Source organism: Penicillium hordei (assembly GCF_028827395.1).
Source record: "Penicillium hordei strain IBT 12815 chromosome Unknown utg000005l_segment0_segment0, whole genome shotgun sequence".
NCBI classification, from domain to species: Eukaryota; Fungi; Ascomycota; class Eurotiomycetes; order Eurotiales; family Aspergillaceae; genus Penicillium; species Penicillium hordei.
In genome coordinates this window covers 1,844,519-2,924,748 of record NW_026623146.1, presented here as the reverse complement: position 1 = coordinate 2,924,748, position 1,080,230 = coordinate 1,844,519, and the positions used below count along the sequence as shown (strand labels likewise).

Below are 1,080,230 nucleotides of genomic sequence, written 5' to 3'. Positions count from 1 at the left end.
TTTTGATCGTAGCATCACAATAGTTACTAATAATAGATTTTGCCGTCGTCCGATTCATTACGACGATCTCTATTAGAATAAATAAACCGCCAATAATTGGTATTGTATATTTTCGAGAAATTTGGGCTCCATCGGACGTAGTGCTGCGTGGGAAAGGTCGTTTTGAGGGAAAATTAGTGAATTCCGAAAAGAGTAGTTGTTCGGAGTGGGGTCATTCTAGGAAATATTGATATTTAACTGGCTGGAATAAATGAAATATAAAACCTTATTTCGCTCCGACGTTGGGTATTCTAAAATGGCTTGCGTGGCCCACAACATAGATTCACTTCGATTTTCACTTCAACTCTACTAAACTGCATATCCAGCTGACATTGCCAAACTTTACTACACATCAGACTGCTAGTCGAAATCACGTGATAATGCAGATAGCAGAACAGTAGGTGATCGAACAATAGAATATGTGAAGGATATTCTATTCAGTGTACCTGTATCCACTTGCGAGAACAACATTACCACTAGGATCGTCACCCACCAACATGAATCCTAGAACAGATCCAATCTGACCCTTAGGTTTCGCCCGCAACTCCAATAGGAGGATTTGATTTTTTAAACTTTAATAGCTATGTAGAGTATACGAGTTAGGGTAGTCTACTAAGTCTATCTACTAGTACTAGCTTAAAACTCTACTATATTACTTATCTTATAGCTGGCTATAGAATTATAGAGTAGATAGAGAATAGGGTTATAATATAGAGTAAAGGTATATAAATACAATCAGTAGTAGTCCTATATATAGTAATCCTTTTAAATATATTATATAAGTACTTTTCCCTATTTAGACGCCTCCTATTAGGCTAAATAAGATTAGTCCCAAATACCGTAGGAGCGATACTAAAGCCATAGCCGTTTACACATGGAATATAAAGACTTATAGAATGTTTAATCAAAATCAGGAATTATAGAAGGGCTGAAAACCTTTTTGTCCTAGTAAAGATTTGACTATTTGATTTTCTTAATACTTTTATTGAATTATAATATTGTAGGCTAGTAAATGGTGGTTGGATTAATACTATAGAAAATTCCCCGTTTGGGTGATCGCGTTCATTTGGGTGACAGACCCTGTCTTCCGAGGGCCCGTATTTCCTGAGAAAAAGAAATTACACGGACCAGTCAGTAGGTGACAAGACCGCTGACGGTGTAAAAATGAAATCCACATAATCAGTCTCCAATATATATACCTCAAGGCAGAATCCTCTCTGCGCTATCATTGTCCCCACGACACACGTGCGGGCGCTCCTCATCGATCCGGAATGCCTGGTGGACGGAGATGTGTTTTGTGCCCTTAAACGGACCATAATTTCCAACCTGGATGCTGTGCAGCTGGTATGAATGCCGCGCTCTTTCACCTTTGGGTTGGAACCTTTCTATGGCCGCTTCCTCGGAGAGTTTCGCTATAGCGCGCGGCGAGAACAGCGAAAATCGCGATAGATATGTCGAGATCAGACCCTTTAACCGCATTGCACAAGCACATATAATTCCAAGGTTGATCTCGAACATAGACCAAATTCCTATGACGGCTTCGGTATTGGTTGAGTCTGCGGTATTGCCATAGTGCAACATGTATGGTACGCGTGCTATTGAGCAAATGACGACGCTATAGGATGGGGGTTTAGCGGAAATTGCTTCTGGGAAACCGATTCAGAGACGAGGGAAAACGTACCTAGATCCCAGAGCCAGCAAGCAGCCGACTGTAATTTTTTGTTTCTTTGAAGAATGGAGTGCGTGGATTGTCGGGATCGGGATAGTGATCACAGCGAAATCAGAGACAATGTTCAGAACTGCATGGGATAATGCGACTTTCTGTAGGCACACTTTAGTTCCTAGATGAAGAGGACTACACGGTCCTCCGGTAATGATGCACAGGGCCAAGGTGTATGTAAGGATCGCTGCTACAACAGCCACGATGATATAGCGGTATACTCTTGTAGGATTGATTTGGAATAAGACAGTCAGAATGGCCATCTTAGTGATACATGGACATATCAGATAAGCCAAGGTACTTATGAGCAGTTGCTACATCTTGTCAGCCAGCGTGAATCAAAATATGTAGAGGAGTCTCACTTTACTGAACTCTACAAGCTCTGTCAAGCTAACATCCTGGCCATGGTACATCACTATTTGGGTCAGATCATAGTTTGAGCACAAGAGAAAAGAGACGTACAGATTATCATAGTCACAGAATGGATCAGCGCAACTCCATAGGACGTTGTGATAATGACTATCGAGGGCAGTTAGTATGAGTGTTCAGCGAGTCTCAATGTGATTCGTATTATACCCAAATCTATCTCAATCTTCTTAGTGAGCTTGAAAGCCTGAAAGTAGCGAAGGGCCATAAAAATTGTGGCAATAGAATAGGTGATGCAAAAGGCGATGATAGTCCCTATTTTGAGCGACATAGAGGGCTGAAGGAACTGCAGTTTCTGCCCTTCTGGCTGGTTCAATCCTACGATAGGAGCCAAAGCCATTCTATCTGATTTTCGAATAAATTTGATTTATGTCACTCTGGGCCTTCTGGCTCTATATGTATACACTCGATCAGTTCCCGCTAACGAGCCAGGCCCTTGTGAGACGGGATTCAAAACAGCAATGGAAACCATAGTAGCCAGTAATATCGGAGGCTCATGAAACCTAAGTGGGCGCCCGTTTATCTTATCTCATTCTGCTAGTAGAGCTAAATGTTCCTTTTTCCCGCCTATCACAGGCCTACGGCACAGCACGTATTCCTCCCTAGTAAAAATATTTATGGGGAATAGCTGCCAATTTTCAAGTGTTATAAACTTCAACCAAAGTTTGACGCTAGTATAGTGCGCATCAGACCTCAGCTTCCGAGAAAATGAAACGGCGCCCCCGTGCCATAACTAATAACAGCGGATAGGCCTTGGTTGCTCGAAAACCGAATTTAGATGTCTTTCAAAAAGCCTATCATCGGGTAGTCAGGCAGAGATGTACACTCAATTTTTGTCGATCCGGATACATGGGTAGGTAGTAGTTTGATCGGGTTACGTTTACGCTCAGAAGCAAGTGTATAAAAGCTCCCTATCCTAAGGAAAGGAATCTATTTGACATGCTGTAAACCCCAACATATTGACCGTAAACACTCAGTATACATACTGTCCAAGGGAACATGCCAACTGGAAACTAAGCTACCTGTCACTTGCTTACCTTGCCTCGTGTTGACTTGAATTCATCCCTGATGGCCTCAATCAATCAATCAATCAAAGTTCAATTAACCTGTTGCAGTCTAACTAGTTGCGTATGACTATGCAGGCGCTTCATTCAACTGAAGCAAGAACTCAAAGCCAAACGCCGAGCAGGGACCACGTAATACAGTGTATCCCATGGAGTATACAGATGCCGATCGTAAAGAGTGCGGACCCAGCCCATTCCTGTAGCCCGTAACCCCATGAATCTAGACTCATCCAATCCCATACATAAGAAATTAATATATAATGATAGTTGTAGAGTGTACCCCTTACCTTCCAACCCCCACATCTCCATCTCTCTCTCCCTCTCTCTGTGTGTGTCTGTCTGTCTGTCTGTAACCTCCCCTGCCTCAGTTTCAATTGGTAGTGATGTTGCCCTGGCTAGTTGTTGATTGGTATGTTCGTCGACTCTGGCTAAGTTTCTCGTTTTCACAGTATCATTTGTCGTCATTGGCTAATACCTATCGTCTTCTATACCCAGATCTATCACCGCAAGTCCTATCGGTTCGTCGTCGTTGTCCTCGGGTGTTATGTACTACAACTTCTAGAGAAGACCTATTTGGTGTATAAAGTTGACGACGTAGTGGATAGCCTACGGGTTCGATACGATCTTATAGTAATCTATCTTATTAATCCTAGTTAGACTAGTTATGCCAAACCCCGCAAATAGGTAAGAGAAACCGACCCGTAACCCGAACCTGCAAACCCGATAGGTAGACTCGACTAGACCCCTGCATAGCCCATCAATGGGCCCAGACCCCCGGCCCAAAGTCCATTAATAGGGGCCTATCAAAGCCCATCAAAAGCCCATTTCTAAACACAAATATAGTCTTGGTATACATAAAGTAGATGATTAATAACTATATTTTAAGCAGGTACCAACCTATATCTTCAATATTATTATATTATTATAGTAAGAAGTAGGAATTAAGTAGATTTTGTACTAATTTTAGTATCATAATACTAGATTTCATACAAAATTTCATATAATAAACCTAAAAAGATCTAATTTGACCACAAATTCGTACCTAGAAGGAATTACTAACTAGTATAAAGAGATAGTTATATATTATCTATAGAGGATTAATACCACTTTCTATAGTCAATTATAGTAACACTTATAGTACCTCTACTTACTATATAAACCTCTAATAAAAATAAGTACCTCTTATAAAAAAGTAAAGCTTTATACAAAAACAAAAACATACAACAGTGAGGATTCGCTGGTGGTCACCCACCCAACTACTAACTCACCGGCGTGTGGCTTAAGTACGGCTGAGCGGACGGGAAGCCCTGTTTTCCACACCCTATGGTCGTATGTAACAGGTTAAGCGTTGAAGGGAATTATAGAACGAACACGAGGTAAAATCAAGTGTGGAAATATGGGCGAGTGTGACATGTGTGCACATAAGGGGAGAATGGGGTTGAATATCGCCCTGTGTCGTGTCATGGCCGACTGTGTTGGTCCTACCAGTTGACATGGGCTATAATACTATATCGCCAGCCACTTGAAACACTTGCAAGATTGGGCCCTTAGTATTTGCATCTCGTCACTAGGATAGATTTATCTTTGGAAATTGGGTTGGCCACCGAAAATTCACGGATACAATTCACGTGTAATATATATTTTATGAGGGAATGACATTGCAGGTAGGTTTCGTACGTTAGGCACTTGATCCCAGAGGCCGGAAAAGCGTTTAGTAAAGCATTGCCGTATGTATTTGCGCTAGTACTAGAGATACATAGAAGTATGAAACAGGAGGGGGAAATGAATAAAATAGTGCTGTTTAAGATGCTCACCGTATCAGCGGTCTAGAGCTTGCGCTTGACACTATAATCACGTTAGTTATGAGAAGTAGATGTAGCCCAACGGGGACACATACCATCTGCCAATAAGCTCCCTTTCTGCGCAACAATTCATGATGCGTTCCGGACTCAAGAATCATCGATCCCTGCCCGGACGCCCCTTCCCCAAAGACAAAGATCGCATCAGCTTTCTGAATGGTTGCTAGTCTGTGCGCCACCGCAATAATAGTCATGTTTCGCTTGCTTGCTAATCTCTCCATAGCACTTTGTACAAGACTTTCCGAGTGGGAGTCCAAACTGGATGTAGCCTCGTCAAGCAGAAGAAGTAGCGGTTTCCGGATCAGGGCTCGCGCAATGCAAATACGTTGCTTTTGCCCACCACTCAGAGAGGACTGAGCGTTGACGCCAAGTTCAGTCAAGAAGCCATCTGGTAGGGATACTATGAAGTCGTAAATTTCGGCGTCTTTGCATGCTTGAATCATTTGGTCTTCCATGGTCGGGCTATTGGGTGCTTCTAGACCGAGAAGAAGATTCTCGCGGATGGTGCCTTCGAAGAGTTTCGGCTCCTGGGCGACGAGTGACAAAGCACTTCTGTAAGAGGCAAGTTCAATGGAACGGATGTCTCGGTCACCAAATAGGATCGTTCCCTGAGTGCAGTCATAGAAGCGCTCGAGTAGTGAGACAAGGGTGGATTTTCCGCAGCCTGAAGGTCCGACAAATGCCACGAATTGACCGCTCTCAATGGAAATATTCAGATTAACGAATGCCGGTACCTCGCGAGTAGAATATTGGAAAGAGACATTTTGTACTTCAACAGAGGGGCTGGGGGTATGCTCTGACGAAGAGAGCGGCCCCGTTGGAACATGCTGAAGCTGTCCCTCGATAGGTTGCCGTGCAGTCAATATGCGATTGGCAGAAGCCTTAGCCTGGGCAATATTTGGACCAAAACTGAAGAACTGCCCAGCCGATTGGCCACCTTGGATGATAGCAATATAGACGACGAAGAATGCAACTGGGTCATATTCACGGGAGGCGAGGAGCTGGCCGCCGTACCAGAAGGCGAGCGCCATGGCACATAGCTCAACACTGTCGGAAAACGCAAATATCAACGTTGCGTACCACGCCTTCCGGGTGGCCTTTTGACGTTGATCTTTCAGCAAATTTGAATATCTTTCCAAAATTGTATCTTCCATGGTCAGAGCAGTGACCGTTCTGAAGGCCCGGACTGCCTCCGTTGCGAACTTGGAACTATCGGCATAAACTGCTGCATTTAGGGTCTCAAATTTGATCTCATATCGAATGCGCATGAAGGCAGAGAAAAATATGAATGGCATGGCGGCAAAAAAGGTGACAGCCGCTAGCTTCCATCCAAACGCGAAGGAGATCGAAACACATCCAACGATGTTGAAGATCGAGATGAGAGGGAAAACACCAGTGGGACCAAACATCTCCTGTAACTGTTTTGAATCAGTGGAGAGTCTGGAAATCAGACTACCCGAGGAATTCTCCTTGCGGTCATAGTAACACACTGGGTTGGACAAGATGTTGTAGAAATAATCCATCCGAGCATTGGACACGACAAACTGAACAGTTAGCCTTGCTTGGAATTAGTGAAGTATGTAGACCCACCATCGAGATCGAATTGGATGAAAACCCTAGCATGAAATAGAAAATCGCCATGGCAAGGGCGAGGATGAAAAACATCAATGCCCAGAAGTTTGCAGCGTCCACGAGCTTCTGGCCAGTGAACTGGAAAACCTGTACAAGTCTGGCAAACAGCCAACTTTGTAGGGAAAACCCGGCTATTGTACCCTGTAAGCTTATATCTGGGAATGTGGGGGAGAGCGTGGTGAATACTTACATCCTGCTCCCACAGCCCCGATCAGTGTGAGTGCATATAAGAGCCAATGGCTACGATTTTCATAAATGAGCACCCCAAAGCTGTGGAAAAAGCCAAAGCTTTTTTCAGGATCAGGACTATCATGGCCATTTTGGTCACTGCCTTCTTTGGTGCTGTAATCTTGAGCCCTGACTTCTTCTTTCTGCGAAGCCATCGAAATTGGCACGTCGGCATCCATTAAATCTGTAAGTGGCGCTAGCTGTTGCGCATGAACCAAGCTATGGTATATCCCCTCCCTGAGTAATAACTCATTGTGGGAACCTTCTTCGGAATTTTGGCCGTCTTTCATGACGATGATCTTGTCCGCGCGGCGGACAGTGGACAAGCGATGTGCGATCATGATTGTAGTTCGATCTTTGGACACACGATCGAGCGCTGCTTGTACGATCTTTTCTCCGTGGATATCGATCGAGCTGGTTGCTTCATCAAGAATGAGAATTTGGGGTTGACTGACGATGCTTCGCGCAATGGCAATCCTTTGGCGCTGTCCGCCACTCAATGTGATTCCACCTTCCCCAACGGTGGTCGAGTAACCCTAAAAATAAAATCATCAGATGAGATGAAAATGCAAGGAGTGCAGTGAAAAGGGTGTAACGATACCATTGGAAGGCGGTCGATAAATTCATCTGCAAAGGCTTGTTTGCAGGCTGCGGTGATGAGGTCCATCTTCACAGCATCCATATCATTCTCCCACTGCGATCCGATCAGACCAAACGCAACGTTGTTGTATATTGTATCATTGAACAAAAACGGCTCTTGCTGAACAAGTCCGATCTGGGATCGCCACCACTTAACATCCAAGTCATTGATGTTGTGAGCTCCCACATGGATATGACCCGATGTGGTCTCTTCTTCTTCTTCTTCTTTTTCGGACTTAATTTGATACCATCGCTCAATCATAGCGACAATAGTGCTTTTACCTGAACCGGAGGGACCTACCAGAGCCGTAGTTTTATTCCGCTCGAATATCGCATGAAATCCCTTAAGTACGGTCATTTCTGGTCGAGTGGGATAGGCAAACTTCACGTTCTTGAACACAATATCCGCATGGGATAACTCCGGGTCTCGAATTCCTGGTGGATCGTCTTGCTTGGAGTCAATAACACCAAAAAAGGCACCGGATGCACTAATGGCCTTCGAGATGGCCATCAATGGCCCTGCAATACCTCCCAAAATAGTGACCACGAGGAGCACGGAAAAGAATACCCTAACTGATTGTCAGAACACGGCATCACAATTATTCAAAAGATAGGATAATCATACGTGATCACGGTATTAATGTTCGCAATGTGACCTTCGCGATACAGCTTCAACCCAAACCAGAAGGCCAGGGAGAAGCTGACATACATAGCGAAGAAGAGCATTGCAAGGTGAATTCCACTGACCAGGGACATACGCAGGCCACGTTTTCGTGCTTCCTCGACCCAATGGGTATACTTTTTGAAGAGTGGTTGTTCAGCATTGAGAGCGAACACCGTCCGAATAGAGCCAAATACTTCTGCGGCGAGGGCTGCATGCTTCTCGTCGGCTTTGTCGACATTCTGCTGCGCTTTGACCAAAAACGGCACTGTCAGGCTAAAGCCTACGATCACGAATACAATGGCGGAACTAACAACAAGCGTCAGTGCCCAGGAATAGCGAAATGCGATGGCGTAAGCTGCAATGAGCAAGGCAAGTGACTGGAACAGAATGGCGAGCCGATCGGAAACACTTTGCTGGATCGTATTTGACAGTGCCGTGATCGCATGTGTGACAGTTCCGACCGACATCTCATCCAGCTTGCTCATAGGAAGCGAAAAGAGAGCCTGGGTGTACTCTAGGCGCAAGGCCCCCGAGGCGCGGAGGCTGGTTAATCGAAAGCAAATCTGTCTCGTGTGAGTAACAACGGAGCTTTGGGAATAGAAAATCACAGTACCATGGATATATATGTTAAACAGAACTTTCCGACAAACAAATACACAATATACAAACTATAAAGAGACAGTAAGCTCGCTGCCATGAGAAATGGAGTGCAAAAGATTTACCTGTTTTGATTGACGGAGGACTTGAATGATTGCTCTGTGATACCCGACCCCGGAATAAAGTACTCATTGAAGTTGCCGACCAGCTGGCCAAAGACAATATTCATCAACGGAAGAGCCTGAATTTTCATTAGTTCATCTTGAGTACATCTCGAGATTCGCTCTCAACGTACAACTCCCGAAGCCATAGCACAAACTAGCCCCAAAATCATAACATAAATACCCCCGTGAGAGGCACCATACGATAGAATCCTCTGGAGGTGTGTGAGCAATAGTAGACAAACCCAGGTCTATCAATGAATCAAAACCTACCGCATAGCTACCGAGACTTGCTGGTTTGGCTGCCTCATCATTTGATTTCACCGAAAGAGCAACCACGTCTGGATTGGTGATGTGGTTATTCTCTGGTGATGTTGGTATGTCCTGCGTTTCGACGCGATGCTGGGAAACTGACGGAGGCATTTTTTTCACGTCAGCACAGCGCTTTGAGAGAAAATATAATTTTTGTCGGACTTTTGCACCATCGTCGGAGCAGTGGTTTCATGTGTAACTGAAAAATCGAATATACGTGTGAGAACCCCCTATGGACCCTCGGATACGAGATAGGCACCAGCAAGGCATCAGCCGCTCAAAGTTGTCACGGACCCTCTGATAGGTGTTGGTCGGGTTCGGGTTCTCCGCTAATTTTAGTCCGACCCCTATTGCTAATTTGGGAAGCGTATTGTCCAAACATATGATATGGGCTCAATCGATAATAAATATATACATAGATATACATATACATATGGCGATTCATGGTAGAATGCAAACAAAGAAGTGGAATCGCAGGAAAAGAAGAAGTCTCTTTGCTAATATGCCAATATTAGATGTAGTTAGAGTTTACTCCATACGTAATTGTTCACCACGAAGGCTTTGCTTCAAGTTCTGTGGCTCTTGGCAAGCCATACCACTCCACACCGAAGGCGCGTGTGCTACAATTTGGCTCCCCGGCAATTGATTCTTGCATCCAACATCTCAGTACGCTGATTCAACAGAGCGAAGAAGGCACGGAGCCCTTCGAACTGGGTGGTGTTTGCTCGTTTTCTGGTTGCAATTGGGTCAGCTCCAAGTGGGCGCACGGTTAGCTGGGTATTATTTCCGTGGAACACGGAACCCAGCTTGAGCTTATGGTCTCAGGCTCTCAGCTACTGAGACTATGGATCAACGTAGCGTTGAGCAACTTGAGCTCCTGTTGAAGAAGTTGGTTGCCACCATTCAGTTGTTCTCGCAGTTTATGCAGTACCGGTTGGCAACAGTGACTAGCAGGATCCACACATGAAGACCTTGTCTTGCCTCAACAGCGGTGCCGTGAATTTGTAGATGGGTGGGAAGAGGTGATGATCCTTTGTGAGATAGTAGCGAGTCAAAGGATGGACTGGTAGACTGTACAATGAAAAGACCAGTCAAAATAATTTTATATGTTTTATATGTTAACAGTTTAGCACAAAATTGTTTATCTTGTTGCAGTGAATTTAAAATTTGAACGACTTGTAATGGCGATATTATTTTTGGTGACCTCTCCACCCGTGGCTAGATCCCATTGTTTTGGTACCGCCTTCCTAATTGGATATGTCCGCCTTCCGAAGTTGACACCTAGTTTTTCTTATCGCTGCACTTACCGCCTTCATATTTGACAGCAGAAAGGTATCCCGAGGTCATATTTTAGCCCCGGGGGGCCACTGTTGCCGGCTCTAATCGGTCGGCCCCGCCTAGGCCTCTAACAATCGCCCCGGGGACGACCTCGGGAGACCAGGCGGCTGACTCACTCACCAGCAAATCAAAAATGTCGATGTTTCATACTTGCAGTGGTGTAGAATATGTGAGGAGTCTATCGAAGCAATAGCCGCTACCATGGTGTGGACAGGTAGCTAGATCCTGCCTTTCGAAATCTCGGGGCTCTAAGTTTTTTTACACTACAGAGAGGTTTAAGGGAAGGTGTATAGAACCTATGGCAGACTAAGACCTCATCCATAGTCGCTGAATTAATAGCTGATGGATAGGTTAGGAAGGAGTGTTGAGTAGTAAACAGATTAACTAGAACAAATAACCTTAGTAAATATGCCCTCTTTGACCGACACCTTCGTTCCTCATAGTCTCTATCCCGCTCCACTCATCCCCATGCCCTATAAACTGCGAATTTTTATCCACCCAAAATAATGCATCGATACCATGGAGCATTTCTACTGCGCAGAATTGTATATAAGAATATGTGTAGATTTCATTTTGGAGTGGTCGTTGCTCCCGCTGGGACTGGCCCCGAGGAAGCCGGGGTCGATGTGGCTGTTGGTCCGGCTTTTGTGGAGCATCTTCCCTTGACTGTCGTTCTGGCTATCGCGGTCCAATCTTTGTATGACGTGTTGGGCGCATTTTTCAGGGTAGCGGCCCAGATGTTGTGTCCATTATCGTGATAATTGAGGGTGATATTAGAGGGACAGCTGGGGTTCCCCGGAGCGGGGAAGGCCTGAGCCCATCCTAAGTCCACCAGACCTGTGCTCGTGGAGGCATTTCCACTCGCGCTGCCCTGGGTCCATTGCAAACAGTTTAAGCATCTGAAGATCAAGGTATAGTGTGTTGCATTTATAGTGGACGAAATTTGGGTTAGCTCGGCATTCCCGGTGTAGACGTCCGGCATGTGGTAGCCTGTGGTGTAACGGAAGGACGTGAGAATGGATCCCCTATAGGGGTAGGCCAGCAAGAGAAGGGAATTTGTCATTGTACCCCCGAGCGAAACACCACACCAACCGGTGGAGGTAGTATTCTGCGAGGAACATAGCTGCGAGACTGCTTAGTAAAAAATACGGGCAGAGCGGAAAGTACAAAAGGCGGACAGAACCACACACCAAATAGCCGATAAATTCGGTAGCGTCTGTGGTGAGAGCATCGGATGGCAGAGCGATGCCAAAAGTGAACCCTCCCTTGGATAAGGTCTCTGAAACAGTCCAAGTATCAAAAGTGATGCCTGTATCCGGGTCTGTGTATGCCACTGGAGTCCCGCTCTGAGCCACAGAGGTTGTTAAGACTGGATGAAACTAGATTAGCTAGTGATTCACCCATCTCTCAGCAGGAAGAGGCGAGAGCTTACACAGCGTGACGGCCGCAACGGCGGCAAAAGCATGGGCAAAAAATCTCATCTTGCTATTCGTCTTATGATTTCAATCGCAGTGTCTAGCATGCCAGTATTAGAGAAAGTTTTATGCGCCCACAAACAGGGTGAATAGGCATCTTTTAACATTGAACACCACTTCCCCCTCCCCCCCCCCCCGGTAATGACTGTTATCCGAATATGATTAAGGGTGGCAAAAGAAATGCGGGATTAGACACGCATTGAGTGCAGGGCGATATCGGAGGTGTGTTTCCGTTTGATTGGAATATATAATAAAAGAGGGCACAAGATTCTACAAAATGACAATAGCCCATCTGTTATTGGTCGATCCCAAATCATAGGGCTGTAGCCATCGCAATCGCCGTAGCGGGGGGAGGTGGGGAGGGCATAATGATTTGATAGCTCCCCGATGAACGGCCGACTGGTGAAACATCAACGGGGGTTATGAGACGCTAGCTATCCTCCTTGTCAACCTCCGAAGTTGCGACTAACGATCAATGGATAAAACAAGGCGGCGATCATTATGTACCCATCCTCCCTCCCTTGTCTAGTTCCCCCGGTAAAGGCCCGATAAAATGCAGCACTAGCAACTCCAAGCAAATGCGATTATCAATCGCCAATCAGTTAGCTAACTAACTAACTAACTACCAGTTTATCAATTACCAATTACTAACACCAATTTCATTTCCATTTTTCTTCCGCTACTTTACCGTAATCAATGGATGGTATTTTTTGCCCTAAATTATCACTAAGTTGGACCCCAGACCATGTGGTACATAGGAGTGAGTGGCTTGTATCTTCTTGGAGCCAATGGAGCTGTAGGACGAGAAAGTGCTGATAGAGAAAGTTGAAGGGTTAGTCAAAACTATCTATACAGTGAGTCGCCGTAGGGTTATTACGGACCCACAGCTTGTAACTGGGCAACTTGAAAGGTCAAGCTGGGCTAGGTCCTTCACCGAATTAATACCAGAAAACTGCACCGTGGTCAAGGGCAAGAGCTAAAAGACCAGCTGCGAACTACGACTCTATAATATTCCTAATCCCGATTCCGAAGCCAAGAGAAGTAACCTAGGCGTGAAAGTTGGTCTAAGCCCCCCTTGACTGAGGCTTGTCCTTATACTTCACAATTCGGGTTTAGATTGTTTTAGGATCGGTTTCCCCTAACCCAGTTTGACAGGACTGCCAGCCAGATAGTCTCTCCCTCTTCTTCTTTTCCCATTCTTGTTCAGCAGTTAGCACTTCCAATACAGTTGCATTACTTTCTCTCTTCTCCTGGCTTCTTCTCAGATTGTTTTTTAACCAATCTTGATTCACTTGCCACTCTACTTCCCAGTAGGCTGTGAAGGAAGGGAATGAAACCAGGTCGATATATTGTAATAAGGTTCAGCTGAAGTACAAACGTTACACTAAATTATTCTCCTTAATTGGTATCTAAGGGTTCTCTCTTCTTTTATGAGCTGTAAGAAAAGAATCAGTATGAAAGGACACTTCAGCAGTTTATGGGCGTACAGGATATTCAGGTATCAGATAGTAGTGCTTAGCGTATTGAGGTGAATAGGCCGAAGAGTAGGTCGGCAGATGGGTAGATAGTAAGAGACAGGAGTTATGGAGAGAACTCCCGTCGACCATGCCTGTCGCCCACTAGCTCAGAAGACTTTCGATTGTGCCCGAAGAAAATGCATTCGCCCCCTTCATCGTTTCGCAGGGGCCGGATATAAGATGCAATCCAAGGTCGCCCTCTTCATCATTGCCTTTTGGCCGGTGCTACGGCCACATTGCTCTCGACTGAAATTGTACATGTAGGGTCTGCGGTTGAATTCCGAAAACGACTACCAAGCATAAACGATGAGAATAGTTTATAAATGAAATTTAAGGCGGGTACAACTAATCTGCATGTCTCTAACGCAATGCAACATCGGGAAGTTTGCCTTATCCACTTGGAAAGCTAGCAGTTGTGGAAATGTGAAATCTTCATAACTTGATGTGACGCTCACGAAGAATACAAAACAAGGAGATCCGAGCCACGGGAGATATTCCCCGTTTTAGCTTGCTCTGCACTAGCGCTCAGACCTAGTGCTTATATTACAATATCTTCCACAATCGGGACTCCGGTCAAGGCTTCACATCCCTGCATCAGCCTTCTCAATACACCTCTCTTTGTATAGCTGTATTATGCAACATGTAAGGCCTATACTGCAACAATTCTATGCTCATATTCAGGGCCACCCCCGATTTCGTCCCCGACCCTGGTGACAAGAAAATTTCTCCACAGTGCTTGATGTGATGCTCAGAATCAGACCTGGGCTCCACGATCTTGCCATTGGATCCTGTCCGGAACTGCTTTCGCCAATAAGAGATGCAATGGATGGTGTGCCACTGGACGCTTATATGGACCAAAGCCTCAGGGCGATCTCCCAAGGCCGCCACCTCGTTGGGGTCAATCTGGATATTACATTCCCGATTGGCGTAGTATATCCAAGTTCCATTAGAGCCGTCTCCCATTGTGTTGAATTCTTCCTCTAATTCATCGTCGCGACAATGCTCCGGAAGGCACGCCATTTCGAGCCCGTCGAAATCTGCAACCGCGGGATATTGCCTCTGCGACGGATTCTCCAGTCGCATCCCCTTGGCTCAATGCTAGAGGAGATTCGGCAGAGTGCGAGGTGAAAAGGTCCTTACTAACGGGTTGGATATTCCCGCTAAGTGGAGGGAATACAGTGGACCCAGGTGCATCGTTTTTAGTACTTTGAGCCGGCAAATTCCTTGGTTCATGGTTCAGCTCGTAACACCCGATGGTCCATTCAGATAGGTAGTGTGTTCACGAATGGGATCGATATTTCCATATAATTTCCTAGGTAATCCCCACTACGGTCGCGATGGCTGTCGGAGGTATGTAATTGGGCTACTATCTTCGCGCGCCATTTAAAGTCTAGTGCCACAGGTCCATGTAGATGTTGTCTCCATCGTCACTATAGACCCGTCATCCACCGTGGCGGCAGATATATGCTAGCTTTACGTTAGTCTATTTGCCCTCCGACGCCGCTTGGTAATGTTTCTTCCCACCTTTCTGATGGCTGGATGACATTGAGACCGCGCGTCATTCCGCAACTTTAGGTGATCATCGCCATGTCTATAGCACACTAACCCTTCTCACTTTCACGCGGCACTAAACTAGGGCGATTCCAGTGATTTGTAATATATAAACTCCTCCAATACCTAAGATGATACATACGACCATAGGGTGTGGAAAACAGGGCTTCCCGTCCGCTCAGCCGTACTTAAGCCACACGCCGGTGAGTTAGTAGTTGGGTGGGTGACCACCAGCGAATCCTCACTGTTGTATGTTTTTGTTTTTATTATTGTCTAAACCTAGATAGAAAGGAATAGTCGGCCTTGTTTATTATGTCTTTTCGGATGTATTTGCAGGCAGTAAAAAGCATCAACTATGCAAAGTACTTTTCTATCTATATATAACTTTCGACCTAACGGTTCCCTATAGCTCATATATTATCCTTATATATCCTCAATAGCTAAGCAGACAGTAAGCAGTAGTTTGCATGGAAATACACATTAAATCCTTCTCAGGAATACCATCACATCTCCGGCCCGAACGGTGTCGCCTGGTTGGACGAGTACCTTCTCAATCGTGAAAGACTCATCAATGCCATCTCTCTTGTCCCCATCGTAGGAGACGGAAACTTCCATTTTCATTGCCTCAAGTATGACAACAACTTGAGCAGAGCGGATAACATTGCCATCTACAAAGTTGACCTTCCACACGTTTGCATCGAGAGGGGCATACATCGTAAGAATATCAGGGTCTGGTGATCTTCTGTCAGTATGCTGCAATATTGATTCATTTACAAAATCTGGAGCTGACCTTCTCTCAGGAGCGCCATTTCATCAACGGGGACGTTGTTTTGCGCTTTCTCGGCGATCCATCTGTCCATTGATTCTTTTTCCAAGGCTAACATTTTTACCTGTGCCGTAGCTTGGCGGGACTTAAATCCCGCTACTTCGTCTCTAGTTTCCTCAAGAAGACGGTTGTGGGCGCTCATATCGAAAATGGCGTCCTCGTACTGGAATTTGTAACAACCAGACCGGAAAAGCGCCATATCACGCTCAAGCTCTTCCTTGTGTACTCGATAGAAGGTAATCTGGTCGAAGTCGCGGAACAGACCTGGCTGACTTGGCGAGAAGTCGGGTTTCACTCCCAATTGGTCGAAACATGGAATAGTTTGGCCCGTCATCTGGTAACCTCCGGGGGAATCAACGGGATAGATGCTGTTAAAAGTAGCATGTTAATTTCGTCAACTTCAGTAGGATCCATGGATGAAAAAAAAAAAAAAAAAAGCTTACTTCATGCATGATCCACCCCAGCTGACACTTCCTTCTGGGGTGTACACCCGACTAGGGTTCTGCTTGGGACATATCAATCGGTAGCGGGGATCAACTGGCAGACAGATAGTATCGCCACAGAAGAACCCGACACAGATCGCCATGAATTCGACTGAAAGGAAAATATCAATCAGTTCATCATATGTAACCCCATTTATATTAGCCACGAAGTCCATGTTATTGGGTAAGAATGGAGCATGTGGTCTTTGTGTCTCTATGTATCGCTGGATGGCTTCTTGTTGAGCCGGGCTTTCGAAGCAGATGGGAAGACGGAACTTTCGGCTTGGGACTTTTGAGCTGCTGAGATCTCCAACGGCTTTTTGCAACGATACCAAAAGGTTGACAAGGTTGTCTTGGGGGAGCCTCAGACCATCGTAGTGGATCAGGAGCGCTTTATTCCGGATTATTAGTCCAGGTCAAAAACAACGCTGTAGAGGGTAACTCACAATTGCAGCATCCGGTGGTCTTGTAGATTGCCCGTCTCAAAAGTTCGTCACATGCTTGAGAGTCTTGGAAAGCCTGGTCCAATGCTGTCACACGGCAGCGATGATTAAGATTGAATTTTCCATCACCGAACTCGACCAGCAAGAACTCATCCCCACCCTGCCAGCGACAGTTAGAAATTGATGATTATAGTAACCTGAACTATCGCTTACCTGTCTAAATGTCATGGAAATCCCAGCTTCTATCAGTTCGGTTTGGTAAATCAACGCCTTTCCCCAGTTGCCAGAAACGGTTGATTCTGGCAACGTGGAAGCGAATATTGGCTTGATGATATCCATATTGCACTGGCCGGCTACAAGTGCGGAAACACTGTCCATAAATTGTTCCAATTCAGCACGAGCACGAAGAGCATCTTTCAATGATACTCTGCGGTATTGAATAGTGTCGCCAGATTTCAGTTGACCCATACGCCATAGACTGGCTTTCACAATCGTCGTAGAGGAAATGAAGCCGCCAAGATCAGGGGCGTCAACGGGGAAGATGCAAGGACTGAAATGGTCAGTTGAGCTAGTAGGATCAATGTCAAGAAATTTGCCATTGGGGACTTGCCTGTCTCCTGTCCAGTTCAAAGATCCGGTTGGGTACCCATATTCAATAACGTTGCTAGGGTGTTGCCCACCCTCGCCCCCATCCTCTCTTGCCCATCTAGGGGTAGGCCCCACAAGACGAATGCCACCTCTTGTGGCATTATGCGAGACATCCCTGAACTCAAACAGTTAGAAATCCCTTATAATACCTCCTTCTATCTACTGGTAAGACATACCAGACCGTGTCATAGATCATGTCAATATCTTCGCATACAATATATCCCTCATCGTACGGCCCAACCATAGCATCAATTTCCCAGTGGTTGGAGTATATAGGACGCAAATGGGCGGGCAGTGATATCTCGGGCTCTCCTTCAACTGCATCGAGCTTTTCAATGTCTAACATATCACCTGGAGCGAGCGATCTTCCTTGATATCCACCAATCCCAAGTAGAGGCGATGTTGATTTTGATCCAAAGTATGGCGCACTGCATATATAGTTAGTTCTGGTGTCGAGAAGAAACATTGTTTTATAGCTCACATTGCCGGAAATCCCCCAAGAACAGCGAGATATGCTATCAGTAAGTCAGCAGACTAAACCCGGAAGAGTAAATATTGTGAATATCGTACCTCGGCATCCGCCGGATCCATTTACCTTCCCAATTGATAGCGTTTGACCACGTTTGATATAGAGCCGTGTCCACATTGACACGTCGGCCCCATCAAGTGTGATATCCATTGGAGCACCGCATACAGAGATGCATGCTGGAGCTAGAAAACGTAGTTCCGGTCCTTTCAATGTGATCTCTAGGCCTTCGGTGCCGGAAGGATTCCCAACCAAAATATTGGCAACTGCAAGCAAGATATATTGTCAGAACTCTTTGCACGTAGAAAAACAGAAAATGCACGTGATGGGTGTACCTTGAAATGCCAAAGGGTCCTGATATCTGTATGTCAGCTGATGAATTGGTTCGATCCTTAGGGAGTCTAGCTCACCATTGGCCCTGCTTGTGGAATTCCTCGCCCAGCAGTTGGACGTCCTGGATAGTCTTGAATTGTTGTATACACACCTGGTGATATGACATCAATCGCAACGGGAGTAAACTCGAAATCGGCCAAGAAGTTAGTCAACGTATGCCCCGAGCAAAATCTATCGGATTGAATGATGGCGTTCAAGAATTTCAAATTTGTCGGTGGTCCGCAGATTGTCGAGTGCGACAAAACATCACCCAGTTTTTCAATGGCTGCTGTCCGGTTGGAATCATGTACCATGACCTTTGCGATCATAGGGTCTACGGTTGTTCAGTTAGTCTATATCTTCATATAGCATCTTGCGTTAAATAACAGACCATAATATGTGGAAATTCGAGTTCCTGTAGCGACCCATGTGTCAATTCGAGTGCCGCTCATCTCCTTCCATTCAACATGTTGAAGCAATCCAGGGGATGGAGAGTAATTTCGAGCTGGGTTCTCTGCATACACACGAGCTTCAATCGCACAGCCGGAAGGCTTGTCTGGCTGCAAAGATTCCAGATATCCCTTGTCCAGACCTCCGTGATTGCACAACTCCCGATCAACTTGTTGAAGCATAAGCTTCACAATATCAAGGTTGTAGCAGAGCTCGGTGATACCATGCTCGACTTGAAGACGAGTGTTCATTTCCAGAAAGAAGAAATCTCCCGATACGTCATCAACTAAGTATTCGACAGTGCCTGCAGATCCATAGCTAATGGATTTGGTCAAAGCAACCGCTGCAGAGGTGAGCTTCTCACGGAGACCTGGGTGCTTTTCCACGAACGGGCTGGGGCACTCTTCGACAACCTTTTGATGACGGCGTTGAATCGAGCACTCTCGCTCTCCGATATGAATTGCATCTCCCAGACCATTGCCAAAAACCTGTACCTCGATATGATGACTCTCGGGATAGTAACGTTCCATAAAGACACCGGCATTCTTGAACAAAGTTTCTCCTCGGGAGCGGACTTGTGTCAAAGACTCTCTGACCTCTTCCACTGATTTGCATATCATCAAGCCCATACCACCACCGCCACCTGTGGCTTTTAGCATAACCTGTATAAAATTATGGTTAGTAGATATTTTTTTTAACCTACGAACAGTTAAAGGGAGTAGTACGGGATATCCCAATTCATTTGCCGCTTCCACGGCCTCGTCTTCTGTGACGAGCAGTCCCTGCGTCCCGGGAACAATCGGGACACCGGCTGCCACAGCGATCTCACGAGCGCGATGTTTCAACCCGAAGGCTTCAATTGCTTCGGACCGAGGGCCTACAAAAATCATCCCAGCATTGGCGATAGCTTGAGCAAATTCCACATTCTCCGACAGGAATCCATATCCCGGAATAATGGCATCGACTTGATTGGAACGGGCGATTTCGATAATTGAATTTCTATTAATCCATCATCTTTTCAGCTCTAGTTTCGTAGTGAAATCTTTTTTGGCAGTGAAAGGGACGAACCCGTTGATGTATGCGGTAGAATCGTCACCCGGTAGTAGGAAAGCTTCATCTGCCGCCCGGATATGGTTTGAGGTTGCGTCGGCGGCAGTGTATATTGCGATCGTACGGATACCTAGCTCTCTATTGCAGACGAAGAGTTAGCTGTGCTGCTTCTGACAACGGGCACTTTGCTTACTTGGCTGTTTTGATGATGCGAACGGCGATCTCACCGCGATTTGCGATCAGCAAAGTCTTCAATTTCTCCATTGTGACAGCATTGATATCGACTTCTGGGAATTTGCAAATAGATATTAGTATACCAAACTCCATTCGGCCGAGGTTCACCTCCAGACAAGCTTATCACGGTCTCCAAGTCTCCAACATGAAACGCCAAGTGTTGGGGTAATTAACGTGCATCCGACTGGCTGGAAAACACCGGTTATCTCGGGGACTCCTTCATAAAGGAACCTGGATATCCCCGGATCGGATCATTTGGCTTATCTTTCGCCTTTCATGTCTTCTCAAGCGAGAGAACACAAACGGGTGTACCAGGTATGTGGGCCGTAACCCCTCAACACCCCCGCATTTTGTAGCCGATCCTCTCTGACGCTGTATCCAGGCTTGTGAGCCTTGTAGGGAGAAAAAGGTACGTTGTGAGTTGGGATCGGCCGATTGTCCGAATAAACCACCTTGTGCGCGATGCCGTAGAGAGAGCAAACAATGTTTTTTTGCCGCATCGAGGATAAGAAAGACTACCTCCACAAAGCGGAGAGCGCAATCACCTCTTGTTCAAGAACCCAGATCGCAAAACGCGACTGGTGTTCCTGGTTTGGCAGTGTCTCACGGCAATCTACCTCCTGTTGTAGAGGAAGAGAGTCAACCCTTCCCGGAAGATGGACGTGCTGCAGCTGCTTTGCTCGAGGGTCACCCCCGAACGTATCATGACGCATTGACATTGCTATCAGAGGCTTGTGAGCACAGTGAGGCCCGAAAGGAGTCAACTAATGGCTCGCCGCCGTCCAATACTCCCCTAAGCGCCAGGCCAAATCCCACTGACCGAGCACTGGGGATTCATACCGATACAGCCACCAACAAGGGCACCGATGAGGCTCTACACGCTTGGTCCAACGTCCGTTTTGTCCGTGGTGGACTTTTCACAGCGGAGGAAGCTCTAGACATGGTTGATCATTTTTATAACTTCCAGTCAGCCTTCTCGCCCGTTGTGCCGGAATCCTTTCGCAGTCATTCCCAGCACGCGACGCTGATCGAGGAGGAGCCCGTATTGACTATAGCGATATTGATGATTGGATCGCGTTACCGAAAGTGGACAGGACCGGCTGCGGTTGCACGTTCCTATATTGTTCATGATCGGATTTGGAGATATTTACAGGGAATGATTTCCCAATTGTTTTGGTCGGAGGACCTATTCGTAGGTGAATTTCTTTCTCTCAAAGACCCTTTTCCTAGTCCTAGGAGAGGCCCGCGACCGACATATATGGACAGCTGGTCGCACGGGTTCCGCACGTTAGGGACGTGCGAGGCATTGTTGCTGTTGCTAGATTGGCATCCTCGGGCTCTCCACTTTCCACCCCCCGACGAGGATACGTCGTCAATCGTGATCCCTGAGCCGAAACGACCGCGCAAAAGTGCTAGTACCACTGGATACTACGGGCCCGGGTCCGGACATGACTGGCTCGCTCGATCAGATCGCCTATGCCACTCTATGCTTTCCACTGTTTTGATGCTGGCAACCGAGATGGGTATTTTCTGCGAGGATAATTCATTTTGGCAAGATGAAATCAGAAACGACCATCTGAAGATGGCTCGTGACCAAGAGAGATTTCACCGTATACGGTGCTTGATATGGGTTTATGCGACGCAACAGCCGGGTCGACCAGGTAGCTACCCCCTCGACAGATACACCCTATGCGACACTTTTGAAAGAACAATACTAATAAGGAGTTTGGCATACGGTAGGAGGGAGGAATCCAGCGCAATGCACTCCCACAAAAAGCCCAGGCATGAGGAATGATGATGCGACGGAATGCTGGATGCGCGTCGCAACTATCACGAAGAATGCAAACGACCTTCTCTTTGTATCGCCAAAATATACAGGGGAAATTATTCGCAATGGGCAATACCTTCAGATTGTTCACAGCCTCGAGCCACTTCTAAACGAATCAATTGTCGAGTTTGATTATGCCAAGTGTATGTATCAGCCCTGAAGCTATGTAAATCAGCGCTTATTTCAGTGTAGTGGCAAAGAAAACGCGAAATATCCTGAGCATCGAATACGAGTACGCACAACTCTGTGTTTTCGGCCTTGCTTTGCAGGCTGTAATCAGCCGAAATCGCCGTGATAATATAAGTTCTAGGCAAGAGAGATGCTCACGAGGTACTTCACCGGAAGAGGAGAAATATCTGAGAGGAACTGTTAGGGCTGCTCGGGCTATACTTAAAACGGTGTTGGATGATCTAGTTCCTCATGGAAGTTTAACGTATATCCCTGTTCGATCATACTCCAGGATTCTCGGTGCGACTTTGATTCTTCTCAAGGTAAGTGGTCCTCCGTCGCTCTTTATTGTCCTTGCCTTTCTTTTTTTTCATTGCTCTAAATCGTGGAAACAGTGCTGTGCGGCCGGAATTAGCGAGATCGACGTACCAATGTCCCTTGATCTGGTTCGGCGAGTCGCTGTTGGCCTTCGTAACTCTGCAGTCGATGATACGCACTTGAGTACGCGCTGGGGCGATCTTCTCGAAAACCTCGCTAGTAGGCTGCAGTCGCGCCTAGCCCAACCACCCACGCCGGAAGCGTCTTTTATGAGGCCCCCATCCTTAGCAACTATGTCAAAAGATCAATCTAACGCCTCTCATGTACCTCATGCAATACAGCCATCGACAATACATTATTCCCCTCAAGATATACAGACTCGAGTTAATCTTGAACACAACCATATCTTGGATCTCAACCAGTCGAGTTCGCTTGATGCTAAATATGACACACAGTTCGATGGGTGCTCAATGTGGTGGGAGGATCAATTTTCTCAGGTGAATCTTAATTACATGTCTTGGTTTCCAACTTTGGGTCTTGTGGGTGGAAGTGGAAGTGATCCCCTGCTTTCAAACGATTCCGCTGACGGTATGTTCGAAAGTGCTGGATCAACCCGTTAACCTACTTGTATATAACTAAGATGTAACTTTGCTTCCATAGTACGATAATAGACCTCTCATGAGTCATGCCTTTGAGTAAGTGACCTTCGTCCACTTCTGACATTTTATAATGCCAATTGAAAAGGTGCGCTCAGTCGCAGGTAAATATTGTGTGACGTCCTATTCGATCGCATATTTTGTCGATCCTTGACTCAAAACAAGTGGAAGGTCTTGGGTTAATTTAGTCCGGATAATACAGGAAAGCAGCTTGGTTCCGAGCCGGGTCTCCAAAAGGTGGACCTATTAACGAACTAGTAGCATAAGTTAAGCAAGATCCGAACTGTTTCAACTTCAACCCGACTTGATTTGTATCCTTTTATTCTTCATCTTTTCCCCTTTATAAACCCAACCTGAATTACAAAATTTAAAAAAGTCTTCTGAGAAACTCTTGAAACATCCCACTCTCATACTGCCAATATCACCCACCAATCGAGCACCAATTTCCAGCCGCAGTTATGGGACCTATCAAGCACAAGGCTCTGATCAACGTCGATCTCGGTGAGGGGTTTGGAAATTGGACAATTACTTCAGATGAAGACTTGCTTCCGTTCATTGACCATGCCAATATTGCTTGTGGATTTCATGCCTCGTATGCCCTTTCCTTCTTCTGTCCGACTTCCTAAATTGTGACTGCCAGTCGGTCGGAAATATTACGGGAATTTACCTTAAGATCGTGATTTTGACTCAAACATCTTTCTATTGGTAGTGACCCCCTCATAATGATGGAAACCGTCCGCAGCTGCAAGAAGCACGGCGTGAAAATTGGAGCACATCCCGGCCTACCAGATCTCCAGGGCTTTGGTCGTCGTGAAATGAAACTTTCGACGGACGAACTTACTGCAATCACTATTTACCAGGTTGGAGCACTCAAGGGGTTCTTAGACCAGGAAGGAGTACCCCTTCACCACGTCAAGCCCCACGGGATGCTCTATGGTATGTGCTGCAGAGACTATGAGACTGCTATGGCCGTCTTTAAGGGCATCCCCAAGGGCGTCAAGGTGTTCGGGCTTCCAGGTACTTGTATGGAACAAGCCGCCAGAGATTTGGAGCTGGAGTTCATCGCAGAGTTTTATGCGGATGTCAAGTACAATGCGGATGCTTCTCTCCTGATCGAGCGCAAAAAGAAGTAAGTCATTCATTTCTGTCTTCTTGTTGTTCCTATTATTTTCTAATGCAATCTTGCTTTCACTGTTGCAGGGCTTGGGATCTTGCTGAAGTCCGAAGACGCGTAACACAGCAGATGGAAACATGCACTGCTCCTGCAATCAATGGATCGACCTGTGAACTACCCGTCAAGGATTATCCCATCTCCATCTGTTGTCATTCCGACGTTCCCGGGTGCTTGGAGTTGGTGAAGGAGACAAGAGCCGCGGTCGACACGTTTAACAAGACTTACTTCCCCAACAAGTAGATTGTTATATATAGAAATGTATATTATTTTACGTTTACTGAATTGGAAAAGATTTTTTCCTAGATTAAGATGGGGTTCTCTTGTGCTGAGATCAACGTCTTTGCGCGAATGTATCATTCTGTTCTTTGTTTTCCTTGACGATAAGCCAACTGGTGTAAATCGTTGGAGCTTAGTATCTCATGTTGTTTTACTACCCCAAATACCCCAACCAAGGTGACCCCAAATAGCTTGGAATGGATGCTGACTGGCCATAGGTCGGATACCGGGAAACGTCGTTTGGAGTCAAATTGAAAATGGAGAATCCGACTGGATAGTCACTTCCTATCTTGACATTTAAACTCAACTCCAATTCAGTAGCCAACTCCATGCTCGTCGACCACCCAGACCCATATTTAAAGTGATAACGTTAAATGGGAAAGGGAGCGGCCATGCGTTGCGGGGGTATCACTTGGCGGCTTTCCCTCCTTGTAATACGGTGAGTTAGGTTTCAACAAAAGCCACCATCGGTTGGTGTTAGTTCGGTTTTATCCATGTTCTCCAGCCATGTATGATAAGGCATTTCCGAAAAGCTCTGTAGTTAATTGAACACTGTATCTTATAAAGTTGGAGAAGTCAGATAAGACAAACCTATTAAAAGCGATCATTTCTTGTTTTTATATTTGAACTCAAGTTTATACCCCAATCGAAACAAAGTACCGCAGAAATATATATACTGAGTACCCCTGAAGAGCTGAGTCGTCTCGAGCGAAGTAAAGATGGATGATCCTCTTCCCATTCCCGGAACGGTCCAGCAGGTGGATGTAGACCACACCTTGCGGCTGAGACACAATAAAGAGCAAGAAGATATCGTCCTGATTCCTCTCCCAAGCTCTCATCCTGATGACCCTCTCAATTGGTCCCGCTACCGCAAATTTCTAAGCAGCGCCTGCCAAATGGCCTGGTGTTTCTTCGCCGCTGCTCTCATTAGTGGTCTGTCATCCTCTTATCTCCTGATCTCGGAAGACACAGGTATTTCTGTGGCAGATCTCAGCACAGGGAATGGCCTCCTGTATCTCTTCATGGGATGGGGCACCTTGTTGACTCAGAACCTTGCGCAGGACTTTGGTCGTCGGCCGGTCCTGTTGGTTGGCATGCTGGGCTCATCGCTGTTGCAGATCTGGTCTGCGTATATGAAGTCGGTGGGTGAATGGTACGCCAACTGAATTCTTCTTGGAATTTTCATTTCACCCCAGGAAGCCTTGATCGAGCTCTGCATTGCGGATATCCACTTTGCCCATGACCGAGGCTTCCACATGGGTATTTATAACTGGACTTTGTGGTGCGGTGCATTCATGTCGCCTATTGCTGGTGGCTTTGTTGCTGAGAGGTTCGGTTGGAGATGGATTCAATACATCCTGGCCATTATTTGTCTCTGCTTCACCGTTGTAACATTCTTCGGCTTTGAAGAGACGATGTTCTTCCGCCAAGTTAATATTCAGGAACCGATGTTTTCATCCCCCAAGAACATCAGCGATCTGGAGGGCTCCATTGATACCGATCGCAAAAGAGTCTCCGAATCCAAAGAGCCAGAGTGTCCCGACATCACCCCTGTCGTCATGGAAGAGACTTACGAGATTAAAACATACACCCAGAAGCTGAAAATGTGGGGATTAAGACACCCTTCTCAGCCCTTCAATTTCTTCCGGTCCACTCTTCTTTCCTTCCGTCTTTTATTCTTCCCCACGAACATATTTTCCGGCCTTCTCGTGGGAAGTATTCTCGCATGGTACAATGTTCTAGGGGGGTCCTTAGCGGAAGTTCTAGGCGGTGCCCCTTATAATTTCACCACGGAGCAGATTGGTCTTACCTACTTTGCCAGTGTGATAGGAGTCTCGATTGGATGCTATTTCAGCGGCTGGCTGAGTGATATCCTTGCAATCAAGCTGGCCAGAGGAAGAAAAGGTATCAAGGAGCCTGAAGACCGTCTCTGGATGTTCTTGATTGCCCTCGTCGCTCATCCTCTGGGGTGCATTCTTTATGGTGTTGGAGCAAGCCACCACATTCCATGGATCGGAGTCGTCATCGGAATGGCCTTCATCTGTATCACTCTACCGATGGGATCTGGCCTAGCCATTACCTACATTATTGACAGTCAAAAGGAGCTGGCCGGAGAGTCAATTGTGACTGTTATTTTGATCCGTAATACAATTGGTGAGTTGAAATGTCTTGCCAAGATCTATCAATATTCTTCAGTGATCTGACAATACTTTGCTAGGTTTCGCTTTTGCATACGCGGTCAATCCCATGATAACGAACATGGGACTGCAAAATACCTTTATTCTGATAGCAGTGTTGGGAATGGTTTTCTGGAGTGGTTGTTTGCTATGGATCAGAATTGGAAAGTCGGCTCGGAGATCCATTGCTAAATCCTACTGGAATCTAGTTGAGACCCACGGACTTGCTGCCCACTAAGCTTGTTTTTGGGTCTTTTTGGAATGAATTTTAGCTTTCAGGACGACGGCTAGTATCGCACAAAATCCTACAGAGTAAATATTTCAGTGATCATTCTATGCTCTTGCAGGGCAACAGGCGGATATTACCTCTTGCATTAGTATAGAGTATTGATCATGCAATCCTTGCCAACTTGGCAGATGTTGAGCGAGGGGTAACAAATATGATCTCTTCTTGCTTCTCTATATAAAATGGCACAATACAGACTCATTCTTCAATCTAGAAGTCTATAATAGAACGCACATGGCCCTTCATCCTTGTAGGCAGGTCGTTCCAATTGACTTCAAGTTGCCTGAAACCCTTTGTCATCCAAAATTGTCTTCAATCCCTCTCTTGGCATCCTCCGGCCATAACATCTGGCGTCTTGCAACTGCAAGAATGGTAGCACTTCCCACACCCAACCACATTATAACTTGCAACACAGTCAGAACCGAAGCGACCCACAAGATAGCCGGTGACTGCAACACCTGCCCGATGCTAATTGTAGCTATAATAAATCCCGTATTGGGGAATACCATAGCCCAATACGCAACCGACATAGGAGGAGCCCCCGTACCTCCAAACATTCTAGTAGAAGCCAAAACACTAATAGCAGCGACGCACAGGTGGAAGAACGCCATCGTCCAAACAAAAATAGCAAAGAACGAAGCAATCACCAGTGCAATATCACTAGTGCTTACAGTGACGTTTTCGGCAGATATGGGATCTGCGTATGAAATTATATATCGCGATGGGAAAGCTTTCACCCCCTCCTTTGCCATTCCAATCAATGCAAGAGCAGTAAAACTCCACGGTCCGACAGCAATAAACATCTGTGGCCGTTTAGCCCGTTCTGGAAGACCGTGTTTGGCAAGGAAATAATGGTATTCGCCGTAAATGAGTAAAGACATGATGAAACCGAAGCCTTGCAATGTAACACCTGCAATGAGAATAGGCAGTGCTTGGTCTCGGGGTTGAGTGCCCGCAATAGATGATGCAATCGTGCCGGAAAGCATGGCTGGGAAAGAGGGCAGTAGCTGGGCGATTGGAAAAGGTTGCTGGCTAGCCATTGTTAGATGGTACAGGTACCAGTTGTGGAATATCGCTGAGAGCGTGGAAATTGCGGTGTAGATCCAGAAGACGATTCGGAGGGCAACCTGGAGCCAGGGGCCGCAGGCGCTCGTTCCGTAACCTTCTGCTCCGAGGATGATAGTCGCGATAGCTAGTAGGAGTGTGGGCGCGTAATAACTTTCGTTGCCATCTCGGAATGACTCTTTGAGGGCGGTTGGTCTAGAAATGAAGCGTACGGCCATACATGCTGTGATCGCGAGAAAGACGGCCAAGTTGAAGATGTAAATAATCTTGCCGATGATCTCCAGTCCGGTAAATTGGTGAGGCGTGCGGGAGAGGAGAACAGCGATGCCTCCAGTAGCCATAGAAATTGAGTACCAACCCCATTTTATCAAACAGAGTCGGTCCTTGAGGGTCACCATATCGTCGAGAATCATTTTGGCTCATTTGAGGTTGGGAGGTGCATACTCGCAACGGATCGAAAAGTTTTCGCCGTATATGTAAGAGAAAAAAAAAATCTACATGGATCACACGATGGATCGATCACTCGACAACCAGTTTCAAATCTAGAAGCAACGGATTTTGTTGGACGAAGTTGGGATCCACAAGTTAGTTGTGTTTCGGCACTTCGGCATGCCGAGCTCGGGACACTCCAAGCTTGTTTTATGTGTCATGTCATTGTTTAAACTTTCTTCAATGGAAAAGGAATACTCTTAAATGGAAAGATAGAATTTGGTGCCGAAACAACGGTCTCTACATCCACACACAAACCCACTCCAACTCGCATTCATCGTTCGGGGTGCCTTACCTACGCTAAGCATTCTCACACGACCTCCTAGATAACACCCTCCTGAACAACGGCCTTGGCGATACGCATACTTAACCAGCATAATTCCTCAAAAGCCGAGAAACGTGGCTCGGTTGGGTGTTGAAGAGGGGGGGGGGGGGCTGTTAGTGCATATCCCATCACCTCATGCAGCTGGGGCTGATAAAAATAGCCAACAGGATAACAGAAGCCATTTCCATGAATATTGTCAAGTCAGAAGCTAACAAAAACAGTGTCACGGCTGAGTTGGGTGGTTCTAGAACATGTAGATCTTAGACTTAATTCCGGGCATTAGGTAATCCCGGGTTCTCCTTGTGGGGTCTTTTTAAGTATACACTAAGGCGATAAAGCCTTTGATATATAAGGATATTTGGCAGCTTGTATGACCTTATTATGTCTTTTTAATACCCCTTTTAGATATTACGAAGGCGGTAAGAAGTATACTTCATATAAGAGACTTTCCTATGTATAATTAGGGGTATCAATCATACCCAGGAAGGTAAGGAAGGGTTGGGTATTTGGCGTGTGGTTTATGTGCCGCCATTAGTCGAACGCTGATATAGCGTCGCGCGACTAGACCGAGTCGGACGATGTCTGCATTGACCTGATAAAAAAAAATGTCAAATTAATGAAAAACACTGGGCAGCTTGGCATCTACAACAACAGTCGAGAAGGATCGAAACAAAAGTACTTCCGGTTAATTAAACCTAATCCGTCGTGATCACTCACGACTATTTTTTATTAAAGAGTCTAGGCTTTGAGAAACATCACATATTAGATTTTAGCGTTAGGCACCTATTTCCAGAAACCTAGAGCAAAGATGGTGCGGCACGAGCTGGTCTTTGCGCGCATCACATTCCCGAGCGATGAAATCGGCCATCAAGAATGGTGGCAGTCAACCTCCACCTTCTGTCAAAGCGTCATAATGCTGACCAGGATCAAACATGGATGTCGCTCCTTCCAACGGAAAATTGAAACATTGCCCGATTCCCACAGTTCAATAATCCACAATGTTAGTATTCGGCCATCCAGCACCAACGCTTTCCAAAGGCACAATAATTAAGAGATAGTTTTTGAGGGCCAAAGCCGGACCCCGTTACAAGAGGCTTCCTCCGCCAGGCTGAGCGCGATAACAACAAAACAAGTCAAAATGAAACACACCAGTTTGCTTGCTACAAAAGCCGGGTGGAACCAACCAGATAATGATTCTGACTCCTTTATCGCCAGTATGCTGACTAGTATTCGTTAATGGTCTCGGCTTGCTTTTTGCAATGTGTTAGCCCTTTTTTTTTTGGCAGTGAACAATATGTGTTTTTTTCCTGGATGTTAAGGAATGTTAAATAGTGACAGGTTGATAAAAACCCCATTCTTATTCCGCATATACCTTGATCGCTGCCATGTTTTGCTGAAATACTTGACATACGCCACGGTTCTTCGGACCCCGCTGATAAGCTCAACCTTGTAACTGAGCTATATTGAAACTGCGAAAGCAATACTGCAATACATTTTGATTCAAATCATCCTTCTCACTCAGAAATTCGAGCACCAAGGTACCAGCAGATTGCGGACTAATCTGACTACCACGAATATGAATGGTGATAAAGTCTTGGGATTATAGAGGGAAATGCCTTGGAGCTATAAAAAAGAGGGATATTAAATAAGAACAAATTAGCACTGACGAGCATTCTTCAAAAGAAGCTCAGTTCCTTCCGGCCAGCCAGAAGAATTCGCCATATCCAAAACCGTCGTACCAGTCTCATCTTTCTGAGTAACATCAACCTGACCACCCTTCTCAATCAACAGCTGTAACAACCTAAGATCACGGTCCTCCACGGCCTGCATGACCGCGTTCCAGTCACGGTAGCATTTATTGGGATCAGCGCCCCTTTCGAGAAGAAACTCGATCATGGCAAAGTTACCATCGTCACATCTCCGGATCGCCTTGACGAGTGGCAAATGCTCACCAGGGGCATTGGGGTCGGCACCAGCCTCGTCCAGAAGATAGCGCACAATAACCCAGTGACACTCGCGCAAGGCTGTTGTCAGTGGTGAGAACACGCCGCCGTTTTTCCACTCTACGCTGGCGCCGGCTGCGATGAGTAGTTTGACGTTTTCTAGTTGGTTTGCCTGGACTGCTTTCTCCATGACACCTTTGTGTGCGGAAAGATCCGTTATACGGGGCAAAATAAGGCGTAGCATGCTCGGCGATTGAGTTGCCATGTATATTGGCCAGTCCTTGCCGCGTAAGTTGGGATCAGCACCATTTGCCAATAGCCATTCCAGCATATCTGGGCGGTTCTTCCGGATGGCAGTTGTCACGGCTGTGTGGCCCTGCTCAGTACGGTCGTTTGGATTGGCGCCTCCTTGGCCCACGAGCCAATGCAGAGCCTCCATATCGTTTTCCTGCACGGCGCACTCGACGATACCTGGTGGTTTGCGGAGATCTGCTCCGGCTGCCACCAAGTCTGGGAGGAAATGAAGACGTTTATGGGTGATACACTTCCAGGCTGGGTACTCAGATGCCATCACGTTGGGGTCAGCGCCGTGATGGAGAAGCAAGGTGAGGATATCTAGGCGGTCATCGCGGATGGCGGAGCAGAGGGGTGTGTATATTCCATCTTTCTTGGAATTCGGGTCCATACCCGCCTGCAGCAGGACGCGTACCGCATCGATATTGTTGACACCCGTCGCTTGCTCCATAAGACCAGGGGTCTTTTTCACATCGGCGCCCCGCGCGAGCAGGATGCGCAAGCAGCCTGGGCGGTGAACAGCGGACCAGAGGACATGCTCGGGTCCTGGCAGGTTTGGATTCGCTTCTTTGTTTAATAAGACTGTCACGATAGATGGCTGATCACTTTGTACAGCTTCGCATAGTGCGGTCTTGCCGTGGTCGTCTTTACGATTGGGGTCAGAGCCGGAATTGAGCAAGGCTTCGATAGCTTGCAGCGGTGCGCGTTTGCGAATCGCTTCGATGAGTAACGTTGTGCCATCGCGCGTTTCCTCTTTCAGATTGACGCCGTGCGCCAGCAGAGTCTCCGTTAGCTTGGCGCTGGCAGCATCGTGACCCGAATAGCTGAGGCTGATATCCTCGGCAGAAGCTGTTGAGTTTGGTTTGGCCGCCCGGTGCGGCAGTTCCTGGTGATCAAAATATGGGGTTTTCGCGGTCTCACGAGGCTGGGGGCTCAAAAAACCATTCAAGGACAGAATGGAGGACATATCATCTGTGATAATTTCGGCTTCTTGGCGAATGCCTTGATTGGGTCGGGAGGCTGTAAATGATTCCTTCGGGGGCACAGATGGCGTCGACCGCATTGAGTCAGGCGACCGATGCTGACTCGATGAGGATCGCTCAGGTTCGATAGACTTGGCCTTGTTTATGCCCATCACAGAGCGGCCTTTGGATACGCGATCGAGCGCGGCCGCTAGGCCAGCATATCCAATGCCTACGGACTCCTCAGGGTGGGCATCTCCGAGCGACCAGTGAAAGGCCATACCACTAATTTGGAGAGTTTCGGTAGTCTTCTTCAGCGACTCATGAATGCGATTGAGGTCATGGCCTGGCCGATTCCATCCTCGCTGAAGCTTTCCCAGTGTCCCGCGATGTTCATACTGAACAAGCTTCAAAATGATCTTGTCAAGTTGTTGGAAGTCGCGGTAGGTGGAGACGAATTTCTTTTCCACCTCTTCAATTATAACATCGGGTAGGGAGCGATTGGCGCCGGCTAGTTCGGTCACTCCGGCTTCAATGGCCCATAACATGCGACAGGTGTCGAGGAAGGTATGGGAAAGTTCGCGAAATCCGTCGGGGAGGTCATTGGTGGTGCTGAGGTAATTCAGCATGTGCACAGAGATCTGGTTGCCTAATTGCGTGGCAAGAGCCGAGATGCTGCAGATGTTATCCTCTGGCTTGGCCGGCATGATTGCAGTGAGAGGCTCACCTAGACAGAGAGGAGAAGGGAATACATAAAGGAGTCAAAAAATGAGAGTGGAGATTACCCAGATAAACATGGGGGGCAATCTGGGGGCCAAATTCGGAGCCAAATCCTCCATCTATACAGTGGGGCCAAATAGCTAGGAACCTTAGAAATTACCGAAAATCTCGATCTGGGCGGTGTCCCATGGGTTTGTCTCCCTTAGTGCATGGTGGACCCATGGTTCAGCTGGATCATTGTATCTGAATCCAACCTTGGGCCGCCTGAAATCACCCAAATGTTTGTCTGTTACAGCGTTTCCCACATGCTTGAAATGGTTCAAACATCAGAAAATAGGAAATAAAGTTATCCAATATCTCCTAGGGACACCGAAAAGGAGAATTCCGCTTAGCCTCCAGTGCGATAAGGGAATGTGGGTTTAGATCGTCACTTAGGTGACTACATGTAGGTGATCGCTGCAGTTGAAACACATACATGCACAAATCGGAAGAACGGTGCATTGAAACCAACTTTAAATATTGGTAGTTGCCCTAGACACGTGGGATAAATGTTATCATTTGGTATCCATTAAACGTATTCTCCTATTCCACTCCCATATCAATATCCCGCCCACGAAACATTCTTGGGATTGGCGTTATCCCGCGCCCCGCTTAGCTTCCCATTGAGTTTCTGTACTGTTTGAAGCCTTAACAAGTGACTAAGATGTTTCACCATTGTTCCCTAATTGTTCCCTAATTGTCCCGCCCCTACTCCGTGGATGATGTCGAATCGGAATCGGAATCTTGAGTATAGCTTCGTCGCAGAACTTAAGACATATCTTTCGCAGTCGCATTCCGAACTTGTTGATTTCACAAGTGTATCGCATTATGAAGTTTGGTGTTCTCAGCCAGCCATAATTGTGGGGCTTTTGTGTATGGCGGGTCACACTGGCCCATCGGACAACGAGCATTTTATTGGTTGAGCAATTTCCTATGGGGTCTTTCTACCTGGCAGAAAACCAGGACATCCAAACCACTTACTGGTTTACTTGCTAGTAAAGCTACAAATTACTTAACCTTCTATATGTACTCTATATATGACTAGAGTGTGTATAGTGTAGAATGAAATGTAAGTTCTACAATCGCTTTTGGTCATCATGATCGGGGTTTTACACGTACCTTATAAAGTATATATTGAAGAGGGGAACGCTCAAGGCTGTATGCTCTGCGGCATACGGGCCGATTCAGCACTCGTAGTTCAGCTTCATACCCGACTTGCATACAAGGGAACCCAGGTGCACTGCCCCGGAAGTGGATTCAGAGAGGTGTAGGAGTGTGTATTCTCAATCTGTATCTATCTGCTACTTGAACTCATAATCTCAATGCTTACATAACAACACATGGTAAAAGAAGAGGCAAGGGCAAATGCGTAGTGGGGAGCCTATTTCCCCACTACAATATCTCTCTCTCTCTCCATATCGATGGTTTCGTATATAGCACTAAGCTGTTTTAAGAGAGAGATAATTTAATCTTAATATATAAGTAAGCAGATCGATATTAATTTATTACCTTATAAACAAATAAAAGGGAAAGTATATATGATGATCAAGGCAGAGGCGGAGAGCCAGGGGGTAATTAATTAACTGCTGAACCGCCCTAGGGCTCGTCCGATGAGCCACTATATCCCGCCGCACACGTGGATAAATCACGATTCTGAGACACAATGCTTTTTGAGTTTCTGGAATACCCCTTCCTTCACCATTCTGCCCGCCAAGCCTGAGTTAATTTTGAATTACACTCTGTAATGCATTTACGATAAAATGCTTGATATTTTATAAACCTATGTATTTCTGAAAGTTCAATTAATAGCGGCCGTTATATAAGAGTAACTATTCGTTCAAAAAAAGAATAATCGAGCCTATATGGCAAATACCATTAAGACCAGGACTTCCTAACTAAGTAGTATATTGTACGCAGTTGTTTATAAAAATATTAGATTACTAGCGCAAACTGATCGGCATGAATTGCATGGACATAATTGTTACGGAGGGGGTAGATACCTGACGCCCCACCCGTCGCCAGCTGATTATCAAAAAATGTATGATATAGGGATTGCTAAAGTGCTGATGCGCTTCACCTCACCGTTATCGCCTAGGTGAAAGAACAGTTCGTTTGTCTCATGAGGAAAGCTTTGTAAGATCTGTGCCTTATCTGGAGTACATGATAGAGATCGGTAGTTATATTTTGCCGTTGCTCTACCGTTTTTCTAAGATAGTTAGGAATCGTGAATATACTTTATCAGCTGGAATCAGCTGCAGAATCCGTGGTAGCGGCGTTGTGTGACACCCGGCCGTTTGAACCTCTCACGAGTGGGTTCGAAGATATCTCGACTGATCGCGGGAGTTTGCCACCTAAGGTGGCTTGTGATCAATACTATATTGCGATGGTAGTATAATGTAGTTGACTATCTATCTTTCTAGATCTAACCTTTACAGTTATACTATTTTTATTGTCTATATTTGGAATCTTCTTTCGAATTCAAGGATATTGCCTCCCCTACAAAGCCAAGCAATTCCCAGCTCCTAATTTCCGAGCCACTGTTAGATGTGCACTGCTGTGCACCTGGTGTTTTCTTACCGCATCCCGACGCTGTTAATCAACTTTTCCGGGACCAAAACAACTTAACTTCCTGCCAAGGTGTCACCATTATAAAGATATCGCCTGAAATCGTCGTCAAGTTTGGTGCATCTATCATTATTGTCGAGGCTAAGAGTACGATTTATGTGACGCATAATAAAGGGGTTCCGATGCCCTAAGGTTTCGCATACTATACGCACAGTCCAATTAATCGTGATATTGACGATCCCGGAAGCCTTTTATTGCCGGCAAAACACTCCATATAGCTGGAGACTCTTTTATCGTTCCCACGAAAGACTATTCAATTCTAAGCGGGACTTAACACGGCTCTCATCGAAGTCCATCAAAACAGGGTGCCAAAACGGCATATCAAAAGATTCCTTGGTGGAATGCTTCAACAATCCTACCGCATCTTGTTTGCACATAATGATCTCCAGCCTCAGAAAATCATGATAAAAGATGGAAGTATGGTCGCTATTATAAACTGAGACCCGGGGGGGTTGATATCCGGAGTACTGGATTTTGGTAAGGCTCTACTTATATGGGGCTGGAAGAGTGAATGGACAGACTACGTGGTGCAAATTCTTCAATTATATCACGCTGAATTCTTCATGTACTCTTTGATGGAGAAGCTATTGATTTAGCTGGCCGGCAGTACAGTCTATTCTGAGCTATATACAGCTAGAAGAGATAGATATATTCCCTAGCTCATGATATAAACTAGGAGGCAAACAATGAGCAAAAAGAGGAGACAGGAAGGAAAGATGAAAGTTACCGATTGTTTAATGACGCCTACAAGCCTGTAGCAAAAACCGAAGCTTGACTTTGAGGTTCTATAAATCAAATATTAGCGCACATTACGTGTCGGCGTCGTTGCTGAGCATGGTCTAGAAGAGAAAAATCTACAATACATACGAAGATGAAACAAAACGTCGGATAGGTGGTAAGCACTGATCCTATTTCCAAAGCACAAACGGCGATATCATCCTCATCGTAATGACTCAAAGTATATACGGTATCAAAAATTAAGAGGAACGAACGTCAAGTTTGTCATTGTTATTGAAAATCTGCTTGGTCAAGTCGAAGCTTGAGGGATAATATTGACCTGACTACCATGGATATTCCAGTCGACCGCCCAGACAGGGCACTGCATTATCACCTTCAAGCCGGAACCATGATACGATATTCTGGGCAGATTTGGAGAAGTTCTTGCCGCCTGTTGAAAAGCATCTGGCAAACAAACAGGAATGACACCGATCAGCTTGGTTCACCTTAGAACCTTGAAGTGTTTAGAATGTGATCCGCCCACTCCTATGTGCCGATCCAGGTCAAGCATAGCCAAATAGGGACACTTTGATGATCTTCAAGTATGGCATCGAGACGGCTCTTGTCTTTGTTTTCGATGTAGTTGATAGGGACTTTAGAGCTTCTCGCCATCGTAACCTTTATGGCGCACAGTATGACGGCTCCCTCCGTGAATCGCTTTTCAAGCTATGGTCAGCGACCGGCGATTAAATCATAACTAGGCTTCATACCGTTTCCATATAAGCACCTTGAATTGGTTACCAATACATACGGCCAGAGGGCGTGGAGTGCAGGTCTTCTGGCGAGAAGAAGCTGACAATTCTTACCAGAGATGAAGATGAATATTTTTTTGTCTTTTCCTGAAATATCTTCTGTTATGGAATTCTCCTGAACTGAAAATCATGATATCTATGGAGCTTTCACAAAATGAGAAATTATAAACATTGAAATCCCGACAGAAACGCTGCTGAGGAAGACATCGAAAGACATGGCCGTTATACTGAACATAGATAATGATAGAAGCTCTTAAGAAAGCGAGTCAATGCCTGCTCGCTTCACATGATTGATGATAGTACTGCAAGTTTCGTGGAAGCGAGCTTCAGTGATGTTCAACTGAGGATCACTGACGGCGTACAGCTCTTTTTCTTTAAGATCAATAAAGGCCTCAAGCGCCAAAACAGTGGATAACTCCCGAAGCATTATACAGAGAGCAAGATAAGGCGTAAACATGGCACCCCGAGTATTGGCGACAGAGAAGTTATCCTCCAGTGTAGCAATAAAGTCACTGGTGTTATCAAACTCGGCTCGTCGGGTATTGAGAAATCTCATCATAGCAGGTTTCAGAGCCCTATGATGCTTACCGCTGAAGTGCTTTTTGGTATTCGCCATAAAGGTGTCCGCCAAATACACATCGTTGCCGTAAGCGCGAATCTCAAGATAGAAGTCGTTGCTTATGCTCAATTCGAGCCATCTGGCGACTTGGCACGAAAGCTCGTGCCATTGCTGTCTGGCGGCATCACTGCGCGACGGGCGGGGCAAGTTTGCGTCGATCAAGTGGTGGAGATTGTGGTCTGTTAAGATGTTCACCACTTCGTCGTACCAATCATCGAAATCCTCTGCGTCTTCGAGGCGAGGCGAGAGCTTGGGCAACACGACCGGGTCAACATCGGGTAGACCCGTAGCTTGGTCGACTGAAACTTGATACCAGTTGCGGTCGCGTGACGCGCCTTGGCTTCCGATGCTCCCATTTGTCCCGTTGCCGTTGGGAGAAGTGAACATGGCCGAAGCCTCGCGCCCAGGGCGCTGAATAGATTCAGATGGAATTATGGCGAGGGATTAGGGGCACTTCTAATAATTTGATGAGGCTGATAACAGCAGGTGAGTCGCAGTTCAACAGTGGGGGTATGTTGTAATTGAAAAGACTTTGAACGAACATTAGATTTTTAAACCGATCTCCGATAGTGTGATGGCAATGTGGCTGAAACATGACAAATGAGGATGAGAGGAGATCGGGATTGTCTTACCCACAGAAAATCAAGCACCGCGTGTCCAACCAACTTTCAGTCTGGGGAGAAATCCAGTCGGTGACAGGTAAGATTATTATTTTATTTTTCACGACGTGTAACATTTCAGAATGGGCCGTAAATCCGAAGCAATATGAACCTCGCTTGGGGGGTCCCAATTTTCGCTATTTTAGCCCTCTCTCACGCATACCAGGTTTTTCCTCCGTCGATAACGTATATTTCACCATGGCAGTCATATATATCACGAAATCTCACGGTTATGACCGCTGGGCTCAAGTGCAACGCGTGGACTGACGGATTTAAGTGGGCCCCAACGCGTAATGTTATACAGTAAGTTTACCACACAATTATCACAACTATACCCGACTATTTATAGCGAAGGGTCTATCTTTTGATAGACTTGGCCTTAAGTTTAGAGTCGAGATGGAAGTAAAGGCGAAGGGAAATAGACCAGATTCTAATAGAAACTTTTCTCGCGCAATCTTCACTAATATCTAACTTTACTTCTTCAACGTAATGTACTTGGTCCATTCGCTCTTTAGTTAAACTGTTCATTAGAGGAAGAGGTTGCAATTGGATTAAACAAACCTCTTCCCGTCATGTATATCAGCGCTGGTTCATATATCGTGCCCCAATTTTAACTTAAAGGGGTAGTCCAACTATATGATTCAATGTTATCCATAGATGCTTTTTCCATTTCTCGTAACATAGATACTCTTGAGGTTGGTTCCGAACCTTGGCGCCGAAAAGCGGGTAGACCCGCACCGAAGTATATAAATCCCGTGGGATAGAGCAAATCCAATATAGGTTAACCTACTTTTGATCTTGTAGATCCTTTAGATGGCTGAAAGCTATGGCCTGCAATAAACCCGCAACCAATAAGGTCCGGGTGGGTCATTCTGACCTGATTTCCCCCAATTCTTGGATCCACGTGTAGGACCATCCCATACATGCTTGTTTGTTAGTATTGAATATATCATGAGTCTTCCTTTGCTTGGTCTCCCTCCCCTCCTTACTGGTAGTCTTTGCAACACAAAGACACTTGCATGATAGATAGTGGCGAAAGAAGCCAACTCCGTAAAATTGATCGAGCGAAGCGCGCAAATTTAACTGCAGTTGGTTAAGTAGGAGATGAGGCATCTGTTATTGCGCACATCATACTCAACTTGCAGACTACGTAGGCACAGCGCGTAACGATTGATAATTTGTAGGTATCGTAATATATCTCACTGAGTACTAGCAGATTTCGTCCTGAGCTAAGGAACGCATCAGACCGTCGTGATGATTGTACTCTAGCCTAAACCACTGTGGTATACATCGTGCATTGCATATTCTGCATCCTCCCATATCTTATACCCAACCATTACCGATTCCAAGGCTCGATCTCACAAAATGGCGTCCAAGGAGTGAGTTTCGGCATTATCACCAATGCCAAAAACAATAGTCGACTGTTAATCTCCTGTAGTAGTTCTGCGTCCACATCTGTGGTGGCATTAAGGCTCGCGCAACTTGTCAACTCTACGACAAGAAACGCACCAGTCTCCCAATAAACTTCGTTTGTTGTTTAACTGAGGTAGTTATAGCGGTTGTCGCGCGACTTGGGTAATTCTCGGCCATTTATCACACTATCTATGGCGCAGTCCTTTTCTACCCCGGCAGCATATCCTGTGCTGTATATCCCTCATTATGGTTTAGACAAGTACATACGACCATAGGGTGTGGAAAATAGGGCTTCCCGTCCGCTCAGCCGTACTCAAGCCACACGCCGGTGAGTTAGTAGTTGGGTGGGTGACCACCAGCGAATCCTCACTGTTGTATGTTTTTTTCCCGCTGTTTTTGTGATAGTTAATATATCCTGTGAAAAGAAAGAAGCATTTCATGAGCGAGATACGAGACGCAAGTGCAGTTCTTGTGAATGGGTTTAGCGTGAACGAAGTTGGTTCCATTCGAACAAAAACCATTATTCAAGATCGAGAGTCAATCATAAGCAACCTTAAATTGACTAAAACTAAAATAACCAGGAACCTTTGTTGAAAAAAGCAACTGGTTAAGTCCATGATAACCCGATATGAAACCAAATCCCGGGCTTCTCAAAGTAACATTGCCCATCCCGCCACATGTCTCTGTTCAGCCCCCAAGATTCCTATGTATCACCTGCTGGGTAACCAGTCACAGCTATAACGCTGAGGCATACTGGTTTGTCTCAGTGTGCTTTTTCAAGTGGGCGTCGGGAAATTGGAAGACTGGGCTCCTCGCTAGGAGAACACCCTCCGCCAGGCTTTGCGACTGTAAGGAATTAGTCCAGATCATCGCTGCGACCGGCTGGCACAGCGTTGATCTGGTACTTCTTCCAGGATTGAGAAAGTGATCAGTTAATTGTATGACCTTTTTTGGGACTAAGATAATGGCATACCCAGTGTTATTTTCGCTAAGCCCGTCCGCTGGCTCGGGGGAGACGGCGGGGAGAGTGACGGTCTCTAGGGATGAGAAAACGACTGGAGGCGTGGACCCACCAATATCAAAGGAGTCGTTTATATTTGGGAATGCCCCTGGGAAATTCCAGAGTACGAAGGAGGTATCGGAGAGGTCGTCGCTAAAGTCGAGTTAATGATTTTATTCTCATTTTGTTTGCTTGGAGTTGCATCCCTAGAGATGGGCACCCAACCTGGAGTGGTCCACTAGAAAGTCAGTGGTTTGGTTAGGTATATATATATCTTGGACCGGCTACTTGATATTAGCTAAAGTTACTGCCAATCAATCATAGCAGGATGTACCTGTAGTGGTAGCAGCCAATGCCACAATAAGAGATACAATAGTGAACAGTATAATAATATATCAACTACCAATTTAAGTTGAACTGAGAATATAGATAGGGAATAGCCCAACGACGTAAGATAATTTGCGTTTTTATAGAACCTGTGGTTATAGTGATATGAAGCTCGTGTGCCGTAGGCTGTATATAGGCGACGATATCTGATTATAAGTTATACTCAATAACCCAACGTTGGGATAGACCTGTCCTAAGATACGAAGTGAAGTAATTGTGAATATTTGAGCGAGAACAAGAGATCCTTGGTCAAGCTGTGACCCATCTATAATATCGTAGCTTGGAGAGCCTCACGCATACATTCCTGCCACCTTATGATAATACTCTAGTTCCCTGTGCTCTTAAGATCGGTAGTTTCTAGATCTACTTATGCTAGATATCCAGTCGACAGAGATGAGAGCTGCTACGAAGGGGGGCTACCGCATCACATTGTATGGTGAGATATCGGAGCTTTTCCCGCTAGAATCAAGTATCCCCTGGGAGGTTGATTAATTTTATCAAATGATCTTTCTAGTAAAGCTGTAAGGCCCTCAAGTTCATTTGGGGTTCCCCAGTCGAAGTTCAAAACATAACGTCCTATAGGCTCAGCCTTGTCTTATATACGAGCCAGTTTACGGCGATGTTACACAAAAAGGTTCGCTTCCAGCAAGCAGTTTTTGAGCTTGCCTATTTGGATGACCTACGGTAATATCCAATAAAATGAAATAGGCGCACAACCAAGTGACTCGATTTGTAAGCAGTGCTAGGATCCATAAGTTCAAAATCTCGTGTAATTAACTCAATGAACCGTTCCTTGTATATGACCGAAGGTAAGAGTCCACATAATAGCACAACAGTGGGCTCTCCAGTAAGAGACTAACTTCCGATATGGTTTGCAAGAAATACGTTAGAAACTTGATTGTATGTCCCGTCGTTAGGACATACGACTGGACTGAAGTAAAACCGGCTCTCGAGATCCTCGGTTTAACGGCTGGCAAACTGAATATCGAGGGATAGCAGTGTTAGAGGCGAATAAAGCGGCAGGTAGAACTGACAAGACATTGCCTGCTCACTAAGGTGTGTAGAAATACGAATTCTATAAGAGAGTCTGACAATGTAGGAGATCCTGCGGTTCTCTCCTTTCATACGCGATCATACTCCGAGCTATGATTATCTCTCACTAGCATCATAGCACATACGACCATAGGGTGTGGAAAACAGGGCTTCCCGTCCGCTCAGCCGTACTTAAGCCACACGCCGGTGAGTTAGTAGTTGGGTGGGTGACCACCAGCGAATCCTCACTGTTGTATGTTTTTGTTTTGTTCAATCATGCTCATTCACGTCTCTCTCTTTCTTATTATTTAATGTGTTTTGTCCATGGTGTTTGTTAGGTGGGGCAATCGACGTACGGGCATATTTCCTCTATTGGCCAGACATACCCGTCTGCGGTATTGCTCGGCCTAATGTATCTACCCGGCGGTATCTGAAGTTATATAAAGGGAGGCTTCTTCCCCGAATATAACAGTAGAAACCAAGCTTCAGGAAATAATCCTTTTATTCACGATGTCTAGAAAGTTGAGAAATAACTAGTAAGCCTAGAGGGCCAAGGAGGCCTTGAGAAACCCCTATGCGTAATTTCGAACACTTGCACCCACCGAAGTGAGTCCTAACTCCGAATCCTAGGAAGCTGAATCCTTGGGATCGCAATAATTGAAACAGAAGACTAGCTGAGGTCAAAGAGGTAATGCGGTTAGGCGAAGGGCGAGACGTACTAGAAAGCGAAAAGGAACGCAGGGGACCTAATAGAGCTCGGCGCGAAGCTGAACCTAGCCTGAACCTCCATGGACCCTAGGAGATTCGCCTCAACCACCACCCACAGTGAACCTCCAGTGCAGCGCGCCTTTCCTAATATAGATGGATAAAATTGATGAATCGTCCTAATCATTTACGCTTGTTTTGATCCGCTATCCTAATATTATTTCAATTTCTTAGTTCCAACCTACTGAAACCTTGGTCGCTGGTGACTGCTACTTCCTAGATGGATGTGTGCATATATATATATGCAAAGATGACGAGCGTTCAGAGGGAGGGTAGTATACTAGACGTTAATAATATATAAATATTATTACTATATTTCCTATGAAATTGCATATTTAAAGATCCTATTTTTGTTGTATGAAACTAATATGAATAGTACGCATTGATTAATTGACATGTATGGGGTGGGAGACGAATCACGAAAACATTTGCGGCGTGGTGGCTGTATATAGATAGCCCTGTATTGCCCGCTTATATAAGGTCCGTGGGCAATATCCACCCGCCTGTCTATAGACCATGTCGTAGTCTAGCACTATGTATTATATGATATAGGGCAAGGGGGAGTTTACCCGACAAGTTGAAAAAAATTAAAAACATACAACAGTGAGGATTCGCTGGTGGTCACCCACCCAACTACTAACTCACCGGCGTGTGGCTTGAGTACGGCTGAGCGGACGGGAAGCCCTATTTTCCACACCCTATGGTCGTATGTATCATATAACTTGATTGAGAAGACCATATACCTCAACTGGTTTAGAATCACTTGTAAGCCTAGCATCGTGTGGCCGGGGCGATAGGGGTGAGTGCACTATAGATAGGGTGAGAATAAGGGCTGCTGCGCTGATCCCCTCAGGTGTGACATAGAGCGTGATATGATTAGATTACAAGTTACACCTCGGACACTTAATAGCTTGGCTATCTTTTGCTAAGTACCCGCATACTAAAGCATGGTATACCCGAAACTTGTGAATAATCGCTAAGTCGGTTACCAGTGATAAACAGTTCCGAGGATTGTACAGGCAACCTAATTGTAATGCCAATGTTAAAATTTCGAGGAAAGAGGGCACAATAAGATGCCTCACATTTTTCTTGGCCTACATTGCCAAGGAACACAGCACATCGGGGGCGGGGGCTGATACAGCATGCTGAGTTATCCTACAGCGAGCGGAATGATTCGAAATACAATATACTGGTACACCGAATGCATTTCAGGCTAGTATAATTAATTTCCCACGCGATTGATACCAATACCAGAGCTAAGGACAGGACCTTTTTCACGCCGGAAATGTCAAGAGAAATTGAACCCAGTGACCCCACAGAAGTCAGCCCTGGGGTGCATATAGACGACGCCGTCATCCTGCACCGGCTTAGGCGGGAAATCACGAGGCGACGATCTACCATGTTGATCATAAAGCCTGGTCATGTTCCTGCCCTTCGATGGGTTAAATGTACGCGGTATTAGTAGCCCTAGAGCTTTTTCCTAGTAATGAGAGCATAAGATAACGGTATCGGGTCTCACTTGGGTAGATAAAAGCTACGTCAGAATATCAGAATTGCTAACTAGAAACCAAAAACTTCACTCTTTGTAGAGAAAGCAATTGAGGCTGGCTAAAGATCATCGCTCATGCTGAGATTCTGGGGCGCTGATCGACAGCCACATACAATCAAGGCTGAATCCTTGCCTACCCCCAGAAGAAAACTTGCCCCAGGTAACCCTGCACTGTTTTTTCCTGTTCGGGACGGGGCCGTAGGGACGTAGGGGTATAAATAGGAGACAATATCCCCTCCGCTTCATTCTCATCATCACACAATCATCAGCCAAATCAGTCCAACCTATCTCAATCTCCAACCCCTGGCTATTGTTCAATATGCGCATCATTTCCATATTTGCTGCCCTCCTAGCCGTTGCCTTCGCTTCCCCCAATCTAGAAGCCAGACAGCAGGGCGAAAGCTGTGAGGTATGTATCATAGTTGACCGTCAGTCAGGTGTGCAAGACATCTGACATATTGATAGGTCGTCCACGGAGCTTCATGCGCGTCCAAGTGAGTACTTTTGAACAGTAGGAAATCGACTCAAGAGGTCCTAATATCCATAGGGGCTTGGTCCAGTGTGGTTCTTCTTCCGGGAATGTCCGGGCCTGCTGTGTATGTTCTCTTAATCCCGACTACTATTGCTGCGAGCGGGAATTTCTAACTGCCGCAGAAACGCTGCTACTAAACGTCTTTCGTGGTGTGGAAGGAGCCAAGGATTGCCGCCTGATGAACAGTCCCAGCAAGTCAACACTGGATTACATGGCAATGAATGTCTCTAGGTAGATATACTTAGGATCAATATCAAACCACACACATAAAGTGTACGAAAAGCGGACGGAAAGTAGTCATAGAATAACTCCTCTGGATACTGTGTGTGCCCTTCATTGTGGGACATTTCGATTTTCTCCATTATGTTTGGTCAGAAGCGTACTTGCGCTACACATCTATTTAGTTCTAGTTACGAATACACAGCTATGGCATCATGGACGAAGACAGTAGTTGGCAGACTGAAAGTCTAGTTAAATTTGGAGCCGTGGACGTACGTCCGCCTGAGTTTCAAATCTCCAGCAGGCCTAAAAACTTAGCCTTCTGGTCACCTAAGCCTGATGTAACTACTATTCTCTTTAGTCTAGATCAATGGCAAGACCACGGTCACAGGACCCGTACCTGCGACCATCGGAACGTATTTCTGTGATTGATCCAACATCGTATTAAGCATTCGCGTATAGGTACGACAAGAAACATTACCCTCTTGCCAAAAAGATGGGATTACCTTTCCTCTGGTGACCAATAGCCATAGAGCGTTACATTAAAAGGGCCATCTAGCTAGGGCTTAGTCTAGAATTCACCTTATTCTGTGGAATATGTTAAACTCATTCCCGAGCCGTTAAGGTCCCAACTTTATTTAAGAAACGCTGGTTTACCCAAGGCCTAGAGGGTAGTGTTAGGGATTTCCTCAGTAAGTTTTGGTTATAACTCCAAGTGTTTGGGACGCTGAAGTTAGTACGCGACGATAAAGCATGGATAGATTTGGATAGACGTTAGTTGGTTTATGACAGACAAAGAATGGAATAAGAAATGCCTCGAGTGGATGACACTGGGCTTCAGCGGCTTTAAGAGGAGGCGAGGGTAATGGATGAGCGGAACAATCGTTAGCAAGGCACGAGGCGGAAGAAAACGCAAGGCTTGAAAGACAGGAGGCGCTAGAGGCGGAGAGGACTTCATAGGTGTGAACTGCTTTTCTCGGAATCAGTAAAATAGTAAATAAGAGAATCTACATCCATTTGGTATGTGATAAACCACTCACTTCATCGGATCCATATATGCCAGAAAATTCCGGTGTGGTTTAAAGAGATTAACAGACCTCTAGGCCACTAGCGCTGCCCCCCCCCCCCCCCCCCCGCGGAGGCTCACAATAGTCTGGTGGCCCGGAAAGCTTGTCAGCTACCAATTGCTGTATAGCAGGAGAGGGGGTTATTTGAGTGTAAAAGATAGTTTGAGGTAGTTTACTTTAAAATGAAATTTTCGGCTAGTTTTAACCTGCTATATCCTAATATAACGTGTTTTTCTGTTTGGAAGCTAAGAATGAGGTAAATAATAAGTATATCCATTCAAATCACTCCATTTAGCTTTTAGTCCGGCTTAATAGGATGCTTATAGATATAACGACTTGTAATTACTTAAGACGCGGGGATACATAATAAAGAACCTAGCCTTTTATGCCGAGTATAAAATATTTGGCTCCACTCCGGCTTGATTAGATACTAAATTATCACGGATATAACGCCTAGTATGTATCTGCCGAACGTGCGGGGATATAAAATAGGGAAGTTGGCTTTCTAAGCCTAACCAAACTCTATAGACTTTATATGGCACTATGTCCTATATTATCTTATTATGGCTAGGAATAAATGAGTGGTTTGGAAGTGTTAGAATAATCGTGTTCTAACTGTTTGTTCGCATTACTAGGCACTGAAGCTTAAATGTGATAGAAGCCGGCAAGTGGCCTAAAATTACTACTTGGTCATTCATCACGAAAATGGAGAGCGAGCGGGGCTATTAGTGCCATTAGTGTTAGCGATGTGTATGATACGTAAGCTGGTAGCATTAGTAGGTGCTTTCGTATACATGATCATAGTAATGCACCAGATAGACCGCCGGTAGAGCCTATCAACTACACACAAGCTTAGTGTTTGCTATACAGTTTGTTTCAATCCAAACTATATAAACTAGCTCGCTTCGAGGTTCCTATCGCTTCCTGTTGAGAAACCCAGGAATATCAGAAGGGCACTTCGATTGTAAATATAAATCGAGTCATGTTCCGTGTCTCCACATTTCTATAGGGAACGAGAGAGTATAAGGCGGGGGAAGCAAGTCGATGGAAATGAAGAAAACGAATTTTGTATCTCAAATGTTATACTACTTTTTTTGCCTATCTGTATTGTGGAGACGATATGTGGGCGCCGGCTTGATGATACCAACTACCAAAATAGAAGGTCGAGGTTTCCAACAGAAGATTAAGCACCCATTTTTAAAGGTAAAGAACAAAAAGTCCAAAGTTCCACCATAGTCCCTCAAACTAACAAATTAAAACAAATACCCTAAAAACAAAAACATACAACAGTGAGGATTCGCTGGTGGTCACCCACCCAACTACTAACTCACCGGCGTGTGGCTTAAGTACGGCTGAGCGGACGGGAAGCCCTGTTTTCCACACCCTATGGTCGTATGTATCCTGTTCAAGGTAAGAAATAATTATGAGGTAAAATTTACTGACTCGAAGATAAGGTTGAATGAACCATTTATGAATTTATAGGCGCCTTGGTTGAGCTTTTAGGAGCTTAGATGGAAGAATCGAAGGACTTTGAGGGCACAACGAGAGCCCAAGCTTCAAACTTGCATCGGAGACAGTAAACAGTATGAATATGTTTTCGGCTGCTCGACTTTGCGCCGTCATATAAATAATACCATATACTAGTGAGGTATAACTTAAGTACATGCCAACATATTCCTAACTAGTTCATAAGCAGACGAGATGCCAGGATCCTTGGCATCATGCCCGGGTCGCAAATAGCGACTATCAAAAATCCACAGCATAAATGCCGGAATAGGTTGATTTGGATCAGGTGAAACTACGACCGCGGAAAGCGGTGCTAGGAAGAAAGAAAATATTATATATCGAGGACGGAATAGCTTGTCTGTTGACTCATTTGAAAACAGAGTTCATCGTCGCTGCCGTGGATAGGAAGCACGAAATATTTTGCCAATGGTTTACTTACACTCGCAGCAATCCACCACGCGACAAAAACGGAATATGAACCCCGTCGTACAGCTCTGATAAGCGCAGTAGAGCGATATCAAGGTCGAGCAGTTGGTATGCCGGCACGTATAATTGGCAATCTGACTAGTCAAACTCCAATGCACGTCCTGTCTGTCAACTATTCTGGTTTTTTGAGAGGATAAGACGGACGAGGAGAAGTGTTGGTGGTAGGGTCATTTTGGCTTTTTGGTACTCTGCCTCAATTTTTGAGCTTGTCAGGGAGCTTAGGCCAATTGCTTTTGTGATTTTAGCCCATTACCGTCCTATTTTGTATCCTATTTCAGAGAAATAGTGGATTTCACCATGGAATTAGAAAGTACTAGCAGCGATATATAAAAATTTGGAAGTGAAGTCGAGGCACTTCATAAAATTGCCCATCGGCTTCACACCTTGAAGAAGAACCTATCAATCGACAAATGGTACCAGCCAGAACTTCTCAGCAGAAAAGTGAGTGCATTTCATTCGGAATCACAGTTGCAAGTACGGAGGGAAGAGAAAGGGAGTGGCTCCTCCGTTCTGAACCCAGCAAGAGACGCAAAAAGGAAATGCGAACTTCTGAACACTGCACACACTACAACTGAATCCTTCCAGATCGTCACACCAAAGTACATTTCTTGATATTAAACGAAGGGGAGAGACAACATAGACATAAATAAAGCTGCGTACAAAAAAGATGCCGAATAATTAATTCAACTGCTTGCACTTGACGCAAGTATTACAACGATACCTTTCTACCAAGGCAGAATAGAACCATCATAATTTTGGAACGTGCCACTGGTCTCTTTAGAAGCCACATCGAGGGTCTTCACCATTGAAGACACGCTGGTCTCGACGGAAATACCGCCGAAATCCGAGAGCTTGATGCCTAACTCTTCAACAATTGACTGAGTAAGGTCCGTCTCCACCAGGCCGGGATGGAAGACAAAGCTCGTCAACCAAGGCTCCTCAAAGTGAAGCCGACGGACAAACCAATTCAATGCCGCCTTACTCCCGCCGTATGGGCTTTGAGTGGACGGGAAGCTTGCAAGGGCTTCCATAGATCCAATAGACCCAATAAGAGTTGAGATTGCGACGAAGATAGGGCTCCCAGTCTTGCTAGCCTGAAGAAGATTGGCAGTGGCCTGGAATAGTGTCACAGGACCAGTCGTGTTCACAATGAAATGTTCGGCGATGCTTGCAGCGGTTGTCTCCCGGACAAGCGTGCCACCTACCGAGATACCCGCATTGGCAATAACGATATCGATAGAGGACAGACCGTGTTCGGTCTGGAGCTGTGCCACCGCTTCTGCGGCGTCGGTGCTGATTGAGGAGTCAAGCTTGACAGTGATCAACTTAGACCCAGCACCCTTTGGGAGGTCTTGGAGGCTCTTAGATGATGTGCTCGACGGATCTCGGACAGCCGCAATAACAATGGTGGCAGCCCTTTGTAGGAATGTCTGGACAAAGCCTCGTCCAATGCCTCGGTTTGCACCGGTGACAAGGTAGGTAGTTGGGGCAGTCATTGTGAGAAGAGATTTTGTGTAAGAGAAGTCGCTTTGATCTGAGGAAGTTTGGATATGTACAAAATATTTCTTTACGCGGAGGTTACGTATATTTATAATTACGTGGAAGAAGGAATATCTAGACACCAAGAGATCGCCTTTACCGTGTATCACACCATAGCTCGAAGGACGTGATGATTCAACATTATTTCTGACCATCCGCTTTGCTTATCAATCAAGACGAAGTGGTTTTACCCAAGCCTTGTGGTTAGCCGGCTACGGCTACGCAGGTGTATAACGGCCAGGGGTCAGATGCGGTTTGTAAGAGTATTGGTGCCTGAAGGTGCCTGGTATCCGACCCCTGACCGTTATACACCTACGTACCCGGCGGCTTCCATCAGGTTCCTAGGTCAAATGGAGGGTGCAAAATAAGTATGTTTCACACCCAAGAAATCCAAGTATTCTGGGCTCCACCCAACTCTGGCTGATACTCGGGTCTCGGTACAATAACTACCCGTCACCTGCTCCACAATCACTCTCTATCCAGTGCGGACTCCGTAGACCTGTTGATATCAGTATCCGGGATAGGTCTAAGCAAACCATCAGGAAGTACTTCGTGGCAAGCCGGATAGCCCCGGAAACCAACACGCAAGTCGCACCATCCCGTTCTAATACAACTAAAAGCGATGTTGTTTCAACTCTCGCTCTACCCATCGTCAAAATTATTTCTCTTTTCCGATAGGTTCTCACAATCGCGAGGATATTTTTGGCTTTCTAGAAGGGATTTATATGCTGAGTACTAGCTATTGCCGAAACACAGCATTATATTTTATACGAAGGGTATATCATGAGAAAGCTCTAAAACAAGTTTGCCCCGGGATTCTCCTTTGCGAAGTTTCTGAAGGCCTTCCAATACCCCATCAAATCCCCTTTCTGTAACAGTAATAGGTGGTTTCACATCATGGCCTAGATGGGCATACAACTGGCTTAGAACTTTGTGATTGTTAGGTACAACTGGGAACGGGGGACCCAATGGTGCCAGTAGAGAAAATTCGCCGCCAAAAGCAGTGTAAATCATGAGTAATTCTTTTTTATAAAATGTCTAGCTTTTTCGGCTTGCCTTGATCAAGTAGAGTTATAACTCGCCCTTTTGATAACACCTCCGCGCAGAATTGAGAAGATTTCCCTTCCGAAAAGCAGTCCAAAGCCTTAGTGATGTTTGGATAGGCTTTGTAAATTTTGCTGGTCGCGGTGGATGAGTGGTAATCGAATACGACGTCTGCACCGTTCCTTTTGACAAGCTCAAAGGACCGTGGAGATGCCGCCACAACAACACGAAGACCACCCCGTTTTGCAATTTTAATAGCAAATAATCCTACATGAGAGCCACCCGAATAAATGAGAATTGGCGTTCTTTCAGATAATTTTGCTCTTGAGCCAGTGGAGATATCCTCTCAAGAGATATCATGACAGTGTAAGCACGGCAGTAGCTGCTGGAATTCCGTATGTGGTAGCCTCGGAATGGCTGATTGCATCTGGGATCTTCCAGGCGAGTTCTCCATCGCGTCACCACAGTCGGCATGATTACTATTCACTAAACATGTACATGCACAGGGCTCCTAGCCGCTACTTATCCACCCCGGATTTGTTTGGTGCCTTGATTTGATTGCTTCTGTGTTAAATATGTATGCCTGCGTGGAAACTAGTGTTGTAATATAGAAGAATTATATTTTCATATTCCGAGTGGATTAAGAAACTATTTTATAGAACATCAAGTCCATATTAATTGACGTTGATTGAAAATTAATTTAGTTTTCCCACACGAAGACTAAGCGATTATTTCCGATGAATTACTGTCTTTGGCCTTGGTTTGCATCCACAAACTGCATACGGAGGAGGGGTTTTAGAGACCTTCAATTGCGGAGATGCTTCGACTCTATAGCCCACAGAGTAGGATTTCTGAACTTGTTGATGATTAATCTTTGTGGTTTACTTAATTGGCTCGTCCCATCGGGTGGCACCTGGATCCATGGATGGGTGTCTCCCCAGGTCGCAAGTGGCATATTTTACGAGTACGAGCGCTAGTCCCGTACTCCATGTGTTTCTCCACCCGTGAAGTTTTCTAAGATTGGTAAGAAGTCATCGCCGCAACAACATTGTCACAATGAATAATTTATCCTATTTGAATAGCAAAGAATATGAAGCGAATATTTCAGATATATATTTCGCTTTCTACTCCCAAACTTGTTTAACGGGCCATTCAATATGCTGTTGCCAGTCTGGGGGAAGTAGTTGTTGAATTTCTCCTAAAACCACACGACCCCAAGACCCCACACACCAATTCTCCCGGGCCATGTGCAAGAAACCACAATAATGAGCCAGCACAACCAAGGAATATAGTTGCCTGCTTGTCAGATCGCTTAGATAGACCTCAGGAGCTCGAATAGCAAAGCCAGCAACAAGGGTCATAGACATAGGCTGTGACAATGTGAAGGCTGCCAGTTCGCGCGAAGAATTTATGACCCGCTCATAGACGGCGGTATTATGATGAGCAAATTGCTGCCCACATTGTACGTTCAATTTTTCGAGACGATCAAACGCAACGAGGACATGGTCAGGCCAAGAAACTTGTGGCGGAGTCGCGTTAAACAGCGGAGCAAAGTTGCCCTGCCGGAGAAATTCAGGCTCCGCACTAACGACCGCCTGCACTCCGCGGGAGAGGGTGAAGATTTCAATTAAGGAATTGAGGCTTGGGCCTTCGGGGGAGCCGGAAGTGAGTGCACTTCCTAGGCCGAATGCCACAACAAGACCGGCGAAGCTCATCATTGCTTTGACATTAGATCGGTCAATATTGGACAGTTGCTCCGAGAACATGGAGATGGCCACATTCTTGTGCGACATCGCGATACCCAGCCACTTCGCTTGGCTGTTGTCTGCGCGAAGGTGCGACAAATGTAGAGCGGATAGGCCCAATATGCCATGCATGAGAAAAGGTTCCTGTAAAGCCTCTTGCAAAACCAGAATTCCCCAGACCTTTCGGGTTTCTTCGTTGCGGGCAAGGAGTTTGTGGGTTTGCATGATCCACTGCAGCTCGAGTTCTAACTCCTCCATATTCAACACAGGACCAGTGGAAATCCGCGTCGATCCAATCTGGTGCAAAAGCGCCGATGCCTCATCTTCAGAGACGGAGGCAGCATTTGACGTCTGACCTGTGGTTGGAGACTGTTTATTGCGCGAGGGCTTTCGAGACTGTTTGCCCGCGAAGAAATAGGGAACCTCCGAGCTGTAGATACATTCTTCCTGTCGCTGGGTACAGATAGTGCAATTTGGACGTTGCTCATCACACTAGGTCTGGAGTCAGCGAGTGGGCGTTGATAAAGGGATGTATGTTCTGCATACCTTCACCCTCCTCCGCTTGCAATTAGTACAGCCATGGCGGGATTTGTTGTGCGACCGTCGATAGACCATCTCAGACCTTCATTTCTTCTGGTATCACAACGTTTGTTCTACATGGGTGCCTCTGAGAGAGCACAAAAAGATAGAAGATTAAAATTCAGCCTGAGCGGGTTGATCGCCAACGTCACCGAATGGCGGAAGGGGTATCTGACCCAGCCTTACTAAGCTATTCTGGAACTAGTTCTACTACCGCCTTCCTAATTTTTATACCGCCTTAACATTGATATAACTAGTTACCGCCTATTACTCCTTAGTCTTTTATTGGCAACCCGTGGGGAGCAAACACCAGACTTATCATGGCCGCTTTCTCATTTACTTACATCTATCCTGGGCTGGAGAGTTCAATTGGTCGAATTCACTGGATCTTCATGTGTTAGATAGCTAACACACATTTACCTCGTAAAGGTAAAGACCGTCGGCGTCATTTTTTATGGCTAATCAACGTGAATTAACAACTATATATCTAAACTTAGGTGTACCTGCATTTCTAGCAATTTATATAGGATTCTAACCAAGAGGTAACAAAGCATAAGACATACAAACTAAGGAAACATAGGTGGATCCATATCCTAGTTTATCCTAACAAAGACAAAATGCCTAAACTTGAAATTGTCCCTGGGCGCCCTAGCATTTTCGGCCCCAAAATTCTAACTAGAGATGGTTAGGTCCGACCCCTCCACGGAGTGACCACGTAACCTCGACCTGAGAACATTTACCTCAAACTCTTCAAGCTTGTTCCCTCGAAATTTCAAACATTAAATCCCTTACTTCAATATGGTCTACACCTTCTATGACGGTACCATTGTGGTAACCCAACACATCCTCGGCTCCCTGTCCCACTTTCTCCAACAAGCCGAGCAACACCCTAATGCTACCGATCTGCTCAATGCACGTCTATGTGAGGACATGTATCCAGTGACCGACCAAGTGCGCATCGCAACCCAATTCTCAGAAAATCTGGTCGCCCGACTGACCGGTCGGGAGCCGGTAATCACTGAAGGCAAACCCACCACATATGCCGAATGCTACGAGCGCATTGAAAAGGTGCTAAAAGCGCTCGAGGAGGCCGACAGGGACGTCGTCGACCAGCACGCTGATAAGCGTAAGCTCACTCAAATGGGTCCGGAGCAGGCCGCGGAAATCAGCGGTGCTATTTTTGCCCATACCATTGCCTTGCCGAATATTTACTTCCATCTTACTACCGCGTATGGCATTTTGCGGAAGGAGGGGGTGTCGCTGGGTAAACTGGACTATTATGTCGGGTTCTCTTCTCGAGGATTCGCTTAAGGAGTTACTTAGCACAATCAGTTGCCCATGATGTAACATTGAACTTGTTAAATTTAACCGAATAGGGTCTTAACAGTTGAACTTGGTTTTGCATGGATTCTTTTTATAGTAACACTCCGCAATTCTATTGCCAGACAACATATTTCCTCACCGTTTCAGTGGTCAAGGCACTCCGAGAATTGACTCAACAACGGCTGAGCAGACGGGAGGCCCTATTTTCTGCACCCTATGGTCGTATATACCATGTTACGCGTGAGAGCTAATTAGTCTGTGCAGGCTCCTAGAGATTGATTCAGGGCAAGTTGTATAGTCAAACAGTTATATATAAATTTACACCAATATCATGTAGGCGAGTGTCCGCTCCTGGAGTCAAGCGGATATCAAACTCGTGAGTACAGTAAAATCCGATCTCCAAAAGGAACCTCTGTCCCGTGATCCCGTTGTTCAAACGTTGCGGTAGATTGCTGGGCCGTGAGGTTTTCAACATCGGTGCCTCGTTTGTTACCCATGCCCCAAACTTGGAGCGGAATATCATCGACGCGATCCGGATCCTCCATAATTCCACCCGTAGGCAGATTTATCACTTCTTGGCTAGTTTCCTACATTTCTGTGTCCAACGCATTGTTTAATGATATTGATCTTCAATGTGCTATCCCTATACCCTATGGTTTGCAGGTATGGATTTATAGATTGACTCAGCGGGCCGTGAGCCGGACCTCCCGAGGCCGGGACGGTCGGAGAGTCCCATACGAGCCTCGGGGCCCGAGCCTATCGGTTGATCCCAACCCTTGTCTCCTGGCAGTTTCAACGCTAAATGGGGGCCATTTCATTTGAATGCGCGGACTTCTATTCATTCGGAAAAATTTAGCACATATCAAAGTGCTTTCTTACTTTCTTCACACGTTCCCCTTGGAGATCTAGGCTGTCAGTCTAATATTATTACAACCCCCAACCAAATCCCTAGCCCGATCATCGTCCTGGAATGCTAATAAATGGGTCCGTCACCGCAGTGGAGTTCTGACTTGCTTTAGATTGGGCCCCTGTGGCTCGTTAATTTCAACTGAGTTGAGACCATGCCCCAGTTTGAATAAGGGGGAAGATTTTAAAGGTCTGGGATTGCGTTGCACCTCACGATCATCGTGTTGTATGTATCCACCCGTTTTCGACGGATATGGAAGCTTTTGCATAAACTAGCGGGGCTTCATATCTTGCTTGTTTTCTTGCCTCTCTCTCAATTCCTATCTCGCTTCGTTCTTGACTGGTCCTTGTTCCCCCCCTTGTTGACATCAATTCATATAATTTGACAGATGACACACTATGGTGGTCGCCGAGCAGCAAACTGCCCAGGTCGGCGAGACCAGGCCGAGGAGCAGCACGGAGATAGACACGGTGCGCCTGGAGGCTGCTCTGGGTCACAAACAGGAACTGGCGCGAAATTTCGGCCTTTGGAGTGTGACAAGCTTGGGGATTGTGATCGCCAAGTCAGTGATTCGAACTTTTTCCGTTCGTGCCCTCAACTAACTTTTGAGAATGTATTAGTTCTTGGGCCGCAACCGGTGGCACAATTGTGACTGCACTTATGAACGGAGGCCCGATGGCTCTTCTATATGGCTTGATACTCGTGAGCGTCTTTTATACGTCGATCTCGGCCTCGCTGGCCGAATTGGCATCTTCTATGCCCTCCGCAGGCGGAGTATATTACTGGTCCACAGTACTGAGTGGGAAGTATGGCCGCGCTGCCGGATTCTTCACGGGTTATCTGAATGCGTGCGCCTGGCTCCTCTCGGCATCATCGATGAGTTCCATGCTAGGCAATGAAGCGGTGGCCATGTATTTGCTTCGGCATTCTGGGATCACCTGGCAGTCCTGGCAGGTGTTTATTGTGTTCCAAATTGTCAATTGGACTTGCTGTGCAATAGTATGTCTAGGGAACCGATTTATCCCCCTGATTAATCGAATCGCGCTGGTCCTATCAATGACCGGACTCTTTGCAACCGTGGTGGTCCTCGCAGCGATGCCAAAGGCACACGCGAGCTCTTCGCAGGTATGGACGCAATACTATAATATGACCGGCGGCTGGTCCGATGGAGTGTGTTTCATCACAGGGCTACTTAACGCCGCCTTCGCCGTGGGGGTTCCTGATTGTATCAGCCACTTATCTGAAGAGGGTATGTTAAATGTGTCGAGTGCCGCACATCTCATCCCAACTTTCAAACGAGGATAAACAGATTCTAACTACCAATGTTATTTTAGTTCCTAAGCCACAGATCAAAGTCCCCCAGGGTATCATGATACAAATGTTGACGGCCTTCACTACCTCCTTCGTTTATCTGATCGCCCTTTTCTATTCGATCCAGGACATCGATATGGTCTTCAACACCAACGTAGGCTACTTTCCTACTGCTGAAATCTACCGACAAGCTACAGGATCCACCACCGGTGCCATTGGACTCATCGCTGTGCTCTTCCTAGCTACATTCCCAACCCTGATCGGCACGTTCGTGACTGGCGGGCGGATGTGGTGGAGTTTAGCCCGGGATAACGCAACGCCTTTCTCGAACTATTTTGCGCAAGTTCATCCTACATTAGACACCCCCGTCCGTGCCACCGTCGCCATGAGTGCACTAGTCACCTGTATCGGCTGTATATACGTCGGCAGCACAACAGCCTTCCAGGCCCTCATCTCGTCCTTTATCGTGCTGAGCACTCTATCTTACTTGGGCGCTATCCTCCCCCATGTGTTGACTGGCCGTCGGAACATAGTTCCCGGGCCCTTCTATATGGGTAAGACCCTGGGAATGGTGGTGAATATCGTCTCGTTGGTGTATATCATAGTCACCGTGATATTTTTCTGCTTCCCATTCGTAATGCCTGCCACCGTTGAAAACATGAATTATACGAGCGTTATCACTGTCGGTTTGATGACATTGACTGCATTGTGGTGGTTCGGGTTCGTCCGCGGGAGGAGCGAATACCGAGGTCCACACTACAGCTTCGAGACCGCCAAGCAATTGACGTGTGTCCAAGCAAACAAGGAGAGCGGTAGTCCTGTAATTGCGCCCATGAAGCAGTCCACGGCAGCTGCCCTTGATGAGCATGGGCAGGTGAAATGAATGCTACTTCCTGTGATGCGTACGGGAAAAATAAAGAGTTCAGAGTTCTAACGTGATGCAAACAGATGCAGGTTAACAGACCTCTCTTCACCCCATTTGAGAATTTCAAGCCTTTGTTGCTTTGTCCCTCTACCTACTTGAAGCTATTTAGAGAGCTTCATGGAGAAATTGCGCTCAACCAGCCCCCAAGCCTATGGGGGTTGGGCTTTGGCCCCCCAAAAACCAATATTGTGTATAAGCATGGTCTTGACGTTCATAGACCTTATAGGCTTTAGATGGGCAGAGTCCACTCAATATGCACGATATAGCCAATGAGATACTACTAGTATGACGATCACCCGTTTAAATCTCAACTAAATCTACAATAACCGTCTGTTTATATCCTCTGTTTGCCGCGTCGACAGTTCTCACACTAAGAAGGTAGGTCATATCCAATTCTCCCTTAATCACCCTGATTCCCCTAAGCCCTTCCTACTGTAATACTTTGAATTCACTGTTAACTGAATATCACTAAATATGCCGCAAAGCCAGCAAATCGGGGTTGGTTCATCTCAGTCTAGTATATTCGACTCTGAGGCCGACGACTTGTTACTTGTTACCCCGTCTGCCTCTCAGCAGGCATTCAATAGCTTTGACTCATCATTTGCTCAGCCCTCTGTCCCTTCATACATCGCTCCGCATCCTATCGAACCCTTCCCTCTCGAACGCTTCCAACGTGTCGGTCCTGGTAAAAGAGGCCAGTACTTTCTTTACGACGTGATGAGTTATAGAGATTGGGTCAATTGGTGGTTACAGACTGACTATGGATCTAACAGCAAGATTAATTGGGACTCGCATGGTCGCGCGAAGATCTGGAAGGAATTCGAACAGGTAGCGCATACTGTTCATGATACTGCAAAGGTGATGTGCAAGAATTGCGGTGTAATTCTTGAGCACCCTTCAGCTACCAAGAACTCGAAGCACGGTCGTCATGGTACGACGACGATGATTCGATATGTGACTACTTCTGCCTGTAAAAGGGCCGTAAGTGGACGCCGGCAAAGGGATGGAGTAACAAGGTTTCTTCAAACATATGTTAAGGTGCATTATATTATAGCACTACTGACCAGTGATCTCGATTCTCTACCTAGGGTGATGCTAACAGTCAACCTTTCTCACAAGAGGCCTGGGATAATGAACTCCTACGATTCATTACTATCAACGGGCTCCGTTTAATCTCGTCGAGAATCCAACCTTCCATCGCGTCATTTCCAAAACCCAATCCGCTCCAAGCCCTCTGAGTCCAAACATACCATCCACTGATACAATCCAACGGCAGCTGTCTACTCGTGTCAAATAGCGACATCAGGATACACTCAGGATGCTACCAGAGCATACAAAGATCTCAGTTGCGTTGGACTTTTGGATATCTCCATTTGGGCAGGCGTTTATGACCATCACTGGCTATTTTATCGACTAGTAAGTGGAACCTTTCCCACTTGCTATGCTGAACTTAACAAAATTGATTCTACTTTATTCTATTTTCCAGTTATTAAACCTCTCCAACCCATAACCTGATACATACGACCATAGGGTGTGGAAAACAGGGCTTCCCGTCCGCTCAGCCGTACTTAAGCCACACGCCGGTGAGTTAGTAGTTGGGTGGGTGACCACCAGCGAATCCTCACTGTTGTATGTTTTTGTTCTTGTTTTTAGGATATTTTGTTTAATCTGTTAACTCTGGATGACCGTGCTAGAATTTTGGACGTATCTAGCAGGAAGATACCGCAATGAGCACGGCAGCTTTAGATCCATCGCGCCAGCCGCCATATAATTCAATCACTCTTTTTGCCGCCTTGTTCTTATTTGATTTATAAAATTAGCATAGGTGAAAAAAGAGGCTGAAAAAGACAGATAAACAAGTAACCTTTCTAGATATCAGCTTACTAACGTTTTCGTGAGAGCTTATAGTCATAATACCTAGCACCATCGCTCAGAATACGAATTCTAGTGAATGGTCCTTTGCTACCCCGTACCCCGGCCTCGCTCCACCATGTTTAATTAAAGACATGTGCGGGTAACGTCATTGAGTCCGGTGTGGCTACAAAAACTCAATGACTCGGTGTCCTGGTCTTAGGTCCACACTAAACCATCTTTGTGTAAGCTTTGCGACTCCGCCTCGTTCGATGGTTGTATTTTATTCGTTCAGGTTATTGTAGGACCAACAGGAACAGGATGTACACTAGTCGAAATACTAGCGAAGTAAGATAACCGAGCCGACTGTACGGGGTACTTGTGGGAGAGAAATCAAGATGACTCTTATGTGACCAATAATGTGACATGAATGATGCTCCAATCACCGGTATATCCCGCTAGCCTGAGATAGAGCCTGGATTGGAAATCATATAAAACTAGTCTCGTGCATATATTCAGACTTGGTTGTTCTGGTCGCGTCAATTCTCCTCCACTCCAGACCGACTCCAGGCTATTCATCTATTCGGTTCTACACCTTAGTTAAAAATGCGCCTTACTACTGGTATTGTCGTGCTGGCTACTGGTGCCATCGCTAGAGCTCAACTATCCAATATCCCCCAATGCTCTGTAAGCCCCATCCGCTCAATATTTCTGCTCAATGTCTCGTTTCTAGCTAACCCGTGCTTGTTTCTTCATTCTCTTCCAGCTTACTTGTTTCACTTCGACCCTTGGAGGAGACGGCTGCTCTGAGCTGACGGATTTCGCGTGTCATTGCCAAAAGCCTGGCCTCGCAGCAGAGATTGTGCCCTGCGTCAACAAAGCCTGTGATATCGCGGACCGACAAGGTATGAGAAGCCACATTCCATTTCGTATGACCCGGTCTAAACTGGGCCCTATAGCCGTATCCAGCCTCGTTGAATCCTTGTGTTCCGGTGTTGGCCATCCGGTCTCTATTCCCGCGATGGACACATCCGTTCCCACAACGACTTCCGCAGGAGTTATCCCAACTACACCGACGAGTTCCAATTCTACCACGGCCAGTGGTTTTGGGACAGGCTTCAAGACTTCGTCCACGATCGGCGCAGCTTTGGCTCAGAGCACCTCCCAGTTCAACGGTGCCTCTAGTATTGCGCCCGGAGCTGTTCAGATGGTTGGCAGTGCTATCCTGTTAGCCAGCATGATCTTCTTTGTTTGAAGAGTTGTGTGGAGAGACAACAGAATTGCTTTTTGACTGCTATCTACTATAATTAATTTTGCGCTGGTACCTTCTGTGTTTATTGTCTCTACTGAGCATTCTCAAGCTACACTCATTTTAATAGCTTTCCTATTCTACGATAGAATGTTCAAACATCGAATGGTGGGAGTTTGAGTTCCAACGGGCATTTCTTCACTAGATATATTCATAATCTCAAGTGGGACCGTCTCCAGGTTTCGGGTGACTATATAAAAAATACCAAACATGTGGGACTGTCATGGACATCAATACACCATCATACAAGCATCCCAGTATGCCAGCCTCCTACGACCGAGTGCGGGGGAAATTGGATGTAACGTTGGCAACAGCGAACTAGAAAAAATGGAAAAGAAAAAAAGAAAGGAAGGAAAAGGGAAATAAATCCTTTGTCCGTAGCCAATAGATTAGTGTCGTGAGTGGAGAAACCACTTCATTGCGATTCTGTCCCTGATAACAACTGATTTCCCCGAGAGGGTTAATCTAGCCAGATGCGACGAAATCAGGTCCTTCCAACGGATATCTAGTCGAAATAAGATCGAGCGGCCGGAGAGGCGTTCTGGCCATGAGTATTAAAAAACTCAATTGGCCCCTCCCCGCAAACCCTAATCAATTAGAGTTTCTGACATATGCTAAAAATCCATCGGATACGCGGGGGATACGCTTGAGGTCCGGGGGTTTGAGAACTTTGAGAACCTCGGTCGATGAATGTCTCAGAATTTGGTAGCAAAACATGTGAAAATATGAACAGATACTTAACTAGTCAATTCTTTTGAGGAAATTAATTATGCGGCAAAGTACGCTAGACAACGCCAACATAGCCACCACCGACCAAGATTCATGCAAGAGAAAGATAGGACATTGAAAGGGATGCTTGTTTTCGTTTTCTTCGTGTAATTTGTAATATTTACAGTACCATACAGATGTAAATTAAATTCTTTCCCGAACGTGCCCCCGTACTACACATCTTAGAAATGGTGTCTACCTTTAGGCCCATTGAGAACGAAACATGTAAGCATAAATGTTATACAGTATTAGAGAATTAAATCAAAATCCTGCGCACGTACTCAGCTCTGTTAAAAGGTCCCCCGCCGTGACGTCGATACCACCAGCGTCTGAATCCTCCCGGCCAAAAGCTAAGAACAGTGTATCATCAATGTATCCATGGTACTTTTGGCCATGGCTTTTCCAACCGATGCTGGTCATGTAGAGCATTTCGGAGGCATCTTCCAGTAATCCCGTGGACGAATCTTGATCTGACTTCTTTGCTCTAATGCTTCGACCAAAGATCCAGATTGGTTTTGACGAGACCGCATAGATCTCGAATGGCATCGAACGCCGCATCAGCACCACATAGGGCTCATATAAGGGGTGAAGACCTTGTAAGGTTTTTTGTTGGATGATAAAGAGCACAAATGTATTGGTTGCATCAGGTTGGCAAAATTGGTCAGATCGTGCACATAGAGTGATAGCTAGCGAGTTTGTCGCTTGATGAATCTTCCCCGTCTCAGGCAAGAATCTCTTGAGACATTCTTGGTCAGAACCAGATGTTGTCGGTGCCACGTTTGGTCCAACAGAGCCATCGAGCTCGAGTTTGGAAAATACACGTACCGGTGCAATTTCATGGTGTAGGAACATTTGTCCCGAATTATCCCAGAAGAGAAACCAATTCTTCTCGACGGCATTCCATGGGATTGGACGTTGCAGCTCACGGTACTGCCTGAATTCGTGCTCATTTATGGTGTCTAACCCCCAATCCACCAAGATTCGAAAGTCGGATATCCATTGTCCGAAACATGTAAAGAACGAATTGGAGCCGTAAATGGTGTACGGAATCTCGGGCCCGTAGAACACCCTTGCATCATGAGGCCCAACGTTGAGACTAAAGTACGAAAGGTCGCCGAGACACTTGCTGGAGTCACCAAAGGTCGCTGGGATGGGCAGTTGCAGTGGTGGCTCCAGACAGCTCAAGACTCGCTTGTCGTCCGAAAATGCGGCATTGCAGACGAGTTCAGCGAACCAGACCGAGGCAGTTGGAGCGGACTGAGGTTTATAAAGTTGCGCAGTGATGATCCACGTGTCAAGCAGCTCAGGATGGGGGATTATACTGGGATTTATGACGGATCTTTTTCCGAAGTCGATCTTAAAATACATTCGGTCGGGAGTCGATACCGAGTATATTATGTGGTGCGTCCGAGACATGTCTCTGTCGGATCCAGGATATCTTCGGACGTCGTCCGTAACTTGTCCATCCCAGCAGTGGGACAAAATTTCGCTGCCACGAACGCCTGAACAAGCTATGTCGGATTGTCCAGCATTGACGTGTGATTGACTATATGGACCACCTGAAGAAAATCCCTCAAACAGAAATTTCGATTGCAAGCCGAAATGGTTGGATTGAAATTTGGCGAAAAGGATCACCGCGGACAATAGTCCTGCAATAAGTATCAGGTGTGTGGCTATTTTTTTGGCCATGTTCAGTTTGGCGAGCGTAGACGGGACGTAACAGTAAGAGATTATAAGTCGTATTTAGAGGAAGCCTTGCCAAGAATGCTCGTTGACCCTAACTAAAAAGGGGGGGGGGGGGGGGGCTTTGACTGACACGGGCACTGAACTGAGGGGTGATTCAATCATCCACCACTCTTAACAATCTTTACCATGATTATCAAACATCTTAGTGACCCAGATATCTTTGCGAAACTATAGGAAAACTGCTTCTAACAAAGAATTTTGTAGACTGCAAATAGTACTACCGAATCAAAGGCGAATTTCGCGAATACCATTACAAGAATTTTACGATTCATTGGTATTCTAAGCTCCAGGTTCCGGGCTGGTCGTAACTTTTGTTTCCGGCTATAAGACTCTTATTATATAGCAATTTATGATGTAGAAGAACGCTTTGCATTAGATACTCAAAACAAACCAAGAAGATCATGGACACATGCGGAGGGCTGTCAAGGTTTGTCAATCAGCGCCCTTTGATAGATCCACTGAGAGAACTTCACCGCCGGCTCATCAACTAGTCTAGTTGTGACATCTGCCAGCCAGATAGTCAAGGGCAACAGAACCAGATTCGCGGCGAGAAAGTTAACTTCAAGCCCAAGAGGACCAACGTTAGGCAAGGGGAGGCGATTAATCCACCAGGGACAATTCTGATGGTGTGAATCGCGTACAAAACCCACTGCAGCATAGAGCCTGTCCCCCAAAGTCCACAGAACCGGTCCGTGGACCAGATAGAACGCAAACGAAATGCGGCCCAAGTACAAGTTGAATGGAGCGGTAAAGAATGTCTTGAGCCACTGAAGGTGAGATGTGCATACGACAAGAAAGACAGCGGCCCAAAATAGGTAGAACCACTTGTAATCGAACACTGCCTGAGGCTTTAGGAAGGATAAGAGGTACCACCCCGATGAGTCACGTAGTTGTTGCAAATTGTCCGTATGTGAGGGGACCCCTCCAAGATAAAGGCTTGCATAGAAGAGAACAGTCATGATGACTGTCTTGAAGGGAACCAGTCTGGTAAAGAAGCGGGGCAAGTCATTTCGTATGGCGAGGAGGTCGAGATCTTTTAGAAGCATGCCGGCAATGAACATAGCATAATGTGACCCATCTGCAATGTATAAAAAGTACACAACCAACGCGACTTCGCTTAGAAGCCGGGCATTGCGGCGAAATCTTGAAAAGGCGAGAACGGCGGTGTAGACAGCCAGAGAGCCTCGATGTTCGACGGGTATAGACCAAGCATGGAAATTGTATGTGAACCAGGGCTCGCCGCCTGTTCGGAGAGGGAAGCTGAAATTCTTGAACTCGGCATACCAATTCCATAACTCGGCACGGTAGCTTCCTTGAACCTCTGGGACAGCGGCGATCTTGAACAAGTGCAAAAATGTAATGTAACATAATGTTGTGCAAATGACAGGAATATATAGACGAAACCATCTGCGAAATACGGCCGAGGAAAGGGATTTACCTAATCCAACGTAATCTCCATCCTGGATCATCACTAGTGGCCTCATTGAAAGAACGTACCCAGAGAGCACAAAAAAGACGCTGACGGCAAAATGCCCCCCCGAGAAAAATGTTCGAATACCAGGAAGGCATGCAAAATAGTACTTGTTGTCGTAACCGTAGGCCAACTCGAAGGCATTTCCCACCCCTCCGCCATCGTGGGCCCAAATTTGATGATGTCCCCAGTAGACTAGTAGAGCTGCAAAACCTCGCAATCCATCTAAGTATGCGGTGGGCCTGCTAAGTAATCTTTGCTTTTCATTCGTATTGTTTTCGCTACTTGCCCGCGCAGTAAGCAATGTAGGCAGGAAGGGAACCATGCAAGAGAGTGACATCGCATGCCGAGAACGTGTCATATGGGCAGGCTGTGGTTTCCACTGTCCATTCTCGAGGACTCGCTCCGGGCTTGACTTCAACAACTGAGGTGAAGACTTCTCGATTGAGGGGTGTAGCATAGACATCGGGCGAGGATTGGAGTTGAGAGAGTCCTTTGGAAATTTGAACGAAAGATCAATAGATAACCCAATTTCACCTGCGAATTAATTACATATCTCTCAGTACAGCTCTGTGACACGTGAATTCAGTGGATACAGTTAGTCCTTAGCCAACCCCCGTGCCCAGTGCCGAGGCCCATAAAATCCTGCGGGTAGATTTTCCGCCCCCCACAAGTCAGAGTCTGGACACAGACCTCGGGGATATGACCCGATGTAACTCCGTGCAGCCACCATCTCACTCCTTGTCACAAGCTTTGGGGTCGTATGTGAGTACGAAAGTCTAAATGGCGTGAACTAAACCCATAACTGCACCAACCTGGCCTCTACTATTGGCCCCGCCCGAATGCAATCAGTTAAGCTTCAACCCTTGACCATTTCCGTACCAGTGACAGGTACCATTGCGTTAGCGAGTGTACCAAATGAATACCACATGTTAATTACGATGACATGTACTGTATGTAATCTACTTACCAGTGCCATGGGTGAAATAAGGTCCTGCCTTCCTATACTAACACTCTTCTTCCTTTTTCGACTTTGATGTTTGTCCAGACAGGAGGTCGTTGAATTAAATCAAATCACAGGTCCAAGTCATGCTGGAGAAGAATTTGACGTTGCCCGGTGTCTTTCCGAAGAAGGCACGTAGATTCACACATGGGGGCTTAGTTGCTTTGTGTCTGTTCATCTACTTTTGTGTCACCAGAACGTCGCACGACTTTGTCAAGAATCAATCGTACTCTACTCAGCTGACGAACAATATTGGCGGACAATTTCCCCGGAAAATCTGGCAGATCTGGAAAGTGAATCCATTGGAATTCGACGGGCGTGATATCGAAGTAGCGCGCAGCTGGATAACTAAAAACCCCGGCTATAGGTACGAGGTTCTGACCGACCAGAATGACCTCGACTATGTCGAAGCGAACTTCGGACCCCTTGGACTGAATCGACCAGATATCGTCAAAACATACCGATCTTTAACCGCTCCGATCATCAAGGCGGACCTACTTCGATATCTTGTTCTGTACATAGAGGGAGGTGTCTATGCTGATATAGACGTGGAGGCGTTGAGACCAGTTGAGCGATTCATCCCAAGCGGCCATGATGAGAGCGAGATCAACATGGTTATTGGTGTCGAAATCGATGAGCCACACTTCCGCGACCATCCTATACTAGGTCAAAAATCTCAATCCTTCTGTCAATGGACATTCATGTGCAAGCCTCGACAGCCTGTGATGATGCGACTAGTAGAGAATATCCTCGACTGGCTCAATCAGCTCTCCATCGAGCAAGGAAAGCCAATCTCAGAGCTTCAGCTGGACTTCGATGATGTGATCACAGGCACTGGGCCTTCTGCCTTTACAGGCGCAATACTATCTGAAATGAGCCGCACAACGGGCAAGGAAGTCACATGGAGTACGTTTCATGACATACCAGAGTCCAAAGTTGTCGGGGGGGTTCTGATTCTCACGGTTGAAGCATTCGCCGCTGGGCAAGGTCATTCAGACTCGGGCACCCATAATTCGCGCACGGCATTGGTCAAGCACCATTACCATGCATCTGCGTGGCCTGACCGTCACCCACGATTCTATCACCCGATCTTTGGACAGGTTGAGAGGTGCAATTGGAATGTGGACTGTGTGAGGAAGTGGGACGAAGAAACAAGTGCTTTTGCTGCTCTGCCTCAGGAAGAGCAGGAAAGGCAGATTACCACATTTCAGGCAATAGGGGAAGCACTAAAAAACATGCAACCATCCCCTAACTAGCGAATGTTTTGAATTTTTTTCAATTCCTTTTTCTGGCCATGTGTTTATGTGTGCTAGATGTACGCCCTCGCGGAACCCTACTGGAACCGAGGCACAAGCTCAGTCGCCCTGGCATCACTCAAATAGTTTGAACGGCTGCAAGCCTCGGCAGAGGCTTAGTGCAAATTAAAAACGAAAGTTGTGTGACCTAAAGAGACAGGGTCCGACCTTGGACAAATCGGGCCTCATTTTCCGGGTATTGATATGGCGTTACTGCGACAGGGTTGGATGGAGTGGAAGACTTCTCGGAGATGCACCAGAGCTCGGGTCGATTGAAATGGCAACTGAACCTTTTTTTTTCAATCAATGATATTTCACTTATGCTTGATTGATATTTGTCTGTACAAAATCTACTGTTGAGCCGCGTAGTCCGACCACTGTCCCACTCGCCTACAACCCTCGATCTCAAGTATTCTATAATTTATTCGTAGGAATAACCACGTACATACGACCATAGGGTGTGGAAAACAGGGCTTCCCGTCCGCTCAGCCGTACTTAAGCCACACGCCGGTGAGTTAGTAGTTGGGTGGGTGACCACCAGCGAATCCTCACTGTTGTATGTTTTTCTTTTTTGTTTTTGCTTCGTCCGGAAAGTCGCCTTGCTGCCCTACTCTTTAGCCCATTCATCCCATTCACCTGAATGCCCTGAACACCACTACTCTACACCTGAATATCCTGCACACCCCTGTCGTGTGTTTTATTTTGTTTTTTTCTTTTTGCTTTGTGGGCTTCCTCCTGCACAGGGATGATTTTTTACTTCTGGGCTTGGGTACCTTTTCGGTCAAGCGCACTAAAAATTCTATAATTCAAAACTCCTGCTTCCATAAGAAAAATGTGTCAACTGGACTAGTCCACGGGTCCATTACCCGGGCATCGATATAGTAATTATATTTGTGTCAGACAGGGCACCATAATGGTGTAATTATGAAGATTCTATGGTGTTGGCTCCCCATGCCACCATTGCTACCCTAGTGCCAGCCATTTGGGGTTTCAGGATTGTCATTATTATCATCTTGGTCTGGGTCGGGCCCTAAGTCGGCCAACCAATGGAGTACAGCCTCCACTTCAGATCCATCGTCTTGCTGCTCCCCTTCTCCTTGTGGTAGCGGCGCCAATCGCGCATCCAAAAGTCTAGCAATTCCCGGTAAAAGGGTGTTGTCCATGGCATCCCTTATTATTACACCAAGAGGTGTTTCATCAGTTTGGGTGGAAGTATCGACCGCAGTACCGACCGTAGTATCGGCGAGTGTTTGTGTTGCCGCATCCCTACTCAAGGGTTCACAGTACAACCTACGGTATTCATCTCGTTAGTTTGTGATAAAAAGTCTTCATTCCCATCGGATCAGTTGTACATGAGGAAAACCAAAAGAATGCACGCCGCGTAAAATATTCCTAGCCATCCGGTCCGTCCAATAATCGTGGCGGGACCAGGCTCCGAGATGAGTGGGCCGTCGTAGACGTGAAAAAGGAAAAAGGCAAAAAGCGTGCCTGTCAGGAGGCCAATGAGCCAGCACAGAATAAAACCGAAGAAGAGCATTGTGATAGTATGTGAAGGGGTCTTGTTGGTTGCGATTGGGAATTCTGCGATTCTAAGATCTGCGATTCTAAGAAGCTACTAGATATTATCCTCTACATCTAGGCAAGTGCTTTTGGACAGAAGGTGCGAATGTGAATCTCGTAGAGCTCCCGAGGTCGCTACCTTGGGCGATCATCTCAGACCAGTCAGCCCTCTAAAGGTGCGGCTATACATTTGTGAGCTGCTAAAATTCTTCGCAAGTGCTCAATCCGTGGATAAGTCCCGGGCGGATCCCGCCAAGTGATGAAGTATAATGACGATATTCCTTTAGATAATTATCTACTTAGACTTTTCGACTTGGTTGACCGCGTATATCTTTCAAATTTTCAAATTTTCAGTTTATCAATATATCAGCAAACTACATATGAGAAGATGGAAACTATTTACCTCATATTAGAGAAGGCGATCTTGTGGTCTGGTGATACTGAGTCTCTACAAGACTTTAGATCCTGGACGCTATCTAGGACCAACGAGGTTGATGGATATCCCGCAACAGAATTGATGTCAAGTCTCCTTGAGTATGATTCTAAGCTTCGATGCATAACTCAACGTGAGGAATGTCTCCTTGAACAGGTCCAAGTGTTGGCAGAAAAAGAAAATACGCCGCTGGAAAAGAAAAAACTACAGGAGTTCCAACGACGGTTAGGAGTTCTAAGAAAAAGTTATTGGAATCTCCAACATAACTGGTTGGTACTCAGGGACCAATTGAAAGGGCCTACTCTACGAGGGTTTATTGAGTGTCGATCAAACCTAGGATGGTATCTTAGTGATACACTCCGTCGACGTTGTGCAGAATGGGGGGGCTGCTGTAGCCGTGGATGCCAGTGCTGCGAAAACCGGAGCACACATACAAATTCCGAACGGAAATTAGGAGTTGGTCATTGTACCCTTGACTGTGGATGTTGCTCTAAAGCCCGAGGGTTTGATTTCACATCAAAGGAGAAAAAAGAGCTATATGCCAGGCACATTCGCCTGGGTCGCTGTCTTGACTGCCCTCTCTGTATTCGAATAGTATCTACATCATTCTGGGGGTTTGAATATGAAGAGATTTGCTTATTTAGGAAATGGAAATGGTGGCTGAGCAAGAGGGTTGCGTTTATGGGCTCTACAATGATGTTGCTTTACTACATTGGAATATATTTTACTTGAAATGTGAACTTGGAGAAATTGTCGAAGGAAAAAAAAAGGAAAAAAAAAGAAAAAAAGGTATAGCCTTTTCGCTTCATAATAGGAAAGTGTACCTTTTGCTACGTGGGCTAAATATCTATGTGAATAGTATTTAATTGGGTGAATATGCGTCTGGAATATCCCAAAAGGGCTGAATAGAGCGTCGAGCCGCCCACGCCCGAATCGTGAGCGCTAGGTGGCCACCACCTTAGACATGCTATTGTATGTTTTTTTTTCTTGTTTTTTTGGTATATTCAATCTACTTCTGATAGATATTCCCTTGAAACTCATAGAACCTACTTCCCTCCACTGCGGTCCGGGCCGTAGGCGTCAAACAAATTCTGCTTGGTCTGACAAGCGACCACTCCAGTCCAATAGTGGTGGTAAAGAGAGGTCTAATTTGGAAAGTTATAACGTTAACATTATTCTAACACGATTCGACGTCACGCGACTATTATAGCAGCAGTTCGCACAACTTGAAGTTTTGATGGGTTACAGAGAAATTGCTCGTTCGGGCCGCCTAGGCAAAACTACGAGCCTAATTATGACGACCAATTATAATATCAAGATTTCTCGAGGTAGCGAGTGCCCTGACTACGCAGCCGGCATGTTGAGTCTAGGTCGGTTATGGGGGAAAAAAGTTAAGGGCAAGCCAAGGCGATCAATGTCTATTAAGTCGCGTTGGAAGCTACAAAAAAAAAGGTTAACAGCAGAGCATCTGCTCTACATGATTATTTCGGATCGTACCATGCTAATAACAGAGAAATCTCGTGGCAATGTCTTTAAATAGGCTAGAGAACATGCCTCGGTCATAGATGGCATGGAGCACTAGGAAATCAAACGCCTGTATAATATGCAAAACTTATGTTGCAAGCTGCGTGAAAAAGAGTTTCACTGTGTTTGATTTGCATTCAAAAACTCCAGCAGTCTGTGTGCTACAGCAGATGGTTGCTCTTCGGGGAGAAAGTGTCCACAATCCTCAATCGCACCTCCGGAAACGTTGGTCGCGAAGTTCTGGACCAAGCGAATCATGTCCGAACCGACGGAGCTGGCGCCACCTAAAGCTAAGACAGGGATATCGAGCGGTGATTTCGCAAATTCTAGGTTCTGTTTGGTGCTTGTTTCAACAGCTCGATAATACTCGAACCCCCGACTCATTGCCCCCGGTCTTGAATAGGCCTGGATATAGCGTTCGAGTTGATCTTTGGGTAAACCATCCGGGTGAACCGTCTTCAAATTGAAGAACCAGGTCAGTAGCTCCCGCTCACGACCGCGGGTCAGGATTTCAGGCAATTCAGGAAGCGCGTTGAACGAGAATTGCCAAAGACGCATATTGGTCTGGCGAGACAACGGAAACTGAAGCTGAGGCATAAAACCTGGCACTCCCGCGTCTAGTATACTGAGCGATTTGATTCTCGATTGAAATTGGGCTGCCCAGGGATAAGAAATCCATCCCCCAACATCGTGGCCAACTAGATGGTATTTCTTTTCTTTCAAGGCATCGTGAATAGCTTCTGCCATGATTTTGCTCACGTTCGCAGTATCATAGCCATTGAGCGGAGGAAGCGAGTCACCTAAGCCCGGGGGATCGAGAGCGAAAAATTGATAATGTTTTGAAATGGGCTCAAATATATCGCTAAATGCCTCTGCTGTTTGTGGCCAGCCTGGAACAAGAATCAAAGGGGGACCCTGACCGCCAACTATAGCGCGGACTCCGTGGAGGAGACGCATGGATTGCCATTTTGGTGTCATGATCTTGGCATGGGTCGAGTGCGCGGATGAAGAGTGCGAAGGGTAGGCAATTTTAGGTATAGTAGTTTCATACGCATTATAGAAATTCGGTAGATTTATATCATGTTATAATGAGTCATGCACTAAATTATGAGTCAGGGCAACGTACACGTACCCACATGGATTATGGTAGTCTAAACTTATATTGGTGTTTCATTTTTGGACGGATACATATCATAATAGGGACTAGCGCTACGGTAGTCTCCAAGTGCCTAAGCGCAAATATATTAAAGAAGGGAACGCTCAAGGCTGTATGCTCTACGGCATACGGGTCGATTCAGCACTCGTAACTCAGCTTCATGTCCGACCTTGCGCACAAAGGAACCCAGGTACACTGCCCTAGAAGTAGATTCAGAGAGGTGTAGGAGTGTGTATTGTCAATCTGTATCTATCTGCTACTTGTAACCTCATAATCTCAATGCTTACATAACAACATATGGAAAAAGAGAAGAAGCAGGGGCATATGCGTAGTGGGGAGCCTATTTCCCCACTACAATATATATTATTTTCGTAGGCTGCTTCTTCAGAGAGACAGCTGTTAGCTTATCAGTACTACCATAGTATATATTGTCTCTTTCCAGATTCCACATTCATCCCAAGTATTCACTTAGATTATACCTGGGGGCCTTACATGAATATACTTCAAACCAAACCGCTAATTATATCATGGGTCTTTTTCGTTTAATAACCCGATCACCAGAATGAGGAATGAGTCGCAAAGCTACTTAGCAGCGTACTGTCTTAGTTGTTCCTATTTGTCACTTGTGCCGAAAAAAAAAAAGAAACTACAAACCGGTTTTTTAGAACACTTACCTAGGTAGGACCTTTTACTCAGGTGATAACAAATTTCCCCTAGATCAATCCCGTTTCGCTTCCCTGAGCTACGCGATTGATTCAAGGATATTTTGCCCTCATCAACTCAATCATAAAATCGGAAATGGCAGCGAGCACTGCTTATTACAAACATTATAACCTTGGAACATCTATTGATGAGGCACCTTGGCAACCCAGGAAAGTTGACACGAGGATCTTACACTTTCTTTGCCGTTCACTTTGCTAAAAACATTTGATATATTTTACTCTATCTAACGCTAAGCTGCTCTGGATTTGGGAGATCTCGTACATTCCAGTGCCCAGGCCGGCAAGGACGCTGTATCCGTAGATGTGACCAGCGCTTGTGTCAACACGAACAGTGTAGAAAAGGGTACCACCGGTGAGCACGGGAACGCCTCTAAGAGTGTACCACGGCATATATAGACTACATGCAGACATTGCGCCGCCATTGACATAGATCATGACAAAGCAAGCAATAATAAAGGCGGCAGCTGAACACCGGCGTCAACCTCACGATCGCCTCGGGTGAACTGGAAGAAGAGTGGAACGAAATAGAAGGGGATGAAACAAGCTGTATTGGCGGCCAATGTGCAGGCAAACAGCATGGGGATTGTTCAGGATTGGAAGAACTTGAGTGGCACAATCCGTCGGGTAACGGTGGTGCAGATAGTGAAGAGCCACTGGAGTTCAAGCAAAATGAAGGGAATGCCTGAGCAGACAAACAAGCTGATGATATTCCCACATCCCCAGGCTCAGGTCAAGCCACCCGAAGAGGTAACCATGATGCCAGGTAGGAAAGTACCAATATTGAGAATAACTCCCAATCATCGTTAATGCCTTGGAGCAAGTTCCTGCTGTTGTTGGAATTGATAGCAGCAATTATCCTATCGGAGACTTCTTTTCTCAGTCTGCCCAGATGCTTCCATCTTTTCACCCTGAATGGGAAGCGAAGCTCGGCTCCGATGATAGGGTCTGTGTTGAGTCTTATCCACACGATGTCAATGGGATCCATATGTCAGATGTTTCATTCTTTAGAGACGATAGTATTTCTGATGGTTGGTTTACGGAACTTATGTCTTCCACGTTTTAATCCTTATAAATGAGACCAGCGCTCTTTATCCAGGCCTTTTCTTCAACTTGTATTATAAACGACTCCAATTCCTTGAGTTCTGAATCACGCCAATCATGTAACGAGTATACAAATAGTCATTTTAATCCCCGACCTTCACAATAAATCAGAATATCGAGCACTTATACACCTAGTGTATATCTAGTGTGCACTCTTCTCTTTACATAAGTGATATTTTTGTCGTAGAAAGGATCTCCTAGCTCTTATACTATATCTCAATTTTTCTGCTTCTATGCTTTGGTAATTGCAATCAGATTATTTTCAATAAAGAGAACGTATAGTAAATCTGGGAATGATATCTCACCTATATATTGCGGGGCTTGTAATCGCCAAGAACCCCCACCTTCTAACCCCTGTTACTTTTATTCCTCTTTCCCACAGACATTCCCAGTCTGACGCCTTATTTTGCAAAATGTATTTGTAAAAATGACGAAGACTATTTTAGATATAGTCAAGGAATGCGACAAGTAAGGAATTTCCATACGAATGCATCCCCCCATTTTATGCTAACGTGGATGCTATTTGATAGTTTCGTTTCATGCGATGAACCCACGTCTCGATCAGGGGTTTTGGGGAAATGCTACACATTTATGGTCAATGGTTGTGCTGCTGTATTGGGATATATTCCTCGCGAAATTGTTGAAAAGATCCAGTGGTCCGACTCATGGTCAATCGATCACCACCAACAAACTGTGACTTTAACTACTCTAGCTACAGCCACAGTCGATATGCGCTCTCTAGTGATTGAGGATACGCTCAAGGCCACCAGAAAGTCAGGTGTTATATCAATTCTAGAAAGCTGGCGCGATGAAAATTTCCCAGTCTATGGCCCAGAAGGAGAGGTTCTTCTCGAAATAGAGCGTTGTGCAAGTGCCTTGTTTGGGATTGTGACTTATGGTGTCCAGCTTTTGTGTTACGCGGGGGACAAACAAGACCTTCGATTATGGATTGGGAAGAGATCAGAGAGAAAACAGACTTACCCAGGTATGCTGGATAGCACCGCAGCTGGCGGTCTCGGTACCGGCAAGCTACCCATTGAGGCCCTCATATGCGAGGCACAAGAAGAAGCGTCCATACCAGAAGAAATTGTGAGGATAAAAGTCAAACCAATGAGCCACATCACTTATTTCCACGTTCGTGGGAATCAAGCTGGAGGGGAGAGCGGCCTATTTCAACCAGAGATCGAGTATACATATGAACTCGAATTGGATCCAGACACGGTCCCAAAGCCAAGGGACTCCGAAGTGGAGTGTTTCGGCTTATACAGTGTTGAAGAAGTGCTCTATTCTTTGAAACGGGGACAGTTCAAGCCAAACAGTGCTATTGTTATTGTTGAATTCCTCATTCAACATGGGATCCTGAATGCTGAAAATGAGCCTGACTACTCTGAAATCTTGTCACACTTACATCGCAAGCTTGAATTCCCTGTTCTTATCCAGCCGTATAATTGAAGGTCCTCTTTGTTAGTTTAGACCCTTTCAGGAGATTCAAAGGAAGACTGGGTTCATAACTTCATGCTTATAAGGAGGGATATCAGTGGGTAATACAGTATCAGAGTGCGAACAGATCAACGCCAGATTCATAGGTGGAAGCGCGACACGCAACCCACTATGTATTTCCCATATAATAATTACGAATCGCTGAGAGCTCACGCCACTCAGCGGAGCCCTACCATAGAAATGGCTATGATTAGTAAGGAATGAAGAGTGCCATTCTTCGCTACATCTCATCACTGGACGTTGAATGTCAACGATTGAAACTTGATTTGTGTGCGGCAAAAATAGGATCATCCCCAAACGGTTTCGACTGTGTTCGAACATTAGATCAGACGATAGAGAATTATACTTATATACAATCTCAGATAAGTAATCTTCTCTCTAAAACCTAGCATTTACTCGATATAAAGAATAATAAGATATAACACGCTTTAATAACTATATAAATCAAAGAGAACAGAGAGTTCATCGAATAGGTAGCAATAGTAAGGAGATATGATATCAGGCTTTATTACTAGAACTAGGGCTAATCCATACTAGGCTTATCATACTAGCCTTCTTTTTTATACCATTGTTCCATGTCTACTTAGTAGTTAGCATATATCTTTGGCAAATAAACACTCTGTCTTAATCACTACCGAATGAATTATTAAAATTAGGGAGTTCAGTAAGACCGTTTATACTAGAAGCATTGTTATACTATCCGCTCCTTATAAATAGAGGTTAACTCTTGCTACCAAAAGGATATAAAATGATCATAATAACTCGAAAATATCTAGAGACAAGATGCCTTGTTCTGGTATAACCCGCGTATCGACAGCTACCTATCATTCATCGATAGCATTATTTAAATCAGTAAATGGATAAAAAAACAAAAACATACAACAGCATGTGTATGACCGTGGTCACCTAGCGCCCACGGTTCGGGCGTGGGCGGCTCGCCGCTCTATTCAGGGCACTCAGGGCAGATATTCACCCACCTGAATATTCCTCACCCGAATATTCAGCCTGTACAGCAAAAGGTACATTTCTCATCATGACCAAAAAAGCTACAAGTACCCTTCCTTTCCCCGTCCATTTTCATCTCTCCAGCTTCGCTTTGTCACTCCCTTCACTTTGTCACTCCAACCCCGCTTAGTCACGAGCAAGATGCGTACCAAGCATGACCCAACTTTGAAATATATGGCCAATGTGGTAGATTTCGGGGAGCATAGCAACAACGAAATCCAGCGGGCAGTGCTTCCACGAACAGAATCTGGTTACAGTGACACGTTACTTATTTTCGACGAGTAAGATCCAGCCGTGGGAACAGAGAAGCAAGTCGCTAAACCGTGCCTCTATCACTAGTTTTGTCACATTACATCCGCAGGCCGTCATTCCGCCGGACATCAGGACTTGCAGGGCTTTCCTCGAGTGGGTTTCAAGAGGAATGAACGGTCGGATCGAAGAACGGCCTACAGTCGAGACGATTCAAGGGTTTTTTAGGAAGTTTACCACCGGTATGAAGAGAAAAAGAAACTTTGAATTCCCACCAGCAACAAGGACTACAATTAATGAGGTATGTACTAGTATCCTTTTGAATAAGTCAGGGCTAATACTAGATAGTATATCGTGGGAGAATTAAGGATCAAGATTCCTCTCTCAACTAAGCAAATGAACAAAGATGGTGGTGTATCCCCAAATGATTTGACGATCTTGATGACTCAATTATGGTGCCGAGACCACCATGAGTATCGTGGGAACCCTGCCGATCGGGCCAGAGTCCAACTAAGTGCCGCGATGCTTCTATATTGCTTTACCTCTGCGCGCACAGGGGAGGTTCATGAATCAACCGCTCGGAGACACGGAGCCCGGGAGGTCGGGGAGGAAAGCGAGGATACTGACTTGGAAGCCCGCGTGATGGCTGCCTGTTATAAGGTATGTTCAAATAAGAAAAGGGAATCAATGTTGAAGCTGACCATATCAGCATTTTGAACTCACTATCGAGACCGTGGATGGTATAATAATGCTTGTACTCACCTACGAGCGCGAATTTGTTAAAGGGTATTGGCGAAAGACAAAATGGGAGATTCCTAAGCACGCATTCTACGAAGTATACGCCGAGGATGTGCCTATATTTCTTAACTTTTTAACATTCTATTTGCCAATGGCCGCCGCAGATAAAGCTTTCAGAGATTACGGTTCCGTGAGCGAGATTTTAGATGCTGTTGATATGCACGAGAAAGTCGGCAATTCAGAGGATAAGATCCTTGAGGTGATTCATGTCCGGGAAGAGATGAGAAACATGCCGGTTTTCCGCCAATACCTTGAGCACAATGTGGACAATTTCAAAGGCAATGCCAGGGGAGCTGATTCCTTCGGCAAGGCTTTGGTCAATCTAGGCCATAGAAGTGGCTATACGCTGAATATTACTGTTCGGGCGTGTCGAAGATGGGCTTTACAGCAAGCAGGTACGGGTCTATTTGAAAGAGAGGCTCACGGGTTAGCTGATGATGAAATAGATAAGACATATTCCGAGTCTGCAAGGATGAAGTTTGCTGGGCAAACCAATCGGGACACATACGGAAAGTCATACGCGCATCCTCTTAGTGAGGTTGATGGACCAGCAAACTACCTCGGAATTGCCATCCGACAAGAGCATATCCAGAATCGCCGAGGAATGGGTCTTTACCGCAATTCCTCCTTATCGCAGCTCCTTCCTGCGAAAGCTGAGTATGAATTTCTTGCCCGCGAAGATGTTCATGCTCTTGATCAAACCATGGCAAAATTGAGTTTGCTGCTCTCAGATGCCACGCCGGAAGAAAAACACGAAATTCAACTAAAGCAGAAGCGGATCTATAGTGAGAAAAGGAGTCTTTACAATGACGAGCTCCGGAAGGTCCAGGCTCTATCAGGGAGGCAACATGGAAGTATTTACACTGAAACCATATTCCATTATAGGAGAAAGGTAATGCCTCACAGAGACTTCCTGGCTAGCACATTGCATTGTAAGCTCAGTCTCCGGAGCTCAGATGGAAGAAGAACTCTGCAGGCGTTGGAGTCTCTCTGCAGCGAGACAGATACGATTTCATACCGCGATAGCCTCAGCCCCCTAGGCCAGGCCTGTCTGTGTGGAAGGTCTATTGAAGAGTATGTTTTCTAGCGATGGAGAGATATGGTTTTCCTATTGCTAACCTGAAAAAGATTTAAGGATCACCGAAAATGGCTACATCTCTACCGTTGCTACTCAAGGCATTACAAAACCACCCACGGATTTGCGCAAATCTGCTTTGAATGTGACCTATGGTTTACCAACGAATCGGAATGGGAGAATCATTGCCAGGAGCATCTTGATAATCCAAGCGATTTGCTCCGTTGTGATCCCATGAACTTTCGGAATGCACCTATAAAGCCAGGGCTTTGTCCGTTTTGCCTAGGTTCCAAGAGAGAGAAACCGTCGAAGAGAATGTTTCAGTTCATCCTCTCACCACCAAAATGGCACTCCCATATTGAGGATCATTTGAAGAGACTCAAACTTGATTTCAATTGCAAACATCCAGCCTGCTCTACAAGCTTTCGAAGCCTGGAGGAGCTTACCTACCATCTCGTTGACACGCATTGTTGGCGCCCTAGGCGGGAATCCCCCAAGAAACGAAAGTGGGCAGACATTAAACTTTGAGGCGCACAAATTTTACAGAATTAATATATCTCAATATGTATGAAAATTGGTAGCCTTGTTATACTGCCTTGAGCTAAGAAAAGACGCAGATTTGTAAGGGGCCTTCAAGATAGTCAAAATATAAGTTTACTTAAATCGGGACGGTGGATCGTCTCCGTAGAATATTGAGGATCCGTATGCAACATATTCACGAGCGTGGTCTGGTGAGGCTGGTTGGTCCGACCGAGGGTTGGTTGACTATTGGTGGATCATCTGCATGAGTGATTCGGCGATGCTCATCTCAGCCTTAATGGCGATTTTGGTATGGTATCTCCCACAGCTGACAAAATATATTACCAAGAATGAGACTTGAAGGAAGGTCGTGCTCATTAGCTATCTATGAACCGTGGATTATAGAGCAATAAATTACTCTAGAGATGAGTGCCTAGGGACTGATATCCCGGTATTGTTTTGTTTGTTGAGTGGAGACAGAGCCACCTCCCGCCAATAGCATTCTATATCTTGCCGCCCGCTCCTACGCTGCGTGTCCCCTACGAGGCTGAGCCTTCTAGGTTGGTGACGGTTTCTCTCTCTCCCCTCTCTTGCAAGCTTTTTCTTTTCCCTTCAAACCTTCTCTCACTTTTATCCTTGTTGAAGAATCATACACGATCAGTGGACCGTGTTGTATCCTCTACTCAGGCTCAAACCAAGCAATATAGCATTTTTCCAACGCCTTTTGCTCGAGTAGCAGGCATGTCAGACCCTTCGAACTACACCGTGGGCTGGATCTGCGCCTTGTCCGTGGAATATGTCGCCGCGCAAGAATTTCTCGATGAAGAGCACGGAAAACCCAGCTTTGTGTCGCCAAATGACACCAACGATTATACCTTAGGCAAGATGTGCGAGCATAACGTCGTCATCGCCGTATTACCTGATGGTGAATATGGCACAGCCTCCGCGGCTAATGTAGCAACAAACATGCTGAACACCTTTCACAACATCAGGATAGGCCTCATGGTCGGTATCGGTGGCGGCGTACCAAGTGAAAAGCATGACATCCGTCTAGGCGATATCGTGGTTAGTGCGCCTCGTGGTGGTCAGGGTGGTGTGTTCCAGTATGATTTTGGCAAGTCGATACAAGGTCAAGAATTTCAGCATACGCGGTTCTTAAACCAACCACCAACTATACTACGGACCGCTTTGACGGGAATCCAAGCACAATACGAGAGGAAGGGACATCTGCTTGAAGAAGCTATCAACAGTCTTCTTGACAGGAACAGAAGACTACGCCAGAAGTACGAACGTCCGGAATCAATTACGGATAGACTCTTCCAGCCTGATGTTATTCATGAATCAGGTTGTGGTGCTGCATCTTGTGCAAATGATACCTCAAACATGGTCCTGCGACCCGAGCGGTCCGAGCACGAGGATAATCCTGCAATTCACTATGGCTTGATTGCCTCTGCCGACCAGTTGATGAAGGATGCTTTGATTCGAGATAGACTAGCTGCGAAAAAAGAGGTTCTCTGTTTTGAAATGGAAGCCGCCGGACTAGTGAACACTTTCCCCTGTTTGGTTATTCGGGGCATCTGTGACTACTCGGACTCGCACAAAAACAAAGGGTGGCAAGGGTATGCAGCGATGGTGGGAGCTGCATACGCCAAGGATCTTCTACGAAGGATTCCCCTAAACAAAATTGAAGCCGAGGAGAGGGTTAGTGTTATTCTATCTGGTTAGTCTAGGGCAATCTTAGAAATACTTTTTGGACGAAATTGACCTAGGGCACTATACAGACGAGCTGGAAAGCATCAACCAGCTCCTAGACCGAGCGAACTACCAACGAGAACAACACCATAATGAAATGGAAACACGAGCTATGACAGATCAACAGCAACGTTGTCACCAAGTTTTCAAGATAGCGAATTACACGGAGCAAAAGGACTTTAATCCAAGACGAGCAGAAGGAACCTGTGAATGGGCTCTACAGAGCTCTGAATACATTCGCTGGTTTAATAGCAACTGTAATGACCTTCTATGGGTGTCAGCTGATCCAGGTTGCGGAAAGTCTGTACTGGCCAGATCGATTGTCGATGACTACGTCCACGCGTCTAGTCCAGCAGTGACAATATGTTACTTCTTTTTTAAGGACAACGATGAACAAAACCACCTTGCTGCAGCATTGTGCTCAGTACTACACCAGCTCTTTAGCCAACGCCCTCATCTATTGCATCATGCTATGCCATCCTGGGAAAAGAATGGAAAGAGTCTCCCACAAGAGGTTGATGAGCTATGGCGGGTCTTTATAGCGGCAACATCATCTGACGTACCGTTTAAGACGATATGTATTTTTGATGCACTTGATGAATGCCGTGAGATTGATCAGGGTCGATTGATTCAGAAGCTCCAGTCCTTCCACCGCCAGCCATGTTCATCAACACAAGATACCTGTTTGAAATTTCTAGTTACTAGTCGTCCCTATGACCACATCCAGAATCGCTTCCAAGCGACCACGGACTCTTTCCCACATCTGCACTTGAAGGGGGAGGAAGAAAACGATCAAATCCATAAGGAAATAGATCTGGTTGTGAAGATGCGAATAAAAGAGCTGGCCGAAGTAGCATCGTTGTCGTGGGATATACAGCAGCGACTCGAGCAACAATTGTTACAAATGGAACACCGCACCTATCTTTGGCTACATTTGGCTATTGATGACATTCGATCGACATTCGAGAATAGCCTTTACCCTGCCAAGGAATCAGTCCAAATGATACCTCCTTCGGTGAATAAGGCATACGAAAAGATTCTTAGTCGAGTGCCTCCTAACCAAAAATGCACGGTGAGAAAAGTCCTACAGATCATTGTTGGAGCAAGGCGGCCTTTGAAAACAGCGGAAATGGCCATGGCGCTGGGTTTGGCTCTCTCCCCACAGTCGAAAGCTGCAGCACAGGCTAGAGTGGATTCACTGCAGCTAGAGAAGAAGCTCCGTCGTTTATGCGGCCTTTTTGTTTTCATCAATGACTCCAAGATATACCTCATTCACCAGACCGCAAGGGAGTTTCTAATTGAGAAGGCATATTCGAACGATCTCAACTTCCCATACTCGTGCAGCCCGAGTGATGTTGAAAACCAACTGGCTCTAGTATGTATCAGATACCTATTGATGGAGGATTTGGAAGGCTATAACTGCGAGTCGCGCGATTCTCGGTGCTTTTTGGAATATTCAGCTATATATTGGCCCGATCACGTACGAAACATGACTTTCACTTCCCAAGAGGTGACTGATCGGCTGCATCGATTATATGATATAAGTGGAAAGCGATTTGCACTATGGTTTCCAATCTTTTGGAATGCAGTGAAGCCATACCCGATGGCCGGTAAAATGGATTCACTACAGCTGGCAGCATTTAACGGTCATGAGCAGCAAGTTAGCTCACTACTTGCTGGAAGCGAATGGGGTATTGATACGCCAGATGATACCCGAATACACCCGATCACGTGGGCTTCACTTAATGGGCACGGTAAAATTGTTCAGTTGCTACTAGAGCAAGGAGCCGATGTCAACGCCCAGGATGGACAATACGGAAATGCTCTCCAGGCTGCTTGTTTTAATGGACACGACATGATTGCACAGATGCTGCTAGAGCGAGGAGCCGATGTCAACGCCCAGGGTGGACAATACGGAAATGCTCTCCAGGCTGCTTGTTCTAAAGGACACGACAAGATTGCACAGATGCTACTAGAGCGAGGAGCCGATGTCAACGCCCAGGGTGGAGACTACGGAAATGCTCTCCAGGCTGCTTGTTCTAAAGGACACGACATGATTGCACAGATGCTACTAGAGCGAGGAGCCAATGTCAACGCCCAGGGTGGATACTACGGAAATGCACTCCAGGCTACTTGTTCTAATAGAAACGACAAGATTGCACAGATGCTGCTAGAGCGAGGAGCCAATGTCAACGCCCAGGGTGGATACTACGGAAATGCACTCCAGGCTACTTGTTCTAATGGAAACGACAAGATTGCACAGATGCTACTAGAGCGAGGAGCCGATATCAACTCCCAGGGTGGATACTACGGAAATGCACTCCAGGCTACTTGTTCTAAAGGACACGACAAGATTGCACAGATGCTGCTAGAGCGAGGAGCCAATGTCAACGCCCAGGGTGGATACCACGGAAATGCTCTCCAGGCTACTTGTTCTAAAGGACACGACAAGATTGCACAGATGCTGCTAGAGCGAGGAGCCGATGTCAACGCCCAGGGTGGAGACTACGGAAATGCACTCCAGGCTACTTGTTCTAAAGGACACGACAAGATTGCACAGATGCTGCTAGAGCGAGGAGCCGATGTCAACGCCAAGGATAGACGATACGGAAATGCTCTCCAGGCTGCTTGTTCTAGCGGACACGACAAGATTGCACAGATGCTGCTAGAGCGAGGAGCCGATGTCAACGCCAAGGATAGACGATACGGAAATGCTCTCCAGGCTGCTTGTTCTAAAGGACACGACAAGATTGCACAGATGCTGCTAGAGCGAGGAGCCGATGTCAACGCCCAGGGTGGAGACTACGGAAATGCTCTCCAAGGTACTTGTTCTAGCGGACACGACAAGATTGCACAGATGCTACTAGAGCGAGGAGCCGATATCAACTCCCAGGGTGGATACTACGGAAATGCTCTCCAGGCTGCTTGTTTTAATGGACACGACAAGATTACACAGATGCTACTAGAGCGAGGAGCCGATGTCAACGCCCAGGGTGGAGACTACGGAAATGCTCTCCAGGCTGCTTGTTTTAATGGACACGACAAGATTACACAGATGCTACTAGAGCGAGGAGCCGATGTCAACGCCAAGGATAGACGATACGGAAATGCTCTCCAGGCTGCTTGTTCTAAAGGACACGACAGGATTGCACAGATGCTGCTAGAGCGAGGAGCCGATATCAACGCCCAGGGTGGACTATACGGAAATGCTCTCCAAGGTGCTTGTTCTAAAGGACACGACAAGATTGCACAGATGCTGCTAGAGCGAGGAGCCGATGTCAACGCCCAGGGTGGAGACTACGGAAATGCTCTCCAAGGTACTTGTTCTAAAGGACACGACAAGATTGCACAGATGCTGCTAGAGCGAGGAGCCGATGTCAACGCCAAGGATAGACGATACGGAAATGCTCTCCAGGCTGCTTGTTCTAAAGGACACGACAGGATTGCACAGATGCTGCTAGAGCGAGGAGCCGATATCAACGCCCAGGGTGGACTCTACGGAAATGCTCTCCAGGCTGCTTGTTTTAATGGACACGACATGATTGCACAGATGCTGCTAGAGCGAGGAGCCGATATCAACGCCCAGGGTGGAGACTACGGAAATGCTCTCCAGGCTGCTTGTTTTAATGGACACGACATGATTGCACAGATACTACTAGAGCGAGGAGCCGATGTCAACGCCCAGGGTGGACAATACGGAAATGCCCTCCAAGGTGCTTGTTCTAAAGGACATGACAAGATTACACAGATGCTGCTAGAGCGAGGAGCCAATGTCAACGCCCAGGGTGGACAATACGGAAATGCTCTCCAGGCTGCTTGTTCTAAAGGACACGACAAGATTGCACAGATGCTGCTAGAGCGAGGAGCCGATATCAACACCCAGAGTGGACTCTACAGAAATGCACTCCAGGCTGCTTGTTTTAATGGACACGACAAGACTGCACAGATGCTGCTAGAGCGAGGAGCCGATGTCAACGCCCAGGATGGACAATACGGAAATGCTCTCCAGGCTGCTTATTTTAATGGACACGACATGATTGCACAGATGCTGCTAGAGCGAGGAGCCGATGTCAACGCCCAGGGTAGACAATACGGAAATGCTCTCCAGGCTGCTTGTTCTAAAGGACACGACAAGATTGCACAGATGCTACTAGAGCGAGGAGCCGATATCAACGCCCAGGGTGGACTCTACAGAAATGCTCTCCAGGCTGCTTGTTCTAAAGGACACGACAAGATTGCACAGATGCTGCTAGAGCGAGGAGCCAATGTCAACGCCCAGGGTGGATACTACGGAAATACACTCCAGGCTACTTGTTCTAAAGGACACGACAGGATTGCACAGATGCTGCTAGAGCGAGGAGCCAATGTCAACGCCCAGGGTGGATACTACGGAAATGCACTCCAGGCTACTTGTTCTAATGGACACGACAGGATTGCACAGATGCTGCTAGAGCGAGGAGCCGATATCAACGCCCAGGGGGGACTATACGGAAATGCTCTCCAAGGTGCTTGTTCTAAAGGACACGACAAGATTGCACAGATGCTGCTAGAGCGAGGAGCCAATGTCAACGCCCAGGGTGGATACTACGGAAATACACTCCAGGCTACTTGTTCTAAAGGACACGACAAGATTACACAGATGCTACTAGAGCGAGGAGCCGATGTCAACGCCCAGGGTGGACAATACGGAAATGCCCTCCAAGGTGCTTGTTCTAGCGGACACGACAAGATTGCACAGATGCTACTAGAGCGAGGAGCCGATGTCAACGCCCAGGGTGGATACTACGGAAATGCTCTCCAGGCTGCTTGTTTTAATGGACACGACATGATTGCACAGATGCTGCTAGAGCGAGGAGCCGATATCAACGCCCAGGGTGGACGATTCGGAAATGCCCTTCAAGCTGCTCGTAAGCGAGGATACCACCATATTGTGCGAATTCTCCAGGGACATCCTAATGCTGACCACTCGCCCTCCCATTCTCGTGCTTCGAAAAGACTCAAGGTTTCATCAGTTTCCCATATTTAGCTGAAACCGTTGTGATACTTCGATCTCGTGATTTTTCTCTCTCGATGTCCGTTTTGCCTGGGTGCCAAGAGCGAGAAATCGTCAAAGAGAATGTTTTAATTCATCCTCTCACCGCTAATGAGGCATTGTAGTTTCCTCACCCATCTTGAAGCTATAAAATTTAACAAGGAGCGCGAAGTAAATTTTCCACATGTGCGCAAGATTGTGATGAGAATTAGAGGGAAGCTTGGGTGGCACCTTTAACCTGAGGCGCTTACGTACAACAATTGCGAAAAATTCAAGTCCGTTGCTTATTGGCCGTATGTACACCACCAGCCTTATTCGCCCCACGCAGACTAAAGTATGTACTTTAAGGTTCAAGGATAGCGATAATGCGAAGTAGACTTGTGTGCGATAATAAATCGCAAATCTGCATTATATCTGTCAGATGTCAGATGCCATTAATAACCCCCTCAAGATTGCGTTTCGACAAGTCTGACGTGGGCTTCCTTCATCTGGAGCAGGTCTACAAGGATCAAGACTTGGCATTTTTTATCGACAGGGGCATAAAGGTGGGCATTGCTCGACGTTTTGTATAGGGCATCCGACGTTGGGTCGTGAACGTGAAGAATGTAACTCCTACTGACCAGCCCGTTGTTTTTCACCGTAGATTCTTTCAATTATAAATATATGAGGCTTGCGCACTGTGGAATACGTCAAATAGCTATCGGAGCATCCGGCTGGTCATCCATAGATTCCATCGGTACCCTGCGATTACAAGGCATCAGCCACAAAGCAGACGGGAACAGAAAGTTGTGGATCCCTAGGGAAGGTGCAGATACTTTCAAGAGTTGATTTCGCTGCCGACTGTAAATGACTAGTCAATCGGTAAGATATATGGGGATTTCAATAGCACTTTTTTTGACTTTGTTAAACATCTTTCAGTGCTCTAGAAGACCGATGGTGCCTAGAACTCCTAATGTGTTAGAGCAACAACTCGAAAGCACCGATAAGGAATAAGAATAATTACACCCTCCCCACAAAGGGATACCTTCCTAAAGAAACCCATACTCTCTCCACCTTTCTGCCATATTCCATAGGACTCAAAACCCTAAGTAGTTGATTAGGAGAAGCTTTATTGTTAAATCTTGCGTTTTTGAACTCGGCCTGTAACATGACCCACGTGCTTTACCCTGAAAATGGGCGGCATCGCACGTATCCTGTGATAGATGTTCTACAAATAGGACACTCCTTCGATGTGTCAAGATTTCCTGCGCATGAGTTACAAAACAAGTGCCCACATAAAAGAGTCATCCAGAGATCTGGCTGCATATAGCAGATCTTGCATTCTAAAACAAGCCTGTCCCTTTCTAGGGAAAGTTGCTCTTCCATCTTTTGGCGCTCCTCCCTCCCCCGGCGAATTTGCTCCTCCAATTTTTGGCGCTCCTCTCTCTCTTGACGAAGTTCCTCCAGGAGCGCTCGGTTTTTGTCTCGTAACAGTTGGATTTCATCGTCAACTGCATTTCGGAAATTCTTGAAGACATTGTCCTGGTCTATTATTAGTAAGGGAAAGGGAGAGCCTTGTGAGGGACTGGTACCAAAATAGACGACTCTGTTTCAGTTCTTTTACGCTTACGTGATGGCGGCATAATGGGTGCATCATCGATTGCTTCAACGAGCATGCTCTCAAACTCTTGGTATCTATAGTCACGCCGAGGGTACCTTCGAGGACGCGAGATAGTTGGCTCAAGGCTTGAAGATTCCTCGTCATCGGGTATAATGATCGTGTTGGAATATCTTGCCATCGTGCCTGCAGGGGAAGAAACACTGATATGACTTGGCCGGGTAAGAGAGGAAGAGGAAATCATACCATGACACCGGCTGGGGGAGGCCCTTTATATGTGGGAGAACCCACAATGCCGACGTCACCCTAAAGGATAACTGGGCTAATGGTGTGTGGCTAGGTCACAGCGTTGCACCGGATACGGGCAGGTGCAGATATCCTGGGTCAATTAGATGAGTAGGCTGGTAAAGTGTGGGATAGTTTCGAGAACGGGGCCTCAAAAATGGAGACGATTGGCAGATTGGTCTTATCCCCAACTAGACCCTTGTTGTTCTATGTCGCCATTTTCAGCCACGGAGTTAAGGCGGGCATGGTAGGCCTAGGCTCACTCTCAGAGGTCAAAAGCTGGTCCTTGCTGCAGGACACCTGTCCAGCTTGAATTATGGGGAGCGAACGGCCGTACAAGGAACCGGCGTATTTCGAGGGGAATTGTCGTACGACGCTGTCTGGCAGCCTTTCAGATGGGTCATCATGCGAAAGGATGAGTAAAACTTTGTTCGTCCGAAATGATGCGAATATCATTAGCCAACACCCTCACAGGGCGCGCCTCCCCTACGGTTGAGGCGATGATAGAGCATAGAGAATAGAGACTTTGTAAACAATATACGGGTGGCAACAGGTATATGGATGCTATACTCAAACAGGCAGATAAACCTTAAATGGTAAATGAAAATACGTCTTCTAGGAGATGTTATCGGCTGGGTCGACTGTGCTGGAAAAGACGCACTTTTTCGAAGAGTTGTCGGATTTTGGTAGAGCAATCTCGAAGTTACGCTTGAGCTGGGATCCCTATGGATAACCCGTTGGATTATAAAAAAAGGAACATTGGAGTCCAGAGAAAACCAAGTACTTGCATAGATGGTAATCGGGCTGTGTTTTGTCAGAAATTTCTACATCAGAATGGTAAATTTTACTCTAGCGTCGCCAACCACATCGGAGTGTTCGTCTCCTAGGATAGGATATTGAATACGTAGGTTGACGAGACCCATAGGTAGGGAAATATGGTTAAATGATTGGCCATGAGATTTCGTAGATCACGTGCCTAAGTAAAGCCCTACCTAGTTAATACTAAATGAGAGGAACCATACCGGGTAAATTGAAAGCCATGGTGGTGACAACCTTCATATTATATTTTATATAGAACATCAAGGACATTTCTCTCTTCTCCAGTGTGGTAATGAGAGACACCCGGGATACTGAAACATCGAGGCTCATGATACGTTGCGAGATAGAGGCCGGATACCGGTTGGTGGCATGATTATGGTCGGCTACTATTTTCTGTGTATGGGTCTCCCGTCCCATCGTGGTTTGGTGGAGAATCCATACTTTCCTGCACTGGACTACCATTCTCCGTGGAATAAAACTTCCTAGGAGTTAAAGATTGAACCCCTTCAATCCTGGTGGACGGGAATTGAAGATCGACAATGTTCACTAAGCCTGTCATTTCATTGGCTACGAGCCTATAAAGCTCTGTGTTGATATTTCCTCCTGCACAAACTGAAGTGGAATCAGTTTAAAGCCAATAGATGGGGGATTTCACACTGACCGGCAATCAATCCTTTTCTTTTATCCTCGAAAAAGTGATTAGGTATAGCATCCCTAGCATTCACAGCTGAATAGAGCCTGAAGATCCTCCTATGGTTACTATTCCACTTTTCGTGAATCTCTTGAACTTGCCGGGCGTGTGGTATATGTAGGGCGAAATGAAGGTTCTAGAGGGCTCTTTTTTAGCACGGAGCAATCCCAAACATGCATGGTTTTAACATACATAAGTCCCATTGTCCTTCCGAAGAAGATCATCCATCCAATCATATATCCAGTCGAAGTTTGCTTTTCCTTTGTCAGAATGGGAAAAGAGAGTTCGAATGTCGGCAGATAACTTACACTCATGCTCAACCTCCCACACAATGAATATGTCGCAATTTGTGCAGTTTTTAATATTACTCTCAACTGAGAGCCTAATATAGGATAGTAAAGGAGCGATACCAATGCCAGTGCCAATAAAAAGAACGCGGCTATAACCTGCGAGGTCCTCTGAACCACCATACGGTCCATCCAACCATGTTAAAAACTCGCTTCTCGGATGACTCATTAGTCTTTCCGCGAAGCCTCGTTCCTTACGCACCAGTAGTGTAATACTTGTGGCATTTCCATTTGTATCATTGTCCCACCAGGATATTGGAAAGGAATATGTCTGGAGAGCAGAGCGCAAGCTGACCCCAGGCATCCAAATATAAACACGCATTCCGGGTTGAACTTGAAATGGTCGATTGATCGGGACCACGACTCGAATGGCATCGGCATGTTTCATCCGAACGATAACTGTGCGAGATGCGACTCTCCCATACTTGATATTCCGAATGAGAAGTAATACCCATCGAAGTATAAATATGACAGCGATAGTGACTCCCGAAATCAGAACTCCTAATTGTGGAAAGTTCCTAGACTGTATCAGGTGGCAAATAACAGTTATGCAAATGAGAACGGCAGCAACTTTGTGAACTTTGGAAAGTATCTCTATCGCGAACCTTCGAAGGAGATGTGCGATAACGGCAAGCGCAATGCCACAAAATGCCTTAATAGTGAACGTCAGTATGATTTAGAAAGAATAATTGAATATCCTTACTAGAAGCCCATAGATTTGCAAGTTCCGCTTTAGGTGCCACCCAGTTTGGTATATTGCAACGGAAGTATGGAGAACGCCTTGCAGAGTGGACATTATGCCTAAAGTACTGTGTATAGCTGTGAAAGTTTGAATTGAAAGCCCAAGGGTGTCGGCGAGGAAATTCAATCGATCGCTCATAAGAAGGGGGAACAAGTTTATAACGGCCATATACCCTGACCGAGTTCTGATGTCAGTCAGGCTATGCGTTTGTATAAATGTGCTGACTATATTGCTAGGCCAATAAATCAGCTGTAAGAGTAGCCAGACTCTTGATTTTCTCCTCACGATAGGCGGGTAGATGAGATACTTGAGGATGATCACTGCTGTCCATTGTGTCGGAGCGGCTAGCGAGGTTCGCACGAAGTTGAAGACGCGACTTGTATTAGTCCATAAGAAGAACAAGAGTAATAACCCCCCAATTGTAATAACATATATAGTGGAGGGATCAGTTATCCACATTCTGTAAGCGAAATATTTGAAGGTGTGAGCAACGTCCTGTCTAGTTGCAGAAATTAATATTGGGGTCTTATAGATGTGTGACCTTGTAGATTGATAGACGATCAACTAAAAATAGCCAAGTATGTACGTTACCCGTGGGCGATACGACAAAGGTTAAATTATTTTTAGAGGGGTCAAAGTATATAATGTACAAATCGCCACTGTAGACTTTTGATTTCATCAGGGCTACTCTACACAATGCCGCAACCCACTGATCGCTCCGGTGAAAGCCGCCGCCGAAAAACATGCTTCAGAAAGATTCGTCAGCTCTGTGCTCTGTGTCGAATGAGAGCAATAGTGGTGTTAGTTGATAAATCCGACAAACATTGGATATTCAAAACGCATGATGATATTCCGGATTTAGAACAGGTGAAATTCATACTCTTCGCCCCTAAGTCCATCAGTTGACATTCAGAACAGGCCATACAGCATCCACAGACTCATACGTACGACGATTTTGAGCCTTTACCCCCTTCCAGTCGGCGGGTTCCAGCTACGCAGCCATCTCAACGCCAAATTACCATGCTAGCACCGCCAAGCTTTCGTCGTGATTAAGGTGGGGCTGCCGTGGGCGCATCGCCCGAAAGACTAGGGCCTTGGCGCTATTGTATAAAGGACACTTATTCCTCATCATTTATTCTGTATAATAACATTTGATCATATTCAATCACATTTGCGTCCATAGACTTGTACGTAATGGGTACCAACCAGCCGGAATATCGCAAATCATTCAACCAACAGGATCATATCCTTCAGAGTGGCGTGCATACGCTGAACACCGAGCGCCTTCCAATTTATTTGGAAGCGTCAACAAACGTGAAGGCACCCTACTTAGGTGATATTCAGGAAGAACTCTTACGCCTTCGTCAAGAAATAGCTTGGCACCAGGAGGCAAAGGAAGCCCTGTTAGGTCTTTTTGGGGACACAAGGGAGGTATATCGGCTCCTTCAAAAGGCACTCCTTAAAGCCAGGGTCCAGTATAGTGGGGAAAACTGTTTTCCAGAGCTGGTAAATGACGCGCAGCATGCTGGTTTTCTTCTTCGACAATGTCTGCAACGAGCATCCTACAGACTTTCGGATTCAGAGAGTCATCTTCTTGAGACCCTAGGTATCTCGTTAGATGATACCAATGGGAGAGATGTCACGGTGCTATAGATGGAACGATGGTAGCAATTTCATTTTTTCAACTTCATACTATTTAAAAACTCGTGAATCTGCCGCTCCGTTTCTCCAAGGCACCGACCAATGCTATGGGCCTTTCTGATGTAAACAATAAACGCCCGGCGTAAGCGACGATTCTGAGATAATAAATTTCCCTCCCTATCCTTATACTCCTCGATCTCAGTTTCCAATTTTTGAATAGTTTGTATGGAGTCTTGTAGTTGTTTTTCAAGGCTACGGGCATCCGCTTCTGAGTTGTGGATATTTGTCCGCGCTTCAGGAGAAGGCGAGTGATCATCGTTGAAAACTGCCCGGATATCCCCACATTCCAACCCATTCGATATTTCAATGTACATGTTGGTCGACATGTCGCTAAGCTGCCTGTCGAACAAATGGCTGGTCGCATTGCCAAAAAGCCAAGCATAGGCATCTTTTTCTGATGGATGAAGGCGAACTTCTGACGGTCGCACGTATAACCCAAGTCTCTCATCTTTTTTTCTAATTAGCAATGTCCTCCTCTTCCGCCTTCACTGAGTACACTTACTAATATGCTTTGCGAGCTCTTCGCGACACCTCCTCCTTACCAGAGCACGTTTCCTATTAGCTGGGTTCGACATATCATGTAGTCGAAAGGCTAAGTTTCGTAGACTATAACTATATACCGTGTATCCCGTAGAGGATTTCCTTGTCGATCCTTGCTAAGGGTGACCCGCCACGGAAATAGAAATGTGGCAGGTGATGAGGCTCATCACAAAGTGGGGTCATCGTGGGCGGTTCGCCCAAGCAGGCCGGGGTCACACCTACGATTGTCCAACCGCTTAATGATAAGAAAAAATCGAAAGCGCCGCCAGAAGTACCATAGTTGACATTTTACGAAGATTAAAAGTAGAAAAGAAACACTCGAACATTTTCCACTTTTCAAATCTGCATTTCGCTTTAAACCCCTTGAAAGACTCTACGAAATTATGAATCCATTTTCAAGACAAGATGCTGCTCCTCGTTGCTTTAGCCTACTTTCAAGCGTGTGTTCTAGCAGCTGGGAGTGCGGCCAGTCATGACATACATGCGATGAGCACCCCGATAAGCACCACCATGATTACCACAGGCACCGCGACTCGGTATACAACGGTCACAGTCTTAGAAAGCACGTCTTCAGCAATACATTTGCATAGTCCTCTGAGTCTTACTAGAACGCGAACAATACGGCCCCAGGGTGATTCTCCATCTTCGACTGGCCTTTTGTGGCGTAACTCAATAGGAAGCCCCGCGGGGACCCACCCAATAACCCGCGGGAGCCGTTTCCCCACCTCTACGCCCGTTTCTACCCCTTCCACTTCCTTATCCCCAACCACTTCATTGTCTGGATCGACTTCATTGTCTGGATCGACTTCATTGTCTGGATCGACTTCATTGTCTGGATCGACTTCATTGTCTGGATCGACTTCATTGTCTGGATCGACTTCATTGTCTGGATCGACTTCATTGTCTGGATCGACTTCATCGTCTGGGTCGTCTTCATCGTCTGGATCGTCTTCACCGCCTGGATCGACTTCATCACCCGGATTGTCTTCATCTAGTACCACCGCAAATGGCACTGAATTGATCAAAGTCCCACTGCGAACAGTGTTGACCATAGGGCTAGGGTGTATTTTTGCCATATTTGGGGTTTTCTAGGCGATACGTAAGGCATTTACGGGCACAGAAACTAGTGCATCGAGTAGTATAGTCAGATAAATAATAAAGAATGAATCCAATTAGCTGCGCTATAAGTCGTGGGCGAATCGCCCACAATTCCACTAGTAGTACTAAAAATACAACGTGCATGACCTCCCCCTTCTGGCTAATGCTCAGGAATATTTAAGCTCTCTCCCCCCTCCACAGACATAAGAGGAAAAACATTTAACTATGACTGACAATCGGTGGACGCTGTTCCCAAGAAGTACGGTTATTGCATCTGGAACTATTCCCCAAAACAACGACCATGACGATAGCAGAGAAATAGAAAGGCACACTGATATCAATGACAATCGAATTACTGTGTTTCCGAGAACTGCGGAGATAGGCGACCGGAAATTTGATACCAGAGGTATTGGTCAGCCCCAAAATAGGGAAGCGCGGCGCCTCCAGAAACGTCATTTTCCATCGCGGTGGCTCCAGCTCCCAGTTAACAAGACCGCAAAGACTGATGAGCCACCCGTCAAACGCCAAATGCCATTATTTTGCAAGGACCACACACCCTGGATGAAATATCAAAAGTTCAAAGAAGGACCGAAGCCGGGTAAAACCTGCCTAGCCTACGCCACCGATTCCCCGGGAAGGGTAGTCGCAATCAAGGAGTATAAGACGAGTGGCATCGACAAGACTTGCCACCTGAAGATGATCAGTCACCCAAATATTGTGAATCTCCTTGATGCATTTGAACAGTCTAGGACTCTGTATTTAGCGTACGAGATTATGGATCTCTCATTGGAGCAACTTCAGTCTGGCATTCAACTAAAGGAGTCTGATCTTGCTTTTATTTGCAAAGAGGTGAGCCACGGAAGCATACCATGCATGTTTCTTACCCACTAATATTTATGTAGCTCTTGCATGGGCTTTGGTATATTCACCGAGATCTCGGTGTTTGCCATACAGCCCTTACTTGTGATAATGTGTTCGTATCATCGCAGGGTAGCGTGAAGATTGGTTAGTGATCACACCAAATATGATAACTGAGACTGAATTTAAGCAGCAAATATAGCGGCCTGTCTGCTTGAACGGCATCAAGGGTCCGAACAGTTTGATATCAAGTCTATTGGTATTATAATCTGCAAAGTGCTCGAGCCAGGGCTCTCCACTCATGACCTTGGGACTTCTTATGCCAGTCTCTCCCACGGTAGCGATGGTCTACGTGCGTTCATTTCTGCAACTGCAACTGCCACAATACAAGCGCTTTTACAGGTATGTGTGATCGCAATAGGCTCCGCTCATTATAGTTCCTAATTCACTACTAGCATGTCTTCATATCATATGCAGCTGCCGAAGGATGCTTGGTTGTACCTGTCATGAAGGTCCGAGGGTTGGTTCTACATGATTACGAATAGTCAACCAATAATTGGAGGTCAAGCAATTGGTTCGTGCAAGTTAACTCTATCAAGAAATCCAAAAATCCTGTTCTGGACTTGAGACATGAGATCTCTACTCAAACCCATTCGATCATGCTTTGGTCCAACTAAAATAAGCTTTTCACGCATCGCCGTGTTGTAGAGATCTTTGGGAAGGACCAGATGTGGCTTAGTACGACTTATTGACACGAACATCTGATGCTGGTTTGCCAGCAGGCGCGTCTTGCTATCAAATAGATTTTCATCTTGGGACCTGCTTGATAGCCGCGTGTACTGTCTGGTTTGCCAGAAATAGAGCAGGATATCGTCCGTTTGTGAAAGTAAGCCATTGAGAAAGTCTGAAGGCGTTGTCAAGGGTTCAAGTGATATCAACTGGTCATCACCCGCCCAAAAGTTTGATAGGGTCGATATGGAGTGGGTTTCCCAGGAATCGGCTCTTGATTGAGGTTGGTTAAGTGGATCGTCGCTCTCGGGACTTTCACTCAACCTGGACTCATGCGCTTGATGTTCAGCTTCATCATGAGGCCCATCTTGATGTTCTTGGAGCCCATCTGTATTTGAATGGTTTCTGTTATCCCAAGACTGTGTATCATAGCTCTCGGAAGAATCCCCGTGATAGCTATTTTCAGGAGGATCAGGGCTAGCAAAGAGTTCATCCTCAGTTGCCTGAGAATGTAGATTGATTTCGCCGAAGAAGGAAAGAAATATATCACGCTGTATTGCGAAGGAGGTTGCATGTGACCTGGGAACCACTTCTTGTTGGTAGATATTTCCGAGAAATAAAAGCTGTCGATCATGTAGGTACCTCTTGTAAGACGGCCGGCTACAACGAAATTTCTTAGGTAGCTTTTCCAAGTCCGTGGTGAGTTCTGCTTCCTCTCTATGCATCACAATAGCCGACGTGTTGCTGATTCTATCGGACACGTTCTGAGCGACACTCAGATTAGTCTCGGTATCAACATGATACCGATCCAGAGGCTGTAGCTGGTTAAGAAACTCTTCAGTGACGATTTGATATCGGTTTGCCTCAGCCTGTGTATGTAAGGTCATGATCTCATCATTCTTGAATCCCAGTTTGACAGCTAACTGGGCTAGATTGATAAGTCTTTCTGACGGAACCCCGGATTTCTTAGTCTTCCCTTTCTTGTCATCTTGGTAGGGCCCGAGGCTAGTAAGGGACGGAAAATCACGCATGACGGCAAGGAAAAGTTGTCGATAGCATATATCCATACCATCCTCATCTTCGTCGCGAGGTTCAAATATCTCTTCGGCAACTTGGACATTATACGAACCAGTTTGATCTCGCATATAACATTCCAAAAATGCTTCGAACATAGTTCCCCTATAACCTTCAGGCTGTAAGCTTTTGAGAGTGATCATACAAGCCTCGAAGTAAATAAAGTCTCTGGTGAAGGTATAGAACGATAGTATCCTCCCGCTAACCATCGTAATTCTGTCTAATACTACGATGCGATCTTCATCAGACTCTAATTGTCTGAAGATCTTGTGTCTCCGCATTCTGTCTTGGATTATGGCCCTATCATGTAGAGATAGGTCAGGTATAAGCGTTTCGAGCTCATTTACCGTATCAGGGTCTAGGAGCTCTGGTGGATACCCCTCCATGATGAATGACCACTGATCGTAGATGTATCCTAGATATCGAACAATCTCCTAAATGTTAATATTAGTAATGTCAAAATAGTATAACTAGACAGACTTGCCTCAGGACACTTCACTGATAGCCATCGGCCAAGATACGACAGTTTGATGGCTTGCCATAAACCCAAGAAAGGCAACAACTTATCAAAAGCCCTTTTAATTCTCTTGAAATCTTTCTCCATTCGTGCAAGCTCATGATGTACTCCTTTGCTGAATCTGCCCCTCCATCTGAGCTCTGACTCAACATCTCCAATTCTTTCGTAGTGCCGTACGTTCCGGTAAATGTCACCATCGCAATATGGTTGGCTGTTTGGATGTTCATCTCTGACCCCCTGTTTTATCTCTGACGTCATGTCTTCTTGATGTGAGTAATTTTAGATATCAAAGTGACCTAGAAATTCTTACCATCACTATAAAATTCGGCTACCCACCATCGTGCAGATCTCTTGATTGCAGCCAGAACCCGGTGATTCCCATGCAAAATATTCAGCCGTATATCATCTGGGAGATTTAAAAAGTTCAACGGGCCGTTTAGGAAGGCTTCAGTTTCACCCTGGGCAACCAGCGCCTGCTGGAGAACGTCATTGCCTATTGAGACCTTCACATAATTCTCAGGGTTTAGGCGAGAAAGCCCCTCCGACTGAAAGATTCTGTCCAGCCGGTCCACATGCGAATCTCGAATAATTCGAGGTCCCATATTATCTATTTGGAAATGGTGCAAGTATACCTTCGCTCTCCCCTTGTAGTAGTTCTGACGGTCTTGGAACACTTCTTCCTGGGACATGGTAAATTTCCGAGACAGTAAATAGAAGCGAGGCGAAAATAAAAAGACTTGAATTTTCAAGAGCTTAAATTTTAAATGAGGTGGAATATAAGATCCGTTTAAATTTTTATCCTCGGAATATTTGACCTTGAGGAAAATTGTAGCGCGGAAATTTTAAGAGGCGAGATAATTCAAGTGACTGTAAAATCTATGACCCGAAATTTTCGGGCCCTAAGAATATTCCATTATCCTGAATATTGTACACCGATAATTTTCCACTCTAGCGGTGTTAACCGGAGATAATAAATTGGCGTAATGGTTATAAGGCGTAAAAGCGCAATGTGGATAAGGTGCATAAGTATAAGCGCCTTCTATGAAATAAATATAGCCATTTCCCTGTCATAATGTTTGAATAAATTATCTCTATTAACTCTATTGCCTCAGAATGGGACTTCTTTCCAAAATCGCCCGGAAATTGGGATTTGTGCGCGGGTATCTAGTAGTGGTACGCCATACTCATGGACAAACACGGATTATCCACTCTATCTGGCCACCTCATGAAATTGTAAGAAAATCAGTATTCCGGCGATTTCGAACTAACTATAAACATAGAGTGATAAGCTTGAACCGTCAGACGACGTTGATATCGAGGAGAAAGTTGAAAATGACCTCAGGGTCCACAACTGACGCGGTGCCGACTTTTATCCTCTGGTTTATACTATAGGGTTCGCGAATTATAATCATTGCTAAGCTGATAAAAGAGGATTTCGAGTTAAATCACTAAGTACATCGAGCTCAAATTCGGTCTTGAATAGAAAATATATCATGCAAATGGATAGCAGTAGACAAACCCGGAAAACCTTGTTCTACAGAAAGGGCATGGATTTTGACCAATCCGTTTTGCGCATGGCTCGCAAAGCATATGCCCGCAAAGTAGATAATGCCAACCATCTGGCTGTTCGAGGCAAATCTTGCACTCCAGGATGCGTCGTCGGGAAAGCTCCTCTTGATGCCGGTCATTCTGTAGGAGAAGCTCACGCTGAAGATCCTGGACTTGCTTTTCCAGCTTTTCAACTTCTTGACTGAGGTCTTCAACCTTTTGATCGAGGTCTTCAACTTTTCGATCGCGCGTTTCAATTTCTTGGTCAAATGTCTTACGCAGCTTCTTGAAACAGGTGTCCTGGTCCATTATTAGCTCAAGAAAACGGAGTGTCTTACGAGAGAAACCCATACCAGAGTGCCAGGTAGCTTATTGACCCTTTTGCGTTTGCGAGATGGTTCACCACTTGTAGCATCATTTGGTCGAATCAGAATCTCAAGAGATGTACGTGGAGACGTCCTTTGGACCTGTGAATCGGTTGGCCGCCAGCTCGGGGGTAGTTCGTCATCCTCAATAAGAATCGTGCTTGTAGGGCTGGTCATCGTGGCTTGAAAAGAAGAGACGTTTACCCAGGTGGGAGGAAAGTAGAAGTCTGGCTGAGCTACAGTTGGGGCATAAGGCTCATTATATACCCGAGAGCCAACAGTTCGACTAAGAGACGATTGGACACTACTTTGTGTGATTGATCATGCGTGCATATGTACGTGACCCAATTAGATTGCACAAAACTGAAATAACATACATAAAACATTGGGTGGCGGAAAGCACTTTATCATCCTAACCGCAATAAGGAGCTGTTCCCAATTCGGCAATCATCCCGGTCCCTCCAGTTCAATTGATACCTTAGGTGCTTGCGATACCTGGGAATGTCGGTCTCTTCCCAGTCATGGACTTGAGGTAGTCTCCTTCCTGAGATATTGCCATGAAGTATAACAGGATGTCGACTTCGAACTGACTAAGGTCCCCCATCAAATAATGGAAATCCTCGCGAGACTCCCATGTCCAGACATCACCCTCCCAGCGCACTGCAATAAATGTAGCCGGATATGTCCCGTTCGGAGTCGGGTACAGAGACTTTATTGGTTCAAAGACGGACATTGCATCCACTTCCCAAGCTATCAGACCAACCCCAAGAATTGATAACGAGCGGTCTTTCATCACAGACTCCTGCGCACCATTTGTATCCTTGTGCTGCTTCACACGGGCAGTCCGATTACCCCGACATTCATATCCCATCACTGCTAATAGACCTCCGGACTTAGTCTTTCGCCACCCTAAGATGGACCCCGAAGTCAAAAGTAACCCATAATGATTTTGTGCTCGACGTCTGATCAAACCAATATCGACACACTCTAGCTCACGCTCTGTGTGGTAGGCAAATTTTGGGCCTTCGCCGATAGAATCATGACCTGGACTCTCTTGATCGGTCTCATCCTCGTGAGAGTCATCATCCTTGTCATCGTCCTCGCTATCATCCCCGCTATATACGTCGTACCCGTCCTCATTTTCTTCGTCAGTATATCCGCCATACTCCTCCACCCTATTGTCATCATCATCGTATTCATCACTATAATCATTCTCGTCCTCGTAGTAACCATTCTGGACAGCGGCCTCCTCCTCTTCCTCCTCATAATCACCGGAATATTCGTGGTATTCCACCCCTACATCCTCATCATTGTATCCCTCTTCCTCTTCCTCAAATGTATCCCTTTGAGCGATCGAAATACTTTTATGCTGACTGCCGTCTGCGTTCGAACGACCTGTATATCGGTTAAGAATTGTAGGATAAGGTCGACCGTGAAGAAGGTCATACCAACTCGTTCACGATGAAAATCCAAAAACACCTCCCATTCAATGTTCCAAGACTTGGGCAATTTGCCTATTCTGATGCATTCTTCCAGGTCTTGCTTGGCAATGAAAAACAATTTGGTGTCTTTGCTTCCCGCAAAGGCTGTTGAAGCTTGATTTAGCTGTTCTGCGGCTGCCTTGAAAGCGGCAATATCGATGCATCCATTTGCCTTAGGGACCTTATATCTGATATTCTTTGCTTGAATCTGACCATTTACAGAGTCAAGCTGAATAGAGGCCTGTTGTTTTTCGTTGAAGCGACCCCAAAGGATGGACGCAATGAGTGGCTCTGCGATATCATACTCCTCGGTATACTGGGGCGCTCGTAACGTAGGCTTGGCAGCAAGCCTAGGAGCAGGTCCAGGTTTGAGGGTAGGTCTCAAAGAAGGCTTCATTATCCACAGAATACTAGTATTGAAGAAATTTTACAAATGAAGTCCTTTTCAAGGTTTATACTTTGTCAAGTTAGGCATTTGATAGTCTTATATGTAGCATAAGTTGACTCCAAAATTTCAATACTATATCTTACGTTGGATCAATTTTACCTCTGTACATTTTTACCTCTGTACATTTTTACCTCTGTACATTATTACCTTTGTACATGTTTACCTACGTCACGTGGTGTTATATCCATATTCTCGAGATTCTGTTAGGATCGCATGGTTTTCATTGGATAACTAGTTAACTATGCAACATTAATTACATAATATGCTAAGACTTCATGTGGAAGAAAAGCTACAATCATCTTCACCGGTACGATCAGCTTTCGTAAAAATCGGCCACCGGAAGAATATTGCGCCGGATGTTTATTTATAAGTGCCGGCAACAGAAAAGCGGCAATGCATATATAGTAGTATAATGGGGTCATGCTACTCCAAGGTGGAGAAGGAATCTTTGAACGCCATGACGATGTTTATCCACTGTCCGTAGTGTGTCTGCGAGCCGTATTCTAGGCTTCAAAGTGAGAATACGAATTGATATAGGCATATGGAAAAAAACTGATTACCAACATAAATCTCTACGCGAACTTTATCTTGACCAAAGTAGATTCTGCTAAGGGTGCGGCTTGATCCTGAAACTAAAAGAAAACAAACCTCGCCAAGGAGTTAGTCTGCCCAGTCCATATTGATATTTATATCACTTGTATCAACAGTTTCAGTCATACCTTTTGCTTTGAACTCCGCAGTAAGTGCTTCACTGACTTTTTCAAAATAATTCCTCTCGCCATGAACAACAATACCCAACACAACTCCGGTGTGAACCATCTCGCTAAAACTCTGCTCCGCTAGCTTAGCGATAACTGCATCTCCACAACGGCTTAACTCTTTGAGACGTAGTCTCCAGAACACCCATCGTGGAAGACTAAAACCAGGTTGAGTGATGTTTGCTTTGGCTGCGAGATCTCCGATGTCCATATGGATTTGGTGATTTGATTCAATAACCATAGACAAAGTAGGGTCGTAATTTTGCGCTACTAACTTTATAAGCTTGAATTTGGCGTTCGAGAGCCATGAGAAGCAGGCAGGAAGTAGTTCAGTGATTGACAGCGAATTTTCGCTCTTCGGAATATCCAGTTGCTTCGTCAGAGGCCGCTGTACCTCAAGTGTCTCTCTGAGTAACCAGAGAGCAACGAAGCTCAGCTCAGCTTCACATATCCCGCCAGCGCATAGCTTGGCAGTCAACACTGCGAAATTGGCTCGCTCGGTAGTGGTATACTGGTGTGACTCAATAATCCATGAATGCTGCATCTTTCTTGCCAGGTAAGGAAGATCGATCCAGAATTTCTGTCCGTTTGATAACATTGTAGTCTCTTGGTCCTGGGTATCTCTCTCGTTGCGGTGAAGGATTCCAAATTCCTTGATGCTTGAGATAAGAACAACGAGGCTGTCTTGTTCTGGGCTCGTCGAGGGAGTCATCTTCGAGGTTTGAATGAGTACGTCCCACGCATCAAGCAGGTAGTCCTCTATAAGTGAAACACTCCGCTTTCCTTCGGTATACCACTCGCTAATACTGAGTAGAAGGTTTCGAAGGTCTTCAAGGTTTTCTCTCGGGTACGTAGGGTCAGGAGCAACTAAACCACATTTTTCGGTGCGACTACTGCGGAGAGGATAGGAGTTGTTGGTATAAGACATGTTAATAGTAACAGGTTAACGGGAAACCTAAGAGAGGCCGAAGAAACGTTGAAATGGGATAACAAAATGGAAGTGCTGGCTATGCTAAGAAGGGCAGGAAGAAGAAAAAAAGATAAGTCACTTCGTCTTATGTGAGAACGTGACACTGAGTAGATAACACGTAGTACTGCTATTCACACAATACCACCCCACATTGCAACAGTCTGAGACTTGACCTATCGGAAGGTTATCCGACTTGGCCAATTTGATGTTGTGGTAGGGTACAAGGATCTAAATTTTCCGGCCTTTTCCCTTGTCTAGATCTCCCTACGTCACATAACTCCGTTTGAATACTATATAAAAAAGGGAATAGTTTCTAGCCCCACCAACTGCTTAAGCATTCCCTTCCACGCTTCGACAATGCAGACCAGCATCAGGGTCCTGCTCTTCAGCGCCTTGGCCCTGCCAGTCCTCTCCTTAGTTGCTTTTCCACCTATCGACCTGACAGTCGCTACAGGTTACCCAGACTACGTCCATGATTCTGAACCTAATGAACAGCCAAGCTTGTTAGTCCGAGATGAAGAGAGGGTAAGATTGCTTTATCTGGCTTCTCAGTGACCTGCTAATAACCTTTTAGCGATGCTATGGATTTTGTGGCCCTCATGGCTGTCATTGTACCCGGCCGATACGGGTTTGTTCCTGCAATAATATTGGTCGCCCCTGTTCTTGTGCTTGAAACGAAGTACCAAAATTCAGCAAATGAAATATTAAAGTTGAACTCGTTATATGTGATAACCTCAATCAAGCGATAGGACTAATTCTTCCCGAGCTTGTTCCCATGCCTTCTGGATAAACACCGGTGGCTTCACAAGTTTACGGTTTCCACGTCTCCTTTTACTGTGCTTCATCTTAGCCTTTATTTTGTCATAAGCTACTGACGAATGTCTATATCTAGCTCATACGACTACTGGCCCAGTCTCTCAGGGCAGATCTGGAGTATCGCTAGTACTCGCTATCCTGGTCCTTGAAGTCAAAGCAAATTTCGCTCTTAAGTTTCGACGAATCCTGATCAGTCCAGGCCTGATTCCCTTTCACCCACCATCGGATGTCAATTTCGCAGTAATCCTGGAACAGCGCTCACGCGGCGTCCCTAGGTCCACAATTCCCATTCCATGTCCCCATTACAATATTTAATCAAAATTATACAATTGAACTTTTGAAATTGATCTGGTATGACGATTTGTAGCATGAAATAACTAACGAAGGTTTGTACAGACTTAAGGCCGCCCTATAAGTCGAGCGCTACGTCGTGGTATGGTACGGTTTGGGGGGTGGGGGCGGCCTCGACCGCGTTGCACCTGGGTCGGACGAGGGTTGTTCACAGGTATGGCCGTGATTGATTCCGTACTGCGATGGTCAATGTGGTTGGAGCGGTTAGACTGCGGTGTCGGTCGCTGCTGACTACCCTGGTTGGGCGGTGGTGTCCGTTGTTGATTGCCCGGTTGGTTAGAGCGGTTGGAGCGGTTAGACTGCGGTGTCTGTCGCTGCTGGCTACCCTGGATGGACTGTGGTGTCTGTCGCTGCTGAGTACCCTGGCTGGACTGCGGTGTCTGTCGCTGCTGACTACCCTGGTTGGACTGTGGTGTCTGTCGCTGCTGAGTACCCTGGTTGGACTGTGGTGTCTGTCGCTGCTGAGTACCCTGGTTGGACTGTGGTGTCTGTCGCTGCTGAGTACCCTGGCTGGACTGTGGTGTCTGTCGCTGCTGTCTACCCTGGTTGGACTGTGGTGTCTGTCGCTGCTGACTACCCTGGTTGGACTGTGGTGTCCGTTGTTGATTGCCCGGCTGGTTAGAGCGGTTGGAGCGGTTAGACTGTGGTGTCTGTCGCTGCTGAGTACCCTGGCTGGACTGCGGTGTCTGTCGCTGCTGGCTACCCTGGATGGACTGTGGTGTCTGTCGCTGCTGACTACCCTGGTTGGACTGTGGTGTCTGTCGCTGCTGAGTACCCTGGTTGGACTGTGGTGTCTGTCGCTGCTGTCTACCCTGGTTGGACTGTGGTGTCTGTCGCTGCTGAGTACCCTGGCTGGACTGTGGTGTCTGTCGCTGCTGTCTACCCTGGTTGGACTGTGGTGTCTGTCGCTGCTGACTACCCTGGTTGGACTGTGGTGTCCGTTGTTGATTGCCCGGCTGGTTGGAGCGGTTGGAGCGGTTAGACTGCGGTGTCTGTCGCTGCTGAGTACCCTGGTTGGACTGTGGTGTCTGTCGCTGCTGAGTACCCTGGCTGGACTGTGGTGTCTGTCGCTGCTGTCTACCCTGGTTAGACTGCGGTGTCTGTCGCTGCTGAGTACCCTGGGTGGACTGTGGTGTCCGTTGTTGATTGCCCGGCTGGTTAGAGCGGTTGGAGCGGTTAGACTGCGGTGTCTGTCGCTGCTGGCTACCCTGACTGGACTGTGGTGTCTGCCATTGCTGACTACTCTGGCTAGACTGTGGTGTCTGTCGCTGCTGGTTACCCCGTGGTGGTATCCATTGTTGATTTCCCCGGTTGAGTATACCCCGGTTATTTGGCGTTTCCGGTATTCCCCGGGCCTGATCTCTACCCCCCTGAGGTATATAACCAGAGCTAGGCGATCTGGTTGCTCTTGGAGTAAATATACCGTATCTCTGCTGTGTTTGACCATGCCACCGAACTCGGCTAGGGCTACCGTTAGGCGTAAAGACGGATCCGCCCTCAGAAACACTACCTTCCTCCTCGATGGGACCTTCCTCCTCGACGGGACCTTCCTCCCCGATGGGACCTTCCTCCTCGATGGGGCTTAAATCACGCTGAAACTGAACTTCCTCAAAACTTTCCATATCATCTCCTTGTTGTTCCCTTTCGTCCTGAACTTCCTGTCCTCCCTCAACATCATAGTATCCCTCTTGAGTTTCTTCATTGGCTTCTTGGAAGCTACCACCATTGCTCATGCCTATACCCTCATCAATTTCTTCAGAGTTCGGGATAACTGGTTCATATTCGACTCTAGTTATCCGCCTGTTTTTCTCAGCACGTGGCTGAGACCAGTATGCACCTCGGTATGCATTCACATTCCTCCAGTGGTTGTTTTTCATATGAGTATTCGCCGGGGGATACTCCGGCCTCACCCCTGTGAGTGCCTCATAGTAATTAGCCTCTTGCTCCTTCGCCACATTGTAGATTAACATGTCTGTCTTCAGCTCATCGCCAGCATGAACGAATCGAAGATTAAGCCGCGATTCCCAACTTGCTTCTCCACCATACCAATGAATATAGACATATGTCTCAGGATACCATGCTCTGTCCATCGGTTTTAACAATGATATTGGGTCCTGGTCGACTGACTTCTTATCCACTCGCCAGGCGACTATTCCCCAACCTTCAATATCTCGTTCGGTCCGGATATAGTCTCTTCGGCGGCCAAGACTTTGTTCCGAGATATTAGGTGCTCGAGAGGGAATGAGACGCCGCGCCGCTGGAATTAACCGTGCAGTTGCGAACCCGCCACACGCATATCCGACTATCACTGATTTCCCGGGGCCATTTCCGCGCCAAGCAAGGACGCTTCCTTCCATCGGTAACCCAGATGTTTCCGCAGTATGATCCAGCAGCTCCGGCGTTGACCACATAGGTTGAAGGAAGAAATCTGCATCCCCGTTCTCATCGGATAAATCCCCTTCGTAAACTGGGATATTATTGTCTTGCTCTTCGGTATCGCTTCCAACGCGCTCAATACCAGGAGGCATATCGTCACTGATGTAGGAGTTATTGCGGTGGTGGCGGTTATCAGCGTTGTTACGCCGATTATTTTGGCCTTCCGGTTCGGCATCGCTCTCAACTTGCTCAATAGTAGGATAGTTATCGCCACTGCGGCTGCGGTTATTGCGACGGCGGCGGCGGTTAGTAACATTGTTACGGTTATTGTTTTCGCCTCTCGCCGGGGTCTGGATATCTTGGCCCTGTATATTCCCAAGTCCGGGAAGGGCCTCGCCACTGCTGCGATTGCGATTTGACATAATTTACGATGGAAGTGAGTGAATAGTTGTTATCTGTTTCCCTGGAGCTTATAACTCTCAACTTCGAAATGTACATTGGGGGAAACTCCCCTTTTCGAATATACCAAAGTAGCCATGTGCAAATGTGCAAAGGGTACAGGAGGTAAAAGGGACAAAGTGTCATTTGTACCAAATGGACATCCATTGATTTGTGTCAAACAGGTTCTCTATGGACTTGGCCCCTGCATATTTGGCGCCCCCTGTGGGACTTCGCCAGAAAGTACCCACTGACGATGGCTTCTCCCCACGCAATCCTCAGAATGGGCCGTATGGTGTGTTTATCACGCACCGCAACGAGGGAGTTCACCCAGCCACCGATACTAGCCCTTACGAGCACCTATGGAACCAGTCGACTAGATTTGTGATGTCCCTTCTTTGGGAACCTACTGATCAGCGTGAAAGGGCAAAGGAACAGTTGATATCGATGAATATCGCAATTGACCGGCAGAATGAGAGGGAGTTGAATCGTCCTCCTGGCACTGGCTGTATTGAAGTGCATAATCTTCATCGCGCAGGTATTCAGCTAGACCTAGCGGTTAGAGATGTGAAGTTCTACCACTCAACTGCGCGCTACGAGGATGTACGTGACTTTGTCTGGGAGATAATCCAGAACAGAAACTATCCAGAAAGCTGGGCTATCACAAGGCGCCAGTTTCAATGCCATGTCGCCAAATTTCAAATCAAATCCTCGGTATCTAATGCTTTGGATAGTGAGGATGGTGCTTATCAACAACCTAATATACAAGCCACATCGAAATCAAGACTCAACACCAAAATGAACTCAAAGGACTCATTGGCCGATGTTATTAACACACATCGAAAGATGGCTGCATCGCAAACATCTCGGAAGCCACAATGCATTCCATTCTTAAATTGACAACGAGAAATAGGTACATCATCAGATAAATTTCGTTCCATTTATGTCGCATTTCAAGAGGCAAATATATCCTAGAACCATGTAACTAAAACATTCCCAATAAAAGATTCTTAGAAGAAAACATTATGCTCCCTCGGTAATAATATCCGCAGATGTGAGGCGCTCTTTTGGGGGGAGATCTGTGGATCCGGTATAATTGATTTGCTTCTCAAGGTGCTCGTAGGCTTCGAAAAGTTTCAAGTAGTCCATGTGCAGTTGGTCATAGTGTGCAGATAGGGCATTCTTTTCAATGATGACATGTTGCATTCTCCACCCTGAAGTATGCAGCGAGCTCTCGAGAGATGAATTATACTTTCGAAGGTTTGTGATTGAGTGAGCATCTGCTTGCTCGCGCTGGAAGAACCAGCGTACGACGCTCAAAGGAACCACAACATTTTCGGAGTTCACCTTAGCTTGTTAGCAAGGAATTCAATTAGCCACAAAATTGCATATGCATACAGCTTGGTTTTCCATTATAATAGATTGATTTGATTTAGGAAATGCGAATTCTAGAGAATACCCGGTGGGAAGGGGGTTAAATAGTTATAACTACTTAGAACCGCAGGGAAACAAAGCTCAAATTATAAGCGCGCACATCAATCTCTGTGTGATACGAAATCTTATTCCGTGTAGATCATTTCCTAATCCTTTATCATCCCCCGAGTTACTACCCCTGTTCTAAGAAGATATGGGAAAGGTCGACCAAGCTATACCATAATTAGAAACAACAATCTAACATAGGGTGACATCGTCTTACTGGTGGGTCTTTTGTATCTGTCGCCACTTATTCTCTAGGGCCGATGCAGTTCTGTGTCGGTCTTCCGGGACACTTTCGTTGAATCTGAGTGCAATTTCTGACCATGAAAGTCCACCTAGCTGCTTGAGGACAATCAGAAGTTGTTCTTCCTCCTTATAGTATTGTTTGTTATGACCTGGGGCGTTCGGTTCGGCGGTCATCGGGGCGGCTTTGTGACAATTTAGACGTGTTCGGCTTGGAGGAAATGGACAATCTAAGGTGAGAGCGTCTCGCTGGCGCGATGTTCCTTTTAAAACAAAAATTTCTAAATATATAATCATACGTGGGCGCTGCGCCGGGAATAAGCACCAATTGAATACCGGTTATCAGGTAGGTTGCGCAGGAGCAACAAGATAAATTCAGCCGACTGCGCCATTTCTCATCCTACACAATCACCAGCATGGAATCCGCGGATTTTGATGAATTCCTTAGATGGGGCGAAGATCGAGATGAGTTCCCCGATCTCCAGTATGCCCTAGGCAGCGACGAAACATTTTCATGGGACCAAATTTTGGATGAATACCTAGAGCCATACGAGTATCTGGACCCGTTTCCACTTGGCCCACTAGCTCCAGTCGAAGAGAAAGCGGAAGCGATTGACGCACTCCCCGAGTTATCACCCAGTCCGACACCGCAATACGACGTTCAGATATTAAGCGAATCTATCACTGAGCTTAAAGACCGTGTTAATAGGTTGGAAGACCGGTATAGTACCCCTTCTTACATAAAATTGAAATTATTCAGACACTGACTATACTAGGATTACGGAGAAGCAAAAGTTAGTCTGCTAAATAGATATGTTCTCCAACCCATACTAATTGCAGGCAGAAGGATCGCCGACTTAGAGGCTTACCTCGAGAACCTTCAGCCATTTCTCTTACAACTCGGCACGTCTATCGAGGGACTTCTGACTGAGGCCCCAAAGTAAGCTGTTCAAGTATTGGGTAGAGGGTGTAGAAAGAGTTTTATGGCGATGATGTTTTTGATTGGTGGAGATAGTTCTTTGTTGTAATAGTTTCATTTAGCTATGCGGTCAAATCTAAGTGGTCTTCGGCGTATATTGGCCGCGTTGAGCACACTAGCGGGGAAATAATTTCAGATCCTACAATTAGATCGGCCTTACGGGCAATATACACACTAATGCACCATAGGCACCTAGGTATCGGTCACGCCGCGCTGTGGCGCGGAGAGAGTTTTGGGATTTCCATGAATAGTCTAGCCTACAATTTAGCGTCTTGGCTGACGATCCGGCCCACGAGCTAAATTGGACGAGACAGGGTTCGTATGGCGTAGGCGCAATAGGTTCTGCGATGATTTGCGCAGCAGTCCGCCTTACCGATTGTCTTACGTAGGGAACCTCCTACGCAATTGAAAACTCCTCGCCTCTTCCACCTTAGTGACGTGATATCGCAGAAATACCTTTTCCTTCTATTCGTAGGACGCGCCGTTCCCCCTCTTTCGCGCAGCAGTCCGCCCTATCGTGTCCTACGTGGGGAACATCTTAGAAATAATTCTTTCTTTCCCCTCGTTTCCTTCACGTTGCTCCCTCGCCAGGGTTCTTTTTATGAGGCTTATCTTCTTCGGCCTTATCGGCGTTACTGATTACGTGCTAGCCGTAAACACTGGAACGTATTGGTGCGGTGATAACGTTTATCGGAACAATCAAAGTGGGGCCGAAAGTATAAATGAGTCATGCGGTGATGTTACCCCTCGGTCACATCTCCTGGGCGCTCTCTTTGTGCCGTCGTTCAGGGTGTGTGGGCCCCTCGTGGGCGTTACTCCTCGTGTGCCGTTTTCCGTATGGGCATCACCCTATGTGGGCCCCTCGTGGGCGCTACTCCTCGTGGGCGTCACCCCCTGTGCCGGCCCTTCGTAGGTCTTTCTGCTCATGGGAGTCATATTGATAGGCCCTTTCTTGATTATTTTTTCTAGTGACAACCTGATACATTGCATTTACCGGCTAAGATCTGTAGAACATAATCCGGGCGGCTAATGGGTGATGATTCACTGAAATAAAACGTTTTACACTGCCAATATGCATTGGAGTTTACTAGACATTCAACTATTCAATGGATGTGAGTTCTAAGATGTTAGCTGCTGAAATTCCGTGTCTAACAAACAAAGAAACCAGCAAATCCAGATCCTACAATCCCCTTGGAAACGGACTTCATAAAGGCTCTACGTAACGAACGTCGAGAATATATCGAAATTGCGAACGATTTCCTGCTATCGGCCAAAAAAATGATTACGCTGGTCAAACAGCTTGAGAACAACATTTCAAACATGGAAACCTTGAACCGGCAGCAATCCGCTATCCTAGATAATCTTCAAAAGGGCGAAAAGACTTGATCCACATACTCTTGTACGCTATTTTTAGCCCACTCAATTTGCACATTGAAACAATCTTACATTTGACCATATACCCTTTGCTACAATCGAAGACCTCCAATATTCTATAAAATCAAGTAACTCCACGCAAAGTAAGAGATATCAAACAATGGCTTCCTGTAAGCATGCCGGATGGCTTCGCGTTATAGAGAACCGTGATTTGAAAGAGATCATTATAGAAAGAACCGATCGACTAAGCACTCTAGTTCGCGAAATGCCTGAGCCAGACGTTCAACGCCCTCAGATCTGTCTCTTTTTGGGTACGTCAACCAAAGATGAGGCGATGCGGAACATCTTCAATCGAAACAACATACGGCGAGGAGATCGAGCATATGTCAACCTACGGATTGATACGACGTCTTTAACGAGCGATAATCCTGTGCTTTTTGCCGACAGCAACCCATTGCAAATTCCTCTTTCTGAAAAGAGTCATGTATGGTGCCATGAAACTACATCTTACGCTACAACATGGCACACAACTGCATCACGTGCCGTCATCGATGTTCTATTTTCTAGACTCGTCTTCACTTTCAGCGATGTCATATGCATATTTGCGGATGACTTTCAGACTTTAGAGGCAATTATGCTGCGCTTAATAGCGTGGGTGGAGGTTCAAAGTGCTTCCTCGTTACCTTCAGATACGCTTCCTAGATTGCTCATCATTTTTTCGGAGGATGGCAAGTTTAGTGAGGCTCACATAGAGGACTACTTGACCTCATCCAACCTTGGGCGCCAACTTTCATCAAGCTTTTCCACACTCAAAATATTCCAATTAGCAGGCAAATACCTTTCTCCATCCACTCGTTATCAACGGCTACATGCCGAGATTCGATATCATATGGAAGAATCAAGAGAGATAAAATCCAGCCTCAGATGTCTTTTCTCCGCCTCTCACCTTCTGCATTTCTTCAACTCTGCAGTAAGGCATACCGCACATAACCCAGGAGCGGTATTCGACTTTATTAAGGCCTCGAGAGACGCATATCCTATCAGGGAAGATTACCATATATATCTGCACAAGTTTCTCAAGCTCTGCGTTCAGTTCAAAATTCCATACAACATGGTCGCAGCCTTTGTTGCCTCAAGCATCATGATGAATGCGTACCCGAAAAGGATGCATCGTGAGTGTTAGATTCCACACATATCGTCTCCTAACTTTCTATAGTCTTCGACCCATGTTTGATATATCGTAGCCTATACAGGTCCCATTGCAACAAGGCATTTCAATTTCTATATGGACCACAGTGTTCTACCTATTTAGATCGAGAGGTTCAAGCTCAATGTGACCATATTTTCGAGGCTTTAGAGGATGGATATACGGATGCTGCACAGCTTCACCGAGCGAACGCCCAAAGGTATAGCAGGTTTCTACAGAAGATTGTGACAAACACAGTCTGTATCTGGTGTCTTTTCCGCCCCCCCGAGAGACATTTGAGCTGTGGTCACTCCATATGTGATACATGCGCTGCTATATTTGGCATTCATCTTCCAAAATCGGATAGTCAAGTCCGGATAGATTGTCTTTTTGTTGATGGCGGGGAATTGCTAGTTAATATCAAACCACCAACAGCCGGGGTGAGGATCATAGGAATTGATGGCGGTGGTGCGCGAGGTGTAACGCCCCTCGAGTTCCTAGGTGAACTACAGAAATTACTTGGAGATTGTCCAATCCACGACATGGTTGATCTTGCAGTTGGTACAAGCTCCGGTGAGTCTTCAATGATATTGGGTGCACAACATATGACTAACAGACCAGGGGGGCTGACTGTACTGGCCAAATTCCACCAAAAGTGGCCTGTCTCCCATTGTGCTAGTGTATTCGAGACCCTTGCCCGCCGATGTTTTTCAACTTCTGGGTCCGCATTAGGCAGACTGAAAGCAGTGGTTAAGTATATAACTAGCGACGCAATGTACGATGAGCGATTCCTGGAAGGTGCCCTTCAAGAGAATTTACCAGGACATTTGTTTGGCTACGTCCCTGGCATAGCATCAGGGACAAAGGTGGCACTTACCGCAACGTCTGGGGGGAACGAACGTTCAATATTCGCAAACTACAACGGTACAGCACAACCGACGGGTATGTACAATTTTGAAAATCCTTTCCTATCTTCCTAATGGCTTTCAGGGTATACAGTGGTTCGACCCGAAAACAATGACGACGAAGCTTCGTTATGGCAAGCGTAAGCTGACATCCAATCTTACTTCTTATACGATTGTGCTAAACTTAGATAGAGCGCGTGCAACAACAGCAGCCCCTATGTACGTCCATACGTCCATATCTATATATTGCTTCTCCCGGTTAATCATCGACCTAGATTCTTTAAGCCTATCACGGTTGACGGTCAAGAGTATTGGGATGGTGGGCTTGGGTTCCCCAACCCGATTGAACTAGCTATGTGGGAGTCTGCCCGTATTTGGGACAAAAACATATCACGCGATGTCGTCATCTCTCTAGGGACCGGAGAAGCCTCTAAGGACCTGCCTAAGAGAAAAACCCACTCCATACAGAGGCTATGGACTTCCTTTATGGACTTCCTCGATGGACATACTAGATATGGTGATATTAGAAATGGGTTGGATGAGCAACGCAGGCAAGACTTCTTTCGTTTGAATATCGAGCTACCATTCCCAATTCGGCTGGACGATGTTCAAAGTATACCGCTACAGAAAGAGCAAATACACCTACGCCCGCAAGGTCAGCTTATTGAAGTTGCAACAGCCCTATTAGTCTCCAACTTCTACTTCCAACTCGATACTTCGCCTACCTATGATGGAGGCTTTTACTTATGTGAAGGTTCAATTCGGTGTCGCGGCGACTACAAAGACATAGTCAACGCTCTCACAACTCTATATCAGCCTGAGATGGAGTTTGTTACTGCGAACGAGACCCTCACCTCGCTGGATCTACAAGGTTGTCAAACGTGCACCCTTTATAACAAACATGTTTCCTTTTATGTCCGACACCCTACAGAAATTGTCACAATATCGCTACGCTTGGCGCAGGGCATCGAAAGGAAAATAAGCGGCTTTCCCAAAAGTATGCAATGGTTTGTAATGCAGCAGGGCATCGACTCTCCCTTCACAGGCTATAGGAGCGACCAGAAGATCCGGAACTGCCCGACATGTTCCAGATCACACAAAAGAAAGTATCGGGATAGTATAGCCTCCATTCATACAAAGCGTGTACGGAGATAAATATGTCAGGAGGCGTTACTCAATTGAATTCGCATTTATATGTTTTAGTGTCGTCATGTAGAAACCACAAGATTTAGTATGGTAACTTGGACTATGGAGCAAAGTAGTGATTAAGATAATGTTCTGCCACATACCGTCGTGAACTTTTTATGGTGCTTGGGAGCTTTGGGGCCTGGATGTCGGTTGCTGCAAATATGGGCTCTACGTATATATATGAACTACGCATGAATAAAGCCTTGGCTCGCCACAACCATGAACGTGAATACTCTATAATTTTGTCAGGGCAATTGATGCAAGCATTGAACGGCTTTCCTTTTCGTGGAGATCTTGAAGCTAGATTAGTCACAGCAATAGCGACTTGTGCTAAAGACGGTATTCCGCTTTTTATAGGGTTGTTTGTTTCACTAGGGCGTACACATTTCTAGTCATAGATACAGCTCTCCTGCTGTAGATGCCATTTGATTCGCTATTCTCACATTATGACTGCCACCCACTATCTATGATGAGCATGAGCACTGCTGCAAGATTTTCAATAGTAGAGTTACAAATCTGAGAATTCGTTCTGACAAGCTCAAAGATAAGAAATAAAATAGTATCAAACAGCGAAACCGCAAGAGAGCTTCCTTCCTAAGGGTGATACAAATTATGCAAGCGAAATCTCATTATACTGACACTGACAGAACCACACCAAGACTTTTGCTGCAAAGACTTCCCTGCATTACTTTGGCGGTGGAGGAGGGACGCCCGGCTTTTTGACCCCCGTTGTATCATACGCGCCACGACTATAGGGTTAACTTAGCTTGGTTGAAAGCTCTAGTGAAAGGAACTTACCACATATTGGACATATTCCCGTTAGGAAGAACTGGCCTCAGTTTAAGTGACTATCGAATGGATAGGGTAGAGCGATTCCACGTGTGATATAGGAAAGCCTAGCTCTTCTTTGCGATTAGGAATTTCAAGCGAGGCACAAGGATTGATGATTCTATATATGAAGTTAAGTTAGCTTAGATCTAAGAATTGAGCACGGGGATTTGTATACTAAGTGCGACTGTGGAGTAATGGGACGTAGTCAAGTGCATAAAATGAGAACCGGAGCTAGTTCTATTGTAAAGGCGAGTAAAAGTTCTTTTATATAGTGATCAGGCTTAGTAGACTATATAATTAGTCTGTGCTATATGATGCGATTACTAATAATGCGTACTTCCTTCCGAATCGGAAAGATCTTCCGTTCTACATTTTCCCATAATTCTCATCTGGGTCTGCGCGTGCTTGACATATGACGCTGATTGAGGATAAAAGGATTGGCTGGGCAATCATGACAATCCTAGACGATCGGGCAAGAGATTGGAATAGCGTATTAGCACGCTAGGATTTATGCTGAAGAAAGGAATTGCTACGTCGTTTGAGACAATGCGATATTGATTCTTGAACCATCGAGTTAGCTTTGTACGTGTATTGGTCCAGGAGCTATTGTGGCGTGAAGGCAGAATGTGGTGATTAGAGTTGGCGGACGCCAGGAAAAAATTCTTAACGAAGTAGTTAAAGACAGGGGTGCTATGTATAATCGTCATTCCTGCTGTTATAACTAAGTTAGTAAGACTGGGCTGCAATACTCCGGTCCCATTAGACGCTTGGGCTCTCCGATTATGGTGGTGTGTATAGATATACACGCGAACTTTATCAGGCTAAGGCTACGGGTGTACTTTTGCATGGCCAATCAGCACGCGTTAACAACTCCTTGTGTCTATACCCTGAGTACTTGCAATTTATAAGGTATTCTGACTGGGATAAAAAAACAAAGCAAAGCAATGCAAAACATGCAAACTAACTAGATACATACATATCTCCTCTATTAACTTGTTGAAGGTTTTCACTGATTGTAGCGATTGGGAGAGTTTCAGATACTCTGGTCATAAAATCGCTGAAAATAATCTCAACTTGGTATCCACAAATCTTTTCCTCTTGGTCAAACATCGACATAATGCGTTGTAGTACCCCTATTTCTTTCCAGCCTAGAAGATTCAGTTCGACGCAAACATATTGCTGAAGCATAAGAGTAACACGCGTGAAGAGCCCCTCCTCTGTGGCTTGATAGGATTCATTCTTTTGATAGTCGGTGGTGATGCGATCGCGAAGGTCTCTTCCAGTTAGGCCCTCAAGAGTGATCTTCGCTGAGATACCCATCATCGTATCATAAATCATAACAGGTGAAGGATTCATCAAACGGTATTTTTCTGTGCATTTAAAGATAATCCATTGGTCTTTTGATAGTCGGTCCATTATCTCGCTCGTTCTGTTTGAGGCTAAAATAATATTAGTATGCGGAAATTCAACAGCCATAGCGCGTTGTGTGCTGCACCTTTATATAGTGATAGGCGAGGAGACGGGCCTTTGTGGGGCTCTCTTTCAGATTAAGGGCATGATTCCACCGGGAGATGCGTTGATTTTATAGTATTGGTATAGCATTATAGGTTCTTAATCCGATTAATTACGTATACGGAGTTCTGACCCGGTCGCCTTGTTCTATACAGAGATGCGTTAAGACGCGCAGCGCCACAACTAAATCTATTCACCTTGATCATCCGAAATTTTAAGCTGCTTTAAAATTTGGTAAACGTAAGTCACAATGGTTCGATGAAGAAGACCTAGCATTTCCACTGAGTCTTAAATGCGTTACAACATGCAGCGCCCTAAACACACATGCCAAAGCCGGTAGTCCACCAACTATGTTATTAATAGTCCTATATATACCAACATCCCTTAGGCTCTTCCTGAATGTGTTCAACTCCTATGGCGGAATCGGAGGCTTACGATCTCTATAGGAGAATGCATCATTAACTAGTCAACTTAATCATTTATCCACAAGTAGAGTTCCGGTGTTTATAATCAATGATAGGAAAAGTAAATAAATATATCAAAAGTAGAAATCAAGTACTGCCTGAGCGGATGATTCACTGCGAACTCAACAAAGAACAAAAAATGAAATAACAAATATTAAATGGAGTAGTGAAGTGGCAGCCCATTGGAGTATCCACTTGATACTGGGGGGTAGTCGCTGAAACTGCCTGGGAGAGAAAGTGTTAGCTCCAAATATAGATCCCCAATTCAGTGTGAATTATTACCCATGGGACCTTAGAATGACCGAACTCCGTTGCCTAGGTTCGAGCGACCTTACACATTTTGATTACTATCTAGCCAGCCACTATGATCGTGTAAATGACCAAGATAGTCTGCTTCCGTCCTGTTGAATTGACTGGCAAATGTCGACTCTCGTCGCGAGATCGGCGGCGATGGTAGTTTAAGGGATCGGGAGACCAATCTGGAGGAGCTTCTTCGCGAAGTCGGCGGCATTAGGCGTGATCCTCCGCGGCGTACCTGGCAAGTTGGACAAATCTTGACAAAGCGAGCGATCAGTTCCTTAGGAACCCTAATAATACAGTTAGTTGCTATAAACCAAGCACATTATATATAATATATCTTGGATTTGCCCACCATGAATAGATCTGCCGGACCTGAGTAGATGTCTTATCTCGGCCACCATGCTGACATTTCTGATGGGCCCTAGTGAGGATTTTGAACAATTTTTGGCGAATTGCAACCGGCTTTCCCTCATGGCAGATCATCTTCCTATGCTTTATATCCCAAATTACCCTATTAGCATTGATTGATTTCATCCGTTAGAATAAGTAAGACTTACATCAGATCCCACAGCTTCGAGCTTGAACATCTTTTTGACCCAAAACCTGATTTATTTAGCAATGCGGGTAATAGATTAACTAAAGAGATCCATACCGAAACTGAGCTGACTCCACCGCGGTCTCTTTAGGGTCAATCAACACAGTTCTAATGTTCCGGGCTCTCTCAGCATGGATCAACGCTTTATCTTGTTTCTGTTTAGATAGATCCTCAATATAGCTAGAATGATAAGATATTAATATGAAGTCCAGTAGGGTTTATCATAGATGACTCACTTCTGCATCAGTTGATCAAACTCCTTTACATCAGGGAAGCCGCTAAGCGCGGGCACTATATCCTCTGATAGTAATATAGCCTCGTTGTAAGACTCCTGGCTTTCAATCTCTGTTTCACCTAGCGGGTCGCGGGGCAAATACCTTGGCCCTTGAAGGTAGCGCGATTGGGAGATAAACTGCGGCGGATGGTGTAGCCTAGGGTCATCAAGTGAATGTTCCGACATGTACAGCAACCCCGGAGATAGACTCGACTGCGGGGCAGAGGGCTGCCCAAAATGAGACCCGTATATGTTGAAGGAATGCTGAGGGAAACCAGGTCTATGTGTGTTGAAATCATGGCCCTCTTGCTTAAAGTCATGACTCTCCGGCTGACCGTATGAGCCAGACACTGCCATTTGGTGATTCATGAGACACGCATCATCCCCTTCACTGCGCCTTGCAAAACTGCTCATGACTGATTTCTGACTTGGATATGTAATATTGATGGTGACGGAAAATGGGCTATCTCTTTTATATGTAATCGGGAAAGAGTAATTAAAAAAGACAGAGGAAAAGAGGAAAGGCCTTACTGGAAATTTCGCCGGAAATTCCGTACTAAGGCTTTTTTTCTACTCGACTAGGGGTAAAGTGGTTAAGGCTAATAGTAGCTAGGAAAATACCGATAATTATTTTTACTAGGGTGAAGATTAAAATGGAAAGCTAAAATTAAAAGCATCGACTGTGGGAAATAAATGAAACCAGCCACTAAGTAAGAAATTGGAGCTCTATATGGCTTGCTCATCTGTGTTGCTAAATTCTAGACCAGGAGATGGTACAGCCGTCGATTATGATACTTACGGTCTTCTTGAGCTCTCCAGGTCGATGGGACTTCTTTGAAGAACAAAGGATGAATCCACTTCGGAAGCAGGCTTCGTAGTGAGATGATGGGAAAGCAATCCATCGTGGTTTTTTGGTGGTAGATATTTCGGAGGATGAATGGATTTTCATATGACGCCAAATTATGCTACTGCACAAGTCCTACTATTATATGCCCTGCTTTTTTTCCGGGATTTTGTATTGATGTGATATCACCAACCTCAATGGTTTCTTATTGTTATTCTTGTGTTATCTATTCCCTTCTAGCCTTCGCCGCGCCACCAATCGAGCTCGATGTTGCAAATTTTATAGCGGTTGGAACTTCAACACTGGTCAGAGGACCACACTACCCACAGCGTGATCTATCAAGTCATATTCGTCCACCAAGAGCAAAATTCCCAGACTGTTAGACTATGGTTTCTCAAATCAAAGCAAAATATACCTTATCCTAGTAATTCTATGACGACCCTGTCCACAATCAACAAAGAAAAAGAGAGAGAGTTGAAAGGGTTACTTAGTATTATAGTTTATATATAGGGTTCATGCAAGAAAGCCCCTCCGGCTGAAAGACTCTGTTCAGTCGTATCCCTCCATCCCTCCCTCCACTCATCCATCCATTGCGCCCTCATACGTCATATTATACTGTCCCACTCTTAGTAATTCTGAGCATCCTTATTAGCCATTATATAAGTAAATCCAGGTATGGCTAGCGTATAGGAAGAAATAAAACTGGTAAAACATTCCAACTACATAAGCAATAGGTCCGTCCACTGTAAAAGATCGGTCCGGACAAAGCACTAATCAAAATCGATACAATACCGGTCTCAAGATTCTCCAGTATCAAGACCTCAATCCCTTGCTAAGATATAATATCAAGTTAAAACCAATATGATGATTGTCAGAACATACTTGTAAGAGAATGAGAATTTCCAATTTAGATAATGAACATCAGAAAATTTGCATCGAGACTAGACGTCTTTAGATCATATATAGCTGAGTTCCGTGTTGAACAGAGAAATCACAATGACTGGATTATGTTGCACCATCCTATGTTGAATAGTATATAAACCTCGTAGCAAGAAAATCAATGGGGCATGGATGAGCGCGCATACGGCGGAGCTCCCTGGAATTTGAAGATTTGGCCCCCAATCTCCTTCCAATTGGATGTTGGGTCATCGAATACCCATTGACTGTTATTGTCTTTGTATATATAACCAGTGCGAGCTTTGTTCCATACTACAGTGGTATTGTAGTATTGGGCTGCCGTTTCGTTGCTCGTTTGTGGTGTGCTGGCGACCGTGCTCGATGTTTGTATAGAGCCTCGCGGCTGTACGCTTGGTAGGGCCGTTGATGGGAGAAGCTGAGTAACAGATGGCTCCACTTGAGACGTCAAACGTGGGTAATCCGTTTTGAGATCATTCCCATCCTCGGCTGCTAAACGAACAAGGCAATACAATGCTAGTTTGATCGTAAGTCCGCTTGTAGCGCTCCAAGGAATTTTCTTGTATTCCACCAGCCCAATACTGGCTTTGAAGCATGATTCATCAATAGACATGTCCGTCAACTTCCTCGAAATAGTGGAAGAAGATGTTACCCGTTGATGTGAAGGTGGTAGGCGAGTGCGTTGAGGTCTGGGTGATGTTCGAACTGGGTCTGGTGCCAAATGGAGCTGCATCACCACGAGCTCCTGATCGCTGATAATATACACATACCGGCATCCGTAAACAGCTCCGTAATATTGGACTTGCTCGATAGGTCTGACTGTGTCGATCAACGTCGAATCTTCATAGAACCCGTTTCTCGTGTTCTGGACGGCATTAAAGGCGTTGATTGATGACCAGTTGAATTTTGTGTCGCCAATAACAAGAGCTTTCGCCTTTCCAAACTGATCTCTAGCCTCATCCTTCCCAGCGCCCCAGTCAGGGATACATCCTACGTGATGCGTAACTCTTCCGCCGGACGTAATGAATGCAGAAGGAAGTACTGCCGATACAGGACCCATAATAGACATGCATATGAGATCAGAGAGGCCACGTTCGTCAAATATATTGTTGAAACCTCCCGCTTCACAGTTCCTGGCAGTATCAAACGGTGATACATGGCGGTTCAACTCATTTCTGAAGCGTAGGTGGAGGGTATCGTAGTTGAAATCGGTCCATTCTCTTACACTGTCAACTGGGTCCCAGTCTGAATTGAAGGTGTAGCTCAGCTGTGGTTTGGCAAACAGGTAGACATTTGGGTTGCGTGTCGTTAGGTAGCTAAGAAGGGTTTCGGTCATGTCGAGAAATCTCTTGAAAAGATCGCCAAAATAAAATTTGATGTCTTGAATTTTACTCTCGAGGTAAAGTAGGCTATATATACATGAATTGATAACCGGCTGAGTATTATTGTTATTTGCTTAATGCGGACTACGTGAGATTCTCTATTATCTTAGCTATCTTGAATCTGCATGTGAATATTCCCGTCGGTGATTCACTATAATTTTTCAAGGCAATTAATGCAAGCATTGAACTGCATCCTATATAGCAACTTGGTAGTACAAGGTACAGTAACTAGAGGCTAAGCAGCTTGCTGCAAATGCTGAATTTCGAGTTGTGCCGATTGTTTGTTTATGCTGTGCTTCCTCGGTACAATTTGCTCCGCGTCTAGAGGCCCTTTCCAATGATTGGTTTTCCTTTGTGGACATCTTGAAGTTAGATTAGGTATCATCTAATGGGTAATGGATCTGGGACTCCCTATCTAAACAATATCATATAAAAAAAAAGGTAGGGGCAAGGTTTTCATTATTCATGATTCTATATCCCCCGTTCCTGTAGATTCCGCTTCTTTCCAAAATTCGTCTCGACTTAGTATTGCCCCGGGTAATTTTGCTGTAAGAAAACGAGCGCAATATTTCCGTAGCTCACTCAGTCCGGCAACATCAAACTTCGTCACTGACGTAATCCCCCATGAATGTGGTACCAAGCAAACTATAAAACAAGTGTCCTTCATTTTTTCAATCGTTTCAAATTGTGGCTCACAATCAAAAGTGATTGATTGGGGGTAGGTCATATCGTCACAAAAGACTGCCCAAACTGACTCATATTGACGTAAAAGTCTGCCTCGACGAATATGCCAGCAGAGGTCGGAGTTTGGGCATACGGCTTCCAGAAAAGGGAAAATAGAATTCAATGTCGGCATCGAAAAGCCTAGCATAGTTAATGGTCAATATCTAAAGTATGGGAACGGATCAATAACAACACACCATCTGGGTGATAGGAGACTTTTAGTATGATCAACTCTAGCAATTCCACCTCTTTATCGAGAGACTTCCAGAGTGCATTATCAATAGAAGAGATATGTTTAGAGTCGATGCCGTCATCCGATGCTTTACGGTTGAAATGTATTAGATGGGAACGAAGATCTCGTGAGGCGGCTCTGAACGTATATTAGTGATAATATAAAGATTAAAGTCTTCTTTCTTACCGATTGAGGATGTGTAAAAGGACACGTTCACGTTCACCCTTGGATATATCTCTTAAAGGTCGAAGTCTTCCACCATTTACCCGAAAAGGCTGCTTCCTAGAGAAAGTGTACGATTCAGAGAAGTCGTATAGAACTGTATCGTAAATGTCATTGGGAAGTCGAAAGTGGAAATCATGGATATCGCCATGTGTTATGCCAATTCGATGTAAAGCATCTAGGCGACGAAGTCGGTCTTTCAGCAAAGAATGATACCACTCCTGCTCAAATGAGCTTAAAGAAATCACTGTAGGAGTTGTGCAAAACCTTTCGGATAGGGTTTTAAGGATATCTAAGAAGCTTTTAGACTGGTGATTGACAACCTCACTAAGAACTCGTCGAGAGCGTAAGTCCGGTTTTATTGCCTCTATCACAACCGCTCGCTCGTGGCAATATCCAGAATAAAATCGAGATTTCGGTATATCTGTCATCACTCCGTGAAATTGTGGGAAATAGATTCTTTCACGGGCGGGACAGAATAGGTCAATATGGCTATATGCCCGAGCCTCCCGATGAAACCTATCGAACTCGTACATAGCATCGTCTATTCTTTCCGGAGTTAGCGGTACCCCGATGCGGTGAAGCTGTATGGTAGCATCTCGCTTAGAATAGCAAGGGAACTGGTATAGGATTAATCGGAGAACGCGTTTAATGATTGTCTCTACTTACGACTTTGCCAATATATTTTCTGCGTCCTTTGATCCAAAGCCAAAGCACCTGTATACTGTTCGCATGCGGTATTCTTGATACATCGGCCTTGCGTCGTAGTTCCCAGTTGTCGTCTTCAGGACAAAAAGGTCGGAATTCTTGGCCCTCAAGTTCGTCGGTGTTTAGGATGGATGGACAGCTGCCAGAGAAGAATAGGGTGATCCATGTATCCCCTTCCTCCATAATAGGCGTTCTTGTTAAGGAAAATAAAATATCGAGATGATCCTGCACTGGGTTTGAAGCTGGTTGTAGAGATGTTAAGAGAGAATAGGTTGAGAATAGGTTCAAGTCGATTGATAAAAGGCGCCTCCGGAAATTAGTGTCATGTGACACTTTGCTTACGTTATGACACCCATTTAACTTCCCGCGGAGTTTCATGCCGGAGCTAGTAGTCCGCCAAGTATGTTCTTAGTAGTGTTATACATAGTTACCAACATTCCTTACGTTTATTCTGAATGTATTCAACTCCTATAGTGGAATTGGAGGCTTGCCATCCCATAGGAGAATGCATTGCGATCATTTATCCACAAGTAGAGTTTCTATATTCTAACACGGGCAAGATCAAACCATTGTGTCTTTCGTCCGTATCTGGCGTGTCTTGTAGAGATTATGGTTGGATCAGGATAATTTTTAGCAGAAAAAGAATCACCTACCCCAGACGCTTATTGAATTCTTTGGAGCTGACTTTCTAGCAAATCCCTATCCTCGGTATCTAAATTATCCGTAAGATAACGCTTAAGGTCCTTCCCGTTAAGCGAGTAAAGTATGCGGTTGACCGACATATGCACATCAATAGGAGACAGGAAATCCATCACCAAAAGACTGTATACCACAACCATACATTCAAAGTCCATGAATGCCCGAGGGACATATCCTATATGCCGAGAAAGGACACTGGATAGAACATCGGTAGTGATAGGCCTATTATGCACCCACGGGGATGTAGAAACGATGTAAGCATTGACATCGTCGACTTCAATCCTGAATTGAGGGTCACTCATTTTATCAACTGAATAGTAAGTTAGATATGTGCTACACATTAAAAAAAAACCAACTTACAAAATTGAGTTAAAAGTTGTAGTAATGTTCCAGTGATAGGCTTGACGAGCATTATTGATATGGCGGGGAAGGTAAAACTTGATTGTTGGCATATTCAAGAATGGAGGCAACTTATAGCTTTCTGTACTTTGGCCTTGTTGATATTGTCAACTAAGTCACAAATCAACTGTTCGATGCAATGATTTAACTCATATTAACGACTAGCCTGCTTACCTCTTAAGACTGTATCGATAGAAATGGCATTATCTGAAACCTCAGGTTGATATGTAAAGATGCGAACGCAACTTGATTTGATCAAAAGGGAATAAAGTGCATTGTGATCTATATTGGCAATTTAGAACCTTAAAAAGAGCAGAATGTATCTATTTCAAATGCTTATTGATTTCCATCGTAAGGGTTGACACTTCTGCAACCTGCGAAGCTAGGATCACCCGAGAAGTGCTAGGACGCCGATATTGGCTACTCATGTATGGCCACGCCGAAGTTTGACACTCACGCATCTGACATACTTCAAATGTATAGCCGTCACGATCTCTCGTAATATTGACAGCCGCATTGTCCCCTGCATAGTTTAGTTCTGATGATAGAGAATAGGAAAAGAAGACTTACCCATTTCCTTATTCGTGTACTTTTCTTCGAGTTTTATGACTGATGTGATTGCGCCTAATATTCCCCTGAATTCCACCGAGGTTTTGGGAGAGGTTGCCAAATGCGAAAGAGCCATAAACTGCGTGGGCATGACTAAAAGAATATACTTGATTGTATCTGCTTTGAAGGTTAGTAGATGTTAAGTTTATTGTCGGGGCTCTATACCTTTCTTGTTTCGTCTTTTTGTTGACTCGCCTAACGTTCTAGAAAGGTAGTGGAGCTCATCAAGGCTAAGCATTTCAAGCAGATTCTGATAGTACCCTCTGAGCTTGTCGGTTGCGCTCATTGGTATCAGTTCAAATCCGGTATCTGGAGATTCATTCATCATGAGTAGTTTCTGAGATGAGTAGAGAAAATAAATTAGGAGAGTAGCTAGCTTTATACTCATTCAGCAAAGTTCTTTCAGATCTCTTGACGAGCAAACATCAGACTGATTATAGCAACTGTCTTATTTACTATGCATCTATCTTATACAGGGAACTTCAATTGGTCGAAGTCACTAAATATATACGTGCTATAGCACACGCGTATGAACCTTCTTAGGCCAAAGCTAAACCAAATTTTGCATGACCAATTAGCACGCACTAACAACTCTTTATTCCTATGCCTTGATTAATAAGAGGAATACGATAGGATACTCTAGAACTTACATGGTTCCATATATCAAAATAATAGTTAGATGGAGACCGGGCGACATCTTAGTCCTTTGATATGATCAGATTCTGCAGGTAAGATAATTTGCAAATATCAATATCAGACATACATTTGGGCCACGGCCAGTCCAGTAGTACTTTAATATATGCCAAAGCGGAATTCGGTAAATGCAGACAATGATCAAGGCAAACCATGATAATAGGGCGTAGATCAGAATCTGGGAAATTAAGTCGTCTTCCATATTTAAAAGGTAGATGAAGAGTCTTTTTTTGAGATTCCAAGTAGTGAAAACACTAGAAAGTCGAGGTGCTTTTATAACATAACGTCCAAACTATTTCTATAGATGACGTATTTTACGCACTAGGAAATTATAAAAAATACCGATCTATCTTAAGCTTCGGTATCCTTACTGCATTTGTTGACCGCCTATTAGCACTTCATCATTCATTGTATCTGGGTACAAAATCCTCTAATGCAAATTCATACCACGACTTAGAGTTGAATATTTATCTAATTCAATACCGTATGTCCGTCTTACATAGCACCACTCCTCCTTTCCCAGAAGAAGTTTCGCAAGCCCAATTTTGTAGCGAAGTCAGCAGGTAGAACTCTGACGAGGCTGTTCCATAGATAAAACCTTTCGAGTCGTCGTGGTACCCGGCATAGAGCTTCATAAAGACAGCGTCTTGGGACCAGAACTGTATACCGTATCTGTCAAATTCAGCGATTTTGCCGAGAATTTGAACGTTCGAGACTGGTCCCTGTAGCTGAGCCGCCGCTTATATCTACATTGTCAGTTTTTCCAGGAATGCCCTCCGAGTTACCCTCCCTTTACTTACAAGGCGGGATACGATTGAAATAGCCAACTGGTAGCGACTTGCGCTGGTCTGGCCTCGTGAATAATTTTTCGGGGGTTCGAAGGTGAATTGGGGGGGAGAAGGGGCGTGGAAGAATAACGGTATCGCTTATCGAATATTGAGCCGATTGGTTGGGAGCGGGCTGACTGGTAATATCTGAAGAAAAACGTGCTTAGCATATACGAAGGAGAGCACATTGGTGATATGCATTCTGATCGGCGGATACTACCGTGAAATATTGGTGGGCTATATGTACTCAAAGCCTCTGTATTTCTGTCTTCCGCCCTCTGCTCTTCTTGAGTTCCCCTGACTGGCGGGGAATCGGGTTGAATGATGAAAAAAGAACTGATGCAGCTAGGAAGCAGGTTTCGTAGCGAGGAAGTTGGAATACAAGCCATGAGGGTTCCTTAGCAAGCTGATAGGTATTTCTAGTGATATAGATATGGAAAAGTTTCGCTAGCAGAGCAACGTCAATGGGTTATTATACTGGCCGATCGACCTTTTCAGAAATTTCGCTTGTTTTGGATAGGCAACGTCGTCAATCGTTCGGTTTTACACGAAGGAAGCAATCGGAGGCGAGCAACAAATAAGTTGTAGCTCCGCATTGTGGCAGATGTTTACCGCTGTTTTAATCAGTCATATTCTTCATTAAGCCCAGTAATAGATGAAATTTGTTTGATTGGAACCTTCAGATTCCAAAATCTATTAGAGCAAATCCCTTAGCCGTAGGCCCATGACTATGTGTAGTAACGAGATAAACAACGATGCTATTGGTATACAACCAAAAGTCCATCGACGGCCACAATAAACTCATCCCTCGTCATCTCGCCACGGTCCAGGTAGTCCTTGAGCCCCTCGAGTTTATCGAGATTTTGTCATACCCATCCAAGTCTTGAAGCTAATCAGCCGCAAATTGTTTCATCTCGGGTTTGTACCAAAAATGTTGATCCCGCCCCCAAGTCTGTGCAACCCCTTGTATCTTCCATGGGCGGGTGGGCACAGAATAACCAGTCCTTGGCGTGTGCAAACTTCCGATTCGGTCAAAATTGATCTCGAAATCACCCGCTGACCCGCCAGATTCGCACAGATGGTTCACGATGCGGATACTGCATATCTTCGAAATCTTGCATTATAGACATTGCACCGTCTGAGTTGATCAGTCTTTCCCAGGGGTGACGGCGATCAGGAAAATCAACTTGCTCAAGATCAACAACCATCACCCTGCATCGATGGCTGCCCTGATCACAAAGTAGAAAATTGTCCAATCTCTGATCTCGATACAAAGCACCATATTCTGAAAATTGACGAAAAACATCCTCTAGATAAGTCTTCAAAGCTTCTCTAGGAAAGTCGTTCTCACTACGGGCCAGTTCATAGAGAGTAACACCATCAAATACCTTCTAAGGGTTGGTATGGTTCTCCTTCATAGATGTAATAAAATAGAAAGCTCTAATTCTAAACTGCTCACTTGAACAGTATTAGGCTCAACTGACTACGAAATCAAAAATAGTCTAGCTCAGGGTCTGAGTATATAGTTGATCTTTTCTACTTTGGGCCTGAGCCCGAGCCTACCTAGTTCTAGGTTTGCTAGTTTTCTCTCTGGTTGGCGTCTTCTTGGCGCAGAACGTCATGATACAGATGAGAATTAATCTAACCAGATCTGGCGACCCGGAGTCCGGGTCGCTAAATCTGGCGAGGGAAATGACCAGCAGCAAGTCCAACCAAGGACAACAGAGCGAGAAACCGAATCGACAGTATTCTGTCTGGGTAGCTATATTCGTGCGTTCGCTGCGACTTATTGATCCCTGATTCAAGATGAATACTGACCTGTTTATATTTTGTAGTTAGAGCAAGTTGGGATATTATGATCGCGGGTAGGAAAGGATGTGTCGGTAAGGGAGTGAGAGAGGGGGGAGAGCAATTTGAGAGCCTTGTCAATGGAAAGATGCGGGATCAGCTTTGAAATGTGATGAATGTGCAGCTCAGGACATGCCCCAGCGCCACCGGCGTGTCGCACGGGCCCTTCATGTTCTGGCCATTCCCCTCCGCATCCCAGGTGTTGAATGCTGCCATCAGAGGGGATTTTATCTCTTACTACTCAGTCTTCCCACTTTCATCAGCTTGCCTAACTATTAACCCATGGATCTTAATCGCCTGTTCCAATGCCGGGGCGATGGTCTCGTTTATATCAAGCACTTGGAATTACGCATTCTCGAGCTTGAGAAAGCCTGCTCATCCCGTTGTCCCGACTCCCTAGAATGTCAGCAGCAGATAGGTAGACAGTGCAGGCCTTGTGAGGTCTGCCGGAACCCTAATCTTTACCAAGGTCTCGGTGGTTCCCGAGAAATATTTGCCGATAGTATACGACTAGCCTCTGAAAGTGGTGACGACAATCAATCAATTGCCTCTGAAAGTTATCACGACAATCAATCAAGTCAACACAGCAGAACCCCGGAGAGAACATACGCCTTCATCCCATACGAGCCAACGGCATCCTCAGTCGTAAAAGACTCTTCCACACCGACGAAACCTACACAAAGGAAAAGGAATCATTTGTCCTTGTTCACGTCCTTAGTTAGTAATCTACCGAAATCTTCTGACTGGAAAAACTGGGCCTCTATCAATGAAACTCAACGAAAGGATATCGTTTTTTGCTTGGTATCTGGAATAGCCGTTCCGAAAAATGATAGCCCTATCGCGTCCGAACAACCTGCCACTATACCCATCCTGCTAAAGAAATACGCCACATCCATGAAACCGGTGGGAATGAAGCGCACCTCGGCAGAATCAGAAGTAAACAGTCCGTTTGCTCGCTTTAAGGAGCTTCTCTTCTGTTCACTATGTGCGGTCGCCTTGGAAGTCATGCCAAAAGAGATAGTGTTCCAATACATGCAGTCGGTTTTCTGCTGTGACGCACAACCAAAGGCTCTTAGAGGACGAATTCGTGGTGCGAAATGGGCAAACCGGGCCATTTATCTTTTATCGCGCACTAACTGGGGCTCATGTAGCTGGGACATCATCTATGTTGGTATGAAACATATTTCAGGTTTTCCTAGACAAGCTAACTTGCTAACCTCTGGGGTCCGCAGCTAGTAATCAAGTCAACTTTTATAGCGAGTTCAACGACTATTCGATTAAACCCGATGAGTTCATAAACGGGCTAAAGCCAGAATTCAATCCAGAGAATACTAAAACGATATCGGTCCCGCTCGCAATCCCTTCCATCATACGAACAATTTTCGAAGATCTAGTACCGTATGCCACCCGCACAAAGCGTCTTATACATCTTGGTTAATATTTCTCATATAGGCTTGAAAAGATTTGCGAATGCCTAGGATATGAGCTTGGTGATTATAATAAACTGGACCTTTCTGGTCTTGAAACCCTTCTTGCCCAGAAAACAAACACCGAGCCTAGTAAGAAACGAAAAATTTGGCCATCCAATACTCCGTCAAAAAGGCGCTGTCGGAATTCGTCATCTAGGTTATCAGAGGGTAAGAAACTTTCCCTTTCCGTCATTCAAATTATGAGACTGATCTTACAGGTGATCCTTTGGATACTTCTAACGGATCATCACATTCGCCGATCTATGCCACATCCTCTCCATCGGCACCAAATTCATGTTCAGATCCTCCAATTAATGAGCTTTTCGAGTACTCAACCAATGCATCTACCCCGACGGAAGGTTCACTGGAATCACCTGCGAATTCCGACATAGACGACCTCTTCGAAGAGCACCCAACCAGTACATCGACTCCAAATGAAAGTCCACTCAATAATGGTACAACCGAAGCGAATGACGAAATAATGGATGGCAGTGTCGACGGTATATACCTTAGCACCCCGATCAACGATCCCTCCACGTTACAAAGCATATCTTTTAATCACTCTCCCCCAAAGGACAATATGCCGGATCTTGCTCTCTCGCTTTCAAATGATATACGCGCTCAATCATATCCCTCAGTGGTCGATTTTGAACCTGAGATTCGAGGCAGTCGACCTGCAACAAGTCTTCTTTCTGGGTCAAACATATTTCCAAATCTCGATGCTGAATCATCTATGGTGACATCATCCACCAGTACTGAGATGAATGGAACGCTAAATCTCGAATCTAATTCATCATCCAACATAGAAACATCATCTGCCAGAACGACTCTCAGTCAGACATTTTCCCCCAATGATATCACTCAGCAGCAAGGCCTTTCAGCGAATGATCCTCAACTGCCACCGTCGACTGATTTGTGGCAACAATACGATTGGGAATTAGATGGTATACTGCAGCAAGGGTTTCCGGCGAATGATCCTCAACTGCTACCGTCGACTCACTTATGCCAACAATACGATTGGGAATTAGATGGTATACTGCAGCAAGGGTTTCCGGCGAATGATCCTCAACTGCTACCGTCGACTCACTTATGGCAACAATACGATTGGGAATTAGATGGTATACTGCAGCAAGGGTTTCCGGCGAATGATCCTCAACTGCTACCGTCGACTCACTTATGGCAACAATACGATTGGGAATTAGATGGTATACTGCAGCAAGGGTTTCCGGCGAATGATCCTCAACTGCCACCATCGACTGACCGGTCGCAACAATGCTCTTCCGACCTTCTGCAGCAGGATCTTTCGCTAAGCAGCCACTCGCCGCTACCCTCTTTGGGTTTAGGCCAGGATGCCGCCACAGCTATCTCGGGTAATTCCCCGGAGACCCGGTACCATTTATTAATTCGTCCTTCACTTGTGTCCAGAGAGGGCGGTTCTTCTTGGGACTTAGAAAATAGTCACCACGCCCTTGGATTCTCGGACGCCATTCACCAGAATGCTTCTTATTCCCCGAACAGGAGCCTTTCGGTAATGTGAGACTTTTAGCAATGTGAACAATAAAACAGAATGATGGTAACACTTGAACTTCCTCAAATTTATTTCTTACTTAGGCCACGGGTACAAATCAGCGAGGCGCAACAACCAGCGTAGTCGTACCCGCACCCACCACAACTGGGTCAACATTGACTTGTACGAACCATCCTTCCTTCAATAACCACCCGTTCACTTCAATTCCTTTCGGTATTGGAATAAGGTATGCCGAGTTTGGAAGATTTAGTTTTGTAGGAATCTTCCAATGCCTCAAGCGTCCATCCCAGTTCTAGTTGGATTAGTAAAATGGTCTGTCTAGGAACAAATAATATTCGTGCCTACCTCATCAATACCGAGGGCGGTTTTCATACGGGAAATCAACATCAAAAGCACATCCCCGCCGTACTTCTTATTTCCTTTTTCGTCCTCTTCAATTGTTGTGACTTGTGGTAGTAATACCTTAATCTCTGTTCGGATTCCTTCGGCTACATCGGTTACATCGTCCAAACGTCGAGGTTCCATCGAGTGCGAAAGAACGGTTCTAAATCGAGCTCCTAGGGGTAAGATCAGTTTGAATTCAACGTAGCCGGGAATTTGAAATACCTTGCGAGGGCAGAGGTTAGATTTTGTTATCTTCACGCTGCGATTAAGAGGGGTAAATAAGTGATTATCACCACGGCTAAGGTTGGGCACTAAATCACATGACACTGTAAAATCAATGTCTATCGGGCCGGTGGTCAGACCAAAAAGAGACGTCATAGCCACTAATTTTCATTATCCGAGACCCTGCTCGAAATAAAATGCTGTCATCAAAAGATATTCACCAGTGAAGCGTCATTTCACGGTCAGTGCAGCAGTCACGCGACTCGTAGATGATTCTCACCCTAATTCTCACCCCGTTATTAGTGGCATTCGAGGCGATGTGCCGGTAAAGACAATGATCCGCCTAGGGCATGTGGTGGTCAATACATCCTCCAACCAGCCACGAATCATATGAAGAGAAAGACAAAGTGTCACCCAAATATAGTTCTGATTAATCAATACCATTGTGGGCATAGTTATAGACAGAGAATGACAACAGTTGGATAGGCAGCAATCAAGACGCTGCATCAATCCTTATAAGACAGGGCTGGGGTGGAGCTAAATTTTTGTTTGTCGTTGTATAATATGTGGCTGTCAAAGGCAAGCGTGGCGGAACACAATACAGTCTCAACTGGGTAGACAGATTGACACGAATGCCATTCATAACGTCGATGCTCTTATAGCCTATGGATAGATGGGATTGCGAAAGACATGATTTTTTCTGGCGAAGGGGTTTAGTTCGGAGCACACAGTGGTAGTGGCAGAAACGCTTCATTATAATGCAATATGGAATAGCTATTGGTATACAAGAAAGACACCGCTTCTCTCATAAAATGCGTAAACGCTTTGCATCCCCTGACTCTGTTTGCAACAAAGGTCTCTTTCCTCGTGATCGCTCTGGGGCCGGCCGATATTTCAATGTAGAGCGGTGAAAGTCGATAATTAACGCCCGCCCGAGCTCTTCATTCCAAAGGACATTATCAAGCCGAAGGTCTTCGTGGACGATTCCCAAGGCTTTTATTTCCTTGTTCGATTTGTGAATATGATTGAGAAGTCCCGGCGTCAGCTCCATCGTTGTTGTGCTAGCGCCCCCCCAGCCCATGACGAGCATATGACGAATCTCTCCAGCCCCATGGAGAAAATAAGTTTTTGCCAAGTCGATTGTACCGAGGAAAATAGGCACAGCGGATGCTTGAGCCTTCCGTAGGATTTGATATACCTGCGCTTCGCGGGAGACTTCTTTCCAGAGATCCGACGAAGTTCCTTTCCCAACGACAACATAGCCATATATAGCACAAATGAGTTTAAATGGCGCACCATATGCCCCACAATTTCCAAGGGGTGTGCATCGGTCAATGTTTTCATCTAGTTGTGCTTTTAGTAAACGCACTAAATCTTCTGAGGCGATAGTATGTTTGATACCATCTTGACCCCGACGATGGAGCTCCACGTTCGGACAACCGTCGTCTAGGATACCTCCAGTCTGCAGCCCGAATAGACATCGCTGGGTGCAAAATTGGGCGTCATGGCTTTTAGAATGGCTGCCTTCGTCTTTCCTAGCCCCGCGTTGACGAGCCGCTCGTTGCGCAGAAGGGGACGGTGTGACTTCGCTGAAGTCCCGTTTGCGCCTAGTCGCTTGATTCGAGTCCGAGCCTGATGAGTCTGGCGATTGCGTCCGGTGTCGAGTATCTGAGGGTGCACAGCTAGCTCGAGACCTCGTGGGCACTCGGCGACCTACTGTTGGAGACTCTAGTGGAGGCGATGAGGGTTGGTAGTCCGAACTCGTTTCTGGACTCACATACTCCGAGTTGGTACTATCGGAATGCGGAGCGATTTGCTGCAAGACTTCCTTAGGGATCTGAGAACGAGCGTGGTCAAAGCTAGTTGTCCATAAAGGAAGCCGCGACTGTGCAGAATTTCTCCATTCCTGGTCACGAATAGGGGAACGGAACGCCATTAAGCACAGACATAGAACCCTAGCAATAGATGTCTTCGGCTCTTGGAGACCTTGTTCGTTATTAGGATCACAGAGAAAGTAGTACAATGTGCTAGGATCGTCGTATGGAATGCGGAGAAGGACACGGGCGACCCCATTCGTGACATAGGAGTACTCAAGTCCCTCCTGGATCATCACGTGATATTCCTGGACAATGGCGGAGCATACGAGCCGCTCTGCGTTATATTTCAATTTCTCAGCACGATCTGTGGTGATTTTGTTTGATCTGACCATGCATTTCCACAAGTCCATTTCCCTGAGCCCTACGCGAAGGGCCTCGACAGAAAGCTTGTGGGGCGGCTTGTATTCGACCGTAGTGAGGAGGGTGTTAGTTTTGCCGTCGATTCGGTGGATACAGAACTGATCAGGTCGAGGGTGACGTACGCCCGATGGCTGGTTTGCAATTGCTTCGCTACCGCCGCGTGGGTTGAAAGAGTTGGTATGATTATCAAACCAGACTCCATCTCCAAGTCCGAACTCATCTCGAGCAGCATCAATTTTGCATAGCTCTGCAATTATATCACGGACATGATCTTCTACAGCGATTCGCTCGTAGTTCTCAAGGCCTTGTTCACTGCTAATTGGCCGGAGATCGAATCGTCTAGCATCCTCCTTAAGCGCAATCAAGGGTGTGAACAATCTTGCTCGGGCTTCCTCGGTTGGCTGTAGGTAGTTGCACACAGAGCTGTAGATCTTTTGTTGTCGAGCTGAACAATCGGCCCACAGTACTAGTCGTGTGGGACAGTACTTCCCGGTGGGAAGGGGTATGCTCCCTGTAGTCGAGCGAGATGGTGTTTCAACTCTCAACGGCCGGGAGAGTAAGCCGTGGCAGAAGCGTATGAGTTCGGTAAATGTTGTTCGTCGGTTGCGCTCCCTTTCCTGCCTCTCTTTGTCCTCGGCAATTTTTTCTCGCTCTTCAGCCTGCTTTCGTCTCTCTGTTTCCTGCTTTCGTCTCTCTGTTTCCTGCTTCTCTCGTTCTTCAGCCTGCTTCCGTCTCTCTTCTTCCTGTCTCTGACGCTCTTCGGCCTGCAAAAAGAGTTTCTTGTAATCGGTGGGGCTGTTGTTGGCCATCAAGTTATCGAGAGGAAGAGAGGAATTAGGGATCCCCATCCAGGTGCGACCAGGCTTGACCTAGCTGGCTTATCAGCTGATTAATATTTCGGCAAAACTTTTATCAGAGGCCGGTTGCATGTCATGCACGTGATCTGATGAAGCTGGTAGGTCCGAGCGTTGATTGATTGGCGGTTAGTGGCTCATCTATGGAAGTGGGTCTACGGTGATCAGCCTTGACGGGGAATTCGGTATGGCACGACCCATGGCCGACTTGAGGAAAGATAATGGAAGCTAGTTCATGTTTTTGAGCATATGGTTTTTGGATCCATGCCGAACCGAAGAAGTCGTTGGACTTTTCGTCTTGATCAATCAGTGGGCTAGACACGGCTGACTACTTATATATATTATTATGTCGCGTCGAGTTTGAGATTCTTTGTGCGAAGTCTATCGCCCATAACACTGATGGACCAAACCGCAGTTCTTTATTAGGAAGAAATCGCCACAGCCGTGATATTCTAGTTGAAAATGACTATGGTGCTCGTCTGCTTCTGCCATTAGTATCACTGGCTAGGGAGCATCTTGAATTCTTTGCAGCATGACATAGCAGCGCGGGAGATTTTAGGGAGTTTCCCCAAAGCTGAGAAGCAGTTATTGAAGGGAGATTCTCATGACTAGTCCGGCTTAGATAATAACAAGATTGAAGAACGACTTCATTCAGGTTTGGGGCTATGATAGTCAAGTTGGTTGGTGGCTGTGCGCATGCAAGAAATCCCGCGTCTCCGACAGATCCAGACAACCCAATGAAGTGATACCTTGGTTCAGATGAGAGGGTCCGAGCGGCGGTCCCGCAACGGGAGTGAGAAATCATTCACCCTTCTCCCCCGTCCGGTCGCGCGAGGTCAAGACGGCGCTCGCCCATTTCTCACCCGGACGACATATTGACTGTGTACAATGACTTAGTAGTTGGGTGGGTGACCTCCAGCTAATTTATATTCAATATCAAGTTTGATTCTCCTAGGCGGCCCTCCTTTTCCTTTCCTAGGAGGAAATGTGTCAACCGTAACTAGAAGCTAGTACCAAAGAGTCGTGATCAAATCAACATGCCTGTAAGAAAAAAAAATCAGTACGGTACGGGAGGGGAAGGACACGTCAGCTGTTCAGGGGCGTGCAGGATTATTCAGGTGTAGAATAGTGGTGTTCAGGGCGTTCAGGTGAATGGGCTGAATGGGCTGAAGAGTAGGGCGGCAAGAGGGGATTTCCTAACGAATCAAAAAAAACGGGTGAACACCGACATACAACAGCGAGGATTCGCTGGTGGTCACCCACCCAACTACTAACTCACCGGCGTGTGGCTTAAGTACGGCTGAGCGGACGGGAAGCCCTGTTTTCCACACCCTATGGTCGTATGTATCTGGTTCTGGGTCAGAGAGGATGAGAATTCAGCTAAATTTCTAAATCTGAGTTGATGCACATGCTTCAATTTGGGGGGAGGGGGTTCCTTGTCCCATTTGCTCCTTAATTTTGATGTGTGATTTGATTTCTGATATCGTATGAAATACACTCTATGTTGTACAATGTTGTTCTACTCTAACCGCTCCTTCTCAGTAAGCACTGTCCATCCATTTAGAATACCACACCCGGCGTTGAGATACGCTGCATATCCGAGCCACGCAGCGTAGGGAACAAGACACCAGAAAGCGGTCCGATCGGCCGTCCACCAGTTGACCATTAGAGCACCCACGTTACCCGCCAATAGGGCCAGATCTCCCAAGGCTACGGCCGGTCGTCCCAGCCGGAAGAAGAGGGGCATCCAGAGGAAATTCAAGGCCAATTGCATGGTGTAGAGGGTCTGGGCAGTGGAATTGGCATCACGGACAGCTAGAGAAAAAGATCGCGACGCAGTGGTGGTGGCGTGGTGAGAGGCGTAACCCATCAACCCATAAAGAAGGATCCAGGCCGGTGCGAAGAGCCATCCTGGGGGACTGTAGGGCGGCTGCTTCAGCTGCTTGTAGGTTTCACGATTTTGCTTTCCTGCAGAGTCGTTAATGATTGTCTGTAATCGTCACCCGTCCCGAGATCGACTTACGATTGGTCAAGAGGGCTACTGTAGTCCCTGCGGTGATTGGGGTCGCAACTGCCAGGTAGGGATTGGTGAGGAGAACATGAGGCAGAGCGAAAGACCAAGGCATTTTGGCGAATGGAATGAAATCAAATCAAACTATATTCGAACTCTACAATCTAGAGTATTTAAAGAACAAAATGCGAAGTCACCGAAATCTACCAGTTTTTGCCCCTACGTCATCCCCTACCTTGGCACCGCCCACAAGCCACCAAGAAGAGTCAATAGCCACCCTTCATCAGCTGTTTAAGTTTTTGGTTTCATTTTCAATTTTATTTTCATATATTCATGGACATGGAAAAGAGATCAATGACGGTGAAATCAAGGTAAGGTGGAACCGATGTGAGAAACCATATCCAGGTTGGTTTTCAAAATTTAGATGATAGTTGGAGACGGCAATCGCGGTTGAGCAGTCTAATATTGACACTTTTTCTCTGGGCTTCATTATTTGCTCATCGTTATCAACCGCAATGCCTCTGCGATCGTTGAATCTCCATGGTTGGGGAACGAATCAAAAGGCAATCTACTAACACTGCTTATTGGGGATCCAAAGCACTCATTTCCCTTTACATTTTACACGCACAACTATGCAAGCATCCATCTTCTATTTCCTCGAAGGCGACATCGATTCAGATACTGGCTCTGGTATCGCCGGTCGCTATAAAGGACTGTACTACAGCTACTACCGATCTCCACATACCTTTCCGCTCGAGGATAGTGACGACTCAGATATTCTAAAGGCGTACGAATAACTTAATAAAACCGTTGCCCTAGAAGGTCCGTTGAATAGCGTTTTAGGCTTCTCCTATAGTGGGTCTTGGCTGCTAGGTTTATAATACACTATGCTAAGATATACCCGAATGAACCGGCGCTATTCGGATATACTATCTCTAGCAATTCTCTCCGGTTATTCCGTATAGACCCTAGTGAACTTCCTATTATAGAAGAAGGATTGACAGGGTATATCCTTATCCCCAGTGTATATATTGCTAGGACGGAAGACCCTATTCTATGAGATGCTCGGTGAGCAGGATCCTGAGCGTCCTTATAAGGCGGCAGCAGCCAGGGAAATTCGCATCGCCTAAAGTTCGGTACATACAGGTACATATATAGTCACTGAGCGGCTCGACCCTTGTGCCGGGGTTATGCAGGGGTAAGCAGCTTATGTTACTCAAGCATGTTTGGTAGCATAGTAATATTTATATTGGTGAGAACTGTGCCTGTATCTATGTTCTCCAATATAAACAATGGCGATCACCTCGAGCTCGGACGCAATGACGCAGTGGCGTAGCGCACTTACTACTGTAGTCTTTACTGCCTAACAATTCCCCCTCTCGTTGGGCAGAATGGAATCATTTGTGAGGCGTTTTCATTAATATAATGAATACTCTTTCATGAAAAATAAGTTGCCTCCGACTTCATAATGAAAGAACCAACTATATCTATGGGTTGAGATACCGAGTTACTCCACACTCTTAGGGGGAAGGGGAACCCTTGGGCTTCCCCGCGCGAACTATTCCGATGCCAACGGGGCTCAAATCTCGGTTTATTACCAACCTATCGTTACTATATTGGTTTTATGAAAAAAAAAAAAAAAGGCAACGAGGCAAGACACAATAAACCCAACAACTCTTGAAACTGCGCCGCACTTCTGCGCCCCATGATCTTGGCAGGTAAAGATCAAAAATGGAGGGCTGTGTCGTTATAATTGTGAATCTTTTGCTGTTTCCAAGCTTTCTGCTGACATCCATCTCTTTCTGGCTTCAGCTTCTCTCCCTCCCCCCCCCCCCCCCCCTTTTGCCGCACACTCTTCATCGAATGCCCTTCCTCGAACAAACCTATATTGACATAATCAGGCTACGCTCACGACGAAGATTACTTTCGCCCTGCTCTTGCTGACCATTTTGTTGGTCAGCCCCGTCCCAATGAGCTTAGGGGATATTCACAAGAGGTTAAAGGAAGCGATATACAACTACGGCACACCAGAGGCATTTATCCCTTACGACAGGGTCCGAGAGGTATGGGCCGGGGATCGGCTGGAACGGTTTCTGATGGCCCATGATCCAACCCTGCATCCATCACATATAGATGAAGCGCGAGAGGGCTTGCTGTGTATGATATCCATCCTCGCCGGTGTCGTTCCTCGAGATTGGTCAGGATGGTCGAGGTTCAAACAAATTTTCTTCCCGCCAAATAATGTTGACCGCGATCGTCGCCGCGACAAAAATATCCCCAATTTCACCAAGAAGGAACTTAAAGATAACTCCTTTCTTGGCGATACCAACCTGGCCACCCACTTCGTGGGTCATATGTGGACTTACTTTCCAATAGTCCTCAATGAGAATAGAGAGGTTTCTTATGGAAAGCATGAACGGTTGCCACTGCGGCAGGAGAAGGAGCCTGTGGTTCGAGACGGTGGCTTCGGGGAAGTGACCAGGGAGATCATACCTCCGAACCATATTATCCTGGGCCATGTGGGTGATCACCGGGGTATACCCGAGGCGCCTTATTCAGTAAGTTTCATGGTGCATGACCTGACACGGCTAGTCACTTACGGGTTTCTTTTCCTTGTAGAAGGAACTCATAGTTGCCCGAAAACGTTTCCCCGAGAAGAGATTTCAGGTTGAAATGAAACAATTGAAACTTCTCCGATCAAGCCCGACCAAGCACGAGCGAATCGTTTCCCATCTTGCGATGTTTTTCATTGGAAAGGACTTGAACATCATCATGCCATGGGCACACATGGACTTGGAAGATTTCTTGACCGGAGGTTACAATGAGATGCCAAGTACCACAGATCTCCTGAAAGATCTAATCCAGGAGTCCAGAGGGGTTGCATCTGCCATTCACTTCCTCCACAAAAATCTCCAACTTGAAAGTCTAGGGGAGGACTCTCGCCACGTAGCTATCTGCCACGCAGATCTCAAGCCCCGGAATATTTTGGTATTCGAGCAGGAGGGCTCTTCTACTGGAGTTTGGCGAATTTCCGACTTCGGCGTCTCGCGAGTAGCAAAGCGTGTTCTATCAGGAACTGGGAGGCGTGACTCAGGATACTCCGCTAGCCTAATTGACCATCCTCCCAGAGGGGGTCCCTACCGGGCACCAGAAGCTACTTCTCAACGAAGGAGCGACGTCTGGTCGTTCGGGTGCATACTGGTGCGCGTTTTCGCCTTGGGTCTTGATCCTGAAAGTCTGCCCGAACTTGACGAAAGGCGAAAGGAATCGCCCGACGGACACGCCTTCGACGATTCTTTCTATCGAGGAGAACCCCCAGCTCTTAACTCTACTGTCAAAACTTGGATTGAGGAGTTGTCAACCCGATATCGCTCTTCCCTCAACCCGGATGTCCCTGAGAAAATGCAGAATCTTCTAAGCTCAATGCTTCAGATAGATTTCCAGCAACGCGCATCGGCACGTGATGTTCGAACCGGTTTACAAGCACTTTATCACTCTCACACACGTTCAAAATCTGATACGTTGCCGTCTACTCAGATTAATCTGCGAGACTCACTAAGCGGATCTTCAACCATGTCAGGCATGTCTCAAAGCAGTACTGATTTTACCAGTATCAGCATAAACCACCCACCTCGGTCAGTAAAAGACGTGGGCGTTCTTGTCAATGTCATGAAATACGAGGACATCAACCAAGTCCGTCAAATTCTGGAAGACGAGGTTGATGTTGAACAGACCTACGAGGGAGACCGACCTTTGATCCATGCTATTAAAATGACCAATGCTGCTATAATCAAAGAGCTTTCCAAGTATCAACGAAAATCTCACAACCGAAACTTGGACGTACGAACCCTCTCGTCCCACAACCAAACGCCACTCTATCTTGCCGTTGGCATGGGTGATGTCGACACTGTAAGAGCTGTGATGGATGCTGATCTCGATCCTGATATTGATGCGGAAACCGGTTCTGACTCCAACGCCGGTACCAAATCTCTGTTGAACGAACTGTGCGAGGGCAAAACTCCACTCATGCACGCAGCCTTCCTTGGTCATGCCAGCGTTGTCTCATTTCTTTTGGAGAGAGGTGCAGACTACAGAATCTGCGTCCAACAAGAGAAGTTTAACTGCCTTCACTTTGCGGTGAAACCCGGCAATCGAGCCCAAGCAGACGTCATCAAGGCCTTTAAGCGCAAGATGGTCTTTGATCAGCTTCCGCCTGATGCTACAGTCGATGGCGAAGGAACTCTATCAAAACAGAAATCATATCCGACGCCAATGATGCTGCACATCAACCTTGCGCCGGAGGATTCATATAGCTCTTTAGGGCCAGACTCTGTGTGGGGCAGAAAGTTCAAGGCACTGTTGGACGGGGGAGCAGATTTGAATAGAACATACAACTCAGGACTCCGCAATTTGGAGAAGAACTCTTTGCAATATGCTGTACAGGAAGCGAAGCCCGTGCTTGTCCAGGTGCTTGTTGGTGCGGGTGCAACCCTTCCAATGGGCTACGTTATACCACCAGGAAGCTCTCGCGACATGAAGAAATTGCTCAAGAATGTACTGAGAGAACGTCCGCGCACAAGGTCTTAATTTTTACATGATAATGATTTCTCATTTGTTGTTGGTTTTATTGCCTCTGGTTCTAAAACCCCCATCATTCGACTTTTAAATATTCAACTGTGAATTAACACCTTTTCATTAATATTGACAAAAGGCACCTCCTACATATTTATGACATTTTCAATAAATTATACATCTTGTCTGCCTCGCAGAGCTATATCCCAACAATCTCCCTGGCGTGATGGCCTTCCATAGAGGGGACTGCTCAAGTGGTTCCGAACATGTTCTTCTGTTGCTCGACCGACTATGATATTATCAGCATATAATCATGGCAATGAAAAGCCCTCCCAGTTGGAGTAAGAATAAAGCCTTACATATCGAGTTCATGTCCTCTAGTGATACGTCCTTGGTTTCGGGGACCTGAATTATTAGCCTGAAACGCAGTGCAAAAGAGACCGACGAGACTAACCAAGAAGAAAATCAAGACGAGTGCCAATAAATTCAAGCCTCTGTAATATAAGTCAGTACTTAAGCAGATGAAGCATTAGAAAGAGTAATCTCACGAGAAGAAGAAGAGAAGATTCCCCTCGCCGTGGAATTTACTGGTCAACTGAGGCACAAAGAGTACTAAAAGCCCGAGACCAAGGAAATTGACCATAACACTGAAACTCATTCCCACCTCTGTCATTTATTAGTCCACGCCAATGGTAATGAGAATGGGAGGATCAAGTTACCGCGTACGCACAGAGGGAAAACCTCTGCACTCAATGTAAATGGAATGGGCCCAGCACCAATCGAGTAGCAAAAGACGAAAGGTACGCAGCTAAATACTGCTACCAGGATTAATCGAGTATTGTGTGCCTCGATTTTGAAAAAGCCGCTGACTGATATCAGACTCAAAAGCATCCCAAGAAATGAACCTAGTAGCAGAGGTCGGCGTCCACGCGAGTCGATAAAGATATATGCAGGCAAAGTGAAAAGGAAGTTTGCTAGACCAAAAGCTTTTTTTTTTTTTTTTTTTTGCAAATTAGTTGAAACCCTACGGAGTCATGATGTTCTTTTCATAATCACATACCGAAATTGTACCATTTGACGACCGTGAGAGAAGTAAACAAGGCGTCACTAGGCTTGGTCGAGCTACTCTGGTCGCTATGTAAAAGTTCGGATGAGTAGAAGGCCAAAACATTGATCTGTTGGTTTTATTTGAAAGGATTAGCTGTCAGTCAAGTGCAAAGAAGACTCGAGACGTGTATGTAGCGAAACTTACACCACATAGTTGTTGCGACGCCATTACTAGCAAAGCCACCGTGCACGCTCTTCGAGTTCGTGGATTTGTGGCAAGACACATCATCCGCTTGAAGAAATTGCCTCTGTTGATCCAACTTTGGTAGGCGTAGATCCTTTCTCGTTCTGACCACCACGATTCCTCTTTGTGGGGATTCCATATTGTGATAGCCTCAGTTTGAAGTTGAGCGTGAATGTAGTAAAGATCTCGGGCAGCTTGGATGGGTGTTCCTCGGAGCTCGAGGAGGCTTTTATATGCATCGGCATATCGGTTCCTCTGTATCAGGAATCGGGGCGACTCCGGACACATGAACACCAAAAAGAGAAGAACGATGGCGGGAATTATTGCGGTCGCCAAGAGTACTCTCCAACTGTCCATAACAATAAGTGCACAGAAGAAACCGAGAAATATTCCACTGGAAGAAAGTTAGGTAATGGCTTGTAAAGTGAACTTGTAAAGAGAGTTCAAACGTACAGCGCATCAAAAAGTTGCCACAACATCAAGATTTTACCTCGATGTTTATCAGGTGCTGCTTCGGCGGCAAATATAGGGGCTATTGAAGCTTTTGATCCGATCTATGCAGGTGGAAGTGTGTCAGATAGTAGGACGTTGAACTGGTATGGAACAGAGAGAAATAGAAAACAGGATCAACATACCCCCACACCAAGAAGTACTCGACAGGCCAGTAGTGTCTTCCATGAATGGCAATGAGCTGTTCCTGTGTTCAATATCCGGATCAGTCACCATCAAGCAGCCTTCGGGGGCAAAATACTACCTATCACAACAGCAACACAGAAAATAGCAGAAAGAAAGAGCGCGGGGCGTCTCCCAAATCTTTCTTGGAGTGGATCGCTCAACCATGTTCCTCTGTGGTCTAGTTTAGAGCTGGATGAAAAGTAACATGTTGTGATTGTTCTCAATTGGGTTGGAGTGGGGAGACAACATACATAAGACTGCCGGAAAGCCAAGGAGCTGCATTGATGAATCCAATCAAAAGCATGTCACGACCAGTATCAAGGCCGAGGTCATCTTGCCACTTCAAAAGCGCGCTGCCATTGATTGTTGATTGCTGCCATCCCCTATCACAAATGTCAAAACAATACACCAAGTTGACATGCATGATGGACATACTGTGTGATTGCCGCACAGGCCGTGGCCATAACGGTAACAAGGAGACCCCTAGTTTGCAAGAACGACAAATATTTCTCCGAGCTCTCCCTGCTTAAAGTCTCCAACTCCGCGGGGGTAAGCCCGGACGGGACATTGCGCAATCGGTGCTTTGCGAGTCTCGCGCCGTTGATAAGGGTTCGCAAATCGACGACAATATCGAGGCTAAGATTACTGTGGAAAGCTCTGACATCGGCCTCTAATTCGGAGGATTCTGTATTGTCGAGTGGGTTATCTGTTCTGATTGATCAAAGCCATTAGAGGGTTTTTGATATGACAGGGTTTGGGAGTATGATGTGTTACGTTGGGCGACCCCAGTGTTGGGCATCTGCACTCATCTTGCAGCCTCGCCAATCGGCACTTTTGTGACGACTTGACAGATCCTGGTATATAACAGAGTAACCAGGGGGGAATAACTGGTGAGATCTTTGTGAGATGGCTAGAAGTATGGGTCCTGGGACCAGGTGGAATAAACCTCTTGCTGAGTCAATAAAGAGTTGAGAGGATTTGGAAGAGTCTCCAAATTTCTACATAACTTCTTCTACGGAGTACACATTGTGACCATAATTTTAACACTAAGGCTCACAGGGTGGATTTGCAGTTGATCTGACGTCTTTCCAAAAAGCGAACGGACCACACCAAAAGCCACCCTATGATAAACTGCACTAAATTCGTACTAGGAAGGACCTTCGGGAGATAGAGGCTGAATAGCTACTCCGTACAAAGAAGTAAGTTGCGGTTATCGGCGGAAGACAACCTTGGGAGGCTGGGAGGTTAGTTTAATACGTAGCTCTCCAGAATTACCCCGTGCTTACTGCGGCTATCTTTCCCCACGTGGATTTTCCCAAGAAATATGGCTGATGCACATGTTAATGCCAGATATAAGTAGAAATGGGCGATACCGCATGCGAATCGATCCCCGAAATCTGGGTAATTTGCTTTTTTTTTACCCCTCACCAATTTCTGCGGGTGAAATTAACAAAGGTCACACAATATGCACCTATAGGCGTATGCCGCGTCGTCGCGGGAACCAAAACATGCGTCGGCGACCACGAGATGGCAGAGCTGGTGCATGAGGGAGAGGCTGGAAAACGAATAATTGGCTGATTTTGAGTATTACAGCCGCACTTGTGTCTTTAATGGAACAAACCCCGTGGGTGCGTGGCGTCTGATGACATATATCGATGAAATTAAAACATTCGTAAGTTCTTGGCATGATCTTAGGGCTTTACGAAGCGGCTCTTCGGAAGACGAATTTGGTACTGGTACGGAGGTGATAACCCTTCTCATTGATTCCATTAAATTTTACTCTTCTTGTCTTGGGGTCCTGATCCGCATTATGCTAGAGTATACTCCGGACTTGGCCCCAAAATTCCAGTCAACACAGCCTCACCCCCAAAATGTCTTCAATCCGTTCACCAACTGGACCGGTTTCGACCACACTCAGAGAAGGAATAAGCGGTTATATTGACCGCTCAAAGCTTGAGAGTAGGCTTTACGAGTTATTTGGGTGCAATATCGAAGTTGTAGTGAGCAAATACTGTTCTCCATAGAGGCTTGATGGGAAGGCTAAAGCCAATCTTACAGTATTTTTGCGGCCGAATTACTTTTCTAGCACCACGAGAAGTGGAAGAGGCAAGTCTCCCGTGATCTGAGCATAATATTGCTTGTCTTTTGCTAACATGATTTCTCTCTATCTAGTACGAGATATCGTACGCAGATTTTATCAATGTCATAGTATTCTGCACGAGGGCTAACATTTAGTTTAAATAGGGACCTCTGCGAGGATGAACGGGTTAACTAGGGCTGAAGAACCAGCTTTATACGATGTTTCTTGAACTTATTTTCAGCGATCCGAGTTATTTGCTTTTTGAATGAATTTGCCTCAACCTTGGAATCTGCCTTGGCTTAGATCCTAAAGGGGGTGCCTCCTGTTGGTATCCAAGCGGCTGCACCTTGCATGGCTGCGCCCGGCCTCAGCCCTCCCACCCCCATTTTCAAAGTGGGCGTGATGGGAAAAAATATATCTGAGATTTAGATCACATAGCCTAAAATTGACTAATGTGACCTGTGCTGCGGGTAAAGGATATGGGCTTCTCATTAGTCGGGTGCGAACTGCCTGTATTTGGCCTTGTTTTCTAGGATAATGTATTAATGAACCTCTAGTATAACACGCTAAAGTGTTTCAACTTTTCATTGTTCTTATCTAAGCCCGGGATTCACATTTAAGGCTTGGTTCCCTCGGGTGTCTGGGATCCTGCAAAATCTTTCCCAAAGCCTGGTTGCATCGAACAGAGAATTCTCCATAGAATTTCCCAATAAAGATGACCACCAATTCAATATATTCTACATTCTGTCCCCCTGGCAATCTAGCTGGCATATCTGTTTACCAGAGCGATGGTGTGCTTCAAATTATTTGAACAAACTGAATGGGTGCTGACCTTTGTGCCTCAATAGTTGACACATCACATACGCTCATTGCTCGTGTTTTCAACAACAGCGGCTTATTCCAAGAACATATTTCAACCACACCACTTCCAAAGTTACGTATCATGTAAGATTTATATTAAATTATAAATTCTTTCCCTGTCTTACTCTGATTTCTGTGGGATCCAGCTCCATACACTCCAAGTCATCAATCTTGCCGCTCCAAATCTCAAGGGATGCTCTACAGACGCTCAAGGACACCTATAGTATTGGTGACGAGTTATGGAACTTGACTTCGACATTCGGGGACAAACCCATGAGTGCAGCTGTAGGTGAAGGAGGAATGAAAGTACAAAGTGGCGAGAATGGTATTCAAGGTGAGCACTCCCCAGAACTTTTTCACGCACCAAATGGCCTTACACAATATGTTAGATATCTCTTACAGACTCACATTTCCAACGCCACTGCCAGGGGGAGTTCACAGGTGGACTATGCGCCAAATGGCTGTTTTCCACCACCATGATCCTAACGACCTTCAAAATCTCTGGATCTTCTTTCATGTCCGTTCTGATACACCCATGCAGAAAGAAATTGAGAAATATGCCTCGCTTTCCCAGCAGGGGCTGCGCTCAGACCATGCGTGGTATGCACTTCATTCTGCGGCTTTCTCTTCTTATCTGGATAATTGGCGCTCCTATATGAACAGCTTAGGTCACAAAGTGGATAGACATGTCAGTATCTACTAATACTTACTCCTTAGAATTTCTGACCGTTATTTCAGACTGATGAATCCCTGGACTTCATTTTGAGAAATGTCGATCGCATTTTGACTGCTGGGGGTGCAACCAACTTGACGGATATTCACAACACACGCGACCTTTTAGTGCCTACCTCATACAGATTGAGGGTAATATTGGACACTCTCGCAAAATTAGGTGATTTGAGCAGTGTTCTGAGTTCACAGCATAACAGTGCAGACAACGGCTTTCAAAAACTTGTCACGTGTGTGGGATACCACAAAGATCGTCTAGAGGGGTGTGTTGTTGGGGTAGACGTGCTGAAGGAGAAGGTTAAGGACATATTAAACATGGTAAGCCAAAACATCCGGAATATAGTCACTAAATCCGCTGACCGGCATTCAAGTCTACATTAGGGTTGGATGTCAGGATGACTCACGAGATACTCGACCTCAACAACCGAATGGTTCAATTGAATGACCGCATGATTAGGGCCAACAAGGTGGTCGCTTTCCTGACGGTTATTTATTTACCCGCAAGCCTTGCATCGGTAGGAGTTCTACCTCAATGCCCCAAAATATAATTTGTTCTCACCACTTAATAGTCTATCTTCGGGATGAACTTGTTCAAGTTCGATGATGGGACAACTGAAGAATTCCAAGTATCTAGGAAAATCTGGATCTATGTTGTTGCAACATTTACCTTGGCAATTGTTACAATGGGCATGTCGCATCTATGGTCTCACAAAGAGCAGATACTAAGGCGTAGTTTGTGCTTCCCGAAGCTCAGAATATATCAGGAGACCAAGGAGATGTCGAGTGATACTTAACGAGTTACGTTTGGGTGAATATGTCGAAATCTTTCATTTGACCGGCTCAGTTGGACAGACGTTGATTTTCGGGGGAATTCGAATGGCAAAACGCTCTTGCCATGTGAGAACAGATAGACTGCATTGCTTTTATCAGAACTAGACATTCTTGCGTTTATAACTTCACATAGATGGCGGATGGGGTGTATCTAGAAGTGAAAGTTGGGAAAGGTCACGATTCATTGTCTCGGCCGAGTAGCTTGCCATGAATCGAAAAAAAGAGATCCAAGGACTCATCGTTCATTTTGAGAAAACTGAAATGGATGATGTGCATAGTTGCAGAGAACGCGAGTTGTAGCAGCTGGGTCCTATTAGCACATCGGCATCCTGGGCCACCATTCTATAGTCACAGTTTTGTTTTGAGCCGCCTAAGCGACAGTGATCGCCTCCACACTCCCGGCTGATATCGTAATAGAGTTAGTTAACTTTAGATTAATCTGACGGGTCTTACCAGTTTGGCCAGTTTGCCATCCCTTTCTAGAACATATAGATCCCTTCACGCCGCCGGTACTCTTGGCATCACACTATTCGCTATATCTAACATCGGTTACCTTCGTGATCTTATTAATAGCCTTGATGAAGCAAAATATATAATACAATATGTGACTTTCTGGTCTGACTTAGAAGCATAATATAGCTTCCGCTCTCTGCTCTCAAGAATCCCTAGATCTCTAATGATAAGACATGAGTTGTAGCGAAAGAAAATCTAGAGAAAACTGGTGTTACTAAAGTCATGAACAAATATAGGTAGGTATACATGAACTTTTCTAAGAAGCTTAAGTACTGGACAAAACATTCTACCACTACAAAGCTTTCTCCTGGAGATCGATGGTTAGTAGGGTTATAGAACAAAGAAAAGACCCGGACCTTTAGGACATACTAGGTCCATTCTTATTAAGCCATCGGCTAGTTCACAATTGAAAGCACCTAGTTGTATGTGATATGTCTTCATACTAAAAAGGGAGGTACTAATTAAGAGCTTAAAGGATAATTTTGATCTGGTCCGAAAATACGTCTAAAACTATACGCTGGGAGATAGGTATAACCACGATCTCTCGAGAACGCTATCTAGAAGCATATCAAAGTTACAAAGATAAGCTAAGACGAAGCCCTTTAGAGCATGAACGCACTCGAAACACAATGACGACGGATCTCAGCGAACTTTGGCTATCTAAGAGACCAGAGAGCAGGCACGTTCACTAACTAGAAGATGACCAAATTACCTTCAGAATTATTTCCTATGTACTCTCGAAATCGTGGATCCCAGAGGTCGGCAATATATATGAGGTTACTTTTTCAGGTAGTCAAGCGGTATGTAGATCGGCCATAATACGGGCACTAATAATTGGAATGGCAGTCGCACATAAGGGAGGGCCATCTATCAGATATATTTATAGGGAGTAAATCAAATGCTATCTCTTAGGTTTTTATTAGCGTTGGGCCGTTCGCTTACACCTTAACTCGCATTTTACAATGCTCTTGGACGTTCATACCTTTCTAGACGTTAGGATCTACTGCTATAATCTAAAGTCTATAGTGCTACATGTATTCGTAAGAAGCTCATCGAAAGGTTGCGGAACTTGATACACATTCTACTCTAAATCTTCCTCCGAGCTATCGAAAGAAACCGAAAGTTGCTTATCTCCTAAAGAATCAGAGTCATTATCCGTCAACTCGACTCCTTCGTTCTCCGAAGATTCCTCCGACGATTCCTCCGAAGATGAGTCTTTATCACCCTGAGATTCCCTAGAGACAAGTCTATCTTGGGTGAATTCGTGATCCTCTTTATTCCGAGTCAGTTGTGATGACTCCGGAGCGTTCCGAGACCTCTCCTCTGTAAGAACAACCTCTCTCCAAACGTCGCTTCCCCAGGAAGAAAAAGAATCACTATCGTCGTCCTGGCGAGCTCTTTTAATTCTATGCTTGTCTGAGAAGCTAGAAGACTCATCAGAACTGTCATCTCTTGCTCGTCTATACCCGGCTAGGCCGGAAGGCATAGAAGTGACCTGATTTTGAGGTTCATGGTCTGGTTAATTAGTAACTATGATTTCACTCCGTTCGCTCTTTTCTTACTTATTATTAATATATCACCGGTTGTGCTTGAAATTCTCCCAAAATGAGCACCACCTCCAGTGGTTGTTGTATTGTTAATTTCTTGTGATTGAGCTGTCAGTGAATTCTACCCACGTAAATGATTGCTTCTTACTTACCCAGTGAAGATTGATCTGCTATAGCAGATCCCGTGTTATGGCCCACCTGAAGTCCATAGTTTCCACCATCAAAGGAGGCGGATGCCATATCCAGACTACCACTCGTTATCTTGAGGGTACACGAAGGGGCTACTTGCCTCTTAGCTCAAAGCGGGGCCCTTGGACTCGTCGTCAGGTGATTTCACGGCCCCTTGAGATCCGCTAAGTCGACCACAGACTAGCGTGTTTTAGGATTGGGTTTAGGAAAGAGTACAAGAAAGTAGAATGGCGAAAAACATTTCGAGCACGTCTGTAAAAGCATAAGAAGTGACACTCAATCTCAGCTCACCCAAGCTCATCAGAGAGAAGCCTCTTCGTTCTTCCTTCGCATCGAAAAGTGAAGTACGTCTGAAGATATCTCATAACTGCCCTTGTAGCTCGCATTGTCTCGGCTTCAGTTGGCTCGGAAGCAAGGCGCGAATGGAGAGGGACATTTTGGATATCTAAACGGTTATTCACAATTTCATATGTGGCTTCACTAGCCGGGATCTTTCATATTTTCGCATCATCTTTTTCATAAGGCTGGAACAAACACTTTTTTCTGTTATCAAGAAAGTCAGGGTCTACGGCGTCAAACTCATTGACTAGGTAGAGGATGCGAGCTGTCTCTTCATCATGAGCCGCACAATTCTCCAACAGACATACTTATGAATATCCTACATAGAATTTAAATCTTGGATTGGGGTCTGTTGAAGTATTACAAGTTGAAGGAATACCTTGACACATCAGGTAAAGCCTTGCCTGGAACTGCTGTTTCAGGCAGACGTACCTATAGGAGGAATTTCTTGGTCTTTAGTATGAATCCTATTTTCTGCTGTTCATTCTAAACACCCGACATGTGACGTTCTAGGATCCGGGCGTTATCTCCCTTCCTTTTGAGTGGGCAATGTCGAGACGTGTGGAACTATGTCTGATGTAGATCTTCATACGGCTCAGCCTCACCGCTATGGGGCTGTGCACATGATCATCGAGCAATCTTTATAAGGAGAAAGTCCGCAGGAGAAATTCCGCATCTGTTCTGTACCGCCTTCTTGAGGTTTCTATAGCCATATTTATGCCTCCTGTATATGGCTCCGTGCTCGTGTAGTCATGGCTGAATTGTTCCATGCCGACTGCTCAGCGCCACCAGGGCGTTATATACCTGACAACGACATCAGCGGGGCGAGAATGAGTCAAGTGCTCCTCAAGAAGTGGTACTTTTTTATTCTGACCTCTTTTAGATTGTTATTAGCTATGTTTCGACCGCAGCCCTTGCTGTTCTTATCATAATCGTGTATTATCTCACCGTCTACGACCCTTCGATAGATCCATTCGATGCAGACGCAAACACAGCCCAGGAAGGTATTATGTGGGATCACCTTAACCCATTGGACGACTTTTTGCTAAAGTGGTTACGATCGGGCCGGCATATGTTTCAGAAAGTGTCCTGGGCTCCCGCAAAATTTTGTCACCACGTACTATGTCTTGGCTTGAGAGAGTGCTGATCAAGGTATGGTCTGCCCAAGACAAGCTACCAATTCTTGTCAGTTAGTGTCATCGTTCAATATATATTGTATAGCCCCTGGACTGATTCTTTCTGTTGCCGAATCTCGCTGACGCCCACACCTGGAACAGTGCCTTTTGATTATGAGTGACCTGCAGATTGTCACTGGCTTTGCAATCCTTCTCAGCGAATTTGCACAGCTTCAAAGTGGCCTGGCAGCCTTGAAATGGCGCACTATTCTTGACCTGGCATGGTTCTCCTGTCTGACACATCTTTCATGTCTAACAATGTTGCTTCGCGATGGGCATGCTTACGACATTACTAGCTGCTGGCCTACTACCTACGGCAAATCACAAATGGCTTTTTCTTTCTAAGAATACCAAAGCTAACCCCGCTATTTGCATCCTCGGCTGCTATCTGAAGCCTGGGCCGAACAAGGAATGGGCGGAATCCATGGTACTTAATGCTTCTGCGGACGACTGGATCCATCAGAATGGTTCTGGGCCCCGATAATATTCGCAAGCTTTGTCATAATGGCATTTCTCTTTCGGGTCGTAAGATTACATAGATCTCTCTCGTTGAGAGTCAACCGAGCTACTAAATGGCTTAATGCCCAGATGCAGAGACCTCTCTGGCTTCTTTTCAGAGCTCTCTGTAAGGAAGGAGAGATTTACAGCCTTAAACGTTCACTCGTATACTGGCCTGTTTTTGGTATCGTAATGATTTTGCGTTTCGTCGCGAACCGTTCCCAACGGACATGGTCGCGGCCACTGCCCCATCCATTGACGGTCGCTCCATAATACAGCCAACAATGCAAGACACGATCTATGTTGCGAAATCCGTGGAATCCCTCCATCTCCGCGAAAGCGCTCATTTGTCTCCAGGTTCTCACTTGCAATGGGGAAACAAATTGGTCTAGGTCATCTCCTACTAAAACACCGTTGATTGTGAACCATTCCGTGGCGGAGGTATCGCTTCTTTTCAAAACGCTCAAGTCAGCAGGCTACTACCAAACTTCCAGTGCCTATGGGGCTTCAGAACCTTGTGTTGTTTCGGACAAAGACATCGTGGTCGTAACTGGTCTTAATGTGGGTTTGTGCAGACTAAACTCCTCCGTTTTGTCTTGATGAAAGAAAGAGAAGTCGAGTGGGGTTTGCAGATTCAGAAATCCCCCTGACCTTGTTTTTGAGTCGACAAATTTCGGAGCCTACCGTAGAGTTGGTGATTGAAGGAGATGCGGTAAGGGGGGCCAAGAGACTAGTTCCGTTCCGAGATCTATATTGCTGTTGACCAAGGCTGACTACCTCCAAATGAGTGGGGATTTTATATCTACTCATGGGATTTCCGATACAAGTTTACAACCTCCCCCGAAGGCTGACCGCTAATTAGATGAGCTCTAACATATGAACCCCATCTACTCCTTTCACACTATTATATCGGGAGTGCCATATGATATTCTTCAGGCTTGCATTCTTTGGCATTTTGCCAATGTTTCATTTGCCACATCAAATAGCGGAGAAGCAGAGAACGGAGAATGGTTCCACTTGGCGATTAGGATCTTGTCATATTACACAGCATATACGATGGGTGCTATACAGGATCTCGATCCCTCACATTTCTCTTCAATGTCCAACGCCAATCAGATGTGATCTCTTGGGATGAGTCAAGTTTCGGGTCTTGATCGTGTGGATCTCAATTTCCACTATTTGATCTCGAGAGCAGTTGTCGGTTTACTTGTGTCACAGATGCTTTTCGAAGTACGAAACTACATGTACTCAGACAAGCTCTGAAGGAGTCAGGTACTAGATTTTGATCTCTTTTCGTAAAATAAATCAAAAACTTAAAAAAACTTAGATAATTATCAAGACTAGATGCTTTTTTAATTCCAATAACACATCAATTTCAGTGTCTCAGTCCATACATGAGAGGCTCGATTACCTTCAGCGCATCCTTTCTCTTTCTGAACATCTTATTTTTAGAAATGGCAAAGGTCAACCTAATCTACCTGTTATCTTGACCCTCAAACCAATTCCAAAGTCGATCAACGATAGCAATATCATCCGGCCCAAGCGGATTCCCTTCAAGGAAAAAATCACATCGAGTGCTGCGAAGCAAAACGAGTCCATCTCGGAGAGATTCCTGGTTCTAGACTACGAAGACTTTTTGCCACGTTAATACAGGGGTAAAAAGCTTATCCAGCCACACAAAAGTGCTCATCATCGCCTAGAGCTTATACACGTAAATCCGATAATCTTCAATGCAATCCACACCGTCACTTCCACTTTCACTTCCACCACCGGTCAATAGCAGACGGTCTATAATAAAAATGACCAGAATCAAGCTTCCAGTCGGATATTCGCTCGCAAGCCTCGAGTACACAGCCTCCGAGTCAAACCCGAAGCTTGCTTCAAGCACCTATCGCAATCCCTCGTAAGTGTCCATATCGCACGATTGCAAGAACTTGAAAAGTGATGTGTATAACCCGGCTGCTCGACCATAAAACCATGCCTACTGTTGCTCCTCGAGCCACTCCTAAAAAACCCAACCGACGTCATTGATAGACCGAAGTGATCGTTTCATATTCACTGCTATGTTGTTCTGCACTTCTTCCATATACTCGTGGGGATTCTTATTCACGTTCACAAGCATCTGCTTCGTTTCTAGTTGAGGGAGAAGGGCAGGTGGTGGTTTGCCCTTAGGCTTGTATATTATGTCGTGCTCCAAGCTTATCCATGCACGCAATCCTATACTTATCACTTGAATTTCGACCGGTCTCATGTCGCTGAGTTGTAGCCCTCGGTCATGAGCGTCTCCACTTTTCAGCAAGACATAAAGATGGGTCGCGACATAGCCTTGGTTCGTCTGTTGGCCTCCGTTGATCTCATCTTGCTTCGGGTGGTTAACCAACTTTTTTAACCATGAAGGCATCGTGCAATAGCTCGCTGGCTTTTGTTTGGTTAGATGGTATGTGCACCAAGATGCACACTCTCGCAAGATCAACGATGTCCTTGTTGATGTCCTCGATGGTTTGGTATGGAAATCCTCGCTTTCGCTCACGGTCTGCAAGTTTTTTTTTCAAGACTCGCTGGTTACTTGAGCCGGAACTCTGCGGCATGGGCTATTCCATGGTCGGAAAGGACCCGGTCGCATAGTTCCCTAACAGCGTTGAGGGCGTTATGGTAATAGATCAAGTTTTCCATCACATATCGTTGAACAAATGAGGAGGCCACTGACTCGTTTTTCCAGGCCATAAATGTTATGTCATGAGCCATCGTGTTGGGCTGCTGTTTTTTTAGGAGATCACACAAGATGAAGTTTGATTGGATAATTCAAAAAAAAATGAAGAGAGAGAGAGAGTTTGTGAGTCTTTGAAAACAGTCTGCAGATACTTGAATACTTGAGAATAAGTCAGATACTTATGAACAAGTTCTTCCATAGTATCAATATGGTCACCAGCACAGCGGCTCTGTTGCTGCCCATTTCCAACTAAGAAAAATCAGTATAAACAACCTTCTTTTTTTCAGTTTTATTTCTGCTTATCAATAGTGTGTAGAAGAGCAAGGGTAGACAAGTGAGTCGGTGAAGGAAAGTGATGAAGTTATTCGTTGACATCCTCCTATACATCCCCCAAAATACAACCACGTCACGTCAGTCAGCTACTATTTATCTGCACGTCAGCCTTGCAGTGTACCAAGTGGAAGAGATTGTGGCCCGAGGGGCTCAATCTTTTATGTTGATGGGCGGTTCATGCATGCGTATCTCAATTTTCTGCCCCGGTGCTAGATGTAGTCCCATTAGTCCAACGCAGCCATATCCTTGTTGATACCCGATATTCCAATCCCAATTTCCCGGGTAAAGCTCCCAATAAACCTTTGGTATAATGAAATACTTTGCTCCGCATAGGAATCCTTGAGACCCAAGGGCCTAGGCGTGGATATGTTGCCCTCTTACCCTTTTCACTTGATGCATACCATATGCTGGCGAACGATAGAGTATTCGAAGCTTGAAACTAGGGGGGGGAAAGTTGACTAAAGGCTTAATTGTATTAACTGCAGTGAATCAAATGTTGATTTGCCCTTCGGAGGTTGGAAGGTTGAAAAAGCGAAATGGGTGAATTGAAGATCATTGATGCTTGAAGAATAGACTTAGACTTATGATGTCAATGAAGACTGCTTCTTCCATCAATTGGCCCAAGTGGCCGAGCAGTTTCCTGGTCTAGCGGTTATGATTTTCCGTTAACAAATGCGATTCGCATGTGTTCCGGAAAGGTTCTGGGTTCGATTCCCAGGGAAACTATTTTTTTGTATTTTTCCTCTATTGGAATGTTAGCAGAGGTACTTGTACTTTCCTTTTATTGGATTTCGTATCAAATATGGAAAGTTGGCCGATTGAAGTCTTTTTCTTTTTTTTCTACTTCTTTTGATCTCGAGTGCAGATGAACCATGCAGACCACGCAGACCTCTACGTAGATAACCTTTTCCTCCAAAGAAATAATCACATGTATTTTCTGTTTTCTAGTATATATTGCCCAACCTAGTTAGGTATATCAAAATATATATAACGTATATTGCACACGGATATGTCAAAACCGCACAAATAAATATATACTACATATATCGGGATGAAATGAGATCGTACAAAGATGCTAACATCACTGGTAGTAGAATTTTAAAGATGTCTAATTAACCTGGAATAGAAATCATATTTACGGACTTCATTTCTACCCCCGTAAATAACCCCTCAATTGGTGAATTTGTAAGGGAAAGAGAGTTGATGATAACATCGGGTTCGATCGGTTGAGAGTGCTGCCCGAATTGAAATATTTCCAAGGTTGCGATGCAACATGATGCATGCCGTATGCAGAGAAAAGCGTAAGCCATATCAAACTGCATCGATAGTGCCAATCTTGCCTCTGTTGGGGATCAGTATTCTTGGCGAGCCGGGGTGCTGAATTAGGGTTAGCATTGATCCCCAAATTCTAGGCTATCTACTGAGAATTAACCGATCTAGGCCGTGGAGAAATACATCCATAAAGCACAGTCTGAAAGAAGGGAATCAATTGATATATTTTGTTTAAATCTATCCAATAACGGACAATTTACTCCAAGCGCAGCTTCTCAAACTCCTTAACCTGCTCTTCGAGACGGGCAGCCTCGCCCTCGGCATCACGCAGACGCTTCTCCTCCTGCTCACGGACCTCAGCCTTGACCTTCTCCTTCCAGCCAGGGCCGTTGATGATACCCTGTGACCTGCGGACAGTCTCACGGGCCTTGTTGAGACTAGCCTTAGCCTTCTCCTCCTGCTCCAGGGCAACTTCCTTGGAGACGCGAAGGTAGACAGCAGCCTCGGAACCGACAGCAGCCACCACACAGCCAGAAGGAGGGTTCTTGTTCTCCGGGCCGAGGTGGGAGAGCTCGCCGAGGGTCTTACCACCCAGAGACTTGATGGTGGTCATCTCCTCGGAGACGGTCTTTTGGCTAGTAGCATCGTAGGTCTGGATAATGATGTCACCCTGAGTCTTGACGTCGTACTGGGACAGAATCGAACGGATGGCCTTGGAAGTGTTAAGGATGAGCTCGTAGGCCTCAGCAGCGGCGGGGTCGTCGAACTCGGCGAGGTACTCGGGGTACTTGGCCTTCATGATCGAGATGGTCTCATCGCCCGCGCGGCGGGGCAGACGCTGCCACAAGTGCTCGGTGACGAACGGCATGATGGGGTGGATCAGGGTCAGGGCACCCTCGAGGGCTGTGTAGAGGGTCTGCTTGGCAGACTCCTTGGTCTCGGCTGAGGTCTCGTCTGCCAGCAGGAACTTGGAGTTCTCGAGGAACACATCGCACAGCTGGGAGTACCAGTACTGGTAGGAGATCTGGGCGGAGTTGGAGAAATCACGCTGCTCAAGAACCTCGTTCATCTCCTTAGCGGCGGTGTTGAACTTGTGCAGAATCCAGCGCTCAGAGAGAGATTCATTGCCAGTCTTCTTAACACCAGCCTGGGGCTTGAAGTCATCGCCCAGCTTGCCGAGGACGAACTTGGTGGCTTGGTAGATCTTGTTACAGAACTTACGGTAGCCGTGAATGACCTGGATATCGAAAGCGATGTCACCTCCTGCAAAAATCATTATTAGTAAACAGAATCAAATGGGGACATAGGGTGAAACACACCGCCAGTGGTGTAAGAGACGAGGGCGAAGCGAAGCGCATCGGCACCACACTCGGGGATACCCTTGGGGAAGGCCTTCTTCTGGTATCTGGTAGCAGCGGCAATCTCCTTATCGGCGATGTTGCCCAACTGCAGCTTGTCGTGAAGACTCTGCAGCTGAATACCCTCCATAACATCCAGAGGATCGATAACGTTGCCCAGAGACTTGGACATCTTGCGACCATCGGAATCTCTGATCAGGGAGTGACAGTAGACCTCGCGGAAAGGAATCTGGCCAGTCATCTTGATACCAAGCATGATCATACGGGCAACCCAGAAGAAGAGAATATCCCAACCGGTCTCCAGAACGGAGGTGGGGTAAAGGTTCTCGAAGTCGTGGGTTTTGGTGGGCCAGCCCAGAGTAGAGAAGGGCCACAGGCCAGAAGAGAACCAAGTGTCGAGAACATCGGGATCACGGACGAGAGAGAACTTCTTGCCGGGGAACTTCTCCTCGGCCTTCTTGCGAGCATCTTCCTCGGTACGGCCAGTGACCCAGAGATTACCGTCACTGTCATCGCCATCCTCGCCTTCGATCTTGACGAAGTAAGCAGGAGCCTGGTGTCCCCACCAAAGCTGACGGGACAGACACCAATCATTGAGGTTGCGCATCCAGCGGAAGTAGCTCTTCTCGGCGGACTCGGGGCGGATAATGATATCGCCATTCTCAACGGCATCAATGGCAGGCTGAACCAGGCTTTCCATCTTCATCCACCATTGGGGCTTCATGATAGGCTCAATGACATCGTTGGATTTGGCGCAACGAGGCACCTTCATGGGGTTGTGCTCCCACTTCACGTACAGACCCTTCTCCTTAAGATTCTCGATGACCTTGTAACGGGCATCGAAGCGCTTCATGCCAGCGAAGGGACCAGCGTGCTTGTTGAAGGTACCATCGTCATTCATGACAGAGATGAACTCCAGGTTGTGGGCCTTACCACGGTTGAAATCGTTAAAGTCGTGGGCAGGGGTGATCTTGACGGCACCAGTACCGAATTCGGGCTCGACCTCGGGGTCAGCAACGATAGGGAGCAGACGGTCCAAGAATGGATGGCGAGCGCTCTTGCCGATCAGGTGCTGGTAGCGCTTGTCGTCGGGGTGGACGGCAATACCAGTATCACCGACCATGGTCTCGGGACGAGTGGTAGCAATCTCGATGCGCTCGGTGGTTCCATCAATCTCGTAGCAGAAGTGAGTCAGGACACCGAACTCGACTTTCTTGTCGTAGCCAGGGACATCGAGAAGCGTGCGGCCCTCGATCTCCTTGTTCTCGACCTCGAGGTTGGACAGAGAGGTGTTCAGAGCCACACACCAGTTGACCAAGCGGTTGGCACGGTAGATAATACCCTCCTCGTGGAGGCGAACGAAGGTCTCGGTCACAGCAGCTGACAGGTTGGGGTCCATGGTGAAGGCCTCACGGCTCCAGTCGAACGAACCACCAAGTCGGCGCAGGGCGTTCTTGATGTTCTTGTGGTATTCATCCTTCCAATCCCAGATCAAGTTGACCATGGCCTCTCGGCCAATGTCGTGGCGGGTCTTCTTCTCCTTCTTCCACAACATCTTCTCGACGACGCTCTGGGTCGAGATACCGGCGTGGTCCATTCCAGGAAGCCACAGGGTAGTCTTACCCTTCATTCTTTGCCACCGGATCATGGTATCCTGGAGGGCGTTGGTGAGGGCATGACCCATGTGAAGAGAACCGGTAACATTGGGAGGAGGAATGGGGATGACGAAGGAGCCTTCCGGCTTAACCTTGCCATCAGGTCCGAACTCGGGCTTGAAGAGATCACGCTCCTCCCACCATTCGAGACGCCCGGCCTCAATGGCAATGGGATCGTAGGCATCGGCGGTCTTGTCCTTCTCGGGTTTCGCCTTCTTCTCGACCTTGGGAGCTGCGGCCTTGCTGGCGGCAGCCAAGGCCTTGGCCGCCTTCTTCTCTTCGAACTTCTTGTTCTTTTCGGCCTTCTTGCGCTCCTTCTCCACTAGAAATAACCCATGGTGTCAGCATATGTTCAGGGTATAGTGACTTCGAGGAAAGGTCCCAATATAGATTTTGGTGGCAACATACACTCCTTCTCGGTCTTCACCTTGGGAGCACCGGCAGGTTCGCCCTGTTGACCTTGGGTATCCTTTGTAGCATCGGCGATCTGGGGGGTTGCGCTGGTCACGGGAGCCGTAGGCTCACCCGCTGTTCACTGTAAGCTTCTGCGACATCTGACAATGAGTCATGGAAACTCACTGGGGATTTGGGCAGAGTTTTGAGCCATCCTTGAGAATGCACGATATTGAGGAGTAAATCTCCAAGGCGCCGATCGCGCCACGAATCGCCGGATAAGTATCTTGAGAGATGGAGAGGTATAAGGAGGGGTGGTTGTGCGAAATGCGGGCAATTAAATTTCCCACGCTGAATGAACGAATGAGAGCGCGGGGCTCGGTGGGAGGTTCGGTGGAGTCGGCGGGCAGGTCAATGAGGCGCGTTTATATGAGTCAACGCTCATCGGGTATCATTTGGTATATTGTATTCTTTTCTTTTCGCGCGTTCCTTGCTTGCAATCCGTCTCTTCTTTTATTTGTTCGGCCAGAAAGACACGATAACCCTCACGTGATACGCTGGAGCCAACGGGTGATCTGAGGCTACCCGTGTACCTCTATAAGAACAAGGAAGATTGTGATAAAGTGACTTATTTTCACTAAATTGCACATTGGTTCATACTTGATATCGGGTTTCTAGTTTGATCTCGAGTCTACTATACTATATCATTCTATACATATACATGAGTCAAGACATATATGTGTGCGCGTCATATATAAATCCCTACCTAAGATGTCCAACCAATCCATACAATCCATCCAATTTTAGGGGTTGTTGATTTTTTTTCTTTGAAATCTCATCCAATGGTTCATTCATAAAAAGGGAAGCGTTAAGAAAATGCAATGGGTTGTCTTAGGAAAAGGCATCCCTTGAAACACGAAGCACCCGGTAGAAAGGCCAAAACACCAATTCAACTAACAAGGGAGAAATCAATTAAGGAAACCCACGAGCAGCGCTATACAAATAGGAAAAGATGAAAAAGAAGAGTGATTTCCCCATCTAAGACGTTGGTTTATCACGCTCATTGACATGCCAAACGACCTAGGCGATAAAAGGCTTGGAAGGAACCCAGCAAATTAAATGTCATGATGTCTTGTCATCAAAGTCGTCTTCATTCAGGATTTGATCGTTTGCCGCAGCCCATCATTCGAGAAAGGCTAGTAAAAAAAAAAGAGGAACAGGGAGTACGGAGACCAAGCTCATTTCATGTTTTCGATCATCGTTGTACCGTTCATATCGGCAAATTTCAAATGCAAAAGGTACGTAATTGTCGTGATGCCCCGACGCAATCTTGATGGCAACACGCGGAGAACTTGGAAACCGGCCATCGCAGTAAGGAGATCAGAGCCATGATCATCAACAGTTTATGCGAGAGGAATTCAGGGAAGTGTCACATTGTTGTGGCTAAGGGCCGCGGCATCGGCACGCACCGGGTCAAAGTATGCGTGTGCCATGGCCTCCTGAGCAGTCAAGCGGTCCTTTCAGATAAGTCAGCATGGGCACCTTATAATAAGTTATATTAGAACAACTTACAGCGTGGTCGTAGCGCAGAAGCTTGTCAAGGAAATCAATGGCCTCGTCACTGATGAAACGCTGGTTCTCTGCGTTGACAAACGAGTGCCACGGCTTCCGGGGGAAACGGGAGAGGATGTCGTCGTATTGTGGATCCAGCTCAATGTCGTACTTGTCCAAGTACTCAAAGAGCTCCTCAGTACCAAGAACCTTGGCGATCTTGACCAACTGGTCCGTGTTGCTGCCCCCGTGGAAGAAAGGCTCCTTACGGAAGATCATGGATGCAAACATAGCACCCAGGGACCACATATCCAAAGAATAGTCGTATTCCTGGAAATCAACGAGCAGCTCGGGGCCCTTGAAATAACGAGATGCAACACGGACGTTGTATTCCGTGCCCTTGTGGTAGAATTCGGCCAGACCCCAATCGATCAGACGAAGCTATAATAAGTCAGGAACATGGTTTTCTGCCACAACTAATTGATAAGCCCACTAACCTTGCGCTTCTCATGATCAATCATGACATTGTGGGGCTTCACATCCCGATGCATGATGCCCTTGCTGTGGCAGAAGTCCAGCGCCTTAAGCAGCTCGAAAACGTAGAAGCGAACGTCGTAATCGGAAAAGCGGGGGTACAGTGTGCGGAAGTCGGTGTTGTTGATAGCCTCGAAGACCAGACTAGGAGTCTTGCTCTGGTTGTCGCGAACAACGTCCAGCAAAGCTACGACATTGGGCCCACCCGCGAGATTCTGCAGAATCTTGATCTCACGCTTGATCTTCTTTTTCTTGACAGGCTTGAGGACCTTGATAACGCATTTCTGGTAGTTGACAACGTTGATGCCCTCGAAAACCTCGGAGTACTTTCCCCGACCTGAAGTTAATAGTCAGAAAGTTTGTTCTTAATTTTTATCTGCAGTTCACAGCTTGCGGCAACTAGCTCCGACATGCTGTACTAGGACAGGGTTTGATCATCGCTCACCTATCTTGCGAACGATTTCATAATTTTCAAGAACACCCCAAGAGATGTTGACACTGTCATAATCCCAGTAGGACCGAGGCATATGCTCGTTGACATCGGCATAGACACGCGCCATCTTGACGATGACAGGCGGTTTCCGAGTGCGCCCACAATTGAGAGATGAGCGGCGGGGTCACGAGGGGCTTGGCCGTGTGACGGAGGGAGGTGCCGGGGGTTAGATTGACGTAGGAGACAGGTAGCAACGGGCCCAGCGACTATTCAGCCCAAACTTAGTGCTCACAAGAGGCCTCGAGCAATGGGATGGACGAAGTGAGATATTGTCGTGATATGATTAGTAGAATGAGATCCGTTCCGCCCAAGGTCACGGGAACAGAGAGGGTTGTGGGGACCCCACCGAAAGAAGTTAGCGCAATAACGGATATTCCGTTAATCCGATAGATTTTCTGATTGCCTTTTTGGGACAGTTCAATGTGACCAAGAGCGTTGAGCAGTTAAGCAATAACTCCCACGGGCAGGGCTGGCCTTCTTTTAAATCCATCATGTTTTACGACCTGAATGTACCTTACAGCCCCGATGACCCGGAGGTGCCCCACACTTTGAATTTCCTTGCCGAACGTAAGTCATTCATTCCGCTCTGCGGCACAAGATCCGCAGTTTAGAGCACATGAGAGACTGACCTGACTTTATAGTTGGTTACACTACTGTTGCCCTGTCTCAAACAATCAACGGGAAGCTTCCTCCGACCATCGCCCCTCCTCCTCTACCAACGAACGCGCCGAAATCCCTCCAACTGCTGACCCGGTTGAACCTGACTCTGGCCGACCCCGCGCAGAATCAGCGCCTAACCGCCCTGACTCAAGCGTACGACATCGTTGCTCTCCGGCCCACAAATGAAAAGTCGCTTCTAAATGCTTGCACTAACTTGGAATGCGACGTGATCTCCGTGGATCTCTCGGTGCGACTTCCATATCACTTCAAATTCAAAATGCTGTCCGCGGCAATATCACGTGGAGTCCGTATCGAGATCTGCTATGGGCCAGGGATCACGGGGAGTGGGCTTGATGCCCGAAGAAACCTCATTGGGAATGCAACATCCTTGATCCGCGCGACACGAGGTCGAGGCATTATTGTGTCCAGTGAAGCGAGACGAGCTTTGAGTCTACGAGCCCCGTGGGACGTGATCAATCTTGCCTGTGTCTGGGGTCTATCACAAGGGCGTGGAAAGGAAGCTGTCTGCGAAGAGTCGCGGAAGGTGACCGCATTGGCCAAGTTGAAGCGAACCAGTTGGCGAGGCATCGTGGATATCGTCCACGGTGGAGAGAAAGCCAAAACTGAAGAACCCACGCCAAAGCAAAAGGGTGTCCCAAAAGCTAGCGCCCTAAAAGCCAAAGAAACCGCGCAGCCAGAAAATGGAGCGGACAATCTCAAGAGGAAGGCATCTATCAGTTCTGAGCCTGTCGCCGAGGACGCCGACAAGCCTTTGTCCAAGCGAGAAATCAAAAGACGAGCCAAGAAAGCACGATTCGACGCAAAAGGAGAGAATGCCACTTGATTTAAACTTGCTACGGCATTTTTAAATTTGAGGGCGTCCGCTCCTCTGTCACTGGTAGAAGCCAGGGATATTGATATTCTCTGGCTTTCTATTAGCGAGTGAGTATCATAAGCTGTGAGCCAAACTGGGCGAAACACTTCCTGGTGTTTCCAATGGGGACTCTTTTGAGCAACCGCTGTGACCCCAATCGCCACCCAATACACTATGATGATGTACGCGCCGCTGAAGAGCAGAACGATATGCTACCCTTCACTTTCAAACGTGAAATATAGCTATCATCATAATGGTGCCGTTACTACGGTCCGGGACTTGTTTACATTACATTTTCCAAGCATAGCATAGTTGGAATGGGTATCTGGATGGATTTCAGTACCCCCTACTAGGTCATCAATACACTTACTTTAAGTTGTTTGCTAGTCGATTCTAATAAAAAAACCCTCGGTTCTAACTGCTATTGACGAGTATGATACGGCGCTTGGGCTGATATAATAATCCTCACTCACAATTGAGCCGTGGTAGCCTATAGGACTTGTACTTGGTGATCTATTCTTAACCTTGGACTGCGCTTTCTATAGACATTTTGTAGGCGGAAATTTGTATATATAGACCGGAATTAAGTCTGTTCTCGAGTATCCTGATGCCTATTGACTGGGTGTTCTAGTGGTTTTAGGGCTTACGAATGGATGGGGATGGATACATAATGCAACACAACACGTCTGTTATTGAGCTATCAACAAAATTGCCGCAGAGGGCAAGCCATCCTGCAGCAAGCTGTCAAAATCCTTGAGGCTGCTGGCCTTAAGACACTCTCAGTTGGTACAATTTAGTACACGGGCGAGACATGACTCGAAGTTCGATGATAGGCTTGTAAGAGTGCATGATGCCAATGAGCTTCAGTACATGCAGGTCTTGTAGTTCGGGGGTCACGGGCCCTTTCACCTGAAAATTGACGTTGAATGCGCAATTTCACATCCCATTCCTTGAGTTTAGTCCACATTGATGTTCCGCGAGTAGAAATACAGCATACGGAGATAATGCTTAAGCCAATTCCAGACCTTCAAGGGACTTGGAAAGCGGTTGCAGGGGTTTCGATGTTTGTGAGCGTAACAGAGAAGCCGAGACAATTTGCATGTTGATGGATTAATCGCGATCAATAAATAACATGATTCAGACAGAAATCTCGGAGTCCTGTTGCAAAGTTGGCAGATTTTGTGCTTTGTGTGTCGCACCATCCCCAAAAGGGCTGGTTTTGTTTTTACATCCGTAATTCTGTCCGCAAGAAGGCAGGTTCAACTTCCACGTTTTGACCATAGAGTCGATGGAAGTAGGACTGAGATCTCCAAAAGAGACGGCGACAAAGGGGGTGTAAGGCTCGTATGGACGCGAAAGTACACTGACTGAGTAAGATACCCTGTGTTCGGTTAGTCTGTGAAGGATAAGACCGAGGCATGTTGCATCGCACACGGGGCCACAACAAGACGTTCGGCTGTTTAACAGTATTTCAATCCGTTCTCCGGTCATCGCCTGGAGTAGTTCCATATGTTGTTGTCTGACCTCATCAATTTTGTCTGGAACCGCATGGTCAGTTATTTGCTGCATCAATCTCAAAATTGATCAATCAAATGTTCTATTTTGCCAACACACCTTTGATACTTTTTGGAATCGGTAGATTGCCTGCCTCAAAGGGACCTGTTCCTTGCTGCATGGCAATTTCTTCTGTATTTTGAAGAATACTGTTGGACTTGAAGACCCAGGCGATCATCATCCACCTTTTTGTATCTTCTGAGAATTTGGACGAAAAAAGCGGCTCGAGATCTTTTATCCAGATACCAGCAAACATCTCGATGGCCTCGTGGCATTGAAAAAAATCGGTGGCCACGGCAATATCAGTCAATTTTTGTAGGGACAACTTCTGGGGAACTTGTCGTGAACGTCCATGAATGAGGTTCAGAATGATCAGAAGGATAGCTGGTTTGAAGTCGTGGACGGGAATCTCAGCAAACCCCTTGGTTGAAAGAGCATCCCCTTCAGCCCAACAATTTTTTAGCATCCGCTTGAAATAACCCGACGCAAGTGTGAGGTGCTTCGATGAGACTTGAAATCGAGCGTAATTTCCTGGCACATTGCCTTTGTTGATATCAATCAAGGAAGCTTCTGGTGTGAAGAGAATGATATCTCCATCTGGATCAACTTGGTAGGGCGGATACATGTCAGTCGCCATCGACGCAGTCAATGTGGGTTTATGGTCCTGGTTCCGGTCCTCCGAAGCCTTGGATATGGACAGTATTGACTTGAAATTAGGAAGAACGAAGAGAATAAAAAGCAAGAGCAATGAAATTAGCATTTTATCTCGTTTCAGGGAATGATGGCCATGTAAACAAAATCGAGCCCGGGAGGGACCAGTAGATCTGTTGGCACAAAAAATACACCAGTTGTCCTTACTAAGGAGGTGTGCACCTTTGTGGCTTAGTGGTAAAGTTGTGGTGCAAATAACCCCGACAAGATCAACGTTTTATTCCAAATTGACCGCTTTCCCCATGGCTTCATATCTGACCATGTTTGACTGATGTTCTTAGAGACCTGATCCGTGGATGTTTCGATCTCGGATCAGCAAGCTTTAAATTATGATAATTGGACGACGGCTATCTCTCCTTTCAACGATTGGATACCAGAAGTGAGAGATATCTGATTCGAAAGCAAGAGAATATAAACCATGGTCTTGAAGTCCGATAAAGAAGCAGCATCATAGAAATATATAGAGGGTTTGCCCTCTGCATGAATAGCTTCTTTGTTTAAGCCTATACTTGGCTAACCATTTCCCTTCAATATACTTAGTTTGAACTTCTATACATGCCACCGTCTCTCTGAGAATCTGTTAAATCTGTCGGATGCTAAGTCGAGTGAGTACATGGTGGAGACAGGGTATTGTAATCCAGAAACATCATGTGGCACAAAAGTACATAATACAGTTAGTTATCGATGTCTTGTTGGCATAACTTAGCGGCATACCATACATTGTTCGTACTCCAGATTTCTATCAACACTTAATTCCTCTATATTATTTATAGAGAAGATAAAGAGGCGAATTAAAGATCGAATATAAATCCGCTCTCAGTCGTTGCACCTCTCCAACCTCATATATATACCTCAGCAAGGCCTCATCCCTAGGATAATATACTACACCTGCCAGAGCGGCACCTGGAACCAATATCTCTTTTTATACCCACCAATTGAAGGTAAACACGACAGGTGCTCTGGTTTATGGTTTGTTAGATCTTGATTTCTAGCACCTTCACCTTTCATTTAGAAAGGGCAGATGATATATGAGGTCTAATTGACTTAAGTGTGTAGGTATAGGTAAACTGGTGTTACAAATGGCGGAAGCACGGGATGTGACACTCGAGACATTTAGCTCGTTTGATTCCACTGTTGTCGACACCTCCTTCCAAATTCTCTCACGTTTTTCTCACATCCCAAGGATAAGTCATCGCCTTTGTCTTCATTGTTCCTCAGCTCCATCTCCAGAATGAAAGACCCCACCGCATTCAGATGACCCGAATGACTAAGGTGTCAAACCAGATAACCGTCACAAACGACCCTCTTATAATACCATTCGAAGATTTATTCCTCTGCCCACCATCTATACCCCATTCAAAATCAAAATAGAAGTCATCACTACCCGTGGCCTTATTCCCATGGCATTCAAACTAGACAGACTGGGTGGGGCTCCAGAAGACCCTCATGGCTACCTTGCAAAACAAGAGCAAAATTGCAGCGAGATATAGATATATGGCTTGACCTGGGGAGGGGTAACACCAATATCGCCATAGCCGTCAAAGGAAACCGGATACGACCAACTATCATCATGGATAAGTACGAATGGGACTGAGCTAATGGACAGTCCCAAAGTTCCCAGCACATCGAGATTCGGGAAAGCAACGCAGGCGATGAAGTCGGAGTCTCTGGAGCTTCACTAACTATCCCCTTTGACCTCTTATTCCCATGGGATCCAGAATCTCCCAGAGAAACCGATATAACTAAAGGAGTGGCCTGTGGGCAATCGACTTGTCGTCAAGTCATCTGGTCGACGCAGATGGAGACATAAAATTCTTCATACACCATGTGCTGTCTTATCAGCAGCACCACAGGCTCCATTGGGGAATATTCTGGTCGCTTTCGAGTCTGCTCCAGACGTTTCAAGCTTGCTTAAGTGATCCTAGACAGGATCGACTTTTCCAGACAACAACATATGGGCAGATTCCAATTGGTGATTGGAGCTTGCATCTCAGGCCTCATGACCGGCCCATCCTCCAACAACACGCCCTCTTGCTGCTCAGAGTGCGACGCGGTATATCTGGCCTTTATCTTACGAACATTGACCGAGATGAGAATAGCGTACTGGGCTGGTGTACTTTCACCTCCATTTGGACCCGGATTCCCCTTGGTAACCATCCCCTTTGGAAGTCATAGTCCTGTCTTTATCAACTCAATGGTCAATGAGTGGAAACCAAAATTTGTCCATGGGCCATGTGGAAACCGAGATATGCCCTTCGGAGGATGCAAGTCAACAAGCACTGAGCCTGCCTGTTGTCTAGCTCTGGCATTCTGTTTTGAATAAATTGTTTTAGATCAGACTGCAAAGAAGTGATATGTTTTACTAGGGAAAGGAGTATAGCTGGAGGCTTTGTGACTTGTTACGAATTCTCAACTGTCACGGTTTTTCGCGATTTGAACAACCATCAGATTCCCACCAGAATGTCATATTTTCCTGTCTAGTGGGAGAAAGATCAGTCGGTCTGTCTGGCGTAGATATTAAGTATTTAGTTAGTGGGTCATTAGTGGCCTCGTAGAAGAATTTGTGGCCCCTAGAAGGTCAAGTGCATAGGTATCTAGCAGGGTATTTACACCGTTAGTGCTTTTCCCCTAGACAGCCACTGGCCAACTATAACTATATATAGGTATGTGCTATCTAGTAAAGAAATCGATCCTACTTCGCTTTTTCCTTCTTGGGGCCAAGGTACCTACGCTTAATGGTTTCTCTATTGATCATGCCAATCTATCAACTTCTGTTAAAGCATCCTTGCTTCCCATTTTATGAAAATTGCCTAGTAGAACCGATTTTGTTGTCTGTTGAAGTTTCGAATACCAAGTTGCTCATTGCCTCTATGTGTTGTATTTACACAATAACATTTAGATGCTATCATGAATTGCCGCTGAATATTGCCCGAACTACAAGTTTGCACTAAACAGCTACCTTAGATAGATACTCTTATTTATGTTGGCCATCTAAGTCGTGATACAAACTCTCTGAAGAGGTGGTATTTACTAAAAATATCGTAGAAATGACTACCCTTTACGCGGCAGGTGGCTCCGGGGGTAGAGCTTCATACGTGCTAGGGGCTTTTCCTGGTCCTATCGGGGTAAATGGCAAGCTACCTAGCAGTTCTTGGCCGTGCCATCCTTGCTGTATCTGACTCCGTTATGACGCTAAAATCCTACAAGCTTGCGCATACCCGTCTTCCCAGATTGGGCACGACTGCATTAAAGATGCGACTTGATGTTACATCTACATGCACACTTTAAACGATTTAACTCCAAATCAAATTAGTTGGTGACCCGCACCAACTAGTATAACGTATGATATTAACATTTTAATAACACGAAGGCTAAATATCCGAGATAAGAAAAGAGGGGAAAAACGCCGCATCGTAGTAGACAACACATAGTCCATCGGCTAAAACATCAAATTCCTTGTCAGGTTATGACCTCCGTTCTCATTTCGAATCTCCGAGAATTGTTGCCATCTGCCAGTTTGCTAGCACATCATGCAAGATGAATAATTGTTGCATACTCTGACTTTTCCCCTCGATTTCCTTCCTATCACTTGTTTGTCCAAACTAAAGACAAAGAAAAAAAGTCTTCCAAAAAAAGGAAATAGAAAATAGAAAGCCATGTCGTACGTCCGTATCATCGACCTCAGTTCTCTCCTAGACCCCCACTAGGGTCTCCAACTCCAAGTATACATGCATGAGTGCGTCATTCTTCCAAATAGGCGTCATAGGCGGAATAAACCCGCCAATCTCGGGTATGCTCGGAATTCAGATGCACGATTGGGTTCATCTACAAACAAATGCATCCTTTAGACACGAACCAGGTCATCATTTCCAGCACGTATCCCTTTCGGACCCGTCAATTAGCCGCATCGATGCGGCGGTAGAGTCATATTTGGGTGGAGTCGGTGGTGTGCTTAGGACTTGGGCAATGAAACTGATCTGGGTGGTCGAGTTTTCCGATCCAATCGCCCACGTAGATTACGGTTTGATCAAATCGTTCGTGGGCACTATTTGAGTCGTCATGTTTGTGTTGGCCGACTGTCCTCAAATTTGGATAGGGAAGATAGCATATATTTGACTTACCTTGATGCCGGCTCTGTAGAAGTATTGTTAGAGCTTGTTGTAGGAGTCGAGGAGCTTGCAGCGGGAGCGGTTGGACTACCCGTGGTGGTGGATGTTTGTTGGGGCGAAGACTGACTTGAAGAAGCCATTGTTGCGTGTGATATTGATATGTCTTGCACAAGGCAAGCTTACTTCCACCTGGAGTGGGCTCACAGTATTAGGCACAAGTAGGCTGTTTAGAATATCAGAAGAAGGATAGAGCGCGCCGCTCTCAGGGCGGGAACCATAGTAGCTTTATATCCATGTATTTCCTATAGAATGAACCAACACAACACCAAGTATTAAATGCCACCGAGTTGATGTCTTCAAACACCGGTGTGTGAACTTCATCGAATTCTATACTGCAATCACTGGATTAGGTATCAATCCCGGATCCGACAGACCAATAGCTACTACCGCTGTTAATTTGTGCGTGTCACTGAGGAGGGTTCGAGTATGTGAATCATTGGCCAGCGTTTAGTATGTGCAGGTAATATCGGCCCAGTGTATTATTTTGGAGTCCTTGGAGCCTCATTTGGGCCAAATACGGCCAAATTATGGGAAATAATTGCGGTTGCCTTGCGGCTAGCGTGCGAACCATATATTCCGGAAGATCCTGTCTTTTTATATCGTCTCAGATCCTTTAGATCTACCCGTCCTAACCGGTCAAGTACCCCAGGGCTGCAGAGTACATGCTTGTACATCCAACACAATGAATTTATGCTTCCCAGACCGACATTGTTATATTAAGGATCGAATCAAAATCAATCCCATAGCTAAATGTATGCATATAAACGGTGAAAGAAACATCCACATGCTAATTCGAATTCCCCGCACTTACTAAATAACTAGTCCATCTAATTGTCCCATCTGTTTATGTATATCGGGGTCTCAATAGAAAGGTTTCCGTACACTCCTCAGCACGGACTGCACTGCAAGGATATTGGAGTCAACTTTAAAGCAGTTCTCGTTTCTGTGGACCACTTTTAGTTTAGTCGTAAGAAACTGGCCGATTCTCATCGCGCTTGGACACGGAGTTAAGCGACAACATACCTTACAGAGCTTGAAATTTGATATGGACCAAAATAACCAAAGTAGTAATACAACCAGTCATTTATGTTATTCTCCGAGTAACTTTCTTTATAAAAATGAATATATGGAAAAAAAATCCCATACTTCCCCGGTCTTGGCCGCTTATCTTATCACCGGAGGACGCCGACATCTCCGCATTAGCTTCAACCACATCCAATCCAATTTCTCTTCCTTTTTCCCGCTTTCTCTTATACAAGTGTAGACCTGCACGCTATAACGTGGCGGCTTCAAAGCGATTGACCAACACATCCATATCCACATCCAAGCACATCTCACACCTAAGAGTCCACCATGGTGCCGATCCTCTCAACAAACCCGACAGTCATGCTCACCCCAGAGGTTCTTACACCGGCGAACTTCGCACAATTTGGTACAGCAGTGGTCTCCCCATTACCAAGAGAACTAAATATCGCCCCTCAACCGTCATCCCTACCGCCACACGACCCAACCCCGGTCCTAGCGAACCAAAACTCCGCTCTCAAGTACAGTTCCATCTCCCCGCTCCTCGACCGCTACACCAATGCCTGCCCAAGCGGGCAGGCTTCCGAGGCACGCATGACCATGTTCTGCTGTTTTCCACGCACTTTGCGCACTGTCAGCACCGGCCCCCAGCTGCCTGATAGGGAGGTCTTTGATGTACGCATCCTTGAGCGCCACCCGTTTACGAATCAGACTTTCATTCCGGTTGATTTATCGGCCCATTCAAAGGTCGGAGATGGTGAGGAAGAGCCGCTGTTTTTGGTGGTTGTGGCGCCTACTTTGAAGGGACAGACTGCCACCGCGAAGGATGAAGCCGGGGAGACGGTTACGATCCGTGACCCGCCGGATCTGAATAATATTAAGGCGTTTGTGGCGCATGGTGGTCAGGCTGTGACATATGGTGTTGGCACGTGGCATGCGCCTATGGTGGTTTTGGGCCGTAGGAGGGTTGATTTTGTTGTTGTGCAATTTGTTAATGGTGTTGGGGATGAGGATTGTCAGGAGGCTGCGTTTGGGGAGGGTGTTGCTGTTGACCTTGGTCGGAAGGGTCAACTTGGGAGGGTGGAGAAGGGCCCGAGGTTGTGGTCCGCTAAGCTCTGATCTGTAGGTGCATGTCTACGAAACAGTTGCAAGTGTTTGGGTTCTTAGAGTGAAACTAAAGACTCGACAGTTGGCACTGAAAATAGAGGGGAGGAGGCATTTGCTAACTTAGCTATGTGATTTGGTGGTATCTTTAACAGGAGAAGCCGGAATATTGTACATAAATATCTTACATAGTACCTTTCAAGTACATATTGACCATGACATTTCACCGCCAAGGATGTCGAGGTCAAGGTTGACCTTCATCAGCAACTCGAGGCGGTGGAGTTTTATCCCTCATTTCCTGGCGGACCCTCATAGCCAGCTCGAGGGTGTCTTTGGGCAAACCAGCCAGTTGGGCAACCTTCAGAGCATGAGACTCGCGGTTGACACCTTTCCGCAACCGGTGGACAAAAGAGAAGGCACCCGAAGGCATATCTTTCACATCCGTGCAGTATCTCGCCAATTTATCAAAGTCCTCTGTCATATCCGCGAGAGCATGGAAATGAGTGGCAAAAAGCACCCGAGACTGGTTGTGATTGTGTAAATGATGCAGACACGCAAAACTAACGGCTGTGCCATCTTCGGGGGTTGTGCCTCGGCCCACTTCATCCATAATCACAAATGATTTAGGCGTGGCTTGTTTGAGAATAGTAGCTGTTTCCAACATCTCCACCATGAACGTTGACTGGTCACGGAAGAGGTCATCCGCTGCACCAATTCGGCTAAAGATCTGATCGACGATACCGATCTCGGCATAAGCTGCGGGTACGAAAGATCCGACTTGCGCGAGGATTGTGATTAGAGCATTTTGCCGCAAGAAGGTACTTTTACCTGCCATGTTGGGACCAGTAATGAGCCAGATCCGCTCGGAATCACTCAGGAAGCAATCGTTGCTCACGAACGACCGTCCTTGTTCCTCTAAACCCAGTTTGACTGTGGGATGCCTTCCACCGACAATCTTATGACAGGTACCGTCGTTGAGAATCGGTCGTACCATTTGCTGTTCCTGGGCGAGAGTTGCAAATGAACACGCCACGTCCAACTCATCCATGACTGCTGCATTTCGGCGAATTTTGACAAGGTTCAGGATCACCTCACGGCGCAGACGTTCAAATATCGTTTGCTCCTCTTGACGCATCCGAACCTTCACGTGGTCCATTTTGACTCCTAGATCTGTCCAGGCTGGTAGATAGAATGACCGGGTAGATTTGGTCGACGAGACATTTCGAGTGACCCCCAAGTCTTCTAGAGATTTTTGGGATATCTTTGCCCCTTTAACGTGGCAGATGTGACCTAATCCTGGTGTCCATTTAAGGCTCAGGGCTGACGAATCAACCGAATCACGGAGACGTTGAGTCAATGAAGTCTTCTCATCGCCCAACCGTTCTAGCTCCGCGTGGAGTGCATTCAAGGTCTTACTTGCGTCACGCCTCATAATCCAGGTATCGAGGGGACCGGAGTCCGTATCAGCCACAACTGTTCGCTCGCCCTTCTTTGCCCTGACCTTTTTCGGCAGTGCTTCAAGCTCGCTAGATGTGGCTTCATCCATAGCAACCTTTTGTGCTAGATTGGCCGCCTCTGCGGCGGTACTATCCTCGATGCGTTGCTTTTGTAGCAAGCCATCTTCGTCGATGGCGGCAAGAATTTGGTCCGCTAGCGCGATAGGGCCATCAAGGAAAAGCCGTGAAATCATAATAGTAAGACTGTGATTGAAACCTGTAGTGCTGGAGACCGAAAGTCTATTGTGATCTAGAAGAACTTGTCTGACTTCTTTTGCGGCCTCAATGGCACGGGAAAGACAAATCAAATCATCCGGGTCTCCTTTCCCGAAAGCAAATTTCTGAACCAGACGTTGAGAATCATGGCTGCGCTTCAAAAGTTGAATGACGCTGTCACGGAGCTCCACATGTTCTATGAAGACCGAGACAAGGTCCAGACGCTCATTGATGACTTGTAAGGATGTAGACGGGGAGGCTGCATGTAACACATTAGTAAAAACCGCACACAAACCATTGAATTTTAGTTGGACATACTCAGTCGGTCTCGTAGGAGCCGTGCACCACTTTTTGTAGAAGTTCTTCGCACGGCGTGTAGAAGACTACCTTTCCCAAAACCGTCTCTCGCTGTTTCTAGAATCTCAAGACCACTCAGACTGTTACGATCAATGCTCATTGATTCATTCAAATGTCTTCGAATTGGAGGCTGAAGCTTGATATTTGATCCTTGCAACTGCACGCGAATGTACTCGAGCAGACTGTAACCAGCTGCTACTTCCTCCGATGTGAATGAGGCGCGAGCATCTTCGGGGACTGGGGACTCTAACATTGTCCCCCATTCAGATACCGGTTTGAATGCTTCAGGGTATTGGAAGAAGGTGACAAGGCGATGATCATGTCCAACTAGCATTTGCAATTCATGTCCAATAAGATCTTGCACATTTTGATCTACCAGAATCTCACGAGCTCCAATCCGCGCAATTGCAGATGGAAGCATTTGAGTCGTCGTGAGCTGAGTGAAGAAATCACCGGTTGAGAGGTCAAGCCATGACAATCCTACTCGTTGGGGGACAGAGGACAGTATATGCTGATGCGATGATTGCAGATCGATACCAGCGTGTTGCTTCAATTGCGACTGCAAAGATGGGACATCCAAGTATATGGCCAATAGGAAATTATGCTCGGAAGGATCTATGAATTTCTCGTCAATCAGCGTGCCAGGTGTGATGATCCTGGCAACCTTCCGATCAAACAGGAGGCCTCCTGTGCGTGCCTTGTCTTGTGGATTGATGGCAAATTCCTCGCTAATAGCCACGTACTTGTTGAGATCTCCGACAAGGGCTTTGAGAAAACGATCGAGCTGGAAGAAGGGGAAGCCAGCCATTGGAACCGGTCCACCATTCGTCTTTTTGGTCGCAAGCTTGAGATTGAGCAGTGGTGCTAACTCCTCTGCTTGTTCAAAATAGAGCTACAGGGTACTATCTTAGCATGGAGTGTTCTAGCCATGTGATGCCATTCATCGTACCTCATAGAAGCCCCCGACCCGGGTCAAGATAACACAGTTCTTGAACGTCTGCATATTGTTTCGGTGCCCCTGCACCACAGTTGGGTAACGGGGAGCCTCATCCACCCGATCATCGTATGCTTCGAGTTTCAAAACTCCTTGAGGAAGGTCTTTCAACTTTACTGTCGCTTTAGTTTTTGCGCCTCGTACGTAAACTTTCGGTGCGGCGGTGGACACGCGTGGGCATATGGAGGTTCGAGGCGCATGATAACATATGGTCCGGTGTATTTGACAACGATAAGATGAACGTATCAAACTCGTCAGAGACCTCATATAAACTGGCATTAAATGAGAAATCGACAGACCAGGGCGCATTGTTGCGACGCGCTCCAAACCATTTGGGGTGGCAGAACCATCCAAGCTCCCCTCCTTCCGCCTTCGCCACCGAAATCTTCCCGAGCTGCTCTCTCCTTGGCTTCATCTATCTACAACCTTGGCTGATATTTCTCCCTCACAAGTGACATTACTTGCGGCAGGAGGATGAGTCAGGTTTGTGAGACCATTTGAAATTGATTAATCGCCGACATCTCGTGTCTCGGCGCGGCCTGAATCTTGACCCTCCGCAGGCAGATTCTTGTCGCAACTCACTCTTTCTTTCATCGTTTTTTTTTTTCTCTTGATTCAGCCATACAACCACCAAGATGGCGGACCAAAATATTTCGCAGTACAAGTACTCGGCGATGTCCAACCTGGTTCTCCAGGCGGACCGTCGTTTTATCAGTCGCACCCATGACGAACCCACTGGAGACCCGGAGTCTCTCGCGGGTCGCATTGGGATCCGGGAGATGGGTGGACGAGTCGCGCGTGACGACGCGCCCAAATCTAAGAAGACAGCCCCGACAGCTCTCGAGCGGGGCGCAATCGGTGAGGGTGAAGATGTGCTCTTACGCGAACAGAAAAAGCGCCACCGCGGCCAACCAGCACAACTACGGGGCCAGGGTATCCTTTCAGCAGCCGATGCCTTCGTCGAAGGCTTGAAATATCGTCCTCGCACACCCGCCACACGAGCCACGTACGACCTTATTCTCACAATCACCGGGAGCCAGCTGGGTGATGTCCCCCACGAAGTCGTCCGAAGTGCCGCCGATGCTGTATTGGAACTACTGAAGGACGAAGATATGAAGGATTTCGATAAAAAGAAGGAGATTGATGATCTTCTGGGAACTACAATGAATCCCAAGGAGTTCAACGAGCTTGTCAACCTAGGCAAGAAGGTTACAGACTACGATGCCCAGGACGAAGAGGAAGAGATGGAAGGTGGCCTCGATGAAGAAGGTGGCGAACTTGATGAGCGTCAAGGTGTTGCTGTCGTCTTCGACGAAGAAGATGAAGATGATGAGCGCATGGGAACCGTCGACGAAGTTCGAGACGAGGACGAGCTTAGCGACGAAGAAGAAGAGGACGAACAAGAAAAACTCGCACTCGACGATGCTGCAGCAGCCCAAGATGAAGACGGAGATGAAATGGTCATCGATGGTGGTCTTGGCCGAAATGATAAAGCCGCGGAAAATACCGGTTTGAAGGTCTCCGCTCGTGAAATCGATGCTTACTGGCTGCAACGTCAAATTGGTGCTATCTACACAGATGCTCACATCCAGCACGAGAAAACAGACGAGGCACTTCAAATCCTCGGTGGAAAGGACGAGGATGGAACATTAAAGTCACTGCGTGATGTTGAGAATGACCTCATGGAACTTTTCGACTATGACCACCCCGATCTTGTTGCTAAACTAGTCACCAACCGCGATAAGGCCGTCTGGGTTACTCGCTGGAGAAGAGTCGCAGAGGATCCCGATGCGCGCAATCTCGTGGAGATTGAGATGGTTGAAGCCGGCCAACGTGCCATTCTCGATGAAATCCGTGGCAAAGAAGCCGGTGACGAACTCGGAGCACCACCCGATAAGAAGATGAAGTTTGACTTGATGGATGTCGATGTTCCTTCAGGTCCAACTGCCGACCAAAAACCCACCGAAGCTGGCGAGGGTGGCATTCTTCAGCCCAAGAGAACGATCAATTTGGAAAATTTGGTCTTCCATCAAGGCAACCATCTCATGACAAATCCTAACGTTAAGCTTCCCCAGGGCTCGACTAAGCGAGCATTCAAGGGATACGAAGAAATCCATGTGCCACCACCCAAGGCCAAGAAGGAGGCTGGAGAGAAGAATATCCCGACCACCGAGCTGCCTGAATGGGCCCGTGTTGGATTTGGAACGTCAAAGGAACTCAACCGTATACAGACAAAGTGCTACCCTTCAGCGTTCCATGACGATGGAAACATGCTTGTCTGTGCTCCCACGGGATCCGGAAAGACCAATGTTGCTATGCTTACGATCCTTCGTGAAATCGGGAAGAATCGCAACCCTGAAACGGGAGAGATTATGCTGGACGACTTCAAAATTATATACATCTCTCCCTTGAAGGCTCTGGTTCAAGAACAAGTTGGCAACCTTGGCAAGCGCCTGGAGCCTTACGGTATCCGAGTGTCCGAGCTTACAGGTGATCGTCAGCTCACCAAGCAGCAAATTGCCGATACCCAGATCATCGTCACCACCCCTGAGAAGTACGACGTTATCACCAGAAAGGCAACTGAGACCAGCTACACCAACCTTGTTCGCCTTGTTGTTATCGACGAGATTCACCTTCTCCATGATGAACGTGGCCCCGTCCTTGAGAGTATCGTCAGCCGAACAATTCGCAAAACTGAGCAGACTGGAGAGCCCGTGCGAATCGTGGGTCTCAGTGCTACCCTTCCCAACTACCGTGATGTGGGAAGCTTCCTGCGCGCAGATCCTGTCAAGGGCATGTTCCATTTCGACGGCAGCTACCGTCCTTGTCCCCTCAAGCAGGAATTCATCGGTGTCACCGAAAAGAAGGCCATCAAGCAGTTAAAGACGATGAATGACATTTGTTATACCAAGGTCATGGAGCAGGTTGGACAAAACCGAAACCAGATGCTTATCTTCGTCCACTCTCGAAAGGAGACCGCCAAAACCGCCAAGTACATCAGAGACAAGGCCCTTGAGAATGAAACTATTGGTCAGATTCTGCGCAGTGACGCTGCTAGTCGTGCCATCCTCTCCGAAGAAGCAGACTCGGTGGACGATGCCAACCTGAAGGATCTTATGCCGTACGGTCTCGGTATTCACCATGCTGGTCTGAGTCTTGCCGATCGTGATTCCGTCCAGGCACTTTTCGCCGATGGAAGCATCCAGGTCCTCGTTTGTACAGCGACACTGGCTTGGGGTGTCAACCTTCCCGCCCACACCGTCATCATCAAGGGAACCCAGGTATACTCTCCTGAGAAGGGTGCCTGGGTCGAGTTGAGCCCGCAAGACGTTCTGCAAATGTTGGGACGAGCTGGTCGGCCCCAATATGATACCTTCGGTGAGGGTATCATAATTACATCGCAAGCTGAAATTCAATACTATCTCTCGCTCTTGAATCAACAGCTTCCAATTGAGTCACAGCTGATGAGCAAATTAGCGGACAATCTGAATGCCGAGATTGTACTTGGCAATGTTCGTACCCGCGATGAAGGTGTGGATTGGCTAGGCTACACTTACCTTTACGTTCGGATGCTCCGATCACCTGGCCTGTACAGTGTCGGCGCCGATTATCAGGACGATGATGCTCTGGAGCAAAAGCGAGTGGATCTTATTCACTCCGCTGCTGCAGTTCTTGAGAAGGCCGGTCTCGTCAAATATGAAAAGAAGACTGGACGTCTGCAGTCGACTGAGCTTGGACGTATCTCTTCACACTACTACATTGGTCACAACTCAATGCTTACCTACTCTCAACACCTCCAACCTTCCATTACAACAATTGAATTGTTCCGAATCTTTGCTCTGAGTGATGAGTTCAAGTACATCCCTGTTCGCCAGGATGAGAAGCTTGAGCTTGGAAAACTGCTGGGCCGGGTTCCCGTCCCTGTTAAGGAGACCATTGATGAGCCCCATGCCAAGATCAATGTTCTTTTGCAGGCTTACATATCCAGACTTAAGCTTGAGGGACTTGCGCTGATGGCAGACATGGTCTATGTCACTCAATCTGCTGGACGTATCATCCGCGCGATTTTCGAGATTTGTCTGAAGAAGGGCTGGGCCTCAGTGGCGAAGACTGCGCTCGACCTTTGCAAAATGGCCGAGAAGCGTATGTGGCCAACAATGTCCCCCCTTCGTCAATTCCCCCACTGCCCAAGAGATGTTTTGCAGAAGGCGGAACGCATTGACGTGCCTTGGGGTAGCTATTTCGATTTGGATCCTCCCCGCATGGGTGAGCTTCTGAGCATGCCCAAGGCTGGACGTGTTGTGTGCGACTTGGTGTCCAAGTTCCCTCGACTCGATGTTCAAGCTCAAGTGCAGCCCATAACGCGATCCATGCTGCGTGTAGAGTTGACCATTTCCCCCAACTTTGTCTGGGATGATGAGATTCACGGCAATGCTCAAGATTTCTGGATTTTGGTTGAGGACTGTGACGGAGAGGAGATCTTGTTCCACGATCGCTTCTTGCTTCGTGCTGAATTTGCCAAGTCCGAGATGAATGAGCATCTTGTCGAATTCACCGTCCCTGTCAATGAGCCGATGCCCCCCAACTACTTCATCTCGCTTGTGTCTGACCGTTGGATGCATTCCGAGACGAAGATTGCCGTGTCCTTCCAGAAGCTGATTCTCCCAGAGCGCTTCCCTCCTCACACACCACTACTCGACATGCAGCGCGCACCTGTTAAGGCACTGAAGCGTGAGGACTACCAAGCGTTGTACCCCAACTGGCAGCATTTCAACAAGATTCAATCCCAAGTCTTCAAGTCAGTATTCGACACCGATGACAACATCTTCCTCGGTGCTCCTACGGGAAGTGGAAAGACCGTTTGTGCTGAGTTGGCTTTGCTTCGTCACTGGTCAAAGCAGGATAGCGGCCGTGCAGTCTACATTGCGCCCTTCCAGGAGTTGGTCGACCACCGACTAGCTGACTGGCAGAAGCGCCTTGGTGGACTAGATGGAGGCAAAGCTATTGTCAAGCTTACGGGTGAAACCACGGCGGATTTGAAGCTTCTCGAACAGGCTGATCTCGTACTTGCCACTCCCACTCAGTGGGACGTGTTGTCTCGCCAGTGGCAGCGACGTAAGAACATACAGACAGTCCAGCTGTTCATCCCCGACGAGCTTCACTTGCTCGGCGGCTACGCTGGATACGTGTACGAAGTTATCGTGTCGCGCATGCACTACATCGCTCTCCAGACTGAAAATGAAATGCGCATTGTTGGTCTTAGTGTGCCTCTTTCTAATGCTCGCGATATCGGAGAGTGGATCGGTGCCAACAAGCACACGATCTACAACTTCAGCCCCCACGCCCGTCCTGTGCCTCTGGAGCTTCACCTTCAATCATTCACCATCCCTCACTTCCCCTCTGCCATGCTCGCGATGGCTCGCCCAGCCTACCAGTCGATTTTGCAGCTCTCCCCCGACAAGCCTGCTCTAGTCTTCGTTCCAAGCCGCAAGCAGGTCCGTGCGACCGCAGCGGATCTCCTCTCGGCGTGTGCTATCGATAACGATGAAGATCGTTTCCTGAACGCTGATGTCAGTGAGCTCGCTCCTTTGCTTGAGCGTGTCCACGAGCAGACCCTTGCCACATCACTTTCTCACGGTATTGGCTACTACCACGAAGCTCTTAATGCCACCGATAAGCGCATTGTCTTGCACCTATTCAGCATTGGTGCGATTCAGGTGCTTTTGGCTTCGAGAGATGTGTGCTGGGAACTGGATATCACGGCTCACTTGGTCATCGTTATGAACACTCAATTCTTCGATGGTCGTGAGCATCGCTACATTGACTACCCCATCAGCGATATCTTGCAGATGTTCGGCAAAGCCTCCCGTCCCGGTCAGGACAAGCTTGGCCGTGGTGTCCTTATGGTCCCAGCAGTGAAGCGCGAATACTACAAGAAGTTTTTGAACGAGGCCTTGCCTGTTGAGAGTCACCTGCAGGTCTACCTCCACGATGCCTTTGTGACAGAAGCCAGCACAAGGACCATCTCCTCCACCCAGGATGCGGTTGATTGGATGACATACACCTATTTCTATCGCCGTCTCCTTGCAAACCCCAGTTTCTACGGTCTTAGCGACGTGAGTCACGAGGGACTCAGCACGTTCCTGTCAGAGCTGGTGGAGAACACATTGAAGGAGTTGTCAGTGGCAAAGATCATCGACGTTGATGAAGATGATGACAGTGTGTCGCCTTTGAATGCTGCCATGATCGGCGCTTACTACAACATCTCGTTCATCACCATGCAAACCTTCTTGTTGTCTCTCTCGTCCCGGACGAAGCTCAAGGGTATCCTGGAGATTGTCACCTCAGCGACTGAGTTCGAGTCTATCCAGATGCGTCGCCATGAGAATCACATTCTCCGCCGGGTGTATGATCGTGTACCGGTCAAGATGTCAGAGGTTTCCTTCGACTCTCCTCATTTCAAGGCCTTCGTTCTCCTCCAGGCTCACTTCTCCCGCATGCAGCTCCCTCTTGATCTTGCCAAGGATCAGGAAGACATTGTTCGTAAGGTCCTTAACCTGCTCAGCGCTTGTGTGGATGTCCTCTCATCCGAGGGTCATCTCAATGCGATGAACGCAATGGAATTGTCCCAGATGGTGGTTCAGGCCATGTGGGATCGTGACAGCCCTCTGAAGCAGATTCCCCACTTCTCTCCTGATGTGATCAAGGTGGCCAACGAATACAAGTATGTATCATCAGAAAGGTCTCTAGAGACATTTACTAATCTACCTTTGTACAGGATCAATGATATCTTCGAATTCATGGAGGCCATGGACCCGTCGGAGAACAAGGACTACGCTGCTTTGGTCAAGCGCCTCGGCCTCGATAACAAGCAATTGGCGCAAGCCGCGGCTTTCACCAACGAGAAGTACCCCAACATCGAGCTCGATTTCGAAGTTGAGGATGCCGAGGGCATCACTTCGGGCGAACCCGCATACCTTAAGGTCAAGATTGAGCGGGACATCGAAGAAGATGAAGAGCCTGATGCTACCGTCCACGCACCGTTCTACCCCAGCCAGAAGATGGAGAACTGGTGGTTGGTTGTTGGTGACGAGAAGACCAAGAGCCTGCTGGCTATCAAGCGTGTCACCATCGGTCGCAAGCTCGAGCTGCGCTTGGAATATGTGGTCCCTACACCCGGAGACCATGAGTTGACGCTCTACCTTATGAGCGACAGCTATGTCGGCGTTGATCAGGCTCCCACGTTCAGTGTCAATGCGGCAGAGGGAATGGAGGAGGATGAAAGCGAGGAAGAGGAAGAAGAGTAAATGTCATGATCTTTACAGTTTGTAATAATATTTATGTTTCCGAAGCCTTAGAATACAACATGTCTTCTACATAGTTATGTTACTGCTTGGTTATCTCCGATGTAACATTGTAGATGCAAATGCCTGCAAGGTACAAGGCGCTTAACCCAATCAGGACCATATCCCCCCCGCATGATCACGTTGCTCCCCAACCTCCTCTTCTCCTCTCCAACTCTTTCTTCCTAACCCTATTTCTCTCTTTGATATCAATAGCATACGCAATTGTGTTTTACGTATTTTGTTTATCTTAAGAGCCTGTTGATACCTTCATCTAAGCTCAATCCGTGGAAGCTCCTCCGAGCTTCCTATCTTATCTCCCATACGATCTGATATGGCCATCCGGAACATGAAGTTCACTCCCGAGTAAGTAGTGTCCATATCATTGGCAATTTAACAGCAATCTTCATTGGGCATATTTGAGAGCATCGGACTGACACCGACCCCTCTAGGGTTCTGCTCGGAGCACCCAGGCGGTCCTCAGCCGTTCCCAATGCGGCCGGCACCCTAGCAGTCTACACGCAGACATCCTACTCTTTCGAGTCTCATTCCAAGACCAATGAAATCCGTGTTATTGATATCAGCTCCGGCCGCTCTGCCCTTATCACCAACGACCCCGGCGCCAGTAATCCACAGTGGGTGGACGATAGCGACAAACTTGTCTGGCTAAAGAACAAGGGCAATGGCAATACAAGTTTTGTTGTTGGCGATGCCCGCCAGGCCGATGAAACATACACCGCGGGCACTGTCCCAGGCCCCGTATCGGACCTGAAGGTGACCCTTCTGGAGCCAGGAAAGGTCGGCTTCGCCGTCACAGGCAAGGCCAATACAGACGGATCGCTATACAACCCCCATGATGCGAAGAAGCCCCATACAACCGGTAAACTGTACACATCTCTCTTTGTTAGACACTGGGACTCGTATGTCGAGCCCCAGAAGAACGCGATCTTCTATGGCTTGCTGGAACAGGCTCCTCTGTCGCCGGCCCGTCGACGGGCTGGAAAGTACTCGATCTCGGGCCTTACAAACTTGATCGCGGTCTCAGGACTGGCAGGCGTGGAGTCGCCGATTCCGCCTTTTGGTGGTACTGGGGACTTTGATATTAGTCCATCAGCTATTGTCTTTATTGCGAAAGATCCCAGCCTGAACCCCGCGACCCACACCTCTTGCTCTTGCTATTATTCTCCCATGTTCTCGTGGACTAGCATGAGCATGACTGAGCCTGAACCGAAAATCTGCAAGGTTGCTGGTCTTCAGGGAGCGATGTCGTCTCCTGTACTTAGCTCGGACGGTAGCTCTATTGCTGTTCTAGCGATGCGCGAGGATGGCTATGAGTCTGATAAGAACCGTATCTTGTATGTTCCCAATCCATGGAATGGAGAGATGATCGAGATTTTCCAGTCAGACGATGGGAAAGGACACTGGGATCTCAGTCCCTCGGCCGTGTCGTTTGCCCATGATGACAAGTCGCTGTTCCTTCATGTCGAGGAGGCCGGCCGCGGAGTTCTGTACCAGCTGCCGCTGGAGAATGCGCATACGATCAAGCCTGAGTCTCTAAAGAGACTGACCAGATCGGGATACGTGAACGACGCCGTTCCCGCGGCTGCCAAATCCTCCAAGCTGCTTGTCTCTAGCAGCAGCCTGGTTGATAACAGCCTGTGGACTATTATCGATCCAGCCCACCCAGATGATGTCCAATTGGTATCCTCAAACGGGCGGGGTGGCAGTGCATTCGGCTTGTCCTCGTCCCAGGTCGATGAGATCTGGTTCAAGGGCGCCGAAGATCACCCTGTCCACGCGTGGGTGGTGAAGCCGTCCGACTTCAAGCCCGGGAGCAAATACCCGCTTGCGTATTTGATCCACGGTGGACCGCAGGGCGCGTGGAATGATCAGTGGAGCACGCGCTGGAACCCTGCTGTTTTCGCCGAACAGGGTTACGTCGTGATCACCCCCAACCCAACAGGTAGTACTGGTTACGGACAGCCCTTCACCGATGGAATCCAGGGACAATGGGGCGGTCGACCCTACGAGGACCTAGTCAAGGGATTCGAATATATCGAGCAGCACCTGGATTACGTCGACACCACGCGTGCGGTTGCGCTGGGCGCCTCGTACGGCGGTTACATGATGAACTGGATGCAGGGTCATCCCCTCGGCCGCAAGTTCAAGGCGTTAGTCACCCACGACGGAGTGTTCAGCATGACCTCCCAGATGGCTAGTGAAGAGCAATACTTCCCTCTCCACGACCTGAAAGGGCCGATCTGGAAGGTGCCAGAGAACTGGGCGAAGTGGGATCCGTCGCGGTTCACCGAACACTGGAACACGCCTCATCTGATCATTCACAACGAGTTGGATTACCGTCTGACCATCGCTGAGGGTCTGGCTGCGTTTAATGTTCTCCAGATGCGCGGAATCGACAGTGCATTCCTGACGTTCCCTGACGAGAATCATTGGGTCCTGAACCCTGAAAACTCTCTCATGTGGCACCAGACTGTGTTGAACTGGATTAACAAGTACGCGGGTATCCCGGCCGTGTCAGAGGAACCTGATTTGTCACGCGGAGTGGGCAGTCTGTCGCTGTGATATAACAATAGTCTCTTTGAGTTGGCTGTTTGGGCCTATGGGGGAAGACTAAAATTGAATATGAAACGTATATGATGGATATTTATGAACATGGTTATTGTTCTTTTCTTAGAAACAAAGGAATAAGAAGGAGGTTCTATTTGAACCTCGCCTTGATTAGAGAACTCAGAACGATGTCTTTGTGTTATAAAGAAGAGGTTGTTTGGGAACATTTCATCTCATTGTCCATGATTCTTTGAGGGTATGGACAATCACATACATTTCATATATATAAGTTGTCCTTGATTTCCTCGATTTGCATCCCTCATACAGCATATAGTATACTTTATTTTGTTATTCCCTTAGTATATCAACCCAGCCAAATGGACAACGACCCCCCAACCCCCGACTCCCCTCACAGCATCAGCTGGCTCTCCGAACGAACCCTCTCCATTTCCACCTCAACAACCACAACCCTAGCAGACACTCCAAGTCCAATGAGCATGTCCTCCCCAAGCATAACACCTATAGAGTTCACCGAATCCCCCATTCCAATTGAATACCGCCAGGTCTTCTTTCGCGAGAGCCCCAACTTCCACCCTCATTTCCTACCCCTCCTCCGCCACCTCTCCTCCCACCTCTGGCCCCTCATCAACTGCGAAACAGGCCTCCAACACCCAGACTTCCCACCAAATATGCTGGCCTACAACCTTATGACCTCGGAGCAGGTCGATAATCTTGCCCGTCATTTCCATCAGGTTTACCCGCCCGTTCCCGCTACGTTTAATTATCCTGTTTGTATTACCCCGTGGATTGGGACGGCGGAGGAGAAAACTATTGATCTTCCGACGAGGGTGAAGAGGTTGGGGAGATTTTTTGGGTTGAGGGGATGTGAAGAGCAGGAGCAGGAGCAGGAGGATGTGGATATGGATATGGATGATGAGAATGGGGGTGGGAATGATGAGAATATGAGTGAAGCTGAAGCTGAAGTACTACGACAGATGGAGTGGGAGTGGCAGCAGGCATTACAGAGGGCGTATGCTGAGGAGTCGCATAGGTGGAATCTGAAGTGATTTTTGATTTTATTTCGATCTATTTCGATCAATAGACTAGTCAATAAACTTTTCATAGAGAATATACAAATATACAAATATACAAAATATAGAACGTGCAGGCTATACTATTTCCCCGGAATGTGGATTTAGCCGTCGGTTAAAAGAGTTGTATAGACAAGACATAGGCTAATAGGAGGTTAATAGGAGGCTAATAGTGGGATAATGAGGGGAATAACGGGAGTAATATGGGGTAATTGACTAGTAGGATGGTAGAATAGCAGAGAATCAAATATTAATATCCTTCAATCCCCTTCTTACATCTTCCCATCTGTACACTCTTGTCTATAACCTCACCACCATCACCAAAATGTCCAAACCACTAGTCTCCCACATCTACACAGCCGACCCCTCTGCCCACGTCTTCAACAACAAACTCTACATCTACCCCAGCCACGACCGCGAAACAACAATCGCCTTCAACGACAATGGCGATCAATACGACATGGCCGACTACCACGTCTTCTCCATGGACGCAATCACCAGCCCTGTAACCGACCACGGCGTCGTCCTCCGCGACAAAGACATCCCCTGGGTCTCAAAGCAACTCTGGGCACCCGACGCCGCAACAAAAAATAATAAATTCTACCTCTTCTTTCCGGCCCGTGACCAAAAGGGTATATTCCGTATCGGTGTCGCTGTCGCCGATTCACCCGAAGGTCCGTTCGTCCCGCAGAAGGATTATATCCAGGGAACGTACAGTATCGACCCTGCTGTCTTTGTGGATGAGGATGCCGGTGGCGAGGCGTATCTCTATGTTGGTGGGATTTGGGGCGGGCAATTGCAGTGTTGGGTTGAAGGGAAGGATGAGGATGAGGATGGAGAGGGGGAATGGGTTGATGGGGATAAGGGTGGTGTTAATGGACAGAAGAAGAGACTTGTTTTCGACGAGAGCTTGTCTGGGCCTCATGAGCCTGCTGGAGAGGGCGTTCGCGCGCTTTGCCCGCGTGTTGCGCTGTTGAAGGATGACATGTTATCGCTGGCGTCGTCGGTTAAGGAGGTTGTTATTCTTGCGCCGGAGACTGGGGAGCCTTTGTTGGCGGATGATCATGAGAGGAGATTCTTTGAGGCGGCTTGGGTGCACCGGTATCAGGGGACCTATTATTTCTCGTACTCGACGGGTGATACGCATTTCTTGGCTTATGCCACGGGGTCTTCGCCTTGGGGTCCGTTTACCTATCGGGGACACATTCTGGATCCGGTGCTTGGGTGGACGACGCATCATTCCATTGTTGAGTTCCAGGGGAAGTGGTACTTGTTTTATCATGACTGTGAGCTTTCGGAGGGGGTGGATCATTTGAGGTCAGTGAAGGTGAGGGAGATTGTTTACGATGAGGAAGGGGCTATTCATCTTGCCGAAGAACAAACTCCTGTGCAATAGATATTTGAATTGAATGGATGGTTTATTGAAACTGTGCAAAGTAGAATGTAACCGTACGTCTATTCTAATTGCACATGCCCTTCTCCCAGTTCTCTTGAACAAGCTTCCAGTATTGCTCGCGAGAACGTTCGCGGAATGTCTTTCCAAACCTGATCATAACGAAGAAGACTGAAGCACATGCCATGCCAATAAAGGCAGCAGAGATGAAACAGTTCTGGTACCCCATGTTATCGATCCAAGGCGTGATACTAAATGAAGTTAGTGTTTGTCTTCTGCCAGAACTGGAGAAGAAAAGAACCTACCCATATCCAATTGCAAAAGACATGGTATTTCGAACCAGAATCACACTAGCCATGGCAATGCCACTCAGCTCTCGGTAGCTGTCAATAAAGTAATTGACACTAAGCGTAATGCCACAGGTGCTCGTGAAGGCCAGAATGCACATTCCAACAATGAGCCCAAACCAGTGGATCTCATGGGCAGCGCCTACACCCCAAAGAATAAGGGAACAAGGCACAAGCACCACACAAGCGAGGAAGGGCCAGAGACGGTGCTCTGCCTCCATGACACCATTGTTCCGGCGGGCAAGTTTGATAGTGAGCCAGTCGCTGAATCGGCCAGTGAAGAAGGATCTATTTCTGTCAGCGTTGGTTGTAATATCGGGCCAAGCTGAAGAACTCACGCCAGGATTGCCCCGATGATGGGCGCTACATAACTCAGACCGACCATGGAAGATCTGTAACAGGTTAGCTTCGTTCATCGGGTGATAAAATAATAAGACTGACCCAAAGTTATATGGCTCCCCGCCAAGAATGATAGAGGCTGTTCCATTCAAGATGTTGAAGTATACCAGATAGGATCCGTAAGAGAAGCTTTGTGCATGTTAGTCAAACATGCATATCAAACCCGGAAATATTGTATCCATTACCCAGCGTAGAAGATAACGGGCCATGAGAGGAAGTAAATACACTGCCAGAGTCGCCGGAACAAAGTGTTCTGCTCCTGGCTCGGTCCCCAAAGCGCCAATTTCTTCACATACGACTTCTTGGTGTGGCCCAACCTGATACTAACCCCAGCGGCAGCTTCCATGTCAACAGCGGCAGATTTCTCCTTTTCGCCGTCCGAGCTAAGTTTGGGGGATTCTGTGGTTATGATAGACCTAGGCTCGTCGGGCTGTGTGCGAGTATAGTTTGTTTCCTCGCAGAAAAAGAAGAGGAAGATAGTTGCACAGCCAACGAAGATGCTCGGCCAGTAGAATACCCATCGCCAGCCCTGGTACTGGGCGATAAAGCCACAGATGACCGGCGCAAAGTAGTTACTTCCTGCTAAGAAGAATGCATAAAGACCCATGTATGCTCCTCGCTCGTGGGTGAAATACTGCTGCTGTGTGAGCATCGGGTTCTTTCCTAAGGTGGGTTTAACTTACCACGTCCGTGACGGAGATCTGAGGAAGCGCTTCCACGGGTGCTGTGAAGAAACCCAAGACGATGTTTCGCGCGAGCCATTGACCTTTAGTGCTTGCGTATGGTCTGAGCGGTGTTAGTTGTTAGTCATATCTCATTGCAGACATGGCATGGTACTTCACTTACCCCCACATCGTCATACCCTAGCTTTGTTAGCTATAATTCTCAAATATCCAACCGATTCAGGATGAGGTACCAAGATTCCTATCAATGACAACATGTACGTCGGACGCTTGCCATACTGCATAGCGAAAGGTTGCCAAAACAGCAAGCCCCAGCCGGCCAACAAGAACATGTACCCGCTTCCCTCGTTCAAGGTACTGATGGGCAATCCCGTTTGTTCGTGTAGCGGTGTAATCACTGAGTAAACGACGGAGCAGGCAATTCCTGAGAACAGTGTATAGCTAGAAACACGAAATATCAACACTGATCCCTAGGTCAGGTTGTCGTAACCTGTACTCACATGCTCACGCAAGCAGTTGACAGAAGTTTCCGTCTTCGAGACCAATTGAGGGGGTCATCTGGGTCATTTGATGGGGTAGGGATCAATACTATGTCACGGTCTCCATGGTCCAAGTGCCGGGTATGTAAGACATGATTCACGTCCACCAGAGTCACGGTGCCAGGAACGACTGAGCTGTCGATGACTGGCGCCATGGTGGAGTACTGTTCCGATGCGATGTGTGTATGTGGTTAATTCAAGAAAACTCTCAGGTTCCAGTATGAGAGAGGGTTCCCGAAGAAAGGGTTTAAATCAAGGAAATATGTGAGAAAAGGGATAAAGATAAGGGGACAGGGGACATGGTGTCTTAAAGGGGAAGATCGACCTCTTGATTGCATTGAAGACATGAAGACATGAAGACATAAAGACATAAAGACATCAGGGAGATAAGAGAGTTGGAGTCTATCTTCCCCGCAAAACTGGCACTTGGGCGATATTCTGTTTATATTGTATCTCTCTCTCTCTCTTTGACCTTGGCTTGAACGCTTATATGGTCTTGGGTTATTTTGGAGTATCTTTTCGACCAATCATTCACTTCAAAGTATAGATATCTCCAATTAACTGGGAATATACGGAGCACATCGGTATTTAGTCCGACGCTTATGATACTTATCAGACCAACCAGACAGCACTGACAGCACTGACACACTGACACACTGACACACTGACACACTGACACACTGACACACTGACACACTGACACACTGACACACTGACACACTGACACACTGACACACTGACACACTGACCAGGCAATAGATTACCTCCCTATTTAGGACAGAAACAACTCAACCAAGTCATAGCTTCGTTTCCATAATGCCTCTGCACTTTCTTCACCCGCTGGGAAGTCGAGATGTGGTAACTTGGGTATCTGACAATGGTCTAGAAAGGCTCCAGATTGGACTGATCTCCTCATATCCACCAATCAGTAACATGCATCCCCCTGTTTATCTGGTTATCTGGTTATCTCACCTTCGAGCTCCGGATCGAGCAATCCACGCAACACTGTGGCACTCCCCTGCGCAAGGGATTTCGGCGCTTGTTGTAAAAGGACCGGTATATCCTCACCGGCTGGAAATCCGGTCAAATCAAATGGTTCTCGCTATCTGTTATCAGAGACATACCTTCTTTCTTTCGCTGCAGCCAGGATTTGATCTCATCCCATGCCACATATGTCTGAACGTTGGTTTTGGTAACTGGATCCAATAAGAATGATTACACATTCACCAATCTCTCAATTCTGACTCACTTCCAGGATTTGCAGAAAACGCAGCGATCGATCCGCGATACTTCTTCGCAATAGACTTGATAAACAAGATGATCGCGAGCATCGACTGCGAATATCCATCGAGACTGTGGTAATTTTCTCCATTCTATCCGAATCAACATATACCACCAGCAGACATATAGTATATATCCCAACAAAAGCAAACTCACCTCAAACTCCAAATCATCCCACGAGGGCGCAGGCGCCTCATTCCGCAAACTAGACGTAACCAGAACAACTCTCGACCGATGTCCCATAACATCACACAGCAGATTCAACAGCAGGAAATAACATAGGTAGTTCTTCTGGAAATGAGACTCGACTCCGTCCGCCGTGAGTTCCCACGGTACAGCCATGACATCGGGAAACCCAATGAACCCGTCGATCGACACGCCCAGGGTCTTGATCGTATGAGCTGCCTCGCGGAATGAACTAAGGCTGCCCGGATCGGCCGTCACAAAGATCATCTCGACCGTTTTGTATTTCCGGTTGATGTGGTCGATCACAGGTTGCAGTTCGGACTTGGAGCGGCCCGTGTATATTATGGTCTTTGCGCCACCGTGGGCGAGGGCGTCTGCCGTTGTGGCCGCGAGATCGCCTCGTTTGAGACCGGCGATTAGGACTATCGTGGGAAACTGGTTAGTTTATATACCGGGTCTGTTGGGGTTGTGGCGGTACATGTTTTTTGCTTCACCCGCTCTGGGAACATCTTCGTCACGTTCGCCCCCTGTGTCTTGTCATCGAAGGTATTGCTCATTGTGCTGGATTCTGTTTAGCTTGGGTTGATCGGTTGATCTCTAGAGATGCCTATGCCTGCTTGATTTGAATCGTGCACAAGCCCGGAATTTCGTCATCATGAAGCCATCTCGGAGTATATATTCGACCTCACATGGGAGCAAGTATTATATTGATGAATATCAAAGGGAATTATAGGTTGCAACTCATAGACACGCTTGAGAACTCCAAACAGCAAAAACGTAGTGGTCAGCCCTGATATCAGGAAATTCAAATTCGCATTCATAATGTACAGCTAAAGGAATCGCGCGCATACGGAGCCTGCCGGTCAAAGGAAAAGAACGCGGACAAAATAGGAAACACACAGGATCCTGTAGACCTTAGTGTGATGGACCTGCCACGTCGTCTTCCGGCATCTGATCAATAACACCCTTCATGAGCTCAATAAGCTCATCAATGTCGGGCCGTTCCGAGGGTTCAACCGTGAGACACCTCCGAACAATATCCTTGACGGGTGCACTGATCGCAGGGTCGTCATTTTTGGATGAATCCTCGCTTTCGCCCGACTTGGATTTACCCTTGGAAGCGCCTGACTTCTCATCAGGGAATCGCCAGTCACCGCCAAGAACACACATGCTCAAGCTTCCACCGGTCTCTTCACTGCGTGCCTCGAAGGGACTCTTGCCCACGAGACAGGCGTAGAGTGTACACCCAAGCGACCAGATATCCACCTTGGTGTCAATGATTGACCCTGTCTTGACATCGAAGAGCTCCGGTGCACGGTATGGCATCGTGCTGTGTTCTGCTGCGGTATCCTGTACCGCCAAGGCGAGCGAGCGCGACGTAATAGCGATGGGGCTGGGCGCCAAAGAGCCCAGATCCATCAGAATGGGCGATTGCCCGTTGTTGTCAATCATGATGTTTCCTATAACGATAGTTAGCTCGTCGGATCGATTCGGAATTTCGGCACTAGCCAAAATGTAATCTCACCTGGCTTGACATCTCGATGCGCATAGGGCCGCAGATCCCCATCCTCGACACCTTCCTGACTCCGGGTGACCTCGTCATCCATCAGGGGGGCATTCTCCTCATCCGCCTCATCCTCCGCTATGCGCTGGCTAGCCCTCCGTTTCGGTTTCATCTGCATGGTCCGTTCCTCGTCTGCCTCCTCGCCTTCTCTCCGAACACCCTTCGCCTTTCGCGTAGCCGCCGACCCGCTCTTCACCCGATACTGATGCATCGAGCGAAGCGCATCGGCAACACCGAGTATCAGGACCATCAACCGCTTCTCTGGGAATTTGGTATGGTTGACCAGATTGGCATTGATGGCATCCTGGAGATTACCGCGCTGGTAGTATGGGAGTAGGATATAGACCGTCTTCGAGCCCGGATCTCCACCATCGGATCTGAATTTCGAGCCGGATTCTGTGGATACGCAGTGATCGATCGAGTGGATGATGTTGGATTGGGAGTTGAAGATGTTGTAGGCTTCGACTTCTTTCAGGGCTTGTGATACGGATTCCTGACCAAACGGACAGCGGATCTTCTTCAGCGCAAATAATTCGGAGCTCGCTTTATCTTGGACTAGGTAGACGTAGGAAAATCCGCCCTGTTGCGTTGTCAGTTCAGACCAGCTTGCAGTTATCGTTATCGGGTATCCATACCTCGCCCAACAAACGTAGGAGCTTGAAACTCCGGTTGTTGATCTTTAGCTGTGGAGAGCTGGGAAAGCAACACATGCAATCCGTGAAGTTGTACAGGAGGTCGAAGAAGTATTGCGCCATGATGTATAATGCGATGGTAGGAGGTAGAGGGTAGAGGTGTCGGGGCCCGGGGACGTCCGGTAGGTAGATGCGCAAGATTTAGTACAGAATAGACAAGATCGTCGTCGATTAGAGATACAGAGAGGTAAGGATTGTATATGCAAAGGAGAGGGGTGGAAGGTGAAGATGTCGGTTGGCATTACGTGGAGTGGAGTCTTTTATTTGTTGTCTTGTCCCCCCCCCTATCTCTTGTTATATTGGAATTGGATTTCTCGATACACACACACTCTCTCTCTCTCTTTTCTCCCATATTCTAACTGGTTCAGCTGGGAACTAGTTGAGTCTGTCTTTTTCATTTGTCTGTCTTTTTTTTCCCCCTCTCTTCCTAATCATGGAAGTTGGGCCTTCAACTTAGTATCCTTGCATTCTCCTAACGCTCCCTCTACACCCTTGACTTCTGTACCCTTCCAAGGGCTATTGATATTCGCCCGGACCTCTTATTTAACAGTCGCATCTCACCTTTTCTTTTTTTTTCTATTCATATCGTTAATATCTCTCCGCAATGGCGCACCCCGATGATATACAGGTCGGTGACGTGGTGAATGTCCCCGGTGGCATGCATGGGACAATTAAATACTTGGGATCGGTAGCGGGGAAGGCCGGGCGATTCGCAGGTGTTGAACTGAGCTCCGAACACGCGCAACGCGGCAAAAACAGTGGCGATGTCGACGGCCGGAAGTACTTCGCAACCTCGATCCCGGGTTCTGGCATATTCGTTCCCATGAACAACAACAAGTATGTCACAAGGCGATCCTCGAATATCTCTACTCCGACCACTCCTGCACGTGGGGGACCCGTCAACTTCAGCAAATCTGTCGGTACGGCTCTTACAACCCCCCGCCCTCGAGTCCGAAGACCCTCTCTCCCTCGACCCGAATCCCCGCGCGTGCCCCCTCCTCCAAAACTAAGTTTGGCCGGTTTGCGTACACCATCGGCAGCATCCAGGACTAGCGGGATGAACAGCGCTATGCGTAGCCCCGTCAAGGCTCCGTCTCGGCTGTCTGATAGACCCTCGTCACGACTGAGTGTGGATGATGATTCGTCGTCGTATGGACGGCCATCGGACTTCCGCCGGCCGCCCTCGTCGGAGACTCAAGACTTGAAGGATCAGATCAAAAGTCTAGAGAAGCAGCTTCTGGACCGAGATAAGCAGCTCGATGAGCAGTCTGGGACTTTGAGCGAGTTCCAAAAGACATTGGAAGAGATGGAGGGATCGGAGGGTCAATCGCTCCGTACACAGCTACGCGAACGCAACGAGCGGATTACCCAATTAACAGCCGAATTCGACGTCCACCGCGCAGACTTCAGAAGCACCCTTGACACATTGGAGATCGCAGCCTCCGAAACAGAACGCGTGTACGAACAGCGTATCGACGAGATTATGCAGCATAATAAAGAACTGCAGGACCGCGGCGAAGATGTTGAGGTTGTTGCGCAGCAGCTCAAGCAGTTGGAAGAGCTGGTCTCGGAGTTAGAGGAAGGCCTCGAGGACGCCCGGCGTGGAGAGGCCGAGGCTCGGGCCGAAGTCGAGTTCCTCCGCGGTGAAGTTGAACGCACCAAGTTGGAGCTGAAGAAGGAGCGTGATCACTCCGTCGCTGCGCTGAAAGATGCACACGCTACCGCAGACGGACCTCGAAGCAGTAGTGAATTGGACCAGAAGGATGATGAGATTCGAGGACTCAAAGCCATTATTCATTCATTGAGTCGCGGAAACCCCAGCGCGGCAGGTTTGGGACAGAACGGCTCGGCGGATCATGATCATAATCCGGAGCACGTTAGTCAGCTCGAGATTCGACTGCAAGAGGTGGAAGAAACCACAAACCGCAAAGACAATCGAATCGAAGAGCTCGAGCGTCAACTTCAAGAAATGCACCTGCAGTCTGGTGGTCGTCGCCGCAGCTCTACCATCACTCTTTCACCAAAGCAACACAGGACCTCGCACTCTGCCGGCAATATTTCCAACCACTCAAACAACCCCAACCCCAACCCCAACCCCAACCGTCTTTCTGATCGTACAGTGGTCCCGACCGACTGGCACGATGCTCCTTCGGAGCCCCGGCATCACCGCGGTATCTCCAACTCTTCTCAATCACGACTGGAGACCATGCATGAATCTGAACGCTCTTCCGACGAGGACACCATGTGGTGCGAGATCTGTGAAACAGGCGGCCACGACATCCTAAACTGCACCAGCATGTTCGGCTCTGGCCAGAACGCCACTGGACGGAAGAATCTTAAACATGATGCTGCCGATGAACTTTCCGATGAGCACCCAGTTGAGAAGACCGAACCCCTCCAAAGCAAAGCCTCCTCCATTCATTCCGATACCCCCCCTGCACTAAAGACAGGACGGGATGTGGTGATGGAAGGACTGAAGGGCATTGGCGGGCTGAGCTCATCCGTGGGCTCATCCATGGCTCCCATTGCCGGCAAATCATCGGGAATCATCGATGAATCTAAGTGGTGTGCTCTCTGTGAGCGAGATGGCCATGAAAGCATCGACTGCCCGCTTGATGAATAATAATGTTCTGGATATATTGGGGCATGAGTCCGGTGCATCACAAGATTGCAGCTCTCTGCTGCACGCATCTATGGGGTGTTTTTTCTAGTACATGATTGTTGGGTCGGTTACCCCGGTTAATAAATGGTGTTCTTTCGGGGGGGAGGAAGACAATTTGCAACACGGTAGGGGCTGTGTGCTTGTAATAAATACCATAACCTTGGTCATAATGAGATGTCGTTTTATACAAAGAGCTTTGCATGTCCGTTGTATCTTGACCTAGACTTGCATCACACTTTGGTATGTCGAGGGACGTATCTATCTCATTCTGTTCTCTTTTTTTTTTTCTTTCTATTCATACCACCATCTCAAAGTATGTTGGATTCGTCACTCATAACCATTAATGACCGAAAAATATTACAATTACGGCCTCACCAACCTCACCCTCTAATGGACCAGATCAGTATACACTATTCAGGATAATTCGGCGGCTGCACGATTTCCCCATCCTGGTACTTCGACGCTGCAATCTCTCCACAAGCCTTACACTTGCGCTTTTCCTCGTCGGCCGCAAACTCCTCAACCACAGCCTTAACCTGTGTCCCCAGGTCAACACACACGAATTTCTTCTCCCAGACAATCTCCTTGCAGCTCTTGCAATACCATCTCATAGCATCGACTGCATCCTTAGCCCGCGGCTGCTCCATCACAACACCGACTGTATCCTTGAAGCGCACGGGGCAATGTGGGGTATTTGCGGGCAGCAGGAAGATCGAGCCTTCGTGGATGGGGATATCTTGGAAACTAGGGGGTGTAGTTGAGTTGTTGACCGTCTTGAGGAGCATTGATCCACGGTATTGGTAGAAGAACTCTGGGGTTGTGTTGATGTGGAAGTCGGTTCGGGCATTTGGCCCGCCCACTATCATCACTGTGTAACCGGCTGTGGCTGGTGTTGAGGGGTGGTAGACACAGTAGTTGTTGACTGGTGGTTGGAGGAGATGGGAGTTTTCTTCGAGCCTGGATAGATGTCGTTAGCATGGATTTGGGGATAGCTTGCTTATGGGTCGTGTGATGAATCATATAGTGGGGGGAGGTATTGTAATAGATATATATGTGAAGTATTAACAGGGCTTACCATTTGGGGATGTTCAGCGCTGGAAGAAGCATCGTGAATATATCAAGATATGACCTTGTCAGAGTCTACTTTGTAAGTTTTTGTAAATGTCGCATGAGGTCGGAACCCTTTAGAAATCAAAAACGATGATCTGATCCCCGGAGATATCAGCCCCACCCCGGACTTAAAATACCGGCCCGGATCAACTTCCCTCCGTCAATTTTTCTTTTTCATATCTCGAATCCAACAGTCAAACTACAGTGTTTAACGGCGAGAGTCTTGACCAACCACACAAAATGGCCACCTCTCAACCCCCCCTTCGGTTTACATCCCATCACAATCTGGTATATCGTTTGGTCTTGTCCACCCTCACCGGTCGCACAGTCCACATTTCGCAAATTCGTTCCTCGTCGCCCACGAATCCGGGTCTTGCGCCTCATGAAATTTCTTTCCTCCGTCTCCTAGATGCAATCACCAATGGTTCTCAAATGGAGATCTCATACACAGGTACCGTGCTTGTCTACAAGCCGGGTTTGGTCACTGGCAGCACGGCCGGTACTGGAGCCAGTGGCGGCATGATCACCTACGAGATTCCGTCAAACTGTAACCGCGGTCTCAGTTACTTCCTGATCCCGCTCTGTCTACTGGCCCCCTTCGCCAAAGCACCCATGAAGGTGCTCTTCACAGGACCCGGTGTCATCACCTCGTCGACACAGACCGGAGATATGTCCGTCGACAGCGTTCGCACTGCGATCCTCCCTCTGTACAAACAATTTGGTATCTTCAACAACATCGAGCTCCGTATCTTGAGACGATCGAACACTGGCCCCACGGGTAGGGGTGGTGGTGGTGAAGTGCAGCTCGTGTTTGGCCACCAGGTCCGTCTGCCGAAGACCCTGCACTTGATGAACGCGGGCCGCATCAAGCGCATCCGTGGTGTTGTATACTCGGTTGGTGTGTCTGGCTCGAACAATGCTCGCATGATTGAGACTGCCCGTGGTATCCTCAACCCACTCAGCCCTGATACTTATATCTTCTCCGACGTTGCGTCTGCGCCTTTGGTCCCAGCTCCGGATAAGACCAACCCTCAGGCGAAGAAGAAGATCGGTCTTGGGTTTGGGTTGTCCCTGGTAGCAGAGTCCTCTACGGGTTGCCTCTTCTCAGCCGATGTGGCCTCTCCACCACAGGGTGGTCAAGCCCCCGAGGAAGTTGGAAAGCAGTGTGCATTCCAACTTCTGGAGACGGTTGCCAAGGGAGGTTGTGTGGCTCCTGCGGCTGCGACAACCATGTTCACTCTCATGACTATGGGCTCGGAGGATGTTGGGCGGCTGCAGGTTGGCCGAGATGTGATTGCTGATCCCAACGTTGTCCAGCTCGCCCGAGACCTGTCCAAGTTCGGTGCCCCTGGCTGGGGTATCCGTGATGCACCTGACAATGGAGATGGAGATGTGATTGTCAGCATTGTCGGTCGTGGAATCGGTAACGTCGGCAGAAAGGTTGCTTAAGCTGCTGTGGACGGCTTTCGCACTTCATCCCAAGTCTACCACCACTCTGAGGGCCGTCTTTGCCAAATAATTCGGGAAGTCTCGCCTCAGCAGTTCACTCTTTCCCAACAGACGGGGCCACGTGGTAGTCCATCAGATGCCGTCGGCGTCGCGAGCTTCTGGCCGTCTGTCCAGTGCGCGCCAGCTCCAAGAAGCTCCAGACGTTCCAAGGCTTGACTGTCGAGCATGAACTCGACCTGTCGCTCCACTGCGACGAAGCCATGTGCGGCAAAAGACTGCTTTTTCCTGTCATCATGATACCCAAACAAAACTTGCTAGAGCAAGGTGACAATCTCTTACATAGGATTCAATATCATTGTCTTCTCTTCTACTTCTACTTCTACTTGTACTTGTACTTCTACTTCATACATATTGACGTTGACATAATGGTGACATACACATTGCCCGGGTGATCAGGTAAAAGTGTATCCTGAGGCCATCGACTCTATTGTTTATAAATACCCCTCTCTCTCCCTTTTTCCTCTTCTCTTCTTCATCTCCCCAACTCTTTTTCTCCCCCCATCCTTCATATTTCATCTTTATGCACCCCCTCCCTTCCCTTTCCCACTCTCCATCTTACATTTCATCTTTCGGGTTTCTTGTTTGCCATTTATCCCCCGCCTTCTGCTCACCGGTCCCGGGGCAAACCTGGTGCCGACTGGGAAGTGAAGAGAGGGACGTCGTCACTATGTTGGAACACAACGTCTTCTACCATTTATTCATCTTCTATCTTACATCTTACATCTTTCGGGTTTCTTGTTTGCCATTTATCCCCCGCCTTCTGCTCACCGGTCCTAGGGAAACCTAGTGCCGACTGGGAAGTGAAGAGAGGGACTTCATCATCATGTTTGTTCTGCAACGTCCTCTACCATTTATCTTACCATTTATCCTGCCATTTCCCCAGCGACGGCTCGCACCTCATCGCGGTGCTGGGGTCCAGTAATCCTTCGGGATGAAGCCAAGACGAGCCTTTTTTTTTTTAAAAAAAAAAAAAAAAAAATTCCTGTTCGACTTGGGTTTTCTTTTCTCTGTAGTGTAGTGTTCTTCGTATGATGACTTCCAGGTAGGGCTTTATGGTCGCGTGACTTGTCTTTCTGTTTTTGTTCTTGAACTCCGTACTTGTCCGCAAGGGTTTGGTCTTTTGTTTCTTTGTATTACTAGGTAGTTATGGAATGATTGCAATGGGATGATTTGTTCTCGTTCTAATTCTATTGACGCGTAGACGCTAAGGTGGAAGATCAGACAAGACATGAGACGCCGAAGATGCAGAGGAGTTCCGACAGGACCAGAACAAAGACAGTGCTTGAACGCTTTGGAGATGAAACAGCAGAAATTAACATGAAGATCAAAATCAGAATGAAAAAAAAGGCAACAATGAGAGAGGACAGAAGTGTGTGCAATGAAAGAAGACGAAAGAATGCAAAGAAAGGTTGTGCAAGAAGCCGAGAAAATGCCAAAAGTGACAAGAAAGCAACCAAAAAGAGCACGAGAGACAAGAACCTCTCGGTCGGAAGAGCATCTCATTCCGATGTATCCTCATCCCTACCAGGATACATAATATCCTGACGATAGACCGCAAGACCATGATTCACAAAGACAAAGATGAACATGCAGACAATGCAGATAGTCATCGCAGAGCCAACACCTCTAATCGCCGCACTGTCAAAGGCATTTCCAAGCGTAATAGTAGCAATTGTGAACCCCGTATTAGGGAAAACCATTGCCCACCAGCTGAGATGGAAGTTCGTCGGCGGCGACCGAATAACCGCAATAGCAGCAACACAGAAGAACCAAAAGCTCAGCGCCCACAGGAACGCGCCCGCGGCCAACGCCAGTATCTCCAGCATCCGTCCATCAGCAGCAGTATCCGCACTCCCCATCACGTTGAATGTCTCGGGGAGTCCCTGCGCCATACCAACCAGAGCAAGCGCCGTGAAGGCCGGAGGTCCGACGCAGATGAACATCGCTGGTCGGTGTTCCCGACACGGAAGTCCACTCTCCATCAGCCGTCCGATGTAGTGTGAGTACATCATGAACGAGATGCAGAAACCTAGACCTTGGAAGGTCATTCCGGCGGTGACGATTGGGATTGCTGCGCGCTCGGGCTGGCGGGAGGAGATCACGGATGCGATTGTACCGCTGAGCATGATTGGGAAGGCGGGCAGGATCCAGGAGGGCATCATTGCTTGGAGGCGGTAGGTGCGCGAGGCGAAGAGGAAGGAGTATTGTACGACGGCGACAGTGAAGGTGCAGAAGCAGTATATCCAGAAGAGGACTTCGAGGGTTGTTGTAAAGGACGGGGCAGGGTTGTCGCCGAAGTACTTCTCCAGACCGGTGATCATTGTTGCGATGGAGAGCCAGAAGGTTGGGAAGAAGAGGCCTTCACGTTCGTGGCGGAGGGAGTTGAGGGCTCCGCCGTGGAGTATGAAGCGTGCTGCCATGAGAGAGCAGACGAGGGAGAAGAGGACAAGGTTGAAGAGGTAAATGGCTAGGCCGATCTCGCGGTAGCCTTTGAATTTGTTCGGCTGGTTCGCGATGAGGAGGGCTAGACCTCCGGCGCTCATGGTGAGGGTGTACCATGCCCATGTGAAATGGCGAAGGCGTTCGCGGAAGCTCAGTGGGTAGGGCTTCTGGCACTTCTCTGAGTTCATGAAGGGTGCGTCGGAATGAGAGGATGGTGGTGCAGATGGAGGAGGATGAAGCTCTTGGCTGTGATTAGGGTAGGCCCCTAGTAGAATTGGATTGGACATTGTGTGTGTATGTAGATTGGATGATTTGATGCAATGTATAGATGAAGCCCTAAGATTGGAACATAAGAAGAAAGGAGTATAGAGTGAATGTATTCAAGACACTATAGACCAATGGGTCATAGAAGCAATAGAAAAGTAAAGTCAAAGCAGAAAAATTGAGGTAATTGAAATGATAATGAATGTAATGAAGTGAATGAACTGGAAGGAGCGAGAGGGGAGATGTTAATATACGAATCCAAAGAGTATACAGGCATATCAATTCCACAATCCCATAATTCACTGAAGATCAGCCAAGAAGTTCCAAGACTCTACTTTTTACAAAAAAAATAGATTAGAAACTAGAAAGGGATTCTATACAAGGTAGAGAAGGTAGTCAAGGAAATGGAGTCCTTTAAAACGGACCTACCAGCGGTCTCAATCGGGCATGTTAGACCCCATAATTCGAACTAAGAGGAATCTATAAGAATAGATCGGCCCAGGATGTTGGGCTCGGACGATTCATCATACTCCAATCCGCATCAGGGGGGTGGCGGTTGGTTCCTCTAGGGGCAGTTCTAGAAACACTGTGATCCACTGCGGATCCGGGCAGGTTAGACGCATGTAGAGGAAAACTTCGATGCCTAGGGGGGTGGTTGTGAAGTCAAGGGCATGGGACTCTGCCAAGAACATGTAGAAATCATTGGGGCGTAGCGCCTTTTTTTTTATCCTCCCCCGGCGCAATCGATATAACCTGGTCCTTGAGGTGAAAGAGTACAAGGCCGATTGACAAGCTACTGTATAACCAGATTGTGTCAGTTCAACATATTCATCATTTGAATCAGAGACCTGTTACTCAGATGATGAATCTCAAACCCGAATTCCTTCGGCCCGACGGTGATTTCCTTTTTGTTTCACGCCGAACCCTTCCGATAGGATATATAGGAGGTATAGAAAAGTCTAAACCGGGATTCCAATGCGCGTCCAACGTGCCTAAACGCCAAACGCCAAGGACGAAGATCTACACATCGTTGACGGTCCGCTGCCAAGCTTCAGTTCGGTGGCTGTGAAGGACTAGGGAAATTGGTGAACCGAGGAATCACCAGGTAACACCATTGCGTGTATGCACAACGTACAACATAGGTGTCGAACCATTTCAATACATTAGTACACGCAATGATGAAGATCAAGGAGAGAAGTTGTAAAGTTGACGTTAGGTGGAGTTCGGAACGTTGACGTACTCGGAATTTCTTGGCGTTTTTTTCCCCTGACCTTCTCTTATCTTCACACAGCCCCATCAAAACAACACTATTGACACCATTCTCGCCAAGAATCCTATTCTGAAATGCATCTTTGTCGATCAGTCGATCATCCCTCAAGGGATTCCTGGGATTATCATTGGTGAATTGGTTGGCTTATCTTTCGCCAAGATGCCCAGCCTTGTTCTGAGGACATATGTGATGAAACTAATGAAACTCATGAAACTCATGAAACCCATGCAACGATGTGACCGAAAATCCACTTTCTCACAGTCAGGGTCTTCTTATGGAGTCGATGGAGTCGATGGAGTTCTCTATGGAGTCTATGGAGTCTATGATTTATCAACTCGGGATCCCACTGATCACCCGGAACCCTACATACAACCATGGATGGACAATATAAAAACCACTTCATTCAAAACAAAAGAGACAAAAGAAAAAGAAAAAGAAAAAGAAAAAAATACCAAGATCATGCAGAACAAAAGGAAGATAATGCAATGCACCTCGAAAACGACAAATTCAAATTATGCAAAAAAAAAAAAAATTGCAACATGCAACATGCAACAGAACGCCAGATCCTTCGGAACATCTTCAGGGCAGCAACGCATGAAATCATATATCAACTTGATGCAGAAAATCAGAAACACACCAAAACTCTGGGCATTCCAATCCCATATCCAATCACATCACAACATCCACTCACATCATGCGGTAGACAAGATCAGAGGCCAGCTCCGTCGTCAAATCCAACAAAGCACGAAGACTCTTAGGGGAAGTGGAAGTCTCAATTTGCTCCGTCTTGGCATCCATCGGCCGCAAAGAAGGTGTCGCCGAGACCGAATCCTCCGCCGAATGATACCGTGCCAATTCCTTCACGTTGCACGCCGCATAGTGAACCACCAGTCGGCGTAGCTGGTTCTCCCGAAGTTGCGTCGCGGATGTCGGCGAAATCGGCTCCAGTCGGGCCGTCTTGGTGTAGGCGTAGTGTACCAGCTCCAACACCATCTGCGCCTTGGTGGCTGCCAAGCCGTCTAGAATTTGGGAGTTGCCCAGATCGGCGGTTTCAAAGTTTGTCGATGACAGTAGGAGCAGGTCGCGGTGCAGCTTTCGGAGACAGAGCTGGGCCAGAGCTGGGATTAGGTACCGTGTGGCGAAAACGTAGACTTTTGCGTGGAAGGTGATGTAGGGGAGTTCGTTGCTTGGCGTCTCGACGGGGGTGGGTTTGGAGGTTGTTGGCTCGCCGTATTGTAGGGAGGTGAACTCGTCCCATAGGTTGAGGCCGGGCTCGCAGGGTGAGGTGGCCTGCTGGTTGGCAAAGGACATGTCGAGCATTGGTCGTTGGCGCTGTGCTTGGGTAATGCTGGTGCCTTCACTTCTGTCTTGAGTCCATGAATCTTCCATCGGACCTTCCGGAGCAGCTGGTTGTTCTTCTGCAGGCTCGGGCTCTTTGGATGCAGGTGCAGCTTCAAGTTCAGGTGCAGGCTCATCAGCTGGCTGTCCCCAGTTCTCAGTTGGCTCTGCTTCTGGTTCTGGTGCAGGCTCTGCTGTAGCCCATTCTTCAACGGGCTCTGCTGCTGGCTCTGGGACAGGCTCGGCAGCAACTTCTGGAGGTGGTGTGGATGGCGGCGTAAGGCTGACAGGGTCGGCTGGCGCGGGAAGTTCCTCTTCGACAGGCTCTGCTTGCTTTTTGCTTTTCTTCCCTTTCTTCCCTTTCTTCTTGTTTGCCTTGGGTTCTTCTGGTTCCCATGTCGCAGGTTCTTCAGTCGGAACAGCCCATTCATCGTCGGCAGGCACTTCCTCGGCTGGTGGCGCTGGGGCATTCTCCGCTTCGTGGTATGTCTCTGGCTCTGGCACCGGCTCTGTTACCTCGACTGGAGCCGACTCGACCTCAGGCTCTGGTGTAAAGGTTGGAGTAACCGATTCCTTGACCTCGACGGGCGCAGGCTCAGACACGGGCTGAGGTACTGGCGGCTCAGGTTCAGGTGCAGACTGGTGGTACGCTGCTTGTCCCCGATGACGAAATTGCGGAGGCGGCGACGGAGCTGGGGGCGGGACAGTCGACGACATTGAACCAGTCCGGTAATTCTCTCTCCAGGTGGCGGTACTCGGCGAGCTCTCGACTACCCCAATCTTGTGTTCTTCCTGGACCTCCCGCTCGGGACGAGGGACGTTATAATCACCGGTGTACGCATACTCGCAGAATGCGACAAAGGTCTCGACATCATCTTCTTCCAGAACGGCGATTCGGTGTTTTGATTCCCTGGTCGGACCGTTCATAAGATTATGGAGTGGTTTGGAGACATGCTCGGCGAGTCCCGACTGGATCGTCAGCTTCGTATGTCGTGGGCCGACAAGGAAGGTGAATGACGGTGAGTGGACGATACTGAAGATGTTGAATTAGCGGTCTACTTACAGTATATACCTGAGTCATAGACTGAGATGCGCTCTCCATACCTGCTAAAATTGGGAACAGACTCCATGAGAGACAGTTGACCTTCTATAGAAGGGGTGAGATGAAATTTATCTACGTTCTAACATGCAGGACAGTCCCATTAAATATTTTACCTTCAATTCCCGAGGCACCGGAGGCATTCTTGGGCAAAGATAGTAGTCTGCAACGTGTGCAGCTGTGATGGGGGCAGGAAGCATTTCCAGGACCCATTGTACTAACGCTAGACCTGATGACTCTATAAGATATGCGAAATGGGGCCAAAAGAGATTTGAATGTTGTCGTGGTGTCTGCTCGCCCTGCACTATTTTCTCGATGCCTGGCTTGTTAAACCCCCCCAATGCCAATAACCACCCTCCACCTGTTCATTTGAACCATTTGAATGAAATGCCGCCATCACCGAGACAAAAAAAAACAACGCAGAAGAACCATAGAGAGCAGCCATACAGAACGGCTGGTCATAACTGGATCCTGGACTGTCCAATTGTTGGGCGACGTTGGCGTCAGCAGGTTTGTGCCCAATCCCCAGCCTCGAGAGAACCCAATCTGTGGCCTCACTGGTTGGTTTGTTCCTGAGAGCTCCATATGAAATTTGAAGCTTCACCTACTCATTAAATTTTTGATTTGTCTTGGAGATATTTGCGACGTTTGGAATGTAGCGGTCAACAGTGACAACGATGCCCTAAAAAGGTACCTAATTTATACCGAGGTTGGATTAGCAATGACATCTACAGATATTTAAGATATTTATGGGTAGATTAACAAGAATAGGCATTTCAATCCTTTCGGGACTCTTCTACGACAGGTTGAATATATTCCTTGTCCCCTCTTTCCGAAACAAGCTTAATCGACTGTCCTATAGGGGAAAAGTACGAAATCTACGACTATAATTGGCGCCCTTGGAATATATCACCAATCACACCCTTCAATACATCCAATATTCTCCAGATGTCATATGTAAAAGAGTAGAGTCTATCCAGATATATCCAAAACAAAACATCTAATAATATACAAAATCAATCAACTACTATGCATCAACCGAATCTCCGTATTCCCAGGCTCCCACTCCCTTAACCCTTCCCCAACACTATACCAAAACCGCAGTCGAATACATTCTTTCCTCGCAGCCTCCAAATCCTCCTTCTCAAACGCCTTCCCAAGTCTCTCCACACAATCAACAACCCTCCCCTCATTCTCCTTCTTAAGCGCATTGATCTGCGCCTCCGCATCAGCAGAAGCCCCGACCTCTTCAATGGTCTCCTGCACTTCCATAACTTCCATCAGCGTCTCCGCATCAAGCGCATGCTTAGTCGACGCGTCTTCCGCCGTCACGTCGATCCCATGCCATTCCCGTAGAATGTACTGTGCCCGCTGCAACGGGTCCAGGAGTGTCCGGTACGCTTCGTTGATCCGCGCTGAGAGACCCTCGGCAAGCTGCTTCTCTGCTCCATTGGGGTATTTGTCTGGGTGGACCAGGCCCTGCAACTGGAGGAATTCGCGGCGGAGATCGCTGGTTGGGATTGCGAACGCCGAGCTGGGTGGTGGACCGGCTGGTAGCGTTTGAGGGAAGATCGTGTAGTGGTTGGTTATGTCTGGTGCGCCGGCGAGGGTGGGTTTGCTGGGTCCTGTTGGAGTAAAGGTTTCTGTTGAGGCAGAGCGGTGCTGTATCATGGGTGTCTGGATTATGGGAAATCGACGTGTTGGGAGGGTTGTGAGCCCTCGCGCTGGCTGGCGATATCGGCAGAACATGCATGCATCTTGGCTTATATTTGAGAGCGAGTTGGTTGGTCGTGAGAGCGGCCGTGGGGTTGCTGTGCGACAGAGATGCTGTGTAATTCTCTGTGGATGGAAAGCCATGACTATGCAGTATGTTTATGGCCAAGGCAAGGTCAAGGGAAGAGCTATCACTTCAAAGTTGATAAAAAGCCCTCGGCATACCGCTTTACGTCATCCCCGCATGACACGTGACCACTATACAGGAACAGACTACCAGGATATCGACACTCTGGATACTTTGATAAATCTTACATATGTATTCGGCGAATTACAGCTTGTTCTCTGAATTGTATGTTATTTCCAATTAGGAAGCATACGGCAGATAGTTGGAGAGCCAATGTATAAACCTGAATCATTCAATCCCCCAAAGCTTCACAGTACGATCGTGACCGCAGCTGGCAATCCACTTTGCATCGTCACTGATATCCGTGCTAAGGACGTTGCCCGAGTGGCCGCTCAGCGACTTCACCAGGGACCAGTCATCCGCGCTAAAAATGTTAACACTCTTATCAAATCCACTGCTCACGAAGAATGTGCCTGATTTCTGGGGCGAGGGCGCCTCCGGTGCTTTATCGGCAGCTGGTGTAGCACCATCAATGTCCATCCCGCCATCCGTAGAAGGTAAGAATGATGCAGACTCTACGCCCTTGTACCAGCGGAGGTCCGATACCACGCTTTTATGCGCACCAATTCCACCCGTCTCCTTCATCTGTCGCAAGTCCCAGCATTTGACCCAGCCATCACCGGAACCAGACAGTACCCGGTGACCATCAACGCCCCAGTCCATACCGTAGATCTCGCGTATGTGACCGTCGAGGATCATCACATTGCGTCCTGTCCGCAGATCCCAGATACGTCCGATGCTGTCGAATCCACCACTAGCCACCAGAGAGCCATCGTTGTTGAAAGCCACTGTATAGACCTCTCGCGAATGGCCTTCTTGTAGGAGAAGCTCGGTTGCCGTTTCAACATCCCACAGCCGCCATGAGCTGTCGAAGGATGCCGATGCTGCATATCGACCCGAAGGGTGGAACTCGGTACGGCATACACGGCCGGAGTGGCCAGTTAACGTAGCCAGCGGCTTTTCTTGGTCAAGAGCCCAGAGGTTGAGATTTCCTTCGCCGCCTCCGGAGATCAAATTGACAGTTGAGGGTGAGACATTCGAGCTGGGGAGAGTGGCGCCGGGGAACCACGACAAACCACCTACTCGATCCGTATGCGCCTTGAAACTCGCTTTTTCTTCCAGATTGGGTACGCTGAGCAATTTAATCCCACCGCTCCAGTTTCCAGCAGCGATTGTCTGTCCGTCCGGCGCGAATCGACAAATGCTTACCGGACGATCACCAGCAATCTGCGACCCGTAAAGATCAAATCCTTGTAACTTCTCCTTGACGGCTTTGCGATGCTTGATATGCGTTCGAAGTGTAATTGTTGATTCGTCCTTAAGCCGGGCCACGCGAGCCTTTGCGCGTGGCAGAGAATAGCGCGCAATATCTTTCCGCGCCTCGAGTAAATTGTTCCCTCCCTCTGTGAAGAATTCTTCTTGTTGTTCCCCTTCCTCCTCGGCTTCTTCCATTTCTATCTCGACTCCGCCTTGTTGCTCCGCCATGTCGGTTAACAGTTCACGCAGACGATCGCGTCGCTCTGATGGTCCTTCGCCGAATAGCGTAATTGGCTCTCCGAGCTCTCGTAGTCGTACGCGTACTCGTGTGTCATCTGTTGGAACCACCATCGCTGCTGCTCTCCGTTTCCGTTCGAATTGCGATAGAATGGCAGAGGCCCGCTCGGTTGGGATACCCCCTGCAGTAGAGGGCATATCATAGTCTTGGTCTGTGGCTATAACTTTATTAGTAGGCTTCAAATGAAAGCTGTTCGAGAACGACTTACGAAGATCGGCATAGCTGATGCCCCCCATGTCTGTGTCTTCTGTCTCCTCGACATAAGCTTGTCGCGCCGGGTGCATCATCTTGGGCAACTTAGAAGCTTATGCTTCTCCAGTAGCCCAAAAGGCAGATTAATAAAGATTCGGGTTTGGGTAAAAGAAAAGAATTGGGGTATCTTGTAGCGAAGTGAAAAAGGTTGGCGGGAGAGAAGATGTTGCGGCCGGCAGAATAATTGATAGACTTTGGCGGTAACGTGTTGAAGAGCATACAGGTGTAGGTCCGACCGAATTGTATATATTCGAGTCGAACTACTTATGAGAACAGTACTTGAACTCATTCTCTCTCCCTCTATATATATATTCTTCCTGGACCAATTCCAACCCCATACAATTTAACAATTTCTGCCTGAGAAATCTGGTATTAACGAAAAATCAATGACGCCAGGCGGTCGGACGATAAGGGCGGGTACTTGTCTTATCCGTTGAGATTCATTCAGCTCCTGGTTTTTTTTTGGCTTTTTGATTCTCTCTTTATACCTCTTGTTTCCTCTCTTCTTGTTCCTCTCGCTCTCAAATAGGAGACCCATACTCCACGAGGGAACTATACATAACCCCCTCCCAAACCTGAGATGATCCCGCCAAGTGTTTCCTGTAGAGCCTGCAGTACCGCCTGCAGTAGCCTACAAGCCATCGTTCGAGACGGCGTCTATTCAATCTCCACCAATCCGAGCACATACACACCCTCCCTGTTCAAAGCCCAACATGTCCGCTTGTCCTCTCACGCGGCAAGGATCAGACCAGACACCCGTCTAAGCCTGAATCTAACCCGCCAACCCTCCCGCCGAGCCTTCCACGCAACCCTAACGACCAACTTCGAAAAGCCCTCGCCCTCAAACCTCTCCTATCGCGTCGCCGTCTCATCCTCCGGCAAAGGCCGCCGCTTCCATCCCATCAAAAATGCATACAACTTCGACCCAACAGCAGACGCCCTAGGCGTCTCAAAGGACAAGAACTCTGTCAGTCGCCGTCGCAACCGCCCAGACTCAGGCGAAGACGCCTTCTTCGTAACTCGCATCGGAAACCGCATCTCAGACCACCAAGACAAAAACGCCGAAGCAGTCGCCTTCGGCGTCGCAGACGGTGTAGGAGGCTGGACCGAATCTCGCGTCGATCCGGCAGACTTCTCGCATGGATTGTGTAACTACATGGCGCAGACCGCGCAGACCTGGCATGAGCCTGCCGAGCGCTTGCGCCCGAAATACCTCATACAGGCTGGGTACGATCAGGTCGTGGCGGATCCGAACATCCGCGCGGGTGGAAGTACGGCATCTGTTGGCGTCGCGTTGCCGGATGGACGGGTCGAATTGGCTAATTTGGGTGATTCGGGATCGGTGTTGTTGAGGAGGGCAGCGGTTCATCATTACTCGGTTCCGCAGACGCATGGTTTCAATACCCCGTACCAGCTTAGCGTGATCCCGCCGCGTATGCGCGCCCAGGCTTCTGTTTTTGGTGGAGCATTTTTGGAGGATTTCCCCCGTGATGCGTCGGTTACAAATGTGCAGATGCAGCATGGAGATGTGCTCATTGTTGCCACTGATGGTGTGTTTGATAATCTCAATAATCAGGATATCCTCAAGCTCATCACGAGCCGGATGGTTATGACTGGCGCGTGGACGGCTACAGCGTCTGGCGTTGGGGTCTCGGAGAACCTGCGTGCGCTAGCTGCGCCAGGTGGATTGGCTGATGCTCTTCCCATTCTATCGGGCTCGCCGCTTTCCAAGGACCCGGCTAATACCGAGTCTGGACCTGAGGCTGGAGTCACGTTGCAGTCTGTTCTTGCGGCCACGATTGCTGGAGAGACGAAAATTGCTAGTGTCGACTATCGCCGCGATGGGCCCTTTGCTAAGGAGGCTCAGCGCTACCACCCTGGTGACTATTACCGTGGTGGAAAAGTTGATGATATCTGCGTTGTGGTTGTCATCGCGGTCGACGATAGCGTTGCTGCGAGTGAGGCATGAGTAATTTGGACAGGAAATCTGGGGATTTCGTTGAACCGGCGTCATACCATGTTTTCTTTTTTTTATTTGGGTTTGAGGAGCATGATGTATAACTGCATCCATATATAGAAGGCGTAGGGATTTTTGATTTTTACAAAGAGCCGGGTATGTAAGCGCTTCCCTGTCGATACGTTGACTACATTCAAATAGACATTTTATAGAGATAACCTCAATCGCATGGAATGGGACTTTCCACAGAGTCTTATATACGTTTTACTGATTTACTGATTTACTGATTTACTGATTTACAAAACTGCCATTATGGATCCTTGTATTCAAGAACTTAATAGATGTAGCGAAGGAGACATAACCCCTCCATTACGTACCTTTGGGGACCCTTCTGTTCATTTTCACGTCATAAAACAACACTCTCTCCGATACTCCGGGCCCAATTTAGTACACAATGGACTCGACATCGAAAGAGATCATTGGCGTGCAACCTCTGGGAAAAGATCCAGAGCCAGGTAACTCCCATGCTCCATGGCCAAGACACAAGTCAATGTGCAGAAGCCAATTCAGAAAGAACAATCACATTTTCAATTGATTCAAAGAAGCCTTGCTGGTTGGTCCAGCCCCATATCCCAGTATTGCGTTGGCAGGTGACAAAAAAGATAAAAAAAAAGGAAACAAACCGGCAGAACCGCATAGATTGAAACAGAGACAGAGAAGAGAACATGAATGAGAGCGCAAATAGAAAAAAAAGTAAGAAAACAGACATCGCAAAGTCGTGATTCTTAGACCACTTAAGCAGTAGCCTCGACGGACTTCTCCTCGGACTTCTCCTCGGTGGGCTCCTCAACTGCCTTCTTCTCGGGCTTTTCTTCCTTCTCCGGCTCGGGGGCCTTCTCATCCGCGTCGGGCATTGGAGAATCAACTTCCTTAGTCGACTTGGACTCAGGCTCCTTCTCCTCTTCTGTCTCCAGCTTGGGGGTTTCAACGCCATCCTCCTCCTTAGATCCGTTAGCGGCGGGCTTGTCATCCTTGTCAGCAGGGCCGGGAGTGTCCGCGTCCAGGATATTCTTCCAGCTGGACAAGATGTTCATGGCACGGTGGCGGAAGTTAAACTCCTCATCCCGGGGAATCGAGTTAAGCTTGACAATCATCTTAAGGACCTTGTTAATCTTGGTCGAACGGATGATCGACACTTCCAAGTCCGAGTGCTTTTCTAACTTGTCAAAGTAGCTAGCCATACTGGCCATTTCATCTTCCTTGGGGGGTTGGTCACGGGAGATGAAACCTTTCTGAAGCTTGTGGCGGAGGAATAGAACTGCAATGTACAATAAGCTGGCCTGATCGGGATCGTCGGGGAAGACGGGGGATTGCGTACTCTCTTTCTCCTTCTTCTTTCTCAACTCCTCTGGGTCAATGGGCTTTTCGGATTCTTTAGCATCGGCACTGTCTCCTTCGTCGCTGGCAGCGGGAGCTGCCTTGCCCTTCTTGGCAGGTGCCTTCTTGGTCTTGGAGGGAGTCTTCTTTCCGGTGTCCGCGGCGGGAGCCTTGGGGGTGGTCAACTTGAGCTTGGTGTTGGACTTGGGAGTCTTTGCGGGCTATAATATTGTGAGATGAGCGAGGTCAAAATCACAACGATCCTGTTACACATACCTTTTCCGCTTCAGCATCGGTCTCGACATCCTTCTTGCGCTTCTTGGAAGGAGCCTTGGATTTCTTGGAGTCATCCGCATCTTCCATTTCAACATCGGTCTCAGCACCCTTGCTCTTGCGCTTACCCTTCTTGGCCTCCTTTGCGGCCTTGGCAGCTGCCTTCTCTGCTTCCTGAGCTTCAAACTCAGCTTCTTCTTGGTCAATAGCTGCCTGGTGCTCGTTCAGGAGCTTCTTGAAGTACTGAAGGTTGTGGCCCTCGGATGCGACCTTGTAGGCATTGACGAGTGATTTGCTTTTATTCTTCTCGGAGATGTTTTTGCACTCGGCAGGGTCGAGGGGGGTCAAGTTGGTGTTGGGAACCCAGGCACTGTCAAAAATTAGTCAGTAGCAAGTTCGTGTCTAGCGTAGCGGCCGCGCGGATGTTGACTCACAACTCATTGGTGTCGAAGAACATGACGGGGAAGGTACGCTCATGGGCGCGTCTGCCATCGTCACCATACTCGCCTTTGTAGGATCCATCCTTCTGCATGGCGGTAACGGGACGAGTTTCAAGCAAGCTGGGGGGAAGAATGCCCTCGTCACAGATGATAGCCGGCCAGGGCGCATAACTGCGAAGACGGGCAAGATAGGTTTGGCCGGGCTTAGCGTCCAGGTGGGTGATGCGACTCTGGGACTTCTTGCGGCTCAGCTTCTGAGTGGCACCGGTGGAGGTGCGACGGTTCTTGGAGGACTTCTTTGCTGAGGCAGGGGTTCCGTTGGCCACTGCGGGCGCAGCAGCCTCTGCATCGACAGGTGCAGCCTCGGCGGTTTCACCATCGGCCTTGGCCTCGGGAACTTCATTAGAGGTAGGCTTATCAGCCTCAGCTTCAGCGTCCGCCTTCTCGGTCGCGGCTTCAGTCTCTGGAAGAAACAGTGGGTTAGTGTCGCACAGAAACAGGATGTCCCGACCGGGGGACAGGGTTGAGAGATAGAGGCGCAAAACAATTGATTGATATCAATCAGTCGATGCTTACCGGCAGGCTTGTCTTCCGACATAGTCACATCCTCAGACTTCTTTTCGGAGTCAGTGGGTTGCTCAGTAGTGCGCTCGGGCTGGTCGCCCTCGACGGGCGCAGACACAGGGGTATCATCAGCCATAGTGGCAAGCTAGGATGAGATAAGTAAAAAATCAGTAGGCGATTGGTAGATTGAAGCTGGGGTAGGTGGTGGGAGGGAGCTTCCAGGGGAGGTGTAGGAGAGATGTGGAGAAGAGAAGAGAGTCGCGAAAGGCGCGGGAACTTCAAGACGCGTCTGAGAACGGAAGACCCCCAATGACGCCACAACTTTCAAGTCACCGCACAACAAGTAAAGCGATGAATTGGTGATGATGATGATGAGCATGGTTTGTTTTGTTTTTGTCAGATCTGAACAGCCTGGGGGAATGGTATTTGGGATGGACAATGAAAGAGGATGGCATAATGCACATAGGGGGTCGAGATATCTCTAAATAGCTACATACCTCTTTGATGTAGACTATAGGTGCGTCGCAATGGGAGCATGTATTGGAGATGTCACGAAGGATTGTCAACTCCTACGTGGTGAAGAGGGGAGACTGGGATTGTGGGATTGTCTATCTCACAGATCGTAGGCCGACGTTTCGATGTTTCGAAAGCGAAGGAACGACCGAGACTCTTTCTGATCAAGACTCTTTCTGATCTCTGTCTCGCAGGTCGATCGCATATAGCACACAGCAGATGAAGGGTTTGTTGCCTCTCTTGCTGTCTGCCTTCACAATCACCGTATATCTTGGCAACACTGCGCATAAGCAATCGGTGATATGCAGTCAATTGGTTGTTCTCGAAGAATATCTTCCGGTCATTCATTCACAGATGGCATATACCATACTGTCAAGTGCCAAGAGATGTCTTGTATATTGGTGTTGGGCACGATTCAATCACATTTGCCTTCAGTCGCAAGCAGTCTTGAATCTCTTTGCAAGCAATCGCAATTTATCAAATAGATTGCCAATATAGATTGAGGTCGTCGACCGTTATCGAGATCGTATCGAATGATTTTGAGAATGACATGCAATCACTTCAATGTGAGCAGATCGTGAAATGAACGGTCATCTAGGGAGCTTACGACTCGGTACCTTTGTGATTTCACGTTATTAACTCGCGGTGCCCGTGTCGGCGACGGGGACCACGTATACGTGAAGCACAATATAATCGGTATTGTTGGATGTTGATTTAAATGGGGATGGGTGAATACGAGGGATAAACGAAACAAATCGAATGGGCCCTGAACGCATCTAAAGTTGTATGTAAGTGCAACCCACTAAGGATGATGCGATTTGGCTTTTTCTGATCTGATGCCTTTTTTTTTTTTTTTCCCTAGAAGGATTTGATGTTTTTATATTTTCCATCTGAAAGAAATATCATGAGGTTTGCTTTGTATGTTTAGGTTGTTATTGTATGTGATAGTTATGTATGTTACTATGTAGGCAAAGGAAGTTGTTAGATCCTCAAATCCTTGCCTTTCAGGCTTTTCTAACAAAGAATCTTTTCTTGCATAAACATATTAATTGGTTGATTAGGCACAGGAGAGGAGACAGGGCAGAGAGAACTGGGGGACAATAACTAGGAGGTCCATATGCACAGATTATAAACCAGACCGGTCTGGTGGGGGTTTCATACAAGGTATCAAGTTCTAAAGCAAAGATGCTGAATCCAAAGTCGAATCGACTAGGAAATGCCAAACCCTGGAGGACTCAGATGCGAGCATGTTCAGAAGCAGTTTCACTCGTAGGGAGATCCTCTTCAGGGATATCGAGAAGTGACGGTTCCGGCTTGTGGATCCGGACAAGGCAAAGGAAGTAGTCCTCCAGCGGCAACAGATTGAGCAGCATCCGATTAAAATACCACCCCAAGGCACATACAAGAGCTCCCGCGACAGCATCCAGAATGAAATGGTTAGCAGTAGCAACAATAGCTACAAGGATGGTAAACGGATATAAGAATCCGAGTGTGACGCAAACAAGGCGGCGCCATGACGGGAGGTTCAATCTCAGGACACGGGTCAGCCTGGTACGCAGGATTGTGCGCCGGTGGTGTTGTGGCAAAGGTATTGTCATCAGTGTGAGGCCGATCATTAAAGAGTACCCAAAATGCAAAGAAGGCATTGCCGCTGCTCACAGTAAGTCAAGGATTCGTCGAGAAAACTCAGGTCAGACAAGACTTGCCATATTGATTACAGAAGCGGTTTTCTGTCCACACACTGCCTGATCCATTGATACCATGCACCGTGTCCACGAATCCATAACTGCGGCCAAGATCCGCCTCTTCACCATCCGCGGCTGGGTCACTTAGTAACCGAGGTGGCATGCAAGGCCAAAGAGTGAAAACCACGAATGCGAGAAGATTGCACACGGCCAAAGTCCGCCGGCGGGCCTGGTATAGTAGAGGACCTGCAGGCGACCCGCTCACAGCACCCATGGGCTTGCCAGGCTGGGGCTCATCGATTCGATTCCGCACTGTAGTATAGTAATAGAGCCAGACAAGAAATGCGATTGTCCCGGGAATGTGTATGAAGGAGTATATCCAATTGATCCAAGGCATGACAAGGGGCTGGCGAAGGAAGTGTCTTTGAATCAAGGTCTCCCATAATATACCAAGATTCTCCTCGATCACGATTAGTTGCAATGCATGTCTCCTCGCAACATCGACAGTGTCATCCTTGAGAGTGACGGCGGTAAAGGCGCGACCGAGCTGGTACGTCTGCACAAATTTGTGAGTTATGGGGTTGGCCAAGGCTGAAGGTAAGGAAGCAAATAGCCAAATCAACCTACCCAGTAAACCAAAGCCCAATACCAACATTCCACCAAGAAAGGAAACTTTCGGAGCAACCGGCTGAGCAAGCGGTCTTGGAAGACGATCGTATTCGGCGATGACACTTCGAAATTCAACCCCAGGAGTCCAATATGTCGCTTGTGCCATCGATCTTCTGGGGCTTGTGGTGAGTGGGACCGAGAACCCAACAGGCCATCCTTTGTCGATTGGCTTGAGTATCCCGACTCCAAAGAATCAGATGAAGCTGCTCGTTGAAGGTCGTTCGAGTTCCGTCGGCTGTAGCGTCGAGTCGAGGATGATCCCTCAGAGCGGTTGATCCAGGTGCCTCCAAACAAGAGGACAATAACCACCAGAGGCTCTATGACCGCTCCAGCTCCCATGGTTTGGATATCAAAGGAACCAGTATCTATATACCGCTTCTCAAAGGGAAAAGGGAAGAAAAAAGATGCCCTAGCAACATATAATAAAGTACTTTAAGAATGAGAGGATTTGGGATGTGGAGATAGCTGAGGGGGATTCAGGGCCATCTGGTTGTGTTCAAAACAGAGAAATGGCCAGGGCAGGTGCCAGGGCAGCCAGAGCATCCAGGACAGCCGCGGGAGTCACCGGAATCAACGGAATCAACAGCTCTGGGGTCTCCTTTTTTCTTTTTTTCTTTTGTGCTTTTTTACCATGGGCATACATACACCGGGGCATACTGTATGTTGAATAATGTTTCAAAAGGGGAGTCCACAAGGCTGGTTTTGTTTCTTGGCGGTCGTGGATACAGCGGGACAGATAACATTCCATACTTCGGTATCCCAGTTGATTGGACAATACTGGACAATACTGGAATTATACAACGGACATAAAAAGTTATACGAAGATGCATGTGACCTCTTACCATATTAGAAATCAACGCCAAGACATTACAATTGTAATTTAAAGCTATACTTCGTACTCGTACTGGTATTCGTACAGGTGTGTATTATAAAATATGCATAAAGTACCTCGGACCTCTTCTTACCGATCTCCGAGACCACTTCGCCTTAGACAGTCTCCGGTATCCGAGCCGGTGCTAGTCTTAGTACATGTTAGCGTAGTCCTAGTGTATATGAACGTGGATATATACAATATATACATATAGATATATACGTACATGGAATGAATCTCTTTTCTTGTCTTGAGGTACCTAGTGCATATGTACCTGTACAGATATATTGCAATATCTTGTACAGAGTACGGAGTACATATGTATTATGTAGTAAATAAAGTGATGTAATATTTTGCTTGTTCCTACGTAATATCTGATATTTGATGAAGTCCGTTTGACGTCAACCCTTTCCCCTAACATATACATTGAATATGAATACTACGTAGGTTCGACTCAACGTTCGATCCAGCAACTCCGTAAATATGTTTGTTAATTCACTTACAGTCAGACGCGTTATGAGCCGCGCCTCATCACAAGCGGCCATTACTTTGTCAACCTCATCCAGGCACTTTTCTACCACCCCGAATATATACCAAGGAGTCACTCTTTTGCAAGACAAGAAAAATGGGTTTGGCTTCGCACGGTCAAACCCTAGACCTGCCAAGCCCAGAACAAGGGGGGTCACTGAGATCAGAGGCCCATACTACTCAGTAGGTGCCATATAGCTCCTATTATCATTTTTCCCCCGTGGGGTTAACCTAAATCAGGTCATGGGCAAAAGGTATCTCGCAGATATCCTCGAAACGTAATGTTCCGAAATCTCACTACTCATCAAATGATATCTGACAGCATCTGATAGGATGGGCGACCATGTAGATGGTCTCAAGTTTGCCGGAGGTGAGTCCCAACAGGGCTTCGGTTCTCGCCAGAAACGAGAGCGCTAAGACACACCCAGGTGCTTTTTCTCTCTTTCACGAGAAACCACTACGGGAATTGGTCGATCTTGCCCATGAGCACGGCGTGTACATCTCAACGGTAAGACTGTCCTAGACCAAAAAATTAGCACATTTGGAAGCATACTCTTGACACCAAATCTCGTATCTCAGGGTGGATGGGCTGAGCATCTCCTCACACACCCCGATCCGAATACGGTATTTGACCGCTACTTGAAGAAATGCAAGGATCTCGGGTATGTGTACCCCCAGCTCGAGGTCCAAGTGCCTGAAATGTAAAATCTGACTAGTCAACATAGACTCGACGTCATTGAACTTTCTTCCGGTTTTCTATCAATTCCAGAGGATGACTGGCTTCGCCTTATTGAAAAAGTCCACTCATACAAGTTGGAACCAAAGCCTGAATTGGGGATTCAATTCGGAGCTGGTGGAGACACACCTGCTTCGGGACTTGAAGCAATTGGGACCTCGGACCCCGGAAAATTAGTGAACTTGGGTCGTAAATTCCTTGACGCTGGGGTGAAGCGGTTGATGATCGAATCAGAAGGCATCACTGAAAACGTCAAGTCCTGGCGGACCGATGTGGTGTCAAGGATCATGAAGGAGCTTCCTCCCGAGCGTGTCATGTTTGAGGCTGCAGATCCCAAGGTCTTTAATTGGTACGTCCGTGAGTTCGGTGTTGATGTCAACCTCTTTGTGGATCACAGCCAGATTGTGCAGTTGGAATGCCTGCGGGCTGGCATCTGGGGCACTGCCGACACCTGGGGCAAAATAGTGTCGTTCCGGCCATAATCCTCGGAAAGTTTTTGGAATTGAAGTATATTTATTCTTGTTATATTGATGTATCAATGCGTTATCCGAGATTTTGAATCCAAATCCATCTTCATCTATGTACGACTCTGGAGGTGCCTGGGTAGGTGGGGTGAATACGCTTAGTCATATAGTGGAGTCCGGGGAAAGCAGACGCCCGCACTTAAGCGGTCTCTAGCATCACATTAGATCTCAACGATGACTTGAATCAATCCAAATCGCCCCCGAATCAATCGATTCAGACCATGCCTCGATAATTACCGCCAAAGCCCCGGACTAGTGGCCCGACCTATTCATCAAACGGGATCGCGGCGATCGGGATGCCTCGGGCCAGCACTACCCCGGGGGCACGGCTCCGATGCCGACGAGCCTGCGACAGCTGTAAACGGCGGAAACAGAAATGCAACGGTGAACAACCATGTACAATCTGTGTTCAGAGGCACAAAGAGTCGGAATGCCTTTTCTCGGATCGGCCCGCACGCCTACTCAAGCCAGACGCCAAGGACTCGACAATGTTGCTCAGTGAGCGCATGGTACCATCTCCGCAGCGCGAAACGGCCATGGACCGCCTCTTGAACTCCCTCGAGGATCAAGGAATGAATGTGGAACACCAGGAAAAAGATGAGAAGGCAGGGACAGCTCCTGTGCCAAAAGTGGCGCGGCTTCTGCGCGATGGCCAGGGGAAGTATATGTATATTGGTGATTCGGCGAGTTTGTCATTTTTACAGAGTCTGCGCCGTGTTGTGACATCCTCCATTGGCCGATGTGAGTTCACCGAGGACAACTCACGACATTCAATGCTCGAGGCCTTTCAGAGCAACCCAAACACTCAGTCCGGAGCTCTAGTTACGCCACCAAAGAACGAAGAAGCCCAACGACTAGCTCGTCAGTTTGTGCTTGCTACAAGCCCATTGCTTGACTTGTTTGATCTGGAAGAGTTCCACCCACGGCTAGCTAATTGGGTTGCAAACCCATCGGGCGACGAAGATACTGTTAGCTCTATCTTCTATCTTGTCATTGCCATTGGGGCTCAGGTTTCCGATATTGATCAGACAGTAGCTGAACAATATTTTGGCAGTGGTCGCCAATTGGCCTTCTCGGCCTTTCAGGAAACTCCAAGCATATCCACCATTCAATCATACATTTTGGTTTCCATGTATATGCTTGGCGCATGCAGGCGCAATGGTGCATTTATGAATCTGGGGATTGCTCTACGTGCTGCCTACGCGGCCGGGATTCACCGCAAGGATGCAAACGCGCTCTTTTGTGGACGTGAGCGCCGAGCGAGGGAGCGAGTTTGGAAGAGTCTTCGGATGATGGATCTATTCCTTAGCGCCTCCCTGGGACGCCCTCCCGCAACTTCAGATTACGACTATGACAGTCGTGAAGATGCTCTCATATCAGGAGAATCACAACCCAATTTAACCGCAGACCAACAGCTTTCTGCTGCGGTTATTTCGCTTTGTCGAATATTCGAACGGATCTTGACTGATGTGTACATGAAGCAAGTCATATCGATCAATGTTGCGGAAACGATTTCCAACCAGCATCGAGCTTGGGTTCGCATTCTGCCAGCAATCCTCAAAATTCAGGCTGGGCGGCTCGAAACTAAATCCATGGAAAACAGCCTAGCTGCAGCTCATGTGTTTGGGTCATATTACTGGTCGATCATCTTGTTGACAAGGCCATTCCTTATATACCGTGTCGCCCAGTATGTCAAGGGAAAACCCGATTTATCCGAAACTCGAAACGGTAGCTCCCGAATATCGTTGTTTGCAGATGCATGTGTCTATTCCGCACTTCGTGGTCTAGACATGGTCGATGATCTCAGCCAGTATACCTCCCTTCCACGTCGACTACCCTTCTTGATCAACTCTGTTTTTAATTCTGTTATCGTCCTCGGCGCTGCATTCTTCGCCGACTACGATAATCTCCTCCCCTTGGAAGAAGGAATGAATAAAGCGGAACGGTTCCTAGAGCTATTTGTCCCGCACGATCCACATGCATGCCGTTTCTTCCAGATTATCAAATACCTCCACGCTGCTGTAACCGAGTACGTTTCCCGGCGAAACCGACAATGGATGAATAGGCGCAGCAAACAGGTCGACCAGCTTTTTGGCCAAGTAGGTGGTGATGAGGATCGTAACTCCCCGACCCCAGAAGCTCTACCTTTCACTCGTCCAAGTGGTACTCATTCATCTGCATCCGCCGCTGCACTATCTCCTACCTCCCCCAACAAAATGCCCCTTGGAACTCCATCCTCCTACCCCCCCTCCCAACCACCCCCTCAATCCCAACTTTCAACCGATAACGATGTCTGGGAAGCCCTATACAATGGCTCAGACCCCACCGCCACTTTGTCCTACGATGCAGCCATCTCTGCATTAACTACCTCGGGCATCCCTCTGGGTTGCTCTCCCGGTGGGACTATTCCTTCTGGCCCACCCCCAGTGTCAGGTCCATCCCCGCTTTCTGACGTGATGTTCCCGGATAATGGTCTGCTGTACATGGCTGAAGATCTTCCGGTCTTTGGCATCTGGGGGGATGAACCGTGATTGCCCAGTCTCAGAAAACAAATTGTGTCTCAAAAATTAAGGATGTGTGATGGAAAGGGGGGAGTACTAACAGGTCTGGTGTGTTCTTATTTCGGAGGATGTCTATGTCCATGATGCCCCTCATACTTTTTCCGTCCATACAATCGGACGTGTTTATTAATATATATATACCCCCAAGGGCGAATGGATTCAATTTTTTTACATCTTGTCGTGGCGTTGGTCGAATTTCAGAGCGCACCAAAATGACCAAATCGGGAAAAGGATGCATGTGATGTGATATGAGTATACTTTATCGCACTTCTCCTCTTTGAGTTCCTCACGACCGCACCTCGTCTTTGCCGGTGAACTGTACGTTTGAGTCCCAATCATCCCCCGTTCTCGATATATTCTAAATGAAATGGCATCCAAAGACCTGGATGTGGCAAGTTAGTACCAAGTCAAGGCAACACGCCGATTCTTCGAGCCTACCGTCGCGCAATCACCGGAGTCATCGGAAGGCGAGAATCTCTGGCTAAATTCAATGGTCTCATCGAATTGTTCTGGCAATGATACTGTCCCCGGATGTTTCAACGCACAGCCCAAGTCGAGATGAATAAGTTGTTTGGCAAGCCTACTTTACTATCGGCAACCGGTCGGGAAAGGCTGCCCTATGTGAATGCTATTGTCAAAGAAGCTACCAAATGGCTTACTGTCACACCCTTGGGCATCCCTCACCGAACGGACGAAGACGATATCATTAATGGTTATTTGGTTCCCAACAATGCAATCATTGTACCGAATACATGGTACTATCATCCATACATATCTATGTACCACCTCTGCTGTGCTAGCGGATATCTAGGTCGTTCAACAATGACCCGACGATATATCCCAACCCCTGGGATTTCGAACCCGAACAGTTCCTTTCCGAATCAGGTGCTCTTGATCCGGGAGACGTGAGCTTCGGTTTCGGTCGAAGAGTTTGCCCTGAGCGTTCGATTGCTGAAACTTCGATCTTTCTCATAGTTGCCCCACACACGCTGGCCGTCTTCGACATCAGAAAACCAGCAGGAAATGGCGAGGAAATCAAGAGCATTCTCGATTCCACAGTTGGCCATCTGATCCACGTTGTCCCTTTTAATGTCAATTACACCACGAAGATAGGAACTCGAACCTCTCATAGTTTATTTTGAGCAAACACATCCTTTTGAAACAGACTCGAAGGTCTTGGCAGATGTCTATCATTGGCCAAATGGGGAAAAGGGTGCGCTGGGCGGGTCTGTGTTCTCCGGCTGTGCTCAACTTCGGAGACGTCATATACTACACGCCGTTTTCTGACATCGACAAGGGTCTTGATCCTTATCGTTCTGCCTTTTCCCCCCTTTTTCGAGTTCGAGTATCACCTTGCGCCCACAACATCACATGCAACATGCCAGGGGTCCCATCCAGTAAAGGGTGCGATGCCTGTCGAAAAGCGAAAAAGAAGGTATTTACTTTACTTGTCACGGAATTGTCGAATATCAATGCTGATGAACATAGTGTGACGAACAACAACCCTGCTCACGGTGCCTCAGGCTTAAGGTACCTTGTGAAGGAAGCGGGCAGCAGCGGTATCAATTCAAGAATGTCAAATCAACACCAAGACCCAAAGCCAAAGAGAAAGCAATTCGAGTTCGATCGAATTTGAATATCATTTCGCAAGCCCCTTGCAATCCACTAGCCAATCGGTTCATCGGAACTCTGGAGATAAGCGATATTCGCTTTGATATCTCGTTTTATGGCTCCTTTCTCAAGGATCTTCCCAGACGACTCGGAGAAAGTGCAGTGTTGGATGCTGCCGCGGAGGCTTTGGTCTCTTCACACCCCTTTCTCCATAGTGTGCGTGGTAAAGAAGTTCCCCGTGACGCGTTGATGGGGTTTGGGAAATCCGTAAAGGCATTACGGCAATCTCTGGACAATCCAGTTGAGATTCGATCGCCACATACCCTCTGTGCTATTTATCTCATCTCAATCTGTCAGGTATGATTCTAATTTAGGTCTCTTCGATCTTCCATGCTGAGCTCGGTTGTTTAGGCTTGGCTTGGGAAGTACGAGAAGCAATCAGTAAGCCATGGGACAGCCATCGCACATTTACTCAAGATGGTAGATATCTCTAGCTACAAAAGTGAATTCGAAAGAGACTTAATCGTCACGTTGAGTGTGCCGGTGGTATGTAAAGCTTTCCAAATATGAACCTCGCTACTTCACTAATCCCACCAGATCCTGGACGGAATATGCAATCCGCGAGTTCAAATGGCTCCAAGTTTCTGGAACGACTTGGTGGCTCTCGTCCAGCAAGGCTTCTCCTCAGCCCCGGATAGTATACCACGATCAACCATGACTCTACTATCGCTTTCAAAGTTCCCGGAATACCTTCACCACCCACACTCTCATATTCCCGAGATCACCGCAGCATATACGAAGCTTCAAGAAGACGCACAGAATATCTACTCATATCTAGACCACCTCATTGAACCCGCCGGCCTGTCCTCCCTGGTCCATGGTCGACGATCGCGCCATCGAGCAGCATATACCGTGGTCATTGCTTTAGCACTTCTTCTAAACACTATTCTCCGCGTACTGGATCTAGAAAACACTGTGCTCGCCACAGAGTCAAGCTTTTTTTGCGAGAGAATCATCAACGAGGCGGAGTTGGCTTCCTGTTACCGTCCAATTGGTGCTGCTTATGCCGTACCATGTCTCGTCGTTGCCTTGGGTACTGCAGAATCTCGACAGCAGCTAGCCCGCATTGAGGCTACATTGACGGATTACCAGACCGACTTCGGGGGGTTTGAATGGAGGGAGCTTGCTACGTGGCTCAGAGCTGTATTTCACAGCCATCGCGTACAGGAAACCCTGATATCCACCGATGTAGATGTCCTAGCTTCGGGGGTTCCAGGAGCTTGTATGACCCAGCTACAGGCTATATTCGGACTCTGTTTATATTCGGATTGTAATAAAACAACCCCTTCTGAGCGGGATCACTGATGCTTCGTGAATCTTCCTTTTGATGGCTAAATCACGCATATGTTATGTGAGGCTGAGAGATAAGAAAGGAAATGGCCACATTTTAAGTCATGATATACTTATGTTCACATTACTGGAAGGACTTCGATCTGGGTAGCGGTGCCTAGAAATATATACTTCATGGAGTAAGTAGACCAGGCTAAATACTGATAACTCCATGGATTATGTATGAGTTGGTAACCAGGGAGAGAACAAGAGCAAAAAAAGTGAACATCCAAGCGACAAAATGAAACGGAGAAAGAGAGGACATCCACACAATGAGCATCACCATAGACAGATTTATATGACAGTAAGCTAGAGACAATGAAACATGCAGGATATGGGGGGCATGACCAGATCTGTCACAGAGCACAGGGAAAGAATATGGATAGCTCGCTAAGTGCGGGAAGTTTGCAAGGGGGAAAGAGGAAGAGGATTCGTGGCATGAGCTTCGATACGCGCTGCGTCAAAACGGGGACCAGGGTCATGATATGTACACGTGTTTATTCCAAGCGCACTGGTTCGAAAGGACAAGCTGCGATATGTGAAAATGACATCCCGGCCTCAGAATGAGCAAAACTTCAGGGCAACATAGGGAGAATTGCCGGAAATCAGGATTATATACGCCAGTTTAGTATGGGCGAACGCAGAAAGCAGATTAGAAGCCGAACGGATTATTGGGGGCTGTTGATCGTGTTAGTTTCTGTTGCTTCTATCACCTGTAATAGTATGAAAAAAACACTTACTAGCTTGCGAAAGGTTGGCTCTGAGTCCAGTCGGCTGTGGCTCAAGCTTCTTGGGGCCATCTGGCTTGACACCAAATCTGATGGAGGGAGGCGGACCGGTCTTCTGTGGCGACAGAGGAGTGACTGTTGGTTGCTGGGGAATTGGCGGCACTGGGGGCGGAGATGTATAGGATTGGTTGCCGTAGCCATTGACACCAGTGGGTTGCGGTTGCAGTGCAGGAGGAAGAACAGAGTTGATACCGGTCTGCATTGGTTGTTGGAATTGCCCATATCCACCAAAGCCTGTGGGCTGCGGCCCAAGTCCTTGGAACCCAGTTTGTTGAGGGGCCATAACACTAAACGGCTGCTGCTGCTGCTGCTGGATACCGAATTGTGACTGGGGAGTAAACGCTGTTGGCTGCGGCATCAAGGCGTTCTGGTATTGGTTTTGACCCATAAATCCTGTCGCTTGCGGCTGCATTGCTTGGTAACGCTGCTGGCTTATTTCACTTAGACTTTGGCCAGGGGGGGCAACAGGAGGGCCCGTCTGGGGGAGGCCTGTCAGTTGAGCCTGCAATGGAGGAGGACCAAAGGAGTTTTGCTGTTGCGAAAAGTTTTGAGGCGCGGACAGTGGGCGCTGGGGAGGCGGAGGCGGAGGTAGAAGTGAGTTTTGTCCAACTACCTGAGGGGCCTGAGGACGTTGCCTAGCCTGTGCTTGGAACCCAGTCTGCTGAGGGCTGAAACCTTGTTGATGCTGTCCGATCTGTGCCACTTGCGCAAACAAGCTGGGAGTAGCACCGGTTTGCTGAGCCTGTTGTGCAGCTGGTGGTTGCACGGCAGTGGCTTGTGGCTGTAAAGCAGGCATGGGCGGGGCAGGCTGTGCAGTAGGCTGAGCCGGTGTCGGTTGCAATGGAGTTTGGAGCAAAGTCAGATCCGCCATTGCCCCTGTTGGCTGAGGAACCTGAGCTGCTGCGGGCGGTGGGGTCGGAGTGGCAACTGCAGATGGCCTAGCAGGCTGCTTCGGCTGCTTCACCTCCCAAGCATCATCTTCAAATCCGGTTGCAGCAGGCTTTTCAGCTGCCGCAGGGGGTGGTGGGCTCGCCGAGCTATCTGGTGATTTAGGTTCGTCTCCCTGTCCGAACGCTTTGGGATCAACCTCTCCGGCTTGGACGTTGGGTGTCGGTCTGCCCCTGCGAGTGTTGTTACGCAGCACACCACCGGGTCCGGAAAACAGGCCACCTTGCCCTCCGTCCTCGCCATTTCCAATGTATTCCTCGCCGCCGAAACTGACGTTTCGAGGCTTGGATTTGTCCGGGGTACGGCCATATTTAGCATCCAAAACCTTCATCACTCGCAAGGTATCGCCCTGGTTTAGACCTAAATTCTGAAGGATTTCAGATGTGATGTCAGGCAGCACAGATTCGTCAATCGCATCTTTGTTAAAGGATTGTGCATATCGCTCACAGCGATGTGGCCCAACACCAGCCTTAAGGAAGAAGTCAAACCAATCGTAGTCGGAACGCTGCACAGAGGCCCCAGACTTGGAAGCCCCGGATTTGGAATCTTTGTTAACGGAAACCCGAGGTCGGATGCTTGAAAGAGGTTTGTCCTCATCCAGCGAAACACCGGCGACCTTCTCCACATGCTCGAGATCTTCAACAGACATCTTCGAGACAGGGACGGCAATCTTGATACCGTTCACCTTATGAAGCTGGATTTTGCCATCCTGGAGACCTATGAACTGGGCTTCCACTGTGAAGTCCTTGGTCCGATCCGTCCACTTTCGTACTTTAGTCGGATCAGGCTTCGACTTGATCTTGCTGTCGCGCTTGCTGTGACGGTCCGATGAATCCATCGAGTCCGTCCGTGACTTGCCCAGCGCAAGTTTGGACAGCCGCATCTCCTCCATCCGGTTCTTTTCCACGCTCGACAGGCCTGGTTCGTTAGGCATTGGTGGCGCCTTGGGTATCAACCCTGTGACTTCGACATAGCTGCTGGGAACAACACCCTCCTTGTTGTTCTTCAATCGTCGCACCATCCACCACTCTTCGGACTTGGTATCATCAAGGACGATGACCTCGTCTCCCACGGCTACTGTAACTTCATCATCGCCTTGCGCCATGAAGTCATACAGGATCTGGCCCTTCTTTGGACCACCGCCTTCTCCCGCCTCGAGCACCTCGCGTAACCCTTCTGCCCGGTAGGCACCGGCGATCTCACCAAGTGCCGCTGCAATCTCGTGAGCAGTATCTTTGGCACCTGCATGGAAATCGATGCTCTTGCTAGGCCGGATAAGATCGATAAAGACATGCTTGCCTTCGATGGAGTAATGAGTGAGTTTCTCCGCAGTCCATTCTTTCTGCCGATCATCACCCTCGGGAGAAATGAAGATGATTCCAGTAGCCATGTTGATTCCCAATGTAGTCGGCATCTTCTTTCTCTTGCCCATAACTTCAACCATCTCATTGATGTTGTAGATATGATAGCCGGAAGGTGACCGAGGCGTCATCTCACCTGCCCGGTTGTAAGGGGGAGATGCTTTGACCCGTGTTCCATCCTGACCCATGGCAGGCGCCGTCTGCCGAGGACGGGGGGGTGGAGTTGGGTCAGGCGAATAACGGTTCATAGGCGGGGACGCATGTTCTGAGGGTGGTCGACGCGGCAGACTAGGCGGCGGAGACTCCTCACGCTCCTCTGCTTGATCGTACGACGGCCGGACCGGAAGACTGGGTGGCGGGGGCTCATCTCTAGTTGTCTCGGCAGGTGCGCCCGTAGGGGCATGCTGCTTGTGAATGATACTGGCGATCGCAGCAGCAGCGGGGTTATGAGACATATCAACCGGAGAGCCGGCGGGCGATGCCTCAGTTTCTTCCGGAGCAGTCTGCGTCGGCCGCTGCGGAAGCGTCGGCGCGGCAGGCTCGGCTCGGGTAGAAGGCGGAGGGGCAGTTGTTGCATCGGAAGTATCCTCGATGATTTCGATGTAATTCGACGGCGCAAATCCATACTCCGAGTTATATCCAACCAACGTCCAATCCGGATCCGAAGTATCATAAACCATCAGCTCAGCATCTTCTGAGAAGGAAACCTCCTCGTCGGTCTGTCGCGTGTAATCGAAGAGGGCTGTGGCTTTGTGCGCTGGTGGTGCCTATTTCATCTAATGTCAGCAATTGTTCATGCAACGAATGGCTGCGCGGATGCATTCCATCGGCGGAGACTCACCTCTTCGACATAGTTGTTGGGGACTAGGCCTTCAGGTTCGTCTTCATCCTCCCGGCTAGCCTTCTTTTTAGCCCTCCACCAGTCATCATCCGTATTCTTTTCCAAGATGTAAAGGAGGTCGCCTTCGTGAATCTCGAGTTCGCCGGCTCCCTGTGGCTGGTAGTCGTACACAGCCGAGTAGACACCGATGAAACCCATATTGGAAATAAATCGTGATCCGACGGCACCGATCAATTATGACGACAGTCTGCTGCAATTGGCAGCGTGTCAACGTGCCAGCTCTAGATTTCGCAGTGATGTAGTTGGGGGGGAGACTGGGTGTAATTGGGGACGCCGTTGATCGGTCAGCCTTGGCGCTCCTTAGATCGCGGAGCAGGGTAAGTCGGATGCGAATGAGATAACGGAGAGGTAGATAAAACGATCTAGGCGCAAGGGATTGAGAGAGGGGAGAAAGAAGAAGAAAAGGTGGAGGTTAGATTAGGGAGAGAGAGGGAGAGGGCGGGAAGGTGGGCCAGGCGATTAGGGAGTTTACAGTCACGTTGCCTCGTTGCTTATGGGTGCTTTTTTGAACATTCTCTTCAATTGAATGCTTTTGCTAATCTTTGGGAGTTCCTTTTCTTGCCATCATTTGTATTTGGATTCTCTTAATTCTCTTAATTCTCCGGTAACCTACTTTTCTATTTAAAAGCGCCGGCTCCGCAGCTGGGGCAACTGACGTACATCTACGGGCGACAGTATATCACTGTTTTATTGTTTTATCCTCTCTTGATTAGTATAGCCTTGAGATTGTGTGGAATTGAAGTTAAATTGACTGCATCTAACCCTATGAGGCTTCTTAGCCTAAAGTTGTCTAGGACTAAGGTGCGTAAATTCCACAAAGTGTACATAGTTATATGCGGAGCACGAGACAAATCCCGTCTACATACTACATTCTTCCAAGGCAAATGAATTGAATGCAATACCCAGGTAAATTCATATCAGGTATTACTTTACACAAAGTTTAGAATAAGTAGCAGTAGTATTGTCTGTGAAAAACACGATATCATTCATATGAGGCTTGAAAAAAATGGAAATATCAAAATGTACAAGATCTACTATACAAGCTCATAGTTCATCCTTAAAGGTCTCCTCACTGCCCTCATTTTCGGGCTTGTTTGAGGATTGCTTTTTCTTTTCGGCCGACTCTTTTTCCTGTTTGGGCTTTTGACCAGCGGAACTTTCAGACGCCTTGTTTTCAGCTTGTTTCTCTGAAGATGGCTTGTCGTTCCAAGTGTCTTCCTCGTCTTCATCAAGGACGCCTTGGAATTTGATCATGCCATTGCTTTCCACAACCTCCAGCGTCCAGTCTTTGCCATCTGCTTCTTCTTCCAGTAGATTCTTCATCTCTTCCAGTTTTTCCGGGTCGATATCATACTTTTTCAGAACCTGCTTGGACGTTTTCCGAATCTCGCCATTCTCGCGCTTCGCAACCACCTCCACCCGTTCCTCGCCTGCGGATGCCACACGTCCTTTTTCAATTACCTTGCCCTCCATGCCAACAAGTTTACGACCTCCGACTTCGATTCCTCCGATAATCGGGAGTTCGGATTGGGCGACATCAGCATCCGCATCTGTAGCAGCATCGGCTAGTTGGTTGGTCATGTACCACTCTTTGATAGCCTCCCATTCGGTGACTTCGTCGGGCATCAGGATTTCACGGCACTCGATAGTGTGTATCTCATCCTGCCGTGGTGGCATGAAAGCAACGTCGTCACATAGACGAGGGGTATATATCACCATTAGGTAAGAGCACGTGGTGAGCTCCTTGATCCAACCGATGTGATCTGTCGATTGTGGGTGACAGTGGAACTGCACTTCAACCTTGCGCTCGCGCCCCGTCAGATCACACTTGGTCCCGCCACGCAGGTGCTGGACCAAGTACCGCGAGCCACCCTTTGTGTGAAGCTCTGCCACATCTGTTTTGGCAGATGGTTTTTCTTCCTCGCCCTTGTCGCCAATAAATCTTCCCAGCACGAATGAATGTGTCTGGGTGTCTTCAATGGGTGGGTAGTTGGGGACACCACGACCAGCGGGGAGCGCATGGAACTGCTTGATCTGCTTCTGATAACAGAAGGAGTAGGACCACCAGCCAGAGAAATAGTACATGCACTTCCCTTCCATTTCACGTAATAGTTCCAGACCACGATCTGTTGCCCGAGCTAGTTCCTTCTGCTCCTCAGCCTTGCTATTCTCCTTGTCTCTCGTTGTATTATGGTCATCGTTCGCGACACGTGGGATCTGGCAGAGGAGTCGCCGGTCCTCAAGTATCATTTCTTCATAGGTGAATGATAATCTATTCACATCCTCGGGCTGGTCGGTGGAGTCCGCTGTATCCTTGCCCATGTAAACTTGGGGATTGTTCTGGTCATTGGCGCTGGGGCTGGCCTGGGATTGGAGCAGTGCTTCGGCGTGAGATTCAAGCACATACTCCTCGGGGAATGTGACTTGATACTTTGAGTAATATCCAACGTTAGTCTTGCTTCAAATTAGTGCAAAATTAGATCCACCTACCTGGGGATAGGCTAGGATATCGTCATTGATGTTGAATGGCTTTTTATTTGCCCACACGCTGGACACAGCACATGCTAACACCAGCCACGGTGTCAGGCTTGCCGGGTGACCCATCTCTTTTGAATAGATCAGTTTAGAACGCAGTGAACCAAGGATGACAGTGGAGTCTAGGGGTGGAAGTCAGGTAGCCTGAAGCTTCCCCGCGAAAGGCGCTTGTCGCAAGAAGCTTCAATTCGGCAATGGTAAAGGTTTGTCATGTAAATCAATCACTTATGGGTATCAGTGGAATTATATAAAGACAGAATCAAACAATTTTCCCAGGCTGGAATGAATCAAAAGCCTATGTTGTACCCAGTAGGCAGTCCTCGCATGTCAGGTTTGGCAGTGGAGAGCGGCAGCTGCTCCGTGGCCTTATCTGATAACCACTAATCTATGTTCAGCTGTACTGGTGTACTTCGAACATTTAAGAGGCAGATGTACATTGTAAAATGCACAGAAATAGTTATTTATGACATGAATATGGGCTAATATCTAGATTCAGATTGTATTAAATCTATAACACATATATATCCGTACTTTATATCCGCAGAATTACTCGTAGCTTATAGATCCTCCAATTTCCAGGTCACCTGATTTGAAATGCTGAGCTCATCATTAGTACCTGATTTATCAGGTACCTATGCTAAACCACATATGGTTAGTATTTGCTTAGCGGGTGCTGACGGGGATGTTGGTAATAAAGCCAAGCCATTTCATTGGCCGATCCGAGCTGACTGATGTCTTGCAAAGCATTATGGATGATGCACAGGATACTACTCCGTACAAAGAGTTATTTATGAGAGATTGACTAACGATGACAGAATTTGTTTTCCAAGAACATTCTACTTTTTTCCAATCGTTCCCTTCCCATATAAATAGCCATCATCTCATCCATGAAATTACTTCTGCCACTTTTAATTTGCATCACAGCAATCTTTCTTGCCTATAACCCTTCTATCAAAGACTCTCTCAAAGACTCTTTCCTCACATTCATCCAACAACAAGCTCCTAGCCTGTCAAAGTACCTCGAGACAAAAAACATTGTCAATCAGACAAACCACCTCAACCTGGAAACCCCGACTCCCATAGTCTTCCCCATCACAGACATGTCCGTTCCTCGCGCAATCCGACAGGCATTCCTTGCCATTGAGCAAGCAGAAGGCGCAGGCGCCCGTGTGCGCCGTTCCATTGGAACTGCCAAGCTCCGCAACTTCAGCCCCTTCCTCATGCTCGACCACTTCACCATTGGCAAGGGCGCCGGCTTCCCCGACCACCCCCACCGCGGCCAGGAGACCATCACCTATTTGCTGTCTGGCGGTGTTGACCACGAAGACTTTGCCGGTAACAAAGGCACCATTGGACCCGGCGATTTGCAATTCATGACTGCAGGCCGTGGCATCATGCACGCTGAGATGCCCCACGAGAACGAGGATGGTAGCCCCAACGTCGGTATGCAGTTGTGGGTCGATCTGCCCCAGAAGCTGAAGTTCTGTGAGCCTCGTTACCGTGATCTACGTGCTGAAGAGATTCCCCTCGCCACAGTCGATGAGGGCCGCGTAGAAATTAAGGTCATCTCGGGACAGTCGCACGGTGTTGACTCTGTGCGCGACTTGGCTTACACCCCGGTCTGGATCTTGGATATCACCATCAAGCCTGGCGGTCGTATCTCGCAGTCCCTGCCGCAGGGATGGAACTCATTTGCCTACACTTTAGCTGGTGAGACTGTCTTTGGCTCGAACGATTCCACTCGCCTCGTGAAGGAATTCACAAACGTCGAATTCGAGCAGAAGGGCGACTTTGTTGAACTCTCCGTCCCGGATAATGCTGAAAAAGATTCTCGTATCTTCCTTGTGGCTGGCCAGCCTCTGGACCAGAAGGTTGTTCAGTATGGACCTTTCGTACTAAACACCCAGGAGGAGGTCTACCAGGCGATGCTCGACTACCAGACTGCCTCCAATGGATTTGAGAGGACCCGAAACTGGCAGAGTGAGATTGGCAAGCGGATGGCATAAAGATCATGGATTTTGTTAATTGAGTTGGATTTTCTTGGGTATATGGACTATGGTTACATAAATTATGGTGTTTGGCGTATATATATGATATTGAATGAAGTCTCCTGTATGAATGATTCAGCAAAGTCCCAAGAAATTCGTATATCCATAAGGGGAGGTGTCTATAACGATCTCGTAATCCTTTTAAATGTGATCTACTAGGGTTTCATTTGTATATGGCCTCGCAATTTGTAGATGAGTACAAGATACCTAAAAACGTATCAGTCGGTATCGTCACAGGAAGCTATCGAATCTGCCATTGCAAGTGTCTTTGTCAATTCACCTTTTTAGTCTTTGAAGCCCTCAGGACCTCTGATCGGGATCAAGACACTGGCTTTCATTTGAGAAAGGCATTGTGAAACTAGCTTTGATACGATATTCTATCGTGGAACTAAGATCGTTCCCACCCAAATAAGGATTAAGTACTCGATAAAGAAATTGTCCAATGACCGTGGATGTTGTTAATGACAGTCGGGTGCCGATGTGTTTTCGATATATCCCCAATGCCAGAAAGTCAGCCAAATGGACCGGGATATTGGAGTATATACTACGTCAAGGACAAAGGCTGCCATTTACAAAAAACAAGTAAACGAAACCAGGTTTACCTGACTTTTGTTTCAAATTTTAAATACGTTTTAGATACATATGCCCAGACCGTAATATCACTAAAGCATATAAAAGATAGAGGGGAAAAAGTCATTCTGTGGACCCAGCGTAGCGTCACTCAAATTGTCTCGGTCTGGGTGATTCCGTCGATTTTAATAGTCGCTCCCACAGTACCGATCAGAGCAACTCCCCTGGGGATATGGACGTCGCGAATCTTAAAGCAAGCAAAGACAACCAGTCTCTGAAGGGCTGGGCAGCACCGGAAGATGCATTGCGCGAGGTAGTCGTCCACGACAGTGCTAAATGAAATGTCAAGATATTTGAGATTGGGATACATTTTGCCTTCTGCGAAAACCTGTTCGAACGCTTTGTATGAAACGTGACGGCACGACGCGATGTTCAAGTGTTGAATTTTCGAGCCCGAATGTTCCATAAGCGCAATGAAGCCATCGGATGCAAGCCCAATAGGCTCCTCTGGACCGTCGGGATTCGTCATGTCCACGTCCCGGAGTGAGTTCAAGTCCACATAGGTAAGAGCCGGATTAGACCAGCCTGTGAAGAATGCGGCTAACCCTTTATCGGTGAAGGTCGAGTTGAGGGTAAGACGAAGCTTGGTTAAATGACGGCAATGTTCATGAATATGCTGCAAGAGTCGATCATCGGCAGACTGGAATTCTTCCAAAGAGAGGGTTTCTAGCTGAGGACCAATATTACTCATAATTTGAAGGAGAGGTTCAGTCTTGGTCTCGATCTCGTCCAGAAAACGCAGCGACAAATGCTGAAGGGACTTGAGCGTCGAAATCCCCTCAAGCATATCATTGTCGATTTTGTGTAAAAACTTCAGCTTTAGTCGTTGAAGGTTGGGGCATTGAAGGCACATCACTCGAGCGGTTTCGTTATCAAAGGCAGAATCCAGGTTCCACAGTTTGACGCTCAGGAAACGATGACCAAGTTTCATGAAAAGTTGGCGCCAACAGGCATCGGTCACAAGGTTGGGCCCATCCAGATGGAGATCTTTGATCTCCATATCACGCTCCATCATATAGTAGAAAATCGGGTCCTTCATTGGAGTGGTAAACCGAAGGTTGACCCTTGTTAGACGAGGCATGGAGGCCAGGATCTTGTGGTAATCATCCGTGTCGAGTTCTAGCCACTGATTAGACTTTGTTTCAAAGAGAGGCGATAACTCTGACTTACTAGCACAATCGAACAGGTCAATGGATGTGTATTGAGGTCGTAAGAACAGATCCAAGGTGCGTGAAGTCACGGCCCGCCTTCTAGATAAGATCTGACTGAGACGTAACAGCAATGATGGAGGCAAATCACCGAAGTCCTCGATGTCATGGATATAATCTGCCACTTTCTAGAAAATAATTAGCACTCCTTGGGCATTGCTGGAGCTTTTTAATGTTAAATTCCATGGACATACCTTGATGCAGGTTTCCAGCAGACTCTGAGTGCCATGAGGAGTCAGCCCATCAAGTAGATTAGCTTGGTTTTGACGTCGTCCAATTCCAGGGGCACGTTTCTTGGCCGGGGGCTTTTTCTCATCGGCGCGTTGCTTTTTAGAGCAATCAACGCAAAGCAAGCCTCCGTTCGGGCCGGCCTTGCTGTAGGGAGTTACGGTGAAACGCTTGTCGCAGATCTCGCAGTTTGCAAGCTGACCGGGTTGGGGTCGATTCTTTTCTTCATGGATCTTGAGCGCAAGGGAATCGTCGTCTTCCTCATCGTCGTAATCGCCACTAAAGCGAGCCTTGCGTTTAGCAAACTCCTTGCTATTTTTGATCCTTGCAATGGCTTGCTGGCGCTTGCGCTTTTTGACCGGGTCCTCGGGTGACTCCAAGACCGATGGAGACCTAGATTCTTCGAGTGGGTTGGATGGTTCTTGTTCAGTTTGGTCAGGCTGGCGCTGTGCCTCGGCTTGCCGGCGGTCCCAATCATCACGAATTTGCTGGGCTGAGATATTATTTGACTAAAAACAAGTCAGTCAAGTCACACTATGTAAATTAAAACCAACATACAGCAAGATAGTCAGTCAAGGCAGAGCGTCTAGAGTTGCAGTTAGTCTCTGTAGTGATACGGTGAAAGGAAAGGGAAGCAAAACATACGGGCCCCGAATGCCCTGAGGCTGAGTTGGCTGTCGAGGCTGAGTTGGCTGTCTTGGTTGCCTTGCCCGTCTCCTTCCCGTCCTTTTAATGTCAGTTTAAACATCATTTACATATAATGGATAGGACTCACATATTTGGAAGTAGGGAGAGTAAAGTGAGGCTCCAAATCCCGGGTCACTGCACTCGTGGCGATTTCGCGTTTCACTTAACGCGGTCTTATCTCTCAGATAAGACACGGGGGGAAGATATGGGGGAATATGGGGGGATGGAGATGGCACAGAGTAATGAAAAGAGAGATCTTTTGATGATTCCTATTGATGAGAGTGATATAAGATTTGCCACTTTAAAAAAAAAACACGAGGAACTGAGAAGGGAAAATCGGGAGATTCCGAGGAAAATTTCTGGTCCAGGCACCCTGCTGCCTTCCCGACTTCATTTCTTCTCTGTTCTCTTTCTCTCGTCTCGTCTCGTCTCGTCTCCTTAATCTCCTTTGATTTTCAGCTCTAATTTCTCGTCTTATCCCATTTTCCATCTCGTCTCCTCTTTAGCAACTACCCGCATATTCATAACATAAACAAGTGAAGTCGCGCTCTTCTAGGTACAACTCTGTCACTCCCCCATGTGCTTTCCAAACTCAGCTAATATGATCCATCGTTATAGCTTCACACACCTCCAATTCAAAGCTGTCATTCTGCCATTCCACCTCTCTATCCGCTCGGCTTCAACATGAGGCGCAATCTAAGACCCAGAACCACAATCCCTGATTCAGAAGATGACTCACAATTAAGTGAAACGTCATTGAGGAATTCATCCCCTCTCCGTCGATCAAGTCGATCAGGACCTCTGCGAGCCGGTGGTTCATCCCTTTCTCGATCTCGCCGCGTCATCCAAGATTCCGAGGCAGATGAAGATGAGTATATCGGTCTATCGGACTCGGTGGCACAGGACAATTCTGCTTCGGGCGGAATTGCGGTGGTGGTGCCCATGAAAAATGAGTCTCCTAGTGACTCCAATTCTCGGAGTCCGCTTGGGAATCTGTCTACGGGCTATAGTACCCCAGCTACTAGCGTTGGTGCTGCAGTTACTGAACCCGACACCAAGATTGCGATAAAGACCTCGGCGCGTGTCAACGCCGCTGATCGCGTGAAGAAACTACAGTCGAGCGCATTATCCCTAGGAACTTCTCAAAGAGGAAGGAAACGATCCGCAGCCACACTAGCTGAGGATGATGATGCCTCTGATGTTCCACTAGCTCATGCGTTCAAAAAAAGGACGGTAAAACGGCGGACGGGTGCTCTGTCTATCCAAACCGATCCTGAGGCTTCCGACACCGCTCTGGCCCATGCCCTTCAAATGGAGGAATACGAATATCCACGCGCGACAACAGAACAACGTTTGCCTATAGACAAATTCATTGATGAACACTTGGAATACGACTCGGACCCAGATTCTAGACCGGTGCCCTTCTCTCCGTTGAGCTCTGAGCCACCGGGACTTGATTCTGACGCTTATTCGGATACCTCGGAGGATCCCCTGGAGGGCAGATCTCCCAGTCCTTCGGGGGAGGGCCTCAATGACGATCTTCACGACTCTGAAGCAGATCTGCCTCCAACCTGGGAAGAGCAGCGGAAAGCTCGCCGGGTAAGTCGGGTTCTTTCCCCGCGTGCGTTTATGCCTTTGCATGACTGACCATCACCTAGGTAGACAAAGACCGAAAGAAGCTGGTGAGCAAACATCCTAAAATTGCCACCATGTGGGATACGCTCAAAGCACAACCGATTATCCAGCCAATGGAAGCCACGCAACCTGTCTCCATCACTCGGAAACTCAAACCATTCCAACTGGAGGGTTTGAACTGGATGATAGCACAGGAAAAGACTCAATACAAGGGTGGTTTGTTGGGCGATGAGATGGGCATGGGAAAGACCATTCAAGCGGTTTCACTCATCATGTCTGATTACCCCCAGCCTGACCCGACTCTCGTCCTCGTCCCACCAGTCGCTTTGATGCAGTGGGTATCCGAGATCAAGGAATACACGGATGGCAAACTGAAAGTCTTGGTCTATCACAATTCCGACCCAAAAGTCAAAAAGTTGACACGGGCTGATATTCGCAAATACGATGTCATCATGATTTCTTACGCAAGTCTCGAATCCATACACCGCAAGCAGGAGAAAGGCTTCTCTCGTGGGGAAACGATGGTCAAAGCAGACAGTGTCATACACGCAGTGCACTATCACCGCCTCATTCTTGACGAGGCGCATAGTATCAAATCGCGTACCACGGGAGTTGCCAGGGCATGTTTCGCCTTGGAGGCTAATTACAAGTGGTGCCTATCGGGCACACCTGTACAGAACCGGATTGGAGAGTTCTTTTCCCTTCTACGCTTCCTACAAGTCAAGCCATTCGCATGCTACTTTTGTAAGGAGTGCGATTGCGAACAACTCCAGTGGACCTCGACCAAAGAGGGACGTTGTACTGAGTGCTCTCACACTGGATTTATGCATATTTCAATCTTCAACAAGGAAATCCTCAACCCCATCATCGAGGGGAAAACCCAGCAACAACGCAAAGACGGACTCGACAAGCTCCGTCTCATCACGGATCATATCATGCTCCGCCGCATGAAGCACCAGCATACGAAGTCGATGGAGCTTCCACCTAAACGTATCACGTTGCACAATGAGTTTTTCGGCGAGATCGAACAAGATTTCTCACGTAGTATCATGACGAACTCGACCAGAAAATTCGATACCTACGTGAGCGAGGGTGTTATGTTGAACAACTATGCCAACATCTTCGGATTGATCATGCAGATGCGCCAAGTTGCGAACCATCCCGATCTCATTTTGAAGAAAAAGACGCAAGCGGGGTTCAACGTTGCTGTGTGTTGCGTCTGTGATGACCCTGCAGAAGATGCCATCCGGTCTCAGTGCCGTCATGAATTCTGTCGCCAATGCGCCAAGGACTATATCCAGTCTTTCCAAGACGATAGCAAGCATGTTGACTGCCCACAGTGCCATATCGCTCTCTCCATTGATTTGGAACAGCCCACTCTTGCAGAATACGAAGAATCTGTCAAGAAGAATTCCATCATCAACCGCATCTCCATGGAGAGCTGGACCTCCTCCACAAAAATCGAGATGCTTCTCTACGAACTCTTTAAGGAGCGAAGCAAAAGCCATACTCCTAAATCCATTATCTTCTCCCAGTTCACATCCATGCTACAACTGGTCGAGTGGCGGCTACGCCATGCCGGGTTCAACACCGTGATGCTGGATGGATCCATGACCCCAGCACAGCGGCAAAAGTCCATTGAGCATTTCATGACTAAGCCCGAGGTTGAGGTTTTCTTAGTCTCCCTGAAGGCTGGTGGCGTGGCACTGAACCTGACGGAAGCATCCCGAGTTTTCATTGTCGACCCATGGTGGAATCCCGCGGCGGAATGGCAAAGCGCCGACCGCAGTCACCGAATTGGCCAGCAGCGGCCTTGTGTGGTCACTCGGCTCTGTATCGAGGACTCGGTTGAGTCGCGAATCATTCAACTTCAAGAGAAGAAAGCCAACCTCATCCGAGGTACCCTGAATAAAGATCAAGCGGCAGCATTGGAGAAACTGACTCCGGAGGACATGCAGTTCCTCTTCCGAGGAACGTAGAGACATCTGAAACCAAAATCTTTCCTTTAATACGCCACCTTCGTCAGTTTTCACGCAAGGAGTGGTCTCTTATCCCTTTTTTTTTTTTTTTTTTTTTTACTCCCATGATGCCCATGACCTTACGACCATTATTTTTCTATGTGTACTATTAGAATCTTGTGGTTTTCTTTTCTTCTTTTTTTTTTCTTTTTTTTCTCTTTTCTCTTTTTCTCTTTTTCTATGTTTAGCTTCTAGGCAATTGCATTTAATTCCAAGTCACTTGATAGACAAAAATCCACATCCCACTAGGCAGCTAATCAATATAGGGCTGACTTCTCTCCCCTGAACCAGGCGGACATCAAATGAGGTCATACAGGACCCTCTTCAATCTTGGAAGTCTTGGCAGAATACAAATAATCTCTGCTGCCTGCGCTCATCTTTTCTTCTTAGGGCCTTAGGGGACCCCTCCAAGGTACGTTGTCTCACGGTTCTTCATTTGTAAGGCTGAAAAAAAGCTTGGACTCCCTCTCCACCTTCTTTTCCTCCTTTATTTTTTATTTAATTGGGACTTATCCTTATCTCGGGGGAAGAGATTGGTTTCCTATATACACCATGGACGACTCCCAACCCCGGTCATTGCCTGTCCATCCTATCGACAAATATGGCCCCAAATTCGTCGAGAAGGCTGACAAGATACATCGCCGGGTCACTGTGAATGACGAGTCAAAGCCTGCCGGAGGCTTTGATGCCACTCCCATTCCCCATGCCCCACCAGGGTACACCCTCAAGATTACCTTCCATCGCGCAGAGGACTTGCCCGTCGCGGATTTTGGCAGTTTCTCCTCCGACCCCTATGTCTCCGCGCATATGGTAGTCGATCTGCCGACCCGCCATAAACAAGACCCCGACCTGCGCTTTCGCACCCCGACCGTACGCAAGGACATGAACCCCAAGTGGGAATGCGAATGGATTGTCGCGAATGTCCCCGCTTCCGGATTTCAGTTGAAATGTCATGTCATGGACGAGGACCCCGCGGATCACGATGATAAACTGGGAATCGCTTTCATCGACGTTACTGCACTCTCGGAGGACTGGGCAGGTTTCAAGGAGAAGTCCTTCAAGGTCAAAAAACGCTTTGGGAGCAAGCGCGTCTACGTTTTCACTAATGTTTCGGCATTTGCGACTGGTCACCGCAAGGAGTCTTGGTTGGTGGCCAGTATCGAATGCCTCGGCAAGACTCCTGGCACGGAGGGGGGTCAAGTCTACACCATTGGTCCCAACCATTGGTTTAAGCATTTTTCTCCTCTGATCGGACGGCTGGCTGGTATCAAGGACCAGGTTCAAAGCAAAGATGGCAGTGGCAAGTCGATTAGTCGTTACAAGTGTGTCTTCCTGTTTCCTTTCCCCCCCCCCCTAAGGCCATTCATATTCTGACCCTCAAATAGTTTCCAAGCAATTCAGATGCAGCTCTCAGGTCCCATTCCTGCAGAACTATACCATCGCTATGTAGAGTTCAAGCCATTTGTGGCGGGAATGTTCCAAGCGCAGAGTCTACGAGGGCGTATCCTGCACAAAGCGCTCCACCACCAACACCAGCGCATCTATAATTTCGATCGCACTACCTTGCACGGGTCATTCCAGACGCCTTGCCGTGAACTCGCCCAGAAGTTTTTAGAGTTTGCACACTATGGCCAGGGTGGGCGGATCTTCACCTACGTGCTCACCTTGGACGGACAACTCCGATTCACCGAGACCGGCAAAGAATTTGGCATCGATATGCTGAGCAAGCACACCATGCACAGTGATGTGTCTATCTACATTGCGTACTCGGGTGAATTCTTCCTTCGGCGGCGCAAGCATCGCCATCGCCGTAACTCCCCCGAAGGGCGTGCAGAACGCGCAGAGAATGCCGAGAATACAGAGCGCGCAGAACCGAGCACGGTGCCGACGGACGAGTTTCCCGTGGAGGAAGATGAGGACCGCAATGAGGGCGAGGATCTGGAACAAACCGAAGAAGGGATCCCCATCTCGACCAATCCAGCGGACTACGAACTGTTTATTGATAATGACAGTGGAACGTACCGTCCCAACGCAGAGAAGCTACCACTTCTACAGGAATTTATCTCCTCCAACTTCCCCGGTCTCCATGTTACCACCCTGGACTGCCAGGCGGATGCGGAACGAATGGGAAATCTGAAGAACGAGCAGCGTGAATTCAAGAAGAACGCAGGCAATGTGATCACGTTCTTGCAGCAAAGCAGCGCGTCTTCACTGTCAATCTCCAGCTCGGAAGAGGATGAGCTCAATGAGCGCAGTGGCCAACCCAAGCAACGAGGCGATCTTTCCCGACGAGTCCACGAGATGCGCGATCTACGAGGACAGGTGATGCGGTGGGTAGAAGCGGATGAGAAGCCCGATGACCACAAGCACAAGCATCGGTACTTCTCTACCCGCGAGCGCCCCGTATCGACTGGTGCGATCACCACTGGCCCTAGTAATGGGACTAGTCAACTCGCGACTTAACTAATTCTTTTCTTCTTTTCTTTTCTTTTCTCGGGTCTCTCAGGGGGCCACGTATCATTCATCATTCTCGATTATGCTTGGTTTGGAACCAAGTGTCACGACGTTCACGAATAATTTTTGATACCAGGCTGTTTCGCTGTTTTGTATAGTTATTCCTATTAATACAAATTTCACATTTAGAAGGTCCATTTCGATGTATTTATAGCATTTTGAGTCAGAAGTGAGGCTATGGTCATGGTTGTATGTGGATGTATAGTATGAATGTTGTTATAACTGCCCTCGAAATAAGTCCAAGAGATAATCCAGTAGATAATTAAACTATATATACGAAGTCTATATATTTATATACAGATATATAAATAGATATGAAGAAACAAAATCAGAAAAAAAAAGGAAGAAGCTTTAAACTAAACACTATACCGGGGGGAAGTGGTTACCTGCGCATTTATCCGATTTCGCCCCCTCCTTCATATCTTTGAGCTCTCTCTCTCATCCCTTAGACACCTTCACTGAATGATTACTTGGTTCATTTGCACGATTCAATACAAAGGCCATCCGACTGCAGGTTCGCAGACCGTCGATGGCCAATTGGTCCCGCTACTTCGGTCCCTTTCTCGCGCCGTGACCTGATCCTTTTGCCATCATGGGGAATGTTGCCAGCCGCCTGGACGATGCGGGGAACTTGTTTTTCAAGGATCAGAATCGCTGTAGGTCAAAACGTCGGATCGGAAACTCTGGTCGATATACTGATGAAATTTTAATAGTCTCGATCGCATCGGTCACGATAAGCAACTCACGACGACGTCTTCTGACCCTATCCCCCAACGCGTTCCCTGCGGCGAGGTTCGTAGCCAAGCGCGATGCCGGCGACGATACTCCGATCGAATATATTCAGGTACGCAGTGCCCAACAGCTTGAATATTTATGGTCATCTAGCTAACAAGACCCCTCAAAAACAGGACCCCGACACCCCCTCCGCTGCTCCGGCCCCGACGTTCATGTTACGCCTGTCAAACGACGAGGAGCTGATCTTCAACTTCACCTTTATAATTCGTCAGACACAGACTGGCAATGCTCCAAACTCCGTCAATGGTGTCTCAACGACTATGCCCGAGGTGGCAGATACAAACCTCATGGGCCTCACCTTCGCTCACGCATCCAACTCCAAGGAACTGGATAATCTGATCACAAGAGAGTTCCATGCGAACCCCAACCTTCAGAATAACTCTAATGTCCAGCTGATCGGAGATTACTCTACCGGGGGTACCCCGTCCGTGTCGTTCGAATGGTCATGGAGATGGAAGCCTCCGAAGGTAACAGAGGACAAAGGTGGCGGCTGGCGCAACAGCTGCAGCTTCTTGGATTACGACCAAAGAACCAACCGCCTCAACACCCTCGCCCATTTTTCCTTCTGGGTGCACAACTCCATGCGTCCCTTGCCGAGTCCCCTGATCTCATCGCCAAAGCTAGAGTTACCCGTCTTCCCGCGCTCTCGTATTTCATCAACCCAATCTGTTCTATCTCACTACAGCGATGCCGAATCAAACCAGGCTCCCTCCATTATTTCGCCCGAGCCAGCGGAGAAGTCTCTCCCGCCCCCACCTCCGCCGTCTGCGCCCCCTCCCCCACCACCAGCTAAGGTGGACCTCCCACATTCGCGGGCAGGCGATGAGATGAGCGGAGTGGAGGACGGACCGTTGTTCCGTGCGACGATGAAAGCGCTAGAGTCGAAGACAAGTAACATGCGAAGCAAAATAAAAAAGGTGCTCAAGAAAGCCGAGAGCGCGCAGCTAGCGCAAGCCAATTGCAACGAGGCCATGGAGGCGTTCCTAACCTCATTGAATGATGCATCCACGTCCAATGCAAATGCTATTCAACCGGCGTTGGATCATTACTTCGAGAAGATCGCTCGGCAGATTTTGAACTATGAGCAGCTCAACACGGTGCAACTTCAGAAACTCGTGATTGATCCTCTGGTCAAGCTATACCATAACGATATTAAACAAGCAGAAGCCAAAAAGAAAGACTGGGATGAAGAGAGCCGTGACTATTATGCATACGTCAGTCGGTATCTGGGCCAGCGACAGGATTCGCTGAAAGAGAAGAAGCGTGCCGAGAGCGATTCAAAGTACCAGGCCAAGCGCCGGAATTTTGAACTGAGGCGATTTGACTACTCTTCGTTTATGCAAGATCTTCACGGAGGTCGCAAAGAGCAAGAAGTTCTCTCACATCTCACCAAGTATGCAAGTTGCCAGGCCAAGAATTTCCTGTCCGCCGCCAAAAAGGTTGAAGGAATGACCCCTCAGCTGGATGCCCTGATACACGAGGTGGATCAGGCCGACAAGGAGTTCCAATTCCAGCGTACAGAGCGCGAAGAGAAGCGCCGGGCTCTGGAAAATGGTAGTAACCCATATCTTGAGCCCGATGTAGTGGCCGGTGCGACAAGTATACCTACTATCCCTCCTGGAAGTGCCAACGGCGGTCCTTCTACTGAGGTCGATCTTGGTAGGGCTGATAGTACAGGCTCCCAGATTCGAGGAGTCATTAGCAATACCTCATCGATTTCGTCTCAAGTAAATACAGGATCGGTTGCATCAGCCACAGTGACCAGCCCACCTGCGTCAAACTCGACGGTGGTTGGTAATGCGGGCCAGAATCGCTTCAAGGGCATCCGGGATCTTGAGGAACAGAACAGTCTTGGATGTGATCGAACCAGTGGCCAACAGCGGAAAGAAGGCCTTCTGTGGGCACTGTCCCGTCCCGGGTCTCACATCGACCCCAAGGGAATCAACAAACAAGCATGGCACAAGTAAGTACAAGCGCATGAATGGTTAACCAAACTTCTAATTTTTTTGTCAGATTTTGGATTGTGTTGGATCAAGGAAAATTATCCGAGTATAGCAACTGGAAGCAAAAGCTGGATCTACACATGGACCCCATCGATCTGCGCATGGCTTCCGTCCGTGAAGCTCGAAACGCGGAGCGACGGTTCTGTTTTGAAGTGATCACACCTCAGTTCAAACGTATTTACCAAGCCACCTCCGAGGACGACATGTCCAATTGGATCAGGTCTATCAACAACGCACTGCAAAGTGCGGTTGAAGGCCAGGAGACTTCACCTCCTTCCGCATCTAGGAATGATACGACGACAAGTCGGGATATTGGCTCCGTTTTAACGGGGAAAAGCTCATCTGTGTCTGGCCACCATTCCTATTCCAACTCTAGCTCAGGAAGCAACGCTGGCGTCATCCGCCGAACAACAGTCGGTGCGCGTCCGGGCTATGTCCGTCATGATAGTAACACCTTTGAAGAGAATCCTGCAAAACTTCTGCAGGTTGTACGGGATGCAGACCAAGGCAACAACTGGTGTGCTGATTGCGGGTCATCGTCCAAGGTTGAGTGGGTGTCCATCAACCTCGGAATCATTCTCTGTATTGAATGTAGTGGAATTCACCGCTCTCTGGGCACGCATATATCCAAGATCCGCTCTCTCACACTGGATGTACATTCCTTCTCGAACGACATCGTCGAGATTCTCCTGCAGATTGGCAACCGCGTCAGCAACATGATTTGGGAGGCGACTCTGGATCAATCTCTCAAGCCGAGCGTCAGTTCTACACGAGAGCAGCGGTTGAAATTCATCACCGCTAAATATGTTGATCGAGCCTACATTGAGAATCTGCCTTCGCCACGTTCTCGCTTCGCGACATCTGATGAAACACTTCTCGCATCAATTAAAAAGAACGACATTCAAGGTGTCCTCTACGGCCTCGCCCTGCGTGGCAATGTAAACATAACCGATCGCTCCCGCAACACCCACGCCACCTTCCTGGCCCTCGCCGCAGCCGATCCTGCGTCCCCAGGAGCCCCACCAACCACTCTCGCCGCCAGGTCTAGCGCAAAAGCCATCCCGTTCCCTATTGCCGAGCTGCTAGTCCAAAACGGCGCCGAGATTCCGCCACAACCCCCATCCATCCCTCTCTCCCCCGCAGCCAAGCTCTACCTCAGCCAACGGACGGCCCGCACATCTGCATTCAGCGTGCCTCCACCGCCGCTCGGTGGAAAGTCCTCTGCAAACGATACTCTGGGCTCACTCCCGACTATCCGCAGCAAGGAATCTTCCTCTTCGTCAAACACTCCAACTCTCGCAGAGAGCAGAGACAAAGACAGAGAGAAGCTCCAGAAAAGAGGAAGTGCTGGCGCCCGCTTTGCGGGGAAAGTGGCTTCACTTGGAATTGATCGATAAAGGGCCTCACCCCCGCGCTTCATCTTGTCTATATCCCCCCTCCGTCTAGCACATCAGCCGCGCCGCCCATAATCGTAATTATATCAGTGTTTAATGAGATTCCGTATGAAAAATTCCCCTCTGATGACCTTTTGATGTTCCTTTCTCTTCGTTTTCTGTTTCTGGTCAGAATCTTTATTGTTTTGCTCTTTGGTTCTGGTTACTACTTTGTATGAAGGCCAGGCGACAATTTCTCTTTTTTTCACTTCGTGTCAATTCTTGATACTGGCATATTGGTCCTGCTTTTGGATGGTTGCTCACTACTCTTATGGTTTATTGTCTTCTAGGACGAATTCAAATATGGGTCGGGTCTGTTGCCTCTGCCCTGCGTTCTGACCTTTCTGGTTTATATGTAGTTGTGCTCTGGTGGTGTATTTCCGTTCTGGGCGATTTGTACTTATCGAGCTTTGGGGACCTTGGATGAAGTAGGGCTACGATCGCAATTATCACTCGGGCCCATGGAAGAACGAAGTTCTCAAACAGCGATCTACATATATTGCAAGTTACATCCAGCATATATGGAACGGAGCTACCTAGAATAACCCGTTTTCTTTTCGCCTCGCCTCGTCATCCACTTCCCTATATCAAAAATATCTACCTAAGTATAAACCACAAACCACCGATTCTTTACAACATACTGGATATTGTACCTACGGAAACGAGGTTGCCTAACAGTGGCAATCCCAACATGGCCGAGTCTCCCCACTGACTCCAGCAGCTGATGCTAATCCCAACGATCATAGAACTAGAACTGCAAAGCCGTGGGGCAGTGGCGTCTAGCGGTGGCCGAGGATGGTACGACCTGCAATCTTCTAGATGAAAGTAGAAACACCTACGGTACATCATACAACATGAATATGGAGATATGGAGACATGGGGGCTGTGAAGGGGTCCGTCCATTGTACGCAATGCAACAATGGAAATTATCCGAGTTCGAATTTGTTCTGAGTCACAATTGCAACATGGAGAATGGATATGTCCTGCTCGGGTCCCTGCCGATCCCTGCAGTGATTGGGGAGTCATGCTGTGTATTGTAGTAGAAACCCACAGCCACCAACCCATTGATAGATGAACGCGCTATATTATGGCTATAGAATGGTTATCTTTCGGACAAGTCCGACTTGGTATTGGGTAGACGTACAGTGATTGGGTTTTCCCGCTGTTTAACCCGATGACATTCCTAGGATAAAGGGGGCCCATTCTCCCGAGTCATAGAACGGTATAGAAAGGAGTGGACATGTAGGGACACAGTGAAGTGAAGAGGGGAGGATCCATGACGTCAAGGGGGGACCCACAGTGACGCCTAAGGTGTCCATGTGACGTCTTCCCGCAGGAGACGAATGTCCGAACACCCGTGGACCTTCGAGACAACCACTCACGTTGGACGAATCGCCGATTCTCAATCAGACTTGGCTTGTTTTCTCATATTCAACCCATTGTGTATAAAACATAGTCCATGGAAGGCGCTAGAATATCCTTTCGGAAAATGCACTTACATCAAAGGTGCGCCAGTGGCCCTCTGTCGTCAAATGTATATCACTATTCGAATTGAATTGGACTATATTTGGATATTGTAGATCTTAGATAGGATGTCTGTTCCTGTCGTTCTCGGGATATCTCCGGCTTGGAATCCAATTGAAGTAACTATACTCCAACATAGTGGGTCAGAGTGGCAAGGGATATGAGCTATAGGGCAATGTCGGGAATGCATTCAGTGTTGGATATCCGATACAACATATACAATGTACGATAACTAGTTAACTACCTAGTTAGACGCTGTGCTGTATGAATAGACAGAGGACTAGTCAGCCGATTCGGAGAAATAGTCCGGGGGTGGACATCCAATGAAGGAGAGTATCACATACTATACCGTTAATGTATACAAATATGCAGCACATGTGCTACCCCCCAAAAGAAAGAAATGGAGGTACAGCAAAGGATGAACCCATATTTTATTTCCTATTTCTCTTTTCCTAACAGCTGTATATTCGACGTACATAGTACATAGTACAACATAGAAATATGATATTCTCAGGTTAGTCGGACAAGGTACCTTACACTCGACACCGAAGGCAAGTATCCATTGAAATTCAAACTTAAATACCTAAATGACTCAAGAGTCGCTGTGGCTGTTTCTGATGTCTCTGATTGGTTTGATAGAAAGCCACAGTGTTGCAGTGGATAGTGGATATATGCTTTCGCAATATATTGTAGAACTAGGAACACATGTGATGCCTGGGAAATAAAATTGGACCCAAGGGGAATTCTTCTATAATATTCTTTTTTTTTATCTCCTTTTTTTCCCGAGTGACTTCCTTTTTCAGAAGATACAAAAGATGTCCATCTCTTGCTCCGATGCCAGCTGTAGTCCCCAGTGCCCATCTCTGATTGGCTGGTCTCAGATGCCGATGGATAAACCGAGTGGATCCGACTTCACCTCATTTTGTCTCCTTCTCCTGTCTTTTTCTCTCCTGTCGTTTCGTTTCCAATTGGCTCATCTGGAGGGAAGAAACTTCCCTTGTCCTATTTGATGTGAAGATTTATGTCTTAGCTTTTTTTTCTTGTCAGGATTACCAAGCTCCATCTGATCCCTATTCATCAGCGGTACATACGGTATCCACGGCATATACAGAGTCAATACTACATCGTACAAAGTCCACCATTATCGAGACTTTTCTCAGTTCCTGCCATGACCTGGCATCATCCAATTGTGCTTTGTCACACTATACAGTAGCACACGATGCCCCTTTTACCTCTGAAATAGGCTTGAACTCGGAATACTACAATATCTATTGTACCCAGTACTTCCAGATATTCACGTCTCAAAGAAGTGGAAAGTCCCATTGGAACCACCACCCAGACATAATTGGTGGGATCATGATCGAGCCTAGTGGGAGTGTATCCAGAATAGCTCCAGGTCCAACGGTCTCTGCCTTCCCCTTGTGGTTATGGGTCGGGTTTAATGTCTCATTCTGCCCTTACGCCTGACGTATATTATACATACTGTACCGTTGTCCAGGTTGCACGGAGCTCATCCCACACATTGCACGTTCACACACCCTTAGGCTCTTTGTCTTCTCCATCTCCCCGACAGTGGCAAATCTGTTATCGAACTCGACTAGTGGCCCAGGCTCGAAGAGGCTCCTCGGATGTGCAAGTCACTCCAATTTTTCCAACAGGTCCCCAACATATTAATATTCCCCCAATCGCGACAATTCTGGCCCCGCCCAGGTACCCATCACAAAACACGGGAAGAAAAGAAGGAATAAAATAAAATCAAATCGGGATGCTCGATCTGCTCAGTGATACGCATCTGTACAGATGACATGATACTCAGACCATAAATTATTTTCATCTTGGTCATTCATAGCCATAGCCAGTTTCCATCTCTTTTTTTTTTTTTTTTTTTTTTTTTTGCATCTGAGACTATAAAAAACCCCTGGCTGTATACTGTACGGAGTATACAGTATACAGTATACAGTCCCGAACTCGTCCGCCTTTCTTTTTTCCCTTTTTTTTTTTTTTTTTTTTTTTTTCTTATTTTCTATATCTCTCTATACAATATGTACGTTACTTCCCAGGTTCAAAGCCATTGACATAATCAGCCACAGTCTGTCACCTGCCAAGAAAGTTGATTGGCTTCAACTCTCTCCCCCAAGACCCCCAAGACCCCCAAGACCCCCAAGACCCCCCCAGGATCCTCACAGATCTGCCACTGTTCATAGTACTGCCACTTTATTTACCTCCCTTTTTGGGCACCCTTCTTTTTTTCTGCCCTATATCTCTCGGTCAGCCTCCTTTTCTTGATGTGTTTTCCATGCAAATCCATATCCTACACTCTTTTACCCTCTTTTCACCCCTCGGCTCTTTTGCTCTTCAATGCCAATTTGCCAAAATACCTACCCCTCTTGGTCCTGTCTATTCCTGTCTAGACCATTGTCGAAGTCACATAACACTTGAAACAAAGTACCAAGGTATGCCAACTTTCTGGGGTGTCTGATTTCATATTCCCTCATATCTGGTATCTTCTCTCCCCTGCCATATTCTAGTGGTGGACTTTTCCCCTGCTCTGGGCATATCTTGGCTTTGATCCGGTTATAGTCTTACACTTCTCCCCCTATCTCTTGTGTCTAACCCACTTGTTTCTTTACGATCCCTTGTCTTTTGTCCTACTTTGTTTTGTGAGCTTGGGCTTATGGTCTAGAAGGAGGGGGGGGGGGGATGTTAGTGCGTGTTCGTCGTTTTTTCTCTTTTTTTCTCCCCTTTCAATTTCCTCTTAACCATCACACACTCACATTCTATTGAGATTTTCTTATCCCAAATCCAGAGAACTGACTTGCATAGCTTGGGTTTTTTTTCTGATCTCTATATCCTCTCTTCTGCACTATTCTGTTCTGTTCTATTCTATTCTATTCTTTCCTTTTCTATCGGACTCTTGGGGAAGTCTTACTTGCATCTGCGAGATTTCTGGGATTTCTTATAGAAACCACAGTGGCCCTTGGCCCACTGGACTTATAGGTAAGATCTCGAGTAACATGTGTCCATTCTGTACAGACACTAAAATCTATAAAGTAGTTTCAAAAGGATTGCCATTGAAGGATTCATCAACGACCCCATGGGCAATGTTCCTCCAGACAAGACAGCCGGCGGGACAGACAATGGGACAGCCCCGATATCAGAACAGGGTTAGTCCTTGCTCTTTTCAAAATATGTGTCCAAGCGTTGTCTATTGACTAAAACTCTTCCCAGCTGCATCTCCTACTTCAGCGCGACCTCCCAATGTCAGACACCACTCCAGCTTTGCAGAAGCTCGATATGGAACCGCCCATTCTCCCTTAAATATGGGCAACATGGGATACTTCCTTCCAGGCCATCATTCACAAGGCTATGATCATTCAATACATCAGTACCAGACAGCCCAAGGGCAAGGCATGATGTATCCCATGCCAATGGCTCCGTATGGACACAACACCGGAGGCATGGCATACGGCATGCCTTACCCAGCTTATCCGCCGTATGCGATCTCTCAACTTCCAGGCCCCGTTCAACATGGAATTCATTACCAGCCACATGGAACCCAAATGCAAAACCTCAGTCCCGGACAAATATCCCCATATGGCTCGGGGTATTACCCTCATTCGCCATACCCTGCTCCTTATAGACATGGGATCCCTCCTACCGGCCAAATGCCCCAGGCTGTATCTCCGGTCCGCACTAACACGAGCTCACCATCAAAAACGGGCTCTTTACGCAAAGAAGCAGATAAACGAGTGGCCGATCTGGAATATGATGTCTCAAAAACCATTGTGGATGGATCCAATCCCATGAAATTAGCGCCTCAACCCCAACCTCTGCTCTCCGGTAAGCTCTTTTTTTTTTTTTTTTTTTTTCGGACTTCGCCCTTTGGACCTATTTCTAACTTGCAATTCATCTAAAGACAGTTCCCCATCGCAACCAGCCCCGACCGCTCCGAGTACTCCACGAGGACCACCCCGAAAACCAAAGCAATCCGGCCACGCGCTCTGGGTTGGAAATCTCCCCCCAGGAGCCAATGTCGTGGATCTTAAAGATCATTTCTCACAAGAGGCAACAAACGACATCGAAAGTGTGTTCCTGATCTCCAAAAGTAATTGTGCGTTCGTGAACTATAAATCGGCTGCCGCTTGCGTCGCGGCGTTGGCGAGATTCCACGACTCCCGCTTCCAGGGCGTGCGTGTTGTCTGTCGATTGCGAAAGGGGTTCACAGCCCCAGGGTCTGGATCTGTAGGGTTGGCAATTCCTGCGGTGAACCATGCTCTCCGACCACAATTGGAGGATATTGCTACATCTACGGCTACGGCTACCGACCCGGACGAGGACCATTCAATTGCACCGGAGCTCAGCTCGGCCGCACCTGCTACAGGGAACTATCCGCCCCCGGCTCGGCTGGTAGATCGGTACTTTATTGTTAAAAGCTTGACGGTGGAGGATCTCGAGCTGAGCAAGCAAAGTGGCATTTGGGCCACGCAGTCACACAATGAGGCGGCGATGAATCAGGCTTTCGAGGTGAGTATAGACCTATATACAGTACTGCAATTACGGAAACTGACCTTGGCTCAGACTACCGCTTATGTCTATCTAATCTTCTCTGCCAACAAATCTGGCGAGTATTTTGGATACGCGCGTATGATGTCGCCGATCAGCGACGACGAGGAGCTGGCCTTGGAGATGCCATCCCGGCCCGATCCGCCGCCCGGTGGACCCGACGAGCTCGACGTGACCCTGACAGCAGCGAGCTCGACAGCGCCGCAAGGCCGAATCATCGATGATTCAGTGCGGGGTACTATCTTTTGGGAAGTTGAATCGTCGGAAGATGAGAACGACACCGCCAGCGTGAAGAGCGTCGAGCCCGAGGATCCGGAAGAAGGTCAAACCTTTGGTAAACCGTTCCGTATTCAATGGATTTCGACGGAGCGAGTGCCCTTTCAGCGCACTCGTGGCCTCCGTAACCCCTGGAATGCGAATCGAGAAATCAAAATCGCTCGAGACGGCACCGAAATCGAGCCAACAATCGGCCGTAAGCTAATTCAATTGTTTCATTTGCCTTGATTGTCCTGATTTTCCGGCTTGACTTGGGGGATGATCTGCTCTGTCTTTTGTCTGTAGTTAGCCTATAAGGACATCGACAGAGAAAGGATTCCTTCTGGAATGGCAAAGAAATCGGAAATCTAGCACATACAACACTTTTTATGGGAAACGAGCAATACACGATGTACGTCCATATCTATTTACCTTTTTTTTTTTTTTTTTTTTTTTCGAGCTACGAACACGAATGCTCCCCCCTCTTTTTCTGCAAGGATTAGCGTTTTGTCTGCATGATACCCCCCCTTCTTCTGTAAACCTGGTTGGCTATTTACTGTGTGTTATATGGGTATGTTATATAGGTGATGGGTAGAATGAAGTCACCATGATATATATATAGTTTTACTTATAGCCTTATATAACCTCACAATGTACCCATCTTGAATTTTAGATGTTAGACACCAAGAGTAAAGTATACAACCAATTATAACCACCTAAAAGTGAATAGACCAAAGTACATCGACTAAATCGAAGAGGTAACCCAAAACGGATGGCTTAGTCAGCACCATCGACATCACCACTCTCCACTTAGCGCCACTTTCCCCGGAAAATCGGATGCTTAGCTCTCTTCTGCCTTTCGGTGAACCTCGTGTATTTCCCCCTTCTCCTCATTCTTCCAACTTCCAACTTCCAACTTCCAACTTCTAACTTCTTCTCTAGCTTATCCTTTCTTTTATCACATTCTATCTGAGATCTGAATTCTGGAATTTTTCAATCTTTCCTCAAATCAAGAACCCCACCATCATTCCACCCCCCCTTCCCTTCCAAGTGCTGAGATCATTCTCGTCACTTTGATCTTATTCTATTCTCCAATCTTATATTCTATGAGAAGGGCGGCTAGTCCGTCCGCATTTTTCTGCTCTCAGTTCAGACCCTTCTTCATCTGACAATGTCCAACGATCCCACCTCCCCCATCTCGGTCCCACATGCGGAGAACCGTCGACGTCGTGGTTCCATTGCCGACATCTTCTCCAAGCCGAGCAACCCATCCAACACCCAGGCTGCAAACCAACAGTCCAACCAGCGTCGGCTGTCAATCACCACGCTCGGCCTCTCTGGTTCCCCCACTCAGGCATCCGCCTTTGGTGGCAACCGCAACTTCCGTCGAGGTAGCCTATCCAGCTCAATGGGCTCCAACGTCCCGGCCGAAGACGCCCTCGAGGACGACCAAGTAACAGGAACCTCTCCTAACTCGCAGTTCGGGAGACGCGTCTCCTTTGGTGCACAGGCCCTGCGTGATGCTCGTGCAGGAAGCATAGGCAATGGTAGAAATTACCCCCCTCCATCTGCCGTAGGCGCGCGCCGTTCCCCTCCGGCCGGTTCGGCCATTGTTACTACCCGTTATTCCGCAAGTACTTCAACCTCTCCTCAGGATGAGAGATCTAACGCATCACGCCGACCCTTAGGCGAAGGCTTCAACTGGTCAGAGGCCCTCCGCTCTCGTGCCGAGCGTGCTCCTTCCCTCGGCGGCCCTGTCTCCCCGCAGGCAGCCCAGCGTTCCACCGGTCACCACCAGCGTGCCGCTTCCATCGCATCGATGGAGCAACCTAGCCGGGAAATGCCCCGTCAGCCTAAGCAGAATAAGCCGGATTTCTTCCAGGAGAAGATCTTGAGGGGTGACTTTATGGATTAGAGAACTTGTCACCTTGTCAAGGGAAGTATATCCTTATCTGTGCTACTTTGGCTCCCTAGCATCTTCTTCTTTTTTTTTCACTTTTACTTTTACTTGTTTTGCATTCGAGGCCAAAAGTCTCATCAGACTTGTTGTATCCATTCTGGGTTCCATCCTCTTGATGTGTCTTCTCAACTCTTTCCTCCTTTTGAAAATACGTGGAATATGTATCAAAATTATCCATGGAGGATCGTTACCTTGGGTTTTTTTTTTTTTTTTTTTTTTTTTTTTTCAGCCCTGGGATCGGCGTTTTCATATGTTTGAGCCTTTTTCTTACCCATCCCATCCTGGTGATGCGGGTGCTTTTTATTCTTATATGACTACCAAATTGACACCCACTGGTCGCTGGTTATTGGACTATGAATTGTATTTTGGAGTACTCTATATCGCTGTTCTTTTCAGTATTTACACTGAACTCCCCCCGTATGTTCATTACTCCCCAAAATCGCACAAGCTTCCTCTCGGTCCATATATAGCCCACCACTTCAACTCTTCGTGTCACCAAATATCACCCCAAGGTCAATCCTCAAGAGAAATGCGAAGGCCCGGTCCCGGCATCATCCGCAGCCTCAGCAGTTTCAGCATGTGAATGCCCAGGCACCCCCTCCGTCTGCTTCCTGCTCTCCGCACCCTCCTCTTCCTTGTTATACTTCTTCGCAACCTTCCGATCCATAAGCTGATCGGTCGTAAGCCGATTCTCCGGCTCCGGCGGCTTCCACTTGCTGCTCTTCCACGGCGGCACACGCATCACATACATCATATCCATCTCCTCAAGCGTCTTGTCCTTGCCCTCAATGACAAAGAAGTAAACAATAATGACCGCGAAGAACAGGCACCCGGCAAACACATATCCATATGCAAAGTCAATATCGCCAGTGATAAACGGCGTGAAGAATCCAATCAGGAAATTCCACAGCCAGTTCGACGCAGTCGCCATCGCCATAGCCCGCGCTCGGTACCGCGATGGATACAGCTCTGCCACAATAGCCCACACCATCGGGCCCCACGTCATGGCAAACCCAGTGATGAACAGACAAGCAAATACAACCATCGCTTTACCCGCTCCAGGCGTGTTACGCGGTGTATTAACGTCAAGCGAGAAATGGCCCACGGACGCAAATACCATAAAGCAGACGAACATCCAGATCCCGCCTGCGATGAGGGACTTGCGTCGTCCGAAGTGCTCGATCACGTATAGGCCGCCAAATGTCGTGCCGAAGTTCACTCCACCCAGGATCATCTGCGTCACGTATGTGTTGTCGATTCCTGCTCCGTTGAAGATAACCGTTCCCTACATCATATTAGGCAGGCTCGACGTGTATTACATTATATCCTTGAAAGAAGAAACACTCACGTAGTAGAAGAAGTAGTTGGCACCGGTCAGCTGCTGCAGAGCTTGAAGCACAACGCCAAGTATGATGCGGTACGCCATGCGCGGCGCTTGGAACATCTCAAGCCAACCGCGGATTCCACCTCGCGCACCTTGCTCGGCATCCAGCTGTTCCTGGATCTCGGCAATCTCATGCACAATGACCCGATTGTTCTCGGGTACACCATACAGCTTCGACATGGTGCGTCGGGCGCGGTCCACACGGCCATGGCGGTAGTCGAATCGAGGACTCTCCGGGAAGAAGAGGATGCCGAGACCAAGGACAAGACCCCACAGGAATGTGATCCCGAGTGGGATTCTCCAAGAAGCAGTGTTGTCCATGCTTTCTGTGCCGAAGTTGATGCAGTATGCGACGAAGATGCCTAGTGTTACGAATAATTGGTAGGAGCTGGGATAGTGTTAGGGTTATGGTGGGTACATTGCAATATTGACTGTTGGGTTACTACTTACCACACCATCGCTCCTCGGATGTGTCGTGGTGAAATCTCACCCTGGTACATGGGCACCAACAGTGAGCAGGCTCCCACGCCGAATCCGGTTATGAATCGTCCCATCATGAACTGGTACCATTTTCCTGCTGGTGAGGAGATCTGGATGATCAGTCCGACATGGAGGATGATACACCAGAAGAAGATGGACCATTTTCGGCCAATCCGGTCGGTCAATGGTCCGGCAAGGAGAGCTCCTATCAAGGTACCGATGGAGAGCTAGAAAGCGTTAGCTTTTTCCACATTCATATACTTCTTTTTCAAAGGCATAAAACGGTATCCACTCACCATGGAAACAATCAATCCAGACCGGACATTGTTAAATTTATACGTCCCATCAGGCTTCAGCTGTGCAAACCGCTGCTTAAAGTTACGCATCTCCAAAAAGCCCGAGATCTGACCAGTATCATATCCGAAAATGATACCACCAATCGAGACAAAGGCGCCTAGCAATACAGACCTCCATGTCACCAATGGCACATGGGACTCGTCCAGGTTGCTGCCTCTTTTCTCGCGATCTGCTATCGCCGACTCTCCTGACAAGTCCGTCAATGGCGGGGACTTAGTCCCTGTCCCTTCACCGCTGAGCTTGTTGAGGAATGGGATTTTCATCCTGGAGATGGGAGATTGAAGGTGTATACAATATGTAGAATATACAGTTTCATGTGTTATTCCAGATTTGGGTTGGTTAGGGGAGAGGATTTGGCGTCAGGAGGTCCGGAAATAGGGCTGTGCCCAAGGCTGGCTTGCACGTTATAAAGATCTGGTTTAGGTCAGATGTCTTTGCATCGTCATTTTGCCACTTCCGGAACACTCCTCGGACCTAGTACGATGTAGATCGTCATGCATTGAATGCGTCACCCCGAAGCCAATTGAGGTATGTTATATGAGATATCACGATCATTGTTAAAATTGGGTATCTATATATGACAGATTTACCGTGTATTTTCCACCAGACGCTGCTTATTCTATCCTATATTTCATGCCAACCATAGACGCAATAAAATCAGAACGTATCCGGGGTATCTCGTCCGGGGAACCTGATGTGTCGTGGTGCCGACGAAATCGTGACGTCAACCACATTTTTTTCAGATCAGTGGACGTTATATCTTGCGTTCTTACGTGCAGTAAAAAGTAAAACGGAATGGGGGTAAATGAATATGAAATCAAAAATGTAAATTAGATGTCTATCGAGAAAATGATCCGTGTATAACACCTACATAGTCTCAGTAAGGAATACCGTTGGTCATCAGTTGGAACTGATCATAACCCTTAGTAGATACGCTCATGTACGACTTGCGCACAAGTTCTCGCATGTACTCGGCCGCATCGCGCTCGCTCTTGTCCAACACAAACCGGTCACGGAAATTCTTCAGAGTCTCGGGCTTGAAGCACGGAAGACCACTGTCAAGCATGAGGGAAACAATATGGGCCAGCTTCGTGCTGTAAGGGCGAGATGCAAGGAATGCCTTCACCACCAACGACTCGAACCATCGGTATGGCTGCGTGTTGGTCGGGTTGTGGGAGCTGCCGGGCAAGTTTATGCCCGAGTTGCCGCCCTGATGGTGGGCTGGGTCATGGGTTCCACTCATGACCGCGACCATCTCGGAGGTCAACTTGAACGGCGCGCGCTCGAATCGCACTCCACCAGGCGCAATATCGAAGCAGAATCCAAAGTCAATGTGGATGATATGGCCAGCGTCATCGATCATGATGTTTCCGTTATGTCGGTCCTTGAATTGCAGCAGGTAAGAAATGACTGAGTAGGCGGCCATACTCTTGACGAAGTTGGTGCGCGCTTCTTGGAATCGGATAGAGTCCTCGCCTCCATATTTCGACACGAAGTAGTCATATAGCCCATTGACGGCCTCGCGGCCGAGCATGTCGCGAGAAATGGAGTTGGGAAGCACATCAATCACACCACAGCCAGGCGCTGTCGAAGTCACCCGGTAAGGGTAGACCCAAACATCTAAACCAACACTGGTGAAGATGCTCCTGAAGGCCGCAATCATCTGCAGGGCGAGCATGTCCTGACGACAGTCGTCACCGACCTTAAAGATAGCTGACTGCCAAACTTCATATGTTTCCTGCTCAGGCTCGGAATGATTCGTCAATTGGCGTTGGTGGTGGTGGTGGTGGTGGTGGTGATCACCTGTATTGGCCTCGGCCTTTTCAATCAATCGTGGCCTTGTCTTCTGGATTCGGAACGTCGCCATATACGGCGCCTTTGCGTGACTTTGCAAGGGCTTGCCAGACTTGCGGTCGATACCAACGACTACACCATCGGGGTTGCTGGGAAGGTACACTCCAACTTCCACCTTAATCTTACGCAACTCCTCCTCAATCTTCTCCTTCTTCTCGGGCTTACTTCTCTTGATATAGGGGCGAAGTTTGCCGGAGACATCCGTCACTTCATTGAAGAACGAGAACTCTCTCTCGTAGAAGGCACGCTCCTCATCCGAGAAGCTTGAGATCAAGTTATCTAAGAAACGGTCGAGTGTATCTTTGATAGGGTCCGGCTGTTAACGCGGGATGTTAGCCAACGCTGATCAAGTTTCGACAACATTAATACTTACGATTTGAGAATCCTCATCTTTGAAGGAATTGGCCTTCATGTTCCAAATAACCTGGTGGGCAAACAATTGAGACAACTTGGCTGTTTCGAGGATGTAGCGGTCTACATAACCCAGAGCATCGAAGCGCAGGGCCTGAATCAGTTGTGGCACAAAGTAGAAGCGAACATCCATCGAATAGCTCTCCAGCGCCCGCATGGCATACTGCAAGATATAAGGATGATTGCCGTAAGCGGGCATGAAGTATGTGATAGCCTCCGTGGGAGTAACGGGGGCCCAGTATAGCATGTATTTCAACTGGGAACCGACATCAGCGGGTAGGCAGTTGTCAAACATAATCTCCAGGGCGCTTGGCTCCTCAATGACCTTCTCGGGGAAATTGAGTATCAATGATCTAACATCAGCCTGCATTTTGGGCGAGGGGAATCGGGCAGCCATCTGAATAGCCAACCCTGCATTTTCCGCCCAGGCAATCCGAAGTAAAGATATGGGGCCTTCATCGGGATTCTTGCCTCCAATCGAAGGTATGTGGTGCTTTCGCTCCGGGTCTAGGGGGAAGAGCCAAACTCGAAGGCGGGATCGTTCGTTCTCCACAAGGATTTGAAGCAGGTCTTCTTTGGCTTGCAAAGACTTGTATGACCCTTGCGCATTGGCAGCGATACCTGCAACGCCTCGTAAAGCTGCGGTCACCTCGCTAAGAATTCTGTCCTCCGCCTTAATCTGCAGCCGATTGCCTCCGAATGACCACCTTGGAGGGTGCGTAAACCAACTCAAAGCAGCAGACAGAATCTGGTCTTTGAGTTTCCAAGATGCACCACTGTTCCGGGGGCTGAGATGCCTCAATATCCTGAGACCAAGGAGCACAATGCGGAAATGGATTTCTCGCGCCAATGGATGGCCCTCAGTCTTTGAAAGTCCGACAACGGTACTGCCAATCAAGCGACAAAACAGCTGTTGGTCTTGCAAATTTCCTAGACGGATAGCATTGAAGTGGCTCTCGAAGAAATGAAGAACTCGCAAGTGCGGCGAGAGAGTATCTTGAGCATTTTGCTGCATGCGAAGCATAAGATCCTTATCAGTTGGCAAAAGTTCAATCTTAGTATGCAGTGGATCAAGGTATTCAAAAGTAGGATCAAACAATCCTTTGCGGCGCTTTATGCTTCTCTCCCAAGCCTCAATCACCTCACATAGGATCCGTGGCTCAGTATTTGGGTTCTCGTGAATGACTCCAAGCCAAAGCGAGACACCAAGCTTAACAGTCTCCTTGGTGAAGATCTGGAAAGGCAACGCAACCAAGTAGTGAATCACGGAGAGTCGTGGCTTGCTGGTGCTGCAAATAAGTCCCGCAGCCTGCCGAAGGACATCCCTGACCTCCACAAGGGGAATATCCTCGCCAGCAATGCTTCGTCCATATAGATGAGAGAGAGTATTTTCCAAAGAATCAGCAGATTCGGGCAAAATATTAACACGAGGCTGTTCAACATAACCGCTACAGTTATCTTCTTTGAAACCGCCGAGAGAAGGTATTTCTGGACGTCGGTACTTCTGGCGTGTCGTGTATAGTGCCATGAAATCAGATGCGACATTGAAGTCGCTATTTCCGTAGCCGTTAATCGATCCAAGCCGTGGGTCACTTTGTGGGATAAACGAGCCCATCTCGAGAGCGAATGAACGTCCCAGCGAAATGTGTCCGTAGCCACCATCGTCGTCATATTCAGAAAGATAGGTCTGAAGTAAACCTTTGACATCCAATGGGGCAATGTTCAGGACAGTTGTCACCCAAGTCCTAGCTCGTTCGTGGAACCGATTCAGAGTTGCCCTTCTCAACGCGTAGTTGTCGGGCAATTCGACCTTGACAATGCCCATGGGAGACACCAAGGATGGCTTCCACTCGAACTCATCGAGTTCTCCTTGAAGACAGGAAGACCACATGACGGTCAGAATCTCAAGCAAAGCAAAGAGGGAATGCTTTTCGCACAAGGCAGAAGGGCATTCACGAATGATCCTGTCGGCACACTGCATCGCAATACTTTGAACCCTTTCAATACGATGACAGCAAGCCACCAGGAATCCAGCAAGCTGCTTAGACAGGTAAGGGGTTGAGAAGTCATCGTGCTCACCGGAAAGTGTAAGAGACAGATAACAGGTAACCGCTTTGTCTGCAACAGCATTCATGCACACAACCATCTCCGGAGTGGCCAAGGCTGGATCAAGGAAATAACTGAGCGTCTTGGTAGAGTCCCCGGAGGAGGCACGGAGGCTCTCGACCAAGACTACAGCGTTAAGAAACACTGCTCTTGAATAGTCCAATTTCTTGATATCAGATTCTCGGCCAGGGAGTTCAGAAATTAAAGCTCTCTTCTGTTCTGTGCCTCGCTGCGGTCCCATCCCGCGTCTGAGCACCGTATTCAATTCCACGTCGCTCTCCAGAGAATCCATGTGGTTCTCAGCAACTAGAGGGGGGGAATGATGCGCGAGAAGGCGGAGCTCCTTGCAATGCCGTTGGGCAACGCTGGAGCTGAGAGATATTCCATGAATGGCGATATTGAACCAAGCATCTCGGAACAGAGTCAGAATGGCTTCATCATACTCCCACGCTGATCCGGGAGCCCTGGTAGAACTGCGATTGGAAGACACGAGCAGAGCTAGCGGTTTCAAGAGGGGTGTGATATCGTCCGCGGCAAAAATAATCTCCTTGTGTCGCTCATACTCAAAATCTGGCACATCACCTTTGTTGATAATGCTTTCCAACAAATGGATCAAATAGATCCTGTGGAGTGGTGAGGTTTGATCCAAAGTAATTGAGAGATAAGCCATGGCACATTGAACAGCATCAGATATGGTGTTCAGTCCTTTGTTGACGCCATCGAGGTAGATACGTGCATAGAACTTCAATAGAAGCTGGAACTCGGCTTGCCCACCGCTCAAAGCAAGAACGGCAGTTTCCTGGATGATAAAGGCATCGACTGCGACATTAATCTTACCAATCTTTTGGAGAAGCATAGACTGGGCTAATGCATTGATTTTGTCATCGTGACAAGTAGTCGCGACTGTCACGATGGCATGAATGACATTCCTGTGGGTGATGGTGTCATCTTCGCCATTTGCCGAGAGCGAGGTCTGGCTTGCATTTTTAGGGTATGCCTCGAGGTTCATCCCGGGCCCGGTATGATCCCCAATGAGTTGGTCTTGGCTAGATTGATCTATGTTCGTGCTCGGGCTTAGCACATTACCAAGTGAATAAAGGGTGGTAATCACAGCGTCCTCGGAAAGAATAGTCAGAATCTGGGCAAGGCACCGAGAAGCGACGGCAACAGTAGAACGAGCCGACACACCCCCCTGGGTCAGGAATTTCAGAAGGCAGCGTCTTCCAACAGATGCACCATTTGGAGACATTCTTGCGAGAATGGCGGTACACTTCAGCACTGTCACAGACAGCTCCACGTTTGACATTTGCTGGGAGTCAAGCAATGTATCCTCGAGCCAGGATAGCAGTACTTCGTTGTTGGTTGCATCTTCGCCAAGAATCACGCAGTTGAGAAACCCTATTAAGGCATGTCCCTTAACAGAGAAAGCAAGGTGCTGCTGCCAAGGAGACCCGACTTGCAGGTAGTCAGAACCATCCTCCAGCAAGTGAATTTCCTCGCTAATGATATCCGTGACACGCTCGACCAGAGAGGTATCCGCCTCGTCATAGCTCTTGGCAATACCAACGCCAGTCATGTAGTCATCCAAGAGTTGCTCATCAGTCAGGTGCTGGAACCCGATCAGAGAGGCTGCGCATGATTTCACGAAGCGCATATAGCCTTCTTGCACAAGCATGGCACCTAATGGGCGGCCATGAGCAGCATATCGACGGGTATACTTTCTCCAGTCTTTGAAAGCATAATCCGCAACGTTTGCATTGCGGAGAGTGGACGAAGCCGTCTCAACCGCGATTAGGAAATGCTCGGACAGCATCGCACGCAGATGATCGACAATCCGTAACTTTTCGCTCACATGCCAAATCAAGGTGTATTCCGCGGAGGCTTCCATAAATCCAACAAGGGAAACGGCGATCGACAGTACAGCAACAGATTCCTGTATAACGCCCTGTCGCCCCGCCTCAGATTTAGAGTGATGGAAAGGTGTGACCGCATTGATAGCCTCGGCGCAGTTGTTCAAATATCCATGGACAGCATCGATGGCCCTCTGCCGCAAGTCTGGATACCTAGTTCCCAACGATAAGAGCGCGAGAGTTAAGTTGTTCGTGAGAGTTTCCCAAGGCGACGGCTTTATACCATGGAGGAAGGGCGAAGACCGAAATAGCTGGCTGTGTGATTCCGGCAGGTATCGAGAGAGTTGTAATGCCAACTGAGCAGCATTTTCTGGATCGTTCACCGACGAGGCCGCTTTACATAGGGCCAGGAGGACATCTAATTCCCGGATTCCCTGTCCGAACGTTAGCCCGCACGCATTACGCTACCGGGCGGTCGGAAGCAATAAAGAGACGCACCATTGGAACCTGGGATGTCGGGGCCTGTTGCTTCAAGACTCCATTCAAAGCACCATCAGGCTCGGAAGTTGGTCGGGATTGCTCCGCGAGGCGAGCGAGCTCCGATCCATTGGCAGGTGCCTCCACTGCCAACGCGGCGAGCTTTTGGAAAGCGAAACCTCTAATTCCACCAGATAGGCTTTTATTGTCCATTAGCATGATCTTCAACTATTGAATGATCCCACATACCTGTCCATTGTGAAGAACCCAAGGGCCTAAGGTTGGGGAATTGGGGAAACCGAGAATGAGGTCAGGGGACAGCACGTGTGAAATGCGAACCTTGGGGTCCGAACACTAAGCAGTTAGTTATTTATTTGTTGACATGAAGTAACTCTAGTTATACTAACTAGTTACTATATTGTATTGTATCATTTATAGAATCAAATATAATATAATTATATCACTATTTGCATATCTATATATTTATGTAAACAGGCAACATAGATCGTTCCTTCCCTATGTGCCCTTGCCAATTTTGAGGCGGAGAGTCACAGGGGAAGAGAGCTTTCTCCAGACTCTTCTTCCCCCTCGAACAAGCTATAGACTTATTCACCACGTATCTTTCTTCATTACTTCTTTTTTTTTTCTATCTTCAATTGTGTATTTTCTTTAGTGCAGAATTGAAAACGTCTTTATTGACATTCCTACCATTGTTGAACTGGCCGACAACTATCGCTAATTGGTCTGGAACCCTCTCCAGTCAGAGTGCTAACAGCCTGTATTATGCCCCCCCGTGAGAAAAGCTCGCTCAAGCGAGGAAGGGTACGTTTTACTTCTATTAGTGCCATTCATTTGCTTACAGGGATTACTATAGGCTACCGTCGACGCAGATTCGCAAAAGAAACCTCGACGCTCTCAAAGAATCTCGAGTCAAGTCCAACCACAAGACACGCCAGTCGACTTGGACTACTTGCCAACCCCAATCACCGGTCCTCAGTCTGTCGCTACAGAGACTCGGAATGAACTGACTGTCACACCCCCGGAAAGCCCGCGCGATACCCATCAACAAATCTCATCCCAACCGGAATTGTCGCACGCGACTTCCTCGCCGCCAGCGTTGGAGGATACCCAAGCGCTTTCCCAGTTCGTGTATCCACCTAGAGCATTCGCAGACGATGTGAAGGATGAGGACGCCGAAGGGGTCTGGGGCTACCTGCTACCATTGGATGAGAACGGGAACGGCCCACTTGTGTTGAGGAAGCGCGACGATTGCGATGACGGTGATGGTACTGCCAAAGCCAAGGGGAAAAAAGCCCAAAAATCCAAGAGCGCCAAGTCACCAGGTGGCTTCTTGGTCGGCCGTCATCCTGAGTGTGGTAAGTGATAGCTTGATGTGTCGTCGAGTGTCTGTTCTGACCATAGTCAGATCGCGTTCTTGAAATTCCCACAATTTCAAACCGACACTTCCTCATTTTTGCCGAAAAGAAGAAAGGCGACGTGGTTGCTGTGCTGGAGGATCTCTCTAGCAATGGAACATTTGTTAATGATGCCATTGTTGGGCGTAACAAGCACCGGGAACTGGAGGATGGCGATGAAGTCTCGATTCTAAACGAAGCTCGTTTTGTCTTCCGCTACCCTCGTACACGGGAAACGAATGGTTTCCGTCAGCAATACCGGATTCTCAACCAACTCGGCAAAGGCCACTTTGCAACCGTCTATCTGTGTGCTGAACGATCTACTGGAGACAAGTATGCAGTCAAGGTTTTCGAAAGGCGTCTCGGTGATTCTCAAAAGTCCCAGAACGACAATGCTCTACAGCAAGAGATTGCATTGTTGATGGGCGTTCATCACCCGAATCTATTGTGTCTCAAGGAACCCTTTGATGAAAGTGACGGCGCTTATTTGGTACTCGAATTGGCACCGGAGGGAGAACTGTTTAACTGGATTGTGAACAATCAGAAAATGACCGAGGATGAAACTCGCGGTGTGTTCCGTCAACTGTTTAATGGGTTGAAATATCTGGTATGTACATCCAAAGTCCACATATACAGTACTGGGCCAGCTAATGTGTCATCAGCACGAACGAGGAATTGTGCATCGAGATATCAAGCCAGAAAATATCCTGGTTGCCGACCGGAATTTGAACGTGAAATTGGGTGACTTTGGCCTGGCTAAAATTATTGGGGAAGAATCTTTCACGACAACCCTGTAGGTGAAAGCCTGTCCGTGTCCATGTAAATGATCGCTAACATTTGCTTCCAGCTGTGGTACACCGAGCTGTAAGTCACAAAGTATAGGACCTCGAAACCTTGGCTGTTGGTACTAATTCCGCAGACGTTGCCCCGGAGATTTTGCAAGATAGTCGCCACCGAAAATACACCAAGGCTGTGGATGTATGGTCCCTTGGTGTTGTTCTTTACATCTGCCTCTGTGGCTTCCCGCCCTTCTCAGATGAACTGAACACTCCAGAGAACCCATTGACCCTCGCCCAACAGATCAAGATGGGCAGGTTTGACTACCCGTCACCGTACTGGGACTCTGTTGGCGATCCCGCTCTAGACCTAATCGACCGGATGCTTACCGTGGATGTCGACAAGAGAATCACGGTGGATGAGTGTCTCGAGCACCCTTGGATGACCGGACAGTTCCCGAGTGTCACTGACAGCACAGATGGTCTGACGGGAGCTCTTGGTAAACTGGACTTTTCTAAGCGCAAGTTTCAACGGGAGCGGACCTTGCTGAGTAGCATCAACGATGCTCACTTCAGCGAGCACGCCGAAGGCAGTGAGAAACCGGTCAAAGTATTTCGAAATGAAGCCGGGAAGCGTGTCCACAACCGACCAGCCAAGGCGTCCCACCGTGAAGTCTCACCAAGTGGTAATCGGGACCCGAAAGATTTCATTAACATTGGGGAGCGTGGTGATCCTACCTTGTACGACAATTAAGGGGTATTGTGGCTTTGTACGACTTTTGGATTATTCTTATTGACTTGCGTGTGGGAATATCATTAGGGTGTTCAAAAGGGGGGGATTTTATGTATTAGGTTAGAACAGGGAAATGATACATGTACCAGTATGTTGTACAGAGAGAGTATAGTGTAGATGTAGTTATACACATAGCCATCTACGGAGCGGGAATCCCTTGACCGGAGTGGCGTGATATCATCATACTATACGATGATTACAACCGAGCGAAATAAAGATCAATCCATAAAATGGAGACCCGAAATAGAATAGAGTAAAAGAATCAAAGAATAACAGAACTTACGATATGCAAATTAAATGGTTGGCCCATCTCTTCTAGACCATTACTACTATACACTCCGTAAAGGGGCGGGTCTCTCTCTCGCCGAATGATATCGGACTTAATTATTTTCCTCCATGGCTCCTTCGCCTCCTTGATCTTCACTCTCTTTTTCTCCCCCTCTTTTGAATTCAATTGGAGGCTTAACAAATAGGGTTATAGGGTCATCGCGAACCCCTTTTCTTTCTCGGTTTTTCTTTTCTTCTTTCACCTCTCTCCTTTGGCTTCTGGACAACATGGGCCTCTTCGCAAGTTTCCTCGCAACCTTCTGCGAGCATTGCTCAACCCAGTCAAGCTACACTTTGGCTAGTGTCGGAGCACTGTCATTCATTGCGCTAGCGGTCGTGATCAATGTGTTGCGCCAGCTCTTCTTCAAGAAAGCCCATGAGCCCCCCGTCGTCTTCCACTGGTTCCCCTTTGTCGGAAGCACCATCAGCTATGGCATGGACCCATACACCTTCTTCAACCAGAGTCGCGCAAAGGTATGTCGATTCGCAGATGGGTGGCTGGCCCATGGAAGGATTCAATTGCTAATTTGGTGGTTAATCGCTGGCAGTATGGTGACATCTTCACTTTCGTTCTCCTCGGCAAGAAAACCACCGTCTACCTAGGCACCAAGGGAAACGAGTTCATCCTCAATGGCAAGCTTCGTGATGTGAACGCCGAAGAGGTTTACTCCCCCCTCACTACCCCCGTCTTCGGTCGTCACGTCGTCTACGATTGCCCCAATGCTAAGCTCATGGAGCAGAAGAAGGTACGAAGGAATGGATTCCAAACACAAAGCCCCCGGCTGCTGACCGATGCATAGTTTGTCAAATTCGGTCTTACTTCCGAGGCACTTCGCTCTTATGTTCACTTGATCACCAATGAGGTCGATGACTTCGTGAAGAATTCCCCCGCTCTCCAGGACCCCAAGGGCACTTTCAACGTTTCCAAGGTCATTGCCGAAATCACAATCTACACAGCATCCCGCTCGTTGCAAGGACAGGAAGTCCGTGATCGATTTGACTCGACTTTTGCGGAAATGTACCACGACCTCGATAAGGGTTTCGCTCCCATCAACTTCATGCTGCCATGGGCCCCGCTCCCCCACAACCGCAAGCGCGATGCTGCACAGAAGAAGATGACCGAGACCTACATGGATATCATTAAGGCGCGCCGCACATCTGGTGACAAGAAGGACTCCGAGGACATGGTCTGGAACTTGATGTCGTGCACTTACAAGAATGGCACTCCGATTCCCGACGAAGAAATTGCCCACATGATGATTGCGTTGCTTATGGCAGGCCAGCACTCTTCGTCTTCCACTGCTGCCTGGATTGTTCTGCGCCTGGCCACCTGCCCTGAGATTGTGGAGGAGCTTTACCAAGAGCAACTCCAGATTCTGGGCTCTGACCTGCCTCCTCTCACCCATGAAGGACTCCAGAAGCTCGACTTACACGCCAAGGTGATCAAGGAAACCCTCCGTATCCACGCTCCTATCCACTCGATCATTCGCGCTGTCAAGAACCCCATGCCTGTGGAAGGCACTTCTTATGTCATCCCTACCACTCACAACGTCCTCTCTTCTCCCGGTGTCACTGCTCGCTCTCCGGAGTTCTTCCCCGAGCCCCTGAAGTGGAACCCCCACCGCTGGGATGAGGCTGGAACCGAGACTACCAAGGAGGAAGATGAGGAGCAGATCGATTATGGCTATGGCCTGGTTACCAAGGGCACCAACAGTCCCTATCTGCCTTTCGGTGCTGGTCGCCATCGCTGCATTGGTGAGCAGTTCGCCTATGTGCAGCTGGGCACAATCTTGGCTGCCCTGGTGAGACATTTCAAGTTCTCCCAGCCTAGCACCGATACACCTTTCCCCGAGACAGATTATTCGGTAAGTGATGCTCTATTGCGATCAACTTGGCGTTTGACTAACCATACTCTAGTCCCTCTTCTCCAAGCCTCTGGGTACATCGTTTGTTCAGTACGAGAGACGTGGAGCCAAAGCATGATCGGAGTTACGTTTTAATTTTTTTAGAAAAGGTTCCCATTCAAATTTTTGATCACATTTTTAATGCCCTGCATTGTGATGCAGCAAAGGTTCAGACTGGACTTCAAGTTCACCAAGTGCATTTGACCGCTCTCGCATCTTGAATTTCTCTCTTTCTTCACTTTGAAACGATTTCACTGTATGAATATCTACTTTTGCGACTGTGAATCGCATGTTTCTCTAAATGTTTACATAACTCAATCATATTACCTAGGTATTTTAATCAAACATAAGCACACTTCACTTGTCTCCCACAAGGACCAAAAGAATATGGGAAAGAAAAAAAAATAGAAATCATGATTGCAATAGTATAGCAATAGTATAATACAGTTCAAATTTGAACATCCAGGCTCAACAACAAATATGCAAGATACACAAAAGTGGTATTTCACCGTTCACATTCACGCCTTCTTTCTCTCATCCAGCCTCTTCTTGTTCTGAACCTCCCGGCGTCGTCGTTCACCACCATCAACCTTCTGTCCCCGCTTGTCCTCCCACATGCCCTCCTGGACCGAAATGGTAGCAGCAGTACCATTGGAACCCTTCAAAGGCTGAAGGAACGGACCCATAGGCTGGCAGCCACGATGAATCTTCATGTGCGCAAATTTCTTGATCAGTTGATTTTTGCCATAATGATAAGTGGTGACATCAGGTGCGAGGTTAACAATGGCTTTCACCATGCCAGGTGACAGTGTAGCGGAAGAGGTTTGAACGGCAGCTTGTGTGCCTCCATGTGTCAGGCCTCTGGCATTAAGAGGCACTTCAACAACCCGCAATTGTGCAACCCCATCGACCACAGTCTCCAGGTCACCTCCAGGGCCGTACAGTCCGTTCCTGAACTTCTCGCGCTTCCGGATCAGGTACCGACGCTGGCGGGCTGGCTCAATGCCGGCTTGGCGGAGCTGGTTGGAGTTTAAGGTAAAAAGGTCTTGCCATGAGGGAATTTTGCTCGCTTGCTTGGACATTTCGCGGCCAATCAGCGTGAGGAAGGTCTGGACATCAGGAACGAAAGGGGTCGGAGATGGCACGGGCGGGGGCGCGTTCTTGTGGAGTGATCGGATATATTGGTTGGAAATGGATACAGGCTTGAACAGACGTGTTGCCAAGCCCAGCGGTGAATTGCGCATTGCCATGAGGCTCATGGTGAAGGTGTTGCGGGTAGAATGCCGCACGCTCCGATTTTGCTAGTAATTCCCGTGCTTTTTTTCCCTCGGGAAATCGACTTTGTAGTAGTGTCGATGAGGTGAACCGTTGAGCAATGCCTTTGCAATTGACAGAGTTCCAGCAGTTGCCGAGGAATTGGCCGGGGGGTCACTGTTGACTGACTTGGAGAAATTTCGGGAGTCGCCAGCAAAGTCCAGGATCAACAATACTCCGGGTCTATCTTGGGGGTAGTGACATCCACCTTCATATTTCGATACTACTCCCTTCACCTCGAAAGACATGCTAAAAATGATCTCTTAACATCTACAGTGGCCACCGAATTGTCTGTGGCTGTCTTTTTTTCCTTTTAATTTCTTGTCGCTCCCTAAGGTTCGACCTTTTGCTTCAAACCACTTTAATCATGGCCCTCTCACCCTTTGGCTCTCGTTCGCCATCCATGACTGTGCATTCTCCCAATACAGCAATCAGACTGAGAGCTACTGCTGCACAGAACTCACTTACTGGACCAGCAGCTGCAGCTGCGTCAAAGCCTGTGCAGAATGGGGATCGCGAACTCACCGAACAATTGAATATTGATGTCCGGGAACGATACGTCAAAGGTATTTGAGAACATCTGTTATATTGTTTTTTTTGGGGGGGGGGGGGGGGGGGTTCTAAGGACCGTTATGCTGACAGAGAACCAGACAAGAAAGTAGGTGAAGGTACATATGCCGTTGTATATGTTGGCCACCTCCGACACGATCCATCATCCCTCGTCGCGATCAAGAAGATCAAAGTCAATGCCGAATACAAGGATGGACTTGCTATGGATGCGGTTCGTGAAGTGAAGTACCTTCAAGAGCTGAAACATCCCAACGTCATTGCGCTCCACGATGTTTTCTCCTCCAAAGATCAAAATCTAAGCTTGGTTCTTGAGTTTCTTCCCGGTGGAGATCTTGAGATGCTTATCAAAGATAATGATATTCACTACGGTGTGGCCGATATCAAAGCTTGGATGGGGATGCTTGCCCGAGGTGTATGGTGGTGCCATGAGAACTTTGTTCTCCACCGGGATATCAAGCCCAACAACTTGTTGATCGCGGCAGACGGGGAGGTCAAATTGGCCGATTTCGGTCTCGCCAGATCCTTCGCCGATCCGTTGTTTAACATGACCCATCAGGTCATCACTCGGTGGTATCGGCCACCCGAGCTTCTCTACGGTGCGCGACAATACTCCGGGGCGGTTGATGTTTGGTCCATGGGGATGGTCTTTGCCGAGCTCCTGATCCGGGTTCCATTCGTGGCGGGCAACACCGACCTGGACCAAACCTCCAAAATCTGCGAGGCATTCGGCACACCAACGGAGGAGAATTGGCCCGGGGTCAGCAAGTTGCCTTACTACATTGCTACCGACAAGGCCCATTTGGTGCCGTTGCAAGGGCGCGATTTCTTCATGCGACAGTTCCCCACTGCAGGTCCAGTGGGCGCCGATCTGCTGATGTCGATGTGTGCGCTTGATCCACGCAAGCGCAGTACGGCTGTCCAGTGTTTACGACACAACTGGTGGACGATTGAGCCCCATCCGACCAAGAATGAAGATCTCCCCCGGAAATCTGGTGGGACTAAAAAGATGGGAGATGATTTGACGCGACGTGGTGGCGAGGTGGATGAGGGCATGTTTAAAAGCGCTGCCCGGCAACTGGATTTCGGTATGAAATAATGACACAATCAAGACAATATACAATATACAATATGGAACAAAGAACAAAGAACAAAGAAAAACAAGCCAGAGCACGGTAATAATGGTATTATTAATGCTGTGCCAACCTTAGTTGAGACACTAGATATGCATGGCATTGGCGTCTGCGGCAACTACTGGATTGTCAACCCAGTCAATATAATGACGGCTTTGAGAGTGGAGAGAGAATCATCCAGTCGGAGGAAAGCTATGGACTACCCTCCCCACGATCATCAATCTGTCATGTTGCACTGTTCGCACTGTCCAATGAAATTGGGGCTACAGGCCATATAAGAGCCTGTCTGAATATAAGCTCCCTTGCATGCCCTAGATATATTCCTCGCTTCCAGAGAGATTTGAAACAGAAACTGAGGTTCTCCAAATAACAAATGTATACTTTGGTACTCTATCTATATTTTGTAGTTTGTATAATATAGATGTATGGATGTATCGAGGTTGAGATGTAGATGTTATATCACAGCATAACGGGACGTAAATGAGGATCAACGCCCGATTAATTTTACTTTTTGGGCTTCAAGGTCAATCTTTGCTAGATTGGAACAATAGCCGTTATCTTTTTGGCTTTCTCGAACAGGAGTTCATCCCAAGCTTCACCTTTTATAGGGAGAGTTACCTCAAACTACCTCGAACTACCGATACTCCTTCAACCCTTCAGGGCAACAGGACACAGGTTCTCCCCATTCAGTATCGTCTGGCTACTTATTGGAGGTTGAAATAATCAGATTGGGCCCCACCTAAAAAAAGGATCAGGCTTAAACATCTCATTCGCCCCCTTTTTCCTTCCGAACCTGAAACCTCCACTTGAGCCTATCATTATTGGAAGATGCCCCGAGCTTCCCAGGGAATTTCCCCTGCGATTTAAGGTGTATTTAGTTCTCCCCCCTTTTTTTTTATACTTCGGTTCTACTTTATACAGGATTTATATGGGAGAAGGCTATACCAAGTCTAGGGGGGATTAACATAAGGAGAGAAGGAGAGGAGAGGAGAAGAGGAGATAGGAGAGAAGGAACATATATAGGCATTAAATATATAAATAAGGGTATATATATATATATATGTTAGGTACATATAACTATATAACCATAACATAAGTAATAATACGTTCCAAGGCTAACTAACCTAGTTAGTTATAACATAAGTTATAATCAAATAGGTCTGGCCCCGACTCTCTGCGGGGATTAGATACCTTTTTTTCCCTCTTCTCTCATCTTGACTCTTTACATCTTTTGCCTCCTCTCTCTCTCTCTGTCTCTCTTTTACCTTCCTACTCTTATCTTTCCCTTTGGCTTTCCATCCCTCCCATTCGGTGATTGCAACATTGCGCGTTTGAATCGGTGAGTACCCGAGACAATCACAACATAACATCACATCCCGTGTTATCGTGTACATTTTGACATCCGACTGGCGAAAAATGCAGAGTTGAATTGTTTTATCTCCTAGTCAAGGGCCCCCAAATCCTCAGGTCTCATTTGGCTAATTTAGGAAAAAAAACATGACAGGCTCACAATCCGCCCGCATGGCCATCGCGTTCACTTCTTAAATCTATTCATCTCATTAAGAGATACCAAGTCGCCATGACCTCAATGTCAACATTACCCCAGTCGCTGTCGCGAGTTCCAAACCCACCAGCTGGATCATTACCTCCCCTCCCCAACCCTAAACCCAGAAAGTCCACGGGTTCCGACACGCCACGGGCCGCATCCCCCTACCAAACTTCCAAACTACGGACCCCATCCAGCCCCAAACCATCCCTCAAGTCACCTCTATCAACTTCAAACTCAACCTCCAACCTAAATTTGACCCGGTCAGCCTCCGGTGGGCGCGCTCCTGGTAGCCCCGACAAATCTTTGCGCCGAACAATCAGTATCGCCTCATTCCCTCAACCACCAAAGGCCAGCAGCCGTCCGTCCACTGCATCATCGCTCTCTGGCATCCAAGGGGCTACTTCCAGTGTGCGACCCCAGAGAAGCTCGCGACTGAGCACAGGAACCACGAGCAGCTATCGGAGCTCGAAAACTCCATCATTACTCCACGGTAGTGGAGAGGGGAAATTCATATCAAGTGGAGATGCGCGAGACCCAGAGGCGTCTCCAACCCACAGTAGAAGCTCTTCTGCCCAGGGATCTTGCTCAACGAGTGCGACAACTTTTGAGGACGCAGATGATGCGACGGGAAGATCAAGCTCGAAGCCAAAGGAGCTCAAAGGCAATGTACTTGTCAGCGTGCGCGTTCGTCCTGACAACAACAGTGGAGGAGAGACTCCCCGAAATCATGGCGAATGGTCCGTCGATAGCCGGCAAAGCCTCATCTCATACCGTGGGAAAGAAGGAGGCGATTACTTTTATGGTGAGAATGATACTAATACCGCCTTGACTCACTTAACCCACGTAACTAACCCTTGCGCAGATAATGTCTTTAATCCACAAGAAAACAACGCCAAGGTTTATGATTCGGCTGCCAAACGTCTTGTTCGGCGTGTCATGGAGGGTTATCATGGAACGGTCTTTGCATATGGTATGACGGGCACTGGAAAGACCTTCTCGATGCAGGGAACGGCAACTTCCCCCGGTGTAATCCCGCTCGCGATCACCGACATCTTTTCCTTTATCAGAGAAACCCCACATCGGGAATTCTTGCTGCGGGTCAGCTATCTGGAAATTTACAACGAGAAGATTAATGACCTCCTTTCCGCCTCCGCTGCCAATGCCCCCGCGGGAGCCCAGCAGGAGGAAATCAAACTGAGAGAGGACAGCAAACGAGGAGTATATGCAACGCCGCTCAAGGAAGAGATCGTCCAGAGTCCGACACAATTACTCCGTGTTATCGCCCGAGGTGACCATGCACGACGAACGAGCAGCACACAGTTCAATGCGCGCAGTTCTCGAAGTCACGCGGTGGTGCAAATCGTGGTTGAGAGTCGAGAGCGAGTGCCTTCCGGCAGCTCTCACGATAAGCGCTCCGGGATCGCCCCGGGTGGTGTGCGGGTGTCAACCTTAAGTCTGATTGATCTGGCTGGCTCGGAACGTGCAGCTGAGGATAAGGAACGCCGCACAGAAGGAGCTCACATTAACAAAAGTTTGCTCACTCTGGGCACCATCATCTCTCGGCTCTCGGAAAACAAGGATAAGCAAGGCAACCCCACGGACCGCGATGGGAGACATTTGCCTTACCGGGATAGCAAATTGACCAGACTCCTGCAACCCGCCTTGTCCGGTGGCTCGCTGGTGAGTATTCTGTGCACCATTCAATTCACGAGCGCGATCAATTCGCACACCGGTGAAACTCTGAATACCATGAAATTTGCTGCGCGGGCGAAAAATAATATTGTCAGTCATGCCAAAAAGGCCGAGGAGGCATACGGCGGCGGCGGCGGCGATTCCGGAAGCCGGGTACTACTGGAGCGGTACCGCATGGAAATCCAGGCTCTTCGTGGTCAGCTTGACACCCAGGCCAAATCCCAGGCGGAGAAGGAACTCAAATGGGACGAACAGCAGTATGAAAAGGAAGCACAGGCCCGACACGAAGAACAGGTGTTGGAAATGCAGTTGGCTCGGACTGCGCTCAAAGAGCGGATTGAGCATCTCAATCGCCTGATCTTGAGCTCCAAGTCCACCGGTGTAAACAACCATAACGGCCTCTCTGCGTTTGGACGTCTTTCCCGCATGTCTACAACGGATTCAGGTACGCGGTCACTACGTTCTTCCGCCAGCCAATCTACACTGGGTGCCGGCCATTCATCGATCCGGCCCATCTCATTCATGTCTGTCAATAGCAACGATCCCTCGTCAGCTATGCCATACCCCGGAGGTTCGTTTGGTAACGAGGACGAATATGACCTCGGTGAGTTTGGCGATGGCAAAGCCAGCCTGCAACGACAGGTCACTGCGCTGCAGGCTGATCTCGGTGATAAGAACCGGTACATATCTACCCTAGAGCGCCGGCTGCTCCAGGCAAGACGGTCTAGTCATTCCCGAATGTCAGGGGCCATTAAGCCCGCGAATCCCACAATTGCCGAACATCCGGATGTCTCGGCCTTGGTTCGCGAGAAAGATATGGAGATTAATGAGCTCCGGTTGCAGCTCGATGATAAGGATCGCATGCTTGCTGCGCTTCGATCCGCAGCTCGGCATCGAGACTTGGCTGCTGTCACCGACTCACAGTCACCAGAGCTGAAGAGCAAGAACGGGTCTACTGCTGGAGATGCAGACAGTTTTGCGGGAACCAATGGCTTCATTGCGCAATCTGAGAGTCCCGGCAACCGCCCCTTATCTGGTGAAAGTGAAAAGGCGGATGCGGGGAAGAATATGGACGAAGTCTCACGCATGCTGGAGGAAATGATCCAGGGTCGAGCAGAAAGTGGGCACAATGCTAAGAACAGGAGCATTGCTAGTGAAAGCCGACGAGTATCCTCATCAGCGGAGGTGCCGAGTCTAAACCCAACTGCTGCCTCATGGGATCCAAACCTCAGCTCGCCATTCCGAGGATGAAAGCCTCGAAGCGTGGTTTTTCTTCCAAATTTTTTTTTATAAGAAAATGCTTTTGCGGAAGCTCTTTGATTTTGTTTGATCTGATACCCAATTCATAGGTGTTTACTTTTCTTGCGCGTGTATTTAATTCGAAGAATATTAGAGATCGAGTGTATGATTTTGTTTCTGGTTTATTTTGCTATATTCTGTATAATATATGCCCATAAAAGGTCCACATGTTGCCGTAATAGACTGGTTAGACCGTATACATAGAGGTGGATGTATTATCATGAGATGATCTCTAACTCGCCTTCTCTGTCTTTGGCATAAACATCCTTCCACTGATCCCACAAACGCATCAGCTCCTCCACATATCGAGAATGGAGCTCATCAATGTACTGATCATTGATCTTTTCGCGGTTCGGCTGCTGCATGACCGGGATTGGTCGTCCGACCACAATATTGAGAGGGGTTCGATAGGGCATCAGTCCGACATCGTAGTTGAAAACACCACGTGCATGGAACAGGGGAATTGTGAATCCCAAAGTCTGTTTTACAAGCATCTGAAGCTTGTGAATGATCGGGTGCTGATCTGAGTCTACTTGATCATAGAGGTCATTTTCACCAAATGCCAAGACAGGCACCAAATCAGCCCCCGTTCGAACCGCGAGCTTGACGAACCCTTTGCGTCGCTTCAACACGAGACGTAAGGAATTAGGCCGGGCGTTGAGGGATTCCCGGGCGCCTCCCACGACGATCGTGATTGCTCGCCCCATGCCCTCTCCATCTGCGCCTCCTTTAGTGAGGATATTCTCACAGGATTCCCGGGAAACACTGGCCAGCCCCATGGCAAGTGCGTATTCTCGGTAGAAAGGGATGCGGAAGTTCGCATCCAGTGTCAGCAAGGTGTTGGTGATTCCCGGGAAAAGCTTGGAAAAGCCCAAAGCCTCCGTTCCAAATGCGGCGAACGCGCCATGGGAGATAATACCATGTGGATGGTATCCAAATATATACTTTTTGGTATGCGGAAGCGACTCCTCACGGTGAAGACGAGCGGGGAAGTAAGATGCATACACTTTCCAGATAGGAAGTGAGCGCAGGAATGGGCTACGTCCCTTGAGATGGCCCGATGTAGCAGCAGTAGAGAAAAGAGATATGTAAACGAGATATGGGACCAAGAGTGGCCAGGACAACGGAATGGCGCAGGTAAAGAAGAAGCTAGTCAGGAATATAGCGATGGTCAGAGTGTGGCATAGGACCACAAATGTTTGTAGACGTCTCTCAAGACCAATATTTAAAGGCGCCCAGTGAATGCTATATGGGGTCAGTTGTAGGTGAATTCAAGAGTTGTTGGACGTGTCTCACCGTTTTCTTCCACGACTCGACTGAGATGTAGACGCCGAGGCACGTCCAGCAGACCGAGTCTCTCCATTCATTGTAGGATGGGGGGAGGAACAACCCTCTAAAGTGACAGAACTCCTGCACAGCTCCCTGTCTTGGCTCGGGTCGTAGTAATGCGTGAGATGCTAAAACTCATGTAGATTGCCAGAGATTCTTGGAGGTGCGGTGGGCCCCCGGAATGAGCTCTCGGTCGAGGATTCGATGTAAGTAACCTGTACAACTTTGCCTAGGGTGTGAGTTAGGATTGTGTACCACCGAATTCCAAACAATCAACGATTAGGGGCATACGCTTAAGTTGTTCAAAGGTATGACGTTGGATGTGGATACAACAACCTGGGAAGGTACCCAGACCTCGGGAAACGGACCGGATTAGGTAATCCTTGTGTTTCGGCATCTAACTAGTTAGTTATATCCAGGTGTACAGAGTATCGGATTATCACTCTTATACTATGTTCGATATTCGAATTCTCTTTGATTCATAGTAGGATATATCTAGTTCAAGACGGGAAATCATAAAAAGTACAAACACCAAATAACTCCAGGTTTTTATGTCCAATGCGCTTCAGATGCAGATGTGCATACACTTTATGCTTTGATCATGAAGATCTGCTTCACGTTAGCAAACAGATCATGAGAAATAGTTGCTGTATGCTGTATAGCTTACCTCGTTGAGAGACTTGTCATCCATAATAGCTCTCTTCTTCTGAGCGATATGGCGTGACCGAGTGACATTCCGTCCCATAGGCCGTCGCTCCCTGGATATTGTTGCTGCTACCTTGGCTTCTGGTTCAGATGTCTTGTCTGAAGGGTCACTCTGCTCGGACTCGGCCTTTCTCTTCTTGGACTTCTTTCTCTTCTTTGATTCCGAGCTTGATTCGTCATCGGTTTGGTCTCGAGAGCGGGATTTCTTGGATTTGGATTTGGACTTTGACTTGGATTTGGATTTGGATTTGCGGGCTGGGGCATCCGATTCACTTGAAGAGGTTTCGTCGTCCTCGATGGTCTTTGCGGCTTCTTCCTTGTCCGATTTGGATTTCTTGGATGTTGCACCCTTGGGGGTTGGCGGGGGAATTGCGGCTTCCTTTTCCTGTGCCAACAGGCCACCGCTGACGAACCTGACTTCCGGGAATTTCAGGGCAGCATATCGTGCCAATCGAACGTCATCGCGCTTTCGTTCATCCTTCTTCAATTCCACTTCGCTCTTGCCATTGAGTCTACCAAGCAATCCTTTGAAGGCATCAAGTCCAGTTGGCTCACTCTCTCGTCCAATACGAGCACCCAATCCGAGATTATCGTCCTTGAGGGTGACTTTGATATGGGAAGCACTGGCGGCGGTCAAGTGGTTGGCATGCGCAGCATCCTTCGCTCCTAGAAGACTTCCAGGAGTCCAGCCCTGAGAGCTCATGATCCGATGTCCGAACCCGGTTGTGGATCGGGTCCATTTGGTGTTATTGGGATCATTGCCAATCTTGGTACTCCTACTGACGCGTTAGAAAATCATGTGGGAGAGGAGTAGATTAAAAGTCGCATACTTCCGCGGCCCTGCTAAACCCATGGTGACAAATATTCGGATCAAACGAAGAAGTGTTGGAGATCGACGAAGAAATCCCCAAAGAGAAAAAAAAAAAAGTTGAAAGGCGCGGGATGAGTAAGCAATCGATAAGGCCTCTCTCCGATGTGGGCGACGACGGAGAGATGACAACTTCCACCTCAACTCGACAATATATTCTTATATGATTATTTATTTTGAATTTGTTTTGGATATTCTCATTTTGAAGGTATTTCTTCGCTTTGTTCGGGCTCTTGGAAGTAATTCTTCGGGATATATAAAATCATAGGATAAAACTATTTGATGTGGAAGTAGGCAATGCCACTGCTTCTCCCCACGCTCTGATTCTTCTCGCATCATGTCGAATCTCCGGGTTCTGTGTCGAGATCAACCTCAACGTACAATTGCGCTTGCCTCATCAGAACATGCCCTAGTGTTCCACTACACATCAACAGATACCAGTGCGAAGGATAGCCCACGCTGTCAAGTTGAGTTCGCGGACTTAGAGGCAGTGGACCTGAAAGGCTATAGGCCATTAGGATATGGATACGGTACCCTTGGCCTTGTTACTCTCAATGAAGATGTGTTTGTCTGCGTCGTCACCAGCTCCTCGCAAGCTGCCACCGTGAGACCCGGAGAAACCGTGTCAAGAATTGACAACGTAGGTTTCTGTATGTTCATGTTTCCCATGCATCCTTTTCTGGTCGAATGCTTGCTAATGATATCAGATTGTCTCAATCGTTCAGAATATGAATATGGCCTAGACCATGAGACCGGGTCTCAATTCGCCGCCGAGGAGGGACTTGGCACGGACGGGAAGGATGTGGTAACCGACCATCCTTTTCTGGCGTTGAAGAAGCTCCTTGGAGATGGAAGTTTCTATTACAGTCTCGATTTCAACCTCACAGATCGCCTACAAAACCGGTAAGCTATCAGCGCCTTCCTCCTCAGTAGCCGATCTCTTTCAACTAACAACGTTGCAAGGGCCAACAAACCTGTGGCATTCGACATCGACACTCTCGACGAAGATATGCTGTGGAATTCTTATATGATCAGTCCGCTTCTCTTGTTTCGGAGCCACTTACCACCGTCCGATAAGGCCAAATTAGATGCATCGCAGATGTTAACCTGTGTCATCCGTGGATTTGCGAGTACACTCAAAGTACCAGCAACGGTCTCAATTCTGCCTCATGTGCGGACGAACTTCCCTTCCATGTTGACAATCATATCCCGCCAATCTTCTCGGCGTGCTGGTACGAGGTTTAACTCGAGAGGCATTGATGATGATGGGAATGTCGCCAATTTCGTGGAAACGGAGACGATCTTGTGGGTTTCACCGGGCATTGTATTTTCATATGCACAAGTACGAGGCTCGGTGCCTATTTTCTGGGAACAAGCTCCAGGCCTCATTCCGGGCCAGCAAAAGATCGAGGTCACGCGGTCGAGCGACGCGACACAGCACGCATTCAACAAGCACTTTGAATCCCTGGAGTTAGAGTATGGTGCAGTACATGTAGTGAATCTGCTAAGTGAGCTGAAGCCCGGAGAAGCAGAGTTGTCGTCCAAGTTTCGACAGCACATCAACAAGAGCTCCACCCGACAGAAAGAAGGCGATGGGACTTCTCCACGTCGGAGCCTCTTGCGAATTACTGAATATGATTTCCTTGCCGAGACCCGAGGTCCTTCGGGATACGAGGCCAGCTCCCAGATCAAACACGAACTTATTAACTCATTAGATGAGTTTTCCTATTTTTTGTCGGAAGATTCACGTCGTCCCAACAAAACTTCCTACGACAAAGATGATGCAACGAACAGCTCTTCAATCATTTTACAGCAAGAGGGTGTTTTTCGGACCAATTGCCTGGATTGCCTAGACAGAACAAACCTCGTCCAGACCATAATCAGTATGATGGCATTGGAGTCCTTTTTATCGCAGCAAGGTGGCGGGCTCAGCTCGGACATGCAGGTTCGGCATTCGACTATCTGGGCCGACAATGGGGATGCTCTTTCGAAGATTTATGCCGGGACTGGCGCCCTCAAGTCCTCTTTCACTCGACACGGAAAAATGTCACTTGCGGGGGCACTTGCAGACGCACGGAAGAGCGCCACTCGACTTTATGTCAACAATTTTACAGACAAAGCTAGACAGAGGACGATTGATCTTCTCCTGGGGAGGTTAACAAATCAACTCCCTGTATACCTCTACGACCCGATCAATGATTTGGTGGTGGAGGAACTGAACCGCCGAACTCCAGAATATTATTCGCGCAAGCGAGTCCGGTTCTGGGTGGGCACTTTCAATGTGAATGGACGTGATGAAGGCCCAGGTACCGATCTCACTCCGTGGCTTTTCCCGGAGTCGGATGAGTCCGACGAAGATCCCGCAATCTTTGTTGTTGGATTCCAGGAAATTGTCGCCCTGAGCCCTCAACAAATTATGTCCACCGATCCCAGTACCCGCAAGGTCTGGGAAAGAGCGGTCTACGATTGCTTAAACAGCCATTCGGAGACGAAGGGGACTGGAAAATACGTGCACCTGAGAAGTGGCCAGCTAGTTGGCGCTGCCGTTTTGCTCTATGTGAAAGAGGATTCACTGAAGTACGTCAAAAATGTTGAAGGCAGTGTGAAGAAGGCAAGTCATTCCGGATTTTCGAAGGAATTGTTCCAACTAACTGGTATTCACAGACTGGCCTCTCTGGGATTGCTGGCAACAAGGGTGGCTGTGCCGTTCGCTTCGACTTCTCCAACACGAGCATTTGCTTCGTTACCGCCCATCTTGCTGCCGGATTTGCGAACTATGATGAGAGAAACAGAGACTACGAGATCATCGACCGAGGGTTGAGGTTTCAAAAGAACCGGTCAATCGCTGATCACGACGCAGTGATCTGGTTGGGTGATTTCAACTATCGAATTGGATTGGGCAACCCAAGCGTAAGAGAGCTCATCATGCAGCGAGACTACCAAAAACTATACGACAACGATCAAGTAAGTCAAACAACTTTGTGTTACCTGACGTTGGTCTAACAACAACAGCTGAATCTACAGATGGTAGCGGGGAGGGTGTTCCGGTTCTATTCAGAAGGCCCAATTGAGTTCCCGCCAACGTATAAGTACGACGTTGGAAGAGACAACTATGATACGTCGTAAGTACCCCGTGGATGTCTCCAGGAGGCAACTAACCCATGGTAGTGAGAAAGCACGGATCCCTGCATGGTGTGACCGAATCTTGTGGAGAGGAAGCAATCTGCGGCAAACAAACTACCAAACTGCGGATTTGAAAGTGTCTGACCACCGCCCAGTCTGGGCAACCTTTGATTGTGTCATTGATATAGTCGATCATGCCTTGAAAGAAAGTCTCAGGCGATCAATATACGAGGAGAAACAGGGCCATGGTCACAGTTCTCTTGCAGACTCTATCTCTCTTTTGGACTTGGATAATGACGAACTCACACCACATATTTCTATCGCACCGGGGCTGCCACCGGCAAGCTCTGACAGAAGCCGATGGTGGCTAGATAACGGTGAGTGTTTCGGGCTGTGGATCATGGTGGGTTTTGCTAACGCATAACAGGTGCACCAGTAAAAGCTACAGTGCAGCCACCAAAGCAAGGGGATATTCCAAATCCCCAACGGCAATCCAATCCATTTTCTGCAGATGTCGATTGGGTCCCAAGTCCAGGCTCGATAAAGAACAGAAACACCGACTCTGTTCAAGATACGAGGAAGAAGCCCATGCTACCTCCGCGACGCGACACTTTTGAGTCACCCACGCGGGCTCTATCACCCCAGGTAGTTGAAACGGGGAAAATTCGACCGGCTGTTCCTCGCAAACCGCTATCACTAAGTTCTCAGGCGAAAATCGGGACAGTATCACCTAGTGATCGACACACATCAAGGCAGAATAGTCCAGGGATTGATGTACCTGCTGGTATGGGCTCTACAGATCTCCTCAGTGACTCGGCCAGTGAGAAAATCGAGTGGAAGCCGCTTCTTCAATGATAACGGCCCATTGATGTACAAACACAATCAATCGAGATATCCGATAGATTCTGGATATTGATCATTAGTGTAGCGATATTACAAATGATGAAAACTTACGTTAAATATTGAGAAATAAACCAGTGGCCATACTTTGTGGTATGCATCAAAGTAGTTCTATCATTGCCTCCCCTTCACTAGGTATGCTGTATGCTCACGACGTCGACGTCGAAACCTGACTAAAATATGACTAAGTCTACTGATGTCATCACTGACCGCCTTGTTCTCCCAAGCTTCACACCGCCTTGGGGGGTTCCCGTATAGATCATCACATCATATAACTAAGGTATGCACTAACTAGTATCCATGGACATCGACGTATATATTTCCCCTATAGCAGCCAAAGAGCAAGGGTATGTACCTTGTGGCAGAGACTAAATTAGATCAGACCAAGCTCTTTTCTCTATCTTTATCTTTGTTTATAGCTACTGCTACTTTTTTTTGAAAAGGATATCAGGATAACGAGAGTATAATATCGAATCTACATTGAGTTAAAGGTCTATGTATAAGTATACTCTGTTCATCTATAGTACATTTAGCCTAGGGGTTGAAATCAGTTAATTTCAAGGGGTGGTCTTCCCCCCCCCCCCGCATAATTGTATATAGTAATAGTAACGTGTCTCCTCAAAAAACAACGTGGCCTTTTTTTTGCCGGCATATTCACGTCTTGGAGGATCATCCCTTCCCCATCCATCCATCTCCCTCAAATCTTTCCTCTATACAACCCAGCATGGTAAGTACAAAAGGCTGCAATCTTCTAAGGTTGCCATGGATGATTAACACATGCCAGGCACAAACACCACAGCAACGTCGAGCAAACGACCGCTTCGCAAAGACCGAGGCCGCGAAGAGAGGCAAGGCACCAACCACAATTAAACCGAAGAAGAACACAAAGTCGCCCCTTTCAGCGAGCTGGGTTGGTATGTATTTAACTCTGCTGTTGAATTGAACCATGCTGAATATTCCCCCAGTGTTACTCGCTTTTGTTGTTTGTGGCGGTCTTCTCCTAGAGCTCCTACGAATTATCCCTGACCTCTGGTCCACCGTGGTCTCCTGGTTCACCCGGATCACAGGATAAAATGGACTTGAAGCGAATGATTCCCCCTACTGCGCCAATACCCTAACTTTCAACCTTCCGATATGTTTCGAGTCAGCACCGATCATCCCTCATACTCCTATCCGATTCCTTTTACGTCGAGTGGTCAATGGACCAGGGAACAAGGGATGGGTTTGAGCGCAAATGAATGTTAAAATCTGCATGATTTGCATGTCACAGCTCTTTTCTCTTTTCTTTTTTTCTTTCTTCTTTTCTTTTGGAATATGTATTATTTGATTGTATCTCTCTGTTGTTGCTTGAGCCAAATACCACACATGTTGCAAGATTTACTCTGCCGGCCTGGAAGATATTCAATTCTCGCCTGATAGCTTTCCTGATTCCTGAGTCTTCTTCTTTCTCTTCTTCTTCTTCTTCCCCACTGCAGGCTCCGTAGGGTCTTCGGCCACTGGGCCAACATCTCGGTCTGAAGCGACGTGCTTTTTTGTCTTCTTCTTTTTCTTGACTAGGGTTCCTTCTGCCGGAGTACCCTCTAGGTGGATTCGCTCCGATGCTCGCTGCATCTGCAACCGTACTTCCTCCACTTGTTGCATTGCTCGCGCCATTTCCGTGTCCCCTTCATCTGCAGAAAATTGGGGAAATGGCCCTTTTGCCAATGACAAATTTCCTAGGCTGCTCGAGTCAACTTGGAGTAAAGAGCGCTTATATGTAGGGTGGTCATCACTAGCACCCTTGGGCCTGGAGGTGTCTGTCAAAGAGTTTGGGGTTTCAAAGGTCTCATCGCCAGCAACAACCAATTTGCTCACAGGGGGTCGACGACTTCTTTGGCGATCGAAATCAACATGACTGAGCTGCTCATCTCCCAACTTCAAGTCAACTATGGGGATGGAATCAATGTCCAAGACCTCGCCATTTGATGTGTTCAGAGCTTCATGGAATGGTGTAGACGTGCCAGACGACTCTCCGGAAGGAGCAATATAGAAGGGGTCATCCTTGAAGCGTTCCCTACGCTCGAGCATTCTTCTTTGTACTGCAGTAGAGGATTCCACCGGCGCACCGGTGAAGTTTTGATATGACGCATGGGGCTGCAAATCAACCGGTGCAAGCTCACGAGTCTGCTTGCTGGGAGACGAGAGTTCAGGAAGATGATAGAAGTCTGACGTTTCCCAAGACTTCGATTCGTGTGATGATGAGCTATCCAGGTTGCGGAAAAGACCTGGCAGATCGTGGCTAAAGGGCTCCTCTAGGCGAAGGCTATCCGGCAAGACAACCTTCCTCTGGGCACTGGTCGCAACAGGGTTGAGTTCGAGGCCTGTAAATAGGTTTGGTATGACCGAGGTGAGAAGAAATGGGATTTCTTGTGTATCGGTAGTCAATGCCTCAGCTGCTAGGCGGAGAACTTCTAGGAATTCGATGGCTCGCTCTTGGACATCCAAATCAGGATGGGCCGCCAATGTCTCGAGGAACTCAACGACTCGAGCAAGTAAAAGCGACATTTCACTTTTCCAAAGCTCTCCTGGTTGGCTGGTTTGGCTGACCTGAATAAATACCTTTGGAATAGCCTGCAAGAAGAGGGGAAGAGTTCCGGAGGGAAGCGACGCATTAGAGATGTCAATTAATGACAGTAGTGTCCGATTAGGCGACAGCAGATATTCAGCATATTCACCGACAACCCAGGCGATGGGGCCTAAAACACCGTCGCCGATAGTTGAACTGGAAGGGAAAAAAGTTGATCTGTTGTCCACAAACATGAGAGATTCGGCTGCTCTTGTGGCCTCCATGCGCACACCTTTCACCCTCACAGCAACATTGCGAATCTCTGTCCCTATTCGAAGTGCAGCGTTCATCCTCAAATTGGGTATAGCCTCTTGTTCTTTCGGATGGCCCCAATCGTCGTCACTCTCCGACGGTGGGAGAAGTCCAACCAGCTGTACTAACACAGCGACATACCACTCAAAATCAACAATTTCAGAGTAGTTTTTTTGAGAACAAAGATCCAGGATCCGGTGAACAACCTCAGTCTGGTAGTCGTTGGGCCATAAGGTTGGGGCTTTGGGGCTTTCGGGCGAACCAACCAATCCAGCCGCAGGGATAGAGGCTTGTTGCAGCTGATCTAGTAGACGGTTCACGACTGGCTGGAGAGAATCGCTACTGACCATTCCAACAGCAAGTTCTAAGGCTTGCAATCGGATAGAAACGTCCGCATCATCCAGACAATCCATAATGACATCCTGCTGCATGGAGACCAACGTCGGGTGCGTGGCAACAATGCGGTTCAACGCAAGAAGTGCGACATATTTGACTGGCCTCGATGGTCAGCAATCATATGTTGAAACGCGATGGAAGGATACTCACGATTGGGGTCACTATCTATAACTATCATACCCCGCAATTTCCCAACACAAAGAGTGGCAACTTCGTCCCTTTCCTGGAGATTCTCTTCACCGTCCAAAATGCCCCCTTGAATGATACCATTGATACACTCATAGAGCAAAGACATTGCGGATGTGGTTTGAATAATATTCGTCAATGGACGCAAGAGTTTGCGGGTCAGCCTTGGCTCCAGCGGGGTTAATGTTGCAAACTGGAAGAGTTAGAGGGTGCTCAGAAGACAGATATCCGTTCCATGGGGTTTGGGGCAATAGGGGACTGACAAGTTTGATGATTTTGATGGCCATCCAATTATTGCCGCTATCAACCAGAAGCTCAAAGAATCGAGGTGCCAGGGGGAGAAAGTCATGAGGTCGTCGCCAACCAAGCTCACAAACGACGTTGATGGCCGCAGTAGTGACACTCCCATCTTCTTGATCGTCCATCAGGTGGTCTTTTATCTTGGGCCATGCCAACTTCAGAGCTTCGGGATACACCAAAGCAAGCCTATAAAGACAGACAATAGTTTTCTTGCGCACCACGGGGCTTGAGTGTGAAAGTCGGGAGAGTAAATCAGGAAGCAAGGACATTGCTAAGGAAGGTGTAATAATGTGCGGTAAAGTAATCAGAGGAAGTGACATGTTGGGAATACTGGAGGTGACAATATCCTATGAAGAGCATTAGCGACTACGGGGAATTTGAAGCCATGGAAAGCACAAACCTTCTTCAGCAAGTTGGTTGCCAGCATCAGAACTTCGGTGTCTGGTCGAAAGCTCTGTACTGCTCCGAGATACCCGACTCTTTTCTGGAGGTATTTGGCGGATGACATGACTTCGAGAACGTGAAAAGATGCCCATGACATGTCATAGCCAAACATTTCAAGGTAAATGAGTTTTAGGAGGGCTGTAGCCTTTTTGTCTACTTAAGGTCAGCATCGAGTCTATTGCTGGATGAATAGGTGGGAGTTAGTACCCATGTCTTGTGTTTTGATCTCGGCCTTGCATTCGCGCAAGGAACTCTGGATGTATTCATTTTCACCGCCCTGATGACCCCGAAGGCCTTTGATAAGGTCATAAAGTGATTTTTCGAACCTATACTAGAAATTAGCGTTGGCCATTCTGGGACAGGAAACATGGTGCCCACATCGTGTCGGAGCTATCAATCGTAACACGCTCGAGTCGAAGAGAAGAATAATAGTAATGAAACCCCCTAGTAAGACTGGAGGTGCATTATAAATTGGGCTGTCAGATCTGCCATAGTTCAGGATGAGAACGAAAGATGTAATTGAGTGCAAGCAACCCGAGCTCCGCGGGGTGGAGAGTTGGCGTTTGGGGGATCCCCGATAAGAGATCGGATCACGGGACTGTGGCTAATTAAGCACCGGTGCACTCTGTTCTCTCTCAACATTTGTCTTAATTGGATCAACCCTGCTCTCGAATTGCGTTTTCTTTTCTTTTCTTTTTTTTAATTTAATTGAAGCTGTACTATCATTCTTGACAGTTGATTATGGCAGGTCCTGTCGCTGATATCCGTGAGATCAGCGGATCAGATCTGATCTCTGCTCTTCATCTTGCTCAACAAGCACCAGCAATCCTTGGCCAGGAATCCGGGTCTGGGTTTACCTCCAATTCTTCAGAAACCGCAGATTACTACGCACGATTAGAGCAGCTTCTGTTAGCCTGTCTTCGGACGGGGGATGACCAGTCAGCACATACCTGCCTGAATCGCCTCAGCCTCCGATTTGGGCCGTCTAATGAAAGGATTATGGGGCTTCGAGGTCTATACGAGGAGGCAACCGCCAAGGATCAGTCGGCACTAGAAAAATGCCTGCAGGAATACGACAACACGCTGTCACAGAACCCAGTGAATGTGGTCAGTATTGCAGGTCCTGGGGGTAATGGGATGCAAGACTAACCATATACACAGCCCATCCTAAAGCGCCGGGTAGCGTTGTTACGCTCGCTCAACCGACCGTCTGACGCAATCTCCGGTCTTATTCAACTCCTCGATGCCATCCCTACCGATGCCGAAGCCTGGTGTGAACTAGCCGACTTGTACCAATCACAGGGGTTGGGTCCCCAAGCCATTTTTAGCCTCGAGGAGGCTTTGCTCATCGCTCCTAACTCTTGGAATGTATGCAATCATGCACCCTTTTTATTAAAGTATATATATATATCTTGGGATTACGAGTCACTAACATCAAAATGTAAGATTCATTCCCGCCTCGGTGAACTGCTATACATCTGCGCCTCCGACGGGGACGCCTCCCGGCTCCTTGGGAGGTCGGTGCAACACTTCAGCCGAAGCATTGAACTTTGTGACGACTATCTACGAGGATTCTATGGGTTAACTTTGGTAAGTCAGCAAATAGTGGTATTGACTCATTCCATTCTAACCCAGGTTTCCCCCCGATAGGCCTCGACTCGGATGCTTGACAATGATTACGCAGGCGTATCAGGTCAACTTCCTAAGAAGACCTTAGAACGATTGAAGGCCTTTGCGCTCGTCAAGTTGGGCGAAATTGTTGAGTCACCGTCGATCGATGACCAACATTGGGCATCGAGTCGAAGTGAGCTGATTGCAGCCAAGGAGTTACTAAATCGCCAATGAAGTAATATTCAGGCGGCTTAAAACTAAGCCTTTTGATTCGAGAATACCCTAATAAAAAATAAAAATAAAAATAAAAATAAAACACATATGTTGATTCTAGAGTGTTCTATTAGAATGGAGTAATGTATGGAGTGTGGATAAGAGTGTACGGCAAGTATAGAGAAAATATTGGGCATTTTCGTTTGGGCAGCAGATGTGTCAAAAGAGAAAAAGAAAAAAAAAATTTCACACAAAAGAAATGCCCAATGGGCCTAATAAAGATATTTATATTTTAACTAAAAAAGGCCTCTTTCTATCTCTTGGTTCTTACTTTTTTTTTTCTTCTTTTTCTTTGTATAGAGATACCCTGGTCTTGTTTGTTTTTTTTTCCCCTCTACATTGTATACTCCTACATTTCTTATTCCTATCCTTCCTATATCTCTATTACGAAAGGGATATTGATTTCCTTTTTTATTTGATCTTTTATTGTTTTTTTTTTTCTTTCTTTTTCTCCTACTCTATTCAAAGAGGTTAAAAAGAAAAGAAGGGAACAAGGGAACAAGGGGGGAAAAAAAGAGAGAGAAATCGTCCATGCGCAAACCCCCGCGATCATTTTTACCGGTGACATTATTTTCTTTCCCTCCAACCTTCTCCCCAACCCTACTTGGGTATTCCCTCCTCACTTCGCGCATGCGAAAGAGTGAGAGGACAAGTTATATTTATATATATCCTTATATAAATACATATAGGCTTTCTCATTGTCTCTATGACGTATGTTTGGGTTTTGGTTTACCCCCTTATCCCCATATTCCCTTCGCATATTCCCATATTCCCATATTCCCCTTCCCTCTCCCTCTCGCTCTCTCCCTCTCTCCCTCTCTCCCTACCCCCCTCCCCCTTCTTTTAAAAGAAACTTTCTCACCCTTACTCTCTGTCTCTTCCTCTTTACAGGCTCAGTATCTCCATTGATCCAAACCCCCATGGTTCGGATCGCTCTTACTCCGACGACGAGGACTCGTCTGGTGTTCATGTCCCTACATCTTCCGAATTAGAAAGTCATGAGTACCAGGATTATGATGAGTGGGCGCATTTGCCATATCCGGATGAATTGAAACCATCTGATTCAGCCTCCCGACCAAGAACTTCGCACCGCAGTCGTCCGCCCCACGGTTCACGCTCCGCTTCGGGCCGTCGCCCAACATCGCGACGGATGGTTCCAGAACATCAGTCGTTCGCCCCTCGAGGCCGAAGACAACAATCACCACCAGATTCCCCCGACAGTGCCGATTCCGCCGACGAGTACCCTCCCAATTTTAGTCGAAATGATCGGAGGAATTGGCAACAACCTATGCCACCTGCCCCTGGATACGCCCCCAGCCAGTCCTCTGGTCCATCTTATCCTCCTTATCCTCCCCCTCCTCCTCCTCCAGGCCATGGTCCATATGCCCACCACAATCCTCCCCCAATTACTTCGGAACTCATGAGAATTCCACACCCGGGTCAACCCAACCCCTACGGTGCCCCTCCGCCCTATGGATACCCACCTCAATTCCAACCGGGTTTTCTTCCCGATCAACCCCACCTTCATCCACGACATGCGCCTCGCCAGCCGCCTCAGCTGCACAATCCAATGCAACCGCCAATGCAACCGCCAATGCCGCACGCGATGGGTCCTCACGGTGCTCACTCCCCTTACCCTGGATATCCGCACGAATTGATGGCCTACGGTCAGACTGGTTTCTATCGAGATCAACCCAGCTATTTCGGGGGACCGATCCCGGGCATGATGCCTCCTCATTATTGGCCACCCTACCCTCCAATGCCGTCTCCTCCAGTGCAACCTGAACCTAAATCCCCCCCACCCCCGACGCCTGCTCCCGAACCTGCTCCAGCCCCAGCCCCAACCCCAGCCCCAGCTCCGGCCCCAGCTCCGGCTCCGGCTCCTGAACCTGCCCCCCCTCCACCGCCGCCTCCACCGCCGCCTCCACCGGTCGACACTGCCAAGGATGAGCAAATCGCAAGGCTCGAGAAGTTGATTCTGGACGATCGTCTAGACCGCGAAGCGAAGGAGCTCGCCAAGAAGCAAGCTATTGAACGCGCGGCTGCCGAGAAAGCAGCTCAGGATGCACAGACCGCACATGATAGGAAGATTACCCTGGAAGCTGCGGCGCTTGCTCGAGCGGATGCAGAAAAAAAGGCAGCGGAGGATGCCGCAAAGGCCAAGGAGGAGGCGGAGAAAGCCACTGCCGCGGCCGCTTCTGAGGCAGCAGCGGCAGCAACGGCCGCAGCTAATGAAGCAGCTGCCAAGGCGGCCGCAGCGGCTGCTGAAGCAGCTGCTAAAGCTGCCGAACCGCCGCCACCACCGCCACCCCCGGAAAAAAAGCAACCTATCAAATTTAAGGACGCTGTTGGGAGGAAATTCAGTTTTCCATTTGAACTATGTGCTACCTGGCAGGTACGTGTCAATTTACCTCGCTCCGTTGATCTAGTTCTCTTATTCTAACTTTGGTTACAGGGAATGGAAGAGCTTATCCGGCAAGCTTTCCTCCATATTGAAGTCATTGGACCCCATGTGGCCGAGGGCCATTACGATCTTATTGGTCCGAATGGCGACATTATCCTCCCACAGGTTTGGGAAACTGTAATCGAGCCTGACTGGGCTATCACTATGCACATGTGGCCAATTCCCGAAAAGCCAAAGGAAGACCCTCCTCCTCCCCCTGCACCAGAGCCTGCTCCGGTAAAACCTCCCGATCCACCTGCCGAGCCGAAGAAGAAAGCAGACGGTAAGAATATCCCTTTGAAACACTCCCAGAGACGTGCGCTTACCTTTGCTCTAGGCCCTAAGAAAGCCAAGGCTGGAGGACCAGCTGTCCCTGGAAGTTTCGCGATGTGGATGTTAGGTGGCACCAATCGTCGGGGGGGCAAAGGGGGTCCTAAAGTGGAAAAAAAGCCCGATGCCCCTCCCCCAGCACCCGCACCATAAGAAATGGTTTCCGTCGATCGCCCTGCTTAGTCTGGGGTGATGACTAGGTTGGGTTCAGGTCACTTTTCGACCTATGTACCCATGGACCTTCTGGGCAATGAAAAGGCATGAAAATCGCTTTGCTAATACCGCTTTCGAAAATGATGACGAAAATGATCAATGTCCGGAGTATGTTATACGATATCAACTTTGGATTACGCCTAGGACTGATACCAACTTAAATATGTTTCTTAACCTGCCATATTTGTTAAAGTGCCACTCGATAAAGCTATATATAAGAAGTATCATAGGTGGACGAATAGAGTCACCTTTAGTGCTCGTAACCCCCCTTATCCCCCCTTGCTTGCAAATGCCTAAAGTCTTAGGTGCCAATTTATTTTTTCTACACTTTTAATTCCGGTTTATAGTAAAAGGACCTACATTTTAATTAGAAAAAATCGTAACGTATTTCACCCTATAGCTAGACACCCCACCCAACCTATTAAATATAAATTCATTTATCTCAACCATAACGCCATTAGATTAAATCAACTAACTAGCTAGTCTATCTAGCGTATTTCACTACCGAGCGGCGCACGCCATCGAGTGGCGCACCCTATCTAACCCATTAGATTTAAATATATTTATCTCAACCATAACGCTATTAAATTAATTCAACTAAGTGGTCTATCTAGATATATTTCTCTTCTATACCCTGGTATTCTATATATCCTATACCCTCGCTAGCCCTATATACGTAGCTAAAGAGTAGATTCTCTAGGTATACTAGGGCTAGGGGAAGGTACTTTAGTTACTTCCTATTACTATATAATTAATATAGATACTTCTTAAACTAAGAGGCCTTCTTCTATAGGTATCTACCTCCGGGATCTAGTACGCTTTTACTTCTACTTCTTGTTAGCGGCCTATAATTCCTTATTTTCTTTAGCAAGTAAGATAGCACCTTATATTATAAAACGGAAGCCTTTTATAAGCTAGTTTAATATACGATCTAATAGGCTAGGCGGGCTTCGAGATCTTATACGAAGTAAAGCTTTAATTAATAAAGGTTATCGATATAGGTCTTTCTCTATAAAAGGGGTTTTTAGGGTAAAATTCCGGCTTAATTTACTACCCTAGCTAGTAGGGGGGGGTTAAGGTTCGAAGCCGGATATTAAGCTTTAAAATTATTTAGTCGGGTCTAAATAGTATTAAACTAATAGCTAAAAAGCTGTTCTTAATTATCTCCGATTTAAAAGCTTTAATTCGTATAAAAGGGTATACTTCGAGGAAGTTAAGTTTATTAATATAGTTAATCCTATTCTATATCTTAGTTTTAACTATCCGACTATATAATCGTTTTAATACTATAAAATAACCTATATTAAGAGGTTATAAAAGATAAGATAAATATATTAGTATATAGATTAGTATTATCTTATTTTACTTATAAATTTTATTAAATTAAGGTATTAAATAACTTCTATAGCCGTTAAGTATTAAAAGCTAATATCCCCTCTTTATATATAAAGAAGTACTAGGAATAAAGAGCTTATTAAGCTAATAAAGCCTAATTTTATCGGAGGTCTAGCCGTTAGGACTAACTTCGAAGCGCTAATCCTTTAAGAGGCTATCGAACTATAATTTAATAAAGACTTTACCTTTAAAAATTATATATAGAGAAAGGGTCTAGCTAAAAGTATTTATATACTTAATAATAGTTACTTACTCTCGATTTCTAGATTATAAAACCGGCCTCTAACTATAATATTTACTTCTTATAATAACCTTTATAGTTATAATTAATCCTATTATAAAACCGGTCTTATCGAAGTTATAGATATCGTTAGGGTCGATCTTAAATTAAAGGATAGTTTTTTAAATAAAATTAAACTACTCTATAATAATTTTTAGGTCTTTATATTTCGTACGCTTATAGTTATACTATTTCGAGAATTAAAAGAAGAGGAGAGGACGTTATTTAACGAATTTTATAACCTAATTTTAGCCGACTAAAAGAACTAAGGTAGTTCTATACTTTTAAAGAAGAAGATCTACTATTTCTCGTATTATAGAGGGCCGGGGAGCTACTCTATATAGATCTATAAAGAGATTCTATTTTTAAAGAGATTCCTCTTTAATTTTAGTTAATTTAGAGTAATTAGCGCGAGAATTCGCGCGGTTTTATATACTACTAAGGCGGCGGTAGAGGATAGTTTTAGGTATAGTAAAACGGCGTACTACTTTACGAATTAAAGAGATTTCTTGATTCTTAAAAGCCTAGATAGCTAGTAAGATTCTACCCTCCTACTCTATTGAATTTCTAGAGCGTTAAGAGCGAATTGGTGGTATAGTAGGTAGTTGAAGAAGAAAGGGTTAAATTAATTGACGCGTTTTCGATGGGGTGCGCCACTCGGTGGTATGCGCCGCTCGGTAGTGAAATACGTTAGTATTAAACTAGTAGCTAAGAAGCTATTCTTAATTATCTCCGATTTAAAAGCTTTAATTCGTATAAAAGGGTATACTTCGAGGAAGTTAAGTTTATTAATATAGTTAATCCTATTCTATATCTTAGTTTTAATTATCCGAGTATACGATCGTTTTAATACTATAAAATAACCTATATTAAGAGGTTATAAAAGATAAGATAAATACGCTAGTATATAGATTAGTATTATCTTATTTTACTTATAAATTTCGTTAAATTTAGGTATTAAATAATTTTTATAACTATTAAGTATTAAAAACTAATACCCCCTTTTTATATATAAAGAAGTACTAAGAATAAAGAGTCTCTTAAACTAACGAAGCCTAATTTTATAGGAGGTCTAACTATTAGGACTAATTTCGAAGCGCTAATCCTTTAGGAGGCTATTAAACTATAATTTAATAAAGACTTTATCTGTTAAAATTATATATAAAGAAAGGGCTTAGCTAAAAGTATTTATATATTTAATTATAGTTACCTACTCTCGATTTCTAGATTATAAAAGTACTCGCTAACTATAGTATTTACTCCTTATTATAATCTTTATAGTTAGTATTAACCCTATCGCGAAACCGGTCTTATTAAAGTTATAGATATTATTAGAGTCGATTCTAAATTAAAGGATTATCTTTTAAACTAGATTAAATTACTCCCTAATAATTTTTAGATCTTTATATTTCGCTCGTTTATAGTTATACTATTTTAAAAACCGGGAGGAGAGAAAAGGACGTCGTTTAACGAATTTTATAACCTAATTTTAGCCGACTAAAAGAAGTAGAGTAGTTCTACGCTTTTAAAGAAGAAGGTCTACTATTTCTCGTACTATAAAGGGCTAAGGGGCTACTCTATATAAATCTATAGAGAGAATATATTTTTTAAGAGATTCCTCTTTAATCTAGGTTAATTTCTATAGTTTAACGTAAGAAATCGCGTAGTTTTATATACTATAGAGGCGTATAGCGAGAGTTAAATTCGGTATATTAAATCGGCGGGCGGTTTCACGAATTAAAGAGATTTCTCGATTCTTAAAAGCCTAGATAGCTAGTAAGATCCTACCCTCTTACTCTATTGAATTTTTAGAGCTCCGGGAGCGTATTAGTAGTATAGTAGGTAGTAGAAGAAGAAAGGGGTTAAATTAATTGACGCGTTTTAGGTGGGTGTCTAGCTATAGGGTGAAATATGTTAAGCTTTAAGGATTCTTTACTTAGATAGATATATATCTTAATTTAAATAGCGCTAAGTTATTTAATAAAGCTAGTAAGATAATTTTTATATTAACCTATCTATATAACTAAGCTTAGAACTAGCTTAAATCTTATATTAGAGACTACTATAAAAAAGCCCTTAAAGACTAGTCTATAATAATCTTAGATATCTTTAATAATTATCGAAGTTTTCGATAATATCTAGAATAAATATTTAGAGATATCGATATTATTAAAATATTTAAATAAAAGCTATAAAAAATTAGATAAATAATTAGTATATTAGTATACTTCTCTAAGTTTTAATAAATTATATCTTACTTAGACTTATTTAATTAAATATATATTCTATACTATAAAATAGGACTTAAATCCGATATAAAAAATAAATTAGTATAAATTAATAGGCTAGATATCCTAGACTAACTTATTATAATTATAATTAAGATTAATAATTATATTAATAAATAATAATATAAATAATAAAAAATAGACTAATAGAAAAAAGATAAGACTTATAGATTTAACTACTTTTAGTAATAAGCGCTAATAGTAAGTATTTTAAGACCCTAATCTATATAGTCTAAGGCTAATAGAGTTAGATACTATTTAAAATAAGTAAAATAAATATTAATAGAAGAATCTTTATTTTATATATAGGAAACTAAGATACTATATAAAAGAATATAAATAGAAGAAACTATATAAAAAATAATAATATATATGAGCGATATATAAAATATTATAAGCGATTGTCGAATACCAAGTCCGAATATATGGTAGAAACCAGGTAATATACCGGAAACATCATATGACATTGGGTACTAGGCATACCATACAAAAGTGCATATTATAGTTAGTTATTAGTGTCCGTATAGATTGTTGAAATAGCGGGTTTTATCATTTTAGTTAGTTAGAGTTGTCAATATTAGTTATTTATACTATATATTGTTCGTATACTAGTGTTACGGACCTATCCGTTACCAATCAGTGGTGACCCACCAGGCACACCAATAGGCCATCAAGAGCCAACCAGGATATCTGTCAGCAGATCACGTGCAAGCTCACTAAGCAAGAGCATGATCCGCCCTAAGCGGATCTATCCCGTAGAGGATTTCCGTTATATAGGTTGCTCTACGTACTAGACAACTACTACTTAGTATCACGTGATTATATAGGTAGTAGAAGGGTAGTAAGTAGATTAGTAGAATCCGCCTAGACGATTCTATTATTCTACTATCTACTATTCTATATAGGAAGAACTTAGGGATATATAAGGACACTTATTTATATATCTAGTTTAGTTCTTCGTCTTTAATTATATATTGTTACTTATATTTACCTTTTAGATTACTATGACTCTTTACTTGATTATAACTTAATAATACTTACGAGTAGACTAATACCCCGGTATAGATCTACTCGGCGTTCTACCTAGTATTAGTTCCTTAATCGCTTAAAAGGACTTAGGCTATAGTAAGGCCCTATATAGTAATAGCTTAGTTACGATCCGATTATTAACGTTAGACTATTCGAGGAGTATTAAGGTAAGTATACCCTAAACCTATCTAACCTAACTATAACTAGTTAGCTAGTATATAATATATTAAAGACTATCTCGAATTAAGTTTCGAGTTATAATAAGATAATATAGTTAACGAATCGACTACTAGTAGCGATACTTCTATACGAAGTAACGCGCCTAGCCCTTAGTAGATAGCTAAGATAATCTAGTAATTATAGGAGTAAATCTTAACCCTAGAGAGCTAATAACTAGTCTCTATAGTTAAGATTCTATAACCGGAGTTCTTTAATAGAATATAATCTAAGCTTCGATCGTTCCTTACTTAACTAGATACGAACTAATAGGTTAACTAATCTAAGCTACCTATAGAAGCCGATAAGGTTATCTATATATCGACCTTCCTCCGAGGACTAGCCTTCGATTAGTTCGAACTATTCTTACGCGAGTTTTAAGAAGAAACTAACTAAGAAGTCTAGAGCGACTTTACCTAAGAAGTATTTAATAGCTACGATAAGTTTAAGGAACGAATTAAACTTACGTTTAGTAATATCGACGCGAAAACGAACGGCTAAACGACGTCTTCGATATCTATAATAGACTACCTCGGTTAGCGTATACGCCGCTAAGTTTTAATAAATTATCTTATACTTAAGTTAGGATAAGGACTACTTCGTTTTAGTCTTCGAAGACGGACTAAAAGAATATATTAAAGACGAATTAATATACGATAATCGACTAGATACGCTAGATAAGATTATCGGTATCGTAGTTAAAATCGATAACTAAATCTACGATCGCGAGATATAACGTTACGAAATAAGGTAGTAGAGAACGGGTAGATAACGACTACCCCTTTAGTATTACTAGAACGATAGGCGATCTAGGTAGTCTACGCTACGACTAGTAAGATATATAGACTTATATAGCCTAATACCGATAGACCTTAACGTAATATATAAAGAATAAGACGAGTATCGATAGAAGAATCTTTACTTTACCTATAGGAAACTAGGATATTATGTGAGGGAATATAAATAGAAGAAACCGTATAAGAAATAATAATATATACGGGCGATATACGAAGTACTATAAACGATCTAAAAGGGAAAAGCTACTACTAGTATAGGTATTAGCGCTAAAGGAATAAGCGCTAGTTAGGAATACTAGGAGGAAATATACCCTAACGAGTAATAGGGTAATCTAGGAGGGTAGGTTAGGACCCTTATCGATAGCCTTAGATAGAAAAGGCGAGTCGCTATAGACCTAAGAGACGAACTTTTAGAAGATCTTTTAGTAAGATAGACTAACCTAAGCCTAGAAGAGATAATAGCGAGTAACCTATATATTAAAGGGTTAGCTAATAAGCTAGAACTCGATTATCTAGAAATCAATTAGGATATAGTAGAAAGTTAAGGGTAGATATAGTATATACCCTAGGCACTAATTTAGGACCTAATAGGACTTATAGCTAGGGAGGACCTTAGTTAGCGGTCGTAAGACCTACTAGGACTAGAGACTATAGTTATAGGAATAAAGAAGTCCTAGGACCCTAAGTATCTTACGACTAATAATATAGGGCCTATAGAGACGTAGAACCTAATCCCCGGAGCTAATAGTAATCTAGGAACGCTAGATACGCTTCTTAGAATAGATTAAACTATCCTAGAGATACTAATAGAAAGCCCTACGAACTATTATAATAATAAAGAAGCTAAAGAGCTTATAGGATATCTCGAAGGAAAGATATAGCCTAATAAACTAGACTAGTACCTTATTAATATAATTAAGGAAGGCGACGACCTAGTAGGATACCCTTACGAAAATTCTATTTACGCGTATAAAGAATATACGCGATACCTAGGATATAGTAAAATAGCTAGTATTATATACTACGACGAAACGTATACTATTTATAGGTTAGTAAAGTTAGATTACGGTATCAAACTAAAACTACTACGGTAGATAAAGAAGCTATAATAGACGAAAGAATATTAGGGAATTTAGTATAATAGACGCTAGATATACGATTACGAGGATCGACTAATAATATATCTAGTAGCGATACTATTAGGAATATATATTAAAAGTATTATAGAATAGCCGATATCTAAAAATATAAAGGAAGTATAACAATTTCTTAGTCTAGCTAATTATTATCGGAAGATTATCGATAGATATACTAGAGTCGTATTAAGACTCTACTATCTTACTAAGAAAGATTAGAAATTTATATAGGATAAGGTAATAGATAAATCGTTCTAAGATCTTAAGGAACTCTTTAATAAAGGAACAATTATAGCTATATTTAGCTACGACCGACTAATTATTATAGAAACCGACGTATCGGACTATACTCTAGGAGTAAGACTAATATAACTAGGAACTAATAGTAAGTACTAACTAGTTATATTTTAGTTAAGGAAAATAGTTCTAGTAGAACTTAACTATAATATATATAATAAAGAACTATTAGCTATAGTATTAGCGTTCTAAGTCTAGAGAGTATATCTAGAAGGAGTAAAGTATATAGTAATAGTTAAAACTAATTATAAAAATCTTATATTCTTTACTATAACGAAGAAGTTAACGAGATAATAAGCGCGATAGGCCGAAACCCTTATATAATACGATTTTAAAATCGAATACTATAAAGGAATAGAGAACGGATAAGCCGACGCTTTAAGTAAACGACTAGACTACGAATTAGGAACTAAGATAGCGGATCCTACTATATTAAGATAAAACTCTAATAGTACTATTTTATATAATAAGTAGTTACTAGCTATAATAATAGAAGTTAAGGATAACGACTTCTTATAGAAAATTAAAGATATATTAGAGGAAGATATAATTAATTAATTTATTAAGAAGGGTAGAAAACTTACTAAGGATAACTAAGAATTACTCTATATATATAGATTAATATATATTCTAAGTAAGCTAAGAGAAGAGGTTATACGTTAATACTATAATAATATCTTATATAGATATATAGGAGTAGAAAAAACTATCGAATATATTACGCGAAATTATTATTTTCTAAATATATAACGAAAGGTTTAATTCTATATCCGCGTTTACGATATATACTAAAGAAATAAACCTATATAATATATACCTTATAGAGAATTATAGTTATCTAAGACGCTAACCTAACTATAGGAATAGATTATAATAGACTTTATTATAAAGTTATTAATCTTAGATAAATACGATATAATTATAGTTATAGTCGATAGGCTTACTAAGTACGCTTATATAATTCTAACTATAGAAACTATCGATACTAATTAAATAGCGAATATTATACTTCGATATATAATCGTAAATTATAAGATACTGAGTAAGATTATATTAGATAGAGATAAGCTATTTATATCGAATATATAGAAGTCTTTTATAGACTAGATAGGTATTAAGCTTAGACTCTCTACTATATACTACCTATAGACTAATAGTTAGATAGAAAGGGTAAACTAGATAGTAAAATAGTACCTACGATACTATATAAATTACTAGTAAGATAACTAGGTAGGATTACTACTAATAGTATAGCTAGTATATAATAATATAGCGTACTCTACGACTAACGAAATACTATTCTTTATAAACTATAGATATAATCTAATAGTATTTAGAGAACTAATTAATAAGATAGCTATAGTAGAATTAGCGAGACTAAAGGCTAGTAGACTAAGAAAGTTATATACGTAAATAGCTAGAGATATTAACTTTATTAATCTATATATAAAGAAATATTATAACGACTATTATAGAGAGGGACCTAATCTTAAGGAGGGAGAAAAGGTTTACCTATTATAATATAATATTAAAACTAAGCGACCTAGTAATAAATTAGACTACCTACGATTAGGACCGTTTAAGATTAAGAAAAAATTAGGACTAGTAAATTATCGCTTAAAGCTACCCGAAAGTATATAAAAACTCTATATAGTATTTTATATCTCGTTACTCGAATTAGTACTAGATAATACCGAAATCGTAACTAATATAGAAATCGAGGAAACCGAAGACGAATATAAAGTCGAACGAATCCTATCGGATAGATAGTATAATAGTTAGTAATAACTCTTAGTTTAGTAGAAAGGGTACCCTACCTTAGAAAATATATAGGAACCTATCTAGAACCTAAAGGGCTACTACTAGCTCGTTTAGTAGTATTACTAATAGACGAAAAGGACCCCTATATAGCGGAAGGTACGGAAGAATCGCTAACGAGGAAAGATAAGTCTATCCCCTCTAGGACAGAAGGGGATAAGGGACTAAATATCTAGGTTAGAGTAGGATTCTCTAATATAGCGGTAAGAACCTAAATATCGTACTTATCGGCGAGATAATCTAGCTTAGCGAGGTCCTTAGTACTAAGAGGATCCTTAGTATCTAACTACTCTATTATAAAAGAGTTATAATTTAATATCTTACTACTCCGATTTTTAAATATTTAATATTACTTCTTAAGATAAAGTATTTTTACTATTAACTTTATCTACTACTTCTTAATCTTTTTAATCTCTATATTAATTTTTATAGACTTATAAAGAACGCGCTACTATTCTTTATCGCTATAGAACTATCGTACGTAATAACGACCGCGATAAGTATACTTAGTATAGTTACGACTCTTCGGGTCTATTATATAATTAATAAAGCGAGAAGAATAGAATTTATAAGAAATATTAGCGACCGAACCGTTTTATAATATTTTATTATATTAAGTAAGTCTATTCTTTTTATAGGTTTTATTATTAACTAGTATAGTACGATAGGTATATAGCTAAAGAAAGAAAAATAAAAAGAAAAATAAACGGTATTACTTACTAGAGGGGGGAGACCGCGGCTTTATAAGTCTTAGGGACGAAACTCCTAGGAAGAGGGGAGGTAATATTATAGACCTATCCGTTACTAGTTAGTAGCGACCTACTAGGTATACTAATAGGCTATCGAGAGCTAACTAGTAAGATCTATTAGTAGATTACGTATAAGCTTACTAAGTAAGAGTATAATCCGCCCTAAGCGGATCTACCCTATAGAGGATTCCCGATATATAGATTACTCTATATATTAGATAACTACTATACTAGGGAAATACGTGACTATGACTCCTACGTCGACTCTAGGAGTATACGTAGAAGTATATAGTAACTCCTAAATATACTCTAGGAGTATATTAGGGAGTAGGGAACGAAGAATATATAAGGATACTCCCTTATATACTTAGTTTAGTTCTTCGTCTTTAATCATATATTATTACTTATATTTACCTTTTAGATTACTATAACTCTTTACTTAATTATAACTTAATAACACTTATAAGTAGACTAATACCCCGGTATAGATTTACTCGGCGCTCTACCTAGTATTAGTTCCTTAATCGCTTAAAAGGACTTAGGCTATAGTAAGGCCCTACGCGGTAATAGCTCAGTTAAGACCCGATCATTGATATTGGACCATTCGAGGAGTATTAAGGCAAGTATACCCTAAACCCATCTAACCTAACTATGACTAGTTAGCTAGTGCGTAATAGTATAGTATAGGCAGCTATACTACCGGCTAGTAAGTATATTAACGTCTCTACTACTGTTATATCTACCTAAAACTAGACCTAAATCGACGATATATAGCCCGTACGAAAGCGCTAGGTAGTCAATACTAGAGTATAAATATATATATATATAACGATCGAGAGTTATTCGTGACTTTCGAGGACGTATAGAGTAGCGTATAGGTAGGAGATATAGAGACGAAAATCGACGGGGTAGGTACTATAGTTATCTATAGTATTAGTCCTAATAGTAGAAAGGTAGTAAGGATAGAGTTATATAACGTTAGATACTCTCCTAATTTCTATACTAATCTAATATCCTATAGGTTAATAATAAAAGGAGGTCTTATAATAAACTTTAGAAGGGACTATATTAAGTCTAAAGATAGATAACCGATTTTCAAAGTCTATTAGGATATAAAGCTATCCTAGTTGACCCTACTAAAGGATCTTTAGTATCCTAAACTCGAACCTAAGGACTTAGTATTTATAACTAAAGCTAAGAAGTCAGCTTAAGAACTAAGAGTAGAAGTATCGATTTAAACCTAGTATAGACGCCTAGGCTATATGGCTAGTAGCGTATTAAGAAGCTAGTAGAGATAATAGAAGGTATTACTATTAAAAGCAACCCTAGTAAGAACGAGAAGTAGGTATATAAAGCTTATTAATTAGTAGATATACTGAGATAGATCTCTCGCCGGAAGATAGGCTAAGTATATAGTATATTTAGAAGGGTCTATTTCGACCTAGTATAGAATCAGCCGGCCTATAATAGATATATCTAGTTAACTTACTTCTACCTAGATAGTATTAAATACTACTTTATATTTACCTATACTAAAAAAAATAACTACTAGATAGCTATTAGGAAGTTCCTAGTACTAGTTAAGAACAAGTTAAAACTAGAAATTAGAGTAATCTACTATAATAACGAGCGGAGCGTTAGTAATAAGGTTAAATTAATAATAGAGGTAGAGGGATATACTATTAAGTATTTACTATCTAGCTTACTAGAAATAAATAGTCTAGGCGAGAGATCTAGGGGGATAGTAGTATAAACTACTAGAGCGTTAATTAACGATATAGAGCTACCCTATACTCTATAGCTAGAGGTAATATATATAGCGATATATATCCTAAATAGGACCCTAACTAAGATTAGTAGCTAATAGATCATACCTTAGAAGGGATTGATAAAATATACTATACTAGATAGGATCTAACACTAGATAATCAACCTATCGAATATAAGGTTATATAGGTGCTTAACGTACTCGAGAATCATTAAAAGGACCTAGTTAGATAAGATATTACCTAGAGTAGAGATAGGATATCTCGTTAGATATATCTCTAAGAACCTATATAAAGTATAGTTCCCTTATAAAGGACGTACTAGCGGTATAGGGAGGGTAGACGTCGTTCGAGATACTATATTCGACGAGACGAGACGGTATTCGAAATCGAGACCCCTACCTAAGTAAGAAAATATAGTTAGTACTATAATAGATAGACTAGTACTAAGTATATAGCTAGCTATACTTACTATAGAAGAAGCGTAGGTTAAGCTTAGTATATAGATATAAATACCTAGATCGATAGCGAGGATAGCTTTAGATAATAAAACTGAGCTTACCGAGCAAGGCTAGATAGCTGCCGATATAGCTGTCAATACACCTAATAATGTAGCTAATATAGCTATCGATAAAACTGATATAGCTGATATAGCTGTCGATATAGTTGATAAAATAGATGATAAAATAGCTAGCCAAGCAGCTAGAGAGATAGTTGCTAAAGAGAGAACTCTAGTGCATACAGATATCAAGCTAGCAACTAGCTTGCCTACCCCACAGTCTATTACTAGACCAAGGGAGCAAACATTAATCCAGATAGGACCGAGGGAGCAAATAGATAACCTACCTAGCAGCTTTCCAATCTCCCCACCACCAAGATCATCATTAGCATCCTCCCTACCACCACCATCTAGAATAGCATCAACATCTCCAAATCCATCGAATCTAGCACCCCGAGAAACCATCCCATCGTCGCCAGATCCGATTTCCGTGATACCATCGATCGAAACTAGGGGGGGGGGGGGGGAGGACTAGATAAAGAAACTGAGATAGAGCGTCAACTACAACAAGAAATAGCGTACTCGCCGACCCCAGAACTACCATTTCAGCGAGAAATGTCGTCCTAAGCAAGTTCAGATCGAGCACCAAGATACATAGTAGGTGATATCGACATGTCAAATATCACCACCGGCACTAGATCTAGGAAACCAAGGTTAGATCTAGATTATACTACATACCTATCTCTTGACGATGCCAACCAGATAGAGCCACCAAGCTTACTATATACATTCACATTCACCATAGGCATAAACAAGCGGTTCGATACCAAGCCATATCGGGATGACCTACTACCGCCGCCAGAGACCTAGAATCAATTGAAGACCCATCGATTCGCCGAGCAGTTCAAAGCAGCGGCTATATTCGAGGTCGAGTCAATATGGACTAGGTTCCAACTACGGCTATACCAGTAGATAGCCTTACGAAGGCGCTTCTAAGGCAGAAGCAGCATCTCTTTAAAGAGCTGATTAGGATGAGAGAGATCAGTCATCTGATCTGAGAAACAGAGGCTGCTTGAAGAGAGTGCAGAAATTGATGGAATTGAAGCCATTGGAAGGCTCAGAAATGAAGGAATTGACAGCTCTTGAAGCCAGGAAATGCAGGCTTTAAGAACTGGGGGGTGTGTCGAATACCAAGTCCGAATATATGGTAGAAACCAGGTAATATACCGGAAACATCATATGACATTGGGTACCAGGCATACCATACAAAAGTGCATATTACAGTTAGTCATCATGGTCCGCACAGATTGTTGAAATAGCGGGTTTTGTCATTTTAGTTAGAGTTGTCAACATTGGTCATTTATACCATACATTGTTCGTACACCAGCTTTCCGTCAGCGATCTAAAAGAAAAAAAGTTTTTATTAGTATAAATACTAATATTAAAGGAATAAACGTTAGTTAAAAATACTAGAAGAAAATATATCCTAATAAATAATAGGATAATTTAAAAAAGTAGGTTAGGACCCTTATTAATAATCTTAGATAGAAAAGACGAGTCGCTATAAATCTAAGAAATAAACTCTTAAAAATATTTTATAGTTAGATATAAAAGCCTAGACCTAGAAGAAATATTAATAGATAATCTATATAATAAAGATTGGCTAATAAGCTAGAACTCGATTATCTAGAAATCGACTAAGATATAGTAAAAAGTTAAGGGTAGATATAATATATATCCTAGATACTAATCTAGGATCTAGTAAGACTTATAATTAGAGAGGACTTTAATTAGCGGTTATAGGACCTACTAGGACTAAAGACTATAATTATAGGAATAAAAAAGTCTTAGAATCTTAAATATTTTATAACTAATAATATAGGGCCTATAAGAATATAAAATCTAATTTCTAGAGCTATTAGTAATCTAAAAACGCTAGATATATTCTTAAAAATAGATTAAACTATCCTAAAAATACTAATTGAAAGCCCTATAAACTATTAGAATAATAAAAAAGCTAATAAGTTTATAGGATATCTCAAAAGAAAGATAACGTATTCGGCAAGCGAGTGGCCACCGTAAGCGAGTGGCCACCCCAACTAAATGTATTAATTTCAAATGTAAATATGTCAACCAAAACTCTATTAAATTAAATACACTAAAATCATCTATCTAGCTAGGCATCTATTGATTTTATGCCCTAGTTTCTTATACCCACTACAACGTTGTGGGCCCTGTATAGATAAATGTAAACCCGGCGATGCAGCCCTACGCCGAGGGGGGGGAGGTACTTTATCTACTACCACCGGCGTAGTAATCAATTGAGAGGCTTCTTAAACTAAGAGGCTATCTTCGGCGGGTATCTGCCTCCGGGATCTAGTACGCTTTTGCTTCTGCTTCTCGTTAGTAGCGCGTAATTCCTTAGTTTAGTTGGCGAGTAAGATAGCACCTTATATTGTAAGACGGAAGCCTTTTATAAGCTAGTTTAATATACGATCTAACGGGCTAGGTAGGCTCCGAGATCTTATACGAAGTAAAGCTTTAATTGATAAAGCTTACCGACGTAGTTCTTTCTCTATAAAGGGGGTAGGGTGAAATTCCGGCTCGATTTACTACCCTAGCTAGCTAGGGGTATCGGGGTTCGAAGCCGGATATTAAGCTTAGAAATCACTCGGTCGGGTCTAAATAGTACTAAACCGGCTACTACGAAGCTATTTTTAATCGTCTCTAATTTAAAAGCTTTAATTCGTATAAGAGGGTATACTTTAAGGAAGTTAAGTTTATCGATATAGTTGATCCCGTTCTATATCTTAGTTTTAACTATCCGACCGTATATACGTTTTAATATAGCAAAATAACTAATATTAAGAGGTTCTAAAAGATAAGATAAATACGCTAGTATATAGATTAGTATCACCTTATTTTACTTATAGAGTTTATCAAATTTAGGTATTAAATAACTTCTATAGCTATCGAGTATTAAAAGTCGATACCCCCTCTTTATATATAAAGAAGTAGTCGGAATAAAGAGCTTTTTAAGCTAATAAAGGCTAATTTTATCGGAGGTCTAGCCGTTAGGACTAACTTCGAAACGCTAGTCCTCCGGAAGGCCGTCGAACTATAATTTAATAAAGACTTTACCTTTAAAGATTATATACGGAGGAAGGGCCTATCTAGAAGTATTCGTATATTTAACTAATATTACCTATTTATAATTTCTAGGTTATAAAACCGGCCTCCGACTATAGTATTCCCTCCTCGTAATAACCTTTATAGTTATAGTTAATCCTATTATAAAACCGGTCTCGTTAAAGTTATAGATATCGTTAGGGTCGATTCTAAATTAAAGGATTGTCTTTTAAACTAGATTAAACTACTCTATAATAATTTTCGGGTCTTTATATTTCGTACGCTTATAGTTATACCGTTTCGAGAATCGGGAGGAGAGAAGAGGATATTGTTTAACGAAATTCGTAACCTATTTTTCGCCGACCGAAAGAACCGGGGTAGTTCTACGCTTTTAAAGAAGAAGATCTACTATTTCTCGTACTATAGAGGGCCGGGGGGGCTACTCTACGTAGATCTATAGAGAGAATCTATTTTTCAAGCGATTCCTCTTCAATTTCTATCAATTTAGATAAATTAGCGCGAGAATTCGCGCGGTATTATATTCTATCAATTCGGCGGCGGAGTTATACGCGGGATATTGAATATACGCGTAGCAAGAGAAATAGAGCTAATATCTCTATTATTAAAAGCCTAGATAGCTAATAAGATCCTACCCTCTTGCTCCATTGAATTTATAGAGGGTTGAGAGCGTATTGGTGGCGTAGTGGGTGGTTGAATTAACTAAGTACTAATTGATAGACGCGTTTTTAGTTGGGGTGGCCACTCGCTTACCGAATACGTTATAGCCTAGTAGACTAGACTAGTATCTTATTAATATAATTAAAAAAGATAATAACCTAGTAGGATACCCTTATAAAAATTCTACTTATATATATAAAGAATATATATAATATCTAAGATATAGTAAGATAGCTAGTATTATATATTATAATAAAATATATACTACTTATAGGTTAATAAAGTTAGATTATAGTATCGAATTAAAACTATTATAATAGATAAAGAAGTTATAATAGATAAAAGAATACTAAGGATTTAGTATAATAGATACTAGATATATAATTATAAAGATTAACTAATTAATTATTTATAACTAGTAATATATTTAGGATTCTAGAGGAATATTAGAAGTTTATAGATATTTTTATAATATTAGTTAATAGAGTATTATTAAAATATAGATCTTTTAATTATAAGATTAATATAATAAAAGATACTAGACTAATTTTTATATCTATTTATTACTTATTATAGAAAGAGTCTAATATACTTAAAGAATATATTTAAGTCTCGAAGTTAGTAGTTAGATACCCTATTATCTTTATACTAAAAAAAGATAGAAGTTTTTAATATTTAAATTCGATTACTATATTAGAATTAAACTAGGCTATAAATAGAAAATAATATTTAGAACTAAATTTAAATATTATAAATATAAGATTATATCTATCTTATTAATTAATATATTAGTATTATTCTAATACTTTATTTTTAAAGCGATTAAAGAATATTTAGATATCTTTATTATTATATATCTAGATAATATTTTAGTCTTTTTAAAGACGCTAGAAGATTATATTAAATATAATAGACTTATATTATAAAAGTTAAGAGAAGTAAAAGTTACTTTTAAATTAAAGAAATATAAATTCTATATTTAAAAAATATATTTTTTTAGATATTATATTACCTCTACTAGACTAAAGATAAAAGAAGATAAGATTAAAAATATTATAGAATAGCTAATATCTAAAAATATAAAAGAAGTATAATAATTTCTTAGTCTAATTAATTACTATCGAAAGATTATTAATAAATAAATATATCGAAGTTATATTAAGACTCTACTATTTTATTAAAAAAGATTAAAAAATCCTATAAAATAAAGTAGTAGATAAATTATTATAAGACTTTAAAAAACTCTTTAATAAAAATTTTAGCTATAACTAACTAATTATTATAGAAACTAATATTAAATTATATTTTAAAAATAAGATTAATATAGTTAAGAATAGATAGTAAGTACTAACTAGTTATATTTTAGTCGAGGAAAATAGTTCTAGTAGAACTTAATTATAATATATATAATAAAAAACTATTAGCTATAATATTAGCGTTTTAAATCTAGAAAGTATATAGTAATAGTTAAGACTAATTATAAGAATCTTACGTTTTTTATAATAATAAAGAAACTTATAAGATAATAAACGCGATAAGCTAAAATCTTTATATAATATAATTTTAAAATCGAATACTATAAAGAAATAAAGAACGGATAAAATAACGCTTTAAATAGATAACTAGATTGATTATAAATTAAGAACTAAAGTAGCGAATCCTATTATATTAAGATAAAACTTTAATAGTACTATCTTATATAATAAATAATTACTAGCTATAATAATAGAAGTTAAGAATAATAACTTTTTATAGAAAATTAAAGATATATTTAAGAAAGATAGAAAATTTACTAAGAACGATTAAGGATTACTTTATATCTATATTAATATATATCTTAAGTAGATTAAGAGATAAAGTTATATATCGATATTATAATAATATTTTATATAGATATATAGGAATAAAAAAAACTATTAAATATATTATATAAAATTATTATTTTCTAAATATATACTAACGAAATAAATCTATATAATATATATCTAAAACTAAGCGATCTAGTAATAAATTAGACTACTTATAATTAAGATTATTTAAATAATATCTATAATAATCTAAATAGACTAATTAATATAAAATAAAGTTATTACTAGCTAGTAATAAAGAAAGAAGATAAGTTTATATCTTTCCTATTAGAATTCTAGTATCTAGCTAATAAAATAAGAGTTATTATAAAGAGCTAGAAGGAAGATCTTTACTATAAGCTTATTACTAATCTATAGAGATTAATTAGTAATTAAGGAAGCGAATAGCCTAGGCTTATTTAATAAGTTTATAAATATCTACTTTTAAATCTTTAATTGATTAGATATAATTATTAGCTATAAAAAGAAAAGGTTAGAATAAAGATAAAGATATAAAGGATTATCTAAGATAATAACTACTATCTTAATAATAGTACTAACTAATGTTTAGAGGATATAAGATAGTAAGACATTTAGACCGAAGATCGAGATAAACGCTATTAAATATTATAAATATAAATAAGAAAGTAAAGAGCGGAGATATTATTATAATTATAGATTATTTAACTCTAATAAATCGGATTAAAGAACTAAATAATCTAAAAGAGCTAAAGAATTAGTACCTCTAAAATAAGAGTCTTTCCTAGATAGAGAAGTCGAGATCCAGGCTTTTAATCTTATAAAAAAGATATATATACCGGATCGGAGTATAGTTTTAATATCTGGTTATTATATAATTTAATTATAATATTAGTAGATATAAAGGCGGATTATTTTATTATTATTAATACCGATCTAGTAATCTTAATTATATATAGATTGAATATACGAGTAAAAGAGCTAGTAATATATTATCCGATTAGGGGGTTTAATTATATAAAGAGGCTATTAATTATATATCTTCTAATATTAATACTTACTATCGATAGATACTAATAGCTTAAAACTATTACTTCTATTAGATTACCAGAGATATAGGCTTAAATAGCCTAAAAAGCTAATACTTAAAGAAGAGATAGTAAATATATAAGAGATCCTAAAAAGACTACTAATAAATCTAAAATACTAAACGGATATAAAATAATAGAAAAGGAACGCTAAAAAGCTAGACTAATAAGTTAATTTAATTAAAATAAGATAAATATTAAATAATAAAAAATATACTATCTAAAGAGAGCGAAGTATTAACTTTATAAAGTATATCTAGGGGTAAACGTAGGTATTAGATATTATAATAATTAATATAGTAAGCTTTAATCGATATATAAAAAGGATAATAAGCGATATCTTTATTATAAGCTTATATAAAATTAATAGAGTAATATTTAATAAAATAGAAAAGAGGGAACTAAAAGGTAAAGTGCTAATAATATATTATAATTTTCTTAATATTTTTTTAAAGAAAGAGTCCGATACTCAACTATTATTATAAAAAAGAGTCGACTATAAAATTATCTTTAAAGGCGAGGGTAAGTTTAAATATAGCCTCTTTTATAATATATTATTAATAATTTATATAAAGGGTTCCTAATACTAAATAACGCTTCTTTCGCTTTAGATAAAAGGCTCTATTTTTATATTAATTACTAGAAGCTAAATATAATAATAAATAGAGACTAATATCTATTATTATTAATCCTAAATACTCTTAAAGGCTTAAAAAGACTAAGATCTATATAAAGCTAGATATTTAGTAAAGATTATATTAGATCTAGATAAATCTTATATTAGAAGAATTTATAATATTCTAGTTAAGACTTAGATCTTTTAAGTTTAAGATTATATCTTTAAAATTAATAAATAGACTAGTAGCCTTCTAAAGATATATTAATAAAGCCTTTATTAAGTACTTTAACGACTTTATTATAGTTTTTATAGATAATATCCAAAATTTATAGCGAAGATCCTATAGAATATAAAGAGTAAATCTAAAAAGTACTAAAGTACCTCTAAAAAGTAAGATTATAAGTAGTAATATTAAAATATAAGTTTAATATAAAGTATATTTAGTTCCTTAGCTTTATTATTAATACTAATAATATTAAAATAAACCTATCTAAAATAAATATTATTATAGATTAGAATATATTAGATATAGTAAAAGAGGTATAACGTATTTCACTACCGAGCTAGACAAACCCCCGAGCTAGACAAACCCCCGAGCTAGACAAACCCCCGAGCTAGACACCCCACTAAAACGTATCAATTAATTTAAACCCTACTTCTTTAACCATCCACTATGCCACCAATACGCTCTCGAAGCTCTAAAAATTCAATAGAGTAAGAGGGTAGGATCTTATTAGCTATCTAGGCTTTTAATAATAGAGATATTAGCTCTATTTCTCTTGCTACGCGTATATTCAATATCCCGCGTATAACTCCGCCGCCGAATTGATAGAATATAATACCGCGCGAATTCTCGCGCTAATTTATCTAAATTGATAGAAATTGAAGAGGAATCGCTTGAAAAATAGATTCTCTCTATAGATCTACGTAAAGTAGCCCCTCGGCCCTCTATAGTACGAGAAATAGCGGATCTTCTTCTTTAGAAACGTAGTACTACCCCGGTTCTTTCGGTCGGCGAAAACTAGGCTATAAAATTCGTAAAACGACGTCCTCTCCTCTCCTCCCGATTCTCGAAACGATATAACTACGAGCGTACGAAATATAAAGACCCCCTAAAATTATTAAGGAGTAGTTTAATCTAGTTTAAAAGACTATCTTTTAATTTAGAATCGACCCCGACGATATCTATAACTTCGACAAGACCGGTTTTATAATAGGGTTAACTATAACTATAAAGGTTATTACGCGGAGTAAATACTATAGTCGGAGGCCGGTTTTATAACCTAGAAATTGTAAATAGATAATAGTAGTTAAATATACGAATACTTCTAGATAGGCCCTTCCTCTATATATGATTTTTAAAGGTAAAGTCTTTATTAAATTATAGTTCGATAGCCTCCCGGAGGATTAGCGCTTCGAAGTTAGTCCTAATAGCTAGACCTCCGATAAAATTAGACTTCGTTAGCTTAAAAAGCTCTTTATTCCTAGTACTATACGTATAAAAGGGGTATACCGGCTTTTAATACTCGACGGCTATAGAAGTTATTTAATACCTAAATTTAATAAAATTTATAAGTAAAATAAAGTTATACTAATCTATATACTAGCGTATTTATCTTATCTTTTATAACCTCTTAATATTAGTTATTTTATAGTATTAAAACGTACGTATAGTCGGATAGTTAAGTTAAAAATATAGACTAGGATTGACTATATTAATAAACTTAACTTCCTCGAAGCGTACCCCTAAATATAAATTAAAGCTTTTAAATCGGAGACGATTAAAAATAGCTTTGTAGCTACCGGTTTAGTATTATTTAGACCCGACCGAGTGATTTCTAAGCTTAATATCCGGTTTCGAACCCCGACCCCTCTAGCTAGCCAGGGTAGTAAATCGAGCCGGAATTTCACCCTAAAAACCCCTTTATAGAGAAAGAACTATATCGGTAAGCTTTATCAATTAAAGCTTTACTTCGTATAAGATCTCGGAGCCTACCTAGCCCGTTAGATCGTATATTAAACTAGCTTATAAAGGGCTTCCGTCTTATAATATAAGGTACTATCTTACTCGCTAACGAAAACAAGGAATTACGCGCCGCTAACTAGAAGCAGAAGCAAAAGCGTACTAGATCCCGGAGGCAGATACCCGCTAAAGAAGGCCTCTTAGTTTAAGAAGCCTCTATATTAATTATATAGCAATAGGAAGCAACTAAAGCACCTCCCCCCGGCCCCGGCATACCTAGAGAATCGGCTATCCAGCCACGTACGCGCCCCCCCCCCCCCCCCCGGGGGTATAGAATATGCAGATTACCAGGATATAGAAGAGAAATATGTCCAGATAGACCAGTTAGTTAGTTAATTTAATTTAATAGCGTTATGGTTGGGATAAATGCATTTAAATTTAATAGGTTGTGTGGGGTGTCTAGCTCGGGGGTTTGTCTAGCTCGGTAGTGAAATACGTTAGTTATTCTTTAGTTTTTATAACTTCTACTAGATATTTATTAAAGACTATAGTAAAATCTTAAAGTTATTATATTAATTAATAAATAAATAAAAATTTAAATTTAAATAGATAATTAAATATGAAAAAAACTTTAAAAGGATTAAAAAAACTTCTTATAGAAATACTAGTTTTATATTATTATAACTTTAAAGCTAAGATCTAAATAGAGATAAACGCTTTAAATAGTACTATAAATAGAGTATTTTTATAGAAAGGATAAGATAGCTTATAATATCCTATCTTATTATTCTCGAAGATACTCTTATCTATAAAATAGAACTATAATATTTATAATTAAAAGATATTAATAATAATAAAAGTACTTATAAAATATATATTAATTACTAATTATTAGCCTATTTTATAATATAAAGGATACTAAATAATCGATATACCTAATAGATATAAACCCTAATATATTTTGAATTTATAATTAAATATTAGTTGGCCGCTAAGAATATTATAATAGACTCTCTTTTAAAAAAGGATAAATTAAAAGATAATATCGATTACTAAATATAGATATTACTACTAGCGAACTAGTTAATAAAAGGAGTCCTACTAACTAGTAAGGAACTCTAGGATCAATAGGCGTTACTAATAATTATTATTATACTAATAAAGGTAGGACTATTTAATACTAATATAATAAAGCGGTTATAAATAGCGAACTATAAATATCTAGATATAGAGAAACTAAAGGTATAGATAGCGAATCTAAATTTATATTACTAGCTAATCTTAGCCGGTTTATTAACTTATAATAGGCGCTAACGTATTTCACCCCATTGCTGGACACACTTCATAGCTGGACACCCAACCCAACCTATTAAATTTAAATGCATTTATCTCAACCATAACGCCATTAAATTAAATTAACTAACTAACTAGTCTATCTGGACATGTTTCTCTTCTATACCCTAGCAATCTATATATTCCACACCCCCGGGGGGGCCGCGTACGTAGCTAAATAGCCGATTCTCTAGGTATGCTAGGGCCGGGGGAAGGTGCTTCAGTTGCTTCCTATTGCTGTATAATTAATATAGATGCTTCTTGAATTGAGAGGCCTTCTTTAGTAGGTATCTGCCTTCGGGATCGAGTACGCTTTTGCTTCTACTTCTCGTTAGCGGCCCGTAATTCCTTGTTTTCTTTAGCGAGTAAGATAGTACCTTATATTATAAGACGGAAGCCTTTTATAAGCTAGTTTAATATACGATCTAACGGGCTAGGCGGGCTTCGAGATCTTATACGAAGTAAAGCTTTAATTGATAAAGCCTATCGACGTAGGTCTTTCTCCGTAAAAGGGGTTTTTAGGGTAAAATTCCGGCTTAATTCACTACCCCGGCTAGTAGGGGGGGTCGGGGTTCGAAGCCGGATATTAAGCTTTAAAATCACTCGGTCGGGTCTAAATAGTATTAAACCGGTAGCTAAGAAGCTATTCTTAATTATCTCCGATTTAAAAGCTTTAATTCGTACGAGAGGGTATACTTCGAGGAAGTCAAGTTTATTAATATAGTTAATCCCGTTCTATATCTTAGTTTCAACTATCCGACCGTACGTACGTTTTAATATAGCAAAATAACTAATATTAAGAGGTTATAAAAGATAAGATAAATACGCTAGTATATAGATTAGTATAATCTTATTTTCTTTATAGATTTTATCGAACCTCGGGGTTAAATAACTTCCGTAGCCGTCGAGTATTAAAAGTCGATACCCCCCCTTCGTACGTAAAGAAGTACTAGGAATAAAGAGCTTTTTAAGCTAGCGAAGGCTAATTTTATCGGAGGTCTAGCTATTAGGACTAACTTTAAAGCGCTAATCCTCTAGGAGGCCTTTAAACTATAACTTAATAAAGACTTTACCTTTAAAAATTATATACGGAGGAAGGGCCTAGCTAAAAGTATTTATATACTTAATTATAGTTACCTACTCTTAATTTCTAGGTTATAAAAGTACTCGCCGACCGTAGTATTTACTCCTCGTTATAACCTTCGTAGTTACCGTTAACCCTATCGCGAAACCGGTCTCGTTAAAGTTATAGATATCGTTAGGGTCGATTCTAAATTAAAGGATTATCTTTTAAACTAGATTAAACCACTCCCTAATGATTTTCGGGTCTTTATATTTCGCTCGCTCGTAGTTATACCGTTTCGAGAATCGGGAGGAGAGAAGAGAACGTCGTTTAACGAATTTTATAACCTAATTTTAGCCGACTAAAAGAAGCGGGGTAGTTCTACGCTTTTAAAGAAGAAGGTCTACTATTTCTCGTACTATAGAGGGCCGGGGGGCTGCTCTACGTAGATCTATAGAGAGAATCCATTTTTTAAGAGATTCCTCTTCAATCTAGGTCAATTTCTATAGGCTAACGCGAGAAATCGCGTGGTTTTGTATACTATAGAGGCGTATAGCGAGAGTTGAATTCGGTATATTAAATCGGCGGGCGGTTTCACGAATTGAAGAGATTTCTCGATTCTTAAAAGCCTGGATAGCTAGTAAGATCCTACCCTCTTGCTCTATTGAATTTTTAGAGCTCCGGGAGCGTATTGGTGGCATGGTGGGTGGTGGAAGAAGAAAGGGGTTAAATTAATTGACGCGTTTTGGGTGGGTGTCCAGCTATGGGGTGTGTCCAGCAATGGGGTGAAATACGTTATATAGTACTAGACGATAGGGGTCTTTAGACCTAACTATTAAATAAAGTATATTATTAAGCGTTAATAGCCTATTTAGGCCGAGAGAAGTATAGTAATCTAATTAAAGTGTAATATTACTAGACTAGATTATAAAAGGACGTAAACGCCTATATAGATAACTACTAGATATATAAGCGAATAAAACCCTAATATAATAGGAAGCTTGGCCTACTATACTCGCTACTAATACCGGACTAATTATAGTAATATATTATAATAGATTTTAAATCGCTACTAAGAGATAAATATAGTTTTAATATAATATATATAATTATTTATAGGTTAATAAAGCGACTAATCTTAATCCTATACTATAATAATATTATAGCTGAGGGTATAATAAGTGTATTTATTAACCGAGTATTCTAGTATTATAGTATACTAGACTTTATTATTTTAGACTAGGGGCCCTAATTTATATCTAAGTTCTAGATAGAATTCTACCGGATCTTAAGGATTAAAGTAAAACTATTAATAGCTTACTACCTATAAATAGATAGTTAAAGCGAGATAATAAATTAGTATATAACGTATTTTATAAGCGAGCTACGTACCCTACCTAAGATGCGTTAATTAATTTAACCCCTTCTTTTTAACTACCTACTATACTACTAATTAGCTCTTAAAGCTCTTAAAATTTAATAGAATAAGAGGGTAGGATCTTACTAGCTATCTGGGCTATTAAGAAGTAAGAAATTAGGGCTATTTACGAAGTAGCGCGCCGGTTTAATATCCCCGAATTAACCCTCCGGACTCGGCTTTATAGAGCTAAATTTCGCATTAATTCTTATATTAATTTATATAAATTGACTATAATTAAAGAGGAGTCTCTTAAAAAATAGATTCTCTCTATAGACTTTCGTAAAGTAGCCTCTCGGCCCTCTATAATATAAGAAATAGCGGATCTTCTTCTTTAGAAGCGTAAATCTACCCTAGTTCTTTTAGTTGGCGAAAGTTAGGTTATAAATTTTATTAAAAGGCGTCCTCTCCTCTCCTAATTCTTAAAATAGTATAATTATAAATATACGAAATATAAAGACCGTAAAATTATTAAAGAGTAGTTTAATCTAGTTTGAAAGATAATCCTTTAATTTAGAATCGACCCTAAAGATATCTATAACTTTAATAAGACTACTTTTATAATAGGATTAATTATAGTAGTTTTATAATCTAGAAATTATAAATAGATAATAGTAGTTAAATATATAAATACTTATAGATAAACCCTTCCTTTATATATAATTTTTAAAGATAAAGTCTTTATTAAATTATAGTTCGATAGCTTTCTAGAGGATTAGCGCTTTAAAGTTAGTTCTAATAGCTAGACGTCTAATAAAATTAGATTTTATTAGCTTAAAAAGCTCTTTATTCTTAGTACTATATATATAAAAGGTGTATGCCGGCTTTTAATACTTAAATTAAATAAAATAAAATAAAATTATACTAATTTATATACTAGTATATTATCTTATCTTTTATAATCTTTTAATATTAGTTATTTCGCTATGTCAAAATATATATATAGTCGGATAGTTAAAACTAAGATATAGAATAGGATTAATTATATTAATAAACTTAACTTCCTCGAAGTATACCCGCTTATATAAATTAAAGCTTTTAAATCGGAGACGATTAAAAATAGCTTTATAGTAGCTAGTTTAGTCCTATTTAGACCCGACCGAGTAATCTTAAAACTTAATATCTAGCTCCGAATACCTACCTCCCCTTTTAATAAGGGTAGTAATTAGGATCCTAAAACCCTATCGAAATATATCTAATTATAAAAGTAAGTATTATTAATTAAAATATTACTTTATATATAATTAAGGAGCCTTTTAAGTCCTCTTGATTCCGCTATAAACTAAGTTTTAAAGGTATATAGGGTATACTAGATTACTATATAATCCGCCGCCTTTCTCGAGAAAGAAGTAAACGAATTATACGCTACTAATAAGAAGTTGAAGCAAAAGCGTACTAGATCATAGAGGTAGATACCCTCTAAAGAAGGCATTTTAATTTAAGAAGCTTCTTAATTAATTACTAAGGTAGTAGAAGTATTAGAAGTACCTCCCCCTAGCCCTAGTATACCTAGAGAATCGGTTATTTAGCTACATACGCGCCCCCCCCCCCTAGGGGTATAGAAGAGAAATATATCTAGATAGACTAGTTAGTTAATTTAATTTAATTAATAGCGTTATGGTTAAGATAAAAGCATTTAAATTTAATAGGTTACTAACGATAGGGGATAGGGTACGTAGCTCGCTTATATATATAGCTCGCTTATAAAATACGTTAGCGTAGAAGTTAAGACTATTTATCAATTATTACTAAGATAATTAATTAGAAATCTTACTAATAGTAGACTTTATTATAGCCGCTTTTTTATAAGCCTTAATTAGAATATCGCTATTTATAATAGAGCGGGGCTATAAGCTAAGAATATTATAGGATTAAAATAGACTAAGCCCGCTTTTAAAATATAGCCTAAAATAAAATACCTAAAAGTTTATTAAATAGATATATAAGATTTAAGAGCGAACTAAAGATAATTTAAAATTAGTTTAAAAAATATAAAAATAGAAAGTTAATAAATATAGATAAGAAGTTAATTTTATAATAGGAGATATAATATTTATTATAATTAAGGATTAGATAATATAAAGACTAAGCTAGAAACTAGATAATTTAGCGGCTAGGCTATATAAGATTTTTAAGAAATCTAATAAATCTTTTAAAGAGTATTAAAATCTACTTAATCTTCTATATTAAGAAGCTTCGGTTAGATAATAAGATAGAGTTACTTACTAGATAACTCTAAGACCTACTAGGCCTAGTAGTTATTAACGATTACTTAGAATATAAAATCGATAAGATTATCGCGAGTTATATATACTAACAGAAACTATAATATAGAGTAAAATAGATAGAATATAATAAAGATAGAATATAATAAAGATAGAATATAATAAAGACTTAAACTAATATCTAGCTAGTAACTTTATTAACTCTTTAAAGAAGATTATAGAATTCTATAAATAATATAAAAGATAAATAGAACTATTAATTAACTTACTAAAATAGCTTAAAGTAGACCTTTTAAATAACTTTTAGAGGCTATACCCTAATAACGATAGGCTAGTCTACCTAGATAGAATACTAAACGTTTAGACGTATCTATTATAAACTAAAGATAGTTTAACTATTTCGGAGGGGGGTAATAAGACCCTCTAGGGTCTCGACCTTTAGATAGAACTAGATCTAGTATTAGTTTACGCTATACTAGATATAGTCTTGGACTATAGGGTTTACTTCGTACTAGTACTCTATATAAATATATAAGGTTATAGTAAGCCTATTATTATAGTACCCTATAACCTATATTTAATACTAGAGGGGTATAGAAAGCGGGACGTAAGGTAGCCCCGCTATATAGATAGGCTACTAGTAATAGATTAGGAGTACTAGGATAGCTAGGGAGAGGGGTAAATAGGTATATAAATAGGCTAGGAGGTAAGGAGCCGAGATAGGGTAAACGTAGTAGACTTAGTAGTTACCTAGCTAGGCTTAGGTATACTACCGGCTACTAGTAATAAACGGAGGAGGTATATATATAGCTAGTTCGTATTACGAACCTATCCGTTACTAATCGATAGTGACCCACTAGGCATACCAATAGGCTATTAAGAGCTAATTAGTAAGATCTATTATTAGGTCACGTATAGCATCCTATACTCTAGTAACCCTAGTTATAGAGGAAAAGAGAAACTATAATTATATTTACTAAGCGAGAGTATAATCCGCCCTAAGTAGATCTACTCTATAAAGGTTTTCTACTATATAGGTTACTCTATATACCGAATAATAGACATACCGGAAACTACCTAATTAGGAATTACTAATACGTAACTATAACTCCGGATCTACTCCCTAGGGAGTATATCGGGGAGTTACTAGCGACTTAAGGATACTCTCTTATATATTTAGTTTAGTTTTTTATCTTTAATTATATATTATCATTTATATTTATCTTTTAGATTACTATAACTCTTTATTTAAGTATAACTTAATAATACTTATAATTAGACTAATACTTTAATACAAATCTATTCGATGTTCTATTTAGTATTAGTTCTCTAATAGCTTAAAGGGACTTAGGGTATAATAGAGCCCTATATAATAATAGCTTAGTTATAACCCGATTATTAACGTTAGACTATTCGAGGAGTATTAAGGTAAGTATACCCTAAATCTATCTAATCTAATTATAACTAATTAATTAGTATAACGTATTTTACCACCGAGCGGCGTATACCACCGAGTAGCGCACCCTATCTAACCTATTAGATTTAAATGCATTTATCTCAACCATAACGCTATTAAATTAATTCAACTAAGTGGTCTATCTAGACATATTTCTCTTCTATACCCTAGCATTCTATATATCCTATACCCTCGCTAGCCCCGTATACGTAGCTGAATAGCAGATTCTCTAGGTATACTAGGGCCGGGGGGAGGTACTTTAGTTGCTTCCTATTGCTATATAATTAATATAGATACTTCTTAAACTAAGAGGCCTTCTTCTATAGGTATCTACCTCCGGGATCTAGTACGCTTTTACTTCTACTTCTCGTTAGCGGCCCGTAATTCCTTATTTTCTTTAGCAAGTAAGATAGCACCTTATATTATAAAACGGAAGCCTTTTATAAGCTAGTTTAATATACGATCTAATAGGCTAGGCGGGCTTCGAGATCTTATACGAAGTAAAGCTTTAATTAATAAAGGTTATCGATATAGGTCTTTCTCTATAAAAGGGGTTTTTAGGGTAAAATTCCGGCTTAATTTACTACCCTAGCTAGTAGGGGGGGTTAAGGTTCGAAGCCGGATATTAAGCTTTAAAATCACTCGGTCGGGTCTAAATAGTATTAAACTAGCTACTATAAAGCTATTTTTAATAGTCTCAGATTTAAAAGCTTTAATTTATACCTAAGGGTATACTTTAAGAAAGTTAAGCTTATTAATATAGTTAATCCTATTCTATATCTTTATCTTAACTATCTAACTATATATACGTTTTAATACTATAAAATAACCAATATCTAGAGGTTGTAAAGGATAAGATAAATACGCTAGTATATAGATTAGTATTATCTTATTTTACTTATAAATTCCGTTAAATTTAGGTATTAAATAACCTTTATAACTATCGAGTATTAAAAGCTAGTATACCCCCTTTATATATATAGTACTAAGAATAAAGAGCTTTTTAAGCTAGCGAAGGCTAATTTTATTAGAAGTCTAGCCGTTAGGACTAACTTCGAAACGCTAATCCTCTAGGAGGCCGTTAAAACTATAATTTAATAAAGACTTTACCTTTAAAAATTATATATAGAGGAAGCGCCTATCTAGAGATATTTATATACTTAATAATAATTACTACTCTCGATTTATAGGTTATAAAACCGGCCTCTAACTATAGTATTTATTCTTTATAATAATCTTTATAGTTATAGTTAATCTTATTATAAAACTAGTTTTATTAAAGTTAGAGATATCGTTAGAGTCGATTCTAAATTAAAGGATTATCTTTTAAACTGAATTAAACTACCCTCTAATAATTTTAAGGTCTTTATATTTCGTACGCTTATAGTTATACCGTTTCGAGAATTAGGTAGAGACGAAAGGACGTCGTTTAATAAATTTCGTAACCTAATTTTAGCTAACCGAAGGAACTAGGATAATTCTACGCTTTTAAAGAAGAAGATCTACTATTTCTCGTACTATAAAGGGCTAGTGAGGTACTCTACGTAGATCTATAGAGAGAATCTATTTTTTAAGATATTCCTCTTTAATTCTAGTAAATTTCGAGCAATTAGCGCGTATAGTACTCCCTTAAGTATAGCCGGAAAGGCGGTCGCGTAAGGTTATACTAAAACAGCGTACTAATTTACGTATTAAGTATATCTCTTAATTTTTAAAAGCCTAGATAGCTAGTAAAATCCTACTATCTTACTCTATTAAATTCCTAGAGCTTCGAGAGCGAATTAGTAGTATAATAGGTAGTTAAATTGACTAAGTGCTAATTTATAGACGTATTTTCGTTAGGGTAGGCGGCTCGGTAGTATAGGCGGTTCGGTAGTAAAATACGTTATATATCTATAGATTAGATAATTAGTAAAACTAATCTATTAAATAAATCTAAATAGGATATAATTTACTAGAATTTAAAAGTATAGACTAATATACTAGTTATTTATCTAATTTTCTATAGCTTATATTCGGCTATTTAGATAACGTTAATATCTCTACAAGTTCTTTTTAAATATCGTTAGAAACTACTATAGCTATTAAAGATCTTAATAATTATTGTAGACTATTCTCTAGGTATTCTTTTATAGTAGTCCTAAATATATAGTTTAAGCTAATTCTATACTTATCTATATATATAGATTAATATAAAAATTACTCTATTAACTTTAGATAGAAGCTTAACTTTATTTATATTAATATATATATCTATTTAAATAAAGAATTCTCGAAGCTTAGTTTAGTTACCTTTAAAGTACTTAGCTTTAGATAACGTCGGTCCCTAGATAGTACTAACTAGGATAGAAGTAGTAACCTAAATATATATTTATATTAAATAATCTTTAATAGACCTTAACATTTCCTATAGGCACCCTGCAACCTTCGGCCCACCGTATATGCCTATAGATCCTATAGGCCGGGCATCCAGCCTTAGTGCAGCCTATAGGAGTCCTATAGAACTCTTCTAGGACTAAAAAAAATTCCCACGCTAGTATAACTAACCTAAAACGAATATATAAAATGCTAAGTTACTATAATAATATATCGTTATTTATACTTGTTTTGTTAGTACTTATCTTCAACCATATTATACCCATAGCTAGACTTCGGTAGCACCTATTTTAAGTCGGAACCTCTAACCTAATATTACGTACTAGCTAACTAGTCACAGTTAGGTTAGATAGGTTAAGGGTATACTTGCCTTAATACTCCTTAAATGGTCTAACGTCAATAATCGGGTCTCAACTAAGCTAATACCGCGTAGGGCCTTACTATATATAGCCTAAGTCCTTTTGAGCGATTAAAGAACTGATACTAGGTAGAGCGCCGAGTAGATCTATACCGGGGTATTAGTCTACTCGTAAGTGTTATTAGGTTATAATCAAGTAAAGAGTCACTATAATCTAAAAGGTAAATACTAGTAATAATATATAATTAAAGACGAAGAACTAAACTAGATATATAAATAAGTATCCTTATATATCCCTAAGTTCTTCCTATATAGATAAGTAGATAGTAGAATACTAGAATCGCTTTAGCGGATTCTACCGATCTATCTACTACCCTTCTACTATCTATATAATTATATAATATCTAACTAACTATCTCGTCGTATATTAAGGTATATTCCGGTACGGCGGATAAGAGGCTAGATCCGACTACTCCGCGGATTATTACGTAATCTCGATCTATTAGCTCTCGATAGTCTATCAGTATATCTAGTAGATTACTACTAATTAGTAATAGATAGATTTATAATATTACCTCCCCTCTTCCTAGGAGTTTATCCTTAAGACTTATAAATCGATATTACCCCTCTTAGATAGGTAGTAGATTTCTTTTTTTTAAAATAATACTTCCTTATTATATCTAAATAAAAGGCTAACTCTATTTCCTTACTTACTCCTAAACTTCCTTCCGATTCTTCTAATACTTATTATCGCTAGGCGACTTATATTAAGAATAATAGTTTTACTACCTCTATCTCCTATAATTATTATAAATTAGTAGATATTATTTATCTAATAGATTATTCCTATTAATATTCGAAATATACCTTATATATTTATATAGGTCGCTTATATAAGCGTAACTTTTATACTAGTCGGGAATAGGATTTATTACGTCGTACTAAAACTAAACTTTCTTCGGATCTTAAAACGAATAAAAGTAAACTCGATTTATTAGAACCTAAATTAAACGAACTATAAGCTTATCTTATAGAGTTATATTAAAGATTATTAAATAAATAAAAATAATACTAGGAAGCTATATCTAGATAATATCGGTTATATAAATAAATATCCTTTCTAAAATAAAAGGGTTTTAAAATATCGGAATATAATACTAAACTCCTTTAAATTCTTAATAAAAAGTAAATATCCTTAGAGTAGGCTTCCTCCTCTACTCTTAACCTTAAATAGCTTACTACTACTACCGATTATCTAAACTTTAATTAGATATTAGCGGAGATTATTAATCTCCCTATCTCCTTCTAGGATAAATCCGGTTTTATACCCTCCTCGCTTTCCGCTATATAGGGGTCTTTTTCGCCTATTAATAATACTATTAAATAAGCTAATAGTAGCCCCTTAAGTTCTAGATAGGTTCCTATATATTTTCTAAGATAGGATAACCTTTTTATTAAACTAAGAGGTATTACTAATTATTATACTATCTATCTAATAGGATTCGTTCGACTTTATATTTATCTTTTATTTCCTCGATTTCTATATTAGTTATAATTTCGGTATTATCTAGTACTAGTTCGAGTAATAAGATATAAAATACTATATAGAGTCTTTATATACTTTCGGGTAGCTTTAAGCGATAATTTATTAATCCTAATTTTTCTTTAATCTTAAATAGTCCTAATTATAGATAATCTAATTTATTACTATATCGTTTAGTTTTAATATTACGTTATAATAGGTAAACCTTTTCTCCCTTTTTAAGATTAGGTCTCTCTCTATAGTAGTTATTATAATATTTCTTTATATATAGATTAATAAAGTTAATATCTCTAGCTAGTTATATATATAACTTTCTTAACCCGCTAGTCTTTAGTCTCGCTAATTCTACTATAGCTATCTTATTAATTAATTCTCTATATACTATTAGATTATATCTATAATTTATAAAGAATAGTATCTTATTAGTCGTAGAGTACGCTATATTATTATATACTAACTATATTATTAGTAATAGTCTTACCTAGTTATCTTATTAATAATTTATATAGTATCGTAAGTACTATTTTATTATTTAATTTACTCTCTCTATTTAACTATTAGTTTATAAGTAATATATAGTAAAGAGTCTAAAGTCGATATCTATCTAGTTTATAAAAGACTTCTATATATTTAATATAAATAACTTATCTTTATCTAATATAATCTTACTCGGTATTCTATAATTTATAATTATATATTAGAGTATAATATTCGCTATTTAATTAGTATCGATAGTTTCTATAGTCGGAATTATATAGGCGTACTTAATAAGCCTATCGACTATAACTATAATTATATTATATCTATTTAAGACTAATAGCTTTATAATAAAGTCTATTATAATCTATTTTTATAGTTAGGTTAGGGTTTTAGATAACTATAATTCTTTATAAGATATATATTATATAGGTTTATTTTATTAATATATATTATAAATATAGATATAGAATCGAACCTTTTAATATATATTCGGAAAATAGTAATTTTATATAATATATTCGATAGTTTTTTTTACTCTTATATATTTATATAAGATATTATTATAGTATTAATATATAACCTTATCTTTTAGCTTAGTTAGGATATATATTAATCTATATATATAGAGTAATTCTTAGTTATCTTTAGTAAGTTTTCTACCTTTCTTAACGAGCTAATTAATTATATCTTCTTCTAATATATCTTTAATCTTTTATAAGAAGTCGTTATCTTTAATTTCTATCGTTATAGCTAGTAACTACTTATTATATAAAATAGTACTATTATAGTTTTATCTTAATATAATAGGATCTATTACTTTAGTTCCTAATTCGTAATCTAGTCGTTTATTTAAAGCGTTAGCTTATCTATTCTCTATCCCTTTATAGTATTCGATTTTAAAATCGTATTATATAAAGGTTTTAGCTTATCGCGCTTATCGTTTTATAAGTTTCTTTATTATTATAAAGAATATAAGATTCTTATAATTAGTCTTAACTATTATCGTATATTTTACTCCTTTTAGATATACTCTTTAGACTTAGAACGCTAATATTATAGCTAATAGCTCTTTATTATATATATTATAGTTAAGTTCTATTAGAACTATTTTCCTTAATTAAAATACGACTAGTCGGTACTTACTATCTATCCTTAGATATATTAATCGTACTTCTAGAGCGTAGTTTAATATATTAGTTTCTATAATAATTAATTAATTATAGCTAAATATAGCTACGATTATTCTTTTATTAAAAAGTTCCTTAAGGTCCTAAAACGATTTATCTACTACTTTATCCTATTAGAATTTTTAGTCTTTTTTAGTAAAATAGTAGAGTCTTACTATAACTCTAATATATCTATCGATAATCTTTTAATAATAGTTAGCTAGACTAAGAAATTATTATATTTTCTTTATACTTTTAGATATTAGCTATTTTATAATACTTTTAATCTTATCTTTTTTTGATTTTAATTTATTAGAGATAATATAGTATCTAAAGAAAGTCGTTTCCTAAATATAGAATTTATATTTCTTTAGTTTAAAAGTAACTTTTACTTCTCTTAGCTTTTATAGTAGTAGTTAGTTATATTTAATATAATCTTTAAGCGTCTTTAAGAAAACTAAAATATTATCTAGATATATAATAATAAAGATATCTAAATATTCTTTAATCGTTTTAAAGATAAAGAGTTAGAATATTACTAGTATATTAATAAGACCGAAAGGTATAATCTTATATTTATAATATCCGAACTTAATTCTAAATACTATTTTCTATTTATAGCCTAGCTTAATCCTAATATAGTAATAGGTATTAATAATATTATACTTTAAAAAGTACTTAGTATATCTAATCTTATTTTATATCTTATTAATTAAAGATAGTAGATACCGATCTTTAATAATAATCGAATTTAAATATTAGTAATTTATATAAAGTCGAAGACTTTTATCCTTCTTTAATATAAAAATAATAAGATATCTAGCCGATAACTTCGAGACTCGGATATATTCCTTTTATAGGTTCTTATCGATATATTCCTTAAGTATTTTAGACTTCTTTTATAATAGCTAATAGATCGGTATAAAAGTTAGTTTAGTACCTTCTATTATATTAATCTTATAATTAAAAGATCTATATTTTAGTAATATTCTATTAGCTAGTACTATAAAAATATCTATAAATTCCTAGTATTTTTTTAAAATCCTAGATATATCGCTAATTATATATAGCTTTTTATATTTAATTATTATATAGTTCTTTAATTCTTAGTCGGATATATCTAGTAATTATTCTATAGTATTTAAGGCGACGCTTATAACTAATACTTTAGTCTTTTTTTTAGGATTATTTATTATACTTATTTTATTAAATAGACTTCTATTAATATATCTTATATTTATTATATTCTTCTATATATCTATATTTATTAAATAAGATATATCTCGACTACTAATCGATACTTAGATTATATTTTCTAAGCTATAGAATATCTAAAATAATATTATAATCTCCTATTTCTAAGATATTAAACTATATTAATTCTAGATATTTATAGATAGATATAGATAATATAATCGTTTCCTCGCTAACTCCTTCTAAGAGTACTTCTTTATTAAGTCCCGCGATTAGTATTATATATAATAAGGGTTTAGTTATAACTTATCGATCTTCTTTAAACCTTAGGTTTATAAAGTTATTAATAGCTCCTAAGTCGATAAAAGTCTATACTATTCCTATTAGTAGGTATATATATAATTTAATATATATTCTTAATAGTATTACTACTAGATATATTATTAGTTAATTCTTATAATTATATATCTAGCGTTTATTATACTAAATTCTCTAGTATTCTTCTATCTATTATAGCTTCTTTATTTACTATAATAGTCTTAATTCGATACTATAATCTAACTTTACTAATCTATAAATAATATACGTTTTGTTATAATATATAGTACTAGCTATCTTACTATATCTTAGGTATTATATATATCCTTTATATATATAAGTAGAATTTTCGTAAAGATATTCTATTAAGTCGTCGCTTTTCTTAATTATATTAATAAGATATTAGTCTAGTCTACTAGACTATATCTTTCCTTCGAGATATCCTATAAGCTCTATAGCTTCTTTATTATTATAATAATTTATAAAGCTTTCTATTAATATTTCTAGAATAATTTAATCTATTCTAAAAAACGCGTCTAGCGTTCTTAGATTACTTATAACTCCGGGGATTAGATTCTATATTCTTATAAGCCCTATATTATTAGTTATAAAATACTTAAAATCTTAGGACTTCTTTATTCCTATAACTATAATCTTTAGTCCTAGTAGGTCTTATAATTACTAACTAAAGTCCTCCCTAGTCTTAAGTCCTATTAGGTCCTAGATTAGTACTTAGGGTATATATTATATCTACCCTTAACTTTCTAATATATCTTAATCGATTTCTAGATAATCGAGTTCTAGCTTATTAGCTAACCTTTTAATATATAGATTATCTACTAATATCTCTTCTAAGTCTAGGCCTTTATATCTAGCTATAAGATCTTCTAAAAGTTAGTCTCTTAGGTCTATAGCAACTCGTCTTTTCTATCTAAGGCTATTAATAAAGGTCCCGACCTACCCTCTTAAATTATCTTATTACTTATTAGGGTATATTTCCTCCTAGTATTCTTAACTAGCGCTTATTCCTTTAACGCTAGTACCTATAATAGTAGTAACCTTTCCCTCTTAGATCGTTTATAGTACTTTATATATTATCTATATATATTACTGTTTCTTATATAGTTTCTTCTATTTATATTCCTTTATATAATATCCTAGTTTCTTATAGATAAAGTAAAGATTCTTTTATTAGCGCTTATCTTATTCTTTTTATATAATATTAAGATCTATCGGTATTAGGCTATATAGGTCTATATATCTTACCTATTATAGCGTAGATTGCCTAGATCGCCTATCGTTCTTATAATACTAGATAGATAATTATTATCCGTCTATTCTTTACTATCTTATTTCGTAATCGTAGATCCGGTTATCGATTTTAACTATAATACCGATAATCTTATCTAACATATCTAGTCGATTATCGCGCGCAAATTCGTCTTTAATATATTCCTTTAATCTATCTTTAAAAACTAAAATAAAATAGTCCTTATCCTAACTTAAATATAAGATAATTTATTAGAATTTAGTAGCGTATATACTAATAGAGATAATCTATTATAGGCGTCGAAAGCGTTATTTAGCCGTTCGTTTCGTATCGATATCTCTAAATTTAAATTTAAATTATTCTTTAAACTTATTATAGCAGCTAAATACTTCCTAGATAAAGTCGCTTTAGACTTCTTAATTAGTTTCCTCTTAGAATATATATAGGAATAGTTCGAATTAATCGAAGGCTAGTCCTTAAAGGAAGGTTAATATATAAATAACCTTATTAGCTTCTATAGGTAGCTTAGATTAGTTAACTTATTAGTTTATATCTAGTTAAATAAGGAATAATCGAAGCTTAGATCGTATTCTATCGAAGAATTTAGGCTATAGAATCTTAACTATAGAGACCGGACGTTAGTTCTCTAAGGTTAGTATTTACTCCTATAGTTACTAGATTATCTTAGCTATCTACTAACGAAACCGGTAAGCGAGCCGCTACCCTACCTAAAACGCGTCTAGGAATTAGATCTCTATTAGTTCAACTACCTACTATACTACTAATTCCCTCTTAATCCTCTAAAAATCCAACAGAGCAAGAGGGTAGGCTTTTATTAGCTATCCAGGCCTTTAAAAATAGAGATATTAGCTCTATTTCTCTTACTACGCGTATATTCAATATCCTACGTTCAACTTTACGCGACCGCCTTAACGGCTATACCGAACGAAGCACTATACGCGCTAATTTATATAAATTGATAGAGATTGGAGAGGAGTCTCTTTAAAAATAGATTCTCTCTATAGATCTACGTAGAGTAGCCCCCCGGCCCTCTATAGTACGAGAAATAGTAGATCTTCTTCTTTAAAAGCATAGAACTACCCTAGTCCTTTCGGTCGGCGAAAAATAGGTATATAACTATATAAAACGGTATCCTCTCCTTTCCTCCTAATTCTCGAAACGATATAACTATAAGCGTACGAAATATAAAGACCCTAAAATCATTAAGGGGTAGTTTAATCTTATTTAAAAAACTATCCTTTAATTTAGGATCGACCCCGATAATATCTATAACTTCGACGAGACCGGTTTCGTAATAGGATTAACTATAACTACGAAGGTTATTATAAGGAGTAAATACTATAGTCGGAGGCCGGTTTTATAACCTAGAAATCGAGAGTAGGTAACTATTATTAAATATATAAATACTTCTAGCTAGGCCCTTCCTCCGTATATAATTTTTAAAGGTAAAGTCTTTATTAAATTATAGTTCGATAGCCTCCTAAAGGATTAGCACTTCGAAGTTAGTCCTAATAGCTAGACTTCCGATAAAATTAACCTTCGCCAGCTTAAAAAGCTCTTTATTCCTAGTACTTCTTTATATATAAAGGGGGGGTATCGACTTTTAATACTCGATAGCTATAGAAGTTATTTAACCCTAAGGTTCGATAAAATCTATAAAGAAAATAAGATTATACTAATCTATATACTTCTATACTTCTCTTACCTTTTATAACCTTTTAATATCGGCTATTTTATAGTATTAAAACGTACGTATAGTCGGATAGTTAAATTTAAGATATAGAATAGGATTAACTATATCGATAAACTTAACTTCCTCGAAGTATACCCCCTCGTATAAATTAAAGCTTTTAAATCGGAGACGATTAAAAATAGCTTTATAGTAGCCGGTCTAGTACTATTTAGACCTAACTAAGTGATTTTAAAGCTTAATATCCGGCTTCGAACCCTAACTCCCCCTCCGAGCCGGGGTAGTAATTAGGACCCCTAAACCCTATCGAACTATATCTAATTATAAAAGCAAGCTTTATTAATTAAAGTATTACTTCGTATAAGATTAAGGAGCCCTTTAAGTCCTCTTAATTCCGCTATAAACTAGGTCTTAAAGGTATACTAGATCACTATATAGTCCGCCGTATTTCTCGAGAAGGAAGTAAGCGAATTACGCGCCGCTAACGAGAAGTAGAAGTAAAAGCGTACTAGATCCTAGAGGTAGATACCCGCTAAAAAAGGCCTCTTAGTTTAAGAAGCTTCTTAATTGATTACTTAGCCGGTAGAAGTAGATAAAATACCCCCCCCCCCCCGGCTAGTAGAGACGGCTCTCGCTACCTTTATAGCTACGAACGAGAGTATTACTAATATATAGGTTTTATAAAAACTAGTATTATAAAAGAAATATATATCTAGAGAATATATTATTTTAGTATATTTAATTTAATAGCGTTATAGTTAAGATAAATATAATTGAATATAATAGGTTTAGGTAGGGTGGCGGCTCGCTTATAGTAGCGGCTCGCTTACTAGTTACGTTAAAGAGTAGGTATATTACTTTATATAGAAGTACCGCTACTAGTAGTCTATTCGTTAACTATATTATCTTATTATAACTCGAAACTTAATTCGAGATAGTCTTTAATATATTATATACTAGCTAACTAGTTATAGTTAGGTTAGATAGGTTTAGGGTATATTTACCTTAATACTCCTTAAATAATCTAACGTTAATGATCGGATCGTAACTAAGCTATTACCGCGTAGGGCCTTGCTATAGCCTAAGTCCTTTTAAGCGGTTAAGGAACGGATACTAGGTAGAGCGCCGAGTAGATCTATACTAGGATATTAGTCTACTTATAAGTATTATCGAGTTATAATTAAGTAAAGAGTTAAAAGGTAAATATAAGTAATAATATATAATTAAAGACAAAGAACTAACTAAAGTATATAAAGGAGTGTCCTTATATATCCTTCGTTCCCTAGGGTCGACGGTTTCCGTAGGGTATATCCTACCCTTATATAGGTATATACTCCTATAGTATCACGTATCTCGTAGTTCCTAAATAGGCAACTCCTAGTACGCCTAATATCCGGTATATAGAGGTATATATATAGTAGGAAACCTCTATAGAGTAGGTCTACTTAGGGCGGATTATACTCTTAGTAAGTATAATTATAGTTTTTCTTCCCCTAAATATCTAGGGTTTCTAGAGTATAGGATACTATATATAATCTAATAATAAATCTACTAGTTAGCTTTTAATAGCCTATTAGTATATTTAGTAGGTTACTATTAATTAGTAATAGATAGGTATATAATATTATCTCCCCTCTTCTTAGGAGTTTCGTCTCTAAAACTTATAAAACCATAATTCTCTCTTAGTAAGTAATACCGTTTATTTTTATTTTTCGTATTTTTCTATATTCTTTTTCTTTTAGCTATATACCTAATATATCTATTAATAATATAACTAGGAAATAGAATAGATTAAAATAGTATAATTTAAGTCTTCTAAAAGGTTTACTAGCTAATTTCTCTTATACCTTTTATTCTTTTTATAGCGTCTATTATATTATAGCTTTAAAAAATCGTAATTATATAAAATATATATACTATAGTCGTAAATATAAGCGTAAGCTCTATAATAATATAAAGTAGGATACTATCCTCCAAAATAAATAAAAGATAGCTAAGAAGTTAGCCCTAGCTAAATAATAATAAATAGATCTTATATAAAAGATTATTTATTTATAAAAATAATAAAATTTCTTGAAGGATTAAAGTAGTCGGATACTTAGTTATAATTTAACGTATTTCACTACCGAGCGGCGCACACCACCGAGTGGCGTACCCCATCTAACCCATTAGATTTAAATACATTTATCTCAACCATAACGCCATTAAATTAATTCAACTAACTAAGTGGTCTATCTAGATATATTTCTCTTCTATACCCTAGTATTCTATATATCCTATACCCTCGCTAGCCCCGTATATATGGCTGAATAGTAGATTCTCTAGGTATACCGGGGCCGGGGGGAGGTACTTTAGTTACTTCCTATTACTATATAATTAATATAGATACTTCTTAAACCAAGAGGCCTTCTTCTATAGGTATCTACCTCCGGGATCTAGTACGCTTTTACTTCTACTTCTCGCTAGTAGCCTATAATTCCTTATTCTCTTTAGCGAGTAAGATAGTACCTTATATTATAAGACGGAAGCCTTTTATAAGCTAGTTTAATATACGACCTAATAGGCTAGGCGGGCTTCGAGATCTTATACGAAGTAAAGCTTTAATTAATAAAGGTTATCGATATAGGTCTTTCTCTATAAAAGGGGTTTTTAGGGTAAAATTCCGGCTTAATTTACTACCCTAGCTAGTAGGGGGGGTTAAGGTTCGAAGCCGGATATTAAGCTTTAAAATCACTCGGTCGGGTCTAAATAGTACTAAACTAGTAGCTAAGAAGCTATTCTTAATTATCTCCGATTTAAAAGCTTTAATTCGTACGAGAGGGTATACTTCGAGGAAGTTAAGTTTATTAATATAATTAATCCTATTCTATATCTTAGTTTTAATTATCCGACTATACGATTATTTTAATACTATAAAACAACCTATATTAAGAGGTTATAAAAGATAAGATAAATACGCTAATATATAGATTAGTATTACCTTATTTTACTTATAAATTTTATTAAATTTAGGTATTAAAAGCCGGTATACCCCCTTCGTACGCGTAGTACTAGGAATAAAGAGCTTTTTAAGCCAACGAAGTCTAATTTTATAAGAGGTCTAGCCGTTAGGACTAACTTCGAAGCGCTAATCCTCTAGAAGGCCGTCGAATTATAATTTAATAAAGACTTTACCTTTAAAAATCATATATAGAGGAAGGGCCTATCTAGAAGTATTCGTATACTTAATAATAGTTATCTACTCTCGATTTCTAGGTTATAAAACCGGCCTCCGACTATAGTATTTACTCCTTATAATAATCTTTATAGTTATAGTTAATCCTATTATAAAACCGGTCTTATCGTAGTTATAGATATCGTTAGGGTCGATCCTAAATTAAAGGATAGTTTTTTAAATAAGATTAAACTACTCCCTAATGATTTTCGGGTCTTTATATTTCGTACGCTTATAGTTATACCGTTTCGAGAATTAGGAGGAGAGGAGAGGACGTTATTTAATAAATTTCGTAACCTAATTTTAGCCGACCGAAAGAACCGAGGTAGTTCTACGCTTTTAAAGAAGAAGATCTACTATTTCTCGTATTATAGAGGGCCGGGGAGCTACTCTACGTAGATCTATAGAGAGAATCTATTTTTAAAGAGATTCCTCTTCAATTTTAGTTAATTTAGAGTAATTAGCGCGAGAATTCGCGCGGTTTTATATACTACTAAGGCGGCGGCGGAGGGTAGTTTTAGATATAGTAAAACGGCGTACTACTTTACGAATTAAAGAGATTTCTTGATTCTTAAAAGCCTAGATAGCTAGTAAGATTCTACCCTCCTACTCTATTAAATTTCTAGAGCGTTAAGAGCGAATTAGTGGTATAGTAGGTAGTTAAAGAAGAAAGGGTTAAATTAATTAACGCGTTTTCGATAGGGTACGCTACTTAGTAGTATACGCCGCTCGGTAGTAAAATACGTTAGTTATAATAGCTTAGCTAGCTAAAAAGGATCCTCTATCTATTAAAAATCTTATTAAGCTAGATCGTCTTATAGATAAGTACGATACTCAAGTCTTTATTACTATACTAGAGAATCTTACTCTAACCTAGATTTTTAGTCCTTTATCCCTTTTTATCTTAAAAGGGATAGACTTATCTTTCCTTATTAGCGATTCTTCTATATCCTTCTTTACTTAGGGGTCCTTTTCGCCTATTAGTAATACTACTAAATAAGCTAGTAGTAACCCTTTAGATTCTAGATAGATTCCTATATATTTTTTAAGATAGGATACTCTTTCTACTAAACTAAAAGTTATTACTAACTATTATACTATCTATCTAATAGGATTTATTTAACTTTATATTTATCTTTAGTTTTCTTAATTTCTAATTATAATTTCGATATTATTTAGTACTAGTTCGAGTAGCGAGATATAAAATACTATATAGAGTTTTTCCTAATTTTTCTTTAATCTTAAATAGTCCTAGTTATAAATAGTCTAATTTATTATTAGGTCGCTTAGTTTAATATTATATTATAATAAATAAACCATTTCTCCTTTCGAAGGTTAGATCCCTCTCTATAATAGTCGTCGTAATATTTCTTTATATATATATTAATAAAGTTAATATCTCTAGCTAGTTATATAACGTATTTTACCCTATTACTAGATATACCCTATAGCTAGATACCTACCTAAAACACGTTAATTAATTTAACCCTTTTCTTCTTCTTCTACTACCTACTATACCACTAATACGCTCCCGGAGCTCTAAAAATTTAATAGAGTAAGAGGGTAGGATTTTACTAGCTATCTAGGCTTTTAAGAATCTAGAAATCTCTTTAATTCGTAAAACCGCCCGCCGATTTAATATACCGAATTTAACTCTCGCTATACGCCTCTATAGTATATAAAACCACGCGATTTCTCGCGTTAGCCTATAGAAATCGACCTAGATTAAAGAGGAATCTTTTAAAAATAGATTCTCTATAGATCTATATAGAGTAGCCCCCCCGGCCCTCTATAGTACGAGAAATAGTAGACCTTCTTCTTTAAAAGCGTAGAACTACCCCGCTTCTTTTAGTCGGCTAAAATTAGGTTATAAAATTTATTAAATAACGTCCTCTTCTCTCCTCCCGATTCTCGAAACGGTATAACTATAAGCGAGCGAAATATAACGACCCGAAAATTATTAAGGAGTAGTTTAATCTAGTTTAAAAGACAATCCTTTAATTTAGAATCGACCCTAATAATATCTATAACTTTAATAAGACTAGTTTCGCGATAGGGTTAATAGTAACTATAAAGGTTATAACGAGGAGTAAATACTATAGTCGGCGAGTACTTTTATAACCTAGAAATTAAGAGTAGGTAACTATAATTAAGTATATAAATACTTCTAGCTAGACCCTTCCTCTATATATAATTTTTAAAGGTAAAGTCTTTATTAAGTTATAGTTTAAAGGCCTCCTAGAGGATTAACGCTTTAAAGTTAGTCCTAACGGCTAGACCTCCTATAAAATTAGCCTTCGTTAGCTTAAAAAGCTTTTTATTCCTAGTACTTCTTTATATATAAAAGGGGGTATCGACTTTTAATACTCGACGGCTATAGAAGTTATTTAACCCCGAGGTTCGATAAAATCTATAAAGAAAATAAGATTATACTAATCTATATACTAGCGTATTTATCTTATCTTTTATAACCTCTTAATATAGGTTATTTTACGATATTAAAACGATTATACGGTCGGATAGTTAAAACTAAGATACGGAACGGGATTAACTATATTAATAAACTTAACTTCCTCGAAGTATACCCTCTTATATAAATTAAAAGCTTTTAAATCGGAGATAATTAAGAATAGCCTCTTAGCTACTAGTTTAGTATTATTTAGACCCGACTAAGTGATTTTAAAGCTTAATATCCGGCTTCGAACCTTAACCCCCCTTACTAGCTAAGGTAGTAAATTAAGCCGGAATTTTACCCTAAAAACCCCTTTTATAGAGAAAGAACTATATCGATAGGCTTTATTAATTAAAGCTTTACTTCGTATAAGATCTCGAAGCCCGCCTAGCCTATTAGATCGTATATTAAACTAGCTTATAAAAGGCTTCCGTCTTATAATATAAGGTACTATCTTACTCGCTAAAGAGAATAAGGAATTACGGGCCGCTAACGAGAAGTAGAAGTAAAAGCGGACTCGATCGTAAAGGTAGATACCTACTAAAGAAGGCCTTTTAGTTTAAGAAGTATCTATATTAATTATATAGTAATAGGAAGTAACTAAAGCGCCTTCCCCCGGCCCTAGTATACCTAGAGAATCGGCTATTTAGCTACGTACGCGGCCCCCCCGGGGGTATAGAATATATAGATTGCTAGGGTATAGAAGAGAAATATATCTAGATAGACTAGTTAGTTAATTTAATTTAATAGCGTTATAGTTGAGATAAATATATTTAAATTTAATAGGTTAGGTTAGGTATCTAGCTATAGGGTATATCTAGTAATAGGGTGAAATACGTTATATAACTTTCTTAGCCTAGTACTAGATAACGCTAAAATTATAATTAATATAAAGATCGAGGAAATCGAAAATAAATATAAAGTTAAATAAATCCTATTAGATAGATAGTATAATAATTAATAATAACTTTTAGTCTAGTAGAAAGGATATCCTATTTTAGAAAATATATAGGGACCTATTGTTACGCACTAGCTAACTAGTCATAGTTAGGTTAGATGGGTTCAGGGTATACTTACCTTAATACTCCTCGAACGGTCTAACGTTAATAATCGGGTCTTAACTAAGCTAATGCCGCGTAGGGCCTTATAGTAGCCTAAGTCCTTTTAAGCGATTAAGGAACTAATGCTAGGTAGAGCGCCGAGTAGATCTATACCGGGGTATTAGTCTACTCGTAAGTATTATCAAGTTATAATCAAGTAAAGAGTCATAGTAATCTAAAAGGTAAATATAAGTAACAATATATAATTGAAGACGAAGAACTAAACTAGATATATGAATAAGTGTCCTTATATATCCCTAAGTTCTTCCTATATAGAATAGTAGATAGTAGAATAGTAGAATCGCCTTAGCGGATTCTACCGATCTATTTACTACCCTTCTACTACCTATATAATCATATAATACTAACTAACTGTCTTCTATATATAGCGGTTATCTAGTACGTAGAGTAACCTATATAACGGAAATCCTCTACGGGGTAGATCCGCTTAGGGCGGATTATACTCTTACTTAGTAAGCTTATACGTAATCTACTAATAGATATCCTAGTTAGCTCTTAATAGCCTATTAGTATACCTAGTAGGTTACTACTAATTAGTAACGGATAGGTCCGTAATATTACCTCCTTTTTTCTTAGGAGTTTCGTCCCCGAGACTTATAAAGCTATAGTATCCCCCCTTAGGTAGGTAATAGATTTCTTTTCCTTAAAATAATACTTTCTCGTTATACCTAAACGAAAGGCTAACTCTATTTCTTTACTTACTCCTAAACTTCCCTCTAATTCTTCTAATACTTATTATCGTTAGGCGACTTATATTAAGGATAATAGTTTTATTACCTCTATTTCTTACGATTATTATAAATTAGTAGGTATTACTTATCTAATAGATCGTTCTCGTTAATATTCGAAATATACCTTATATACTCGCGCGGGTCGCTTATATAAGTATAACCTTATACTAGTCGGGAATAGGATTTATTATATCGTACCGAAACTAAACTTTCTTCGGATCTTAAGACGAATAAAAGTAAACTCGATTTATTAGAACCTAAGTTAAGCGAACTATAAGCTTATCTTATAGAGCTATATTAAAAATTATTAAATAAATAAAAATAATACTAAAAAGTAATATCTAGATAACGTCGGTTATATAAATAAATATCCTTTTTAAAATAAAAGGGTTTTAAAATATCGGAATATAATACTAAACTCCTTTAAATTCTCGATAAAAAATAAATATCCCTAAAGTAGGCTTCCCCTTCTACTCTCGACCTTAAGTAGCTTACTACTACTACCGATTATCCGAACTTTAATTAGATATTAGTAGAGATTACTAATCTCCCTATTTCTTTCTAGGATAAATCTAGTTTCGTACCCTCCTCGCTTTCTATTACGTAGGGGTCCTTTTCGCCTATTAGTAATACTATTAAATAAGCTAGTAATAGCCCCTTAGGTTCTAGATAGGTTTCTATATATTTTCTAAGATAGGATACCCTTTCTACTAAATTAAGAGCTATTACTAACTATTATACTATCTATCCGATAGGATTCGTTCGACTTTATATTCGTCTTCGGTTTCTTCGATCTCTATATTATTTATAATTTCGGCGTTATCTAGTACTAGTTCGAGTAACGAGATATAAAATACTATATAGAGTTTTTATATACTTTCGGGTAGCTTTAAGCGATAATTTATTAGTCCTAATTTTTCCTTAATCTTAAACGGTCCTAGTTATAAGTAGTCTAATTTATTACTAGGTCGCTTAGTTTTAATATTATATTATAATAAGTAAACCTTTTCTCCCTTCTTAAGGTTAGGTCCCTCTCTATAGTAGTCGTCGTAATATTTCTTTATATATAGATTAATAAAATTAATATCTCTAGCTAGTTACGTATATAACTTTCTTAGTCCGCTAGCCTTTAGTCTAGCTAATTCTACTATAGCTATCTTATTAATTAGTTCTCTAAATACTATTAGATTATATCTATAATTTATAAAGAATAGTATTTTATTAGTTGTAGAGTATATTATATTATTATATACTAGCTATACTATTAGTAGTAGTCCTACCTAGTTATCTTACTAATAGTTTATATAGTATTATAGGTACTATTTTACTATCTAGTTTACTCTTTCTATCTAACTATTAGTCTATAGGTAGTATATAGTAGAGAGTCTAAGCTTAATACCTATCTAGTCTATAAAAGACTTCTATATATTCGATATAAATAGTTTATCTCTATCCGATATAATCTTACTCGGTATCCTATAATTCGCGACTATATATTAAAGTATAATATTTACTATTTAATTAGTATTAATAGTTTCTATAGTCGGAATTATATAAGCGTACTTAGTAAGCCTATCGACTATAACTATAATTATATCGTATCTATCTAAGACTAGTAACTTTATAATAAAGTCTATTATAATCTATTCCTATAGTTAGGTTAGCGTCTTAGATAACTATAATTCTCTATAAAGTATATAGTATATAGGTTTATTTCTTTAGTATATATTATAAACGCGGATATAGAATCGAACCTTTCGCTATATATTTAAAAAATAATAATTTCGTATAATATATTCGATAGTTTTTTCTACTCCTATATATCTATATAAGATATTATCGTAATATCGATATATAACCTCTTCTTTTAGCTTACTTAGAATATATATTAATCTATATATATAAAGTAATCTTTAATCGTCCTTAGTAAGTTTTCTACCCTTCTTAATAAGTTAATTAATTATATCTTCCTCTAATATATCTTTGATTTTCTATAAGAAGTCGTTATCCTTAACTTTTATCGTCGTAGTTAATAACTACTTATTATATAAAATAATACTATTAGAGTTTTATCTTAATATAGTAGGATCCGCTACCTTAGTTCCTAATTTATAGTCTAGTTATCTACTTAAAGCGTCGGCTTATCTATTCTCTTTTCTTTTATAGTATTCGATTTTAAAATTATATTATATAAGGGTTTTAGCCTATTACGTTTATCGTCTTATTAACTTCTTTATTATAGTAAAGAACGTAAGATTCTTATAATCGGTCTTAACCGTTACTATATATTTTATTCTTTCTAAATATACTCTCTAGACTTAGAACGCTAATACTATAGCTAATAGTTCTTTATCGTATATATCGTAGTTAAGTTCTACTAGAACTATTTTCTTTAACTAAAATATAACTAATCGGTATTTACTATTAGTTCCTAACTATATTAGTCTTACTCTTAGAGCGTAGTCTAATATATCGGTTTCTATAATAATTAGTTAGTTATAGCTAAACGTAGCTATAATTATTCTTTTATTAAAGAGTTCCTTAAAGTCTTAGAACGATTTATCTACTACTTTATCCTATATAAATTTCTAATCTTTCTTAGTAAGATAGTAGAGTCCTAATATAACTCCGGTGTATCTATCGATAATCTTTCGGTAATAATTAGCTAGACTAAGAAATTATTATACTTCTTTTATATTTTTAGGTATTAGCTATTCTATAATACTTTTAACCTTATTTTCTTCTATCCCTAGTCCTTTAGAGGTAATACGATATCTAAAGAAAGTTATTTCCTATATATAGAATTCGTATTTCTTTAGTTTAAGAGTAACTTTTACTTCTCTTAGCTTCTATAATATAAGTCTATTATATTTAATATAATCTTCGAGTATCTCTAAGAAGACTAAGATATTATCTAGATATATAATAACGAAGACGTCTAAATATTCCTTAATCGCTTTAAAGATAAAGCGTTAGAATATTACTAGTACGTTAATAAGGCCGAAAGATATAACCTTATATTTATAGTATCCGAACTTAGTTCTAAATACTATTTTCTATTTATAGCCTAGCTTAATCTTAATATAATAGTAGATATTAGTAATATTATACTTCGAAAAATACTTAGTATATCTAATCTTATCTTATATCTCGTTAATTAAAGGTAGCGGGTATCGATCTTTAATAGTAATCGAATTTAGATATCGATAATCTATATAAAGTCGAAGACTCCTATCCTTCTTTAGTATAAAGATAATAGGGTATCTAGCCTTTAACTTTAATACTTAGATATATCCCTTTAATAGATTCTCTTTAATATAATCCTTAAGTATATTAGACTCTTTTTATAATAGCTAATAGATAGGTATAAAAGTTAGTTTAGTATCTTCTATTATATTAATCTTATAATTAAAAGATTTATACTTAGATAGTACTTTATTAGCCGGTACTATAAAAATATCTATAAACTCCTAGTATTTCCTCGGAATCTTAGATATATCGCTAATTATATATAGCTTCTTATATTTAATTATTATATAGTCCTTTAACTCCTAGTCGGATATATCTAGTGATTATTCTATAGTATCTAGGGCGACGCCTATAATTAATACTCTAGTCCTCTTACTTTAGGACTACTTACTACGCTCGTTTCTTTAGGTAGACTTTTATCGACGTATCTCGTATTCGTTATATATCTCTATATATATATATCTATCGAATAAGATATATCCCGACTACTAATTAATATTTAGGTTATACTTCTTAAGCTATAGAATACCTAAAATAATATTATAGTCTTCTATTTCTAAGATATTAAACCGTATTAATTCTAAGTATCTATAGATAGATATAGGTAATATAATAGTTTCCTTACTAACTCTTTTTAAGAGTACTTCTCTATCGAGTCCTATAACTAGTATTATATATAGTAGGGGCTCGGTTATAACTTATCGATCTTCCTTAAATCTTAAGTTTATAAAGTTATTAGTAGCTCCTAAATCGATAAGAGTCTATATCTTCCCTATAGGTAGGATTACGTATAACTTAATATATATTCCTAACGTTATTACCGCTAGATATACTATTAGTCGACCCTCGTAGTCGTATATCTAGCGCCTATTATACTAAATTCCTTAGTATCCTTTTGTCTATTATAGCTTCTTTATCTACTATAGTAGTTTTAGTTCGATACTATAATCTAACTTTACTAATCTATAAATAGTATACGTTTCGTCGTAGTATATAATACTAGCTATCTTACTATATCCTAGGTATCGCGTATATCCTTTATATGCGTAAGTAGAATTTCTATAAGGGTATCCTACTAGATCGTCGCCTTCCTTAATTACGTTAATAAGGTACTAGTCTAGTCTACTAGGCTATATCTTTCTTTCGAGATATCCTATAAGCTCTTTAGCTTCTTTATTATTATAATAGTTTATAGGGCTTTCTATTAGTATCTCTAGGATAGTTTAATCTATTCTAGGAAGCGTATCTAGCGTTCCTAGATTACTAGTAGCTTTAGGGATCGGGTTCTATATCTCCGGGGGCCCTATATCGTTCGCCTTAGGATAATTAGGGTCCTAGGACTTCTCTATTCCTATAACTATAGTCTCTAGATCTAGTAGGTCTTATAACCGCCGACCGAGGTCCTCTCTAGCTATAGGTCCTATTAGGTCCTAGATTAGTACCTAGGGTATATATTATATCTATCCTTAACTTTCTACTATATCCTAATCGATTTCTAGATAATCGAGTTCTAGCTCGTCGGCTAACCCTTTAATATATAGGTTACCCGCTATTATCTCTTCTAGGCTTAGGTTAGTCTATCTTACTAAGAGATCTTCTAAGAGTTCGTCTCTTAGGTCTATAGCGACTCGCCTTTTTCGTCTAAGGCTATCGATAAGGGTTCCGACCTACCCTCTTAGATCGCCCTATTACTCGTTAGGGTACGTTTCCTCCTAGTATTCCTAACTAGCGCTTATTCCTTCGGCGCTAGTACTTATACTAGTAGTAGCTTTTCCCTCTTAGGTCGCTCGTAATACTTCGCGTATCGCCCGTATATATTACCGTTTCTTATATAGTTTCTTCTATTTATATTCCTTCGCGCGGTATCCTAGTTTCCTATAGGTAAAGTAAAGATTCTTATTATAACGCTCCTTTTACTTATTATAAGTAGCGTTTAACTCTATTAGCTTCGGGCTATATAGATCGTTATCCTATAGTATCGCCCTCTCGCGGTATCTACCGAATCGATTAAAGCTATATATCTTTCTATACTTCTATAATTCTATTTCGTATTATTCCCTTCTTCGCTCGCTATTATAGTTATTAATCTTAACTATAATCTTAATAAGTTAATTAAGCTCTTTTAGCTAATCTATCCGCGCTAGTTTATCCTTAACGTCGGATTTTATTCTAGCTTTAAAGTAAGGAAGGTATACTCTATCTAGCTAATCTAAGTAAGAGATAATTTATAAGAACTTAGAGGTATAGCTTAATATAATTCCGGTTTATCGAATTCGTTATAATTTTTTTTAGGCTATTCTCGTAGCGTCGATATCTCCGAACGTATTTTCGAGGTATCGATAGAAATTGCGATACTCGCTAAAGATATTTATCGTAGTATCCGACTATTCTTTAGGTTTCTTTCTATAGTAATTATAGATATAAGATTCGAACTAATCCTATACCTAGCCGCGTAAGTAGGTTAATATAAAAATCACCTTACCGGCTTTATTAGGTATCTTAGTACTATTTATATCGAGGTATATATTTATCTAAGTAAGGAATCCTCGAAGTTTAATTCGGTTTCCCTTAAAGAACTTAGCTTTAGGTAATCGTAGTACCTAGATAGTGCTAATAGGTACGGATATATTAACTTAAGCTTTAATCTACTTAAGATAATCGTCGATCTCGCTAAACTTACTACCGCTTCTTTTACCTAAGTAACTAAGCTAGTCTATAACCTTCTTAAGATTATACTTAAGTTTATTAATCTTTCGCTTCTATTCTATAATAGTATTATCTCGTTCGACGTTAGAGTCGGGGTCCTCTATAGGTAGAGTAATCTATTCCCGAATAGGTTTCTTCCTAGTACTAACGGAAGATATATTACTTATTATAACTCGAAACTTAATTCGAAACGGTCTTTAATATATTACGTACTAGCTAATTAGTTATAGTTAGGTTAGATAGGTTTAGGGTATACTTGCCTTAATACTCCTCGAACGGTCTAACGTTAATAATCGGGTCTTAACTAAGCTAATACCGCGTAGGGCCTTATAGTAGCCTAAGTCCTTTTAAGCGATTAAGGAACTAATACTAGGTAGAGCGCCGAGTAGATCTATACCGGGGTATTAGTCTACTCGTAAGTATTATCAAGTTATAATCAAGTAAAGAGTCATAGTAATCTAAAAGGTAAATATAAGTAATAATATATAATTAAAGACGAAGAACTAAACTAGATATATAAATAAGTATCCTTATATATCCCTAAGTTCTTCCTATATAGAATAGTAGATAGTAGAATAGTAGAATCGCCTTAGCGGATTCTACCGATCTACTTACTACCCTTCTACTACCTATATGATCACGTGATGCTGACCAACCGTCTTCTACGTATAGCGGTTGTCTAGTACGTAGAGTAACCTATATAACGGAAATCCTCTACGGGGTGGATCCGCTTAGGGCGGATCATGCTCTTGCTTAGTGAGCTTGTACGTGATCTGCTGACAGATATCCTGGTTGGCTCTTGATGGCCCATTGGTGTGCCTGGTGGGTCACCACTGATTGGTGACGGACAGGTCCGTAACACCTATCTAGAACCTAAAGGGCTATTACTAGTTTCCTTAGTAGTATTATTACTAGGCGAAAAAGATCTTTATATAGTAGAAAGCGAGGAGGGTATAAAACTAGATTTATCCTAAAAATAAATAGAGAGACTAGTAATCTCCGCTAATATCTAATTAAAGTTTAGATAATTAATAGTAATAGCGAGCTACTTAAGATTAAAAGTAGAAGGGGAAGCTTATCTTAGAGATATTTACTTTTTATTAAGAATTTAAAAAAGCTTAGTACTATACTCTAATATTTTAAAATCCTTTTATTTTAGAAAAGATAGATATAACTATATTATTTCTATTTATTTAATAATTTTTAATATAGCTCTATAAGATAAGCTTATAGTTCGCTTAACTTAGGTTCTAATAAATCGAGTTTACTTTTATTTATTTAAAGTCTAAAGAGAGTTTATCTTCGGTACGATATAATAAATCCTATTCCTAATTAGTATAGAAATCACGCTTATATAAGCGACCTATATAAGTATATAACGTATTTCACCACCGAGTGGGCCACCACTAGCGAGTGGGCCACCCATCCAAAACGCGTCAATTAATTTACATTTTTGTAAACCAAAACTCCATTAAATTAAATACACTAAAATCATCTATCTAGTAGGACATCTATTAAATACATGACCTGTTTGTCTACACCCACTACACCTTTGTGGCGCCCGCGTACGTCGTTTCAAAGCCGGTTCTTCAGGTATACCGGGCCCGGAGGGAGGTGCTTTATCTGCTTCCACTAGCTCAGTAATTAATTGAGATGCTTCTTGAACTGAGAGGCCTTCTTCGGTAGGTATCTGCCTCCGGGATCTAGTACGCTTTTGCTTCTACTTCTCGTTAGCGGCGCGTAATTCCTTGTTTTCTTTGGCGAGTAAGATAGCACCTTGTATTATAAGACGGAAGCCTTTTACAAGCTAGTTTAATATACGATCTGATAGGCTAGGCGGGCTTCGAGATCTTATACGAAGTAAAGCTTTAATTGATAAAGCCTATCGACGTAGTTCTTTCTCTATAGCTGGTGTTTTTAGTGTAAAATTCCGGCTTGATTCGCTCCCCCGGCTTAGAGGGGGGGTAGGTATTCGAAGTTGAATATTAAGCTTTAAAATCACTCTCTCCGGTAAGAAAGGGACTGAACTAGCTACTATAAAGCTATTTTTGATAGTCTCCGATTTAAAAGCTTCGATTCGTATAAAAGGATATACTTCGAGGAAGTCAAGTTTGTCAATATAGTTGATCCCGTTCCGTATCTTAGTTTCAACCATCCGACCATATATACGTTTTAATACCGCAAAACAACTAATATCTAAAGGTTATAAAAGATAAGATGAATACGCTAGTATATAGATTAGTATCACCTTATTTTGCTCACAAATTACGTCAAATTTAGGTATTAAATGACTTCTATGACCGTTAAGTATTAAAAGCCGATACCCCCCCTTCGTACGTAAAGAAGTAGTCGGAATAAAGAGCTTTTCAAGCCAACTAAGGCTAATTTCATTAGAGGTCTAGCTATTAGGACTAACTTCGAAACGCTAGTTCCCCGGGAGGCCGTTAAACTATGATTCAATAAAGACTTTACCTTTAAAAATCATATACGGAGGAAGGGCCCATCTAGAAGCATTCGTACATTCAACCACCGTCACCTATTCACGATTTCTAGATTATAAAACCGGCCTCCGACCGTAGTATTTACTCCGCGTAATAACCTTTACAGTTATAGTCAATCCCATTATAAAACCAGTCTTATCAAAGTTATAGATATCGTTAGGATCGATTCTAAACTAAAGGATTATCTTTTGAACTAGATCAAACCACTCTTTAATGATTTTAGGATCTTCACATTTCGCACGCTCGTAATTATACCGTTTCGAGAATCGGGAGGAGAGGAGAGGATGCCGTTTCACAAATTTTATAACCCAATTTTGGCCGACCGAAAGAACCGAGGTAGTTCTACGCTTTTAAAGAAGAAGATCCGCCATTTCTCGTACTATAGAGGGCCGGGGGGCTACTCCACGTAAATCCATAGAGAGTATCCATTTTTCAAGAGATTCCTCCTCAGTTTTAGTCAATTTGAAGCTATTGGCGCGTGTTTCAGGACGAAAGGTATCACTAGCTAGGCGGCGTTATAAGGTAGAGCGGGGGACTTCGAAACGGCGCGCCACTTCACGAATTGAAGATATTTCTTGATTCTTAAAAGCCTGAATGGCTAGTAAGATTCTACCCTCTTGCTCTACTATATTTGTAGAGGATCGAGAGCGAATTGGTGGCATGGTGGGTGGTTGAAGAAGAAGGGTTTAAATTAATTGACGCGTTTTGGATGGGTGGCCCACTCGCTAGTGGTGGCCCACTCGGTGGTGAAATACGTTAAGGTATACTTCGAATATTAATAAGAACGATCTATTAGATAAGTAATACTAGCCGATTTATAATAATTATAGGAAATAGAGGTAGTAAAACTATTATTATTAATATAAGTCGCTTAACGATAATAAGCGTTAAAAGAATTAGAAGGAAGTTTAAAAGTAAGTAAGGAAATAGAGTTAGCCTTTCGTTTAAATATAATAAGGAAGTATTATTTTAAGGAAAAGGAAATCTATTACCTACCTAAGAGGGAAACTATAGCTTTATAAGTCTTAGGGACGAAACTCCTAGGAAGAGGGGAGGTAATATTACGGACCTATCCGTTACTAATTAGGAGTAACCTACTAGATATACTAATAGGCTATCGAAAGCTAACTAGTAGATATATTATTAGATTATATATAGTTATTACGTACTAGCTAACGTATTTCACTACCGAGCTAGACAAACCCCCGAGCTAGATACCCTACCTAACCTATTAAATTTAAATATATTTATCCTAACCATAACGCTATTAAATTAAATTAACTAACTAACTAGTCTATCTAGATATATTTCTCTTCTATATCCTAGTAATCTACATATTCTATACCCCTAGGGGGGGCGCGTACGTGGCTAGATAGCCGATTCTCTAGGTATACCGGGGCTAGGGGGAGGTACTTTAGTTGCTTCCTATTACTATATAATTAATATAGAGGCTTCTTAAACTAAGAGGCCTTCTTTAGCGGGTATCTACCTCCGGGATCTAGTACGCTTTTACTTCTACTTCTCGTTAGCGGCGCGTAATTCCTTGTTTTCGTTAGCGAGTAAGATAGTACCTTATATTATAAGACGGAAGCCCTTTATAAGCTAGTTTAATATACGATCTAACGGGCTAGGTAGGCTCCGAGATCTTATACGAAGTAAAGCTTTAATTAATAAAGCTTACCGACGTAGTTCTTTCTCTATAAAGGGGGTTTTTAGGGTAAAATTCCGGCTCGATTTACTACCCCGGCTAGCTAGGGGGGTCGGGGTTCGAAGCCGGATATTAAGCTTAGAAATCACTCGGTCGGGTCTAAATAGTACTAAACCGGCTACTACGAAGCTATTTTTAATCGTCTCCGATTTAAAAGCTTTAATTTATACCCGGGGGTATACTTCGAGGAAGTCAAGTTTATTAATATAGTTGATCCTAGTCCGCATTTTTAACTTAACTATCCGACCGTACGTACGTTTTAATACTACGAAACAACTAATATTAAGAGATTATAAAAGATAAGATAAATACGCTAGTATATAGATTAGTATAACTTTATTTTACTTATAAAGTTTATTAAATTTAGGTATTAAATAACTTCCGTAGCCGTCGAGTATTAAAAGCCGGTATACCCCCTTTATACGCGTAGTACTAGGAATAAAGAGCTTTTTAAGCTAATAAAGTCTATTTTTATCGGAGGTCTAGCTATTAGGACTAACTTCGAAGCGCTAATCCTCTAGGAGGCCGTCGAACTATAATTTAATAAAGACTTTACCTTTAAAAATCATATATAGAGGAAGGGCCTATCTAGAAGTATTCGTATATTTAACTACTATTACCTATTTACGATTTCTAGGTTATAAAACTAGCCTCCGACTATAGTATTTACTCCGTATAATAACCTTTATAGTTATAGTTAACCCTATCATAAAACCGGTCTTGTCGAAGTTATAGATATCGTCGGGGTCGATTCTAAATTAAAGGATAGTCTTTTAAACTATTAAACTACTCCCTAATGATTTTAGGGTCTTTATATTTCGTACGCTTATAGTTATATCGTTTCGAGAATCGGGAGGAGAGGAGAGGACGTCGTTTTACGAATTTTATAACCTAGTTTTAGCCGACCGAAAGAACCGGGGTAGTACTATATTTCTAAAGAAGAAGATCCGCCATTTCTCGTACTATAGAGGGCCGAGGGGCTACTCTACGTAGATCTATAGAGAGAATCTATTTTTTTAAGAGACTCCTCTTTAATTTCTATCAATTTCGAGCAATTTACGCGAGAAATCGCGCGGTTTTTAATACTAGAGAGGCGTATAGAGAGAGTCGAATTCGGTACGTTAAACCGGCGGGCTGCTTCACGAATTGACGATATTTCTTGATTCTTAAAAGCCTAGATAGCTAGTAAGATCCTACCCTCTTGCTCTATTGAATTTTTAGAGCTTCGAGAGCGTATTAGTGGCATGGTGGATGGTTAAAGAAGTAGGGTTTAAATTAATTGACACGTTTTGGCGGGGTGTCCAGCTCGGGGGTTTGTCCAGCTCGGTAGTGAAATACGTTAACTAGTTATAGTTAGGTTAGATAGGTTTAGGGTATACTTACCTTAATACTCCTCGAATAGTCTAACGTTAATAATTGGATCGTAACTAAGTATTACGGACCTATCCGCCACCAATTAGTGGTGACCTACCAGGCACACCAATAGGCCATCGAGAGCCAACCAGTAGATCTATCATCAGGTCACGTATAGCATCCTATACTCTAGAAACCCTAGGTATTCAGGGAAAGAAAAACTGTGATTATACTTACTAAGTAAGAGTATTATCCGCCCTAAGTAGACCTACTCTATAGAGGTTTCCTACTATATATATACCTCTATATACCGGATATTAGGCGTACTAGGAGTTGCCTATTTAGGAACTACGAGATACGTGATACTATAGGAGTATATACCTATATAAGGGTAGGATATACCCTACGGAAACCGTCGACCCTAGGGAACGAAGGATATATAAGGACACTCCTTTATATACTTTAGTTAGTTCTTTGTCTTTAATTATATATTATTACTTATATTTACCTTTTAGATTACTATAACTCTTTACTTAATTATAACTCGATAATACTTATAGGTAGACTAATATCCTAGTATAGATCTACTCGGCGCTCTACCTAGTATCCGTTCCTTAACCGCTTAAAAGGACTTAGGCTATAGCAAGGCCCTACGCGGTAATAGCTTAGTTACGATCCGATCATTAACGTTAGATCATTTAAGGAATATTAAGGCAAATATACCCTAAACCCATCCAACCTAAATATAACTAGTTAGCTAGTACGTAATACTAAGCTATTACCGCGTAGGGCCTTACTATAGCCTAAGTCCTTTTAAGCGATTAAGGAACTAATACTAGGTAGAGCGCCGAGTAGATCTATACTAGGATATTAGTCTACTTATAGGTAATATTAAGTTATAATTAATTAAAGAGTTATAGTAATCTAAAAGGTAAATATAGGTAATAATATATAATTAAAGACGAAGAACTAACTAAGTATATATAGGAGTATCCTTATATATCCTTCGTTTCCTACTCCCCTAAGATATACTCTAACGAGTATATCTACCGGAGTTATAGTGATTATCTACTCCTTCTTAGCGTTAGTAGATAGTTACGGTTATATAGTAGTTCTCTTACTTAAATAGGTATATTATATTTACTAATATATCGAGGTATATATATACTAAACTTTAGTCCGGCTTAGGGCGGATTATACTCTTTTCCTAAATATCTAGGGCTTCTAGAGTATAGGATACTATATATAATCTAATAATAAATCTACTAGTTAGCTTTTAATAGCCTATTAGTACACTTAGTAGGTTACTATTAATTAGTAATAGATAGGTATATAATATTATCTCCCCTTTTCTTAGGAGTTTCGTCTCTAAAACTTATAAAACTATAATTGTCTCTTAGTAAGTAATACCGTTCATTTTTCTTTTCTTTATTTTTTTTCCTTTAGCTATATATCTATTATATTATACTAATTAATAACGATATTTAGAAAAAGAATAGACTTATTTAATATAATAAAATCTTTACTTATAGTATTCTTATTAAAAGTCCTTATAAGTATTATACTTATTATTACTATAATTATATAATAGAGTATACTTATTATAGTTATAAATATACAAAATATTTTTATTCTAGTAAAAAGTAGAATAATCTAGAGTTAGTCTATAATATAACGTATTTCACTACCGAGCGGCGCATACCACCGAGTGGCGCACCCCATCTAACCCATTAGATTTAAATACATTTATCTCAACCATAACGCCATTAAATTAATTCAACTAACTAAGTAGTCTATCTAAATATATTTCTCTTCTATACCCTAGTATTCTATATATCCTATACCCTCGCTAGCCCCGTATACGTGGCTGAATAGTAGATTCTCTAGGTATACTAGGGCCGGGGGGAGGTACTTTAGTTACTTCCTATTGCTATATAATTAATATAGATACTTCTTAAACTAGGAGGCCTTCTTCTATAGGTATCTACCTCCGGGATCTAGTACGCTTTTACTTCTACTTCTCGTTAGCGGCCTATAATTCCTTATTTTCTTTAGCGAGTAAGATAGTACCTTATATTATAAGATAGAAGCCTTTTATAAGCTAGTTTAATATACAATCTAACGGGCTAGGCGGGGTTTAAGATCTTATATAAAGTAAAGCTTTAATTAATAAAGCTTATCGACGTAGGTCTTTCTCTATAAAAGGGGTTTTTAGGATAAAATTCCGGCTTAATTTACTACCCCGGCTAGTAGGGGGGGTCGGGGTTCGAAGCCGGATATTAAGCTTTAAAATTACTCGGTCGGGTCTAAATAGTATTAAACTAGTAGCTAAGAAGCTATTCTTAATTGTCTCCGATTTAAAAGCTTTAATTCGTATAAGAGGGTATACTTCGAGGAAGTTAAGTTTATTAATATAATTAATCCTATTCTATATCTTAGTTTTAATTATCCGACCGTACGATCGTTTTAATACTATAAAATAACCTATATTAAGAGGTTATAAATAATAAGATAAATACGCTAATATATAGATTAGTATTACCTTATTTTACTTATAAATTTTATTAAATTTAGGTATTAAAAGCCGGTATACCCCCTTCGTACGCGTAGTACTAGGAATAAAGAGCTTTTTAAGCTAACGAAGTCTAATTTTATAGGAGGTCTAGCCGTTAGGACTAACTTCGAAGCGCTAATCCTCTAGAAAGCCGTTAAATTATAATTTAATAAAGACTTTACCTTTTAAAATTATATATAGAGGAAGGGCCTATCTAGAAGTATTCGTATACTTAATAATAGTTACCTACTCTCGATTTCTAGGTTATAAAACCGGCCTCCGACTATAGTATTTACTCCTTATAATAACCTTTATAGTTATAGTTAATCCTATTATAAAACCGGTCTTATCGAAGTTATAGATATCGTTAGGGTCGATCCTAAATTAAAGGATAGTTTTTTAAATAAGATTAAACTACTCCCTAATGATTTTCGGGTCTTTATATTTCGTACGCTTATAGTTATACCGTTTCGAGAATTAGGAGGAGAGGAGAGGACGTTATTTAATAAATTTCGTAACCTAATTTTAGCCGACCGAAAGAACCGAGGTAGTTCTACGCTTTTAAAGAAGAAGATCTACTATTTCTCGTACTATAGAGGGCCGGGGACCTACTCTATATAGATCTATAGAGAGAATCTATTTTTAAAGAGATTCCTCTTCAATTTTAGTCAATTTAGAGCAATTAGCGCGAGAATTCGCGCGGTTTTGTATACTACTAAGGCGGCGGCGGAGGGTAGTTTTAGGTATAGTAAAACGGCGCGCTACTTCACAAATTGAAGAGATTTCTTGATTCTTAAAAGCCTAGATAGCTAGTAAGATTCTACCCTCCTACTCTATTAAATTTCTAGAGCGTTAAGAGCGAATTAGTGGTATAGTAGGTGGTTGAAGAAGAAAGGGTTAAATTAATTGACGCGTTTTCGATGGGGTGCGCGACTCGGTGGTGTGCGCCGCTCGGTAGTGAAATACGTTATCTTATTACTACTACTAATTATCTAAACTTTAATTAGATATTAATAAAGATTACTAATCTTCCTATTTCTTTTTAGGATAAGTCTAGTTTTATATCTTTCTTACTTTCTATTATATAAGGATTCTTTTCGCTTATTAGTAACACTATTAAATAAGCTAATAGTAGTCCTTTAATTTCTAGATAGAGTCTTATATATTTTTTAAAATAGGATACTATTTTTACTAAACTAATAATTATTATTAATTATTATATTATCTATCTAATAAGATTCGTTCGACTTTATATTTATCTTTAGTTTCTTCAATTTCTATAAGTTATAATTTTAGCGTTATTTAGTACTAATTTTAATAATAAGATATATAATATAAAGTAGAGTTTCTTTATACTTTTAAATAGCTTTAAATAATAATTTACTAGTCCTAATTTTTCTTTAACTTTAAATAGTCCTAGTTATAAATAGTCTAATTTATTACTAAATCGCTTAATATTATAATATAATAAATAAGCTTTTTCCCTATTTTTAAGCTTAGGTCTCTCTCTATAGTAGTCGTTATAATATTCCTCTATATATAGATTAATAAATTTAATATCTCTGGCTAGTTATATATATAACTTTTTTAGTCTACTAGCCTTTAATCTCGCTAATTCTATTACAGCTATTTTATTAATTAGTTCTTTATATATTATTAGATTATATCTATAATTTATAAAGAATAGTATTTTATTAATTATAAAGTATAACGTATTTCACAAGCGAGCCGCCCACATAAGCGAGCCGCCCACCCTAACCAAAACGCGTCCATAGATTAGTACTTAGTGACGGAAAGCTGGTGTACGAACAATGTATGGTATAAATGACCAATGTTAACAACTCTAACTAACTAAAATGACAAAACCCGCTATTTCAACAATCTGTGCGGACCATAATGACTAACTGTAATATGCACTTTTGTATGGTATGCCTAGTACCCAATGTCATATGATATTTCCGGTATATTACCTGGTTTCTACCATATATTCGGACTTAGTATTCGATATACCCCCTAGTTCTTAAAGCCTATATTTTCCTAGCTTTAAGAGCTATCAATTCCTTTATTTCTACACTCTCTTCAAATAGCCTCTATTTCTCGGATTAGATAACTAATCTCTCTTATCCTAATTAGCTCTCTAAAGAGATACTACTTCTGCCTTAGAAGCGCTTTCGTAAGGCTATCTACTTGTATAGCTATAGTTAGAACCTAGTCAATATTAACTCGACCCTCGCTAACCTCCTATCTTATCCAGCAACGATTAATATTAATATATCGGAGCTTCGTATATATCGCCGCCCCTTCCTTTATTAATAGATCGACGGTTTGCTAGTTATTATATATAATAGATAGTAGGTAGTTAGGTTAGAAGCCTAATATAGAGAGGACTCGACGATACTACTATATAGTTTTGCCTACCTCGGCTAAAGCTAGTAGCTCTACCTCTATAGTCGATATAGTTACCGTCTTCTATTTAGTTACTTTCTAATCTATAGGGCCCCTATATAGCTTATAAATATAACCCTCGGAGCTTTTCCTATCCTTATTATCTTTAATCGATATATCGCTTATAAATTCAATTGATTTTATAGCTAGCTAGAGACCGGGGTTATTTTTATCTTAACTTCTAGTACTATACTCGATAGCCTAGTACCTAGTTTCGTATAGGTATTATAGCACTCGATTAATAGTATTAATATACTTAGGACCGGGGTTAGTTAGGCACTTAGCTAGTTTAGCGGTAGCTTTTATAGTATCTAGCCGGGTAATAGTAGTAGTATACTAAGTAGACCTAACCTTAGTCTAGAAACTATAAATCTAACTCGGTAACGCTACTCTATCGTATAGAATTAATTAATCGATAGCTAGTAGAGATCCTACTTTCCTTATAGTAATTAAATTATACCTTACTACTATACTCTTAATATAGCTATCCTAGTATAACTAAAGCTTCTTTTATTCCCTATCTCTAAGAATTCGTATATTTAAGAACTAGCTTATATCTAGTTTACGTAATTCCTATTACTTCTTAATCTCTCGATCTAGCTAAGCTACTTATTCTACGTAGTTAGGATAATTTACTATAATAATATCGTCGATATAAAAGAAGATGATAATACCGGTAGTAATAAAGATATATAAATCTTCTAGTACTAGGGTAAGGCCTAGTTTTACTAGTACCTTAGTTACTTCTTACTACTATAGTCTTAATAATATATATAGTCCGTATAGCGCTCTATAGAGTAGCTAGTATTAGTTTAATACTTCGAATCCTAGAGGGCACTTTATATATACCTTACTTTATAGTACTAAGTTTAGAAATATAGTAACTATATCTCTCTATAACGTATTTCACTACCGAGCCGCCACCACCACCGAGCCGCCACCTCACCTAAAACGCGTCAATTGATTTAAACCCTTCTTCTTTAACCACCTACCATGCCGCCAATTCGCTCTCGAAGCTCTAAAAATTTAATAGAGCAAGAGGGTATGCTTCTATTAGCTATTTAGGCTATTAAGAAGTAAGAAATTCGTACTATTACTACCGCTACCCGTACTTTCAATATACCCCATTCTACCCTACGCGATCGTCTTAACGGCTATACCGAACGAAGCACTATACGCGTAAATTTATATAAATTGATAGAGACTAAGGAGGAATCTCTTAAAAAATAGATTCTCTCTATAGATCTACGTAGAGTAGCCCCCCGGCCCTCTATAGTACGAGAAATAGTAGACCTTCTTCTTTAAAAGCGTAGAACTACCCTAGTTCTTTCGGTCGGTTAAAATCAGGTTACGAAATTTATAAAACGACGTCTTCTCCTCTCCTCCCGATTCTCGAAACGGTATAACTATAAGCGTACGAAATATAAAGACCCTAAAATCATTATAGAGTAGTTTAATTTAGTTTAAAAGATAATCCTTTAATTTAGAATCGACCCTAACGATATCTATAACTTTAACGAGACCGGTTTTATAATAGGATTAACTATAATAGTAAAGGTTATTATAAAAAGGGAATACTACGGTCGGAGGCCGGTTTTATAACCTAGAAATCGTAAATAGGTAATAGTAGTTAAGTATACGAATACCTTTAGATAGGCGCTTCCTCTATATATAATTTTTAAAGGTAAAGTCTTTATTAAATTATAGTTCGACGGCCTCTTAGAGGATTAGCGCTTCGAAATTAGTCCTAATAGCTAGACCTCCGATAAAATTAGACTTTATTAGCTTAAAAAGCTCTTTATTTCTAGTACTACGTATATAAAGGGGGTATACCGGCTTTTAATACTCGACGGCTATAGAAGTTATTTAATACCTTAATTTAACGAAATTTACGAGTAAAATAAAGTTATACTAATCTATATACTAGTATATTTATCTTATCTTTTATAACCTCTTAATATTAGTTATTTCGCTATATTAAACGTACGTACGGTCGGATAGTTAAGATAAAAATACGGACTAGGATTAACTATATTAATAAACTTAACTTCCTCGAAGTATACCCCTAGGTATAAATTAAAGCTTTTAAATCGGAGACTATTAAAAATAGCTTCGTAGCTACTAGTTTAGTACTATTTAGACCCGACCGAGTAATCTCTAAGCTTAATATCCGGCTTCGAACCCCGACCCCCCTAGCTAGCTAGGGTAATAAATTAAGCCGGAATTTTACCCTAAAAACCCCCTTTATAGAGAAAGAACTACGTCGGTAAGCTTTATTAATTAAAGCTTTACTTTATATAAGATCTCGGAGCCTACCTAGCCCGTTAGATCGTATATTAAACTAGCTTATAAAGGGCTTCCGTCTTATAATATAAGGTACTATCTTACTCGCTAATAAAAATAAGGAATTACCCGCTACTAACGAGAAGTAGAAGCAAAAGCATACTAGATCTCGGAGGTAGATACCCGCTAAAGACGGCCTTTTAGTTTAAGAAGCCTCTATATTAATTATATAGTAATAGGAAGTAACTGAAGTACCTCCCCCCGGCCCCGGTATACCTAGACAATCGGCTATCTAGCCACGTACGCGCCCCCCCCCCCCCCCCCGGGGTATGGAATATGCAGATTACTAGGATATAGAAGAGAAACATGTCTAGATAGACCAGTTAGTTAGTTGATTTAATTTAATGGCGTTATGGTTGAGATAGATGTATTTAAATTTAATATGTTAGGTTAGGGTGGCGGCTCGGTGGTGGTGGCGGCTCGGTAGTGAAATACGTTATTATATCTAGATCGAATATAGCTACTAGTATAAAGATAGCCCTCCCTATCTTAATAGCTAGTATTACGGCTCTCTTTTCCTCTATAGATATATATTCTCGCTTTAAACTTCTCTAGTATACTATTAGTATCGAATTTATATATAAATACCTACTTTTATAGTAGTACCTATATACCTCGCTCGTTCGGAATTAGAATCTAGGAGAATATCTCCTTTTTCCTTAATATCTCGACTTCGAATATAGCCGCTATTTTAAACTACTCGGCGAATCAATAGGTCTTCAATTAATTCTAGGTCTCTAGCGGCGGTAGTAGGTTATCTCGATATAGCTTAGTATCGAACCGCTTATTTATACCTATAATAAATATATATAGTAAGCTTAATAGCTCTATCTATTCGTTAAGAGATAGGTATATAGTATAATCTAGATCTAACCTTAGTTTCCTAGATCTAGTAATAGTAATAATATTTAATATATCGATATTACCTACTATATCTCTTAGTACTCGATCTAAACTTACTTAGGACGATATTAATCTAGATATTATCTCTCGCTAGGATAGTAGTTCTAGGGTCGGCGAGTACGCTATTTCTTACTATAGTTAACGCTCTATCTTAGTCTCTTTATCTATCTCCTCCCCCCTAGTTTCGATCGACGGTATCATAGAAATCGGATCTAGCGACGATAGGATAGTTTCTCGGGGTACTAGATTCGATAGATTTAGAGATATTAATACTATTCTAGATACTAGTAATAATATTCTTAGTAGTAGGGAGGTTAGAAAGCTACTAGGTAGGTTATCTATATACTCCCTCGATCCTATCCGGTCCCTTAGTCCTATCTATATTAATATTTGCTCCTTTAGTCTAGTAATAGACTATAGGGTAGGTAAGCTAGTTACTAGCTTAATATCTATATATACTAGAGTTCTCTCTTTAGTAACTATCTCTCTAGCTGCTTAGCTAGCTATTTTATTATCTATTTTATCAACTATATCGACAGCTATATTAGCTATATTAGCTGTATCGATAGGTATATCGATAGCTATATCGGTAGCTATATCGGTAGCTATCTAGCCTTACTCGGTAAGCTTAGTTTTATTATCTAGAGCTATCCTTACTATCGATCTAGGCATTTATATCTATATACTAAGAAGCTCAACCTACGCTTCTTCTATAGTAGTATAGTATATTTTATTAATTCCTTCTAAGGTATAATCTATTAGCTACTAGTTTTACTAGGTTTAATAACCTTAATAGGGGTCCTATTTAGGATATATATCGCTATATATATTGCCTCTAGCTATAGAGTATAGGGTAGCTCTATATTATTAATTAACGCTCTAGTAGTACGTACTACTATCCCCCTAGATCTCTCGGCTAGACTATTTATTTCTAGTAAGCTAGGTAGTAAATACTTAATAGTATATCCCTCTACCTCTATTATTAATTTAACCTTATTACTAGCGCTCCGCTCGTTATTATAGTAGACTACTCTAATTTCTAGTTTTAACTAGTTCTTAACTAGTACTAGGAACTTCCTAATAGCTATCTAGTAGTTATTTTTCTTAGTATAGGTAAATATAAAGTAGTATTTAATACTATCTAGGTAGAAGTAAGTTAACTAGATATATCTATTATAGGCCGGCTGATTCTATACTAGGTCGAAATAGACCCTTCTAAATATACTATATACTTAGCCTATCTTCCGGCGAGAGATCTATCTTAGTATATCTGCTAATTAATAAGCTTTATATACCTACTTCTCGTTCTTACTAGGGTTGCTTTTAATAGTAATACCTTCCGTTATCTCTACTAGCTTCTTAATACGCTACTAGCCATATAGCCTAGGCGTCTATACTAGGTTTAAATCGATGCTTCTACTCTTAGTTCTTAAGCTAACTTCTTAGCTTTAGTTGTAAATACTAAGTCCTTAGGTTCGAGTTTAGGATACTAAAGATCCTTTAGTAGGGTTAACTAGGATAGCTTTATGTCCTAATAGACTTTGAAAATCGGTTATCTATCTTTAGACTTAATATAGTCCCTTCTAAAGTTTATTATAAGACCTCTTTTTATTATTAACCTATAGGATATTAGATTAGTATAGAAATTAGGAGAGTATCTAACGTTATATAACTCTATCCTTACTACCTTTCTACTATTAGGACTAATACTATAGATAACTATAGTACCTACCCTATCGATTTTCGTCTTTATATCTCCTACCTATACGCTACTCTATAGGTCCTTAAACGTTACGAATAACTCTCGATTATTATATATATATATTTATACTCTAGTATCGACTACCTAGCGCTTTCGTACGGGCTAAATATTATCGATTTAGGTAGATATAACGGTAGTAGAGACGTTAATATACTTACTAGCCGGTAGTATATATTACGCACTAGCTAACTGGTCATAGTTAGGTTAGATGGGTTTAGGGTATACTTGCCTTAATACTCCTCGAAGTGGTCTAACGTTAATAATTAGGTCTTAACTAAGCTAATGCCGCGTAGGGCCTTATAGTAGCCTAAGTCCTTTTAAGCGATTAAGGAACTAATACTAGGTAGAGCGCCGAGTAGATCTATACCGGGGTATTAGTCTACTCGTAAGTATTATTAAGTTATAATCAAGTAAAGAGTTATAGTAATCTAAAAGGTAAATATAAGTAATAATATATAATTAAAGACGAAGAACTAAACTAGATATATAAATAAGTATCCTTATATATATCTAAGTTCTTCCTATATAGAATAGTAGATAGTAGAATAGTAGAATCGCCTTAGCGGATTCTACTAATCTACTTACTACCCTTCTACTACCTATATAATCACGTAATACTAAATAGTAGTTATCTAGTATATAGAGTAATCTATATACTAGTGATCCTCTATAGGGTAGATCCGCTTAGGGCGTATTATACTCTTACTTAGTAAGCTTATACGTAATCTACTAATAGGTCTACTAGTTAGCTCTTAATAGCCTATTAGTATACTTAGTAGATTACTACTAATTAATAATAGATAGGTCTATAATATTACCTCCCCTCTTTCTAGGAGTTTCGTCCCTAAGACTTATAAAGCTATAGTACCCCCTTTAGGTAGGTAATAGATTTCTTTTCCTTAAAATAATACGTCCTCGTTATATCTAAATAAAAGGCTAACTCTATTTCTTTACTTACTCCTAAACTTCCTTCCGATTCTTCTAATACTTATTACCGCTAGGCGACTTATATTAAGGATAATAGTTTTATTATCTCTATTTCTTACGATTATTATAAATCGGTAGATATTACTTATCTAATAGATCGTTCTTATTAATATTTAAAATATATCTTATATATTTATATAGGTCGTTTATATAAATATAATTTTTATACTAGTTAGGAATAAGATTTATTACGTTATATTAAAACTAAACTTTATTTAGATCTTAAAATAAACGAAAGTAAACTCGATTTATTAGAATCTAAGTTAAGCGAACTATAAGCTTATCTTATAAAGCTATATTAAAAATTATTAAATAAATAAAAATAATATTAGGAAGCGATATCTAGATAATATCGGTTATATAAATAAATATCCTTCCTAAAATAAAAAGGTTTTAAAATATTAGAATATAACGCTAAACTCCTTTAAATTCTCGATAAAAAGTAAATATCCCTAGAGTCGGCTTCCCTTTCTATTCTCGATTTCGAGTAGCTTACTACTATTACCGATTATCCGAACTTTAATTAGATATTAGCGGAGATTACTAATCTCCCTATTTCTTTCTAAGATAAATCTAGTTTTATACCCTCCTTACTTTTTATTATATAGGGGTCCTTTTCGCTTATTAATAATACTATTAAATAAGCTAGTAATAGCCTCTTAGGTTCTAGATAGGTTCTTATATATTTTCTAAGATAGGATACCCCTTCTACTAAACTAAAAGTTATTACTAACTATTATACTATCTATCTAATAGGATTTATTCGATTTTATATTTATTTTCGGTTTCCTCGATTTTTACGTTAGTTATAATTTCGGTATTATCTAGTACTAGTTCGAGTAATAAGATATAAAATACTATATAGAGTTTTTATATACTTTCGGGTAGCTTTAAGCGATAATTTATTAGTCCTAATTTTTCCTTAATCTTAAACGGTTCTAGTTATAGGTAGTCTAATTTATTACTAGGTCGCTTAGTTTTAATATTATATTATAATAGATAAACCTTTTCTCCCTCTTTAAGGTTAGGTCCCTCTCTATAGTAGTTATTATAATATTTCTTTATATATAGATTAATAAAGTTAATATCTCTAGCTAGTTATATATATATAACTTTCTTAGTCTACTAGCCTTTAGCCTCGCTAATTCCGCTATAGCTATCTTATTAATTAGTTCTCTAAATACTATTAGATTATATCTATAATTTATAAAGAATAATATTTTATTAGTCGTAGAGTATACTATATTATTATATACTAACTATACTATTAATAGTAGTCCTACCTAGTTATCTTACTAGTAATTTATATAATATTATAGGTACTATTTTACTATCTAGTTTACTCTTTCTATTTAACTATTAATTTATAGGTAATATATAATAGAGAGTCTAAGCTTAATATCTATTTAGTCTATAAAAGACTTCTATATATTCGATATAAATAGCTTATCTTTATCCGATATAATCTTATTTAGTATCCTATAGTTTATAACTATATATCGGAGTATAATATTCGCTATTTAATTAGTATCGATAGTTTTTATAGTCGGAATTATATAGATATACTTAGTAAGCCTATTAGTTATAACTATAATTATATTATATCTATCTAAGACTAGTAACTTTATAATAAAGTCTATTATAATCTATTCCTATAGTTAGGTTAGCGTCTTAGATAACTATAATTCTCTATAAGGTATATATTATATAGGTTTATTTTATTAGTACGTATTATAAACGTAGATATAGAATTAAACCTTTCGCTATATATTTAGAAAATAATAATTTTATATAATATATTTAATAGTTTTTTTTACTCCTATATATCTATATAAGATATTATTATAGTATCGATATATAACCTTATCTCTTAGCTTATTTATAATATATATTAATCTATATATATAGAGTAATCCTTAGTTATCCCTAATAAGTTTTCTACCCTTCTTAATAAGTTAATTAATTATATCTTTCTCTAATATATCTTTAATTTTCTATAAGAAGTTGTTATCCTTAACTTCTATTATTATAGCTAATAATTATTTATAATATAAGATAGTACTATTAGAGTTTTATCTTAGTATAATAGGGTCCGCTACTTTAGTTCCTAATTTATAATCTAGTCGTCTACTTAAAGCGTCGGCTTATCTATTCTCTATTCCTTTATAGTATTCGATTTTAAAATCGTATTATATAAGGGTTTCGGCTTATCGCGCTTATCGTCTTATTAACTTCTTTATTATAGTAAAAAACGTAAGATTCTTATAATTAGTCTTAACTATTACTATATACTTTACTCTTTCTAGATATACTCTCTAGACTTAGAACGCTAATACTATAGCTAATAGTTCTTTATTATATATATTATAGTTAAGTTTTATTAGAACTATCTTCCTCGACTAAAATATAACTAGTCGGTATTTACTATTAGTTCTTAGCTATATTAATCTTACTCTTAGAGCGTAGTCTAATATATCGGTTTCTATAATAATTAGTCGGTTATAGCTAAACGTAGCTATAATTATTCCTTTATTAAAGAGTTCCTTAAAGTCCTAGAACGATTTATCTACTACCTTATCCTATATAAATTTCTAATCTTTCTTAGTAAGATAGTAGAGTCCTAATATAACTCCGGCGTATCTATCGATAATCTTTCGATAATAGTTAGCTAGACTAAGAAATTATTATACTTTCTTTATATTTTTAGATATTTGTCGAATACCAAGTCCGAATACATGGTAGAAACCAGGTAATATACCGGAAACATCATGTGACATTAGGTACCAGGCATACCATACAAAAGTGCATATTACAGTTAGTCATCATGGTCCGCACAGATTGTTGAAATAGCGGGTTTTGTCATTTTAGTTAGTTAGAGTTGTCAACATTGGTCATTTATACCATATATTGTTCGTACACTAGCTTTCCGTTAGTTATAAGCCCGGAATCGTTCTATTGAACCTAGCTATCGTCGAATTGAGGTCAAAGTGACACTATATCGTTACCCCCGTCGCCGAAGCCAACCCCTGAACCAACCCCTGAATCAAGAATCGGAAGCCTGTCCACAAAGGACAACGAATATCAAATGACTGAATACCTCTCCGCGGGTGCATCCTCTCGCGTTATACTAAAGGACATAACGATATAGGATATATAGCTAGCTAACATTGAATCGATTGTAGTGCAATTCGACGTATAGGAGCTATGTGATCCTAGTAATAATGAGAGACTAGAGCTACTAGTGGTACCTAAGAAAGTCATCTCAATTGTAGAAGTATAAATATAGTATAAAGACTAATAGGTCGATATATATAAGATACTATAAATGGAATGGGCTAATGACAATGTAGCCTATACCTAGTAGAAGAAAGGACTAAACGTAGTGGTGATAGCTATTCGGAATAGCGTCTACGCTAACTACTAACCGTTTATTATCGACTTTAAGATACCGTATGACCTCCTCCGTAACCTCCGATAACGGTTCGCCGCCGAGTGTGATCTAATAAATGTAGCTAGGCTTCGTCAGCTTTGGCGTACCCTAGATCGAGGATTAGATCGGAATACCGATATCGATAAGTAGTTATTGAACTAGGAGACCGTATAGGCAAGATATAAGAGAGCGAAAATGCCGGAAGTAGATAATGCTCTAACTTAGTTCCTAGATGCTATCTTAGTAATGTCCCTTAGGTTTTATAAAATATAGACCCTAAGACTATAAGATAAAGTAGATAATATAACGTTTACGTTTACCGAGCTTCTTAACCGATATAGAGCTTACTAGAGAATTACCTACGGTAAGCTAGCTACTAACTAGAAAGGCATTTCTAGAGCTGTATTTTCGATATGGTAAGGTTATAAAGAAGCTAAGCCTAAAACCTAGCTCTTTAATAGACCCTATCTATGTGGCTAAAGCAATGGCCGGTATCTAGCTTAGAAATGTTAGGACGTATTCGATAAGAATAAGCCATCTTTATATATAAGAAACTAAGGTGCTAAGGACAAATGGGAGAAAGCAATGAAAGCTGACCCCGCCTGGAAAGCCTGGGTTGATAAGAAACGTTAAAAGGTTAAAGTAATAGAGCAAGCGAATACCGCTTTTGAAAACTAAGGTTATGGCTTCTTCTCCTCTAAACCCATGCCCCAAGCTAGTCTAGAAGCTAGTCTAGTAGCTAGTCTAGTAGCTAGTCTAGCAGCTAGTATAGTAGCTAGCAAGACAGCAGCTAGTAAGACAGTAGCTAGCAAGACAGCACCTAGCACGGCATAGGCAACTATGCTACCGGCTAGTAAGTATATTAACGTCTCTACTACCGTTATGTCCACCTAAATCGATAATATATAGCCCGTACGAAAGCGCTGGGTAGTCGATACTGGAGTATAAATGTATGTATGTAACGATCGAGAGTTGTTCGTGACTTTCGAGGACGTATAGAGTAGCGTATAGGTGGGAGATATAGAGATAAAAATCGACGGGGTAGGCACTATAGTTATCTATGGTGTTAGTCCTAATAGTAGAAAGGTAGTAAGGATGGAGTTATATAACGTTAGATACTCTCCTAATTTCTATACTAATCTGATATCCTATAGGTTGATGATAAAAGGAGGTCTTATGATAAACTTTAGAAGGGACTGTATTGAGTCTAAAGATAGACAACCGATTTTCAAAGTCTATTAGGATATAAAGCTGTCCTGGTTGACCTAGCCGAAGGATCTTTAGTATCCTAAACTCGAACCTAAGGACTTAGTGTTCGTAACTAAGAAGTTAGCTTAAGAACTAAGAGTAGAAGCATCGATTTAAACCTAGTATAGACGCCTAGGCTATATCGGCTAGTAGCGTATTGCTAAGCTAGTAGAGATGACGGAAGGCATTACTATTAAAAGCAACCCTAGCACAGAGTAGGTATATAAAGCTTATTAATTAGTAGATATACCGAGATAGATCTCTCGCCGGAAGATAGGCCAAGTATATAGTATATTTGGAAGGGTCTATTTCGACCTAGTATAGAATTAGCCGGCCTATAATAAATATATCTAGTTAACTTACTTCTACCTAGATGGTATTAAATACTACTTTGTATTCACCTATACTAAGAAAAATGACTACTAGATAGCTATTAGGAAGTTCCTAGTACTAGTTAAGAACTAGTTGAAACTAGAAATCAGAGTGGTCTACTATAATAACGAGCGGAGCGCTAGTAATAAGGTTGAATCAATGATAGAGGTAGAGGGATGTACTATTAAGCATTTACTACCTGGCTTACTAGAAATGAATGGTCTAGCCGAGAGATCTAGGGGGATGGTAGTACGAACTACTAGAGCGTTAATTAACGATATAGAGCTACCCTATACTCTATGGCTAGAGGCAATGTATATAGCGATATATATCCTAAATAGGACCCTAACCAAGATCAGTAGCACTAAATAGATCATACCTTAGAAGGAATTGATAAAATATACTATACTAGACGGGATCTAATATTAGATAATCAACCTATCGAATATAAGGTTATATGGGTGCTTAACGTACTCGAGAATCATCAAAAGGACCTAGTTAGATAAGATGTCACCTAGAGTAGAGATAGGATATCTCGTTAGGTATATCTCTAAGAACCTGTATAAAGTATGGTTCCCTTATAAGGGACGTACTAGCGGTATAGGGAGGGTAGACGTCGTTCGAGATACTGTATTCGACGAGATAAGACGGTATTCGAAATCGAGACCCCTACCTAAGTAAGAGAATGTAATTAGTACTATGATAGATGGACTAGCACTAAGCATATGGCTAGCTATGCTTACTATGGAAGAAGCGTAGGCTGAGCTTAGTATATAGATGTAAATGCCTAGATCGATAGCGAGGATAGCTCTAGATGATGAAACTGAGCTTACTAAGCAAGGCTAGATAGCTGCCGATGCAGCTATCGATGTACCTGATGATGTAGCTGATGTAGCTGTCGATGAAACTAATGCAGCTGATGTAGCTATCGATGTAGTTGATGAAATAGATGATGAAATAGCTGGCTAAGTAGCTAGAGAGATGGTTGCTAAAGAGAGAACTCTAGTGTATATAGATGTCAAGCTAGTAACTAGCTTGCCTACCCTATAGTCTATTACTAGACTAAGGGAGCAAACATTAATATAGATGGGACTAAGGGACTAGATAGGACCGAGGGAGTAAATAGATGACCTGCCTGGTAGCTTTCTAACCTCCCTACCACTAAGATTATTATTAGCATCCTCCCTACTACCACTATCTAGAATAGCATTAATATCTCTAAATCTATCGATTCTATCGAATCTAGTACCCCGAGAAACTATCCTATCGTCGCTAGATCTAATCTCTGTGATACCGTCGATCGAAACTAGGGGGGAGGAGACAGATAAAGATACTGAGATAAAGCGTTAACTATAGTAAGAAATGGCGTACTCGCCGACCCTAGAACCACTATTTTAGCGAGAAACGTCGTCCTAAGTAAGTTTAGATCGAGCACTAAGAGACATAGTGGGTGATGTCGATATGTTAAATGTTATCACCGGTACTAGATCTAGGAAACTAAGGTTAGATCTAGATTATACTATATACCTATCTCTTGACGAATAGATAGAGCCACTAAGCTTACTATATATATTCACTATAGGTATGAATAAGCGGTTCGATACCAAGCTATACTAGGATAACCTGCTACCGCCGCTAGAGACCTAGAATCAATTGAAGACCTATCGATTCGCCGAGTAGTTCAAAATAGCGGCTATATTCGAGGTTGAGACATTAAGGAAAAAGGAGATATTCTCCTAGATTCTAATTCCGAATAAGCGAGGTATATAGGTGCTACCACTAAAGTAGGTATTTATATACAAATTCGATGCAAATGGTATACTAGAGAAGTTTAAAGTAAGAATCTATATTCGTAGAGATCTTTAATAGTTATCTATAGAGGAAAAGAGAGCTGTAACACTAGCTATTAAGATAGCGAGGGCTATCTTTACACTAGTAGCTATATTTAATCTAGATATGATATAGAGAGATATAGTTACTATATTTCTAAACTTAGTACTATAAAGTAAGGTATATATAAAGTGCCCTTTAGGATTCGAAGTATTAAATCAATACTAGCTGCTCTATAGAGCGCTATACGGATTACGTATATTACTAAGACTATGGTAGTAAGAAGTAACTAGGGTACTAGTAAAACTAGGCCTTACCTTAGTACCGGAAGATCTATATATCTTTATTACCACCGGTATTATCGTCTTCTTTTATATCGACGATATTATTATAGTGAATCATCCCGACTACGTAGAGCAAGTAGCTTAGCTAGATCGAGAGATTAAGAAGCAATAGGAATTACGTGAACTAGATATAAGCTAGTTCTTAAATATACGAATTCTTAGAGATAGGGAACAAAAGAAGCTTTAGTTATACTAGGATAGCTATATTAAAAGCATAGTAGCGAGGTATAATTTGATCACTATAAGGAAAGTAGGATCTCTACTAGCTATCGATCAATTGATTCCGTACGATAGAGTGGCGTTACCGAGTTAGATTCATGGTTTCTAGGCTAAGGTTGGATCTGCTTAGTATGCTACTACTATCACCCGGCTAGATACTACAAAAGCTATAGCTAAACTAGCTAAGTTCCTAACTAACCCCGGTCCTAAGCATATTGATACTATCGACCGAGTCATATAATACCTATACGAAACTAGGTACTGGGCTATCGAGTATAGTTCTAGAGAGACAGATCGTCGAGAACGATATGACAAAAACCTTAGTTTAAATCCTAAACTAGGTCTCTAGCTAGCTACAAAATCAATTGAATTTGTAAGCGATGTATCGTTTAGAGATAATAAGGATAGGAAAAGCTCCGAGGGTTATATTTGCAAGCTATATAGGGGCCCAATAGATTAGAAAGCAACTAAGCAGAAGACGGTGACCACGTCGACCACAGAGGTAGAGCTGCTAGCTCTAGCTGAGGTAGGCAAAACTGTACAGTGGTGGCGTCGAGTCCTCTCTATATTAGGCTTCCAACCTAACCACCCACTATCCATTATGTGTGACAACTAGCAAACCGTCGATTTGTTGACAAAGGAAGGGGCTGCGATGCATACGAAGCTCCGACATGTTGATATTAACCGTTGCTGGATGAGATAGGAGGTTAGCGAGGGTCGAGTCAATGTTAACTGGGTTCTAACTACGGCTATGCTAGCAGATGGCCTTACGAAAGCGCTTCCGAGACAGAAGCAGTATCTCTTTAGAGAGCTGATTGGGATAAGAGAGATCAGTCATCTGATCCGAGAAATAGAGGCTGCTTGAAGAGAGTGCAGAAATTGATGGAATTGAAGCCATTGGAAGGCTCAGAAATGAAGGAATTGACAGCTCTTAAAGCCAGGAAATTGCAGGCTTTAAGAACTGGGGGGTGTGTCGAATACTAAGTCCGAATACATGGTAGAAACCAGGTAATATACCGGAAACATCATGTGACATTAGGTACCAGGCATACCATACAAAAGTGTATATTACAGTTAGTCATCATGGTCCGCACAGATTGTTGAAATAGCGGGTTTTGTCATTTTAGTTAGTTAGAGTTGTCAACATTGGTCATTTATACCATACATTGTTCGTACACCAGCTTTCCGTCAATATTAGCTATTCTATAATACTTTTAATCTTATCTTCTTCTATCCTTAGTCTATTAGAGATAATATAGTATCTAAAGAAAGTTATTTCCTAAATATAGAATTTATATTTCTTTAGTTTAAGAGTAACTTTTACTTCTCTTAATTTCTATAATATAAGTCTATTATATTTAATATAATCTTCTAGTATCTCTAAAAAGATTAAAATATCGTTTAAATATAATAACGAAGATATCTAAATATTCCTTAATTGCTTTAAAGATAAAGCGTTAGAATATTACTAATACGTTAGTAAGGCCGAAAGGTATAACCTTATATTTATAATATCCGAACTTAGTTCTAAATACCGTTTTCTATTTATAGCCTAGCTTAATCCTAATATAATAATAGGTATTAGTAATATTATACTTCGAAAAGTACTTAGTATATCTAATCCTATTTTATATCTTATTAATTAAAGATAATAGGTATTAATCTTTAATAGTAATCGAATTTAAATATCGGTAATCTATATAAAGTCGAAGACTCCTATCCTTTTTTAGTATAAAGATAATAGGGTATCTAGCCTCTAACTTTAAGACTTAGATATATCCTTTTAATAGATTTTTTTTAATATATTCCTTAAGTATATTAGACTTTTTTTATAATAGCTAATAGATAGATATAAAAGTTAGTTTAGTATCTTTTATTATATTAATCTTATAATTAAAAGATCTATACTTCGGTAATACTCTATTAGCTAGTACTATAAAAATATCTATAAACTCCTAGTATTCCTCTAGAATCCTAGATATATCGCTAGTTATATATAGCTTCTTATATTTAATTATTATATAGTCCTTTAACTTTTAGTCGGATATATCTAGTAATTATTCTATAGTATCTAGGGCGACGCCTATAACTAATACTCTAGTCCTCTTACTTTAAGACTATTTACTATACTTATTTTATTAGATAGACTTTTATCGATATATCTTATATTTATTATATTCTTATATATACTTATATCTATTAAAGATAATTCATTCTAATTACTAATCGATATTTAGGTTATACTTCCTAAGCTATAGAATATCTAGAATAATATTATAATCTCTTATCTCTAAGATATTAAATTATATTAATTCTAGATATCTATAGATAGATATAAATAATATAATAGTTTTATCGCTAACTCTTTCTAAGAGTACTTCTCTATTAAGTCCTATAACTAGTATTATATATAGTAGGGGTTTAGTTATAACTTATTAATCTTCCTTAAATCTTAGGTTTATAAAGTTATTAGTAGCTCCCGCGTCGATAAGAGTCTATATTATTCCTATTAATAGGTTTATATATAATTTAATATATATTCCTAATAGTATTACCGCTAAATATATTATTAGTCGATCCTTATAATTATATATCTAGCGTCTATTATACTAAATTCCCTAGTATTCTTTCGTCTATTATAGCTTCTTTATCTACTATAGTAGTCTTAGTTCGATACTATAATCTAACTTTACTAATCTATAAATAGTATACGTTTTATTATAATATATAATACTAGCTATCTTATTATATCCTAGATATCGCGTATATCCTTTATACGCGTAAGTAGAATTTTTATAAGGATATCTTACTAGGTCGTCGCCTTTCTTAATTATATTAATAAGATATTAGTCTAGTCTACTAGGCTATATCTTTCCTTTAAGATATCTTATAAGCTCTTTAGCTTTTTTATTATTATAATAGTTTATAAGGCTTTCTATTAATATCTTTAGGATAATTTAATCTATTCTAGGAAACGTATCTAGCGTTCCTAGATTACTATTAGCTCTAGGGATCGGGTTTTATATCTCTATAGGCCTTATGTCGTTAGTCGTAAGATACTTAGGGTCTTAGGATTTCTCTATTCTTATAACTATAGTTTCTAGTCCTAGTAGGTCTTATAACTATTAACTAAAGTCCTCCCTAGCCGTAAGTCCTATTAGGTCCTAGATTAGTATCTAGGGTATATACTATATCTATCCTTAACTTTCTACTATATCTTAATCGATTTCTAGATAATCGAGTTCTAGCTTATCGGCTAACCCTTTAATATATAGATTACCTACTATTACCTCTTCTAGGTCTAGGCCTTTATACTTAGCTATAAGATCTTCTAAGAGTTCGTCCTTTAGGTCTATAGCGACTCGCCCTTTCTTTCTAAGGCTATTAGTAAGAGTCCCGACCTACCCTTTTAGATCGCCCTATTACTCGTTAGGATATATTTCCTCCTAGTATTCTTAACTAGCGCTTATTCTTTTAGCGCTAGTACCTATACTAGTAGTAGCTTCTCCCTTTTAGGTCGCTTATAATACTTTATATATCGCCTATATATATTACCGTTTTTTATATAATTTCTTCTATTTATATTCTTTTATATAGTATCCTAGTTTCCTATAGATAAAGTAAAGATTCTTCTAGTAACGCTTATTTTATTTATCTTAAGTAGCGTCTAACTCTATTAGCCTTAGGCTATATAGATTAGGGTCTTAGGGTACCTATTATCGACGCTTATTACTAAAGTAGTTAAATCTATAAGTCTTACCTTTCTTTTATTAGTCTATTTCTCGTCGCTTATATCGTTATTTATTAATACGATTATCGATCTTAACTATAATCGCGATAAGTTAGTCTAAGGTTTCTAGCCTATTAATTCGCGTTAATTTATTCTTTATATTAGACTTAAGTCCTACCTTATAGTATAGGATATATACCTAATTAAATAAGTCTAAATAAGATATAATCTATTAGAACTCTAAAAAGTATATCGATATACTAGTTATTTATTAAATTTTTTATAGCTTTCGTTTAGCTATTCGAGTAGTATTAATATCTCTAAAAGTTCTTTTTAAATATTATCGGAAACTATTATAGCTATTAAAGATTTTAGTAGTTATTATAAACTAGTCTTTAGGTACTTTCTTATAGTAGTCCTAGATATATAGCTTAAGCTAATTCTATACTTATCTATATAGATAGATTAATATAAAAATTACCCTACTAGCTTCGGATAGAAGCTTAACCTTATTTACGTCGATATATATATCTATCTAAGTAAAGAACCTTTAAAGCTTAGTTCGGTTTCCTTTAAAATACTTAGCTTTAGGTAATATCGGTCTCTAGATAGTACTAGCTAGGGCGGAAGTAGTAACCTAAGTATATATCTATATTAAATAGTCCTCGACTTAGGCGTTATACTTCTCCTATTTTTATAGCCTAGCTAATAAGGTTATTATTTATTCTTTTAGTATTTCGATTTAGTTATCTTATTTATTATTAGAGTTAGGATCGTTATACTTAACTACTAGCTTCTTTCTAGTACTGATATACGATATATTATCGGTAACTCGAAACTTAATTCAAGATAGTCTTTAATATATTATATACTAGCTAACTAGTTATAGTTAGGTTAAATAGGTTTAAGGTATACTTACCTTAATACTCCTCGAATAGTTTAATATTAATAATCCGGTCTTAACTAAGCTAATACCGCGTAGGGCCTTATAGTAGCCTAAGTCCTTTTAAGCGATTAAAGAACTAATACTAGGTAGAGCGCCGAGTAGATCTATACTAGGGTATTAGTCTACTTATAAGTATTATTAAGTTATAATTAAGTAAAGAGTTATAGTAATCTAAAAGATAAATATAAGTAATAATATATAATTAAAGACGAAGAACTAAACTAGATATATAAATAAATATCCTTATATATCTCTAAGTTCTCCCTATATAGAATAGTAGAACGATTCTACTATTCTACTATCGACCGTTCTACTACCTATATGATCACGATCACGTATTTCCTTAGTATAGTGGTTATCTAGTACGTAGAGTAACCTATATAACGGAAATCCTCTACGGGGTAGGTCCGCTTAGGGCGGATCGTGCTTTTGCTTAGTGAGCTTATACGTGATCTGCTGATAGGTCTGCTGGTTGGCTCTCGATGGCCCATTAGTATGCCTAGTGGGTCACCACTGATTGGTGACGGATAGGTCCGTAACAAAGAGGTTATAAAAGATAAGATAAATACGCTAGTATATAGATTAGTATTACCTTATTTTACTCGTAAATTTCGTTAAATTTAGGTATTAAATAACTTCTATAACTATTAAGTATTAAAAGCCGGTATACCCCCTTCGTACACGTAGTACTAGGAATAAAGAGCTTTTTAAGCTAGCGAAGGCTAATTTTATCGGAAGTCTAGCCGTTAGGACTAACTTCGAAACGCTAATCCTCCGGGAGGCTGTCGAACTATAATTTAATAAAGACTTTGCCTTTAAAAATCATATATAGAGGAAGCGCCTACCTAGAGGTATTCGTATACTTAATAATAGTTACCTACTCTCGATTTCTAGGTTATAAAACCGGCCTCTAGCTATAGTATTTACTCCTCGTAATAACCTTTATAGTTATAGTTAATCCTATTATAAAACCGGTCTTATTAAAGTTATAGATATCGTCGGGGTCGATTCTAAATTAAAGGATTATCTTTTAAACTAGATTAAAATACCCCCTAATAATTTTAGGGTCTTTATATTTCGTACGCTTATAATTATACCGTTTCGAGAATCGGGAGGAGAGGAGAGGACGTCGTTTAACAAATTTCGTAACCTAATTTTAGCCGACCGAAGGAACTAGGGTAGTTCTACGCTTTTAAAGAAGAAGATCTACTATTTCTCGTACTATAAAGGGCCGGGGGGGCTACTCTACGTAGATCTATAGAGAGAATCTATTTTTTAAGAGATTCCTCTTCAATTCTAGTCAATTTCGAGTAATTAGCGCGTATAGTACTCCGTTAAGTATAGCCGGAGAGGCGGTCGCGTAAGGTTATACGGGGTATATTAAAACGGCGTACTAATTTATATATTAAGTATATTTCTTGATTTTTATAAGCCTAGATAGCTAGTAAAATCCTACCCTCTTACTCTATTAAATTCCTAGAGCTTCGAGGGCGAATTGGCGGTATAGTAGGTGGTTGAATTGACTATGTGCTAATTTATAGACGCGTTTTGTTAGGGTAGGCGGCTCGGTGGTGTGGGCGGTTCGGTGGTGAAATACGTTATATAGTCGCGAATTATAAGATACTAAGTAAAATTATATCGAATAGAGATAAATTATTTATATTAAATATATAGAAGTCTTTTATAGACTAGATAGATATTAAGCTTAGACTTTTAATTATATACTACTTATAAACTAATAGATAAATAAAAAGAGTAAATTAGATAATAAAATAGTATCTAACGTAACCGGTAAACGAGTCGCCATTATAAACGAGCCGCTACCCCACCTAAAACGCGTCTTTGAATTAGCACTTAGTTAGTTTAACCACCTACTATACCACCAATTCGCCCTCGATCCTCTAAAAATTCAACGGAGTAAGAGGGTAGGCTTTTATTAGCTATCTAGGCTTTTAAAAATAGAGATATTAGCTCTATTACTCTTACTACGCGTACTTTTAATATCCCACGTATAACTTTACGCGACCGCCTCTCCGGCTATACTAAACGTTATACTACGCGCGTAAATTTATAGAAATTAATAGAAACTAAAGAGGAATCTCTTTAAAAATAGATTCTCTTTATAAATTCTCGCGGATTACCTCCCTAGCCCTCTATAGTATAAGAAATAGCGGATCTTCTTCTTTAAAAGCGTAGAACTACCCTAGTCCTTTCGGTCGGCGAAAAATAGGTATATAATTTCGTTAAAAGGCGTCCTTTCCTCTCCTCCTAATTCTCGAAACGATATAACTACGAGCGTACGAAATATAAAGACCCTAAAATTATTATAGAGTAGTTTAATCTAGTTTAAAAGACGATACTTTAATTTAGAATCGATCCTAATAATATCTATAACTTTAATAAGACTAGTTTCGCGATAGGATTGACTATAACTATAAAGGTTATTACGAGGAGTAAATACTATAGTCGGCGTTTACTTTTATAACCTAAAAACTAAGAGTAGGTAACTATTATTAAGTATATAAATACTTCTAGCTAGGCCCTTCTTCTATATATAATTTTTAAAGGTAAAGTCTTTATTAAATTATAGTTCGACGGCCTCCCGGAGGATTAGCGCTTCGAAGTTAGTCCTAATAGCTAGACCTCTAATAAAATTAGACTCTATTAGCTTAAAAAGCTCTTTATTCCTAGTATTACGCGTACGAAGAGGGTATACCGGCTTTTAATACTCGACGGCTATAGAAGTTATTTAATACCTAAATTTAATAAACTTTATAAGTAAAATAAAGTTATACTAATCTATATACTAGCGTATTTATCTTATCTTTTATAACCTCTTAATATTAGTTATTTTACGGTATTAAAACGTATATATAGTCGGATAGTTAAGTTAAAAATATAGACTATGATTAACTATATTAATAAACTTAACTTTCTCGAAGTATACCCCTAGGTACGAATTAAAGCTTTTAAATCGGAGATTATTAAAAATAGCTTTATAGTAGCCGATTTAGTACTATTCAGACCTAACCGAGTGATTTCTAAGCTTAATATCCGGCTTCGAACCCCGACCCCCCTAGCTAGCCGGGGTAGTAAATCGAGCCGGAATTTTACCCTAAAAACCCCTATTAAAAGATACTCTATAAGTTAGGGTAGGTGCCTATCAATTAGGTAGGAGAAGGTAATAAGATAGGTAGTTCTAAAAGTCAAAGACTGTTTCTTAAAGAGCCGTTAGGCTTCCTCTATATAGTCCAATTTATGTATAGTCTCCCTATATTGATAGCGGGAGGAAATGTGATACGTAGAGCGGGGTCCCGTTCCTACGGGGAACCCTTCTCGGAAGGATAGGGAAATACGGGCGATCCCCCTCCGGAGAGGTCAAACCTCCTGTAGGCCTGAGGCACCAATCTTGGAATGGCCTTACGTCTGGTTATATCGTAACAACCCCCTTTATAGAGAAAGAACTATATCGGTAAGTTTTATTGATTAAAGCTTTACTTCGTATAAGATCTCGGAGCCTATCTAGCCTATTAGATCGTATATTAAACTAGCTTATAAAGGGCTTCCGTCTTATAATATAAGGTACTATCTTACTCGCTAACGAAAATAAGGAATTACGCGCTGCTAACGAGAAGTAGAAGTAAAAGCATACTAGATCCCGGAGGTAGATACCCGCCGAAGAAGGCCTCTTAGTTTAAGAAGCTTCTTAATTGATTACTACGCCGGTAGTAGTGGATAAAGTACCTCCCCCCCCTCGGCGTAGGGCTATATCGCCGGGTTTATATTTATCTATACGGGGCCCACAACGTTGTAGTAGGTGTAAGAAACTAGGCCATAAAATCAATAGATACCTAGCTAGATAGATGATTTTAGTGTATTTAATTTAATAGAGTTTTGGTTGACATATTTACATTTGAAATTAATATATTAGTTGGGGTGCGCCACTCGCTTGCGTGCGCCGGTCGCTTACCGAATACGTTATAGTATCTTTGTTCTTCCATGTTAAGAGTTTTTGGCAACGTATACTACTTATATATAAAACACCTGTCCGCCAGGAGATCCCTTCCATATGGGTGTCCTCACGGAGGGCTATGTAATTTTAAATCCAAAGTAAATGGACTCTTTGCTCTAAAAAGACATAGCCAGTAACAATCCGAACAAAGCGCGGAGTTTATTTAAACTAGTCGTCGGGGTATTCATCCTTCATGTTACTAACAAACCTCCTGTCCCTCTCATCCCATCGTTTGAAATGCTTACCCGCAATGGCAGTCAAACTACTCGGCAATTCCGTGAAACGAGGTAGAATTATCCCAATGTTTTCTTCGGCCACATATCGGACACTTCGATCCGCCACACTATGCATCCATTGTTAGCTATTAGCCAAGAAGAGGATACAGGTACAACCCACAGCACATGATAGAAGCTTTGGTGCCTGCCAGCTTCTAATCGATCGATCCCCATTCTCCTCATCCACTGCTCACCGGCACCACATTCCGAGTCCCAGCCTGTGATAATAGCCTCGTAATGATAGCGACGATGGCGGAAAATCTGGCCCACCTTGTATTGTATATTTGCATTGCCACCAGTTCGCCTCCGAATCTGCTTTGGGATCTCATCCACAGCCCTCATCACATGAAGGCTCTCCAGTATGTGTTCACGCTCGAACAGTCCATGAAACAGAGGAGCGATGTACTGCTCGACTAGAAACGCATCAGAAGGAAAGTCCGTAGCGAACAATTCCATAAGCCATGGCAACTGATGGCGTAGATCCATCGGCCTCGAATCGCCCGATAGTAGCATCACAGACCAGAGCGCTGCGTACTTTGCGCTCACAACATCCATCGAGGTGGCCCGCGAGGTCGGATTTTGAGCTTCGACACGAATCGAATTCAATATGTTCTTACCACAGCGCAAGACAACGCCCGAGGTTGACGCTTCACCTAGAGTTGCGGTCTGGTCCATGTTGGGCATACCCAGAAATGTTAATTGGCTGCGCAGGTCTGAGATAGCCGTTTCTTTCGCACCCCGAAACGGGTCCAAATAAAGGGGCTCCCCTGGCTCCATCCCACTCAAAGCATTGCCATTGATGTCTGAGCCCACCTGGGGGGTAATGATCACATGCACATGGAACGGAAATCCACAAGGACGGGCGTTTAAGCCTACCCCCTGTGCAACGAAGCAGTATATCGCAGCTGACACCAACGGCAGTGAGTTATGCCCTGGATCCTTTAGAGCCAGCCCTAAAAAGTTATGCTCCAAAAAATGATATTCTCGCTCTGAATTTATCCCCGTGAGATCATTCACCTCTAGCCAGGATGCGATGGCCAATGCCTTCTCGCGAGGGGTGAAGAGGTAAAGGTCCGGGTGAGATGCGACAAAGCGGTTGAGGATCTCATCCAGAGAGTCTCGTATCTGGATCAGAGTCAGGTATAGATTTGTCGAGGGGTTACACTGAAATAAAACCTACTTCATCCAAATCCCCAGTTCCACTTTCGGGTATAAAGAGATCAAAGCAGGCCAAGGCTCTGTCGAGTGACACGGGTTCTCCGCGTTTGAGTTTTGCCCATTCTGGTATAGCAATGCTTCGGTGCAGGCAAGTCAAGAGCGCGTGGGCATAGTACCTTTTGTGGTTGGCACAAGGCACTGGTCAATTCAAGGGAAACATATGCCAACTTGCATAGAATTAGTAGCCCACCTTCTGGCCAAATAATCCTCCCCGGACTCTATCAGGCTATATCGCAGAAGAGTATCCTTTGCATCGTATCCCATATCGACAACACGGCGAAATTTATCGATCCGGCCGGTCTGGCTCACAAGAATACTATCAAGAAGCCGAGTGACAGATCGATCAACCTGATACTTGGACACAAACAAGGCTTTCCAATTGGTTGAATTCACTGGGCAGGAAAGCTTCCGGGGCATATCATGTCGCCCATCCCAGAACTTGTAATGCGACTGGCAATGGTGACGCCATAGTAAACGCTCATTCGTTACATTTTGAAATCGACTATTGGTTTGCTCGACGGCGGCGCAGGATTGAGGAGAAGAGTAACATAGAATCGAAAGCAGGATCTCGTCTGGAAGATGGATTAAAGACCGAACCATCCCTGTAGGTGGAATATTGATGATGGTTGCAAGGAAGAAGACAAAGGAAAGGGCAATCAGAACGGAATAAGACCCGGTTTACATTCCTTAATAAGTTCAGGAGAAGAAGATCAAATTAAAAGGTAGATCAGAGAGTTAGAGGGAAATAGGGAATAGGAAAATAGTGAAGGCAAGAAGGCCAGAAGAAGGTGCTTCTCCCCGCTTTTATTATCTCTCCCTCTTATCGAAGACGCCAAGCATTGAACCATCTTGGACTTCCTTTTTCTTCTTTTCTTCTTTTCTTTTACTTATACAAACTTATAGACAGTACTTTCACTTTTAACCTTGTTCTCCTTGAAATATTTGAAATGAATTACTAAAAAAAAGGCTTGTTTCAACTGCGAGCGAGTATTGCGGTATTCACCATCTTCCCTCACCATTCTTTTTCTCCCTCTTACACACTATGGGCCAATTCCATTCCACTAGCCAGGCTAGCTCAGGCGCTTCAGAACAACCCGGCCAGAAAACCGACTACTATGAGCTGCTTGGTATAACCCGTGGTGCAACCGATGAGGAGTAAGTTCACATGGAAATGTAGTTATGGACATAGCTAAAGCTGGCCCGACCTCTCAGGATCAAGAAAGCATATCGAAAAAAAGCTCTTGTATTGCACCCAGATCGGAATTATGGGAATGTTGACGAGGCTACCAAGCTTTTCGCCGAAATCCAATCCGCTTATGAAGTACTGGCCGATCCCCAGGAACGAGCATGGTACGACTCCCATAGCGATGCATTTTTAGGGACAAGCGGAAATACCGATGATCAACACTCGTACAATGTTCGAATCACAACAGCCGAAGATGTCCTCAAACTATTTTCGAAGTTCAGTCCTCGAATGGAATTTTCCGACTCCCCAACCGGATTCTTTGGTGGTTTGCGAGAGCAATTCGAACAGCTCGTGCTGGAAGAAAGATTGGCCTGTCAGTGGGAGAATCAAGATCCTATCGAATATCCATCATTTGGATCTGGTAATGATGATTTTGAGACCGTTGTACGGCCTTTCTATGCCGCATGGACCGGGTTCTCCACCCAAAAGTCATTCGCATGGAAAGATGCCCATCGTTATTCCGAAGCGCCTGATCGTCGGGTGCGACGAATGATGGAAAAGGAGAACAAACGTCTTCGGGAGGAAGGGATCCGAGAATTCAACGATGCTGTCAGGTCCCTCGTGGCTTTTATCAAGAAACGTGATCCACGGTACAAAATCAACGCTCAAAGTGAAGCTCAACGCCAGGAAACCCTCCGCCAGTCTGTGGCTGCACAAGCTGCAAGATCACGAGCTGTGAATCAAGCCAAGATGCGGGATCATGTCCTCCCGGAGTGGGCCCAGTCAGAGCAACCAGTGGCAGGTGAAGACCAGGAGAGCGAAGAGAGCGAAGTCGAGAGTTTTGAATGTGTGGCATGTCACAAATATTTCAAAAGTCAGAAGCAATTTGAGGCTCATGAACGTAGCAAGAAGCATTTGAAGGCGGTCAAACAGCTCTGCTGGGAGATGCGAATGCAGAACCACGAACTGGATTTGGAGTCCGCTGATGAAGCGAGTGCCAACGCAGCTACAACTAAACCTCTTGAGGTTGATGACAGGGAGGATGAGGTTTTTGTTGCCTCGGAGGTTGATCTAGGATTAGATGCCTCTGTGAAGAGCCATGACATTGATGCTGAGGATCGAGGGAGTTCACACTGTTCGGAGAAGATAACTCCTCTTTCCGAGCCAGAAACAAGTCCCCTTCCCGAACTAGACACTCCAACATCTTCGCACGATGACGATTATGCCTCCAGGGAATATGTCGAGACGAGGCTCCGCGCCGAGATGAATTCTTTGTCCACGGGTGCCAGAGACTCCTCTGATATACGTGATAATTCGGTCCCTTCAGACCTCACTGCGCAGTCACCAGCTCTCAAAATGGGCAAGGCCAAGCAGAAGCGGGCGAAAAAGGCCGCGAAGCAGGCGAGTCAACCCACAGGGTTCATCTGTGCAAATTGCCAGGCTCCCTTCACAACCAGGTCTAAATTATTCGACCATATTAGAGACCTCGACCACGCACAACCCTTGGCATGGTCTGTTGCTAAGAAGGGGAGGAAACACTAGTAACACATCCGTGAGCCTCATTTGCCGTTTTCCCTTAAAAAAAAGTCCGTCGACTCTTACATTTCTACTTTCTCTAGTTTCAACAAGACATATATGCGGAAATCTTCCCTTTCTTCCTAACACAACCCCAAACATCTAACCTAACCCAGCCCGCGAGTTCTTCACGACCTGTGCGACAGGCTGCAGAATTCCCTTGTTGTCGGCGGCACCTAGAGCAGTACCTGTACTCCACCCCATCTTCTCCAGCATGGCCCGCCCTCGGTTTTCAGCTCCGATTTCCGGAGCAGAGGCGCCAACCACATCGCCATCCATATACGACGCAGCGCCGGACTTTCCACGCTTAGTTTGCGAGAATTTCGGCACTTCTGTGCCCCATGATTTGTACAACCGACGGTTGAATTTCCTCCCGGATAAGAGCCCGTCAACGTTTGATATAGTCTTTGGTGTGTATCGTGGGGTGCGAGCCGTCTTATTGAGGACCGGGAAGCGAGAAAGTCCATGGCCGCGTGATTGTGATTTTAAATTCAGCGCATTGGCCAGTTCATGTATCAGCTTCCTGCGTTGCTTCGTCATGGGCGGCAAGGACAGGCTATATTGAAGTTAGCTGGGTCGATGAGGATGAGCAGATATAGAACAAACCTATTTTTAGCAGACATAAGGAATGAGCGAATCTCGGTCATAAATTCCTCCATGTTCATTTCCTTGGGGTACTTGACCTTGAGGTCTGGGTTTCCTGCTTTTCTGCCCAGTAATCCTTGCGCCCGGAGCTCTGCTCGCTCCATCTTCCGCAGCTTCTTTTTGGTCCGGTCGTTCTGCCAAACTTCCTGTAGCTCGACTTCGAACTCACTGTCGGATAGTACCACGTTAGGGATAGACTGCTTGCCCTTGGCTTTTTTCCGTAGACTTGACCGGTCAAAGTCCATTATGTCAAACCCGAAATATGGGTCAGACTCAAGAGCATCCGCAAATGCCGATGCCGAATGGAATGAAGGCTTTCCATAACGGGATACCTTCTTGGTGGACCCAGAATATCCGTTCGCCAAGTCCTCAAGCAGCACGAAGTCTTCAAGGGTGTCGTTATCTGATCCAGAGATGACCATATCGCCCTCATCATCTTCGCTTGATGTTGGGACTGAGTCATGTTCGGTATCGATTTGCATTTGAGCTAATGATCTTGGTGATTCAATTTTGGAGCCAGTGGGGCTCGAGGCAGACAAGTCTAGTTGCGTTGCGGCTTTTTCGACGTCAATATCACCTTCTAGGTCAATATTCGCTCCAGAATTCACTTCCTCGTGATAGTCATTATCGATGTTGGCAATATAGTCGGCTAGTGGGTCGGTCTCTTCTTCCGGTGGCCAGTCTGGTCTCTCTGTGTTGGATTCAAAGTTGTCTGTATGGGTAGCGGCGGGCGAGGAATCCCGGGGCGTGGAGTCCAACGTTGGTGTGTGCGATTTCTGCCTAAAGGCAACGGTAGTCGTCTGCACGATTTCCTGAATCTCGTTCTGACGCGTTTCGATGAGAATGGGTTTTGTATTCCTCCTACGGCCGGTGAACACAACCTCATCCTCACTCGAGTCGTCTATGTCCGATAAGTTCGAGTGCAATACTGGGTCCGGATGTTCGGTATAGACAACCCCTTGCCCCTTTGAGTCAAAAACGAATGGGACCTCGAGGTTGGCCGTTTTGTCCGGTATATTGTCGGTCTTTGGTTCTTCCCGGTCGGTGTCTGATTTTGTCTGCTCCTCGTCTGCCTGTTCCAATGCCGGCTTCAAAGTCGGTTCCAGGCTTCCCGCGCTCACAAAGTGAACGGATTTATGGCGAAGGTTGCTATCTGACCATGATCGCTGATGACTTTCGGTATTCCGAGCTTCTTGCTGCATAGTAAACTGGTGTGGCGATGGGTCTTTTTTTTAGAAAAAAAAACAAAGAAAAAAATTAATATTTATCAAGGGAATAGGAGCACAGTAATTACCTCTGGCCATCGGTGCCCGCCTAGTACGGGCCTTGAATTTCCCATGACGGGCCATGTGTGTTGGTGAATCTGATCTGTTGGGGAAAAAGAAGGGACGGGGGGATTCTTTCGCCTTTAGGTCGGGCCCGGGCGGTGACGGTGCTACAAAAAGGTAACAATAATAATAACTACATTCTATAGGACCTATTTGTGTTTTGTGTTCTTTTTTTGGGGATTTTTCTATATTTTCCACTAAAATGACTTCGATAGTAGAGTATAGGGTATAGGGTATAGGGTATAGAGTGTAGAGTGTAGAGTGTAGATTGTATTGTATACATTGTAGTCGGTGACGTCTTGGCTCGTGACTGACTACCCCCTCATCTGGGACATACCCCGACAAAAAGACCAACTTATTGTCTCTAGGACTTTGACCGTTTGACTTTCGTATCTTCCTTTTTGTTTGTGGTTTTCACTCGTTATTTTTATATCTGGGTCACTTGGCTTCGAATCACCGAGTTAATTTCCAGGTTGGAAAGAGAGAAAGGGAGAGATATATATATATCTACTCACCTCTGATCTTGAATCACCCACCATAACCACCATACCTACAACCGATCCACCACAGAACATCAACACTAACCATGACTGTGGACATGGAAAAGTGCAAACGCATAGTACAATACTTCTGGGACCCAGAACCCAGAAATGATGTACCTGCGGCGTCGATATGGTGCCTGGGCAGGGAGTATGCCCCCCCGCAACCACCCAGTGACCAGACCAGTGAGGCTCGATCAAGTGAATATATAGCCCCATACCCTACATCTAACACCTTCATACAGCCAGAAATTCACATAACCCCCCAAGACAGCCCGATCCTAGCACATTGAATGAGACAGCATGGCCAAAAGCATTTCTCTCTGATTTTGGATCGAGGATCTGGATCACGTATCGATCAAATTTTACACCGATCCCACGAACAAAGACACCAGAAGCAACATCCTCGATGACACTGGGGGTACGCCTGAGAAGCCAGCTGATGGACGCTCAGGGCTTCACATCAGATACGGGGTGGGGCTGCATGATCAGATCTGGACAAAGCCTTTTGGCAAATACTCTTTCAGTTCTATTACTAGGACGAGGTGAGAGATACACCCAATCATGTCTCAAAAAATCACACCAAAAAGACAAAAAGCATATCCCCCCCCAAAAATAGAGCTAATCAGATATACTAGACTGGCGCCGGGGAGAGAAAGTGGAGGAAGAGTCAAAGCTAATATCGATGTTCGCCGATCACCCCGAAGCTCCCTTCTCCATACACCAATTTGTCAACCGTGGGGCAGAATCATGCGGAAAATACCCAGGTGAATGGTTCGGGCCCTCGGCAACTGCTAAATGTATCCAGTGCGTGTTACCAAAACTTGAGCCATAGAGGTGATGCTGATGGCGATAGACTACTCTCAACCCAAAGCAAGACCCCCCAACTCAGGGTCTATGTAACCAATGACACATCGGACGTATATGAAGACAAATTCGCACACTTGTCACACGATAGCTCAGGTCAAATTCAACCAACACTCATCCTGATTGGAACCAGGTTGGGGATCGATAATGTCACCCCAGCATACTGGGATGGACTCCGAGCTGCACTGACGTATCCACAATCCGTTGGCATTGCAGGGTAGGTCTATGCATCTGTTCGTCCGTCCGACATAAAGTATGCGCTAACGAAAGTAGTGGACGTCCATCTGCATCGCATTACTTTGTAGGGGCTCAAGACTGTCACCTCTTTTTCCTTGATCCACATACCACTCGACCTGCAACATCCTATCGATCAGATGGGCTTTACACCCAAGAGGAACTGGGTAGCTATTACACCAGTAGACTGCGGAGAATCCATATTAAGGACATGGATCCTAGCATGTTGATTGGATTTCTCATCAAGGACGAAGATGATTGGGCGGACTGGAAGAAGCGAATCCAATCCACGCCTGGACAGCCCATCGTGCACATCTTCCCCAGTCAGCATCAACCAGATCATGGCCATGGCCGGGCGGAGGCTCTGGATGAAGTTGAGGCGCTGGACGATTCAGATGAGATGATGTGAGAGTTCTAGACAAACCAGAAGATGCACAGATTGCCATATTTTTTTTTAAAAAAAATAAAAAATAATAATAATTTGCATGGGAGGTTTTACCAGGAAAGAGAGAAATAGAATCATGATGCAATGCAATTAAGCATTTGGAATTTCGCGTTCTAGTAGGGGAGGCCAATCCATGCCTGCCCCAGACCCGAGTTATGTTACACCGCATTCACGTATCGAGTGGTAACCATTCAAAAAAAATCACCCATCGGGGAAAAGAAAATTCAAGCCATCCCATGACGCATTAGAAACCCGCAAAACACCCATAACCGACCACCTCAGAGCCCATAACAGATCAAGAGGTAGTAAAAACAAAAGCAAGCTGGAAATAAAACGTAAAGAAGCCGCTTATTTGGCGGAAGAAGAGTACTTGGTCACAGCCTTGGTGCCCTCAGAGACGGCGTGCTTGGCCAGCTCACCGGGGAGGATGAGACGCACAGAGGTCTGGATCTCCCGGGAGGAGATAGTGGACTTCTTGTTGTAAGCAGCAAGCTTGGAGGCCTCGGTAGCGACACGCTCGAAAATGTCTGGAATATGAAGTCAGAAAACATGACGTGACAGGAAAACGCGCAAGCGCTTGCGCGTTTTTCTTTGGTGTTGCGCGAAAAGGAAATACATACCGTTGACGAAGGAGTTCAGGATGGACATGGCACGAGTAGAGATACCAGTGTCGGGGTGGACCTGCTTGAGGACTGCAAATGAAGTCAGTAATTGACGCGTTTTCACTTGGTCGGGATGTTATTTTCAAGAATCGACTCACCCTTGTAGATGTAAGAAGAGTAGGTCTCCTTGCGGGTCTTGCCGCGCTTCTTCTTCTCGCCAGTGGCAGCGGTGGCAGTCTTCTTGCCAGCCTCCTTCTTCTCAGCAGGGGCCTTGCCACCAACGGGGGCCTTGCCACCGGTGGAGGGCTTCTTCTCAGCGGCCTTAGGGGGCATTTTGAATGTGATTTGAAAAGTTGGTTGAAAAAGAGTTGGAGAGAGTTAAAAGTGAAGATGGACGAAGCGTGTGGGTGGGAAACAGAGATGGAATGTGGAAGGGTAAGTTAGAGAGACGCGGTGACGAGGGGAGAGAGCATCTTTATACTCGTGTTCCAAAGGCCAGTTGATCCTGGAGGGGGGTGCAAAGGAGGCCGAATTTCAATACGGTAATGTCCTGGTATGATCTGTATGATTAACCCGACATTGACGCGTCTTAAGGTGGTAAAGGTGGGGTATAACCACGCTCAGCTGATTGTCAGGTATGGTAAGGAAGTTATATTACCACACCATTCCCAAAGCGGAATGTCTGATCTGATTGATCATTGGCTGCATCATCTAAGCGAGACCGTGATCTGGAGGGCCCATTGATGCTGCCCCAACGTCACCCTCACCGCGTCCTTATAAAGGTCCTCCGCTTCCACACGCTCTCCCACCTGCTCTTGCGACTTTACACCATAACTCAAGCTCTCTACCTTCAAACAACTCTCTTCTCTTTCCACCAAAAACAACTTCCCCCTTTTTCCAAAACAAACCATCAAAATGACTGGCGGAAAGTCCGGCGGCAAGGCTAGCGGCAGCAAGAACGCGCAGTCGTAAGTTATTTGTATTTCGCGTCCTATATATATACGTTTCATACTGACATCAGCATATTCAGCCGTTCCTCCAAGGCTGGTTTGGCCTTCCCCGTTGGCCGTGTCCACCGTCTGCTCCGCAAGGGCAACTACGCTCAGCGTGTCGGTGCCGGTGCTCCCGTTTACCTCGCTGCCGTTCTTGAGTACCTCGCTGCTGAGATTCTCGAATTGGCTGGAAACGCCGCCCGTGACAACAAGAAGACCCGTATCATCCCCCGTCACCTCCAGCTTGCTATCCGCAACGATGAGGAGCTGAACAAGCTCCTGGGCCACGTCACCATTGCCCAGGGTGGTGTTCTCCCCAACATCCACCAGAGTACGTTATCTCATCAACTGCCGGTTTTCATTGTAACATACTAATCTTATTTCCAGACCTTCTTCCTAAGAAGACTCCTAAGGCCGGCAAGGGCAGCCAGGAGCTGTAGGGTTCTCTCTTTTTTCGCGGGTTGTTTGTTTTCTTTTCCGGCGCGGATTGGTTCTTTGACACGATAATGGGGTTATGGGACGGGCACGTTATGGCTCTGCGTTTTCTCTTTTTTTTCCATCAATTTCCTGGTTGTACATTATGTCTACGGACATGGAATGATACCGACGACCTTAACTCGCTTGAGGGATTTCAACTTTCGGATACTAGCCCTGGGCATGAGCCCAAATCAATGAAAACCCCAGGTCTTTCAAGTGTTAAAATCTACCAACTTGCCTTTCGTACTTGATGTAAACATGTACAAATAAATGGTATTCTTGTGAACTTGTCGCTCTTGCGGTGGCTATTTTACATTGAAAAAAACGGATTTCTTGATTCTCGATTCTGTTTCGGGTACTCTACACCTGCAGGAAAGACGCATACTTTATATTGCATAGTTCATGTTTGCAATTGGCCCAATCCTCATATTGTCTTTTGCGATGGTGATTTGACTTAGTGTGCACCGGGAGGTTGGGCATCTATATTGTTTCATGGTTAGTGCAAATCCAAAAAGGTTGCATGTGGATGTAAACGTACATGGCAGGATTGGGGCCGGCAGGTTACGCTCCCATTTGTTGCCGCCGGGCGCAGTAGGTGCCCGGTATGGGTCGGGGTGCTTCCAGGTTACCAAGAGCTTCTCTGTCTCGCGCAGCAAAACCTAGAACATGTGTCAGGTTTGCCAATCATGGATTTTAGTGTCGCATACCTGTTGCTGGCGAGGATCGCGGACGTCCTTGTTGGCTTCGAAAAGGGATCGGATATAGACTGCTTGTCCACGCCAGATCTGCCGGTGGACAGCCCAGTCAAGAGACAGTTTCAGAGAGCGCCGGTAGAGCGACCTATAGTAGATCAGTGAACAGTCCACTAGAGAGACATCAGCCTACTCACTTAACAGCGGAGGTGGACATTGTGCACAAGTTTTGTCCCGGGTCCAATTCCGGCCAGCTGGAAGAGGAGAAAGGAAATAAAAAAAGAGTGCGTGTTGATAACACAGGTCTATCAAGCAGAAATGACAACCTTGGAGATTGTTAGGGTTCCTGGTGGACAATGGATCGGGGTTGAGGGTTTCAATGTCGTCAGGTTGACTATTCTGGGCTTCCTAATTCGTTCGGCATAAACCTGCTCAAATGATCACTGCCGGTCCCCGTACCACAAAACTGCTTAAATGGTCTCTCCCGGTCGCCGTATTGTAAGAAGAATAGTCTGTCTCTGCCGGAAGGGTGCCCGGTTTACCTTTGAATTCCGATCTAATCCGAGCTTCATCTTCTTTGCTTCCTCTAATTTTTAGAGTTGGAGCATTTTTCCCCTCTTACAAACCCGGTTTGGTTTTTCCCTAGCTGCGTAAATTTTGCTTTAATTCATCATGGCTTCCCGAATCTCTATTGCGCGTCTCTCGGGCCAGCGCTTCTCGGCTGTAGCCAAAACCGCTCCTCGGGCATCAAGCCAGTTCCGCAATATCAAGGGATTGTCTACCATCACGCGGAAGACTTCAGCTCGCTCAGCTTCGGGTTTGCTGCAGGTCTCTGCCTCCGGGTAAGTATCCATGTCATTACCATCCGTCGCAATTTTAGCTCATACAACCCTTCAGCATCAATGTCTCGCGACTCAATCTTGCTCCCCTAGGAGGCCACCAACTTCGCACCTATGGTAATCACTTTCCTTAAGCAGACTTGTTGGTCAATTGCTAATAGTGCTTAGCCGACTCCATCATCAAGGTCCCCAGTATGGCTGAGTCGATTACAGAGGGCACCCTCAAGCAGTTCTCAAAACGTATGGTGCTTTAGCCGTGGTTGAACATTTGACATTTGCTCATTCTGGTATAGAGGTTGGCGATTTTGTCGAGCGCGACGAGGAGATTGCGACAATTGAAACAGACAAGGTAAATACCAACAACTCTGTCCCCACCTCTCACGACTAGTTCTGTCGCTGACATATTTTGTTATTAGATTGATGTTTCGGTTAATGCCTCGGAGTCTGGTACCATCAAGGAGTTCCTCGTGAGTGAGGAAGATACCGTTACTGTCGGCCAGGATCTCGTCAAGATCGAGCTTGGCGGCGCTCCCGAAGGTGGAAAGAAGGACGAGGGTGCCGAGAAGCCCAAGGAGCCCGAACCCAAGCAGTCTGAACCCAAGAAGGATGCTTCGCCCGCCCCCGCCGAGACCGAAAAACCCAAGGAGCCCGAACCTAAGAAGGCTGCGCCCCCCAAGCAGGCTCCCAAGGCGGAGTCCAAGCCCCAAGCTGCTGAACAGCCAGCTCTTGGTGGCCGTGAGGAACGCCGAGTATGTTGACCGTCAATAGATCTTTGACCTTGACTTCAAGCTAATTTTGGTTTAGGTCAAAATGAACCGTATGCGTCTGCGTATTGCCGAGCGCCTGAAGCAGTCCCAGAACACCGCCGCTTCTCTTACCACTTTCAACGAGGTTGACATGTCGTCGCTGATGGAGTTCCGGAAGCTGTACAAGGACGATGTGCTCAAGAAGACCGGTGTGAAGCTTGGTTTCATGAGCGCCTTCTCCCGTGCCTGTGTGCTTGCCATGAAGGATATCCCCGCTGTCAACGCTTCCATTGAGGGTCCTAACGGCGGTGACACCATCGTCTACCGCGACTACGTTGACATCAGCGTTGCAGTCGCCACCGAGAAGGGACTTGTCACCCCTGTTGTCCGTAACACTGAAGGCAAGGATCTTGTTGGAATCGAGAAGGCCATTGCCGATCTCGGAAAGAAGGTGAGTAGTTGTTCTTCTGGAAGGCGGATGTCCAGTTTACTGACCTGTGATAGGCTCGTGACAACAAGTTGACCATTGAGGACATGGCCGGCGGTACCTTCACCATCAGCAACGTATGTTTCCCCCTGTCTTTGTGTATTCAAGAATAACACAGCTAACTTGTCCCAGGGTGGTGTCTTCGGCTCGCTGATGGGTACACCAATCATCAACGTTCCCCAAACAGGTCAGTTCTCCCGTACTATCTTTAGGGTTCGCATCTAATTGTATCTAGCTGTCTTGGGTCTCCACGCCATTAAGGACAAGCCTGTCGCTGTAAACGGAAAGGTCGAAATCCGTCCCGTACGTATAGACAATCCAGTCACTTTTTTCTTCGGTTTTACTGATGTTTCTAGATGATGTATTTGGCCCTCACCTACGATCACCGTCTCCTGGATGGTCGCGAGGCCGTTACTTTCCTTGTCAAGGTATGTCTACCTCCTCGTCCGCCTGAATCAATCACTAATCCCATCACAGGTCAAGGAGTACATTGAGGACCCCCGGCGCATGCTGCTTGGCTAAGTAGCATGAGTGTTTTGTCACGCGCCTTTTATTATCTATGTTCTCGTACCTGGAGCGGCCTTGCGCCCTTTGTAAATTATTATATTCCAAGATATAAATGCCATGTCAAGGACAGGTCTTGTTGTGGGCTCTAAGTACTATTCTACTATTCTACTATACTATTCTTCTGTTATGTGTGTACCGCTTTCAATCTTCATCGGCTGTTGAAAATTGATTGAGATTGAACTATCAATATGGAGATCGAATTAGTGTACATGTGATATTTGGGCTTTAGACAACTTGTGATCCACGGCGTTGGCTCTCTCTCGTGTGGCTGCTTGGATTGGTATCATTATACACATTCAACAAGCACACAGAAGGGCATGTTCTTGTATCCTTTGGATAGGAATATTAAATTCCACAATAGTTTCGAATCCACTGTGTCTCCTCCCAGGTCAAGCCTTCCAGTTGACCACGCTCCAGCTGAAGAAGAAGGGGCGCATCCAAGACCTCCATGAGATCCTCGAAAAAATCGACGTAACGATGCTGTAGCCATTGAAGAGGCCACCCCTCATCGAGCTCTTCTCGGCTCATTGGATCCGCAGTACCAAATGGGGGTGGCATGTACTCCAGGAACATGGTACGGCTAACCTCCCACCATATATCAAGTTCACTGTCGTTTGTTCTCCAGTTGCAGAATCTGCGAAGCTGGTCTGGGAAGCGCACTTGTTCTTCCAGGATCGCATGAACCATGAGGTGGGCACCAAGGTCAAACCAGCGTCTCCGGGATACGTGGGCGACTGCAGAGTGACAGAAGTCCATGAATTGAACTGCGATATCAGACAGGGGCACAAAGTGACCGAGGTCGCGATCTTTGGGGGGGTCCCAGTGGAGAAATTGATTGGACAAGTAGAAGATGCGCAATTTGAAGTCCAGGTCCCAGGGTAAGGGGCCTTCGAGACGATGACCGAGAAGCCGCCGGTGGAATTCTAGAGCTGTAGTCAGTATGGATGATCTGTTGCTGGGAAGTTCTGATGCTTACGTTCAACCAAGAGCGCAGACCATTCAATATCTTCGGTTGGCCTAGCTTGGTGGATTGCTTCTATGATCCCGCTGATACACAGACAGACCAGGTAGTCGAGGATCATCAGATCCACGGTGGCATGGACAGCAGGGTTTGGTTCCGCCATTTTGAAGTCCACACTGAGGCGGGAGAGGGTATCAATTGAAAGGTATGTGAGGGATCCTAGAGGGGTCCATGGTGCCCTAGAGGTGCAGCTGTCTCCCACGGCGATTGTGTCCACACGCTTAGTCGACGCGATTAGTCGCGATTAGTCCATCTCGGACCACTCCAAGGTGGTGTTTTGATATGCATCTTCACGTGACTCTGACCTGCCATTCTACAGAAGTATATAATTGTATATAATTGATAATTGTACTCGCTTCTGATATATTTGGAATTACGAATTACAGGACTATTTTTTTAAACCCATGTATCTATCATATTAGACACAGATTTAACAAGAAAACTGATATGTGTCACGTGTAGGGAATACGAATATCATGGCGTCATTTATATATAACATCCTAGAAATGAGAGTCACACATATGTACATACTATGTAATCAACCGGATACCTCCTTCACCCCATCCAACATCCCCCCCCCCACCTCCCCCACCCTTCAGTTCATGCTTAGTCTGCACATCAAACCAAAATTTAGCATCAGTAAAGCACGGTCTATGACCATGGCGTGGTATTGTTCTGGATCCACCAACACCGAGTTGATTGAGAACCTATTCAAGGCTGGACTGATCCACAATGAGCGTGTGAAAGATGCCATGATAGGAGTGAGCTCTACTGAGGATTATCTGGTTCAAAGTCCTTTCTAACATATGAGCAAGGTTGATCGAGCCCATTATGCTCCATCACGGCCGTATTCGGACTCGCCTCAACCCCTTGGATATGGGGCCACCATATCAGCACCGCACATGCATGGCTATGCATGTGAGTATCTGATTGATCATCTAAAACCAGGTGCTCGAGTGTTGGATATTGGATCTGGTTCAGGATACTTGACCCACGTCCTTGCCAATCTGGTGACTAGCCCATCCGGCAACGCTCAGGGACAGGTGATTGGTATTGACCATATCCCCGAGCTGACAGAAATGGCTCGTACCAACATGGACAAGTCTAAGAAAGGTAGTGAGTTCCAGGCATCCACCATTGTCAAGTTTATCACCGGTGATGGACGCCTTGGATGGAAAGAAGGTGCACCGTACGACGCCATCCACGTTGGCGCCGCGGCCGACAGGCTTCATCCAACGCTGGTGGATCAGTTGCGTGCTCCTGGGAGACTTTTCATCCCAGTGGAATCGGAAGGCGATGAGGGTGCCGTGGATAGTCCCAGTGGTGGTCAATATATCTGGGTGGTGGATAAAAAGGAAGATGGATCTATTCACAAGGAGAAAGTCTTCCAGGTGAGCTACGTGCCATTAACGGATGCTCCACGAGGATGAGACTGGAATTCAGACACTTTTCTCTCGTTTTGTTTTACATACGCCTTTGATATTTCGAGTCAAAAATCAAAATAGAATGAGTTCTTCTGAGTTTACAAAAACAATCCATTTTCTATATCGAGAGACTCCAAGAACACCTTGGTATGTGTTTCACACAGCAAAAGACAATTCGATCAGCGGAATCCACCAGGGAATTTGAACCCTCCCTGGAATTGTGGACCACCCTGTTGGAAGAAGAACTGTTGACCACCCCCACCGAATGGGTTGCCTTGGAATGGACTGCCCCGTTGTTGCGATTCAGGATCATTGGGATCGTCGCCGTTGTCAAACCGTGTCCGGAGTTCGGAGTCGGATAAAACCTCGTAGGCTTCATTGATGGCCGCCATCCTTTTCTCTGCTTCCTCCTTGCTTACACCCTGGGCGTTGGCCTTATCAGGGTGATGTTGCTTGACTAGCTGGCGATACGCGCGCTTGATCGTCCGATCATCCGCATCACGGCTAATACCAAGGACTTTATAGTAATCTTTCTGTTTGGAACGCCTGAGTAAGGCCTGAGCCTTTTGTTGGAGAGATTGTGCCTCTTGGGAACTGGGGTGGTGTTCCTTGGCCGATTCGAGCGTACGCATGGCGTCCTCGAATCGATCCTCGTCCAAAGCGATCTGGGCTTTATACAGGAGCCCGGCAAGCGAGTGAGGAACAAGCTGTAGAGCTTCGGCGCAGTAAGGACCAGCCTTTTTGATCATACGCATCTGGGTATGTTAGTGACAGAAAAACCAAGCCATATGACCATATGACGGTGGGTACTCACTTCACGGTAAGCCTCGCAGGTCTTCTCGACCAGGAATGTGTAAAGATTATCGGGTGCCAGGCGATGAATATGGTTAGCCTGTCTTGCTTCTTCAGCATCGGCCTTGACGTCTGCAATCAGACCAGTGGATTCACTATCGCCGACCATGAGATTTGCTGCATTGCTGAATTTGCGTGCCCCCAGGGCAGTATGTAATTTTTCTAGCTGTTTGGCGAGCTTCCGTTCACGTCGATAGAGATGGTTGCACGGTTTTGAGTCGGGATCAGCATGAAGACATTTACGGATTTGAGCAAGGCCACGGTCACTGTCTCCTATAGAGTAGAACAGCATGGAAGACATTTGCAGGTGAGGTTCGACCAAGCTCGGGGACATTTGCAAAACATGTGCCAAATCACTAAGCCCTTCTTCCGTCTCGCCTTTTTCGAAGTGACAATGGGCTCGAGCCTGTCGCAGAGACAGTGCCGTATTTGCCTTTAGGATGGCCACATTTGCCTCCGAGACACACGTATCCCAGGCGCCCTGCTTTTCGGCATTGAGAGCCAAGGTCGCCGCATCCCGTGCGGCTTCTAATTCCTTGTAATCATCCGTTGATTTTTTCCCGGCCCGCTCGAGATCTTGCAAGGCCTCTTGCCAATGCGCGGAGCGTGCGTTCAAACGGGATCGCTGTAGAAGAGCGCCCTCGAAGTCCGGCTTGAGCTCTAGAACTCGATCAAAGTCACTCGAGGCTTGTGAGTTTTTGCCGATGGACAGATAAGCCGCGCCCCGCTGGAAGATAGTGATATAGTTGGTTGGGTCACGCGTGACGGCGGCGTCGAAGTATACCACAGCATCTCGGGGTGAGCCCTGCGCGAGGTGGGCTTTGGCAGAAGAGATTAATTCAGAAAGAGGTGTATCTGAGGGGATTTGAAGGGCGTATCCAGCTGAGAGACAAGCTAGAAAGGCCGTGAGTGATTCCAAGGAAACGAGCATCTTGGGGGGGGATGCGACGCAGTAACGATGTAGTAATGGGGAGGTGTAAAACGAGGGATTTGGTGCAGAATGAGTCTCCCTAGGAGTACAAGAAGAGGGACATAATCCAAAAAAGAAAAAAGAAGTGTAAAAGCGCAAAGAACAATGTTGTAGACAAGGAACTCGAAGTCATACTCCGTGGCCTTTACGCCTCGTATTGTTCCGTTACCGTCATGTGACATCGAATTATCTCCAATTGCTTTCGATCCGAATTTTGGGTTCTCTTCATTACTCTGACTCGAAGTATGCTCGCCAAGTCAATATGTCAAAGTATATTGCGGCCTAGGCTTGGTCTGAAACTGTCGCCTTTGCGAGGTGTACACACCAGTAAGGCTAGCTTGGTTACTCTCCGATCAATGCTAATCGCGAACTGCAGCATCCAATTCTGCCTTGTCTCCAGCTCTTTTAACCAGAGCACGTCTACTTGCAGCTGAACATACAAAGCTTGCAGAACGACTGGGAGAGTCCTTTGACGCAAAAACCGCCAAGCGAGCCGGGGAATTAGCACCGATTGCAAATATCTTGAAAGAATGGGTCAATGCCAACGATGTATGCGCCTTGGAGACCTCCATTGGAGCCCTACTAATACCGCTAGTCTATTGTCGAGCTCAAGTCTCTACTAACTGATCCCAACACCGATGCCGAACTCCGGTCTTTAGCAACAGAAGACCTTGAGAGCAGTCGCGATGCCTTGCCTACAATATCAGACCGACTGAAGAAGGCTCTCGTTCCGCGACATCCATTTGCAGACCTTCCTTGCTTGCTCGAAATCAGACCTGGCGCAGGCGGAGATGAAGCAGGCTTGTTCGCTTTTGAAATGTTACGGATGTACGTTGCCTTTTGCTCCCGAAAGGGCCTCCGCCCAACAATATTGAAGCAGGACACAGAGGTCGGCCCGTCCGACGACCGGCTCAGTGAAGCGGTAATTGAAATTGAAGCCAATGGTGCATACGATATATTACGGACCGAATCGGGGGTACATAGGGTACAGAGAGTACCTGCAACCGAGACCAAGGGTCGTACCCATACCAGCGCCGTCAGCGTAATGGTCTTGCCGAGTTTCCCAGAGGACGGTAGTGAGATGGATAGTGCCCTAAACTTTGAAGATCCAAACAGCGATTACTATATTGACCCGCAAGAGGTGCGCGTTGAAAAGATGAGGGCTGGAGGTGCTGGTGGCCAACACGTCAACAAAACCGAGTCCGCTATTCGATTGACCCATATCCCCACGCATACGGTCGTCTCCATGCAAGACGAAAGATCCCAGCAGGCCAACCGGAGAAAGGCGTGGCAGATGCTTCGGGCAAAGCTGGCCGAAGCCCGGCAAGAAGCCCGCGAGCAAGAGCTTATGCAACTCAGACGAGGTATACTGGGTGGTGTGGCCAAAATGGGTCGAGGCGACAAGATTCGAACCTACAATTTTGGTCAAAGTCGCTGTACCGACCATCGCACAGGCATCACTATCCACAATCTGGATGGTATCCTTGATGGCGGTGATGGTTTGGACACTGTGATGGACAGTGTGCGGACCTGGATGGCTAATAGTGAAGTTGAGGCCATGGTTGCCGAGGACATGGCAAAAGCAAAGAGTAAATAGCAGAGTCATTCTTTTCATGTACAAAAGATATACCATGTATTCCGTTGAGGCCCCAGTCTATGTTCTACAAATATTTTCGCTCCGGATCCAAGATATCCAGTCCATCCATAGCCTTCTCGTACCTATCCAGCAGTTAGCATCTTTCATAGTATGACTTGGGGTCGGTCACAAACATGGTGAACACGATTCCTCCACTCATGATCAATCTCGCAAGTCGCGGCATAGCGCCCGACCACAAAGTAAAGATACCTTCATCCTTGACGATTCTTGTTGCGCAAACAATGCTGTTCTTGTAATGCTTGCTGGCCTCGAGTGATTGCATTCTGATATCGTTAGTACCTCATTTCTCTCTCTCTCTCTTTCATTAGCATGTGGGGATATTAACCGTGTCTTGACTGTGTCCAATGGTTGAGTCACATAACTGATTCATGTTAGTTTGGATTTGTTTTTTGTTTTTTTCCCCTTTCATCTTCTTCAGGGACCATGTCTTACACAGTGATGAGCCCTGCAATTCCACCAATCCCAAAGGTGGCTGCAGTGCCCAGCTTTTCGCCTGGCGCCGTATAACCCTCTGCAAACTGCTTCAATGTTGTGTAGGCTGTGAATCGGGTTGCCGAGTTGGCGGCCTGTCTTGCGGTAGTGGGCACAAAGCCTTGGAAGAAGCCCTTGACACCTCTTTCCTTGAAAATGAGCTTGCTACCGTGCAAGAAACCACGCATCCGAGGGTTGGCGGACTTCCGGTCGTCGATCCTATAGTTTGGTCAGTAGAGCCCGCCAGAAATAGGATGGGAACTTACAATTGAGTCTTAATGCTTTCAAAGGGAGTGACGGCAAAAAGGGACTCGGTGAATCCAGCACCAAATCCAGCAACAACCGTCCTTGGCCCTGAGATCTTGCCGTTCTCATCTTGGAGAACCGATTTTATAGCATCGAAAGCGACGAATCCTAGTATGTATCAGTGACGGCCCGTACAATTGTGGGAGGTAGACGCACGAATTCCAGCCTTGAGTGAGTTGCCGATAATCAGTGTTGTACATCCTGCATACCACTGGCTTCCGAACGGTGGCCATGGTAGCTTTTGGCCTTGGGTAAGCTGGCGATTGAGTTGAGTCCGGGTCTTCGCAACTGCATAGAATTAGCAACAATTGTTGCAAGACATTCGAAGAGTCATACATTCGGCCGGGTATGTGATCGCTGTAGTATACGGTTAGCTGGTGGTCTGGCAGGGGGTCATTGAGCTCTTTACCAATCTCCACGGCTCCGGCAGTGGACCCCGCAATGATGGAGCGAAGGGCGCTGGGCTATTTATTGGTGAGCTTCAAACAGAATATTATTTGATTGGAGAACAAACCTTTGCCTTTTGATCCTTACTCACCGTCGCCATTTTCCTTCTGGTAGTTTGGAGGAATTGTAGTCGCCGAACCTCGGAGATCCAGCGATATACGGCCTTCGGCACGTGCCAATACCGCAGCCCGACGTTGGATTAAGTATAGAATCAGCTACAGAGACCAGGCCATTTACACAACTCATTCATATATATACATGATGTATGAAGACTGCATTGGGTTAATTCAAAATCCTACAACCTATTACAGTGGAATAAATTGGAGGGTTATTGTCAATTCACTAGCTGAATCTACTTAGATCCGTTAAGCAACTAGTGCTCCTCCATTTTTTTCTTCTTTTTTTCTGGTTTTTTTGAGGGTGAGAGAGTGGTGTTCACCGTGTCTCTAACGGCAATCACACAAAGTGAGTGTAGACAGGAATGGGGGTAAGCATGGTAGTGGTGGGAGGACTTCAGGCTGCCAACAGCAAGTTGGTAAAGGGTGAGATCATCACTCGTAGCGTAGAGACAATAAAAAAAGAGCCCCCCCGGGGGGAAAAAAAAGAGAATCGCATCAGGCGTTTGTCCTGTGGAACGCCATTTGCCTTGCAAATCCCCAAAACACAGAATACAGCCTCGGAAAAACGAAAAGCGTAGGCGCCGGAAATGCATTTTCCTCGAGGATCCAACTCATAGGACAAGGGACCGGGACGGAAAAGACATATGATACATTGCACTCCCGTATCATTATGACCGGATAATCAATGCCAGGATGGCCCGGCAAGATCTCAAAGATAGAGCGGAATAGAATGAGAGAATCGAGGAAACCAAAGCGCAGCGATATGAAAACGTGTTTTTCAGGCGTGTTTCGGCCTAAGAGATGGGTGCCTGAGGTTGACCCGGGTTTGGTTGACCAAAGGTGATCCGGTTGGCGTCATTTTGTGCCCCACGACGTTGACCTTGTCCACGACCACGGTAAGAACCACGTCCCCGATTATTGTAGTATTGGCCGTGCTGCCCGCCATGCTGTTGACTCTGCTGTTGGCCCTGCTGTTGACCATGCTGTTGGCTATGCGGTTGGCCATTGTGGTTGTTCCGACGAGGTTGACGGTCTCCGTTCATGTTCACGGATCCAGCTCCAGTCTGAGGTGGAGGGTTGGAGATGGGCCGAGGGATGTTCTCGGGAGAATCATAGACATAAAGCTTCTTGTCGATATTTTGAGGGATGGGCTGGATTTCAGTGCCTAGTTCTTGCTCAATCTTGTACAGATTGAACCGATCTTCCCAGTTGATGAGGTTAATGGCGAGACCCAAGTGTCCGAAACGACCCGAACGACCGATACGGTGAAGATAGGTCTCCGCATTCTTCGGGAAATCAAAGTTGATTACAACGTTGACTGCTTGAATATCGATACCGCGAGTCAATAGGTCAGAGCAAACCAAGTTGCGACATACGCCATTGCGGAAGTCATGGAAGACTCGGTTACGGTGCTGCTGAAGCATCCGAGCATGAGAGTAAAAGCACGAATAGCCGAGTTCGGTGATCTTCTTGGCTAGAAGCTCAACTCGGTTGGTAGAGTTGCAGAAAATGATCGACTGGTTGATCTGAAGTTTGGAGAAGAGAGTGTTCAAGCAATGAACCTTCTGTTTTTCCTCGACGAAAGCATAGTACTGGGTGATACCACGTAGGGTAAGTTCGTCCATAAGGTTGATCTCGTAAGGGTTGCGCATGTGCTTATCCTTGAATGACTTGACAATCAAAGGGAAAGTGGCACTGAAGAGCATGACCTGGCGATCCTTGGGGTGGAAGGACATAAGTTGCTCAATGACAGGGGTGAACTCGGGAGACAGCAACTTGTCTGCTTCATCCATCACAAATGTCGGGCATTCGGCCAAGTCGGCGACACCTTTGCTAGCCAAATCCAGTACTCGTCCGGGGGTTCCCACAAGAATATGAACAGGGTCATTCAACCGGATAATGTCATCCATCAACCCAGTTCCACCGGTGGTAACCATGACGTTGATACCGAGATGTTTGCCTAGGGTCTTGCAGACCTGTGATGTCTGGAGGGCGAGCTCTCGTGTGGGGACTAAGATCAAGGCTTGGGTCTTTGTACTTTTGGGGTTGATGCGCTCGAGGGTGGGGATAACAAAGGCAGCGGTCTTTCCAGTGCCGTTCTTAGCTCGGGCCAAGATGTCTCTGCCTGTGAGGGCAACTGGTATCGTCTCTTCTTGGATAGGGGAGGGCTTTTCAAATCCAGCCTCAAAAATGCCCATCATGAGTTCACGTTTGATATAGAAGTCCTCGAACTCGAGGCCTTTCGTGGCAGTGACATCCTATTCAGAGTCAGTATTTCAGGAATTGACGACACTAATAGAACACCCACCTCAGTTTGTGGACGAGCATCTTTGGGGGGGAGATTCAATGTGTCCTGCAGTCTTTGCTCTGAGGTTGCTTCCCTGGTCAAGTCAGATTTGTTTCAGCCTCCCAAAAAACCCGATTGACTTACAGCTTAGTATTGCCGAGTTGTGCAGCAAGCGCGTCGGCCATTGTGACGATAAAGTGCTAAGGAGTTGGGAAGCAAGTGAGGTGACCGATTTTGTTTGCGATCAAGGGTGTGTGTGAAAGGATGTGCGCGGAAGTTGGAAGTAGGAAGATTTCAGAAGAGGTTTGAGATGGAAATATGAGGAGAGGAGAGGGAAGTTCGTCAAAACCAATAAAGTTAGGTTGTAGGGGACGGGAGATCGGGTATTCAATGATTCAATGAAATGAGGCTTCTGTGTGGAACCAAGAAAGATCTCTGATACCAAAGCTAGGAGAGTTCAGAGGATAAAGAATGGTATACACCAGTTTTGTTGACAAGAGAGAGAGAGAGAGAAAGAGAAAAAAAAAGTGGTAGGAGAGGTTGAGATTATGATGGCGGGGAGCGAAGAGGTTTGAGGTAAAGAGTGAAGCTAAACGTTCCACTGAGTATGGTCACGTGCCACTCCACTATTATTTACTACTTTGTACGGGGTACACACATGGGCAGATTCTCTTAAAAAAAGAATTTCAAACATGGCATTTCTTCCAGGGTATTTCGCTACGAATAAAATTTAACGGACAGTTGGTGATCTCAGTGCCGGAAGGTTAGTGTCGTTTGGCCACGCTCCGGCTCTGCCAACTCCTTCACCCTGACATCCGCAGAGATGGTGATATCAGTCTTGCTACCAGGTGTGATCAGGATGAACTGTCGCCCGATAGACCGTCTAGCGGCAACCATCTAGGACAGTTAGCAGTCAGGGATGATCCTTAGGAAGGAGAAGTGGCACTTACAAGCATGTCAATCGCCATCTTTCGGTTGATATGATCCATATACACATCACTTGGTAAAGTTAGCAGGTTAACAAATCAAAATGTGAAGAAAACTTACAATTCATCAAGACAACGGATTGGAGATCCCATGGCTTCCCAGAGAGACAACAACAGACAAACTTGCGAGAACGACTTTTCTCCACCGGACAGTGTCTTTGCACCCCTCCCGGTGCTATCATCTTTGGTAATATCAGGCTCAACCTAGACAGTAGTTAGCATCCATCAGCCCATTTCCTCCAATGCTTTTGTGAACGGGCTTACTTGTAGATCCAGAAGCTTGTTGGTATGGTCCGCCAAAAGCCGACCACGGAAACTTCTTTCACTCAAGAGATAGGTGAATTGAGCTTTGGCCCGAGACGAGATGTGGGATCTGAAGATCTCCCATCTCTTCTTACGGTTCTGGAGGGTATCTTTCAGGGCCTAAACAAATGTTAGACCAGGCCAAAGAGACCAAAGAAACCAAAAGAAATAACACAAAGGGTAATTACCTGACTCAAGGCCGAAAATTGTTCAAGTTGCTGCAAGGCTCGATCATAGGTTGCTGCAGTCCTTGTTGCCTCAGCAGCAATTTCCTCTCGAGAACTTCCCAACCTATTGACTGTCAGTTTTGTGTCAAACAGTAATCTGCAAGAGACATACTCCAAGTTGTAACGATTCAGATCACGGCTTAGTTTATCAAGCTTTTTGTCGAGGCTGCCGGGTGTTTCTCCTTCATCCACTGGGACTCGAGAAGAAACCAAGTTGGCTTTTTCATTGTATTCAATAACCCGTGCTTTTACCACCTCCTTTCTCGTCTCGATGGCAGCCTTGGTCTGTTTATCTTCGTCAACAAGTCTCACAGCTTCGTTCTTCTCGTCAAGGATTTTTGCTTGTTTTGCTTTCACAAGATTTTGCTCGCTTTCAGCAACTTGTAGTTTCTCTCGGAGGGTCCTAAGTTCAGCGTCTTTGGCGGAGAGTTCCCGCCGAATTTCTTTGAGAGTCTGCAACATCGCTTTCATGGCTGCCTCACTATCTTGGTATGACCCCTCATTGAGCTGCTTCTCATCTTCAGCTTCTTTCAATGCAGCTTGAAGGGCGTCAATGCGTCCATCCTCGGCGTTTTCTTTGTCCAAGGCGTCTCTGAGTCCCTCGGCATGATCTTCCATTCTTTGCATTTGAATTTGCAGATCTTGCTCGGTTCTTCCGTGTTGGACCAGTGCCTGTTTGCAGGCCATGATGCGTGACTGGGCAGTTACCAATGACTGTTCGATGTCTTTCTGTTGACGTTTGAGGTCGGCAATAATATCACGTTGTGCGCTAGAGCTATTAGCCAGCGTCACAAATTCAAAGGAAAAGGGATCACTTACTTGATTTGCAAGGCCACATCGGATTTCATGCGCGGGCCATCGGTCCATCCCATAACAGGAGCCTGACTCGGTTCTCCGGCTCGACTGTATGAAAGATGGAGTCCCCGACGTCGATCTTTTGGATCGATGGAGTAACAACGCTTAACATTCCTTGGTCGTGTACCGTCGAATAGTACAGCGGAGGCTTCTTTTACGTCCTCGATCAACAACATTTGTTCAATCCCATGGTTGATGATCAGTTGTCGCCGCACCAATTCGTTATCGATCTGAAAGGTCAGCGTATCCTATAACTTGTGCAAGGGGTGAGGGTGGGTACCTGAAGTGTGCGTAACACAGTTTTATATTGGGAGTCTGGTTCGTGTGCTGAGGTGTCCAAATGGCCACCAGAGCCGATGAAGATTGGACAATTGCTGTTAGGTCAGCTTCAGTTTCAACATGAACCTCTGGTCAAACTCACCACTGAACTCGTCGCATGATATCGAAAAGAAGCTTCATGTCATTTTTGGAAGAAACAATGAAACTGGCCAGTGTACCACCAAACACTCTTTCCAAAATGGACGACCACTTTGGTTCGAGCAAAGTGACATGGTAGCCGATGGGACCGACAGGGGCCGACTCCCAAGATTTTTCCTCCTCAATTGCTTTGAGCAGTGCAGGCATTTTAAAATTAAAACCGGACTGCCTCGATCCCCCTTCTCTGGTGAGATTACCAAGTTGTTGCTCCGCTTGACTGATCTCGTTTTTCTTTTGCTCGAGAGGACCTTTTGCTTCGGTAAAATTTCTCTCGGCGGTTTCGACATCTTCGCGTAAGCGAGCGGCATCTTGCCGATGCTCCTCGTATTCCCTTTGGGCAGCAGAAGCATCATTGGCGGCTTGTTCACACTCTTCTTGTTTTCGAGCGTAGCCGCCATCGCTCACATCAGCAAGACGCTGATTCTCATCGTCGACTTTTTGCTGGGTTTCCTGGATTCTCGACTGGGCCGCTTTGAGGTAGTCTCTAATCTGGCGTTGTTCCGCCTATACAAAACAGTCAGTAAAGGTATCTCACGCTGACTGGAAGGACGTACTTGTAGATCATGCCGGCCGGCCATCTCAGCGTCCAATTTTTCTTTTATTTTGTCCCGTTCATCTTGGGCTTCATTCACTGCCACCGCAGCTCTCCAGGAATGTTCACTTGCGGCTGTTTCCTCCGCGGCGACCCCATCAAAGGCAGCATCAAACCGAGTGAGGCGAGACTCGGCTTCGGCAATTCTTCGATCTGCCTCGGCGATTTGTTCGGTGAGTGAGGTTTCCATCTGTCTTGTCAGCCAATCGTCAAAAAGGCGGTAGGTTGGGACTGACTCTTTCTTGCTCTTCAACTTGAGCCCAAGCCATTTGGCCTCGGATATTTCTGATCCGTCTTCTCAAAGAATCGTGCTGGTCGGAAATGTCGAGCTTTTTCTTAGCCAGTTCCTTTCGGTTTTGGAGGACCTGTACGTCTTGGGACGATGTTCTGAGCTTTTCTTCGATTGAGTCGAGGGATTCCTCCACCAGCCGGTAGTCGTTATCAAGCTGTTCCAACTGGACGCCTTTGACAAAGAATTTATACTTCTCAGCTGGGCTTGATGTACTCAAGAATTGACGGGCCATATCTTGAGAGAGTACGTTCATAGGGTTTTCGATCTGCAGAGAAAAGTAGTCGGTGATAGCATCCAGGTCGCCCTTTTTAGTCGAGACGATGCGCCCATTCTCTGACTTGATCTTGAACCCACTGGTGCCGCTTCGAGAGAAGTGACGCTCGACAATAATGGTTTTCCCAAAATCGTCTGACAAATAGGCACCGTCGCCTTGATTCTTGATGCGAACGATGATCGTGCTATTTTCTTTGCCTTCTTTGATGAAATTCTTAAGGCTTTGGCCACGATTTGTCGCCGAGGCTTTGCCACCTAGACAAAGGGTGATCGCTGTCAGGATTGCACTCTTGCCGCTGCCGTTCTTTCCAACAATGAAGTTGATCAAAGGGCCCAACTCTACGTAGAAGTGGTCATGGCACATGAAATTGTAGCACTCAACGCGTTCAAGAATCCCATGTTCGGCGGGCACGTTGGCTTCGTCGATCAGATGCGAGTATTTTTCTTGTATGATCTGAGTCTGACGGAGCTCTAGCTCGTCCTCGTCGTCGAGAAGCGCATCGTCGTTGACGGCTAGAAGTGAATCGGCGGCATTGGTAACAGCGCTAGAAGGGGTTGGAGATTCCGAGTTCGCTGAGCTCTCTGAATCTGTCCGCTGTCGTTTTCTCTGTAACTGTTAGCTCTGCTTAAACTCATGCTTTGCTGAAAACGTACCGAGGAACTCATGGCTGGCTGGCTGGACCCATCGCTTTCCTCGTCGAAGTCCGGAGACACTTGCACGCGCTTGCGGGATGGCATTTGAAGAAATAGTTATCAAACAAAGCCAGTAGCTAGCATGGCGAGCAGACTCGTCAGTCTTAGCTGATTGTGACGGTTTTCGGCCACCCCACGAACTGATAGTCCCGAGGTCGTGTCGCGTTCGCGTCAAATAGACTTAGTAATCAAATAGGCGCACCTGGGCACCGAGTGAAAATGTAGTCTTCAGCGTTGTTTTTACGTTTTGCTGTCGAATTTAGAAAGAAGAAACTCATAAGAGGAAATTGAAACAGTCTTGCTTTATGAGTAAAACTAAGGGGACAACGAGATCAAGGTGTTTCTTTGTTCAGTAACCACAAAGAGAATCCGACGCCAAAACTATAGACGAAGTACTCCGTATGCAAGTACCTGCCGCCTCAGGCAATTTCTACATATGTTGATGAGACGGATAGGGATATATTAATTCGATTGACAGCTGATTTGCTCAGTCTACCGCCAGATTATACATTCCTTCAACTAGAGGTACGCGAGTTGATTGCGCACGTTCTCTAACCCATCAAAATTAGCCTGTAGAGTAGTGGCAAGGACACTTGAACTCTTAATATTTCCATCACTTGCCCATTCATCGCACGCGTGATGAAGCTGCTGATGCGCAGCTGCAAATGCACTCTGCAACTCGAAAGTCCGAGTACACGACCGGCCTAGATCATTCATGTAATGGGTAGGGTCTTGTATGCATAATCGTTGCGCAACAATCATATTCCGCTTCGCCGCAGCAGTCCGCTTGCCACTGATCAGCGAACGTTGACCGCGCTGGTGGGCAGGTTCACCAGCATCGGAAGCTACAGGTAACATGTCTGCGCCGAAAAGTCCCGGAGGATCTACGGCGACCCCGACAGACTGGAGGTCAACCTGAGTACCATAGAACCGTAGAAGAGCAAGGAACTGATTACCCAAGTTATTGGGCCCGGGGAACCGGCCATGGTTCATCTTCAGGAATGCCACAATGAGCATAGCTAGCGCATCTGGTCCAATGCTCGCCTGCGGCGAGCCAAAAAGGCCACGCGCCTCTAGCAATGTGCGTGTTACTGCGTACAGCGGTCGCAGGGCAGGATATTCGGCCTGATAATCTTGCAAATACTCCGTGATCGCAGGGATACCCTCGCCACAATAGAATTCTAACAACAGTCCAGTCGGCCGGTGGCGAGCGGATAGAGAGGGGTTTCGTTTATCAGATAGTTTGACATGGTCGCCGAATGTATCGGTGTGCTGTAGAGCTCTTTGGACTTGACGCAGGAGGCGGATGTGAGCATCTTGGATCTGAGGCCGCGTCGGGCTCGGTCTTCGATCACGTTTTAGTGATCTAGGAAGGTCTTCATATGGTAGTATAAAGTCAAGGTCGGAGTGCGCCAGTACAAGACCCGTGCAGTGGGATCCAATCACTCTTGGGGCATGCGGGACCACTGCTTTGAGAAGTGAAGCTACCTCTATCCTGAGCTTCTCTACGCGATCTTGTTCCTGGGCTCTTGGGGCCAGGTATTGATCCAATGCTCGAATTTCTGCATCCAGGGTGATCTCGGCATTGGCGCGAGGCAGCTCCAAATTTCTCAGCCATGGACCTTGTGCCGGACGACCTGTTCCTGCAGGTTGAATCGCATCTTCTCCGTGGCAATTAATGAGTGATTTGTGAGGTGATATATTCACATAACTTTTGCGCTTTTTCTGGCGTCTTTTAGACGCCGGATCGGGGGTTGAGTTCGGTAGCGCTGGTTCCGCGGGTGGTTGGTAGTCGGCGCGACTCTCATGTGGGATCTCAGGTCGCCAGAGTCCCGCAGGATCATCAATGGGGTAAATTTTGCGGATCAAACGAGACCGATTGGTGGACCGATGGGCTTCTAGTGTCTTTCGGAGGCTGTTGGCAAAGACATCGGGAGTCTTGGCTGCCGCAACGGAGCTATGGAATGGGCGAAAGAGGCGAGAGGGACGAATGCGTAAAGATAGGCTCGAAAGCTGCATAACAGTACTAGGACATTTAAAGAGAACAAAAGAGAACACCGGAGTGGTTGTCACCATGCCGAGGATGCATGCAGCGTCCCAAGATTATTTTCGGACTTTATTCGATGATTTGATGCCTCAGGCATAAAAGGCCATGTGACAAAGGGGTATTGACAGTTGCATTGCAAGATCAGTTTTTTACATTTATACACTACATAAATATACTGTATATAATATTCTACATCTATCCCAGTATATTCAAATGTACCAAATGTTTCATATAGATCAAAGGTACATGAAAGTGCTACTTCACAATATAGTTATACAATATATATACGATATAGAAAGAAAAAGAAATGCATACATGACGTAGCACTGAGGAAATATCCACAAATTCCCCTTCCATACTCTCCCTCTACCTTTGTCTTAAAAACAGTTTCTATATTAATATTGCATGAATCTGTGAACTTGGAAGATCTCACCTTAAGGTGGTCTAATTGGTTCCCCCAGGTCATTTCCTTCGATAACTCGATAACTCTCGATAAGACAACCTCACTTCACCGCTTGCCCCTCCATCCTTACTATCTCCTGTTCCTCCTTCCTTTACCTATAGTCTGTCTGTTTTTGATTTCCTTATCTTCCTTACATCGTCCATGGCTTTCTTTCGATAGTCCATTTCCCGCTCCCGAACTTTGCTTATCCACTCAGTCCTAACCCCCCGAGGTATGTACTCTTGATCATCTCCTCATTTCCAACCCGCCGATGTCCAAGGTTTCCCCGGATGTTGGTGCGTGTGACAATTGCAGCCTAACTCCCGCAGTCTAATTGAAATACACCGGATCTCAGCCTCGATCTTCCCGTCATATAAGCGCTATTCGGCTGCTCGTCATGTCCGAACCAGAGAGCCCCGCGCGGGTACCCGATGACCAGCCAAACCCTGTCCTCGTTGGACCTGGATTAAAGGCTCTCAAAAATGAAGCATATACCGAAGCGACAAATGCGACACCTAGTCTAGAGAAGATGTCGAACGAGGCCCCTTCATACTTTGACAATCTCCCCGGGACCAAAGCTGTAACTACCGACTCGTCCGAGACCAAGCCCCAGCCGGTGCAGACTGCAGGGAGAGCATCATCCGGCATCGATTTGTTGCGCCGCTTAAGCTTGATTTCAGACTCTCCCATGTCCCCTGAGACCGATCCACGCACGCAACACCCGGGACTTCATTTGAGTGGCCGCCTCATCAGCGCCGCTTTCTGCATACCATACAAGCTCAACTTTCGATCGGGGTCAGACTGGGTACGTGGATGATTCTTTTTATTTGGAAGATGGTATTGGCTGACTGGATAACAGACGCTCAAGTCGCGCTCCGGTACTTCGGCACTGTTCGATTCATTTGCACATCTTGCATCGGATGAGACTTCTTGGTCACACACATTAGTAGGCTGGACCGGAGAGGTCGAGCCTGATGTGGATGTGAAATCACCTTTGCAGCAAATACATCCTAATTCTGCAGTCAAGGCACCTCTAACCCCCAGTAACCTTGTCGCTAACCAACAATTGAACAAGGCTGCTGCGCCGGTCCCTGTGGATGGAACCAAGAAACCACCCGCACATCCATTGGTGGAGGGGATTAGTGTCACCCAACAGGACCGAGAGCGACTCGATGAACAATTGAGCTCGTGTCGTCATGGCCGGGTATTGCCTGTGTGGTTGTCGGATGCATCAGAAGAACCAGAAGAGACTATTCTGCTGAAAGACCAAGGGAGATGGCGCCGTTATGCCGAACGTGAGCTATACCCTCTACTTCACTACAAGCAACATGGCCCGACAGATGGCCGATCTGAGCGGCGGTGGTGGGCCGACTATGTGCGCCTGAACCAGTTGTTTGCGGATCGCATCGTGCAGGAATATCAAGAAGGAGACGTGATCTGGGTTCATGATTATCACCTATTCCTTCTCCCTAGCCTGCTGCGGCAACGGATCCCGAATATTTACGTGGGATTCTTCTTACATTCGCCTTTCCCCAGCAGCGAGTTCGTCCGGTGTCTTGCGAAGCGCAAGGAGATCCTAGAGGGAGTCTTGGGTGCCAACATGATTGGATTTCAAACGTTTTCCTACTCACGACACTTTACCTCGTGCTGCACGCGTGTTTTAGGCTTTGAGTCGAACTCTGCCGGGGTTGATGCCTATGGGGCCCATGTTGCAGTAGATGTCTTCCCCATTGGTATCGACGCACGTTCGATTCAAAAAGCCGCCTTTGGGGCTCCAGATATCGAGAAGACTGTGTTGGGTATTCGCAAGCTCTATGCTGGGAAGAAAATCATCGTCGGCCGCGATCGGCTGGACAGTGTTCGCGGCGTCGCACAGAAGCTACAGGCATTCGAAATTTTCCTGGAGCGCTATCCGGAATGGCGTGACAAAGTTGTCCTCATCCAGGTGACGAGTCCAACTAGCGTGGAAGAGGAGAAGGAAGACCCGGAAAACAAGATTGCTGGCCAAATATCCAATTTGGTTTCGACCATCAATGGAAGATTTGGCTCTTTGAGTTTCTCGCCCGTCCAGTACTATCCGCAATACTTGTCCCCGCGCGAGTATTTCGCTCTGTTGCGTGTTGCCGATGTCGGCTTGATTACTACGGTGCGAGATGGCATGAACACAACGAGTCTGGAATATATTGTCTGTCAGCAGACCAACCACAGCCCTTTGATTCTTTCTGAATTCTCCGGAACGGCGGGCACCCTGCCCAGTGCCATCCACATCAACCCATGGGATATGGTTGGGGTGGCTGGAGCGATCAATCAAGCATTGAATATGCCAGCCGACCAGCGGAAGGAGCAACATCTCAAGCTTTACAAGCATGTGGTAACCAACACAGTTTCTATTTGGTCCAGGCAGTACCTCAATCGCCTACTGACCAACCTTTCGTCCTTTGACCAATCGGTCGCTACACCTGCACTCGATCGCGCAAAACTTATGAAGCAGTATCGTAAGGCTCGCCGCCGACTGTTCATGTTCGACTACGACGGTACATTGACGCCAATTGTCAAGGATCCTCAGGCGGCCATTCCTTCAGATCGGGTACTCCGTACTCTGAAGAGCCTATCAGCCGACCCACGAAATGCCGTGTGGATCATTAGTGGACGGGACCAGGCTTTCCTGGACGAGTGGATGGGCCATATCCCAGAGCTCGGATTGAGTGCTGAGCATGGTTGTTTTATCCGAAAGCCCGGGTCTGAGGATTGGGAGAATTTGGCCGAGAGTAGCAACATGGGATGGCAGAAGGAAGTTGTTGACGTTTTCCAACATTACACAGAACGAACACAAGGTTCATTCATTGAACGGAAACGGGTAGCATTGACCTGGCATTATCGTCGCGCAGACCCAGAGTACGGTGCGTTCCAGGCTCGCGAGTGTCGAAAGGCCTTGGAGGACACCGTTGCCAAACGGTGGGATGTGGAGGTCATGGCAGGTAAGGCCAATCTAGAGGTTCGACCAACCTTTGTGAACAAGGGATTTATTGCTACTCGATTGGTCAACGAATATGGAACGGCCCCAGGGAAGGCACCGGAGTTTATTTTATGCTTGGGTGATGACTTCACTGACGAAGGTAAAAAAAACAAACAAACAAACCTCATCTTAGCCAGTGTTGAATCAGTGGGTTGACATGCAATTTAGATATGTTCCGAGCCCTCAAGAAATTTGATCTACCACGCGACCACGTTTACTCAGTTACGGTAGGTGCCAGCTCAAAGCAGACCGATGCCAGCTGGCACTTATTGGAACCGGCCGATGTTATTGGATCAATACAGATGCTTTTTAGCAGTTCCAACCAAGATCACTGAGATTTGCATATTCTGGACCAACAAACCTATGATTACCCGCCACAGCCAAGTATACGCCATGCTCCGGGGAGTCTGGCCTTGGTATCCGTTTCAGATTCGCCATGCTGGGAATTATCACCACACGGTCTCGATGATGGTTTGATCTATTGCTAGAGGACCATTAGCCCTCATATCGAAGACACTCTGAACTGGTTCAAAGGTTATACGAGCGTTACCTCTGCCATTGTTTTAGCTTGTTTGGCTTGGGTTTATGCTCTCCTGTTTTTACTCCCTTAAGATAGGTCCTTTGCCAATTTTTTTGTATAGACTCACATGTATGTACATGTTAGAAAGATAGCTATTGAATTTCTTGAAGTTTTATATCCATATATGCAAGATAGAATGTGTAACTATCCGAGACAACCGATTTTGCGGGGACCCCCGGGATTGCGCCATATCAAGTGAGTGTGGGGTCAATATAAGATATATACATAGGTAATAGTATATAGTAGGTATAGTAGATATAGTATAGCCATATAATATAGACATCAAAAATTATTCAATCTAGAAAAAGGGCGAGAGTAAGATGAGGAATAGCTGGAATATACTACAACTTCACTACCTTAATATATTCCATACCAACTCTACAAAAGACTAAGATTGTACTAATAAAACCAGATATCAAATCCTATCTATGCAAATCACATACCACATAACCACATAACCACATCAAATACGACACATAGAACATAAACAGATATGCTTAGTCGGAAGTGGACCCGTATGCCATCCGAAGGGCGCGGCCATCTCTGCGAATAGGCAAGACGGTCGGAACGATCTCCGTTATAAGAAATTTTCCGCTTTGATTTGACTCATTGGAAAATTCTTTTGTTATAGTCCTGCATTTGAAAGGCATCTTAGGGAGATAAATCAGGTCAACTTCTAATATGGTCTCCGATCTCCCACCCTCAAGTATGACCGAAGAACATGGTCAAGAACAATCCGACGAAAAGAACAGTATAGATCAAAGCCAAACTCGCCACTCCTCGGATGAAGAATCAACCATTGGTTATGAACCCAACCTTTCCCACGTACCTACCAACACCAGCGCCTTGAATCGCACATTATCGGCGGTGCGCACTCGGGAATCTGGCAAAGATCTCGGCCCACCCCCGGACGGCGGATTTCAAGCTTGGTCGCAGGTTGCTCTCGCACACTTCGTCATCTTCAATACATGGGGTTACATCAATAGCTTTGGTGTCTTCCAGACATATTACTCCCAGACACTGGGACATCCACCTTCGGATATCTCTTGGGTTGGGAGTATCCAGATCTTTTTGTTGTTTTTTATTGGCACTTTCTCCGGCAGGGCCACCGATGCCGGCTATTTCACATTTACTCTAGCCTGTGGTGCTATCTTGGAATGCTTCAGTATCTTCATGACCTCGCTCTGCACCAAGTACTGGCAGCTGTTCCTGGCACAGGGGGTTGGCCAAGGAATCGGGTGTGGGCTCATGTTCTGTCCAACCTTGGCTTTGGTCTCGACTTATTTCGCCAAGAACCGTGGTATCGCTATCGGAATCGTTGCGTCTGGTTCTGCCACGGGGGGTCTGGTCTTCCCAGCCGTTATCATGAAAATGCTGCCACAGGTCGGGTATGGGTGGACCGTACGGACGTTGGGCTTTATCTCGGTAGCCACACTGACTCCGTGTGTCCTGTTCCTCAAGCAGCGTCTTCCTCCACGCAAGAGTGGTCCGATTGTCGAGTGGGCTGCCTTCACCGAGCTGCCCTACTTGCTGTTCGCGATTGGCATGTTCATGAACTTCTGGGGCCTGTATGTTGGGTTTTTCTACATCGGCAGTTTCAGTCGTAACATCATCGGTGTTTCAAGCGATCGATCCATTGATTTACTCCTGGTCATGAATGGCGTCGGATTGGTCGGGCGATTGGTCCCCAACCTGCTTGCTGATCAGTACACCGGTCCTCTCAACCTGCTGATCCCGTTCAGTTTTGCGACGGCCCTGGTTGGCTACTGCTGGGCGGCAGTCAACGGTATGTCCGGGCTGTGGACATTTGCCACATTTTATGGACTCTTTGCTGCGGGTATTCAATCCTTGTTCCCAGCTACCCTCAGCACCCTCACGACTGATATGAAGAAGATCGGTGTACGCATGGGCATGGTTCTCAGTGTGGTGGCAGTGGCGGCCCTTATAGGGTCTCCTATTGCTGGTGAACTAGTTGTTCGTGATGATGGCGACTACCTGTATGCCCAAATGTTTATGGGATCTGCGATCTTGCTTGGCGGATTGACCTTGATTGGGGCTCGAGTGACCAAGGTGGGCACTGGCTTGGCTCGAGTTTGAAAATAAGATAATATAGTAGAGTATATGTAGATATTTATATATTTATGTATATAGTTTATAAACATATATATATACTATATATATATAATGATCATGATCATAGACATATGTAACAAAGTAACAAATCAGCGAGTTGTGGTTTGACGAGAGAAAACCCCACATGTGATTAATACGAGTGCGGTGACTCGCGGTGACGGGGGAACTTTGAACTTCTTCAATTTTGTTTATCTTTTATACATTTGAAGTCTTTTCAATACTTTGTATTCTCTATGTAGGTTCTTTTGTCCTTTTTTTGGGATTCTATTCTGGCGCAGGAACCGTGAAGCGACATCCCACCTTTGCCCCTCCATTGTGTGCGAGACTTGCGAAAACCCCCTCAAAACGTTGAACTTCGCTAACTCGTTCTCAATATAGAAATATACATTAACATTACTCGAGCCTTCTTTCAAAAAGTTCTCAAATATTTCCTACATATCAATATGGCACCCCGTGGTCGTGGAGGAAAGTTCTCCAAGCCTACTCGAGGAGGTATGTCGTGTGCGCCTGCAGATTACGAGATACCTGAAAGCTGATCAGACAATGAATAGGAGGCAAGCATTTCAGCAGAGACCTCCAGCCATTAGACAAGGATGGTAACCAAATGGGTCTCTGGCGGGTAAGTGGACTTCAATCCCAACTCAATTTCCACAACAGCACCCTGACCATGTTATTTCTTTCATAGGAACCCGGTGAGCAAATCAAGTCATCGGGCGACGAAGATTCTTCGTCTGAGGAAGAAAGCTCCGAGGAATCCAGCGAGGACGAGTCCAAGCCCACCGAGTCATTCACAGCTGCCGGAACCCGCGAGGAGCGCCGCGCAGCTGCCAAAGCTAAGAAGGCAGCCGCATTGAAGAAGCGAGGCCAAGGACCCGCACAACCGGGTGACTTGCCCCCTTCAGACTCGGAAGAATCCGACAACGATCTCCCCGCCAACCCCAACCACACTGCCAAGTCCCGTTCGCAGACCCTGAAGGCCGTCGAAGAGCCTGCTGCTGAGCCTAAGAAGCCCGCTAAGGTCAAGGATATCTCGCAGTTGTCCCGACGGGAACGTGAGGCCGTCCAGGCCCAGCAGGCCCGTGAGCGTTACCAGAAGCTACACGCCGAGGGTAAGACCGATGAGGCGAAGTCAGATCTGGCCCGTCTTGCCATTATCCGTGAGCAGCGTGAGGCGGAACGCCAGCGCAAGTTGGCGGAGAAGGAAGAGAAGGAGGAGCAAGCAAAGGAGCGTGCTGATGCCGCTCAGGAGCGGGAGGATCGCATGCGCGCCGCAGCTTCGGGAAAGACTGCCAAGAAAGTTGGTGGAAAGAAGAAATAAGCTCGTGGATATCGTTTTATATGTTGGTCATGACTTGGGTCGAATTGTTGTGTACACATCTAGACAACAAAAAACAAAAACAAAAGCAAAAGCAAACAGTTTGAGATATTCCTCATATTGGACACCTAGAATCATTCAGACAGTAGAAAATATGCCCAATCATGTAAATTAAAATCATGTACACCGACGCCCCATAGCATTAGAGAAACACCTCAGTTTTGGGCTGGCCTTCCTGGGAAATGCATGAGCCGGTCTCAAAAAATAAAAAATAAAAACATATTTCAAATTTCATACACGGGATTGAAATCTCAAGGAGAGAAGAGATAGCCGGGAAAAAAGAGGTCTATTTGCGGGGGAAGCTTCATACTTCACACGCCCCAGAACAATCCTTTAACGCTGTGGCCTTGCATGACAATGCCCCAACCGGCAATCAAGCTGACTAGCCACATAACGGCGAATATGAGGATGGGCACAAGTAGAAGTTCTGTGTTGTGCAAGAAGGGAAGGGCATTGTACCCTAGGAATGTGATATAGGTGTAGTAAATGAGAGCAGAGAGGTAGAGCGAGTTTCCGAGGAAAGTAGCCAGGAAATCACTCGGGCTACGGGTGAGGAGCGGCAGGAGAAGGAACTGCACCACGTAGAGGTGGAGATAGAGAGGAAAGAAAGCCCGGTTGGATACCTATACAAGGATAGTGTCAGAGGGTTAGAAGTTCCATGGTATTTGTGGCAGAAACTCTTACGTCAAAACAATATCCAAACTCCAATTGCTCTTTCTCCCCTGGTTGCGTAAACAAGCCCTGGGCAGCACCTCGTCTTCGACCACGGGAGCCCCGCAGGCCAGCCAGAGAGGTGGCCGCTCCATTTGGACCGAATAGACGGCCAATTATAAAATATCCAATTGTTGAGACGAGCAGTGAGGAGCCGATGAAATGCACGAACACGAAGAGGAAGGTGAGGCGTATGATTGCACCGAAGCCCGGCCGATAGGCGAGGCCCCATGCGAAGGCTGTGAGGAGGAGGAAGAATGATAGTAGGTAGGTGAATGACGGATCAGGGCGGTGCCATGTGTTTTTGGTTTCTGTTCTTAGGCATCAATAGTTGCTCAGTTAGGGCCACGGTACCTGTCATTGCCGAGGATTGTATGGTTTTGTTTGATCGAGGCACGACCCGATCTTGGAATAAGTAGACTCACGTTTCTAGATCCGGTGAGGGGGAGCACGGTCAGCATAGTTAGAGGGCCAAGTCAGTTAGGGTAGTCAAGACCACTTACATGGTAGTATATCGATTTGAAGACCTTCTTGGGTGCGATCAACAAGGAAGTCATTTCCCAAATGGCCATCTCAAAGTCCATTTGTGGAAATTTGAAGAGCCTGTCCAATATCAGTGATTTTTTCTCATGTCGGGGTTCTTTGGGTCCTACCTCTTGAAGAAGCGCGGCATGCGGACACTAGACCGGGTTGCGGGCGTTGAGCCGAAATTGGCAGGGCCGGCATGTTGGCGGGGGGCGGAGATGTGAGGGTTCATGATCTTAGACCCCGTTTTCGAGAAGGGAAATCAGTCTCGGAGCATACACACTGCAGTCCGGTTTCAAGGTTGTTGTACGTGTATCCGATACAAGTTGGGCCCGGTTATGTCATCTTGGTCACGTGTTGGGTATATCCCCGGTCTATTATTTCTTATACTTACGCCGTGCATGGTACTATCATGTAGGCACGGGTTCCAACACACTATTCCGTATAATATACCCCGTACTCTCGTCTGTTCGAATTTGAAGTTTAGATAGATCTTAACTCATGTCTTCCGAACAAGTGTCATTCCCGCTGGAAATGGTTCCCTAACCTACAACATAGATAATCCACTCTGCAAGGGGCTAAAGGATACATAGTCAACATATGTACGGAGTACGGAGTACATATATAGGCAAAATAGATAGATAACCATAATGTCAATATAGGAGTACATGCTTATAGATATACTCAACTATCTAAATGTCGCTATAGTTATAGGTATTTCTCTACGGAAGGAAGTTAACATCCGATATACGAAGGTAGCTCCATTCCCCACGGCTCCACTTGTGTACTTTTATATTGTATGTGAAGGGATTATAAGACATGTAACATTGATATATTTTGTATAATAAGCCTATAATGTAATATGTTGTAGTATAGATAAAATGAGAGTATAGAAGCATACACTTAATATATACCTAGTTATAATAAGTAAATTAATACAATGTATAAATGAAACCCCTGAATCGGTGCGTTGGCACATCCCTAAAAACCCAAGTAATTTCCCCTGGCACACACATTTCTATGCAATCTCTCTTATTCAATACTATACATACATATATATATTTCTCATACTTATATTAAAACCCTCCCCCCCCCAGAAACAAAAAGAAAAATACAAGTCCCACCGTTCACCGGAGTTTAAAAGTTCCCGTCAAACCTCCGACTCTCAGGAGTTCCACCCCAGTTTCTTGTCTCTCTGCATTACTCGGCCCTGTTATCAACCTTTTACATTCCTTTTTTTTTTTTTTGTGGTTCTTTTTTTTGCATCCCTTGCTTCGTGGGACAATGACCAAGTAAATTACCCTTCAATCCGTCAAATCGGATATTGCAGGTCGAGACCATCAGTTTATCCAGAACCCCCCCCAAGTCACTTTGTGAGACCTGCAAGATATCAGGTACGTCGCAGCAGACCTATTTGGTACCACTGGCTCTGACTCCCCTGGATTCATACTATACTACAATGATCCTGCCCTTTCCCTCGCGTGGATGGGAAATGATCAGCCTGGAATACAATAATTAACTTCTATTAGCGCAATAATGTCCCAACGGGAAGCGTACTCTCCTCCCCATACACCTCCCTCCCAAACTGCGAGATACAATCCCTCCAAGCGTGGATACCCAGCTCGAGCATCCATACGTGATGCTTTCCCAGACGTCATGGATAATCCCACGAGAACCAGTGAATCGGGGGATGATCGAGACCCGCATGATCTGTCTCTATCCCCGCAACATGCTACACGGACGTCAATCGTCGACAACATGCTTCTTTCGCTCGATCAATTCGCCTCTAGTTCATCTGTTCTAGACGATTACCGTCTTTTCAATTCCGCATTCGAAACCGACCATCACAGTCACTACTCGCAAGAATCTGATTCGCACGGCCGGTACCGCGGACACACATTCTCCTCATCAATGTCCTCAGAACCAGACTATGGATACGAAGATGGAAATGGCCGCTACGCAACAATCGTGGCGACCAAGGGCCGGCGCAGCAACAGTAGCTCTAACCACCAGACGACACCGAGGCAGATGGGAAGCTCGCGCGGTGGTACCGGAGCTATGCCACGAACAAACACTGCCCGAAAAGGCAGCAAAGGAAGCTCATCCTCCGCCGCGGACTACTCGTATACAATTCCCAGACCACGAACGGATCAAGGCTTGGGCCGACGCTCAGCAAGCTTCGATTGTGGACCAAAACGAGCGTTTGCACCTTACGCTGATTCCAGTGTCGGTCAGGATTCAACGCTGTACGACGATCACGATGCTGCACCTACCCCGAGTGTTCCGGCGGGACCGCGGAAGGTTCACGATTATAGTAGGACACCAACAACTGCTGCCGCGCGGACACCGGTAGCATCGCGACGGAACAGTATAAAATCTACTCATGCCCCTCAGGTTCGAAAGGTTCGGCCTGAAAACATTGGTACGGGGACCATCAGAGCTCGGGATAATGACTTCCAAAATATGAATGACACGGAGCTTGACCCCCCTCCGGCCATCACGGCATCGTTGGATCCTCCTGCTCCCAGCCCGACGATCTCCTATAACAAGCCAGCTTTTCCTCCCCCAGAACCAACGGCAGCTACCACAATCTCAACCAACATCCCAACCAACGTCTCCATCAACCATTCTGCTCCAAGCACAAAAGAACGCCCAGGTTTCTTCCGGCGTGTCTTTGGATCTAAGTATCCATCCCCTGGACCGGCAGATGCAGCAAGTATAAATGCCACCGATCTATCACACTTACACGAAACCGAGAGGAGAGAAACCAATGGGGCTGCCAGCCCAAAGGCACGACCTCAGCAGGCAGTCAAGAGCTCTGCAGGTGCTTCTCCGTCCTCCGCTCGCCCAGGACCCCATCAGGTCGTGAATAAGAAATCTTCGTTCTTCCGTAGGCGGAAGAGATCGGTGCCTGACCATGCGCCTCCACCAATTGTAATCCCTCAACATCTTGCACCACAGACCATGGATATTATGGCGGCTCCAAGTCCTGTGAGCAGCCTACGGCAGGTCATGAATCCTTACCTCGACGAGGAATTAGACCGGAAAGAAAATGCAGACTGGGAGACCAAAATTCGACAACCGGCATTTTTGCAGGCGCAGAAGAAAAGAGAAAGTGTTTCAGCTCCAGGGGCTCCCAAAACGAAGCCTCCTCTTCAGCCCTCTGCTGCCTCTCGTGGCCAAGACCTCTCGCCCCTTGCAGAGAAGGATCGATCTTCGAATGGCGAGGTCTCTACAGACATTGTTTTGCAGAAGAAGTCTCAGAATGTTGCTGCTTCTGCTACTCTATCCCCCGTTGCGGAAGATTTTTCGCGCAGAATCAAACCACAGGTCGATACTCCTCTAATCAATGTAGCCAGATTAGCACTTCCATCTGAGGACAGGGCTTGTGAATCTCCCGTTGATTCCATATCAACAGCATCAAACTATCAGACTGCTGCGAACACCCCACTTATTGAACAGGAAGAGTCTCAACCAGACGATGACACCGAGGATCAGATAGATGGACCTGGCGAAGCTATTGAAGATGGTCCCACAGCTGCAGACCGAGAACAAGCTCAAAGGCTCTTCGACAGCCAGGATCAGGTGGTAGGCAACGAGCCTGCTGCCGCTTGGCTGGGTGACCCTGATCGGGCAATGGTTCGCGAAGCATACATGCGACTGTACAACTGGTCTAATCTCAACATTGTTGCCTCGCTTCGGGCTCTTTGTGATCGTTTGGTACTCAAGGGAGAAACCCAACAAGTGGATCGAGTGTTGGATGCCTTTTCGACCAGATGGTGCGATTGCAACCCGAGTCATGGCTTCAAAGCTACTGATGTTGTCCATACCATTTGCTATTCTATTTTGCTACTAAACACTGATCTGCACTTGGCTGACATCGATTCAAAAATGACTAAATCCCAATTCGTTCGAAATACCATGCCCACTATCCACCGAGTGGCAATGGATGCCGCACCGGAAGGATTTGAGACATTGCGTCCAATCAACCGCTCCAGGATCCAACCCCACGAAGCGCACTCTGCCCCTGCATCGGCACGATCTGCAACTTTTCCTCCGGAGGTCACCCACAGCTCGTTTGACAACGAGGGTGATGCCAATGTTGATGCTGGGCCTTTGGTTAACACGCCATTCACTGGAACAGTGAGAGCCTGGGAACAACAAGTTGAAACGGTACTGAAGGAATTCTACACCTCCATCCAAAAACAAAAGCTGCCACTGTTCGGTGCTCAACCAGAACGTGAAGTATCTCGCATGTCGTCCAACAACTTTTTATGCCCCTCTAGCGGTACTCTCCGTAGGAGTCCCAGCACAATTAGCAAGAGTGGTTCTGATATCTTCCCCCGCGGTCGTTCTGCCAATTCAAGCCACGGAGCTGCGAGATGGTCATCCAAACCCCGCTCCCGAGCTGGGAGGCTTTATCCTCCGTCGATGATGGGTTCCAGCCGTACCAGCCTAGATGACCAATCATCTGTCTGGAGTCCGACTGGGTCCAGTACCTGGAGTAAATATTCTTTAGGCAAGTTCACTTCAGCGTCTGTGGACTCTTTTGGCTCGGACTTCCCTCGTGGCGAATACCAACAATCTATCGGTTTTGCCAATGCTCTGAGTCAGGCCATCATTAGGGAGGACTCTGCTCCCTCGGTATATAGCTATGAGGAGCCCGAGCGAACGACCCCTCTGCTTGAAGATGATACGTTGGCTCTAGCCGGAGCTCCGTGGGCTAAGGAGGGAAGCCTAAAGCATAAGCATCACCTAGATGCGGTGGACAAACGGGCGAAGGACCGGAACTGGAATGACTGTTTTGCGGTCATACAGCAAGGCTGGATGCGTCTTTTCTCGTTTAACAACTCCACTAAGTCGATGCGGCAAAAGACTAAGCAGCCCGGAGGGGTTATAGTCGGCGGCGGCAACTGGACGGAAAATGCAGAAGAGCTTTGGAAGTTTATGCTGCGCCAAACCATCGCCAGTGCCTTACCATCGCCTGGATACTCCAAGTCTCGTCCTCATGTCTGGGCCCTGAGTTTGCCTACCGGGGCGGTTCATCTCTTCCAAGCTGGAACGCCTGAGATTGTCCGAGAATTTGTCTCAACGGCCAATTACTGGAGCGCGCGACTATCTAAGCAACCGCTGGTAGGAGGCATCAGCAACATTGAATATGGATGGAGCGACAGTGTCATTAACAGCGCGCTGATCGGCGGTGAAAGTCGATCCCCGCCACCTTCGTCAGGCGCACGGCCGAGTATTCAAAGCTCCATCCGAAGCTCCATCGATCATCAAGGCGTGCGCCCCCGACTTCCCGCCGATCGGGTCAACATCAGTGACTGGAGCCCACCGCAGCAAAGTATGGTCGCCTCCAACCTGACAGAGGAAGAACAGTGGAAGGCTCTGCAGGCATACGTGCAGAACGTGGAGGATGATCTCTCTCGCCACAATGAACTGCGTTCGGCGATGAACCTTGCATTCTCTCCACGCCACCCCAACGCCGCTAAAGCCATGGCAAACTGGGAACGAAAATCATCATATCTGTTGCGTGAGATTGTTAAGTTCCGCACATATATTGACTCCTTACGCAACGCTATCGGCTCCAAAGAGAGAATTTTCGCTTCAACCAACTACTCTCAAGAGGATGAGGAAGCAACTATGGAACCCACAGAGGCTGCAGTGTAATTGCACACTCTTCCTCTCCTTGACTTCGAATGCACTGGCTGTACATATCCCTTTTTCTTCTTCTTTTTTATTGTGACTTTTGTTTGAGACAACTTTGTCTAGTGTACCTTCTTTCCTTCTAATGTTCTGTGGTGGCGTGGATTACTGATTATTCTGTTTAATGCTTGGGACGGTGATGTGATGCTATGGATACCATGATTGTCGTTTTTCTTATGAATATCATCGATTTTTATATGTTTCCTATTTCCTTCCAAGGTTGTGTATGTGTAAACTGTATAACTATAGTCTACTTGTGTACAATGAAGTGATATATGTGTGGCATTAATGTAGTTGATGTTGATAGTGCGTGGCAATACCACTACATAATTGTGCCTGGCCGTGTCCATTACCGTTTGTATACTAAGTGCTCTTGCCCGATGACTTTCAAATATGTTCGAATTGCAAATTTAGACCTTTCCACTCCTTGATCTGAATAATACAATAGCTTCATCCCTCTCAACTTAACTTGTTGATACATCAAAATACCACAATGAGCGCTCATTCGCCGATCGAAGCGGGTAGCGAGATGCAGGGAGTGGATACCCAAACACTGGGCGTCATCTCCCCCGTTACAACTACAGTGCGCACCCCCTCTGTGTTGGCATTCCAGACGCCAGATCAGACCTTGAATGATCTCAGTTCAGAATACTTCATGGCAGAGGACGCACCGGGGGTTCTCCCCCGAACTCGGTAACACACTCGAAATACGCGCAACCTCCTTCAGAGCCGGAAGAAGACCAAGACCAAGACCAAGACCAAGATCATGAACATGAACATGAACATGAACATGAACATGAACATGAACATGAACATGAAGACCCTGAATTTACCATGACATCGACCCAACTAGATCTAGATGATCACAGCTTTATTCCTTCCTCCGTCGACCGCGACGAGAACAGTCTATTCCATCCATCGAGCGAAAATGGCGACTACGAACGCGGTAATAACCAAACCTTAATTGAAGAGCACGAAATGCGCCGCAAACTGATGGACATTGAGTCGAGCTTTCTGCCGGAGCCCTCAACAATTGACGTGGCTGCGACCGGTCCTGCTGCTGGCGCGGATGATACCTACCTGGTTGGGGTCCCAAAGAATAATGTTGCAGACACAACGCAGGACTCCTCACATCTCTCATTCATAGAACCGCCCGAGACAAACTCGATGGAAGACGAGGGACACAGCGAGGAGAAGCCGCCGAATACGAATTTGGACTCGGCACCTGACCCTGCAGAACAACATGCGGATAATTCCTTGCTTGACCCCCTTTCCTCGTCACCTACGGCAGCTGCAGCGCTGCGCCGAAATCAATCCACATCGTCCGATAATGCGCGAGAAACCAGCCAGCTCTCCCAGGATGAGCGCCCCTTCAGATCCGACTTTTCTATGGCCGATAATGAATCGCAACTCACTCCCTCGAAGCTTCGAAACACCTCCCGCAGCCTGTCGCCCCGTGCGTCACACCTATTTAGTGACCAGAGTGGTAGTGCTACTGGTAGTCGTAGAGCCAGCCGACCCAAATACCTGACTAGTCGGCAATCAGCCCATCGTCTCTCACATTCCTCAGTCGCAAGTAACAACACTGAAACAACCAACAGCGATGCCACACTGGGCGCGGACTATGCTCTTCAAACTGGAGGTGCAACATCTGACAGCTATGGAAGCTTGCACCCTGGAAGTCGTGCGCAAATGGCCAGGACAACCAGTCTGGGCAGCATGGCATCTGGGATCTCCGGGTACAGCGAAGAAAATCCACTGGAGAAGAGAAACATGCCTGGTCCAACAGATGGCGGCCTACATACGCTGGAGGAGGAAGGCTCACCACCACATTCTCGTGCCGGTCCGGTTGAACACGAAGACACCTCAACCCCAGTGACTCCAAAGGCGAAACCACAAGACAGCAATGTCCCTGCAGATACAGCAATTTCTGAGCGGGTTAAAGGCATTCAAATTCCCACCACCTTTGCACAACGATTCCGGGAAGACTTCCAAGCGTCCCCGGAAAAGCGTTTAGGGGCCTCAACCCCTGCATTTGCGAAAAGTGGCCGGAACTTGACCCTCAAGGAACAGAGCAGCACCATTGATCGCCTGGCGAAAGAGAACTTTGACCTGAAAATGCGAATCCACTTTCTCAATGAGGCGCTGAACAAGCGATCCGAGGAAGGCATCAAGGAGATGATCTCGGAGAATGTTGAGCTCAAATCAGACAAGGTCAAACTCTCAAAGGATAACCAAAGCCTAAGACGCAAGATTCGGGACTTGGAAAAGCAAGTGAAAGACCACCAATCGGACAAGGATTCTATGGTCAATCATGACCCCGAAGGATCAGAGGAAGGTGATCGCGACTCGCCCCAAGATGAAGAGATTGTTTTCCTACGCGAACGGGTTGAAACTTATGAACTCGAGATTGAGCGTATGAGGTCGGAAACAATTGCACGGGAAAGTGAGAAGCGACGGTTGGCCGAGATGGTCAAGTCGCTCAGCGATAATCGTGCGGGAGAGTCCGATGCAGGCGCGAGAGAAGAGCGAGTAAGTCAAAGTCAGGCGAGACAAAGCAATCAGATCAAGCTAATTTAGCTATGCAGGAGATGTGGAAGGATATGCTGGACGCAGAAACCTCAGCACGAGAGCAAGCCGAGGAAGAAAATCGAAGACTCCGAGATGAGTCGATTCGTTTGCGGAGTGAGATGTATTCCGTCACAAAGCCTGGCCAATACGACTCTCTTTCGTACACGTCTGATAGAGATGGCAACCGAGTTCCCACCGCCCCCAACAGCACGCTTGTGGTAGAGTTAGGGCTCCTGAAACAGGAGAACGCAGAACTAAGGAAAGAAGTTAGTGCTCAGACCTCAATGCTCACATCTCGCAACCGAGAAAAGGAACGTCTTTATCAGGAGATCGAGGAATTAAAGCTCGGAGAACGTCGTCATGTTGGCCGATCCATAGCTGGAGATAGTATCTTCGACCGTTCTGCCTCACGCAGTCATATCCGTCCATCGTCTCAGGCTAGCGACGGAACAGGTATGTCACGCAGCGACATGGACCGCGACGAACTCGAAGCCCGGAATGGACAACTCCGGGACCTAGTGTCCACCCTGAAGCTTGAGAATCAAGCCATCCGAGCCGAACTTGAGGACTATATTGGAGAACTAGAGGCTCTTGACAAAGCATACCAGGCCGATGTTGATCAAGCTGAGGAGGAGATGCAAAATTTACAGCAAGAACGAGATCAGGCCGTGCATATGGCGAACGAACGAGATGCCGCTTTCCAGGACCTGCGGGCCGAGGCGCAGGAAGAGTTAGATACACTTGGAGACGAACTCGATCAGAAGATTGTAGAGTGCCAACGCATGAACGAGGACCTACGAAGCCAGGATGAAAACCTCAGGGTTTTGCAAGCCGAGATGCGGTCTGCCAGCGAAGGCATCATCCGTCTTGAAGAAGACGCACAGAACAACCTGGCCGCATACAAATCTGTGCAACAAGATCTTGAGGAGACCAATCGCGAAATGGAGTCTATGGAGAAGAGCCTATTTGAGGCCAACACCAAGGTGCAGCGACTGACGGTGCAGATTGAGTCAAGCCAGAATGAAATTGCTTTCCTTCGTGAAGAGCAAGATGGCGATAAGATCCGCATCGGAGACCTCGAATCGGATCTCAAGAACTACCACATGAGTTTGGTCAGCGAAAAAGAGAAGACTAGAGAACTTGAGCAGCGATTGGCAGATGAACGTCACCAGCGAGAGGTGGTTGGAAGCAAGGAGAAGCAAGATGTTCAGCGTATCATGAATGAATTGAACCGCGAAGCTTCAGCTTCCAAGGAGGAGGTCCGACGTCTGAAGAAGAGCCTTTCAGCCCAGGAGATTGAAACCTCCACCTGGCGAGAACGGTTGATGGACCTCGAAAACAATTTGAGAGAAACTCTAGGTGACCTCAGCGGCAGTCGGTCTAGCCTGATCACCAATATCATGAAGCTACAAAAGGAACTGGAGTCGACCGCCCTTGACCTAGAGAGCATCCGCTCGCAGCTAGACGAGAAAGAATCTCTGCTTCGAAACCGTGACGCTCTGCTCGAGAGTCATGGACTTGAGTCACGCAAACTCTCGGAACTCCTGGATCGCGAACGGCATGCGCGCCGAGCTGACAAGCAGTCGTTCGAGTCGTCGCTCAAATCTCATCAGCAAGCATCTCGGACCATTACGCAAAGCAATTCCCGCATCACAGATCTGGAAAAAGCGCGGACCGAGGACCGTAAAAGATACGCATCACTGGAACAGCAATTCAAGGACCAGCTTAGCGAGAGGAACGTCATGTTCCTTAACATTTGGAAGAGAATATCCGGGCTTTGCGGGCCGGACTGGGCGCACTCCAACAGTCTTATCAATGGCAATCTTCCGAGCCAGGAGGTCATTGGTAATATTTTGTTCTGGCCGGGCTTCAGCCGCAACCTTCTGCTTGCAATGAAGACTGTCGAGGCCGTGATGGCGAGTTTCAAGACTCGCATCAAGAGCATGGACCACGAGTTGACTAAGCGTTATCACACGCTTGAGCTGTCATATAACGGACGGATCAAGAAACTCGAGCGCCTCGAGGAGGCTTTGAAAAATATGCGGTCCGATCGCGGACAGTCGAGCTCCACCCCGGAGATGTCTAAATTGCGTGGCGAGAACCGTCTTCTGAAGGCTGAACTCAATCTACTTCAATCCAACTCGCGAGGACAGGGTCCTGCATCTGCGGCTGCGGCTGCAGTCATGGCATCGGGACCGCGATCCCCTTCTTTGGCGTCAACAGCAGAGTCGGAACGATCCTTAGGACGTTCTAGCTCAACGGTGGGCACTGAAAGACCTCGCCCTGAGAAAGGCCTCGCTCGCAGTGTTACGGGACTTCCGCAGCCCTCTCACTCCTCTAGCAGCACACTGACCAATAACAATGCTGGCACAATGATACCACGCACGCGTAACTCGCACAGTGGCTTGGATGGTGGCGATGAGAAATGGATTCACAGGCTGCATGAACTGGAGAAGCGACTCAAATCTGAACGTGAAGGTCGCCTCCTAGACCGCAGTGGCGCTCGCAAGCGACTCGAGGAGCGCGATGCCGAAAACCAGAAACTTCGAGATCAGCTCAGCCGGGAACGTACACGGCGCGGTCCTTCCGGGACCATTGCAGATGGCGGCAGTCGTAATCGTCCTTCTGTCTCAGATGAGGCTCCCAGCTCCAGTGAAGGGGAGGGCATCACCGTCGATATCGAAGTTTGATTTTGTTGTCGGGTTTCTCCTGTACTATATATACCCCAACGTCTGTTTGTGTTTCGCTTCCACATTACACTTATTGAATATGCTTGTAATGATCATTTACGAGGGTCATGAGACGAGGACAAGGCGTTTTATTTTATTTTATTCGTTACCAACATTTTTGTTGATGGATTGTCGGATTTCTTTTCTTTCTTTTCTGCATTTTATTTTTTGTTTCATTGTAATTTATACACGTCCATATGCTCTATCAAGACGAATCCAAACTTTGTATGATACACTCCAATCTACCGCAACGATACCTTAAGCGAGAAATCCACGATCCCCGTACCCTGGTGGATTGAGCTGGTAGACAAGATATCGACATCGGCACAGACATAGGCCGGCGCATTCTCTTCCGTCAACCCACCACTCACCTCGATCAAGAACGCCTTCTTCGAAGCCCATTCGCGCTTCAGCTGCGCCGCAGCCTCCCGCACCCCCTCGGGGGTAAAGTTATCCAGCATAATAATATCAGCCCCAGCGCCAATCGCTGCATTAGCCTCCTCCACACTCCGACACTCAACCTCGACCTTGGTCGAGAACCCACCAGTAGCCTTGGCCGCCTGCACAGCGCGCGGAATCGCCGCCGCAATAGACGCAATCGACGACGGGTCCGCAACGCCGCCGTCCGCTGCAGCCCGGTTGTTCGCGCACGCCCACACGTGGTTATCCTTCAGCATAGTCATAGAGCTCAAATCATGGCGGTGGGGATCGGCGCCGCCAGCAAGCATTCCGTATTTCTCCACCAGTCGGAACCCAGGCGTTGTTTTCCTTGTACCAGCCAGGGTACCTTGCCACCCTTGCGCACGCAGCGCAGCGAGCATGGAGGCGCTCTTGCTGGCGATGCCCGAGCAACGAGCGAGGATGTTTAGGGCTACGCGCTCGCCGAGGAGGATCTTGCGGATGGGGCCGCGAACGGTTGCACAGTGCTGGATTGGGGTGATTGCTTCGCCTTCTTTGATGTGCCATTCGATTCTAGATGGGTTAGAGAGGTTGGGGCCTGAATGGAGGAGTGGAGGACTAGGACACTTACGTGCAGCCTAGTTGCGAGAAGACCTCGTCGAAGAATGGTACGCCTGCGACGATGCCCTGGGGGTTGATCAGTTAATGTTCTTTCTCATGGACTAGGTAGGAATGCCGTGTTATAGACTCTGTTGCTTTACCTTGCTCTTTCCTAGGAGTCGGGCCTCACCCTCTGACTCGCCGACGACAAAGCCACCATAATCCAGACTAGGGCAGTCCTCTTCCAGCCAGGATGTTATGATGCGCTTGTAGTTGCCAGGCAGTAGATGGCGCAGATCTCCGTGAGCCGAGGCCATTGTAAGTATCTTTGGAACACGGGAATTGGATCAAGTATAGAAGGTTAGTGTATAGTATGTTTGATCTGCGAGTTCACACGAAGTTCCCCCGCGCGGGGGTGAAGACGGGTTGGCCCGGTCTCCGATTGTGGCCGAGGTCACGTGGGGTTATTCTATAGTATTTTATAATAATACACAGCATGTAGTATAACATATGAGTATACCATTATACAAGCTCAGGTACGCATTAGGCTAGTATACACAAGATAGTAAGCCCATATTAACCATAAAATTACGGTTGTGTCCCGTTATTGAGATGGCTTACGGAGTATGGAGTAGATTATTGTAATATAGTTCACTACATAAGTGACTATAAATCATACACCCGTAACTCCAGTAAAGATAAAATAGTAAATAACATCTTATAGCGCCACATTCCGGGAATACGGCACACTAAAAAAAATAGCTCGTCACGGGCTTGATATTCCCAGTGGAGATTCTTCTGGAAGGGAGCGGGTCAGGATAAATTGGGAATTGTTTGAATTGGGTATACTTCTATGCTACGCATACTGATACGTATTACTATCATACCTAAAAAAGTATGTGGTTAGCTATTTAGGTAAGCTAATAGGGGGATAGTTATCTAGATATTCACCTGTCATATAATAACATCTTAAACATCTGAGGAATTCAAAATTCCGGCTCAGAAACGGGCTGCCGAGGATCCGGGACGGAGATAACTTGGCCAGCTTCGGCACTTTTTTTATGTTTTTTATATTATTATTTTTATATTTTGTTTTGTTTTGTTATTTATTTATTTATTTTTTCTTTTGTACAATTCCGTATAATCAAATATTGTCTAGGGCCAAGTCTCCACTTATCTGGAATGTAAAAGGAAATACACTTGATGTACTGTTGTATACTTTCTTTGCTATACCCATTGGGATCAAGCCTTCCATGCCTTGTAAACAGTCTTGCAGCCAAAAAACTGACCCTTCTTCAGAAGAACCATAGACCGCCACTCAGGCTCGTTGATCGCATTCACGAACCGGCTAGGTTCCACACAGAATCCAGCTCCCTCATGGTGTGCCGGTGCACCATTGATCGACGGCACATCGACGTACTTGCCAGTGTAGAACTGGAATGCAGGCTCAGTGCTGTGCACCTCGAGATGTAGGCCCGTGCTTGCGTTGCTGAACTGTGCCAGGCGGCGTAGCGGTAAGCCACGAGTGTCGAGCGGGATCTTGCTGGGATCGGACTCCAGCACAAAGACGTCGTCGATGTGTGCGCCCGTTGCGGCGAGCGTGAACGGGGTTGTCACATCGCGGGGGAACTTGGCGATCCCACCTGAAGGGATACCCGTGCTATCGAGGGGCAGATAGTCGCCTGTAGCGAGTTGAGCGGTGGTGCCTGAGATATCAGGTCCATCGCCGATGTTGAAGTAACTGTGAGAGGTGGGGGAAGAAGCTTGGTCAGCGGGGGATGGCCTCTCCAGTTTTCGAGATTGATGTCATCAACTTCGAAGGGGTGTAAAAGGGCCTGGGTCTTTTTACCTGTGGTTGGTGAGGTTGACTACAGTCTCCTCGCACTCATTACCAACGAATTCCACCTCGTACTCGGCCGTCAGGACGGTCTTGGCGTCACCCTCCTTGCTGGCGGTGTACCACACGCGCACCTCGACAGTACCGGGGTACCCCTCCTCACCATCTTTGCAGAGGTACTTGAACAGCAAGGCGTCGTGGCCATTGCGCTGAACGGTGTGTGGACCGTCAAAGACGCGCTTACCCCAGCCTTTCTCACCACCATGCAGGGAATTGGGGCCGTTGTTCTGCGTCAATTGGATCTTCTGGCCATTCAAGTCCTGAATCAGGCCATCCTTGATGCGGTTTGCAACGCGGCCGATGGTGGCACCATAGTGCGGGGAGTTGTGCTTGACATAATCCTCCTGCGTGGGGAAACCCAAAACGATGTTCTTGCCACCGACACGGAACTCTTGGATGATGGCGCCCAAAGGCAAGAAGGTGAATGCAGCTTGTTCGGCGGACATAATGAGGGGTTCGGTGTATTTTTATTTTTTTTTCCCTGAGAGAATGGGAAGAACCTGGGGAAGAGTATGTAGAGAGTATGTACATTTCATTTTAAGGGACATGACGTTACAACCCCGCAATCTGCGGGATCAATCACCGACAATGACACCTTGCAACTTTTTTTTTTGTTTAGCATAAATGTTGATATTCAAGGTGTCAAGACGTATGTTGTTGCCCTGAGAGGGGTCCCTGATTCTAAGGTGATTAGGCTAAAAGAGAGAGCTTCGAATTAGCCGGGTTAGGGTTAAAGCTCAACCCGTGACCCGTCGATTTATATAAAAAGCTCCCGGGTCACCTGGGCCACCTGGCCCGTCCAAAAACTACTTTGTATAACTATCAAAAGGGGCTTTTTTTTTTAAAAAAAAAAAAAAAAAAGTAAGGCTGTATTGAATTGGTATTCTCCAATCAGGACTATACACGGAAACTACAATATAATCACGCATAAAGCGGACATAACATATCGGCGTTAGGGTAAGCCTGCATCCGGTCGGAGGAAACGGGCCCCGGCGTCCGGAGGGATCTATACCCCGGACTCGTGTCGGCCCACCTGAAAGAAAAGAAAAGAAAAGAAAGAAAGAAATAGGAAACATGCCAAGGGTTTTATTAATAATTTGCAGGTACCTAACTAGGTAACTAACTAGTTAAACTACGTAAATATTAGAGGGTTGGCATTGGATTGGCACCTGGGCAGTTGTATTGAGTTATGTATTAGGCAGGCATTTTCTTGTTTAGAGTAAAGTTGACAGCAGGTTTGATAACTGGGGCTGTGTCAGGGGTTGCGAGACCGAATACGATGGATACGAGTACCGATATCTCTAAATTTATTATCAGAGATGTAGTTCTACTTTGTAGTCTTCTAGTCTTCTAGTCTTCTAGCATTCTAGTAAATAAGAACCGTTGTACCAAGTACAAAGTATATACCATCGGAGCAACTGCCCCATAACGGTAAATCGGGATTTCGGCGACTTAATTGTATCCCGAAGGGTTATAAAGCAGAGTCTCACGTAAGCAGCAAAAATCGCTCAAATGTGGAGATTTCGGAGAGAAGAGAAAAAGAAAGAGATATATCCGCTGAGTCAGAAGATCAATAATCAAATCAATAATCAAGTCAGTAATCAAATCAGTAATCGGCTTGGAAATGATAATCAAAAAATTCCAAAAGAAATTCCAAAAGAAATTCCAAAAAAAAAAAAAAAAAGGCGTTTTTAAACTCCGATTATTCCCGTTTGATCTATATTAGTCATATTCAAGAACCCTGGAGCCCTAGAGCTAGGGCCTCGGGGAGCAAATCGGCATTTTCCTCCGCAGAGATCTTTTCGATCTGAAACGGTACCTGGGCATATAGTGATAGAGAATGAGATCATTTCCCGTTTCGGATGCTGTCACGGTGACCTCAAAATCTTCAATTGGAAGTGGAATTAGAAAGATTAAAAAACCCCCCATAAATAGACGCCTCCTTAAAACCCCGTTTTAAAACTCCAGAGATAACCAAAAAAAAAAGCATGAAACAAAAAGAATGACCGAAACTCCAAATCCCGAAAAAAAAAAAAAAAGGCCGGTGCACTGTACAAAGGTGATTAGGATCCCGATTGCGCCTGAATCCAGTCAAAGAGACCTTGGGGGAAAATAGCCCCAGAAGAGAAGAGAGAGAAAGTAGAACATGTATAGGATACATGCATCACGTCGTACGGCGTTAAAAGAGTCCAAAAAGAAAGTAATCTTTCAAAAAAAAAAAAAAAAAAGAAAAGGCTTAGATCGAGGTAATCTCCGTAGGATTTGGATTGAGGAACTGGTTGAAATCCTCGTAGTCATTCTTGGAATCAAGATATGACCCTTGAGACAAGCAATTCATGGGTACCTGGCGATTGAACATAGGCGATGATAGCTGCTGGTCGTCAAAGGGCATATTGGAGTAATCGGCCGTGGACATCAAATCCATCTCGTCGAAAGGATTGAACCCGTTACTAGGCCACGGTTGCGGACCCTGCAAAGCTAATGGGTTGACCACCCCTTGCATGGACATGGGTTGGGCGAATTGTGGGGTGGTGGGCATCTGTGGTTGATGAGGCTGCTCGGTCTTGATAGACGCACGCGTCGAGGGACTATATGTGGGTGGCGTGGGCGGCATGTGTTGCTGGGAGAAAGCGTCGGATGAGAAGCGCGAGCGAGGCACGGGTGACTGGGGACTATCGGAACCACCGTCGGAAGATTCCTGGCGTTGCATGCCGGCATTGGTGTGCCATAGATCCTGTTGTAGGGCTTCGGGGTTTTCTTCAAAGCGCTCGCCCTTGGAGCCGTCGAGGGCGCCGAGGCGCATCAGCAGGTCGTGAGTAAGTGGGTGACCGTTGGGTTCGAGTTTCAGGTGCTCGCCGGGCCAGCCTTCGCCTTCGATGTTGCGACGATAGAGTTCCTGGAGGCCATTGACGAGCCAGGATTGTTGCTGTTCAAGCATCTCAACGTATCTATGGAGATAGCCGGTCAGTTGGGGGGATTCTTTAGGGTTGTGAATCTAGCTCTGTAGCTTACCCCTTCGGGTACACTTTGTCATGCGCCTTCTTGCGCTCTCCGAAGACACAGATGGCATTATCTGCACGACAACGGGAACAAGGGCTGGATCCGTCGCACTGTCCGGGTCAGTGTATGTTGGGACGATTACTCGTCTTGTTATGTTATGCATACCTTGGATTTCTTCAAACGACACCGATCGCATGCTTTGCATACTCTTTTACGGACATTGCTGTCGGAATGCGAGTGCTCCGAGGTTGGCGTTGATTGGCGAGCTGCCATAATTTATGAAGTCGAAAGTGGTGATATAGAGAGAGAGAGAATATAGTAGGGGAATTTGACCCTTAGCTATGCTATTCAAGCTCCGAGTAGGATCGACGTCAAATTGGGGTCAATGATATAATGATGTTAACAGATCAAAGAAATTGAGTTCAGTTAAAGTAGACGGATGCAGGCAGGTAATCCTTGGGACCAAGAAATAATCAAGAGTTATACCTAGTGTACAGGTAACAGGTTGGAAGTAGTATGAAGTAATCGAGAAAAAGTAACACGATCCAGGTCATGGGAGTAGATGTGCATATATAGGAATCATAAAAAAAAGAGGGGGTCTTTTCTAGTTTAGGATTTTATTATTTTTGATTTATTAGAGTCATGGATTGTCTCCATCGTACGGACTTTGAAAAGGTCTCGAGGCATAAAGGGATCGGATCGAAGATCATAAAATACAATACATACCAATACTGTGAAAAATACAAGGATGACTCGGCATTCGCTGAACGGAACTCGGAGACTTTGAACTGACGTATATCCGAGTGGACTGCATTTCCAGCCACACATATCGGATTTTTATTTGATTCTGTATATACTTTGTAGCTAGGTAGGATATAGGATCTAGGATAGACGATCTGTTTTATTTTATTTTATTTTATTTATTATTAATCATTATAGAAATATATATAAGATAGTTTTAACTATACAATATATAGAACCCAAAAAAATCATAAAATATGAATTCATACTCTTGGCAGCATAACCCTATGTACAGGTATAAACAGGAAAAAAAAAGGGAAATCGGCAACAGCATGCCGAGTTGCATGTTGCACCCGAGAGACTCTTCATTATATTATGTATTCCGAGGCATCTGGTTTACATGTAGTTAGTCTCTAAGGTATATTCCAATGTTAAATAGTTTACAATATACAACCTTATAATGGGGATTACAGTTAAATAATCCTATTTCAAATCATCGTGATTCATCACTCTAGACTTTCAGGGCTATTACCAATTGCCGGAAAAAGTCCATGACGTGACCATTTCGGACCCAATCAGGAACTATGTCCCTTTTGAGGATATACTACATCGTTACTGTATTATCAAAGGGCTAGACCTTTTTTTTTTTTTTTTTCCTTCTAGAAGATATCTTTCTTTCGATGTTTCCTATATTTCCCTATTTTCCCTATTTCCCCCTAAACCCTCCATTTCCCTCGGCTGATATTCCGTGCAGTTCAAAAGCTTAGCTCAATACTTACTGCATTTGGAAATATGTGACGACCAGGGCTAAATCCAATCAGATCAGATCAGATCCTATCAAATTCAACGCTACTCCAAATTCAATTCTCTCAACCCGTGGGAGCTCTATCGAGCATCATCTCTCGTATTTGGCGGAAACAGATTCCGAGTCCATTCAGAAGGTGGGCTTGGGTTGCTCCATGTTTCTCTACATATGTTCCCTAGTCAACTCCACACAGACAGTGCCCAAACATATGTAAATATATGACCGGGTATAGTATTAATCTACATCTTTTTATAATATACAGCCTCATTATCCATCAACAAGAGCAGTGAAAGCACCAGAGCTGACAGACACAGCAACCCCGATAGCACTTTTCACGGGGTGTCTTATGTTTCTCGGTTCTCTGGATCTCACTTTGTTCCTGACCCTGTTTGCCGTTTGGTTCCGTTGTCTTCCGGTGTTTGATAAACTCCCATGCCCGACTTCGACGAGATCGGGTCTCGCCTGCAATTGCGTCTACGGTGGTTGTGGGTAGGGAATTGTGCGATGGCTCGGCGCACTGAGGAAGCGCACCGTGTTGATCACGAAGTCGGCGGGCTTCGACAACGCGACGGACTAAATCTATCCAGTCATTAGCTCTACTCTCTCTCCCTTCCTCTCTTTTCCTTGCGGACATATCATACGGGCAAAGGTCTCCTCAATATTGACCGTCTCGCGAGCGCTGGTCTCCATAAACCCACAGCCGTGCTTGCGCGCATACTCGAGTCCATCGCGGGATGTCACCACGCGATTATCCTTGAGATCGCATTTGTTGCCCGCGACGATTTTCACTGGCGGTGGCAGGCCAACCTGGCCGACATCCCTTACACCGGATTTCTTTCCCAACTCCTGGCGCAGTCGCTCGTTGTCCTCGACGCGTTGCTCCGCCTCCATATTGATCATGTCCATGAAATGATCCAGCGTTTCAAGACTCGAGGGGTTGGTGATATCGTAAACCAATAGGAAGGCGTCCGAATTCAATGTCATGGCGGACCACAGCCCACGGTACTCCTCCTGGCCTGCGGTGTCGGTGATGGAAAGGACGTAGGGGCGGCCATCGACGTTGCGTGTGACGGAATAGGAATCCTCTGGGCCCGATTAGAATTGGAATGGCATCGATCGGGTGGGCGTAATACCGATAGTTGGATCATATCTAGAAATAAGATATTAGAGATTTCCCCAAGGTCAATTCGGGGAGAAGTTCTCACTCGTGAACCCATTGACTACGGACCAGCCGCATGGTGATGGAGGATTTGCCTGCATCCCGATCTGATCAGATCTCGATCGCGCGAAACCCGGAAACGTGGCACCGAATCACGGAGTCAGGATATTTCCAGGAGACAAAAGAAACAACATACCACATCCACCATCTCCGCAGATGGTGATTGAGATCTTGTCCATGGCCAATGGACATTGGAGAGAGGAAGAGTGAAGATGGGGGGTTGGGATTGGGGAATTGGTCCCGAAGGTTGATTGACAGGGGTTATTAATTATAATAGGGGTTAATATAAGTAGGTCCTACCTAAGTATAGCGTTACTATGTATAGTCCTTATAGTTTAATATCTCTATCTTCAAGTACCTCATAATGCTATTATTGATTCTCTATAATTGTCATTGTGATACATCTCATTGGGGGGTTTTGCCTGACATGAACATGGCAATACACTAACAGAACACTAGACATAATTTCTACAATCCATAATATATAGAATAGAATAGAATAGAGAAAGAAAAATATAATTTTATAGTTATAAGTACCAATGCAAATGCAAATACAGATGTATAGAATAAAAATGAGACACGAGAATGTCAAATCTTCATATAAGAGATCTATTGGCGAGTGCTTCCCCACATACATTTGTACATTAGAGACATCAACTCTCTGTCTACCTCTCTACCTCTCTCCCTCTCTCTCTCTCTCCCTCTCTCCCTCTCTCTTCCTCTCTTCTTTCTTCTACAAATATCCAACACATTCATTTTTTATAAACATCCACACAAATCGGATATTTCGCGAACTTCAACTTTTGCCCAGGTTGTCATCCTGCGGGGCGATGGAATTCGGTCTGGGCCTCAGATGTTTCAATCATGACCAACATGAACAGCTTCAATTTGGAATATGATGATGAGCAGGGCTCACACCCCCAATACCTTTCATATACGACCTTTCCCAACCAGGGTAATTATGCCTTCAGTGCTATGCTACCCCAGAATTCCGATCTGCCTCTTCAGAACTTCGCACGATCACAGCCTTCGGACCTGGAAGAACCCAGGGCTAATGTCATGCACACATACGACGGGCTTCCCACCTCGGGTATCTCAATGCCAATGAACATGAACGCCACAAATGCTTATACCTACAATATCCCAACCACCTACTCGGCCACCACCATGGGAATGCCTCCGCAGATGGATCATTCACAGTTTCAGTCCACATACCCACCCTTCCCACCCTCCATGACGATACCCCATTACCCCCAGCCCGCTCCTTCAGCCCGCAATGAACTATACGATACAGCCACCGACTCGTCGGCCAATTTCGAGGATTCCGACTTTTCAGGTCGCACGAGCGACTGGTCACAGGCGCAGGCGCAGGTGCAGCAGGCTCAGCGACAACCTCTGGAGCGCTGCCTGCCTGCTGGCCAGCCGTACCGTGTATCGCAACCGGTGGCTATCCAGCCCAAGAAGCCTATTACTACCAAAGGTGAGTTATGTCTGTCTGGCACTCCCTGTTGGACTCTGGCCCATGGTATGACTAACGCGGAAACGCGCAATCAGAAGATTTCTCGCCAGGCTTGGAAAAGCCCGAGATTGGCAAGACTGAACATACCGGCATCTATTCGACAACTGGTTTCGACGTGCTTGGAGCGTTGGTATGTCTTCTATTTTCTATTTTTATTATTATGAAGAGTATCCGACGATGTATACTAACCTTGTTCAGGGCCGTGTGGCTATGCGACCCAACCCTAAAATTAACATTGGCGCCGTCGATCTCTCATGTGCCTTTGTTATGTGTGATATTTTGATCGAGGATCATCCAATCGTTTATGTATCAGAGGCCTTTGAACGATTGACCGGCTATACTAAAGATGAAATCGTTGGCCGGAATTGTCGATTCCTTCAAGCGCCCGATGGCAAGATCAACGCTGGCGCTAAGCGGACCTTTGTCGATGGGCAAACTGTCCATCGGCTACGGTCAACTATCGACGATCGCAGTGAGATCCAGGCTAGTATAATTAACTATCGCAAGGGTGGACAACCCTTCATGAATCTCATCACGATGATCCCCATCCGGTGGGACTCGGGTGTTTATCGGTACTACGTCGGCTTCCAGGTCGATCTGGTTGAAAAACCCGATGCTGTGAGGGGAAGAAATCCTGGTATGCTTTGCTGCATTCTTCGTGACGAGTGCCCTCGCTAACATTGTATAGATGGTAATTACAGAATTAACTATCAGCGCGATCAGCTGCCACAGTATATAGTCCCTCCACCAGATATATACTCCTCACGACCAGACCTCGGGTTGCGATATGGCCATGATGAAGTGACTACCATTCTCAACGCCATGAGTTCAGCTAGCAATGATGTCAACCGGCACTACCTGGATCGTATCCTGGTTGAAAATACCGATGATGTGATCCATGTGCTTTCGCGCAACGGTGAATTCTTATATCTCTCGCCCTCTTGCCACAAGATTCTAGAGTACAATCCGGTCGAGCTGATCGGCAAGACCCTATCCACTATCTGTCATCCCAGTGATATTGGTCCTGTAATCCGTGACTTGCGGGCGAGCACGACAACCGCTCCAGTGACTGTTGTGTATCGTATCAGGCAAAAGTACAGAGGATATATGTGGTTCGAGAGTCACGGCGCGTGGCACATCGACCCGAACCAAGGCCGGAGGCATCTTGTCATGGCTGGCCGCCCACGACCCGTCTACACCCTGGATCAGATTGCTCGCCTGGGCTCGGCCGCCGCGCTGGCTGAGAATGACGTCTGGGCCAAGATTTCTTTGTCTGGTGTCATTCTATTCGTTACGACCAAGGTGAAGCCGGTGCTCGGCCGCTCGCCTGACGAACTAATTGGTAAGGGCCTACAAGAGATCATGAAGCCCGAGACTGACGGCACTGCCACGATCACACATGCCCTGGAGGCAGCCCGTGGTGGACAAGGAGCTGGCATGGCCACCGTTACGGGCAGCGGCAAAGAAACGGATGAACCACCCTCATTCAAACACCAAATGTGGCATAAGAAAGGCCATGCCATTTCAGCACATACCACATTATACACCGGCGACGCACGGGAGGGAATCAAACCCACCTTCCTCGTCGCCCAGATACGATTTGCTCGATCCTTCCCTCCATCCGCCACCGCTGTCTCAGCCACCGGAGACAGTAGTCTCGCTACGATTACCGGCACTGCACGCAACACAACGCTTACCGTTAACGACCCCGTCCCGCCCCAGCAGTACGGCGCCCTTGGTCAACGCATACCCGATCTATCAAACCTCATCGGCCTCAACGGTCTGCCCACTGGCAACCGCAGGATTTCACACTCTGCTGACCCGGCAACCTTCTTTACAGAGCTCAACCCCACCCGCGGGTCGAGCTGGCAGATCGAGCTGCGTGAGCTAGAGAAACAGAACCGCACTCTGGCCGATGAATTGCAACGCCTGCTGGCTCGTCGCAGGAAGCGCAAGCGCAAGCAGGGTGCTATGGCGGTCGAGAAGTTTTGCGCCATGTGCAACACAAAGAATACCCCCGAGTGGCGACGTGGTCCGAGTGGAAACCGGGACCTTTGCAATAGCTGTGGTCTGCGGTGGGCGAAGCAAATCCGTGGCCAGGCGCAGGCGCAGGCTGCGGCTTCTTCGTCTATTACCGTGGACTGATGTTGAGTATATCAACTGTCTTTTTTTCTTCTTTTTTCTTTCCCACTTTCATACATTGATTTCCTTCTCCGCTTGGAGGGTTAGTTTCTTGATACCCCTCCGTTTGACTATCGAAATAGACACATGCTACTTTTGAGCGCTTGGATTTTTGAATTTTTCTTCCTCACATTATCTTTTCAGATGCAGTCTTGGAAATTGAATGCAGAAAAAACGTGTTGGCGAAGACTGTAGGCTGTACGGCTAGTAATGACAGTCAAAGCTTGACAAGAACAAGCTCTTTTATGAATCGAAATGTTGGATATAATATAATACAAAGGATCACTATGAAACATCTACTGTACAAGCAGGGACCTCCAGTCTGGTTTTAAAAACCTACGGCTTTTTGGACTTTGAACTGTTTCCACGAACAGCCAGCCACTGCTCCAACCAGCGCCTCTCCAATTCCTCTACCCGTTTTCGGTCTTGAGTGCCGGAAGAGACATCTACACCACCGCGTTCCTCGACTGCGATTCGCACTTCAGTATCATTCATAGCCTTAACCCCTCCACCAACGCGAATCATCCCATCATCAATAGCCAGGTACTCGACATACCGCGCCAGCCGAGGCCGGTAGATCAAACCAGCGAGCGACTCGCCCGCAGTCTTGTCATGGCGCTTAACTAGACCAAAAACCGCACTGGCACGCAGCACATCAGCGGAGCCCGCATCAGCGACCCAGACAGGATCAGCAAAACGCCCAGCAAGCAGAGCCAACTGCTCCGCACCGCCCGCTTTGAGCAAATGCACAGACCGATCCTTATCCCCAGTAACAAACACATCCAGCGCCGCAAGTTTGCGCGCTGTAGCAGCAACGCGCTCCTTCCCCACCTGCGAGGGCACACGACACGTCGCGGGTGTAATGGCAGAGCCGAAGATCGGGACGATCAGGGGTGTGAACTCGCCGCAGACGATCAGGATCAACGTGAAGGGGATCATCCGGCGGACATCGCGGGCGGAGCGACGGACGAGCTGGAACTGTGCGCGGCCGAGCTTGGATTCTTGTGTTATTGATGGCGCGCAGCGGTTGTTGTTGTGTGTGCTTGTCCGCGGGGATATAGGGATGTAGGCGGGTAGGCCTAGTTTTCTCCGTAGAGGAAGCGAGGCGCGATAGTTCCGGTAGACATTTTTCAGGCCCGTTTTGTAGAAGGTCACGTATGCGCGGCCGAATTCGACATAGCGTTTTAGTTTGTCTGCTGCGCCTGCGGAGGAAGGTAGAGGAGAGGGGGTTGTGAGGGGAGCAGGGTGTGTACTGATTGGGGCATTTATTTCGGATTTGGAGGGGACTGAGACGGTGGTTGTTGTTGGGGGTGATGGGGAGGGTCGGCGGGATTGCTGGCTCGGGGCGGAGGTTGAGAAGAGCTGGGGTTGCGCGCAGATGGGCAGTAATTGGGATCGGAGGTGGGAGTGGAAACGAGAGTGGTTCCAAGGTTGGAATTGAGCGTGCAGGGCTCGCTGGCCCCGAGTTATGCTGGCCATTGTTGAGTTGGTGAGAGAAAGAAGATGAAACCCGAGCTGATGGTTGCACTTGTTGCCAGTGGTTGACACCTTAGGCACCAATATCAAGATGCGAGTGAGATGTTCAGGGCTAAGATGATCATCTATTATACTAAGTTGAGGGCTAATAGTTTGATTATAATATCTCTCATTGTTCTGGGTTGAAGAAAGAAACGGAATTCGTTAGAAGCTGCTATTCATGCTTGAAATATTTTGTAGGTAATTAATGTACACCAGTTTGAATCAAAGATACCCATCTATTCATCTGCACGGATTTCAATGTTTTCGATGAGCCCATTGCCCAACTGGGCAATCTCGTTCAGAATAGCAGTCTGGTTGATTACGACCTGGCCCTCGGTATCACCTGGGGCAGTCGAGTACGCCGTCTTCAGGTTCCAGGTTCGCGACTTCAGGGTCTGCGGGTTCCAAAGGCCAGCAATCACTGCACAACGATCGTCTCCGTGGAAGAGCAAAATGCTCTGGCCGTAGCAGGCTTGTACATCACAGACAAATGACTTGATGGTCTGCATCATTCCAGCACGGGGCTCGGCCAAGTTCTTGAACTTGGGTGCCGAGGAACCGCCAAACAGCTTTGGGCGAAGATGGATGACAAAGTCGTAGGGAGCAAGCGAGGTATCGAACAGCTCGGAGACATTCACATGGTGGGTTTTTCTTCGTAGTAGGCCAACTGCTGCTTTGGTCAGGCTGGACATCCGAGCAGCCACAACCTTGGATGGCATCTCGTATTGGGTCCAGGTCACTCCTTCAGTATCGAGGTCAGAGGCGACGAAAAGGGCTAGACTGTTCATCGCAGGGTCGATACTGCGCCAGGCTGTGAAGCGAGTACGGATATTTTCCGTCACTTGTGGGGTCAGATCACCTCCTAGGTCAACAACGAACGGCTCCTGCTGCCAGTCCCACCGAGAGAGGGAATGGAGAGTTCTCAGGAATCCGGTCATGACTGATGAAGGACATTCCCAGGGGTTAGGTTGGGTGAAGGTGCGGATTACCAGCAACTCAATCAACTCGTCGCTGATTTGGGCAGTAAACAGGTGGAAATTAAACCATTGTTTGGTAAGACGAATGGTGGGCGACAACAAGGGGAAGCGTGTGCACAGGCTTCGGAGTGCTTGTGTCAAGCGCGGGGTTTGAACAAATGTCTTCTTGTAGGCGAAGAGAGCATAGGCGGCCTCTTCTCGTTCCCGGGGACTCAGATTTCGATCCTTGAGATTGCGCTCGAGTAGGGTTTGTTCACGCTCGTGGTGGATCCTCAACCGGAACAACACGCCAGAGGAATGGGGAATTTCCAAATACGCATTGTTGATTACCTTGCTCGATTCGTTTTCGAGGCCGACACGGCAAGACGAGGCAGCACCCGATGATTCCAGAGAGTCCCCGATCTTCAAAAGGAATGCAACCTTGGTCATTTGGATGGCGGCGAAGTCATCAGGCCAACGCGAGGAGCTTTCAAACTGAAGAACAACGTCGGTGGCCCCCGTTGGCCTGAGGGAGGTATAACGAAGAAGCGAACTGGCCGGCGCCAAATGACGGACCTCCAGTGGCACTTCATCCATGCCGCGGATAGATCTCTCAAGATCCTTGAAGGCATCGTCGATTGACTGGAACGCAGGGCTGGAGTATGCTAGTATGCCATCGCCATGCTCTTTGAGGAGCTCGTCATATTCATCACCAACAAACCCGAATTCATCGGTGGTGATCTTGAAGTGCCGTTGGAGTATGTACTCCAAGATCTGATAGATGATAGATGTCTCCGACTCGTCAGACCACACAAGACTCTCCAGGATGCTGCCATCCTTGAATCGTCGAAGCTCCGACTTTTCACCCCAGAAAGCTTGGAATGAAGCAGACTCTTCTTTTTCTTCGGCAGCTGGGCCGTGATCGACGATTCGTCCGACATTTTCAGCATTCAACAATAGTCCTACAGACACACCTTGACTGGACCGTTTGGGCTGCTTGGATTTGACTGACCACGAATCAATGGCGTGACTCGCAATAGAGACAAGTTTGACTCTGTCTCCCAGAGCCCGGGACAGAACATTATACAAAGCATTCTGTCCGTGAAGAGCGCGGAGCGTGTCTCCATTGAATGACTTGGGGAATGAGATCAGGCGGTCAAATCTGAGGGCCGGCTCGTCAACCTTAAGAATGAAAACCCTATCGAAGTTATCCTCTCGTGACTCGTTGAGCATTTTTAGGGTGATAGCAGCTTCATGACGCAGTGTTGTGTATGACCAAGGCGTCATTTTGTAAAGAATGTTCAATCCTCTGCGGCCATCAAAGACAACAGGTACACCGGAAGGAACTGGAACCTCTGGGCCAAAGAATAGAGGAGTGGTCAAATCCCTGCCGGCCAAAAATTGAATGGTGGCCTTGAAAATTTGGTAGCAGCTGTATGATGGCAGCAGGACCGGTTGTCCAGTCGGACCACCACCTTCAAACAGCAAAGACAGAAGTACAGTCCATTCGAAACCACCAAAGCCTCCATTCTGGAAGGGGGTATGGAAGCCTCGTTGTTGTAGCCAAGTGCGGCCAAGAATGCATGCATCGCTGAAAGAATCGCACTTTTTGGAGGCCGAGTAGATAGACTTGTGATAGAGAGATACTGTGGCATCGGAGCGGAGGCTGGCATTGTAATACGAGGTCGGTTCGCCGATCTCCGAGTTATTGGAGCCCTGGCGGATATTGCTTTTGAGCGGAAGCGTTCTTGTGATCGGGAACAATGTAGGATCGATTGCGGTCAGAATTCGGATTGTAGGTACGGACGATTCGGCTTGACGCGGTTCCAACAAAATGAGAGGGCGGAGACTGTCTCCATCCTGAGGACCGAATTTGATATCAAACCCGAAGGTGTCCGCGGTGTCTTGAATCCCAGCGGCCACGCACGCGATATAGTAGGCCCGCTTGTGGAAGTATCTGAAGTTGACGTAGTCCTTCTCCTGGAAGAGCGAACTTGGCATGGTGACTGCCAGATCAATTGGGCGCGACTCCAAACTGCGAGCGCCTGTCTTGAGAGCAAAGCTACCTACCACATTGATGTTCGCAGGCTTTGCGTATGCCATGCTGTACTTGACATCCTTGCTCGGCCGGGGCTCAGGCCATGGAACCACCAGACCAGAAGCACGTAGCTCCTTCTCGGCATCGGGGACAGATTGCGGAGACCTTTCGGGCAGGCCTTCAATTGCGGTTTTGATTTGGTGTAGTGTTTCCTGAACCTTTGAGAGTTGCTTGCTGTAGTTAGGTCTCAATCCCGCCAGTAGATCGTCCATTTGTAGCTTGAAGAAACTGGACTTGTAAAAGCCGCTGGCCATTGCAAGCTCTGCGGAGCGCTCATCTTTGCCTCGAGTCGGGTTTCGCTTCTCGGTCAATTTCGATGCCTGATTTGTTGAAGAGCTAGTAACAGCATCCTCTGGGGAAGGACTGAGCTTCCTGCGCTTAGATGTGTGGTCCGACATTTCGTGAGCGTAGCAGTTGTTAGTAGAGAGGCCGAGATTTTTTTTTTTGGGCGATAGCGGTATTGTATCTGATACCATACCGCTGACTCATTCGTAATTTATCAGGTACCCGGAGCATCGCCGAAGTCGCAAGTGGAGAGGAATGGTATCATTTACAACCTTAAAAGTCTTTTGTTTTTCTCTCTCTCTCTCCCTCTCTCTCTCCTCATTCTAAAACAAGTATCCGTAATCGATCATATTTTCTTGTGATTTCTATTTTTCAAATCGAAGAATGTTGCAGGCTTTGGGAGGATCTGTGCCTCCAAACACTGACCATGTATAGTTCCCCGCAACCCCTCCATGACTCTTCTAACATTTATAAGGCCGTCAGTGTATCGCTTCCATCATGGCGAGAAAATGTCGGCTACGAAGAAGGAGAAGATTGGGTCATAAGCAAGATGCAATGCGGTTATCCCCGATTCTTCGTTCATCCTATTATTCAAAAGCTCGCCCAGGAGATTGTTCGCCGCGTCGGTGACCCCAACCTCGAGTCTGCAACCCTATTCGCATCAGTCAAGGCAGCGCACATCTGTCACTCCTTCCTTCTTAGCAAAATCCCCGCAGAGCAGGCATACAAAACACGGATCGTCAACTTCATCCCATCCCCACATACCGAAGCCGGATTAACGGTGACGTCTTCCTTGTCGTGTGTCATTTACCCAAAAGAATACGCCCCCATTACCAAGCAGGTCTGGCAACACTCGGGCAATGGCATCTCCAGTCGACGAGGTGAGTTCTGCCTAGGTGCATTGGAGGACGGGTTTTTGGTGGAAGACAAGGGCCTGGCGACTGCGGAGTCAATCTCCCAGCGTCCTTGCAAGGGACCCCGCAGATACCAAACCGTCGGTGGAGCTAGAAAGGGCTCTGTTGGGGAATCTCCTCCCAAGTCAAACAACGAAGACGGCCGAGACTATGCTCAATTTATTGAGGAGCGGTTTGGTCGAAACCTCAGCACTTCTCTCGCCAATCAGGCCAAGCTGGCTGTTCGCAAACGTATTGCGGGTGTCTTGACAGCCGATGTTGAACTGCCAGAAGCCCTGGAGACAGCTTCATCGGAAGGTCGAGTCACCGGCATTTCTGAGGAGGATGTCCTTCTTTACCCTTCAGGAATGAACGCCATCTTTAACGCTCATCAGACCTTGTTAGCTACTAGAGGCGATTTGCCGTCAATTTGTTTCGGCTTCCCTTACACGGATACATTGAAGATTCTCCAAAAGTGGGGGCCAGGCTGCGTATTCTATGGCCACGGCTCCTCGGAAGATCTGGATGATCTGGAATCTCGACTGAAGGCTGGCGAGCGTTTCCTTGGACTTTTCACTGAGGCACCAGGTAACCCTCTTCTCAAAACACCGGACCTCAAACGGATTCGCGCTTTGGCAGACCAGTATGGGTTTGCTGTGGTGGTTGACGAAACTATCAGCAACTTTGTGAACATTAATGTTTTGCGTCTGTCAGACATAGTTGTCAGCAGCTTGACCAAGATTTTCAGCGGAGATAGCAACGTCATGGGAGGAAGTGCCGTGCTCAACCCTCACGCACAGTATTATGCAGCCATCAAGGAAACTTATCAACGGGAATACGAAGATATCTACTGGGCAGAGGATGCCGTTTTCCTGGAGCGAAACAGCCGTGATTTTATTGCCCGCATTGAACAGATCAATGCTACCTCTGAGAACATTACAGCCATGCTGAAGGAGTCCCCCCTAGGTAAGGGATTCATTTCCTTTGATTGAGAGCTAGACTGACAATTTCACAGTGAAAGATGTTTACTACCCGAAATACAGCCCCACGAAACCACTATATGATAGCCTCCGCAACCCAAATGGTGGTTATGGTGGTCTCTTCTCTGTCACGTTCCACTCCCAACCCGAGGCGATTGCCTTTTTCGACACCATCGAGGTCTTGAAGGGACCTAGTCTTGGGACCAATTTTACATTGAGGTGAGTACGCAGGCTTCCTACCTTGGATTTTGCTAACTTTTCAGCTCTCCGTACGTTCTCCTGGCTCATTACGGCGAATTAGACTGGGTATGTACACCATTCGTATGTTGACCAGGCCATAACTAACATGCGTTAGGCGAGATCCTTCAATGTCGATCCGGATCTAGTTAGAATCAGTGTTGGATTAGAAGAGGTACCTGATCTGCGCTCCAGGGTACAACGGGCCCTGGATGCAGTGCAAAGTGTTCGGCAGGCAAGTGCATAGTCTACCACAATTCAATCGAAGTTGGCATCTGCACCACACAAGGGCTCGGACTTTTCTTTTAGTATATCCAGATCCGTAAATTGCAGTATATATCACGATATAAAGCAGACTACCATAGCTTATCACACTGTACCCATGAAGAAAACGAGATCCTGCTCCGAGCCCCTCACTGTCCAACGCCAAACAAAAGCAGTTTGACCTGCTAAAATGTACGATCTAGCAGGTCATCCCCTATGGTGCTCACGGCCCGGCTTGTGATGCCCAGGTCTCCACTGGCGGTTTTTCTCAAAGCCTGTCGCATGGTCTCTACATTTAGATCTCCCCCAAAACTGCAAGAGACTGGGCTTTGGGCAGCACTAGCAGTAGGGAACCGAGTGGGAGACATATCCAGCCCTCTGACGGAGGTCGCAATGCTTGTTGGCGGCGAAGTTCCAAGTCCATGAGAAGAAGATGGAGAGCGCAACGGGGACGGGGATTGGTTGAGATCTCCTAGGCGCTCCCGATATATTATACCAGGATGAGCTTCGTGTGTTTCTGCATGCTCGGCGTTGACAACATCGGCAAAGGAAATAAAGCTCAGCCGACGTACATCTGTCGTGTCCAGTGCTCCATAATTGGACGAGAGTTCATCTCCCTCGGTCTGGCCCAAGAGATGATCGATGCCCGAGGACGACATCGATTGCTCTCCCGATAGGCCACCCGCTGGCTGATGTAGGCTATGTGTGACAATCTCAACCGAATCTGGGTCGAGGCGGTCATCCGTGATCGCAGCCGAGGATGCTTCTAAGACAGGTGGAATATAGTTATCGGTTCGAATATGCGCGGGTATGGAAGGCGACGCCTGTGCTGGCACTATATCTTCCTGCACATCTCGTTCGAATATCTGAGATGCGGGGGAATGTATACGGGGTGGCAGATAGGATGAGCTTTCGGGCGACGAGGGGTGTCTCATGTATTTGGTCGAATCATAATTTGGTGTTCGCAGAGCTTCGGATGATCTCACGGGTGATATGCAGCCGTCGATTTGATTCTTGTCCCATGTGAGAGCAGCGGGCTTCGGGGCTCGTGTGCTCGCTCCAGCCGCATTTGGCTTCTGATCTGTCTGAACTGTATAGTCCGCCATTGCGATATGATAAACTATCAAAATCCGACAGCCATGATCAATAAAGTAGAGAAAATGGGAGTTAGTAAAAGTCTCAGTGATGACATCGTGACATGGGTTGAGACATACGTAGGGAGACCAGGTGACGGGGTCCCAACAGGGATTGTGTATTACCTACTTGGGTACATAGTTAGTAGATTACATATTGTATCTGGTACTTCTGATTAAGCTGTGATGAGAGACATTTCAAATGTACTAGATACATAATGACTTTAAAATACAGTATGGCTAATACACACCGGCCCAGGGGGTCACGAGACCAGGGGAAAAAGTTCGGGTTCGAAGCGCGAGAGATGCCAACACGTCTAGTCCTTCAAACCCCAAGTTCGGTCTTACATTTAGGTCAGTTATACCAGTATAAACAATACCTATGAACATTCACTAACTCTTTCTTTTCTATTATTACAGTTTCTGTTCAATTTCCCTCCCCAATTGACCAGAAGCGATGGCGACCTTCATTGCCGCGACGAAGCGGCCATTTCTCACATTGCCATTCCTTATTCCCTCCTTGTCGGATTCATTGGCACTAGGATTTCGACGAAACCAATCCTCATACCGACGAACCAAGCAGCGACTACGTGTGAAGCCAGACTCCTCATTTGACCCGTCCAACCTAGGTCACGATCACATTATCCACAATCCGCCATCCAGTGCTCCAAATGCTTACCACACCCCATCCAAATTCTTGCCTGCCGATGACGTCCGGAAAGCATCCATCTTTTCTTCCACTGCGACTCCCAGCGCCGACGATCTTCCCGGTGTCTACAAGTCTATGCCCGAAAGAAAATATCACCTCACCCCTTCAGACATTGAAGAAATCCGCAATCTCCGCAAGAATGATCCCATGACCTGGAGCCGAAACAAGCTCGCCAAACGTTTTGAATGCTCGCCCGTTTTTATTGCCATGGTCTGCCAGGCAAGCCCCGAGAAGAGAGAGATCCAGGCCCGGATCTTGGAGGCGGTGCAATCTCGCTGGGGACCCAAGCGCCGCATGGCCAGAGAGGATCGCCAACTGCGGCGCGAGGCCTGGGGACGAGATGCATAGTGACCCGGTCCAGCTCATTGGAGAGAGGGTCTGTTCATTTTTTTCATTTTTCTTTTGTAAAGAAAATCCATGTATTCTAGCTTCCTTGTAGCATTGTTTATGTATTCCATACCAAATATGTTCTATTGATTCTATTTTCTAGGTATATAGGAATAAGTAAGGTATGAAATAGTTATATTTTATATATAAAATGTATAAAATATACCCAAAATATGTCTCAGACCAAAACAGCCCCTAGTCACATCGCACCAATAAAAAATTACGTGATAAGAAGTCACCTTCCTCTTCTGCGGTTACCTCAGGGCAAAGACGGCAATGCCCCTCTTTCCCCTCCGTCGCGTTCCATTCAAACTTCCTTTTTCCTCTCGATTTTCTCCAGCTCTTCGTTCTTCTATCTCCTCTCGCCGTTTCTTCTACGGCCATATCAGTGATTCCAAAATGGCGCCCTCTTTAGAGCCCTTTTTCAAGCAGTAAGTATGGCTATCTCCACAAAGAGACCCCAACTAACAGTCACATAGGGTCGACGACTCGTCCAACGATTTCATCGATCGTATGTAATACTGGTTTCTCGCTTTTTCAGTTTCTCGCAAGTTTCTCGCTGATTCTGGTCAAAGGTCTACGGAAGGCAGTTGCGATCCCATCTATCTCGGCACAAGATGAGAACCGACCGGATGTGTTCCGCGTGAGTCTCCCAGCAGGTATACAAACTCAGGGGTTAATCTTTTTAGATGGGACAATTCCTTGCCGACGAACTCACAGCTCTTGGAGCCGAGGTCGAGCAACGTCCATTGGGCAAGCAGCCTGGTAAAGAGCACCTCGAGCTGCCACCCGTGGTGGTTGCGAGATACGGCAACGATAAGAACAAGCGCACCATTCTGGTCTATGGACACTACGATGTGCAACCGGCTCTGAAGGAAGACGGCTGGGCCACCGAGCCCTTTGAGCTGACCATTGATGACAAGGATCGGATGTATGGCCGTGGCTCTACCGATGACAAGGGTCCCGTTCTGGGCTGGCTAAATGTCATCGATGCCCACCGCAAGGCTGGTATCGAGTTCCCCGTCAACTTGTTGTGCTGCTTCGAGGGAATGGAGGAGTATGGATCTGAGGGTCTGGATGATTTCATTCAGGCCGAGAGCAAGAAGTACTTCAAGGATACCGACGCCGTCTGTATCTCTGACAACTACTGGCTCGGCACTGAGAAGCCCTGCCTCACCTATGGTCTGCGCGGCTGCAACTACTACTCCATCAGCATTTCGGGACCCGCTCAAGACCTCCACAGTGGTGTCTTTGGTGGCTCTGCCCACGAGCCTATGACTGATCTGGTCAACGTACTGTCCAAGCTGGTTGACTCCCAGGGTAACATCTTGATTCCGGGTCTCATGGATCTGGTGGCTCCCCTGACCGAGGAGGAGCAGACTCTCTATGGAAACATCAGCTACACTATGGACAACCTCCACGAGTCGTTGGGTGCCGAGACCGGTATCCACCCCAACAAGGAGCGTACTCTGATGGCCAGATGGCGTTACCCCTCTCTGTCCATCCACGGTGTCGAGGGTGCTTACTCGGCCCCCGGTGCTAAGACCGTCATTCCCGCCAAGGTTATTGGTAAATTCTCTATCCGTACCGTGCCCAACATGGAGAGCGAAGATGTGAACAAGCTGGTCTTTGATCATATCAAGGCCGAGTTTGCCAAGCTGAACACCAAGAACACTTTGGATGTTTGGCTGCAGCACGACGGCAAGTGGTGGGTCGCCAGCCCCAAGCACTGGAACTTCTCAGCTGCCGGCAAGGCTGTTCAACAAGTCTTCGGAGTCGAGCCTGATATGACTCGCGAGGGTGGAAGGTAGGACTCTGTTTTCCCACTAAGATAGTTTCACGGCTAACCCTTGATAGTATTCCTGTCACATTGACCTTCGAGCAGGCCACCGGCAAGAACGTCTTGCTCCTCCCCATGGGAAGCTCGACTGATGCTGCCCACTCTGTCAACGAAAAGCTTGACAAGAGAAACTACATTGAGGGAACTAAGCTGCTGGGAGCTTACCTACACTACGTTGCGGAAGAGTCTACCTCTTCATAGTTTACAAATATTTCATCTGCTATATTTGCGGTCTTTACTAAAGTACAAGCCATTTCATCATGACCCTGGAATAATATATCTATTTGCTCATCACACGGAGAATATACTATCCATGTATTCGAAAATGGTTGATTACTTATATTGCGCTGCTTACGTAGGGAGAATACAACGAACCCCCCCATGAAGCGCAGACAACTCCAAAGGATGATTAGCCAAAGAGCCATCGAAGAAGATCTATGAAAATGAAAATGCATCAATCGCTGTAGTGGCGCTCGAGAATTCCAACGCAGACACCAAGTAGACAAACACGAGCAAACGATTAAATCAAGAGCAAGACGCCGTCAAGTGCAAAAAGCAATTCGAGATTCGAGATTAGTTGCTATATCCGTCAGTATCCTGTTTAGGAGTCAATAAAGAGGAACAACTTACTAGATCTCCAGAGGAGAGATCTGATCCAAAGCATAGAGCCAGTTTCCACCTTGCTCCTCTTTCTCGAGCCTGTAAATAGAATTCGTCAGTGGATATGTCCTCGGGCCCAATGAGAACGAAGTGGAAACATACCAGTCGTAAGGCCACATGATGAGATGGCCTTGAGTGTCGTTAAGGAGATCTTCCGCGCGACCCTTATCCAAATACTCGTCTGTACCGTGGGGGTCACGCTTCGAGCCAATCGTTGTAGCTCTGCGTCTACGTCTCCGAGACTGGCTCGCCGAGTTCTGATTCAGGTTCACGGCTTCAGAGTAATCGACATGAGCCGGGGTTGTTCGTGGCTTCTCGATGTCCTCACCGGTAGCGACGCCATTCTCGTCACTAGTTCCATTCGGAACGTTGGCCAACAGGTTCGGGTCGGACACCGTCTTGAGTGTGGCCTTCTCATCGATAGACGATAATGTCTCCTGCTTCGCTAGCTGCTCAGACTGAGGGCGACCAGCTTCATTCCCAGATCCGGCCTTCTCGTCAATTGACTGGGGGCTCTTCAGGTCTGCCTGCGGTCCTTCGGCCCTAGGGGTAATGAAAGACATCTGAGAAGCGATCGACATAGGAGAGCTGACCGGAGCACCAGCTGGGGGAGGGCCATTTTGTTTCTGTTGAGGCTGGGCTGGCTTATTGCCTTGTTGGTTCTGCATCTCTGCAAAGCGCTCGCCATATGTGGCGTACTCCTTGTACTCCTTCCAGTTCTTTACTTCGCTGTCGGGCATGCAGCGGAACACAGATCGGTAAATTTTAGTGTTCTTCTCGGCGACGGCTTGCCATGTATCCAGGTAGAAGCCATCGATGATCGGGTCTCTCATGCAGTCATTGTCGATGAAGATACGCTTGAGGTCTGGAACAGTCGGGTGGTTGTGCTTAGGGGTTTCATTTTCTTCCCTGGGCATGTTCAAACCGGTACCGTTAGTCTCGGACTCGCGGCTCGACGATCCATTAACTCCATGGCCTTGTGACGGTGCGTTCGCATTGATCTCGGAGTTAGGATTGGTCTCACTCGATGACCCAGGTCTGCGGTCCTTGCGGGTCAAGGGTGTTTGAGGAGGCTTTTGCTGCGATGATCTCGGCCGCTCAATAGTGCCCTTCCCTTCAGGAGCGATGGGTGAAAGCAGGGCTTCCTTTCCATTGGCCTCTATCTCCGAATCACGACCAACGGCTAAACCAGCCCGAGCAGCGGCTGCCAGATTATCGGGACCATCACCTTCCACGTCTTTCCTGTGATCAGGATTCTCAGTGACGCGAGGGTCGGCAGTGAGTTTACGGTTCGATTTGAGGTTAGGGTTAGCACCCTGCTCCCAATCGACATCATGGTTGAAGCTATACATGTCCTCAGAGCGAGAAAGGAACTCATCCTGGACACGATGCCGACGTTCGACCATATCCCTCTCATCTTGTCGTTCGATAGCCGAGGACGCCGAATTTCTTCGCTCTCGGTTGTCAACTGGGTGCTCACTCCCCTCGGCGACCTGGATCTTGCGTAGCTCTTCTTCAGTAGCAAAGTCATGTTCCATGAGTTCATCGACATCAATTCCGAGATGTTCTCTCATCAGACGCATACGCAAAGTATGTGGGAATCGACCAACAAGGTATGGCTTGCCATTCATGGACGACATGATCATATCGGTGTCTCGAACGACAGATGCAACCTCCGAATCACGCGAACCCAACATGGATCGTTCGTTGATGTTTGCTGATCCAATGATAGCAGCACGATCGTCAACGACCATGCATTTGGCGTGAATATAAAGTTGCTCAGTCACCAGTGCCTTTTGCGGTCCAATCTTGCCCCAAGTTCGTAGACTGTAGAACTGGATATAGTCCTCTGGCTCGATTCCAAGAGCACGAAGACGGCCGAAAATGGATGTCTCTCCACGGCAGATACTGCGGTATTGACACTGCATGATAAGGCGAACACTTGTTCCACCTTCACTATCCACGGTATTCTGGAAGCCTGGCATCAATGGGATGACAATGACGGCGCGCCATGCTTCCTCATTTTTGGCAGCTCGGACGATACGTTCCACTAGGGCATCTCCAATGAGGTTCTCAATCTTCCGGCCCTCAATCTCGCAGGTGCTGATGAAGAACTGATTCTCGATATAGACGAAATGCTCGGATTCCTCAATCAACTTCACATAGGCATTCATGATGCTATGCTCGACAACATCGGGTGTTCCCGTCGACCACATACTGCTAGAACGGAGAATTTGTACCTCACAGGTTCCATCAAGACCTAAAGCTTCCAAATCAGCGGGGTTGAAATCGGGCGGCGGCAAGAGGAAGGGCGTCGGGCGCGTGGGCTTTCGCTGGCGAAGAATGTAGTTCCAGCGTTGCACGAAATGACGAGTAAGATCCCGAGCAGGCTGGCCCACGACATGCATAGAAATGTCATGCCACGGCATCCGGGGCACAACATTGCGGTCATACATCTCCTCATACGGCTTATCCAGGTCATAGAAATCTTGGATTCTAGGATTGGAGTAATCCTTGCCCGGCCAGAGTTGACAATGATCCGCATCTTTGGGGCCATCGGTAGTTTCAAACCCGGTAGGCTTGTCATCGGTCAACTGGTGTTGAGGAGTATCCCAACGCCCAAAGCACAGATCAATACCCCCAACAAAGGCGATAGTGTGGTCAATAAGACAAAGCTTCTCGTGGTGGGCCCAGAAGAAAGTGTTTTGGCGGAACTGATTTGGTGATCGCTGAACAAAGATATTGGGGTGAAGATCAAGGAGAGAGAACTTGGAATACTCCGAGTCAATGGGAATGGCGGAGTTGATGTTGCGATACATGATCACGAAGACTTTGACGCCTTCCCGAGCTTTCTGTTGGAGGAGACGGTCCAATCGCCATTTTTGGCTGATGGCAGCAGGCCGACGCATGTAAAGCTCTGGACTCAGCCACCAGTCATGGATATAAATGACATCCTTTGCCTGGTTGATTGCTCGTGAGACAACCCACATGTGATCTCGTGCGTCAACCAGCCACTGCGCAAAGCAGTTTTGTCGCACAGGCGCGAAACTGTCGAACCGGTTGGGGCGCATCCATGGAGTATTGGCAACCATGAAGCGGATTGAGTCTTCAAACTGTTGGAGTTGACGCTCATTCCGGGCGAGCAGTTTGAGCTTCCGTTCAGAGTTCTCAAGTCGGAGAGTGTGGTGCTGAGGGTGTCTCGCAGACTGCTTTGCAGACTTGGCAAGATCCTTTGGATTTTGCTTGCGAAGACTAAGCTTCGGTGTCTGAATCTTGAAATGGGCATCTACCAGGAAGACATCATAAATATTCATCTCCTCGGGAGAGTCCACGCAGACTACATAGCTGTGCCTGACCAAAAACCACTTGGGCGAATGGCGCTTCTTGACCAAAGACGGGGTAAGTGCCTTTCGGAAATCAAGACCCTTGGAGGACTGGATTATCAGGAATCCTTCCTTGCCATGGTAACTGCCCTCTGCGGCCAGACGGACACCGAGAGCAGACAGTTCCAGGAATTTGCACAGGCGATTGCTGTCAGCCCTGAAGATCAGGAACCTAATCATCTTTTGCAGATAGACCTCAAGCTTCTTTCGCTGCTTCCCAGGGTATGTCTCTTTCTTGGCTCCAGACACACCTTCATGGGTGGATGAAGGTCCTGCGGCTGAGTCTCCTTCTTGATTCGTGATGCTAGACTTTCTTCGAACAAGCGGACCAGAGGCCCGACGTTGGTGTGGCTGTTGATTCTGCTTTTTCTTTGTCGGAGGCCTCTCTGTGCCACTCATCCCCTCCGCACCAGTCTCATAGCCACCTTCTTCATCTTCATCCTCGAATTCACTTTCAAGGCCTCGCACACCTCGCATGTAGGGGAAGGCACTTCTAGGGAATCGAGGGAGACTTGGGCTGTTTTCACTCGTGCGTAGCTGAATGTACTTCTGAGTTCCCAAATGAAGTTTATACTTGAGATGCAGATTGGCAAAGTCTCTTAGTGTGCGGAAGATGATCCATTTCATGCGAGTCATCCCACTTCCGTACTCCATTTCAATTCGGAAGACCAAATGACGATCACCGGAGTGCGAATCAATCCGGCTGTCCGTAACACGAACTTTCAATTGCTCCAAAAGAATTGGAATTCTTTTGCTGCCATGCTCATCTCGTTGGAACGCGCTGGCCAGTATAAGCGCAGCAGGCACTGCTGAAGCGAGTTCAGCAAGCAACTCTGCGGATTTTTTATTGTCCACTGCGTTCTCTGGCCTTCGTCGCTGCCCAATGAGTTTCAGACCGGCTTTGATTTGCTTCCATCGCTGAGCACTGGCACTGGTGCCTCGCTCGGTTCGATGGCGTCTCCAGCTCGCCGTTAGGCTCTCATCGTTTCCAGATGGTCCGGCGAACCCGGTCAATCGCCTCAGGTTGCTCGGGCGCTGTTCGTCCGGATTGCCGTCTACGCGGTCAGTGTAGCTGGCAACCCGAGTATTTGCCCATGGGCGGCTCCTCATCCGCCGGCTGAGCCTCTCACGGCCTTCATCTTCTGAAACACCTTCGCGCTGTTGAGGTGTGAAGTCTGTGGTGCTTGCTCTTCGGGGAAACAGATTAGTGCGGTAGTTCTCGAAGGGTGCAAAGGAGGATGAGAAGTGGAAGGATGGTCTGCGCGTTGTTTTGGGCGTTGTAGGGGCGGTGTTAGAGCCAGTTTCTTCCTCCCATTGCTTCTTCCGCCGTTGCGTTTTTCTCTTTTCACGAGGATCACGTTCCTCGCCGCCGCTCTCTTCCGCGTCGGCATCTATTTCACTGCCCTCTTCTTCCAGAGGCTCCGGGAAGCGGAATTCCCCCCTTTCCGACCCGGGGGTAGCTATATCGCCTGGTGCTGAGCGAAAGTCCGTACTCACGCCGCTGGGAGACCTTGAGTGTGACGCAAAGTTTGGTGCAGTAGCGAGTAGTTTCAGCTTGCCAAACAACGACTGCTTTCCTTTGGCACCCTGATCATCATCGTCGTCGTCGCCGTGTTGGGAGGCGGGTCGAGAGGGGGGTCGAGATTGTGGCCGGGAATGGGATGCGTCAGGAGCCTCTGCGTCTGTATCTCTGAATTGTACACTTTGAGCACGGGATGGAGGGGACATTCCGGGTTTAGACGACTGGCGTTGATGGCGACTCCACGGTTGGTGGTCCTCGGCTGACCGGTTTGGTGGTCGCATGCTCAGGGATGACCTGCCTCTCGGTGAGCCATGTTTCAAGGATGATGGACGTGCATTTTCTTTGTCGCCTAGTATTCCAGCTGTTTCATGATCGCCTGTGGGTTGGGTGGGTTGGGTCTGCTTGATCGAGGTCGGTTTCTTGGATTCGGTGGGAGAAGGCAACGGAGATGCCAATTTTGATTTGTTTGAAGTCAAAGGAGGCTCTTGCTTCTTGGTGTCGACCTTCAGTGAGCCAGTTTCCACATCTTTGTGAATTGAAGAGGCCGACATGTTTGGATTCTGGGACTAATGCACGATGATTATCAGTTGCAGTTCACGGGGGGGGTCAACCACTTTTACTTTTGTACGTACTCAATACACGATCGAGAATGACTATGTAGTGATCATTGTCCTCCCTTTCAAAAACAAGAAAATCCAAGAGTTTGAAAAGGGTTTAAAGAACGTGTTGACATTAAAAGGAGCATAGCTAAATTGGTTTTAGAGTGGAGTTTCCCAGCCGTTCTCCGACTGGAGAAGATGCGGGCGGTCAGTTTGGAAAAAAGGGGGTTAACACAGTACGGTTTATTTCTATGTATAGTATCTATATTGTAGTATGTTGTATAGAATACGGACTATTGGATTAAATTAAATAATTCCAAAAAGGGTTTCTTTTTTAAAATGAAATGAAATTGTCATCTATGGCCTCGATCGAGGACCTTGGAGTAGCAGAGTAGAATTCAAAATTTATATATTAAAAAAAAAGAAAGAAGGAAGGATTAACTTACAAGAAAAATGAGAATATAGAGAAATATATCGTAATAGTCTTACTATGTTACTATGTTAACCTTGGAAGTATCTAAAGCAAATGGCCTCGGCTTTGGTGTAGTATATACCCGAGTTGCCTTTTATACTCTCCCATTTTATCTCCCCACTATGTAACCCACCTCTCTTCAACATATTTCACCTTATATACCCTTGTGTTCTTCATATCTGTTCAACCATCATGACTGATCCATTAAAGTCCTTGAATGATTCAGACAGACCCATACCAGCCGCCATCTCCCAGAAGGTCTACGCAATTGCTGGCATCTCAGCAACGGTTTTTGGACTGGAAGAGCTTCGCAAAGAGGCCTCAGAGGTCGCATGTCTCTGGCTTCTTCACCCCAGATTAGCCACTCAGGAGCGTATGACTGGCATTGCCAATTCCGCCATCACCGACTGGAACACTAGAAACCAGGACACACCCTCGGCCAAAGGCCTGATTGCTGTCTCGTTCGACCAGCGAAACCATGGTGCCCGGACGGTCGACCCTCTTGCCAATGAGTCTTGGAAAAAGGGGAACCCCCGACATGCCCAGGATATGTTCTCCATCTTCCGTGAGTGAAAAAAGACTTGTAAAATAAGATATGATATTCTAACTCTAACTAGAGGGCACTGCAAGAGATACATCGGTGCTCATGGACTACCTTCCCTCCTACACATTCCCCAGCGGTGAGCATAAGATCACCGAGAACTTAGTTCTGGGAGTCTCACTGGGCGGGCATGCAGCATGGAGCTGTCTTTTGCACGAGCCTCGAATCAGCGCCGGGGTCGTCATCATCGGCTGTCCGGACTATATCAATCTGATGGCAGACCGCGCACGGCTTTCGAAGCTGCCATCATGGACCAAGAGTGACCCGCCTGGCGCGGAGGTCCTTGGCTCAGAAGCCTTGCCGACTTCTTTCCTAGAGACCGTCAACCGATATGATCCCGCCGGTATGATGCTGAAGCATGTGGATTGTGGGTCATCGACTGGTCCTTTGCGCGAAGGCCCGTTGCCTCAGCCTTCAGAAAGTGAGCAGCAGGTGCTCCGGCCAATTCTGACTCGTGCCTTGGCTGGCAAACGCATTTTGAATCTGTCTGGTGGCAAGGACAAGCTTGTTCCCTATCACCGTGGAGAGCTATTCCTCAACTGGTTCAAGCAGACTATCTCGTCCGATGGGTGGTTCGGCGATGGTGCGGTATCTTTTGAAGATATCATTGACCGGGTGGCGGGCCACGAGGTCACCCCTAAGATGGCTGACGAGGCCGTTCGATTTATCAGTGAGACATTGGCCGCAGGTCCCGAGAAGGCGGGTCGACGGGGTTCGGTGCGAGAGTCGAAGATCTGAGCACTAAGCCATGGTCAGGGTTTCGATGTCTACGTAGAATGAAATTAGATGTGATATGATCAGACCCATCAGTTCGGTAGTTTTGTAATCATAATCGGACAGATTGGTAGACCCCAAATCTACGAAGATGACTGTAGCTTATAACAGCAAACCTGAACAGTAACCTTGGAAAGCCTTTCATGCCCCAACAAGGTAGCCTCAGTCATCCTACACGAGCGTGGTTCAAGAATTCAGAACCAACACTCTGCCCTCCAATCATGACAATGGACATGAACAACAGTTGAAAAAAATCCTCCTTATGGTATTTGTTTAACACACTGATGAAATCGTAAGGGCATTCGGAGGCCATATGCTATGCTGATTGCATACAAAAAAACCCTTTTTATTTTCGACCGCCCGAACCGACTTGGTTTCGGTTCGGGCAGATCTCATTTTGAGTTCCGATCGTCCTCCATGCTGGCGAACGAACACAGCTAGGGCTTCAAATTGCCCCTATTCACCCGCCTTCTCCAGAAATTCTCGACGAATCAACGCTTATGCGACGAGCTCAACAACACCACCGGCGGCCTTGATCTTCTCCTCGGCGTCACGGCTGACGTAGCGGGCACGGACGACGACGGGGATCTGGGGGAGACGGCCCTTTCCAAGAACCTTGGAGAAGCCGAGGGGCAGGAGGTCGATGACCGGGGCGACGTCGGTCTTCTGGCCGCTCAGGTAGGCGTCACGCTGCTCAGCGGGGACAAGGGACCAGAGCTGTAAAAAAAGAAAAAGTCGCAAGTCAGCGATAATTGTCCTTCTCAATAAAATTCCCAGCTTTCTTCATATACTTGTAGATTGGCCTCCCTCCTCTTTTGCATATTGTCGCCATTTGCGCACTTCCACCTCCAGACCAATCCACAATTTCTTCTCCTTCATATCCGAATCGACTCGCAAAGATGTAGATATAACGTACCTTGTCGACGTTGATGGTAGGCTTCCAGAACTGCTGGTTGGTCTTGTGGAAGTAACGCATACCAACCTTACCGAAGTAACCAGGGTGGAACTTGTCGATGTTGGTACGGTGGTGGTGTTGACCACCGGCCATACCGCGACCACCGGGGGACTTGCGGTGCTTGCCGACACGACCGTAACCGGCAGACACATGGCCGCGGCTGTGAGAGAATGAGAGGTTAGTGATAAGTTGGTGTGATATTGCGACTGGGCTATGACGAATTTGGCTCTTCTGGTCGCGATCGACGAGAAAAGAATTCGATTCAGACGGCACAGGAAAGGGTGTCGACTCACTGCTTCCGGGTGTTCGAGAAACGGGTAGGCATCTTGTCGGCGGGGGTGTGACAAGACCGTTGATGTTTGGCGTTGAAGGGATCGTTCCGTCTACAGGATGTTGAAATCCAGGCTTAGAGTGTGCGCTAACAAATTCGCTTGTCTCGTGATCATGGAACCCTAGCCCTGGCTTTGTCAGAACTTAGGTCATGTGTAATACACACCGCCTTTATTCAATTCTGCCAATCTTTTACAACTTAGGGCTTTTGCTACATCTGCGCATGCCAAAGCAACGCGAATTTTATGCGAAAAATATGATGCTGTGTCATTTGTATCATTTTATTATTATTATTATTATTATTATTATTATTACAGTGGATATCTCGCTATTGCCCTTTTTCAGCGAAGAATTTTGAAAGTCTTTGCACGGTCATCTGAGCCGCCCGCGTGGGAGGTGCTGGGACCAAGCTTCCTCTAATCCAACCAGGCAGTTTTTGCTGGATCCGTGGCGATTCATACCGGCGGTCGATCATGATGATAGCAGCGTAGTCGTTCACGTGTCTGATGGCTCGACCAATGCACTGGTTCACTGCTCGCATACATGAATTCTCGTAAAAGTCCCTGCCCGCTGCCTTGCCTGCTGCTTTCCTTTCCGGCTCGGACCCAGAAGTTTGTTTGTAGGTTTTCTCCTCCAGGTACTGGATTTTGGCCTGCCATAGAGGGCTGCGGATATTGGGAAATGGCAGCCCGATGATAAAGACGCCCCGCCCAAGTTTGTCAGAGAAATTAATGCCTTCTGACAACTTGCCACCCACGATAGATAGCAGCAAGGCTCCTGATCCTGATTCAACGGCCTCGGTATACTCTCGCAACAAATCGTCTGTAGTTGTCACTGCTTCGCGAGATTCGTAGAGAATTTTCTTCTTTCGTTCCAGTAGATTGAGAGTGCTTTGGCCGTTCCCGTTGGGTATAGGCTTCTTCCAGACGCTTAGAACATGACTGAGATAGTCATAACTGGGGAAGAACGCGACCACCCCGTCTGGAATGACTTGACAGAGGGTTGCTATCGTACGCCCAAGGTCGGTGATCTGGTTGATACGTAAATAACAAAACTTTCCGCAGTATGGACCCTGGTACATACCATTTTTTCGGAATTTCGTGCCTCATATGTAAAATCAAATTCGTTTCTCATCAGTCCTTGAGTCAAAGATTGCGCCACCAAGTTGGATTTTGGAATGACGTGGCCATAACTGAATGTCCCTAGTCGTTCTGGGGGCAGATACGAAAACAAATGATTCACATAATCTGACATCTGTTGATGGCATTAGAGAGTTGCGATATCAAAATACGAACCGTACTTACAGGAGACATAGTACCACCGGCTAGAATGACGGCCCTAGCGTCTTCGGCAATTTCCCGAAAGTGGTTCGTAGGGTCAAGAAGCATGTATTTCAACAAAACATCGTCTTGACTTTTCTGAAAGAAGAGTCGTCCCTCTTCCGAGGGGTTCATAAGAGGAAGAAGGAAGCTTTGAATATGAAACAAAACCGGCATTGTTGTTTTATCCTTGGGTCGACCGGGCTGTGGCTGTTGCGAGGATTCAAGATAGCCGTCAACTTTCCGGGCGAGCTTGCTCTCTTGCAGATATTTAGAGAGCTTGTAAGGGTTGATTTGGTCAACTCCCTTTCCAGCCATGAGATCTGACGTTTGCACTGAGCCTTCCAGCGGTCCTTTTCGCTGAGAGATTGACTTCATATGCTCCGCAATGGAGCTCACCAACCGGATGACTTGAGCAACATAGTTCCGATTCTTCCCTTTTAGTCTGTTTTTGAACTTGCGGGCATATGTTGTCAGCTGTCCTATGGCAGTCTGCAGTTGACTTAGTGAGACAGTCACCGAATGAATGCCAGCTATTGCATCCATGAGGTTGTGAGCTTCATCGATGATGACTATATGACCTTTGACGGAGAGATTTAGGGCCTCACGAGCTGATCTTTGTAGCAACAATGGATATGGAAGTGTGACGATCTATTCTTGGGTCAGAGCCGATGTTATACCTGTGAGTGAGCGAAACTAACCTCGCTGTGTTTGACAACTGGACGAGATGCATAGTAGGGACATATTCCGAGCTTTTTCCCAACCTGGGCAATGTCTTCGATGTCTTTGACCGTCGCCAAAGCATGGTCCCTGAACTCAAGCGCCAGAGCCTCATCGTCTTTGGAGGGAATAAAGGAACATTTCTTGTCGGTTGCAACACTCGCTTGCTGTAAATCCAAACATCTTTCGTTAATTGCGGTGTTGTTCTCCAAGGCCCGGACTTTGGGGTTGATGCACAGGTTCTTTCTGGACCCTAGCGACAGGTGTTTCACACGCTCTTCGAGTTTGGAGAGGTCATCTTTGCTCTCTGGATCGAGATCACTTGGTATACTGGATGGGAAGGTGACTCGCCGCAATTCACCGGCAAACTGGCTTAGCTGGGAATGGGTTCTTGAGCAAAAAAAGATCTTGATCTCATCATCTCCGTCATCTTCATCTTCTTTCTTTTGTGTTGAGAATTTCCCCCGAAACCGTTCCAGCAAGGCTAAAGTGCTTGCAGAGAGACCATCGGAATTCCCAGAGCCATTCTGCTTTTTCTGATTGTCTGTGTCGCTATCATAGTCATCAAGAACAAATTGATCGTCATCGTCAACAAGTTCCAGTGCTGAGTCGTCAAGTCGCTATTTTCTAGTTGGTATAACAATCTTGCATCCATCAGGAAACTCATGCATACCTGCTTTTTACGAGGTCGGTCTGCGCTATCCTGGGCCTGTTTTAAACGTTCTTCCTCTTGTCGAATCTTGGCCAATCGGGTCTCGAATGCTTGTCTCTTTTCGGTAATGGCACGCCTGGATTCCCTTTTGGCATGTTCTATCATCCACTCGGGCTCATCGTCATCGCCTGGAATGTCAGACAGCTGGTATGTAGTCATATGTTTCACAATGGGACCCACATGTTGCATCAACGGTTTCCTGGAAGGCCTTTCGCTTATGATCTCGAAGCCAGGTCAAAGAACCACAGATTAAACTTAGAGATTTTCCAGTCCCTGTATATATAATATGTTTGATAAAATAAAATAGCAAAATAAAAGTAGTTCTAACTTACCAGTGGGGGATTCAAATACAGCGATTTTGCTATCTTCCAGACAGGCGTAGAGGGCCTGCATAAATTGTAGTTGAATATCGTATGGCGTATAGGGATGGTGGAAATCCATAGTGGAGATGATATCCAGTAAGAAAAGAGGAATAGTCTTGTAAAGGAAGGAAAAGGGAAAAGATAAAAATAAAATGGGTCTATAAGGCAGAAGGGAAAAAGAAGGGAACACTGAAAAAAACCCAAAAAAACAACAACAACCGAATTACATTAACTATACGGAGTAATGTTGTATGTAGTAGGGGTGTTGGAAATATAAGGGACCCAGTAGTTACTCCGTATGTACGCAGGTATCAGAGTTCCTCTGTCACTTGTTCGTTTTAGTCCTCAGGTCTTGCCGCTTTTTGCTCAGTACAGTTGAGCACGGCCCCTCTCTAACCCACCGCTCATCATCTGAGAGCCCTGATTCGTCAAGACTGAGCTGAGCCACAGTTCCAAGGATCCATGAAATCCACCTGGGCAAACACGCTAGTTCCATCATTTTAGCCTCCCATCACGAAAGGCCAGGCTTCATTAACGTGATTATTCATCCTAAACTGGCTGCTTTGATTGTGCCACGGAATCTGCTACTTGGCCACCTAATTAGTACACTGTTCTACTCTAAATACTTCGCGTAAGCTATAGTGATCGGACCGATTTCTCGTTCATATCTACCCATATTCCTAGGAACTTGAAGCATGTACGCCTACGGTAACTAAATTTGATTGATCTAAACATATTGTCTCTTCTTTCAATGCACTAGAATTCGTGAAATTTGTCAAAACTCTAGTCACTTCTTATCAGTTGCCTCGGAATCATGACAGCATATTTCAGCACAGAATGCCCTCAATTCGCCTAGCACTCGCATTGCAAGAGCGCTGTGATCTTTGATATACTCAAAGAATGAGAAACAAGTTTGAATTCTGGCAATATATTCCTCTGCTACATTTGAGTCAAGGCGTTTTACCTCTGCTGCAAGGGTCAAGGCAACAGAGAATAAGGCAGAGGTTGTTGCCCTAAAAAAAAAAGAAAAAAAAAAGGGGGAATATTTAGTTGAACAGGTCTAATGAAAGCAGAAGAAGAATTGAGACTCACCATGGACGATGGCGTGCCAACACAACCTTGTGTTGCTTGACCATGGACACAATCGTGTTGGCCGAGTCCAAACAGATTGCTTTTGACCTTGCAAGAAGGACATCCGAAGAGGATGCCCATCGATGTTGTAGGACTCGGTTGACCTTCATTTGAGAAAATAGAGATGAGAGAGACAAGGTGGTTTGTTGCCACAATACGCAGGGCGGATGTTTTCCCCTGTCTTGGCCTGGTCCTCCAGAGATCTCGAGAAGATGGGATGGCAATTGTGAGATGATATTGGCCAGGGCTTCATCCGCTGTCAGAACAAGGTCTCCAAGAAGATTATCTCCACCTAGATTTTCAATGGCCGACATTTGGATTCGAAAGCGATAGTTCGATTGGGCTATGAGGATCATAGCATTGTGATAACCCATTGGACGTGGCATTGTGATGGCCGTATTCGGCTCGTCAATTAATCCTGTCGTTAACTCTTCATCTGATAGGACCAGTGGTAGCCTGACATTGGAGTCCGCTTCGTGGTTGCAGGGCGGATGCGCTGGTATGGACAGCCATTCACAGATGATCAAGGTCCACCAAACTCATCGACTGATCTCTTGCATAACAGGGTCGTTTGCTATAATGGGAGGCTCCTGATCCATTCCCAAGATCTGTCCTATCCTTATTCCTGTTACTTGAAGAACTGGTTGAAGATTAAAATCCCCAACATTTTTAGCCAGTCCGATCAGTATGGTAATGGCCTGTACTGTCTTGAAATCAGGATTCCGCATGAAGTCAGCCTCGTTGAGGAAAAATTAGCGCTGTGCTATACCAGTATTGAACAAGCTCAGGTGTATTTTCTATGATGCATCAGACTTGAGAAGGATTGACTTGACTGGGGGAAAGGGTGGGGAGTCAAACCTAGAGGTAGTCTTTTCTAGCCTCATCCTCATCCATAAACATAAGACTCATCTATGATCAATCAGATCCGTTGCTCATAGGAAAAAAAAGGAATATTTTCTCACTGCTATGAAGCCAAAATATACAGCAAGCCAGAGAGCATCGCAATCAAGGAATATCCCGCTCATCCGAGCAGACTCGTGCTCCTGCTCGAATGTTTGTAGATGAATAGCAAAATGGATCCACGAGGTCCACGTAAAGCTGTGATGCAATAGAACATCACTGCCTTCTTTGCTTGGCATCTGGATATCTGTTCGACTCCACACCTTCTGATGATAAGCGCTTTTTCCATGTTGCAAATTCGTCTGAGTTTCGAGTATTTCAACAGAGGTTTCCCATCTAGGGTATGTAGAAGAAGTTGATTTCCGTCGTAGGTTGGGTTTGAATAGATCAGATTTTAGTCGATTGTTTTCTTGTTGGAGCTCAAAATACGATAGAACTGGCTCTTTCTGCTTTGCACCGTCTCTATTTTAGCACTGGTTTATATACCATATCGCTTGACACTCCTGGTAACTTGGCCTTTGACTTTGACAACTTCTCTTGCACATGTGGTTTCAAGGCCTCTTGCAAGACAAGTTCCACATGGGATCTGCTTGTCGCATCTCACCCGACGTTTAGCACATCTAGAGCAAGCAGTGGGTGCCCTTTGACTCTTTCTGGCTGTCATTGAGAATATAGGGAAAACCAAAACAGACCCCAAGGCCTAAATGCAGCCCTGGAAGTATTTATCTATGACTTGGACACATCCTTTGTCCCCGAAGTCTGGGTTGAGCTGATTGGTCTTGATAACCTTGGGACTTTCGGTGATTGGCTGATACGATTACTCCTTATCGAGGTCGTAGGGCTGCCGAGGTCACGAGGTCACCAATCTTCCAAGGTTCAAAGTTGGAAGTCATTTTGCTTAGCGTGAGAGAGGAAGTATATGGTGATTAGCACTACTGAAGCTAAATAAGATGAGAGCAGTCGAATGTCTGAAGAAAAATAAAAATTCAGACCTCGCCAAGCTTTGATTGGACTCGCGTATGGATGAGACTAGTGACATGAGAGGCCAAGGTTTAAATGTTACGCCAGAAGTAATTGATTGTGAGAGGAAGGGGAAACTATCTAAAGGTGTGGAGGTAGAAAATATGAGCTATGAGCGAGCAGATGATCTAAAATCAAATGTTTCGTAGGGAATTTTCCCTGCCAACTTTAGCACCAGGTCTGTCTCAATCGGCACCTCATTAAGACGCTTTGTCAAATCCCCTTCTTCTTCTTCTTCTTCTTCTGGGCAGTGTTCGTCACTAGTTTCAGTGAATAGATTGTCATGGGGCCAATGAGTCTACTCAAGAAATTAACAAACTGCCCTTTTATACAAAAGAGACAGGATACTTACTGTTCCAATTCGCTGGTCAAACGGTTCACCCTTTTGCTTCAAGATATCAGCTGTCGCAAAGGAAGCTGGCGTATAGCATGCATCTATGACAGTTAGAAAAAGAAACCCCACCTGGATAAGAGAAGAGTACTCACAAACAACGGCGCGTACGTTCTGAGTTGATGGAACGCAATTGAAATGCATAGTACGAGAATCCCAGAGAATCAGATCCCCGGCTTCAGCAGTGACCTTGTGAATCTCACAGCCTCTTTCCTGGAACCACTTCACCTCACCCTCGTCAAAGCCAAACCAATCGCTAGGTCCCCACGTTTCTCGGCCAATTGTACCCGAGTGAGTCTTAAAGAACTCGGACATAAGCTTTGTGGATCCCCTTTATGACGAGAAGACCCCCGTCTTGAGGACCATTTGGAGCAAAATTGAGAATACCCTGGACGCACTGCATGCCCTCTCGCAGCGGGCTTTGATCAATATGTGGCCAAGGTTGCGTTTGTGGCAGAGTAGTGCCAGATGGAAGCGTGAAGTTCATCCCATCAAAAGAGACTAGAAGCTTGTCGGTTCCCCACAGTTTTGCGAAGGCTTCGATTACTCCGTCCTCCCTGATAAGATCGATTTCGATGTGTATTGCTAGATATGAGGATTGAAGACTTACGTTCGGGCCTCCCATATAAACTTCTCATGTTGGATACGATATCCATGATACATCCCCCCCCCCCCCCCCCCCCTGATGTGTGTGGGTAAATGTTGTTCAGTCCAAGTTAAGCGATTGTTCCTATCAAACCCCAAAGGGAAACTTTCCAACCACTGAAACATCTTATCGATGTAATATTCACATCTCTCTGGCAAGATGGCGTTTTTGACCACAACGTATCCATTTTGGAATAATTCATCTCGCCAGTCTCCGTGAACTTTGGAATCGTCCACGGTAAGTTGATTAACTATTCGATAAGGCATAGTATAGGTGTAAAACTGGGTACAAAATTAAGTGCAAACCCGAGTGATGATGGAAATAAGAAATGATTGGATAAAGTACTTTAAACAGCATTTGATGTTTTTATCTTTCCTTTATTTAAAAGCCCAAGTGTGATACTCCGGGGGATGTCCCCCGGACCAGTTGACGGAAACTGCCGCGTAGATAAGCAAAATCTCGCGCGAGTTTCGGGCGAGTTATAAGGTTCTTGACAATTTTCATGGAGACGCCGATAAGTTCTTTGACCATCCTACGATTGTACTTTCAAATACCATTGATCATGACAAGATATAACTTTGATAGATTCCTTGGTTCTTTCAGATCAATGCCATCCTCCTCTATGTTAATCTTAGAGATCAACCTCCAATATGGCTGCCCACGTTCAGGAAATCCAAACTCAACGCTTCACCAAATGGTGGAAAGATCTGGGTCTTCGAAAGATATTAGCGTGGCAGGCTACTATCCTTGTATCACAAATGACTACTGGTTATGATGAAAACGTGGTCGGAAGTTTCCAGTCTATGAAGCCCTGGGTTAAAGGTCCATAGCTCATTTGTACAACTCTCGAGATAGAAGCTGACTATATCACTCTCACCAGATATGGGATATCCCGACTCGTCTAGACTCGGATTTATCACATCTATTGTCTTCGTTGGGGGTTTTGTTGGTGCTCTGGTTGCCTCACCTACGGCGGACTACTTCGGACGCCGAGTAGGCATGTTTGTTGGATCAACCCTGACGTTTGCGGGAACTATAACCCAGACAGCTGCACAAAATGCTGGTATGTTTATTGGTGGTCGCTTTTTGATTGGCTTTGGGATTAGCTTCACATGTGTTGCTGGCCCCTCGCTGCTCTTCGAACTGGCTCATCCGGCAATGCGTGGCACAGTCTCTTCTTTGGTAAGAGATATCCCCTTACTAATAAACCCAAACCCTTCATCACACTCGCTGATAATCTGATATTTTTAGTTCAATGTACTTTGGTACGTAGGCTCTATCATTGCGGCATGGACAACGTTCGGCACGGGATACATGTCTACCAGCTGGTCATGGCGTATACCGTCGCTCATACAAGGAGTTCCCGCACTTCTCGTCATGATGTCAGTTCTTTGCGGTCTACCCGAAAGTCCGCGATGGCTTTGTGCAAACCAGCGCGTAGAAGAAGCCCTACATCTGCTTGTGAAATATCATAGCAACGGCAACTTACACTCGGCTCTTGTGATCCATGAGATGGAAGAGATACATATTTTGTTAGAGGCTGAAGCGGCCGCCCAAAAGAGCGGCCAAAATAGCTGGAGTGTTCTCTACCGGCCACCAGCAAACAGGAAACGAATTGCCCTGGTGGCTACTATTGCCCTCTTGGCACTCTGGAACGGCTAGGGTGTAATCGCATACTACTTTAGCCCCATCTTGACCAGCATTGGTATCACCTCTACACCTCAGCAGACCGGCATCAACGGTGGCTTGCAGGTCTGGAACCCGCTTTTCTCCCTGGCAGGAGCTTTACTGGCGGATCAAATCGGCAGACGAACTCTCTGGATGATTTCATTCGTTGGGATGATCCTCGCCAACGTTCCATCGACTATATCATCGGCCATGTATGCCCAACATGGATACAAAGGAGCCTGATATGCCGTTGTTCCTCTACGATGCGGCCTTTAATTTTGCCAACAATCCACTTCTTTATTGCTATCCGACGGAGCTTCTACCGTTTGAAATTCGGGCCAAGGGGTTGAGTGTTCAAGTGGCCGTCTCACAGGCAGCACTGACTGTCAATCAATATGTGAATCCCATTGCACTGGATAGCATTGGATTTTACTACTATATTTTCTACCTGGGAATGATTATCCTCGGGGTGAGTGCAATTTCTCCTACCCTTTCCATTTCCATACCTCGTGACACTAATGCTTTCTACACAGACTTGTATTATATTTTTCACGTTTCCAGAAACGAAAGGAAAAACCGAAGTTGAGCTTGCAGCTCTTTTCGAGGATCCCAAATTGGAACGTGCAGACCCAATAACGCTTGAAGGGTTGGAAGCAGCACTCGATCATGACTCAAAGCCCTGCGAGAAGAGTGCTGTGGTTAACAAGAACGAGGTGCCGAACTCACTCTAATGTGGGATATGAGTGTGGAGGGATATGTTAGGTTTACGAAATGAGGTTGTATACATTGTATACATTGTGTAAATAACCATGGTGTGAATTTTGGTTATGCACATGTGATAATCTGATTATAGACATATTGAACATTCCAAGGTTATGAAGCTGTCTCAATATCCCAATCTACTCTATCTTAAAACACCAACACCCACACCCCGGCTAGTAAGCTGATAGACACATCCGAATAGCCGGTTTCTCCAAATCCCTCTGCTCCACAGCCCTGTGGGGCTCTGACTATGCCCCATTGGGGATGTATTTGTATCGACTGAACATGGACTGAGTGTTCAGTACTAGAGATATCCGACAGAAAGTCAGATTGCCGTTGAAATGCCAAGATTGATGTATGCATCGTAATTGCATTGTTTACAATATTACCATACCAGGGGGAGGGGGGGGTTTGTTTTTTTGGTAATTATTGGAGGTATAGATACGATAATACGATTAGTCATTACGTACGACCCGAGGACTGAAATTTACTGCGCCTCCAGGACTGGAGCCTTAAAGCGGCAGGAATACAAAGCCCCACCGGAGGAAATCCCCTACGTCCACGGGTACAGGTACCTCATGAGGCTGAAGAATTACATGTATGTGTATACATATATATTAATTATATATTATATATTACATATATAGCTGACAGGTCAGCTCTATTACTATTACTATTAAGGGTATACGAGTGCCTAGATACTATTAATACATTATTAATAACTCTTATTCAATCCCGTTTGACCGTTTGACCTGGCGGGGGTGGGGGTCTACTTTTTTTTCCCGTTAAACCACTTTGAACTCCTCTTTTCATTTCCCCCTCTTTCTTGACATTCGACTTGAACTATCACAGGGGGAAACAATTTCCTAACAAATTACAATGAACAGACCACCACAGGGTGGTCAGCAACGCTTAGGTGCAACATGGTATCCAGGGGGCCAGGATGACTTCTACATGCCAGAGGTCATATCCCCATCTCCCCAGAGGTATGGATTTTGATATCACATCTATTCTGCGATTTGCGATTCCTGTGGTCTCTGCAAAATCTGCAAATGCCGAAAATACGTGTACTAATTCATCCTAGAGTGATGCCAGAAGTACCCGAGAACATGCAGGACAATATCGCTGAGATGGAATACCGCGCTGACCCCCGCCGCGGGCAACAACAACAACCGCAACAACCACAATACCAACGCGCCCACGCCTATCCCGAGCGCACCTCCTCCGCTGTTCAAGGTCAACCTCAACATACTCAAGCTCACGATCCCAGTTCCTACGCGCAATCCGCGACCTATGACAGCATGGATCACCCCAACTTTTCGCCTTTCCCGGTCTTACGGAATCCACCGCCTAATGTCCCGCCCACCGATGAACAGAGGGAAGCGAACCTAGAGCGCGCGCGAATGGCCGTGCTATCGACCACAGACCCGGAGATGCAACTTGCATGGGCCTTGGATGCCCTCGCCTTTGTCGAGGTCGCCGCGCAGAACGATGTCCGCCTCTGTTTGACCCAACCGCCACGCCCGCAGACCCCGCAGGTGGAGCGGCAGCTACGGGTTGACGCGATGAACATCGTCGGCTTTCTCGCCGAGCAGCGCCACCCCAAAGCAGAATTCATCAAGGGCATGTGGCTCGAGTTTGGCAAATTTGGCTGCCCTGTCGATCGCAAGGAGGCATTCCGATCATACTCCAGAGCCGCTGAGAAGGGATATGCGCGTGCCGAATACCGGATCGGAATGCAGTTTGAGAGCTCGGGGGAGCCGGAGAAGGCGATCAAACATTACCAGCGGGGTGTTGCACGGGCGGATTCTGCCTCATACTATGTGGGTTGTCAGATTGATCATGCAGGACAGTGGAGGCACTAACACACTCGCAGCGCCTGGGAATGATGATTCTTTTGGGTCAGCATGGTCAACACCAGGATTTCAACACTGGGTTGGAATACATCCGCCTGGCAGCGCAGTCATGCGACCAGAACGCACCTCAAGGTGCATACGTGAGTTCTATATGAAATTTACCTTGGAAAATTTTTCTAATGGAGAAAAGGTGTACGGCATGCTCTTGGCTCGAGAGCTCCCTCAAGTGAGCGTCCCGGAGAGCTTCCTACCCCTTGATCTGAACCTAGCACGTGTCAATATCGAAAAGGCGGCATATCACGGGTTCGCCAAGGCTCAGGTTAAGATGGGTGCGGCATATGAGCTCTGTCAACTGAGTTGTGATTTCAACCCCGCGCTGTCTCTGCACTATAATGCACTAGCTGCCCGCCAGGGCGAACCCGAAGCCGAGATGGCGATCAGCAAATGGTTCCTGTGTGGACATGAGGGAATCTTTGAGAAGAACGACGAGCTGGCATTTACATATGCCCAGCGAGCGGCCCAGAGTGGTCTCCCGACAGCTGAATTTGCTCTGGGTTACTTCTATGAGGTCGGTATCTATGTGCCGGTGGATATCAAAGAAGCTCGCTCTTGGTACGCCAAGGCCGCTGCCAGTGGCAACAAGGATGCATCTAGCCGGATTGAAAGTATCTCCCGATCAAAGACTCTGTCCAGAAAGGACCATGAGAAGATCGCGATCTCACGCATCAAGTCGACGCGATATACCGCTCATCAGCGAGGCAATTCCCTGGAATCAACCCCAGAGAATATCCAAATGCCAGACCCCTCAAGAATGAGCTTGTCTGACGGCCCACCATCTGGGGCTCCTTACCCCGATCGTCCTCACTCTACTCGTCCCCGGCCCCAACAGGGTTATCAGCTGTCAGACACTCGCCCAAGCTCTGCTTTCGGCGTCAACCCTAACCTTCGATCCAATGCACCCTCGGGATATGGTGGCCCACCTCCCCAGGGCCAGGGCCCCGGATCTCGCACTCCGTCCTATGGGCCTGGTGGACCTGTCGGACCTGGCGGACCCATGAACTACCGCCAGCCTGGCCCTGGAACCCCTCTCAGCGCTCCTGCTGGACCTGCAAGCCCGCAGGCTGGTAAAATGATCGGTCCTGGGGGGACTCCTCGTCTCGATATTGGCTATTCTGCACCTATGTCGCCTCCAGGTGGCCGACGTCCACCACCCCGCCTTGACTCAGTTCCAGATCGCAAGCCTATGAGACCTCCTGGTTCTAGCCACCCTCCTGTTTCTAGCCACTCCGGGATGTCCTCGCCCAGTGTGGCATCTCCTCGTCCGCCCGGTTCGCCCTCGTTTCCTCCACGTATGGAGTCCCGGCAACAGTCTCACAATTCGGGTGCCTCCACACCTCAGCCGGCACCCTCGGTCGCACCCTCAGTCGCGCCCTCAGTCGCGTCGTCGACTTCATCCGCGCCCCAGCAGAAACCCGCTAAGCCGCCAAGCAAGGGACCCAAGACCTTTGAAGAGATGGGCGTTCCTAGTGCGAATAAAGACAGTGATTGCGTATGTAAACCCTACTTTTTGGTCATTGAAACTCGAACCAAAGCTGACTCTTGCAGATTGTGATGTGATACCCCGAGGCTTTGTTCCCTTTTTATCCAAGCATGTTTGGCTGTCTCTGTTCAACTTGCATTTTCTCTACTTTCTATAATCCCAGGGTTTCAAAAAGTTTTTCGCCGTCCGGGAGGCGAATGGTCTCAATGGGTCTCCTTGTTTCCACATAACTGCATTTGCCCCATTTCATTTCTGCTTTGAGCTTTGTTTTTTCCCTGGACATATTATCATTCGGGTTGTAAGTTTGAGCATGAATTAGATATCAGGAGTAGTTGTGAATTATTGTTTTCATTTTTGAACCCTCCAAACTCTTCCTATTGTAGTGTCACTTCCACGTGAGGTCCACGGGTGTGAACCTCATCTACTCAGACCAACTCAGTAAACTCAGTGCAACTCGGTGCAACATCTCCCCAATCTTTACACCATGGCTCCGCGTAAGCCCAAGAATGATGTCTCTGTCGGAGATGATGGTTAGATATTCTCTAGATCATAACCATCGACTCTGACCTGCTAACCGTGGCCTTCGCAAAGATGCTTCAATGATCCGGGAATACCTCCGTGAGTATCCGGACAGAATCTGGATCTTGACATACGTTCAATGACTTACTCGACGAGTTTGCAGGTCAGCAAAAGTACGTTGGCTCTAATGAGTTGTTTACTCGAGGTGGTGGCTGACATCGCCTGGCACAGTCGTCCATATTCAGTTCGATCCCTCTTCAGGACAGCACAAGGAACAACCCGCTGAGCAAGCATTGTTTAGGCCATTGATGTTTCTGCAAATCTTCACAACAAAGTGACCAAAAGTAAGTCTGGCCCAGTGAGCCTGTCTATGCTTTCCTAATATACTAGTTACTAGCGCAAGCCGCAAAGCTTCTCCGGGATTTGCATGAGAAGAAAGAGATTGAAGCAAGAGTTTCTGGTAAGTTGGGGTATACTTGAAGATAGAGACATACTAAACCAAATGACGTATAGGCAAACAGACAGTCTACCATGCTCTACAAGATCCCTCGGATATCACAACCCCGGAGGTAGCCGCGGCTCTTAAGCTTGACATCGACAGCCTCGGGGGTGAGATTTCAACTCTGAAGGCAAACGAAAAGAAGGCCCGAGCAGAGTTAGCCGCCCTGCATGCAAAGCCCCGGATATCCGATCTCCAGCAGGATATCAGCCGTCTTAAGAGCGAGAAATCGACGATCCAGGCTCGCCTAGCAAGTCGTCACGCGAGTGACCCCGTTCAGATATCACCAGAAGAAAGAGAAAAGCTTGAAAAAGAATGGAAATACTGGCAACGGCATGCCGACGTGCGCCGTCGGATCTGTCACGATCTCTGGGGACAATGCTCTGAGGTACTTCCGGATGACATGAGTGCGGCGGAGTTGTGGGTGAGTTTTTGAGAATGACGAGTGACGAGTGACATAGCCCGGAGGCTTTCCAATCATCAATTGCTCTGGAATTCTGACAAATGTTTATCAGGAATCTTTGGGGCTTGAAGGAACGCTCCAATAAGAAGTTCTCGTGGAGTGGTGATCTTTCTACCTAGTCCCCACTCGGGTCACATCATTTGACATCTACGATGTACACGTTTAGTACGAGACCTACAGAGAGATTCACGAGGCTTTAAGGCTGTGTATTCTATTTCCGATGAACATCTGATTCGCTGGTATGCACGAGCAGATCGAACATGGAATGGAGGCAACGGGAGGAGGCGAACCGTAATCGGGATGGGACATTGTCATGAGAGAGGCTGTGGTGAGATTGTATAAGATAATGGTGTTATATGTTAAGCTATTGGCTTTAATATTTATTATAATTTTATTGCATTTATTACATTTATTGCATTTATTACATTTCTACATTTTTACTCTACAACTTCACCTTTCACACTTTTTGTCCGGTGTTGGTGAATCATCCAATATCTCTCTTCCCCACCGCCCGAGCCTATCTTTCTTTCCCCTCTCCAATCTCCAACCCCTCCCACTTCTCCATGCAGGTGTCTACTCGTCCTCCGTCATCTCGTCGAACCAGTCACTCAGAGATGAGAGGTCGTGCACCTCTTCCGGTTGCTTCTGGGGCGCCTCAGAATCCCCAGAATGGACATTCTCGCAATCCATCGGCACTTGACGTTGCCCGCAGCCCGCCAAATCAAAGTAATAAGAGTAAGTCTTAACTTCCGATTTATTCATACTCATTATTGCAGCTCCCAGAATGCGAGCTAATCTTCTGCAATCGTCTATCCAGACACTAAACATGTTCCGTGCAAATTCTTTCGCCAGGGTGCCTGTCAGGCAGGCCCCGCTTGTCCTTTTTTACACTCCACCGATGCCGGAATTGACTACGCTCCTTGCAAATATTTTGCAAAGGTATGAGATTGGCACTGTTTCGAAGTTCTCCCTTCGGTGCACGTTTTCCGAGGCTGTCGGAAGTTAACGGGGCAATGGATTTTAGGGAAACTGCAAGTTCGGCGCAAAATGCGCACTGGCGCATATCCTACCAGATGGACGAAGAGTCAACCGGCCGACTGGGAACATGGGAATGGGAAGCGGCCACCTCAATCTGGGCGGCCGAGTGAATCCGCAGGCCTATGTCAATCAGGACTCCGCCTTGACCAACTCGGTGCTCTCCCAACAGCGCATGAACGGTCACGAGCAGCCTCGATATGCCCCGCAGCTGGCCCCGCAGGAGGAGTATGGATCCCTGCATGGGCAGCAACAGCCATCCTATGATGGAATCCCCACGATCGACACGGGCCTGGCCTCCGATGCCGGCTCCAAGTATGGATCTCCCGCAGAAGATGTCCGATATCCCATGTCGCCTAATAACAACCACCTTAGCGCTCTCGATGCGGGTCTCCCGGCTTCATTCGACAGCCAGGGTATTTCTCATGCTGCCCGTTATGGTCCGGTGGCTGCTTCCATGCCCTCACAGTTTGGATTGGAGTCACCGCCACCTCAGAGGCTGGGGCAAGCAGATGTATTCCGGAACCTGCGCGACATCGGATATGCTACCAGTTTGCGCAAGCCTTCATCGCACATTGGATCTTCTCCTCCTGCTCCCGAAGATACAGTTGGAACCCGGTTCATGCACTCGTCACGCCCCGTCAAGCCACGCATGCTTTCCGCTAGTGTTCCTCGTCCCATGGCCCTCGAGGACTGGGATGAGAACTTCCCTATGGAAGAGGATTACCTACCAGTCAACCTGCACGACGATGTTCTGACCCCGCAGGAGAAGCTGCGCCGTCTTTCCCGGACCGACAATGACCTAAGCTCCAGCCACCGCGACATCACTGGCCTTGGTATGACCAGCACCAGCTTCTCTAAGACTGGTTCTCCCCTGGCGTCGAGCCCGTCTCGGTTTGGCGCATTGTTTGCCAAGCAGCGCCAGCGCAAGGAAGAGGAATCTCATGGCTCCTCCTCTTTCCACATCGGTTCTCCTCTCCGTGAATCATCACTGAACCCAATCGCCAGTCCTAGCCTAGGACCCATTGGCAGTAGCCGGGCATCCCACGAAGGAACGTCCTTTATCTCGAGCCCTGGACGCCAATCCTCAATGTCGATGATTTCTGAGCAGCTCGGCGGCATGGGCCTTCACCCTGGTTCTGCTCGTCAGTCGTCTGCCGGTCCTAGCGCCCGCCTTGACCGAATCATCTCTTCTCCTGTCAACACAAGCAAAATTGAAGAGGAAGAGCAGAGTGACCTGGTCTTCGACATGGAGGAAGAGGTCGGCAACAAGCGGAACAGTGCCTCATGGAGTGAGAACAAAGAAAGCTCCTCCTAATCGGTCCTCCTTGTTTCAATTTTTTATCACGATACATCAAGTCCAAGTCCAACGTTAGGACATGTTCATATTCACCAAAAACACAGGAAAACGGTTATTGGAGTTCAATTGGGCAACATACATCAGATACAAAAGCAAAAGAAGGGTCCAAGACAATACATCCTTTTCTTCTCTTCAATTGAGATGTCTGGTTCGGCAAAAACAAAAGGCGACAAAAAAAAAAGCTTCACATCCCCTCTCATAGACTGGCACTCAGCATCATCTGCCTTGCTTTATTCCTTCGTTTGGAATCATCTAGACCAGTCATATGTGTTTCTCATGGGCTTCAAGAGGATTTCTCTGAGCCATTTACTGTATTAATTTCTGCCTTTTCTCTGTTTTCATTTTCCATTTTCTGGATATCGCACTGTGTCTGGATTGACATATCTCGACTCTTTTTTTCATAACTGCTTTTCATGATTTCACGACCACTGCGATCTTTGGTGTTTCCTAGGTGCTTTGTCTTCTTCTCCCTTGTTCTTTGTCCCCTACTGTCGGAATATGTGGTCTTGATTCTCAGGACTGCAGGCATGTACAAACTGGAGATGTGCAAATAAACAATTTCTTGATACTTTTACAATCATTCAGTAGATAATCATCTTGTAGTTTTCTTAGCACGTTGGTATTCAAACAGTTACCGAGGGCGAAAAGAGATATATATGTATCACATCAACATCTCAAGTCAGAAGTGACAGAAAGCGAAATTCGGGTGACAATTGTAGTTTAAACCTATATATTTTCCCTATTGACATGTGCAATTTACCAGCTAGAGTGTATGAAGGACTAAAATTAAACCCATTCCATGTTCTACCTAATGATACAACCCTAAACTAAAATAGACGCCTCGAAAATTACGCCTTTGGAACCGAATCATGAAACCATGCCAGTATGTTCACCTTTCGTATAACTAAGCCTCATCCAGGTACAAAGCAGTACCTTTCAAATTGACCAAGCCATCCGTCGTAGTCTGAGCCTGAATCTGCTGCGTCTGTTGCATAGCTTGGCGATCCGCCACAGCACCACGCTCCCGCGTCCCATCAAGATCCATAGCATCATCATCCCGAGCATGATGAAGATATCCATAGAGCTGATTCGTACCCGTAATGACGTTCTGCACCAATGTCTCAACCGCCTTACCAGTAAGTGCCTCGGCACGGCCCATAAGCTCAGTCTTCACCTCAGCGCGCCGGCGCTTTGCAGCTTCGTCACGTTCCGTCTGCTCCTCGGCTAGCTTGCGTTTCCGCTCCTCGACCTTCTTCTGATGCTCCTCCTTGGTAGCAAGGTATTTGAGGGAATGGCCGAGCTTGTGTTTTGAGGGCGGGATGAAGTCCACCGGCGGTGCGGAGAAGAAGAGTACGCGGCCGTAGTCATCGCAGTGGAATTGATCGCGGATGTCTTCTGGAATGGCGGCGTTGGCTGCGTCGCTCAGGTGGAAGACTTCCACGGGCCGCGGTGCGTTGGGGTTGTACACGGCTGGCGGGGCTTGCATGCGGTTTTGGGGGTAGCCGGTGTAGGGGGTTTGCTGGGCCGCTGAATATGGCTGGACTGGTGGTGAGGGTTGGTATGCGCCTGCTGGTGTTTGCGGGGTGGCGGCAAGGTTGCTTGCGCGGCGTTGGAGGGATGCCGTAAAGGATTGAGACGGGGTCATTTGGTGGAAGCCTGGTGGGCGGATGGGAGCGGGAGTAGTGTGTATGATAATTGGGGGTGTTGCTGGAGTCCTAACACCTGGGTCGATGATCGTTCTGGGAAGTGGTTGCCGGGGTGCTACGGACTGGGGTAAGGAGGGAGGAGGCGGGGATGGGGTTGGCTCGGGTGGTGGGGATTCCTAATGTTGTCAGCTTTCGATGATCTCTTCTCATGTGGATAAATGAAGACTTACATTCTCATCTCGTGGACGGCGGTGAACAGCGCCGACAACAGGGGGTGCATTGTCGGTTCCCCAAGTCGGCCGAGGAAGGTCATCGGTCTCCTTGGAATCCTCTTTCAAAAGATGCTTGATCGGACTAGGGATTTTCTTGATCTTGCGCGGCACATCAAAGAGATCCATCTCGTAGTCTTTCTCTCGCACTTCATCTGGCAGACAGCTGGCCCATGTCTTGATCTTGTTCAACTTGTGTTTCTCCTCATTGTACCGAGCCTCGCACACGTAGATTTCCTTATCCGGTGCGAGATCTCTTGGGCGACCACGGCTGTAGCGGGTGAAGAACATAACAAAGCAGCGATCCACAATCTCGTCAATCCGGTGGTCTCGGTATTGCCCAGTCTTAACAACCTCGTTAGGGTAAAAGTGCTTCTCGAAGTGATGCACTGTCTGCTCAGGGCGGTAATACCAACAGGCGTTGATCCATTTCTCCCCATCGGAGTCCTGCCAGGTTCGGTAGATTTGTGCAACAATGGGCTTGCTCACATCGTTTTGGTTTTGGATATGAACCCAGTCACCAACTTTCCACAGTTCACCGCGGTGGAGAATACCATCAGGGAGTGGGAAGCGTCCGTCTTCCATCAAGAACTCGCTATCAGGCTTCTTCTTTTCTTGCTCGGCCAACTTTCGTGACTCAGTTTGCAGATCAACCGCATCCTTGAAGATCTGACTGTCCGATTGGTTGTAAGCCTTGGCATTTTCGAACATGAGATCAAGATCGCGCATGAAATGGTCGACGGAGTTGTACTTCTTGCGCTTGGATTTGCGCTTGATAATGTCGATGGCGATGGGTTCCTTGGTCTCCATGTAGTAGTCCGGATAAGTGGCTTTGTCGGGGAGGCGTTCAAAGTGTGTGATCTTCAGGTGGCCACCGGCACCTTTGAACTTCCGAATTCCCTTTAGAATTGTCTTGATTCGGATTTCCATAGGTGTGTCCACGCGGGGAGGACGGCCTCTTTTCTTGCGAAGGTCAGGTTCGTGCTTTTGAGTCAATCCACGCTTGAAGCCAGGCTTGGGACCGGGCTTCTTCCTTCGCCGGCCCTCATCCTCAGAGTCATCATCCTCATCTTCTTCTTCCTCCTCCTCTTCCTCATCGTCGTCAGGGAGCGGATCGGCCTCTGGAATCTCTCCCAGATCGGGTAGCTCTGCCTCATCAGCGGGGATCAGGCCTTGGGCGGCCAGCTTTCTGAACTCGGCGGCGAAAACTTCCTGGAAATTGTCAGTTACATGCATAGGGTGGCCCAGCTTACTCAAACATACTTTGACAACCAGCGCATCTTCGTAGGCCTGTGATCTAGGTCTGTTGTATGTTTGCGCATTGTGCGGGATCTAGATCGTTAGCTAGTCGCCAAACCTGGTAGGGGCGCAACCACTCACCAAGGCGCAATCGCGAACGAATTCGGAAAAGTGCTTATATTCCCGTTTGTTGATGCGCGCTTTCAAAATACTGAGGGCCATCGGCTCCTTGATGATATCGTAGTAGTCGGGAACATAGCGCTTGTTGACACTGCGATGGAACAATCGCGACGGGTCGTGGCCACTGCGCAAGATAACCATTAGCCAGTGATCACTGTATCTCTTAAGGTTCAACCGCACTCTTCTTCTCGATAGTCATAAATGGCCATGACCACATCCATCATCAGTTTCCATGTTTCGCGGGTGATCGCACCGTCATTCTCGATGGAGTTGACGGGTTGTTCACGCGGAGGTTGCGATAGCTCTTTGTCGGACTCCATGTCGTTGGCGACAAGCGCGTTTCCACGCGGTAAATTTGACAGCCTTTGAGATCAAAGAAATCGAAGCAAGGCAGAGCAGATTTCAGGTAAGACAGTAGGGAAGCCCTGGAGAGGTCGGAGAATGTTTTACGAGCGCGTGAAGCTGTTGCTGACTCAGCGCCCATTTGACGTTACATACGGTAATTTTATGAAATGTCATGAAATTTCATGACGATGGTCTCTTACATTCATTTGGACATCTGGACATCTCTTCATGAGAGAATATCATATCATTTCTATTTGCATCACTTCTATGGGTGTCTGTGCCATGACTACCTATTGTGGCTCAGGGTTGAAGTTGTCACTCAGGCCCAATGTACTTTCAATATACATAGCTCTTCAGTTATGGTTGCTATGATTAGTCTCACCCTGCTTACAGCTGTGTTTGCGACCTCTTATGTTTTCTTTCCTTTCCTTTTCTTTTCTTTTTAAAACATCGGAAGGAATAGAGAACTTACTCATATACCAGTCCTAACCCTTCTCAAGGCCCAAGAAAAGGGAATCACAGCCTCAGGTATACCCAGGTATACCCCACACGGCAAGTCGTCATATCTTCCTATCAGTGGAACTTCCCAGGTTCTTAAGATCGTCCACCTCACAGTTCGCTTTGCCTCTTCAGGAATTCATCACAATGAGAATTCGAGTCCGTGGGCCTTCAGGCCAGTCAACTATTACCTTGGATGACGCCGCAACCATCAAAGATCTCCAAACCCAAATTGCGGAGAAGACTGGTCTTGCTACCTTCGACGTCAAATATGGATACCCTCTCAAACCACTCGAGCTTGACAGCTTCCAACCAGACCAAAGGATCTTAGAAGTTGGGATAAATCTAAATGGAGAGTCACTCATCGTTGCACAGAAAGAAGGGGCCACCCGAGGCGTGAGTGACGATGCGCCAACAGCCCCTACCGCGCCATCACAGCCATCGCAGCCATCCATGTCGCAAAGACCACAAGAGAACACCGCCGAAGACCCACCAGAAATTGCCTCCCCAGAACATGCCGGAACGTTCGTTCTCCGGGTGATGCCCGACGATAACTCGTGCCTTTTCCGAGCAGTGGGCGCTGCAGTCATGGGCGATATGGATACAATGGTTGAACTGCGGTCGATCATTGCAGGAGCCATTCAATCAAATCCGTCGGAATATACCGCGGCGATTTTGGGCAAAAAGCCGGACGAATACTGTAGCTGGATCCAGAACGAGGACTCGTGGGGTGGCGCCATCGAGCTCAAGATTCTCAGCGAATACTTCAACATCGAGATATGCTCCATCGATGTACAGACTCTGAACATGTTCCAATTCAACGAGGGAGCACCGACACGGTGTATCGTGGTGTACTCGGGGATTCACTACGATGTCCTTGCGCTATCTCCCTCTCGCCCGCCTTACACTCGTGCCAACCCACTGCCGCATGGAGACACAAAGGTCTTCGAAGCTGTGGATCCGGTTGTTCTGCAAAAGGCCAAAGAATTGTGCCGGGTGTTGCAAGGCAAGCATTACTACACGGACACTTCTGGGTTTACTGTTCGCTGTAACATCTGCGGAGGCACATTCACTGGAGAGAGGGGTGCTACGAAGCATGCCGCGGAGACCGGGCATTACGATTTCGGAGAGGCGAGCTAGTATTACATATAGAATAGATAAGCATACTGCGGGGTGGTTTAAAGTCATATGAAGGCTGCTTCATTGTCATGGATAAAGTGGTATGCAGTGTATGGCATAAAATCGATCTCACATATCGTACAAATAGTCTTGAATCTCATATCATGGCGACTTCATCTGCATCATCTTCCTCCTCCTCTTCTCCCGATTCTGCGCTTTCTTCTGGGTTACCTCCCCATTCCACGTCGTGGTGCACAGGATCCGTGAAGAATTCATGCTGTAGGGCGTCCGCGGCACTGAGGCGCTTAGACGGGTCCAATTCCATCAGTCCAGACAAGAGGCGTGTTGCTTGCTGCTCGCTTTCCGTCAAATCTTCCACGCAGCTGGACCATTTCACGAGTTTCTCCCAGCTGTAGCCTTTCTCGCCGATGGTTGGGATATTTGTTTCGAAAATTTGTCCATGAATTGCTGCGGCGGTCTTCATACGTTTGGTGCCAAAGATGCTCGACATTTCGATCATCGCATCAATATCGTCCGCAGAGTTGAAGAAGGGGAACCGACGTCCCAGCAAAGTTAGAAGGATGACACCCACTGACCACATGTCAATCTTTGTGGTTTGTGACGTGCATTTAAAGAGAACTTCCGGGGCTCGGAAGCCTCTAGTTCCAGCGCGGTTCGCGCGTCGTGATGGCCGCGAATCATTCTTGGGGTAGCCGGCTGAAAATCCCGTGGATGGGGGGTTCTTGGAGTAGTAACTTGAAAGGATACGGCTTCGCCGGACATAGCTTTGGTGTGTACATAGGCATGGGCTGGTGTATTCTGAACCTTGGCGCTGTTGGGACAGTCAGTAAGTGCATCAACATATGACAACAACGAATTATACCTCTGCAAGCCCAAAGTCAACCAGGACACCTTCTTTCAGGTCTGGATTGTAGAGAAAATTGCTAAAAGACATTAGTATAATTCAGGTTACCGATAATGACACACTTACGTTGGCTTGATATCTCGGTGAAGGATTTCATGTTCATGTACCGAGTTCAAGGCGGTCATGAGGGATCGTAGATAATGGCGCATGTCTGCAACCATGAATGTGCGGTATTGAATGCGAAAGTCGGTATGGGGGAAATAGGGCAACACAGCTACCACTTGATCCTGGTATCGGAAAGCAGTGATCAACGGGCAGACAGACCCGCATCCTCGGAGATCGTGCAACAGTTCCAGCTCGTTCTGGATCCGCAGGGGGCTACTCGTGACATAGATCTTCTTTAATGCGACGAATTTTGTTTTTTTCCGCCCGGTTGGCTCGCCTTCAACTCGCCGTCGTTTGGATGGAGGCTCCGCATAGTTGTTTTGAGCTGGTGTTAAGACATCCCAGTCGTTTTGGTGTGCATCATAATGAAGGTCCTCTGCTTTGTAGACTGTGGAGAATGTACCTATTAGGCCTATCAGTAAAGAGGCCGACTAATAATGGCTGAACCAGTCATACCTTCTCCGATTCTATTCACTAGACGAAACCGATCCGAGATTCCTGGGAATGTGTCCTCGAGCTTTCTCATATCCTCTCTGACTGATTCATCTACCTCTTCCTCGTAATCACTCTCTTGGTGCGCGTCGCTTTGTGAACCTGGTTCGTCATCATGCCCCAGCGAGTATTTGTGCTCTTGGAAGGACTTGCTGCGCTTTAGCTCAAATACGCCCGGGGCAGCGCGGAGACCCGACATGGTGGCACGGAAGACAATGATGAGTCTATGAGTTGGATTTATTGTGTAATGAAGTGGAAAAACAAAGTCATAAGATCGTGTCGCGTTTAGGTCTAGGTCAAGGTCAAGTTCTTTGAATGTTTATCGCAATTGCCAAACACAACAATTACCATGCGGTGACAAATATGACAATACAAGGCGGTGAGAAACAACACTGGAGGGGTCTGTCAGCCTTAGCGGTAAAATAGTTAACTAACGTATTTCACTACCGAGTGGCCACTCCCCCCGAGTGGCCATCTCTAAAACACGTAGTAAATGCGATAAATTATAGCTTGATATCTTAACAACGGTAGTCTATATAGAGCTTTCTTTATAACCTAATATTTTTTTAGGTGATATCTAGTCTCTTTAGAGAGTTTCGAGAAATTTAATGGGTCGGTGACTGAGATATATCTATTTCTAGATTTTGGTAACGTAATTTTCGGTAATTTTCGAATTTATAGTAATATAGTCTTCTAATCTCTTTAAAACTAATATATGCTACTAGAAATGCTTATCGATACCTATCTATTAATAGTGAAAATTAAATTAACTTGTGGTTGTTGAAATAATCTATCGCATTTACTATGTGTTTTGGAGATGGCCACTCGGGGGTAGTGGCCACTCGGTAGGAAAATACGTTAGTTGATGACTGTCTGATTACATAAGTTGAACCAAAAAGGGCAAAAGCCAAACAAATGGGGCTTATCAACAAATCGGCTTTCCTCCCCGCTTTCACCTCTTTTTTTCTCTTCTTAACCAACAATGGAGGACAGAATACAATTCAACATAAATGAATCGCTCAAGTATTACTTGAGTGATCCCGCTTCGATCCCGACTCCTGATGCGGACCCGGAACTGCTGGATTGCGAATCGGATCCTGATCAACTTTCGCCAGCGTTGATTGACAGCATCTTGAACCCGATCGTGGATGCCGTCGCGGAGAACCCCGAAGGATTAACAAGAGCATCGTTGTTTGACTCGCTACAATTTTTACTAAAGTGCGCACCGGTCCCTTCCCAACTTGCCCATGGAGGCTGGCGCCCGCCTGGACTCGAATCTGACGATCCTTTTCACTCTTGCAGATACGCGACCCTTCTTCCTGCAAAGTACCTGAGCAAACTTTTGGATTTGGTAGTTTCAGGCCTGTCTGTTGAGGCGGATATCATCCATGGAGACCTTGAATCCGACGAGCAGGATGCCATTCAACACCACAAGCAGCTTCTGGAGATGTACGGGTTCCTTCTCCAGTGGGCCTTGTCTGCCGTAGAGGTCAAGGCCGCAGAAAAGCCCACTGAGGCAGCACCCGTGCGACGAGGAGGACCCAAATCCAAGAAATCAGCGAATAATGGCCAGTGGGATTGGACGCCCCAGATCCAAATATCCATGGAGACCATGTGCAAGGTGATGAAGCTCAAGCTAGGACGTATTTTTTTGACTACTTCGGATCGTGACACTTTTATTACCCTATTCACGCGCACAATCTATCTGGTCCTCGAGAGCGAGCAGCGGGTGAAGAGCATGGCCATTCGCATGCATGCTTTCAAGGTTCTTTGCATCGCAGTCAAGCATCATGGCCAAGCCTTTGGTAGGTGTCCTGATTTGTATCTCGGTTAAGTGATAGCTGACTTGTAGCATAGGAGCTCAAACTTCGATTGTGCAGAGCTTGACTTACTTTGAGCATCTCTCCGAACCCATGGCCGAATTCCTCCATATTCTGGCAGAACAATACGACTATCCACAGCTTTCCGACGAGATCCTGAAGTGAGATTGATATCAGCAAACTGGCCGGATAGTTGCTAACTTTACATCCAGGGAGCTTGGAAACAAGGAGTTTAATTCTAATGATACGAGGGGTCCCAAGTCTGTATCGACATTTATTATCAAGCTGTCCGAGCTTGCTCCCAGATTGATCATCAAGCAAATGACCCTTCTGGCCAAACAGCTAGATAGCGACGTACGTGACACTTTCAGTTTCCCCGAAGCTCCACTAACAAGTGCAGGCATATACTCTTCGCTGTGCAGTGATTGAGGTCTGCGGAAACCTCATTTCCGATCTCAGCAGACAGGAGGAACGCAGTGATAATTATAAGACCCAGATCAACGCCTTTTTCGACGTACTAGAAGAAAGATTCCTTGATATCAACCCTTACTGCCGCTGTCGCGCGATCCAGGTATTCATGCGAATCTGTGATTTGGAGCAGAAGTTCCCGAAGAGGCGACAGGCTGCAGCGGAACTTGCTGCCAGAAGCTTGGAGGATAAGAGCAGCAATGTGCGACGCAACGCGATCAAACTGCTGTCCAAGCTTGTTTCTACACACCCTTTTAGTGTTATGCATGGTGGGCTCCTCTCATACAAGGAGTGGACAGATAGACTGGACACGGTTGACGCCGAGTTGAATGCCCTGCGTCCTCCGGAGACGCCCGGCTTTGAAGGAGGCGACATGACTCAGGTTGACCCCGAATTGTTGGATGACGCCACACAGATCCCGGATGAATCCCCATCGAAAGCGCCCCGGATGAGTGATGAAGAGAAGGCCGCTGCTGTGCAGAAAGCCGCAGAACAGGCGGCCACCTCTGAATTGATGACACGCCTCCAACTGACGAGGAAGTATTACAACGAGGCCATCCGGTTCATTGAAGTGCTTCACTCCGGATCCACCATCGTCACACAGTTGCTTTCATCCCGGAACAAGAGTGAGGTCATTGAAGCTATGGATTTCTTTGTTGTTCTCGATGCATACAGAATTGAGACTGCCCGCGGTGGGATTCGCCGTATGCTGCGCCTGATTTGGACCAAGGGCAACAGCGACGAAGGAAAGGGCGTCCAGACACATCTGATTGATTGTTACAAGGGCCTCTTCTTCGACGCACCAGGCTCTTTCACACCCAACGATGCTGCGAACTACATCGCCCGCAACATGATCAGTTTGACGTTTGGTGCAACTCCTGCAGAACTGACCTGCCTCGAGCAGTTGCTCAGCACGATGATGAAGGCTGGAAATGTATCCGAGGCAGTCATCGCCAAGCTATGGCAAGTTTACAGTATCCAAAAGAAGGAAATCTCACGGACTCAACGTAGAGGCTCAATAATTGTCCTCGGAATGCTTGCCCTAGCAGATCCAGAGGTTGTGGTGAAGGAGCTTGAGGCTATGCTGCGAATCGGTCTGGGTGGCTTCGGACGGGCTGACCTCGTGCTCGCCAAGTACACTTGTATTGCTTTGCGGCGCATGATCCCTGGACGTCAAGCCAAATCAAAGGAGGTTGTTGGCATTCCCAAGCTTGCCAGCGACCACTCTGTTTTAGTCAAACTGGCGGCTATGCTTGAGATAGAGACAGCCAGTAAGGAATGGTATGGAGTGGCAGAGCATGCGCTCAACGCCATCTACACTTTGTCCAAGCACCCTGACGTTCTTTGCTCTGATATCCTCCGACGAAAGACGAAATTCGTCTTTGCGCCACACCTTCAACAACGCCCACCTTCCTCCCATGCCTCTGTCAGCGGAGAAGAGGAGCAACAACGACCTGGGACTGCATCCACTGAGGGTCAGGAACCCAAGCCCAAGCCAGCATCTGCTGCACTCTCACAGCTGCTGTACGTTGTTGGCCACGTTGCAATCAAACAGATCGTGCATCTGGAGCTGTGTGAGCTCGACTTTAAACGCCGCAAAGTTGAACAAGAGAAGAACAAAGCCGCCACTGCTCCTCAGAAAGAAGATAACGCCGAAGAAGACGAACTTGATCTCATTGGCGGAACGACAGAAGACGACTTCCAGGATGCTATGGCCCATATTCGAGAACGTGAGCTACTCTATGGAGAGAACTCTCTCTTGGCCAAGTTTGGCCCGCTAGTAGTGGAGATTTTGGCCAACAACAACTCCTACCCGGATCGTGACCTGCAGGCCTCTGCAACCCTTTGCCTTGCCAAACTCATGTGCGTGTCTGCCGAGTACTGTGAAAAGAACTTGCCACTCCTCATCACCATCATGGAGCGGTCTGAAGATCCTATCGTTCGTAGCAATGCTGTGATTGCGCTAGGCGACATGGCTGTTTGCTTTAATCACCTCATCGATGAGAACACCGATTTCCTCTACCGTCGTTTGAATGATGACGATGACTCCGTCAAGCGCACCTGTCTCATGACCCTTACCTTCCTCATCTTGGCTGGTCAAGTCAAGGTCAAGGGACAACTGGGAGAGATGGCTAAATGTCTGGAGGATGATGACAAGAAGATCGCTGATCTGGCTCGCATGTTCTTCACGGAACTTGCAACCAAGGACAATGCCGTGTACAACCACTTTGTTGACATGTTCAGTCTGTTGAGTGCAGAGCGTAACCTGAATGAAGCGTCACTCCGTCGTATCGTCAAGTTTTTGATCGGTTTTGTCGAGAAGGTATGTTCCCCCCCTCCTTTTCAACTTTCTAATGATGCATGCTAATGTTGACCCAGGAAAAACACGCTCGCCAGCTGGCCGACAAGCTAGCCGCTCGACTTCCTCGCTGCGAAACAGAGCGACAGTGGAACGATGTTGCGTATGCCCTGTCTCTCCTGCCGCATAAGAACGAGGAGATTGCCAAGACCGTCAGTACAGGGTTCAAGGTTGTCAGTGCCGCAGCTTGAGGCTAATCTCTGAAATGGATTATGTGTTGATGTGCTTGATGATTGGAGTCTGGCGGCGTTAGTCTTTTGGGCAAGAGGTTGTAATTCTTTTTTACGAATAGGATTAATCGTTCTATTGAACCTATGTATGATATACTATTCTTTTCAATTTTGTAATCACCATAATAAAATGGAATTGCAGCTATTCACGAAACAGATTTCTAGGGAATAATGTCTAAGTATGTGAGAATAAGAGTATAACCAAAAAAAGAGATCAAAAACAAAGAGACGCCGAGTTCAATGTTTGTATGGTCGCATGCCAGATACGCCAAAGTTGCTTACACTGTCAAGGGAGGACACAATTATATCTATGCGCCCTGCACTGTACTTTCTGTCAAAGCGAATTCGCCCTTGCGAATCCCCTCTAAAACCTTTTGTCCCTCCTCGGTGAGCTCTGGCTTACCCAGCGGCGTCACCGCGCCAGTGAAGAACCGGGGACTCCACTCAGTACCCTTTTCAATGCGCTCCGCAGCCCGCTGCCGTTGCCGTTCCTCAATATCCTGCTTGAGCTTGGTAGCCTGGTTGAACTGCTTCTCGACAATAGCGTCCGTGACACCCGACCAAAACTTCAATGACTCGTTGGACAGCTGTTCTTCAGATGGAGGCAGGTCCTTTGTGATGGGATGAAGCGGGGTGATGTCGATGAGCAGACGGGGCTCCTTGGTGCCTGCCGGGGTGAAGTAGATCTTTCCATGCCAAGAACCGGTAATGCGAGCGACGATGTCACTCTCCGGTACATCTTTCAGCCGAACGATTGTATCCTTCTCCGGGTTATAGCGGAAGATCACGCCCTCAAGCTTATTCTGTGACCGGCCAATCCAGCCTTCTTCCATGTACTGCAGGATCGCCTTGAAGCCCGTTTTGGGACAGGTGACGTAGCATGTGTCCGCAACTGTGACTGAAAGCGCTCCACGCAGTATTCCTCCCAAGTGAGCGTTTGGGTGGGTTAACTGGTATTCCTCGTTGTCCCTCTTTTCGATATTGACGAAGATTCCGAGGTTGTGCTGACCGGGGCTCACGCGGATACTGGTGCCGGTGAACTTGGCGCTGATCTGGTCGAATCCGCGTGCTGAGACACCTCGTTGGGGGCAGTCGATATAGAATGCTGATACTGGGGGGTGATGGGAGGTCTGTTCTGTGAGGTAGCATACTTTGACTTTCTCATCGCCGTCGGTTACGGTAGAGGAGCCATTGGAGCTCGCTTTGATGCCAGGGAGGTTTCCTTCTTCGGGGATATTGTCGCTCACGTCCCAGCTGCACTAAAGGGTGTTAGCAATGAATTGCCATGAATAAAATGCCGAAGACACCGGTACTCACTCGGAAGAATTCACCCAGAGTTGAGTTGTATGGTTTGCACGGTTTCCCCTTGACGTATTTCTACCGCAAGATCAGTAAAGGGCCAGATGAATTTGAGCAGCCGAAACATACCAGATCCTTAGTAAACCAGAACCGCAACACCTCCAACATTCGACCTAGCTCATCATCTGACTTGCCAATGCTGTAGCTCTTGGGTCAGCACACAAGCTTCCACCAAATATGGGCACATTTGCTGACCTCGCAAACGTCTCCGGTCGATCTAAGTAATGCCAGTATTCTTGTCGCCATCCACAGTCAGCACCAACCCCGCACAGCGTAACACGAATAATGACCTACCCAGGTTTGGTCGAGGCTCCAGCAGTTGCGCTGGGAGTGAAAAGCGAACCGAAGCGATATCTGCCACACCGACGAACCTAGTTCACAATCATATTAGCGTCTGGCGGCTGGTTATCTGTGTTGCGCAGCGCAAGCGGTGCGGGGGGGTGCCAAGGAAGGGTTGCCTACTTTCGAAGGATGGAGAGGAAAGTCTTCAGCTTGGAGGAATCATCTGGTGCCTTTTCAGGCACTGCGGTGGCAGACATGATGTGTGTTCAAGCGAGGATTTATAGAGTAAGAGAAAGAGAAAGAGAAAAGGAAAGATTGAGATAGTTGGGCGTTCAGGGCGTTCAGTGGAACAAAAAGGGTGGCGAATTGAGAAGAGGTCGGCGATGAGGAGGGTTTAGTGTCTCTCGGGGTCAGCCTCTATACCGAAACAAGGAAACCGGGATAATTCTGAAGTCCAAGATCCGTAAGAATCTCACGCAAGTCACAAAAACACCCAAAAAGGAGGTTTGGAAAGAAGAAGCAACTCAACAACATTCGAGGCGGTGACGATTGAACTATTTTTTGCCCGGTGGGGTACCTCAGGCGTTAATTTCCAAGTTTATATTTTGACTCCTATGATTCCTATGATTCCTATGATTCCTCTGTTTCTTATATGCTTATTTTTAGAATGGTGGCTGCCTACACGCCTACATGTACATTAGGAACTATTCAACACCTTGCAGATAGATTGAAGGGAAATGATAAAAAGGTCATCTCACTACGTCACCAGATAACAAGAATCTATATGGATATCATATTAAGATAGGGAAAAAGGGAAAAGGGAAAAGGGAAAAGGGAGAAGATGAGGGTATGCGAGATATAACGTGATTGGATATTCCAAGGTCATCCAATCAGTAGGCCACGAGGGCGGACAGTTCCTGCAATTGCTGTTTCTGCGCCAAGCGTCGAAGCCACGTCCGTACCGCTGGCCCATAGTCAAACCGCCGTCCGGCTGCATACTCGTCATCCGACCGGTGGGATTGCTGTTCTTCACGAATGCGTGCACGAAGTTCTCGTTGTCTCCTGCGTATCATCTGCTGATATTCCTGCAGCTTCTCATCGGAGCATGCCTGGTAATCATCGAGGGTTTCCTGGGGGATCACTGCCGCATCGATATCTTCACGTGTCAGAGATACGGAAGGGTCAGGACCAAGTACAGTTTCATCCAAAGCGAGTGTATCTGATGATGGGCACAGGGATGTGGCACGCTGGTTGAGAATTTCCAAGGTTCTCACGTTAATAGCCAAGTCGTTGATGAGATCAGGTAGAGGATCCCGCACGAGTCCTAAAATTGAGAATTCAATTTCTTCTTCTTCATATGCAGCCATTCGATCCAGTAGATTGGGCTTGACCAGTTCCAACCAGTCGTCTTCAGAACATTCCCCTACTAGAGTTAGCAAGGCCGTCCCAGCATGTTTGTTGTGGTGCGTACCAAGTGCTCGTGGCTGTCGCTCCAACCCATCAAACTTCCACAGCTGGCCCATCACAGGCATAAATGCAATGAAATGAAAGGTGGCATCAGCCTCTTCAGCAGCCTGGCCCTTGGACCCTTTCTTCCTAGTGGTAGCTTCAGTCTTCAGCTGCAGATCTGAATTGAGAATATCCATTTTTCTAATATTGAGTCAGTATTTGAGTGGTAAAGGTCGAATCAAAATGGCATACCGTGCATATGAGTTGTGTATTCTTTTGACGAACTCAAAGTTGTTAATTGCATCTCCACGCAGGGCTGGGGTGAAAGGCATCGTGAATTCCTTGAAAGACCGTAGATTCTCTCCCAAATCAATATCTGGGATGTTGTTGACAATGTTTAATAGTGCTACGCTCGCACAAGCATTGTTGGCGGTCTATACATATATAATTAGTAAGGAACACATTCGGCAAAAGAATAGAAGACCGACCTGGTTTGCGAACCACAGCCCGTCAGGGCAAGTTGCTTCCTGCTTTCCATCGTTATCTTCACGCCAGCGGAAGAGAAAGATCAAGCCGTAAACAGGATTACTGCCCATGGTCAGCTATCGAGTCCGTATATAAGAGCACAGTGAGGGGTTGTGAGTAACACAACAACATACTTGAGGAACGCCATCATTTCTTCGTCAAGAGAAACGACCTCTTGGATCTTTACACCCTTGACCCCAAAGTCACGTAGCATCACATTAAACAAGGCCTAAATCCCCGTGAGTAAAGCACTGCTAATGCCATTTCCAGACACACACATACCGGTTCTGATTCGATTTCGCAAAATCCATTCCAGCTGTCTTTTTCCAAACGGGACGCAGGCTGGCAGATATCGTCGCTGAAATCTTCCGGGTCCGTCAGGCGGCGCCTTTTGACTCGAGGACCCATGTTGGCTTTTTGTTTTGGTTTCAAAAAACTAAGAGGTAGGGTAGGGAGTTGTAGAGCTGAAGAGCTTCAGGATCAGATTGAAATGAGAAGCTATGATAAAAGGAGTCCTGAGATTAAAGATGATAGTAGGGTTTTGCTCTTCACCGTTGAAGGAAAGAGAAATATGTCTTTACAGAAACAGGTAAACCAGGTGAACCAGGTAAACGATAGACGTAGTCAATAGACCGTAGACAATACCCAAGACACCCAAGACACCCAAGACAATAGAGGGAAGTAGGTCATAAGTGGACCGAGCTTCTCCCGACGCGCTTCCCGCGTCTCCAACATTTTTTTATTTCTTCTTTTCTATCTGCTATAGGCGCGAATTGCCACTGGATAGCTTCATACAGCTTCATTCAACTTCATTTAAACCCTACTACAGCTTTAGAAGGGCCACCATTGCGCCCTAACTACATCCCCACCTTTCGCCAGCTCCGGCAACCACAGCATGCCATGAACGGCACTCCCCTCCTCCCGTCTGCCTTTCCGCAGACACCTAAAACAATCCCTGGAACTGGAAGGAGAAAGCTCTTTGAGACTCCTTCGCGATCGCAGCCGCGAGAGCCCCGAGCTGTACGAACACCACTCAGATCAGCATCCAAATCGGCCTCGAAGGCGTCGAGACTACCACCTCCAAACCCGAACGATGTGCCACTGATCCCCACCAATGTGATCGATGCTCCCTCCCAACGACTCTATGTCGTTGCAATATATTTCGCCTTGAATGCCTGGAGGATTTATGAGTCCTTGACGGCATCCGATGACCTGGATTCAACTTGGCTGCTGTTGAAATGGGCCACGATCGATGGAATCTTCCTGGTCGGACTGCAGGCTCTGCGTATACCTTGGCTAGAGTGGGCGTTCCCGACCACGCTCACAGTATTTCTGCTTCACGCCGTGGGCAATGTGTTTTTGATGTTCCGCATCCCAGTGAGTTTTTTTTTCTTTCTTTCTTTTTTTCTTGTTCTTAGACTCCTGATCGACCCTTGCTAATAGCTGCAGATTCCTTGGGCCACATGGATTACTGGACTAGTAAAAGTGGCATACGATCGCGAATTATCGATTTCCGAGCGCAGAGTCAAGCCCGGCGATATCATTCACAATTCGTCATTGATCCTAGGAAAACAAATTGTGCACATTCTGCCAGAGGGGTAAGTTTATCCGGTTCATATATACCTACATATAAGATCAAGCTGACTTTATATTAGATCCGCCGTCCTCAATCCGGATCGGAACTCGCTTTGCCTTGATTCTCTGCAGTCCACAATCGACCTGCCCATTCGTGTTAACCAGACCGACCCTGTCCTGATCGAATTGTTGCGTCTGGATCTTAACACCGGCGAAAATGAAACAATCAGCATTCCGTCGAAGCAATTGAAAACTCTGAAAAAGCAGGCGGAAAAGAAGCATGCTCCAGGTCAACTCCATCGCGACCTGCTCTTCCCTGTGCGCAAGACTGGTGTCTATCGTCTTCAACGGGTGGTGGACGAGTCTCAGCTTGATGTTCATACACGAACATTTGATGCGCTGGTGGTCTCTTGCCCGCGAGCCTTGATCAAAAACACACACATCGACAAGTGCAAAGGAGAGTTGTCCGACTTCAAACTGGAGGTGGAAGGCACGCCTCCGTTGAAGATCAAGTACAGTCGCCAGGTCAACAATCTCGATCGTGGATTCTCGGTCCTTAACATCCAGCCCGATCATCTGCGCTCTCCGCTGCTCAACGGCAGAACTACTGCTGCTCTGTACAGCATCAACCAGCCCGACGTTTCGTGGGCGCAGAGTCAAAAGATTGAGGTTCCATTGAACGAATCATTGAATGATGGCGGAGAATGGTTTTACACCATCGAAGAGGTCCATGATGCTATTGGAAACGTGGCCAATTATTCTACTATCTTTGATGAAGGAGACCGACCATCCACAAAGTCACAATCTCAGTGGTACCAGTTCTCCGTTCACGAACGCCCGCAGTTGTCACTGCAAAACTGCAATGCTCAGAATCCGCTGCAAGTTGCCAAGGGAGACAGCACGAGATTTCCCCTCAGCTTCCATCCTGATGGGCACGCATATGCTAAGGATGGTCCGTTTTCGGTCGGTTACTCGTACTCAGGCAACACCCAAGAAGCAGCACATGAACAAACAGTCGACCTCAAGCATATGAATCAGACTTTGGACATCAAAGAGCCTGGTTTGTATGCCTTGACATCAGTCTCTACCAAGTTTTGTCCAGGAGAGATCCTCGAGCCTTCATCTTGCTATTTGCATAACCCACCTGAGCCAGAATTGACAGTCAAAGCCGAAAAGATATTTGACCGCTGTGCGAACAACGCTATTGGATTACTTGTGGATTTGGATCTCACGGGATCCCCTCCATTCTCCCTCCGATACAGCATTGAAAGCTCCAAGGGCGTTGTTTCCAAAGTACAAGCCATCAGTGGAATGCGCACGCAGCTCGATTTCACCCCATCGGAAGCTGGCTCATACACCTATCGTTTCATTGATATCGAAGATGCCGTCTACTCGCCGCGGTCTCTCAAGATACCGGTGCTTGAACAAGATGTGAAGCCACCGGCTTCGGCTCATTTCCTATCAAGAAAATTGAGAACCGCCTGTTTCGGCGAAGCTGTTTCTGTGGAGGTGTCTTTCCTCGGAGAGGCCCCTTGGGTCTTGCAATACGAGATCGTCCACAATGGGAAGAGATTGAGGAAAACACTGGAATCTGACACTGATGTGGCAACTATCACGACGGATAAACTGATCAGTGGTGGTGACTACACCGTGTCTCTGACTAGCGTCAAGGATAAGTCTGGTTGCAAACGGACTCTCAAGGACAGCCTCAATATCGAAGCCCGATCACAGCCCCCGCACGTCTCTTTCGGTCAAATTGACAAGAAGAGAAGTGTCTTAGCTTTGCAGGGTTCCAAGATTGAGATTCCGTTGAGGCTGAGTGGAGAACGCCCGTGGACTGTCAAGTATAAGAATGTTGACGTGGACTCGGCGCCCATCCAGAAAAACTTCTGGGATGAAAACAGCATCTTAACTGTTGACAAGCAGGGTCTTTATGAGATCAGTGAAGTATTTGACGTCGGTTGTCCTGGAACTGTGGACCAGTCTGCAAATGAGTTTGAGGTCTCGTGGATCCCACGGCCCCAAATCACTGCCCTTGACGGCTCCCCCATTGGAGCCGCCAAGGAGTTTGCAAAATCTGAGGTCTGCCAAGGCGACGATGACAGCCTTGAGGTTCGGCTGTCGGGCAATCCTCCATACAATGTTCAGTACGAGAAGCGACGCAAGGCGGACCGTGGAGGATTCTCTGCGGCGAAGCCACGGGCTTTGAAGTCCGCCCTTCATGTGACTTCGATGGAAATGGATACCTCCGAGGCCGGAGAATACAGCTACAAGTTCACACAAGTTGGTGACAGCCTCTATGATCACGATCCCAAGAGCAAAGCTCTGGTTGTGACACAAAAGGTCAACCCGCTACCATCCGCTAAGTTCGACCAACCTGGCCACGTCTTTGGCTTCTGCAAGGAAGACATCAACGGCGAGGAATCTATCCCCATTACTTTAGAGGGTGTCCCACCGTTCTCCCTAGAGATCAGCATCAAACACCACTCGAACGCTAAACCGGAGATTGTCACGATTCCCAAGATCAATTCCAATCGACACAAACTGCTGATTCCTCGTCGCCATCTTGACTTGGGACAACACCAAGTCAGCATCCACAAGGTTCGCGATTCTAGAGGATGTCAAAAGACCACTGACCTCGATGCCTCCTCGGTACGGGTCGCCATCTCCGATGTTCCTACCATTATCCCGCTCGAGTCCAAGATGGACTACTGTGTGGGCGAACGACTTTCCTTCTCACTGTCAGGCCATGCTCCATTCGACGTGTTCTACACGTTCGACGGGGCCAAACGCAAGGCCACTAGTCAAACCGCTAACTTCCGTCGTATTGCGGAGCTTCCCGGTCAGTTCACCATCAACGCTGTCAGTGATGGAGCCAGTGGGAAATGCAAGGCCCACAAAGACATCACCAAGGTCATCCATGCTATGCCGAGCGTGCGGATCAGCAAGGGCAAAGAATCAGTGGTGGACATTCACGAGGGTGGAGAAGCCGAGCTTCACTTTGAGTTCTGGGGTACACCACCATTCGAATTCACGTAAGTCAATAATCTCTACCCAGATAGTCTCTTTCAGCGCAGTTTGCTAACAATTCCACAGATACATCCGAAGCTCCAATGTCCGCAAGGGGAAGAAATCGGAGATCCTTGATATCAAGCATGACATCTCCTACGAAAACATCAAGACGATCAAGACCTCTGATGAGGGAACTTACGAGGTTATCGCGATCAAGGACAAGTTCTGTTCATTCTCTTCCCAGAGTCCGCCGGGCAAGTCAGACAGATGAAGATAAATCAAATGATGTGATGAATGTGGTGTAATACTTGGTGTTTTTATGAATCTTGTTATTTACCTTGCCTTGTGGCTTTCTATTCCCCCCCCCCCCCAAATTTGTTGCATTGCAGCGGCGCTAGCACTTCAATTTCAGATATCTACATGCTTTCTGTCAAACTAATTCAACTTTGTCTACAAGGACGGTCACATCTGACTTTCAAATCTAAGCTCTGTCGGAATTCTTGACCACTTCATCTACTTCAAGCCTAAACGATATCCCAAGGCTCCCATTCCCACTTGGGGAGACAACAGGGAATATACTTGGAATAAAGACTAAACTGACCTATAACTTGGAGCATTCTCTCAAGCAACCCGGCACTGAAACCATGAGTCGACAGCTTATCCTTGTCACAGATATATTAGGCCAGGAGCTGGATGGATGGGTTCCAGGCAGAATGATAAGAGTTAAAAAGATGGCGGGTTGGGAACTTGAGGAACTTTATATGAAGCTTTTGATATGTAAGGTAGAGGAAGACTGAATTTAAGGATCAAGTGGTTGGAATATAGAAAACCCCAAGGCAAAGAACATCATTTTTGGTTAAAAATGCAAATTCTGTATAAATATTTATACTATCTTACAGCTCAACCTGTACAGCCACCATACTCTCCGACATAAACCCAGTAACAAAGAGCCAAGCAAGTTTCTTACCAGCCTTGGGCTCAATCGGCACCAAAACAGCCGCACTCGCAGTCCGAAGCCTAGACCCATCATCCTCAAACAGCACCTTCTTCTCCCAGACGCCAGTGCGCGAATCAAGAGTCGCATACCACACCTGAATTGGATCCAAAGCATTCGGCTCCTTAGAATTAGCCACCAAGTGAATAGCCTGCGAGACACCGGCGGTAAGGAATCCGCTCGCATCATGCGAGTCGGTGCTATACGGATCATGGTAGTAAGACGGGTTATCCGCGAGAGAGCTAAAAGAGACCGAGGTATCGATGGAGATAGAGTGGTTGGACTCGTGTCGAGTTGCGAGGAACATCTCGCCACCCATAGCACTGCAAATAATGACTTCATTATCGGTGCGGCCGTGTCCAAGACCATTGTTGTTCCATAGACCTGTCAGCGCGACGGAGGCTTCGATGGGAGCGCCTTTGCTTGCTAGGTCGGCGATCTGCACGTGGATGATGTTGGACCACTTGGCTGAACGCCAGACGTCTTCGATGAGTCGCATGGGACCTTCACGGTAGAAGTGGTCATTGGTGACGTAGAAGGAGACCGGGCTGGTGGCATAGATGTCGTTGGGGGTTTTGATGAGCGGGTGGTTGATTGAGCGCACATGCCTAATCGAATCGGAGTTTAGGATGTGGTGGAAGAGCTCAATCTGAGACTGGGCTTTGGGGACGTCCTTGGGCTCGCCAGCTTCAAAGTATGCCGGGTTGGACAAGTGGTTGACGGCATAGATATAGACTGCGTTTGACTGCTCGGGATCCTCAATGACATCGATTCCATGTGTCACGAAGGGACCTTGGAAGTTCTCGAATGCCAGACGGGTTGATTTCATAGTCTATTTTCGGGGTTAATTTGGGTTTTTTTTCTTTCTTTTTTTTTTTCGATATGTTTAGAACAAATTCACCTTTGGATCCACGACATGGATAGAGCCTTGGGCTGTGAGTGGCAGCATGTGGCCTAGCGGCGGGAACCAGCTCAACCGTGTGCTCTTGTCATCTTCGCAGGCAGTGAACAGCAGGTTCGCTTGGTGGTAGTGGTGCACATCCTCGCAGTGAATAGTATCTTCGATGTGGATTAGGCCTTGGCCTTCGCCTAGTACTGTCGGATTGGGAGTGAGGAAGTATCCTGTAATATGCACGAAATGGCTTACTGGGCCAGCCAGAAAGGCGACCAGAGCAACAAGGCCGAGGCGGAATACGGTACCAAATGCCATGCTATTGAGGATCAAGTGCGAATGAATGAGACTAAAGTATGTGAAAAAGTGAAAAAGTCGATATGGATGTGCATCTCCATTTCAGCCCCTCACTAAATTGGACCTCGGGAGATATCCTCGGGAATCTCCAGAGATCAACAACTTTTGCTGTTTTTGACCTTGAATGAAAGTCAACATATTTCAGATTGTATAGATGTGAGTATAAAAAGGCCTGGGAAAGACTGGAGATGCCCATGGTGATATTTATGCTTAACTGGATACCTAAATGGTATTAGCGTATGTTATATGCAGATGCAGAAGAAGAAGAAGAAGAAGAAGAAGAAGAAGAGAAGAGTTCAAATTACAATAAAACCTCAAGAGCAAAGTGCATTAAACTATCCTACGCAAAAATTATGCAACTCTCTTTTTTTTCTTTGTCTGTTTTCGTAGGCCAAAAAAAAACCACTCTCATTAAGTCTAGTCATGCTCGGAGTGACTAGACCTCAGGGGCAAAGTCCGAAAGAAAATAAAATAAAAAAGAGTGCACTGGTACAAATTCCCAATCCCATATCGTGTCGTGATGAATTTCCCCAAACATTTTTCAGTTTGTGGACTGCTTGGCCTCAAGATATTCCTGATCACTGGCGTCAAGAACGTCATATTCTTCGTCAGTCAGGAAGCCAGTGTCAGCATCAGTGGAGGCATCGTCCAGAGTCAGGCTCTCAACATCCTCTAGAACATCCACCTCCGAAGAATTCGACAAGGTCGGTGCCTGCGGCGCAGGAGCCTCGGCTTCGTGAGTGCTTGACTCCGGGGATTCCTTCTCCAGCTTGGGGAAGATCATGCCACTGCCGGCAATCTCAGATGCGGCAGGGTATGCCTCACTAGTGTCGACTTCTTCAAGAGAAGCGGTCTGCACCTCGACATCACACCACAGACGATGACCGATGGCCACACCGTTAGGGAGTTTCAGACGCCAGTAGGAGATAGCAGAGCCTTCGTGCTGAGGGGTGCGGAGGTTGACAGTAAAGTCAGCACTCTCGCCTGGCTCCACAGGGGCAAGCAATTTGTTGCTTGCCATGGCGGAGCGAATAGACTCGACGCTAGATGGGTGGCAAACATCGACGTTGAACATCTTGTCTCCACCGACGAAGCGCACATCACAGCCAACGGGCCATGCTGCAGGACCAGGGTTGTAGAGAGTCCAGGTCTGGCGGAACATGGTGTTTGGAGCCATCTTTGTACCGTCGGTGACAGTGTCACGGATAAAGAATGCCTTGTAGTCCGACATCACAGAGCCATCGGTCTCGGGAATAGGCTGGCTCATGAATAGCTGAGGCTCAACCTTCTCCACAGGTTTGCTGCTAGCATCCACCTCGACCGGTTCCTGCTCCTCAACTTCGGCCTGGTCAACGGACCGAATGGGGGCATGGATCTGGTCACCCAGGGCAACTGCTCCACTCACGCCGTCATCGCCCATGGTGCTCACAGTCACATTGCGGACTGGGGTGTTGAACTTGACCAGCGGATGAGTGCGGTTGTGGTGGTCAGTCGGAAGGGCCTCGCAACTCGCACAGAAGTCGGTGTCATCACAGACAGCGCACTTGTAGCGAACTCCGCTGATGTAATTCTGGGCAGGTTTGCTCTTGCACAGGGGACCGTCACAGAAGATGCCATAGTGGATTTCATGTTCCCGAGCAGGTTCACCAATACTATCGTAAACCTGCACGAACCGATGACTCGGGTGGCTCTGAGGAGCAGTCAAAATGCAATCGGGGCAGAAGTCCCAATCGGGGCAGGCCAAGCACTTGTGACGAACACCAACGATACGCTAGCAAAAAAAAAACGAAAAAATTAGTCGAAAGCCTCCCGAGTGGGTGGAATGAGTAAATACCTTGTCACAGCCGTCACAGACAGCGGCGTGTCGGAACTGCCGGCCAGGAAGACAGCGAGAGGTGATCAGATTCTTCAAGCAGAAGTTTCGGTCAGACCCCAGGTGGAAGGTGTGACCAGGGTGGTGTCCATGCTTATTCCGGAGAAGGCAGCGAAGGCAAAGATCATAGTCCTCACACTCATTACAGCGGACGAGGTTGCTTTCGTCGGCTTCTGTTTATTGTGAGCAAAGAGAAGAAAGAAAGGCAAGCGAGAAAGAGAAAACTAACCACGGCAGCATCCATTGCACATTGGCTTGTCATCACCCTGAATGGCTGCATCCAAACAAGCTGGTGGGGCCACTGGCTCTGGGATCGACTCCTGGATTGACTCTGGGATCGATTCCTGAATCGACTCAGGGACTGGTTCAGGGACCGACTCAGGGACGTGGACCACCGGCTTGGTGATCACCTCGCGCTGAATCTGAGTAGGCAGTATGGTGTTGAACTCCACCGCCGATTGATCCCGAGGAGCAATAGTCTCGGTAGTGCTGTTTGTGACGACACCATCCTTGACTGTCCTCTTGATCAACCAGTGACCTTCGCCGCGGCAAGATGTCCCGGCACCGACACATTGTAGGCATAAGTCATAGTCCCCGTTCTCGCAAATGCTGCAGTGATAATGCGCATTTGCAATAGAACGACCGCAGTGATTGCAGTCGATGCAGAACATCCCGTTGGGCGAGCTGTGGGAGATGACCGGGAACTGATGCTTTTCTTGGTCCATCTCGAATGTGCGGTAGCGAGATTGACCGAGAGGCAACTCTTTCTCATCGGTGGGATGAGGAACCTGGGCCGATTCAATGGGAGGGAGTGTATTGGGAGGTGCTAGAGGACTCAGAACCGTTTCGAGATAACTGTGACGAGTGTGGTTGGTTGACTCCATCGACACAGTGGGTTCTGATGGTACTGGTGTTGGTGCAGATGTGTTTTGGGAAGGAAGAGTAGTAACCTTGATACGGAGCTTGGACTTGGCCTTGGCAGCTCGGTAGAGTTGTTTGTAGACTGCGATGTTGTCACAATCTAAGCGAACGTAAGAACCAGCACTATCGGAATAGCGTTCAAGGATGACGTTGACATCCGCCGGAACCCCGAGCAGTTTCCTAAGCTAAACCGAAACCGTCAAGTCAGCTTGCGAAAGAAAAAAAAAGAAACCAACAACCATGCGTATCGTTTTGTTTACGGTTGGAATAAAATATTTGGTAGACATAAAACATGATCTGATGATCGCTGAAGATAAGGAATGGAGTCGGACTACAGATCCGGAGCTTGAGCTTGAGTGGAGACTTACCATCTGGGGAAAGACCTGGGCCTTCAGCTCCCTGAGAGGCATCTTGAAGCGACGGTTACTGTCATTGTAAAGTACTTTGACAGTAACCAGACTCTCTGGACCCGAATGAGAAGTAGTAGATGGGGTTGTCATCGTAGACGATGTGAAAGTCCTAGGGTGGAGACCCCTTTGAGATAAGGCAACAGTACTAGGGTGTTGGGTGGGAAAGGACAAAAACAGCACTTTACTAGTCAGAAAGAAATGCTGGAAGATAAAATGATGATAATTTTTTTATGATGAAGAAGGAAAAGAAAAGAAGTAGAGGAGAGTCCAGGAAAATAAGAGGGGAGTTGTACAAGAAGCCGTCGAATTGAAGGGAAAAAGCGGAGAGAACGGTCAGCTGCTGCTAACTGACAGGGAAGGCGGTGAGTTATTTCCATTTCAGGATGGATTATATAATATCATATGACGTGTTCAACCCGGAGGGAATGCCAAGAAATACAGTGACTATACCTACTCCCCAGAGTGTTTAGAGTCGTCTACATCGTAGACTTAGTGGACTTCGAAATTAGTTACAATATTTGCTTTTTTTTATTCTTCATTAAAACCCCTTAGAGATGGAGTACAAAAAAGATCATCAAAATAGAAAACAGGGAAAGATGATGTCATGCACTGAATGCAGAACGGGGATTCGATCGCCCGATTGGAGGAGATTGAGGGGGTTGGGGCTAAGAAGGGCTAGAATCAAGACGTGATATTCCCAACGTGGGGAAAGTTGCGGAGGGAGAACGCTCAAATGCATCGAAATCCAAGAGGGCCATGAATCAAAACTGGGACAAAAATTAAGGGAGTAAAAAAAGGAGTAAAAACTTGGCTAGAGAATGTGTGGATGCTTGAAAAGAAGAAAAAGATAAACCAAAGTGAACCAAAGACCCCTGTAGATCCTGGTGAGGTGAAAGAAAACTGAAAGAAAATTGAGAACAAAGAGAGAATTGGTGGAAATTGAAGATGTGGTGAGATCCAAAAAAAAAAAGAAGAGAGAAGAAGAAGAAGAAGAAGAAGAGAAGATAAGAGAAGATGATTTATCACTGCCCATAATATTGACTGGATTGTTGAGGATAGTAGAAGGTCGTGCCTGGCGGTGTCATCATCCCACCCATGCCAACCACACCCCCAGGCCCAGATCCCGATCCCGGTCCCGGTGCGGGACCTCCGTACACATTATTGGTATCATAAAAGTAGACGGTGCCCCCAGACTCATGAGCAACAGTACCCGGTGGAGGGGGCTGCTCCCCAGCTAAATAGGGCATTGCTTGCTGGCCCGGGAAATTTGGCGCAGAGGCTCCGGGCCCAACGGGTCCATTGTAACCCGCATAATCGGGCCCTGAAGGTGGGTAATACATGCCCGAAGGATAACTCGGAGGGTAGAAGCCAGGCTGATGGTAATTGTAGGGTTGGAAGGGCGGTGCGTGAATCGCCCGCTCCGGAATCTGGGAAAGCGGAGTGGCCGAAGGCTGACTGGGTGGGCCATGGGCTGGAAGAGGGACTTGGTGGTGGAAAGGCTGCTCATGCTGGGGTTGAGGCGGGTTGAAAGCAAACGGGAAAGTCGCTGGGCTTTCAATGTCCGCAACGGAGACGGTCTTCTGAGGACGAGGTTGGTGCATAGGGATCGGGGCGGGGCGGCTTTCGCGATAGGCCGGGTGAGGAAGGGACATAGCCATTGCAGGTCCAAATGGTGGGATCCCGACAGGCGGACGAGGTGGAGGGGGAAGGCGGACAACGGGCTTGGGGTCGGTGGGAATTATAGGTCTGGAGTAGACAGACCCAGCAGGTGACGGCCACCCATCCTGTGAAGGCGGCATGCCAAATGAAGATCGACGGCTGACAACGCTAGGCGTGTAAGAGGAGTTGGGGTAGTAGCTGGGACGTCGTCCACTGTACCAGCCGCCACCACGACCACCTCGACCACGAGAGACTTGGTTCGGCCGCAACGCGCGGGGGATGAATATAAAGGAACGTTCAACCGAGGGGAATATGTATCGGGGCGGCTGGCTGGGAAGAGAAATTCGAACCGGCTTGTCGCGTCGCAAGGGGGGTCGGTGTTGAGGTAGCCGGGTGTGGAGTCTCTTGGGCACGGAAGAAAAATGAATTGGACTGGCCATACCAGGCAAGGAAACAACGACAGGTACATTCCCAATCAACGTAGTGCTAGAGAAGGACCGGTTGGGCGGGGACGATCTAGGGGCGGTGGGGACGGATGCGCCAGTATTAGGCATCGCGGACGGTGTTGGGCGCTTTGCTGTAGGTCGATCCTCGCCAGCCACGGTATCGTGGAGATCGTGTGCCCACTGCCCTCCGCTGGCATCGGGCTTGGAAGACCTGAGTCATGTTAGTAAGAAACATGATTGGGGAATGGAATGGAACATAACATACCTGCGAGAGCTGCCATCTACGATCAGGCCGTAGGGGCGAGACTTGCTCTTGAGCCGGTGACCGTTGTCGGTGGATCGCTTGTCATGAAGGAAAAAGCTGCCGCGGGTGGGAACGAAGGCTGGGTTCTGCTCTCGTTCCTTGACATACTTTTCATTCTCACGGCGCTTTCTGGAAGCCAAATTGTTTCGATTTGGCTCGGTTGGAGGGGCGGAGGGTGTTCTTCCAGGGTGAGCCTCTTGTTGTTCCTTGAGATCGTCGAAATGAACCTCCGCAGCATCGCCCGCACTGTCTGAGATCTTCAGGCCGTTCAACATTGCCTCTGTATCTGAAACGGTTGTCTTGAGTCCTCGCTTTTCAGGCGATACAGAGCTGCTCCGTGTAGATTTATCCACCCCACGACCGTTGACCTTGCCCGCCTTATCCAACGTAGAAACCTCGTCCTCGCTCTCTTCGCTGACTTCTCCGTCCGCATCTTCGTCCTCTTGGTGACTGTCAGCCGAGCCTTCACTCAAAGAGTCGTCTCCCATGTCCCCAGCCATTGAACCCTCTTCTTCGCCATCTTCCTCCCGTCTCTTTCTGCGGCTAGCCCCGATATGACGTCGAAGAGGAGCCATGTCGAAGACGCAAGGGATTAATCACTTGGAGGGGAGGCGTAGATGTTCTCTGTTGACACACGCTTGAATTTGTGGTTATCGGGACCGGGTTGGCTTAAAGAACGGAGTATGTTGAAACAGAGGGCGTTGAAGGAACGATAAACCAGTGGAATAGCAAATGAAATCAGGAAAGATCAAAATAGTAAGATAGGCTAGAAGGAACAAAAAGACACCTTGTGCAAGAAGTATAACCAAAATGAAGAGAAAGAAGAGAAAGAGTAAGGGGGGAATAAGAAAGGAGGTGCAGCCAAAGAGAGATGAGAAGTACAGAGACTCGAGTACAGAGAAAGGGCATGACATCGCGGGAGACGTCAGGCCTGATCGGGCCTAGTTCAGGCGGTGAAGCTTGTTCTGCCACGACCGGGCCTAGAATTGCTTTCTTAAATGTTACTTGATTTGGTTAGTGCCTGGCAAGCTAAATATTGACATCTATGGATAGAAGGCTTGATTATAAATATTGAGATTGTGTGAGAATTTTTGCTTGATTTTTGGTAAATTCGAGGTTGCGCTCTAATATGCAGGCCGGGATGTTGTGATATCCGGAAGTATACATGCATTTTTTTTTTTTGCGCATTCCACTGCAAACTGTGCCACCGAGTAATGAACTCGATGATCATGAATATCTGAGAGATCGTACACATATTGAAAATTATGACCCAAAGGTCCCGTTTGAGTCACAGGGTAGACCACGGTCGGAGTTTGATCCCAATGCCACCTTCGATTGCAGGCAGATCATTGACAGGTATCAGAATTTCACTGATACATATTGTGTATGAGATGATTGAATGGTGCTGTAGAAAGACCGCAGATGATACTCCACGAATCGCAGATGAGTAACTTAGTCGAACGTGGTCTTCTGACCTTGGCCCTCGACAATGGCACCACTGAGCTTCTGGACAGTTTCCTTGGAGTAGCGAGAGTCATCGATGGATTCACGTCTCTTCTTGTGTCGGGTTCTTTCTCGTGATTCGCCATCGACTTCGGTAATAGCGGGTTCATCCTTCTTCTCGGCGTCTTTTCCAAAGCGCTTCTTGTATCGTGTAGACGCATCTTCGGCAAATTCCATTCGCATACGGCGGCCCATAAGCTGGTTCACCCAAACCCTTTGCATCCGAGGCTTTAGCTTCTTCGACTTCTTCTTCTTCTCGGATGCGGAGTCGGAATCACTGTCGGAGGAATCCTCTTCGCCGTCATCCTCCTTGACCAACATGAATCCTCTCACCGCTGCTTCTGCGGCAGCGAGTTCTTCAAACTCCACCCACGCATAACCCTTGCATTTTCCGGTGTCTTGGAAAGTCGCCATATGCACGTTGGTAACAGTCCCGCATTTGCCGAAGTTTTCTTCGAGGTTTTCCTTGGTCACATCGAAGCTCAGGTTGCCGACGAAAATCCGCTTGGAAGGGGGGTGGCCAGACTTGGCTGCACCCGCAGCATTCTCTTGGGTTTCGGATTTCTCAGGGCGACCTTCAAAGTTGTTTGCATCCTTGATAAGCACGCGGCGGCCGGTCATGAGCTGCTCGCTTAGGCCAATTGCTTCTTGCAAAGACTTCTTGTCGGTGAAGTCGACATAAGCAAAGCCTCTGTTCTGTGACCTCCCAAATCTTTCGGGGCCCTTGGGGAGATGGATCCGAGTGATATCGGATTCGGAGATGTCGGAGTTGACAGTGAAGAACATGCGCAGCTCTTCTTTGGTCACAGTAAATGATAGGTTTCCAATCCAGATACCATATTGGGACCGCTTCCCCTCTGTTTCGGCTTCTTTGGATTCGGGTTTGTTGGACTTGCTGGACTTGGGTTTTTCATCATCACCCGCATCACCTCCTTTGTTCTTTTTCGCTTTGCGCAGGGCCTTTTTTGAGACTGGTTCGGGTGCAGAGACATCGATTTCAAGCTCAGGACCGTCCTGCAGCTTGCGCTTCTTTTGACTGACTTCGGTGAGTTCCGACATGATGCGACTGGTATAAATAGTGTGATGATCACTAGAATAATGGTCAATCTATCAAAGTTCTAAGATTATTTCCGGTCACAAGAAATCAAAGCAATAATTTAATTTTTTTTTACGGCGGCCAGGACCCGCCTCCCACGCAGCCCGATCCGCTTCTTGGCGCGAACGCGCAGGGTGACCACATCCCCTTCATCTCTTCTGAACTTCTCTCCGCCATAACAACATGGCAGAACCAGACGACAACCGTGTTACTGAAAGTTTGCCAAATGCACCAACGGCTGCACCAGCTCCTGCAAAGCAATCAGTCCGGTCATTCAAGTACGAGTCCTCACAATCAGCCTATCGGACAATGCTGACTTCTCTTTTCTCTCTAGGAAGAAATATGCCAAGCTGAAAGTCAGGTTCGAGCTAGGAACTCGAGAGAGTGAGAGTTTGATCCGGGAAGAATTGCGCATAGAGGACCTGTCCAAGCGCATTCAGGAACAAAACGAGTATGGGACTTACAAATCCCCTTCCCCTGTATGAATGATTGCTAATGCCTTGGTTTCAGTCAATTGCTTGAGGTTCTCCTCGAGTTCAACGAAAGCCTACATGTTTCTCCCGACGTGCGATTCGATCTGAGCATGCCAACCGACCCTCCCTTGCTACCTACTGCCGAGCAGGAAATTGTACCTTTGATCAACGATGCAGCACTAGCAAAACAAGCATGGAAGGAAGCCAAAGCTGGCTTGACTGCTGGTAGCATTGATACAAGTGCTTATCGTATCATTGAAGACAACATCAAACGAAACAAGGCGTTTGCACCAGCCCAACAGTATAGCACCCTGTCACAGACCCACCACATCACGACAGACGCCGTTGAAAAGAAGCCCGACAATGATTGTGAACGCCAACTTGGATACTTTACGCCCGAGCATGAGACAGAGTACTATCTCGCCTTGGACGCCAAGCTAGGCGATGAGGCGGCTGCTACGCAGCTCGCACGCATTCCAGATCGTCCCACGTTTGCGGAGCGTGAGCGGGATCTTTCCATGCGGAATCCCGCATCGGTATACAACTGGCTGCGTCGCAACCAACCGCAGACTCTCCAAGATAATGAGGTTGCCTCTGAAAAGTCTGCATCACGACCTTCCAATCAGCGATCTTCCAAGCGAGCGCCGGCTCAACGCAAGGATGAGGACATGTATGATGAGGATGGGACAGAGGCCCAGCCTACTCCTAAGAACAAGCGCAAGCGTGAAGAGGATACTGGTTATAGACCCAAGGGCGGTAGCAGCCGGTCGAAAAAGAAGAAGGAAGAGCCTACTTCCAACCCAAGCAAAGTGGCCAAAAAGCCTTGAGCGGTTGCTTTATAAAGGGATTTCATTTTTGTGTATTAATACTGGCGTTGGCTTGATTCACTGGTTTCAAATGACATGGACGGATAATTAGCATTTTCAATCTAAGATAATAGTACGAATATGTAGTCTCCATGAGATATCAGGGTAAGTAAATACATTCTGAAATTAGGTACATTTTGTATGGTGTGCCTATACAGAATATACCTACAGGTAGGATACAAAACTCATATGTAATAACCAATTTTCATCAACCCTAGAGCTTGCTAAAAGATCAATAAAAGTACTAAGGTATGGAATAAGTATAAGTAAATCGTTCTACACTGAGATCCACATACGTACAAAGATTTTACATCAATTGAGAGAGCATTGAACTTGAATATTCCGTTTAAGTATGTTGTATATCTTACCGATATTCATGCCAAACTAATTTAAAACCTTTTCAATGATATTTTATATAGACCTATAATCTCATGTAGCTACATACATGTATGTATATAGGGAGTTGAGAAAAAGGTAGATATTATGAATTTTATACCATATGTACTCTTTGTATGGGAACACTATACAAAATGTACCGAATACTTCGTCGTCGCCAATAGGCCGAAGTGTTCGAATTTGGTAGGCGACCCCATCGACAATATTGAATCTGCGGGGCTCGTTATTCTCTGGATCTGAAAATAGAAGTCCTTTAGAGGAAGCGTTGATAAAATATAGCCGACCAATACAAGCCTTAGGACTGTACCTCCAATCCGTGCTTTCTCTTGTAAATATTGTAAATATCCTTGAAAGTTTATGGCTGTGGTGGAGCTATCACGTGACCTTGATTTTCTTCCCTCGAGCAACCCATCTGGATGCCTCCACTCCCATTTGGAAGTCAACCGCAATCACAGACAACATCCTTTGCAATGGCAATTACTATTCTACCCCCGGTGGTAGAGAACGCCCATTTCTATGAAGTCGACTCGGATGACGACATCTCCATGGACTCTGAGGAGGACGTTGAAATGACTGGCATTTCCCGGCCTCATAAGCGACCCCGGTTACAAGGAAACTCGAATATTGGCACAGGAATTGTCACACCAGGCGAAGTGGTCACAGATGATCCGCAATGGATGAGGTTGGTGCAATCTTGAAGACTGCGGAAAAAAAAAACAAATACCAAAACCGCGGGGCTCATATTGTCATTTTTTTTTTTAATACTAACAATCTACAGAGGTCACGGCACCTATATGAACCCGCTCTCGACATCTATCATTGCCACCGTTGCCGGTACAGTTCAAAAGACAAATAAGCTACTCTCTGTTCACCCTCTGCGCGCCCGCTATACCCCCGAGATTGGAGACCTCGTCGTTGGCCGCATTGTTGAAGTGCAATCACGACGTTGGAAGGTCGATGTTGCCGCACCGCTACTTGCCCAGCTCCCTCTTTCCGCAATCAACCTGCCCGGTGGTATTCTGCGTCGACGAACAAGCGCCGACGAGCTCCAGATCCGAACATTTTTCAGCGAAGGCGATCTTGTAGTTGCCGAAGTGCAGAGCGTACACCAGGATGGGTCGGCGTCACTACACACACGGTCCCTGAAGTACGGGAAACTGCGCAACGGTGTGTTCCTTGCCGTTACAGGAACTGGCGGCAGTGGAGCGTCTAGCTCTAGCGTTAAGGGCGGTGTTGGGGCTGGGAATTCGGCTTCAGGCAGCGCGTTGGCTGCTCCTGGTGGCTCTGGTACTGGCGGTGTAGTGCGGTCTCGTCGACAGGTATGGACGGTTCCCGCTGCCAATGGTGGTGGTGAGGTGAATATCATCCTTGGAGTGAATGGGTACATCTTTATCTCCAAGCACGCCGATGGGGACGATGCCGCATCCTCAACTACGGAGAATGTCTCCATTACGCGCATGGAAGAGATGGTGTCGAGTTCAATCTACTCTAGTCAGAACGACGATATCTCACCACAGACCCGTCGGGAGATTGCACGGTTGGCACAGTGTATTCGGGTTTTAGTACAGAGCGGAGTGCGCGTGGATGAAGAGACGGTTATGGGTGCTTACAATGCTAGTCTGCAGGTGGATTTGGAGATTGGGGACGATGAAGACGACGAAGATGAATGGCGACAGGAAGGTCGTGAGTATTTGGAGGGCGCCAAGGCCCAACAGATCCTCGAGTTGGTGAAGCAACAGCTGTAATGGGTTCTACCTGCTCGGATGTATGATAATGATACCCCTCAAAGATAAAAGGGAACACTTAACAGGCGTAATGTCAAAGTCCATGTCCAACAGCCTGGGATTGCAGATATCACTATATCACTATATCAATCCGTCTACTCTGGAGTAGATGGAAGGATCCCACAGGTCTTGTCTTGTAGTCTACTGATGTGTCATAGCTTTGACAATCTTGGAAGTAGAAACCGTAAGTGGACCAAATCGGCCAATATAAGCCAATTATCAAGGCCTATGGGATCAGATCTGCCCAGGTGTATTTTGTAACGTATGACTTGACATGGGCTGAGCCATGAGTGCTCTCGAAGACAAATCACTAGAGTATAGTTCAATCGAACAATCGAACAATCGAACAATCGAACAATAGGCAATAGATATATCTGATTGGAAATTCCGACAATAGCCTGGAACAATGCCTTGTTCAATGCCTTCAATGCCTTCAATAAATAAATCAATCAATAAATCAATCAATAAATCTGTGGAACAAAATGTAAACGCAGCCATCTGATAGGCTTACATACGCAGTCACGAGTCAACCCATTTACTTCGTATTATTCTTGTTCTTTGTTTCTCTCTCTTTTCTTTCCTTTACTATACTCGAATCCTTTTGAGAACATGCCCAATCACTTACTTCTTTCTCTTCTAATTCTCGACTATTGTCCAGTACCCATAGGTTAAAAATAACCTTTTCCTCAGCTTGATCCTCTCCTACTACTCCCCGTACTGGGTTCCCCAATTTATTCCATCTTTTTCAAAGAACTTTCTTCCTATCATCTCATAGTCAAGATGCCCGATCTACGTCGCCAGATCTTCGAGAGCGGCAAGACTGTCTCACGCAAGGCAGCGTCCCGTGAAGCATCCCGCACCAACTCCCCCGCTAGTTCGAAGCCGACCTCGCGTCAGGGTTCCCGCAATGCCAGTAGAGCTCCTTCAGACGAAGAAGACTCGGGTTTCCTTTCTGATGAGACATCTATGAGGTAAGCGAATATAACCCCTTGCAGCGTTTTCTCTTTCTCTTTTTCCTTTTTTCCTTTTCCTTTTTTTTTTTTTGTATCTTCACATGGTCCCCACTCCCGTGGCGGGATGATGTCACCAATGATGTCGGCAAGTTTTACAATCAAGGCACTAACCAAGTTGGGATAGTATTGGCAGTATCGGATCTCTCGACGATGAGCACCCCGAACAAGATAATCCCAATTGGGAACAAGAACTCGGCGAGCGTATTCAAGAAATTCTCGATCGCAAGCGCAGCAGTGTCCAAGGCCGCGAGGAGGCCCTGCAGGCATTCTGCCGCCTGACAAAATACCACTATACAGTGGAAGAAATCCACGACGCCGTTCCGGACCTACTGGCGGCATTTGAGCGAAGTGTCCGCACCGAAGTCAGTGTCCGTGAAGCAACCCTTGGCTTGCGCGCTATCGAGTTGCTTGTCATCTCAGCTTTCGACAACACCGTTTACGAAAACACCGAGCCCTTGCTCACCCGTACCATCCGTGACTCCCACTCCCCTCTTGTCAAGACAGCCGCTATTCACTGCCTTGGGGCATGCACTATCTTTGGAGGTGCCGGTGAAGATGGCATGCTTGAACAGATGGGTTTCCTCCTGGACATCATCGCCTCTGACGGCCAATCCATCGATGCCACAGACGACCCCACCATTGTAACCGCTGCGCTCCAGCAATGGGGATTCCTCGCCACCGAAGTCGATGATTTCGAAGAAGAAAGCGAAGAAGCAGTCCAGATCTTCATGGATCAGCTGGACAGCTCCGATTCCAACGTGCAGATTGCAGCAGGCGAGAACATCGCCCTACTCTATGAGAAGAGCTACAGCCCCCAAGAGGACGACGAAGACGAGGAGAGCGCAGAGTCCAACGACAACAGCGACGAGCATGAGCATGAGCACTATCCCACATCCGGTCCCAAGCTCGTAAAACGATACAACGCCTACCACAACACTCCCGAGCTGGAGAGCCAACTTCAGACACTGGCCACCATCCACGGCAAGCAGATCAGCAAGCGCGACAAGAAGTCACTCCACAGCAACTTCGCCTCGATCCTCACCACTGTCGAGAACCCACGTCGCGGTCCTCGCTACAACACCGCCATCGACCAGAACACCAACCGCCATTACGGAAGCACTCTCACCGTCAAGATCGGCCGCCACGGACTCATGACTATCGACCGCTGGTGGAAGTGGGTGCGACTCAATGCTTTGCGCCGTATCCTGCAGGGCGGCTTTTCCGAACACTATTTCCAAGGTAACCGTTCCGTTCTCAACAGTCTTCCTGTCATGATGCGCATGGCGGATCAGGGTCACAACTCGGCGGATCGCCAGACGGCACGCAAGGCAGCCAAGATGCGCAACTCGCGTCGCTGGACTACTTACCAATCCGATGATGAGGACGAGTAAATGAGTACCTGGTATGTTCCATCGGTGATTGCTTAGCAATTGAATGATGAATAAAAGGAGTAATCAGATACTTTTCAGTTGTTCAATTTTCGACATGGGATACGATAGCTTAGGGTTTCATGCCACAAGACGGATTCCAGCTTCTTTTCTTTGATATTTCTCTGTTTTTCTGCTTTCGTGTGTTTTTCATTTGTCTCTGTCCACTTGACTTACTTTTCATCCAACCTTGTACTTGACGAATGATACTCCGCTTTGAGCATTCATTATACTTATGATATTCAATAAACTGTTCAAGTGAACAATAGTCCCAAGGAAAAAGTCCGGATTTATCTTTATATAGAGTGAAGAAGGTCCTGCCCAAAACACCTCACCCACAGAGCTAAGCCCCATCTCTCCTGTATGATGTGCATGTATGATGTGCATGTCCAATAGGATATAACTACTAGAATAATCCCCAAAAGCTTAACCAACATCAACAACCATCCAGTCTAACCCTCTAATCCTCAAACACAGGCACAACATTAGTCCAGCTCCCCCTAGCCCTCTCCTCCCAATATCCATCCTTCCCACCCTTAAGTCGCCAAGCAATCTCCCCATCAGAGTCATCACTAACCCGCGTAAACCAGCGCGGAGTCCAACTCTCCCCAGTATTTTCCATCTCGCGCCTACGCGCACGTTGGCCCTCCTCGAGCTGCACCTTAACCTCCTCCGCGTGGTCGAGGTCACCGTTTTCCAGCGCGCGCTGGTCAGGACGTAGACGGGAGTCCGTGACAGGCAGATGCTTATCCTCGATAGAGGTGATTTCATTCAGCGCGGCGGCAAAGGACGTGAGACCGTAGTGCTTTGGCGCAGAGGGGACGAGCGAGCCGGCGGTCCAGATAGTGGTACCGGTGGGATTACCGTCGCGGGTGAGAGTCAGCGAGGAGGGCCAGGAGCCGGATAAGCCGAGGGCTACGGGGTTATTGTTTGCATCGACGGTGCGGGTGGAGACTTCCTCACTGCGGCCGGAGAACATACCGCCGGCTTTGAAGGTTGAGATAGAGCGGTGGCCGGTGGACTCATTCGTGACGGCTAGCTCGCCGACGGGCTCGACGTATTTCTCGCCTGCGATGATGTTGCGTAGGAATGATGTTGCGGGCGTCCAGCTGTAGCGGTCGCCGGTGCTGTGTAGGGTAATGCGAACGCGACCTTCGGTTGTGATCTCGGCGGATTTGCCCCAGAATTTCTGGCTAGGCATCGGCGATTGCGAGATGCTCCATTCTTTGCTGTCGGCTTGGTAGGCTAGTTGCACCGGCCGGTGTGAGACTTTCTCTGCGATGAAGCGGAAGCCTCGGTCTTCGCGGACGAGCTCGTAGGTCTCGCCTAGCATTGGGTTGAACGGTTTGCGGATGGAGCGCTCGCGGACGCGGTTGCTCGAGAGGGAGGAAACTGCGAAGGCAGTTACGTAGATCAGGCGCTCGACGGGGTCTTTGGATTGGGTGGCCTGGTCAAGCAGATTTGAGTACTCTAGGACCTCGGCGGCGCGTTGCAGGAGAGACATGGGTTCATTTGCGGACACCGGCATCGAGATTGTGGACAAGTCCTTTCCGACGTTCTTGCGCAGGAACCCAATCAAGCTTGGGGGCAAAACCGTTGGGGCGAGGATATTCGCGCGGCGTTTTATGGGGTCTAGAGGCAGCGGGATCAACGATTTGGGTCTGACTGGGAACAAGCCCGATGCGCTGCTGCTTTCCTGGCGAGTTGCTGCCGCGTCAGATTCACCGTCACTGTCAGAGGGGGCGTCGTCCTCAACTTCCTCCGCAGCAGAGGCAGGCCGGTCCTCTTCGGGCCCTTCGTCGTCGCTGTCATGGATGGTTAGGAGGGGAGACCTGTCACCACCACCTCCATCTGTTGCATCAAAGAATTCTTGTGACATGTCAGACTCCATGCTCCGCCGGGGAACCATAGATGGCCGAGGCGGGTGCCGTCGCTCCTTGCTCTCGGTAATCAGCGTGGAGAACTCAGAGACCGCAGCGTCAAGATCGCGTAGTACCGCCATCAAATGGTCATGGATCTCATCCATGCTGTCTACGTGACTAGTGACACTGGCAGGCTTCCCCTTACTGTCAGTTGCAGGCACCACAAGCTGCGAGGAACTGGAGTTCGTGGTCATGGCCGGTGGTCGCTTGCTGTTGGGATTCGACGGTCCACTTGTCTTGCGCTTCCAGAACGGCCGTTTGGCCTCCGCCTCACTAGTAGTCTCATGGGTACTGCGCTGGGGACTAGGGGATCGGCCACGCGAACGAGGCCGGTCGACAGGAGTTGGGAGGGGTGAGGCAAGATACTTGGGGTCTGTATCCTTGGCAAGCCGGCGTATCGCATCTCGCGATCCGGAAATATGGCCAACAAGGCTCTCAACGCGAGTCCATTCACTCTCCTCCGCCGGGGAGGGCTGTGATGGAGCGTACAGCCGCAGCTCCGGAGGGGCGGCTAGACCAGCATTATGTTTGTCCTTGGAAGCTTCTTTGGAGGAAGCTCTCTCGAGGGCACTCTTCCATGCACCAAATTCATGCTCGTTATTAGCACGCAAATGCCAGATCTCAGTACCGGAATCAATAGAGATCTCACGGGACTTTTCATTAGTCGCAACAGCCGCTAGCGAGAGCGGGATCGCGCCTCGCAGTGCGGACGAATTGCGGTCATGATAATATGACAGCGTACACGAAGTAAAGTCCAGCGAAAAGAACCGCCGCGCCCAGCCCTGGTGACGCTTTCGTCGCCGCTTCTGAAGCAGTCCCGTGTGGATACTTTGGTTCGACACGTCGACGTGCTGCGAGTTGAGCGTGGCTCGGCTGTTGCCTCGTCGGCGGGTCTTAGGCTGCGGCAGCGACTCGGTCGATGCCCCTGGCTGAAGGCGTGTGGCAATCGATGCGGAGCTATGTGGCTGAAGGCCGGTCGGATAGGTGAGGAGAACAAGTGTCAAGGTCTTAGAGATTTGTTTGGAGAATGTGTTATCGAAAACGAGCGCATAGTTGCCCCCTTCGCTGAACGGCACATCGTAAGTCCCCTGTGTAATCTTGTCTGCCTCACACTTGCCCGTCCATTTGATTGTTTTGAGCCCAATTCCCGTCAGCTTCTCGATAACGGCAGATTGTTGTTGCCGTGCGCCGGCAGTCGTCGCCGTTGCGGGGAGGTTCTCGGTGGAATCGGTGCTCTGGGAATCGGAGGCAGGAATATGAGTGCTCAGAGCAGATGATTGACCTGGGTGTTTGAAGATGCCAAAGTTGACGGACTTCTTGTGAGGTTGAATACTCCACGAGATGGTGTGGTTGGCGCTGACATTGATCCAACGTACAAAGTACGACTAGAGAGATTAGTTGAGACCAAGTCTTTTGCTATAACAAATCCTACCTTGCTGTGAATCTCCAGCTCTTCCATGGCCGCCATAATTGCGCAGTGAGGGGTTGCAAGAACCGCAATGTGTCCGTCGCGGTCCGGGTGCGGCTGAACGTGGCGATGCGGGGGATAAGCCACACGATGTCACCGGAACATTCGGGAAGGGCAGCTTTTAATTAAAAGGGAATTCAAGGAATGCGATCGAATACAAGGAAATGCGAGGACATGCAAGGACATGCAAGGATATGCAAGTAACTAACAGAGGGGTAGTAAAAGTGGAAGTTGAAACCGAGGCTGATAAGTTCACATGGTAGATCTTTCGTCTCAGTTCTTTCAGCCCTTTTCACCTAGGCACCTACGTAATACAGCCTATACAATCCCGTCTCTACACACATACATCAGCTGTAGGGATGTAGGTAATTCCACAAATCGCTTGAAATTCATTGATAATGGTTACATGTCATGCCAAAGGTGTATCAAATTAAAAGAAAGTAGGAAATTCCATCCCATCTTTTCTGGGATTTTGGGGGGCTTTTTTGGAATAGATAGTACACTGTACAGACGAGAAACACTCATCTCCGGCCGCCCTTGCTCATGTTGCTGAACATCAGCTTAAAGCCGTTGCACAGTGCATGCATATCCGGGTAGGGGTTCTTCTGCAGTTCATAGCCCTGAGGAATCACCTTGACCGGCCAGTTCTGAAGTCGCGCATGTTCGCCTGCCTTGAAGCAAAGGTAAAAGTAACCGGGGTATTTAGCGTTGATACAGAATGCATATGCCGAGCGGCGGGGATTGGCCTTGGTATAAGTTTCGAGCCATTGATCTATTGGATTGGATGTTAGTTGGATGCTAGTTGGATGGATAAGATTGCCAAAAACATACCTGTCTCAGTCTTGCTGCCTTCTTGGAACTTCTCGTGCAGAATCATCTCGCTAACCTTCTTGGCCATCGCTTTGACGTGATTGACGATCAGGTCATCCAGGTCACTGTAAGTGTACCGACCACCGACCTTGAGGACACGGCCGACAGAGAACTCGTTCTCTTTGTCCAGCTCGAGAACATCAATGTGCTGGTACACACCTTGCGCCACCTTCCAAGTGACAGCTAGGTGATCGTGGCCTCGGGAGGATGGGCGAATGACAACATCGCCTGGGCTTTGAGAACCTAAGAACTCCTCGGCCTGGGTGGAGTTGAACGGCCGGAAAAGCGGGTGCTTGATAACACGCATGGCTTGACCGCCACGCTGCGTCTTCTCCTGCAGCGACTCCTTATCGGCTCGCTCCTGCTGCTCGTCCCAATCGCCGAAGCCATGATCCTGGTTTCGATGAGATGGGTGACTGACTTGATCCTCACGTAGAGAGACGTTGCAAGAGAAACCCTTGCGGTTTAAGAACAGGATCTTGGCCGGGACTGTCTGGTGGACTTGGTATGCGTTGCGTACAGGGGTGTCGTAGGGAACACCGAGTTCGGTTTCGGCCACAAGCACATCAACTCCGCAATCCAATTTGGCCTCAATGTGATCCTCGAATACCCGCTTGATGGCAATGGGCACCACCATGCCAGGTGTTAAAGAGTCGGGCGTCTCGCCAGTGAGCATTGTGAAAATATCGTCGGTGCCGAGGAAGACATAGTGCTTGCGCAATTCCTCGTAGGGTTGTTGTAACTCGGCTCGGATCGTCTCGAGGGTGGCACGCTTGCGTTGGTTGAGGTTCTTCTCGAGCTGCTCTGCATACTCCTCCAGAATAAGATCATTGACACGGTCCTGTGCCTCTTCCCGGAACAGCTTCCGCATGATAGCCCCAGTGCCGTTCTCGTCGGTCTCGGCCTTGATATCTTCCTCGTCCAACTCTAGCGCATCAGCGGCCATCTTACGCGCAATATCGTAGTCTTCGGGATGCACACGGGTGTTGTCCAGCGGATCAGCATCGGGATCAGCGTTCTCGAAATCGATGTAGACGAAACTAGCACAGTTGTTCCAAACCTTGACACCCATAGCCGGGTATGTCGCGTTGACACCAAGCAATTCCACCCGATTGTTTACAACTCCGCCGTTCATGTTGACAATCTTGAGCAAGTGAGCCGCCTTTCGGGGACCAAGGCCGCAGACATATGGTAAGAGATTAGCTGTCGCCGTGTCTGCCACTGCCTCGTTGAGGTCAACACCGACCAAGTTGACCATGTCCACCAGGGCGGTTTCTAGCTGCTTGAGAAGCATGTCCTGGGAGACTAGTTGCTGGCCTGGTTTAAACTGGATGGAGACAACATCACGGCCCAAGGACGCATATTCCTTGAGCGGGCTCTGCAAGTACCGGCCTAGAGCAACACAGTAATGGGTCAAAGGGCCAAAGCCTGGGTTGTCACTTCTGGCGCGAGGGCTATTGTGGTACAACCGGGCAACCTCATCATTGACAATGACCACCTCTAAGGGGTCGCTGATCTCTTCATCGTGCTCATTTGTGTAGGATGCACCACGTAAGTCTTTTTGGTCGACAATTTCGGATACAAGCTTGTACAGACGGCGCGTCTCTGGCGTCATGCCTGAAACACCGATGACATCTGGTCGACGACGATCTATCAAATCCACAAAAGCGGCCACGTTCCCACCGTCGGCAATGCCACGGCTCTCATCACCTACTGAAAGATCGACGAATTTGCCATTCTCCAAGACACGGCCATCTTCTTCTGTGTAGGCCCAGTGAATGGGGTCCCGGCCCACCTGACCAGATCCGGTGGAGAGAGTGAGAACACGGGGCACTGTGCCTAGGACCATGCCCTTGGGTTTGTAAGGGGCCTGGTCGAGACGTTGTGAGAACGCTTCGCGGCACTCTTTGGCCACATGGTTCTCACATTCCTGTCGAATGTTTTCCTTCACACTGCGATTGATCAACCTTTCCAGTTTGCCCAGTGCCAGATCCAGCACCTCACGGCGAACACGGTTCCAAGCATCAGCAATCTCACTGTAGTTGTCTGACTCAATATCGGCGTAGAGACGTTTACGGAATTGATCAAAGTTTTCAAATCGCACCCGGACGTCAACAAGTCCTTCTTCCTCGGCCTTGAGCATGCGCAAGAACATCTCTGGGCGACGGGCAATATCGCTTAGCTGTTGGTTGCGCAGATATTTGAATTCAGCGTAGGGATGCTGCTCATCAATCCGGCGAAGTCCTTTCTCTGTGCGGAAGCAATCGACGACTCCGTTCATGTAGTATGCCTGACGAATCACCTTGCGCATTTTAGGGCTGACAGCAAGTTCTTCGGCGAACATCGACTTAGCAGCTTTGAGAACATGCGAACTGTTGGAAAAGTCGTTGTCGACAAACTGATCTGCCAACTCTTCGGGCTGCTCAGTGGGATCTTCAGTGTATTGCCGGCGGCCTTCCTTGGAGGCATTCTGAGCAAATGCATCTGCAGTGATGCCAAAAGCACGCACGAAGCCATAAGCCTTGCCGTTCCGAACCCGCTCAAAGAAAGACCTGCCAGTGGCTTTTCGGCGTTGTGTTTCTCCAGTAGCCTCGCCGTTGACCTGATTGAGATCCCGTAGTTGTGAAGAATACTGGAAATGGATATAGTCCTGCACATCTTGGAGTTCCTCCATGGTCGCGGCCGCAGCAAGTTGATCCTCGACGTTGGAATCATTCACGTTGAAGAGACTTTGCAGGTTGTCGTATGTCTTTTTAATTGTACCACGCTTGTCGACCAAAGCGCGGAATTTGAGATCATGATCGAAGATATCCCATAGATCAGTCATATTGAGGAGTTTCTCGGCGCGGATGCTGTATTGGGCGGAGTCATCGTCGGGATCGGCCCCATTGGCCATATCTTTGACAGCATGAATCATGTAGTCCTTGCGATGCTGGAAAATGAAGGGCACTTCCCAATCATCCGTGATTAGGAATTCTAACATTTTAGCAACAGAGCGCTGGAATGGTTCGCGCAATTCCGGATCCATGCGCTTCTTGAGCAACATCAAGTTTGCGATCCAGACTGCCTCCTCCCGGAATTGATCCTCGGATAATGTCACATGCTTGTAAGGCTTGCGAGCAACCTGATGGCGTTCGGGTTCATCGAGGAGACGAATTTCGTTATCATCCTCCGTCAACATCCTCTCGGCCAGCTCTGATGGTTCAAAGACATCCTTCAAGTCTAGGTGACGTTCTTCGGTTTGTTTGTCTGCATCTTCTTGGTCTTCCATTTGTAGTGCGAAATCGTACTCTGTGCCATCACCGAATGCAGCGCGCATATCCTCAAGTGCATTTTCATCCAAGCCCGAGGTATCAGTCGGAATCAAGCCGGTCTTGTTGACTCTGGAGGCAGGCGCAACCCCAAGGTCATCCCGTTCGCGCTGGGCCTCGTCGTCGGAGAAAGTATCCTCTTCAATAAAGTCGTCCATCTCATCGCGCAGACCGCGGCGCTGGCCTGGTCTAGCATATTGTTGCGCTTCCTCCTCTTCGTCCGAGTTGAAAATATCGTCGACGCCTTGAGACGGTTGGTGGCTCTCGCGATCCTTGCCTCGTTTCAAACGCTTAAACTTTGACTAATATCAGAGCATCAGAATCTTGTCAAATGATGAACTGCAGCCTACATACCTCAGTGGTTGGTCCACGCTGTTGACTTGGACCATGTCCAATGAGTTCCAGATCTTCTTCATCAAGGTGCTCTTCTTCGCGAGCAGCGCGCGGACGTTTCCTATGTTTGCGAGCGGCACGTTCGTCTTCTTCGTCCTCATCCACAATGAAACCTTCACGGACCTAAAATTTCATCAGTAAAGAGATACAGCTGGGTGAAAGGTCGAAACTCACAGCGCGAGCAGCCTCCTCGTCATCTTCTTCTTCGTCTTCCTCCTCGCTCGAGTCATCGTAGTGATTGGTAGTACCTGCACCCTGGCGGCCCTCGGCATCATAGTCATCGGCGACTTCCTCATCGTCGTCATCCATGATCGCCTCACCCTCGATCAGGTCGCGAAGGCTCATCTTGAAGTAAAGATCCCTATTGCTAGGGACCGAGGAGAATGCGGTTACGGATGAAAGATTCAAGATACAATTGCGCAAGTGCGACACCAGGTAGTGCCCAGCTCGTTAAGACGGTCAAAAGTAAAACAGGGAGGGTGAAATTGAAGCAATAGTTGACAAGAGGAAGAATCACGGCCATCGGCGAGGAGAGGATGCGGGTGGCGGTGATTGGCTAGTGCTAGTGTGGCTAGACACTAGTCCTATTGGGGTAGCCTAATTGTGGCTTGCCTGATTCATGTCACGTGCTGATGTCTTTGTGTGTACATAGTATATTGTACATTCAACGATGCCCTGGTCGGATCCTTAATATGCATATATCGCTTTGTACTATTGATATAGGGTCGAGACTATCGAATATGCCCAAGTTCCAACATTATCACCCATCTCATTTAGCCATAACCCCGTCGCGTAAATCCACAAGGACCCAAAGCTAGCCCAAAGACTGGTGGAACCCCCGAAACACTTGTCGTTTCATTAATTATAGTAGCTTTCATAGTTCTTGAAGATCATCTCTCATTTTCTCCCTCTCATATTACCCGTAAAAATCCAACATACTTCTGTTTGGCGCCGACCGGCACATTTTGGTCATAGTTGGTCAAATCGACGCGCCCGCAAGGTCCAATCAGCGTCGCCAAGAACATCGCAAGGTGATATCGACTTCCCCGCTGTTAGCTCGGGGGTTCGTTCTGACCACTCTGATCCCATCGGCTTGGGTAACGCGGACTTGATATCACTCAGGCGACTGGGCTGTTCGTTTTCTTTCTTTCACAACTCTCCCCTTGTGCAACTCCAACGCCTCCAAGCGCCATGACGGACCCGTTCCAGGCTCGGACATTGAAACGCAAGAATGTCAAAGGTCTTGCTCTCAATGCAGCCCCTAAACCCACCTCCAATCCTACCGATGGCGATGCACAAGCCCCTGGGCTCGTTGGGAATAGCGAAGTCAACAACACAGATACGCTCGAAATCGGACTGGAGTTTCGCCTCGATCTTCGCAGTGAAGACCTGGTCACATTGAAAGAACTCGGCGCTGGAAATGGAGGTACTGTTTCCAAGGTGATGCACGCATCCACGAAGGTGGTGATGGCTCGAAAGGTGTGTATTGTGTATTGTGTGTTTCTGCTTGTTGGCCAGCTCTAATTTCCTCGTCCGCCCCGCAGATTATCCGTGTGGAAGCCAAAGAGAATGTACGGAAACAAATTCTACGAGAACTTCGAGTCGGGCATGACTGCAACTGTCCAAATATTGTCACTTTCTATGGTGCATTCCAAAACGAAGCGAGAGATATTGTACTGTGCATGGAATATATGGATCTTGGGTAGGCGGACCCATTTGGGAAACAAAGAGGATATAGCTGACGGGCAATTAGATCTCTCGACCGCGTTTCTAAAGATTTCGGCCCTGTTCGAGTCGATGTGCTGGGGAAGATCACCGAGTCTGTCTTGGCCGGTCTTGTCTACTTATACGAAACCCACCGCATCATGCATCGTGATATCAAGCCGTCTAATATCTTACTGAACTCCCGCGGCAACATCAAGCTCTGTGACTTCGGTGTTGCTACCGAGACAGTTAACTCAATTGCCGATACATTCGTTGGCACTTCCACATACATGGCTCCCGAGCGAATCCAGGGCGGCGCCTATACGGTGCGCTCTGACGTGTGGAGCGTGGGCTTGACGGTCATGGAACTGGCCGTTGGAAAGTTCCCCTTCGATCACTCCGACTCTGCTGCCGGAAACCGTGCTAGCGCAGGACCGATGGGGATTCTGGATCTACTCCAGCAAATTGTGCACGAAACAGCGCCCAAGCTACCCAAGAGTGATGCCTTCCCGCCTATCCTACATGACTTTGTTGGGAAGTGTCTCTTAAAGAAATCCGAGGAGCGCCCAACCCCACGAGAGCTTTATGTATGTTCATTTTTCATTTTGATCTGCAGCTCTTTTTCACGTGTACTAACTCCTTCCAGGACAAAGATGCCTTCTTGCAGGCCGCGAAGCGCACACCAGTAAACCTCGAAGGATGGGCAACGAGCATGATGGACCAAGAAAAGCGCAAGTCCTACTTGGGACCACCAATACCAACATCACTCTCTAGAGAGGCCTCGACATCAGCCTCAAAATCGACTTCATCTCCTCCCGCAGTTCCCACATCAACCAATATCGGCAAGCCCCCTCTCATCAGCAAGCCAACACGGACCCCACAGCAGTCACCATTCCCTTCAAACCCAGTATCAGGCGATATCCCTCTAAGGATCGCCAACGAGGTCCCATCTAGCCACCGTCACTACCCGCAGTCCCAACCCCAGCCCCAGCCTCAATACTACTCATCGTCCTCGTCCCGAGCCACGCGTTCTCCACCACCTCCCTCTCTGGAGCACCTCTCGCTGGAAGCCAACGACGAAAACAGCCGATCCGGTCGTCGCGCGATGCGTCAGCACCTCAACGAGCCCGTTTCTGCTATCGAGGCCCCATCTCGCCCATTCATGAGCCCCCGCTCCGCTAGCTCTAACAACTCCAATCCCCGCACGAACCTGCACTCCACAACAATGCCCATCCGCACTGCGCCGCCGAACGGCCCGCCTCCCGCGCCGCCTGTTTCAGCAGGCGGAAACTGGCGCATCCAACCAGGAACTACACCCCGGTAATGGGGTGATGAGTAGTCAATGTACTCGGATCTGTCTTGGTTCTATTTCCTTTCCATTGTCATGTTTATGTTTTCAGACAAACGTGCATGTATAGACGAAAAACCGATGCAACACGGTCTTGGCTTTAGTGGATGTGCTATTTCCTTGCTGTGTTGTTCTGTCTGGAGTGTACTCATGGCGCTCTTGATGGAACAAAAGGAGGAGCCAAGGCAAGCTGCCCTAACAGCACTTTCTTTTTCTTCCATCTATGAGTATCTCTCTCTATTTTTCTATTTTCTCCTTCTTCACTTCTTATTCAATGACTCTGCTTCGATTGAAACATCTGGCAACGAACCCTATTTTGTTCATTTCTGACTCTGTCTTTATCTGCTGGGATGTCTTCCTGCATTACACGGCGTACATAAATACGTGCAATTCCATACTCTTTCAAACTATGGTAGAAACACTGGGATATGCGTCCCTTCGATATAACTTTCCAACAAAACACGTGTAGCAATCAATCTAAAATTTAAATTCCAAGCTCACCCGACGTGTGGGATATTCGCTGTCCAGGTACCTATATATGCGCCTGGAGGAAGAAAAGCCAATGAGCGAATGACCTCGACCGTTATAAACAGTCTTGCCAGAATAAACACAACTACGATGAGGATCAACAAAGAGCCCTCAACTAATTCTAGTATCTTTGGTTGGCTTTTCAGTTTAAATACCTTCTACCAAGTTGGATCCGAGATCAGATAGGCAAATGGCAAGGCAACAGCCGTTACAACCGAGCTCAGACGCCACAGTAATCTCTCTACGGCTGTAGGGAACTCAAAGTTCCATGCTACGCAGTGGATGGCACCAAGCGCAAAGAAATAAGCCAGGCTCATCACGTACCCTGGCACTCTCCCTATGGCATCTCTGTGCATGGCGTCATTGGGGATCCAGACGTTGGATTTGAAAACATTACCCACCAGGCCAGCATTGGCCATGTAGATCAAGTCTTCCGCGGAGGGATGCCTGACAGCTTTGATGGTATATGATGTCCGGACATCTTGGGGCTTGTCGATCAACATGATATACGTGATCGAGGAGCCAATTGCGAACGACAAGGTAAAATCTCGAGCTGGCTTGTTGGGAGATTTCGGCCAAATCGCACGCCGAGCTGAATGAACATCCACGAGATCTGAAGCAATGCTAAGATCTTGACGACGAGATCGCCATTGTTATGGTCATCCAGGGAATCCTGCGACATGTAGGGCAGTTTGTCGATGATACCAAGCTCACGGGCAAGGAGAAGTTGGTCCGCATCCACCACCCACAGATTGCCACAAAGAAGAGTGAGATTTCCAACCCAGTTCGTGTATGGCGTGTTTAAGACCTTTCTTTCTTTAGGTAGCCTTGAGAAACCATGCTGTTTGCTTTTTCGATGGCAAGGAAGTTGGATCTATCCAATGCCCAGTCAACTTTGCCAATCGCATTCGAGATTTTCTGCATTGACCTCTGAAGCATCTGTGGGGTTCGTATTCCCTCTGGAAGATCTTTTATAGAAAGTATCTCTTAAGTACCGGTGGTAGCATCGGAATCGACAAATCGAATAGGGAATCCACCCATGTTGGCATAGTGTATATGGGAGGCGGACCATGGGACTCCATCTCTCTCCTGGATCTTTGCAAATCGGGTCTTGAGCATCTTAGCAGAGGACACATCACTGCAGGCCCTCCCGAATGCCCACTCAGGAGTGAGAATGGTGATCATCATCCATTTGAGCTTACTGGAAAACCGCCAAAGTGTTCGCAGATATTTTTGGCGTTTTGTCGATGGCGTCGACTGGATTGGGACATTGAGATGGAGAATGGACCAAGTGCAGAGACCTATCACGCTGAGGCAAGACCAGACAATATCCAGAGTCCCTCGAGTATTCGGGGAGGAAACAAAGCCTGCCGTCTCTAGAGGATATGTACAATTGGTGTGAAATATCTGCATTCTGCTAATGGCTCTCGAGTCAAGGGGGTGTAACTATTTTGATATTGTGCGGGGATCTGTATAAGACTAAAGTGCTACGGGCGCAACAAATAGTTCAGCCGTTTCAATTAACCATTCTGTACAGCGCGTCAGCGTTGGCTTCTTCTGTTCTTTTTACTTATTGGTTAACTCAGTAGTGCTGGGCGGCTATGTAAAGGATTGGGGCGAAGTCTATAACACGTAAGGAATATAAATATAGAACAGATGGGTAAATACATTGTTAAATACCAATCCTTGTATACCAATCCTTGTACATCTCGTCCTGTTTACGTCGTGAGCTATACATTCGGGTCATTTCATGGGCTGCTATATCGCATGTTGGTTCATATTATAAAACTAAATAGATAACAGTACAACAGACTCAATAGCCGAGGCTGAGGATGACGTAGTCTACAATGTTTCATTAAAAGAATATTGAATGACTGGCTGAGAATTGATATATCCAGCCATAACATGACCGAGGTGTACATAAAGAGCTCATGTGTTCACAAAGCAAACGGTTTTCGAGACCGACAACAACAACAACAAAAAAAATAAACTTAGAACAGGAGCAAACCAAACCCATGGGCAAAATGATAGCGCAAATAATAAGCCAAACAAAGTCATAAAGCTCTGAACACCAAACGAACCCCACAACAAATCGGACATGTTCTCTATTTCATCATGAGCTCTGGGCCAGCTAGCGGACTGGGAGCAGGGGGTCCATGGGCAACACTCGGGGTCGATGGCGCAGGAGCAAGGTCTGGCATCGGGATTGATATAGACGATTTTCCACCCCGAGTGCTGTTAGTTCCACCGCGGCCAGAGGTCCCAGTGCCGCCACCACGACCACCGCCACGGCTTTCATGGGCAGCGGATGCAGTGGTAGCAGCACGGTCGCTGCCGCTATCGGCCTTCTTGTTGCCTCGCGGACGGCGCGAGGTGCCACCACGAGAGCCGGGTCCACGCAATGGTAGGCCAGTATCTTGGGAGACAGGCACGGCAGCTGCAATAGGAACGTGTGGGTGCGAAGTCACGGTCCGACCCCGACCCGTTCCTCGCCCACGGCCACGGCCACGTTTGATTGTACCGTCGGCGCTGCAAATATTTAGTAAATCTGTAGTAAGAAGGTAGTAAGTAGACATACCGTTCCACCTGGACCTTTTCTCCCTCTGGGACCAGTGGCCCACTGTAGACAAAGAACCCATCCTTGCTGGCAGCAGCCTGCTCCTGCCACACCATTTCGGTGTCATCCACAAATGGATCATCACGGTCGTATTCCTCGACCTTCTTGCGTCGCTTCTTTTTTCCATCGCTAGCCTCTGAGGGCGCACCGTTGGTTCCTGCACCAGTGCCGCCCATGGGAACATCGCCATCCATATCACTATCACGTTCCGCATCGAGGCTCAGGTCCTCATCAGCACTCTCGCCGGCAGAGATTCCTTTGGCATTTTTATCATTTCGTTCCAACGCGGCCCCGGCAGCTGCCACACGAGCCATGCGTGCCTTGTGCGCAGCCAGACGAGGGTGCAAGGCAGCGAAACCATATTGCTCTTCCGCAAGCCGTGCAAAGTTGACAATCTGGTTGCCCTTTTGTAGCGGAACATGAACAATGATGCTGGGTGTGCCACGCGAGTCAGGCGACTTTGCAGAATCATCCCCTCCGCCGAACAGCGCGTTTGTGATCAAGCCAGATCCCTGAGGCAGATGAGGTGCTTCTTTGACAGGTCGAGCTGGCTTGGGGGATGAGGCCTTTGATGCCGGTGCAGTAGCTGTGCTTTTTTCCTTTTTGGCGCTGGGTGTGGAATGCTCTGTGTGGTCGATTTCCATTGATTCAACTGGTTGCTGTCTAGGCGGAGTCGGCTGCCCAGCGGGTTCGGGTTGCGCTGGAGGTTGAGGTTGGCGCACCGCCGGCGGAGAAGGTTCGAGTTTAGGGGTTTGTGATGGGGTTGGCCGCTGCTCGGTAGGTGGGTATGGGGTGGTGTAGGGGGTGGACTGCGACATGGCCTGCGGGATATGCATGGCTCCACGGGAAGCAGAGGAAATGGGAAGGGGCGAGGGTGCTAAGGACGGATGTGAGGGTGTGGAAACCATCGCAGGCGGTGCCGGCGAAGACAGGCCGGACACATGGCCAGAGGAGGAGCGTTGAAGCGTATTGTATATTGGTTGAGAGTTCTGCGCTGGTGGGTCGATGATGCTTGAGATCGCTGGCGATGCACTGGCACGATAACCGTTGCGAGGGGAGATTGCGCGAGCAGGAGGACTATATGATGGTGCTGGAGATGGATTGTCAAACGCAGAGCGAATGGGATCGAAGTTTTGTCCGCTGGTTCGTTGAGGTGGTGGTTGCGGCACTGGAGGTTGCGATTGCGGTTGTGGACGAGAAGGTTGCGACAGCTGATACGAAGCTCCTGGAGCTGTAGGGGGGTGCGGATTTGAGTATGAAGTTGGAGTAAGTTGAGGGGGCTGAGGAGGCTGAGAAGGCTGAGGGGGTTGAGCTATTTGAGTAGGTTGAGTTTGAGCGGGTTGAGGTAGAGCGGGCTGAGCAGGTTGCGGCGTTGCAGGGGCGTGTGGAGGGCTTCGGGCGTCTACCGGGGCCCTCGTTTCCTCTGCCGCAGGTTCTAGCTTAGGCTTTTTCCGGGAAGCAGTGTTGTTTGATTTCTCCCGTGGACGACGCGGAGCCCTTGCCGGTTTTTCTTTGACTTCTTTTGGTTCCTTCTCCTTCTTCTTGGTGTCGGGGTCATCATCCTTCTTACGACGCGACCGCCTGGCGGTACCGGAGGCACGTCGGGCGCCTGTGTCGGGTTTGACATCAGTGCCAATAGACCCTTCTTCTTTGGGTATACCCGTATTAGGAGGATCGGACATGATTTGACAAAATCACAATCAATAAACTGAAAATAAATAAATTGATGGAATTTGGTCAAAATCGAGATGAGGATGAGAGTTGAGTCGAAGTGGTGAAACGTGTCGGGTATCAGGTCGGCAAACAGAGATTGAGGGGGCAGAGGAACACAAGAAAGATAAGATGGTGACGGAAGAGAGAAAACACCAAGAAAACGCGGGAAAAGCAGAAAAAAGAGAGAGGGACGCGGAAGGGGAGAAGGGGGAAAATGTTGACAAGAGAAGAGAAGAGTGCAGAAATAAGAAAGAAAGGGAGAAGAAGAAGAAAAAAAAGGAAAAAAAAGGGAAGAAAGGGGAGAGAGAGAGAGCAAGCAAGATTGGAATTAAAGCACATTACATGAAGTACTGGATAAACTGCTATTTGATATGTCAAGCTCTATACTACTTGGAAACATGGGGGAATTACTACAGAACTCATGTATAGAGTTATCATAGAACTATACCTTCTTACAATATTTATGTAGAATTATATTTGACTTGAGGTCATTGTTGAGTATTGATCATATCCAATTATTCTCCCCTGCGGATCGTTTAGCCTAGAACCGTAAGTTGTACCTGATACAGGAATGGCTTCATTTACCGAATGATCTCGTGTTCTTCAGATCAGGTGCTCACTATATTCTGAGATTTACATTCGATGTGGTCTTATTATTTCTTTCCTTTTGTAGATAATACGAGTCAAAGTAGTACATGTATTGATCCTGCTTGTGTATCCCAATGGAAGCTTATGATAGGTACGACAAATATCGACTTCCATGTTCGGAAAAAAACTCTTGGCTTAAGAAGAAAGGAAAAATAGACAAGATTCTTCTTTCTATATCAATCAATGTGAAAGACCTGATCAGTATCCAATTCGTCATCTATAGCATAAGAAAGATCGATGCGAACTGTATAGATGCCACGGATCAATGTGAGGAACCCAATTGGGACTAGCACATCCGCCATCTCCCACTAGCCCATTCTGGTTAGACTGTTCTGCAACCCCATTTTAGCTTTGGGAGCCGCATCCATGAATCTCCCCGCGCTGACATAACTTTTTTTTTCTCCTCTTCACCTTATTTACGCATCATGGCTTTTCGAGGTGAACGTTTCCTTCTGGATCTAGATGAGGAATCTGGTGCTCCAGAAATCCCCACTCCATTCTCACTCGTCGGTGAGATCCAAGAACGGGCTCCCTCCACCGCCATTCCCCCCGCGCCTAGACTGCCGACCTTGTCGGCGTCATCAACTGGGTTCCCTGCCCCTCGCCAACGCAAGCCATCTTCCTTCAAACAACGACGAACAAACGCGCCCACTGCTCCGGCTCCGGTCCCCACTGAATCGACCGCTCAAGATGACAAGAAATCCATCGACGAAGAGAACCGCCGTCAGCTGGCGGCTATGTCGGACGCGCAGATCCAACGGGAACGAGAGGAGCTGATGGAACAGATGGATCCAGGACTTCTGGAACGATTCCTCCGCAGAGCGAACATTGAAGAGGACCAAAAGACCGAGTTTGAACCGCCGGCACCCGCGGCCGACGAAAAATCCAAACCGAAGAAATCAGTTTCGTTCGACGTTCCTTCGTCTGCACCGGTTTCTGCACCAACCGCGCAGTCTCATTCTCTACCCAAACCACCAACTAAGCCGCACCCCCGTAATGAAGATCTCGCTCCATCCTCTCTTCCTCAAGACCTCCACCCCGCCTCTGAACGGCCCTCCCTCGACCCAGCTACTATCGAAACTTTCCACTTCCCCCAGCCAACAACGCCGATGCCAGTCCTAGACCCATCTTCACCATCTTTCCTATCAGATCTCCAGTCCCACTATTTCCCCGAGATAGCCCAGGACCCATCAACGCTCTCCTGGCTGCAGCCCCTCTCCGCCGACGAAGAAGACCCAGACTCGACGTCAGCCTACCATCCAGCCAGCAATGCCACCTCAATAGCACCCTCGGCAATCCGCTTCTCGCTAAGAGGCACCATTCTTGCTCCCGAAACATCCCTCTCCCTCCCGACAACTATGGGCCTGCACCATCACGGCGAGGATCCGCATGCCGCGGGCTACACGATCCCCGAGCTGGCGATTCTGGCGCGCTCGACGTTCCCCGCGCAGCGATGCATCGCATGGCAGGTTATAGGCCGGATCTTATTCCGTCTCGGCCGGGCAGAGTTTGGAGAACGGGGCGGGCAGCTGTCGGATGGACTATGGTTTGTTATTGAAAAGGAGGGCATTGTTGCTGGTATGCTTGCCGAGGCCGATGGCGCTGCTGGTCAGACCCAGGGTAGAGATAAAAGCAAGAATACACAAGATACCGAGGAGGGTAGTAACTTGCCTCTTGCGTCCGGTGTTGGGCGTCATGCTAGCGCCGCTGCATGGGCAGTCGAGGGTATCTGGTTGTGGCAGAAGGGCGGCGGTGGTGATCGTGGGTTGTTGAAGGAAGGCCAGCATCGATCTCTATAGAGGGTGTTTTTGCTGCATTACATTCGATTGAGGAGTAAATAAACACCAGAAAATTTTTTATGACCATAGTAGAAAAAGCCATGTTAATGTTCAATTGTGAAACCTACAGATCTACAGCTTCTAACTGAAATGTCCCATTATTCCCATTATCACTCGCATCCAGCTTTGGCCATCCTCTCCTCTGCCCACTGCGGCTAGCGATGTAAGATTCGTCAAGAGACAGATCAGTATCCGCAGTAGAACAGAGACGAGGATGGGAACCCAAAGCCAAACACGAGAATTGCAACGGAATGTTGCAGTACAACATTCAATTGTAATATTAGGGGTTCGTGCAATTGCAGAACTTGCAATGGTTATTGATATATCGCATCCGATACAGAGCTTATTCACCTCCGAAGAAGGAATTTCAAGGCATTGATCTCGCCTTGCGCTCCACCTTACAGCGCGAATAGTATCCTATAAAGGGAGAAACGTGAGCATAGCAGAAGCAAGAAACTTGGAGTATGGGTATTAGTAGACTATGACTGAGATTAGGCGAAAACACGGGTCCGCTTCACAGGGCTGCCCATGCGCATGGACGCATTTCCACCGGCCATACCATTCAGTAGACGGCCCATTCCCTCCACATCCAGTTCGCCTCGTCGGAGCATCAGCTGGTCGGTATCTTCTGTTTCTTCCTGTTTCACCGAAAACAGGGTTTCTTCGACGGATTCTGTCAACTTGGGAGCGAGAATCATGATCTGGTGCTCGGCTGCCACGAGTACATCGAAGGCTTGCCGCTCTGCTTGCCGGGATCGGCGTGCTGGTGCGGGTAGGTGTCCAATTGCCTGGAAGTTCTGGCCCATCAAGTTCACGTCCTGGAAAGGAGAAACGCGGCATCGGTTTGAGGAATCAAATGTGCCGGTGGTTTTGACAGCGTTACGCCACAAAGACAGTAAGCTCGTGATGACTGCACTCTGGCGACCGTGACGGAGCAGGATCGACTCGTCGGGCAATACGTCTGAGGATGGATTGGTTTGCAAGACAGAGATTTGGCCGCGGTAGGACGGACTAGCTGTGCTCATCGATCCCTTCAGCAAGCCATCTTCGCGTACACGTCTTGTGGATGGTGTCATGGGCGCGAATCGGGGTCGCTGCTCTGTTTCGGAATTGGTGTTGGAAAGTGGTGTCATAATACGGCCGCAGACAGCGTATGCCGTCAATGAACCGCCAGTCACACCTTGGACACTCGTCTGACGGTGTAGCGGGCCCTTAACAGCACCAGGACCGGCGCCTTCGATATCCCATATGCCCCATTCGCCGTCTTCGAGAAGTACCATAACTGCTCGGCCTCCTAGCACCCAATCGGCATCAATGATTCTTTTCCGCCGGGGAAGTCCAGTTGGTCCTTGCTCAAAACCGGGGTAGAGACTGATCAACCAGCGACCTTCCGTGTCGATACTTTCGTAGTCTTCTTGGGGGATCGAAGCCCGCCGTGAGGTTTTCGAGGCCTTTTTGACAAAGCAGGAATAAATCTTGACACATCCGCTGTGGAATGAGACAAGCAGATTGGCATGGCGGACGGATGGCCACGTGGACGGATTAAAGGCAATCGTCTGTGCAGGCGCAGGCAAGAGGCGCCGTTGAGAGACGACATCTTCTTCCACCAGGCGGAAAGAGGATTCCTCGCGGATTGGAATTCGGTGCAGCAACAGCGCACCGCATCCCTCTGCAGAATGCGTAGCCACAAGCAGATCCCATTTGCCAAAGTTTCCAAATCGGCCCCGCGACTTCCGCTGGTCTTGCTCATCCTCAAATTCATGACAAGTGAATGCGATAGATACACCACGTGGAATATCTTGGTGAGTGGTGGCCCCATTGACCGTAAGGGTTTGAATGCGCCAGCTCTTTGAATCCGTCTGTGTAGGGTGAGGAGGCACAAGTGGAAGAGTCACAACTTTCGTCGATAGGTCGGAACAAACTACCGACACAACGATTGTGTTTCTCAGGATAGGTGGGAAGGGGTCTAAAGGCGAGCGAGATTCCTCGGGGAGAACACGAGGCACCGCCACATCTAGCACCCGGCTTCCAAGGGGAATATCAATTTGTCGCAGAATCTCTTCGTACGGAGCAGCGGGATCGACCTCGTCCTCCTCCAGACTGAATTCAATCACGGGCTCTTCATGCGCTGGTTCAGGTTCCTCTTCATCATCGGAGTCAATAATCATGACTGAATCGGGATCCGCATTGTTTCCTGCGGGCTTCGGCTTCGCTTGCGGCCCAGTCGGTTTTAGTTCTGCAAACCGTTTTCCTCCTCTCCACACAATTTTTAATCCAGTATCGTAGCCGTAGATAATGACCGAGGAGCCATTCGGAGCTCGAAGTGGGTAGCCTTTGGCTGTGTGGATGCGATGGGAGAGCGGATAGCTAAAGATTTTGCAAAACGAGATCAGCGTCAATCCAAGTAACATAAGTAAAGCGCATCACCCGTACCTAATCTGCAAGCCATCTTCCCTTGGCCGGACCAAGGGAGTAGTGGGAAATGAGGGCATTGTGCTAGTTGCGATGCTGTCGAGCTACAGGTAGCTTCGAGCACAGGCGCCACAGGGCACCGCAGGGGTGATAGGCAGTGGAAGATTTGTAGTCAAAGTAAGAGGTGATAACTGAATGCCTGTTTCTAAACAAAAGCAAACAGAGAGAAGGATGTTAGAGGTGGGTAGAGTGGAGGGTTGCGTAGATGGAGAAAGGAAGTTGTTTTGGTCGGGAGAGCAAGACAGTCGATCCAATCCGCGTTCCAGCGCGTCTTCCCAACTTCGACATTCAACCACTCGGCATGTCTTCTGGGCGCACCGTTAATTAATCTTGCATGAATGATGGAAATGATTTCAACGATTTTGACCGCAGAACTGTTTGTGACGGCGCACCACGATCGCTACCCCGGCTGCTAATCAGCCCACCATGGCGTCAGTTCGCTCTTTGGGCATCCACGAACCCTCTGCCGTCTCCTACCTAGTCTCAGAGGGAATCCTCCCCCCTGAACCCTCAGAAGACCATTACAACTGGACACTATGCGTCGACGAAAGCGGATTGACTGGCCCCGTGGACGATGAGTTAGTATGGACGAAACACTGTGTTGTATGGTCCCGCGCAGGGATGGTGAAGCGAGTATTTCGAATGGACCCTGAGAAAGAAGAGATTCGACATGCTCTGTTCACTCGGTTTGTAACGGAATATACGAAACACTCCAAAACCACGCCTTCAAGTCGACCTGAAGCAACTACTGGCACGCAGAAACAAAAGCGGACTGAAACCTTCTCAACATTGGATCTACATGGAGATGCACGAGTGGCGGTTGTAGCCCCCCAGCACTCCAACGAGGCTATTTCTAGGGCTTTGGTGATAGTCCTCAAATCGCAAGCTCATATCTTCTTCGTGGCGGGCAATAGCCATACAATTCCCCTTCCATTTGAGGTTGATTCCGTCTTTGCTACGCCTCGAGGTCTTATCTTCCAAAGAAAGGTCCAGGATGAAAATGGTGGCAGTCAACACCCAACTGCGCCACCGAATTCCTTCATGTCAGGTTCGCTATTCGACCCCGGTGCCTCCCAGTCATTTTCTCTTAGCAAAAACAAGCGTCCATCAACGAAATTGCCAGCTGCCCCAGGTCCTTCCTGGGTGCCAAATGCCAGCTCAAGTACGGAATTACCCCGGGTTTTCTCTCTCATTAACCCTCATTCCGAAATGGGTCTGGTTGTGACATCGCAAACATCCCGCTGGCTCCAGAGCAGCGTCAATAGTACCAGAAGAAGACCATCTGGATTAGAGGTGCTGGACCCTGTGGATGAGATTGTGTATATCTCTCCAAAAGATGAACTCTCGGGCACGAACAGACCAAACAGTGGCCCTTTGATTCTAGTGGTTACCATCAACACAACTACGGGTATATATACGATATGGACTGCGCGCTACAAAGATGACGAATCAGGTGGCTCAATGAAAGATAAAGCCAGGCGGGAAACTGGAGGTACCCGGTCAGTAAGGCGAAGCTCGCATTTCGGGATGGCGACTGGCGCGACAACACCGGCCGCTCGCTCTGGAGCAACCCGAGAGAGCTTTGGGCCTCGAACCGACAACTGGCCTTCCACTCAGCTATCTGAAGGGAAGACTGATGCTGAAGATGACTTGGCTTCGAGAGTAGCCCAAGACTTCGGGGATGTCGGTGTTCCCCTCAAAACATCAAGACGAGTCAGCTCACTGCTCGCCCGAACAGACCTTGCAACTAGTCAGGACCGTATCACTTTTTCGGACTTGGCCACTGGCAGTCAGTCCAGCACCATGCCTCAAGGTGCTGGATTCAGACAGTCTATTGGAGGAGCAAGCACTCGTGCGAGCTTTGGTTTCAACCCTCGAGGCTCTCTGCCTCCAGGCACAGGGTCTGTTTACAGCACTGCAGGCAGCTTTCTGGATACCCCAGTGGACAAGCTACTCGAAGAGCTCAACAATGACAGTCTATCTTCCGGGTTCGAGAACATTGCCCTACGCGAATCGACATCCGGACTCCCGGAAGAGCTTATATTGACCAAGGTTGAAAGTTTCTCGTCCCAATTCTCGGGCAGCTTCCAAAAGGAGCCAGCATCCCGCCGGTTGAAGGTCTCTACATTGGCATCCACCGAGTTTGGAAGCGCCCACAAGGGTAATACAGCTTCCTTGGCAGTATACATCGTGGACCAAGAGGCGCAGAAATTAACTATTGTGAATCTGAGGGCCGATCGAGAGCCAACCCCCAAGAACCGGAAGAAAAAGTCCAAGGCTGCCGAACAGCGTCCGTTACTCGTGCGTGCGGTAAGGATCCAAAATGTCTCAAATGTCTTGGATGCCTGTAGAATCTCCGATGGGGATCTTTCTCGGATACTCTCACTAAGTGAAACGGAAAGCGGACACCGCGAGCTATCATTGCAAACCCTGTGGGGTAGTCCCGTCAAAGTTGAGGTTCCTGTACCACTGCAGCTGTATGAGCCAGATGGCATCTCTGCCAATAAACTCGAGAGTCGCCCAAGAGAAAGTGGTGTCAACCGGGTCATGGCGGATCCCAACCTCATCTTCAACAAGTTTGATCATGGGTGTTCTCGAGGGAAGATCGACCTGGTAGACACCGATAAACAGCGCCACAGACTCCAGGTCCGAATGGAGCCCCGCAACGAACTGGTGAAGAAAATACTCAAGATCTGCAAGTTTGCCTTGCGTGAGTCCGAGAAAGCGGGTGATGGCATTATGGTCGCATGGTGGGAGGTCATGAAATGGCTTCGGGGTAAGGAGGAAAGCAACATTGAGTGGACCGCCATGACAGTCGTCTTGTTGAGTCTAGCAGCCCCATTCGTCGCCCCTCCACAAACGCAGATTCCCAAACGAACGCGTCGCAAGAAGGGTCTACTCAGATCGAGTAGTGGGGGACATCTGGATCTGGAAAGCTGGGAGTCCATGCTGGACCTGGAGTCTGGCTCATCCGGTGTCGTAGCTCCGTGGATGATGGACAGTTCCTGGGGGTGGATCGTTGAACAAGACGCAATTGAAGGTCTCGCATCAGGAGATGCACACAAAGGTGCCAATGCCAGTCGGTCTACATATCGCCAGAATTCGTACTTGATCCGGTGCATCGCCCTCAGCCGTGAATTCCTTCAAACTCCTCAAGGCCTCAGGGCTGCTGGCCGCGACGGCTACCTCCCTATCTCTGAAGCATTCTCAGAGAACACAAGATGTACCGCATTGTGCAGTGTTCTCGTGGCCTTGCATCTATTGCGTGAAGAACAGAAGCTCTCCACCTGCGACTCGGAGGAATCTCAAAGGCCCCTGGGGCTGCTTGCTCCTGTCATCGCACAATTGGGCGGCTGGCTACGATGGGAATCCTGGAAATGGACCGAGGATGCCTATTATGGCACCGAAATGGCCAGTATGGAGCGCTGGCAGTTTGAGGATAATACTCATATCACTGGACTGAAAGTTCCCGCCGAACCCTTCCCGCCACCGTCCATATTTGAATTTTTAATGGGTGCTGCTGCCCATCGGAGCCCTACACCGTTTGTTTCTCTTCTCGATATTGTGAATGCATCGGAGCGAACTCCCAGAAAAGGGCGAATGTGGCGCGAATGTTTCAGCATCACACCAAGGACGTGTGCGTTGAATGGTTTCTTCACCGAAATTCACGGTGTCTCAACATCCTTGGAAAAGATCAAGCTTTTGCAACGCTGGGGGTTCACAAAGAGTGTCATTGATAGCTTCCCAGAAGGTGTCAGCGCCCCGCTTTATGAAGCTGTTATGCAATGCCAGATTGAAGCCTCCACGTCCTGGAACGCGACGCTCCTAGAGCTGATTGACAGAGAAGACCTTTACATGTCGATGAATCCGGCTCAAACCAATTCCTTGGCAGCACCACAGCAACCTAACCATACTGCCATCCGAGATTTCCACTATATCAGCAGCTCGGCATTGGATATTGATACCATCAACGCCTTTGAGGCCTCTGCAGAGGCCGACCGATACTCAGTCACCAGGCTGATATTCCGAGATGATAAGCGATTTATGGAGGCAGCTAAACTACTCAACCAATCCAAAGCACCGGTGGCAGAGTGCATAGCCGAACCTGGCTGGAGTGACTCGGACCTGTTAGAGGCGCAGAAAGAAATTGTGCAGCTCGTAACCGTTCGAACGTTGTCTACTCCAGCGGGTCGTGCAATGCTCACTTTTAGTGGCCGATTGCCTTTGTTGACTGAGAAGCTGCCGATCCCTTCATTTTCCCTGCAGTGCGTCATGACGCCGGACAATGTGACTGTCAGCGCAGATAGATCTGCGTTCTCAGAAGAAAAGGTCTGCTGGGCCTTCTTCCACAACGGAGTATCAACCGGTCTGGCAATCTCCAAGGCTTCGAAGGGTATTGACACATCGTGGATCTTGTTCAACAAGCCACAGGATCTTACCAACCGACATGCCGGGTTTTTGTTGGCTCTGGGTCTGAATGGCCATCTTAAATCGTTGGCAAAGTGGGTTGCTTTCAAGTACCTCACTCCCAAGCATACCATGACATCGATTGGTCTCCTGCTCGGTCTCTCTGCGTCGTACCTGGGCACAATGGATACTCTAATCACACGCTTGCTTTCGGTACATGTTACAAGAATGCTTCCACTTGGAGCAGCTGAGCTGAACCTGTCGCCGTTAACTCAGACTGCTGGAATTATGGGTATCGGTCTACTTTACTGTGGCTCCCAGCATCGTCGTATGAGCGAGGTCATGCTCTCGGAAATCGAAAACAGTGAGCCGGACGAGCAAGCTGCTGCCACCGGAGAGGAACTCCGCGACGAAGGATATCGTCTGGCCGCAGGCTTTGCCCTTGGTTTCATTAACCTTGGCAAAGGCGATGACTTGCGGGGCATGCGTGATATGCACATTGTTGAACGGCTATTGTCAATCGCCGTGGGCACCAAGACCGTCGAAATCGCCCATGTACTCGACCGTGCTACGGCTGGCGCGACCATCGCTTTCATGATCATCTTCATGAAGACGAACGACTCGGTACTAGCCAAGAAGATTGATATCCCTGATACCACTGTTCGCTTCGACTACGTGCGGCCAGATCTGTTCCTGTTGCGAACACTGGCACGACACTTGATCATGTGGGATAGTATCAAACCCACTGCTGAGTGGATCAGCCAGAGTCTGCCCGAAGTCTACCGCGGACGATCGCGACTCACGGATGTGCGCCGGCTGCGCAGCGAAGATATGCCATTCTTCAACATTATTGCAGGCCTCTGCTTTGCCGTCGGTCTCCGCCATGCTGGATCGGGACAAACACAGGCCCGGGATCTGTTGTTGTTTTATCTAGACCAGCTTATCCGCATTTCACGGCTACCTGTGCGAAGCTACGATGCTAGACTCGCCCGCAATTCGGTTCGGAACTGTCAAGATGTGGTGGCCCTATCTGCCGCGGCAGTCATGGCTGGCACGGGGGACCTAGCTCTGTTCCGGCGCCTGCGGTCGCTCCATGGTCGAATCGACGCGGATACACCGTATGGTAGTCACATGGCGGCACACATGGCTGTCGGAGTACTCTTCCTCGGAGGAGGCAGCTACACACTTGGCACGTCCAACCGCGCTGTGACCGCACTCATCTGCGCATTCTACCCGATCTTCCCAACAACGGTGCTTGACAACAAGTGCCACCTCCAGGCCTTCCGCCATCTCTGGGTTCTCGCTGCTGAACCACGATGCCTCGTCCCTCGTGATCTTGATACCCGCCGCCCAATCTCTATCCCCGTTACCATAACTTCTCATGACGAGACCACCCGCACCGTCAGCGCCCCCTGTCTACTGCCAGATCCTAGCAGCATTGCCCGTATCGAGATACGCGGACCAGACCACTGGCCGCTCGTTCTGGATTTCAGTCAGAACGATGCCCTGCGCGAGAAATTCCTCCGCGGCGACCCATCCGTCTACCTTCGCCGCAAGGCCACCTACAGTCCAAGCTCATCAACCTCCGTCTTCGCGTCCACCCTGACCGGCCTCAGTGAAGCGCAAGACATCCTCCCAACAACCACCGGTCCCCTCTCAAACCCAACCAAGGGCCTCCCACCCTCGGCATGGCCCACCCGCACGGCGCTACTCACCGGAAAGCCCTCTGCAGCGATGACTCCGTCCCAAAACCCTTGGGACTGGGTCTTCCACCTCCCCTCCCTACAAGATCTCGACATCCGGGAGCGCTCCCTCGTCCTCCCATCTTCCTTCCCGATGCGCTCTACGCGTATCACCACCGATCTCATCTCTGTGCCGCCTTGGCTGCGTACCTCAGCGGTAGATGCTAGACTCGCTCTGTCGCATACTGTCCGCAACATCGTGCAATCCGCACGCGGCCGGGGCGCTGATCCGGACCAAATTTGTGATCGGATCTGGCAGCTTCGTTTGTTGTTTGATTGGCTGGATCGTACTCAGCCTGGCGATGAACGCGACCATGTTTCGAGTAGAGGGTTGCTATCCCCGGCGCAGGGTCAGCCGTCTGGGCTGTGGTTACGGAGAGACTTTGTTGAGGAAGCTAGGTGGCAGGTGTGGGGTGTGCAGATTGGTGATGTTGAGGGAGAGACTCAAATATAATTGTATTCGCATTAGGAAAACAGATCAAATCCCCCAATGCTATGTGTATTTTTTTATTTCTCGTCTTTTCTCCAATATAAATTCCCCGGAAGTTCATCTCCGCAGAGGGGTAACTGATAACACAATCCACAGCTTCCATCCCGCCATCGCCATCTCTCTACTTTTCTTGAAATCATCCCAACTCAAGTCAATCCCAGTTGAATTCCAGTTGAATTCCAGTTGAATTCCAGTCGCAGTCCCAATTGCAATTCCAATTGCAGTTCCAATCATCAAAACCATGACCAATCAACACCAAAAACAATCTCCTCCGAAGCGGAGTGAGTCTCCAACTCCAACCTCTCACTAAAAACAAGACACAGAAGAAGAGAGAACCCCCAAAACTAACAATCTCAACCCTCAACAGTATGGGCCTCCCTAATAACAAACATGTCCTACCTCCCCGGCCTCCTAACCCTACACCACTCCCTCAACTACCCCTCCCAAGACCACAACATTACAAACCAACCCCAACCCTCACCATCCGCAACCCAAGGAACAAAATACCCGTTCGTAGCCTTCTACACCTCAACATTCCCAGCCGAAGGCCTCAAAATCCTCCAAAGCCGCAACATCCAATCCCAATGGGTCCCTTCAGTGACACCCGCCAGCACCCGCAACTACGCCAAAGACCCACGCTTCGCCGAAACATGGAACAAGCTAGTGGTCTTCTCACTCGAACAGTATGAGCGCGTCATCCTCCTCGACGGCGACATCCTCATCCGCCGGAACATGGACTCTTTAATGGACTTACCGCTCGACGATGAAACCGATGCCGAGGGAAACCGGGTGTTTGCGGCTGCGCATGCTTGCGCTTGTAATCCCATGAAGAAGGCGCATTATCCGGCTAATTGGTATGTAACACCAACACCAACACCAAAACACTCTATACATACGACAGTACTAACCTTCCTCTCACAGGATCCCGTCGAACTGCGCTTACACAACGCAACACTCCACCCCCGCCGACGCGCAGAACGTTGCCCCACCTCCGGGCTCCGGTGTCGGAATGCTGAACAGCGGGGTGTTAGTCGTGCGGCCTTCGGCGCGTGTGTACAACGAGATCACAGCTGCGTTACAGGAGACCGCGCGGATTGAGCGGTACGACTTCCCTGATCAGGAGTTGTTGTCTGATGTTTTTGCTGGACGGTGGGTTCCACTGCCTTATGTTTATAATGCGCTGAAGACGTTGCGGATGGCGGGTGTGCATGATTCTATTTGGCGGGATAGTGAGGTTCGGGCTGTGCATTATATCTTTGCTACGAAGCCTTGGCATGAGGATGTTGTAGAGGGGGATTTGTCTGGGTTGGATGAGACGGGGGTTTGGTGGTGGAGGGCTAATTGGGAGAGGATGAGGGTTGAGAGGGGGGTTGGTGTTTTGGATGAGTTTTCTGGCTCTGGGTGATATTTTTTGATATGCTCCATGTAGATAGCTTTACTGTCGTAGTTTCTATAGATTTGTGGGTGGCTATAGTTATGCATAGATACTCTGTACAGACATTTCAGTTCCAAGGTCATATTGATAGTGAGAAAGATATTGATAACGATAGGGATGTCGATGTCAATCTGAACAGCTCCTGTAACCAGATGCAATACATGCAGGTCGATCTAAGTATATCCATGCAAGGGCGCAATCTGCATCAACGTCATCAAGCGTCAAGCATCACGCATGCTCATCTGTTCAATTCCAATCAACCATCATACCCAACAGCCTGGAGCTCTTTCCGCACCGTATCCTCGGTCTGGATCTTCTTCATCTGCGTATCCTCCAACTTCTCACCACCAGCAAGACGCATCTTAAGCTCATCAATGGCGCGGATCTTCTTCAGCAGGCCACGGATCTTCTTATCCTGGGCAGAGGGATCCTCAACAGGCGCGGAAGCAATCACAGGGGCCGGAGCAGGAGCAGCGGCAGGAGCAGGGGCAGACTTGGCCGCACCGTTTCCATTCGTGGGGCCAGCATTCTTACCGCGGTTACGGTTGCGGTCGGGGCTGGGTCCAGTCGGGGCGTTGGCAGGAGCATCAGTTCCATCTTCCTTGGCCTTCTTAGCCGCCTCGCGCTTCTTCTTGTTCTTCGCGGCGGACTTGGACAGGTTCTCGGCAGGCAGGGCGACGCCACCGCCGGGCGCGGCTCCGGGAGGCAGGTACTCCTCCGAGGGCTCAGCGCCGGGGATCTCACGACGGCGGGGCTTGCCGAAAGTGTTCATGCTGGCACCGGGCACACCGTCGCGGACAAAGGCGGCACCACCTTCGTCTTCGCGCTTGAATGCGAGTGGGGTCAGCTGTCCACGGGCGCCAGGTGGACGGTAGGCACCTGCTGGCTTGACGGGGGCCTTGCGCGTGCCCATGTAGGCGGTGGCGGAGGGGTGGGGCACAGGCACCTTGGTGAGCGGCTCGCCCAGAGGGTGCTGCTCGATGCTCTGCGGGCGCCAGGTGACGTCGTAGAGCTCGGTCATATCCTCGTTGTAGGTGAGACCGCCGCTAACGTGCCAGATGCGCACTCCGTTGTCGACGCGCAGGCGAGGGCTGGTCGTCGCGGTGAGGATGTACTGTCCGTCGGGCGACCAGGCGCACACGCTGGCGTTGGAGGCCTCGACGGTGGTGATCTTGTGGTAGTTCTTGTCCATGTCGTAGAGGTCCATCTGTCCTGCCAGGTTACCGAAACCGGCAACCAACACGAAGCGGCCATGGGGCGAGAACTGGATAGTGTTGCGCGGCGCGAGGGGGAAGTTGTGCTTGGGCACACCGCGGAAGTTGAAGATGGTCGTCTTAGCGGGCATATAGCCGTACACAACACCGAATTCCTTCGAGTTGGGGTTCCAACTAACATCGTGAATAGGACCTTCCTTATCTGCTGATTGTTAGTTGAGTTCAACAAGTAGTAAACCCCCCCCCCCCCCCCCCCCAAATCAAAACTTACCAAGATCAATACGCGAGTCGAATGCACCGCTAGCGCTCAGCAAGTACAGGGTTGTCTCGCCGTAGTAACTCTTGCCGGTGCGATCCACCTCAGTCTGCGCTAGCACGATCAAAGTAGTTCCAGAAGCGTTCCACTTCAGCTGGACCTTATCGCCCTTGAAGAAGCTCTTCTGGGATACGGGCGCAGTGAACTGGGGCACAATGAACACCTTAACCTGGGCAGGCTGGCCCTTGCGCTCAGGAATGAACACGGCAATAGACTGAGTCTGACCAGGCGACAACGCAAAGTCCGCCACTCCCTCCACGCGCAACTTATTCCAAACAGTGGAGAGGTTGTCGCTCTGGTAGAACTGAACCTCGTTGGTCACGGTACGGGCGCACAGCCGCTCATCGGCAGTGTACTGCAAGTTCCAGCCGGTCTGCGACTTCTGGACGAAACTTCCCACAACCGAGTGATCGTCACCGTCCTCAATGGCACGCCACACCTTCAAGTTCTTGACGGCGTCTCCGTTCTCGTCCTTGGATGTGCGCTGCCAGGTGATCACATAAGTGCCGAGCGGCGAAAATCCCAGTTCGAACACGTTATCGGCGGGGATGGTCCCAACGACTTGCCCCACGGAAGGGTCGATAATGGTAACCCTGTGTTGGAGAGGAATGTTAGATTTTAGACGTGAAAGTGGGGGTTAACCAACTTACTTCTCGGGTGATGCCCATGCGAAGTACCGGCCACACGGCGAGTAGGCGCTACAGCGGAGGTTGCCCTCTGGTCTAGAGAACGAGTCAGCGATATCTCCTGTTTGCTATCTGGCTCAATTCTTACTTCGCGAACCCAGAAAGGGGTTGGTAGACAGGGGCGGCATCCATGATGCCAATGCCCTTGAGCGTGCGGACTGTGCGACTATCAGCAACTATCATCCACTCGAGAAATGCGACCCAAAGTCAAGAATAAGTATGAGTAAAGGGAAAACACATACAAGCAAGTTGCGTAGGAGCAGCCATCTTGATTTCGACTCGCGGGTCTAGAATGAATCCACCAAAAGAAGAGAAATCGAATGCTTTTCGAGAACACCAGGTAAAATGGATTCTTCTAGGAAGAAACACGAATCACAAAGCAAACTTATAGGACCAAAATAACCTCGCAGCGAACAACGGACCCGGTGAAATAACGGGGGGTCGAACAAAGGCGAAGCAAAGGCGAAGCGAAACGGGCTTTTCGGGGGTATTTCTCGGATTGGGATTTCGTGTGGGTTTCTGGGCAAGTGAAAACAGCAAGTCGGCGGAATAGAAGACTGCTAGACAAGTCAATGCCAGCAAAAGAGGTCGGGCGAAGAAAGGTAGTTGGGGTGGTTGAAGAGTGAAAGGAAGAAAATTCGGGTTTGGCGATGTGGCTCAGGCGGCATGCCGTCATCTGCGGTATACTCGTTGTGCCGGGAATCACCACTGTATAGATTGTATGCTTCGGTTTGGATTGGAGCTTGGATAGAACTATATACTAGCTTGGTAATGTACTATTCTATATGTCTAGATATCTAGATACCTGAAAATAATGCGTAGGAGTCTGGATTTACGTGGAAAAGACAGGTGGCAAGGGTCTTTGGAGGGGAAGACCCAATCAGGTACTGACGATACTTTGATATTTGGAAGATATCATGTCTCAATACCTAGTTTTCTTTGTTTATAATTACATTCATAGTCATTGTTACTTCGAAACAAAGACACAAAAAAAAAAAGAAGAAGCAATCCATTCGAGGCACCAAGCCACTAAAAAAAACGCCTTCGTAACCTCTTGAATCTACCAAAAACATCAAAACATTAACCAGACTCTAATCCCGGCCTGGCGAGCCAAATCCACTACTACTGCGACCGGGTGTGGAAACCAATCGTGGAGTTCTGGCAGTAGTATCAACAACGTCTGAGTCAAAAGTCATACCATCAACCAGGCGAGCATCCTCATTCATAGGCTCGGGGGTCACCGACCCAGCTGGTGATGAGGGCATCATAGAGCTCTCCCCAGCATGGTGCTGTTGTTGCTGAAGATATGAAGCCAGTGGATTCGGGCGGTTGACATTCGAGCTACCCATAGAAGTAGGCCGTGCCCCGATACCTCCAGAAGACACACGGTTCATTCCAGGAGGACGAGAAATCGGTCCACTGTAAGTACTGTTGGCGCCTTCGCCGAAACCAACCAGACTGGCATTACCCTCGTCACTGGCGTTACCGACACTGGAAGTGCCATCGTCCTCGTGATACTCTTGATACTCGCTCATTTTGTCGGCGTCGTATGTGTCGCTACTGCTCGCCCAGGTGGTGCGTCCGGCGATACTGCCTGTCGCGCTGGCGCTGCCAACTGTGCTGCGCTCCTTCGGTGCTTGACTCTCGAAATATCCTGGAGCATACGGCTGAAGCACTTGGCCGGATGTTTGGCCACCGGCGCGAGCTGTGGCAACGCGCTCAAGGCCGGCTAGGCGGGAGATGCGGTCTGCGCGCTCGGCCTCTAGGGTTGTGGTGGAGGATGTGGAGGACTGGTGCGCATGGTGGCTGTGGGGGAATGGCTGGCCCTGGTAGCCGTCTTTGATGGCTGTGGTCGAGAGAGCAGAGAGCGACGTAGTGCCGGAGTTGGGGGTGCCCCTGATTTCCCCGTTAATTAGCCAAGTCAGTTTCACTCTCCATGTTATATGCAGACACAGGGAAGACGGAGTTATAGAAAGCTCTTACGGTCCCATATCCGATGGAGTGACGGGTTCCGATGGGGGAGGAGGCAAATTGATCAGCGTTGGAGTAGTCATGATGAGATATGAAGATAAACTAATTCTCTGAAAATTAAGCAGAGTCAGTAATTCAGTGAGAGATGTTAAAAGAGATGGAGGTTGGAGAAAGAGAGAAGGAGAGATGGTGGACTTGGACTTGAGAACTAAATAATTAATTTCCCCCCCAAACGTCATACCTCAGTGGTGAATACGGTAGAGTTTAGTGGCCATTGGGATAATACTGCGGGTCACCATATTATACATGTGTAGTCCTAACATACCTAGCCAAATTTATCTAGTATTCCACTTATAAGGCCTCTATCCTTTACAAAAATATTGAATTCTCTGGCTTTATTTGGTTGGAGATGATATTAATAAGTTATATTTCACCTATATTCTTTGATGTCTTTATACAAACCTAGAGCTCCGCTGTCATGATGGACACTAATTACCACCATACAAGATCAGTCCCGCCTTTCCCTATATAAAGGTCATTGTTCGAAATTTACCATCAGTCCAAAACTGGTAAACACACGCCAGATTCATGCATTCGTTCATTCATGTATACAATCCTATAATAAATTGTGGAAGAGAAAACAGCCCGCTGCTCCCCCTAATCCCTAAACCTTCCGATTCTCATAATGCCCCCGAAGATCATCCACCTCTTTCTGGAGTTTGGTGAGATCAGCCAGGATGTCAAGGGCATTGGATGGTTGTGGAGTGGGTGTCTTGTTCTCCTTCAATCCCATCATATCACTACTACGGGCAATGGAATCTCGAGTGCGCCGAGGCGGAGGGGGCGGAGGTGGTCCAGTAGAGCCACCCGGTACACTCCCATAGGATGATGCCCGCCGCCCAGCCTTCAGTGATGATGGTCTGGAGTTAGTGGGGGGAGACAGGTTCAACGAGATATCTCCCAACGGGGCAGTTGCTTGGAAGTCTCCCGATGATGGCGGAGGCATGCTGATTCTCTTGTTTTCCAGTGCCCGACTGGAAGGGCCCGGACTGGGAGGCAGAGAGCTATCATTGCTCTCCGAGTCGTAAGAAATATTTAATCTGCTGCTAGTTTTGGACTGTGTAGACTTGGATCTCCGCATCTGGCTGTGCCGTCGACTGAGAGGTGGCGTCGGAGGACGCTTATGCTGAGACTGGCTGCGCTGAAGCGAGTCCGTCGACCCTGTCGCTCCAGGAACCGAGAAAAAGTCCGCAGCCGCTGATAGAGACGCCGAGGGATGCGAGGCACCGGGCGTCACATTCTCAGAGGAGCCATGGATTGACAAGCGGTTAGTAGACCGAGACCGGGCGGTCTGGGAGGATTCTGCGGTGGCTAAAGAGCCGATTCTGCGGCCGTGATGACTCCTAGGCGGAGGCGGCGGCTTCTTGTCTTTGGCGCGGCCCAGGGTGCTGCTTGCGTCAAGCTCTAGAGACAACCGTGCTGCAGGACGTCCTGCATAGGAGCTGTCTGCAGCTGTTGCAGACCGCATGTAGTGGTCGGGTGATATTGGGGATCCATCTGCTGATGGAGCTTGGTGTGGAGCTGACCCAAGAGATTCTGGTCGATCATCCTCATGGGGAGCTGGGCTCTTGTACCGATTGATTTCCTCCTCACTATCGGTCGCAGACACAACCAGATTGAATGGGTTTGTCTCTTCGTCCGAGGAGCTCGAGTCATCTACCTCGCGTTCGAGCGATATGGACGACTTCCCGGGGTGACCGTTCAGGGCTATAGGTGGAGTGGATAAAGGCTTGGAGGGTAAAGCAGGGACAAAACTGCCCGAGTTGGTAGGCAATGGATCTGCGGGATTGCCTGTATATTCAGATTCATCAGCGCCATGTTGGGGATGAACTCCCCCCGTGTTACCGAGGAAGCCTTAGGAGGGGAAAGAAGGGGGGGGGGGAAACAATACTCACCCGGATTCCTAGGGCGAAAAGGATTTAATCTAGACATCGCGAGAAGAAATATGTTAGAATCGAGAGAAAAGGAAGAGAAGAATTGAGGGGTCCCCGCCCAGTTTCTTATCCATGAGGTTCCTAGTTACCTTACGCGCCGCGTTCCGAGAGCGAGTCCGACTCCCCCGAGAGGCTTTGAAAATGCATAAAAGCATACAAGTTCTTATATTAAGATAATAGTTCAGTCAATTTGGAATATTGAAACGAATGCGTCCCAGTCCCCTATTTTACATGGGAAAAGGGTCCAGGTATGGTACAGAAGCATATAAAAAATAGAAGAGAAAGAAAAAAAAAAGAACGCTCTCCAGAGAATACAAAGCCGCCATATGCCTCACCCAGTGCTGTGAAATAATAATAATAAAAGAGGATCCCTCCCATATTCAAGTCCCCTCACCGTTCGTTATAGACATGCCATGTCTCTTCACCCTCGAAAAACTTATGTGCTAAGCGATTGCCACTCTCCGTGGGCTGGCTGAATGCAATTTGACCCTTTGTTATTTCCATCCCGTAAATAAAGTTGATGACCACGCAGTCGAGGAGATCTAAAGCAATTCCCTTTCGTCGTGAGGATCCGGAAGTCCAGATGCGAGAGACTCCGACAATGGCCGGGCGGATTTCATCTCGTGTCGAGACAGAGCCGTTGTGCGCGTCGCCATTTGGTTCCTTCACCACCGGTCGCGATTCCCAGATGCGCTCGGTCAGACAGAGCCCGACACAGCGGCTGTCCTTCATGTGCAGAAAGACCCGGTAGCGATCTACTTTCTCGGTCGGACCATCCTGCAAATGTTTGGGTGGTTCCGTTTGGCTCCAAAGGGTTTCATCGTCGATTTCCGGTGATGAGAGCTCTTTATTGACAACCTCGAGAACTTTCTTTGCTTGGCTCTTGGCGCTAGGCGACGCCTTGCGGTCCACGATTACCACATACCCCTCATCGAATCGAGTCGCTTCGTAAACCCAGCGTGAGGCATTCGCACGCATAAATGCCTTGCCCAGGTCGATCCCAGTCGCGTTCATCTCGTGGAACTTTTTATGCAGTGCCGCATCCTCTGTATTGGACGGGATATATTCCATGCCACAGGTAGCACAGGTCTTTCGTGTATCATTTCCCAAGTCTATCTGCATCTGCCGCATAACGGGTTGTTTCTGACCTTTCTGTTTGGGCGGGTCCACGGATGCGCGTACGCTATTCGAATTAACCTCCGTCAAGGGCGATCCGGCGGTGACTTCCTTGTGCTTGCGCTTGAGAAAGGCAAATGTCGGCTTGCGGGTATTTGCTGGCGGTGGAGTTAACCGTGGTGGTGGCGAGGATGGGGGTGTGGTGAGATCGTCAATATCATCGAGCGTGCCTTCCGATAACAGGGAGTTGCGACGCGACGGGCTCGACAGCACAGCGGCTGAAGACTCGCGGATGGCGTATTGCAGGTTGGCCTCAGCTTCATCGGACTCATCCACGCGTCTTTTCTTCGCGGCGCGCTCATCGTCATAGACGCGCCATGTTGGTCGTCCGTAAGTTTTCATAAGTCCTCTTGGAGGATGTCAGTTCACCCCCTTGTAAATTGAATCCAATATGCATACCTCTTAAATGAATTGGTAACTGTCCACGGCATGACCCTGACTTTTCCAAAATTTGTTCAGGGCAAAGGTGGGATGAAGAAGTTGAGAAAGTCGAGCTTGACCGGGCACGCGTGGAACGCTAGTCTGTTTTAGGTCATATTGTTCCAAGGGAATGACTAATCTCACTGACCTTCAGAGCCTGGGACGTTATCCCTTGCCTGGTCTCTGGTCTCTGGTTTGGGTTTTGTTTTCCTTTGGGTTTTCAGGGCAGTTTCAAGTTCAAATAGGAAAAGAGAGAGGAAAAAAAGATGTGGAAATGATCAACAGTTGCCGGTGGAGAGCTGGGTTTTTGTAGTTTTAAAAAAAAGGAGAGTCTCGCCACCAGCCGGAATTAATACCGGACCAAGGAGGAAGAAGATAAAAGAGTCAGAGAAGTGAAGAAGTGAAGAAGTGAAGAAGTGAAGATGCGAAGATATGAAAATATGAAGATGTGAAGTGCAGATAAACGGAGTATAACAACAATCACACCAGCCTTGTCAAATTCCTGTGGTTGGTATGTCGGGCACTTCTTTTTTTTCCCCCTTTCTTAATTGATTCACAATAATATAAATAATGTTTATGGAGTACGACGGATGAAGTACACAATTGGCAGTTAGCAGACAGGCTCCAATCCTCAAAATTCAGCCAATGAGACTATCTTGTGTGCACTGGTGAAAGTCTACCAGGGAGATTAAAAGATGACGCTCTCCTGAGCCCCCCTTGGCCTCTTATTGCCAAGGTGGGCAAGGCTTCCATATAGCCAGTAAGAGCTTCCCCATATTGCATTGTGCAAGGAAGCCCACGTTGGAATTGTGATCATCAGTATTGACCGCTTTAATACTTCACGTTCAGCGCTTACAGGATACAGGTTACAGGTTGCAGCAATTCTGTTCAGTTGAGGGAATATACCGGGCGCTTGGGGCCAACCCAACACGAAAGTATTCTGTGCTGATTGGGTCAAGACCCGACAGAGTTGGATCTTGTCAAGTGATTGGCTTGATGTTAAACCCAGCTTACGAGGTCATCGATATATGGGAGGCCTGGTCCCCGGATTTCACAAAGACTGGCCACTGATCACTTGACATGTCAGGGAAGTATGAACATTCAGTGCTGGAGCCTACGGAGTACACATTCATTCCGGTCGCTACCGGACCGCGGAGTCCGTATCCACGAGAGGCGTCATAAGCTCCAACTCTGAACAAATGTCTCAGAATTGCCTGAAGAACTACTCCTTCAGGACCCTCGGGTTTACTGCCCTGACAAAGCTTCCTTGTGCCACCTTTGCCATTCTCACCCATTCGTGGCCTTCATATCTGTGCTGACCCCTCTCATTTACTGGATAGGAGCCTCTCGGTGTACGGAGTACGGTGCCCCCCAAGAGGCAATGCTGGGCATGGGCCAGTCAGATCTGTTTGTTCTGAGTCACCCACGCAATTTTATGCATAGAATGTTACACATCCTCATCATCCGGTCTAACCATATTCTCCAGTATTCATTGTGCTCCAGTACAGTAGCTGCCAAAGTTGCCGATCTACCAGGGTCTACTCCGTAGTCCAAAGGTAGATAGTCTCAAGCAAATCAACTCGATACATTCTTGTCCGACGCTATTATTGAGGGAATGATGGACCTATCAACCTATAAAAGAGAAGCTTTCATGTGGCTTCCCTTAGTCGATCGTGGCTGGTTCAAACAGAGCTGGGATCGTACATATTATACATTGGGACTCCGTATAAGCTTGTACTCCATAAACGGCACAATTTGGGGGGGGGCTATAGTGTCGATCTCTCTGGGTGGCACTAAGCACTAACCGTTGGAGCTAACATGAAAAGGGAATTAAAAGGGGATTCTAGAACTATTGAAGCTGGGTAAAAACTATGTGGTATATTATATCCCAATTATATCCCAAGGTTATAGTTATACTTACCTAGGTAGATCTAGTATGAAGTCATATATCTTTTACTATTCTACTATGTCGGTATTTAAATCTTTCAACATATAAAAAGTCCGAAGAATGCACTCTAATCCATAAAGAAAATAGTTAAAGGAATAAAGAGATTAATAAAAGAAGCATGGTTAATATGCAGTGTCAGATTCGATATAATTCCAGCTGACTCCGAAGTCCAGGATCTCCCGCAGGATCTCCCGGGCCTATTTGGCCGCTCTTTTTTTTTTTATTCTCCCCGAGTTTCCCCCCCAAAAACTCTTCAACTCCAACAACTTTGTCAATATACCAACAATGTCTGACCACGAACAAGCTGCCGGCAAGAGAAAGCGTGCGAGTAAGTCTTGGATCTGCTTTTTTATGTTTTTCTCCCTTGCTTTGTATCTCATTCCTCTCCGGAACTACACCACTCGAATCACAATTCAACATCAATCTTCCAGAATCAATTCTGATCTGGCCCGTGTGACATGTCCCTGGGCACCAATCCCTTCGGATTATATCCCAGCCACATCTGTCACAATTTTCCCCCTTCCCTTTACCCCTCCCCGCCCCTAAATCACAATTCTATAGACTTAAAAAAAAAGAAACTTGAATATGTCTAACCTCTCACCTCCAGGGACCCAGTCATGCCCTCCTCCGGAGCTCCCCCAGCTGGTTGCCGAACAGCATGTGCCAATTCCATCCCATGACAAGGACACCCAACGTTTGATTGTGGTTCTTTCCAATGCTAGTCTGGAAACCTACAAGGCTGTCTCCAGTGGACGCTCAGGGACCAAAGATGAGAAATTCTCTCTGCTGAACAGCGATGAGCACATCGGTATCATGCGTAAAATGAACCGTGATATCAGTGAAGCCCGACCAGATATTACCCACCAGGTACGATTCAACATCGCCAGTGGCAATAGCAAGGTCAAAAGAGAATGCCCACTAACCCGCCGTAGTGCCTACTCACTCTTCTCGATTCCCCCGTGAACAAGGCCGGTCGGCTCCAAATTTTCATTCACACCGCCAAGGGCGTTTTGATCGAAGTCAATCCTTCCGTCCGCATCCCGAGAACATTCAAGCGGTTCGCCGGTCTGATGGTCCAGTTGCTCCACCGACTCTCCATCCGTTCGACCAACTCACAGGAAAAGCTCCTCAAGGTTATTAAGAACCCGATCACCGACCACCTGCCCCCCAACTGCCGCAAAGTGACCATGAGTTTCGAGGCGCCCGTGGTCCGTACCAAGGACTACCTGGAGTCGCTGAACCCCAACGAGAGTGTCGCCATCTTCGTCGGTGCCATGGCCAAGGGCCACGATGACTTTGCCGACTCTTTCAAGGACGAAACTATCAGTATCAGCAACTACAGTCTCAGTGCCAGTGTTGCCTGTAGCAAGTTCTGCCACGCTGCCGAAGAGGTTTGGGATATCCTTTGAGAACCCCAACTGGAAAAACAAAAAAGAAAGAAATCGCGCCCAGATAGCGCGCGTCCTTGTCGTCTGTACTGACGGCACACTTGCACCTTTTTTTTATATACGGGGATTGATTTGCAGAACGAAGGTACCGGTATCTCTGCATATGCCTGTCCTTTGAGTACTTCGGCCGTTATTAAGCCCAATTCTCTCTACCTTTCTATCTCGGTTTTGTTTGAAGGAAACTGGGAATACTGGGACAGCTTCCAAGCATCGGGATTCATCCCAAGGTCTGTGGTTTAGAGAGCACCTGGTTCTTCTTTTCCCTTATACGTTACGGGTCGGATGGCATTTGGTTCCTTTTCGCCAGTCCTTGATCCATCTTGCTTCCATCCAGCTTCAACCTCGACTGTTGTGATGCGTAGACCAGAAAAAGTGAACAGCACATAGATCAGGGCCCATTAATTTGGGATTCCTGAGACACATATCTTCAACTTCTGTGTTCAATAAAAATATGGCTTTTTTATTTTTTTTACTCTCTTTTATTTTTTTTCTCTTTATCAAAGCATTTGTAAAGTGCTCCGTAATAATAATCTTGATCCTTGACGTGGCATGTAATTAGCCCTCGCCTCACTTTGAATGTGCGAAGCGGATCGACGGTGGCGATATGAGATGCACTTCTGCCCATCGTATATTTGGTATTGATATATTGTCGGTAGACATTGTAGATAAATATGTTATTATATACCATATTATTCTATGTAAATCATATTATTACTTGAAAATTTATGAGAGAGAAGAAAAAAAAGCACTCAATCTACGTGGATGACTCAACTGTAGCCGTAGCGGTCAGCACATCTACCCAAGTCCACCTGGCAGGACTTTTTCTCCTCCTCCTCCACTACCAAGTCTACCATTTGCTCACACGAGAACAAGTAAGCAAAAAGCCCACTTAACGTCGATAGGCTCCTGCACCTCGCTCAGGGCATCCAGAACAGACGCCCCATCCGCCAACAGGAATCCACATTGGCTCCCCGCGATGACCTGGCAGGGACCCATCTGCAGCCCTCCAGCCATAGAGCGTTTCACCCTGCACAGAGTTGGGCCCCTAGATATCCCAAAGCAGCCAGGAACAGGAACAGCATTCGGTCTGACTATTGTGCCATTGGAAGTACGGATTGACCTTTCTATTCTCACCAAGTACGAACTACCAGAGTATGGGTTTAGGCCTTGAATACGCCTCGTCCTCGGACTGTTTCAACTTTTCCGTGCAGATCGGGTACTGAGCATTGACTTGATCTTTGGGCCAATCGTCTATGGACCCCCCACTTGCCTGACTCCATACAGAAATCACACGTCCTCAAGTGTCCACCAACGTACTCCGTACTATCGGGAAACATGCGGTGTTCTGGATGACCCTTTTTTAGCTTGGGCAGGATTTTGGAGGCTAGTTTATTCTCTGTTTTTGGATTAGAGTCACACGGCATTTATTCTGACTGGCTCTTGGAGGCATCGTTCATGTGGCCTCATTTCCTGGCGTCATAGTTCTGGTTATAGACTTGGAATCCCTCACCGTATATATCTTTACCGGTTCCATTTAATCTCTCTCTCTCTCTCTCTTTCCATCCACCTTCGTTTTCCCCATTCTTTCTCAACTATTTGTACGTGCTGGTAACTCAGGCACGTCGACTTCCAACATTCGCAATGCCCGTTTCGCATATCACCTTGACCGTCTCTCACCTCCCGACCTCTACCTCTTTCTTCTTATCATGTTTACAGCCATTGGGATACCAATTCATTGGTCGACATGACGACTATATAGGTTTCGGTCAGAAGCAGGGGGAACCTGCTGATTTCTGGATGACCGAGACTAAGCCTGGGTGAGTGATATATACAAAGCAACACTCTTACCTTTCGGCAAAGCTAACCTGAACCAAAGATCTCCTCCTGGTGCAGTCCATGTCGCCTTTCCAGCCCCGTCGAAAGACGCAGTCGGCTCATTCTTCATAAGTGCCCTAAAAGCGGGCGCGAAGATCCACGGCGAACCCAAGATGCGAGATTCGCAGTCAGGGTACTTCAGTGCAGCTGTCATCGACTTTGACGGCAACAGCATTGAAGCCGTGTACCGACCCAGCAATGCCTCGGTTATCTCGTCGGAGGCTAGCGGACCGACAATGGCTCTTATAGAGAGTTCCAGCCGCTCCGTGGTCTCAAAGGCGAGCAGCAGAGCTAGCACCATCAAGACAGAGAGCATTGCACCTCCAAGGTCTGAGGTGTCCGAAACTAGATCCGTGGCAAAGTCTGAGGCAAGATCCGAGGCAAGGTCCGAAGCCAGATCCGAGGTCAAGTCGCGTGCCATTTCCAAAGCACCCACAACCTTTGAGCGGTCTGCACCAACAGTCGTCTCCCGCCAATTCCAAGGCCCGCCGCCACCGTCATACACCGTGCAAGCACCCGCCCCGCCCCAGACCGATGACGGCAGCAAAGCAGCCAAGACCATCGTGGGCACGCTCATTGGCGCCGCGGCAGGCGCAGCCATCGCCTACGCAATGGTCAAGGGTGACTCCCAGTCAACAATGCAAGAGCCCGAACAGCCAACACAGTTCGCAAGCAGCTTCCCCCAAATCAAAGCTGCGGCCCAATCCTTCTTCAACAACGACGACCAACAATCCCAATACCGCGCCATCGAAGCACCCTCACCACCACGCAGCTCCTACACAACCGCCTCAAACCCCCGCTCAACCCTCACGCGCAGCGTAACCTCCAAGAACCCCCGCGCCAGCACAATCTACGAGGGCACCGAATACATGCACGACAACCCCCGCCGCGCCTCAGAAGGCAGCATCTACAGTATTCCCGAGGACACCCCGCTCCGGGCAATCGAGTATCCACCGGCCAGCAACGCCTCGCAGCAACGCTACGCCTGCGCCCCGTCAACCTTCATCAGCAGCTATCACGACGAGAAGACCCGCGCTCCAAGCAGCGTGCACAGCTCCTCAACGATCAAAGCATCGCAAAGCACCCACCGACGCCACAGCCACGACGACCGCGACGGATACGAGTCCGTCGTCTCCCAACGCTCGCAAAAGAGCCAGCAAAGCACGCACTCGTACCGCGCGGCCTCAGTGCGCTCTTCCTCGCACGTCGGCAAAGACAACGCCAGCGTTGCATCATCTTCCCGCTCCGCGCGCAATATCCCCCTCCCCGCTGGCTCAAGCGCTACATACTACTCCAGCCCGAGTATCCACAGCAAGGATGGCGGGAACTCGTATTTGTCTGCACGGAATGTCCCGCTTCCCGAAAGCGTGGTGGATCTGGACGTCGACTCACATGTTTCGCCTGATGACTCGATTAGCCAGGTTGGATCGCATGCTCATCGGCATCGCTCGCATCGGTCGAAGAGTTCCAAAGGGTCTAGGGCTGATGATCATGTGAGTCCGGCGGACTCGGTGAGTCAGGTTTCTAGGGCTAGTCAGAGGACTGCTAAGGCTGGGGAAGGGTCGAGGGCTGGGAGTCGACGGGGGAGTCAGGTTGTTTGAATGTGATCCCAGTTGGGGGATTTTGATGCGACAGATTTGATTCGATGCGGTTTTCTACTATTAATCTTTTTGATTTGCATTTACACAGATAGATATACATACATACATATATGGAGTCTGGGAGTTGGGCAATTGGAATGCATCGTTCAAGAGTCAGTGTTTGAAGTTGTGGTTGAGATATCGATGATGCCAATAGTAGTCCAATACTACACGATGTACAAACTACAGTCTACAAGTGCCAAAAAGCTCATTAGCACACAGATGGGCCTACCAAGATTGTGTTATTTAAGACAGAAAAGGATAGAAGCCCCTAGACGCAAGACACAAGACACAGAACAAGTGATCTCGAACTTCTCTTCGAAAAACCCCAAAGCCATTACCCTCCGAGTCCGAAGCATCGCCTAGTACAAAGAAGCAAAAGAACTGGAGAAAAAACTCGGCAAATTCCATAATTCAATCCTAGGCGCATGCAGCGTTTGAAAAAGAGAAGAAGAAAAATGGATGCCATGAATGCATGAGAATTTGTCATAAGGATCGTTGGATATGAAAAGTCCCAGAAACTCAGCCTAACAAGACAAGGTCAAACCCGGCGCAAATGGAGTTTTTAGGCACAGAAGCAGGAAGCAACGCGCGCAAGAACAGGTGCATTTGAAATCAACACACAGAGTTTGGGGGATGAGAAAAAAGACTGAAAACGTTTCTACGACCACAGGTACGCCAGGCTTTCGCGAATTCTGAATCTAGAGCGGGGCAAAGAAAGCGGAAAGATGCAAAGCGACGTTGAGATGACACCGATGAAGAGTGGTCGAGCGAGATAGGGGCCGCAAGGAAGGGGGTTATTGAGGGAGAGAGATAGAGGGAAGAACATAAGCAAAAAGGAATCAGATTTGTCGTTTCACTCAAATAGCGTACTTCCGTGTCCACTCGCGAGCCGTCGCCTCGTAACGGGGTCGGTCGGTCTTGTAGACGTGCGCGATTTCGGGCACAAGAGGATCGTCCGGGTTGGGATCTGTGAGCATCGAGCAAATGGAGAGCAACACTATGAAGGGTTAGAGATTGTGTGTGGCAGATAGTAAAAGGAGTGGTCTTGCTCACCTTTAGAGATGGTGAGAGCAGGGCTCCATTGGTCTCTCAGGATGTCCAGACAGATGCTGCCGTTGGAGTTGATGTTGGGGTGATAGATGCGAGTGGTGAAGTTGACCTTGGGAGGCTTGAAGGGGTAGTCGGTAGGGAAGTGAATGGCAAGGAAGAAGACACCGCCAGAGTATGGGGAGTCACCCTGTATCGTCTATTAGTATAACGAATCTGGTGATGACTCTCTGGACCTCGCAGAGGGCCATCTGGCCCCCCAAGGTCCTCGAGAGCGGATATGAGAGCAACTTACAGGACCCATGATGGTCGCTTGCCAGTGGAACTGTAAGAAAAAAAGACAAGTCAGTCATCCATATCCCCTCATTGATATCAACCTGGTTTAACACCGGGGTGGTTGTGCCCCGCCACACGGCGCCAACCAAGAGAACGAGTATTCATACCAGATCATCTCCAACGGGGCCAGCGGAGCAGGAAGAGGGTGGATCACTAAAGGAGAGTTAGAGTCATGAATCGCAGATGATGGCATCAGGATAGGCTTACCGGCCGAGGTCAGTGAGTTCCTTGTTAATACGCTTGAGAGCCATGACGAAAGAGTGAGAAAGTGCAGAAAGTAAAAAGAAACTGGGTGATGGATCGTCAGTTATTGATTCAAGTTAGAGAGGAAGTAAGTCGACTTACGATTACGTCTTTGTGTGGAAAAGAAGAGGGAAGAAGATAATTGGGAGTCTCAAGAGGGGGGAAAAGTGCCCACAGGTGGGCGGAATCGATTCTGTCGGTATTGTACGGCCCAATACGGGAATACCGGGCGCCACACTGAGATGACACATCATGATTCAGCTTTGAGGCTTACCCGTTATTTGAGGCATTGAGAATGAGGCAGAAGCAGATAGAATGTTAGATATATATGTGTACATATGTCCTTTGAATCAAAATGGTTTGTTTCATGATTGAAGGCAAATCCCTCGATAAGGCTGAATCATCAAATTTGGCGGGGTTAGGCAAAGGCATGTCAGACAAAGACAGCATTTGCAGATATTTCAAATATCAACCTAGTGAAAGGAGAGCAGTGCCTAATCAGTAGACCGATCTTATATGTAAATACATACATAATGTATTTCTCATAATTTGAATGTCTAACTTTTATATTTAAATCTCTTTCTTTCAATATACCTCTGTATTGAAAATCCCTATTACACCGCATGATACTGATACACTGCCCCTCGATGATGTCACGTGCGGGTGAGGCGCCCGCAATTTCCCGCTTAACCTAAAGAGGAAGGAAGTATGCTTTTGATAGCATGACCGCATACTACTCAAGGCTACTACTTATGTCCTTACTGACTACGTATGTACTATTATAAGTACTGATATACCACTTTGAATCATTCGATTAGGATATATTCTATATACAAGTATGCTCTTTTTATTTTTTAGACAAAGGCCTGCTTGCCTGTAATAGCACGGCCGAGGATCAAAGCTATTGGAATATGCATTAGCCTCAGCCCAACACAGTCAGGCAGGAACAACTTACCATGGATATCACTTTGACCTTCATAGGTCTGCACCACAAACAAGTTGGCTACATGGCGGGCAATGTGATACTCGTCGCTGGCAGCATTGCCACCAAAGACTTCTTGCAGACTAATACCAATGTTAGTAACCCAAACCTCAAAAAAAAAAAAAAAAAAAAATTAAGACAGAAAAACCTACGTTCTGGAATTAGCCAGAGCACGGTCACAGTTCTGACGCTTGATCATCGAGATCATCTCAGGCGTAGCCTTGCCAGCATCCTTAAGACGAGCCACCTGAACCGCAGCCAGGGTTCCGTAAGCAGCATCCGTAGCAGCGTTAGCCAACTTCATCTGAATAAGCTGATACTTGGCAAGTGGGTTGCCCTTGAACTGCTTGCGCTCCAGACTGTACTCGCGCGCACGGGCAAGACAATCCTCCAGGGCACCCATGGCACCAAAGGCAATTCCCAAGCGGGCACTGTTCAAGCATGTAAAGGGGCCCTTGAGGCCCTCAACGTCCGGTAGCATATTCTCTGCCGGTACGGGGCAGTTATCCATATGGATCATACCAGTGATGGAAGCACGCAGGGCACTCTTATTCTTGATAGCGGGCGTCTCGTACGACCCGGGCGTCGCACGCTCACGCTCCACAATAAACCCACGGATCTTTCCCGTGGACTCGAGCTTAGCCCACACGAGCGCGATGTCAGCGATGGGCGAGTTGGTGATCCACGTCTTGCTGCCAGAGAGCAGGTACATGCCCTTTTGGGTGGGGTGCTCGCGGGCCACGGTCTCCATGGACCCAGGGTCAGAGCCGTGGTTGGGCTCTGTCAGACCGAAGCACCCGGCAACTGTGCCCTTAGCAAGGCCAGGAAGAAAGCGCTGTTTTTGCTCTTCTGTGCCGAACTCGTTGATGCCGGTCATGGCTAGCGAGCTCTGAACTGACATGCCTGATCGGTATCCCGAATCCACACGCTCGACTTCCTTGGTGATGAGGCCCGATGCCACGGTGCTGACACCGGCACAGCCATATCCTTCAATTGAAGCTCCGAGGAGACCCAGGTCGCCCATCTCTTCTAGGATTCGACGGTCGTAATCCTCATTGCGGTAGGCCTCTGCAAGGGATCACTGACGTCAGTTGACCATTTCATTAAAACAAAGCAAAGCAGATTGTGCATACCCAAAATGCGGGGCGCAAGCTTATCCTGGCAGTATTGGCGTGCTGTATCCTGGATTGCCAATTCCTCCTCTGTGAACAGCTCCGCTGCGGCGAGGGGATCTTCCCAGTTGAAGACGGCCGAGGAGGCATATCGGCGGCCTGCCACGGAGGTAGGACCAGCCTGGATCGAGCGCACGGCTGCACGAAGAATAGACCTGTTCATCATAGCTAAAACAAAGGGTATACACAATTTTTACAAAGTGGAGAGAGAACAGAAAGTTAGAATTGTTGCGGGGGAGCTCAATCAAATATAGCACTAATGGCGGAGACCTCGGCAGTTTGGCAAGTTTGGGGTAAATGAAATCACCGAGTACAATGTACACAGAAATGATAGAATTAAAAGACCAGTATCTCGGTCTTGGTATTTATCCAGATCAATATGATCAAGTCAATATGATTCGACAGAATCCCCGAGCAATGGCTGTTTAGTTCCGCATGTTCGACCTACTCGGACTTTTTCGGTCTAACCGGGCTCGATGCCAAGCACCGAGATGTACTACCCTCGACCTATAGGTCTCTATATATGATCAACAGTTGCTGTGTCGATTTTGAAGGGCGCACTTCAGCATTTGCGATCTTTGCTGGAATGTGTGTGCTCGGAACGGTCACCATCGCGAAGTATCCTAATTAAACCCCGGCAATGGCGGTTTCGGAGCTCAAGCACACGGTTATGGAAAAGAACCAAAGTCATCGCCCATAGGCGATCCGGCAACTCGAAATAAAACGGCACTCAAGCTGAGGATGGGCGGGGATCCAAAGTGGCAGTGCGCCAAATGTCGCCAACTACAGTCGCTAGGCCAAATGCCTGTCCATCCATTCATATATACTGGTCAGTGCCATTTAGCAGGGAAATGATCTACTTTTGTATGGAGATATAGCTCGACTTAATTAATATTTCACTCTAAATATATGTTTTTAGTATCCATATTCCCTGCAACAACTGTGGTCGTCAATCATAGGCTGTTAGTTATGTGTGTACAAAGAGAATAATCGAGGGAAAGCGGATCACGCCGGCATCTGGCTCTGAAGGAAGTCAAACACTCCTGTAGGGAAATAATCCTCATCAAATCCCCAAAGATCTGTCATCATAGGGTCATCCGAGCCCTCTGATAGACCGGGCTCCAGCTTTCCTTGGGTCATAGGAGGCTCAAATCCATTGCTGCGTTCAGCCGATAGCGGCGCAACTCCAAGCAAAGGAGGTGGGTGGTTTAGGATCGTGTCACGCTCACCCAGCATTTGCGCTCCGGGGATGACCACCGGCTTGAAGAGAGTATGAGCGTCTTGCGCAATTGACCCCATGGAATGTTGGGTACCAGCAGTGCGCTTCTCCCATTCCTCAAGCCCAGTCAGCATCTTGCGAAGACCCCGGGCGATGTGGTGGCTCAGGTGGCGCTCACTAGCCCGCTGGCTACAGGACACCATGAGCTCGACGACCCGCCCAACAAGGACACGCACGTAGCTCACATCAACGTGTAGCCCTGCCGAGGCGATGGAGGTCCGTTTGCCCTGGCTCCCGGGAATTGCCCCGTTCGAGCAAACCTTGGCTGCGATCTTTAGCAGAAAGACTGCAGCAAATGTGATCATGCTGTGGAGATATAGTGGGACGCCGACGAGCGCCAGCTGGATATCTCGCTCATCCAGGCAAACCTGGAGAGTCGCAATGGCTGATTCAACAGCGATGTTTGCACGCTTCCTGCGTTCAAATGACATTTGTCCAGAGGAGGTGGATGAGTGGTATGTGCGCAGAGCAACGGAGTTTAGCTGCAGTCGAGAAAAATGATAGTGCATATACACCGCCTTGTAGGGGTATGCGCCGACGTATCGGCTCCCCGCTGTAGTAATCTATCAGACGATGTAGTCGTCCTAGGGAGTCAAGACTTACCAAGTCTAGGAAGCCATGCCGACTTCCAGTCCCCGATATCAACATCGTATTGATCAATCTTGGGGAAATCGCTCTCGGGAACCTCCAGGTCAACATCTGGACCGAATGCAAAATATATACGGGTGAGAATAATGAATAGGTCGACCTGGCTGTGAAGTCGAAGGTCTCCCTGTGAAATTGATGGATTTTGTGTAAAGATATTGTGTTGAGTGATACTGGCATCTTCGTGGATCATCGGTGGTCGACCGTATGCAATAGAAAAGTGGTGTTCTAAGGTCTGAAAAATATGAGCAAAAACAACAACACCTTGAGTCAAAGTTTACTTACATAGAGAAGATACCATAGCCTCGCCTGTTCCATGTGTTCTGGCGACCCTTGTGTGGCTTTGCGAAAGAATTGGTGCAGGTTGCGCTCTGTTGCAATACGAACCGCATAGCCAGAGAGTTTCCAGCTAACATCCGCAAGCCAAAATGCTCCAATACATAATGCGCGGATATCATCCAAGGTGTGATGGTGGCCCAGCATAGACTCCGATGCCAATCTTGCAAACTCGGTGTAGCATGTATCAAACGTGCGTTCTTTCGTCGGCATGTGAAGTGCGGTGACAGCCAAAATGGCGGCAGACAGCATTGATGAAGACCGTCGAACAGATGTCAAGTCTTTATGTGCTAGCAAGGCTCCATCCCATAGATAGCGGTTGAGTACCTGGTCGAACTGATAAAACAGCCCCTCCGCTTCCTGGATATCGACCACTCCGCGTGAGATGATATCAGTGACCAGTGCTTGGTCGGGGGCAAGCTTTCGTCCTGGCGAGCTCTCGCGGTTTTCACTGAGCTGCGTCACCTCGTATAAACTGCCCATTGGTGCTGTGACCAGAGATGTTGCGCCAGCTTCCTCGCGGTCCAAAGAATATCGTGGCTGTTGTTGGGGGAAGCCATAGTTTGACCTTGCAGCTGTGCCATTTCTTATTGTATTTTCGACTGGCTCAGTCTTTCTATGTTGTACAAGTCCATTATCATCAGTCGAGACGGTGGATTCTTTCCTGCCTCTCTTGTTCGAAGGCGTTTCGCTTGTACCACCGCCTGCTTGGTAGTATGATAGCTCCGGTAGCTGGGATTTCCTGAGCAGGTCTGTCATTGCCGATTCGATCATCGATTTCCACCTATCGTAGCCGGCGCAATCAGTGTATGTTACCAATATAAATAGCGAATACAAGGCACACACTCAGCTTCGTCCTCTAGTAATGTCTGGAGGCTTTTATTCACAACACACTCTAGTCCCATGCGCTGACACCGAGAGCACACCGAGTCAGTTGCCTTCATGTCACAGCGCACCTTGTGCCTCTTACACTCAGTGCATGCCCGTATCCGTCGAGAGATCTTCGGAACATGATGAGGGCGGTCCTCCGGGGTGAAGGCACCTTGCGGGGGAGAATCGGACGAGGCCTCACCATTGGCCTCGAATTGAGTGCGATTCCGCTTCATATTATTCTGGAGGCTGGACTCATCCTCCTGGCGCATTCCGGGGAAAACAGAAAGGCGGGGTCGGAGCAACTTCACACCCATGGACCGGCCGGTTCTGGCCCGAACTACTCATTGCCGGTTGGGCGCCTGAGGCATACATGCATATTCAGGCTGAAATCAGGCTGAAATTACCGGTCACCTGACCTTGACCTTGTACACTATCCCCAATTAGGTTTAAATGATGTCGCGCTTCCAGCCAGCGCGTTCGCGTATTGCGACAGGTCAAGCTCAACTCTCTACACAGACAACAAGATTCCAACTTGAGACAACCTGAGCTCACATTCAAGATGGGTATTAAGCGTAAGTATCTTACTCTCAACTATTCACGCCTGTTTACTAAATAAACACCAGATCTGTACCAAGTGATCTCCGAGAATGCCCCCGATGCGATCAAGACGGGCGAGATCAAGAACCACTTCGGCCGCAAGGTCGCAATTGTATGTATTGTATAACCTGCGAAATATATTCAGATGCTAACGTATATATTCTTCAAATTAGGATGCGTACGTTATTGGATCACCGTCCCGGTAGCTCAAGAATCTCTAGTCTCTAACCCAGAACAGGTCGATGAGCATCTACAGTTTCCTGATCGCCGTGCGCTCGGAGGGTCAACAGCTCATGAGTGAGTCGGGCGAGACCACATCCCACCTTATGGGCATGTTCTACCGCACTCTGCGAATGGTGGACAACGGCATTAAACCTCTTTACGTTTTCGACGGAGCTCCACCGAAGCTCAAGTCCGGTGAATTGGCCAAGCGTGTTGCACGCAAGGCTGAGGCAACCGAGGCCCATGAAGAGGCCAAGGAAACTGGAACTGCGGAAGATATCGAAAAGTTCTCACGACGGACTGTCCGCGTCACCCGTGAACACAATGCGGAGTGCAAGAAGCTCCTTGGGCTGATGGGAATTCCTTTCATCAATGCCCCGACGGAAGCCGAAGCCCAGTGTGCTGTCCTGGCTCGTGCGGGTAAGGTGTACGCAGCTGCATCAGAGGATATGGATACATTGTGCTTTGAGTCGCCGATTCTCCTGCGCCACCTGACGTTCAGTGAGCAGCGCAAGGAACCTATCCAGGAGATCCACTTGGATCGAGCGCTTGAGGGTCTCGATATGGACCGCTCACAGGTACGGTATCCTAATTATGATACGCGTAGTCACAATTGCTGACTATGTCTACCGTGTAGTTCATCGATCTCTGTATTCTTCTAGGCTGTGATTACCTGGAGCCTATTCCCAAGGTGGGAGCCACCACTGCTCTCAGCCTAATTAAGGAGCACAAGTCTCTAGAGAAGGTTCTGGAGTTCATGAAGAACGACCCGAAGAAGAAATTCGTAGTTCCCGAGGACTGGCCATACGAAGATGCACGAGAACTTTTTGTTAACCCAGACGTCCGCCCTGCCGATCACGCCGAATGTGACTTCAAGTGGGAAGCCCCCAACATTGAGGGCCTGATTGAGTTCCTGGTTGGGGACAAGGGCTTCAATGAAGACCGTGTGCGCAATGGTGCCGCCCGTCTGTCGAAGCACCTCAAGACCGCTCAGCAATCCAGGCTAGAGGGATTCTTCAAGCCAGTTGCCCGCACTGAAGATGAGAAAGCATCTCTCAAGCGCAAGCACGACGAGAAGCTGCAGCAACAAAAGAAGAAGAAGAAGGAAGATGCCAAGGCTAAGAAGGAAGCCAAGGCGAAGCCGCGTGGAGCTGCCTAGTTTCTTGATGACGAGAGATGCATTTTTCTTTTTCCGTTAAAAATAACTTATGATACAAAATTCTTTCCTGATCTAACATGAGCTGGACTGGCGTGGGCGTTCTGTGGTTTTTTGTTTCATTGTTTCTTATGGATTATTTTCATTGTGGAGAATGTCCGTTTCGCATCGGGGATCGGGACAGGGCATGAAGTTCCGTGTATCATAGCAATGGATGGTCTGGTTTAAATCAAAACTGGTGGGATGTGTATTCCAATGCTTCTTTATTGTTCCAATGACCTTTCCCGGCTCCTTGGAAGCCAGGATCAGACAAGATCAAGTAGAACAGAAATGGGGATTTTGTCTGATCTTAGGGGCCACAGTTGATAGAAAAGTCCAAAAACTGTATATTTGTTATCTTCCATTTATTCTCCATGCATGAGCATATCAAATCACCTTTTCAAATGTTCTGGTGTAGCTATTGCAAGGTGTCGATATCCAGGCGTTCGCGTCGAGAGTTGTATAGATCGGGTCCGATTAGCGAGATTAGTCGAGGCTTCCCAACGCCAACCACGACTGATCTTCATAATGGAAAGCAGGAAACACTCCGAATGCAGAGAATATACGCTGGTACCAGTTACCATGAACAATCTACACCATCCAAAGATGCAACAAGAGTCCATGTAGTGCAGGATCAGCGTTGTCACCATCCGAGCCCTTGATTCGACGCGCCGGTTGCGGATGCAGATACGATGATCCCCGTCACACAGCTATGCTGGTGGACCAATAATTGGGGTCATACGGTATGGAACAAGGAGTTTGGTCCAATGATCGTGTAGTTTCATTATTATCTGTCTGTGTTGGTTCGGTGTTGTGACAAAACGTGCTCATCATCTAGGTCCCTCGATATACATCTGTCCCGGGTCGATCCAGACCCCTCCCAAGGTTGCTTCTCGGTAACTTTATGAGTGCGAATCAACGGGGACTGGTGGGATCGGGGCTATTTTGTGTCTTTTATTGGTTGCTTCTGCTGATCCTGATGTGATTATGCAGTGGCGTTGCCGCCAGGTGCGAGCTTCCAGGGTTTCCCCTCTCTTGAGCGATATATATCGCGTGCCCGGATCTGGGGTGAAGTTGGGCTTCATAAATCTTGTGGTTTGGTATGGGACTTCTAGTATCTAGCTATCTTGATAAAATGTTAAGAAGAAAAAAATTCATTCATTTCCCTGTTCGTTTTAATGATATATATGTAACCATCTGTGTTACTCCTGGTGTAAAAGCTCATTCCCCTATTTTCATTCCCATTATTATCATAATGGAAAGACTAAAACCAAATAATAACCAGCTCACATTTCAAATTCGCATTACTTTGAGATATGTTACTATAAAAGTTGCTCGTATACGTGTCCAAAGTGGCGAGTCTCGACATCATCTAGGGGTTGTACCATGGAAATCGAGTCACAAGCCTTTTAAAATCTACGTGACCTTTCAGCACGAGGTAATGCAGGTCCCCCAGGTCCCCTCCAAGTAAGGAGGCTTCAATGCATCGACGTTATAAGTATAAAAGGTCATCTATAGCTCCAAACTATCTTATCGCCTCTGGATTCCAAGTCTCAAGAAGGGATCCTAGATCCTGATAGAGGGAATGGTTACCCCAGACGGCATTGGAATGTTATAGAAAAAGGATCTCCCGGGTGCTCTCTGAGAAGATATGGGCTCGCCCCAAAAGCCTCCAAAATAGAGTATGCGCGATTTCCATCGAGGGGAAATGGGACGCGTAGAAGCAACAGTCTACCAGTTTATATGATTATTATCGCGTTATAATCCTGCAGAATCTTCTGTTATTTTAATCCATATTGAAAAAAAAAAGATAACAAAGTATCTTGGTATTCTTAAGTGTATCTCATATCAAATTCAAAGAGAGAGAATGTGTAGACATCATTCTTCAAGTTGGAACGCGCGAAGAGATACTCGCAAAGAACACAGCAAGACAGGAAAGAAACACAACATTAAAATTAAAAGAGGAACCGACTAAAAGATAACATCTAGAAAGAAAATCAGAAAGAAAGTGCTTTTTTTTCTCTCTGATGATCTTGTTGTCAACACCGGTCGCCTATAAATCACGGATGCCCCGCGGCCTTCCCTTTCCCTTCTGCTCTTTTTCTTCCTCTTCTGCTTTCACTCCCATCACCTTTTTTTCCCCCTCTAAAGTCCTCTCGTCTTTTGATAACTTGACCTTCTTAACCTTCTTCCTTTCTCACTTTAAATCAATCATCATGCCTCCCAAGAATGTTACCAGCGCGCCTAAGAAGGCGGCGCCTGCTGCTCCTCACACCTCTTACCGTGGTATGTTTTCACTGATCCCGAATGCCCACCATATCGCGTAAAAGCGATATGGATATGAATCTAGTCGCGAACATCTGCTGATTCGATCAATACAGATATGATCAAGGATGCCATTATTAGCGTGAGTTGATCACTGCCGGCGCGAGCCAACCTGGTTGTTGTGATTCGGGTCGCGCGCCCGACCGTGACACGTCTTTGGCTTTGGGCATAGACAACCACAACAAAGCCAGTTCTTAGTTTTTATTCGTTTTCATTGCTGACTCGTGCCCTTTCTGCGTATAGCTGAAGGAACGCAATGGTAGCAGGTATGTATTCTGGTGTTCGCCGCCGCCGATGCCTCCGGGATCGGTTCCAGTATTTCCCGCCATTTATTCTAGAAACCAGCCACTGACTGAAACTCTCCCTATTTTAGTCGTCAGGCTATCAAGAAGTACGTTCAGTCTAACAACAAGATCAACGTCACTTCCCAGAGTGTCTTCGACTCTCAGTTCAACAAGGCTATCAAGGCCGGTGTTGAGAAGAATGAGTTCACTCAGCCCAAGGGTATGTTCCTATGTACCCTGCCTGCACGCATTGGTTCTATCCTACTCTGCGGGATTTGATTCAACTTTTGCATTTCGCCCCATGAGTTTCGGATAGTTTCATCCGTTATTTGGCCATTTAATTAACGCGTCGCGCTCTAGGCCCATCTGGCCCCTTGAAGCTTGCGAAGAAGGAGGCTCCCGTCAAGGCTGCTCCCAAGCCTGCTGCAAAGCCTGCCGCAAAGCCTGCCCCTAAGGCCTCCACTAAGGCCTCTACCAAGGCCCCTGCTAAGGTAAGCTCTCAGCGAGGATGTATTTCTATGGTCCCTGCTAATTGCGATATAAGGCCCCCGCCAAGACTGGTCCCAAGAAGACTGTCACAAAGACTACCAAGACTGCCGCTCCCAAGAAGACTGTGGGCAAGAAGGCCGCCGCCACCAAGCCCAAGGCTAACTCTGGCAAGGCTCGCAAGACCTCCACTGCCGTAAGTTGATTTCCAGATGTTCAATCCGTCTTCCCCCCTTGATCGACCCGTTATTGATGAACATTCCAGGCCCCTGCTGTCGTTGAGCAGCCTAAGATTCTGGGAAAGACCAAATCCGGCCGTGTCACCAAGACTACTGCCCCGCAGCCCACAACAACCCGGGCTGCTCCCAAGAAGCGGACCACCAAGAAATAGAGGCTTCGATGTCCTCTTGTCTTTTTCACTAGGTTGAGCTCTCCCTATATTTTCACGTGCGCATTTCCAGGGAGAGTACCTGGTACTGATTCCTTTGCTCTTCTCTTGTAATTTCTTTCTTTGGACTCATTGATCTCTGTGGCTCTGATGGTTTCCTCGGTTTTTTTTTTGCTTCTCTTTTGATTTTTTTGGGGTATCTTTGTTATGATGGCTTGGCTTCTTTCCAAAGTCCTATGGATGGCGTCCTGCGGTGGGGTTTGCAATGGGGAACTGCTGTCTTCTTATTACCTTGATATCGTGATTAATTCCATTGTCACTGGAATTCAAATTGGGTTTTGGCCGAATAAGGGAGATTAAACTGTACGTTGTAGTAGACCTACGTATACTGTCGATCGCGTATGTTGTACGGAGTAGTCGTAAACAAACTGTAGATCACTCCACATATTCTCCCGTGTCAGTGATTTATTTTTATCTTCGTATCTTTGTATTATTCTGTTGGACTGAAAAAAGTATTATTACCAGATGATGCTTAGAGTCCTAGCTAAGCCCTGGCCCCAGCCATTTTGACAGTAAACCGAATATAATACCCGGGTTTACGATCTGATACCGGGGCTTTATTTAATACATACAATCAGTAGGCAAAGAAACAGTAAATAAAGTGTAATAAAACGAGTTAGTCAAGCCAGACACGCACGGTCGAAGTGCCGCCTGGTTGAATAGACTGCAGATTCATTGTTATTTGCAGTAGTCCAAGGGAGGTTTCGAGGAATCGTCTGGTAGGGCTCGAATGGAAAAACCTGTTCTGACGAGGACTTCTGTTCAGCCTGCAATTGTCTTTTAAAAGTTAGCAATATCCTGTAAACCCAATATGCCATCGGAAGTATTTCCTCACAGCAGTGCCTCCTAGAAATCCCCGAAGAGTAATTCCCGTAAGATTGGGGATCAAGTAGCGATATAGAGAAACTCCTGTCCTCGCTCAATCTGTGCCCAACCAACCCATTCAGGGACTGCGTTCACTTCTTCCCAGAGTTCTTGTAGCACACTGTCTTCTCCATGATGTTCCTTCAAAAAACCGTACATGTCAAATCGACCAAAACATTGTCCCGTATTACTTTTCTTGTTCTTTAAAGCAACGGCCTGCAGTCGGCTCACAACATCAACAGCCAGATCATCGGTCTGTTGTCTCAACAGTAGCAGTTCTTCGAGCATGAAATATTTATCCGTCCAGGTGAACCCATGGTTCCACCCCTTTCGGGCATTGTCACTGGGCGATTTGTGTAGATATGGTAGTGGTGGTCAATATAACAGTGGACAAAAGCCTTGAAGTGATTGGATCAAAGAATGAGTAGTTATGGGACATTGTTGCAGGTCAATGTAAGGACTAAATAGCCCTTCGAAGTTTTCCAGCCCACACTGTCGCATTCAAGGGCGTTGACCCATAGTAGTGACTCGACCTATTATTGGACTTAAAGTTTCTTGTGCCCAGCCGGTTTATGTCGCTTGACTGTCGCTTGACTGTGATGGCGGAAACTCGGTGTCCTCCAAGATAATCATATCACGGTCCTACAGATTTGGCGTATGTGAGTGACTCAACTGGGAAGCATACTGGACGACCATGACTGTTGGATTTCCTAAGTTTGAGTTATCACAACTTGAAAGATATCTCCTCTTACCTGTCATGGCTGCTTGCACCAGATATCCCGGTAGAAAAAAGGACTTTTGGATTCTCTGGGATTTGTTCTACATATTGCCCCTATTTTTTACGAGTGACCTTGGAAAGATCAACGGTCCACGTCTTGCCTATCTCTATCTATGTCAAATAGGGCGAGTAGGTTGAGTATAGGGCACAACTATACAATCAAGCTTCACGCCCAACGATCAAGTAGACCCTTCCCAAATCCCACATGATATGTGATCTTATGCAAGTGAGGCCACAATATTGAGTCAGGACATGGCACTGCATTAATAGTACGGAGTGGGTTGCGGTGCTGTTTTTCTTTGTTCTTAGATTCAGTCAAGACAGAAATGGCCAAGTATATCACCTAGCAACTGATGGTCCGGCGGTATAAATAGGTACATATGTAGTGGTCGAAAAGGCAAATCTAATTACTCTGCACCTCATTCTTATATGGATGGTGTGATATTGGGATTTTATGGGTTCTCTGGTCTGGAGATGGAAAATAACAAGTAAATCGAAGGGCTTTGAAAAACAGCGAGATACCACGATCTCTTTTAGTAGACCTTGGGAGTCTATGTAGCTTTGGTGAGTTGATCAAGATTCAAACTCGGCTGCACTAGACCGGGACTCGGTGGGGGCCGAACCTTATGACGCCAACCATATGCTGAGATACTGTTCCATTGGAAATATTTTACAGATATATCAATTGTATTAACAGGTCTTGACAATTTGGAGGGTCCAAGTCAGTCAAGTAAACTTATATCCGAATTTCCACCAATTTGAGCAGTTTCTTCTAGTTCGTGAATGGATGATTGGAGGATATGCGTGCTACGATTGGGCTACAGAAGTCATATGATGAGGCGGAAATTTTGTATCTTTCCATCCTACCTTGCCCACATGCACACATAAGGACATTTACCTCGATGGAGGTAACGATCCGTAAAGTTTATGATAGCGATCTCTGAATGGCCATGCCGATACTACAGATTCCAAATCGGATATTAAGGAAGATAAGTTAAAAGTTAAATCTGTTAAGGTGGAGAGATATATCACTGCGCCACATGCTATGGAGTAACCCGTGGAAAGTGAGAACCAGGATAATTGGTTGGCGCATAGTAAGAGATAGAGAAGACCGCATGTCTTGATAGAACAGCTCCGATATGTGGATATACGCTTCAACGGTTCCAAGTCTGATGTGTACGCGGATGTCCTACAATATGGGGTCCTTCTAGAGATTAACTGTCTATTTTTACTATCGGCTCGGATGTTGGAATTTATTCCACTCCGGAGCTCGGGGGCGACGGGGATGCCGGTCAGGGACTATACTTGTACCTTCGTACAGGGAGTGGAGAATTTCCCCTGTGGCGCAGATGGAAGATTTCATTATGGGGCTATTGTTGGAACAATTTCTTTTACTGGAGTATGTATACATACTTTGTATATATACAACATACATTATAGAGTCAGGAGAAGAAGATTGTCTGATTCTTTATCTCCCCAGGGCTGAAATCCAGAGAAATTGCTCACAGATAGGCTGATTGACATTGTAATTGGTGCATCTCCACCTGTATTGGTATGTATGTACCGAAGATAGGTATTGGGAATGACCGTACAGTATTATTATATATGGGCGTCTACATACTAGTATGTATGTTGTATGCCTTTGTATACTATAACTCGATGTACAGAGTTTGTGCAACAATCTCCTTGCATAAACAACTGTACTGTATTGAGATTAGAGAAAGTCCAATAAAATTGACAGTTTTATATTGAAAGTAATGGAAAGTAATATAGCAGTATAACAGTATAACAGTATAACAAGATCGAAAAAAAAAAAAATTGAAAAAAAAGACGTGATAAACCACGCTCATTGAGCATCTGAGTTTTTTATGCAGCAGCCTGATACATGTACCTAGCCTAGTATTTACCATATTACATACAAACCACAATAATTATATACGCATGTTCTCTAGGTAAATAAAGGATTAAAATAAAAGTGTCTTATGTCTATTGGAATATAATATAAACATCTAACACATATATATAAAAAAAAAAAACACATGTAGAAAGAAGAGATAAACGGTGGAGTTATACATTTGGATGTACTCCATACATACGTGTAATTCTTTTCTCCCAGACAACCAACCTTCCATCTCCCCTTCCACACCCCCCCCATATTTTCCCCATTTTAACAACCTCATTTACGCCTTCCCCTTTTCCCTTGCATTGAATTATGTTGATCGGTTGAATACCCCCTGGGCAACTGGCTCTATACTTTCTTTGTTTTCCTCTAATCATCTGGAACTCCGTCCGGTTCACAAGTTTCCTGGATCTCCGCCAATAAGGGCGACTGCCGTCACTTCGGGTTGCCGGTCCACGCAGAACTCACGTCACCCTCGTTCCCTCAAAATCCAACATGCCAGCCTTCTCCAACGACGTCTCCTACCAGACTGCCACTGCCACGGCTACCCATCCTCGCTCCTTCGAATCCTCTCGAAAGTCGCACGACAAGACCCCCGTCGGAAATACTTTCCTGTGGACCAACTGGCCCAACGAAAACGACGTGAATCACGACTCCCATCAGAATGACCGACAACTTTTGACCGACCTGAAGAACGGCAGTGCATACTCCCTGAATGGCCCTCGCTCTAGTGTCGGCTCGTACACGCGCGAACTGCCCCTGTCCAAGGACGGCAGCATGCATTCGGTAGGCAATGGATCCACGAGGGATCCCCGCGAGAACGGCCGCCCGTCCGCCATGCTGGACCGTAAGCCTTCGGATACTGGACCGGGAGCTATTTCCACAACAGCATCCCCTCCCAGCCAACAACCCAATGGTACTGCAAATGGCCGACCTGTCCAAGGGAAACTCATGGTCAATGGAGACGTTCATCCACCCTACGCTGATGAGTCTTCAATCTCGCCATCGGCCTCACTCTTACAAATCCCGCAGCAGGATGAGAACGGTCGCTATTCTCCAGATCCTGATCGCCTGGCACCCAATTCGAAGCCCGCCCAACCGCGCCACTCCTCCCCTCCCGCCTCTTCCATACTCGACGCTGCCTCCGTGCCAGAATCGCAGAACTCCAGTATGCGACAACGACATTCATTGCAGGTTCCGAGAACGCCCAGTGTTCGACGAGATAGCCGAGAATACACCGATGATGCTGCGTACAGCACCGGCCGAATGTCACCGCCCACCGGCTTCCGACGCGCGTCAGTCGGTCTGATTAGACGGGCAACGAAAAACAGCACCCAGCAAGATATCACCCCGGATGGGGCACCGCCGGATGAAGATGCGGCCCGATGGGCCGAGGCTATTAAACAAAAGCGAGCCTCACGACGACGCCGCGAAGAGGAGGACGATGATCGGGTGATTGTCGGCACCAAAGTGGACCAGAATCACGTCAACTATGTGACAGCATACAATATGTTGACTGGTATTCGGTTCACGGTCTCGAGAATCAACGCGAAAATGGACCGGGAACTCACCCCGGCGGACTTTGATGCCAAACACAAGTTCTCCTTTGATATGTGGGCACCCCTTTCAATGTTGATAACTTGGACATGACTGACAGCAGCAGAACCGGAAATGAACTGATTCCCTCCGCAAAATACGACTTCAAGTTCAAAGATTATGCACCTTGGGTGTTCCGACACCTTCGCTCCAAGTTCCGTCTCGATCCCGCCGACTACCTTATGTCCCTCACAAGCAAGTACATTTTGTCGGAACTGGGCTCCCCCGGCAAGAGCGGGAGCTTCTTTTACTTCTCACGCGACTACAAGTACATCATCAAGACCATCCACCATTCGGAGCACAAGCTTCTCCGGAAGATTCTTCCCGAGTACTACCGACACGTGGAGAACAACCCAAACACACTCATCTCACAATTCTACGGATTGCACCGAGTCAAAATGGCATACGGCCGAAAGATCCACTTTGTCGTAATGAACAACCTGTTTCCGCCCCACCGGGATATCCACCAGACGTTCGACCTGAAGGGCTCGACGATTGGTCGTGATCTGCAAGAGTCCGATCTCGAGAGAAATCCTAGAGCGACTATGAAGGACCTGAACTGGGTTCGTCGTAACCGTCATTTGGAATGCGGCCCATCGAAACGAGACTTCTTCATTGAGCAATTGAAACGCGACGTTGTGTTGCTTCAAAGACTCAAGATCATGGACTATTCTCTTCTGGTAGGAATCCATGATGCGGATAGGGGCAATGAAGAGAAATTGCGTGACAAGACTCTTCAAGTCTTCCAGCCAGGAGGCAACCGCGAAGAGGATACGACCCCCAACAACCTGATGCGCACTCCATCAAAATTGGAGAATGAACGCAAGGCCCGGGAGCTGCGCATGCTTATCAAACGTGAACGGCCTGTTCCACTGGACAAAGCAGCTGCTAAGATGCCGGATGAAATCCTCGATGAACGGAAATACCATGTCTTCTATGCGGATGATGGAGGTTTCCGGGCAACTCATGAGAATGGCCAACCTGGTGACGAGATCTATTACCTCGGCATAATTGATTGTCTGACTCATTACGGAACCACTAAGAAACTGGAGAACTTTTTCAAAGGGCTCTCACATGACCGGACACAGATTTCTCCAATCCCACCAGAGACCTACGGAGAGCGCTTCATTAATTTCATCAAGGGAATCACCATGTCGAGGGAAGAAGCCGAACGACGACGCGAAGAAGCCGAAGTTTCCGCGTCTGGTGCACCTCAGCAATCAACCGAAAAACCACGTTCAAGATCCTCTTCTGTCGAGCGAACAATGCAGGCAGCGGAGAAGGAGGCATCGAAAGACGTGTCCGTCACACATCCTCGAACATTAGCAACTGTTTGGGACCCAGCAGACGCCGGGGGCCCCGGTCCGACTTCGACTCTCCCAATCGTGGACGAAGCCGGTGAGGCAAGCAGTGTCGGGGGGCGCAGCTCAAACAGCCGACATGGCCCTCCAGCATCAGACAAGGAATTGCCTCCTCTCCCCCGCAACGGTCCACCGACAATTCCCAGCAAAGGCAAGGAAGTTGACCGGCGCAATTTCCTGAATCCCAGTCCAGTCCGACGTTAGCGACTGCCATCCCCTTGATACCTCTATTTGTCTCTTTGTCTTGTTTTTTTTTTTTGTATTCAGCGAGATATCCCCCTTGTTGCTCTTGATAGAATCACCTATTTTGTTTCCTCAGCATGGGTCCGCGCGAGGCATATTATCTTCCTATCCTCATACTTTCCCCCAAACACTTTCCGCAAGAAACTGATGTTCACGAGTGACATGTGTATAATTTCCGTTGACTGTTGAGCGGCCCGTCTCCGTCTCTTCGCGTGTTTCCTATTTACCTTTGCCTGGATTACTCGGAACATTCGGACAAAGCCCGAAACCCGAAGGCTCAACCTCACCGACTCTTTCTCTCTTTTCTTCGCCGTCTCAAGCGCCTTCATTCTCTCTAGCCTTGCTTACCACGAGCCTTTACTGTCCACGGGCCACCCATGAACTGTACAGGTTCCACTTTCATTGATCGAACATACCGTTGCCACACTCTCTATACCATAACCAGACCTCATCTCCAGCCCAATAAGTGTTGCCGTCATATTCTGTGCCAACGTCACATCGATGATCCGACCTTTTCACCGACCGTCTCATTTCCTTTTTTCTTTTTCGATTTATCTTTGTTCTCAAAGCACGCCCTCACAGCCAAAGAATACCGCCGGCTCCAGAATCCGGTCTTCACTCCGTTCATCGAACGCCTTTTTTTCCTTATTGTATCTCTCTTGTGTATCCCGCTTCTTCTTCTTTTCTTTTCTCTTTGGTTTGCTTGTTCCTTGATCGAGTCTCTCTCCATACCCTGTACCAATCACTATACCACATGTTTTCTCTCGATATTCGTGCTTCTTATTTGCTGAGGGTAATCAACTTAGCAGAATTCAGCGTGGGAACTTACTACTTCTTTTCCTGTTGGTCGTAACCTTTTGTAGGTGGTAAAGTCAACGAGTTGTATAGTAGATGCTTTAGAGCGAACTCCGTGGACCTAATGTGCAGATAATAACTCCCTGGGTTTGTTGCGCAGGTGGTGGGTGTACTATGGTGACTGCGCGGGTGAGACTTGATAGTAGAGCTTGACCAGCAGTGCTCAATGTGCCTACATCCTCTCTAGGCCAGAGTAAACAAGCGTAGAACCAAAAGCCAGGTGGGCAATTCATTATTCAAGCACAGCATAGACTGAGCCGCAGGAAAGCAAAGATGGACCTAGGTAAGAGACCACTAAAAAGACCCCGTTCCAACCATGATGGGACGCGAGCCAAACAAGATAAGCAAAGAAAGATATGTAAGACCTGCCCATTCATCACGTAGACGCCATATTCTGAAGAGAATCAATAGAAAGGATAAAATAGAAACAGAAAACGAAAAAATGAAAAAATGAAAAAGAAACACCCCAATTTAACCTCCGAGAAAGAAACATGAAACGTAAAGCCAACGCGAGCCGTGCAAATTGAAAAAAAAGAAGGCGGTCCAGACCATCTGCACACAAGATCGCGACAGAAGCCGTGATGCAAGTTGCATCTACGTCTTACTCGTTCTTGCCCTGAGTGACCTTGGCAGCCTGGATAGCAGACATCTTCTGAGTCCAGCCCTGGGTAGGCTGAGGCTTCTTGACGGTGCGGAGGTCATCAGTAGAGAAGCCCGAGATACGCATGTTGTAGTTACGCTCGAGGACGAGCTGGATATCGCGCAGCTCGAGGGTCGAGGAAGGGCGCAGCTTTGCGAGACGACAGGCCTGGGTGATGACTTCGTCGACGAAATCGTCTGCCATTTGGAGGATGAACTAGGGGAAAATATTAACATGTTTGATCTTATTTCTATTTGTCTCTCACTTTGAAGAGGGACAAGCTTACCTCTTCGGCATCTGGGGTCAGCATTTCTCCTTCGCCACCACCGGTGACCTGGCGCACGAGGATGTCGAGCATCTTCTTGCTCAGCACGCGCTGGCCTTCACCTTCCAGGACGTAGCCGGGGTGTTTCTGGATCGCGGGCTGACCCATCATGCCCATGGCGCCGTGGCTGGGACCACCGGAAAGAGAGGGACGGGAGCCTGGCATTGAGACGGGCTCGGGGGTTGAGACGTGCAGGTTCTTGGGAATAGCCATGTTGGTGTTACGGTTGGGGGTTTCACCTGGACGGTTGGCAAGATAACCCTGGGGGTGAGCTTGCTGGTTGACCTGGGCTTGTTGGTTCATTGATTGCTGCTGAGGGGTGGGGTTGGTGTAAGTTTGTGCAGCTTGTGAGATAGCAGCTTGGTGCGAGAGAGGACGAGGTGGGCCTTGGTTTACCTGTTGGGGAGGTCCTGTGGGTGTGGGGGTGGACCCGTCAGGATGGGGGTTTTGGCTGAAAGTGACTTGCCCTCCTGGAGTTCCTCCTTGGGAGGGTGGCTGTGGACGTTGCACCTGAGGAAGTGGTGCACTGATTGGGACTGGAGTGTTTCCCGCAGATTGGGCAGAAGGTGCTTGTCCAGGTTGAGAGGCAGAGGGGGACATGGCAGTTTGGCGCGCTGCGTTGACCGCTGAGTTGATAGTATGGGGAGCTGGGGGTTGAGGTTGCCCTGATTGCATGGCGTTTGCTGCCGTTCCTGCCTGGGTGTTCGGTACATTTTGAGCTGACACAGGAGGTGCGACTGGGGCTTGGTTCAAATTGACAGGCGTATTTGCCTGTGCTGCCTGATTCATCGCTTGATTCTGTGGATTTTGTTGCGACTGAATCTTGAAGCTTTCCTGCTGTTCCTTGAACTTGTTCAAGAACTCGCTACCCTCTCGGAAAAGCTTTTCAGCCGCCAACTGTCGATTTTTGAATTCTTGCATTTCCTCTTGGCTCATATTGCCTTGGGCCTGGCGCTGAGCATATGACGAACGAAGATCGGCCATCCGAGCCCGTCCAACCTCCTGCTTCTGAAGAGCGATACCATATCGCAATCGAGCCTCGGGTATCCATGTTTGCACCTGCTCGGGGGTCACGTTCGGAGGCAGGAAAAAATTGAGCGCGCTGACCCGGGCTTGGATTTGCGGGATGAGCTGATTGATCGTCTGGGGGTTGTTGGATTGGGTTCGCTGGACGGGTTGTCCCTGTGGTCCCTGCGTTCCCTGAGGAGCTTGTTGTACCGGTTGTGTCTGCTGCCCCTGCTGTGGCTGTTGTCCTGGCTGTCCCTGCACCGCTGCCTGCTGGTGCTGGTGCTGTTGCTGTTGCATTGCCTGCTGTCGGTTTTGCTGGAAAACCCGCATCCCCTTCATCAAGTTCTGGGAAAGCTGCGAGAGCTTCGTATGCGCCTGTTGGTATTCGTGGGTCTGTGGATCGCGGGTGTTCAGCAAATCCCAGAGACTGCGCACCAGTTGGGTATGTTGGGCCTTCTGCTGGTCACTGAGATGCGGTAGCTTCTGTACTTGATCGGTTCGGATGAGGTTTGAGTGCTGTGGCTGCGGGGCACCCATTGGCTGGCCAACTTGGCCAACTTGGCCCTGAGACCCATCCATCTCTGCGATGATGATGTACTGGTGCTCTGCCGAGGATTCAAGGGCGCGAGGAGTTAAACAGTGTTGAAGAGGACAATCGACGTGAATAGTCTTGTGTTTAGAGATATAGTCGGTCGCAGTTGCCTGGGTATTAAGCGAGGTTATACTACACCGCACAAGATGGCAGATTAGGACAGTCCGAATGCAATGGACTTCAGCTTTGGCAGATTACAACTTTTGACGGCGGTGATGGAGGTTGGGCCCGGTCTTGGCATCCACCCTTTAACGAAAGGCCAGTGTTGTTATGTGAAACTACAATCTCGCACAGATCTTTAGCATTTGGTAACATGGATATATTGTTAATTGCCTGCGATATTCTTTGATCTTCCAGTTTAACTAATCTATATGGTATTTCTGGGGTATATTCTATACATTGCTCCTGATACGGGCATATAGTGCACCTCTAAGGCCGACTCCTGAAGAAAGGCCCGGAGTAAGCCTCCAGGGCACTGCTAGGGGCTTATGTAATCAGCATCCTGCTTTAACGTTGGAAGGCGGTCAATTTCAGGAATGTGCACGGACCAATATCATGTGCCTACCTACTGAAAGGGTCCAAAGCAGCGACTTTCATTCCTACTTTAGTAATTATTTTTTACTTAGAATTCACAATGTGAGTGGCACGGGCGACAATAATAGTGGCTGATTGTGCGGCCTTGTCATGTCTTCTTTTTGGTGGTCTTTTTAGTAGTCCTTTTCAGATATCCTCTCCTTTTTATCGATCACTCCATAAGCTTCTCTAAGAGCCTTCACTTTTGGGGGGATTCCAGGGAACATCGGTGCCTAGAAACCTAGAATACTGTTAGAAGTAAATCGACGATCACAAAGATGCTACTTACTCCGGAATATCATGAGGGAATTAAGAGGGGTAGACGTCATCTCTCCTATAATTGAAGAGGTCGAAACTTCAGCCTTGAACTATGCCTCGCTCCGCGGGTCTGAAGTCTCCAGGGCTTGATTGGCTTGATGACTGTATAAGAGTAGTCGGCTGCGTGTACAGCCTCTTATTATCTGATTTATCTCGCTCAAGATTTTATGAGGGACGTCATATATAAGATAATATTCAGATGTCATTTTGGGCGTCTCTTCGGATGTCTTTTCTAGGTGGTGTTATAGGGATTACCACTCTGCATTATACAAAGGCAGTAAAAAAACAATCATAAACTATATACATAGAGGATCTTTATACATATAATTAGGGATAATAATGGTTATTGGATAATGCCATTCCCAGTCTCCTAGATCGTTCCCCAGATACATAAAGAACGAAGCTGTGGTCCAGTCTAACTTCTAGAATCAGAAGACTAACAGTCCTTTAGCCAAAACAGCTATAATATATTCAAAATGACTTCAGATCCACAGAGCAAACAAGATGTAATCCAAGGCTGAAGTTGATATCCTACTTGTATCATTTTTATACTTGTTCTGATTCGCTCCTTTCCCTCTCTTCCTCTTAACTAAACTGAAAAAAGGGGGGACGGCGACTGCATCCTCTCAACACATTCATGATCTTCCGCAGTAAGTAAGTGGCATCTTCGTGGTCATTGGTTTCTAACAGTGTTCTGAACTATAGAGGGGGAGACGACGTCGACGTCCACTCAGTTCCTTCACGGCACTCCGAAGCAAGCAGCACACCCGTGATCACCAACTCACTCCTAACAGCACTCTAGATCATCTTTCATGAAGATTGAAAACACCTCATCCACATATAACTACTTCGAAGACTTTCGACAATGCATGCGGGCATTTGAAACCTAGAGACATACATTACGGTGCGGCATTGGTGGTCTCACCACCTGTCTGTCAATTCCTAAACAAAGGATCCTAAAAGTTCTGGTCTGTAAAATGCACTGGCACTAGGGTTTGTCGACGCGGGGATTTAAATGCCGTCCAACATGGCTCCGATGTCGACAGTCCATAGCTTCTGGGAGGCAATAGCGGCAGACTGTGTAGCTATGGAATTCTATAGCATCCACAGTATGGTTTGTTTGCAGCCCTGCTCGCCAGAAACATAACTAGCCGGCTAGCAGAGTGTCCTTCTAATAATACCATGGGACTTCTGGATTGTAGAAATACCGGAAAGGGATATGGTTCCCCGTTATAGATTTGAGTTATAGGTTGCCCAATAGCTTGACGACGCTATAAACTGAATTACTGAGGTATTAAGATGAATGACTATTGTTCAAAGCCGTTTCTCTCATGGCGGTCACCCAAGGAAGGTTCTTCCTTATGTAGGTATACTCACAAAAAAAATGGCAAGAGGTAAGCCCTAAACCAGAACGAGAAAGACACCTGGATAACATTGGAAGAAATAATTAAGAAAAATCCACTACTATATTACACGTATTTTCTACTACGTAGTATGTTGTAGGCAATCCTGTTGATACAGAGTATTAATATCGTGAATGATGGATTGATCTTGATGTTCATAACTATCGTAAAGCATGGAAAGCTGTATCATGTACATTTCTCATGGGTAACTTGGAACAAATAATGATATGGGCACCAGAGGTCGCTGGTGGTGATGAGCTTGAACGCAGGGCGTGCGGCGTGTTTTTGATGACAATTGAAAATGACCCAGCTGTAAACTTTGCTCGGAATAATAGCTCAGTATGAACATCAGCCTGCAGCACTGAGGAGCCTATTCTGGCTGAGTATAACCACTTATCAGACCCTGCTGTCACCATTAACACTTGGAGACATGGCTAGGGCAGGGTTAACCAGGGGAGAGTCATGAACCCGGAAAGCTCTTTATTGAGAGAGAGTTGTGGTATCCAGCCGGAGGAGGTGTCCACACAGAGCAAGATGTCCTTTTCTGGTGGGTAGCGAGGCAGACAAGACGTAATAGAAAGTCTTCCACAAGGCAGGAATATAACCATGGCGAAAGAAAAGAATCAGCCTAACAGGCCGCCCAGATCTCGATCCATGCCTGTAACCCGTTCTTCTAGCCTTCGCTTCCTCTGCTCCAAGATTCGGATTTCGGCCAACTCTCGCTCAATATCCTCATCAGTGACCTCTGGAATTTCTGGTTGTGCCACCGGTGCAGGGGAAAAATCATCTTCATCATCTCCATAAGAGTGTCTCATTTGATCTAGTTCTGCAGTGTTTGTTGCAACCCGACCTTCCAACTGTGCTATGGACTCACTGATCATCTCATGCCGATAGCGAAGGTTGGCAATCTTTTCCTGTGCACCGGCAACCGGACTTTGGGGTGGTTAGACTAAAGCAAGGGTTGTTATCACATATGTGGCACTCACTAAACGTTGCACAGGATCTCGGCGCCTCGAAGGAGCACTTCAATGTTAACCTCCCCGCGGGGTCCTCTCGTTGAGGTGCCCGCTGATCGCTTGATTTCTTCCATCATATCGTGACCCAGCACCCTTGCCACTGCAGACTGATTACGGTTGTCCCGCGCCGAATAGATGCGGCTTGCCATTGACTCCCTTTCGGCCTCAGCGGGGAACATAGTCCCGCGTCGTGTGGCGCGTCTTTGTGGACCATGGGCCTTGGTAGAGGGATCAACCTGAAAGAGTGCTCGTTCATGGGCTTCGGTGTCACGGATCAAGGCTGTGATATCGTGGGAGCCCAAAAGTGCAGTGGTGAAAATACGTGGGGGAGGAAACCTGGACGCGTTAAATAAAGCAATATGGTTCAAGGATCACGAGCACTAACGGCAAATCAGCAATAGCATTAGAAGAGAGCGTAATCTGCTCTAGGTGGGAATTGAGCAGTGACATGTTTGTGGGTGTTTTGAGGGCTCTGGATCATGAAGGATGAGTGGTTGAATGCTCTACACTGCACCGCACTGTTTACTCCAGGAAAGCTGCAGATATGCCTGAGGCATTAAATTCAGAATGTGTCTGTGTATCAGCAACCACGTCTAGTCACGCTGAAATTGCCTGAGCAGGATAGCACCAATTTAATTCTGATTTACAGGTGGTACTCCTTTATTTTGCCGATTTTTTTTTTATATTATCTTTTTGTCTTTCTAACAGCTTCGATAGCAAAAGTGCCAAGTTGAGGCCCGGTAAGCTCCACTGACTAAGCGCTCATCTGGTCTCTTGCGCCCGTTCATCCCGTCTCTTGACATCACATCACCCATCCACTTCATCCATCTGTCCGCACTGGTTTTTCTTCATCATACTTGTGATATTGGCAGTTTGGCTCTCCAAATTGCTTTTTCCCTTCCTGTCTTCATATCGTGATCACTCGCCCTTCCCCCTACTTCTTCCGATAGCTTGGTGGCTACCCAGCTGAGCTCGACAGCTTGAGAAAGATGCCGGCCGAAAGGCGTTCTTTGCGATCAAACAATAAATCCGACACCTCTTCATCCGCTAACGGTGAAAAGGCAAACTCGAACTCTCAGAGCTCGGGTGCGAAAGACAAGGCGCCCACCACTCGCGCCGCCGCCAACAAGGCCAAGTCAGCTCCGACCAAGAAAGACGCAAAGGGCGCATCAAACGGCAGCATGGGAGAGGATGATCAGTCGCATACAAATGGATCGAAGCCAACCAAGAACGGTGTGAATGGATCCGAAGATGTTGAGATGGGAGAGGATACGGCAGGTGCGCCTACATCCTCATCCAACACCAGCAAGGACCGCAAAAGTAACGAGAAGATGACTGTTGTAGTGCCCCCGACCAAGGGTTCCAGATCGTCCGGCAAGGATAAGGAAGATGTGACGATGGAAGGTGCGGAGGATGGCGATGTTGAGAACACCGAGCCAGAGGTCGACCCAACAACCAAGGCTATCCAAGGTTCGTCTAGTTTTCTTCCTTGCTCAGAATAAGTCCAGATTCTAACGATGAATGCCTGTTTGTTCGGCATCGGTTTAGACATCAAATCTAACTTCACCTTGCTCGAGCGAGCCGTTGCCCACTTCGACCCCAGATTTACCCTCCGTGTTCTCCGATCGATATCGTCGATGCGGAAACACCTCACCCCGGAGGTCCTCGCCGAAGTCATTGTGGAAACCTATTCCGCTTCTAGCTCGACCGCCTCGTTCCTGTTGGAAGCTCTCAGCCAAACCAATGCTTTCGAGAATGCTCCAGCTAGCTCGCAGATGGAGGTTGATTCGGATAAGAAACCCATCCCTAAGGAGACCCTTGCCGAGGTGGATGTATACCTCTCCATTCTCGTCCAGATATATCTATTCGACCAACGGGAGATTCAGAAGGGAGTCCAGTTCTCGACAAGCTTGATCGAACGCCTGCGAGCACTGAACCGCCGTACGCTGGATTCCCTTGCCGCCCGCGTGTACTTTTACTACTCTCTCTTCTTCGAGCAAGTCGCTCCGCTTCCTCCTTCCCCCGCAGCGGCTGTTACCACTATTCGCCAGCCATTGTTGGCGGCACTGCGCACGGCTGTGCTCCGGAAAGATGTCGATACGCAGGCTACTGTGATGACCTTGCTGCTTCGCAACTACCTGTCCACGTCTCATATCTCACAGGCAGATCTATTGATCTCGCATAACCCATTCCCCGTGGCTGCGTCTAACAACCAGATTGCTCGGTATATGTTCTACCTCGGTCGCATCCGTGCCATCCAGCTGCAATACACCGAGGCCCACAGCCATCTGATTGGGGCTACCCGCAAGTCACCTGCTAGCCAGGTTGCTCGTGGGTTCTACCAGGCTTCCCACAAGTTGTTGGTCGTTGTCGAGCTGTTGATGGGTGATATTCCTGACCGCGCAGTCTTCCGCCAGCCGGCTTTGGAACGGGCAATGCACCCTTATCTGTTGCTTTCTCAGGCAGTCAGTGTTGCTGATCTGGATGGGTTCCTCAACATTGTCAACACCCACAGCGAGACTTTCCGGAAGGATGGCACATACACCTTGATCTTGCGTTTGCGACAGAATGTCATCAAGACCGGTATCCGCATGATGTCGCTGTCTTACTCCCGTATCTCTCTGCGGGATATCTGCCTTCGCCTCGGACTCGACAGCGAAGAATCTGCCGAGTACATTGTGGCCAAGGCTATTCGGGACGGTGTCATTGAGGCCACGCTTGATCACGAGCACGGGTTCATGAAAAGCAAGGAAGTGGGTGACATCTACGCCACCAGAGAACCTGGTGAGGCCTTCCACGAGCGTATCCGCGCCTGTCTGGCCCTCCACGACGAGAGTGTTAAGGTATGTTATTCTATCTTCCTCGCTGAACGTTATTATTTTGTTGCCCTTACTAACGTGGACTCGTCTAATTGCAGGCTATGCGTTTCCCCATGAACCAGCACCGCCTGGAGCTCAAGAGTGCCCAAGAAGCTCGGGAACGGGAGCGCGAGCTTGCCAAAGAGATTCAGGAGGGAGACATGGACGATGAAGATGCCGGTGGTGATTTCGATGCCATTTAAAGAGGAGTGTGGTTGTTCCATAATCGATACAGCATTTTCTTTTCTTCCCCCTCTACCGCACTGGTCCCATGCATAGGTCTCTACCTCGTAGCGGCCTTCTTCAACCCGTGTGCTAATTGTTTTGTTTTCCTTATGCTGGCTCTTTATTCGGATGTGTACGAAGGGGAATATGCAGGATGCAAGGCCAAGATGGCCGGCGCAGTCTTCTCTGTGTCTATTAGACTGGAAGTATCTCTTGCCCTGTGCCTTTACTAGAATTGTATCTCAACTGAGTGATTAATGGCTTGTAAATTGTAATTTCCCCTATGATTATTATTCCCTTGATACTATTTTTTTTAAAAAAAATAGTACAAAAGTGTCGATAACATGTCGCCGAGTCATACTTGCCTGCGTAGCACCGGGTCCGTGCCGACCCGAGAGAGCTCGAAATCTTCCCGCCCGCAAGATTGTTCGTCCTTGTACTCCGCAAACACTTCACATCGGTATCGTTTCCTGGGATTGGGTTCCTATGGTTTGATTTGGATCCTTTCGTTTATAATTGAAGAGCCCTCGCATTGAGCATGGGAGCTCGAACCGCTTCGGCCACCGGGCTGATTCTCTCTCCACGAACAGCCGTTTGTTCCCAATGCCTCCGCGATGACCTCCGTTTCGCGCATATTGCTCTCCAATCCCGCAAATACCACCCGACGCGCCGGCGGGATGCCTCGCCATTTGGAGCTGCCGTGTCAGCGGCCCAGGCCATTTTCAAGGGTATGCCGAAGGCGCCTCCAGGTATCTCCGTCGACCCATTGAGAATGGTTGGGAAAGAGCTCAAGTTCCTCACCAAGAACATCAGACAATTGCTTGGATCAGGTCACCCAGCGCTGGACAAGGTCGCCAAGTACTACACTCATAGCGAGGGCAAGCACATGCGGCCCATGCTTGTCCTCCTCATGTCCCAAGCGACAGCTTTGGACCCGCGCAAGCACCACACCTACACGGATAAACCGAGCCCCGTCGATTCCTCCTTCAGTGCGCCATCCATCCTCGAAGATGCCAACCCAGAAATGAACCCGCTCGTGGCCCCGAACGCCGAGAGCAAATATGATATCGCGGGAGATGACAATATCCTACCTTCACAACGGCGGTTGGCCGAGATCACGGAGTTGATCCACACAGCATCTCTCCTGCACGACGATGTCATCGACAATGCCGTGACACGTCGTGCCAATAGCTCCGCAAACCTAGCGTTCGGAAATAAGATGGCCGTGCTGGCGGGTGACTTCTTGCTTGGGCGTGCCTCGGTAGCACTGGCTCGTCTGCGTGACCCCGAGGTCACTGAACTCATGGCCACTGTAATTGCTAATCTAGTGGAGGGCGAGTTCATGCAACTGAAGAACACTGCGCAAGACGAATCGAGACCCGTCTACACCGACGAGACACTGGCCTACTACCTCCAGAAGACTTACCTGAAGACTGCCAGTCTGATCAGCAAGTCCTGCCGCTCTGCTGCGGTCCTGGGACGGAGTGCCCCGGAGGTGATCGAGGCTTCGTATGCATATGGCCGCAACTTGGGTCTGGCTTTCCAGCTTGTTGATGATATGTTGGATTACACAGTCACTGAGGCAGAGATGGGCAAGCCCGTCGGTGCAGACTTGGAGCTTGGATTGGCGACAGCGCCACTCTTGTTTGCGTGGAAGAGCAACCCGGAGCTTGGTCCTCTAGTCGGACGGAAGTTCCGCAAGGAGGGTGATGTGCAGCTGGTGAGTGTTCAAAATGGCGCGTGGTCTTGCTGGGTACGATAATACTAACCATTTACTTCCACTAGGCCCGTGAGCTGGTTTACCGCAGCAATGGTGTTGAGCAGACCCGTGCTCTGGCCCAGGAATACGCCGACAAGGCCATTGCCGCCATCAGCGACTTCCCAGACAGTGATGCTAAGACCGGTCTGATTGAGATGTGCGAGAAGACCATGAATCGCAGGAAGTAGAGGAGATTGCGCTCCCATGTACACATATTTGTCTTTCAGCTTGCTCATCGCTTGTTGTTGTTTTTTTTTTCAGGTGACTGTCTTTTTTCTATATGCCTGTGTACACTTAGATGTCTTAGATGGTTGGATATATACTTGATCTTCACCAATAGAAAGATTTTCTCTTCTCACATTATTTGTATACGTTGGTTCTTCTTCCATGAATATGAATCTCAAATAAGGCAGCTGTCGAAATATGTTGGTATCTTGTAATCTACAAGCAAAAGCCGTCCATCACGATGCTAAACTCCATCAGCGTGATCTTTAGAATGTATGTTGTATGTTTCTGTATTTTTTAAACATGAGACCCTTATCACGCGCTTTGGCATAAGCTCAGTGTCTCGAAAGTCACCGTTGCACTGTATAAAGAGGAAGATCATCGACTCTTTTGCCGAATTTAAGTATTCGGTATTCAACTGGGGCTAAATTACCACCATATACCATTTGAACTGACCCTAGCAGTAATAGGTGAGGTTGTTGATTTCCGACGTTCCTTTCACGTTCCTGACAGCTGGTCGATTCAGGTGGGGTACAAAGGGATCTACAAGTAATGATACTGTAAGTATCTAAATTATAAGATAAATACAAAATTACTCTCTTTTAAAATGGTAACTTATAAGAAATACAAATACAAAACCAGTAATGCCGAGGTACCTAACACCCTCCGTCATCCCGTCGTGCTCGTGGAAGCTGCAACTCCCTGCAACTCATTCTCTTGCATTATATTCTTTGTCCTTTATCTCGCTCGTTTTATTTCGGAGCCGGTCTCTTTTTCTTTGCCGTATCCTATCTTAGCTGTTGGAGGTCGCTCTCCCAAACTATGGAGCTTTCGACCCGCCCGCATTGATCGACTGGTTCCCGATGGGTTCGCTCGCTAGCTTCCTCTTCGTTTACGCCCTCGGTGGGATCACTTTCATTCCACTAGTCTTGTCCTCAATCATCCTCTACGCCTACCTGACACTTCCATCGGCGCCCCAACTGCCGCAATTATGCGAGAAAGCGGCCGATCCCGTCCGTCAGCCTACCGATGACGACTTTAGTCTCAAATCCGGCACCGACCAGCTGGCGGAGAAATTCCATCGCACTCACGAGTCCGATGTCGCTGCTGGATACTTTGCTGTCTGCCGTGAATATGTTCCCGGTGGTGTGAATGGGAAGCCCCCCGAGAGAACGACTCCCGCTGGGGAAGTCGTCGCGGCCGAAAGTCCTAGCGTGTATCAGGCTATGTACCGCAGTCTCTTCGATCGAAAGCAGGCACCAAGTATCGACCCAGCGAAGGCGAATGGGAAGACCACGAAACGGGCACGGAATGTCTTCTACATTGTTCTCCGGTATGCCTCACCTTCGTTTGAATGTTTTGTTAAGCGCTGATTCTGACGTTGGATGATATCTGATCAGACATGGCCATTTGATGCTCTACGATGATGTAAATCAGGTCGAGGTTCGGTATGTCATCTCGCTTGCGCACCACGATGTGACCATATACGGGGGAGAAGGGGACATCCCAGAAGGAGAACTGTGGCTCAAAAGAAACGCCATATGCCTATCTCGGCGACTGGCTTCGCTTGGAGATCTAGGAGGGCCAACTCCGCCGTTTTATCTCTTCTCTGAAAACTTGTCTGAGAAGGAAGATTTCTATATCGCCATGCTGCAGAATCAAAACCGGCTGTGGGACTCATCTGATCGCCCACCCAAGCACCAGGAGTTTGATACCAAGCATATTGTCACATTGGTCCGGCGCCTGCATTCCTCCGAAGAGCAGTTGCAGACACGCTGGATCAATGCTTTCCTTGGAAGGTGGTTCCTAGCGATGTACCGGACACCCGAGTTAGAGGAATTCGTGCGGAGCAAGATCGTCAAGAAGATCTCTCGTGCCAACAAACCCAATTTCATTAGCAAGATCGGCTTGCAGAGAATTGATATGGGCGAAGGGGCTCCGTTTATCACCAACCCAAGACTGAAGGACTTGACGGTGGACGGTAACTGCTGTGTGGAGGCCGATATGCAATACACTGGAAACTTTCGGGTCGAAATCTCGGCAACTGTGCGCATTGATTTGGGCCCTCGGTTCAAGGCCAGAGAGGTCGACATTGTCCTTGCCGTTGTGTTGAAGAAACTTGAAGGCCATTTGTTGGTACGCTTCAAGCCCCCACCCAGCAATCGCATCTGGATGTCTTTCGAAACCACACCAAAGATGGAAATGGACATCCAACCCATTGTCAGCTCCAAACAAATCACATACAGCCTCATCTTGCGCACTATCGAGAGCAAGATCCGCGAAGCAGTGGCAGAGAGCATTGTTCTGCCTTTCTGGGACGACGTTCCCTTCCATAATACCTTTGGCCAGGCTTTCCGCGGTGGTATCTGGCAGCGAGACACTCCAGAGTCGAGTGCTCAGGTAGAGATACCAGAGATACCTGATGAATCTGGCGAAGTTCCCCCGACCCCGAAGAGTGTTGTTAGTGATCCCCCCATTGAAGTCCTCAAGTCCAAGGACGATCGCACGATGAGCATGCCTGTCCTTGCTGAGTTCGGAACGGCCAAAAAGAAGCCGCGTAAAGGCCTGGAATCTTCCCTACCGGATCTGCAATCAAACAGCTCCACTGCAACTTCCACCGGTGTCGAAAGAGCGGACATTACACCCCTGCCTCGAGCTATTCGGTCACAGACCTTCTCTCATGCTGCAGACCCTGTAGTCACAGCGGACAATGCCAGGGTTAACAAGCTTTTTTCGGACAAAAAAGGCGAAGAAAAGAGTCATGCAACAAGCGCCATGATAGAGATATCAAGCCGGTCCCCACCTACATCCCCGCATCGAACTCCAAGCACCTCGCCACCTACAGGTGGTCTTATGATGCCAGAAAATGCGGTCCATAGCCGCGATTCGTCGATTGCAGATTCTATTGATAGCGCTAGCTTTGTCCATGAAAGTGTTATTCAGAGGCCTTCTTCTACTCGCATGGAGAGCGGATCCTTCTCCAGCCTGAGAAACTCTCGGGGTAGTTCCACCGTGTCCGTGGCCAGCGACACGGCTCCACGACGCAGCACAATCGAAACCATTACTAAAACCTTTACATCTTCCGACGACAGGTCTTCCGGCCCAATGACTCTCGGGCAAGCTACTGCTGCCGCTAAGAAATGGAGTTGGAGCGTGTTTGGTAAAGGTGACCCAAATAACGGTCAAGATTCGTCGCGGTCTCCCCCAGGCACGCTTAACCAACCGATTGGGCGAGGCCATCCTCATCCACCACTTGGAACACCCTTGCCGCGCCCAGACAAATATGCCTTGAAGAGGAACGCAGGAACATTGCCCAAGCGTAAACCTGTGGCAGCACACACAGTGCCCGAACGGCCCAAGACGGGAGACCAACAACCCCCGCTATCACATTTACCTCGCAGGAAACCAATGGCTCCTGAAGTGCGTGATGACCAAGGCACTGATGAACTGCTCGTGGTGGAGGCACCTCAAGAATCTGAGCCAAATAGCCCGGCCCCTGGGGACCACGAATCAGACTCCAGTCTGATAGCCCCGACTCCTGTTGAGAGTGAGACATCATCAAAGGCTGAACAGTTTGAGGCTGATTCCGAAGAGCAAGAGGAGTTACCTATTGTTGAATCGTTACGCTCTGTTGATCAGGCGCCCTCTTCAACTCTAGGTAGTCATGAGGCATTGCCATCTACAGGAAGGGTGGAAATACCCTCATCGTAATTCCGGTTGCCTCCGCCTCGACACGAAAGAGATTCGTTCACATACATCCATGCGACTAGCGAGTTGGATGGCGAAACCCTTTGGACTTTTGATTCCTTGGCCATATTGCTGTGCTGGACAGAACTTTCCATGTCGGGCTGGTCATCCCTACATGCGATCGCTCTTTCGCACAGAGTATTCCAAGCCCCCTATGTGACTCCTTTATGTTTGTAGCTAATCCTCCGATATTCAATATATCCACGTTGATCTTGAGTTGTTTCGAACGAAGTAAAGCAACAGACCGTAGAGATTGGCCCAGGTGAATATTTTATTCATGCTGCCTGACTTGTAGTGTGTACATCATATATGTTTGACGCGTAGACTCAGACAGCCTTCGTGAGGGAGAAAGCCTCAAAATCCAAGCCCATGGCCCAAACCCGCATCGGCTTAGGCGTCGCCAAGACTCCCGACAGGCGCCAGCTTTCCCGTTCCCCATCAACGTCATTGCTCGAACTCCCACGTGTGTCTTTTTTGGTGCTTCACCAATTCCACTTTGCTTTGCGATTCGAAGTATCCGCTTGTTCCGGTCAGCGCAACCTATCTCTAGCGTCTGTGCGCTGTCCGGGTTCGAGATCTTGTCAACGCGACAACCCTTTCCGATATTCGTCCACTCCCCTCACCCCTGAGCAGACACCCCAACCGCCACGATGAGTCGGTAAGCAAAGACGGACTTGGGATCTTGAGAGTGCTTGTCTGATAAGGGATTGCGCAGGACCGAGGCCGATTTGGCCATCAATATCCGCAAGGCCACCAGTATCGGTAAGTCGTTAGTCGGGGATGGGACCGACGCGGGACAGCGGGCATGATGGGCTAACAATTTGACAACAGAGGAGACCGCTCCTAAACGTACGTTCCAACCATATTTCATTACCCCCATCGAATCGATTGATGCCATCTCGGCTTTGCCTCGTCCGAATTGAACTGACCATCCCCCGCGCCTGTAGGGAAACATGTGCGGAGCTGCATCGTCTATACGTGGGACCACAAGTCATCGGCGGCTTTCTGGGCCGGTATGAAAGTGTACGTTTTGAGATACCCGGAAGGCATGGAAAAAGGCTGTTGTTTTCGAGATGGCTAACACAGCTTCCTTCTTTACAGGCAGCCCGTCCTCGCCGACGAGGTCCAGACGTTCAAGGCCCTGATCACGATACACAAGGTTCTTCAAGAGGGCCACCCCATGGTTGTTCGCGAGGCGCAGCAACATTCCAACTGGATTGATAGCTTGATGCGAGGAGTCGGAGGTGACGGTATTCGAGGTATGGATTCCATGCAGGACGACTGCGCAATTGCTCTCTGCTCGAAAGGTGGCAACACTTGTGATGGACGGAATATTGACAGTTCTGGATAGGGTATGCGCCGCTCATTCGGGAGTACGTCTTCTTCCTCGAGGCGAAATTGAACTTCCACCGCAACCACCCCGAATTCAACGGTATGTCGTCTACGGTTGACCAGTTCTGTGAAGGGCGGGTGTCTGACAGTCGCAGGCTTGTTTGAATATGAGGAGTACATTAGTTTGAAGTCGATCAACGATCCGAATGAAGGGTGGGTACTTACCTGGGTTTTCGCGACAATGGAGAGAGGTGCTGACAATCACATAGCTATGAGACCATCACCGATCTGATGGCTCTGCAAGATCAAATCGATTCCTTCCAAAAGCTCATCTTCTCGAATTTCCAGTCCGGCACGAATAATGAATGTCGGATCTCGGCATTGGTGCCACTTGTGCAGGAGAGTTATGGCATCTACAAGTTCATCACCAGCATGCTGCGAGCCATGCACACAAGTATGTTGCACTTAGTCCTTAGATTTGCTTCAACAGCCGCTGACTGGTGTCTCTGTAGCCACCGGAGAGGACGAAGCCCTCGAGCCACTCCGAGGCCGATATGATGCCCAGCACCACCGCCTTGTTCGGTTCTACTATGAGTGCTCCAACCTGCGCTACCTAACAGGCCTTATCACCATCCCGAAGTTGCCACAGGATCCGCCAAGTTTGCTTGCCGAAGATGATGATCGCCCAGCTCTTCCCAGACGACCGGCGAGAGAAGTGGAAGCCCAGCCCTCGCCGCCACCGAAGGTCGCTGCTGAACCAGAGCCAATTAATGATTTCTGGACAAACGAGGCCAAACGCCAGCAAGAAGAGTACGAGGCGGAGCAGCAACGCTTGCAGCAGCAGTGGGAGGACCAACAACGCCAGCAAGTTCTCGCCCAACAGCAAGCCCAGAACGATTTCGAGGAACAGCAGCGTCTGCAGGCGGAACAGCAGCGATTGGCACAGGAGCAGCTTCTCCGCGACCAGTACCAGACACACACACAAGGTCGGCTGGCCGAGCTGGAGCAGGAGAACCTTAACGCCCGCGCACAGTATGAGCGTGACCAACTGATGCTGCAGCAATATGACCGCCGTGTCAAAGAGGTCGAGGAGCAGATGAACCATCTGAACTCGAACCTCAACTTGCAGAGTGCCTCGAAAGACGATCAGATTCGATCCCTGCAGGAGCAGGTGAACACCTGGCGATCCAAATACGAGGCATTGGCCAAGTTGTACTCACAGCTTCGACAAGAGCACCTCGATCTTCTTCAGACCACAAAGAGCCTCAAGCTGAAGGCAGCCTCCGCGCAAGAGGCAATTGACCGACGAGAGAAGCTGGAGCGCGAGCTGAAGACCAAGAACTTGGAGCTGGCTGACATGATTCGGGAACGTGACCGTGCTCTGCATGACCGTGACCGTTTGACGGGAACCAACAAAGACGACTTGGAGAAGGTCAAGCGCGAGCTTCGCATGGCTCTTGAGCGTGCTGAAAACGCAGAACGTTCAAAGGGCACCGAGATCTCGTCCCTACTGTCCAAGTATAACCGTGAGATGGCCGACCTGGAAGAGTCCCTTCGAGTGAGTAACTGTTCATCTTGCTTAAGTTTGTGATTCATGCTGACCTTATAGGTCAAAACGCGCGCATTGGATGAACATTCTAGTCGCAACAATGACCGCCAGGAAGACCTTGACCTGGCTCTTCGCGAGAAGGACGAGGAGATTGAGGTGTACAAGGCTGGTATGGACCAGGCTCTTGAGGAACTGGAAGAGCTGAGACTGGTAAGTGGTGATATGGACAATATTCGATGTTCGCATACTGATCATGTTCCACTGTAGAGCCAAGGTGATGTCGACCATGCGCTAGACAGCCAGATTGACACTGTGCTCCACGGTACAGTCGCAAAAATCAATGATATTATCGACTCCGTGCTGCAGACTGGTGTACAGCGTGTCGACGATGCTCTGTATGAACTGGATTCGTCCATGCAGGCCGGTAACCAAAACGCCTCTCCTCCATATGTTCTTTCGCAGATTGAAAAGGCGTCTGCTTCTGCCACCGAATTCTCAACTGCTTTCAACAACTTTGTAGCCGATGGCCCCAACAGTCCCCATGCTGAGATCATTCGGACAGTGTCCATCTTCTCTGGGTCCGTCTCGGATGTGCTGAGCAACACCAAGGGTCTCATCCGCTTCGCCACTGATGACAAGAGCTCCGACCACCTGGTTAATGCTGCGCGCAAGTCTGCTCAGGCGACTGTGCGGTTCTTCCGTGGCTTGCAGTCATTCCGTCTCGAAGGTCTGGAACCACTGCAGAAGACTGATGTCGTTATCAACAACAACCTCGAAGTCCAGCGTGATCTGCAGGCGCTGTCGAAGCTGGTTGATTCGTTCGCTCCTAAGAATACCAAGATCAGCACCAGTGGTGATCTAGGTGACCTTGTCGACCAGGAATTGCTCAAGGCCGCCGATGCCATTGACGCAGCTGCCCAGCGTCTGGCCAAGCTCAAGAACAAGCCCCGTGACGGATACTCGACCTATGAGCTGCGCATCAACGATGTCATCCTTGCCGCCGCCATTGCCGTCACTAACGCAATTTCGGAGTTGATCAAGGCCGCGACAGAGACACAGCAGGAGATTGTTCGGGAAGGCCGTGGAAGCTCGTCTCGCACTGCCTTCTACAAGAAGAACAACCGCTGGACGGAGGGTTTGATCTCTGCCGCCAAAGCAGTGGCTTCTTCAACCAACACATTGATCGAGACTGCTGACGGTGTAATCTCGGGCCGAAACTCCCCGGAGCAACTCATTGTCGCCTCCAACGATGTTGCAGCCAGCACAGCCCAGCTTGTCGCAGCCAGTCGAGTCAAGGCAACATTCATGAGCAAGAACCAGGATCGCCTAGAAACTGCCAGCAAGGCTGTCGGTGCCGCTTGTCGTGCCCTCGTGCGGCAGGTGCAGGACATTATCAAGGAGAAGAACCGCGACGGCGACGAGGGCGAGGATTATGGAAAGCTGAGCTCGCACGAGTTCAAGGTCCGCGAGATGGAGCAGCAGGTATGTGACGTCCCCTTCCCCCTTGTATCCCATCCACCCCATACTAATATGTATCGTCCCAACAGGTCGAAATCCTCCAACTCGAGAACGGTCTCGCTCGCGCCCGCCAGCGTCTGGGCGAAATGCGCAAGATCTCTTACCAGGAGGATTAGGGAAATCGTCGCACGTGTGTTTCGCTCTTGGCTGCCTGTGTATATTCCGCATCTCAATTTCAAGGAGTTTTGTTTCGTCCGTGTCGCACTTTGCGTTCTTCGGCCTGGGCCACTCTCCCTAAACCCCGTAGTTAGTTTCTTGTTTTGATTTCCCATAGTTAGCGAATGCAAGCAACTCACCTAGTTCCCTGAATCATTGTAGTCAATAGATGCACTCCCCTGCACCTGTATCCATGTTCCGGCTCTAGTAGGTAGCCCTGTAGAGCGCAAGGTCGCACGGTTGCACGGTCGGACGTGCGCCGCTCGTCTCCGGCATGTCCCCTGCTCGAGGCTGCATGCCAAGCTTTGGCTCCACACTCGACTGGTGGAACCATGGGTGTAGTGCATGCCGATCTGCGGGTACAGCCGACTAGCGGCGGGTGTCATCAAAGAGTATCGAGACGTCATCTCATGTACGCAGACAAAGAATCGAGTATCTGGGCAGCGCTGGGTGGTTGGAGCTTTGAGATCAAAGTGACATGTAGACCCAAATAGAGTCTGAGTGAGGCGTTGGAAATGTCTGATTCGTGATCCGGAAAATACGGGATTTGGAGGAATAGTTGGTTGTTATGGTTGTCGAAGTATTTTATTGAATACCCACGATGCAAAGAGATGCGACCGATCCTCGAGACATGTTTCCACATGTCTATTTACGATTCTACATGCTACAAGGGAGAAGGTAGTTTGCGCAAACCCACTAATTGAATTGCAAGTTAAAGTACATAAAAAACGCTCACGTTGCAGGAAAAGAGCGTCTGGAAAACCCCGTGGGAAAGAAAGCCAGTCAGCTCAGTTCCTGAGAACTTGTCATGAACGGAAACAAAAGAATGGAAAGCCGAAACAAGCCGGTCGGAAAGAAGCAGCTAATAATACAGGAGAATTGTGCGACATGGAAAAATAACTTTTTTTTTGAGGTTTTGTTTTTGATTTGTTTTTTGGGGGATTTTGAGACTTGGGAGAAAAGTAAATGTGTGCGTCTGAATATCTGGTTGTTGAAAATGATCCGTGTATGCTCGTGGGTGACCGGTCAGCGAGAGGAGACAGACAAAGATGGAATGGTTGATCATGATTCATGGGCAGTTGTCATATCAGGTATCGCTGGGCAAGTCGAGATTCATAAGGAGCCATATTAGAACACGGCAGGGATGAGCATGAGAGCTCTAGTTGTTGTGTCCGAGGAGTCGATTAAGGGTCGCCATCGTAGAAGAATAAGAGGCGTGATTGTTTGGATCATAGATGACAGGAAGGCCATGATCATGCTCAGTATCCAGGGTGGAGTACATCTCATCAACTTCAAATTCTTCAATTGGCCACTGAGGAACGTCGCCAAGGACCCAGTTCTGAGGCTCCGGAATGGTGGCTGTAAATGATGGCTCCACAGCGAACACGGCTCCATCTTCGGTGATGTGCTTGTTCCACTCTTCATCACGTTCCTGGGCGAAGTTGTGATCGGTGCAGTGTTTCACAACTTGGTCAACGGCGATGGATGGCGTAACGAGGTTATGCAAAGTTGACGAGGCGATCTTGCGCAAGCTGAGGCTGTTTCCAACGGGCTGGACACTCCAACCAGACGAGGCGAGATACTGCTGACGAGACAGGAAACCCATCAAAGGCAGGCAAAGGTCAACAAAGCCAGAAAGGGAAGGCGTGTCGACATCGAAATGATCACGAATGATCGTGTACGCCTTGGCGAGAATAGCCCAGTGGGACTTCAAGGTATCGTCTTGCCACATTTCGCTGATGGCCATCGACTTGACCTTTTGTGGGATGCCAGGAAACATGGGTGCACAGAAACCTAAACATACTGTCAGAAGTGAATCAATAATCACGAAGATGTTACTTACTTCTGAAGATCATGAAAGAGTTTAGAGGCCGCAGACGGCGTTGCTCCAAGGGAGCGGAGAGAACATCCTGCATCGCATTCCCAACACATCCAGTAGTTGAGTCTGGGTGGAGTTGCTGCATAGGCAATGCTTGGTCAATACGTTTCAGTTCCAGCACGCCGTTCGTGTAGACAAAGCGTGGCCCGGTGGGCAAGATTCTAGGCTGCTGGAAGTAGTTCGCAGGAATATCGCGTAGAACTTGAGTAGCATACTCTCCCATGGGAGAATCCTCAGGCCAACGGTCTAGGACTCGAAGGGCGTGTCGGAAGGGTAAGGTTTCGATGTATCGAAACAAAAGCATCTCACTGTGAGTAGGAGAATATCCCGAGGGGACGGGGATAGCAAGAGTATTAGACATGTTGAACAATGTAGTAAGGGTTCAGAGTGAAGAGACAAGGTGTGGAGTGAAAGAAAAAGAAAGTTGGGTGGAGAGAGGAAAGGAAAGAAAGAAGAGAAGAAACAAAGTGGGGGAGGTAAATAAATACAGTAGCTGAGGTTTCATAGGTGAAGGTTGGCGACGAGATGGGTAATTTCTTTGTTTAGCGGCAACACCAATCACAGAGGCAGGTGACAAACATGTGTGTTCTTTGTTTGCGCGGCAACACCAATCAAAATGTCCCATTCTAGTGAGGGATTTCTTTGTTAGGAATAGTACTATTAGAACAAAGAAAGTCAATCATGGAGGGGTAAGACTATCTGGGAAAAGTCACTTTGGCGTCAAGTACCATTTCGACTACCTGGTCGTACACTATTGTATATACCATTCTGAGCGGCCACTATACATTATTTGATAAATATGTAGTGTCTCTACGCAATAATTTCTGTGATTAGCATGCTATGATAACGCATTAAAATATGATTTCGATCTGTGCTAGATCTGTGCTACGTTGGATATATGTGTAGGTCGGGTAAGTGGATCTCCCGTTCACCACGTGGCACTGCAGATCCGGGGGTTAGCGCCCGCACGCACAGGTAACCTTGGAACCTTAAAACATATCAAACTTTACACAAAATAGCTTCAAATTAGTGAGTCTGTTTTTGATTGTATAGAGAGTCTCAGTTTTACGAAGTAACAACAAAAATTATTATTAGCGTAAGAAGAAATCTAAGACACAAGTTCATCCATAAAAGTGTCGACAATGCACCTACCCAAGATGTATCTTTACTTGAACATCCCTATAGCAACAGGAAGGTAAACAAAGTACGCAAACGAGAGTCTGATTAATATAATAATATCAAACAAAGAAACCGAACAAAGAGGTTAAATCAAGGAAATAAACCATCCCCAATCAAGTCCCCAATCAAGTCCCCAACCAAAATGTAAACAATGATAAAAGAAACAAAGCCAAAATAGACAAAGGGAACAATAAAGCGGTCAATAAAAGAAAAGAAAAGGAACTAGGGCAGAAATAGCATAGCGAACGTCGAGTGCTTCAAACCTAAGGCAGCCAGTCTTGGAAAGACCTAGAAGTCTTCAGTGAAATTTGGGCTATTAATTGCCTGCTGCATACTATTATTTGGGTACATGAAATCCTCTAAAATATGTAGCACTATAAAATGTTTTGCTCGTTTCTAGGCGTATTTTGTTGGGACAAGAAGAGTTCAGAGCCTTGGAAGCACTATCTACTAGCCATATATGCGTACGTCTACCTAGCTAGTCTTCGAACGGCTCATATTGGAATTGGTCGGGACTCTCGGAATCCAATCAAGCCCATTGAAACTACAATGAATGTATGAAAATCAGGCACAATAATTGAAATTTGATACTAGGCTGTATTATTCAGCAAGTTGACTACCGAGCGATATCCCCTTCCTAGGACATGTATTTTATTGTTCCTGTGTCGCAACCGGTGAGTTCCAATCACTGGCCCATATGAAAGTAGGACACCGCCATTGCGTGCCCTTTTCCTTCTCTCCGCTGGGTCCCAATGGCCGGGGACAAATCCAAAAGGAGCGGCCGCGATTCATTCCGGGTTTCTTCGTCGTCAAGCTGATACACGGCTCTTGGTGTCCATCACACGGTGGAACGGGCTTCTTGGTAAAAAGTTTTGACCAATCCTCCTTGCTGACAATCGGGTCAATTATTGTGTCGTCAACAAATTTGCTGGCCGTCGGCCATTCGGTAGAAGTGTCAGCATCCTTCCTTATGATGTCTTCTGGGGTCCCCGGAGGTTGCGGATTGATTTCTAAAGCTTTCCCCTGCTCTTGTGGGGTCTCTGATGGTTTGCGGTTAAATGATGGTGTCGAGGGTCCCGGTGAAGGCATAGGTGACCCGGTAGCTTCATATACATCAACAGATTTTGGCTTGAAGAAGCCTGTTAATGTCTTTTGCCCTGCCGTAGAGACCCTGGGAGACGTCAGTGCGGCGGACTTGGGGCGTTTCCCGAATGTGGTGGGTAGAGGCTGGGAGCGTTTGCGGGAAACAATCTGAGGGGTTTGATTTCTCTCGGCGATATGTGCAGAGCCCTTTCTGGCCGAGTCAGTGGATCCGAAGGTTGTGTGCGTGGCTGTAGATTCCGTGACTTGAGTCGCGGGCATGTTAGCCAGTGTAGCGGCTAGCTCTCCCGACCCCGATGGAATGCTGACTGGTTTGCGAGCGAACATGTCCTTGATGCTTCTGCGCTTATCAACGTCGAATTCGGGGAGTAAACGCCCTGAAGCGGGCAATGCGCACTCGTTTGAGTAATCCTGTTGACGCTTGCCACAAATAAACATTCCCGGTGGGTTGAGAATATCCCGAATGTTTACTTCGCCTTCGGGCTGATTCACAGACTCCTTGATGATGGCATATACAGGACAATGGTCTGATCCCTATAAAGCAGTCAATCAATGATTCAACACACAGGAGAGAAGTCCATACCATCAACCCCTCTTGAATGTTTGAGTCGGAGAACCAGTTCTGCATACCCAAGCTGCACAACACATAGTCAATCCTTGAGCCGTAATTCCCTGGTCGAGCATTGAGCTTCTGATCCCAACATGTATACATGCCTGTACGATCTGGATGAAATGACCTGCAGACATCGAAGAGGACAGAATGTTCCCTGCCTTCGTCACGTTCACCAATAACCACGCCGTCCGATGTCAAGTGGTTCAATAGACGTCGAGAAGGGGCAGATATAAATTCGTCCTCTGTCATCGTGCCTTTTCGTATGGACTCAATTCCATGGGCGGCATCGATGACCTGCTTCGAGATATTGATATCTCCAGCCACGACTACGTTCTTCCCCATCGCAGTGAGGTTGCGGATTCGAGAATCTAGGACATTAAGAAAGTCCATGCGAAAGGTGTCCCGGCTCTCATCCCGATAGGCAGGGCAATAGACACCAATGAGAACAAATGCAGGAAACTCCAGAATGACGCATCGCCCCTCGGAGTCGAGGGTTGGTGCATCTATTGTGGTATCGGTCATCGGGCTCACACCCTCCTGCTCTTCTTCCGAGTCAGGCCCTTCGGGATTCATAGCGGGCCTGGAAAGCTGATCCGATGTTGGATACCCACCAATCTGCTGCTCTTCTGGAAGACTGCGGAAAGATGTTGAGGATTTCGGTGGACAGAGCACTCCAGTAATGCCCTCTTCTGCCCTTATTGGAGAACATGTGGCATTGCGCGTGTAAACTACAACACCCGAGTATCCTAGAAGCTGTTAATTTTCTGTATATATAGTACCGGGATAGTAGCTTGCCTTTTTTGACTCGAGGGAGACTAAAATAACAGTCCCATCCTGGAACCAAAACCATGTCATCGCGAAGGTCTTTGCGCTGAATCTTGGTTTCTTGGAGAATTACAATATCCGCCTCCAGTATATCGAACATGGACTTTGGACTAAATAAGCTCGATATACTTGGGAAATGGAAGAATACACACTTACCTCGAATGTGCGCGTTCCTCTCCATGGCTCATAGGAGAACGGATTTCTTTTTGATATATTAGTGTTGAACAGGTTCAACTAGCAGGTTTCTCTCATACCGTATACCATTGACTAGAGAGTGATGCATGGTTGGTATATATTCATAACTCCATTTGCCCCCAACAATTCAGATAGAACTTACCGTTCCATGTGGTGATGCGGAATCCCATGTTGGACGCTAGTGTATTAGGTGACAAGGCAGCATTTCCTGCGATGTAAATGATCAATATAGGCCGAGATAAAATGGAAAAGCAGAGTCAAGCAAGGACCAGAACCTCCTCTAGCTGTTTAATCTAGGTCACGGGTTGCGGGAGTAGCGTGCATCCCGACGTCCATACATATCGCAAAACGGTCACGTGATGTAAATTAATTTTATGCCTGATATATCAGGCTTCATGACATCAGGTTATGTAATCCGGGAGATCACGGGGATACGCTAAAGGCGGCTTTGGACCTCATCGCACCACTTTTGACCTCCACCACCAAAAGAACTCCTTAGCATCACCCACCATGTTCCCTCAGCGCAATCTTGGTCGCCTGTCCCAGCGTGCTTCGCAGCAGATGCGTTCCGCTCCGGTTCGCTCTACCATCCAGCGCCGTTTCAACAGCGCCGAGGCCAAGCCTTCTTGGATCGTTGACAACGAATTCAACCGCGAGAGAGCTGCTGTCAAGCACCATGCTGCCTCTACCAGTGGTACGTACCATTATAACTGAACTCAATTGATTGTGCCGCATGGCCATTGGCCGTAGACAATATCCGTTACTGACCCAATGATTGTACAGACCTCTGGCGCAAGCTGTCCATCTTGTACGTTTCCAGTCATATCAACACTTGGTTTGATGTCCTCACCAACAGAGAAAAATCTAATCACTTCACAGTGCCGTGATTCCTTGCCTGATTGGTGGCGGTCTCAACGCCTATAACCTCTGGTCCGAGCACTGGGAACACTGGGAGCACATGGCCCCGCTCGAGGAGCGTACCGAGTACCCTTACCAGAACATTCGTGTGAAGAACTTCCCCTGGGGAGACGGCGATAAGGTATGTGAATCCAATTATGCTATTTGCCGAAGACTAGAGCTAATCTGTATCTGGAATAGACCATCTTGTGAGTTCTGACTTCCCCGATTATGCATTGTTTGCAGAACTGCAGTTGCTGCAATCTTAAATGGATGATCTGCTTTTGAACAGATCGCATGACATTCTCTCATCACCATTCCACCCCTGAAAAACCAGGACTAACTTAATGATCTACAGCTGGAACTCCGATGTCAACTACCACAACAAGGACAAGGCCACCTAAATTAGGTCGCTCGCAATATTCCCATATACTCGAGACTCCCCTTCGAATCCCGCCAGGAAATCATTGAGTGTGTGTCAGGGCTGGCTTTTCCATGTACATATACCACACTGTCGTTCTACGGTAGTAACACAGTCAAATGCTTGGGGAGCTGAAGGTCCAGTTGACAGAATGAGGCGAAGCTTACTATGTACTAGTCAACATTCATTCTTGCTGCTATTTCTTTTGTCTCTCTTTGGGCCATTCTTATATCTACTGTCTCGAAACCTATGCTTCCGAGGTTGCGTCGGCTAATGATCGTAGTGGCCCTTCCTGCTAAATAGATACTGCGACCAGGCTCTTTAAAGAAGACACGTCTCGGCCAGTGCTTCAAAAAGCTTAGAATCATGTCCTTTGTTTATTAAAGAATATTTCTTGTCACGGAGCCTTGAAAGTAGCCAAGCCCATAAACCACATGAAAAGGATGATGACGACAACAAAAGATTCACAGATGGAATGAAAATGCATTGTCTCCTTGTGGCATAGACTACTACACTAGTCGAGTGGGTTGGTCCACAGTTAATGAATGACAGCCCTGGAGAAAAGGCACACTTGTATCATAGTATTCGGTATTTCTCAAGGTCGATTTGAGTACCTCGCTGGGCTGAAGATAGGCTCATAGTGCTCAAGAGGGTTTGGTATACCGCGGAAATGTAATTGAACAGCACAAATTGGATGTCATTGCGAACGTAATCCATACATGTCTAGAAGTACATATATAACCTCAACCCCGCAAACAAATGTCCAGGTATATAAATAGATAATAAAACTACACGAACAAAGAGCTGTTTGGAGCGAGAAGGTCCAGCCCCGACTCACCTTCGAGGAGAGGGAAGAGGCGACGAATCCGATCCTCTAGAATAGCATCTTCAGCCTCCCAGCGTCGACGATCGAGACTCTTTGCCTCTACGCGGCGCTCGCCGCCAAACCAAGCACCCTTAGCCTGATCCCTACTCTCCTGCTCCTCTTTCCGAGCACGGGTAACAAGGGAAGAAACCATGGTTTTCCAATTCTCTAGCCCAACCTTCAGGCACTGTGCGCAGCGAGTTCGAGCAGCGCGGTCGGCCGAGTTGCCGAGGTCGAGCATTGTGGACTCGGCCATATCGACTGCGTCGCGCGTCCAGGCAAGGCCGGATTCCTTTGACGAGGAGGCGTACAAGATCTCGCCGATGTAGGTCATCAATCCGGCTTCTTCGCAGGCGGATGCCGTGGTGCGGCGTGGGGGATCGTTCCCTGATGGGAGGGGTCCTGGATACTCCACGGGAATGAGGACATTTCTGAGCGATTTGAAGAGAGAGGCGAATGGATCATTGTTTGATTTAGGCAGAGTCGGAACGGATGGGGCTATATCAAAGTCCGAGGATATAGGGAGGTTACGTCGGGCTTTGAGAACAGATGTGAAGAGGGATAAAGCTGTTGGAAGGTTGGCTTGACGGGCATTGTGGACGGCGAGAGCCGTGGAGACACGAAGGATGTTTTCTGAAGGTAGGTCTCCGCCGTTGTTTTTCAAGATGCCGTTCTTCAAATCCACAATCTTGCTAGCATCGCCTTCCAGTCCACTGGCAGCAATGTCCAATGCCCACTTATACATGTCACCCGCTGTAAGGCCCAAGCCTTTGAAATCAAGCCAATCAGCATAGGCCAAGGCAGCATCAAGTTTCTGCCCTGTGTCAAAGCCTTTGGTTGTCAAAACCTTCATGTAGAATCGCTCTGGAGACGGAGACGCCTGCTCACAGTCCTCCTCCTGTGGGACTTTCTTCTGACCAGCGGGCATGGGCTTTGGTCGAGGGTTTGAGGGTCCAACAACATATTCCGCAGGCGCAGATATCTTCTGCTTGCGATCTGTCAACCAGCCGTCCAAGTTCTCAGCGGCCTTAGCAGCGCCCATCAGGGCCTGGAAATATCCGCGGCGCCAAGGCTCACTCTTTCCGGAGACATCGAATCCAGTGCGGCCGACGCCTTCTACCAGGAACCCACCCTCATCTTGTTCAATGAGACCTTTGCCCTCTCCCTCTAGGTTCTCCAAACGCTCCAGCAGCTCACGAAGATACCCAGCAACCATGGGCCAATTCGTCATTAGCTTGCCGATCTGCTCCGGATTCTGCAGGGCCTGTGCGGATCGCAGACACCAGCGGCTCTTCCAGGACCATTCCGGTGGAGTAGGCCATGAGTGCTCAATGTCTTCTTGGTAGATACCGAGTTGTATCGCGGAGAATAAGACAAGGATGGCAGACACCGATAGGCCAATCTTGACACCTCGGGATACCCTTCGCTTGTAATGCTCGCGGCTCTCCGTAGATATCAAGCGACCAAAGTGCTGGCGCAGATGGATTGACAGGGGTGGAAGTGGGCGGGTCGGCGCAAGAGGGGATAGAAAGGGCAGTTGAGGGCGACCCGGCGCCGGAGAAAGAAGAAGTAGACGTGTGCGGTTGGTGAATGGTCGGAGATGTACATTGGGACCGGAGATTCGAGGTATATGGGTCAGTCGGATATGACTCGGTATTCGACCGATCGCGTTTCGAGGAGGCAACATGATTGGATTACCGAAAAGGTCGGAAATTGATGAAGCCTTAGCATGTTGGTGATTGATGGATGGATGTTTGTCATGTTTGTCTTGCACGTGACCGTTTTAGGCGTTTTCGTGAGGTGGTATAGATCCGCAGCGAGTATCAACAAATGCAACCTCAAATCTCGTCTGTGATAGCATTCTGCAGAGTTATTTGTGTCTGGGCATCTTGAAATTAAGTTTTATATGGGCAAGTAGATAATATCCTTCCTTTGAGAACTTGGTTTGAAATGGGCCAACTGACGATAAGATACAATTCCTTGGTAAATATACATCAGTGGACTAACATATAAATTGCATTTAAAATTGAATTTCAAGCTTACAGCGTTGCACTAGTATTCTTCTCATGACAAGAGTTATGCTTTACCTAGTGATTTATTGATTTATTGGCGCCCGTTGAATGGTCCGAGCATCCGAGTCAAGGATCAGTCTCCAAATCTATGGTCTGTGAGATTCCTAGGTCATAAAAAGAGGGTTATGGTAATCCCTTTTTCTATATCTAACTGTGAATATGACGGAAGCACTTGGGCTCTTTCTTGCACTACAATATACTAAAATTATAACTCAAAATGGCACTCTCTCTGCCTTGGCTGCACCTTGCAAGCCCCCGCTATGAGAATTTCTAATGGAGAATATTTGCGAGGGCTCTCTCAAATGCGAACTTTTACTGATTTTCTTTATAACTGGCATGCAAGATGTAGCTTCCTGGTCCGTCTACACATGCTTCGTATATAACCAAACCGTAAGCACTCTGTTTTTAGCCATTGGCGCTGCGGGTGTTATCAATAACGCATAAAGCTTCTAAAACATTGGTATGAATCTCAGCCTGCTTATGGTAGAAGGAGTTTTGACTGCTTATTAGCAACTTCACTCAAATAGCCATCGATGGACGAGTGGTTCTTTACATCAACATTACATGGCGCTTTCTGACCGACCACTACCTACTTTGTATGAAGTATATAAAAGTGGACCCGACGCCAAGAAGGGCTTTGATCGACGCGATTAGATAACGTTTAATGTAGTGGGGCTATTCCACAGTGGGGGCCTGAGGTTGCCTAGTTGCTTAGGTATGTTGTAGATGGTTTTCCATTTGGCTTCCACGTTGTTTCTTTTTTCTTTTCCTATTGTCTTCCTGGTCGGTGTTCTTCATTCGTTTTCTACCTTCCTTTTTGCTTTCTTGTCTTGTTCCCTTCATTGATACACTTGAGACACTTCACACTCGTAGGGCGGATTCTTTGACACCGACTTTCGCGTCTCATTGTTTCTTCTCTTCTACTTCTTTTCAAGATTTCAGCACAATCTAATATTATCATGCCCCGAAAAGACTTCTTGCAAGATCTTGCAGATGCGGCGGTTCCTGGCCGATTCCCCCTGTATCTCCGATATCAGAACAGGGGACTATGATGGATCAATTTCTTTCACATTCGCAGCACCTGCGGCAGGCCTCACCCTTGATCTCCAGGCCATAGTATCAGGTAAGAAACACCCTTAAATTATAGTGGAAAGGCTCTAATATCTTGCTGAACCACACAGACTCTCACGATTATCCCAAGGACCATGGATTTCTGGCCTTCTCGTCGTCCGAGGACTGTCCTAAGACAGTCACCTCCTCCCTAGAAAACGCAATTCCCCGTTTCACAGGTTTAACCATTCACAACTTGTTGAGCAACATCGAGAACATTATCACCGATTTTATTGTTGATCCTGATTCGGCACCCGGTCACTCAGAGGACCCGGGCACTCATGACTTCAACGACGATGAGTCGCTGCCCAGTGACACGGAGTCTGACTGGGAGACTGCTGATAAAAATGGAATATTCACGTTCACTCAAAGTGAGACTGAATTGCGAGAGAAGATTCGCCGTGACCTTCGTGCGGCCAAGAACGCGGGATTCAAAGTGGGATACCTTGGGTTAAAATATGGCACCATCATTGTGTCAGTGTCCTGCCGCATTTCCAAGCTTGGCATTTCTGAGGAAGCTATGAATGCCTGGACCGTTGAGCCCTCGGAGTACTTGGTCTTGCTAATCCGTTATCGGCCGACCTACCTTGATCTCCAAACAATAGTCGAGACAGCAGGTGATCCGAAGGACATCCCAGTTCAAATGCATGTTGGCCTCTGTGATTCATATAAGCCATCCTTTGCGCACGCCATGGAAGCAATACAAGGGTCACAGGAACAAAAGATGAAAGGCGAGAGTGCAACTTCAGACAAAACAATGTGTGGTCATTTCCTCAAGCCTCTGTTCATTGGAAAATCGCTCAATTTACTTCTCGAAGAGCGACTACTTCAGATCATCAATCTTCGGCTGAAATATGGGTTTTCATGGACGGGGGCAGAGCTTTTCTTCCAGACCAACCAAGGCAGAACCTATCTCAGCTCTGATATCTCTTCCGAGAAGTACTGTCAGTTGGACAGTTGGGCGACTTCAACTCCAGAAATCCTTGTGGCTGACCACATGACTGAACTGGGTCGCAATATCTCCAATATGTCTTTGCCTCTTCTTACTATGCAGTTTACGCTGCGGCATTTTATCAAGTGCACAGAATTCTGCCTGGTCTGTCACTGCAAAACTGGCGATACCTTCGAGTCACTGAAGCCCTATGTCTGCTCTAACGCGTTGTGCCTATATCAATACATGGCGCTGGGCTTGGGCCCAAGTCTTGAATATGAGATCAAATCCCAACCCTTTGTCGTTGACTTGTTGACAAGCCTGGCATACTCGAGGGCTTTAGCGGGGCTCCTTGAAGACTTCCCGACTGGCCTTCGGCTGCGTGTACCCGAGAAATTGCTCCCTCAAAAAAACCCAGATCTTACTAAATATCATGCTGGGCAATTTGATGCAGTCAATCTTGAAATTTGTTTAAATCAGCCGGCTCCAGTCAAAGTGGGTGATTGGATTGTAATCATTATTACGGTCCCAAAGGCAGAAGAATGGCACTGTCGCGTTGAACACGTTGGTGAGACCTCAAACCATATTCGCATCTCATCCCCAATTAGTAAAGGTCATCAATTGCAGCCAAAAGACCTGCGAGATTCGTCCCGGGAAGTGAAATTTGTTGTTTACGACACCAATCTGGACCATTTGGAACCCGTGCAAAAACAGCAGATGATTTCTTGTCTATTGGGTATGCTCCCTAGTATCGAGGAAATGAAAGCCTTCATCGGAAGCCACGAAAGGGGCAGGCTTCTTTCGTCTTGGAAAGACGTCATATCTCCCGCTGGATTGGACCTTTTACGCTGGGTTGTAGCCTCGAATCGATCTTTCATCAAGCAAGATGTTGATGAGCCTCTGCATCAGGTAGTTGGAATGAGCGGTTATATCCAATTCAGACTTGTTCAAGGTGCTGCTGACAAAGAGCAGCGCTTTATCAACGCTGTCAATTCCAATTCCTTGGCCCCGAACCCAAATCATCCTACGATATTCGCTTGGCATGGCAGCCCTGTGAATAACTGGCACAGTATTCTACGTGAGGGTTTTCATTTCAAGCAAATTCTCCATGGCCGCGCCTGTGGTCATGGCGTTTACATGTCGAACCACTTCGGTACCTCATTGGGATACGCAGGCACATATATTCTTCACACATGGTCCGAGACTCGACTGAAGCTCTTGACTGTGATTTCTCTGAATGAGGTGGTCAATGCTCCCCTTGAGTTTGTGAACCACAGCCCACACTACGTCGTGCAACACTTGGATTGGATCCAACCAAGGTATCTTTTCGTCAAGCTCCAAAATTTCAATGTACCTGGCAAGGCAGGGAGAACAGGTGGATATGCGCACGAGATCATGCTAAAGGGCTCCAAATCCCAGTCATCATCTCCCAAAAACGATAAAAGGCTTACATACAAACAAGATCGGCGTTACCTGGCTTTTGGTCCCGACGGAAAATCGATCGAAATTCCCATTTCGATATTTAGCGGCCAACGGGGACAATTTCTTGGTACTGCTGGAGAAACAGGGCTTGCAGACCTTGCGCCGTCACCAAAGAGACGCAGATATTCAGTTGAAAATACTAAACAACATGACGACGTTGACGACGACAACGTTAGCATTGAGACGACCATTGAGGATCTCAGCATTCTTTTATCCGACGATGAAATGTCTGAAAGTCCCTCAGGTCCCAGCATGCAAGAAGGAGCTACCCCAGAACCTGGCCTGAAAACCGATTTCAGACCCGGAACCCTTCAGAACAGTACTTTGCCAACACTTTCTTCGCCCCAGTTTGCGACAACCTCAGCCACAAAAGTCCTACAACAACATCTCCAGGCTACTATTAAAATCCAGAAGCGAGTGCCACTCCACGAACTCGGATGGTACGTCGACCCCAGCTTGATCAGAACAGTTTACCAATGGGTCGTGGAGCTACACACGTTTGATCCATCCCTCCCACTAGCCCAAGACCTCAAAGCCATCAACCAAAAAAGCGTCGTCTTGGAGCTCCGCTTCCCTCCACAGTTTCCCATGGATCCACCTCTTGTGCGGGTGATCCGCCCTCGTTTCCTCGAGTTCGCCGCTGGAGGCGGCGGCCACGTTACCGCCGGTGGGTCTATGTGCATGGAACTGCTTACACACTCGGGCTGGCTACCGACAGCTTCAATTGAGAGTGTGTTATTGCAGGTTCGCATGGCTATTACCAACACCGAGCCAAGACCCGCGCGTCTGAATCTAACCGCAAATTTCAAGGACTATTTTGTGGGTGAGGCGGTGGAAGCCTACAGAAGAGTTGCGTTGGCGCATGGATGGCAGATCTCGAAGGATATCCAGCAACTTGCCTGGTGAATCTTTTGTTTTTTTTTTCCCCTTCTTTTTTTTCAAGAAACATTTGTACGGAGTGGACTTTATTTGAACTGGTTTAACCAGTTCTCTTTGCTGAACTTGTCATATTATTAAGAAACAATACTTGCTACTTTCTACTCATCTCTGTGTGCATACCGTAGTTTGTAGCTTCGTGTCTAGGATCCCTAAGATGAACGCACGTTGTACAAAAGAATAGAGAAGAAAGCAAGAGTTGACGGAGTGAATTCGAGGAAGAAGTTCCAATTGAAGAATAAAACTAAGTATGTAGTCCTACAATATGATGTACGACGATCCATGATCCCAGAAACCATACGCCTATTCACAAACATAAAGCCCCCAGCAAGAGGGTAATAAACAAAACCAATGCCATTCATTGTACATTAGGCGGCCGCAGAAAATGGACCCTCGCACATAGTTCATGCAGACTCAGACGGACCAGCCTGTGGGATCGTATCTGGGAGATTCTCGGGTTTGTCATTGGCCTCCTTAGGTTCGCTAGACCGAGAATCTTCCTGCGGCTCTGCTTCGGCGGCGACACTTTCATCAGGGACACTTGTTTCGGTTGCTGCCTCTGTGCTTTCGTCTACGTTGAGCGTTGGTTTTTCTGGTAGACTGGGGTCCGCGGGAGCAGCTGTAGTGGACTCCGCTGCAGCGGGCTGGGGCTGTGGATTCTCTGCGGTTGGTGATGCTTGAGACAAGTCTGGTTTCGCGGGAGACTGGGTATCTAGCCCTTGGCTTTGCTCCGGTACCGGAGAATCTCCCATCTCGACATCTTTTGCTTCTTCTGAGTATAGACTGGGCCCAGGAGTATCAGAGGAATTTGGTTGTTCGCGTTCGGTAGCTATCGAGGTCTGTTCTTGTGTTCCAGAATGGAAAATCGACTCGCTTGAAATCTGTTGAAGTTCCCGCGTCTCTGCCAAGGTATCGATCGATTCTGCGGTCTGCTCGTGTTCTGAATCCTCACATAATGCTGCGGGTTCTAGGGATTTTTTGAGGCTGACAGGTGACACGGCAGTTGCGTTTTCTTGCTGGCTTGGGAGACCAAGTTCTTCCTTCGGTGCAAGGTCAGCCGTTGGCTTTATGGCTTCCTCTTCTCCTTGAACCTTGGTATCCGAGCTTTGAGCCTCACCAACTGCAGCTGGAAGCTCAGTGTGTTCACTTGTCATTACGGGAGTTCCGGCGGGGGAAGTGGGAGTCTTGTCATACTCCGAAATGACAGGCTTCTCATTTGAATCGGTGACCTCAGCATTCTCTGAAGGAACATCGGAGGCCACGGGGGCAAGATCCACCTCTGAGGTCTTCTCAGGCTGGGGTTGCTTCTCCTCTTCGGGGGCAGGAGGCTGGTTTTCTGGAACGGCATCTGACATGTCGACATCAACTGACCGCTCGGCAGGGGTTTCGGATGAAGGCTGATCCACAAACTCTGTGCCAGACAGAGGCTGGGGGGTTTCGGGGGTCTTCACATCTAACATGGAATCGTCACCATCGTCACTCTCGTCGCCCTCGTCGCCGTCTTCATCGTCTTCATCTTGGCCAGCCTGGTCAATGGACATGTGCGAGGCATCCTGCTGGCCTTCTCTCTTGATGCCACCATCCCCACTGCCAGTAGCAGGGCCAACTCCGTGTACTGTCGCGGCATCAGCCCCTTCGCCAGGCGCAAACATGACCTTCTTCTTCCGGCCTTTTCCAATGCCTTTGCCCTTTCGCTTAGGTGGAGGCGGACGTCGCTTTGGGGGTGTCATTACAGCTGCTGATCCAGCCTCCGCAACAACAACCCCCTCGGCATTGACAATGCCGACCCCCTCGACGACTGTTCCGGGTGCAGGCGCCTCAGGCTTCACAGGCACTTGGCTCTGCTCGGCAATCGTCTGCAAGTCGCCAGTAATCTCTCCTTCAATACGATGGCCCTCTGGCACCCACGCCTCGTAGATAGAGATGTTGCCTGTTTCGGGATCAACCTTTTTGAACTTCGTTCTCCTCATGGGCCCAGAAGCCGACCCATCTGTGCCAGCAGTGGCACCATAAAGGGATGAAAGACCAGGGCGCCTCTTTGCTAGAAACTCTACCTCCGCAGGCTCAAGGTGCTTGGGAAGCGTCATCCATTTGCGAGTTGTGAAGCTCCGATCAGCCGTATGAGATGCCGAGCCCGAGTCTTCCGCATCGGCCACGCTTTTCTCCTCATCATCGGCTGCTCGACTGCCCTGGCGGATATGGATACATCCGGCACGGGCTGCTCGAAGGAGTGCGCGACTGATTGATGGCAAGAGTTGGCTGTCTCTTGGCATGGGGAGCTCTGGTAGGGTTGGTCCTCCGCCAGGACCTTGAACGCCGAATTCTGAGTCATCGGGCTTGGGCGCTTGAGAGAAGGTGTGCTGCTGTCGGGACCAGCGACGCACTGGTAATCCTTCAAAGACATCGTGATCGATTTGGCCGGTTCGGGTGCGGTTTGGGGCACCGTCGAGGTGTCGCCCTGAGCGCGAGGCTCTGAACTGTGGTAGATTTTAGCCAGCTAATTCAGAAATTTCAAGATCCAATATATCTGGACTGGGCATGTGTCTAGGGCAACCATGTCGGGGCCAGATAAGATAGATCACCACGGGGGCAAGTTGAAACGTACCGTGGAAGGCATGGTAGATGCCCCTGTACTGACTCAAAGTCAAGTGCGCACGATCAGGAAGCTTGTAATTTCCTTGTGGGGACCTCCTGGGGAGGATTCTTTGGCGGGACGTGGTGGATTGGGTGATGGTAGCGGAGCAGTGCAACTCCGTCGCGTTGCGATGCTACAAGACCGTAAAGAGACATCACGTGATACACGCAGTGACCAACATCTTGTTATAGCAGCTACCTATATTGTGACAATATCCCTCAATTGATAGAAATAGGTGCAGTTCAACTCATTGGGATGCATATTGTAATTCAGGAGTGGAATGGAGTGTTTCTGGTTGAAAAAACTAGCTACAGCTGTAGCTCCAGCGCTGAGCGTATAAGTACAGAAAATGAGCAGGTGCTTAATTAGTCCACCATTGGCAAGTTATTGAAACAAATAAAATGGAATAGTTACAAGGTTCCATACGACATTCAAGGATTAATCCCAACTACTACAGGTTAGTGCATGCAAAACAAGGTGGGCATAAAACCTCAATTGAATGGCTTACCCAGTGTCCTTCTGGCGAACAATGCCTCCATGGTCCCCGGTCTCTTTTCCCTTCAAAGATAACAATGTAAGATTGAATCCTGGAGCAAAGCCCTAAGCCAAGGTAGGACTTACAGTCTTCTGGCCTTCCACCACCAACTTATCCAACTGGTAGAACTGGCTGATGATCGTTTGTCTCTGTGATTATGTCAGTATAATTGTCCCCCGGAGTTGGATTCAATGATTTGTAGGGCAATGTTGTAAGGTGAGACTCGTCGACTTTCAATACGCGAGGTTGAAAATGGATGCTCCATATCTGCCATCGATCGAGCTTTACCCCAAAAGCCATGCGATACCACTGACCTTCAACAAGCGCAAGCTTTGAAGTCCCTCCTGGATCAGTTCCTGTACCCGGCGTTCCTCTGTGGTGTTTTGGTGCTCGCGGAACGAATCCCTTGTCTTGCGACGAGCATATTCGCGGAAGTTGTAGTTGGAAAACTGTCCGGAATAGCGCAGAAGGGAGCGGAACTAAGAAAAGAGAAAGACGCCGGTTAGTTTTATGTATTGAGGAGGAAGGCACGAGGTCGAAGCGCATATAGAGCCAAGAGGACATACCAAAGATCGTGCCTGGAAGGCAGTCTGATTATGCAAGGGCGCGACAGACATGATAGCCGATGTTATGATAGGAAGATGAGGAGTGCGGGACGCTTGCTTGGTCAACCCCAGGTTATCACTAAAGCCTTGGTCGCGCGGTCGACACGGGCCTCTGCGACAAAAAAATTGTCCTAAGAGCCGCTGTGTTAGAGCGATGGCGCGTATTGCACTGGTCGAGATACCAAGATGTAGTTCACGTACGTTGGGCGCAATGACTCGTATCAAAGACGCAATCGGAGGTGGCGGTTCAATCTTGCAAGAACCACAGATCCGGGGATATTAAGTCACACGGGTATTGATGGTTTTGATTTCTCGTAACACAGTCTCTTTACAAGAGAGAAGACACAGTGGGTTGAGGTATGCAAGAGATAAGAAGAAGCGCAGGAGTGGGAAATTCTTTTGCGTTCGGAGACGAATGACGGAGTTACCGGGGCCGAGCTCCTTTGCTCCACGTTTCTTTTGTATCTCAAGCTTGTGGATTTTATTAGTTTTATTAGATTCAAGTCCACAACTCGACTTTACAGATATTTGCATTGCATTCCTGCTTCATTTACCTTTGGTCTTTTTCTCCATGTCTCAAATACCCACGCCACCAGCATCGCGACCGGGCTCGGAGGCACCTGAAGTGAAGGTGAAGCCGGTGGCTTTGGGGGATTCGGTCCAATGTTTGGATACACTTCTTGAGAAATACTTGCACCTGCTTGATCGGCAGCAGAAATTACATTCAAGTCTGGCAGAACAGCTGTCGTCGGTATGACTTTGTTAATCATGGTTCATGAAATATGCTGAGACAACGTAGGGGTTTTTTGCTCTTGCCCAAGCCAATTTCTCCAGTCCTGGCCGTCGTTATGGCCCTGATTATTATGATGGGCGCATGAAAGCGACGAGGAAGATGTAACTTCACCCGCTGTCATTGATTACTGACGCTTGTTAACTGGCCGAAATTGACAGATCGATCCAATCCGAACGAAACACGGATCAATCCACGAACGATCCGCAAGATGAAGAGGATATCACTGCGCTACCTGATTCTGAATACACATTCTCCGTCAAGGCCACACCTAGTCATCCACCAGGGGAGGAGGATGGGAACAACGAAACCAAGGCCTCTTCTCCGGTCCTAGGTGGACATCTTGAGGCCGAGGAAACTCGCCCGGCCGAGGCGGCTAGCTCGGAACCATCTGACCATGCAGAAACGGAGACTACCCCTGTCGAAAATCCCAAGCCCGTCTCTAAGAAGTTCCGTTCGGCCGATCCAATTCATTGGTATGGAATATTGGTCCCCCAGTCGCTACGCAGGGCGCAAGACTCTTTCGCAAATGCGATAGATAATCAGGTGCCGGATTTGGCGAGTACAACAGTCGAAATGCGAGCCCTGGAACAGCAGATAAGCCAATTACGGGCTCGGTTGGAAATTGAATCCTCCGATGCAACTGTGTTGTAGTCATCCGTGACCTTGTCCAACATTACGTGGTTAATCAGCCGTCGCAAGGTCAAGTTGATGTTGACAAGTCGCACAGGGCATTTTATTCCTGATATCCCCAGGAGATCACCTTAGGTGACCGGATATGTTTAAAATTGGGAGCCACAAATGCCTCGGATCTAAAAATTGGACTTGCAAAACAATCTATAATATACAACATATATATAACCTCCACATGATCCACGAACCATTTCATATTTAGTTACTGTGGATGTGTATAAAAACCAAGAGCGGGGAATTGCTATAATTGTACTTTGTACACATGGAGATTGAAAGGGGGCGTGATATATCATAACTAGTACCAAGTAGGTTTAAAGATGTTTCAGTGCAAAGCCCCAATCTATACTCCGTCCTCTCCGTACTCCGTACGGAGTACTTCTGCACTATATGGAGTATAGCCGAGTTAGATGGAAAAGAAAAATCCCCGAGCTTTACTTTTTCTCTCTTAAACATCTTTTACATTTTCCATAGCGATATGCAATGTATAAGTCTCATTCTTAAACCATCTCAAGTTTCAAATTACTGAGGGGAGCCTTAATATGAGACGTTAGCGTCCGGAGCTAAGTCCAACCCCACTGATATAGTCGACATATGATTCGTCTACGGAGTAATTTGGCAGGGGGTCTCATGTTGGCCCCGACCTTTCATTCTCTTTTTTCCATTTTTTCCCATTTTCCCCTTCAATTTTTGATAAAAGTACAATGTTGAAAAGCCATCGACATGTCCGTATAGGTACGGAGTAGATCCGATACTCATCATAATGTGCTTTGAAGTATGTATAATGTATACATGAGTACGGAGTCCTCGGATATAAAGGACTTAGATTACAGGACTAAAGGAATTCCAAGAAATTAATAGTCCAGGGTTGATGTTTAGTATTAATATACTTCCCGTTTGAGAAGTGGACTAGTATCCATGCCAGGAACCGCGTTAACCCTGGGTGGTGTCAGCTTCAATACCTCTTTTTTTCCCTCCTTTTTCCCAACTTCCAAAGAGCTTGAGGCTCTCCCCTTTTGAAGTGTAAGTCTACAAAGTACCCAGGTCAAAGATTGGGGGTTAACCCAACTAGCCTTGAACGCCAGTTTGATACTAGCGGTTCCTCTCATTTTCTCCCCTTTTTGAACGGTAGGTCTCTCTAAAAGCAATTCCATGATCATTTAGAGCTGATCCTGACTATTATATCTAGTGGCATCGAATGCCCTTCCATTCATTTGCGATCTGATCCTGTGGATCTTGCTTTTCTAGATCGTGTTCATTGCTTTATCCACTTTCTACAATCTTGTAGACATTTGCTCAGTGGGCCAGACGCCATTTCTCTGGTTTCATTTCGGTGCCTTTTCATTCTTTTTCAACTCGATCAAGGTATCGAGCAATCATTCATTTCTATCCCTCAATATTCGAGAGACAATTCTCTCTTTTGAACCGCAGTATCACCACGCCACACTGGATACCCTGCGAGCCCTAACTTCTCGCAAACTATACAAGAGCATCCACCCCGGAATTCGATTTAGCCGTACTTCTTTCGACCAGACAACCAGACGACCTTCCAATGAGCACAGAAGTACCAAGCTCCGGGCCCTCAGGGGAGACTGGCAGGAGTGGATCCGTCAAGCGGGCCAGACAAATGCTGGATGCCGGCGTGCGTCCAGAACGAGCCTCGCCACCCCAGCAGATGGAACATCCTCCAGTTCCGAGGAATATCTCCCATCAAACACAATGGCCTCTTCCTGATTCGGGTCTCCCACCGCACCCGATCAATCAACATCCTAGGTATTTGGTTCCCCGTGGTCCTCCACCTCAGAGACCACCTCATCCAAGTGAACTCCCTTCGCCATCCATTTACTCAGAACGGGATGGCCCAATCTCAGAAATGAGCTTGAGTTCGAGCCAAAGACCTCCCCGTTCCTTCTCACAACTTCAGCCGCCTCCGCTAGCGCAGTCGCGCCGGCCGGTAAATGATGCCCCTACTAGTCCCACCAGCACAATCGACATGACTCCTCGAATATCGATTGCAACAGAGGATTTGTTTAGACAATCTGTGGCTTCGTCGACGCCTTCTGTTCCTGATATGCCCCAAGTTCCACCTACTTTTCTGATGCCCGAGTCCGGTCTTTCTCAGCATGACCCCAAACACCGGACGGCGGGTCTTGTGGCACCGCTCAATGCGCGAAAGCCTGGCCGGGATCATCAATCATCTGTTCCCCCAATTCCAGAATCATTCGCCGACTCTCGCTTTACAAAATGCTCCGTCGCGTCCAGCCGAGCCATCCCTTCAAGTTGGGGGTCTGGTCCCGCTGAATCCGAGATTCTAGGAGCATATCTCGACATAGATTCAGACGATGGCCAGCACTCACCGGGCCTTCAGGAGGACGATATGAGGCTTGTCCGAAGTGCCAGTATTGGAAAGCGAGGAAAGCCGACAATGCGTACCATCCTCAAGTCTAACCCTGTTTCCGTTGTAAGCATGCCATCGCCCACCCAGGAGGAATCCACCAAGAACACAGCAGTACCATCTGTTGGAATGGGAGTTGCTGCAAGCCAGGTGCCCCGTATGCCAAGTCAATTACGAAACTCGTCTACTACAGCATCGAGTGAATCGGTGAAAGGCGTGGACCCGGAAAAGCCACCTTTTGCCCCACATTATGACTCGCCCTCCGATGCACGCCTCGAAAAAGAGCTTGAGGCCTTCGGAGCGCTGCCTCACGCAGCGCCAGCAATGAGTGACAAGAGACCTGGTGGTCGCAAGCCTCCTGCTTTAAATATGCATGCGGTGCGGGATGCAGAGGCTCGTGGGAGCCTTTCCAGCCTATCTGATTTGATTCGGAGGGCGACAAAGCTCGCATCTAATCTGGATCATGGGAGAACCGCCAGCAAAGCTAATAATCTGGCTGGTGGCGATGAGGCAGGGTTCAGGGCTGGGATGGGTGAGTCTTTGGGATCTAGATCACCACTTGGAATCTTGAAATAGTACTAACTGCCTGTGTGTTCTTAGGACACCGACCACGCAAGTCCGGCTCTCTATCGGACATGCTCGCCTCCTTCCCTCCACCGGGTTTGGCGACACCCGAAGGTCGCGGGTCTCGCACATCATGGCCCTTCTTTGGACGCTCTAACTTGCGTAATGTTGAGCAGCTTAATTCCAGTGATGACGATCCAAATGCTCCCCGACGCAAGAAGATGTGCTGCGGAATTCCACAGAAGATCTTCGTGATCCTCTGCATCGTACTCTTCATCATCATCGTTCTCGCGGTTCTTCTCCCTGTGTTCCTTGTCGCCGTGCCCCGCGAGAAAGCCAACTCGTCCTGTGCTGAAAAGAACCCGTGTGAGAATGGAGGCGTGAGTGTCTCAGCCGGTACCCAATGCTCGTGCGTTTGTTCGAACGGTTATACCGGCTCGAAATGCAATATCGCGGGTGATAGTAGCTGCACTACCGCCCTGATAACTAACGGATCGAATGCGACCATGGGCAGTTCACTCCCTATTCTGTTCGAAGAATCCAAAGCAAAATTCGACATCACTCTCGACTCGGTCACAATCATGGCTCTCTTCAGCATGAATGACATCTCCTGCAAGACCGAAAACGCTCTCGTGGCTTTCAGCGAAGTTACAAATGACAACACGAGCAAGACCCGCCGATCTGTACAGTCGATAGCCGACTCGGTCCCATCCGTCTCCACAACTGACCCAACACCGGCCTTGGCTGTCCGTTCTGAGGCCACTATGAACGGAATCCTATACGACGACTCGGAATCAAGCAAGTCAAGTACGACCACGTCGACACCCACACAAACCGAGTCGGCGACGACCGCCTCCGCTACCAAGATCAGCGTTCAATCCACTGCCGTCAAGCCAGACACGTCCACGCCCACTGCAACCAGCGTTCCCGAGAACGTCGTTGGGTTCTCTCGGGTTGCGGTGTTGTATATTCTGCAGAAGACAGGCTCGCTTGACACGGCCCTGTCCTCAGAGGAAGACATTCAAGGGTACCTGGTCGATTCTTATGCGAACACGACTCAGCCGGCCCTGAAGGTGGGAGCGTTTAGTGTGGATTTTGAGAAGTTGACCATCACGCTTCCCAATAGCACGGTGAAGGCGCAGTGAGAATATGTAAGGAAAGGTGTATATAGGGTTATCTATATGGGTCTTGAGTCAATTTAATTATGTATATTTGGGTTATTAGCATATTCAACTATTCAATGTTGTCCCCGTGGACATGTATGTTGTATGTTGTACATACTGTAAGAGGCCGATCTGGTCCAGATTTAGGGTTTTCAGATCACCTGGCCGATCTTTGCCGAATTGGGAAATGGAACACCGGTAAATGTCGTGATTCCGCGCGGAGGTGACGTGCTTCATCACATGACCTCAGCCTCTGCAGATGTGGCGTTGGGCTAATACGTTTTGGGATATGTCTACGTTATACTCCAACGTTTGGACGTAGAGTATCAGAACCACATACTCCTATGGACTGATATGGACTTAGATATACTTGATCTTTGGAATGACAAGTCATGCATATGATGATCTTAATCAAAGGGATCGTCTATTTGCCCCTGAAAATCCAACCTCTCAGTACGGAGTACTCCATACACCAATTAAGGCCGTTGTAAGGCATATTTCCGCGGTGGTCGGTAACTATACACTCATATTCCAATTGTAAAGACCTACTCCGTACATTGTATATGAAACCCATTTAGAATTTCCCCCAAAAGATAATAATAGCCCTAAGATCCATAATAATAAAACAATAACCGCCTGTACCCCCGAGGAAATCGTCCAGCCAAGACTTCCACCGGTCCCCACTTGTTGACGACTTCTGTTGGATGTGGATGGTGCAATCCACACCCCTCCTACAGGAAATTTCTTGATAAGCAGTACCTTTTCCCTCTTTTTTTTTTCTTTTCTACTTTGTACATCACTCTTTTCATTTTACTTTTTGTGTCCTTTTTATTTTCATTATGGCCAACGCCCCTCACGGTGGTGTCCTCAAGGACCTTCTTGCCCGCGATGCTCCCCGCCAGGTTGAGCTCGCCGCTGAGGCCGAGACTCTCCCCGCTGTGACTCTGTCTGAGCGCCAGCTGTGTGATCTCGAGCTGATCATGAACGGAGGTTTCTCTCCCCTCGAGGGTAAGTGCAATTGTTTCTTTTGGGATCTAAACGTTCTTTTTTTTTTTGGTTTTTGGAGGAATATGGACAATAGAGGGGCAGTAACTAACCTTCATGCAGGTTTCATGAACCAGGCAGACTACGACCGGTATGTGCGACACGAATGATCCCATTGGAATGAGAAAACCCCTCATTCTGGACAAAAAAAAAAAGTCTATAACAGCGGCAGCTGACAATATGCATAGTGTCTGTGAGGAAAACCGCCTTGCCGATGGCAATGTGTTCTCCATGCCCATTACCCTCGACGCTAGCCAGAAGGTCATCGACGAGAAGAAGCTCCAAGCTGGTTCTCGCATCACCCTGCGTGATTTCCGTGACGATCGTAACTTGGCTATTCTTACCATTGATGACATTTACCGCCCCGACAAGTGAGTTTCACCTCTTTTCTCTCCATTTCATTTTCGAAACCGGTTGCACTGTCGATCTTTATTTCTGTACCCTCGGATACCTCGTTTTACCTTTAATATGGACGTTTGATGTCACATACCTCGAATCCTTACCCAATGAGTTGAGAGTGGCCTGTGCTATAGTGGGGCTCGCTGACGTGGTTCTCCCCTGATTTAGGACTAGAGAGGCTAAGCTCGTCTTCGGCGGTGACCCAGAGCACCCGGCTATCGTGTACCTGAACAACTCCGTCGAGGAGTTCTACATTGGTGGCAAGATTGAGGCCGTCAACAAGCTTAACCACTACGACTATGTCGCCCTCCGCTGTATGTTCAATTTCCCGTCCCGCTAGTGAATCTGGCTAATATATCCTTCACAGACACCCCCGCAGAGTTGCGCGTCCACTTCGACAAGCTGGGCTGGTCCCGCGTCGTCGCCTTCCAGACTCGTAACCCCATGCACCGTGCCCACCGTGAGCTGACTGTCCGCGCGGCCCGTTCCCGCCAGGCCAATGTCTTGATTCACCCCGTTGTCGGTCTCACCAAGCCCGGTGACATTGACCACTTCACCCGTGTCCGCGCATACCAGGCCCTCCTTCCCCGCTACCCCAACGGCATGGCCGTCCTGGGTCTCCTCGGTCTGGCCATGCGTATGGGTGGTCCCCGCGAGGCCATCTGGCACGCCATTATCCGCAAGAACCATGGTGCCACCCATTTCATTGTCGGACGTGACCACGCCGGTCCTGGTTCCAACTCCAAGGGCGAGGACTTCTACGGCCCATACGATGCCCAGCACGCCGTCGAGAAGTACAAGGACGAGCTCGGCATCGAGGTCGTCGAATTCCAGATGGTTACCTACCTCCCCGACACCGATGAGTACCGCCCCGTTGACCAGGTCCCCGCTGGCGTCAAGACCCTCAACATCTCCGGTACCGAGCTCCGCCGTCGTCTGCGCTCCGGCGCCCACATCCCCGAGTGGTTCTCCTACCCCGAGGTTGTCAAGATTCTGCGCGAGTCCAACCCCCCTCGCGCCACCCAGGGTTTCACCATCTTCCTGACTGGTTACATGAACTCCGGCAAGGACGCCATCGCCCGTGCTTTGCAGGTCACTCTGAACCAGCAGGGTGGTCGCTCCGTCTCCCTGTTGCTGGGTGACACCGTCCGCCACGAGCTCTCTTCCGAGCTCGGCTTCACCCGCGAGGACCGCCACACCAACGTCCAGCGCATTGCCTTCGTTGCCACCGAGCTTACCCGCGCCGGTGCCGCCGTCATTGCCGCCCCCATTGCTCCCTACGAGGAGTCCCGCAAGTTCGCCCGCGACGCCGTCTCCCAGGCTGGCTCTTTCTTCTTGGTTCACGTCGCCACTCCCCTCGAGTACTGCGAGCAGTCCGACAAGCGCGGCATCTACGCCGCTGCTCGTCGTGGCGAGATCAAAGGCTTCACTGGTGTCGATGACCCCTATGAGGCTCCTGAGAAGGCTGATCTCGTTGTCGACTTCTCCAAGCAGAGCGTGCGCAGCATTGTGCACGAGATCATTCTCGTTTTGGAGAGCCAGGGTTTCCTGGAGCGTCAGTAAAAGTTCTGTAAGGTTACGTGAGGCTTGGTGTCAATTATATGTTTTGCTGCACATGAGAAAATGTGCTGGGTCTTTTTTTTCTATGGATTCCCCTGACTTAGATAGTTTCAAGTTGCCAATAGATTTGGTTTGATGGTCTTAACTGCTACACTGTAACCAACCTTCGAATTTATTATCCCAGTGTAGATGAGTAGATCCATATTGTAGGGTGATCACTTTGAATATATAAAATCAAGTCTGCAATCATTGCAATCCTACAGTTCTTGGAGATGGAGAAGAAACACGAATAAATTACCGGTATTTACATCTAAAGATATATGTACTATACCTAGACCTTACTGTAATCTCTAAAGATCTACAAGAGACTAAAAAATCCAGGGAAAACCATGTTGAATGAGGCATCTACCCTGGCTATATCAGAGTTGATATCAGAGCAATCTCTCACTTTCATAACCATGATGCATAAACCAAAACTGAAGGAATCATGAAGCCACAGTAAAAATAAAATGCAAGGGGAACAGAAAAGCAAAGTGAAAAGGGGAAAAGAAGAACAAACGCCAGGGGGAAGCCAGAGGGAACGAACACTTGATGTCGTACAAGGGGGTAAATTTGCCCAAAACGAGTTTTAGCCAAAATAGAAAAGAATAAAGATTACCGAGGGGAAAAATTATCAAGTAGAATAGAAAGAATGGACCACTGAGAAGTGTCGAGGTCAACAAAGGATAGGAGAATAAAAGACTTCCCAGCTGTTGGTTGACAGTCCCGGGATTGGCAAAGAGCAAAAGAGGTGTTGCAAAATAAGTCGGTTCTTTCGAGCGAAGTCCAGGAGGTTGTTAACCATAGTATGACCAAACGTCAATCATTTCTTTGCTCCCTTGACAGATTTGATAACACGCCGAGCCGCACTCTTGACTCCCTTACCAAAGCCGCCTTTGGTAGTACTTTTAGTCTTGGGAGCAGGCTTCTTAGCCTTGACGGGGCTCTTGGCGGGTGTCTTTTTCACAGGTTTGCGGGGAGAATCTCCGGAGCCTTTAGAGGCAGCAGCGAGAATTTGCTTCTTGGTCTCAGCAGAAGGCCGCTTGAGCTGCGATGTGGTCTTCTTGGGAGAAGCCGGGGTTTCCTTGGCTGCCTTCTTAGATCGGGGAGCACGGACAGTGGCTTTGATCCGGCCTGTGGCTTTAACGGTTGGTAGTTTGACGTTGGTCTTCGACTTGACAGCGGTTGCGGTTTTGCCCTTGGCCGTTGTCTTGGTCGTCTTCTTCCCACGAACGGTAGCCACGGCCTTTTTTACGCTGGCCTTGATGACCTTGGACTTGGTTATCTTGCGCTTTTTGCCTCGAGAGGAGTCGTCACTATCGTCGCTATCGGACTCTTCTGAGGCTTTTCGCTTTTTGCCGATGGTCTTTTTTGTAGTTGCCTTCTTCGTGCCTTCCTCGGCCTTTCGTTTCTCGAGTTCTTTGGCACGTTGCTGCTTATCCTTCAGCCGTGGACCAAGGAAGCCTCGACAGTTCGCTGATCCACAGCGACATTGTTGAACATTCTTGTTAGAATAAGGGCTGATATAGTATTAGCACATGGTTAAGTGGCTTGATATGCAAATACTCACTCAAAGTTGTAGTCATAGCTCAATTCCTCTCCCGTCGAGACTCCTCTATCTCCAGCGAAGAGTGCCATGCGTGGCTTGCCAGCAACAGTCCACTTCTCCATACGGCAGTTTGGCTCACAGGCATGGTTAACAAAGCGAGCAATAGACCCGCGAGTAGCGTCAATGATCATGTTTTGATCGAAATACATGAGATAGTAACACTGGTTGACGAGGTCAATAAATGGGAAAGCACCAAGTGTCACAAAGGGCACATACGTCGTTGTTTTTGTATACTGTCCTCATCCTCTTCTCACACTCAAGCTGGGTGAGAATCTCGCCGGTGTACTCCACAATAATCTGGTTGGGCTCGAAGGAACGGTTGCTGCGGACGCCATACCCGCGATCTTTTGTCTTGATGACTTCGACTCCAATGTTATACTTGCCTCCGGCCTTGGTCCGATGCTTAAGACCCTCGAAATTCCGGTTACCGCACTCGGGACCCAGCCTGCAATTACCGTTGTCACACTCGTAGAACATATAGCGGTTCTGGCAGTTCTCATCACAGCCAGTGTCTTCAGTACACATACAAGTAGACAGCTCGAGGTTTTTGTTCGCTTTCCAAAAGCTTCCGGCATCACCGACAAAAACATCTAGACCGTCTGTTAGCCCTCACTTCATGATGTGAGATACTCTACATGCTACTCACTCTTGTTAGTTTTGCGCCACTCGTCGGGCTTAGGCTGTCCAGGTGGTAGTGGCGAGAATATATCAAACGGCAGCTGGTAGTCCCGTCCAGTCTTCAAAAGGCGAGCACCTTTGAACATCGGCATGGGAAGGATGGTGCGGTGCATGGGACCGGTTCCAGTTTTCTTCGAATTCTTACTCCGACGTTGCTTAGGAGGCGAGTCCGATGGCTCTTGTCCTGTATAGAGGCCGTGCGACAGCCATATCTTGCGCCTAGGTCGCGGTGGAGCAGGCACAGTCCGTTCCTCTGGTTCAGAAGCATCTTGATTTTGGAGCTTGGACAAGTCGCTCTCAGATACTCGACGTTTCTTCGATGCAGGTTCGTTGGCTGTTGAAGGAGGCGCCTCATCTTTCGACGGAACAATATTGCGCGGGCGAAGACTAGAACGCTGGCCAAGATCCTTGTCTCCCAGACCTCTCGTGCGCTTTCCTAATATACTGCTGGCCCGGTCGACCAGACCCGAAGCTTTATCCATTAGACCGAAGCGACCAGACCGCCGTAGAGATTTGCGAGGAGAGGCCCGGGAATGGACCAGCTCAACCGCGGCCGTTCCTTCGTCTTTGGTCAATGCTTTCCCCACACGCTTTCGTAGTGCCTGCTGCTGAAGCTTCACATTCATATCCTCAGATTGCAAATCCTGGGAAGACTTTGAAACCGGTGTATCGGGGGCCACAGTGTCGTCGGCCACGGTATCATCGTCGACTGGAGTTCCGTTCCGCAAGGAAGATTCCATCACTGCAATACTGTGGCGCAGAGAAGAGTGCGATCGTTTCGCTTTAGCAAGGCTGTCGACGTAGGCCTCGCTAGATGAGGCCGCGGGTTCCTCGTTCTTGGGTGTGTCGTCTAGTGGCTCACCAGGGCGCAACGATGCGCGTGCAACCCGTGTTGACCTTCGCCGTCCTGCGGGTTTTTCGTCGGTCAACGCGTTCTCGTTGTTGCTTGACGTTTCTGAGCGACTGTTTTCAGGTGTCAAGAGTTGTTCGGGCACGTCAAGGCTCATATTGTCATCGGTAGGCTCGTGAGCCTGGGCGTCGGGAGCCGCGGACGCGATGGATCGGGACGTTCGTGGCGCCATTTTCGAGAGAATAAGTTAACAAGAAGGACAATTCCACCTGGAATTGCCCCTTCGCTATCGATGTAGAGCAACTGGCGCGTGTGGTCGGGCTGGATGGGGAAATATCAGGGGAAGGTGTCGGATCGAAGAGGATCAGCTTCCCGCGCGCTTCTTATCAAGTTAGGGTGAGGGTCTGACGCGTGCAACAACACTTTCGAATACGAATACTCCAGTCGTATAATTTCCCGACCTAGTAGAGTACTAATGCAATAAAAAGAATGAAAAAAGCAAGGGAGAAGGGGAAAGAAAGCATCCCCTAGGGCTTACAGTATTAGATCTCGTGCCCTGGTGGAATGCCAAAATCCCTCACTCTCGCCCCCACATGAGCATGGGAGATTCTACGTCTGAGAGGTGGATATATAGATTATTCTAGCTGTGAACTTCACAGGATGATATCAAATGTCTAAACAAAGGTGAATATATAGTCCTACTAGGACATGGAACGAAAAGGCTGGTTCGGGATAGGGTTGCCCATTCCCATGTATGTAAGTCACAACAAGTAACAGGATGTAACAGGATAAGAAATAGATCATGAAAGATCAGTAGAGAGAGAGAATTATGTCTGCGCCAGGTGTAGCAAATCAAACAGAGATGACGACAAGAAGGGTATGTGTGCAATGTAGTGATTAGAAAGTGATAGATGTGTCCATGGGTGTGAATAGTCCCAGGAAGAACAAGAATAGGGGGGGAAGAAGAGGAAATCATGAAAATCTTCACAGATCGTAGCCGCCGAACCAAGAACCAAGATCGACAGGCCAAAAAAAAAAGACTTTTTGTTTTTAATCTTGTTGGGGACCAACATTTTGCATCTCAATACCTTGGGACTCGACATCTGGGACACGGTACTTGCGCTTTTGTGAGTCCAAGCGTTGATCGCCGTCTTCATATCGCTGCTTGAATTGCATGTACGTAGGAGGCCGAGGACGCCCAAGAACAGCAATCCAATTCTTGAGGATATTTCCTTGGGTGAACGGTCGATGGCGGTCAGTCTTGGAAAACTTGTGCGAATTGAGATATTCTCTGGTAGTTTCGCCACGGCCAACTAGGAACAGATGATATGCCCAAAGCGATGTAGGGTATGGTACTGCAACCAAGCCATATATCACCATGGCCCATGGCACTCTCCATTTGGAGATTGCAGCCCCAAATGATATGCTTTCCTGGGACCTGTAGACCAAGATATGTGCCAGACTAGCGCCGATCAAAAAGAGAGCCAAGAGGGTGCAAGAGCTGACGAAAGTAAAGAAATAGCGATAGTTTCGGCGACCAACACAATTGTTGAGCCACACGCAGTGATGGTCGAGGGTTTCGACACAGTTGTTGCAGACGCGGCAGTGATAGCAGCGAGGAGGCCGCCAAATATTACATGTCTTGCAGTATTTCACAGGCACGTCCATGGCAGCTACATCTGAAGTAGCAAGCTTGACCATGACCCAGTCATTTGTGGGCGGACCAAGCGCCAGAGGGTCGTCTGAGGAATCTGGCTGAGGCATAGGATGTACATTCCGGGGCATAATCTAGCAATATCATGTGAGCGGCCACGAAACTTAATCAAGGACTGAGTCACTTACTCCAGGATCGACAACGGACGCATGCACAAACGATGAGAAACACACGTAGAAAATGTAAGCAAACACTATGGGGATAGCAGGGGAGATATTATTCCACAGCCAGGGAGCCCTGATTTCAGAAGTTAGCCATTGGCCAGATGCTCATATCAAGTGGGGTCACATACGAGAAGGCAAAGAACAACGCCGAAGGTACAACGATTAAAAGGCCCGTTGCAATATTGACAGGCTTGTCTCTCGAGTTCTGGAACCGCCCCCCGCCGCAGAAGAATGTGTTGCCGAGGAAGTACTCATAATTTTTGCCCGGATTTGTTTTTGGTAGAGGGGGCTTTTTCACGTCGAGGGGACCTGGAGAGGAGCCGGCGGAGGAGAGATGTTCATGACCTTGGCGGGCCCGAGACTCGTGGGGGTGCCCTGCACCCCTATTTTGCAACGATAGGAATGACAGGGGTGATTTTGGTGGTGCATCCTGCACGGCATGTCCTGTATAGTTGGCACCCAGGTTGAGACGCTGGGGCTTCTCCTTTTGATCTCGGTCCCGCAGTAGTCGGACGCTTTCACCCAGACTCCGGATGGTTGTGTTACCGGTGGGGCTAGCGTTGGAGGTATTGCGGTCTGGAATGATAGGGTCTGTAAACTCTGTTCCTCGAGACGGAGGAGCTTCCATATCTGCCGGAGGCTGAGATCCTTGCGGGACTGTGCTATTAGAGACCAAGCTCCTCCTGTTGTTGCTTCCATGCTCTGTCCAGTCGTCGATGGATGAAACCGTCCCTTTAGTCACAGGGCGCGTTCCTCGGTGTGCCTGTAATCGTTGCGAGCTCATGGGCCGAAAAAATGCTTGTGCCGTCAGGGACGGGATATGTGTTCTACTCAGTCGGCTCCCCGAGCTACCAGGTCTGCTGGTCACTTGGCTGGGCGCATTGATCGAGTTCCGGGTTGGAGGCGGGCCACGCCTGGATGAAACAGAGGGCTGGGACTGGAGGGGAGGGGGAGGTGATGTGTAAGATGGTGTTCGCTCTCCATCTTCATCTGTCACTCGGGACGAAATTCCGCCTACAGAGGGAGGTCGAGGGATCCCTAGTGCAGGGTGCGGCGCCGATCCCTGGTTTGTGTTGCCCTTCTCCGGACGATCTGCCGAGTTTTCCATGGCTGTGGAAGGACGTAGTTATTAACAATTGCTAGTTGGAAATGCGCGCTATCATGTTGCGTTCCTAATTGGCAATGGCGAAGGGGTGGAAGCGAATCGTGGTTTAACGTAGGCAGCTAATATCGACGGGATACGATAAGCACCAAAGCGGAGCAGAAAAGGAGTGACGATGGAGCCGAGACAAGGTCTAATGAGCGAAAGTGAATAAACGGATCAATCAAAGTCCTATTAGTCCTATTAGTCTCGAGTCCCAATGCTGAGTTCCACTAACAAACGCGCCGCAAAGCTGGGGCCAGGGTGCAGAGCCCCTGATGGAGAAAACCGGAACAAACATACCTGAGGCATAAACAGCGATCGAGAGGCCAAACAAATTGTAAAGGCCAATCACATCACAGAATAAACACCGCAATGATCGTATATGCGCCAGCAAGTCGGATAATTCGAACCACAGAATATCAACCAACAGGAAGCTCGAAAGTCAGGACCCAGATTGCTTGAACCGGTGATGACTCAGCGTCACCTGATATGCCGGCAACATCATTCGACGTTCATGATTCTCTCCCACTACCCCGTCTCCAGTTCTCTGCCCACGAATTCTCCTTCCAACGCACGCTCGTATTGCTGCAACCATGTCCTCAATTGCTGCTCTGGCTACCCGCCGGGCTCTGACCCGCCAGTCCCTCCTCCGCGCTCCGCCGCGCCGCTTCAACTCCTCCAAGGTCGAGGACGCTCACCTCGACCAGGCCGGCAAGCGTGATCCCGAGCTCTACGTACGGATTCCACGAAGCAATTGAACCACGCTTGAGCTTTCATTCTAACTGCTATGCTTCTAGGTCCTTCTCGGTGTCATGTCTGGTGCTTTCCTGATTGCCGGATGGTGAGCATCCCTCCCGAAATTGCCTTACAATGCCTCAATGCCCAAATGTCTCGCCCCATTTGCGCCACTGTGACGTATCAGCACTTCTGGGATTTTACCTAGTCTACCTGCAACCTACCTACCACTCTCAATGGCACATGCACATGCAATGAAAAGCAAGTACCACGATCGCTAATCAGTTCGGCATTCGCCATAATAGGTACTTCGGCCGCAAGCCCACCTCCGTGAACTCTGAGAGCAACGTTCGCATTGGCGATAGCGCCATGCCCTGGCACGGCGAGTCCGAGGATGGCAAGGTCTACAAGTACCAGTACCACCCCCACGGTGACAAAAGCCAGCCCCTCCGCGCTGCTCCCAGCGCCATGAACACCGTCATTGTTCCCAATGTCACCCTTCCCGAGGTATGAATTCACTAGACCTTTTTTTATTTTATGCCATACGAGGGGGCACTCCAGAACTTTTTCAGGGTGTCATGTGTGATTGCCTCGGCTATTTTGGTAGGAAATGCTAACATTAGCTTCTTTCTAACAGGACCTCCACGAGAAGTTCAACAAGTACGGCAAGGAGGAGTGGGACTACTGAACGGCCATTGATTAGCCATAGGAAGTGCCTTGAGAAGTCAAATGAAGCGAACCGCCGTTTCTTGCGGCCGGCTGCTGTACACTAAGACCGGGGAAAGAAGAGTGCTACGTGAACTTGCCATTGGGATAGCAAGAGATTTGTGCATAGTATCCGTATTCAGATTAAGAGTCAATTGGGAATAGCTCGCTTTCTTGCGTTATATCCGTATCCTGCTGGCTTGGTTACAATATTTGAATTAGCAATCTAGAGCCATGCCTTACAAACCAGTTGCCCAAACGCTAAAAGTGGCCAACTAACTGCCTATGATGTTATGAATATAGCACAAAATCCGCGGATATCAGTGTCAATTCAGGCAACACTAAGAAAAAGCTAACATGAAATAGAGAAATGGACAAGTACTCTATGGAGTCTCATTATACATGGCAGAATCCGCTCTCCTCTTACACTTTTATCTTCCACACGAGCACTATTTAGTGGCTTCGTTACCCTCGCTAGCAGGCTTAGCTTCCATAGAGCTTGACTGCTCAACAGAGCGGTCGTTGCCATCAGCCACAGACGCGGGGCTCTCAGGGGGCACGGAGTCCTCGGGCGCACTGCCAGTCTCTGGATTCTGGCCTTGCACATCCGGGTGCGGGGGCGCGAGCTGGCCATCGACGACGGGAACATCGTGGGCATTCTGCAAAGGCTGACCAGGCTCGTAGCGAGTCTCGAACTTCACCTTACCTTCTGCTCGGAGCGAGGCTACCAGGTCCTCGTCAAGAACTTTGCCGTTCTGGTCGCGGTACTCAACACGTGCCACGGACCCTTGGATCTTGGGCGCGGTGACAGCCGCTGGGTCTGATTCTTGAACAGCCTCACCGGCAGGCGCAGGTGCAGGCTCTTGGACCTGGACTGGTGGTGGGGGTGGGGGTGGCGCTTGAGCTGCGGTTGTAGGCGCAGCCACAGGCGGCAGACTCGGCACGTACTGTGTGATGTACTGGCTCAACTAGTGACATTTAAAAGTCCATGTTAGTCGTGGTCTCGTCGATTCGTTCGATGACCTCTCCGGGGAGGTCTCCATTCCGGAACACTTACGTCACTGTGAAAGGTGTTGCAGTCGAAATCCCAAGATCCGAGCAGCTTCACCTGGTTACAGGCATCCCTAGTCCATGGGTTTCCATAAACGAGTGGGGCGTAGAGGGTGAACACAACAATGCTAAGACCCAGGAAGATTGTCATCAGAGCCTTGCCGATCAGAGGCTTCGACGCAAGCCCGAGGCTCTTAATGCGGTTTGTGAGGAAATCAATTTCTTGGCAGAGGACCATAATGGCGAAGTAAAGGGCGGGGAGATAGTGGTGCAAGAAGAGCTGGCGCGCCATGAGGTAGAATGGGAAATAGTGGAAGAACCAACCCAAAACACTGGTGCCAACCTCGTAGTCAAAGCGCTTGAATGAAGCGTGCTTGTAGTCACCACAGCTTCGCTGCCACCTAACAATGGAGAGAGCCTTGAAAACGAAATAGATTCCAATGGCCAGAGTGGTTGACCACCAAATAAGCGGGTTTCCGAGAAGGTAAATTTGGCGGTTGTCTTTGCCCCAGAAGTTGATGCCACGAAGGAGGGTAGGCCAGGAGGGCGGGCGAGAATCCCAGGCATGGGACTCAACCAAGCCTGCGTTCGTGGTCCACATGACCTTCTGCAATTCCCAGAACTTGCCCAGGAAGCCGGGGTTCCGATAGTTGACTCGCTCGGCGTCAGGGGCCATGGCGGGGTGCTGGTTGGACTCTATATACCAAACGCTATTGGGAAGAGTACCGCCCTTTGCGCAAGTCACTTCCTGCTGCTCCCATCCCCACTCCGGAAGCTTGACCTTGTGGGAAAACAGGACACAGCCAGTCATGACATGCACCAGCTTGAACTTGGACTGGATAGTTCGCAGGCGCTTCTTAGACTCCGGAGTCTCGGACAAGGACTTAACAATCTCAACCCTCCACAAGTCGTTGGCATCACCAGCGAAGCCTTCGTACCCATAGGCAGAGACCTCATACTGCCAGTCGGCCTCGGTCACCGGAGGGCGCTCGTCGTGTGAGTGAATTCTTCGGTGAGTGATCGCGTGGTAAAGTCTGATAATCGAACCATCCTCGATGAAACCAGGAGCAGTCAAGTTGTCCCAGGCAAATGGGCCCTCGACCTCACCATATGATCCAAGAGGCTGAGTCGAGTTCTCCAAAAGAAACACGTTGTTTTCATCCTTGTGGGGGTAAAGCGTGATTTGCTGCTGTTTGCTGCCCGTTGGGTACATGTGAGGGTGAGAGTGCAAGTAGCCGCCCTGCGTGTTCAGGTGGCGGAGGCTGACTCGGGATCCAAACGAGACATCTGCGGGAACATCTTGCATAGACTTTGAGTTCAAAGTTGCCTGGAATTCCGACGACATGAAGCCGTCACCTTCTCCAGGGTTGACCAAGCATGTGAAGTGAATGGCAAACATGGCAAGGTAGAAGCCTAGAGGAATGAAGATGAGGCAGAAGACCCGGGAGAAGAAATGCTTGAGCCACAGACGCTATCACAATCCTACTGTTAGCACAAAACAGGGCTTGATCTGAATCCGAAACACATACCAATGTGACATTTTTAGCATCACCCAACAATACCCACAACTGGAGAGCTGTGAGAGATCCAACCCAAGCCATAGTAAAGAGACCAACCCACTTCACGCTCAGGGTTGCGCCAAGAGAAAGACCGGTAAACACCAGCCAGAACCACCACGGGCCGCGGAAGGCATAAGCCGGTCCCAGCTCTTGTTGGTTGGTGAAGCAGCTGAAAGCCAAAGCTGTCAGGGCGGTAAAGAAAATTAATGGGGAGTCGAGTAGAATCAAACGGGACTGAGTGACCAAAGCGTTGTCAAAGATAACAAGACCAGCACCTAGGAGTGAAGTCGAAGTTCGGCACCCGGTAACCTTGAGAGTGAGGAACATCAATGGGACAGTCAAAACACCTAGGATAGCTGGAAGCATGCGCATCGCCACGTAGGGCACACCAGGCTCCAAATAATCCTTTCCAATATCCTTGAAGTCGAAGTTTCCGTCGAAACCAGCCAGCCAGCCAGCCAGCGTAAGCAGCAGTTTAGCTAGCGGGGGGTGCACATCCATGAAGAATTTTCCCTTGATGTATTTGGAAGCAAATCCACCAAAGCTATTCGAACGCAAATCATTAGTCTCTGTTCGTTTTTATTTCGGTGTATAACACAAGATTGGTGGGGAACGTACTGGACTTCATCGAAGACCACGCTGGTGGGCTGATAGATTCTGAATAGACGAACAACTGTGGCGATCAGAGTCACCAGCACAATAAGCTTATAGTCCGAGCCGGGGAGTTTGAAGATATCATTGTTCTTCACACCATCCGAGGCATACGTCTTCTGGGGTACCGGCAAAGGCTTGCGGCTCTTGGGTTTGGGCGACCGACTAGGCGAGCGCCTACCACGGCTCTGCGGCCGTACGGCTAGTGTGTCTTTCGCTTTCTGGGCCATATTGTTTCGATACAGGAATTAAACGACGTCAGCGGTTCAGGAGAATGGCGCGGGATTCGGAATGTCGAGGAGAGAAGATAGGCGATTTGCGTGTAGTTTGGTTATAGTTTAAATCGTTAATGAGAGGCTTCTCAAGGTTCAATGAACGAGTGGACGCTGTCGAAAGCTGCTTTCGACCTCGAGCTGTCAACTGTTCAATGGCTTCAAGCACCACACCAATTAATGATCGTGTAACAATGAGGAAAAAGGCCCCATGACAGGGAAGAAGAGATTAAAGAAAAAAAGGCTGTTGAAGGGAGAGTAAGAAAGAAAGAGGACGTTGAAAAAAACAAGAATAGAAGTGAACGCAGATGGACGAAAGCGTGCAGTCCCGCCTTGAGGCCAGATCAACGGCGGCTGTGGAGGTCAACATGTGAGCCCCTTAGTTTTTAGCCCCCCGTATTGTGACGGTCTTTACAGCAATGAGATTTAAGAGTTGAAATTCTATGGTTTTTTGATAACTATATGTATATAGGTATAGAATTAGTGCTTTAGAGATCAATTGGCTATATCCATGAAAAAAGAAAGAAAGAAAGAAAGTAAACATTACCCTATTCTGGACTGCATTTCAATGGAGAATGCAAAGACAGGAATATGGCCGCGCACGGGATGCACCGCCACAGTAGTGCACACCGCCACCATTCTGCCACTGCCTGTGGCGGTGACCCATTATGTGGCTAGTGAAGCTAGTCAGCAAGTCTTAGATCGTCTGCGATTCTACTACCAAGACCCCCATTCCTTCATATTCTCGCCATTCACCATGGAGTCGTCAAATGGAAGCACACCTCGCCCAGAGGCATCTGAGGGGACTCTGAAGCCTCCAGAGGGCATGGTTCTTCCCCCTAAGGATATCCGAAAAGCCATCGAGACCACAGCAAGTTACGTCGTTCGCCATAAAGGTACTTTTGAAGACCGTATCCGCCAGAAGGAAAAGAGCAACTACAAATTCTCCTTCCTGACCCCTGGAGACGCCTACGAGCCCTACTATCAATGGTACACAGCCGAATACAAAGCAGGCCGAGTAGCAGGACCAGGAGGCCGAGCTGGCGAGGCTGTCGCCGCCGCGGTCCCCGAAAAGCCCAAGGGGCCACCTGAACCGTCCTCATTCCACTTCTCGGCGCGCATGCCTATTATCAATGCACAGGATTTGGACGTGGTCAAACACACGGCTCTATTTGTCGCAAAGCGGGGGAAGTCATTCATGACTGCACTGTCGCAGCGCGAGGCCAGAAATTTCCAATTCGACTTCTTACGGCCACAACATAGTCTCTATCAATTCTTCACACGATTGGTCGACCAATACACTATTCTGCTTCGCGCCGAGGGAATCAACGAGGCGACTACATCCACGAAAAGAATCGCAGAATTGGAGCAAAATGCAAAGAACAAATTCCACGTTATGGAGCGTGCTAAGCAGCGGGCAGAATGGGTGAAATATCAACGGAAACAGAAGCAAGAGAAGGAGGAGAAAAGTGAACAGGAGCGCATTGAATACGCCCAGATCGACTGGCACGACTTCGTCGTGGTCGAAACCGTCGAGTTCACCGAGCACGACGACCACGCGGACTTGCCACCTCCAACCTCCGCAAATGACCTGCAGTCCGCCTCCCTCGAGCAAAGAGCGGCACTTTCTCTCAGCACACGACGTATCGAGGAGGCGATGCCCACCGGCCTCGACGAGCCCGTCTACTACAACGCCTACCCAGTCCAACCCACACCCGCACCCATGCACGCCCCTCAACCCCCAGTCTCACCCTACCCAGCAGGCCCCTACCCCCCCGCAGCAGGCCAGTATACCAACCCGGAAGAGGACCAGCGCATCCGCGAGCGAACCCAAGCGCGCGAGCAAGCGGCCGCCGCTCAAGCAGCGGCCCAGGCCGGCCCTGGCCAACAGCCAATGCGCATCAGATCAGACTACGTGCCCCGAGCCCAGGCGCGCCGCCAACAAGCCCAGATGGCGATCTGCCCTTACTGCAACCAGAAAGTACCCTCCAACGAGCTGGACGAGCACATTCGCATCGAGCTGCTCGACCCGCGCTGGAAAGAACAGCGTGCAAAGGCCGAAGCCCGCAGTGCCACCACCAACCTCTCCACTGTCGACGTGGTCAACAACCTCAAGCGTCTTGCAAGCCAGCGCAGCGATGTCTTCGATCCTTCTCCCCTGGACTCGGAGGAGGAAACTCGCCGCAAGCGACTGGCTATGGGTCTCGATGGCTCGGCTGGCCCCCAACACCCGAATGCTGCCGTACAGAACCCCAACCCTCAGAGTATGAATATCGAAGACCAGCTCAGACATATTCATCAGCTTGCCAAGAAATGATATCCCCCCATCTACATGAAGTCCGGACAGGATATTCTCGTTCCAAAATTGAGGTTTCGCGGGGTTTTTCTATTTCGAACGTATCTGTTCTGCCATTTGTGGAGTTTGGGAGGGATGAAATCTGGATGATGAGCTTCTTTTTTTCTATTTGTGTACAATAGCCCTCTTTTACTCTAACCTCACGAAACATCTTGTCTGGTCTATGCTTCTTTTCGTCGTCTTCATTATTTGATTCAGTCTATATTGCGTACGAAGTAGTGCCGATTCTTTGGACATAATTGTTACTCACATCTTCTACGGTATATGATCCAAGAACATATATCTTCTATGTATGTATGCAATTTGATTCAAATTCATCTATCATTTGTCACAATATTCTACCACCAATGGGGCCCGGGCCCGGGACCAGCATCGCTGCGAGTCAAAAGTGGGAATGAAGAAAGGGGGAAAAGAACAGAAACAGTGAAAATCCATAATACCAAACCTGGTCCTAATGTCCGCCGGAAAATAAAGGGGCAAGGGAAAAACAAAACACATTATTATGTATACATGATCGGAAGTGAAAAGGTTGATAATAATACAAGAGGCCATGTCGCTGAATGTGAAAAAAAAAGGGATACCCAAAAAGCCAGAACCAAGAGGAACATCATCAAGATGTAACCCAATGGGTGATTAAGGTAGAGGTGGAGGTAGAAGCAGAAACAGAAGCAACATCTCCAAAAGGCAGGTCTGTATCAATGACCGGGATGAAGTTGAAGAGAATTAAGTGACTGAAGAAAGAATGTAATGCCAAAGGGTGGGGGAAGACATTAGGCGGATCATAAAATGTTGGGTAAACCGTGTAGTCGTCTCACTCGTGTTGATCGCTTGTGATCAACCGAGGTCAAGAGTTGCTCAACCCATTAGGTTTGGCGATGTCTGTATCTGTATCTGTCTCTCGACTCTGGATGATCGAGGGCCCATTGAGGATGGGTTCTGTGGCACTCGGTTGAGCGATATCTGTGTGTATATCTGGACTATGAGCGATTGAGGGCTCGTTGAGGATAGGTTTCGTGGCACTGGGTTGAGCGATATCTGTGTGTGTGTCTGGATTATGAGCGAGTGAGGGCTCGTCGAGGACAGATTCCGTGGGATTGGCATCCACGTCGGCGCTAGCTTCTTCATAAACGCTTGCTACTGAATCAATAGAAACTCGCTTTCGTTCCGAACCACTCAAGGAAGCAGCATCGTCCCTATCATAGATAGAACTTTGAGGTCGAGGGAGATCAGGGTGAGTTATGTGGTCAGTAGCGATTGGTGTTTCCAGTGCCAGTTGATCCGCTGCTGGAGATACTTTCTCCACCCTGGGCTCGAGGTAAGTAACGTCCACGGGATGGAGATACTGGTCATCATCGTCATCGGGAGCGTCGGGATTAAATTCTGTGCTGGGCAGCTCCGCCTCTGGTTCGCTTGGGCGATTACACAATGGAACGATGCCTCCTCCGACACGAGACCAGAACATCCTTTCTCTGAGGCGGATGGTCTCATCCCAGATTTCCTTTTCTTCTTCGGTATCGCCAGCCCGAAGATGGCCATCAAGGATGAGACGCAAGTAGCCAGTGAACTCGCAACACGAGCGCACTCTCTCTAAGCAGAGAATACAAAGTGAGTACCTTTGAGCGGTCTCGCTATCTGACGTTCGGAAACGATGGGTTCTCTCGTTAGACGTGCCGGGCCTGCGTTCACCACAGACAGAGCAGGGGAAATCGAATTTCTTGGCTGCTGGGGGCATAGGCTCCACGACAAGACTTCCGTCACATATACTACTTAGAACGGTGCGCCGGGTCAACCATGAGATCCCCGGCGCTAGATCTAGTCTCAGTGTAGGTTCAATATCCTCCATGAGCACCCGCTTGTAGAAGCGAGTTTCCTTCAAGGAAAAGTTCGATCCCGTTGTGGAAGACGTGCTCCCATTGGGGGAATGGGTAAACCCTTTGGTGGGTGATGAGGTCGACGATGGAGATCCTCCACTAGCAAAGCTTGCCAGACCCATCACGTTCAGGCCACCATATGACCCACTAGCAGCACGGCTAGGAGGTTTGGAGCTCCGAGAGAGTACCAGCAGATCGCGGAAATCCTCATAAGCTTGCAAATCTGTCCGGCATACCATGCGGAGGAGATGCGGGAAGCCGGAGGAAGGGCCTGGAGTGAGCTCCTCGGGGCTACCAATCAATATAGGAACAGGCTCAAGGTCAGTCTCTTGGGTACTAGAGCCTTGCGCTTGTGAGAGCTCATCCGGGGACGATGGAGTGGCAGTGGCACGGCTTTCGACGTCATCTTTGTGAAGATTCATCGCTTGCATGACGGACTTGAGCTCGGCAAGCTGGTCCTGGTGCGATGCCAGGAGCAACTCGGTGTCTTTGACTTGTGAACGCAGCTGCTCATTCTTCTTCTCCACTGCCTCCCGTTCAATCTTAGCTGCAGCCACCATCTAAAGTAGCGTTAGAACTGGATTTTATGTTGCACATTGCAGGAGATTACCGACCTTATTTGCTTCTTCAAAAAGAGCCGCAGTAAGAGTTTCCACTTCCTGCTCAATATTTTTCCTGCCCTTCTCAGCAGCGAGACGCTGGATTGTTTCTTCCGCTAAAGAATCCCGTAATTGCGAAATTTCGCGATCAGAGTCGAACTTTTTGATATAGACTTTGTTATCAAGGTCTCGCCGATACTTCTCATTCTGGAACTCCAGAGCTTGAATCTTGCCCTGGGCAAGCTCTAGCTCTTGACGGGTAGCGACCAGGCTATCATCGAGGTCTGTTTGGTTGTTGATGGCCTGGATCAATTTCACAGACAATGCTGCTACTTCGTTACTCAAATCGGGGTGGTGAGACGATGACGTCGAATGTGAGACCTCGGACCCGACCATCAATCGTGGGTCCTGCAAGGTGCTGAAACTGCTTTCATCGAATCCGGGGTGCTTTGTTCCATTGGAAGAAGCGATGTCGGAGAGATTGGTAGTAGACTTCGCTTTGACGACGGTTCGGTCAGGAGATAACGACCGGTGCTCGGAGGAGAGTGACCTCTTGTGGGCGTTGCGCGGGATCATGTTGGATGGGGAGAAGAAGCTATGATGGGTGGTTTGAAAGGCAATTAAACTGCCCCACCTAAAGTGTCAATACTTGAAGTCCCAAACAGGACATCTTGATGGAGACTTACTCGGCCATGATGAGTGACGTAGAGGGCGTTCGGGGGGTAAGGGCAAAAGAGGGTTCGTCACCAGATCAAGATCAAGATCACGTCCAGAAAAGCTCCGGTAGACAAATTGCTCTTCACGCCATTCACACCAAATAGGTAAGTGTTAGAATAGAAAGGTCGCGCGTGCGCGGTCAAGTAGGTCCACGGGGTACGTAATAGGCTTAAAGATAGTGGAATCCGGATTTGGGAGTGGTTAGAGTCAGATTGCCGTAGACACAACAGAAATGAATGCGCTGAAAGTGAAGAGAATGATTGAATCGCCACAAACAGGTCTGATCGGAAATATCAGCCTGTTGAGGGTGTCGAGGAAGTCAGGGTTGCAGCGCGAGGATGAATCGAGGCTTAGTCACCCGGATATGAATGGATTAGGCACGGACTATTGAAGGATCGACTGCGCTATGCACTTGTAAGAAGGTGAAGATTTTAATCGTATGAGATGTGAACATTGGTTTTTGTTTTTCGAAAGGGAAAGACCAATGTGAGGGGACAAATTCAGCATTGCCACCCGGAGACGGAACGGGGACACCCCGGGGCGCTTCTGATAACCCTCTACCCTCTCGGGGGAATAGTTTGGAGCTAAGCCTGAAGCTATCGATCGGTACGGCGTAATTCACTTACAATTTGAGATTTACCCCTCAATGGCGCAGTATTTCGTACATTCGTGATGGATCCAAGATACCGTGCTTTTAGTGGCTGCCTGCGTGATAGGCGCTTAAGTACGGAGTACGTGTTTGGGTCTTACCACGTAAAACATACATAGCGTGACAATGCGAATATAGTAAGATACTAGTCCTAGAGGCCGATGCCAATTTAGATAAATCAATGTATGATTTATATGCGCCTATGTACAAAGGTGGTAGAAACATTGTAGTTCGTGTAATTCCCCCGCAGGCACTTTGCACTAATACTAGTACTAGTACGGATACGAGACTTGAACCCCGAGGCCTACATCCATGTAGGGAATGATATTAAACATGGAATAGTATGGTGTTAAACAGTTTATTGTCGATATTGACTATCTCTTATTATTGAAACATTTGGGAGAGTTTTTTTTAGGATTTTTAATTGTCTACTATAGACAGAGGGTGACAATTATACAAAATAGATAGATTGTAGTTGAATATATCTATAATTATAATTTCCAAGACAATTGGATAATTCAATCCCTCTACTCATCACTATATAACAAACTCGACCAAGCCGTTGTATACATATTCATAGTTCAAAACTACCCCGGAATAAAGTATGGTCCTTACACCCCTCCGTACTCAGGCGAGCCCAAGTGGGGTTCACCAATTTAATCCTCGACTCTTCAACATTTGAACAATCCAGGCCCCTCACTCTATTTGAATATCCACAATGGCAGACGCAGAGCTAGAAGAGGTCAGTCTCACAGCCATATCATGAAAGGTCTGCGCCCTTTAGGTTTGGTACTAAGAGAGGAAACAGATCCGACGAGCTCGTCTCGCGCAACTCCAGCAACAAGGACCCCGCGGAGGTGGTCCAGGCGGTCAGGATGGTGGCGAGCAGGCACAGCAGAGGAGGTAAGTGTTGGAATAGGTTACAAGAATATGCTATATGCTAACCCACTCAACTAGACAAGCAGAGGGTAGGTCTCAAGATCTAACGTTTCATCGGTCCATTCACATCCGATGGACTATAAGCAACGTCCTTGTGTTGCCGTATTTCTAACCCATCTTTGATTTATCTTAGCCGAACAACGTGCTTCGATCCTGCAACAAATCCTCGACCCCGAAGCCGCCGATCGCCTGGGCCGTATCCGCCTCGTTAAGGAATCGCGCGCAACAGATATCGAGAACCGCCTCATCATGCTCGCCCAGTCTGGACAGTTACGGGCAAAGGTAACCGAGGCACAGCTCAAGGAGTTGTTGGGGGCTGTTGCAGAGAACCAGCGCAAAGAGGAGGAGGAGCACAAAATCGTTATCTCTCGCCGCAAAGGTGGATGGGATGACGATGATGATCTCTTGGACCTCTAAGGGTCGCATAAAATTTGATTTATGATCACTTGAGCCTATGGCCCTTTTGTTTATTGCATTCGGATACCTCTGTTGCTATCCACTCGTGGCCCACTGGGAAAACCTACTCCAGGCGTTATGGTCCTTCTTTCCCTTACACTATTTCCAGCTCGGTTAAAATCCATGGCAATCGGTTTCGCAACTGCACATCGGTGATATGGTTTACAACGCTCCAATAATCATACATCTCTCCCTATATTCGAGAACCATCGTTCCGACAGGACCACAATCCAGCTCAGTTCGAAGCCTGTTGCTGTCTCTCCTTTTCCCGCTTCTGCTGCTGCCGAATCATCTTCCGAATCTCTCTTAGATCCGGCGGACGCTCAATATTCAGCTCAGATCTAAGCTCATCCACATCCTTCTCCAACACCTCCTCCCAATAAACATTGATAAGCTCCTTACTCCCCAGCCCACTGCGGATAGCCCACGGAAGATGTAATGAGAGGAACCGCTCTTTCTCGGCGGGCTTCATCCGCACAAACGCGAATAGACTCAGCCCCGTCATGGGCAGAAGTGTGTTCAGGAACTCTAGCGCCTTGAGAGCTAGCTCGCCCTCCACAAAAATCGGTAGGCCCGTCACTGCATGGTAGAAGTCATGGCACTCGCGGTATCGCTGCATGACATATGCACATTCTTCGTTGTCGATGTATTGGACATTATCTCGTGTGTCAGGAGATACACCCTCACGATCTAGCCATTTGGCGTATGTCCGGCCGACGGAGTTCTCGGGGAGCGTGCGGAGATGGGCCATTTTGAGGGTTTCGGAAGTGATGCGGGGGCGATCACGGAGAATGCGACGCCCTGTTGGATCTGAGAGCATAGCATCACGTAGTCGGTATATGAAAAATGGTGTCGCGGTAGCTTCGCCCAAGGCCGCAATGAGATCTATATAGTACCTCGTTAGATCGTGGTCCGAGATCTTATATTGGCTCTGTAGGAAATTATAATCACGCACCCGCTCTTCTAGGGTTGATAAGGGATCCAATTGCCGAGCCTAATGCAAGAGCCCCGCGCTCGACAGTAGTCAATGGGACATGGCCAGGATAGTTTGGTGGCGGGCGGTTCAGAACGGAAAAGGGCCGTAGAGTGCTTGCAGCTGATAGATTTGGACTGGTAGCCAAGGCTCGAAGCTCAATTGCTCCACGCCTCCCGAGTACCGACATTATGAATCCCAAAGCCAGAGGAACTTGTGCATGGTCTGGGACGAAAGCTGATGTGAAAGTAGAAGTGGTATGATTATCAGATCGGCAGGGACGGCATAAGTGGCTGTTGTGCCCTGCCGTAGATTGCGATAACACCGTTTATCGCCGATAACCACCTGCATCTGCTCCACATTGTAGAGTGAAATTCAGACACACATCGACGCGTTTCAAACTACTAAATATTCCTTTTAGGGGGTTTTTTTTTTGGCTTGAGAGAACAGGATATAATAGAACAAGCCCATCTAAAGGTGTGTATTAACAAATGCATATCTCTCCAACTCAATCCCCATCTCGTAGTATATACTGACTGGAACAAGCTTCTCAAAGTCTGCCAAGAAGCACAAAAACCATACAATATGAAGCCAGAATGGTGGCCCGGGGAAGAGCATGAGGCCTTCACCGAATGGGCAACCTCCAATGGCATAGACACCAACTCGGTGACTCCAGCCCGGTTCCAAGGACGTGGGCTAGGAATGATGGCCACCCGGAACATCAAAGTAGGAGTCCCTAAATCTATGTATACTCCTCATTTGTATATTTACTCACCAACTATCTATTCAGAAAGGAGAGATCGTCCTCCGAGTACCGACACAGTTGATGCTGAGGGTCGAAGATATCCCTTCCACTTTCATCCACAAACTCCCAGAAGACATTGCTGTACAGGCACTTTTGGCGGCATATCTCACGCACGGTACACCAGATGAACTGTCAAAATACGAGCTATGGCAAAAGTCATGGCCCAGCCGCAAAGACTTCGAAGACAGCATGCCGATCCTCTGGCCAACCGCCCTGGGAGGACCGGAGTTGCCCAGCAGCAAAGCCAAAGTTTCGACTGACTCGGACCAGCCAAGTCTTCTCCCCGCGTCAATTTCAGGGCTTTGGAATACGCTAAACCCAGGCCCAAAGACGAGGAAATACAGCTCAGACTACCAGAACATTCTTTCGCAGCAGGCTCAGCGCTTGCGCAAAGCATGGACGGACGTCATCTCTGCCTTCCCGGATACCAACTGGGAGAAATTTTCATACCACTGGCTGATTGTGAATACGAGGAGCTTCTATTGGATTGGCGAGGGACAGGAAACACCGGAAGACCCTAATGATGCAATGGGGCTGGTGCCTTTTGCTGATTACTTCAATCATGCGGATGTTGCTGTACGTGCTATGTCCGAGTTTCATGTTATATTGACCGAGCTAACATATCCGCGGAAACAGCGGGATGTCAAATTTGATGAGAATACATACGAATTTCGCGCTACGAAAGATTATGAGGAGGGCGAGGAAGTGTACATGAACTACGGCAGTCATCCGAATGATACTTTACTAGCAGAATGTGAGAAAGCGTTGTTATCTTCTTTTCGACATGCTGACTTTGTCCCCTTCCATTCTATAGATGGCTTCTTCCTTGATGTGAATGAAGCAGATTCGATCTACCTCGACGATATCGTTTTTCGGGACATTTATTCCGCCGAACAGCAAGAGGAGTTGTGGTTGAATCAGTATTATGGGTATGTGGTTTGATTTGATATTTTACATTGCAATGCGCATCTTGCACGCGATATATACAGTTCTCCACTGACACAGCGCTAGTAACTACCAAGTCACTCCCCATGGACCCTGTTACCGCACCGAGGTCGCTGCATGCCTGAGTTATATGGAGGAGGAGGATTGGCGGAACCATGTCCTTGAAGGCCAATCAAAGGGCTTGGATGAGAGTCGATCTGAGGCCACCATCAAAAGATGGATCCTGACATATGCAGCAGAGGCAGATGCAACTATAGCGGCGCTGCAGAAGGCCGTGGAACTCAACGCCACAGTTCAAGCACATCGTTCAAAAGCAGAGATTCTGCTGAGACGGTGGAGGCAGATCAAGGATCTCTGCGATCATGGGGCCAAAACTGTCTCTGTATAGAGATTATCCTCAAAGAATTTAGATTATTGTTGAACCATTTGACATGCTCACATAAAGAGAGATATGACTAGGAGCCAAGACATAGTAAGTATTCAACAGAGTATAAGGTAGCCCAGAGCTGTTTAGATGGGAGGCTCATTGGTAGAGATGACATTGTCGAGGTCGAGGGGAATCGCGCCAGCTTCTCGGCTCCGATGGGTAGCCGCTTTGGCAGCGACTAAATGCTTGATCATGTAGTTGAGTGCGCATTTGATACCCAGTTCTTCACCGCGACGCACAATCCATCCGTTGAAGTACTCAATCTCTGTCAATCTCCGCTGGTTGATATCCTGCTGCATCGAACTGTGGTTCTTGGCCGTGTTGCTTGCGATATTTACAACCAAACGACGCAGGCGTTCTGGGGAGAAGCGGTCTTCGATGCCCGGAATACCTTGCAGTTCAGGAAGAGCACAGATCACGGCGGAGATCTCAAAAAGTAGTAGCCGCATGACACGGGTGAAGCTGAACGAGTAGAGGATTTCGCCATTGGTACAGTCGCTCAGTGCAGTCAGGGGATTGATGACGCAGTTCACTGCCAATTTCTCAAGTTGATATTGCAACAGACCCGCTGGTGTGTCAGCCACAGCGACCAAGGGAGGAGTGAGAGTCAACAGGCGCAGAAGATATTTAGTGGACGGCGCCCACGTATGGTCAGCTTCCGGTGTTGTGGGAGGGATATTGGGATCTCCAACCGGGCTGAGAATTGTGGTTCCAACGCCCAAATGGGAAATCTTGAACGAGTCGTTTCTACCCAGACCATGGCTGAAGACCGTTTGGATGTAATGTGGTCGATTGTTGGGATCGGGGAAAACATTTTGATTGATTGAGTCGAGTACGCCCATGCCATTATGGACAAGACAAATGGTTGAGTCTTTGGTCAGACGGTGACTAATATCTTTAATGGCAAGTTCCGTATGATGCGCCTTGGTGCAAATAATCAGACACTCGATGGGGCCATTATCCGGGGGAAACTCGGAATTGAACGACGGCGGCCTGTTGTCAACAGGCGGCATTGTATACCATCTTCCTTCTTCATCCACTGTTTCAACATCAAATCCCGTTCTGACATCGTCAAGGCCATGGGTGCTGACAGAAATTTGTCCCCTTTTTCGAACAAAGGCTTGGTAGAGATAGTCATTGTGCAAGCAGATTGTGATTGGCGGCGGTGACCGTCTCGTGGCTAAAGAATGAGCAAAGAAGCAACCTAAATTGCCCATTCCGAGGATATGCACTCGTCCTGACAGAGGGGCATTGGTATCATGGTTGACCTCATGCAACTCTTCCTTCCATGTTGAGATAAATCGTGTGTTTGGCCCACCATAGAACTGAAATCGGGATCGAAAACTTGTACCAAGGATACCCGTCCGCCACAAAGAGCGAGGCCGAAATGTCGATTGCATTCTGAGAGTACTGAGGAAAAGCTCCCCGGTATATCCGATTGAGTTGCAAGTATGTGTTTGGCGATGGGAGGTCAGAACGACAGGTTTGGTGAAGTATCGATCTTTATGTCATGGGTATTGTCAAATAGGTAATAGCCCGGCCACTGGTGTGTCCACCAAGGCCTATTCTTAAACAATCAAGCAATTGTTGGATATGCGCGTGTTCTCAGTTGCGCAGATGATGATCGGTCCAGAATCCACACCGCCCGATCTTACCGCCCCAGTTGAACCCGTCTTATTTTTTTCTTAGATCAAGCAATTTCTCATCTAAACTACATCTCACCGCCATGGACCCAACAGACCTACTACCGCTGCTTGAGCAGCTGGATGACAATGTCGATGATTTGGAGATTGTTCTCCAGCCTCTTTTGGCCAGCACACTCCTCAAAAACTCAAACAAATTGCCTGTTATGGACAAAGCAAAACTTCACGTGTTGATCACCTACACACTAGAATCACTAATATTCTGTACGTCACACTACAAGCTTCCAGCCTTTGCTTATACTAATAAAATTGAACAGCTTATCTGCGGCTTCATGGCGTAGATGCGAAGCAGCACCCGGTGTTCCGGGAACTGACCCGTGTGAAGCAGTACTTTGAAAAGATCAAGGCACTGGAAACCGAGCCCGAGGAACGCCCCATGACCCTTGATAAGGCAGCTGCGGGAAGGTTTATCAAACATGGCCTTGTGAGTGGTGACCTGTTCTATTGTATTATAATGGCTACTGACCAAGTTTACACAGGCTGGCAATGATAAGTATGACTTGGAACGGGCAGAAAAGCAGGCCAAAGAGCGAGCCCGTGCTGAGTTCAAAGCAGCCATGCTCGCCCGCAAGAGCATTGAGGCCTCGAAAGCGCAATCCAGTAATGATTCTGACGATGACGATTCTGAAGGGGGCGTGGATATTGCAACAGCAGCACAGCCCCAGGTTGACACAAATCACCCCGGAAAGGCCGAGAAAGATAGCAAAAAGACATCCAAGGGAGAGCCCAAATCAGAAAACAGCAAGTCAAAGAAAGAGAGGAAAATCAACAAGGCGACACTGAAAGAAGAGAAGAAGGAGCGCCGGCTGAAGAAGGAGGACTCCCGAAAGGCCCGCAAGGCTCAATGATTGCATTGCGTCTCATTTTTGGTGGAAACTAAGTACGGACTGCCTTGCGCCTCGAATACTAAGGACGGACTGCCGGGCGGTCTCAAAACAGCATTGGCTATGCGTCATCATGATCAGAACCTCTGCCGACACAACATGCATTGTCGATTCTAATCATCGCTTTGCCAAACCTGTCGGGCCATGAGCTTCCATTTAGATGGATGCCTTGGCCATCTGGCCATCTCGAGACCACAATGAGTGGCTCTATGTACTACTATGTATGTACGAGACTTGGATGTCTCCATGAATCAAGATACCCTTCCGCAATGGGAACTACAACAAGATCTTCAATACATTCTATACACAAGCTAGTAGATAAAACCAGCTGCTCAGGTATTCATGACATAATTCGCGCACCCATTCTATTGCTTTTAATAGCACATGCTAGTAATTCCCGTGGTAAACCCGTTCCTGACTCCGCGTCGGGCAACCGGCGCCGTAATGTCCGGTCCACGTGACAACCCTTCCACCAATCAGCATCCACAAATCTCCAAGGTTTGCATCGGAGTTTGCCTCAGTGACCGAACTTACTCATCTTCTAGCTTCTTCTTTATCCACTAGAACTTATACTTATCTCAACTTGCATATCCTCACCTCCCTTTTACATTCGTCCAAACAAACCCACACACAACCATCAAAATGCCTCGTCAACAACGCCGTGCCGCTCCCACCCCTGCGCGCAGCGCTCCCAGCCGTCCTACCGCCGCTCCTGCTCGGCCCGCGGCTGCTCCCTCGCAGCAGCAGTCGCAGCCTCACTCGACCGCTGCTCAACCCCCACAGGCCCAGCAGGCTCCTCCTATGCAGCAGCAGAGTGCCGGCCCTGGACTCTTCGGCCAGATGGCCTCAACTGCAGCGTAAGTTCCAATCCCGGCTTCGTGTTTCCTTCCCCGATAAAATCCGGGGTTAGGGTCGACTTTTTCCCGGAATATGTGCTAACGGTTATTTCGATCCAGTGGTGTTGCCGTCGGCTCTTCCATCGGCCACGCCATCGGTGGCTTCTTCGGTGGTGGCTCCAGCGCCCCCGCCGAGGCCCAGCAGGCTCCCCCTGCCCAGTCCCAGGCTATGGACAACGGCCTCTACCAGAGCAACGCTTCCCAGACCTCGTACGAGAACCCTGCCTGTGAGGTTGATGTCCGCAACTTCCGCACTTGCATGGATGAAAACCAGGGTAACCTGAGCATTTGCGGTTGGTACCTTGACCAGCTGGTATGTTTATCCTTGTTTTATTTTTCTCTGCTTTTTAAATATGTACTAATGCCCTGCAGAAAGCTTGCCAGGCTGCCGCTAAGCCCTACTAAGGGTTTGATACCAATTTGACCCTTGTTGGTCAGAAAGACAGATACCATTTTTAGTAATAAGTGATGGGGTTTATGGGCATGATCGTTCATAGCCAATCTTTCATTTGCATAGCCATTTCCACATCCCCTCTTTGTACTTTATACCATCTCTCCTCGATAAAGGAATCAATGCTTGACTACCGAATCAAGAATTCGAATGCATGAATTTAACGAACTTCCTACGTTTGTAGTTATCTGATGGTGTTTTGGACCAACCTAAATCAAATCCAAATACGATTATAATGAGCCCTCAATAACTTCATAGAAAAGGTCACTTATTATGATTGCTAACTTTAACAGTTAACAAGAAAGCAAAAAATTGCAAGAGTGTCATAGTACAGAGTGTTGTGGGTTAATCCATCCGATCCATGAACGCCATAGATAAATAATGCAAGAACACTAAAGCAATACCACTAGAACTTATTTATCCTTGTCATCTTGGTTCTTCCGTGGCTCAAAGTTCAACTAAGAAATAAGTTAGCCAAACCTGAACAAGATATCCTCACTTAGTATCCTATATACCTGGTTCCCATTGTAAAGCTGACTATTCCCACGTCCATCTTGCTGATCTCTCAGCGTCCGAATATTCGGTCCTGTGGTCCTAGGACGTTGAGAATTGCCAGTAGCCGGAGAGGGCGAAGGGGCGGATGCACCGCTTGCTGGTACGGTGGTGCCATATCCAAGGAATGAACCCACAAGACCTGTAGCGGTGCTGGCAGCAGAAGAGGCCAAGTTGTAGACGGCAGAGATACCACGAACAGGCAAGCTACCTGCTGCCGAATATGCCTCCGTGTATGTTGACACAGGGACCATGACCAGATTCGCGGTGGAACCGAGTCCTAGGTCTCGGAGAGTTTGCGATTCTTGGGTGACGGACAGAGTTTCACTGGGGAGGGGGGTTAAGATATGTTTGAGGTTGTAGGGTCGGTTGTCGTCTTCCATCTTCTGGTCAAGCCAAGCCCGTACATCGTTTCGGATGCTCTGAGTGGGTGTAAAGCTAGATCGCACGGAACTTCCATCAAACAGGCGCACTTGTAGCCGGTACTCGGTTGGAGGTCCTCGAGGGACTATAGGTTTTGGGTCTTGGAGTTCGCTCTTTACAACACCTTTGTCAGTGGGATTCTTAGACCCCATTGGTGCTTTGCCTTTAATATCTTTATGGCTGACTTCTTTGGATGGTAAGTGCTTCTGAGATGTAGAGTCCGCTGCCTTTGCAGGTTCTTCAACTTTCTTGGGTATTTGCTCAATCTGCGGTCGTTTGCTGATTGCAATTTCACTTGCTTGCTTTGCGGATTTGCTGGCGTTGGATGGCGCCTCGGGCTGGGGTTGGGGTGTGGCTGACACCGGCGTATTATTAGTTGAAGCGGTAGGAGTGTCATTGCTTTGTGGGTGCTGTGTAGACCTGGCTGTCTGTTCATTTTCCAAAGCTGCAATCAATCGACTGCGGAAGTCAGCTTTCGAGATATCTGGTCCGATGTATTCCTTCAGCGTGCCGTTCCTGGAACGAAGTCAGCAAACCAACACCGAGTTTCCCACAGGTGTTGAATAGTTAAGCGCACTTGATAAGAACAACAGTCGGGAATTTTGAAATCGGACAAAAAGGGGCCAGGAATCCAGCTTCCTGTGACCCCGCTGTCAAACGCAATACAACTGCTTTGGCATTGAGTGCTTGTGCCACCTGCATGGAGTCAGATACCGTCAGACATTCAATTGTAGCGAGTGAACGTACCTCATCATCACCAAAATAAGCATCTTCCCATTGAGAGCTCAACTCCTCGTCATCTGTATGTTCAAGTCCCAAGATTAGCGACACATCATTCTATACGGGGAGAAAACTAGCCACCTCTAACAAAGCAAGTAACCGCTTTGGCATCTCTCACTGCAGCAGCAATACCCTCCTGAAGGGATCCACTGTAGAAAAGTGTCATGATCGTATTCCAGTAAAGACTTAGACGTGAGAAGGCCAGTGCGGAGAGACAAGTATAGATTGGAGAAGCGTGGGCGGTCACGGTAACCCCCGATCCCGAAATTCCAACTGCCGTCGCATTTGCAGCAAGACACTCCAACTCTTACCTCGTCCAAAACTCAACTCATTGTTCACATATTCTAAACCGCCAACATGCGGCCGATATTTTCTGCTTTGCAGAAGACATCCGCAAGGGTCTGGACACCGCCGACTCGGGCTATTCGGAGCCCTCATGCACCATCGAAGATCAATTCCATCTGCACCAAATACCGCCTACAACAATTCCGCCATATCTCGCAATCGCGTCAGCTGGCTGAGGGTCTGAATATTGTAGACCACCCAGCGAGGCTTGTCCGTGTTAATAAGAAACATGGGCCTGGTCTGATCATTTTGGGTATGTCAATGTCCAATGCTATATATTCTCAAAAACACTATATTCTAGTGACAAGAGATAATTACTAACGTATTATTCCACATATATATAGCGCTGATCCCTATCATCTCATTTATTCTGGGAACATGGCAGGTACAGCGCCTGGACTGGAAAACCAAACTGATGGCCAAATTCGAGGACCGTCTCGTGAAGCCTCCTCTGCCACTGCCGCCCCGAATCGACCCGGATGCCATTTCAGAGTTCGACTACCGCCGCGTGTACGCTACTGGCCGTCTCCGCCATGACAAGGAAATGCTGGTTGGACCCCGCATGAACGAAGGAGAGGACGGGTTTATCGTGGTGACTCCCCTCGAGCGAGAGGGACAGAGTACCGTACTTGTGAACCGGGGTTGGATCTCAAGGAAGCTGAAGGACCAAAAGGACCGACCTTTGGGTGTACTGGATGAAGAGGTGACCGTGGAGGGTTTGCTACGAGAGCCATGGAAGAAGAACATGTTTACACCGGATAACAAGCCAGAGGAGGGGAAGTTCTACTTTCCCGATATCAATCAGATGGCGGAGAAGAGCGGGAGCCAGCCTGTTTGGATTGAGCAGACAATGGGTAAGGAGACTAGGTCTAATTATCTTGCTAATGCATGGCTAACAATGATTTGCGTTTCCAGTGCCTGACCTCCTCGAATCATACGATCGCGAGGCCAAGGGTATCCCGATTGGCCGCGCCGCAGAGGTGAATTTAAGAAACAACCATTCTCAATACATCTTCACCTGGTGAGTTGGATCCATTGCATGATTTCCCTCCCCACTTGGGATTGTCGCTCATACTTTGCAGGTATGGCCTGTCTTTGGCCACTACCATCATGATGTGGATGGTTATTCGGAAGAACCCAAACGAGGCACTGCGCCGAGTTCGCCAGAACCGAAACTGGTAATGGGTAGTGGGATTCCAGCTTTACCTTAGCATAATTCATTGGCGTTAAAAGCGTTACTTTTCATGGAGAATCTTGTTCTGGATATTCATGGAGGCATGGCCAACCTCATGTCTTGCTGAAGTTCTTTGGGTAAATGCTTCTGGGCGAGGGAAAACACTGTCGTTGAGTTGTTGATATGGCGTTGTCTGGAACAAGTCAGCAGTTATTCCTATATAAGATGGTTGACTTCCAAGGAAACTGACCTTCTCAGCAATGTGGTGACATCGCTTTCATCAATGGTCTTCCGTCCTGCATGCTTTGAATACGCAGCCAAGTCTTGGCTTGCTTGCTCAAAGTACCAAGAGGACGCCTGTTCGATCGCGGCCAGCGTGGCTTTGTTGATTTTTGCCTTTGGTCCAGCCCCCGAACGCGCGAAACGAGTCGCCAGCTTTTTTACCACACCTGCAGGCAAGTTCGGGACAGGAATTCCATGTCGTGAAATCTTCTTTTGCTTGCCCTGGGCTGGGATAGCTTCATCTCGCAATCCACCTCCAACGATCCCAGGGCTCACACTGGGTGATGCTGCGGGTGGGAAGTCGAGTCCAAAACCAAAATCAGCTCCAGCGTCATCGTCATCATCGTCTGATGGAGCTGGAGGTGCCTCTGCGGTGGATAGTTCGAAATCCTCCATATCGTTCATGTCCCCGCCAGTGGGATCTTCAAGCGGAGCAGCGGCAGGAGATGGAAAGTTGAGGTCAAAATGGAAGCGGCCCAGGTCTTCCGTCTCTCCCCTATTTGTGATATCAGCATATGTAACATAGACAATCCAATTGTTGTATACCCACCCTCTATCAAAGTCGCCCCCACTCATCATTGTATCCTCTGCCTCATCATCCTCACCCATAATACCAGTCTCATCTGCACCATCGCTCTCTAATCGTGTCTCGTCGAAATCTCCGCTGATTCTGCCAGTAGCTCGGCTCATCATTGACAAACGGTCCCGGTCTCTGATGCTGGCGTCGCGAGGGTATTCGACAGACTGATAAGTCATATCCATATCCTCCTCTGCAAAGGCGAGAGACATCCTAGGGGGGTGTATCTCAGGACTCGCTTCTTCGCCTTCTTCCTCGGACTCCTGAATAGGCAGAGATAACCGTGGCCGCTCGATTTCTGGCTCATTATCAAGTTGTTCAAATTCATCAATTGGCTCTTCGATAGGCTCTGGCTTCTCCTGTGGCGAGGAGCGGATAGGCTGAGACACAGGAGCGAGTGCTAAGACCGGCCCAAAATAATCAGTTTAACTCCTCATGCCGAATGGTACTAGGTGAAGCTCTTACCTCTACCCAGGTTTCTGAGAATATCGAATGTAGTCTCCCGCTGCATTCGGCCGCTTTTTCGGCGATCCCGACCAGGGGTATTCGCCGCCCGTTGTTGCCGGGCACGAAGTCCGTATGGTGTTGCTGGCGCACCTACGCCTCGAGCGCGTGGTGTGTATCGAGAAGTGGACCGCTGAGTGCCCGGGGTGGTTGCAGTAACAAGTCGACTTGGTGTAAGAGGGTAGCGTGTATGGCTAGGTAGGCGTTGTAGCTATAGGTACATGATACGGTCAGCAATTTTCAAACCTCCCAAAAGGTAATGGGTAGCACACTCCAGTCAGTGTTGTATCCCCAGATGGGGTAGCAGTTCCAAATGGTGACCGACGGCCACGCGCATTTGGGGTAGAAGTAGACATGGCTTGGTTTTTTTCTGCAAGAGAAGTACAGCTATATCATGTAAGAGATACCAGACCACATATGTAATCACCACAACAATAAATTCCCAGATCAACTGGGCGAATAGTGAATCACAAGATTGACGTTCATGTTTGTCTGTCGCGTCTAGAAACAACAATTGCGGGCCAGTGTATGATTGGCCTATGCTTATCGATAAGATTGGCTGAATCAGCCGGCTTTTTTTTTGCGCAATGAAGTCTTCTCGATGCGACTTACATTTTCTAATTGAAGCTTAAAATACTTGGAAGATTTTTTTACCAAGTTCATACTGGCTATCGTCACAATGGCCGACACAAATGCCCCCAAAGGACTTTCCAATAAGCTCCAAAACAAGCGCAAGAGACAAGCCGACGAGGCTGCTCCCAAGCAAGAAAAGCCCGAGGCAGGCACACCCGCAGAGGGGTCAAGCAAGAAGAAGCAGAAGAAGAACAAGAACAAGAAGAAGCAGGCTGAACATGATGAGAGTCAGTCAACGCGCAAAGACGGCATTGATGAGTCCATTGGCAAGATGGACGGCCGGTTGTTGGGCGATCACTTTGCGCAGAAAGCCAAAAGACATGATAAGGAGCTCTCTGCTGTTGAACTGAGTGATCTTTCGATCCCAGGTATGTATAATTTTATTGTTCTGTCAGCCAAGGCCGAGGGGTGTTCTAGACATTAACAAATCTATAGATTCCGCATTCCTCGATACCTCTTCCTTCACCTCCACCCGCAAGCTGGAGCAACTCCCCGAATTCCTCAAGTCGTTCAGTCCCAAGGGCTCCGACCTGTCAAAGTCGTCCGAGAAGAACGGCACCCCTCATACACTAGTGATTTCGGGTGCTGCTCTGCGAGCCGCTGACGTTGTTCGGTAAGTGGGCAACTTTCAATATTTTCTGTAGTATGGGTCGAAGCTGGGGCTGACAATTTATGTTAACAGGGCACTGCGTTCTTTCCAAACCAAGGATAGCATTGTAGGCAAGCTGTTCGCGAAGCACATTAAGCTGGAGGAAGCGAAGCAGTTCCTTCAACGTGCTCGGTCTGGTATTGGGGCTGGTACCCCGACTAGAATCTCTGATTTGATTGAGTCTGGTGAGTTTGCTGGGTTGCTCTCTATAGACAGCTGTACTTGTTTGTGCATACAGATGCTGATGATTGATCTTTTAGGAACTCTCAACCTGGAGGAGCTGGAGCGCATTGTCATTGATGGATCACACATTGACCAGAAGCAACGAGGCATCTTTGACATGAAGGACACGCATATGCCGCTGTTGAAGCTGCTTACTCGGCCGGAACTGCGTGAGCGCTATGGGGTGAAGAAGGGTGTGAAGATCTTGGTGTTCTGATCATGAACTCTCATACTGGTATATTATTCGAGTACACGCAAAATTGAATGGATGTATTCATACAATCTTTTAGCGTGGTACGTACTATGTAATAAAATCGCGAACTATAAAACTAAGGCCTTATCGGGAGGCCTATCTTCACCGCCTCCCGAGAACGGCAAAAATTTACTTTCACTTTTCTCTCCGCCCGACTTTTTTTTTGGAGCTCGAGTCTCGTTGCGCTGCAAACTTCCCCACCGCTTTCTTGTTTTCCTAGACATCCCAAGACTTTCACTCGTCTTGTTTTCTCTCCCATCCCACCATTGTCCTTTTTCACCACAACATTTACCCTATATAAACTACTACAATGGGCGATAAGCGCAAGCTCGTGCAGGATGAGGTGGTCGAGCCTGAGGGCAAGAAGATGAAGAAGGAGAAGAAAGACAAGAAAGACAAGAAGGAGAAGAAGGAGAAGCGCAAGGTGCAGGAGGAGTCCGAGGTTGTCGCTCCCGCCGAAACTGCTGCCCCGGCACAGGAAGAGGTGAAGGAGAAGAAGGAAAAAAAAGACAAGAAGGACAAGAAGGACAAGAAGGACAAGTCCGAGAAGAAGGAGAAATCCGACAAGAAGGAGAAGTCTGACAAGAAGGAAAAGCGCAAGGCCGAGGAACCCGCCGCCGAGCCTGCTGCTCCCTCCGAGGACGCTATGGATATTGACGTGACCCCTGCCGAGAAGGAGGACGCCGATAAGAAGGAGAAGAAGGACAAGAAGAAGGCGAAGAAGGCGAAGAAGGAGAAGACCGAGCCCGTGGTTGAGGCCAAAGAAGAGCCCGCCGCTGAATCCGCGGAGGCCGAGCAGGCCCAGAAGAGCTCCCGCTTTATCTGCTTTGTTGGTAAGTGGCTACAATCCGATAGACTACCCCTAACTGAAGACACAAGATTAATCAAAGGATATTCGCATATACAGGCAACCTTCCCTACTCCGCCAACCATGAGTCTTTGAGCAAGCACTTCGAGAAGAACCCCCCGGCCACAATCCGCGTCGCAACCAAGAAAGAAGACCCCAAGAAGTGCCGCGGCTTCGCATTCATTGAGTTTGACAACTATGACCGCATGAAGACCTGCCTCAAGTTGTACCACCACTCCACCTTCGACGACGGAAAGTACCCACCCCGACGCATGAACGTCGAGCTGACGTAAGTTATCCCTCCCTAATTGGCGATGATGATCTCCGTTTCCGAGTCTCCTCCAAGAAAGAAAGCCCAATTGCAAACATAGACTCATATACTAACTATCAATTACAGTGCTGGCGGCGGCGGCGCCAAGTCTGAACATCGCAATGCCAAGATCCAGGCCAAGAACGAGAAGCTCAACGAGGAGCGCCAGCGCCAGGCTAAGGATATCCAGAAGGACAAGAAGAAGCACGAGAAGAAGGCTGCCCCGGCTGGCGGCTCTGGTGCCAATGCTGCTGGCTTGGATGGCGCGGCTGATAATGCTGTCAGCGCTGACAACGATCAGTGGGCTGGTTTGCACCCTAGCCGCAGAGGCCGTGTTTAAATCAACACAGGCCGCTGGTTCACTGCTATGGTTTATGTTAAAACGGTCTCAGCTCGTTGGTGGATCGGAACAGTGTACAGGAAGGTGTCCGGAGTATCTGCAGGCAGCTGGGCATTTTGATAGCCATGCATTCTTGGGAGCATCAGGTTTGGCCTGCTTTTTCTTCTGTTCCAAAAAGTACTTACTTCATGTCTCTATTGCTTGATTTTGAAGATACCAATTCATATATTCTTTTCTGTGCTTTCCCAGCAAATATCGCCCTAGTGGACATATATCACAACATGAACTAGGAGTAACTTGAGAATGACCAGGGTATAATGTCGGAATCAAGAACATCGCAATTGAATTGGGACAGACTATGGACAAGGGCCAAGAGGGCAACAAAAAAATATCCCCAAGAAAAACGGTGAATGGATTTCATCACAAAAACAGCACTGAGAGGCCGGCGGAAAAAAAAAAAAAAAAAAAAAAAGCCTCTAACTACCCAGACGCCGTATTAACTATATATTATTCATTATAGCATACGAGAACATGGGGAGACGAGTCAAGCCGAACAAACGTGCTCTACAAGATATTGCATTTGACTGCCTTCCTCCCGGATTTCGTAGCGGGACGGGGATTGAGAACGGCTCTATGACGGACGGTTAGAAAAACAACAAAACGGATTTAAACAGATAGTCTGCCCGGGAAAGAGAGTAAAAACGCACCGGATGGCTTCATCAAACACGCTCTTCAGGTTGCGCTGTGTCAACGCCGAACATTCAAGGTACTTATGTGCGCGAATTTCCTTGGCTACAGCCAGGGCTTGTTCGTAGGAGACGGTCTCCATCTTGCGTGCGCGAAGGGCTTCCGTAGTGGCGCGGTCGTCTCTCAGATCGAGCTTGGTACCGACAAGGATGATGGGGACATTGGGGGCGTGGTGTTCGATCTCAGGGAACCACTAGAAGCGGGGGAACAATTAGTCACATTGAAATAGGAAGAGCGGAGTAGATCTCTTGTGTATATTCGGCCGGTTCGTACCTTGGCTTTGACGTTATCGAATGATGGTGGGCTGACGATGGAGAAACAGATCAAAAACACGTCAGTTTGCGGGTAGGATAACGGTCTCAGGCGATCGTAATCCTCTTGTCCAGCAGTATCCCACAGTCCCAGGCTGATCGGCCGGCCGTCAACCATAACACTGGCCGTGTAGTTGTCAAAGCTGTAATGGAATCAATGTCCGTTCGGGAGTTCAAGGTCTTCGCATTGGGGGGCAGTGGGTACGAACACAGTAGGGATGTATTCACCGGGGAAAGCATTTGTTGTGTAGGAGATCAGAAGACATGTCTAGAAGAGGGGGAACTGGATGTCAGCATCTATCGCAATATTATAGTAGGGATGGAGTGTGGGATGTACTAACTTTGCCAACTGCACCATCACCAGTCACCACACACTGCAGTTCTCGTCAATTCAAGCGCATCATTGTAGATCTGATCGGATGCCCACCTTCAGTGACTGAGTAGCCGGACCCGTCGCCATGTCGCAAAAATATAAGACCAAATCAAGCCGAGTTCCAACAGGGGGCGGTCGTGTTGTCGATAAGACAACGATAGCGGAAGGACACAATGGCAACAAGGGTATCTTCAGAAATATTTAGCTTTAGCTTCAGGGGAACAGGGAAAGAAGCTAGGAGGTTGGAGCTAGGGAAAAAGAGGGGGTGGGAAAGATGTGGAGACCAGAATGAAGATAAAAGAGAACTCACCAAAAACCAAAAAAAAAAAAAAAAAAAAAAAAGGAGAGGAGATTATATGGGTTGAGAAAGACAGAGAAAAAGTGAGAGAGAGTCAGAGAGGAGAAAAAAAAGAAAAAAAAAAAAGGGAAAACTAGTTCCCCTAGTTCAAGTCACTAAATGTTAGAATAGATGAAGAGATCAAAACCCTTTGAAGTCGTCTCCACTTCTAAATATTGAAAATGTGCGTATCTAAACGGATGTGTACCAAGTATATAAGTGCTGATATACCCTTGGACTACTCCGTACGGAGTACTGACTCCCATTTTCAAGGTGTGATAGGACTTGAATTTGAATTTCCCATCTCACAGACCTCCTATATCTGTTGGTAAGCCATCACTAATGCACCAATCGCATGACAATTGAATCACGAGTGACGGACAATACCATGGCGTCTATTTAGTATCGAATCATTATGGGAACCCCCCCGGGTGCATATGCATGGGCCATCAGTTATCCTATTTATATCTATCCAACCACCCCCGGATATCACCTATAGATGGGACTTTATTCGATCTGGGTCCTAAAACAGTACCCCCCAAAAACAAACAGAGCCTACAATCGCGATACGCCCCTCGAACCATTCAGGAACCCACCTGCCTTGATCTCCGCCGGTTTCGTCAACAAAGTGGATAATCTTTTTGAGAAGGTTCGGAAATAGGGTGATTTGACGTGGGTCTGGATCGCCGCCTGGTTTTTATACCTATTTTAAAGAGCCGATCAGAATTTGGTTGGAAATTGGTGGCAAAGATACTCTTGCGAATCAGATGCCGAGGCACGGTTGCCCTCTCCATGCGGGGGGAGCTGCCGGTGAGAGGCGACCTATATCGATACCTCAATGGTTCACTTACCTCTCAACGATCACAATCTCATTCTTGTCCTTGATTTCAAATGCGTAGTAGACCAGTGTATCTGGTTCGTGTTCTTGCACTTGTTTGATGACGTCGGTTACCAGAGTAGCTACCTAGAGGATAACCCGATACGGTAAGATATTTGGACTGTCAAGGAGGATAAGGCTGGGCTGACTTCTTCAAACTTCTCTGGCTTTGGAATGAAAACTGCGGTGACGTTGATTTCGGACATGCTGACCTGTCTGACTTGTCTGACTTGTTAACCTGGCGTTAATGAAGTAGCACTGGTAGCACCGGCACTAATAGGACAACTTACTTTTTCAATGTAGAATTCAATGATACTTGGATATCGTAGATCGGATGTTGGGATGTTAGGAGTTTAAGAGTTAAGAGTTAAAGAGTTAAATATTTAAATGTGTTGAAGATCATATAATCCATCTAATCCACCCGGATATCGACCTCGGTCCATGGCAAGTGGGGCATGAAGTATATGCAGATATACGTGTATCCCACAGAAATGGCTTTAATATATTGAAATATCGCCTACGACCCTACATGCTTCTTTCATTCAGTGATAGTTTTCTAATTCAACTTGATAGAAATGTTAAAATCTATGTTTATGTGCTTTGGTTTGATACACACTTCAGCTGATAGTAAAGGAATATGCAATATAAAGTCTCCAATACTTAGTAATAACAATAACAATCAGCTGCATAGTATATCGACAGTGTTTAATGGAAGGATTAAGATCCCTACATAGTACACGTATGACAACATAACTATTCAACTGCTTCAAAAAGCCGGGGATCCGTCATGGGGAGAGATTACATCATCAATTAATGCCTCAGGCATTAGATGAATCAGCAACCGCCGAGATTCGTCTCAGTATCAAATCTCCCGCAAATCACCGTCGTCAATCAGCAGACAATTCTCCACCTGCCCGTTCAGCGGGCCGATTTCTCCGATTTACGGCACATGGACTCCATGAGCACTCGTTCACGTTTCGTGGGGTTTTATACCGGCTGAACGCAGGCTGATCTCGATGGATTTGGGGTATCGGAACATACTGGCACCGGATGGGCCGCATTACTCAATCCCGCCCAGCGACTTTCGGTCCCCCACACTACCCCGACCACCCCCGGTTATCGATTTCATGCAGAGAAGTTCGGAATCTTGTGAGATGGAGAAGGCTCCGCCTGTCACAGGCAAGCGCCGAGGTGGCAGCCGGAAAGCCTGTAATGAATGTAAGCAGCAAAAGGTGAGTCATGTGCATATATATTACTATGCAATTTTACCCAAATCAAGCCCGACCGTATCGGTTCTCCGACAATCGCGCTGATGTCTCAAACCTTGATAGCTGAGATGTGATATTGTTCAAACGCCAGCTGCGGCATGTTCGCGTTGTCGTAGGCTTGGAATAGACTGTAAAGTCGAACAGTCATTCAAGCGCATCTCTAAGAGAAGGTAAATCTTTTTTTTTTTTTCGTTTCATGTTTATGATTTCTTTCGCGTCTTATTGTCTTATTGACTGTATTTCATAGGCGCAATGCTGAAATGGAAAAGGAGATTGCGGATCTCCGCCGTCGCCTAGGCCCTAATTCAGATCATGAGCAAGGTGTAGAGCCTCAAGAGTCTCATGGAGGCGATGAAATCTCCCATTGCTCAGAGGATGTCTTTGCTCGCCGTGACTCGGCCGCGATTGACCACCCTCGACCTGTTTCGGTGCCGGTTGAAACCCACTCATCTATAGCAACTCCCTTGACTATGAAAAGGGATGGTTCTATTATATCACAGGATGAGGGCCAATGGAGACTGGAAGATGTTTGTCTCTCTAGAGCCCGAGTCCTTCGATTATACGAACAGTATGCGCTCTTCATTTCTTTGGCCCGCTTCTCCGATTAACATCTATATAGATACTTTACTTATTATCACCCTTTTCTTCCTCTTTTGAATCCGCCCAAGCCCCCAGAGGTGTATCTCAACCGATGCCCTCTTTTGGCGTGGACGATGATCTGTGTTGCGAGTCGACGGTCTCAATATGAGCCTGGGCTCCTGAGCGCACTGTCCGGACCATTTAGCAGGCTGCTTTGGTCAACTATTACCAGTGTTCCGCAGGACTACCGGGTGGTCAAGGCCCTTTGTGTTCTGTGTACATGGCCTCTTCCAACTACAAGCCAGCGCACTGATGCAACTTTCATGCTCAGTGGCTTGATGATGCAGATTGCTATGCAGCTTGGACTACATCGTCCGGTTCAAGCGGAAGAGTTCACAACTTTCCGCATGGAAGTTCAAGGCGAAGCCCTAAAGGATCGACTACATACGTGGGTCATTTGCAACATTGTGGCTCAAAAGTGAGTATCTCCCTTCGATATATGGCCGTTTACCATATACTGATTTAGGATTCGGCAGTGTTGCGACTGGTTACGGCCAGCCCCCGAGTACAATATACGACTGGGCCCTTGAGCCTGCCTCTTTGAGGGATGCCGACTACCGGCTTCCCGATGATCTGGCCACTCGGCTACGTATCGAAAAGTTCTGTGACCGGGTGACCAAGGCATTATATAGTAGTAAGCCCGAGCCTGCGGAGTTCATCAGTGCCGACAAGCTCGTGGTTGTCCAGGTTTTGGAAAGTGAACTCAGAGACATGGATGTCGAGTTTGACGGGAAAATCTCCGGTAAGTTGCTGTCGTACCATTCGAACTTCGTACCGCTCACACTCGCATCAAGCAATCAACACTATCCATCTCCGAGCCGCAGAATTGCACTTCCGATACTTCATGTTTTTGGGGTCCACTGCACGAAATGACGATCTGATCAAGCTTTTCCTTGCAACAACCTCCTTCCTTGGTCGAGTACTAGACCTCGAAACATCACCAGGTGAATTGATCGGTCACTCCACCAACTATATTCTTCAAATGATTGTATCGGCCGCTTTTGCTCTCATGAAGTTGTTGAAGAGCAGCTTCAGTCGACACCTCGATTTCAACCATGGAAAGCTATTGTTCAATGGTGCGATCTCAGCAATTCGCCGAATCAGTGTCATGGATCATGACCGTCCCATTCGTCTTGCAGACATCCTCGCTCAGATGTGGAATGCCACGAGTCTAGAGCCGGCCGAAGAAGACGCTCTACAGCTTAAAGTCCGCTGCCGAATGAGCATGAGCCATGTCTACGACACGGTTTGGCGTTGGCGACAGCGGTTCCGACCGGTCAAAAGCCTCGAGGAAATGCAAGGTAGGTTTTCTTTGCTCCCCCCCTTTGGTTCTTTTCTTTCAGATTTTAACAAATGTCTTTTCATAGCTGCTGCTATAGCAGCGAACCAAGATATACTAGGCCCGGCAGGACACATGACGCGACAGCAGCAGAATAGCTCCCTGGAGGACCAATCTTTGATTATGCCAGCTCAGTTTGATGAAGGTGGAGCATTTTTCAGCGAATCTGGTTTCTCAGAAGTCTTTGATTCACTCAATTGGGTTTTTGATGGCATTCCCGACTCTTTCGTCGCACCTCCGGTTTTATAGATGCCAATTACTGCGATTGCGGGTGCGGGTGTTTTTGTATACTGTTTGATATTTGATTCTCAGCGACGATACCAGAATAAAAGTGATTTTACTGTATGCTACAAATAGAATAATGTACATAAATATAAATATACGTACAACTATACGTACGACGTACAACCTACACAAAAGTGAAGCCCAAGATCCACTTATGTGGCTGAACCCGCCATTACGTCTTGACCCCAAGAATAAATCCAGGGACCTACTTTGTACAGCCTGACATTCCTATAGGTTCATACCTTTTCAGCCCAAGTGAAACTCCTGAAGGCAGGCTGCAGCATTTCTTGTTCCTGACCTCATTTTGATCGGCTCCTAACCGCATCTCCACCGATACATAAAGGTGTGGCCCGTGAGGCTTTCCGTTCCCCCCCCCCCTCTATTTAACTCCTCCTTCTTGACATTCACACAAGTCAAGACCAATTTCCATGTCGGATCAAGCCATACACGAATCCACGGCGATACCGACGCTCTCCGATGCGCCTCCGTCGAGCGCCGGTCGCTCATCCCCTAGCCACGGGGGCGAGCAGACCCAGCCGACCCACGAGGCCATCTCAGATGAGCTGAAGGCCCGCCTGGACAAAGTTATCTACTCTGATGTGAGCAGACACAGACAATTCTACCGTCAGGTGTTTATTTTAAAAAAAATTCGCAATCATATTAATCATAAGTAGATCGGAATAACCACACTCCTGACACGGCTGAAGCAAAGCGTGGCCTCCGCCAGGGTTAGTAGTCGCAAAGGGACTTCAATGACTATCGCAAGCGCTGACACGGTATCTACTAGGATTTCTCAACATTCCTGAAAAAGCGAGGTTCCCTCGAAGAAGAGCACGCCCAGGGGCTGAGAAAACTGTCCCGCGTGATCAGCGATGCGTCGCAACGCTCTGAGAACCGACAAGGAACATACAGTTCCAGCTACAAAGACATCCACCGGATCCAGGAGCGAATGGTCGACCATGGCCTCCAATTCGCCGTCTCCCTCCACCAGATGTCCGATGATCTACACGAGCTCGCCGCCAACATTGAGCGCGGCCGCAAGCAATGGAAACAGACGGGTTTAGCGGCGGAGAAGAGGGTCGTCGATGCGGAATCGCTGGCGGAGAAGGCAAAGGCCAAGTACGAGTCATTGGCGGAGCAATATGACCGTGTTCGCACGGGAGACAAGCAGGGCGGAAAGTTCGGTCTCAAGGGCCACAAGTCTGCGGCGCAGCACGAGGAAGAGTTGTTGCGCAAGGTCCAAAACGCGGATAGCGATTATGGGTCTAAGGTTCAGGCTGCCCAGGCGGCGCGCCAGGAGCTAGTGTCTACCCAACGACCTCAGGCTGTACACAATCTTCAGCAGTTGATCTCTGAGTGTGACTCGGGCCTGACCCTGCAACAGCAGAAGTTCGGTATGTGCGATTCATTTTTATACATGTGAGTTAGTTTTTCATTGTTCATCGGCTAATCGTTTTCAGCTACATTCAACGAGAAACTGCTTCTGGGCCAAGGTCTCTGCGTCAACCCTTTGAAGACCGATGCGAGCAGTGGGGCGTTGGGGCCTAAGAGCCTTGCCGATGTTATCCGTCAAGTCGATAACCAGAGAGATCTCCACGAGTTCATTTTAAGTCATGAAGGCAACCCCGGGGCTGTGGCTTCAGAACAGGTTAAATATGAGCGCCACCCTGTAAGTCCTGTATTACTACTCGATTGCTCCACTATACTAACGTGATTAGACACTTGGTGGTGCTGGGGCTGCTGCTTCTGCTTCTGCGGCACCTTCGCAACCAAGCACTCAAAATAAGCGCGTGTCAATCATGCCGCCAGCATTCGCCTCGAATAATACCTCTTCACCGGCGCTTCAGCCACCGCAGAGTGGTGACCGATTGCCGCAATCACCTTATCCCCCCGAAAAGACCTTCACTCCACCCCCAGCCGGCACAGCGCCATACCCAGTCTCAGGGCCGCCTGCTCCGGAACCCGCACCTAAGATCCCGCTGTCAATGGGAGCACCTCCCCCAATGGACAGGAGTTTGCAATCGAATCTCCCTCCATTGAAGCCAGTGTTCGGGGTTTCGCTGAATGACCTGTACGCCCGGGATGGAACGGCAGTTCCTTTCATTGTGTACCAGTGCTTCCAAGCAGTTGAGCTGTTCGGTCTGGATGTGGAGGGCATCTATCGACTTTCCGGTAGTGCCAATCACATCAGTCACATGAAAGCGGTGTTCGACAATGGTAAGCTTGATCAGACACATGAAGAAATATGGGCAGCTTGCTAACCCTATGAACAGACTCCTCGCAAGTTGACTTTACGAACCCGGAGAACTTTTACCATGATGTCAACAGCGTTGCAGGACTTGCGAAGCAATTCTTCAGGGACCTGCCTGACCCTCTGTTCACCACTCAGTTCTACCAGCAATTTGTTGATGCTGCTCGTAAGTAGTCTTCATGTCGTGGATATAGTATAATCCCGCATTGAGAAACTGACAATGAAACCGCAGGCTTCGATGATGATATCCAACGCCGAGACTCAATGCACGCCCTTATTAACAGTCTGCCCGATGCTCACTATGCTACTCTCCGGGCCATCATCCTGGTACGATCCCCAGCAAAAACCTAATTCTTTTTTTTTTTTTCATCTAGATACTAACCTAGTCCATTGCAGCACCTCAACAAGATCCAAGAACACTATACCCAGAATCGCATGAACGCGGGCAATATCGCCATTTGCTTCGGGTATGTCCTTGCATATTCCACATTCTCTACTGAGACGTTATCAGATACAGACCCGCTAATTCTCGCTATAGACCAACCCTCCTGGGCGCCAATTCCGGCGGCAGCATAGCCGACGCTGGGTGGCAGGTTCGTGTCGTCGAGACGATCCTGAATAACACATTCCAGATCTTCGACGATGATTGATCAGTTCGCCCCCGGCCCGTTCCCAGTTTCTTTCTTGGTTTTTTTTTTTAATTGGAATATGGGCGTTGGTCCGTGGACCCACGTATAATGATGATCTTGATGCATCGCTTCTCGGTGCTCTTTTGAACCTCTTTTCTTATCCATTCGTACCTCTTGTTCCTGTGTGTGCCGGTGTTTCCACGGAGTGATATCTGTGCTACACATTAATACTGTGTCTTTTGGGCCTTCCGATTGTACATATACATACTGTCTAGTCCTTTTAGTTTTGACTTTTGCCGGCCATGAGCAACGTATAAACGTGTTACCAATGATGGCAGGTTGAGCAGCAAATATTGGCCTACCTATTTAGTATCATATTAGTAGAAGGTAGACAATATACTCCGGCAATGAAACGCTAAGAAATTGGATAGTTGGCATGGCGGTGTAACCTGTTATTCTTCAACTTGTTCTTTCGCGGATTTCTATTTAGGGCATCCATACAGAATAAGTTTAAAGCTCGAGACTACGTGTTTAGGAAACAGATAGTAGATCGTGGGCAAGACATCCTGAGACATTGATATTCATTTATACAAGTAACGGCTCAAAAGGAAGGTAGAATTTGATCAAAAAAGGTGGCTATGGTACATTGAGAGGTGCAAATGCTTCTATATCAGGGATTTCCGTGTCCAGGAAAGAGAACAGACCAGAAGAGAAGCTGACCCGAGCCTCTGTCCAGTGTTGGGCCCAAAATGAGGAGTTCCAAGGTTGCTAAACAAGTAAGACAAACAGGTGAAATAATGGATATTGTATCACAATTTGAAATGCGACTCAAATTTACTTCTGGCCCATCGATTCCTTGATCATATCCAGACGCTCGAGGGCCGACAAGCCAGGCATGAAGTAGGGGTTATTCCAAGCCTCATGCAATGAGGTGGGACTGATGTGGCCCCATACTCTCCAGCCCTTATCCTGGTCGTTCCAGCGGAGATGCTGAATGACAATGTGTTCGACACAGTCCTGCTCCTTGGCGGAAACAGTGTCTCCCGTGGGTTCCTTTGCGCTGGTGCTCTGGACCTGAGTCGTGGTTGTGGACTGTCGGCTCGTGATGCGCACGACAATTTGACGGATACCGGATTTCGGGATGTCGGGGATGGATGTGGCGCGATCTGAAATGACGCGAAGGCCGGTGAAGTTTGTGCTTGGCCTACGCAGGTATTTCACCAGTTTCCAGGTCACTTGCTCATTCTTCGGGCGGCGTTCGATACCCGTGCTGAGTTGCTTGACGAGATTGTCGCAGCAGATCTGGCGGATTTTAGGAATGTTGCCTCTATAACAATTCATAACGGTTAAGTCCCGCGCAAAGATAATTGACGAGAAGGCGCATGCTTACTGGGCAAATGCTGTGTACATATCCTCCTGGAGCTTTGCGGCGAAGTGGCGGCGCTTGCTTAGAAGAAGTGGAAGGGTGTTTTCGCGCTTGCAATATTGGAGCAGACTGCAATATAGTTAGAAAATATAATCTTTGTAGTTATATATGATATATGCAGCTCTTGTTCAACGTAACCGCCACGAGAGCGATATAGCACCGGATATTCCGAGGATTCGGGGGAGAACTAACCTGGCATGGTTGCTCAACCAGGCCTTAAGCCATGTCCATTCCATATGCCATCTATCGCGCGGTGCCGTGAAAACTGAAGGCATATCCCTCCACAACGGTCGGACAAAGGTACCCGGTAATATGCCGATGTCATTTGGCAGATCGGCCAGCTTCATGCCCTGGGTTCTGGTTTTGAAGGACGGCTGCACTTGGCTTGGAGGGCGGAAATTCATTTGTCTCCCACGCCATTGCTGGGAGGTCTCGGAGAAGGCCCGACATTGGACGAAGGAACCAGATGGTGTAATCCGAGTGGATGTGCCCGCGGGCATTCGTAGGGTAGACGCCATTGCGAATCGGGTTGAGTAAAAGAAGTTGGTTCCTGGCCGAAGAACAGAAATCCGCGGAACTGTCGGTCACGTGTATCCACTCCGCAGGTTGACAGCAACAACTAGACAGGGAATGCTTTGTGAACGACGCGCCCTCTTATCGAGGCTACAGCTTATATCTTCCTTGCTTTTTTCTTTAATACTACTGTCATGTGTAAAAAAGAAGTTGAATGTATAGAATTAAACTGCCCCCCGGAAAAAAGACACCGCCCGCCATACTGGGTCTGATATCTGCCAATTAGGGGACTCACAAACAGCTTGACAACAACCGAACTTTGAATCTTATTGAGAGCGAACGACTCGATCGTAACGCTCATCTATACCCCTTCCACTCCTTGCGTGGCGGCCGCATATGCCGCGATTCAGAATAAAGGCTGGCTCCTCAACGTAATGCCTCTCCTCCACCATACACTCGCCACGACTATCCACACCAACATCCACAGCGTGGTCCAGACTTGAATCTCGCGCGATCGGCTCTTCCGCCGAGCTACCTCAACACTTCCCCTGAACTACTACAGAGCCAGTTGGCTAAAGAGGTGGCTTCTCCATCTGTTTCGACTGTGCCGCCTTCCCCGACCTCCTCTACGTCCCATACCCCACTCAGCAGCGATGGCCCTCCGTCAGCACTGCATCCGCGGGTCGCTGTCATACTTGGGGTAGACCGCAGGTGGTATATTCCCCTGCTGGTATGTCGGGCTCTGAGCACGCTTCCTGCTGCCTGGTGGGGTTTACGATGCGCCTTTACTTTCCTCGCTGAGTTGCTGCACATAAGGCCGGGTATGGGACGAGAGGGTTGGGCGGCGGCGATTGTTGGTAGTGTTGGGCAGGAATGGGATGTTGAGAGGAGGTTCCGTGTGACGGAGGTGGCATTAGCTATTATGTGGGTATGTGATATTCCTACCTTGATATGTAGGGGTGTATATCTTTTTTGATATACTACTTGCTGGTTTCAAACGGCGTACGTTTATACTGACTACTTGACAGTGCTGTGCATCTGCATATCTTTCCTATTTCTTTGCTGATTGCATGATGTCTCGATGGTCAGTTTTATCTTCCCTTGAACGGCGCACTGTCGTCCCTAATGCTAATCTATGATATACTCAGGCTTCTAAACTACACTCCACCAGCCGTTGTGATCCGACTGCTAACAACCAACGGCCTGATTGCGTATATTACTTCTTGGGTCCTTTATCTATCTGGTGCATCCTCTGACCCCCGACTCCTTTTACCGGCATGGATCTCCATAACAACCGTACGTGACCTTCGACTCCCAATTGTTGCTCTACCTTACAACAACCACTGACCTTTCACCTAGTCTTTAACCTTTGTCTACCACGCAACACAAAACCATGCAACCATCAAACGCGAAACAGCAGCATCGCTACTAGTAGTTTCTGTTGCAAGCTTCCTAAGCATGTCCTCACTCCTCATGCAGTTACATTTGACTCGTGAAAACGAACCAGAAGTGCCTGTCTTCGTCATCACCCGCAAGCTTTGGGACTGGGCTGTGGCTATCTTCCTGCGAATGCGAGTTGCTGATGACCGTATTCCTATTGGAGAGCTGTAGTTTGCTTACTTGCCTACTGGCTGCTGGACTTTCTTTTCTTTTTCTGTTTCGCGATATCTTACCGAACTGATTTCCACAGTCTCGACAAGCTGGACAAGCGTTCTTGGCTAGACAGTGGACGATTTGTACATTTTTGGGATTTGATTTTGATTTTGATTTGAGTTGAAGACTCTTTGTCTTTGGGTCTTTGGACTTTGTCGCGCTTTATACCCCTGGCCTAGGGATGTTTCTTTTCAGACATGGCGATCTTTGATAGATCTAATCTATTATTTTTGTTTCTTGATTGATTCACAATGCGAGATTCCATCCTATCAAACTAATATGATAGATTGAGATCAAATTCTTATCTCGAATTTACGTTATGTTGCTGCATAAGCTGGGAAGATTAGATATACTGGATAACAGTTCAATTTCCTTGTTCCCAAGTAATGGACTGCATCCCCAAGAGAGGGGCAACAAAAGAGTGAGAACAGCATAAAAATTAAGTAGACGGTAGAGACCGAGATAACGGTTCAGCAAAAGCACGCCCTTAGTTCAACCTGGATCTCCTCGATCAGCCAGACTGACAAATTGACCATGGGAATGCAATGGCAATGAGCAAGACAGGCAAAAGCAACCCCTCCCCAAAGGATAAAAGAATGGAAAACACACGCGAAGTAATGAAAAGAAAAAAAAAGTGTTGTCTGTCTATGCAGATAATGGGTATCTACCAACTCCTCGTTCCGTCATAATCCCGTCCTTAGAATAGCGGTCGAACCACCCCGCTCTCCCTGCCGATCATGCGGGAACGATAGGCAGGAGGCACACAGGTGTAGCGGGTCATTTCGACGAAGGGCCCAGGTCTAACACGCCAGGCACAAAGTGGTGGGGGGAGAAAGCAAGACATTCGATCGATGTTAAGGCCAGTATTGTATACGGCCGGCGGATGAGGGATGCTTCCTATCCCACCGCTCACAGGGCAACATAAACCGGGAAGAGGGGACTGGAACAAGGTATGATGTTGGTGATGGGATTAGAACCCGTGGACCTAGAATATAACAAATTAGAATATGGTAATGGTGATGAAGAGCAGGTACTGGGACAGCGACATACCTTGATGGTCTTGGCATCAAGCTCGAGTCCCTCCTTCTTGTCAGTCAAGAACTCCTGAACATCCTTTCTCTGGTCTCCCTGCAGCTGAATCACCTCGCCCATCTCGGTGTCAGAGACGATGGTGCCATTGCAAGCTAAGAGATTGTTAGAATTTGGGCCAGACACACATGCACAGGTTACAAGACATACCGAATTTCTTCTTGATGACCTTGAGAATCTTCTTCTGGTCGAACTTCTTGGGAAGTCCCTGAACAGTGGTCAGAGTCTTGCGACCATTGCGTTCTGTTGTGAAACAAGCGGTTAGCATGTACCCCCTTTTAGCGCCGGCGAGTCGCAAAAGTAGCCATGGGCGGTGAGAGTAGGAGAGTAAACGTACGCTGAATCCGTATGTGGATATAGTTCTGAGACTGTTTAGTCTCGCCGGTATCTTCGTCGGCTTCGGCGAAGGGGTCTGTAAGATGCACATGTCAGCCTCAGTCCAGTACCGAATTTCTACCCCGCCGCCGTGTGACTTGGTAGGCCAGAGGTGGGGAGAGCTGAAATCTACAGCGTTTGACACTATACATGACGAAAGAGGTATGCCTCTTTCTCATACGTAGTGAACATAGCTGTGGGTATGCGTGGGTGTGGGGGTGAAGCCCGATACGCGCCCAGGAGGGGGAAGTGGCGAACTTACCGAAGGTCTTGAGGTTTTCGATGGACATAAACTCGGCCTTTTCGTAGTAAACGGCGTTTAAAATGGGTATTGATGAAGTGAACGAAGGGCGAGATTCAATATCTCTGTAAAAGATCGGAGCGTGTGTGGTGAGGAGTGAGGAGATGCTGTGGTAGAAGAATGGGAGAGAAGAAGTGGCAGAGCCTTTTGAGGCAAGAGTCACGTTGTGGGGGAAGGCGGTGTGTGACTAAGCGATACTCATCCAAATAGCCATGAACATTACGATAATGTGCGAGAACTACAAGAACTAGCAGGTGGATATCATATACAATTTTAATTCAATCTAGCAAATAATGGCAATTATGGTGGCAAATAGACTAGCTCATCTATGATCACAAGGGCAGCACTCGGTTTGAATAGTGGTACATCGTGGCAAGAATAGCTAAAGGCGGGGATCTCTCAATCCAGACTCAGAATCTGATGACCCGCGAACAATTAATCCATCATAGTTCAGATGATAAGGCTGGGAGATTATGATGCGTATGTAAGAGGATATTAGGAAGGTTCGGGCGTTCAGGAGGCCAGCGGAGTCGGTGCGGCGGCGCCGGTGGTACCCCCAGGAGCCTGCGGAGGCAAGAAGAGAGGGAAATAGGTCTGCAATGGTTTGTTAAGCTGAGTGCATCGGAATCCTGTAGGCTCGAGATACATACGACAACCAATGCCATTACTATACCACGCCAAGATATTAGTTCCTGCAAGCAAAAGAGGGGCACGGAGAGGAACGAACAGGACATGAGAACCGACATGTAGGCCGGTGTAGAAGCAGTCTTCTTCTGCTCTGGGGATTCACCCAACCAGGACTGAAGTGAGAAGACGAAGGATACCCTGTTTCCGAGTCAGATAACCTGGTCAAGGTCTTTGACTGCTCGCATTGCTCTTACCATCCGATCATGCTGCGTCGCGAATCTGGTCAATAATATCCATAGCTTGTGTAAGACGCGCGACTCACCGGTTCCGAGTAAACATCTAAGAGATCATGGTCAGAGTCAAGTTATCGCGAGGTCAGATGTTGGGGTAACGACTTACGGCGGCCATAGGCATAGTGCTCGACATTGTGCCTGTTGTACAGCTCAATCAGCCTTCATAATTCTCGCACTAAAAATATGTCATTGCTGAAACGAAGGTGTGGGCGTACTGGAGATATCGGCATCGCTGCTGCTCTTGGGCGGATCGACATAGGGGATCGCTTTTCAACGTTAGCTTTGAGGAACCAATACTTGAAACAATTATTCCACTCACCGAGATCAGCCCTGCGCATATCTTTCTTTGACGACATTGTGTTGAGATATGATATTATGATGATGGGTTGAGGTAACCAGAAGGATCGAACTGGCCAACCCCCGTGCCAAGGCGGTGCCAGTCTGGGCTAGACCGAGAACACCCCGGATTGAATATCTCCGATGGAGGACCATAGATACACACCTCTTATTCTTATTCTTTTTTCTTTTTTCTTTTTTCTTTGTACTTTGAATTATTTTATGCAATAGTATCTTCCATATCTTCTATTCTGTATCTCCCAAATGGACTATCATTGATTAATTCCCCAAGTTGAGAACACTACAGGGATCAGAATAGCACAAGCAGATCAACGCCGACAATTCACCGCTATAATATGTACGGATGTGCAACATACGATTCATATCGAAATAAAGTCATTTGAATCTTGGCTATGAATGTAATAGCAAGACAGTACGAGTAAAACCCACTGGCATCATTACAGGGTTTGCGTAATGATCTAGATGTACCGCAAGTCAGTGTGATGGCTGTGCATCGATCACTTCCTACATCTGGACATATAACATGGTACGGAGTACTCTGTACAGCGGACTCCGTAGGCTCCAACCTACTCGCTTTTAATCCCCCTTGCAGTTAGCATATTCCAGTCCTCACTGTAATTTCATGGAATCTTGGATGGACATGCAGGTGGACATTGATCGGCACCCCAGACGGCAGTTGCCATTGAGCCCAGGTCGAGTCAAACATGCCACGGGTCTAGAGTCAAATTGGAAATTGGAAATGCAAAGACCCGACGGACCCGATACGTGCTCTGCGGAATGTGGACACATCAAAGTCCGGCGATAAGCCATGACAGCCTCGGGGATTATGCCGAGAGAGAATGGGAACGGCCCGTCGCGTTCTTGGACCTCTAGACTGTGTAACAGGTGATGGGCACTCCGTAGTCATAGGATTGGAAAATCATCAAGTCCAGATTGGGAACATAGAAGAATTCCGATTCCGCGCTAAGACAGGCATATCACCAGATAAGGAGCTTTCCGGGAGCCGACGGATTAAGAGCTGAGACGATATAGGTAATAAGAAGAGCTGGTCAAACCGATATTATGTAAAGATTCGGACTTGAAAGAACAAATAAACCCGGGATATTGCGAGATTATCGAGAGATCTGGTATTGTCAGCCCATTACCCCATGTTACCTTTACCCAATTTACCCGATTACCAAATCATATGATAAAGTGAACACAGTCGATCATTGAACTTTCTTGAAGTAAATTATTCTATTATTCTATTATTCTGTTATTCTGTTATTCTGTTATTCTATTATTCTATTATTTTAGGCATCCAAGGTTGTACTTCTTTGTGTAACGCGATTCATACCTTTTAATTAGGACTTGTGTTTTCCCCGAACACATACCTAAACCCCCAGACACCCAGAACACCCAGATACCCGAGTTGGCCGCTCCCCGATTCCCCATCAGCTCACCCTGCCAACCCGCCAACTTCCACTTAATTCCGTTCACCTTCTTTCTCAAATATTGACTCGAATTCCTCGAAATTACAAGTCGCCTGGATGACCCGAATACTCCATCCTTTGGATACATCATGAGCCTAAGATGATCCCCCATTCCTCTGCCGGCGGCCAATCGTGGGGCCACCCTCTGCGGACCTTCAATGGCGGTCCCGGACGGGTTGATAATGCGCAGATGTTGGGACAATATGACCAGCCCGACAGGTCAGCCTCACTACCCCAGCCGCCAATTCGACAACCCGTCGTCGTTGACCTGACCGCAGGCGGTCCGGAGTCGCAAGATAGAGAACCGCCCCCCAAACGACCGAGATTGGATGTTCCGAGTGCACCCCATACATCGGATACTGGCGCGGCGGTGGGAGAAACGAGGAGTACTCCCGGAAGTGCAATTTCGCGACCTGCAGTCTCATGGCGCGGCCGTCCGGCCTGGTCCTTCCAGGCTGTCGTGTCGGAAATCCCAAGCAATGAGAATCGGGGCGATGGCGCTGCCGGATCTAAGCCCCCGTCTCCGCCTCCGTTTCCGGCTCAACCTTGGATGAACAATTCCGTGGCCGAACCGGAGGGGAGCGGTGTCGTGAAGTCGAGGGAAAGCTCCCCAGTCGGGGCCGTACAAACGACCCCGTATCGCATTGAGACCCCTTCCGTCGCTCCGGTCTACAAAGGTCAAAGTAAGTGAACGCCCCCGATTCCTACATTGCAGCTATTGAGACTAATCACCCTTTTCAGAACCCGCCGATTTCGCGCCATGGACCGGAAACCACCCGGAGGACGTCCTGAGCGAGCAAACCGCGAAGCAAGGATATTATGATCGCACACAGGTCTCCCAGAACGAATCGAATACCGCACGTCCCGCATTATATGCGCAACTCAAGAATCGCACAGGGTTGCAAATGCTTTCGTCCGTCTTCGCTGCGGCGTTAGAGAAACGACAAAATCACAATACTATTCACGCTCCGTCAACCTTTAAACCGCCACCTCGAGTTACACTCACCGACAACAAACGCGAGGCGTGGCTTCGGGATCTCGCCAACCCGTCCGTTCCGCTGCGAAGGTTGAGCCGCACTATCCCGCACGGTATCCGCGGCAAGATCCTCCTGGACCAGTGCTGTGGTAAATGGATTCCGATTGCACGTGCTGTCTGGTTGGCAAAATGTGTGGGTGCGAATGAAATCCGTGCATTCAAGCGAAAAGGCACCAGTGGGGCTTTGGCTGTTGGGTTGGAGGCGAAATGGGTCCGAGACTGGACGACAAATGTCCAGCAATTTGTCGAGGGGGTGTTTGCTGCCCCCAAGTCCGAGGATTGGAAAGCGAAGATGACATATGCGTACGTGCTCGTGGATTGCCGTCAATTGTGAGCAGCATGCTAACCTTTATCTCTAGAGTCGGGTTGACAGCTCGTTTATTCTCCGAAAACTTACTGGATCACGACCATTTCCTTGAATGGTTTTTGTCATCCTTTGAGGCTGCTTCTATCGGCACGACTCCAGTCTGGCTTTTAATGCTCGGCATATACTGGAATAGTATTATGCGATATCGACGAAGGGGACGACGATTAGCTGAGCTGCTGCTTCAAAAACTGCGACAGGTGTGTTCAACTTGCACTAATTACTTTGTACGTGCAGTCAATACTGATAGCTAGCAATAGGCAACTGAAGCTAAACTAACTCAACTTCAACCTCTTATCGACCGTCTTTCTCGCTTTATCAAGAAGCTTGTTCTCGATCATACCTCCTCGATGATACTCCCAAATTCTTGGGAGACATATCAACAACAGGTGTCATCTGCCCTTGATTTGGGCAATGAGGCAGAGAAAGCTCTTTTCCAGAGTCTAACAGAACGCAATGCGCGAGTGCAACGTCCTAGACACTCGAAACAGACGACTCAACGCTCACCCCATCAACGCATCGTCCGACTTCTCGACTCCATACGCTCCGCTCAGGATCTCTCTTCTGTCTTTGGCTATCTCGACGCTTTTGATGACAAGTCTGTTTTGGTTTTCAAGTTATTAGAATGGCTCTCTACACCTTTCCGCCACGGTCTCTGCCGGGTTTACATTGGTGTTCGCCTGCTCCGCAAATGGAAATTGGCCGGCGTTGATATCGACAGTCACATACTGGCCTTTCTCTCGCGTGGACAAAACAATCAAAAGCTCAACATGGATCAAATCTATCATGTCGTCTCTGAACTTGTCAGGTCACAGACATTCTCAGTTGGCCGCTATCTTCAATGGCTCACGGCGCGTGGCGTTACCAATGGATCATCCTCAGCCGAGGAGCGCAAGGTAAGATCGAATTTACATACCAAATCCTTCTGATCACTAACCGATGTGTAGGTGAAGGACTTGCCAATCGATGTCGGATTGATAGCGCAACTCCCTGTTACCCGTCTTCCAGAACATGTTGGGAACTTGCGGAGCACTCTGTTGACCCGTACTGGGCTCTCTACCTCGGATGAGAACGCAGCTATCGATAGTGTGAAAGGAATCATCAGCCAACGTTTACCCGGAATTTTCGGCGTCCACGAATCTGCGTCAATGGCATTAGACTCATTACCACCAAACTTGCCTTGGGCTGTCAAAGCCGAGGTTGGCCAGTGGTTACGCAGAGCAATTGCGGAACACAACCGAAGCGCAGAGTAAGCATTTGCACTTTTCTCTCCCAAACCCGTCACTTGTCCTTACTAAATCGCTAATAGGTCAACTAACAGAGGAGCACTTCCCGTTGGCATTGCCTCCGTGGTGTCTGCGCTGACTCCCGCGGAGTTTTATACCGTCCGCGATGCTCTTGAATCATTTGGCGACATTTCAATGTTAGCAGATGTGTTGAAGTTTGCATCTAGTTGTGGTGATAGCACCGTTCTCGCCTCCGTTGCAGATACCACAAACTGCCATTTCGAATCTCTTTGCGTGATTGGCGCCACAACCGATCTATTCCGGAGACTCATTGATGCCTACGCCGGCGTTAAGAGGTTTGGCATGCCAAGTCTTGACTTGATATTCTCTCTGATCGAACTTGGTTTACGCATCCCGAGTGATCTCAACACTGTGTCCATTCTTCGCCAGGATCTCTCTCGCATGGAGAACAAGGCAATCATGGCCGCATCTTCTCCAGTCTCTGACCACATTCCAGATGGTTTTGGTGGCGTCGATCCCTTCTTCCGAGAGAAACTAGATCAGCTTTTGCAATCAGGAAATGTCATGGACGAGCCCACTCTGGACGCGATCTTCAACACACTCATAAAGCATTTAGAGTCTGATGATGGCCATGCAACCCTGTCAGCAAACGACACCTGCCGTTACCTTGCACAGCTCAGGTCTTTCCATCCAAAGCATTTCGATGGCATTCTTGCCCGTTGGGTCTGTGGTCATTTGCGATCTCCTGAACGTACCATCTTACTGCGGATTCTACCGCCGCTGATTGGTGTGGGATGCGTTACTATCAGAGCTTTTTTGGCCCTTGCAAAGAAACTCACACTCTCTAAGCCAGCAACAGTTCCCAATGCAGCCCAACTGCCTGCTGATCTTGTCCAACTTCTTGTCTCTGGTGACGAAGATAGCAAGTGTTTTGATTTGGTGTCATATCGGTTCCAGTTGGCGCAACAGGAATTTCTCAATAAGAACTCCGAGGAAGCGCTCAAAATTGTTTGTGACGCCGCATCTTCCAATGCCGGTAGCTCTTCCACTGGACACACCGAGACGGAGCGCTCTATCGTCATGTTGTTACGTGATCTTCTCGTGCGACACCCCGAATGTGCGGCACAGAATGGCATGCAAAAGCTCATGGACCAATATCCAGCCGCTTTGAGTATTGTCCAGAAAGCGCTTGACCTTTTACTGGGCATCGAGTCACAGTCCGACGGTAGCTCAGTCCTCTCAAAGGTCGAAAAGCTTGCCTGCATGACCGACGACTTCTCGCTCCCATTTTGCCAGTTGAAGCTCCAAGTTCTATTCCACGCAGACTCGGGATCTGAAGACCGAACCAATATTGTTGATGCCATGTTCAAAACTGCCGTATCAGACTGTCGTGCTCACAGACTTCACTGGGTTGACCTAGTTGCACTGATGAGCCCGGAGGCCGTACGCCAAATCCGGGAACGTGCAGAGAAGGAGTTTTTCTCCATCCCATTGCTTGAGGAGCCAATAGATGATATTCCGGATTCGCCTGACAAGCTGGGATCATTGGAAACTGCCAAAATGTATCTTACCATTATAGAAGAGCTTGCGAGCAGCATCCCCGATTCTGGAGCCCCATCTGTCGCTCCGGTGCTTGTGGAAAAGATGGATTCCCTTCTCCACAAGATCATCACCATACACAACAGTACACTCGCCAAGGGTGTGGCCAACACAGATCGTTCAAAATTCGAGCGTGCGCTGGCATTCTGGTTCTCTGCTTTGCTGAGGATCATCGTCCTCCATCGAGCTGCATTCTCCCAACCGCCCCCAGCTCTCAAGATCAATCCTCTGCACGAACAGCTCCGACTTCTGACATCAATATTCTGCATTGCACTCTCGCGCCTTCCCGGGAATGTCCTTCGTCTCTTCCCTGCAGCCGATTACTTCCCCCACCCGACCCCAACTGAAGGCTTCCGTCCCTGCCCGGGAATCCTCCTACAGACCCACGCCCTCGACGTGGCTGCCTCGTTAATCGACATCTTCCCAGACGAAGTCCGCCACCAATGCGCACGGTTCCTGAAAGAGAAATGCCCATCATTCGTTCCATTCCAGAACGACGCTCGCTTCCTCTACCTCCTGGGCCCAATCTCAGACCAATACCCCGCAAATGCCCACCAAGCCTCGGCCCCCTCTCCGGCAGCATCGGGGTCAACCCCAACCCCCACACCTGCTCTCTTCTCTATCGTTGGATCGTCCACAGCGCAGCAGTCTGTCACAGCCGCGTCGGGTCCATCTACCGCACTGCCTGACTCGAACTCCATGACCAACCGGCTTCGTCTTCAACATCGCGGTCGTGTTGTTGGTCCCTATCCAGTCCGTCCTTGGGAGCTACTTGAGGATGCGGCGCCGTTCCTAGGCGTCAATGATACAGCTGTCAATCTGGGCCTTTTCGATGCTAGACGTGTGAGAGCTTGATGATCAAGCTAATCACTAAATCCTTGGGAGAGGTCACACTCCTACACGTATACTTTCCACCTTCTTCCCTTACCTATGTATCTTTCTCGTCATTTCCCCCTGCGCTCCAGTTGTTTAGTCCCCCAGCGTTATCTCCTTCATATCCGATCACTTCCCAATTTTCACCTCCACCTCCTACTACCATCACAGCATACCCTCTATCCCCACGATTCCCACATCTATCTAACCATGAGCGTTTGCATATGGGAATTGGCCATTTTCTTCTTTCCTGCGTTCTTTTCTTTTTTCTTCGGCGTGCATTACTATCCCCCACTGGCATTCGGTTTCGGTATCTATGGCATGCAACCTAGCATCGAGAAGCATTTTGTACATATAAACCGGCTTTCGGTCTCGGCGTTTACATGGGCGGGGATCAAGTTGCCATTCCAGCCATGTCAATTAAATCAGATCAAATCAGATCGTATTATTATCGATGAGCCACTTCATTCTTTATCTTTATATTTCATACTTCAGGGCAGCTTATGGTAGGTGATTTACGGCATTTGAACTAAGAATTTTACTGTTAGGAACTAATTAATATTGGTATCAACGCATTGGATCACAGATAGGAATGGGCAAGTTGCAGAATAAAAATTCAAATTTGGTAATTGAATCGAGCATGTTTATCGTAATATACATGCTCCCCTTTTTTGCTTTTTTTGCTTTTCCATGAAAGGCAGATACACAGATTCGAATAAAGAATCGCCAGACCATAGAACTAGTTTGGAACAAAAGAAAGGAAAAGATAAGAATAAAACCCCTGTCATAGAAAGCAAATCAAACCGGATAACTTCCTTCGTCCCCATTTCAATGTGTCAATATCAAACCTACTTCTTCGAAGAAGTACCACTGTCAACGCTGCTCTTATCACTGGGACCGAGACCTCGGCTCTTCCGAATATTATCTCTGCGCTCATTCTCGAGCTCTTGGATGACCTCTTGCAGGAGATGCTCAGGGACACGCGAGTCAGGGTCGGTCGAGGCGCGCTGCGTATTCACCTCACGGGTGTACTGCTCAACTGTCTTACCGGTGTCGGTCTTGGGTCGGTATTTTTTCTTGAGGGGTTTGCGATGCTGAAAAGCATGGCGGGCCAGTTGGTACTTGTCCTGTGGCACTGCGGGCTCGAGTCTTCTGCCGCCACTCTTGGTTGGAGTGGGCGTGACTACTTCCGGGGACTTGCCTTTGTCCGGGGTGTCCTTGTCGACTGCCTTGAGGGTCTCGACGGTATCAGGGGTCTTGGTATCGCCTGATTTCAGTGAGTCATCTTTGGCTGGAGTCTGAAGTTTAGCGCTTTCCCGAGACTCGTCGGTGTCTGGTGTCTTGGGGCCGGCCTCGGAGGAGGACCCAGCACTTTCTTCATTCTTAGTGTCAATTTTCAATGGTGGCTTGGTTTCATCAACCAACTCTTCTTTTGTTTTGTCATGAGTTGGAGCACATGTGGATCCGGCCTGAGGCGGGTTGGGCTCGGTCTCAGGTTCGGTGGGTTTGTTCTCAGGCTCGGCAGGCTCCTCCACAGGTGCGGCGGGCTCAATTTGAGCATCAGCGGACTTGCTCGCATATGCCGTGTTAAGTCTTGCCGGGGAACTATCCAGAGCTTGTACGGAGACGGGGTCACTCTGGGCTTTAGCAGGGACAGACACTGGAGCCATGTCACAGCCTCCATCGGTATTGGAGTGGTGTGGTCGAACTAGTTGGCGACCTCTCTCCATGTCGGGGGCCTGGACTTTAGTCTGCATCAAGGCGGACTCGCATTCGTTTGCTCTAGGCGGCGAGTTGATATTCTGCTGACTTTCCATGCTAGATTGACGACTGCGAGGATATGGGTTAGGCGGGTAGGGCTGGTTGTAGTCAGGCTGCGCGAAACAGACACCCGGGTAACCGGTCCAACCTGGCTGCATACTTGCGACGGGTTCCTCAGTGGGATAGGGTTCGTAATAGAGCTGCCTGTGATGTTCGGTGTCAAACTGGGGCTGACTGGAGACAATCAAGGGACAGTCGGGACGAGGGGGCAGTCGCCGGCGACCGGGAACCGAAGCAGCAACAGGACCAGCAACGGGCTGGGGCTGAGTGATGATTGGAGGAAGAGTATTGGGAGGCTGGTATGATTGATTGCCCAAGAACACAGGAAACCCTTGGGTTGGCATAGCAGTGTACTCCGTGTGATATGGCGGGGGTGGGCCCTCATGCATTTGCATTTGGTTGAACACAACAGGGGGATTGGGAAAGGCACCCGCAGCTACGAAGTTTTGATTGGGGTAGTTCTGGGGGAAGTTGTTGCCCTGATAGTTCGAATGGAAGTTGCCCGGGAAGTTTTGATTGAAGTTGGGGTTGGGATAGCCCTGGTTGAAGTTGTTCTGAGGGAAACCCTGGCCACCGGGGTAGTTCTGATGGAAAGAGCCGTGAGGCGAATGGCCATGACCATTGAAGCTTTGACTGTGACCATGATTTGCAAAGGGTGCGTTTTGGTTTCTGGGGGCAGGACCAGGAGCATTTCGGAATCCGCCTCTGTTGTTGTTGCTGCCGCTGAACCATGGACGATGGAAGGACCTGCGACCATTGTTGTATCGCTGCTGATTGCCACGGTTTGGGGGAGGTTGGTTAGATGGCCTGTGTCCTGCAGGAGGGTAATCCTGAGCAAGCTGGCTGTCGTTGTTGGGGTCCATACTGGATCTAGTCATATAGTAATCGGGGTTGTTTTGGAAATGCTAGAATTATCAAGTGGTCAGTAAAGTCAGAGCAAAATTGGACAGTCGACTTACCTGGAGGGCATCTGCGTAATCATCGGGGTATGCGAAAGTGACAACGCCAAAGGTAGACTTGACTCCGTCTTGGTTGACAAAGTGTTCAATGCCGATACCCTCAAGGCTACCACGTCCCTTCAGGGCAGCGACGACTTCAGATTTTTCGATGGGGGCATCAGAGAGATAACCGAAGTTGGCAGTTCCTAAGTAAAAGAAAGGTGTGAGGTGTGGAGATGAGAAGGCGAGAAAGTGCGAAGGTGCGAAGGTGCGAAGGAGTAAAAGTGCAGAGGTGCAGAGACATCAGATGAAGAGTCCAACAACAAAAAATCAAAGGGAACTTACGTCTAGCCTTGGATGATTCCAATCTCAACACTCGATTATGGAGCATCAGATTTCCATTTTGTTTCAATGCAGCGTTTGCTGCTTTGGTGTCCTATTTAGTATGTTAGTATATGCTATACACAGCATATATCTTATATATATCCATATGATATATAAAATAATACTCACTTCAAATTGTACAAAGCCAACAGGTAGTTTCTTCAACCCCTGTGACAGTTTGATCTTAACATGACACCGGCCAAATGCAGAGATCATATCTGTAAGATCTTCTTCCAACTTTTCGGGAGAAACCTTGATGGAGAGGCTATTCAGAGTCAATATATATAGTACCAAATTAAGACTGGGTAACACCTACTTTCCCACAAAAACACAACAGTCCGGAAGAAAGAGGCCCTGTGCATTTCCCTTGCTAGGAGTTTGATTCAGTCGGTCCGCACGCGGGACGTACACCGGCGTGTCTCCCTCCCTCGGCTTCTTTCCGTCGGTTGGCTTGACTAGCTCGGCAACAGTTTGTTCTGGGGTACTAGGCTTCGAGCTACTAGATCTAGAAGAACTAGACTCCGAAGCTGCATGTTCATGGTCATCCAGCCTCGGAATAGTAGGCTCCGGGGCACTATGCCTAGTGATACTAGGATCGGAGCCGTTTCGTTCGACGTAATGAATCGCCATTGGAGACATTGGGAGATATATAATCAACGAAAGTAACTAGGTGTTTGTACTGCGATAAACGAATGGTTCAACTGCGGTAAACGAGCGTGGTATAGATGTATGGAGAAAGAAGAGAGAAGAGGATGAGGCATTGAGATAACTACGGGGGATATCCTCTATGAAAATCGTCTCCGTCGCCATATTCGGATAAAAATCGAAATATCCGCTTTCCAAAAGCTGGGATTCCCCTGGATGGACAAGTACATATGAAGCTAACCACGGTATATTTCCGGGGAGCCCTCATAGTACTAGTAAGGAGCGGTCTTGACTCAGAATCAAGCCTTACCCAGGGCTCTGTAGTCCAAGGCACCATCAAACCACCGGTTCAGAATCGGACATCAAGAAAAATGATTGGAGCTGGGCCCTCATGGAGAGGTTTACAGCGTGTATTGTCCAAGAGTCTTCAGATAAAGTTGGCCATGAAGTCTGGATCTCCCTCCGAAAAAGGGAATACGCGTCATACCAATTCAGGTGTCGGCCTGGCGAAGTATACGAGATGCTCCTGAGGATCAGAATGTCGTCAGTCATCGGTACATGCATGTAATTTGATACAGTACTAAGCTCAATAGGGACAAAGAAAGATCAAGTCTTCAAGGTGTTGGCTGGTGCATTTAGCGTGAATCTTGAATTCTAAATACCAGATCCCGAGTCTCTGGAAAGTAAAGTTGCAACATAATGACGTGTCTATTATTGAGAGATGTTCAACAGCTTCCCAAGATACATATATTATAAAAACAATGGAAAATGAAGTATAAAGGAAGTTAGGGCAGAAAGAGAAGAGAGAGGAGAAATCAAACATCCCAAACACTATCTTATCGATCCCGTTCACGCCACCTCGGAAGCGCCTGATATTAAGCAACTCCAACTCCAGACGTATCTGGGCTACTCCCTATCCCGAGGTCCTCAATTACAATTACAATATGTTTCCAACTCGACGTCTAGCCCAAGGCGGATTCTTCAAACGCAGCGCCGATGAGTTCGGCCGATTATCAAAGATCGGTAAGTTGTGTCAATGTCGTCAGTCTTGCAGCTCAACTAATTTGCCGCAGCTTGGAATACAGAAGCCCTCCATACCCCGACTAAACCTTATACACTCTTGAATTTCGAAGACGAGGGCACCGTTACAGGATGCAAGACCATGGCGGACCGCGCAGTAGGAGGCTTTAGCACAGCCAGCCTAGACTACGAACCAGCTGAACCTTCTTCAAATACTCCCTCGCATGCGCGCTTCCACGGTAGCATCTCAACTAAGCTTCCTGACAACTGGCGCGTTGAAAGAACCGGTATGTTTGCTACCCAAGTGACACATTTAAGTGGCCTAGAACGAAAAAAAAAAAGAAAAGAAAAGAAAAAGGGAAAAAGAAAACAACTAATATCCGTAAACTAGGCTACGCCGCGTTCCGCAACCAAGACCGAGGCTTCTGGCTCTTCGGTCGGCTCTTCTGGGACGTTGATCCCTACGCGTATCTTGCCCTGCGTATCAAGTCCGACGGCCGCCGGTACACCGTCAATGTTCAAACAGACGCGGTCGTCGAGACGGATATCCACCAACACAGACTATACACGCGACACCACCGCCTGCGTGACACACCAAGCTCGCAGGAAGACTATGACTTCCAGGCAGACTCACCCGATGCCGTTGAGGACCTATATCCCACTGGCCTGCCCGCCGCGCTTTCAGACGTCCCACCCGAATCGACGATCATTTCTACCTCTACCAGTACAACAACGTCTGGCTCAAATGGATGGGAGACTGTTCTTTTGCCTTTTAACTCGTTTGTGCGCACGAATCACGGCTTTGTCATTGAGCCCCAGACCTCTTTGACTCGGCAGCGTGTTAAGAGTATCGGTATTGGTCTCACCGACCGTGTTGAGGGTCCCTTTGATCTACGCATTCATAAGATCTGGGCGACGAATGGCATAAGTGAGGCGGAGATTGAAGAGGAGCGACGTATTTGTGGTGATAATGCGCTGCCTCTTGATGAGGGTGCTAGCTCTGGTTGGACTGATACGCCCAAGAAGTCCATCAAGGAAGAGAGCAAGCAGCAGGATCGGGATTCAAATAAGAAGGGTCTCAAGGGCTTGAAGTCTGAGTGGGAGGAGTAAAGGTAGGACAAAATAGCGCCATATATGTGTATAATAATCTGTGCTGCAGCCTCCATGGTGGCCAACCATTGAACATGATACTTGAATTTCATTCTCGTCTCGAATCAATCATAAACAAACACAAAAATCTACACTTGTGAATCATATATATATCCATCAATATAGCGGGCTTAACCGTATACCTCACTCTAGATCTTACCACCGGTGATCTTCTCCCAAGCCTCCTGGTACTTCTCCGCCGTCTTGAGGGCAATATCATCAGGCATGCGCACACCCTCCTTACCCTTGAGACCCTCACTGACCAACCAGTCACGCAGGAACTGCTTGTCGAAGCTGGCCTGGCCGCGTCCGACAGCGTAAGATTCCTTAGGCCAGAAGCGGGAGGAGTCGGGCGTCAGGACTTCATCAGCCAACACAACTTCACCAGTTTCCTCATCAACTCCAAACTCGAACTTGGTATCGGCGATGATCACACCACGCTCGAGGGCGTACTCGTGTGCTGTCTTGTAGAGCTCAACGGCCATCTTGGCAACAGTCGAGGCGTAGGATTCGCCAAGAATGGCGACAGCTGTAAGTGATGTGTTAGGTGGAGGTCTTGTCTCGTGTACTATACATCTGGTACTGATATATCAAGCCAACGGATTCGACGAAAAGAACATACCCTGATCCGGATGAATATTCTCATCATGCTCGCCCTGCTCTGCCTTTGTGCTGGGGGTGTAGATAGGGCCGTCGGGGAAGGCCTGGCTCTCCTGCAGACCGGCGGGGACCTTGATTCCATGGACGGTACCGGACTTCTTGTATTCATTCCATGCGGAGCCGGTGATGTATCCGCGGACAATTGCCTCAATGGGGAGAATGCGCAGCTTGCGCACTTGCATACTACGGTTCTGCAGGATTGGGCGGAGGGATTCCGGGATCTGGGGAGGGAGGTCGAGGGTGATGAAGTGGGTGCGGAGGGAGGGGTTTGCCTCCGTCAGGGCTTTGAACCACGTTTTTGTGCAGAGGGTGAGGAGAACACCCTTGTTGGGGATACCCTATTTTAAAGAAAGACTAGCATTAGCAATCAGTCTGAAGACAATTGTGGCATTGGCGTGGGGAATTGTATACATTCTCCATGATCACATCATAGGCGGAGATGCGATCGCTCGCAACGAAGAGGAGGGTCTTATCGTCAATTTCATAGAGGTCGCGGACCTTGCCTCTGGCAATAAGGGGCAAGGCACCCTGCAAATCTGTGGTAGTCAGAGCTTGAGCCATTGTGAAATTGTTCAATTGGTGAGTTGCGGAGGAAAGTAGTTATGCGTCATCTTTTTTTTCCCGAGTGCTGTCCCGCATTGCAGCCTTACAGCCTCAGGTGTCGATCAATTATCCCCAACACGCGCGCCCTTGGGAACAATACCGTTGATAGAACACAGCAAGATGTGGCGGCCATAGCGAAGGCAAAATGACGCGTTATTTGACTCCCTGGAGAGTCTCTTTGTTGTGTCTGGTCACACTCTACACTCAAGGCGTCGTGCCCAATTCTTCTGCTATTGACGTCCTCTCGTTCATCACAGCGGGTCTGTTCCCACTAGATGCCGCCGATAAGCAATGGGAGGAGCATTACTTGCCGACAATTTCAGCGCTTGAAGAATGCCTGTCTCGCCATGAATCCTCTGTTCCTGGGCGTACGCTCTGGGACTTGTTTCTGAAGAACCTCTGGTCCATCGACTCGCTGGATGCGCTGGAAACTTTCTTCGGCGAGGTTATCCCGTCGCTGCTGGCTAAATCACGCGAGGATTTGATCTATGACCGGGATAATGGGATTGCACCAGTGGCGGATGATCGCATGCGCCTGTCCAGGAGTTCGCCGCTTGGCGCGTTCGTACGGAGAGCCTATCTTGAATATACGCGGCTACAGTTTCACGACTCCGTGAAGCTCTGGGCGGGATTTGTCAAATACCGTCTACCCACTTACAGCTACTGGAGTCGCAGACATCGCGAAGCTGAGGAAATTGCCGTTGATGTTAACCTACGCGACCTGGGATTGGATTCAACCAGCCACCTTTCACAAGTGGTGTATGGTAACATTGAAGATGATGAGAATGGGGAAGGGGAGGTTAGCGTCAAGGATGCCGAGCGACTGATCGAGTTCCAAGTCAGTGAACTGCAAAGTATGCAATTCTTTTTCCAGCTTGTCATGCCTATGTGCTAACGGACACAGGGATGGGAGGCAGAGTTCCGGATGGAATGAGGGCTCAGCTGAAACGCATCATGACCTCAGAGGCTTCAGTTCCAGTGATGATGTATTACCTGGAGTACGTGTTGTATAAATCATTATCGATGTACATTGTGATTGACAAAATGCCAGATATCTCGACGCCTGGAGGGCTGGAGACTATACCTCAGCCTTTGACAATCTCCACCGCTACTTCGACTACACCATGCACGCGAATCTCGACCGAAGTGCATATCAATTTGCGCTTCTGAACCTAGCTATCATGCAAGCGGATTTTGAGTGTTTCAGTGAAGCTATCTCAGCCGTGCAAGAGGCTGTGGCAATTGCTCGCGAGTCTCACGATATGAACTGCCTGAACTTCTGCATGAGCTGGCTGTATCACTTCGGCAAAGCTTTCCCAGAGCAGATGCGGGAAGTTCAAAACAGTGGTATGCTGGGTAACGAAAAAGAGGGCCTCGCTTTCCTCAAGGCCAAGTCCAAGGAGACTGACATGTGGTCACTCATGAGTACCACATTACTTAGCGAAGCCAAGTTGGAGATGCAGCAAGTAAGGATTTATTTTTCTCTTTGACCAAATGGATGCTAATGATGAACAGGGGGAGAGTCTTGCATCAATTGTCGAATCCTTCGTGCGAGCATCCCACGTCAATGTGACAAAGGGCGTTACGACTCCCACAGGTGCATACATGCTGCTGCAGGGCTCCATGTACGCCAGGATAGGTATGATACTAGATGTGTAGTAATTGCAATGGCGCTAATACAGCTGATAGGAGCCACTCACCTTGCTTGGCTGAATACCGAGATATTCCGCGAGTGCTATTCGGAGGGCCAACCTCATGACGACTTTGTCAAGATCACATTCCGAAATTGCCAAATAGTATGTCAGCTGCCTTTCTCTAGGAGTCTATGACAGAAATGCTGATATATCATCTACAGTTGGCACAGAAGGGAAATTACAAGGAGGCACATACGCGGATGAATAAGATCGACCCAGAGAAGCTCCGATCTTTCAGATATAACAATGCCTGGACTTATTTTTCAGGACTACTGCAATTGCGACGACAAATCTGTCGGTAAGTACTCCCGACTATATCACTTCTTATAGATCCATTCCTAACAACCTACAGCGACGACAAGGTGGCCGTCGAACACATTCTATCCCAACTCCAAGCAGTACAACTCCGAGACTTCGACATGCGCATGCTTCTAGCCTTCTATTCAATAGAATTCACCATGCGCCAAGGCGATTACGGTCGCGCCCTGAGAATGGTCGAGCAAGCCGCGCACTCCATGCAACCAGAAAACTTCGACATCCACTCCCAAATCAAACTCCTCTGTCTAAAAGCACAAATCCTCGGCAAATCCGGCCAACCGCAACGCGGCTTCTCCCTCGCCATGCGCGCAGCCAGCATCGCGCATCGCTCAAAAGTCCTCGTCGACCTCTGGGAAGCCATCTGCGCATTAGCCACGGTGTTACTGAGTCTCCGCGAATTCGAAGCCACGGGCGAATTAGTCGAGAGCATCATGCCCCAGGTCCTGGAGTCAGAAAATTACAGCCTCATCGCGCAGGCGTATTCACTTCTCGTGGACGCAAATATGGGTATGGCGGGTGAGTTGTGGAGCTTGCAGGGCCGGGACTCGACATCTGCGAGAAAAGAGTACATTAACCGTGCTCTTGGGTATATTGATTCGGCGTATGATCATTTCGAGGAAATCGAAGATATCAAGGGCCAGACGGAGATGATGGCTAAGAAGGCTACTGTTATGCATCTTACGGGCGATCCGGTATTGGCCAATGATTATGCTGCCAAGTATTTGGATCTGCGGAGACTACGAACTGAAACATGAATCGCTCACAGAAGCAATAATATACACTTACAAAATTGTTTAATTCTCGTAATATAAGCAGATGACTGTTTGATAGGGTTACAGTGTAATGGTGATATATTCTACCCCTCGGATTTCCATCGTCTCACTCAACGACTGTGAACTCGATCAAGTTACTAGCTGGAATCATAATCCCAGGCCTACCTTCATTATCTTTCGGATCTGTGACCCCTCCGTAAATCCACACCACGGTGTCTTCATGATCTTCAGACTTGCCCCAATCCCACCAGTCAAGCTTGCCTCCCTTATACCCATACCGGAATACATCACCGGGGGCTGCATTCTTCGGGAAATCACTCACCTCCCGAGTGAGCGAGCACGATTCACCAGGCGTTAGTATCCGGAAACGATCCTGGCTATGACCCACATGGAATGGGTCTGGAAAGGAGAATCGATAACGATGGTGCGTGAGTAAACCATTAAGCTCATGCGGACTCCATCCGTCCTTTCCTCCAACATAGAGCCGGAAACCATTATAGCGATTATCCATATCTTGGAAAATGAATGTATGAAATATAACGGGGGTTTCCTCATGCAGTATATCAGGAGCTGCATCATACGCGACGGTGACAGTGACTGGATAGCGAAGTGTCCCTGATATATTGCGGTCTTTCATCGACAGTGTAGCGGGCCCAGAGACGCTGACGGTGAAGACCGGGGCGTCGCTCACCCTGGCAGATGGTGAAATGGGTCTCGGCGAAGGGCCCGATGCTACATCGTCTTCTATATCACTTTCGATATTGATGATTTCAAGTGACTGACGTTGTCCGCCAGGTAGTACCACCGCAGGGAACCTTGGGACGAGTTGGTCATTATGCTCTGCTAATGTTCCCCAGTCCCACAAAGGAATTTGACCACCTGGCCAGGAAATTTCGTACAAGTGCTCTTCGATGAATGAACCATAGTAGACAGACGGTAAGACCACCTCCCAGGAAACGGTGTCGCCTGGGGTAAGTTGCTTGAAGCATGGATCTGACGCGGATACATCCCGTGGGTGGAGTTGTTTTGCGGGTAACTGGCTACGCTCGACCTGGATGGGTCGTAGCTCGTTGGATTCATGGTGAAGTATTATTATACCCGATTGGCCAAATCCATCTTCGCCAGGGTCCCAATGGATGACGCATGGTTCCTTTTGTGGATCATCTGAATCCCGCGTAATCTTGAAGGTTAAGGAGTAGGAATCTCTATAAACAGGATCAAGCTCTGGTTTTGCTTCAAAAGTAAGAGTCAGACGGGGAGATCCGGATCTGTTTTGGTTTAGTTTGCTTAGCTAGTTTTGTTGGCGGATCATCATACTGTCTGTCTGTGGTGGAATATCTCATGAGGGATAAGAGCCTCTCGTCTATTTGTTCCGGAGTCATTTGGAATCGGAATTTTCATGGATAAGGAGCGGGTAGACTCAAGTGACCGCGATTGAGGCAGTTGGAAGTTGGATAAAAGTATGGTGAGGGGGGTTGGCTGCGGGTCACTGTTAGCCGCTAAGAGGTGCAACTGTTCCCTAGTTACCCGGATGGCTACTGTGTGCTGTATATAAATCATCTCTCGATCTGAATCGCCGATGTGTCTCAGTTCGGTCGATTTGGTAGAGTTGCAGTCTTCATATCTTCTTTTTTTTTCGCTATGGAATGCATTTCAAAACAGACAGTGAGCCTTTGTACCTGGCTCTGACTCGACTGGATTGGCAAATGGACGTGGAAGGGCATGAAGAGATCGACAAAGAAGAGGTTATACTCCCACACCACCTACAGAAGCTTATATTAAACTTTCGAAGAGAATTTATCTAGGGCTACTCCGTATGGAGTACATGTCTGTTCAATTAACGCACCTGTTATATAAGCCCGTGAATCTACGGATATATGTTCAACATGATCACTTAGACTAACCCCTTAGTTCCTGATCAAGGTATAGAGTTAGTGCTGATATCAGACGGGAACTCGGAAGACTAATCATTCGAGTAAGATCGGCGAGATACACCGTTTGTCATAGTTCCGAAGTATTACGGGGAGTAACTAGTTGCCAAACTGTAGTATCTGAATTGCTTTGCCGTGTTTAGCCGAGATTGCGATATCTTGTACTTCTGCCGTCCTCCATTCGTATCCGTCGCTCCACTCTATTTTAAGCGTTTTCGCATTCGGCCGAGTCTACTTTGTAGAATCTATAACTAACTATAACTAGAAGTTCTAAGTTAGTTAGAACGGTAGATATAAGTTGTAGATTTAGGGAAGACCTTTATGCGGAGTATATCGTTGATAAGTTTATAGATATCAACCTCTTTAATCTCTTTTTCTCTTCTACCTCTTCTACCTCTTCTACCTCTTTTACCTCTTTTACCCTATCGGGATATTTAGATCAGACCCACCTGGGCATTCGGAGTTAGGTCAGTCTTCCGGCAACTCAAGTTTCGGAATAAAACCCGGAATTCAAAGTGCATCAGACATAGTGAAAGGCATATTTTCGGAGTTCAAACGTATACGAATCTATACAAAGCTTACTATGTAGCCCTTGAATTGTCTTTTTACTTCATAAACTCAACTTAAGCTCACACAATGTTGAAACACCCATCTCCAACCTTAGAAAACAAACGGAGTCCCCTCCCCAACTCCAAAAGTTCAATAAAAACCAGCCGCAAAAGCCTGCCAACCTCCCCACTCACATCAGAAAACCCAAAACCCAAATCAAACCAAACAACTGAACCCCCAGCCCCTCCATTTCGCAGCGTCTCCGCCTGCAACAGATGTCGCCTCCGCAAACACCGCTGCGACCAGCGCCTCCCTCGCTGTGAGTCATGCGAAAAAGCTCAAGTCCGCTGCGTGGGCTACGACCCCCTCACCAAACAAGAGGTGCCACGCAGCTACGTAGCCTTTCTCGAAAGCCGCGTCAGCTATCTCAACCAGGTCCTCATCGACCACGGCATCGGGTTCAAGCCCGCCATCGCCTATGATGAGGAAGAGGCGTTGAAGATGGAAGCCGGGCAGTCGCCGAGGTTTGAATCTCGCGGACTAAGAGACGCGAGAGAATTGCCCGAGCAGATGCAGACGCAACCGCAAACGCAGATGGGGATGGGCGCGCGGATGTCCCGTAAGAGGAAATTGACTCCGTATGAGGACGCCATTCCCACCAGACAGGTCAAGCGCCTGGCGCAGTTAAATGTCCTTCTCACGGAGTTGTTGACGGATGGATGTCAGCATCGAGAATGTTCCCGTGACCCGGCGAGGGGGTATATGCGTGCTGCTCGTAGGCGTCGCGGGCAGGACGATTCTCTTGAACAGAGATTGCCGTGGTCACCGCGGAGCTTGGATTCGATTAATCATAGTGATAGTCGCACGACTAGGTCTGTGTCGCCGGTGTCAGTACATGAGCCATCTCAGTATCCCGGCAGGACTCATGGGCGTGGTTCATCTCTGCTTAGTGCGGAAACTGTCTTGAGATCAGATCATGGGCGTGAAGTACATGACATGAAGAGACAGCCTGGGATCGAGCTTGATTTGGGAGAGTTCGAGTCCGAGATGCCCAGTATCAAGCCCGTGGCTGAGAGTGGTGAAGTGGGAACGGCCAATGGTGTTCGACGTTTCAATGACTCGAGTCGTGCTTCGTCGCCGGAGGAGGGTTGTTCTAGTCCCGAGCCCAAGTTTGATATTGCTGCCGATCTTCTTCGGGGACGGAGGGAGAGAGAAAGGGCTAATTATGATTTGCTGGATGAGTTCCTTGTCGACTGGGCTTAGTGATTGTTCGTTCCTTTCCTGTAGGGGGCGTGTATGGATATATGAATATAATTATCAGCCAGACAGACTTGATTTAGAACATAGTATATTGAAGGAAATATAAAAAGTAATTGATTCTGTCAACGCTAAACTCCCGCATAAGCAAACCAATTTCCTAATAATTATCATCAAATGCTAAAACGGAACGCAATGTCAAACTATATATCATAAACCGTGTTATCTTTTCCCGCCACATCTCCAGCCCTACACAGCAATGGCCGTTACTGTAGAGAGACCGGAACCCATGGCGTCCTTGAAAGTGTCGACCTCGACACCGTAGTTGTGTCCACCTGTACGGAGAGCGACATTCTCCTGGTCGTGGCTGACAGCAACGTCTGTAGGAAGATCGTGCTTCGCAGGCCAGATTTGATGGCCCACAGCCTCTTCTTTGGCATAGTGCTCTGTGACGACCTCGCGCACAGTCTTCTGGAAGTGAAGAGGACCCTTCTCCATCTCGGGATGAAGCTGGCCGTTGACGAAGATGCCAGCGTTGAGGTTCTTCTGCGAGTGCACGCACAGGTACTTGTCCTCAGACATGATTCGTTTGTACATGTCGCTGATGAGGTTGAAGGCCTCGTCGGTGGCGTCCTTGTGACGGTAGACTTCGTAGCGCATCACACATTGCGTCGGGCTGGTAGGGGTGAATCGCTGCATGAAGAAGAAGTTGGGACTAAGGATTCAATGTTAGCCTTTTGATGGAATCTGCCCAGCAGGATAGTATATACTCACGAGATATTGAAAGAAGCGTTAGGCCAGAAATAGGTAGTTGCTATCCGGAATCCCTTCTCGATCTGGTCAGGTCGCGGGGCACCGTAGTGTTGGATGTGGCCGGCCTTGGTCTTGACATAATAGGAGTTGAGGTCTGCGATGGTGGGGATATCAGGGTGGGCGACTTGGCAGTGATAGCACTCATTGTAGTTATCGGCTAGGATCTTCCAGTTGAACTCGCCCTCCATATCCCATGTGTGATCGAAGTTATATTCCTCGAAGTTGTAGTGCTGGAAACGGGGCTGCTCGTCGACGCCCTCGAAGTCGTCTTTCCAGGCAACTTCGGGGGTCTCGCTGGCGTCCAGATTCACCCAGACGAATCCATTTCGGTCAATGTGAACATGGGCAGGGAAGAGATCGTTGCTGTGGAAAGCAGTGATGTTTCCATCGTTGTCTTTGGCGACGATGAACTCGTAGCCGGCAGCGTCGTAGCGGACACAGTCACCGGTGTTGGGGACTCGGTGCTTGTGTGTAGTCAGGAGCCACTTGCGGGAGAAGATAGATCGGCGTTCAAGCTCGTACATATCCTGGGATGTGTACCAGGAAGCGGGTAGAGCACGGATGGGTTTCTTTTCATCCTTCGCTGGGACAGCGGATGTACCGAAGAAGTTCCTCAAGAAGGACATTGTGAATACAAATTCGAAAGAGATATCTTTGTAATTGAATACGTAGTAATGATAGTTGCACTTTGAAGTTGCTATGGATTAAATTTGAACACGGCGACGTCTATGATTCTAAATAGCCATCACAATCGCAGCCAACTCACGAACCACGGGGCTTGGAACAATCACTCCGAACTATAACCCGGATCTCGACCTTTCAAAACCGGGTCCGGTGACATAGTTGGAGACTGACTTGGTTCAGATTGCCATTTCTGGTGGGAGATATACCTGAAGACCGATCAGGTGACCGGAACCCTACAAACCGGACCGAGTGGCTTGAAGCCTATCAAACACTTCTCTCATCGAAAGGAGTCCTGATGCGTGGTAAGACGGGCAGATGATAAAGCCCCGAACCGTTCAACGGTTCGGCGTAAATCCGACCCACGCCGTCGGTTTCCACATGCCCGACTTAAATAGAAGTGTTTGTCAAGATGACGGGGCTGGAAAACTGGGGTATGGGGAGAGCGTTGGGTGTGGCGAGACCTTTAATAAACCACTGGCAATGGCAAGGTAGATTCATTTCAGGAACCACCGGTACTAGACTATGTTGCAGTAGTCACCAGAAGCAGGGGTCGAGATCCTATCGCCTTTGCGACATTTTCGGGGGTCAACATCGTTCACCGTTTTGTTGCATGATCAGAACATACAACATAGGTTCATCAACTGATCATCGACTGAACCTACTTGGTTTGCAGAGATTTAGTGAAAGAGAAAAGATTCATTTGCCAATGAAAAGGATGTTTCAGGAAGAAACATTTGAGCCAAGTATGCGCCAGTGGCGTATTTCGGGTAATGAGGGGGCGAGGCCAACGAAGAGGCCTGGGTTGGGGGGCTAACGTGTGAGCTAGTAACGAATCCTTGTCTCATTCTAATATTAATGAATATAAATTCCAAGTTACGTGTCTCAACTTCGAAAATACACGATGAGTCGGTTCGCATCAAGCTTTCCAAGAATATGTCCCGTTCTGCAAAAGCTCCAGACCTAGCAACGTCAGCAAAGCAGTCAGCAAAACAGCGATGATCCTGAAAATTCCAATCAGAGATCGAAAAAAAAATATATAAAAAAATAAAAACATGGTCTGATAAAAGCGCTAGATTAGAACACATTGACGATCAATGCAGTCGATAAGCAATAAAGCAAGGCAAACATACATAGACACGGCAAATGGGGTTATCGGGCTTCAATGCAGAGGTAATATAACCTAGGCAACGCACCCGGATCGGTCCGGTATTAAATCAGCACTTAAGAATGATTGGCTGAGAGGGGATCTAAATGAGTTTTGGGTCGTGTTGATCACCGACTATTTATGTACGGAATATACACAGCCCGGGTGATAGATCATTTTTTATGGAGTTGATCAACATTTGTATTTTTTATGTACTCCGTATAACAAAGATCCAATATGCAGTAGTAAATGGTACACCTGAAAGTCACAAAAACTTAACGCCACTCTCCAAGGTGTAGATATATATAACGCGCGGCATAAAAAAAATGGCTCGCAAATGACGCATGTGACACGTTAGCTATACAGACAGATTTCCGAAAAGCCGCATGCATGTCGGGAAATCATAATTAGAACATAAACGAGTAGATGAATACCAAAATCGTGGCTACGGTGGCAACCGTATATTCAATCTCGAACCAAGCGGCCTGGCCACCGAACGCGATCTTTTTACTCTTCTTGGTCGGGTGCGCGACACCAGTCTTGGGGTCGCGGGTCAAAAGCTCCTCACGCTCTGGCATTTTGGGCGGATCGATCGCATAGGAGACCGGGGTCCACAGCGAAGTGCAGATGAAAAGGAAGGTGAGCGGGGGCCAGAAAGCGTGGGTGATGAGGCCGAGGATGATATCTCTGAAGCCAGAGTTCTGGGCGAAGCAGCGGTAAGAGGAGATAACGACTGCGACGAGGGTGACGTAGACGAAGGCAAGGTGGAAGCTGGCCATGTAGTTGAGCAGGATCACGCGTAGGCGAACGAACATGTTCTTAGACTTCTTTGGGTCGCGCTCGTTCAGAGCCGAGCCCAGAGAACCGGTTGGCTTGAAGGCTTGGGTTTGACCGCCCAGCCACGTGGGCAGGAAGAAGGAGCGCACAATGCAAAGAGCGATGTAGGGTGACATCCAAAGTTGATAGCGGGAGCCTCGTTGACCGGTGTGGTAGCCGGCCGGGATGAACAGGGCCATCTCGCAGAGACGGTTAGAGACGGTTGCGGCGAAACAGGCCCAGATCAGCCAGCGGAGTTGCTCTTCAGTCGCGAAGGCGACCAGACGCTTGCCCCACAAGAGGATGATTGGGATGGCAAAGAGGGAAATGGTCAGTAGGAGGGTGTAGACACTGAGGGTTGCGTAGAGGAAGCCAGAGAAGCGCTGAGCAAAGGTCATCTGTCGAACGGCATCACCCCAGAGGCAGAACTTCAGCTTGACAGCTGTGTCGACGGTTCCAATTGCCCATCGCGTACGCTGCTTGAGATGTCCACCAAAGTCTTCCGGCACGGTACCAAATTGAAGAGCCTCGTGAATGTATGCGGTTTTCCATCCTCGGCCAAGCATGAGTGTTGAGGTCGCGACATCTTCAGCCAAAGAACCAAGCGGGAAGTTGCCAATCTCTTCGAGAGCCTCGCGTCGCACAACGTAACCGGATCCAGTGCACCAAGCCACACCGAGTGCATCCTTGATCGGCTCAATAACATGCACGAAGAAATCCAGACTCTGGGCAAGCGGATCGGATGCAGGGGTGTTGTAGAAAAGCTGCGGCGGGCATGCAAGGGCCATTTTAGGATCCACCAACAAGTGGGGAAGGACCGCGCGAAGCCAGTCTTGTTCGGGGATCTGCAGATTGTCAGTCAGTACACAAATTTCAATTTCAATGTGGGATGGGTATTTGTAATTTACCATATCAGCATCGAGGGCGGCCATGAACTGGCCGGCGCCTCCAGGCAAAAGGTTGACTTGATCCAGACCATAGTTCAGGTTGCCTGCCTTGAAGTGGTGGGGCTTTCCGGGGATCTTTTCACGAGCCATGTAAATGACGTTGGGGTGATTCACGGCGAGTTCGTTGCAGGCTGCCTCGAGGGTGGCAGACTTGGCGTCGTCTAGAATGATGACCCTCATCTGGTCGCGGGGGTAGTCCTGGTCACACGCACCACGGACGGTATCGATAACAACCTCGTCGTCCTCTCCACAGCAAGTGATAAACACATCCACCGTAGGACATTCATTACCGGTCAATCTCAGCTTGGCACGGCCTCTCTTCTTCAAAGCCATCATAGTCCAGCAGTTGTGCATGAGGGAGGGGATCGCAACAGTAATTTCGATGGCCACAAAGACCCAAGCTCCAGCGTATGAGACGTGAGCAATGTTTTGAGCCATAATAATGCAGGCGATTCTCAGACCAAGGTAGAACAAGTAGATTCCGGTGTTGGCCAATGTGAGAAATGGGACCAGGAAAAACACCCATCTCTTCCACCCTTTCCATGTTTCCGCATCATCGCGGTCGTGAATGCGAGCAATGGATCCAGATTTAACCCAATCCTTTTCAAATGATGGAGGAGCAGGTGAGCTCACTAGGGGAGCCAGACTCTGGTGACTTTCCTGCACTCCATTGTTTTGGTACTGTACGAGGGGGAACTTGTTAGGCCGTGATCTATCCCGAGAATAAAGAGCGAGAATAAAGAGCACAAAGAAAAGTTTGTACTAACTAAAGTTGGGGAAGCCGACCGGGAGTCATACGGCGTCCGCGAGTCCCAATCAGAGTGACCCGACATTCGAGCAGTGGGTTGAAGCCAAACAGGTTGGCCGTACTCATCGGTAGGGAAATGACCCGGTCTGATTGGAGTAAGAGGCCTTGGAGAGGCTGGTGAGGCGAAAGGCTCTGGATGTTCAAAGCTGTTGTTTGGATGGATGCCGCTTCGATAGGTATTCAGCTCTACCTTTTCGTCCTGGTCGTCAGGACTGTAACGTCTGTCCATCTTGAGACGAAAGGCTATAGATTATGTAAAGTCAAAAGATGAGGAATGTGGGATATTGAGAACGATGGGGAACGTTGAAAACGAGTGTGATCAGCCCAAAGAGCTGGAATGGAAGGATGGAAGAGAAAAGGTCTCACATTCCTAGAGTATTTTAGCGTACGGTATCGGCGATCTCAAAGGGACCAGATGGTTAAGCCCTGAGGCTAGTGCGGCCAAGGAGAGGGCGCATGGCCGTTTCTGGGTAGCCGCGAGCAAAAATAGATTTTTCCATGTTTTTCTCAACTTTTTTCAACGTAATGTTTCACTTCGAACTGTGGTTTCTTACGCAATGTCTCTGAGCTCAGTATTTTCTGGTTGCATCAAGCGGGTCTTGTCTTGCTTTTTCTGTTTTTCTTTCTTTTTCTTTTTGTATATTTCAGTAATATTACACAGTTTCTAATTTCCATGTTCTAAAATTACCACCTAATCGGACCAATCATAATATACCAATAAATGAAAGTTTCCCATCGGGTATATGATGTGGTTCCGTACCTGATCTGTACCTGAATTCTCGTAATGAACAGCTGCAAAGTGAATTGTATACGGAGTACATGAGCACACCATTACCACGCTAACCTTGAAAAAGGACCCCCACTCAGGGCCCTTTTCTTATCGACAAGACTTGTGTGGTCAACGCTTAGTTCCAGCCGATCGTCCTAAACATACTAACCCGATGCATCTCCCCCAATCCACCCGTCCACTCATCCACATATTGTGTGGGATGTGATACCGAGATTTCGCCTTTGCTATTCGCTGTTCAACTTGCTAGTCCTTTTTTCTTTTTTCTTTTTTCCCCCATCTTCGAGTTGCTTATCATTTTCACTTGCTCACTATCGCTTATTCTTTTGCTTTGTACCACTTTTGATCATGGTCTTCGGAATAGGACTGATCGTCAATGCGGTCCTTGTGGCCATCCCAGTCGGGGGAAGCGTTGGAGCTCTCATGGGAATTGACGCCCACCGAGCCGCTACGGGTCAAAAGCCTCTATTCACCGGGGGGAACAACACCGATGGCATCGACTCCGGCAGCAGTGGTACCGGCGGCAGCGACAGCACTGGTGGTGGTGGCGGCGATCATGACACTGTCACAAACAACGGCGTGCAACACACCCAATACTGTGATCTGTCTTGGGGAATCACGCCACCGTCGAAGACCGAACAATACACCCGTAAGTACCCTCGTGCTGTTGACCCCTGAACAAAGACTAACCGAGACTACAGTGAACCCCAATCAATGGGGTGTGACAAAGGATACGACAGGAAACGGGCTCTGCATGAATGTATGCATTGAATATACCCATCCACCCTTTTACTGAGGGCGTACTAATGTGGCATCTTAACTTAGGTTACAACCTTGATCAACCAGACTTATGCAGCCCAGACCGCTCCCGAGTTCTCCATCACCTGGCAATTCGACCCTGGCCCACAGACTGCGCCTGTCCACGGATACCCGAATATTCGCGTTGACGATGTGTTGCCAAAAGAGATGGATAAGATCTCAGAGTTGTATCTTGACCTGCATTGGACATATGGAGTGGGTGACACCGCTGCCGCGTCAACAGATGTACAAGCGTTGACAAAAGAAAACCTTGCCACAAACGTCGCCATTGATATGTTCTTGGACACCGATGCCGACAAAGCCAAGAATGGATCTAACGCGAAATTCGAGGTCATGGTTTGGTTCTGGATGTCAAACGAGGAGGCCCAGCCTCATGGATGGGGAAAACCAGGAATCAGCAGGACTGTGGCAGGAACGACATTGTGAGTGGAGAGTTGAACTTGTTTGTAACTTACATATCCCTGCATACGCTAACATTTATTTTCATCAGCACACTTTACGAGGGTAAGAATGATAACGGACAGTATGTTTTGTCCTGGGTCCCGAAAACGATCGTCGAGAAGTTCACTGGAGACATTTATCCTCTCATTACCGATCTGTACAACTTGGAAGGAAGCGATTACCCGGCCAAGGACGACTACCTTGGCAGTCTCAGTTTCGGAACAGAAGCCTACTCCGTGAACAGCAATGTCACATTCTGGGCCGAGCAGTACAAGATCGATATCAAGAGCTGAGGATGAAGGAGTATAGTATATTGTATGATTATGAGCACGTATTTTCCGGCATTTTCTATTCACATATTCACGTCAACACACATCAAGCGTTACACATCATGTCAGTTCTGAAATTTCATCTTGATTGTCTTCGATACTCAAGCTCGGGTTACTCCGGGCCTTGTCCATTATTTGCCAAGCATTCAATCCCTGAAAATGAGGACGAATTCTCACACTCTTCCAAATCTCCTTTTAGATTATGAATCCGATCATTCAAGATTAGCTGGTTCCAATATCCCGAGCTCAGCTACCCGTAATGAGAACGCGCGCATGTCAAACTCGGCCAGTTCCCGAGATTCGTGATTTCCCCGCAATATGCAGCGGCAGGTGCAGATATTGCACAGATGACACCATCAGGCGTGATAATCGCCGCATCTTCCATTATCGAGGCTTGCAACTAGCCTGCAAGAAATATAAGAGAATCCCCGCAAGCAATGGATGGTCACTATCATATAGGCACTAGATTAACTCTAGATTATCGTTTCCAGCTGTCCATCCTGTACGAGCTTCAAGCGACTCGAATACTCGAATATGGAGCAGTCACACGTAATTGATACCAAGTCGATTCACGAAGTATCCGATCATGAAGTACAATCCAATCCTGAGTCGCCAGATGGGTTATGGCTCCGATTCCTTACCTATGCCAAATGGTATCCCAAGGACATGTCACACCTAGAGAAAAAGCTGGTCCTCAAACTGGATATCATGATCTTAATCTTTGGCTGCCTTTCATTCTTCACCAAATACCTTGACCAGCAGGCGATCACCAATGCCTATGTATCGTATGTCGGCAACACCCTCAGTCTAGCAAACCAACTCCGGTTCCTAACCTATCATAGAGGCATGAAAGAAGACCTTAATCTGCATGGTAATGAATTGAACTACATAACAGCGGTATTCTGGGCTTCGTATTGCACTTCCATGATACCAGCCTGTTACTGGTTAACGCGCACGCGGATCAACATTGCGCTGCCAACCCTGGAAATCGGATGGGGACTCTTCACATTCGGCTGTGCTTGGGCGCAGAATCTGAATACCATATACGCAATGCGCTTCTTCATCGGGATCTGCGAGTCCTGCTCCTTCACTGGCGTCATCTATGTCATCGGGTCGTGGTATAAACCCGGCGAGGTGACGCGTCGGGTTGCGCTTTTCTTTGTCGCTTCTCCACTTGGGACTATGTTTGCGGGTTATTTGCAGGCTGCAGCTTATACAAATTTAGAGGGGAGACATGGATTGCCTGGTTGGAGGTATTTGATTCTAATTATATATTAAAGATTTCTTGGCACTGACCCGTTGGCAGATGGTTATTCATTATTTGCACCATTATCACAATTCCTATTTGCATTCTGTAAGTCATATCCTACCCCGGGGCTATTCAATTGTTCATTTATCTAATAAAGACCAGCGGATATATCATTTTCCCAGATGTTCCTCATCGCTCAGAGCCACGGTTCCTAACAGCGGCCGAGCATGATATTGCCAACATTCGCCTAAAAGGTCTAACAGCACCAAGCGAACTAAAAGTCTCCCGGGCCATCTTCAAGCGGGTCTTCGGGCGATGGCATTGGTATGTCTTTGTCGTGCATTGGACTTTAATGGACCAGAACTTCACACCATACTCGACGCCCTTTAGTCTATATCTAAAGGCTAAACCAGAAATCTACTCTGTCTCACGGGTGAACACCTTACCGACGATCGCAACGGCACTGTCTGTGGTAGCCGCGCTAGTAGCGGGCGTTACCGCAGATCGTCTGCGAAATTTCTGGATTCCTTCCGTTACGACCAGCATTCCTGTCCTGATTGGTGTGATATTGCTTGTTGTCTATAATGTTGGGGAAACAGGACGGCTAGTCGGGTTTATCCTCACAGGGTTCGAAGGCGGTATGTGGATTCCGAATACAACACCGAGGCTCTCTGATCTTATTTGTTATCTTTCATATTAAAACATGGCTTTGGATATTGACTTTATCACAGCAATTAGTCCGCTCAGTATGAGTTGGGCGACTATCACCATGGCCAATGATGCCGAGGAACGCGCTATCGTCACGGCAAGCATGAATGCGATCGGCCAGGCCATGGCTGCATGGACACAGATCTTTCAGTATCCGGCTGTTTCTGCCCCATACTTTCGAACGGGATTCATCTCGAACCTGGTCACTACTATCGCACAATTCTTGAGTGTTGGCTTGATCGCCTTTCTCGTCCGTCGGGATACGCGAAAGGAACGATTGTCTTCGAATGTGTGAGTATTGAATTGCTTCATCATATATACATGTATATATATATAATCACAGTTGGAAACAGAACATCGTGCCATTCGTTTAGGATTATTAACATGTCAAAAGTGCCGAAGCTAGTCAAAACGTGGTGAGAACATGGTGGCCAAAGTTTTCCATCGGCCGCCTTTTCAATGTCTTGGCACCAAGCACGACATCTCGGGGACCCACCTTTAATCTAAATTTTTTTAAGCAATATATCTTCTTCTGATCCTTGTTCTTTCTTCTTTTATTGCTCTAATATCTTTAATATATACAAAAAGGTCTCTTGAGAGGGCATACATTTGACCATGGCCCCTCCCATCGAGTCAGAAGTTACTTCTGAGACCCACGATGACTCTCAGACTATCACCCGGCCTCGGTCGTCTTGGTACCGCTCCATTCCCTTCCAAATTGCCGTTGCTAGTGGTGTCTCGTTCACCGCACCTGGAATGTGGGATGCACTGAACAACCTCGGAGCAGGTGGTGCAGCTGAGCCCTACGCCGTCTCCGCAGCGAATGCTCTGGTCTATGGACTGTTTGCTATTGTTTGTGTCGCCGCTGGTGCAATCAACAACCGTATTGGTCTTCGATACGGTCTGGTTCTTGGCGCGATCGGTTACCCGATCTACGGTGCCGGTCTGTACACTAACAACTACCACCCCACGACATGGTTCCTGCTCTTCGGCTCCGCGCTGTGCGGTATCTCAGCTGGATTTTTCTGGGCTGCCGAGGCTGCCATTATCATTGGTTATCCCAGTCCTAAGGAGCGCGCTTTCTACATTGCTATCTGGCAGACTGCCAAGTCTTCCGGTCCGATTGTTGGCGGTGCAATCAGTCTGGGACTGAATGCACAGAGCTCCAAAAAGGGAACGGTCAGCGCTTCGACTTACATCGTTTTCATTGTCATCATGTGTCTCGGTCTGCCGATTTCTCTCCTGCTTAGTCCCGCCGAGAAGGTGCAGCGCAAGGACCACTCTCTTGTGATTGTCGACAAGAAACAAACTTGGGCCAAGGAATTCAAGGCTGCCTTTTCTCTGATCTTCACTCGCCGCGTCCTGCTCCTCCTCCCGGCGTTCTTCATTAGCTACTTCTACAACGGCTTCCAAAGCACATTCCTGACCACCTACTTCACCGTGCGATCTCGCGCATTCTCCTCGTTCCTCACCAACTTCGCCGGAATCGCATCTTCGTTCATCTGGGCCGCCCTACTCGATCGCCAATCCATCTTCATCAAGACCCGCGCCAGAATCGCTTTCTGCTCCATCATCACCCTGATCATTGGCACATGGATTTGGGCTACCATCCTGCAGAAGCAGTACTACGACGCACCCGAGCCCCCGATGTTCGACTGGTTCACGAGCGGCTTCAACAAGGCCTACGCGCTCGTCTTCTTCTGGAACTTCAGTGGCCAAGCCTTCCAGCAATTCCTTTACTGGCTGGTTGGTCAGTACAGCACCGACATCTCATCTTTGTCCTACCACTGCGGAATCCTGCGTGGATTTGAGGCTCTGGGACAAACCGTCGCATGGGCCATGCAGACCGAAGGCGGTGCCAACCACTTCATCAGCATCGGTCTCAACTTTGGAATCACTGTTCTTGCCTTCGTCCCCACGTGGATTGTTCTGTCTGAATTGGAACACAGCCACGAGGTGCAGGTCACCGTGGAGGACGTCGCGCCCAAGACAGTCGGCGAATCAACAGCCTGAGCTCGCCACTCGAATTGAGTCATTTGATTCTTCGATTTGCATGGTTCTCCGGATTCAACCCGGGAACCCACGTTATTATTTTAATGATAGATAAGATACCCCCCACATGCTCTCACTCAACGCCGAGCATTATGTATAAAAGACGTTATAGAACTATAGAACCTTCCCACGGTCAAAACTGGGTAATGGACCCCAGCCGATTGGCTATTTCTATTTGAACTTTCTCCAAGGACTTTTTTAAGGCACTCATTATTAAATCGGTATCGCTTTTTACGTTAAGTTAGTATAGGGCTATTGAGGCCTATAGTATATTGGAACAAGAATAACCGGCGGCTCATGCGACCTTTGTCTCTGAGGATGTATAGTTTGATAAACCGATATATCTGACCCGAAACGATATGTCACTGTCTGACTCTCACAACCCTCAACGGCATGATTGTCAGCCTTGCTCAATCTTTGGGTCTCCATAGGCACGCAAGGCGATTCAAAATGGGGGTTGGTGAAATTGAGCTTCGGAAACGCTTGTGGTGGTGGGTCTATGTGTTTGACAGGTAAGCTACTTGTGCACTATGAACTTACATCCATGCTGATCATCCAGGTTTACTTCTATTCTTCACAGACTGCCTCCCCTGATCAACGACGCCGACGTTGACAACGACCTACCTATTGACTGTCTAAATGACTTAGAGGCCACGGAGCTTTCTCATCCCTTACCGGGGGAAAGAACCGCAGTATTTGTGTTCCTGCAATACGTGAGCCTTGGCAAAAAGCTCTCAAGAATTCTCGATCTTTTATATACAATGACACAGCGGCGTGATGGCGCAAGGAAAATCATGGACCTAGAGCGTGACCTCCGAGTGTGGAATCAAAATCTCAAAGCGGATGGTATTCCTTTTGACATTGGGATTACTGGCCTGCAGCATTCATCCGATGGTGCCAACCATTCCTATGAGAGCACGAATATATGGCTCCAACTCATGGCGAACATAACCATGACTTTAATACATCGCCCTGGCCTTTCATTTGACGATACAACATCAGAGTTTGGCAATTGTCTCAAGGCATGTCTCGATTCCGGCAGTGCCATCTTGTTCTTGGTTGAAACATCTAACATCCCGAAGTGGCTTCGAAATCTGAGTCTGGTCGGACCGGCTACAATCTTTCAATCTGCCCTCGTTTACATCTACTCTCAATTCAAATATCACACGTTTAAGCCAGATGGCTTCCCAGCGCTTGATACTAGCATGGGCATGGTTTCGAAAGGAATATCTATCTTGACAATAGAGAGTACTCGGGCTACTCGAGCGCAGGGAGGCTTTTACTCTAAATCTCTCAGTGAGATTATTAAAACCTTACAAACATTACTTTCGTCACTGCCAGCTATGCAAGGCTTGGTGGAGACTCCTCATGTGATGAATGATGGCGTTTCTGTCAGTAATGCGCCCGACACTTTTGACGAGCAAAACTGGGGTGGCAATGCATTGGACTCTTTGAACTATATGACGGCTTCTGACTGGATGGGTGATCCATCAGGCCCGTTCATGGGATTCATGGATTTGGGCGAGTCATGATCGGAGATGGCCCAAGCAGTTGCTTAGTGCCGGAATAAGGGCCTTATTCCGAGCCTCCTAGCCCTATACCGAGATCGACCCTTCCATTGTTTCTCTATTCCGCGGCGATGCATTGCATGACCCCGGATTCTGCAAGCCAAGCCTGTCATTCTCTATTTAATGGCCGCAATCCGGGGCCCCAGGTTTTGATGCATCATCCGGATTCCTTTCTTCTTTCGAGCTTTTGTCTACTCTACGAATTTGGCTACCATCCCCAGAACAGATCCCTCGAAATGACTTCGAGGGTTTGGAATCTTCGAGGATAGGCGTTGTCTCTTGCTCAGATTCTTTTGGTTGTTTGCCCAGCATACACCCTTTTCGGATACAATCAGTCAGGACTCGGAAGCCTCGTTTCACTCTCGGACTGGGTTAAACACTTCCCGGCCATCGACACCGTCAACACCAAAGGCGCCGAGGCTAGTCACAATGCGACAATTCAAGGCGTAGTGATAGCAACATTCACCTTGGGCGCACTGCCCGGCTGTCTGTCCTGCTCATACACTGCCGACAAATTCGGCCGACGTCCTGTGATTTTTATGGGCGGTCTACTTGCATTAATTGGCCAAGTGCTGGAGACATCATCTTACCAACTGGCACAGATGATCGTGGGTCGTACTATGCTTGGAGCGGGAATTGGCATGCTGAGCGGAACAGTCCCAACCTGGCAAAGCGAGTGCCCCAGCTCCAAAAACAGAGGTAAACACGTAGTACTTGATGATCTTTTCATCGCGCTCGGGTACATGCTTCAAGCATGGATCAATTTTGGTTTCTATCAGTTCAAGACAGGACCTGTCACTTGGCGAGCCCCAATCGCAATTCCCATCGTCCTCGCTATCGTCCTCCTCATATCAATCGTCTTCCTTCCCGAATCTCCTCGATGGCTTGTGCGCTAGAACCGCGCTGCGGAGGCTCGGACTATACTTGCTTCTTTGAGAGATCTTCCCGAGGATGCATCTGGGATATCGGGAGAAATCGCCGGTATCTTTGAGCAAGGTCTAGGGCTGGATGCTGAGAATGCCCGGATTCTCTCCGGTGGTACACTTACATTGAAGTTCCTATCGTGCTTTGTATCCTCCTTCACCATCGACAGATTTGGTCGTCGCATCGCTTTGATGGTGAGCGGAGGTGGAATGGCTAGCTGCATGCTGATTGCGACATCTTTCCCCCATTCCAATTATGCCGCACAGATCATCAGTGTCCTTTTCGTCTTCTTTTTCAATTTCTTCATCCCGATCGGATTCCTTGGTGCCAACTTCCTCTATTGCACGGAGGTGGCGCCGATTCGTCTTCGCGTTGCCATGTCGAGTATTTCAACCGCGAATCGTTGGCTTTGGTATACACACTCCTCTATTCAGGAAAGATGTTTCACCAAACAAATTCTAACCTTCACGATAGGAACTTCGTGGTTACTATGATTACGCCAGTCGCAATAAAAACAATCGGGTATAAGTACTACATTGTTTATACGTGCATTGGTGCATTTGTCCCTATAACTGTCTATTTCTTGTACCCTGAGGTGAGTTTCCGTGATTTATTGTCAAATGTGAGCCATTTACTAATAGTCTCCAGATGATGGGACATTCTCTAGAGGAGGTTGACCTCATCTTCCGCGAGTCCATCAGTGTGGTCAACTGTTCGATTTGCTAATAACCGACCTCTTGAGACCATGCCCGAATTTCCCCGGGACGCTCAAGAGAAAAGTGAAGTGGAGCATGAAGAGTACTCTACCAGGTCTCTGAGCAAGTGAAACGTAAGTTTGGTTCATCGTGGTTTATGAATGAAACAATATATGACATTCGTGTCTTTTGGTACTGTAATCTAGTTCTGGGTAGACTGTAGTTAATTAATTAATTACAATATCCACCAAAATACATGCAGTTTATAAAAAATACATATGTATCTCATGAATAAATCTTGCTCATCTATACTAAGCAGCTAGTCTTTAGTATCTTGCTACTATCCCCGTAGGGTCGTTCTATTAAGCTGTCTATACATTTTTGACCCTGGTATGACAGGGGTTGAACCAATACCTATGGAACGTGAGCAGCTTGCCGCCGAGCTTGGATTGAAGAATCCAGATATTACTTGGCATGTTGCGCGGGATATTATAGCGGAGGTCCTCAACTTTCTAGCTCTTGCCGGTGGCACATTGGGGAAGATTGCATTAGATGTGATGATTATGTCTTCCAATGAGTTCGACGAGGTCTCAGAGCCCTTTGTGCCTCATAGGGGTGCATCGTCCACGATGCCACAAAAGCGTAATCCTATCTCCAGTGAGGTGATTCTGGCTGCGTCGAAGATGCTGTGTGCCAATGCGTCGCTGGGATTAGATGCAATGGTTACTGACTTTGGGCGTGCCTCTGGACCGTGGCATTTGGAATGGGTGGCTATTCCCAATGCCTTTGTGACTGCGGTGGGCGCTTTACACCAGATGAGTTTCGCTCTCGGGGGGTTGGTGGTTAAGGTTGACTCAATGAGACGCAATTTGTATTCTACAAAGGGGTTGATTGTGGGCGAGGCAGTGATGATGGGACTGGCACCACATTTGGGACGACAGGGAGCGCATGATCTGGTTTATGAGGCTGGCAAGTCCGCCATCGAACAGAATCGGACTCTGCTTGAGGTTCTTGAGGAGATTCCTTCCTTGGCTGGAATTACGACGCCGGAACAGCTAGCTGCTTTCTGTGACCAGTTGAGATATATGGGCTAGCCAGTTGATGGTTGATGGGATGGTGAGGCGTGCAGTTTAGCCAGTTCTGCGATTAATACATGTAAATAGACTTGGGGATAGATGGAGGTGTACAATGAACGAGAATGATGCTCAGCTCTTCCAAAAAGCAATCTCCATTACAGGAGTGAATGGACTAATGGCGATTATCCCACTCCCCGTGATTTTCAGCAATATACTAAACTCTTCAACGCTTCTACCTCGCAGCAGAACTTTGCCTTCACCCGGGACCAGGGCCCCCCATTTGCAAAATGGATCGACAAAGTGGATGCCAAGCGCAAGATTCCTACGAATGCTATTGTCCTCTCCTGCGTCATTAGCTGCGCGTTGTCACTCATCGACATCGGATCCGAAACCGTGTTTAACGGGACCGAAGGAATATGTTGGACCGTCGGTCAAAAGAATATGAATAGGTTGAATAAATATATTCGGCAGTGTGATTTAAATTTGTTTCAAAATAGAACGACGGTTTATGCGCCGAGGTGTGCATAATGTATAACCAATCAGAATAAGCGAGTCCTCGGCCTAAGGAAGTCATTGTTAATACATGATTAGTAACCTTCCGATGATCTACCCGGTATCATTCTGCAGAGTCTGTAATATCACGTACGGCGTCAATACCTCGGGCTATGTATGAATTTTTTAGATCGCGACTATTTTTAGCAATCCACACGGGCCAACGGTCCGCGGGTGACTCAAGAACCCAAGCCCTAAGATGATTCCGAGGTTGATGAACACGTTACGTGTATTGGCTTTTTTTTTAGTTCTACTTTGTATATTCAGTTTAGAAGGGTATCCCGAGGCTGGGAAGCACTGGGTGATTACTATATGCATATATGTTGTACACTAATACCGCGTAGATAGTAATTCATCTTCATTCGCCCAAAGCGCTTAAGGTTTGCATAATAAAGCGTTCATAAGGGAATGCATAGGATATTCCGACGTATGATACATCGTACCTAAAATTAAGCCAATTGGAATAGCCCGGATGATCTGCATTACGCGTGATTCCGATTTTCTAGAATGGCTGGGAAAAGAAAAGCAAAAAGTAAAAAGGTGAGACTTTTAATGAAAAGGTCGATTTCGAAGGAGCCCTATTTGTACGGAGTATGAATGTCAAGGTTGGGTTTATATCAGTATCAGGGATTATTCCACAGAGCCCTGCCCTTAGAATATCAATTACATCCGAAGCTAATCAACCTACAATATACGCATATATGGACTCTTGCCACTTCCCATGGGAAGCGGAGGAACATCACCAATCGCAGGGTCGAATCGAATGGTTGTACCATGGAGGTATAGTTATTTAGCGAGATTCTCTAAACATTTTGAATAATCTGAATATTTTAAAGAAATGAAAGCTAAGTAGAAATTGGGCATAAAAAAAAGAAAAGAAAAAAAAAAAAAAAAAAAAAAACCAGACAAAACAAGAGAGTACGTACTCGGGAAGCTGGAAGTACTTGGAAGCCTTGGGTTGCGTGGTCCCGATAAAAACCATTCGATTTCCCTTTTCTTGGGAACTTGGAAAGATTTTCTTTTATTTCTGCATTTCTGCAATTCTGCAATTCTTGCAATTCAGGTCGATTTCTATCGCCTCCTGTACTCTTGTACTCTTGTACTATTGTAATTCATTTGCTTCCTTACTCCACTCTTTGACACTTCACATCTCGCATTTACCCCAACCACTTGGGCAAGCATCGAAAAAAAAAAAACACCAAATCACTCCCAGTCACTCTCTCAGTCGACCTCCATTTATTTCATCGTGTCGATCGAATCCTACTGGTGACCAGCCTTACCGTGTCTCAAATTGCAAACGCGCTGAATTGTTATCGCCCCTCTTGGCAATTCCTACCTCCACCTACGCTCCACTCCAGCGGTAGGCAGATCACAACCGTTTCAGACCTGCCTTGAATCTCGGACGCTAAAAAGTACGGTGGAACTCCTAATAAAATGGACACCCCCAAATCTCCCACCTCTCCGAAAAGGAGTCGTGGATTCAGCGTGAAGTCCGACAAATCCGACAAATCTGGATCAGCCAGCCATAAACGCCGAGTTTCTGAGTCTTCAGAAGAGAAAGCCCGTCGCAATCTACACACCAAAGCAGATCCACTCGTCGCTATGAATGAGCTTCAGCCTAGTATGTCCAGTTGAGACGTCCGGCCTGTGATTCTGGCCCGGTCGCATTCCTTCCTATCTCACTGCAACTGACATCTCAACAGTGGCCGTTGCGCTGGAAAAGTCAAATTTGGGCTCGCTGCGAGAGCTTGAATTCAAAGATCAGTACGGGAATGTCATCAGTTCGTATTCACCGATCTTTTTCGTTCCTGGGGCTGTTTTGCTAACCCTTGCTTCCTCCTAGCCGATCCCGACCTGTCAAATCCCACTCGACCACGTTTGGAGCGCCCCTTGGATACAATTCGATCCTTTGAGGCAGCCATCAACGGCTCATACAATAATAATCGTGCGTCATATGCTAAGACAGGTATTCTTTTTTTTTTTTTGGCAATTCCTTGTGAAAAGTCAGGAATACGGGAATGCGGGCTGATTTCTTTGATAGAGGATGCCGCATCACAGATAGGCGACTTCAGCCGACGAACAAGCTACTATGGAGGTATGTTTTAAGTGATTGCCCCCTTTCATTAATTGCGTCTAATCCTTTTGTCGATAGGTCAAAACAGCGGTCCTTCAAACAGAAACTACGAACAAAGTAATCACCACGGCCAAACACAATCGCGACCCGACAGCATCTTGAACGCATACCAAAACGCACCTCTATCACCCGAGAACCCCTACGCTCAGAGTGGATATAATCAGGGTGGATATAGCCAAAACAGCAGAAGACGCCCATCCCACCATCCACGCGGGTCAGCCTCGACGCCCCTCACCCCGTCCGAGGGCTACCCAAACATGCCCGGCAGCTCACAATACGGCTACCAACGGTCCCGCGACAACGTGGCCGCCATATCGCACAATAGTTCTGGAAACACGGACCCTTACGGCCAATCCACAAACCCCAGTTCGATGAACAGTTCCAACGACCAACTGCAGCAGCAGGTTCTGCAGCAACAGCGTCTTGATGGGCGTGCTCAAGCCGAGCATGGTTTCAATTTCAACTCACCCCAAACTCCCCAGCCCCTCGGTGACTCGAGCTGGGGTGGGCCTTCTGGAGGTGCTCCGACTTCCACGGGGGCTGGGCCTGCACAATCGACTCCGCGTAAGAATGTGAACCAACCTCCGGCTGCGGAGAAACAGGATAAGAGGAAGAGCTGGTTCAAACGCCGGTTCAGCAAAGATTAAATAAATCCGAGTATCTCGAGTGAGATATGAGACTGAGATGGACAATGCTTGATACTGTATCTGGACACTTCATTTCAAGATGCATGATCCTTTCTTTTTTTCTTTTTTTCTTCCGGGTTGTGCAGACTGGCGTTTTTCACTTTGGATGGAACCGGATCTGGATACACGGGATGCGTTTATTATTGTTTTTTTTTTGCTTCTGCATGACTAGTTGTTTCATTTGCATGTTGTAATGAGGTTATGATACATGGACACTTGGGAGATGTCATGGATTGGGATTTGTTTAGTTTGTTTCTCTTGCTTCCTGTTTATTATTCATATTGATCTGTATCTATTCTACCCATCCCTCCTAGGATATCCCTCACATTGTCTTTACTGTTCCCCATTAGATGCATATGCATACACTTGCAAGTACAAACACTTATACATAGGTATAAGATCCACCTTGAAAACACGTGAAAGATAACTGATAATAGGAAAGCGAACGTTCACCATAGTATCCGGAAACAAAACCGGAGAATAAATTGATACCAGGCTCACCCGCCATCACCACCGCCTGAGAGAAATGGGAATCACGAAAGAAGCACAAGACGCAGCAAAAAGAAAGAGTAAAAAACACCCCCGATTTACCCCTACTTCCGCCCCAGCAACTTATACTTCAACTTATCAGCCAACCCCTCATGCGCAACCTTCTTCTTCTCCTTCTCCTTGAGCGTAGCCTCATCGAGATGAACATTTCCCTGTCCACCACGCTATCACCCGGGGAAAAAAAAGTCAGCCATAATGTCCTGGGAAAAATGCGGCTGGGAATCCGAAATCGGGCAAAGGGAAGACAAAAGTAAAAAAAAAAAAAAAAAACTAAGGGGAAATCCATAGGGGCAAAAAAAGAAGGTTCGCAAAATGGGAATTCAATCATAAAATAAATCGAAGATAAACAAGCGAAAGAGCTCTCTGCTTCTTACCCCGGTGTGGTATGTCTCGTCTGTAGAGTCGCGGACCGCAAGCTCAGGGATCATCTCGACGTCGTGGGGGGCCCTGGACGACGGACGGACCATTGGGGAGCCGATATTTCCTGCGCCGCCTCGCTGGGTGGAGTCTCGTGCATCAGTGGGAGTTGGAGGCTTGGGGTTGGTGGGGTGAGAGATTGTACTCACGCCAGCGGAGTAAGCGCCATCACCTTGGTCGCCGTAGGGGCCTTCGCGGACGATCTCGCCATCGACGTATCTGTTTTTGTTTTCTGGTTTTAGTGTATATCTCGCTTGTGCGACTAGTTTGGACATACTCGGTGGTGGCGTGACCGATATTTCCTTGGCCTAATTATGGAGCTTGTTAGTTTGGTCGTCTTGGAGAATAGGAATAGAAGGGGGGGTATCGCGATTAGGGTGCTGGAAGGGGTTAGCTTTACCTCCTCGGCCGTGAGAGACCATTGGTGCCTCGGACTCGTTGGTCGCTTTATCGGTTTTCTCGGGCATGGTGGTTGACTGGTTTTCGTCAGACATCGTTTCGCGCAAGTGAGGCAATTTGTAGGTGAAACGGATTGTAAGTGGGATGGGTAGTTGCGAAAGGAAGAAGGATTGGTGGGAAGGTATTTATCGATGATGGGGCGATGGATGCAGGTACAAGATGCGATGGCGGGGAAAATCCACGTGTTGGGGGTGTAACTGCGAGCTTACTGTTTCTTTAGGGTCTCGAAATGACTTTTAGGATGTACAGGGGGGATATAAGACAAGTGGATTTTTGGGGATCTAGATCTATTAAGTATAATCCACCCACTTGATCGTATCGGGGGAGCTAGATAATACTAAGATTCCGAGCCAAGAGGTTCCTTAATTTTGCTCGTTCTCTATCTATATCGTTCAGATGTTGTTATTCAACTACATTGAACATCTATATTCGCAGACGAACTACATTGGTGACGTCGCTGATAAGATAACGGTCTCCGATTGGTGGAGGTGTGACAAACTGCAATTGGCCGATAGTGAGCTTGGCGTTTATTTTATATCCATCCATATTAAGGGAATAATAGGAGAGTATGTATTGAACTTGTACAATAATAGAATATTCCTGAGAAAAGACATAAAGATCAGCGTAGCCACGGCCCATATGGTAAAGGATAGAATCATAGAAGCTGCGCATGCTACCCGCGGAATCAAACCAGACACGTCCTTAGTTCGTCTTCTTCTTGTCTTCGCTTGAGCCGCCTGTGGTAGGAAGTCCCATGAAAATCTTGAATGAATCGTAGCTGTAAGATCGAAGTCAATATATATCCAGTGCGCCGACCAAAAGTAAGAGAGGCCATACATCATCCATTGGAGTCCAGTCTGTACATCGGAGTCTTGTTAGCACCTAAATCAAACCAGTTGAACATGAGAACAACTCACCAAAGTACCGATCATCACAATACGAACAGGCAGTCCGTTCCACAATCCCCGGAAGCCAATGTCACCATAGATGCGGCTCATAGCAGCGCCAAATGCCTCACCCGCCTGTCGATTCGCGTTCAACTTGCTAACCATGACATCCGCAGGGTGCGATACCGCAGCACACAGAATACCAGCGAGGTAGCCGCCCGAGAATGCAACGGCAGTCTGGGCACCCTTGTTGTAGTCGGACTTCTGACCTGGCAAATTGTGGTAGATCATCTCAACAATAGTCTCGAAGGAAGCGAACTTCATCATGGTGTAGGGAACTTGACGGCCCCAGAGCGGGTAAAGACCCTTGTACAGGCTGATTTAAGAGTCAGAAGATAGAGATTTGACTCAAGAACGGAAGACGATAGACGTCGAACTCACCCAGCAACGCCCTCCTTAGAAATAACGCTCGAGATACCACTGAAAGTACCTGTAATCTCAGGAGGAATGGTCGTCTGACCGCGGACCTTAACGGACTCGAATGGACACAGCGCGATATCTGCGATCAACTCTGCCGAAGCACTAGCGGTCAGGTAGATGGCAGTCTTGAACCGGCTCGCGTTTTCCTGGCCGACTAGGTCGCTGTAGAAGACCTTGAAGTACTCGTATCCTCCATACTTGAAAGCTCCTTGGGCCTGTTATAATTTTAATTAATATAGATAATAAGGAATGTAAAAGCTCCACATGTCGCTCAGGCTTACACTGTAGCCGAAGAAGGTAGGGCTCCAGCCCGTGAAGACACCGCGAATACCTTCAGCTGCCCGGATGGTGCGGAAGGCTTGTATGTTGCTCTTGTAGAGCTTGGAGTCAACTTGGCGGCGACATTTGATCAGGTCGAGGGGTGTCACGGCAGTGTGGGTAAGACCCTGGTATATATGTAAGTATCTGCTCCATATAGCCCTCCTAATTCAGATAAAAGGGGGTTACTGACACATGCCAACATTCCACCAAATGTACAAGCTGCATAGTACTTCAGTGAGCCAGGCTGGATCTTGCCGGTCTTCTCCTGGGCCTTCTGGCTTGCGGCATTAAATTCCCGGCTGGCCTCGTGGGCAATGTCGTCGGCCTTTGTTTTCACATCGTCGAGTGCACTCCAAGCGGTGAACGGTCTGTTTTTCACAGTGGAGCTCTCTTTGTTGCTCACAGCACCTAGAGGATGCTGGGCGGCGAAAGCGTTGATCCAGTCAGGAATCATGGCGTACTTCGGGAGGTGGGTATAAGTGGAGTCGGCTTGGATATCCGGCGATCTCCACCAAAGGGTGGATTTCAAGTGACACTGAGTGTATTTCCTTCTAATTGACTCTGTATGAGAGGTTGAATCGGGATGGAATAGCAAGTGATGGGGGAGTAAGAGCTCACAAAGATAATGACGTGTAGGGGTGGTAAGTCTTGGTGGGGTACCAAGGATCTTCCAAGGTTTACAGATACGTTTGAGGAGAGATTACTTTGGATGCGTACTCTGTAGGAATTAATACTTGCACTTATAAGTCCATCGGAGTTAGGAGTTACTTCCTCCGTGTGGGTCTGTGAGTCTGTGAGTCTGTGAGTCTGAACATGCTAGTACGTAGTTGCATACACCTGACCAGGATCACAATCCTCCCCTTGGGGCCAAAAAAGAAACCGGTTCGTATATATATTTATGGACATGTGCTTGGATTCTATAAAGCTACGCTGAGGGTATTTATTGTATTCTATAATAAATATCTCTAGTTGCCAATGGTCTGGAAATTTAGTCTGGATATCCACTCTAGATATAGTTGGGTGAGGATATTGACTTTGGGCTGTCTTAGCTGCGTACCAATTTCTTCATTTTATTTAGGCTTGATGATGGAGAGCACATTATATTTTGAATCGAAAGTAAGAACCTTGGAAGCAAAAATAGAATGGATATGTATGTGTGAATTTGATATCCTCCGTGGCCGCAAGAGTTTGCCGTAGTGGAGTTGAAGAGATGCCAAGCTTGACATCAAAAAGTCATCCCGCAACGGCTGAAAGCTCTTGATCCTACACAACTTAGGTATACCCTACTGAGAACCCCTACTTGACTTCTCAATATTTACATCTGTGACAATTCTTCTCCATCTTCCATCTAACCGTCCTTCTTCTCGACTACCGTCCAACCCATCCACTGCCCCTCACCAACCCCTCACCGCGATCACGGACAGAATGGCATCATACCTGACCGGCAGTGATGCCTTCACTCGCGAGAAGCAAGCTACCCCCGAAATAAGCACATCATCTACAGCAGCCTGGGCCGACAAGTACCGTGGTGTCCGTCTCTCCCAATACAATCATCCGGACCCGCAAACTAACACAAAACACAGGCAACAGTTGAAGATCTCGATCCTCCCCCGGCGCTCTCAATCTCCTCTCATGACCCGATTTCCACAGCGCTAATGGCCGCCTACGAGCGCGACTACACGCACCTCACCGTTATCTCCCCAACAAAGCGCTCCCTGCTGGGCTACCTCAGCATCCCACGGCTACGAGAGCTGCTGCAGAGCGGCGCCGTGAAAGAAAGCGACCCAGTCTCAGCAGCGATGCAGCGGTTTAACCGCAAACGCGGTATCTACCAGGTCATCACGATGAACACGCCGCTCGAGGAGCTCGAGCAGTTCTTCGAGAGCGAGACCGGGCCAAATGGCGAGAAGCGCGAGAAGCAGCAGTTTGCTGTTGTCACTGATGTGGCACGCAAGTTTGTGCTTGGTGTTGCTACCAAGGCGGACTTGGAGGAGTTTGTCAAGCGTAGACCTACCTAAGCTGATAGCTGATGAGAATCGGAATATGTGAGAGTGATTTCTGTTTGGTACTGCATACCGGCGTATCCGTCTATACTGAGGGCATGGGCTGAGGTCTTTTTTTTGTCTCTACATGCGGTTCCTTCAACATGAACAGCACATTTCTAATGAGCCTTGACTGCCGGGATTGAAGTGTGGAGCTTGATATCCAGGGAACATTCGGGATATCTAACAGCCAGATGCATAGCTGTCAATGTGTAGTTTTACAATTGAGCCTTTTAGATGGTCGAAATTGTTCCACATCCCAATTACACAAAAACAGAAGCTCCAACCACCCGAAGAATGCCGTAACGCCGAAAAGAGCAATCGTTATCTGAAATCCCCCAGGTCGAGTTTTATCCAATCTACTGGGCTTTCTTTGAATCTGACTTGCTGGCTGCTTGTCTGTCCTCCTGGTCCTCAGTCCAGGCGACATAGATATATGCGAACAAGACCACGTTGGCGGTAACGGCGGCGGTAATTCCGGCGAGCGTTGAGCTCCCTAGATAACATCGATTCAATCAGTATACATCATTGCAAGTTGTCAGGCAGAGAAATACTCACCACTGAAGATTGTATTCACAGTCAAAAAATACATGCCAATGGGGCCAGCGATCATGGCAGCTGTAAAGCCGAGGAGCTTGTATATCACATCTCTAGATATCAAAGCTAATAAGAATGTGTCTTCAAGGATCAACTTAAGCTTCTAAGGCGATTATCTTACGCAGGAACAGCTGGGGCCACGTCGGAAGTGCCTTGCGGCGGAGGCTTCGCCGCAACATCGGCGTAGGACTGGTTGTGGGGGCGACGGGCAGACATGCTTGTTTCTTTTCGAGTAGCAGTTATTAAAAAAAAGTCAAAGGCCAAAGGACGAGAAGGGAAGGTCTATGTCCTATGTTGAGAGAACAAAGGAACTGAAGCTATCGCAAGTGCGGAGATAACTTAGTGTCCGCCGTCACATGCTGGGGTTTGATTGGTGGGTTGATGTATATACGCCCATGTGACTCTCTTATTGTTTCATTCGCATTTGGGGAAGCTAAGATCTATTGTTCATTTATTCACTATAGGACTAAGCCCCATCCGACGGGCTTCACAAGATTAAATTTCTTCATATGTCCTACTCCTTTGTTCTAATTCATAGCTTAATTGACTGATCTCACACGTGATTGGGCGCGTCCACGGTCGCGCGTGTCCGCTTTGGCAGAAAAAACGTTCCTGAATAGCGCAGAACAATTAGATGGCTTCTATTGATGCAATTACATTGTTAGTATTTTGAGCGATGGATGAATCTGTCAATAATACCCCTCCTCGAGATATAAAAACCATTCCGAGTACCCCCCCTGGCGAAGACTACGAAACTATCGCCACTCTTCCAGCGATAACCCCGTCGCAAAGATTGACCCAACCAACACAACTACTTGAACATCCTTACTCGCGGCAAAATAACACTGTCATTCAAGTTGCTGCATCTTCACCGATCGGCCCTGCCTCTTCTCCTCCCCGCCGAGTCCAAGGCGGTTTACTTTCATCCTTAATCGCTCCTGCTGGGACGCAATTCCGACCTCCTGCCTCTGGTCCTACAAAACGAACACCAACATTTGATCTCGACGACGGACCGACATATCGGGGTGGATCCTCAGACGAAGAGTATCTACAAAGCACAGATATCAAACCATCTACGTTTGCGAAAACAATTCGGAGTCCCGAAAAAGAAAAAATCATGGAGTCGCCTGTCCGCCCTGACGCCGGGCCAATGGATCGGTTCCGAGAAATTACAGCCTCTGCCATGTACGATCCGAAGAATGCTGGAACCGCAATCAAGCGGACTGCAGACCAGATGAGTCCGCCGGCACCTAAGGGGGTTGCCATGAAAAAAGCGCGCCAAGATGCGCCCTCTCGCGCACAGCCAGTGGGAGTTCCAGACATCCTGCTTCATGAAATCAACGACTTCAGACTCCGCGTCAAAGTTGAGCGCATTCTCAAAGTTATGCCGCATATGACTGTTAGAGCCTGTATGGACGCGATGTTGAAAGCAAAGGGAAACTACGACGACGCCCTCCAAATTCTTGCCAAAATGGATGCTGCTGACCAGGAGAATGGTCCCGTGGCTATTCAATCCTCCGATGATGAATTGAGTGCCTCTCCGGCTACGGGCCCGGTCCCCATGGCCAAGCAGAACATCAAAGCCCGTGGCACCATTCAGGACAAGTGGGCAGCAATGAAGCAGCCCAAGGGCCAGGATTCCGATGACGAAGGAAAGCCCCGCCGCCGACTCATTCGTGGACCCAAGTCTGACGTCTCTTCCCGTCCTGTTTCCCCTATTCGCTCTATCACAATCGACGATGACAGTCCCCCGAAAAAGAAGCTGGGACGGCTCCAGAAGGGTCGCAAAGCCCCTTCACCTGACCGATCCGAGTCTCCAGAGGCTATGATGAGTGATTCGGACGATTCCAATGTTCAGGTCCAAGAATCCACCGCTGGCGGTTTGGATTCCAAGGTCTTGAAATTCTTCAACACATGCCGTGTTCAGGATCTCGCTGATATCGCTTCTATCCCCGAAGAAACCGCTCAAATTATCATTTCGAACCGTCCATACGAGACCCTCGATGCGGTGCGTGTTGTCTCTGCCCCAGTTGTAGAGACTGTGAAGCCCAAGGGCAAGAGAGGAGGCAAGGCCCCTAAGCCCATTGGAGACAAGATTGTCGACAAGTGTATTGATATGTGGACTGGATATCTGGCCATTGACGCTCTTGTTAGCGAGGTTGCGGCACTCGGCAAACCAGTCGCTGATGAGATGAAGAAATGGGGTGTTGACACCTTCGGGAAAAAAGGTGACTTGGAAATTACCAACCTTGCTCCTGCTCCTGCCAAACCAGAGCACGACTCTGGCATTGCTACTCCTGCGTCTGAACGCCAATCTTCCGAAAGTGACGAAGAAAGCGGAAAACTGGTTGTTTCCAAGCGCAAATCTCGTTTTATCTCGCAGCCCGCTATCATGGCGGACGACCTGGTGATGAAGGATTACCAAATTGTCGGCATCAACTGGCTGGCATTGTTGTTTGAAAAGAAACTGAGCTGCATTCTCGCTGATGACATGGGCCTGGGCAAGACTTGCCAGGTCATTGGATTCCTCGCGCATCTGTTTGAGAAGGGCATCAAGGGTCCTCACCTGATTGTTGTCCCGTCTTCTACCATTGAGAACTGGCTTCGCGAGTTCCAGAAGTTCTGTCCCGTCTTGAACGTCATGCCCTACTATGCAGGTCTCAACGAGCGTGCTCTTATCCGCGAGGAGATCGAGGAACGACGTGACGAGATCAACGTTGTGATCACTACCTACACGATTGCCAAGGCGAAGCTTGATGCCAAGTTCTTGCGTGACATGAATTTCACTGTTTGTGTCTACGATGAAGGCCACATGCTCAAGAACCATCAATCTCAGCTGTACGAAAAATTGATCCGAATTCGGGCGCGTTTCCGTCTGCTTCTTACCGGTACCCCTCTCCAGAACAACTTGCAGGAACTGGCATCTCTTCTCGGCTTTATTCTTCCCTCGGTCTTCCAGGAGCACAAGGAAGATCTTCATGCTGTGTTTTCCAACAAGGCAAAGACGACCGACGAGTCCCACGCTACTCTCCTGTCTCAGCAGCGCATTGAGCGAGCGAAGTCCATGATGAAGCCCTTTATCCTCCGACGAAAGAAGCATCAGGTCATTGATCTTCCAGCCAAGCACTCCCATGTTGGTTGGTGTCAAATGAAACCTTCTCAAGTCGAGATTTACGATTATGAAAAAGAACAAGTGCGCCAGCTGTTGGAAGATCGCGCCGCTGGAAAGAAGACTGGCTCGAAATCCGCCAACATTCTGATGAAGTTGCGCCAGGCCGCTATTCACCCCCTCCTTGCACGTCGTCACTACACCGATGAGATTCTGCAGAAGATGGCCAAGGCCTGTTTGAAGGAAGACAAGTGGTCGCTATCCGACCCCAAGATCATTCTTGAGGAGCTCAAGCCATACAACGATTTCGAGTGCCACCACATGTGTGTGGAAAACCCCAATTCCCTCGGAAAGTTCAAGCTCAAGAACAACGAATGGATGGACTCTGGCAAGGTGGAGCACCTCAAAGAACTTCTCACCCGTTTCATTGCCAATGGCGATCGCACCCTCATCTTCTCTCAATTCACAATGGTCATGGACATTCTTGAGCACGTCCTGGAAACCCTGAAAATCGAGTTCGTCCGCCTGGATGGTCGCACCAACGTCGAGGACCGCCAATCCATTCTCGACGCCTTCCACGAGCGCACCGAGATCCCCGTCTTCCTCCTGTCCACCAAGGCCGGTGGTGCCGGTATCAACTTGGCCTGTGCCAACCGTGTGGTCATCTTTGACTCTTCCTTCAACCCACAGGAAGATGTGCAAGCTGAGAACCGGGCCCACCGAGTTGGCCAGACCCGCGAGGTCGAAATCTACCGTCTGGTCACCAAGCATACCATTGAGGTACAGATCTACGCACTGGGCCAGACCAAGCTGGCACTTGACCAGGCCGTCGCTGGAGAGGACGAGGCTGGCGCCAGGAAGGGCGAGGAGGCCGGCATGAAGGTCGTCGAGGGAATGATGATGGCCGAGCTGCAGGTGAAGGCAAAGAATTGAATGAGCACAAAGAAAAGACCGAAAAATGAAAGACATAAAAAAAGGGTACACTGGAGTTTCTGTTGCGAGGGTCTGCATGGCGATGCAGATGATGCATTTAATACCTTGCCGGACATGGCACAGTGAGTACATGGTGTTTAGTGGGGTCAATATCATGGCGATTCTCCGGAATTGCATATCATTTGTTAGATTAGAGGATTAAAAATCCAACTGTCATCGATTTAGTGCATTATTTTTGTAAAGCGTAAAGTGACATGTATTGTACTAGACTAGTCATTCAAGGATGAGCACGAGATATGTAAGTTGGGGAATAATCTTTGGACAGAACAGATGGAAGCAATCAAAAACACCTCAGAATGCGAAGATGAGCAAGACAAAAGGAACAATTAAGCGAGAAAAAGAACCGAGGGCTATGCATGTGGGCCGAGAAAAGAGCACGAAAGGAAGCAATGATAGACGATAAATGGAATCAAAGGCGCAAAGCAATATTTACGCCGTCACCTGAGATGGAGCCTCAGTCTCTGCAGCAAGAATAGGAGCTTCAACAGCTGGCTGCTCAGCATCGACTTGGGTAACCTTAGCCGGCTGAGGAGCAGAAGATCGTCGAATGGGACCACCCCCATGAACAGTTGGCAAGGGCGTCTTAGTCCGAACAGCACCGCCGCCAGCCGCACGAGCAGTCTCAGACTCCATAGCATTCTGCACGGCCTTAGACTTAGGTTCAGACTGGGGGGTTGTATCAGGTTCAGACTGGGTGGGTGTATGAAGTCCAGACGGGGTCGGTAGATAGGTCACATGGGGGGCAACCTCCCACTTATCATCGAGACCGAGCAGTTGATCAAGACGCGCAGCAGCAGGAAGCAAATCATCGAATTTCAACCCGCGACAAATATCAAGATACGTCTTAGACAGCTTCGTATCTTTGAACTCTTTGTCCTTGCCGGGGATCAGCATATTAAGCAGATACTTGGTATTGCCCAGACGGTTCTCGGATTCGATACAGAAGCACAGGTACTCGTAGACGACCTCCCGCCACGGCGCGAGGCCACCATCCTCCTTAGTCCGGAAACAAGACGAGTTAGTCTCCGCGGAGGTCGCGATCATCGCACCGTCAACTCCGTACTCCTCCATCAGTGCAAGCCCCTGATCACGCGAAGTCACATCGCCGTTCATCACGCACGCCACACCAGCGTCGTGACAAATGCGCACTATCATTGGGAGCTGGTCACGGATTGCGGCTTCGCGTGGTCGCATAGGAGTAGTGCGACAGTGCACCGTCAAGCCTGTGATGCCTGTCTTCACAAGGCGGGAGACAAGGGCCTCTGTTTCTTCGGGTTTGGAGAGGATGCGAATCTTGACCGAGATGCCGATTTGGTAGGGTTCGCCGACTTCCTTGACGAGGGTTTCCAGGATAAAGACGAGGAGGTCGGGGGTGCGGAGGAGAGCGGCGCCCATGCCACCGCTTGTGGAGAAGGGTTTCGGGCAGCCTGAGTTGACATCGATGCCTGAGACGTCGTCGGCCACGACACGCGCCGCTGCCACTGCTAGCCTCGGGTTGGCCGTGCCAAGTTGGAAGATTAGTCGGCCTTTTTCACGCGCTGGGTTGATGCGGTAGATGACTGATTCCTTGACTGGTTTGTTGGGGCGTCCGCCGTTGCTGGGCATGCGAGTGAATTCGATGGTGCCGTTTCGTGGGTTCACGCGTCGCTCGGCGCCAATCATGGAGCGGTCAATTGTTTCGGGGCCCCAGACGAGGTCGGCGCCGTATTTCAACGCCAGGAGACGGGAGGGTAGTTCGCCTGATCGGACCATTGGCGCGAGGACGATTTTATTGCGGTAGTCGACGCCCTTGACGGGGATGGGCACGCGCGGCACAACGGCCGGCGCGGGGGCAGGTGCAGTTGTGGTTGCGAGGGTTGCCATTGTCTTGCGGAGAGTTCTGATCATAGCATTCCGAGGTGCTGCGGGGAGAGGAGTATAGAGCGGTCTTTTTTTTTCTCTGGGTCGGAGGGACTCCCGATAGAAAGTTTGAATCACGTGAAGATAGTGGCGATAACTCTCTTTTTTTTTTTTTTTCAGGGCAAGGTGGTCATTAAATTTCATGTATTGATGTAATTTAAATCATCATGATACTTTTTGAGTAGCTACCAAGTAATATTTCCAAGGCCACTGAGATCAAAGCAACCAATGATTAGGCTCTATTCTCTGCCAAGGATCACGACATGTCCTACTCTGAACATTGAATGTGTTTGTCTGTGATTTTTCTGAAGGTTTCATGATTCTAAGATCATAATGCTCTACAATTGAAGTGAACACAATTGCAATTGATCTATAGGCCGCGTGTACTGCCGACATCGGCGTGTCTGACAGCATGGGGCCGGGTATGTACATGCAGTGCACATTCTACCAAATAGTTAAAGGATATAGCGTACATGTACCTACATGTATGTTATAATATGCCTTAATACGTAGTGAGAGCACGAGACTTCAGCTGTATACACTGTACATCCGCAATTGACGAGATCAGTCGGGATATCAATCTAATTCGGGTTGATCAATGAACATGCCGACTTTCGGAATCGCCATGTTTTTTTTTTTTTTTTTTTTTTTTTTTTTCATTCGAACCTCCGACACAGTCAAAGGGGTAACACCGGCACGCATCACAACATTGAACTTATACCCGTGTGATTAAAGGTACAATTTCAAGTGTTGTATCAGAAATACTAAATAAAACAAAAACAAAAAGACATTAAACCCATATCCAACACAGCCAATGACTCGTCCTCCCTTGGCCCGACTGGGAAGTGCTACCTCCACCGCCTCCCGCTCTGTTTGGCGCACATCAGCAACGCTGGCTCCCCCCACTTTGACTGCCCCTCTCTCTTCCTCCTCTTCTTCCTTTTCTTCTCCCTTATCCCGTGCGGCCCAAGTATCTAGACACTTTTCGTCCGCTTCACCCAAAATGTCTTACTCCATCCGCAAGATCGGTTCCCCATACACTCTCGAGCACCGTGTGTTCGTTGAGAAGGATGGCGTCCCCGTCTCTCCCTTCCACGACATTCCTCTCTACGCCAACGAGCAGCAGACCATCCTGAACATGGTCGTTGAGATCCCCCGCTGGACCAATGCCAAGCAGGAGGTACGACAACACAATACTTCAATTGACCCCACCAATGCTGATCGCATGATGAACAGATCTCCAAGGATGATTTCCTCAACCCCATCAAGCAGGACACCAAGAAGGGCAAGCTCCGCTTCGTCCGTAACTGCTTCCCTCACAAGGGTTACCTCTGGAACTACGGTGCCTTCCCCCGCGTAAGTTTTGGACCTCCCTCACCCACCCGTGGATAGGAAGAGGGGTAAAAAAGAAACTGACATGTTACGAACCAGACCTGGGAAGACCCCAACTCCATCCACCCCGAGACCAAGGCCAAGGGTGATAACGACCCCCTCGATGTTTGCGAGATTGGTGAGCTTGTCGGCTACACCGGCCAGGTCAAGCAGGTCAAGGTTCTCGGTGTTATGGCCCTGATTGACGAGGAGGAGACCGACTGGAAGATCATTGTCATCGACGTCAACGATCCTCTTGCTCCTAAGCTCAACGACATTGAGGATGTTGAGCGCCAGCTTCCCGGCCTCATGCGCGCCACCAACGAGTGGTTCCGCATCTACAAGATCCCCGACGGAAAGCCCGAGAACCAGTTCGCCTTCTCCGGCGAGTGCAAGAACAAGAAGTACGCCGAGGATGTCATCCGCGAGTGCTCCGATGCCTGGGAGAAGCTTGTCTCCGGCAAGACCGCCCGTGGCGAGATCAGCCTGTGAGTTCTACATATACATATATCCGGTTTTTATTTTATTTTAGGATGTTGAAGCTAACCAGCACCAGTGCCAACTCCACTGTTGAGGGATCTGCCGACCGTGTTGACCAGGCTCAGCTCGCTGCCATTCCCCGCAACGAGACTCTGCCCCCTGCTCCCATCGATGGCAGCATTGACAAGTGGTTCTTCATCTCAGGTGCCGCAGTATAAATAGTATTTTCGGCAAAAGAAATATAAAACTAACCAAACTTTTCAAGCCTATGATCGTCTACCTGGTGGAGATTACGTTCTTCGATTTCCCGAGGACAGGACCCATTTTTGAATTGTGAATGAATTGTTCCCAATACTTATTCTTACCACCACGACGTAGAGAAACGTAGCCTCTCATGGGCAGAATGCAAATATGGGCAACTGGATACGTAGCAATGAAACAGTCGCCGAATCCAACACCATTGTGCAAGATCTTCAAATCTACTCCACTAAGCCCATTGTTAGGTATGAAGCATACAAAGAGTCTATGTTCTCTACCAAAGTAAGAATAATTCAAGTATTCCGACATGCCCAGCAGCGCCAAAAATCGTCAGATGAAACAAATGATAGGTAATATAATACACGAATGCACAACTCGAACAATATAACTTTCCCTTAGTTCTTCAAGCTGGCCTCCCGCTGCAGAGCTCTGCCAACACGGGACACCTCCTCGATAACATCGCCAATCTTAAGCCCGCGCTTTCCGACATCCAGCGTAAGCTCCTTGCCGCCCTTAAACCCGACAGTCATGGTCGGTGATTCGGTGGAGTTGCGCGGCAATTGCTTGACCTGAATATCGATGTGGGTCGGGCTGCTTGTTGGGATAGTGTCTGGTGTGCGCAGCATGCCCAGGAACAGGCGGCATGGCCGGGATGCGCGGGAGAAGGGGTTGTAGGCGGTCCGGAAGGTGGTTATCGTGGCGATGGGGATGGTCATTGTTGCGGGTTGGGGTTGGTGGTGGGAGAGGCGGGGAGGGTTTGCGGACTGGTGAATTGATTAATTTTTGATCATTCAAGGGAATTATATCCCGTAGCTCTGCCTTGGTTGTATTGTTGCATACCGAAGTAGATGAGGGCTAGCGGGAAGTTTTTCAAAGATGGTGTTTGCTGGGGTTGGTTCTGCGGCGGTTGGACAGATGACTCTCGGTAGAAGATTGATCCAAGGAGAATATTGCGTGGATCTCAGTTGGTCTGCGACAAGTCTGACAGGTAATGGCGCAAGCTCAATTGGAAGTTCTAACCATGCCAAAGTCTCCGTTGCGAATTGCGGTTGAAGGAATGGGGCATGTTTGACTCAGATGCAAACACAACGTCAAATGACGCCCGTCTACATGGCAACTTTGACTTGAACAACTCGACACTTTTAAAGCAACTTATTACTTCAAATCTCTCAGTCTGTTCTCCGCTAGTATCTGTTTTTAAAAACATTTATTCAGTTCCCCGAACAGACAGCACTTGAATGCATCACATCGAATAAACAATACTCTCATCGCAAGATGTCCCCCACGACAGCCCTCCAGGGCCGCATGAAAGAGCTCTCAAGTTCCCTGGGACAAATTCAACCCCTCGTGGATCGATTGCGCGATTTTACTGCTTCTATCGGACAGGGTGATGAAGCCCGCCTGGAGCTTGGGAGTGAAATACATTCCCAACTGAAGGAAGCCGAGCAAGAGCTAGAGCTGGTGCGTGTGGAGGTAGAAGCGCTGGTAACTGGCTCAGATAGCAGGCGCAAGGCCCCTGCTGTCCATGGGCAGAAGGAGGCTGAGAGGGAGCGGGTCATTTCGATGGTAGGGCGATTGGCTGAGGAGCTCAAGAGGTAAGACACCCTTAGACTCTTAGACGACTTGTACATGCCGGGGGGATTTCCTTGTCATGGTCCACTGGCTAGTCTTTAAATATTCAGCATATGCTAATCGACCCCCCAGAACACGAGGTGAATTCCGAACCGCCCAGTTACAAGCGAAGCGGAATGCCGAACTCGCCAAGCGGAAGGAGAGAGAGTTGCTGCTGTCGGGATCGCACTCCAAGAAGAAGCAGCCGACAGAGAAGTTTACTCAGGATGATCTTGTTTTGAATGCCTCGAACGACGTGACGTCTGCGCTGCGCAGAACCCATCAACTCATGCAGGCGGAGCTCTCCCGCAGCCAATTTGCCCAATCGACCCTTGGTGGGTACTTCTTTCCTTTTACCTGATCATACCGGGAGCTAATACCCCCCATTAGAGCAATCCACAGCCGCAATATCATCTCTGTCCGAGTCCTATAGCGGCCTTGATACACTTCTCTCCTCGTCCCGCAGCCTGGCTAACTCCCTTCTCCGCTCCCAAAAGTCCGACACGTGGTACCTTGAGACTGCTTTCTATGTTCTTCTTGCAACAATTGGCTGGCTTCTATTTCGACGTGTCTTCTATGGGCCTCTTTGGTGGCTTGTATGGCTGCCCTTGAAGCTCATCGGCCGGGTCGCGTTTGCAACACTAGGTGCAGTCGGGCTCTCCACTACAGCTGTGCAGTCTGATTCTCAGTCCCTCGCAGGGGATATCTCTACGGCGATTCATCAAACGGCCACGGCGGCTACAACAGGAACCGTGACAGCCAGTATCACTGCCTGGGAGCAAGAGCCGTCAGCACCGATCGACAGCGATCGTGTAATTGACAAAATTGGTGACATGGTTGAGCAAGAGAAACAAACAAGCGTAGACATTGACGATGTCACCCCGGAGGAGAGGGCAAGACAGGCAGAGCTTCCCCGGAATACCAAAAAGCGGATGTTCGAGGCCGGGATGGAGGAGCCGGTGCGAGACGAGCTATAGATATTGATCCAAGCATTAATGAGATACCATGCAGTCATGAACTTTGCAACCCTTGATCTTTGTAGTTTATAAGACCGTCATCGAAGGTGATGATGGGGTTGAAGTATACCTAAGCAGTGAGCTGCTCTTATTGGTCAGTGAGTTTAAGTGCTGCGCGTGTCACGTGGAGACGCGTCTCGATTGTGGAGGGCGTCAGAGAGAGATCTTCAACACATCGCAGACCAGCTCTCGAGATAACCCTGACGTTGCTGATTCCGGGCTATTCAACAACAATGGCTGCTTCCTTTTTCAATAATAAGGCTCGTGCCGCTGCCGCCGCAGCATCTAGCAGCTCTAAGTCTAAAGGTGGTGACAACAAGGAAGACTCGACTCGGCTCCAGCCGTGGGTTGAGAAATAGTAAGTCAATGCTTCATGTCGAGCTCACCGAGCATTTAACTAATATTGATTAGCCGTCCCAAGACCCTGGATGATGTTGCTGCGCAAGACCACACAACCAAAGTCTTGCAGCGCACTCTGCAAGCTTCAAATGTAAACCACCCAGCCCTGAACAATTGGAACAATAAAATAACACCAACTAGCTCCCCCACATGCTCTTCTATGGACCGCCCGGCACAGGAAAAACATCCACAATCCTCGCCCTCGCCAAATCCCTCTTCGGGCCCGCCCTCTACCGCTCCCGAATCCTAGAACTGAACGCCTCCGACGAACGCGGTATTGGCATCGTTCGCGAGAAAGTGAAGAATTTCGCCCGAGCCCAGCTCTCCCAACCAACCGGCCTGGATGCCGCCTACCGCGCACAGTACCCATGCCCACCATTCAAGATCATCATCCTCGACGAGGCAGACAGTATGACGCAAGACGCACAGTCCGCGCTGCGCCGCACGATGGAGACATACAGTCGGATCACACGGTTCTGTCTTGTCTGTAACTACGTCACGCGCATTATCGAGCCGCTCGCTAGTCGATGCAGCAAGTTCCGATTCAAGATGCTGGATAATAGCGCTGCTGGTGAGCGGATCTCGAATATTGCGGAGCAAGAGGGTTTGCAGCTTGAGGATGGGGTTGTTGATACGCTTATCCGGTGTGGTGAAGGTGATTTGCGTCGTGCTATCACGTATATGCAAAGTGCGGCGCGGTTGGTCGGTGCTACCAAGCCGCCTGCTGTGAAGGATGCTGATGATGATGCTGAGATGACGGATGCTGGTAGCAATTCTAGTATTATCACGGTTCGGAGCATTGAGGAAATTGCTGGTGTGCTGCCGGAGGATATTTTGGATGCTCTTGTGGAGGCTATGCAGCCTAAGAGTGGTGGGTCAGTCTACGAGGCTGTCTCGGGGGTGATTACGGACCTTGTGGCTGATGGCTGGAGTGCTACGCAGCTTGTTGGACAGGTTTGTGCTTCTTCTCTTCCCGTTCTCGATACGTCTCGCTGACCTCTTCTAGTTATACCGACGTGTAGTGTTCAACGAAGCAATCCCCGATATCCAGAAAAACAAGATTGTCATGCTCTTCTCGGAGATGGACAAGCGACTGGTTGACGGGTCCGATGAGCATCTCTCCATGTTGGACCTTGCATTACGCATTGCAGGAGTCCTGCGTGGAGATTGAGAGGCATTCTTTTGTCAAATCTCGGTGACCCTCCTAGTCAGCAGTAACTCCCCGAATACTTGATTGAAAATAAAGATGGCGTTCAGGATAAGGACGGCCTACATGTTCGAGGCGTTATATTCGGATTTTCTTAGCACTCAGATCTTGTTCGAATGGAATGATCATGATACCCTTCCACGTTTCTTTTTGCGCGAACTACTGGCGCCAATAAACAACATTGCATGGTGAGAGGTAAATTCCTCTAAAGTATAGACAATAATTATGCGCATTCATGTTCGTTCCTAGTCCTTCTTTCATTTCAGCAGTAATAAAGCAAGAAATAAATACGAACAACATAAAACAAAAAGCCAGGTAAAGGAGAACCATAGGAGAGTAGAGCTCATCTCTCTCTTACTCTGTTTAAAACCAACCATTAGATTTAGAAGTTTGCTTCGTTTTAATTCTCATTGTCCACCAACTTTCATCTCCTGACAAAAGCGTGGAATTTCCAGGTCTTGACACTCAACATATTCTGCTGGTTCTCTATCAGAACTCATATTTTTGCTCATTTTAATATGGACTCTAATTACCCTGCCAGAGTGCGCCCTGGATATAGTCGCGATTCCCATCGTGCTGGCAGAGCTAACCAAGGAGCTGGTCATGATGATAGACAACAGCATCACTACCGAATCCAACAATACCAGCACCAAAGCCAACACCACCACCAGGTAAGCTATACGTTACAAAAACATGTGCTCCCCACTGCTGTATCAATACCCCAGCATTAGCCTAGAGAGTGTACTTGATGATATTTACACTGCATCTGATTCATTCTGCCTTCCCATCTTTGTTCTTCGTGTCACTCTCATATTGTATATGCTAGTTTGAGAATAGATCCTTTGGGCCAATCACTGACAAGAAAATGTCATATTATAGAGTAGCAGCACATTGACTTGTTACCTCTGCCACGACACCAGACACCTTCAACGGAGTTGTCCACTACTCGCCCTTTGGAGATCTGCCATTGAGACACTTTCCCGCGTACAAAACACCTCCCAGGACAAGTTCTTTAGTTAATTGCTGACATGATGTTCTCAAGGACTGCAATATCGACCCAACCAGCCTCCTTGAACAAATAGACATCGTGCGTATTGATTCTAGAAGGACCTTTTGCACCATAACTAACCTATCGACATAGAGGATCCTTGTTGCTGCTCTAGCTAGCGCTCTTCCCGATGGGGATGGCGATATCCTCATGCGGTAAGTCATTCTATAAGGAGTTACTTTTCTTCAACCGAAGACTCGAGTTTTAGGATGCGAGGGGGAAACAACAATCAAGCCCTAAATGGCGCATGAATAGTGACTTTGACTTTATCGAGTCGTAGAATGAACCTTCACTCAATTGAATGCCTTGGGCTTTGAGGGAGCTTCCTACTTGTTGACAAGCTGGTATATCAATGATGACCAGTTCTGTCGTTCTTAGGGCTTTGGGGATAGCCACGACCCCGGCGCATCATACATATTCCTTAGGAAATGCGGGGGCATAAGGACTCCACTCAGTCAAGGCCCCCGAGCCGAGGGGTGGAACTGGACATCGCCATGGAAGATCCCACTTGCCTCGGGTATACTGATGATATTAATATATCCCGTGACTAGGAGTCTGTAATATATAAGTGGGACCCAGCTGGCATTGCTTGAAAGGTATCACTGTCCATATGAAAGGTGTCTTGTCATCGAATGTGCCGAATGCGCCGATATATATCGTACGGTATTCCCCCTTAGGTACGCATTGCGCACTTTAACAGCAACACCGCGCAACCAACAACATTGAGGGTATAATAACCGAGAAAGTCCACTGTTTATTTCGTCATGCCGATGATGACACCTCGGCGTTTCGGCGATATTAAGAGATCAAAAACAGATCCCGGCACTCGGCTCCCGAGTGCCGAAGAACAAGAACGAGCCTACACCCCCGCTAATAAACCAAACTCATAGAGTGTATTGAGAAGGAATGCACAAATTCCAAGTGCATTCGTTGAAAGAGTTTCAGGGAAGATCAGTGACAAACATCGAGAGACACCATGGGTACCGAATACCGTTTTGAACATACGCTCCAAGAATCCGGTGGGAACGAGGGAATGCTATGCCAACGAGTCGAAAAGAAATTCCGGCCAAGGCGAGCCAAATGGGCTTGTTATGCCTGCCACAAACGAAAAGTGCGTTGTGATGCACTAAACCAAGGCACATCTTGCACCAATTGCAGACATAATATGAAGGAATGCGTTCCTCCGCCGCAAAGGAGAAAAAGGACAACAGCCCCGACTCCATATACTCCTGGCGAAGTTAGGGCAGATAAAACGCCACGATCACCACAATCACCACATGTATCACAACATCCCACAATACCAGACACTAAGTGCAATGACGTCCAGTCAAATACCGCCGATGCATCACCACGGAAAAGGAAAAGCGAGCCTCAAAGCTTGGCGTTTCCATGTACCAGTCTGCAGAAAGGACGTGCTGGTGAAGGCTCCTTACACAGTGTGGACAATGAAGTCGGGCTATGGATGGAAATGTTACCTCCAAACCCTTCAGAACAGCTCGAGCTACGTTCTACGAAAGACATTTCGAGCCCCCATCGAGATACCATTGACGGACTCAACCCGGAACAGTTTCATCACAGATGCTCGGAAAAGTTGCTCCAGGCTGTAGACATCCTGACTGAAGTCATTCTCATGCACAATTCACTTTCAACACACACTGAGTCATCCGTTCTTACCACCCATCCAGCAGCTGAGACTCATTCCGTCGCCGAAAATCAAGTAGAGGGTGATGCACCAAATAAAGAGAACGTGGAATACTCATCTGTCTTTCATCAGCTTGGGGAGAATATATGGGATACCGAGAACACATTGGATGGAATTTCGGTTTTGACCCCCGAGTCCCTCGAATTCGTGGCTGCATCGAATTACAATATTTGGTTGGAATTGAATGACTTTGACCTCGAAGCTCCTTCATCGCTGGGTTCATATGATGCCGAATAAGCTGGGTCCTGAATGACGACGTGTATAAATAAACCTTTGAAAATTCATACTCTTTGCAAAGCAACCTAGAGCAATGATTTCGAATGCGACTCATGTCATTTGAAATAAAGTGGTACAAGTAAACCAAGGAAAAAGAAGCTCTCGAAGTTTCTGTGAATTGGTAAGCCTCTCTTTGATGCCGATGAAGCAATAAGGGCCTCAAAATAATCGTACCAGGTTGAATGTTGCTATTGAATTACAAAGGCATACTTTGATCTGCCAGGCAGCTCAGGGAATCGATATCACGTTAAGATCGTATTACTATATAAAATATGGTTATGCCAATGATCTCATGTAGGGAATAGTACCCTTTTCTCTATGACCTGTATCCTCCCCTCTCCATCAAAGTGATGAAGTGTATAATTCAGCCAATTCCGCGTCTTACCCTCCTCATTAACTGACGACACACTGAAATCACATGTGCGATACCGAGCTGGTGGGATATGCCCCGGTTTGGCTAGCAGTTCATATACTTCAGAGACCTTTCCTGGCAGGTGGTCCGGGTTCTCCTCTAGCCCAATGAGAATGGCCATGATATGAGCGGCCGGGGTGCACATAAACAGCCCTTGTGCCGGGGGAGCCTCCGACATGTACCGTAATGCCTGTCGGCGTAGCTCGGGGAAGGGACATTTAAGTCCTGTGATGAAGAGTGGGAGGAATACGCCCATTTCAAACATAAACGGCGGTTGTTCCCCTTCCGAGCTGCGTGTCCATGCAACCGCGGTGGGAGCCAAGTCGATGATCTGGGCGAATTCAGATTCATAGGCGTCGTATACACCTTGATCGAAATTCAGCATGGCTTCTGCTTCGATGAAGACGCTCGTATATGTCATTAGAAGAAGCGCAGTTGCTCCGTCGATGTTCGAGCCATGTATAGATTGCAAATATGTAAAGAGGCGGTACCATTCAACGAGTCGGGTTTTCAGGTGCTGTTGTCTGGCCACCAGCCCTGACATCTCGTGCAGCTGGCCATCTGTTGGTCGGCGTATATAAGCTTTGGAGTCAATGTCGAGGGCCTTCATTTCGGCTACAATGCTACACAGAACATTCCTTGCCTCTTCGGTCGATGTGAAGCGCTCGTCTGGAACAGCCAAATGAAGACCCCAGGCTTCTTCTGATAGTCCATTGGTGATGAAGACCCACGTTCCCAAGCGGCGGAAGATGGGCTCGAGGGCGGCGATGGTCGAGGTTGATGTTGACGAAGCACCAAAAATCAATTGCGCACCCTGTTTGTACAAGACCTGAGCACCTCTGCGGCTCCCCTGTAAGAGCTCGATAGCAATGAATAGAATGCAGCTGATCAAGGCCACCACCAGGTCTGCTGTGCCCTGATCAATACGTTGCTGTAGGAGCGCCAGCGAACGCGAGTACCAGACCAACGCTTCGCGATGGTACTGATGTCGTACCACAGCTGGATCATTTAGAAGCAACCAGGGTGACGTCTCATGAATGGGAGGTCGTTCGTAGAGCGCGCTGAGCGAGATAATCGCATCCCAAACAAGCGGTTCTACCCGGCAGATTTGGAGGACTGAGCCTCTCCAGAAGGCCTGGTCCAGGACTCCTGAAAGTGATGGGCCAGCTTTGTGGAAATAATATTCAAAAGCACGACGCTCTCGCGATCTCTGACATGTGAAGGTCGTGAGCTCCAGCTGGGGCCGCCCAATAGTCTTTAGAGGACTGATGCTATATTCGCACCGGCGTCCTGTACTGGTACATCTCACGCAGTGTGGTTTCTCCTCGCCACACTTTACACGGCGAATTCTGCGAATCGAATGTCAAATATAGCGACTAATTAAGTTCTTGGGGGCCAACTGACTTGCACGTGTCGCACCCGGTCTTGGACTTGGTGCCTCCGAGGCGACCAGGGCGCTTTGCGGATGAGTTCATGACCAAAGGGGTAGCAGTAGATGGGGACAGTTTCTTCGGAATCTGCGGTATCGCTTGGTCATGGCCTCATCCAAACCAGCGCAGGGAGCAGAGGGGGAGCAAAGTCGTGTGTATCTCAAAGTTTCCTGTAATATACCGAAAATTACGTCAAATATGTAATTTACGGCTTATGCAAGCTTCAAAAGGTTGGGTTAACGTACGCGAAGTTCATATGTTGCGTAAGGCAATTTATTTTCGACTTTCATCTGTAAAGGCTTGAAGGATACATATGTAGACATGGAATCTTAATATGAGTGTTGTGTGTGGATGAAACTAATGTAACAGTTGTACTTGTACTCAGACAAGGTGGTGCTAACAGCTCCATAGAACATGCTAAGCATTGAATTGGATGGAAATAACTATACTATACTTGACGACCCTGGTTCCTACTCCTGTCTTTAAAATGTAGGCGAGGTTTATGATTGTTCAACTTATGTATCAGCGAAAAGGAATTATCGATGCATTCAATGAGTTCCCATTTATAGAGAACTACATAATATACGTCAGCCACTCATCAAAAATCCCTGAATTTTCTCTCCCAGTCGCTTGGCGTGTTCGCTTTGCATCAATAATTAGCCCCGTCAATCCGAGACAAGGCTATGTTTGTCCCGGGCAAGAGAGAGTCCCAATCCGCCGGGCCGAAATCCTCTCTTTCCACCGTGAGGAATTTCTTTCAAACCTTCCGGATCATCGGTTCTTGCTTCAAACTTTGGCTCAAGATGTTTGTCGATGGTATCACAGGCCTAGATAATCTGCGTTTTCGGAGCATCAACGCTAGGTACGAATGGTGTGGCGTGGTAGTTATGAAGGCTGTTAACACAGGCTTCAAAGTGTGGAATGAGCCATTTGGGTACTTCCTTCTAATGCTGTCTCTAGGACCGGAGGGGTGTATGGTAATCTCTGGGTCTTTGCGAGAAGCTCTTGGAAGGTGATAAACCTGGGAAATCTGGTACGTTCATGCACCGGAAGCGTTCCGATCTCCTCTCGTAGATCGAAGGTGACTCGCTCGAAGAATGGTGTGAGAAGTGGGTTGCTCTTGATGGCAACCAGAGAGGTTAGACCGCTCACTTAGTCGCATGTAAGGTCTCCGAAGACAATAACTTGGTTCTATTCCGGCATGATTGATGATTTCCACTGTACTGTTTGGTATTTTCCAATGCATGGGAGACTGACTCCAATGACTCTTTTATACCTTTCAAGTTCATTCATAAAATTACATTTACCTACTCAAACTCCCGAATGTTGGACTCGGTGACCCGGGGGGCAAAATAATAAGATTCCTTCTCCTTGGGGCCGGTTACCTCGGCATAGCTCCGAGCCAGGTCTCTGAACACCTCGGGGGGTTATAACAGTACACATAGCTCTATGCATGAGAATTTGTACCGAACGTTGAACACTTAAGACCTCGAATTCCTTACCGAGTCGTTGTGACGCCCGAGCATCGCGCGCACCCTAGCAGACCCACTCGCCGTTTCATCCTTTAGTTGGCAGTGCCAGCTTGATAATCAACAGTGTCATTTGCAGTCTGGGTATATAAGAGCCCGGTGGTTTTACAAGTTCGGATCGAACAGTTGAACGAAGTATCGTCAAATTCTACAACCTACCTTCAAAAACATGACAACTACTATTGCGAGTCTCTTGGAGCGAAACAAGTATGTTCCGGCTCTTTTGGCCTTTGCCCTTGGTTTTCAACTAATCTAAATGTTATACAGAGCTGTCAATCATACACCTCTCCCTTACATCGCAGAGAGAAAGGGACATGGTAGAGCTCCACCTCGCACTATGATCGGTAATCATAACTCAAGGCTGCCATTATCGAAATTTATTAACATCTATTTCCATGCTAGTTACCTGTTGTGACCCCCGATGCGTTCCCGAAGAATTCTTTAATCTCAACTTCTGAGGTACGTGGAATTGTTCAGGCCTAGGAGCAACCAAAAAGCGGTTCATTGACATATTTCCAGAGGTTGTTGTCCACAGGATTGCTGGAGGAAACATCCGCCATGTCCTCCGAGATATCCTAATTCTGGATGCACTAGTCAAGCTTAATGAGATAGCCATTGTCCACCATACCGACTGCGGCACTCTGCGCTTCACGGACGAGCAGGTGCGAGCTGCCTTGAAGAAACAAACCAATGAGACACACTGGGCCAAGATTGAGGAGATGGAATTTGGCGCGGTTTCGGGGTAAGATTATCCCTTCGGCCTTTTCGAGTAGAAGGAAAAATGGGCTGACATAGATTGGGAACACCGCAGGATTGAAGAGAATCTGAAAGGAGAGCTTGAGTGGGTTCACGCAAACCCTCTGCTGAGGGATGCGCTAAAGGAATGTACTCAGGGCTTTGTCTTTGACTTTAATGTGGAAAGTTGGAGAAAGTTGAGATTTAGCTCGTCAATCTACCAAGTACTATCACTGGTCAAATTCTTCAGGCCTTTGTGAATCATGCATTTCGTACACCTGCCGGCACCAACTGTAAATTATACTCCTGGTCAAACGTGAGGTCATTCAATTATCCATATCTTTCATGCAGACATTTCAATTAAAAGAACCCTGTACCGCAAATCATTGGCGAGAGCGACAAGTATATGTGAATAATAAAGGTGAAACAAGTGAATAAAAAGAGTACAGGGACTGACGACTATTTTCCCGAGACAAGGAAAGATATATCCAATATATCGCTCACACTAGTTATTGGCTACTCGAAAGAAGGAATAATAATATACCAGGGTCTCAGTGGTGTGCGGCATAAAGAGGAAGAAGGGAATAGAGGAAATGTCGAACTCCTCGGAGTGGTCACATCCCCAAACCCCAACACTATCTTAGAGATCTGTGGTTAATTTGGCGAGGAGTATTCTGTTAGGTCCTGGTATCTCTCGGGGCTTGTGCTAGAGATCTCAGTTAATCTTGGAAGTCTGAAGTGGCCGTTCGGTCGTTCGGCTGTTGAAACGAACTGCCGAACGGGGAGTATACATATTTCTCGGGTTTCCACATCCACCCAGAGCATTATATTACCCAAGCTAAGGCGTCAGTTGGATATCACTAAATCCAAAAGAAATTCAAACCAAAAAAAAGAGGCTGCTCCGTTATCGCCTGGAATTATCCGGAAATACAGAATGTGGACGGATGGTACCCCTACAGAAACACATGCTCCCTCTCAGATAAATGCCACAAATAGCCCAGACTCGGAAAAGGGAATCCAAAATAAAGTGATCCCGGAATGGAAAAAGAGCAAGGCCCCTGATGGTGGACTGGCTGCTTGGTCTGTGGTCCTAGGATCATGGTGTGTGCTGTTCTGCACCTTTGGATGGATCAACAGTACGTGCCGAGAAATTCAACTGGCCTTTGTACCATATTGACAGTGACAGGTGTTGGAGTTTTCCAAAATTACTACGAGTCGACTCTACTGAGCCAGTTTTCAGCTAGCACAATCGCTTGGATTCCATCTTTGCAGATATTCTTCATGTACGCCATGGTAGGGTCTTCCCCATGCATTATTCCCCCTTGTGCTCCATTGCTAATCTATTCCTTCTCAACTAGGGCCCCGTGTCTGGCCATTTGTACGACAACTATGGACCCCGTTATTCAGTCCTGTTCGGATCGCTTCTTCACGTCTTCGGTCTGATGATGTGTTCTATCTCGACGAAATACTATCAGATCTTGCTCTCACAAGGTGTATGTAGCGCCATTGGAGTCTCAATCATCTTCCAACCCGGTAGGCAAGAGCTTCTCCCAGTGGTATGTCGACTAAAATGATAGTAGCTGATATTTGCCGACTATTTTAGCGACCAGTGTCATTCCAGGTTGGTTTGACAAGAAACGGGGCACAGCTTACGGCCTAATGTCCACCGGGTCTAGTGTCGGGGGCGTAATTTTCCCAATTATGATACAGCGGTTGATCTCGGAAGTGGGATTTGCATGGGCGATGCGTGCTGGAGCTTTTGTGATCTTGTTTCTCCTTACCATCGCTAACTTGACGATCCGATCTCGTTTATCTCCATCACCACGGCCAGTCTCACGGGCTGCGTTAACACAACCATTGAAAGAGACAAAGATGCTTCTTGTTATCGCAGGGTTTACTCTGCTGACCTTTGGAGTGTACATCCCCATTGACTACTTGGTCGTTGAGGGACTCTCGAGTGGCATCAGCACCAACCTTTCTAAGTACTTGCTGGCATTACTGAATGCTGGAAGGTATGTATGAAACTACCTCTGTTTCCCCTATGGATAGTTACTAACTCGTGTTACTAAAGCTTCTTTGGCCGCCTTGGAGCCGGTATGATTGCTGACCGAATTGGGACATACAATGTGTTCGCTGTGGTATGCTATCTAGCTGGGATATTCATTCTTGCCATTTGGATCCCGGCTACCAGCACCGCGGAAACTATTGTATTCGCCATTCTTTTTGGATGTTGCTCAGGCGCATATGTCTCGCTAGCAGCTGCGCTTGTGGTCAAGATATCACCCTTGCCGCAGATCGGGTACAGAGTAGGCTTGATTTTCCTCTTCGCTTCCATAGGGGGGTTAACGACCAATCCTATTGCTGGTGCTATTCTATCTTATAACAGTGGGTCCTATCTTGGAATGAAAGTGTTTGCCGGGGTTCTTCTGCTGGCTGGGACAACTTGTGTTTTCGGGACTCGATTGCTGCACACCGGACTGAAATTGGTTGCGAAATTCTGAGGTGATTTGGCCAGGTTGATGCCATGTATATTATGCAACGAAGTATTTACATGTGTGGATTGGAGTTCGTCTAACATTTTTGATGTCTCTCATTTCTTTGTTTACCATGGATGGTGTATTTGTACCTACTCTTATACCGTATGTGTTATCCTCGTTGTGGAGATTCTGGTGTCTTGCTCATTTAGACTGGCCCTTCCAGCCTCTTTATTGTCTCCTAAGATAATATCCTCATATAGCCTTCCTCAGTAGCTTCATTGTTTAGCCTTGGGTTATAACAATGCATCCGCATGAGCAGATATGTGACATCTAACGATGAGTGAAACTTTGGACGCTGACTCTAGATAGGAAGTACTAATGAATAGATTGAGATTTGGTCTCTCATTATTTAATAGAAAATCCATACCATATCCTCATCAAGAAGGCAATACTATGTAACTGCTATTCACCATCCTTGGCCCGTAAGTGCAAAGCTGTACAGCGGCCAAAAGTCAGACACCTGAGTTTTAGCGTTTCTGTTTAGTTATACCTACGGGTTCCAATCTGGGAAGCAGATCGAATCTAAATTCCAATCCATATCATCTTCAAACCCAAGAATGCTGCTAGGGATCGCATCTCCCCGAAGATTATCCCCCCGAAGATCATCCCCTCGAGGTCCTATGATCTCGGCAACCGCTAAATTGTTTGGGATGCGCGCGGAAGTAACTGGATTCGAGAAAGAACGTATGTTAAGTGCCTTTTCTCGAAGCTTTCGTAATACGTTCCATTTCGGACCAGGACTCGGCCAGCTGGGATCCTCCACCAAATCGAACGACTTGTCGACCACCTGCCACGCTCGATCGGCACAGTGGACTCTAGGCCGAACACAAAGATGCCACAGTGTATACGTCAAGAGATGATATTGAGTAAACGTCGAGAAGAGCCAATGGAAGTTACTGAGAAGCTCATCTGTTTTTAGTTCGTTGCCAATCTCAATGGTGTCGCAAGCCAGCAAAAGCGTCTGCTCAGTGGCTCGTGATGCTGACTCCTCCGCACTGAGTCCTCGAAGGTATTGCTGGCGAACGAAGACACTGAGCTTTCCCATAAATATCTGGCCCAGCAATAGTGCTGATTTTTGAATGGGAATGTTAGGATCACAATGCTGCAAATAGCGATCTTTTATGCGTGCCGTGGTAGTTCTTAAAAGCTGCTCTAAGCTAGTCATTTTGTCGTCCCCATTGAGCACACCCACGGAAAGTCGAGAAACTTGTTGAAGCGCTTGATTCATCTCGGCAGCGACCAAGAACATGGTCATCTCTGTCCACTGCGGCTTTGAAGACGGGGCCACTTCCATATTGGGGAAAATATCTCGGTCGTCTATGTTGAGGGGAAGCTTCGTATTGGAGAAGCCACCAAACCCACTAGTCGAGAGAGCATGGTCTTCACCAACTCGCACATCGTATCCAATAATCTGATACCACAGCCGGCGACGGATCTCGCATTCCAGTGGGGGGAGATTAAAGCGTTCTCCATCGCGGTGTAGACCCATCCATTGTGCTGTTCGGAGAAGTATGCCGTTCAATGTCCATCCAGATCTACCACAATTGTGATTTCGATAACAAAGCTAATATCGAGTAGTTAGCACTCATACTAAATGAAATCCAAGTGCACTCAAGGGGGAAGCTAGATTTACCAAGTAAATCGATATTGCTTGCAGCGAGACAATGGTGGGGGAATCCAGGAATGCAGCCGAATGTAAGGAGACCTCCAAGCCTCGCTGAAACCTTTTGAGCACCGACTGCCGGTCCTCACCAAAGATCATATGACAGACTCCCTCGCACAGGCTTGTGACTGCTGCAAAGTAAATAGAGAACAGAAGAGCATTGAGGTCTTTTGAAGCAGCTTTCGGGTTATTGATGGCAGCAAAGACAGTAGGTTGCGTTGTCGGGATGTGAAGTACTTTGAGAAGAACGTCCACGTTGTTCAAGAAGACTTGCCAGAGGTGTGTGGCTTGCCCTCGAGATGGGAAGAGAGAAAAGGCATCGGCAGCCAATTGGGGGTTGGAGATGAGGCCATCAAAGCCAATCATTGGGCTCGGCTCACTGTTGCTAGTTCCTGCCGGTGTGCTAATGGCGGATTGAAGCTCGCTCTCCTGTTTGCAGTAATTGTAAGTCCAGGTTTCTGCCGAGGAATATTTTGTGGTCCACTGACCTTCTCCAGGACGCGCGAGAAGAGCAACTCGTTAACATATCGAGTAGAGGTGCCGTCTTTCACCAAAAAGCCTTCCGTCGGCGCAGTATGGTCGCCGGTTGAAACCGATGTATTGACATCTGTACCATGTGGCTGTGACGAGAGAGAGGATGATCTACTAGTTATATTGGGGGAGTCTCTGTGGTTGGTCGCAGTGGTGGCTCGTTCCAGCACCCCCAGGCGGGTTCTGACCCTCCTGGTAGATGAATTTTTTGAGCGACGTTTAGTTCGTGCTGGGCCTGGATATTGGCAAGGGACATTTATTCGAAGACAGGTCGAACAGGGCATGGCCCGGTCACAACGAACCTTGCGCTCATGGCAGCGGAGACATGATCGTTCCACATCATAGCGCCTCGCAACGAGTTGCTGGGGCGATCGGTCGCCAGCTTGCTGTGCTGGACGCTCCATGATCAAACAGATAAGTTGAGGGTTACCCGCTCAGCTGACTGATCGGGGTGTCTTTTGGTAAAGTGTTTCAGTCTCGGGAATTCGATGTGCCCAGCTGTTCAATGACCGGAACTACCGTGCATGTATTGACAATCCACAATCCGGCCCCCAAAGCCAACGAAACACATGATACAAGGCCGATTGAACAAATGTTACAATTCCTTGAGAGGAAAAGAAAGAAGCAATTCTCTGGGTAAAAAGTCCAAGGCAATCTTCGACCCATGTGGCGCTGGCTATATCGTGATGAAGCCGAACGACCGAACGACCGAATAATTGAGCGGGCCATGTATCATGATCTATGACCCAGAAGCCAAAAAGAGGAATCCAATCGAAAAATAAGTACAACAGTCAGCCTCACTCTAGCGCTGGTACAGCATAGTCTAACTCCCCCACCGGGCCTGCATAACTATTGCGTTACCTACTTATGGCTCCTATGTAAAAGTAGGCTTGATCCCACAGTTGAATTTACTACGTGATTTTTCCGTCGGGCCAGGTCCTTTTCTATAAGAACGATAAGGGACAGAGAGTGCAGACTGTAGCTGTTACTTTAGGTATGCTAAGCGGGAATGGCAGTAATAGCCTAAAAAAATGAAACATTTGAAGCTCTTTTTGGGATTGACCATCTTCTTCTGCCTCACCGTTTCACTTCTTTCAATAGAAATTCCGGGGGTTTTTTTTTGGGTTGAAAATCTCGTACTTCTATTCACGCTGTTTTACGTCTATTCTTTTCTGAAACTACCAGAAACGAGTCAAGGTGCTAAAATTCAGACGTAATGATAAATCCATTGATCTGTATGCGTTTATATCTAAATCGAATATCTAATACATATCTTTCAACCCGCTCTACTCCGAGCCCAGCAGATCCGAAAGCTTATCCAAGTATGCATGAGGCCTGACATCGCCAGAAACGAAGTCCTCCTTAGAAGAGACACCAGTCAAAACACCCAGCGTACCACCAAGTTTCCCCTCAAGTCCGAAGCGGATATCCGTATTCGCGCGATCACCAACCATGCAGGCCCGGCTACGATCAAACTTGAATTTGCCCTCGATGGAATCCATCATAGCCTGGCTGGGTTTGCCAAGTGCGATTGGCTCCTTATTCAGCATCATTATCAACGGCGCGCTCATGGAGCCAGCACCAGGGAATAGAGCCCCGGAGCTTGGCAAGGTGGAGTCGATGTTCGTAGCAAGGAAGACTGCTCCGCGTTTGATGTAGTGGTATGCTAACGCCATCTTAAGGTAGTTCATGTGGAAATCGAGACCGACGAGCACGACACCGACTTCGGGGTCTAAAATGGATTCATCGCCAGCTGCAATCTTCTTGTAGTCCTCTGGTGTGACGTCGCGGCGGTATGCGGGGTCTGTGCCGCCAATGAATGGGACGTTCTCTGAGCGGAGCTCTTGCTCGATGCCTGTCTCGCCGATCACGTAGACCTTGCGCTTGTTTTCGGGCAGCTGGAGGATGCGAGAAATGTATATAGAGGAACTGTATGACGAGGAGAAGATCTCTTCCTATTTGGTTGTGAGTCACGCGGTCCTGGATGATCTGACATGGTAATGGTTGGTATCACTGACCACTGTACTGGGGATTCCCAAGCCTTCGAGTTTCTTGCGGTAGTCTGCGCGCGACTTGGTGCTGTTATTCGTCACGAAGACCACTTGCTTTCCTGCGGGGATCATCAACCTCCGCTTGTGCCGACTTGATATTTAATGCGCACCATTGTTTCGGAGAAGCTCCAGTGTCTCCACTGTTCCGGGGAAGAGGTGGTCGCCGGACCATAAAACACCTAAATTATCATTGTCTCAGCGGTTGTTGCGACGCGGCGGGGGTGGCTGCGGGGGACCTCCGCGGAGGGACAGCCAGAATAGACCGAACACAGGGGACAGACCATCACAGTCGAAGAGGAATACCTGTACACAATTCAGTCAGTAAATAGGACCCTTCCGGTACATCAATGCGCTCAAAAACGGGTGCTAACATCAAACTTGGCCAGGAACTCCTGGAGGCCGGCCTTATCGCCGGTCAGGTAGCGGGGCGCGACTTGAGAGGATTCTTGCGCCATGGTACCGGCAGAATCGGAATGCAGAGGTAAAGTACAGTAGGAACGACGAGCACGAAGGCAACGAAGAGAAGAAGTCAGATTTGAAGCAGATCGGAGCAATGCCAGAGTCCGTACTACCCGAAGCGAATCTCCGGTGAATTGCGGGGCTCTTTATCTTCCTTGGCATTCGATCGTCAACTATCTACGTACAACATGCGCGGGCAGTCTAATTGTATTGTAGAGCTATTTCTGCTTGAAACTCGAGTATATTCGGGCAGAACCCAGAGTAGAGCTCAAGAATAACGACCATAAACATAATGATCACCGACCACCTCCGCCCATATCGGTCGGCCAGAACCCCGAAAATGATAGCCCCGAAGTATGAATGTCATAGTTATTATCAGTAGTTAATTATACGGGAATGTCGAGTCCGGTGATCATGCTCAAGAGATGCTTGAATACAGAACGGAATGAGTCGGAGATCTCGGTAATTGTCACTATCTTTCATGAGTCCCTGAACGTATCCATCTCATCCTCCCTCTTTGGCTCAACTGTGCTAGGGTTTATGAGCGTGGACGGATTATTGATATCTACCAGTACGATCTTTTAGAAGGTCAGCGTGTTTTTGTTTAGCCTTAGGTCTAATTGCGTCACAATTAGACACTTTAGATACTGCCTACTTTGGGCAGCGGCCTGGTGACGAAGTCACCTAGCCGACCCAGCTTCAGATGGAATTTGAAGTGGAGGAATGATTTATTTACCATGTCACATTTTTTCCAGCTTCATGTTTTCCTTGTTCTGTTGAAAACCCATATTTTATGCCTAGTCTCTCCCGTCACAGAGGTACTTACCAAGAAGTTCTTCCTTGCCTCATTCTCATACTAATCTTGGAAGCCACTTTAAGGTTATGGGATTATTCAAGCGCACGGGGTTTCAATTCTTAGGCGACAAGCATGACTATCTGCGATACGGTTTAGATTCTATCGCCCGGTATAAACCCACCGAGTTATTTCTTACCGAGCACTCTCTACGTGAACTAACGCAGCGCGATGAAACGTTACAACACAGGGCTATAGCCTTACAAAATGTCGTGGCTATCAAGTCAGATGGGGGCCAGCTTGAAGAAACAAATAAACAGCTCGAAGAGGTTCAAGCGCAATATCCAAAAAAGGAGTACGCTCTTTACCGAGCGGAGTCTATGCTTCCATCGAAATTTAAAGAAGCTTATGACAGCTTAAGGCGTGATTCCAGATGGTTTATGCGCAAAGAAATGGTTCAGGATTGTTCAGATCGAGGTGGATATTGTAACCGGGAATGTGGATGCTGCGAACAGAGGTATCTATCTAAAAGGAAGAAAGGCAGAGGTCATTTCACTACAGAGTGCGGGTGCTGTATTGGCTTTCGAGGCTTCGAGCTCCCAGAGGAAGAGAAAGAGGAGATCAGAAATGATTTAAAAAAGAGGCTTCAAAAGTGGAGTTCGGCCTATGCTGTACATTTGGCAAACTCCTTCTTTCGTCCACTTTCAAATTCAACGTCCAGACGACGGCAAATTGGGTTCCATTGATAAGCAGGCTTCACGGATACCTCCGTGCCTTCTACCCTTCACAATCGACTGCCTATTTTCTTCCTTCGGCAGTCACTGTTTCGTTGGATCCGGGATGTATTATTCTAGTTCACTCTATCTACGCTAATAGCTAGGCCGATGCCTCAGTACTAGATTCTACATATCGGGGCTGATTGCCGACTAATTATTGCGAGACGTATAATGAACTGCCTACGCGCCCACTCCTCGAGGCTTTAATCAATTTATAGACTACCATACGAAGCGTATCGGGTTCATCATTCAGAGTCTTTGGAAACTAAGATTCGATGCGAGGTCCTAAAGCTGGTGTCCGTTTACTTCTAGTAAGTTCCTTATATACAGGCAAAGCCTTACGACAGAACGGAACTAATTACCCTATAGGAAAAGTCCGAATGTCTTATTCTAGAAGCCCCGCTCGTGAAGAAGTACGATATAATTCGGAGGGTCCGTAAGGCCCTGATCGAAATGTCTGTGTCCGGTCGTTTTGCTGCTATACATGCCCAGAACCTTGCATCTGGCCCCCTGAAACCACGCCCAATGGATTTCTAGGTGTATCAGGGCCTTTTATTTGCCTTATACATGCATTCTCGCTCATCGTTAATGATAATTCCGCTCAGTACCGCTGCGGTTTTGGCCTGGTCTTGGGATTGTCGTGGCTTTATACCGAATTTATATGAAATTTATTATGAAACTGAACGAGTCGTTCCAGATACCCCGTATTTGGTTTGGCTAACTAAAGTTTTGAAGACCAGGTTATCCCCTTTGCTGTCTTTCTGTATGCATCTTTGCCTTGTACAGCTAAATATAATATCATGCCAGATAAGTGAAAGTCATTTAACCGCAAGCCGTAAGAAGATACCTATGAAAGTTACAATTAGTACAAGGCATCCTTTCTACATTAAGCCGGTGATGGTAGCTAGTCCTTTATATATATATTATAGTAGGAAAGGAGCCTATATATATTTTACCGGTACTATCTAAGTAATCCTTAGATATATGATATATAGTAAAACTATATTATAACTTACTATTATCTGCTATATATAGTGAAGTTATATCATAATATTATGAGATATTATATTATCTTATAATTGCCTCCTAACTAGCTATATAAGGAATCGAAATTCCTTACTTAGCTAGTATGTTATGATAATATAAGTATAATAATAATCAACTTGACTTCTACTTATTATATTATTTCCTATTCTAGCTAAGTATAACCCTTTATATCTTATATAATATAATTATATCTTTAATGGCATTTTCACACCAATCCTATTCTTCTCTCTCCGCTTCACTAGTTTTGAGGAAATCGAATCCCTGGAGTCCGCCGACCCCCCAATCGTTCCAAGTCTTCGCTATGTGAAAAGCTTGAAAGTAATCACGGGAGCCTGGTATCCTGAGTCCCATCCGCCGGAGGAGGACGCGGCGCTCTACGGAAGGTTCATCCGGAACCTGATATCCTGCGTGCGGGCAATGCCGAATCTCGTGTCGTTTACGTATGACCATATTTCTTGCTTTGTATCTGCAGAACTACTGCTATGCGCATCCGTACACCAACGTTCCAGATGAGACAGAGTATTCGGCGTACCTAGTCTCGCTGATAACTAACGCCTCGTATTCGAACATCTAGAGTATGTTGTATGTCCCTTTAATTAATTCGTCTATAAGACCTATGCGAAGGTATGAATGACAACCAATATGTTGAGCAGTTAAGCTCTGGCCTGCAATTGATGAAGTTCAGTACATTACTTGATGTGGCTATCTTCAACGACTATAGATTGACCGGATTTGTGAACTGAGCAACGCTCTCATTCTTCGTGCAGTTAGTAAACTCAACCCAAGTCACCTAGTACAGAGCAATGTCCAAACTTCGTCAAGCCGTCTATTTACATCTTCAAGGACCCATGTACAGCCCAATATATCCTCCCATTTTCCCACAACCGTCGAGGCGCTCGTAGTTATTACCAAATCCACTAGCCTCGACAATGGTACGCCAGTAAAGGACGGCTTTCTTTCCTCCATTTGCCATCATTCTCTCAGCAAATCCATAGAAGTCGCTGTTACCAGCTTCTGCATGCTCATCCCATGCAGATGCAATGGCTGCAGAAGCGCCCGAGTATTCAACTTTGCTGACGGCAATACCAGTGCGAGAGAAGACAACTTTGACACCGGCGCCATCATGTCTTTTGGCGACAGTCGATGTCGCATTGTCATTCTTGAGCAGTGGGGCGTGAGTATGGGAGGTTCCATCAGCGAAGTGATGGAACTCGTAATCACGAGACCTCGTGCCGTTCTTGCTTCTCATATTCTTCATGAGATGACGAGATACCAATGCCGGAGTATCATCCCGCGCCTGGTGTCCACTTATTGAAATAGGGATACTCTCGATAGAGTCAAAGGTCCAGCCGTGTTGTCTAACGGCATTCACGGTGCTCGTGAGCATATCGTCTCGGGGCAATGATCGCTTAACGTCCGCCGAGCCCGGTGCACCTGCCGGGTTTGTATCGAGGGATGGAGTACCATCGGGGAGATTTGCGACTCCTCCACTGACAATGGTCGTAAGGACGAAAATCAAGTCGAATGTGTCTTTCACAGATAGATTTGACAGTCTGGCTGGCCGCAGTAACAGACACGCCCCTAATACCAAAAAGGGCAAGTCAGCATCGTATAGACAAAATAGGAAGCCATGAATAGTGTGCAGGTAGGACTTACGCTGCTAGTAATCTTTTACCAGACCAGATTGATCTAGCAATGTTCTGACATGTGCCTGCCCTTTTTTCGAGTTCCGCTTGAACAATTCCGGAGGGAAAAGGGCTTTGATCAAACGCACGTGGCTCTTCGGTGGTGTATTTTGTAGGAGCAGCGAAAGCCACATTGCCAAGGAATGGCACGGAGAGAAGGAATTGAGATAGCTTCATGCTGAAGGTTGACAGACAAAGCAGGCCAAGCTAAGAAAACCAACGAGACTTGGGAGAATGAACAGGAATGGATTGAGCTTAAGCAAGCATACTTATACCTAAAGAATCACTACAAGACCCATATTTCACTCAGAATAGCAAGCAAACCATAGGGTAGAAGCCAATTTGCACGAGGCATTTTCTGTACGTTGATATTGCCAAGGCCCCGACCCTTAGAAGAGCTGCGAAGATACTAAAGTACTCCGCAGTCGCATCGAGACGTTCCATGGAGTGCAAGATGGGAAGCAATTGCGGGTATCTGTCTTAGATGTAGCATTTCAGACGTATGATTCTTGGCCCACTACGAATATAAAAACTCTTCAGCCATACATATACACATGGGCACCCCAGATATCATGCCCTATAACAATGGGACCACCTCGGGCCAAAAAGTAAGACCATTGACCCTCTAAGGAGACCTTTACCTTTGGCCCCAATGGAGACAAAGCTTTGCTCCAGCCATACAAAGTTCAAGGACATGGTTCATATGTCTCAAGTATCTTAAACTAGAAAACTACACGGGAAGCTTGGGAGATCAACGGGCTCCTCACAAGTGGATACATGTAGATCTACCGTATCCAATTCTTAGACTTGGAGTCTGGTCTGGGATTCAGCGAGCCTGCCCTATTCTGTTCAACAACATACTAACATAAAGATCTCAGAGTGGAAAGAGGCTGGACTTGTACCGTCTTTCAGCTGGCTCTATCTTGCAATTCGTGATGGGATGAGTATTTTCAATGTGTGAAGGGCATCGGAAATCATTTATGTATTTATTATTTCATTTGGCGAGTCTTTGATCCACTATACAAACACATCTGTGGATAAGCTTGAAGGGTGGGTACGTAGAACCAATTGAAACCCCTTACTTCAGGTTCCAGTTCGGGGATACTCGAGAAAAGTTCCGGGATATCATTACCCATCACCTGGTTATATTCTTTATTGGGGCTCTTCAATAGAAATTTAGGGATTCTAGTTTTTATTTACTCTGGAACGTTCGAATGGTTATGTAGGGCCCGAGACCAGTATGCACAATTCCACTACGGAGTACTCCGTACCCCCGAGGGACACAATTTCAGGTTGCTACGAGTACAAAGACGCAAACTGGACTTCGTCTAGCATGCTCCACTTAAGGTGGGTCCAGGGAAGGCTGTTTCTTCTCTTTTCTGTTTCTTTTCCTTTGATTTCTCAATGGCGCCTTAAATAAGCGTTGACCACGCAGGTAACTTGACTTCATTTTCACTCCACTTCTGTGCATAACCTCATTATGGGCGAAATCTCTGTCCCCCCTTCCGCATCTGATGCAATGGACAACCGCCCTGTCCCCCCTCTTGGTCTCCCCGAGCTCATGTTACAAAAGATGGGGTACTATCAGCATCTGGTCTAGTACGTCTCTATCTCTAGTAATAAACACTTTTGCGATTCTAATCCTGTTATTAATAGCGTCACAATTGGTCTTCTCGCATCTCCCCTCGTGGTGTTGTACCCTATCTGCCGTCAATACTGTGATGCAGATTCATGTCGCTATTATCGTTCCATCACTTTTTATATTCTCGTATTTTTCTTCTTGTTTATTATTTGGCGGGCGATGAATCGGAAGGAGAAGGAGGACTCCGACGCGATGTCTATGATAGGGACACGGCACAAACGAGAGGAGCGAGCAGAGAAAGTTTAGGCTGCTCGCTTGCCTCCGAGCTCAGGCCTGATATAATTCTCAATAACAACTATAGGACTACGGAACTATTATTGTCGGATGACAGAGAACTGGTGTACGAACAATGTATGGTATAGATGACCAATTTTAACAACTCTAACTAACTAAAAATGACAAAACCCGCTATTTCAACAATCTGTGCGGACCATGATAACTAACTGTAATATGCACTTTTGTATGGTATGCCTGGTACCCAATGTCATATGATGTTTCCGGTATATTACCTAGTTTCTACTATATATTCGGACTTAGTAGTATTCGACACACCCTCTAGTTGTTAAAGCCTATATTTTCTAGCTTTAAGAGCTATCAATTCCTTCAATTTCGAGCCTTCCAATAGCTTCAATTTCATCAATTCCAAGCCTTCTAATAGCCTCAATTTCTTTATTGCTATAGTTTCTTTAAACAGCCTCTGTTTCTGGGATCAGATAACTAATCTCTCTTATCCTAATCAGCTCTCTAAAGATATACTACTTCTACTTTAGAAGCGCTTTCGTAAGGCTATCTACTAGTATAGCCGTAGTTAGAACCTAGTCAATATTAACTCGACCCTCGCTAACCTCCTATCTTATCTAGTAACTATTAATATTAATATACCGGAGCTTCATATATATCGCCGCCCCTTCCTTCGTTAATAAATCGACGGTTTACTAGTTATTATATATAATAGATAATAGGTAGTTAGGTTAGAAGCCTAATATAGAGAGGACTCGACGCTATTACTATATAGTTTTGCCTACCTCGGCTAGAGCTAGTAGCTCTACCTCTATAGTCGACGTAACGTATTTCACCACCGAGTGGCCCACCCCAAAACACCATAGTAAATGCGATATTTTACAACCTCATATAACAACAACCACGTTATTATTTGATTATATTATCACTCGATAGCTATTGATAAGGATTTCAAACACCATATATTAATTTCAAGAGAATCGAACGACTATATTATCACGGTATCAAAAATTACGTTACTGAAAGCTAGAATCAAATATAGCGTAAACATAAAGTCATAAATATTTTCTAAACTCCCTAGAGAAGCTAGATATCACCTACAAAGGTATTTAGCTATAAGGAAAGCTCTATATAGACTATCGTTGTTGAGATATCAAGTTGTAATTTATCGCATTTACTATGGTGTTTTGGGGTGGGCCACTCGGTAGTGAAATACGTTAACGTATTCGGTAAGCGAGCTACGTATGCAACCGAGCTGCGCACCCCACCCAAAACGCGTCTAGGAATTAGATCTTAGTTAGTTCATCCACTCACTATGCCACCAATTCGTACTTAATCTTCTTAAAATTTAATAGAGAGAGAGGGTAGGATCTTATTAGCTCTCTAGGCTATTAAGAAGTAAGAAATTAACGCTATTCGCGAAGTAGCGCGCCGTTTTAACGTACCTAAATCAACCCTTCGGACTCGCCTTCGTAGAGTTTAATTCCGCGCGAATTCTCGCGCTAATTACTCTAAATTAACTATAATTAAAGAGGAATCTCTTAAAAAATAGATTCTATCTATAGATTCTTATAGATTAGCCCCCCGGCACTTTACTATATAAGAAATAGCGGATCTTCTTCTTTAAAATCGTAGAACTACCCTAGTTCTTTTAGTCGGCGAAAAATAGGTATATAACTTTATTAAATAGTATCCTCTCCTCTCCTCCCGATTCCTAAACGATATAATTATAAGTATACGAAATATAAAGACCCTAAAATCATTAGAGAGTAGTTTAATCTAGTTTAAAAGACAATCTTTTAATATAGAATCGACCCCGACGATATCTATAACTTTAATAAGACCGGTTTTATAATAGGATTAACTATAACTATAAAGGTTATTATAAGGAGTAAATACTATAGTTAGCGTTTATTTTTATAACCTAGAAATCGAGAGTAGGTGTTACGCACTAGCTAACTGGTCACAGTTAGGTTAGATGGGTTCAGGGTATACTTGCCTTAATACTCCTCGAATGGTCCAACGTCAATGATCGGGTCGCAACTGAGCTATTGCCGCGCAGGGCCTTACTATAGCCTAAGTCCTTTTAAGCGATTAAGGAACTAATACTAGATAGAGCGCCGAGTAGATCTATACCGGGGTATTAGTCTACTTATAAGTATTATTAAGTTATAATTAAGTAAAGAGTTATAATAATCTAAAAGGTAAATATAAGTAATAATATATAATTAAAGACGAAGAACTAAACTAGATATATAAATAAGTATCCTTATATATCCCTAAGTTCTTCCTATATAGAATAGTAGATAGTAGAATAGTAGAATCGCCTTAGCGGATTCTACTAATCTACTTACTACCCTTCTACTACCTATATAATCACGTGATACTAAGTAGTGGTTGTCTAGTACGTAGAGCAACCTATATAACGGAAATCCTCTACGGGATAGATCCGCTTAGGGCGGATCATACTCTTGCTTAGTGAGCTTGCACGTGATCTGCTGATAGGTATCCTGGTTGGCTCTCGATGGCCTATTGGTGTGCCTGGTGGGTCACCACTGATTGGTGACAGATAGGTCCGTAACACACGTACGCGGGCCTCGCTAAAGTGTAGTGGTTGTGGAGGGATAGGACATAAGATTAATAGATGCCTAGCTAGATAGATGATTTTACTATATTTAATTTAATGGAGTTTTGGTTAACATATTTATATTTGAAATTAATATATTAGTTGGGGTGCGCCACTCGCTTGCGTGCGCCGCTCGCTTACCGAATACGTTAAGCTATAAAGATTACCTAATACCACTTCCCTACTAAAATATTATAACCTACTTGTTAGCACTTTAGCAGATATAATATTATAGCCTATAAGTAGGTTATAATATTTTAGTAGGGAAGTAGTATTAGGTAATCTTTATAGCTTGACTAGTTATATAATTATATTATATAAGATATAAAGGGTTATACTTAGCTAGAATAGGAAATAATATAAGAGGCAGAAGTCAAGTTGATTGTTGTTATGCTTATATTATCATAACATACCAGCTAAGCAAGGAATTTCGATTCCTTATATAGCTAGTTAGGAGGCAATTATAAGATAATGTAATATCTCATAATGTTATAATATGACTTCACTATATATGGCAAATATCATAATATGATCTCACTATATATGGCAGATGATAGTGAGTCATAATATAGTTTTACCATATATCATATATCTAAGGATCACTTAGATAGTACCGGTAAAATATATATAGGCTCCTTTCCCACCATAATAATATATATATACCATAATATATATCCTATATATATCCTATATAATACTATGATGCTAACACCCCTTATACGAATTAAAGCCTTTAAATCGGAGACAATTAAAAATAGCTTCGTAGTAGCCGGTTTAGTACTATTTAGACCCGACCGAGTGATCTTAAAGCTCGATATCTAGCTCCGAATACCTACCCCCTCCGAGTAGGGGGAGTAAATTAAGCCGGAATTTTACCCTAAAAACCCCCTTTATAAAGAAAGAACTACGTCGATAGGCTTTATTAATTAAAGCTCTACTTCGTATAAGATCTCGGAGCCCGCCTAGCCCGTTAGATCGTATATTAAACTAGCTTATAAAGGGCTTCTATAATTCATTCGCGGAAAAGGTATCCGGAAGGCCCGAGCTTTAGTTGGTTATTATATAAGGAGACCCGCCTTCTAGGCCGCTTTCTATAAAAGTATGTGACATTTACAATACAAACCTAAGACCTTAACTAAGTAATGTATTTTACATGAAACTACTATATACATGTGACCCCCCTCTTCCACTTCAGCAGCAGTCAGCCTTCCACCACTCTTGTTTACCTTCTGGGCTTTACCAATGCGTCCTTTGATGTGGCATTTAATTTTCATCGAATAACCTCTTGAATCTTCATCGCCCATGTTCCTGGCCAGGGACGCGGCAGCTGCCACCTGAACACATCCATGGCGTCTCCATCGTCTCTACGTCGCTCGAATTGGTGTTATAGGAGCAAGGAGCAGCTCGAGGAGTTTATCATTTCGTTTACTATGGGAGTAGACATTTCTCGGGGGTCAAGTAGGTCGGCCGTTGCTCTTTTACCTAACTGATTCCACGGAATGTAGCGATTCCACGGAATGTAGCTTGCCGTGCTGCGAGTTCCACTTGGTGCAAGCATTATAATTAAATATTAATGCAAAACCTGACCTGGATTCCTTAATCTTTGGACAGTTTAAACAATTGTTTTAACTTCTTCCGTTTTGAATTGTTTTTTTCTTTTTTGCTGCTGTTTTGGTCCAACAGCATAAGATCTCGATATGTCTAGAAAGATAAATTAGCAAGGAGTGTATCATAGAGAATAGACTTGGCCTTACGTCGGATGCAATCAAGAAAGATGGCTGACCCATCCCTGCCTGCCATTCAACTACCGTCGTGCTTTCAGTCCCCGGCATTCCTTCCTGCCACCTGACCGTCGGATCCTGCTGCCAGCACGAATGCCACATTTCGCCCTGCTTGGCCAACACGGCGAAGACCCCTAGGTGATCCCTGACGAAGCGCAGACCCGCGAAAGAAGGAACCTCCACGACCACGTCGCCAGGCTCTGCTGCGATATCTGCATCTGGTGGGCCGAACCAGATGTCATGCAGATATTTCATACCTACACGTAAGTTACTCCGATTGGGGCTTCCCTCCGCATAATTCTGTCGACGGAGGGTCGATAACTGCAATTTCAGCTTTGCAGGCGTGTCTAGGGCGGGTGGCAACTGTATACTTCTTGACAACTGCAGCCTCGCTCTCTTCCCTTTCAGATCGGGCGCCCCCTGGATATCTTCAAGTGGGAGCTTTAGTAGCGTTAGAAGGATCGTCATCGCGTTGGCATGCACCGCATCGTAGTTGGCCAGATGAGGAAAACAACCGAGCCCTCTGTCATAGAGATGTTTCAGAGTTTGGGTAATATCCTCTGCGACCTCTGCAGGAGGTACGTTCGAGAATTGAGGATGGTTCTCTAACATCCTTGCGACCGATGACCAATAACCCAAAGTGGGATTCCGCAGGGATTCAACGTCCTCGGCTTCAGAGTCCGAGAGCCATCGGCGAACATGGCGGTCCAAGTCCGGCGGGAGAGCATGATACCTCATATCGGGGAGCAAAGGCTTTTCTAATCCCTCAGTTTCCAAGGTGGTTAAAAACCCCTCAGAAGCGGAAATCGTGATGCCATTTCGATGAGATGTTTGTCCTGATCCTTCCCATGTAAGGCCCGCGTCGATCTCGATCGGGGACACTTTGTAGGGCATTTCAGGCAGGAAAGGTGCGAGATCCGATGAAACATCGAGAAAACCGTCCAATTCAGCCATTGTGAACTCGGATTTCCAGATGCCCTCGATTATCTTCCAACACGCTGCGTGCATGGTTCGAGTTTCGCTATGGAAGGTCGAGGAGCATAGCTCAGCAGGTACAAGGGCCTGCGGTACGGGCTGTTGAGATGCTAACTGTAAATCTTGGGAGTATCCTCGCCATGCTCCTGGTCCTTTGGGGTCTTCTGCGGCATACTGGAGCTTTATCGAATGTCCGCAGATGCGGCATTCGACTCCATCGAGGGCGAGGATCCAAGGAGCATCTTCGGTTGACATTGCCGGATTCTGTTTGAATTTCTTGTTTGTGATGGATGTGATCGCGTCTGGCGCACCGTGATTGTCTTTGATATTTATTGCTCTCGCCTAAGAAAACCTTGGTCCTCGGTAGTTTTTAAGTGCAGATCCCTCGTATTTCAGCCGACATTGTCATCAAGAGCATTTATGATAGGCCGAAAACTTGAAGGATCCTCGGATGTTTTGATTCAGGCACTCCATTTTCAACAAGCGCGGCACCGATCGCATTCGCTCAACTCTTTCGGAAACTTTCCATATCAATTCAGGTGTGCATTCGCCAAATGCTTTTGTCGAACGCAAAATTACTAGCTCACAGCGGTTTATTCAAAAACTGCAGGTTACTTTCTATTTCTGTTAACAACTGATTCAGAACACAAATCCTGTCAAATAAACCACCTTTCCTTAGAATCCAATATACCTCTCATTATCTGGTCAATAGAACTTTATTGTCGACCGCGGTAATTAGCGTACTGTATCCTCCGGAATCGAAACTTTCTCCCGTTCGGTTACAGTAATCCTGAGATTCTGTATCATGTGATTCTCACTTACGACACCGAACGATATTTTGAAAACACGCTAATTTAGTTTCGATCAAAGTGAAATTGGAAATTATTTGAGGACGACCCTAGTCAAGGCTTCTATGGGTTCTTAGAATGGTATATTAACACCGTGGGTGCGCGAGAGAAAGCGCCAAAGGCCATTTCCGACATACAGGCCTGATGATCGAGGAGCTAGGACTTTGAGAAGGACGAAATAATACACGATATCGAACGAGCTCTATATTATAGTATTTATAGAGATAATCATATCTTATATTTCGAAGGCTAAGTAAACATCCTATCGAGATCTACTATGCATTTAGAAACCAAGTCGCATCTTCCGCTGCAAGCATTCGAGGTACCATAAAGCTAGGAGTACCGATAATTCTCCTATACCTCTACCTCTCTAGGGCACAGCCGTGGAGACCGCCATACGACCACTTCCCTCTAAACGCTTGATAGCAACAAGCTCCGTATTCGTTAGAATATAGCCGTACCGGGTATTACACTAGCGTATATAGAAATTAACCTAAGCCAAGACTTGCTTATATTCACGCTATTCTGTAAGTATTACTATAATTAACTGTAGAAAGTGGTATTTATCCTCTATAAATAATATATATCTCTTTATACAAATACTTAGTAATTCCTTCTAGGTACGAATTTATGGTCAAATTGGATCTTTTTGGGGTTATTTTGTATGAAATTTTATATGAAATCTAGTATTATGATACTAAAATCAGTATAAAATCCACTTAATTCCTACTTCTTACTATAATAATATAATAATACTGAAGATATAGGTTAGTACCTGCGTAAAATACAGCCATTAATCATCTACTTTATGTATGCTAAGACTGTATTTGTGCACAGAAATGGGCTTTTGATGGGCTTTAATGGGCCCCCATTAATGGGCTGTGCAGAGGTCTACTCCAGATGACCCTTTCAGCTAACATTGTTGATCATGACCTCCAACCAATCCTTTTTCTTCTAATCATGGCCTAGAGGGGCGCTATTTCTGTTCTTTTTCTTCCTTGAAATGTTTCTCTGAGGGTCTCTAGGGTCGAGACGTATTCAAATATCCTGCTGATCAGTTCTTCGGGCAGAGCATCCAGGGGGGCCATAGCGACGTTTCCCAGCTAAAGCAAGTTTTTGGTTGTACAGCGGAGAAGAGTAAGAACAGACAGTCCGTCCCCTCTGTTATTGTTTGGGAAAGTAGCGTATCTGTAAACCCGTAAAAGTCAATTTTCCTGCCCGGGGGGATGAGCACAGTTGGACTGCCCGTTTCGCGCGATATTGGCATGATTTGTAAGCTAGTCCCGCATAGGCATGGTGGTAACTCCCATCCGGGACAGGCACCAGGCACCAGGCACCAGGCACCAATCTCCCACTGGCTACGATTATAAAGACGCGCTATCCTTTCTTCTGCCTCACAACGATATATCATTCGTGCACAGTGATCAAGATGGGTGGCTGGGCGATTTTTTGCGCTATCTGCGGAGGTCCATTCTCCAGCCAGGTCGACATGGACTGCGAAGGGACCGACGAAAGGGCCTATCGTTTCGACATCCTCGAGGATTGCAACCTGGAGTGGCTCGACGAACTACGTGCCCTAGGAATGAATCCCGACGCTACCGGAAGTGACAAGTTCGTAGTGACTCGCTATGGCCGTCTTGATAAAACTAAGTGCCCACGTTTTCTAGGTCGTTTCTGACGGGATCTGGTCGCTACTTTGACTATGTAAGCTGATCGAACCCGTTGACAGTGTTCTCGCTGGCACTATGATTTACTGAAGCTGGAGGTCATGCTAGGGTGGAATTGAAGTTGTTGCTGGGAATAGTACGTTGCTCTGATTGCATAGCCCTCCGGGGCACTAGAACTAGCCGTCAATGATGAAATCGCTTAGTAGATATGAACATCCCATACCCGAAGAATGAGATTGTTCCCATGGTCGCGTATGTTTTGCGTCACCCCTTGTCTCCTGTTCCAGTTTACCCGCTAACCCTCTCACAGATATCACGACTTTGCGGAAATCGACACACCACATGTGTTTCCCTTTCACTCCGTTTGCTACGAGGTTCTGAGGAGATGCATCTCCCTGAGGAAGTCAGGTGGAATTCGGGGACATACGCTGTACCAGGTTTTCGAACAGGCCAACGGTGGCCGGTACGTCCGGCTGCAACTTGACTATGGCGACCCAGACCCCCCCGCAGAGCAGGTGTGGGAGAATCTCCGAGGACAGGAGGTAAGTAAGAAGCTGAGAGCAAATAATGCGGGTTAAAAATTTAACATGCCCAGATTCTAGTAGTAAATCCAGTCGACATACCGGAGCTCGAATCGGAGATCAGCGACATCAAGTGCTTGTTAGACACGAAAACCTACCTGGGTAATGAGACGAAGCTCCATGTAGAGGATATTTTCAGTCATCTTCCGATCGAACTGCGACACGAAATCTTCAAGCACCTTCGCCCAGAATCAATTTTGGCTCTCAAGGCGGCCTCGCGGGTCATGCACGCTACCTTGATTCCGCGTTCCATGTGGGAGGCCAAGTTAGTCGATACATATCCATGGCTGTGGGAGGTGCTCGAACTCTCTGTTTTCCAATCACAGGAGATCGAGGAGAAGGCTTCTAGGCTGCTTCTTGCTTGTAGTGAGCACGGCGGATCCACAGGAAAAAGCTATGGCTATACCCTGGGACTTGCCAACAGGAGAAGGATTTGGGGAGTATGCGAACAGATTCGGAGTCGATATTTGGAATAGCGGGCCGCTGTTACTAGGCAGGTACTGTGCTGACTGTTATTGTATCCATGTTGGGAGACATTGAAGTAAATTTTCAAACTCTGATCACATGATGCTGGTCTTGATATAACTGATTCCGTATTCAGAGACTGATTCCAGTTTTGAATAGTAAAGATGAAGCCCATATGAAACGTAGGCTATATGGTCCTGTACTTCTCTCGACAAATAATCTAACGGTCAAGGTAAGTCTAAATAACCAACGTGGGGATAACAATAGCTAATCGAAAAATTGCCGCTCGAAATTCCTTCGGAGTTTGAGGATATTCAGATTCAACCTGAGGCAGTTCTTTTTTTTCATCGGAGTGCGCCGAGCCCGACATTGTAGTATGGAGGTCTTGGGTGCCTTGGCATTTTCTGCCCGGGGCTACATCCGGCTCTGAGGAGAGGAAGCCTGGTCTGATCCAACCGGAAGGAGATATATCGTTATGTTAAGGGGTGAAATCACTATGAACTTAAAGATGAAGGAGAGCTTTGTCTTTGTCAAACCTATGGCCCGTGTGATCAAGGCTAGGGTGCCATAATAACTCGAGATTCCAGGTATGAAATGTATCAATAAGGATTTGAGGACCTGATGGATGGTTGGAGCGGCTTCGGTAAAGTCTTGGAATTTCTGATGCATCCGCGGTAGGATGTTAGGCAGGCGGGTAATCGGAGGCGTTAAAAAAAAGAGGCGGATGACTCGTATCATGGTTAATACTCTAGAATTTGGTTTTAGAGATGGGAGCTGAAGAGTATATATTAAGGTATAAGGCTTTTAATATCAACATTCACTGGGTGACCTGAATAAACTAATCAGCCACTCAACCTGATATTCGGAATTTGAAATTTCTTGACGTATGGTTCCATGTGGCCTCGACTCATACCTATGGAGTCCGGACATCATCGAATAGACGAGGCCCGTATTCCAGGCCAATCTATACCCTACTTCCGCGCTGTGTCATATATGATTGGTTTGTCGCTACTCCTTTCTCCACTTTGGCGAATCTTCCGTCTGTCCAGGCGTGTTTTCTACCAGATAACAACTCTCGCTGCCCAATTTTGCTTCCCCTCATTCGGTTGGCCGTTGAAGGGTCTTATGTGGGCTTCCGTATGGGCTAGATGGCAAGAACTTACTGGTAGATTCATATGAAATCCCTTTACCTAATGCTATTTAGCCCAGGCTAACCCCGAGCTTGTACCAGAGTTGCTAGTATAGTATCTGCTGTATAGATCGCTAGGTCAGAGCTATTTAAGAATGAAAAACTTTGAAGAGTACGATCACCGTTCATTGAATTAGAAATTCACTTACTAACTAACTACCGAAGACGTATTCGATCTTCAGAATTTACTTTCTTATTAGACACGATCAGCGGAAGCTAACAATCTACGCCGGTCTTATTCGTAACTTATCAGCCCCTTTAGATGCTCTAATAAACAATGGTTGTATAAAAGAGGCGGTATCTAAAGCTACTACTATAGATAACATAGAAGAGGAAACTTTTATTACTTTTTATGAGTTTAGTTACAAATGCAATTATACTACGTCTTACCGTAAAGACAAAGACAATGATAGCCATTTTAGTGTAGAGAGTAAGTACTGGTTAATACGTCACAAGAAAGATTACTTATACCTAACTTAGATCGAGTGCAACTAAAAGACTGCAATCTACAACAAGAATCAGAACCGGGGCTAGAAGCGGGACCGGGACCGGGACCAGAACCAGAACCAGAACCTCTAGTTTTATACCCCTGTGAGTAGGGAACGCTTAGTAAGAAAATGCAAAGAAAGAACTACTGTCCTTCACCCCCGCTAGAGATTGAATACGCGAACTCAATATATGTTCGAAGTCCATATAAACGCCGGTGGAGTCAGTTTAGAGGTTTTCGCTTGGTTAGAGATGAGGCCACAATCTCCCCTTATCCGGACCTTCTTACCCACGCAAAAATGTATATATTCGCGATACGGTATCTTATTGACCGATTAAGAGAATAGTGCTTAAAGTCACTTCACCGTATCCTTTACAATTTTACTCTTAACAGGCAAACTATAATATACATTCTTGATCTGCTAGTATATACCCATAAGCAGATAGGTAGACAAGAGCCAGGTGGATGCTATTCCCTTAGAATGTTGATCATTCTCTATATCTTACGTGAGGCGCGAACACTGGCTGAGAATACTCGATTTCGGCATATTTTGGATGACTATGGGGAAATGGCCTCTGATCTTGTTGCGAATCTTGTTGAATAATGGGCTTGGGATATGCTATAAGGGGAGAAATTAAAAATTTGTTTTCGACTTCGGCTTTCTGATAACTGCAGATTAACTAGAAAAGTGAGAGATGGCACTTCAGAATGGAGAAAGGAGTAGCGATGAGCCAACCACACATGCCAACAGCCAACAAGGGAATAGCGTACGTAGTGTGGAGTAGTCTTCGGTGTCATCGAAAGTTCTCGACTAGATCGAATGGAGTACATTGCAGAGAGCCGGAGCAGCTATATTAGAAGCAAGGAAGAGGCCGCTGGAGACATATTTGAACAAGAATACGCTAGACTGTGATATCAGGATCCGGACGGTTGGCTCTCACTGCTCGGGAAATGACGGTCTCTTTATATAGTGAGTAACGATGATTGTAGCTAAACGCGGAGAAACTCAATTTTACTTTCTGAAAGTCTGGACGATTGCGTTGGGTGAATCGAATTGCTAGGTCGCGATTTCCTGCACGTTTGTGGGGAAAGAAGCTGAAAACCAACCGGGGCACGGCTTTCAGATGAATCCAAAGGATTTATTGTATAGTTATTGAGCAGCCAAGTCTTCTTTCCGTCTTTTTGCTCGAGATATAAACGCAACTTGAAAGTTTTCGAGCAAGATCAAACCCTTGCATTTTTTGTTGATATCCAAGAACCTTATTATCAATGATATATACAAATATGAATTTGGTGCTCGATGTTGAGGTATCCACAAGATGACGCATAAGGTCCTCCCCGTTATGCGAGTAAAGTATGCGATTGATTGGGATACGCAGGCCACTGGGAGGCAGGATATCCATAATCAGAAGACTGTATAGCACGACCATACTTTCTAAGTCGGTATTATTAACACCTGGCCCCACTATATTCTCAATGAATGCCGGAGGGGCATATCCTATATGCCGAGAAAGAAAATCGGATGGCAGATCGGTAGTAATTGGCCCATCATCATACACACGCCGGGCCGATGAAATGATGTAAGTAGTGACATCGTCGCGTTCAATTATGAACCGAGGGTTGCTCATTTCACGGACATTAGTTAGATATCCGCTACATGTTGGATCAAAGAAAAACATACAGAATTGACTTATAACCCGTAGCGATTGTGTAGTGAGGGGCTTGGTAGGTGTTATTGGTGTTATTGACATGGCTTAGGAAACAGAGGATGTAAAATGCCATGTGACTACGATGGTTAGTAGAATAATTACATGGGAATAGAGACACTTTATAGCTTTCTGCAGGTTCGTCTTATTGATAAACGTAAGCAACAGTTGGGCTCCGATGAAGAAAACAAGAAATACCCAGTTAGTTGATCGCTTCGTAGAATCATAGCCTTTCTTACTGTCTGTCTAGTTAACGAAGTAATAGCGAGTTCTTGTAAAGATACACTCAACTCCTGTAGGGGAATTGGAGGTTCATGATCTCTAAAGAGGATAAAGGAGAGAAGATCTTCTCTATCTAGAGAACTTAAGTTAATCTAGACGGATAAAAACTGGCTCTTACTTACCTGGTGTAACTAACCACTATAAGTCTCGCTTGTTAAAATGAGATACGTTGTCCTCTTTAGGATTGGCACCCATTGTTGGAGTATCATTCGAGCTTCGTTCGAATCGAGATTGTTGATTGTATGTTTACATAGCTTCGTTGTGTGTTCATATAGCTCTATGATTCCCTAGAAACTTCGATCATTGATAAATGAAACTGGGAGGAGAGATATGCGATGCTTTGTCCTAAGATGAAAGGTTTTCGAAAGGGTTTACTAGGATGATAATCATGACTTATATATCAAATCTCATTCACCAACAAAAAGCCCGACAAATTTCCAAAGCACATACACAGCAAACAACCAAAGATAAAGACTATCAAAAGACGGGGGGAAAATAGGAAAGATCTGCAGAAAAAGTGTCGGACAAGGTGAGACCAGAGAGCAAAACGCTAAACCGAAATATGATATCAGAAACTGCAAACTCCCGAGACTTTTCAAATCAAACCAAGAAATTTTCTTGTCCAGTGTTTCTTATTATGGCGTCGCCTATTTTTCAATCCGTAATCAACAAAGAAAGAGAAATGGAAAAAAACAATAAGTCTCACAAGGCCACTGAAATTTAGACGTAGTAGTAGAGTGGCAGCCCATTGTGGTGGCCAATTGATCCTGGGCAGACTGGCTGGGACCCTTGGCTTATGGTGTTGTGGTAGTCCATATTGTGAAAGCTTGTAGAGTCCATAAGTATTTGATTGTGCATTGTAGTACTTTGACTAGTTGCCAGTGAGGCGTAGTCTTCTGGGATGGCAACGTTTTGATAGGAGTTTGTATCGATCCAGCCGCCGTAGTGGCCTGGGCTTCAGTGTGCTGATGATCAGAGGTACACCATGAGAAATTGTTCTGCGTGGAGACTGGAGTGTCGCTTATCATAGGAGTACTGGGTATAGGCTGCAAAAACGAGTTGGTGTATTCGGGCCGCATTTTGTAGTCAGGATTATCCTGTTGGTCGGCAACTTCGAAGTTGAGAGGTATTGGTATGGATGAACTACCTGGGAGATCGTAGGCTGATGCTAAAGCAAGATCCTTGGTCTTTGTGGTCAGGGTAGTAGATCTTTGCTCAACAGATACTAGCATCAGTCCCAGGTCTTTGGCCTTAGGCACCCGAAGGAGCTCATAGATGATCTCGACCTCGCGTGGGTCCTTCAAGTCCCGTTTGGCATCTCTAACGATTTTCTCCAATTTATCAGCAGTGATATCATAGCCACCGAGCTTGCGAAGAATGTGAAGAAACAGTTTGATGCGGTCTAGTCCACAAAATGTCAGCACGGACCAGGATGAATCACTATATAGAAAAAACATACCTGGTTTCACCATGTGATCAGGCTCCTTATGCTTAACGTCCGAGGGCCACAACTCAAGCTTAGTCTTTTCTGGGTTGCACCTAGTGCCTGGAGCCGACCCTGGTGGTGGCTTCCCGCCGTTATTAGGGTGTTTGACTTGCTTGCGCGGCTCGATAAACTTTATAAATGCCTTAAGAATCACACGGCAAGTACACTGTAGGAAGCGTTTGAGGGTATCTTCATAGTAAACCATAACTTTTTTTGTATCCCCAACTCTTAAAGGGACCATTTCAATCGAACCGTTGAAGTTGTCGCCGTCCAAACCCTGCTGGGCCAAAGGCTCTTCAGAGGCGGACATAGTATTGCTCGTGCGTCATCTCAATCGACGGCGTAGTGTCTCTGCAAAAAGATTAGTGGGTGCCCATATATACAGAATACTTTCCATACGGTCAATGGGCTGGTGGCGGCCGATGCGTTCGCCTAGAATTTCGAGGAAATTCTGGCAGACTTTCGGGTTGAACACACTGGTGTCTTGTTCTTGGATAGACTGAGATTCGTAGGTCTTGAGCCTGCCCTCATGATCGATATAGATCATGGCGTAGTGGGTGTAAAGAAGGAGAAATGACGGGCGAGACACAATCATCTCGGGCTGGACCACAATATCAGCAAGAATTAATCAAATTTGTCAGTTACAGAAGACAGTCATACAAGAGCAACATCCAATCCCGGGACCCCTTGGAGGGTAGAGGCAGACCTCTTCATGGCACGCGTTGTGGTAACCATTGCGACAGTATGTCGACTGAGATGGTCCACCGTAGCCTATATGGCTCGTCGTGGGGGTTGGCTATCTTTTAAAGGACGCTGGAAATACTGTGGAAAATGATGCAACAAAGGATAGCGTAATAAAAGTAGGCTATTCAATCTAGATAACGATGGACTTAAGGAGTGGGTGGTGACGTGGGAATATATAATATATATATTTCTTAAGCTTTTATTTATATGGTGTAAGATGAACGTCCATTTTCGGCTTTTTCCCCTCAAGGCGTCTCGGGAAAAGGGAAAATGTTCTCGAACATGAAGAATAAGTCATACTCAACCAAGGACTCCTAGCATTGTGGTGGAGGTGTTTGGGGTTGTTTTTTTGGGGGTGGGGCGCCTGGCTTTCTAACGCTGGTTGTATCGTATCCACCCCTGTTCTAATGAGGCTTAGCTTCTGTTGGAAACCGCAAAAAACACCTGCATTGGCTCAAGTGAGAGGAGACTCGCAGAATTGATTATGGCTAGGGCTAATGTGGATGAAATAAGATCTGCAAAAGATAGATTTAGATATTGTTGTCTCTCTCTTTTTGAATATTATCTTGCTTTACACGATCCCTCGAGTGGTTTGCATTCTGTGTTCGATTGGCCCAAACAACTATACTTCCTGATTAGAAGGAGGAAATAAAGTAGACGACTGTAGAACTTACAGAGATCCACATATCAAACTAATGGTTATATGAAATTGAGAGACATCTTAATCCTGTGATATAATCAGTTTCTGTGAGTATATTAAATTTGCAAATCTCGATATGAGACATACATTTGGGCCACGGCCATTCCAGAAATGCCTTGCTATTTGCAAAAGCCGAAATCGAAAAATGCAGCCAACGATGAAAGCAAACCAGGAAGGTAGGGTGTAGATCAAAATCTGGGAAATTGAGTCGTCATCCATACTTAAGGGTAGTTGAACAGCCTTTTGCTTTGGATTCCAGACGGTTAATATACTAGGAAATCAAGGTGCATGTATAATAAAAACTTACAGACTGCCTTTATAACTGATGCATTACGAGGTTCTCTTGCTGCTTGGATAAAACAGGCATTAGCTAGTAACTTATTAGAAATGCAGATCTATCTTAACTGGCTTCGGCATCCTTACTCTATTTGTTGATCGCCCAATGGCACTTCATTCATGCTTTGCTTTTTTATCCTCGTCATTAATTTTGCAGTCTTGCTAAACCATAATGCCATATATCTGGGGGATCAGGGAGAGGAGAATGATCGCGATATCGAATGTCCCATCTCAACTATTCTAGTTTCCTAATTTGTTGAGTATAAAATTATGGTCTGAGATGGCGTAAGGGCAATAGTGGTTTGGGATTAAGTTACAAGCATATTTCAGCGATTAAGGAAATGATTCAAAACATTCGGCTATCTCCCTGATCATTCCGCAACCGCGACGGGCATAGAATCTTCCCTTCTACCTTTCACCCAGTCAAGAGCATTCGAAACAGCCATCTCAGGGTTGTCTCCGAAACCCATCAGATAGTTATTAACCTCCGCTACGGTCAATTGACTAAAGGAAACAATATCTACAAATTTGTTAGAGAGCTCTGATATGCTATTCTCCTATATCGACCGATCGTTTGGTTCTCTTTCTGCACTAATCGAAGAGGTAAATAGAGACTCCTCGTCAAAAAACGCATGAAAGAGCTGCTTAACGCTCATAGTATCCACGAAGCCAAAGTGATATCTTTTATCTACCCGGCTAGGTCAAATCAAGGCCGGATCAAGCTTTTCTAGATGATTCGTGGTTATAATAAGGATACGGCCCTCCTATACTATAACGCTATCAAGACAGTTCAAAAGGGCCGATAAAGAAATTCCAGCGCTATAAAGTTTATTTTCTAGGAGCGAATTCTCCACTCTACTAGTATTGCTAGGATCCTTTATTCGCCGATTGCCCTCTTAGCTAATTCCGGTATTATCTACGTCTTTAAGGGGTATAATATAACGTTTTAGAAGGCTTTAGAAGAGGCTAACTAAGCTATCCTTATTAAGCTTTTCAGAGTTTAAGCTAACCGTATAGATATTAAGCCAAAGGCGCCCCGCAATTGTAAAGCATATACTTGACTTTCCGGTTCTGGGAGGACTATAGAGAAGATAACCTCGGCGGTATAGAATACCATGGAACCTATACTAGACTCTTCTTCGTAGTCCTATTGGATCCTGTCTAACACATTCCTTTCCATCCATTGTATGAACTGGAAATACTTACTCTAAGGCAGCGGGTACTTATGTCACGCTCGAGCGAGTTCATCCGGCTTATGTAATGATCAGGCGATGAGCAAGTTTAATGATTATGTAATATTCAGGGGCGTGCTCAGTTTTACTCAGTGAGCACTAAAGCGGAAAGGGAAAGCCATATCGCGCAGCCTAAAATCCGGTGAATATGTATGACACAATACTAATCGAAGGTTCAATACTCCATGTAAGCCAAGAGAACATGAAGCAAACGTACCTAAGCTGAAATCTAGATCTCCGTAGAACGACATCTCACTACTGATGCAAAACACACCACATTAGCGTAGCAACCTACCCACAGGTCCTTCATCAACATAGAGCGAGGTACTTCAATTCCGAAAAGTCGGTGACACCATCATTCTAAATGAGGGGTTAGTCTAAAGCCAAACAAGACTCCAAGCCCTGATTTAAGTCCTGCACAACACTATTCCACGGACTATTATTAACGAACAGCTCATCCAGACGGACACCGCTAGTTCTAGGGAGAACTGCTTGTCGACACGAGGTTGTGGTTACACGCACTCACTCGGAAAATGTTTTCTCGATTTGCTGTTACACTAGAATCGACGAGGGCGCTCATGTGCCTGGTTTACCCCTCCTTTGGAATTTACAATCCAGTCTGGTCCTGTCTACATACATTATCTAGCAGACAGGTCTGCAATATAAAGACCCTTGCTTTTACACTATGTATCAACGCGAACATACAAGCCCGGTGGCGAAATGTGGGCTCTGTGACTAGACTGGACCGGAGTGAACTTAACATTTGACTGTGAAGGCGGGTGTGTATTAAATATGGCCGGAATGATTGCCTGACAGTGACGATCCACGTTGGCCATTTTGGATTGCAGCTGTGTCTGTGCTCTATGTACATGCATACATGTAAGAAACCAAGAATACTAGATCCATCTGTATAAATGGTCCGATATAGGTTGTGCCGATAAGTTTAATTGCGGTTACTTGAGTTTAATGCAGTTGACTATCCAAGATTGAGGTGGTAAATCTGAAAGCTAGTGTTGATGTTCATTGAATCCAAATAGGTAATAACTCAGATTCAAGAGCAGACTCTGATTTTAGTCTAGAGTCAGCGGCTCAACCCATGTTAAGCCAGAAACCCTCGCTCTGAAAACGACTGTAAAAGTCTAGTGTTGACAAAGGTCCCAACCAAAGGCGGGAGAAAATACATAAAGAAATAGAACATGGTATGTAACGAGAGCTTGGTAGGACATAAATGCCCGGGTAAAGGGGAAATGAAGGAACATAGATAACCGAGAGGCGAGTGAAGATAGAATGATGCAGTTAGAGCCAAAATAAGAACAAAGTTGTAAAGCGGAGAGGGTATAGGTATAGATATGAGATGTGGTCGTGAGATGTCATGAGATGAGTGAGTGCTGAAAAACAATATTTAAAAAACAAACAAAAGAAAAGTCAAAGTAGTTTCAGCAAGGCAAAAGCCAAACCTCAAACCCATGGATCAGCCTGCACATAAGTATGTGGGTTGACGGGCCCAACCAACTTGATCTGAGCTTTTAACCGCTCTCTTCTGCGATCATCTTTTGACTCTGTAATCTTCTTCTTCGCACCCAGGAACACCCCTCGGGTATTATGCTGGGACTGCTTCCGCGAAGACAAAGAAGGGCTGGCCTTTGCATAAGATAAGTTGGGGGCCGAAGATGAAGACAGCTCTGCAGCCGAGCCGGGCGAAGACTTATATCTCGGGAACTGAACGTTCCGCTTCTTGGATTTGGGCGATTCCCAGGCCACAGGGCCGTGTTTCTGGTATGCGGATAGGGGAACCGCTAGTTGTTTCGGCCGGGGCGTTGTGGGGGTTGAGAGCGACGTAGGCGACGTTGGTGAGATTGGTGTTTGAAGATAGAATTTGTGGTTGGTATAGTCATACTCGCTACTCGAGGATGTAGCCACGGATGTAACTCGGACAGCGACATTGGTGTCCAAGGCCAAGGAGGAGAACTGTGGCGTCGGCGCAGTGCTGCTGAGTGTACCTCCTGCATCATTGAGGTGGTCCATGGGAGCTGTCGCCGGGCGGGGAATTTCCTTGGACTTATTATCTGCGGTCGAGTCTCGTGAGAGAGTACGGTGGACGTAAGTCTTGATTGAGTCGCGCACTCCGCCGAGACCACCGCGGTCGAGCGAATGCCAGCGGTACTTGCCCTTGGCGAACTCCAGTGGGTTTCCTATTTTGCGGGTTTTATTGTTCGGTGTAACCATATTTGGGCTGATGCGGCCACTGGCCTGTAGAGCGGAAGGCGCCAATTCGGGGAAATAATCCCACTTTTTCTCGCGGAAATAGTGATTTGTACCTGTGCGATTTGGGGTCCAATGCGACGGGCGCCCGTACTGTGTCTCAGAAAATGAAGAGGAAACTGATACCGAGGGCTCAACAATCGATGGCGGGATATTGATATCTATCGAGTCCGTGCGTTTATGTGGAGGTTGCGGGGATATTCTCAGAAGTTGATCGGCCGATGGAGCAGGGTGATCGGCTAAGTCGTCGAAGTCGGAGCCAGAATTAACGAAGATGGGATAGCTATCTGCTGAATGGCGGGGTTCACTTCCAGTGAAGCTATCGAGGGTACTTTCGGTATCGCTGTCGCTGGAGTCACTCCACATAGCCGAACATTCTGGTTCTTCGGGGAGGGGCTTTGCGGGGAGCGGTTTGTTGAGAAAGAGATCGGAGCGTGTTGAGAAGGGATTTTGGGGTGACAGGGGTGAGAGTGGTGGGATTACTCGCTCAAGTCCTTCAAGTGAACGAGATGGTCGGACCGGGGGTGCCATTCGACTATGATACGAAAAGGTTGGGGAAGGCATTTTGGATTCGAGAATGTCGAGTCAATAGGAAGTATAAAAATCATCCATCAAAGAAAATGGGTGATATGAATAATAAGAATAATAGCAACTATCAAAGAAAAGAGTTAAGAGAGGGAGTCCAGAGTATATTACTTGGGAATATATAAGATAAAATATAAGATATAAGATAATATACGGTAATATCATATATACAGTACGACAAAAGTAATCGTCAAACGAACTGACGCAAGGACTTTGGACCACCCTTGCTCCGCTTAACGAAATATGATTGGCTTAGACCGGATATAATTGGGCTGATTCCAAGAGATTTACTTTATCTAGTTACTCTGTAGGCCTGACATGTTCCTTTTCTCGCACAGCCCTCTTCTAACTAAGTTTGGCTGCCTTTTCTTGTAATCGGCCCAACTGACAAAGCTGAGCGATCATCTCCTCGTCTCCAAAATGACTGTTATGTTCAAATTCCGGTTCCTGCGCGTATGCGACACGGGCTGCATCGACAATAATTCTAGCGGTCATGCCAAAGATACGATAGACATGATCTTCCCCATGTTCACTAATTTCACGAACAAAGAACTGGTGCACTAGTGGCGTAGTTAGTATTATGGCTTTTCTCTCCTTTTCTTGGCTCCCCTATTTCCCGTCTTGAAAGGAAAAAAACAAAAAAGAAAAAAAGAAACCAAAGAAACTAAAATAAACATTCTATGTCACGATCCACCCTGGGGTATCCCATATGGACTATGGACATCTAGAAATCACAAAATGAACAGAAAAAGGAAAAGGAAAAAATGAAAATAGACTTACTTCTCCATTGTGAATTATGCCACATCCCCCAAGCCCCACGATACCATTCATGTCCATTCTGTCCATTCTGTCCACTCTCGCTCAAAAAGTCCTTGAATGGCGCCGTAAAAACAGCCTCAACCTCTCTTGCATCCAAAATAGGAATAAGTGACACCTCAGGATCGGCATTCAGCCCCGAGTGTAGATCATGGCTGTGGAGGAGAGCAACGCAGGGACGTACAACCACCTCCGTTTTGGCAAGATTTGCCGGGAACTCGCAGAGATGCTCCACGCTGAATGGGGGTGGAAGCTTTTGGTTAATGTCGGGGAGGCCGATCTCCTCACTTGCCTCGCGACGTGCCGTTTGGAAGGCTGTTTCCATGTTATCTGCTCGGCCTAAGGAGTAGAAGGCATCAGTTCATACTTCCTTTTTCTTTCTTTTTCTTTTTCTTTTTCTATCTTCTTTTTCCCAATTCATCTTAAGGCGACCAACTTGACTCGGCGTCCGGCCTTTTTCTTTTTCTCTTTCTTTTTCTTTTCTTTTTTTCTTTTCTTTTTCCCCCCTCCTTTTGTCTTGGGGAAAGCTATCAACTTACCACCAGGCAAAGCAGCATCTCCTGCATCTACACCCGAACGAAATTAGCCTACTCCCGAACAACCAACCCATGTCATGCAGCCTCCTGAAAACAGGGCTGATCCACGTATTTTCTCCTTAGAAGACTTACACGAACTTAGTGTCTTAGCCCGGATCGTAACAACGACCTTAAGGTCACCCTTGGCATCGGCGAAGAGCAGTATCAGCACCGCCGCCCGTCTGCTTAGCGGGACCGAATTGTACACGGTTGGCGGGGGGATGTAGTTGCGGAGTCTGCTGATTGCTTCCTATAGATACATCATAAGTGTCAGGGTATTCTTTTCCCTGGGGGTGGGATTTCAAAATCCGGATGGACATCCACGGGGAAAAGGAAGAACGGGTGAGGTCTCGGTTGGAACAAAAAAAAAAAACCTTCTTGACCGCGAAGAACTTGTCTTAGACAGGAAAAAAGGAATATTCCATCTCACTCTTCCCCCAAATCAAGAGGTTTGAAGTCCAACGCAACATGTAAGACTTGTAGCCGAAACTCAAATGACCCTATCTCCCATACCTCCTTGGATACATATCCAGGTATGATCGTCCTGGGAAAAAAAACATAGAAAACAAACATGGCAATTTAAGACAACATGTGGCTTAAGGGGGGTAAACAGGGGGGTAAAAAATGGCAGGGATAATACGCATGGCAAAATGGATACAGCAGATTCATATTACACAAGTGGACACGCGGTCATTTCGGATAGCTGCAGAGAATATTGAAGTTACACGTACCTGAGATGTAGGATTTAGGGGCGCCATTATTTTGGAATTTCGGGGTTGGGGTTTGGGAGTGCTGGGGTTGGAGTGGAATAATTTGAGTTGGTTTTGGTTCTGGAGGCTGGTGGTACTGAAACGAAGTCTCTGGAAGAGGTTGAGCTGTCGTTTCCGCATTTCAAACGAATTCGTTATACCGAACTATGTACTTGGTACTCCGTAGGGCAGTTGGCTATACTGGGGAAAGACGGGGTTTGGTGTAGTAGCCGAGGTAACTTGAGAATGTCGGTATCGGTGTCGGTGACTAATAGTAGAAACCTAGTCAACTAGTTATTGGAGAATACTTTATTACCCCCGACTGTTACAGGTACTTAAGAAAGGGGAGAGATGCACTGGAGTTATTGGGGTTGTTCGCTTTATAGTTATCCACTTGATGCAATTGTGATACATGTATATGAAATAGCCAGAGGAAATCAATAAAGTACACCAGGTCACATGGAGAAGAGATCAATAAAATAAGGTAGAGGGGCGGGGATAAAATGGTCTATCAACATAGCGAGAATAAATAAGACAGGGTGAGAACTGAAAGGGGGGAGAAAACCAAGTGAGAGCCGACAAAACACAGCAACCATCTATATGACAAGTACAACCCAAATGCCTGAAATCGAAACACAAAATCGCCAGCATATTCATATCAACTACGAGCTTTCACTCTTCTTCGCGTCCTTGGACCCGGCCTTCTCGGCGCGGTCACCTTCCACCAAGGCCTCATTAGCCTCAGCAGACTGCTTAGCGCCATCAGCGAGAGCCTCAACCTTGGCCTCCTCCTTCTCATCGATATCCTCGATATCCTTAGGCGCCGAAACACCCGTGCTCTCATTCTCGCTGTTCTGCTCGTTCTCCTCTTCGATCAGCTCCTCCTGCTCCTTGATTACCTCAAGACGCTGCTTGTTGGTAGCAGCACCCTCGGCATTGTGGACCTCGAGCTCGATCTCGTGGAACAATTCCTCGGGAATGCTGGAGAGCACAGACTTGAGCGCGTCGATTTGCGACGCAAACTCGGACTCCTTGCCACCCTGCGTGTACAGGTAGGCATTGCTCAAAACCAACAAAGTTGAGGGAACACCCTGCTTGAGACGCAGCTCGAGCCACATGCCGAGATCCTCGCGCAGGCGCGCGGGGGAGACGCCGTGTGTGCGGATTCCACGCGAGGCGCTGGCCATCTGCAGTTCGGGGACGGAGAGCGAATCAACGCCCTCGTAGAAGATCGCGCGGTCATCACGCTTGATCTGGCGCATGCGGTGCCGGATAGTGTACCGGAGCATGGCGTCGGTACCAAAGGAGTTCAGGTTCATGTAGCGGCAAATGCCGACCAACTGGGGCCGAGACAGGTTGTCAAGGGTCAGGTCATCCTTGAAGATCTTGCAAACCTTGATGACATCCTCTGTTGAGGGCGATTCACCGGTAGTGCGGATCTTGCGGAAGAAGTCCGTGAATTCGTCGTTCTTGACAGTGGCGGCGGTCAAGGGCAAACCAGTCTCCCGTATGGTGTTGCGCAAGAATCCAGAAACCTCTTTGCGGGTTGATCTGAGGTTCAACGCTTTGGCATCGCGGGCTTTCTGCCCCTCGTAGGTACTGGGGAGCATGTTGGGGAAGATCTTTAGGGCGACGGGGAGCAGGAGTTCAGCAAAGGGAACGATGAGGAACATCGAAAATGGAACCAGGCGTCCTAGATCCTTTGTAGTACGTTGGAGCTATGAGCAAAGGTTAGGTTAGCTAAACAGTACAAAATATCGAAATATTCCTGGTGGCGCAAAGCATACCTGGCGGTGCTCTCGGCGACTGAGTTCATAACCACCGGCCATCTTCAACGCCAGTCTCGAACTAATCTTGACCTCAGTGGAAAGCAACTTTGTGCCATCCCAGTAGTGCTGCAACTCTTTCTTGACCTTTTGTCCAAGTGTCAACTTCTTCGCGCTCTTCTTCTCGGCCAACTTCTGATCCTCTGGGTTCGTCTTTGCGGCAGCTCCAGCGGACGGTGGCTTGCTAACAGCTGACCTTGTCTCGGCGGGCTGGGTCTGCGCAACGGTAGATTGTGCCTGCGTGGTCTGTTCTTGGGAGAGCGGCTTCTTGGCTTGCTCGGCATTGAACCCGGGGGGAGGATAGTTTTGAGAAGAGTTGTTCGATGTGGATTGCTCGGTCGCATATCCACGCTGGGGCATCAGAATGGCAAGCGCCGAGATTTGGGATGGCAGATCGCGGCCATTTTGTAGAAGGCTGCGGGCTGCAATGGAGGCCGGGCTCAGTGCACTAGAACGACCACGGGCTGCCGGAAAATATCAGCAACTGCCATTAATATCGAGTTTCTCGATGTTCTTCAACACTTACCGATCAGCGCAGACCGGAAAGCAGGTGTTCCGCGGACCAATCCGGTCGATCTCATTGTGGCGGACATTTGCGGGAAACGTTGGGTTAAAAAAAAGTGAAGTGCTCGAAGCAACGAGTAAAGGGTCTGTAGGTGCAACAACAATGAAATAAATGATTAAGCCTAATGTCCACGAGATGAAAAATAAATCACAGTAATAAGTTGATGATCATGAAAGTTTGGAATGTCCTGGAACCGGATCCGATGAGATGTTGTGATGTACGGCCGCAGTCATCTTGCACGTGACAGCCGATACCGCCTCGGGTTTTGCTCGGGGTTAAACAGATATCCGGACAAGTTCTAGAACGGGCCGAAGGCATGTACAAAGAGTTAAAGTACAAAAGTAATTTCATTGTGCAAATATAATTCAAAATGTTCAGATCAATCTGGATAGCCCAATTTTGTACATTTATATGACTAAAAAGAAAACTCGCTCAGTAATTTCAAGATTCTTGAATCTTGACAAAAAAGAATCCAACAAAACGAGGGTATATAAGGACTGGCATAAATGATGGCAACAAAATATTATGTCCCTTGAGGTTCAAATTCGCTCTCTAACGAGAGAGACCTTGTTTAAACTTTCCTGCGGGATATCGGTAGAAGAGACCTCGGCGGTATCCAACAAGGGGATTCGATCGACGCTGGATCGCTTCTCCTCGCTGTGTGCATTGATGGCTTCACTGAGAGGACTGGGCTCAGCGGCAAGCAAAGGACTAGTTGTTCCTTCGGGGGAGCTCTGCCAGCGTGCCACATCTGTCTTGAGCTGCTCCAGCTCCTTCTGGAAGCGCTTTCCAAAGACGTCGATGTAGTAAGTTGCTCCATTGTGGATGCTCCAGACAAATAGCGCAGACATGAACAGACCGCTGGCCCATTTGGACCAGAACCAGATGGGACAGGGGATCATTGTGGACAAAGCGAACCCATACTGGATGAACATGAAGCATGGCTCTTGCAGCGCTTCGGGTAGGCTAAGCACAAATCGCCCAATCCACGCCTTAGAGTATGACTTGCGCAGCCATGTGAAACTGGTCGGGCGACCCGCTGCGATCTTGTCGCGACGGCGCACGGTAATCAGGAAGTGGTACATGAGCTGCCATACCACATAGGGAGCCGTGGACCAGAGTACCATGGCACCAAGACCATAGTGCTCTGGGTCCCCGGGCTGACTATACTTGATGTTGTAGACAGCAGGGAAGCGTTCCTTCAGCTTCTCAACCGGAGTCAGGTGTATGATGCAGTGCAAAGTTACGGGTGGCATAATATGGATGAAGAGACTGTAGAGACATGAGCGAACGAACTTTGTACCTTTCGATATCTAACGTACCTGACAACCTTGTCCATACTGTGGAAGACCATAGAGTTGCGCCACATGGCGATTGCAGCCGCATTGTTCCCGAATGTCAAGCAGAAGGTGCTAATAAAAAGCCGTTTCGAGTTGGGGAAGACCCAAATACTCAGCATGCAGAGCAAATTGACAAAGTAGCAGAGATCGGCCAAGAAGTAGTGGTAGCCCTTAGCATGGTACGTGAAGTAGCGGATGGGCATGAAATATGCCAGCTGAGCGCTAAACCAGATGTAAAAGTACTCTGGGCAAGCACCGATCAGGTAGCCGCTGATGAAGATATTGAGCACACCGGCAATAAAAGACATTTTCTCCCGGAGGGTAACAGTTGCCGTCTTGTTCCACTGCTTTCCCAGGCGCTCCACACCCTGCTTCATCCGAGAACGATATTTTTCCAGCTTCTCATCAGCGGTCGGTGCCCGGCGCTTCCATTCACCCACAACACGATCCTTGGCATTCAAGGAAGACGACTTGAGCTTCTCCCGCTGCTTGCGCACCTTCTCCCTTTGCATGGCGATGGTCTGCTGCCATTTCTCCAGGCGCTGTGAGAGCTGGATGTTGTCGAGTAGGTCGAAAACAGTCAGCTTGTCCAGAGGTGGAAATGACTCCCAGTCCTCCTGGTACGAGCTGCTGTTTGAGAAGGAGCCGTTTCGCGACAGACTTCCTGGGGATGTGGGAGGAGAGCCAAATTCATCGTTGTCGGTCAAGTCGTCGGAAGGGAAGGGCACATTGATCTCGTCCAGGCCTGGCGTGGAGACCAGCGGCTCGGCTGACATGGTGGGATCAGACTTCCTTCTTGAACTGGTGCTCTCTATCAAAAACTGTTGCTGGAAGAAGAGTATTGTCGGTCCGTCCCGGGTATTGGGATATGGTCGACTAAGGAAACGGTTGAATGTTAGCATCCCCATAGTTGCAAGCCCAAAGAGCACAGCTTAGTATGAGATGTGCCAGACAGGCGCGAGGGCTCCAAAATCACAGCCATTATGTAGACATGAGGGGCAATTAAAAAGACGACGGCAATCTTACCTTATCAGTAGATCACGCGTTTGCTAGACTCAGTGGGCGATGATGGCGAACTGTGGTTGGCGATCCACAGGGTCAATAACTCCGGACTCACTGGCGCATGACACGAAAACGGCGATACAGAACTGCTGCTGCTGCTTTGATGCAGTCACAAAGGTTAGGGAGATACTTGGACGAGAACCAGCGAGAAGTTGAGAAGTTGACGTGTGCCTGTGTTGTGAGTGTTGGTTGGACGGAGAGCGGCGCTGGGGGATCGTCATGCGGACCCAATCAGCGAGCTGTATTGGCCCAGGTGTGAAGTTGTCGCCTGAGGCAGTGAACTTTATAGTTCCTGTTGTACTTGAACTGTTCTAATATAGTGTTGGCCATATTTGAGTTGTCCCATTCATTTATTACAAATTCTGCCTAGCTTCTCGTATATGAAAGCGAGGTGACAAACCATCCCAAGTAAGAAAAGAAAACATAATTATAAGAAAAAGCAGCCAGTGAAACCCCATATCCATGTCCAGCCAAACGCTCACAAACTCCAGGTATGTACTGGTGAAAACAAGAGAGGGAAGGGAACAGAACAATGCTAATATCCAAACTGCGATGAAGGGTTGGGATGTGACCAGAACCCGGGCCCTTTATCAGACACAAACGGTTGCGAGTAGTACCCAGACAGGTAACTCGGGTCTGGATGCATAGATTTTGTGACATTTGGGGACTCAAGAGGGGGGATTACATGCACTGATGGTGCTATACCCATTGGGTAGCCGAAGCTGCCTGTCGGGCTGTGTGGACCGCTTGACTCGCTAGTGGTGGGTGAGAGAGGCAGATTATGCGAGTGGTGTAGCTTTGAGTCTTCTTCTTCTAGCGTAGAAATGCTGGGGTTATCACCTGCATCCTGCATGTCATGTTCGGTCTCAATCATAGACGCTGTTACTGGTGCTGCATGTGCACGGGATGATAGTTCATCGCCATCTTGGAAGATTGCTTCTGGTAGATGTGTTTGTGTTACCTGAATCAAGGTACTGGCGTCTGTAATGACAAAAGCACAGAGAGGGTTAGTGGAACTGCTGCTTGGGTCTTGTGTTGGGATAGGGTGACACGTACCGATTTCACCATCCAGGTACTGTTCTTCCATTTGTCGCACAAAGTAGATCTCGTCTAGAACCTGCAGCCGGTTGGCAGGGGTAATCTGGCGTCTCACGTCTTGGCCAGCGTCTCGCAGTTTGTCTGTTGTGACCCCGTGGCTATCTTTTAGTTCACAGAGGATATGAACAAGAAGTCGCAGTCGGTCTATCGTCAGTTAGTATTGACCCATATTCTCATACCACTGATACTAAAAGAATATGCCTACCAGGCTTGAGCAGATGATCAGGCTCTTTATGTAAAACACCAGCGGGCCACCATGCAGGCTTGGTGAACTCCGGGTCAACACGCTGTGAGACACCGGCAATAACCCTGCGTCCATTGTATGGGTAATGGACCTGCTTCCTCGGCTCCACAAGCTTGATATAGGACTTTGCAATAGCGCGGCAGTTGAGCTGCTGGAAATCCTCGAATGCCTTCTCGTAGTACCGTCGCAGCAGTGCCCGGTTGCCGACACGAAGAACAGTCCGTCCAGGTGGGGGTGTGATAGGCGGCGGCGAGCTAGATTTAGGTCGAGACCTGGGCAAGCCGTTGGCACGCTTCGACTTTTTTCGGCTTTGTTGTGAGGACCACTGGAATGGGATCATCTCAGCCTGTCTCGTCTGACCAGTTGGCCCCCATCCAGAAGGTGGTTGCTCGTCCCAAGGCGAGTGGGGTGCTTGGGCTGGGTCTGCAAGGAGAAGGGGGAAAAAAGTCAGTGTTGCCGCTCTGAAACTTTGGATTCTAGAAACCTGGCTCACTTGTGAACTGCGGACTTGTCTGTGGGGTCTGGCCAGTCATTTCGATGAATCGGTCTGTAACATCTGGTGTGAAGATGGCGCCTTCGCAGCCGGCAATTGAGGGCGAGGCTTGTAGTTGCCATTGACCGTTGTGGTCAAGGTATATCATGGCGAAGTGTGGGTGTGAGTATTCGGCGGTATGAGGTTGTTTAGGGGTGATCGGCTATTCAATTATTAGCCAAACTTGATACTTGTTGCCTTTTGTTTTGCAATCTGGAAATTCTATTACCATGTTCATCGGCGGTTGCGGCGGGATGCACGTATCGGAGTGTCTTCGCCCCTGCACCTCTCCAGGAAATGGATATCCACGATTCATATCCATATTGTGAGATGGTATGGGGGTATGAAAATTGAATTCACAAGATCAGGGCTCACTGCGCTTGTTAAAACGTAGTAACTTGCAAATACAACTTCTGAAATACAGGATAAACCTGGGTCTCTCGACAATCGACCCGGGGTGTCAATTTAATAGAAGGAAGAGTCAACGCAGGCTGCCGATGGATAAGAAATCCGGGGACATTCGATTAGGGGCAGGGTCCAGGCGAGGTAAATATACCACAGAGTAACAATACGGGACCATGTCCATGATCTCCCAATCCCGCCGTCCGACGCCAGACCCCGAGGATTGGCATATTTCTCCACATGACATCTCCCCTGAAAGTGCGAATCGGTTTTAGTGCTAATGCAAGGAAAAATGAATAGCTGCAAAGTCGAGCGTGTGGCAATACGAAAGCTTCCGTATCACTTCTTTCTGCATCCTGTGATTGGACCATCGACTTCTGCCCCTTTGAAATGTGTAGTCGATGGGTCGAGTCCGTTCTGCGCATTGACGCTTAGGGCTGTGATCAATGGATGAGTGTCACATTAACCTTGTTCGATCCATGGTTCCGTCGGGGGATCCGTGATCGGCTGAACCTTGGAACGTCTCAACTTCCAACGCTCAGAGAAACAGCCACAAAGATCGTCAATTCACAAATCAAAAGTTCCAATCTGTCCAAATTTATCAAAATGGATACAAATCCATCCAACACTTGCTCCGCTATCTGCATAACTCGTAGGCTTTCTGCAGCAAGCCGTTGTTGTACCCATAAATATATTGCCCGCTCCAATACACCAAGTTTACCCTCTAATCTTCTAATCCATCAAAAAATGGTAGACATACCAGTCGCAAGCTGTATCTAATTGAGGGGCGGTCCAATAAGCCCAAGGTGGGACCTTTTCTCTATCCAATCGCATCACCCGATCGGCGATCCCTAGACCACATCAGCCACGACAGGTGATAAAGAAGAAGAGCGGTCATCCTCGACGCCTCTGAGATCATCACCTGCAAGCCAAGAGAGGCTAATAAACCACTGACTAATGCACGGTCTAGTTGAATCTCTCCAACTTCCTATGGATCTCCTCCGTATGGATACTTACTTGCGTTGCCAGTGCGTCAGCGTAGTGGGCTTTTTCAACTACATCGTACGCGCAGCTGCGCCCACAGCTCAATGTTTTTCTTTACTGCATTTTTTTTTACTTTCTTTTTTTCCTCGGGAATTTGTGTGTAAGAGAGTAATGTTAGGCTTCCAAGTACGGAGTACTACAATCTTTATCTCCACCGGGCGCTAGGTCCAAGTACCATTGTCCGTGCGGCCCTTCTCCAACCTAATCTACGCCGGTCTGAAGACCTGGAGATAAATCCTTTCCGTCTGTCTGGTTCGAAAAGCTGAGGTCCCCGGGGATCAAAGCCGTAGACGCGACCATCGAATCTTGAGCTTATTTTCAGGTTCGCGGAAGTTGGTTTGTGATTCCGGGCGTACGAAAGCATTATCCTAGGCATTATCCTGGTCAATCTTCATTGTTTCCTTTTTGTTTTGGCTTCTTGGTCTCGCTCGCGGTCACTTCATTCTTTTTTCTTTTCTTTTTTTCACTTTTTCCTTTCAGCATGGTGTAAATGCACCAACTCGAGGTATGTATCGAATTGCCACTAGCATGGGTTCTTCAAGTTGGTGATTCCAAATTCTGCTTCCCTGCGGCATCGTGCATGAGCGGACGTGGCAACCCGGAGCTAGAGTCAACGCATTCTTCGAACCCGAAGGACATCTACTGTCTGTATCCATAAAGAAGAGGAGCCCCAAGGTTAACTGAATTTCAACTACCATTGGGATCGGTTCCCTGCCCCCGGATCGACAGTGTCTAATGGGAGCGGGGGGCCACGGATGGCAGACCAAGAAGCCGATCATTACGAATTTGATCAACCGCTCCATTATTCCCTATGGCCTTAACGAAGTAGGTATTGTTTCTTTTTCTCGGCCCTGTGGTATACAGCATAGCCAACCATTGAAAATGGTCATGATTAGCTACCTATGTAGCGCCACCAGGATCTCGGCCTGCGGCAGCAGCGGATTGCAGCTGTAGCGAGGCCCAATGTTATGAGGGAGTGCCGTTGTGTATTATCATTATTATTTTTCCGCCGTCTCTTTGGCCTTGTTTTATTTGCTTTTTCTGAGGGGCTGGTATCATTGCTATCTGGACTGGCCATTTGGACTGGGTCAACACATACGGAAAATGTAACCGTACCACATTATTTGATGCTATTCGATGACCCTGCGGGCCGCATATTCCTGTCGTGCAACATAACGGTACTGGCAATTTCACTTTATATTGCAATGAGAGATATCGAGGTTTTCGATCTTGAGAAAAGTCAGCACTTGACTACAGTTGAAGATAGGGTCCCAGCAAGTATCGGCCTTGTATACGTTTTACCAATCTGCCCGATGCCCTTTGACCTATATATCCTACGGTTTGAGGGTTGGAATATATTGGATTGGTCCATGGCCGATGTTCTTTGCCACGCAGCCTTATTATCATCGACCAAAGCAAGAAAATAATAATAATAATAATAATAATAATAGTAAAACAATACTAATTCCACGCCATCAGTAACACGGGCCTAGGTACGAATTACATTGCACCTAGACGCCAAGCAGCAAAGCAAAAATATACACCCCCTGAGCCGCATTGGCCCCAAACTCTGTAATACCCAAGGGTGCACAATCCCCACAAGAGAATACACCACAAAGCCCCCCTTAGCAAGTGGCGTGGAAAGACGTGTCCCTTGCGTATATGTGCGGGCCGCAACACCCAAGAGATGAAATGATCAACAGCGGAATACATACGGAGTACAATATTACGATCAATTCTATTATTGTACTCTTTATTCTGTAGGGAGTACATTTTAGGAAGAATATCTCCCCTTATCATGGCCGTATTATGCGCATGAATAGATCACCATCTGCCCGTGGGCGCGAGCTGCTCCTGTATGTACCGCTACCGTTGCACAACACTTTGAAGGGGGCCATATTTGGAAGTACTGCTTTTTTATTTTTAATCCTCGGTAACAAAATATCCCGTGTTCCTGATGTACAAAGTGTATCTACACCGCGGAATGTTATTCAGCATATATGAATATGTGCGTCTCGGCGGGTGGTGGTCCCGGGGCTCCCGCCTGTTGACATTCCGTTACCATTGCTAGCTGCGTGCAGATGGTTAAATCCTGGTACCGGGAAAGTGTGCAGGAAACCTGCATTATTGGAAATTTGGCCTCGGGTCGCCTCCGTGGTGTCCGGGGGGTTGATGCTGGGCATGATTTGCAATGTTCGTTGGGGTTACAGTTACTTGGATGGTGGCGGTGACTATACCCAAGTAGACGGCACCTGATGACTCCGTCGTTCCTCTCACCGTACTTGGCGTCGGGTTGCCAGAAAGGAAATTAGAACAATTGGCTAAGGACTCCGTCGAAGCTTGGGTTTATTCTCAGTGGTTACTGATTCCGTCGCTCTCGCTTTCCTCGGCCATTATGCTTGTACTTGTAAAGCGCTATATCAAACATTGCCACCTCGGGGGCTGCCAAGGGGGAGCCTAGAACTCATTCGACCCCGGATTATAGATAAAGGGCTGTCTGTCCAGATGCAATGCGAATATAGAAAGTCGGGGTCAGGCACACTGACCAGTCACAGTAGCTCTGGATGTATAAAGAATTACAGTACACTATCAGTCGGGAACTGTCTTTAACCCCATATACCAGTGGGTCCGAATTGATTCCTTAAGCTTTCCAAATACCTTTGGACCCATAGACACGGACCCAGAGTCGGGAACAGATCCGTTCCCGTGTCACCTTAATTGACCAAGAAAGCTCAATTTTAAGCCTTTTGATCGCACGGTCAAGTCTGAACTCCATCCCAAGCCCTCGTCTTTGTCGTTGTACTGTTGCAAACTTATCACAGGAATCCGGGCCAGCCTATTTTTCTTCTGCCAGAGGTAGATTCTCGAGCTGGATCTCGTCGCATTTTTGGTCACTGCTTAGTACCGTAGCAGCTGGGGAATCACAATAGTACGGGCGGTAGGACCTCAGCTCCGACTGTGTTCGTATCCAGTCGAACGGGTTGCCTTGATTCACGGTAGTCCGCGTCCTTGTGCATGTGCCCTTGGTGGACGGTCCTGCCGTATCTGGGGGTCCGAGTTATTGGTAAGATTCACAGTTATGCGATGAGGTTATATTTAGCATCCGTCGCCATAGCAGAGAACTCGGCTCTACCTGGCGCTTGACTGCTCGTTCCATTGATAGCCACTTGGTCGATTAGCCGCTCTCTATCTAATTCACAGGGCACAAACAGTTTGAACGAGTCAGTTGGTTTCTCATTTCCCAATAAGCCACTGTTCTGTCTTTGTAAGCTTTTCAGGCAAGGGTCATGACAAGGATTTCATTCATAGCTTCAGTGGAATTTGTGTCGGGCACACCGTTCCAATGATTGACTTCTACGGACCTAGATCATACAGAGCAGGTCTCTGTGCAGATATTAGTAAAAGCAGTTCCTGCAGCTCTGTACTTACGTATAAAACAATTGACTCCGATCCGGGATCTCACGCCTTGGAGATCATCGAATTGGTCCACCAAACTTTGAAATTTTTTCGGTCGGAGTTTTGAGAACCTGGTCACTCTATGAACCTGCCAGGTCAGAGAAGGAGCGAAGCTCAACAGAGGACGTGCAGATCCTGTTGACACTTTCACCTTTTGAGATTTAGGATGTTTGCTCTCCATCTCCCTTTAGTAGCATAGCTCAATTCATAGTTTTTCTGCCCTCTTTTCCCTTCGCAGTTCCATCTTTTGGATTGTAGTAGGCCCAAACAAAAAATGCCTTAGACTATAAGAAGCTTGAAGGTCATGCGTATAATATCATGTCTACGACCATGAAAGGTCCATCTAAAAACTTCATCCATTCTTCCCAACGTCTGATGGCACTTGTTCCTGAAAGTTCGATTGTGGACGCGGCAGATATGCTCTTTGTAACCGAAGTCAGCTTTTCAGATCATCGTCTGCTTAAATGTATTTCACTAGCCATGGCTTTTTTTGTGTGGGGGGTGGGGGGGGGGGGGTGTTAGTTGAAGAAATAGATCTGTGGGAACGATAATATATATCAGAAGGCTGGGCAAAGCTTGGCTTTTATCTTCTTTTCACCTTAGGGTACCTCGGTCAACTGGACAATTCGTTCTTTCAACAGGTGCTGTGCAATGGATAGAAGAGATTCTACTCCGCACTTAGATTTGAATTTGCTAGTAAATAGTAATATAACTAACAGACCCAGAGTACTCTATCTTAATCCACCGCATGAGCAATCTCGTCTCATGATATCGATCGCGTACAGTCCTCTCACAACTCTCCAATTCCAAAATACACAACCCCCTAACCCCCTTTAGTGTTTCAGAGTGAGCACGGCAGGCTTCCACGGCAGGGAATTGTAGTTGCCACCGGCGGTCGGGTCTCGTCCCTGGTAGAGGAATTGCAGGTTGCATGGATCGATAGTCATTGTTTGGTCAGGGTTGGTACGAACCAAATCGCCATGACTGATGTCGTTGGTCCAGGTTGCACCGCTATTGGCTTTTCCGGCAAACGGCTTGCTCTCGCTTGCTGCCTGCGGTTCCCACGAACCGCCGAGACTGTTGGAGACGAATGAACGGAAATACCGCTGCCCTTGTGATCCAATTGCTTCGACGATCATAAGGTACTTGTTCTGGCCCTTGACGGTGTACACTTGAACTGCTTCGAATAAGTCGTTCCTAGCGCCACTCAGTACCACTTCGGAATTTGTTCCGAAGTTTCCAGGGAAATTGCCGATCGGCATGCTGGTGCGGTAGATCTTGCCATTGTCCCCCGCAAAGAAAAGGTACATATGCGTAGAGTCACCGATAACGGTCTGATCAATGGCGCCGGTATCCGTGCCGGTGACCTTCCCGGAAAAGAGGGCTTGCTCCGATGACCATCCATTGACATTGGTAGGATCCCTTGATGTCCGGTAGGTAAACGTGCTCGAGCCCCATTGGTAGGCTAGGACCCAAATGTTCTTTGGCTGAAAGTAGAACAAAGTGGGCGCAACAGCGTTAAAGCTCGTTGCGACTTGACTCGCGGTTGCCATGCCAGACCAATCCGAAAAGGCGCCGAAGCCCATCGAGCCGTATTTCCCACTTGCGTCGGTGGTTGATGCATATACGACGTGCTTATTGTTAAAAACCACGTTGGTGAAATCCTTGACTGCGGTCCATCCGGACTTTGGATTCGCCAGAGCGTTAGTTGATGTCCAACTATAAGATGATGGAAGCGCGCAGCCGGCGAAGGCAGCTGGTACTGATGCGAGCAACAACATGCCAGATGACACCAGGCCAGCTTTTTCCTTGGAGAATCGCATTGTTGTTGAGAACCTAGTGTATGGTGGTGGTTTATTTGATTGAAGACTTGAAGCACATATAAAAACCACCTAGGCAGGAACCGACCTTGTTTAAATACTCCAAGGATGGCTTATAAATTGAAAAGTTCGACCTGGGTAAATGAATTGAGCTAATTCCTTTTGGAAATGACTGACCGTTGGTGTGTTTTAGAGATTATCCAAAATTAGACTACATCAGCCAGAGACATCAGTCCACCGGAGTATTCCCCCTTTAGAAATAGTTGCGAGCTTGAACTCCACATCGAAGTAACCATTCCAAGCCTATGTTCAGGCTGAGTTTCGGTATGCATAGAAGAGATCATGAGTTTAGCCGTGGGTCTTGATGGCGACGCTAGGCGGATTGACTTTTTACTGTTGCATTATCATCATACGGCTGTTTCACTATCGAACACTAGTTTCAAGAAACTCCTTCTTGGTGGTTATACCTTCTCAGCGTACGTTGCGCCTTGCTGAAAGCTGAAGAACGTCAGATGTAATTCCCCGAGGAACCTCCAAGCGGGATTGAGCTTTTACTGTTACATTATCATCATATGGCTGTTTCACTATCGAACACTAGTTTCAAGAAACTCCTTCTTGGTAGTTATACCTTCTCAGCGTACGTTGCGCCTTGCTGAAAGCTGAAGAACGTCAAATGTAATTCCCCGAGGAACCTCCAAGCGGGATTGAGCTTTTACTGTTACATTATCATCATATGGCTGTTTCACTATCGAAAACTAGTTTCAAGAAACTCCTTCTTGGTGGTTATACCTTCTCAGCGTACGTTGCGCCTTGCTGAAAGCTGAAGAACGTCAGATGTAATCCCCCGAGGCACCTCACCTCCAAGCGGGATTTGGCAGGGGGGGTTGAAAAATAGCTGAACAAGGAAGCCCTTAGCGAATTAGGAGCTAGCTATTTTGGTCAGCCTTCAACGGACGAAGTACATCGGGTAGATATCATCTCCACCCCTGAAGATCCCCTCTTTGTTTCAACTGAACGGGGCATTCTACCGTTAAGCAAAAGCCAAGATTTGTGGGTCCTTTCGTTCCATGTCAAGGCTAGAACTTGCAAGGGGCCTATATACCTGAAAGGACAACTGAAGATTGGTGGTTTCATAGTATTCATTCAAAGTACGTATTGTCCAGACCGAAGTCTTTTCTAAGAACATTTAGGCTAAAAATAACGATCGAATATTATCTCATTCGAATTATGTACAGTTATTTACTAGAAGCTTGGATAAAATACAAATGTCATTCCTCATTAGTGAAGAAAATAGAGGATGAAGCCCCGTTTTGCATAGGGAAAGGATTTCCCCTTGAGCTAACGTTTCAACTGTCAACTTCTCCCGAAGAGATGTGGGTTATGTGGGTTCCTGTCCTGTATAAGTATCTTCTCAATCCTCCCGGACGATGTTCTCTACCAGTCTCATTTCCATTTATCGACTTGAAGAACCAGCATGTTTCCCAATATGATTCAAATCAAGACAGCTGCTCTGGTTATGCTTTTTGCTGGCCAAGCGCTTTCCGGACCCGTTGAATCCCGACAAGCCTCTGTGAGCATTGATGCCAAGTTCAAGGCCCACGGGAAGAAATATCTGGGAAACATTGGTGATCAGTACAGATTGAACGAGAATGCAAAGACCCCGGCAATCATCAAGGCCGACTTCGGCCAACTGACTCCGGAGAACAGCATGAAGTGGGATGCTACTGAGCGTAAGCACAACAATTCCGGGATAATTAGAGTATCAGAAGCTGATTTGAGAAAAAATAGCACGCCAAGGGCAGTTCTCCTTCACAGGGTCTGACTATCTGGTATATACCCGGCCTTTCCTATAGCAATTGCTTCTTTACCTAGTGCTTACATATACTAGGTCAACTTTGCCCAGTCAAACAAGAAGCTGATCCGAGGTCACACTCTCGGTAAGTCCTTCAAACTCTAGAACTCAAGCATTTCACAACAAGAGAAGCTAAACTCGTCAAGTGTGGCACTCCCAGCTCCCATCTTGGGTCTCTTCTATCTCAGACAAAACAACCCTGACCAACGTTATGAAGAAGCATATTACTACGGTGATGAACCGCTACAAGGGCAAAATCTACGCCTGGGTACGTTATATCAATAACATAGGTTCTACAAAGCTGCGTTACTGACCAACCTAAGGACGTTGTAAACGAAATTTTCAACGAGGATGGTTCCCTTCGTAACAGTGTCTTCTACAATGTCCTCGGCGAAGACTTTGTGCGGATCGCTTTCGAAACAGCTCGTGCCACAGACCCAAATGCAAAGCTCTATATCAACGACTACAAGTGAGTCGCAGCCCCCTGCTCTTTTCATTTTGCATGGATTCTAACCTTACATAGCCTGGATTCTGCCTCTTATCCTAAACTGAGGGGCATGGTTAGCCATGTCAAGAAATGGATTGATGCCGGTATCCCAATCGACGGAATCGGTAAGATACCTGTCATTTGAGCTCACCGTGTATGATTGCTTACTCCTTTCAAGGCTCCCAAACCCACTTAAACGCCGGTGCTGGTGCTGGAGTTTCAGGATAAGTCCCCACTTGCTTCTTATCGACCGAAAATTAGCTAACAACCCCTCACAGCTCTGAACGCTCTAGCCAGTGCAGGAACGAAGGAGGTCGCCATCACTGAGCTTGATATTGCTGGCGCCAGCTCTACCGACTATGTGAATGTGAGTCCCACAATGCTATGACTGGTATTATTGACTCCCTACTAAATCTTAATTTTTTAATAGGTTGTCAAAGCTTGCCTAAACCAGCCAAAGTGTGTCGGGATCACCGTGTGGGGAGTTGCTGACCCGGTAAATGCATATTCCTCCCCTGATGGAGTATATATACTAATACTGTATATTTTGCTAGGATTCGTGGCGCTCCAGTTCGAGCCCATTGCTTTTCGACGGGAACTATAACCCCAAGTATGCATACAACGCCATCGCAAATGCCCTCTAGGAAAGATGCGATATCAGAAGTCGAGTAATCCTACAAATCGAGAGTACCCGGACAGGAAATCATATTTGGTTTAATTCAAAACTGAATAAACCAAATTTAGATCTCGGAGTCGGATATTTCAGGGTTCGGTGGAGCATTTACTCAGATAGAACTAGCGTCCAACTCAAAATCCACAAGGAGACATGGCTCCGCATTTCTAGACTTTTTAAACCCGTGGCCTTAAAGCCCCACTTTATTAGTCTGTTACAGTAGTTAACTAGCCGGGTGACTTTCCTGATTTGGTAAGTAATGCGGTATTTAAGAATCGACATCTGCCGAACAGAGTGCAGGGTCCCAGGGTCCCAGGGTCATAGGGTCCCAGGGTCCTAGCGTCCTAGCGTCCTAGCGTCCCCTTTAACCTGAGAGGCAAAGACCCTGAATATCACACCTTGTCAATCATCCCAAATCAGGCTAAAATCGTGTTTTTGAAACGGCTCTGTCTCCGATTCTTTGTGGACTCACTATATGTAAACCTTTGAAATATTCCGACCATAACCAAAGTAGAGAATATATACAATATACAATACCAAAACGGAACAGATAGAATTGTCATCGTCTTTCGCAGCTCTGACAGTGATACGAGCAAGCTCGATACCAACTCCACTCCCGCTCCCTTTTAACATCTTTCCTAAATGAACCTAGACTTGATATATGTATGATACGGGCATTTTATTCACCTATCCCGCACTCTCGCGTCACTCAAGGCAGAGTTGTAGAGGTAAAGGGTTAGGCCAAATTAAACTTAGCAATATAACAATATATCTGGACTAGATGTATACATTTAGTATATCGACTTTTTCACCTAACTCGCACTTTCGCGTTACTCGAGGTGACTATAGCGTAAACTTCCCAATGGCTCTATGCATGTAGAAGCGCAAATGTTTGCCAGGATCGGGATTTTCCGTCAGGCACTATCTGAGGCAAATAGTAGAAGTCTACTATCATAGTACATATGTTTGCTAACCCACGCATAATTCGATCTTAGGTGCCTCTTGATCTGATTTGCGAATTTCAGCGCTTAAAGCATCCACGCCTCGTGACTTCTTTCCTGTCATTTCCTCCTTGTCACCTTCCTCTTCTACAAGTTTACTGATTAGTTCTATCTCACCATCTCTTTGCCCTCACGCGCACTATCATGGAGACAATAGCAAACTATCTCTCGCTTCCCGCAATTGCGGAGTTCATCACCGCATACGAGACTAAGCCAAGCGCTGAGAATGCAAAGATCATGGTGAGCGGTCTCCTCACTTACGCCTTCGATTCGAATGATGGCTGGATCCTCAAGTGGCAAGAGGATGAGGAGAACAACCACTCAAACTGCTTCATTGTGAGAGCCGTTGGCGAAGACAGGTCCCTGCACGCCATCGTGAAGGTTATTCTCGACCCCACTGGCTTAATCAAGGACAACTGGGATGAATCCGTTCCTCGCTTGATCAGTGCCCCGCTCCCCAGTGAGCGATGCTGGGCCATCCTCATCCGTGGCATCAAAGTCCGACTTTACGAATACCATCGCGACCAAAAGCCCGACGACCGTCTGGTTCCCTGCGACTTCAAGATTGCCGACAAGAAAAAGCATGCAGTCCACATTCGCAGAAATGCTGATGCAATCAACAACCTTCTCACCAGCATCCCTAACCAGGTCCCCCGGCCACTCGAGGAAGGCGAACACGGCAACCCGGCCCCGAATGACTCTGCCACTGACATAGCAACCGAGTCGCAGGTTTCCCTGGATGATACTCTTGAGACTGTCCCTACCTCTGGCGCGTACGTGGAGTCATCCTCTGAGGATCCTCCCACTGAGGCTAGCAAGGAAAAGAAGCCCACTAGTGAGGACAAGACGCCCATCGAGGCTGAGCCTGTCACTGAGCATGAGGCCGCTATCCAGACCAAGACAGCAATCGTGGCCGATACTACTACCTCGCAGACCAAGCGTACCACCGAGGCTAACGGAACCCAGGCTAAGATCACCTCTCAAGCCAAAGCTGCACTTCTAGCTAAGGCTGCTGCGGGGATCAGGAGTACTACTCAAGCCAAGACTGCTACTCAGGCTAAGCCTGCTGCGGGGATTAAGACTGCTATCCAAGCCAAGACTGTTACCCAAGCTAAGGCTACTCTGCTAGCGAGGGGGGTTTCTGGGATGAAGATCACTCCGAAAATCAAGCCTGCGAACGTGACTGAGGTTGTGGGACAGACAGGCACAAACTAGAAGGTATCTGATTTATTGAGCCTCGGTGACTATGTACTTCTCGCTAATGGTAGTACCTCCAATAGGTCGCAAGTCTCTCACAGAACAATCTTTTCGATTCACGGTTTACACTTCACGGTTCTCGGTTTTCGGCGCTTCTTATGTTACTCTTGTTTCTTCTTTCCAGACTTCGACTTGTCTCATCCAACACCGGTAGGTACTTTCAACAAGTGCCGAATCTTGTGCATGGTGGAAGTCAGGCTGCTGGCTTTTCACAAAAATTTCATCAAAAAGAAGCTGAAGTCGGTTGGTTCGTGGTTTCACAGGTGGACGGTTCTTTGCTATCTTTTTTTTTCGCGAGGCCTTAATATCTTTTATCTTTTGCCATGAAGTGGTGCATTTTCTAGGGGGTTTCTAACATGGCTGGCTCAACTCATCTATTAAGATGGTCTAAATTGAATTTTTTTTTAAAAAAAAAATTCTACTTTCGGGAGATGCTCTAAAGCATCATCCAAAATCACCAAATGTATGAACAGTCGACATGTGAGTTGTTCGGAAACGGAGGTTTTTAGGGTTACCCACAGCTACGACGTGGGACAAGGGTTAGAACAACTTGAAAACCACAGTACAGGAACTGGTATCAATTAACAGCCTTGTCGATAGAAATAATTGCCCAGAATATACACTGGGTAGTTTCAATAATCTACAAAGATGAGGAAATAGCAAGCAAAGAAAAAGCAAAGGGTTATCACACAATCCGCATAAATCCCACCTGGAGTACTTAGGTATACTTCCGAAGCTGTGAATGATCATTGTCAGTATATTTCCATATCGGCGTATACGAAAGACATCGTCAAAACTCACATCAAGCGTCAACGATTTGCTGCTGTTCTCGACCTGGTCCCGGTAGATACCTACCAGAGCCTCACTGTTCTGGAACAGTCCGGTTTTTAGACTAATCACGATAAACTGCATGCCAGGCGCGGCATGGTCATGGATATAGTTGGCAATGCGGGCGACGTTGGTGTTGTCCAGGGCTGCGTCAACTTCGTCCAGCACGAAGAATGGCGACGGCTGGTACGAGTGGATAGCGAACAGCAAAGCGAGGGCGGCCATGGTCTTCTCGCCACCTGAAAGATGCTCCATGTCTCGGAAACGTTTGAGAGGAGGCATGGCGTGGTATTTGATGCCGTCCAAGTAGGGCTCGTCCGAGTCTTCAATATCGAGGTAGCTATTGAAATGTTAGTGATCGTTCAGGGTCGGAAGTTAGTTAAAAAAGAAACCTACGCTTGACCACCCAGGGGATAATTGGCACTGCGCGTAAGTTCACGGTAAATCGGCCCGATTTGCTCAGAGATGTGGGTGAATGCCTTATTAAAGAGGTCGGACCGCGTCTTCATCACGGACTCAAACTCTTCCTTGGCCTTCCGTGCAGACTTCCGGGCGTCCTCGAAGTCCTTTTCGGTGCTGCGAAGTTTGTTCTCGACACTCTCCAAGCGTTCCATGGCACGCGCATTTGGTGCCATCTTGTCGAGGTCGCTGTTGAGAACACGGACCTTTTCGAGCAGTTCATCCTCGAGCTTGTCATCGGCCTCCTACAATTGAATCAGTATGTGAGAAATAAAGCGACAGGAGCAAAAACTTACCTCTTTCAGAGTCTCTCCTAGAGAATCGAAGTCGACCTCAATACCATAATCGTGCACAGGAGGAGCCTCGTCCAAACCATCTCCTTCATCCACCTCCATGGCATCTGGGTCTGCTGCTTGCACAAGGTCATCAATTGGAAGCTTGTCAAGCGAATTGGAAGACTCGGTCAAAGGTACATCAATGTCTTCAAGTTTGCAGCGTCGCAGAAGAGCGTAACGACTGGAAGAGTTCCTCTGAATCTCTGCTTCAAGTGCATTGACGTTCTTTAACGCTGCTTCAACGTGCTTGCTACGCTTTTGGAGTTCACGGCGCTGCTCTGCCAGGTTTTCTGCTGACTGGCCATAAATTTCCTTCTGCTTCTCGAGTGCCTCTCGGAGGAGCTCAAGTTCCGCTTCGAATTCATCGAGCTGGTTGCGGATTTCCTCTTGCTGGCTTTGCAGCTCTTCAATCAGGGTCTGGTCGCGCTCGTATTGGGCTTTGAGGCCGTTGATTCGGTCCTCGGTCGCTTGAATACGCTGTTTCTCAAAGCTGAGCTGGTTCTCGATTCGACTCTTTTGGGTGGTGAACTCAAGCTTCTTTTGCGCGGCCTCTTCCTGCATAGAGCCCTGCTGGGCCTCATATTCTCGGATATCATCATATCCTAAGCGCTTGCAGAACTTGCGGTAGACCTCATCCTCAACGGTGCTAACCGAAGCTTGTGACGTTTCGATTGTCTCATCTAGCTCGTCAAGGTTTTCCTTACGCTCGGTGTATTTTGGTCGCAGTTCCTCCATCTGGCGCTTAACGAAGTCCAGCTCGCTACGTTTGCTCTCGAGGTTCCTCTCAAGGGCCTTCAACTCATCACGGGAGTAAGTGAGACGCTGCTCGAGACCGACGAGCTCACCCTGGAGTGTCTCTTCTTCAGAGCCTCGGCGGTGACTCTTGGGGAGCGTTGTGAGATCACTCATGAGCTTGTCCTTTAATTTATACAGGTTCTCAACCTCGGAATCTTCCCAGCGCTTGGAGTTCTGCTGGGGACCACGTCCACCAGTCATGAGACCACCCTTGTGGATGACAGTGCCATCGAGGGTGACAGCCTTCGCGTCCACATTTCGTTCGTAGCAAAGATACTTGGCCGTCGCCAGATCGTCACAGACAATAGAGTTGCCACACGCGTAGCTGATTGCTCGCGCAACTGAATCATCGTAGTCAACAGTCTCAATCGCAGGGCGCATGCCCCGATGCATGCCCTTCAGATTGGAGTTGAATGCCTTGACTTGAATAGTTTCTAGCGGGATGAATGTCGCCTGGCCTGCTCGTTGGTCGCGTAGGTGCTGAATGCACTCTTTGGCAGTCTTCTCGTTGTCCACAACAATGGCGTCGAAGTGTCGACCCAGTACGGTGCTGACTGCATCGGAGTATTTCTTCTGCTTCGGCCGGCAAAGATCACTGACACGGCCTTTGACACCGGGGAAGATGCGCTTCAAGGCCGAGATCAACTCCTTGGCCCGGAGTTCGCGTTCGGTCTGCTTCTTACCATCATCGGCCTCGAGAAGTTTTCTTAACACCACCTGAAGCTTTTCTTCTAGCTCGGTCCGCATTTGCGAGACCTTCAATCGCTCGGAAGTCAATGCGTTCAACTCCTTCTTCTTGCGGTCAATGTCTTTAGAAGTGGATTTGACGACGTCATTGAGAGACAACTTGCGTTCGGTCATGTTCTGGGCATCGGATTCAACAGATTTGAGTTGCCATTCAGTGTTCTCAAACTTGCCCTTCAAGCTGTTGACTGCTTCAGCTTCGGTCTTTCTTTGTCGCCGCAGATTGTCCAGGTTCAAGGAGTCCGCCGATGAACGCCGGTTGACTTCTTCTCTGAGTTTGTGGTACTCCTGCTGATCGGCTTCGCTCAGCTGGCCACCCTTCTTGCTCATCGTCTTCTGCCATTCGACTTCCCACTGAGCCTGAGCTTTCTCGACAAGCTTGAGATCTTTTTCTAGTTGCTTGCCATTGTTGGATTGTGATGTGCGCTCCTTTTCGATCTCGATAATCTTTGAAGAGTATCTCTCAACCTTCTTCTGAGTGATGTCGATCTTCTCGTCCACAGGCACAAGCGAATTGTTGAGTTCTTCAATCTCCCTCTCTTTTTTCGTGATGTTTTTCTCGGCCTTGCCGACATCTCTGCCGACTCGAGCATGGTCTTTCTTGGCGTCTTCGACGTTCTTCTCATATTTTTCGACGCCGCGGCGGTACTCCTTGAGTTCATCTTGATATTTCTGGATATCCGCACTGGAGTCGTCGATCAGTCGCTGGAAGTGAAAGAGCTTCCACAGGATATGAGTGATAATGGCCTGGTCGCGTTCGTCGGCCTTTTTCGCATAGTTCTCGGCCTCTCGCTTCTGTTCCTGGTATTGCTTGACTTCAGAATTGATCCCTCGTCGACGATTGAGCTGGATGGTTTGCTGTTCCGCGGCCTCCTCCGCCTCTGCTTTGAACTTTTCATAGTCGGCCTTGTGCTCCAAACTGCCAGAGATCTGCTCAATTAACCGAGTAAGGTCCTTGGGCGACTGGGATGCGATCGCCTCGACATCACCCTGGAACACCAGGAAGTTTCGCGCCTTGATCAGGATGTTCTCCTCCTCCAAGGCCTCGTTGTATTGGTGGGCGGACACGATTCGGTTGTTGATGCGGTATTCGCTAACACCCTGGCTAGTAATAGATCGGCGCCATTGCTGCTCCTCGCCTGCGTCATCCTCATAGACTGCCATCACCCAAGCGGACTTCGGGTCGTTTCCACCAGCATCTTGGGACACATCCATGCTCTCCGGCTCCTCTTGCTCGCCATCCTGCTCATCAGTAGTAGGCTCTCCATCCACTTTAGATGTGCGCAAAACACGGCCACGGTACACGAGATCACGGAGATTCGTCGATCGCAGGTGAGAAGACTTGATTCCTAGAACGAATGATATGGCATCCATCCTAATGCGCATTAGCCTAAGGCCCTTTGGGCTAAGACCAGGAGGCACTCACGAGTTTGACTTGCCAGACCCGTTCGGGCCAATAATCGACGTAAAATACGCATCTCCGAATAGGAGGACATGATGTCCCTTGTAGGACTTGAAGTCTAGTGACAAAGTTAGGTACTGCCTGCGGCGCATCTTCCGGTCGTACATACTGAAAAGCTCCAAACGAATGAGTTTTCCCATCTTGCCAGCGGCTTCCCTGAGGGAGCAACGCGCCGAGAAATTCAAGAACCCTGTTATTTAAACAAGATATTGAGTTGTGGGCAAGATGTAGGAGGGGCGCGATAACGGGTAAACCGCGTCCACCCAAGACGCGCCGGCCATCACGTGGCACCCCAAATTTAGTGATGCATAAACCTTGGAAGACCATACGACATTACATACTACAATCTATTCTAACAAGCAATAGGACTCTTATAAGATAATATTTTGTGGTATAATTGAAATCGCCTTCTTGACTGGTATTACAAGTGCTCTATCGCTATCTAAGAGACAAAGCCAAAATGATGTACAAAACGTGACTAGACGCGACACGACACGAAGAGACCTTCGTGATACTTGGATAATGATCGCCAATTAATCTCTGAATGGCATCTTCACATTCACCATACGCCCAAAGTGCAGGAGATCATCCGAAATGTATCCATTGGAGTCCAGTCGGAAATGCGTTTTGTGGCCCGCCAACTGCACAATGATAAAGTCCTCGTTCGTGAAAAGTTGCCGCACGCTCTGGAAAACCCGGCGAGGCATGGATTTCAGTGTTCTGATGAAGGTTGGCTCAGTTTCCAATGTACGGCCGAGTTTGGTACTCTCCTCGTAACGCTTCATGGTTTCTGGAGAGACCGAGATTCTGCGCTTGAAAGAGAGATCACCCGGTGCCACTTCAACCTGGTAAGGCTTCTTAAAAGGGACCATGCTTCGGACACTGAAGAGGACGCGCATACGACCATTGGAGTTGACCGCTCTGATATTTCTGACTAGGGAGCCAGTTCGGGAGATGAACAAGGTGCCACCAACACTCATCATGATACAGATACCACCAAATAGAGATTTCTGCCACATTGGAAGAGGAACCAGAGGGTCCACGAGAACCGCGTTCGAGTTGTAGATGGAATAGGCGAAGCAAAACGCGGACAGACCGTATGCAGTTAAGACATATGGGCGATGAGAAGGGGCTTGGAACAAAAGCACTTGTCCGACTTTTACTACTTTCGCTTGCAGCTTCGCAAGGGCACGGGGGTTCTTGTTCCCATAAGGGCTTGCGGCCTGCCACGCGGAATCGACAGTTCTGGCCACACCCTTGGTCTTGTAATGAGGCGCACTAGAGTTGAAGTAGCGCAAGGATGATGTCGGGTTCATCTGGAAGCCAGGTCGCATTGGACTTCGTAGGCATTGGCGCCAGAATATTGAGAAGGCGGGTGTTCCGACGGACATGGCTATACTGAGCCTATGGATGCTCACGTCAGTAAAGTGATCAAGACCATGATGCGCAGCCAATCGAAACCCATAAATCCGGAGGGAAATCGGCAGAGAATCAACGATTAAATAGCTTCGCTCGATAACTTACTAGGACAAAAATCAATTGACCGTCGTTCTGATCGGAAATCGCCGATATTGGCCAAAACAGCAAGCGGCAGAAAAATGTTCCCGTCCCGGCCGCCGGTGAAAGCTCCCAACGCCCTCAACACCTCCAACAGCTACTTTGAATTACCTCACCAAACACACGACCTCAAAAGAATTGATCTCGGAGATTTGTGCGCTTTGACGTGGTGGTGGGCTCTTCGTCGATCCTGCTCGTTCCTCTCGAATCCAACGTCCGCGGCGAGTTGCGACACCAGCCGAAGATCCCAATCGGCACCGCAGCACTCCCAATCTTCCAAAACTCCAGAATCACTTAGCAATGGCAGCCAAGATCACAGTCGGTCAGGTTCCGGCCATGTTTGCTCGCCGTCAACAGAAGGTGTTCGGTGTCGGCAGACGTGAGTTCCCCATCCATGTTCATGGCAAACAGCATCTCCGCAACGGAAAGCCGCTCCTCGAAGATCAGGTCTACGGCGGAAACCACTTACGATATAAAAAGCATTGCTTAACTGGTGCTAACACCGGAATCTCTTTTAGGCCTGCAATCTACCGCTCCCACAACCCAGAACCCCGCCTATCCGCTCTACCCCTCCGTCGCCCAGCTCCTCCGTGAGAAGGGTATCCCCAAGTCCGATGTCGACAAGATCCCAGCCTCGGGCCCCAAGGGTCGTCTCTTGAAGGGTGACGTGCTCGCATATATCGGCCAGATTCCCGCCAACTACCCGTCAACCCAGGCCGCCACTCTGGCCAAGCTTTCCCATCTCGATCTGAGCAACATCAAGATCGCCCCGGCTCCGGCCCCGGCCGCGCCGGCCGTGGCTGAAGAGGAGATTGTCGCCAAGCCCCTTCCCATGACTTCCGTCGCCATCTCTATTTCCCTGGCTGCCGTGCTGTCTACCCAGAAGAAGCTGCAGGATAACCTGGGTGTCACAGTCCCGCTGTCCCGCTTCCTTGCCGTCGCTACAGACCTTGCCAACGATGACCTGCCCCGCTTGGCTAGCTTCAAGCCCTCTGCCGACGAGCTTTTCGACGAGGTTCTCGGTGCCCAGCCGATCAAAACCTCCCGTGGTGATTATATCCCCGAGTTGAACGCTTTCGAGGCCCCCAAGACTGTCCGCTCTAAGCCTGTCACCGAGGACCTGATCGACTTCCTCAGTGCCAAGTCGTCCAAGAAGTCTGTGCCTACAGCTTCGGTTGAGAGCTCTGCCGGTGTTGCTTCCAACGTTTTCAGCTTGACCGTCCCTGTTGGTGAGGAGACCCGCGCTAAAGCATTCCTGGAGCGAATCAAGACTCTTCTCTCGGTTGAACCAGCGCGGTTGGTGCTTTAGATTTCCCTTGATGTTTCAAATCTCCCTTCTTCGAGCTTTTTCTTTTGTTTGTTCCCGGTCATCTGAGCCAAAACCTGGGCAGGCGAAACTCATGAATGTATACAGTATAGCATAGTTAATCAGATATTTCCTTGATTGGGTTACTTCGCTTGAAAAAAAGAAATTAGATCACTATACTAAAGAAAAGATTCTTAGTCAAGGCGAAGAAGAAAGGGTTTGGACCTGCAAGAAACATAGATGTTTATCAATTGCGATTCTCATTTCGTTTCAGGCATGGTTTAGATCCCATGAAGCTTGGTTGGCATAGCTAAATTCTCTGAAATGGGAACATAGGCACAAGTTCGTGCCGAAAAAAAAGGTCATGTCATCATCAAAAGCAACCGTGCAAAAGACAAATTGAAATGAGAACACCCCCCCGGCGCAACACCGCATACCGGCAACCAGGAAACACCGCAAGCGCCACCGCTCAAAGCCTTGAAGAAACGTGTGGATGTAGAAAGGTTCGCTCGACTCCAAGGCGACCAGCCAGTACGGCCAGCCTAAATCACAGCCAGAGTAGGGACGAACGAATTGAAGGGATCAAAGAAAGCAGGAGGAAGCAGAAAAAGCAAAAGAAAAAAGAACTCAAGAAAAGCAAAATACCCATTCCGAATGAACGAGCGCCGGACGTCCACCCGCGAAATGCTTTAAGCCGCCGATGGAAAGAAACATGCAATAGATGCCAACGCATAGAAAGATGAAGAGTCAGGTCCCCCTCAGGGCATGCGATGATTTTCCCCAGTCACCAAATCGAAGCGAACCGAAAAACGCCATGTCGAATGCAGATGAAGAGACAAATTAGACAGTAGACAGTATTAGCCGAACTACCGGATGGTACCCCATTCGGCTAATTTGCTGCCTTCCCGACGAGTGTCTCTTGTAGCTCGTCTATCAAATATTTTCCAGAATCTGAGTGTTTCGTCGCCTGCTCCTGTAACGACAGTCTGGCCGTCAGGGCTCATGGCGAGGTAAAGAACGCGGAAAGTGTGACCGGTTAAGGACACGATTTGTTCCATACGAGGGTATTTCCAGATGACAATTTGATTCTGGCTGTAACCGTGTGTGCTGATGATCTCATCTGAGTTTTTGGACCAAGAGAGGTTGCAGACCTGGCTACCGGTGTCGACCTCTTTGATCATTGAGCCGGTCTGTGTGTTCCAGAACTTGATCGTGCGGTCAGCGGTACCGCCGCCAGAAGCAAGAAGATGATGTTGATGAGGAGACCATGCAATGGCCTTCACTGCTGCATTGTGGTCGGAAAAGCGGTAGAGGGGTGTCTCGCTCAGCTTATCCCAAACCATCAATTTGTTGTCGTTGCCGCCGGATGCTAATTGACCATCTTCAGTGTTCCACTTCAAACCGCAAACTTCTTGTTTGTGGCCAGAAAGCTTTCGAATGTACTGGTCTGGAGACCGAACATCACGGTGATAAATGAGACGGTCTCGAGATCCCGATGTAAGAATGTGATCGTTCCACGCCAAAGCACCAACACGGTTGGTATGTCCAATCATGGTGCGTAGCCGCCGGCAATGCTCAGCATCCCATATTTGTACTAGACCTTTACCCGTGCCAATTGCAAGATGTGTACCCTGTAGTCCTTAATGTGAGTATCATGTATGAAGCGTTAACATGCGGATTTCTTGCTTACCCTTTGAATCCAGCTCACGCTGGTCACGGTGTCGTCTTTCAGCTCGCACAGCCTCGTAACTCCACCGGTGTGGGAGTTCCACATGTAGACAGAGTTGGCCAATCCAACACCAAGAACATTACTACTGCCCCAGTCCACCAGGTTCAAATAGAAATCATCCTGAAGATCCGGTGCATCCAGGACCTTGTATGGCACCTTGTTTACAAACCGGGCCTGTTTTCGAGGTGTTTCGAGAATACGCTGACTGTCGTATCGAATGGGAGAAAGGCTATAGAGCTCAGAGCGCACGTCTAAGTTGGGGCCATGCACACTTCGAGGGGTTTTAGAGGGGGTTGGATGTCCCGATCCGGCCCGTGAAGGTCCATAGTTGAAGAGGTTCTTGTGTGGGGTGGTGGGGGTGATGCTAGCGGGAGGGAGATTGGCAGCGATATGAGCGGGTGGTGTATGGGATCGAGTCTTGTCATTGATTCCATTGCTGAAGCCGAGCAATGGGTCGGGCGGCGCAGAGTTCAAATCGGGCTGTGGGACCGTGTTTCCGAACAGCTCGCTGCGCAAAACTCGGGAAAATGTAAGGTTGGCTTCCTCGGCTGCGGTGAAAAGTCAGTTCAAATGCACAACGCATTAGATTCCGATATGTAACACACTCTTTTGAAAATGGAGCTCAGAGTGAGGGGGGCGTTTCTTCGTCTTGGAAGGAGTTGATGGGCAACCATCTTCATGCAACAGACTATAAGTCGCTTGTAGATCTTGTCCATCGCGATTGGGGATGAATCTGAATTATGGTCAGTAGCTGGGTCATATATGACTGCTGTTGTTTTGTCGCAGGCTTTCTGATTGAAGAAGACCTAAAGTGTGACTTACCGGTCCCCGTAGACCCGCTGTCTCTTGCGACATGGACTGGAGACCGGGGTTCTGTCCCTCCGGCTCCCGGCAGTCTCATAATCCTTCAATGCTTTCGCAAGCGCACTAGGGTCGACCGGCTCTGCTCCATCTTGCCGTTGGCGGCTGCCCGAATTTGAATTGTCTGGAAAATACATCGTGCGCTTTGACGGCATGCTTGGCGGTGTCTTCGATCCAGGCGGTGATGCAATAGTTGATATCTGCGATATTTGAGATCTTGATGCCGACCTATTCCCGGCCTTCTTTGAATTCTGAGGTTTGTCCGCCATGGCGATGTCTGGTTGTCTGTCCGAGCCCCAGAGACAAAGTGCAACCGATCAAAACAGAGATAAGAGTTGCATAAGATAGAAGTGAAGTGTCTGTCAATCGAGGATGTCAAACAATCAGAGATCCGGGTGTCGGGTCAAGGGTATTTGAAGGGCGATTCGCAGAGGGCCCGTTGTTGTTGATCCAGAGGCTGAATGATGGCCCCAGCCGTTGACGCCTGAAGACAGAAGATGTTCCAGGATAAAGCACGAGCAGACCCTGTTTCACCGGGCAGACCAACAAAGAAGTGTCCGAACTGCAGACATGTGAATGAATGAATGAATGAATGTCTTCAAGGGAGTGACGGAGTTGCGCAGGGCGACTCTCTGGGTCACGCGTCGGGTACGCTAACCTGATTTAGCGAAGGCAATCGGGCCCCATCAACCAGGTCAAATCAGTACTCTTCACCTTAGACCTTACTGATTTATATTTTCTACTATTTCTAAAGTGGGGTCTAGCTCTTTGATTTACTTTCACAGAGCAATCTCATGCTGGTTTCCGAGAATATTTGGAACGTTCTGTGTCAACATGGCTTTGTTACAATTGAAACCGATACCACACTGTTAGTCCTGTTGTTTACTTGAGAGACGCGCCCGAACTGGTCTAACTGGACCACTGAAAGTGGGGGGCATGTGAGGGGATCTATAATCCGTATGGGTCGATTTTCTAACGCGAAATGCACAGATTGGTTTGATATACGCGCTTGCTTCGACGCGACGCGACGAAGCTTGGGCCATGGCAAGGACAATACCAATCTTGGAAATTATGCCCCAAAGCTTCTATAGTGGGGTTGAGTTTACAACCAATCTATATATTACGGAGTAGAGTACGGAGTAAACGTAATAGTAATAATAGTAAATGAAACCTACAATCTCTATCTGATTACCTAGAATAGTTCCGAGACTACTAGTATCCTCTAGTTTCAGTTTGTTACGTGACATTGCCATCCGCAGTCACCGCCAAACCAATAAAACCTCCCGCAAAAGCCAACTTTCTTTCTTTGTGCTCCCCCTGCAATGGTCCTCAGGCGTCTTTACCCTGATATTATTGGTTGTTCTCAACGTTATTCTACAATGGCTGCCAAGCAACCTGCTCTGGACTTCTTGTCCTTTGTGAATTCTGCTCCTACCCGTATGTAGTCCCCATCCAATGACGTGGAATGTCGCTAATTTGTCTTATCTACAGCGTTCCATGCCGTCCACGAAGCCAAGCAGCTTCTGGCTAAGGCTGGATTCCAAGAAATCAAGGTCTGTTCAAACTGAACCTGAAGTGGTAAAAATGTGGCTCATCCATCAATAGGAGAGAGACTCTTGGGCGTCGACCTGCCAACCGGGAGGCAAGTACTACTTGACTCGCAACACTACTACCCTTGTGGCTTTTGCGATCGGCAAGCAATGGCAGGTATGTATCGATTGTGGAATTAAATAATTAATCTTTAATTAATCATGGATATAGCCGGGCAACTCCATCTCTATGATCGGTGCCCACACCGACTCTCCGGTGTTGAGGGTCAAGCCCGTTAGCAAGAAGAGCGGGGAAGGTTTCGTCCAGGTCGGTGTTGAGACCTACGGTGGAGGCATCTGGCACACTTGTGCGTGCCATTGATTACCCTCAAACTATCACCGTCGCTAATTTCATCCAGGGTTTGATCGTGATTTGGGTGTCGCTGGCCGGGTTATGACTCGTGCAAGCGATGGTTCCATCGTACAGAAACTGGTCAAGATTGACCGCCCCAGTACGTTTTATGTTGACGCAACAAATGCGCCTTGCTAACATGTTAGTCCTCCGTATTCCTACACTGGCTATCCATCTGGACCGCCAGGAGAACTTTGCATTCAACAAAGAAACACAGCTGTTCCCTATCGCTGGCCTTGTTGCTGCAGAGCTCAACCGCAATGGGGGAACTGACACCCCTGAAACAGACAAGGGTGGGGAATTATTCTCACCTTTGAAATCTGTCACAGAACGTCATCACTCTCACTTTGTTGACCTTATTGCTGCGGAGGCTGGTGTCAATCCTAGCGATATTCTAGACTTCGAAATGATCCTGTTCGACACTCACAAGTCCTGTCTCGGCGGTATGCTGGAGGAATTCATCTTCTCCCCTCGCCTAGACAACCTGAACAGCACTTTCTGTGCTACAGTTGGTCTGATTGACTCCGTGGCCGACGAATCAGCCCTCGATGACGAAGAAGCAATCCGCCTGATTGCCTTGTTTGACCATGAGGAAATCGGCAGCCGCACAGCACAGGGTGCAGACTCGAACGTTCTTCCGTCAATTATTCGCCGTCTGTCCGTCCTTCCATCCTCCTCCTCCAAGAATACTGACTTGTCAACTGCCTATGAGCAAACTCTGTCCACCTCCTTCCTTGTCTCTGCCGACATGGCCCACTCGGTCAACCCCAACTATGCGGGCAAGTACGAGTCGGACCACAAGCCGGAGATAAACAAGGGCCCGGTGATTAAGATTAACGCCAACGCTCGCTATGCAACAAATTCCCCTGGAATCGTTCTCCTTGAGGAGATTGCGCGCAAGACCACCAAGGAGACTGGCGAGCACGTTCCTCTCCAGCTCTTTGTGGTTCGTAATGACTCCAGCTGTGGCAGCACCATTGGCCCTATGCTGTCTGCTGCGTTGGGTGCGCGGACATTGGATCTGGGCAATCCCCAGCTCAGCATGCACAGTATCCGTGAAACGGGCGGTACCTATGATGTTGCTCATGCCATTCGTCTGTTCACTGGGTTCTTCAAGCATTACTCAGAGCTGTCGAAGACGATCCTTGTGGATTAAACTTGCCATGAATAAGTCTATGAAGTGGCACAAACAATAAGCTACCTTCAAACGGAGTAGCATTCCATAGTATTCAATTTTAAAGCATTGAAGTGTTGAAGTGTTGAATTGATGGTACATAATACCAGAACATCTTAAAATAAAACAGAAACGTGCTATGTACCTTTGGAGAAGCACGTGGTCCGGACCGAGGAAAGTCCGCCTCGACACATCTCCGTCTCCAACCCATCCATAGTTACCCCAGTCGCCAAAGCACGGGGAGTCTCCACCTCAACTCCTTATATACCGTTTGTTGCATACTTTTCAAGCCCTCATGACCCTCTATGACAGACGTTGATGTCTATCGGGATGCGGAATACATCGCTGACGTGTCCGGCATATCCTATGACGATGCGGAACCCCCACAGCCAACAGGCACGCTCAGCAGCCAAAATGCGCGTGTGAAGAAAGTCAAGTCGACCGCCAAAGTCGCATTCATTGATCGATTGCTGCGCGATCTCGACATATTAATTTATTGTCAACTCTCCGCCCTGTATTACATGGAGTAAGTCCAACCTCAACCATGATCTCCACCCCTCTTTCCACCACGACAGACCCCTAACATCTGTTTCTCTCCGTCTAGCTGTTCGATTGTATTATTTGCCATACGTGCCATAGTCGAATTGATCTTCTTCACACCAAAAGCACCCCCCTTTGAACCCACACGCAGCCAGCCGTATGTCGGCGCCATCATCGGCAGTAACCTCGTCTGCATGCTCTTCCATGCCTTCCTGATTCGTCCCGAAGCTGGCGAGGAAACACGCGGCTACCTACACGGGGGACTCTTCATCGATTTCATCGGGCAGGCTCCCGTCTCTGTTTACCGGCTTCTCTCGTTCGACCTTTTAATCTTTCTAATCGATCTCATCATGCTGGCCTTGATTATCGAGCGGGTGAAGACTAATGGAACCCCCGCGCCAGCGCCTACAACATCGAATGCAGATACAGCTACAGAGACAACCACAGAGACAATCCCAGACGCGGAGGAGTCCCAGCCACAAGACCATGATGCCGAAGAGCGTGGCATTATACGACAAGAGGATGGCGAGCAGACAATATCCCCGGCTCATTATAGTTCCGATTCACATCATAGTAGCGGCATCGACGAAGAGGTGGAAGAAGAGCGCACGACGCTCTTGGCCGACCCGGCTGACGCTGAATCTGGCAGTGGTGCTCGGGGTGGACACCCGATGGATACATTCGCGGCTGGCCAGGCTGTCATTGTCAACATGAGCTTCCGAGGTACAATATGTGATCAGTGGCGCCACTCAAATGCGGCGACACGGCCGTCGTCCGGCTTTGCGCCGTCCCCCGAGACGGCAACGTTTCTCCGACAGCGCTTTGGTCTCCAGGTTGGGACTAATGGTCGCATAGAGCGTGCGAATACAACATGATGCAAATATGTATTTCAGCTCCTGCAGTAAACTGTATATATATATATGTACTAGTAAATTCTCATGAGCAAACCCTTCACTACCATGCTTTCAGTTTGTTTTATTCGACTCATATATCCTGTCAACATATCCCTCGTGCTCAAGAGTGGATGAGTTTACCCTGTATTGGGACAATGGGGCCACGTCAGGATCGTCCCACACATTCATAGAAATTACCTTGCTCAATTTTATCTGTTCAATTCATCACATTCATGGGTGCTGTAAACCTGGCCCTTACGGAAATACGACTACTCAGGTTGGAGGCTTGGCCTGAATTTAGATATACATCCCTGCAGTATCCGGAACTAAAAACTACTTAGAAAAATCCCAGAAGTAAGGGGGAGAAGATGATCATGGTCCATTTTATTAGCACTTAATCCTACAAAGCAGCTAATAGAGTCCTATGGGCTAAACAGGAGACACTGAGAACCCCTTGTATGTACCGAAGCACCATAGACACATTATGCAATTTATGCAGTAGGAGGCTTAGACTCTTCCCCAGAACCCTCCTTCCCCTGGACTCTACGGTCCAGAATCTCATCAATAACACCCAACTCGAGCGCTTCCTTAGCACCCATGAAGTAATCGCGCTCCATAAGCTTCTCAATCTCATCAAGGGACAACTGCTTCTTGCCAGTAAGGTGACGTTGGTAGATCTCATTGAGCTGAGTGCGCACGCGCAGGATCTCTTTCGCATGGATAGCGATATCGGACGCCTGTCCGAAGTAGCCGCCCGAAGGCTGGTGTATCATGATCGACGAGTGTGGTAGACAGTAGCGCTTGCCTGCTTCGCCGCCGGCGAGAAGGAGAGAGCCCATTGAGGCGGCCTGGCCAACGCAGATTGTGCTCACGGGAGAGGCGATATATGTCATTGTATCGTAAATCGCGAGGCCTGTAGAATTGTTAATCAGTATAGGTCGGTGATAGCCATTGGGGTAGGTCACGTACCGGCTGTTACTGAGCCTCCTGGGGAGTTGATGTAAAGGTGAATCGGTTTGGTAGGGTTATCGGCTTCGAGGAAGAGGAGTTGTGCGACTATCGATGCGGAGAGGGTGTCGTCGACTTCGCCGTTGAGGCAGATGATGCGTTCCTGGAGGCTTGATTAGGATGGATAGGTTCCGGGAGAAGGCGGCGTCCTCTTGTATCTAGTTACCTTCATTAATCGAGAAAAGATATCATCTGGTGTGCGCGATGGGGGTTAGTAGGTTGATCATGTTTTGGGTCATCTGCACGCGAATGCAATTGCGCAACATACAAGTGTGCCAGCCGCCTCCCTATTCAATGATATCAGTATATGCGCATTGAGTAATTTTTGTGCCCATATAGAATTTCAAACATACCACTGTCTCTGTCACGAATGGCGTCGGTGTCCAACTCCGCGGGCGCTGCGTAAGCGACGGTCCTTGGTTCGAGAAGCATCGTGCGAATATAGCGGCGGGCCGGGCGACAGCAACTGGGGAATTTTGGATAGACCGCCCTAACTGGCGTACAGAAGTTCTTGAAAGCATCTTCAAAAATATGCAAAAGCAATGTGTAGTTGTATGGAGTTAGAAATCCAGATTCGGGACCCTGGACGGTGAACCGTCCGATGTGATAAGAGAGGCGCTAAGATAAGGAGCTAAGGTGAACACTTGGGCAGCGGCAGCAACAATGCCAGCGATGGTCTAGTACCAACTTTCTCTGGAGAATAGGATTCTTCGGGAAGAAATTTTTGTTCTAGTATCCCAGAACCCCAATTAGGTCGTCTCACCCACTGTAACGCTATTCGGCAATCACTGCTCGATCAACAACTTCTCCGCAAATAAGGTGCTCCGATTGGCTCCTGCAACAGCTCCGAGATCATCTTTTCCGCCCTGAACTGAACTCGACTCACCATCAGCTCTATTTTCCCAACCATCCAAACAATGGAGTGTAGGGGCACCCGAATCCCGTACGCAAAATGGCGCCTGAGTGCCTTCCGTCAACTGCTAGCGACATCGCAAGCTCAGGCAACTAGTCGGCGCATCTCGACCTCGCGACAAACCGACCCAGTCAATGAAACTACTTTGGAAAAAAATACAGACAATACGGATCCGAACTCGGTACCCCCTTCGAAGAGGCTTCCGCAGTCTCCTCTCCTCGCACGTCCTCGCTTTGGGTCCGAGAAGAATCGCAAGAGACGTCCAACGACACAGGAGGAAGCCGACCTGCTCAAGAACCCATGGGCCCTGATGCTGGCTTCCCCGGCGCGTATGTGCTCTGTAACTGGTGCACGGCTTCCATCGGCCCTTATGGGGACTTGGGGGCTTGTTAGACAACCAAATTCAGACAAGCTCCATATGATGCCGGTGGGTCTGCTGCAGGACTCACTGCAAAGCAATCAGACCAAGAAGCTCAGTTCATCACCAGAGCCAACCACCCCAGGCCAACAAGAAATCCCAGACATTCAGAAACAAGGCCTGGAAGAGGATGTATCACCAATCCCAACATCCCTAGATAAGCAGACTGGACGCCAGCTTGTGCTTCGCATTGTTGAGCTTCTTCCACTTATTCAATCTATTTCAGTGCCGCTCTCGAAGAAGGGCGGGAAAAGACCTCCCATCATGCGCCTGCTGCCATTCCGATGGAAGCACCCACAGGGCCCTGTGACGGCTCATGAAGAGAAAAGAATAGTCTGGTCGAGCAATACGCCGAAATTTATGTTGCGGAGTATGAGGGATGTCGTTATAAAGAATCTGGGCGCAGTACTCGAGAAATACAAGCGCGTCGGCACCTCCAATGGGGTCTGGAAGGCTCTGGATCTGCCCGAGTACTCGGATACTGCGCTGAAGGAGGCTCTGGGAAGTCTGGAGCGATTTGATCGTATGGAATGTGGTGGAGTCCTGCTTCTTGGCTCAAAGGATTTTGCGGCTGCCGGTCATACCTCTCAGTCGAGTGGCTCCTTGGACTCGGTGGCTCTCACCCAAACCGGCTCGAAGGTTCCTGTGTTTGATCTATCGGTGCTTTTTTCCGAGTCTGATATCAACAAACTCCGTGAATCCTACGGTCAGTTCCAACACACTGCACTGTTCTTCAGACCAGAGGACCAGCTCGGTATTGATGCGATGATATCCCTCTGGAAAATCAAACGCCTCCTTGAGGGTGTTGATCCAACAGATCAATGAAGCCGCCGCATAGTCAAATAAAGTGATTCACTCACTCATTACTTCGACGCTGATTTTGTGAGAATTATACCGATCTGTCAGGCCACAGTTATAGGGATCATGTCGAAATGGAGCCCAAATCGATATGACCGAGAGTCACGTGCATTGCTTTGGGTAGGAATATAGCGAGATGAAAAGTCAGTCAAAAGTGTAGCATAACAATTACGCCAGGGGCAGCTATATTACAATAAGAAGAGCCGTGTGGCGGTGAGGGCCGCGTCGATGAGTGATAAGTGCGGGTCTACATTTGATATAAACAAGTGCTTACAGTCCACTTCCACTTTTATTGTTGGATCAGTTGCCAATAATTTTATCTCGTATGAGATCTGTGTCTGAAGGTTGCATTGATGTCCCTTCACCTCCCACAGAGTCAGTGTTTTCTTTGCCTGCGTTTCTGTTTTTCAGACCAAGTCTTCATTTCAGCCCAGGGGATAGCTATAGACAGAGCCATTCCCACCAGCTTCTTAGAAATTCTACTGTCCTGCCTCTCCCCCTATTTTCATCATCATCATCATCATTAACAACATCAAATATCTATATTTCTATATATATATATATATATATATATCTATACAGTACTGAGGCAACTTCTCGAAGCTTGTTAGCATACTCAGAGTGTGGACATACTTATCTTCCCCCAGGGCTGCAACAAGGCTTTGACACTTTGTCATGGCATAAGAGCCCTGCAATCGCCTGAACACCGAAAAAGGACAACACTATGGTTTGACTTTCGGCTCTCACCCATCATTCTTTGCATATCAGCCAGAAACCTCCCGGTGAGCCTATAGCAAAAGCACCCCACACCTACTGAAATTCTCATGCTCATAACTCCAGAGATATTATGGCGGTCAAAGCTAAACTATTCAGGCCTCTTTGATTGCAAGGAATGGCGTGGAACATCATCCGATGGCTGGGCCGCTTGACATGATAAGTAAGATGAAGTCGACCTTAGCTACGTACCTACCTAGACGATTCGCCGGTATTGTAAGGCTTTTCAAGTGGTTCCATTGAATGTAGTTCACGGGGGATATGTACCTCTAATAATAATAACCTTCGGAAGCCTTGGAAATTTTAGTTTAGCTCCGGGAGATAAATTTACCACGGTGCATATATTAAGTCTGTTAGCATCGGCTATTAAGTAACTCAACGCCGAACACAACTTAAACCCCAATATATTCTACCTCTCACTAAAATGTCTGGTTGGATGATAGCTGCTATAGATGCACTCAATTACGCGGGTGCAGTAAGTTTCACACCCGAAAATGATATCCCAGACCTGACCGGGAAGGTCATCTTGGTCACGGGCGGTGGGTTGAACCGTATATCAAGGGCGCATTGATGCCGCATCTAACGCTATGAACCTCCACAGGAAATGCAGGTTTGGGCAAAGAAACAGTCCTCCAGCTAGCCAAGCACAATCCGAAGAGAATCTTCCTCGGGGCGCGTTCAGAAGCAAAGGCAGAGGAAGCCATCAAGTCGGTAAAATTATCCGTTCCAAACGATGTCGAAATTAGCTGGATACCATTGGACTTGATGTCAGGTAAATCGATCAAGAGCGCAGCGGAGCAAGTGAACGCCCAGTCGTCCCGTCTCGACGTCCTAATCCTCAACGCTGGTGTGATGGCTCTGCCGCCTGGCGAGACCGAAATGGGCCATGAGATTCAACTTGGCACAAATCATACCGGGCACTTTTATCTCATAAAATTGCTGCTGCCAACACTGCTCAAGACAGCCGAGGAACCTGGCTCGGATGTCCGCGTCGTGTCGCTCGCTTCTGTGGGGCATAATTTCGCGCCAGCATTCGAGAAAATCGTGGATCAAGAGAAGCTCAAGAAAGTCAATACACTTGCTCGGTACGGAGCATCGAAGGCTGCCAATATTCTCTTCGCTGCGGAACTCAGCAGGCGGTATCCGTCAATAACGTCGGTGGCAGTTCATCCAGGTATTATCGTAACGAATTTGTATGACGCTATGAATTCGCAATCTCTGTTTGTTGCTTTGGGCTCTAAAATTTTGCGTTTCTCTGGATCGACAGTGCGCCAGGGCGCGTGTAACTCGCTATGGGCTGCTGCTGGTGCGAAGAAGGAGAAGCTCACCAATGGAGGATATTATGTGCCTGTGGGGATTTTAAAACGTCGAAACAAATGGGCGTGCAATGAGGATATGGGGAAGCGCTTGTGGGAGTGGACTGAGTTGGAGCTTACCAAGGCCAATCTCTGATAAGATTCGTGTATTTACCTCTCTAGGCTCCCTACGTAGGCTCGCACATGATTTCAGCCCAGATTGCCAGTGGATAATACAGTCGAATTATTTTTACCGCGTTAAAAAAATATCATGAACTAGCAACTTTGACAACCACCTTCCCGAGACCTCCCTTCCCACTGTAAACAATCTGGCACGCTGATCGCACTGCTTCGATGTCGGAGAGCTCAACAGTGTTTCCAACCACCGTTCTCAACCTGTGTTCCTCAACATGGTTTCTTAACTCGTCCAGATCTTGACCACTCGATTCCAGAAACATATATGAATACTCGACACCATACCGCCATGCCCTCAGTTTACGGACACAATCGAAAGTATTAAGTGCCATTCGTAAAGCAATGGGGATGTTCTGCTTATTGGGCAGATCGTTCATTGAGGATTCCTGGAGCTGGTTGCCCGATGGCATGGTCGCAACCGACACGATACGTCCAGAGTGTGGTTTCATTAGGCAGAGGTACTCCATTGCAGAACCAACCGTGTCAAAGAGGAAGTCCACGGAGCCAGACTTGATGACCTGTTTTGGGTCGGATTTCGTGTAGTCAATTACTGCAAGTGTGTAAGCAAATGTTTACTCAAGCGGAATTTGGGTCCTTACTCTCATCCACCGTTCCTTCGCCTAGGAGCTCGTTGACCTTTTCCACCTTTGAGGTTGAGACTGTGGTGATGACCTTGCCTGCATGGAAGACATTCTTTGCCAATTGGCAGGCAAACAGACCTGTTCCACTCACTTTTATCATGTTAGACTCATACATAACAGTTTGTAGGACAAAAGCAACATACAGCCGGCGGGCACAAAGACAGTCCTTCCAGCCAGATCTCCTTTGTATTTTCTTAGTGCTTGAAGTGCAGTCATTGCTGCCAAAGGGATTGAAGCTGCATCCTCGAATGACAACGACGGCGGCTTCAGGGCAACGTATTTCTCTGGACATCTGGCAAATTCACTGCAGGATCCTATTAATCGAATGTTAGTGGCACCTATCTGATCATCAGGCCTGCACATGCCTCGAGAAACCTCCGGTAGTCTAGTATAGACTTCATCTCCGACTTGGAACCGCGTCACATCCGATCCAATCTCCGTGACTATACCGGCACAGTCATAGCCGAGTTTATATGGAAAGCTATACATGTCAAGTACGATTTTCGCAATGTATACGGGATCACATACGAGTCTTTTATCGCCAACTTCAGCATCCCATCAGCTTTCTTCACGTCGATTGGATTGATGCTCGCCGCATGAACCTTAATGATCACATCTTTTGGATCACTGAGCTCCGGCTTGGCCAACTCAGAAATCTGGTACCCCGATGGCTTCGAGTATGATGAAATGTTCAAGGACAACATCTCTGGTTGAAAATTTCAGCGAAATATGAAAATGCTAAATGAGGGTCGCGACCACCCTATATAAACCGGTTGAAGGTTGAAGTATGCCGGATCCGTCCATAGTTCATCTCCGGACCCACAGCAACGGGTCAACTATCTATCCGGTGCCATGTCAAGTGTTGATATTATTCAACATGCCACGGGTCTCGATCAATCCCCTTACGATAACAAGTCGCAGAGATTTAGTCAATGTGGAATCTTCGAGATATCGTCAATTACTCAAAATCAATGGTATTGCGGGAAGAAATTTTAGACATATTTTGTTCATGTGCAGCATGGTACTTAATGCCAAGAGCTCCACAGGCAACTGCAACAATTTTTCTACACAATGCATATCGCGACATGAAAATTGCAATTAAAGGCCTAGTAGCAGTATAAGAAGCGTATTAATACTTGACGCGTCCATATATATGTAGTTACCTAAGCTCTTGGGTGACCGTGAGTGTGTATGCCGGTGAACCTTCCGAGGTTGAAGCATGCAGGTCCACGGGTGGATACATCACTGAGCCTCGGTTCCTTATTTTCTATCCATGAATATCATCTACCCACTCTCTGCAAAATGCACCACATTTCAACTCAAGTTATACGATAGGTGTTATACAATTTAGGAAGGTCATCATGCGGGCCTGACTTTAATGTTTACTAGACGCTTCAATTGATCGCCTAACCTTACCGCTTGCACTCTGACAACAAACACAGGAGCACCACAACGCTTTGTTTTCTTCATTTATGATCATCGCTTTGTCTAGTCTCAGCTTGTTTGGACACGCCAGAGTATTAACAAATGAACAACAGAATGGCCAATATGCGGGGATTGTATTCCTCGAATGGAAAGAGTTCTTATTTGCTTGCATCCATCGCCTTCTCCATAGGCTATAGTAAAGATATGGCAACAATATGAACTCCCAAAACTGAGCATAGGGTGGGCCCTATGTTTAAGTTTGATTTTGGCGGCGGCATCACTCTGTTGAATTGTGAGCCTAGTCCAGTAGAGTAGTCCGCAGCCTTGAGATCGTTTCAGATTGAGGTCTCCTATTGTGCGTCCATTGATTTGAACATTCAGTCTCGATTATCAAAGGGGTCAGCGCTAGAGCGTCAAGAGTCTTAAGAGATGAGACAAAAAGCAGGAGGCGACCTCACTTCTTGGGAGCAGATGAGCCAGTTCAGCAATCAGGTGAGACCCTGGTCGTCGGAGTTTGGAGTTAAGAAACGAGGGGGTCAGCGAGATCACATCACGCTGATTCACCATACATACAAATCTGCCATTCGTTTGGTTATTTAGCTTTGGTGGTCCAATCAAGTGTTCAATAAGGCTATATTTCGACAGAGCTGCGCATATCCAACAAGGATCACTGTGTGTCGCCAATGACATGAGCTTTGTGATTTAGCGGGCCAAATTTGCCGGTTGCTCGCGTTTTTACTGTACGTCAGAGCCACTGCAGGATTTCAAGCTGACTGGGGTAAACAACGGGTTCTTTATCCTATGAATCCCCCTTCAGGTACGCAGCCCGTAATGTACGGTAAACATTCGTTACGCAGACTTGTTTGATCCATCGGTAATTTGGCCGTACATTTTTTTACATGTGGTTTAAACCCCGTGCTAACCTGATCCGTCATAGTTCATGCAAGTGGATGACATGTGCAGATCGACCTAGCGGCCATATTTCTAGCATACATCCGAGCGTGCCAGTCCTAAGCCCCGAAAGCTTTATAAACCAGTCATGATTTGTTCTAATCTCAAAATGTACCGTTGTCGATATTGCAGTCACCGGCTATCACACTAAAAGATGACTCCCAAAACCGTCCTACCAATTGTTTTTGGATCAATGACAATTGGCAAGCCAAGTAATCAAACCAACCATAACAAACTAAGAGTACAATCTAACGAGCAATTTTTAGATACGGCTCATGTTCGGATCGGTGACATTGCGGGTGCCAACAGCATGTTAGATGTGTTCCAGAAGCATGCACACAATGAAATCGACACCGCCCGCGTCTACGGTGCAGGCACAACGGAGGAATATCTTGCTGAGGCCGACTGGCACGAACGAGGGCTGATTATGGGCACCAAGCTGTACCCGACTGCACGACGAGATATGAAGTGGCTCACTCCCGAAATGTGGACTCACAAACCAGAAGATGTGCGTCTCGGTTTGATGAGAAGTTTGCAAGCCCTTCGAGCAGAGGAATTTGGTGTCGATTTATTTTATCTTCATGGCCCGGATAGATTGACGCGGATTGAGGAAACTCTCGCTGAAGTCGACAAGCTATACCGGGAGGGACACTTTCGGCGTTTCGGCATCTCCAACTTCCAATCCTGGGAAGTGGCTCAGATTTGTGAGGTTTGTGAAAAGAATGGTTTCATCAAGCCGACCACCTACCAAGGATTGTATAATGCCTACCAGCGATCTATTGAGGCCGAACTTCTCCCTTGCCTACGCCAATACGGAATCGGACTCTATGCATTTCAGCCTTTGGCCGCAGGGCTCCTGACATCGCGATACCAGAGGCATCAATCGCTCGAAGATTATGAAGTTGGATCTCGATTTGATCCTAGGACGAAAAGTAATCTTTTATATCATAGTCGGTATCTGACAGATCGCAACTTTGACGCCCTAGATCTACTCCGTCCGCTTGCAATGAAACATGGTCTCACTGAGGCGGAATGCGGTTTACGATGGATAATACACCACAGCGCATTGGAAAAGGATCTCCAGGATGCAGTTCTCATCGGGGCATCCAGTCCTGCTCAGTTAGAGCAAAATTTGCTTGATCTCGAGAAGGGTCCGTTACCGGAGGAAATTGTGCAGGCATTGGATGAAGGGTGGGGGCTTATTTCAGGAACTTACAGATACTGGCATTAAACTGAACCTACCATCGCAAAAAGTTAACTGGCAGTAGCGTTCCATGGGGAGAATAGTATATCTTAGTGAACTTCATTACGCAGAACTAAATAACGGTCAATCCTCGGGAGCCTTTTCTTCCTCGATCGATAATTGTCATTAAGGCAGGCTGGCTATGGGTCTTACATCATATCATGTATCGCGCTTACACTACTTTGCACAATTTTTATCTTCGTTAGTTCGGAGAGGATTGCGGGACGGAGAAGTAACAAGCCTTAACACTATCCTATAAACCCTCTCTCTAAATTTGCTGGTCTATAGCCATATATATCCCTCGACTCGGCGAACAACTACTCCTACTCAGCCTGACAATGACGACTCATTGATCGGTCCCTGTGCTAACAAGATTTTTGAACTCTACATATGCACTCTACATATGTACTCCATACTCCCTGCGGAGTACAGAAATTGTCCGTATGATGTCATGCTTCCCCTATATTGTACGTTGTACATCATAGACAGGAGAAAGGGGCTGGGATTCTCAGGGGCTGGTTAGTAGGAGGCTGTTCAGGCTGATCATTGGAATTAAAAAGATGGCTGTAAAGTCTAGCCAATGTAGTAAGTGACGATCATGGATCTTCACGAGGGACTACGAAGTTCAAGACGCCCCTGAAATAAGTATGCGCTCATGTATTGATTTCGGCTGCGCGTACGGAGTAGTATGCTATATGCTATAGATGGGACTTGTGGACCAAATTGTCCCTGGTAAATTATTAGTGACATTCTGTAGATCAACTGATGGTTCATGTTAATCATCTTGGGCTAATTCAAGATCTCGAGGCAAGGTTGTTTCACCCATACCTGAGACTCTGGAGCGCAAGGCTAGACTTCAAGCAAAATAGAATCTGCCGAAATCCTCATGAAAAGGCTAAATATATGATGCATATATTTAGTCCTCCGTGCTCCCTATTCGTAGATGATTTACCCACTATTAGTGTCAAATGCCTAAACCGTGGCTGATGCCTACAGGGCTCCAGTCTTGCTCAGCCTCAGTCTCAGCCACAGTCTTGGATTGTAGCCACTACTGTGTTATATACGGAGTATTCTCTGAGGAGTACGTACTTCGATTAATTCTTTGAAATGATATTAGCAGATCTATTTTGAAAACACAAAGCGTATTCGTGTATCAAACAACAGTGACAATTAGCTTCTCGTGCAACGAGTGACCACGTGGACGGAGTAGTGATTGTCCAACAGCGTCTGATGCCAGCTGTATTCCCCATGTCTTGGCTTTTCTGGCTTCTACAACGGACCAAGCCAAGACGGAGCTGGCAGCACTCATTTCGGAGATCAGGTGGCCGTTTGTTGGTCTATCTTAACCAAATATATACATTGTGGAATATAATTTGCTGTGGAGTACTTTCTGAATGAGATCGATCATACGAATATTCAAGGTTTGTTGCAGGTGATTACAAGCCCTTTTGAGGTTGCATGATCAGCGCCCTAAGGTTTGAAATTGGACCTTTGATATGATAGCAATCTCTAACATGAGGTGATTTTAAAAAGGTCGATCGTAATTGCAATGTAAAAGTGCTACAAAGCGATCATACGTATGTAGATGATTGATGGCTGGTGGTTGGCCTTGTGTCCTAGCTTTTTGGTTAGGTGGGCAAGTGCGGAGTAGGTCTTCAGTCAATCACTGGTGTGCTTCCTGTGCATAAGACGTCACATTGAATTGCAGGAATCAGCCTCGGAAGTCCGAAGGTACATTTGTGATGAAGGCTGGGCACTGGAGGCGGCCAATCCAACCGAACTCATTGATAGATCCATGATCACTCCGAAGAGTAAAAAGTACCGAGTAAATGCACAATCTATACTCTTCCGAGGTAAAAGTGAAAGAGAAGAAAAATAATGAATCACGGTGATTGATCTTCTTTCACCTTCTGTTGTGGGTTAGGCTAGGCGGAGAAGTACGCGTTAATGATTAAAAGAACTTTTGTTCTACCAGTGAGCCTGTCCCGAAGCAGGTTGATCGTCCCCGCTGCACTATGGATAACACCATGACATCGTGTCTTGTAGTGTGACGGTATATTAATAATTGCAGGGTTAAACGTGGTCATTGCCAGTGTAAAAAGGTGAAGCTAATGGGGCCGAAATGCTGTAGCCCAGGTAGAACTATAATGCATGATATAGTCCATGGGCGGTCTTAATAGGACTGAATGGGATCAATTGAGATCATCTACATCTACTCTGTATGATAGTCATCCCGTAAGAAATGAAAGAAAAAGATAAATTTGTCTTTGGAGTGAGACCACAGTCTACTAGGGTAACTAGTCTGAGTTAGGCTGGCTGCCTGACAAAACAGGCCACGGTCAGCCACCAGCGCCTCGCCGGTTATTCAAACATTTCGATGCAACCCTACATATATTGTCTTGTTATGTGAAACATCCAGGGTCCCACTTCCTTAGTTTCGAAGCAGTTTATTTGTCTAATATTCGAGTTCAAGTCCGAATGTGGTAAAGTGATAAAAGTGCTGGATACATGGATACTCGTCACATGCAACCCCTGGAAGCGTCTGGGGACACGGGTGAATCATCCAGGTACCAGGGAAGAAATTCAGGAACATAACAAACAACCAACCGGAATTCAAATGTTCAAAGTCTCTCTCTGATCAGCCCCCCCCCTCGGAAGGGCCAGAAGAGGAGGCGAATAGGACGAACTTCGCCATCGGAGTTCCACATGGATGATCCTAGCCTCCCCACACAGGGCCAATCATCAACCCACGAATGGGGTGATGAACGCCAATAAACACCCATGAATGCCATCATGAACTCAAAGGACCAACTAGCTTCGTTCACAGGGGCTTAATGCTATCTGAAACCGGCCAATCGCTCCTTAACCAAGCCGCTGGGTCCCCTCTCGGGCAGTGTTTCAGCCCTTACAGGTACTATGCCCTCCCGCGCAAGGCCCAAAGCCCGCTATTGGACCACTTTTACAGCCACCTCTGAACGTAATTCGATTCCGCTGCGGGCCTCGACTGATCACTTTACCAAACGAGAAAGGAAGGGCAAAGGGCACACAGCTACTGGTGAGTACATATACTTTCGTTCCCCGTTTCTTCTTTTCTTTCTCTCGACCGTGCAAGCAGGGCTTCTTCCACAGTTCTATATCGTTTCTTTGTCGCTTCAATTTCGTCGTTTCCTCTCATTCCCTCGATCAAAATGTTCTTTCCTTCATTGGTATGTCTATACTTCGCATGAACCGGTGGTCGAGCGCGACATGGTCCACAGCTCCACCCCCAACCAACCATGCAACCATCGCTAATTTCGCACATAGATCCTGGCTGCTGGCAGCCTGTCTACTCTCATTCAAGCCATTCCTCATGGCGCGAAGCCCCATCACTCTTTGCACCGTCGCGCTGCTGCCACTTATGCTGTCATGGGTGGTAACGGTGATGTCTCCGACGGATGGCCTTCCCTGAGCCAATGGTCGGAGTACGAGACTCTGTGAGTGGTAGATTAACCTGAAAGGAAAAGCAGAGCGCCGAGCTAAACTGTTTTCTTTTTTTTTTCTAGCTGGGGTCTTAACAAAATTCTGATTGCCGCATCATGCGACAACTCTGACGACGAAACAAGCGACATTAACACTAGCATCAAGTCGATCGCCAGCGAAACTGGCGTCGACGCTCGATTCATCCTTGCAATTATTATGCAAGAAAGCAAGGGCTGCGTTCGCGTCCAGTCCACCGACAACGGTGTTCAGAACACCGGTCTCATGCAGAGCCACGCTGGCGAGGGCTCCTGCAATAAGGACGGCAGCAAGACAACTCCCTGTCCCTCCTCCATGATCAAGCAAATGATCCAGGACGGCACCGCTGGAACCAGCCAGGGCGATGGTCTCAAGCAGTGCTTTGAGGCCCAGAGCGGCTCCACTGCGACCAAGTACTACAAGGCCGCCCGCACCTACAACTCTGGCTCTGTCGACTCATCCGGCAACCTCGGCCAGGGCGGCGCAACCCACTGCTACGCCTCCGACATTGCCAACCGTGTCCGCGGCTGGGCCGGCGACGTGACCGAGTGTGTTGAATCTACCATTGGAACTATTACTAGCGGCGTGGAGTCGGCTCTCGGTGGTGACGACGACTCGAGCAGCTCCTCCTCAACCGCTGCTGAGCAGCCCACCGAGACTGCCGAGCCTATCCAGACGTCTTCCTCGACCGCTGCTGAGCAGCCCACTGAGACTGCTGCGCCTATCCAAACAACCTCCGCCCCTGTCGAGGCCGCCCAACCAGCCGAGACCACTTCCGTGGCACCTGCCCCCACCTGGACCCCCAATGCGAACGCGCAATTGGCCGCGCAGACCACCGCAACCCCATCCTGGACAACTAGGTCCACGCCAGCCGCGACAACTGCACCAGGAACCCCCAACTCATCATCCGGAACTGCCCCTCTCTACCCCCGCGCCACCTCATCTTGCCAGAAATACTATACCGTCACAAGCGGTGATTTCTGCGCGAAGTTGACCGAAACTGTCGGAATCCCTTTCTCCAATCTCCGCAGCTTGAACCCTGGCCTCGACGAGAAGTGCTCGGATCTGTGGCTCGGATATCAGTACTGTATCAAGGCTTAAGTTCGAGCCTCTGATCGATCTACTTTTGGACCGATTTGTCTCTTTTCACTGATTCCCAAGTTCTTTTGGATCTACTTTTACCTTTCTTTCTCTCCTTTAGGCGGTGCCTTCTTTGTATATAGCATGAGCTTGCTCTGCAAAAAATGGCTGTGGGTGATGCTGGCACCCGCCCATGGTCTTTTTACGATGAATGACACTAGCGAACTTTTTTTTTACACTTTTTGACTTAGACCCTTCTTCGATCATCGTAAAGTATATGTAGATACGTGAAGTGCCATTTTGGCTGTCTTTATTCTAAATGGATAAGCCTAGTACTCTTCCAGCAAAGTATATGAAAGTAAGTTCAAGATTTGCAGTCCCCAGTAATGGGAATATCTGAGTAGCTGTGATGTTATTTGAAATTACATCTACCAATTGAGGATTCCTAGCTTGTCGCTGGGGACTAGGTTTATTGTGAGCACACTAGACAGAAAGAAAAACAAAGAGAAACCTTGCCCTGGGCCATATAAAAGACATTGGAGAGTTGACAAAGCTATTGTTGGAAGGAAAGATCAATGTCTCTACCAAAGGCCAAAAAACAAAGAAATGTTCGAAAATCCATTATGACTGTCTCTGATCTTCCTATTTAAACCAGTCTGAATCCCAGGTACTTGTTCATAATTATCCATCAATCTATCATACAATTAACCCAACAGCAAACAAGTTTCTCGCCAAACCCTCAATATGATACAACCAGGTATGTTCAGATATAAGTTTGGTGGCCCGGGTCTCCCCGAGTGGGAGATGAGCGGCTATGAGTGCGTTTACTTTGTGACAGTGCATTTTCACGAGAGATATAGATCATATTCCAGCGAAAAGCTCATGCGGAGTATGATTCGTCGAATTAAAGATGGGCAGGCCGAGGTTAGCCTTAAGCCTCTCCATCGCCTCACTCCGCGATGTATCTCAATGCCAGTTTATGGACCATATGACGCCCCGAGCGCCGTTATTCTTGCAACCGCCAGAGAGGTCGCAGAGAAGCGCTTGAATGAAATCCACCAAGGATTTGTTGAGATTGACATGGATCTCGTTTTCGGCCTTTGACGTTGGAAATACTAGGTTTCGATTATTTTCGGACTTGGCATCTTGGCTTGTAATCGATGAATGAACCCTTCAGTTATTCCAATCCAATCTTCTTCTATATCCGTAGTAGATTTTTGATATATTGTATACTCCTACTCTAGCTCTCGCATAAATGGCATCTGTCTAGTAGAAAGCTAGTGATTGTCTGTCGTAATTTTAGTCTGAATAACTGTGTAGATGCAATCAACGAAAAGATGATATATTGGCTTCCTCGTCTATTAAGTTCCTATCATAATAGTGATCCTGCTACCAGGAAGATTGTAGTGTCAGTGAACAATAACAAATAAGTCATTTTAACTGAAGTTCTCCCCCTTCCACCACCAGTCGAATAACCTCCTTATTCAATCCCTCCCAGCGAGTCCGTCCCTTGATAAACCAATACACAAAAGCAAACAAAGTAGTGGCACCAAAAATGGGTGCCGCATAATTCATGTTCTCCCCAGTAACCGGCAACGCTGATGGAAATGCCAGCCACACTGTTACCCAGGCAGTATATACCAAAGCAAAGACATTAACGGGAAGTCCCCAGATGCCCATATTCCAGTTTCCAAGAGGGGCCACATGCTTCTGAAACCGATTATGCACCATGCAACTTATAGCAATAAAATATGACACAAAGAGGCCAATCGAGCCGAGTGCAACAAACGCCCCAAAGGCGGCACCGTCAGCGACATTCAAACACGCTAGAATCATGACAACAAGTACTGGAAGCCAGACAGCACGAATCGGCACGTTGTGCTTGCGGTCAATCTGCCTTTCTTGTCAGCAATTAACCTCTGCGTTATCTTATATCCCAACGTCTGGTGCGAATGATACATACATAACTAAACCACTGGGGCAGGGCTCCGTCACGAGCCCACGCCCACGTCAATCTTGAGACAGACGCGATACTCGCCAGATTGACCGACAGTGAAATTACGAGTAATCCGCTCACCATTGCGGTTGCGGCTTTCACGGACCCGGTTGCCTGCCGGCAGATCTCAATTATGGGGAAGCTTGACTTCTGAGCTTCCTCCACCGAGCCCATCGTGAAAAGCATGCAGACAACCATTGCGTACGCCAACATACCGTTGGCGACGACGGTATAGAAGATAGACCTAGGTACGGCTTGTTTTGCTCGGCGGACTTCTTCACTCATGTGTACTGCGCCGTCAAAGCCTGCTTAGCTTAGCTTGCTGTCTTTGCTTTTTATTTCCATGTAGGGCGCACGTACCGACAAACCCCCAGACAGGGGTGAGCAGACCTATATTCCATGCGGGGAATTTTGCCCAGCCCGATGTGCTTTGCGTGTGTAGAAAGACAAACTCTGGTGTGTGACGAGGTGCGAGAGCTGTGAATACAACCAGAAACACAATCAGAAGGCAGATGTGCAGAATACCCGCCAACATTTCAATCCAAGGAATCAGCCAAAACGTATACATATTCATCAATGCTTCGATAACAAGCATGCCAATAATGATGAGGGTTATGTGCCATTGTTTTGGCTCGTACTCTGGGTAGTTCACACTCGCTAGGCCCTGGATCATCGTGGCAGTGGTGTTAGCAACACCGGCGAGTATGGAGATCCACGCAAACCAGGTCACCCAACCTACATAGTATCAGTATTAATCCAGGCAGTACTCGATAATTGACACACCTTGCATCCAGGTAATGAATTTCCTCTGACTCGGCGGTGCCAGGTAATGTGTCCAGTGATACTGAGCCCCGGCGATTGGTTGCATCGACGCCATCTCGGCTAGCGAGGCAGATTGGGTCATTGCGCCGAATATCACAATTACTATACCCCAAGCTAAGGCCTCAGGGCCGCCATTTGAGAGTACTGTACTCAAATTCCTAAACAGTAGCTGTGTTATTAATGTTGAAGCGCAACAAGGGATACTACTCTCATACAAAGCCTGAGTTTCCCAGCTCGACAAGTAAGTAAGAGAGAAAAAGAATATCTGGGTAAAATTGAAAAGTCGCTGTATATTGTCTCAGCTGGGTACACTTTATTGACTGAACAAATTGTATAGTACCTTAGGCGAAGGCTCCGTGGGACCAGACTTTTTAAGGGGGCGTTTATAGGCATTGGAGACATTTGCACCTTGATCTAGTGCAGCCTTTCCAATGACTGTATTTTCCCTTTCCAAAGAGAGCATCTCAAGGCGCTCCATTTGTCCTCGGCAGTGCGAAAAAAAGGCAGTTTATGACGGGAAACAGAACATTGGACAAGTCCCGAAGGAAGATCGGAGAAAAAAAAAAAAGCAAAACCGACGTAGAGGCCATGAATCTGAAAACAATAATTATGCAGAATCCTTGTCTCACGGTAATTTTTTTGTCCTGCCTGGATGGGATCGGTGTATGCTGTAGAACCAGTATCCGGCCTGCTGTGGAGGTGGGACCGAAAGATGCACGGTTGTGGAACTTGAGATAGACTGATCAGTCGCAAGACAGGAATATTCGTACTCGTGTGCCTCTAGTGGTCTGGAATATCCAATAAAGAACCCGATATGAGGGTGCTCAGACAGTGGTTGAGTTCTGCATATATCATGTAATGTCTCTTCTAACCTCTGGCATAAACATGATCCTGTTCAACTATGTCCAACGAGAATCTTTCGACAGCCATGTCATCCAGCATAACGGTTCTCCTACCGCCACTTCTACCTGTCACCGATAATGATCATGGTGCTTGGGTTATCACTGTGAGCACTATTCTACTTATTATCACTGTTCTCGCCACAACAGTGACCTTGATATCTCGCATTCGCGTTTTGCGCAAAATTTCTTGGAGCGATTCAACTCTATTTCTCAGTTGTGTAAGTGCCCTTGCCTTCAATAATTGCTGTTTCTAATCGATCCACTAGATCATATTTATTCCTCAGACTGTCTGTGTGAATGTAGCCAGCTCCCATGGTATTGGTAAGCACCGATATGCATTGAGCAATGCCTCGTTTGAAAAATACAGCAAGGTAAGAATGTCAAGCACTTTTATCCAAACTTTGAGGCTATATTCTAACATAATCAAGACACTCTTCGCTAGTCATCTTCTCGCTATTCTGGTTTTAGGGTGTTCCAAGGCCGCTGTTGCACTTCTCGTCCTATCCCTGCAACCATTTGAAAAAATAACGCTTGCATGCAAGGTTGTTTTGGGCTTGATTAGTACCTGGACCCTAGCTGCACTCATAGCACTCGGAAAACAGTGCGATGAACCACAACCGTGGAACTCCAGCCCCGAGCGATGCGTGAATCAACAAGTTTTATATATCGCCTTAGGAAGCATGCATATGTTATTAGATGTGGTAATTATTGGACTGCCAGTTGCCCTACTACATCAAGTCCAGATAATACGGTGTAAACGGCACCAAATCTCTGCCCTGTTCGCGATGCGGATCTTGTGAGTAGTAGATCTCCCAACCTCGATACAATCCCCATCTAATCCCACGCAGCGTTCTAGCTCTCACCATTGCTGGCCTACGATCCCTTCCGCCACTCTATAATTCCAAACCTCTAGATGAAACATGGAATGCGCTCATGCCAGCCATCTGGCTACAATTAATCCTCAGCTCCTCGATTCTCTGCACGTGCATCCCGACCCTCAAACGTGTCCTCGCCGAGCTCCAGACAGGCATGATGGCCGGTGTAGTTTCGGACTTTTTTGAGCATTCCGTCTCGGGTCACACCAACTCAGGAGATCGATCAGCGTCCAAATCTGATAATGCTGTTGGCCAGAGATCAGGATCAGGGTCGGCATCTCGCTCCCCAATTCTAAGAGACTCACTAGATGCCGAGCGCGTCGACAGTCAAAAGAACCTGCGCGAAAATGCCACCCTTCAAACGATCAACTATGAGGACTTTTACGAAGGTCCTGGTTCTTCTAGGGCCTCATCTTCCCATAACCATGAGGGCGATGGTTTGAGCATATATTCACATCGTGGAACCTGAAGGTAACTGGTGTTAGAAGGTTGGGAGTATTCACGGGAAAGTATACCTAATATTGTAGGGTGTATCGAATTGCTTAGAGGTAGCGTGATTATATACCTAATTAGATTATCACTATCTCGGCAAACGAGGGCGATGAGACTGGCGAGTTCCACGACCATGCTACCCAGCTTGGTCAAATGGACAAGTTTGTAATGCAATGATATATGGTGGGGCAATGGTTATATATACACTCAACAGAAAAAAATCTTCAAAAGAGACGTCAGAATTAGTTTTATTTTCTAAGCAATGACAAACGACGTCCTCAACTTACTAGGTCAGACCCCTGGCCTCTACAAATTGTATACATAAATATGTTCCATTTACCGTGTTTCTGAGGAATCTTCGCATGACGCCATCATCGATACTCTAACAAACGGACTTGACCGATTGGCAAAGAGTTTCCCATGGCTTACTGGCCAAGTTGTCAACGAGGGCACAGAGGATGGTAATACGGGCGTCTTCGAAATAACTCCCCTCAATAAAATCCAGCTCGTGGTAAAAGATCTACGACATGACTCCTCCGCACCGACAATGGACGGGCTTTGCCAGGCCAAGTATCCTTTTACCCTGCTCGACGAGAACGTCATTACTCCTTGCACGACTCTAAACCTACCGGGTAATTTACCAAGTATCACGGCCGAGTCAGCTTTGGTGTTTTGTGTCCAGGCAAATTTCATCGAGGACGGTTTAGTGCTCACGCTGGTCGCTCAGCATAATGTCATGGATATGATTGGCTAAGATTTTATCATCAGATTGCTGTCCAAGGCTTGCCATAATGAGCCTTTCATAAGCGAGGAGCTTACAGTTGGCAATATGGATCGGAGCCATGTCATTCCGTTACTGAATGATTTGTACACCCCGGGCCCTGAACTCGCTCACTAGATTGTGAAACCCCCGCTAAGCGTCAAAGATGTTGTCTTGGATCCTGTTACGACCCCAAAATCTACATTGGCTCACATCGAACTCTCCGCGGCACAGCTTAGTTCCCTCAAGGCTCTCACCACGAATACATTGCCCGCATCCGCGGACTTCATCTCGACGGACGATGCTGTTAGCACTTTTATCTGAAAATGTGTCGCTCGCGCCCGGGCTTCTCGTCTGGAAGGGACTTCTGAATCGTTGTTTACGCGCGCAGTCGACATGAGACAGCGTTTTCGTATTCCCCAGGGCTATCCAGGTCTCCTGCAGACTTTGACATACAACACTGACCCTATCCAGAAACTATCTAAAGAGTCTTTGGGCGTCGTTGCCGCCAAGCTTCGGTCCCAACTCGATCCCAAGAAGAATGCTCTTGTATTCAATACCCGTGCCCTCGCCACATTTCTCAGCCGCTGGGCTGACAAGACCAAGGCGTCTTTTACCGCCATGGTCAATGTTTCATCCGATTTTATGCTTAGCTCGTAGTAGAGAATTAGCTGTTATGTTCTCGACTTCAATCTAGGATTGGGTAAATCTGAAGCCGTGCGGAGACCACATTTTACCTCCGTTGAGGGCTTGGGGTACTTGATGCCTCGGTTGCTGGTGAGATGCCTGTTGGTATCTGTTTGAAGTAATATGAATAATTATCAAAAGACACTAATATCTGGATACTACATAGGTCACTGTACGTTCAAAATGCATGGTTCGGTATTGACGATTAACTAAGGAGCGATTCCATTGGCTGACTATACTGTCACATCGACAATTAACGAAGCACCCTCCTATTTCTCATTCATCCTCACTTTTGCTCACCCATATCCTCCCTTTTATTCAAGCATCCTAGATTATTATCCGTCCCGACTTACATTCCATTTTTTGATCGTGAGGCTTCAAATTACCGTCGTGGAAGATGGCGGGAAAAGGGGAATTCGACTCAGAGGGCGCTCAACCTGCCAGCCAGTCCAAAGCCGCGAGGTTCAATGCCCATGTATTGAAAAAGCTCCAAGCCGCAGTCATAAAAGATCCGGAGATCAACTTGGCCGAGCAATTCCCGCTGGAGTATCCGCAACGTCTTACAGAAATGAGAAATCCTATTGAAAGCTCCCCGAGTAAGCATCACAATACCGCAATTCAATCTCTCCTCGTTCGCATAGCTAACATCATCATCTACTAGAGAAAACCAAATATAATCCACCGGAGGCCGATGAAGACATCCGACGATCTCTTTGCCCATCAGACCCGGTTGAAATTGTGTTTCCTCTTTCGGACGCAGTTGCAAAGTTAATCGAGCCTGTGTCACAAACTGCGGAGGGGTTGCCGGTCGGACTCTCTCAAAGGCTGTTTGAAGTTCTAAAGAGTAGTGAAATTCTTTGGAAAGCTCCCTTCGCTCGACAGAAAGTAATATTCAAATGCTCCGCGGAAATCGTTGTCAAAGCGATTCGCAATATGGAGTGCTTTACTAAATACACCGCTTTACAATATCTTGACCGTTATAAGTCAAATATTCCAGTACCAAAGCCTCTTGATTTAGTACGTATGAGTGGGATTTCTTTAATATTCATGAGCTATATAGGATGTACGCCGCTTGGGGCAGTCTGGCATACACTCGACTCTTATCGAAAACACTCCCTTAGCAGCCAACTCAATACGATATTGGCAGATTTGCGAACCCTTCCTTTTACAGAAGGGAGTCCTCTAGGGGGGGTCGCAGGTGAAGGCTGTCGAGATCTCAGGAGACATATTCGAATAAGCGAGACACCTATCACTTGCCTTAAGGATTTTGAAACATTCCTATTCTCGAGCCCACATCCAGGCGGCAAGGTATTCGTCGAGTTTCTCCGTAAATTATCACCATCGTTTACAAACTATTCGGGCCCTCGTATCGTTTTCACACATGGAGATATAAGGCCAGACAATATCATGGTTGAGTTAGACGATAACAACAAGTACATCCTTTCTGGAATAATTGATTGGGAATATAGCGGTTTCTACCCTGACTATTATGAATCTGTGCGGTGCACAAACTGCCTCGGCCCTTACGAGGAAGACGACTGGTTCTTATATCTGCCAGAATGTGTCACCAAAATCCTACGCTCAGTGGTGGCTTCTCGATCGAGTCAGGGAAACTAGAGTTATATAAACCACCGCCGAAGCATAACTAGTCGGTGAGCAAAAGGCGGCATGGCCTCAGCACCAAAGCAGAAAGGGACGGCCAAGAAGTGGCAGAGGAAATCAAGTACATAGTGAACAGGGGAACGCTCAAGGCAGTATGCTCTGGGGCATACGGGTCGATTCAGCACTCGTAGTTCAGCTTCATACTCAACTTTGCATATTAAGGAATCCAGGTGCACTGCCCAAGAAGTGGATTCAGAGAGGTGTAGGAATGTGTATTCTCAATCTGTGTCTATCTGCTACTTGTAACCTCAAAGCCCAATGCTTAAATAAAACTCATAGGAATTAAGAAAGAAGAGGTGAGTGCAATGTGTAGTGGAGAGACTGTCTCCCCACCACGATAGGTATCCAGGCACATAGTTGAGGGTCTGCCGTAGCACTGTCGATCACCGTCTCCGCATTCCGTCATGTCTCCGCATTTAGGAACTTGAGTCTCCCTCCTTCATCTCTCTCTCACCCTGCTATTTTACTCGGTTCCTCATACTACTTAGTTTTTTGTTCAATCATATTAAAAACATCGTTATTTGTTGTCTCTTCCTAACAATCTAAAACCGTCATCATGGGTGGGGAAGTTCCCTTTCGCCCCGCTCCTCCAGCTTTACCCCAGTTAGCTGAACGCCCGGTCGGCCAGCGTATCAAGAAGATCTACACCGATCGCCTAAACCAGTTCACATCGAACGGCCAGTATGAAGGCCAAAACCTCATCTCAAAGTACCACGAAGCCACAAACTCGGACGAAGACCATGTCAAGCTCTTTGTTTACTCGGTTCCGGACTTACAGCGACCGACCTTCAAAGACGCGACCTCCCAGGAATTCAAGCCAACTCACATCGGCGCTTCTTTCGGTCCCAGCTGGTCCACACATTGGTTCCGGATTCACCTCACAGTGCCCGAAGACATGCTCCAACGGGAGCATCTAGAGTTCCACTGGGATGCCAACAACGAAGGTCTGATCTGGACAGAGGACGGTCACCCGCTGCAGGGCTTGACTGGAGGTGGGGAACGGACAGAGTTTGTTCTCCCCAAAGGCTGGTGTGATGGGAAGGAGCATACCTTCTATATTGAAATGGCTTGCAATGGCATGTTTGGCAACGCTCCTGGTGGTGATTCGATCCAGCCACCAAATCCCGATAAACACTTCACGCTCAGCACGGCGCGAATCACCGCGGTAAATCTAGCTGCCCGAGCACTTTTCTATGATTTTTGGATTATTGGAGATGCCGCCCGGGAATTCCCAGGTGAGTCGTGGGAGTCACATGAAGCCAATGTCGTGGCAAACTCTATCATCGATACCTTTATTGCCGGAAATGGAAGCAATGAGGCTATCAACGAGGCGCGGAAGATTGCTAGGAAATATCTCGGCGACAAAGTGGATTCGTCCGATGTTTACGACACAAACACGCAGCCAATAGTATATGCCATTGGCCATTGTCACATTGATACTTGCTGGCTGTGGCCTTGGGCTGAGACCAAGCGAAAAGTAGCACGGTCGTGGTCCAACCAATGTGATCTGATGGAACGATATCCTGAGCACCGTTTTGCTTGTTCTCAGGCTCAGCAGTTCAAATGGCTCAAGCAGTACTACCCATCTGTCTTTGATCGCGTGAAGCGCTGGGTAAAGAAGGGCAACTTCCAGCCTATCGGTGGGAGCTGGGTCGAGCATGATACAAACATGCCAAGTGGAGAGTCGCTGGTTAGGCAGTTTTTGTATGGACAGCGATTCTTCGAGGCAAACTTCGGTAAGCGAAGCACAACTTTCTGGTTGCCAGACACCTTCGGGTACTCTACGCAGATCCCTCAGATATGCCGCCTGGCTGGGATGAGCCGGTTCTTTACCCAGAAGCTCAGCTGGAACAACATCAATAACTTCCCTCACACTACATTCCAGTGGGTTGCGCTTGATGGCAGCCAAGTTATGTGCCACATGGCCCCTGCCGAGACCTACACGGCCGAAGCGCATTTCGGTGATGTCAAGCGCAGTGTCACTCAGCACAAGTCGCTAGACAACGACAAGACATCGCTACTTGTATTCGGAAAGGGCGATGGAGGTGGTGGCCCGACCTTTGGGCACCTCGAGAAGCTGCGTCGCTGTCGTGGTCTCAGTGATCAGGTTGGGTCATTACCTCGAGTGCAAATGGGCGAGTCAGTAGATGACTTCTTTGCAAAGTTAGAAGCAAAGGCTGCCTCTGGCACTGATTTTGCTACCTGGTACGGCGAGCTTTACTTTGAGTTGCACCGTGGTACATACACCACTCAAGCAAATAACAAGCGCAATAATCGCAAGTCCGAGTTCCTGCTGCGTGAGATCGAGCTTCTTGCAACCTTTGCAACCATCAATGCTTCCGATAATGGATATCAGTATCCCAAGAAGGAGATTGATGAAATGTGGGAAGGAACCCTTCTTTGTCAGTTCCATGACTGCTTGCCGGGTAGCTCCATCGAGATGTGCTATGACGACTCAGACAAGTTGTATGCCGAGATCTTTGAGACAGGAGCCAACTTGCGAAATAATGCCCTCGAAGCTTTGGGGCTCACCGGTGATATCACGAGTGGAAATGTCATGGCCCTCAACACCTTGCCATGGCCCCGATTAGAAGTAGTTGCAATTCCTCCAGCGATATCCGCTTACAATGGATCTAGATACGCCGTGGCTGATGGTACAACTGGGGTGATGCAAGTTCAGCCGGCTGACTTCAAGACAACCACTTCGGTGACTGTGGCCGAGATCAAATCTGGTGTCTTCCGCCTGGAGAACGGTAAACTCAGGGTGGATGTTCAGGACGGGGTTATCACATCCTTATACGATGTGGAAGCCGATAGAGAGGTCGTCGCAAAGGACCGCAAGGCTGGCCAGCTAGTCATCTTCGACGACAAGCCTCTTTACTGGCAAGCATGGGATGTCGAGGTGTTCCATCTTGAGTCACGAAAGGAGTTGGCCGGGGGTAAGACGACCATTGTAGAAAATGACCCGCACCGGGTGAGTGTCGCGACTGAGACACAGATCAGCGACAAGAGCTGGATCAAGACCACAATCAGCCTATCGGCATCCACATCTGATGAGCCCTCGTCTGTGGAAATGGAAAGCGAGGTGGAATGGCAAGAAACCATGAAATTCCTCAAGGTCGAGTTCCCAGTTGATATCACCAACACCGAGGCATCCTACGAGACCCAGTATGGCATTGTTAGGCGCCCGACCCATTATAACACAAGGTATGAACCGACTTTTTACAAAATTCGCAATGATACTAATTACTCTTCAGTTGGGACATGGCCAAATTCGAAGTCTGCTGTCACAAATGGGCCGACCTCTCCGAAAATGGCTATGGAGTCTCTATACTAAACGACTCTAAGTACGGCTTCGCAACATGCGGTAACTTGATGCGCCTTTCGCTTCTCCGTGCCCCCAAAGCACCAGACGCCCACGCTGACATGGGCCGCCACCACATTCGCTATGCAATTCTTCCTCACGCCGGTGCCCTTGATGCCCGAACAATCCGCGCAGGCTTCAATTTCAACAACCCACTTGTCGTTGAAACAGCCGGCCCTAGAGCGTTTGCTTCCGATGCCCTGTTCAAATCTCTGTCTATCAAGGGCGCACCTTCCTTGATTCTAGATGTTGTCAAGCGCGGCGAGGATGATGCTGATGTTTCGTGGGATGGTACTCCTACCCGTCCTGGGAAGAGTGTTATCCTGCGTGTCTATGAATCACTTGGTGGTAGGGCTCGTGGTGCCATTGAGACGACACTGCCTGTGAAGAGTGCCTTCAAGTGCAATATTCTCGAGGATATTGAGAATGACGGGCTCGATATTGCCATTGAAGATAGTCGTTCGGCGATCAAGATTGAGTTGAGGGCGTTTGAGGTCGCTACGTACCGACTGCAGCTGTGACTGTAAGGAACATGTTTGAGTGGCAGGCTTTAACCAAGCCTAGGAAGTATCGCAAGATACCTAGCTCATGTCGCATTCAATCGGAAGCAATGAAACAAATGATATATCCGACAAACGCTCTCTGTATAAGTTCGTGATTTACATGATATCGCATCGTAGGTGTAATAAGACAGATAAATCCCATTCCCATTTCCCGCTACGCCCACAACACGACTCCTCCCAGGAGTCATGTGAAAAGACAAACCAACCAACTCCGGAAAAGCCAAGCAGATGCAAGACAGACGCAGAACATAAAGAGGTGTAAATCTGCCAAGACTTAGTCTCTCCCGTAGCTGATCTTCAACCGCTTAACAGAAGGCTTGTCCTCGTCGGATATATCCTCGGTCTGGTTCTTGCCCTTAGTATTCTTCGACCCGCCAGTCGCCTTCTTCTTGTTTTTTGACGAGCCATTCGAGTTCTTCATCCCACTAGCGGAAATGGACAACGGGTCAATCTTCATGGACATACTTCCGCCAGTCGTAGATGTCGGCGTCGCTGCGTGGGAAGGCGTTGTTTGTACGGAGGAGGGTCCTGGGGAATCCTGCGGACACAACAATAATCGTTAGTCCCCAGTTCAAATCAAAAGCACCATAATCGGTATGCAAGGCGGGTAGTTCCTTGGTAGGTTCGGTTCTGCATACCAGCATGTAACTCGCCGAGCTCCGCGAGAAAACTCGATCCGATTCCGTCACCTGCGCCTTTCGTCTCGACCCGGCCATGCTACCGCCCAGACCTAGTCCTGCGGCGCCGAGACTCGACCCGCTCGCGGAGCCTTTGATGTAATTGTCGAAGCCCTTGATGATGTTTCCAGCGGTGGTTTCTTCCAGATATGATTGTTCGAAGCGGAATATTTGGTCTTCGAGTTGAGCCTAGTTGAAAGGTGTGTTAGCAATACATCACGATAGAACTGTTTACACGTCCATGGGCGGATATTGCGAGATGATGCAAGATTTGAGAACATGCTCGCGCAGCAAAAGAATAAAATCCCAGAAAGGTAACCACGTCCGGTCCCTAGAAGACGAGAACGCGCGAGACTGCACTCACCATGCTCTTATCCATTAATCGCTTTTTCTGTAGTGTGTCCCTCAGCTCACGGCGCAGTTTCTCGTAGTATGGTAACCCGCGACTCGCGGCATTCTGATCGGCAGGCGCATTCGGTGCCCCTGCTGTTGCGCCGGCTGTGGGCGCCGCAGCTCCGGTGGTTGCGGACGCGGGTGTTGGAGCTGGTGCTGTATCTGCCATTATTGGAAGGTTGAAACGTAATGGAGAGGTTATTTGCTTTACGTCAAACGGACGTATCGCATGCGCAGAATGGGTGAAATGAAGTTGAGATTGAAATGGAAATTGTGTCGGTGCGTAGTCAATGACCGCGTTGGGGACGAAGAGAGTTATAGCCGCTTGGGGATCTTATCAACGTTTGTCTTGTTTGCATTCCCCTCCTTGACCATCAATGCTTTGCTAGTTGTCTCTCCTCGTACCACCTGCTATCTTACGAGTACATTGTCATTTGTTCTATTGAGACATAAGAGGTCTCTTGTTACTTTTATTGCATATTTATTTACTACTATTCAAGATGGACCACTCGATGGATATGGACATGGGTCACGGTGGTATGGGCCACGGCGATATGGATATGGGTGGGAAATGCAATATGAACGTGAGATATAGCCTTCGGTCTGCTTTGATCCCATGCTGATACCGAATGTCTGAATTGTAGATGCTCTTCACCTGGTCCTCCGAGAATTTGTGCATCATCTTCCGCAGCTGGCATATCACCGGTCCATTCTCCTTCCTCTTCTCCCTCATCGCTATCGTTATCCTTGCTGCGGGCTACGAGGGAGTACGATCAGTGACTCGGAAATACGAGGCGGCCCATGCACAGCGGCTAAGTGCGTTCTCGGGCACTACAGCCACTACTGGGGGTAAGTGATTTGCTCTTTTTGTGCGCCAAGGTACAATGTCAAGCATACTACATTTCCAATGACCCCTGCTATGTTTTCGTTTGATATTGGAGATATGATAGGGAAATGGGATACTCGGAATGAGCAAGGTTCTTATTGATGCCTTGGCTCGCTGCAGACGCTGAGATCGCCGACCCTATCATTGCCAACGGCCTGGCTGATGCAATCCCTCACACTCACCACGAAAGCTCACCACTGCTTGTAGGAAGGGAGAACAGAGCGGCGTTGGTGCGCAAGGGCAAGTTTATCACGGCGGCTTTGTATGCCATCCAAGTATTCTATAGCTTCTTCATCATGTGAGTGCCTCCCAGTAACCCCTCAGGCTTTGTCCTAGCTTGCTGACTTGGTGGTTTAGGCTGCTCTTCATGACGTATAATGGGCAGGTCATGATCGCAGTTGCAGTAGGCGCGTTTGTTGGGTACTTGGCTTTCTCCGAAGGGACGCCAGCTGAAAAGACAATCGCGTGTCATTAAAGGGTGCAATCCAGGGGATTGGCGAATTTGCAGACTCAGAGGCAGGTGTAGAGAACAATGGCGAGTATGTCAGAAATTTGAACTGGTTTTCGGATTGGAATTGATGGGCCCTTTCCAGCGGAGAACGGTGCTGGTTTGTGGTTCCATCAATCTCTCCAGATTGCAGTAATAGTTCATATAGTTCATGGAACTTCAACATCACTCCCATCATCACCAAATCCAAAACTGAATCCACCACCTTCGGTATCTTGCCCATCAGGGGTGTCCTCTGTTTTCCCATGAACAATATCTTCCCACTTGCGCTTCTTGCCTTCGGTCTTCTTTTGCAACTCATCCCAAGCCTGCTCCAGCAGGTCGGGATATGCCTCGCGCATACCGGCCATAAACCGCTCACATGGGTTAGCCACGTTCTTCCGGAACCCAGAAACCTGGTCTGGCTTGTTAGACAAGAAATCTAAGGCAGCGCCGAGATGGCCTCGGGGAATAAAGTTCTGCGTGATAGCGATCGACGGCTCTAGGTTCACAACCAAATGCCACCACCCAGATGGAACGTGTAAGATCTCACCCTCACCGCAGATCCCTTCCACACAGCCTGGAGTCCGGCGTGCCTCAGCATGGAAGCCCAGTAACCACTCGGCAATGCTTAGCGGAGAAGTCACCTCACTCTGGTCATCCGACACAAAGACACCCGGAGGCGGGGGCTGTTTCGTGCTGGACGGGAACATAATCCAATATTTAGGACCACGTAGCACGGCGTTCCATGCGCTGGTGGCATTGGGGTCTTTGTGGAACTTGCTGCCGGACCGCTCGGGACCGATAATCAACCACTGATGGTCAGGGCGGTCCTCACCGAGCACGGAGAAGAAGTCTTCGGCGAAGCACGCTGGGGGCCAGTACGATGCATCGGGTGTGGTCTCTGGAGATCCCACGGACAGTCCCATCTTGGAGACGAAGGATCGGTCGAATAGGTACAGCGGGCTCTCGTCGGAGTTGTCCGCCATGTAGTCGCCGTAAGTGCGCATGGCCCAGTCCACGGCTTCGGCACGGAACTTGGTCTTCCCGTATCGGGCGAGGAGTGACCCCACAGTCCAGTTCTTATATGCTGGCCAGGCCTTGACAGGCTCAGTCAGGATGAATGGTCGGTCGGTCCAATTTGCTTGGAATTCCTCTGGTGACAGGTCTGGAAGTCGTGCAATTTGGTTCCGCGCCGGGATCTTGGAGACATAGGGGTCGAGTGAGATGTGTGCGCAGTTGAACGGCCGGTAGAGAGAATCGGAGAATAGCTGGGAACAGTCCACCATGGGCACTTTGGAAGCGGGGATGTTGAGATATGTTGACCGCCATGTCCCTCGCCATGTGAAATCTTCTCTTGGGTCACTGCAACCAGACTTAGTATGGATATCATTTGTGTTCATTGGGAAATTATTATATTATATGAATAAGGGCAAGGCTCAAGACCAAAAACATGACTCGGATCTACAAAATTCAACTTGGATCTGCAGGCTTATGGCTTACCGAACAAACAGCGCCTTCCACAGTTCTTCGGCCCGGGTAAAGGCATAGAAGGCCTTGCATGTCCGCCCGATTCTCAACAGGCTGGGCCCATCAAAGCCCTCCAACAATAATAGGATTAGTTCATCTGGCAGATGTTGAAAGGTCCCTATGGCGTTACGAAGACTCCAGGTAGCCAACAGAGCATTCCCGCTTGGCTTGACACCTAGTGGATGGGAGGGAATGGCCTCCCTTATGATCTCTGCATCCTGTGGTGGTGGATGACTCGGCAACGATGTTATGTCAGGCATGATCTGAGGCTGGCACTTTTAGGGCTTCAAAGATTCTGCTTAGTGGCGACCTGACCCAACTGGAAGGTAGTTCACCAAATAAATGGGGACAAGAGAAACTGAATTGACAAAACCAAAGAAACTGATTAGAACAACAATCTGCATCACAGCAATCAATCCAAAAGAATAAAATATGGACGTTTTCATGTTCATGTCGCCCACTCTAAACTCGCTTGGACTTGGCCACACCCAATAAGGAAAGCGGTGGGATAATGCCCCGTAAAAAAAAAAAGCGTAGCAAATGGCGCCGCAGTTGTGGCCATCCGATTTTTTCGCTTTTCTTCTCTTCCTCCTCCCACCCCATTTGTGAATTTCACATCCAACCACTTTTTTCAACCTTTCCTAGTATCTTATAAAAAGACTCTTTAATAAAGAGTCTGAGGTACTAGAAGTCAACTTTCCCACGCAGCGAACCTCCACAAGTTCGCTAAAGACTACCCCACCACACTGATCACAGACGCCTGTGATCCTTTCTATCAAACCGCAAATATGGCTGACAAGGGTCTTGAGGATCTCGCCGAGGGTATGTACTACATTCCTGTAACTTTTTGATCAAAGAACCGTTGCTTTGCTTTCGCTGGAAGTCGCAACCACGAGCGCATTCAGTCCTGGGTGGCGTCAGATACGGAGGGCGCTGTATGAAGATAGAGGCTAATATTGCATTTTTTTTCTTTCAACAGGGCAGATCGAGTCTAACTACGATGAGGTCACCGACTCCTTCGACTCCATGGACCTGAAGCCCGAGCTGCTTCGCGGTATGTACCCCCTTCGTCTTATCAGGTGGGGTTGAAAAAAAATTTACTAACGGTGGGATACCAGGTGTCTACGCTTACGGTTTCGAGCGTCCCTCCGCTATTCAGCAGCGTGCCATCATGCCCATCATCAAGGGTGAGTTTTGTTTTGTTCTAAACCCACTTTTGAAATTTGCGCCTAACCTGTGAGGTCAGGCAACGATGTTATCGCCCAGGCTCAGTCCGGTACCGGTAAGACCGCTACCTTCTCCATCTCCGCCCTGCAGAAGATCGACCCCGAGGTCAAGGCCTGCCAGGCTCTGATCCTTGCTCCCACCCGTGAGTTGGCTCAGCAGATCCAGAAGGTCGTTGTCGCCATCGGTGACTTCATGTCCCTCGACTGCCACGCCTGTATCGGTGGTACCAACGTCCGTGAGGATATGAACGCTCTCCGCGCCGGTCCCCAGGTCGTTGTCGGTACCCCCGGCCGTGTCCACGACATGATCCAGCGCCGTGTTCTGTCCACCACCGCCATGAAGCTCTTCATCCTCGACGAGGCCGATGAGATGCTGTCCGTAAGTTATTACAATTGATGTTATGTGTATCAAATCGGTTCTAACTTTTTTTTTTCCAGCGTGGTTTCACCGAGCAGATCTACGACATCTTCCAGCTGCTTCCCCAGTCTACCCAGGTTACCCTGCTCTCCGCTACCATGCCCCAGGATGTCCTTGAGGTCACCACCAAGTTCATGCGCGACCCCGTCCGTATCCTTGTCAAGAAGCAGGAACTTACCCTTGAGGGTATTAAGCAGTTCTACATTGCTGTTGAGAAGGAGGAGTGGAAGCTCGACACCCTCTCCGATCTTTACGAGACCGTCACCATTACCCAAGCTGTCATCTTCTGCAACACCCGCCGAAAGGTCGACTGGCTCACCGACAAGCTTACTGCCCGTGATTTCACCGTCTCCGCTATGCACGGCGACATGGAGCAGGGCCAGCGTGATGTTATCATGAAGGAGTTCCGTTCCGGTTCCTCCCGTGTCCTGATCGCCACTGACCTTTTGGCCCGTGGTATCGATGTCCAGCAGGTTTCCCTGGTCATCAACTACGATCTCCCCGCCAACCGTGAGAACTACATTCACCGTATCGGTCGTGGTGGTCGTTTCGGTCGCAAGGGTGTTGCTATTAACTTCGTCACCGCTGACGATGTTCGCATGCTCCGTGAGATCGAGCAGTTCTACTCCACCCAGGTTGAGGAGATGCCCATGAACGTGGCTGACCTCATCTAAACACCCTAACTCTTGACGTCTTGATGCGGTTTACGATCGCAGAATCTGCGTTAAAAGTGGCTTTCTGCGTTTCTGCCTGCAGTGTGCCGGGAAAATGAATGGGGCTATGCTTCCGCATATTGAGTCGACAAGTCGACGCCCCTGCCATTTTCCAGGCCCTTGCTATGGTTTCCTATGTCTTGCACCAACGGAGATGAGACATGTTTGCGTTCACCTGTTGCTACTCCGTTTTCTCTTATTTTTTACGCATTTCCCTCTGTTTTTCCCCTTGTCTGTATCTAGCTCGCTCTTGTTGGTTAAGGATGCTGCCTATTATCGTACTTAATCAATAGACCGGGCCAAAATGTGACTTGTTCCTCAGGGCGTCGTCCTTGAATGATATTAAAATCCGTATTCTGTTTATTGAATAGATATACATAGTGTAACCGTCATTAATTATCCCTGTCTATTCGATCACTATCGTCTTAAATGGTCAAATGTCGTGAGACTCTAGTAGCGCACAAGCGCAATTCGAGCCCCTTGGACAGCCATTGAGCCTCTTATCATCGCGAGGCCTGTACATTTGCCCTTGGTAGCCTAAAACTTCGTCACGAATTGGAGGATGAACACCTTTCTTGAGGCCCCATACCATTCACAAACTAACATACTCTCATAAAACAGAACCCTGCCCGATTAGTCATGACCAAGAGCCACATGTTTCGAACTCGCAATCAAAGTCAAGAGGTTGTCATCTAGGCGTTCTCCAGAAATAACCAGCTAATATGTCAGCGCTTACAATGCATGTCCAGGTGGGCTGTGAATTGGCCCTCCGGCTTGTCATTTCTGAGACTTTGGAGTATTTGCAGTGCCTTGACTGGCTCTATATCTGTCACTCTATCCGTCTTTTGCAGACATGAATCACTCGGAACACGTTCCGATGCTCGGACAAGCGAGCCGATGGTTGTGTCTTAATATGGAACCATTATATTAATTTTTGAAGGACGAACGTTATAATATAAGGAGCAGGTATTCAGATTCTTGTGCGCATAATACCATAATATCCCAGTTAGTTCGACCTACGACGCATAAAGTTCTTTAATCTATGTAGTAGTCATGAAATATATAACTGGTAGCGGAAGCTGATATTATGTTCAAAAGTACCCTAAATTATCATGTATCATTACATTCTATGTTACTAGTTACTAGATATATTAATTAGGTATGTTTCTCCCTTTTTTCACCTATCTTTCACCATCTTAGTCCTCTACAGAGTGGGTAAAGAAACAAGCGGTCGGCGCAGAAACCCGCCATCTCTGGAGTTCTCCGCATCTTTCGGAGAACACCCGAACCTCCGATTAACCCCCACGACTTCTTTCTTGATTCCTCTTCTTTGTCAACCGCATAGCTTCAATTCCCTCCAAAATGGCCTCCATCCGCGCCAACTGTCGCAAGATTATGTGCATCGGCCGTAACTACGCGTGAGTCTCCTTGTCTCCCCGCGCCTTGCTTCCCTCGGGAGTTCCGACAGCGGCGTCGCTTTTTGTCTCCCTCGTTCACAATTGCTAACAGGATGGATTGATACAGCGATCACATTACCGAGCTCAACAACACAGCCCCCAAGCAGCCATTCTTCTTCCTCAAGCCCCCATCATCCATCCTCCTCCCCGGCTCGGGTCCCGTCCTCCGCCCCAAGGGCGTCAGCCTACACTATGAGGTCGAACTAGGTCTAGTGATCGGCAAGACCTTGCGCGATCTCGATCCCAACGATGAGAAGGCCGCATTGGACGCGATTCAGAGTGAGTACAGCATGCAATCCGGGTCTGAACGCACATACCGCACTGTACATCACAGCGATGGGACCAAGGATATGAGCTTGAAGTAGCAGATAGCTAACAAACAAACCCATTGCGGTAAAAAGGCTACATCCTTGCTATTGATATGACTGCCCGCAACGTGCAAGACGAGGCAAAGAAGAAGGGCCTTCCCTGGTCCATCGCCAAGGGCTTCGACACCTTCCTCCCTATCTCGCAGGAGATCGCCAAGTCGCGCATCCCTAACCCGCACGAGGCATTCCTGCGCCTCAGCCTTGGCCAGACCGAGCGCCAGGCTGACTCGACTAGTCTGATGCTGTACCGCATTCCCCAGCAGTTGGCGCAGATTTCGCGCGTGATGACGCTTGAGAAGGGTGACATTGTTCTTACTGGTACGCCTAAGGGTGTTGGGCAGGTCAAGGCGGGTGATGTTATGAGGGCATCCATCGAGGTTGGTGGGAAGGAGATTGAGGAGGGTCGGATTGAGGTTGAGGTGCAAGATCGCGAGGGGCGATATGAGTTCAAGGAGACTTAGATTTATCTTTTGATGGTTGTATATTTTGACTTAATTAGAGCTTAGAAGTATATATGGTGAAATCGTCATTTTGGGATTCAAGACAAAAGCCGATCGCACCAAGGGTTCTTCTATGATCTACCAGGGATACACCTAGGAAACGAGAAAAAAAAAAACAAGAAAAAAAATAAAAAAATAAAAAAAATAAAAAATAAAAAAACATAACAGATTATTTAAACAAATCCAGGGAGCATCCATAGCAGTATCTCCCATCAGAATCGAGAGTGAGGTTCCCTATCTGCCAAGACATTGCAATATTTGGCTCTGACTTCCAAGGACAACAATCTCTCCCGACTCAGACACTAGACCCATCAACATGCAAGTCGCAGAGATCCTCTCAGACATTAATTCCCTCCGCGTCTGCGTAAGTATCATGCTTCCTTCTTCCAGAAGGCTGCCCCACTAGGTAATATGGCAATGCTGACAACATGGCACAGGGTCATAACGAGGCCCTAGCACTGGTGAATGTGCACAAAAATATCACAGGCTCAGATTCAACCGAGTCTGGTAGTGCATTGGCCGATAAGAGCCCGACAGACGACAAGGCCGATCTTCGTCGTGCAAAGGAACTGGTTAAGCTACACTACGAGGTGAAGGCGAGACATGCCAACGGAACCGTCGATGAGGAGCTGAGTCAAGCTCGGCAAGATGTCCGGCGAGTTCTGAGAGAGCTGTCGACTGTCTAAACCACAGTCATTGGGTCCTTCTTTTTTTCTTCCCTTCGCTCTCTCACGATTTATATGACTAAGTGCATGGAATTTGGTTGACTGGTTTAGTCCAAAATATCTTATTGGATTGCTATTGACTCGGTGCTTACCACACACACCCAGACCTCGAGAAAAGGACTGTGCGAGCACGATGAATTATATGCGATATATTTTTTATAGTATAAGCCAGTGGAGGTCTTACAACTTTATCAAAAATATATATCTATACAATTTTACAATGTATACTTCTACAGCACAACATATGTTATAAGTTTAGTGATGCAAACCCCACGGATGGATGTGTTTTTTTGTCCTCATCACGTGGTTAGTACTCTCCAAGGCGATCGAATATGGTCTGGGGCTCGGGAAATACTTGTTCAAGGCGAATGGGCAGCTGTACGTCCCCAGACGTAGGTTACATGACGCTCTACGAGTGTTTACACCTGTGTCTCCCACTAATGGAAACAACGCTTTTATGGCAGAATCTCAAGGCAGACGAGCACCCCAGCTGTCACTCCATAAAGTCTCTACATCAGTGCCAAAAACCAACTTTCGAAGCTTGGTTGAAGGCTGCATGGTTCCTTGCGCACATGTGCAGCTAGGGGTTCGCCTATGAAAAACCCAACTCAATCATGTTCGACTGCCGCACAGCTGCTCAAGTGGAATTCATTGAAAAGTAGCCGCAATATCTATTATACGTACGCAACGATGCCTCTTCTCAACAGTCCAGGGCTAGAATTTTTTAAATCTGGAGCAAGTGATAACAAGATCCTGACCGCGGCACCGATAACTATCGCACTTCTGTCATATGCTAATTCTCCTCCTAGACATACTATTATAGTGTAGTTGATGCCCTAGACCTCCATGAAAAAGGACTTTATTGGGTATGTCTTTTCATGGGTGATTTTTGCTTTCGCAAAAATCTTCCCCCAGGTCTGCTGCATGGGTGATGATTTCCCCCGTATGTCCTCTTCCGTCGAGATTAATCTCGCCCAGAATGTCGTATAAACATGCGGTATGGCAATTCGCACTGAGCCAGTGTAGGCTTGTTGCACGAGTGGAAGCTCTGGACCTGTTCCATCATAGGCTGCCTCTGCAGCCATGACGAATGCTGGCGATGGCAAGACCGGAAAGGATATGACTGACTCGATGGCTTCTGCATTGGCATAGAGAAATGCGTCGTGGCGGAGGCCTGGTTCAACTTTGTTCTCTTCGCAAAGACGTCGGAAGTAGCTAGGAAATCTCTGTCAGCGGAGTGCTAGAGCTAAGTAGGGTAAGAAAAGGTGGAAAGCTAAGGGATGTCTTGCCTGCAAAGATCGATTAATGAGGCATTCTCCATAGCTGGATCCTCTACCCACTGTATCTTCCATCGCGGGCGAATACTATGGAAGTTCCGAGGGAATACCAGTGCAGATTCAGTAGCATGAACGAAGAATTCCTTGAACTTCTCCCATGAGTCATCGCCGAACGAAGTCCGTACGCACACAAATCCCCACGCGGGATGCTCTTCCAGATGTTTTTCGAGTTTGTCGACCCATCCTATCGCATTGCACCCCACAATATTGATGAGTTCATCTTTGGAGAAATTCTTGGATTCGGCCCTCCTGGTATCTTTGATCCGCTCAAAAGCAATATCGGCATTCGCACGCGCTCTCTTCTCTGTATCCATCTCCGTAAGAATCAAGTCAAAGGCATTATCGAACTTCGTCTTTGTATTCTGGGACCACCGATTTTGATTTGCCAGATGTTTTTGATCCTCCGGGATACAGCCGCCGAAAGGAGTGTTGAGAACAATAATCGCCTCGGCCTCGGTGAGACTCTCCTGGCCATCTGCTCTGGCGGCCTTTTGAACAAGCTCGTCGATAGTACATTCAAGGTAAAAGTTGCAGTAATAATTTGCTTGGTCTAAAGGCCATCGGCGAAGCATTCTCAGACGATCTTCGGTGGTAAGGATGGAGGGATCGTTTTCATTGACAGCTCTCTCCCATTTATCGATGTTTTCTTGTGGCGGCTGTGGCCCACCACGGCTGAGGGATGCCCATTTACTCATGGCTTAGTTTGTCCGTGAGATCATGAGGCCAGAGAGGTGGCAAGTCTAGAGAGGTGGTAGGTCTAGGTCACCTGTAACGTGGAGAGAGTAAGAAGATGAGAAGATGAGAAGCAACCACGAAATACCCGAGGGTGCGGGGTGGCTCTAGGCGAGTCTTATTTGAGCTCTGTGCACTTTGACGTATTCTCTCACCAGTTACGGATAACTGCTCAATCACTGTAGGTTACCAAAACACTGTATATTCCTATTGCGTAGTCTGTCTGAAAATAACTGTTTGGTTCGAGAAGATCTCTGGGGACGACTCTTATGTTGGAATTGTATACAGTCCCGTTCGGATCTCTGTTTGTCCCAGTTTATCAACAGTCTAGTAGGCGCGGTAGGTTCTGCAACTCTAGGCTATGTTTAGAAATACATAGCAGAGTAGAATTATTAGAATCGTTGGTTGCCTTGAGATTCTCGTAGTTTCGTGACTTACTGGCAGTATAGTGCCTTGTATTAGGGTTCGTAGCGAGAAGGGCGGAACTATTGTTGCCGAAGCAGTAAGGAAGGGACCGCTGAATACTGAAACTTTCTCTAGCTGTATTATTGGAGGAAAACGGACGCCGACCCCCTAGGGTGTGCTTGAAAATATTAGTAATATCCCGGTTGGAATACCCAGGACCGTATTGGTCGGAGTACGGACTGCCAGTTTTAGGGTCTATCGCTAAGGGTAGATCAGCTTTGGTTAGCTCGTTAGGGGTCAAAAAGATAAGCTTAGGTGGATTAAGCGTTCCCTAGGCACGCCACTAAACCTTCCGAATCAAAAAAATGTATCGTCTTTGATATTAGGGGTATCTCTGTTCGTATTAGGAGTAACGCCTCTAGACTGGTGTAAAATATTCACCTGGCCGTTGCTTCTAACCTGATGATCTATGATACTATCCTACCTTGCTGGCTGGCTTGTATCAGTCCACGGCTAGTTATCGGCTGAGGATCAGGGGAATCTAGATAAGCTTTGTGTCTGCTCATCGCATATATTTCACCCGACGTGTTTGCCCGTGGCCGTGGTGAGGTGTCAATAAGCCCGTAAGAGAAATAACATATTTTAGGCAACGAAGCGTGGTGCCTAAGTGGTGGAAGTGACTCGTCAACGGCTGTATATAGTATGAATATTGTGTATACTGATGTCATTGTCCCTGAATTCAACGATTAAAAATTACCTAGCCGCACTAGAAAGCACTCTATAACATAATGCCATGCAAAGCAGCCTACGCAGCTATTCGCAAGGATGTCTTGACGACTTTATTATAGGGAATTCTTTTTGGACTATCAACCACAGCTCATCGTCTATTCTTACTAAAGTAACTTGAACTATTGAAAGTATGGATGCATGAAATCGCTAGCCGAGGATAGGTGAACAAATCATCATTTGCAAAGATTCCTCACGACTTTACTAAGTCTGCTCCGGTGTATCTTTATCAACCTGCTGCAGATCCTGGTCTGTCACTAGCATTGGGGCTGAGTAGTAGGAGTTCTCGATAGTCAGTCGTCTGTTCATCAGAAACATAGTTGCAGACATACCAATTGTGAGCCAAGGAAAGCCCAAAATCCTAAAGTATCCGCTAATAAAATAAATCCTTGGCCGGTTTCCCGAAGGCGTATGCCCACACAGACATCTGCATCGCATATCTTGCTATATTCGGACACTTTTTTCATTAGGCTTGATTTGCGACGGCCTTGTTTTTAGCGTATATACTTTTTGACCCATTTAGACCGATTGGATAGAGTGGGAGCTATAGAAGCTATTTTAAGAAATGCCTCAAAAGAGTCACTGTTAGGAATAACTGGAAGAGACTGGGGCACTTAATAGTCGTAGGTATAGAATAAATAAGAATCTCTCGGGGATCCTTAAGGCTTCAAATAGGTACATAAATAAGGACAATCTCTATGTTGATAGGTTTTGCGTTCAAAAGCAGAGCTGCGCTTCAAAAACCGTGGTCTTTAGAGTTCATGGCCAACGAAGGCCGAAAACAGTCCACCTAGTAGGTAATAAATTCACCGCAGGCAACGGATTTTGCGTTGAAAATCATTGTCAAAGGTGATCGAGGAATCCGCGCTCGAGAAACTGAGGTCCTGAGAGTTCATGACCAGCAAACAATCTCGAAACGGTTCTTTCAGCAGGCAATGAAAGCAAGAGGTGCCTTCGGGTCACGAAACAGGCATGGGGAGTTGATTGCCACACCACTTTTGACTCCTGCCGCACCGAAACAGGGAAAAGAGACTTTTTTTTTTCAACATCAAATGATACCTTTCAAAGCAATTAATGGTGTCGAAGAATGTATCAAGTCGAGGCCTGTTTATAACTGGGAATTCCTCAATTCGAGGGCCAACCGAGTAAACATTGATTGACTGCTTGGAAACGTTCGGTCAACTACACACATAGCGTAGCTAACCATTATAAAAACCTCACAAATCTTTCCGGGCATACTGTACGATCTGATCGTGAGCAACTACACGTCCTTCGGTCGTCTTGCACAAATATCCAATTTCCCTGACCCGAGTCTGAATCCCTTTATCCTTTAGCACTCGCAACAGGGCCGAAGACAGTTCTGATCCGGTTATTTTCGGTGCCGAATTGGGGCTTCCGTGTAAGCCTATGCCTAGCCACTCTACTCGGGCCGGGCAATCGTATGTGTCGAACCACTGGGGCAGAATGACCTGCGGAACACCAGCCCTGGGCAGAGGCATCAGCACCCTTTCTTCCATCAATTTGTGGCCCCAAGAAAAACTTACTTGCACGCCTCGAAAAAGGAGTTGGCTCCTCCATGGTGGACATATGCAACTATATTACCGCCTTCCAAAATAGATATAATCTCTGGCTGGATCCATGGAAAAGTTCTCACTTTATCAGTTTGAACGAGAGGTCCGAGAATATCCTTGACCGTCGGGGAGTTTTCCCAGTCATATTTGAGTTTCCACAAGACCTGCATATTAGAAAACTCATGCATAACAGCCTGTATTGCCACTGCCATCTGTATTGCATCATTCTCTGGAGCTTGAACATGTGATCCAAGACAAATCAGAATTGTTGGCTCCTTCAGCCACGAATCCAGTGCTGGATTGTTTTCTATAAGCGACGAAAATGACCGGACGATCGGACCGCAGCCGATAACATTATCTGGCACGTATAATGGAAAATCTATCTCGCGAAATGAAGGCGAGAGGTGCAGATGGTTTTCGCAGTAAGGCGCCACATGGGGAAATGGAGTGCGGATTCCTGCTTTCTTCCGAATGTCCAGAAGATCGCGCATCGGTTTGCCTAAGCCAACAATCCACCCGAAGCAAAATACCATGTATATATTTGCAAGGATCAATCTCCATGGTAGAGGATATGGATATCCTGACCCGGTACTGAATATTGAAGTCAGCGAGATCCTCGAACTCCTCCCGGGAGATATGAGTTGCTTACAGGGGATATTTCCAGAAAATGCCAGCTTTTGGCTGGACAGTTACCACCACATCTTTCAAAGGCACAGGCCAGAGTATCACGATTCGCGAGTCAGCACTGCGAGCGGCATCTAGTCCTAGATGCAACAACGGATCTGCAACCACGACGACCGGACGGACATCTCTCAATATCTCGAGACAGCTTCGGTATGACAGTATATACTCGTCAGGTGTCCATCCCAACACGGATATATTAATTATGTTACATGCATCATGCGTTCCGGCAAGCCCTGGCCGATGACATATATCCAGTGTTGTACGGGGTACGATCTCGGACAGGGACGGACCTGCAATTGGATGAAATTGAATGTCTTGGTCGTACTCCGCTTTGTCATTTATCGCTTGCACACGAGCTGATAATTCCTTGAACGAGGCGATGTGGACTTCGAACTCTCCGCGGTGCAGAAACTCTTCGGCCACTGCAAGTGCTACGTTGGACTGTCCATGCTCGGGGCTTGTAAGGAAAAGGATGGTTTGTTTTGGAAGTGCCATTCTGTTTCCTTTTTTCGCTCAAGTATTCGCATGGGCCAAATTGAATAGGTTGTTTCTGGTCGTCAGTTTTATTTTAAGTATCTGAACACGCATCCCACCCTCATGAGATTGCGTTGTCGCATTCTATAAATACTAGCCGATGTATGGTTACTCGGTGCCTATTGGAGTGGACAAAAGGGAATATTGATGGGCTGAGTGCTTTCGTATTGATTCAATAGGGAAGGTAGTAGCCGGTTGTTATATTCGTGGATAATCTCATAAAAGACCCGGATCGAATCCTTAAGCTTTATAAAACCCGCTTGTGCACTATTAGACATCCTTTAATTAATAATAATAATTACTCCTATAGTAATGGGAACATGGACTTCGGATAAGTAAGAGAAAATGAACAAATTAATGGCCTATATCTAATTTTTGACCTAGGTATCCAAGTTTTCGCAAGCAGCCAAGAGTCACGGCCAAGCCGACCAAGTTCAGTGAGAACAAAAAAAGAATGCAGTCCTATAGCCGGTCATCCATATCTCTGGGGAGTCATGCAAAGAAGTACTTTGGTTGGGCGTGTGTAGTAGCTGTGTGCTGGCATCGTTTGAAACAAGTGCAGTCAGTGCCATGCCTACAGAGGCTCCAACCATTGCCACAGTGCAGAGCACGCCCATTGCAAGACCTCGAGTCTCTGAAGGAATAGAGCCAGCGAGTATCATTATCGCAATTGGGATAACAGAATTTGATGCCACCGAGTTTAATGAAACGGCTAGCATTGCACATTTCCAATAAGGCCAAGTTATGTTCAATGTAGCCATCAACAGTGGGGAGAGACTAGAGAGCACTATTGCAATGACGAGGATCTGGTTGGCTTCAACACGGGATGAGCAATATCTAGTGAGCAGAGTGCTTAGAGCGCCGACGATTGGGATTGTCACATATCGCCAAGAAGATTGTAGAGCCGAAAGCCCTTGTGCTCGTTGGAACACGAGGACCATAAGCTGCGAAGTAGAGTGGGAAGACGCATAGATGAAGAAAATAACCAGACCGATGGAAAGGAAATGACAGTTTGTCCAAAATGAATTCCGAATGCCTTGTGTGCTGTCTCTTTCCCAACAATCATGCCAGAACAGAAAAGCGACAAGGAGGATCCAACCAAGAGCAAGAGGAACAAAGAGGCCCGAACGGCCAATGTTTGCCACATTGTTTGTGATGACACTAGTTTGAATTTGATCAGTATGAGAATATAAACCGTCATTAGGATGGGGATGCGTACGCCAATGCAGAGAATAGGAGCGCCGTCAATGAACTAGCGAGCAGAGTTCCAGACCACTCGATATCTTCAGCTAGCTCTGTCCATGGGATATACTTTGGTTCGCGGGGCTGTTGTGGAATCGTCCAGATTGATAGGAGAAACCCAACTAGGCTCACAATTGCAGCGCAATGAAAGCCCCATCGCCAACCGGTAGTCTCCGAGAGTAACCCACTAAGGACGATGCCTATACCAGAGCCAATGTATTGACTTGTACTCGTACAGGAAAACGCTAAATTGCGTAACTTCCCAATTGGCAGATTCTCCCCATGAATGCTCAGTGCCGAAATGAAACACATTGGGTAAGCTATGCCGGATACCAATCTGGCAGCGATAAGTTGCGCGCCAGTCCGGGCTAGTCCACTAGCCAGATGGCAAACGGTCTGTAGAAAACATCCATATAGAAATGTTCTCCTGCTACCTAGGATATCTGCTAAAGAGCCTGCCAGCAGGAATGTGCAGCCTTGAGCAAGATAGTACATTGACATTGGCCTGTCGAGTTGTGAGCTTGGCGTATTCTGTGTAACCAGATACAAAACCGGCTTGAGTACTGGAGATGTCTCTCACCATAATTCAACCCCCGGGTCTAATCTAAATTCGGATGAAAATTGTATGATATTGAGGGTAACTAGGCCATTGACTGCACTGGCAATAAACAATACCGAAGTCGTGCAAATTATGATGGCAAGTCCATGAGAGTGGGTGTCCGAGCGGGCGGAGGGGGACCCGAGAAGCGGCTGATCCTCAGGGATCCGGAGACCATCTAAACATTGATATTCTGACACGAGATTATGTGTAGCTTTTTGCATCATTGAACTGATTTGAGATGCCTGGCAGTTAGGGACAAAATGTTTTCAAACTTGAAAAGGAAAAGAACAAAAAGGAAATAAATAAACCCGAGGAGCTGAGACCCTATTGTATATTTTAATTTCAACTAATCACATGTGGATCCACTATTCAAGGTTGCCCCTTGCTGGGCTCTTATACCATTGGTCAGCTTTGTTTGCACTTGTCAGGTAATTTTTCATTGTTTGCGGTATTTTTCACCTTCCAAGACTTTAGTAGTCGGATTTCTTAGTCTATATTTCCCGAGCAAGGTGGCACGTAGGAGACACACTCAATTATGCTACATGGCCAGACTAGACCGATTGGTCTGTTTATTACATAGGTATCTATTGGGAATTAGCGTGTTATGGAACCTTTGGAACTAGAATGGTTTAGTGTCCCTTGAATCTACTATATATGAGTCTACTAGTGACGATGGACATGATCCTTCAAAGAGTTTAAATGGACGTTTCCAAAAGAAAGGAAAGGCCTGTATAAGCAAGGGTAACTGCATTATCCCCTTCCGAGACAAATTCACAACTTCACTCTTCTACATCTAACACCCAAGAATACTCGTGACAACGGCCGGGAACCTACCATTTTCCTGAGTCAAAATGCACCTTGATAGTGACTACTTCTCGACTTAGATCTTTTGTAAGTATTTTCTATGTTCTTGTATAATCTTTACTTGTTACAAACCCTGGTCTTGAGGTTCTCGACATACCCTATACCAAAATGGTTGCACGGCATTTACTTTCGGTGCAAGAGGTGATCAAACACAATGAGGCAGATTATTGCTGAATAGTAGTGGGAAAGAAAGTGTGGGGCTTTACACAATTTGCAAGCATTCACCCAGATGGTTCCAACAGTATCCAATTCCAGACACGGCTAGCTGAAGCTCAGTGAAGATGACTGACTTAGTATAGCCATTCTTCAATGCGCGGGCCATGACGTAACACATTTGTGTCACCAGGTCCACATCGATGGCCTGATCGAGAGCACCCTGTCCTTGCCTAAACATATGGGATATCCTGATCCTAACAGTATCGATGGTGCATGGCGACAGCGTCGGAGCGGCTCGCCATCGAAACCTACAACAACAGGTTCGGAGGTCTCCAAGCCCCTGTCCAGCATACCCAGCACTTATGATTTTGATAGAGTCGCCCAAGAGACCCTGTCATTGAAGGCATGGGTATTCTATTCATCTGCGGCCAATGACCTCATCTCAAGACCAGCGAATTGGCCATTCTACAGTAGAATATGGTTCCGAACTCGGTTGATGCGAGATGTTACAGATGTGGATACATGATGCCACTTTAGAGGGATTGAAACATCTTCACCTATCATAGTCGCACCTGCTGCGGTGGGTAAGCTTGCTCACGAGACAGGAGAAAAGGGATTGTGAGGGCTGCGGCAGCCAGAAACATAACATACTGTATAGGTTGCTCACATACACCACCAAAATACAACTAATAACGTCCACAAGGATGGGTCGGTGACCAAATCACTTCTTAAAAGAGTTTTGGCAGCGGGCATTCGTGCGATCATCGTGACAATAGACGCACCAACTTAACTTCCTCGAAGTATACCCCTTTATATAAATTGAAGGTTTTAAATCGGAGTCTATTAAATATAGCTTCCTTCCTCGGGAAGCGGGGGATGAATGTGTGCGCACTCAGCACCGAACAAGCCAACTTAATGCCTATAACCGGTACAACAGCCAGAAATGAGAAGATAGGAAGTGGAGTTACCAGAACAACTGGCGACTTTATTGATAGTTCGCTGAGTTCGAGGGATCTGACATAGCCGAAGGAAATTTGGGGGGAGAAGTTGATGCTGAAGCGGATCCAATGCCGTAATGATTCCAAACTGCGGCTCAACCAAAGATTCAAGGTATTGTATCGAGGTAAGTCTGCATTTAGCTACCGTGGGTTTAGATTCTATCAGAGTGTTACTTCAGCAGCCACGGAGGTAGAACATTGGACATTTCACTGCTGACATTTTTGACCCTGCTGGAGCTGCATTATCAAGGTCCGGCCATTTTTCAACAAACAGAACTATATACTGACAGGGATAACTCGTGGAACAGATATTCTCAAGGTTCTTTGTCTAGGGGAAGGGTGTACTTATTGGGCGTCCATTTCTATATGTACTCAACTACGGCGAAGAAGGTGTCGTTCATTTGTTTGACAGTATGCCCAAGAGTCCCGTCAGTCCCGTGATTTCTATATTTTCTAACTCACTTTAGTTCACAAAGAGAACTGGAAACTGCTATGAGACTTGTTGGAATCACCAATGTTTCACAGACACATCCGGGGCTGCTGAACACAAATGATATTGATCATCTGGTTATAGCCAAGGATCTCAATGTTCGGTGAGAACCCAAGCTATAAACATAATTTGTTATTGGAAGAATATATCGCAGTGAAGAGGGTGACATCCTAACACCAAATCAAGAAAATCCAGAGAAGTCAAGATAATTATTGGAAAACACCATATATCAAGCAGGAAACCCGCATTTCCAAAAGAATCCCGATTAAATACCCTCTAGGTCTGGTGCATTGCTCGCCTCCCATGGATGTTTCTGCTCCACTGAACGAATGAGGGATTCATGAGCCGTACTGCGAGGTTCGATGTGGAAACTCCATGGTGCCGGATGACTGATAACCCCAGGCTGGAATTTTGGTTGGACATCAACTTCTTTCCCGTCTTTGACGGCTTTCCTTATATTAAATACAGCAAGCGATTGCGCTGCACTCAAATACAGTGTGTTATCTGCCAAGATACGCGCGGGACAGATGCGACGCCCAAATCCAAAGGCAAGATCATGAGGATCTAACTCGGGCTCACGTCCATCAATTCCTAGAAAGCGCTCTGGTTTAAATACCATGGGATCATGATAGACAGCAGGATCATGCATCATACCCCTTTGGTAGGTGTCAGTAGAGCATGTATTTAAGAGTCAACGCACTAAATGGGGCCTTAGACTCACCAGATGTTAGGCATAACCAATGAACCCTTTGGAATAAAATATTCTCCCCAGGTATCATCTTCACTTGTCGCGTGGGGAAGACCCATGGGTGCCACCGGATGCCACCGCAAAACTTCCTTCACCATAGCATCGATATACGGCAAACGAGAGCGATCGGCGACTGTTGGAAGCTGGCAAGGTCCCAAAACCCGATCGATTTCATTTTGTGCTTTACCTTGAACCTCGGGATACAGTGTCATTGCAAGGAAAAGACATTCCATAGCACACACAGTCTAGAGAGATTTAGTCAAAGACTAGAAAAGAAGGGTCAAATATCTCACGGTATCAGCACCACCTGCATAAAGTGACGCAGCAGACCACTTAGCAACAAACTCTTCTTCCGAGCCGGATGGAGGGCACCCCGTTGTTTTAAATAAGCTAGAAAGATAAGAAGGCTGAGACCGACCTTCTTCCGTTTGCCGACGTGTGAATGCGTAGGGCTTTTCCGCGAAAATCATGAGATTCTTCTTCCATGCTTGAGCAGTGCGCTTGAAACTTGCCCCAGGAAGCCAAGAAGGGACGTGTTTTACTGTTCTTTGTTAATACCACCTTAGCAATTAGTGCAAGGCGAATATAATGACATACGAGGTGGAATAATATCAACCAGCCAGGTACCCGGTGTACTGGCCTGGGAAAAATGATCGAGAGCCAGATTTGCAATATGCACCAAAGGATCCCGCCTGTGTGGCTCAATAGTATACCCGTATGCGATTTTAAGAATGATCGCGCCAGCCTCTCTGTGAAAACATAAGTTTCAAGGTCTTTGCATTGAATGGGACAATTGGGATATCTGCTCACGTTTGAATGTGCTCTATGAGCTTCGTCGGATCTTCGAGGACACGAAATAGAAAGCGGTTTGTTTCTACTTCTTGTAGAGTATTGAACTGGGCCACAGCCGATTCAGATCCAATATATGGTTGCATTGCCTTGCGATAGGAGCGAAATCGAGCAGAGTATTTTTGCATTGCCAAAAAATTCTCCCACCCCACCCTGCATTGGTTATCAATGCGTCAGCTTTATGTCTAGATCTGAACAACCAGGTGTACTTACATTTCGGACGCAAAGACTAGATTTGGCCTTGAGGAGTATTTTGAAGAGCGCTTTGCTAGAAGTTCCATAGCCGGTTTTGCGTCATTCAATATTATGATTGTTTGTCCCAGCACCGTGATAGAGCTGACCGGCCCTGGAAATTCATTGCGTCAGTGTGTGTTTTGAAAAACAAGAATTGCCGTAAAAGCATACCATAAGCATCTTTGTATTGAAGCCAATGCATCCAATCTTGCGTCCCCGACGGCGGTAGATCAGATATGTTGCCAAACACTGGCGTCGGCTTTGGGCCTGGTGGCAGAGGGCCAGCAAGCCTCTGGCGGCTCAACAGTATTTTGGCGACATAGAGGATGAGGATTCCTAGCAAAAAACTAGAGATAACTGTGAATAACATCGAGGCGGGTGAGTACCAAGAAACGAGAGTGGCGGACGAAATAAAGAAGGTTATAACACAAAAAAATATGACATCTGCTAACCCCACTTGGTAACCTGTACGTCTCACTCTGCTTGGACGAAAAAAAAAAATCAAGGTTCTATGAATATGGCTGTGCTGAGGTTCTAACGTTCTCCTATTGGTTTTTAGTTTAGGAGAGTCTCCGCATGTACGTGTCCCTTGCTTCCCCGCTGCAGTAATACCAGAACTAGAATGTGTTAAGTACATATGCAAGTACGTAGGTAAATGCTACAAGAGTACACCTCTGGTATGTGGATAATAAATGTAGGTGACAGCACCTCGGACCATGTTACCAGCCGCGAATGCCACCTATTCCACTGTTTCTCACTACTGTATTCGATCAAGGCTAGGACACGAAGTTGCCTGCCTTCAATGTCAGTTTAAGACTAGTTCATAATTAAGGAATGAATTTCTACAAGAAAACCCAATGAGATGTACATTTACATATCGTGATCACATTCTTGAAAGATGTGGGCTAACGGCCCGGCGGGTAATTTTGAGCCGCTTGTGCAAGCTTTTTTCCCCCATGGTTTTGATCACCAGTGATCCATAGCCTGGGGACTCCAATTCCAAGGTTGAGCTGAGCTTATTAAAATCTTGGGAAATTAAGATTCCAAACATCGGTCAAAGCATTAATTTTTTTCGCATGTCAAACCCTGGAGGAACCCAGTCGGATCCAACAAACTGGCCAATAAATTGGACATCGGGTTGGGTGTGGGTCCGGCTCAAATTGTGATGAGTGTAAACCCAGACTTCAGTTGACTCTCACCTCTCACCTCTCACCTCTCACACCAGACGCGGTGATGTATGGGCTGTATCACTCGACAGGTGCAAATATATTGGAATTCTTCTGCTTCTACCTGGTTCAGAATGTTGTCCCTGCCGTTTTCATCATCACCACGCGGAAAAGCTCTCCCTTGCGCTACCTGTGTATTTCAGGGATGATATGGATCGCGAGCAGGTTCATCCGTCCCTTTGGCTCGTCTGGCAGTCCCACATGGTGCCAGGCCATAACACAACTTGTTATTGCGACTTTGCAGGCAACAAATCTGTTATTGCTCAATCCTTTGTTCAACTCAGACATCTCGCGGAGCGCAAAGAGCGCTCAAAACTTCGGATCTAGGTTGATCACAGCGGTTCGCTTACTTGCTCAAACCCGTGCTGTCAATACACAATGGCAGGTGAAGAATGTGCCTTCTCACCCAAAGTATTACCTGCGGCGGGGTATGCAGGTCCCATCGCGGGGTCGGTTTTTGCTGCGACAGTTAGCAATTGTCGTGTGGCAGTGCTTGGTGTTGGATATCGTGCAAACGGTGTCGCTTCAGCAGGCTAAAGAACGTGGTCTGCATGAGCCCGCATCATTGGAAATAGAATGGGTTGTGCCCTTGGAACAATGGGCAGAGCGAATAGCTACCCATCTGTCCATTTGGTTTGTGGTAAATCGTCTAATCAGCGATCTTGCGTATCGAGTACTGTCAATATTATTTGTCGGGATAGGGCTGGATTCTCCTGCAGACTGGCCACCCGCCTTTGGGAGTATGCTAGATGCATTTACATTGCGCAACTTTTGGGGGTAAGCCATATTTGTTTACCAGGATGCATAATTATGTTGACGCACTTTGCAGGAAATTCTGGCATCAGTTCATGCGCCAGCCATTCACTTCTATCAGTAACTTCATCGCACGAGATGTTTTGAATCTTACCAGACCTTCAACACTGGAGCGATACACAAATCTTTTCATTGTCTTTCTCATCTCTGCGATATTCCATGTTGTCGTCGATATACTACAGAGCATTCCGACGGAAAGGTCCGGCTCGATGCCATTTTATTTAGCAATTGCCTTCGGGATAATGCTCGAGGATGGAGTGCAACATATTTGGAAACGGGTACAAACACCTGACAGCATGCAAGAGGAGGCAAAACAACCGACAGACATCGTGCCGCTTTGGAAGCGTGCTGCCGGGATGGTATGGGTTATGCTATGGCTTGGGGTCACCTCGACATGGTATTTTACTCCGATGATTCAATCAACGAATGATGATCTGCGGATGATTCCTTTCAGTGCCGCAAAATATATCGGCTTACAGCCGCTCATAGGTATTGTCGTGGGTAGTGGAATTGGCATTGTGGTTATGTTTGAAGTTGAGATATGAGATACACAAGCATCCGCTCTCAGAACAAGAAGCAAGGACACAAATCGCCAGATAGAAATTGAGGGTCTGGAGGTGCTGTGCTCTATTGTTAGCCTTGGTGAAGCAGAGAGCAAGAAAAAGCTATGGACTGAGTGAGTGTGGCTCGGGGAGAAGGAAAGAGAGAACCGTAGCGCAGTTCCTATCCACCTGAGGCACCATCCCCAACAACGGTGTAAACTGTTTACGCCTCCACCAACTCTAGACACCAACTCTAGATCCGACAAATCTTTGTTCTGTCACGAAAATGAAACCATTTTGGCTTTAGCTAATTACTACCAGCAAGCGCTATCTCGGGTATGTGCAGGTTGTCGTACTTATTTGGCTATTTTATCCTAACTTTTTTACTCGCTTACAGGTCACGGCAAGAATCGATAATCCAGTCTCATAGTGTCGTTTGTCCAAGTTGATACCGGAGTTTGCTTCGCATCTTCCGGGAAATGGATATAATCATCAATTAGGCGTATCAAAACGAGCAACACCTGCAAGATCCAACTCATGCACGGTTCCCCAGTTCTTCTCCAGCTTCTGAATGGCCCGTTGTTGTCCGTATCGAAGCAAGAATCGATAGACTGCCGCATATGCACTGTTCAACGAGCCGACCACCCACCCATGATGGACACTGGCGGCCTCTCCTACAATATGGAACTTGCCATCAGCTGCTGGGAGAGACAAAGAAGGGTAGAGATTGGTAAATTGTCCTGGACCAAAAAGCGCAAAGGCTCCTGACGAAAATCGAGAATTACCCCAGCAGAAAGCATGATGATCAATGTACAAATTTAGCAGCTTCTCGTACGTCATTCCATGCTGCTGATGTTGCCGAGCGAGATCGCGGAGGACAAGATCCAGCAGGTCATCCCTCGGGTCATCACTCCCCGAGGTGACGGAAGACGGTCCGATTAGAGCCCCCATGCGAGTGGCGTCTTGGCCCCAAGTGTACGAAGCCAATAGCACAGCTGGCTGGTCCCATTCTTCTTCGGCGATATTCGACGGGTAAACGCAGGTCCGTGATGGGAGAGTCGACGAGGCGCTACCGCCCCCTAGAATCCCGCAGTCTACGATCCACCATGGATACGCAAACTTGATACCTACCTTAGTAGAGTCTTCATACCGCAAACACCGGATGGCTTCCTCTTGAACAGGGTCAAGACGGAGTGAGCTAGTGTCAATGCGTTGCAGACATGCTAATGGTGTAGTGCTGAACACCGTCGCGTACCCATCGCGAGCATCTTGCTCGCCCGCACATGACACGGACAGATCGGCGCTACTATTGATGGCAATTTGGCGAACTTGTTTTCCGAGCTCGATTGTGCTACTTCTGTTTATTTGATCGCACATTCGCTCGATCAGCACGGAAGAGCCGCCATCAACAGAATACCATTTAGCTGCCCCACTGTTCTCGGACCCTGTCGTGAATTGATCAAGGTCGAAAGAGTCCATGACACTTTCTGAGAAGGCTTGATCAAAAGCGCCTGTGCCAGTTGTGTCGCTCTCGGCAAACTGGATTGCCATAAAGTCTGACTTGTGGCTGCCTCGGAGGTATTCACGGGTGCTCATTGCATCGGCTTGCATCAAGAGCTGGAACCCCTTCACAAAATCGTTTTGCATGACCCTCTTATAGGGGCCGAAGCATTGACTGACAAGATTCGCTGATGAGCTATCTCTAGTCTTGGAGATGTCACTGCCCCTCGTGTTCATGTTTCTTTCTCGCATTTCAAATTCCTTCAATGGCACTTGCATTCGGCGAAAAAGATCAAAGACTCGAGACATAATAGGAATATCTGGAAACCGCATTGCGCCTACGTCATAGTAGTCATTGTGCGCCTCAGAGAAGCGATGGGTATAAATGCGGCCGCCAATGCGATCACGATTGGCCTCGAGGATATCCCAGGAAAGGTTTGGGATCTCCAAATCTTGCAAAATTAGGGCGAGATACAGACCTGCAACCCCGGCCCCGATAATGCATACTTTGATGTTGTTGTCTAAGGGAGGATCTGAGCTTTCTTCCTCTTGGTAGCTCGTGCGAACGGAAGGGACATTCTTAATATTCTCCCCCCTAGTCACTGCAGGATCACCAGGACCGCATATTGAACAGCCGGGACAACAAGGACATTCAAATGAATGGACATCCGGGTGCTCTAGAGGGTCCTGACATAGAGAAACCCGTATAGATGGTCTCGGGAACAAATCACGAAATGGAAGCTGGAGCTGCATGATGACGCCCAAAGAGAAACACGGATCAGTGAAAATGAGCTACAAAATAGCAAAATAGGTGAAAGGTATGTACGAAAAAAATGTTCTCTGCTGTACGGAGTATGTAAACGAAAGACAACCTTGCGTAAATTCGGGGCAGTGTTTCATTCCTATCAATTACAAGGAACCGGTGCCTAGTCGTGCCTAGTGTAGTTTATACATAGACTACCGCCGATAGCTATCAGACAATTAATGCCGATGATGTGGTCAATGAGGATGAAGGATATTCCCACCTGGGACTCTATGGTGATAGACATACAGGAGGATATGCCCTGAGAGATCACCTGGTGTAAAGGTCCAGAACCACCCACGTTCATCAAGGGCACCGTACATCTTTGGGGCTGGCTAAATTATGGTTCGAAGATAAGCAGCCTGTATGCCCAGATGCGAAGGGTTATAACTGGCGGGGAACGTGCATGCAACTAAAAGATGAGAGGATCTAGACGTATCTTGTGCATGTTATTATACATAAATTACACATAAATTACGAAAATTCGGGAGGAATTGGTCCTTTCTTTCCAGTGGTGGTCAAACAGTTGTGATCCTTTTCGTTCATTTAGATACACAAGTTGAGACATTTCGAGAGCGTATTCAGCTTAGGTGAGATAATCCACTTTCGTGCATAACATGCTAGTAATAAAAGTGATATACTATTTCAAGAGTATACAGATTATTTACCTACCTGAGTGAGCATTAAATTACCCCCGAAAAATGGATTTAGTAGAATGTTGAGGTTCTGATACCCTCCAATGCAACTTTGTCCCAAAGCGCCCTTATACTAGGCTGCTAGCTTCCTTACCCCCTGTGTTGCCTATCACTGGCATTATCTGGGGTTGTTGGATTAAAGTTTTCGTGGCAGCATCCGTAGGGAAGACGGTCCTGATGTCCCCTCTTTGATATCGAAATTTCTTAGGATCTGTTTTGAACAAGAATCTCAGCTGCAGAACTACACAAAACGGATATTACCCAGCTACATAGAACACTTACCGTAACTAAGGTCTTATATAGGACCAGGACTCCTATGTGTCGCCCAGGACACTTGCGATAACCAAATCCCCAGTGCGCATCATACGCATTCCACACCCGCAACTGCTCTTCCGATGCTTCAAGCCACCGTTCGGGCACAAAATCCTCGGCATTGTCACCGTAGAGCCGAGGATGAGTGGAGATAGTGAAGGGACTTGTAGCTACCGCAGTGCCCGGAGGGACGTCCCGGCCTAGGAGACGCAGTGGCCTATCTGGCGAGCAACGCCATCTAGGAGAGGCCGTTGCTGTAATACGCATGGCCTCCCGGACGCAAGCATCAATAAAGGGGAGAGCGCAGCATTCTGCGTAGGTAGGCGACGGGCTAGAGAGAGTCTGCTGGGTAAAAGCGTTATCAATCTCTTGGTGGGCCCGGCGAACGGCCTGGGGATGTTTCGCCATCGTGGTCACCAGATGGCTAATTGTGGTGGCAAGTGCATAGGGACCCCCAAGTCTGTGCGAACAGAGTTAGTATGTATTGAAAGAGTTTCTTACTTTGGGGAAACCCACACGTCTGAGACTAGCTGGTCCTCGATGTCCGACTGGGGAATGCCTTCTCCTGTCGCGGATTTGGCGGCCAGCCATTGATCCAACATGGAGTGCTTCCAGCGTGGCCTTTCTTGTGTTTTGGAAGTTTCTATGCGCTTTTGAGTGATATCATGCACTTCCTAAGCGAGGTTCAGAGCTGCTAGTTATGAAAAATGAAATAGACACTTACATTGGTCCACATGCCCATGCCCGTTGAATCGTCGCGGCCACTAACAAATAAACGACGACCCAAAGAAGTATTGGCGGCTAGCCAAGCTATTGGACGATATCGACTGAGCGTCCATTTTCTGAAGATACGATAACTGCTTTGCAACATATTGCGCACATCGGATTTGTGGTCCAAGAAGCCGAAGCTCTCCCCCACACTCATTGGCACGTATACATCGAATGAAAAATATCTGAGCACAGTCAGTCCCTAGTTCAACACTTCCCGTTCGTAACGGGACACTTACTTGACCCAGGTACCCCAATCTATCGAGGGGCTTGTGTGGGTCTCCTTGTTGAGAATGGAAACCCACTTGATAAGAGTTTCATCTACCAGACCCTCAAACAACTGCACCCGCGATACTGAAAACTATTCAAATCAGCTACCGGCTCCGAGGATCAATGTGTAATGTGTGACCCACAGCCTGTCCGAACTGCCGTTTAGCTGCAGCATACTCAAGATAGTTGGCCTTGTTGGTGGCTGCACCGGGACAGGTGAAGTCTTGGGGGTAGTCTGTCTTGTCGCTCTGGCGATGATATACCACCGGGATTAGATCCAAATCATTGAATGTCAGGTGGTTGGGGCCACAGCGAACGACCGGACCTGTTTATCAATTAGACCATAGAAATGGAGATCAGATGTGACCGTATTACAGACCATATTTGCGATGTAAATCTTGGTACCAGGTCTTTTCCCGCCCAGTCCACACGGCGTAAAAAAGCTGGAAGCTCGAGGCAGCAACCAGGTTCGGCCCTGGAAATCCCGACAATGGATGGAAGTACACTCGTCGCACTAGAAAACAAATGGCCCCAGCCAAGCAAAATAGTAGAATCCTGGAGCAAATTGCTAGCCAGTCCATGTCGTAGATGGAGTGGGACCAAGAATCAACTGCTAAGGTAATTTTTCAGGTGGATATTGAAGAAGCCGGTCTGACTGAAACCCCATTCCTTGGATATGGACCCCGTTGCATCTAGTGGGGGAAGCGTGGAGCTGCCAAGTAAGCACGGGCCGGAGCCCGTCGGATAAGCCCCCAAGAATCCTGCAGGAAACCACCTGGACAGCTCCTTCACCTTGCTGTGATCAAAGTGCACTGTTACAACGCAAATATCGCGCCATTGGATTTAAATTGGTCACGCGTACATTATGTGGAGTACATTCAGATCGGGATTAGTGTGTCAAATTGCAAGTACACGGGTGATAAATCACACATGTATTGAAACGCCAAATATTCTTCACGGGCTGAGAACGTGCGTATGCAGCTGAACTATCAGGCGTACGTGCCCTCGATGCGCATGTGCTGGAACTCATTTGCTGTCAAGAACTTTTGCACTGGCTGGCTGTGGTCCACTAACGAATCCAGCAGTGGACGGAGAAGCGCTGCCCGATCGGGCTTTGCGAAATACGCAATCGAGAAACGTTCTGGAACCATATTACACTCGTTTTCACTTTTTGCCAGATGCACCCGGTGTCGGGCACTATGCAGCCCTGTCCACATCTGGAGACAATCCCCTACATTGACAATACACTCATGGGGGCCAGCACTGTCAGCCGGAACAAAGACTCCGCTCCCAGGGGGCTGTTCCATCTCTAGGATTCCGTTAGCTCAATACTAGTATAGAGAGATGACACCTTCCAAATTTGGAAAGTAGTACTCTGTATTGCTTACCCAGGCCTCCGACATTGTCTTGAAACAATAGAGTAATAGTGCCGAAATCCGTGTGCGCCGCAATGCGGGTGGCATTAGCAAAATCTGCCCGATCCACTTCTGGGTAGTGGGTGAGCCGCAACTCGTTAGTCTGTGCGGCATGCAATTCACGTAGAGAGTGCACGGGCAACCCTAAGCCAATCGAAATAGCGTCCAGAATGATCACTTGGGCGTCGTAACAGGCAGTAAAGAATGAGCTCATTGTAGTTTGAAAGTCATCGTGGACTCCTGCCGGGGGCCAAATATTGGAATATAGCGGATCTTGTTCCAATCCAATGTCGTAAGACTCCTAATGAACCGGTTAGATATGTAAAACGCAAGTAAGATAACTTGTCAAAAGTATGTATTCGATATTTGTACCTTCATATCCCTGAGTAGGGGCTGCGTATCCGAGGAGCGGTAATTAGACACAGTTGATATGTTCTCCAGGCCAACTGGACTGAAGCCCCGATGGGGATGAGCCGTTGGAGGATGGGGCGACTTCAGCTTCTGCTCCATTGGAAGATTGAAGAATTGGTGACTCTGGAGAGACGATAAGTGAGACGAGCTTCAGAGAGAGGTTGAGAGAATGTTCGCACCATTTCAAATGCCCGGTCGATGCTCTCTGGAGGGATGCCATGATTGACTAGCCGTACCCAGCCCGACTTGCTCAACCCGAAAATCAACTCACGGCAGAATTGATCTCGCTCGTCGGTGCTTCCACGGTGAAATCTCGAAAAGTCAAGTTGCCCGACCATGACTGATAGAGATATAGTAAGGGAATGTGGTGGAGGGTGCCCAATGTGTGATATTCGAACCAATGGCTAGGCTTCTTCTAGTAGATGCTAGCAACGCAGGAAATGTCTTTTCAATGTAGGACTGCAGATCGGCAGTGCTCCGAAAAAACGTGGAAGTAATGGCGATCATATCTTGTGATACACCAGATATATTATCCAGTACGTGGGCCATAGTGGTTCATCTGCGCTGAAGCGGGCCCTTAGGCCGTCGGGACAATTCTAATTAATGACAGGTCGGTAATATATAACATACCAGCGGTGTACCTAGTGGTTTCTTATCGCATGACTCTAACCTCATCTTGCATATGCATGCACTGCCGAGTGCGCACTTGTCAAATGGAGATCCACAAAGTGGAGATGATTCCTGGCCCGTTCAATGCTCCATGGCTGATACCGAGAAGCTAACATTCTCAAAATTCAGATTAAGAGCCGAGGATAACCTTCCCCTACAGTTGTGTAACTGGAATCATCTTCATGAAATATCAGAATGATTGCGACAGAGACGAACCAGGGTACTCAGCTACCAACGCCGGATGCACCAGGTGCTGCATCACCTTCGTCGCAAGAACTTGATAACATCTGGGCTAGTAATACTGTTGTCCCAGAGTCTATCACAGGCTGCGTTCATGACTTGATTGCTGAGGTAGCACAAAAACAACCAGATGCTCTCGCTGTTTGCGCGTGGGATGGAGATTTTACCTACGCTCAACTATCCACCTTGAGTGATTATGTTGCTTATCATTTCTGCAAAATAGGAATCCCGCCAAGATCCCCAATCACCCTTCTTTTCCCCAAGTCACGATGGACATCTGTCGCTATGTTGGGTATCATCAAAGCGGGTTGCGCGGCCATTGCCCTTGATTCGATTCATCCAGATGCGAGACTTCGATCTATTATTGAGCATGCGCAGCCAAAAGCAATGATTTGTTGCGCAGCGACTCAAAAGAGAGCATCCTTTTTGTGCGATTCACCCATCCTTCAGCTCGACGATAGTCTGCTGGAGATTGCGGGTACCATAAAAGAGCAGACGCTTGTTTTGCCTGTGGTATCACCTAACGACATAGTCTATATATCTTTTACCTCGTAAGAGATCCGTGACCCAACATTTTAGGTAAATAAGGGTGCTAACTTTAGTGCTTCAAACCAGCGGAACTACGGGTGAGCCCAAAGGGGCGTGTATTAGCCACGCCAACGTGAGAAGTGCTGTACATCACCAGGGCAAAGCTCTTGGCTTCCACCGAGAGTCGCGCGTCTTCGATTTTGCACCTTACTCCTTTGACGTGGCCTGGAGTAATGTTCTCCATGCGTTGTGCGCGGGCGGTTGTCTATGCGTTGCCAACGAGCAAGATATGGTGAATAACCTATCAGCTACAATCACGGCATTTGCGACTACTCTGATCAATATCACCCCCACTGTTCTACGAACAGTTACTTCGGTCCCACCAACGCTTCAAACTGTACTTTTGAGTGGAGAGATGCCGTATCGAGAAAACGTGACTCAATGGGCTGGCCGTGTTCGTTTGCTCAATACATACGGTCCCACTGAGTGTACCTGGAAATGTACCTTCTCGCAGCTCAACCGCTGCGAGGAAGGCCGGCCGGGTATTGGGAGAGGCACGGGATTCTGTCTCTGGATTGTCAACCCCAACGATAGCAGCCAGCTTGTTCCTCCTGGAACTCCAGGAGAACTGTACCTCGAGGGACCCATGGTTGGGCAAGGGTACCTGTCCAATCAAGAAAAGACCGCCGAGTCGTTCATCGATAACCCACGGTGGCTTTTGTCTGGGAGCACCGGTGTCCCTGGGCGGCAAGGCCGCCTGTACAGGACCGGGGACTTAGTCAAGACCCGATCGGATGGAAGTATCCTGTTCCTAGGGCGGAAGGATGTCTCGCAATTGAAGATCAGAGGTCAACGGATTGAAATTGGCGATGTGGAGCACCATGCGCGTGCTTGTCTGAACGACGCACTAACAATAGTTGCGGATATCGTGACCCCCCAGGGAAGCGATACCGGACTGCTTGCGCTCTTTGTGCAGAATAAGAATAAAAACTCCGAGACTGTCAAGACCGTGATGAATAACCTTGTGCGCGACCTAGATGGTGCATTACCAGCATTTATGCTCCCCAGCATCTATCTCCCCGTCAAAGACATACCAGTGGCTGCCACGGGCAAAATCGACCGGCGAAAACTACGAGAGCTAGGAGATAGTTTGTCTTTGGAGGAACTTCTTCAATTACAGTCAACCATCCTTCCGGTTCAAGAATACCGTGACCCATCAACTGCTATGGAGGAGCAGCTTCGTGAGCTCTGGGCGGACGTATTGAAGATCCCATTGACTATAATCAGCACCACAGATAGTTTCCTCCGCTTAGGAGGGGATTCAGTTGCAGCTATGTTGTTGGTCGCGGCAGCACGGAATGTCAATTTATCCATCACGGTGGCTGACGTGTTCAAGAGTCCAGTGCTGAGTGATCTTGCCCTCATTATCAAGGAGGATTCTTTCTCTTCTGAGGGCGAAGGAATCGTGCCATTCTCTCTGATGGGCCGTCCGGCAGATACTCAAAGAATGTGCGAGGAGGCTGCTAAACTCTGCAATATCGAATTGGCTCAAGTCGAAGATATATATCCGTGCACCGCACTCCAGCAAGGAATGCTCTCTATCACAGCTCGAGGCGAAGCCAATAACGTTGCACGAACATTGTTTGAACTTCCTAGCCACACAGCTCTCTCCCGGTTCGAAAAGGCATGGCTAAATACCGTTCATCAAGCTTCGATCCTGCGAACAAGAGTCATCGACCTAACCAGCGATGGTCTAGTTCAAGTTGTTGTCGACTCCCCCATCATGTTGGGTCGATACGAGAGTATCACCAACTTCATCGAAGACTCAATTCCAATGGGACTTGGGGTCCCTTTGTGTCGGGCTGGCCTAATTTCTGGGGAGTCGCCCAGTCTTATTGTGGAAATGCACCATTCGATCTTCGATGGCTGGTCCACCAAGCTGATATTGGATGCTATTGAAGCCGAGTACTATGAGAAGGCGACTCCCTCGCCTATTCTGCCCTTCCAGTCATTTGTGCAATATACAAAAGGGATGAACACGGAGGCTTCATCGCTCTATTGGAAGAGCCACCTAGATGGAGGGTCTGAAACAAATACTTTCCCATCTCCAGGGTATCGGCAAGGGGAAAAACTTGACTTCAACCATAACGTCTCTGAAATTTCATGGACACATTCGGGGACCACACCGTCATCACTAGTTAGAGCAACATTGGCCCTGTTACTAGCCTCATACACCAATTCCAACGATATCATGTATGGAGCCACGATCAGCGGGCGGCAGGCCGCTGTGGCCGGGATCGAACGAATTGCAGGACCGACAATCGCGACTGTCCCAGTCCGCGCTAAATTTGACTGGGATCAAACAGTCGAGAGCTGGCTTGAACAGGTTCAGAGACAGGCAGTGGAGGCCACTGAGCACGAACAGCTAGGGTTGCAGCAGATTGCTGGATTAGTTGAGGATGCCAACCTTTTCCAGCTGCTCCTGGTGGTCCAGCCGGCTCAGCAGGCAAACAGTCACGAGGTCGACAGTCTTTTCAGCCGGGCGAGTAGTGTTGTTAGCAGCTCTGACCAACCTGGCAGTTTGAAAATTGTTTGCAAGGATGGCGAAGCCGACACTGTGGGCATGTATAACCCTTATGCGATGATGATTATCTGCCAATTGCACGAGTCAGGAGTTGAACTGAAAATCAACTTTGATTCTGGTGCCATTCCAGCCAAACAGGTCCAGAGAATGTCAGTACAATTTGAACATTTGCTGCGGCAGCTATGCTCGGGGGAGTGTACCCATATGAGCCTACGCAATATCACTGTTGTCACCAAGGACGACTTGGCTGATATTTGGACATGGAACGCAGCGCGGCTGGAGCCCAAGTTTGAATCCATCACCGATGGTCTGCATCGGCAAAGCAATGCGAAACCAGAAGCAGTTTTGATATCTGCGTGGGACAAGCAGTTAACAGCCCAACAGGTGCAGAGCTGGTCTGTAACGCTGGCTGCTCGACTTCGCCATGAAGGTGTGCTTCCTGGATCGATCGTTATCCTGGCCTTTGAGAAAAGTGCTTGGCAGGCAGTGATGATGCTTGCAGCCCTCAAAATTGGTGCAATAGCTCTGCCGATGTCTGTACCAGTTTCCAAATCTCGAGCCATGCAAGTGATTGAGAGTTTGCAGCCCCAAATTGCGGTTACCTCCACCCCGTCCGATTCATCTCCATTCCACATGTTGATCCCAGTCCTCAGCATCGCCGACCTCATTACTTCGGAAATGAAAGGCTCCGATGATGTTGTTAAATATATGCCATATCGTCACCTGCCCAGTGATCCTGCTCTTCTTCTATTTACTTCAGGCTCCACTGGAACACCAAAAGCTATTGAATGGAGTCACAGCGCCTTATCAGCTAATATACGAGCCGCCATCATGGCATTTGGACTGACTGACACGAGCCGAGTCTTCCAGTTTGCCGGTTACGACTTTGATGTGAGCACAGTAGAGACTTTGGCTACCCTGCTTGCTGGAGGTTGCTTGTGTATTCCATCGGAGACAGACCGAAGGAATCGGCTGACCGACTCAATCAACGGCTACAACGCCAATTGGATGTGTCTGACCCCATCTGTGTCAGACACCATGAGCGCTGGTGGTTTGCCATCTATGAAAACAATGGTATTTGCGGGTGAGAAGCTCGAGCACAAGACTGCTCTTCGATGGTTAGACGCCCAGAAAACTGTACATAACTGGTACGGGCCAGCGGAAGCCTCGGTGGCTACTTCGTGCCTTATAGATTCCGACAGTTGGCGTCCAGGTATGATTGGGCAAGGTCGCGCCGGGCTGGCGTGGCTCGTCGATCCAAAAGACCCCAACCTACTAGCCCCAGTGGGAGCAGTGGCCGAGTTGTGTATGGAGGGCTCTATGCTAGCTCAGTATGCTGGAGCCAATGGCGCTGAGTTGAACAAAGAGAGTTTCATTTCCCCATCGTGGCTGCAAGATGGCCACTGGAAGACCCCTGGTCGACCAGGTCCAGTATATCGTACTGGTGATCTGGTTACCTACGACTCGGATGGTCGTATCGTCTACCTTGGGCGCCTCCAGGATTCTCAGCGAAAGATCAGAGGCCAGCGTATTGACCTAGGAGAAATAGAACGGTGCATCCAAGACTTCCTGGCCGGTTTGGTGGACACCAGGCTTGTCGCAGAGATATTTTCTCCGGCTTGCGGTCATAACGATACTTTGGCCCTTTTCATCAGTCCTACTGATGCCGTTGATCGCGCAGATCCTCAGGCATATCTTCAAATCGTATGGCCGGTCGATGCTCTGGAGAATCATCTTGCCAGCATTCTTCCATCTTATATGATTCCCAGGATGTACATACCGCTTAGTGAACTTCCTATCGGTCCGACAGGAAAGACAGACAGGAGAAGATTACGCGAAATTGGAGGTTCCCTCACCTTGGCACAATTGGCGGAAATGCAACCAACTCGAAAGCAAGCCAGAAAGGTCAGCACTGAGAACGAGAAATTATTACAGCAAATGTGGGCTCATGTGCTGGGGGTTGAGCCGGATGTCATCTACGCGACCGACCACTTCCTTCGCTTGGGAGGAGACTCGATCAGCGCTATGCGCCTCGTTGGAATGGCCCGTACGAAGCGCTTTTCTCTCACTGTTGCCGATGTGTTCGATTTCCCCGAGCTAGCGAAGATGGCGGAGAAAATGATTCACGGCGAAAGTCATGTGGATATGCAAGACATTCCAGCATTCTCACTTTTACCCCGTGGGGTGGACGAGTCACACTGTCGATCGTATGTGGCTCAAATTTGTTCGGTCTCGCCAGATCGAGTTCTTGATATCTACCCCTGTACAGCACTTCAAGAGGGATTGCTGGCGCTGGGGGCCCGAAGAAATGGGCAATATGTATCTCGTAGTGTATTGCCACTTCAAAGCGATATTAATCCAGACCGACTCAAAAATGCCTGGGAGAGGACAATCGCCAAACTCTCTATTATGCGAACCCGAATCGTGGATCTCCCTGGCAAAGGGCTTGTGCAGGTCGTCCTCAATGACACACCTTGGAGATCTGGTCAAAACATCCAGCAGTACTTGCATGACGATGAGACGGAGCCGATGGCTCTAGGAACCCAGCTTTGCCGTGCGGCCATCATCGATAGCACGTTCATATTCACTATTCATCACTGCTTGTACGATGGCAGCTCACTGCCCATGGTTCTCGAAGAACTCCAGGCTCAGTATTACAATCAGCCAGGAAGGACGGTTACTGGAGTGGAGCATTTCATTCGCCATTTGAGTCAGATAAATACCCAGGAATCGGACGCTTTCTGGAAGGCCCAGCTATCTCGCGCTGAGTTCCGTTCCTTCCCTATCCTACCATCCAGCACGTATGAGCCACAAGCCAGTGAATTTATGGAGCATCCGGTTGCCCTAAACTGGCCGTCCAAGGGAGCAACACCATCCACAATCCTCCGCGCAGCGTGGGCAGTCCTCTCGTCGCAATATGTGGCCTCCAGTGATGTGATCTTTGGGGTGACAGTGAGTGGACGACAGGCAAATATAAACGGCATGGAGAACTGCGTAGCGCCAACTATTGCAACGGTTCCAATTTCTGTGTCGATTGATTGGGAGAATACGGTTGAGACATTCCTCCAAGGCCTCCAAAAACAGGGGTTGGATATCATGTCTTATGAGCAATACGGCTTGCCAAACATTCAACGAGCCAACGGGAATCGCAATGGTGGGTTGTTCCAGACTTTGCTGGTGGTTCAGCCAATAACCAAAGGGAACAGCCTGCATGAAGATAGTCGGTTGTTCAAGGCACGGAGCTTTGCCTCCAATTTGAGCACCTTGGGGATCGATCCATTCAATGTGTATGGCTTGATGGTTATCTGTCAGCTTACCACCTCGGGACTCAACATTCAAATGAGCTTTGACCCAAACATCACCGACAAGCGGCAGATTAAAAGGATAGTCTGTCAGCTGGAGACAGTCATTCGCCAGTTGTGTACAAGGTCTCCGGATAAGACGACACTGAACACCATCCAGACAGCCAGTGAGCTCGACCTGGAGCGCTTCTGGACCCAGAACGCCGACCTACCCCCGGACCCAACCACATTTGTACATGACAGGATTAGTCTATGTGCCAAAATAGACCCCGAGGCTATCGCCATTGATGCATGGGATGGCCAGTTCACATATGGCGAGCTCGACCAGATCTCTACCGTTGTCGCGCGCAAGTTAATTCTGCATTTGGGAGTCACGAAAGGGTCCGTTGTGCCCTTGTGCTTTGTGAAGTCTCGATATATGCCACTGGCTCAGGTTGCCGTTTGGAAAGCCGGTGGAGTGACTCTGCTACAATCAGCAGACATGCCAGAGCAGAGAATGAATCGTACTTTCCAGCATCTTGGTGTAGAGGTTGCCCTGGCTTCACCCGGGCGCTTGGCGACAGTTTCGAAGTATGCTCGCTGTATTACCATGGAGCAAATTTTGGAGACCCCATTGGAAGAAATTATCACACCACTACCTGTCCTGGATATGGATAGTCCGGCCTCAATTCTGGTGTCCTCCGGAAGCACTGGTGAACCAAAACATGTTCTCTGGAGTCACCGAGCTCTGGCTGCAAACGCAGAGGAACCGACTCTGCGTTTGTCGGTAACCCCCTCTTCGCGCATGTTTCAATTCTCATCGTACGATTTTGATGTCGCGACGCTGGAAACAATAATTGGGCTGACTCATACGGCCTGTCTGTGTATTCCATCTGAAGCTCAACGCCTCGACGGTATCGCGGCTGCAATTAATCATTTCGGGGCGAACTGGGCATTTATCACCCCGTCCACCGCCCGGTTGCTGCGTCCGCAAGATGTACCGGGGTTGTCCACTATTGTGATGGGGGGTGAAAACGTGTTGCAGGGCGACGTTGAAAGGTGGAAAGGGAGCTGTGCTGTCCGCAATTGGTACGGGCCTGCCGAATTCCCTGCAGTTACCGTCTATCCGGCAGATGAGCCCAATTGGTCCAGCGGTGTAATTGCACACATTGACTTGTGCCGCTGCTGGCTTGTAGATCCTCAAAACCAACAGAGACTTGTTCCATTTGGTGCGATCGGCGAGATCGTGGTGCAGGGGCCTGCAGTTGCTAGTGGCTATGTGGGAAATGCATCTCTTACAGACAAGCACTTCTACCAAAACCCCACATTCCTCTCTCGTGGGTTCGGGGCAACTCGTCCAGGAAGGCAGGGTTGTGTCTATCGAACAGGGGATCTAGCCCGATACGACTCCGACGGCTATCTGGTGTTTTTGGGGCGAAAGGACTCTCAACTCAAAGTACTTGGTCAATTAGTGGTGCCAAAGGAGGTCGAGACCCAAATTCAACGATGTCTTGATCGGCCAGGCGAACATACTGAGGTCATTGTCGATACCATCCCGCCCCCAGGTGGAGGCGGAATGATACTCGTGGGGTTCGTCGTCACCCAAGAGGATATCGACCAACTAACCAGTGGACTCAACCAAAAGCTCCAGGCGGTTCTTCCTCGATATGCAGTCCCCTCGTGGTATATCGCACTTCCAAGTGTTCCTTTGACTACAAACGGGAAGCGAGATCGAAGGCGGCTGCTTGAGATTGCTGCGTCGTCCACTCCATCCAGCCAAGGATCCACGGGACGGCTACCAGCCACAACCGCCGAGATCACGTTAGCGAGGTTATGGTCTCTTACTCTAGGGATCGAACCGGAGACAATCTCGGCCATCGATAGTTTCCTGCAGGTTGGCAACTCCATTGATGCTATGCGATTGGTAGGTACCGCTCGCCAACACGGCCTGTTGCTTACTGTCGCCGGGGTGATGGAATTTCCCATCTTAGAAGCGATGGCCAGCCTCCTGCAAAACTTGGAGGATGCACCAGATGACAGCATTGAGCCTTTTACGCTGTTGGATCATGGCCAAGACCTGAAGCTAGCCCGCCACCAGGCAGCATCCGCTTGTACTGTCAATGAGGATGACATTGAAGATTTATTCCCTTGCACCTCTCTCCAGACAGGTTTGCTAGCTTTAACAATCAAGTCCCAAGGTGATTACACCGGTCGCAATGTGCAGGAGCTAGCCCCTTCGATAGATGTCCGCCGCTTCGAACACGCCTGGGAAGAGCTGGTGCGCATAGTGCCTATCCTTCGCACACGTATAGTCGATCTTCCTGGGCAGGGATTTGTTCAAGCCGTGATCCGGGAGAGAACAGATTGGAGCAAGGCCGGGAGCGTGGAAGAATACCTGAGCCAGGACCGTCAGTATCCCATGGGGTTGGGTACTCCTCTCATGCGTTGTGGGTTGTTCTCATGCAAGTCAAATCATGAACCATCTGGTGCTTCCGGCCCAGTGCGCTGGTCTTTTGCATTGACAATGCATCATTCGATATATGATGGGCCGGCTTCAGCTATGATAATGGGCACGCTAAAGAGTCTTTACTATGGAGCAACCCCTCTTCGATTATGTCCCTTCCAGTCATTCGTCAAATACGTCTCCAGTCGGAATAAGGAAGCCGGTGCCAAGTTTTGGAAGACACAATTTGAAGGCTGTGAAGCTTCGCAATTCCCACTGCTTCCCTCGGCTAGTTATCAGCCAAGAACGAATTCCACCCAAACTGTTGTAATCAACAATGTTAAATGGCGAACAGATGGGTTCACTCCTTCAACCATAATCCGTGGAGCATTCAGCCTCGTGTGCGGCCAATATGCGATCTCGTCTGACGTGGTGTTCGGCACAGTCGTCATGGGTCGTAAAGCCCCCATTCAGGGCACGGAGAGAATTGCAGGCCCAACCATTGCCACAGTTCCTGTTCGTGTGCAAATCAAACTCGACGCCACTATCCCGCAATTTCTCCAATCTATCCAGGATCAAGAGCGAGAGATGATCCCTCATGAGCAAACAGGATTGTCGAACATCCGGCAAGTCAGCACTCCCGCAGAAGAGGCATGTCGCTTCCAGACCTTGCTCGTGATCCAACCACCCGAGCAGACTATGGACGATACTGGCTTGTTTGTATGTCGGACCGCTGAACAGGATGAGGCCACCCGATACCATAGCTTTAGCTCTTATGCGTTATCGGTAGTGTGTAACCTAGAGCCAAGTCGGCTGAAGGTCGAGTTCTGCTATGACTCCGCCATTGTTCAGTCCGAAACTATTCAAACCATGGCAGCGCACCTGGATCAGGCCCTTCGGAGCATGTGCACACAGAAATTGCCTCATACTTCGCTGGGAGATGTAAACATGATGACCCAGTCTCATCTGAATGACATCTGGACCTGGAACGCAAAATTGCCTACCACTATAGATCGATGCATGCATGATCTAATCAAGCAAGTTGTACAATGCCAGCCTGACTCGGTGGCTATCTCTGCATGGGATGGTAGTTTAACATATGCTGAGTTAGATCAGCTGTCAACCAGGCTCGCAGGTTACCTGGTACGTATGGGAGTGAAAAGGAACGTGATTGTGCCGCTTTGCTTTGAGAAAAGCTTGTACGCCATGGTTGCAGTGCTTGCCGTTATAAAAGCTGGTGGTGCCACCCTCCTCTTGGATCCATCACTGCCTGATATTCGTCTTGATGACATATTGCGGCAGGTAAATCCCACTTTGCTATTGTCATCAATCTCCCAGGAACATCGCTGCTTACGATGGGTGGCCCACCCAGTGGCCTTGGGGAAGGGATCTACCTTCTTTGAGGCCGATGTGATGAATGGGGACCCCGAAAGTCACGACCTGCCGTCTGTATCTCCAGATGATCTTTTATACACCGTCTTTACAAGTGGCAGCACCGGAACTCCCAAAGGATGTCTCATGCATCACCAACAATTCACCAGTGCAGTGGTCCACCAGCAATCCACGCTTGAAATGAATTCAACGACGCGTCTATATGATTTCTCTTCCTATTCATTTGATGCGGTCTACTGGTGCCTCTTTCACGTATGGAACGCCGGGGGCACGTTATGTATCCCCAGCGAGGAAGAACGGAAAAGCGATCTGACCGAGAGCGTGCGCCGGTTTGAGACCACGCACATTTTCTTAACCCCCTCCACTGCACGGTGGATAGACCCGCAGCGTACTCCTACCCTGCGCTATCTCTTTCTTGGAGGCGAGGCGGTCTTGCCAGAGGATCTCGCTCGATGGGCCCCACATGTCAACGCATTTGAGGTATATGGACCTTCGGAATGCTCTGCTATTACCCTCTATCATCGAGTTCCCAAGACAACAGCCGCTGCGGTACACTCCATTGGGAAGGGCATCGGCGTTCTGACCTGGGTGGTGGACCCAGGGGACCAAGACCGACTGGCACCTCTTGGAACTGTAGGTGAGCTGTATCTCGAGGGACCTCTAGTGGGACAAGGTTACTTCCAGAATGAAGAGAAAACAGCAGCAGCCTTCATTGAGAATCCATACTGGCTAGGTCAGGGCTCCCCTAATGGAAAAGTTCCGGGGCGGCGTGGTCGGATGTATAAGACTGGTGACCTCGTCAAATATCATCCACTCACTGGAAATCTTGCGTTCGTGGGCCGAAAGGACACACAGGTTAAACTGCGAGGCCAACGCATTGAGCTTGCAGATGTTGAGCATCATGTCATGCAGTGCCTAATGGATCGATCTTTGTCAGGAGCTGCGCCAACAGCAGTGGCAGAGGTTATAGAGCCAATAGCCACAGGCCGGCCAATGCTTGCCGTATTCATTGACTGCGATCAAGCACACCTAGCCGCCTTGTTGCCCTATCTTGAAGCTGAGTTGCCGCACCGGGTTCCGTCTTACATGGTCCCTGCAACTTATATCGCAACCCCATCTATGCCCATGGCGGCGAGTGGCAAGACAGACCGACGACGGTTGCGCGAGATGGGTTCCAGTTTGACTCTAGAACTATTGGCGCGCAGTGATGCTCCTGCAACTACGTTGCCCCCAAGCACAGCCTCTGAATGCCACCTACAAACCTTATGGGTTGAAGTCCTCGGTGTACCCGCCGAGAAAATTGGGGCAGAGAGTAGCTTCGTTCGTCTGGGTGGCGACTCCATTTCGGCGATGCGGTTGGCCTCCTTGGCTCGTATGCAAGGGCTGTCCTTGTCAGTTCATAATATTCTCACCACGCCTCGATTGTCCGAAATGGCACAGGCAATTTCTGCCTTGTCTCCGAAAGATACCAAGGAGATGGAAGTGGTCAGTCCCTTCTCTCTCCTAGAGTACCCCTCGGAACATAAGGTCATCTTGGATGACTTCGCGAGCCAATGCCAGATCCGTAACAGCCAAATTGAAGACATCTTCCCCTGTACGGGTGTCCAAAAATCGCTGCTCTCCATGACTGCCAAACGCGCCAACTCGTATGTTGCTCGACTCTTGCTCAAACTGAGGAAGAATGTCGACGAGTCGCGTCTCATGAATGCGTGGGAAATGGTGAGTAGAGGTTCTGCCTCCATCCTTCGTTCACGAATTGTCGACTGTCCAACAGAGGGTCTCGTGCAAGGTATTGTGGACGAACCGCTGCACTGGGACGTCCCTCAACCGCTGCAGCAATATCTCCAAAAATATCGAAACAGGCCCATGGGTCTGGCCACCCCATTAACTAGGCTTGTCATTGTTGAAGATGAACTCAACCAGGAACGTTACTGTCTGCTCACTCAGCATCATGCGATATATGATGGATATTCATTGAACCTTCTCGTGGACGAGGTGTCTAAAGCTTATGATGGAGTCCTTGACGAGCAAGCCCCAGTGGCATCATTCCAAGCTTTCATCAGACATGTCATAGCGGTTGATGCTGAGAAGGCAAAGGACTTTTGGAGTCGTGAATTTGCAGATTTCGAAGCAATCCCCTTTCCAGCATTGCCTCATGCGGATCATCAACCCAAAGCAGATAGCACAGTACGACGCAATCTGGAGAAATTCCAGTGGCCACAGCGAGATGTCACTCCGTCAACTTGTATGTTCCCATTGTTTCCTTTTATTACCTTACTGTTCTCCCTAGAAATTGCTGACATATTTATCATCGCAGTAATTCGTGCATCATGGGCCATCCTTACTGCGCGGTACATGGATTCGGACGATGTGGTTTTCGGCGCCATGGTTACGGGCCGACAAGCTCCTCTGCAAGGTTTGGACCGCATGGTCGCGCCTCTTATAAATGCTGTGCCTATCCGAGTCAAACTTGACTTCCAAGAATCGGTCGATAATCTGCTCGCTAACATCCAAAAGCAGTCCATCGACATGATTGCCTACGAACAGACTGAGTTGCTCACAATTCGGCGCATTGATACAAACACTGATCGCGGAAGCCGTTTCAATACTCTTCTCGTTGTTCAGCCCGCTATTCAAGGCGAGTCTGACGATCATCCTAATGGCCCCTACGAGCATCCCAGACAATTAGTCTCCGCAACTCAGGACCTGGATGACTCCAATCCAAACGCTATCATGATCATGTGCCAACTTACCAACACGAATGGTCTGCAACTTGAGTTCAGCTTTGATTCTATGGTGGTGGATCCAGCGCAGATGGAACGAATTGCCTCTCAATTCGAGCACGTCTTGCGTCAAGTATGTATCGCTACGACGCAGCCTGTCGACCACGTTCAAACTCTCAGTGGCGCCGACCTGGCAGAGCTATGGAAGTGGAACTCGTCTGTCCCCCCGGCAATTCCTAAATGCGTGCACAGCTTGATCAGTACAACTGCTCAGAAGCATGGAGACCAGCCAGCCATCTGCGCCTGGAACGGCAATTTAACGTATTTCGAGTTGGATGAACTGTCCAATCAGTTGGCCTCGCACTTGATGGCTTTTGGTGTTGGTCCCGGTACCGTCATTCCACTTTGCTTTGAGAAGTCCATCTGGCATCCAGTGGCAGCTCTTGGGGTGATGAAATCAGGTGCTGCGTGTCTCTCAATGGACTCCACTCAACCAGAATCCCGACTGCAGTCTATCGTCAGACAAGTCAATCCTCGGGTTATCCTAGCATCGGCAAAAACCGCAGGATTAGCAAGTCGTTTATCTGATGCTGAAGTCAAGGTGATTGACCAAGATTACCTCGACTTAGTGGCTAAAGATACTCCGGTCCAGCCTTTGCCCACAGTTCACCCATCCGATGTTCTATACGGTGCGTATCTCCTCCTTTTTTTCTCTCTTTCTCTTCAATGACTGTACTAACCTCTTCAATATCAGTGGTATTCACCAGCGGCTCTACGGGAACACCTAAAGGTGTCGTCACTACACATCAGAATTTTGCATCTGCTGCAGTGCATCAAGCAGAGATGCTACGTATTCAACCAGGCACACGCGTATTTGACTTTGTCTCGTACAGCTTTGATGTATCATGGTCCAACACCCTTCAGACATTGATTCGCGGAGGCTGTCTTTGTATTCCCGACGAGTTGGATCGTCGAAATGACATTGCGGGGGCATTCAATCGCATGAATTGCAACTATTCCTACTTTACACCCTCTGTGGTGCGATCTTTGGAGCCATCGAGTATGCCTAAACTCAAAACCTTGGCCATGGGGGGCGAACCCATCCCTACCACTGAGGTTGCTCGGTGGAAACAGACTGAGGCTGTCATTGGAATCTACGGTCCGGCTGAATGCGCACAGGCCCTCACGTTTGCACCTCTACGGTCTAACGGACGAAACAATCATGTAGGGTACTCATATGGAGCCCGGACATGGCTGGTGCAACCGGGCCGCCCCGATCGTCTGGCCGCAATTGGCGCTGTGGGAGAGCTTCTCATTGAGGGTCCCACGGTCAGTCGAGGATATTTCGATGACTCTGACAAGACTGCTGCTGCGTACATTCAAAATCCATCCTGGTTGTTGGAAGGCTCACCAAGCCTTCCCGGCCGTCAGGCCACCCTATACAAGACGGGTGACCTACTTCGATACAACTCAGATGGGTCGCTGGATTTCCTCGGCCGTAAGGATGGTATGGTCAAACTTCGAGGCCAGCGAATTGAGCTGGCTGAAGTTGAATACCATATCCGTGCTAACCTCCGCCATCCTGATCTATGTGATGGCCTTGCGGCAGAGATTATTACCCCGAGCAATAGCAGTCCCATTCTCGCCGTCTTTTTTGCCCTATCTCCCCCTGAAGAGGAGTGGTCCGAAGAAGCCACTTTATCGAAGCTGACGCGTTTGATCGACGGTTTGGAGGATAGGCTTTCCAATTCTTTACCGCAATAGTATGTATTCCCCCATTCAACAACATTTTTGCTACTCTCGACAAATGCGACTGGGGTTAACTGTGATTCTTTCCTAGCATGGTTCCTGGCGCCTACATCCCCATCAACAAGATTCCAATGACTACCACCGACAAAACAGATAGAAGAACTCTACGGCAGTTGGGAGCTGTTCAGACTTTGGAAAAACTAGCAAAACTGCAGTCTCACGGGAATACCCATCATGCACCCACGACAGTGATGGAACAGAAACTACAAGTACTGTGGTCTGTGGTTCTTGGAATAGATCCGAAAATTATCAATGTCGACAGCAACTTCCTCAGAATTGGTGGAGAGTCCATCGCAGCCATGCGACTGGTGGCAGCAGCACGAAATGAGAAGCTCACGCTCACAGTCGCGGATATTTTCAACGCGCCACGGCTCTCTCAACTCGCCCTTTTAGTTCAGGAGGCCACTGAGGAGGAGTCCCTGCCATTGTTGCGACCCTTCGCTTTGCTCAAGGCGAATGATCCAAAGCACTTCTTCGCTGACTTTATTGATCCGCTCCTCGACCCAGGGGCTGGGAACGTTATTGATGTCCTTCCTTGCACCGACTTCCAAGCCTGTGCAATTTTGGATGCTTTCCAAGACCCGCCCAGCCGATTGCCTCATTGGATCTTCGATCTCCCAGCAGATGTCGACTTCTCACGGTTAGAGTTGTCGTGTCGCAAGCTAGTAGACCATTACGACATCCTTCGTACGGTGTTCGTTCAAACGCATGGTCGATTCTGGCAGGTTTTGCTCGAACATTTGAATCCCGCATATGACAACTTCCAGGCAAGTCATGAGGATGATGTGACAACCTTCGTCGATTCCATTTGTGAGCTAGATCGAAAGCGGATTCGAGCCTTTGGCTCTTCCTTCATTCGATTCATGGCAGTACGGAGTCCCTCTGGGAAACACCGACTCATTTTCCGGATCTCGCATGCCCAATTCGACGGATTTAGCTGGGAAACTGTTCTCTGCAGTCTCTCTTCACTCTATTGCGGCGACACTCTCCCTGACCAACCCAAGTTTGCTCAATATATCACCTATAGGGAGGATAAGAAGACAGACGCCTTTGCCTATTGGACCTCGCGCCTCAAACACACTCCAAATCCCAAGTGGAGTAGTATAGATTATTCCAACCATGTGTACACTACCAAGGACCGGCTGACGGTAAAAGCGACGATCCCAATGCCTGAAGGGCAGTTGGTTGAGGGGATGTCGCCCGCAACTTTATTCCATGCCGCATGTGCCATGGTATTATCCCACCAGTATCAGCAAGTTCACGTTGTATTTGGTCGCCTGGTCACTGGCCGGTCGATGCTACCGACCAGTCTGCAAAATGTGGTCGGTCCATCTATGACCGAAATCCCTATCAGCGTGCACATTGATGACCATGCTACTCTTTCGGGCATTGCATTGCAATTACAGCGTCAGCTAATTGAGGATTCCCGATACGAAACCGCCGGGATGGAAGAAATTATCCGAAACTGCACCGATTGGCCAGATGACACAAAGGACTTCGGCTGGCGGACCTCCTTCCAGCAAGAAGATGATCGTAACTTCACTTTCCTTGGAACAGAAAGTCGAATATCATTCTACGAGGCAGATCTGCTGCCTCGAAACCGACCGGAAATATATGCTACCCCACGGGATGGGAAGCTGGATCTTGAATTTGAGGGTAATCGCCAGTTGATCAGTGAGGATGATGTTCAACGTTTCATTCAAGGTCTGAAAACAGTGTTGAGTGTCGTTTGATATGCGACCAGAACAGCCTTTCGTATTTTTTTATACTTCAAATTTCAATGCTATCAAGTTCAGAAAGCTGGTGTACGGACGATGTATGGTATGAATAATCCCTCGGGACCAGAGTTGCTTGAATAAATTGTCGATTGTCTCCGGATTGACCTTGCAGCTGGCCTCGATGGCGGCGAGGTACTTTTCTTGGGCACTACGACCGTCAGCCTTGCCATGCAGATCGATACTTTGAAATGGCACTCATGAGGTCATTGTAAAGAAACGGTACTGTGTTGAATTTGAGAAATGTAGAAAGCTAATCGAGCAAGGTAGAGGATGCCCAGTATTTAACCTCATTATTGTCTATAATAGTCAATGTATAGGCAAAACAATCGATCAAGTGCTAGAATATCCCCTAGGCTGACCAACTAGGCAAACGAAAGTCTCCATTTGATCATTTGCCATTAACTTGACAGCTGGGCGTATCGAGGCACTGAATCAGGAATCTGTGTGGGGCTTACCCCCTACGCCTTACATTTAACATACAGTACAGCGGCTTAGATATCAACCAATACTTTTTTCGGAGACTTTTTAAGCTTGGCGAGTGCAAAAAAACCGGAATAAAACTAGGTACGCCACATTGGTAAGGATGTATTGACCATTGAAGATATTCCGTTGATTAACACAGAGTGACGTCGTTGACATCAGGCTAAACGGAAGGGGGATCTTGTTCGAAACTATATAACACTGCATATTTCATATTCATATTCTTCTCCGGGCGCAACAGACAGTCAACTAACCATGCCTTCAGCCATAGTCACTGGTGCCACTGGTAAGCGGTATTGTCCTGGACTTTGCCATAATATATGAAGTTAACCTCGGTAAGGAATCACCGGGAGTGCTATCGTGCATCACCTCCTCAAAGATGCATCTTTCGACAAAATTTACTCGTTCTCTCGTGGGAACCCAGGGTACAAAGACCCTATAGTCCAGCATATTAGCCTGGACCTCCAAAGCTCAGCCCAAGACATGGCCCAGGCCTTCCAGAGCGTTTCCGCCGAGTATATCTTTTTCTGTGCGTACTTGGCTTCAGATGATCAAGTCGAGCTATCGCGAACAAACGAAGCGTTGCTTTCTAATTTTCTGGAGGCACTCGAGCTCAACGACGCTGTCCGCAGGATCAAGCGCTTCGTTCTCACCTGCGGATTCAAGCATTATGGTGAACATATCGGACCCGGGAAGCAGCCGCTAGTCGAGGATGACCCTCTTCTAGAGAACGACCTTGGTGGGGTGTCCTGGCCGCCAATCTTCTACTACCCCCAACAAAGAGTTCTAGAAAAGGCAGCTAAGAAAGGTGGCTGGGAATGGGTTGCTACGCTCCCGGAAGACGTTCTTGGATACGCCCGAGGCAATTTTATGAACGAAGCAACGGCCCTCGGACTTTACTGTGCTGTCAGCAAAGCCCTCCCTGGCTCGGAACTGCCATTTATCGGTAGTAAGGCGAACTATTTTGCTTTCAATTGCTGGACATCAGCGAATCTACATGCCAAGTTCTGTCTCTGGGCAGCTGTCGCGCCGGGTGCAGGAAACCAGATCTTTAATGTGATCAATGGCGATACAGAATCCTTCCAAAACCTCTGGCCACGTATGGCCGCCCGGTTTGGGTGTCACATTCCCGATCCCATGTTTCCCAATGGCGGTATTCCAGATACCAAGGGATTCAGGAACTACGAGTCATCTACAATTCGACTACCAAATAATCCTCCTCTCAAGGCGTCAGCCACATCATTGGGTCTCTCTACAGACCCGGATTTGGAGAAACCACCTACACTTTTCCTACAGGTTGACCCAGAGAAATGGGCCAAACGGGAGGATGTCAACAAGGCATGGGTTCAGCTTCGGGAAAAGTACAATCTTGACCAACACGCATGGGATAAGGCGACTTGGAACTTCTTAACCATGGCACTGGGTAGAGACTGGAGTTGTGTAGGGAGTATGAGTAAGGCAAGAAAATTGGGCTGGACTGGGTATGCAGATACTTGGGATGAGTTGGAAGAGACATTTGAAATTCTGGAAAGTAAGGGTGTTCTTCCGCCTTTGAGTCAGTTGAAGCAGGATTTCTAGTCTGCTGTTGAGAAAGAACAAATGCTGTCGAGCATCATGTGCTGTTGCTCTTGGAAAGTTGGGCTCGAGGTTGCCGTAGGTAGACCTAGCTCTCTCTTCCCTTCTTCTCTCTCTGAGTCTTAAGCTTCAATACAGAATGTTTCTGCTTTTTCTTGTATCTCCGTTTCGGTACATGCTTCTCCCAAAATCCTATATTAGGACCATTTTACATGCATTGGCAAGATTGTTCCTATTAGTGCATTCATACACCATACACTTTCCGTACATGAAAGAGGAAAACCCCACACGGAAAATGATTGGAATCCGGTAAGGGGACTATCATGCTTATCATGCATCTAGCTTTAATGCACTAACACAGCTGCAGGTTACAGCCGATCAGGCAATCGATCAAAATGACCCTATTCTCGGGTACAATGTATCTTGAAATTCGTGATGTCGCTCAGAGCCACGTCGATGCGCTACAAGACCGACAATAGCACTCAAACGCATTGCTCGTGATACCAAAGCGTACAGCAATGGAACGCAAGACCATCGAAATGCCATTGGTGAGCTCTTGTCTGAGATCAGTCGCTTGCGCAGTAGATAACCAGTCTACGCCGGGGGAAAGGACCAGCTTGCTAGTCATGCTATGAATGCAATAACCAGTGATCACCAAGTCCCGCAACGCGATGAAGCCCTTTATGTGGGCGAATACCCGATACCCATATTTTGACGAGACACCCCTACATTTCTCCCAAATTTCCTTCCATCTAACTTGTATATTGTCCACTGACCATATATATGGCAAAACATATTCCAGCGACAATTTCGAAGTTACGAATGAGACTTTCAGTAACCGAGATTAAATCCTGCATTTACTATGGTTTTGTAAGGTAGGTGGCTCGCATATGAAATACGTTATTATTAAAGTGGTTATATAATGAAGTGATTTCGAGTATCCCTCAGTTCCTAGACCTGAGGGATAACGTATTTCCTGGGCGAGCTGCGCAGTCCGGAACACATAGTAAATGCGATAAATCACTACTTGATATTTTACCACCATTTTATTTTATTTTATTGTGAGTCGATAGCTGTTGATAAGACTTAACACCACTGTATATTAATATTGGAGAAAGTAGAAGGCTATATGATCATTATTTCGAAATTTACCGAAATTTACGTTGCAAAAAGCTAAAGATATATATATCGCGATTATCAAGTCATGAATATTTTACATTGCGGAATCAACTGACAACGAGGATGATTATTAGAGATTACTCTTGAGTATTGTAGCACTATATCTTTATTGAGGTCATAATTTCCCTTGATGACTACTCCGTACTTGGTAAGGGAGCCGCATCTCGTATCCCCCTTTCTTCCCGAGGTCCATATATCATTTTCTTCGCATTTAGAATAGAGTCTCCAGTATGCCACCAAAGTTCATCTCAAAGTGTGATCATAAGTCTATCTGTTTGTCCTCCTCTACTCATGCTACTGTAGCAGGTTTCAGGAGACAAGGCCCAAGGCAACGTCTTGCTGCGATAAAAGCAGACAACCGAAGCTTCCCACGGGAAAACAAACTCTTCCTCGAAGAAGATGACAGAGTTTTCCCTGCACCCTTGTTGCTGCCTGGAGATGACCTTTCCGGGGACCCAGAAGACCCGCAGAGTTTTCAAGAATGGCTTGGTGGGGAACACCGCAATCCGGTAACTGCAAAACAAAACACTGTCTATATCGTTCCATCTCCTCAAATTGACCCCAATGTTGACTTCATGCGAACATGGACAACACCAAAATGTCCAGGCGATGAGCATTCCACAAAGCCTCCTAGTACAAAGGACGTCCAGGATTATCTGACTGCCTTCTACCACGGTCTTCCTGTCAAGATGATGCCACCATCTACCTTGCGGTTCATTCCATGGGAAGAACCCACAAAGAGACCTCGGAAAAAGACAGGCCCGCAATACCTGGGTCTGCAATCCGGCGACGAGTGCGTGCGGATTCGCTCACGTACCTTGCCAGAGGGGGCATATGGGGGCCAAGTCAATCTAGATGATCTTCTCGATACGGCCGTTAGCATTTTACCAAAGGATGCATATGCCCTTTTGATTCTTGTGGACTTCGATCTCTACGAGGATGACGAGGACGAGTTTGTATGTGGCCGTGCATACGGAGGAAGTCGCGTTGCAGTGGTATCCAGTGCAAGATACAACCCCATACTGGATAATATGCAAGATGTTGAGCGTCTCCATGCATGGCCTGCGTCGCATTGCAATAAGTACATGTCGGCTTGTGCTTCGGCGGAACCAACTGCAAAGAGACAGAAAAGATCTCAGGTCAACAGTCGAGGATCACAAAATTCGACTTCGGAGCTAAACGGTCCTGTGAGGGATGCAGTATCAGTCTACCGTTCCCTCCCAGAAGTAGATTCATCACCTTCATTGCTGTCTGCGCTCTGGTTGGGCCGTGTTTGTCGGACGGCGAGCCATGAATTGGGACATTGCTTTGGTGTTGCCCATTGCGTGTACTACGCATGCTCAATGCAGGGCACCGCGTCTATCAGCGAGGACGCAAGACAGCCACCTTATCTCTGTCCGGTTGATCTGGCGAAGATACTTTGTGCCACGTCAACGTCTGCGTCTGAGCGATACCGGGCTCTTCTAGCGTTTTGTGAACGGCCTGGTAATAGTGGTACACATTTCTTCGCACCGTTGGCTACTTGGATCCGAAGTAGGTTAGCCCAGATCAAGGACTCGACATGAGTTTCTTAATGGCGATGGTGCTTTTTTGCTTTTCCATGCCGATGATAGGTGGGGGTTTGGGATGTAGATAAGCAGTCCCTAAGTATCTCTTTCGCAAACTCTTCGCAAACTCAAAGGAATATATTAAGGGCTTGTATGGATAAAGTTGATCAAGAACCTTGGAACAGGAATTCTAGAAAGACTTTAAATCCCCGGCAACCAGTCTACAACATACAGTAGAGTGTGTACCATGGTATGTACCATGGTATGTTGTACTATAACCTCGGCACTTCCAAAAATGAATTCTACCTTCGAACCCCACTATCCCTTGCATGTGGTGTGGTATGGGTTTTGAGACCATCAGGAACTCACCCTAGCGATTGAAGAGAACTCTCGGTCGAGAGAGTAGGGAATAAGATCCGGTTCCTGTGTTGTCTATCTCAGCAAAAACGAGCCGTCGTTTCAAGTCTTGCGATCCGAGAACGTTCCACGGTTTCCATTAGTGATAGTTGGGGTCATCTTTGTTTTTGTTTTTTTTCTAGCAATAAACAGAGGGAAACTGACGAGCGAGCAGGTAGTATGAGAGATTTTTTTGGGGCACACTTATTTTCTAAAAGTATGTCTCGATCGGGTGTTCCTGATGGCCGACCTTGCCAAGCCGTTTCAAGTTAAGAATTTGGGGGTTTGAAAATGTCTTTCAGCCCAGCGCCACCCATACACCGCATACACGGGAGAAGTTCGGTTAACGGTGTATGAAACTGTCTATGGTTTTCGAAGCTTAAAAGGGTTTAACCGAGAGATCTTGGCGTGAACTGGTGGATCACCGATCAGAGTTGGAAGCAAAAATAGTAACTGTTTCAAGTAGAGTGAGGTTCCTGACGGACCGTGGATCTGAGCATTGTTGCTAAGGTTCGTCGAACTTGTTTTGTTTTTTTTTTGGTTCACGATGAAACATCCGACTGTTTCCGCCTGTTTCCGACTGGAGTAGGTGGTGGGGAATAGAGCACGTGAGAGATCGATTCCGTAGGAAACGGTCGGAGTGGTTTTTCACGTTTTGCGATTTCAAAAACTGCTCGAATCACAACTTAATAGCAGCTATACATAATTCGGCCGATCGTAAGACTACCTTCGGCCGATTGTTCCGAATAAACTATCGCAGAGGCGTTGGACTAGTCGAAAATGATTTTGGGGTTTTTTTTCTTTTCGAGTGGTTTTCTTTGTTCTAGACTGTATTTCGTACTTCGTACTCGTACGTGGTACACGGATAGAGAATGCCGGCGAAAATCGAATTATTGGAAGATCCGTTAGATCAAAGAACACCCGTACTTTGTGTATATGTGTATAGAGTACGGAGTACAATGTTTGTCCTTTGAATCCCAAAGAATTCGACATTTTGTTCCAGTTACTTTTAGTCATTTTTCCCGAGGGAGCTGTACCAAAGATACTCTCCTGCATTGGACCGATCCTGACAACGGGGGGAGCTGCAGCTAGAGATGAAAACTGCAGCTTGCAGTCCCATTTCTGGCATTAGCCTCTTACAAATCAGGTCATCGCAATTTCCATGGTGCAGGTACAAGGGTATCCGAGAGGTTTACCGTCACATGCACTGTCTGCAGCGACCACTCGTGGAGCTCTTCCGCGTGGGGTGAGACATTGGCTTCATTCATGCAGATCACAACTTTTAGTGTTGTTTGAAAACCGGTAGTTTGCGGAGCAGTGGAAGAGAAGTTTGCTGGCCAAGGTTATTTCTCGAATTCATTGAGCAGTCCCCTACTGTTTTCGGTATTTGTTTGGTTGTCCCCTGTATAGAACATTCAGTACCATCAGCACATTAAACAAGTGATTCAAAGACAATTTTACAATTTTGAGGGATTGTGCTTTCTCCACTTTGGGGACTAAGGCACTTTTAGCTTGTTTTGATATTAAGCCACCCTTGAATAGATAATCTGATTCGACTATGCAACCCACAAAGTGGAGACTCTCCCCTGCTCAGTTGCATAACTTCATATTCCATTCACATTTTAAACCCAACTAAGTAGCGTCTTAACTAGTGCTGTCAGCAATACTAAAGGCCTAGATGCTGCTATCCTTGTTTTTGTTTTTTTTGTTATGTCGACGGAGTAGCTTTGTCTTGAGCAAACTCTTCGTGAAAAGCCGGGTTTGCGCTGTACTATTATTTACCATAGTTGGTCAAGAACGTACACTTCCCTGTAGGACGTAACCATATTCCTGCCGACGGTATACTTTGGGATAGTCTCTCGCGTTGTACTTGTATGTACTCTATACTCCCTACTATTAAATATATCTTCCGTATGAACAATACATGTATGATCCGAGTTTGTCAAAAGTCTGTACCTCAGAAAGCACCGAGAATTCAGTGGCTAACAAGTTCCCCTCGATAGCCTTAAATTGCTATCGTGTACAACATAGACTGAATTGACAGGTGTAAGTTTCACGGAATCGGACGTGTCCATCTTTGCCTGATATGGTCAAGAGCATGCTGTACCTGCGCTAATTCCCCGGGAGCAGTGGAACACGCATTTGACAACGGGCCACTCGGAATGCCGCTTACACTTTTTAGTACAAGGTTCATGAGAATCAGATAGTTGGATTTGGTCTGTAAGGCGTACTCCATAGATGTGTAAAATAGAATATAGTTCCTGTGGAGATAGAAAGGGGGTTAACTTCAGATACAAAATTGTGATGTTAGAACGTTTCAACCGTCCCAAGGTTGATCTTGTTGATCCTTTTCCTCTTAGAAATTGGCAGTTTTCTTTTCTTTTTTTACGTTTATTTCCCAATAGGGTCTTGGAAGGGACATATCTTCCACTTCCAAATGAGTTCATCTCTACCCGAATGGACGGAGTACGGAGTAGTTAACATTCAGATGCCATAAATATGATGAATCTCGTAAATGTCATAAATATGATACATTTTCCAACTCTACCAAAAATAGCTCGGGACATGGCCCACAAGTAACCAGTTTAGCCCGTCAGGAGTCATGATCCACCTGAAAGATCCCAAGTCTCCATCTTCTCATCCCTGAAGCCTAAGGGGTCGATAGCTCCAAATGTGGAATTGGAGACCGGGGTAGAACCAGTATGAGTTTGTTCCGATCCTGACGCAGTTGAGTACCTGGGATTGTTGCCCGGAACCCTCCCGGCTTATAGGTGATCAGGGGGTATATAAACAACCATGGCGATCACCTCTTCGGATCTTCAATTCTTCAACTATCTTTTCTTTCTCTTTTCACTCTTTCCTGTCTATCTTAATTCTTTTGGCGGCTTCTGCCTGCCTGTCCAGTCTTTCGCTTCTGTATACCCTTGTTCAGAAGGCTTTACACATCCAATACCTTTTGGACTACACATTCGTTAATACAACACAAAAAAACGCAACATGCGTTCTTCTCTCGTTATGCTCGCCGGTCTGGCGGGCGCGGCTCTCGCCTACCCTACCGATAAGGCCGTGGAGCCCCGTACCCTGGGTCTCCTCGGTGAGCTCCTCGGAGACATCACTGTCGACGTGACCTCTATCCTCGGTGCCGTCCTCGACCACTCCCACTCCTCCGTTGAACTTCTTGCTGGTCTGAGCGCTGAAGGTGCTGCTGCTCTCTCGGGTGGTGCTCTTGGCTGCAAGTCTGGTGTCATCCACCACAAGGCTAAGGCCGCCCTCAAGCTTTGGTTGCTCTTCCACGCCGACCTTGACGTCTCCCTCAAGAAGTCACTGATCTCCTGGTGTGAGGGTAACGACGAGCTCGTTCTCTCCGCAGACGTCCTGGCTGCTTTGTCTGTGTATATCCCCGGATGTGCCGATATCGCTGCCCAGGGCCAGCTTTACGTGACCATTGACGGTATCTTTGAGGCTGCCAGCCTCGAGTCCGCTCTTGTCCTGAGTGCTGGTGCTCAGGCTTCCCTTTCTGCTTGGATTGAGGCTAGGCTTGATCTTGATGCCGGTGTCAAGGTCGGTCTGAATGTCTGCGCCGCTGGTGGTGTTGTCGGCAGTCTGTCGGCTGACATCAAGGCTACCCTCCTCGCCTGGATCAACAGCAAGGAGTGCGACCTCAGCGCTCACCTCAAGGTCTCGGTTCTTGCCTGGATCAATGGTCACGCTGGTGGTGACCTTGTTGAGATTGGTGCTCTTACTGAGACTGCTCTCTCTACCATCTCCGTTGGTGCTTCCGTCGGTGTGCACGTTCTGGAGTCCGGCCTTCTGTCTATTGGCGGCCAGGCCTCTCTCGCCGCCTTCCTGGGCGTCGATCTCGCTGCTGATCTCGCTGCCGATGTCAAGCTCGGTCTCCAGGCATGCGCCAAGGGTGAGCTCGCCACCGCCGTCGAACTTGACATCCGCACCCAGCTCGCCATCTGGCTCCACAGCTCTGACTGCTCTCTGGGCGTCGAGCTGAAGGCTGTCGTCCTTCTTTGGCTGTCCTTCGCTGTCGAGGCCGATGTCTCCGTTTCCCTCGACCTGGTCGGTGGCCTCGTCGGCGATGTCACCGGTCTCCTAACCGAGACCGTCACCGATCTCAGCGTTGACCTTCGTGGCGCCCTTTCCCTTTGCGCTGCCGGCGGTAGCTTGCTTGATCTGACCTTCGCTGCCCGTGCTGAGCTCGCTGCCTTCCTCAGTGGCTGCACTTCCATTGATATCGATGTCACCATCCAGATCATCATCATCGAGTGGTTCACCGGCTGCAGCATCCCCGGTGCTCCCTCCGCCCCCGCCTCGTCTTCCGTTCCCAGCCTGCCCTCCAGCACCCCCTACCTGCCCAGCACCTCCGCTGTGCCTTCCGGTCCCGGTGCCTCCGTTTCCGTCTCTGTTCCTGCCGGCACCCCGGTCTCCAGCGGCCCTGCTGCCAGCACCACCCCCTGTGATACCGAGACCTCGCAGATTGTCAGCTCTACTGTCATCCCCGGCCCCAACGGCTCCGGCTCGATCACTGTCACCGCCCCTGCTGTTCCCACCGGTACCACCATCCCCAGCGGCCCTGTTCCCTCCGGCCCTGCCTCTTCTGGACCAGTTCCCTCTGGCCCTGGTGCCAGCACTACCCCTTGTGACACCGAGACCTCGGAGATTGTCAGCTCAACTGTGATCCCCGGTGGCCCCAACGAGTCCGGCTCCCAGACCGTTACCATCCCTGCCGTGCCCACCGGCACCGCCCCTGCTGAGACCCCCTCCGGCGTCGCTCCCACTGGCACCCCTGGCGTTACTGGGCCCGCTCCCTCTGGCCCTGCTGCCAGCACCACCCCTTGTGATACGGAGACCTCGGAGATTGTCAGCTCTACTGTGATCCCCGGTGGTCCCAACGAGTCCGGCTCCCAGACCGTTACCGTCCCTGCCGTGCCTACTGGCACCGCCCCTGCTGAGACCCCCTCCGGCGTCGCTCCTACCGGTACTCCTGTCGCGTCTGGGCCCGCTCCCTCTGGTCCTGCCCCCAGCGGCCCCGCTGCCAGCTCCACCCCTTGTGACACCGAGACCTCGGAGATTGTCAGCTCTACTGTGATCCCCGGTGGTCCCAACGAGTCCGGCTCCCAGACCGTTACCGTCCCTGCCGTGCCCACCGGCACCGCCCCTGCTGAGACCCCCTCCGGTGTCGCTCCCACCGGCACTCCTGGCGTTACCGGGCCCGCTCCCTCTGGCCCTGCTGCCTCTACTCCCTGCGACACTGAGACCTCCGCGATCGTCACCTCAACCGTGATTCCCGGTGGCCCTGCTCCCTCCGGCCCAGCTGGCACCACCGACGTGCCCGTTCCCTCCGGCCCAGCTGCCTCAACCCCCTGCGACACTGAGACCTCCGCGATCGTCACCTCGACTGTCATCCCCGGTGGCCCTGCTCCCTCTGGCCCTGCCCCTACTAGCGCTCCTAGCCTCCCCTCCGGCGGTAGCGATGTTGTCACCGTCACCAAGACTGTGACTGCCACCGTCTGCGGCTGCGAGTAAAGCAGACACTATTCCGGGGCATATTCCGAAGACTCGGCCCTGAAAGGTCTCTCATAGTATTTCTTTCGTCAATTGTTAATTTTTGCTTTTTGAGCCCTATCCACGACAAGATGATTTTCGAACATGGGTGTCAATGTGGCTACCCATGCTTCAGATACCCTTCCATCCCACCCGGTGATCTGCCGTCTCTCCACATCTGGCGTCTCTGTAGATATATAATTCTAATTCTAATCTGCTCGTGTGGAGATTGAAATATCCTGTTCATCATGGGTATCGGATATCTCTTGTTCTGGTGTGTTTATGTATGGTACTGGATATCGGCCTGCTGAAGATCCCTTGTTAACTGATGACTTTGAGTATATATATATATACATATTTCCCTTCAATGGAGTACATTCCTTTATTTGTGTTCATGTGCCGGACTTTTGAGACAATTGTAGTGCTATACTTCCTTTAAGATCTTAAAATCTTTCGAATTGACCATGCCACCAACTAGCTAGCTGGCTGAGTGGGTTAAGTATATAGCTATAGGCTATAGTTTGGTAGGAGAATATTATCACCTTTTCGATTACGAAGGGCAGTTCACTTTACAGGGTACATGCCAGAGCACGTAAATCATAAAAAAAAAAGAAAACAATAATTGGAATTGTTACAAAGTACATGTACAGCGCTAAAACGCAGACATTTCGTTGGAGTAAATCTCAAAGTTCAAGTCACGCATGGCCAGTGTTAATCCTTCCCACTGGTTCTTGCTGCTCTCGTTTAGTCCTGCTTTGGCTGTGAAACACTACTCGGCTTCTCACTAGACCGGCGACGCATAGCAATACATCTCTCACGGAGCAATTTCTCACGAAACTCAGTTGAATTTATCCATGAAGAAAGTGGTTTCTTGGTCTAAGTGTTGCGAGTTTGTTAGTATCCGATTCAACATAGCAACTTCAGAAACAACATGACATGTGAAATTTTTAGACGAACATTAAGTAAGAATTGATTCTGGGTGGTAAAAGGAGACAAGGTAAGGGTCGAACCAGGAATCTCTATTCTCAATGACCAACCTGCTCGGCAACTTTTGTCTCACTGTCATCAGCTTTGGACGGGTCATCAGCTTTCAAGGGGGGTCGGGTGGGATTATCGTTCTCATCAGCCATCTTGCGTCGTTTCTCATCAGGGTTGTATCTTTCCAAAGAGCGGCGCCGCTTGCCGTCGGTGTCCTTCTTGGGGCTCCGGCTGCGGCTACGGCTCCGACTGCCGCTGGGGCTGCGGCGTCGACGGTTCTCACCACGATCACGTGTACCAGCACGGTCAGGGCTGCGGCTGCGGCTGCGGCTCAAGCGACGAGAATCGCGGCGGGCATAGCGTCCAGATGAGCGGCGGGATCTCGAGGGAGATACGGACTTGGGAGAGTCTGCCTGGCGCCGGGTGTGGCGGGGCGGCGATGATACACTGCGGCTACGAGAGATGGAGCTTCGTCGGCGGCGGTCTCCTCTGGGGGAACGTGAGCGCGGGGAACGGCTGCGGGAAATGGGTCTTGCTTTAACACGGTCACCGTAATCCGGACTGCTGCGTCTTCTCGCTCCTCCGCGGTTGCGTCGCTCGGGAGATACTGAGTTGCTTGTGGAACGGGGGCGGCGTTCGCGTCGTCTGTGGCGTAGCTCATCGTGAGTTCGACGAGATGGTGATGATGGCTTTGGGGATCGAGATGGAGAACGAGTGCCGTGTGAAGACTTGGATGGTCGGCGGCCACGGCGATTGCCAGGCGGCACGTAGGAGTCAAAGTCACGTCGCGGAAGAGGCTCGCGGAATCGGTCTCGGCTACGGTCTTGGTCTCTGGGAGGGGAAGATCGTCTGTTGTTGAAGTCTCGCCCTCGACCTCGGCCACCGCGATCACCACCTCTTCCTCCACGTCCGCGGTCTGGTCCACGGTCTGTTCGCTCGCGACGTCTCACATCGTCCAGCTCTCGTTCGCGGTTTTGGTCTTGTTCCCTTTGGCGTCGAAGTGCTTCACTAGCTTTCTCGGCCTCGAGCTATATTGTAGTATGGTTAGAAAATATCCAAGGTCAAGGGCACGCTTACAATCACCTTCTCTTGTATGAGCTCAAGCTTCTTGGCCTCCAGGAGCTCCTTCGGAACTCCCTGTGGATTGGCCTGACCGCTCAGACACAACGACCACAGCTCTTGGCAGAACTTGGGAGTATCTTTGTCGAGGAATCCGGTAAGTTGGATTTGGAGAGATTTGATATCGGGCTAGAACCAGAAACAGGCGTCAGCAAAGTAGGGTCGAGACGCTAGATATCCGACGGCCCAACATACATAGCGTGGTCCCTCCAGATGTGCGAAACAGAGCTCGATAACAACGTCATCCTCGTTTCCCAATATTTTGGAGATTTGACTTGCGATCCATCTACGTAGGTGGGGAAAAAGCAATGTCAGTAAACCGGAGATCCGAAAAAACGCCGGGAAAGCCACTTACTTCTTCATAACCTCGATATTGACCTTGGTCATATCCACCTTTTTATTGAACTCAGGGGGGAACTTAGTCCGCCTAATGAGCTTCGCATCCACGCTGGACGCCATTTTTGCTAGAGTCCGAGGTGAAGGAAGGAAAGTCCATGACGAGCAGACGCGAGATAGATGTCCGCGGTGTTCTCATTGCACTTGTGGTCGCTCGCGGATGCCGTAGTTAGGATGTTCGCCCGATTCCTAAGGCGCCAAACCCCCCAATATCCAGGAGTTCGACAACATCCATACTGCCATACTAGCTAGGTAGATCTAGATGTCTGCGGTTTTTATCCTTGCACATGATCATTTAATTTCATTTCTTATTATGATATCCTATCTTTTTTTAACAAAAATAAGAAGAAAATGATATGCTAGGCTGATTCTTTATTTTTCCCTCTTGAAGTATATATGTCTGTGCCCCCCATAAATGACTACCATGTATGTAAGTCTCATCATTTTTTTAGCACTTCTATAGCCATAAAGCGATAAAATTAATTTCTTATAATCCTACTACATTATAAAGGCTACATAAGTTAAGACATATAAGCAATTTCACGTTCCTTCTAGATAAACAAAATCGATTCATAGTAGTCAAACACCTCAAAGCTACGCTTTTTGTACATCCTTTCAGGGCTACTCTGATATTCTAGTAGTAGTAGGGAGTCAATGATCTAAGTCTTGTCGATGTTGAATACACCTGAATTATCGGGTTTCTTTTCAACTTCGGATTTCCCTATCAATAAATTAATCATACCGAATATTGGAAGGGAGTGACGGCCATTTATATTGACGATAACACCTCATTCACATCACTTGATACTTAATAGAAACTTATATTCATGAATGTACAATGAAATCCCCTGATTGAGGAGTACGGCAGCATTATCAAGTTTAATCTAGTAGTCTATAGAGGGAGACTAGAAAGTGGAGGTTACCCGGCCAATCCCAAATCGGGTATAAGGGACTGATTGCGGCCTTGGGATTTACTTAAGGTACTAGGACACTCTTGCCAGGGAAAATTGGGGTATTATTAGCCTAGACTTGTGTCCCCCTTTTTGTGCAATCTTCTCCACTCAAGCGCAGAATCAATTCTTTCAAGTGTCTCTGATATGTTATGATGTCGACGTCGCCATAGCAACGACAAACACGTGACTGTATAGCGCGCCCACGACGAAACCTCGAGACTGGGCTTTCTCCAGGATCAACAAAACAATCGACAACTTTGGAGGGGCCACATTGATCCACGACTTCAATGTAGGTATTATCGCCATGGCGTCCCCGAATTCCCTCCCAGCATACAACGAACTGTACCGACAGCCACCCCGACCGATGTCCCGATCCGCGGTTTCACACTCGGGTTCCAGACGGGTATCTCCATCAACACAAGCTATGCCCAAACACTACTCTGGGGACAGCTCCGATGAAGAGGTCCCGGAACCTAAATTCAGCGCTTCTGTAAAAGCATTACTGCATGGGGATGGATTAGGTTCTTCGCCTCATTTGCAAAAGGCACATATGTCGCACGAACCTCGAATTGAAACATCAAGACAGCAAAGCCGCTCACCCCGGAATTCGTCCCCACACGACTCATCTAATGGTAGCCCGGCCCCTAGAGTCGTTCGTATAGGCGCTATCTCTTCCGCTTCTCGATTCTCACGCGAAAGCTCCCCACTATCAAATAGCCAGAGCGCAGAACAAGAGCACCATAGCCACCCAAATGATTTTATTACTCCCGCTCCACGCCAGCGCAGTGTTCGTATCAATGTTTCGCGCAGCAATACACGATCCCCCGCCTCTGTCTCACCTTCAGGAAAGCGCTCGTCGGAACGCAATTCGGGTGACGAGTATGGTAGTGCAGAGCGCTCGGATAGTGATCGGAAATCGCAATATGACGATGACCCAGCATTGCGATATGGCCTTTCTTCCGCGTTGCGAGGCCACGGCGGCGAAGAAATCGCTCCACACAGCTCACTACGTGTCAAGCGGGTTGGTCGACTTGCTGGCACTTTCTTGAACGGCCCTGCCCGGAGGGGCGTGCTACGTCGTCAGAGCGAGGAAAGTAATGAGGAAAACCACCAATACCTCTCGGCTGATGGCGTCCGGGAGGATGTCGAAGGAGAGGAGGAGAATGCCGAATACCGACCTCGCAACTCAGCAAAACCCTCATCCCCCAAGGTGTCATGGGCCGATCCAAGCCCGCCTCTCATGCGTGAATCCAATCGACCAGAATATCCTCTTCGCCCTGCTGAGGTTGAAGGACCGTTTTCGAGGTCGTCTTCGCCAAAATCATATGGCTCAAAGTCTACACCCGCTTCATCAGAAATGTCTTCCAAATCATCAATTGTGAAGGAACAACCTGTATTCAAGGTTCCTTCAATACCGGCGTTGCCATCGGTCCGTGACCAAGAGAATGAACCACCGCCAACTTTCCGGCGTACAAAGCCCCAAGGGTTGAATGTGTTGGATAAACCTGAAAAGTATAATGTTGTCTACGATACCGAGAAGAAAGATGTAGCAGAGACTCCAGCAACCAACTCCGCACGAAAGATACTGGCCACACGGAGCAACAATACCCCTCATAGGGCCGCCCCTCCTCCTCCGAAGATGTCAGTTCTTGAGACTGCTACTTCCACAGCAGGCGCATCGACATCCCAATCACGAAAAAAGAAGAGTCAAGTCGCGATAAATGGCAAGCATTTCACTCGGCTCGATTGTATTGGCCGCGGCGGCAGCTCGCGTGTCTATCGAGTGATGGCAGAGAATTATAAGATTTTCGCTCTCAAGCGTGTCAATCTTGAAGATGTCGATCCAGTGACTTTGACCGGATACAAGGGTGAAATTGACTTGCTGAAGAAGTTGGAGAATGTGGACCGTGTGGTGCGCTTATTTGACTGGGAGCTGAACAATGACAAACATGCCCTTAGTGTGCTTATGGAGATTGGAGAGTCCGATCTTGAAAAAATTCTTACATTCCGTTTAAATGCTGAAGATGCTGTGTTTGATATCAACTTTACTCGATTTTATTGGAAGGAGATGCTCGAGTGTGTCCAAGCTGTCCACGAGTACAATATCGTTCACTCAGATCTGAAGCCGGCCAACTTCCTCATGGTTCAAGGCCGGCTGAAGCTCATCGACTTTGGAATTGCCAATGCGATTCAAGATAACACGGTCAACGTTCATCGTGAACAGCAAGTCGGCACACCCAATTATATGTCCCCTGAGGCATTGGTTGATTCTAACGTGTCGCTTGGTCTGCCTTCAAGTGTTGGAAAAGTCATGAAATTAGGAAAACCCAGTGATGTCTGGAGTTTGGGTTGTATTCTGTACAAGATGGTTTACGGACAACCACCATTTGCCAAGATCGCCAAATATTATGAACGCATCATGGCTATCCCAAACCCCCGTGTACAAATCGATTTCCCGGCATTCGGCGTCGGTGGCGTCCCTGTGCCTCCCGGCCTTGTTCGGACGCTCAAACGCTGTCTGCAGCGTGACCAGACTCTCCGACCAACCATCGAGGAGATGCTCGGCCCGCGCGACCCTTTCTTGCACCCAGATGCTCAGCTTGAGGGTGCTGTTCCAGTCACCCAGGATATGCTTGGCCGTATCTTGGCCAACGTCGTCAACCACTGCAAAGCCCGCGGTGTACCTAGAGAGGAAGAACTGGCTGCATGGCCCGCAGGCTTCTTCGCAAAAATAAAAGCGGCCCTTGAAGAAGAAAATCCATGATAACACCCGACCGCTCCTTTCACTTTATTTCCTTTGTCTTGACTGCCCTATCGGCCTTTTCTCATGTTCCCTTTTTGGTTCAAACGACTTAATGACTGGTGTTGGATATGTTGATTTTCTTTTTTGTCTTCAGTTTGGTTGGCTTAATTTGCGGGATATATGGCTGTCTGTGTTTCTTTGCATTGTCTCTTCTCTTCTTTCTGCATCATCCTTCGGGGTGTTTGTCCGACCCAACCATGTTGCCTTATGGTGGGTATTTATTGACGACTCTCGGTTCAGCGCAGCGTGTTGACTTTCATTCCCGTACATGACCTCATTAGCCTTTTCATCTTTTCTCCTTCAGGGTGGATACTGTTCTAGTATAAGCGTTTTTAGAGTGACAATACCACCCAATTTGGTTAGAATGTTTAATTGACAACCTGTCTATCTTCTTTACTTAGATACTATACTGCGTTCACGGGTGTTTCTCATCCTATGGGCTACTTGGAAATCCGATTAAGTCTTTGATCCATGATCTTGTAATGTCTTACAATGGAGATGCTGCTTGTCTTCATAAAATCATAGTTGATAAATGCCTGACTATCTAAAAACTAGCTATGTCCATTCAGAAGGCAAACATGCGGAATACTTTTCGTTTGAAATCAATGGACTTGACTTTGCGCCATTAACACCGCCCAAGAATAGAACAGTCTTGATAGACCGTATGTATCAAGAAAGGGAAATATAGAACTGCCTGAGCATGGAGGTATCGAAGACAGGCGGGTGCCTGCCGGGAATGTAGAGGAAGTGCTTGTGGTCAGATTAGACAAGGAGGACCCTGTTGTAGGTTAGTTTTAGATATAACATAGACAACAGGAATGATCGAAGCAACTCACGCATTGACACAACCGTCGTTCTCCGGGGTGTTGGTCACCTGGGCCCATTTACCCCAGACAACCTTACCGGAAGTGGTAACAAGACCCAACTCGGAGACGTTGACCTCAATGATTGTTCCCTTGGTCAAGACACCCAGCTGGGTATAGAGAGGGTTCTGGGGGTTCTTCTTGACGGACAGGATGGGCAGCTGCACAGTGACAGCCAGCTCGGGACTGGAGAAGAAAAAAGTCAGTATACCATATCCAACCAAAATAAACCAGAGGGTAGTCTATCCCCCCAAAGATAAAACATACTGTGTGACGTTACACTTCTTGTAACGCAGACCCATGGGACGAATGAACCGCTCGTACTTGACGGGGCGACGGGTGAAGTCATTACCGACGAAAGTAGGCTTGGTGATCATACGCTTCCAGGCCTTCTTGTGGGTCTTCTTTCCGGTGTTGATAACCTTGAACATCTCCTCCTCGCTAATACCCTTGACCTTAGGCAGGGGCACAGCAAACTTAGCAGCCTTCTCGTTACGCTTGTTCTTGATAGCACTGGAGAGGGCCTTGGCGTTGGTCTCCTGCGAACGGTCGAGCAGGTACTGGGGCAGAGGAGTCTTGGAAGGCTCGTCGGGTGCGGCGGACTTGACGTTCTTCTCCTCCTGGGCCTTGATGCGCTTCTTCATTTGAATCTTCTCCTTGTGGCGATTCTGCTGGTACAGCTTGGCCCGCAGACCACGCAGGTTCTGGGCATCGTGGGAGGCCTTGTGTCCCTCACGAGCCTGACGCTTGCGCGTGCGCTCATCGTGATCGAGGCGCTTACCGTGCTGCTTCTGCCAGCGCTCGATATACCTGGTGGGAAAATGTCAGTTGGAGACCAAACGGTGGCTGGCGGGGAGGGACGAACTCGTTCTGAGGCTGTAGGTAGGAAAAGAAGTTAGCAAATTGATGAGATTGGACATTGAGAGATCGAGAAATAGCAAGGAGCTTACCATGATGAACGACGAATGAGCAACACGAGGTGAATGGGTGATGAAGTTCTTGCCTTGAAGATCTAATCGGGACCGAAAAAGTTGTGATGCGGGAAAAGATAGTGAAGCACGTGACGCTTCTTATCGTAAGGTCGTTTCTCGATTTCTTCGGCTTGTAAATATTAAAAGAAAAAAAAAACAGACAAATGGCAGAAAATTGGATAGTGAGAAATATTACTCTGAAATTAGGGTCTATAATCCATCACAACATTTGTTTCTTCTCGCTGCAACTCTGTGTCTTCAAGTCAGATAAACATCATCACGTGATACTACGGGTGACAAAGCGGCCATTTGCGCAAGAAGTGAATTTCTCTAGTTACGGGGAAGCCGCTGTTCTATCTCGGATATCAACCACCGCGAACCACTTCTACTCTTGATCATTGAGCATTGGCAAGCGGTCAGTCAACATGTTCTCACGCTCTGCTCTACGGAGCCTCGCCTCCGAACTGCGCTGGACTGCGCCGTCTACAATTTCATCCGCAACTCCCCTGCAGCAACGAGCATGCCTTCACCAAAGTGCATCTTTGATGAATTCGCAACAATCCCAGAGCCAATCAGCATCCAGTCATCCTGAATCACCTCTCAGCGCCACTCCCCGGGCCCAAGATACCCAACCGAAGACTCACCAGGGCGTCAAGGCCTCCACTTTCGACGAAACCACCATGACACCCCAAACACGCGCACACGTCCCCATTGCAAAGCAACCTGTTGCCCCGACTTTCACCTCCCCTCTCCAAGTGACAAAATCTCTCATGTCACAACTCCCCCATCTTGCCGGCCAGAAGCCGCACTACGTTGTCGCTCAATTGCACGCACGACCATACCTCTTGACAGAAGGTGATCACATTCGGTTGCCCTTCCTCATGCCCAAGGTCAAGGCGGGTGATATTCTGCGCTTCAACCGTGCTTCAGCACTTGGATCCCGCGATTTCACAATGAAGGGTACGCCGACTATCGACGAGCGTATCTACGAGTGCCGTGTTCGTGTGACGGGTGTGGACGCAGAGCCGCTGCGCATCAAGGAGAAGACTAAGCGGAGACAAAGACACGTTAAGCAGGCTAAGAGCAAGCACCGCTATACGCTCCTGCGTGTCATGGATGTGCGAGTGAAGACGCCGGATGAGTTGTTGGCGGAAGGCGCGGTAGTCGTGGAAGACTCAGAGAACAGCTCAGTAATTGAACCCCGGTCATAATTGAGTTGTCCGGTGTTTGGGAGAAGCTTTTTTTTTGAAGCGAAAATGTGATGCCGGACCATGATCCGACAGTTGTTCGAGGCATTGGCAGTACTACTCGAGATATGGTCTGATATTTGGGCTGTTGGTAATTGTCTTGCCGCGATGCATTGATGTCTTTGCGGCATATTGTACAGATAGATCGATTTGGGCTGTTCTCTGTATGCATTGTATTCTATAGTATTGAAATTTTTTTTCAGAAGATCTATTTATTGTCATAGTGTAGGGTGTCATTGAAAAGATATAGGCTCTTCTCAGTCAGTGATTGAGCCAGTCACCATTCATCGACGTTGATTTTCATTCATTTAATAAAGCCTAATATCTCATCCGTAATCTTCTGAGCGAATGCATACACAATCGATTGGGGATGGCTCGGCGGCAGAAATGGGAAACTGCTGGCATCGACAACTTTTAACCCTTGCACAACATACACATTGGCATGGTTGTCAATCACAGCCATCGTGTTATTCTTGCGTCCCATCTTGCATGTCGCTGATGCATAGTAAACAGTAGTCATACTCCGATGAATGAACTCAAGAATCAGAGCATCAGTGGTAACGTTGACTCCTGGTCAGCGACGCGTAGCTTAGCCAATTCCGCCCAAATCTCCCGATGCCGCTTTGCAGCCCGAATGGCGAGATCCTTATCGGTTGGATCTACAAACCATTGCGGACCGATCAAGGGTGGGGTGTTCATGTTGGGGCCAGCAAGACGGACTGAGCCGCGAGATAGAGGAGCAACCAATGCTCCACTTAGGGTTGCATACTGGTGTCCATCCTTTGGATCGGCTGTGACTTCATTAAGATTATAACCGTTGAATGCACTGATGGGTAACCATTCAAGTTCCGGCCAGTCGGATGGGAAACTTGATAAGGCGAGGCGAGATGCGTGTCAGGTATGAGCGGAATAGGTCGGGAAATTTCTCCCAGCCGTAGTAGCCTGGCCCAAATATAGAAAGGGCCCCTGTGTCAGTCTGTGTGTACTGTATGGCACCAAGTGCTGCTACGGTTGCGTTGTTGGCTGAGGCCGAGGCTTTGAGGACGTTCACGCGGTGTGCAGCCCCAAAGATTAGGTGGTCTTACATCTTTTGGCCTACGCCTGGAGGGTTCTTGATGTAGGGAAACTCAAGGTTACGCAGATGGTTCGCAAGGTCCAATGCCTGAAACCATCAGTAGCTGGGGAGACTGAAAATCTCCGGCTGATAGAATAACCTGGGTGAGAGCGTGGAGTGTAAAGTTGACCGACCGACTGCCAAAGGTGCCTTCAGTCGATAATTGCACCTCCGTTGCGTGCTTGTTATCGTGATCAAATAAGGCCTTATGCGCCATGGTGTTCTTGTACACTGTGGGTCCGGCACCTTTGTCCAACATGGCCTGAAGAAAGCTGGACTCGGAGCTGGAGCGTTGCGCGTTTCGCGGGTCTATCGTGAAGGCCGCAAAGGCAGAACTAAGTAATCCACCGCTGTTGAATCCATCAATTCGGTTCATACCGAGCACGATAAATGCCTTCTGGCACCGTGTTCTAAACGCATGCACAGCATTCCTAAAAGAGACCTCTAGTGGTCCGCCGGTGGGACTGAACGCATCTGGAGTTTGGCCGTTCGTGGAATTGCTGTGTAATATCTGGTTATGGAGAGGAGTCAGGAGAAGACGGGCCGGCCGATATGCCATATTTTAGAGCCTCTTACTCTTCTCCCATTTAGGATATCGGCTCAGCCGACATGATCTCACGGCCCGAATATCAGTATCATGGAATAGTAACCGGCTTTGGTGGAATTGGGGTGGCGAATCTCGATTCACTATCTCTAAATCATCGGAGATCGTAGGATACTCTCGCTTAGATGCCGAAGCATTTGTTTAAGAGGTTGAGGCTTCACAAGGTGGCAAGGGCTTGGAAATGCGGAGGTTATTTCCGACAAGGAATTTTGCTTTAAACGAAGAGCTAACAACATGATTATACGAACAGATTCATTATGTATACTCTGCTATAAATATGAATAAAAGAAAATTACCGATGGAAAGTTCAACCGCTCAATCATGGTATGCCGAAAAACACATTTGTGGTTAATAGAAGAGAGATTTCAAATAGGCGCTATTAGCATAAAGCGCGTCATTCTATACTATAATCTCCTTAAACCGCAGTTTCTGCTGGCAAGTTTCCAATGATTTTTGTTGCATCTCGGCATATAGATGGAACTCATCCGCCACACATTTCCCAAGGAGGTGCTGGAAACCATCGAGGTCCGGGTCCGCGCTCATTATCATTTGCTTGGACTGGGAGACACCACCCAAGTTGGAATTGAAAATTCCTCCCGCAGACAAAGGAAGGAAGTCTTCGTATGTGATAGCCTCATAACTCAGGATCTGCTTATCCAAAAGATCCTGGAGTGAGACGGGTTCCTCCGATAATACAAAGCTTTCGTTAACTGACTGTTCGCCCAGTGGTGTCAACCGATAGGTGAAATAACCCAGTCTCAGATCGTGAAGCTCTGAGAGACTATCAGGGAATTCTTTGAAGCGCTCTTCTAATAGCGTGTCATAGGTCTTCCCTTTCAAGCCACTCTCCGCGGCTTCTTTATTGACTCTGTTCAAGATTCGATCATAAAGCTGGCGTCCTTCTCGGGTCAAAGCATAGCCTCGTTGCTCCACTTCCCCAAAGCGTGCTGTGTGGGAGCCCTTCACATAGGAACCGGACGAGTCCTTGAAATAGACAGTTTCCTCCAGTGCCTTGAAGCTTGTCTGCCGTAGAAGAATTGGACACGATCGTTTTGGCGGTCCCTCGATACGATCCTTGGCAGGCATTCCGTGATCTAACATCAATTGTTGTACAAGGTCGATGTCAATCGTTCGGGGCGTTAAGTGGTTGATATGGGCGTTGGGAAAGGAGACGACGTCCGCAATCAGAGGATGCTCAGCTTTGAGCTGCTCGTATTCTTCAAGGGTAACTGTAGCTTTCGAGTGCCATCGGAATGTCTCCAGACCATTACTAATGAGCTCTGTGCATTGATCTGGTGTCAAAAAGCCCTGGCTCTCTGAGATATCCAACAGGGCAAGAAGTCTGGGCGTGAAGATATTTCTTTGCTCCAGCGCTTTCTGCGCTAGTTTCCGAGTGCTTTCTGTCAACAGTTCCATCCGCAAGACTGTTGTGAATACGCGAAATGGGTTCTTATCAAGCGCCTCTCGGGTATTTGGTCGGAAGGCAGTAGCGTGCATGGGGAATCCAGCGAGGCTGAGGTCGTAGTAGCCCACAGGGTGCATGCCCATCACAGCAAACATGCGACGAATTGTGGCCAGCTCATATGCTGTCCCCAGTCGAATGGCTCCATGTCTCTCGACGCGATGCCGAGCGGGCAAGATATCATCTGGGTTTATAACGCGATCACCCTCGATATTCTGGCTGTTTTGAACAGTTTTTGCGTCTGCCTCCCAGACTACATCTATTAGGTTGCCATACAGAGGGACTTCGCTCTTATACATTTCCGAAAGCGCATGGCAGAAGTGCGATCGCAAAGTGTTCTGATCGAAGGCCATGTTGAAGGTTTGTTTGAAGGGATAGGAACCTGATCAGATAATCAATAGCGAGAAATGAGGGCACGTGGTATAAGATTGGTAGAAATATGTTAGGATTGAGTGGGGATTATAAAATATACTATTAAACAGGAGGATATCATCCATGTTATATACCCCGGAGTTGCATTGAGTCAAAGCTGATATCAACTCGCCTGGTTTACCCGCTATCTGACGCCTCGCATCGGGGAGATAAGTCACCTCAGGAGTCATCCATGGATCACCAGGGCTAATCTTTGATAACTTATTTATACTAGGTAATGACATATGTAGATTCGATTTTGTTAAGACAACTGATAACCCATACACCCTATGTATCCATGTATGACTTGAAGGTGCTGAAAGTATACCGAGTCATCCGTCGGAAGGTTGTCTTCCGTCGGAACAGCACGTATGTCAGGTGGTACTCCGTATAGCAGTATTACTCAAACATGTTAGTTAATTAAATTGTAAGCAGAGGCGATGGAGAAAGACAGAGAGTTACACCCTATTAATTGGACCCCCTATTTTTACCATACGGAATCAACCGACACATTCCTAGTACTCGAACAAGTATAGCTCAACTCAATACCACAAGCAAAATTACGTTACGATACATCGCAAGCAAATACATACTTCGTTTTATTAGATAAGAATGTGAAGATACTTGACATTACCAAGATATAGTTAGTTCCAAATGAATGTGGATTAGCCAATTAGTCTGTAATTCTTATTAAACACCGAAACTTCTTCCTTTGCTAAGGTCAAACTGCCATTCTAATTTCACGGATGCTTGGCCCTTGTCAAAGATAGACGTCGGGATTTTCTCTTGGTCAAGCCCGACCATCTTTTTCACAGTGCTGTCGAATACCTTTCTCCATCCTACAGCATTCAAGAACCAAATCAACGCAGCATTGCTGCCTTTCCACAAATACTCACCTTGTCCGTATCTAGGATGCTTCACCACTACTTCCTCGACAATTTGTTTGGCAAAAGCTTCTGGTTTCAGACTGTTTTTGGAATGGTTTCGACTTCTTTCTTTGGCTCTCTCTTCAGCATCGATATATATGCTTCCGGAGCCAAACGAGATATTGTCAGCTGACATGAGATTCGTGGCAACTTCGCCCATGAACACTGTAACCACTTTAATACCGAGTGGATCAAGCTCGATCCTGAGAGTGTCGCTGTAGGAAGCCACAGCTGCTTTGGAGGCGTTATACGCCGCCGAAAAGGCGAACGGGAGGTGTGGCAGGATTGACGAGGTATTGATAATGACAGGTGGTGTTTGCGTATTCGAAGCGGAGGCTAGAAGAAGAGGAGTAAAGGTTGAAACCATATCAAACAGGCCGAAGACATTGGCATCAAACATGGCACGTGTGCGAGTAGGATCGGCTTCGATTGCCGGCGCTTCATACACTGTTAAAGCAAAGAATCTCGTCAGAAGCTGAAACTATATAAACAAGTGGCAAAATGCTAAAAGACCACGGGGAATCAACAAGTTGGACGTACTTGTACCAGCATTGTTGAACAGCATATCCAATTTGCCGCCGGTCCGCTTCACAATTTCGTCCCTGAGTGCTGCAATGCTTGCCGCATTCGTCACATCGAGTGCAAATGTCTCAATTCCCTTATCCTCCAAAGTAGACAGGGATGCAGTGGATCGCGCAGTTGCGAAGACGCGCATGCCGTGGGCAGCAAATTCAAGAGCGAGAGCATTTCCTACTCCCCCGCGTGAGCATCTACTTAAAGTAATGCTTATTAGCTCAGCCAATTATGAAAAAAGAGGTGTAAAGTGATTTCTATTAAAGGTTACGTACCCAGTGATAAGAATCGAGCGTTTTGGGGAAGTCATTCTGCCTGGATATAAGGTCGAGTAATAGGTGAGGCCGAGGATGTTGAAGTCGAATCTGTATTATTAGATGTGGGTGTTTGCTGACCTATATATAAATATGTATACATGATACCGAAAAAAACCTACTTCATTATCAATTTAATCTCGAGGTACTTCCAACCGGTCAGAATGTGAGAGTAAATGATTTGCCACCAACATTGATATTGGAACACCAACAAACTCAAGTTTTGGTCGGCCTCGATTAGTGATCCTCCCGCAAGATGTTAACTAGTTAACTATGTTGTAGTTATTTCATATTCGATTAGTCAACCGTCCGTTGGATGATCAATAATGTGTATTTTACTGAGTGGATCAGCTCGTGATCTATTCAGGTTAACCCTTTCATCCCTCAGAATCAGGGCAAACACAATTATTAACTAGACCTATCTCTTTCTGTACCTTCCAGGGTCGGGGTATCAGGGGGAATCATTTTGGTCTCTTTACCAGGGGTTCTTCGAAATAAAGGTGCAATTGATGTTCTTCTTGATGCATCTGCGACATCTCACATTGTCACCAGCCTCGCACTTTACTTTGCGTCGCGCACACGGAATGCAAACCTGGCAAGTCCGCTGATACTCATATTCAATAGATATCCTCCATCTTCTCTTTACGCGGTCCAAGAGTGCTATGCCGGGGGAGTGATGCAAATCTCGAGGAGCGGAGAAGGCAGGAATTTAAGAGAATACCCACGTTCGGGTATTTCAATCTCCTACCCCCCAATCAAGAAGAGACAGACTCCTTGGCTGCATATCCTCACATCCTCATTCGATTCTTTTCCCAGATAACTACAGATTACTGAGAAATATTCTGAATCCCTCTATAATCATGCCTGTGGCCATGTAAGGGACAATGCTGTCGATTTTCATATAGACTTCATCGGCATTAGATTAATAGGCCATCCAATAATCATGCAATTAGGTCGAGTAATTTATATACATAAAACAGAAGAGCCACAGCTAGCTCAGATCTCGAAGCAGATTATCCAACGTCCCTCGAGCTTTCTTGATATCAGGTGCTTCGTCTTCCCAGTAAGTCAAGGCCTCAAGTGTCCGGCTCAGGTGACTTCGAAGGCCGCCAGGATGAATATTGGGAAGACTGACATTCCCACTTCTTGCCAATGCGATAAATATCAGCGAAGCAGTCACCAAAGCCCGAAGATCGAACCAAATGCCATGATGTCGATGGCGAAGGCACCGCGCTTGGAGGATTTTGTTGCTGCAGTCTAGTCCGGATTCCACGAGGCCTTGAACTATACCAAATTCATCTTCGGTAAGCGAGGATGTAGGATTCTCCGTAGCTATGGATGTGGTACTCATAGGGTGGTGCACTGCAAAGAATAGGAATGGCTGGTAAAGCCATAGACGTATCTCAAGGAACCGATTGCTGAGCGCCCAGCTTAGTTCCCTGCATATTGAATCTTGGATATCTGTCGTATATCTCTGCCCAGTATTGCTTAGGGTCGGGTCACTTTCATAAGTTTGCATTGCTGGTGGCAGGTTCGCGAACCACGCATTGATCTGAGACTCGAACTCGAGCGCTATCGGAATCAATGGCTTGATGTTTGACCAGGTCGAAGGCGCTTCTCGGTAAAAGGCATTCAGGACTCGATTGCCAATCCGTCTCAATGCCACCTCCGTAAGATAGTAGTACCAGCTTTGCTCCTCATTGAATAGCTTTGAGACATGATTATATACCCCCCGCTCAGGCAGGCCAGCCGGATCATCATGCGGTGATTGATTTGTGTTCTCAGAATTAGCCCAATCAGATGTCTGATCTCTGCGCCTCGGATATTCCTCTGATAGAGTTGGAGGTGTGGGGAAGAGGGCTGGGTACTCGTATTCGGCTATGGCAGATTGCGGCAGCGGGAGCTCCACGCGAATCTCGACTTCTGACTTGAAGCAGGACCAGTACAGACTTTGGTCGAGGCGCTGAGTAACAGACGCTCCTGGTTGCTCTGCTTCGTATACTGATTTGTCAAGTCCGTCAATCAGTCGCAGGCGTAGTCGGTAAAATGTAGAGGCTTGGTAGAAATGGTTCCAACCAGACAACGGGCGGAATGTGTACATCAGATATACTGAACAGACGAGAACAGAAGTTAGGAATGGACACTATCGAAATAAAGTATTCTTTCCACATACCTCCAGCAAAAAAATGGCACTGGGCTCCGATCACCGAGTACCGCAAGAGACCGATTCTCCTACAAGCCATCATAAAGAAAGCCTCACCTTCTCGCAACTGTGTACCAGAGCTGGAATTGAACCCCGGCGCTCGCCATCCCATACCGTCATGAAGAGATCTCGCAGTTTGAGGAAATTGGATGGAAGTGGTGAATGGTTGCGAGATACAACCCAACGCACAAGCTAAGAGTATAAGGCAAGACCGAGCATCCCACTGAAGACCAAACTCGGCCGCATGTCTCCCGGACTGAATAAGCGATTCTAAATCCAAGATTGGGTTCTTGATGTGAACATTCTGAATAAAGCGATCCACCAGTGTTGGAATCTGCTCGTCTGGCGTATATTGAAGTCCATCTGGCAGGGTCCATGACTCAGTTGGTCTATCTTCAGATGCTCCATGCGAATAATGAAAAAGTGTCGTGATGAGAGAGCTCTCTCGGAATTGACCTTGGAAGATGGGCCAGGTTAGCACCGTGTCAGCGCTACATCGGCCTGCAGGAATCTGCAAGTAGTCTCTTTGCCACTCTGCTGCTCTGATAGGGACACTTCCCCGGCGGTCGTGGATCTCTGACTCTGGTGGCCGACTAGTCTGTGGAGTCTCTATTGCAGGTCAGTATCTTGTATTCTGTAGTGCAAGGGCTTCATCTACCCCTGGAGCTTAGCATGTTCTGCATGTTATCAACTGCTTGTGATAATGTGTCCAGCCTTTCTAAAACCTGTTTCATTTCTCTGTTACCATTGCTTAGTATGATTTCGAATGGGAGTCATATCTCAAGGTTGGGATCATACTGCTTGCAACCATCATCCCCACGGGTGACATATACACACTCGGTTTCATTGGCACAACAAAACCCGCAGGCCGGCTGAGCATTGTCACAGCGGACCTTTCGCCGGCGACATGCTTGACAAGCTGGCTTTCGACGAACCGAACCTCTTTTGACTCTCTTGGGTGCCGGGTGGTCTCCTTCCTGGCCATCGGATCCCGATGAGTGTGGTTCAAGCTCCGGATCCATTCTTTTGTAGTGGTGATGTAGAGAGCAAATCAAGTTTCAAAGACATATGCGTCTGTTCTACCCCGGGTAAGCTGTAGTTCCCCAGAAATCCCGAGGACCCACCAATCACGAGTAGTGAAAAATCTGGATGCAACACGTGATTTTATCACCTTATACTCGGTTGTTTTACTATGTTGAGTCATTTGAGGGCATTTTATATTATATCTATGTCTATAGCTATTGAGGAACTCGTGTTGGGCATTGGGGTCTCAAATGGGGTGAAGATGTCTCTATATGGACACCTACAAACAGTTCATACACTCTCATGCGAACGACGCTGATCATTACTACAAAAAACACAATTCAAATATGAAAAAATAGAATGGATAAAGTCATATAAGAAAATTTAAAAAAGCACAAGTCTAGGAATCGCAGGCCACATCGTCCATAATGGCTCGATACTCTCGTTGCCTCACACACTGATCCAAGAAGACCTGATATTTAGCCCGAAGTAGAGCCTTTTCATGCTTGTCCTCAGTAGGGTAGAACGCCTTACCGGGCTGGCTCATTTCACCAATCACATCCCACAAATCGACCGTCTTGCCATCGGTATCCATAGTGGCAGCTTTGACACCCAGCATTGCAGCACCATGACAAACAGCCGCATGGATGTATCTTGGAACCACGACGGGCATGTCACAAGCTGAGGCAATCAGATTGACCAAAATATCATTCTGGCATTGTGATCCTGACATGAAAATGTGACCGATATGGTGACCCGAGTCATTCATCGTGTCGACGATCTGTTTTGTTTGCAATGCGATAAACTCCAGAGTGCCGTAATAATGGATAGCGAGGCTATCGATAGAGATATCACTTGATAGGCCGACCAAAGACCCTCTCATTTTCGAGTCTGCTAGTGGTGACCGGTTTCCGAACAAGTCTCCGTAGAAGAAGAAGTGCCGTGCTAGATCGGCCACACAATACACACCTTTCTCGACTGCTAGCTGGTTGAGACGGGTATTGAGAAACTCGAATACGTTTACCCCGACACTTTTGGCACTGGCCAGTACCTGCTTAGATGCTGGGTGCGTATCAAGGACATGCTTGAGCAACTGACCAGTGGCAGACTGCCCTCCTTCAGCCATCCAACAATCCGGGAAGATCGTGTCTCTGTACGGCCCCCAGACACCAGGGACAAAGACAGGCTCTGGTGACATGGCGATATGGCACGAGGATGTTCCAGCGACCACAGCCAAACGGGAGAATGCCTCAACCCTCCCACTCAATGCCGAATCCGGGTTTACGTTAAGTGTTGATTGCTGTTTCATTTCAACCTTAGCACCAACTGTGCCAATCCATCCAGCGTATGCGTCGATGACACCGCTTCCGATCGCAATACCAGGGAGAAGACCCAGTTCACTAGCGGCTTTCTCGCATAGCGTGCCGGCAAGGTCACCTGCGTTCAAGTGCCGACCAGTCTGGTAAGTATGTATCAGTCTTTGTGTCCTAACATCGAGAAAATCAACTCGGAGTATTGCAAATAAGCATACTCACCACACCGTTAACACCTCCAATACGATCGAACCCATTATCAGCAAGTTCCCCTAACCCAATCTCCTGCAGAAAGTCCTCCTGCCAGCCCTCCTCACTTCCTTCAACGCCCTTAGGCAGATACCCCTGTTTGCAAACCATACTAGAGAAGCCACGCGCCTCTCCGCCCGTCGCAATATGTGTGAGAGCATCGACAAGGTCATAGAATTTCGATTTCGCAAAGGTCTCCTCGGGCATATGGCTTTTCAACCAGAGTATCTTGGGAATCTCCATCTCAAGGGACATCTTTCCACCGACATAGCGCAGAACTTTGTGACCAGTGGCATTGATGGTATCCGTCTCCTTCGATGCACGGTGGTCTAGCCAGAGAATGACATTGCGTTCAGTGTTGAAGTCGGGGGCAGTGATAGAGATGGGGTCGTCGGTTTCGGCTGAGAAAAGGCATAGTGAGCATGTCGCGTCGAATCCGATACCGTGAACTTGCGACGCTGGTGTTTGGTGTTCGTCGAGGGCTCGGCGGACTACCAGACAGATGCATCGCCAGATATCAGAGGTTGATTGCTCCTATATTTACTTCATGTGTTAGGGCCAATTTCGGAAGCGAAGGGAGAAGAATTTCTCCTGCTTTCGGAGTTGGTGCATACATAATATTCCTGCTCTGGCTGCCAAAGGCCGATATTTTCGGAGGCGACGCTGACAATCTCGCCAGTATGGTCAATCAGACAGGCTCGCGCGCTGCCCGTTCCCACATCAATCCCAATGTAGTAGCCGATCTTGATGCGCATCGTGACAAAGCCGTCGTGGTGGTAGTTGGGTAGTACGGAAAAAATTGATAACAAGACTAAGGGGGTATGGAAAGTACCTGGAACCTTCTCGAGCTATATATGGGACCACCTTATGCAATAAATGGGGCAATTTCACTGAAAACCACAAAAAGAAAATTGCAAATCAGCCTGTAAGCAAAGCACTGTAAAGATAGGTGAATTATGTATACTTTGCGGGCGTTTCGGCGTTTCCCCCGGAGATCCACAAATGGACGGCTTGCGGGTGGATCTAGAACGAATGCAAGGGCGTACTCGAGGACCTTCTTTGTTATAGGCCAACTGGACTAGATATAGAGGTACACTAGGGGTATCATCTGAAGTTTCTTTCTAAATAGGGCTACTGTATTCTGTGATCACAGTTGTTCAATCTGCGAAGACTTTTATTTGTGGCCATAGTCAAGATCAATACTAGCCCTGCAATGACCGTGGTTTATCCAACATTCTTTTCTATTGCAAATGTATACATCATTCTTCAACACCCGCGATGAGGGTTTTGATGCTAGCCCCGGTCTTCACTTGTTCGAAAGCCCGCTCGGCATCCTCAAACTTGAATATATCAGTGATCAAATCCTTAACATTGACTTTCTGGGAAACAATGAGTTCAATCGCAAGCTTGTAGTCACCGCTGGAGTACCGGAAACTCCCCTTCACGTCCAACTCCTTCGTACACGCAGCCGTAATAGGGAAATTGACCTCGTCACGCCCCATACCACCCTGGACGTACGTACCACCAGCGCGAAGAACATGAATACCAGTATTGATCGATGCCTCCGCTCCAGACGCATCAATCACGGTATCAGCACCATTACCAAGACCGCTTTCGAGAACCAAATGCGCGGCATTTTCCACTGCTGAAACGGTTCCCGGTAGGAAAACCGACGTTGCGCCATACTGTTTCGCGAATTCCAGCCTCTTGGGCTGAATATCTACAGCAACGACCTTCCCGGCCCCGAACGCCTTAGCTACAGCACAACACAACAGTCCAACGGGCCCCGCACCGAAAATGACAGTCGATGCCCCTGGTGACACCGCTGCCCGTCGCACAAGATGCACTGCAACGCTGAGCGGCTCCACAAGTGCTCCTTGCTCCAGAGTCATGCCTTCTGGTAGCTTATAGCAGAGATCTTCTGGGAGACGATAGTATTTCGCTAGGGTACCATCGTACGGAGGGGTGGCGGCAAATGCCATGTCAGGGCACAGATTGTATGTTCCGACTTTGCATGCATCGCAGCGACGGCATGGCTCGCCAGGCTCCATTGTAACGCGATCGCCGACTTTTAGGGTTGTGACTTTGTTGCCGATTTTTTCGACGATTCCTGAGGATTCGTGACCAAGGACCATTGGTTGCTCGACTTTGAAGGGCCCGATCTGGCCGGCGTGCCAGTAATGTACCTGCAAAAACACATTCTCAGCTTAGATATTGCTCGGTTATATCGATACTTTCGGACAGTCACTCACATCGCTTCCACAAATCCCAGTGAACTTCACCCTCACTAGGACATCATGGGGTTCCCGTAGCTGGGGAGTAGGCCGGTTCTCAAATTTCAGCGTTTGAACCTTTTCAAGAACGAATGACAAGTTCTTCTTCCTTGTTAGATGAAGCTTATATATCAACACTGTGAGCACGAACCTCAGTAGAATGCATCTTGCTTTCTGTCAAATTGATATCACTCGAACTGAATGGCGTATACAAATTTCTTTCAACGATTTTTCGGAACCCGCGCTTAAATACCTTTCAGATCTATAGTCACCGACACAAACCCTCATCGTGGTCTAACGGAAGTTACGGCGTCTTAGCCGTTCACGTCTCCACTGGGCGGCTCATCCCTTCATGGCAAGTATTGGCAACTCCACACCTCGGTTTGTTCTATGGCTACTTGCCCCTGGTGCGCCGAGCGCAGGGCATTCGGCGAGCTGCAAAAGGCTGTCGGCCCGAAAATCTCTTGAGCATGTCTCGATGAAGGGGGATCCGAGGCCATTACATCGACAAGAACTGAGCCATTTTTCATCCAGAAAGTCTCACATTCTCCACTGGAAAGTAGCTAGTATCTAACAACGCACTATGTAACCTCCTTAATCAACAGGAGTTTCCCTCGTGGAAACCTTCTTGGTCCACTGCCAATCGTCAAACCCTTTTTCCCGAATTCCCTTGCTAGCAGTAAATACATTCCAAGAATCGGCATTGTCGAAGAAAACATCCATTTGCTCTAGACTCCGACCAGCCGTCTCAGGATAGAGTAGAATGAGAAACGGAATGACAAATACATTCAGTCCGGCAAGGAGTAGAAGCGTACCATATCCAATGGCCTGGAAGAGGAAAGGAGTGATCATTGTCACGACGCCATTTCCGATCGACCAGCCTACAACGGACCACGCACCTCCCTTGGCACGGACAGTCAATGGGAAGATCTAAATTATTATCAGTATGATATACATTTGTGAAAGGGTGAAGAAACTTACCTCTGTTGGATAGAGCCAAGGTGTTGTCAGCCATGTAGCACCAAATGTAGCCGTATAGAAAAAGGTCATGGCCGCGACGCCGGCTCCATATTTCCTCTGGTTTGGTCCGGCTTCCTGGGCATACATATCCAGGATACCTGCTACAAGAAGAGCAAGACACATGACGACAGCGCCCCAGAGCATTGTTTCTATGAGATTCAGCTATCGCGTTTGAAGAAAAGGTGTTTGGTACTCACGTCTGCGCCCATATCGATCTAAAGTGATAACCGCGAAGAAGACAGAAAACATGTAGCTGATATTGTTAAAGCCAGCCAGGAGCTTGGATAAGTTCTCGTTGAAACCTGCTGTGGAAAATAGATCGACGGCGTAGACAGTGACCACGCCGATGCCGACAAGCTCTTGCATGATCTGCAACCACACGGCGAGGAATACTCGCCATCGCAGTTTGCGTGTATATTCATCTTTCGGGAAAATCATCGTAAGATATTGGTTTGCTGATGATACTTTCAGCTCGTGCTGCACTGTCTGGATGATCTGCCGTGCCTCGGATTCGATGTCGCCGGGTCGTGTGGCTCGTAGGATATCCCGTGCTTCTTCATATCGACCCATCTTCATCAACCAGCGAGGGGACTCGGGGAAGAAGTTGATTCCAATTCCTATGAAGAAGATGAAGACTAATTGAAGGGCGAGGGGTGTACGCCAAGCCATGGACTGGTTAGAATTCAACGATGCGAAGTATTCGATCCAGTAGGCCATTGCCAGGCCGCCAATATTCTAAGTCGGAAGAGTCAGTCTGGTTCTTTGGCAAGTTCGGTATCCGAAGAATACATACCATCACAAATTCAAGAGCCAAAAATGCTCCTCGAGCCGAGTGACTACTGACTTCTGCTGACCAGACCGGAATTACACAATCAATGGCTCCAACACCAATGCCAGCTAGGTAAACACCAGTCAGGTTAATCACCGTAGTTCCATGTGCAATGCGAAACTCACCAATAACACGCCCAAAGCACATCCACGTAATATTATAAGCCGAAGCTTGAAGCGCAGCGCCCAAAACAACCCACAAACAACCAAAGACAATGGCCTTCACACGTCCACATCGGTCTGCCAATGCACCAGCCATGAGCGCACCGACCATTGTGCCGCCGTAGTATACAGCAACGATACCACCCTCCGCTGCTGTGTTTCTAGAACTTCCTAGGGCCACAATGAGAAACCATTTCGAGTACAACATCATCAGAAACCTACCTTCAAGGGGATAGATTCCCATAAGCTTCTGATAATCATGATTCAGATTGACCATGGACATAACACCTTGGTCATACCCGTAGAAGCAAATCGCAATACCTTAATATTGAGTTAGTGAAGAGTTGAAATAGTAAGTGTTCACGAGTCACGTACCGGCAAAGAAGTTGATGGCCTTGTACATCGCCGATGGATTCTTGAATCTTATCATCCTGGACTGGCTATATCCGCCAGGAATCCAGTGCTCAAATCGCCATGGCTCGGGGTGATTTATGTGCGAGTATTCGGCGTCTAGGAGGACATCTTTACAAATGCCTCCCTTTTCGCTCTTATCCTGCATGATCGTTTCCGTTTGAGGTTCATTTGAGATCTCCTCGACGTGATCTGATAATACCTCTGCCATAGTTGATACCCTGTTGTTTCGCAATGGAAGCAATTTTGTGTTAATAGCAAAATGCAAAGAAAGCATAGCGGCCCCCGATGACCAGTGCCTGATTTAAGTAATGTGCCCTTCGGGTAAACGCTGCCTGTCTCCATGTTTTCCCCAGTTCCACTTTGATCCACAATGACCGAAGGTGAAGAGTATAGATTCGCGGAGATTTCGCCGTTTTGCCCGCTCTCCACAACCCCAGCGTGACCTCGACCCACCTTATCAAACCCGCTGCGGGTTAGCACGCGTCGTTAGGTCAGTCCTTTCCCCTAACTCGGGTGAATGTCGTTCATCCATTTTCCCTCGAAGTTGGTGATATCACGCTTGGTAGTGGATCATTTAATTATGTTCGTCGATTGTATTCGTTATACTTCAAGCATAAATCATGTCCTATGGTGACCTGGCTAACAAGCTGAGAAGCACTTCGTCATCTTTCCATTTATCAAGAGCCTTGCTCTTCCGTATCTCCCACTCTTCGTTTTTAAAGTTAAAAGCTTAACGAAGTCATGCAAACAAAGGTAGAAGTGTTTCCGTATCTAGAAAGGAGCAGAAGCAAAGAAGAATCTCTGAATCTTTCTGCCTTTACCCACATAGTCCGCGAGATCCTCACGAGAGTGAAGAGGTTGAAGATTGGCGATTGGTTCGGGTGTTCCATTTGGGCTAGTTTTCATGAGCTTAGGCGGGGGGAGATCACCGCTCGGTTCTCAAAGTACATAAATATCCTATACTAGCCATGGACGTGCCTGGAGGCAAAGCACGATGGGCTTCGCAACGCCGTGTGCCGCAGGCCTCGCGGGCATGCGAAACGTGCCGTGCTCGGAAGACTAAGGTAGGTCGAACTCGTTGAAATTGCAGTCTTTTTTTTTTTTTGCTGCCCTTTCGCAAGGCAGGTGCACTCTAACAATGGGAACTAGTGCGATCAAGCCCAGCCCTGTTCTTATTGCGCATGTATCGGTTCCGTGTCCTGAAATACCGAGGCAGTAGTTGACCCAGAGACAGATCACTCATTTGACTGCATATTCCGCACTTCTGGTGGGCGCGGAACCCCCGTGAATTCGAATGAAAGAAGCGAGATACTAAGGAATCCGAGCAAAGGTCGGGATTTTCATCATATCTGTTTCCAAGCGTTTCTGACTAGATACAAAGCCAAAGTAGCATTAGGCCATCTCCATGGCCGGGCATACATCAAACTGAGATACCCAGGGGCACGAACAACCCCGAAAAGACACTGTCAATTGGCTCTCCGCAGGCCCAGTCTCCAAGTCTATTGAGGGGCCGTCCTTATTCTGTCAACACCACACCAAAAACAACGATCGCGTCGGCCAGGCTATCCGATACTTCACAAAGTAAGCCCCTTCCACAATACCACGATAGCTAAACTGACTACCTCTCCAGTCTCCAATTCCGAGCTGGGTGATGCTGCCTCAAGAGATGGGTTAAGCGGGGTCAATCTGCACACTAACGGGACCGAGTTTTATGGTAACTCGTCAAACCTAGCATTCCTGGGGAATTTATACACAAGAGCACACCATCAAGAGCCCAGAGATCAAACCCGATATGATGAGACCCCTCGTCAAATTCCAGCTTCACTCATCTATCCTAAACCACAATCTCAGCCTTTATCGCCAGAAACGAGGCACAGCAAAGGTAATAGGAGATCAGGCAAATCACAACTTTAAATTGTGAATTTACTTGATAATATAGATTACACCGGGAATCCTCCGCCCCAATCCCATGATGGAGTGAACTTCGCAGTAAGAAGTTCGCTAGATTTAGATGGCTTCGGCAACAGGACCCCGACAATGCGCAATGGTAGATTCCCCTTTTGCCTTTCAATGTCTATCACAGCCCATATGAATTTCTGACCAGGATTGAAAGAACAAGACACCAGCCTAGAGTCATTATTCCTTCGCCTTACAGAGAGTGCGCAGATGGAGATCGAGAAAACCTTCACTGGCAGCTACTTTGCGAACAAGCACGGCCATTGACTGTCGCATGGAGTGGTATAGTTGATGAGATGCCTCAGGCATAATTTGGGCTAGGGCAACCATTGCCGGGATCATCGCTATGTCGTCGTCTTCGGCATCAGGTTCGAGGTTATCGGCATCAACCTGATTCTGTTAGGATTGCGTAGTTAGAAGGTAGTGGGTGGAAATACGATAAATCCCGTCTAGCTATAGCACTTGACCGGCGACTTCTTGAGCGGAAAGAAACGCTGCCGGCTTTCTTGAATCTAGATGTACATGCACTAAATGATCCCGAATGGGCGTTCAAACAGAAATTGGTCTTGAGGTTGGGTGAGTTTCCCTCTACACGCTCCATGGTCCAATTCAACGCATCCTAGAAAGAGTCCCGGAAAGATTCCCTGATCGAACTTTGTGTTTAGGATACTACAATACTCGAATCCTCATCCACCAGCCATTCCTTGTAGCAGCAACTGCAAATACGGGCATTTCATCGCCAGAACTTTCCGTCCATTTACATACGTGCCTTACTACCGCCCGGATGAGTATTAATATGCAATACGAGTCATTCATGCATATGATCTATATTCGCACTTGGTCAGTCACCCCACCTCTTACTCCAGTGGAAGAGCACAATTAACAACCCAATTTAACAGGTGGTACAACACGACCTACGCACTCTACGGGTCAATGATCCTGCTCCATCTCATCCTCTCGAATTACCCAGGACTCCCAGATGACGAGCTCCTCGAAGATGTCGAAAAATCCCTCGAAATCTTTTCCTCCATGGGCGACATTATCGTCTCCCGTCGCTGCGTCGAAATGCTCCGCGAAGTCTTGGGGGTTGCGCGCACATGTTTAGCTAGAAGACGATCGTCTTCCCACGGACCCACCACAGCCAACTTCCTAGACTCGGAGGGCCATATCCATCCTCAACAGGAATCATGAATTCGTCTCAAGCAGCTGCAGCTGCAACTTCATTAGCGCGAAACCATTCAACTCCAAGTTCAATTCCAAGAGGCGACATCACTTTGCCAGCAGTGACATTGCGTACAGGCATGCATGAATTATCCCTCGACATACCATCGTCTATCCTGGAACAAGATACCGGTCCAGATGACGAAGGTTTCTTTTCGCTTTTCAGCAACGGTACACAGACAGAACCCGATCGAACATGGGCTGAGATGCTAGCCAATCTAGTAGATCCGAGTGTTTTGGAGGATTTCGCGTTTGGGAGTGGGAATAAGTTCTCTTTCTCTTAGTTGAGAGTATACTAAGTGCGTCAAAGAGATAAATCCTCCAAACCACTATGTCTGAGCGTACCGTTAGTGCTATCTCCGTGTATTATATGGAGACATCGTCTACGTAGTATTTATGATGGGAATAGTGAGAATCTCCGAAACTCGACGATGCCCTGAACGCCATTGTCCCGAAGAAAGAAGTCCCCCTCGTTCTGTGGGCTCCTCTCTTTGGGTCTTAGAAAATCCAAGGGCACTTAGATCGCCAACCTGATCAAGAATAAGCAGCTTGGGGCGGTCTATATTAGAATGAGGACATTGGAGTACAACGGGTTCTGTACCAATGCAGACATTGAACCTTGCCATTCCGCGGTTCGGTATCGGTTTATTCAACTTCACGCATACGTATGGCAGCCAGACATGGGCCATGACCATGCCACCGACGACTTCAAAGTCCCCATGAATAACGCTCCTTGGTTTCCATCTGCTGGATATTTCGGGAAACACTTCGACAGCCATACACCGAGATCCTTCTAAATTTCAAAGCTGAAACCAACATCGCTTTCCAAGGGGATTACTACTTACATATACTACACTCGAATACATAGGGCCACCGTCAGTTTTCAAAAGAATAAAATCATAATTCATCATCCAATCTATATACATAATTCCTGTCTAGAAACATTGGCGAAAAGTAAAACCCAAAAGCAAGCACGAAGCATAATCTAGTCCAATCCAGATATTCCAAAGCCAGGGTAATACCGTCATCACAACGTAACAGGTTTTAGTCCGCGGTGCAAGCAGACTCGGTGCATGCGGTAGATGCAACCATAATCAATAATTTCAAACAAATCAAGCGCTTCATCTCAGAAAATCAAAAAAAAATCAAATCAAATTGCCGAGAAAACGCCGGAGCAGAAGGGGAGTCATGAGAAGAGGTCAGGGGGAGTCAAAAAGGTTGGAAATGAGGTAAGATGTGAGAGGTCGGGGCGGAGTCGGGGAAATATGAAGCTGAGAAGAGATGCAAGAAAGGTGGACGTGATCACAGAGGCGCCATAGAGGCTTCCCCATCATCCTCCATATCACTAACAGAGGTAGCTGGCGACGCAAGCCCCGAGATAACCGAGCTCGAAGCGGCCGTGCCGGCGACATCCATTATAGCCTCATCGTAAGAGCCAAGCGTCGAAGTCGGCATGCGCGGCGGCGCATTCTTGCCAGATGAAGCCATGAGCTCCGCAATCCCCGGCTTCGCGGGGACGTGCTTGTGTAGCGCGGTGGCATTATCCAGACTTTGGAGGGCAAAGCCCATGAATTCGGCGTTCTTGTGGCTAACTCCTAGAGTCCAGCGGTATTCACATAGCCGGACGCGGTAGAAGTCTGCCTCCTCGTTTGTCGGAGCGGTGATGCGAAGGAGCATGCCGAAGGAGCCAATAAGGGAGAAGTTGGTGCGTGCGGAGGCGGGCCAGAAAGAGCGGAGGTGAGCAGGGCGGAGGCGGTTGACAAAGTCCATCGCGGAGATCAGGCGCGTCTTTGCGGCGGAGCGGCAGATGTGCGCGAGGTACTGGTCTGTGCCTTCGGCTAGGAGGGAGCGGACAATGCAGCGGTGTAGGGTTATTTCGGTGGCGAAGTAGGCAAGATGGAGAGCGCCGTTGCGGGCGTGTTCGTCTGTTATTGTTTCGACGAGTTCTCCGGTTGAGGTTTCCATCTTGAGGGATGGTGGAAGGGAGGAGAACCAGTCTTTAAGACGGATTTGGGCTGGTTTGGCCTTTTCTAAAATCATGCGTGTACGCTGGTTTCCCGCAGCGGCGAACTCTTCGATGGCGTGCAATGTATAGAAACGGTCGAGGATGTCGGAAAGGATGGTTGTTAGTGCGACCATGTTGCAGAAAAGAAGAGGGCCGTGGCCGACGGCGGTTTCATCGTGCGAGGAGTCAGTGCCGGAGGCAAAGGCATCCGAGAAGTCCTGCTCCACAAGATCCTTAACCGTCCAGTTGAAGGCGAAAATATGCGAGGGTCGGCCGTGCACCAGCGACGACCATTTATCCTGCATATACAAAGCCCACGCGAGGCGTTTCCTCAGTCCCTTCTCCCAGGTCTCCATACGCCAGTTCGTGCAGTCCTGATGCAGGCCCAGCTCGAACGCGGCCGTGACCAGCTGACCATTTAATGATGCCGTAGCTAGAGTCGACTTCTGCGTCAGCAGGAGCCCGGCTTGGATAGTCGAGACACTGGGGAATTGCAAAGAATCTATGAGCAGCTTCATTGCCGAAGCCTCCAGCCGTGTGGCATCGGGTTTGCGCGCGGTTTGCGAGGCGGCACCGACGTCGACGAACTTCAATGTCAAGACATAGACTGCGGCCAGTAGTAGCGGCGAAAGTCCACGGCGCTCACGGTATGATTGGCGGAACACTTCCTCTATCAAAATTGGAAACGAGGGGTGTACATGATCGAAGAACTTCTCGATCAGTGTTGAGCCGTAGGGAGCGACCAGGCTCTCAATAACATCAAGTGACACGGCCTGCGAGTCACCGCCAGGAACGGTGTCGACGACACGCATGAAGGTGCCGTCATCGGCACATCTCCGCACGCGTGAGTTCGAGACTGTGCATTCATCGTATTGGTCAAGCGGAAGATAATCCAACAAGGTCGGCTCCAGCTCGGTGGTCATGCCAATATGCTGCGTTGACTGGTTAAAGAAACCGGGGCGAATCATGTTCACTGCTGATGTGTGAGGCTCGATCTCCGGGATAGAATGCGTCGATTGTATTGTTGAGGGTCTGGAGATTGTTAGGGCACAAGTTCTCTCGATATAGAGAGCTGAAGTATATCCTCAGCCGGTTGGAATTCCATACCGTTTAATTGCTTCTGTGGGTTCCTGCCCCTCGTCCAATTTCCTTTTCTTGGATGTAACCTCGGATTGGGCTGTGAGAGTGAAGGTACAATCCTGGCGATGAAAGTCGCATGAGTAGCACTTATTGACCATTTCATTCATGGCACACCTGCTCTTTCTGCGGAGACAAGCGTCACAGGTAGCCCCATTCCGTACGCGGGGAAGGGTCGAGTTGATGGAGATGGGAGATGGCGAGAGCGTTGGGGCCGAGCCCGTCTTTCGGCGGAGATCAGGGGAATGGGTTTGGGAATAGCCCGAAGGCTGGATAGTGATAACGGTAGCCATGTGGACCGGAACTAGCCCTGGAGGCACGATAATCGGGCAAATGAGAACCGAGATAGAAGAGATGATAGGGTCTTCGCGGAGCTTCCTCCAGACGTATGACTCTGTAATCTAGGATCTATATTCCAGACCTCTTACTTTTCTGAATATACAGAGTCAGTCATTGGATAAGATCATGGTGATAAGAGAGACACGTACGCTTATCAGAAAGAAAGAGAAACAAAAGTTGGTTATCTCCGGAGTAAGTTCAAGATAATCCAAAGCCGGCACCGGAGATCGAAAATAGAGGTATATCAGGCAGATGAACCTGCAAGTGACTGCAGCAAGATGAGATGTCGAATAGTCCGCTCCGTCATTCCTACCCGTTAAAGCTCTGGGGAAGGCGAAGTTGAAGGAAAGGAGATGAAAAGAAAGAATTCAGAATGCAGAATCCATGATGACATTGATCTACGATCTAATAGGTAATATAAACTATGAGTTTACCAAAAATTGTTACTTTGCCGAGTACCAGGCGATCAGCTTTTTTGCTCTCGTAACAAAAACCTCTATTAAGTTAAGCAAGTGACTGACAATTATGACACTTTAATTGTCAAAGATAAGCTGTCCCTTGCTGATTGGTTCTGAAAGCAGACATTGCATTACGTACTGAATATTCCTTAGGTCATCATTTTCATTTAGTTTCTTACAGAGGGTAGGATATAGATCAAATAGTTAGATAATGAGAACCTCAGAATGGCCCGATCTGATTTTAAAATCTATTTAATTTTTCGTCTGCCGTTCCCCAGGGATTATCTCCCTGCATGGCCTGACTTTTTGACTGGTCAAGGCACCGTCCTACAAGGATCTTCCGGGCCAATCACCATCCAGTGATAACGGCTTTCTACCCAACCAATCACAGTCTGTCCCATACTAAAAGTCGCAGTAGTGCCCGAGAAACTCTGCAATCCAAAACTGTGGGGTGAACGTAATGTGGAGGGAAAAGCCTAGGCTATATTTAATCTATGCAATCTATGCAATCTATGCACTTCTACCTAAGGATGCATCTTCTCGTGTTGTTCGTACATAACGTTGCTGTGTTCTCTGACCGCTGTGCAATCTCATATGTAATACATTTCTAAAATAGGATGTTTTAGTTTCGCAAATCCTAGTCCCCGGAGTGGAACACCCCGGAGTCAAGGACACATTCCCCGGCACATGCTAAATTACTATTCCGGTGGCAAACGGAAGAGCACGGACTTGGCCAAGTAATAAGAATTGAACTGCAATGGTTGGCCCGGGGAGGTTTCTATTATGAATCACCAGTTCCCCTCCATATGTACCTATTGTATGTCAATCCAAGGAATCCGTTGCAAATGTTTAGGGATCTACGCTTGGAAATCCTGCCACCCAAACTAAGGGAAAAAAAAAAAAAACATAACGCCTTCAAAACTCCATGCTCCTAAAAATGAGGCATCCACAGTGAAAATGCGACCGGCCTGTGGCGTATGTTTTTACTCGGTGAAGTTGCGCAGCTTGGTCAGCTCATCCAGCAATTCTTGTAAGTCTCCATCGGAGATCTTATTCTGCAGACTCGGGATGAGAGACTTGGCCTCCTCGGCATTATCGCAACACAAACTACCTGTTCAGGGGAAAACGCAAGTCAGTAAATCTGAGAATACCAAGTCTTCCAACACTTATATCCACGTGCAAGTACGACGGATGAAATAATGTCTTGGCTGATTGGAGGGCAGTGCAAATCCAAACTCACCCAGCTGTGACCGCTCAAACATCTCTAGCTCTGTGTGAGAGTTCAAAAGACGTTCGACTGCCTTGATGTTTTCCTCGTCTTTGAACCGGGCAAAGACATCCAAGTAATCCAAAGTCTTGGTCAAGTTTCTGTAGGAAACATTACAGGTAAGCATTCGATCTCGAAATCGAATGGTCTGTGGTCCACTTACTCCGGCTCCTCGTATTTGTTGCCCCCGCGCCGCTTGTTCTCCAACACCTTGTGGATAACGAGTCGTGCTTCCGAAAGTGAGAGGGTGTGCGTATGTTGATCAGCGCCCAGCTTGAGAGTGGAGGCTGCTTCGAGCTCGCCTTGCGGCAGCGCGCGCTTGCGGTGCGTAGGTGGGGGCAGTTGGACGCTCATTGTGCGATTTGGAGGGCGAGACTTCGTAGGTTCGGGTATGCAGCCTAGTGCATTTGAATTGAATGTATTGGTGAAATAACTTGTCCGAAGAGACTTTGTCGACGCTGTGTATCTGCTGTAAAGAAGATGAGGTGACTTGTTTGGCGCGAGGTTGATCTCTGCAGTTCACTTCTGGCATTTCAAGGCGGTGAAAGCATTACCGCCTCCTCTTCCAGAAGTAAAAAAATATAATCCGATAGGGAACAGAATCCATCGTACTTATTTATTACTACTAATACTATGATACATATTGTTTCGTGGGGTAACAGAGTATTATTTTTGTTCATGGAGCAAGCCCCAAACACCTCATATATAGCTATGCAGCAACTCTATACCTTCCGAAAAGCGACCTCCCGTGGCAGACGGAAGCTAGCACAGAACATCTGCTTCTTGGGACTAACCAGCCTCACATTGTGAATGGCGAGTTCCAATTCCTGGTTACCCTTGCCTCCCACACAGTCATCGACAGTGATCTTGTGCCCGATACGCTCAGAAATTCTCTCACAGATATCGATGTGATCATCCACTTCGTTATCGGAGTGTCCCGAGAAACAGTAAACGTGGACCATGGGCAGTTTTTGCTCCGTGTTCGGCGCAAAAATCTGTTCCTCACCAGCATAGAGCCCGGGGAAGGCATCAAGGAATTCAATGGCCGTAGCAGGCAGGTTCATAACATAGTGATTGACAATGGTGGGACGGGTGTATACCTTCGGTGAGGGCACGGGGGACCCCTTGCCTTCGGCGATCTTACGCTGCTTCTCTCTGCCCACCTTTGGTTGGATAGTAACGGTAAGAGGCTTCGCGCTCAGCAACAACCGACCCGATGAACGGATAAACTCCCGACCATCCTGGTTGAAAGGGGTAACGAAATCTTGCACCTTATTACGAGTGATAGCATCTTGCATAACTTCAAATCCATGGGGATTGAGATCGTTGGCCCAGACGAAAATCTTCTTCCGACCTGCTGGCACGGCGAAGGGGCCGACACCAGCCATCACGTCGCAGACCATTTCACTGGGCGCGAACTTATCGACCAGGCGGCGATGCTCGGTCTCCAGACGGCTGTTCCAGTAGACGCGAGCATAGTCAAAGCGGAATTCACAGTCCTGCTCATGCTGGATAACGTTTAGGTCATTCTCGCCTGTCAGTAGTTCGAATGGGAAGGTGCGGAACTGGCTGTGTGAGCCGACATCTTCGGTCTTATTGATGACGGTGCGGACGGTCGGGTTCTTGTCCATAAGAACCTCGGCAAGTATATGCTTATATGGGAGGTATTGGGCGCGAAGATTTAAATGCACTGTTTCGTCAGTATTGGGTTTATAGGCAGTGAGTCAGACGAACATACAGACATGCCCCACTTGAGTAAAGCCTTGAGGAATCTCTTCCATCAGGTCCTCAGGTAGAATTGATGAGATGATCTCAGCTATGAGAATGTTAGCATGGAATATTTAGCTGAGGAGACAAGATGATGGCAAGCATACCATATGACCAGTGATCATAGTCCAATAGCAATTCATACGGCCCCAAGGCAACAGTTCCCTTATTAACGAGCTCGTTGATAGTAGGCGACCATGTTGCCTTATCTATACACTTGATTAGAATCTATCCATCAATATTGGGGCCAATCCAAACCCAATAAACCTACCATCAACCTTCAGGTCTTCGCGCAACAACATAGCCTTCCACACCTTGCCATCCTGATCCTTCACCTCACGGATGGAGCTAATACGTGGCAAGAGCAGGATATCGCGGCTCTTGACCAAATCCTTCCGCACGTTCGAAATATCGCTTGCTTTAAAAACGCGGGCGACGGAGAGGGGCACATTTCTTCGGAAAAATGACCGGTCGAGTGTGCGCATGGCACGATTCACTGGGGGTCGGAACATGGCAGGGGTCTCGTGAAGAGTAGCCTGCGCGGAAGCTGTATCTGTCGGTTTCATTGGAAGTCGAGATTGTTTTTTTTTTTTGGCCTGCTAGGAATTTGTCTCCTTGGTCGAAGCTCGAGGCGCATCGCGGCGCGATAATTTATTTCTTATCAGCCACGTGACATCCTTATCTAGATCTAGATATTAAAAGAGTATGTGAAATGTAGAACAGGATATCGGAATCGGTCATAAATAAATATGGATATTAGTTGTGTGACAAACATTTGGAGGAGTATTAGAGCAATTGTGGAGTGTAGACTACATGGTAGTATTTGGTTTTATTTCTCCCCTATGTCTAGCATCGCTAGGCCCAAATCCAGGGCTAAATCGTAGGGTGAACAAATGACTTTTTACTAGACTGGTAAAGCTTATATTTCTTGTTGAAGAATGCTAATTTCCCTATCAAGGAAACAGGCTCGTGATTGCCTGATTTCACAGGGTGTTCACGTAATAACACAATAATCACAGATCGCAAAGCTATCATATCGTCGTAACAGTTCGTGAGATACGTGGCTCACGCTGAGCCAAAAGTATACTGGACATCCGAACATCAATCTCTGAGATCAACCCTGGTAGTGTCTGCTGCATGTGTAATGCGATTCCAAGGTTGCCCGCTTAATAGGGTTTCATCCCCCCAATAAGAGAACGATCCAGTTCTCTTTGAGCTTCCAGGTTAGCCCGGTCTTGCAGCTTTTTAATTTCGTCATCCTTCTTCTTCAATGCCAGCCGCGTCATATCCCGCCCACGAATAATCCCCTGCGTCCTCAAGTCCTGCCTGTTAAGCAGCGAGACCACCTCGTTATGCGCTTTATTCGGCAAAACAACACTATGTTTTTCCAGAATATCGAGTATACTCTTTGCAAGATCCGAGGTGTCAAACTTCGAGTCTGCGGAGAGTACATCGTTGTATTTGCTAGGCGTGGGTGTCATGCATAATTCGGCAGACGAGGGAGGGAGCATATCGGCGCGAGAGGAGCGGGATGAGAAAGGTGTCGCGGTTGCAGACTGGTCGTAGGAAGGATTATCATTCGTGACTTCTGCCAGTTTGCGCTTGCCGGGTGAAGTCACCGCGGCGGTGCGGGGGGTCTTGAACGGGGATTTGGGATGGAAGTTGGGCTGCGAGATGAAGCTCTCGGTCTGGCTGGAAGAGAGTAATTGGACAAGCTCATCATTATCATCCGAGTTGTCGTTCCAACCAAAGTCGTCCGACGCTTCTGATATCATTCTGGCCTTAGCTGTCTTGGGGGGCGACTTGAGGTTGTGTTGCGGGGTGTCGATAAATCTGCGGTCAGTCTGTGGAGTGAGTAGCCCGTTGTTCATACGTCCTGGGGTACGCCTTGTCGGGGTGAGAGGGCTAGGATCGAGTTCGGATCGAGAGTTGGCAAGGACGGTTGCTTGCTCACGCATTGCAGCGTCATCTGCCCACAGGAAGAAGCTGCATTTGAGATGTGGAGGTTGTGCGCAAGTCCAAACTATTTTTCATGTTAGTCGCTAGTTTATATAGAGATATTTCCCAAGCATCATCCTTGAAAAGTAAGCAAAATTCAACATACACCATTTCCCGAAGTTTGGTCCCTGCTTCTTAGTTTCACGGCGCACCGCAACCGGCCGTTCGGGGCAGTTACAACACCAAAGACCATCTTTGAAGAGGCCACGCCGCAGAGGCGCTGTAGTTCCTGGCGAAGCTGGATATTTCTGAGGAGACGACATTTTTAATAGTTCTTCCCCCAGATGTTGTTCACGAAGGAAGATGAACGTGTGACGGAGGTTGTCGCCATGGAAACTGGCTTATCTTATCCGGACTCCACGAGGTCTTGGCAACTTTAAGACATTCTATGGAGTCGTCCCAAGGTGGATTATAACAGTGCTATGAATAGAATTTAGAATATGGAGAAATTATCCGAGACAATATTGCTTAACTTGTACATTGATTCCAATCATAGATGACCTCATGTACTGTTGAGGCTTTGGTCGGATCTGCACACATAACGCCATTATTATAAAGAAGCTTAACCCCACATCGAGTCTATTCTTATATACACTCCTTCAACCACCCCATGATCAAACCTTTATGCTTCGATGCCCTTTTAAACGCCTCAAATGCATACGCTATGCATAGACCCACAAGGACCCCTCTCAACCCTCCCTAAAGAACTATACTTCGCAATATCCGATTTCCTCCCATCATCAGACCTAAATGCCTGGACATGCACCAACACAACAACCTACAACCTCCTGAACAACACCCTCTATAAGCGCGATGCAACCTCACCGAATCCAAAATCTCTCTTCTGGGCCTCGACAACCGACACCCCCTCAACAGCCCTAAAATGCCTCTCCGCAGGTTTCGACATCCAATCAAAAACAGACACAGACCCACGCCTAAAAGGCTGCACCCCAATCATGCTAGCCGCTTCACACAATAGCATCGCGGTCCTCAAACTGCTCCTGCTAAACGACGAAGCAAACCCAAACACCCGCGACAGAAAATGGATCCGACCGCCGCTGTCCTGGGCCGTCAAAGAGGGCCACTCAGCCATAGTGCAGACCCTGCTAAATGACGACCGTACAGACGTCAACTTGCAAGATAAGACGGGCGATACCGCACTTATGATTGCCGTCAACCACCAGCCCAAGATGGTGACGCTGCTTCTCTGTAGCGGGCGGGCGGACCCGCGCGTGCCAAATCGGCAAGGATGGACGCCGCTCGGTCGTGCTGCACGAGAAGTAGATGGGGATGTTAGCTTGCTACTTGCGAACCATTTGCAGTTGATTCTTGAGGGTGACGATGGCGCTGTGCATTGCCAGCATGTGTTTTTCTATGCGGCCATCATGGGGCATGTTGATATTGTGCGGTATTTGGTTAAGTATTTTGGGGAGAACCTTGATCCCAACGCTGAAGGACAGCAGTATGGGCGGGGAGCATTTTCAATTGCGGCTTCGGCGGAGCGAGTGGACGTTGTGCAGTTTTTACTAGATTGGGAGGCTACCGACCCTAACTTGCAGACACATTGGAAGAGGCAGACGCCTCTGTTTGTTGCTGCGGAGAATGGACACGAGGAGATCGTGGGCTTGTTGGTTGGATGTAAGAGGGTTGGACTGGAGATTCCTGATATGCATGGGACTACGCCGTTGGGGGTTGCGACGGAAAGAAACCACGAGGGGATTGTTAGGCGGTTGTTGACTGGGTCTAGGTGGGCTGATCCCAATGCTCGTGATGAGAACGGTCAGACACCGCTGTTTAATGCTGCGTTTTACGGCCACATAGGTGTTGTGGAACTACTGCTCGAAGCGCCTGGCATTGATGCACAGTTAGGTGATACGGATGGGAAGACACCGTTAGAGGTGGCATTGGAGAATGGCAATCAGCAGGTAGTGGAGGCACTACGGAGATACATAGGCAGCCCATCATGAATATTCTCGTCTCAATTATCATGTTTGATCTGGCGTGCGGTCCCTATCATACTCTATACCTATCTAGTTTTCCCAGCCCCCCCCCCCCCCCCGGGCACAACCATGAGCGAGCCAGCAAGTAGAAGCAGGCGAGCAAAGGATAGGTGCATGAAAATAAAATAAGATGGTGGGAATCAAACGGGAGAAGCCACATCTATGGCGGTATCACGAATGTAGTAAAACAATTCTAACATCGGAATCTAACCGGCAAGCACATGCCGCAACATGGCACCAAACGGATCAGCAAGCTTAAGAATCTCCGTAACCTCGGGCTTGACGGGTTCACCCGCAGTACGGCGAAGTTGGTCCTGCTTCTTTGTCCGCCGGCGGCGCTCTACGGCGATGGGATCGTCCATGTTCTCATCTCCAGAATCTTCATCAGAGGCATCAGATGCCTCATCTGAGATAGTGAGGTCCTCCAGATCAGCCTGTAAACCCGGAGTTAGCTTTAAAATCCGACAAAATTTCAAGTCGACTGGGTGAAAAACACATACCTCGTCAAGACCGAAATCACTACCCTTGAAAGTTGTAGCTCCTGGAATAGTCTCCCCAGATGTACCTTCAGCAGCCATCTTCTGGCGAGTCTTGTTCAAATGCCAGCGTTTCCGGTCTTCTTGCCACTTGATAAGCTGATTGATTTCCGTGAGAGCAAGTTCTTTGTCGATCTGACCAACTCCAACAGCTCCTTGGAACAAAGCGTTGATGTCCATTTTGCCTCCGGCAGGGCCGTTGCGCAGGAAATCGAGAATTTCTTCAATCCAACCCATTAGAGACTGGAATAGGCCGTTGTCGTGCTGGTGCACTTCGTGGATGAACTTATAGAAGTTGGCCTCGTGACGAGCGCACAGGTCGATGAAGGCCTGCACTGTTTGATTCGGATCGGCAGAGGCATCCTGGCGCTGGGCACTCTCAATCACACTAATAGCATCGTCGGCAAATAGAGCAAAGTCCGTAATGCTGTTGTATACGTTGGCAGATTTGTAAACACGGACGAGCGGCTCATAGAAGATAGTGAACAGATCGCGGAAGAGTTGCAGTGTGACCGGCTCCTCAACAATGCCCAGCATCATCGCCTTGTCGCGCTGGCGGGTGTAAAGCTTCAGAAGCTGCTTCATGTGAGCGAACCATTGGGCGCCTTGTTGCATTTCCAGATCTACATTCTCCACTGCATAGTTCCAAGCGACGTAGCCATTGAACACCTTGCCAATCTGTTCCGTGGTGAGTTCGGGTGACAGTAGTTCGGAGCGAAGGATGGCCACAATAATGTCAACATCCTCCGCAACAGCCTCTTCTCGGATCACATTCTTGATTTCTTCCTCGGCATCCGCGAAGCTCTTGAGCTTCTGAGTAAGCACAGTATCTTCAACCTTCGAAGCCAGAGAATTAATTGATTTTTGGAAATCTTTGATGCTTTCGTTTAGTGTTAATGAGAAGATGCGTTGCAAAAGTGACCGCGAGCCGAAGGGCTGGGCCATGAAAAGGTCTAGAACACCAGACATGACTGCAGCAGGGTTGGCGATGCGAATCACGTTTTTCATTAGCGTGTACGGGACCAGGCCGTGGATTCTCTTCGCCTGTGCAAACAGCTCAGGGGAGTTATCCTCGGCAAGGAACAGATGGTATATTGTTGCGGCAACCCTATTCAATGTTAGTAGGGCAGGTCACTCAGAAAATCCGAAAACATACTCAATGCGGAGCCACTCAGCAAATTTCTGATATTGTGGGCTGAGGTCTGCAATTGTGGGCTTCTCCCGGATCTCGGCGAACAGCTTTGTCAATCCATCTAAATTTCAACTGAGGTTAGCATACCATGCTGTGCTGGAAGGAGCTCGCGACTTACTGCTCTCTACAATATCCCGCCGGAAGCGCTCCATGTACACGTCCAGCTCCGCCGCTCGTTGCCTAGCAATCTCATAGAATCTCTTCTGTTCCTCAATCCTCACAGCGTCCATGTTTTTCCGCTTCTGAACATCGATCAACTCTTCCTCATTCAACTCGATGGGGCGAGCAGTCAAGAATTCTTCCATGACCTTAGATTCTGCGATACGCTTGTTCTGCAATATAGTGCGCAGAAATGCGCGCAGCGACACACGCTGCTCCTCTCGGTACAGCACAGTCGCCCTCGACACGTCGCTCGTTGATGCACGCGGCGATTTCGTTGACCGCATTGATCCTCGGGAGATCGATCGCCGGAGGTCCCCTGCGGAAAGAGTTGGTGCGGAGAGCCGATCCTCGGGAACACTCGTGTCCTGTGTGGACAGAGATGAAATAGAAGAAGCGTCATCATCTGCACTAGAGCCCCACCAGCTCGAGGTGGAAGAAGACTTGTTCTTACGAGGGAGAGGAGGGAGTAGCTTTCCTGGAAGCTCAGTTCTCAATCTCTTGTGAAGTTTGACAAACTCCCCATATCTCCTCCCAATATGAACCTCCTGTTTGTTGTGGTGACGAACTCGAATAACGAATTCCTACAACAGATGTTGTCAGCAAAAGATCCCTCCGAAAAGAACGGGATTTTCAGGATTATAAAACTTACTGCATGTTGATGGTACCGCACTGTCCGCTTGACAGAGGTTGTCCGAACAGCGGCCACGTTCACGTCCCAACCATTGATTAAATTACCCTCGGGCATATTAGCCAGCAGGCCAGACTCTTGAGCACCACGCTCGACGATCTCCATCTCGGAGAACTGGATGCGCTCCTCATATCCCGACGCGGTCGGCACACCCGAGACCATCATCAGCTCCACGAGCTTCTCGCATTTCCGAGCCAACTTCCGGCGCTTCGTCTCCTCCAGTCGATCCTCCGAAGACGAGACATGTTTATTGGCAAACGATTCCAAGAACTATATCCCCAACTGTCAGCCACACTTTGTTCCTCCCCAGTTTCCATCCAGGGAAGCGAAACACCCACGATTTGTAGCTTATCCTGCCAAAACTCCTTTTCGCGCGCTTGGTCAAGAAATGGGAAATTCCGAACGTGGTGAACAAAAATATATCGAAGAATAGGTAGCTCTGAGTCGACCGGTGCGACCTCGCCGAATTCCGATCTGAAGGGGGCGCCGAATCGCTGGAGCGCGGTAGGGGAATTGAGCTCGAAGATTTCACCACGGACTTCGCGAGCGATGAGCTCACGTTTGAGGTCTGCGCAAGTTATCTACATGTTAGCAACTGTGAAATATGAATACGATCATCATATCGTCCGGCTTACAGTGCTCTTGCTTGCCCGTCAAGACCTGGCCTGGTGGCAGGGTTGCACCCACATCTCCCTTACCGCTGGGGATTGCGGAATCAGGCGATTGTGTGTCCGGCATGTTGAGCGGTAATTCTCCTGCTCACTTGAGAGGGAAGCTGAGTCCCTAGGAGATTGAATCACACGGCCAGTGTCTAGGGTGATGTGATGAAAATTGCAGGAAGCACAGAACGTGTTTGCCTAAAAAGGCCAGCCCGCAATCAACCAGACAAGACTGGGCAGAGCAGAATACTGGGTGGAACAAATGCAATGTGGAGGGGCTGGAGCGGAGCAGGAGACGGGAGAGAAAACGATGTCGTCACCTCCCGATATCTTTTGAATATTTTACCTGGGGGATCTTGACACCTATAAGATTATATATATAAGGCTAAACGTATTCTAAGCCTCGATATGTTATATTACCTATTTATATTATTTTTTTTTCTAATCCAACTCCGCCCCCGACCTATTTTGATCGCCGTGACCATTTGACGTAGCCCATCACAAAATCTCCATAGGACTCGTACGCCAAGACTAATTATAGTGTTGCCTATACGGTACTCCGTACTCGTACTAGTCCTGCGCCTTACGAGGCGAGGTTTCTCTCTGCAGTGTCATCAGACTATCATTGTGGATTCTGGAGAAGCAAGTGAGGGAACGAGGATATCTCTTGGACTTGGATTGGTAGGAAATTACTTGAAGGGCTCGGACCATGGCCTTTCATCTGACAATTTTATCAAAGCGCTTAAATCAGGTCAAAGCGGGCAAACAAAAACCACTATACTCAATATGAAAGAAACCAAAAATATAGTTCGGTTATGTTATTTGGAGTTGAAAGATTAAGCTAAAATCAAAAACGGAAAAGATAAAAACAACCCGCATTTCCATCCTTTGAGAACATTAAATTCGCTTCAGAAAATCAGTGTTGAGAAGAGTATTTGCTTAAACCCCCAGGGATCCCACCTTTTCACTTCATGAATTCCAGCTCCATATCGCGAGGCAGGTAGTGTCCCTGGGGTTGCTGGCCATTCCAAGGCTGCATGCTCTGCAGAACACGCTCGTGCTCAAGAGAGGGGAACATCTGCTGCTGAGGCTGATGGTATTGAACCGAGTGGTCGCTAGGAGTTTGCATCATGGGCTGGGCACCGCGACCCATCTGAGCGCTTTGGTTGTAGAGGGTGAAGTCGTTGCCGGCCTGGGTCTGGAGTCCATATTCATAGCGCTCAGAAAGAGTGTCGCCGACGTCACAAGAGTCCGGTGAGTACAACATGGCGTTGCCTTGCGCACCAGGGGAGAGGCCGGAGAGCTTTCCATGGGCATCATAGGAACAGTGGTTGAGGTTCATTTGCTCGTAATCATTCGAATAACCCTTCATCACCTCGAGGGAGTGCCCCTGAGGGAGCTGCGCAGTCATTGCAGTGTAGTCCTCGTTGGTTGGATATTCCAAATTGCTCCAATCCAGGTCAAAGTTGATGCTTTCAGTACCGGTAAGTGGGGATCCGTCAAAGGACACAGGTCCCATCAGGTCGGGGACCGATTCGGCAGATGGGATAGACATGGAATTCATAGATTGGCGGTGCATCTCCAGGGCGGGAATCAAGCCGTTCGGGTCACCGGCTTCAAATTGACTCTGGAACCCGCTCAGGTTCACCGAAGTTGGGAATGAGTTGATATCGGTCATCAAATAGGGAGATGTTTCTCCGAATAGGGGGAAATCCTCCCCATGAGCAAGCGCAGGAGGGTCAGCGAAGTTGAACTGAGGATTCTCGGGCCAGTTGTAGTTCTGGTCGCTAGGAGAAGGACTGGGGCCAGGGATTGGAGAGGCAAAGTCGGTCGCCTTCGAAGCAGGAGTAGAGACACTGGGAGTCTGAGGAGTGGCCTGGACAGAAGAGCCTCGCTTGCTGCTATTGCTGCCATTGCGGCCATTGTTCTTTGATCGAACGTAAACCCATCCATGGGATTTTTCCATGTGCTGCTTGCAGTTGCTGGCGCGCTTCGAAGCATAGGGGCACTTGTGGAATTGACACTTGAAGAGGGTGGGCTTGTCCGAATGTCTGTCATTCATGTGACGATCACGTTCTTTCTCGGTGGGCCAACCCTTGGTGTGGTAATTACAGTCAGAGTATTCGCACTTCCAGGGGCGAGTATGTGTCTTCTCGTGTTTCCTATGAATGGATTAGCATTTCAATCCTGATACTTCGATTCAATGAATAGGACAACTTACGTCAAGTCACAAGGACGCTTGAAGACCTTGTCACAGTCGGCGCATTTTTGATTGATGTTCATGGGAGGAGCATCCTTTTTACGGCGGGCCATAGAGCGCTCAACGCCCTCATCGACCGCATCGTCAAGAGTGATAGTACGTTTGGCAGCACCGGAGGCATCCGCTTCGTAAGGCTTTCCAGTGGCCAGGGAAATTGGTTTTCCATCTTGCATGATTACAAGTTCGGCAGACTTCCCATTCTTAGACAGACCACCTGCCAGGGTAGCCTTCGGGATACTATTTCGAATTAGATAGGTTCCGCAGTCCATCAAATGGAATATCACGTACGCAGAAGAGTTAGACTCCTTGTTAGACTCGGAGCCCTGAGTCGCCTGGACTCGCTCGCGTTCAGCGCGAACCATTGCTGCGTATCTTCGAACCTGCGAAACAAGATCAAGGAAATATCCGTTAGTGTAAGGTCGATCGGCTGGTAGTCGTTGATCACGATCGTTGAGGTGTGAAGTCGAAGTATGCAAGCACTGGATCGTAAACTCGCAAAAGTTGAGATAGGAATTCCGAGAAGTGGCGGAGTTCTTTAAATAAAGTGAAAAAAGGATAAGCAACCAGAACTCCATAAAACCTTTTAATAGAATAATGCATTGACTTACCGGTGCCAACCACAATAGGGTTTTCTCGAGGTCACGCAGACACACAATCTGCTTATTGATAATTCGCTGGGGAACGCTTCGGACCAGTGGGTGGAATGGTTTCAAGCGGGGCTCTTTCAAAATAGGAACGAGCACAAAACGTTCAATCTGTTTGCAGGCGGCAGGGCCCAATTGACGTTTTGGTGACGAACCAGTATCAAAAGCCGAAATAGAGCTTGTAATGGCAGATTGATTGTCGTGAATACCATCATTCACTATTCATTGTTAGGGCTCAAATACGAAACAATAGGGGGGGGGGGGGGGAGACAAAGAGCGACAATGCATTCTTGTGGCATGTGACACCCACCTTTATTTTGCGAGTCTGCGAGCCCCTCTTCGCTACTGACAGAGGTCCCTAGACCACTATCGGACTCGTGGCTATGCTGTTGATGGGCCTTTTTCTCGTCTAGTGGGATGGGAATGCTGCGGCCCTCTCCATTTGAGGAACGTGGGGAATTAGACATAGACTTGGAGTTACTGCGCACTAACCCACTCTCTATCGGACTCTCACCGCTAGCAGCCTCAGGGCTCTGGTCTTCGGTAGGTTCCAGAGTCAGACGGCCTAGGATGGAAGTCATGCGCTCTTCAGCAACAGCGATGGCTTCCAACGAAGTGGCCGAGCGGTGAGGTAGGGAGCGGAAGTTCAAGACAGGGTCACGATCACTCGATGGAGGAGAAGTGGGGGTATGGAAAGTCTCCCCTTTCTTCAAAGGCATCTTAGAGTCAGGCGAGTCGTTCGAGAGTGTGGGAAGGGCGGTGTTTAAGACAGGCCGACGACGCGGGTGCACCCGCGATGGCTCAGTCTGGACGGCAGACATTATTGGGCGTAGTACTGTGTCAACTAAAATTTAGCATACATGTTCGGGGAGGAAAGGAGCAGTGGATTGCAGCTGATTGGCCCATGCCATGACTCACCGGATAGTTGTCCAGATGATTCGAAAAGTGACGTACAGTCGAGTCAGAGACGCAAGCCTCAATTCGATGCGGATTATCTCCGTTCTTTGGTATATAACAGCACCGCTTCTCTTGGATGTCCACCAAGAGTGATCAAAATCGGCACACTTGAACCAGTATGAGGTCCTGGAGATCTATCACGATAGCGCGATCGTCTGATACTCTCTGGATGAACGAACATGCACTCCTAATCCAACGTGTCGCGGGGGTCGGAAAACCTCAAAGCGGGGTTCAACACAGAGGATCAATAACACTAGGTCAAATGGCTTTTCAATCAACGATAACAATATCCAAAGATAAAATGAATTCCCCGGATTCAGAATGCTGATGGGATTCCAATGCTGAGATATAAACGTTCAAGATGGGTTCCCAAGCGGTGAGCCCCACTAAGTACGAAATCTGTGGTATCCTTAGACTGAAGGCAGCGATGAAGAGCAAAATAGGACTGAAAATGAAGAATAAACTTGAACACAAATGATGGGGGAATAAGCGGATCAAGGAAGAGAAGGGACTGAGAGGCTCATTGCGTGTTGGATGTCTGCCTGATAGACGAAGACGCTAACACCAAAAAGGTATAGAATGCGAAGGCTGAGCAAATTCTACAGTCTGTGATTGGCTTTAGAAGACGTTTGTATGGTAAACCTATAACAGTAATTAACCAGTCCAACCATATAGGTGGTTCCCGCGTGGCCCCCAAGCGGGTATCGTACCGTCTCTCCACTGGTTCCACTGGGTTCTTAAAATGGAAATTCGGGACCCGGAAAGGTGAGAAATCCGTTCCAAAAGAGCCTCACCTTCTAACGGATCCCGCGGAATCCAGGCAGCATTTTTATTTCCCTACGCGTCCTCAATCGAAAAGAAATTCTTTGGATTTTTCTACGGCTATACCCATGGTAAAATCCAGAGTCAGCATTTTGATTATAAACTGTCTACGTCACCTATTACTAGGATCATGCCATAAAAAAATCTGGGCAAGGAAAATCAGCAGGGTCACGCTGATTTAGCTCCAGGGTCTTGGCCCCTGATTGACCAGAAAACAAGAGAAATGGGACCCACAGCCAACAAAAAGTGAACAACGTCCACTACTTTTTGAGATATGCCAACGCACCCAACCGCCTCTTCTAGACCAATAGTACGAAGTACTGGTTTATTCATTTGACGCCAAATATGAGTTGCACATGCACAATTGAGCCTCCTGTCACCGCTTGTCGTACTTCACCGGCCCAATAGTAGTTCAATGTTGGTCATGCTCAGCCTGCATCTGTCGGACGAAAATGCACCCGCCTACTGATCGGACGGGCCAGACACTATGCTCGTATCGACCCCTCCGCCCTTGTCTGACTCCTTCCTGGTGCACTGCCACTGCCCACTTGTCAGTCCATCTAAAAGGACCAGCTTTCCAAAGAGTACGATGTACTTTGTACACTTGAGCCGGGCGTTTGTAGCATCTCATTTACTTTACAACTGTGCCTGAAATCGACAGTTGTCATATTAGCAAGGACCGACAATCGCCAGCCTTTCTAGAAGGTTGTATAGTTCATTGACATGCAACCTTAGTTCATTGACATGCTACGTTCATGGCTATACTATTATTCCAGGGTTACCATGTAGCTGACCACTCTGCAATGGGGATTAGTATGGAAGCCTATTCCCTGGAAAGCCATCCGGGGGAAGCAGTCAGTCAACAGCATTTTTTTATTCCCGTCTTGGCAGGAATATCCCCTTTACATCACCTGCGGCACACTCACCCGTCATCGCCCTGACTATTCCAGGCTGCGATATTATTACCTCAATATGCAACTGTCTAACAGGTTTCTCCGGTAATCTACAAATAATGTCGTATCTGCTAGAAACCTTAGTACTAGGAATGAGTCTGCCTTAACCATCTGGGTATCGAAGAGAGCTGACAAATATATATTTCCGGGGAACCCAATTTGGCCAAAGTTGTTCCAATGACAGAAAAAAGCAATAAGCCCCAAAATATAAGCTCTTCTGTTCGTTTAGATTGGTTAAGACCTCGGGACTCAATTGAAATGGAACTACCCCGAATGATGTCAGCTGAATGGAGCTGGGAGCTTTTGTTTCACGCGCTATCACAAGCAGAAAACAGCCAATGACGTTAGAGCACGCTTGCGACTGAGATTGGGCATAAAGCCATACACTCCTGAGTACCACTGGAGCTATCTTGCTAATTCAAGGAAAGTGCAGCAGAAATGTAATATACATATATATTTTCTCTATTCATTCTCCGTGGTACTTGCCTACATTCTCACCGGCCGATTGGACCTCGGCTTCGGGATATGGCAGAACTACGGGCGGTGCCGAGATGCCCGCGTGTTGATTTCCCCCGGATTCTGGATCCGGCGAACCTCGTCTTCTCCCTTCAGTAGTTCGCTAAATCAGGTGCGGGATTCTATAAGACATTTGCTCATGGGCGCTTGTTAAACAGATGATTTGGTGATTGCATTCCGTTCATATCTCCTATCTCCCCCGCTTCATTTACCGACGGCAACCGGACAAGACACCGCATCCATGGACTTTGAACAGTATGGGCAGAACTCCCAACAACCTCGACAACGGAGAAGAAGAGCCGGAAAGCGGCGATTGAACAATAAGGCACCCATCGCGGCACGTTTGGCCCTGGATCCCCAGCTGCGCGGGAAGGTCGGCATAGTATCCGAGGATCTAGCGAATGACCTCTTCCAGCAGCAGGCTCTTCAAGGTGAGTGTGAAGCCGCTTTGACTGTTCTTAATAAGAATGTTAACTGATCCGTATTCTTCTGACCAGATGTCACGACTTCTGACGATGGAGTACTTTATGTTGCAATTGCCCCGCATACGCCGACTTATACCTCGGTGGAAGATCAGGCCTGGACGATACTCCCCGTGCGCATCCAGCCGACAGAGAGATCGCCAGTTTCAATGTCACACTCGACCGTGCTGTTTCCTGAATCGGCAGACTCACTTCAGCCTTTCCTCCAGGCTTTGGGAAAAGTTGACTTGTCACGCAACTCCCTACAGGCACACCGTTCCGTAGAGATTCAGATTTTGGATGTCGCCCCAATTCATCTCGATACAATCTTTGTGACTGTTGAGCGACATCTACTCCGTAATCATGACGATATTCAGAGCAAATTTGGTGGTGGGTTCACGAATGCACAAGGGCCGAATGGACTCTGGGGGAAGTCGGGGAACTCGGTAGAAGCCAAGAAGTATTCTAAAAGGGCCGCAGCTGATGCCGAACAACGTCTCACTGCAGCAGTCCGAGAAGCATTGGGAGCTCAGCGCATTGTGCATACTGGAGACGTGCTGCCCCTTCCACTCCCTTCTCATCCCATAACCTATGCGCCACCACCACCTGCGCGGATCTCATTCTGCGAGCCCGTTTCGCAAGGCTTGCTGATGGCGACGACAAAGATTGTGCTTGTCCAAGCTCGTCCTCAAGGTCTCCGCGCTCAACAAACTGTGCCCTCGAGGTCTGCGCTTCTGAAGCAAGTGGCCGAGGACGAAGCTGATGACACTTCCAACGAACAATTCTATTCTGCAGCCGAAGATAAACCTGGCGAAAGTGGAACAGAAATGGAGGTAACATCAGCTGCTGAGGATTCAGAAACAGAGGGCTCGGCAGGATCCATGAGTGACTCCTCAGATGATTCTCTAGAAGACATGATTTCTCTTAGTGCGCCTGAATTGCCACAGCCACCATCGGGGATGATGTCTTCCTTGACTTCAGCGACCCCTAGAGCCGGCGGTCGACGATCAGATGGGATCCATACCCCCGGATCTGTGGCATCGAATTTCACATCGGCCACCATGCGCCCTGGCCGTGGCGGAGGTAAGACCTTCAAGGTGGAAGGTCTCCTGCAACAAGTCCCAAATGAGGTGCTGCACCCCCGGCCTCGCGACGATGAAGACGTCGACTCCTTTGTCTTTGTAGATATCAGCACGCTCGCCAAGATCGGATGCTTCTCCGGTGATTGGGTCAGAATCGAAGCTGCCGAGGAGCCCCAGCTGAACATGTTCGCCTCGCTCAAATTTGGAAGTTTCAACGACTCCCCTGAAGACTCGGGCGATTGGCGACCAGTTAAGATTTTTGGTCTTTCGGGTCTCCCGTCCTCTAAGCCGCGGTATGCCATCAATCACTCAGGTGAACGCCGGTCCAGTGTTTCGCAACGCGCACCCACCCGCTTGACCCCTTCAGTTTTCGTTCCTCCATTGCTTCTTGGTAACATTGAAAATCCCAAGTACCTGCGGATCTCTCCCATGAGTTTCGCTACTCCTAATGGCTCCTCCAAACCTGGTCTTTTGCACCAAATGAAGAACACTGCTGCTAAGAACCCACCTTTGGCGAAAGAGGTTACTTTGCTCAAGGTATCCACTCCTCTCTCAATGGACCGGGTCCTTCAACCAGCGCTATTTGCAGGATTGAAGCAGTACTTCGAATCACGCCGACGTATCCTTAAAAGTGGTGATTTGGTTGGAATTAGCGTGGACGAAGGACTTGGCAGAGCGGTGTTCTCTGGCACCGCTGGCGGTGACAGTGCTAGTCAAGAGGAAGACATCACTATCCGGCTGGGCCAAGGTGTCAATGCAAATAATGCCGGAGCCCGCAAAATCGGCGTTGCTTGGTTCCGTGTCGGGCAAGTAGCCCCGACTACTGTAGGGGAGCTAGAGGAGACAGGCGAAGATCAGTGGGGCGGAGTTGCTGTACTTGACCCGGCCACTACGCGCATGGTACAGGCTGGAAGCGACGTGAGCCGAGTTCCCGGCGTCTTGGGCAATGGGTGGGAGTATTGGCTGGGCGTTAAGACGATCCCAAAGAGCGTCCATGATGCCCCAACGCCTCATGGCATTGTTGCTGAGCCACCTCAGTCCTTTATTCCATCACTGCAGCAGCGAATCCGTGATCTGATGTCTGCTGCCACAAGCCCGCGGGCTATTCAGCTTGGAATGAAACCTGTTTTCATTCTCCTTAGATCTCAACAAAGACATATCGGCAAGGCAACCATCGCAACGCGAGCGTGCTCAGATATCGGCCTGCACACATTCCCCATCGATGCGTACGATATCTTGACAGAAGGTGGCGCGAATGGTGGCGATGTTAAGACCGAGGCATACCTCAAAGCCCGGGCAGAACGGGCTTTACACTGCGGAGCAAATTGCACCGCATTACTGATTAGACATATCGAGGTCCTAACCGCTGATCGCATTGTCACAGCAATGAACGATATCTTGAACGATGCCAGAGTTGTCATTGCAACTACCACTGATGTTGAAACTATCCCTGAAGGTATCCGCAGCCTCATCACCCATGAGTTCGAGATGGGTGCCCCGGAGGAGAAAGAGCGTGAAGGCATTCTGCGAAATGCCGTCGCAGAGCGCAGTATCAGACTATCCGCGGACGTGGAACTGGGCACCATTGCTCTGAAGACCGCAGCTCTTGTTGCAGGAGACCTGGTTGACGTTGTTGAACGGGCTGCCGGGGCGAGAACAGCTCGCCTCGAAAGTCTAGCCGAGGCTAGCAAGAAGCTTTCCGGATCGGAGGTCTTCGTCAGAGACGTCCTGCTGGCAGGAGGCGACGGTGCACGAGGTGTCACTAAGGCAGACTTTGACGCCGCTGTAGAAGCTGCGCGGAAGAACTTCGCTGATTCAATCGGCGCACCTAAGATTCCGAACGTTGGCTGGGATGATGTTGGTGGATTGACTAACGTTAAGGATGCCTTGGTCGAGACCATTCAGCTGCCGCTCGAACGACCCGAGCTCTTCGCCAAGGGAATGAAGAAGCGCAGTGGTATCTTGTTCTATGGCCCGCCCGGCACCGGAAAGACCCTCCTCGCCAAGGCCATTGCCACTGAGTTCTCTCTCAACTTCTTCTCCGTAAAAGGCCCCGAACTGCTTAATATGTACATTGGTGAATCCGAGGCAAACGTGCGTCGAGTATTCCAGCGCGCTCGAGATGCTCGCCCCTGCGTTGTGTTCTTTGATGAGCTGGATTCCGTTGCGCCCAAGCGTGGTAACCAGGGAGACAGCGGTGGTGTTATGGACCGTATCGTCAGTCAGCTGCTCGCAGAACTGGATGGAATGAATGGCGGCGAGGAGAATAGCGGTGGAGTGTTCGTCATCGGTGCGACCAACCGTCCTGATTTGCTTGACACTGCGCTTCTCCGCCCTGGTCGCTTCGACAAGATGCTCTACCTGGGCGTGTCAGATACGCATAGGAAGCAGGCGACTATCCTTGAGGCTCTGACCCGGAAGTTCGCTCTCCACCCCGATGTCTCACTTGACCGCGTTGCGGAACAGCTTCCTTTGACTTATACTGGTGCTGACCTGTATGCACTCTGCTCTGATGCCATGCTAAAGGCTATCACCAGAAAGGCCACTGCAGTTGACGAGAAGATCAAGACTCTACCTAATGGTCCCGTTAGCACTGCTTGGTTCTTTGACCACCTCGCCACGAAGGAGGATGTGAATGTGATGGTAACAGAGGAGGATTTCCTGTCTGCTCAAGGAGAGCTTGTGCCAAGTGTTAGGTACGTGTTCACTCCATTTCCCATCCTACCCTACCTTTTATCTCCTCCTCTTGGTGATATACCATGATACTAATCCCTCGCAGTGCCAAGGAACTTGAACATTTCGAGCGCATCCGCCAAACCTTCGAAGCAGTGGACAAGTCAAAGCAAGACCCCGCCGCTGCCGCGCCACAGACAATCGCAGAGGCAATGGAGGCATTCAACCTGGGCGGCTCGGCCACACTAGACGAGACCCCGGCCACGAATGGTGACAGTAACACAACCGAGAGTCTTCACGGTCGTATCAAAGGCCTGACCAAATGGCCAGGCAACCTTGTCCGCAGTGCCAGCGGCCAGTCAACAACCAGCAGCAAAGGTAAAGGAAAGAGCGTGAGCAAGAAGGGAAAGTCCCGCACCGGTGCGGAATCTGATGGATCCGTTGATGGCGACGATGAGGACATGGCAAATAGTGCCAATGCCCAAGATGACGAAGACGAAGATGATTACGTCGTTCGGACTGATCACTTGATGAACCCCATGGAGGAGGTTGAATAGAAAGTCTGGCACTGTCTGTATATTTCAAGTGCCGGCACTGTTCAGCTGGTCGACCAGACGGCCTTTGTATCTACTATGCTGATTTGATATACCTATTGCTTATCTGTACATGTCTAATTCTTTTCTCTGCTATTACCACATCCGTAGCCCCTCACAATGAGCGCACGTAGGCCAACGCTGCGGTGCTAGAACTAGATGAAATCCTGACTTCTTTCAACGCACGACTCACTCTTGATTGCATCAGATTGGCAAGGATATCGTATTGTCATTCCGAGGTTCTTTGTGATCACAGTATTCCAAGGTTGTTGCCTGTCACGACGCTGTCGCGCCACAGTTGGACTTCAAATTAAGGTTAGCCATTGATATTGAGCCACCATTATCCACGCATCTACGAACATTACCATGGGTATCTCTAGGCATTTTCAAGCTTATCCAGGAGAACTTAACCTATTTACCCCATGGCATCTTCCTTGTTGCCGTTGCAGGCATCGCCCTCGTCCGCAGGTCCTTATTATTGTCTGTCGAAACAAAAGCAATTGCGTGTACCAGGATATATTCCTTCTAAACATCACCATTTATATATTGATACATACGTGGTTCGTTCCGCTTATCGTGAGAACGGGACGCCCAGAAATGTAATACCTTTTACTTTTAGGGCGATCACAACCAATCAACCGCAAAGTTAGCTGCTTGTCATCGTTAGGTGCGGTGCATTCATATCGATAGAGGTCTAGTTCTCATCGATCCAATCAAAACTCCCGTACCACACGCAAAACAAGCCCCCAGCTTTCATGGTGCATATGGTGCACGGAAAGTTACCCACTGGTGAATGTAGTTTGCTTCATATATTTCTAGTATAGAGTCACAAGTCCTGACTAGGTGCTATTTAGTCATGATACTGTGATGTTTTCGTATACTTGCCCTCTAGCGTTAGACCTCTTGATTCTCTTACAATAAATCGGGAAGTAAGAGAAACCTGATAGAAGATAAACCCGAGAAAGTGAAGGGGAGGTCATGGATATGTGTGGTATAAATTATACACCGTAAGCAATCAATATAGTGACTACAGTCGTAATGAGGAACCTCCATTGCTACATAGGTCTTGAGAGAAATCGTACATAATGACCATAATTGCTTAGCTAAATAGTAGTCTGACACTATACTTCACTCATGGGGTATATAAACTTCCCAGTGTTCCTCTTCCTTCTTGTTCCTCCACCTTCCCGCATAATCCATCATCTCCTCGGCTTTGGCTCAATATTAAGCTGTCTTGATTATCTTTCTGTTATTCCTTTCAAGATCTCCTATAGCACAACACATTCACGGACTAAGCATGCCCTTCTTTATGCAATGCAGACATAGCGACATAGATTGAGTGAGAGCGGGAGGTTTGCTTCAGTTGCCCCTCGTGTGCTAAGAGCCCAAGAACGGCGATGATCAAGTTCTTATTGACGCTAACTTCAAGCGATCAAGAGCCCACGATTTGTAGGAAGCCTAGAGCATCCCGGCACCAAGTGACCAGAGCATGTATCGTTTCGAGTCCCGTCCACTAAGTATCAATCATCTCTTCATTCTTCCCCTCCTACTTCTCAGCTTCTGAAATTAATGGTCTCTTTGGACCACATGGCCTATATACACTGCAACCAGCCTTCTTGTCTGTATCACTAGACTAAGGATATCACTTTTGAAAACAACCTTGCCAACTCATTGGTTTCGGGGTGTTTTAGACCTCTAGCGGGTCGTAACCATTTCTCCATTAGTAACAGTTCATTTATTTTGGACTTCCCTTCACAGTAGACTCACTTTGAGCTAGAGAAATACCACCCCCCTCATCGTCTTATAACAGTCCCGGGGTACTCTTCAGCATTCAAAGTGTCCACTTGTTCAGGAGGCGCAAAGTACTGGATTCCTTGACAAATTTGTTCGCAGAACGGCAGCCCAACGAAAATTCCAAGATATCGACCTTAGAATTAGTCTCATTGTCTTAATAATCATATCACGGATTTCTTTTCGCAATTAGTCCGAGTTTTCCAGACTATGTATCTCGGAGTCATTCCATACACGTTCCGGTTGGCAGATTCCTTTTCCAAGGAGCACGTTCAAGGTGAAATCTCCAATGGGGATGGAGACCTCGTTGCAAAGCAACTCGATCACCCCATTATCGTGTATAGTAACCTCCCTTCAAGGGCTCATCCATCTCTTTGTAGTGGGCTCCAGCCCAAGCTGTACCATCCCAGGAGTCAGTGTATGTTGACACCCATGCACTCACTCCGGATATGCCCAAGCAGATCAGAGCGAGAGCGCAAATGAGAGGCTGGATAGTCTAGGATGACCTCTAACTGGGCTTTGTTCATAATCACGAACTCACTGAAAGCCTCGCCCCCAAACAATGTAGTGTATCATAAATAAATTTGGCAAAGTATCACTTCTCACCTAGCTGGAATCGCGTTTGCCATGCCAGCCCGCAGTCTCGCACTTTCCGGTTCACTTCCCTCCACAAATTGGGGTTTGTGTCTCTTTCTCCTTGTCACTTCCTCTCCTCACCTTTTCTCTTCACATTTTCCTTCCTTCTCAATATCTTTTTATCCATTGCCCACCCTTCTCAGCCCAAGGGTTTGTGTTTATCAGGTTGAGTTATCATCCACATAGAGTGTTTATCACATCACTGACACAATACTGACAGTATTCTTCCATTCGTTAACCGCACGTGTTTTTCACGCGTTTCTCTAACCGGAGGCATCTCTTACTGTGTTCTCTCCAACACATTCAATCTCACATTCGTGTGATTTGCATGCTGTCTCGCCACAATGAATCTCACGCTCGACCCGGAGCAGTTGTCCTGGGGACGGGATTTTGCCAACAGCCGGGAGCCCGCCAAGATGCTCAAAATCATTGCGAAGAGCCCACGTACCCTGGAAACTGGAATCGTTGATATCGAGGTGCGGCCTGTGCCGAAGGCCATCAGACCCAAGGAGAAGGCCACGGAGGACTTGGGAAATATGAGATGTCTCCCGAACGAAATCTTCGACATGATTGTCAACAAATTGGACGTGCCTAGTGCCATAAGTCTGTCATACGTCAACCGCATCGCCAATCAGCTTGTGCAGAAAAGCCCAGTTGCATTTCTGAGGCAGTGGGCCCCCGGCATGCCGAAGATCCTCAAAAAGACTCAGATCTATGAGAACTGGTCCATTCATGAGCTTAAGGAGGCAATTTTGCGTGAAAAGTGCGTAGTATGCGGCGCGTCGTCCGTTCAACTCTACCTACCTACAATGGAGCGTATCTGCCACCCTTGCCTGCACGAAAACCATTCATACTGGTGTCTCCCCATCGAAAAGGCAGCCATAATATTTGGCCTTGATCTACCCGATCTCATTAATACCCAAACCGTGTACCTGCCGCGGCTGAGCAATAATAATTTCGATTTGGGAAATCTTGGCGCTTGGGTTGTTCCTGTCAAATTGGCACTGACCAAAGCCCTGCAGCTGTACGGCACCCGCAAGGGTATTAAGCATGCTGTGGAGGGCACCGCATCAAGTACTGATGGAGAAGAAGAAACTGACATCACCGATGATGATGATGATGACGAAGAATTTGTGGTCGAAAACCAACATGACATTTATCGCGCTGCTCCCCTGGATTCACCCAATTCCGTCAAACTGCGTTTGCTCATCTCAATGGGAAATTATCATCAGCATGCTCACCACCATGAAGTTGCCTGTCGGGTTCCTGTCGCCAATCGAGACAATACGCGCAAAATTCTTTACTCGTGCCGTGGTTGCACTGCTATGCTCACGCACCCCAAGACGGAATCAATTTCCGACAGCCATATGGAGATGATGAAACTTGACCCCGCGCTTAACAAGTATGAGCGATCGTTTGCGATCTTTCGTCGCGCCTTTACTGTGTGGACTGAGGCCGATATGATTGAGCATATTCGAACCGAGTGCATTGGGGGTTGGTTCTTGCTGCATGCCGAGGGACAGAATGAGTAATCATATGTGGCTCTATCATCCTGGATGCAAGAAGTGATGCCAGCCAGGTCTCATTGTCTCTTAAAACATTGTGATGGACAGGGGAGTTGGAGGAACAGTGGGTCAAAGGGGCTCTTGGGTCATTTACATGTGCTTACTGAAGCAAGCCATGACCTGCCATTTGAACAAATGAAGTTTGGGAATTTTCAGTTCGAAATTTCCATGGATGATGTCAAGATGTGGTTTGGGGATGGCCAATGTATGCACATGTGTGCTTTCTACATCCTAGGATAACGAAAGGGGCAAATTTGTTTTTGTTTTATGTGCCTTTCGATTCTCATTGTTGATTTCATTATCTTCCCTTTCCTTTTCTCTCGCGGTAACCCTCCTAAAAAATGACTGGCATGATATCTATGTTTCACTTTGTGAGTGGAGTGTGATTTAAAACACTCTTAGAGAACATTGCGTATTCCGAAGAACAAAACATAGATTCTCAGTCATAAGAGATGATACGCTCGGAGCACACTTGGGCACTTGAATAAGGCCAAGGTCAAATATGGAACCACACTTTTCCTCGAAGGGTACTGATAGACAATTTAATATGTGGCGGATAAGAAAGAGCATCGGAGTCCACCCGATGAAAGAGATATCTTTTTACATAGGAGTATTTGTCTCTAGAGATAACCTTCGAAGGTTTACGGCCCACCGCTCCACATAAATTTGTTTCCCTTGCCATCTTGGCTCAATTCACTCAAACAGGGGCAAATACCGTACCCTACAACAATAAGTAAAGCCAAGGATGCTAGCCAAGCCCTTGGAAGCAATATATCTTGATTGATCATGCACATCCCACACTATATTTTCGCCATTTATCCGTCTCCAAAGATCGTCCACTTCCCCCAGTAACTTTCCCTCCCGGTAGTCAAGTATGTGGGTCCAAATTCAACCAATCATAAGTTGACCAGGGCATAAGCACTGGGGCTGCCGCCGCAAGCCATGGATCGTCGGTCCGCGACAATCCAACCTTGGAAGGGCCCGATCTGCTTGTAGCTTGTGACTGGCTGAAATCACCGTTCTCGGTCCGCCGGGCCAGTCACAGACACGGCCGGTTATCTTCTTCTGAACGCCCAAGGTTCCATACCCCAAATCATTTACCTAACACTACTCCGTACTCGGTCTACTCCCCCGCGGGGAGCCAACGGTAGTGCAGAGCACTGGGAAGACCGGGCTTAGAAATTGATATTCGAAAACCCGTCATATCATTCTGCTCGGGGCCTGCTTAAGATCCCTGTTCCTCCTTGTCTGACCTTTTTTATTTTCTTTTCATCACTTGTTGCACGTGGTACAAAGCACTTACCATGGACAAAGACGAATACAATAGCGATGATGCTCAGCTGGCCCAGCTGGGCCATAGGTCTGAGCTGAAGCGAAACTTCTCCATGATGTATGTGCTATGATTGAACACGAATTTCTGGATTATGCTAACCTCTGTGTTCGTTCTCAAAAGTTCCATGTTGGGTCTTGCTTTTGCCATTCTAAATGTACGTGACGCGACCGGCAGTATACCAAATTCCATATGGATCAACAATTAACACTGAACAGTCATGGACCGCTTTGTCGGCAAGTTTGGGACTCAGTTTATCCTCGGGAGGCAGCGCGAGTGTTGTCTGGGGTATGTATTCGCTCGACTTTCTGTCAAGATCTAGAGCTGACACGAATCCCAATAGGTCTTATTACAGCAGGAATCTGTAATTTATGCATGGCCACTTCCCTGGCCGAGTTTCTTTCTGCATACCCGACCGCAGGTGGCCAATATCATTGGGTCGCTGTGACTTCATGGAGAAAATGGATGCCGATTCTTTCCTGGATTACGGGCTGGATCAACTGCTCTGGCTGGGTTGCGCTGGTCGCAACTGGTGGTCTCTTGGGCAGTCAGCTCATCCAGGGTGTGATCTCTCTCATGAACCCGGTAAGTTATTCTAGCCTACAACATTGATATATTTGGCTGACCTTCACATCCAGAGCTATAACCCCCAGCGCTGGCACCAATTCCTAATCTACTGCGGCTACAACATTGTTGCCTTCCTCGTCAACGCCTTCATGAACAACCTTATGCCTTATGTCACCAAGGGAGCTTGTGAGATACCCTATATCGAGCTGTCGGAGATCTTATACTAATTCCCACAGTCCTCTGGTCACTGACAGGATTTGCCGTCATTTGTATCACCATACTTTCATGTGCCTCGCCGAATTATAACTCCGGAAAGTATGTATTATCTGGTCGACACTTCCCTAGACGCCAAATGACTGACGGAGAACAGGTTCGTCTTCACCGATTTCATTAACCAAACAGGATGTAAGTTTCCCCTATCATTATATATGTTTCTTGAACTGACTCTTGTAGGGCCTGATGGAGTTGCGTGGTTGCTTGGGGTATGTCGTTGATACAAACATTCATGAGCATGTCTAACATATTCATAGCTTCTTCAAGGAGGCCTTGGTGTTACTGGCTTTGATGGTGTCGCCCACATGATTGAAGGTAACTTCCAGAATTTCATACCTTAATCATGAGTCTGAGGCTAATGGACTACAGAAATCCCCAACCCTTCGGTTGAGGGACCCAAGATCATGATTGCTTGTGTCCTTATCGGTACTTTCACTGGAGCAATCTTCCTTATTGTACTGCTCTTTGTGGCTGGCGATATCAACAAAATTATTGACTCCGCGGCAACTCCGCTCCTTGCAATCCTGAAGAATGCCACTTCGAGCAATGCCGGCGCTATCTGTCTCTTGATGTAGGCCTCACTGCTCTTCTGCCGCTTTCTTGTTGTACTGACACCATCTCAAGCTTCCCCCTAGTCTGCGTTCTGTTCGCTGCTATCGCTATTATGACCACTAGCAGTCGTATGGTCTATGCCTTCGCGCGGTACGTTATTATCGACATTTGATCTTCAAAATTAGTCATTATACTGATACTACTTATAGTGATGGCGGTCTCCCCGCATCTCCCTTCTTCTCTCGCATTCACCCCAAGCTAAACGTCCCCTTGAACTCGCTATATCTCAACCTGGCTCTCGTCACTATCTTCGGGTGTATCTTTTTGGGCTCGTCCAGGTAAGCATATGTATAACGTTTTATCCTGGATCTTGCTAACATCTCCAAGCGCTTTCAATGCTATTGTCTCAGCATCAGTGGTGCTGCTTGGCATCTCATATGGAATGCCAATTGCAGTGAACTGCTGTCGAGGAAGAAGGATGCTACCTGAGCGCTCATTCGTCCTGCCAGAAATCGTTGGCTGGACCGTCAACTTCGTATGAGATCCTCCCCTACGGTTTCATCGAAACTATTACTAACTAGATACTTCTCAGATCTCGTTGGCGTACATTGCCCTGACTACTGTCCTCTTTCTCTTCCCCCCTGAGCTGCCTGCTACTGGTAGCAACATGAGTGAGTTGGCTCTCTCTTTTCGTGATGCAAAAACACAAAGTTAATTCGATATGACAGATTACTGTGTTGCGGCATTTGGTATTGTCTTTGTCGTTTCCGTCGTCCAGTGGATTGTAGATGGACGCAAGAATTTCGTCGGTCCCCGTATAACGGTGGAAGTCTTCACTGGAGAGGCTGGTGCTCAGCCAGAGCAGCCGATTCCAGTTGTTGAACAACATAAGGATTAACCCTCCAGATTTCCAGGATATATTACATATAATGTGACTCGATGGCGCAAAATCTAGTATTTCCAAATAGAATACCTCGCAAGCCAGGCAGCTATCTCTCGAAAACCTTGGAATGATAAAAGCGTCCTTGTCTAAAATTTGATAACCATTAGTATGTGCATCAAAATAGTGGAATTGTATGTTTGCTTTTGGAGCAAGCTGAATATGTAGCCGCCTGATGGAACCTTTGGAATTTATTCGGATGTCATGTGATCAGATTGATAACCCAAAGTTTCCTACGTCATCCATGGGTATCAACTTCTGCTTCACGTGATAGTTTCCCAACAATCCCATCCAAACAACTACATACAGCCTCACTCGTCGTCACAATGTTTACTGTTCGGTGGCCATCATTGCCATCTCTTGGCTTGTTTTCATCTTCGCCCACCCAGGCGATTGATCTGCCACCGGTCACCGTCCATGAAACCGAGACAGCTCAAGACAAGCCGGCCCGGGCATTCAAGCACCTACTGAAATTGAACCATGTGGAGAACTCGCTATTCGATTGTCGGAACTTCCCTAATCAGTTAATACACGTGAGTGATCTGCATTGCCTTCGTAACAGGGGCTTTCTATGTATGCATTCCTCGTCATTGGTCCATGTCATTGACCTGCTTGCAGCTCTTGAGCTCCTCCTTTCTGCAAGGCGCAGACGCCGATACTTTAGGCCGCATATATGAGGAGGAAGTGTCTGACCTGGTTAAATGGAAGGAATCACCGGCTGAAATCACTACTCTTGACTGGCGAGGCCACCTGGGATGTCGAGGGTGGGTTGCCGGACTTGTCTCGGCCTTTTTTCCGCTTGGGACTTTTCGTTAACACTAAGCAGATTTGATCGAGCGTTCGTGGATTTCTTTGAAGATGAAATGGTCCACCTCAGCTATGACTGGAAGGAAGTCGTGGCAGAGTACCTGTTTACCGGCAAAGAGCCCATGTTTGATTCAATAATGGCTTCTCGTATGTTTCAATGCTCATCGAGAAGGCTAGGCTTGACTTTGCGCGTGCTAACTACCTGTATAGTCGGATTGCCATTGATCCATCTTGCGTACGCCTTTGAAATGGACAGTCGTGAAATCGCAATGGAAGCACTCGGGCTCGCAGCAACCTGCCACAATGACATATACAAGTCCTTGGAGGACCCTAAACACTCGAAAAATGAGGAACCGTATGAATCAAAGTCACTCTTTGCAATCCTTGACCTGGTCCGGAAAGATAAGGACTTAGATGGCCTCTTTCCCACTCCGGGCAGCGATAACCTCGATACCCTTTTCGTCAGCCGAAACGCCGTGCTTCTTAACCACTGGAAGGCATGGAAGATCGAGAATCCAATTGAACAGTTCCGCGAGAGCCAAGAGCTTGCAGCTGCCTTGCTAGTCGGAACGGCTGCAGTTGATTCTACCGGGCATTACGATTGGTTCTTCGCTTTGAACCTCGCAACAAGCCACGCCGTCCGCGTCATGCTGCCCTTCATACCTCCTCAGTTCCAAATTTCTCTTCTTCGACAATGGTGGTTAGTTTGCGCCGGTATCTACGTCGCGCAACTGCGGCCCGAGATCAAAATGGACCAAATCCGGAATTATGATCTGAACGGAAAGGATTGGGAGTGGGTTGCTGGGAAAGCCGTCAATGGTGAATTCTCATCCAATGTGTACTTTGTAAAGACCACCCGAGCACTGAAGGAACTGGCCTCGACTTGGGGCGATTCTGATAGCTTCTTCTTGAAGGCCGCTGTGCGATTCGTGACCGAGTTCAAGCGTTGGCGGGGTAATTTTGTGGGATATGAGCTATAGGATTTGTTCATTTTTTTTCCCCCACTCCACTCAGCTCAAATTTAGATACGATTTAATGAATGATTAAACAAAATATGTTGATTGATAACCGTTCTTGCATTACAGCTTTGAGAGGGAAGTAAATATTTGATGGTTCACGTGTAAATATTGACGCACTGGATGTTTGCACTGTTTGCACATGGGAAACGCGGACCCTGGCGCGAGATCACCACTGACATCAACCAATCTCCTCATGGTTCTCATGGCCTTAGGACTGTCGGATTTCTCAGTTCTGCGTGATTGCTAAATAGTTGCCCCGATTACTCACTCTCATTCCCCTTATTCTTCTGGCTTAGGAGCACCAAACACCGCCAGTCATCAAACACCGTCCCTGCCTAGGACACATTCGCGCACACAACTTCCACAATGCAAAATGTCGATGTGCCCCTCTATTTACACGCAGAGTTTTTACCAAACATCCGCCAGATAACCCTTTACGTATCCCTTCCTGGGACGGCAATATTTGATGGAATCCGACCAGATATCCAACTTTCAGAATCAAGAAAAGCAGTCACAGTCTCCCTATCAAACCCATTTGAATATGTCACAGAAACGATCAAACTACCAGCACGCGTTAATGACGCCTCTCGGCGCGTGTTGAAAGCACCCTCTGGGCCAGCACCAAAGTCAGATCCCAATGGCACTGGGGAACCCAGCTATGATTTTTCTTTCCGCATGCACGTCGATCCCGACGAAGAGGCGCTGGCGCCTCGCGATGAACTAATTGATGAATTTGCACCGTGGACAGCAGATGAAATGTCGTCCTCGACACGTATTCGTTGTCGAGAGTGTGAACAAATATTTCTTGACTCCTCGTTAATATCCAAGTCGGTTGATCAGGGAAGAGGCAAAATCCCTGCCATGGGGTGGATCTGGAAAGACCTCCCCAGTGGAAACTGGGCTGAAATGATGGATTTCTGGCATTGCCACAAACCTGACCCCCATGAAGGCCACGAGAAAGACGAAAAAGACACTGCGCTGGAGATCGAGGAACAAACTGCACAGACTAAAGGATATGGTGCGGACAGCCACGTTGTAGCTATTTCAGGGACGGTTTTCGTTGATGTTGCCACTTTCCTTCTCGCTGAAACAGACTGCACAGGTTTGAAAAAGGTAAGCTTATGACGTCCCTCTCTTCTCCCCCATCTTTTCAGCCTGCTTTTCATCCCCCTGGAACCGGGCAACTTAGAAGGGGGCCACTCAGTCTTCAGTGGGGTGGCCTCCGATACAATTGCCCAAGATGGACGACATGCACTTTGTGTACCTGCGATCCAAAGGGAAGGTGGTACCCTCACAAGAACAGGATCACGGACTAGAGGGGTAGTTATCCTCTCTCTGCAGATGGATTTCGCTCTTTGCGTTTGCGATACTGGACTTGTGTGAGCTGCTTTTTCGTTGTTTCGCGACTCAAGGTGTTCTCTATTTTCAGCGCCGGCTATTTGAGCAGTGGAGCGGGCGTGATTACAAGAGTTATATTATATTATTCTCCTTGCATAATGTGATGTGGGCAATATCTATATAACTGCGAGATTGAATACAATGCTTTTGCCTTCACTTTTAAGTCTTTTCATTTGGCGCAATAGTTCCGATTCCGTTACGATTACAATTTCCTGACAGGCAATGCAATCCAGGGCAATGACGAAGAGCAAAAACAGAACATTGAAGTCTCAACACCACGAACCCTCGACTGCGCAAACTGCAATTCCATAATCGGCATGGAAGATCCAATCGCTAAGGGGTGGCGACTGCTAAAGGCCACCATATCCCTGAATACCAATTCACTCAGCCGTGAGGCACACATCGAAAAGTGGGAGGTCCACCCAACAGAAACGATCGTTGCTGCACAGTTACTTGAATTGATAGAGAGAGAAAGCGCCCGGCGATTCGTTGTTCATTGTGGTCAGAAGAGCGGTCTTGTGGTAAGTGATATGCCATTCCACTCCAGTTGCCTCCGAATTTGAGGTAATGTAGAGAATAAAACCTATAGGCGACACTGGCTAACGAATACCTTACTTCGCAGCTTTGGGTCTTCAATCCCGATATGCGATACTCGAATTCTAGCGCAGGCCGTAGTATCATGGCTCAGCAAGCGATGAAAGTATTCTACCAAAAATCTCCAGACGTGGATGAGCTGCTCCACCCAGAAATTGGGAATCCCTCGCCCTTGTCGGTGGAAGAGTTGGAATTGCCATCTATGATATTTGAAGCAATGTCGCAAGCATTGACTGGGAGTAATGAAATGCTCCCACTCTCTGCTAGGAGGTTTAACGAGTGGAATGTTGGGCTTTTGAGTCGTTTCAGGCGTAAGGCGTGAGTTGTTGGGCTTTTTGTATGATACAAATTACGAAAGCCTATGACTTGCATGCAGCATATTCACGAATCAAATTATTCCTTGCTATTCGTTTCTTCTCAATTCGGGGTTGAGATTATCGTAGCTATGTGTTATTTTAAACTCGAAGGCTTCCAGCGCCCCATCTAACCATCAAAAGGTGTCTCATAGGGAGGCTCAGCCTGGGGTGTGAGACGAGCAATGTGTCGACGCTGGCCATCCTCCCAGTCGAAAACGGCGGAGTGGCATGCCACACGGTTCTGCGAAGGTTAGCGTCCTTTCTCGTTAAATAGCAGGTTGGTGCTATAACTTACATCCCAGACAACGACGGTACCAGCCTTCCAGCGAATACGAGTCTGCAGATCCTGCGACAAGGCGATGTGGTCGTACAGGAACTTGAGGAGGTGGTCTGATTCCTCTTTCTTGTATCCAACAATGTAACGGGTGACTATGCGACAAGAACAAGACATGTCAGCTTTCCAAATCTTTCACCAGATGTATTGATCCTGACTTACACTGAGGGTTCACGTAAAGTGCCTTCTCGCCAGTTACCGGGTGAGTTCGGACAATGGGGTGCTCCGAGGTAACAGGATCACGGCGGGCAATACCACCGCGATTCAAACTGGCATTAATCTGCTCGAGGCCGGAGTGTACAGCCTTCAATCCGTGGAGTCGTTCCCGGAAGCCAGGCGACAGGCGCTTGTATGCCTGGACCATGTCGGCGAACAGGGTGTCACCACCCGTGGTGGGGCCGTCGAGCACATACAAGAAAGTTGTGCCGGGGGGCTGCTTCTCGAAGGTGATATCAGAGTGCCATGCAATAGTATTAGTGCGCTGCTTCAGGAAGGTATCGCCGGTGCGATCGTCAGCACCACGGAAGACAAGGTGAATCTCTGGGAAACCCTTGGGGGCCCCTGAGGTCTGGTGGATGTGGTGTCGGCCAAAGTAGCCGGCATAGTCGACAACCTCTTGAATCGGGCGGGACGCGAAGTCTTGATCGCGAAAGGCTATTTAGATTTGTTAGACTCATGCTTACAAGGGCGAGGGAGAAATGCTTCCGATTACATACCGACAACTCGTCGCTGTGCAACATAGAGGGCTAATTGATCCTTCCCCTTGTCAGACAGTTGGCTTAGTTGCACGCCGTGGATCTCAGAGCCAATGAAGGGAGTGATCTGGTCAACCTCGACTTGGCCCTTGGGCAACAGGTCTGGGAAAGAGGCGTCGGCATCTTTGCCGTGGTCGTAGTGCTCAAAGAGCTCCAGAGGAGGGTATCTAGACGTTTGTTAGATATGATATTCATGGGGATGCGGGGCGGCATTAGGGCCGGGGTATAGATATACCTTTCTGTCTCGTTGTCCCAAACAGGCAGATATTCCGGATAGGATATAGGAGGTAGCTTGTCTGTGCCCTTAATCTCACGCTCCCTTTCGATCTTGTATCCGACCAAGTTCTCCTTATTCTGGCCGCCATCCGACTTCAGCGGAAGTGTGACAGGCGGGGCCCGAAGGCCTACTGATTCAGTGAGGGAGGGAGCCATGTCTTAGGATTGAGTTTAAAAAAAAATGTTTATATTGCCTCTGTGAGCAGATCTGTTTCTCCGTGTCTTTGCTGTCGTAGGGGATTAACCCCTGCCAATATATAACCATTTCGGCACGATCAAACCGAGATAGCACGAATTACGCCATCATTGCGGGGGTTCACGGTTCTTGCGGGATGACAATTCAGCATCAACTTTCCGTTATCATCGCGAGCGAGCCGACGAGCCTGCGGGGTTACGCGAGGAAGGTTGTATATTGTATAGTATATCAGCGTCTTAGCATGTTATGTTGAGGATGACGTGATAAAGAATGGCGTGCGTCCACTGACAATCGCCGTGATTTGAAAGAGTCGAGGTTATTCGTAGGCTCGACCTCGATGGGATGTGCCATTGGGTCTACTATGGCGTGATACATAACTTCCCTCACGCAACATTTGAACGTTCTTTCTTTCTTTTTTTGCATTTCGTTATTTTTGACTTGGTATTTTAACAGTCAATGCTATATCATGTTCAATATATATACACTCTGTAGTCAATGTTTTAAGATTGAATAGATGCCAAGATAGGGTATAAGGACTCCGCACCCCATATAACTACAACATATAGTTAATATAACTAATATGACAACTCCATACCCGTACAATAATATATTATATTTATATTATACTTTCTATGGAGTATATCATGTAGATCTTTCATGAAACAGGTTGAAGTTTGTGAAACACCCCTGCTTGATTTGACTCGGCCGACTAGTGGACTCTAACGTCACTTTCACTACACTTGCGTGATTCAGCCAAGCCAACACCCAACCACACAACATCCGTCGGCTCTTCGTCTATTTTATTGAATGCTCATTCCTAATTGCTTGAAATCTCTTATATTCGGACACATTCCGATCTACAATATCCACGATCCCGCGGGAGGCGCTTCCACTTCGAGCCTAGGCCTCCCTAGGTCAACCTACTAGGTCGCAATTGGGACTCTAAATCACCCATACATGTCACACCCGGCAATTGCAAAATTTTCTGTTATCAATGTTGTGAGATTTACCTTCTCGGCTGGCCCACGCATGGAGCGGCCTAAGCGAGACATCTGCTGAATATGGCGTGATAAGTAAATGTTCATATCGCCTTGCTACCTTTATAGGGGTTAATGCCCATCCAACCAAACAATGCTTCTTTTCTTCTATCCGTAATCTAACTTCCGATCCCGATACTCCGAGATGGCGGCTGAAGAAGCCAAGATAACGGCCTCCGATGCCGAAGGCCGTGACTCTAAGACTGCCCCAAGAGTCTCATCCGCGGAGTCTTCGTCTTCGTCGACGTATGAAGGTCCTCGTGCCAAGCAGACCGACTGCGCTTTCGATACCACTGAGGACCCCCGGTTCTACAAGCCCATTCCTGAATATGAGGGTGCCCATCGCTGGGACCCGGACTTTGAGTGGACAGAGCAAGAAGAGACAGCCATTGTTAGAAAGGTATGGGTTATTGAAGCCCACATGTGTTGTGTACATAATAACTGACCGTGTAATAGATTGACTGGCGCATTTGCACATTTGCCTGTATAACTTTCTTTGCGCTCCAGCTAGACCGTGGAAATGTCGTCCAAGCCACATCAGACAACATGCTAGACGACCTTGGCATGACCACAAACGATTACAACACTGGTCAAACAATCTTCTACCTAACATTCCTCTTCGCCGAGCTGCCCTCCCAGCTCATATCGAAATGGGTCGGCCCCGATCGCTGGATTCCCGTGCAAATGGTAAGCTGGAGTATCATCGCCTCATGCCAGGCATTTATCCAAAACAAGAGCGGATTCTTCGCAACCCGTGCTATGCTCGGTCTTCTCGAGGGTGGCTTTATTCCAGACACCATCCTCTTCCTGTCATTCTGGTACAAGTCCAAGGAGTTGCCTATCAGGCTCAGCTTCTTCTGGATGACATATGAAGCAACCGCAATTGTCAGTGCTTTCCTTGCTTTCGGCTTCCTCCACATTCGCCAATCGGATGGCACCGGAGGCTGGCGATACCTGTTTGCCCTGGAGGGTTTGATTACCGGTTTGATCGGCATCGCCGCTGCATTCTGGATGCCACCTTCGCCAACGCAGACCGCCGGCCGGTTCCGCGGTAAGAATGGCTGGTTTAATGAGCACGAAGAGAAAATCATGGTTAATCGTGTGCTCCGCGATGACCCTAGCAAGGGATCCATGCACAATCGCCAAGCCGTTACTCCCAAGCTCCTCTGGCAGGCCCTGAAGGACTACGACATGTGGCTCATCTACCTGATCGGCTTGACTTGGATGATCCCCAACACACCGGCTACGTCGTACATCAGTCTGGAACTGAAGTCGCTCGGTTTCAGCACTTTCAACACGAACCTGCTCACCATCCCGGCCTATGTGATCTTCATTGCGAATTTGCTATTGTGGACTTGGGTATCAGAGCGCTTTAATCAGCGACTTCTGCTTGGTGTCGGTGCTGAGCTTTGGGCTCTGGTTCTGTTAATCGCGTTGGAGACTATTTCTGAGAGTGCCGGTGCTTGGGTGCGTTGGGTTCTGCTGATCCTGTTGATTGGCATGCCTTATGTGCACGCTATTATTGTCGCAATTACATCCCGCAATGCAGGCTCCGTGAGGACGCGAACGGTGGCTACTGCTGTCTACAACATGATGGTGCAGGCCAGTAGCATCATTGGTAACAACGTGAGTCCTTGTTCCAGTTACCTTATGTACTCAAGCTATCATAACTAACTATCCCGTCCAGATCTACCGCACCGAAGATAAGCCGTATTATCACACCGGTAATAGGGTCCTCATGGCTCTTGCGGTGTGGAGTGCGGCAGTATTCATCGCTGCCAAGATTTACTATGTGAGGCGTAACAAGTATGTTAACCCATGTACTCTGATCAGTCAAATTACATTTGCTAATATTTTCTTCTAGACAAAATGCTGCTATTTGGGATAAAATGTCCAGCGAAGAGCGGTCACGATACGTGGTTGAGAACAAAGACCTTGGAAACAAGAGGTATGTCTAGAAGTTGTCTCTTTTGCTGCACAAGTGAATGCTAATGACCGCGTTACAGACTGGATTTCCGATTTTTGCATTAGATACATGACTACACTGTCTGGCATATATATGATTGGATTATAGAGGCAACAACTCGACTTCAAAATATCAAATAGAACAAAACAATGAGCTGAGCTCATTCGGCATTAACGTCACCAAACCGTTCATCAACGGATTTCCAAAGTAGTAAAAATGACCAATATATGGAGTATAAACAAAAGTGGCATCCTTCCTACTCTCCAATCACATACTCACACCCTTCATTCCCAATCCAAACCTCATGAACTTTACCCGCAGGAACATCAACCCTCTCTCCAACACGAAACGTCTCCTTTTTAACTTCCCCATTATACAATTTAGCATTATCATCAGGGTAAGTGATCGTCAGAGATCCACGGCGAATAAGATGTGTTGTTAGACCGCTATGCGAGTGCGGGGAATAATAGACGTTGCTGACGTACAAGGTCAGCATCGGTATATACAACATACACTCGCTGATGAAGGATCGATTTGCTGCCGGTGACTCAATCGGATACTTCCCACCTTGGGTGTATCGTCTCCACAAAAGAAATATCCCTGCACGTACCTTCCATCTGTCCAGGTGAAGATATGTCGAAACCCCCATTCGCGGACGAGACGCTCGCTCTCAGCGCGTGTTCCGGTGGGATACTTCGTCATAACGGTTTAGATTCTGTTTTTCAATGTGCGTTTTTTTTACGGATGCAATGGAATATGCAAATGGAAGTTGAAGGGTGACGTATACGTACTAGGTAAATGCCAAGTCACGGAGCATTTCCCTTGCTGTTTTTGGGCTTACCGCTTGCCGCTTTATGAACATCGAGCCTAGGAGTACAGGCTTGTTGGCCTTGTTTTGACCTGACTTTGTTATAATACCACATAAAATGCATAGGTAATGACACGAGAGAACATTGTAGAATACGACTCACCCCGAAGAGCTTCGTCACTTCGAGATTTGTCGACCGTTGTAATTAGACCCGGCCATAACCGACGGTGTGAGAACCAAATGGCAAGACGAATCTACAGAAGTACAAGATGCTAAGACTAGTGACCTATTATATTGTGACTTGCACTCTTTGGTCCGATGAAGACACCTAGAGTCATTCGTGCTTGTGTGGGTTGACATGCTCTGTACTTCGTAGAGGGTTATATATCAACTGAGCTTTTTTTTAACCTTCTCTGCCTACCCCAGGATGCATTTTCTCTGATGTCCTGCCCAAAATATAGAGATAGAACATATCATAAGCACCCTAGTCATATCGATGCATGTATTCAGCTCCACAACAGTGTCTACTTAGGGGTAGTGGCTTACTGAACAACCGTCCCGCCCGGCACTCACTAAGCATGATTTATACACTTACTTGGTTTGAATATAATTACTCTAGGGTAGATCTGATCCCGTATTCATATCTAAGCAATCTAGGTCCACGGGTACCTAGGTAGTGAGCCTGCTCAGCTAAGCCTAGGGGCGCATGGACCTTCGCTAAAATAGCCTCAGGTCAGATAGGAAATCACGCTCCAGGTATCTAAATACGCATCATAGCTATATTCACACACAAGCACACACACACACACACACACACACACACACACACACACACACACACACACACACACACACACATATATATATATATATATGTATGTATTACGGTAGCGTTGGAGTTGTTCCTGGTTGCGCTCTGTACGTTATAAGGTATAGGTGAATGATGTCATGTAATCTAGAGACTCCCACGTGGGACTATCTATTATTTTATATGTACATATTGTATATGCAGGACAAAAGTACTTGAGGAAGCCCAATTTAACGTGAGTTCTACCTGATCTAATAAATCCTCGTACTTGGGCCGATGGTAAAGATAGCACCCGATTATATTGGTTAACATTATCGACTGAAGGGAAAGCAAAAATGTCGTATCTCATTATCAGAAAACGCTAAAGAAAAGAGAAATGGAAACAGAAATACCCCGGTAGAAACCTATTGCGCTTTCGCCTAAGGTTTACCCAACGCCAAATAAGGGTGGGGTGTCGATCTCCAGAATATCCGTAGGCCCTCCGTGTGTTCGGATCTATTGGATTCATTCTTGAGATTCAAAGAGTCTCCATATCATTGGGAGATGCTATGATGTGAAGGAATCAGATCATGCCCGGAAAGCATGGGTGCATATGACTGCACACAGTCTTTTTCGTCATGGGATATGTGCAACACAGGATCCCGAGCGTATCAGGCACAAGGTGTGTGACAGATGTGACAGTTCTTGCCTGGGATAACCCAAACTTCTTTCCCCTGCGCTTGGCAATTGGGGCATCGCACACCTGGCATCTGTGGGGTAATTAGTATGTTTTTATAAAATCACTGGAAAGTATCACGTTCATGACGCAGAATGGGAGTACGAACCTTGGTGGCGGTAGAGGAGTTTGAGCACACCGGAACGGCACATTTGGAGGAAGCCATGGTATTTAGGTATTTCGGTGAAGAAAGGAGTGAGAAGGGTATGAATAGAGTTCTTTGCCGAAGTCCGAGGATAGCGTTAGATTTCTTTTAGGTCGAAGTCTGGAGACAAAGTCATGGGAATAGGATGAGGAGGGGTCCTTATAAGACCTGGACAAGGGAAGAAAGAGAAAGCGAAGAATAGATCTAGTTCACACCGGCTAATCAAAGGCAAAGAAAAGAATCAAAGAATTAAAAATAATTAATTAAAATAAAAAATAAAAAATAAAAAACCATAATAAAAAGAAAAAGAAAACCCAAAAAATGTAATCTCAAAATTAATATCTAAAACTTAGGACACTCGGTAGTTCCCGCTCAGCTCACTTCTTGTTTCCCCAATGATATCAACGAGTGATAGTAGATGGATGTTCGTCCTGACAGCTTGGCTTTTTGCTGCACGAACATTAGAACCAAAGATGAACCAAAAACAGGGTTGTCACAACCCCTTTTTGTACGCCACTGGCCCACTAAAGCCAATCACAGTAACGTCGGTACCTTCCGAGGCTTCTAGTCCTGGAAGCTCGTGATGTTTGCTTCCTAGAGCTCAATCACCAATTCAAGGTGATGAGACAAAGTAATGCATTCAGTGAGCCTCGGCAACTTGCATGAATTCACCGATACTTCAAAAAAAAAGGGGGAAGACTAGGATTGCAACTCTCAGCACATTTAAGAGTTGACGTATCAACCCCAGAACCTTATGGCATATCCAAGATGGGTCTAGTGCTCGGTCATCCTCGGTCGTCCTAGTGCCGTGATTGGCTGACTGGATTCGACATGGGTCCCCTCCACTCCTCAAATGACGATCCCGTCCGATCACTGGCTACATCGATGTGGCCCGTTTGTCCCAGGACATATTCTCACCCTGTTATGCATGCAAATTTCAAGAATGTGACGCATGAACCCCTCCACTATCTGTCAATGACAAATACCTGTCTGAAGAACGATATCGATTTGTTCACTAATTACTCTATGGCGGTAGAAATCTAAGATCAGCCGTGGACATCTCGTATTATCCTTTAAAATGACGTGTGATCGTATTTGGCCACAACTTATCGGAGGATTTACCGGTCAACTTGACTTATCTGTTAGCCCCCACTAGCCATGTTGATCAATCTGATGCATATCGCTTGGCACATTGATCACTCTTAATGCTGTGTGGTCTTCAAGGTGATATTATTATACTCCGTGGTAATTTCAGGCTTTACACTCGGTCTCACCGATCTTCTACATGATATATAATATGAACCCCACGGTGGGGGAGCTATGGCTCGCATCATGCAAGCTTTTTTTTTTTTGAGTTCACCGACGTACTATCTGTACATATATGTAGGCTAACGTGACTGGAAGTCCAAGGTCGCACTGTTATCCCACGTTCTTACCCATGTCTTGCCAACAATCCTCTTTATTTAACGCCCTTTTGCCTGTTATATTCCGTCTTACCTGTCATCGCTACTTTTCTCTCGCTTCTCGGGGTCTCATAGTAAGTTGTCACATAGCTGACCTAGCAAAATAAAGTGACCATTCAGATCTCACTGAAGTAATATATGCACATCTACCTTAGTGCTCCTCGGGAAACTGACATATACAACCCTGTTTCATCATACCCATGCGCGGCATCGGTACAATGCATATCATGCGGCTAATAATTAAAAAGTGATATATGACACCAGCACAACACCGCATACAGCGCGGAGTAGGACCTCCACATGCACTCACTTAAGATGCCAACACATTGCTGCTCAGCTAAAACAAGATATGATCTACTCTAAGATTAGTCGTCGTACCTTTACTTGGAGACCCTCGGCAAGAAAGTGTAAGACCAAGACTAGTGAGTCCTTTCTGTTGACTGTGTTTTTTTTTTTTTTTTTTTTTTTTTGGCCAAACTGTTGTCCACGCCTCTACACAATGCAATCTTGAAAATCTAGGAGAGGCTAGATGCTAACGTGCCATTGTTTCTGTGTTACGTCCTCGAATCAGATATGCAAGCTGGGTGGCATGATTGCATCTCACAATCACGATCGCTAAGCTGTAGCCTGTCGCTTTTGGTCATGCCGAAATGACATCGAAATGAGATCGAAATGAGCTTGTGATACACATGCCGAAGGACTTATCACATTTGTCAGATGTTGACGTGCCTTCCTGTGAGTTTTTTGCTCCTGGTGCTCCTAATGTGGAAGTGCGCTGTACGACATGATGCCCAAACTCTGCCCAAAGACAAACGGTGGTATTAGCGCTGTATCTCTTTGAATGGCCTCTTCCTTTGCCGAAATATCACAATTTGTCGTATCCATTACGTTAATACTATTAACAATTGGAAAGACCAACGCAGACACTTTCGGTGATAACATATTCTGGCTAGTTAAGTAACCTGCTTCACAATATTAACCAGCAACACACCACCACTCTTCTCACCAGCGCATTCGTGGAGATGAATCAGCCGATAGCCTTCCCGCAGCCGGTCAAGTCGGATGCAAGCCCATGCAGCCAATGGATCCCGACCGATCTCGTCGTCCTTGATCTTGATCCTAAGAAGTAGATCGAGTCAATGGCTTGTTTATACATAATGCTTGCATCTTGGAATGTGAAACGCATTATAGGGCAGTGGCATGGTAGTGGGGATTCTAAGAAAAGCAATAGGCCGCCTTGCTAAGCCCAAGCCCAGATAATGCATCGTGCTACCAAGCGGAAGCCCGGAAGAAGCAAATACTAAGCCCTGTCGTCATGTTTATGTGATGCGAGAAAGAGCATGCGTTCTTTGACGGGTATCACAATGCAGTGTTTATGCCTGCATACTCAAAACGGACTCATGTGACAGAAGGTAGAAAGGCAGCAAGGGGAAATCTTGTCGAGCAAGGAAGAGGACAAAGTACGAGGCAAATTACTCGATACATCGATGTAAGCAAGAAATCGAAAAGAAAGACTAACCGTAGGAAACTCAGCTCCTCAATTATTCCCGTCACGGTCGGGAACTCCAATTTCTGGCCCTTAAAGTCCGGGTTCCGACCTGAAGAACTCTTCGTGCACCGTCTGTAGCTGCTCTTCTCCGTATCAGAGCTGGCGTCATCCTGGTCCGGGGTAACATCGCCTTCGGGCTCTTCGACATGCAGCTGGCAGTTCACATAGGGTTTGAATCCCCTCTCGCTGTGGTCGCCCGGCGGCAGAGAGAGATCTTGGGCGGCATATATCTCGATTAAGAGGGTCAAGCTGCGGCGCTCGATGACATTGGTCGGAGAACCTTTGCCACTTCGGTAGCCGGAGGGCTTCAGTCGCCAGCCGTGGGTTCCAACAAACATTCCGTGATTGAGCATCATGCCCTTATCAAGGTTCTGCCAGTTCAATGCTACCAGTTGGGCACCACGCCGCCAATAGAATGTTGGATCAAGGTTCGATGAGGTGACTCGGAATGCGTACGGGTAGATACGCATCATAGATGTTCGGTTGTGCTCGAACAAAGCGTCGCGATGGGTGACATGGGCTTCTCGCGCTGCTTTCTCGGAGAGCGAGAACACATGGAGAGGAACTTTGGCCTCTGATGGTCAAATTAGTATCGCCTTCATGACTATATCTACAATGATGATGCATACCTGGTTGATCAAAATGGCTGAAATGATACGCGCGCGTATAAACTGCCATCTTGGCCAGAGCGTCAAGAATCTTTGATGGCTTCGCCGGCTGCTGCCCTGAGGACTTATCATCGGAGTTCTGCGGCGTCAGAGCTTCTCCCTCGGGTTTCCCGTCCTCGGCACCGAATGGAATGCATTTGCTCTTAATCAAGATCTTCTTCTTCAGATCAGCTAGCGAGGGAAGTTTTCCATCATCTGGAGGAGCATCCACGAGAAGTCCTTTCCACGCCTCCAACATGATGTCAACCATCGTCTGTTGCTGCTCAAGAGATGCATGGACCTCGAGACTAATAACCAGTGGAAGATCACTGGTAACAAATGCGCTGTCACGGATTGCATAGCAGATTTCACGGAATGTGGTTCCCTTGGTTAGGGTATGGCCATGCAGCACACGAGGCTCAACAGGAACGGGCATGTGGCTCGTCGCGGTCTCTTCGTCTGATGATCGCTGAGGCGACTTGACGGATTTGCGACGAAGGACACCACCAAGTTTAGCTTCCAATCTCGACGACAATGACCCTTTCTGTTCTTTGGCGGGGTTTTTGTGGCGACTCTCCCCAGACTTCGTCTTTTCTCTCAACTTGTTCCCTATACCCTTCCCTTCTTCCGTCTCCGAATCACTGCTGCTACTGTCGCTATCTCTCTCACTGTCGCTTGAGTTCGGGGTGTCCGATTCTCCGTCCCAGACATCAATCTCCACGGACCTGCAGCCGCGGAGGAGGACCTGTTGGAGCATGAGTCAATCATAAACTCCAGGTCCTAGGAGGTCATAACATTCATGGGGCGTAAATGGTAGGATCATTCTTCGAAGTATCAACTCACAGATGTATAGGCACTAGCAGCAGCGTCACTGTACAGCTGATTGCCCGTCAAATAAGTGTTGTGGCTCGACGAGATAAAGTAATCTGAAATGGGTGCAGAAAGATCGAGGGCTTCTTCTACTGCCATCGCAGACGAGTTCGCGTCCTTCATGTATGCACGAAAGGCATCCATAGAAGCCAAAACGTCGGCAACTGGCTCGGAAGAAGTTGCAACTGTAGTGTCGTGTTGCATTTCTTGGAGAAAGTAGTTTGTAGTCGGAGCATATGCACCAACAGACTTGTAGATCTTCTGGATATGATCGTCCAAAGTTGGGTGGAATTTGTCCACGGTGTATGACGGTGTCTCGGGTGGCTCGTGGAGTACTAGGTGTTTAGCACGGTCCACGAGAGCTTCAACTTTCTCCATTTTTGCACTGGTATATTGGTGGGCCATTCCGTTCCGGTAGGGAGTATGCTAGGAGATGCAACCTTATGGAAGTTCGGTAAGTGGAGGGGTAGGATTATTGGCGAAGGATTGCCCCGCTTGTTTCAGTGTGGCAGGTATATATTTGTGAACTTAGATCGAATTGACCATCAATGTATCACGATGTAGAAATGACATGTCGTGGATGTGAGGAGAAAATCCTAAAGTGACCCGTGCGTCCAACTCCCCACTGCCAACGTGGTGCCCCTCTGCCAATATCATCGTGGACACTTTTAACTTTCGACTTTCAAATGACCAAATGTCCAAATGTCCAAATGAATTCCTGATGTGTTTATCTTTAGTTCGAACATGCAAATGGCTTGTATGTAGGAAATGTGGATTTTCACAAAATATGGATTTGTTCAATATTATCTCGCTTGATAGATTCATAGATTCATATATTCATATATTCATAGCTTCATCGCTTCACACGAATCATGAAAGTATCAGATTGATAGCAAGGCTATTATCTAGTAACAAAAGACCGAAAAGCCTTTTATCAGCAACTACGTATTCCCGGAGTTCCGCTTCAGCTGATAAATCAAATGCCCCGCTCCTGAGGTCTGTTGTATATATAAGTAGAACTACATGTCAACAATCCGGACACTCATTTCAACTTCAACTCTAAGGATATATAATTTACGTACAATTACACAATGACTGAATCCAATATCCATTTCTTCGACCTCCTATCAGACCTACCCGGTACGGACTAACCCCAAAGTTAGATGATTCTACAGACCTCTAACCTAACCAGGCCCTTCCAAGTCATGGTCTCCCAACACCCTCCGGACCAGAATGGTCCTTAACTTCAAGGGAATCCCCTATACCCAAAGCTGGGTATCATACCCCGATATTGCACCTTTACTCAAGGCTCATGGTGTCCCACCTGGCAAATCAGCGACACCTTACACACTACCGGCAATCAGCCATAAGGGGTCGATAACGAGCAACCCAGACGGTGTGCTCATGGATTCCGAGCCGATCGCCATGTACATTGACAAGCTGTACCCATCACCTCCGCTCTTCCCCTCCGGCGATGCAAGCTACTCGCTCGTGATCGCCGTGCAGAAGATAGTGAGCTTGATCTCACCGAGTTACAGGTTGATGGTTATTCCCAACGTTCCATCTGGACTTGATGAGCGCGGACGGGAGTACTTTATCCGGACGCGCACTGTGGCTTTCGGGAAGCCGCTTTCTGAGGTTAGGCCGACGGATGAGTCAGAGTTGCTTGCTTTGTGGCAGATTATCGAGAAGGATGCGGAGGCGCTGATTAAGATGCTGAAGGGTAAGGAAGGGAAAAAGGGGCCATTTTTGGAGGGTGAGAGCGCTGGCTATGCGGATATGATTCTCGCTTCAATTTTGGCTTGGTTCCAGCGCTTTGACCAGGATATCTTTGACAAGATGCTTGCTCTTGGGGAGGGGGAGTTCAAAACGCTTTATGAAGCTTGTTTGCCCTGGCTTGAAGGACAGGGAGAGGAGAAGGATTGGCCGATTCCCCAGTAAGTTATACACCTCGACTTTCTCAGCGATGGAGGTGGCTGTTCGGGATACTCTGCGGCGAGCTTAGATCTAAGACAAGTATCATTTGATATATAGCACAATCGAAAAAAAACAAATCAATGTAATAATACATCCCGGATGCTCCAGAGAGCCCGGTCTATCCAATATCCAACAGTATTGAGGCGGTTCTAGGCGCCTGCGACACAACCCCAACAAGAAAAGTACAATCGCTTTCATGTGTTCCACTCGAATTGATATAGAACGAGCTTACAGACCGCGGAGGAAGTTGGACTCCTTGATGGCCTTCCGTCTGGCATCGCGTGCACTCTTGATAATTTCCGAGCGCTGTTCGAAGCCTTCGGTGGCATCGGCCATGGCATCCGCTGAAGGAGCATCGCGGTTGTAGGGTGCGGGGGTGATATCGTGAGCGTGGTGGTGAGCGGGGATCTTAGCAGCGAGGGGGCCAGTACGGGCTGCCAGCTTCTTTTCGTAACGCTTTCGTTGCTTCTTGTTCAAGGCTGCGACAGGGTAAGTATCTTAAGAACAACCAGAAATCCAGGAGATAACTTACTGCTTGGGTCAACACCACCCTGCTTAGTCTTTGCGTCCTTGGTGGAATCTCCCAAGAGGTTCCATAGCCAATCTGGGTACTCAGAATCCTCCTTGGCGAAGACATCCGGCTTGTTCTTGAAGTAGTTGAGTCCGTTCAGTTTGGTTCCAGCCGGGCAGCTGCTCGGTGGGCGCACGGCAGTGGGTTTTGTTGAAGCTCCCGGGTTGGCATCGGTGTGGACACCTTCGGGGGTGCTCAAAGGCTGAGAAACGCCGGGGGTAGCGGAGGAGATGGCGGACGGGGTTGTGAGGTCTCCGACCGTGGGTTGGCGGGGGGAGGGCGGAGAAGGAGTAGCAGCCACAGAAGGGTTGTTATCACTGCTATATGAGCGGAATTGGCTGCGAACCAGAGGCAGCTGGCGCGCGCATGCTGAAGCCGTCCGAATCACTGGCTGCTGGTTGAATCGGGACAACATCGTCGTGCGGCAGCTTTTGCAGATCATTGTGACGGGACAATTCAGAGAAAGATGGAAAATAGGCTAGGACAGTATTAAAAGGTTCAAGAGAATCCTTGGACGACAACGAATCCCAATTGTGTTGAAGATGCAATAAGACACGCGCGGAGACAGAGCTGTCGCAGAAAACTGCGGCCATATTTGATGCCAAGACGGAGATGGGTCACGTGATACGACAGCATATATGGCGTACGGCAGCTTCATTTCTTGCTGCAAGGCTCTGATCTGCTCGTAGATTATATTTGTCGCAAATTTATATCTTCGGTGCGCCACCACTCCCAATATTTCCTGTCCTGACGTCGTCACCCACACCAGGTGTGTCCAGATGTAATATTCTATATCACGTGATAACACACATCTCATCTAGTGAACATCTGTTGTAGTTCCTAGTTCTCGGTTACCAGTGTTCTCTGAAAATGCCTCCTACAAATTCTAAGGATCCAATGCCAAATTTTGTGCAATTCGCATATCGCAAGAAAGCGACATATATAATGACTCTGTGCACCCAAATGGGAAAATGTCACACGGCCCGATCGGGAATGCTCGCGAGTGATGCAACTCTAATTAACATGCTAAAATAACAAACAAATAGACAATGACCATACTAAAACACATGCATCCAAAGGGCCATTGTTCCAGTGAGTAGGTATATTAAGAACAGGCGGGAAAGCAAACAAAACACAACTGTGATATCGGACCCACAGTACGAGGACCGCGCTATGAAGACAGACCACTGACATCCAAGAAATTGCAGATGTCCTGGCATGCATCCTTCAGGCTCTTTTCTGTCTTCCATTGAAGCTCTTCCGTCGACCGGTCGACGACCGCAACGCAGGCTCCAACATCACCTTCGCGACGTGGCGCAGCACGTCGAGGAATGGGCTTCTCAATAACAGACTCCATAGTGCTGACCACATCCATCACGGAATTACCCTTTCCAGTTCCGAGGTTGAATGTGCGGAAATTTTCTGTCAGCTTGCCCTCGTTGGCCGAACTGAGCGCGGCAATATGCCCACGAGCTAGATCACTAACGTGGATGAAGTCACGGACGGCAGTGCCGTCTTCGGTTTCCCAATCTGTCCCAAACATCGCGAGTTCCGAATACTGGCCGGTCATGACTTTGACAACGACGGGAAGCAGGTTTGTTGGCGCCTGTCTTGGGTCTTCGCCCAAAAGACCGGAAGAATCACATCCAACGGGGTTGAAATAGCGGAGTGCAACAATAGTCCATTCGGGGTCTGATGCGGCCAAGTCGGCCAGGATGGTTTCACACATCCATTTTGTGCGTCCGTACGGGTTGGTGATTCCAGTGCATCCAGGTTGGATGGATTGTTGTGAGCCTGCGTGATCTGTGTACAACTCTTCCTTGTGAACACAGAGTTCCTCCTTCAATGGAAGACCCGAGGTTGCGAGAGTTCCGTATACGGTGGCGGAAGACGAGAAGATGAAGGTTTTGATGCCGAAGTCTCCAAGTGTTGTGGCAAAGTCGACAAGCCCGCTAACATTGTTGGAGTAATACTTCAGTGGCTTCCGAATACTCTCCTCCACCGCTTTATACGCCGCGAAGTGGATGACTCCGGCGATTCTCGACTTGGGAGTTCCCCACCTGGATGGGAGCTGGTACTCCTCAAGCAGCGGCTGAAGAGATTTGGTGTCACGATAATCGTGTGCGTGCAATCGGAGAGATGGCATTTTCGTGCCATTCTCCTCGTGATGCTTCTTGGCCAACAGGCTGATACGGTCGAAAACATTCTCGAATGCGTTGCTAAGATTGTCGATCACAATAACGTTATAGTTTGCCTTGAGCAGCTCAAGCGTGGTGTGACTACCAATGAAACCGAGACCACCAGTGACAAGAATGTGGCTTTGCAAAGGGATTCTGCGCAACAAGTCATGGATATTGTCGAATGGGTCTCCAGCCTCTGTTGCGGGCGTGTCGACGGCGATGGGAGATTGCACAGGACTGCTTGCATTGGACCTTTGGGGGCTGTCCGACCTCGAAGAGGAAAGTGATGTTGGCTCAATCATGGCGGGAAGTCGACAATGAATGATAGGTAAGTTATGCTACCACTTCAAACAATGAGAGAAAAATGTTTTATACTATTATATGACCAAGACTGAGATATCCTAATTCTTCGGTGGGCCCTTAACCAAGGTTTTATACAAAACAAGCGAGGTACCTGCGTTACCTCATTCGGATTCTCTGTTTGAGTTCATATATTATGCCATCCCTTGGCGAATGAGGGTCTAGCACAGTCCCCCCGGCAAAAATAGAAGAAAAAGGAACAAGAGGAACAAGCATAAGCGGAGTAAAAAAAGCACAAAGGGGGGCAGTAGGCACAACTTGGAACAAAACCATCGGGCAGGATGCCCCTTGGTGGGCCAGACATGCGGCTGGGCCTATATCATTTTGTACCTCCAAATGCCCTAAGTGTCTCTCTGCCTGTAAGTTAGGGCCTCAGCCCAAGCTAGTATAATAATGGAATTATTATTGTTTTTCTTTTTTCTTTATACCTTTTTTTAAAAGATATTTTCTTCGTATTTTCTTTCTATTTCCGACGTCTCAGCCAAGCCCTTTCCGCATATGGTCGAGGCCCCCAGATCCATTTTTTGACCGGAGAGCCACTCAGCCTAAGGTCGTGTTGACCAGCAAGTTCTTTCGATGTGTATTTTTTTCTTTTTAGTTGGCCACCAGTTTTTGGAAAATTCTTGCTCATATGTAACCGGCAATGCTCGCGAACCCACTTTCTTCATTTCGACTTTCTTTCTGTAACCAATATGTCTGACCCCGAAAAACACGTGAGCAAGCGGACATGTCTTAAGTCGAAGCGTTCTCGTTTTATCACGGCAATCGTGGTTCTAATTGTGATTATTGCGGCCGTTGTTCCCTCCGTTGTCGTCACTACTCTTAAGAAAAATAACATGGGTCCCAAGGCGAAGGTTTTCGTTCCACTCTACGTATATCCTGCTCCTGAGGCGTGGGCTCCGCTGGAAAATGTGTATGTTTCTAACCCATTCCATCCCAATTCCCTTTTCCCTCCCAGTTACTGGACTGCTTTCTATCCCGGCCGGTAGCCCGCCACGGGCATTATGCCGCGCCGTTCTGGCGTCAAACCATACCATCACATACAGCTACTGAACGCCACAGGATATCTACCCACCCCAATGTCAACTTTACCGTTGTAATCAATCCAGGAAACGGCCCGGGGCCTGACTCTCTCCCGGATGGCAATTACACTCGTGAGATCCCAAAGCTCACTGCTTACCCAAATGTGCGTCTTTTGGGCTATGTGTATACCTCATACGGAAAACGCAACGTTTCTGCTGTTCGCAAGGATATCCAAACCTATGCCGACTGGCCGACTAATTCCTCCAACCCCAACCTGGCGGTCCGCGGAATCTTCTTCGATGAAACACCTCAGCAATACGAAGCTCAAACCTTGACGTATCTGCAAGGGCTGACAGACTTTGTTAAGGACCTTACGGATCTTGGTCCTGATCAATTTGTGAGTATTGCAATTCTTCTGAAACCGTATTCCCTCTCCCATACGATACATCCCCTGTCTCGCATCATCTTAGACCTATATTTTCATTTCTTTATTGTTTTATCCAATTTTGCTTTTTTTTTATTTATCTCGGTATACGAGTCTCATGTCACTTGAGACACACTATGGCTGTATTAACTTCCATCCCAACCTGTATCATAATGGTTTCTTCTTCTTCTAGGATACATAGGCGAAGTCCATTGAGCTAACCAAAACTACCAGGTTGTCCATAATCCTGGCGCTGTTCCTGATTCTCGATACATAGCAACAGCAGATTCAACCGTTGTGTTCGAAGCTGCCTACACTACGTTCCAGGAACGGCAAGGCGCCAAGCTGTTCACCAATATCACGGACAGCAATCGTAGCCAACTATGTGCCATTGTTCACTCCGTGCCTGATGCTGTCGAGGGCAAGGCCCTCCGCAGTCTGGTCAAGCAGGTGCGCCAGGTCGCGGATGAGGTGTACATCACCCATCTTAGCACAGACTATTATGCCTCCTTTGGTGCCAAGTGGACTGAGTTCGTCGATCTGATGGCAGCTTAAGTTTTTGAATTTCTGTCTTTAAATTACTTGCTTCAGTATGATGTGCACTGGTGAGGTAAATTGGCTCGAGCGAGTATGTGCACATATTCTTTTGGTATAGCTAGCATGTTTTTGGTTTTCACTCATTTAGTTTTCACTCATTTGGTTTTATGATTTTACGAGTTGATTTTTATATTACTTAGTCCATTTGAATTTGCATGATTTGCAGCAAAGTGTGGAATGAAAAATTTTCTCTTCCACCTTCTACCCTGTCAATGCACAATTGCAAGCTGTCTTTGTTAAAGGTGAGCTATACTTTTTAGGTCAAGGTGGAGTCCACTGGTGGAGAATACATGTATTGTGTATTGTAGTAATTTTCAATTCGGCATTTTTCTTCTTTTCGTCTTTTCGTATGCAAGAATAAGATACACTAATCAAAACCACTAAACCCCAAAGGTAATTTATTCCGACCACTACCGAACTATTCGTCGATTGGAACATGTAGCAAAGCAAAAGTATGGTTGGATCGCGGAGCATAGGGATATATCTAAAACTGGAGACTGGGATTTTCAGGGCATCCGCTCGATACGAGGTATAAGCTAAATGTGGCTTAACCTGATCTGGGATGACTTAATTTGGCTGAGGATGTAGAAATGCTCAAACACCTTCCTTTTCTAGGTCTCGATCCAGACCATATCTTTTTACAATGTCTCTGGGTTACCGACCATCCGATCGATTTATGAGACCTGCAGGTAGCATTCCAGAGGCCCACAGCCAATGCCATCTCAAGACTCAGAGAAACTCCCAAAATATCCCTGCAGCATTGGCTTTGAACTATCTTGGCAGGGTATAACATCCAGCCATTCAATTGGCAATGGACGCCATCCTTTATTCAAGTCTGGGATATATTCAACTGGAACATCTTGAGACAGAGTCTAATTTGTTATATTAAGCCACTTCCTCAGCTAAAGTACAACGTATGTTCCAAGTCTCAGATGGTGTAAAGTGGTCAAAGTCTGAAACAGCAGCGTGGGACACGACCTGAACAACAGACTTCGAGTATTAGCATTTACTATTGGCGTAGGTCATGGCTATAATCTCCACACATATTTTCCGATACAACGCTGCATTGGAACAGGAACAACGTACGGAGGAGTCCGTACGTATGTAGGTTTAACGTGGAACAACCGTGGCTGTGTTGAGTTACAAACCCGACCTGTCCCATTCCACCAAGGTCATTTAACAGGAACTAGGGCGGCGTGGGACGTTGTTACACCGAGATATGACACACAGCCGGCAATTTCAATGAACCATTCACCCGTCCCCATTCCCAGTCCTTAGTGAAATGTAAAGTACTACAGTTGCGGACAATATTTATCCTTTGCCTGGAGATGATTCTGTACGCATCCTCTGCCTCTTGAGAACCAGGTTTTTCCCTGGTAGCTCGCTGTAAGATGTAGTTTGCAGAACCCACCCTGCACACTTCACCCTTGTTCTCCAGATTATGCGTACTATCTGTACTCCGTAACTCGGGGCGTACTCCTAAAATTGAGCGCCGGTGGCGGAAGCCACTACCTCGTGGCATGGCCGGGTATTTCGGAAGCAAAAGATCTTCGATCTATCCCTTGGCTACGGTGCTTCTAGTAGCCGCTAGGGAGAACTGGACTAATACAGTAGAAGTATCGTCAATCGTTCCTACCATGAATCGCTGGTTTGTTTCTATAGGACCTTGAAGTAAAAATAATTTGACTACTTACAGACTGCGACTAGTCGATCGCTGGGCGCTAACAACACAAGTGTGAAAGACCAGCATTTGGGGGAAGTAGCGGAGGGCGCCGGGATGCGTTATGGCTGCAACACGATCGATCAGCTATAAACATGCATGGGTGGATGGACACTTCTAAATCTGAACAAATGGCGAACGGTTCTTTGCACGTGCATCCAGGTTGGAGGTTCAGTTTGCATGGCGTTTGCCATGCATCCTTTCAAAACCCCACCCATTCAAATCGCGCATCCACATATTTTGGTGAACGATGGGTTTTGAATAGTCCGATCTTGAATAATTCTCACCTAGTGGGACTAGATCGAGTGGCTATTCTAAGCGACCCACTATCCTCCCACTTCGGGCATTAGTTTCCGTCACAGGAACCCTGGACCGTGTCGCAGAGATTTTCACCGATCGGAGTGAACATTATGCGAACAAGTGGAGGGAACGCATACATAGCCGCTGAGGCACCAAACCATTCATCCTTGCGGTTGCGGTCAGGAACGTGGAGATCTCTCTGAATGAGCCACTCGGGTAGCCGATCTTAGCGCCTTTTCATCCCTTGGGTCCTTGTATATGGTGACCACGCGAGGCGGAGAGCTTCCAAGGTTCGCCTATTATTGGTAGGCGGGTATATCACACATGGCTATGCCGAAAGCAGACATGCAAAGAGTGAAAAAAAAGCCACCCCAAAAGTGATGGTGGATTTCTATTGGCTATTCTGATTGGGAGTGAGCATCGCCTGTTCACCGGTCTTTGTATTGAGATCGGCTGTGAGACATACAAACCTTGTTATGCGATGAAACGAGGTTGAACTATGGTTGGTGTTAGGAAAGTAGAACTGCTAGACTCTTGACCGTCCAATGATTGTTTTCCCCAAGTGGTATGTGTGAAGTATAACACAATAGATTAAAACAGTACGACATAGTTACCTATCTCGGTAAGTAACACATGACTTCAGTTTCAACCCCGGGGGGGTTATGCAAGGAGCTCCCATTGGATTTATGATGTGTCCATCATGAAAAACAGTCTCATCCACACTAATGGCGGAAAATACTGGGGAAATCGAGGTCTGAGCAAATACATGAGTACCTGACAAGAGTTACACAAAATACATATAATTAACGGAATCGACATGTCGGTATGTAATTAAACAACCAAAAAATACTTTAAAAAATACCCCGAACACATACTAGTATGAGCAAAATTACCGGATGGATCCACTTCCCCAAAGGCCCTAAACGCAATCGAGGATTCTAAGAACGAGCTCCCGAACCTAACCAATCTGGCCAGTGAAGAGCTTTGACCCACCGCTCCAACATATCCATATGCCAAGACTACCAAGACCAGCAGAACATATTCTGTTACTGATCAAGTTCCACTTGGGAAACTCCATGCCCCCCATCATTGTGCTAGAACTCATTTTGGTTTTGTTTCATTGAGGCCGATTGGGCAAAGAGAGCGAATCAGTAATTGCTTTGTTCTACTCCAAGGCTAGAAACAAAGAACCCGATAATTATACCTATGGTGGCAAAATACAGGAGGAAATGGACATGGATCATGTGCTGTTACCTAAATATCCGGCTTGGCATGTACCTAGATATCCGGGTGATCCAAAGCTTTAATACCTTGTAAATAAAAGGAAGAAAAAAAAAACAGCTATTGCCGGATGGCGGATCCGGCATAGAAGCCAAGCCTTAGTGCAGCAACCTCCGATTTCTCCGCCGCATCACCCCAAACCGGGCAGACAGAAGACTCGGGGAATTGGACATATCCGTTGGTGGCAGTAGTCATAGTCACTGGAGACTATAGTCCATGCAAAAAACGCCGCTAGGGGTAAGAGTGGTTTTCGCCGACGATGGGGCTGGTTGTGGCTGCTCTGGGATGAGCTCATTATTTGCGCTAGCATTGGTACTAGTGCCACCCAGTACCAATGCAAATTTACGACATGTGTGCTAGAAACAGGCTGCTTTTGTCGGAGTAAGTGAGCCTGAGCTGGGTCCAGGGCATACCCTGGGAAGGAAGCTGTCGGGTGACTGTTGTAAGGCTAGCGGGCTCCACTTCGGGCGTGATGTAGCGATTATGTGCTCGCATTAGGGTTAATTATTGTGATGGACGTGCTGGGTTCTCAACATGGCGTTTTCGCTTTCGCTTATTTAGGCTTGCGAGTTGTTGTACCCCTGGTCTTGCATCTCGTCGCTGTCATTGAAGGTAATGAGAGCCGAAGGTGTCATTTTTGAGCGGGTTGATAGATTAGACACGGAGCAAAAGGCGCGCTTATAAAGGTATCAAGTGCTGGCAATGACGAGTTCGTTCCAGGAACTTTTGATATCTGGGCGTCATGCACTTCGGAGCGATTTACCAATTTACTCCTTCTGTTCAGCCCCTAGGACCAATGAATACGCAACGCTTAAACAGGATTAAGGAAAGAAGTCATGGATGGTGGTACTGAAAATATCACGTCGTGTTACTTATACATGCAATGTCAACTCATGGTTAGATATGACGAGCCCACTCCAAGCACAAAACCCCAATCATGAGCAGTATTCAACCCAATTATCCAAGTCCATGTTTTTGATGACAGTTGAAAAGTTTCCAGAGCTGTTGGCCGTACAAGCAGATTTCGCCTGGCTGGTCGTCACCGACTCGTTGTCGTTGGTAGAATCGCCCTTAGGGTACTCGATGTGAAAGACAGGCTTGTCCGCCTGGATGAAGGACGCGTAGGTATCACACTCCTTGAACTCACCACACTGCTCATTGACACACCATTGCATATTAGCAATGACAGAGTCAATAATACCTCCGCCATTCTTCAATCCAACCGAGAGACCACGGCTGTGAGACTGGGAAGCAAGCCAGTTCACGTAGTCGATGGCCTGGGCCTCGGTGAGATCAAGACCGTTCTTGTTGTCGTACCCGTCGATGTTGTCAGGATCGACACCGTCGCAGCCCTTCTCCACTGCGATATCGAGACGTGCCTCCATGATTTTACGCACGTTGGGGGACGTGACGTTGAGCCATTTCTCGCCGGGCCATCCGTCGAGCTCCAAGCCCTTATCTGCGGGGTGGAAGTCGCCGGCGTCAACGCGCCAGTCCTCAAATGAGCCGGCCGAGAAGTAGCAGATCACTTTGCGGCCCATTTTCTGCAGATCTGATATGACGGTTTTGTTGTTGTCGAAGAGATCAATGTCGTAGATTGGTGCGTCAACCGAGGTGGAGATCGGTGCGGCATCCCCGGACTTCAGTATAATCTGCCACTTGGTGCCAACAGCTGGCTGCCATTTTACGGTTGTATTTGTTGGCGTTGTCGTGTTTGTCGTACCGGAACCGGTACCGGTACCCTCATTGTTGTTATCATTGTCATCGTCTCCGCTGTCCTTGAGGCCAATTCCTAGTCCGGCGCCTAGTCCGACACCCAGAGCAACGATGACGAGAGCGACGGTTCCAAAGACAAGAACCTTCTTCTTAGTCGACCAAGCCCACCAGCCCGTCTTGGATGACAAATCACCCATTAGGGTAGATTTTGAAGCGAGAGATTAAACGATAGAAGAAGTTTAGCTGTTTCCGTGCAATATATTGGTAGAATCAAGTATGGTGACTTAAAAGTCGTGGGGTATTTGGATTTAATGAGAGTATGGGGTAACCCAAGGGAAAGAGAGAGAGAAGAAAAAAGGAAACGAAAAGATCAGCACTAACTCGGGAGATAGGCATCTTTAAGCTCAAAATCAAGGGCCCAAAGCGCAGGTCCGGGGGGCTAAGGGAGATCCTCCATACCGGAAAGACCTGGATGCTACCCTGGAAAAAAGCAAAACTCAGCCTCAGATCCAGAAAATGCCTGTTAGAAGTCCCTGAAATTACTTGAACGGGTACGGCGGAGATCAACGAAAAGGGTACAAGGAAATGAGGATGCCTAGAAGGCGAGAGGGGGCCAAAGGGGGCGGTAAAGATCCCCCCACCTAGGTCAAGCCCCAAGGTGAAAGATCGAAAGATAAAATAAGGTGGTGGAACCTGCTGATCTGATCTACTAATTGGATTATCTTAATCTTGATATATTATCTATGATAGAACAATACCTTTTGCCAATATTGAGAAAACCAGTATTGTAAAAAAAAGGAAGAGAGAGAATAACAAGCCACAGGAGCTCAGGGGTTGAGAGTTTAATTTCAAATCGCCCAGGATAAAATCTTGGAACAAAGCTATAATAGGCTGGTTTGTCTCCCAAAATAGCCCAAGAGAAAAAAAAAAAAAGAGAGAAATCTCAGTTTGCCAAGCACTACGTAGTACTCCGTACTCTACTTGCTACTACTCCACGTGCTGGATTTGGGCTAGTGAAACCTCAGCCGTCTTGTCTTTTTATAAACAAACGTGCCAACAGCACAAGAAAGACTTGAGAGATCGAAAGGCCTTTGCACTTCCAGTGTCATTTGGAACATTGCCAATAACCAAAAGGATAGATGCATGTGCTGGCAAGCGCCTTAGCCTTAATGTCGTAGAATCACAAAATCGGGATTGGGTGTTTTTAGCCGTCACACCCACGGTACTAATGTATTGTGGTATTATACTGGTAATTACCATGAAACTAGAACAAGGAGCGTTTTTATAAACACCGCCGGTATTTTGCTAGCCCTAACAAAACAGGCTTTCGACCGCCTAGATCAATTTTGAATGCTGATGATCAGTCATTTTCAGGCCCATCCATTACTAACTTGCCGGGCTTCTGGTCGAGGACAAGGATACCACATCATCCGATGCCTTGAAATCTTCTCGGGATGACGCTTATGTGCAGAGACAGAATAATGACATTTAGATTTGGAATACTTGCTATCGTAATTTTGAATATCACTACCAGTATTATTACAACATACAAAGTGCTGCTGTTCCTATTACTGTCATTTCCTATTCTGTATTTCGGATTGAACGATTTTATAGACTTTTCACCCTCCTGCATGGCCCGCTCTCTCCACGGCCCTTTTGGGGGCCAAGCATACCGAAGACGCTAAAATAGACTACCAGAGAAAAAGCCGAACCCGATGGCGCTAGTCCCAGATAACCCAATCGCCTAATCTTTCCGAATCTCTTGGACGCCACACCCGCTAACCGAAACAGGTCCACAGGGCTGGGCAATTACAAACCTGAATCTACATGAAATTCATTACTTCGGAGTATCGGTTTTTGCCCGAGAAGTTGAAGACCTCGAGCCCATGCCAAGATCACGCTTAACAGTTTCCAAGGTCACAGCTTGACAACTCACCTCACGCTTGGCCCGTTTGATGATTCTTGATTCAGATGTCTGTCTCGCTTAGAATGCACGCCAAGGAGTTTTTTTTTTTTTTTTTTTTTCCTTCTAGTTCGTTCCATGATCTCGTAATATTTGTCCCGGCACCTCCGCTGCTTGGGATAGTAAGGAATAGGAGAAAGAAAAGAAAAAGCGACAGTAGCAGCGGAAGTCAGAGTAAGCTTCAAAAGCCGAGCTCAGCCCCAGCCGCCGGCTTACATGACTACCAGGTACGAAATAGAGCGCATTAACTCCGAGGCCGACAGACTGTAATTTCCGGGAATGCATGGAGTCTGCCAGCGGACATCCCCGAAATGCTGCCATTTTATGCCCTTGATTCCAAATTTAGCATTGAGCCTCCTTGTCTCCGGAGCGTGACTCGACTGGGTACCGAGTACGGAGTAGTTTCATGCAGTAGCTACATGAAACCCCCGTCGTATACATCCCTCCCCGCTGTACGGAGTAGGTCTGGAACCAGATATCCGAACTATATTAGATTGCCCTATGTACCATGCAGGTGGACTATATAGGAATATGTGTGTACCTGTATCTCAGACATTTATAGCAGGCAATACTTTCATTTGCGCTACATCCACCGGCCCCCGGATTCTGAGACACAATGTTATTTTCCAATTCCCTTAGCTCAACATCCATTACCCGGATGACGGTCATCGGTTGGGCAGGATGAATAGGGTGGTTATGGGTTAAGGTGTTGTGTTGAGAGAGAAGTTAAACCTTAAGCTTGCTGCCAAGGCTGTTCTTCTATTTTTGGCCTTCTCTGTATGGGGTAGACGGGATTGACTTGCTAGTGTTTGGTTTTGCCACGAGTGGATGGCTTGGTTTCATCGGTGGAGATAAAAAAAAAAAAACAGGTTTCTGCTTTTGGTTACGTGACTCGGTGTACAAAATGTGTGGGAAGAATTTTCCATGCGCCTGATCAGTTGGACAACGGCGTCCCTTGGGTCGTACAACATTGTCGACGTTGTCACCTCGGACCTGCAGCGCGAAATTGCTGACACTACCACTCTACCAGACCGCCAGATGACATATCCGAGGGTAATATCGAGAATAGGCTTCTCCTCTTTTTTTTTTTTAAGTCACGACGCTGTTTATTACTTCATACAGACTGAGCCTTGAGTATGAAACCATTCGGAAAGAATCATTGTATATTATCGTATAATTATACTTGAAATTTCCAGGGGTTAGAAAACACAGGTAATTCAATATTCGTATCAACAGAAAAGCAGGGGTTCCGTTTCCTTCTCATATACATAAACCATTATTGACATCTAAAAGAGATATCCACAAGATAATATGAAAGCGATGGGTGATCAACAAAATCCAATAGGCATATCAACCTGCCAAATGAAGGCAAGTCAATCATCTTTACAATCTCTCAAAAGGAAATGGGGGTGGAAAGAGTGAATGTGACAGGGGAGCCAGAGAGCTTGACCCAGACGGTCAGGGGGTCAGCACCGAACTGTTCAGTGGCGAAGCCCTGAGTGCTGGTAGGGGCAACAGGGAAGGTCACCGGGATAGGGTCAGTGCAGGTATTGCCAGTGGCAGACACAGTGACGGCAGTGATCTTCTTATTGCTAGTGGCGTATCTCAGAGAGTAGCCGCACTTGTCGCGGTTGAAACGGGCAAGGAAGGAAGCGGACATCTATGAGGAGTCAGTGTATGAACGAGAGATTGCAGCGTGTTGGATGGGGTCTATCTTGCCTCCTGGTGGGTGAGTGTGATGATGGGCCATTCAGCCAGGCGGACGAACTCCTGAACCTGGGTTTCCACCCAAGCCTGCATAATGGAGTACTTTTCGGACACACCGTTAATGGTGATCGGGTCAACATCAATGTTGCGGAGGTTGGCCTGGTGGAACATATAACCGTCGTGGAAGAGGCCGAAGAGGTGACGCATGGTCTCACCCTTCTCGATGTTTAGGAGGTCCTGGAAGGTACCGGAACCAGCAGAGGTGGCAATCCATTCCGCAACAGTACAGGCAGGAGTGTCGCAGTTATAGTAGATACGAGAGGCCCATCGAGGGTTGACCTGCATCCCGGCGAAACCATTGGCGGCAACAGTTGTGAAGAGAGGCCACATATCATTCTCTTTGTTCAGCAGGGCAGGGCGAGTGTTGTCGCCAACACAGTTCGTGATGCCGTTCTCCCACCAGGCACGAAGGGCATCGCCATTGTGCAGACCAGTGATGGCAGGAGGAATGATACCGTTGGAAGTGAACTTGGTGGCCTTGTCGATACCGACAGCCTTAAGCCAAGCCTGGTTGAAGCTGATCTCCTTGTAGACGTCGCTGTAGGTGGCATTGTCTTGCTCCTCGTGGGTGAAGGTGTGGGAAATGTGGCCAAACTTGTTGAGGTTGCTTTCGGTGGTCCACCAGGCTAGGAGTTCATCCATGGCAGTGCAAGTAGCAGTCCAGTCGTAAGTAGTGGGGACAGCGGGCCACAGGTCAGTGCCAGTTCCGAGAGGCTTAATCCACTCGAGAGGAGTGTCAGCAGGCGATTCATATTCGATAGCAGCTCCGCAAGTATTCCAGCCAGAATCTGAGGTATCGGAAGAGTTTTCGATGTTTCCGTTACCATTGTGGCCAACTTCGACGAAGTAAGAACTACCGGCGGGCATCTTGGCGTTGATCTCATCAGTCCAGCTGGCAATTTTGCTCATATCCTGGGCGCGAATACGGAAGTTTTTACCAGCGGGCGAGTAGATTTCAGTCTCGAGGAACATATCATCAATCTGGGTGTTCAGGTTGACACGGCGGTATCCGGCGTACAGACCGCGGGTGATCCAGGTGATCCATGCGTGCTGCATGTAGCTGGAAGTAGAACTCCAAACGGTATCGAAACTAAGGAAGAAGACCATCTGCTGACGACCATCGAAGTCGTTAATCACACCAGCGACACTCTCAGTGGTAAAGCCTGTGGTGGGCGCAAACGAGGCAATCTGCTTGGTAGAGGTGGTGTTGCTGATAGTCGCAGGGTAATGCCACAGACCACTGGTGCTGACACCAGCGCCAGTCTTCAGGCCAGATGTGGGGAAATCACTAATATCGGTGAATGAAACAAGTTGCTCAACGCCATTGTTGCAGCATCCGCCGATAGCAGATGTACCAAATTTGGGACCTGGGTAGACATCGTACTGGACCATACGAACACCATATTCAAGCTGGTAAGCGTAAAGCTGGTTCCACTGATCGGTGGTCAGGGCACTCTGGAAGCCCAGGGTACCACCATACTCATAGCTGACTTCAGATGCAACTACAATACCTCCGAAGTTTCCTCCAGCGGTGCCATTGAGGTCAGGAAGAGTGACACCAGCGGAGGGAACAATCAGAGTGGTGAATGGGATACCGTATCCATTGAGGCCAGAGCTGGCCACACCTGCAGAGGCAGCATCTCTGGCAATGACCAGAATATCAGCTGCAACAGCCGCGTGGTTCAGCGGGGTGGCAGAGGCAGAAGCCGAGACCGAGATGGCGGTGGACGACATGCTAGGAGTAGTCATCGATGCACTTGTGGAAACAGGTGCAGACGAAATAGCTGATGAAGAAATGAGTGACGAAGATGTGGCACTCGAAACACGGGAAGAGGAAGCCTGGGTGCTGGAAACAGCGGAAGCAGATGAGCTAACCGAAGAACTTCCGGAATGCGAGACAGCAGAGGTAGAAGCGGAGCCCGATGAGACAGACGACGACCCACTCTGGGTAGGGGTGCTAGAAAAATCGGATGAGATAGTGACGATAACTGAACCTGAAGCAGACTCTGACGGGATTGGGCCCGACGAGGTGAAAGTAACAAATGTGGATACTGTAGAAGTGCTCGGTACAACTGTGCTAGGCGAACTTCCAGTAAGGGTAGAGGGCAGAGACACAGAGACAGAGACAGAGGGGGTCAACGAGTGTGTAGAAGTAGCGAGCGTGGTTGAGCTCACTCCAACAGAACTGCTGGGAGTACTAGAAGGAGTAGAGACTGGAGGGTGATATGCAATGACAGTGGGCCTGTTCTCAGGCCAAACGCCGGGGGAAGTGTCGCATGTTATAAATGCGTAGTAGCAGCCGACCTTCAAGGCCCAGACTGGCACGGCAACCATGATATTGACCAGGTTCTCGATAGGGCAGGTCACACAGTATGCAGGTCTCGCAATACTAACGACTGACAGCTAGGAAAATGAAATAAAATACGGAGTATAATGAACGAATGGAATTAGCTTGCGTCTGTCTATCCACATGTGCATGATCGTCATTTATATACTACTTAAGTAGATAAAACATTCGTGAAGTAAGCCAAAGGTTTCAATCCAAAGCCTATCGCCTTTTGTGCCTAGTTAATTTGGGAGGTAATCTAATCTTAAAATAATAATAATAATAATAATAATAATAATAATAATAATAATAATAATATATACCGATCTCCTTGTGGCGTGGATGGTTTGGTAGCGTAAAGCGAGTTCTCATTTCTTGGGGTCTAAGATCCGGCGATTTCGAAATGGGGAGGGTAGGAGACACATTGTCTACTGCGTTGGCACCCCATGTTAGGTATGCGATTGGTCAATCAACAATTGGTCTTGGCAGGGCCAGGGGAGAAATGATTTTTGATTTTGAACATTTTGGTTAAAATTATTTAAATTAGGAAAATAGGAGGGGGAGAAGGCGATGCTAGGCAATTGAATAGACCGAGTCCCGAAGAACAATATACAAGGGCTAGAAGCTCCGACAATATATAGTAATATTCAGTGCTGAGCAACGCAAAGGTCTCTTATTGGCGACGCTCTAACGGGATCAGGTACAGTTCGAACGTCCGCCAGGGGAAAAAAAGACTCGTCAGATCCAAAAAAGAATTGGCGTGGGGAAAGGAAATGTCTTAGTCTAAATACCAAATACCAAATATGTATATAGAGAATACAGGGTATTTCGGATGACTCGGATACATGATACATTGTATTTATTTGGTTACAGTAAATACTGGGTAATTTTCACTTACCTGTTTATATCTCGTCTTTTATTTCGATCGTCAATCGGCTTCCCAGTTCCACACTCCATTCGTTTCATCAGTCCCTAGTCGCCAGCTTTTCCATGTATTTTCTCTTTTTTTTCTCTTGATTTAATAATTTCAATAATTATTATATTATTATTATTTTTTGCAAAAACATTGAGTTTTGTCCGTAGAATGAAATGATGCTTCTGGCCCGCGCCAAACTGCATCTTTTTTAGCTTACAAGCTAAGCAGATGAAATCCGGCATATATACATCTTGAGCAGGGGAAATACGGTGTGTTCAATGTTGATATGATGTGTTCAATGACAACAGACTTGGGGAAACAGACAGGGCTCATTGGGGTAATAATTGCCACGATATGCATCGCATGGCTTTGCTACACATGGTAGCATATCTGCTATAGAATGTGTACATATGCTTGTCCCCACCCCGTCTGTCTCATCGGTCAGCTCTGGTGCATGTGTTAGTGGCTTCTTTTAGTCTTGCATCTAACAAAACTTTACTGTGTGCTATTTTTGCCCCGTGTTTTTGAGCTCTTCAATAGACGCCCAGACACCTACCCTTTGTCCTAAACAGTCCAAAAGAGGCGAACCCACTCCATGTATACTTTTTTTCTTTTTTTCTTTTTCTCTTTTTTTTACCCCCTGACAACTAAGCAAGCAAAATCCTAGGAGGCAAAATTGTCTACTTTACTTATGCGGCTTGGAGAAGTGGATATTCACTTTAGTCCTTCCCCCACTACTCTTTTACCTTATCACCTTGTCGACACTTGAGCTCCCCTGTACTTTTCATTTTTTTTTTTTTTTTTTTCTACATCGACATCTTTGCCTTTTGCAAAACACAGGAGTCACTCGTTTAAGCATGTCACTATAGGCATTGACAGTTGAGACTCATCTCTACTTGGCAACTGGTTACCTCTTTATATTGCGCCTAGAGAGAGATATCGAGTCGAGGACTCAACATTTTGACATAATGGCAGTAGACTCACTCCCAGAGAGGCCACATCCTCTTGGCTGGGATGCCATGAAAGAAAATTGGTGGCAATTTGTATGTTGATTCTGGTCCTCTTTACAACTTGACTTTCAGTACCCTCGTTGCAGACACATAACAAGAAGATATGCTGACCATTTCCTCTAGGTATTCATTGGAGTTTTGCTATTCACAGTCACTACTGGCTCCTTATCAATAATATATTCTGGAGTAAAGAGACTTATCAAATACTACAAGGTATGATATAGCGGCCACCCACAAGCTTTGTGCCTCTGGTTTGGATGTTAATTCTAGCCGATTTTTAGTTGAGACCGCCACCTGACAATTTGCCTTTGAATGTATCCAAACGGCTCACCGAATTAGCCAACCGAGAACTCAACTTGATTGACAGACGTCCCCACAAGGGAAAGCCCACGAGCTTCGGAGTCTATCTGGGAAGCTTCGAAAACCCACCTACTGTCTCACAAGAAAGACTTTTGAAAGAATGGGATGTGTTGGTTGTGGATCCTTCCCAGGCAGGGGTCGCCAAAGCTATTTCTAGACACGAGCGCAGCCAAGTGTTAGGACGTGTTGATTTGGGGAAGGTCCTTCCTCCAAAAGCGTCTGCCTTGGCTGTCATCGAAAAGATCGAAGAATTGCTCGCAAGCGGATTTCATGATACCGCATTTTCTGGTGTTCTCCTCGCCAATTGGGAAGATGTACTCCGTCCTACCGCTCGAGGAAAGCTTATCGAGGCCATCAGCAGCCTCGGCCTGGCAGTCTATCTCGAGTCGGAGCCACCACATTTCTTGAAGGATCGAAAGGCCGTGCAGAGCAGTGCTGTGGCAGGCTTGGTCATCCGAAACGCTAGCATTATGCCTCAAGGCGAAAAGCGGGATTATTTCCAAATGGTCGAACTACAAGCAACAATCAAGGCCTTCGTTTCTGAGTCTTGCATGAGAGACTTTGTAGTAATGGCCTGGGAAACCGTCGACGATAATATCACTGTTCCCAATGCCATAGTCCGCAGATCTATCCAATGGTGCGGCTTTTACAGCGCAATTACCTGGGTTGGCTCCAAAGCTGCTCTTCACGATGCAGATCTTAATGTCACGACTCTCGAACCTCTTCCTGCGTTTGGTTGGTTGAAGGAAGCAGAGATGATGAAAGCCCACGATACCTGGCGGGCTAATCTGAACATATTGCCTTCCCCGGATAGTAAGGCTGGCTGGGACATTCTCAAGCCACTTTTCCCTGCTCTTGATGCGCTACTAAATTCATCGGAATACAACTCCAAGGCTCCGGATAGCCCGACTGCTCGATTGCGTGACCCTCCGGAATGGGTTGCACAGGTCAAGTCACAGGGCAGTCCTCTCTCCATTTCCATGTCAGGAATGGCCTACAATTCACTTGGTTGCTTCCCTCTCGGTTCAGACTCGACTCCACTGGCATTTGCAGAAATTGTCCAATCTCAACAACGTCTCAAGTCTCTCAACCTTCTTCATCCTGTCCCGACAGCCAAAATCCAAAGCATTGGACTCCTTCTGCGTCAATTCTATGATTCTCTAGATCTCTCCGAAGATGACAATCATTTGGCTAGCACAATTAAGGAACTTGCAAACTGGGCATCCAATGATCTGTTGCACGTGAATCTTTGTCTCGACTCTGGTCTGCGCAAGAGTTCTGATTTCCGTTTTTGGGCCGTTTTTGAGATGGACCATGAGGGTATTGAGATCTATGTGTCCAAGAATGCTCAAGGCTTGGCCGGAACTATTCTTCACACCTTCCTATCAGCGAAGGGATTTTCCCGGCATGTTTGCTTCGAGGCTGAGGCGACCTTCGCTACCTGGTCTCAAGATGTTTCCCATGATACCGGCCTCCCCCGGCGACTGATCCAAGATATCGATGTCCTCAGCCCTGAAGAGCGCCTCCTTCTCTTGCAGCACCTCTCTCTCACCGATTCTCATAGCGAGCTATCTGAAGTCATCTGCACTTACATTCGCAAGCAACTAGTAGATGCCCCGTCTTTTGCTCAGTTGAAAGCGCTGAACACGGTTGGGTATCTCGAGAAATCTACATCTGCCGAGGATCTGATCAGGTCTCGTATCAACTGGTACATGGATCAAGGTTGCAAATACCCGTCTCTTGATGTCTGTCTTGAACTTTTCCATCAGGCAGACAGTGTACTCTCCAATATTTTGAGGTACCGCCGCGAGGATGACCTTGCCGCCATTACTAGTGGTCTCTGTGCGCTTCTTCAAGGTGGTTCCGTTGATGCATATGTGGATATGATGGCTCTTTCACTTTTCTGTGCCGCAAGACAGGGAGCCTTCGATGAGATTTACGCAGAGGTGACAGATCGGAATCCTCTATTTAACAACCATACCGATCAGGCTGCCGCCTTCGCAGAGTCATTTGCCCTTGGATCGCGTTGTGAAGCTTACTTCGACGTGGCTCCCAGTGTTTTCGGAAAGTTGCTATCGGACCGGTTCAGAGTTTACTATGGAGACCATCAGCCGCCGAACTGGGTGAACGGTGCTCCGGAGCTTGCTACATCCTTCGCCGGAGCTCAGATTGATGTCAACCCCGATGAGCAGCGTAAGACTATGCCTGGATACCAACGATTCACATTCTTGAGTGTCTTCGCCATTCCTGCTTTGATTGATATCATCCTGCTTACTATGGTTGGCCGCGGACTCTATCTCTCTGCCGCCATGTCTCATGATGAACAGGACAGTGCAACTATGGCGCTGATGATCTCTCTGCTGCTTTCCGGTGCAATTGGTACCTGGATTGCGTGTGGTGGCCCTTATTACCTCATTTCAATGGCATTCGCAGCAGCTAATATGTTCGTTCTCATTCGCCTGATCGCTGGTATTGCCTTCACTGTGGCTGGTGGCTTGATCGGTTTTGTTGCCATTTCAAGTGTTCGAGGCCCTCGGGCTGGTATCATCTTCTACCTCTACCTGATCGCTCTGACAATTTACTTCTCAACCTTCGCCTCGCTTGCGAGCTTCAGTTACCCCGGCTCGACCTTTTTGTCTGGCCGCAAGCCAATCATTATGTGCATTCCGATCCTCTTCTTGGCGCCGATCATCACAGCCTGGAGTGGCCACGACTCGGCTGTCTATCTCGCCATTATCTATGTCTTTATTGGTGTGCTTTTGCTCTCCCTTCGTTCGGTAACCTCCAAATGGGTCACTTGGTACCAATCTGTGCGGCGCACCGATGATACCGAAATCCGTAAGTGGTATATTACTGCCTATGGAAATGATGATGAGAAGGTGTTCGCGAATATGAGTGACCCGGCTGCCCTCAAACTAGCGAGAGAAGCCCTATCAAAAGACGTCTTGGCTGAGACAAAGCGCGGCATGTTCTCAAAAGCATCCAAAGATAAAATGGTCGTTGAGCTTGCCCAGGATTGGGAGTCAACCAATTTCCTTCTCGACTGGTACTGTCGCCATGCAGACGTGCCGAGGCCGATTCCATTCAGTTCTGGTTGGAACATCCAAACTAAGGTGGCACTTGACACCCTGCGCAACTCCCAGAAAGGTATACGTCTGCACAATGCATTCGTTCACTGGCGTCAATCGAGCAAAGAGATAGGATGTGGTGTTCTCTATTTTGTGATTGCGCTTCTCGACAAATGGGCACAACTGCTGAGTGGCGACCGTATTCTTGGCCTCACTAGTACGGTGAATGATGCTAATCGAATGGCCGTTGGCTTCGCCCTTGCCTACTATTTGATCGGAGCCGTGCTCATTGATACCAAAGCCCAGGAGCTCCATGATGCTCTTGGTAGCAATGCACCCTTTTCTGTCAGATCTGCAAAGGACATTCGGCTCGCACAGAAACAAGAGGTGCAACTCCGGCGAAAGGTATACTGGCGAGTCCTTTTCAGATTTCTCTTGTGGCATGTCTGGAGTCTTGCCCTTGCCACTGCTCTCATTTGGACCTTCCAATCATCTATTGAAGGCATGATTGTTTTCTTCTCATACGTTCTGGCATACACTGGTTTAATCTGGTACCAGTACACGAAGATCTTCACAGGGCCCAATGCGTTGAAGCCTCTCCTCATTGGTATCTGTATCGGATTGCCGGTCGGTATCGCGCTCAAAGTCTCCATGCCGCGTTTCCTGTACTCGCAAATTATTGGACTCGGGTCTGCCACCTGGACCGTTGCCATCCTCTCGATCTGGAATGCCAAAATGGGTATGCCAAACAAAGTGGACTCTCCAGTGGAACTTGGCCGCACCTTCCATGCGTTTACAACACCCTGGTCTGACCCCGAATGGTCCCAGCAAGAGCTTCAGACCTACTTCGAAAGCTATTCACTACTTCCTTCTGATTCCCGATTCAAGCTCAATCCTGGTGTCCATCCTGGTGTCGAAATCAAGAGTGCCATGATGTCTTTCAAAGAAGAAATCAGGATTGAAGAAGCGTTTCCCGGCTCCAAGAATATTGTGAGCACCGCGATCACATCGTGGGAGAAAGGTGACATTGCCATTGAGCTTGTCTCTTCTGGATCTCTCGGTCCTGGTATTCGAGCTCTCAGCTGCAGTACCGGAAACCAGTTGAAGTTGGCCATCACCGTGGGAGGGCTCCTAGACGAGCGTCTCGATATCAGCGCAAACTGTCAGATCATTGCTGAAACATTGGTCCATGCTGTCACAGAACTTATGATGGGCGTTCCTCATGAATACGCATCATTGGCAGGATCGATTGTCTCCGGTGGAGTAACTCACACACTGGCTCGACAGCTTCGTGAGGAGTCCAACACAACTACGGTCATACGCTGGGCTAAGAAAGAGCTTCTTCGGCAGCTTTGCCTTGGTTTTGAGGCCGATCTCCATTGGGACAAGCTGCCAACCGAAGTTCGGGATGTGCTGCTGAAGCGTTGCTTGGGTCAACAATGCAGCCTCTCCAATAGCCAACGCCAGTGGCTCCAGCAAAACCTCTGCACATTCGATACTGATGATCTTGATATCCATGTTGCCCGTTGCAACCTTGGAGCAGCCACTGCAATTAGCGTTCTCGACTATGCTCACTGGGGAACTGGAGAAGCTGCTCTTTCCAAAGAACCCGAGACTTCGAAGTACATCTCCTACATACCTCAGAAGCTCCCGATTGCATTGTCATTAGTTCGACCACCAGCTAGCTATATTTACCACAAGCTGGGAGCAGTGGTCAAATTTTTTGTGGTGGCTTTGGTCGCAGATCCAGAATTCCAGAGAGAGTTCAACCACGTCACTCAGACCCTTCCGACCGTTTTCCGTGTGCCAATCGTATTCTTATTCAATATGGTCTGGGTTTATTCTAAGATAGTTCAAGACTTGGGCTTGTCATTCTTTCTCTTCCATGGTCGCAAGAACGTGAAGCGGCTATGGGAAGAGACTAAGGGCATGACTATCCATATCAAAAAGACCCGGGTCATTATCCAGAGTCTGGACGGCACCTTTACAGCCTTCAGGCACCACGAGGTTGATGGCGGTTTCAAGATCTACCACTACGCTGGTGAGCATAAGACCGAGCCCAAGGAGGTCAAATCCCTGAAGTACGTCAGTACCTATTCAGGTGAAATGTTGCTTCTGGTCAAGCAGGAATTCAAGGACGGCAAAGTGATCAACGAATACCATTACGACTACCGAGTTCCGACTAAGAAGGGCTTCAAGCTTAGCAAATCCTCAAATCGCATTCCACTAGGACGACGTTGCGTGTCAGGAGCAAACCATTTGCAAAGCGTCCAGTACAACCGCAAGGGTCTGATAGAATCGGGTTCCTACATGAAGGATGGCAATCTTATTCGCTTCAAGTACCACTATCGCAAGAACCCTCGTTTCGGTGATGAGTTGCTGCGAGCTGAGTTCGTCTTATCCCACATTAGCTGCACAGTGTCTTGGTGTGCGCCTCCGCGTCGCCACTCCGAGAAGATTGAGCGCTGGATCCCTCACTCAAAGGTCACCGAGGCCAGCTTTGTCCAGGGTGCCGACGTCTATGAAAGTCGTTGGCTGTATGATCACAAGTTCCACCCCACCATCTTCACTACTATCAACGGACAGAAGATGCAGACTCCGCCCATGATTGAGCACGATTATCTGGGTGTACTGTCCAAGCCGAAGTATACCAGCTTTGTGCATGATAACCCATTGGTCTACTGCGACAGTCTCCAGTCAAATCTTCTTACCCGAACATTAGGCCTCACGAAAAAGCGGTTTGTGGTGTCAACTTCTCGGGCTCGCTCCTTGATGTGGAAGGCATGGAAAGACCGTGTTGATTTCGATGCAATTATTGTGCGCTGGATGGACGATCGCATTCTTCGCAGGGATAAGGTTCTTGCCCCTTACTGGCGTAGCCGTGACTGGGGCAATCTTGGATCTGCGAAGAAGTACGTGGATCTCCGCGCTGATGCGATCATGGCAAGTGCAGATCTGGACGACAACATTTCCAGCTGGACCCCTCTCGCTGTTAAGCTCACCGATCTGCTCAACTTTGGCCCTGGGGGTGATGCTGTTGCTAACACCCGCTCCAAGAACTTTGGCACCGATACCGACAAGACGCTCCATATCATGGCGGCAGACAACGGTACCTGGCCCAATGAAGGTGGTGGTGTTTCTGCCTGTCGACGAGATATGATCAACTCTCTGCGAACCATCAAATGGCACATGATTTGCGAGTCTGCGAACGACTTTGGTGTCCCCAAGCATCAAACCGAACAGAATATCCAGTCCCTCAAGCTCATCCCCCTTTGGGGTATGGACTTCCTCACTCCAACTCACGGTTTGTTCCACAACAAGCTGGATGCTGAGGTTGATAATGTTACGTCGGCGAGCGAGTTCGACATCAAGATGAACTTCATTCCGATTTTGACGGCTCTGGTTAAGGGTGCCCGTGCAGTTCATCTCTCAAAGTCTGATATCCACCAGGCGACTCGTGCACTTGTGAACTTGAACACATACTTCCAAGAGTCCCGTCATTGGACTCAGGTGTGGAACAGCGAGATAGTGAAGCAGAGTTGGCGTGATTTGTGGCTCACCCAGGAAATGTCAAACACCATCCCGTCATCCCAGTGGTTCGACACCGAGCTTCCTACCCTGGCATCCCTCGATGTCGCCCTGGAGCTCTGGTACCGCTATCTCTTCATCTTCTCAATCCCGGTTCCTGAAAAGATCCCTTCAACCTTCCAAGCCTCGCATCACAGCGTCAGTGCCTCTTACGGTGTTGTATGCAAGATCAAGCGCAACTGTACCTTGCAGATTTGGGACCACGCTATCAGTTGGCGTGAAACTAATCTCTGTCTGTCATCTGCTCTGTGCAAGCTCTCGCCATTTGTTCGAAACGCGCTTCTTGGATTGATGCGAATTACCTCTGTCTTGACTCTTCATCACGCAGATATCATCCTTCCCTGTGCAGATTTCTTCAACCCCGGTTGGGAGGTGGAGATTGGTACCTGCCAGGGCACAATTGAGCACCGAAACACTTTCCGCCGAAAGATCGATCCTGTCGTCAACGGTATCACTGACATGCAGAAATTCTCTCCAGTCAAGGAAATCAAATCTGAGCGTCCGACTGTGACCATGTTGTCCCACGTTTGGTATGCCAAGGACATCAAGACTGCTCTTCTTGCTGCAGATATCATCATCAACCAGTGGAAGTTCGATGAGTATCATCTGGACATCTATGGTGCCATTGACAAGGCCCCGACTTACTCTACCGAGTGTCAAGAGATTATCGCATCAAAGGGTCTTCGTGGCAGAGTCACACTCCGTGGAACTGCCGACCCCATGAAGGTCCTAGAGAACACATGGCTTTTCCTAAACTCATCTCTGTCTGAAGGTCTCCCTCTCGCCCTAGGAGAGGCTGCTCTAACTGGAGCCCCCGTCGTCTGCACAGATGTCGGAGCTTCCCTCCGAGTACTCAGCGATCCAGATGACTTCTCCCGCTTCAGTGCCGTCGTCGCACCAAACGACGCCCTCGCCCTAGCAAAGGCCCAAATCGGCATGCTTGCCATGCTTGGTGAATGGAGCAAGCACAGCGACGACACATCGCCCGCACCAGTCCTAACATCCTCCCCAACACCTGAGGAGGTAGCAGCCATCACCCGTCGTATGTATGAGAAGAAAGAACACCGTCGCAAACTCGGCATGATGACCCGCAAGATTGTTCAGAAGTCCTTCAGTGGCGACCGATACCTCCGCGAGCACGAGCAGATGTTGTGGATTGGCAAGTCCGCCAAGATGATGGCTAGCCGCGCAGCTGGCGATCCGATCGAGCCAGCCGACGTGGCAGCCGCCATCGAGACTGGCATCGATGAAGAGATCATCACCATCCCGCGCGGCGCGGTGCACTCCTGGCGCTCTTCTGCCCAGTCCGGTATCTCCACGAACTACAGTTCTGGGTCCCTGGTACCCGGTCGCAGCGGCTACCACCGTTCCATGTCTGATGTCTCGGCTATGAGCATGAGCATGAGCAATGTCTCCACGGATGCCGAGTCCTTCGCTCGTCTGCCTGTCTTTGCGCCAAGGCCGACCGCGTTGGCCAACGGCAGCTCCTCAGGTAATAGGTCACCTGCGTGGACCTTCAACCATCAGTTGTCTCCGCTGAGTGCCCGTCCTCAAACCCACTCTCGTCCCCAGTCCTACTCGCGCTCCGTCTCAACTGCCGGTCGGGAACAGCTACGTGGCTTGCAGCGTGAAGACTTCCTTCCGTACCGAAATTCTGATATCAGTGTCGCGAACAGAGATGACTTCATTCGGGCTGGCGGGCTTTCTCCTAGTCAATCGTCTTGATTTGGGTTTTATACGCCCATCCTCCTTACTACTCCCTAATTGCACATATTGCTCTCCTGCACATTTTTCTCGCTGCATTTTGCTCTTACTTGCATTATTCGGTGTCTGACTTGGTTTGTTTTAAAAGTCCTCTGTTGGTATGTTTTTCCTGATATCTTTATACCAGTTTTGTTGTTTTGACATGTCGAGAAATTGTGGCATACATAAGCGAATACAGCCTTTTTATCGTATGTTCTTAGCATTAATCATGACAATATATTGAATTATAATATGCATCTATTGTTCCTTGGGGCTATATATATCTAGCAGAATATAATCTACCCAATGTAGATAATTCCAAAACAAATGTGTTTACCCCGGAAAGCAAAAAAAAAAGCACAAGTCGATCAACAACGCGAGAGCCTGCATCACGTCGACTCTTGTGGTTTCGGACTAGTGGTCCGATGCCATTCACCGTTGAACGCATTGATGAGCCAGTTTGAGAGACCTTGATTCTTAATTAGTCGTGTCCTTTTCAACTTTGGGAAGCCATGGAATGAATGGAAGCGCGTCAGGAATCAGCTTACGTTCATAAACAAGCGCATGCGCCATGTGGAATTGTATACTATGATCCGAGTCGGGGAAGACCTGCATGTCGTAATTGTCGATGTTCTTCAAATCCAGCTTGTCAATCAACACAAGGGTATTTTGGAGGTGAACATTGTCGTCGGCAACACCGTGCATGATCAAAAACCGAACACTGTGGCCTAGGGCCATAACATCACTGATAGAAGCATTTGCATAACCTGAGGGGTTGTGCTCGGGTGTATGCATATAACGCTCTGTATAGATAGAGTCTATGAAGAAGTAGAATGTTAGTACGTGCATGTGGGAGAGCAAACGGAACGGTGGTAATTTGAATGAGCTTACCATAGAACCTCCAATCAGTGACGGGTGCCACGGCCATGCCATATTGGAATGTCTCGCCTGCATCTTGTTCAAGGACCTTCAGGGTCATGTAGCCACCGTAGCTCCAGCCCCAAATTGCCATGCGGTTTTCATCTACGTAACTCTTGCTAGCCCAGATCTTGGCCGTCTCAATCTGATCGAGAGCTTCGTAGTGGCCGATATTACCGCGAACAACGCATCGGGCTTCTCTCCCGATGAACCCGGTTCCCCGACCATCCACAGTGACAACAATATACCCCAGGCTCGAGGCGACATAGGTCTGGAAGTCAATTGTGAACTTTCGGTCGACCGTTTGCGATCCTGGTCCACCATATAGGAAGAAAAGTACAGGGTATTTCTTTGCAGGGTCGAAGTTTGGAGGGCGGCGCTCCAGAACTTGGAGCGTGTAACCATCAATGGTTACATTGGAGTACACCTCTGTTGGTAGAGCGAAATCTTCCACCATCTTGGCTAGTTCAACATTCTCCTCGATGAGGTTTAGGAAGTCAATTTCGTCTCCTTGGGTGCTTATCACAGCCTGCCACGGTACTGCTGGGCCTTTATAGCTGAGTAAACCATAGCCGGCTCCATGAGAAAATGAAACATCGAAAAATCCGGGCGCAGACACGTCCGTCAGAGGTCGAAGATCAGATCCATCCAACTTGACCGAGTATACGTGGCGCTGAGTTGGAGCTTCCTTTGTGGCAACAAAGTATACCAGACCCTTCTTCAGGTCAACAGCGGATGGTGCCTTGACCACTTCCCAGTTGCCCCTGGTCAACATCACAGGCTCTGGGTTATCGAAAGGTGTGAAATAAGCCAAGTGATCATAACCTTCATAAATAACGGTGTCAATATAACCATCGTGTGGGCGACCATTTTCGGGGTCAGCGGGAATAACCCGAGTCGACTGTGAAGGTTCAACCCAGCCACCGTCCAGAGCTGCGATATCATCAGACCGCACCAGCTTACCAGTTCGGGCCTTTGTGTCCATAACAAAAATCTTCACAACATCGCTTTCGCGGTTAGTCTCTCGGATCAAAACCTTGCCCTCGGATGCCCAGACAATCTCGATGATAATTCTTTCAGCGTCAACAAAGTCCTCCGGCATCTCAAATGAGAAAACTTCGTTTTTCTCGACATCATAGAACTGCAAGCTGACAATCGGATTCGGGCTGCCTGGTTTCGGGTACTTGATCTGCCTGACTTCAGGGTAATTTTCAAGTCCGGGCGGTGGCTCTTTGCCAGATGGCCGTGATAGGAAGTATTGAATAGGGTATTCAGGAACTGCTGACTCGTTTGTTCGAAGGAATGCGACAAACTTCCCGTCATCAGACCACCAGGTGCCGGTGTTGCCTGCAAACACTTCTTCCTCGTACACCCAGTCTGGAACACCATAGAAGAGGTTCTCGTCGCCATCCTTGGTGACGGGGGTGACCTCCAAAGACGCTAGCTTACGCAAATATAGATTGTTCTCACGAACAAACACAACTGCATCAGAGGTTGGCGACCAAGTTGCAAGCTGTACACGTCCACTCAGGTTCCCAGGATCGAGCGGCTCGGCCTTCTGCGTCGCCACATCGAAAATCCAATATTTCCCAAAATACGAGTGTCTCCAATTGGATTGAATGTCAGTCATGATCAAAACCTTGTTCATATCAGGACTTGGCCACGTCTTGGCCGGTAGCATGGCCTCTCCCTTAAACCAGATGTACGCCTTCTTCATCAACACTCTGGTGTCGAGATTATCGACGCCATCCTTACTACTGCGGATGTCTTTCACCCGCAAAAAAGCGTCTTGTCTCTCGCCCTGCTCAACCAGAAGACCATCCTCGCCGTCCGGGCCTGCAATCCAGGAGATCGCATGGGACCTCGGAGACCAGGTGCCACTCAAGACTTGCTCGAGTGTTACTGGTTTCCCGTGGCTCTTACCACCGGGAGCCGAGTCTGGTTCATGGATCTCCACGGTTGGTTCATGGATCTCCGCGGTTGATGCAGACGAGACTGCCGCGATATCGGGTCGTTTCTGTGTGAGGAACAGTACGAAGGCAAGCACCCAGCCACCGACGCAGAGCAACACCAGTAACCAGACAATCCGGTGCAGGCGACTGGACGAGCCTGCCTTCTTTCCGTTTGATATAAGAGGTTCGTCTGACCCGTTTTCCCCTTCGTCTTCAATGTCCCGGTATCTGTCCCCATCCGCTTCCTCAATCGGCATTGTGTTGCCCCCCTTGTAGTTCTTCATGAATGATTCGGAGGCGATCGACAGGCCGGAGTCGGTGGATGTTTGTGAGGCGAGGGATTCCGACCGTTGTCGATTCAACGGTACGGACTCTGGGTTCCCTTCATCTTCGAACTTCCCCATGGTGGTTGTTGATCGGAGTTCGCCGCGGAGCTGACGTCCCGATCGTCACGCTATCTCTTATCGCCCGCAATTCGAGGCGGGCAAGCACCAGCAATCACACTGTCTTGATGACAGTAAGACTTTATGTGTATATATAGAGTCACCAAATTACTAAGGCAATGTATGAAAAAGCAGAGATCACTTTGTCGAGAGCTTTCGATGTTGGAGAATATTGTGAAACGGGGCGACACCCATCTCTTGGCGCGAACAAAGGGTTATTGATGTCTTTAGCTTCAAACCCATATCCTTATTCAATTCCATTTGGGGTTTTAACATCGACAGTGATTGGTTAAATTCTTAAACACTAGCTTTTTTCGTTAATGTGTACGCTGTTCATGGGATTATTGGTTGTTCATCGGGGCAATTGGTCGAAGGCTTGCTCTAACTATATTTCAAGTACACATGCAGGTGTTACATTGAGCTATACCATTCTTTTCTAAAACAATATATGGCAAACGTGCGATTTATAAATTGGATAGCCGGAAATTTTGGACAGCTTCCAGTGTTAACTCTCCATCTGGTTTCATTCTCTCAATTTGCTTGAGACTCGTGCATTTTACTAGACGCACCAACCAAGTTAGAGAGCGAAGAATGAACTAAAGAAAGGCCATTGGAAAGTGTGCACATAAGGAGGTGCAGTATCCTCTGTTATACCCTCAAAATGGGTAATCCCCTAAATAGCCCCAATATCAAAACTCCCATGTCAATATGCCATTCTCAAGCCTAAGCATACACCGATTTTCACCTTTCACATTAGGATTTGGGAAAATAGCATTATACGTCGCTCGGTTTACCATATACATTTGCACAGGAAGTGTTACAAGTCTGAGAATGATTCTATGCAGGAACGGGATATTTTTTTAATTACTCGTCGCGATCAGATCGCTTTCCATCATACAGCTCACGTTAGCGGCCGCCGAGGGCGTTTACCGCGACAGAGCAATGTCATCAATTCTCATGATCATCTTCACAGTCTCCGCAGCCAGCTCAATCGCACTGGTGCTGACCAGCAGGGGTTGGAGAATATTCTCCTCTGTGATATCATCCTTCACACCACCGCTGCGAATGCTGACACCAGCATTGTGCTGGCCCTGAGCGTGGCGGTGGCGCAGTTCAGTCACAACCTTAATGGAGTTAAGACCGGCGTTCTCGGCGAGAGTAGTGGGGATGACCTCCATAGCATCGGCAAAGGCCTTGAAGCAGATAGCCTCAGTACCAGTAAGCTCACGAGCGCGCATGGCGAGTGTGTGGGCCACTTCAATCTCGGGAGCACCGCCACCTGCGATCATGGCACGCTTCTTGACGAGGCAGCGAATGACACATAGGGCGTCGTGCAAAGATCGCTCGGCTTCATCCAAAATCAAGCTGTTGGCACCGCGGGCAACAATTGAGACGGTCTGGTTGTAAGAGGCAAGAGGAGCTTTGATACCGGTGATCTTGACGTAACGAGCACCGGAGGCCTGGACTTCCTCGACGAGGTCGGCGGTGCCGAGCTTGTCTTCGGTGAAGGAGTCGACGTTAGCGACGGGCTTGCAGCCGAGACTCTTGCACAGGAACTCGACCTCATCACGCTCAATATCCTTGATGGCGAGAATCTTGAGACGGGAAAGGAAGTGCAGGGAAAGTTCGTTCACGGCGTCACGGAGGATGGACTTCTGAATCAAAAGAACGTTACACTTAGTCTTCTGGATCTTCTTGACCATGTTGAGCATGTATTGGCGCTCCTCTTTCAGGATCTTGTCCATCTGACGGTAGTCGTTAACCACGATTTGGTTCTCCATCTAGGATCTGATTGTTAGTTTTGTTTGAATAACAACTCGAGGCACGAATAAACATACGTCTGGCTTGGGCGGGCTCAGTTGGAACTGGATCAGACCTATCCGCGCCTTCTCGATTCTTGTGGGACCACCACTGCTCTTGATCACGGGCTGGTTGAGAACCACACCATCGACCATCTCACTATCCTCGATTGTGCCGCCAACCTTCTTCACAATACGGATGTCCCGCAAATCCACATTCTCTGCAGTCTTCGGGTCACAAACCTTTAGGACCGAGTCGACGGCCATCGGGCCCAGAAGTCCGGAGTGCTGGGACACGATCTTGGACGAAAGCGAAGTAGAAGCGGCTTGGAGGAGGGTGGAACGATCGGAAAGATTGATAGGACGGGACATGTTGTGGAGGATCTCGACGGCAGCACCGGCGGCTCTTTGGAAAGACTCTGAGATGACGGTGGGGTGAAGGCCCTTGCCTAGCAACTTTTCGGCAGCGCCGAGCAGACTGCCAGCAATGACAACCACTGATGTCGTTCCATCACCGGCTTCGACATCCTGCGCCCCACTCAGGTCGACAAGCATACGGGCAGCGGGGTGCATCACGCTCATATCCTTCAACATGGTGTTTCCATCGTTGGTCTGCGGGGGTCAGTTGGGGCTCGCGATGTGTTCGAATGGAATTGGGCTGCGTACGATGATAGTCTGTCCCTTGGCCGTTTGGATCTATAGAGAGATTAACACCTTGATAGAACAAAAACCCGAGATGAACTCACCATCTTATCCATACCCCTGGGTCCCAACGACTATATTCTTGTTAGCCCCTCATCTAGGTGTTTGCAGATCGTTTGAGCCAGCGTACTGTTCGAATGGCATCGGAGACAGCTATGATATCATTAGCATGGGTGTCTTTAACACAACGAGAATATACATACCCCGAGCAGCGAGAATGTTGGAGGCCCGCACGGCCATCGGCTTCTCCTTGTCCTGCATGCAATCAGAAATCAGTGGCTCACACACATCTTTTTGAGGCCTCGCACCTTGAAGGAGTTGTTGCCGGCGGCTCCCTGTGCTACTGCGGCGGCCATTTTGAAAATTGATATTCAAAATTAACCTTAGAAAATGAGTGAAAGGAGATAGTTGAGTTGTTGTGGTGGAGGACACACAGGAAATTCTGCGAGGTTCTGGGGCGGTGATGAAGCTTGGCACCTGATTAGTGAGGCTAGCTCGACCACCGCAGCTCTGCTACATCACCGTCCTTTGCTCTCCCAATATCCAACCTATCTATCTTTTTTCAACTTGCCACTGTTCTCAAAGCACGTCGAATTTGTTCTATCTGCATATACATTTTTGATTTTATTGTTTCCTTGATCCCTCCCTTAGCTCGGCCTTGGGCTGTCAACATCTTTCATCATGCCTAGCGCCACGGGTCAGAACTGGGAGAAGTTCCAGAAGAACTACGCAGACGATGAAGAACCAGAGAAGAAGATCACACCCCTTACAGACGCGTGAGTTCCCGGCGTGTGTTGATTCAATCCACACAAAGCGCGATGGCAATAATTGACTGATGTCCATCACAGTGATATTGCAGTACTCAAGACTTACGGCGCCGCACCTTACGCGAATGCGCTGAAGAAGCTCGAGAAGGATATCAAGGACAAACAGAACAGCGTCAATGAGAAGATCGGTGTTAAGGTGATAACTTGTCCAGCTCTTTCGGCCCCTTGAACAACTGGAGCTTACGCCTTACCAGGAATCTGACACCGGTCTTGCGCCTCCACACCTTTGGGATGTTGCCGCCGACCGGCAACGCATGGCGGAGGAACAGCCGCTACAGGTCGCGAGGTGCACAAAGATTATCCAGGATGAGAAGGACTCGGACAAGAGCAAATATGTGATCAACGTCAAGCAAATTGCCAAGTTCGTTGTCAACCTAGGAGAGCGTGTTAGTCCGACAGATATCGAGGAAGGCATGAGAGTTGGGTAAGTTATCTGATGAATTATATGTTATTTCTAGGTACTAACTAGGCTTTGCAGCGTCGACCGTAATAAGTACCAGATCATGCTGCCCTTGCCGCCGAAGATCGACCCTAGCGTGACAATGATGACTGTCGAGGATAAGCCCGATGTGACCTACGGTGATGTTGGCGGATGCAAAGAACAGATCGAGAAGCTACGAGAAGTCGTTGAAATGCCCTTGCTATCACCAGAACGTTTCGTGAACCTCGGTATCGACCCACCCAAGGGTGCCTTGCTCTATGGACCCCCGGGAACCGGAAAGACCCTTTGCGCCCGTGCAGTCGCCAACCGAACGGATGCTACCTTCATTCGTGTCATTGGTAGTGAACTGGTGCAGAAGTACGTTGGTGAAGGTGCTCGGATGGTCCGTGAACTTTTCGAGATGGCCCGTACCAAGAAAGCATGCATCATTTTCTTCGATGAAATTGATGCCGTTGGTGGTGCACGTTTCGACGACGGCGCTGGTGGCGACAACGAGGTCCAGCGAACTATGCTGGAACTGATCACACAGCTGGATGGATTCGATTCTCGTGGTAACATCAAGGTCATGTTCGCTACTAACCGTCCATCCACACTTGACCCAGCCCTGATGCGTCCCGGTCGTATTGACCGTAAGATCGAATTCTCGCTGCCGGATGTCGAGGGCCGTGCCAACATTCTCCGAATCCATGCCAAGAGCATGTCCGTCGAGCGAGACATCCGTTGGGAGTTGATCTCGCGATTGTGCCCCAATGCCACAGGTGCCGAACTTCGCAGTGTTGCGACTGAGGCAGGTATGTTTGCTATTCGGGCTCGTCGCAAGGTGGCTACCGAGAAGGACTTCTTGGCCTCTGTCGAGAAGGTGATTAAGGGCAACCTCAAGTTCAACTCGACGGCGACATATATGCAGTACAACTAGAGATTCCGGCTTGCATTATGGATGGGATGTACGATCACTATTGTCTTTACGTGGGAATTTCTTCCTGGTCAATACAATATAATTTCAACCAAGTTCCCTGACTACCAATGTAGTCCAGTGTAGTCCGTCCAGGTACTTTCCTGATTGGCGAAAACATCGCTGGTCATGTGACTACACCTCGATCTAGATGTACTCTGCAACTGAAGTGTGCGACATCTAGGAATTGTATGTCATTCCACCAGTAAAAGTGGGACTAAAATCAGAAAGAATAGCCAGATACAGTGATAAGACCCCGTAATTCATCCTAGCAGCTCTCTTCAATCTCCCTGACCCTCTACCGTATCCTTCCGGTAGCTTGTGCTGGCCGGCAAAATGAATCGTGGACACGTGCCATCCAGCCAATCACGGACGGCCGGCTGCCCGAGGTTGATTTTCATTGCGCAGCCGCTGATTGGCTGGTTCGGCCCCGGTCCTCCCCGTCGGCAACTGCGAGAATGATTATGTCAGCGTGAAACCATCAACCGTGACCCGATTCCAGATGAAAGTGTTGCCCTGGAAGGAGTTCGCTATTCCACAATCTCCCCTCTTTGCTAAGCCCGTCACCGACCCTCGGTGTCCTACGATTCTTTTGGTTCATTAGGGAAACTCAATTCTCTTTTGACCCGCCATCATGAGCTCCATGACCCTGCGGAGCCTAGCTCCTGCATCCAAGGTGAGTAGCCATGCAACGATTTTCGGCCCATTCGCGATACCCGTAACATACTCATACGTCTACTTCTCCAGGTTTCCCGCGTTTTGAGGGATCAGAGACGTCTTTTCTCATCTTCAAGGCCCGCAGGTACGCATTAGAGCACTCAAATTGTCCACCCATGAATATACCACTAATTACTACTGCGCCAGCCCGGATATGGTCCAACCAGCCTTTGCGCGCTAAAGAGTCCAATGGCTACCTGACTGACAAGTACCCTATCATCGTAAGACAATGCCGCTCTCCGAATGGACAATGAGTTTGATTGGATCTGACTTGCGCAGGATCACGAGTACGATGCCCTCGTTGTCGGTGCCGGTGGTGCCGGTCTGCGCGCTGCTTTCGGTCTGGCCGAGGCTGGATTCAAGACTGCTTGTGTTTCCAAGCTGTTCCCCACGAGAAGTCACACTGTCGCTGCCCAGGGTGGTATCAACGCTGCCCTCGGAAAGTAGGTTTCCCACATAAGTACTGAAAGGTAGCGAATTGAGTCTAACTGGGTTTTAGCATGCACGAGGATGACTGGAGATGGCACATGTACGATACCGTGAAGGGTTCTGATTGGCTTGGTGACCAAGATGCCATCCACTACATGACCCGCGAGGCTCCGGCCAGTGTTCGCGAGCTTGAGGGCTACGGTTGCCCCTTCTCGCGTACCGAGGATGGACGTATTTACCAGCGTGCTTTCGGTGGTCAGTCCAAGGATTTCGGCAAGGGTGGTCAGGCTTACCGTTGCGCCGCCGCCGCCGACCGTACTGGTCACGCCCTTCTGCACACCCTCTACGGACAGTCTCTCCGCCACAACACCAACTACTTCATCGAATACTTCGCGCTCGACCTGCTGATGGAGGATGGTGAGTGCCGTGGTGTCATTGCCTACAACCAGGAAGATGGTACTCTGCACCGCTTCAAGGCCCACCACACTGTTCTTGCCACCGGTGGTTACGGACGTGCCTACTTCTCCTGTACCTCTGCCCACACTTGCACTGGTGACGGTATGGCTATGGTTGCTCGTGCTGGTCTCCCTAACCAGGATCTTGAGTTCGTCCAGTTCCACCCTACTGGTATCTACGGTGCCGGTTGCCTGATCACCGAGGGCTCCCGTGGTGAGGGTGGTTACCTGCTCAACTCCGAGGGTGAGCGTTTCATGGAGCGTTACGCTCCTACTGCCAAGGATCTTGCCTCCCGTGACGTTGTCTCCCGCTCCATGACTCTGGAGATCCGTGAGGGCCGTGGTGTCGGTCCCGAAAAGGACCACATCTACCTCCAGCTTAGCCACTTGCCCGCTGAGCTCCTCCACGAGCGTCTACCCGGTATCTCCGAGACTGCCTCGATTTTCGCCGGTGTTGATGTCACTAAGCAGCCCATCCCTGTCCTGCCCACCGTCCACTACAACATGGGCGGTATCCCCACCAAGTACACTGGTGAGGTTCTGGATGTGGATGAGAACGGCCAGGAGAAGGTTGTTCCCGGTCTGTACGCCTGCGGTGAGGCCGCATGTGTGTCTGTCCACGGTGCTAACCGCCTGGGTGCCAACTCCCTGCTTGATTTGATTGTCTTTGGTCGTGCTGTGTCTCACCGTGTTCGCGACATTGCCACCCCCGGCAAGCCCCACAAGGAGCTTTCCTCCGATGCTGGTGCTCAGTCTATCAAGGACCTCGACTTTGCCCGTACCGCCGATGGCCCTAAGTCCACTTTCGAAGTCCGCAACGCCATGCAGAAGACCATGCAGACCGATGTCAGCGTCTTCCGTACTCAGGAGAGCTTGGACGAGGGTGTCGAGAAGGTCAACAAGGTTGACCAGTTGTATGCCCAGGTCGGTACCAAGGACCGCAGCATGATCTGGAACTCCGACCTGGTGGAGACCCTTGAGCTCCGCAACCTGCTGACTTGCGCGTACGTAACCCCGAGTAAATGATTTAGGATCCCTTGCTAACATAAATCCTATAGTACCCAAACCGCTGCTTCTGCTGCCGCTCGTAAGGAGTCTCGTGGTGCCCACGCCCGCGAGGACTACCCCGACCGTGACGACGAGAACTGGATGAAGCACACTCTCTCCTGGCAGAAGAAGCCCCACGGCGAGGTCAAGCTGGGCTACCGTGCCGTTGAGGCTAACACCCTGGATGAGGCGGAGTGCAAGGCCGTCCCTCCTTTCAAGCGTACCTACTAAGCTCGCTATCTTGGAGTCGACCCGCAGAGAATACGGAGGATACCACGGAGTTGTTTCAGATTGACCCTATCGACGCCCTCTCCCAGCCTCGTGGGTTTGAGGTGGAACTAGGGCTTGTGGCGTCACAAGGCCCCGTTTCAAGGGGAAATATCTATGAAAAAGACCTTTTTTTTTGTTGACTGTGTTATTTACCATCCTGTATAGCCATATTTTTTTCTTTTATCTTAACAGGCGAAGAGTTGGTGTGCTGAGTGCTTTTACCCTCAGTTTGTCTCATATGATTGGATTTATTACTTCTTAATGTTTTTTCTGTTCCCCGTGATAGGTCCCTATTGTAGTTTTTTCCTTTGCCCCATACCGAAACTCTTTGTCTGGTTTGACTAAATATCCCCAGCCTGGCCTGTCAACAAAGAAACCCCAACACTAACCTCTTCGAGTCTCATTTCGAACCTTGGTTGATTTATGGCTGGTTTCTTGCTAACTTGCTGGATTCTGCGATCATTTATCACTAACGTATCCACAATAACTATGCCTCGTCAAAGAGCCGAAGAGCCTACTTACACGAGCCAAAGAGAAACTAACCCTATACAGGTGAAGCCTAGACATACTAGTATCTATAATTGGCATGTCATTGCCACCACCAACATATGGTCCCTCCTTTCTTTCGGGAACAGGGGCCTGCTCTTCATTCGAAAGGTAATGAATGGCTCTTGCAAGAATATCTGTCGAGGCATGACCCAGTTAACCTCTGTTGTCATTTCTGCTGGCAGATCCTCAAATCTCGTTGAAAGGACCAGACCTCTTACCTCCAGTCGTTGAAGCTTGCGTTATCCAGCATAACTGCTGTGTCTTGCGATTTGATCAAGTTATCTTCCGATTCGGTGAATGAGACTTGATCTTTGAGGATGGTGTTCGAGATGGAGACTCTCAAGTCCCTCGAGTCTATCATCCCTCGAGACTCTAGTTCTTGCACCGGGACCAAGCAGTGGTATGTCTGCACGGCAGGCAACTTTCGTGGGTGCTGCTCAAGTGATCCGTGTACGATGGGCATTTGTCCAAATGACAGCGACAATGACACACTCTCGTTGATTACAGCTGGGGCCATTGGTTTGCTGCCCAGTGTGACGCCGAGAACCACCACCACTTCCTCTACGTCCACCTCTTCGGGGTTAACTACCGTCTTGTCAACAGATCCGTCTACGACCGCATCTCCACCTTCTTCGACAACCTCCTCTATTACTTTGGAAACATCAGCAGGTTTGGAGACATCCAGCACCCCAACTGCCCCATCCTCAAACCTGGGCGCAATCATCGGCGGTGTTTTGGGGGGGATTGCGGTCTTGGTCATATGTGTCTGTCTACTTTTCTATTGTTGTCTCCGCAAGAGAGAATATGGGAAACGTGAGAAGCGTTCAACTCCTGTGTCACGGTATCCATACGGATTTATGCGGAAATAGCGAGCAAAAGCACCCGAAATGAAAGGGGCCCTATCGCCGTCAGACAGCGAAACAAATAGTGAGCACAAACACATCTAATAACTCACTAGCCAATGAGGCAAAATAACATTTCACTGATACTAGACGTTTCATTGACAATAGACTCATTGAGCGCAGTCTCCCCATTCACCGCGGATAACACACGGGGAAGCATAATTCTCACACCAGACCTAGTATTGGGGTCATCCTCAACAAGTTTTATCTCATGCTCTCCCCACAAAACGCCCCCAGTCCCGCCAACCAAGCCGCACTCAAACGAGCTCATCGCTTCAATCCCTTCCCGCCAAGGGTTCACCCCAGAGCTACCAGACACGTGCTTCCATCGCCTGCGCGCCGAACTAGCCTCCCACTCCCAGAGCGAGTTGATCAACGTACCCATGGAGCAACGACAGCGACAGCAGAACCACATCAAGTTGAGGACTAGATTGCGGGCTTGGGAATCGCCTGCCTTGGCGCCTATACCTAGTTCACGTGCAAGCTCAGCAAGAGGACCCGGCAACGGCAGCGACCTCAGCCATAGCAACAGCAATGGTAGCAGTCCTGGAAACCAAGCCGGACGGGTCATCACCGCCGAGGGAGTTGTCCTAGGCGCCAATCTGGATCGATACTCCAATGGTATAGAAATTGGAGAGTCCCAGGCCCAGGGGGAACGAGGAAGGAAGGCTGAGCGTGGTGAGACAGATCATGTTATGAGTTTTATGCAGTATGCTGGGAGACCGGATGATCGGGGCTTGGGGAACGAGCTTGTAAACACAACAAGTGGCCATACTTCCAATCTCCAGGGACGTGGGAGCAGTGCGTCCAGGTCGGGGCCTAGGCCCGCGGAGCGCAGTTTGGAAGATGATATTGCGGCTGCGGAGGGTAATGTTGACGTCCCGCCTGCTTATGAGGCGGAAGAGGGCGCCCCTGGACACGAAATCAAGTCTCCGTCTGGGAGGATGGGTATGAGCCCAAGAGGGGGGGTTTGAGGATTGAGGTTGATCTTGATTTTGGAGGGTAATGCTGGTGGTTATTTCTATGTTAGGGTTGGAGCCCCGGCTTAAGGGTTTTGATGAGATTTGAACGATGGTCTGATTGGTATGTTGAATGATATTCCGTCCTTTATTAGCACCACATAGCTTAGCCTTCTTATTCTTGGAAGATACCTAAACAAGTCAATTCATACATTCATTTTTGTCTAACCGAAAGCCTAACGTTTGTTCTCTTCATATATCGTATCCAAAAAAATTTACAGCAAGTTCTTCAGCACAGCGGTCTGCTCGAGGACTGCACGCTTGCTGGTTCCGCCAATGGCATCCTTGAGCTCAACGGCACGCTCATAGTCAAGGCAAGCCTGGACATCAGCGTCGAAGCGGGCGTCGACTTCCTGGAGCTGCTTCAGAGAGAGTGTGTCCATGGGAACATTGGTGTTCTCAGCCAAAGCAACGACACGACCGGAGATGTGGTGTCCCTCACGGAAAGGCACACCCTTGCGGACAAGGTAGTCGGCAATTTCGGTAGCCAGCATCTCCGGAGCCAGGGCGGCGATCATCTTCTCGGGGATGACAGTGAGAGTAGAGAGCACACCAGTTGCAATCTGGATGCTGTCGCTGACAGTCTTGACGTGGTCGAGCATTGGCTCAACACTCTCCTGCAGATCCTTGTTGTAGGTAGTGGGGAGACCCTTGATTGTGCACATCAGGCCGGCCATCTGGCCGAAGGCACGGCCAGCCTTACCGCGGAGCAGCTCCAGGCTGTCTAAATTGCGGAGCATATATCAGCATGCTAATTTTTTAAATTTTTTTTTTTTAAAAAAAAAAGAAAAACGGAGTTCAAACTTACCTGCGTTCTTCTTCTGGGGCATGAGCGACGATCCAGTCGAGTAGGCATCTGACAGACGGACAAAGCCGAACTCCAGACTGCTGTAGATGATCAGATCCTCGGCCCAGCGGGAAATCTTGAGCATGAACGAGCTGCCCCATTGCATGGTCTCCATAGCGAAATCACGGTCCGCAACAGCGTTCATGGAGTTGTACAGCAAGCCATCGAAGCCAAGCTCCTTGGCCATGGCCTCACGATCAATATTGAAGCAGTTACCGGCAAGAGCACCGGTACCAAGAGGGCTCTTGTTAACGCGACGGATCACCTCACGCAGACGCTCCAACTCGCTAGCGAAGGCAGTGGCGTGTGACAGGATCCAGTGGGACCAGCGGACGGGCTGGGCCTTCTGCAAGTGGGTGTAGCCGGGCATGAGATAGGCGATATCGTTCTCAGCGCGAGCAATAGAGACTTTGATTAGATCGGAAAGGTGGCTCTCGATCAAACGAAGCTCATCGCGGAGCCACAAGCGCATATCCGTGGCGATCTGCTCATTACGCGACCGACCGGTGTGCAGCTTGCCGCCGATATCCTTGCCAATGATCTCACCCAGACGGCGCTCGTTAGCGGTGTGGATGTCCTCGTCGTTCTCCTTGGCGACGAATGTGTTTGTTTGCCATTCCTGAGCGATCTGCTTGAAACCACGCTCGATCTCGGCGAACTCTTGTTGCGTGAGGATACCGGAGTTGGTGTTGGCGCGGGCGAAAGCAATTGAGCCGGCAATATCCTGCTTCCAGAACACACGATCGTAAGGGAGCGATGTGTTGTACTGCACCATAAGGGGGTCAAGGCCCTCTGGGGTTTTTTTTTTGTATGAGTCAGTGGTTTTTTGGTGGGATGAAGGGGTTGTGGTACTCACGGGTGAAGCGGCCTCCCCAGAGCATGTTCTCAGCGACGCCTTTAGGGTTACTCATTTTGAAGAAACGGAGATTGGTCAATTGGCTTGGAAATGAGAGAAAATAGAGAAATAGAGAAGTTTGAAGTGAAGTTCCCCCTGCACCTCGAGGAATCACCCAACCGATCATCCGCTAAACCCAATTGGGGAATATCTGGGGACAGTGTTTACTATGAGTCACTTATCTCCAGGACTGATATCTGACATTTCCATCCACATCTTTATGATATTGAACTAAAATAAACATGGAGCTTTTGGAAGGTATGTTTATGTATAGACATTTTTTTTATATATATCCTCCAGAACAAGTTCGGTCTGTTGTACTCGGATCTGACTTCAGAACGTAATATTAGCTATTAGGAATAATTAATATTTCAAGCGTCCTCTATGATTCCTCCCTTATTCATAATCTCGAAGCAGACGAGGGCACTCAATGCACTGGTTTACCCGACTGGAAGAACCGCCACAAGCGTTATGGGTATTCGAGAGATTCAAGCATCATGAAGTCAGCGGCCGATATCGGTAGTATTCCAAAGTTATCATCAGGCCAAGATTCCAAAGTCTGCGGGGCTGATTTTCAAGTAATTGGTTAAGCACGCGCTGCTTCGACCGTGGATTTTACTATTCTGTGAGCCTGTTGTTTTAGTTTGACGGTTAATAACTTCCTCTCACTCAAAAAAGTCTGATAACCACTAATGGGTCCACGAAGCTTTACATGTTAGCCATCTACGGCACTCTTTACTTGTGCTTTGCTACATTCTGATCGTGTTCTAGGAATTCTAGGAAAACCGTGGTTAGAATGCCGGCGTTGGTGGCCTCGAGTTCACTGGTGTCTTAGTAGGCTTAATAGTCGGAATCCTCATTGTTTGCTGGGATCCCAAACGATACGTTCGGACCTATCGCGCAACCGACGGGTTTGCACCTTCAGGATGTCTACCAGTAGTCATTGCAGGTGGAGTATCCATTGTTGTTGGACTGGCCTAGTTTGCCGCCACCGGTTCTCCTAATATCCATTGGGTGGTTCCAATCATGGCTGGAGCTCCGTTTGGTGCAGGGTTCGTCATGGTGTTCATATGCTGCGCCAATTATCTGTAATATCCCCGCTGTTCCTTACCCCTGGTAACTGGCTGACTTTCTATCCTTAGGATTGATGCGTACCTGATATTCGCCGCCTCAGTACTTGCTGCCAACTCTGTGATGCGGTCCATCTTCGCTTGTGTCTTCCCTCTCTTCACCACCTACATGTTCAATGTACGTGTAAGACATGACGCATTTTGTGATATCGTCTACTAACAGGATTGCAGAACATGGGGATCTACTGGGGCGTAGCTGTTCCTGGATTTATTGTACTCGCCTGTCTTCCATTCCCCGTTATATTCTATGTTGACGGTGCAAAGATCAGAACGCGTTGTAAATACGCCGCGCTAACAGAAGAAAATCTCCGAAGTATTAAAGTGAACGGGAATTTTAGCCCACAACCCTCGACTGACCGAAGGAAACACGATTACCAAAATGTAGGGAATATTTGAGCATATCCGAATCCGAACGTCGAACGGCATCATGATGTACGTAGGTTTCAACGAGCCTGGTAGTTCAGTGTCTTTTGCCGGGATATTTGCTTAGGGGGTTTAAACCCTGAATGGATTATACCTAATATTCAATAGATGTCACAATTTTAAAACATAATTTACCCCTGAATTTGTCATCTGATGTAAAATGTGTCGGATAGTTAGAAGTTTAAAGACACACAAATGCAGTTATCCCATTATCCACCATAACTATATATTCCGTTTATATATATAAAACCTAGGAGATAAAAACAAACCTTTAATCAAGCAGCTCAATGACAGTCCAGGTGACAGTTGTCAAAACCTGACCGCCAATCTTTTCCATGACTCTCCGACTCGCGTTATTATACCCAGCAACCTCAGTATGCGCCCAAGCTCCAACACGCTCTCGAGTCTGACTATCCTCAGAGTTAACACTTCCAGCTCCAAAAACACCATTTACTGCCATTCCATGACGCATGACAGCCTTGGACAATGGAACGGCAAGTCCGCGACCCCGATGCTCCGGCTCAACATGCAATGTCGCCAGCGCTCCATCCACACCCAAGAATCCCCATGCAATAGGCATTTCATCAGCATCACTAGACGTAGAATCCAAATAAACCGCCATACCGGGAATTTTAGATAGCTGTGATCTTGGCCTGGGGATATGTGTCCGACTCTGCACAAGATCCAGGTGCTTACTCAGAACACCCTCCCTACCCTCTCGGTCATGGAACCTATATCCAGATGGGAGGGAAAGATCGGCGAACGGCAGATCGGCAGATCTTGCAGACTCTGCCTCGGGGCTGAACTCAGATCTCCGGAAAAAGTACTTGTAATAAGGCGGATCATCGAAGCGATGGACCCGGATATTGGGTATCGGGTCAGATAGGGTGTATGTGCCTGATTGCTGTAGAAGAGAGAATAGACCTGTATGAAGGCTGCCTATGAGAAAAGCCTGTGGATCCGGCGCCGGGATCAGGGGGACACTAGTGGGACTGGTGTTGTTTGGGGTCACCGAGGACGTCGATACGGGAGGAGTATCAGCTGCCACGGATGTGGCTTGGGCTGACTTCGCCAAGTATGATAGGTAGGATGGTAGCATATTGGTCTTGACATATTCCAGCAAAGCCAATAGCTGGGCGCGGACCAGGGCTAGGACGGGTGGGCTGGCGGAAAAGGTGGAAACAATGGACTTGGCGACGGTGTTGATACCATCATTGTTCTTGCTATTATTGGATATTGAGTCCACATTTAATATCTCCGTACTATCGCTGACAGTGACGATCGGCGGAGTTGACGTGTGCTCCGCTTCGAGGCTGGAGTAGATGATCATTTGTGTTGTGCGGCCAGCGAAAAGATCCACTCGCGCAGCCAGCCATGGCTGTCCACGCTCAGGGGTTAAGCCGGGGGGGAAAGTTGCCAGTATGTGGGCGGTCTCATACGGATACGCGATTCCATGTTGGATTCGCCGGAGCAAAGTCGTGGAATATGGCAGTTCAGATACGAGTGCCGGTATTATTGTGGTTGCATCGTGCTCGTAGATGCATATTGCCATTCCGATCGTGGATGTGTCGGGTTCCCGGGAACCTGGATTCAGGGGAGGGGCTGGAATTTCTACACGGGGCGATGAATGGGATCTCAAATCATAAACTTGCAGAAGAGACTACTGATCTTCAATTTATTCGCAAAGTGACAGGTTGACAGTCATGACGAGGGGTCGTGAGTCAGAGACTTGTGGATCCCTTCAACATAGCTAAAATGTGTCTAGCTAATTCTGGTTAGATCGTTATTTGACTGAATATTTGATTAATAAACCACCGCGTCCGAGGCATGAATCGCTGATTCTTCGAGTCGCTTAAGTATTTGTCACTGGTGTTAATCTCCAAGACTGGTCTGTGGCTGTGGCGGTGCGGCACTATCGATTCTGGCGCGGGACTCGCGGGCGATCTCTGTCAACTCTACATGAGCGTGCGAGACGAAACAAATTATTTCCACTCTTTTTTTTTGACGTGCTTATGATTCTGTATTGCTATGTTCTAGCTTGGCAACTTTCCCCGGGGCACATAGAGTGAAAAAAAAAAGGACCGCCTTGTCATTGAACTCCACTGTGATATGACATCACAAGCACTATTTTTTGGCGGAGCGAGAAACGCAAGGAAAAAAAGAAAAGAAAAGAAAAAAGAAAATTCGTGCCTCATGACCGCGGCATCCTACCAGGGACTGCGCGCTCCGACCATCCAATCCTCCATTGCCAGCCATTCGCTCCACCGTGCTTCGGCTACTCGAATCTCATCCTCCAAGGGGTCACGCAGGGGCCTTAAGAAGGGAGTCTCTTCACCTGGGGAAATATCGTAGGCAGCTTTGGTAGATGCCCACCCACTGCTTTTAGCCGCGAACATATAGTTCACCCGTTCTTGTTTGTAGATACAGCCCACGCCAGCCTCCCAATCACCACCGAAGAAGCCTTGCATAACAGTTGGTGAGTCCTGTGCCGTGACAATCAACCGTCTAATATACGGCCGTAGCGAAACAAAGGATGATGGTGTAGACATGGGTGCGCTAGACTCGGAAGGTCGCTGACAGGGTAGTCGAATATTGATGAACGCGGCAATAGACTGCACTTGGGGTGTATGTTGGCTATAGTCGACGAAGTGCTGAACACAATTCTTGTAGTGTGGGAACCAGCCCGTGGGATCCACGCGACCAAACTCGGCGTCGTTTAACATCGACTGAACCTCTGGGTTGGTAATCCCCTCTTCATGAGAGCGGTCGCGCCTATCCGAAATTGGTTCAGCGTCTCGTCCGACGGGTCCTGGAACAAGGGCAAAAAGTCTCAGAATATTGGTCATTGTGCAACCGGTGCAATAAGCAAGACCGGAGTAGAGGGAAGAAGGAACTCACTTTGAGCGAGTTGTTCTCGAGAATAAGGATCGCGCATGTCCATATGCTGAGAGTTTTCCCAACACTTTCTTCCAGAACCCTGCATGCTCAGTGACATGTTCGACTGTCGACATATGTTGTTGATAGGATGCACAAAGGAAGAAGGATTGAAACTGGAAGTGGATTTAGACTTGAGTTGGGATAGTCTATAATTCTGGGGGAGGCGAACGCCTTATAGCTCCGCGATCAAGCGCGGACGGGGAACACCGAGCCATCAAGGGTTCCCAAAATCGATAACCTGTGAAGATCAAGGGCGGACTAGTTCGGCTTTTCGGACGTGAAGGCAGGGTGGGGTGGATCTGGGAAGCTATCGAAGAGAAACCAAGCTTGAGCCACAGATATGATCACTAGCCACGGTGAGCCACGGTTTGAGCCACGGCGAGACCGAAAAGGTGGCTCGTGCACTTATCCTCAAATAGTAAGGGGGGTGTGGCTGTGTCCAAAACCGACAATGGAATTGTCCACTAGTCTCAATCAGGCAGCCCACATGGTCGATCTAGATCTCTTACGGAGTAGTGTATCAATAGTTCCATACATTCGAGGCTAGTCTCGCACTATCTCGCCCTAGATCACCCAAATGATTTGGAAGCCTTACAACTATCGGAAGATCAGTGATCTCGTCTTTCCCATACTTTTTAGTGTTTGATCTTCTTTAATATACTCGCCTAGGTAGTCTCTCTTCGTGATCCGTGCGACATGGCTGACACTTCAAGGTCCACTCCTCCAAATATTAATTAAACACATTGATAATTATTCATTGGCCTAAAAGGTTGGGATCCCGGAACTGTTCGGGGGTGGATCTCATATCACATTTGGGATCCATGGATCTGCGAGTTGTTCTCTGGTCTTCTCTGGTCCTATCTATAGCACATGTTTTTGGACTCGGTAAAAGAAAAGAAAATATAAATAAATAAATAAACAACAACAACAACGTGGAAGGAAAAAGACGAAACAAAAAGAAAGATGCAAGGGGGAAAAGTAGAACGAGATGACCCAATTCGTGGGTATACATGCAGGGATGATCCAAGTTCGAACGAGTCCTCGTATAGAGACTTGCCCACATCGGGGACCCCGACCGATCGGCCCTGACGCTCAGGCAGCCCCTCCATCTCATCCAATGAGAAGGACACCATTTACCTCTCCATCGTGGTCTGAAAACCCGACTACCAGGGTGTAATAAAATCCAATCTATGAAAAATCAAACTAGGCTACTAGATGCGGATCAGCTTGACGTCGGATCTCCCCCACTTCCAAATTCTTGCGGCTGAGCTTTTTCACTTGATTTAAATGCAGGCTGGTTCGCTTCTGGTCAAACCTGCATCTCAACACACTCAACACAGTCAACACACAGATTTGAATCCCTCTTAAGGTTTTGTGATCAAGTCGTTATCTTGCATATAAGACTTTGGGTGATATACAAAAACACCACTTCATACCCACCATGAGTTACAAGACCAACTATGAGCTTTACGTGAGTAAAAACCATGCTTTACTTAAGTCAATCAATCTGACTTACTTTTTTTTTTCAGTCTCGAGGAAGCATCGACAGCAGACGGTCACCTCCGCCAGATGAGCTTCTCTCACCGTTGGCAACGCTCTACCCGCATGTCGTGGCCCTGCAGCCACAGTATAATCCCAACAACTGCACCTTCACCGGTTACCGTGACACGGGATATTGGGCTGCGGCCTACACAACACAGACTATCGATGATTCCTCCATGTCCATGCGTCGTATTGGTAAGCTTAATCCTGTCTCGTTTTTTTTTTTTTTCTTCGGTCGCGTTTAGTTCTAACATTGCCCTAGATGGTCGACCAAGCCGATTTGTTTCTAAACTACGCCGACTCCTTAGCCGAGACGATTTAAAATATCGTCGAGGATCTCGGGCGACTGCTCGAACTGCATGAACTGCGTCTCTCTCTTTCATTTTCATTTTTATTTTTTCGCCTTGGCGATCTACTTGAACAACATGCAAGCGACCAGCAATTCACTTCTCGGCATCCTATTGTCCCCTTATACGAGGCTTCTATTTTTCGAGCCTTTTGATGATCATTACCAAGGCCTTGACAACCACGACTTCGCATCCACCTTTTTCTTTTGTTTGATCTTGAGTTTCATTCTTCCAAGCGTTCTCTTTTTTCCTCTGGGTTTTTGGTCAAGCGACATTACAGCGAGGAGTTCTTTGGCACACATTGGCAACATACGTATATTGGGGGTTGCATCTTTTCTATTCTTGTGACTTCATTTGATTGCATATATATTTTATGTCAATGTATATAAAGACAGGTTTGTCTACAGATATCAAACAAAGGACCAATTACCGTCCACATTTTTACGAAGAATATCTACTTTTTTACTCTAAGAAAATCCCCAAGTCGTATTCCGTGCAATTCTAAGTATAGGCAAGGGGGTTTTTTTCCGCCAAAAAGCACGTTTTTCAATCAGGCAGTTACCAGGTAATCGGTGCCCAGTTTCCCTTGTCCACATGAGTAGGAGAAAGCCACATGCCAATCTTGGAAGCAAGGCACACCTGCAGCAATGACGGCATAGAATATTTACTTTTTCTAGGATCATAGCCTAATAGTTCCCAATCCCACGGTGGTATTCGTGACCCCTGCAGTTCCGGGGGAAAGGAACAGGATCAGTCCACATGATGTAGGTTCGCAAATGCGCCCAACCCCGATCACTTGCATCAGGCCCCAGTAATCCGCCGATCACCTCAAACATTATCACCTCAGTAAGCAATGATCGGCGAGCTCCACAAGCCCATGGAGTTCTAGCCACCGCAATTATAGTTACAGTCCTGGAGCCTTATAACTTGGGTGATTGTTATCAATTATTCATGTAAATGGTGAGAGATCGGCAGGTATGGGCGGATATTAATATTGCAATGACCTAACGTTCGGGTACGAGATGCTTTGTACCTGTAGAACTATATGGTACAAAGTTTCAGGGGTGTCATAAGCTACGTACATATGCACGTACTGACGGGATTTGAACTTTGTTTTCTATCTATGGAGTCTACTTGGAATTGGGAAACTCTCATGGCTGGGCGTTTTTAAGACTAAGGGCCGACCCGTGTCGATCACTTGGCCCCCACAATGTATTTGATATATGTACCTAGCGCGTGCTTTGGGTGCAAAGTTGTGCATTCGTTATTTTCTCTTCCATCTTTGCTTTTTGCTTCTCGTGATTATCTTGACGCTAAGGCGGATCGGGAAGGAGCATTACTTTGCGCCAGGGTGAGAGTAAATGCACCTCAAAGTATATCTTTTTTTAGTTTGAAGGAATTGAATGGGAAAGGGATAGAGACTATAGGAGCCATATATTATTGACATACAATTATAGAGAAGGGTTCATACTGGTAGTCACCAACTGCAATATAGCACTGGGCAAGGAGAAGATCCTGGTACACACTATTGCTCTTCGCGCTCTTCGCGCCCTAACCTGCAATATACCGGTTTATATGCAGGGGGGAATTTAGTATTATTAATCAAATCTGGATGCCTGCCACGAGATCAGAGATCCATCAATAAGAAGATAATAAAAATACAATAATAATGTTCCCGATCGAGCTTGCTGATGACGTCAATGACCCGAGTTTGCGACATTATATGTATTAGTTGAAGTATGGCGCAGGGATTGATTCTCCCTAGGTAGAGTTAGAGTATCAAACGTGAATAGTAAAGGTATAGAACTGGAAAGCCAAACAATAGGACAAAGTAGTAATCGCTTTTAGTAGGATTGGGTTAAGTATGTAGTATGACTAGTTATATATATATATATATAATCTTGGAAAGTATCCTTAATTATACCCCTTTTGTTACTTCTTTCTTTCTAGTGATCAGAAAACACATGAATGCCCATAATGTATTACACAGCACAAGGCAACAAACTACCGAGTAGTCGGCATATGTGAAAGATATGTGAAGAATCATAGACCGACGTCCAATTACCGATCAACACACCCGTGCCAGAACTCTAACATTTTTCGCCCCACCGCTATCCCCGCGACCATTACCCCGGACACCCCCCCGGACTTGGACCAAAAATGATTTCTGTTCAAAAATGTCAACTGAATATCCTTTAGCAGGAAGTCCCGAGACATCAGGATCTCCAAAATACGAATGCTCATTATGCCCCAAGCGGTATAAGCGACGTGAACACCTGTTTCGCCACATCGGCTCCCATACATCACAGCGGCCATACCAATGCAATTCATGCGACGGGGCTTTCCAGCGCGGTGATGTTTTAAAGCGACATATGCGGACTTGTGATGGCGGCGCCTCGAGAGCAAGCACTCGAAGACGGGCTTGCGATCGTTGCGTTCGTCAGAAAAAAGCTTGTAGCTCCCATCAACCATGTCACAACTGCACCAAAAAGGGTGCTCAGTGCTGGTATTCTACAGATACGGGGTCTTTATCACGACTGAGCCAGCATAGCTCAACGAAGGATACACCGAAAGACCAAGACCTGAATACCCAATTCACGGACCCACCGCCACCGCCATCGACATCGACATCTAATACAATGATGCCGTGGGGCCTCAGTATAGAGGACTTGCAGAACTTCGGCACAAGTCCGACCGATACCTTCTTTGACCCAGTCTTCATGCAATACACCAGTCCAACTTGGCCGGAATTTTCGGCATTACCTTCCGACGGCCCGGCAACTTTCGAAACACCTGTTTCTAGTGACTCCCGGAAATCGCTGCATTTTCTGGACAAGTTTACTAGCAACACGGGTCTAGTGTCGAGCTTTGATTGCGGCACTCACGAGCAAAGAGAACAAGTTGCTGCCAGCTTAGACCAGCAAATCTTGTCTGAGTTACAGCAGAGAATAATGTCAATGCCAGCCTTAGGCATGGCTATTCCATCTCCTTTGATCCTGGAAAATAATAGTGATACGAATTCAACTAGCGAGCTACCACTGGATTGGTTCAATGACCCACTCTCCTTGAAGACACACGAGATTCTTCTTTTAGTCGAAGAAGTGGTCATGATCAAACCACGCAACAGTTCTGTCACCTTAGACTGGTCATCGGCACTTAGGGATGCATGTCTGCAATTCTTCTCTCCTTCGAACCTAAGAAGATTCCTGGGGTTCTATTGGGCAATATGGCACCCTAATGTGAATTTTGTGCACCGGCCTACCTTCGACATGCTGGCAGCGAAGCCAACGGTCCTAGCTGCAATGGCTCTAATTGGTGAGACAGTCTCCTATTATAGGGCCTGGTAAACGCTAATTATTGAAAGGTGCCTGTGTATCACCATATATGCCTGACAACGAAGATGCTCGCACTTGGTTCAACTGCGTGGAAGAAATGGTTTTCATTGACGACGATTTCAACAGTGATTTGACCTATCAATCCTCCGGCAACATGGCTATCCAAAGACGCAAGATTCAGGCTGTACAGGCGGCCTACATAGTATGTCTCTATCAGAATTGGGAGGGTGAGGATGCTAGCAAGAGTCGCATTCGACGTTACCGTTTTGCTACTCTGGTATCTGTAAGTGTGCCTTTCAGTCTGTATCTCATCATTGTATTAATGTACCAAAGACCGCTCGTGATATTGGCATTACGGCGGCGAGACATCTGAACTACAGCGAGCTAGGCCGCCATGAGTTCGAATGGAAAGAATATGCAGCTAGAGAGGAACTCATTCGGTAGGTCTCAATATTGCGCTTGAAGACATAGTCACTGATACTCCTAAACCATAGTCTGTTCACTTGGATCTTTTTACTAGATTCAGCATTTGTCATTTTTAACAACCTCCCTCCGCGGATGGTCATCAAAGAAACAAGGATGCATATGGCCACACCAGAAGCTTGCTTTCAAGCGACAACGGCAGACCAATGCCACCACCAACTCCAACTCTTCCTGCCTGCAAGAAGTCTCTATTGGACCACGTCTTTCCGTGCGTCCTTCGAGTCACTATGTAAAGACGATTTATCCGTCAATATTCGCCACCTCCTCGCTACCCTGGGTCCATTAAACATATTCGCATTAACATCAGGTAAGCTACAATCTAAACCTCCATGGTCTAACCTTGTTAATACTGTAACCATTAGCAATTCATTCACAAATCTTCCAATTCCGCAGCGTGGTAGGCAGCTTCCAACTCCGAGCCCCGATACAGAATGCACTCAGCAACTGGCGAGACATCTGGCAGTTGTTCTCGTCGACGTTCCCTCAAGGAATCACCCCACATGTGACAATCGAAGACCCTCACATTCAACCCGAGGAGCTCTGGAAACGAATGGGATTTTTCCGCTACGCCCCCGAGTACTGGCTCCTAGCCCACCTGATGACAGATCGATTGGCAGTACTTGGCACATCTAAGCCGGAGAATGGGCTGGAGCCGCTCGACGAGGGCCCGCTGGACCCAATCCTGAATCGATATGACCAAACTAGTATGCGCCAGATTAACGATCTGATTATGGGCTTTCAGACATTCCAGATTTGAAAGATGGGCTCTGCTGTACAATTAAAATGTCTCACTACGAAAAACGAGTAGATGTCATGATTTGCTTTTGTATATTGTTATCTTTTCAAGTCCCGGATTATCTTGAGGACACAAATCGCTATTGCTGAAACGATACATATTTTGAACAAAGGCCAGAACTCAGGTGTTGGGTAATCACTGGCAGATTCCGTTAGTGACTGGCTGACCGCAACTGGATGCAACGTTTACCTCTCATGATGGGAACTCGGAAGAAACCCGGCCTCCCGTTCTGATTCCAGTCTGAGAGACTCAGACCCATCCTCTCTCCAGTCGATTGTTGTTTCGTGGATTCTGGGTATTATGCCTTCATCTTCATTTTCGGATCTCGGAGGAAGAGTAGTTATTGATGGTGCATCGTGGATTGGTTGTGGTTGTATTGTTGTCTGAGTCGTAGCTTCGAGGGTGTTGTCAGGCCCGGAAATCCCTACAGACCGAGCGCCTATAGCCGCGCCTGTAGCCAGAAAGCTGAGGAGAAGGACAAAGAACGTGGTAAATAACGGCCGAAAGAACATTTCTGGTTTGCGGTAAAACAGGGTGTCGAAGGGTTCGGAGTTCAGCTTTGAAATGGATCAATGCCCAGGTCCCAAGAAACGGGGGTGTTAGTTTGATTATATAGAGGTTTCCAAGGTCATTTTGAGTTTTGATCTAACTTAGTAGTCTGGAGTTGGATTTAGATTGAACAATAGTTTCCCAAGGTTTACCAGGTTGGCCCATGAGGATGACCTCTTGGCGCTTATTGGATCATAACGTATTAGGTGGCTGAGTGGCCTTGGCACGGACTTAAGCCAAGTTTATCGGCCTTGATGACATGGGACATATGCTATATCTTATAGTCGTCCCACGAATGTGTTGAGATATCAGAAAGTCATAGGATATAGGCTTTGCCTTCGTGTGTCACACCCTACCACAGGCAACTGACACCTAAAAGGAACTGTGACTATGTACCTACATAGGTTCTATCAAGCATTCCATAAATCCCCGGAGACTGCCGTTCCCCGCAATGTAGATCAGCCAGAACAAAGGTGGAATCGTTTGGGAAGGCAACTGGATTTTAAAATCGAACACCTAGGCATCTGGGCATCTAAGCACCTGGGCAGGATGCAAGTTGCTGACACGCCAAGGGATCCACCGGGTAGTCGTTAGCAAATCACACCAACAAGTTAAAAAATTACCTTAATTCTTCCTGATTATAAATGCACCTCACTTGGAATCTTTGGAAACTATTTTGGGCTCTGATTTCCAAATACACAGCCCGAGGCAACCAAATACTGTGCGATGGATCTATGTTCTATGTGTTGCGCGGCTATTTTTGTGTGTACTTCGACTCTTTTACCTTGTGCTTGGCATTGCCTTTCAAGATTGTTTCCGAGTGGCTTAGGCATGCAAAATTGATTGAAGGCCACGCAATCGATTATAGATATAAGCTTGGTGACATATGACTTGACTACCTGATAGGCACATAATACGAAAGACTGTGATCACATATTCAAAATATGAAATGGTGTACAGGAATACAGTCAGCTTTTATGCAGGTAGCTATAACAACCCTATAGAAAAGATACCAGGTCATTTTAAAAGCCCCAAGCATTGTGGTGAAGATTCCAGGGGCCTGATATTCGGATGGGCTCGCTAGTGACTGGAAAGCCATGATCGGTACTGGCATCGGCCTGATCGGCCTGGTTTTGGTCCTGTGATTTGGTGTGTGGGGCATCCGGTATATCAAGCCTGCTTTGTTATGTCATATTATGTGCATATGAGAGATATGTGCAGAGTTGATGACCCTAAAGTACTGCTCAATCACCCTCAGAGACCCTAATGGGAAATGTAGGTGTTAGGAAAGATACCTATACTAACCAAGAGTGTCTATCTCTATCCTCTCAGTTCGCTGCCAGTAACGACGATACCAACCCCGACATCATATTCTTGACAAAATATGCCACGGCATTCCGCTGCGGTTGTGGACCTCGCGTGGTTACTGGCTGTCCTCACAACCAAAAGTGGCCAAGGAAATAACTCTGTCATTCAATTTAAGGGTTAAGAGCCCGGTAAGTGAGAGGGGAGGGTGGCCGTTATACACATGTTTACTATCAAATTCGGGGAATGTGGGGCCATCTCCTGCGATGAACAAGATACTCGACGCTACGACTCTGACGTATTAATGAATGGATGGGAGTACACGAGTGTAGCCGCTCCCCAGTGGGCAGTATACCAACGTAGAAGGAAAAGTAGATAGCGGAAATACTGAAGCATAGTGTGATTGGTTGCAAAGTAAAAGGTTGCCATGGCCATTGAAATTGTATAGAGGCCTTTCGGTGAAAACGTACCCCCACGTTCACTCCGACGCCCACCTCCGCATCCGCAGTTATACACACATCCCACTCCCACCTCCGAGATCGACCAATATACTGGGGTTGGGCTATGCTATAATGTCAAAGATGGATCTAAGTAACAGTATTTATAAAGCAATGGATATCTCTAGGGATACTCGGACCGCAATGTCAATCTTTTTATTCTTAAGAATGTACCTTTGATTCACTGAATTGTCAAAATAATCCTGAACTGCTCCAAATGCTATCAGTTACTGCGCTAGTAGGGGCAGCTATTGCTGTCCTACTTCTTCCTCGCGTTCTCAGAATCGGACGTCGACCAAAGAACTACCCCCCGGGACCTCTAACATTGCCCATTTTGGGGAACATTCATCAGGTATGTGATAAGGTGCTCTTTCAGATGAAGAACTTTGAACTAACTTTTCGCCTTTAGATGCCATCTCAAGATGCCCATCTTCAATTCGAAAAATGGGCACGTGAATATGGCCCAATATACAGTTTAATCCTGGGCACCAAGTGTCTGATTGTGTTGTCCAGTGATGAGGCAGTCAAAGAGCTTTTGGATAAAAGAAGTGGTATATATTCGCACCGGCCAGAGTTGTATATTGGCCAGATTTTGTGCAGCGGTGACCTCAGAATGCTGATGATGGTAAGCTGAGAAGTGTGGCTAACTGTTTTTGGGGTTTATCTCGTAGCTAACCAATTCTTCCATTTTTCAGGGCTACGGACCAACATGGCGCGGGGTATGTATTACTGATTATCATTTCGATATTTGTGCTCACTGGATTCCAGTTCCGCAAAATGGTGCATGGCTTACTTAACGTTACGACATCCAAGAAATATCTACCTTATCAAATGTTGGAGAATCGGCAAATGTTGTATCAGTTCCTGACGGAACCAGAAGGATTCTTGAAGCACATTCGACGATACTCCAACGCCCTCACGACCACGATGGTTTTTGGATGGCGCACGCCTACATACGAAGACGAGAAGATGATGCAATTATTTAACGGCTTCTCGGAATTCGCAGATCTCAACCAGACCGGAACAGCAGCGATCATTGACTTCTTCCCGTGGCTGCGGAAACTACCCGAGTTTCTTCTCCCAGCACAACAAAAAGCAAAGGACCTCCACAAAAAAGAGAAAGCATTATATCTGAGCCATTGGTTGCGAGCAAAGGAAGAGGTTCAACAAAACACAATCAAGCCATGCTTCTCCGTAGGAATGTACAAAGCGCAGAAAGAGGACGGTTTCAGCGACGACCAAGCAGCTTATATCTCCGGAACCCTCCTAGAAGCCGGCTCAGACACTACATCAAGCACATTATACGCCTTCGTTCAAGCCATGCTACTGTACCCAGATGTTCAACGCAAAGCCCAAGAAGAAATCGAAAGGGTGGTAGGTTCGGGTCGCCTACCCGTCATGGAAGACCTGTCCGGACTACAGTACGTACGAGGCTGCATGAAAGAAACAGTCCGCTGGATGCCGACAACCATCCTTGGAGCCGTTCCACACGCAGTCACACAAGACGACGAGTACAAAGGGTACTTTATACCAAAGGGGGCTGGCGTGATGAACAATGTGTGGGGCGTCCACATGGACCCGGGTCGTCATCCCAGCCCGCGGGTATTCAACCCCGACCGGTACCACGACGACTACCAGAGCTTCGGAGAGGCAGCGGCAAACGCGGATCCGTCGAAGCGGGATGTGTTCACCTTTGGTGCGGGCCGTCGTATATGTCCTGGTATCCATGTTGCCGAGCGCAGTCTGTTCCTCGGCATGTCGCGCATTCTGTGGGCGTTCGATATTACGCCGGAAACTGATACGGCAGGAACGCCTATTCTGCCTGATCCTGATCGCTTGACGCAAGGATTTGTGTGTATGCCTGAAGAGTTCCCGGCGAAGATAACACCAAGGTCACAGGAGAGAGCGGATTTGGTCATGAGCGAGTGGAAAGAGGCGGAGAAAGAGTGTCTTGATCCTAAAACAAGACAGTGGATGCAGTCACCTGTGGAAGTATGAATTGATGGATGGAATAACTGTTTGCTGTGTCATTTATGTATTTGCGGTGCCGGGGTTAAATCAAAGAAGAGAAATATTCGTACTTTAGCGATTTTTGACTGGAGGGGACAAATCTAACTCCAAAGTCTTCAGACTAAGAGCTGTCAGGCAGCCAATGATATATAGGTATAGAGAATGCTCCACACAAGATGTGCATCCTCAAACCCACTCCTATCATCTTAGGGGCTTGGAAAAAGTTGATATAACTGGTATTCGTGTAACCCGGGTTCTACGCAGGAAAGAAGAATGAAAATAGGGGGTTTATACCTCATTTTTCCGAGATGTAAGTTCTGGGCTCAGATCTCGGCCAACCTTACACCCCTGGCAGGTCTCGGTCAGCATGGTACGGACGGACGTGTGTGGAAGATATTGAGATATGTGTTATTACCCGTGTGTGGTGCTAGCTCTAAATTGGTCAAATAGTCGGTGTAACCTAGTGTAAGTTTTAGTAGCAACTATGCGGTGAAACAGAAGACCCGAAAGGGTATTATCGCCGCCATATAATATCCGATTTGAGCCAGGTCGGACAAGAGATTGATATGAGCCATATAACTCAGCGAACGGGGTGCTCTTCCCGCACACATATCCCATGCCATCCTTGAAACGTAAATAACATTGCTCATTCCAAGGGGGAATGCTGGGGTACTAATATAAATAGTCCTGTCCGCACCTTGCGATGGTCTTCCTGAAACTCTCAGGATACTATTCTGTTTGAGATGATAACCTGCAGCCATCGAGTTAACGCAAGTTCCAATTGTCACACGAGCGATCGCAGTTCTTGGTGCGAGATAACCAAGACCGGCCGAACTCCTATCTTGAAATGTGCTTGTCTTCCAGATATTTGGGAAATCGATTATGATAATTCCAATACTTGTGAACCGCTTCCTAGCCGACAGATGCATCTCAAGATATCAGTGGGAAGACGATCATTATCCCGAGGTCCGAGAAAGGTATAACCTCAAGGCCCTTGGAATCAGATATCAGAGATGTCGAAGCTACCCCTTGAATGCTTAAGTGCAAATTCCCACTTTTTTTTTCTCAGACGAAATAGGCGACTTCCGGTACAGAAAGGAGAAAAAGAGCCAACGCACAATGTGCCGTGTGACCCAACAGGCGACAGGATTATTCAAAGTGAAGGATCCCGCTTTTGGGGAAAAACCAGTGGAAAGGAAAAATGCCTCAGGTTTATATAAATGGCGCATACTGCGGGGCCCTGAGATTCGGTTTTGGGGTGGTTATGATTGGTCGGTGAGCTGACAGCTGAGAGCTTGTTTCTTTTCTTTTTTTTCCTTTACTTTTGTTTGGTGGATCTTCGTGTATACCGAGAAAGGGAAATAGATGGAGATTGAGGAGCATTGAAACAAAATTGACAAAATACTTCACCGAGAGAGAAAGATATGAAACATTGGCGGTTGAGGGGGGAAATGAGTGAAATGGGTGAAAATGCCCTAACACAGCACAGCCACCTCCAGATGCAGATGGTCCACGATTTACATCAGCCCCATGGTGGAACGGGCGTCTCGATTGCCGAGTTAAAAAAAATAAAAGAAAATAAATAAAAAATAGAAGTGATAGGTATTAGCTCAGATCCACGTGAAAACAGAAGAGCATCAAAAAGAAATGTATGAGGCATTTCTATCTGGCATGGTAGTATTGGGGGAATTTGGAGACACTCCCGGTATCTCAATTTATCAGTGAACTCCAACCGATTTACGAAAATCCCTCATAGCTATAGTATCCACAGGTTTCCCACTCTAAGGTACAGAGTATACGGGGTACATATAGTTATAAGTTAACACATGTATGTACTTTCTAGCCGTTTTACCCTTTTTGGTATATTCCGTCGGAGACCCACGTCCGCCACAAAAGTACCGCATAGTAGCATGAAACCATGGCCCAAGCTCCAGTCAAAATGAATCAAAGTAAGAAGAAAAAATCCCTGAAGCCACAAAGCCACAAAGTACAGAACCCTCTGAATGCACGAGCCAGTCCTAGTCGATCCTGTGGCTGTGACTACTTGGTCGAATCATAGGGTTGGCTTCTAGCGACACACACACGCCTGTTCCGAATAGAAAATGTAATAGAAAGGGAAAAAAGAAAAAGAAAAAAAAATAATAATATGTCTCTGTAATTGTCAATATCCCGGTTGACCCCTCAGTCCTACCTTACTACCTTACCACGGGACGATCTAAGAAAAAGGTATATAAGCTCCTCCCCGTCCACGCACCATGACCTCTCATCTTAACGAGGAATGCTTATCGACGGTCAAAAGTGGGCGTGTGAAGCTTGTATACGGGGCCACCGCGTTACCAGCTGCAAACACCATGGTTAGTACCTAAATAGCTAGCATTTTTCTTTTTTTTTGGGGGGTTTTTTTTTTCTTTTTCCCTATACCTCACCACTATACTAACCCCATGCTCTCCAACACCTCCATTGCTCTAACCCATAACCCATCAAAGCTCTTAAAACTGACCTTGACAAAAACCACACCTAGATCGTCCGTTGATTCGCATCAAGCGTAAAGGCCGGCCTTTCGCAACGTGTACAATGTGCAATGCAACGCCCTGCACATCTCCAATGGAGCACGCGCGCGCAAAACGTGACGCAGAGCTCAAATGTCCAAAAGTAACGCAAACACAAAACACAGCCAACCGGAAGCCATATCTTCGGCATATGGAAGAAGAGAAATTGCAAACGCCATGGTGCTGATTGGTGTTTGCTCTTTTTCTAGAAAGCCTCGAGCAACGGAAGACTCTATCCGCGGCATAACCCGACCGGTTTCCTTCCCATTGCCCCCCGTCCAAGTCCGGGTCCGTCGGGGTCGAATTCGGGTTCCGTGGGTGGGAAGCCTCTCTCAACGGCCGTGACAAACTCGAAGTCTAGGTCCGGGTCAAAATCGGCCTGCTCGACCTCGCCGGCTTCGTCGCCCGCGAAGACCCCTATCTACCATGATGCGGTTGGCGCAGGAGATTGGTCGGGCTCGGAGGGCTCGATAGCTAGGATTGAGTCATCCAGACACACTGTGTCTTTCTCTGGGTCAGGTATGTCCGGTTTGGACCCGAATCAGGCACTCAGCGCAGAGCAAGGTGGCTCCGCTTCACACTCCGCGCCGGGATCACTGTATGAATATCCCGTTACGTCGGAGGCTGAGGCCACAGCTGCTGCCTTGTTCGATCCTGCATATTCTCTCCGGCCTTCTACGCTGGCTGTTTCGGGTTCGCAGCTCGCGCAGACGTTGACCATGATTAGTCCGCTCGAAGGGGTGAACCCCTTTGACTTCTCGCTGGACCCTGCGCTGGAATTGGGTGATAGCACATTGGGATATTTGAACGAGGCCGACCTAAATATGGGTTTGGAGTTGCCGGCTATGGAGGAAGTGTTTCATGTCGAGGATTGGTCTAGGTATATGTGGTCGGCTGAGACAGGGTTTGAGCATTTAGATACTGGATTTCCACCTGTGTCGCAATAACAGGAGGGGTCCAGGCAGCGAACCTGGCCAACAACTCGCATGATGATTGATGATTATGATTTTATTTCTTCGTGGTTGAAGACATATATACAAAATGGAAGAGCGGAAGCATGGGCTCGGGTGCTGTTTTGTGATCTCTTTTACTGCATCTACAAAGCTATACCTACAATCGGAACAGTTTCAACTTTCATGCGGGTTCAATGGAAACAACGTGTCCTATGCTCTATCCGAGACTCCGAATGGATGCCAAGCACGAATGCCCCCGATGCTCCTTGCTGATGTAAAATAATGACGATAACGGCACTGGTGACGCCGACTATACAGGAGAGTGAACAAAATTCGACAGAAAGCAGGCCTAGACCTTCCAAGACCACACAAACAGACAAGCGTCAACCGCTCAAGAAAAATGTACGAAGGGCCAAATAAGTACTACATAGACGTCCCAACCTACACCTCCTGGATGTAGTTCGCCGGAACGCTCTTCGTAACACCGCCCCGTTCGACGTCGGCCCATCCATCACCACTATCCCGGTTGATTAGGACAAATCGGTCACCCTCTGCCATATTCCACTCCATATCGCTGCGGGCTTCGTACTCGTACAATGCCTCGACATATTGCAATTTCTTGGCTCCTCGTCTGGGTGCGACGGCTGGGCCGACACGCTTCGGTGCAGCGCTTCCCGCCAGGGAGGCTGAGGAATTTGAGTACGTGGACCCAGGTCGCTCAGGCATACTGGGGCTAGCGGATGGCACGGGAGATGGCGTTGGGGCAGCTTCAACATACGTGGCTGGAACAAGTCCTTCGTTGGCTCCGGATCGCACACGCAGCCATCCAGAACCATCTGTGTGATTGTTAGTAAAAATCTTGGGGTGTAAACAATAAGACAAGAGGACGTACCATCTGGTTGGAGGATCACCACTTCGTCCCCATCTTCCACGCTGACCTCATCTGAGCCGGTGGCTTGATACGCGTACAGCATCTTACCTCGTGGCTCCTTCGATCTCGAGGCCATGCCAGAGTCGCTCGGCGGAGGTGCAGTCACGTATGCTGTCGGAGGTGGTGCTAGCACCCGGTTCCTCTTCGCGGCAGTGGCAGCTGGCTTTGTCTCTGCAACGGGAGCTCGAGGCTCCTCTGCTGGGCTTTCGGGTGTGGGCTGGGTGGTAGCATTCGATACCGACCGAGCCGTACTGGCCGCATATCCTGAGCTAAGGGAGTTCATTGTGTTTTGTCGCGTCAGGGACGGGGCGGCAGTGGAAGCTGTAGGGGTGCCGACATCCACAACAGGCATGGCACCAGCCTGTTCCTGTCGCAAGCCCTTGAGTTTCTTCTTGTCTTCCTTGGTTTGCTCGCCTGGGCACTCCGCGGGCACCTTCATTTGGCATTTACTATGACAGGTGTAACCACAATCGCGACAATCAAAGCCCTTGGCGGACAGGCCCCAAATTCGCTCGCCGCAAAGATCACAATTTGTCGGGATCTTAAATGTCTGAGAGCGGAAATTGTGGTTCTGGGCTCCCAACGACAAATCTCCAGCCACTGCCATGATAGTCGCCGTTTCTACCTCGGCTGTAACCCATTTGCGATCAACTTCGTGCAAGGATTCTTGGGTATAGAAAATGGATCGCACAACATCTAGCTCGTTTCGATTGTCTTTGCCCTGTTGAATATTTTCCCGTACTTTCTTGCTTCCTTCAACCTCGCGCTTCTTCCGGTCTGACTCAACTCGTAGTTCGCGGATTTGAGTTTTGCTTTTACTCAGGACGTTGCGCAGGAAGACCTTGGCTGCCTCGTCGGCGATGATTGAAGCATCGTCGTGCCATACTGGACTCGGCTCAAATGCTAGGTTTGCAGGTTCCTGCGATTGCGTCACATTGTGCTGGAGGAACATCAAAGAGTCCAGGCGCGGGTTGTTTCTAGGAATTTCGACAAGAAGATTGGCTATGTGCTCGGTGCTACTTGAAAGAGATGCTTTCTCAAGTTGGGCGGCGAGCGACCACATCAAGTTCATTTTTGCGACTCGTGTTTCATTGAGGTTTTGTAATCCCTGGCCGGAAGTATGAGTACCATTGTTGATCCAAGGTATTTTGGGGGGGTGGGGGTGACAGGTTTATCTTACATCGATCACCTCAGGGACATATTCATGGTAAAATTTCTCCTTGAGCTTATTTGTCACATTGATGCCGATGAGATAGAGGTTCTACCCGCAAGTTAGCATTAGAACACGGAGTTTTCAGTTGAATGAGCCATGCCTTATAGTTGTTCATCTCCAGTATTTGTTGTTGATATGCTGTTTGTGCTTTGCCCTTGCCATGATCGAAAGCGGACTCCATTTTCTTTCTGCGAGATTCAACCTCCTGGCATGCGCCATCGTATTTACCCTTCGCTTTTTTGAGATCGCCATATGCTGCCTCCCGTTCCTTCTCTAACTTTCCGTGATATTCAACATGGCATTTGCGGATCTCTTCATATTGGGTGGCAGCTTGTTTCAGAGGATCCGCCACCTGCACTATCAACTCCGAGGCAAACTTGTCTCGTTCGGCGGCGTGAGATTCCACGGCGTTTAATTGTGTGGTCCATGTAGTGAGCGATGCGCTTTCGAGGGAGCCGGGGGTTAAGGCAGGCGTATCGCCTACACTCAAGGGGCTGATCTTCTTCGACTTGCGGTCGTAGTACTTTTTGCACAGGGCCGTTAACTTGGATGCGTATTCCTTCTCAATGGCACTACGCTCGCGGTAGAATTGGTGTATTTCGTCTACCCATAATATACCATTTGAGACCTGTGCAACATGTCTGCATTAGCTCCACTTCAAGCGTATAGGATGATCTGACGGGTTGGCTGCGGGGAAACGATGTCGGGACCATACCCAACTGTTAACTGGTTTGAAGGAGTCCTAGATGAATTAATCCAGTTAGTTATGAATCTGCGACCATCACCATCCAGTATATATACCTTTAACTCTGCTCCGAATTGGGGAGCAACGTCTGCGGCCGCCATGGCTAAATTGAGATCCCAAGGCAGACGCGCATAGGATGGCGCGGGAATGGAAGACCGAACAATGAGACGGGGTTGCCTGGTGTCAGCGCTGCTCTTTAATGAGCCACTTGTCTTGGTATCAACCAAAGTAGTGAATATCTCCAATTAGGCAGTGTTCAATGAGCTATTGAGGCCATTCAGACAAGAAGAATGAGCTCAATGGCCAAGGCGGGGAGAAGACCGGTCCCTGTGACAGTACCAAACATCCACGTTGCCGGTAGCCAATATGTGTCTTGGCAATCTATTACAATACAGATACATTTATTTCACTTTGACTCAATTCGGACTAGTTCCTATCCTTCGGCGTCATCTGTTTTTGCTCTTCCATTCGGAAGAGCTATTGTTTCCTTTTGGCTGTTGCTCTTCTCTTGGTGCTTGGGTTTTTAATTTCCGCCATTTCCCCCCCTCATAACTGAAGTCTTTATCGGTTGGCACCATCTTGACCCCCAATCGTGGACTCAGCCATCTAATTCCATTTCGAACTTTTCTTTACCCCACGACCAACCCCTCCACCTTTCCTTCTCCAACTCCTTCTGGTTTGTTGAGATACCAACCAGACTTTTGCGCCATGTCTGAAAATCCAGAGACTACCCCTGCTGGGGGTTCCTTGGCTGATCGTGTCACCAAACCTGACGAGTCCAAACCCACCGGTACGAAACGAAACCACGCCACCGTCGCAGATTCCTCCAGTCCACATGACCGGAAAACGTGCGATACCCCGGCTGATAGCTAATATATATTTCTTTTCTTTAAATTTACAGATTCCACCAATGTCTCCGCCGCCCCCAAGGAGGACGGGGCCTCTGCCCCCGCGCAGGGCTCGGCAGATCTCGAGGAGCCCGACTACACTGTTGCGGTGAAATTGAGCGATTTGCAAGCGGACCCCAACAACCCCCTGTTCTCAGTCAAGAGCTTTGAAGACCTGGGCCTGTAAGTGCTACTCATAGACATGCTGGTGCAAATGAGCGTCTCATAGCTAACTTGATTGACAATCCAGAGATGCGCGCATTCTGAAAGGTCTCTCGACCATGAACTTCCGCAAGCCATCCAAGGTGCAGGAGCGCGCTCTTCCCCTCTTGATGAGCAACCCCCCGAAGAATTTGGTTGGTCAGTCGCAGTCCGGTACCGGCAAAACCGCAGCCTTCGTCCTCAACATCCTCAGTCGTCTCGACCTCTCAACAGAGCAGTTGCAAATGACACCTCAAGCTCTAATCCTCGCTCCTACCCGTGAATTGGCTCGCCAGATTGTTGGTGTAATTCAGGTTATGGGTCAGTTCCTTGAGGGTCTCGTAATCGGCACTGCTGTTCCTGCCGATTCCAATGCTCGCCCATCGAAGATGGATTGCTCGGTTGTGGTTGGCACGCCTGGTACTGTTCAAGATATGATCAAGAAGCGTATCATGAACCCTACTGGCTTGAAAGTGCTTGTCCTGGACGAAGCGGATAACATGCTTGACCAGCAAGGCCTGGGAGATCAGTGTATCCGGGCCAAGGCGTAAGTACTTTTCTCACCCCCAACAGTCGAAGTTTTCAGCTAAAAGCTCCCCCTGGGTAGTATGATTCCCCGAACTGTTCAGATCGTCCTGTTTTCGGCAACATTCCCTGCTCACGTCTACCGCTATGCGGGCAAGTTTGCTCCTGCGGCAAACGAGATTACCCTCCAACATGAAGAGTTGACTGTTGATGGCATCAAACAACTCTACATGGATTGCAATACTGATGAAGAGAAGTATCAAAACCTCGTCCAGCTCTATGGTCTCCTTACTGTCGGATCCTCAATCATTTTCGTCCGGGTAAGTACCATCTAGGATTAAGATTGGAATATTGCTGATCTCCGTATAGACCCGTGCTTCTGCTGTTGAAATCGAGAAGCGTATGGTTGCTGAGGGTCACACTGTCGCCTCGTTGACTGGTGGTGTTGAGGGATCCCAGCGTGACGCGGTGATTGATTCCTTCCGCAGCGGTGAGGCTAAGGTTCTTATCACGACCAACGTCCTTGCTCGTGGAATCGATGTCTCCACAGTTTCCTTGGTCGTAAACTACGTGAGTTCATTATTTACCCGTTTTCACGTTCAAAACTAAACTTTCTCGCCTTCAGGATATTCCCGAGGAATACTCTTCCGGTCAGCGCACCAACACACCCGACTACCAGACCTATCTGCACCGCATCGGTCGTACTGGTCGCTTCGGTCGTATTGGCGTGGCAATCTCCTTTGTTTCCAACCGCAATGAGTGGGAGATGCTTCGCAAGATCCAAGAGCACTTCCAGTGCGTTATCGACCGCATTGATACCAGCGACTGGGATGAAGTAGAGGATATGATTAAGAAAACGATCAAGAATACCCGAGCTCAAGCCGACTTTGTCAAGAGCAACTAAGATACATTGATCCCTTTTCTCCATCACAACATTCTGATCTGAAAAAATCATTCCACATCCCATGCTCCCATGCTTTGAAGAGTGACGAAATCTCTTCTTTTCTTTTTCTTTTCGCGGGCCAATGGGGTTGAGGGGAAATTAGATACCTATTTGCGTGCATGGCTGCCCCTACAGCCAATTCCATTTCTCCTGGGCTGCATTTGCCAGGCATGCCAAAGAAGCAGCTGGCTTCAAGTCAATGAAGCCAATTGCTACTCAAAAAAAAGAAAAATTCCCCCAAAAAACACGGTCTCTTTTTGTTTCATTTCAACCTGTTTGTAGGTTTTCTTCCTTTCTTCCTTTCGTGTCACTATGGATTCTTCCTGTGGGTCGTTCTTTCGGCACCTGTTAATCTGTGTTTTGTTGTATGTATTCTGGTGGATTCTACCATACCCTTGACGGTTATGAGTACCCCTTAACGGAGGCAAATTGACGAGGCAGGCCTGCAGCCCGTTTCGAATACCCAAGCTCTTCTATCGCGACTATAGACATGAAACCACCGCAACACAGGAAGTCCCCTTAAAACAACCACTGATTAAATGCAACCCCAAAATCCATGTTATTGAACAAATCCAAGCCATCAACTTCGATCATAGGATCAAAGTCAAAAGCAGAAGTATCCCCAAGATTTGAGTCCGGAAGAATTGACTGGGGTTCCAGAATCTCATCAATGATCCTAGAGAACAGTTGGCTGGCCCGTTGAAATAGAGCATAGTTGGCATTATCCGGCCGAACGATAGATTCAAGATGCGAAATAAAGACACTTAAATTGCGGATAAGTGCCGATCTCGAACCTTCGTAGAGGAACGGCTCGCCTGTGCGTTTTTGGTGCTGCAAGGCTTTGATGAGTAGACTGGCACTGGGGAAGCCGTATAACAGGACCTGTCATGCACTCAGTGTTAGAATGGAGCAGAATCATGTTTCTTTTTGATAGTACATACCGTCCACGCAAAATCTGGCCGGAGATCGACCATTTGTTCGCGTTGCATGCCTAAGGTCAAGACCGTTGATAGTATGTCGGCGCTCACGGAGAGCAGTGCTGTGTTTCCGCGCGGGTTATTCTTCCCGGCGATGAGTCGTTGGATGAGGAAGTCATTGTATAGATATGCCAGATATGAAATAATCATCATGAGGCACACGGCTACATGTAAGTTTTGATCCCAACATTGTGGGGTGTAGCGTAAGCAATTAGGGAGCGAATCCCATGCTAGATGACATCGCTGCGAAATATTTCTGTATGGTATTAGCTGGTGAACATAAAGTAGAAAGAATGTGATGATATACCTGAGCATATTTTCCATCTCCGGTGTCACGTTCTGCAAAGAGACCTCGAGAATCTCATCCCGAAATGTACTGATGATAAATCGCACTCGTATCCATGATGACCGCTGGACTACTCCGTTGCGACTCCAGCCATTCTCGTCAATATAGTCGTGAGAGTAATTCAAGACCATATTATCGGTAGCGAGTGCCTCATCGCTGATATCAAGGGGCATGCGACAATCGGCGTATCGCCATGGTATTCTTGGCGGTCGACCTAAGAAGGTGGCTATGCTTTTGTCCAGCTGATAAGCTGCAGCGAATTGACGTCTGCGCGACTCTAAGAGAAACTCGGGCACATCGCTCGAGGTCTTGAAGTCACGGTGGAGACCAAGTGCGAAGATGTCGGTGGAAAGCTCGCCTAGTCGCTTCCAGCAGGCGGGGCCTAGAAGGTGTTAGGAAATGCATTATGGCAGATGGATTGGGCTGAGCAAACTTGAATCGCCATGTACTATATCCGACAACAGGAGAATCTCATGTAATAGCCATATTGTTAGGTCATTAAGTGGCGTAAGGATTTTGCAAATGTGCAATGCGGCATCGCTCGCTGCAAGCATCTTACGCGCATATTGAGACCGTGAAGTTTGGTCCTCATCGAACCTATTACTAGCAAGCCCCAGATATCTTGCTCGACCAGCGAGAGCGCAGAGAAGCCCAATGATCTCAAGGCGGATTGCTGGACCCGTAAATAGCGTATGGAAGTCCCGCCCTTGTGTTGTAGACGGAACCTCAAAAATCTCAGATGTGTTTTGTATTATGTTCACAGTCAATGAAGATGTGAAATCAGCAAGATTATGGTCTGATATGCTCTCTTTGCACATAGACCCAACCGGACCAAGGCTGTTGAGCACGAATGGTGCCGGTATAATCGCGCTTTGGCTCAGTGCATAATACTCGCGGATCAGGGCTTCAACTTTCGCAAAATCGTTGAGTGTTAGTAGAACTTCGGAGATCTTGTGGACCCAGTACGGTGGCAGGACTCTCTGGGCAGATTCGATCTCCAGGCCCAGAGCATGACCTTCCGAGCCCAAGTCGACATCCTCGGTTAGGGGGGATACGAAGCTCGTGGGGCCGAAGTACCCAGAAAGCAATGGTTGGGTACGGGCTATGCGTCCAGAAGAATCCTCTTGTCCCGCATTTGTGACATCGGGGTTGAGCGATGTCTCGTTTGAATGAGGGTTCCTGCGAAACAGCAATCATAAGAGCCTGATATGTATACATATGGGATATAGCTACAAAAGTGCATTGCGGTGGTAATTGACCACTGGCACAATGATGTAAACTCGAAAATGAGACAAAAAACAATAAGAGTGGATTTATGATTGACGCACCTTGCTGATGGAGGTCGATCAAAGGGAACTCCCTCTGCCAATGGGAAGATACGGCGGCCCTTGGCCCTCGTCAGGGGAGCGGGGTGATAGTAACATCGCATGGAAACCCCACGATCTCTGCAGCGAGTACATACAGGTAATGCATGGTCGCAACGGACTTTGTCTCTGCGACATGGCTCGCAGGAGGCTGGCTTGCCATTCCGACGACGCGATGTACTGCCGTGGATATATGTAATTAGCGTGTGGCATTAAAATATGAACCAAAATCCTTTACCTCATGGGGAAATACAGGTTCTGGCTTAATTGTAGTGTTTCTCAGAGCAAAATGCAATCCAAGGAGTTTCGGTGTTCGCTACTCCGACCAGTTAGATTGAACTCCGAGGAACTCCGGTGGAAACCGGTGGGTGGATCTACTATGGAAGCTGGGGAAAGCTTTAGAATAGATGTATACCGCTATTTCTATACAATACTACATGATAATCAAAGCCAAGAAACTAATATAAAACAATATCTCCTCCTGATTGTACACAGCCTGCAGATAAGCCCCTCAGATAACGTGAGGAGAAAGATAAGTCACATGGTGACGCTGTACTTCCCCTCCTCACAGCGCTCTTTTCTCCCTTCCTTTCCTTTCTGTTTCTTGTAAACTCTCTTCATATCTTTGCTTCATCACCCTGAAGCCTTTCTTCTCTCAGTAATCATGTTGAAAACAGAACCCATTGCCACTGTCTTGCCCGTATCAACGGAACCATCTCCAACAGCTCCCCCCACCGACCCCAATCACCGATACAGCAACCATATTATCGTAAGGAGGATCAGATCCGTTCTGACTCAACGTTTGTATGATGCTGATATCAAGTATAGTTGACCACTTACCCAGGCCAGAGCGGCATTGACCCCGTCCCCCTTGAGTGGGGCGCTCCCGACGCCAAATCCCGGGGTCCGGTAGTTGTATCCCGCAGCGGGAACCTCGTCAAGCGCCGCAATGCCATCGGTGCCCATGGTGGAAGTTATAGCATCTACAATGCCCTTGCCATTGCCGCTGGTGACTTGGATGCGGATTTCCGACCGGACTTCCGTAACTCTGAGCCGACTTTCAATTTCCCCCCGCAGCCTGCCTGGGCGGATAAGAAAAAGATCGTCTCTATGGATCCTTACGGCCATGACATTGTTAACCAGTTCAAGGCAGAGCTGGAGGCTGGCTGGGATATCCGTCCAACGATGGCGGTTACTCGCGCTAACATGAAACTCGCGGAGATTGCCGAGGATGTGAAGAATGGCCTGCTCGAGGTGGACGGTTCTATTCTTGTTGATTCAACTGGTGAGGTTCGTGTCACTAAAGTAGCAGCCGAGCCTGTCTGGTATCTTCCCGGTGTGGCAGAACGATTTGGGGTTGACGAAGGCACTCTTCGCCGCACCTTGTTCGAGCATACCGGTGGAAGCTACCCCGAGCTTATCACTCGGCCTGATCTGAAAACCTTCCTGCCCCCGATCGGAGGCCTTACCGTGTACATCTTCGGCCCACCAGAGCGGATCGCGGATGAGAATGTCAAGCTGGCTCTGCGTGTCCACGATGAGTGTAATGGGAGTGATGTGTTCCAGTCAGATATCTGTACTTGCCGACCATACTTGGCGTTCGGTATTCGTGAAGCAATCCGAGAGGCACAGAACGGCGGCAGTGGTGTGGTCATCTACTTCCGCAAAGAAGGTCGAGCCCTTGGAGAAGTGATTAAGTATCTTGTGTACAATGCGCGCAAGCGTGGAGGTGACACCGCCGATAAGTACTTCACTCGGACAGAGAATATTGCCGGTGTCCGCGATGTAAGGATCCTGATCATTTAAGGTGGCTCGCATGTACTGACTGCCTCCACTGTAGATGCGCTTCCAAGCTCTTATGCCCGATATTCTGCACTGGCTCGGCATTACGAAAATCGATCGCATGCTGTCAATGTCGAATATGAAGCATGACGCCATCGTGGACTCTGGCATCAAGATTATCGAGCGTATCCCTATCCCCGACGAGATGATCCCTAGTGATTCAAGGGTCGAGATCGATGCCAAGATCCAATCGGGATACTTTACTACCGGCAAGCAGCTGACAGATGAAGAACTGACCCAAGTCCGTGGACGCGGCTGGGAGAAATGGGAAGACATTTCGGTAAGTCGCACTGACTCCTTGGACACACTGTAGACTCGCGTGACTGACCGTCCCTGCAGCACTAAAGTCGGGCATCATGTTTCCCTGTGGAGATCACTTCAATTTCGGTAGTCCATTTTTGGGTAGTAATTTGTTCAGTATAATGTGTGTACCAACGCACGTTATCATAGAGCGCTTTTGCAGGAGTTCATGAAGCATGGATCCATATTTAAGAAATAAATTGGAAAAAAAAAATATATTGGTTGACTCGAATAACAAATTCCATGTCGCAGTTTGGGTGAGATGAGTAGTAGTAGCAAATCGCAGGGTACTCACTAAATGACTTTCGGGGTATTTTCGGTTTTTGAATGGACTGGCATCCGGCACAGGACCTTGGTAGCCTGATCATCGGCGTCTAGGGCGATGCGGACTTCTTCCCTTATCTTCCCCCGCATGAAGTACAATCTACAGCGCAAGTGAGGTCAACTAGAATTGTCGTTGTCGACCAAAGTGTCGAAACCCAAAGTGTTGAAAATGTAACTCCAACTATCAAGCCAGGTCCTTCCGAAGAAGCTGCTACGCTCCCACCGGACACTAACAGGGTCCCACTGATAAGCCCACGTATAATGCAAGAATATCCTCTTGTGAGCGTAGAGACCAAGGTAACGCAGACATACAAGGCACGGATATGCCGCCTACAAGAGCAAGGATCCACGAACGGGGTACATACGCGGAAACCCAAAATTTACCTAAACGACATCACCCATGGTGTCTAACACTCAGGCCTGCACATCGCGATCTAGGCTCCACGCCAGCCCATTATTGGTCGCAACGAATAGCCTCTCACTAGCTTAGATATAGTGTTGGTGACTTCGGGAGTTATCCACGTATGCCCTCTGCGTTGACCAAATACGTGGTGGCTTTGTATTCTGTGCTAGCCGGGGTGGAGAATGCGTTACAGAGGCTCAAGCCTCATGCCCCATACAAGGCGGGCGGTGATGTGGTGAAGAAGTCGGTGAAGGAGTTGACTAAGTACAATATTTTATTAATGCCATCTGGTAGGACTGAGTGCATAGTCCGGCTTTTTGTAAGTAGATAAAAATGGATAATAATGAGATTAGTAGGCTGGTTCAGGAAAGTTTGAGACCAAACTGCCGAGTCCAGCCGAAAGCAGCCCGATGGGAAGCAAATGGATCTTCAAGAAGCTAGAGGATCATGATACAGGGTGGATGTTGTCCAAAGCGTAAACGGAAAAGTTTATTTAGGATACCTGTCAAAAAGTGGCCACGAGAGCCCGAGTGCTTCTGTTAATGTAAATCACTGTGGGCTACAACACCGGATTCGAGATCCACACAGCCTGCTAGGTTGTGTGGAGTACCATTGATCCCATTCGCCTCTTGCGCCGTTCCTCTACCTATGCAGGTAGTTTCCGGTGCTACCGGTGAGGCAGGAGTGGAGACTAGCGCGATCAGATAAGATCACAACACGCCCATTTTTTTCCGTCGTCTACCTGCGGGGCGCCAAGACATCACGCGATGACGTGTCAAGATGATCAGGCACGAAAAAGAAACGAAGTTTGGTTGGCTCCATTTCAGTAATCTAATATTGAATGTTCAGAAGATATAGAGATATAAAAAAGTAGAAAGGGGAATGTAAAGAAGTTGAAAAAGCTTCCAAAGTTGGAAATCACATGGGCTCCAGTGGGCAAAGAAACAGAGTGGAGATAGTTAAACCAATGAACATTGGCCATTGATTACCGTCATGAAACATTAAATTACAGTGTTACAAGTCCAAATAATCATGAGTCAGCATAATTAACAGCCGGAATACCGTCAGGGGTGACCGGCGAGCCGGAAGTGCCGCCAGCCGCGATCATACGACAAGATTTCCTTCCCATTCGGCTGCCTGGCTGGTGTAGTTTGGTCCATACAACCTCCCCTGATCTTCATGCACGGAGATTGGAAGCTCGATCTCAGTTTGAAGCAATAGCTTGTATCTCCAGGGCTGTCTCTCGTTACGTTGTTTTCTGTGTTCTCAAGGGCTACCTACCTTGGTGATCCACCTTCCCTTTATCACTCAGAGATCACCTATGCACAGCGGGTTTAGAACCCACCTGGTTCCTTGGGCCTAAGTGATTGCATCAAGTCTGTTTTATGTGGGTATCTTACACACCCCTGCTTTTTGCTCCTCCAATCGCCTAGCACCACCCGTGACTGTAACTCTCACATTCCCCTCCTCGCAACTCAGTCTTCACATCTCTCATTGCAGAAAGCACAGAGTACATACACGTCTGTTAAGCTTCATTCATTTGAGTTCGAGCGTTACACTTGAAGTTGAACCCAGTCAGTGTCATCTATCTCCTTACCGCAGTCACTGGATCGCCGCTAGCCTGTATCGGCCGAGCTGCCTGCTTTGCCTCTAATATGGCTGTGCAGGCAGCTAAATTCTGTTCTTTTAAAGAAGCAGTGGCTTTTTTTTTTCTATTACTGGAACTAACATGTCCTTTAGTGCCAACCATCTAAAGTGCCCAAGGCCTAATACATCAATCGGACTTAGACTGCCTCGGGCATTGGTCGAGGAACCAAGCGTGGAATACTAGCCAAAATGACCGGTCCCAAGATGAAGAATGACTTTCAGCTTTTCTCTTCACGGACCAGTGATGCAGATGAGGCTCGAGGAAATGGTCATCTGTTCACACATCCAACCGGAGAAAATGTGAACCAAGATTGGACCCAATGGATGCGATGGGATGAGCCAATGTTCTCGGAAGGAGATCAAAAGCCAATGGCTTCATCTACGGATCTACCATCTATTTCCCCGCAAACAGATATGAGCTCCCCAGGTCAGTTGAACTACAAAGACTTCTCGCCTAATCTTCCGCTCGGCTTAATGGAAATTCCATCCGAGCCCAATGCCGGGAACAACCTTGGGTACACCCACAGCCTGTCTGGACAAAACTGCCACACCAGCCAGCAACAAAATTTAGGTCTGGTGTCTCCAATCTCAAGTGTTGGGACAAGCCGGAAGCGAAAGACGGGCAGCGATGACGACGCTACCACAGTGACTGGACCAGTGCAACCGGGCAAGAAAATGCCTGCCAAAAAGCGAGCTCACAACGTCATCGAGAAGCGGTATCGTGCCAACTTGAACGATAAAATCGCCGAACTTCGCGATAGTGTTCCCAGCCTTCGGTCAGTCAAGAATCCGAATGGCGGCTCACCCGATGATGACGACGAACCGGAGGGAGCAAATGCTGCGAACAAGCTCAACAAAGCATCTATTTTGTCGAAAGCGACGGAGTACATCAAGCATTTGGAAATTCGTAACCAACGTTTGGAAGACGAAAACACTGATTTGAAGAACCGACTCCGCCAAGCTGATAAAGCAGCAGATCAGGCCGCCACATCCTCGGCCTCTGTGTCCTCGCCCAGCAACTACGCCTCGACAGACTCGGGCTCCGGTACCTCACCTAGTGTGTTTTCTCAGGCGGAAGAGGTGTCCAGCGACAGTTCACCCACCTCTCAGAACCCCCCAGAAGGCCTCATTCCGGTTCCCGATGCGTGGAAACGTATGCGAGCTGAAACTGCAAAGCAAGGAGTCTTTGCCGAATCCTATATTAAATACCCCTCGTCATCATCCTCGTCTCATCAACCGCAATATGCGAGAGAAGATAGGTCCACTCGACGCTCAAGGATGCCTAACAAGTATATGCTGGGTGCCCTTGCCGGTCTGATGGTTCTTGAAGGTTTGGGCTCTGACGATTCCGAGTCCGAGCCGAAGGGCCTGTTTGCACTCCCCATTCGCCTTCTCAGCCGTTTCCAAACACCCACGCTGGCACACTGGGAATTTTACCTGAAGCAGTTCTGGTATTCGTGGCAGGCTCGTGCGTTTTCTCATTTCCTCATGCTAGCAACGCTGGTCGTTGGTAGTGCCTTCATTGTTTTTGTCTACTTGTTCAATGCGCAGCCCATCACGCGACGTGGCCCATCCAAATCGGCTTCAGAGGGCCCGACTGCGCCTCTTACGTCTAGTGATTTCCGCCGGCAGGCTTGGCTAACTAGCATGCAACGGGTCGGTGTTCCACGTCATAGATTCTTCCGAGAGTGGTATGTCGTTACCTCGAGATGCTTTGAATACGTCTTACGATGCTTCATGGGATGGAAGCTCTACTCATGGGCCACGGGAATCACCGAGGAGGATGAGAAAGGCCGAGTCAAGACTTGGGATATCGCAATTGATGCTCAACTCACTGGTGGGGATGCTGAGATCAGCAAGAGCCGCCTTGTGCTCACTATCTTTGCTGCCGGCACACTCCCATGCACTCCCACAAGAATGATAATCAAGGCCTTGCATGTCCGCATTCTTTTGTGGAACGTCGGAGAGGCAGGCTCCTGGTCGTTCCATGTGTCAAACGACATTGCGCGAGCTCTTGCCAGATTCCAGTGGGGTGTGGCTCGAGAAATCAATACCGCGCTCCCTGAGGGTCACCCTGATAAGCTTCCTCCTCATCTTGCTGCCTTGATCAAGTTGGATTGCGAAGATGTTATGATTGACAATATTATTCAACGTGCTGTGAATCTGACATGGAATCGACCAACTCAAGAAGGTACTGGCGACGACGAAGTGCTGCTTGATGTTGTGGACGAGGACCCGGCCATCCAATGTTCGCAAGATGCACTTGCGGCTTGGTGGTCCAGTCACCTTTTGCAAACCGCTCTTCTCAATTATTTCGAAGCAAGCGAGAAGGGCCCGGTGTCCAAAGCAAGCCGTGATGCATTCAAAGAGAAGATTCGTATGTCTCTTGACGTCGCGCCAGTTCTTTCCGCCGCGCACACTCGGGCACTCGTGATGAAAGCCGTATTCTTTGAACAAAGCCGCATTGAAAATGTCGGGGCAGTTCTTGCCGCACTGCCAAAAGAGAAGCGAAAAGGAAGTCAGAGCCACTCATCCAACTTCCTTGATTCCTCTCTGCCCGTTTCTGTGCGGGACGAAATATCCATTGCCGTGCGTTGTGCTATGATTGCCGCCATTGTCACCGCACGATCCACAGGTGACGCCTCCTCACTACCCGAGTCTTTCACCATTCAAAAGGCCATCACTTGGTTCAACCAGCTTCCGATCGATCCCATCGAGCTTTCTCTCATTGGGTTTTCGTCTGTCTACCACCTCCTACACCTCCTCGCCTCTGACGTGGATTATATCGCGTCATCCGATTCGTCCTCCCCTTCGAGTCCAGCCTCAGAGGCTACCTCTTCCGCAGACGATGAAGCTGAAGAAAAGCCGCGTTCGACCCGCAAGCTCTCCATCTGCCCCCGCGACATCCCCAATCTCGGGCGGGTATCAGCAGAACTCATTTATTGGGCCCGAAATGCCTACACCCCGGCTTTCTACGGCTTTTCATCTACTCTTGTAGAGGTGATCGTCAATTCGTGCACATCAGTCTGCCAAAATGCAGGCATCAATGTTGATGACTTTGTTCACACTGCGCCTGACAGGGCTTTTTCTAGGAAGCGCAGGACCCGTTGGCGCAGGGGACAATCCCAGTCATCTCAGAGCGACGCCGATCAAGATCTAGTTGATCATCCTGTCCAAAGAGCCCCTCTGCGTCGGGGACGATCAGCCAGCAATGACACTGGGTATGGCAGCCTCTCTATTGAGGAAGATGAACAGCCACTCCCCCATACCCCTCCCAATGTGCAGGAGGTACCTGGCTGAGATCTCCAGTGACCACAGCACGCTGTGTCACTTACGCAAAACCAATAATGACGGCGTTTTCGGCTTTTGTATTTCTATTTTGGTTATGGTCGACGGTCTTTTTGGCCATAAGGAAAAGAGAGGGAAATGGAATGGTATCAAGAATAGCGTGTTTGTATAAGCTCTAGCGTCAACTAGAATGGCATCATCATAACTTTTACAATAAACTCACGTAGTTCAAAACTGCACGTGTATTGGAATTTAGGCAGCATAGAGGACCTTTGCCTATACTATACAATATAGAACCAGGGCTACTAACAGAGAACATTTCTGCGTTCAGCCTGTTCTAGCTGAGAGTCTTTCTGGGCAATTCAGTTTTGGTCTTACCTAGATAAAACCTTTCACTCTCTTCCTGATCTGTCATTGATTTTTTTTTTCTTTTTTAACTCCCCAAGCATCGGGGTTTACAGTGGGATGGTTTTACAAGAACAGTAACGTTCTGCCTTTGTTTCCAATGCTTGCAGCAGTCTTCTTTTGACATAGCTCAACAATGTCAGGATAGTCACAAAGGTCATAGGTGAGAATGGAAGGTGGTGTGCACATAGGATTTCGGCTGTTGTTTCCGGTCACTTGGGAACCATATCGTTCTAGTATGTATGTTGTATGTGGTATTTTTGTATGGATCAATCTAGGCCCTGAGAATCTCGATGTAACAGAACCTTCCAAAAGAAGCACTCCAAAGATTATTGATTACCTAACTTCTCCTTTCGCCATTCGTCTCTGTCAGCTTCTGCTCATTTTATGAGTAGATAATTGTCCAGTTATCCTGTTCAGATTAGATGGAGATCAAGCTCAAGCTTGGAAGTTTCGAATGTTAAACCCAATAATCATTGGTCCACAGGCTGTATGCAAGGAAACCGTTCGTACGGGAATGGAAATGTTAAGGCATCAATTTACTTTTGCCAATAATCTAAGGCCATCAATTCCATTCAACTCTCACTAGCAACCCGTGGATCTCCTGACCTGTAGTCACGATACCACATACAAGTACTCGAACTTTGACTCATCTAAACTACTCTATTCCTTTATCTTGCGCATTGCCACATACTTGGCTTTCCTAAGGCGATGGCTCGGCTGGCCTCATCATTTTACTGTCCATCTGGTTCAAGGCTTCAGCCCCGCCACGGCCTTCGCTCCGTTTCGTTTCGGGCAGTTTGTGAAGCAGAATGGTCAGTGGTTCTTTCGAGGGCCTTAGCTTAATGGAGCTCACTAGACTGGCGTGAATTCCGAGAGAAGTGGTTTGGTAATTGCGTCCATTTGGTATCATTCTATACACACGGACCCCTACCTAGAATTTCTCGAGCCAATTCAGAAGTCTTTGCGGCTCTCGGTCTTACTATAGTGTGTCGTCATATATACAAAGTTCCAAGATTGCTACGCTGCAGTTTCCACCTCGGACTTGACCATTGTCTCGAACGTTGCAGTTGCATCCCATTGAACCGAGTGTTCGAGGCTCGAGTTCACGTTAAGCGTCTTGTTATCGAGAAATCTGGAAACTGATCTGCAAATACCAAGCAGAATAGACCCGATCCAGAAACAAAACTAGTCATTTTATTTTATTTTATTTTTCGATTTTCTCATATCTTCATTCCTATCCCACGACCGATTGGGAGACGAAGAATGCTGGAAGTGACAGCGGGGATCAACATTCCGTTTTCGGGTTGCCGAACAACGGCTCCATCTATACGGCTACCCCTTCATCCTATCCAGAGCCCCTACACCTGCAATGACCCAGCCCGCCACATCATCCCGAGATCCACATGCCCTTCGATTTGGTCATGACAGGGCATTTGCCAGAGACTTAGAATTCTTCACTACTCAGCCGAGCGCATCATATCCACTCAGAATAAACTTCACACCCATCCCAAGGTCCATTTCGGCCGATTCGACGTTACACTGACCATGCGAGATCCAATTGTCTACGCTTGCCATGTAAACGGGAGGGTGGGCTCGTTCGTCTTTGCAAAAAATAAAATAAACTTGCGGGACCTGCGCCGGTCAATGACGGCATGTGTCTATCCATGGATGGCTAGTCTGGAAATTAATACAACGCCAATGATCCCCACGTCTTACTTTCCTTTCCACGCGATCCCAGTACCATTTAAAGCATACCCCGTCCAAACCTTGTGCTCTCGCCCTTTCTCGGTCTTGAGCTTTTCGAGGGTTGGGTAATATATGCTCATTGTGGTTGACGGTCTTCTTACCTGAGCGGATCTGCAGCTGGAGCTCCCCTTGCCTATTGAATGGCACGATGGGTGTCGAACTCGAAGGAAATGGCCCGGGGGAGCCGCCTATGAACCCCACGATTGCGGTCCCTCTGTTCGTTGTCGGTGGACTGATAGCATTTTTATTTGTCTGGAAAACCATCATTCGCATCCGACATCGTCGACGATCGAAGGCGGCACAGCAAGGAACCGACCAGACGCAGCTATGCCAGACAAATCGCCTTAATACGGCTCTCAAAAAGCATTTGCTATATGCTCCGATATGGGGCAATCGCCACAGCCGCGAGTTCCGCATCTTACGGCTGCATATGGGGTCTCTACCGCTACGGCTGGAAGTGATTTGCCTGTTGATCTACCTCAGTTTGAACACAATTTTCATTGTAGTGACCGTTGATTGGTGGATCAGCGATTACTCCGAGAAGATGTTCCAGCTCAAATACGCCGCAGGTCATCTAGCAGTTATGAATACGCCAGGCTTGGTCCTGGGTGCAGGACGAAACAATCCGTTGATCCAGCTGCTTGGTATCTCGTTCGATACGTTCAACTTCATGCATCGTTGGGTGGGACGTGTAATCACAGCCAATGCGGTCATTCATATGAGTGCCGTGCTGGCCGACCAGGTTTATATGCGTGAGTTGCCTTAATCATATATGATGCAATCATTCACTAACATCGACTTTTTGAACTTAGATGGCACGGACTATGTTCTATATGTTATGTGGCAACAGAGACTCTTTCTATGCGGCCTTCTGGTATGTGATGCAGTTCACCAGCGCTTCAGATGGTCATCTAACATATATCTCCTTAGGCTATCCTTGGATTCTTTTTCATTTTTATTCAATCTCTGTCGCCGGCCCGACATGCATTTTACGAATTATTCCTTCACCTACACATAGCCCTGGCCGTATTTGCCTTCGTGGCGCTTTGGTATCACCTGAAAAACCTGTTACAACAGCGTGTGCTTCTTGGCACCTTGATCCTATGGGGTATTGATCGTGCAGGTCGACTTGGAATACTACTTTGGAGAAATCTTAGCTCAAGACCCACAACTGCCACGGTCGAGGTTCTGCCTGGGTCTGTTGCTCGCGTTGATGTTGCCGTGGCTCGGGCATGGCGCTTCCGTCCAGGCCAGTATATGTACCTCTACATGCCGTGCCTTGGCCTGTGGACATCACATCCCTTCACGGTTGCGTGGTCATCGACATCGGATTCGTTGGGTATGAACGAAAAACGCGCCTCGGGTGACTCTTTGGACGCTCTCACCGGAGGCTCGCCGACTACAACCATGTCCGTCCTGATCAAGGGCCAAGACGGGTTCACGAAAAAGTTGCTCCAGAAGGCGGAAGACTCCGCTGAGGGACGTATTCAGGCTATGGCATTGGCAGAAGGGCCATTTGGTATGGATTCCATATTTTAAATATTGATTGTTGATGATGATCTTGAACATATTTGCTAACATCTCACAGGCGGTATCCATTCTCTAGCCTCATATGGTACTCTACTGCTGATAGCTGGGGGAATCGGCATTACCCACCCAATGTCATATTTGAATGAGGTTATCGCCACATTCACCGAGCAAAAGACAGCCACTCGCAAGGTGCATCTGGTCTGGATCGTCCGCAGTCTAGGTATGACAACCCCGCCTTTTACATGTAATTGACCACTAACATTAAAAAAAAAGACCATCTCAGTTGGATTCAAAGTTTCATGGCCGAAATACTAGGCCACGAATCCCTAACCAGCTCAACAAACCCGAACGGCCACTCATACTTCCAATTTCCACGGCTCCTCCTCTCCATCAGCCTCCACATCACATCACATAAGGACACAGTCGAGGAATACATCCCACAACCAGATTCGCTGTGGATGCAATGCGCTCCGCCCAACGTACCGGTCAGCATTCACCACGGCAAGCCGTGTATGCAATCCGTTCTAGAAAAAGAAAAAGAAGATCAGATCGGTGCGATGGCGGTGAGCGTTTGCGGTCCTGGTGGCCTGGGCGATAGTGTGCGGGAGGCTGTTAGAAATGTGCAAGGAGAGAAGACGGTTGATCTCTTTGAAGAGACATTCTCATGGTAGGTGACTTTTGTCTCTGAATATGTTAACTAGTGGACGCTCTGCGGGTTTGACGTTATATTTTCTTGTAAACAATTTTTGAGTTGAGCTCTACATCAATACCCTCTGTGAGGTTTTAAGAATCGGTTCTAAATCTAATTCAAATGTATGTTTTTGACTAGAAGCCTGATGTACACATTGTTGCGATGCTAGAGTAGTGGTTTGTATACACTTTGCATACTAGGTCTCAGTTGGCGAATCCGTTCTTTGTACAGAACCTACATTCATTTTTCACTTCCCTATTCTTGATATAGACATTGGATTAAAGAGATTATCTACGGATTTGTCCAAGGCTTATCTCATGTACCTACTTGGGGTATGATCAACCCAAAATCATTGCCGGTCGCAGATATACCCATCATGCATTCCAATACTCTAGGGGCACTACTCTATTTTGCAAGCATCGAAAATTCTTAACAGGATGGTATGTCATTGTTCATTACACGCTCAATTTTGGCTAGAGCACGGTCTATCAAATCTTCCACGAGTTCCTGACCAGACGTGCAGGTAACCTTCGCATCACGAATGCCTTGCACCCATATATCCCATCTTTCGCGTTCAAAGCCTTTCCAGCCGCGGTTTGAATACATTTCTCCTGGTCGCCCATCATACTTGTTGTATCTTCGGCAGTTGAGTACATTTTCCCATAGCCTATCACCGGCACAGATTAGCCAGTAACACACGCCAAGCAGACCAGCTGTAGAAGCCACTCGTTCGGAAAGAACGCCCTCTTCAAACACATGGCGAAGCCCGCGGAGTGCCAGATGAGACACATCCATAGCATCGCTGATCCACACCTGCAACGGGGAAGTGTACTCAACATCGGCAGCTTGGGTCACTTTGGCGAGGAATATATTGAGCTTTGTCCATCTGATTTGCTGTTCAGGCTCCATATCTGGGTCGCTGAGGTCTAAGGATCGATTAGCGCGACAGAAGAAAAAAAAAAAAAAAAAAAATACAGAATCCGGTGTCGCTTACATTTCATCTGGTCAGTCCATATTTCACGGACCCAGAAAGTCAGGGACGGTAGATGTGACCATACTCTGCTTCCATCTTGTGTCTTTAGGACCAACCCAGTCGACGAATCGACGGCATTGTACAGCTTCAACTCTGCCAGGAACTTAACCAATGGATCATACTGAGTTGTATCGATTTGCATAGCCAACTCAATGATAGCTATAAATGTTATTGCATCGGCCTTCTCGATAGTGCCTCCTGGGCCGTAGTCTTCCAGTCTGTCCATTGTCGCAGCTATGACCCATTGTACAGCATCATCAACCTCAACATCCCCATTGACAAGTGCCTCGAATAACTTAAACTCCTTGGACTCTTCAGCCCGCGTGAGCGTGAGCATCTCATCCCACATGGTGACTATTGGCAATTTTTTTCACCTGAGGTTTTTTTTATATTTTCTTTTCTTTCTTTATTTTTTTATTTTTATTTTTTTTTTCAATTTACGAGTGGGCGGGAAATCCTTGTCTAGCGTGGCTTAGGGCTAGGCTAGGCTGGAGATTATTACCGATAGAGTTTATTTTTGAATGTGGATTCGATAGATGTACGATGTAGTGGATTAAATAGATACGAACGTTGAAGTCAAGCAATAATGATAATGATAATGATAATGATGATGTGAATACGAATACCAAGACAGTAGTGGATCGAAGGATCATAAGGGGTGAGGGGTGTTATATTAACCCCAACGGACATTGCCCGTGCGGGGATATTCTTGAATTCCGAAACCTAGCAATTCCACTGTATATATCTATCCCAAATACCGAAAGGGAAACAATTGTATAAGAAAACAAAAGAAAAACATATGAGACACTTAAATTAAACCATCACTGTTCAATTTGACTCTGTGCAACAGCCCACTGGAAAAGTTCTGCGATCGAGTTGCTCACCGCAGCCGTCCTAGGAATTTCATGTCCACCGCCATGATCATAGGTGCGACGTTTCGTTGCTTCGCAGATACCAGACAGATGCACACCGGCCGCCCACCGAGGATCTTTCGAGCCGTAAATATGTACCGTGGGAATGTTGATGTGGTAGGGACTAGTAATCTCATTCCGCAATTCGGCCTCCGAGAGCCCGCTGTCTGGACTTTGGAGACCAATCCACCGCTCCCCACCCTGCGCCAAGAGAGCCGCCGAGTGAGCTTGTTGGTTTAATGCAGACCGGGATGCAAGATCACGTCTGCGCGCCTCGGCAGAAACATGGAAGCCCATCTCCTCAAGAACACCCAACGATGCACCACCGCACACAAAAATAGCCGCTTTGAACGGCGGCGGGAGGTGGGGTGTCTCTTCGTGGTGGAATAGCAGAGCACTAGATCCCAGGGCGCAGCCTTGAGAGAACATGAGTGCGAGATCGTATGGGCCATTTTTGGCGATATGAGCAGTCAGCCAGTCGTAGGTGGCTCGGACGGACTCAACCTTGTCATTTTGCCAAAAAGAGTAGTATGGCGGACCGTAGAAGATATCTACTCCCGGAGCGGCGTCACACTCGAATGGACCATCGATGAAGTCAAACTGTATGTCGTCGGGAAGTTTGGCGCGGAATGTGGCTGGGGATATTAGTTAGCTGGAAAGACCGGTGGACAGCGGGGGAAGGGCTGACCAATTTGGGACTTGAAGATGGAGCCACTAGTCCCTCTGCCGTGGAGGCAAAGCACTTTCATGATGATATTCTGGTTGAAGTTGAAATAAGAGGGGAAATTCTGTCGGAGGGGTTCAAGTTCATGCAGGTAAGCACTAACCGACTCGACCCCGCGATATGACGGTTCCGGGATAATGCCTTATTTCGAACAGTCCAAAGACGTCAAATCCGTTGGTTTGGACTCGAATCACAGGATACAAGTCTGACCATTATTCTCAAACGGCTTTGAACCCTGATTTTGTTTCTAGTCTTGGCTGATACCCCCTTGCGCCAATTAGGCGGAGAACCTCATATACTGGCATGTCAGACATACTTACACTGAAAATAAATTGATAGAAATCTCGAAGGTAGATTTAAAGTTGCCGCGGCTTTTGTAGTTTTCCTGCCAGTTTTCTCCGTATTATCAAGCCTAGTATATGATCGGGGTACGATCTTATTCCTTTCTGAGCATCCTGGTCTTTCTGGCACTTTATTTCTGAATTGTATCTATATACTGTGTCATGGTGGAAATGTTACTTTTAGAAATTTGACCATTTGTCCGTCGAAAATCGGCCTCTAGGCTACGGTTGGAACATATGTAGTGTCTTTCTTATCTGCAATACTCATAGTGCTTCGTTTCAGGTGAATGATTGGCGCAATATGGCCTCTCTAAATGCGTCAAAGGCTTGACTGCATTCGTGTTCATGTCAATGATCCCTGGTGCAACATTGAAAATTGGCCAAGACTAAATCAAGACCCAGAGTATGGAATAGGTAGAGGGAGTATCGATTGGGGCCTACTTTTCAGTGTGAATTGAAAGATGTCCAATGTGGGGGCTTCCGTTTTCGCGTGATAAAGGCTGTGTAGCATATTCATGCGTGGCACACATAAGTATAAAACACCACTGTTCCAGGGGCAACGCTGTTAACCTGTTAACCAACTGTGTAGAGGCGGATAAACCAAGACGGAGTCGGTGCAATAATTGTGACGACCCTCAGAAAATTGTCCAAGTGGAGATATAAAGTGGATATCCCGAGTATTTTGTCATACTTCTCCCAATTTGTAATCAACAAACTATTTAATACTCCATCTTCTTCATATTCCATATTCCAGATCACTTTCTTTCTCCTTTATATCCATACTACCACCATGAAGGCAGTCGTCATCACCCAACCCAAGACCGAGGGCTTGGTCACTGATCGTCCCCTTCCCAAGCTTCGCGATGACTACATTCTTGTCAAGACCGTCAGTGTGGGCTTGAACCCCACCGACTGGAAGCACGTTGCTTACCTTTCTCCTACCGGTGTTCTCATCGGATGCGACTATGCAGGCATTGTCGAGGACATCGGTAAGGATGTAAAAAAGAATTTCAATAAGGGTGACCGCGTGTGTGGATTCGTGCACGGTGCCAATGCAGTGCAGCCTGAGGATGGCGGTTTCGCCGAGTACATTGTCGCCAAGGGTGACGTACAGTGGAAGATACCCGAAAATATGAGCTTCCAGGAGGCCGCCACCCTCGGAGTGGGCATCAACACCGTGGGCCAGGGTCTGTACCAGAGTTTGAAGCTTGCATTGCCCACCGAACCCATTAAGGATGCGACCCCGATTCTTATTTACGGCGGATCCACCGCGACCGGCACCCTGGCCATCCAATTTGCCAAGCTCTCGGGCTACAAGGTCCTGACCACTTGCTCCCCGCACAACTTCGATTTGGTCCGCAGCCTTGGCGCCGATGATGTTTATGACTACAAGGACGCTCAGGCCCCCGCTCAAATTCGCAAGGCCACCGATAACAACCTGAAGCTCGTATTCGACTGCATCTCGCTCGAGTCCAGCGCTGCGTTCTGCGACAATTCTATCTCCACTGATGGTGGCGAGTATAGCGCTCTGTTGAACACCAAAATTAACCGTGCCAATGTGAATGACCGCTTCACCTTGGGTTATACCGCCATGGGCGAGGCATTCACCTTCGGGGATATTTCCTTCCCCGCCAAGCCAGAGGACAGAGCTTTCGCTGAGAAGTTCATTCCCATTGCTGAGAGTCTACTAGCCCAAGGAAAGGTTAAGGTTCACCCTCCAAAGGTTGGTGAGCATGGATTAAAGGGTGTGATCGAGGGCCTGAAGTTGCTCAAGGAGGACAAGGTCAGCGGCGAGAAGCTGGTCTACAATGTCTCCGAGACCCCGGAATAAGACACTACTTTGTGTCTACTGGATAACTTAGAGAACCGCAAGGCTACCATTTTTGTTCCCACATTATCTATCCCTGTATTCCAAGTGATATATTTTTCATTAGTTGTCATTGACATTGTCAATGTAGAACCTTCATAAAACAGGCTTGGATTTTTCTAGAATTTTCCGCTCGTCACCTGCCCCTCCTTTGTTATCTCAAACCTGATTATTAATCGAGCCATTCTCCTGCGTTTCGTACAGGAGTGTCCCTCGGGTCCTCGGTTTAAATCTCACTTCCAACTAACTGTTGTCTTGCCAGCCCAGACTAGTTCCAAACCAATTGCGACGGTTATCAATTGAACCTTTGCCCAAACACGCCAGGAACATCAGGAAGCATATCAAAAATGATTACACAACGTTGAATAAACATAAATTCTTCATAACGGTCTTTACCTTCTAAATTAGGGCGCGGATACCTTCGGCACTGAGGAAGTTTCCCGAGGTTCGGACAAAGGCCAATCATATTAAGGCTCTATCCGTTTTAGGGTTAGTCTCCGTAGGAACAACTATCCCTGGATGCATGGACATACTGATAGTACATCCACTTGTGGAAAGCATCATCTGATGTCCCGTTCTCAGATCGGCAGTGATTTGAAAGCAACAGGTTGATTGATAATCTATTGACAAGGCCGCTATCAAATACCACGCACTCTAGGACTGCCGGGGCACCTGCAAGTGCCTCGGCAGAGACCTGATTAGTACTCAACATTTACGTGGACTGCCCAGAATTTCCTCGATTTCAAAGGTCTTGGATCCTAGTTGGATGATAATAAATTTATTCCAAAACATAACCCAGTGTTCTCTCCGTTTCTTTGAGGTGTGATATTGTTTGAATAGGAAGGACATGACCATTTTAAGTCCCGGAAAATCCATGCTAGTTGAAGATATATCAAATAATTTCATTCTGGAAACATAAAGTTAGATAAGAAAATGAATAAATAGCAGCGTGTTGAACATCTGAGAGGCAGCGCTTCATGACCGACCTGGTGTTGAACCAGTCAGACATATGTTCCAAAATCACTTCAGTTCCACGCTCGCATTCGCGCTTAGTGATAGTGGCGTAAGAGTGGCCAATCCTGCCCGAGTCTCAGCATCCTCTAGAGTAAGCGTTGCATTCTTTCCGCTCCCAATGCCTAGTGACCTCTTCACGGCCTTCCAGCTCTCAACGCACAACAGGTAGACACATGTACAGCCAAGGACCACTCCCCACTCCCAGGTGATAGCATGATGCTTGAATACAAGTTGGTTGACAACTGGGAGGTAAATGACTGGGAAGGCAACGACAAAGCCAGCCATGACCGCCCAAAAGAGGAAGCGGTTCTTCCAGAGGGTGGGAAAAACTGAGAATGTTTTGGGATTTCGGATCGGATCCATGTTGAATAGGGAACGAGAAAAGTGCTTCACCTCCCACGCTGTAACAAGGAGAAGAAAGGTGAGTGTCGCGTATGTTGTAGCGCGAGCGCGGAACACTGCGTCGCAGCTTGGATTGTATTCTTGATTACATCCATCGCCTAAAGAAGATGTTCCCGATCCCGCGGCATATATCACGCAGACAAACGAGACGAGGCAAAGTGTGCCCATAAAGGCTCCGTATATCATTTTATCAACGATGAGCTCACGGGTAAACACACCTATGCGTAGGTCGTGTGGTGGTCTATACATGATATCTGGCTGGGCCTCTTCAAGTCCAAGGCCGACGGCCAAGAATGAAGACGTAACAAGATTCGCCCATAAGATCTCCAGTGGAGATAGAGGGAAAACCGAGTCACCTCCCTTATCTTTAAAAGCAAGAGCGATCAACAGGAGGATCACTTGTGCAATGTTTGAAATGAGCAGATGCATGAGGAACTAAAGGTGATGTCAGTAAATCAACCTAAATATAAATGGGGATATTTTCACCTTCTGAATGTTATCAAAAAGTCGTCTACCTTCTTCTACTGCCTTGACAATGGAGGAGAAGTTGTCATCTGTCAAAACCATATCGGCAGCCTCCTTCGCAACATCGCTTCCATTTTTGCCCATAGCAATACCAACATCGGCCCTTTTGAGAGCAGGGGAATCATTAACACCATCTCCCGTCATGACACAAAATGCCTGACGCCGATGCATCGCATCTACCATCCGAACTTTGGTGGCAGGGCTGCAGCGTGCAATAACAAGAGGCAGTTCCTCAATCGCATCAATTTCTGCATCGGTCAACTTGTCGAATTCATCTGCAGCCATTACCAGTCTGCTGGATTTGACAACTGTTGCGACACGATCAAGGATACCGACTTCTGATGCAATTGCTGTGGCTGTCTTAATGTGGTCACCAGTGAGCATGTGAACAGTGATTCCTGCCATTTGGCATCTGCGTACGGCTGCAGCTGATTCGACTCGAGGGGGATCATAGAGTCCTACAAGACCCCCAAATCGTAGGCTTGATTCAGCAGAACTTCGTGGAGATATTTGAGATTCGTCGGCAGCTGGGGGTGTCTTACACGCGATGCATAGCACGCGAAGTCCTTCACCCGCCATCCGGTCGGCCGTGTCTCGTATGATTTGCTTTTCTGCTTCATCAATATTGAGATGTGGAATAATAGCCTCCGGGGCGCCCTTGGTATACACCTCTTTGATAATATCCCGTAAATTGTCATAGACAACGGTCATCTTCTTGATGGCAGAATCAAATGGATACTCTGTATGCAATTGAAGTTGTCTTTTCTTCATCACAGAGTCTTTTCCAAAATCAAAGCGCAAAGCCAGAACATGAAGAGCAATTTCCGTTGGTTCACCCACAGCACTCCATACTCCATTGTCATGGTGGACAGTGGAAAGGTTGCAGAGAGCAAGCGCTCGTAGGAAGGTATGTAGTGCAGGATTATCTTCGATGGGTTGATTGGAGCTCCAATCAATCTCATCTAGTTGAACCAGACCACTGGTCGGATCAAATGGATCTGTAGTCTGGCTCACAGTCAAAGTCCCAGCACCGGGGATCCATGCAGAGCGGGCTACCATCTTTCCCTGGGTCAAGGTCCCTGTCTTGTCAGAACAGATATTTGTGACACCGCCGACTGCCTCAAGACATTGGAGTTTTCGGACGATCACATTCCCCCTGGTCATTGCTTTTGTGCCCACAGCTATTGTGATGGTGAGGACAGCGATCAACGATTCCGGGATGACGGCAACGGCAACACAGATTCCATATATCAGAACCTCGCCCTGAACATCCCATTTATTGACTGAAAAGACTATTATGGCGAGCAGAATAGCTAGTCCGAAAAGCAAGAGTGCAAATTTGCTCAGCTTCACTTGCAACGGCGTGCCAACCAAGCCCAACACGTTCATGAAAAATGCCTTCCCCCGTTTCCCTGCCTTACCAAGACGGCTCGAGTCACCAGGATTGGGTTGTGTCTGTAATAGTTGTGCAATCTTCCCAACTTCTGTATTCATCCCTATTGCGGTGACTATTCCCATTGCACGACCTTGTGTAGTGCTACAGCCAGAATAAGCCATGTTGGTTCGATCACCGATAGGAATATCAGACAATGATAGGGTTATATGAGGGGTTTTTAGGACGGGGAGGGATTCGCCTGTCAGAAGTGCTTCATCCATGGAAGCATTCATGCCATCGAACAAGCGCAGGTCGGCAGGGACAATATCCCCAACCGCTAGCTGGACTATGTCACCGACAACCAGCGACTCCGCCTTGACAGAGGCAATGCGACCCTCTCGGATGGCCCTGCATATTGGGGCGGAGAGACGATGCAGCGAAAGGATTGTCTTTTCGGCGCGGTAGTCCTGAACGAAGCTAGAAGACAAGGTTTAGCCTAAGTAGGGTACAGGTTTCGATTCTCGATTCCGAAATACTTACCCCACAACTATATTCAAAACAATCACTGCCGTGATGACGCCTCCCTCAATGTAATCATCGATTCCAAAGGAGAGGGCCATGGTGATCAGAAGAACCTTGGTCTGTGTCAGCTATATCTTGCTAATAGCATTGATAGATCTATTGAGTTTAGCATACTAGTGTCAGACTGTTAGACACCTGCCTTAGCAGTATCCCCCAGACGGAGACACCCTCCATTTCACGCACGGTATTCGGACCATCGCGCTGGAGGCGGGAGGCCGCTTCGGTGCCAGAGAGTCCATTTCTAACGCGTGTGTTAACAATAACGCCTGGCAATGTTGAAGTGCACCAGATATTAACGCACCGGAGATCTGTGTGGAGGAGGGAGGCTAGCTCAGATGGTTCTATAAGATGGGCGCTCTGGCCGGGCCCTTCTTTACTTGCTTGGAGCTCGAAGGGCGTAGTGTTATCAGTATGCGAGATAGACTTTTTGTCGGTATCGCAAGGCTTAGTATGTAGCCGTTTTGTCACATTGGGTTGATTGATTTCCGTAAAAGGACATATAGGAGGCTCTGTCGATTCCTCGACATCGGGGGTTGTCTCTACGCCCATTCAATAAGATTTTGGTAATGAAAGCGGTGGAAATAAGCTAGCTGGTCTTTAAATCCCCTGATGAATACCCGTCAACCTTGAGAATAGGGGAAAAGTATGTTCACACTAGGGGAGGGGGGAGGGGGAAGTAGCAAGATGGGGGAAGGAAACCAGAAACGCAATTTGTATGCAAGAAGTAGCCATCTACATCCAACAAGAGCACATGTTCACATGTTCACTTGCTTCCAACCAGAAGAGGGGGTTCTCCAGGCTGTGAGGGGCAGCTCTGATCACATCGTGAAGCCACGATGTCATTGGGGCGACCCATTGTCGGAAATGCTTGGCTCATCTGGACTCCGGCGGGAATTTTCAAAGATACTGGTGTGCAGTCCAGTTAAATCATGGGACCCAAGATCCTTACATCGGGATTGGTGGCGTTCCAGTCCGGGGTTAAAGCCCAATGCACTTGGCTTCTAGGCAGTCGTGGCGTGCTATTCCTGGATTAAGGCTGACGGCTTATCGGAATTCCAGCCATGCCCTGTCGTACTTTGACTGTTGGAAGTTCAATTCAGGTCAGTGGTAAAGAGCCGAGTACCGGATAACAGGAATGCCCTATTGGTTAAATCCGGTGGTTCTGTGAAGTCCACAACTGCATGGTCCTGTATGAGCACAGCCGCCTTGCCAATAGTTGAATACGCCGCATTCCAAGAACTCGGCATCTTGGGACTGACACGTCCACTCTCACTGCAGTGACCCTATGAAAATTGGTAGCGAATCGGAGATGACAGTCGAAGCCGGCCACGGTCAGAGAGCGGTCAGAGTGTATGTGCCATGTCCAAAATCAGGTCAGAAGAAGATTGATCACTCCATCACTCCTTACCTATTATGCACATAGTACATAGGTAAATGACTAGTAACGAGAAATATATTCCATGTAGAGGTAAAGGAAAGGAAGGAGGAAGCAACAAATGACAATTTGTAGTTGATACCACAGAAGTATATGATGGATCGGTGACAAAGAAAGTACCTAGTACAAGCCCACCTAAGGCGGCCAATCAAGGAGCGGCCCGCACCATGAAAAATCACTGCGACAACTTTGGAACTCTACTTTTTGCTCAAACACACCTTTAAGAAGCTTCCAATCTTCTATTTTCTCTATCGTCAATATGGTCGGCCCTATAGCATCCCTCTCACAATTAAATCGTGCCGACGGTTCAGCATCATACAAATGCCCAGCTACCGGTTACAACATTCTGGGCGCAGTCAACGCGCCCATTGAGCTCCCAGCACGCCGTGACGCATTGAAACCCGAAGAAGCCACTGTGGAAGTCTTTGTCAAACCTGGTACGACAACTGCCGGCGTCGGTGAAAGATATGTCGAAGGAATCCTGCGGTCTGTGCTAGGGAAAATCGTCCTCGGGCGGGAGAAGGGCTTCCCCCGTCGCGGCGTGGTCCTCACCTTAGCTATTGTTGGCGGAGAGAGCGTGGCACGCGGTGACTCTGTGAGTATTTCAAAGCTTCGCTTCGCCCTACACTGTGTCGAACTGTCAGACTGATCTATCTAGTACCTCACTATCCTCCCGGCTCTCCTACATGCTGCCTTGCTCGCTATGATATCTGCCTCCGTCCCTCTATCGATGACCTTCTCCGCAACCCTCCTCGGTGTAACCAAGTCTGGTGATATTGTCCGGGACCCCTCCCCGACTGCCGCCAAGGCTGCTGTGTCCCTCCATGTTTTTGCCGTCTCCTCGAAAAATCACCTTTTGCTCAACGAAAGTGAGGGTCGGTTTGAATTTGACACCTGGGAACTTGTCCGTGAGCGCGCGCTCTCTATTTGTCAGGGTGTGACAACCCCTGGCGATGATGGTGACGTTGCCATGGGCGAAGGGACGGCCAGCGCCAGCTTGAACGGTTTCATCCGGGAGACCGTGGAGGACCAGGTCTACAGCGACTACGCCTACAAGCTGGACTCTATCTGAGACGGACTGCGCCCACGGCAAATTTGCGGAGAGTTAGTGAGACGCGATAAAATAAGACAGGTCGATCGGCCAGGCCCTTGTCTGGTGCACAAGACTTCCTTGAAGCACTCGTTATATCTCCTCCCCCTCCCCCCTCCCCCTCGACTAGAGATACGACTGTGCCACAAAACAATTGATCAAGTACGACACCCGGTTAAGGTACCATCACCTGACTGCCGCTGCATGTACAACACGCTTCATCCAGCTGCCACAAGCGACATCCTTGCTGCATATGAGGCTTGTTTTCGGGTTCCCACCCTGTTGGACTCCGGACAGCCCCCGTCGGCTTTTGGTATTGAGCAGTTTGAGTTGCCCAATCTTGTCAAGAATTGGAACTACAGACTCCTAACAGACGCAGCCAGAATGATGGGTCCATGGCCCAGTTCGAGTCAGGATTGGAAGGAATACATGTTTAACCGACATTCTGACAAAGACAGCAAGTAGCATGGAGAATGGAGAATGGGATACCAAAAACAAATACTACTTATCCATGGGTTACCTATAAGCTTTTGAATCATTCTGTAATCTTTGATATGATAGTGTAAACGTCATTTATCTGAGCGCACTGCGCGAGTGTACGCATTTGGTAATTGCTAGGCTAGTCAAACTCACCAATGATAGAATTTTCTGGGGAATCTCGCCAATGTCAGAAACAATGATAAACAGGTAAACCAATCTAAATAGTCTCCTACTTTAGTGTGATTCTCGAGGTCCGTGGTCATCCTAAAAGGGATTTCCTTTATTTTTCCGCTGTATCCCTGCCCTTGTCAATCTTTACCCTGCTTAATTCGCATCCTTGTCGATAGATCAAAAAAGAAAAAAGCAAATTCCCCCAAAGCTAAAAGATCGCGGAAGACGCTAGAATCAACATCAACTGGGTCCACGACACAGCTGCGATCTGAAGACTTCGGATCCGCAAACCCCGTTACATCCGAGCTCTTTTTCCCTGATTACTCCCCCCATCTTATTTACCCGCCTAAGCCGATGGCGTCCAGCCGTGATAATCTACGGTCTGACACACTCTCGAGTCTTTCTGGGAAACCCCCATCTCATCCATCTCATCCATCTCACCTATCTCACCCCTCTCATCCCTCTCACCCTTCTCACCCCTCGCGATCCTCGACCAAAGCCTCACTCCCAGCTACGGTGCTTCTCCGCGATGCTCTCATAACAACCCAGGATCGCCCACATCTCCCTCAAGGAACCAACAGCGTGCTTTCTACACAAATATCCGAATCGACTCAAGAGGAGGACGCAGGCTTATCGCTGCCTTCCTCGATATCACGGTCGTTCCGCCGGAAGTCGATTAATCGGCGATCGAAGAAAGCGCTGTCAACCGACTGTATACCGCGACAGACAATTTTGAAAGCCCTGGCCTCCCGGGCTTCGATCCTCGGAAATAACACCAATATGTCGGCGAGTTCCTTGTCGAGTATGCTCGCGAATAAACCCACCCAGGCTTCCCCGCCTTCCGACAGCCGACAACGGCGGGGGAGCAATGATTCCTCCCACAACCTCTCCGCCGCACTATCAAATCTTCAATTGAGCGGATATCTCGATCGATCACCTACCACGGCACGTCTAATACTACAATCGCCATGTTATTTCCACCAACGCTTCGATGACGCTGTCAACATAAAAAAGGTGTTGGAGGAAATTGCCGACGACGAGTGGCTGTCCCATTCACGACTAGTTCAGACGGCAACTGGAGTCCGTGAAGTATCGAAGCAACTACAGCGCCGACCTATCAAACGGGCGGTGCGAAATGTCATGATTGTCACTAAGGCGCGTGATAACAGCCTGGTGCACTTGACTCGGGAAGTTGCCGAGTGGCTACTTTCGACCTCAAGATATGGAAATGAATTAGGAGTCAATGTCTACGTAGATGCGAAGCTGCGAAATTCGAAGCGATTTGATGCTCCGGGCCTATTGCAGAAAGACCCAATGTTTGCGCAGATGTTACATTTTTGGACACCGGATCTTTGCTGGACATCACCGGATAAATTCGACTTGGTGCTGACGCTTGGCGGTGATGGTACCGTTCTCTTCACATCTTGGCTCTTTCAGCGTGTGGTTCCGCCTGTGCTCTGCTTTTCATTGGGCAGTCTGGGCTTCCTTACAAATTTCGAGTTTTCCGACTACAAATCTCAGCTTAATGCCGTTATGGGCGAGGTGGGCATGCGCGTTAATTTACGCATGCGATTCACATGTACCGTATATCGGAAAGACCGGAGCAAGGGAGCAGAGGTGGGCGCTGTCGAGGAGGGCGAGCAATTCGAAGTATTGAATGAGCTCGTCATCGACCGTGGCCCATCCCCCTATGTGTCAAACCTAGAGCTCTACGCCGACGACGAGCTACTCACTGTTGTCCAAGCCGACGGCTGTATCTTCTCCACGCCGACTGGCTCCACGGCATACTCTCTATCTGCTGGCGGTTCTCTGATGCACCCATCCATCCCGGGCATCCTCCTCACGCCAATATGCCCACACACCCTCTCCTTCCGCCCAATGGTCCTCTCAGACTCCCATCTCCTCCGTATTGCAGTCCCCAAATCCTCTCGATCCACCGCTTACTGCTCCTTCGACGGTAAAGGCCGCGTCGAACTCCGCCAGGGCGACTACGTCACTGTCGAAGCTAGCCAGTACCCATTCCCAACAGTTGTTTCCAACAACAACGAATGGTTCACAAGCGTCCAGCGTGCTCTACGGTGGAACACCCGCGGCGCGGTCCAGAAGAGCTGGGATGGTGGCGATGCCGACGCGGATTTGAGCAGTGATCCCAATGAAGATGAACAGTGGGACATCGATATGGACACCGCGCTTGCTGGTACAGATAGCGGCATCGGCCCCAGTGAAGATGGGGACGCTCTGTCGCCCAATCCCATGCGTCGACAAATGAGCCTGCTCAATATGTGATGTTCTTGTGCATGTTAGCGATTTTCGATTTCCTTTGGTGCTCTATACCTTTTTTTAACGTCTAGGTCTCGGTTTTTTCTTTTGTTTTCATTTCTCAGCCCCAGCGTGATGAGGTTCGCTCGGTGTTTGATTTGCATTGTAACTATGTTGTTTCCGGCATATCCCGGACAGGGAAGTATCCGCATCACTGTTCGTCTTTGATATTATGTCGATAGATTATGACGTATTGCCTCTACGGCTTGAATAGAAAGCCTTCGGCGGGTTGACTATGATTTTGTCTGACTTGATGCTGTCATGTTTAGACCTACGTGCTGTGATTTGATCTAGAATGATGGTGATTTCCCAAATTCTGCTCGTAAGTATTTCTACTTTTCGTTGGACCGTGGGTAGCGTCAGAAGGCTATTGACCGTCATTTCCCTCAAGCCCGATATGCACACATCTTACATACAGCTCCATTGTTCACAACAATTCAGGCAGCCTGTAATAAAGCTGGTCCCAGGGAGTAGGTTCCCTCGGTCCGCATCATCGGAAGTATAGTGCGGGTTTGTCGGGGATGAGATTTGTTTCTTGTAGGAGACCGGTGTAATGAGATAAGTTGGTAGTCGAACGGTAATTATCGGGTATCGTCTTTTTGATTACAGCCACAACTCGCGCTGGGCCAGCGAGCTTATGGTAGGCGCTACAAAGCATGGTTTGGTCTAGGTGAGGCGTAGTCAGTCGCCTGCTAGGAGTAAAAAGGCCTTTAGCTAGAACGTGGGGGCAAAGTAACCTTGGAGAAAAGGACAGCAAGATTGTACAATTAAGGGCCCACTAGTACTAACAGTGGGCAAGTCCACTACTCCGTACTTTAGTTGTTTACTGACTAGGTCACAAACCTCGGACTAGGGAGTTAGCACTTGAAACAACCCATTGGTCTTTATGCCAAGTGGTGTACTTTAGTATTCTCTACACCAAAAGGCCTATTGATAGCCTCTGTGTTGTCTCTCGAGTCTTTACTCTGTAGTATCATCTGTCTCTGGTCAAATCAAAGTCATTTGTTTCATGTTGAACCCGTATAGTGGCATATTAACGGGTTCCAGTTCATAAAAAGTTCCGGGAGACTCGTAAATTGGCTTATGTAATTTATTACTTTTGAGTCTCCCTCATGTCCCGGGAGCTGAGGGAGACTCAAAAGTAATAAATTACATAAGCCAATTTACGAGCCCTGGAGCCCTGGAGTCTCCCCGAACTTTTTACGAGTCTCCCCGAACTGGAACCCGTTTATTATTTTCGAGTCTCTCTCAGCTCTGGGACTTGAGGGAGACTCCAAAATAATACATTATATAAGCCAATTTACGAGTCTCCCCGAACTGACACCCGCATATTAAATGGGCTAAGACCCTTTGGCCCCCAACTTTGGCCCCCAACTTTGGCCCCCCCAACTTAAGCCATCAACGAGGTCTTTACTATAGCTGTACGGAGTAAACATAGTATCAATAGGGAGTAGCACAGTGTATGGAGTCAGTGTATGGAGTAGCCCTGGAGCTTTGCCATTCACTCCTGAGCTATGGTACTTATCAATCAAGATTCACCATTCCCTTTTTACTGCTATAAAAACCGCGAGAGATCCACTACCGTTATCGGTAGGTAACCTCAATTGTAGATAGTAAATCGGACGTTAGAGCTTGCACTTTTACCTGGTGTATTATGGCCCGCCTATTCTATACCTCCCTCCCCACCGACCTAGAGACCGCTAGTCCTATACATTCATGCCATAATTGTATCTAGCGGGCTGGTAGTAACATAAATTCGGTCCGTAATTAATTCCATCGGGGTGCAAGCCGGGCGGAAATTCCACAGCGCAATACGCCCCCAACCGTTGGCGGATCGGAGATGGAGCTCCTGAGTATTGACCGACGGAGACACTTATCATAACTGGTAACTTGTTCGCATGGTTTTACGAGCTGCTGAAAATCCTAGAGTTATGATGACAGCTAGGGCAAATGGGTATATTTACACCTGGAAATTAGTGCTAGAGATCGGTATCCAAATGGTCAAGTTGTGGAGGTAGAGGGTCTGTGGCTGTAGACGTGCGCTCTTTGTGTTGCTCACCACTTCAAAGCTCCAGCTTGATTATCCTGTTGCTACAGCTGCAATTTCCCATCATCTTTAACGACTTAGCTCTCGTAAAGAGGCTAATAGCACCTAAAGTCCTGTCCCTACAGAGATGCCAGCCAGGGTATCGCAGCCAAACATACTGATTAAGGTAGCTTCGGCGGAAGAATCCTTCCGTGTGTTTTGGTTCCTATCCCTGCCTGCGGATGGACATTTTCTACTAGGTTGAACGGACTAACCTAAATGCTGCTCTACGTTTTCCGCCACCACTTAAACCACACTATTACCCCAATAATGGCATTTTCCATCATGCTTATCCATTAAAATTTTGACGCAAGTGTTGAAATCATTGTTGATGCGTAACCTGGGTCTGCTTTATACCTACCTCTGGTCATGAACGTTCCAAAGAAAAAGTTACCTTTCTTTCCTTGCATGTCATGTCTGGTCACACGGCATTCATACACTGACACAAAAATGAATGACTGAAGAAAGTAAGTACACACAGGGGTGCAGGTATGCTGGCTGTCAGAACTTAAAGCATGCAGACGACAAAAGAATCATGCCTCTATACAAAAGCCGCGTTAATACCGTGAGCATGCTCAAGTAGTTATACCGTGTATACCATAGTGATCCTAATGCCAAGAAGCTCCATAAAATCCGGCACACTATATACGGAAGAGCAAACAAAAAGAGAACGTGGTGAAAGAACAATATCGTCGGGACTAGCTTTTCCGAAGGCGCCCAAGTTTTTAATTGCCGAGAACCCCAGTTGGTAGAATGGTTCACTTGAGAATTACGCGATTGGGAAATGAGCGTCGCGAGGCATACAGTCCTACACAGCCCTCTCTATTCTGCCTCAGTGGAACCAGAGATAATCATCCCCTCTTGCAAGGGAAGGAACTTAGCCGATGATCGTATGCCCGGTCTGTTGTCTGGTTTCATCTGGTTCTCCAATCGGACGTTGTCCGTGAAGTAGTACCATATAAGTACTCAATTGACCCGTATCAATTATGATCATTATCAACAAAGATATTGAAGAAAATCAACCCAGAAAACCAACCGTTCAACCTCCCCAAAATGAAGCAATCCACTATCCTTGCCCTGATTCCGTTCCTGGCCGGGGCCAATTCCCTGACTACTCCCCAGAAGCCTGCCCACTTCGACCTTATGGCCGTCAGCGATGGGCCTGTCCAGTATCGCGCACTGGCCGTCTCCTCCACTTTCTTCTGGCTGGGTAAAGGCGACGGATACACAGACTCATACTGTCCTCCCAACGTCGAGAAGGCCGGCCGTTGCCCTCCTGGCAGGGACACTGTCCTCAAAGATGCCAATACTTTGGTAACATACTCCCTCCTTCCTTAGCTCCATCGAATACATCCCTAACACCAGTAATAGGACACCATTGTACCAGACCAGGTTATCTATGTCGACTCGAATTATGCCGTCAGATACAGCGGCCCGAAGTCCGTCAACATTGATTCTGGCGGTAAGACAGGCGGATTCAAGTACGTTCCTGGCAGTCGATATGGCCAGTGGGCCTACCAGGGTGACGGCTTTGATGATTTCCTCGCCTGTCCCTACAACAATGGCATTTACCAGGTCTTCATCAACAGCCCCGACGCAACACCCCCTCGCGGCCAGAAGTTGGACGTCTGTGTGCCTTTCACGGCTGGTGCTTTGGAGTACGATCTGCCTGCTAATGTTACGGCTGCTGCTTGGGAATACTAAATGTGTACAATCTGAGTCTGATGATGGTCTGTGTGCGTCTACCAGATCCAGGCTTCGACTTGAATAGTCTGCATTCTTATGCATGAAGTCTTCATCTAGATGGATGGAATCAGAGGGAAGGCGTGTCAGAATATGATATATTGGGTCTACTCACTCGTTTATTATCAGGCTCAAACTAGGAATTTTAGTTTAGACTTCTCAATGAAACCATCGTTCGATCGGCTGTTGGTCTTTATTTTTCCCTTGGAAACGGTCTTATACATTTCGAAATTAACTTACTACCTAAACAGCTTGATATTCTTACAAGGGCTGCGGTAATTGCTTTACGAGTATGTTTAATTTCTAGACCAAGATGTATATCATGTTTTGAGCTATACATAGAAGGAATAATATAGGGATCTAATTTTCCTTGTGAGGTACCTAGGGTGTTACAGTAGGCTAGTGTCTGATAAACTAACCAGTTTGTCCAGCAGCAAGTGCAATGGTCGATCAGGTTGAAGGCGTCCAGGAAAGATAGGTCGAGTCGCCCAATTTTCTGACAAATGATTAACATCTGGGAGGATATCCCATCGGGAGTACCATACCTGGGTCGAATTGAGTGTGCAATAGTAAATGCAACCCCCAAAAGCACACAAATCCCACCAACAACCACATAAGCAATTCCGAAAAAGGGGTTCTTGCCTCCCAACACAGTCCTAGTGGATATCAGAATTGCCTTAGTCCCATGGTACTCCGTGACCGGAAACCCTAAACAATACTTAATGAGCGCCATACCGAATTATGAAGGGGAAGCATACTGTCCTGGATATCCAACCTGTAAAACCCCGTGGGCATTGCGTCACGATCGTTTCTTCTAGAAAGCTTGCTGAATGAGGGTAAACCGGCCGGTCTCATCCAAACGAGGAAATCTTCATCTTCATGAAGATTAGGCATGTTGTCGTACGTGTAGTTGAGGCCGTAATGTGCCCAGTTCGGTGGGGGGACAGCCTCCCATGGCTTGTACTGCGTCATTTTGATCAATTCCCGGTCACTTGGCCACGCAATTCCCGTCTTTGTCATGTTGTAGAAAGGTGTCCCCTCCTCTTGTAGATTCTGAGGTTTACCAATAGTGTCGTTGAATTTGGAGTTGGCAATTAATCCACAGGGATAGTAGGGCTTTTTGGTCGCAGGATCAACCGCGCAGGGTTCACATGTGCCGTTAGCCAAAGTGGTATTAGAGAGGGCTTTGCCCTTCAATTGGTCCAGGTCAAGCGACTGGACATATCTGCGATGGTTCTGATGGAAGTTTGTAAGCCGATAATATAGATATACCGGCGGTCCGAGTGTTTCTGGGATATCAAAGAACAAAGAACATGTGGTAGTATTCGTCGCGGGGTCGTGTTTTCGCTGCCAGCGGGCATCTTGCCTAGTCTTTAACTTGAATGTCGTCTGTACGTTATCGGGGATGGCTACTGATGAGTCCAGCGGCGCCTTCCAGCAATCCGAATAGTCAATCACGATCTCTCGAACCTTTCAAATGTACAGCATTAGAGAGGTCTACCATCCAAGGGAGATCATATTCACCAAAGAATTCGCCCAAATGAGAACCCCACCAATTGGGACCAATAAAAATCCGATGACCAGAAAAATGGGGAGAATGTTTTTAGGGGTAAGAATTGGCCTGTGGGAGCGTCAATAAATACTTATGTATTCGGAGAAGCAGTAGGATCAAAAACTGACTGCCAGGCTTTCAGTCGCTGCTGCCGAAAAGCGGTATCTATAGGAAAGTAGATGGCGTTAAAAGGACGATTTAGGACAGTGGACTTAAGGTGCGTACCGGCTGGTCTTTCAAACTTGGCGTTACCATCCGCTTTTCTTGGACGAATTTGCCCATCCGCGGGATTGGAGGTAGTTAACTCAGTCTGAGCCATTTTGAAAGCTGGTTAGGGAAGGATAATTGGATTGGAGAGTCGAGAATGGCGGAAATAAAAAGTGAAAATAAAGGCCAAGGAGTACACGGCTCAGCCATATTGACGGCTGATTCATATGATACTGATCGGCATGGAGAACACTGGCATGGGGGCTGACCAGGTTGGAGGTGATGGGGAACCAATCGTCGGTACCACTACTCTCTTTACTCGAAAACACTAGCAACCCACATATTTGGCACATAAAAGCGACCTTGGTACGGGTTCAATTCTTGATATCTCGAAGTAATAAAATCCACTGCGAAAGTCAGCTTGATGAGCTTCGCCGCAGGGCTGTGCCCAGCGACGATCTCCACCAAGGCTGGACTGTGGAGCCGTTCGCATACAACCGACTCTGTGAGGCCGCTGTGAGGCCGCTGGGAGGCCCTCCCGGGTAATATGAACAGCGTGGTGTATATCAAACACTCAAAGAGCGTCGGAAAATTGATTTCACTGACATGCTAACAACAAAGAACACAGGAAATACATGCCAAACACACCAACAGCCACCCACTGGACCCATTCCCCGCCACCACCAGCAAATAAAAACATGAAGACAGTGACGCCAATAAAGAAGATCGTCACGAAAACACGTGAGAATTGCACAAAGAAGCGTTTAGTCTCTCGGCTGCCTCGTTCCATGGTCCAAACACTAGTGGACATGAATGAGAAAAGGATGCTGTTATAAACGGAAAAGATCAATACTAGCGGCGTAACGCCCCAGGGGTAAAAGGATATTTGCAAAAAGCCAAGTCCCATCAGGCTGTTGAGCATTGAGGCCTGAGTGAGACACCAGATGGAGAGGAAAATGACTGATAGGGTTAGCGTCAGAGCCGGCACATTCAGGCAACCGGATTTGTAGTGCAGCTCGTAGTCGGGATCATCGTTGACTTCGAAGTGCGAGGCGCGGGTGAGATGTCGTGCAATGGGCGAAGGTAGCTCATCGAGATATTCGAGGCTAGAGCGGTCCTGGTTCTGACCGAATGAAAGGTAGCTCCTTCTAGTTTGTTGTGTGTCTTCCTTTTGTTTCTCGGGTTCTGGGAATAGCGATGATCCTTAGTTGTGCGGCTTTACTGCGAGGATGCTAGAAACTTACCCGGATAAAGCAGCTCAATGACCGTTACTAGAGGTATAGCAAGGAGAGCAACGGACATGACCTGACCAAAAGTCCACTTTGTGTCCTCCTTACTCGGGACTATAGTGGTGGTATTGAATAAACGCTCCACGCCCCAAATGAAACTAATCATGAGCCACCACACCTAGATTTGAGTTTATATTATGACCAACACAAGAATTTGGGGAGAAATTTACCTCAAAGAACATGGAGTTCCAGGTATCGACAGATACTCGGGCAGTAAGAAAGAGTGCTAATAGAGGCCGGTAAAACAAGTACCTCTTCAAATTTCGAGGGGAGCGCTGAACATCACACCAGCCGTAAACCACGCGAAGCGGTATACGAAGCGAATGACTGATTCTTCTTCGAATGTTGTGATCAAGAAATTTCGAGAAGCTCTTATGTAATTTGACAACCCGACACATAAATCCGACACATAACAAAACGAGCGATATCGACGTAGCGATAATAGCATGTTCACTGTAGGAATAGTAATTCAACCCTTCCCAATAATAGGAGTGCGCATGTGGGTCAAGTCTTAACATCGGTTTCAGATAACAGATTGCGTAGTCCTTAGGTGTGGGAATACCGGTGTACTCATCCGTTATCTGCCATCTATAATTGGCCGCGGGGAGAAAAGCGAAGAAGAGGAGCACCACGAGTACAAACATGCAAACGAGTCGCCAGGTTCGTTCAGCCGGTCGATTGTGTAGATAATTCCGGAGAAGGGTTAGACACGAGAGATGGGTCAGACTGGAAAACCATGCCAGGTAGACTACTACCAGCCATTGGTAGCAGGAGATTCCACATTTGAGCTGCGCTACACCGCTGACCATGATGGATACTCCCGTGAATATCTGGATGTCACTCATGGCGAGGACGCACTGTTGCGTTTCTTTTAATATTGATCAAAGGAGCTCAATAAGGTCGTAACATACCTTGACCAGCGAGCCTTCGAAACGGGCATGGATCCTGAATCCACTACTATCTGTACCAAAGATCTTAGTCAATAGTCCCCGTGGACCCCGAAGCACTAGTTCATCAATGGGATTTGGTCGTGGCTGTACGGCTAACAGGGGATTGATATGCCCGTCGCGAAAGGGGTCGAGACACGCTTGATAAGAAAGCAAGTAGTAAAACACGATAGTGAGTACCACCATGCCCGCAGTCACAACGTACCCGATTAAAACCTGTAAAGATGAGCCATCCGTCTCTTAAGTGACCTTACTTGTGACACTCACTCCGATCCCCGTGATATCGTCGTCTTGATCGATAGTGGTCGGGTGCACCGAGCAATTGTAATTGCACATGTCGAGAACAGATATTTTGCGCCTTCCACAGCAATTAGACCTATAGTCGGCTTTTGGCCCGACTCATATAATCATTGGTTGCTTGTGAGTGCCATCTATGTGCCAATTATTCTATCTTGCTCAGTGGTTAAATGAGATATTCACTTTTTTCGTTTAAAACGCGTTGTACAGGCTTGTACCAGGATAGGGGATGGGAAAAAAAAAACAAGACCACAACCCCGGTGCGCCATCCGATCCGATCGGCAGGGAGCTGTGGGGGGCCAAGACCAAGACGAGGAGGCTCTCTAGAGACCTGTGTTGTTGCGCTCCTATAGAATGATTGTCCACTGGGTTACGAAAATAAATAGGGTTTATTGCCACGTCCATTTCGTCAGCTGCACGCTTATTCCTTGGACTAGAATGTCAACTCAACGGCGTGATCAGAAGGAATGAAGGGAAGCCCATACGAAGTCGCTCAGCTATACGTCATTATGGAGGGGTTGGACAACCTTGGATTATTTATTATCCGCATATACCTGCTTTACAGGCAAGACCATCGGTTGCTATTCCTTTCTTACTCTCCGCCTCTCCTTTCAAAGTCTTGATGCCATGTCTACTGAATCAAATAATCGCCAGTATTGATGACACGAAAGGATAATTATGTAATACTCAGAAGCGTGCCCAGTTCTATTAGTAGGGAGAAGGCCCTAGTAGACCTTGACGAGATTTGGGCCTATAAAAGCCCATCCGGGCCCAATCAAGGGGTCTTGGCGCCTAAAAACCTACTACTGTAATTGCTGTACTACGGCCCTCTACTTATTATTGAAGATTTGAATTTAATGTGTATAGATTTTGAGGTGCTATATTAGTATATAGTGTAATTTTGGACTATATGCGACCTCTAGAAGTTGGGGAATTAGTGAAATGGGTGAAGTTGATATCTTGGATATATATTTTTGAATTATGACTATATAGTAGTACTAGTACTTTCTAGGGGAACATCTGTAATTTAAAAGTCATCTTTATAATACGTTATATAATTTTTACTAGGTAATCTATAAATTTAACTCTATGTATTCTACTTCTCTAATAACAACTAAATATTACCTTAGTAGAAGATAAGAAAACGGCGCTTAAACGTAAGGTAATTTTGAAAGGTAACGTAGAAATATGGATAGGCCTAGATGGGCTTTTATGGGCTCAAATCTATGTGCTTTGCGGAAGTCTACCCTCAACCTTATTGCACTGAAGCTGAGTTGAAGACCATCAAGGCTTCGAGGAAACAATATTTTCTGGTTTTTTTTTGGTGCAGACAGCCTGGAGTATAATTTCTGAGTTAACCTGAATCGTGTTTGATGAAACCGATCAGAATCAAATCACTTGAATGTCAACGGCTCATCTAGACAGCGCACCGGAATTTACTCAACAATGGAAAACAGGACATGACGTTTCAAGCCCTCGGGCTCTTCTAGTCAGTTATTGCTCATACTTCCACATATATCTCCATATCAAGACATGTGAGGAATTGCGTCCTACAACACCGCTTTAGTATACTCCACGGGGCTATATATCAAGCCCAAGTACATACCGTGGAGACTGGGCTGCTAGAACTAGACCATTCCGATTCTCTTAAGAGGGCGGAAAGCGTATAGGGCATAATCGAAGAGGTTGATAAGTACCAGTCTGCCGAATGCAAGCGCCAGTGGGGAGGGAGCGTAGAGCGGCTCGGCCAACATGTGAATAGTTGGTAGACCTTGGCAAGTCCCGCAGCACCAGCCGATTATTGGTCCCGGTCCCGCAGCACGAAATAGAGCTCTGGTGCTGTGGTGCTTCGACCATACCTATTGAGGTTAGACAATTACCTATATAGAAGGGTGATCGGCATGGTAATGCCAAGACAGAACTAAAGCTAGTGGCTTGGCACCAAGTAAGCGCCAAGGCGGGACCAAATCGGCGGGACTTGTTGAGGCCTAGGCGTCTTCCTAGTCAATCTCGTGAGCCATATAGAGGGATCCTTGGTTATCTCCAACTAATTTAAGATATGTGGATATCATGGGAGGGGTGGCTTGGAAGAGGCCATTGGAAAAGGGGTTTTGTTATTTGTGCTGTCTTGAAAAGAAGAAAAGTTACCTGGAGTTAAGCGACGGGTCGTCAATTCTAAATTAGCTAGATCAAAATAAAGTACGACACCCCAACAACTCGGGCTACACTATAAAGTGCCTACTCCTCGAAATTAGCCTAGTGCATGTCGCATGATCTCTTATTGGGACAAGTTGGCGGTACGCGCTTTGAGAAGGATGTATTTTGTGAGATCCTTTCGTAGAAACATCTATCGAAACCATGTATATGTAATTTCGAGAAAGCGCTGAATAATGGTACACGTATCATGCAAATAAGCTACATTAAACACTAATGCGTTTCTTTTGACAGGCTCTAGGTCTCCCAATTCCAGGAATTCTTCCTATCGTACAGTAGATGCTTAGATATGCAATTGTATGCACAGCGATCCTGAGAGCATAGAAACCTGTATACTGACGATTTTACGTATAGCAATCGATAGGATGCCTAGCAGAGCAACCCCCTACATAGGGCGTCCATGTTTATGGGCTACAGTAACTCATCACGCACTCCAGACCAGCATTCTCACTCTCATTCTCTTGCGTGACTTTCATCTATTCAACGATATATGAACAGAATTAAAGATTGCGACATGCCAAACTCTGGGTCTTCATAATAATATATAACAAAATAGATGGAAGGCATTGTCATTTTTGACGAATAAGGCCTCCCATATAATTCTATTCATACTTCTAAACAATATAGCAAATATTGTAATCAACACCAATACTAGCATCTTCGAATTCATATATCTATCATCTAATCACTTTTACTGTATGCTTAACCCTATGTATCACACTTCTCGCCATCTTCTCACAATTTCAAACTGTACTTGCTTTTAGCCCTCAATTGAGGACCCCATTTGTAGAAGATCCATGGAAGTGGAACACACAGCACAGCAATACCTCCAAGAAGTGTTCCCGCCCAATTAATACCCAATGAATCGAACAATGACAATGCAAATAGCGGGAATCCAAACCCAAACAACGAACGAAGAATCGAGCTGCCCGCATTGACGGAGGCGGAACTGTGCACATGGTCAGCCTAGGGATATTACACGCGTCATGATCCACTCACTAAGGTAGGTAGATGTCAACAAGATAGTTCAGCAGCTGTTGGAAGATGCAGAACAGCCCAAATCCGGTAGGAATGCCGGATAGTACTGGTACAATCCAGTGCACAGAAGCACGGTACCCCGACCAGCCAAACCAGAGGACTCCGACTGCGAATGTTATACTGCCAATCATAACGGGAGGAAGACGCCATTCCGGGATAATTATCCCGTTGTTTGCCTTTAGCTTGCGGCGGTAGGATGGTTGCATGGAGATCACGTACGCCCCGCCTATCAAAATCCCCAGCACCAGCCCCAGGTAGGCGAGTCCGGCTACACCAGGGCTGAAACCGTGCACCTTTTCGAAGACCAATGGGTATGCAGACAAAAACAGATACATAAGCCCATAGATGAAGGCGAGATAAATGGAGGAGAGGCAGATCAGCGGCTCAGTCAACAGTAGACGAAGGGGCCGGGCGAGGTATGTAACGACCAGCGTCCTCCTGTCCAAAACGATTTTTTCATGCTTCGCGTGTAGGCTCCAGTCCCCAGTCGTGTGGCGTAGAGCGCTCGCCTTTTTTGTCAAAAGTATGGGTGCGTACGTTTCGTCCAGCCAAAGCATATCAAGGACAAACCCTGTAAATCCCATAATGCTCCCCAGCCATGCGGTCCAGCGCCACCCCAGAGAAGATGCGCATATAAAACCACCGACTGAAGGGGCCAACATAGGTCCCATCAGCACATTTATGCAGAATAAAGATGTAGCTGGGCCTCGAGCCGCCCCGTCGAAGATATCGGCAAATACCGCTGCGGCTACGGTCATGGGTGATGCAGCGAACATACCAGCCCAGAAGCGGCAAATGATGATGGTTTGAATGTTGCTGGCGGATGCCACTCCCAAGGAAAATACCGCAAATCCAAAGATACCTAGCAAAATGGGTAGTCGTCTTCCTTTCAGCTCAGAGAAGGGAGCCCAGAAGATAGGACCGGTAGCAAAGCCCAGAACATAGCAGGAGACTCCCAAAGTTGCTTCAATAGGGGATACTCCGTATTCATTGGTGACTTGAGTAGTTGCTGCTGAGAAGAGTGACGAGTTGAAACCCACAGTAAATGTAGAAAATGCGAGTGCCACGGATACGGTGAACCTATGCAAATGAATATTTGTTAACACGGAGTATACATTTTCTCGCAGGAAAGGACTTCGGACTTCTTGTTCAGCGGCCAATTAAAAGGGTGTGTTGCGTCGGCTAGGCCGTCGAACTCGACTATCCCATTTGAGGCTTGATAAGAGACCCGTGGATCCCCGAAGGTGTCTTTGCCAAATCCTTCTTCAGTGCAATTTGTAGTACTTGAGCTCATGTTTTTATTCTGTGTGTCTTGTGACCCGAAAACCAACTTAAAGGCGTCTTGTCATATTGAACAGGATATCTGGCTTTGTTCAGCGCTTTATAGCTAGCATCTGTTCTCCATTTCAATGGAGATCGGTTCCACTCGGCTCATGACAGAGACAATCCAGCTCACAAACCGATCGGCTAATTCCTCTGAGCAGAAATACCATGCTGCTCGCGATATTGCCCCATCCCTCGTCTCTTTTGTCGTTGCCGGCCAATTTCCAACATGTTTTCTTAGGCGAGCGGCACCCCCAACAGAGTAATGGCAACATTCTATAGATTCATATCTGAACGCCAATGCCTTATCTTATACCTTGATTATATGTAACACTTTGGAATAGTTTTTTTGGTATGTTGATAAAGTCTTAGATCTGCCGGATAAGAGTTGGCTCAGAAATCAATATCTTGTTCTATCTATTTAGTGCGTAATAGTACTATGATCTTTTGTGGACAGATATAATCTCAGCATTAAAAAAGAAACTTGTTTGATTATTTCTACTCTATATGAATACTAATATCGCTGATCATTTAGTGTGTGCGATAAAAATGAACTTTCATGTTTTATATTGCATTACACCACTAACCGCACTGGCCTTTACTTGATTTCTTTCTCCAAAACGTTCCAACCAAGCATGGCCATAGCATGGGCAGCAATAATGGCTTCTTCATGGGCTTGGTCGGAGGCAGCTGCTTTCGCGAACTCTGGATGGTGACCTGGGATATCTGGAGGGGTTGGAATGCCGAAGACTCCATGGAAGCTGGGGATCTCATAGGAGACATTTCCTAGATACTAATTAGCCAATCTGTGGTGCGTCTCATTAGGAAAGAGAGGAGCATACCCATGTCGGTGGAGATGGAGGCTATACTTTCCTGTTTGGCCAAAACCATTCGTCCCAGAACACTCATTTCCTGCGTGTAGAGGTCACAGAACCTATCGTTGAGAACTAGCTCTTTGTAAGTGGGTGCCCTGGACACAATCGTTAGCATGCTCTGAGAAATAGTTGAACTGGTGAATATAAGGAAGCGAAGAAACGCATACATGATATAATTGACTTGACAGCCAGTGGCTTGCCCAGCGCCCTCAAAACAGCCCTTGCATCTCGCAAGTAGTTCATCGGCACGGGCAGCAGTTCCGCTCCGAATATACCAGTTCATACGGGTATAGTCTGGGATCACATTTGGGACCTTCCCGCCGTCCTCAATTACCCCATGAACTCGCTCATCTGGTTGAATCTGCTGCCGTAGCATCGAAATACTATTGTAGCTCCCTACTGCAGCATCCAGAGCATTGAGTCCACGCCATGGGTCACCCCCAGCATGGGCGCCCCGACCCCGGTACTCAACCCTGACTTTGTGACTAGCGATAGTTTGGAACCCGGCTATTCCTTGGTAACCGTCGGGGAGGCCACACAGCGAGATCGGATGAGCCATGATCGCTGCCTTGATCTCAGGGTCTTTAAACGCCCCCGCTTCGATAAGCTTGACCTTCCCCCCGCCTCCTTCCTCTGCCGGAGTTCCGAGGATGCGAACTCTGCCAGCCAGCCCCATCTCCCGAACAGCCTTTGCGAGGCCTAGGAATGCGGCTAGAGAAGATGTAGCTATCAGATTATGACCGCACCCGTGTCCAATCCCGGGAAGGGCGTCATATTCGGCACAAAACACGATGACTGGTCCCCCCTCGCTAGTGTTTGTTTCTACCTCAAAAGAGGTCTGCAAACCATATGCATGTCGTTTTACTGCCCAACCGCGCAACCCAAGGAAGTCTGTCAGCGTGTCATGGGCATAAACCTCCTCATATGCGATCTCTGGGTGACTGTGAATGTCATGATTGAGCTGTCGTAGGGCCTGCGCCTCAGCATCGATAGCTGCTGCGATATGCCCACGAACAATGTTTAGTGAAATTGACTTCATGGTAACAATCGGTGGAAATTCATCAATGAGGTCCCCTTCCGCTTTATTTTGTTTAAGTACTCTTCTTTATCTTTACAGAGGTGATCAATACTGCCAAGCTTGGAATTTGCTTATCTCTGCGCTATGGAACTAACCGATCGGCTAATCTTGTCTATCTCCCCCGCTTGTTTCCCGAGCCCCCGATGTAATCAACTGACTATTGAAATAGACGAGGGTATCTATCTTGCATATTCTTTCATTGCCGTGCTCCCTCCATAATGGCCGGCAGATTGACTAGTCAAACTCCTCGACGCTCCAATCCCCGATCCAAGCAAGGGTGTTGGACCTGTCGGGAAAAGAAGGTCAAATGTGACGAAGAACAGCCCACATGTCGGCGATGTCTGCGCTTGTGTCGTGACTGTGATTACTCTCCTCGACCCCGCAGGCCATACACTCGAAAACGTTCTCATCTACCGCACGATTCTCCACACCCATCGCGAGAGGAATCGGAGGATGTGGCCCCTTCTACAGCAGTATTACTCATATCAGAAAATAACATATCACCTCTGGATCCAACTATTTCACCCACGCCGAGCATCATTAATCACTCTGGCAATGGCACATCCCCTCCTAGCAGTTTCCATCCATGCGCGGCCGACCAAGAGGCAATACACTATTTCCGTACCGCAATCTCAAAATCAGTCGATACTAAAGATGTTGCATACTCGGTTCCTTCAATCATTGCTTCTCGTGCGCAAACGGAGCCAATGGTAATGCACATGGTATGCGCGTTGGGTATCCAGGAACAGTGTTATCTGTCGAATACTAAGTCCGAATACATGGTAGAAACCAGGTAATATACCGGAAACATCATGTGAC

The 1,080,230-nt window shown here is 47.0% G+C and overlaps 381 protein-coding genes across 381 annotated transcripts; 181 read left to right on the top strand and 200 right to left on the bottom strand.

The window, feature by feature from the left end:
* Window positions 1-1,239: 1,239 nt before the first annotated feature.
* On the bottom strand, window positions 1,240-2,525 carry N7537_010028 (uncharacterized protein; the record flags this gene model as incomplete). Its single annotated transcript, XM_056901082.1, has 5 exons — window positions 1,240-1,654; window positions 1,721-2,073; window positions 2,122-2,174; window positions 2,222-2,278; window positions 2,336-2,525. 5 exons carry the CDS (start codon window positions 2,523-2,525, stop codon window positions 1,240-1,242), a joined length of 1,068 nt encoding a protein of 355 aa, XP_056749750.1.
* A 2,542-nt stretch (window positions 2,526-5,067) lies between these two features.
* On the bottom strand, window positions 5,068-9,452 carry N7537_010027 (ABC transporter ATP-binding protein; the record flags this gene model as incomplete). The annotated part of the gene is made up of 10 exons (XM_056901081.1): window positions 5,068-5,094; window positions 5,147-6,652; window positions 6,699-6,871; window positions 6,931-7,504; window positions 7,570-8,176; window positions 8,233-8,834; window positions 8,885-8,939; window positions 8,994-9,109; window positions 9,164-9,244; window positions 9,303-9,452. 10 exons carry the CDS (start codon window positions 9,450-9,452, stop codon window positions 5,068-5,070), a joined length of 3,891 nt encoding a protein of 1,296 aa, XP_056749749.1.
* A 1,795-nt stretch (window positions 9,453-11,247) lies between these two features.
* Window positions 11,248-12,160, bottom strand: N7537_010026 (cellobiose dehydrogenase; the record flags this gene model as incomplete). The annotated part of the gene is made up of 3 exons (XM_056901080.1): window positions 11,248-11,802; window positions 11,870-12,048; window positions 12,112-12,160. 3 exons carry the CDS (start codon window positions 12,158-12,160, stop codon window positions 11,248-11,250), a joined length of 783 nt encoding a protein of 260 aa, XP_056749748.1.
* A 3,542-nt stretch (window positions 12,161-15,702) lies between these two features.
* N7537_010025 (bifunctional urea carboxylase/allophanate hydrolase) lies at window positions 15,703-20,283 on the bottom strand (the record flags this gene model as incomplete). Its single annotated transcript, XM_056901079.1, has 14 exons — window positions 15,703-15,953; window positions 16,013-16,416; window positions 16,492-16,921; window positions 16,977-17,133; window positions 17,187-17,736; window positions 17,798-18,049; window positions 18,103-18,136; window positions 18,192-18,413; window positions 18,483-18,501; window positions 18,558-18,853; window positions 18,911-19,631; window positions 19,695-19,968; window positions 20,038-20,157; window positions 20,213-20,283. The coding sequence occupies 14 exons, from the start codon at window positions 20,281-20,283 to the stop codon at window positions 15,703-15,705; spliced, it is 3,801 nt and encodes a 1,266-aa protein (XP_056749747.1).
* Window positions 20,228-23,187, top strand: N7537_010024 (uncharacterized protein; the record flags this gene model as incomplete). Its single annotated transcript, XM_056901078.1, has 6 exons — window positions 20,228-20,410; window positions 20,481-20,568; window positions 20,811-21,914; window positions 21,994-22,224; window positions 22,274-22,572; window positions 22,645-23,187. 6 exons carry the CDS (start codon window positions 20,228-20,230, stop codon window positions 23,185-23,187), a joined length of 2,448 nt encoding a protein of 815 aa, XP_056749746.1.
* Window positions 23,188-23,681: 494 nt separating this feature from the next.
* Window positions 23,682-24,637, top strand: N7537_010023 (uncharacterized protein; the record flags this gene model as incomplete). Its single annotated transcript, XM_056901077.1, has 3 exons — window positions 23,682-23,815; window positions 23,933-24,352; window positions 24,424-24,637. The coding sequence occupies 3 exons, from the start codon at window positions 23,682-23,684 to the stop codon at window positions 24,635-24,637; spliced, it is 768 nt and encodes a 255-aa protein (XP_056749745.1).
* Window positions 24,638-25,392: 755 nt separating this feature from the next.
* On the top strand, window positions 25,393-27,088 carry N7537_010022 (uncharacterized protein; the record flags this gene model as incomplete). Its single annotated transcript, XM_056901076.1, has 3 exons — window positions 25,393-25,815; window positions 25,870-26,827; window positions 26,892-27,088. 3 exons carry the CDS (start codon window positions 25,393-25,395, stop codon window positions 27,086-27,088), a joined length of 1,578 nt encoding a protein of 525 aa, XP_056749744.1.
* Window positions 27,089-27,432: 344 nt separating this feature from the next.
* N7537_010021 (tellurite-resistance/dicarboxylate transporter family protein) lies at window positions 27,433-28,614 on the bottom strand (the record flags this gene model as incomplete). Its single annotated transcript, XM_056901075.1, has 1 exon — window positions 27,433-28,614. The coding sequence occupies one exon, from the start codon at window positions 28,612-28,614 to the stop codon at window positions 27,433-27,435; it is 1,182 nt and encodes a 393-aa protein (XP_056749743.1).
* Window positions 28,615-30,671: 2,057 nt separating this feature from the next.
* Window positions 30,672-32,921, bottom strand: N7537_010020 (ankyrin repeat domain-containing protein; the record flags this gene model as incomplete). Its single annotated transcript, XM_056901074.1, has 1 exon — window positions 30,672-32,921. One exon carries the CDS (start codon window positions 32,919-32,921, stop codon window positions 30,672-30,674), a length of 2,250 nt encoding a protein of 749 aa, XP_056749742.1.
* A 3,018-nt stretch (window positions 32,922-35,939) lies between these two features.
* Window positions 35,940-36,194, top strand: N7537_010019 (uncharacterized protein; the record flags this gene model as incomplete). Its single annotated transcript, XM_056901073.1, has 2 exons — window positions 35,940-36,015; window positions 36,040-36,194. 2 exons carry the CDS (start codon window positions 35,940-35,942, stop codon window positions 36,192-36,194), a joined length of 231 nt encoding a protein of 76 aa, XP_056749741.1.
* A 1,186-nt stretch (window positions 36,195-37,380) lies between these two features.
* N7537_010018 (uncharacterized protein) lies at window positions 37,381-38,133 on the bottom strand (the record flags this gene model as incomplete). Its single annotated transcript, XM_056901072.1, has 1 exon — window positions 37,381-38,133. The coding sequence occupies one exon, from the start codon at window positions 38,131-38,133 to the stop codon at window positions 37,381-37,383; it is 753 nt and encodes a 250-aa protein (XP_056749740.1).
* Window positions 38,134-44,870: 6,737 nt separating this feature from the next.
* Window positions 44,871-45,318, top strand: N7537_010017 (uncharacterized protein; the record flags this gene model as incomplete). Its single annotated transcript, XM_056901071.1, has 3 exons — window positions 44,871-44,960; window positions 45,017-45,045; window positions 45,099-45,318. 3 exons carry the CDS (start codon window positions 44,871-44,873, stop codon window positions 45,316-45,318), a joined length of 339 nt encoding a protein of 112 aa, XP_056749739.1.
* Window positions 45,319-49,086: 3,768 nt separating this feature from the next.
* On the bottom strand, window positions 49,087-49,857 carry N7537_010016 (SDR family oxidoreductase; the record flags this gene model as incomplete). The annotated part of the gene is made up of 1 exon (XM_056901070.1): window positions 49,087-49,857. One exon carries the CDS (start codon window positions 49,855-49,857, stop codon window positions 49,087-49,089), a length of 771 nt encoding a protein of 256 aa, XP_056749738.1.
* Window positions 49,858-50,927: 1,070 nt separating this feature from the next.
* On the bottom strand, window positions 50,928-51,418 carry N7537_010015 (uncharacterized protein; the record flags this gene model as incomplete). Its single annotated transcript, XM_056901069.1, has 2 exons — window positions 50,928-51,287; window positions 51,308-51,418. The coding sequence occupies 2 exons, from the start codon at window positions 51,416-51,418 to the stop codon at window positions 50,928-50,930; spliced, it is 471 nt and encodes a 156-aa protein (XP_056749737.1).
* A 650-nt stretch (window positions 51,419-52,068) lies between these two features.
* On the bottom strand, window positions 52,069-53,304 carry N7537_010014 (Zn(II)2Cys6 transcription factor domain-containing protein; the record flags this gene model as incomplete). Its single annotated transcript, XM_056901068.1, has 2 exons — window positions 52,069-53,181; window positions 53,236-53,304. 2 exons carry the CDS (start codon window positions 53,302-53,304, stop codon window positions 52,069-52,071), a joined length of 1,182 nt encoding a protein of 393 aa, XP_056749736.1.
* Window positions 53,305-54,066: 762 nt separating this feature from the next.
* N7537_010013 (DUF1993 domain-containing protein) lies at window positions 54,067-54,579 on the top strand (the record flags this gene model as incomplete). The annotated part of the gene is made up of 1 exon (XM_056901067.1): window positions 54,067-54,579. The coding sequence occupies one exon, from the start codon at window positions 54,067-54,069 to the stop codon at window positions 54,577-54,579; it is 513 nt and encodes a 170-aa protein (XP_056749735.1).
* A 1,317-nt stretch (window positions 54,580-55,896) lies between these two features.
* On the top strand, window positions 55,897-57,692 carry N7537_010012 (uncharacterized protein; the record flags this gene model as incomplete). Its single annotated transcript, XM_056901066.1, has 3 exons — window positions 55,897-56,060; window positions 56,119-56,747; window positions 56,833-57,692. The coding sequence occupies 3 exons, from the start codon at window positions 55,897-55,899 to the stop codon at window positions 57,690-57,692; spliced, it is 1,653 nt and encodes a 550-aa protein (XP_056749734.1).
* Window positions 57,693-58,208: 516 nt separating this feature from the next.
* N7537_010011 (zinc finger BED domain-containing protein) lies at window positions 58,209-58,972 on the top strand (the record flags this gene model as incomplete). Its single annotated transcript, XM_056901065.1, has 2 exons — window positions 58,209-58,715; window positions 58,823-58,972. The coding sequence occupies 2 exons, from the start codon at window positions 58,209-58,211 to the stop codon at window positions 58,970-58,972; spliced, it is 657 nt and encodes a 218-aa protein (XP_056749733.1).
* Window positions 58,973-60,191: 1,219 nt separating this feature from the next.
* N7537_010010 (uncharacterized protein) lies at window positions 60,192-60,840 on the top strand (the record flags this gene model as incomplete). Its single annotated transcript, XM_056901064.1, has 2 exons — window positions 60,192-60,272; window positions 60,352-60,840. 2 exons carry the CDS (start codon window positions 60,192-60,194, stop codon window positions 60,838-60,840), a joined length of 570 nt encoding a protein of 189 aa, XP_056749732.1.
* A 1,083-nt stretch (window positions 60,841-61,923) lies between these two features.
* Window positions 61,924-63,078, bottom strand: N7537_010009 (uncharacterized protein; the record flags this gene model as incomplete). The annotated part of the gene is made up of 1 exon (XM_056901063.1): window positions 61,924-63,078. The coding sequence occupies one exon, from the start codon at window positions 63,076-63,078 to the stop codon at window positions 61,924-61,926; it is 1,155 nt and encodes a 384-aa protein (XP_056749731.1).
* A 752-nt stretch (window positions 63,079-63,830) lies between these two features.
* On the bottom strand, window positions 63,831-65,345 carry N7537_010008 (acyltransferase family protein; the record flags this gene model as incomplete). The annotated part of the gene is made up of 1 exon (XM_056901062.1): window positions 63,831-65,345. The coding sequence occupies one exon, from the start codon at window positions 65,343-65,345 to the stop codon at window positions 63,831-63,833; it is 1,515 nt and encodes a 504-aa protein (XP_056749730.1).
* A 623-nt stretch (window positions 65,346-65,968) lies between these two features.
* N7537_010007 (glycosyltransferase family 32 protein) lies at window positions 65,969-67,138 on the top strand (the record flags this gene model as incomplete). Its single annotated transcript, XM_056901061.1, has 1 exon — window positions 65,969-67,138. The coding sequence occupies one exon, from the start codon at window positions 65,969-65,971 to the stop codon at window positions 67,136-67,138; it is 1,170 nt and encodes a 389-aa protein (XP_056749729.1).
* Window positions 67,139-68,145: 1,007 nt separating this feature from the next.
* Window positions 68,146-68,714, bottom strand: N7537_010006 (uncharacterized protein; the record flags this gene model as incomplete). Its single annotated transcript, XM_056901060.1, has 2 exons — window positions 68,146-68,443; window positions 68,554-68,714. The coding sequence occupies 2 exons, from the start codon at window positions 68,712-68,714 to the stop codon at window positions 68,146-68,148; spliced, it is 459 nt and encodes a 152-aa protein (XP_056749728.1).
* Window positions 68,715-70,811: 2,097 nt separating this feature from the next.
* On the bottom strand, window positions 70,812-71,672 carry N7537_010005 (alpha/beta fold hydrolase; the record flags this gene model as incomplete). The annotated part of the gene is made up of 1 exon (XM_056901059.1): window positions 70,812-71,672. One exon carries the CDS (start codon window positions 71,670-71,672, stop codon window positions 70,812-70,814), a length of 861 nt encoding a protein of 286 aa, XP_056749727.1.
* A 2,428-nt stretch (window positions 71,673-74,100) lies between these two features.
* Window positions 74,101-75,125, top strand: N7537_010004 (NUDIX hydrolase; the record flags this gene model as incomplete). The annotated part of the gene is made up of 2 exons (XM_056901058.1): window positions 74,101-74,141; window positions 74,204-75,125. The coding sequence occupies 2 exons, from the start codon at window positions 74,101-74,103 to the stop codon at window positions 75,123-75,125; spliced, it is 963 nt and encodes a 320-aa protein (XP_056749726.1).
* A 1,194-nt stretch (window positions 75,126-76,319) lies between these two features.
* On the top strand, window positions 76,320-78,538 carry N7537_010003 (Zinc finger C2H2; the record flags this gene model as incomplete). The annotated part of the gene is made up of 6 exons (XM_056901057.1): window positions 76,320-76,459; window positions 76,518-76,728; window positions 76,776-77,087; window positions 77,137-77,620; window positions 77,672-78,299; window positions 78,361-78,538. 6 exons carry the CDS (start codon window positions 76,320-76,322, stop codon window positions 78,536-78,538), a joined length of 1,953 nt encoding a protein of 650 aa, XP_056749725.1.
* Window positions 78,539-81,043: 2,505 nt separating this feature from the next.
* On the top strand, window positions 81,044-85,597 carry N7537_010002 (ankyrin repeat domain-containing protein; the record flags this gene model as incomplete). Its single annotated transcript, XM_056901056.1, has 1 exon — window positions 81,044-85,597. The coding sequence occupies one exon, from the start codon at window positions 81,044-81,046 to the stop codon at window positions 85,595-85,597; it is 4,554 nt and encodes a 1,517-aa protein (XP_056749724.1).
* Window positions 85,598-86,764: 1,167 nt separating this feature from the next.
* On the bottom strand, window positions 86,765-87,381 carry N7537_010001 (RING finger protein; the record flags this gene model as incomplete). Its single annotated transcript, XM_056901055.1, has 2 exons — window positions 86,765-87,129; window positions 87,213-87,381. The coding sequence occupies 2 exons, from the start codon at window positions 87,379-87,381 to the stop codon at window positions 86,765-86,767; spliced, it is 534 nt and encodes a 177-aa protein (XP_056749723.1).
* Window positions 87,382-92,795: 5,414 nt separating this feature from the next.
* Window positions 92,796-93,401, bottom strand: N7537_010000 (uncharacterized protein; the record flags this gene model as incomplete). The annotated part of the gene is made up of 1 exon (XM_056901054.1): window positions 92,796-93,401. One exon carries the CDS (start codon window positions 93,399-93,401, stop codon window positions 92,796-92,798), a length of 606 nt encoding a protein of 201 aa, XP_056749722.1.
* Window positions 93,402-93,951: 550 nt separating this feature from the next.
* N7537_009999 (uncharacterized protein) lies at window positions 93,952-94,826 on the top strand (the record flags this gene model as incomplete). Its single annotated transcript, XM_056901053.1, has 4 exons — window positions 93,952-94,272; window positions 94,326-94,428; window positions 94,475-94,683; window positions 94,737-94,826. The coding sequence occupies 4 exons, from the start codon at window positions 93,952-93,954 to the stop codon at window positions 94,824-94,826; spliced, it is 723 nt and encodes a 240-aa protein (XP_056749721.1).
* An 18-nt stretch (window positions 94,827-94,844) lies between these two features.
* On the bottom strand, window positions 94,845-96,470 carry N7537_009998 (uncharacterized protein; the record flags this gene model as incomplete). The annotated part of the gene is made up of 1 exon (XM_056901052.1): window positions 94,845-96,470. One exon carries the CDS (start codon window positions 96,468-96,470, stop codon window positions 94,845-94,847), a length of 1,626 nt encoding a protein of 541 aa, XP_056749720.1.
* Window positions 96,471-96,880: 410 nt separating this feature from the next.
* N7537_009997 (uncharacterized protein) lies at window positions 96,881-97,290 on the bottom strand (the record flags this gene model as incomplete). Its single annotated transcript, XM_056901051.1, is given in 2 exon segments — window positions 96,881-96,897; window positions 96,912-97,290. 2 exon segments carry the CDS (start codon window positions 97,288-97,290, stop codon window positions 96,881-96,883), a joined length of 396 nt encoding a protein of 131 aa, XP_056749719.1.
* Window positions 97,291-98,092: 802 nt separating this feature from the next.
* N7537_009996 (uncharacterized protein) lies at window positions 98,093-98,691 on the bottom strand (the record flags this gene model as incomplete). The annotated part of the gene is made up of 2 exons (XM_056901050.1): window positions 98,093-98,449; window positions 98,503-98,691. 2 exons carry the CDS (start codon window positions 98,689-98,691, stop codon window positions 98,093-98,095), a joined length of 546 nt encoding a protein of 181 aa, XP_056749718.1.
* A 301-nt stretch (window positions 98,692-98,992) lies between these two features.
* N7537_009995 (uncharacterized protein) lies at window positions 98,993-100,392 on the bottom strand (the record flags this gene model as incomplete). The annotated part of the gene is made up of 2 exons (XM_056901049.1): window positions 98,993-99,909; window positions 99,963-100,392. The coding sequence occupies 2 exons, from the start codon at window positions 100,390-100,392 to the stop codon at window positions 98,993-98,995; spliced, it is 1,347 nt and encodes a 448-aa protein (XP_056749717.1).
* A 711-nt stretch (window positions 100,393-101,103) lies between these two features.
* On the bottom strand, window positions 101,104-102,129 carry N7537_009994 (DUF3632 domain-containing protein; the record flags this gene model as incomplete). Its single annotated transcript, XM_056901048.1, has 1 exon — window positions 101,104-102,129. The coding sequence occupies one exon, from the start codon at window positions 102,127-102,129 to the stop codon at window positions 101,104-101,106; it is 1,026 nt and encodes a 341-aa protein (XP_056749716.1).
* A 1,256-nt stretch (window positions 102,130-103,385) lies between these two features.
* On the bottom strand, window positions 103,386-106,136 carry N7537_009993 (uncharacterized protein; the record flags this gene model as incomplete). Its single annotated transcript, XM_056901047.1, has 1 exon — window positions 103,386-106,136. One exon carries the CDS (start codon window positions 106,134-106,136, stop codon window positions 103,386-103,388), a length of 2,751 nt encoding a protein of 916 aa, XP_056749715.1.
* A 208-nt stretch (window positions 106,137-106,344) lies between these two features.
* N7537_009992 (uncharacterized protein) lies at window positions 106,345-107,052 on the top strand (the record flags this gene model as incomplete). The annotated part of the gene is made up of 1 exon (XM_056901046.1): window positions 106,345-107,052. One exon carries the CDS (start codon window positions 106,345-106,347, stop codon window positions 107,050-107,052), a length of 708 nt encoding a protein of 235 aa, XP_056749714.1.
* Window positions 107,053-107,175: 123 nt separating this feature from the next.
* Window positions 107,176-107,565, bottom strand: N7537_009991 (uncharacterized protein; the record flags this gene model as incomplete). Its single annotated transcript, XM_056901045.1, has 2 exons — window positions 107,176-107,499; window positions 107,551-107,565. The coding sequence occupies 2 exons, from the start codon at window positions 107,563-107,565 to the stop codon at window positions 107,176-107,178; spliced, it is 339 nt and encodes a 112-aa protein (XP_056749713.1).
* Window positions 107,566-107,844: 279 nt separating this feature from the next.
* On the bottom strand, window positions 107,845-108,263 carry N7537_009990 (uncharacterized protein; the record flags this gene model as incomplete). The annotated part of the gene is made up of 2 exons (XM_056901044.1): window positions 107,845-108,120; window positions 108,171-108,263. The coding sequence occupies 2 exons, from the start codon at window positions 108,261-108,263 to the stop codon at window positions 107,845-107,847; spliced, it is 369 nt and encodes a 122-aa protein (XP_056749712.1).
* Window positions 108,264-108,287: 24 nt separating this feature from the next.
* N7537_009989 (uncharacterized protein) lies at window positions 108,288-108,815 on the top strand (the record flags this gene model as incomplete). The annotated part of the gene is made up of 3 exons (XM_056901043.1): window positions 108,288-108,592; window positions 108,648-108,665; window positions 108,716-108,815. 3 exons carry the CDS (start codon window positions 108,288-108,290, stop codon window positions 108,813-108,815), a joined length of 423 nt encoding a protein of 140 aa, XP_056749711.1.
* A 1,107-nt stretch (window positions 108,816-109,922) lies between these two features.
* On the top strand, window positions 109,923-110,236 carry N7537_009988 (uncharacterized protein; the record flags this gene model as incomplete). Its single annotated transcript, XM_056901042.1, has 2 exons — window positions 109,923-109,962; window positions 110,028-110,236. 2 exons carry the CDS (start codon window positions 109,923-109,925, stop codon window positions 110,234-110,236), a joined length of 249 nt encoding a protein of 82 aa, XP_056749710.1.
* Window positions 110,237-111,335: 1,099 nt separating this feature from the next.
* N7537_009987 (patatin-like phospholipase family protein) lies at window positions 111,336-113,433 on the top strand (the record flags this gene model as incomplete). The annotated part of the gene is made up of 7 exons (XM_056901041.1): window positions 111,336-111,396; window positions 111,846-111,983; window positions 112,032-112,352; window positions 112,401-112,455; window positions 112,508-112,534; window positions 112,591-113,312; window positions 113,378-113,433. 7 exons carry the CDS (start codon window positions 111,336-111,338, stop codon window positions 113,431-113,433), a joined length of 1,380 nt encoding a protein of 459 aa, XP_056749709.1.
* A 1,803-nt stretch (window positions 113,434-115,236) lies between these two features.
* Window positions 115,237-115,657, bottom strand: N7537_009986 (uncharacterized protein; the record flags this gene model as incomplete). The annotated part of the gene is made up of 2 exons (XM_056901040.1): window positions 115,237-115,252; window positions 115,311-115,657. The coding sequence occupies 2 exons, from the start codon at window positions 115,655-115,657 to the stop codon at window positions 115,237-115,239; spliced, it is 363 nt and encodes a 120-aa protein (XP_056749708.1).
* Window positions 115,658-116,641: 984 nt separating this feature from the next.
* N7537_009985 (integrase zinc binding domain-containing protein) lies at window positions 116,642-117,893 on the bottom strand (the record flags this gene model as incomplete). Its single annotated transcript, XM_056901039.1, has 5 exons — window positions 116,642-116,897; window positions 116,963-117,102; window positions 117,168-117,213; window positions 117,263-117,385; window positions 117,442-117,893. The coding sequence occupies 5 exons, from the start codon at window positions 117,891-117,893 to the stop codon at window positions 116,642-116,644; spliced, it is 1,017 nt and encodes a 338-aa protein (XP_056749707.1).
* A 1,487-nt stretch (window positions 117,894-119,380) lies between these two features.
* Window positions 119,381-120,574, bottom strand: N7537_009984 (uncharacterized protein; the record flags this gene model as incomplete). The annotated part of the gene is made up of 1 exon (XM_056901038.1): window positions 119,381-120,574. One exon carries the CDS (start codon window positions 120,572-120,574, stop codon window positions 119,381-119,383), a length of 1,194 nt encoding a protein of 397 aa, XP_056749706.1.
* Window positions 120,575-128,474: 7,900 nt separating this feature from the next.
* On the top strand, window positions 128,475-130,586 carry N7537_009983 (uncharacterized protein; the record flags this gene model as incomplete). Its single annotated transcript, XM_056901037.1, has 4 exons — window positions 128,475-128,751; window positions 128,813-128,978; window positions 129,033-129,139; window positions 129,268-130,586. The coding sequence occupies 4 exons, from the start codon at window positions 128,475-128,477 to the stop codon at window positions 130,584-130,586; spliced, it is 1,869 nt and encodes a 622-aa protein (XP_056749705.1).
* An 81-nt stretch (window positions 130,587-130,667) lies between these two features.
* Window positions 130,668-131,102, bottom strand: N7537_009982 (uncharacterized protein; the record flags this gene model as incomplete). Its single annotated transcript, XM_056901036.1, has 2 exons — window positions 130,668-130,869; window positions 130,923-131,102. The coding sequence occupies 2 exons, from the start codon at window positions 131,100-131,102 to the stop codon at window positions 130,675-130,677; spliced, it is 375 nt and encodes a 124-aa protein (XP_056749704.1). The 3' UTR covers window positions 130,668-130,674.
* An 886-nt stretch (window positions 131,103-131,988) lies between these two features.
* Window positions 131,989-134,268, bottom strand: N7537_009981 (uncharacterized protein; the record flags this gene model as incomplete). The annotated part of the gene is made up of 1 exon (XM_056901035.1): window positions 131,989-134,268. One exon carries the CDS (start codon window positions 134,266-134,268, stop codon window positions 131,989-131,991), a length of 2,280 nt encoding a protein of 759 aa, XP_056749703.1.
* A 1,525-nt stretch (window positions 134,269-135,793) lies between these two features.
* N7537_009980 (TspO/MBR family protein) lies at window positions 135,794-136,400 on the bottom strand (the record flags this gene model as incomplete). Its single annotated transcript, XM_056901034.1, has 2 exons — window positions 135,794-136,242; window positions 136,298-136,400. The coding sequence occupies 2 exons, from the start codon at window positions 136,398-136,400 to the stop codon at window positions 135,794-135,796; spliced, it is 552 nt and encodes a 183-aa protein (XP_056749702.1).
* Window positions 136,401-138,255: 1,855 nt separating this feature from the next.
* N7537_009979 (ankyrin repeat and protein kinase domain-containing protein) lies at window positions 138,256-140,872 on the top strand (the record flags this gene model as incomplete). Its single annotated transcript, XM_056901033.1, has 2 exons — window positions 138,256-138,843; window positions 138,905-140,872. 2 exons carry the CDS (start codon window positions 138,256-138,258, stop codon window positions 140,870-140,872), a joined length of 2,556 nt encoding a protein of 851 aa, XP_056749701.1.
* Window positions 140,873-141,030: 158 nt separating this feature from the next.
* N7537_009978 (uncharacterized protein) lies at window positions 141,031-142,874 on the bottom strand (the record flags this gene model as incomplete). The annotated part of the gene is made up of 9 exons (XM_056901032.1): window positions 141,031-141,146; window positions 141,217-141,262; window positions 141,312-141,351; window positions 141,406-141,523; window positions 141,577-141,843; window positions 141,918-142,032; window positions 142,110-142,542; window positions 142,602-142,680; window positions 142,784-142,874. 9 exons carry the CDS (start codon window positions 142,872-142,874, stop codon window positions 141,031-141,033), a joined length of 1,305 nt encoding a protein of 434 aa, XP_056749700.1.
* A 169-nt stretch (window positions 142,875-143,043) lies between these two features.
* Window positions 143,044-143,632, bottom strand: N7537_009977 (uncharacterized protein; the record flags this gene model as incomplete). Its single annotated transcript, XM_056901031.1, has 3 exons — window positions 143,044-143,206; window positions 143,259-143,534; window positions 143,598-143,632. The coding sequence occupies 3 exons, from the start codon at window positions 143,630-143,632 to the stop codon at window positions 143,044-143,046; spliced, it is 474 nt and encodes a 157-aa protein (XP_056749699.1).
* A 1,986-nt stretch (window positions 143,633-145,618) lies between these two features.
* On the top strand, window positions 145,619-147,287 carry N7537_009976 (uncharacterized protein; the record flags this gene model as incomplete). Its single annotated transcript, XM_056901030.1, has 7 exons — window positions 145,619-145,694; window positions 145,752-145,848; window positions 145,911-146,098; window positions 146,154-146,452; window positions 146,503-146,811; window positions 146,865-147,008; window positions 147,063-147,287. 7 exons carry the CDS (start codon window positions 145,619-145,621, stop codon window positions 147,285-147,287), a joined length of 1,338 nt encoding a protein of 445 aa, XP_056749698.1.
* A 1,631-nt stretch (window positions 147,288-148,918) lies between these two features.
* Window positions 148,919-149,323, bottom strand: N7537_009975 (uncharacterized protein; the record flags this gene model as incomplete). Its single annotated transcript, XM_056901029.1, has 1 exon — window positions 148,919-149,323. The coding sequence occupies one exon, from the start codon at window positions 149,321-149,323 to the stop codon at window positions 148,919-148,921; it is 405 nt and encodes a 134-aa protein (XP_056749697.1).
* A 4,267-nt stretch (window positions 149,324-153,590) lies between these two features.
* On the bottom strand, window positions 153,591-153,986 carry N7537_009974 (uncharacterized protein; the record flags this gene model as incomplete). Its single annotated transcript, XM_056901028.1, has 1 exon — window positions 153,591-153,986. One exon carries the CDS (start codon window positions 153,984-153,986, stop codon window positions 153,591-153,593), a length of 396 nt encoding a protein of 131 aa, XP_056749696.1.
* A 161-nt stretch (window positions 153,987-154,147) lies between these two features.
* Window positions 154,148-154,330, bottom strand: N7537_009973 (uncharacterized protein; the record flags this gene model as incomplete). Its single annotated transcript, XM_056901027.1, has 1 exon — window positions 154,148-154,330. The coding sequence occupies one exon, from the start codon at window positions 154,328-154,330 to the stop codon at window positions 154,148-154,150; it is 183 nt and encodes a 60-aa protein (XP_056749695.1).
* Window positions 154,331-156,156: 1,826 nt separating this feature from the next.
* N7537_009972 (valine--tRNA ligase) lies at window positions 156,157-159,520 on the bottom strand (the record flags this gene model as incomplete). Its single annotated transcript, XM_056901026.1, has 4 exons — window positions 156,157-157,163; window positions 157,220-159,235; window positions 159,322-159,441; window positions 159,493-159,520. 4 exons carry the CDS (start codon window positions 159,518-159,520, stop codon window positions 156,157-156,159), a joined length of 3,171 nt encoding a protein of 1,056 aa, XP_056749694.1.
* A 1,204-nt stretch (window positions 159,521-160,724) lies between these two features.
* On the bottom strand, window positions 160,725-161,951 carry N7537_009971 (casein kinase II subunit alpha/alpha'; the record flags this gene model as incomplete). The annotated part of the gene is made up of 4 exons (XM_056901025.1): window positions 160,725-160,823; window positions 160,879-161,298; window positions 161,355-161,728; window positions 161,837-161,951. The coding sequence occupies 4 exons, from the start codon at window positions 161,949-161,951 to the stop codon at window positions 160,725-160,727; spliced, it is 1,008 nt and encodes a 335-aa protein (XP_056749693.1).
* A 424-nt stretch (window positions 161,952-162,375) lies between these two features.
* Window positions 162,376-163,388, top strand: N7537_009970 (ribonuclease P subunit p30 family protein; the record flags this gene model as incomplete). The annotated part of the gene is made up of 2 exons (XM_056901024.1): window positions 162,376-162,451; window positions 162,526-163,388. 2 exons carry the CDS (start codon window positions 162,376-162,378, stop codon window positions 163,386-163,388), a joined length of 939 nt encoding a protein of 312 aa, XP_056749692.1.
* A 1,167-nt stretch (window positions 163,389-164,555) lies between these two features.
* On the bottom strand, window positions 164,556-165,732 carry N7537_009969 (uncharacterized protein; the record flags this gene model as incomplete). Its single annotated transcript, XM_056901023.1, has 2 exons — window positions 164,556-164,956; window positions 165,033-165,732. The coding sequence occupies 2 exons, from the start codon at window positions 165,730-165,732 to the stop codon at window positions 164,556-164,558; spliced, it is 1,101 nt and encodes a 366-aa protein (XP_056749691.1).
* Window positions 165,733-169,607: 3,875 nt separating this feature from the next.
* Window positions 169,608-169,932, bottom strand: N7537_009968 (uncharacterized protein; the record flags this gene model as incomplete). The annotated part of the gene is made up of 2 exons (XM_056901022.1): window positions 169,608-169,764; window positions 169,805-169,932. The coding sequence occupies 2 exons, from the start codon at window positions 169,930-169,932 to the stop codon at window positions 169,608-169,610; spliced, it is 285 nt and encodes a 94-aa protein (XP_056749690.1).
* Window positions 169,933-171,205: 1,273 nt separating this feature from the next.
* Window positions 171,206-171,994, top strand: N7537_009967 (ureidoglycolate hydrolase; the record flags this gene model as incomplete). The annotated part of the gene is made up of 1 exon (XM_056901021.1): window positions 171,206-171,994. One exon carries the CDS (start codon window positions 171,206-171,208, stop codon window positions 171,992-171,994), a length of 789 nt encoding a protein of 262 aa, XP_056749689.1.
* Window positions 171,995-172,223: 229 nt separating this feature from the next.
* N7537_009966 (mismatch repair ATPase MSH1) lies at window positions 172,224-175,457 on the bottom strand (the record flags this gene model as incomplete). Its single annotated transcript, XM_056901020.1, has 4 exons — window positions 172,224-173,950; window positions 174,010-174,940; window positions 174,998-175,158; window positions 175,187-175,457. 4 exons carry the CDS (start codon window positions 175,455-175,457, stop codon window positions 172,224-172,226), a joined length of 3,090 nt encoding a protein of 1,029 aa, XP_056749688.1.
* Window positions 175,458-175,677: 220 nt separating this feature from the next.
* On the top strand, window positions 175,678-182,349 carry N7537_009965 (ATP-dependent RNA helicase BRR2; the record flags this gene model as incomplete). The annotated part of the gene is made up of 2 exons (XM_056901019.1): window positions 175,678-181,766; window positions 181,821-182,349. The coding sequence occupies 2 exons, from the start codon at window positions 175,678-175,680 to the stop codon at window positions 182,347-182,349; spliced, it is 6,618 nt and encodes a 2,205-aa protein (XP_056749687.1).
* A 370-nt stretch (window positions 182,350-182,719) lies between these two features.
* N7537_009964 (oligopeptidase family protein) lies at window positions 182,720-184,968 on the top strand (the record flags this gene model as incomplete). The annotated part of the gene is made up of 2 exons (XM_056901018.1): window positions 182,720-182,751; window positions 182,838-184,968. The coding sequence occupies 2 exons, from the start codon at window positions 182,720-182,722 to the stop codon at window positions 184,966-184,968; spliced, it is 2,163 nt and encodes a 720-aa protein (XP_056749686.1).
* A 362-nt stretch (window positions 184,969-185,330) lies between these two features.
* On the top strand, window positions 185,331-186,020 carry N7537_009963 (uncharacterized protein; the record flags this gene model as incomplete). Its single annotated transcript, XM_056901017.1, has 1 exon — window positions 185,331-186,020. The coding sequence occupies one exon, from the start codon at window positions 185,331-185,333 to the stop codon at window positions 186,018-186,020; it is 690 nt and encodes a 229-aa protein (XP_056749685.1).
* Window positions 186,021-186,369: 349 nt separating this feature from the next.
* Window positions 186,370-187,440, top strand: N7537_009962 (glycoside hydrolase family 43 protein; the record flags this gene model as incomplete). The annotated part of the gene is made up of 1 exon (XM_056901016.1): window positions 186,370-187,440. One exon carries the CDS (start codon window positions 186,370-186,372, stop codon window positions 187,438-187,440), a length of 1,071 nt encoding a protein of 356 aa, XP_056749684.1.
* A 64-nt stretch (window positions 187,441-187,504) lies between these two features.
* On the bottom strand, window positions 187,505-189,560 carry N7537_009961 (putative MFS transporter; the record flags this gene model as incomplete). Its single annotated transcript, XM_056901015.1, has 9 exons — window positions 187,505-187,688; window positions 187,743-188,072; window positions 188,123-188,176; window positions 188,226-188,312; window positions 188,369-188,817; window positions 188,867-188,969; window positions 189,030-189,046; window positions 189,100-189,307; window positions 189,367-189,560. The coding sequence occupies 9 exons, from the start codon at window positions 189,558-189,560 to the stop codon at window positions 187,505-187,507; spliced, it is 1,626 nt and encodes a 541-aa protein (XP_056749683.1).
* An 800-nt stretch (window positions 189,561-190,360) lies between these two features.
* On the bottom strand, window positions 190,361-191,429 carry N7537_009960 (putative oxidoreductase, short-chain dehydrogenase/reductase family; the record flags this gene model as incomplete). Its single annotated transcript, XM_056901014.1, has 5 exons — window positions 190,361-190,476; window positions 190,530-190,601; window positions 190,655-190,778; window positions 190,843-191,294; window positions 191,351-191,429. The coding sequence occupies 5 exons, from the start codon at window positions 191,427-191,429 to the stop codon at window positions 190,361-190,363; spliced, it is 843 nt and encodes a 280-aa protein (XP_056749682.1).
* A 358-nt stretch (window positions 191,430-191,787) lies between these two features.
* Window positions 191,788-193,191, bottom strand: N7537_009959 (putative serine/threonine protein kinase ENV7; the record flags this gene model as incomplete). The annotated part of the gene is made up of 3 exons (XM_056901013.1): window positions 191,788-192,332; window positions 192,398-193,016; window positions 193,072-193,191. 3 exons carry the CDS (start codon window positions 193,189-193,191, stop codon window positions 191,788-191,790), a joined length of 1,284 nt encoding a protein of 427 aa, XP_056749681.1.
* A 541-nt stretch (window positions 193,192-193,732) lies between these two features.
* Window positions 193,733-195,751, top strand: N7537_009958 (CAP-Gly domain containing linker protein BIK1; the record flags this gene model as incomplete). Its single annotated transcript, XM_056901012.1, has 1 exon — window positions 193,733-195,751. One exon carries the CDS (start codon window positions 193,733-193,735, stop codon window positions 195,749-195,751), a length of 2,019 nt encoding a protein of 672 aa, XP_056749680.1.
* A 449-nt stretch (window positions 195,752-196,200) lies between these two features.
* N7537_009957 (3-hydroxyanthranilate 3,4-dioxygenase) lies at window positions 196,201-196,949 on the bottom strand (the record flags this gene model as incomplete). The annotated part of the gene is made up of 2 exons (XM_056901011.1): window positions 196,866-196,949; window positions 196,201-196,747 (listed from the first exon to the last, which is right to left on the bottom strand). The coding sequence occupies exons 1-2, from the start codon at window positions 196,895-196,897 to the stop codon at window positions 196,201-196,203; spliced, it is 579 nt and encodes a 192-aa protein (XP_056749679.1). The 5' UTR covers window positions 196,898-196,949.
* Window positions 196,950-197,140: 191 nt separating this feature from the next.
* On the top strand, window positions 197,141-198,349 carry N7537_009956 (RNA 3'-terminal phosphate cyclase-like protein; the record flags this gene model as incomplete). The annotated part of the gene is made up of 1 exon (XM_056901010.1): window positions 197,141-198,349. The coding sequence occupies one exon, from the start codon at window positions 197,141-197,143 to the stop codon at window positions 198,347-198,349; it is 1,209 nt and encodes a 402-aa protein (XP_056749678.1).
* An 86-nt stretch (window positions 198,350-198,435) lies between these two features.
* N7537_009955 (uncharacterized protein) lies at window positions 198,436-198,759 on the bottom strand (the record flags this gene model as incomplete). The annotated part of the gene is made up of 2 exons (XM_056901009.1): window positions 198,436-198,634; window positions 198,689-198,759. 2 exons carry the CDS (start codon window positions 198,757-198,759, stop codon window positions 198,436-198,438), a joined length of 270 nt encoding a protein of 89 aa, XP_056749677.1.
* A 205-nt stretch (window positions 198,760-198,964) lies between these two features.
* N7537_009954 (tellurite-resistance/dicarboxylate transporter family protein) lies at window positions 198,965-201,138 on the bottom strand (the record flags this gene model as incomplete). Its single annotated transcript, XM_056901008.1, is given in 4 exon segments — window positions 198,965-199,096; window positions 199,131-199,251; window positions 199,270-199,357; window positions 199,935-201,138. The coding sequence occupies 4 exon segments, from the start codon at window positions 201,136-201,138 to the stop codon at window positions 198,965-198,967; spliced, it is 1,545 nt and encodes a 514-aa protein (XP_056749676.1).
* Window positions 201,139-203,072: 1,934 nt separating this feature from the next.
* Window positions 203,073-204,853, bottom strand: N7537_009953 (uncharacterized protein; the record flags this gene model as incomplete). The annotated part of the gene is made up of 2 exons (XM_056901007.1): window positions 203,073-204,756; window positions 204,828-204,853. 2 exons carry the CDS (start codon window positions 204,851-204,853, stop codon window positions 203,073-203,075), a joined length of 1,710 nt encoding a protein of 569 aa, XP_056749675.1.
* A 989-nt stretch (window positions 204,854-205,842) lies between these two features.
* N7537_009952 (J-type chaperone JAC1) lies at window positions 205,843-206,493 on the bottom strand (the record flags this gene model as incomplete). The annotated part of the gene is made up of 1 exon (XM_056901006.1): window positions 205,843-206,493. One exon carries the CDS (start codon window positions 206,491-206,493, stop codon window positions 205,843-205,845), a length of 651 nt encoding a protein of 216 aa, XP_056749674.1.
* Window positions 206,494-206,950: 457 nt separating this feature from the next.
* N7537_009951 (putative pre-mRNA splicing factor) lies at window positions 206,951-208,570 on the bottom strand (the record flags this gene model as incomplete). The annotated part of the gene is made up of 2 exons (XM_056901005.1): window positions 208,486-208,570; window positions 206,951-208,434 (listed from the first exon to the last, which is right to left on the bottom strand). Exons 1-2 carry the CDS (start codon window positions 208,562-208,564, stop codon window positions 206,951-206,953), a joined length of 1,563 nt encoding a protein of 520 aa, XP_056749673.1. The 5' UTR covers window positions 208,565-208,570.
* Window positions 208,571-209,109: 539 nt separating this feature from the next.
* On the top strand, window positions 209,110-210,498 carry ppmA (type 2C protein phosphatase PTC7; the record flags this gene model as incomplete). The annotated part of the gene is made up of 1 exon (XM_056901004.1): window positions 209,110-210,498. One exon carries the CDS (start codon window positions 209,110-209,112, stop codon window positions 210,496-210,498), a length of 1,389 nt encoding a protein of 462 aa, XP_056749672.1.
* A 782-nt stretch (window positions 210,499-211,280) lies between these two features.
* N7537_009949 (uncharacterized protein) lies at window positions 211,281-213,276 on the bottom strand (the record flags this gene model as incomplete). The annotated part of the gene is made up of 4 exons (XM_056901003.1): window positions 211,281-212,084; window positions 212,140-212,506; window positions 212,571-213,039; window positions 213,153-213,276. The coding sequence occupies 4 exons, from the start codon at window positions 213,274-213,276 to the stop codon at window positions 211,281-211,283; spliced, it is 1,764 nt and encodes a 587-aa protein (XP_056749671.1).
* A 1,612-nt stretch (window positions 213,277-214,888) lies between these two features.
* On the bottom strand, window positions 214,889-216,346 carry N7537_009948 (phosphatase PAP2 family protein; the record flags this gene model as incomplete). The annotated part of the gene is made up of 3 exons (XM_056901002.1): window positions 214,889-215,304; window positions 215,372-215,894; window positions 215,966-216,346. 3 exons carry the CDS (start codon window positions 216,344-216,346, stop codon window positions 214,889-214,891), a joined length of 1,320 nt encoding a protein of 439 aa, XP_056749670.1.
* Window positions 216,347-217,361: 1,015 nt separating this feature from the next.
* N7537_009947 (phosphosulfolactate synthase) lies at window positions 217,362-218,624 on the top strand (the record flags this gene model as incomplete). Its single annotated transcript, XM_056901001.1, has 6 exons — window positions 217,362-217,589; window positions 217,647-217,684; window positions 217,739-217,776; window positions 217,835-217,914; window positions 217,986-218,068; window positions 218,132-218,624. 6 exons carry the CDS (start codon window positions 217,362-217,364, stop codon window positions 218,622-218,624), a joined length of 960 nt encoding a protein of 319 aa, XP_056749669.1.
* Window positions 218,625-219,154: 530 nt separating this feature from the next.
* On the top strand, window positions 219,155-221,197 carry N7537_009946 (putative C6 transcription factor; the record flags this gene model as incomplete). Its single annotated transcript, XM_056901000.1, has 1 exon — window positions 219,155-221,197. One exon carries the CDS (start codon window positions 219,155-219,157, stop codon window positions 221,195-221,197), a length of 2,043 nt encoding a protein of 680 aa, XP_056749668.1.
* Window positions 221,198-221,785: 588 nt separating this feature from the next.
* On the top strand, window positions 221,786-224,119 carry N7537_009945 (Zn(II)2Cys6 transcription factor domain-containing protein; the record flags this gene model as incomplete). Its single annotated transcript, XM_056900999.1, has 6 exons — window positions 221,786-221,982; window positions 222,039-222,358; window positions 222,487-222,662; window positions 222,716-223,195; window positions 223,250-223,384; window positions 223,436-224,119. Coding segments are annotated over 6 exons (1,992 nt in total), but the record flags the coding sequence as incomplete, so codon positions are not given.
* Window positions 224,120-224,833: 714 nt separating this feature from the next.
* Window positions 224,834-228,363, bottom strand: N7537_009944 (cytoskeletal protein-binding protein SLA1; the record flags this gene model as incomplete). The annotated part of the gene is made up of 3 exons (XM_056900998.1): window positions 224,834-224,905; window positions 224,968-228,091; window positions 228,166-228,363. 3 exons carry the CDS (start codon window positions 228,361-228,363, stop codon window positions 224,880-224,882), a joined length of 3,348 nt encoding a protein of 1,115 aa, XP_056749666.1. The 3' UTR covers window positions 224,834-224,879.
* A 906-nt stretch (window positions 228,364-229,269) lies between these two features.
* On the bottom strand, window positions 229,270-230,829 carry N7537_009943 (PRKCSH domain-containing protein; the record flags this gene model as incomplete). The annotated part of the gene is made up of 2 exons (XM_056900997.1): window positions 229,270-230,655; window positions 230,716-230,829. 2 exons carry the CDS (start codon window positions 230,827-230,829, stop codon window positions 229,270-229,272), a joined length of 1,500 nt encoding a protein of 499 aa, XP_056749665.1.
* An 818-nt stretch (window positions 230,830-231,647) lies between these two features.
* On the top strand, window positions 231,648-232,766 carry N7537_009942 (pirin family protein; the record flags this gene model as incomplete). Its single annotated transcript, XM_056900996.1, has 1 exon — window positions 231,648-232,766. The coding sequence occupies one exon, from the start codon at window positions 231,648-231,650 to the stop codon at window positions 232,764-232,766; it is 1,119 nt and encodes a 372-aa protein (XP_056749664.1).
* Window positions 232,767-233,529: 763 nt separating this feature from the next.
* Window positions 233,530-235,599, bottom strand: rad7 (uncharacterized protein; the record flags this gene model as incomplete). Its single annotated transcript, XM_056900995.1, has 5 exons — window positions 233,530-234,557; window positions 234,609-234,774; window positions 234,841-235,383; window positions 235,433-235,460; window positions 235,520-235,599. Coding segments are annotated over 5 exons (1,845 nt in total), but the record flags the coding sequence as incomplete, so codon positions are not given.
* Window positions 235,600-236,245: 646 nt separating this feature from the next.
* On the top strand, window positions 236,246-239,175 carry N7537_009940 (DNA repair protein RAD16; the record flags this gene model as incomplete). Its single annotated transcript, XM_056900994.1, has 2 exons — window positions 236,246-237,160; window positions 237,220-239,175. The coding sequence occupies 2 exons, from the start codon at window positions 236,246-236,248 to the stop codon at window positions 239,173-239,175; spliced, it is 2,871 nt and encodes a 956-aa protein (XP_056749662.1).
* A 591-nt stretch (window positions 239,176-239,766) lies between these two features.
* On the top strand, window positions 239,767-241,677 carry N7537_009939 (C2 domain protein; the record flags this gene model as incomplete). The annotated part of the gene is made up of 2 exons (XM_056900993.1): window positions 239,767-240,536; window positions 240,600-241,677. 2 exons carry the CDS (start codon window positions 239,767-239,769, stop codon window positions 241,675-241,677), a joined length of 1,848 nt encoding a protein of 615 aa, XP_056749661.1.
* Window positions 241,678-242,320: 643 nt separating this feature from the next.
* Window positions 242,321-245,923, top strand: N7537_009938 (putative ARF GTPase activator (Csx2); the record flags this gene model as incomplete). Its single annotated transcript, XM_056900992.1, has 4 exons — window positions 242,321-242,384; window positions 242,442-242,572; window positions 242,637-244,486; window positions 244,537-245,923. The coding sequence occupies 4 exons, from the start codon at window positions 242,321-242,323 to the stop codon at window positions 245,921-245,923; spliced, it is 3,432 nt and encodes a 1,143-aa protein (XP_056749660.1).
* Window positions 245,924-250,577: 4,654 nt separating this feature from the next.
* Window positions 250,578-252,550, top strand: N7537_009937 (putative YT521-B-like splicing factor; the record flags this gene model as incomplete). Its single annotated transcript, XM_056900991.1, has 4 exons — window positions 250,578-250,647; window positions 250,712-251,323; window positions 251,400-252,007; window positions 252,062-252,550. 4 exons carry the CDS (start codon window positions 250,578-250,580, stop codon window positions 252,548-252,550), a joined length of 1,779 nt encoding a protein of 592 aa, XP_056749659.1.
* Window positions 252,551-253,472: 922 nt separating this feature from the next.
* On the top strand, window positions 253,473-254,216 carry N7537_009936 (uncharacterized protein; the record flags this gene model as incomplete). The annotated part of the gene is made up of 1 exon (XM_056900990.1): window positions 253,473-254,216. One exon carries the CDS (start codon window positions 253,473-253,475, stop codon window positions 254,214-254,216), a length of 744 nt encoding a protein of 247 aa, XP_056749658.1.
* A 565-nt stretch (window positions 254,217-254,781) lies between these two features.
* N7537_009935 (sugar porter family MFS transporter) lies at window positions 254,782-256,745 on the bottom strand (the record flags this gene model as incomplete). Its single annotated transcript, XM_056900989.1, has 4 exons — window positions 254,782-255,546; window positions 255,610-256,033; window positions 256,096-256,352; window positions 256,422-256,745. The coding sequence occupies 4 exons, from the start codon at window positions 256,743-256,745 to the stop codon at window positions 254,782-254,784; spliced, it is 1,770 nt and encodes a 589-aa protein (XP_056749657.1).
* A 614-nt stretch (window positions 256,746-257,359) lies between these two features.
* Window positions 257,360-263,437, bottom strand: stt4 (1-phosphatidylinositol 4-kinase STT4; the record flags this gene model as incomplete). The annotated part of the gene is made up of 4 exons (XM_056900988.1): window positions 257,360-258,652; window positions 258,710-263,137; window positions 263,202-263,379; window positions 263,430-263,437. 4 exons carry the CDS (start codon window positions 263,435-263,437, stop codon window positions 257,360-257,362), a joined length of 5,907 nt encoding a protein of 1,968 aa, XP_056749656.1.
* A 526-nt stretch (window positions 263,438-263,963) lies between these two features.
* N7537_009933 (uncharacterized protein) lies at window positions 263,964-266,125 on the top strand (the record flags this gene model as incomplete). Its single annotated transcript, XM_056900987.1, has 6 exons — window positions 263,964-264,002; window positions 264,055-264,556; window positions 264,607-265,202; window positions 265,258-265,388; window positions 265,443-265,459; window positions 265,515-266,125. The coding sequence occupies 6 exons, from the start codon at window positions 263,964-263,966 to the stop codon at window positions 266,123-266,125; spliced, it is 1,896 nt and encodes a 631-aa protein (XP_056749655.1).
* A 594-nt stretch (window positions 266,126-266,719) lies between these two features.
* N7537_009932 (cytochrome P450) lies at window positions 266,720-268,474 on the top strand (the record flags this gene model as incomplete). The annotated part of the gene is made up of 4 exons (XM_056900986.1): window positions 266,720-266,965; window positions 267,040-267,237; window positions 267,292-268,356; window positions 268,409-268,474. The coding sequence occupies 4 exons, from the start codon at window positions 266,720-266,722 to the stop codon at window positions 268,472-268,474; spliced, it is 1,575 nt and encodes a 524-aa protein (XP_056749654.1).
* Window positions 268,475-268,913: 439 nt separating this feature from the next.
* On the bottom strand, window positions 268,914-269,654 carry N7537_009931 (mitochondrial 37S ribosomal protein mS41; the record flags this gene model as incomplete). The annotated part of the gene is made up of 1 exon (XM_056900985.1): window positions 268,914-269,654. One exon carries the CDS (start codon window positions 269,652-269,654, stop codon window positions 268,914-268,916), a length of 741 nt encoding a protein of 246 aa, XP_056749653.1.
* A 422-nt stretch (window positions 269,655-270,076) lies between these two features.
* Window positions 270,077-271,375, top strand: kin28 (TFIIH complex serine/threonine-protein kinase subunit KIN28; the record flags this gene model as incomplete). The annotated part of the gene is made up of 2 exons (XM_056900984.1): window positions 270,077-270,275; window positions 270,360-271,375. The coding sequence occupies 2 exons, from the start codon at window positions 270,077-270,079 to the stop codon at window positions 271,373-271,375; spliced, it is 1,215 nt and encodes a 404-aa protein (XP_056749652.1).
* Window positions 271,376-272,988: 1,613 nt separating this feature from the next.
* Window positions 272,989-275,901, top strand: N7537_009929 (putative kinesin family protein (KipA); the record flags this gene model as incomplete). Its single annotated transcript, XM_056900983.1, has 2 exons — window positions 272,989-273,760; window positions 273,821-275,901. 2 exons carry the CDS (start codon window positions 272,989-272,991, stop codon window positions 275,899-275,901), a joined length of 2,853 nt encoding a protein of 950 aa, XP_056749651.1.
* Window positions 275,902-276,167: 266 nt separating this feature from the next.
* N7537_009928 (uncharacterized protein) lies at window positions 276,168-277,316 on the bottom strand (the record flags this gene model as incomplete). Its single annotated transcript, XM_056900982.1, has 2 exons — window positions 276,168-277,194; window positions 277,246-277,316. 2 exons carry the CDS (start codon window positions 277,314-277,316, stop codon window positions 276,168-276,170), a joined length of 1,098 nt encoding a protein of 365 aa, XP_056749650.1.
* A 550-nt stretch (window positions 277,317-277,866) lies between these two features.
* pxr1 (telomerase inhibitor/ribosome biogenesis protein PXR1) lies at window positions 277,867-278,836 on the bottom strand (the record flags this gene model as incomplete). The annotated part of the gene is made up of 3 exons (XM_056900981.1): window positions 277,867-277,887; window positions 277,946-278,759; window positions 278,814-278,836. The coding sequence occupies 3 exons, from the start codon at window positions 278,834-278,836 to the stop codon at window positions 277,867-277,869; spliced, it is 858 nt and encodes a 285-aa protein (XP_056749649.1).
* A 352-nt stretch (window positions 278,837-279,188) lies between these two features.
* Window positions 279,189-282,829, top strand: N7537_009926 (SacI domain and endonuclease/exonuclease/phosphatase family protein; the record flags this gene model as incomplete). Its single annotated transcript, XM_056900980.1, has 7 exons — window positions 279,189-279,501; window positions 279,559-279,754; window positions 279,815-281,453; window positions 281,516-281,815; window positions 281,864-281,973; window positions 282,020-282,351; window positions 282,402-282,829. 7 exons carry the CDS (start codon window positions 279,189-279,191, stop codon window positions 282,827-282,829), a joined length of 3,318 nt encoding a protein of 1,105 aa, XP_056749648.1.
* A 769-nt stretch (window positions 282,830-283,598) lies between these two features.
* On the top strand, window positions 283,599-283,946 carry N7537_009925 (RAMP4 family protein; the record flags this gene model as incomplete). The annotated part of the gene is made up of 3 exons (XM_056900979.1): window positions 283,599-283,601; window positions 283,659-283,788; window positions 283,840-283,946. 3 exons carry the CDS (start codon window positions 283,599-283,601, stop codon window positions 283,944-283,946), a joined length of 240 nt encoding a protein of 79 aa, XP_056749647.1.
* Window positions 283,947-284,275: 329 nt separating this feature from the next.
* On the bottom strand, window positions 284,276-287,452 carry N7537_009924 (putative AP-3 complex subunit delta; the record flags this gene model as incomplete). The annotated part of the gene is made up of 6 exons (XM_056900978.1): window positions 287,436-287,452; window positions 287,265-287,383; window positions 287,014-287,210; window positions 286,577-286,960; window positions 286,278-286,506; window positions 284,276-286,224 (listed from the first exon to the last, which is right to left on the bottom strand). Coding segments are annotated over exons 1-6 (2,880 nt in total). The 5' UTR covers window positions 287,438-287,452.
* Window positions 287,453-287,798: 346 nt separating this feature from the next.
* On the top strand, window positions 287,799-288,902 carry N7537_009923 (uncharacterized protein; the record flags this gene model as incomplete). The annotated part of the gene is made up of 4 exons (XM_056900977.1): window positions 287,799-288,164; window positions 288,219-288,425; window positions 288,504-288,647; window positions 288,708-288,902. 4 exons carry the CDS (start codon window positions 287,799-287,801, stop codon window positions 288,900-288,902), a joined length of 912 nt encoding a protein of 303 aa, XP_056749645.1.
* Window positions 288,903-289,647: 745 nt separating this feature from the next.
* N7537_009922 (uncharacterized protein) lies at window positions 289,648-291,867 on the top strand (the record flags this gene model as incomplete). The annotated part of the gene is made up of 4 exons (XM_056900976.1): window positions 289,648-289,652; window positions 289,833-291,336; window positions 291,397-291,667; window positions 291,722-291,867. The coding sequence occupies 4 exons, from the start codon at window positions 289,648-289,650 to the stop codon at window positions 291,865-291,867; spliced, it is 1,926 nt and encodes a 641-aa protein (XP_056749644.1).
* An 85,857-nt stretch (window positions 291,868-377,724) lies between these two features.
* Window positions 377,725-379,662, bottom strand: N7537_009921 (uncharacterized protein; the record flags this gene model as incomplete). The annotated part of the gene is made up of 4 exons (XM_056900975.1): window positions 377,725-377,912; window positions 377,966-378,969; window positions 379,025-379,178; window positions 379,253-379,662. The coding sequence occupies 4 exons, from the start codon at window positions 379,660-379,662 to the stop codon at window positions 377,738-377,740; spliced, it is 1,743 nt and encodes a 580-aa protein (XP_056749643.1). The 3' UTR covers window positions 377,725-377,737.
* A 442-nt stretch (window positions 379,663-380,104) lies between these two features.
* N7537_009920 (putative C2H2 finger domain protein) lies at window positions 380,105-381,790 on the top strand (the record flags this gene model as incomplete). Its single annotated transcript, XM_056900974.1, has 2 exons — window positions 380,105-380,217; window positions 380,275-381,790. The coding sequence occupies 2 exons, from the start codon at window positions 380,105-380,107 to the stop codon at window positions 381,788-381,790; spliced, it is 1,629 nt and encodes a 542-aa protein (XP_056749642.1).
* A 135-nt stretch (window positions 381,791-381,925) lies between these two features.
* On the bottom strand, window positions 381,926-383,670 carry N7537_009919 (uncharacterized protein; the record flags this gene model as incomplete). The annotated part of the gene is made up of 2 exons (XM_056900973.1): window positions 381,926-382,379; window positions 382,430-383,670. 2 exons carry the CDS (start codon window positions 383,668-383,670, stop codon window positions 381,926-381,928), a joined length of 1,695 nt encoding a protein of 564 aa, XP_056749641.1.
* A 712-nt stretch (window positions 383,671-384,382) lies between these two features.
* N7537_009918 (cysteine protease ATG4) lies at window positions 384,383-385,839 on the top strand (the record flags this gene model as incomplete). Its single annotated transcript, XM_056900972.1, has 5 exons — window positions 384,383-384,521; window positions 384,581-384,880; window positions 384,974-385,142; window positions 385,192-385,419; window positions 385,476-385,839. Coding segments are annotated over 5 exons (1,200 nt in total), but the record flags the coding sequence as incomplete, so codon positions are not given.
* A 111-nt stretch (window positions 385,840-385,950) lies between these two features.
* On the bottom strand, window positions 385,951-386,856 carry N7537_009917 (histone H2B family protein). The gene is made up of 3 exons (XM_056900971.1): window positions 386,642-386,856; window positions 386,502-386,573; window positions 385,951-386,408 (listed from the first exon to the last, which is right to left on the bottom strand). Exons 1-3 carry the CDS (start codon window positions 386,814-386,816, stop codon window positions 386,230-386,232), a joined length of 426 nt encoding a protein of 141 aa, XP_056749639.1. The 5' UTR covers window positions 386,817-386,856; the 3' UTR covers window positions 385,951-386,229.
* A 542-nt stretch (window positions 386,857-387,398) lies between these two features.
* On the top strand, window positions 387,399-387,915 carry N7537_009916 (histone H2A; the record flags this gene model as incomplete). The annotated part of the gene is made up of 3 exons (XM_056900970.1): window positions 387,399-387,451; window positions 387,514-387,806; window positions 387,863-387,915. The coding sequence occupies 3 exons, from the start codon at window positions 387,399-387,401 to the stop codon at window positions 387,913-387,915; spliced, it is 399 nt and encodes a 132-aa protein (XP_056749638.1).
* Window positions 387,916-388,300: 385 nt separating this feature from the next.
* On the bottom strand, window positions 388,301-388,904 carry N7537_009915 (NADH dehydrogenase [ubiquinone] 1 beta subcomplex subunit 9). The gene is made up of 4 exons (XM_056900969.1): window positions 388,842-388,904; window positions 388,660-388,792; window positions 388,491-388,611; window positions 388,301-388,432 (listed from the first exon to the last, which is right to left on the bottom strand). Exons 1-4 carry the CDS (start codon window positions 388,859-388,861, stop codon window positions 388,407-388,409), a joined length of 300 nt encoding a protein of 99 aa, XP_056749637.1. The 5' UTR covers window positions 388,862-388,904; the 3' UTR covers window positions 388,301-388,406.
* A 412-nt stretch (window positions 388,905-389,316) lies between these two features.
* On the top strand, window positions 389,317-391,376 carry N7537_009914 (uncharacterized protein; the record flags this gene model as incomplete). Its single annotated transcript, XM_056900968.1, has 11 exons — window positions 389,317-389,486; window positions 389,542-389,600; window positions 389,652-389,723; window positions 389,777-389,832; window positions 389,900-390,232; window positions 390,288-390,680; window positions 390,734-390,793; window positions 390,849-390,903; window positions 390,952-391,019; window positions 391,073-391,144; window positions 391,194-391,376. The coding sequence occupies 11 exons, from the start codon at window positions 389,317-389,319 to the stop codon at window positions 391,236-391,238; spliced, it is 1,383 nt and encodes a 460-aa protein (XP_056749636.1). The 3' UTR covers window positions 391,239-391,376.
* Window positions 391,377-391,628: 252 nt separating this feature from the next.
* On the bottom strand, window positions 391,629-392,407 carry N7537_009913 (uncharacterized protein; the record flags this gene model as incomplete). The annotated part of the gene is made up of 2 exons (XM_056900967.1): window positions 391,629-392,206; window positions 392,260-392,407. 2 exons carry the CDS (start codon window positions 392,405-392,407, stop codon window positions 391,629-391,631), a joined length of 726 nt encoding a protein of 241 aa, XP_056749635.1.
* Window positions 392,408-392,906: 499 nt separating this feature from the next.
* On the top strand, window positions 392,907-393,734 carry N7537_009912 (protein-L-isoaspartate O-methyltransferase; the record flags this gene model as incomplete). Its single annotated transcript, XM_056900966.1, has 2 exons — window positions 392,907-393,065; window positions 393,120-393,734. The coding sequence occupies 2 exons, from the start codon at window positions 392,907-392,909 to the stop codon at window positions 393,732-393,734; spliced, it is 774 nt and encodes a 257-aa protein (XP_056749634.1).
* Window positions 393,735-393,907: 173 nt separating this feature from the next.
* Window positions 393,908-395,511, bottom strand: N7537_009911 (DnaJ and TPR domain protein; the record flags this gene model as incomplete). The annotated part of the gene is made up of 2 exons (XM_056900965.1): window positions 393,908-394,483; window positions 394,543-395,511. The coding sequence occupies 2 exons, from the start codon at window positions 395,509-395,511 to the stop codon at window positions 393,908-393,910; spliced, it is 1,545 nt and encodes a 514-aa protein (XP_056749633.1).
* Window positions 395,512-395,795: 284 nt separating this feature from the next.
* N7537_009910 (putative mitochondrial translation release factor (RF-1)) lies at window positions 395,796-397,147 on the top strand (the record flags this gene model as incomplete). The annotated part of the gene is made up of 3 exons (XM_056900964.1): window positions 395,796-395,877; window positions 395,927-396,099; window positions 396,146-397,147. 3 exons carry the CDS (start codon window positions 395,796-395,798, stop codon window positions 397,145-397,147), a joined length of 1,257 nt encoding a protein of 418 aa, XP_056749632.1.
* A 64-nt stretch (window positions 397,148-397,211) lies between these two features.
* Window positions 397,212-398,531, bottom strand: N7537_009909 (putative mitochondrial tricarboxylate transporter (Ctp); the record flags this gene model as incomplete). The annotated part of the gene is made up of 9 exons (XM_056900963.1): window positions 397,212-397,269; window positions 397,321-397,470; window positions 397,533-397,568; window positions 397,640-397,897; window positions 397,945-398,092; window positions 398,141-398,272; window positions 398,321-398,341; window positions 398,394-398,448; window positions 398,499-398,531. The coding sequence occupies 9 exons, from the start codon at window positions 398,529-398,531 to the stop codon at window positions 397,212-397,214; spliced, it is 891 nt and encodes a 296-aa protein (XP_056749631.1).
* Window positions 398,532-399,344: 813 nt separating this feature from the next.
* On the bottom strand, window positions 399,345-401,022 carry dhh1 (DExD/H-box ATP-dependent RNA helicase DHH1; the record flags this gene model as incomplete). The annotated part of the gene is made up of 3 exons (XM_056900962.1): window positions 399,345-400,808; window positions 400,859-400,931; window positions 400,982-401,022. 3 exons carry the CDS (start codon window positions 401,020-401,022, stop codon window positions 399,345-399,347), a joined length of 1,578 nt encoding a protein of 525 aa, XP_056749630.1.
* Window positions 401,023-401,587: 565 nt separating this feature from the next.
* N7537_009907 (DNA repair protein SMC6) lies at window positions 401,588-405,580 on the bottom strand (the record flags this gene model as incomplete). The annotated part of the gene is made up of 12 exons (XM_056900961.1): window positions 401,588-401,734; window positions 401,788-401,836; window positions 401,885-402,027; window positions 402,088-402,246; window positions 402,315-402,417; window positions 402,466-403,122; window positions 403,173-403,438; window positions 403,489-403,582; window positions 403,630-404,189; window positions 404,240-404,467; window positions 404,514-405,449; window positions 405,497-405,580. 12 exons carry the CDS (start codon window positions 405,578-405,580, stop codon window positions 401,588-401,590), a joined length of 3,426 nt encoding a protein of 1,141 aa, XP_056749629.1.
* Window positions 405,581-406,054: 474 nt separating this feature from the next.
* Window positions 406,055-407,554, bottom strand: N7537_009906 (uncharacterized protein; the record flags this gene model as incomplete). Its single annotated transcript, XM_056900960.1, has 1 exon — window positions 406,055-407,554. One exon carries the CDS (start codon window positions 407,552-407,554, stop codon window positions 406,055-406,057), a length of 1,500 nt encoding a protein of 499 aa, XP_056749628.1.
* An 867-nt stretch (window positions 407,555-408,421) lies between these two features.
* On the top strand, window positions 408,422-411,375 carry orlA (putative alpha,alpha-trehalose-phosphate synthase subunit Tps2; the record flags this gene model as incomplete). The annotated part of the gene is made up of 3 exons (XM_056900959.1): window positions 408,422-408,829; window positions 408,884-411,140; window positions 411,209-411,375. The coding sequence occupies 3 exons, from the start codon at window positions 408,422-408,424 to the stop codon at window positions 411,373-411,375; spliced, it is 2,832 nt and encodes a 943-aa protein (XP_056749627.1).
* Window positions 411,376-412,328: 953 nt separating this feature from the next.
* Window positions 412,329-413,717, top strand: N7537_009904 (putative MFS monocarboxylate transporter; the record flags this gene model as incomplete). Its single annotated transcript, XM_056900958.1, has 1 exon — window positions 412,329-413,717. The coding sequence occupies one exon, from the start codon at window positions 412,329-412,331 to the stop codon at window positions 413,715-413,717; it is 1,389 nt and encodes a 462-aa protein (XP_056749626.1).
* A 479-nt stretch (window positions 413,718-414,196) lies between these two features.
* Window positions 414,197-415,071, top strand: N7537_009903 (PDGFA associated 1 family protein; the record flags this gene model as incomplete). Its single annotated transcript, XM_056900957.1, has 3 exons — window positions 414,197-414,245; window positions 414,305-414,372; window positions 414,439-415,071. The coding sequence occupies 3 exons, from the start codon at window positions 414,197-414,199 to the stop codon at window positions 415,069-415,071; spliced, it is 750 nt and encodes a 249-aa protein (XP_056749625.1).
* Window positions 415,072-415,439: 368 nt separating this feature from the next.
* N7537_009902 (unc-50 family protein) lies at window positions 415,440-416,596 on the bottom strand (the record flags this gene model as incomplete). The annotated part of the gene is made up of 5 exons (XM_056900956.1): window positions 415,440-415,751; window positions 415,813-416,150; window positions 416,265-416,268; window positions 416,343-416,442; window positions 416,493-416,596. The coding sequence occupies 5 exons, from the start codon at window positions 416,594-416,596 to the stop codon at window positions 415,440-415,442; spliced, it is 858 nt and encodes a 285-aa protein (XP_056749624.1).
* Window positions 416,597-417,900: 1,304 nt separating this feature from the next.
* Window positions 417,901-422,034, top strand: N7537_009901 (Sec7 domain protein; the record flags this gene model as incomplete). Its single annotated transcript, XM_056900955.1, has 1 exon — window positions 417,901-422,034. One exon carries the CDS (start codon window positions 417,901-417,903, stop codon window positions 422,032-422,034), a length of 4,134 nt encoding a protein of 1,377 aa, XP_056749623.1.
* A 529-nt stretch (window positions 422,035-422,563) lies between these two features.
* N7537_009900 (putative anucleate primary sterigmata (ApsB)) lies at window positions 422,564-427,331 on the top strand (the record flags this gene model as incomplete). The annotated part of the gene is made up of 3 exons (XM_056900954.1): window positions 422,564-422,711; window positions 422,735-424,602; window positions 424,659-427,331. The coding sequence occupies 3 exons, from the start codon at window positions 422,564-422,566 to the stop codon at window positions 427,329-427,331; spliced, it is 4,689 nt and encodes a 1,562-aa protein (XP_056749622.1).
* Window positions 427,332-427,612: 281 nt separating this feature from the next.
* On the bottom strand, window positions 427,613-428,694 carry N7537_009899 (nicotinate-nucleotide diphosphorylase (carboxylating); the record flags this gene model as incomplete). Its single annotated transcript, XM_056900953.1, has 3 exons — window positions 428,531-428,694; window positions 428,401-428,456; window positions 427,613-428,342 (listed from the first exon to the last, which is right to left on the bottom strand). Exons 1-3 carry the CDS (start codon window positions 428,684-428,686, stop codon window positions 427,613-427,615), a joined length of 942 nt encoding a protein of 313 aa, XP_056749621.1. The 5' UTR covers window positions 428,687-428,694.
* Window positions 428,695-429,604: 910 nt separating this feature from the next.
* N7537_009898 (aldose epimerase family protein) lies at window positions 429,605-430,712 on the bottom strand (the record flags this gene model as incomplete). The annotated part of the gene is made up of 2 exons (XM_056900952.1): window positions 429,605-430,110; window positions 430,219-430,712. 2 exons carry the CDS (start codon window positions 430,710-430,712, stop codon window positions 429,612-429,614), a joined length of 993 nt encoding a protein of 330 aa, XP_056749620.1. The 3' UTR covers window positions 429,605-429,611.
* Window positions 430,713-432,502: 1,790 nt separating this feature from the next.
* N7537_009897 (Zn(II)2Cys6 transcription factor domain-containing protein) lies at window positions 432,503-433,539 on the bottom strand (the record flags this gene model as incomplete). The annotated part of the gene is made up of 3 exons (XM_056900951.1): window positions 432,503-433,214; window positions 433,279-433,376; window positions 433,432-433,539. The coding sequence occupies 3 exons, from the start codon at window positions 433,537-433,539 to the stop codon at window positions 432,503-432,505; spliced, it is 918 nt and encodes a 305-aa protein (XP_056749619.1).
* Window positions 433,540-435,086: 1,547 nt separating this feature from the next.
* Window positions 435,087-436,249, bottom strand: N7537_009896 (putative RAS small monomeric GTPase; the record flags this gene model as incomplete). Its single annotated transcript, XM_056900950.1, has 4 exons — window positions 436,018-436,249; window positions 435,946-435,962; window positions 435,454-435,897; window positions 435,087-435,391 (listed from the first exon to the last, which is right to left on the bottom strand). The coding sequence occupies exons 1-4, from the start codon at window positions 436,047-436,049 to the stop codon at window positions 435,087-435,089; spliced, it is 798 nt and encodes a 265-aa protein (XP_056749618.1). The 5' UTR covers window positions 436,050-436,249.
* A 655-nt stretch (window positions 436,250-436,904) lies between these two features.
* Window positions 436,905-439,695, top strand: lreA (uncharacterized protein; the record flags this gene model as incomplete). The annotated part of the gene is made up of 4 exons (XM_056900949.1): window positions 436,905-437,511; window positions 437,586-437,680; window positions 437,749-438,187; window positions 438,239-439,695. The coding sequence occupies 4 exons, from the start codon at window positions 436,905-436,907 to the stop codon at window positions 439,693-439,695; spliced, it is 2,598 nt and encodes an 865-aa protein (XP_056749617.1).
* Window positions 439,696-440,067: 372 nt separating this feature from the next.
* On the bottom strand, window positions 440,068-441,210 carry N7537_009894 (uncharacterized protein; the record flags this gene model as incomplete). The annotated part of the gene is made up of 1 exon (XM_056900948.1): window positions 440,068-441,210. The coding sequence occupies one exon, from the start codon at window positions 441,208-441,210 to the stop codon at window positions 440,068-440,070; it is 1,143 nt and encodes a 380-aa protein (XP_056749616.1).
* A 275-nt stretch (window positions 441,211-441,485) lies between these two features.
* N7537_009893 (rRNA-processing protein UTP22) lies at window positions 441,486-444,701 on the bottom strand (the record flags this gene model as incomplete). The annotated part of the gene is made up of 1 exon (XM_056900947.1): window positions 441,486-444,701. One exon carries the CDS (start codon window positions 444,699-444,701, stop codon window positions 441,486-441,488), a length of 3,216 nt encoding a protein of 1,071 aa, XP_056749615.1.
* A 271-nt stretch (window positions 444,702-444,972) lies between these two features.
* N7537_009892 (cystathionine gamma-synthase) lies at window positions 444,973-446,945 on the top strand (the record flags this gene model as incomplete). Its single annotated transcript, XM_056900946.1, has 5 exons — window positions 444,973-445,017; window positions 445,064-446,447; window positions 446,497-446,680; window positions 446,725-446,767; window positions 446,817-446,945. 5 exons carry the CDS (start codon window positions 444,973-444,975, stop codon window positions 446,943-446,945), a joined length of 1,785 nt encoding a protein of 594 aa, XP_056749614.1.
* A 202-nt stretch (window positions 446,946-447,147) lies between these two features.
* N7537_009891 (uncharacterized protein) lies at window positions 447,148-448,068 on the bottom strand (the record flags this gene model as incomplete). Its single annotated transcript, XM_056900945.1, has 1 exon — window positions 447,148-448,068. The coding sequence occupies one exon, from the start codon at window positions 448,066-448,068 to the stop codon at window positions 447,148-447,150; it is 921 nt and encodes a 306-aa protein (XP_056749613.1).
* A 484-nt stretch (window positions 448,069-448,552) lies between these two features.
* N7537_009890 (mitochondrial 54S ribosomal protein mL58) lies at window positions 448,553-449,152 on the top strand (the record flags this gene model as incomplete). The annotated part of the gene is made up of 1 exon (XM_056900944.1): window positions 448,553-449,152. The coding sequence occupies one exon, from the start codon at window positions 448,553-448,555 to the stop codon at window positions 449,150-449,152; it is 600 nt and encodes a 199-aa protein (XP_056749612.1).
* A 315-nt stretch (window positions 449,153-449,467) lies between these two features.
* N7537_009889 (M20 family dipeptidase) lies at window positions 449,468-451,232 on the top strand (the record flags this gene model as incomplete). Its single annotated transcript, XM_056900943.1, has 5 exons — window positions 449,468-449,622; window positions 449,671-449,702; window positions 449,767-449,834; window positions 449,881-450,998; window positions 451,049-451,232. The coding sequence occupies 5 exons, from the start codon at window positions 449,468-449,470 to the stop codon at window positions 451,230-451,232; spliced, it is 1,557 nt and encodes a 518-aa protein (XP_056749611.1).
* Window positions 451,233-451,604: 372 nt separating this feature from the next.
* Window positions 451,605-457,147, bottom strand: pld3 (phospholipase D; the record flags this gene model as incomplete). The annotated part of the gene is made up of 3 exons (XM_056900942.1): window positions 451,605-451,611; window positions 451,662-451,730; window positions 451,794-457,147. The coding sequence occupies 3 exons, from the start codon at window positions 457,145-457,147 to the stop codon at window positions 451,605-451,607; spliced, it is 5,430 nt and encodes a 1,809-aa protein (XP_056749610.1).
* A 25-nt stretch (window positions 457,148-457,172) lies between these two features.
* Window positions 457,173-459,006, top strand: N7537_009887 (uncharacterized protein; the record flags this gene model as incomplete). The annotated part of the gene is made up of 3 exons (XM_056900941.1): window positions 457,173-457,319; window positions 457,878-458,232; window positions 458,285-459,006. 3 exons carry the CDS (start codon window positions 457,173-457,175, stop codon window positions 459,004-459,006), a joined length of 1,224 nt encoding a protein of 407 aa, XP_056749609.1.
* Window positions 459,007-459,540: 534 nt separating this feature from the next.
* On the bottom strand, window positions 459,541-460,322 carry N7537_009886 (60S ribosomal protein uL15; the record flags this gene model as incomplete). Its single annotated transcript, XM_056900940.1, has 3 exons — window positions 459,541-459,759; window positions 459,959-460,157; window positions 460,291-460,322. The coding sequence occupies 3 exons, from the start codon at window positions 460,320-460,322 to the stop codon at window positions 459,541-459,543; spliced, it is 450 nt and encodes a 149-aa protein (XP_056749608.1).
* A 333-nt stretch (window positions 460,323-460,655) lies between these two features.
* chl1 (DNA helicase) lies at window positions 460,656-463,519 on the bottom strand (the record flags this gene model as incomplete). The annotated part of the gene is made up of 7 exons (XM_056900939.1): window positions 460,656-461,357; window positions 461,411-461,581; window positions 461,632-462,297; window positions 462,348-462,986; window positions 463,040-463,206; window positions 463,259-463,351; window positions 463,411-463,519. 7 exons carry the CDS (start codon window positions 463,517-463,519, stop codon window positions 460,656-460,658), a joined length of 2,547 nt encoding a protein of 848 aa, XP_056749607.1.
* Window positions 463,520-465,429: 1,910 nt separating this feature from the next.
* Window positions 465,430-465,710, bottom strand: N7537_009884 (uncharacterized protein; the record flags this gene model as incomplete). Its single annotated transcript, XM_056900938.1, has 2 exons — window positions 465,430-465,480; window positions 465,534-465,710. 2 exons carry the CDS (start codon window positions 465,708-465,710, stop codon window positions 465,430-465,432), a joined length of 228 nt encoding a protein of 75 aa, XP_056749606.1.
* An 890-nt stretch (window positions 465,711-466,600) lies between these two features.
* On the bottom strand, window positions 466,601-467,794 carry N7537_009883 (phytanoyl-CoA dioxygenase family protein; the record flags this gene model as incomplete). The annotated part of the gene is given in 5 exon segments (XM_056900937.1): window positions 466,601-466,789; window positions 466,844-466,926; window positions 466,978-467,179; window positions 467,196-467,439; window positions 467,493-467,794. The coding sequence occupies 5 exon segments, from the start codon at window positions 467,792-467,794 to the stop codon at window positions 466,601-466,603; spliced, it is 1,020 nt and encodes a 339-aa protein (XP_056749605.1).
* Window positions 467,795-468,178: 384 nt separating this feature from the next.
* On the top strand, window positions 468,179-469,439 carry N7537_009882 (uncharacterized protein; the record flags this gene model as incomplete). Its single annotated transcript, XM_056900936.1, has 4 exons — window positions 468,179-468,350; window positions 468,409-468,710; window positions 468,780-469,151; window positions 469,191-469,439. 4 exons carry the CDS (start codon window positions 468,179-468,181, stop codon window positions 469,437-469,439), a joined length of 1,095 nt encoding a protein of 364 aa, XP_056749604.1.
* A 1-nt stretch (window position 469,440) lies between these two features.
* N7537_009881 (uncharacterized protein) lies at window positions 469,441-469,927 on the top strand (the record flags this gene model as incomplete). The annotated part of the gene is made up of 2 exons (XM_056900935.1): window positions 469,441-469,665; window positions 469,730-469,927. 2 exons carry the CDS (start codon window positions 469,441-469,443, stop codon window positions 469,925-469,927), a joined length of 423 nt encoding a protein of 140 aa, XP_056749603.1.
* A 910-nt stretch (window positions 469,928-470,837) lies between these two features.
* Window positions 470,838-473,431, top strand: N7537_009880 (uncharacterized protein; the record flags this gene model as incomplete). Its single annotated transcript, XM_056900934.1, has 5 exons — window positions 470,838-470,944; window positions 471,043-471,781; window positions 471,835-471,954; window positions 472,005-473,363; window positions 473,420-473,431. 5 exons carry the CDS (start codon window positions 470,838-470,840, stop codon window positions 473,429-473,431), a joined length of 2,337 nt encoding a protein of 778 aa, XP_056749602.1.
* Window positions 473,432-473,838: 407 nt separating this feature from the next.
* Window positions 473,839-474,920, top strand: N7537_009879 (uncharacterized protein; the record flags this gene model as incomplete). Its single annotated transcript, XM_056900933.1, has 8 exons — window positions 473,839-473,884; window positions 473,946-473,972; window positions 474,037-474,046; window positions 474,105-474,117; window positions 474,175-474,217; window positions 474,271-474,333; window positions 474,387-474,796; window positions 474,888-474,920. The coding sequence occupies 8 exons, from the start codon at window positions 473,839-473,841 to the stop codon at window positions 474,918-474,920; spliced, it is 645 nt and encodes a 214-aa protein (XP_056749601.1).
* Window positions 474,921-475,398: 478 nt separating this feature from the next.
* N7537_009878 (putative spindle poison sensitivity protein Scp3) lies at window positions 475,399-477,188 on the top strand (the record flags this gene model as incomplete). The annotated part of the gene is made up of 3 exons (XM_056900932.1): window positions 475,399-475,570; window positions 475,653-475,774; window positions 475,860-477,188. 3 exons carry the CDS (start codon window positions 475,399-475,401, stop codon window positions 477,186-477,188), a joined length of 1,623 nt encoding a protein of 540 aa, XP_056749600.1.
* A 946-nt stretch (window positions 477,189-478,134) lies between these two features.
* N7537_009877 (putative RSC complex subunit (RSC1)) lies at window positions 478,135-480,884 on the bottom strand (the record flags this gene model as incomplete). Its single annotated transcript, XM_056900931.1, has 5 exons — window positions 478,135-479,052; window positions 479,107-480,357; window positions 480,409-480,477; window positions 480,526-480,688; window positions 480,745-480,884. The coding sequence occupies 5 exons, from the start codon at window positions 480,882-480,884 to the stop codon at window positions 478,135-478,137; spliced, it is 2,541 nt and encodes an 846-aa protein (XP_056749599.1).
* Window positions 480,885-481,554: 670 nt separating this feature from the next.
* N7537_009876 (ubiquitin-specific protease OTU1) lies at window positions 481,555-482,547 on the top strand (the record flags this gene model as incomplete). Its single annotated transcript, XM_056900930.1, has 1 exon — window positions 481,555-482,547. One exon carries the CDS (start codon window positions 481,555-481,557, stop codon window positions 482,545-482,547), a length of 993 nt encoding a protein of 330 aa, XP_056749598.1.
* Window positions 482,548-482,683: 136 nt separating this feature from the next.
* On the bottom strand, window positions 482,684-484,247 carry N7537_009875 (serine/threonine protein kinase CDC7; the record flags this gene model as incomplete). The annotated part of the gene is made up of 4 exons (XM_056900929.1): window positions 482,684-483,358; window positions 483,410-483,470; window positions 483,518-483,959; window positions 484,013-484,247. The coding sequence occupies 4 exons, from the start codon at window positions 484,245-484,247 to the stop codon at window positions 482,684-482,686; spliced, it is 1,413 nt and encodes a 470-aa protein (XP_056749597.1).
* A 783-nt stretch (window positions 484,248-485,030) lies between these two features.
* Window positions 485,031-488,886, top strand: N7537_009874 (condensin subunit YCS4; the record flags this gene model as incomplete). The annotated part of the gene is made up of 6 exons (XM_056900928.1): window positions 485,031-485,266; window positions 485,351-485,853; window positions 485,906-486,029; window positions 486,081-486,222; window positions 486,269-488,659; window positions 488,716-488,886. The coding sequence occupies 6 exons, from the start codon at window positions 485,031-485,033 to the stop codon at window positions 488,884-488,886; spliced, it is 3,567 nt and encodes a 1,188-aa protein (XP_056749596.1).
* Window positions 488,887-489,233: 347 nt separating this feature from the next.
* Window positions 489,234-490,868, bottom strand: N7537_009873 (putative oxysterol binding protein (Orp8); the record flags this gene model as incomplete). Its single annotated transcript, XM_056900927.1, has 6 exons — window positions 490,747-490,868; window positions 490,579-490,655; window positions 490,480-490,519; window positions 490,354-490,423; window positions 490,243-490,302; window positions 489,234-490,184 (listed from the first exon to the last, which is right to left on the bottom strand). The coding sequence occupies exons 1-6, from the start codon at window positions 490,821-490,823 to the stop codon at window positions 489,234-489,236; spliced, it is 1,275 nt and encodes a 424-aa protein (XP_056749595.1). The 5' UTR covers window positions 490,824-490,868.
* A 588-nt stretch (window positions 490,869-491,456) lies between these two features.
* Window positions 491,457-492,948, bottom strand: N7537_009872 (ubiquitin C-terminal hydrolase 37; the record flags this gene model as incomplete). Its single annotated transcript, XM_056900926.1, has 5 exons — window positions 491,457-492,216; window positions 492,268-492,449; window positions 492,504-492,603; window positions 492,675-492,769; window positions 492,823-492,948. The coding sequence occupies 5 exons, from the start codon at window positions 492,946-492,948 to the stop codon at window positions 491,457-491,459; spliced, it is 1,263 nt and encodes a 420-aa protein (XP_056749594.1).
* Window positions 492,949-493,440: 492 nt separating this feature from the next.
* On the top strand, window positions 493,441-497,398 carry N7537_009871 (uncharacterized protein; the record flags this gene model as incomplete). Its single annotated transcript, XM_056900925.1, has 4 exons — window positions 493,441-493,917; window positions 493,990-494,138; window positions 494,196-497,150; window positions 497,212-497,398. 4 exons carry the CDS (start codon window positions 493,441-493,443, stop codon window positions 497,396-497,398), a joined length of 3,768 nt encoding a protein of 1,255 aa, XP_056749593.1.
* A 622-nt stretch (window positions 497,399-498,020) lies between these two features.
* Window positions 498,021-499,331, bottom strand: N7537_009870 (serum paraoxonase/arylesterase family protein; the record flags this gene model as incomplete). Its single annotated transcript, XM_056900924.1, has 2 exons — window positions 498,021-498,953; window positions 499,023-499,331. The coding sequence occupies 2 exons, from the start codon at window positions 499,329-499,331 to the stop codon at window positions 498,021-498,023; spliced, it is 1,242 nt and encodes a 413-aa protein (XP_056749592.1).
* Window positions 499,332-499,911: 580 nt separating this feature from the next.
* Window positions 499,912-502,724, bottom strand: N7537_009869 (ZZ type zinc finger domain protein; the record flags this gene model as incomplete). Its single annotated transcript, XM_056900923.1, has 4 exons — window positions 502,533-502,724; window positions 501,473-502,349; window positions 501,205-501,416; window positions 499,912-501,141 (listed from the first exon to the last, which is right to left on the bottom strand). The coding sequence occupies exons 1-4, from the start codon at window positions 502,662-502,664 to the stop codon at window positions 499,912-499,914; spliced, it is 2,451 nt and encodes an 816-aa protein (XP_056749591.1). The 5' UTR covers window positions 502,665-502,724.
* Window positions 502,725-503,596: 872 nt separating this feature from the next.
* Window positions 503,597-505,558, bottom strand: N7537_009868 (uncharacterized protein; the record flags this gene model as incomplete). The annotated part of the gene is made up of 2 exons (XM_056900922.1): window positions 503,597-504,890; window positions 504,945-505,558. 2 exons carry the CDS (start codon window positions 505,556-505,558, stop codon window positions 503,597-503,599), a joined length of 1,908 nt encoding a protein of 635 aa, XP_056749590.1.
* Window positions 505,559-506,435: 877 nt separating this feature from the next.
* Window positions 506,436-507,545, bottom strand: N7537_009867 (putative RNA binding protein Rnp24; the record flags this gene model as incomplete). The annotated part of the gene is made up of 1 exon (XM_056900921.1): window positions 506,436-507,545. The coding sequence occupies one exon, from the start codon at window positions 507,543-507,545 to the stop codon at window positions 506,436-506,438; it is 1,110 nt and encodes a 369-aa protein (XP_056749589.1).
* A 220-nt stretch (window positions 507,546-507,765) lies between these two features.
* N7537_009866 (uncharacterized protein) lies at window positions 507,766-508,902 on the top strand (the record flags this gene model as incomplete). Its single annotated transcript, XM_056900920.1, has 3 exons — window positions 507,766-507,860; window positions 507,917-508,033; window positions 508,093-508,902. The coding sequence occupies 3 exons, from the start codon at window positions 507,766-507,768 to the stop codon at window positions 508,880-508,882; spliced, it is 1,002 nt and encodes a 333-aa protein (XP_056749588.1). The 3' UTR covers window positions 508,883-508,902.
* An 885-nt stretch (window positions 508,903-509,787) lies between these two features.
* N7537_009865 (exosome non-catalytic core subunit RRP4) lies at window positions 509,788-511,062 on the top strand (the record flags this gene model as incomplete). The annotated part of the gene is made up of 2 exons (XM_056900919.1): window positions 509,788-509,999; window positions 510,096-511,062. The coding sequence occupies 2 exons, from the start codon at window positions 509,788-509,790 to the stop codon at window positions 511,060-511,062; spliced, it is 1,179 nt and encodes a 392-aa protein (XP_056749587.1).
* An 819-nt stretch (window positions 511,063-511,881) lies between these two features.
* N7537_009864 (IFRD domain-containing protein) lies at window positions 511,882-513,505 on the top strand (the record flags this gene model as incomplete). The annotated part of the gene is made up of 2 exons (XM_056900918.1): window positions 511,882-512,072; window positions 512,239-513,505. The coding sequence occupies 2 exons, from the start codon at window positions 511,882-511,884 to the stop codon at window positions 513,503-513,505; spliced, it is 1,458 nt and encodes a 485-aa protein (XP_056749586.1).
* A 496-nt stretch (window positions 513,506-514,001) lies between these two features.
* Window positions 514,002-516,931, bottom strand: N7537_009863 (oxysterol-binding protein related protein OSH3; the record flags this gene model as incomplete). Its single annotated transcript, XM_056900917.1, has 2 exons — window positions 514,002-516,848; window positions 516,896-516,931. The coding sequence occupies 2 exons, from the start codon at window positions 516,929-516,931 to the stop codon at window positions 514,002-514,004; spliced, it is 2,883 nt and encodes a 960-aa protein (XP_056749585.1).
* A 521-nt stretch (window positions 516,932-517,452) lies between these two features.
* spt6 (chromatin-remodeling histone chaperone SPT6) lies at window positions 517,453-521,850 on the bottom strand (the record flags this gene model as incomplete). The annotated part of the gene is made up of 4 exons (XM_056900916.1): window positions 517,453-517,703; window positions 517,763-521,414; window positions 521,467-521,628; window positions 521,680-521,850. The coding sequence occupies 4 exons, from the start codon at window positions 521,848-521,850 to the stop codon at window positions 517,453-517,455; spliced, it is 4,236 nt and encodes a 1,411-aa protein (XP_056749584.1).
* An 846-nt stretch (window positions 521,851-522,696) lies between these two features.
* Window positions 522,697-524,533, top strand: ste7 (MAP kinase kinase Ste7; the record flags this gene model as incomplete). Its single annotated transcript, XM_056900915.1, has 4 exons — window positions 522,697-522,984; window positions 523,050-523,207; window positions 523,259-523,796; window positions 523,856-524,533. 4 exons carry the CDS (start codon window positions 522,697-522,699, stop codon window positions 524,531-524,533), a joined length of 1,662 nt encoding a protein of 553 aa, XP_056749583.1.
* Window positions 524,534-525,243: 710 nt separating this feature from the next.
* Window positions 525,244-525,588, bottom strand: N7537_009860 (uncharacterized protein; the record flags this gene model as incomplete). The annotated part of the gene is made up of 1 exon (XM_056900914.1): window positions 525,244-525,588. One exon carries the CDS (start codon window positions 525,586-525,588, stop codon window positions 525,244-525,246), a length of 345 nt encoding a protein of 114 aa, XP_056749582.1.
* A 152-nt stretch (window positions 525,589-525,740) lies between these two features.
* N7537_009859 (uncharacterized protein) lies at window positions 525,741-526,012 on the top strand (the record flags this gene model as incomplete). Its single annotated transcript, XM_056900913.1, has 2 exons — window positions 525,741-525,875; window positions 525,908-526,012. 2 exons carry the CDS (start codon window positions 525,741-525,743, stop codon window positions 526,010-526,012), a joined length of 240 nt encoding a protein of 79 aa, XP_056749581.1.
* Window positions 526,013-526,072: 60 nt separating this feature from the next.
* On the bottom strand, window positions 526,073-526,270 carry N7537_009858 (uncharacterized protein; the record flags this gene model as incomplete). Its single annotated transcript, XM_056900912.1, has 1 exon — window positions 526,073-526,270. The coding sequence occupies one exon, from the start codon at window positions 526,268-526,270 to the stop codon at window positions 526,073-526,075; it is 198 nt and encodes a 65-aa protein (XP_056749580.1).
* Window positions 526,271-527,190: 920 nt separating this feature from the next.
* Window positions 527,191-529,384, bottom strand: N7537_009857 (uncharacterized protein; the record flags this gene model as incomplete). The annotated part of the gene is made up of 2 exons (XM_056900911.1): window positions 527,191-527,614; window positions 527,664-529,384. 2 exons carry the CDS (start codon window positions 529,382-529,384, stop codon window positions 527,191-527,193), a joined length of 2,145 nt encoding a protein of 714 aa, XP_056749579.1.
* A 1,104-nt stretch (window positions 529,385-530,488) lies between these two features.
* N7537_009856 (RPAP1 family protein) lies at window positions 530,489-531,862 on the top strand (the record flags this gene model as incomplete). Its single annotated transcript, XM_056900910.1, has 1 exon — window positions 530,489-531,862. The coding sequence occupies one exon, from the start codon at window positions 530,489-530,491 to the stop codon at window positions 531,860-531,862; it is 1,374 nt and encodes a 457-aa protein (XP_056749578.1).
* Window positions 531,863-532,392: 530 nt separating this feature from the next.
* On the bottom strand, window positions 532,393-534,393 carry N7537_009855 (uncharacterized protein; the record flags this gene model as incomplete). The annotated part of the gene is made up of 2 exons (XM_056900909.1): window positions 532,393-534,268; window positions 534,335-534,393. 2 exons carry the CDS (start codon window positions 534,391-534,393, stop codon window positions 532,393-532,395), a joined length of 1,935 nt encoding a protein of 644 aa, XP_056749577.1.
* Window positions 534,394-534,799: 406 nt separating this feature from the next.
* N7537_009854 (anaphase promoting complex subunit 1) lies at window positions 534,800-540,976 on the top strand (the record flags this gene model as incomplete). Its single annotated transcript, XM_056900908.1, has 1 exon — window positions 534,800-540,976. One exon carries the CDS (start codon window positions 534,800-534,802, stop codon window positions 540,974-540,976), a length of 6,177 nt encoding a protein of 2,058 aa, XP_056749576.1.
* Window positions 540,977-541,402: 426 nt separating this feature from the next.
* Window positions 541,403-542,417, top strand: N7537_009853 (Glycosyl transferase family 8; the record flags this gene model as incomplete). Its single annotated transcript, XM_056900907.1, has 2 exons — window positions 541,403-541,866; window positions 541,934-542,417. The coding sequence occupies 2 exons, from the start codon at window positions 541,403-541,405 to the stop codon at window positions 542,415-542,417; spliced, it is 948 nt and encodes a 315-aa protein (XP_056749575.1).
* Window positions 542,418-542,703: 286 nt separating this feature from the next.
* Window positions 542,704-544,930, bottom strand: N7537_009852 (translation initiation factor 2A; the record flags this gene model as incomplete). Its single annotated transcript, XM_056900906.1, has 5 exons — window positions 542,704-543,863; window positions 543,933-544,570; window positions 544,628-544,699; window positions 544,752-544,821; window positions 544,906-544,930. 5 exons carry the CDS (start codon window positions 544,928-544,930, stop codon window positions 542,704-542,706), a joined length of 1,965 nt encoding a protein of 654 aa, XP_056749574.1.
* Window positions 544,931-545,754: 824 nt separating this feature from the next.
* Window positions 545,755-546,717, bottom strand: N7537_009851 (uncharacterized protein; the record flags this gene model as incomplete). The annotated part of the gene is made up of 2 exons (XM_056900905.1): window positions 545,755-546,559; window positions 546,647-546,717. 2 exons carry the CDS (start codon window positions 546,715-546,717, stop codon window positions 545,755-545,757), a joined length of 876 nt encoding a protein of 291 aa, XP_056749573.1.
* A 581-nt stretch (window positions 546,718-547,298) lies between these two features.
* N7537_009850 (ESCO family N-acetyltransferase) lies at window positions 547,299-550,235 on the bottom strand (the record flags this gene model as incomplete). Its single annotated transcript, XM_056900904.1, has 4 exons — window positions 547,299-548,485; window positions 548,590-548,618; window positions 549,023-550,153; window positions 550,204-550,235. 4 exons carry the CDS (start codon window positions 550,233-550,235, stop codon window positions 547,299-547,301), a joined length of 2,379 nt encoding a protein of 792 aa, XP_056749572.1.
* Window positions 550,236-552,457: 2,222 nt separating this feature from the next.
* On the top strand, window positions 552,458-553,581 carry N7537_009849 (18S rRNA pseudouridine methyltransferase; the record flags this gene model as incomplete). Its single annotated transcript, XM_056900903.1, has 3 exons — window positions 552,458-552,500; window positions 552,780-553,039; window positions 553,105-553,581. The coding sequence occupies 3 exons, from the start codon at window positions 552,458-552,460 to the stop codon at window positions 553,579-553,581; spliced, it is 780 nt and encodes a 259-aa protein (XP_056749571.1).
* A 1,015-nt stretch (window positions 553,582-554,596) lies between these two features.
* On the top strand, window positions 554,597-554,791 carry N7537_009848 (uncharacterized protein; the record flags this gene model as incomplete). Its single annotated transcript, XM_056900902.1, has 1 exon — window positions 554,597-554,791. The coding sequence occupies one exon, from the start codon at window positions 554,597-554,599 to the stop codon at window positions 554,789-554,791; it is 195 nt and encodes a 64-aa protein (XP_056749570.1).
* A 470-nt stretch (window positions 554,792-555,261) lies between these two features.
* On the top strand, window positions 555,262-557,096 carry N7537_009847 (VOC family protein; the record flags this gene model as incomplete). The annotated part of the gene is made up of 2 exons (XM_056900901.1): window positions 555,262-555,437; window positions 555,497-557,096. 2 exons carry the CDS (start codon window positions 555,262-555,264, stop codon window positions 557,094-557,096), a joined length of 1,776 nt encoding a protein of 591 aa, XP_056749569.1.
* Window positions 557,097-557,995: 899 nt separating this feature from the next.
* N7537_009846 (putative ubiquitin conjugating enzyme (UbcD)) lies at window positions 557,996-558,772 on the bottom strand (the record flags this gene model as incomplete). The annotated part of the gene is made up of 5 exons (XM_056900900.1): window positions 557,996-558,135; window positions 558,192-558,375; window positions 558,481-558,510; window positions 558,629-558,674; window positions 558,729-558,772. 5 exons carry the CDS (start codon window positions 558,770-558,772, stop codon window positions 557,996-557,998), a joined length of 444 nt encoding a protein of 147 aa, XP_056749568.1.
* Window positions 558,773-559,618: 846 nt separating this feature from the next.
* Window positions 559,619-561,084, bottom strand: N7537_009845 (acyl-CoA dehydrogenase; the record flags this gene model as incomplete). Its single annotated transcript, XM_056900899.1, has 4 exons — window positions 559,619-559,665; window positions 559,720-559,829; window positions 559,899-560,814; window positions 560,880-561,084. 4 exons carry the CDS (start codon window positions 561,082-561,084, stop codon window positions 559,619-559,621), a joined length of 1,278 nt encoding a protein of 425 aa, XP_056749567.1.
* An 839-nt stretch (window positions 561,085-561,923) lies between these two features.
* N7537_009844 (uncharacterized protein) lies at window positions 561,924-564,320 on the bottom strand (the record flags this gene model as incomplete). Its single annotated transcript, XM_056900898.1, has 4 exons — window positions 561,924-562,750; window positions 562,801-563,077; window positions 563,128-563,962; window positions 564,025-564,320. 4 exons carry the CDS (start codon window positions 564,318-564,320, stop codon window positions 561,924-561,926), a joined length of 2,235 nt encoding a protein of 744 aa, XP_056749566.1.
* Window positions 564,321-564,610: 290 nt separating this feature from the next.
* On the top strand, window positions 564,611-566,029 carry fen1 (multifunctional nuclease RAD27; the record flags this gene model as incomplete). The annotated part of the gene is made up of 5 exons (XM_056900897.1): window positions 564,611-564,623; window positions 564,675-564,760; window positions 564,822-564,826; window positions 564,887-565,448; window positions 565,508-566,029. The coding sequence occupies 5 exons, from the start codon at window positions 564,611-564,613 to the stop codon at window positions 566,027-566,029; spliced, it is 1,188 nt and encodes a 395-aa protein (XP_056749565.1).
* A 2,252-nt stretch (window positions 566,030-568,281) lies between these two features.
* N7537_009842 (histone H1/H5 family protein) lies at window positions 568,282-569,551 on the top strand (the record flags this gene model as incomplete). Its single annotated transcript, XM_056900896.1, has 7 exons — window positions 568,282-568,351; window positions 568,447-568,472; window positions 568,634-568,656; window positions 568,764-568,894; window positions 569,035-569,165; window positions 569,219-569,356; window positions 569,426-569,551. The coding sequence occupies 7 exons, from the start codon at window positions 568,282-568,284 to the stop codon at window positions 569,549-569,551; spliced, it is 645 nt and encodes a 214-aa protein (XP_056749564.1).
* A 942-nt stretch (window positions 569,552-570,493) lies between these two features.
* N7537_009841 (uncharacterized protein) lies at window positions 570,494-570,760 on the bottom strand (the record flags this gene model as incomplete). The annotated part of the gene is made up of 1 exon (XM_056900895.1): window positions 570,494-570,760. One exon carries the CDS (start codon window positions 570,758-570,760, stop codon window positions 570,494-570,496), a length of 267 nt encoding a protein of 88 aa, XP_056749563.1.
* A 2,885-nt stretch (window positions 570,761-573,645) lies between these two features.
* On the top strand, window positions 573,646-576,311 carry N7537_009840 (1-phosphatidylinositol-4-phosphate 5-kinase; the record flags this gene model as incomplete). The annotated part of the gene is made up of 2 exons (XM_056900894.1): window positions 573,646-574,763; window positions 574,814-576,311. The coding sequence occupies 2 exons, from the start codon at window positions 573,646-573,648 to the stop codon at window positions 576,309-576,311; spliced, it is 2,616 nt and encodes an 871-aa protein (XP_056749562.1).
* A 1,495-nt stretch (window positions 576,312-577,806) lies between these two features.
* N7537_009839 (putative transcription initiation factor TFIID subunit 12) lies at window positions 577,807-579,757 on the bottom strand (the record flags this gene model as incomplete). Its single annotated transcript, XM_056900893.1, has 2 exons — window positions 577,807-578,061; window positions 578,132-579,757. The coding sequence occupies 2 exons, from the start codon at window positions 579,755-579,757 to the stop codon at window positions 577,807-577,809; spliced, it is 1,881 nt and encodes a 626-aa protein (XP_056749561.1).
* A 2,930-nt stretch (window positions 579,758-582,687) lies between these two features.
* N7537_009838 (uncharacterized protein) lies at window positions 582,688-583,530 on the bottom strand (the record flags this gene model as incomplete). The annotated part of the gene is made up of 3 exons (XM_056900892.1): window positions 582,688-582,997; window positions 583,051-583,416; window positions 583,466-583,530. The coding sequence occupies 3 exons, from the start codon at window positions 583,528-583,530 to the stop codon at window positions 582,688-582,690; spliced, it is 741 nt and encodes a 246-aa protein (XP_056749560.1).
* Window positions 583,531-584,069: 539 nt separating this feature from the next.
* Window positions 584,070-586,141, top strand: N7537_009837 (proteasome regulatory particle lid subunit RPN3; the record flags this gene model as incomplete). The annotated part of the gene is made up of 3 exons (XM_056900891.1): window positions 584,070-584,550; window positions 584,629-585,923; window positions 585,998-586,141. 3 exons carry the CDS (start codon window positions 584,070-584,072, stop codon window positions 586,139-586,141), a joined length of 1,920 nt encoding a protein of 639 aa, XP_056749559.1.
* Window positions 586,142-586,701: 560 nt separating this feature from the next.
* N7537_009836 (trans-hexaprenyltranstransferase) lies at window positions 586,702-588,169 on the top strand (the record flags this gene model as incomplete). Its single annotated transcript, XM_056900890.1, has 2 exons — window positions 586,702-587,883; window positions 587,949-588,169. 2 exons carry the CDS (start codon window positions 586,702-586,704, stop codon window positions 588,108-588,110), a joined length of 1,344 nt encoding a protein of 447 aa, XP_056749558.1. The 3' UTR covers window positions 588,111-588,169.
* An 841-nt stretch (window positions 588,170-589,010) lies between these two features.
* N7537_009835 (SMP domain-containing protein) lies at window positions 589,011-591,858 on the top strand (the record flags this gene model as incomplete). The annotated part of the gene is made up of 2 exons (XM_056900889.1): window positions 589,011-589,480; window positions 589,548-591,858. 2 exons carry the CDS (start codon window positions 589,011-589,013, stop codon window positions 591,856-591,858), a joined length of 2,781 nt encoding a protein of 926 aa, XP_056749557.1.
* A 686-nt stretch (window positions 591,859-592,544) lies between these two features.
* Window positions 592,545-596,409, top strand: N7537_009834 (putative cytoskeleton assembly control protein Sla2; the record flags this gene model as incomplete). Its single annotated transcript, XM_056900888.1, has 12 exons — window positions 592,545-592,552; window positions 592,610-592,656; window positions 592,726-592,743; window positions 592,842-592,917; window positions 592,996-593,153; window positions 593,246-593,326; window positions 593,382-593,439; window positions 593,496-593,680; window positions 593,739-594,784; window positions 594,836-594,985; window positions 595,043-596,257; window positions 596,323-596,409. 12 exons carry the CDS (start codon window positions 592,545-592,547, stop codon window positions 596,407-596,409), a joined length of 3,129 nt encoding a protein of 1,042 aa, XP_056749556.1.
* Window positions 596,410-597,608: 1,199 nt separating this feature from the next.
* N7537_009833 (uncharacterized protein) lies at window positions 597,609-598,689 on the bottom strand (the record flags this gene model as incomplete). Its single annotated transcript, XM_056900887.1, has 2 exons — window positions 597,609-598,243; window positions 598,293-598,689. 2 exons carry the CDS (start codon window positions 598,687-598,689, stop codon window positions 597,609-597,611), a joined length of 1,032 nt encoding a protein of 343 aa, XP_056749555.1.
* A 1,469-nt stretch (window positions 598,690-600,158) lies between these two features.
* N7537_009832 (DNA-(apurinic or apyrimidinic site) lyase APN2) lies at window positions 600,159-602,411 on the bottom strand (the record flags this gene model as incomplete). Its single annotated transcript, XM_056900886.1, has 6 exons — window positions 600,159-601,142; window positions 601,192-601,967; window positions 602,017-602,149; window positions 602,203-602,248; window positions 602,301-602,313; window positions 602,384-602,411. The coding sequence occupies 6 exons, from the start codon at window positions 602,409-602,411 to the stop codon at window positions 600,159-600,161; spliced, it is 1,980 nt and encodes a 659-aa protein (XP_056749554.1).
* A 340-nt stretch (window positions 602,412-602,751) lies between these two features.
* On the top strand, window positions 602,752-603,542 carry N7537_009831 (cytochrome c oxidase subunit VIa; the record flags this gene model as incomplete). Its single annotated transcript, XM_056900885.1, has 5 exons — window positions 602,752-602,935; window positions 603,025-603,049; window positions 603,121-603,280; window positions 603,340-603,347; window positions 603,497-603,542. The coding sequence occupies 5 exons, from the start codon at window positions 602,752-602,754 to the stop codon at window positions 603,540-603,542; spliced, it is 423 nt and encodes a 140-aa protein (XP_056749553.1).
* Window positions 603,543-604,347: 805 nt separating this feature from the next.
* N7537_009830 (uncharacterized protein) lies at window positions 604,348-606,111 on the bottom strand (the record flags this gene model as incomplete). Its single annotated transcript, XM_056900884.1, has 1 exon — window positions 604,348-606,111. One exon carries the CDS (start codon window positions 606,109-606,111, stop codon window positions 604,348-604,350), a length of 1,764 nt encoding a protein of 587 aa, XP_056749552.1.
* A 1,378-nt stretch (window positions 606,112-607,489) lies between these two features.
* Window positions 607,490-610,925, top strand: N7537_009829 (putative ubiquitin conjugating enzyme; the record flags this gene model as incomplete). The annotated part of the gene is made up of 2 exons (XM_056900883.1): window positions 607,490-607,619; window positions 607,678-610,925. 2 exons carry the CDS (start codon window positions 607,490-607,492, stop codon window positions 610,923-610,925), a joined length of 3,378 nt encoding a protein of 1,125 aa, XP_056749551.1.
* Window positions 610,926-611,359: 434 nt separating this feature from the next.
* On the bottom strand, window positions 611,360-613,572 carry N7537_009828 (uncharacterized protein; the record flags this gene model as incomplete). The annotated part of the gene is made up of 2 exons (XM_056900882.1): window positions 611,360-613,432; window positions 613,561-613,572. 2 exons carry the CDS (start codon window positions 613,570-613,572, stop codon window positions 611,360-611,362), a joined length of 2,085 nt encoding a protein of 694 aa, XP_056749550.1.
* Window positions 613,573-614,028: 456 nt separating this feature from the next.
* On the bottom strand, window positions 614,029-614,742 carry N7537_009827 (LYR motif-containing protein; the record flags this gene model as incomplete). The annotated part of the gene is made up of 5 exons (XM_056900881.1): window positions 614,029-614,038; window positions 614,099-614,148; window positions 614,212-614,274; window positions 614,440-614,604; window positions 614,692-614,742. The coding sequence occupies 5 exons, from the start codon at window positions 614,740-614,742 to the stop codon at window positions 614,029-614,031; spliced, it is 339 nt and encodes a 112-aa protein (XP_056749549.1).
* Window positions 614,743-615,301: 559 nt separating this feature from the next.
* N7537_009826 (uncharacterized protein) lies at window positions 615,302-616,174 on the top strand (the record flags this gene model as incomplete). The annotated part of the gene is made up of 3 exons (XM_056900880.1): window positions 615,302-615,481; window positions 615,530-615,624; window positions 615,682-616,174. 3 exons carry the CDS (start codon window positions 615,302-615,304, stop codon window positions 616,172-616,174), a joined length of 768 nt encoding a protein of 255 aa, XP_056749548.1.
* A 1,588-nt stretch (window positions 616,175-617,762) lies between these two features.
* N7537_009825 (uncharacterized protein) lies at window positions 617,763-620,314 on the top strand (the record flags this gene model as incomplete). The annotated part of the gene is made up of 2 exons (XM_056900879.1): window positions 617,763-619,137; window positions 619,206-620,314. 2 exons carry the CDS (start codon window positions 617,763-617,765, stop codon window positions 620,312-620,314), a joined length of 2,484 nt encoding a protein of 827 aa, XP_056749547.1.
* Window positions 620,315-621,171: 857 nt separating this feature from the next.
* sC (sulfate adenylyltransferase) lies at window positions 621,172-623,338 on the top strand (the record flags this gene model as incomplete). The annotated part of the gene is made up of 5 exons (XM_056900878.1): window positions 621,172-621,340; window positions 621,440-621,467; window positions 621,565-621,747; window positions 621,944-622,089; window positions 622,143-623,338. The coding sequence occupies 5 exons, from the start codon at window positions 621,172-621,174 to the stop codon at window positions 623,336-623,338; spliced, it is 1,722 nt and encodes a 573-aa protein (XP_056749546.1).
* An 859-nt stretch (window positions 623,339-624,197) lies between these two features.
* On the bottom strand, window positions 624,198-626,743 carry N7537_009823 (putative histone-lysine N-methyltransferase (Ash1); the record flags this gene model as incomplete). Its single annotated transcript, XM_056900877.1, has 4 exons — window positions 624,198-624,894; window positions 624,945-625,144; window positions 625,200-625,573; window positions 625,630-626,743. The coding sequence occupies 4 exons, from the start codon at window positions 626,741-626,743 to the stop codon at window positions 624,198-624,200; spliced, it is 2,385 nt and encodes a 794-aa protein (XP_056749545.1).
* An 818-nt stretch (window positions 626,744-627,561) lies between these two features.
* Window positions 627,562-629,497, bottom strand: erf2 (palmitoyltransferase ERF2; the record flags this gene model as incomplete). The annotated part of the gene is made up of 3 exons (XM_056900876.1): window positions 627,562-628,299; window positions 628,354-628,462; window positions 628,518-629,497. The coding sequence occupies 3 exons, from the start codon at window positions 629,495-629,497 to the stop codon at window positions 627,562-627,564; spliced, it is 1,827 nt and encodes a 608-aa protein (XP_056749544.1).
* Window positions 629,498-630,126: 629 nt separating this feature from the next.
* On the top strand, window positions 630,127-630,956 carry N7537_009821 (uncharacterized protein; the record flags this gene model as incomplete). The annotated part of the gene is made up of 4 exons (XM_056900875.1): window positions 630,127-630,267; window positions 630,331-630,374; window positions 630,574-630,775; window positions 630,906-630,956. 4 exons carry the CDS (start codon window positions 630,127-630,129, stop codon window positions 630,954-630,956), a joined length of 438 nt encoding a protein of 145 aa, XP_056749543.1.
* A 466-nt stretch (window positions 630,957-631,422) lies between these two features.
* Window positions 631,423-634,463, bottom strand: pmt1 (protein mannosyltransferase 1; the record flags this gene model as incomplete). Its single annotated transcript, XM_056900874.1, has 4 exons — window positions 631,423-631,941; window positions 632,031-633,494; window positions 633,553-634,126; window positions 634,201-634,463. The coding sequence occupies 4 exons, from the start codon at window positions 634,461-634,463 to the stop codon at window positions 631,423-631,425; spliced, it is 2,820 nt and encodes a 939-aa protein (XP_056749542.1).
* Window positions 634,464-635,262: 799 nt separating this feature from the next.
* Window positions 635,263-636,822, top strand: N7537_009819 (SURP domain-containing protein; the record flags this gene model as incomplete). Its single annotated transcript, XM_056900873.1, has 1 exon — window positions 635,263-636,822. The coding sequence occupies one exon, from the start codon at window positions 635,263-635,265 to the stop codon at window positions 636,820-636,822; it is 1,560 nt and encodes a 519-aa protein (XP_056749541.1).
* An 883-nt stretch (window positions 636,823-637,705) lies between these two features.
* N7537_009818 (guanine nucleotide exchange factor SEC2) lies at window positions 637,706-640,025 on the bottom strand (the record flags this gene model as incomplete). Its single annotated transcript, XM_056900872.1, has 3 exons — window positions 637,706-639,292; window positions 639,347-639,965; window positions 640,018-640,025. The coding sequence occupies 3 exons, from the start codon at window positions 640,023-640,025 to the stop codon at window positions 637,706-637,708; spliced, it is 2,214 nt and encodes a 737-aa protein (XP_056749540.1).
* A 1,390-nt stretch (window positions 640,026-641,415) lies between these two features.
* Window positions 641,416-642,053, top strand: N7537_009817 (DNA-binding protein; the record flags this gene model as incomplete). Its single annotated transcript, XM_056900871.1, has 4 exons — window positions 641,416-641,439; window positions 641,506-641,600; window positions 641,655-641,665; window positions 641,770-642,053. The coding sequence occupies 4 exons, from the start codon at window positions 641,416-641,418 to the stop codon at window positions 642,051-642,053; spliced, it is 414 nt and encodes a 137-aa protein (XP_056749539.1).
* A 274-nt stretch (window positions 642,054-642,327) lies between these two features.
* coq4 (ubiquinone biosynthesis protein COQ4) lies at window positions 642,328-643,255 on the bottom strand (the record flags this gene model as incomplete). The annotated part of the gene is made up of 2 exons (XM_056900870.1): window positions 642,328-642,977; window positions 643,048-643,255. 2 exons carry the CDS (start codon window positions 643,253-643,255, stop codon window positions 642,328-642,330), a joined length of 858 nt encoding a protein of 285 aa, XP_056749538.1.
* Window positions 643,256-643,650: 395 nt separating this feature from the next.
* N7537_009815 (uncharacterized protein) lies at window positions 643,651-645,203 on the top strand (the record flags this gene model as incomplete). Its single annotated transcript, XM_056900869.1, has 5 exons — window positions 643,651-643,791; window positions 643,856-644,446; window positions 644,507-644,624; window positions 644,685-644,799; window positions 644,882-645,203. The coding sequence occupies 5 exons, from the start codon at window positions 643,651-643,653 to the stop codon at window positions 645,201-645,203; spliced, it is 1,287 nt and encodes a 428-aa protein (XP_056749537.1).
* Window positions 645,204-645,325: 122 nt separating this feature from the next.
* Window positions 645,326-646,642, bottom strand: N7537_009814 (ketopantoate reductase family protein; the record flags this gene model as incomplete). Its single annotated transcript, XM_056900868.1, has 1 exon — window positions 645,326-646,642. One exon carries the CDS (start codon window positions 646,640-646,642, stop codon window positions 645,326-645,328), a length of 1,317 nt encoding a protein of 438 aa, XP_056749536.1.
* Window positions 646,643-646,932: 290 nt separating this feature from the next.
* N7537_009813 (Sas10/Utp3/C1D family protein) lies at window positions 646,933-647,793 on the top strand (the record flags this gene model as incomplete). The annotated part of the gene is made up of 3 exons (XM_056900867.1): window positions 646,933-647,149; window positions 647,203-647,369; window positions 647,425-647,793. Coding segments are annotated over 3 exons (753 nt in total), but the record flags the coding sequence as incomplete, so codon positions are not given.
* Window positions 647,794-648,471: 678 nt separating this feature from the next.
* On the top strand, window positions 648,472-649,130 carry N7537_009812 (coiled-coil-helix-coiled-coil-helix domain-containing protein; the record flags this gene model as incomplete). Its single annotated transcript, XM_056900866.1, has 3 exons — window positions 648,472-648,686; window positions 648,786-649,038; window positions 649,098-649,130. The coding sequence occupies 3 exons, from the start codon at window positions 648,472-648,474 to the stop codon at window positions 649,128-649,130; spliced, it is 501 nt and encodes a 166-aa protein (XP_056749534.1).
* Window positions 649,131-649,589: 459 nt separating this feature from the next.
* On the bottom strand, window positions 649,590-651,122 carry N7537_009811 (UBX domain-containing protein; the record flags this gene model as incomplete). The annotated part of the gene is made up of 5 exons (XM_056900865.1): window positions 651,013-651,122; window positions 650,899-650,951; window positions 650,729-650,847; window positions 649,692-650,667; window positions 649,590-649,634 (listed from the first exon to the last, which is right to left on the bottom strand). The coding sequence occupies exons 1-5, from the start codon at window positions 651,095-651,097 to the stop codon at window positions 649,590-649,592; spliced, it is 1,278 nt and encodes a 425-aa protein (XP_056749533.1). The 5' UTR covers window positions 651,098-651,122.
* Window positions 651,123-651,288: 166 nt separating this feature from the next.
* Window positions 651,289-652,458, top strand: N7537_009810 (cytochrome oxidase assembly protein SHY1; the record flags this gene model as incomplete). The annotated part of the gene is made up of 4 exons (XM_056900864.1): window positions 651,289-651,529; window positions 651,621-652,130; window positions 652,192-652,297; window positions 652,359-652,458. The coding sequence occupies 4 exons, from the start codon at window positions 651,289-651,291 to the stop codon at window positions 652,456-652,458; spliced, it is 957 nt and encodes a 318-aa protein (XP_056749532.1).
* An 85-nt stretch (window positions 652,459-652,543) lies between these two features.
* N7537_009809 (uncharacterized protein) lies at window positions 652,544-654,169 on the bottom strand (the record flags this gene model as incomplete). Its single annotated transcript, XM_056900863.1, has 5 exons — window positions 652,544-652,643; window positions 652,701-653,228; window positions 653,283-653,709; window positions 653,775-654,024; window positions 654,086-654,169. The coding sequence occupies 5 exons, from the start codon at window positions 654,167-654,169 to the stop codon at window positions 652,544-652,546; spliced, it is 1,389 nt and encodes a 462-aa protein (XP_056749531.1).
* Window positions 654,170-654,492: 323 nt separating this feature from the next.
* N7537_009808 (uncharacterized protein) lies at window positions 654,493-655,534 on the top strand (the record flags this gene model as incomplete). Its single annotated transcript, XM_056900862.1, has 4 exons — window positions 654,493-654,814; window positions 654,882-655,059; window positions 655,129-655,280; window positions 655,356-655,534. The coding sequence occupies 4 exons, from the start codon at window positions 654,493-654,495 to the stop codon at window positions 655,532-655,534; spliced, it is 831 nt and encodes a 276-aa protein (XP_056749530.1).
* A 346-nt stretch (window positions 655,535-655,880) lies between these two features.
* On the top strand, window positions 655,881-657,067 carry N7537_009807 (RNA-binding protein; the record flags this gene model as incomplete). The annotated part of the gene is made up of 3 exons (XM_056900861.1): window positions 655,881-656,403; window positions 656,478-656,706; window positions 656,815-657,067. 3 exons carry the CDS (start codon window positions 655,881-655,883, stop codon window positions 657,065-657,067), a joined length of 1,005 nt encoding a protein of 334 aa, XP_056749529.1.
* A 564-nt stretch (window positions 657,068-657,631) lies between these two features.
* racA (putative Rho GTPase Rac) lies at window positions 657,632-658,585 on the bottom strand (the record flags this gene model as incomplete). The annotated part of the gene is made up of 6 exons (XM_056900860.1): window positions 657,632-657,698; window positions 657,775-658,007; window positions 658,088-658,268; window positions 658,335-658,393; window positions 658,467-658,499; window positions 658,553-658,585. 6 exons carry the CDS (start codon window positions 658,583-658,585, stop codon window positions 657,632-657,634), a joined length of 606 nt encoding a protein of 201 aa, XP_056749528.1.
* An 805-nt stretch (window positions 658,586-659,390) lies between these two features.
* N7537_009805 (putative quinol monooxygenase) lies at window positions 659,391-659,918 on the bottom strand (the record flags this gene model as incomplete). The annotated part of the gene is made up of 4 exons (XM_056900859.1): window positions 659,391-659,525; window positions 659,615-659,657; window positions 659,687-659,799; window positions 659,862-659,918. The coding sequence occupies 4 exons, from the start codon at window positions 659,916-659,918 to the stop codon at window positions 659,391-659,393; spliced, it is 348 nt and encodes a 115-aa protein (XP_056749527.1).
* Window positions 659,919-660,611: 693 nt separating this feature from the next.
* Window positions 660,612-663,207, top strand: N7537_009804 (transcription factor domain-containing protein; the record flags this gene model as incomplete). The annotated part of the gene is made up of 7 exons (XM_056900858.1): window positions 660,612-660,944; window positions 661,044-661,150; window positions 661,228-661,548; window positions 661,600-662,037; window positions 662,096-662,361; window positions 662,414-662,920; window positions 662,987-663,207. The coding sequence occupies exons 1-7, from the start codon at window positions 660,729-660,731 to the stop codon at window positions 663,205-663,207; spliced, it is 2,076 nt and encodes a 691-aa protein (XP_056749526.1). The 5' UTR covers window positions 660,612-660,728.
* Window positions 663,208-663,671: 464 nt separating this feature from the next.
* On the top strand, window positions 663,672-666,144 carry rgd1 (putative Rho GTPase activator (Rgd1); the record flags this gene model as incomplete). Its single annotated transcript, XM_056900857.1, has 9 exons — window positions 663,672-663,842; window positions 663,918-663,971; window positions 664,031-664,637; window positions 664,704-664,912; window positions 664,962-665,460; window positions 665,517-665,660; window positions 665,727-665,821; window positions 665,891-665,961; window positions 666,033-666,144. 9 exons carry the CDS (start codon window positions 663,672-663,674, stop codon window positions 666,142-666,144), a joined length of 1,962 nt encoding a protein of 653 aa, XP_056749525.1.
* Window positions 666,145-666,957: 813 nt separating this feature from the next.
* On the bottom strand, window positions 666,958-668,071 carry N7537_009802 (uncharacterized protein; the record flags this gene model as incomplete). The annotated part of the gene is made up of 3 exons (XM_056900856.1): window positions 667,742-668,071; window positions 667,514-667,618; window positions 666,958-667,450 (listed from the first exon to the last, which is right to left on the bottom strand). Exons 1-3 carry the CDS (start codon window positions 668,065-668,067, stop codon window positions 666,958-666,960), a joined length of 924 nt encoding a protein of 307 aa, XP_056749524.1. The 5' UTR covers window positions 668,068-668,071.
* An 814-nt stretch (window positions 668,072-668,885) lies between these two features.
* Window positions 668,886-669,673, top strand: N7537_009801 (uncharacterized protein; the record flags this gene model as incomplete). Its single annotated transcript, XM_056900855.1, has 4 exons — window positions 668,886-668,990; window positions 669,091-669,146; window positions 669,211-669,358; window positions 669,422-669,673. The coding sequence occupies 4 exons, from the start codon at window positions 668,886-668,888 to the stop codon at window positions 669,671-669,673; spliced, it is 561 nt and encodes a 186-aa protein (XP_056749523.1).
* A 1,012-nt stretch (window positions 669,674-670,685) lies between these two features.
* Window positions 670,686-671,469, bottom strand: N7537_009800 (translation initiation factor eIF1; the record flags this gene model as incomplete). Its single annotated transcript, XM_056900854.1, has 5 exons — window positions 670,686-670,700; window positions 670,766-670,899; window positions 670,955-671,047; window positions 671,142-671,216; window positions 671,442-671,469. The coding sequence occupies 5 exons, from the start codon at window positions 671,467-671,469 to the stop codon at window positions 670,686-670,688; spliced, it is 345 nt and encodes a 114-aa protein (XP_056749522.1).
* Window positions 671,470-671,993: 524 nt separating this feature from the next.
* On the bottom strand, window positions 671,994-672,756 carry N7537_009799 (uncharacterized protein; the record flags this gene model as incomplete). Its single annotated transcript, XM_056900853.1, has 8 exons — window positions 671,994-672,074; window positions 672,131-672,147; window positions 672,208-672,305; window positions 672,362-672,373; window positions 672,430-672,446; window positions 672,507-672,538; window positions 672,616-672,666; window positions 672,720-672,756. 8 exons carry the CDS (start codon window positions 672,754-672,756, stop codon window positions 671,994-671,996), a joined length of 345 nt encoding a protein of 114 aa, XP_056749521.1.
* A 1,573-nt stretch (window positions 672,757-674,329) lies between these two features.
* N7537_009798 (mediator of RNA polymerase II transcription subunit 12) lies at window positions 674,330-679,330 on the top strand (the record flags this gene model as incomplete). The annotated part of the gene is made up of 6 exons (XM_056900852.1): window positions 674,330-674,912; window positions 674,971-675,568; window positions 675,625-675,829; window positions 675,890-676,525; window positions 676,577-676,878; window positions 676,939-679,330. 6 exons carry the CDS (start codon window positions 674,330-674,332, stop codon window positions 679,328-679,330), a joined length of 4,716 nt encoding a protein of 1,571 aa, XP_056749520.1.
* Window positions 679,331-680,196: 866 nt separating this feature from the next.
* On the bottom strand, window positions 680,197-683,130 carry N7537_009797 (uncharacterized protein; the record flags this gene model as incomplete). The annotated part of the gene is made up of 5 exons (XM_056900851.1): window positions 680,197-682,074; window positions 682,129-682,313; window positions 682,453-682,543; window positions 682,621-682,756; window positions 682,808-683,130. 5 exons carry the CDS (start codon window positions 683,128-683,130, stop codon window positions 680,197-680,199), a joined length of 2,613 nt encoding a protein of 870 aa, XP_056749519.1.
* A 950-nt stretch (window positions 683,131-684,080) lies between these two features.
* On the top strand, window positions 684,081-685,266 carry N7537_009796 (CIA30 family protein; the record flags this gene model as incomplete). Its single annotated transcript, XM_056900850.1, has 3 exons — window positions 684,081-684,159; window positions 684,210-684,443; window positions 684,548-685,266. The coding sequence occupies 3 exons, from the start codon at window positions 684,081-684,083 to the stop codon at window positions 685,264-685,266; spliced, it is 1,032 nt and encodes a 343-aa protein (XP_056749518.1).
* A 188-nt stretch (window positions 685,267-685,454) lies between these two features.
* N7537_009795 (phosphoribosylaminoimidazolesuccinocarboxamide synthase) lies at window positions 685,455-686,547 on the bottom strand (the record flags this gene model as incomplete). Its single annotated transcript, XM_056900849.1, has 3 exons — window positions 686,377-686,547; window positions 685,928-686,303; window positions 685,455-685,834 (listed from the first exon to the last, which is right to left on the bottom strand). Exons 1-3 carry the CDS (start codon window positions 686,524-686,526, stop codon window positions 685,455-685,457), a joined length of 906 nt encoding a protein of 301 aa, XP_056749517.1. The 5' UTR covers window positions 686,527-686,547.
* Window positions 686,548-686,713: 166 nt separating this feature from the next.
* N7537_009794 (putative anaphase-promoting complex subunit Apc5) lies at window positions 686,714-689,335 on the top strand (the record flags this gene model as incomplete). Its single annotated transcript, XM_056900848.1, has 7 exons — window positions 686,714-687,422; window positions 687,473-687,566; window positions 687,620-688,034; window positions 688,084-688,207; window positions 688,258-688,364; window positions 688,424-688,560; window positions 688,615-689,335. The coding sequence occupies 7 exons, from the start codon at window positions 686,714-686,716 to the stop codon at window positions 689,333-689,335; spliced, it is 2,307 nt and encodes a 768-aa protein (XP_056749516.1).
* A 124-nt stretch (window positions 689,336-689,459) lies between these two features.
* On the bottom strand, window positions 689,460-690,696 carry N7537_009793 (uncharacterized protein; the record flags this gene model as incomplete). Its single annotated transcript, XM_056900847.1, has 2 exons — window positions 689,460-690,621; window positions 690,671-690,696. 2 exons carry the CDS (start codon window positions 690,694-690,696, stop codon window positions 689,460-689,462), a joined length of 1,188 nt encoding a protein of 395 aa, XP_056749515.1.
* Window positions 690,697-691,920: 1,224 nt separating this feature from the next.
* Window positions 691,921-693,096, top strand: N7537_009792 (uncharacterized protein; the record flags this gene model as incomplete). The annotated part of the gene is made up of 1 exon (XM_056900846.1): window positions 691,921-693,096. The coding sequence occupies one exon, from the start codon at window positions 691,921-691,923 to the stop codon at window positions 693,094-693,096; it is 1,176 nt and encodes a 391-aa protein (XP_056749514.1).
* A 243-nt stretch (window positions 693,097-693,339) lies between these two features.
* Window positions 693,340-694,529, bottom strand: N7537_009791 (aromatic ring-hydroxylating oxygenase subunit alpha; the record flags this gene model as incomplete). Its single annotated transcript, XM_056900845.1, has 2 exons — window positions 693,340-693,805; window positions 693,865-694,529. 2 exons carry the CDS (start codon window positions 694,527-694,529, stop codon window positions 693,340-693,342), a joined length of 1,131 nt encoding a protein of 376 aa, XP_056749513.1.
* Window positions 694,530-696,138: 1,609 nt separating this feature from the next.
* On the bottom strand, window positions 696,139-698,531 carry N7537_009790 (glycosyltransferase family 2 protein; the record flags this gene model as incomplete). The annotated part of the gene is made up of 3 exons (XM_056900844.1): window positions 696,139-697,392; window positions 697,456-698,175; window positions 698,262-698,531. The coding sequence occupies 3 exons, from the start codon at window positions 698,529-698,531 to the stop codon at window positions 696,139-696,141; spliced, it is 2,244 nt and encodes a 747-aa protein (XP_056749512.1).
* A 906-nt stretch (window positions 698,532-699,437) lies between these two features.
* Window positions 699,438-700,642, top strand: N7537_009789 (glycoside hydrolase family 12 protein; the record flags this gene model as incomplete). The annotated part of the gene is made up of 4 exons (XM_056900843.1): window positions 699,438-699,738; window positions 699,791-699,849; window positions 699,915-700,330; window positions 700,399-700,642. The coding sequence occupies 4 exons, from the start codon at window positions 699,438-699,440 to the stop codon at window positions 700,640-700,642; spliced, it is 1,020 nt and encodes a 339-aa protein (XP_056749511.1).
* Window positions 700,643-701,212: 570 nt separating this feature from the next.
* N7537_009788 (uncharacterized protein) lies at window positions 701,213-702,930 on the top strand (the record flags this gene model as incomplete). The annotated part of the gene is made up of 5 exons (XM_056900842.1): window positions 701,213-701,463; window positions 701,521-701,931; window positions 701,985-702,032; window positions 702,090-702,565; window positions 702,659-702,930. The coding sequence occupies 5 exons, from the start codon at window positions 701,213-701,215 to the stop codon at window positions 702,928-702,930; spliced, it is 1,458 nt and encodes a 485-aa protein (XP_056749510.1).
* Window positions 702,931-703,250: 320 nt separating this feature from the next.
* Window positions 703,251-704,648, top strand: N7537_009787 (uncharacterized protein; the record flags this gene model as incomplete). The annotated part of the gene is made up of 1 exon (XM_056900841.1): window positions 703,251-704,648. The coding sequence occupies one exon, from the start codon at window positions 703,251-703,253 to the stop codon at window positions 704,646-704,648; it is 1,398 nt and encodes a 465-aa protein (XP_056749509.1).
* Window positions 704,649-705,137: 489 nt separating this feature from the next.
* Window positions 705,138-706,219, top strand: N7537_009786 (fungal specific transcription factor domain-containing protein; the record flags this gene model as incomplete). Its single annotated transcript, XM_056900840.1, has 2 exons — window positions 705,138-705,199; window positions 705,247-706,219. 2 exons carry the CDS (start codon window positions 705,138-705,140, stop codon window positions 706,217-706,219), a joined length of 1,035 nt encoding a protein of 344 aa, XP_056749508.1.
* Window positions 706,220-706,491: 272 nt separating this feature from the next.
* Window positions 706,492-708,968, top strand: N7537_009785 (uncharacterized protein; the record flags this gene model as incomplete). Its single annotated transcript, XM_056900839.1, has 6 exons — window positions 706,492-706,503; window positions 706,525-707,142; window positions 707,206-707,591; window positions 707,654-707,774; window positions 707,828-707,891; window positions 708,274-708,968. 6 exons carry the CDS (start codon window positions 706,492-706,494, stop codon window positions 708,966-708,968), a joined length of 1,896 nt encoding a protein of 631 aa, XP_056749507.1.
* A 1,968-nt stretch (window positions 708,969-710,936) lies between these two features.
* N7537_009784 (DUF2406 domain-containing protein) lies at window positions 710,937-712,283 on the top strand (the record flags this gene model as incomplete). Its single annotated transcript, XM_056900838.1, has 5 exons — window positions 710,937-711,123; window positions 711,206-711,283; window positions 711,346-711,468; window positions 711,544-711,597; window positions 711,655-712,283. 5 exons carry the CDS (start codon window positions 710,937-710,939, stop codon window positions 712,281-712,283), a joined length of 1,071 nt encoding a protein of 356 aa, XP_056749506.1.
* A 632-nt stretch (window positions 712,284-712,915) lies between these two features.
* On the bottom strand, window positions 712,916-713,755 carry N7537_009783 (DUF3602 domain-containing protein; the record flags this gene model as incomplete). The annotated part of the gene is made up of 4 exons (XM_056900837.1): window positions 712,916-713,035; window positions 713,246-713,507; window positions 713,566-713,596; window positions 713,689-713,755. 4 exons carry the CDS (start codon window positions 713,753-713,755, stop codon window positions 712,916-712,918), a joined length of 480 nt encoding a protein of 159 aa, XP_056749505.1.
* A 694-nt stretch (window positions 713,756-714,449) lies between these two features.
* N7537_009782 (putative mitochondrial phosphate carrier protein) lies at window positions 714,450-715,889 on the bottom strand (the record flags this gene model as incomplete). The annotated part of the gene is made up of 6 exons (XM_056900836.1): window positions 714,450-714,525; window positions 714,585-714,604; window positions 714,665-715,010; window positions 715,076-715,329; window positions 715,396-715,560; window positions 715,626-715,889. The coding sequence occupies 6 exons, from the start codon at window positions 715,887-715,889 to the stop codon at window positions 714,450-714,452; spliced, it is 1,125 nt and encodes a 374-aa protein (XP_056749504.1).
* Window positions 715,890-716,860: 971 nt separating this feature from the next.
* N7537_009781 (putative cystathionine beta-synthase (beta-thionase)) lies at window positions 716,861-717,453 on the top strand (the record flags this gene model as incomplete). Its single annotated transcript, XM_056900835.1, has 2 exons — window positions 716,861-716,965; window positions 717,019-717,453. 2 exons carry the CDS (start codon window positions 716,861-716,863, stop codon window positions 717,451-717,453), a joined length of 540 nt encoding a protein of 179 aa, XP_056749503.1.
* A 383-nt stretch (window positions 717,454-717,836) lies between these two features.
* Window positions 717,837-718,290, bottom strand: N7537_009780 (vacuolar ATPase assembly integral membrane protein VMA21; the record flags this gene model as incomplete). The annotated part of the gene is made up of 3 exons (XM_056900834.1): window positions 717,837-717,973; window positions 718,036-718,127; window positions 718,196-718,290. 3 exons carry the CDS (start codon window positions 718,288-718,290, stop codon window positions 717,837-717,839), a joined length of 324 nt encoding a protein of 107 aa, XP_056749502.1.
* A 460-nt stretch (window positions 718,291-718,750) lies between these two features.
* Window positions 718,751-722,116, top strand: N7537_009779 (DEAD/DEAH box helicase; the record flags this gene model as incomplete). Its single annotated transcript, XM_056900833.1, has 1 exon — window positions 718,751-722,116. One exon carries the CDS (start codon window positions 718,751-718,753, stop codon window positions 722,114-722,116), a length of 3,366 nt encoding a protein of 1,121 aa, XP_056749501.1.
* Window positions 722,117-722,605: 489 nt separating this feature from the next.
* On the bottom strand, window positions 722,606-724,039 carry N7537_009778 (tRNA-dihydrouridine(20) synthase (NAD(+)); the record flags this gene model as incomplete). The annotated part of the gene is made up of 1 exon (XM_056900832.1): window positions 722,606-724,039. The coding sequence occupies one exon, from the start codon at window positions 724,037-724,039 to the stop codon at window positions 722,606-722,608; it is 1,434 nt and encodes a 477-aa protein (XP_056749500.1).
* An 818-nt stretch (window positions 724,040-724,857) lies between these two features.
* On the top strand, window positions 724,858-726,248 carry ipp1 (inorganic diphosphatase IPP1). Its single transcript, XM_056900831.1, has 4 exons — window positions 724,858-725,255; window positions 725,312-725,431; window positions 725,507-725,934; window positions 726,003-726,248. Exons 1-4 carry the CDS (start codon window positions 724,890-724,892, stop codon window positions 726,142-726,144), a joined length of 1,056 nt encoding a protein of 351 aa, XP_056749499.1. The 5' UTR covers window positions 724,858-724,889; the 3' UTR covers window positions 726,145-726,248.
* Window positions 726,249-726,579: 331 nt separating this feature from the next.
* Window positions 726,580-726,900, bottom strand: N7537_009776 (mitochondrial 54S ribosomal mL53 protein; the record flags this gene model as incomplete). The annotated part of the gene is made up of 1 exon (XM_056900830.1): window positions 726,580-726,900. The coding sequence occupies one exon, from the start codon at window positions 726,898-726,900 to the stop codon at window positions 726,580-726,582; it is 321 nt and encodes a 106-aa protein (XP_056749498.1).
* A 559-nt stretch (window positions 726,901-727,459) lies between these two features.
* N7537_009775 (putative protein transport membrane glycoprotein Sec20) lies at window positions 727,460-728,772 on the top strand (the record flags this gene model as incomplete). The annotated part of the gene is made up of 3 exons (XM_056900829.1): window positions 727,460-727,779; window positions 727,889-728,130; window positions 728,186-728,772. The coding sequence occupies 3 exons, from the start codon at window positions 727,460-727,462 to the stop codon at window positions 728,770-728,772; spliced, it is 1,149 nt and encodes a 382-aa protein (XP_056749497.1).
* A 272-nt stretch (window positions 728,773-729,044) lies between these two features.
* N7537_009774 (replication factor C subunit 2) lies at window positions 729,045-730,381 on the top strand (the record flags this gene model as incomplete). The annotated part of the gene is made up of 4 exons (XM_056900828.1): window positions 729,045-729,169; window positions 729,223-729,301; window positions 729,352-730,164; window positions 730,217-730,381. 4 exons carry the CDS (start codon window positions 729,045-729,047, stop codon window positions 730,379-730,381), a joined length of 1,182 nt encoding a protein of 393 aa, XP_056749496.1.
* A 554-nt stretch (window positions 730,382-730,935) lies between these two features.
* Window positions 730,936-731,624, top strand: N7537_009773 (uncharacterized protein; the record flags this gene model as incomplete). Its single annotated transcript, XM_056900827.1, has 4 exons — window positions 730,936-731,088; window positions 731,297-731,401; window positions 731,460-731,504; window positions 731,559-731,624. 4 exons carry the CDS (start codon window positions 730,936-730,938, stop codon window positions 731,622-731,624), a joined length of 369 nt encoding a protein of 122 aa, XP_056749495.1.
* An 817-nt stretch (window positions 731,625-732,441) lies between these two features.
* Window positions 732,442-733,404, top strand: N7537_009772 (Zn(II)2Cys6 transcription factor domain-containing protein; the record flags this gene model as incomplete). The annotated part of the gene is made up of 1 exon (XM_056900826.1): window positions 732,442-733,404. The coding sequence occupies one exon, from the start codon at window positions 732,442-732,444 to the stop codon at window positions 733,402-733,404; it is 963 nt and encodes a 320-aa protein (XP_056749494.1).
* A 329-nt stretch (window positions 733,405-733,733) lies between these two features.
* Window positions 733,734-735,330, bottom strand: N7537_009771 (Zn(II)2Cys6 transcription factor domain-containing protein; the record flags this gene model as incomplete). Its single annotated transcript, XM_056900825.1, has 2 exons — window positions 733,734-735,204; window positions 735,260-735,330. 2 exons carry the CDS (start codon window positions 735,328-735,330, stop codon window positions 733,734-733,736), a joined length of 1,542 nt encoding a protein of 513 aa, XP_056749493.1.
* A 1,653-nt stretch (window positions 735,331-736,983) lies between these two features.
* Window positions 736,984-737,560, top strand: N7537_009770 (uncharacterized protein; the record flags this gene model as incomplete). Its single annotated transcript, XM_056900824.1, has 3 exons — window positions 736,984-737,021; window positions 737,082-737,158; window positions 737,334-737,560. The coding sequence occupies 3 exons, from the start codon at window positions 736,984-736,986 to the stop codon at window positions 737,558-737,560; spliced, it is 342 nt and encodes a 113-aa protein (XP_056749492.1).
* A 923-nt stretch (window positions 737,561-738,483) lies between these two features.
* On the top strand, window positions 738,484-740,050 carry N7537_009769 (MCT family MFS transporter; the record flags this gene model as incomplete). The annotated part of the gene is made up of 5 exons (XM_056900823.1): window positions 738,484-738,685; window positions 738,730-738,842; window positions 738,908-739,082; window positions 739,153-739,561; window positions 739,621-740,050. 5 exons carry the CDS (start codon window positions 738,484-738,486, stop codon window positions 740,048-740,050), a joined length of 1,329 nt encoding a protein of 442 aa, XP_056749491.1.
* Window positions 740,051-740,576: 526 nt separating this feature from the next.
* Window positions 740,577-742,684, bottom strand: N7537_009768 (fungal specific transcription factor domain-containing protein; the record flags this gene model as incomplete). Its single annotated transcript, XM_056900822.1, has 4 exons — window positions 740,577-741,650; window positions 741,720-742,178; window positions 742,238-742,369; window positions 742,583-742,684. 4 exons carry the CDS (start codon window positions 742,682-742,684, stop codon window positions 740,577-740,579), a joined length of 1,767 nt encoding a protein of 588 aa, XP_056749490.1.
* An 882-nt stretch (window positions 742,685-743,566) lies between these two features.
* Window positions 743,567-744,786, bottom strand: N7537_009767 (uncharacterized protein; the record flags this gene model as incomplete). Its single annotated transcript, XM_056900821.1, has 5 exons — window positions 743,567-744,235; window positions 744,299-744,390; window positions 744,442-744,510; window positions 744,613-744,634; window positions 744,703-744,786. The coding sequence occupies 5 exons, from the start codon at window positions 744,784-744,786 to the stop codon at window positions 743,567-743,569; spliced, it is 936 nt and encodes a 311-aa protein (XP_056749489.1).
* A 1,848-nt stretch (window positions 744,787-746,634) lies between these two features.
* On the top strand, window positions 746,635-746,896 carry N7537_009766 (uncharacterized protein; the record flags this gene model as incomplete). The annotated part of the gene is made up of 2 exons (XM_056900820.1): window positions 746,635-746,670; window positions 746,729-746,896. 2 exons carry the CDS (start codon window positions 746,635-746,637, stop codon window positions 746,894-746,896), a joined length of 204 nt encoding a protein of 67 aa, XP_056749488.1.
* A 1,348-nt stretch (window positions 746,897-748,244) lies between these two features.
* On the bottom strand, window positions 748,245-749,268 carry N7537_009765 (uncharacterized protein; the record flags this gene model as incomplete). Its single annotated transcript, XM_056900819.1, has 2 exons — window positions 748,245-748,987; window positions 749,181-749,268. 2 exons carry the CDS (start codon window positions 749,266-749,268, stop codon window positions 748,245-748,247), a joined length of 831 nt encoding a protein of 276 aa, XP_056749487.1.
* Window positions 749,269-750,571: 1,303 nt separating this feature from the next.
* Window positions 750,572-750,979, top strand: N7537_009764 (uncharacterized protein; the record flags this gene model as incomplete). The annotated part of the gene is made up of 2 exons (XM_056900818.1): window positions 750,572-750,690; window positions 750,748-750,979. 2 exons carry the CDS (start codon window positions 750,572-750,574, stop codon window positions 750,977-750,979), a joined length of 351 nt encoding a protein of 116 aa, XP_056749486.1.
* Window positions 750,980-755,195: 4,216 nt separating this feature from the next.
* N7537_009763 (uncharacterized protein) lies at window positions 755,196-756,610 on the bottom strand (the record flags this gene model as incomplete). Its single annotated transcript, XM_056900817.1, has 2 exons — window positions 755,196-755,300; window positions 755,354-756,610. The coding sequence occupies 2 exons, from the start codon at window positions 756,608-756,610 to the stop codon at window positions 755,196-755,198; spliced, it is 1,362 nt and encodes a 453-aa protein (XP_056749485.1).
* Window positions 756,611-758,632: 2,022 nt separating this feature from the next.
* Window positions 758,633-759,927, top strand: N7537_009762 (uncharacterized protein; the record flags this gene model as incomplete). The annotated part of the gene is made up of 6 exons (XM_056900816.1): window positions 758,633-758,814; window positions 758,871-758,907; window positions 758,979-759,006; window positions 759,074-759,122; window positions 759,181-759,412; window positions 759,466-759,927. The coding sequence occupies 6 exons, from the start codon at window positions 758,633-758,635 to the stop codon at window positions 759,925-759,927; spliced, it is 990 nt and encodes a 329-aa protein (XP_056749484.1).
* A 4,447-nt stretch (window positions 759,928-764,374) lies between these two features.
* On the bottom strand, window positions 764,375-765,801 carry N7537_009761 (DUF2841 domain-containing protein; the record flags this gene model as incomplete). The annotated part of the gene is made up of 4 exons (XM_056900815.1): window positions 764,375-764,982; window positions 765,040-765,360; window positions 765,466-765,667; window positions 765,727-765,801. The coding sequence occupies 4 exons, from the start codon at window positions 765,799-765,801 to the stop codon at window positions 764,375-764,377; spliced, it is 1,206 nt and encodes a 401-aa protein (XP_056749483.1).
* Window positions 765,802-769,536: 3,735 nt separating this feature from the next.
* On the bottom strand, window positions 769,537-770,871 carry N7537_009760 (uncharacterized protein; the record flags this gene model as incomplete). Its single annotated transcript, XM_056900814.1, has 1 exon — window positions 769,537-770,871. The coding sequence occupies one exon, from the start codon at window positions 770,869-770,871 to the stop codon at window positions 769,537-769,539; it is 1,335 nt and encodes a 444-aa protein (XP_056749482.1).
* A 399-nt stretch (window positions 770,872-771,270) lies between these two features.
* Window positions 771,271-773,074, bottom strand: N7537_009759 (NUDIX hydrolase; the record flags this gene model as incomplete). Its single annotated transcript, XM_056900813.1, has 5 exons — window positions 771,271-771,485; window positions 771,706-772,080; window positions 772,281-772,307; window positions 772,410-772,566; window positions 773,048-773,074. 5 exons carry the CDS (start codon window positions 773,072-773,074, stop codon window positions 771,271-771,273), a joined length of 801 nt encoding a protein of 266 aa, XP_056749481.1.
* A 653-nt stretch (window positions 773,075-773,727) lies between these two features.
* N7537_009758 (MRS7 family protein) lies at window positions 773,728-775,513 on the bottom strand (the record flags this gene model as incomplete). The annotated part of the gene is made up of 3 exons (XM_056900812.1): window positions 775,418-775,513; window positions 774,853-775,355; window positions 773,728-774,783 (listed from the first exon to the last, which is right to left on the bottom strand). The coding sequence occupies exons 1-3, from the start codon at window positions 775,482-775,484 to the stop codon at window positions 773,728-773,730; spliced, it is 1,626 nt and encodes a 541-aa protein (XP_056749480.1). The 5' UTR covers window positions 775,485-775,513.
* A 482-nt stretch (window positions 775,514-775,995) lies between these two features.
* On the bottom strand, window positions 775,996-777,572 carry N7537_009757 (glycerophosphocholine acyltransferase; the record flags this gene model as incomplete). Its single annotated transcript, XM_056900811.1, has 2 exons — window positions 775,996-776,728; window positions 776,779-777,572. 2 exons carry the CDS (start codon window positions 777,570-777,572, stop codon window positions 775,996-775,998), a joined length of 1,527 nt encoding a protein of 508 aa, XP_056749479.1.
* Window positions 777,573-777,851: 279 nt separating this feature from the next.
* N7537_009756 (uncharacterized protein) lies at window positions 777,852-778,079 on the bottom strand (the record flags this gene model as incomplete). Its single annotated transcript, XM_056900810.1, has 1 exon — window positions 777,852-778,079. One exon carries the CDS (start codon window positions 778,077-778,079, stop codon window positions 777,852-777,854), a length of 228 nt encoding a protein of 75 aa, XP_056749478.1.
* A 314-nt stretch (window positions 778,080-778,393) lies between these two features.
* Window positions 778,394-780,054, bottom strand: N7537_009755 (DUF2841 domain-containing protein; the record flags this gene model as incomplete). The annotated part of the gene is made up of 5 exons (XM_056900809.1): window positions 778,394-778,839; window positions 778,915-779,100; window positions 779,162-779,623; window positions 779,694-779,895; window positions 779,962-780,054. The coding sequence occupies 5 exons, from the start codon at window positions 780,052-780,054 to the stop codon at window positions 778,394-778,396; spliced, it is 1,389 nt and encodes a 462-aa protein (XP_056749477.1).
* Window positions 780,055-785,467: 5,413 nt separating this feature from the next.
* Window positions 785,468-786,457, bottom strand: N7537_009754 (uncharacterized protein; the record flags this gene model as incomplete). Its single annotated transcript, XM_056900808.1, has 1 exon — window positions 785,468-786,457. The coding sequence occupies one exon, from the start codon at window positions 786,455-786,457 to the stop codon at window positions 785,468-785,470; it is 990 nt and encodes a 329-aa protein (XP_056749476.1).
* A 1,471-nt stretch (window positions 786,458-787,928) lies between these two features.
* N7537_009753 (endo-1,4-beta-xylanase) lies at window positions 787,929-789,437 on the top strand (the record flags this gene model as incomplete). The annotated part of the gene is made up of 9 exons (XM_056900807.1): window positions 787,929-788,184; window positions 788,243-788,283; window positions 788,343-788,391; window positions 788,453-788,574; window positions 788,630-788,775; window positions 788,830-788,918; window positions 789,072-789,160; window positions 789,224-789,289; window positions 789,348-789,437. 9 exons carry the CDS (start codon window positions 787,929-787,931, stop codon window positions 789,435-789,437), a joined length of 948 nt encoding a protein of 315 aa, XP_056749475.1.
* Window positions 789,438-790,611: 1,174 nt separating this feature from the next.
* On the top strand, window positions 790,612-791,682 carry N7537_009752 (uncharacterized protein; the record flags this gene model as incomplete). The annotated part of the gene is made up of 1 exon (XM_056900806.1): window positions 790,612-791,682. One exon carries the CDS (start codon window positions 790,612-790,614, stop codon window positions 791,680-791,682), a length of 1,071 nt encoding a protein of 356 aa, XP_056749474.1.
* A 760-nt stretch (window positions 791,683-792,442) lies between these two features.
* Window positions 792,443-796,487, bottom strand: N7537_009751 (cohesin subunit SMC1; the record flags this gene model as incomplete). Its single annotated transcript, XM_056900805.1, has 6 exons — window positions 792,443-792,460; window positions 792,526-792,892; window positions 792,949-793,256; window positions 793,308-796,260; window positions 796,312-796,405; window positions 796,457-796,487. The coding sequence occupies 6 exons, from the start codon at window positions 796,485-796,487 to the stop codon at window positions 792,443-792,445; spliced, it is 3,771 nt and encodes a 1,256-aa protein (XP_056749473.1).
* Window positions 796,488-796,880: 393 nt separating this feature from the next.
* Window positions 796,881-797,738, bottom strand: N7537_009750 (uncharacterized protein; the record flags this gene model as incomplete). The annotated part of the gene is made up of 1 exon (XM_056900804.1): window positions 796,881-797,738. The coding sequence occupies one exon, from the start codon at window positions 797,736-797,738 to the stop codon at window positions 796,881-796,883; it is 858 nt and encodes a 285-aa protein (XP_056749472.1).
* Window positions 797,739-797,978: 240 nt separating this feature from the next.
* pdx1 (uncharacterized protein) lies at window positions 797,979-799,756 on the top strand (the record flags this gene model as incomplete). The annotated part of the gene is made up of 4 exons (XM_056900803.1): window positions 797,979-798,283; window positions 798,423-799,200; window positions 799,485-799,510; window positions 799,620-799,756. Exons 1-4 carry the CDS (start codon window positions 798,205-798,207, stop codon window positions 799,754-799,756), a joined length of 1,020 nt encoding a protein of 339 aa, XP_056749471.1. The 5' UTR covers window positions 797,979-798,204.
* Window positions 799,757-800,076: 320 nt separating this feature from the next.
* Window positions 800,077-802,069, bottom strand: N7537_009748 (WD40 repeat domain-containing protein; the record flags this gene model as incomplete). The annotated part of the gene is made up of 4 exons (XM_056900802.1): window positions 800,077-800,841; window positions 800,901-801,487; window positions 801,545-801,672; window positions 801,762-802,069. 4 exons carry the CDS (start codon window positions 802,067-802,069, stop codon window positions 800,077-800,079), a joined length of 1,788 nt encoding a protein of 595 aa, XP_056749470.1.
* Window positions 802,070-803,179: 1,110 nt separating this feature from the next.
* N7537_009747 (M18 family aminopeptidase) lies at window positions 803,180-804,897 on the top strand (the record flags this gene model as incomplete). The annotated part of the gene is made up of 6 exons (XM_056900801.1): window positions 803,180-803,237; window positions 803,292-803,353; window positions 803,406-803,507; window positions 803,562-803,697; window positions 803,749-803,841; window positions 803,888-804,897. 6 exons carry the CDS (start codon window positions 803,180-803,182, stop codon window positions 804,895-804,897), a joined length of 1,461 nt encoding a protein of 486 aa, XP_056749469.1.
* A 323-nt stretch (window positions 804,898-805,220) lies between these two features.
* On the top strand, window positions 805,221-806,330 carry N7537_009746 (DSC4 family protein; the record flags this gene model as incomplete). The annotated part of the gene is made up of 2 exons (XM_056900800.1): window positions 805,221-805,441; window positions 805,520-806,330. The coding sequence occupies 2 exons, from the start codon at window positions 805,221-805,223 to the stop codon at window positions 806,328-806,330; spliced, it is 1,032 nt and encodes a 343-aa protein (XP_056749468.1).
* Window positions 806,331-806,839: 509 nt separating this feature from the next.
* N7537_009745 (ATP-dependent Clp protease proteolytic subunit) lies at window positions 806,840-807,877 on the bottom strand (the record flags this gene model as incomplete). Its single annotated transcript, XM_056900799.1, has 5 exons — window positions 806,840-807,261; window positions 807,318-807,459; window positions 807,523-807,548; window positions 807,625-807,643; window positions 807,710-807,877. 5 exons carry the CDS (start codon window positions 807,875-807,877, stop codon window positions 806,840-806,842), a joined length of 777 nt encoding a protein of 258 aa, XP_056749467.1.
* Window positions 807,878-808,273: 396 nt separating this feature from the next.
* Window positions 808,274-809,512, top strand: N7537_009744 (uncharacterized protein; the record flags this gene model as incomplete). The annotated part of the gene is made up of 1 exon (XM_056900798.1): window positions 808,274-809,512. The coding sequence occupies one exon, from the start codon at window positions 808,274-808,276 to the stop codon at window positions 809,510-809,512; it is 1,239 nt and encodes a 412-aa protein (XP_056749466.1).
* Window positions 809,513-810,743: 1,231 nt separating this feature from the next.
* On the top strand, window positions 810,744-811,771 carry N7537_009743 (uncharacterized protein; the record flags this gene model as incomplete). The annotated part of the gene is made up of 2 exons (XM_056900797.1): window positions 810,744-810,858; window positions 810,921-811,771. The coding sequence occupies 2 exons, from the start codon at window positions 810,744-810,746 to the stop codon at window positions 811,769-811,771; spliced, it is 966 nt and encodes a 321-aa protein (XP_056749465.1).
* A 112-nt stretch (window positions 811,772-811,883) lies between these two features.
* On the bottom strand, window positions 811,884-813,154 carry N7537_009742 (NADP-dependent oxidoreductase; the record flags this gene model as incomplete). Its single annotated transcript, XM_056900796.1, has 4 exons — window positions 811,884-812,359; window positions 812,409-812,540; window positions 812,594-812,931; window positions 812,979-813,154. 4 exons carry the CDS (start codon window positions 813,152-813,154, stop codon window positions 811,884-811,886), a joined length of 1,122 nt encoding a protein of 373 aa, XP_056749464.1.
* A 1,826-nt stretch (window positions 813,155-814,980) lies between these two features.
* On the top strand, window positions 814,981-816,057 carry N7537_009741 (aldo/keto reductase family protein; the record flags this gene model as incomplete). The annotated part of the gene is made up of 2 exons (XM_056900795.1): window positions 814,981-815,038; window positions 815,093-816,057. The coding sequence occupies 2 exons, from the start codon at window positions 814,981-814,983 to the stop codon at window positions 816,055-816,057; spliced, it is 1,023 nt and encodes a 340-aa protein (XP_056749463.1).
* A 3,200-nt stretch (window positions 816,058-819,257) lies between these two features.
* N7537_009740 (Peptidoglycan-binding Lysin subgroup) lies at window positions 819,258-820,665 on the top strand (the record flags this gene model as incomplete). Its single annotated transcript, XM_056900794.1, has 3 exons — window positions 819,258-819,275; window positions 819,373-819,542; window positions 819,612-820,665. The coding sequence occupies 3 exons, from the start codon at window positions 819,258-819,260 to the stop codon at window positions 820,663-820,665; spliced, it is 1,242 nt and encodes a 413-aa protein (XP_056749462.1).
* Window positions 820,666-821,267: 602 nt separating this feature from the next.
* Window positions 821,268-821,748, top strand: N7537_009739 (uncharacterized protein; the record flags this gene model as incomplete). Its single annotated transcript, XM_056900793.1, has 3 exons — window positions 821,268-821,273; window positions 821,361-821,367; window positions 821,402-821,748. 3 exons carry the CDS (start codon window positions 821,268-821,270, stop codon window positions 821,746-821,748), a joined length of 360 nt encoding a protein of 119 aa, XP_056749461.1.
* A 327-nt stretch (window positions 821,749-822,075) lies between these two features.
* Window positions 822,076-823,940, bottom strand: N7537_009738 (Amino acid/polyamine transporter I; the record flags this gene model as incomplete). The annotated part of the gene is made up of 5 exons (XM_056900792.1): window positions 822,076-822,537; window positions 822,608-822,945; window positions 823,001-823,375; window positions 823,424-823,727; window positions 823,803-823,940. The coding sequence occupies 5 exons, from the start codon at window positions 823,938-823,940 to the stop codon at window positions 822,076-822,078; spliced, it is 1,617 nt and encodes a 538-aa protein (XP_056749460.1).
* Window positions 823,941-824,363: 423 nt separating this feature from the next.
* Window positions 824,364-825,708, top strand: N7537_009737 (uncharacterized protein; the record flags this gene model as incomplete). Its single annotated transcript, XM_056900791.1, has 4 exons — window positions 824,364-824,582; window positions 824,631-824,735; window positions 824,793-825,160; window positions 825,213-825,708. 4 exons carry the CDS (start codon window positions 824,364-824,366, stop codon window positions 825,706-825,708), a joined length of 1,188 nt encoding a protein of 395 aa, XP_056749459.1.
* A 1,179-nt stretch (window positions 825,709-826,887) lies between these two features.
* N7537_009736 (uncharacterized protein) lies at window positions 826,888-827,151 on the top strand (the record flags this gene model as incomplete). The annotated part of the gene is made up of 1 exon (XM_056900790.1): window positions 826,888-827,151. One exon carries the CDS (start codon window positions 826,888-826,890, stop codon window positions 827,149-827,151), a length of 264 nt encoding a protein of 87 aa, XP_056749458.1.
* Window positions 827,152-827,575: 424 nt separating this feature from the next.
* N7537_009735 (uncharacterized protein) lies at window positions 827,576-828,364 on the top strand (the record flags this gene model as incomplete). Its single annotated transcript, XM_056900789.1, has 3 exons — window positions 827,576-827,774; window positions 827,840-828,195; window positions 828,239-828,364. 3 exons carry the CDS (start codon window positions 827,576-827,578, stop codon window positions 828,362-828,364), a joined length of 681 nt encoding a protein of 226 aa, XP_056749457.1.
* Window positions 828,365-829,396: 1,032 nt separating this feature from the next.
* On the top strand, window positions 829,397-832,725 carry ams1 (alpha-mannosidase; the record flags this gene model as incomplete). The annotated part of the gene is made up of 2 exons (XM_056900788.1): window positions 829,397-832,047; window positions 832,098-832,725. The coding sequence occupies 2 exons, from the start codon at window positions 829,397-829,399 to the stop codon at window positions 832,723-832,725; spliced, it is 3,279 nt and encodes a 1,092-aa protein (XP_056749456.1).
* Window positions 832,726-833,041: 316 nt separating this feature from the next.
* On the bottom strand, window positions 833,042-834,006 carry N7537_009733 (chromatin modification-related protein EAF6/MEAF6; the record flags this gene model as incomplete). The annotated part of the gene is made up of 3 exons (XM_056900787.1): window positions 833,042-833,305; window positions 833,406-833,633; window positions 833,809-834,006. 3 exons carry the CDS (start codon window positions 834,004-834,006, stop codon window positions 833,042-833,044), a joined length of 690 nt encoding a protein of 229 aa, XP_056749455.1.
* Window positions 834,007-834,337: 331 nt separating this feature from the next.
* N7537_009732 (low-affinity Cu transporter) lies at window positions 834,338-835,218 on the top strand (the record flags this gene model as incomplete). The annotated part of the gene is made up of 4 exons (XM_056900786.1): window positions 834,338-834,421; window positions 834,482-834,686; window positions 834,844-835,021; window positions 835,081-835,218. The coding sequence occupies 4 exons, from the start codon at window positions 834,338-834,340 to the stop codon at window positions 835,196-835,198; spliced, it is 585 nt and encodes a 194-aa protein (XP_056749454.1). The 3' UTR covers window positions 835,199-835,218.
* A 162-nt stretch (window positions 835,219-835,380) lies between these two features.
* On the bottom strand, window positions 835,381-837,000 carry N7537_009731 (putative F-box and JmjC domain protein; the record flags this gene model as incomplete). The annotated part of the gene is made up of 2 exons (XM_056900785.1): window positions 835,381-836,575; window positions 836,714-837,000. 2 exons carry the CDS (start codon window positions 836,998-837,000, stop codon window positions 835,381-835,383), a joined length of 1,482 nt encoding a protein of 493 aa, XP_056749453.1.
* A 528-nt stretch (window positions 837,001-837,528) lies between these two features.
* Window positions 837,529-839,058, top strand: tif1 (putative eukaryotic translation initiation factor 4; the record flags this gene model as incomplete). The annotated part of the gene is made up of 5 exons (XM_056900784.1): window positions 837,529-837,562; window positions 837,720-837,794; window positions 837,859-837,927; window positions 837,987-838,345; window positions 838,405-839,058. 5 exons carry the CDS (start codon window positions 837,529-837,531, stop codon window positions 839,056-839,058), a joined length of 1,191 nt encoding a protein of 396 aa, XP_056749452.1.
* Window positions 839,059-840,459: 1,401 nt separating this feature from the next.
* Window positions 840,460-841,383, top strand: N7537_009729 (fumarylacetoacetate hydrolase family protein; the record flags this gene model as incomplete). Its single annotated transcript, XM_056900783.1, has 3 exons — window positions 840,460-840,515; window positions 840,622-840,833; window positions 840,956-841,383. The coding sequence occupies 3 exons, from the start codon at window positions 840,460-840,462 to the stop codon at window positions 841,381-841,383; spliced, it is 696 nt and encodes a 231-aa protein (XP_056749451.1).
* A 355-nt stretch (window positions 841,384-841,738) lies between these two features.
* Window positions 841,739-842,108, top strand: N7537_009728 (uncharacterized protein; the record flags this gene model as incomplete). Its single annotated transcript, XM_056900782.1, has 2 exons — window positions 841,739-841,786; window positions 841,860-842,108. 2 exons carry the CDS (start codon window positions 841,739-841,741, stop codon window positions 842,106-842,108), a joined length of 297 nt encoding a protein of 98 aa, XP_056749450.1.
* Window positions 842,109-842,983: 875 nt separating this feature from the next.
* Window positions 842,984-844,179, bottom strand: N7537_009727 (uncharacterized protein; the record flags this gene model as incomplete). The annotated part of the gene is made up of 2 exons (XM_056900781.1): window positions 842,984-843,362; window positions 843,488-844,179. 2 exons carry the CDS (start codon window positions 844,177-844,179, stop codon window positions 842,984-842,986), a joined length of 1,071 nt encoding a protein of 356 aa, XP_056749449.1.
* A 2,445-nt stretch (window positions 844,180-846,624) lies between these two features.
* On the bottom strand, window positions 846,625-848,157 carry N7537_009726 (glycosyltransferase family 1 protein; the record flags this gene model as incomplete). The annotated part of the gene is made up of 3 exons (XM_056900780.1): window positions 846,625-846,892; window positions 846,952-847,569; window positions 847,628-848,157. 3 exons carry the CDS (start codon window positions 848,155-848,157, stop codon window positions 846,625-846,627), a joined length of 1,416 nt encoding a protein of 471 aa, XP_056749448.1.
* A 473-nt stretch (window positions 848,158-848,630) lies between these two features.
* Window positions 848,631-850,260, bottom strand: N7537_009725 (uncharacterized protein; the record flags this gene model as incomplete). Its single annotated transcript, XM_056900779.1, is given in 4 exon segments — window positions 848,631-849,357; window positions 849,416-849,969; window positions 849,986-850,001; window positions 850,019-850,260. 4 exon segments carry the CDS (start codon window positions 850,258-850,260, stop codon window positions 848,631-848,633), a joined length of 1,539 nt encoding a protein of 512 aa, XP_056749447.1.
* An 845-nt stretch (window positions 850,261-851,105) lies between these two features.
* N7537_009724 (uncharacterized protein) lies at window positions 851,106-851,297 on the bottom strand (the record flags this gene model as incomplete). The annotated part of the gene is made up of 1 exon (XM_056900778.1): window positions 851,106-851,297. The coding sequence occupies one exon, from the start codon at window positions 851,295-851,297 to the stop codon at window positions 851,106-851,108; it is 192 nt and encodes a 63-aa protein (XP_056749446.1).
* A 1,515-nt stretch (window positions 851,298-852,812) lies between these two features.
* N7537_009723 (cytochrome P450) lies at window positions 852,813-854,748 on the bottom strand (the record flags this gene model as incomplete). The annotated part of the gene is made up of 7 exons (XM_056900777.1): window positions 852,813-853,203; window positions 853,269-853,540; window positions 853,589-853,836; window positions 853,893-854,044; window positions 854,106-854,297; window positions 854,358-854,490; window positions 854,550-854,748. The coding sequence occupies 7 exons, from the start codon at window positions 854,746-854,748 to the stop codon at window positions 852,813-852,815; spliced, it is 1,587 nt and encodes a 528-aa protein (XP_056749445.1).
* Window positions 854,749-855,611: 863 nt separating this feature from the next.
* On the top strand, window positions 855,612-856,962 carry N7537_009722 (wax synthase family protein; the record flags this gene model as incomplete). The annotated part of the gene is made up of 2 exons (XM_056900776.1): window positions 855,612-856,381; window positions 856,434-856,962. The coding sequence occupies 2 exons, from the start codon at window positions 855,612-855,614 to the stop codon at window positions 856,960-856,962; spliced, it is 1,299 nt and encodes a 432-aa protein (XP_056749444.1).
* Window positions 856,963-857,451: 489 nt separating this feature from the next.
* Window positions 857,452-859,212, bottom strand: N7537_009721 (flavin monoamine oxidase family protein; the record flags this gene model as incomplete). Its single annotated transcript, XM_056900775.1, has 1 exon — window positions 857,452-859,212. One exon carries the CDS (start codon window positions 859,210-859,212, stop codon window positions 857,452-857,454), a length of 1,761 nt encoding a protein of 586 aa, XP_056749443.1.
* An 880-nt stretch (window positions 859,213-860,092) lies between these two features.
* On the bottom strand, window positions 860,093-861,688 carry N7537_009720 (Cytochrome P450; the record flags this gene model as incomplete). Its single annotated transcript, XM_056900774.1, has 7 exons — window positions 860,093-860,167; window positions 860,239-860,728; window positions 860,785-860,942; window positions 860,993-861,221; window positions 861,276-861,397; window positions 861,450-861,631; window positions 861,682-861,688. 7 exons carry the CDS (start codon window positions 861,686-861,688, stop codon window positions 860,093-860,095), a joined length of 1,263 nt encoding a protein of 420 aa, XP_056749442.1.
* A 607-nt stretch (window positions 861,689-862,295) lies between these two features.
* N7537_009719 (Oxoglutarate/iron-dependent dioxygenase) lies at window positions 862,296-863,470 on the bottom strand (the record flags this gene model as incomplete). Its single annotated transcript, XM_056900773.1, has 4 exons — window positions 862,296-862,615; window positions 862,695-863,022; window positions 863,094-863,255; window positions 863,312-863,470. The coding sequence occupies 4 exons, from the start codon at window positions 863,468-863,470 to the stop codon at window positions 862,296-862,298; spliced, it is 969 nt and encodes a 322-aa protein (XP_056749441.1).
* Window positions 863,471-863,996: 526 nt separating this feature from the next.
* On the top strand, window positions 863,997-880,534 carry N7537_009718 (AMP-dependent synthetase/ligase; the record flags this gene model as incomplete). The annotated part of the gene is made up of 5 exons (XM_056900772.1): window positions 863,997-864,554; window positions 865,510-876,514; window positions 876,587-877,681; window positions 877,747-878,755; window positions 878,833-880,534. 5 exons carry the CDS (start codon window positions 863,997-863,999, stop codon window positions 880,532-880,534), a joined length of 15,369 nt encoding a protein of 5,122 aa, XP_056749440.1.
* A 780-nt stretch (window positions 880,535-881,314) lies between these two features.
* Window positions 881,315-882,637, top strand: N7537_009717 (SDR family oxidoreductase; the record flags this gene model as incomplete). Its single annotated transcript, XM_056900771.1, has 2 exons — window positions 881,315-881,345; window positions 881,400-882,637. 2 exons carry the CDS (start codon window positions 881,315-881,317, stop codon window positions 882,635-882,637), a joined length of 1,269 nt encoding a protein of 422 aa, XP_056749439.1.
* A 1,406-nt stretch (window positions 882,638-884,043) lies between these two features.
* On the top strand, window positions 884,044-885,378 carry N7537_009716 (uncharacterized protein; the record flags this gene model as incomplete). The annotated part of the gene is made up of 1 exon (XM_056900770.1): window positions 884,044-885,378. One exon carries the CDS (start codon window positions 884,044-884,046, stop codon window positions 885,376-885,378), a length of 1,335 nt encoding a protein of 444 aa, XP_056749438.1.
* A 3,375-nt stretch (window positions 885,379-888,753) lies between these two features.
* N7537_009715 (putative cell wall protein) lies at window positions 888,754-891,291 on the top strand (the record flags this gene model as incomplete). The annotated part of the gene is made up of 1 exon (XM_056900769.1): window positions 888,754-891,291. The coding sequence occupies one exon, from the start codon at window positions 888,754-888,756 to the stop codon at window positions 891,289-891,291; it is 2,538 nt and encodes an 845-aa protein (XP_056749437.1).
* A 1,327-nt stretch (window positions 891,292-892,618) lies between these two features.
* On the bottom strand, window positions 892,619-893,865 carry N7537_009714 (PWI domain-containing protein; the record flags this gene model as incomplete). The annotated part of the gene is made up of 5 exons (XM_056900768.1): window positions 892,619-893,188; window positions 893,238-893,315; window positions 893,365-893,535; window positions 893,602-893,692; window positions 893,762-893,865. 5 exons carry the CDS (start codon window positions 893,863-893,865, stop codon window positions 892,619-892,621), a joined length of 1,014 nt encoding a protein of 337 aa, XP_056749436.1.
* Window positions 893,866-895,179: 1,314 nt separating this feature from the next.
* N7537_009713 (serine/threonine/tyrosine protein kinase MPS1) lies at window positions 895,180-897,519 on the top strand (the record flags this gene model as incomplete). Its single annotated transcript, XM_056900767.1, has 1 exon — window positions 895,180-897,519. The coding sequence occupies one exon, from the start codon at window positions 895,180-895,182 to the stop codon at window positions 897,517-897,519; it is 2,340 nt and encodes a 779-aa protein (XP_056749435.1).
* Window positions 897,520-898,320: 801 nt separating this feature from the next.
* N7537_009712 (rRNA-processing protein NSA2) lies at window positions 898,321-899,374 on the bottom strand (the record flags this gene model as incomplete). Its single annotated transcript, XM_056900766.1, has 5 exons — window positions 898,321-898,336; window positions 898,395-898,607; window positions 898,689-899,231; window positions 899,287-899,297; window positions 899,372-899,374. The coding sequence occupies 5 exons, from the start codon at window positions 899,372-899,374 to the stop codon at window positions 898,321-898,323; spliced, it is 786 nt and encodes a 261-aa protein (XP_056749434.1).
* Window positions 899,375-899,817: 443 nt separating this feature from the next.
* On the top strand, window positions 899,818-900,603 carry N7537_009711 (mitochondrial 54S ribosomal protein bL21m; the record flags this gene model as incomplete). The annotated part of the gene is made up of 1 exon (XM_056900765.1): window positions 899,818-900,603. The coding sequence occupies one exon, from the start codon at window positions 899,818-899,820 to the stop codon at window positions 900,601-900,603; it is 786 nt and encodes a 261-aa protein (XP_056749433.1).
* Window positions 900,604-901,182: 579 nt separating this feature from the next.
* Window positions 901,183-902,312, bottom strand: N7537_009710 (Glucose-methanol-choline oxidoreductase; the record flags this gene model as incomplete). The annotated part of the gene is made up of 3 exons (XM_056900764.1): window positions 901,183-901,465; window positions 901,725-901,801; window positions 901,854-902,312. The coding sequence occupies 3 exons, from the start codon at window positions 902,310-902,312 to the stop codon at window positions 901,183-901,185; spliced, it is 819 nt and encodes a 272-aa protein (XP_056749432.1).
* A 444-nt stretch (window positions 902,313-902,756) lies between these two features.
* Window positions 902,757-904,172, bottom strand: N7537_009709 (VOC family protein; the record flags this gene model as incomplete). The annotated part of the gene is made up of 1 exon (XM_056900763.1): window positions 902,757-904,172. The coding sequence occupies one exon, from the start codon at window positions 904,170-904,172 to the stop codon at window positions 902,757-902,759; it is 1,416 nt and encodes a 471-aa protein (XP_056749431.1).
* Window positions 904,173-904,920: 748 nt separating this feature from the next.
* Window positions 904,921-906,039, bottom strand: N7537_009708 (Glucose/ribitol dehydrogenase; the record flags this gene model as incomplete). Its single annotated transcript, XM_056900762.1, has 3 exons — window positions 904,921-905,603; window positions 905,697-905,926; window positions 906,005-906,039. 3 exons carry the CDS (start codon window positions 906,037-906,039, stop codon window positions 904,921-904,923), a joined length of 948 nt encoding a protein of 315 aa, XP_056749430.1.
* Window positions 906,040-907,034: 995 nt separating this feature from the next.
* Window positions 907,035-909,268, bottom strand: N7537_009707 (uncharacterized protein; the record flags this gene model as incomplete). Its single annotated transcript, XM_056900761.1, has 3 exons — window positions 907,035-908,152; window positions 908,217-908,839; window positions 909,045-909,268. 3 exons carry the CDS (start codon window positions 909,266-909,268, stop codon window positions 907,035-907,037), a joined length of 1,965 nt encoding a protein of 654 aa, XP_056749429.1.
* Window positions 909,269-909,669: 401 nt separating this feature from the next.
* Window positions 909,670-911,586, bottom strand: N7537_009706 (FGGY-family carbohydrate kinase; the record flags this gene model as incomplete). The annotated part of the gene is made up of 3 exons (XM_056900760.1): window positions 909,670-910,728; window positions 910,805-911,365; window positions 911,446-911,586. 3 exons carry the CDS (start codon window positions 911,584-911,586, stop codon window positions 909,670-909,672), a joined length of 1,761 nt encoding a protein of 586 aa, XP_056749428.1.
* Window positions 911,587-912,090: 504 nt separating this feature from the next.
* On the bottom strand, window positions 912,091-913,270 carry N7537_009705 (NAD(P)-dependent alcohol dehydrogenase; the record flags this gene model as incomplete). The annotated part of the gene is made up of 3 exons (XM_056900759.1): window positions 912,091-913,017; window positions 913,084-913,206; window positions 913,256-913,270. The coding sequence occupies 3 exons, from the start codon at window positions 913,268-913,270 to the stop codon at window positions 912,091-912,093; spliced, it is 1,065 nt and encodes a 354-aa protein (XP_056749427.1).
* A 428-nt stretch (window positions 913,271-913,698) lies between these two features.
* N7537_009704 (uncharacterized protein) lies at window positions 913,699-915,736 on the bottom strand (the record flags this gene model as incomplete). Its single annotated transcript, XM_056900758.1, has 6 exons — window positions 913,699-914,034; window positions 914,086-914,273; window positions 914,322-914,859; window positions 914,918-915,285; window positions 915,337-915,435; window positions 915,490-915,736. The coding sequence occupies 6 exons, from the start codon at window positions 915,734-915,736 to the stop codon at window positions 913,699-913,701; spliced, it is 1,776 nt and encodes a 591-aa protein (XP_056749426.1).
* Window positions 915,737-917,664: 1,928 nt separating this feature from the next.
* N7537_009703 (uncharacterized protein) lies at window positions 917,665-918,085 on the bottom strand (the record flags this gene model as incomplete). The annotated part of the gene is made up of 2 exons (XM_056900757.1): window positions 917,665-917,880; window positions 917,978-918,085. 2 exons carry the CDS (start codon window positions 918,083-918,085, stop codon window positions 917,665-917,667), a joined length of 324 nt encoding a protein of 107 aa, XP_056749425.1.
* A 183-nt stretch (window positions 918,086-918,268) lies between these two features.
* N7537_009702 (uncharacterized protein) lies at window positions 918,269-918,675 on the top strand (the record flags this gene model as incomplete). Its single annotated transcript, XM_056900756.1, has 2 exons — window positions 918,269-918,324; window positions 918,384-918,675. The coding sequence occupies 2 exons, from the start codon at window positions 918,269-918,271 to the stop codon at window positions 918,673-918,675; spliced, it is 348 nt and encodes a 115-aa protein (XP_056749424.1).
* Window positions 918,676-920,007: 1,332 nt separating this feature from the next.
* N7537_009701 (putative C6 transcription factor (OTam)) lies at window positions 920,008-922,140 on the bottom strand (the record flags this gene model as incomplete). The annotated part of the gene is made up of 2 exons (XM_056900755.1): window positions 920,008-921,742; window positions 921,818-922,140. 2 exons carry the CDS (start codon window positions 922,138-922,140, stop codon window positions 920,008-920,010), a joined length of 2,058 nt encoding a protein of 685 aa, XP_056749423.1.
* Window positions 922,141-923,627: 1,487 nt separating this feature from the next.
* On the bottom strand, window positions 923,628-924,265 carry N7537_009700 (DNA-directed RNA polymerase II subunit RPB4; the record flags this gene model as incomplete). The annotated part of the gene is made up of 3 exons (XM_056900754.1): window positions 923,628-923,755; window positions 923,885-924,012; window positions 924,075-924,265. 3 exons carry the CDS (start codon window positions 924,263-924,265, stop codon window positions 923,628-923,630), a joined length of 447 nt encoding a protein of 148 aa, XP_056749422.1.
* Window positions 924,266-924,633: 368 nt separating this feature from the next.
* On the bottom strand, window positions 924,634-926,244 carry trm5 (tRNA (guanine) methyltransferase; the record flags this gene model as incomplete). The annotated part of the gene is made up of 4 exons (XM_056900753.1): window positions 924,634-925,601; window positions 925,650-925,727; window positions 925,786-925,887; window positions 925,950-926,244. 4 exons carry the CDS (start codon window positions 926,242-926,244, stop codon window positions 924,634-924,636), a joined length of 1,443 nt encoding a protein of 480 aa, XP_056749421.1.
* A 600-nt stretch (window positions 926,245-926,844) lies between these two features.
* N7537_009698 (uncharacterized protein) lies at window positions 926,845-927,939 on the bottom strand (the record flags this gene model as incomplete). The annotated part of the gene is made up of 2 exons (XM_056900752.1): window positions 926,845-927,701; window positions 927,783-927,939. 2 exons carry the CDS (start codon window positions 927,937-927,939, stop codon window positions 926,845-926,847), a joined length of 1,014 nt encoding a protein of 337 aa, XP_056749420.1.
* Window positions 927,940-928,329: 390 nt separating this feature from the next.
* Window positions 928,330-929,643, top strand: N7537_009697 (ankyrin repeat domain-containing protein; the record flags this gene model as incomplete). The annotated part of the gene is made up of 1 exon (XM_056900751.1): window positions 928,330-929,643. One exon carries the CDS (start codon window positions 928,330-928,332, stop codon window positions 929,641-929,643), a length of 1,314 nt encoding a protein of 437 aa, XP_056749419.1.
* A 239-nt stretch (window positions 929,644-929,882) lies between these two features.
* On the bottom strand, window positions 929,883-932,992 carry N7537_009696 (PX domain-containing protein; the record flags this gene model as incomplete). Its single annotated transcript, XM_056900750.1, has 7 exons — window positions 929,883-930,110; window positions 930,177-931,320; window positions 931,369-931,465; window positions 931,523-932,147; window positions 932,216-932,524; window positions 932,593-932,822; window positions 932,890-932,992. 7 exons carry the CDS (start codon window positions 932,990-932,992, stop codon window positions 929,883-929,885), a joined length of 2,736 nt encoding a protein of 911 aa, XP_056749418.1.
* An 885-nt stretch (window positions 932,993-933,877) lies between these two features.
* Window positions 933,878-936,638, bottom strand: ace1 (putative C2H2 transcription factor (Ace1); the record flags this gene model as incomplete). Its single annotated transcript, XM_056900749.1, has 5 exons — window positions 933,878-935,075; window positions 935,135-935,410; window positions 935,462-935,706; window positions 935,782-936,035; window positions 936,128-936,638. The coding sequence occupies 5 exons, from the start codon at window positions 936,636-936,638 to the stop codon at window positions 933,878-933,880; spliced, it is 2,484 nt and encodes an 827-aa protein (XP_056749417.1).
* A 2,668-nt stretch (window positions 936,639-939,306) lies between these two features.
* pex6 (AAA family ATPase peroxin 6) lies at window positions 939,307-943,838 on the top strand (the record flags this gene model as incomplete). Its single annotated transcript, XM_056900748.1, has 3 exons — window positions 939,307-939,496; window positions 939,563-943,304; window positions 943,388-943,838. The coding sequence occupies 3 exons, from the start codon at window positions 939,307-939,309 to the stop codon at window positions 943,836-943,838; spliced, it is 4,383 nt and encodes a 1,460-aa protein (XP_056749416.1).
* Window positions 943,839-946,645: 2,807 nt separating this feature from the next.
* N7537_009693 (uncharacterized protein) lies at window positions 946,646-947,833 on the top strand (the record flags this gene model as incomplete). Its single annotated transcript, XM_056900747.1, has 1 exon — window positions 946,646-947,833. The coding sequence occupies one exon, from the start codon at window positions 946,646-946,648 to the stop codon at window positions 947,831-947,833; it is 1,188 nt and encodes a 395-aa protein (XP_056749415.1).
* A 1,337-nt stretch (window positions 947,834-949,170) lies between these two features.
* N7537_009692 (GABA permease GabA) lies at window positions 949,171-951,486 on the top strand (the record flags this gene model as incomplete). Its single annotated transcript, XM_056900746.1, has 15 exons — window positions 949,171-949,256; window positions 949,320-949,353; window positions 949,415-949,484; window positions 949,540-949,781; window positions 949,835-949,949; window positions 950,000-950,078; window positions 950,134-950,168; window positions 950,217-950,245; window positions 950,294-950,351; window positions 950,406-950,607; window positions 950,661-950,738; window positions 950,798-950,926; window positions 950,976-951,123; window positions 951,181-951,259; window positions 951,317-951,486. 15 exons carry the CDS (start codon window positions 949,171-949,173, stop codon window positions 951,484-951,486), a joined length of 1,554 nt encoding a protein of 517 aa, XP_056749414.1.
* A 368-nt stretch (window positions 951,487-951,854) lies between these two features.
* Window positions 951,855-953,315, top strand: N7537_009691 (questin oxidase family protein; the record flags this gene model as incomplete). Its single annotated transcript, XM_056900745.1, has 4 exons — window positions 951,855-952,061; window positions 952,147-952,292; window positions 952,355-952,482; window positions 952,546-953,315. 4 exons carry the CDS (start codon window positions 951,855-951,857, stop codon window positions 953,313-953,315), a joined length of 1,251 nt encoding a protein of 416 aa, XP_056749413.1.
* Window positions 953,316-953,720: 405 nt separating this feature from the next.
* On the top strand, window positions 953,721-955,668 carry N7537_009690 (HECT-type E3 ubiquitin transferase; the record flags this gene model as incomplete). Its single annotated transcript, XM_056900744.1, has 3 exons — window positions 953,721-954,467; window positions 954,986-955,273; window positions 955,375-955,668. The coding sequence occupies 3 exons, from the start codon at window positions 953,721-953,723 to the stop codon at window positions 955,666-955,668; spliced, it is 1,329 nt and encodes a 442-aa protein (XP_056749412.1).
* Window positions 955,669-955,829: 161 nt separating this feature from the next.
* Window positions 955,830-957,223, bottom strand: N7537_009689 (TauD/TfdA dioxygenase family protein; the record flags this gene model as incomplete). Its single annotated transcript, XM_056900743.1, has 5 exons — window positions 955,830-955,943; window positions 955,998-956,131; window positions 956,199-956,690; window positions 956,753-956,958; window positions 957,027-957,223. 5 exons carry the CDS (start codon window positions 957,221-957,223, stop codon window positions 955,830-955,832), a joined length of 1,143 nt encoding a protein of 380 aa, XP_056749411.1.
* A 1,222-nt stretch (window positions 957,224-958,445) lies between these two features.
* Window positions 958,446-960,331, top strand: N7537_009688 (putative transporter; the record flags this gene model as incomplete). The annotated part of the gene is made up of 5 exons (XM_056900742.1): window positions 958,446-958,700; window positions 958,757-959,926; window positions 959,988-960,106; window positions 960,165-960,248; window positions 960,307-960,331. The coding sequence occupies 5 exons, from the start codon at window positions 958,446-958,448 to the stop codon at window positions 960,329-960,331; spliced, it is 1,653 nt and encodes a 550-aa protein (XP_056749410.1).
* Window positions 960,332-960,522: 191 nt separating this feature from the next.
* N7537_009687 (uncharacterized protein) lies at window positions 960,523-960,968 on the bottom strand (the record flags this gene model as incomplete). The annotated part of the gene is made up of 2 exons (XM_056900741.1): window positions 960,523-960,784; window positions 960,877-960,968. 2 exons carry the CDS (start codon window positions 960,966-960,968, stop codon window positions 960,523-960,525), a joined length of 354 nt encoding a protein of 117 aa, XP_056749409.1.
* Window positions 960,969-965,158: 4,190 nt separating this feature from the next.
* On the bottom strand, window positions 965,159-967,649 carry N7537_009686 (putative phosphoinositide-specific phospholipase C; the record flags this gene model as incomplete). Its single annotated transcript, XM_056900740.1, has 4 exons — window positions 965,159-965,324; window positions 965,725-966,328; window positions 966,384-967,146; window positions 967,245-967,649. 4 exons carry the CDS (start codon window positions 967,647-967,649, stop codon window positions 965,159-965,161), a joined length of 1,938 nt encoding a protein of 645 aa, XP_056749408.1.
* Window positions 967,650-968,362: 713 nt separating this feature from the next.
* On the top strand, window positions 968,363-969,212 carry N7537_009685 (glutathione S-transferase family protein; the record flags this gene model as incomplete). The annotated part of the gene is made up of 2 exons (XM_056900739.1): window positions 968,363-968,411; window positions 968,464-969,212. The coding sequence occupies 2 exons, from the start codon at window positions 968,363-968,365 to the stop codon at window positions 969,210-969,212; spliced, it is 798 nt and encodes a 265-aa protein (XP_056749407.1).
* Window positions 969,213-969,476: 264 nt separating this feature from the next.
* On the bottom strand, window positions 969,477-970,261 carry N7537_009684 (mitochondrial 54S ribosomal protein mL54; the record flags this gene model as incomplete). Its single annotated transcript, XM_056900738.1, has 2 exons — window positions 969,477-969,727; window positions 969,781-970,261. The coding sequence occupies 2 exons, from the start codon at window positions 970,259-970,261 to the stop codon at window positions 969,477-969,479; spliced, it is 732 nt and encodes a 243-aa protein (XP_056749406.1).
* A 729-nt stretch (window positions 970,262-970,990) lies between these two features.
* On the bottom strand, window positions 970,991-972,301 carry N7537_009683 (NAD-dependent epimerase/dehydratase family protein; the record flags this gene model as incomplete). Its single annotated transcript, XM_056900737.1, has 1 exon — window positions 970,991-972,301. The coding sequence occupies one exon, from the start codon at window positions 972,299-972,301 to the stop codon at window positions 970,991-970,993; it is 1,311 nt and encodes a 436-aa protein (XP_056749405.1).
* A 750-nt stretch (window positions 972,302-973,051) lies between these two features.
* On the top strand, window positions 973,052-974,361 carry N7537_009682 (spherulation-specific family 4 protein; the record flags this gene model as incomplete). The annotated part of the gene is made up of 3 exons (XM_056900736.1): window positions 973,052-973,272; window positions 973,422-973,779; window positions 974,041-974,361. The coding sequence occupies 3 exons, from the start codon at window positions 973,052-973,054 to the stop codon at window positions 974,359-974,361; spliced, it is 900 nt and encodes a 299-aa protein (XP_056749404.1).
* A 4,278-nt stretch (window positions 974,362-978,639) lies between these two features.
* On the bottom strand, window positions 978,640-979,617 carry N7537_009681 (endo alpha-1,4 polygalactosaminidase; the record flags this gene model as incomplete). Its single annotated transcript, XM_056900735.1, has 1 exon — window positions 978,640-979,617. The coding sequence occupies one exon, from the start codon at window positions 979,615-979,617 to the stop codon at window positions 978,640-978,642; it is 978 nt and encodes a 325-aa protein (XP_056749403.1).
* A 3,159-nt stretch (window positions 979,618-982,776) lies between these two features.
* agd3 (putative extracellular serine-rich protein) lies at window positions 982,777-985,484 on the bottom strand (the record flags this gene model as incomplete). The annotated part of the gene is made up of 2 exons (XM_056900734.1): window positions 982,777-983,043; window positions 983,103-985,484. The coding sequence occupies 2 exons, from the start codon at window positions 985,482-985,484 to the stop codon at window positions 982,777-982,779; spliced, it is 2,649 nt and encodes an 882-aa protein (XP_056749402.1).
* Window positions 985,485-987,360: 1,876 nt separating this feature from the next.
* Window positions 987,361-996,143, top strand: gtb3 (glycosyltransferase family 4 protein; the record flags this gene model as incomplete). Its single annotated transcript, XM_056900733.1, has 3 exons — window positions 987,361-987,435; window positions 987,526-987,615; window positions 987,684-996,143. The coding sequence occupies 3 exons, from the start codon at window positions 987,361-987,363 to the stop codon at window positions 996,141-996,143; spliced, it is 8,625 nt and encodes a 2,874-aa protein (XP_056749401.1).
* Window positions 996,144-996,550: 407 nt separating this feature from the next.
* dapB (dipeptidyl aminopeptidase dapB) lies at window positions 996,551-999,435 on the bottom strand (the record flags this gene model as incomplete). The annotated part of the gene is made up of 3 exons (XM_056900732.1): window positions 996,551-996,630; window positions 996,710-996,979; window positions 997,053-999,435. The coding sequence occupies 3 exons, from the start codon at window positions 999,433-999,435 to the stop codon at window positions 996,551-996,553; spliced, it is 2,733 nt and encodes a 910-aa protein (XP_056749400.1).
* Window positions 999,436-1,000,400: 965 nt separating this feature from the next.
* N7537_009677 (chaperonin-containing T-complex subunit CCT4) lies at window positions 1,000,401-1,002,331 on the bottom strand (the record flags this gene model as incomplete). The annotated part of the gene is made up of 7 exons (XM_056900731.1): window positions 1,000,401-1,001,255; window positions 1,001,313-1,001,885; window positions 1,001,940-1,001,969; window positions 1,002,020-1,002,049; window positions 1,002,106-1,002,128; window positions 1,002,179-1,002,230; window positions 1,002,284-1,002,331. 7 exons carry the CDS (start codon window positions 1,002,329-1,002,331, stop codon window positions 1,000,401-1,000,403), a joined length of 1,611 nt encoding a protein of 536 aa, XP_056749399.1.
* Window positions 1,002,332-1,002,656: 325 nt separating this feature from the next.
* rpt1 (proteasome regulatory particle base subunit RPT1) lies at window positions 1,002,657-1,004,160 on the top strand (the record flags this gene model as incomplete). Its single annotated transcript, XM_056900730.1, has 4 exons — window positions 1,002,657-1,002,751; window positions 1,002,824-1,002,938; window positions 1,002,997-1,003,226; window positions 1,003,281-1,004,160. The coding sequence occupies 4 exons, from the start codon at window positions 1,002,657-1,002,659 to the stop codon at window positions 1,004,158-1,004,160; spliced, it is 1,320 nt and encodes a 439-aa protein (XP_056749398.1).
* A 556-nt stretch (window positions 1,004,161-1,004,716) lies between these two features.
* On the top strand, window positions 1,004,717-1,007,378 carry N7537_009675 (succinate dehydrogenase [ubiquinone] flavoprotein subunit). The gene is made up of 6 exons (XM_056900729.1): window positions 1,004,717-1,004,872; window positions 1,004,944-1,004,998; window positions 1,005,061-1,005,134; window positions 1,005,193-1,005,356; window positions 1,005,413-1,006,801; window positions 1,006,856-1,007,378. Exons 1-6 carry the CDS (start codon window positions 1,004,831-1,004,833, stop codon window positions 1,007,073-1,007,075), a joined length of 1,944 nt encoding a protein of 647 aa, XP_056749397.1. The 5' UTR covers window positions 1,004,717-1,004,830; the 3' UTR covers window positions 1,007,076-1,007,378.
* A 499-nt stretch (window positions 1,007,379-1,007,877) lies between these two features.
* Window positions 1,007,878-1,008,423, bottom strand: N7537_009674 (uncharacterized protein; the record flags this gene model as incomplete). The annotated part of the gene is made up of 1 exon (XM_056900728.1): window positions 1,007,878-1,008,423. The coding sequence occupies one exon, from the start codon at window positions 1,008,421-1,008,423 to the stop codon at window positions 1,007,878-1,007,880; it is 546 nt and encodes a 181-aa protein (XP_056749396.1).
* A 127-nt stretch (window positions 1,008,424-1,008,550) lies between these two features.
* Window positions 1,008,551-1,009,539, top strand: N7537_009673 (uncharacterized protein; the record flags this gene model as incomplete). Its single annotated transcript, XM_056900727.1, has 2 exons — window positions 1,008,551-1,008,590; window positions 1,008,656-1,009,539. The coding sequence occupies 2 exons, from the start codon at window positions 1,008,551-1,008,553 to the stop codon at window positions 1,009,537-1,009,539; spliced, it is 924 nt and encodes a 307-aa protein (XP_056749395.1).
* Window positions 1,009,540-1,009,799: 260 nt separating this feature from the next.
* On the bottom strand, window positions 1,009,800-1,011,342 carry N7537_009672 (argininosuccinate lyase ARG4; the record flags this gene model as incomplete). The annotated part of the gene is made up of 3 exons (XM_056900726.1): window positions 1,009,800-1,010,308; window positions 1,010,393-1,011,223; window positions 1,011,288-1,011,342. The coding sequence occupies 3 exons, from the start codon at window positions 1,011,340-1,011,342 to the stop codon at window positions 1,009,800-1,009,802; spliced, it is 1,395 nt and encodes a 464-aa protein (XP_056749394.1).
* A 1,010-nt stretch (window positions 1,011,343-1,012,352) lies between these two features.
* Window positions 1,012,353-1,012,841, top strand: N7537_009671 (Major facilitator superfamily domain general substrate transporter; the record flags this gene model as incomplete). The annotated part of the gene is made up of 4 exons (XM_056900725.1): window positions 1,012,353-1,012,378; window positions 1,012,469-1,012,574; window positions 1,012,628-1,012,733; window positions 1,012,795-1,012,841. The coding sequence occupies 4 exons, from the start codon at window positions 1,012,353-1,012,355 to the stop codon at window positions 1,012,839-1,012,841; spliced, it is 285 nt and encodes a 94-aa protein (XP_056749393.1).
* A 309-nt stretch (window positions 1,012,842-1,013,150) lies between these two features.
* Window positions 1,013,151-1,014,431, bottom strand: N7537_009670 (uncharacterized protein; the record flags this gene model as incomplete). Its single annotated transcript, XM_056900724.1, has 1 exon — window positions 1,013,151-1,014,431. The coding sequence occupies one exon, from the start codon at window positions 1,014,429-1,014,431 to the stop codon at window positions 1,013,151-1,013,153; it is 1,281 nt and encodes a 426-aa protein (XP_056749392.1).
* A 655-nt stretch (window positions 1,014,432-1,015,086) lies between these two features.
* Window positions 1,015,087-1,015,874, bottom strand: N7537_009669 (uncharacterized protein; the record flags this gene model as incomplete). Its single annotated transcript, XM_056900723.1, has 2 exons — window positions 1,015,087-1,015,688; window positions 1,015,778-1,015,874. The coding sequence occupies 2 exons, from the start codon at window positions 1,015,872-1,015,874 to the stop codon at window positions 1,015,087-1,015,089; spliced, it is 699 nt and encodes a 232-aa protein (XP_056749391.1).
* Window positions 1,015,875-1,017,257: 1,383 nt separating this feature from the next.
* N7537_009668 (uncharacterized protein) lies at window positions 1,017,258-1,017,680 on the top strand (the record flags this gene model as incomplete). Its single annotated transcript, XM_056900722.1, has 3 exons — window positions 1,017,258-1,017,287; window positions 1,017,346-1,017,553; window positions 1,017,667-1,017,680. The coding sequence occupies 3 exons, from the start codon at window positions 1,017,258-1,017,260 to the stop codon at window positions 1,017,678-1,017,680; spliced, it is 252 nt and encodes an 83-aa protein (XP_056749390.1).
* Window positions 1,017,681-1,019,882: 2,202 nt separating this feature from the next.
* On the top strand, window positions 1,019,883-1,022,280 carry N7537_009667 (putative C2H2 transcription factor; the record flags this gene model as incomplete). The annotated part of the gene is made up of 5 exons (XM_056900721.1): window positions 1,019,883-1,021,020; window positions 1,021,070-1,021,323; window positions 1,021,374-1,021,480; window positions 1,021,535-1,021,830; window positions 1,021,886-1,022,280. The coding sequence occupies 5 exons, from the start codon at window positions 1,019,883-1,019,885 to the stop codon at window positions 1,022,278-1,022,280; spliced, it is 2,190 nt and encodes a 729-aa protein (XP_056749389.1).
* A 2,607-nt stretch (window positions 1,022,281-1,024,887) lies between these two features.
* On the top strand, window positions 1,024,888-1,026,668 carry N7537_009666 (cytochrome P450; the record flags this gene model as incomplete). Its single annotated transcript, XM_056900720.1, has 4 exons — window positions 1,024,888-1,025,022; window positions 1,025,080-1,025,295; window positions 1,025,366-1,025,389; window positions 1,025,439-1,026,668. The coding sequence occupies 4 exons, from the start codon at window positions 1,024,888-1,024,890 to the stop codon at window positions 1,026,666-1,026,668; spliced, it is 1,605 nt and encodes a 534-aa protein (XP_056749388.1).
* Window positions 1,026,669-1,028,935: 2,267 nt separating this feature from the next.
* N7537_009665 (uncharacterized protein) lies at window positions 1,028,936-1,030,176 on the top strand (the record flags this gene model as incomplete). Its single annotated transcript, XM_056900719.1, has 3 exons — window positions 1,028,936-1,029,038; window positions 1,029,202-1,029,332; window positions 1,029,439-1,030,176. The coding sequence occupies 3 exons, from the start codon at window positions 1,028,936-1,028,938 to the stop codon at window positions 1,030,174-1,030,176; spliced, it is 972 nt and encodes a 323-aa protein (XP_056749387.1).
* A 447-nt stretch (window positions 1,030,177-1,030,623) lies between these two features.
* N7537_009664 (putative actin polymerization protein Bzz1) lies at window positions 1,030,624-1,033,172 on the bottom strand (the record flags this gene model as incomplete). The annotated part of the gene is made up of 6 exons (XM_056900718.1): window positions 1,030,624-1,031,018; window positions 1,031,075-1,032,221; window positions 1,032,294-1,032,374; window positions 1,032,427-1,032,954; window positions 1,033,042-1,033,068; window positions 1,033,128-1,033,172. The coding sequence occupies 6 exons, from the start codon at window positions 1,033,170-1,033,172 to the stop codon at window positions 1,030,624-1,030,626; spliced, it is 2,223 nt and encodes a 740-aa protein (XP_056749386.1).
* Window positions 1,033,173-1,033,361: 189 nt separating this feature from the next.
* On the top strand, window positions 1,033,362-1,035,588 carry dbp5 (ATP-dependent RNA helicase DBP5; the record flags this gene model as incomplete). The annotated part of the gene is made up of 7 exons (XM_056900717.1): window positions 1,033,362-1,033,441; window positions 1,033,674-1,033,861; window positions 1,033,973-1,034,141; window positions 1,034,209-1,034,706; window positions 1,034,767-1,035,004; window positions 1,035,054-1,035,254; window positions 1,035,310-1,035,588. The coding sequence occupies 7 exons, from the start codon at window positions 1,033,362-1,033,364 to the stop codon at window positions 1,035,586-1,035,588; spliced, it is 1,653 nt and encodes a 550-aa protein (XP_056749385.1).
* Window positions 1,035,589-1,036,146: 558 nt separating this feature from the next.
* Window positions 1,036,147-1,038,477, bottom strand: N7537_009662 (fungal specific transcription factor domain-containing protein; the record flags this gene model as incomplete). The annotated part of the gene is made up of 6 exons (XM_056900716.1): window positions 1,036,147-1,036,509; window positions 1,036,569-1,036,860; window positions 1,036,912-1,037,332; window positions 1,037,384-1,038,129; window positions 1,038,279-1,038,344; window positions 1,038,413-1,038,477. The coding sequence occupies 6 exons, from the start codon at window positions 1,038,475-1,038,477 to the stop codon at window positions 1,036,147-1,036,149; spliced, it is 1,953 nt and encodes a 650-aa protein (XP_056749384.1).
* Window positions 1,038,478-1,038,978: 501 nt separating this feature from the next.
* N7537_009661 (putative GTP cyclohydrolase II) lies at window positions 1,038,979-1,040,501 on the top strand (the record flags this gene model as incomplete). Its single annotated transcript, XM_056900715.1, has 4 exons — window positions 1,038,979-1,039,083; window positions 1,039,143-1,040,099; window positions 1,040,155-1,040,436; window positions 1,040,496-1,040,501. The coding sequence occupies 4 exons, from the start codon at window positions 1,038,979-1,038,981 to the stop codon at window positions 1,040,499-1,040,501; spliced, it is 1,350 nt and encodes a 449-aa protein (XP_056749383.1).
* An 803-nt stretch (window positions 1,040,502-1,041,304) lies between these two features.
* Window positions 1,041,305-1,041,662, top strand: N7537_009660 (uncharacterized protein; the record flags this gene model as incomplete). The annotated part of the gene is made up of 2 exons (XM_056900714.1): window positions 1,041,305-1,041,502; window positions 1,041,540-1,041,662. The coding sequence occupies 2 exons, from the start codon at window positions 1,041,305-1,041,307 to the stop codon at window positions 1,041,660-1,041,662; spliced, it is 321 nt and encodes a 106-aa protein (XP_056749382.1).
* A 1,357-nt stretch (window positions 1,041,663-1,043,019) lies between these two features.
* On the top strand, window positions 1,043,020-1,046,130 carry N7537_009659 (basic helix-loop-helix domain-containing protein; the record flags this gene model as incomplete). Its single annotated transcript, XM_056900713.1, has 1 exon — window positions 1,043,020-1,046,130. The coding sequence occupies one exon, from the start codon at window positions 1,043,020-1,043,022 to the stop codon at window positions 1,046,128-1,046,130; it is 3,111 nt and encodes a 1,036-aa protein (XP_056749381.1).
* A 2,290-nt stretch (window positions 1,046,131-1,048,420) lies between these two features.
* Window positions 1,048,421-1,050,473, top strand: N7537_009658 (ferric reductase family protein; the record flags this gene model as incomplete). The annotated part of the gene is made up of 5 exons (XM_056900712.1): window positions 1,048,421-1,049,024; window positions 1,049,085-1,049,146; window positions 1,049,203-1,049,791; window positions 1,049,861-1,050,022; window positions 1,050,076-1,050,473. The coding sequence occupies 5 exons, from the start codon at window positions 1,048,421-1,048,423 to the stop codon at window positions 1,050,471-1,050,473; spliced, it is 1,815 nt and encodes a 604-aa protein (XP_056749380.1).
* Window positions 1,050,474-1,050,922: 449 nt separating this feature from the next.
* Window positions 1,050,923-1,051,875, bottom strand: N7537_009657 (DUF3632 domain-containing protein; the record flags this gene model as incomplete). The annotated part of the gene is made up of 2 exons (XM_056900711.1): window positions 1,050,923-1,051,419; window positions 1,051,488-1,051,875. The coding sequence occupies 2 exons, from the start codon at window positions 1,051,873-1,051,875 to the stop codon at window positions 1,050,923-1,050,925; spliced, it is 885 nt and encodes a 294-aa protein (XP_056749379.1).
* Window positions 1,051,876-1,052,347: 472 nt separating this feature from the next.
* N7537_009656 (putative EF-hand calcium-binding domain protein) lies at window positions 1,052,348-1,053,186 on the bottom strand (the record flags this gene model as incomplete). The annotated part of the gene is made up of 2 exons (XM_056900710.1): window positions 1,052,348-1,053,072; window positions 1,053,126-1,053,186. 2 exons carry the CDS (start codon window positions 1,053,184-1,053,186, stop codon window positions 1,052,348-1,052,350), a joined length of 786 nt encoding a protein of 261 aa, XP_056749378.1.
* A 1,106-nt stretch (window positions 1,053,187-1,054,292) lies between these two features.
* Window positions 1,054,293-1,055,333, top strand: N7537_009655 (zinc-binding alcohol dehydrogenase family protein; the record flags this gene model as incomplete). The annotated part of the gene is made up of 1 exon (XM_056900709.1): window positions 1,054,293-1,055,333. One exon carries the CDS (start codon window positions 1,054,293-1,054,295, stop codon window positions 1,055,331-1,055,333), a length of 1,041 nt encoding a protein of 346 aa, XP_056749377.1.
* Window positions 1,055,334-1,056,389: 1,056 nt separating this feature from the next.
* Window positions 1,056,390-1,059,816, bottom strand: N7537_009654 (putative potassium/sodium P-type ATPase; the record flags this gene model as incomplete). Its single annotated transcript, XM_056900708.1, has 5 exons — window positions 1,056,390-1,057,220; window positions 1,057,272-1,059,162; window positions 1,059,226-1,059,320; window positions 1,059,382-1,059,508; window positions 1,059,569-1,059,816. 5 exons carry the CDS (start codon window positions 1,059,814-1,059,816, stop codon window positions 1,056,390-1,056,392), a joined length of 3,192 nt encoding a protein of 1,063 aa, XP_056749376.1.
* Window positions 1,059,817-1,060,961: 1,145 nt separating this feature from the next.
* On the top strand, window positions 1,060,962-1,061,774 carry N7537_009653 (putative exosome complex subunit Rrp46; the record flags this gene model as incomplete). The annotated part of the gene is made up of 2 exons (XM_056900707.1): window positions 1,060,962-1,061,297; window positions 1,061,361-1,061,774. The coding sequence occupies 2 exons, from the start codon at window positions 1,060,962-1,060,964 to the stop codon at window positions 1,061,772-1,061,774; spliced, it is 750 nt and encodes a 249-aa protein (XP_056749375.1).
* Window positions 1,061,775-1,062,797: 1,023 nt separating this feature from the next.
* On the top strand, window positions 1,062,798-1,064,729 carry N7537_009652 (putative NAD+ kinase Utr1; the record flags this gene model as incomplete). Its single annotated transcript, XM_056900706.1, has 1 exon — window positions 1,062,798-1,064,729. One exon carries the CDS (start codon window positions 1,062,798-1,062,800, stop codon window positions 1,064,727-1,064,729), a length of 1,932 nt encoding a protein of 643 aa, XP_056749374.1.
* Window positions 1,064,730-1,067,901: 3,172 nt separating this feature from the next.
* Window positions 1,067,902-1,068,552, top strand: N7537_009651 (uncharacterized protein; the record flags this gene model as incomplete). Its single annotated transcript, XM_056900705.1, has 2 exons — window positions 1,067,902-1,068,162; window positions 1,068,220-1,068,552. 2 exons carry the CDS (start codon window positions 1,067,902-1,067,904, stop codon window positions 1,068,550-1,068,552), a joined length of 594 nt encoding a protein of 197 aa, XP_056749373.1.
* Window positions 1,068,553-1,069,012: 460 nt separating this feature from the next.
* Window positions 1,069,013-1,072,922, bottom strand: N7537_009650 (CDC50/LEM3 family protein; the record flags this gene model as incomplete). Its single annotated transcript, XM_056900704.1, has 10 exons — window positions 1,069,013-1,069,299; window positions 1,069,350-1,070,061; window positions 1,070,116-1,070,212; window positions 1,070,272-1,070,308; window positions 1,070,680-1,070,820; window positions 1,070,957-1,071,535; window positions 1,071,595-1,071,757; window positions 1,072,026-1,072,496; window positions 1,072,551-1,072,802; window positions 1,072,854-1,072,922. Coding segments are annotated over 10 exons (2,808 nt in total), but the record flags the coding sequence as incomplete, so codon positions are not given.
* Window positions 1,072,923-1,075,832: 2,910 nt separating this feature from the next.
* N7537_009649 (MFS transporter) lies at window positions 1,075,833-1,077,429 on the bottom strand (the record flags this gene model as incomplete). Its single annotated transcript, XM_056900703.1, has 3 exons — window positions 1,075,833-1,076,046; window positions 1,076,097-1,077,215; window positions 1,077,278-1,077,429. 3 exons carry the CDS (start codon window positions 1,077,427-1,077,429, stop codon window positions 1,075,833-1,075,835), a joined length of 1,485 nt encoding a protein of 494 aa, XP_056749371.1.
* Window positions 1,077,430-1,078,056: 627 nt separating this feature from the next.
* N7537_009648 (M20 family metallopeptidase) lies at window positions 1,078,057-1,079,372 on the bottom strand (the record flags this gene model as incomplete). The annotated part of the gene is made up of 3 exons (XM_056900702.1): window positions 1,078,057-1,078,244; window positions 1,078,301-1,078,428; window positions 1,078,501-1,079,372. 3 exons carry the CDS (start codon window positions 1,079,370-1,079,372, stop codon window positions 1,078,057-1,078,059), a joined length of 1,188 nt encoding a protein of 395 aa, XP_056749370.1.
* Between the last annotated feature and the right edge of the window lie 858 nt (window positions 1,079,373-1,080,230).

Coding starts and splice junctions, on each gene's coding strand:
- N7537_009675 (XM_056900729.1), top strand. CDS start 1,004,831: ATGAGCTCCATGACCCTGCGGAGCCTAGCTCCTGCATCCAAG. Junction 1,004,873..1,004,943: donor GCCTAGCTCCTGCATCCAAG/GTGAGTAGCCAT, acceptor CTACTTCTCCAG/GTTTCCCGCGTTTTGAGGGA. Junction 1,005,135..1,005,192: donor CTGACAAGTACCCTATCATC/GTAAGACAATGC, acceptor TGACTTGCGCAG/GATCACGAGTACGATGCCCT.
- N7537_009915 (XM_056900969.1), bottom strand. CDS start 388,861: ATGTCCACCTCCGCTGTTAA. Junction 388,612..388,659: donor GCGATCCTCGCCAGCAACAG/GTATGCGACACT, acceptor CACATGTTCTAG/GTTTTGCTGCGCGAGACAGA. Junction 388,433..388,490: donor GCCGGCCCCAATCCTGCCAT/GTACGTTTACAT, acceptor GAAACAATATAG/ATGCCCAACCTCCCGGTGCA.
- N7537_009917 (XM_056900971.1), bottom strand. CDS start 386,816: ATGCCCCCTAAGGCCGCTGAGAAGAAGCCCTCCACCGGTGGCAAGGCC. Junction 386,574..386,641: donor CTCTTCTTACATCTACAAGG/GTGAGTCGATTC, acceptor CTTCATTTGCAG/TCCTCAAGCAGGTCCACCCC. Junction 386,409..386,501: donor CCTGAACTCCTTCGTCAACG/GTATGTATTTCC, acceptor TTCATATTCCAG/ACATTTTCGAGCGTGTCGCT.
- ipp1 (XM_056900831.1), top strand. CDS start 724,890: ATGACTCGTCCTCCCTTGGCCCGACTGGGAAGTGCTACCTCCACCGCC. Junction 725,256..725,311: donor GGACCAATGCCAAGCAGGAG/GTACGACAACAC, acceptor CATGATGAACAG/ATCTCCAAGGATGATTTCCT. Junction 725,935..726,002: donor GCCCGTGGCGAGATCAGCCT/GTGAGTTCTACA, acceptor AACCAGCACCAG/TGCCAACTCCACTGTTGAGG.